The sequence below is a fragment of the Giraffa tippelskirchi genome, chromosome 2, assembly GCF_054371585.1.
Source record: "Giraffa tippelskirchi isolate mGirTip1 chromosome 2, T2T-mGirTip1v1.2.pri, whole genome shotgun sequence".
In the NCBI taxonomy this organism is placed as follows: Eukaryota; Metazoa; Chordata; class Mammalia; order Artiodactyla; family Giraffidae; genus Giraffa; species Giraffa tippelskirchi.
Genome location: NC_137276.1, coordinates 9,523,477 through 10,676,909, shown reverse-complemented (window position 1 = coordinate 10,676,909; position 1,153,433 = coordinate 9,523,477). Strand labels below are relative to the sequence as shown.

Sequence of the window (1,153,433 nt, the reverse complement as noted above, 5' to 3'; positions counted from 1 at the left end):
TCTATTTGTCTTTTCACCCTGATTCGGTGTGTGGCCTTTTCCTTGTTATTAAATAACCAGGATATATGTTTGTTTTGCTCTGGATGAAGAGTCTTACACACATAACAAAACAATAAAAGCGCCAAAGAGCACCTGTTACCTGTTCTGCCCCAACTGCGCTTAACTATATTGCCCACTTATTTCAAGGAGTGATAATCTCAGACAGATAGAGCAGCATCTGGCTCTTGACGCATGTCTCCCTTTATGGATCCTTCTCTGAGGTTCACATGGAACTAACTTCCTTTATCTTCATGAAACTCTCTGTGCATCTTCCCATGTTTTCCTTTAGTTTATTCCATCACCAGTGTATTTTCCAAGAAAGTTGATTGCCTCAAAACCTTGTGGAATAGGCCAGGGGGGCACGCACATCTCCATTTGGCAGACAAGAAAAATATAACTCATTCTAAATTCTAATGGTTAGAAGGTGGATCTCAGAGAATGCGAGTTGCTTCTCTTTAGGCCATAAGGAACTCCTCATCCCACCATGTTGCCCTAGCAGTTGGACCTGTGTCCTAGGAACTTGCCTTGGTTTGTGAGCTATTGGATCGGAGGACCTATATTCTACTCCAAGAGGGCTCTCCATGGGAAAATCACCATGGAAGAAGTGGGGGAAGCAGAGTAGCAGGATCTGCATTGAGTCAGTCAAGCTGGGACCAAGCAGAGCCTCACTGATGGTTGATATGTTCCCCAAATGGCCCAGAGATCAGCCTGAGAATGAATCCCAGGAAGATACAACGTGTGCAAAATCATGCTTTTAAAATGCAGCCAGGGCTTCCCTGGTGGCTCAGTGGTAAAAAAAAAAAAAAAAAAAAAGATATGCCTGCCAATTCATGAGACACAGTTTCGAGCCCTGATCTGGGAAGATCCCACAAGCCTGGGAGCATCTAAACTGGGGCATCACAACCATTGACCTGTGCTCTAGAGCCCAGAAGCTTCAACTACTGAGCCCATGTGCCACAGCTGCTGAAGCCTGCATGCCCTAGAGCCCATGCACTGCTACAAGAGAAGCCACGGCAATGAGAAGCCCACTCGCCACAACTAGACAGTAGCCCCCACTTGTCACAGCTAGAGAAAAGCCCACGCAGCCACGAAGACCCAGCAGAGCCAAAAAATAAACAAATAGAATTATTTTTAAAATGCAGCCAGATAACATAGATTGCACAGAGCAGCATGCAAATTCTAACAGGAAAAAAAAAAAAACAATTCAGGACCATGACATCCATTTCCCCAAAGAGAATTTGTCAGAAGGAAAGCAGGCAAGATGTCGCTACAAAGATGATGATACGGTCTCAGACTTTACAAGGAGACCTCAAGGGATCACCTGTGACTGGATGGATAGCACAGTCTCTGTGTTACAGAAAACCAAACTTATACTTTGTGAAGTTGGAAGGGCTGGCTACTGGCAAAATTAAGTTTTACCAATAAATACCCCTCGCCCCAGACTTTTGGGTTGGAAAATGTCTGTTGGGTTTCTCAACCCTGAAGCACTCTAAATGTAACTAGAAAAATCCAAAGGAATAAATAGGAGACTCACACCGGGATTACACCCTCACCCTCATCCCTCGGGTCCCCAAGGCTTTGTCAGGAAAGAGGAGCCCCCAGCAAACTCATTGCCATTGGCACAGGAGTGCCAAGCTACTTCACCTGCTGTGGGAGCAAGAGAAGAATGACTGCCTCCTGCTCATGGAGATTTCCGAAGTGTCAAGAGATTGGAAAATAAATGAAAAGGAGGTGGGCTTGGCAAACAGGCTTCTGCTGGCTCTGTTGTACCCCCCCCCAAAAGCCCTCCCCAGGAAAGCACATCTTTTGAACTGATCACACTGCTGGCATTGTGGGAAGAGAGTCTCTGAGCGCTCTGCACACCAGGTCCAGGAACATTCCAGAAGCCTTTCATTCAGCTCCAACAGGCAGAGCAACGCCCTCTCAGGCCACAATTCTCTGTGAACCTGCCTCTCTGCATGACACTGGCTGGAGCTGATGGGCACCCCACAGTGGCCTCCGGCTGTCAACAAGGCAGGGCAGGTGAGAGCCCGTGTGTGGCTCCTGACTGGGGCTCTCGGATTGGATGGTAGCTGCAGAGGATATCCTTACTCAGGTGTGCCTTCCCTTCTGTTTCTCTGTGGATAGGACGATGACGTCAGCACATGAATCACCCAAGCATTTGTCTCTACACTCCACCAAGGTCAAGTTAAACATAGGGTTATGTGCACGTAACTAAACTGGATTCCACCTTCCTTGACCAAAGATGTGCAGGTAGCATTAAGGAGACAAGGGACGAATCTGCCCACCATTTCCCTTGGCCCGCGAAACTGGACAAAATACAACTAGGAAAGCTCAGGGGGAAGAATTCAAAGGAGTAAAAAGCAGGAGCCACAACAGCAGGCACCTCCTGCTTCCTTCTTTCATTCCACCTGCCCCTGGACACAGTGCTTTCATCACTCTCTGGCTGGGCCTGGTCTTCCCACTTAAGGACCACTGGGGGTATCCTCCTCTGAGGGACCCACACCCTTGAGATGACAAGGCTTTCCCACAAAGGGCCAGGGAGGTTCTATTTTCAGTTTTGCAGGTCATTATAGTCTCTGTCCTGGTGGCTCAGATGGTGGCTCAGATTGAGATGACTCGATCCCTGGGTCAGGAAGATCCCCTAGAGAAGGGAATGGCCACCCACTCCAGTATTCTCACCTGGAGAATCCTGTGGACAGAGGAGCCTAGTGGGCTACAGTCCACGGGGTCGCAAAGAGTCGGACACGACTGTGTGACTAGCACACGTAGTCTCTGTCACAACTCAACCCTGCCCTCGTAAAGTAGAAGCGCTGACGATGATGTGTAAATGAACGGATGGCTGTGCTCCAATCAAATTTTCTTTACAAAAACAGGCAGTGGGCCAGATCAGCCCACAGGCTGTAGTTTGCTAACCACTGCTCTAGACAACCTCTTCCCTCTTCATCAAACCTGCCTGCCCCATGTCCCTGGTGGCTGAGATCTGTGTTCCAAGCCCAGGGATAACATGATGCCCTTCTCGCCTTCTTGAGTGAAGCAATCTGTCTCCCGTCTCAGGTGCCACAGATATAGAGTCTTTCTGATTGTTCAGCCCATCTGAAGCTCCCATCCTGGCAGTTCTAGGCATATTAGAGACCTAAGTGAGGCCAGGGGCAGAGACGCTTGGTCACAGCTGACCATCTCTTTTCCCAGCCTGTTGGACCTAGTCCATCATCATCCACGTGACAGCTTTTCCTCTCATCTTCATCTCTGCTCCCCATTTGACAAATGAAAATTCCATGCTCTCTTTTCATGCTGTTTGAAATTAAAACTATATCAAACATCTGACCAGCAGGAGTCATCATGCTTTGCTTTCACATAATACACACCCTCCCCACCACCCCTGCCACCACTCCAGACCCTGATAAGCACCCTCTAGGGAAAGAGCTCCCCCCCACCCCTCCCCCAGAATCGCTGTTCTGGGTTATTATGTTACTCACAGGATCCCAGAGCCTTAAATACACCCAACATTTTAGGGTGAGAAGGAATCCAGGACACACAGAGTTGAACATGAGACGCAGATTCCATTCCTGGGTCAGAAAGATCCCCTGGAGGAGGGCATGGAAACCCACTCCAGTATTCTTGCCTGGAGAATCCCCATGGACCAAGGAGCCTGGCAGGCTGCAGTCCATGGTATAGCAGGGGGTCAGACACGACTGAAGCAACTTAGCACACATCCCTCCCACCATCCATTTATGACATCCAAAGACTCTTTCCTTTAAGACCTCTGCTGATCAAAAGGAGTAAAAAAAAAAACGGGGGGAGATGTAATTGTGGTCTAGGGCAACGGGGTGCTTGCTTGCACTGGGGGCAACTGCTGTCACTAAGATGCTGTCTTTGCTGTATAAAGTGGACAACAGCAGTAAGTGTTCTGGTTAATTCAAACAACAGCTGTCCCTGTGGTTTTGGAACTGTGGTTCACTTCTTAATCAAAAGGTATTCAGCCTACAGGAAAGGGGTCCCATAAATCACAGGAAGTTTCAAGAAGTCAACAAAAAGATTCCAGGAGGGAGGTGGCCAGGGGGAGGGAAATCTGATCTTAGTTCGTTTTATTAAGTTAACATTTTTCTACCAACATTTGTCTTCTCTCTCCTCTAAAATTCCTCCACTGACTTGAAGGATAAAGAAGCTAATCTGTCGCTGGCAAACCCTAGGGTGGGTGGGCCATGATTCTATACACTGCTCCCTCAAATATCAGTTTCGAGAGAAAACATAATAACCCCCCAAATTAGCAATAAATTATAAAGAAGTTAGAGTTCACAGCCAGAGAACTTGAGACAACCCTGATACAGGCTTAAAAAAAAAAAATCACAACTTAAGTTACAATATGAAAGCCTAGTCTGACTTTTTACTTAATATTATGGTTGGTTTAGTTTCAGTGTGTGTTCAGAGACTACCTCTCAGTGCTTCAGGAAACATCGCACTTGACTTTAACTGAGAGGGTGGTCACACAAAAGTTCTCATCCTGCTGTTGTTGTTTAGGTGCTTGGTTGTATCTGACTCTTTGCAACCCCATGGACTGCCAGGCTTCACTGTCCTTCACTATCTCCCGGTGTTTGCTCAAACTCACGTCCATTGAGTCAATGATGCCATTCAACCATCTCATCCTCTGTCGCCCCCTTCTCCTCCTGCCTTTAATGTTTCCCAGCATCAGGGTCTTTTCCAAGGAGTCGGCTCTTTGCATCAGGTATCCAAAGTATTGAACCTTCAACTTCAGCATCAGTCCTTCCAGTGGATATTCAGGGTTGATTCAGGGAAGGAAGCAGGCTGATTGATGTTTTGATGCCAGCTATATACACTTCTTGATTCCATGGAAATATACGGACACCATTATCCTTGACCTCCCTTTTGAATATTCCCAGAGCAAGAGAATTGCCCACAATGCTGCACACACATACGTATTTTTGACACTGCCTAGAGACGTACGTACCAGAATCCTTTCCCTTTGAGGCCCCACTCTACACAGCAGCTACAAAGAGGCTTGAAGTGATCAGATCTGAGAGAGTATTTCAGTGGCTCTCACATTCAACTGGTTTTATTTCAAATTATCAAAGGAGCTGGGTTTAGGGAAGTGGCATCTGGCCACCAAGTAGGAGAGGATTGAGACCTGTGAAGACTAGTTTCACTGCATTTTTCCTTTCAGTTGGCTTTTCTGGCTTGTAACCTGGCTGGCAGGAGGCTAGAACCAGTGATGGTCTGGCAAATGCAGGTACAAACAGAGGCAAAGCCCTTTGGAGTCACTTTGTAAACAGAGTTGACATGTGGGTAAATAATGTCGCAGTGTCGTTGCACCAGGCCAGCTGATGGTTTCGCTCGGGCTTCCCAGTCTGGGAGATGGCCCATTGGACCTGCCAGGAGAGCTGCCGTCAGCAAACCGCTCCTCTGCCCTGGAGACCGGCAATGGACTGTTGCCAGTGAGCTGGGCTGGATCTAAATATTAACTTTACAGGCCGCAGTGCAAGAGAATAGTGCAATTGATTTGTGATTAATTATATACTTGATTCTAAAAAAAGTTTTGAGACTTGTAAGCCTAAAATTGTATACACTAGAGCAGGAGTTGGCAAACCACAGCTTCAAGAGCTGATATTTTAGTAAAGAGCTCATATTTTAGTAAATAAAGTTTTATTGAAACCAGCCATGTCCAAGTATCTGCATATTGTCGTGGCTGCTTTTGTTTTGCAAAGGAAGAGTAAAGAAATTATAAATTAAATACCTAGACCTTCACCTCATGTGAAGGGTTGACTCATTGGAAAAGACCCTGATGCTGGGTAGGATTGAGGGCGGGAGGAGAAGGGGACGATGGATGATGAGATGGTTGGATGGCATCACTGACTCGATGGACATGGGTTTGGGTGGACTCCGGGAGTTGGTGATGGACAGGGAGGCCTGGTGTGCTGCAGTTCATGGGGTCGCAAAGAGTCGGACACGACTGAGTGACTGAACTGACTGAACTGACTGAGACCTTCACCATAAAGTTTGCAGACTTCTCCACAGGGTAAGAGATAGAGGTAAAATACTCACAATGACTTATTCCCAGAGGTGGTCATTGTATTCATTCATAAACTAAAGTAAAAGTTAGATTCACCCTAGAAAGCTAACAGTAGTGGAATGGCTGGGGCAATGTGGTCAACATTGGGTCGAATAGTATGCAACCATCAATAATCACATTTATAAATCATTTTAATAGCATATAGAAGACATAATATTTTAAGTGAATTGTGCAGAATACAAAATATATTACTAAGCAAAAAAACAAGAAAGAAAGAAAGAAAGAAAATTTGTTTTGCACAGAAAAATCACCAGATGAAAACACACCCAAACATTAGGGTGGGAATTTGGATGACATTTTTTTCTTTTCTTCATTATACTTGTAGGGTTTTTAAAGGCCATTTCTACAATAAATATTACTTTTATGAAAAGAAAAACATTTATTTTAAGAATAAGAATTAAGTAAAGAGTTCATAAACTATATATTACAGTGGGAGAAGTTGTTCTTGAGATAAAATAATCTTATTGCTGAGCCATTAGCTGCCAAATTAAAACAGATAGGGGGAGGGAGGGAGGGAGGAAAGGAGGAAGGAAGAAGAGGAAAGAAGGACGGGAAGGAGGGAGATAGACCAAGGACACAAGGCTCTCTGCCTGCTACAAATGCCGTTTCAGTTTCCAGTACAGATGAAATATTTTCTGAGCGAAAGTTTTCAGGAGGAGAGGTCCCACGTACATGAGCAGGACCTTCAGTGATGGAAGTAAAGTTCTGTGAGCTGACTTCTCACTGCTCTCCAGGTTGGAGATATTCTCGGATTAGGGTAACCTTGAAGATTCTTGGAAAGGGTGAACAAGAGTGTTTTCTTTGGGTTTTGAAAAGAAAAAGAAAATCAAATATCCCAAAAACCTCTTTTAAATATTAAACAAACATCTTTTTCAAAAAAAAAAAATTTCCTGGAATGCTTAGTAAAACTTACAATATCAAAACCAATGCTAGGGTCTCCATTTGAATTCCTTGCATATTTTTGCTGTGTTTGTGATTGTGCAGGACTACCTAGTAACAAAATTGGAGCTAGAAGAACTGACATACTGGTTTAATAGATTTTTAATCTATTAAAAAATATAGATTTTTGCCATTTTCCCCAGACTGGACATTGAAATGCTGTATAGTAAAGTGATGGATGGTTGCGGCCTACATAGTTAGCAGAACTGTCCATGGGTATACTTTTATTTTCTATTTACTCCTACACAAAGCTTTTGACCAAGGATGGAGAAAAGAAAGCAGATGATTATTAAATTGCACAAAATGACTTCAAACATAAAGAAAAGACAAAAGAATCTTTTCTATAAAAGCCTGTCAATGTCTTTATTCTGTTCATTGTGAAAGCTAAGAAACCCACACTTGTTTTCCCTGACATCACAAGAAATCTCGGAAAGCTCAACTCCAAGCCCTTTTAGCCAAGTTAAATTGAGAAATGAGATTTGATTACTGTTAAAAGCAGAAAGTAGGACAAACTTAGAGACAGTCATACATCACCAAGTTTCTAGTCCTGGAAGAGAGAGTCTTTGAACTCTGAAAAGAACTACCCAGAATGAAAACCAGAAGAAAGAAGTGTCAAAAGCATTTAAATCGCCAGTCATACCATCCACACTGTTCACTCCCAGAGATCTAACACGGGAAATGAGGTCTCTACCTCCAGCCCAAGTGCAGAATAATCTTCTTACTAACAAGTTCAGGCACATCAGTGAGTCTCCTGGTCTCGATTTAGATGAAAAGAGTAGCAGGGAACTCTTGTCCACTGTATCCCTTGGTTTGCAATTGACCAAAAAAATTACCTTCATCTTGAAATAGATGTATATATATATATATTACTTGCATCTAGCCTCTTTTATCCATTGCAAGGAAGTGTGATGATGAAGAAAAAGGGATTTAGAGGCTATTTCATTAAAAAATGCAAAGACATCCTTGAAATAAAATTGCCTCTGTTTGAGGGTGGCACCACCAATTTTCCAATACATTAGAAGCATTGGCTCAATGATTTGGCTGTGATTGGGACAGAAACTTTTCTTAAAGTTGTATCTGCAACAGCAAACTTACTGTTTTGCTTTTCAGTTGAAGCAAAGTAAACATACTGTTTTGCTTTTCAGTTTGTTACAAATAAATAAAAATAAAGGTGCTTTCATTTGCATTTTACATATAATCAAGAGAAAACATTAATTTTCCATGTTAAGGAATATTATTATTTTTATTTAAGGTAGCTTTGGTGGCTCAGTTGGTAAAGAATCTGCCTGCAATGCAGGAAACCTAGGTTCGATCCCTGGGTTGGGAAGGTCCCATGGAGGAGGGCATGGCAACCCACTCCAGTATTCTTGCCTGGAGAGTCCCCCCGGACAAACGAGCCTGGTGGGCTGCAGTCCATGGGGTTGCAAAGAGTTGGGCACTACTAAGCAACTAAGCACAGAACAGCACAAGGTAACTTTGGGAAAAGGGTGATAGCGATTATGGACATCAGACCTCACCTCCCAAGTCACCCCAGTTATCACCAATAAGATTATGATCTTTTACTTAAAAATGCTGCAACAATGTAAAATGCTCTGAACTGAAAGATGTACTTTTATGTGAAAGAAGAAAGAGAGAGGGAGGGAGGGATGGAAGAAGAGAGGAAGGAAAGACAGGAGGAAAAGGAGGGAAAAAAGACAATTATGAAGATTAAAGATGCCACTGATGACCAGATACATTATAATTCCAAAAATGTTAAAAAGCAGAGGGGGGGAGAGTATCTTAGAATTAATGAAATAGGCTTTTATTCCAGAGTCACCTACACCTCACCGGTTCCTTCAGAAAACTTCTAAGTTGGAAATGTTGTATCTCAGATCTTCCAGGGCAAGCAATGGTTGTCTTCTTACTTACTAGTAACATTTTTTCTACAGCTATACAAAGTGGACTTGAATTGGTTGGAGACTAAATGGGTACTTGGTGATTAAACATTCTGTTCAATAAAGAGTTGTGTTTATCAAACAATTGAAACAGTATGGAGTATTTAATATCAAGATGATCTTTACCCTATTTACTCTTTAATAATATATTTACTTGCTTAATTAAAGTATAGTTAATGTATAATATTATATAAATTATGGTGTACAATATAGTGACTCACAATTTTAAAGTTTATACTTCATTTATAGTTATTATAAACTATTGGCTATATTCCCATGTGGTCAATGTATCTTTGTAGCTTATTTTATACCTGATAGTTTGTACCTACTGGACCCGTACCCCCATATTGCCTCTCCTCCCTTCTTTCTCCCCACTGGTACCCACTGGTTTGTTTTCTTTATCTGTGAGTCTGTTTCTTTTTTGTTATATATCTTTAATGGAATATTTAATGCCTCAAAGTCACAATTATGAACACTATTGTCTATTTCACTACATATAGAAAATGAAAAATAAGAATTATTAAATAATATAAAATTATATATTATCACATAATAATATTAAATAATAAATAATTTTATTAGCAGATAATTGAGACCCTATGCTACTTCAATGAAATTCTCATCAGAAAATAGAAATTCCCAAAATTGGTAGACGCAGGATCTTTCAGCTCAATATCCTGTTGCCAGCATTAGCCCTGAGATACTCCTGGTGGGAGGACCCAGCTCTGCCCTTTTATCAGCCTTGATCACAGAGGCACAGCATGGATACCTTTAGCAGTTATTTACCATTTCAGAACCCACATGTCTTTCCAGATCTCTATGAATTCACTTTTTCCTCAAAGCTGCACCACTCACCCTTAATAAAGGGAGGGACATTAACAATCCTCTAGCCCAGCCCCACCTCACTCACTCCAGCATCCCTGAGAAATTATTGCTCAATCTCATGTCTGACACAGATGTTAGTCATTCAGTCATGTCCAGCTTTTTGCAACCCCATGGACTGTAGCCTACCAGGCTCCTCTGGCCATGGAATTCTCCAGGCAAGAATGCTGGAGTGGGTTGCCATTCCCTTCTGCAGGGGATCTTCTGCATGCAGGGATCGAACCTGGGTCTCCTGCATTGCAGGCAGGCTCTTTACTGGCTGAGCCACCAGGGAAGCCCCTGGCACAGATAAGTCCTCAATAAATAGCTTTTGGATAAGGGATTGCATCATGTCTACACCAATATTCAAAGCAGGGCCTGACTAGCCTGAGAAAAGATGGAAGATCCTGTCTTGACTTCTAACACTCTACTTCTAGTTCTTCTATACCTTTAATTCTGCCACAACACACTATTGATTTCACATTTAGTCAACAGAGACTCTAGATAAGATGTAGCCATCGTCCTGTATTTGTAGATTTGGTCCTCTGAACCTAAGAGTAAAACACTATCCATGTCTCCTAAGGGAATAGGTGCTTAGCTCTTAGAGGCCCAGGCTGATCTGTGATCACTCAGTTCAGTTCAGTTCAGTCGCTCAGTTGTGTCTGACTCTTTGCAACCCACGGGCTGAAGCATGCCAGGCTTCCCTGTCCATCACGAACTCCTGGAGCTTGCTCAAACTCATGTGCATCAAGTCAGTGATGCCATCCAACCATCTCATCCTCTGTCATCCCCTTCTCCTCCCGCCTTCAGTCTTTCCTAGCATCAGGGTCTCTTCCAATGAGTCAGTTCTTTGCATCAGGTGGCCAAAGTGTTGGAGCTTCAGCTTCAGCATCAGTCCTTCCAATGTATATTCAGGATTGATTTCCTTTAAGATTGACTGTGATCACTAGTTGTCCTCAGAGCACACGTGTGTGCACACACACACATATACACACATGCACAAATAAGCTCCTGAGGGCAGGATCTTAGCTATATGGTTTACTATTGTGTTGCCAGTAACATGAACACTGACTGACACAGTAGCCATCCAATGAATACTTGTCGAATGAACACTGAGTACATGAGGCCCACCACACTTTATGGTATATTTGGTCCATCACTTAAGTAGTTCAGGGTCCTTGGGGATCTTGACTCCATCATCTGCTGTAGTCAGAATCCCTCCAAGCATCCTACTGTCTACTCTGCTGTAGGGGACAGCAAACTACATCCACAAATTGAGTCCAGCCCACTACTCCCTTTTGTACAACCCACGAGCTAAGAAAGACTTTAACGTTTTTACTTAGTTGGAAGGGATGATCCATAGAACAATATTTCATGACAGTTGAAAATGATATGGAAGTCAAATTTTAGCTTCCAAAGCTAAATTGTACTGGAAAACAGCCACACTCCTTCATTACACATTATCTATGGCTGAGCTACAACAGGGTTGTACAACAGCTACAACAGAGTTGAGAAGATACAACTGAGGCCATGGAGACCAGAAAACCTAATCTATTCACCATGAGGCCCTTTAAAGACTAAGTTTGAGCACCTCTAGTCCATTCACACCATACTATCTTCCTTTTAACCTTTATTTAAAATGTTAAACACAAAGGGGATGGGGGAGGGGTGGGATGAATTGAGAGATTGGGATTGACATCTAAACACTACTAGATATAGAATTGATAAATCATGAGAACCTACTGTGTAGCTCACAGAAGCCTACTCAGCGCCCTGTGGTGACCTAAATGGGAAGGAAATGTCCAAAAAGAGGGATGTATGTATTGCTGATTCACTTTGCTATAAAGTAGACAGTAATAAAGCATTGTAAAGCAACTATGCCCCCAATAAAAATTAATTCAAAAAATAAAATGTTAAACAGAACAAAGGCAAGGACTGATGTTTGAACTGTGTATATATATACTTCGGAGAATTTGGTGCAGTAGACTTCAGCCCACTTTTACCAACCATTGGGACTTCTTCAAATGGATATGGATGCTTAGACTGCACTGAGCTCAGTTTCCCGTTACGTCCACAAAGACCGCATGGGATGTTGCTGAAACCCAGGAGATCAAGATGATGGGGTCTGAGAATTTCCTGAGTGCTGTAGCCCTCATTCTAACCACTCCCCAAGGCAGGGAATAGCCCAGGAGACATTCACTCTCAGGCAAGTGAGATGTCTAAGTGAGAGTATAGGACCAGCACCCGCAAGGATGCAACTCAATTCCAATAATCAATTCGACTGAACCGCACGAATCCCTGCTGGGCGCTCGGTAATGTACTCGACCTCAGAGAATCCCATCTGCAGTGTGGGGCCCCACCTGGTCTCTGCCTTCCACGTGGGCTCACCATCCTTTCTCCTTCATATCCTGTTCACTGCTCCCCTTCTATGACTAGGATGCCTCCACGCTGGAGCCTGAGCCTATTTTTAAAAAACTACTTCTGAGGCTAAATGACTTGACAAATTAGCATCAGCCTTAAATAATGAACCCCTTTTGGATTCCAAGGACGTGAGGGCTGGGAAACCCTGTCTACTGAGCTACAGGGAAGAAATGAATTGATACTCTGAACCAATTATCTTTTATTTCTCTCAAATACCATATCACTTGGTTTCCATAAAGTTCTGGCCATCGCCTTTTGGAAAATTCATGGAGCCAACAAGCAAAAGGGAGGAAATGATTACAAAGGGTTTTCTCTCAACGCCACTAATTTGTTGAAGCCCCTTCCAAGCTCCAGCCATGGAACCCAAGCAGACCGGGTTCTGGTTCTCTCTCTGATTGCCCAGCATTTTCACTCATCCCCTGGCAACTGCTGATGGTGAAGGAGAAGCCATTGTGTAGTGCAGGGAGCTGTCAGCAGGTGAGAGTTCCATCCGGATGGCGAAGGTCCAAAGAAGAAGAAAGCCTGGGAAGACATCCCATAACACCAGTTTCCCTGGAGAGGGACTTGCCCAGGAACAAACCACAGAATGCTAAAGTGGCGGTTGTTGTCAAGTCTTGTTTAGACCACAGAATCAAAAAAAGGAAGAAAGAGCCAGTGGAAAGCATGAAGCAGAGCTGGGCATCATGTCATCTCGGGAAGCAGTGGCTAAGAGCTGCTGAGAAGTGGCATCAGTGGAGAGTTGCCTCCCTCAGGAAGCCCTCCTGGATCCCTCTGTGTCTCATAGATCTCCCCCTCGGCCAACCTCACACAGCATTCACCTTCCATAGAAATTATGTTCACCCGAAACAGCAGATTGCTTTGACTTGTGAGCCAAATCTTGGCTACTCCCTAAAGTGTGAAGTTGCTGGAGTTGCCATGGATAATGTTTTGTATTCCTATGTGTTGCCCACAGCACCTGGACACACAGTAAGGATGTAATATTTATCAAAAGAATTGAAGGGTGGGGAAAAGGCCACTTTTTTCCTTTGCAAAACCTGAAGTAGGCATTTTTCTAAAGATGAGGTACCCTCTGAGCAAGACAGACTTGACTCCTGCCCTTCTTGCTGTTATTCGACAGCCTTTAAAATGCTGTCCATTTAAAAGGGGGCTTCTCTTTCTGATGACAGCAGGAGTGATTGGCAGCTGTAGCCCTCCTGGGCCACTGAGATACTCACATCCTGGAAGAAGGCTGATGCTAATTCTAAGCAGTGGAGCTCGCCTCAGCCTATAAATGACATCAGTGTCTCCACCTCAGGACCCTTGCTATGGGGAACTGAGACAGAGATGAGTTATTTAGCACGGTGCTAGCCCTTCCTGCATCCAGTGACCTCATTGTAGTTACACCAGGATCCCAAGGTGCCAGGGGTCTTTCACCAGATGAATACTTGAGTCACGTTGTAACCTTTCCTTTTCTATCTTAACCTAAACAATAATAAAACCAAAATCTGTACTCTAGGTGATTTTATATTTAGATGTTCCAGAAACTATTATGCATCACAGCAAATAGTGAAGAAATGATAAAAATAGTCACACCGTGTCCTATTTTATTGTCTAACTTTGGGTTGGTTGGAGACTGTAGCATGTATTTATTAAAATTCAAAAGTGGTAAAAAGCTTTTCAGCTGTGATGGAGCAACTTATAGTAGATCTCAGCAGGAGAGAGCTTGAATAAAATACCAAAACTGTCCATCTAAAGGCATCAGAGAACTGCCAAGGCATCTAGGGCTTGAGAAGGCACGTCCCAGAGAGGAGGAAAGTTCACTGAGGTGAGCACAAGTTTCTGCACACCTCTTTTCTCCTTGGAGCATTTGCCAGTGTTTGACATGAAGCAAAAATCTGAGAGGCAAAGTGGAAAGAGGCTACTATAAGAGGAGCCAGCAGGGGTTAGGCAACCCTTCAAGCTGGAGAGACAGAACTTGGAGTTCAGAGTTGCCAAGCAGCCAGAATTTGAAGGGCAAGATACCGAGAAAAGCAAGGTAGCAAGCGTTGAGCCCAACACTCCATGATTTCTCCTAGAAGCTTTTTCTTAGCAAGCAGCACAGAAAGAGAAGCCAAGAAGCCAAGCAGAAAGGGGCTTGAGAATGGAACAGAATTTGTGGCAATCTCAAAGTGATGGAAAGGCAGGAAAAAAAAAGAGTTCTAGACCTACCAAAGAGTTGGGGCTCTAGGAAACACGAGAGAATGCCATCCTAGGAGGAAAAGCAAACCAGGAGAGGACCAAACCCTGCAAAAGCGCTAAACTAGGCTTGGGTCCCCTTGGTCCCTTATAGGACTGAAATAATCTGCCTCTCTGCTGCTTGCCCAAGGATAGGGTGTATTCTCTCTGCAGGAGGAAAACATTATGCCAAGCTCCTGCAAAATTCATACAGAAGTACCTAGCTTAAGGTGCAAAATTACCTGATCGTACCAAGAAACAGAACCAAGACAAAACATTTGCAATGAAAACAGACTGCAGTAAACCCCGATATTAGAGTTATCGGGCTTTAAAATATAACTACAATGAATACATTCAAGAAAACAGAACTGAAATGTATAAAAATGTAGAAATTCTAGAACAGAAATAAATGGAAGTTTTATAAAAATAGAATAACTGAAACTAAGCATTCCACAGAGCACTTTAACAGAAACGTAGACGGGGGTGAAGTGAGAAACATAATAGAAAAGAGTCAAGACTGAAGAACAAAGAGGAAAGGAGTGGGAAAGTAAACAGCATGAGAGGCATAGAGGATGTGACAAGAAAGTCTAAAATATATGTGATTAGTGTCCCAGAATGGGAGAAGAAAGGGATGCAGCAGAAGCAATATTTGAAGAGAAATGGGGAGTTTTCCAAAACTGAAAAATAACATCAAACTGCAGACAAATGCAAAGAAAAATTACATCTGAGCACATTAAAATAAAATAGCTGAAGCCAAAGACAAAACTCTTAAAGCATACAGGGAAAAAAAAGACACATTATCTTTTTTTTTTTTTTGCTATATATACCCAATGACTCAGCACCTTCATTTCCAGGCATATATTCAAAATTATTGCACTATGTCCTCCAAAGAGTTAAGCAAGAATGTTGAAAGCAGCACTCTTTACAATAGCCAAAAACTGCAAACAAACCAAATGATCATGAACAGATCAAATATGGTAACATCATACAGTGGAATACTATACAGCAGTAACAGTTAAACATAACTACTCCTATACACACAACATAGATGAAACTCAAAGGTATCATGTTAGGCAAAAGAGAGGAGAAACAAAAGAGTGCCTGATATGATTTCAATTTGCATTAATTTTTTTAAATAGGTAAAACTAATCTAACCCACTAATCCAGAGGTTAGAGTAGTGATTACCTCTGGGCAGGCTTGGACTTGGAATGGCACAAAAGTGCCCTGGGATGCTGTAAATGTTTCATATCTTGTTCTTGGTGGTGGTTACACAGGCGTGTACATATATAAAAATGAATTAAGCTATAAATTTAAGATGTGTGCTCTTTCCTGTACATAACTTATGTCTCAATAAAAAGATTTAAAAACTGAAAACAAAAACTGGAAGCAAAATAGAGACATTTCTAGAATAACAAAAATTAAGAGAATTAATCACTCACAGTCCTGTATTAAAGGAAATACTAAAGGGAATTTTGTTTTGTTTTGTTTTTAGACAGAAGAAAAATGATCCCAGGTGGGAAGCCAGCAATGCAGGATGAAATAAAGAGAAACGGAAAAGGGTCACTGGTGTCACGTGGATAGTCCTAAGTAAATACAAAAACCTATAAAAATATTTTATATGTTCAAATAAATCTATAAAAATATAAAAATTGGAAAGTAACGTGCATGACAACAGTAAAAAGGAGGGAAAGGGATAAACAGAGTGTAGAAAAGTTCAAAGATTCTAGCATTGCCTGGAGGAGAGAAAGTACTCATTTAAATTGCAAGCGTTGGTCACTCAGTCATGTCTAACTCTTTGTGACCCCATGGACTGTAGCCCTCTGCCAGGCTCCTCTGTCCATGGGATTCTCCAGGCAAGAATACTGGAGTGGGTAGCCATTCCCTTCTCCTGAGGATCTTCACGACCCAGGGATGGAACCCAGGTCTCCTGCATTACAGGCAGATTCTTCACCATCTGAGCAACAAGGGAAGCCCATTAAATGACATATATGAAATGAATCCCCAAATGGAATACATTACTGCAACAAAAAGATATTGTTACATTCTAGTGCAGGAATAAACTTCACAATCAGAATGAAGTCATACACAAAATAACATACACTGTATGAATCTCATTATAGAAAGTTTAAAAGCAGGTAAAATTAATTGGTTCTGTTAGCAGTCAGTGTAGTTGACCTTTGGAGGGTATGCCTGTAAGGAGGCAAAAGGGTGGTCTTCTGTGGGTTCAGTAATCTACGTTTTGGTCTGGGTGCTATTTATAGCTGTGCTGATTTACAGATGTCTTTATTTTGTAAAAGTTTGATCAAATTATATACTTACGATTTATTCACTTATTATATATGTTCCACCTCAATAAAAATGTACTTACAAACACACCAAGAAATATAAACAAATAGCCCTCATTTATGAAATAATAATACTTTTAATCTGTGCTAACAATCTATAAACATCATAATTTCTCAAACATTTGCAAACCAGCATTTGAGTGAGAATAGATTTTTTGATTCCCTTATTTTGCAATATATATGCTATAGCCCCCAACAAGAGTTAAACAACGTATACTTGTTTTAATTTTTAAATTATGGTTCTAAAGTTCACAATGAGACTCAGTCTAATGAATTAAGAAGTGTTTGTCTGAGGCCTCAAGATACCACTGCTTTAGAGAGTACTTCACAGACGGAAAAAATTCCATTCAAAACCTAATTATCTTGGGGCATTTGATGTTTTAATTCCCAACAAACTATTTCTCTTCCAACAGTATTTTCATTTAAAAAGATCACCAGAGGAGAGAAAAACTTAACCCAAGACTTTGATAACTAATATGAGATTTCCAACCAGAAATTACAAGAATAATCTTATCCATTTGAGGTGAAAATCTGGCCCATGCAAACCATACACATAAACATGTATCTATCATCTACACATGACACAGGAATACACAGGCACAGACACATTTTTCAATGTTAAAATAATTTATCAGGCTCCTTCCCATGCACATACCCCCTCACCAAAATGGCCAAACCAACCAAAGACTGGTATTGTGTAAAGGTTGCAAGACATAAATTCTGGAGTTAAAGTACTGGAAATATGTCATGTCATTCCCATGACCACAGATGCCATATTATTACATGTTAACCACATCAATTAATGCTCGACTCTAAAACTAACAGGCTTCTTTTCTCCACAAGATCCACCTTTCAAAAATGCTCCAAAACATATACCTTCTCTTGTAAAACATTATCTATCACCAACAACTTGTTACACTTCTTTTGTAATGCTTTAAACTGCCGGGATTCCAATCCTAGCACCTCCACTTATTAAGAGAAATATTACACAAGTCCACTGCTGGGGGTCCCGGCCTCATCATGCATAAAATGAGATTAGTACTAGTATTTATCCCAATGGGTTGCTGTGCCGACTAAAGGAATTAAACTATAAAGGACCTAGGTCAGTGCCTGACCCATGAAGGGGCTTCCCAGGTGGCACAGTGGTAAAGAATCCGCCTGCCAGTGCAGGAGATGTGGGTTCCATCCCTGGGTGGGGAAGGTCCCCTGTAATAGGAAATGGCAACCCACTCCAGTATTCTTGCCTGGAACATTCCAGGGACAGAGGAGCCTGGTGGGCTACAGTCCATGGGGTTGCAAAGAGTCAGACATGACTGGGCATGCATGCCACACCACGCCAAGCCTGGACCCATGAAAAGCTCTCACTAAGTGTGAACTACACTATCACTTAAATCTAAATCCAGTCTAGAAACAATAATGTTTGTCCAAGACGTCAACTGAAATGACCTACCAACCAGTTCGACACCATCAGAATAATCACTGGTGCTCAAAATGGTGACTATAAAACATTATAACCATCTTACATAATTTTTGAATGAAAAAGGAAATTCTATTCAGCAGCACATTAATGTCCCGTGAATTTTATTGGGTGCAAGCCTGAATATTCTGAATCTATACAGGCTACGTATGGTAATTCAGTTAACCAGACCCCTTAATTCAGCAGGACACCAATCGCCAATGGTATCAGCTACCAGAGAGTTCATGGTGCGATGGAGGTCTTCATTATCGACACTGTGATGATACATACGCCACTCGGAAGTCACACCGTTCGTGGATTTAAAGTGCTCTCATTAGAGAACAAAAGAAGTTCTCGGTTGCTAGTTAAAGTACTGGAAATATGTCATGTCATTCCCATGACCACAGATGCCATATTATTACATGTTAACCACATCAATTAATGCTCGACTCTAAAACTAACAGGCTTCTTTTCTCCACAAGATCCACCTTTCAAAAATGCTCCAAAACATATACCTTCTCTTGTAAAACATTATCTATCACCAACAACTTGTTACACTTCTTTTGTAATGCTTTAAAATTTATTTTCTTTCGTTTTGAGCTACTCATCATACTTCCCATTACAGTTTACAATAATTCTTGTGTGTCATTAACACCTGCTATATTTTAGATGTGTTAACTACCTAGTCTCCTCTCATTATGTTGATCTATTACTAGCAAATGATTAAATCCTAGAAATGGCCAGTTTTTTGGAGATTAAGTTGAACCATCTGAGTTTAGTTGTTTTACACATATGGATCCACTGACCACATAAATCTCAGGCTACACTTTGTGAGCTTGGAAGGTGACTGTCTTTTCCTAATTCAGAACTATTTTTATATATTTTATAGGCAAGCAAAATCTCCTCCTCAAATTTTATAGGTATAAATTGCTCCATTTAATAAAGATATATAGTTATTTTAATAATCATAGTCTAAAAATACAAGTTTTTTAGTTTAACGCCGTCCATGCATGCATGAATGTAGTCTGTCTCTATTCCATTGCTATACTAACGTTTTATTAAGCAAATAGTCCAAAGTAAAAGAGGGAAATGTGGTACCATTAGCTAAAAGATTTAATTAAACTGACCTTTTAAAAAAATTATCGTTATCATTTTACAGATTAAGAAATTCAGGCATTGAGGTGAAGACACAGTGTCACAGAGTAGCAAAGTTAAGATTTGAACCCAGGTAGTCTTACCCAGGGCACATTCTTAACCAGTATGCTCCAAATTGTGGTGCTGAAGAAGACTCTTGAGAGTCCCTAGGACATAAAGGAGATCAAACCAGTCAATCCTAAAGGAAATCAACTCTGAATATTCATTGGAAGGACTGATGCTAAAGTTGAAGCTCCAATATTTTGGCCACCTAATACAAAGAGCCGACTCACTGGAAAAGACTGATGGTGGGAAAGATTGAGGGCAGGAGGAGAAGAGGGCAGCAGAGGATAAGATGGTTGGATGGCATCACCGACTCAATGGACATGAGTTTGAACAAGCTCCAGGATATAGTGAAGACAGGGAAGCTTGGTGTGGTTGCAGTTCATGGAGTTGCAGAGTCAGACATGACTTAGCAACTGAACAAAAGCAACAATGCTCTGCTTGGCAAACAAACATAAAATAATTAAAAATTGCAGTAAAGGCTATAAAGAAAAAGAATAAGGTGAATACAGTTAATATGTAATAGCTACTATTACTATGGCTATCTGTTGGATCACTGGGTAGAAAGTCTACTCCTTAGAAGGAGTGGTCAGGAAAGGCATCTGTGGCCTGAAAGAAGGGACATGTGATGGGAGGAGGAAGAATATTCCAAGAGGGGCAGCATGTGCAAAGGCTCTGAGGCCAGTGTGACTGCAGCACAAAAGGTGTGATGTGGCCTCACATCTCATTGGAGAAGCAGGTCAAAGCCAGATCATGCCTTGAAGTCCTTGCTAGGGCGGAGTCTGTGTCATGTGTGTCCCCAGTGCCTGGCATGATACCTGGCACATTGCAGGTGCTCAGTAAAAGACGGATGAATCCTTAACTTGAGCTTTACTTGTGTAAAGGCTGAATCAGTTATGGTGGGGGTTGGGGACCAGGCAAGTGGGCCAGATCTATTTAAAACCAGACAGCCAGTTGGCTTTGATTAGCCCACACATCTACAAGGAGCCATCCTCATGTGAACCAAGATCAACACTGACAGCCAGCCACACACGCAACATCTGGTTTACTTCCAGCTCCAAACAGGAACTTTCCATTGCCGCTGGTCACTGGACTCCTTTCAGTCCCCAAAGGACCTCAGCGAACCAGGCATGCTAATTGGATCAAGTTGGAAATCAAGATTCCAATTAGATCAGGCCTCTCTTCTTCATGACAGCCTCCAACAGGCGTATCCATGAGGAGGATTTAATGTTGGATCAGCACCCATGGGACACAGTTTCCTTATTCTGCCTAAGCCAGTCTGAGGTCCAGTTGAATTTTCATTCAGATATGTTTGGGGGTTATGTCTAAGCCTCCTAGGTCTAATGAGTTAATCCACAGTATTCACCACTCCCCTCCCCTGGGTCAAAACCAAGTGACCTGGACCCTCCAATGCTCCCCGCCGACGGTGACTGTAAGCCAGTCTTTGGCCAAGTCATACTAGTACACATCCTTGACCTTGAAGGAGCACAGTCCTATTGCTCTTAAAGCCTTCAGAACAGTTTGGTGACTCTCTTTTGGACCTTTTTCTCCCCTTGGAACTTTCTCAAAGTGCCCCAAACATTCCAGATCTGGGCAAACAAGTGTTTTGTTGCCAGGGATAACCTGGCTTCATTCGACACCCACTATAGACCAACTCCAAGCTCTCTGACCGCCACCTCACTCTCACCCCTCATCAACACCTCACTGTAACGCCTCAGAGGCAACTTGAGAGGTCCCCAGGCAGCTCCAGAGAGTAACCCAGCACCTTCTTTCGATTCCCTGTCTTCTCCTTGTTTCCAGAACGAAGGGGGCAGGGGCGGGGGGCGGGAGGAAGGTGGGGAGGATTTCAAGGTTGTTGTCCTGATTTATGAGACTTGTCTAGGAATCTGATTGCTAACTGCTGTAGTGCTTACACAGTAAAACCAAACTCAAATAAATGATCACAAAGCACGTGGAAGATTTCATGGACACTCTTCCCTGGTGGCCCAGAGGGGTTGTTGAAAGGTTTCTTGGTACCGTGGGAGCTCTGAGATGATCTTGGGCCCACTCAGCAGGGTGGAAAGCATCCAGGTCACAGGTTGTTTGAACCAAAACAGATTTGAAAGGGGTTTATTCTCAGCAAAGGAGGTTCAGAATGATCCACCTGCTCATCTACCCAATCCATTTAGATGCATTTGGTGCTATTATCAATTATTTTAGCTTCTTTAGCATTTGACTGCTCCTAGATTCCTATTCAGCCCCTGATTTTCTCCAATTGCCTCCCGTTTTGCTCATGGGTCAGACCTGTTGAAAGATTTGTGGAGAAATACCTATGTTTTTAAACTGGTTCAATGGGAAACTTTTTTTCCTATGTCTTTCTCGTTCTTAAGAATTAGGTAAATTGGGTTCAGACACAATCTTCAGCACCAAAAAAAAAAAAGAGAGAGAAATTTTAGAGCAACTTTAAAAAGCGATTCTGACATAGAGAATTTATCGCTTTGATTATTAACCAAGCACAGTCTCATTGGCCCTGCCACGGTCTCTCCTTCGATCAAGGGAGGGCAAAGAAGGCACGTGTGTGTTGCAGCTTCTTTATTGATTTCCATAACTGATGTCAGAGAATCACATTTCACCCCTCAGTACTTTAACTTCAACCTCTTAAAATAGGAATTGTTGGCTGCTTTGTGTTAAGAGAATGTGGCCCTCTTTTCTGCAATGAAGGAACATTCCTGGTCCCCGAAAAAACCCATAATGACTTAATAGTGTTTAAAACACACCCGACAGAGTCTTTAATTATATCAAGCTACTGTAGTAGTGAAATTAACTAAATTGCAATTCCTGCAGGAGTGACCTAGGTGACAAGTGGAGTGGGTTTCTAACATCTGGCCACCCTTCCCAGCAACTTATGATGGATGGAGGTTTATTAATAAAAAACAGCTGAATGGTGGGGGACTTGCTTTTTATATTTATTTTGTGTCCTCGATGTATAACAACACCTGATCCTTCTCGGCGTGATTACATAAGTGAGGATTTTTTTTTTTTTCTTGGTAAACCTCAGATTTGCACATAAAATTTATTTGGCCTCCTTTAATGATTTACGTCCATAGGGCTTCAACCAGCTAATAAGCCCCATGCTGGTGCAATTAGTAACCAATTCTAAGACTCCTTTTTTAAAAAATGTGAGAAGACAGTTTTTAACTCAAGTTTCCCTCCCTGGTGTGTTTCTGTAAATGATTCTCTGCAAATGACTGAAGCACAGAAAAAAAAAAAAGTATTAAGTTATTAAGAATATATTAAAAGAAAAAAAAAAATCACCTCGGGCTCTTGAATGTGAAACTATAACTAGGCATAGAAGAGTTTTTATTTTTTATATTTTTGGCCGCACCTCCCAGCTTGTGGAATCTTACTTCCCTGGTCAGGGATGGAACATGTCCCCCTGCAGTGGAAGTATGGAGTCTTAACTGCTGCACCACCAGGGAAGTCCTCGTAGAAGCGTTTTTACATCAAATTAAGTCCTGTACAGGATGTAGTATAGCATAAACTGTTTGGAATATAATAAATTTAACAAACATGGGATATATCAAGCAAAGAAATCATAAAGCTCAGAATGACCTAGATTGTTTGGATTTTTAAAAAAGATCCAAAGATTGTAAATAGAGTGATATTTGAGGGGTTTGTTTTTTTAGTCTAAATCTTGTCAGAGAGAAAGCAGTTCTCATTTATTTGAACCCTCAAAAACCAAATTGCTCAGACAATGGTATTTCATTTAAAATATGTCTAAACAATCACTCACATAAACATGTCTATCACTGATAACTTCATGTGTCAAGTTAAAAGAATGGAAGAGGAAGGTTGATGTCCGTCCCGGGGAATGAAGCATCTAGTGAGACCCAGACATTTCTATTATCTTAGGATGACTGCAGTTAAACCTCTGTGTGGCTCGGTGGCTGCACAAACAGCAGAAACAAGTGTGAACTGGTTCAGTTTACGTTCCATGTTGCCATCTATATAAGGTGTGGTTGAAATACTTTCACTCTCACCAACACATCAGAACAATTAGTTTGGATCTTTCTTTGTGAAATAACGAGTCATTAAAGTCGTTCATTATACAGCTAATCCAAGTTTTTTTTAAAGTCCATTTGCCCCAATTATTTGGCTATCACAAGAAAACTTAAGTGGGATTACCAGGAAAATTACCTTCATCCTTTATTCCCTTTGTGCTCGCACGCTGCTTGTAGGAGCTAGAAGAGCCAGGAACATACAGGCCTCAGGAATGCCCGTGGCTGACTCTCTTATCTTGAATTTATTTTCTTAAGGACTCTAACAAGAGTAGCAAGTGTGAACATCTGTCTCAACATATAGTCACAGACTTTATTTTCACTCGGAAACATTTGCCTTCCAAATGCTAATGGGTTGAATTCACTCTTATTTATCTTCTGTCAGCCCCTCACATGGCACCAGAAGGAGACAGAGCATTTTCTGAGCTTCGGGACATGAAGGAACCATTTAGTTTATTTTGATTACTTGACTGTGAATGATGTTGTCCATGTCGGCTCCCGGCAAGGGCCCCCCAGGTAGAAGACGGTGGTCATAGGAAAGGATGCTCTCCTGCACTGCTCAGGAGCAGACAGCAGCCACCACCCCTTGGGATGAGTGAGATGTTGCACAGAACAGTCAAGGAGAATGGTCTGGACATGCATTTTCTCTGGAGGAAGCCCAGCCACTCCACACCTGGATCGGTAGTATAATTGTGCTAAGTTAACTTACAACAGTACAGGCTGAAATGATTACTTTATGCAACAAACAATGCCAATGGCTTTTTTTTTTCCCCTTAACAGAATTGAGATGCAATCAACAGACAAACACTTTCTGCCAACCCATTCATCAGGGCTGACCACACACCAGACAGGGGATCAGGCACAAAGACAGTGCTGTTCAGACTTTGGTATGAAGAATCACCAGGAAGCCTTGTTAAAAGGGCAGAATCACCAGGCTCAGAAATCAGCATCAACTGGATGAGGCTTCAGGTAGTCAGGTGGTCCCGGACCACACATTAATGTATATGAGGCTTCAGAGATGAAAGACGAATTTGCTTTTACTTGTTTATGTCTGTCTCTCTCCTCTAGATGGTAAGATCCTTAGACCAGAGGTCGGCAATTTTTTTCTGTAAAGGGCCTGAAAGTAAACATTAAAGGCTTTGCGGGCCAAGAGGCCACATACTCTGCCATTGTAGCGTGAAAGTAGCTGCAGACAATACATACTTGAGTGAGTCTGGCAGGGTCCACGCCCCTTGCAGAACAGGCGGTGGGCTGGGTCCAGGCTAGGGCAGTAGTTTGCTAATCCCTGCTCCAATGCAAGGACTGATCTCAGTGGTCCTGGAACTCACACCTATCATAGTGCTTCACAGATGGGATGTGATTGAGAAATGTTTATTGAGTAAGTTGATGGTTATAGTCTTGACTCAAGGATATGCATGTTGGTAGGGATGACAGCATATATGTGTGTGCGCATGCTAAGCTTCTTCAGTCCTGTCTGACTCTTTGCGACCGTATAGACTATACCCCACCAGACTCTTCTGTCCATGGGATTCTCCAGGCAAGAATATTAGAGTAGGCCACCATGCCCTCCTCCAGGGGACCTTCCTGACCCGGGAATCGAACCTGTGTGCCTTGCATCACCTGCATTGGCAGGCGGATTCTTTACCACTAGTGCCATGACAAACCTAGACAGTGTATTGAAAAACAGAGACATCACTTTTCCCACAAAGGTTCATCTAGTCAAAGCAGTGGTTTTTCTAGAAGTCATGTATGGACGTGAGAGATGGACCACAAAGAAGGCTGAGTGCTGAAGAACTGATGCTTTCGAACTGTGGTGCTGGAGAAGACTCCTGAGAGTCCCTAGGACGGCAAGGAAATCAAACCAGTCAGTCCTAAAGGAAATCAGCCATGACTATGCACTGGGAGAACTGATGCTGAAACTGAAGCTCCAATACTTTGGCCACGTGATGTGAAGAGCCAACTCACAGGAAAAGATCCTGAAGCTGGGAAAGATTAAGGGCAGGAGAAGAAGGGGGTGATAGAGGATGAGGTGGTTGGATGGCATCACCAACTCAATGGACATGAGTTTGAGAAAACTCAGGGAGATAGTGAAGGACAGGGAAGCCTGATGTGCTGCAGTCCATGGGCTCACGAAGAGCTGGAGACAACTGAGCAATAGAACAACAGCAAGGGACAACAGGTGGCAAAATAGTAAATCATCACGGGCTTCCCTGGTGGCTCAGTAGTGAAGAACCCGCTTGCCAATGCAAGAGACTCAAGTTTGATCCCTGGTCTGGGAGGATCCCACATGCGGTGGAGCAACTAAGCCCGTGTGCCACAGCTACTGAGCCTGTGCTTTAGAGCCCGGAAACCACAACTACTGGAGCCCAAACATCCTAGAGCCCATGCTCTGCAACAAGAGAAGCCCCCACAGGGAAAAACCGGAGCACGAAAACCGGAGAGTCGCTCCCGCTCATCACAGCTAGAGAAAAACCTGTGCAGCAATCAAGACCCAGCACATCCAAAATAAAATAAATTAATTAGTAAAAATAATAACAACATCGCTAATTTTATAGGGATTGCATTGCAGCAATCCCACTCCTAGGCATCTACCCTGAGGAAACCAAAACTGAAAAAGACACATGTATCCCATTGTTCATTGCAGCACTACTTACAATAGCTAGAACATGGAAGCAACCTTGGAAGCACCCATCAACAGATGAATGGATAAAGAAGTTGTGGCACATATACACAATGGAATATTACTCAGCCATAAAAAGGAATGCCTGTGAGTCAGTTCTAATGGGGTGGATGAACCTAGAACCTATCATTCAGAGTGAAGTAAGTCAGAAAGAGAAAGATAAACTTTGTAATTCTAACGCATTGATACGGAATCTTGAAAAATGGTACTGAAGAATTTACTTACAGGGCAGCAGTGGAGAAACAGACATAGAGAATAGACTTGTGGACTTGGGGAGAGGGTGAGATGTATGGAAAGAGTAACATGGAAACTTACATTACCATATGCAAAATAGATAGCCAATGAGAATTTGTTGTATGGCTAAGAAACTCAAACAGGGGCTCTGTATCAACGTGGAGGGGTGGGATGGGGAGGAAGATGGGGAGGAAGATGGGAGGGAAGTTCAAAAGGGAGGGGATATCTGTATACCTATGGCTGATTCAACAATAATAATCACAAATCATCATAATATAAGAAGAGCTATGGGAGATCTGTGCACAATGTTCTGTGGGAACATGGAGGGAGAAGGAATGTCAGAGCGCCAGATGGAGCAAAAGGAAATACAGGACACAGAGTTCATTTTAAATTTCAGATAAAGAGTCGGTAAGTTATTTGGAGCATATACTGAGAAATTATTAGTCATTTATCTGAAATTTGAATTTAAATGGCATCCTACATTTTATCTGACAAGGAACCAGGGGATGTGCCCAGCAGGGCAGATGTTGGCAGGGAGGTGAACAAGGATGCCAGAAGAAGGCCAGAGAGGTCAAAGGGCAGGATGAAATGTGTACACATCACGGAGTCCAGAGAGCCCTTCCTTGTCCAAAGAGGAGCTGTGGTTGCAGGGGTGGAGTGGGGGCAGGGCAGGCTGGGGCGGCCATAGGGGGTGGGGGGTGAGGTCCAGTGTTAGAGACTTAGACCCCAGGACAAAAGGTCACACTCAACCCTACAGACAACAGTAAGGCAACTGAGGTTTTTTTTAAGCAGAGGAGTAACTGTTGCCAGTGGTTCCAGTTTAAAAGCACAAGGTTTTGCTAATAGATTCAATCCTGGTCTTATTTTGACCTAGTCTCTTTCTTCCAGGCCATGTGGGTTAGAGATTCCTTAGTATGAATTTGCTGATTAAAAGACACCCTCACCCATAGTCAGACATGCACGCACACTCTCATACTGACATATGCTAACTTACACACACATACATACACGCGATCAGTTCAGTTCAGTCGCTCAGTCGTGTCCGACTCTTTGCAACCCCATGAGCTGCAGCACGCCAGGCCTCTCTGTCCATCACCAACTCCTGGAGCTTACCCAAACTCATGTCCATTGAGTCGGTGATGCCATCTAACCATCTCATCCTCTGTCGTCCCCTTCTCCTTCTGCCTTCAATCTTTCCCAACATCAGGGTCTTTTCCAGTGAGTCAGCTCTTCTCATCAGGTGGCCAAATACAGTACTTTTAACCAAAGAGAAAGCAATGTTACACCAGGAAGACCATTTGCACAACCGGCAATAACAGGTTCCATGTGGCAGGTTGCAAGCATCCCTAGGACCCTCCTCTGTCCACATTGCTTATTGGATGCTGACCTGAGGACCACAGCACATAAGGAAGACAGCCCAGGGATGCCAATCTGCGTCTGTGTCTTGGGTTGTTTCTGGCCAGCTGGAAGCCACTTCCTCACCAATCAGTCTGCATCTGTGATGCAGTAGCTCCTCCAATCACTAACGAGTTTGGAGGATACCCAGAGTCAACCGCTGTCTGCCTACAGTCAGGAGAAGTCTGAGGTGGCTGGCCCTGCTGTTACATGAGGCTCTTGTCTAGCAGCCTGTGTGAAGATGAACTTGACTAAGAAGTAAATGGAGTCAGAGTCCAGGATGATGAAGGCTGGCTTTGTGGGATACTTCTGGGATTCAGTGACTAACTAGAAGGTGATGGGAGAGCAGAGAGGAACAATATGAAGTTTCTAGATTAGAAAAGAGTGATATCACCCACCAAACAAAAAAGCTAAAAAAAAAAAAAAAAAAAATACAGAGGCTCAAGTTTAGGGTAAGCGGAGAAATGCTAAATTGATTTGGAAAAAAAAAAATTTTTTTTTGCAAGGCTTTCCAATCAGAGAAGACATTCAATAAGTCATTGGATCTGTGTTTCCAAAATTTGGAAGAGAGATGAATTTGGGAGTCATCACCCTAAATGTAGTCCCAGAAGTCACGTGAGTGGATTAGACCCCATGGAGAGAAGGGGGCCAAGACTGGAGCTGTGAAGAACACTAGCATTTATGGGATAGACAGAGGAGACAGACAGCAAAAAAGATGACGTGGTTTAAAAAGAAAGTTACAGCTTTGTCCTGGAACTTAATGAGAAACGTTGGTGGGGTGAAAAGAGTTGGGTTTAGCCATCAAGAAGCCATTGGTCACTGCAGAAAAGCCTGTGGGCGGCTAACAATACAGACCCAAGACATACTGGGGTGTGCATTTCAGCCCTGTCCTGTTCAACAATTTGATTAACGCAGCAAAGAAGCACATTGCTTCATCCCTTCAACAAATACTTACTGAGCACAAAACTCTGTGCCAGACACCTAGGAGACAAAATCTAGCAAACCAGTGCATGAGATTAAGCTGGAAGGAGAAGGGTTTAACTCTGATTGTGGGGAAGGGGAGGGGAGCAGCTAAAGACATCAGCATATTTGATAAACAGACCCAGGACTAAGTAAGAACACTGGCAAGCCAAACTGATTGTTTTTGTGGCCCAATGAATTAGCAAATGATAGGAAATGCTAAGTCAGTCTACTTCCAGGAAACTGCCAGTCTGAGTTAGAAGAAAGTCTGAATAAGTAATTATTTTTAATGACAAATAGTTAAGTAACTCTCAAGTACTAAAATAATTCATACTTTGCTAACATCACTGCCACAAAGAGCTCCTTTAGGAAATGCTTTATGGACAACGTAATCTGATTTGTAACTAATATATCAATTGGCCAGCAGTAAATTTTGTTTCTATGCTGCTGAAGCATTTGCTTTCTTTAGCAGATTAAGCATTCTTTTTGCAATATTGTTTACAGGATTAACTTGTTTTGTAGCCAAGTGTTCAGTAAAGAGTAAGAGATTTAGAGTCAGACTGACATGGATTCAAATCCTAGTTTGGCTGTTTAACAGGAATATGACTCAAGGAGGATTGCTCAATATTTGAGCCTCAATTTCCTGCCTGGTCAAATGGGCACAATAATATCTGTTTCAGTGGATTATTATACTTAAATACCAGAGTAACTGACACGTGGGCTTCCCTGGTGGCTCAGCAGTAAAGAATCTGCCTGCCACTGCAGGGGACATGGGTTTGATCCCTGGGTTGGGAAGATCTCCTGGAGAAGGAAATGGCAACCCACTCCAGTATTCTTGCCTGGAGAATTCCACGGATGGAGGAGCCTGGCAGGTTACATCCGTGGGGTCACCAAAGAGTCGGCCTTGACTTAGTGACTAAATAACAACAACAGAGACTGAAGAACAGGCTGCAGGAAGCACCCAGGAGCCAATCTCACTTGTGCTTCAGAAGCAGGGAGATCACCAAGGGCAGCCAACATCCAGGGCAGAGACAACTTCAGATTACGAAGATGAGGAACAGGGCTTACAGAGAGGAATGTTGTTCCTTGGAGATTCTGAGCCTATGAGTGTAACACCCCAATGTTGCAGTTATGGAATTTAAAACAAACTCTGCCCTCCACTTCGGGAGTTGGACCCTGAGCAGAAAAACAACACAGACAGTCATCAAAATCAGCGTCTAAACACCACTTGAGAGGGGGTTATGCTCAGCACAAGCTTTCGAGAGTCCTAGAGAGCTCCCAGACATCATTTAGCCTAACCAGGGAGACCTCTCCCTCACTCATTCACGAGGTCTCTGCTTGGAAGCTCCCAAGCTCAGCAAAGTTCCCCTGTCGGCTGAATGATTCCAACTGCTAACTATCACCTTGCGCGTCCCTCCAGGTGTGTGATCTGATGCAGCTGGAGTAGAAGGTACAAAGTGGAGTAGCAGTTGGAAATGACATTGGAAAAGCTCCCCAGGCCACAAGGGAAACAGCTCCAGGCAGGTAAGCACAGGGGTATGTTAATTATACAGCAAGAGAGAGCCATTAAGGGTGTCCATGCAAGACAGAAATGGCCTCATGGGCGAGTAAATGGGAAGTGATCCCCAAACCAAGCTGCCTTTCAGAATACCTGGGGAACTTGTTAACAATGGAGACTTGAGGCTTCACTGAGGAGTTTTGTTTCTGCATAGCTGGTGTGGGACCCACAGTCTGCCTTTACATAAGTGCTGTGGGATGTGCCTCATACAGCCAGTTCTTTGCCTAGAATGGGAGGGATTGGGGTGAAGAGAGACAGGAGGCTGGCAGTTTGGACAGGAGGCTCTCCCAGGGTTGGAGACAAGATCTCTCAGCAGGAGAGGGAGAGGCAGAGCTTGGATGCCCTTGTAAACTTCTCCTCCTTAATACTCTGAAATCCAAAGCCATAACTAGCTCCCGAACTCCAGTGCTGCACTGCTGTGAAAGGAAGGGACAGAAAGAACTGAAAAACTCTGAGGGGCAAATCTACTAGACTTGACAACATTTTGAGTACATGTAGGTAGCAGGAGGTCTTCCCTTCAGCCCTTGGCATCTCTCTGCAAGGACAGTGACAAAACCATTCAAAGAAATGGAGTCAGAGGAGGGTACAGACAGACGTTTAGTTTCACCCAATATACTGGAGGGTTTCTTGGACTGGGTAGGACAGAGTAGTGGTTAAAACAAACACTCGAACACCAGCCTAACCTGCACTCACAATTCTGGCTTTGATATTTACTTGTGTCACTTTGGGCAATTTTCATTTCTCTATGCCTCAACTTTGGCATTGCCTTTCTTTGGGACTGGAATGAAAACTGACCTTTTCCAGTCCCATGGCCACTGCTGAGTTTTCCAAATTTGCTGGCATATTGAGTGCAGCATTTTCACAGCATCATCTTTTAGGATTTGAAATAGCTCAACTGGAATTCCGTCACCTCCACTAGCTTTGTTTGTAGTGATGCTTCTTAAGGCCCACTTGACTTCACATTCCAGGATGTCTGGCTCTAGGTTAGTGATCACACCACCATTATTATCTGGGTCATGAAGATCTGTTTTGTATAGTTCTTCTGTGTATTCTTGTCACTCTTCTTAATATCTTCTGCTTTCGTTAGGTCAGTTTTCATTCCAATCCCAAAGAAAGACAATGCCAAAGAATGCTCAAACTACTGCACAATTGCACTCATCTCACACGCTAGCAAAGTAATGCTCAAAATTCTCCAAGCCAGCCTACAACAGTAAGTGAACTGTGAACTTCCAGATGTTCAAGCTGAATTTAGAAAAGGCAGAGGAATCAGAGATCAAATTGCCAACATCCGTTGGATCAGCAAAAAAGCAAGAGAGTTCCATAAAAACATCTATTTCTGCTATTGACTATGCCAAAGTCTTTGACTGTGTGGATCACAATAAACTGTGGAAAATTCTTAAATAGATGGGAATACCAGACCATCTAAGAAATCTGTATGCAGGTCAGGAAGAAATAGTTAGAACTGGACAAGGAACAACAGATTGGTTCCAAATCAGGAAAGGAGTATGTCAAGGCTGCATATTGTCACCCTGCTTACTTAACTTATATGCAGAGTACATCATGAGAAATGCTGGGCTGTATGAATCACAAGCTGGAATCAAGATTACCAGGAGAAATATCAATAACCCCAGATATGCAGATGACACCATCCATTAAGGGCAAAAAGCTAAGAGGAACTAAAGAACCTCTTGATGAAAGTGAAAGAGGAGAGTGAAAAAGCTGGCTTAAAGCTCAACATTCAGAAAACTAAGATCATGGCATCCAGTCCCATCATTTCATGGCAAACAGATGGGAAAACAGTGGAAACAGTGAGAGACATTATTTTTGGGGGCTCCAAAATCATTGCTGATGGTGACTGCAGCCATGAAATTAAAAGACGCTTGCTCCTTGGAGAAAAACTACGACCAGCCAAGACAGCATATTATAAAGCAGAGACATTACTTTGCCAACAAGGGTCCGTCTAGTCAAGGCTATGGTTTTTCCAGTAGTCATGTATGGATGTGAGAGTTAGACTATGAAGAAAGCTGAGCGCCGAAGAATTGATGCTTTTGAACTGTGGTGTTGGAGAAGACTCTTGAGAGTCCCTTGGACTGCAAGGAGATCCAACTAGTCCATCCTAAAGGAATCAGTCCTGAATATTCATTGGAAGGACTGATGCTGAAGCTGAAACTCCAAAGCTTTGGCTACCTGATGCAAAGAACTGACTCATTTGAAAAGACTCTAATACTGGGAAAGATTGAAGGCAGGAGGAGAAGGGGATGACAGAGGATGAGATGGTTGGATGTCATCACCAACTCAATGGACATGAGTTTGAGTAGGCTCTGGGAGTTGGTGATGGACAGGGAGGCCTGATGTGCTGCAGTCCATGGGGTCACAAAGCATCGGACATGACTAAGTGACAGAACTGAATTGATGCCTCAACTTTTCCATCTATAAAATGGGGATACTGATAGAGACACCTCATGGGGCCATTCTGAGAATGATATAAGTTCATACACATGAAACATTCAGAGCCATACCTGGCACATATTAAATGCTTCCCTCATTACCAAACTTTTAGACAGGAAGGTCAATTGGTTGAAAATGTCAGTCTGGGGCTGAGGAAGTCAGGCAAGACTGGAGACACAAAGTTTATCCTAACTCTTTCTTATTCAATCATCTGTCCTTAGAAACTTGTAGCTAAGTGACATATGCAAGGGTGACAAGCATGATTTCCTTTGTATCGCCACAGATATGGATGCCAAGGTACGGGCATCGTGCCTGTGTGTCAGCCCCAGCTGTAAGCTGGCCAACCAGGAACCACCTCTTCTGTAAATGGCGCTGACATGGACAGTGTAGAGAGCAGTATGCCCTGGGATCTGGTCCCTCATCTGCCGCCAGCCACCTCCATGGCCTTCTCTCACCTATTACACTAAGAATTCAGCTACTCATGCTCAGATGTGTTCTCCAGTCTTTAATTTTGATGGTTCTAAAATCAAAAACATGCACATCCTGAAGGAACGAGAAGGCTTTGCTTCTACTGTCCCCATGCTCTGATAACTTGGGTAGAGAACACAATTCTTAATCGGAGTAGTGGATAACAATAAAATAAACTGAGCACTGACAGAACCAGGCTGCTGGGTGGGTATCTTCCAGTTGGTGGTCAAGATTCCTAAAAGAGATAGAACAAAATGCTAGTTTCCATTCGCATTTAGCTGGAGATTAAAAACAACAAATAAACAAAAACAAGGGCCACCCACTTGGTCCATATCATAGAAAGTGATAGCTGCCATATCTCAGCTGTTCTTTGTGCCATGTAGACACACACCTCAAGCAGGGTATTGTGGCAGAATGACCAAGTCAGCTGAACACTCCGCTTTACTTCCAAATGCCCAAGGAACAAAGTAGAAATTGATGCACAGTCCCTAAAACAGAGTCCTCTCTAACGGAGGTTAAAGTACACACAGGTGATGAATTGCAGATACAAGCTCATGGCATCCGGCCCCATCATTTCATGGCAAATAAATGGGGAAAAAGTGGAAACAGTGACAGATTTTATTTTCTTGGGTTCCAAAATCACTGTGGATGGTGACTGCAGTCACAAAATTAAAGGACACTTGCTCCTTGAAAGAAAAGTTATGACAAACCCAGATAGCATATTCACAAGCAAAGACATCACTTTACCAACAAAGGTCCACAGAGTCAAAACTATGGTTTTTCCAGTAGTCACGTATAGATGTGAGAGTTGGACCATAAAGAAGGCTGAGCACTAAAGAATTGATGCTTTCCAACTGCGGTGCTGGAGAAGACTCTTGAAAGTCCCTTGGACAGCAAGGAGATCAAACCAGTCAATCCTAAAGTATTATCAACCCTGAATATTCATTGGAAAGACTGATGTTGAAGCTGAAGCACCAATACTTTGGCCACCTGATGTAAAGAGCCAACTCATTAGTAAAGACCCTGATGCTGGGAAGATTGAAGGCAGGAGGAAAAGAGGACTGCAGAGAACGAGATGGTTGGATGTTCTCACTGACTCAATGGACATTAGTTTGAGCAAGCTCTGGGAGATAGTGAAGGACAGGGAAGCCTAGTGTGCTGCAATCCATGGGGTTGCAAAGAGTCGGACATGACTGAGTGACTGAATAATGTTATGCTTTCACTTGGTGTGTGGACAAAATTTCAGCTCAGAGGACATCCCTTGAACTCCTACTCTGGCAGAATCTAGAAAATACAAAGGTGTCTGCCTGACTTCTAATCCTAACCTAGTTACTAAAAAGTTCTATAAACATCAGCAGATTACTCAATTTCTTAAGCTTCAGTTTCCTAATCTGCAAAACAAAAAATAATAAAAGTCCTCCATCCATAAGGCTTTCTTTGAAAATTAAATAAGGTAATAATCCTAACAAAGCACATGGTAGAAAACACAATTCACTTTCCCATTTTTTCGTAGTGTTGCCACTGGGTAGTATAGTGTGTATTTGCTGATAAAGACAATGCTCAGTAGAGTTAGCTCGATTTAGGAATATTCAGGAGATGCACAATGCCTCAACCAACCAGCAACAGCAATTTCTGAAACAACTGTGGCAGACAATCACCCTTTTAGCTTTTATCATTCTCCTTAAGCCTTTCACTTAAAAATGGAGGAGGTGGAAATTTCCTGATGCTCCAGTGGTTAATACTCTGTGCTTCCACTGCAGGGGGCATAGCTTTGATCCCGGGTTGGGAAACTAAGATCCTGAATGTCATGTGGCATGGCCAAAAAAAAATTTTTTTAATAAAAATTAAAAAAAAAAAAAGTAGAGGAGGGAAGTCAATGAGAAATGAACCTCTTAGTATGAACGTGCTTCATTCACATTTCTCCTGCCTGGAGTAACCCCAAGAATTGGTCGTGCTTATACAGGGCTCAGAAACGGGGGAGGAGGCCAACCTGGCTCCACGTTTGTTCGCAGACCACAGCTGGCCCCCAGAATACCTGGACACGTTGACTCTAGAAAACTGGCGAAAGAGGTTTTGTTTCCCTGCAGACACGGCTCAGGAAAACAGAAACACTCACATGTCAGCAAGGTTCCAAACAGCCTAGAGGTTATGGTGACTTTGAATGGCTTTATAATCTGTTTGTCAAAGCGCTTCCATCCAAGAAAGGTGAAAGCTTAAAGAATAATTCCTCACCGAAAAAAAGAAAAACAAACTTCTTTTTTTCAACAAAGAAGAGAGTTAACCTGAGGCAAAAGCATTTTATGAAACATTTGCAAATAAAATAAATCCAGGCCTGTAGCATCTTGCCAATGGCTCACTGAGCGCGGGTCGGGGGGAGGCTGAAGTCACGTGACACCAGCTGTGTGTCCGTGTGTCCTTCAGCTCTGCAGCACTTCCTTCTGCACATGCGGAGCTTGCTTCAATTTCTTATTCCAGAGCTCTCTTTAAGAACAGTCTCAAGAAATAAAGTGCCAAATGAAAGCAAACATTTTAGCAGATAAAAGACACTGGATCTACTTTCTGTTCTCCATTCCTGTGAACGGCAGAACAGGAAACTTCACACCTGCTATAGGAGTGCTCTCTCCAAGTCAGCATCTGTCCACCTGAATAATAACCCTTGGTTGTCGGGGGCTGTCCTGTGCTATGTGGGATGTTTAACAGCATCTCTGGTCTCGAGCTGGAGCTTCCCTGGTGGCTCAGATGGTAAAGAATCCACCTGCAATGCAGAAGACCCGGGTTCGATCCCTGGGTCAGGAAGATCCCCTGGAGAAGGAAACGGCAGCCCACTCCAGTATTCTTGCCTGGGAAATCCCACGGATGGAGAATCCTGTGACGGGCTACAGTCCGTGGGGCCGCAAAGAGTCAGACATGACTGAGCGACTAACACTTTCACTTTCACTGGTCTCTAGCCACTAAATGCCAGAAGCACACTCCCCTCCAGTTATGACAACCAAGAATCTCTCCAGACATTGCCTGCTGGCCCCTAGGGGACTCAATCTTCCCTAGTTGAGAAGCACTGGTCTAGAGTGAGAATACTCTGACATTCTGACTTCTAGACTGCAACGGTCAAGAAGAACTTTCTGCTTTCAGAGCCAGATGGGAAGAATCAGTTATCTAAACCCCAGTTCTCCATTACATCTTTTTTCCCCCACTTCCAACAAAAGGACAGTTCAGTTTAGTAAAGAAATGAAGAATATAAAATGCAGCCTGGCGATGGGGTCTCTAAGCCAGATTCGGCCTTCCTAGCTTCAAAGATCATGAAACCTCTCATTTGTACTCCACAAAGCAGCAATTTCTCACAAGGATACGTTCCTTTGACTCTCTTTTAAAAGTTGAATACAGCTTGGCAACCACAGAGTACAGAAAATATAGGCTTTCGGTAAGAAGCAATTATTGAAAACCCAAAGACTTAAAAAAAAAAATGAGCATGTCAAATCGTGTCAGTTACAACACGTAAGACAACTGAATTCCTTCACTCATAAGCAACAGAATGGTCTGGGTTTGTTTTTTCTTGCTGACTTCGATTATTTCTTCGAGTTATAACCCAAGCTGTCTCAAACTGTTGACACTGGGTTACTGACCTTTTCATCTAAAAACAAGAAGGTCCAGGTTTAGTATTTAGGTTTTTGCTTTAAATGTTCACCAATCATTACATCCATAATTAGACCTTGTGCTGGAATGTACCAAAATTTGCCTCCTGGATCACTTACAGAGCCTGGAGAAGCCACAAGAAAACTGAACACTTCAGCAATGGTAAGATTTTTCTGGGTTGGCACAGGAAAACTCAGTTTGTGGAATATAAATCAGCAACCCTACACCCTAATTTCCACCCTTCACATGTAGTGTGATTATACAAGCAAGCGGTACGGGCGTCAAGTCAAAACCCGAGGTTTGTTTGCCAGAAGGAAGCCAAACCTTCAATTCTGTCGTTAATGCCACCTAGGGATATAATTACACAAATATCATCTTTCTACTAAAGAAGAGGAAAAGGGATCTTCATGGCCAGACGTTCACGTGAATTAACCATCTTGGGTTTAATGCTGAGGTTAATATCAAATTCCTAAGGTATTCATATTCAGATGTTTATAAGTGAAAAATTAAGCATCTGATAGAAGTAGCATTAACATACTTAGAGTGTATCTTCTTAAACTTATAGAATGGCCATTTCAGAAACATTCCCCAAACACTGTCTCCTGTGTTGTTAAAGGGATTTTGTGTAAAATAAACCAATTTTACTATAACCTTTACAAACACAGCAGATTTCAGGGAGAGTTCAAACATTTGGTGAACTGTTGGTTTCCCTCAGTAAGTGTCAAGGAATCAACATTAGTGTATTTAACTGAAGGCAAGCACAGAGACTGTTTTTAGTAGAAGGCCCAAACAGGATATTCATTGAGAAAAACTTGGGGAGGGGGTGGGAGTGGTATTTGTTTTTCAATTCCTAAAAAGTAAATTGAAAGTGAAGTCACTCAGTCATGTCTGACTCTTGGCTACTCTCTGAACTACAGCCCTCCAGGCTCCTCCGTTCATGGGATTTTCCAGGCAAGAACACTGGAGTGGGTTGCCATTTCCTTCTCCGGGAGATCTTCTCATCCAGGGATTGAACCAGGTCTTCCGCACTGCACGCAGACCCTTTACTGTCTGAGCCACCAGGGAATTAGACATTTAAAATTAGACATAGGAAGCTTTATACATGGATCAAATCAACTCTTCCAGATCATTAGTATCCTACAACTTCACTATTATACATATAAATATGCTTAAAAACGGAATAGGAGGTTGTTCTGAATGAACAGTTATTATGGAAAATCAGCCTCGTTAAAATTTCCTTGGTCTCAGGCACGCCTCTACCACTTTACTTTCTTACCCTCAACCTGTAGCGTTCCCTTCACCCAAGCTGACCATAACAGCCCTACCCATTACCTCGTCCAGCTCTATATATTGGCTACAAAGCATATGGGCAGTTTCTTAAAAAGATAACATGGACTTACCATTGGACTCAGCAATTCCACCTCTAGAAAAATGAAAGCATATATTCATTCCAGACTTGGATGTGAATATTTATAGCAACATAATTCGTAATAATCAAACAGTAAAAGCGGTCCGTCAGCTGATGGGTAGATAAATAAAATGTGGCCTATCTATTATAATGGAGTACTATTTAGCTATCAAAAGGAACAAAGATCTGATACATGTTACAACATGGGTGAGTCTCAGAAACACTAAGCTAAATGAAAGCAGCCAGTCACAAAAGGCCACCTCCTGTATGATTCTATTTATATGAGATCTGAAAAAAAGATGTGGGTTTAAGTATAAATAGTTTTCCCACAATACAAGTAATTCACTCCGTGTACTTAAGTTTCATGCCATGTCTAACACCAATTTTTAAATTGACTGCTTTAAACACATTACTTCCTCATACCAAGACGTGTGAGCACTTAATCACTTGGTTGTGTCCAACTCTTTGCAACCCCAAGGACTGCAGCCTGCCAGGCTCCTCTGTCCACGGAATTTTTCAGGCAAGAATACCAGAGTGGTGGCCATTTCCTCCTCCAGGGTATACTAAAATGAGACCTACACCAAAGAAAGTAGAACTAACACTTATGTTTAACATGAAGCTCCAAAGACTGCAACAAAAAGTAAACTCTTTTTACAGAGATAATAGCACCATTAACTCCTGTCTTGTAAAATGTTTGCTCCAAATTCTAACTACTGCTCCTTAAACTTCTCAACCTGGGGCTCGTCTTCAATTATATTAGAAGCAACCAGACGTGAAGCATTTCCAAGACTCCTTGAATTATCAAAGAACCAAAAATAAATCCCAAATTGCTTTTAAGTGTGAAATGTAGTTTTTTTCCACTCTCAGTTGAAAAATGGCTGCAGAGACTGTACTCAGATTTTCCAAGCTATAAATCTCTCTTGAGCTACGACAAGGTATGGACATTTTTAGCCTCAAAGGCTATTTTTGTCAAAAAGATATGACTGAAGGAATCAGGAAGTTGGGATGGCCATCTGCGTGTCACCTTGCCTACAGAGGTCATTGGTGGAAACCAGAGGTGGTAATGTAAGGTCATTACCAAAGAGGGAAAAAACAAACAACAACAAGACAAAAACCTAGAAAAATGCACACAGTCCAATTAAACCAAACAAAAGCACTACACATTGAGTGCTATAAAATGTTCATGTCCTTTGGCTCAGAGATCTTGTTTTTAGGAATTTATCCTAAAGAAAATAAAAGCAAACCATAGCAATATGATTTGTAACAGGAAAAGACTTGAGGCAACTTCAATAAGCAACAATAAGGGTTGGTTAATTAAATTATTCTACATCGCTTTGATGTAATGTTATGGCTCCAAAAAGACTAGCTACAAAACACATGGAAATGTACATATGATAAAATGTTAATGGGGAAAGGATAAAAATATATGGACTCTATAATAATCATGCAAGCAAATGTATGTATCCGAAAAAGGACTAAAAGGGAACACAAAAAAGTATAAATCATTATGCTATTATGGTGGGCCCACTTATTTTTTTCCCCATGTTCCCAAATTGCTGAAATGTTATCATATAGAAAAGATGAGAAAAATTAAATCCATCATACAAATATTTCAAACAATTTCATTAATCAACTTGCACCCCCAGCTACACTTTTACTTGTCCTTTTTAAGAAAAAATAATAGTCACCAGTGGGGAAGGAAATAGCAAAAAGCCCACTCCAGTATTCTTGCCTGGGAAATCTCAAGGACAGAGGAGCCTGGTGAATTACAGTCCATGGAGTTACAAAGAGTTGGACACAACTTAGCAACCAAACAACAACAACAAATGTCCACCAGACTCAAGATGCAGGGGAAGGAGACACAGTGTTTCAGCTGACAGTCAAAATGTGTTTGCATTGTAAACTTAGTGATGAGGAAAATTTTATGGGAAAGAAGTAACAGAAGAGATTTCCTCCTGCTTTCTGAACTCCATACATGTACAGCTAACTTTTTCTCATTAGATTTCCATTCTATCTCTTGGGAAGTAATCGTGTGTGAGATAGATCAGCCTCTTTCCTTGCCTACTGAACCTCATTTGGTAACATCCATCCACCAAGCTGACAGGACTTCAGGGAGCGTCATCAAATATTCCCTGGGAATGACACAGAGAGGGGGGTAAGCAAGGACTCAGGCAATGGACCTAGGAGTCCACCACTCAGAATCCTGACTCTTTCATCCTACACACAAGGAATCTGTCTGTGATGGTTAATCTGATATGTCAGCTTGTCTAGATCAGGGTACCCAGATATTTGGTCAAACATTATTCTAGACATTTCTGTGAAGGTATTTTTTAGATGACATTAACGTTGAAACCAGGCTTCTCCGATGGCTCAGCAGGTAAGGAATCTGCCTGCAATGCAAGAAACACAGGAGATGCAGGTTTGATCCCTGGGTCAGGAAGATACCCTGGACGAGGAAAATGGCAATACACTCCGGTATTCTTGTCTAAAAAATCCCATGGACAGAGGAGCCTGGTGGGCTATAGTTCAAAGGGTCACAAAGAGTCAGACATAACTGAGTGACTAAGCACAACAAACACACAACACTGAAACCAGTAGACTTTGAATAAAACAGATTCCCCTCCATAAGGTGGGTGAACCTCATCCAATCAGCTGAAGGTCTTAACAGAAAAAAGACTGATATCCCTAAGGAAAAGGAAATTCTGCCAGCAGATGACCTTCAAACTTGAGCTACAACATCCGTTCTTTCCTTGGTTTCCAACCTGCTGACCTACCCTGAATGTTTTGGACTTGCTAATCTCCACAACTGCATGAGTCAATTCTTTAAAATCTCTCATATGTATATATCAATGTATATATATATATACACACATACATACATATATATAGTGCTATATACATAAATATACTTGACAATAGCAATAGATATGGAGACAGAGATAGACATACATCCTATAGAGAATGCTGACTAACTTAGAATCCCACATCCATAAATGTTCCTTGTGGAGTCACCTAGCACAGAGTACGCGTTTCAAGGATATTCATTAGGGAGGGAGGAGTGAACTAACCTTGGACCCTGCAATGGAGCCTTCTCAGGTCTGCTGTTCAGATCCCTCTGGGAAATTCATGTACTTTAAAATGCTAGCAAAATCATCAAAGTTACCCACTCACCAGCTCCTATCTATATGTGAATGTTTTATTCCTGTTTTAAATGTTTCTGAAGAAGTCATTTTTGCCATCCACCTTCCCATACTTGGTTTACCTGATCTAAGAAAATCTTACCTGCACACCTGAGGACACAAATGATGTTGCTTGTTATGCCTCCAGTGAGACCACAATTTTATGCTTACAATTTTTATGTTGACTTGCTAACCCAATATGAAGTCACAGTAATTACTTCAATTTCCACTTATAACATCTAGAATATAGAACAATATAGCCATTGTTTTATACTCTGGAGTATATATATAAACACCTAGAGTATAAAAACAATATATCCATTGTTTCCCTAATGTGGACTTAATATTTAGTCTGCAACAGGCAAGAATGCTTTTTCTTTTTAGTGTCCTTTCTGATGAACCCTATTAATCAGTAGTATGTTTTTCAAAATCTCATTTTCAAGCCATTTAATAGCTTATGTTTGAGTTGCTATTTAACTTTCTGCCTCCAGTTTTTGAGGATTCTAGTCCTGGAGTTCAGTCCAAATTATGCATTTTTGGTATGAAATTTTTTTTGCCTTCTAAAGTTTTTCTTTCAATGGTAAAAACCAAACACCTGATTTTAACACAAACTTTTATATAATTGGTTTAAATTAACAAAATGTATTCAAACCACACTGACTACTGTTTTTAACATATTTTTTTAAACTACTGGCTTGACACGTGTTTGCTGAAAGGGATAATTTCTGACTTAAATGATTAAACTGCCTGCTTGTTTCACTCTCCTAAAGGGCACCTCACCAACAGATATTCACATCTTGGACCCCAGGAGGGTAGCCCTGCCAGGGAAAGGATGTACTAAAGCCTGGTTTGAGGCTCAGGATCAAAGGAAGAAGGTCAGGGCCACGTTCCTGTGAGGACTTGCTCTGGCAGACAGCACATTAGAACTGGTCTTATCCAGGGTCGCATTACATCTCTGCTTAAAGAAGTCAATCTCTGGACAAATGACATTAGAAAAATCACCTGTGCCTTAATTCCCCAGTAACACTAATCCCACAACTTGGACGACAAAATGGCGTCATCGCAGTGTCAAATACTCATTTATAACCTCACAGTTGGCTGTTTCTCACTTCCCGTGCAGGAGCTAAAAGAAAAGCCATTAACCTCAACCACCAGCTCACCTTCCTTCAGCCCTATCTGCCCCTAGGTCAGTGGTTCTGAGGCTTCCCAGGTAGCGCAGTGGTAAAGACTCCACCTGCCAATGCAGGAGAGGCAGGTTTGATCCCTGGCTCGGGAATATCCCCTGAAGGAGGGCATGGCAAGAATCCACTCCAGGATTCTTGCCTGGGGAAACCCATGGACAGAGGAGCCTGGTGTGTTACAGTCCATGGGGTAGCAGAGAGTTGAACATGACTGAGCTCTCATGCACATACAAGTATTTTGAATTCTAATCCCTATCATCACATCACACTCCTCCAGCGTGACTTTTAGAAAGAAACGGTCCCTGAGTCCCACTCCAGACCAATTAAATCAGAATTTTCAAGGATGGGACCTGGGCTGATTCTAGTGCACAGTCAGGGAAAATGAACGCAAAGACCCACCAGACACGGGCACTGTCTAAAGAAAGGTTTGACAGTCAGTTGAAAAAAAACCTTCTCTGAAAGCTGTTCTCCTCCCCATTATTCCAGGCCACAGGTTTCACTGCCCAGGTAACTGAGAGCTCTGGGCTTCAGAAGTACATCCACTGTACCCTCAAGGTCCTTTCCTAAAATGACAAAACTTCCGACGAATTCTCCAGAGTTTCACGTGTGCAACAGTTGAAACTGTTGTGTTTTGGTTTGTTTTTTTTTCCTGAAAACATATGTGTCCTTTTGTTTCACGATCTCACTTGGCACCAAGTACCCAGTTCATTTGCCCATCAGATTAGCTTGAATTACATGCTTTTACTGCTCCTACAAGCTAATGCAAGAGACCTACAATTAACTGTGGGCTGGTTTAAGCCCTAAATAGAACTAATGTCTGCCCCGACCCAATGCCTCAGGACCTGCTTTTTTTTTTTCTTCCTGTAAATTGCTATTTTTGTAGGCTGTCTTCCAGAAGTTGAGCCCCCAAACAAGTTGGAACTGTAAGCCTACTAGATTCTCCTCATAATAACTGTTGAATCCTCACCACTTGTGTTCTCTCCAAAAGCTTAGCAAAATGCGTAATGTTGTCCTTGCAACGGAAGACAGAATTGCCACTCACAACGCAATCTCGTGCAAGGTTGTATGATAGCAAAAGTGAGAGGAAACCACTAACACCTCCATCGTCTCTGGGTGGGTATTCACGTGTCAAGACAGAGGAAGACATAATGACTCCTGTCTCCATATCTGCAAATTGAAGAGAGCATTCATTTCTAAGGATAAAGCAGTCTATTTGGCACTCAAGTTGAAAATATCAGGAATGATAGGAAAATTCCAGTACCATGAGTTTGAAAATGATGACACCAATTTGTTCTGGCTGGTTAAATTTTGAAAACTTCAGAAAGGGAAAAAGATGAATGGATCACAAGCATGATTCTTCCTTATGGGCCTCCGTGGAAAAGCAGCATAATATCCGTATTGCGTTACCTTTCCTTTCCATCAGCAATGAGTTCCTCTGTCAGTCCCTGGAAGGGACAATCAGATAAAACCCTACCAAGTGCCTGTGGAATGTGCTGCTTCTGGCATCAGGACTGAAAAAGCAAGGATGAATTATATAGAGCCAGTCCTGCCCTTGGAAATGGGAGGGTGGGGGAGAAACATCTACGGACTGTATCGGTAGAGCTGCAGGCTTCATTTTTCCATAGGTCATACTTCCCCCAATTGCTATCACCAGGGAATCAGCAGAGGCTCTCAACGATAGGAACCAGAAGTGGAAAATGGGTCCTGAACTTATGGTTTCCCTTAGCTGTCTTGGAGATCAAGTCTTCTGGAATGACTTTGATGGAACAAGTCACACCCTTTACTTCATCTAAGAGTCAGACTCAGTCTGACATCCTTAATGGTCAAATTAGACCACTGTTTCCTCAAAATCAACTTTCATTCTTGAGCAAATCATTCAGGATGCATGGTATCATGTTGGATTGTACAGAAAGTCAAGAGGTCCATTTGGTGCTAAAGACACGAACACTACTTTGTGCTACTTGGAAAGGATCCTTTCCTTTCTCATTTTAGGATAGAAACATACCTTCCTAACCACACTTGCTCAGGATGTCTGGTCTGTGTTCTAAGCAATCTTTTTGTCTCTTCCATGCATACATGACTGTTTTCAAATATGTGTAGGTGGTGTAACAATAACAAATAAATTCACTTATAGGCATTTCTAAATTTACAGTAGTTTTTGATAGTATGCATTTCATCAACATTGGATACTAAATATACAAGTACGTCTGTGAGAATCTGCACAACTTTTAGATATCACAAGTAGTTCCTCCATGTTTGGAATCACTGAACTGGAAAACTATCTAATTTCACTATTGTCTGGCATCACTTTCGGAGCCCCATAAACATCCTTTTAAGAGTCTGAAGAACAAAATCCAATATGCTACAACTGTATCATCCTATTCCACATATTGGTGGTGATAAATCATAATGCTTATAAGAAGGATACCAAAATAATGATATCCTATAGGAGGAACATACCAAAATAAGGATGACTTTGCCCAACATTTTGAAGAGTCTTAGGTTCATAAGCTGGAGTCTTCTCCTACTCCAGTGCTCCTCCCACTTCACTTGGCTCCCGTTTGTCACTTTCAGAAGGTCAAGGTCACCTTTGCTGAAGTAATAGCTAAGAAGGCAGGTTTAGCGGTCAGGCTGAGTTTGTGGTGCATGCTCAGTCGCTTCAGTCATCTCAGACTCTTTGCAACCCCATGGACGATAGTCTGCCAGGTTCCTCTGATCATGTGATTCTCCCAGCAAGAATACTAGAGTGGGTTTCCATGCCCTCCTCCAAGGGATCTTCCTGACCTAGGGATCAAACCTGTGTCTCCTGCATTGCAGGTGGATTCTTTACCCGCGGAGCCATCAGGGAAAGCCAGGGGTCAGGTTATGTAGCTTTAAATCCTTACCCTCCCTCTTGCTAGTTGTATACCCTTGGGCAACTCACTTACCCACACTCAGCCTCTGGATGGTCTTCTGGAAAATGGATCCACAGAGTGTCTACAGTGAGATGGGCCACGAAGGGTCCAAACCCCAGAGCCAGGCCAAGTGTGTGCCATCCATACTGACTGTTTTTCTTCTTATAATTCCCTTCCATCAAGGTGGCCAATTTATCACATACTCCTTTATAACCATTTCTGAAACATCTCCAGGCCAGATACTGACCCAAAGCACTGCTCTGGCTTTTCCTCTCTCAGAACCTTCCTATATTTCAAATTTTGTTTTTCCTTACATCTTCCACGTTTTCAAGCTTAATTGCAGATTTGTTCACAATACAATGCTTAGGGGTTCTGAGTCTTTATTTATGAGTCCCTCCCCCTCTTGCCCAGGTATGGAGGATGGAATATGCCCCTGAGTTGCCTGAAAAGACACACAGACGACACACAAACACACCCATTCAGGTACATATCAGAAACCTGTCAGCAGGTAATTATCTTCCATGCTGATGGCTCTGAATTGCTGGGTGCCTTCCAGCTGTGTTCACTCTTCAAGCTTCACTTCCCGTCCTCCTTACATCTGTTTCTGACTCCAGGGGCCCCAGGGCAGCGACGGACCTGCTCAGCCCTTTCAATCTTGCCTCTTCTTGCCCCTCTAAAGAGCTGCTGCCCTGAGCTATACAATTTCCAGAGCAAACATGTAAGAGACTTTACAACCCAGCCCAGTCCGGGAGCAGAAAGCTATCTTTCTATAAAGTCAGTCCAACCGTTGTCTTATTAACTTATATTTTATTGGCCAAACGGTGCTTGTCCAGACACAGTGGGCTATTTTTACCAAGACTATCACTTTGCAGGTGTCACGTGCAATGCAACCCCATTCTCTTTGGTGTCATCCAACTGGGGGATTGAGGGCTTAGTAAGTGCATCACCCATGGGATCCTCCCCACCCATCCGTTATCTACTCTGTGGTGTCCACCCTGCAAGGATGAACACTCCTGGGTGAATGGGAGGAGAGATTTTGAGGCTGGTCTCCTAGGCATGCATGCTCGGGCCCTTCTGTCTTGTCCATCTCTTTTGCGATCCCGTGGACTGTAGCCTGCCAGGCTCTTCTAACCATGGGATTATCCTGGCAAGAATACTGGAGTGGGCTACCATTTCCTCTTCCAGGGAATCTTCCCAACCCAGGGATAAAACCTGAGTCTCCTGCATCTCCTGCATTGCAGGCAGATTCTTTACCACTGAACCACTTGGGAAGCCCATGGCTGGTCTCCTAGGAAGAGATGACTATTTCAGTGTGTGATTCCTGAGGGAACAGTGGTAAACAGACAAGCTAGAGGAAGGGGTTAAGTGGTTCTGCAAAGCTGGGCTGACACCCAGGGGTCTCTCTGCGGTCTAAGATCACTCTTCACACTGATTCAAACTGTGTCAAGGTTTTGATCACCTAGCATTACTCTTCAGTCCTTCTGCATTGGCAGGATTGTTCAATGCCTCCAAATTTGACCCTGTTATGGGAAAATCTTTCTTATTTGACACTTTGGTGATAATACATAATTTTAAAACTAGGGTGTGAATGCATTAAAAGCATTTTGAAATCCCATATACTAAATTTCATTCAAAAAGCGTGGGGCTTTTGTGGCGGGTGTTTTTGGTGGCTTTCCCACTCGCTCTCTCTTCTCCTTCCCATTCTCCAAATAACCAACCAAAGGAGCATTGCTGTCTCGTGCTTTCAGCAATCCCTGCTACAAAGCTCCGTGTGTGTTCATGACAAATACACCCCTGTGGCTACTTGTAGAAGAAACAAACCCCAGCATGAAAATACCAAGTCTTCCCTCTTTTCTTATGTAAATAAATCTCCAGATGGCTCATTTGTAAGACAGTGTTTACTAATTCTTGTTTTCTTTCTAGACAATCTGTTCCCAGTAACCATTGTATCACTGAAATTTGAGGTAATGCTTACAATTTCATTTCATGGAAAGTCTATCAGAAGATGTGGTCTGCGGGAGGGGGTGTACTGGGGGAGACCATGCCACACACACACACACACACAAAATCCTCAGGAAGGACTACTAATAACAATCGTTGATGTTGTTAGTGTTCTTGGACAGGAGAAACTGTTAACTAGATACTGTTAACTAGAAGAAAATAGTTCGTTTCAGACTCAATATAGAGTATCAGAGCCTCTTCAGGCCCAGGGATGGAAATCTGCCGAGCCTGCTTTTCCCCTTCGCCCATCTAGTGCCTATGGCAGACATCACCGAGTACTCCCAGCCTTCTTTCCAATTGATCTCAGAGGTGATCTTGATAGCGTTTTCCACGTGCCTCACCAAGTCACTACTAGTCAATTACAGGCAACACAGAAGACAAGACACATTGGCCACAGCTAAGTCCTCATTTCCCAGATAGAGAGACTGAGACTCTGAGAGACAAAATAATATGATTCAGTGTCTCACAGCCAATTAAGGGTAGGTGTTCTCAGCCTGGGAAATTCAAATCAGGGTCTGTAATACTGAATGGGAAAACATTTCATTTACATCTTCATTTTTAGCACCCCTAACAATAATTTAGTATTTCCTTCACTTATGAAGGAAAACTCCAGGCCAGAGTAGTATTAGCATATCTGACTCTGTCACTGATGGCAATTATAGATACTTGCATGTAATAGTCAAGGGTTACAGATTTCTCAAAATATCATGTATTCTCTTGCTAATTCTAAATTATAGTGGTTATGAGGCCTGCAGCTAGGTCTCGTATTTTAATGTATGAAAGAGCACATATATTATGATATCCTAAATTTGAACATTTTTGATAACTACATCTCAGTATATTTGACTTTCTTTGTAATTCTATTCGATTTTAGGTATTTAAAGCATTGTCCTAAGAAGGGAATCCTCTTTCTTCATCAGGCTGTCAGAAAGATCCATGGCACAAAAAAAGACTTAAAACCCCTGGCTAAGAGAAAAGCCGGGTCTCTTCAATCTTTACCCTTGTGATGTTGCCACCCAAAAAAGGGGGATGGGGTGGGCTTACCATGAACTCCAGCCATCTTGGATTGAGATTTTTTTTTAATTTAAAAACTATTTATGCTCAAGAGAATCCATTGAAACAGAGAGGGAGAGGAAGAGAACAGATACATGAAGTAAAAATTATAATTTCCCAAGCCCTACCTCCCCAAAATCACCATTGCCAACAATTTATTATATGCTTTTCCAGCTACATATACTCATTATGTAATATAAAATGGGATCAAGCAATCCCTGCTCTTCTACAGCTGGCTTTTTTAACTTATCAAAGGAAAAGAGTCAGAAATAATATTGTGGATGTCGTTCCTTTACATAAATCCGCTCCTTTCTTTTTAGCAGCTACAGAGTATTCTCCTCTATGAACATATCCCAGTTCATTTTACAAGCCCCAATAAAGGAGATTTATAATCCAAAGTTTTCTTGGCAAAAGATAACAGAAGGAAGAACTATCATTTGAACTGGGACAGATTAGGCATTGGGCTTTAACAACTGTTGGGGGTACCCATGGGATGGAGTCTGGGTGATGAAGTCAGCAGCTGATGTGGTCATAGCTAAAACACCCACAGCCTGCAGCTCTCAGAACAGAGCAAGGACCTCTTCTTGGGAAGGGCTAGGCTTCTATACAGAGGTGGCTGTTCCAGGAGGGTGAGCCTGGAGGAAGGGATGGAGCAGAGTGGGAGAAATCCCATGCCCCTGGCCTGATGACCTCAAGGGAGAGAGGCCCAGTCCAAGAGCAGGAGCCTGGCTCTGGGCCAGACATGGTCTCAGGGATACTCCCTCGGGGGTGTGTGCTCAGTCACATACAAGTCTTTATGCCCCTATGAACTGTAGCCTGTCAGGCTCCCCTGTCCATGGGATTTTCCAGGTAAGAATACTGGAGCAAGTTGTCATTTCCTTCTCCAGGGGATCTTCCCAACCCAGGGATTGAACCTGCATCTCCTGCATTGGCAGGTGGATTATTTACCAGCTGAGCCACCAGTGAAGCCTCAGGAGTAACCATCTGTGACACATGAGTTGGTGATGAGCCTTTGACATGTTCTACCAGCAGGCCCATACGCCCAACCCCCGGCAATAGAATTATTCTCCCCTGACCTCCCCCCACACCCTCTGTTCTTATGGCCTTTCCTGACCCTCCCACAAACTTCTTTCCTTTCCACTGACCTGGAAGCCAGCCACCTTGGGACCTGTAGGTTTGGGGAACTATTGTCATCAATTCCCTTGGGGAGGATAAAGGGATAAAAAGACTCCTTAGTCACTGATGAAACACAACCTGGTTGATACCGTACTGCAAAACCTTAGGATTAAGATAAAAATCAGAAAACTCAGGTGAGGCCAGTGCAAGATCAGAGGCTCCAAATAAAAGAGAAAAACTTGTTTCCAGAAAGAGAAGCAATGAGCCAGCAAAGCAAGCTGGGAGAGATCCTGGGTGAAGCCGGCTCTCACCTTCCATTTAGGACCCCAAGGGGCAGGGAGCACTGGGCTGGAAGTCAGAGACCCCAGACTTCTGTGACCCAAGGACATGGCTTCCCAACTAGATGTTGTCTCCCCAGAGGTGAAATGAGGGTTGGACAAGAGAACAATTTCAAATGGACTCGGTTCCTTCTGCCTCCTTTGACTGTCAGTACCACCCACTGGGCTGGCCCTGGATGCAGGCCCTGGATGCAGAGATCAGAGTCTGCTGACCTTCGCCAGGTTTCTTTGACTGAACCAACTTTTTTTTTTCCTCTTTGTGCTTCTATGTTTCTCAAAAATGGGGCTGCCACTTCTCCTCATTCCTACCTCGAGGTAAGAATGTCTTCCCCCTCCACCTCCCATATAAGCTTTTTTCCCTTCATCACATCTTGCTGTCTCCATGCTGCCTTGAGTTTCAGCAATTTTAAATTCCCTGGCTTTGAGTCAGCTCTTCTATCAGAACCAATGTGGCTCCAGACTGTTCTATCCTCGTTCAATGAAGGAAATAAAACAAAGCCGGGCTTGTTCCCAGTTTGATAGGCTGCAAGTTTAGGGAATGGGGGCTTCAAATCTTTTCACGATTTTGTTTTGGCACCAGAGCGTCTGTGTTTAATTCTGCGTCTCCTGCCAGACTTGGGAAGCAGAAGTGATAATATCAACATGCGGAGTGGTGGGGAGTGCAACACGCCATCATCTCCTCTGTGGGTGGGGGTGGGAGGGTCATGCAAGCACACATACACGCAGAGACACACACACAGAGACACATGCAGACACACGCTGATCTATACCCTACCCACAACATACAGCTATGTGTGCATGCAGACGCACAGTACAGACATTCATGTGCACACACTGATGCAGACACTTCTGCAAACAGTCAAGTGCACACACAGTCAGGAATACACACACACACACACACTGACAGAGACACACACACATGGACATACACTGACCAATACACTCTCTCCAACACACACAATGTGTGCACACAGACGCACACACTCACATGTACAGACATCCATGTGCACACACAGATATTCTGCACACAGTCATGAACACACACCAAATGCACAATCATCCTTGCACACACAGACATACATTCAGCTAGGAACAGATGCATTTATTCACATCCAACACACACAGTCATAGAAAGACACACACCTTCACAACACAAACATGGTTGCACACGCACAGACATACATACACGCGCACACACACACATACACAAAAGGGAACAGCAGGAGGCCGGCTCTGCCCTGCAGGAAGGGCAAGAATATCAGAGGCTGAGCTGTCATAGCAGACTCCCCACCCCCAGGACCTGAGAGAAAACAGCTCCTGATCACAAGGCCTCTCCAGGAGGGCCCATTATAAAGTTCAACCAATTAAGTAGACAGTTTCTATGGCGACGTTTACTTTTCTCAGCTCTGAAGTTCGGCAGCTTCCATGTCCCGGCAGATAGGACTGGAGTGCAAGTTGTGGTCAACTCGTGGCCAGCTGAAGGCCCTGCAGACTCCCAGACTCCTCTCCACAGGTGAGCAGTCAGCATCTCTTCTAAACAAGGGGATGAGATGGCATCCACTGACCCAGAGCATCTGAGACGTCAGCCAGGACCCTTCCCAGCCTGTTGAGGGGTCCCACCATCCCATTCCCCTTCACTCACTCAGGCCCCACTCCCCAAGGGCCAGGCAGGACCCAAGGTGCCCCTAGCCCCAGAGCACTTAGTGAAGCAAGGAGAAAGGGCCCTGTCCTTCCAGCTGTGGGTGGAGACAGACAGTGATCCAAAACTCACACACAGGGATGGGAAAGGACAACTGTGATAAGGGCTCCAGTCCCCTTGCTGGGCAACAACCAGGGTGACACAGAATGGACATAAAGTCTACCTACGGACAGTCCAGCCACACAGGGACTCAGTTACATTAGCTTCCTTGTTACAGCCACCGAGCTCTCCAATACCCAGGATCCTGGAGAGAAACAGACTCAAATCATCTAAAGACTCCCACTCAAGGAGGGAGTGTGTGTGTGTCTGTCTCTGTGTGTGTGCACATGCATGTTTGTGTGTGTGTGGCTGCAGACACCTTTGTGTGGTTATTCCAGAAGAAGCCAATACAGGAGAAACAGGTTGCTGTGAGGGATATACCAGATGCTGAACGTGCAAACCACACATGGTGCCTGAACCTGGAAGCTGCCTGATAAAAGTAGCCGGCTTGGTGCCATGTGATCACTCAGTGTCCTAGTTACGCTCCAGGTCTCCAGCGAAAAGAACTCACAGTGAAGGTGGGAGAGGGGCCAAGCTCCCCAAGGGAAGGCTTAGGGTTGGGACAGAACAGGCTGAGCTAAAATCTGGTGCTGGATGATCCAGGACTGACTCGAGTCTTCTAGGTAACTCTTCAGACTCATTTTTAAGGCACTATATAAAAATATGGAAAGGAGAACATTATAGTAAACATGTTGAACAATGCTTACGAAATTGAGTGGAGTCAAGGCTGCTATCTTTTCTCAATAAAGCCCTCTGCCAGCAGCTAGCATCCCCCTTGAAGCTGCTTGGCCAGCAGACGCGGGTAGGAGGGGGCACCCGCTGGCCCTGGGTACCGTGGTAGCCACTGTGATGCAGCCTCTCCCTCCATCGAGTGTGCCTAGTATGCATCACAGAGCCTCTCCTCTGGTCCTCTGACCTGCTCTATTTCCTTGTAAATGTGGAGACCCACCCTGAGTTCCAGGCCTGCCCACAGGTGAGCAAGGATTTGACATCTCACCTGCTTATCCGTGAAAAATTATAATAGACTGGTTCTGAGTTCTGAAAATGGCCTCATTTATATCCTACTCTGCCACTTCCTGGCTGAGGACCTTGAAAACTCGTTAATCACTGTGAGCCTTGGTATATTCATCCATGAAATGGGGAGAATAATAAGACCTCAGGGAGTTACTGTAAGATTTGAATGAGACACTGCCTATAAATACCGCACCATGTGACACGCAACAGGCTCTCTGTAAATGTTAGCTTCTATTTGTTTATACTCCTCCACCTTTCTCCAGAATAGAAGTGTGAGAGTGTGTGTGTGTGTGTGTGTGTGTGTGTGTGTGTGTGTGTGTGTGTGTGTGTGTTGAGCAGGGTGGGTAGAAGGAAACAGTAATGAATAAATAAATCTGGCTTAGGCATCCCATAAGGGCACAGGACAGGCCACCAACATAGCCCTTGCATGTTGATCTAACAGCCCTCTCCCCCCACCACACTAAGGACAAACTCCTTGCTCAGGAGAAATGCTACATTTCTTACTAGTAAGATCAGATAGAAATTTTTCCCAAGGACACATTTTAAAAAAAATTATAAACATCTTCCTGGCAAAGCTTTACCATCAAAATGGAATTCAAATGATTTCTGGTGATGGTCATTTAAAGCTTATTAATCACTCTAAACTATTTTGACACCCCAGTGAAAAGTCCTCTGTAATGCTTTCAGAATCCCATTTTCATTTAACATTAATTAAAGGCCAGTAACTGTAAAGTATTAATAAAATCAAATTCCCCAAAAGAGCTCCCAGCTGACAGGCTTCAGCTCTCAGCAAGTTAAAAGAGACCCTGAGCAAAACACAGGCCATAATGAAATGTTAACTATGGAGATATAATCAGCCCAACTGGGATAAGAGAGGTCATCTCTCAGGAAAATAATAGATACTTTCAATAGTAAATTTTATAATCATCATTAGCCTATTTCCTGAAGTTTATGGCTGTAATGGCTATTTAAAGAAAGACTTTCAAATCAGACCCTATTGATAGACTACATACTTGTTTGGTGGTTCTATCTGATTATCCTGTTAAGGTGCATGACTCAGCATGTCAGCAAATTTGGAAAACTCAACAATGGCCACGGGACTGGAAAAGGTCAGTTTTCATTCCAATCCCAAAGAAGGGCAATGCCAAGGAATGTTCAAACTACCATACAATTGCACTCATTACACATGCTAGTAAGGTTATGCTCAAAATCCTTCAAGCTAGGCTTCAGTAGTAAGTGAACCAAGAACTTCCAGATGTACAAGCTGGGTTTAGAAAAGGCAGAGGAACCAGAGATCAAATTGCCAACATTCAGTGGATCATAGAGAAAGAAAGAATTTCAGAAAAAACATTTACTTCTGCTTCACTGACTATGCTAAAGCCTTTGACTGTGTGGATGACAACAAACAGTGGAAAATTCTTAAAGAGATAGGCATACCAGACCACCTTACCTGTCTCCTGAGAAATATGTATGTGGGTCAAGAAGGAACAGTTAGAACCTGACACGGAACAACTGACTTGTTCCAAATTGGTAGAGGAGTATGACAAGGCTGTATATTGTCACCCTGCTTATTTAACTTATATGCAGAACACCTAATGCAAAATGCAGGACTAGATGAATCACAAGCTGGAATCAAGATTGCCAGGAGAAATATCAACAACCTCAGATATGCAAATGATACCACTCTAATGGCAAAGGTGAAGAGGAACTAAAGAGCCTCTTGATGAGAGTGAAACAGGAGAGTGAAAAGCCTGACTTAAAACTCAACATTAAAAAAAAAACAAAGATCATGACATCCAGTCCCATTACTTCATGGCAAATAGATGGGGAAACAATGAAAATAGTCACAGACTTTATTTTCTTGGGCTCCAAAATCACTGTGGATGGTGACTGCAGCCATAAAATTAAAAAGTGCTTGTTCCTTGGAAGGAAAGCTAGGACAAACCTAGACAGCATATTAAAAAGCAGAGACATCACATTGCCAACAAAGGTCCGTATAGTCAAAACTTTGGTTTTTTCCAGTAGTCACTGTGAGAGTTGGCTCATAAAGAAGGTTGAGCAGCAAAGAATTGATGTCTTTGAGTTGTGGTGCTGGAAAAGACTCTTGAAAGTCCCTTGGACTGCAAGGAGATCAAAGCAGTCAATCCTAAAGGAAAACAACCCTGAATATTCATTGGAAGGACTGATGCTGAAGCTGAAGCTCCAATACTTTTGGCTGCCTGATGCAAAGAGCCAACTCATTTGGAAAAGACCCTGATTCTGGGAAAGATTGAAGGCAAAAGGAGAAGGGGGTAGCAGAGAATGAGATAGTTAGATAGCATCACTGACTCAATGGACATGAATCCGAGCAAACTCTGGGAGATAGCGGAGTACAGAGGAGCCTGGTGTGCTGCAGTCCATGAGGTTGCCAAGAGTCAGACATGACTTAGTGACTGAATAACAACAAAAATTTGATTATCCTATAAATACTAGGCCCAGAATATACATATGGAGGGGGTGGGGTGTTGTTGGCCCTGGTAGTGTCAGAGCAGAGGAGTGCAAGGCCTGAGAGCAAAGACAAGACAATCTCTGACCAGAAAATGGAGAGAAAGATCTATGTTACTCTCACAGAGCATGTGTTCCTAGAAAGCCAAGGTCACTGACCAAGTCCCTTCTTTAAGAGTGAGTATCAATTGCTCTGGTATTTCTTTAATATTGTCTTATTTAATCATCTACTAGATGTTCACAACCCCCAGCTGAGCAGCCCAGCTCACAAATGGATGGAAGAGAACACTCACCTCCTGTGGCAGCTCCGTTTTTGAGACTGCATTATGAAGTCATCATGGCCAACTTCACACATCTGAGTAAAAGGCCACGGGAGAGGATGAATATATGCAGTTAAGGGCTGGCTTTCAAACCCACTGTTTAATCCTAAGAGAACTGTTGCCTCTTCCCTCCTCCCATTAGACAGGTGAATGAAACTAACGAATTTTTAACCTGTATTTCAGAAACTGAAAGCTACAATTTTACATATTAAAGACATTTTGCTTTAGCCTATTTTCATCCGAATCCTTATGACACATTGAAGCAGAGGCTGTGACTTATAAAGCTATTGACCCAGATTCTGATCATCTTTGCACAGTAAGACAAATGTCACTAGACCTAGTTCTTCCAGTGTGAAGAAATGTCTCCCATTGTCTTGGTTTCATAAAGTTCCCTTGAAAACTTGTTCTGAAAATCTTTTTGAGTGTCCATCTCAAATAAAATCTTTCTTTATGCTGGAGATACCTGTTGCCTAAAGACTTAAGTGTTCATTCTAACAGTTTGATGGCCTTCAACTCTGTTCCACTCCCATGAAAGTCCTTGTGAAATTTGTCTTCAGGGATATCTCTGGAGCTGTGGAGGAAAGAAGGAAGGACTCAGACACCCCCCAACCATGTACCTTTGTGTAGGATAAATATGAATAATGCATAGGAGCTCAAATTTTTGCTGGACAAGGAGCCACTACCTCTAGGGGAAAGAAGGATGTTTAGAGATGTTAATTTTATCTATAAAAGTATCTGAACCCATTAATACCACCTTTCCCAACCACTCCAGTTATTCTTCAATTTACGTCACCCAAAACACAGCTCCTCAAAACATGAGACCCCCAAGACAATACTGACACACCCCACTTTTGACAGGCAATTTTGTCCAGTTAGATGGACAGGGAGATCTCTCCAACATTCTAACTGCAAGCTTGCCAGCTGAGCAGGCAACATCAAAAATGAAGAGCAGATGGGCAGCCTCATCTGCTAGCAGGAGTGATGACAGGCCAGCCCTAAGCCCCAACCAAGTCACTCAAGATGGGACCCTATGGTCATGTGACGGATGCTTTCACAAACTTGTCAGAACTTATCCATCCAAACGATTGCTATTCTCAAGGGGATCACCTTAAAAGGAATTAGAATTGTTCTTCTCCTCAAAATCACTTAGAGATCCACCCTTAGAATTAGTCAGTTTCCAAGTCACTGGGTAAAATAAAACATAGAGATTAAATGAGAGGATTAAAGAAGATAGACCTAAAGCATGCCCATGGTGCAAAGTATAGAGCAGGCACTTAATAGATGTTGGCTACTATCATGATTATTATCCTTCTGACCTCTTAAGATGTGATTGGATGCCCTTTTACAAGGAAGTATCAACCTTAGTGTGTAGAGGCTGTCCATCACCCACAGGACCTCCCATTTTATTCCCATGAGGCATTGAGTGCATATGATGCAAATTAAAGAATAAAACCACAGTCTTGGGTTAAATAATGTTTCTGTGGTAGAAAATGATGACAAGGGAAGCTTGCATCAATGTCTTCAGGAGTGCAATGGAAATTACAAATTTTCTTTTGAGATCTACCCAGCTATATCATGAGAGCTCATGGTAATCATTCAGTCTCTGCCTCTTCATCACTCCAAAGTAGGACATAGAATTACTATGGCAGAGGGGCTACCATGTGCTCACCAAACCTCCTTCCTCTCCCTGGCCACAAAGCAAGATGGCATTCCCAACATCCTTCGCAGTTCGGTAGGGATCACATGATTTCTGGTGCCTTCCTTCTTGCTTCCCCACCACCACCACCCCTGCCTCTTTCTTCCAGGCCATAGGCATGGGCTCTTAAATGAAATCAAACGATGGGGGAAATCTGGGTCACAGTTTGGAGGAGCAGCTTCCCTCCCAGGAGAGCTTCCAGATCAGGACCATTGATCGACATTACACTTTGTGTGAGCAAGCTATACAAGTATATTGTGTTAAGTCATTGAGATGGGGGCTGCTATTGGCATGATGTATACTGGTTAATATAGCTATTTTCCCACTAAAATTTTAGACAACCTGCTATTTAAGAAAACCATCTCAGTTATGAAAGGCAAGGGTGTATAGATGGTATTAGCTAAGACCTGAGTAAGGACATCCAAGATTTTCCCCTCCTAAGGCAACTTGGAACTCTAAGATGCAATCTGTATATATTGGGTTGGCCAAAACGTTCATTTGGGCTTTTCTGTAACATCATACATGTTGTTGTTATTTAGTTGCTAAGTCTTGTCCAACTCTTTTGCAACTCCATGGACTGTAGGCTCCTCTGTCCATGGGATTTCCTAGGCAAGAATACTGAAGTGGGTTGCCGTTTCCTTCTCCAGGGGATCTTTCAGACCCAGGGATTGAATCTTCATCTCCTGCATTGGCAGGTAGATTCTTTACCACTGAATCACCAGGGAAGCCTCAACATCCTGTGTGTGTGTGTGTGTGTGTGTCTGTGTGTGTGTCTGTGTGTATAAAAGCATATATATTTGCTTTTGAGGGCCTGAATACACAGAAAGTAACGGGTTACTTTGTCAATTATCTATTTCCAACTTCCAAACTAGTTTTGAAAAATAATTTAGATAAAGATATCAATTGTAGAAACTTTATTTTAGAGCTCAAAATGAGTCTGAGAGTCGGAAGGAGCATTGGATTTTCAGAACCAGAGAAAGGTTGACAGTGTTGGACCCATGTGAGAGGGAAATATTGAAGACAAGAGAAGTTAAAGTGACATATGTGAGGTCACTCCCTGATGAGCAAAGGGGCCAGAATCTCTTATTTTCTGACCCTAATCACATCTATCTTCTCCCTTTCTAGACTCAAGGACTAAAGCCTAGATGCTTCAGTGAAAGTGAGATGGTCGACTCACCTCTGTTTATTTCTAAAGCCAGCCTCAGGTGGCTCTAGGGGATCCTTCGAGAACTGTGCCTTTGAAAACCCATTTAATGGTTGATTCTATACTGTCAGGGCTTGACTGAAGCCAAACAAAAATCACTAAGTCAAGTGATGAGAGAAATAAACAAAAGGTAATAGCTTCTCTCAAGAAGCTGCCTGCCTTACATCTGAGCTGGACTTAGAATCTCACTGCTGAAAGGACCATGACTTGACACAGAACAAATAAGAACCATTCTGGAAACAGGGAGGGATTTCATTCTTTCTTCAGTGTTTAGGAAGTTCAAATGCTGACTGACATCAAAAGGACATCTTCCAAACAGCCTTTCAGAAATGACTAACATATTATAAAGTAATGAAATGGCATTTTCTAAGAATGCATTTTTCAGTTGCATATTCACAAGTAATTACCAACTAATGTGGATGTTTGGCCCTTTTGCTCAAAGAAGAGGCTCCATGTTTAAACAAGCGGCACAGCCTAGGAAGAAAAAGCAGAGGAAACATCAAAGGTGTCCATCTTCTCTTTAAGAATGGGCAAGTGTGTGTGGAATTGAAGGGAGGGGCATGAGACAGTCATCCCCTTTTGCATGACTCAGACTGTGGCTGTATTAGGTTGAACAGTGGTCCCCCAGAAGATATCACATATTACATTACATTATATCCATATATTGCATTATATCCACATCCTTATCCTCAGAATTGGTGAATGTAATCTTATTGGGGAAAGGTGTCTTTGTAGATGTAATTGAGTTAAGGATCTCAAGATGATGTCCTCCTGAATTACATGGGTGGCTCCTAAATCCAATGACAAGTGTCCTCATAAGAGACAGAAAAGGAGAAGACGCAAGGAGTGGAGAAGCCGTGTGAAGATGGAAGCAGAGACTGAAGTTAGGCAGCTCTAAGCCAAAGAACACTTGAGCCACCAGAACCCAGAAGAAGCACAGAAAGATTTGCCCCTAGGACTTTCAGAGGGAGAGGGGCCCCACTAACACCTTGATTTTTAACTTCCAGCCTCCAGACATGTTAAAGAACTAGTTTCTGTTGTTTTAAGTCATGTGGTTTACGGTAATCTGTCATGGCAGCCACAGGAAACCAATATAGGCCGCTGATGGGAAAGAAGGTCCATGGAGTATCTATGAACCTCCTCAAATCCAACTAGGATGTCACCACTCCTCTGCTCAGCAGAGAGGCCCTGGGAGACCCCAAGAAATGACTTTTATTTATTCATTCAGCAAGCATTTGCTGATCAATTGTCTCTCTACTCTCAGTTAGTTCATGGTCTAGCAGAGATAAGAGGCTTTGTGAAAATAACAAGAGTGATGTGAGTAAGCACCAGAGGGGATACAAAATGCATGGGAGACTGCTGTGGGATGCTCAGATTTCAAAGGTACTCCAAAAAGAAGAGCATGCACACTTGTCCCCTCAAGTCCCATCAGGAATGGACAGAATATCGCAAAGAGCCAGACACAACTTAGTGACTGCACAACAATAGCAATCACCAAGAATACCAGCATGATGGGCAATGTGCCTCCCAGATATTCCTCCCTCTTCTTCCTTCCTCACTCAGGGAAGCGAAAGAGGGCTGGGGGCCGCAGGGAAGATCATGAAGTGGTCTCTGTGGAGGGGGCAAGTCTCAGATCCTCTCAAAAGTCTCTTTCAAGTCTTGGATTGAGACCACAACTGCCATTGACACAATGCATGCCTGCATGCCAAGTCACTTCAGTTGTGTCAAACTCTTTGCATGCCCATGGACTAGAGCCTACCAGGCTCCTCTGTCCACAGGGATTCTCCAGGCAAGAAGACTGGAGTGGGTTGCCGTGCCCTCCTCCAGGGATCTTGCCATCGCAGGGATCAAACCCGTGCCTCTTATGTCTCCTGCATCGGCTGATGGATTCTTTACCACTAGCGCCACCACAATAGCCGGGTACTCATACCTGTGATTGGACGCAGGGCACACAGGATCCCATCCAACAGCGAACACAAGTGCCTACCAGAAGCAAGGGCCTGCATGAGAAAGTCCTCCATCTGATTCCCATCTATCACAGTCCTCAACTAAATATGAGGGCAAGCAGGAAAAACAATCCCCCAGCAAACCCACACTTTCCACTTGGTTTTCCTCAGATTGGAAAATGAAAGGCCAGTTGTAATCTGCTGAAAGTAAACTGTTCAAAGAATTTGCAGATTCTGAGCGTGGAAGATCAAATGTTGCAATCGAAGGGAATGAGGATGTTTAATCTAACCGGAAAAGTAAGCTCCACATTGCAGAACGATCAGAATTCACTAAGTCTTTGCTTCTGTGACAGGAAACCACCAAGTTTAACATTAGAAGCGTTCATTCAGAAATCCAAAGTCTTGGTTTTACATGGCTCGGGTCCTTAAAAAATAACAGCAGGGGCTGAACCAGCAGGAATGGAGATTGAGGACGCAGATATGATGTGGGTAGATGCCTACATGACATCCAGAGTCAAGTTCAAGTAGGGTCCAGGGTCAGCAACCCCAAATGAAATCACACAACTGGTCAGCAGCCTTTGACTAAAACCAATTCTGGGAAAGAGACTATCTCCCTGGAAATGTTTATAGCACATACTGGCTCCATCCTTTTCTGTTCTCCAAAGAGGACTGAATCCATTTTGCTCAACACAGCATTTTCAGACAATGTGGGTTTTATGGTTTTTGTGCAACAGAGGAGGAATGAATTGCAAAACCAAATATAACTGGAAATGTCTTTGTAATTTTAAAATAAAATAAATGAAAACAGTTCAGACCAAGGATTGCCCTCCAAGAGTGGAAACCCAAACATAATCACTCGCTGCTGAAATATAAGGGAGGGAACAGAAGTAAATCCAAGAAGGTTGAGATCCAAAACTTAAACCCAATAAACTCAATGGTAGAAATTAAATACAAATTATTAAAATTTTACCAACGCTAGTGCCTAGGAGTAAAAAGAGTCCATTGTGCTTTCAAATTTTCATGGGTAAGCAACAAATGAGGATTATAAAAGTTTCCCACTGCTCTGTGACTACAGATATTTATGTTGTGATAAGCAATCACATCTAAGCAGCCCTGTCTCTAGTAGCAAAGGAACCAAATGAATTGAAAATGTTTTACAAATCCCCCACCGTGGCAAACTTTGGAGCTGTCTGAATTGTTCTTCAACCAGGGCAAGTTTAAGTATAAAACCTGAGTGTTCTATATTTACTAGACATGTCTAAATGTCCAGAAGAGAAAAAGCTGAGTAAATGCAGAATAGCCACTTATTAGAAAATATGTAGCCCCCTTTGGAAGATGGTTATGAAAGTCATATTGTCATACAGAGACTGCTTATTATACAATGCTAAGTGAAAAGCAAGATGAAAAATGCATTTTTTTTTCTATTAGCCGCATGTCATTAAAATCCACAGGAAAGGAACCAGATCAAAATGTTAATAGGAGTTTTCTGCGCATACTAGGATTGGATGCCATCTTTTTTCTTCTCTATATTCCAAACTTAGTAATGTACTTATAATGAAGAATATAGGTAGATAGACAAGAGTTTTTAGAAGCTTCTGGAAAAAATACAGTCCTAAATTATTCTATTAGATATCACCCTTCTAGTAAGGCCACCAGATGAGAAGTTGCAATGGAAAGAAAATGAGAACTCATTTCTTATCCTGATCTCTCCTCTGTTTGGCTCCTTGGGGAGCAGGTTTGGAGGAAATTGCATCTGGTTTTAGACGATTTGTGACTGAGGCGCCGATGAGAATCACAAGTAGCAAGGCCAAGTGAGTGATTGAGATTGTAAGTCTACAATGAAGAGGATTCTTTTAACTTTAATTCTTATGACCAGGGGACAATCCGGGAGAGAAAAATATTTTCAGTCTTCAGAAAACATTCTTTTGACCACTTTTAATAAGTGAAATTATAACGTCACGAAGGAGCTTGGCCAACCTTTCAGACCCCACTTCAATGCATTTTGAGTTTAAGGTTCCATCCTACTGAAATTCTGTGATTCTATGGCAAACGCAAATAAATAATATGCTGAAAAAGAATTTGTTTTTGCAGGCAATAGAAGCCAACCAGAATTAATCTAAGCATAATAATAAAAAAAAAAACTACTGGGAAGGTTTGGGGAGCACACAGAACTGAAGGAAAGGATGAAGTACCAAGTGTTGGAAATTAAAGATTCAGAGGACCTTTGGGAGTTCAGGTAGCAGGAAATAATGATAACCTCTTCAGGAAGCAACTTTCGAGAAGAATCCATTCTAATGGCTTCCACCCATAAAATCAATATGCAGATTCCCAGGAGAGAGAATTCTCATTGGCTTAGCTTGGTCATGTACTCCTATCCTGGTCAAGCAAGCGGAGGGCATCTCAACTGAAAGTCTCGCCAAGATTGAATATAATGAAGAAAGGATGTCACCGAAGAGGGGGAATGGATGCCAAGGCAGGAAGATAACCAATAGCTCTTCTTTATTCCAAGCCTAAGAACACGTGTTCCACGCGCAGTGTTCTATACAGATACGGTGCCGAAAGAAAACAAGAGTAAGTGTTATTATAATAACATCACTGGATTATGGCCATATGCGTGGGTCACCCCTCCTGAGAAAAGACTTTGAGTGTATCCACCACACAGAATCCGTGGCTCAGAGCTTTAGAAATTTAAACAACAGCAAAAAAAGCTCATAACAAAGACAGTGACTTTGCAGTTATGTTTATGAGCCCTGAGTTCAAACTTAAATGAGCCAAATAGTGAGGGGGAAAAACCCCAGATCTTTTGAGTTAAATGCCTTGAACAGTGAAATTAATACCAGAACAAGTCCCATTGTACCAGGAGGCTGTTTTATTGACTTGTTTTCTAACTCCGCTTTGAACACAATGAAAGTTGTGTGTCTTTTAAATAAAACAAATATTTCTTCCTCTTCCAATACTACATAGAAACCCCCAGTGCAAAGGAAAATAAAACCGCATTATTTCAGATTCCACTCATTCCAGAATTATAATAATTTGGCTCAAGCTGCATTGAAGCCTGCCTTTGTACTCTTTTTCAGAAGTGGCTTCACTAAGCAAATCGGTAACACAAACAAGATTGATAGGGGTCCTATTGAAGCTACTCAAGGAAGGTCTCCACGTGTGATTTGCATGCCATGCCAGCGGCTCATTATAGAGGCGTCTTTGCCGTTAAAACAAAATTGGCAGGGTTGTCAGCAGCTAGTTCAAATTCCTACAGGTCTTCTTTATTTCTTCTAAAATTCAAATCTTCCACTCATTCCAATGTGTTTTCACTCTGTTACTCGCATCAAGTGATGGGTGACCAAGTGTTTAGGTGCAAAAAGATAGAGAGTGGAAGAACCTGTTTGCCAACCAGCCTTTAAGAAACCTCAGGGCTGCTGTTTCTATTTTAAACAGAAGCAACAGGGGAGAAAAAAGTGTCTATAAGTGGCAACAAACATATCAAAATCGGCACATCCTGAATGAAATACAAAGTAATATAATCCTGTTATAAATACTGTGAAAAATTGATAAAGTACTTCAATCTGTGATTTCATTTGAGCATCGCAGAGTATACATGACACACAGCAAAGACAGGAAGCACTCGGCAAACAGCACATTGTGCGCCCTCTTGCCTTTCCCAGCCTTCCATCGGTGGGGGGCAGGGGAGTGTGGCTTGCTCCCACGGACAGATGATGAATGTCACTTCCAAGGCAAGGCAGGTGCCAGGCAGTGGGATTCTTCCATATCCCTTTTTGCCCTGTTGTGACTTTGGGAGCCCCTTGGTGAGATGACAAAAAAAATACAAAGAGATCTTAATCTCTGAGTCACCACATGAAAGAGACACCCAGCAGGGGATGCTCAAGAATTAAATACATAAATTTCACTCAAGAAAAAAAAAAGTGAGATTTTATGAAAAACACAAAAAGGTTTGGAGTGGTACTGATGACCTCAGCAGAGGTCAGCCTGTTCTGATGGATGCACTAGTAATTATTGTTTCCATCTTACAGGTGAGAAGACCCAGACCCACAGAGAAGAGCAGCCACTGAAGATCACATTGATAACGAGTAGCAAGACACAGAATATAATTCAAACATTCTGATTCCAGCCCTTTTCCCCCTAAGGCCCAAATGAAGATGGTCCCTGAACGTATAAATTACTGACCAGCTGGGACCCAATGATGATCTGTACAATTAATATGCAATTTCAGAAAAGACAGTTCCTTTCCTAATTTGTTTGTATAATCCAGGGCCTCTTCAACTTCTTCACTTGTAGGGACTGGAGAAGAGAGGCCCCACATACCAATGAAGCCTAGAACATGTCACGAACCTCTTCTGCACCTCATTCTTTTCTGTAATGGCTTCTTCATAAACTCAAAAGAGTATTGTTAATGGGGAATGGTGAGAACAGCCTTGGGAACCAAAAAAAAAGTAAATATAAGTCCAATTTTTCATTCTGCCAAATCCAAACAAACATCATTTTAATGACCTGGCAGCCCCCACAAATTCAGCAGCCACCAGTTAAATAAAAAGCCCATTCATTTAAAAAAAGAAGTGTCAACACGGGTATTTAACATATGTCAGGTTTCAACAGCAGAGTGACCCTGTGTATGGTGACAGGCACATGTGGGCTGGGGTAAGGCAAGCAGCACCACCCAAAGTAAATTTAAGGACCGTATAGAAAGCATCCCTCCATCCCTGACCTGACTCACATACCATCAGAGGGGCAGATCGGGATGTAAACACGGGGAACTTAGTCGGGATTTTTAAAGCTCTCTGTAATTCATCAGTCTGCAAGGTGATGTCTCCATCCATGTTCAGAAGTAATACAAAGTGTATATGTTCAATTGCTCAGTTGTGTCCAACTCTGCTACCCCATAGACTATATAGACCACCCGGCTCCTTTGTCCTCGGCATTTCCCAGGCAACAATACTGGAGTGTGTTTTCATTTCCTCCTCCAGGGGATCTTCCCAATCCAGGGATCAAACCCATGTTTCCTTCATGCCTTGCATTGGCTGGCAGATTCTTTACCACTGAGCCACCTGGGAAGCCCTCATAAAAAGTACTGACTACCAAATTTTTTTGGTAAGAAATACAAGTTGGCATACATTACGGAGAACAATCCTGCATGTGCCTTGTAAAACTACAAAGCTTCTACAAGCAAACCTAGGACTACCTTTTTACTACCTTGGAATAGGCAAAGATGATTTAGAGAGGGCCCAGAAAGCCCTAAACTTCAAAGAAAAAAACAATTATTGAACGAAGTCAAAATTTTACAATTCTGCTTGTCAATAGACGCTGTTAAGAAAATAAAAAGGCAAGCCAGGAACTGAGAAAGAACATTTGCAACACATATATCTGATAAAAGACTTGATTCTGGGGTATGTAAAGAATTCATAGAACTCCATAATAAAAAGACAAACAACCCAATAAAAAAACATGAGCAAAAGATTTGAACAGACATTCACCAAAGAAAATATTCAAATGGCCAATACACACATGAAAGCGCATGCAGCTTCATTAGTCTTCAGGGAAATATAAAGTAAACTGCAATGAAATCATGGTACCTACTCACTAGAATGGCTAAAGTGAAAAAGACTGAAAACACCAGATATTGGCAAGGCTATGGAGCTATCAGATCTCTAATACATTGCTGGTGAGAGTGTAACATGTTACAACCACTTTTGTTACATAGTTAAGTATACAGCTATCTGATGACCCAGCAGTCTCCGAAGTATTTACCCAAGGGAAATAGAAACACATGTCTAGAAAAAGACTTGTTTATGGCAGCTTTATTCATAATAGTGATGTACTGGAAACCACTCAAGTGTCAATCAGTAGAAGAATGGATAAACAAACGGTGATAGATTTATACACTGGACTACTACATGGGAATAAAAAGGTACAAAACACAGAGACATGAAACAATACGGGTGAATGTCCAGAACATCATGTTGAGTGAAAGGAACCACATACAAAATAGTACACAGCAGATGATCACATCTGTATGGAGTTTTAGATGAGAAAATTAATATATGCTAATAGAAAACAAACTAGTGATTGCTTCTGGAGTTGCAAGGGGTTGATTAGGAAGGCATCCAAGGATACCTCTGGGAAGATGGAAGTAGACTACATCTTGCTAGGGGTGGGGATCTCATACACAGGCTTATGCATTTATCAAAACTGATAAAACTAAACAGTTAACATCTGCCAAATCATGCCCCAGAGCCTCACATGTTTCACAGTTTCCACTTTCTGCCCTGGAGCTTCTCCAAGGCCCTGGGGCCTGATCTAGGACTCACAAGTACATTCAGGAGGTACGGATGAGCTGGAGTTCTCAGGACCACCCTGGCCAGTGCCAGGGGAGAGCTGGCATGCCAGTACATCCCTCTACATTGCCTGTACAGACACACCTGCAATGCATTTCCTAAGCTCCTCAAAAGGCCCCTCAGGAGGCAGCACCAGTTGTCTATACAACGGTCAACTCAGTAACACATCTCTTTACTGACCTGTCTCCTTCCTCTGTCCACTCCCTCCATCCTTCACTCCCACTGCCTTGTTGTTGTTCAGTCACTAAGTCGTGTCTGACTCTTTGCGACCCCATGGACTGCAGCACACCAGGCTTCCCTGTCCCTCACTGTCTCCTGGTGTTTGCTCAAACTCATGACCACTGAGTAGGTGATGCCATCCAACCATCTCATCCTTTGTCTCCCCCTTCTCCTCCTGCCCTCAATCATTTCCAGCAACAGTGTCTTTTCCAGTGAGTCAGCTCTTAGCATCAGGTGGCCAAAGTATTGGAGCTTCAGCTTCAGCATCAGTCCTTCCAATGAGTATACAGGTTTGATTTCCTTTAGGATTGACTGGTTTGATCTACTTGCTGTCCAAGGGACTCTCTCCAACACCACAATTTGAAAGCATCAATTCTTTGGCACTCAGCCTTCTTTATGGTCCAACTCTCACATCCATACATGACTACTGGAAAAGCATAGCTTTGACTAGATGGACCTTTGTCAGCCAAGAGATGTCTCTGCTTTTTAATACACTGTCTAGGTTTGCCATAGCTATTCTTCCAAGAAGCATCATTTAATTTTGTGACTGCATTCACTGTCCATAGTGATTTTGGAGCCCAAGAAAATAAAATCTGTCACTTTTTCCACTTTTCCCCCATCAATTTGCCATGAAGGATCACTTTTTAAACAAACTACCTGTGTACAAGCCTTCGTCTCAGGCCCTACTTTCAGGGGACCTGAGGCTGGACAAGGCTTGTGAATATATACGCACAGAAATATGCACCTACATACACAAACGCTTCCCTGGGTGCTGAAACTTTGTATAACACAGACCCCTAATTCAACTGGCTGCTTGCCTGGAATGCTGTCCCTCATATAAACTAGAAAGAGACCAATGGCTCTTGCTGAGATACACACCTTGATAGGAAACACGACAAGAATTATGACCCAACACCCACATCAGAACCACTGCCTGTCCACGTAAATAACAAACCCATTCCTGGACTACGTTCAACCGAGTTGTACCATTGGTTTTGCTGCCACTGACTAACAACTGGATGATCCATGCATTAACAGGTCTTCCAGGAAGCATCCATCTTGTCTAAAAAGAGCTTAAAACTTGTGATTTTCACTTTTGAATGACTATTTTTCATGGGCAGGGAGTTATCGTGTAGTTTCAAGTCCATACTGACAAGACACCAACCATTCCTGGTTTCACCTCTTGTTGGGTGCCACGGTTTAGCCAATCCTCAATCTCCACAAATGTGGCTACTCTTTTTTTAAAAAAAGAAATGTTCTTATTTATTTATCTAATAACATCTTGTTATACAAAAAAGAGGAAGTACTCCTGAGGGGCAGAGAAGCGTTTGTCTTTCAGGGCTCATGTGTCCGTTATATATGGCATAGACCACGCGGCTACAGGAAAACTTTGTGAACAAGAAAATTTCTGTCTTTACCCTGAAAAGGAACTCATCTTTTTTTTTTTTTCCTCCTCTCTCTCTTTTTTGGCTTGAAAGGAAACTAGTAAGTAAAAGACATAGTGTAAATATGACAAAACTCTTTCAGTGCAGATAGCTCATGAAAATCAAATGGCTTGTTACAACAGGCTTTCTCTGAATTGCTTAATGTATGTTTTATGAAAACTTTACAAGGCATCTGCCAACGTTTAACCAGAGTGGCGGGTTGGTGTGTTGGTTTTCCTCTGCAGCGAAGATTCTAGAAAATGGTAATGGGATGTGAAGACAATTACTTAGAAGCATGTTGATGAAGACTGGAAAAATAAATGAGGAGCTATTAAATCTGCTAGAATCGGGGCCAGGCTCCAACTGTGGAGAGACAGACAGACTTGGGCTCCGTCAAGGCATGCTGAAATCAAGGTCACGAAGGAGTCGTCCACTTTCATCATAATTGCAGCCCCTGCTTCAGCTGCACACTGTTCTTACCCCACAAGCTGGTGGTGTTGGAAGTACAGAGAATCCAGCAGAGAGCGGTTGTTATTTTGGAGTTTCAGGGTGTTTGGAGGAGGAGGATGAGATGAGTCCTGACTTTGTGTTTTCTCTAGTTTACAGATGAGCCCAAAAGAGTCTCTGGGTTTCATTACGAGAAAGAGGATACAAATCTCTACTGGGAGGAAGATCTGCCCTTAAGTGCACACAAAATTGCTCATGACTGAAGCTGCCCAAACCTAAATAGCAGGAAAGATTCATGCATATGGCATCCCAGGCTGCCTCTAAGCTTACCAGCTGGGTTCACGATCCCATGCGTCTGCTCATCCTGGCCCTGCCCTCCCATCCACCAAGATACCTGCTCCTCTCCTTGTCTCCAGGTCCACAGGACCTCATCTTTTATAACACAGCTTCTGGAGCATCTTCTCTAGGAAATTTTCCATTCAAACTCTTCCACTTGGAACTTGACTTGTCCCCCACTCCCCCCACCCTTTTTTTTAACTAGTATTCTCACTGTACCCTGGACCTCCTTCTACCCACAACACTAGAAAGCAAATTCCTTGGTGGGTAGAAGCTGTCTGACTCATTTCTGTCTCTAGCACAATATTGAACTTACAGTACATTTTATGACTAAAGGAACGAATATTACAGGAGGTGACTTGATTTCTTTACTTGAGAAAGTGAGAAAACACTGGAGGAGTGCTGCCTTGAAAAACATTTGGAAGCATTTCATCTAGAGACTCCAGAATATTACACACAAAGCTCTGATAAAGCCAGAGAGAAAATACACTCTGTAAAATCATAAAAGTTCCCCTACCCAGGAAGCTAATGCCGATGTAGCTTTAATCGATGGGCTATTTCTTCTGCTCCTTCTCTTTTCCTGATTAAAGTGCACACTGGATTTCCAGAAGGAAAACACAGTCAGGACAGATAAACGAGGAAGGTAAGGGAAAACCATTCAGATGGCACACAAGGAAGGCGCTTAAAGGTGGATTTGACTAACTTCTGAAAATATGCCTCCTAGATGAGTCTTTTAGAGAAAAGTGCATGGTAATCCTAAGCACAACTTCTCTTGAAATCCATAGGATGGTGTTTGAAACCACAAAGTTTGAAACCAAGAGATCCATGGACCCTTCATGGTATTTCCACTTCTTAACTAGATGATGGCTCTACAGCAAGGCTCCTCAAAGATGGGAAATTTACCTGGAGCAAAATTCAGAGACAAAATAGGGAAGGAACCAGCACAGGGGGAAGAATATAATTTAGTAATCCTTTTCCTCCTGGGAGGGAAACATCTAGTCATTTTACCACTTTAAAAACAATGGTCTCTTGCAACTCATCAAAGGGAGAAATCTGCACATGCCAGACCTCTTCATTATCCCCTCGGTCTGACAAACTCCTAAAGACCCCGGGAGCCAATTTCTGAGCGAAAGGATCCAGGCTCTTCTCTCCACAGGGGAGAGAAGGCTAAATCAACCGGAAAAAGGTAGAATAGTACAGTTCGGTAAGCAGAGTGCAGACAAGCGTGGATAATTTTAACTCCCAGTACAGCTGGACTGACCACTAAACTGTCGCCTCATATCGAGCCTGTAACTGAGAAGCCGCAATTATCCTTTGGAGCACATTTATGAGGAAGCATGGGGCGCCCAAGGCGTCATGGGTGAGGCTATTCAGAGCAGGTGGATTGGGGCAATGAACGAGGATTGTCGCATGTGGCTCCCTGCAGGGAAGGGAAAAGGAGCCAGAAGGCCAGCTCCATGGAAGCTCTGCTATAAAAGGGATAGAGCAGAGTGGAGGCAGGGATGAAAGGAGATGAAAAAGAAGACAGTAAAGGAGGGAGACAAAGACACTCCTGACTTCTTTAGAAGTGCCAATGGCTTCCAAAAATGGATAAGCCTGGGAGGCCAAAATGATAACTCAGAAGTGATGAAACAGTCTTTTTTTTTTTTTTCGCCTCCTTTCTCCCCCCTATCCCCATCCTTGTACACAAAGAGTTATTCCCCAACTAAAACCACCTCTCCTCTTCCTTTCTAATTTCTAAGCCTCAAGCAGCAACACGTGTGATTTTATCTATAGCTCAGTCTGATACTGAACTACAAGCCCAGAATATGATACGTATGCCTGACACTGGCTGACATGTTTTGGATCATGAAGATAATGGGTCATTCACATTCTGCAAATTCCTTTTGAATTTTCCCAAAGAAATGATTCCTGAGTGCTGCCCTCAGTTTGGGAAGCACAGACCGCTCCTGTTCCTACTTCTCCCCGGTAAAAACAGGGTTTCAATTGAGAAAGACGATCAGGCGGTGAAATTCTCTGTTGCGTTCATGACGACTCGATTTTGCTACTTGTTACCACTTAAAAATACTACAAAGTGGAAGACCTGACACATTTCACCTTGATTTCATGTAATTTCATTTTGCGTGTGTGGTTTACTTTCCATAATCCTGAAGACTTCAACTGAAGGCAGTCTCGGGGTACGGTGGAAGGTTTAGGTGACAGTTTCTGAAATGTCTGCTAACATCGGATATGAAAATGCTCAGGTAACAATTGGAGAGCTAAATTCCAAGAGTGTGAAATATATAATCAGTTGATCTACAGCAACAGGAGAATTTTCTATTGATGAGGGGAGTGCCAAGAGTTAAGGTAGAATGATAAGTAGCAAAAAGGCTGGCTGGAGCGCTTGCAGAATTGAGAAAATGGTACAGTACCAACCCAGAATCCTACACCCAGGATGCCATGAGCATGACATTGAGCCCCTTCCTTAACTAAGTGCTCCTACTTAGTGCTCCCAGGGAACTCCCCTGTAAGGGACTCTGTCCCTGACTTGATTGACAAGATCAGCAAGCGAATAGGATTCATCTATACTTCGTGCATTTGTTCATTTGTTTGTATGCTGCTTTGTTCAAATACATCTATGAAGCCAGGAATGACTGTATTCACCTTTCAAGCCGTGACAAAATTATCTTTTGTAAGATGTTATCGCCTTTAAATGGGACAAAGAATTGAAGTATGGGGTTGACCAAAGGGTTTGTTCAGGTTTTTCCACAAGATATTATGGAAATACACAAATGAATTTTGGGGCCAAGCCAATATTCAGCCCAGCGTGGAGTTTCATCCCCCTTTGACCTCCCTGTGGTTCCATGGCAGTGGTTCTCTACATGTGCTCCCTGGACCAGCAGCATTAGCATCACCTGGGAACTTGTTAGAAATGCTCATTCTCAAGAACACTCCCACCCCCCTCCACTGCCCCCCGCCGCCACCAGCCAAGAGTGACTGATTGTAGACTCTAGAAATGGGCCCTCCAGGGCACATTTTCATCAATGTTCCTGGTGATTCTGATGCTGGCTGAAGTATGAGCACCCCTGCTCTACATTAACAGACCCCCTTCCTTGGAATTCCCACTACTTACAGATGAACTCTCGATGCAGTGAGGCCCAGAGCAATGGCTCCGTAAGGCACTCTTAATTAAACACTAACAAAAGGGTCCCCTCTGGTCTGGTCTTGGGTCTGCTTCATTCTTCCCATGTGTTTGATGGGCACGTGCTGAACCTAGAACAATATTTCTCCATAAACAGTGTCAGCATCTTGCACTAACTTCTTAAAAACGTTTTTTTAGCCATTTCAGGTAACAATCCCCCACGTGGCCTTAACACCCAGAACTCTGGTGAATGTTACGATTGTTTTGCAGACAGGAAGTGACTGTTGCATTAACACTATCCAGAAGTGAGTGGTGATAAACTCCGGCACTGCTACAAAAAAAAAAAAAAAAACCCAGGCTCAGAGACTCAGGAACTGAAAGAATACATTCTGCAGTTGAGAGGAAAAACCCACACAAACTCAAAACAAAATCAGTTCAAATAAACCTCGTTTCTTGCCATCTATAAACAGAGTAAGTTCAAGGGAGAATCTTTTGGCCTCAAGAAGAACCATGGAATGAGATAAGATGTTTCTCCTTTATTTGAATGTGTGGATTGCATACGCACCCTATTATAAAGGCATTTCAAATATCCTTTAATGATTTTAATTGACTAAGTCCCATTCTTCCCTGAGGACCACATTGGGTTTATCTGTACACAACTTCCTGCTATTATCTTAAGTCTCTGGTAGCTTAATGAAGGCTGTATGTCAGCAAACACTATTTTTTAAAAATTGGAGGATAAACTTACAAGGAATAAATGCTCCTTTAGATGTTAGAGGTCACTCATGCCCCAACTTAACTTGAATGTCTAACACAGCTGCTTCAAGAAGTCCACGTGGCCCTGGGCTCTTAAATCATGTTCACTTAGGACATACCTCTTTGGGCTTGAAATACAATCTGGTTAATGAATTTACCTTACCAGGTACCAGTCAGGATACCCAACATGAAAATCTCTGCACAGAAGATTTTTAAATCTGTATCGTGTCAAATTCCTACAAGCAAGTCAGCGTTTTGTTTTGTCTTTTAAAAGGGACGCTCACATCCAGTCTGTTGTAACATATCTGAACCTGTTCGACCTGGCTGCATTTTCCAGGAGCAAGAAGTGGAATTCACTGTAACCTGATCAGACTCCTTTTGACCAGATTGGGGGAATCAGCATGTTTGTGTTGGCTTGTTAAGCCTTCAAGGCTCACAGACTTAGCCAGTTCAGGCAGAGATGGGCAGTCAGAGAAAGCATTTGTTTCCCCACGCATATCCCGCTGGCTTCATGGTCAATGGCAGTGCCAGGGAGTTCAAGCAATTATTACTTACTTTAGGGAAACAAGCCAACAACTTGAGAATCAGTGTCCCCAAGAAAAGGTCAATAGGCCTCAGTGCTGTAATGGATGTAACAAATACTTGAATAAGAATAATATAAAAATATGTTGGCTCATTTTGATTTATTTCCAATGTCCTGGCTTGTGCCCCGCTGAGTGGTTCACAAATTCAAACTTGATTTCTGCTGACTTGTTTAGCCACCCCACTTCTCTTTTCCTTCCTCCAAAGTGGCTTTCAATCATATTTCACAGTCCCTTCCAAAATGGCCACAAAGTATAGCACCAGAGATATTCTCAGTCTGTCAAGTGACTATATATTAAGTGGTTTTATGAAGCCGGGAGCCTGAGCCAGGCTTCTGAACAATGCCGAGGAACAGTCAGAGCTCCACAAAGACAGGCCACTCTGCACAGCCAGGCCCAGCTCAGTCTCAACAGATAGAGTAGCTTCTTCCCTCTCCAAGCTTGAGTCCTACAGGGATGAAGAAGACAAGAACTGCCTAGAATTTAAAATGTGTATCAGTTGGAGAGGCCCCAGGACATCCCCTATTTCGTCCAAGGAAACAGAGGCTGGGTCATGATAAAAAAAAGAAAATTGCAAGATCCTCAGTGAGAAGGGACTTCGCTGGCAGGCCAGTGGTTAAGACTTTACCTTCAAGTGCAGAGGGTGAGAGTTCAATCCCTGGTCTGGGAGCTAGGATCCCACATGCTTCAGGCCAAAAAACCAAAGCATAAAACAGAAGCAATATTGTAACAAATTCATTAAAGACTTAAAAAAAAAAAAAGATCCTCAATGAGTATACAGGGAAGACAAGAGAGGAAAAATACTGGCCTGGGGAGGCTGCCCCCCTCCCTCTCCCACCCACCCAACTGCATGCACGCATGGGTGCTGCAACTTAATTGTAAGTGAGCCTCAAATCACAGCCAAGGTCTGCTCTGATTCTTGCCGGGAAATAATTCTAATACCTTCTCTGGGTAGAGTGAAGTGCATGGGGTGGGAAGGGAGGTGCCAGGCAGGACATTTGCTACACAGACTGGAGTTTATACCCACCTCCATATATATCCCCCACACTCTCTGTCTTAGGAGACCAAGGGGCCCTAGTGTTTCTTTTGCAACACTTCTTCCATGAAAAAAGTTTCCATGGGCATATTAGTCCCATTTCAAGAGTATTTGCTGCATCTTCACCACCACACCCACTGGTCTCTCCAAGAGGACAGAAAAAGCAATGGCCTTTAAACTACTGTTATTCCACTCAGCTAACTGTTCAGTTCAGTTCAGTTCAGTCGCTCAGTCGTGTCTGACTCTTTACAACCCCATGAACCGCAGCACGTCAGGCCTCCCTGTCCATCACCAGCTCCCTGAGTCCACCCAAACCCATGTCCATCGAGTCAGTGATGCCATCCAGCCATCTCATCCTCTGTCGTCTCCTTCTCCTCCTGCCCTTAATCTTTCCCAGCATCAAGGTCTTTACCAATGAGTCAGCTCTTTGCATGAGGTGGCCAAAGTATTGGAGTTTCAGCTTCAACATCAGTCCTTCCAGTGAACACCCAGGACTGATCTCCCTTAGGATGGACTGGTTGGGTCTCCTTGCAGTCCAAGGGACTCTCAAGAGTCTTCTCCAACACCACAGTTCAAAAGCATCAATTCTTCACTGTTCAGCTTTCTTTATGGTCCAACTCTCACACCCATACATGATCACTGGAAAAACCATAGCTTTGACTAGACGGACCTTTGTTGGCAAAGTAATGTCTCTGGCTTTTTAATATGCTGTCTAGGTTGGTCATAACTTTCCTTTCAAGGAGTAAATGTCTTTTAATTTCATTGCTGCAGTCATCATCTGCAGTGATTTTGGAGCCCAGAAAAATAAAGTCAGCCACTGTTTCCCCATCTATCTGCCATGAAGTGATGGGACCGGATGCCATGATCTTAGTTTTCTGAATGTTGAGCTTTAAGCCAACTTTTTCACTCTCCTCTTTCACTTTCATCAAGAGGCTCTTTAGTTCTTCTTCACTTTCTGCCATAAGGGTGGTGTCATCTGCATATCTGAGGTTACTGATATTTCTCCCAGCAATCTTGATTCCAGCTTGTGCTTCCTCCAGCCCAGTGTTTCTCATGATGTACTCTGCATATAAGTTAAATAAGCAGGGTGACAATATACAGCCTTGACGTACTCCTTTTCCTATTTGGAACCAGTCTGTTGTTCCATGTCCACTTCTAACTGTTGCTTCCTGACCTGCATACAGGTTTCTCAAGAGGCAGGTCAGGTGGTCTGGTATGCCCATCTCTTGAAGAATTTTCCACAGTTTATTGTGATCCACACAGTCAAAGGCTTTGGCATAGTCAATAAAGCAGAAATAGATGTTTTTCTGGAACTCTCTTGCTTTTTCGATGATCCAGCGGATGTTGGCAATTTGATCTCTGGTTCCTCTGCCTTTTCTAAAACTAGCTTGAACATCTGGAAGTTCACAGTTTGGGTTGGTCAAAATGCTCCTTCTGGCTTTCCTGTAAGATGTTACCAAAAAACCCAAACTTTATGGCCAACCAAATACCATTGGTTGGCACATATTACATACCAGGAGCTACATTAAGTGTGTTTCCTCATTTGATCCTTGTAACATGTCCTTTGGGTAAGTAGCACAACTGCTCTATAATGAAAGTACAGCTGACCCTTGAACAACATGGGTTTGAACTGAGTCCACTTATATGTGGATTTTTTTCAATAAATGTATGGAAAATTTCTTGGAGATTGGTGACAACTTGTAAAAAACTTTCAGACAAACCCTGCTGCCTAGAAATACCAAAAATTTAAGAAAAAGTTAGTTATGTCATGAAGGTAAAATAGAGGTAGAGAGGAACTAAACTATCCTTACAAAGGCATAAGATGAGTGATATTTAATATAAAATTAATAATGTGTAGTTTTCTTACTATTTTATAACTTTGCTTTCAAAGAACTACATTATCATACAGTATGCCTCTCTCTCATAATTGTATTATAATTAGAAAAACTGCTTATCAGCCTATGATCACATTAAGTGGGGATATTTAATGTAAAAATGTTTCTAATTCTGTATTATGAATATGACTTAATATTGTATGTCATAAAAGTTGTATATCTATTCCTCTGTTAGTGTACATGCTAGGCTACTGTGAAGCAATTAAATGGATTACACTAGGCTACCATGAAATAATCATATTGCTACTCCTTCCTTCTCAATGCATGAATAGTCATATCTGTAAATATGAATTTATCTCTCACATTATCTCTTCATTTTTGATGTCTAGTGATAGTAATATGTATAACATCTACAATGTTTTGTATATTATAAAGCAGTATTGATGTAAGTTCTGACAGATGATTCATTTTGTAAAGGAAAAAATAAACTTACAGTATCAATAAATACTAGTAAAAAAAATACAAAAAAAAATAAGTAGAAACAATGCAGTATAGTACTACAAATGTATTTTCTTTTTCTTATGATATTCTTAATAACATTTTTTCCCTAGTTTACTTTGAAGAATATAGTATATAATACACAAAACATACAAAATATGTGTTAATCAACTGTTTCTATTATCAGTAAGGTTTCCAGCCAACAATAGGCTAGGGATTTCCCTGGCTGTCCTAGTGGTTAAGACTTCACCTTCCAGTGCAGGGGGATGTGGGTTCCATCCCTGGTTGGGGAGCAAAGATCCCATATGCCTCACAGCCAAAAAACCAGAACATAAACAACAGAAGCAAAATTGTATCAAATTCAATAAAGACTTTTAAACGGTCTACATTAAAAAAATCTTTAAATAAAAGATTATGCTATCCGTAGCTAATTTGGGGGAAATCAAAAGTTGTACATGGATTTTCATATGGGCTGGTGGTTGGTGCCCTTAATCCCTGAATTGCTCAAGGATTAACTGTACTATTATATTTGCCCTACGTCACCATTGCATTTTTTGTTTGTATTTTGTTTGTGCTTTAAGTTTCAAACAGAATGTGAACACAAAAGGGGCAACCTTGCCTGTCTTGTTTGCAGTTATTTTTCAGCTCCTGAAACATTGCTTCAAACATAGCGGGTATTTAATAAGTGCTTGCTAAAACAAACCAGAGATGAAATTGCAAACATCCGTTGGTTCATAGAAAAAAACAAGGGGATTCCAGAAAAACATCTCTTTCTGTTTCATTGACTATGCTAAACCCTTTGACTGGATGGATCAAAACAAACTGTGGAAAATTCTTAAAGAGATGGAAATACCAGAACACCTTACCTGCCTCCTGAGAAATCTGTATTCAGGTCAAGAAGCAACAGTTAGGACCAGACACAGAACAACGGACTGGTCCAAAGCAGTACGTCAAGGCTGTATATTGTCATCCTGCTTATTTAACTTATATATAGAGCACATCATGCGAAATGCCAGACTGGATCACAAACTTGAATTAAGATTGCAGGGAAAATATCAATAACCTCATATGTGCAGATGACACCACCCTTATGGCAGAAAGTGAAGAGGAACTAAAGAGCTTCTTGATGAAGGTGAAAGAGGAGAGTGGAAAAGCTGGTTTAAAACTCAACATTCAAAAAAACTTAGATCATGGCATCTGGTCCCCTCACTTCATGGCAAATAGATGGGGAAACAATGGAAAGTGACAGACTTTATTATCTTGGGCTCCAAAATCACTGCGGATGGTGACTGCAGCCTTGAAATTAAAAATGCTTGCTCCTTGGAAGAAAAGCTATGACAAACCTAAATAGTATATTAAAAAGCAGAGACATCACATTGCCAACAAAGGTTGGAATAGTCGAAGCTATGGTTTTTCCAGTAGTCATGTATGGATGTGAGAGTTGGACCATAAAGAAGGCTGAATGCCAAAGAATTCATGTTTTTGAATTGTGGAGAAGACTCTTGAGAGTCCCTTGGACTTCGAGGAGAACAAACCAGTCATCCTAAAGGAAATCAACCCTGAATATTCATTGGAAGGACTGATGCTGAAACTGAAGTTCCAATACTCTGGCCACTTGATACTTTGGCCAACTCACTGGAAAAGATTCTGATGCTGGGAAACATTGAGGGCAAAAGGAGAAGGGAGTGACAGAGGATGAGATGGTTGGATGGCATCATCGGCTCAATGGACCTGAGTTTGAGCAAACTCTGAGAGTCAGTGAAGGGCAGGGATGCCTGGTGTGCTGTAGTTCATGGGGTCGCAAAAAGTCGGACACAACTGAGTGACTGAACAACAACAAAACAAATATAGTATATCAACACATACACACACACACATATGGAATCTAGAAAAAAATGTTACTGGTGAACCTATTTGCAGGACAGGAATAGAGACTTAGACAGAGAACAGACTTATGGATACAACAGAGGAAGGAGAGGGTGGGACTAATCGAGAGAGTAGCATTGAAACATGTACATCACCATGTGTAAAACAGATAGCTAATGGGAAGCTGCTGTGTGATACAGGGAGCTCAGACTAGAGGGGTGGGAGGGAGGTATGAGTGGGAGGCGACATGTGTATACCGATGGCTGATTCATGCTGATGTATGGCAGAAACCAACACAGCATTGTTAAGCAATTACCCTCCAACTAAAAATAAATTAATTAAAAACAAAACAAATAAAATAAGTGCTAGCTAAATGAATGAAGGAATTCTCATCTCATAGGGGAGGACACTGAGGCTAAGGAGGGGAATTAATATATTCAAGGCCATCCAACTAATTAGAGGTAAATTTGCCTTCCAAACACAGATATGTTTCTATAAGTTTAATTAGACACAGAGATGTGCTCAAGATCAAGGGAACTGGAAACTGTCAAGATTCCCAATTATTATTCCCTGCAGCACAGGTGTGCACACTAAAGGCCTTGACCTCTGTGACCCCTGAACTTGTCATACCAAGAAATAGCAAAATTTAATACTTTTAATAAATGGAGTATTCTACATTAATGACATGTTTCTACTACTCAAGAGACTGGTAATTTGTGGAGAAACAACATCTACTAACCTTACTTGAATGACAGAGACTAAGCCAGCACCAAATCTATAGGAAGAACATCGGGTTCTTCTGATAAGCCCTATATTGTGACAGTTTCCATGTATGCCCATAATAATGAAATCTGTTATTAATAGGAAATCTGCTAAATACCTAGAATTACAGCCTTCGTCGGAATTATCACCATTAGAAAGGTTGCTATAACAGAAATTAATTAGGGAGAGAAATAAAGACTGCTTGGGGAACTATTAAGAGGCTTAGATTCATGAACATTTATTGAACAAAGGATATTTTCCAGATGCTCTGTCTTCATTGAACAAAATAATAACTGAAGCTGAAACCAGCCTCGTGGAGGATGTGGGAATCACTACAAAGGGGAATTCCCTCACGAGGAGGCCAAATGGAGGTGGGAAAATATTACGTCCAAGAGTTTTCTGAAAATAGGACCAATAAACCAAGATAGCTGTAACCAAAGCTGAAGGCAGGAATTAGTTGAGCTGGTCTATCTGGGGCCCTATAATGGTTTATTTTTTGCTTTAAGGCAAGCATAAAGGCCACCTCAGAAGGAAAAGTCCCTGACATTCAATTAATTCTCCTTTGTACCATGTTACAAATAAAATTTAGGGAATCTAACAGACTCTTAATGAAAAAAAATAAATCTTGAGAAGTTATTGTCTGGGAAACCTGGACATTGTCTGAGGACTTGGTTGCCTGTAACAACCTACATTCGCCTTGTGGGATTGCCAGGGGATCGGATATCAGACCATAAAGCTGCTAATATAACTGATGCAGCTTGATGGAAGGGAAAGCATCAATCAATTAGAAAGTCTGTGTAGGCAAAATAGGGGGGCGGGCGGAGATGCCTGCTCTAAAGCCTTGATTTTGAAAACAGAAGGTCTCCCTGGAATTCTTCTGTAGGCTACAACAGGAGGCCAAGTAAAACCAGGTGTGAGGAACAGGTGATGAACACTGGACTGAACCCCTCTAAATTAAGGATGGAGACCACTTGTTTCCTCCAAATTGCAAGAGCCGGAAATTTAGTCCTTCCTTTCAAAGGTGACTTAGTTTTAAAACCTCTCATATTAGGTTGTCCGTATTTAGTGGCAAATGAGGAAACAGAGAAAATATATATAGGCAGAAATATGTGCACATAGAATTATTTTTCCTGGCATTCTAGATTTCAGAGACAGATGGTTGAATTTATCTTATGTCTCATTCATGGCCTATTTTCTTCAGCGATCCAGGCAAGTCTGCTCTCTTATTTTATTTACTTATTGACTTCCTTAAAAAATGTTCCCACTCCCATTGCCCCTCACAGGCAACAGTTCAAATGCATTTTATATGTATCTACAAATTTGTAGGTATGTCTGTAAAATTTTCAGTTCAGTTCAGTCACTTAGTTTTGTCCGACTCTTTGTGACCCCACGGACTGCAGCATGCCAAACCAACTCCCGGACTGTTGTCCATCACCAACTCCCAGAGCTTGCTCAAACTCATGTCTATCAAGTCAGTGATGCCATCCAACCATCTAGCCCTCTGTTGTCCCCTTCTCCTCCAGGCTTCCATCTTTCCCATCATCAGGATCTTTTCCAATGAGTTGGCCCTTTGCATCAGGTGGCCACAGTATTGGAGCTTCAACTTCAGGATCAGTCCTTTCAACGAATATGCAGGATTGATTTCCTTTAGGATGGACTGGTTGGATCTCCTTGCAGTCCAAGGGACTCGCAAGAGTCTTCTCCAACACTACAGTTCAAAAGCATCAAGCTCAGTTTTCTTTATAGTCCAACTCTCACATCCATACATGACTGCTGGAAAAACCATAGCTCTGTCAGGTATAGAATTGTTTATTGTGTGTATATACATCTTGCCATTTACATAAATAGCACTGGGCTATGAGCCACATATTTTTCCTCTCTCAGTTGAGTTCTGTGTACGCAAGCCCGGTCCGTGTTGCTATGAGCACATCGGTGTTGTGCCCTGTAGCTACTGCGTGGTGTTTCATTACTCGCTCACCGTGCTGTGCTGAGCTACTTCCCCTCTGACATGTGGGATGATGCAAACACTATGTACCGAGCATTTGCATCTGTGTGTTCCTCTGCATTCATGCAAAGACTTCTTTCTGAAATCACCCACAAGTGGGTTTTTTGAGTCTCTGCATCCTCACACACAAATCATTTAAGGAAGCCCTGCCCAGTTACTCTTCTGGGTGCCTGGCCAGTTTCCATTCCCACCAATAGGAGAGTTCCTAGCATCCTATATCCAACCCATCCATCAGCCAATTAAATTGATCATAAAATTTGCAATTATAATAGGAATGTTATTCTATTCCTATTTTAAGTTGCATTTCTCTGAATATTGCTGAGTTTGAGCATCTCTTTACATGTTTGCTAGTTATTTAGGTTTATCCCTTCTACGAACTGCCATTCACGTCCTTTGTCCATTTTTTTCTATAGACTTTTCTCTTACTTGTTTATTGGAAGAGTTCCTTGTATATACTGGTTTCTCATTGGTCTTAGACATTGCAGATTTGTTCTCCTAATCTCTCATCTACAAATTTTGTCTATGTTGTCTTTTTAAGCCGAACTCTTTTTGTGTGTAATCAGAAATATCAATTATCATCTAATGATTTGTTCTTTAGGCCATGTTGAAGACGTCCCTCCTTCTCCCTAGGTCCCATCAGTCCTATATCTTCTATTAACATCCTAGTTTTACTTTTCACATTATACTTTTTCATCTATCTGAGATGCACTTTGTATTTGGTGTAAGGTGGGGATCTAGCTTTGTCTTTCTCTGTATAGTGAGCCAGTGTTCTCAACACCTTCTATTAAGCGATTGTCTGATAGCTCGCTGACCTTTATCATACCAGTATAAGTTATGTCTGTTCATTGGGTCTATTTCTCTGTTCTTCTACCAGTGTCACACTGTTTTTCTTTCTTTCTCTCTCTTTCTTGCTTTCTTTCCTTGTACTGTATCTTAATATCTGGTAGTGTAAGTCTGCTTTCTTCCTCTTCTTTTCCAAACTAACTTATTTATTCATGGATTTACATTCTTCTGTATATAGAATAACTTAAAAAAACTAATTAGAATTTTGTTTTGGATCACACTGAAATTGTACATGAGTTCAGAGAGAACTGATATCTTTATAATGTTAAAGCATAATATTCATAAGCATGGAGAAGCTCACCATTTCATATTTTCTTAAAACTTTATCCATAGATATGATGTATATTCTCTGTTCATTGCTAGATAGTTATTGCCATTTTGAAGGCATCTTGTTTTCTATTTCATTTTCTGGTTGTCTGCTGGTGGTACAGAGGGCAACCATACCACCACAGCTGGTTTTTCTAAGTTTATTTATATGTTGCAAATTTCCTCAACTCTCTATTCTAATCTTTTCCTGTTGATTCTTATAGATTTTTATTTAGATCATATCATCAACAAATGACAATTTAGTACTCTTCCTTCAAATCATTAGACTGCATTGTTTTGTTTTGACTTGGTTTTATCTTATAGACTTGGCCAGGACCTTTGGCACTGTGTTAAACAGCAGCATATGTTTCTAATCATAAAGGGGACGGGTCCAGAGTTCCTCTGAAGTATGTTGTCTGCTGTAGGTTGGAGGCATAAATCTTTATCACATTAATGAAGTTCCCTTCTAGACATAGTTTGCAAGATATTTTTTATCATAAATTGATGTTGAACTTCATTAAGATGGCTTTTTATATCTGAGATGATTGAGTGGTTTTTCTCCCTTGGATTTATGTAGCAGTGCATTCTCTGAGGTTGAACCATCTTTGCTTTTCTGGGCTAAACTCTCCATGATCACCTGCTACATTTATCCTTTTATTTTGTAGCTAATATTTCTTTGTGCATTCTTATAGCTATGTGTAAAAGCCAAATGACCTTGTGTATTGACTCTTACGGAATTTGGAATCAATAATATGCTAGCCTTATAAAGTCATTTCTAATGCTTTTACATTTTTCTATTTCCCAGAGCTATTTATTTTTATTTATTTTTTTATTTTGGTAAAACTTACTAATAAAACCACTGGATCTGGAGCTTTAGTGAGAGAAAAGAGTCTGAATATCATTTTAATTTCATTATTGATTATTGGTCTATTCTCTCTTACACTATTTTGGTATTTTATATTTGTTTATACATGCAGTTTTCAAGTATATTGATAGTTATCCATAATAATTTTTCATATTTTTTCAGCTATATCTACTTTATTTCCCTGTTTTTCATTCTGTAAGTTTGTTATTTGCTCATTCTGTCCTTATCCTGATCAGTCCAGGCAGAATGTCTCTACTGTGGGTTTCTTTTTTTTTGAAGTACAAGATTTTGGTTTCATTAATCTTCTCTATTATTTTTTTAGCATTCTTTACATTTCTTATCTTAAATTTATTATAGCTGTCTTTGTCATTCCTGTGTGTTTATTCTTTTTCCAATTCTCCTCTTGAACTCTTAGATACTGGGTTTTCAATCCTTCTTATTTTCAAATAAATGTATCTAAAGCTATATTTTCCTTTAAGTGCTACTTTAGCTAACTCATTTTGATAAGCAGTGTTTTTTAGTTCTATTTAATTCGAAGTATTTCATAACTTCTCTTATGACTTCTTAGTTAGATTCCAGATATGAGCTATTTTTTAGCTTTCTCTTGATATCGATTTCTCCTTTTATTGCACTTTTATTAAAGAACATAACTCTGCATTAAATAGGCTTCTTTTTAATCAGAAGCCTTCCTTGATGAATCATCATTTTTAAAAAAATAATCCAGTCTGAGACACATCCATTAGTTTCTCACCTTAATGTATTATTCGGGCCTATTATGGTTTAGTTGCTAAGTCATGTCCAACTCTTACAAGCCCATGGATTGTAGCCTGCCAGGCTCCTCTGTCCGTGAGATTCTCCAGGCAAGAGTACTGGAGCGGGTTGCCATTTCTTTCCTTATATTTGGCTTGCTTAAGGAGTTTGAGAGAGCTGCTTTAAAATTTCTACCCACAGTAATTTTTGTTGACTTATTTATTCCTTCCCATAGTTCTATCAGTTGTCATTTATGTATTTCAAGATGACGTTATCGGGCGAGTTTATCTTCATTATATGTACACACACACACACACACACACACATTCTTACTCTGTTGTTATGTTTGCAAGTATATCACATCCCTCTCTGCCCTTAGTGGTTTTTGCCTTTAATTCTGTTTCATCAGATATTTATGTTACTTTTCCAACTTTCTTTTGGTTCACATTTGTCTAGGATATATATTCTTTCATTCCTTTTGTTGTTAATCTAACCAATTTCTCTCCTTCGGTACTCTCTTATTGACAAAATATTGCCAGATTTTATGTTCTACATCCGATCTGAGTTCTTCTGCCTTTTAATTGGTGAGTTACTATTTACTGTAATTACTGCTACATTAGGATTTATTTCTGCCATCTAACTTTAATTTTATCCTAATTACTCAACTTTTTTTTTTTTTACTTCTCCTTTCCGGACTTCCATTAGATAGATCAAACTCTGGCTGTTTGAAAATTCCATGATCCATTTTTGTTTTCTGATTGTTGTTCCCGATTTATGAAGATTCACCATCACATTTTCCCCATTCACTTCTTAACCTTATCAATATTTACATCTAATCCTGAACAAAACAGGTGGCATGGAATGCCTTCACTTGCCTCTCTTCTCACCTTCCTCCCCCAGGCCATCATCCTCTCTAGGTTCATTATATATCAAATTGTAATTCTGTCTTGCTAAGCAAGTCAAAGATGGGGTCCCTAGGAACATGCATCAGTCTCTCTGCTGGATGTTGATGACTTCAAAAACACTTCTCTAGGCTCCTCCTTCTTAAAGAACTTGAAAATGTGTACACTAGAAAATGAGTTACTTTCTCCTGGAAAAGCGTAGTATAGTTGTTGACTCGCAGGCAATTAACAAAAATAAGCTTTACCACGTGGATGAACATCAAATCATCATAAATAATATGTTAGCCTCAGACACCTCATGGGTGAGAAAGGAATGTTTCACCATTCCCAGGGAATAAGCGATCCCACTTCATTGCTTGATGATAGCCAAGAGTGCTACTTGTCCCAAGTCCCAAACCACAATTTTCTAAATATCAGGGCACTTATGACCATAAAGGATTCTAAGTATTATGGAAGGTACACATTAAGCAAATGTATATAAGCCAAGATGTGCCCATAATAAATCATTTCACACATGTATACCACATACAGATATTACTGTTGCTGTTTTAAGTCGCTGAGCCATGTCTGACTCTTGTGATCCCATGGACTGTAGATTGTCAGACTCCTCTGTCCATGGGACTTCCCAGGCAAGAATACTGGAATGGGTTGCCATTCCCTTCTCCAGGGGATCTTCCCGACCCAGGAATCGAATGCGCATCTCCTGCATTGGCAGGTGGGTTCTTTACTACTGAGCCACCAGGGAAGCCCACATATGGATATACCTCATTGGTAGTTCTGCATTTCTACGCACACACACACACACACATACACACACACACACAGCAACACTTTCAGAAAACGGTGATCAAACCAAGCTATTAAATATTCATTTTTTCAAACGTAACTGTCCATGTTACTGCTCTTACTGACACACAAAAGTTATTTTGCTCAGTGAGAACCAATATTTAAATCAAAGGTCTGTAATCTTTTCAGAGACTGCAATTTCACAGATCTTTAAAATCATTCGTAAATCCTCACATAATTAGAATTTCCCCAGGCTTCACAAGCCTTTGGATATGAAGGAGATTATATTAAGTTAATGCCCATACTCTTCTGGTTTCAAAATTTCAGCTGCTTATTTGCAAGAAGTCAGCCCTCTCCCTTGGTCTTACTCCTGGGAGACCACAGGGGCAGCTCAACTATTTCCCCACCCCAGCCTCCTTATCATTGTCCACTCTACACTAAGCCACATGAGAAAGCCATATGATTCTTCCTCCTTCACTGCCAGGAAGACGTCACCCCATTGCTGATGGGGCCCCACTGGATATCCATGGTGGCGTGAAGAGACATCTCCTCTTCCCTACCCCACAATGTTCCATCATCATCAAGGCACCCACACGACACTACTTACATCCACAATCTTTCAAAGTCAAACCAGCTCCTTCAGTTCTTCGTTTATAGCTAGCTTTCTTCCCGCGGGCTCAGATCTTTTGATCCACAGAGGCGGGTTGGGAAATAGGGGACAGGTCACTACAATCTTCCAGAGAGGAACATACAAAAATCTTTACACAAAACTCTGATCGTGGGACTTCCCTGGTGGTCCGGTGGTTAAAACTCTATGCTTCTTATGCAGGGGGCATGGCATGGGTTTGATGCCTAGTCAGGGAACTAAGATCTCACATGCTACACAGTGCAGCCAAAAAAAAATCAAAACAAAAACACTGATTGCACAACCCTCTGTTAACATAGATAGACATTAGTAGGTCCTGGTAAGAGATATGGACAAGGCACAGTTCATACGCAACCAGATCCTATATCTTGGTTTAAACTTGGTTGGAACATCTTCTACACAGATGACTCCTGTGTAATTTTCTCTTTCTAAAAAAAACCCTGGATATTTAGAGATACTCATTTTATACAAAAAATATTTTTGAGGCCCTGTCATAAAGTAGCAAAGCATAGATGAATCATATATGTATTGATTCTTCACTAACAGTTTGGCCATAATAGTACTATGCTTTGTATTTCAAAGCTGTGGTGGTCATTGAAAGTGAAAATGAAAGTCACTCAGTTATGTCTGACTCTTTGCGACCCCATGGACTATACAGTACATGGAATTCTCCAGGCCAGAATACTGGAGTCTGTAGCCTTTCCCTTCTCTAGCAGATCTTCCCTACCCATGAATTGAACCGGGGTGTCCTGCATTGCAGGCGGATTCTTTACCAACTGAGCCATGCAGGAAGCCTGTGGTGGTCATTAGGACTGCTCACAAATATTCTCACATGCCTCCTCCCAGGTGCAAAGTAAAATTGTCCTTTCCTAACTCCCTGAGGTTAGGCATGGCCTCATGACTTGGTCTGGCCAGCAAAAAGTACACAGAAATGATGCCTGTCACTTCCAGAAACATGATTGCCAGGGTGAGACATGGCAGTGCCCACTTCTCTCTGCCATGAAGATTGGGGAAGCATATGTCGAGATAGAGACCCTAGCATCTTGGGTTCCTGAGTGACGCCAAAGAGCATGATCATCTCTGACCCTCCTAGGAAATGTGCTGTGAATAAAAAATAAGGCTTCAATGTTTTAAGCCACAGTGATTTTTCAGGATGTTTGTTACCACAGCATAACCTTGTCCATAAACATAGCATACACTAACATAAAATGGGGCATATACTAGGAATCTCTTCAGGATCTGTAAATTCAGGGCCATTGCCTTTCTCAACTTGGAGGGGTGGGGCACCATTCAAGCTGCTTTCTAGGGGCGTTGCATGCATAGAGCACAACCATTCACCCTGTCTTCTACCTTCTGCCCCTAGAATGAGGCAGCATTTTGGCACTGAAAAAAATGCATGTATTTCCTGAGTTCTCTAAGTTAAACTTATGAACGGGGACATTCTTACTGGGGTATAATAGTTTTGTGCCTAGAGAAGGAATATTTTGTATTATTATATTTTTTCTTTTTTTTGGAAGATCTTTCTTCATAGTGCCATCAGAATATTGAGGCAGTTGTTCTCAAATGGGGCCAGGAGCAGTGGGGAATTTTTCCCCACGCCAAAGTGATACTTGGAAATGCGGAAACATTTTTGGTGGTTGGAAATGGTTTGCTGCTTGTATCTATTGCACAGCAGGCAGGGAGGCTGGTAGACACCCTCACTAGGGCAAGTGAAAGTGAAATCGTTCAGTCGTGTCCAACTCTTTGCGACCCCATGGACTGTAGCCTACCAGGCTCCTCCATCCATGGAATTTTCCAGGCCAGAATACTGGAGTGGGTTGCCATTTCCTTCTCCAGAGGATCTTCCTGACCCAGGGATCGAACCTGGGTCTCCCAAATTGCAGGCAGACACTTTACCATCTGAGCCACCAGGGAAGCCCACTAGGTGGGATAAATGGTACCACAAAGAAATATCTTCCCCTAAATGTCAGTAGGACCAGTGTGGGGAATGCTTGCCCTAATGGAAGGCTGGAGAGAAATACAGTCATCCCCACGTGGGTAATTCCCACTTTCTACTCCTTCACCGAGAACAGAAAGGAGAGCAGTAGAAGGTGGTGTGAAGCTCTCAGAGGTGGAGTGCACCCTTTCACTCCTTCAGAGCAGATCGCCTAGTGATTTCCTTCCTGAGAGTACAAGATGGAAAGGAGGAAAGAGTACCTTTCCAGAAGAGAGACCTGGCAAACGCAACCTCAGCCGGGTGGTCGAGTTCAGTATCCACAGTGATACAGCCATGTTGACAGTATGGATCCTGGCGCATGCGTGCTGAGTCACTCAGCTGCTCAGATTTCTTGCAACCCCATGGACTGGAACCTGCCAGGATCCTCTGTCCATGGGATTCTCCAGGTAAGAACACTGGAGTGGGTTGCCATGCCCTCCTCCAGAGGATCTGCCCCCCTGAGATTGAATCTGTGTCTCCTGCATCTCCTGCACTGGCAGGTGGATTCTTTACCATGTACCCTGATAAGATGCTTCCCTGGTAGATCAGATGGTACAGAATCTGCCTGCAATGCAGGAGACCTGGGTTCAATCCCTGGGTTGGGGAGATCCCCTAGAGAAGGGAATGGCTACCCACTTCAGTACTCTTGCTTGGAGAATTCCATGAACAGAGGAGCCTGGCAAACTATAGTCCATGGGGTCCCAAAGAGATGGACATGGCTGAGCAACTAACACTTTCACTTTTTTCCACTTCGGATAAGACACAATAAAAATGACACTACCTCCCAAGCCCATTACCCCAGTCTTGCCAAGAAGAAAACATCTGAAAAATCCCAACTGAGGGACATTCTACAAAACACCTGACCAATACCCCTCAAAACTGTCAAGGTGAGACTTCCCTGCTGGTCCAGAGGCTAAGACTCTGAATTCCCAATGCACGGGGCCCGGGTTGATCCCTGGTTATGAAATTAGTTTCCACAAGCCACAACTAAAGATCCTGCACGCCACAATGAAGATCAAAGATCCCCAAGTGCTGCAACTAAGACATGGCACAGCCAAATAAGTAAATATGAAAAAAAAAAAAAACAACCAACACCTGTCAAGGTTATCAAAAAGAAGGAAAGTCTGAGAAACTGTCACAGCCAAGAGGAGCCTAAGGGGACATGACAACCAGATGTAATGTGGTGTTCCAGATGAAATTCTGGAATGGAAATAGGACATTCAATAAAAACAAAGGCAACCTGAGCAAAACATGATTTGTTTAATAACGCTGTATTTGTATCGATTCATTCATTGTGGCAAATGTACCACACCAGTGTAAGACGTGAATAGAAGAGAAAACTGGGTGTGGGATATATTTGCAATGTTTCTGTAAATCTAAAAGTATTCTGAAATAAGATATATATTTCTTAAAAAATTTAGATGGGGATATAGGCTAACTCTAAAGAATTTTCCAATGGTTACAAAGGTCAAAAATGAAATTGCTCATATAGAGACTTTGCAGAAATATATAATCACTGGACAAACGATCATTCATCAAGTCTGAGTCACAGCAGTTCTATCAATCCTGTTATTGATTTGGCACTTTTTTGACCACATATTACATATAACATATTAAAAAAATGGGCCACAAGGAGACAGAATTCTATTCAAAGGCATAAGAGGCACACATGATATGACTAAATAGGGCTAAATGGTTTCTGATCATGCAAGCAGTGGTTTTCAAACTGTGTTCTATTGAAAGCAAGTGACCCACAAGAGTCTGGTCTAGATCTGCTTAAATGTATTTTAACTACTTTAAAAACTGCAATAAAAAGCAACACAATATCACAACTCTTTTCCAGAATCTAACACTCAAGAGATCTATAAAGTGCATGTGATGATTAATTTTATGTGTCAACTTGACAGGATCATGGGGTAACCAGATATTTGGCCAAACATTATTTCTGGATGTGTTACGAGTGTTTCTGGATAAAATTAGCCTTTGAATCAGTGGACTCTGGAAAGCAATTTGCCTTCCCCATGTGGGTGGGCATCATGCAATCTGCTGAAGGGTTGAACAGAACAGAAAGGAGGGGTTGGGGCAGAATCTGGTCCCTCCTGCCCGATTGCCCCAGCTGTGGCATAGGTCTTTCCTGTCCTGATGCTCCTGGTTCTCAGCCCTTGGGACTCAGACTTAATTATACCCTCATCCTTCCTGGGTCTCCAGCTGTAGATGGAAGATCAGGGGATTTCTCATCCTTCATAATTTCATGAGCCTTATACTAAATTTCTTCCTACCTGGAGAATCCCGTGGACAGAGGAGCCTGGTAGGCTATAGTCCATAGGGTCTCAACGAGTCGGACACAACTGAGTGACTAACACACGACACACACACACACACATATCACCTATTGGTCTCGTTTCACTGGAGAATGCTGACTATTACAATATGGGTTTACATTTGGTTCCAAGAACAAAGCTTCTCCTGCTATCCCTGAATTTCTCTTTGAACATCTAATAAAGCAGCACTAACTAGGAGGAACAGAGAGTCCTGCCCCTCTTCTTGCTAACTCCTGACTATGTGTATTCTCTTTGTATAGCTGTACAGGTGAAGGTTCTGTGCAACCTTGGGCAAATTACCTCTTCTCACACTCAGTTTCATTCCAAGGAAGAGTGAAAAAAGTATCAGAGTTGTTGGGAGGATTAAATGACCTCAGGGCAAGGCCCTTAGCGTTGCTGCCTGGCACAAAGTAAATGCTCAATAAGTGTGTGTTTGCTTCCTTTCCATTACACTGTTTCAAGCCTGTCTTACTCATCAAGTCTGCAAGAAGTTTCATGTTCCCAAAACAAATCCCGCTTGTTCAGACTTCCATATCTTACCTGCATTGCTCCCGCTACTTGGAGCACACTCCCTTCCTCTCCAAGATGCTACCCAAATGAGGATGCCTCCTTCTACACCACTGTCGCATTCAACACCCCCAGGGAGGCAGTTTCTCTCCACCCATGCTCCCACTGTACAAGCACCACACATCTCTTATAGCCCTCATTAGGCCATGAATAGTTACTGAAGTTCTGTTTAACTAACTTATTTTTATTGGGGTAAAATTCACATCACATAAAATTAACCATTTCAAGTGCATAATTTGGTGCCATTGAGAACATTCACAATATTGTGTGTTCATCAGCACTAGACATTTTTATCTCTGAAATGAAACCCTGTACCGATGAAGCAGTCATTCCCCATTCTGTCCTCCCCTCAGCCCCTGGTAATCACTAATAACTCTGTCTCTATGGATTTGTCTAGTCTTGATATTTCAAGGAAGTGGAATTATCAATACTCAATAGGTAGATTTTGTGTCTTAAATCTTTCACCTAATCTAATGTTTTTGAGGTTCATCTGTGTTGTGGTAAGTATCAGTTCTCCATTCCTTTTTATGACTGAATTATAGTCCACTATATGGATATATACTAATTTTTTGAAGATACACAATGAAGTGATCAATGCAAAGAAATAGAGGAAAACAACAGATTGGGAAAGACTAGAGATCTTTTCAAACAAATCAGAGATACCAAGGGAACATTTCATGCAAAGATGGGCTCAATAAAGGACAAAAATGGTAGGGACCTAACAGAAGCAGAAGATATTAAGAAGAGGTGGCAAGAATACACAGAAGAACTGTACGAAACAGATCTTCACAACCCAGATAATCACGATGGTGTGATCACTCACTTAGAGCCAGACATCCTGGAATGTGAACTCAAGTGGGCCTTGGAAAGCATCACTACGAACAAAGCTAGTGGAGGTGATGGAATTCCAGTTGAGCTACTTCAAATCCTGAAAGATGATGCTGTGAAAGTGCTGCACTCAATATGCTAGTAAATACGAAAAACTCAGCAGTGGCCACAGGACTGGAAAAGGTCAGTTTTCGTTCCAATCCCAAAGAAAGGCAATGCCAAAGAATGCTCAAACTACCACACAATTGCACTCATCTCACACGCTAGCAAAGTAATGCTCAAAATTCTCCAAGCCAGTCTTCAGCAATACGTGAACCGTGAACTTCCAGATGTTCAAGCTGGTTTTAGAAAAGGCACAGGAACCAGAGATCAAATTGCCAACATCCGCTGGATCATCGAAAAAGCAAGAGAGTTCCAGAAAAACATCTATTTCTGCTTTATTGACTATGCCAAAGCCTTTGACTGTGTGGATCACAATAAACTGTGGAAAATTCTGAAAGAGATGGGCATACCAGACCACCTGACCTGCCTCTTGAGAAACCTGTATGCAGGTCAGGAAGCAACAGTTAGAAGTGGACATGGAACAACAGACTGGTTCCAAATAGGAAAAGGAGTACGTCAAGGCTGTATATTGTCACCCTGCTTATTTAACTTATATGCAGAGTACATCATGAGAAACGCTGGGCTGGAGGAAGCACAAGCTGGAATCAAGATTGCTGGGAGAAATATCAGTAACCTCAGATATGCAGATGACACCACCCTTATGGCAGAATGTGAAGAACTAGAGAGCCTCTTGATGAAAGTGAAAGAGGAGAGTGAAAAAGTTGCCTTAAAGCTCAACATTCAGAAAACTAAGATCATGGCATCCAGTCCCATCACTTCATGGCAGATAGATGGGGAAACAGTGGAAACAGTGGCTGACTTTATTTTTATGGGCTCAAAAATCACTGCAGATGGCGACTGCAGCCATGAAATTAAAAGACACTTACTCCTTGGAAGAAAAGTTATGACCAACCTAGATAGCATATTAAAAAGCAGAGATATTACTTTGCTGACAAAGGTCCATCTAGTCAAGGCTATGGTTTTTCCAGTGGTCAAGTATGGATATGAGAGTTGGACTATAAAGAAAGCTGAGCACCGAAGAATTGATGCTTTTGAATTGTGGTGTTGGAGAAGACTCTTGAGAGTCCCTTGGACTGCAGGGAGATCCAACTAGTCCATCCTAAAGGAGATCAGTCCTGAGTGGCCATTTGAAGGACTGATGTTAAAGCTGAAACTCCAATCCTTTGGCCACCTGATGGGAAGAGCTGACTCATTGGAAAAGACCCTAATGCTGGGAAGGATTGGGGGCAGGAGGAGAAGGGGACGACAGAGGATGAGATGGCTTGATGGCATCACTGACTCAATGGACATGGATTTGGGTGGACTCAGGGAGTTGGTGATGGACAGGGAGGCCTGGTGTGCTGCGGTTCATGGGGTTGCAAAGAGTCGGACACGACTGAGCGACTGAACTGAACTGAACTGAAATGATCAACAAGCACATGAAAAGATGTTCAACACCTTTAGTCATTTTTGTTTTATCTACTCATCAGTTGATAGGCATTTGGGATATTTCCATTTTTTGGCTATTGTCCATAGTGCTGCTATGAATATTCATGTATAAGTTTTTAACACCTGTTTTCAATTCTCTATTGTACATACTTAGAAGTGGAATTGCTATGTCATCTGCTAATTCTTTATCATTATTATTATTGTTATTATTTTGGCTGTGCCACACGCCTTGTGGGATCTTAGTTCCCCAATCAGGGATGGAAATTGCACTCTCTCAGTAGAAGCGCAGAGTCCTAACCACTGAGCCACCAGGGAATTCCCTACCTGTTAATCCTATGTTTAACTTTTTGAGGATCCTCTGAACTGGTTTCCACAGTGGTTGCACTATTCTACATTCCTGCTCCGTTGCATAAACGTTACAATTTCTCCACATCCTCACCAACAGTTGTTATTTTCTGTTTAATTATAGCCATGCTGGTGGGTATGAAGTGGTATCTCATGGTGGCTTTGACCAACAGTTCCTTAATGACTAAAGACATTCAACATCTTTTCGTGTGCATATTGATCATTTGTGTATCCTCTTTGGGCTTCCTGGTGGCTCACTGGTAAAGAATCCGCCTGCCAATGCAGGAGATGCAGGTTCGCTCTTTGGGTCAGGAAAATCCCCTGGAGAAGGAAATGGCGAACTATCCCATATTCTTGCCTAGAAAATCTCATGGACAGAGGAGCCTGGTGGGCTGCAGTCCATGAGGTCTCAAAAGAGTCAGACATGACTCAGCAACTGAACAACGACAATAACAGTGTATCTTCTTTGGAGAAATTGGCTTTTATATTGGCTTGGTTATCGGCTTTTATCCTCCGTCCTAGGCAGTGGACTTCTCTGGGTCTTCAGTACAAAGAGCAGCCCATGGTAATGGGGTGCCAGGGGGGGAAAAAAAAAAAACTCTCTTATTTTAAGAACAGACAGAATGAGATGAGTAAAGAAAGGCCCAAAGTATTCTCCCCAGGGGTAGACTATAAGAACCCAGGTGTAAAGATACATACCTGGTGAAAAGACCACACAGACAAGGTGGAACTTCAACTGGGACTTCAAGAACAAGCAGAGTTTGATTCAAGGCCCCTATTTCCTGCTTTTGTCTCCAAGAGTCCATTCATTCATCAGTGCCATAAACAGACCCCGAGTGATTGTATCATGCTAGGAGCCTTGCTGGGCCCCTGTTTGAGATGGAAGGTGTCTATCCTAGAGACCTCATACCTGCCTTAGGTCCCCAAGCCCTCTCCCACACCTTCAACCTGGAGCTGCCCCTAATCACTGGATGCTTCTCTCTCCATGAGAGAGTTGTTATCATCCCAAGCCGATGGGCCCATCATCTGAGGAAATGAGAACAAGATGAGGGGCTCCCAGTCCTCCACTGGCTTATGAGCGTCAGCAAAACATCAGACTAAAACCTGCTGCAGACTTGTTCTCATTTTATTTTTCTTTGCCTTTGGTTGCAATCTGCTTCCCAACATCTTCCAAGTCCATGACCCCCAAGTCAGAGCTAAAACACTTGCCCTGACTTTTTCTTTTGATTGTTCAATGAAAGAGCCCCAGGAATTTTCAAAAGCGTTGAGATTACTTCTGAACTCTTCATATCTGCAGTGCTCCGTAGTGACCCTCACCCCCTATCCTTGCCATCAGTTAAAGTTAGAATGCATGCTTGTGCCTGCTTGCAAGTTTAAAAAGGGCTTCTTGCAAACACGAGCTCACTGATTCTTCTAAGCCTGTGGGGTGTGCATTGCCCTTCCAGTTTACAGATGAGTAAACGTAGGCACAAAGTGTGATGACTTGCCCACACTCATACCATCCGTAAGTCACAAAGCCAAAATTTCATAGTAGCCCTTTTACTTTTAAAGCTTCCAAGATTTTTACTTACCCATCAGAGCCATATGGAAATACTAGGCTAGGAACAAATTATAAATTAGTAATGTGACAGAATTACTCAGCAATATTCTTTTCCAACAGGTTAGTGAGCGACTTCACTTTCACTTTTCCCTTTCATGCACTGGAGAAGGAAATGGCAACCCACTCCAGTATTCTTGCCTGGAGAATCCCAGGGACGGCGGAGCCTGGTGGGCTGCCGTCTATGGGGTCGCACAGAGTCGGACACGACTGAAGCGACTTAGCAGCAGCAGCAGTAAGAGTTAAAACTTGGTGAGCTGAGTTCCCTGCCTTAGTTTCCAACTCTTTTAACATTTGTCGTATTGAATTTTTGGACGTCAATTTCTTGGCAAATGATCCAAACAAAATTTCAAAGCTGGATCTTCGATGAAACGACTGTTTTTCCCAAAATAGTCCCCAGGCAAACTGTTACATGTTGTGCTCAATGACCAGGGACACAGCTGGTGAAAAGCTCCATATAAAGTTTCTCTATTTGCTAAGATGTTTTCGTGCTTGGTCCTCATGGATTTGCTCTTAATAATTTAGTCACGCACTCCTTTGCAGTATATTGCTTCCACAACGTTAATTTAAACCATGTCAGTGTGCTTGCAATATGACTGACAACAGCCAAAATTTCAAAAAAAGAATTCATTCTTCAAATTAAATGTATACTATTCATCTGTGAACATCATGCTTGGGTTGCTAGTCAAAAATTTTCTTGCCATTTTTTCTCCCTCTGTGCCCACCCCGCCTCTCTCTGTCTCACACACACACACACACACACACACACATATCTATGCATGCACAAAATGCCCATTGGACAACTTCCAAGAGTCTAACATACGCTTTACTGAAACAGGCTGGATTAGACCACACACACAATAGCAAATTGCCTAAATAAGTCAGATGCATAAGCAACAGCCACTCAAGTGCAGAGAATGTTTAAACTTTAGAGAGAGAAAAAAAACAATAAATTAAAGCACAGCCTTTCTTCTAAAGTGATTCCTTATTGAGGCTTCTGCTCTGAATTAGGAGGTTGTGTCAGAGTGGTGTACATATCTGGGGCCCACCCTGAGCTCTCTTTCTCCCTGACAAGTCCACTGGTTCCCTGGGGAGGTACAGCCCCAAGAAACAGAGGGTCCATGCCCATCTCCAGTCAACCCTAAAGGAAATCAACCCTGAATATTCACTGGAAGGACTGATGCTGAAGCTGAGGCTCCAATACTTTGGCCACCTGATGCAAAGAGCCGACTCATTGGGAAAGACCGTGATGCTGGGAAAGATTGAGGGCACGACAAGAAGGCGGTGGCAGAGGATGAGACAGTTGGATGGCATCACTGACTCAATGGACATGAGTTTGAGAAAACTCTGGGAGATGATGAAGGACAGAGAAGCCTGGTGTGCTGCAGTTTATGGGGTCACAAAGAGTTGGACAAGATTTAGCGACTGAACAACAATGCCCATCTCCAGGGAGAAGAACCAGAATCTGGGCTACATTATCTTGTAGTTTCCCAGGCTAGCTTTCAAATCCCTTGAAAAAGCCTTAGGGCTTTCTGGTCATCCATCTTACATGTTTTCAAAGCTGATCTATGCTACTTGACTACCTGCCAGACAGTAGGTACCAGACACAGCGAGAGTTTTCTTTAGAAAACATGAGTACACTTGTCATGCCCATTCTTCTCATTGCAAATCCAAACCCTCACTGTGACCTGCAAGCCGCTCTGAGATCAAGCTTCTGCCAACTCTGAATCTCTCTCTCGTCTCCCTCCTTCAACCATACTTGAATCTTTCTGTTTCATCCAATCCCCCAAGCCTGTTCCTGCTGTGGACCTCCTCTCCACTGGGCCGTCTACTGGAATTCTTTCTCGAGATGATTGTAGGGCTGGTTCCTTCTCTCTGTGTAGGTCTCAGCTAGCACGTTACCTACAACGAGAGTCTCTGAGCTCTCCAGGGTAGACTGGATCATGGCTCCCAACTCTTTGTTCCTTGTAAGAGGATTATACATCCACACTCCTACAGGTGTCTTTCCAGTGCCTCTCACTGTAGGCAGAGAACATTTCTCCACTGATACTGATCATATGATTTGCTTTGATCCTAAAATGTGGGTGAAAGTGACAGTGGGCCAGGTCTGGGCTGAGGCCCTCAGATCGGTTACATGTTTCCACGCACTCGTTTCCTCTGCTAAGAAGAATATGCCTAGATAATCACAGGTCCAAGGTGAATGAAGAACCCATAAACAGAGGAGGAACATCAGAATAAACCCTTGTTGTTGAAATAAGCCACTGAGATTTTAAGACTGCTTATTACACTGCAAAATATGCTACTACACTTTGCAATCTAAAATAGCCCCCTCAGCCTCTACTGTATCACTTTGTTTTCAGTACAGTTTATATCCCTAATAGTTGTATATTTCATCTACTTGTTTATTGCCTATTTCCTTCTACTATAAATTCCCTGAGGGCCTGGTACCCTGAGGCACCCCTGATAGAGTGCCTTATACATATTAGGCATTCAATAAATATTTGTTACATGAATAAATGAGATCCCAGTTCTTACCTTTGGGAGGATTTGTATTTCCAGTCTAAATGCCTAAGTTCTCTAAAACCTGAAGCAAAAGCACTAATTTTGTTAAGTTAAAAAGATAACTAACAAATATATAGAAATATCTGTGGCAACTTCATCAGAACTCTAGATGTTCCCAAGAGACCAGTGAAAAACTGGCTAAGTCCCATGATAGGAAAATAACAACTGTCTAACTTTGACACCAGAGCTAAGAGTAACATGATGCTAATGATGATGGTGGTGGTGGTAGTGATGATGGTGGTGATAGTAATGACAGGGTAGGGGGTGTGTTTTGGCTACAGCAGCTTGGACCAAGGTGGTGGTGACAGAAATGGAGAGAACTGTGTATCTACCAGAACCATATGGGAGATAAAAGGGGGCTGAACTAGATCTAGGGTGGAGATGAAGAGCTCAGTTCCCAATTATCTGATATAAGTCATCCAAAAAAAAAAGGTAATTTATGATTCAGCTTTCTGGGGAGTAAAACCAACAACTATGTCATGTCTTGAAAGAACAAAGACTGTGGAACCAGAAGGACAGGCTTCGATGTCTGGTTCTGCCTCTTATGGTCATAGTGACCTTGAGCAAGTCCCTTAACTTCTCTGACCCTAGTATCCTCACAAGTAAAATGGGACAACTTATTAGGCCAAGTAGCTCCTCCCCAGTCTCCTTTATTACTGTTCTCTGCCCTTCCTTCATCGCACTGGCTACTACCTCAAGTTGACTTACATTGCTTAGTATCAATGTACTGTTACTTCTAAGTACATCATTAAGTTCCATGAAGGTAGGAAAACCCCACCTGTTCTATTCATGGATCTACCTCCTGGGCTTGATGAGCTTCCCGCGTGGCTCAGTGGTAAAGAATCCACCTGCCAGTTGAGGAGACACAGGATAAGTAGGTTCGATCCCTGGGTGAGGAGATCTCCTGGAGGAGAAATGGCCATCCATTCCAACATTCTTGCCTGGGAAATCGCACGGACAGAGGAGCCTGGTGAACTACAGTTCATGGGGCTGCAAAGAGTCAGACACAACTGAGCGACTGAGCACATACACACACACAGTGTTTGTGGGATGAATGGACAAAGACATGAGTCAGTTACATTGAAAGCATTCATCTTATTTCACAGCTAGAATCTGAGCTCAGAGAAAGGAAAGACCTGTTGGAGGTCACATTTGGTAAAAGGCGGAGAGGAGATTCAAACCAAAGTCTGTTTCATTCTCAAGCCCACAGTGTCTCCAGGTCACCAGTCTGTCTGCCAAGAGGAATCTGGAGTCTGCAAGTCTATGAGAGGCTCACCAATCCTTAGAATTTAAATTCATGCTCTTATGCAAAGAGCTGGACATGACTTAATGACTGAACAACAACAATGTGTCTATAAGATCCTGCCTTCTTTTCTGACCTCATCTCACACCAGGCTCCTTATTCAAGCTCCAGCCTCCTTAGCTCTATGCATCCCTCAAACACGCAAAGCTTGCTCCCCATCCCAGGGCCTTTGCGCTTGCTCCCTGCTGCAACTAGAGCACTCTTTTCCCAGGTCTTCCTAAAGCTGGCATTTTCTTATCATTCAAATGGAGTTCAAACACAAATGAAGGAAAAGCCATTCCCTGACAATATCGCAGCAGGAGCTTCATCTCCAGCTGTCCCCACCTCAGTCACTGTCAAGGCCACTTGCCTGTTTTAACTTCTTGGCAGTGTTTATCAACTGCAGTTCTGAGCTTATCTCATCTGTTTTTACATGTTTATTGCATGCACATCACCACCTCTACATGAGTAAAAGCTTCACAAGAGACCAAGGAGTCTGCAACAATGAGAATAACACAAGGTACAAATAGGTATCAATTAATACTTATCATACGAATAGCATTATTGCTCTAACAGTTGTTTAAATCACTTTCTGCTGTAGACTTAGAAGAGGAAAAAATCCTCTTCTCAGAAGCAGACTCTGTATGTTGAAACTATGATGGATAGGTTTAAAAGCTTGTCACGAGGACTCAAATGAAATGAGGCTACATTTCATTTTTACTCAAACTGCAGACTGCAGTGACATCATTCATACTTTAAAAAATATTTTTATTTTTTGCATGCCTACTATGTCCTAGAATTGGGGTTTTGACAATGAAAAGACAATTCCAAACCTCATAAAACTTAGAGTTAAAGAATGATGTCTAAAATGTAATTACAAGAAAGCCTAGCAAAGGTTGGGGAAAGGACTGTGTTGGCTAGAAAGTTCATTCAAACTTTTTGGTCAACCCATACCAGACACGGAGCAGGGCCACCTAATCCAACACAGGAATCAGGGAAGGTGGGGAAAGAAAGGTGACATTTAAATTGAGAACTCAAGGAAAAGGTAGGGTAGGTTGCCTTTTCCTTGTAGAGGAAGTGTGAAGTTGACAAATGAATTTAAGGTCCCAGCAAGCCCTGTAAATGAGCCTGGTCACCAGACATCTATCAACATATGAAACACAAAACACTCCACGTTTCATCAAGCATATAGTCATCTGGGTAATTTTCGTTTCTTTTTTTTTGGCCACTCTGTGCAGCATGTGGGTTTTTAGTTCCCTGCCCAGGGATCAAACCTGTGCCCCTTACAGTGGAAGAGTGGCTTGCTAACCACTGTGCACATCTGTGTGCTCAGTGGCTAAGTCGCATCCAACTCCTTCACATCCCTATGAACTGCAGCCTGCCAGCCTCCTCTGTCTATGGGATTATCAAGGCAAGAATACTGGAGTGGGTTGCCATTTCCTCCTCCAGGGGATCTTCCCCACTCCGGGATTAAATCTGCTTCTCCTGTGTCTCCTGCTTTGGCAGGCAGATTCTTCACCACTGAGCCACCTGGGAAGCTGGCTAGCCACCATACTGCCAGGGAATTCCCAAGGGTAAATTTTCTAAATTTCCATTTTGGATACAGTCACAAATACAGAGAAACATTGGGTTGGCCAATAAGTTCATTTGGGTATTTCCATGCCATTGTACAGAAAACCCAAACGAAATTTTTTAGGCAACTCAATACTTCTCTACTCTTAAGAAAAAAAAAAGAAGAGTGTAATGAAAAATTACAGAGTGACATTCAGTCTCAGGGGCAGAAATAATAGGAAGTGGTGGGACTGTGAGTTCGGGATAAGCGCTGGTCCTGGGTAAACCCTGTTTGATAGATCTTTTGCTATTTTCAGAGAAGCTGGAAATCCAGATTTTATTTTTAAAATCTCTTCTATATTGACTCAGAAAATATTTAAACAGTATAGAGACCAAGCAAAACATACTTACAGGGAGGATCAGGCCAATGGGTCTATAAAATGGGATACAAAAAAAAAAACCCCAACTCTAAGCACACTCATTTTGAATTTGATAGAACTGATATTATTTGAACCTATCACTTATCTTGAAAGTGCCCACCAAGCAGATATAACAATAACTTACTCAATGTTAGAAGGTAGGTAACAAGAAAGAGTTTTACTAAAATTTTTCAATAAAGGCATAATACTGATAATCTAGGTCTTTTCAAAATTACTATAGTATCATACTGATGCACAGGCTAAACTCAACAGACAATTATTAGGATTCTAAGTGCAAAAACACGTTAATTATTTTTCAGTGTCTAATTGCAGACATGTAGATTCAGAGAAAAACTTATGAAGTCAGTGCTAAGTCTGTCAGGCTAGCATCATAAATTTAAGCATGATATGGAATGCCACAAAGTAGGCAACTGCATCCCTCCCTGCTTTCTTAGAATGGGGGTGGTCTTTTCTTACCTGTTTTTTCCCCACTTTGCAAGTATGAGCTCCATTGAGCAAATGGTTTCTGTTCAACTCTCCAACTCAAACACCCTTGCCATTCTTCGGCAAGAGCTCCATTTAGAAGTTCCCAGAGAAATGAAAGTGAGAAAACTCAGTTCATAAAGGGAATGGATATAAAGAGCTCCATTAATACAGCTGCTGGGCTTGGACTCTCAACAGGGCCTGATAATGTGTTTTATTTGGACCTGTCCTCTGCTGTGCGCTGGTGATAAGGAGGTACTTGAAGCTCAGACACTCACTGTGCTACGCGAACTCAGCCCCTTATTGATTCTGAAACAATGCTCCCTTTCAGATCACACCCGAGTAAGTGAATAATAATGAGGCGATACAGGGGAGAAATCGTGGTACGGAGCTTACAACAAAGGGAAGCAACACAGTGGGGCTTTATTTCAGGTGCTGCTCATGCCTTGTTGAGTCATTGTGGCCAATTCATTTAGCCTCACTGTCCCCTCTTTTCTCTGCAAAACAGGGCTGAGCACTTGCTTGGAGCAGCAATACTTCTGTACATCTCATAAGAACTCTATTAGAAGGCCTGAACTCTCACTGGATGACAAGCTTGGCGACCAGTCTCCGTACAGCCCGTGGAGGCACCAACCAGAGTTTCAGAATCAGATATCGAAGGGATCTGAATAGGGGCCTTGTCCAACTTAGGTACCACACCCATAGCCAATTCCAGGCTCCTCCAATGGTTTCCAAACTTTGTTTTGTTTTCTTTTTTTAATTTTTTATTGGAGTATAGTTGATTTATAATGTGTTAGCTTCAGGTGTACAATAAAGTGAATCAGTTATACATACACATTTTGCTGTTCAGTCGCCAAGTCGTGTCTGACTCTTTGTGACCCCATGGACTGCAGCACGCCAGGCTTCCCTGAGCCTCACATATACACATACATATACATATACACACATATACATATACATGTATACGTATACATATACATGGGCTTCCCTGGTGGCTCAGATGGTAAAGAATCTGCCTGCAATGTGGAAGACCTGGGTTCAATCCCTGGGTTGGGAAGATCTCCTGTAGAAGGGCATGGCAACCTACTCCAGTATTCTTGCTTGGGAAATCCCCATGGACAGAGGACCCTGACTGGCTACAGTCCATGGGGTCACAAAGAGTCAGACACGACTGAGCAACTAAGCATAGCACAGCATATATATAATATATACATATATATACATATACATATATCCACTCTTGTAGATTCTTTCCCATTATAGGCCATTACAGAGTATTGACTCAAGTTCCCTATGCTATGGGTTTCCCTGGTGCCTCAGTGGTAAAGAATCTGCCTCCCAATGCAGGAGACATTGGTTTGGGTCGGGAAAATCACCTGGAGAAGGAAATGGCTACCCACTCCAGTATTTTTGCCTGGGAAATCCCATGAACAGAGAAGCCTGGCGGGCTACAGTTCATGGGGTTGCAAAGAGAATCAGACACAACTTAGTGACTAAACAACAACAAATGCCTGTGCTATACAGCAGGTCCTTATTAGTTATCTGTTTTATATATAGTACAATATACACATGTCAGTCCCATTCTCCCAGTCTAACCCTCTCCCCACTCTCCTCCGAGTAACCATAGGATTGTTTTCTACGTCTGCGACTCTGCTTCTCTTTTGTGGACAGTGGCTTCCACACTTTGTCTCCACCTGTGCATACCGCTGTCTCACTGTCATCCCCCGACCATCCCTCGCTCCACTCCACCACGCTGGACCTCTGCCATCTTACACCAGCCTCCTGAGTTTGAAGCTGTTATTCCCTGTGCCTGGACTGCCACTCCCTCAAAGTGTCACAGGGCTCAGCTCAGAGTCGCCCTCACAGTGACCATCCCCACCATCCCATGTGATGTTCCTCTTCTATCACCCTCTGCCCTGTTACCTTCTACCATTTTCTACAGGTCACACATCACTATCAAAAGTGATCTTGGAAGTTATTCGGGGGAGGAGTTTGCTCTGTTTCAGTCTCCCCTCCTAGAGCAAAAGCTTCACGAGGGCAGAAGCTTCCCTGTGCTGTCCACAGGTGGACATTCCCACTGCCTGCGATCATATCTGGCAGAATCTCAGAGGCCTTCAGAAGTCAGACAAGTGACAGCGATGAGTGATGAGGACAGGATAAAAGGCAAGAAAGAAGAATGTGTGCTTCTATGAGTCCATGTTCCACGAAAAGCATTCAATGTTGAAATCATGCTGCAGGTCAAACAAAACACATCAGGCAGCTGAAAGCACTCTCTGCCACCATCTCCGCCTTGGCCAGGCTCGTCTTCAAATGCAGTTCCCAGTGTGGTACCTGCTGAGACAGATGGTGTCTGGCAAGCCCAGAGAAGACATTCTTTCCTCCCACCATACACTATCCTCCTAGTTTTTTGTTTGTTTGTTTATTTGTTTTTGGGTTTTGGCAACTACGTCTCACCACTGGCAAATATATTCAACCCAACACCCAGTTGGGTTTGTTTACCAATTTTCTTCCAAAACACAACTACCTTCTTTCAGAAAAGGCAACTGAAATTTTAAATCAAATGTTAATAAGAGAGCTAAAGAATTAGAGTAGAAAGAAATTGAGAATAGTGAATTATCGAAAAAGATCAGTGATGGGCGAGGGCAGAGTGTAGTCTCTGGCTTCTTTCTACTTGTTTTAGCCTCTGATCCCCACCAGATTCTAGCTATCAAGGGAAACAAATTTCTATCTCTTGTCTTGCACCATGCACTGACTGACACATGCTGCCTAGAAGCAGAAAAGCTATCACTAGGATTAAACATCCTGCTATAGGTAACCCACAATCAGTGTAGTCCCCATGGAGGTCTCTGAAATAGACTTCTTGCTACTCATCAGGAGTAGGGAAATCCTCCAAGATAGGAAATTCTGATAGTCCTCAAGCAAATTTCGAGCAGATCTGAAATCAGAATATTCTTTTGAGGTTGGAAAAATTTGGCATTTCTCTAGCTCGGAAAAAAAAAAAAAATTGAAAAGTGGAAGTTTATGTCCTCAGAAAGACTATTTGCTCTGGGTTTTCTGTTCAATTCAAACCAAAAAGCGATGGAAACACATCAGAAGCAAGGCTATATGTTTCATCCCAATTTCCACTGTGGTCGGGTACTTTTATGCAGGCAGAGACCTTTAAAGTTTTGGGGTGTACCTCTCCAAATAAAGTTAGACCTCTGAGGCTCTTCCCCTGCTAACCGGTATGATGCATGAATGGAATTAATCTGAAACTTCAGTTCTCTACGTTTCTGAAATCAGAAATGGATGTGAAGAGAGAAAAGCTAAACTCCCTGAAAATCAAACAGTGATAACCCAATAGGATCCCTCCACCCTCCCAAATACTTTGGTACGGAGAAGTTTGAGTGTCAGCTCTTTAATAATAAGAATGATCTGGGGGCTACCCAATACTCCTCAAATTTTGCCAATGTGGAGTGATGACTGAAAGTATTTTTGATCTGCAGACTTAAGTCAGCTTCAAAGCAACATCTTTCCTAGCCTGCTGGGGCCATCGGGTACAGGCAGTCCTCTCCCCAGTCTTTCAAACAAAATCAGAAACTCTTACGATCACGATTACTGCTCCCTGACAAAGCCATCGCCCCATTTCATGCAGCCTAACATGGATTAATCTACATGAAGACGGCCCCCTCCCTTCAGTGACTTTCTTCCATCTGGAAACAAGACTTCAAGCAGAAATGCAAAAGCCCTGGCAAAGCTGCTTAGGTGTTGGCATTCCCACAATTCCATTGTTTGGTCCAATTTGGGAAGGTCAGAGGAGGAGAGTTGAGAGGGGCGCCGGGGTTCTGAGTTACAAAGCCCCGGGCTCCCATTGTTCCCAGCGTCGGCTCCCTCTCTCCTCTCTCTGAAGTGGCGGGACCCCCAACGCCCTTTGCACGCCCCTCAGTCTTTGAAAAGCTCAGGCATCCGCTCCACATAATGTCGTGGGAGGGATATTTAGGTTCTCGGAGACAAAGGTCCAGGCAGCTCAACGCCCTCTCTGCAGGACTGAACATCAGACAAGAAAAGGACCAGGCTGTCCTGAAGCCCTCTCCCTGGTGGCAGACTTTTAAATAAAGTTCTCGGGTGTCTGCATCCCTTTGGATGCGGTTCAGTCAAATGGGAGAAACATCAGTGGTGTCTTTATTATTTTCTTCATGCTTTCCCAGGTGGCAGCTTGGAGGGAAGCGGGGAGGGAACACAGACATTGATACCCTCTCCCTCTCTTCTTGCCCAGAGCCGCAAGTCCTGACAGTGGATACAGACAACTGCAGGAAGCAGCAGAAATCTACTTTGCCTCCTATTGCCATTCAGAGGTTTATAAGAAAAAGCGGGAGAGGAATTTGAATGGGGGGTGGGGATGGGGACCCAGCCTATGAATGGGAGACAAATCATTGCAAAGCCATAAAACCTTTCTTTAGGGGCACAGAGCATTAAAAGGGGGCACGTTTAGGAGTCTTCTTGGACAAGACTTTTTGAAGGTTAATGTTGAGTTTGATACAGATGTTGGCAGCTGGGTTGCTTTTTTACAAACATTAAAGTTGTAAATAGAGATGGGTCCTAAAAGCCTTCTAACCACCCACTGCTAACTAGGAATAAATGCATTACTGATTCTCAAGAGTTTCTCTCCTGGCAAAGAAGTCTTTATCAGAGAAAAATATATATATTTTCACTTGTCAAGTTACAAAATTCCTGCTGATTCTAGAAGAAAAATAGTAGATTTTCTTTGTCCAGTTACCCAGAAAATTGACAGGTAAGGAGAGAGCTCACTGTAGGACTGATCCAAGGCCAGCTGACTCCCCTGGCCTGATAGTCTTCAAGTATTACCAACCCATTTCTTTGTTTTGGGCAAACCGCCAGAGAATGACACTGGGGTGACTCCGAGGGGTTTCCTGGGAAGTGAATAGACAGGAGCTTGTGAAAGACCCCCAGGGGCCTTTTATCTGGCCCTTCAGCTGCCTGCAATCAGCTAGCCTATGAATGACCCCAGAGGCCAGTTGATGGCACAAAAGCCAGCTAGATGGTCGGGGAGAGCGAGCGCCCAATCTGAGCTATCCACATCAGCTGCCACGGGGCAGCTGAAATTGAATACGCAGTCCTGTAAATTGGTTACAGAAACACAGTTCAGAAGGAGAAAGCTAGTCAGAATGATCAAAAGCAGGAGGGCCTAATACCAGTGGACACCTCAGTAAAACAATTGTAAAATTTGAGCCACTGCCCGGAGCGGAGAGATATCTGAGGCTCTCCGTTTATGCACCAGGCTGGAATCTGGCGAGCACACCAGAAAGATGGTTTTATATGGCTGGGGGCGGGGGGGGGGGGCAGGGGGGGACGGCGCGGGCCGGTTCATTCTGACACTGACAACACATTTTTAAAAATTTTACATGGGTTCATCTCTTTTAAATTTGGGGGAATCATCCAGCCCAGATAACTTCTTCAAGCCTATCCAGATTCTTAATACTAGCTTCACATTTTTAATGAATAACAGTACAGTGCATCAGGTATTTGAACTGTGGAAGATAAACACATATGAAACAGACATTTATTTTTAATTACCACCGTAGTTGGTGTTCTCCGGAGAAGAAGTTGGGGGTTGCCGGGTTGGGCGTGGGCATCTGTTGCCACCCCAAGCCTTCACTCCCAGCGACAGTTGGGGCTGACCCTGTTCAGAGCCTGGGCCCACATTTCCTGGGAATGAACTGCTCAACCATGTGAGATGAATTAACTGTTTAGGGCAAAGGAACCTGATACTGTTAGTTGCTTCTCACACCAGAGTGGGATTGTCAAATTGGAGTTGAGGGCAAGGCAATGACCCATATAATTTAGAGATGGTGGGGGAGGGAAAAGATGGTTTGAATGTATATTTTATGGCTAAATACCAAACACAGACTACCATCTAAGGCAGGATGGAACCACAAGAAACTAAGGAATTAAGGACATTTTGTGCATCCTCCTATTCTGAAAGATAATGATTTCTTTAAGGAAAATGGAATCTGTTGATGGTAGGAATCAGCACTTGAGAATGTTGACTCAGCCTGCTAAATTTAAGCCGTAATCTGTTTCTGGGAGGACAAACACATCTTCCCTTCCCCGTGATCACTATTGTCCTTAAAAAGAAGCCAAACAGCAAGTCAATCATTTCTTGGTTTCGTGGGAGACAACACCATGGAAAACAGAAATGTTAGGTGCTCAGGGAATGGGTATCCTATTTTTCATTTCCAGGTGCGCTGGTTCATGGACCATATTTGTTGATGATTCACATAGTTTACTGACTTTCCTATTTGGAAGGAGAGTTGCTCTTACATGTCTCTGCTGGAAAGAAATACCAGAAAGTCTTTCTTCCTCCAGCTCCTCCACTGAGTGCAATCTTGCTTATTTCTTCAAGTCTCAGTGCTGGGGCTACCAAATTTGAGGGGTCTTCCTTGGCTAGTTCTATATCCCTTGACCAGCAGAATAAACCACACGCTCTCTGTACTCTCAAAGTATTTTTCCTGTACACCTGAAACTAACACAAGAGTGTTCATCAACTGTATTCCAACATAAAATTTTAAAAAATTTGAAGTATTTTTTGTTAGCAGTAAGTAAGTGGTTTTATCTCTCAAAGTCTCAGTTTCTTCATCAGTAGGATGGAGATTCTGCCTTGCAGAGGTGAGTAAGAAAAATATATCACATGGAAAACAACAAATACAGTAATGAGTATACACAGGCTATTTAATAAAGGTGGTTTCCTCTCATCTATCTATATCACTACTATCCAATATGCTTTATCATGTTCTTTTTACCTGTTTCCCAATGTTAGTTTCTTGGGTGCAAGGAACAAGTCTTTTGTTCATTGTATGACCCGAATCTAGCATAAAGCCTGGGACATGACAGGCACATAAAGTTGGATGAGTGAATTAAAGAATGATAATGAGCTAATAAATTTTTGATAAATATTTATTTAGCACTTACTCTGAGCCAGGTAGTTTCCTAGATATTGAGGATACAGGGGTGAACAAGACAGAGAAAATGAGAACTCCCATGGAAGTTAGCCTAGGGGATGTGTGGGAAGTGGATAAAAATAATAAATAAGCAAGCACACAGTGATACTTTGATTTGAGGATGGCATTATTATATACTGTGTTCAGAGATGGATGGATGGATGGATGGATGGATGAACAAATGGATGGATAGATGGATGAAGGCATAGAAGGAAGAGTAGATGGAGAGATGGACAAGTATGGATGGGTAGATGGAGGGATGGAAGGAAGGATGGAGGGATATTAAAAAGGACCTACCTAGCAATCCTCTATGGGCCCAGAGAAGCTAAACTTTAAATCTGGATCTTCACATGCACCTCACTGGCAATTACTAACACTATTTACAGTGCTGCCTTTAAAGACTCACAATTCATACAAAAGCCTTTCTGGAAACAAAGGACTGGGCCCCCGACCCAATGGCTTCCTGCTTTCTTGGTCTCCCTGCTGCCACCACTCATGGGAATCCTCCCCCTGCCCAGGCTCACTGGGGCCTTCAGCATGTCTTCTGGCTGCTCTTTCCAGCTCCTCTGTCTCAAGAGGTCCTTCTTCCTCCACCCCGAGACATTCTGTAGTATCCAATGAACATCTTCACCACCCTGGGCACTCTGAGTAATCTTCCCCAAAAAAGGTGTTTGAGATGAAATATCCTGGGTGTCAATGTAGCTCTCCCCAACTTGGCTTTAAATCATCAGATGCTGAAGAATTCACTGCCTGAGAATAGTTTACTTCTTTCAACTCATCACAACATCACAGCCCCAAACAAAATAAGTGCTTTGTTTTATTTTTAAATAAAAGAAGTGCCTTTTAAGTCCAAGATTTCTAAGTGCTCTTAGAACACATACTATTTCTCCCTCCTTGTAAGGGCTTTTGTTAGAGGAAAAGGAGAGGCAAGTGCAACAAAGTGACTTGATCATGAGAACAACCAGCGTCCTCATCAGACCCTGCAAGAGGAAAAGACCCAGAATGCCCAATCTGACAGCCTCTCCAAAGCATTGCTCAGTTTCCACTTCTGTCTCATGACCATCTGTGGTCTAGCCCCCCTTTGCTTTCTGTTCCCAGGTACCACTGTATTTCTACTTACCCAGCCTCAGAACTCACTCTACTCTTTGGAGAACTCCACTTCAGCCAAATGAGAGCAGCTGTTGTGCCTCAAACAGCCCGTAATCTCTCTGCCCACTCACCTTGCCACCTACATGCTATTCACCCCACACAAATTTGCCCCACACGAAACACTCTCTTTCATTTTGCCTGTTGAAAGGCCATCTCCCTTTCAAGAGTCAATGCCACAGTCATTTTCTCTGTGAAATCTCAAATCTCCCCCAGCAAGTAAGCATGTTTTTTCCTTGTGTAGAACTTTGTTGTGCTAATTACATGGCATATTCCTATCCCACCTTGTATCAATATTACTAAATCTACATGCCTTGAATTATCAATAAGAACTCAGATGTCAAAAATGATTTCCTATAATCTTTGTATCAGTGGAGTTTTGCATGACGCAAGGCAGGTAGACAATTAATGAAAGGAATACTAGTTAAAGGATTAACTAATTAATTAATTGATGAGCTAATTAATTGAAACGGTCAAATGAGTCACTGTTTGGGAGGGCTCATCTTTAACACGGGTTTTCCTCCATCACAGATCTAGTAACTATAAAGATGAGGAAGTTAATTTTTTTTTTCATCTTTAGGGTTTAATTGTAAGTCTCTTGAGCTAGGTTTTTCTATTAAAATACCTTTCAAAAGTCCCCTAGGCTTTGTTAATAAGACTAATGGAAATTTCATTTCCACCATGACTACCTTCTAATGGAAATTTCTACAGGTACTTTTCCTCACTTTTTCAGACAAAAGACTATTTTTATTTTATATCAATATCTTTAAACTTCCAGAAACACTGATTCTAATGCATAACCACAGCCAAAACTGTCATTTAAAAAATTTTAAATCTTGGGGATAGTGAGAGAAAGAAATTTAATGCCATTTCCCTGTAGTTAGGAGATTTCCAACGAGTTAGCTATTTGACAACTTTTATAGAGATATGGGAATATATTTTACTTCTAAAAATTGAGGCCAGGTGAACTAATTATTAATTTACATTCAGGTTTTAACTCACAGAGATTCTCTCTGGCCAACTTTATAGTCAATAACTCATTCCCTCACGAAATGAGTAATTAAAGAACCAGGGAAAGGTTTTATAAAGATGAACTTCTACAAGCTGGTCAGTAACATGGGCTCTGGGGGTACTCTTTATGTTAAATAGCACCCCATCACCATATTAACGTGCTGACACTTCCAGCTGTCTTTTTAATTTAATTTTGACAAAATTAAATCTTGCCCTTTTAGTAAGACTCTTTGAAGAAAAAAATAAATGCTATGAGAAATGCAACATATCTCAATTTATCTGGATAGTTATTAGGAAAGTAATTGTCATCTACCAAAATCAAAGTTTTGACATGTTTTTTTCTCTTTCTGAAAGGAATGTGGTTTGCTTCTCTGACGGCCTGAACTAAACACACTGAAACAGATGAAGAGGGTTCCTGGGATCCCAAGTAAGTTCTCTTATCTGGATCCCTGAACTATCAAACACACCAGGCGTGTTTGTTTGTTTCCATTGAGGTAAAATGCACATAACATGATATTTATCGTCTTAACTATGTTTAAACACATAATTCAGTGGCATTCAGTATATATACAACACTGCCAGCATTAAACACACCGGGCTCCAGAACGTTTTTACCATTCCTAAAGGAAACTTCATCCTCATTAACCTATCCTGCCCAATTCCCTTCCTTGTCCCCACACCCCTTAACAACCACTAACCTACTTTCTGTCTCTGTATAAACTTGCCAATTCTGGATATTCCATATAAATGGAATCATGAAATGTGTGACCTTTTATGTCTGGCTTCTTTTACTCAGAATAATTTGCAAGTTCACCCATGTTGCAGCAAGTGTCAGAACTCCCTTTTTATGGCTGAATAATATTGCATTGGTGCATAGACCACATTTACTTTCTCCATCACACCAGGTAGTCCTCTTCTGTGATCTGTTAACTGTGTAAAGGGACACACATTTTGGGGCACAGGAATCCATTCTTGGTTTGGAAAATTGGAAGGACACAAAAATGGTGCCCCAGGGGCAGAAGCAAGCTCAGCTAATGAAATGTTTTCTTCCATCTAAAAACCAGCAGGTCTACAGTGGGCCCCGCCAATTTGATATGGTGTGCCAGAAGCCTAGAATGTGTTTATACTGCTTCACTCAGTAATTTGTACATCTAGAAATTTATCCTAAGGAAATGAGATAAAAATAAATATCATATTCATGTGTTTATCATTCAGTTATCCATATTAACAAATATTTGAAAGTAACAAAATTGCCTAACAAAATGAGAATGACTAAGGAAATTGTGGAACATCCTTTCCATAGAAGTCTCTACAGCCATTAAGAAAACATTCTCAGAGACCATTTTGGGTTATAAAGCAAAACTCACAATATATAATTAAATCAAAAATTTAAACAAAGTATTTTTTTCTAGTACTACAAACATTTTCTTTCCAAAATGTATGTGTGTAACTATGGGTAGATACACACATGCATGTGTAAGTAAATACATTTAAATATTATGCTAACATAAGTTATTTCAGAACAGCAGGATTATGAACTATTCCTATCCTTTATAGTTTTTTGGATTTCCCCATTCCTATATTTCATATGCATGACTTTAAGTTAGAAGAGTTTGGCAATAAGGAGTTCATGATCTGAGCCACAGTCAGTGCCCGGGCTTATTTTTGCTGACTGTATAGAGCTTCTGCATCTTTGGCTGCAAAGAATATAATCAATCTGATTTTGGTATTGACCATCTGGTGATGTCCACGTGTAGAGTCTTCTCTTGCATTGTTGGAAAAGGGTGTTTGCTATGATCAGTGCATTCTCTTGGCAAACCTCTGTTAGCCTTTGACCTGCTTCATTTTGTCCTCCAAGGCCAAATTTGCCTGCTACTCCAGGTAGCTCTTGACTTCCTACTTTTGCATTCCAGTCCCCTATAATGGAAAGGACATCTTTTTGGGGTGTTAGTTCTAGAAGGTCTTATAGGTCTTCATAGAACTGTTTAACTTGAGCTCCTTCAGCATTACTGGTCGGGGCATAGACTTGGATTACTGTGATATTGAATGTTTGCTTTGGAAACAAACAGAGATCATTCTGTCATTTTTGAGATTGCATCCAAGTACTTCATTTTGGATGCTTTTGTTCACTATGAGGGCTACTCCATTTCTTCTAAGGGATTCCTGCCCACAGTAGTAGACATAATGGTTATCTGAGTTAAATTCACACATGCCAGTCCATTTCAGTCCATTTTAGTTCACTGATTCCTAAATTGTTGATGTTCACTCTTGCCATCTCCTGTTTGACCACTTCCCATTTGCCTTGATTCATGGACCTAACATTCCAGGCTCCTATGCACTATTGCTCTTTACAGCATCAGACTTTACTTCCATCACCCGTCACATCCACAACTGGGTGTTGTTTTTGCTTTGGCTCTGTCTCTTCTTTCTTTCTGGAGTTATTTCTCCACTCTTCTCCAGTAGCATATTGGGCACCTACCGACCTGGGGAGTTCATCTTTCAGTGTCATACTTTTTTTCCTTTTCATACTGTTCATGGGGCTCTCAAGGCAAGAATACTTCAGTGGTTTGCCATTCCCTTCTCCAGTGGACCACGTTTTGTCAGAACTCTCTGCCATGACCCGTCCATCTTGGGTGGCCCCACAGGGCAAAAAACCACTAGACCATTCAGGTATGACCTAAATCAAATCCCTTACAATTATACAGTGAAAGTGACAAATAGATTCAAGGGATTAGATCTGATAGACAGGAGAACTATGGACAGAGGTTCATGACATTGTACAGGAGACTGGGAGCAAGACCATCCCCAAGAAAGAAATGCAAAAAAGCAAAATGGTTGTCTGATGAGGCCTTACAAATTGCTGAGAAAAGAAGAGAGGGAAAGGCAAAGGAGAAAAAGAAAGACATACCCATGTGAATGCAGAGTTCCAAAGAATAGCAAGGAGAGATGAGAAAGCCTTCCTCAGCAATAAATGCAAAGAAATAGAGGAAAATAATAGAATGGAAAAGACTAGAGATCTCATCAAGAAAATTAGAGATACCAAGGGGAAATTTCATGCAAAGATGAGCACAATAAAGGACAGAAATGATATGGACCTAACAGAAGCAGAAGATATTAAGAAGAGGTGGCAAGAATACACAGAAGAACTGTACAAAAAAAGATCTTCATGACCCAGATAACCACGATGGTGTGATCACTCACCTAGAGCCAGACATCTTGGAATGTGAAGTCAAGTGGGCGTTAGGAAGCATCATGATGAACAAAGTTAGTAGAGGTGATGGAATTCCATTTGAGCTATTTCAAATTCTAAAAGATGATGCTGTGAAAGTGTTGCACTCAATATGCCAGCAAATCTGGAAAACTCAGAAGTGGCCACAGGACTTGAAAAGGTCAGTTTTCATTTCAATCCCAAAGAAAGGCAATGCCAAATAATGTTCAAACTACTACACAACTGCACTCATCTCACACATTAGGAAAGTAATGCTCAAAATTTTCCAAGCCAGGCTTCAACAATACGTGAATTGTGAACTTCCAGATGTTCAAGCTGGTTTTAGAAAAGGCAGAGGAACCAGAGATCAAATTGCCAATATCTGCTGGATCATCAAAAAAGCAAGAGAGTTCCAGAAAACATCTACTTTTGCTTTATTAACTACATCAAAGCCTTTGACTGTGTGGATCACAACAAACTGTGGAAAAGTCTTCCAGAGACAGGAATATCGACCCCCTGACCTGCCTCTTGAGAAATCTGTATGCAGGTCAAGAAGCAACAGTTAGAACTGGACATGGAACAACAGACTGGTTCCAAATAGGAAAAGGAGTACATCAAGGCTTATATTGTCACCCTGCTTATTTAACTTATATGCAGAGTACATCATGCAAATGCCAGGCTGGATAAAGCACAAGATGGAATCAAGATTGCCAGGAGAAATATCAATAACCTGATATGCAGATGGCTCCACACTTATGGAAGAAAGCAAAGAAGAGCTAAAGAGCCTCTTGATGAAAGTGAAAGAGGAGAGTGAAAAAGTTGGCTTAAAACTCAACATCCAGAAAACTAAGATCATGGCATCCAGTCCCAACACTTCATGGCAAATAGGTGGGGAAACAGTGACAGACTTTATTTTGGGGGGCTCCAAAATCACTGCAGATGGTGACTGTAGCCATGAAATTAAAAGGGGCTTGCCCCTTGGAAGAAAAGCTATGACCAACCTAGATAGCATATTAAAAAGCAGAGACATTACTTTGCCAACAAAGGTCCATCTAGTCAAGGCTATGGTTTTTCCAGTAGTCATGTATGGATGTGAGAGCTGGACCATAAAGAAAGCTGAGTGCCAAAGAATTGATGCTTTTGAATTGTGGTGTTGGAGAAGACTCTTGAGAGTCCCTTGGACAGCAAGGAGATCGAACCAGTCTATCCTGAAGGAAATCAGTCCTGAATATTCATTGGAAGGACTGATGTTGAAGCTGAAACTCCAATACTTTGGCCACCTGAAGTGAAGAACTGACTCATTGGAAAAGACCATGATGCTTGGAAAGATTGAAGGTGGGAGGATAAGGGGACGACAGAGGATGAGATGGTTGGATGGCATCACCAATGCGATGGACATGAGTTTGAGTAAACTCCGGGAGTTGGTGATGGACAGGGAAGCCTGGAATGCTGCAGTCCATGGGGTCGCAAAGAGTTGGACATGACTGAGCTACTGAACTGAACTGAACTGAAGTTAGAAGAGACAAGTTGATAGATGTGTGTGAAACTAACAAGAACATGGTCCCTGAGGTATACATCCAGATCATCTATTGGTGATCTACAAGCTTCTCACCCACAACAGACCATTCATCATATGTATAGGAGTCAACCCTTCATCTCAGAAGGTCATTTTCCAAATAAAATACAGGCTTAGATCATCCCCATGAAACAAGACTAGGTTCCCCCCAGGCATCAGCCTTCACTATGGCTTCTGTACCCTCTGTCTCAACTGCGGTCTGTCCCCTCCTCCTTGTCTTGCTGTGAGTGCTCACAGGACATCTGCACCTGCCTCCTCTTCCCCTCCTCCCACCTCCATTTCCAGATCCCCCTGCCCAAGGTATTGCCGCATCCTTTGAATTCTAATTGACTTTTCAGTTTTAATTATCAATGTGATGCTTTCCTAACAGTACTTCTTGGGTGGAAGAACTTGTGTTTTACGTCCTCATTAGATTGTAAGCTCTGTAAAGATGTGGTGGAATTTTTTCTTGGGGAGAGCAAGTCCCTTAGAAAATCTGATTCAGTACATGGCAGGTAGCAAACATTCACTACATACTTGCCCAGTAGACCAATGGCAAGGAGCTCTTCACAGCCAATTCTGTGTACCTTAAAAGCCATTTTGGAAAGAAGTTTGGCAGAGTAAAAATAGTTGTTATTGTTTTTTAATCCCTTCACATAGTAGACAACTCAGAGACTCTGGTTCAGACTGCTGCTTCAGCCTTAATTTCACAGGATTTCTTCTTCTGGGGTGACCTAGCCAAGCTCCCAGTAGACCTGGGAAGAGGTGGAAGAGATGTACATGAAGGTCTATCTTATATCTAGTTTCTCATTTGGAGTCTCTTTGATAATAGTCTCAGTGAAGACTTCTGTTTGAAAAGTTTGATTACAACGTTTGCCTCAAGGACTTAAATTTTTTTCTCCCTGAAATCTATGTATTTCAGAATAACTAAAGGAATACAGGTAGAGCTGTATTGAAATGACAGAGATTTGTTGACATGAGGAAGTATATGAAAACAAAACTGAATAGGTCTGTTGCAAATCTTCCCAGAGGATCAACTCTAACATGAACCTTGTTCTTTTGGGGATTTATTTCTGTACAGTAACTAGTAGACACAGGATTACTGAAACAATAAGACAGAAGTTTCCCACCCACATACTCTGGGAAGTGATTTATATCAGTAACAGGTTTAGAATTCCTGTTCCGATGCAGTACAGAGGGGGATATTTTTATTACATTGCCTTAAGGATATTTTATTTTCCCAAGTCGAATCAGAAGCTTCACGGGAACTGAAAGGAGGTTCCATTCTTTTCCTTGTGAAGATGGGAAATGGAGTCCTCTTCCTGAGACAGCCTCACTGCTTCCAACCAACCTCCTGTTATCCTTGCCCCCCTCCCCGCTCTTTGTTTCTCCACCATCTCTCTGCATCTGTCCCTCTGGATCCAGCCAAGACCTTCAGCAGATCAAGCTCTTTCCTGTAACTCGATCTCAACACACACCCTTTTCTCAAGCCTAGAAAGTTTTTGCCTCTCTCTTCCCTGGGCAACTGTGGCTTCAATCCTCACTTTAAATGTCCACTTCCTGGGGAAGGGGACATCCCTCAAGCGTAGATGCATGCATGCTAAGTCGCTTCAGTTGTGTCTGACTCTGTGCAACCCTATGGACTGTAGGCCACCAGGCTCCTCTGTCCATGGGATTCTCCAGGTAAGAATACTGCAGTGGGTTTCCATGCCCTCCTCCAGGGGATCTTCCCAACCCAGAGGTGGAATGTCTCCTCCATTGCAGGCAGTCTCTTTATAGACTGAGCCACCAGGGAAGCCCACAGGACATCCCTCAGTGCCCTGCCAAACCCTGACAGCCTACAATGAGGTCCCCTACTTTCACTCCCTTAGAGCATCCTATCCTTCATCACAGTAGCAGTTATCATAGTTTGTACTTAAAAGTCTGCGTGATTGTTTATTTGAAGCCTGTCACCCCCACTGGAAGGGCAAGTTTGTAAAAGCGGGAGTCATCCTGTTTTGTTCATCCCAGGGGCTGGCACGCAGAAGGTACTCAGTAAATATTTATAGCACGGAAGAATCAATGAAAGCCTCCCACACCTGGACCCAGACACTATGACTTGCTCTTTTCATAAACCTTCTCTCTCCCTTTACCCTTATCCAGACTATTTCCATTTCCTAACCTGCACATTTAAAAGGAAGACAGATTTTGCCCACCTAGCTGGGCATTGAAGGGCTCGTGCGTGTTAACTGGAAAACTCGGAGACATTGCAGAAGGGCTCAGTTACGATTAGCTTGCTTTCCAAATTTCCAAAATAAAAATATGATCACACAGATGTGATGTCCTACACATGTGTATGTTGGAGCTGAAGTGCTCTCCCTGGTGTCTGTTTACTTCCTGAATTTTATGATCCTTTTGGAAACTCAAATGAACAGTGAATTGAGTATGGAAATGGCTCTCGATTGGCATCCACCAGAGGAGACGCTGCGCCTGAGCATGAAGACAGAGACGGACCAACGCCCTGATTGTAGCTACAAATCCAACATGGCTACTGGGCACGGCCAGGCTGAAGCTATTAGGTTAGAAGCCAGTTTTCAAATGATGTGTGTTTTTATGGATGATTGTGTTTCTAGCTCCCTATATTTCATTATTAGATCTCCGGTGAATAATTCCTTGACATCTGCTGACAGTTCAACATTCCCTCTGATAATGTGCTCAGGTGTCAACAGACAGAGGACGGGAGCTTTGATCTCCATGCAGTGATTGTTGTCAGTCACCATATTTTGGAGATGTTCCCCTTGGAAGCCCATCAACAAATTGAAACATTTACAAGGTGACTGTTTCAAATGTGGTCAGACTCTAAGGCCCCTGCCCCAAAATGGGCCTAAATGGCTCCCACTGAATAATGTCAGCATCCTGATAAAAAAAAATTAGTACCTCCCCCCACCCATTTGCCTCTGTCCATCCCTAATCTGTACCCCCACCCTCAAAAAACAAGAAAAGAAAAGCTCGCAGCACTGCCAAAGTCTTTTAAGAACCATTCCAAGGAGCCTGGGACAGCTCTGGCTCTCTAAAAGGATACCATTGTAATGGTGAGCTCTCATATTTCAATGACATACGTATATGTCTCATAGAGACCAAGGTTTATGTGTCTCAGGATTTCTCCTTAGTTAACCACAATTGCAGGGAAATGGCACCACATTCATAGAGTTAAATGTGGTAGCAATTACTCTGCTGGCAAAGGAGAAGGAGGGTCTTGATGGCCTAAGTCCTACGAGTCAGGATTAAATAAATGTGTCTTTTTAGAGTTACACTGATAACTTAGAACACTCTGTCTATGCTGACTGTTTGATGCTGCAACTGCTTTGGGAACGAACATTTTTCATAGACAAACCCATGACCAGAGGGCATGTGGGACAACTGCAGAATAAAAATCAGTTTAAGGAAAAAAAATCAATACACATATATGTGCGTGTTGTGTATGTGAGTGTGTGTGTGTGTGTGTGTGAGCGAGCATACAAAGACACTGACTGAGAAAGTAACTCCAAACTATTCGACTTGTAGATTATTAAATGCTTTTCAATATCAGGAAATAACTTGAAAATTGCTTTCCTGTATCATATTTACTAAAATGGTGCTATCGCATACTTTAGGGAAGGAAAGATACGGTCGGGTAACCTGAGCATTATTTAATGGTCACTGATTTTACTAATGGCCAGCCAGTCTCTTTTGGATTTCATTAGAACACAAGAATGCGATAAGATTCCTATGAGCTTGATAAAACTAGAGGGCCATTTTCAAATTCAGTATGGTTTATGTCTAAGGTCCAAGTTCCAGCTGGAACAAAAAATGATTCTCTTTCTGTATCTTTCCTCCAGTGGTTAGAATACCCACATATAAACAAACGAGGCAAACAGCTTCAGAGTCAACCAAAGACAGAGAAATTTAGATCCCATCACTTCTTCTACCACTAAAATGTGTCAGCTCCTGGATTAGAATGGAGAGGCTCTATGTACTAGGACACAAAGAAAGAGCAAGTCAGGGATGAAGCATTTTCCAGCATGAAAAATGGTGGAGAAGTCAGAAGTTTTCTTCTAATGGGGAACAGGAGAGATACTGAGTTCAGAAATCCAGTAATCCCACAAATTCACCAGTGTGTGTATAACAGCTTGCCAGCCAGTTGTTAAAAAATAACACCAAGAAGAATGACCCAAAGGAAATAGGTGAGGTGGACACAAGGGAAATAAGAAGTGTTGTATAGAGTGGAAAATTTTCTTAGAAAAAATGTCCTAGAAGAGAATGGAATTTTTAGATAGGCAAGTGGGTAGATGGATGGTTGGGCGGATGGACAATAGATAGACAGAACTGAAGATAAAAACATAGGACTTATTTATTTCCATTTATCCTGTATTCTATCAGGTAGACAAGTGTTTCTTGTCTGTAGGTTGACCAGCTCTAGTTCCAAAGAACTGTTTTCCACAAATACCTTTTGAGACCAAGTGGCCATGACTGACTCTAACATTTGTAAGGCCCATAGAAAAGAATAAATACCATAAATTTAAATATTAGAAAGTTACATATTATAATCATAAACTGTTAACTAAAATCCATTCTGTCCTCCGACCTCAACAAGTATGTCTTCCTAATGACAAATATGTCTTCCCTGATAGCTCAGTTGGTAAAGAATCCACCTGCAGTGCAGGAGACCCTGGTTCGATTCCTGGGTCAGGAAGATCTGATGGAGAAAGAATAGGCTACCCACTCCAGTATTCTTAGGCTTCCCTTGTGGCTCAGCCAGTAAAGAATCTGCCTGTAATGCGGGAGACCTGGGTTTGACCCCTGGGTTGGGAAGATCCCCTGGAGAAGGGAAAGGCTACCCACTCCAGTATTCTGGCCTGGAGAGTTCCATGAACTGTATAATCCATGGGGTCACAGAGAGTCGGACAGGACTGAGTAACTTTCACTTTAATGACTTGAAAGGCCCAGTTCAAATGTAGAATCCTCAGAGTATCTTGTGAGAACACTGAAGAAGAACCAGACCTAGACTGGCAGCCTGGCCTTATCTTCTTAATCCCTCACCATTGCACACCATGAGGTTCCTGTGAGCACCTGTGTGGACCTCCTAGCCCACACATCCAAGATCTACCTACATCCTCAAGAACAGTCATCCCTTTGATACCCACAAACTCGGGTTTATTTCCAGCAGCAGAGTTCACCCTTGTGTGATCAAGCCCAGAGATGGTGCCTCGTGATCTTGGAAGCAGGTTTGGTTCCCTTTGAGCAGAGAGTCCCAGGTACGTGGATAGTTGCCATGTGGAAGTCAGGCAGTGAAGGTTGCAGTCCTCTTGGCACCACAGATGCTTAGCCCATGGAAAGAGACATGACTGGGTTTCCTAAAGCATGGGGCCTAGTGCAAGCCGTCTCTGCCCAAATCTGAGACCAATACTTCAAGCAGCCGTATTCTTGATTAGCAAATGTCAACTTTGGACAGTGGGAATAGGAAAGTGAATGAAGATGAAAGAAGGTAGCTTTTATACTAGTTATCTATTACCATATGGACATGAGGGCTTCCCAGGTAGTGCTGGTGCTAAAGAATCTGCCTACCAATGTAGAAGACATAAGAGACCCAGGTTCAATCCCTGGGTCAGGAAGATCTCCTGGAGGAGGGCGTGGCAACCCTCTCCAGTATTCTTGCCTGGCGAATCCCATGGACAGAAGAGCCTGGCGGGCTACCATCCCTAGGGTCACACAGAGTCACACACGACTGAAACAACTTCGCACACACACATATGGACTTGAATTTGAACAAACTCCAGGAGATAGTGGAGGACAGAGGAGCCTGGCATGCTACAGTCCATGCAGTCACAAAGAGTCAGACACAACTTAGTGACTGGATGACAACAATAAATTACCAAATAAAAGATTAGTCCCAAATTTTGCATATTAAAATAATAAGCATTTATTAGACCAAGTTTCTCTGGATCAGGAATCTAGGAACAGCTAAACTAGGTGGCCCAGAGGCTTCACTCAGGGTGCTGGCTGGGGCTGTGGTCTCATCTGAAGGATCAATCAGGGATGGGTGGACTCTGCTTCCGGGCTCACTCATGGTGCTTGTTGGCAGGCTTCAGTTCCTCACAAGGTTTCGGCTGGAAGCTTTCATCCCTTACCTCGTGAACTTCCGTGTAAGTGTCCTTGTGACAAGGCAGCTAGCTCCCCCAGAGAAAGTGACCCAGGAGTGTGAGGACACACCCATGATGGAACCCGCTCTTTTTATAACCTAATCTCAGAAGTGACGTACTGCTGCTTCTGCCATATGCCTTTGGTCACACAAACCAACCATGACAGAGTGGGAAGGGATCACTCACAGGTGGAATATTGGGAGGCAGGTACAGTGGAGCCAGGTGCCCTACCCTCAGGAAGTGAGGACTTGCTTTGGCTCAGAGAAGCCCTTCAATAAATTCTTTTGGAACAGAGGAAGTGGGGGGAGGGAATAAGAAGGAGGCAAGGATAAGTGGGTAACCAGGGCATTCCCTTAGTCCAACTCTGCTCCCCACACCTCAGAGCTGCCTGAAGGGCCAAAGGGCCGTTGCTCCCATTTCTCTGTGAGAAACCAGTCTTCAGTGCTTAGGCTTGGAGATGGAATGTCTTCTCCTAACTACCCCCATATCCCGCAAACCACTGCTTGCTCCTCAGATCCAGCTCAAATGTCCCACAGCCCTGTCTGTGAGCAATTTCCTGGCTTTCCAAATCCCAGTCAGCCTCTGCCCGCCAGTTACCATACCCCTCTGTGGCACATTTCATATTCTATGATAACTGCTTGTGGTTTGCTCTCAATATCCAGCTCTGAGGCTCAGCACTTGAGTGACCATGAAGCACTTCCCAAATGAACGGGGAGTGATCACAAGTCCTGTGAAGCCTGCTTCACAAGGTGACCGCTTCCACCCACCCCCATCCACAAGCTCTCCAGTGCCTGCTTCATGCAGGCCAGCCGTGCAGGGCACCCCACCATGTCTCCCTCACTGAGTCACATCAGGGCTGCAAAAGATCTCCAAAGCCATTTGAGAGGCACAGAGATGTGTGTGGAGGCAGGCCTGGCCCAGCCCCACCCCGGTGCCACAAGGGAGATTTTAGCCTAAAGAGGAAACAACTTTCTCTTTTCCTCAAATTTCCTTCCATCTCTCCCTGCAACCCTCTTTCCTAAATCACACAGGCGTTTGTGAACTTTCAGGGAGTGACACGGAAAATGGCACTGCTTTTTTTCTACATTAAGAGCCATGCTTTGTGTAGCTTCACACTACAGCAGCATCACAGAAACTTGGGTTAATGCATAGGAGTCATTTTAAGCCATCGCTTTTCACTAGAGCCTTTAAAGATATAGTCACTTAAAACATTTTTGCTCTCTTAAAAGGATAATCTTTTCCCCCCATATGGCAGCTTACTATAACAATATAACTGATCCCTTCTATAGGAAAAATAGAGTCCATACATTTATTGATTCTCTACTTCATTATGTTCGTAAGATCTGTTAAAATTTCTAATAAAATCTTAGGCAACTTATGACCACAACTGACTACTTAGCAGTTAGTAAATCACTTCTGATTTCTAAGGGTTGCTCAGTGTCAGTTCAATGGAAGCATAACCATTTTAAGTTGCAGCGAGATGAAGTATAACTGTTGCTGTCTCTCCCTTCCCAGCTGATGGGCAATGGAATGCAGACCTTCTGTTTCTTAGAGCTGAGTTACATCTGGTTCAGGTTGCTAATGGTCCACAGTGGCCCACATTCATTATCATCTAATAGCCATTTGGCTTTCGTCAGCGCTGTCTAGAGTCCAGCCTGAAGCCTGGGACCCACATCTGTGGGCCTTGGAATCCTTGCCCCTGGGACCTTCTTGCTGGCTTCCACAGAATCAAATGGAGTGTGTATGTTAAGTGACCAGTCCTCTGACTTCAGGTTTGGGAAGGTGGCATGTGTGCATGGCTCAGTCATGTCTGACTCTTTGCAACGCTATGGACTGTAGCCCGCCAGGCTCCTCTGTCCATGGGATTCTCCAGGCAAGAATACTGGAGTGGGTTGCCATTTCCTGCTCCAGGGGATCTTCCCCACCCAGGGATCGAAGCTGCATCTCCTGCGTCTCCTACCTTTGAAGGAAGATTCTTTACCACTGTGCTACCTGGGAAGCCCTGACTTCAGAGCCTCGGACATTTATACTGAATGGGACCTTGGAGATGATGGAGTGGAACCAACCCTGACAGCAGACAGGAAGGGTGGGGCCATTTATCCCAGGGCTCCAGTCCTGTGGAGGGAGAGTAACCCAGAGGCTCTGTCCTGGGGGAGGGCTGCAAAGTTCAGGGAGTTGAGAGGGCAGACCCAGCCAGACATCCTTGGGCTGCAGCACCCTAAGTCCTCTGTACTTCAGTTTCCTCATTCACAAAACAGAAACAATGGTAGTACCTACCACTTAGGATGGTTGTGAAGACTAAATGAGTTTATATTTATGACTCTCCTAGAATCAAGCCTAGCATCTAAGAGATGCTATAGGTGTTTGTTGGATGGATGGATGAATAGATAGATAGATGAATGGATAGATGGATGAATAAAAGAAAATGTGCCTTTAAATATAGCAGTGGTCTTGAATTTTTGCTGGAAGCAAAGAATTGTTTCTTTAAATGAAAGCTTACACAGAAGCCATATAGATGTACTCTATATACACTAAATGGGGCTTTCCCCATGGCTCAGTGGTTAAAAAATGGAAAAAAAAAAAAAAAGAATCCTCCTGCCAAGCAGGAGACACCTAACTAATCCCTAGGTTAGGAAGATTCTCTGGAGAAGGAAATGGCAACCCACTGCAGTATTCTTGCCTGGAGAATCCCATGGACAGAGGTGCCTGGAGGGCTATGGTCCATGGGGTCACAAAAGAGTCAGACACGACTTAGCAACTAAACAACAATAACAGCATATATACTATATACACATATATAACAAAGTTCTTCACAGTTACTAAATCAGATATATTATGAAGGTTCATACAGTATTATCTGAGATTTCCAGAGAGTTCACTCTGCTTTGCCAGATGAAGGCAAAACTGTGGCGTTGCCTCAGGGCAGCCTCTGGGCTGAGGTCTGCGTGCTGAAACCCTGGACCACCATCCACCAATTCTGAAGGGACTGAGGCTACAGGGCTGACCTCAGCAGACAGGAGCGGTGCCCAGGCCCTCCTCTGGCCAGCCCAGGGAAGTTCCGAGGAACTTGACCACTTTGCCAGATGCCCTTGATCGCCTCTGGAGCTCCCACAGACACCACCAGAGGATGTGGCTCTGTCCTGGAGCCTGTGAGTCAACATGGCTGCTGGAAAGAGTGAAAGGACAGCTTGCTCCTTCTCTAAAAGCCCACCATCAAGGCCACCACTGACCACAGAGGGCATCTGGGTGAGGCTTGAATCAGCCTGTCACCCTGGTAACCGGAGATTCTCATGCCCAGGCGATCATCAGGTAGGGTGTCTGAGGAATTTCCTGGAGGACTTAGAAAAACAGATCTGGGGGACTGGAGTAGAGGGAGGACTTTGGTCTCAGAGGTGGTCAACACAGCCCCTTGAGGAGGCTATGTATTCCTTCATTCTGCATTTTTTTTTCTTGAATATAATGTAAATGGAGAAAACTGTCAAATTAAAATATTAAGTTTAGCAAAATTTTTCCAAATCTGGAGATTTTTCTTCCTTATTTTTTTTTTTTTTTAAGATCATGATTTTTTTTTCCTCCTCACCCCATGACTATTGGTTTTGTTCCTTGGTTATTTGGCAATATGGTAAAATGTCACTCCTTCTGATCCTATTTACTAAGAATTCAGGAAAATTTAGACAGAAAGATGAAAAATTAACTTAAGCATTGTTAACTAGACATGGAACTTCTTAACAAATGTAGGAATTGCTTCTAGACCATAATGCTTTCCTTCATTTCATGGGGGGGGGAGCTTTGGATTGTGGTGATCTGCAGTGTGACCACCCAATATGAAAATAAACTGAATCACTAATTCTTTCAGCCAAACTGAACAACAGCAAGAGTTGCAGCTGGCAGACCACCCTTTGCCATGGCCAAGAGGCGAGCAATACGTGTGTCCTGTCACACAGCGGTTCATTTACTGCACCTCCAATGGACCCATAGGCAGGCTTCAAGTGGCTCAGATGGTAAAGAATCTGCCTGAGATGCAGGAGGCCTGGGTTTTATCCCTGGGTCTGGAAGATCCCCTGGAGAAAGAAATGGCAACCCACTCCATTATTCTTGTCTGGCTAATCCCATGGACAGAGGAGCCTGGTGGGCTATAGTCCATAGCGTCACACAGAGTCAGACATGACTGAAGCAACTTAGTGTGCACGCATGCATGCACCAGATCCATGAGGTCTGTGGACAAAGCCCACTCCCCAGAAACAGCCAAAGCCCCTGGGCCCATGTGAGCCTTCATCTTCCCAGTTGTTAAGATCATCCATCCTTTGAAGAGGTGACAATCCATTCGTTCAACACCTATTTCAAAGGTCACTCAGCATTCATTAAGCAAACATTTTCTGAGCAAAGAAAAAGTCCAAAGCAAAGATAAAGAAGAAAGAGAAAGGAGATAAATTTCCTGCTTTGAAAAAGTCCCCTGTTCTCAGGAATGCCTGACCAACTAAGAACCCTGTACAAGCTAGAGCCTGAGATGGAAACCATCTCAAAGAAACAAGCAGAAAAGAATCCGACGCTTCCTTAGAGAAAGTGATGTTTGTACACCAGACGTCAAGAGACAGGAAGAAATGCATGTAGATTTTAAGAATTCTAAGTAGTTAAAGGAGAACATTCTGGGTGGAGAAAACAGAGTACACACTCCTTGTAAGACACAGTAGGTGCTCAAGACATCTGTAGTGCATACATGTTAAAGAGTATAGTCTTCTCACCAAAGGAAGTAGCCAGTGTTCCAATGCTTTGAAAACCGAAACACTCATTAAGAGTGATAAATCAATATCTGAAAGCATATGACTCAAACTTTATCAGGAAAGCCTTTGAAAGTGCTATCCACCAGGAGTGAAAATCTAATTTAGATTCCACTTTATCCTTGTTTCAGTTTATATTTGAATGGAATATGTATCGGTGAAAGCCTGTTTTCAGACCCCAGAAAGCATTTCTTAACTGTCTCATCAGCCCAACTTAGATAAGGCCCACATGATAAAACATGACATCTTTAGATTTCCCATAGATATTTCTTTCAAATAAACTTGATTAGGAGAGTTGGAAGGTGGCATTGTATGAGGAATAATGCTGGAACATTCCAAGTAGGAATCAAAGAACAAAGTATTAATAGTTCTTTGCTTCACTCCAAAGGAAATAGAGTTAGTTTCGCCTAACAGATTTCCTTGTAAAAAAATTAATAACTCGCCGGATCACCAATCGACTTATCTTAAAGGTCAGTGCTGTCCCTGGTTCACGCTAGCTCGTTGAGTGAGTGCTCTATGAAGGAAAATTATAAAATAGGGACTCAGTCAGTTTCTAAGACCAACTTCATAACTGTGTTCTACACAGGTCACCTTGAAAACACTCACTGGAAAGCCTAAAAGGACTGGGAAATACAGAGATTTTACTTGGGAAAGATGAGAGAGAGGAGAGAACGCTTCAAGTCACCATTGTGGGGAAGAGTAGGATTAACAGGTGAAAAAGAGGGTTGCATAATTCGCCAGAGACTAAGGAGCCCAGCCCTCCCTATGTGCAGGAGAACCAGCTCCATGATTCCGGGCTCAAATTTGAAATGAACCCAAACAAAAAATTTCGAGATTCAGAAAGTATCACTTCACCTTTTTGTATTATTCTTGAGTTCTGCACATCACTCTGCTTCCGTGTTCCGGCCATCCCCTGCCAAAATACACAGGGAAGGCTATTCTCACGGTGCTGCCCGGACCAGGAGCAGGAAGTTCCAGAAAGCCCTCTTGTGAAATCAAAGCTCCATTTGCAAACCCAAGAGATTTAGATAAAGGTCATGTGATGTCCTCAAGTTTTAGGTGCTTCTCGGAAGCCTAGATTTACACACTGGAGACTTATCTGAAGGCGTAAGTACCATCCCTAGAGCTCTTCTCTAGACCTCGTGAGTCTGGAGGGGCAGCATTAAGAGGGCTTGAAGAAGGCCCTAAACCCGACCAACACAAATTCTCCACTAACGAAACTTCCTGGGCTGAGTGTGACAAACAGTAGCAGGTTGATGATAAAAACATGAACATTTTCGAGTACTTAGCCCATGCCCAAAGCCGGATACAGCACAGACAATGGCACGCATGAGTTTAATCCCACCGTCACTTTATGAGGCTGGCAGGATTACTATAGCCATTTTACAAACGAGAAACCTGAAGCTTACAGAAGTTGCAAATAACTTTCCAAAGATTCACGTTAGCAAATGGAAAAGCCAGGATTCAAAGCTGCTTATCCAGAGACTGACCACTTAGCTTCATGCTAGAGGGGGTAGTGGGGCTTCCCTAGTGGCACAGATGTTAAAGAATCTGCCTGCAATACAGGAGACCCGGGTTCAATCCCTGAGTCAGGAAGATTCCCCTGGAGTAGGAAATGGCAACCGGCTCCAGTATTCATGCCTGGAGAATTCCACGGACAGAGGGGCCTGGTGGGGTATAGTCCATGGGGTCGCAAAGAGTCAGACACGACTGAGCAACTAACACTTCACTTTGAGAGGGGTAGTGAGGTTTTAGCAAAAATAAATAAATAAAGCAACTTCTGGGACTTCCCTGATGGTCCAGTGGTTAAGACTACACAGTCACAATGCAGAGGGCCCGGGGTTGGATCCCTGGTCAGAGAACTAGATCCCACATGCTGCAAGTAAAGCTGGGCACAGCCAAATAAATAAAGTATATTTTTTAAAAAGGCAACTTCCAGGTCTTTCTAGTTTATGTCCTATACTTTTCACATTTACACAACAGGAGCTGAAGTCCATGAGGTTAAAAAAACATTTTTTTTAAAAAAATTTCATTAGGTTCATTACACTGAGCCATCAGAAAAGAGATTCAACAATCGTAAAACAATTTTCCAGCAAGAATGAACATTCTGCGGTCTTCCTGGTTGACTCTCGGAAGTCCAGATCGTAGGCAGCCCCTGAGTCTGAGCTCTCCCTCTCATCGAGATTCAAGTCTACCCGAGACCGTCAGGGTGATCATTTCCCTTCGCACTGGCCATTTCCAAGTGACTGAATTTCACACACCAGCCAGTGAGAGTCATCTGATCTCTGGCACCAAATGAGGGCTTTTTTCCCTAACCACCAGCACTCCAGCAGAGGCACCTGAAATGTAATTACTCAGAGTGTAAACACATAAAGAGGATTTTCTGTTTTATTGGATCTGAAATGCTAGGCCCAGCTTTCCCAGGCCATCATGTTTTTTCCTACGATCCAGGGTGCCATGTCCTGGCTTCACTGGGAGGATCTGTCCTGGGGATTCGGGGAAGTCTGGCCCTCCCTCTCAGCCAGGAGCCTGAATCTCTTCCCAGTGGAATGACCTACCCAACATGGGGACAGAGAAATGAGAGACAAAAACCACAGGGTCGAGAAGATGCGGGGCTGGAGAAAATTCGAGAAGACCAGACCTCTATCCTCCCCTCCCAAACTGTTCCCACCATGGAACTGAGAGCAGAAGCTGGGCTACAGCATACAGCGGGAGAGCAAGGAGCATCTGTCCAGAACCATTGGACAGAATGGCATTTTTCAGTCCATCTGGAACCTGCGGGCATCTGATTTTTTTCACACTTGTCTTTATTGTTGGTGTTTATATTGTGGAGGGCTTACTGAGGGCTCTTTGTTTATTGGAGTTTGTAATATTTGGGAGCCTTTAGACGTGTGGAAATCCTACTGAGAGCCAGGGATGGGAGGAGAGATCTTTCTGTCTCTAGGGCTTTCTCGAGGCTCTAAAAACAATTCCCAAATTTTCTCCAAGTCCTTAGATAGCTCTTTATCTGATGCTTAAAGCATGCGCACATACATGCACACACACACACACACACACACGTGCGCACGCGCACGCACACACACACATGTTCATTCACCTACATACACACACAGGTCACACTAAGTGGGCCTCAGATTCTACTGAATACCAGTGGGTTTGGTAGTGTGGGTGACTGCTCCCTGGGAGGCATCTCATCCTTTACTGAGTTGAAATTGTTCTTTTGCTTGCTTCCACTGACATATCCTGTGTTTCCCCCAACCCTTTGGTACCATAACAGGGCTTCCCAGGTCGTGCTAGTGGCAAAGAACCCACTTGCCAATGCAGGAGATGTAAGAGACAAGGGTTTGATCCCTGGGTCGGGAAGATTCCCTGGAGGAGGGCATTGCCACCCACTCCAGTATTCTTGCCTGGGAAATCTCATGGACAGAAGAGCCTGGCAGGCTACAGTCCATAGCATCACACAGAGTCGGACATGACTGAAGTGACTTAGCATGCACGCATGGCACCATAGTAAATTTTAAATTTTGGGTCTTCTATCAGACTGATGGCTCTTGGTTTCTGTTTGGACTCAGAAGACATCTGTGGCTCAAATCAGAGGGAGGGATAGTTTTATAAACTATTGAGGAAGGAAAACCACTAGTTACCTACCACAAATCATTTACCCTATTCCCCTGCAGTATCCAGAATACAAAGACTTATAAAGTGTTTTATCTTCTCATGTTTCAGACTGGTTCAATGTACTCCTTCAGTTCAGTTCAGTTCAGTTTAGTTGCTCAGTCGTGTCTGATTCTTTGTGACCCCATGGACTGCCGCACGCTAGGCCTCTCTGTCCATCACCAACTCCCAGAGTTTACTCAAACCCATGTCCATTGAGTCGGTGATGCCATCCAACCGTCTCATCCTCTGTCATCCCTTTCTTCTCCCACCTTCAATCTTTCCCAGCATCAGGGTCTATTCAAATGAATCAGCTCTTCTCATCAGGTGCCCAAAGTATTGGAGTTTCATCTTCAACATCAGTCCTTCCAATGAACACCCAGGACTGATCTCCTTTAGGATGGACTGGTTGGATCTCCTTGCAGTCCAAGGGACTCTCAAAAGAGTCTTCTCCAACACCACAGTTCAAATGTACTTAGAAGGTTAGAATGTCAGAGCTAGAAGGAAAGACTATAGAGTCCATTTTACAGGGCGGGGAAATTGAGGCAAAGATACCAAACATCTTACACACAGTCAAAAACCCTCAGGAGTCACCAAAGGTGGGAACCAAATCCAGGTCTTATCTCCCAGGCCTAGGCTCTTTGTGTCTTGTGCTGACTTCTCATCAATAAAAATAGCATTGGTCCACAATTTTCTATGACATCAGTTATGGGATTTTCCTATGTACCTGGGATGACTATATTTCCTCAACTAAAAGCAGAGCTATGTTGACAAATATGGGTGAGCCTGGGGAGGCAGTGCAGAACAGTTGACACTGGAACTCTTTCAAATAACTGAGCCATGAACTCACACTTCAGGTTAAGACAATAAAGTATTGTAAAGTTAAAAAATAGAAAATAAACTAATTTAAAAAAAATTAAAAAAAAAAGACAATAAAGTATACCTTCCCTACATAGTTCAAACGAATGGTATATGAAGTACAGGAGATAATTGTGTTGTTGTTTAGTCACTCAGTCGTGTCCAACTCTTTTGTAACCCCATGGGCTATAGCCCACCAGGCTCCTCTGTCCATGGGATTTCCCAGGCAAGAATATTGGCGTGGGTTGCCATTTCCTTCTTCAGAGGATCTTCCTGACCCAGGGATCAAACCCCTGTCTCTTGCTGCTGCTGCTGCTAAGTCGCTTCCGTCATGTCCAACTCTGTGCGACCCCATAGACAGCAGCCCACCAGGCTCTGCCGTCCCTGGGATTCTCCAGGCAAGAATACTGGAGTGGGTTGCCATTTCCTTCTCCAGTGCATGAAAGGGAAAAGTGAAAGTGAAGTCGCTCAGTCGTGTCCGACTCTTAGCGACCCCATGGACTGCAGCCTACCAGGCTTCTCCATCCATGGGATTTTCCAGGCAAGAGTACTGGAGTGGGGTGCCATTGCCTTCTCCGCTGTCTCTTGCATTGACAGGCAAATTCTTTGCCACTGAGCCATCTGGGAAGCCCACAGGAAATAATACATATAAGAAAATGTAGGGTAAATGTGAAGCAGGAAACATTTCCTGTACTTGACTGCCCAGGTGCTTCTCCTACTCTGTCCTTGCACCTGAAACAGCCTCCTCCCCTCCACCTTTTTTCACATAAGCAGACAGATCATAGGATTCAGATCAAATGCCAGAGCACTTTTGGAGTCAATCTGACATGGACTCAGATCTTAGCTACCTCTTAGTAGTTGTATGACTGAGAGCAAATTACTTCTCTGAGACTCAGTTTCCTCATTTATAATATGGGGATAATAATGGTTGTCTTTAAGAATTAAACTCTCACAGACTTTCCTGGTGGTCCAGTGGTTAAGAATCCACCTTCCAATGTGGGAGATTTGGGTTCAACCCCTGGTCGGGAAACTAAGATCCCAAATGCTATAGGGCAATTAAGTCCACGGGCCACAGCTACTGAGCTGGCACCACAAGTAGAAAAGCCCGCATGCCACAACAAAGACTCAACGGAGCCAAAAAATTTTAAAAGAAAGGAACAAATCCGAAATTCCATGGAAAACATACTGTAATTTCCTTTAATGGACTATTTTCCTACTTAGTTAACAGCTCACATAAAATCACATCAGCATGCTGAGGATTGCCTTTCTTTCTTTTCTCTGATATTTACTTGTAATTTTGGTTCAGCCTGCCCTCAGGCTATCTCCTCCTTGGGCAAGTAGCTCTGTCTTAGTCTGAATGGGAAGATGGTGGGCAGGCAAGAGGGAAGTAAAAGAAAAAAAATGAAGGAGTGAGGTAATAAATTCATGAAAAAGAAGTCAACTGTATCCCAAGGCACACAGTAGTACTCAATAAATGTTTCTTATGTCAACTGAATAAAACCTGAAAATTATATGTGCAATACAAAAGGGGAATATAGGGTTAGTGGGGAGGCAGACAGACCCAGAGAAGAGGCAACTGAGCTGAGTTTTGAAGGCTAAGTGAGCCAACAGGATGGCAAGGGTGTGGGGTGAAAATGGATCCTGGAAACTTCTTCATACAGGTGTAAAGTGAAAATACAGAAAGGGTGGGCTTCACGGACATGTGATCTATACAGGACATCAAGTTCAGAAAGCCCCCACACTTGGTTAAAGGTTCTGCTGTCGCCATCTTGAAAGTCTTCATAGTTTTTGAACAGAGAGTTCAATGTTATCATTTCAGACTGGACCCTGCAGATTACGTAGTTGGTTCTGAATACACAACGGTGTTTTTTCCACTTACCCTGAAAAAACACATAAATTCCGACATCTGAGATACTTATACAGCCTCGTCACCCCCAGATTGAATAAATTAATTAAAGTTGTACTCAGAAACGAAACCACAACTCTAAAGGGGAGAAGGACTGTGAGCAAGGGTACGGAAGGCAAATTTATTCTGATTTTCCTAGAGCAGATTTCCCCTGATGCAGCAAAACAGTTTGTACTAGGTGACAACCATCCCAGCTCTTTATTATAAGCTGGGCTAAAGCAGAAATCCCTGTCATGGGGTAAAAGCCAGAGGGTTAGTTATTTGGTGACATTCCAAGAAGCATTACAAGGGAGCTCAAGAAACCAGGATCTAAGGGGTTAACTTTTTTACATACAGAACAGTAGAGTCTCAGAGAAGCTTTACATTGAACAAAATACACACACGCACACACATATATATATACAATATGACAGCAAGAGGGGCCAACTTTCAAGTCTGTGTAAACATCACGGCTGACTTTGGAATTCTGGAACTCTTGCTCCCAAAAAACCTTATATTTTATTTTCAAACGGCATCCCCCCTGCCAAGAAGTTATATTTTTTTCCCTTCTTTAAATAAGCAGCAAGGGTAATGGCATGATGAACAAATTTCATTTCTTCTGTTCAGCTTTTTCCATCCCAAGCACGGCCTCCATGAGGCCAGATGGCACCAAAGCAATTGCTAGTAAGTCAATACATCTGGCGACATTCCTGAAATGACAAATCTGATGGAGCCACATCCAGCTCCTACACAAAGCCTCTTTTCAGAACATTTTCACTGGTACTTGTCTGCTATAAGCAGAACCTAATGTGTGAAAACAAAATAAAATTGAGCTCTTTCACCACCCCACGCTTAAGTTTCATTTTCACTGCTTTTATTAATGTGACTCTCCCTGCCCCACTTCCACGCCTTGGCCTGAAACCGATGAGCATTCTCCATCTGACATGGCGAGCTTGCTCCAAAGCCTCCAAACGCTGACTGGGTTGGCCCTGCTAAGAGTTCAAAGCTGACTACAATGACCCCATTGGTCTTTGCATTGTAAGCCTCCAGCTCATTTAGGGAATTATCTGCAGAAAAGGATCCATGTGAGAGGCAAGCTTAGAAAGGAATTGGAACCCGCCCCCCATGCCAGCCAGTCTTTCACCAGTGGAGTTAAGCCTTGTACATGACCTCTGACCTTCACCAAGACAACAATCTGTTATGGAGCTGTTGGCATGACCACAAAAACTGATATGATCAAGGGAAACAAAAAAGGAGGTCTGCTAGAATTTAGAGGTTTGTAAAACTTAAAGTCACTTCCCAAAAGTCATTCAGGTAAGTCTGCCCCATTCAACCTATTTTCAACCTCATTCTCATTGGAATCTCCACCTAGTATAGAAGCAGTCATCTGGTCTACTTCTTTAGCCAATCTTTTCTCATAATTCCATTCAACTAAAATTTACTAAGTGCCAACTAGGTGTTAGGCTCCAGGATATAGTCATAAGCAAGACAGACATGGTTTCTATTCCTAGAAGCTCAGTCTAGTAGGAGACAAATAATCAACAAAAAAGCAAAGGAATATATAGATCATTCCAGTAATGACAAGAAGTATGATAAAGGAAACAAAACAGATTCAGACACGACTGAGTGACTTTCACTTTCACTTTATATTAATAATGTTGAGAGAGTGACTAAGGAGGCTTTAGATAGGAAGATCGGGAAGTCCTATGACTCAGACCTAAAGGATAAGAAGGAGCAGCCATTCATGTGAAGATCTGAGCAGATACCTTCTGGGCTGAGCTGTTGGCTCTGAGTGGCACCTTAGGAGAGAATGATCTTGTTTCAAAGAACAGAGGGATGTACTGAACCAGGAGAGACAGAGACAGCTAGTAGAGACATCAAAGAGGAACCAAGGCTTCGGTGGCCATCCAAAGGAGTTAGATGTTACTTTAAGTCAGTGGTTCTCAGCAGGAGGCAGTTCTGTTCCCCAGGGACATTTGGTAATGATTGGGGACATTTTTGATTGTCATGGCTATAGGATAGAGCAAGAGAGGTTGGTGCCACCAGCATCTAGTAGGTAAAGATCATGAATAGTGCTAAACATCCTACTATGCACAGGACAGCCCCCACTACAAAAAAGTTATCTGGCCCCAAATGTCAGTAGTGCTGACATTCAAAACCCTGTTACAAGGGTAGTAGGAAAACAATGGAAAGATTCAATGAGAGAAGCCATGTGATGGTGTAAAAAGAAAATTCTGGAAAGCAAAAGGTGATATAAACTCATCACTGATCACCCTGAAATGTTAACTTGCAGAAGGGAACATTTATTCTCCTACTGGAAGATAGTCTGTGACATCTTGGTGCCGCATTCTGACTCCCCCAAATTCCCCAAGCACAGGGACCACAAAAGACCAAACTTCCTGGCATGGCAGCCAGCTTGGCATCCCTTCATTCCTTAGCCCCATCATCCAAGTTCCTCTGGCAAATGTGGCTTAGCAGATACAGCAGGATACTCTTTAAGTTTACCACCTGGTTCTAGAGATGGACTCAGATGGCCTGGCAAAGTTCATAGGCAGGAAGTCTGTCCCCAGAGTTGGAGGTGAGTTTAAAATTCTGGCCATGGCCAGCGCATTACTTCCACTTAGTAAAAACTAAGGCAAGAATCACTCTGAAATGTAGTTAACACCAGCAATGTTCCATTTCCTTTCTTCAAGAATGTCAGATTTAGAACCTTTCAACATCACCAGGACCTATTAATCAACTGAGGTGAGATAATAAATGGCATATCAAGCTATGTGAGTTTCCTTCAATGGCTATTAATTTGCTATCAGATCCTTCCAAGCTATTCCTTATTTCCTCCATCATAAAATATAGAAAACATGTCCTTCATGTGCTTGCTGATACATTGCTATGAAACTGTTGCTTAATCATTTTTTGTTGAATAGTCTTTCACCTACAACTGGGTTATAAACTCCTTAAAAGTAGAAACTATATCTGGCGGTCTCTGAAATATTTTCCATCTAGCTGTACTCCATAACATCCCCTTTCCTCCAGTTTTGCTGTGAAAGGGTTAAACCCTTTCTACACTTCAGATTTGTTTTAATAAGATGACGCATTTCTCTCCTTGAAGTAAAACACTTCAGGAATTTACTAAAGTGTGAGAAGTATTTAGCATCTGAGCACTTAAATGAAAAACATATTCCCTAGTCATAGCAATTGGAGATTGAAATTCTGGATCCAGCAGAATTGAATCTACGGTGTAAAAATACATGGACATCCATAGACTGCATGAGATGATAAGTGAAGAGACTATCTGGAAGTCAAAAATGCAAGATTTGTAATGTTTCAGTTCAAATTTTGTGAAATGCATGTATCCTTGACTCATTTTATCCATTTGACAAAATACTTAAGTTGGTTTTTGAATGCTACCATGCTCCCAATCCACAGGAGCAAACTGTGGCAAATCTATTTTGGAGAACAATTGACCAATACCTACACTGCTTATTTAACTTATATGCAGAGTACATCATGAGAAACGCTGGGTTAGAAGAAGCTCAAGCTGGAATCAAGATTGCCAGGAGAAATATCAATAACCTCAGATATGAGGATGACACCACCTTTGTCGCAGAAAGTGAAGAGGAACTAAAAAGCCTCTTGATGAAAGTGAGAGAGGAGAGTGAAAAAGTTGGCTTAAAACTCAACATTCAGAAAACTAAGATCATGGCATCCGGTCCCATCACTTCATGGGAAATAGATGGGGAAACAGTGGAAACAGTGTCAGACTTTATTTTTTGGGGCTCCAAAATCACTGCAGATGGTGATTGCAGCCGTGAAATTAAAAAATGCTTACTCCTTGGAAGGAAAGTTATGACCAACCTAGATAGCATATTAAAAAGCAGAGACATTACTTTGCCAACAAAGGTCCGTCTAATCAAGGCTATGGTTTTTCCAGTAGTCATGTATGGATGTGAGAGTTGGATGGTGAAGAAAGCTGAACGCCAAAGAATTGATGCTTTTGAAGCGTGGTGTTGGAGAAGACTCTTGAGAGTCCCTTGGACTACAAGGAGGTCCAACCAGTCCATCCTAAAGGAGATCAGTCCTGGGTGTTCATCGGAAGGACTTATGTTGAAGCTGAAACTCCAATACTTTGGCCACCTGATGCGAAGAGCTGACTCATTGGAAAAGACTCTGATGCTGGGAAGGATTGAGGGCAGGAGGAGAAGGGGACGACAGAGGATGAGATGGCTGGCTGGCATCACTGACTCGATGGACATGAGTTTGGGTAAACTCCGGGAGTTGGTGATGGACAGGGAGGCCTGGCATGCTGCGATTCATGGGGTCGCAGAGTCAGACACGACTGAGCGACTGAACTGAACTGAATAAAGTTGAAGATGTACTTTCTTACACATCCACAGTCCAAGAATTCCACCTGTATAGACAGTCTTGTTCATATACCACGTGCAGAATACAAGCTCTACACAAGCAAAGTACAAGCTCTACACAAGTGGAAACAACCAAACTGTCCCTCAGGGGGTATGTGGGTAAATAAACTATGCTTTAGTCATATAATAGAATTCCATTTATCAATTAAAATGAACTAACTAGATTTACATATATCAACATCATTCAGATAAAATTTTAAAACACACAAATATTTGTTGCTTACGGGTATAGGCACACATGGTTAAAACATACACAGATACAAGAATGACATACATCAAACCCAAGAGTTAGAACTGTGGTCTGGAGGCCCTGAACAATAGTGATAGCAATATTAATACTAAAAGAAAAGAGTGGCATTTACATAATGTGTGGACTATGAGAGGGTGGATGGGTAAAGTTCTGTACTGTGTTCTCTCTTTCTTTTTAATAGGATCTGAAGCTAATTGGGTGATGTTTGCTTTTGATGTTGGTATAAGAGTGCCTGTTTTGTTGTTTTCTGTACTCATATATCTTTTGAAAGGAATAATACCATTTGCAAGTGTTCCGAAGTTCAAACTTAAGCCAAGTTTTAAAAGTTCAATGCTGCTGTTTTACTATCAGGAGCAAAGAGAATTTCTCTGCTAACTATAATTTCTATTTCCCTAGGCACCTCAGCGCCTGACTCCATAAATGATCATAGAATATTGACCCTAGTCTATCACTTCTACCTGAAAGCTAATCTAGAAAGCCCAATTATCAGTTCAAAAGATGCTCAGGTTACAAAATAAGGGACTCATGAGAGAAGCCTCTGGGAAAACCTAAAACTTAGACTTCCTTTCAGTTCAGTTCAGTTGCTCAGTCATGTCCAACTCTTTATGACCCCATGGACTGCAGCACACCAGGCTTATCTGTCCATCACCAACTTCCGGAGCTTACTCAACTCATGTCCATAGAGTTGGTGATGCCATCCAACCATCTCATCCTCTGTCAGACTTCCTTTAGTCTTTTTTAAAACAAGAATGAGCAAAAGTCCCTAAAACATGTAGAAATGGGGTCCTGACACAATGGGAAATGATGACCCTGATAACAATACTAGTGGCAACCTCTGCCTCAGTGAGCCCTTGCTATATCCAGGCCTTGGCCCACATGCTTTGCCTTGACTAAGCACGTGAGCCACACACCAGATGGGCAGGTCCTCTAATTATCCCTATTTAAATGGTGGGGAAATTGAGGCACAGAGAGGTTAAGTAGCTTGTGCAGGGTCACACAGCCGGTGTATAAATATATTCAGTCACTAAATTGTGTCTGACTCTTTGTGACCCCGTGGACCACAGCACACCAGACTTCCCTGTCCTTCACTATCTCCCGGAGTTTGCTCAAACTCAGGTCCACTGAGTCGGTGATGCTATCTAACCATCTTATCCTCTGTCACCTCTTTCTCCTTCTGCCCTCAATCTTTCCCAGCATCAGAGTCTTTTCCAATGAGTCAGCTCTTAGCATCAGGTGGCCAAAGAGTTGGAGCTTCAGCATCAGTACTTCCAATGAATATTCAGAGTTGATTTCCTTTAGGAATAACTGGCTTGATCTCCTTGTAGTCCAAGGGACTCTCAAGAGTCTCCTCCAACACCACAGGTCGAAAACATCAGTTCTTTGGCACTCATACAGTAGTAATGGTGGCAAAAATCCTATTGATGATTCTATCAGATCAGCCACACAATCTCTCAACCCTTCCAATCATCCTGAGCTATAACTCAATAGGTTAAGTGGTTTTTGGGGTTTTTTCCAGCCTTGCTGCATGGCTTGAACCCAGAACACAGCAGTGAAAGTACCGAGTCCTAACCCCTGGACTGCCAGGGAATTCCCTAGGTTAAACTGTTGATGGGTTCTTTAGGGTTTTATCTATCAGGCTACTATATTGACAGTGGCTGATATTGAGGGTTTGAGGTCTGAAACACTGCCTCTGACCTGTCTGCCCCACCAATGTTTGGAGCACAGGTTCATTTTCCTCACAACCAGGTACAGACTCGGGTCTGGATCAATACCAGGATTAGGCTCTGTGGCTCTCAGTCCAGCATGGGATGGAGGTCAGCTCCACCCCTGAGCACCAGGAAAGAACAGTCACCAAAGGACGGAGTCTCAACTTTTAATCCAGATGATGCTAAATTATCATATAACATAACCCACTGGGATTGCCCAAATAGTAATCAGATTATGTCCTCGTACTGTAGCTCCACATTAAGATAAGGAAACAGACTAAACCCAGGCTGCCCCCTGCTTTGGCCTTAAATACAAGAATAGCTACTGTTAATTGGTCCCCTGCCATGTCCCAGGCACTGTACTAGCCACACAGTTTCCGTCATCTCCCTTCATCAGACAAAAAGATATATTCAAGTCCTAACCCCTGGCACCCATGAATATGACGCTACTTGGAAACCGAGTCTTTACAGATACAACTAAAGACACCCAGATGAGATCATCCTGAATTAGTGTCCCTGTAAGAAAGAGGAAAGGGAGATTTGACACACAGAGATGCGGGGGCGAAGGCCATGTGGAGACAGGAGTAAAGTTGCCAGAAGTCAAGGACTGCCTGGATCCGCCAGAAGCAAGGATGGAGGCAGGGAACTTCTTTGCCCTGAGACCCTCTGGCAGTAGCCAATCCTGCCCACCTCTTTACTGGAGACTTCTGGCCTCCAGAACTGGGAGTAAATCCATTTATGTTGTTTGAAGCCACCAAATATGCAGGAATATGCATGGGCAGCCCTCGGAAACTCATCTCCAACTGGGATGGGGCCCGGGAACTTGGTGAGTTTCATCATGAAGTCCTCCAGACAACCATTGGGCTCCAGCTCAACAATTGAAGCTCCAGCTGGTTCTTAACAAGAATGCCAATAACTGTGCTCTGTAGATTCTCAAAGCCGTGTGAGAAGACAATAGAAAGTGTGCACTTCACAAAGAGCTTGTAATTTCTGCATAAGAGATTTACAATTTGGTATCATTTGGGGCTCTGTTTTCAAGAGCAAACAATGGAGATGGGAGAGTGTGATTTATGAAGCTGTCTGCTAAGATGCATCCCCAGTTCATCCATATCCCTCATGACATCTCTCTAGTCCAAAAGAGGGGGGGTGATACCATTATTTGTAAGCACTGTGACACATTTTCCTCATGCCCCATTCTAAAATCTTCGGTTATACTTACTTTTCAGATGCCCAGCAAATCCACATGGCTTAGCATCAGCTTTGTGCTGAACTGTAAGTGGTCAAGAAAAAGAAAATGCAAGATGAATCTAATTCCCATAGCGGGACCACTTGGCCCACTTAGAATTCACTCCGACCAAAACAGTTCAAGTCACCCCAAGCTCTTTGGGGCCTGAGTTAGCGTCACAATGATGATTGCCTTTCTCATGTGGAATAAGGGCCTGTGGGACCAGCCTGCACAGAAAAATCAACAGCAATGATCTCAGCAGTGACTGTGGTCGCTTGTCATAACAGCAGAGATTATGCTTTCATAGTCTAAACACTTTTAAAATTAGCGTCTTCTTAACATTTTCTCATACCCTTAATGAGGTGCTGGGGTTATTGGAATTCTTAACGACATTCAAGCTATGGACAATGTTTTTGCACCCAAAATAGACTTCGGGTGAGGTCCCTAAATGAGAACTTTGTTATTGAAACATATTTAACTGACATCCCAGAGAAGCAATACTTTTCTCTGAAACCCTGCTTCACTAAAACTAATCCTTCTTTTTTTCTTAATAATTTTTATTTACTTATTTGTGGCTATGCTGGGAGTTGGTGATGGACAGGGAGGCCTGGCGTGCTGTGGTCCATGGGGTTGCAAAGAGTCAGACATGACTGAGTGACTGAACTGAACTGAACTGGATCTTCATTGCTGGGGGCAGGTTTTTCTCTAGTTGCGGCAAGCAGGAGCTACTCTCTACTTGCGGTGTGTGGGCTTCTCATTGTGGTGACTTCTCTTGTTGCACAGCACAGGTTCTAGAGCACGCAGGCTTCAGTAGTCATGGCTTCTGAATTCGAGAGCACAAGCTCAGTAGTTGTGGTTCATGGGCTTAGTTGCCCTGTGGCATTTGGGATCCTCAAAGACCAGGGATCTAACGTGTCTCCTGCATTGGCTAGCAGGTTCTTATCCACTGCCCCACTAGGGAAGCCCCAAACTAATTCTTCTATTTCAAGTGTTATAAGAATCCTTATGTTAAACATGTATGTCCTTATGGGATGCTCTACATGCATTAGGACACGCCTGGAGATTCTCCTTTTCCCCCAGCCATTAGGGGGACATGGAGTTTTCCATACTAATCCTATTCACAACCCAGGGCACTCTCCTACAGGGCCCTCTCTCATTCCCCCTAAATCTCTGTTGAATCTATCCTCCCACCATCTAGGATCAACCAAAAAGGGATGGTGGCTGTTGTTGATTGCTCTGATGAATGCTGTCAGCAGTGATGGCTACCACTTGATGCCTCTGTCCCCATTCCCACAAAAGTCAAGAGAAAGAAATAGGCTGTCTGTGGGATCCAGGGGATCTTCACCTGAATTCACAGGGCCCACGAACTAGGATTCCTTGGTGGCTCAGACCACCACTGCAGTAAAGAATCTGCCTGCCATGCAGGAGACCCAGGTTCGATCCCCAGGTCAGGAAGATCTACCGGAGAAGGAAATAGCAACCCACTCCAGTATTCTTGTCTGGGATCCCATGGACAGAGGAGCTTGGCAGGCTGCAGTCCAAGGGGTTGCGAAGAGTCAGACGCGAATGAGTGACATAAACGTGCTACGAACTAGGATGGGAAAAACAGTATCTCTGTAACTACCCCAACCTCTATCTGAGATTTGGCATTTCCTATAATTATGAGAGTGGCAACAAACCATGGTCATCTTAGTACAATTAGATATCAAAAAAAAAAATGCTTCCTGGGGACTTCCCTGGTGGTCCAGTGGTTAAGACCCTACCCTTCCGATGCAGGGCATACAGGTTCAATCTCTGGTCAGGGAACTAAGATTCCACAGGCTGGGCAGTGCAGCCAAAACAAAACATTTCCTATCCCATCAAAGTGGTTACAAATCTCAAAATTTCATCTCCACTCATCACTATTGCAAAATTACGTACATAAGTAAACAAATCTGGCTCTAGTTCTTGTGATTCACTGTCTTAATAAAAGTATATATATTGTGACTTTTAACCTTTTGTGGGTAATTTTAATTTGATCTAATCAGTTTCCTTTCTGGTCCTATGTATTCTGTGTCCTGCATTTAAGGCCATTATTCTCAGGCTGCCGAGGGGGTCCAGGGCACAAAACTAGGTTAAGGATTCCCCTCACCAAGCAGATCCTCCACCCAACCTTGGCTGTGCAGGCATCGTGTACCTCCTGGAGTCTCTTCAGCCCCCTGGACCCTCTGAAAAAGACAGCACCTTTCTCTGGCCCACCCCTTTGCTCTCAGTCTTGCCCTGTCCTTCTACAGAACCACCTTGTCCAACCAGGAAGACATGGCCACCCTCTTCCCCATCTCCTGATCCCAAAATGACCCTAGCATTTTGCTTCCTATAGCTTATATTAACGAATCAATCTAATCTTTTGTTTTCCAAATATAAAATGATACCATAACTTTGCATATGCTTTTTTAAAAAACACTCATGGACACTGTTCCCACTCCCAGAGATTCTGTTACTGCCCTCTGCTCCCTACTAAATTCAGGTCCTTCCAAACCCACCAGCCCTCACCCTCCCACCTCTCCATCCCCACCCTCCCACCTTTCCACTCCCCACCCACTGGGGGTCAAGCTGCCCCTCCTCTGTCATAAACACTCCCTGCACATAGCATCTTTATTCTGCCTCCACTGCAGGCTTGCTGAGACGTCCACCAAAGAAACCTCATAGCTCCCGCTCCCTTCCATCCAAGATCTCACCATTCTGTGTCCTCACGCTACTGCCGCCTCCAGAATAAAACAGAGACAGCTCAGGAAGGCTCACTGCGAAAGGCCCACGGGGTTACCCACTGCCCATTCTCATACTTTCCTACAACTGCTCCCAGACACCTGATTCAGCATCCTCTGTGTCTTGTCCACCTGGATCTCCAGGTCCGCACACACCTGACTCCCATTCCCGCTGTTCCCAAAAGACTTCCCCCAGCTCCTTAACTGGAGCTAACCTCAGTTCAGTTCAGTTCAGTTGCTCAGTTGTGTCCGATTCTTTGTGACCCCATGGACTACAGCATACCAGGCCTCCCTGTCCAATACCAACCTCTCCTTCCCCCAAATTTCCCTAAACCTTCAGGCGTACCTTCCTTCCAGGACCTGGAAAGTCTGCCTGGCATCTTCCAGCCGAATCACAATCCAGGTCAAATAACTTTTGCCAGCTCCATGCCCCAAACAAAATGTGCATATGTGAATTCACGAGGCAAAGGACATGAGATAGGCAGGGAATCCCGGCTCCCAGTGTCAGAGGGAACTTGGGGGAGACATGTCTGCTGTCCTCACATGCCTCTTGTCCCGTGGACATCCTCCTTCTCGGGAAATCATTCTAGCACTTAAAGAACTATACTTTTAAACCACAGGCCCAGACACAAGCCAGTTTCTCCAGCAGGAGCATAAATGAAAGGGCAGTGCTCTACCCCAGGGCAGGGAAAACACAGCTGAGTTGGACTTGTTGAAATGCCCCTGGCTCAAGGTGTTTTGACTCGACACAGTTTTTGTCTGTGGACTAACTTTGCTGCTGCTGCTGCTAAGTCGCTTCAGTCGTGTCCGACTCTGTGCGACCCCATAGACGGCAGCCCACCAGGCTCCCCCCGTCCCTGGGATTCTCCAGGCAAGAATACTGGAGTGGGTTGCCATTTCCTTTTCCAGTGCATGAAAGGGAAAAGTGAAAGTGAAGTCGCTCAGTCATGTTAGCGACCCCACGGACTGTAGCCTACCAGGCTCCTCCGTCCATGGGATTTTCCAGGCAAGAGTACTGGAGTGGGGTGCCATTGCCTTCTCTGGTGGATTAATTTTAGAACCTCCCTTATTTTGAGCTATGAGTCTCTCTGTTATTTATTCGTCTCCTCGCCTAGACTTTGGACCCCTAAAGCTCAGGAATGTGCTATCCATCTCTATGCTCCCAATGGGACTCAGCACCTCGAAAGTATATCACATCAGGTGCCTCCAACTGAGCAAAGTCATCCAAGTCTTAAACATTAACCCAGGCCTCATAAACTGTAATAATATTTAACCTATTTTCTCTGAACATAAATATAGACCTCCTAAAAATACTTTCAGGGGACTTCCCTAGTGGTCAAGTGTTTGGACTTCATGTTTCCACTGAAGGATGAATGGGTTTGATCCCTGGTCAGGCAACTAAGATCCCACATGCCACGCAGCACAAGAAAAAAGAAAAAAAACTTTAGATAACATACTTTCTGATCAACAAAATGATCAATTTTCTAAAATTCTCAAATATGACATTGCATTTTTCCCCCTCTGTTATGATATAAAAAATTACAGCCTCTTGGTAAATATACTGATTAAGCCACCATTGATACCTCGTCAGAAGTTTCAAACTTATTTTCAAACTAAGTTCTCATCTATCTGCCACTTACCTTTAAAACTACGGGTCCTCATTTCTTTCAAGCCTCTGGTCTAAGAGCAAAGTGAACCAAATAACAGTTACAATGAAATATCACTACATTAATTGCAAAAGGAAATGAGTTTTAAACAAAGCAAATGCTGCAGGCAACGAGCTGCCCCTGCTGTGTTCTGAGCATTTCAAAGGACAAAATAGAAAATTGGAAAAGATCAATATCAAGGCAACAGTGATCTGCAACAGTAATAAATAAAGATGTCTTTCAAGGCCCATTAACCACTAATCACATTTTGGATCAAAACTAGCAACACAGCTCCCGGCTGTTTGAAGGGACTGCCAATGGGCTCATCCTGAAAATGAAATGGGGCGATCTGCCCCGGGTTTGTTTCATGCTGATGAACCCACCATTGTTTTGGTTGCTGGTTGGAGGATGGAGAGCTTTGTCCAGGTCCTGACTACCCTCCCTAGGATGGAACTGGAGAGTTCCCTTCCAACCTGTAATTACACAGAGTATGGAGAGCAGAGTCTGCAGAAAGAAACAACAAAACAGAACAGGATAAATATCATTCCTGAAAAGAGCTTGCTGGCTGTATCAGAATGGATTACACAGCTGTGTTATACCTTGCTATGGAGTTGGATTTTGGGGACTGGACAGGTAGCCCCAGGCCTGATGAGCAAGGCCTTCCTCAGCTTTTGGAATTAAAAACAAAACAAACAAACAAATAACAGCAACAACAAAAACAGGAAAAAAAAAAAAAGGTATAGCTCTAGAGAAGAAGGGTCCTCCAGACTCAGAGTCAGTCCTAACAACTGAAACTATCCAACAAACACATCCACAAACTTACTCTCTGGAATGGTCTAGACTTACTCCTCAAAGTATGGTCCAAGAATGGACAGCATAGGCCTCAATAGGGAGCCAGACAGAAATGCAAAATCTCAGGCATTCCCCTCCCAGACCTATTGACTCACAATCTCCATGTTGACAAGATTCCTGTGTAATTTGCAGACATATTAGAATTGGAGAAATGTGATACAATACAGTTGTTCTCATCGTAACTGCATATGAGGATCTCCTGGGAAGTTTTTGAAGCACTAGTTTAATATTGTTGTCTAGGCTTCAACCTCAGAGATTCTAGTAAGACTTGGGTAAGATACAGGTATCAGTTTAAAAAAAAAAAAAATTTTTTTTTTAACACAAAATTGCCTGGAAGATAATAAGTCCAGATAAATGTTTGCTGAATGAGCTGCACGAATGACCCAACTGAACAATGCACTCACTGAATCACTGAAAGTCTCCCTCTGCCTGGGTTCCTTAATTGGATGGAGGAGGAATCAGAAAATGAATAGACAAATGAGAAGGGCTTTAAAGGACAGAGGCTTTCAAGGACTGAGATCAAATTTTCTTGCCTTTTTAAACAAAGAAAACCTCAACATATATTCTTAGAGTTGTTACCCCAGACTTAGCGACTAAAAGTTTAAAAAACATTGTTTTTTTAATTCTCCCTGTCTGAAGACACCTAGTCTTCCCTTTGTTTCAGTTCCTCACCTGCAGAGGAAAAAAAAAAAAAAAAAGGTTTATCTGTTCTGTAGGAACAAGTCTTAATACCAAAAGCTTAATGTGCCTTCCGATTCAAGCAACTGTGCTCACTCAGGGCTTAATGCCAAGCCTTGGAGTCTCTGGGTAAATGGATATCTGTCGATTATATGGAGGTGCTCATCGGGCATGCAAAGATGAAACTGTTATAAAAATTAGTTATCAATAATAGGTGTGCGCTTCATGTAGCTGGCTCGACTATTGCTTGAATCCTACAAAACAAGGAATGATGCAACCTATTTTCTGATCAATGTCTTAACCCAGACTGTCAATTTCCAGACTTGGAAATGAGGGTTAATCTTGGTGTAGAAAAAGGCTTCCTACCTAAGAGCTAAACCTAGAGGCAATAAAATAAAAGCTTCAGAGATTTGGATACACAAAGAAAATTAATTTAAATTATTTACAGTGTTTTTTGTTATGTGAAGTCAACTGACAAATTGGGAGAAAATATTCACAATATATCAATGTATCATAGACAAATATTATATATAAAGACTTCGTAATTGTGGGGCAAAGAAATAAAACCCAAAAGGAAAAAAAGAAACAAACGAAGAGACAATTCACAAAAAATGATCTAATAATGACACTTTGATGAATGAAAAAATGCTCAAACTCCCTCATCATTAGAAAAACGGTACTCCTGAGATACCATTTCTCCCCTACCAGATTGGCAGCATTTTCAAAATGTGACCAGCTTATTCTATAGTTGAGGCCATGGGGAAATTTCTGGCAGGGATGCAGATTGGTGTGACCCTTCTGGAGGGAAAGTTGGCAAAACCTAATAAAACTGCATGTACACTTACCTCTACAAAATCCCACTTCTAGAATCTACCTTGAAGACACGCTTCTAATAATGCAACAATATTTATGTACAAGGCCCTTTTATTGCAGCATTATTTGTAACTGCAAAATATTGAAAGTGACCTAAATGCTTATACACAGGAGAATAGTTAAATAAACTATAGTACATCCACACACTGGAGTACTATACAGCTTTTTTTTTTAATGAAGAAGATCTCTGTATGGACTGGTTTCTAGGACATAAGTGTTAAGTGAAAAAAGCAAAGCACAAGACTACTTATAGTATGGTATTCATCATATTGAAAATAAGGAAGAGAGTGTATAGTAGTTTGCTAGAGCTGCTATAACAAAATACCCCAAATTGGGTAGCTTAAATTTATTTTCTTAATATATTTATTTTTATTTATTTATTTGGCTGCCCTGGTTCTGATGTGTGGCATGTGGGATCTTTGATCATTGTTGCAACATTGTGGAATCTTAATGCCCTGACCAGGAATCAAACCCAGGCCCCCTGCATTGGGAGCACAGTCTTAGTCACTGGACCACCAAGGAAGTCCCCCAGATTGGGTGGCTTAAACAACAGAAATCTATCATCTCATAGTTCTAGAGGCTCAAGTCCAAGATCAAGGCATCAACAGGTTGGTTCCCTTTTAGGGTTATGAGGATGTACCTCCACTAACTGGGGTTTTGCTGCCCATCTCTGACATTCCTTGGTTTACAGAAGCATCACCCTGATCTCTGTCTTTATCCACACCTGGTCTTCTCCCTGTATCTCTTCATATGTTCTCTCAGCTATTTTAGAGGACATCAATCATATTGGATTGTGGCCCACTCTAATGACCTCATCTTAACTAATTATCTGCACTGACCCTATTTCCAGATAAAGTTCCTTTCTCAGCTACTGGGGGCTGGGACGTCAGCATATGAATGGGGGGAGGACACAATTCAACCCATAAAAGGAACTGTAAGAAAATACACGCTCATATATCTGCTAATTTTTGAGAAGAAAAAGTAGGGGGTAGGGGGTATGTTTAACCAGAAACCAAAGAGATTGCTGACCAGGAATAGGGTGTACCAGGGATAAGGAAGGAGTGACACTTCTAGAATATATATGTATATATATTTTTTTTTTGCAAAGCACTTAATATGAGAGCCACATTAAAATTTCAAATGCCCTCCCCATCCTGAAAAAAAAAAAAAAAAAAAAAACCAAGATGTTCAAGAAACAAAAACGGAATACAAATGGTAATTAATAAAATGATATAACCATAGTGAGGGGAGGGAGAGGAGAAATGGAGATGGAGTTAATCACCAATGGCCAATGATTCAATCAACCATGCCTGTATGGTGGAACCTCCATTAAAACCCCTAATGGATGAGGTTTGGAGAGTGTCTATACTAAGGTGAACACACAGAGGTGCTGGGAGGCTAGAGCAACCAAAAGGGTGTGAACCCTTCACGTCCACTCCCTGCCCCCATACATTGCTGTATGCATCTCATGCATCTCTTCCATCTGGCTCTTACTGAGTTGTATCCTTTATAATAAACCGGTAATAAGGGCTTTGCAGAGTTTGATGAATTCCAGCAAATTACAAAAACTGAAGGGAGGGAGTTCTCAACTTACAGTCAGTCTCTCAGAAGTACCAGAGGTCTGCACTTGTAATTGACATCTGAAAGGGGGCCATCTTGCGAGACTGAACCCTTATCCTGAGGGGTCTGTGCTGACTTCAGGTAGATACTGACAGAAGAGAATTGACAGGGGTTGTCCACAGTGTTAGAGAAGGGTTGGTATGGAGGGAGGGGAGAATCTCTCACATTTTGTGTAAGAAGCATCATAAGTAAAAAACAGATCATGGAACTCAAGATATTTTGTATATACCAAGACACAGACAGGTACAGAAGTATAGAAGGATGGACGTGCTTGGGTTAGTCCACATAGATCTATTTCCCAACTCTATCCACTGAGAGGGCCTAGATGCAGACAGTTCAGTAGCAATAAGCACACTTAACACTAGAATACTGATTTCTAAATATTATTCTCCAGTAAAAAGAACAAGAGCTCCTTCAAGAAATGATTCCAGGGCTGAGGCAGGAAAAATACAAGATGAGCCTAGAATATCTTGTAGTGCCAGAAAGCAAGAAAGCACAAATGAATGAATGAAGAAATAAAATGGAAGCCTGTCAAAAAACACTCAGGAGACACCCTGAAAGAGTTTCTAATTTCTAAAGATAGAACAACTTGAGCAGCAAAATGAAAAATAATAGTATTTTAATAATATTAATAGTAAAATAATATTTTATTTTAAACCATAAAATGAAGTATACTAGTGTCTGCTCTTGAATGAATTGTGTCCTCTTAAAACTCATAATATTGAAGCCCTAAACCCCAGTGTAATTGTATTCGGACAGGGCTTTTAGGAGGTAACTAAGGTTAACTGAGATTACAGGGGTGGGATCATAGTCAAGGATCAGTGGTCTTATAAGAAGAAGGAGAGGGCTCTTCTCTCTCTCCCTACAGCCATCTATAAAGCAGGAAGACAGGTCTCATTGGGAACTGAATCAGCTGGCACCTGGATCTTGGACTTTCCAGCCTCCAGAACCGTGATAAACGAATTTTTATAGTTTAAGTCATGCAATCTGTGGTATTTGTATGGCCACTGACTGATTAAAAGTGTCCATATTGACAGAAATAATCAAGTGTGTAAATAAATGGAAGGGAAAGAACAGCTCGTCCTGACAGAAGAATTGTAATTAGTAACTGTAGAAGAAAAGAAGGAAATAGAAACTCACCATTAGACAAATACCATACTCATGACTATCACAGACAAGATCTCTGATAGATGCTAAAATTCATGAATGAAACTCTGAAAAGAAACAGTATATTTGTATCATCTCAAAGACCCTGGTGGTTCAGAAGGTAAAGAACCACGTGCAATGAGGGAGACCTGGGTTTGATCCTTGGGTTGGGAAGATCCTCTGGAGGAGGAAATGGCAACCCACCCTGGTATTCTTGCCTAGAGAATCCCCATGGACAGAGGAGCCTGGTAGGCTACAGTCCATGGGGTCGCAACGAGTCAGACGCCACTGAGCGACTAAGCATACACATCTCACCCCAAGTTATTTTTTAATTATGAAAGGGAAGGTAGGAGCTTTACAGCAAATACCCCTGCAGACACCACCTGAACCAAGTGATCAAGGTGATTAGCACCAGTAATGATACACACTGACATCAGAAACCCCCTGATAGGATACACCAAAAAGGACACAACATAACTTCTGTAGCATTTGTTCCCAAAACTCAGAACATTCTAATCATTAGAAAGCACTAAACAAACCCCAAATGAGGGACATTCTATAAAATAATCAATCAGTACTCTTCAAAACTGGAGGAGGAAATGTCAACCCACTCTAGTATTCTTGCCTGGAGAATCCCATGGACAGAGGAGCCTGGTGGGCTACAATCCATGGGGGTCACACAGAGTCAGACATGACTGAGTGACGAAGCACACATAACTCTTAAAAAAGTGTCAAGGCATGAGAGAAGGGAAAAGCAGTCACTCAGATTGGAGGAAATTGAAAAGAAATAATTAGATGTAATGTGGGATCTTGAATAGGACCCTGGAAAAGAAAGGGACATTCATGGAAAATCTAGTAGAATTCTAATAAGGTCTGCAGTTTGGTTCATTGCATGATTTCAATGCTAATTTCCTGGGTTTGATTATTATACACTGGTTATGTAGGATGTTAATATTAAGGGGAACTGGATGAAATGCAACTGATGACTCTGTGCTTTTACTGAAACTTCTCTGTGAGTCTAAGATTAGTCCAAAATTTTAAATAAGTTCAGGAGGTTAAAAAAGTTAAAAACGAATAACGCTTGGCCACATCATTCAATCAACTTACTGTGAAATGCTCAGAGCTTCAATGTCTCAGTGCAGACCATCTTCATACTGATTCTGCACCACTTGCCAAATGAGCGTTCTAAATGTCCTCTTGTTCTGTTGGATCCCCAGGGAGGTTAAGCTCTGCAGAGACCAGGCAACTGAACAAATCAAACCCTAGTTGTGACAGGTAAGACCTCTGTTCTCCAGCTCCTCATGCACAAGGTCATAGCATTGGGCCAAGTTCACTATTAGGATGACCTGGGATATGGAGTCCAGGGCTACCGCTTGGGTTTCCAACACCCCTGTCCCAGCCCACTCCACAGTTTCTCCACCCTGACCATGGAGACCCTGCTTTCTCCTCAGCACAAGCTGTTTCAGTTTCCAAGTCTTTATCCCAGTAACATGAGGACTCTAGTTGGCCATGCCCCATCTACCACCCAGGAACTAGTATTTGACCCCAAGCTGAAGGAAACTGCAGCCCTGTTTTCTTACAGAGGAGGATGCATGGTGTCCAGGTACCCTCCACCTCTCTGGTTCAGCCCCTTGCTGCACAGCACCCCTCCGCATCTCCCCACTGTCTCCCACCCCTGCTTTCCCAGACCCCTCACTCCATTCTTCTGGGATAAACAGGATCTAGAAATCACACTTTGTTATCCAGTCCACTGACTCACTGTTTCCCACAGAGCAGGAAAGAGCTCTAAAACCCATAAAACTTCTAAATGAATATGCGGAGGATATAAATGCTACAAAAATTCACATTTCAGCCCATGCTTTAATATTAATTCTTCACTATTATGACTACTCTGCTCTTCACTCCCAATAAGAAAATCCTAGATGGACACAGGTAGATTTTATTTAAAAAAAATATCTACTACTGTCAACAGGCTACAGGTTTCCTCTCTTCCCTCTGCCCTCCCTGATAGGTGAGCCACAGTGAAAAATATTGGCCCTTGTGAAAATGTGCAGTGTTTTGAAGTAGAAGAATGAAGACAGGGAGGGAGGGGAGGGGGGGAGAATGGAAGGAGGGGGAGAGGGAGGGGAGGGGGAGGGAGAGGGAGGGGAGGGGGAGGGGGAGGGGAGGGGGAGGGCGGAGGGGAGGGAGAGGGGGGAGGGGAGGGGGAGGGCGGAGGGGAGGGAGAGGGGGGAGGGGAGGGGGAGGGTGGAGGGGAGGGAGAGGGGAGGGGAGGGGAAGGGAAAGGAGGGGGGAAGGGAAAGGAGGGATACTGACTTTGGCAACAGACTCTAGTCCAGACTGGCCCACCTGTTTGGTGGGCACGTGCCCAAAAAATTGTTTCCTCTTTCTAGCTATCTGCACTTTTTCACATCTTTTTTCCTTACTGTTGAAAGTTACCAATTAAGGGATAATTGAGATTAATAAGCATTTTCTTTCACAAAGGTAAATGCATGAGGGGAGTTTGTCTCTGTGGGGCTCTCGGTCATAACTGTATGAATTCGTATGAATATGTTAAATCAGGTGGCATTCATCCTAACCCCTAGCTAATTGAGATCGTTGGCACCATGGGAATAGGAATTTTTACTATGTGATGGGAGGAGAGGTAGATGGAGTTGTGCTAGTTCAGAGATCACTTGGGGGATGAGGGAAGGATGGATAAAATGCTATAGTCTGGTAATTAGGAGATTATGAAAGCAATGAGTGAAAGAACACAGAAAGACTCAAGGGGTTTAAAAATGGCATGGAAAGTTCAGACTCGGTGGGGAGCAAAGACCCACGGTGAACTTTGGAGAGGGTCTCAGCAGCAACGTATGGAAATACCCTGCTCAAAATGCTAAGGGAAGACACACATTCTGGCACATGAGATAGAATCCTAGGAACTGAATACATGAAAAACCCAGAGCATACAGTGGACATACCCAAGGTTACATAGTCATTGGATTGTAGACAAGAAGAAAGGTTAAAGATGATCTAGTCCAACAATCCTCAAGTTTGAGCAGAGTGTCCATTTTTAATGTCAGAAAACTTCACACATCATAAATTCCCTTCATCACAGCATCTTGTCTCTTGATTGAAAAAAAAAAAAGTAAACACTTACCATTAATTCAGAAACTTAATTGACTCACACCTTTAATTCCCAAAGCAGCCACATATATGTAATAATCAGATTGCTGAGAGAAATATCAGCCACCTCAGATACGCAGATGATATCATTCTGATGGCAGAAAGAGAAACTAAAGAGCTTCTTGATAAGGGTGCAAGAGGAAAGCAAAACAGCTGGCTTAAAACTCCATATTCAAAAAACTAAGATCATGGCATCTGGGCCCATCACTTTGTGGCAAATAGAAGGAGAAAAAGTGGAAACAATGACAGATTTTATTTTCTTGGGCTCTAAAATCACTGCGAACGGTGACCGCAGCCATGAAATTAAAAGATGCTTGCTCCTTGGAAGGAAAGCTATGACAAACCTAGACAGCATATTCAAAATCAGAGACATCACTTTGTTCATAAATGTTCTTATGGTAAAAGCTATGGTTTTTACAGTAATCATGTACTAATGTGAGAGATGGACCATAAAGAAGGTTGAGCACCGAAGAATTGATGTTGTTGAATTGTGGTGCTGGAGAAGACTCTTGAGGGTCCCTTGGACTGCAAGATCAAACCAGTCAATCCTAAAGGAGATCCACCCTGGATATTCATTGGAAGGGCTGATGCTGAAGCTCCAATACTTTGGCCACCTGATGAAAAGAGCCGACTCACTGGAAAAGACACTGATGCTGGGAAAGATTGAGGGCAGGAGGAGAAAGAGGCAACACAGAATGAGATGGTTAGATAGCATCACTGACTCAATGGACATGAATTTGAGCAAACTCTAGGAGATAGTGACGGACAGGGAAGCTTGACATGCTGTAGTCCATGGAGTCACAAAGAGTCAAACACAACTTAGTGACTGAACAATACATATGCACAAGCTTGGTGTGCATATGAATTCAAAGAATCTTTTTACTCTGAGACATACCCCACCTCCACCTGGCACCATCTCCAGGATGTCATAGCTGCCACATGTAGGGACCACAGACCTTCATGGTATGAATTAACACAATGCACTCAGCTTGGGAAAGGAAGTGTCATCCACAAAGCAACACATCTGCAATTCCACTTATGAAGCCTGCAGGTAACTTCCTTTGGAGAGAAAGATAAAGAAAACAGATGCCATGTTTTATCTTCAGTGAAAGAGGTGGTGCTAAAGGGCAGTTTTGTTTTTGGCCAGAACACCAGTGTAGAGAAGTTACCTGATGTAATTCCTAAACAGTTTCTGATGTTTTGGCACAGAAAATGAGATATTGCTTCCCTGAGACTATAACATATGCTCCATTCTTCCCTCGGAGGTATTTCTATTTTTATTAACTATGCAATTTGCTACATGATCGCCAAAAGTGCTGCTTCTTTCGCAAACAGCTAAATGATGCCTTTGAGAGCATCTATTCCTCAGGATATGTAAAGTAACTTACCCTGTTCACAAGGGGCCCTGATCTCTGAACTTTATGAAGTAAAACATTCTGGAGAGCTTGCTCAGAATAAAGATGAAAGCAACCTGAGTTAGAGGAAAGTGTTGAGTTTGAGGTCTATGCACCGAGTCAAAGCACCTTAGTCCCACCTGAAATATCTGTAAACAGCCATTCAACTCTTTCTTGAGCTGGCTGATGGGAACACATTCTTTAGTCTTAGAGATTTTGTAAATGTTCCTTTGCTGGAGTTTAATAATTGTTCAGTTTTTCTTTAAAAGGACAGAAAGAACAACAACAAAAATATCATAACCAAGAAAGGAAAAGATATCTCTAAATGGCAAAGTAATTGCACAAGGACAGAGTTAGTAAAACCCAGTAAATCATCATAATGAATAAAAATGATTCTGAAGGCAGCTGCCCGCTTTGTTCAAATATCAGAGTGAGCTCCTTGCAAATGGGTGACGATGTGGACTGTGGAAAGCACTTCAGTGGTCTGAAGTGATGAAGGGCTAGGGTCTTTTCTCCTTATTCTCCTTTGTTATCCTTCTATCCTTTCTTAAATTTCAGTTTCCTCTTCTGAGATACACTGCTAAGAAGACCTTCATTGACGTCTTGTTACAAAAAGGAAATTATACAAAGCATGTAAAACAGCTAACATGATGCATGCTTCACTGGAAAAATATAATAAATACTATTATTCTCATGCTATACTACAGTTCTCAGTTGTGTGGGAGGAGATGGACATAAGAATCACCAATGCTAATTGCTTGCTAATTGGTTGCTGTTGTTATGATTTTTGTCTCCTCAATTCAGAAACTTGAACACTCAGTGCTCACCTCAGACCTACCAGTGAACCAGAATCCCAGGTCTGGGATCTGACCAGGTACATTTTTAATAGCTCTGTAGATTTTCCAATCAAGATGCAGTTGACAGGAATTGGATTTACTCTGTCGTCTGAAGTAACCAAAAACCCAGACAAAATATATAAAGCAGTTATCATGACACTAGGCATTAGGCAATGAAGCAACATAATCCCCGAATATAGGAAACAAACACAGTGAGCCCTACAACTGCCTATAGTGAGTTTGCAGGATGTAACACAGGAGTGGAAACAAAGGCCCAGTTTTAGAGATTTTCTGAGTCGAGGATACAGAGCTAGGAGTCCAGAAAGACCAAGGAAGCTTGAGTTCATAGGACAAAGAGGAGTAAACTGCACAGAGAGAAAACTCCAGAGGTCTGTAGAAGGTCCTTTGCAAAGGGTCAGCAGAGTAATAATCAGTGCCTGGGTAAAAGAAAATGACCCAAGGACAAGGAAAGAACTCATTCGAAACGATTAGCAGAAATAATGCCTAAGTGTTCACACATGGCCAGGTATAGTACTAGTTTTCACCAGCCATACCAGTAAAGTTCATAACTCACAGAGTACTTTGCTGAGTATTCAGGAAGGTCTTGCCGCAGTGATGGGAAAATATTAACCCTAGAATGAGCACTGCTATGGGTCAATCTAGCTAATTATAAATGTTAGACTCCAAGAATTAAGCTGCTTCCAACTCATTTAATTACATCCTAGTATAAAGCTTAAAAATATTTATGGTAGTGGGGATTTAGTCGCTAAGTCGTGTCCAATTCTTGCAACCCCATGGACTGTAGCCTGCCAGTCTCCTCTGTCCATGGGATTTCCCAGGCAAGAATACTGGAGTGGGTTGCCATTTCCCTCTCTAGGGGATCTTCCTGACCCAGGAACTGAACGTGAGTCTCCTGCATTGCAGGCAGATTCTTTACCTACTGAGCTATGAGAGAAGCCATCAAAAATATTTATAGTAACATGAAAATTGTAAGCACCTAACAAGGTAAAAATCAGAATGTCTGGCATCCAATCAAAGATTATCAGGCATGGAAAGAGACAGAAGACCATGACTCATAATAAAGACAATCATAAGTAAATTGAAAGTGATCCAGAAATGGCACAGATCTTAGAATTAGCAAAGAAGGATACTAAGTCATTGTAACACTAAGTTATTATAATTGTTGTTTTTGTTGTTCAGTTGCTAGACGTTTCCAACTCTTTGCTGCCCCATGGACTGCAGTCCTCTGTCCTCCACTATCTCCCAGAGTTTGCTCAAATTTATGTCCATGGAGTCGGTAATGCTATCTAACCATCTCATCCTCTTCAATCTTTCCCAGCATCAGGGTCTTTTCCAATGAGTCAACTCTTTGCATTAGGTGGCCAAAGTCCTGGAGCTTCAGCTTTAGCATCAGTCTTTCCAATGAAAGTTCTGGGTTGATTTCATTGATCTCCTTGCAGTCCAAGGGACTCTCAAGAGTCTTCTCCAGCACCACAGTTCAAAAGTATTGATTCTTCGGCACTCAACCTTCTTTATAGTCCAACTCTCACATCTGTACAGGACTATTGGAAAAACCATAGCTGTGACTACAAGGATCTTTGTTGGCAAAGTGATTATAATACTAAATTATTAAAACTATTCAAACATACAAAATTGTTAGCTAGAGACATGGAAGATAGTTTGTAAAGTCCCAAGTTGAATGTCTATAAGTAGAAAATACACTGGATGACATTAATGGCAGATTAGGCACTGCAGAAGGAAAATTTAGTAAACTTAAAGGCATGGATAGCAAAGAAACTATCAAAAATGAAAAACATTTTTTAAAAATCAAAGTAAACTGCACATCAATATGCTGTGGGACAGTTTCAAGCCACCTCATATATAGATAACCATAGTTCCTAAAGGAGGAGATGCAGAATGGATGGCAAGAAAAATATTTAAAGAAGTAATATCTAAAACTTTCCAAACTTAATGAAAATTATAAGCCCACACTTCAAGAATTCCAAGAAACGCAAAGCAGAAGAAACATGGGAAAAAACTACACCAAGACACACTGTAGTCAAATTGTTTAAAACCAATGATAAAATCTTAAACGCAGCCAGAGAAAAACACATGTTATGTACCAAGGAACAAAAAATGACAGCAGATTTATCACTGAAAATACATAGGCAAGAAGACACTGATAGGACATCTTTAAAGTACTAAAAGAAAATATATGTCAAGCTTGAATTCTATATCTGGCAAAAATAATTGTCAAAATGAAGGCAGCAACAAAATAAAAAACACGGTATTAGATTATAACCCAAAGTATAAAATAAAGATCCATGAATCCACGTCAATAAAATACAATGATAGCACAAGTAAATAAGAGGAAAATAATTTATGCAGCGACAACCTACTCAGAAGGTGAAATATGACTCTCCGCTACTTAAGTGTAGACTGCACATAGCAACTTTCTTCCAAAGACTACAATATGTAAGAGTACTGAAATGTCATCATCATAGTACATTACAGTGAAAAAACCTAATAAACGCCAAACATCAACAGGGATAAGTCATGCTGATACTATGTAGCCTTGATGTGACGTGATGAAAATGGCCCTTTACCTCTGTGATCTTTCTCCCAAAGCCCCATAACTCCTGTCTAACCACGAGAAAAACATCAGAAAAAATGCCATATTATGAGGACTTTTAAAAAATATCTGACCAGTGTATTTCAAAACTTTCAAGGTCATAAAGAACAAGATAAGTCAGAGAAATTGTCACAGGCAATAGGAATCTAAGAGACATCTTGGAAGAGAACAAGATTAGGTAAAAGCTAGTCGAGGATGTACAAATAAAGTATTGACTTTGATAATATTGGTTCATTACTTGTGACAGGAGCTTCCCTGATGGCTCAGTGGTGAAGAATCCTCCTGCCAATGCAGGGGACACTGGTTTGATCCCTGATCTGGGGCAATTCCACACGTTGCAGGGCAACTAAGCCTGTATGCAAATACTGAACTCCTGCACCCTAGAGCCTGTGCTCCACAACAAGAGAAGCCACCACAATGAGAAGCCCGCACTCTGCAAGAAAGAGCAGCTGCTACTTGCTGCAAATAGAGAAAGACTGAGTGAAGCAATGAAGACCCAGCACAGCCAGATGAATAAATAAAAATAGAATTTGTAATTTCAAAAGCTCCCCTCAAAGAAATCTCCAAGAGATTTCACTGGAGAATTCTACTAAGCATTTTTGAAAGAATTAACACCGATGTAAAACAATTTAATTCTTAAAAAAAAAAAAAAAATGAAGGAATATTTCCCAACTCATCCTATGAGACTAGTATTATCCTCATACCAAATCAAAGACAGTACAAAAAACAGAAAATTATAGACCAATTTTCTCATGAACTTCAAAGCAAATATCCTCAACAAAACGTTAACAAAACAAACCTAGCAACATATAAAAATAATTATACACCATGAGCAAATGGGATATATTTCAAGTATGCAAAGTTGGTTCAGCATTAAAAAAAAAATCAATCATTATATTTCACCATAGAAATGTGCTAAAGAATAAAAATTATATGCTCACTGTCAATTGACAGGATAAAAGCATTTAATGAAATTCAACATACATTCATGACAATTCATGAAAATTCTCAGCAACTAAAAATAGCTGGGAAATTCCTCAACTTGATAAATAGCATCTATAAAACAGCTTATAGCTAATACACTTAATGGTGAAAGACCAAATGCTTTCTCTGTAGGACTGAAAATAAGGCAATGATGTCCGCTCTTATCATTTTTATTCAGCATAGTTCTAGCCACAGCAAGAAAGCAAGAAAAATAAATAAATAAAAAGCGTACTGGTTAGAAAGGAAGACATAAAAATATCCCTCTTTACAGATAATGTGATTGAAAAGACTCCCAGAGCTCATAGGGAGTTCAGCAAGATTGTAGGAAAAAATTTCATCACACACAAAAAAATCAATCACATTTCTATATGGTAACAATGGACAGGTGGAAACTAAAGATAAAATACCACTCTACATAAATCACTCCAAAGAAAATGTAATGTTAAGAATAAACTTAACAAAAGATGCACAGGATAAGTGTGCTAGAAATCGCAAAATTCTGATTTTTAAAAATCAAAGAAATAAATAGACATACCATATATTCATGGAGTGGAAAACTCAACATAGTAACAATGACAATTCTCCCCGAATTGATCTATAGGTTCAGTGTAATTCCTATCAAAATCCCAGCAATATTTTTGTAGGTACAGGCAAACTTATTCTCAAATTTATATGGAGAGCCACAGATCCTGGAATAGCTAAAGTAATCTTGAAAAATAAAAATAAAGTTAAGAGTATCACTCTATCCTATATTAAGGCTTACTATGCTGCTGCTGCTGCTGCTGCTAAGTCGCTTCAGTCGTGTCCGACTCTGTGCGACCCCATAGACGGTAGCCCACCAGGCTCCCCCATCCCTGGGATTCTCCAGGCAAGAACACTGGAGTGGGTTGCCATTGCCTTCTCCAATGCATGAAAGTGAAAGTGAAAGTGAAGTTGCTCAGTCGTGTCCGACTCTTAGCGACCCCATGGACTGCAGCCTACCAGGCTCCTCCGTCCATGGGATTTTCCAGGCAAGAGTACTGGAGTGGGTTGCCATTGCCTTTTCTGAAGGCTTACTATACAGCTACATAATCAAGAGAGTGTGAGATCGATGGAAGGACAGACATAGATCAATGAAACGGAATGAAAGAACTCAGAAACAATACCTACAAATATGCCCACTTGATTTTTGACAAAGATACACAGCAATTCAATGGTGAAGGACAGCCTTTGCAACAAATGGTGTTGGAGCAATCGGATATCCATAGGTCAAAAATTGAACTTTGATCTACCTAAATCTCACACATTTTACAATTAACTCAAAATGGATCACAAATGTAAAGATAAAACACAAAACTATAGTACTTTTAGAAAACAACGTAGGAGAAAATCTTGGGGATGTGTAACAAATCATATCAGAAAGAGATAGCACTACACATCCTATTGGAATGGCTAAAAGAAAAAGTAGTGACACAAACAAACTCTGACAAGAATGTAGAGAAACTGGATCATTCATAAAGTGCTGCTGGGAATGCAAAACAGTAGAGCCACTGGAGAAACAGTTTGTCAGTTTTTACAAGACTAAACATGTACTGCTATACAGCCCTGTAATGGCACATTGGTGCATTTATCTCAGAAAAATGACAACATATTCACATAAAATACTGCACACAAATGTTCACAATAATATTATTTATAATAAAGTTTTTCTATAAAAACTAGAACAATTCAGATGTTCTTCAATGGGGGAATGGTTAACTGAATCATGGTATATCCATCAGTTCAGTTCAGTCGCTCAGTCGTGTCCAACTCTTTGCCACCCCATGAACCGAAGCATGCCAGGCCTCCCTGTCCATCGCCAGCTCCCGGAGTTTACCCAAACTCATGTCCATCGAGTCGGTGATGCCATCCAACCATTTCATCCTCTGTCATCCCCTTCTCCTCCTGCCTTCAATCTTTCCCAACATCAGGGTCTTTTCAAATGAGTCAGCTCTTCACATCAGGTGGCCAAAATATTGGAGTTTCAGCTTCAACATCAGTCCTTCCAATGAACAGCCAGGACTGATCTCCTTTAGGATGGACTGGTTGGATCTCCTTGCAGTCCAAGGGACTCTCAAGAGTCTTATCCAACACCACAGGTTAAAAGCATCAATTCTTTGGTGCTCAGCTTTCTTTATAGTCCAACTCTCACATCCATACATGACTACTGGAAAAACCATAGCCTTGACTAGATGGATCTTTGTTGGCAAAGTAATGTCTCTGCTTTTTAATATGCTGTCTAAGTTGGTCATAACTTTCCTTCCAAGGAGTAAGCATCTTTTAATTTCATGGCTGCAATCATCATCTGCAGTGATTTTGGAGCCCCCCAAAATAAAGTCTGACACTGTTTCCATTGTTTCCCCATCTATTTGCCATGAAGTGATGAGATTGGATGCCATGATCTTAGTTTTCTGAATGTCGAGCTTTAAGCCAACATTTTCACTCTCCTCTTTCACTTTCATCAAGAGGCTCTTTAGTTCCTCTGCACTTTCTGCCATAAGGGTGGTGTCATCTTCAAATGCAAGGTTATTGATATTTCTCCCAGCAATCTTGATTCCAGCTTGTGCTTCTTCCAGCCTAGCGTTTCTCATGATGTACTCTCAGCAATAAAAGGAAATAAACTATTGATATACTCAATAACTTCTATGAATCTCCAGGGATTCAGTTCAGTTCAGTCCCTCAGTCGTGTCCAACTCTTTGCGATCCCATGGACTGCAGCACGCCAGGCTTCCCTGTCCATCACCAACTCCCGGAGTTTACCCAAACTCATGTCCATTGAGTCAGTGATGCCATCCAACCATCTCATCCTCAGTCGTCCCCTTCTCCTCCTGCCTTCAATCTTTCCCAGCATCAGGGTCTTTTCAAATGAGTCAGCTCTTCACATGAGGTGGCCAAAGTATTAGAGTTTCAGCTTCAACATCAGTCCTTCCAATGAACACTTAGGACTGATCTCCTTTAGGATAGGCTGATTGGGTCTCCTTGCAGTCCAAGGGACTCTCAAGAGTCTTCTCCAACACCACAGTTCAAAATCATCAATTCTTCGGTGCTCAGCATTCTTTATAGTCCAACTCTCACATCCATACATGACTACTGGAAAAACCATAGTCTTGACTAGACGGACCTTTTTTGGCAAAGTAATGTCTCCAAGGATTAGGCTGCATGAAAAAAGACCAGTCCCAAAGGGTTACATACTGTTTAAGTCCACTTATATAACAATCTTGAAATGACAAAATTATAGAGACAGAGAAGAGATTAGTGGTTGTAAGGAGGAAGGGACGGAGAAAAGTGGGTGGGTGTGGTTATAAAAGAGCAGTAGGAGAGATCCTTGTAGTGATGGAAATTTTCAGCATTTTGACTGTATCAATGCCAACGTCACTGATGTGACATTCTCCTATAGTTTTGCAAGATGTTACTATTGAAGAAAATTGGATAAACTGTATGTGGGGTTTCTCTGCATTATTCCTTAGAATTGCATGTGAGCATGCAATTACATCAAAAGTTTAATTTAAAAATTAAGTGTAAGAGGAGCAGAGGGTGAGATGTATGGAGAGAGTAATATGGAAACTTACATTACCAGATGTAAAATAGATAGCCAATGGGAATTTACTATATGTCTCAGGAACCTAAAACAGGGGCTCTGTATCAACCTAGAGGGGTGGGATGGGGAGGGAGATGGGAGGGAGGTTCAAAAGGAGGGGATATATGTATACTTATGGCTGATTCATGTTGAGGTTTGGCAGAAAACAACAAAATTCTATAAAGCAATTATCCTTCAATTAAAAAAATAAATAAATTTTTAAAATTTTTAAAAAATTAAAATTAAGTGTAGATGTGTCATGTATATGTAAGACCTAAAACTATAAAACTTCTAGAAGAGAACACAGGAGAAAATCTTTGTAACCTTGTGTGTGCCTGTTCAGTCATGTCTGACTCTTTGCAACCATGTCAACTGTAGCCCACCAGGTTCCTCTGCCCATGGGGTTCTCCCAGCAAGAATACTGGAGTGGGTTGCCATTTCCTTCTCCAGAGGATCATCTCAACCCACAAATCGAACCCGTGTCTCCTGCGTCTCCAGCATTGCAGGTGGCTTTTTTACCACTGAGCCACCAGGAAACCCCGTGTAAACTTGAGCTCGGCAAATATTTGTGAGGTTAGACAGCAAAAGCACAATCCATGAAAGAACAAATTGATAAAATTGAAGTCATCAAAAATAAAATTGCGACTGTTCAAGATGATGTTAACAGAATGAAAAGATAAGTCACAGCCTGGGAGAAAACTTTGCAAAACATTTTCTAATAAAGGAGTGATATCCAGAATATAGGGCTTCCTTGGTGGCTCAGTGGTAAAGAATCTGCCAGCAAAGCAGGAGAGGTGAGTTCAATCCCTGGTCAGGGAAGATCCCCTGGAGAAGGGAATGTCAACCCACTGCAGCACTCTTGCCAGTAAATCCCATGGAGAGAGGAGCCTGGCAGGCTACAGTCCATGGGGTTGCAGAATCGGCCACTACTTAGTGACTAAAAATATGTATATTTTATAATCCTATATGTATATATATGTTTAACTCTCAAAACTCAACAATAAAACACAGCCCAATTGTTTAAATGACCAAAGTATTTAAACAGAAATTCATCAAAAATGACAATACATGAAATTCACATAAAATCTGCACATTATCACTAGTTGTTAGAGAATCGCAAGTTAAACCCACAATGAGATACCACCATCAGTTAGAACAGCTGAAATTCAAAAGACTGACCACACCAAATGTTGACAAAAATAGGGAAGAACTAGCAGTTTCAACTCCAGTGGTGGAAATGTAAAATGGTACAACTGCTTTGGAAAACAGTCTGGCCATTTCCTAAAAAGTTAAACACATGCCTACTATATGATCAACTATTCCACTCCTACATATTAATATTTACACAAAAGAAAAAGAAGCATATGTCCATATAAATACTTGTACATGAATATTTATAGCAGTTTTATTTCTAAGGCCCAAAATTGGAAACAGCCTAAATGTTCATCCACAGATGAATAAACAAACTGTGGTAAATCCATAGAATGGAATACTTCCCGGCAGTAAAAAGGAATGAGTTATTGATACACACAACAGCATGGATGAATCTCAAAATAATTACGCTGAGTGGAAGAAGTTAGGGAAAAAAAAGACTACAAGCTGTATAATTCCATTTATATAAATCCTACAAAATGCAAACTAATACATAGAGACAGAAAGCAGATCAGTGGTTGTGGGGTTAGGGTGCTGGATATTCTGTGGTGGTTTCAGGGTATATACCTATGTCAAATATCAGTGAATACATTTTAAATATATACAGCTTATTAGATATCAATTACAATCCAAAAAAATTGTCTAGAATAAAGACAATATAGTTTTCTCATTAAAGTGTTTTTTTGTGTTGACGATTGGGGGTTATTTTTTTAAGTGAATTAAAAAATAAATATGTTAAACATTTCTCTGCATTTCTAACATGATAAACACTGACAAATATAACCTCCAAGGGAAACAACCATCCTGGGCACGGAGCAGAGGCACGCAATGGATATGCGCAGAGTGACGAGATGGGTCTCTCCAGCCCGGTTTCACCCTTCTCTTTCCTTCTCTGACTTCCTGGGGAAATGGGTTTGAAAAGCGTGGAACCCTATCTCCTCTTACTGTAAAGAAGAGATGCTGTCTTCAGCCATTTCCCCAGGTTCCAGTCTTCTTGGTAGGAACCGTGAGCCTGATTTCTGAAATGTCTTCCTCACTGCTCACTCAAGAAGAACAGACTCTCCTACAGTAAAGCCAGATCTCATGCCCAGGTCCACACAGGCTGCCATACGCTGGCCATGGCAGCTTTAAGGCACCCTGAGGCCCTAACAGAAAGGAAACCTGAGTAGAACAGCCCTGGCCTGGGAGCCAGGAGACACCCCTGTGTCTTCCCCTGTCCCTTTTTGGGGTGCAGCTGGCCTCCTGGTTGCCCTGCTCCATCCCAAGCATCCCTCCCCCTCAAACAGAGCCCACCTCCTCCACAGATAACTCCACAAGGATTTCAGGACTTAGGCTTATCTGGCCTAAGAGAAACAGGAGGAGTGGCCATACTGCCTGAAGATTGTTGTGAGCTGTCAGATAAGCCTGGGGCTCAACAAAGACAGCCTTCTATTCCCCCCAGGAGTGTTGCTTTTGACATTTGCTGCTTCTGTCCCATGGGCTGAAAGTGGGGAGGATATTAGAAGCCTCTACAACAACCACAGGATCATGTCCTTTAAATTAAGTGGCTCCCAGGCCACAGGTCTGGACGGCAAATTATCCACCCTGGGGAGGCGAGAGACAAAGACAGATAGCTCCTTCTTGCAGCAGCCAGGTCAGCCCTCGCCTCGTCCCAAGCTCCTTTTCAGATTGTATCACTGGCTACTTGCCTAAAACCCTGCAGAACACCCATGAATACAGGGTTTCTGGGCTCCCAGTTTCTGAAAGTTCCAGGTTGGTAGCTTCTGTAGCCCAGAGCTTCCTCCCACCTCCCTCCATCTTCCTCCGGATTCCCCATCAGCTGCCCACACCTGCGGCAGGCTCAGGTGCCCCTTGGCCCCTAGTCTGGACTGGATCCCTGAGCTGGGATCCTCACTGGGCCCTGGTACATAGTCCAGCCCCATCCAGGGAAGGGGAGTAGATGTTGGGGGAATTTGGTTCCATGAGAATTCACTGGACCTGCACCCAGAGTGAAAGAAAACCAAAAAAGGCAGGTGTTTCTTCCTGCAAGTCTGCTCTGCATTGCCCCTTAAGATGCCAGCAGAGGGGCCAGAGGACAAGCCCAGGGTCAGTGGGCTCAGAAGAAATGCCAGGGTCTCTGAGTTGATGAGAATGGGCTGAAGGGAAGAGGGGATGGAGAGGGTGACAAGAAGAAGCAGAAAATGAGAAGAACACGTGACCTAGGAGAAAGCAACTTGGCTTTACGGCCATGATCCCCAGAGTGTGGTCTCAGACAAGGGGCAGCAGCAACATCTGGAAATCAGTTAGGAATCTCAGTTCTCAGACCTTCCCCCAACACCCTCCCTGCTCCACCTCGCCCCTGCAGCATCGGAGTCCAGGGATGGCGCCCACCGTGTTTTCAACCTGCCCTCCAGCTCAAACCTGAGTTTGGGCAGGGCTTCTCAGCCTTGGTCACACATTGCAATCACCTGCGTAGGTTTAAAGCCAAGCTCAGTGATGCCTTTTCACACATACTGTCCATGGGGTTCTCCAAGCAAAAATACTGGAGTGATTGCCGGTGACTGCAGCCATGAAATTAAAAGACGTTTGCTCCTTGGAAGAAAAGCTATGACAAAACTAGACAGTGTATTAAAAAGCAGAGGCATCACTTTGCCTACAAAGATCCATATAGTCAAACCTATAGTTTTTCCAGTAGTCACATATGAATGTGAGAGATAGACCATAAAGAAGGCTGAGCACCAAAGAACTGATACTTTCGAATTGTGGTGCTGGAGGAGATTCTTGAGAGTCCCTTGGACTGCAAGATCAAACCAGTCAATCCTAAACAAAATCAACTGTGAATATTCATTGGAAGGTCTGTTGCTGAAGCTCCAATACTTTGGCCACCTGATGCAAAGAGCTGACTCATTGGAAAAGACCCTGATGCCAGGAAAGGCAAAAGGAGAAGGGGGTGGCAGAGGATGAGATGGTTAGATAGCATCACTGATGCAATGGACATAAATTTGAGCAAACTCTGAGAGATAGTGAAGGACAGAGAAGCCTGGTGTGCTACAGTCCATGGGGTCACAGCGAGGTGAACACAACTTAGGAACTGAACAGCAACAACAGTGATACCTGGGTCTCACAGCAGACAGTCTGGTTTGATGCATCTGGGGCACACCCTGGGCATCAGAATCTCAAGCTTAGCTGTGTGTCAGGCAGCTGGGAAGGTTCTAAGACATGTCATGACTGGGCCTTCCCCTTGGGCCTAAGGAATCAGAATCTCCAGGGTGGACTAAGCATTTCTAACAAGCGTCTCCACTTATGTGATTCCAATGCAGTCAGGGTTTTGAGAAGCATCACCTTAGGAATTTCCCCAAAAGATTTGTTCTTCTGAGCTTTGCCAACAGACCTAAACTTCTAACATAGCACCTCATCCCATTTAAATAAAGTAACAGTCATTTGTCTGTCATCAAGTGACATTTGAAGTGACTTCTGAGCCCCATGCACTGACCTCTAAAAATTTTTTAAATAAGCCATATGAAAGTACACACTGGCCACATTTTACAATGGATGAGCATGGGATGGGGGAACGGGGCAGAAAAGAAAGAAAAGAAAAGTGGATGGATAAGGAAGAATCAGAGAGGTGCCTTTTTTTTTTTTTTTAATACAATGGGGAAAATAAAATAAGGTGAGTCAGTCAAGAGTCTCTTTGGAAATACCCAGGAAGGCCTGCCTACAAGAATAATAAGTACGCTTCCCTTCCCACGCCACCCCTGGCCCACTTATTCCTGGGGAGGTTAAACAAACAATTTGTTTTGTCTTTTGAAAGGGGTTGTAGAAATCCATCACCAAGGAAAAAAGTGAAAGAGCAGCAAGCCAGCTGAGATGCTTCCAATAAAGATAAAGGGCAAAATCACCGAGTCGACAAGGGTCTGAATAAATGCGATGACTGAGATTAACCTGAAAGTAACCTTCCAGCCCCGTCTGCGGGGGCAGGAGGGCGAGGCCCAAGGAGCCGCAGGGAAAGCCGGGGTAGAGTTGGCTCCTGGAACCACATGTGAAGCCAACAGCTCTGGAAGCATTGTTCTGGATGGAGTCCTGGACACACGCCAGCCTAATAAATAGGAGCATTGTAATTGCTTATTTACATGTCACTCTCCTCCACTAGACCGTGGCCTCCTGAAGGGCTGGGATGTCGGTCACCCTGTCCCTGGCTCCCAGCGTCTGGCACGGACCAACTGGCAGAGGAACCAACTGGCCAGTGGCTCTATAAGGCATTTTCTGGGGCCATGTGTAAATAGCCTATTCTTTAGAGGGACTGAGAAAGTTACATAAAATCCTGGCTTAGTTAACCTGTGCCCAGATGGTAGAGATGGAACAGGGAGCTTCTTTGAAGCCCAGCACTGTTCGAGAAGCTGTGTAGTGTGGGTGAAATACTGCCCTCCAAACACTCATGTCCTCCAGGAACCTTAGAACGGGATGTTATTTGGAAATAGGGTCTTGGCAGATGAAAAAGGTGAGATAGTGCTGGATTCAAGTGGGTGCTAACCTGGTGAAGGTGTCCTTGTAAGAGGCAGGAAAGGACAGCTGGAGACACAGAGAGAAGAAGGTCATATCACGACCAAACAGGTGGCAGTGATGCCAACAGAAGCTGAAAAAGGCAGAGAAGGATCACCCCCTAGAAGCTTCCAAGGAAGCATGGACCTGCTGACACCTTGACTTCAGACTTCCAGCTGCCAGAACTCTGAGACAATCAGCATTCACTGTTGGAAGCCACCAAGTGGGTAGCAATATGTTTTGGCAGCCATGAGGAACCTGCAAGCTGTACATGCAGGTGGAGTCCGGTGCTCACAACAACCCTGAGAGGGGGGATATTACTAGCCCTGACTTACAGGTGAGTGGAGGAAGAATGCAAGTAGTGAATGTCACTCGAGTCGACACTGCCCGGAACAGGAATCAAGAAGTCATCGCTTTCCTGCCCAGTCGAAAACAATTCCAAACAAGGGGGAAAGGAACAGCACAATGCAGCCAGGCGGGTGGATGCAATACAGCCTAGAGATGGGCACTCTCTCGACACCCATCCTAAACGTGCAGCAATGACAATTATAAACCAGGCAGACACGCTTCTTGGGGTAATGCCGGCCAAGACGTTTCTTCAGGACTGCAGTGTTTATAAGGCAAAGCCTCACGTTTTCGACTACAAAGACCTAGAGAGACAGAACACGTAATCAAAAGGAACACATGAAAGGGAGAGACACATATGCTAACCATAATGTGCTATTTCTACTTAGAGGAGAAGAAAAAAGTCGTCTACATTTTTCTAGAGTCAATGTCTCCTGATTCTGTTTCAAGATGATAGTAAAAAGCTACTTGCATCTGACACAGGCATGTTAAGATCTTAAGAAGGCAAGAACATAATAAGGGAGACATTAAAAAAAAAAAACCTTCATTCTTATTCTTTTTGGCACTTCCTTTGAAGAGTATTTAAAGTGGCTTGGAGCACTGGAAAATATGGTCTTCCATATTTGGAATTCCTCTTTTTCTTTTACACAATAGAAAATGCTTAAAGCTATCAGTGATATCTCTACTGGCCTCTGAGGTGGTCTTTAAAGATTTTAAAGCTCCTGAAATATAATGGATGGGGAAAAAAGACAAAATAATCCCAGTGTCAAATAACCTGCTTCTCTGTCCTCCCTATCTGCAAGAGTAGAATTAAGTTTTACATAAATAATCATGCTTTTTAGTTCATTAAAATTTAATGATCATTCATCTTTTGGGGCTTCCCTAGTGGCTCAGACAGTAAAGAATCTGCCTGCAATGCAGGGAACACAGGCTGGATCCCTGGATTGGGAAGATTCCCTGGAGAAAGAAATGGCAACCCACTCCAGTATTCTTGCCTGGAAAATCCCATGGACAGAAGAGCCCGGTGAGCCACAGTCCACGGGCTCGCAATGAGTGGGACACGACTGAGCGACTCACTCACTCACTCACTCACTGTCCTCCCATATGTGCACGAAGTTAGAGAAACCCCTGTTTAGCATTCAGATAATGAGACGGTTGACCCTCTCTCTGGTTAATTTAAGCCCCAAGCCCCTGACATAGGCAACCGGGAAAGATGTTTATTCTGCTTAGCTGCAATTCTGCATATTCTGGACATTTATTTCTCCTCATCTCATGTTTTATTCTCCCACATCTCTCATGGATCTTTTCTTGGATGGAGGAGCGGTGGACCTCCAAGGAACAGGAGGAAGAACAAGGGTTTGGGAGGAGGGTTGCCAGATTTAGGTTTCCACTTGAATTTGAATGTTGTATGAACAACAAATAATTTTAAGTATATAAAAAATGGGCTTCCCCTTTGGCTCAGCAGTTAAGAATGCCCCTGCAAGGAGACACAGATTCAATCTCTGGGTCAGGAAGATCCCCTGGAAGAGGGCATGGCAACCCACTCCAGTATTCTTGCCTGGAGAATCCCATGGACAGGAGCCTAGTGGGCTACAGTTCATGGGGTCACAAAGAGTCGGACACGACTGAAGGGACTTAGCACGCCACGCATTTTTCCAAAATAATGCATGGAACATACACCCTAAAAAGTTACATCTTGTCTGTCTGAAATCCACATTTAACTGGGCATCCTCTATCTTTATTTGCTAAATCTGACAACACTAGTTGAGACTCGGCCAGACCTGGATTGGCAAGCCAGTTTTGCTATTAACTATGTAAACGTGGGCATGTTAGTGCAGATTCAGTCTCCATTGCTGTATAATGTGGGTCATTCCTCACCACTTACAGGGTGATGTCTCAATCATTCACAACCAGGCTGCCAGCGGCCCCACCATCAGCCCTCCCAATTGCATTTCTTCTGCCCATAGAATGGCATTTACAAGATGCTTATAGAGCTCAGGTGTCATGGTTCTCTTACTTCCATGTTTTTGTTCATGGGGTTACCTCTGCCTAGAATAGTTTCCCTGCCCCAGTGCATGTATGCACACACACACACACACACACACACACACTGCTACATTCCCACCCACTGCTAGCCTGTCTTCTGTTCATCCTTTAACACTTGGCTCTGGACTCACCGCCTTCAGGGAATTCACTCTCCCATCCCCCTTCACCAGGGTGGGTAGAGATCACTCCTGCACTTTTCCACAATCCCTGGGCTCACCACATGGCTCTCTATTATACTTCTCTTTAGGGGTCTTTATTCCTCATCAAACCATAGGCCCCTTTTGAGTTCCCTTTGTGCTGCCGTGCTGAGTCATCTCAGTCATGTCTGACTCTTTGCGATCCTATGGACTGTATCCCACGAGGTTCCTCTGTCCATGGGATTCTCCAGGCAAGAATCCTGGAGTGGGTTGCCATGCCCTCCTCCAGAAGATTTTCCTGACCCAGGGATCAAACCTGCATCTCTTATGTCTCCTGCACTGGCAGGCAAGGGTTCTTTACCACTAGTGCCACACAGCAAGCCCAAGTTCTTTTTGCTTCACCCTAAACTAGTAATCCCAGGCAGGACACCTCAGCAGCTTGTCCCCAGGCCCACAGAAACACCCAGACATCTCTGTCACTACAGACATGAGCCCAGTTTTCAGGTTGTAAAAGTACTCATCCCACCTCACATATTTCTCCCATTTTTAATTTAAATTTATTTTTAATTGAAGGATAATTTCTTCACAATATTGTATTGGTTTCTGCCTTACATCAACACAAATCAGCCATGGATATACAAATGTCCCCTCTCTTTTAAACCTCCCTCCCACCTCCCACCCCAACCCACCCCCCTAGGTTGTCACAGATTACCTGATTTGTGCTCCCTGTGTCATACAGCAAATTTCTATTTCCCCCATTTTTTCATGCTGTTTTACCTGACTCCTACAAGCCACACAATACAAATCTATGCAAGACAGACTACAAAGTATCTGGGTCCCAGGGCTAAATGAAAATACAAGATCCCTTGTTCAAAAGTTATCAAGAATGTCAAGATGACAAGAGTAGAGACTTAAACTAGATGTGGGCCTTTTCTAAGCATGGGGCAGCTGTGTGGGTCACAAGGCCACAGAGCCAGCCTGATTCCAAGCTTCCCTAGTCATGCCCACCTGGGCTGCCTGTGCGTCCTTTACCTAATACCTGCAGGATTCAGCCTCCTGCCTGTACCCCTAGAGTTTCACCAAGAAATCTCTGGGGCCTGCCTGTTCCAGCATCCTGTGGACCATTGGGAAAGCTCTCTATACCCAGAGGTTCACATAGAATGATCACTTAGTGTTTGAGGGTGATCGTAAATAGAGAAGCCAAACATTTTGGTCAAAAGTTTCAAATTCTATCGGACAAATTAGAACAGTCAAGTACAAAGGCAAAAGAGATCAAGGGATAAACAGCCTTCGGGGGCTGCTCATATTCAACCAGAATCTTGGGGCCAGAACCAGGAGAACCCCAATATGGGTGGACCTCACTCAATCCAGTAAGGTGGGATAGAATAGAAGCCTGAGTGAGAAAAACCTCTTTCTTTCTGCCTGACTGTCTTTGAGCTGGGACCTCTATCTTCTGCCTTCAGTCACAGACTCTGAATGGAAAATACAGCATTGGTTCTTCTGAGGCTTGATTTTTTATCCTCCATATCCAGGTGGCACAATAATAAAGAATCCACCTGCCCGTGCAGGAGACACAGAGATGAGGGTTTGATCCCTGGGTCGGGAAAATCCCCTGGAGGAAGAAACGGCAACCTGCTCCAGTATTCTTGCCCGGAGAATTCCATGCACAGAGGAGCCTTGTGGGCTACAGTGCATGGGGTCTAGAGTCAGACACCACTGAGCATACACACACACATAATCACTGGGGCACCAACGGGGTAAAGAGCTATCTGTAGTATACATCATCCAGAGACATCCTCACAGACACACCCTGAGTAGTATCCAAATATCTGGGTACCCTCTGGCACAGCCAAGTTGACAAAACAAATTAGCCATCACAGTGAAAAATCAAGGCAGAATTCCAACATGGTCCCAGATTCCTGCCCCTGGGTATCCACACCCAGCACAGTCCCTCGCCTTGAGTAGGTAGGACCAGTAAATATGATGAGATGTCTCTCCCTTGATTGGATCATGTTAGATAGCAAAGGTTATGATATAGTCACTCCTATAACTAAATTACTCAGGAAATCAACCCTGAATATTCACTGCAAGGACTGATGCTGAAGCTGAAGCTCCTGTACTTCTGTCCTATACTGGACACCTGATGCAAAGAGCCAAGTCATTGGAAAAGACCCTGATGCTGGAAAAGATTGAAGACAGGAGGAGAAGGGGAAGACAAACTCAATGGACATGAGTTTGAGCAAACACCGGGGGATAATGAAGGACAGGGAAGCCCGGGATGCTGCAGTCTATGGGGTCCCAAAGAGTCAAACACAACTTAGTGATTGAACAACAAATAAGACTCTGTCTCAGCAGACAGAAGGGAGAGATTTTCTTTTGCTTGATGACTAGCCTTGAAGAAAGGCACTGCCACATTTTAGGTGGGCCAGTGAGGGAGCCACATGACAAGGCACTCACTTCAGGTGACCTTTAGCTGACAGCCAGCAAGAAAGCAGACACATCAATCCTACAACCACAAGGAGCTGAATTCTACCAACAACCCCACAAGCTTGGAAGTGAATCCTAAGCTCCAGAAGAGAAGAAGCCCGGTGGGCACCCTGACTGCAGCCAAAGGAGACTCTCAGCAGAAGACCCAGTTAAGCCATGCCCAGTATCCTGACCCATAGCAAGGGTGCAACGGATGTTGTTTTAACTGCTAAATATATGGTGATTTGTTATACAGCAATAGAAAATGAATACAATGGCAAACAACATTTTTAACGTGAAAGGACTTTGAGGAGTCCTGTTTCCTAAACATCAGCCTTTGCAGTCTATCTTCCCAAACCCCAGCAAGAGTACCATCTTCCCCCTAGGATTTGTGACCACAACTCACAAGGTCTGCCCATGTTGGACACCTGAGAGCTACTTGCTTCAGTCTCTTTTTCTGCAGCAACACCCAAAAATCAAAGCCTGGTGTGCTAGCTGTGTGAGGTTTTTTAACTTATTTATAAGTGAATATATATAAGTATATATTTATACTTTAATAGCTATTAAAGTGAGGAAGTCCTTACTTGTGTTGCATGTAATGTCACAATGTATTTTCCCCCTGGTGTGAGCCCCATAAGGGGTTACCCAGATGAACCCAGTGGTAAAGAATCTGCCTGCCAAGTGGGAGACATGGGTTTGATCCCTGGGCTGGGAAGACCCCCCCCCCAAGTAAGAAATGGCAATCCACTCCAGAATTCTTGTCTGAGAAATCCCATGGACAGAGGAGCCTGGCAGGCTACAGTCCATGGGGTTGCAACGAGTTGGACACAGCAACAGCAGTGAGTCCCACATTCCAGAAGATGCAGCACTACAGGTTACACCACTGTCTTCATCAGTTCCTGAGGGTCTTCAGTGGCCTCCCTCAGACATACCCCAGGCTTTGTCACAGCTGTCAGGGAGAGAGGCGTTCATTGTTTTCTACTAAATTGTGAGAAGTTGAGTCGCAAATAGGCTCACTCCACCATCTGCCATCTTTCCCGGTCTTTTGTCACTCACAGTAGAATGTCCATCACTGAAATTCTTTGTCACTTTATAAACTTATCCTTCCAACAACTTAAGAGCAAAGCCAGAAGCTGCATGCCCTGTGCTAATTTGTAAATTTCCAAGGTATGAATTTTAATTGGTGCACCTTTATGCTGATGAGGGTCTTAGGAGTCCTCTCTGCATTCATATCTATGGCCGGTTTTCTGCTCAGCACGTAAGAAACTTCAAGAAAACTGACACTGAAAAGGAATGCTTATGATGGAATTTGTAAAAGTGCATGTTATGTAAAAACAAGAATATTGAAGAAATAGCAGAAAACAAACTTGCTAAAAGATTTTAAGGGGCAGAGTGGACCTCTGTAGTTTTTTGCCATTCAATTCCTATTCATCTTCTGGTAACAGTCCCAATTTCTTGGGAAAAGCAGGCTTTCTTCATGTGCAGCCTATGCTCTTTCAGGTGAGGTTGACTCTACCCATGCACCAAGGCTGGACAGGTGACTGAGGCTTAAATCAAAGCATCACATTCCTTGGGGATCACACAGCCTGCTGGAGTCAATGGAAACAATGAGCCTTGCTGGGACCCTTGAAGGAACTTATCCTTTCAGTGCTGGACTTGAACAATGGAGACTGTGGACCTGAAACTGATGACAGCATTTTTGCTGCCACTTGGAGCCTTTAGTCAGCTCTAAGAAGAGCAGAATTGAGTGACAGAGAGAAACTAAGGCTTAATAACATCATTGAGCCCTGGATCAAGCCATATCTCCATCTTTTACTTACTAGGTCAATACACTCTTTTCATCGATTTTGTTTACAGTCATTTTCAGCCAAAATATTCCTTATTAGGACAAGAAGTCTCTTCAATGTTTTAGCAATGCTTTATTGCTGGGCCTATCATTGATTCACGAATATGGGATTAATCAAGGTCTCAGGACATATCTTTCATCAGAGGTGACTATTCTTTCAGAGAATTAGTCACTCTTCCCTTGATTTGTTCCTTACTAATGAACAATTATTCATTTATAAATGCTCTCAGCCACAAGTAACAGAATATTCAACTGAAAATGATTTAAACTACTAGTTTCCCACAACTGGGCTGCGGGTTAGCCTTCTCAGAGTTGGTTAGGTAGTTCAACAATGCCACCAAAGACCCTAGCTCTTTCTATCTTTCCTCTGTCCTGCCATCCTCACAAGTTAGTGACCCTCATGGTCACAAGATGACTGCTGTAGTACCAGACATCATATCCTCACATGACAGTGTCCTATCTGTGCAAGAAGGAAGAGGGTGGGAGCAAAGGGCTTTCTTCCCATAATGTTCTGTGCCTTTTATCAGGAAGGAAAATCTTTCCCAAAATCCCTCACAAACTCCCCGTTATTGGCCAGGACTAGGTTACATATGTTCCCATAAATCATTCACTAGCAAAGAAGGATAGAACTTCCATGGCTGGCTTAGACCAAGCTTATCAAGGAAAAAAGGAAACTAGCTCTTGAGAGGCATCTACCACCTACAGTGAAAGTTAGAGGACTCATCAATCTACCTTCAGAGAACCAAGACTAACATTAACTTATGAGAGGAAAACACACCAGGCAGGTAAATTCCAATTTTAGCCAAGCCAAGCTCAGCGTTCTTCTTTGCCCTTAAAATAAGATCAGAATAAGCCAGAGGGAAAGGCACCAATGTTAAAAATCTATATTTGGATCCCCTAGGGCTGGAAGAGATGAGTGAAAGCCGGAGGGCCTGTCCTGTGCACAACTTCATCTGCCCTCCAGCAATGAATTCTAAAAATATAGACCTTTGACAGTCATGTATTTTAAATAGCAAATCTCCACTCCTTCCTTGCTACGAATTAAATTTTCATGATGAGGAAGGAATGACAGATACATTTTGCTTTAGCAGAACAAGTGAAGGTGACATTTTGAACCTTGGAACTTGCGTTTCCTAGCTGTGTGGCCTTGGGCAAGCTGGTCCCCTTCTCCAGGCCTGTTTTCTCACCTGGACTATGAAGGTATTGGTAATATCTACCTCAAAGGGGAGCACTGCAAACTGATAATCTGGTTATTCTCAATTATGAGGTTCTTTTGGTCTAATATCAGTTGTTGTTCAGTTGCTCAGTCATTTCTGACTCTTTGTGGCCTCTCTGACTCTTTGCGACCCCATGGACTGCAGCACATCAGGCTTCCCTGTCCTTCATTATCTCTTGCAGTTTACTCAAACTCATGTCCATTGAGTCACTGATGCCATCCAACCATCTCATCCTCTGTCATCCCCTTCTCCTCCTGCCCTCAATCTTTCCCAACATCAAGGTCTAGTCCACATATCAATAGTCTCCAACAATGAGATGTAAATAGGGCTAGGGTTTCCTCCCCATAACCTCCCTTCTAGGTTAAAGTGAAAGTTAGTTTCAGCCTGATTGTGGCCCAGATACAAACATTTATTAGCAAAGAGGCAGAAAAACAGTCACAGAGCTCTTCTTCAAACTTGAGGAAGTGTCAGCTGTTCACTCTTTTTCAAAAAAATATCTATTTATTTATTTGACCATTCCAGTCAATTTATTTATTTGACTGCACATGGGATCTTCAGGCATGTGGGATCTAGTCCCCTGAGCAGGCATCAAACCTGGGCCCCTGCATTGGGAGCTCAGAGTCTTAACCACTGGACCACCTGTGTGGTCCAGTGTGTATCAGTTGTCCTGTTTTCAGGTGCTTCAGTGGCACTTGCATGAAAGGTTGGTGTCATTCAAAGTCATGCCCAAGGTCACTCCTTAGACACAGGCAGTAAGATTCCTCCAAAGCACCACCTGGACTGGGCCGGCTCAGAATCAAGCTTGGGTGTAGACTGTTGAACTCCCTGCACATTCCTCTACACGCTGACACAGTGGGGAGATGCTGGTTTCATACAACAGGCCAGTCTCCAGACATCGAACACATAATTCACCAATGGGAGGCAATTTCCCTCATCCATTATGCTATGAACAACAGCCCTGGTTTTGATTGTCCGGAAGCCTGGCGTACTGCAGTCTATGGGGTCTCAAAGAGTCGGACATGACTGAGCAACTGAACTGAACTGAACTGAAAGATAACTAAGGGGCTTCCATGGTGGCTCAGTGGTAAAGAATACACCCACTAATGCAGGAGACATGGGTTGGATCCGCGGGAAGATCCAAGAAGAAGATCCCCTGGAGAAGAGAATGGCAACCAGCTCCAGTATTCTTGCCTGGGACTTCCCATGGACAGAGGAGCCTGGTAGGCTGTAGTCCATGGGGTCACAACAAGTCTGACTCAACTAAGTGCATAAACAGCAACAACGACAACAAAGATAACTAAAGCCTACAGTACCTACTTATAGAGAGCACCCTTGGGGAATGGTGTTCCAAATACTAACTGATCACCTCTGGGTGTTTCTTCCCAAACTGAGCGATTGATTTCCACTAGAGTGTGGGTGATAACCATCCAGTCCACACATTTATGTCTAATAGTTCAGGCTGAAGTATTTTAAATTGTGTTAAGACCACAAATGAGGAGAAGTACTAGATAACGAATACAAAACTGCCGGCATGTAGCCAGGATGAAAGGAAAGAGGGAAGCAGGACTCAAGCCAGTGCCGCCTTTCCCTCCTCCCATGACCTTCCGGGAACCAGCTGAAGCCCTCATCTTCTTGCCACTTCAAATGTCTTATTATATCTCCTTTTCCTCCTCTAAAACCATCTCAAGCTCCCCTTAGTTGCTCATTCAAGACTCTCCACAATCTGGGCCAATCTTGTCTCTCCATCTCCCACTACCCACAGCGACCAGAGGGCTCTCTGTACCTTTGCTGGGAGCAGGTCCTTTAACCAGGACGTCCTCACCACTCCTACATCAGAAGCCTGCCTGGCCTTCAGAGGGCCCCTCCTCCACCAACTTGCTCTGTGTCCTGGAATAAGTCACCTTGCCTTCAATTTCCTCATCCCTAATCCAAGAAAATTCAATTAAATGATATGCAAAGTCTACTTAGACTTAAACGTCTATTCCAGAACTACAGAGGGTCTGAGGTTTTGCACTAATTGCAAGCAAACCCATGAGCCTGCCACAGTTTTCTGAATGCTAGAAGAAGACACGAGACTCCCAAGTCAGAGACCAAGGACATTATTGCTGGTACAGCACAGCGGGTAGTATGAGCTTCATTTCCACACTGGACTACAAAGCTGCCTGACCTTTGAGGTAGACATTATTTTACTGGACAGTAAACAAACTTAGCTTGTGCTCCAGAAGAACACACTGTCTCTATCTTCCAAGTCTGTTCACCAGACAAAATCCTTGAAAAAAGAGTCTGGAACCAAAGTCATCAGCACCTCTGCTCAAGAGATGTGCAGAAACAGCAGAAACCCATGGAGAAAATATCAGTCTCTTCCCACTTCCCTTCAAGCTTGACAATTCAGTTGAACTCATCATCCTGCCCTCAAAATAGTTCCTCTTCACATTTATGTTTCTCTGGGTGAGACCTCTCACCCCCTCTTCAGCTCCTCTCGTCCCATCTCACCGTCTCCACCTGCATGGTGTGTTGTGACCCCTATTCTGAACCTTGGACGTATGTTTCTCACAATCTCACTTTTCAACCCATCTTTCCCACACTGCTTTCCAAGAGCACATCTCTGTATCTGCCTCTGATGAAAAACTGCCCATGCCTCCCTACTGCCTCCTGGCTTGAGTTTCAACTCCTTCTAGACACTACATTCCTTATTAAATAGCACGTATCTTGAAACCAGATCCTATCAATTTTTCCAGCACTAATTAATAGAAAAGGTCCATATAGTCAAAGCTATGGTTTTCCAGTAGTCATGTATGGATGTGAGAGTTGGACTAGAAAGAAGGCTGAGAGCCAAAGAATTGATGCTTTCAAGTTGTGGTGCTGGAGAAGACTCTTAAGAGTCCCTTGGACAGCAAAGAGGTCAAACCAGCCCATCATAAAGGAAATCAACCTTGAATATTCGTTGGAAGGACTGATGCTGAAGCTGAAGCCCCAATACTTTGGCCACCTGATGTGAAGAGCTGACTCACTGGAAAAGACCCTGAGGCTGGGAAAGATTAAGGGCAGGAGGAGAAGGGGGCAACAGAAGATAAAACGGTGGGATGGCATCATCAACTCAACGGACATGAGACTGAGCAAACTCCGGGAGATAGCGGAGGACAGAGAAGCCTGGCATGCTGTAGTCCTTGGGGTTGCAAAGAGGTGGATATGATTTAGTGACTGAATAACAACAAAAAGAATTAAATATATGTAGAATAAACTGCCTAAGGAACTTCCTAGTTTTCCAGGCATTAGATTTAAAAGATAAAGATGGGATGAACTGAGAGAGGAACATTGACATATATACACCAGCATGTGTGAAATGGCTAGCTAGTGGGAAGGTGCTATATAACACAGGGAGCTCACTCAGTGAGCTGCAATGACCTACAGGGGTGGGATGGGATGGGGTGGGAGGGAGGTTCAAGAGGAAGGGGATACATGTACACATGGGGCTGATTCACGCTGTTGTATGGCAGAAACTAACACAACATCGTAAAGTGATTATACTCCAATTTGTTAAAAATAATAAAAAATAGACCCAAGAAATAAAAGACATTAAGTTTCCACTAAGCATGGTATAGGCTTGAGGGAAATAGCAAGCAGGAATAAGCCATTAAACTGTAGATTTTCCTTTTTTATAGTTTTTTAATGGGTTTTTTTTAAAGAGGAGGTGGAGATGTGGGTGTTTGTATTTGAGGATTGTAATCATCGATTTATTCATTAGCTACAGAAAACACTGTTCAGTCAGAATCTGCCTCAAACACCCCAAGCGCAGGCCAGCTCCATGGAAGGATCAAGGGACCTGCAGTTGATGTGCCTTTCTGGTGGCTGCTGGGGAGCAGAGAGGGCTGCTTGTCAGTACTCTGAGGCCCAAAGAGGTGAAACCCTACACTCAAAGGAAAGGCGCCCCATAAATGGACCAAACATAGCACTCTCCATCTGACAGGTATGATTGTCCTTTTCGTGGTAATAGGACAGAACATTTTAATTCAGGTCTGGTTTTTTAAAAAAAAAGAAAAAAATGCAAGACATATGGAGTAAGGGTAACGAGTTCCAAGGGCAGAAACAGCCAGTCCTTTCTAAGCAATCTTCACCAGCTACAAGAGGGACGACCCTGTGACCCCTGTTGATCCGGTTACCCCGGGTCAGCACACACATCATTAAAAAGAGTCCGTTTCCAATAATGGGCACTTTTCCCTAAAGACCCAATATTCTTTTGCCATTCAAACAGTGTGTTGTACAGAATCCTCTGGGCTTCCTGGAATTTCTCTGAAACATTTCCAATGCCTCGGGAACCATTTGAAAACATTAGAATTTTAAATCACAGCTTTGGGAGCAAGTGGCCTGTACCTGGTCCCCCATCCCACCCCGCACCTCCGCCCCCTTCCTTCTCCCGCCCCGCCCTAGTCTCGTGCCACCTCAAACAGCTTGGCATGCCATCCCGAAGCAGGTTCTCAGTCCTGTCAGAGGAAGGGCAACCATAGGAGCCATCCTCCTCTTCCCTTTTCACGCCACATCAAAGGCACAGAAAGAACTGCCTGGGTTGTTGAAGCAGGGCTGTGCCGGAGCTGCGGTATAAAGGCTCATGAGAACCCACTCTGCATATATCTCTTCCCAAATCTGTGTTCAGTGACATCACCTTGGAAGCTTGAAATCAGCCACAGTAGGAGCATTTACACCAAAGAAAACAGCAAACATGATGGACCATACCTTGCCTCCACCCCACCCCCAGAGCCCCTGGTTATAGCCCCTGGGGCTCCTGACCAGCATACCACTGTTTATTTGACAACTAGCTACAGCCTTTTTTCATCTCTGCTTCTAGCTACAGCCTTTTTTCATCTCTGCTTCATCAGCACCGATAAAGAGAAACTGGAACAGCCCGTGATTTCTGCTGGGCTGCAGTTACAGTAAAACCTTCATGAATTCCACCAAATTAAAGAGGCATGACCTCTCCTGTTGAGAGCTCAGGCCACCTTCCTTTTATCAGGCTCTGTCCTCTAGAACCATCTCTCATTTCATCCATTAAGGCACTTCCTAAGCCTTTCCCCTCCAAACGTGCAATAAAACAAACTGGTCTTTATTGCTGTCTCTCTCCAGGCCCCCTTGAAATTACATTTTCCAGTCTATAGCAATCTCCTCTACCCCGAGGAAGCCTGGGAGAGGAGCGCCAGGTTTGATCAAGTTTCACTCTGTATTTTCATTTGCAGTCTTGCATGGACTCCCATTCAAGGACTACTTTGCTTTCCTTCTGCTAAAAACCCTCCAGTTGTTGGAAAGGCTGGCCTCGGGCCCACCGGGAGGTTATGCTGCTTGACGGATTCCCCATTTCTGCAGCGCCGTTTTGGTACTAGGAGGCACTCTCCTTTGTGCAAATCAGGGACACTGAACAAGCTTCGGTGTGTCCCTAAAGGTCACGGTCTAGACCCAGGACTGTGCCAGGAGAATGCAGCTCCTTCCTCGTAGCAGAGAAGCACCAAGTCATAAACAGACAGGAAACCACCTGCAATGGGCACTAAGCTGATGATCACTAGTACCTTTAGCAACACCTTCTACAAAGCCTGCGTCCCACGACCTGTGAGTTCTCAGCCCTTTGAAAGAGCACTTTGACCTGTAACCAGGTCTTGCCTGGAAACTGGACTTCCCATTAGGAAGCAAAACAGTGCTCAGCCCTCTAGCATGCCGTCTCTCCACCCCCTCACACATGCTGTCTGATTGCTACTAGGTATCAGCTCATAAGGGCTTCCCTGGTGGCTCAGCAGTAAAGAATCTGCCCAGCAATGCAGAAGACGGGATTCAAACCCTGGGTTGGGAAGATCCCCTGGAGAAGGGAAGGGCTACCTACTCCAGTATTCTTGCATGGGAAATCCCATGGAGAGAGGAGCCTGACGGGCTACAGTTCACGAGGTCATAATGACTTGAACACTTCCCTCTTAACAAGAAACTCCTGATAACCTAAAATCTTTCACAGCCTGTAGGAATGAGGACAACCAAAGGGACTTTGGTGACTGTGACCGGCAGGTGGGATGGAGAAAAGAGGATAGATGGAAGCAACGAAGCACAACCCCCTCCTCAAATCAGGCCACATAAGTAACCACCTTCTTCAGCGCCGCAAGTGACCCATCCCCATGAAAGATGCCATGTGGTGAGAATTATTTAAATCCCAGGAGGCAGGGAATGGTGTGTGGGCTTCAGCTCATCAGAGGCCACGTTTTTCCACGTTTTGGGGTCAAAAGAGAACCCCAAGGATGGGCTTCTTCAACACATTTTCCCAACCAGCAGGCTGAGGGTCAGGCCACATCCGATGGTGGGCAGAAGTAGTGGGAGCTGGAGTGGAGGGGGGGTACCACGTACACATGCATAGGTGTGGAGACATGTGTGAGTGTGCAAGCAGATGTGCTCAAGGGCTGGGACAGGAAGCACACGTGATACGATGGAGGCAGGCAGAACTGATGAGTGGATGAGGATGGACAGAAGGTCACTCGCGTCTCCGTGAATTATTAGAAGTCCCATTTGCATCAGCAACTGAAGGAGGGTAGAAACCTCTAATACGGTGAAAGCCACAGTGAAATGATCCTAAGTCTCGCTGGAAACCAGCTTTTCAGTAAAACTTCATGTACTTGTTTGTCTCTGAACAGTATCCAGCCCCATTTTTTCCATTCAAAGAATTTTCAAATCCATTTCCTTTTGCAAACGTGGCTTGAATGGGTGATGATGTAGATATTATGCTGGTGGCCATGCTTTCTGTGTGTGTGTGTGTGTGTGTGTGTTTAATCACGATGCTTGCCCTCTTTCTGTGCTTGAAACAACCTTTTACGGGTATAAGTACACAGGCCAAGTCACAGCTTGGCAGCCCCAAGGAACAGCTTAGCACCATCACGTACCCACCCAGCTCAGTTCTGAACCACCAGAAAAAAATAGCTCTGTACTGTCAGTCTTGGGCTTTGGGATGAAAGCAGGAATTTTCTGACCCACAGAACAACCTCAAAACCATACTGCCAAGTACACAGGGGAAAGAGCAGATATAGAAACTTGGTTGATCATCCTCAGTTGTTAAAAAAAAAAAAAAAATTAGAGTCCTGATGACCAAAAGAGCAATCCAGGCCCTAGTTGCTATTGCAAAACTATTTTAGAGAACTTAGATAACATAGCGGAGAAGGCAATGGCACCCCACTCTAGTACTCTTGCCTGGAAACTCCCATGGACGGAGGAGCCTGGTGGGCTGCAGTCCACGGGGTCGCGAAGAGTCGGACACGACTGAGCGACTTCACTTTCACTTTTCACTTTCATGCATTGGAGAAGGAAATGGCAAATCACTCCAGTATTCTTGCCTGGAGAATCCCAGGGACTGCGGAGCCTGTTGGGCTGCCATCTTTGGGGTCGCACAAAGTCAGACACGACTGAAGCGACTTAGCAGCAGCAGCAGCAGCAGATAACATAGAGTTCCAGTCTTTAACAGCTTTGTCCAGGGCCGTGGAGATCTTCCATTCCTGATGGTCATATCTAGAGCTGAAAGAGACTTCAAAACTGCGAAGATCACAGCAATTTTGTCTAGAGAGAACGAGGGGGCAACTAAGGGTGGGGGAATCAAGGGTGGCCTCTGGGTGCAGGCATTATTCTAAGTCTTGACCTGGGTGATATTGGCAACATAAACTCCAGTGTTTACTTTGTGGAAATTCACATGTTCTGTGTGCATTTCTGTATCTATATTATCTTCCTTCTAATTTATTTTCCTTTGTTTTTCCTTAAGTGGTTTAGTCCCATCTCTTCACATTGCAGAATAACAAATCGAGGCCCAGGCAGCCAAGTTAAGGAGCAGATGGGGAGTTAGAATGGGGCATCCTCATTACTAGTGTAGTTCTCTGACCACCATAATTTAGCACTTAATACATGGCTGGCCATGTTTTATGGGTTCTTTGCATTTTTCTAAATGGATTAGAAACTATCACTAAAGACTGTGTCTTAAGCTTCATGTTGCACATAGGTACACACACACACACACACACACACACACACACACACACACACACAGGGCTGAAATCACAGTAGATACTATTAATTCATCCTGGTCTGTATATCAAGCTGAGCATTCCCACTCGCTCTGGTTAACACAAAGGAGTAACCCTGCTCCAGCCAGCCCCCAGGGCCTGCACTTCAGGTCGCTCTCTTCTTATCTCCCTGTCTAGTCTCTGACCTTCAACATCTGTGATGGCTCCTTTGATTTGGGGAACCTATAGGCCCCTGCTTTGTCCCCTTTTCACTGGTCCTGTGGCATCCTCGCTGCCCTGCATGAGAAACTGCTCACATTGGTCCAGGTCCCCCAACTCCTGGCCCAGCCAAGACCTACCCATTTCCATGAGTGGGTGTGGAGGGGGGTAGAGGAGAAAGAGAAGGGATTCAGTCAAGTGATGGATCAATAATTAGGAACTGATCAGGACTCAGAAGCTAAGCTAAGCTGGACAGCTTCAAAGCTAGTTCAGTCAAATGTCAAAGATGCTGAAGCACTGGGAAAATCTTTTCAGGAAACACAACACAGATTGCTTAAGAGAGAAAGGGGGAAAGAGGGGATGGACAGGAGTGAGGAGGAACTGAGCCACAGAGCATCACCATTAGGAGGTGAGCGGGATGTACAGGTGGCTAAGGACCAGGGGGGACCACGGAGGACTGACAATCAGATGTCCATCAGGATCCACCCCTTCTAAAGCCTTCCCACTTTGACTTCATTCCCAGCTAGTCTAAGGCTCTTCTTAACCCAGCAAAGAAAATAAACAGTGAACACCATAAGCAACAAAGAAAACGTACATTCCTGGCTAGAGAAGAGATTTGCCTGATCTAGAAGTTCATGCCCCATAAAGGATGGATTTCTAGTGAGCCAAGACTTATCTGTGTAAAATGCAGGAAAAAGCTAGCTGCTATGATACTTGTGATTTTCCCATGTAAATATTCTCACATAAACTCCCTGATCAAACGTTTACATATTTGGGCTTTCTTCAGCCAGGGCCTGCTTATACTTAGAAAGGTCACCTCAGCTGCTAGGAGCTCTTAAACAGTATCTAAATGTTCGCCCTTACACACTGGTCTTTGTATGCATATTCACCTTTTTAAAGTGGCTCTAGGCCCTTAATGTCAGGTTAATAGAATCCAGGAATTCATGCCTGACCTCCACTAAGGGGGTGAAATTCAGCAACAGTGTTGCCACTCTTACTTAGCTACTTCTACTTTCTGTTTTCTTAGCAATGAAATCCACAGAACTTCCATTTCTGAACCTTTGCCCAGTTTGGGAAGCTGAGCCATCAAAGTGAACTTTATCTTGTGAGGGTTAACAGGTTTGAATCCAAATATAGCAGTCCTATATACCTACCAAGATTTATTATCTATTTATGTCCACGTTTGCACTGACATAGTTTTAATAGCCTCTGTTTTACCAGAAACCATGCAGACCCAGATATTGTGGTTTTGACAACATTGAAATTGAAAAGAAATATGTTATTTCTCCAGTGTTGCTCTGGAATGAAGTGACCACATGTGAGTCTGTTTCTTATAAATTCAGAGGTTGCTAAGTGTAAGAGGAGGCTTGGCCAGCCCCTTCATTTACAAAAGAGGACGCGTGCTCAATGTCTCACCTTGTCATTGGCAAAAGGCAGCCAAAATCTCTGTGCAGAGTCGCTCGTGCCATGCCACATCGCCCACTCCACCTAGCACATAAAATGCAGAGAAAGGCATTTCCAGAGGGTGTGTTGCACAGCAGTCATGCTCACAGTTCTGTGGAGGCAGAGGAGGACCAGGGAGTTTGGCATCCAGCCATGTGCACACACTGCTGTTCACGTGAGCACATAGCAGTCACACAGAGAACATCATCAGTTCCATCCAGAAGCTCCGTCCCATATCCTGCAGGGAGCCCTGCCTATGGGACAACCCTGGTGTGGCGTATTGATTCTCAACATCCATTGGTACCCAACACCCATTCTGCCCTGCTTAATTCCTACTTGAGTTGCAAAGACTAGAAAGCTTAAAAACTACATTTCCCAGACTCCCCTGCAACTAGGATGCATGATGTGATTTATTCTCAGCCAATCAGATGCAAGTATGTATGATTAGGAAGATGGAAGTAGATGGAGGTAATACTTTGTTGACTCTCCCTACTGGTAAGCTTGGCCTTGGAGCCATTTGGCTACTCTGCAGCAGTGCTGGGGCTCTAGCTTCACAGGGGTCTGGAAGCAGAGTATGGAGCATCCACTTTGCTGGGGTGCATCACAGCAGATGCAGCCTGGTTTTGGGGCTGATGGACAGCAGTGGCTTCCTGCTTAGGACACCTTCTGGATTGCAGGAGCCAGTGGCTTCCTCTTCATAGAAGAACCCATGAAAGTCAGTTCTGTGCTGTCTATTTGGGACTTGTTTTTGAATAGTCAACCTGTAGTCTATTTCCTCTGGAGAAGGAAAAGGCAACCCACTCCAGTATTCTTGCCTGGAGAATCCCGTGGACAGAGGAGCCTGGTGGGCTGCTGCCCATACAGTCGCACAGAGTCGGACACAACTAAAGCGACTTAGCATGCATGCATGCATTGGAGAAGGAAAAGGCAACCCACTCCAGTATTCTTGCCTGGAGAATCCCATGGACAGAGGAGCCTGGTGGGCTACAGTCCATGGGGTCGCACAGAGTTGGACACGATTGAAGTGACTTAGCAGCAGCAGCAGCAGTCTATTTCCTCAACCATCTCAACAATTCTGTAAGCCATTTAATACTTTGGGGAAAACAAGGCAAAACACTAATGATGTCCTCCATCCAAAGCAGGAAGCTAGACTTTAAGAAGTGAGCATAAGCTGGTCTATTGACCCTTCCCAGACATGCTAATGCTCAAATGAGATGTCAGGCTGCCCAGTACCTTACCAACACTGACAGATCAGATATCAGCAGCAGAGGCAGCAGCAGGATGATGAGAAAACATTAAACTTGGAATCTTGGGTCACTCTCACTTCTCTAGCTTCCTACTTTGGTGACCTTGACCCTCAGTCTTCAAAATCTTGTGCCTTCATTTATTTATTTGTAAAAGTTCACAGTGCTGCCTAGCACACAGGTTGTCACATCCAATGAGAAGGCAGGACCTAGCACTGCTGTAGAGGGGGCATTCCAGCCAGCAGTCTTCTTGTGGTTGGAGTGGCAAAGCTTCATTTAACACACATCAGCGAAATGTGCAATACAGTGGTTGGCAGACTGTGAGGAGGGTTCAAGCAGCGGGCATGGGCAGGACAGAGACAAAGTCAGTATCTCTCTCTCCATCTCCCTCATATCAGGGTTTCCCCATCAGCACATTCTCCTGTTCCAGACTAGCTTAGAGCTTCAATCACACAGAGGAATGGGGTTTAACCCTCGCTCCAGTCCAGGGTAGCCAACTGCCTCGCTTTGCTGGGGACTGAGAGGAGCAGAGACATTACTTTACCACCAAAGGTCCTTCTAGTCAAAGCTATGGTTTTTCCAGTAGTCATGTATGGGTGTGAGAGTTGGACTATAAAGCTGAGTGCCAAAGAATTGATGCTTTTGAACTGTGGTGTTGGAGAAGACTCTTGAAAGAGTCCTTGGGCTGCAAGGAGATCCAACCAGTCCATCCTAAAGGAAATCAGTCCTGAATATTCATTGGAAGGACTGATGCTGAAGCTGAAACTCCGATATTTGGCCACCTGATGCGAAGAACTGACTCACTGGGAAAGACCCTGATGCTGGGAAAGATTGAAGGCTGGAGGAAAAGGGGATGACAGAGGATGAGATGGTTGGATGGCATCACTGAGACGATGGATATGAGTTTGAGTAAGCTCTGGAAGTTGGTGATGGACAGGGAAGCCTGGCGTGCTGTAGTCCATTGGGTCGCAGAGAGTCAGACATGACTGAGCGACTGAACTGAACTGACTGAGGGGTTTCTCAGGACATGGAACTGTAAGTCCTAAAGCTGGGAAAGTCCTGGGCAGACTGGGACCAGCTGGTCACCCTCCTCCAATCTCACATCCAAAAGGAAGGGGCTGACTGGCCCAGCTTGGGTCAGGGGCTACCCAATACCAACTGACAGTGTCCAGCAGGGCAGGTCACACTGAAGATGTTAGCTCCTGAAAAAGCCCTGTGAATTCAGGGGACAAGATGTCCCCAGATAATAAGGGAGGGGGAGACACCAGGCAGAGAACCCCATAAATGTCCAAAGTGGAGACTCAGTGAAGGGTCCTACATTCTTTCACACATTCAACACCCATTACACTGGCCTCATTCATGACTCTCTGTAAGACCAAACTGAGCTTCCCCAGTGGCTCAGGTGGTTAAGAATCTGCCTGCAATGCAGGAGACCCAGGTTCAATTCCTGGGTCAGGAAGATCCCCTGGAGAAAGGAATGGCAACCCACTTCAGTATTCTTGCCTGGAGAATCCCATGGACAGAGAAGCCTGGTGGGCAACAGTTCATAGGTTGCAAAGAGTCAGACATGACTAAGCGACTATCACTCACTCAAGGAACTCTACGGAATCTTGACTCCAGAAAAAATGCAATGGATTCACATTTGAGATTTGGGTTTCAAGGTCAGAGCAAAGGTAAAAACCATGTAAGAGTCAAAATACCTCCCTACCTCTAAGCCCTGTCATCTCACTCAACACAATGAGATGCTCCCTTCAGAGAGGAGAGCAGGAACTAGACTCAGCAGGGTCTCACGCCCACTGCAAAGTCACTTCGGGACACAGACTGACTGTATAAAAAGTGCCAGGCAATCAAAATGGCTATTTCTCCTTTGCCCAAAAGAGAGGCAACATAGTGGTTTCAGATGTTGGAAGGTTATGAAATGTACTTAAGAGATTAAGGCTCTTTGACCCAAGAGGGGCAAACAGAAGAGTTAAATGGCACTCAGCCTTCAGAAATAAAAATCATTTAATTGGATGAAATGGAGCATTTATCCTCCACAAAATAAAGAATTTTTTTTTTTTTTTGGTCTTCTCATAAAGAAGAATTTCCAATGGCAATTTTGTATTATTCATCAAAACAAGTCACCCCAGCCAATAACCTATATAAACAGAGACAGTGAAAAAGCCCATTTTGCCTGGTTGAAGGCACATCATTCATTCCTATCCAAACAGTCCTGCAGGCAGCAGCTCACACAGCAGATATTCACGGCAACAAAGAGGAAGCTCAAATAGCGGAATGCAGATTTGAACAGAAAAGCATCACCAACAATTTTAATTTCTTTCTAGACTGCAGCTGGGGAATCAAGTAATTCCCCAAGCTATTCCAAACAGGGATGAGCTGCTGATTTTACAGAAACTTGTGAGGGCAATTTACACTCGGGATTGGCTTTTGCTCTTCAGCCCGATGTACCTGAACAGGTGGGAAGGAGGTGACAGTGGGTTCTTACCCATCCCCAGCTCTGATCTCCTGGCCCCATCAGAAACCTGTTCTCCACTGAGACCACTGCTCCCTACAGCCCCATCTCATGTGAATTCTGGTCATCTTCCATATTCAATGTGGCTTTCTCGGAAACTTCCTTGACCCTCTCCAGGTTTCCAGCCAAGCATCCTCAGATAAAATGGTTCCTTTCACCCTTCCTTTCTGTTCCCCCCTATAAACAGCCCACCTGGTCATTCCATCACTCACCTTCTCCAGTCTAACCCTACTGTAACCCTGGAAGAAGCTTCACTGGAGGGCATGGAAACATCCCTCCTACACCTCCCCACTAACATCCCTGACCTCTTAACTCCATCAACTTTATTCTCCACTCCCATTCAGTCACCTGGTGGTCTTCTCTGCAGAATGCTCCACCTCTGAAACCACTCCTGAGATCCTGGCTTCCTTTCCCTTTAGCTTGCTCTTCCAATAACTCCCAATACCCCCATTTATTTGCTCCTTTATTGACTTCTCCCCCTCCCCCCCGCCACCACCTTTCTTCAGCTCTGTACTCCCCGCCATGTTCAGCTTGGGTTCAATGACTGCTTGAAACTTCCTTCTACCAACACCCTAAAGGCCCTGCCTGTTCTTGCAACTCCATTACCAGGTGAAACTTAAAACACCAAATCATCTCAAGGTGGTTTTCTTACCACGTGTACCCAGACGACTAAGCCTCGTTGACCTCAATGGGATATGCAAACAGATGGATGCTGCCATGAAGTCATGCTCACCAATGCTGCCTGGCCTTCCAACTACATCTCCTTGACTGGTTCAGACCGCCCCTCCCCACAACAATTATTTCAAACTCACATTCGGCTCAGACTTGCTGCCTCTTCTCCTCACTCCTCACTCTCAGCAGGTGACAGAGAAACAAGAAGCCTTAGTCAAAGGAGAATGTCCTCAATGTTCAGCAATCTCCAACTCCATCTGTTCTATCCATCTTCCCTCCTCCCCCAAGATCTAGGTTCCAGCCTCTTCTCCACTCTATCAGCTCAGCTCCTCACCCTGCACCTGCTCTGTATTCTCAACCTCTCTTCTGCTAATGACTCTTCTTTCAGCATTTAAGTTTCTCAAGTCTCTTATGTCTTAAAACAAACAAGCCCTTCCCTCCATCCCTTGTCACTGCCAGTCACCACCATACTTGTAGCCTCTATGCATGACCATGCTTCTTAAAGATGAACTCATGTTCCCCAGCCCTCATCTTCAGATCATCTGAATCATAATTAACTGGGAAAAATTAAATATATATATACATATCAGAAAAGAAAGATGCTAGAAACCAAAGACTACATAGTATATGATTCCCCTTTTATGGAATTTCTGGAAAAAGGCAAAACTGTAGAAACAGAAAGCAGATTAGTGGTTGCCTGAGGCCATAAGTGAGCAGTGACTGACTGGCAATGTACATAAGAAAACTTTAAGGAGTGATGGAAATGTTCTAAACCTGAACTGTAGTGATAGTTGCAAAACTACATAAATTTACAAAAGCTTATCCAACCGAATACTTAAAATGGTTGACTTCTATGCTGTAAATTATGTCTCAGTAAAGCTGTTTTTGTGCATATAAACACTTTTTTCACTCAGAAAGAAAAGGGAAAAGGAAACTCAAAAGTTCAGGTCTGGGAATTCCCTGGCAGTAAAGGGGTTAGGACTCAGTTGCTTTCACTGCTGAGGGCCAAGGTTTGATCCCTGGTCAGGGAGCTAAGATCACGCATGCCAAAGAGAAAAAGGCTCAGGCCCGAGAGGAGCAGGCTGAAGCATAAACTGGGAGTTTACATGACAGCGGTTTGAGCCCTGCCTTTCATACTAGGTAAAAGAGTCTCAAGTTGAGAGAAAGGGAGAGTCCTTAGATAGAGAAGGTAGCTTAGGTAATGGTGGGTTCCTAAGAGGGAACCCAAGTTCCCTACCCCAGCCCAAGATTTGAGTGTAGCAGGAGGATGAGAAAATCCAAGAATGATTTCTGGAAGCCTGGAGAGGAGTGACCTATGCCCCAGATACCGACGGAGCCACCAAGAATGTGGCCAAGCTCCAGCCAAAGCGTGACTGCTCTTGTCTCAGCAAACAGCACCGCAGCCTTCAGAAAGCTGTTCTTACCCACGCCTGGTGCAAAAACAGCAGATGATTTCCACAGGACCATGAAGCGCCACAGAGAACATCAGACCTGGTGGGTCTCAGAGAGGTGAATGAGAATGACCCAGCAGCAGTCAACTCTGGTGACAACGGACAGTTCACAGACGCCAGCATGAACAATGGCAGTAGGCAGGACTTCCCTGGCAGCCCAGTGGTTAAGACTCCAAGCTTCCAATGCAGGGGCCGTGGGTTCGATCCCTGCTTGGAGAACTAAGATTCCACATGTCCTGTGGTGTGGCCAAAAAGAAAAGACTTCATTAAAAAAAAAAAAAAAGATGGCTTGTAAGAGCCTGGCCTCCACAGCCTCATTACCCTGGTACCTCATGAGCCCCTGGATTCTCAGACCCATCCCCAGGAAGAGAGGAAGGTCTTCTTGAATTGACAGAGATTCGACTTCTGCCACCCTGAGATTTAAGATAGGCATTAAATAAAGAATTTAGCCAAATAGGGGACTTCACCCTTTAGACCAACAAGATGGGTTGGATGGCACCACCAACTCAATGGACACGAGTTTGAGCAAGCTTGGGGAGATGGTGAAGGACAGGGAAGCCTGGTGTGCTGCACCCCATGGGGTCGCAGAGAGTCAGACACGACTGAGCAGCTGAACAACAACAACCCTTTAGACCCTTGATGAGTTGATGAACCACTGCCTGGAAACTGGGGCATCACCCACAGGTTAGGCAAAGGGTAAAGAGTCTGAAAGAAGGCTGAATGTTCCAGCTCTCCCACGTGAGTCAAAGCCAAGAACTTGATTTTTCCCACAGTAACATGGAGAAATGACTTTGGAGCCTCTGAAAGCAACAAGGAGAGTCAAAGCTTGGCACTGAGGATTCCTCCTTTTCCTACCAAATCAGGCTTCATACTTACTGGGTGTCAAAGAATGTGGATGGCTGGGAGAGACGAGCATTATCTAGGAGAGATAACACAGAGCCTGAGAAAGTGGAGACAGAACGGGAGCTGGCCTCTGAGATCTGCCCTGGCCTCAGCTACAGTGGCGAGAGTCTCACCCCGAACCCGGGGCCCCCAGCTCTTACTCAACCCACAGTCAGTCCAAGAGCTGAGTTGCTTGCACAGGGTGAGCAAGAAGCCCTGGTCACAAATACAGCAGCCCAGCCCTCCCATGGCCACGCTCAAATCAGTCCTGAGTCCTGAGCAGGTTCAACCTCTGGGTCTTGGTGCAGCAGGAAGAATCCGGCTTATTTAAAGCAGAGATCTGGGGCTCAGCACGTCTGATCACTTGACTATGGACAGGCGACTTCTTCTCCCAGCCTCAGTTTCCTCTCTGGAAACTGCTAGGGATGGTGGGAAGAGAGGCCCACAAGAACAAACATAAGTTATCAACACTGTTCCTTAGATCTCAAGTTTGGGGAGATTTTCAGGGGCTTTTTCTTACTTTGTTGTAGTTTTTTTTGCTTTGTTTTGTTGACCTCGTTGCTTGTCTTGTGGGATCTTTGTTCCCTGACCAGGGATCAAACCTGTGCCCCTTTCAGTGAAGCATGGATCTTAACCACTGGACCGCTGGGAAACTCCCTGGATTTCAAGTTTTGATTCCATTTCAGACACGGCAGCCCAGGCCTCGGCCGCTTCCACCCCACATATGAATAGGAGTTCATCGTGTTCTCCAAAACATACCTCTCCACCTGTGTCTGAGATTCATGTCAGTGCTCAGAGCCATCCCCGCTGGCCACCACACCCCACCCCAGGAAACTGCTCCCTCAGCCACCCTCCTCAGCCACCCAGGTGTTGGGGAAGCTGGTTTCTTTTCTTCTTCCCCTTTGTTGTCAAACATTTATGCTGACAGGTCAAATGCTAAAAATATTACCTCTTTTTCAGAGAATATGTTGATCAAAAGGTCTATTTCTCTCCTCTGAGAAAGAGACCGGGGTGGGACTCAAACCCTCAAAATGGACCTTTAACCAAAACAATGCAAAATCGACTTGTACAGTCCCAGCAGATGAAAACAACTACCCCAGGAAATAATTTTCTTTTTCTCTTACAAGCATCAAGGCAGCACAAACATACACCCCAAGTCTTGGCAATTCATTAGCATTTTACCTGCAGAGACCAAAGCTCTGGGTCTCTCTCCCTGTGATCTGAAAAACCAATAAGAAATCGATAGCTGAGCTACAAGTCTTCCCTGGTGAGTGGAGGATATTAGTGGGTTTTATCACTGGTGAGCCCGAGCCCAGGACATAATCCTGATTCAAACTACAAATCCCAATGTTGGAGGATACACTTTGGGCACTTTCTTTACTATCTTTTCTGGATCTTTTTCCTTTCCAAAACTAACTTTCTTTAAAAAAAAAAAAAAATCTGTATTATTATGCTTGGAATTTTTGCTCCAACTGTGGAAATGTGGTTTGGACATTTTTTTTTTCTAACTCTCAGACAGCAACCATAACAAAAATTCACACCAGCACAAGGCTCCTCTTTTGGCAAAACAAGGTAATAATTCCAATGGACTCAGTCCGCGAAAAGTCGCTATTCTGAATGGTCTAACACCCACTTTATTAACATTAGGGCTAATTTCTTTTGAAGGGAGTTTAAAGCCGCCAAGACTTCGATTCTGGGGTTAATTGGTCTGTTTGCCACTGTTTGTCAGAACTGTCTTTAAAGAACATCTTCAAAGACTGCCCTGATATTGGCCCCTGTCTTGTCTGAAATGTCTTTATCAATGCCAAAAATGCAGTGAGTGAAAGGGCTTTTTACTTAATTATTTCTGAAAACCAAAAAAGGGATTCCATGTAGACAGATAATGAGAATTGACACAGTGAAATTAAAATGTGTGTTCAGGCAAAGAAAGCCAGAGGAGCTGAACTTCTAACTAGAGCCAGCACGTGGGGAGTCCGTCCTGCCAGCCCACCGCTTCAGACAGAGCCCTGGGCGCTTCATTTTGTCTCTTGGAACAGATTCCATTTTAAAGCCCATGCTGATTGGTTGCACAGGTTGCTTAGCAACCCGCAGGCCAGTAGTATTTGGTTTTAAAATGCCAACATCTGTAGAGCACTCCAAGTACAATTGTTTTTATTTTTTTGCAAAAAGCTTGGGAATAGGCTATTTTGTTTATTTTTTTCCCCAACCAGGAATCAAACCCATGCCCCTGCATTGAAAGTGCAGACTCATAACCACTGGGCTGCTAGGAAAGTCCCCTAAATACAATTTTTAATTCATATACTTATGTCTGGAAACAGGGAAGAAGCTGTATCTTTAAAAAAATTAAACAACATGTATTCCTTTATACAATTCTCCACCTCCTCCCACCCCATGCACCCCTCCAGCCACTTTCTGGCTTATATTGCTGCTTTCCACAACCACATGTCCCCATTCCTATTTCCGGTTTCTTTTTTGGGTAGAGGTGAATAGAAAGGAGGGATGAAGTGGGACAATTCTTCAGGTATCCATACGAAAAGCAGAAAAATATGCACTTTATTTTAAACGTAATTAAAATACTTCAGAAGAGTATTAAAAATACTAACAGAAGAGAAAAACCGTTTGGTCTCCATTTTGCCAAAAAGTGCAGTTACTGTGGATCCAAGTTTCCTCCCAAGCCAGAAAAGAATCAGGCTCTGTCTCTTGACAACTATCCCACGATGGGGTGTTCGGTCTACAGGAAGACACTACTGGCTACACCTCAGCACTACTTCTCTGTCCCAAAATCACTGAACAACCCCAAAGTGAAAGCAGAGAAACAAACTAACAGAGAAACTCAGACACCCAACACCCAATAATGAATTAACTTGGCGATCTCTAAACATCCATCACATTTTTTTAAGCTGCTTTTTAAAAAATTTATTTATTTTAATTGGAGGCTAATTACTTTACAATATTGTAGTGGTTTTTGCCATACATTGACATGAATCAGCCATGGGTGTACATGTGTTCCCTGTCCTGAATCCCTCTCCATCTTCCCTCCCCATCCCATCCCTCAGGGTCATCCCAGTGCACCAGCCCTGGCTCATGCATTGAACCTGGACTGGTGATCTATTTCACATATGATAATATACATGTTTCAATGCTATTCTCTCAAAATCATCCCACCCTCACCTTCTCCCACAGAATCCAAAAGACTGTTCTTTACATCTGTGTCTCTTTTGCTATCTCGCATATAGGGTCATCATTACCATCTTTCTAAATTCCATATATATGCATTAATATACTGTATTGGTGTTTTTCTTTCTGACTTACCTCACTCTGTATAATAGGCTCCAGCTTCATCCACCTCATTAGAACTTATTCAAATGAATTCTTTTTAATAGCTGAGTAATATTCCATTCCAGCTGGTTTTAGAAAAGGCAGAGGAACACAGAGATCAAATTGCCAACATCTGATGGATCATCAAAAAAGCAAGAGAGTACCAGAAAAACATCTATTTCTGCTTTATTGACTATGCCAAAGCCTTTGACTGTGTGGATCACAATAAACTGTGGAAAATTCTGAAAGAGATGGGCATACCAGACCACCTAAATTGTCTCTTGAGAAACCTATGCAGGTCAGGAAGCAACAGTTAGAACTGGACATGGAACAACAGACTGGTTCCAAATAGGAAAAGGAGTACATCAAGGCTTATATTGTCACCCTGCTTATTTAACTTATATAAAGAGTACATCATGGGAAACGCTGGGCTGGATGAAGCACAGGCTAGAATCAAGATTGCTGGGAGAAATACCAATAACCTCAGATATGCAGATGACACCACCCTTATGGCAGAAAGTGAAGAAGAACTAGAGAGCCTCTTGATGAAAGTGAAAGGGGAGAGTGAAAAAGTTGGCTTAAAACTCAACATTCAGAAAACTAAGATCATGGCATCCAGTCCCATCACTTCATGGCAAATAGATGGGGAAACAGTGGCTGACTTTATTTTTTGGGGCTCCAAAATCACTGCAGATGGTGATTGCAGCCATGAAATTAAAAGATGCTTACTCCTTAGAAGGAAAGTTAAGAGCAACCTAGACAGCATATTAAAAAGCAGAGACATTACTTTGCCAACAAAGATCCGTCTAGTCAAGGCTATAGTTTTTCCAGGAGTCATGTATGGATGTGAGAGTTGGACCATAAAGAAAGCTGAACGGTGAAGAATTGATGCTTTTGAACTGTGGTGTTGGAGAAGGCTCTTGAGAGTCCCTTGGACTACAAGGAGATCAAACTAGTCCATCCTAAAGGAGATCAGTCCTGGGTGTTCATTGGAAGGACTGATGTTGAAGCTGAAACTCCAATACTTTGGCCACCTGATGTGAAGAGCTGACTCATTTGAAAGGACCCTGATGCTGGGAAAGATTGAGGGCAGGAGGAGAAGGGGATGACAGAGGATGAGATGGTTGGTGGCATCACCGACTCAATGGACATGAGTTTGGGTAGGCTCCAGGAGTTGTTGATGGACAGGGAGGCCTGCCGTGCTGCAGTTCATGGGGTTGCAAAGAGTCAGACATGACTGAGTGACTGAACTGAACTGAATATTCCATTGTGTATATGTACCACAGCTTTCTTACCCATTCATCTGCTGATGGACATCTAGATTGCTTCCATGTCCTGGCTGTTGTAAACAGTGCTGTGATGAACATTGGGGTACACATGTCTCTTTCAGTTCTGGTTTCCTAGATGTGTATGCCCAGCAGTGGGATTGCTGGGTTGTATGGCAGTTCTATTTCCAGTTTTTTAAGGAATCTCCACACTGTTCTCCATAGTGGTTGCACTAGTTTGCATTCCCACCAACAGTGTAAGAGGGTTCCCTTTTCTCCGCACCCTCTCCAGCATTTATTGTTTGTAGACTTTTTGATAGTGGCCATTCTGACTGACGTGAGATGGTACCTCACTGTGGTTTTGATTTGCATTTCTCTGGTAATGAGTGATAAACATCCATCACATTTTGAGGATCTTGGCCTTGATCACATTCAACCCATACATGCCTGGTCTCTATTTTTGGCTTCCTCAAACCTTGGCAATTGCAACTTCCCATTCTTGCCACTGTCTAAATTCCCAGGTATCAATATATTTGCATGTTGTTTGTGTAACAATGCAACAGAAACCCGATCAGGGAAATCACATTTGAAGAGAATAAGGGCAACTCCAGAACAACACCTTTCTTTGAAAAAATCCAAATGGCATTGCAAACTGATGCTATCATTCAACTGGCCTCTGCTTGAGTGAATACATTAGCCTTCACTCCTTCCAATATGGAGAGGTCAGATTACCTGCTGGAAAGCAAAGGAAGCCCTAAATGATTTGATGCAAGAAAAAATAGCCGAGAGAAACTGAGCGTGGCAGGGAGCTTGAGCTCTCCCTTTAGGGTAGCGTCCCCTGAAATGGACAATTTGTGATGAGCTTTAACCAGGAGATCTTCTGGCAGAAAAAACAAGTGCGTGGTACTTTGATAAAACAAAACACACAAACACATTCCCCTCACTTTTCAGCATAACCCTCAACCCGTTGTTAGATTTTGGCCATTGGTTTTGCCCAGAGATCTGATTACTGTTATCTCTGCTTGCATAACTACAAATGTTATCATTACTGCTCGACTGATATGGCTCTGTTTTACAAACACAAAGGAAGACTGTATGTACACTTGCCCTCTCACCAGAAGGGCTGGTTGAAAAGAAAGAGAAGGAAAGGGAAAGAGCAAGGCTGGGAACCAAGGGGAGTAGGACTGCTGAATGGGCCTTTCAGAAAGAATTATGTGATAGGTTTTGTGTGTGTGCTTTTTTAAAACACTGCTGCCAAAGCTCACGGAATTGAAAAGTATTCAATGGGCATCATGTCAGAAACACAATGATCTATTTTGCTGGTTCATTTTCAAACATGAGCTTTCTCCTTATTCCCTGAAATGGGTTTTGGGCCCGAATCTTCAAAATGTGAGGAACAGAAGTTATGCAGAGAGCCGGGTCTGATTCAAGATAAACAAGGACTCAATTATAAACATGACAGTGGCATATCCCTGGCCTCCAAAGAGCCTCATCTGGTTGCCCAGACTGCAGACTTTTCCTCCATCCAAAACTGCATGGAGGTAAAACTGAGATCGTCTCTGGCCAGCCCTCCCCAGCACAGAAGCCATGGTTTATAAGCCTGCCCTGCTGCCCCATTACCTATGGTGTCCAAGGGAAGTCTAGTTACACACGTAGCAGACTTGGGTCTCAATTCTGAAAGTCAAGAGTGAAAGAAACAAGACTGCTTTATTTTCCTGGTGCCATCCCACACAACTGAAGCCTTGTCACTGTTAATTTCCACTCTTCCTTTTCTATTGCAAGGAAGTTCCCAGAGGCTCACTCAGGCCTGGGTATGACAGGCAAGCTGCAGAGAAAAGAAGACCTAGTCCCCAAGGGGCCATATCTCCAGACCATAAGTTTCTAGCAGGACTGCTCCGGCTGGCCCTCTGTCCATGCCACTCTTGGCCACACTGGGATCAGAGAGCCCAAGGCAAACACAGCTCTGCTTCAGGCCCTCTCTTGTTTGGCTCCTTCTAGAAACTTGTGCCTGAAAATTTTTAACAGAGTATTTTTTAAATTGAGATCTAATTTACAGACCATAAAATCCACCCTACTAAAGGGGGTTCATTCCTGGCTTGAAGGACTTCGTGTGATCTTTAGCTTCCCTGATGGTTCACATGCTAAAGAATCTGCCTGCAATGCAGGAGACCTAAGTTCAGTGCCTGGGTTGGGAAGAACACCAGGAGAAGGGAATGACTACCCAATCCAGTATTCTTGACTGGAGAATTCCATGGACAGAGGAGCCTGGCAGGCTACATACAGTCTGTGGGATCGCAAAGAGTTGCTCATGACTGAGCAACTAACACTTTTATTTTCATGCTTTAAAGTGTACAATCCAGTGGTTTTTTGTATATTTGCAAAGTTCTGTTGTAGCATAAAAGTGGGGCACAAGAAGACGGTCATGTCCTAGGTCTCAGGTGAGTCCCTAGGATGGCCACATGTGGGTTCTTAGCTTCGTACAGGAAAGGATTCAAGGGCAAGCCAAAGTAAAGTGAAAGAAGATTTATTCAGGAAGACACACTCCGTAGACAGAGTGTGGACCATCTCAGCAGGCAGGAGGTCCAAGATACTGGGGTGGTTTTTATTGACTGGGTAATTTCACAAGCTAATAAGAAGGAGGAATTTTCCAGCTCTTTTGGGGAAAGGGCAGGGATTACTAGGAATTCGGTCACTGCCCACTTCTTGGCCTTTTATGGTCAGTCTTGGAACTGTCATGGCACCTGCGGGTATGTCATTTAGCATAGGCTAATGCATTGCTGTGAGCATATAATGAGGCTCAAGGTCTAGTGGGAGACAGTTGTCTGCCATCTTGGACTTAGTTGGTTCTAACCAGTTTATGTCATGTCCTCAATGGCTGTGTAATCCTTTCAATGGTTGTGTCCTGACCCCCTTCTGTCTCAGTTCTGCAGCCATTTTTGTTGTTTGTTTGTTGTCTAGTCCTAAGTCATGTTCAACTCTTTGTGACCCCATGGACTGTAGCACACCTTGATCCTCTGGCCATGGGATTTCCCAGGCAAGAATACTGGAGTGGGTTGCCATTTCCTTCTCCAGGGGATCTTCCCAACCCAGGGATTGAACCCACTTGAACTGACATCTCTCTCACCACCTGCATTGGCAGGCAGATTCTTTATCATTGAGCCACCTGGGAAGCCATTCTGCAACCATAGCCACTGTCTAATTCCAGAATATTTCATCACCTCCAAAAGGAACACCAGCCAAACCTAGTTTTGAATTCTGTCTTCTAAAGAGGGTCTCAAATTGTTTAAGCCTCAAGCCCCATAAAAATTAAGTCTATCCCTGGATTCGGAGACCTTTTGCAAAGCAACCATTTCCAGAACCAGAACCGCTTAGTGAGAGGAGGCACAGATCCCCAGTAACTCACATCCCTGGGGTTTCTGGTTTTGCCACCCCTTCCCCCAGGGGGCTGGGAGGCTGGAGTCTCTTCTGAAGGACCCACCAGAATCTAATCTCTCCTCCTTTCCTGTTATCTCTCTCCAGCTCTGAGAACTACAGGCTTTATCTCTTAATCCATGTCTTCTTTTTAAAAAGTTTTAAAGGCAAGAATTTACCTCTTTTTCTCTGAATTGTGTCTCCCTTCCCTGAAGCTGAGAAGAAAAAGCAGTAGCTGCCTTTTCAAAGGTCACCAAATCACAGAAAATAATGGTTACCAAAGCCCCAGTCAATTCATCCAATGACTGCCCTGATACGCAGGAAACAACATAACTCCAGGCTTTCAGAAGCTAAAAAGTCACTTGGGCACTTCTCAGACAGGTGAACGCTGAGGGTGATGCCAAGTGACATCACAGAAGAGATCCTCTTAGAGACTGATGCGACCTCCCCAAATAAAAAGGTAGCTTTATTATCCATATTTTAAAAAAAAGAAAAGAAAAACCAGTGGAGGGCACCAGAAACTGTGCTCGCTCTCATGTGGACCAAGCCTTAATTAGGGAGTTGAGGCCCTCGGACCTGGTCTAACAAGAAACCATTCCTTTGGGATTATTAATTCCCTTTCACACTCTGAACCTCACTTTACCCCCTACAAATACCAAGCTTTGGTGCTAACCCATTTGTGAGGTCTTGTCTCCCTTCAGAGCTACACTTGATTTGTGCTATTATTTAATTTTATCTCCTTAAAAAGATTGAAAAATGGATGGTGGCACAAAAGTGCCCAGAACACCTCCCCTACCAGAGTGGCCAGAAACTTGAGGGTCACCACTTGCTCCCCTGGAGGAAAGGGAGATTTATCCTGGATCCAGGACAAGTGATGGATCCAGTCCAGGTGGAGGAACCCAAGGTCAACATCCTCTGTGTGGGAAAGGGCAACGTGAGGTTGGAGCCATCACAAAGTGCCCATAAAATGATGACAGTGACAACAGAGATGGCAGCAGCTCTCCCGTGTTTACTACTTGCAAGGCCTTGTGCTGAGCAATTTCCATACAGGGCTTTGTTTATTTCTCATCACCATTCTATGATGGTGTTGTGCATGTGTGTTCATGGACCGTAGCCCACCAATTTCCTCTGTCCATGGAATTTTCCAGGAAAGAATACTGGACTGGATTGCCATTTCGTCCTCCAGGGCTCCAGGGGATCTTCCCAACTCTGAGATCAAACCCACGACTCCTGCATCTCCTGCATTGCCGGCAATTTTTTTTTTTTTTTTTTTTTTTTTTTACCACTGAGCCACTGGGGAAGCCCTCTGAATCCCATTTTGCAGATAAGGAAATAACACAACAGAGAGGTTACAAATGTGAGCAAGGTTGTACATCTAGGCATTGAGAGAACAACGCTGTTATCTTGTCTTGTTCTTAAGCACTACTAAATGCTTCCTCAAGCAGGCAAAGTCAAGAATGGGCCAACCTCTGGTTCCAATACACAGAAACGCCCTTCCTAGTCTGGCCCAAACACAAGGGGTTTGGGGCCTGTTTCAGGTCAGGACTGAACTTTCACTCCTTTATCTGCTGTAGGGAACTGAGGATATCTGACCTCAGAAACAACTACCTCAATCATGTAGAAAAAAAAAAGAATCCCTACCTCACGTCATATAACCAAACAAATTCCAGCTGTACCATAGATTCGGTCATATATTGAAATCATAAAAATACAATTAAGAAGACATAAAGCAATATTATAATATTGGAATGCAAAAAGGCTACTCTAAGTAGCTACTTAACCAAAATACCTTAAAAAGAAAGAATAAAACACATTGTAGAGAAGAAAAACAACATCATTAGTAAAGCTGAAAAGCAGATGACACATGTGTTACAGAGGCCTCATTGCTTTATGAATGTCTCCTACAAAACAAAACAAACACCAATAATCCAATGGAAAGTATAAGCAAAAGTTAAGAAAAGTTCATGGCAAAGAAATTACAAAAGGTTCTTAAATACATTAAAAGTGAAAAACCTTGCTCATAATAAGAACATTCCAAATTAAAACTATCCTTCTGGTTGGCAGAGATCTACAGGGATCAGCAAGAATATGGGGAAACACATCCTAGCTCAGTGTTGGAAGGCATGTTCATCCACTCAGCCTCCAGGGAGAGCAATTAGCCAATCAGTTTTTGATCCTACAATCCCATTTTTAGGAACATAGCCTACAAGTATGCCAGATGTGTAGGAAGTGGTTATATACCAGAATATTTATGATGTTATTGTTTCTAGTAGTAAAAGATTGGAAGTAACTCAAATATCTGAGTAGAAAACTGGTTAAATAAACTATAAAACAGATTGCTATTCAGACATTTAAAAGGATCCAAAAGAATAAAATTGGGTCTTTTGCTGTTGTTCAATGGCTAAGCCATGTCCAGCTGTTTGCGACCCCATGGACTGCAGCACATCAGCCTCCTCTGTCCTTCACTATCTTTTGGAGTTTGCTCAAATTCATATTCATTGAGTTTGTGTTGCTATCTAACCATTTCATTGTCCACTGGCCTCTTCTCCTTTTGCCTTCAGTCTTTCTCAGCATTAGGGTCTTTTCCAATGACTGGCTCTTCACATTAGGTGGCCAAAGTATTAGAGCTTCAGCTTCAGTATCACTCCTTCCAATGAATGTTCAGAGTTTATTTCCTTTAGAATTGACTGATTTGACCTCAGTGCAGTCCAAGGAACTGTCAAGACTCTCCTCTATCCTCACCTCACACTACATACAAAAATTATCTCCACATGGGTCAAAGAATTAAATGTAAGAGCTAAAACAATTAAATTCTTTTTTAAAAATTTGAGTAAAATTTAATGATCTTGGATTTGGAAATGGACCCTTAAATATGACACCGAAAGCACAAATAACAAAAGAAGAAAATAGATAAATTGGACTTCACTAAAATTAAAACTTTGTATATCAAAAGATATTATCAAGAATGTAAAAAGACAACCCACTGAATAGGAGAAAATATTTGCAAATCATATATGTGATGAGGGTTCGGTATGAAGAATATATACATATAAAGAACGTCTAACTCAACAGCAACAAAACAAAAGTCCAACTTTAAAAAAGGCAAGAATCTAAATAGGTATTTCTCCAAAAAAAATATACAGGTGGCCAATAAGCATAGGAAAAGATTTTCAGCATCCTTAGTCATTAAAGAAGTAAAAATTAAAACCACAACAAGAATCTACTTCATACACACTAGGGTATTATAGTAATAAGTAAAAATGGAAAATAGGTATTTAGCAAGGGTGTGGGAAGTTTGGACCCCTCATACATTGCTACTGGGAACATGAAATGGTATAGCTGGTCAGAAAACAGTTTAATGGTTTGTCAAAAAGTAAGACATAGGATTACCATACAATCTAGTAATTCTACTCCTAGGTACACACTCAAGTTAGTGAAAACAGGTATTCAAATAAACTTTTGCACGTGGATGTTCATAGCAGTGTTATTTTTAAAAATGTGGTATATCCATTCAATGGTCTATACTTGGCATTAAAAGGAAATGAAGTATTGATGCATGCCACAACATGGATGGACCTTGAAAACATTGTGCAACTAAAAGAAGCTAGACCCAAATGGCCACGTTTTATTATTTTTTCCATGTATATGAAATGTCCAGAAAAGGCAAATCCATAGAGAGATAAAGAAAATCAATGGTTTTTAGGGGCTGGGCAGATATGGATGGGGAATCAGTACTTAATGAGTATGAAGTTTCTTTTGAGGTGATAAAAGTGTTCTGGAATTAGATAGTGGTGATGATTGCATGGGCTTCACAGGTGGCTCAGCAGTAAAGAATCCTCCTGTCAATGAAGGAGACATGGGTTCAGTCCCTGAATCAGAAAGATCCTTTGGAGAAGAAAATGACAACCCATTTCAGTGATTCTTGCCTGGGAAATCCCATGGACAGAGGAGCCTGACAGGTTACAGTCCATGGGGTCACAAAAGAATTGGACATGATTAGCAACTAAACAATAACAATGATTGCAAAACATCATGAATGTATTAGAAACCACTGAACTATATACTTCAACATGGTTAAAATGGTGAATGTCATATAAATTTTACCTCAATAAAGAAGGATGAGGAAATCCCTCTTGTATCAATAGAAATAATTCCCAAGACATATTTTTAAATTTAAAAAAGCAAGTTTACCACTGGACCACCTCCAGGCTCAGGAGAGGAACATACCCTCCTCCAAGGAGGATGTAGCTGCTGGTTGAGCCCTTGTCAAGGTTGATCAGTCTTGTTTACCCAGAGTGCAAGATCAGTCAGACTGCCCCCATTCACCCACGCTCATGCAGGGTCTAGAGTAGGCAGCCACTGGCTGAGATTCCCACCCTTTGGCACAGCCCCAGAGATCCCATCATAACCAGCCAAGCACATGAATTGAGCAATATGAAGCCCTGTTGTGTACATTCACTCTACAACCAAATCAGTCAGTCTGATCCTCCAAAGTTGCTTCAGTTCAGAAGACCTGCAAGTTTAGATCTCTTATACATTCACACTTTGAAACCCTAACCCCCAGTGGGACGGTACTAGGAGGTAGCACCTTTGGTGGGTGGTTTGGTTTAGGTGAGGTCTTGAGGGTGGGGCCCATAACGGGATTAGTGTCCTTATGAGAAGGGAAAGAAACATAGAGTTGTTTCTCCATACCAGGGGGGGACACAGAGAAAAGATGGCTGTCTGCAAACCTGCACAAAACACAGCATCTGCCAGCACCTTGACCTTGGACTTCCCCACTTCCAAAAGAATAGAAATAACCTTCTGTTGTTTAAGCCACTCAGTCTAATGGATGAGGACAGAATCTAAGAGTGGCCCAGAGAACAAAAGGTGCCAAGTTTCACCTGGCCGGCAGAGGTATGGAGACAATGTGAGCCAGGAGCCCCAAACCTGCCCTCAGCTCCTGCGGGTCTCTCTGTTGTGAACATCTTACCATGCCGGGTTAGTGTTAAATTTTTCTTTTATATATAGCATGGCTCATAAGTGCAAGCCAACTACTGGTGCTCAACTGGAAAAGAAATGTGATCAGTTTCAACGTTGGAGGCAAAACTGGTTAAAAAGAACTTTCTGAAAGATAGCACAGTAATGTATTTTATGGGCACTTTCAGATATTCTCAAGGATTATTTTACTCATACATGATTCTTACTTCATGTGATGGCTATAGAACCCAACCTCTGATGTAACTCCACTCTAATAACAGAGCATGACCGACTTCTGCTTATAGAAAATAAGAACTGAGAAGCAGGCACAGTTATATAAATGCTACCCAACGCTTCTGCAAATATCTCCCACAGTCCCCTGCTCCCAGTATGTACTGGTCACATTCATTACGCAGGTAGCACAGGGAGGAGCCTGCATGTGTTCAAAACATACTGTGTTCCTGGTGATCTGTATAGAAATCTCATGGAAATTACAGTATCTGTAGAAGGTAATAAATCTTGTGCTCATTTCATTGATGGGGAAACTGAGGCTCAAAAAGGCTACAAAATGAATTGAAGGCAAGTGGCAGAGACAATGAGGCCCCCAATCGGAGAGAGCTTATCTACTTTGCCTTCTTGTGCATGCAAGCTAAGTCACTTCAGTTGTGTCTGACTCGTCGTTACCCCATAGACTGTAGCCCACCAGGCTCCTCTGTCCATGGGATTCTCCAGGCAAGAGTACTGGAGTGGGTTGCTTTTTCCTCCTCCAGAGGACCTTCCTGACCCAGAGATCAAACTCATGTCTCTTATGTCTTCTGCATTGGCAGGCATGTTCTTTACCACTAGCGCCACTTGGGAAGCCCTTGCCTTCTTACTCTGGTCAAATCACACTGATCATCTCAGCTCATCTGCTTTTTTCTCCTTATGCTAATTTGCTTCTTCAACTTACATCCAATTTAGTCTCTTCTAATCAGGCAACTTCCTTGTCTGCAAATGCTCATGGGGATAGATTTAAGACTACACTCACTCAGAAATATGCTAACCTTCAGTTTGGGCTCACATACCCAAGCTGAATTGCTGGGTCCCCGAAACTAAGCAATTGCATCGTGGATGGCTTTCTTCAGTAGCTCCTCAGCATTTCCACTTATACGTCTAGTCTCTTTTGAATCCCGTACTATTCCAAATACTGCTCGCTTCCAACACTAACTGTTCCTCTTTATTATTTTCCTGTCATCAATTTCGTGCTGGGATTTCTAATGCCTCAATACAGATCTCATGCTTTCATTTCTTTTTCTGTCCTTGGAATGTGAAACATCTCCCAATTTACTACCATCTGCTACCTTAATTAATAGGCTGTTTACCTCCCCTGTAAGACCTTGCAGCAATTCTCTTGGACTCCATCCCTAACTTGGTGCACATTGCAGGCTCTCATTAGTCTTGGTTCATAATCCAGCTTTCAGTCTATTTGACAGCTCTCATCTCTAAGCCAATTTGAATTACGCTTTTCTGTAACATTTCATAAGACACCAATTTGCTGTTTTGGAACCTGGAACAAATTACATTGACTACATTCCCTCTGTTCACTTCTTTTATAATCTGAAGGGCACCCCCAAATAAAGAAATGAATAACATTAATCTAGCTTGTATGATAGAAATTCACAGGTTCTCTCTCTCTGCGTCAGAGCCTGGGGTTTGCATGACTATCTCCAAGGAGTTCTCTTTTCTACAAAACATGACTTGGTAACTTCCTCCAACCTCCCTTCACTCCCACACCCTCATTAGCAAATTTGAATTGCACATGATGCAACTGTACACAAATTTATAACCAAAGATGTAGACAAATCAAGTGAATGACTTTATAGTCTGATCTGCCAACATCATTTGTAGTTAGAAGTAACTGGTTCAGTCATTCAAAGTAGAAAACAACCCATCATTAGAATTTCTGTTGTTGCCATGTGGAATGATCACTGTTGTAAGTGTTCCTTAAAATGCAATCATCCTCTGCTCATGGGTACCATATACGGAAATGGAAGAGTCATATCTGTTAAACTTCTACACTGTATCAAGTCCTGAGTTGGGAGTTGGCTTCATAGGCTTGACTTCAGTGGTGAGTTTTAAATCTGGCTTCATCAGTCACATCTGAAGATTTTGGTAAAGACACAGACTTCCTGACCTTGCTCGTGGATATTCTAAGTCAGTGGTTTTGGAGTAGGACTCAGGCATCTGTGTTTTTCAAAAGTGCTACCAGGCACTCTTTTGATGACTAACTCATTCTGGGAAGCACCAGATTCTCAAAGGAACCCAGAAATGTCCACTTCAGCCTTTTTTTGTCAGTCACTTGTTGGATGAAGAAAATAAGGCTCAGAGAGATTAAATGACTTGCTCAACATCACACACTGGGAAATCATAAACCAGCATTAAAAATGAGTCTGTAGATTTGGAGGTTCTCCTTTCTCCAAGAGCCCACAGAACCTCCATCTTGATGGGAAACAGTCTTTTGTTGTTACAACTGAAGATAGCACAGGATCATTTTAATGAAAAGGAATATATTTGCAGCACTGCCAAAAGATACTTAGTGTACACCAATGTTCATAGCTGCATTATTCACAATAGACAAAATGTGGAAACAACACAATGTCTATCAACAGATGAATGGAAAGTGAAAGTTGCTCAGTTGTGTCTGACTCTTTGCGACCCCATGGACTATACAGTCCGTGGATTTCTCCAGGCCAGAATACTGGAGTGGGTAGCCTTTCCCTTCTCCAGGGGATCTTCCCAACCCAGGGATCAAACCTAGGTCTCCCACATTGAGGGCAGATTCTTCACCAGCTGAGCCATAAGGGAAGCCCAAGAATACTGAAATAAGTAGCCTATCCCTTCTCCAGCAGATCTTCCCAACCCAGGAACTGAACTGGGGTCTCCTGAATTGCAGGCAGATTCTTTACCAACTGAGCTACTAGGGAAGCCTGATGAATTATATATATGTGTGTGTGTGTGCGTGTGCGTGTGTGTGTGGGGTTATGTGCGTGCATGTAGAGTCAAAATGTTAATCTATCAGTTGTGTCCGACTCTTTGTGACCCCATGGGTTGTAGCCCACTAGTCTCCTCTGTCCATGGGATTCTCCAGGCAAGAATACTGGAGTGGGTTGCATTTCCTTCTCCAGGGGATTTTCCCAACCCAGGGATCGAACCCAGGTCTCCTGCATTATAGACAGATTCTTCAACGTCTGAACCACCACGGAAGTCCATATATATATATATAATTCAGCCATAAAAAGGAATAAAGTTCTTACACATGCTATAATATGGATGAACCTTGAAAACATTATGCTAAGCAAAATAAAGCAGTCACAAAAATACAAGTACTACATGATTCCACTTGTATGAGGTATCTGAATGTCTGTCTGGTAGTCGCTCAGTCGTGTCCAACTCTTTGCGAGCCCATACAGTGTAGCCCGCCAGGATCCTCTGTTCATGGAATTCTCCAGGCAAGAATACTAGAGCAGGTTATCATTTCCTTCTCCAGGGGATCTTCCCAACTCAGGGATTGAACCCAGGTCACCGGCATTGCAGGCAGATTCTTTACTGTCTGAGCCAAAAGAGAAGCCTTGAGGAATCTGGACTAGGCAAATTTGTAGAAGCAGAAAGTAGGACACCAGGGGCTGGGCCTGGGGACAGGGGGAGATTATTATTAATGAGTATTTCAGTTTAGCATGATGAAATGGATTGTGGTGAATATATCTAATGCTACTGAATTACACACTTAGAGTGGTAAATTTTAGGTTATGTATATTTTATCACAATTTAAAAAGCATACAAAAGATATCTGGAAAAATAGACACCCCCTAGAACCTACCCCTAAAGTGAGATTGTGAAGTGAGTCCCCAAGGCTTTCTTCTGTTTTCCCCTGAAGTTGAATAAAAAACCAATTTCTGGTTAATTGAAGATTTCAGTTGGTCATGGCATCATTGTATTTTACTCTTGACTCATTTTTCATCACAGAAAGAATGGGGGAGGGGCATTTTGGCAAGTAAGGGATGAAGTTACCCTGTGTGATGGGGTAAGTGCATCAGGAGGTGAGAGGGCAACTCTGCAAATCCCCTGAAGGACAGTCCTAGTCATGTGAACATTTTGGGGACCAGGAGTGTCTCCCCTGTAAGAGAGGGCGCTGTGGTGCTGGCTTGCCACCTGCCCCTTGTTCTGGTAGCATCCCTGTGCTGGGGAACACCTGACTTGAGTTCAGAAAAATGAGCCTTCCTCCTGGATAGTTTTTTAACTCTATAGACTGGAAAGATCCTCCTTTCTTTTTGGCTATAAGCTCCAAAGTGCAACCCCAAAGATATGGATAGCACAGCTCATCCAGGCTAGACAAGCTTCTGAGGTTGCCAGAAGAGGTCCCAGGTCCTGCTCCTGAGTCCTGTAGGTGCCTGGCCCTCCTTCCATCCCAAGCATCACCCCTCTGTCTTTTCCATAGTGTCTCCTTATTTCTTGAGCGGGTTCCTGGTATCAGCAACACAAAAACTCCTGAACATTTCGGCACATGTTTGATTAAACTGATTGCTAAAACTTGTTTTGTTTCACTTTTAAATTTCTTAAGTTTTTTTTCTTTTTTTCGTTTTGGTAATTGTGATGTGGTAATTGACAAATGAAAGCTGTATGTATTTAAGATGTACAATTCGATGTATGATTTGTGTATACATTGTGAAATAATCACTGCAATCAAGCAAATTAGCATACCCACAACCTCACATAATTATGTCTGTGTGTATGTGTGTGTGTGTTGAGAACGCTTAAGATCTACCGTCTTAGCAAACACAAATGTACAATAAAGTATTGTTCACTACAGTCAGCTGCTGTGCATTAGATCTTCAGCACTTACTCATCCTGTGTAACTGAAAGTTTATACCCTTTGACCAACATCTCTGGGTTTCCTCCACTCCCAACTCCTGGCAGCCACCACTCCACTCTGGACTTCTAGTTGCTGGACTATTTTAGATTCCACTGAATGAGTGAGGTAGGGTTTTCCAGGTGGCCCTAGTGGTAAAGGACCTGCCTGCCAATGCAGGAGACCTGGGAGCTCTGGTTCTATCCCTGGGTCAGGAAGATCCCCTGAAGGAAGGCATGGCAACCCACTCCAGTATTCTTGCAAGGAGAATACTATGGACAGACGAGCCTGGTGGGCTACAGTCCACAGGGTCACAAAGAGTCAGACATGACTGAAGTGACTTAGCTCATGAATGAGGTCACACAGACAGCATTTGTCTTTCTGTGGCTGGCTTATTTCACTTGGCATAAGTCCTTCAGATTCACCTGTGTTTGTCACAAATGGCAAATTTTCTTTTTTTTTTTTTAAGATTAAATAATATTTTATGTATATACATATATATATAACAGTTTTGTCATCCATTTATCAATGGACACAAAAAATAAAAACATTAAAAACAGACATTTAAAAAACAAATTTAAATCCTCTGGTCCTGTGAAAGTCATCCCATGCCAATTTAAGCAAGTTAAAAGTTTCCCTTTGTGAATGAAGTATCTTATTTAAGATCCAGGGTGACCAGCACAGATGATGCTAAGGCAAGATGAAAACAAGAGATCGAGGTAGGAGAAGCAGGAAATAATTCAAAATAATTAATTTACATTTTTAATTCAGTTTGAGAAGCTATTTAAGGGCATTTTCTCCTCTTCTGTTTTTTTGGATGATTTATATCTTCAAGGAAAATGTGATTACATCCTGCAGATCAAAGATACTGAAAGAAGACACCTATTCAAGAACATTTTAGGCACATGAAAGTTAGGGCTTGTGTGCTCCTGCAATGAAAAATGCAATTTGCTCTTTCTGAGAAAAAAAAAGGAGGAACAAGAATCTCCTGTGCAAGCACAGCATTTGGTTCTAGCAAAGAGAGTTATAGTTGGAGAAGAAATGCTATGATGGTTGGTCCTCCTTTCTCTGAAGGCTGTGAGTCTGCTGGATCCCAGGAGACAGCGTGGTGAAGAACATCCATTCCAGCGTGATAACGAGCAGGCTAATTTAACATCGAAATGAGGTAAAGCACCATGAAACTAGGCATGGAAATGAATCAACATTAGAAGTCCCGAGAGCCAGGAAAGAGCTACAGCTTAAAGCGATATCTGCTAAAACAGCAGAAATAGGGTAGGTTTAAATAAATGTCAGGTTTGTTAGAAATACTTTTCATCCTCTTTTAATAGTTAACCTGACCTCAGCTCAAGAATCCAACATACTGAGTAGTCTATTGTGTACCTGGAGAAAACTTTCAAAACCTTAATTACTTATAATCTTGGTTTCAGTAATAACCTCAGTAATGCTGGTATAACCCTCCTGTTTTACAGCTCCCAGATGCTCCAAACCAACTTATATCTTATCTCTAGCAGGAGACTCTGTTTTTTTATGATTTTAAAACATAGCTTGGAAAAGTCTCCATCTTATCTCAGAACAGAAGTGGTGTCACTTGCCAGCCCAAATATTCTAGTAAGAGTTTCCCCTCTCACTCAGCTGCCACAGCTGCTTCTTGCAGCCCCAGCCAGTCTCCTGCTGAGATAAAAATACAATTCATTTAGGTCAATGATTAAATTGAAAGTTATAATATTACTAATTAAGTTTGAGCAAATAGAGAGCCAAAAGAGAAACCAAACAAATTCCTTGAGAGGGTCACCTCCATACCTTTCCTTACAAACAACCCCCTGAACACTCCCCACCCCAAAAAGTAGAGAGTCTTAGAAAAGCCTCCCCGGTGCCTTGCCACTAGGGTCTCCGCTTTCAGTCTCAAAACAACCACTTATTGTCTCCCAAGCATATTTTTATCTGAGAGCCTGTGTGTTCACTGGGCTGTGGAAGAAACCTTCCAGACTCAAGCTCATTTCCTGAGACTGCCAGCCCCGAAGGAGCTGGGGAGGAGATGCCCTGGAGAAGGGTGTTGGGGAGCCCATGCGGAGAACTATTTCTAGTGCACAGGACTCAGGTGTGCTGAAGACAGGTGACACCTCTGAAGATTAAACTCGTTATCAAGGTAAGGCGCACCATAAGACAGGGCCACAGCCAGGGAGCCAAAAGCCAAGTACCCGGGCTGCAAAAGGCTCCTGGGTACCAAGTCTGCACTTCCTCAACCTCCTAAACACCGGTGCCCTGGGCGCCTCCCTTGCCTCCTCCATCCCAGGCCACACATCCCCAAAGATGGCAAGAACAAGTTCCATTCTCCCCACTTGGCTGGCTTTAAAGTCTTAGTGGGAAAGGCGGGTATTTTTTTATAGCAAGCTAAAGCTTGTCTGCCTGAGCTGGTGATCAACTCCCAGCGGTTACATCTCAGCCAGTCACATCTTCTGACTCCTCCTGTGATCACCAAACATCTTCCTGTTGAATTCCTGGCCCGAGTCCCAAGCGGCCTGAGCAGAAGTGCTGGGGCTTTCTCCCAGATCCCATCACAGGAGATTCCCCAGCCATAGACACACAGTGTTCTTGCTTCATTGTGCTCTAGAGGGGCTATTATCCCTGTGATGATGGGCTGATAGTTCTCAAGTAATTAAACAACGCCAGGAGTCTTTTAAACAATCCTCTAATTACTAGTCTCACCATCAGAATTACACCCTCCAAATCCTAACTGATGCTACCGTAGACTCTTGGGAGCTACAGGCATTGGGAGAAAGATCCCAAGAAAACGTCTCATCTGGGGTCACAGTGTGTGAGTGGGTACAGTTTCCCAGGGTGCGGCATGGTCAGGACAATGGTTTGGGGGTTTCCTCTGGGCCACTCCAGCCCCCATACCACAAAGATCCTCTACTGAGACCCAGACCGGCAGTGATGTTTGGTTTTGCTTTGTTTTGTTAAGAGCAGTTCTAGGTTTACAGAAAAATGATTGGAAAGTACAGAGAGTTCCCATGCAAACTCTTACTCTCTCCTCATTCTCATGTATTACAAGTATCTTGTATTAGTGTAGCTCATTTGTTAAAAGTGATGCACTGACATTATTATTTGCTAAAATCATAGTTCACATTAGGACACACTCTTGGTGTTGTACACCCTATGGGTTTGGGCAAATGTATGATGACCTGTATCTACCATCATAGAATCAGGCAGAATAATTTTACTGACCTAAAAACCCCCTCAACTCTACCTCAAAATCAATCCCTCCCTCCCCACAAAATCAATAGGATTTTTTTTTTTTTTTTTGCTACTTACATGGCTTTGGGGCTTCCTTGGTGGCTCAGATGGTAAAGAATCTGCCTATGATGCAGGAGACCTGTGTTCAATCCCTGGGTAGGGAAGATCCCCTGCAGAAGGAAATGGCAACCCACTCCAGTATTTTAACCTGGAGAAGTCCATGGACATAGGAGCCTGGCGGGCTACTGTCCATGGGGGTCACAAAGAGTCAGTCATGACTTTATGAATAATTTCTTTCTTTCTTTTTGGCTGTGCCATGTAGCATGTGGGATCTTAGTTCCCCAACCAGGGATCAAATTCATGCTCCTTGTTTCGAGGGCACGGAGTCTGAACCACTGGACTGTGAGGGAAGTCCCCAGTAATGTGTTTTGATCCCAATTTGCTAAGGACATTTGTATCTTTTTCTCTTTCTTCCCTTGAAAATAAATGGAGGCGATTCATTCCGGTCATAGACTCATCATCAAGCTGAGCTTGCACATTCTCATGAAACGTGATCAGGAACACTCCGTACCTCCCATGTGCCCTCTACAGCCTGGAGAACCTGGGCTGCTCAATGGACCATGGCAGCCTCTCTCCAGGAGCCGAGCGGCAGAGCCAAGCTCAGGGGCTGCCCATTTCTGGCGGTAAAGGATGGATACACACTGCCTGCTGCAAACTTTTCCTACCTTCACATTACCCATTGATGGATGGGTATGCATTGAGTCCAAGCTGTGCTGAGGACAGACAGGTACCAGAAAACAGTGAGAATGCAAAGAGCAGGCAGAACTTATCAACTTAGAGCCATGGTTCTCAAAGTACTGCCCATGCACCCCCAGGGGTCTCCAAGACCTTTTCAGGGTTACATGGGTTTAAAATGATGTCTGTAACAATACTAAAAATTATCTGCCTTTTCAATTGTATTGTCTCCAAAGTGTACAGTGGAGTTTCCCAGAAGCTACAGGATTTGTATTGCAATAGACTTAATGCATAAGCAAGTACAAGGATTCAGAGGTCTTCCATTAATGCAGGCAATAGTTTTACAAAATATTTTTTTTTAAATACCACTTTTCACTCTTTCTTCTTTTGGAAAATAGTGCTAATTTTCACTTAAAAAGTTACATGTATAATATATAATGGGATTATTACTGTTAATTTATGTGAAGTAAATAATTGTGCTTTTTCTGGGTTTATTTTCTAATACAGTACATTGAAAGATATAACCCAGATTAACAAAGGTTTTTTGGAATCTTCAATAATTCTTAAGAATGCAAAGGAGTCCTGAAACCAAAGAGCTTGGTCCGATTTATAGCAAATAACCTGGAGTTAGACAGACCTCTGTTGAAAACCCAACCTCCTGCCATTTGGATGAGTTATTTACCCCCCCACCCATCCAGAGCCTTGGCTTCTTTATCTGTCGAATGGTGATAGTAATGTTTACTTCATGGGATGGTTGCAAAGATTAATGACTTGACATATAAGAAAAGTACCTATGGTCACTGGCATAGATAGTCAATAAACAGTGCAAAGAAGGAGGAAAAAGAAAGTTTAAAGCCGAGTTCCCATTTTTAAAATGAATATATAGCACTATCGTTCATGTACAATTGGGCATGAAATCACAGTAAATATCAAAGAGGACCTTCCCCCTCTCTGCAAACCTCAGGCAATGGTCAGCTGAAGCCAGTGGGCCTTGAAAGATAAGGGAATTTGCATGAGCAGAAGGAAGGGTATTTGTCTTCTGTTCTTACAAGAGAGTAGCATTTACAAAGTAGCATGAATGAAGGCTCTGGAGGCGCCTTTCTATGGGATGTTGAGCAGACTTAGCCAGCCTGCTTCTATACACATTCGCACACACCAGGCACACATGTCCACATGGAATGAGTTTGCATACATGAAAGTGATCATATCCAAAATCAAGCAATCATAATATAATTAACAGGCCCTTACTTACTTAATACTTGCTTGTGTTCAATCGTGTACAACTCTTTGCAAACCTGTGGACTGTAGCCCACCAGGGTCCTCCAGTTCATGAGATTTTCCAGGCAAAAATACTGGAGTGGGTTGCCATTTCCTCCTATAGAGGATCTTCCTGACCCAGGGATCAAGCTCACTTTCTCTTTCGTCTCCTACACTGACAAGCAGATTCTTTACCACTGAGTCACCTGGAAAGCTCTAACAGGGCCTTGGTATATCACAGTTACTGACCATCTCCTCTGTTGCCATGCCACACAACTTGTGGAATCCCAGTTCCCCTACCAGGGATTGAACCTGGGCCATGGCAGTGAGAGCCCAGAATCCTAACCAGTTGGCCACCAGGGAACTCCAGCCTCTGTTGCTTTTCAACCCTTTTCTGCTCATCCCAATCCTAAACCCTACCCAGAGATCTGGATACAATAGGTCTGGGCAGAACCCAGGCATCTGTACTTTTATACAAGTTTCAGGTGAGAGGAGAGTCCTCCAGTCCACTCTGGGCAAATGCCCAAGAGGGACCTGAGATGTTCTGCCTTTAAAGAAGATGCTTGTATCATAACTGGAAAGATAAGGCACAGAGAAGGGGCCAAGCCAGTCTGCTATGAGAAGAGAAGGCTCTGTCCGAGGAAGTAAGATTGGCAAGAGAGAACACAGGAGGTGAGAGAGGGAAGGAGAGAGTGCTGAGGACAGAGGCATCATTGGGACTCGGCAAGAACTAGACGGTGCACTGAAGATTGGATCATTTCAGAAGGGTTGTGGGTGGAGTGAGAAGAACCCCAGAGACAGTGCTGCAACGGAGCAGCAGCACAGCCCTTACCAGCTTCAGATGCAGTCATCCTGCACCAGGGCAGTCTTGTGCGGAGAGGCTACCTGGAGAGAAGCAGGACCCCAGGGTCCAGTGGCAATGCCAGCCTGAGCTGACCTCACAGGGAGGTAGCTAGAAGGTATGGAAGATACAGAAGGAATAAATACCCCAAACTCTCCCTTCCTTTCCAAATGTGTCCATTTGTGCCAGCTTCTGGGGCAGAGAAAAGTGGGGAGGTTGGACTGTGGTTCCATGGGGCAAAGGGTAGATGTCAGCCGCCATCACATGGTTAGAGCAGGATTCCAAGCAATTATTACAGATGTGTCTCTCGAGCCCTGGAGAAGGTGATGAGCTGCAGTTACACTAGAAGTTCTCATGAGTAACCTTGATCACAGCCTGTCAGCACCAAACGTGGGAGATTTGCCAGCCTGTGCCAGGTACTCCTCCAGCTCCTGGAGCCCCCACAATCGAACCAAGCAGAAGTGGTTATTTGTGGGCACTGAAGCTCTGAGAAATAAAATAGCCTGCCTAAAAAGACAGAGCCAGACAGTGGCCAGGCAGGATTCAAACCCAGGTTTATCATACAAGAACTTGAGCTCTGGCCATTTTATCATGCTGCCTCTTTCCAGAAAATAAAGTGTGTGAGTCTTGAATAAAGAGAATTATCCTTGGCATCTGCATCCTAAAACTGAAAAGAGGGATTGTATCAGTTAGGAGAAGGTAAGCTATAATGCAGTAACAAACATACCCCTTATTTGAGAAGCTTAACCACCGAAAAGTTTATTTCTCTCCATCACTGTCTAGTGCAGGGAGGCAGTAGTCATGGGGGATCCCTGCTCCTTGTAGTCATAGGGGACACAGGGGTCATTCACTGTGTGCTTCCACAGAGGCCGTGGGAGGGGAAGGGAACATAGTCAAGAGTTCTCACCTATGAAGTCCCACATATCACTTCACATATTTCATTGGCCATAGCAAGTCCTATGGCCCCATCAAAGTTTGTTACAATCTCCATGCTAACTTCCCTTGGATTCTTACTACAGGCTGGACATTATGCTAAGGAGTTTGCACATATCACCTCATTTGAAGCCCACAACCTATGAAGTGCATTTATAGCCCCGTTTCATAAACAAGGGCTAAAAGGCACAGAAAGGTTAAAAAATTTGCCAGTGCCATACAGGTAGCAAGGAAATAGGGCTATGATTAGATCCAAGCAGTCCAACACACTTAACCACTGGACTCTGATCATTTATTGATCATCCAATTAATAATTACGTGTGCAGGGCCTAAATGGGAGGAACTGAGGACCCAGTGGAGGTCCAGAGAGCTTAGGTCCCTGCACTGGTGGATCTACAGTGCAGAAGACCATGCATTCTGATAGATTTCATCTTTAGAGGGTGCTTGTTGGTATTTTAACCCCAAATCTCAAAGCTGGAGAACCAGAGTCTAAATGACCCTTTATCTCATCTTCATCCCCTTTTATGGGGGGGTTCTCTCTGCAGTACCCTGTCACCTTCCTTGGGGACTTACAGCCTCTGTGTCAATACCTCTCTGGGGTCAGCTCAGTTTAGCACAACTTCATCACACTGAGCCCTCAGTCTCCCCATCCTAAGACCAGGGGGAACTGAAATAAACCCCTTCCTCGTGGCATTCTCCTTTCACATATTGGTGAGCATTGCCACATTGTTCTCTGGGTAGGAATAGATAAGGGAATGATGTTTTAAGTGCCCCATCCTGCTCTTGGAAGGGGTGAGCCTCTTTAAAGGAAGGCAAAGTTCCCAGCGTGCCCAGCCTGGCCTCCACGTGGCTGCCTCTGCTGCTCTGCATGCCATCGTGTTCCCACTTCTTTCCTTTGTACCAGGCACTCCCTGAAGACAGCATCAGCCAGGACATGCCTCCAGGCCAGGTTTTTCTGTGGGTGGGGGAATACCTACTTGGAAAGTCAACACATGTTTTGTTAGCCCTGAGATAACGTTTGCCCACCCTCCTGGAAAAGGACCAGGCACCTCTGTGGAGAACTATCTAATCAGTTCTAGTTTCCCAGGCCTTTCTTGTTGAATTTTCACTTCATTTTTCAAGAGAAAACAGCAAAGGACCACAGGTTACTAAATTTCTTCCTTTGCTTTTTTCTTTTTATCACAAAGATTAGGCCCAGGCACTAAGATTTGAATTAGTCTATCTCTTCTTACCATATCAAGGGGCTATGTAATTATAATACCTAGTATTTGCTCAGTACTTTGGGGTTTACCTAACGCTTTAATATTTGTACTCTTGATTCTCACATACTTCCAGTGAGATACACATCAGAATTCCGTCCGTTTTAGAGATCAGTAAATTAAGGCTTGAGCTTCCCATGTGGCACTAGTGGTAAATAACCTGACTGCCAATGCAGGAGATGTAAGAGATGCAGGCTTGATCCCCGGGTTGGGAAGATTCTCTGGAGGAGGGCATGGCAACCCATTCCAGTATTCTTGCCTTGGAGAATCCCCATGGACAGAGGAGCCTGGTGGGCTACAGTCCATAGAGTCACAAAGAGTCAGATACTACTGAAGTGACTTAGCATGCATGCATGCAAACTAAGGCTTACTGAAGTTCAGTAGCTGGCCCAGCGTCACATAGTCTTTAAGTGGGAGATCTGGGGCTTGAAATTCAAATTTAAATCTGCCATGCAGCCACAGCCACTACATGCTTGCCAAACTCCACTTTAGCAAAGCAATAATTTCCACTTTTAATGATTTTGTGGCCCCAGAACGGAACCAAGATATTTATTTGGCAAGTGTATAAAGCATTTCTGGGCAGGAGATATTTGGGGGTGCACCTATAAAGAGAAGACAGGTGGGCAAACACTGGGGGTCCAGCTGAGAGAGGGTTCAATTCATCATTTATCCTCACTGTAAGCAGATGGCCCCGTGCACGCATGGGTGTTAGTTGCTTCAGTCATGTCTGACTCTTTGCAACCCATGGACTGTAGCCCTCCAGGCTCCTCTATGCATGGGGTTCTGCAGGCAAGAATACTGGAGTGGGTTGCCAGGCTCTCCTCCAGGGGATCTTCCCGACCCAGGGATCAAGCCCATATCTCCTGCATCTCCTGCATGGCAGGAAGAATCTTTAACCACTGAGCTGCTTGGGATGCCCGAGGAGGTGGTCCTACTGAAGAGTCAAATCATGAGCAGGCTCCGAGTACATCACCCTGATTCTGCAGAGAGTAGGCTCCTGGGACTGGGATGCAGAAAAGGCTTCTGCTGGAGAGGTGTGAGCGGGCTTTTGAGCTGGGACTTAGAGGACCAGGGTGAAGGTAGAACAGGTGTAGACAAAAGAAACTGAGCTTCCAGACGAGAGCAGCCAAGGCCCAGGTGGGAACGCCAACGCCAGGAAATTTTTAAATTCTTCATTCTGAAAAGCTCTGGCCAATCCGAGAACATGGGAACACATGAGACCACAGAAAGCAAGATAATCATCCATCGCATCCTGGGAGCAAGTACCCCACTAATAACCCCAGCTCCCAGCATCACCTGACACGGAGGAAGAGAAAGAGAAATGACCCAGACTTCAGTCACATGATGTATGTGCACACAGACACACATACCAACTCCCCACCGCCCTCTTCTACAGATACTATCTCTTTCAATTATTCACAGCTTCACTACGTTTCTTACAACAAAGATACAAGGCTTGGGGACCATTAGAGGCCAGAGAGGTGCCCCCTGAGTCCTGAAGGTAAAACCCATCACCTCCAGCCTCTTTTCATTTCTCTGCTCACCTCTCTGTGGGCAATAAACTCCACTGGGGGCAGAAGTAGGTTTATGAGTCCCAGGGCATCCACTGAGTGCCCACAGTCAGTACTTGGTCAGGGTGGCAGGGACACAGAATGCGGGGGGCATGACCAGAGCAGAGAAGGAGCCTGAGTCACCCCCCAGTACCACTCTGGATGCTGCCTTCCCTCTCCAGCCTCAGTCTCGCTCTTAAAGTCAAAGCTTGCCATGAGTCACCTCTAAGACCCCTTCCAGCTGTCTTCCTCCCTCTCCATCCTGCGAGTGTTTCTTGGCAGGCTAGGGGGAAGTATTTTGTTCCACCCTCCACTCATCATCTCCCAGCCCTTTCTGCCCCAGAGCTTCAAAGTTTGCAGAACGACAGGGAGTTCTCATGATCGGTGTGCATGACCCCATCACCCCCTCCACCATCACAGACCCCTCGAGTGCAGCTTAGCCAGGTCAGGGGCTGTGGTCCAAAGGAGGGGACTGAGCTGTGTCAGGCTGCCATCTTTCAACATCACCACAAATGGCCCGTCTCTCAAAGCCACCTTTCAGGAGGTACAGTCAGCCCGGACCCGATGTCTTCAGGTTCGTGTGTTAGTCACTCAGTCGTGTCCAACTCTTTGCAACCCCAGGCTTCCTCTGTCCATGGGATTCTCCAGGCAAGAATACTGGAGTGGGTTGCCATTCCCTCCTCCAGGGGATCTTCCTGACCCAGGGATTGAACCCAGGTCTCCTGCATTGCAGGGGGACTCTACCGCCTGAGGCACCAGGGCTTGTGTCTTCTTCAGGTTGCCAGACTTAGAAATGCATTCAGACCTGGAGATGTTAGTGAGAGGACAAACAAAAGACTCAGAGGGCCGGGGGCTGTCTGGGCTCCCCACCAACACCTGGTGTGGTGTGTGTTTCTGCCTTTCGGGCAGCCAACCCAGCACCAACTCTCCTCCTTCTGTCTCAGGAATGGTATTCTGGTTTCCTTTTGGAAACTTGCAAGCTGTGTGATGAGGGGGTAATTCCAGATGCCCCTCCCTCCCCAGCCAAGAGATGAGCTTTATGGAGCCCACCATGCAGCTTTTCCATGGAATCTGAATTGTGAATGGAGGAACAAAAAGTAGAAAATGATCCTTGTTCCAGTGGCAGCACCTTGGATCCAACTTCCATCCTCTGCCAAGACTCTCAGAGCAGCCACACTCCAGTCCTTCTGCCCAAGCTGGTCTACGTTTCCCTGATTCTGACCCTCATTTTCAGTTTCCTGTTCTGTTGCCCATATCCCTAGGACCCTGTCTGATTCACCTTTCAAATCTAAGGCAAAGGGGTAGGGACCACACAGCTAGTTGTCTTGGAGAGCAGAGCAAAACCCCTGCTTCTTGCCAAGAATCAGGACCATCACAGTGGCAAGTCCGGAGCTCCTGTCCCAATGCCACATCTCAGCTGTGTGACTGCAGGTTCTGAACTTGGCTTCTCTGAGCCTCAGTTTTCTCATCTCTAAAATGGGTAAAGTTTGCCTACCCGTTGGGACTGCAGTGCGGGTTAATAAAATGCCCAGAGAGGACCTAGCACAGGGTTGGAAACCTAAAGGACACTCAGGGAAGGCTGATTAGATTATCATTCTGATGAGAAAGTCTCATTGCTTCTCCTCTTGGAAGAAGGAGTGTACTTGGATATATTTCAGAAGCGGTCAACTTCTTTCTGATTCACATGCAATGAAATCATCACCTTTTCAGTTGCCCAAACCATTGGGTCACCCAGAAAACCCTTCCCAAACTCCTTTTGGGAAAGGACTTCTTTTTCTAACTTGAAACAAGGAAGAGTCAATTGCCAAACTGAAATAGCACATAAACCTTAGAACCCACAGATTTGAGTGAATTCTAATCTTGGCCAAAACTGGCAGGAGTGTGAGGGTGTGGGGGGAGGGGGAGGATGAGTCAGAGATTCCACCCTTCAGAGGGGGCAGCCTAATATGGCATTGGGGAGCCACGAGAGACGACTTAGGTATGCCTGGACTTCCAGACTGGAGCCATGACTCTGGCCACGAACCAGCCATGCCCCCCCCCACCTACCCCCACATACACACGGAGCAGAGCCTTGGGTGGTGAACCAACACTAGGATCCCAGATCAAGTTGGAAGGAGCCAGCCAAGAGAACAGCACCTTGACCCCAGAAATGATGGCACCCACCTTTCTCCCAGCATGCCCAAGGGCTGGGGCCAAAGGTGGACCTGCCTCCTCAGGGAGTATGTGGTCCTCACCAACTTCAAGGTCTCTTGAGGGCAGCCAACATCAAGTCTGAGATAGGGCACACAAACATGTAAGTAATAGTGAGGCTTCACTCCACATAACCTCAGAGCAAGTGAAATTTATTTTCATCCCTGGAGAAAAAGACTGGGTAGGGGAGGACCTTCAAAGGTGAGAAGAGATTTCTGTTGCTATTTTACAGTTTGATGAAAACATGGAGATGCCTCTTAAATGATGTGGGTGGAAGCATAGCTTACTTTTAGACCTGGCTTGGCTGCATGACTTTGGGCAAATCACCTTGCTTCTTTGTGCCTATGTGTTTTTTGTTTTGGTTTGGTTTTTTAACCATCTGTAAATTGAATGAAGTAAAGAAATGTTTCTCAAACTGGATAGTTCATCAGAATTACCTGGAGGGCTTGTTTCCTGTGCTCTGACTCAGAGACTCTGACTCAGTAGGTCTAGGGTAGAACCTAAGAATTTGCATTTGTAACAAACCCCCAGGGTTACAGAATTACTCAGGCATATTCAGGGGAGAAACAAGTCTCTCTCATTGCCCTCTGATTGGACTGGCTGGGGTCTCCTGTCCATGCCTGAATGTGCTGATTATCCTCGCCTTCTAATGCTCCAGGGCTTCCCTGGTGGCTCAGATGGTAAAGAATCTACCTGCAATTCAGGACACCTGGGTTTGATCCCTGGGTCAGGAAGATCCCTTGGAGAAGGAAATGGCAAACCACTCCAGTATTCTTGCCTGAAGAATCCCATGGACAGAGGAGCCTGGTGGGATACAGTCCATGGACTTGCAAAGAGTCGAACATGGTTGAATGACTAGCACTTTCACTTTTCTCACACTCCATTCCTGGGGCTAGCAGGTGAATCCATTCCCCTAGACCACTCAGGTCAGCAAAATAGAGAGTGGGGATTATTGGGAAGGGTAGAAAGAGGGAATTATGCTGGAAAGACAAGCAACGGATGCCTCCCCTGGTGTCAGAGCCAGCACTGGAACCCTGGTGAGGCCCACTCCTCCACTCCGTTCTTTCCAGTCCATCTGTCTCCAAAGTGGACTAGCTTTGGGAGGAGTCCTCATTCAGGTCCCCACCTCCAGAGAAGACTGTACCTAAACATTCAAGACAAATGAACCCCATCCACATTCTTCCAGGAAGGAGGTAATTACCTCAGCTCTCCTGCCTGGTGTCCCTGGGGAAACTTCAGCCACATGCCAGAGTCATGCTGGGTCATTCGTGTATAAACCTGTGTCCTGGACAAACATAAAAAAAACTCTCCATCACACTTGGGCTTGCAGGCTTGCACAGTGTCTATTTGCTGACCTCAGAGGGACTCCCTAAAAGACGAGTGTGATGATGAAATTGATAATGAAGGGGCCAGTGTGTCTCTGCCTTTGTCCCTGAGGTTCAACACTTCAGGGCATTTGGCTGGGACTCATTTACTGGAAAACAGATTAATGTCAGGATTCAGCCAGCAGATAGGCTGTGTGCTCAGGCAGGCTGAATGCAACCCAGGCTGTGTGACCTTGGGTAACTCATATAACCTCTCCATGTCTCATAAGCAAATGGAATGCTAAGGGCGCCTCAAAAGGTGGTTTTGACGATGAAAATGTACAGTGTTTGAAATAGCCCCTGATGTATGCCAAGCACTTTATAAATATAAGTTGTGACTATTTAATTCATAAGGTATTGATGACATATCTCCTATGGGTCCAGACACTCTATTAGGTGAAAGAAATTCGGAGATCCATTAGGATCTGGAATACTATCATCACAATATTCAGTCTAGTGGAAGATAAGACCCAAAGAAAGAGAAAACACAATACATGATGACAAATACTATTGCTGAGCTTTGAAAAAAGTTCTAACTCTACCGGCAAGAGACCAAGAAAGCCTTTCAAGGGCTGTGATATTTGACTTAGGCCTTCAAAGAATTTGCAAACGAAAGGCATCGGAGGAAAGCATTCTAGGTAAAGAGGACAGAGCTTTGACTTGGGGACAGGTTGTCCATGGAAGGATGGGCTCAGAGTGACAGGAACATATGGTTCCTGGGGGGGTTGGCGGGGCGGGGGGGATAGACATGGAAAGTTGGTTAGTATGTCATGCTTCAGAATTCGGATTTTATCCTGAGACAGTAGGGGCCAGCAAAAGTGTTCTTTAAGCAAGAGAAGGAAATGGGATGAGACATGACTTTTTTTAGGACTAAAACTGCTAGCAGGGTGGGGAGTGGCTGGGGAGAGACAGTGATGGCCAGGCTAGTCAGGAGATGAAGAGATGGGAGGGCAGAGGCAAGGCTGTGGTCGTAGGGTTGGGACTGAGGGGGACAGAACCAGGAGAGGACAATGGACAGGAAGTGGTGCTTACCGAACACTGGAGAGGACAGGAGGGACAAGTCAAGTCCACATCTAGAGTCTCCGGCTTGGGAGGCTGATGAATGGTCTTGATCAAGTTAGGGAGCTAAGAAGAGTGGACTTGAAGAGGTTGGCATGAGTGGAGCAAATGGACACATACTGGGTCATTTTCTGTGGGCCACCTCGTCATACTTAATATGTCAAGTAACTTTTGGAAAATGGAATAAGTGGTACAGAACAGTTTTCACATTTTCCCCAGGAACCTTCATAAGTCTGGAGCTCTACCTCCTGCTCGTTAAAGCCACAAGGTCACCAAGCATACCTGCAAAGGGCAGGCAGGGATCTAAACAAGAATAACAAGCAAAGCACTGCTGCGAAGGCAACCTCCTCATCATTTGTAAACTGTGTTGTGGCCACTGATTGTTGTCAGGTAATATAAACTAGCATGCTTAAGAGACATCCACTCTAGGGATTCTGCCAAGGCCCCAGGCCTGTGCATACCCCAAAGGGGAAGGCTGGACAACGACCTCTTTCATGCAGTCCTCTTCCAATAGAAAAAAAAAAAAGAAAATACCAATTTTAACCATGGAAATAAATAGAGAAGATGATGGCTTCAAAATTAAAGGTTGGAAAAGAGCAAAATCCCAAACCCCAAACATGGTGGAGGACTCCGCAAACCACACATATTTGCACTTCAAGAGGGAAAGATGTTTTGAAAGAGTGCTTGAAATAAAGATTCCCAGGTTCCACCGGGGGAGGACCAATTTCAGTCCAAAACACATCTTTATGGCTGAGTTTTTAAAGCCCAGGAAAGTGTTCCTAATGGAAAGGTTGACCAGCCTGTCCACACACCACACCAGCAATGTCGTGGCTCTTTAAGAAAATGAGATTTTTCCTTTGCAACTAGGTCAACTGGGAAAGAAAACAAGGGTTTCTTCTGGAAAGTTTGCAATTTCAAATGGGTTGTTAGGAAAACAACCATTATGGAATGGGATGCCTTATTGCCTTCACTTTCACCTGAAGCCAGGTTAACTAGTTGAGAGGAAGGAGAGGCAGAAAAACAGGAACCACCTGTGGTCCAGACGTGTTTTCTCATGCGCTGTTCTACTTGAGTGCCACAGGCCCAGGCCCACTGAGCCCAGGCACGTGCATGGAGAAGGGAGGCTGGCCAGGTAGGGTCTGGCCAGGTAGGGCTCATGTGCCTGGTCTAAAGGGGATAAATGCTAATCTGCTCTGGGCTCGGTAGCCATGCGACGCCAATGTCACCTACCTCTGAATTTCCAGGAGAGGCATGAGATATGCTTGTTTACGTGACATCTTCTGAATTTTAACACCGAGAACCAAGTCCCCCCAAACTGAAACACAACATAGGCCAGACACAGCCCAGTTCATTGGCACCATTTTAGATCTCTGCTCTCCTGTGCTAATCAGGATTGAGGCAGGATTTCAACATGCCAAGAGAAGAAGAGAAAAGAGGGGGCTCGTTTGTTAGGCACTATTCAGATACTGGAGGCCAAGAGACTTGGGATCCTGTCCCAACTCTTTGACCAACTCCTCTGTATGTCGCTGGGCCAGCTTCCAGTGCCCCTTCTCCAGGCCTCTGAGAGGAGGGACTGGGACAAGGTGAATTCCAAGCACTCAGCCACCTACAGCTTGGCATGCTCTGCCCTCAGCTGATGGAAACCATTCAATGCCTAAGAGGTATTTTCTGGAAATCAGAGTGACCCTGAGTTAATGGTTCAGGAATTTAGGGGAGGGCAGTGTGATTTCTCATGAGGAATCGACTTGCAGGTGATTTCTCATGAGGAATCTCCCTAACCTCCAGAAGGAAACAGAACTGATAAATGGAAGGCCCAGTGAAACCCCTGTGATATGGTCACCTGTGTTCCCACCATCTGTGTGTCCCGTAGGGGTTTGCCTCCTCCCTGAGACCCTCAGCAACATCATCCCTCCTCAGCCTCACAGTGAGACTAGAAGGCAGGTGCCTTGTCCATCTTTTCGTCCCCGTTTTGAAGATGAGGCACTGGTGGCTCAGAAACATTAAGCATCTTACCCAAGGTCACACAGCAAAGAAAAGGCCAAGAGAAGGCCACAGTAAACTGAGGCTGGTCTGTGTCAGAATAGCTGGGCCACCTACTTCTAGGCAATAAAAACCCAAATACTGCAGGAAGAGAGGGTGTCTCAAAAATGCGCCATTTTCAGTGTCTTTGCACACTCTGATATTTCTATAACTTCCTTGGCCACATAAAGACAGCTGTGAGCAACTCTGCCTTAGGCTTGATTTAACAAGGTCAACCCCATCCTGGACCATATTTCTGTCGTTTTGAAAGACTTTCTTCAACCAAGTAGCCCACCCTCCTCAGTTGTTGTTGTTGATTTTTAATCAGATTCATTACCTGGAAGGAAAAATGGCTTTTTCTCCTTTCTCCTTGATGGTATTTTCTTTCAGAAGCCCAGATGTGGGGAAAGACAGGATACTGACTATGTTTATCTGACAAGTGCAGGGGCCAGGCCTGCTGGCCACCCTCATCCTGGAAGACATCCTGACATCAGAGGACACGTAGCAAGTATGCCTTTCTTCCCAGAAAAAGACATTCCCCTGTGCCCTGAGTGAGCAACTTTCTCTTTCTGCAGAACCATGTGCCTCATGCAGTCAGAAAGAACTGGAGAATCTCACGCTGCTTTGTCCACAGCAGAGAGTCACCGTCCACAGGACTCAAACTCACTCCCTCGTGTGCAAAGCTCACCTGTGAACTTGGAAGTGGGCAGAAGCATCTTCTTCATGGCCCAGACCTCAGGGTTTCTTATTTATAGTTACGTTCACCTGCTTTGAATGACCTTTAGACCTGTTCCTGTTTTGCCTCTTTCCAGGGTTTTTCCCAAAGTTACTTGACAACAGCTGTGTTGGGGCTGGGATGGGAGGCAGAGTTCACAACTGCCCCTGTGTTGTAGATGAGAAACCTGACTCTCAGGGGACCGAGGCCTTGCCTGGGGCTATCCAGCTGGTGAGGACAGAGCTGAGTTTGAAGTCCAGCTTCTGGACTCCCCTGGGTTTGGCCACCTGCCTTGCTGTGCCCCCTTCTCACCCTGACGTGAAGGCCGTGGGGGCTCCCTGTGGTCTGGCACCAAAGGGGTTCCAGTGAGGGTGGGCAGGAGATGCCAGTCCTGGCTTTGAAGCCCATGGCTATGCAAAAGCTACCCCCCTGGCTCAGAGAGACAAGGTGTTGTGCCTGCAGCTCCTGGCTGTGGTCTGTGGAGCAATACAGACTGTATCCCTGTGGGACATTATCTGAGGGCTGGACATGAGGTCAGGAAGAAAGAGAGGAAAGAGAGGGAAAAGGACAGCTGTGGACTGAACTGTGGCCCTTGCCAACTCACATGGAAGCTGTTGTGACTGCTTCCCTCACGTGACTGCATTTGGAGACAGAGCCTTTAGGGAGGTCATTAAAGGTAAATAATGTCATAAGGGTGAGACCCTAATCCAACAGGATTGGTGGCCTTAAACCAAGAGGAAGAGAGCCCTCTCTGCCTCCCTGTCCTCTCTCTCCCCATAGGCACCGAGGAGAGGCTCTGTGAGGACTCAGTAGGAAGGTGGCCAACTGCAAGCCAAGGAGAAAAGTAGAAGTGTTGGTCTCTCAGTTGTGTCTGATTCTTTGTGACCCATGGACTGTAGCCTGCTGGGCTTCTCTGTTCACGGGATTTTTCAGGTAAGAATACTGGAGTAGGCAGTCATTCCCTTCTCCAGGGGATCTTCCTGACACAGGGCTCAAATCCAGGTCTCCCACATTGCAGACAGATCCTTTACCATCTGATCAAGCCACGGAGAGCTCTTCCTGAAATCAAATCACTTGAAACCATATACTGGATGTCAAGTCTCCAGAGTTGTGAGAAGTGAATGTCTATTGTTCACTTAACAGCCTGTAGTAATTTTTTATGGCCTCCCAAGCAGACTAAGACCAGCACGAACTGAAAGAAGAGGGAGAAAGCACACCCTCACTACGGCCAGCCACCACCAGGGTGCATCACACCACCCTCCCCTCTCAGTTTCCACACCTGACACCTCCCCCCTCCCCAGGCTCTCTCCCATCTTCAGGAGGCCTGTTCCATAGAGACCTGGACTGAGACCTGCCCCAGTCAGCCCAGGGAACCATTTTTCCTTGGAAACTTCCCGTGACGTGGGCAGATTTCTCCCTCTCTGTTCCACTGTCCACCAGAGAATGACCCTCATGCCTTCCTCTTCAGTTTGTTCTATCCTCCAAGGAGGTCGAGTATAGCTCACCCTCTCACCGGAAGCTGACCCGTCGGGTAGGGACTAACTGCTGGGCAGTTGCCAGGAGTATGGGTACTGCGGACAGACTCCCATATCTGGGAACAGGTCAGCTCAGGTTTAGACCCCAGGCTCCCACATGGCAACTAGGGAACTGTGACTACACAGCCTCATCTCCTCCTCATCTGTCGCGGGAGAGTAGTGCGAACATGAAAGGAGGTGCTGGGAAGATGCACCCCCATTCAGTCCCCTTCTCACCAGGGCAGGAAGGGTCTGGGGCTTCATGTCTCTGTCCAGACACCAGAAGGCCCTCGGATAGAATGGGAGCCCCGAGCTCCACCAACCTGACTCTAGAATTATTTGAGCAATTGCCAAGTCTCAAATATGCCACCCCTGTCCTCTCATAGGTTGAATAATAAGCCCCCTACCCACAAATGGCTTCCTTGGCGGCTCAGATGGTAAAGAACGTGCCTGCAATGCAAAAGACCTAGGTCCAACCCCTGGGTTGAGAAGATCCTCTGGAGAAGGGAATTTCAACCCACTCCAGTATTCTTGTCTGGAGAATCACATGGACAAAGGAGCCTGGCAGGCTACAATCCACGGGGTCACAAAGAATCAGACGTGACTGAGCGACTAACACTTTCACCCAAATAGTTTCATATCCTAATGCCTGGAACCTCTAAATGGGAGTTCCTTTTTAGGAAACAAGGTCTTTGCAGATATCTTTAAATTAAGAATTTCAAGATGCAATCAGTCTGGGTTGTGGAGGTGGTCCCTAGATCCAGTGACATACAGAGGAGGAGGAGACGTAAAGACACATGAACACAGAGACAGAGGTGGCAGTGATGCAGCCACAAGCCAAGGGATGCCTGGAGTTACCAGAAGCTGAAAGAAGCAGACAGATTCTCCCCTGAAGCCTTCAGAAAGAGCACAGCCCTACTGAAATCTTGATTTGGGTCTCAAATGGTGGCAGAATAAAATCTGCTTGTGTTAAGTCAGCAAGTTTGTGGTAATTTCTTACAGCAGCAAAGGAAACTCGGGGACTATATCAGTGATGAATAACATATGGAGGCTAATACACCCTCCATCCCTGGGCTCACAGTACTGGGCCCACAGCATATGGCTCGTGACTGGCTGGCTTGGTGAAAAGTGCTAAAATGAGCCTCAATGTCATCCCAGAAGTTGTCCGTTGAAAATGCAACGTCACAAACGTGCTTTGGGGCAGTCTTGGAGGGCCACGTCTGTCTGCAGGTCCCATCCTTTTTTCTCCTCACCCAATGTCAACTCTACCCAAATAACCTTGTGTCCCCTGGAAATGGGGCATGGCCTCACTTTTCCAGAATGCACCCTTGGTTCTGGCTTGTGGGAGCTAAGTTAAACACTCCAGTGGAGCCTCCCTTTGCACAAACTTTGTTAGCATGTCAGCTGTGCAGGACAGATGCTCCCCGCAGCCATCACATGGAGCGAGACCCTGCACCAGCTCCACTTGGGCATGGCTTCTAAGGGTGGGGAAAGAATGTCCCATGTCCCTCACTACCTGCAAGGGTGGGGAAGTAGGAGGTCAGGAGTGCTTAGAAACTTGGTCTGGTGGACTTCTGGGGAGAAGGACTTAGAAGTGAAACTGCTCAGGCTAATTAGACCTTGTGGAAGTGGTGGGTGTTGGGGAGAGGAGGGGTGGGGACCTTTGGATACTTTTTGTCCCATCTCCAACCCCTGCAATGTAACAACATCAACCACCAAACCATTTGATTTCTTTCTAGCAGGGTACTTGCAATGTAAAAGCAGTTCTAGATCAACCCCTGGATTCTCCCCAACCCCTTCCATGCCAATTTCAGACCCTCCCCCCACTTTGTGAAGAAATTCTGGAGCCATCCATGCCCTCTCACCTCTTTTTTTCTTAATAGCCTGTGTGCTCCTCTGTAGGTTTGAAACTGATCTGAACTCTCCTTCTAGATGCTCTTGGGTCACGTGTGATCTTAAATAACCAGGAGGCCCTAGTCGTGGGACCACCAGAGGAATTCAGAATGTTTTTATTTTTCTGAAAAGCTGTGAAAACCTCATCGACAATGGTGCATAGGCACACACACAGGCAACCACAAATCCCCCTCGGGGCTTCTGCTCAGGGACCCCTTCTCTGGTTCTCTTTGGGTCCACAGGTGCCAGGTAAGTAAGGTCAGGCCCATACTGTGTACCTTTCAAGGGATCCCACTTACATCTTGGCCTTGTCCTTCGCACCCGCCCCTGTCTAGGTTTTCACCCTGGGAAGCTGTCAAGGCTCAGCTTCCCCAGAGCAGGTCCACACACCTGGGCTTCCTTGCCCAGGTTTCCCCTTCATGTCACATCTCCTGCACTTGACTAAACTCACCTGCTTTCAGGTCAGAAAACATAAGGGCTTAGTGTTTGATTGGCTTTAAACCTCATTTAGAAGACAAGGGGAAAGCCGAAACCAGATCCAAGCATTTTTATTATCAGTCTCCATTACCTGTATACATTTATTGCATATGTAGTTTTTGCTTTTTTTTTTTCTGGACCCGTGAGAGAGTTGCTTGCCAATTTACAGAGCAAGTGGCTCTGTCATTTCAAGCCTTAAGCAATCTGACTTTTAGAGATAAACTCCAGCTTTAGGGAAGCAAATAGAACTTACACCCAGTTATGGGTCCTGGTGAACTCAGGCAGCTCCAGTTGTCCTGAGATGGCCCTTGTGTTCAGGGAGGAGTTTGGACCAGAATGTGTGCCTACCATTTCATCCATGAAAATCTTAATGCATGCAAGAACACCAAGGGTGATGGAAAAATAAAGTCCAGCCAACAAGACTGTAAAGAAGGCCACCCTGCCCCTTGAACGCAGTGTTCCAGCCCTACTGAGGCATACACAGTGTGACCGCCCGAAGGTGCGCCTTTGCAGGGAGAGATCAGATTAACTTCCTGCCAAACAAGCATCATTCAAATCCAAACGTCAGCCTCTCACCTTCCCTCCTTCTGGAAGAACCACATTATTTATTTAGCCTTTGGTTTGAGGATCTCTGTGGCAACCTTGTTTGGAAGAGTCCTGGGCAGGCTGGTACACGGGGCTCCAGGGGAGAAATGGCGCCAGGAAGGCTTGTCTCGACACATCACATTGGCCACTAACTGTCTCCAAAGGATATGAAAACATCCCGTTTGGCCTAAGGGTATTTTTCATGACTTTCATCCCCGTCTGCCAGGCCTTTCAAGTGGGACCCCCGTCCTGAAAGTGTGTTAGTCGCTCAGTCGTGTCTGACTCTTTTGCGACCCCATGGATGACAGCCCACCAGGCTCCTCTGTCCATGGAATTCTCCAGGCAAGTATACTGGAGTGGATAGCCATTTCCTTCTCCAGGGGATCTTCCCGACCCAGGGATTGAACCCGGGTCTCCTGCACTGCAGGTGAATTCTTTCCTGTCTGAGCCACCAGGGAAATCCCCTCCAATCCTGAAAGCACCCCCCAATTTCAGAACCTTGTCATTTGCTACTATCCTTGACCATAATCACCTGCCTAGGCCTCGCATCCACCTAGTACCTCACTATCTAAACCAGCGGTGGGCCAACTTTTTAGTAAAGTGTGTGTGTGTTCTCAATCAGCAGTGTTTTACTCTTTACAACCCCATGGTCTGTAGACCACAAGCCTCCTCTGTCCATGGGAATTTTCAGGCAAGAATACTAGAGTGTGTTACCATTTCCTACTCCAGGGGATCTTCCCAACCCAGGAATCAAACCCACATCTCTCGCATCTCCTGCATTAGCAGATGGATTCTTTATCACTGAGCCACCTGGGAAGCCCCTTTGTAAAGGGTAACAGATAGTAAATATTCTTACTCGCAAGCCATTTGGTCTCTGTCAAAACGACTCAACTCTCCCATATAGCACTGAAGTGGCCATACACAATAGAGAAATGAATAAGCATGGCTGTGTTCCAATAAAGCTTTTTTTATGGGCACTGAAATTTAAGGGTTTTGCAATTTTCATGTCACAAGATAGATCTTTTCTATTTTCTTTCAACCATTCACAAATGGGTAGCTTGCAAGCAGTACAAAATAGCAGGCCAGGTGCCAGACTCAGTCTAGGGGCCATAGTTTGTCCATGTCTGCTCTGCACGTGAGCAGGACAAGCCCCTCCATTGACCATGCCCCCAGCGGCATCGCTGCCCTTTTGTGGTTTCACCTTTGCCTTCTTCGTTCCTAACTCTGGCTGCTACTGGGTGATGGCCAACACTGAACCAGAAGCTTAGGTATTTTGGTTAAATCTAAATCCACAACGAAGCAACCCAAGGGGTAGTCTCATGGGGGATCAAGACCAGGCCAGGAAGGAACCTAGGTTTCTGATTTCCTCTCCTGCTGTGTCAGTGTATGCAAAGATACAGTCAGACTTTTTTCCAGAAGAGGCAGCAGGTCAAACCACAAAGCAATTTTTTATATAATGCCTTCTGTAATGCCCGTTCTGTATAAAGGCTCCAGGCATCTTCTGCCATTTAAAATTTGAATTGGCAGCAAGGAAAGACGCCTGGAGTCCACCGAAATCTCTGCTAAACTTCCCCCGCAGAATGGAGAGAGCTTATTTCAACCCCCTGAGCCCTGTCTGGGAACTTATACTAATTTCATAACTCCCGAAGATTCACTGGGACCGCCTCTGAACAATTCACAGTTGAAATCCTTGGAGGGCACTGTTTCAGGCCTCCTCTAGTTTTTCCATGTGATATTTCCTTTTGTCACAGAACCCATTTTGATTTGCTTGTAACAATATCACATGCAGAGCCAGAAAGGAGCGTCTCTCACAAAAATCCTCCCGAGATTTACTGTTTTGGTTTGATCTGCTGTTTTTTTCTTAACTGTGGTACTTAAACCCTTCCTCAACATGACTGGTACAGCTCTGAAAGCATTGACTTGTCCCTTAAAGTTCATCCAGGGAATTGCCTGGCAGCATTTATAGAGCAAATGCTTGTTTTAAAACGGAACATAATTAACACAACCATGTATATCAGCTATACTTCAATTTAAAAAATAAAAGGGGAACATAACAAGTTGAACATTTTAAGAAATTTCATGATTTTAGAAAGTTTTGATCATTATTTTCACTGATTTAAAACATAGTTTTTTTTCGTTTACAAAAATAGGGGAAACATGGTCCTAGTGAAATTCACAGCTAACTAGCAATTTCATGAATAAGTTTCTTCAGTAAAAATGACAATTATAAACACATACATACACTTTTTTTATATCTGCCTCTATATCTATGTCTGTCTACATTTCGATCAATTGATAGATAAATAAAACAGCAGCTAATATTTGAGTGCTATGTAGCAGGCACTGTGTTTAGTAAAATCTCATTGAATTCAACTCTTATTTGAGAAGGGGATCATTTGCCCCCCGAAACTAGTCAGTTCTAAAGGAAATCAACCTGTCAATGTTCATTGATGCTGAAGCTGAAGTCCCAATACTTTGGCCACCTGATGCAAAGAGCCGACTCATTCAAAAAGACCCTGATGCTGGGAAAGACTGAAGGCAGGAGGAGAAGGGGACGACAGAGGATGAGATGTGGGATGGCATCACTGATTCAATGGACATGAGTTTGAGCAAACTCTGGGAGATAGTGAAGGACAGGGAAGCCTGGCGTGCTGCAGTCCATGGGGTCACAAAGAGTCAGACATGACTGAGGAACTAACCAACAATTACAGACCAAGGAAACACTTCCTCCATTATTCTTAATTTATAAATCCATGAATCTGTCCCTTTCCAAGTATATTATGCTGAGGATTTTGACCTGTAAGGGATGCAGGCAAGATTCAGGTAAGTGTCATCAACTAAAGCATTAGAGGGGATAGAAACGTGGATGTAGAGAACAGGCACATGGACTCAGGGCAGGGTAGGGTGGGACAAATTAGGAGAGTAACACAGAAATATATATGCTACCATGCTTAAAATAAATGGCTAGCCTGAACCGGCTGTACAACACAGGGAGCTCAGCTTAGTGCTCTGTGATGACCTAGATGGGTGGATTGGTTGCTGGGTGGGATTGGGAGTTGGGTGGGAGGCTCAAAAGAGAGCAGATATATGCATGTGAGTGTTCAGTTGCTTCAGTCATGTATGACTCTTTGCAACCCTTTGGACTGCAGCCCACCAGGCTCCTCTCTCCATGGGATTCTCCAGGCAAGAATACTGGAGTGGGTTGCCATACCCTCCTCCAGGAGATCTTCCAGACCCAGGGATTGAGCCCACCTCTCCTGTGTCTCCTGCATTGCAGGAGGATTCTTTACCCACTGAGCCACCTGAAAAGTCAGATATATGTATACAAATAGCTGATTCACTTTGTTGTACAGCAGAAACAAACACAATACTGTAAAGCAATTATATTCCAATCACAGGGGAAAAGAAAAGAATTTGAGGGGAGAAACACACTCAAAAGAATCAACTCGAAAAGAAGGCAGTGTTCTGAGTCACAGGAAGAAAGACCCATCACTTACCTGCAAATGTATTTCAAACCTAATTCCGTCATTGAACTACATAACCTAGAATTCAACTTTGCAAATGAAAGGGATCCACTGCCTTTTATTTCGAAGGTCTCGGGAGGATGGCCAGGGCTGCTGGAGTCTCCAGATAGTTGGCACTGACTGTGCTCACATCTACCATCTTCTGTAGCCCCTCATGTGACCTCTGAGACAGCACTTGGAGGCAATTTTGAAGCAATCTTCAAAACCGCCTGGAAACCCTGAGGAAAAGAGGACACAGAAAGGTCCCATTCCAAAATGTCACTTAAGACGTGGAAGGCTTCTGTAGTCCCTGCCCAGCTGAGTCATTTCAAGGCTTCCAAGGAATGAAATGTGAGAGAAGATAAACTTTGCTTTCATCTTCAAAAACATCAAAAAATAAATAATATCAAAATGCAGGCTGGATAAGGAAGGCTCCAATGTGCATACATAAGTAATGGTGCATTAATCAGTCCCAGGGGATTCCGAAGCTCACTAGACTTTATTTGCTATAAAACTGGGGACCTGGGGAAAGATGCACTCAAGGATTTCAGCCAGAAAGAGTCTCTATCCCTCTGCATCTGTGAGTGCTGCCTTTCTTTCTCAGTCAAGAGGAAAGAGATGGAGTTGATCAATTTCTCAGGCCCTCCACTCTGGGAAGCTCCAGTGATGCTTCTTTGCTATATTGGCCATTTTATAGCTGTCAAAGCGAGCCACTTCTGTATTTATGTATTATGTATCTTTGATCCATGATCTAAGTAGCATTTCCTCAACTTTTAAAATCTTGGAGAAGACACTTTACACCCACTAGCTATAATAAAAAGTATGAACAATAACAAGTGTTGGCAAGAATATGGAAAAATTGGAAACTTCATACACTGTTAATGGGAATCTAAAATACTGCAGCTGCTTTGGGAAACAGTCTGGCAGTTCCTCAAATGTTAAACACAGAATTACCTATGACCCAGAAATTCCACTGCTAGGTATACTACCAAGAAAAATAAAAACATGGGACTACACAAGAACTTTTACACAAATGTTCATAGCAACGCTTTTCCTAATAGCCAAAAAGAGGAAATAACCCAATATCCACCAACTGATGAATGGATAAATAAATGTGTATATATCCACACAATGGAAATAAAAAATGAGTGAAGTGTGGATACATGCTACGGCACGAATGAACCTAGAAACCATTATGGTAAGTGAAAGAAGATAGACACAAAGACACAATATATGATTCCATTTACATGAAATAGCTAGAATAAGAAAATAGTACATTGGTGTTTGCCAGAGCTGTGAGGAGGAAGTAGGGGGTGACTGCTAACTAGTACAGGGCTTCTTTTTGGAGTGAGGAAAATGTTATAGATGGTGGTAATGGTTGCATCATCCTGTGACTATCTACCAAAAACAAAAAATCAAAATATACAAATTCTCAGGAAGAGAAAACTGTGTATTGATAGAGTACCAATTGCCAAGGCTGAGCTAAGCTCCTACGGGCAGCCCTAATGGTAAGACCACGAGCCTGGTGATAATCAGTTTTACAGTTGAAGAAATGAAGGTCCAGATAGAATCCATGACTTGCCCAACATCACCCCGCTCTAAAAAATAAACCAAATCAGTTCCCTCCAAATTCACCATCCATCGTCTTTCTTATGGACTGCAGAAGGCTGCAGCCTTGCTTACGTTTCCCAGGAACCTCAAGTAGAGCCTCGAATTCCTAATCTGTAATAGCGGAGGTCTCTGTACCTGGCCCCACTAGTCTGTTATACAGTACACGCTAGCAGATCATCGTCTGGTTTCCAGGATGGGGGCTGGTCGTCACTCCTTAGCTATTCAAATCTGCCATATGTTTTATTGCAACTGCACATTTCAGCTTCCTATGCGTGGGATCAAAGAACCTCCCGGAGCATCTGGTGGAGGGAAGCTACCTGAGGTCACCAGGGATGGAGAGACTGGGAGTGGAACGAGCACCCGGTTCTCAGGCAACCCACTGACGGCCCAGCTTCGCCTCCCCACTCTTTATCTGCCCACCCTGTCCGAGGCCACCACCAGCTGGACTTCGAGGCAACCTCTTGAATCTGCCCCCTTCCAGGCTGGAGACAGCAGGGCCAGGTAGTCCTCCTTCCTCACCAACATGCCTGACTTTTGTTCATGTCTCGATGACAACCACACAGTGGTTCAACTAATTCCCATTTTTCCATTCAGTCCTGGGGTGAGAGGGCAGGGGGGAGCCATATGCTTTAGGACTCTTATCAAGCCCTGCCTATGTGTTTACCAGGAGCAGGTCTCAAAAAAAATTATCTCTAGAAAGTATCTCAAAAAAAGCATCTCTCATCTTTCCCCTGGACCACATTACCTTCCTTCCCTTGAGTGTTAAGTTGCTCAGTCGTGTCCGACTCTATGTGACCCCATAGACTGTAGCCTTCAGGCTCCTCTGTGCATGGAATTCTCCAGGCAACAGTACTGGAGTGGGAAGCCATTGCATTCTCCAGGGGATTTTCCCGACCCAGGGACTGAACCCGAATCTCCTGCATTGCAGGCAAATTCTTTACCATCTATGCCAACAGGGACGCCCCCTTGATGATGAATCTAATTCTAAAATGGAAATAGCTAACGGCTGGTATAGGATTACAACTTACTTCATCTAATAACAATATAATTTACATTGTAAAAGCCATAAACTGCTCCTTCAGTCTCAAAAAATATAGAAGATACAGCATGAAATTGTGTGAACATGGAGCATCAAGTCCCTCCTGAAGCCTGGCCAACCAAGGAGAGCCCGCTGGTGAAGAGAGCCAGAGGACGACAGAAGAGTCTTCCTGTATCCATGTGACTAAAGGCTGCTTTCGCCTATTTTTTTTTTTAATTGAAGTTTAGCTGATTTACAATGTTATCTTTTTCTTTTCTTGGCTGTGCCGTGTGGCTTGCGGGGTTAGTTCCCCAATTAGGGATTGAACCCAGGTCACAGGAGTGAAAGCGCTGAGTCCTAACCACTGGTCTGCCAGGGAAATCCAGTGTTATCCTATTTTTTTAAATCCCATTCTTTTAGGTGGGATTATACCCCTGTCCTGATAATAAATAGTGCAGGAGATTGGCAAGGGAAGAACGAGGGCTGAGGTCACTCTTCAGTTGGCTGGTGAGACCCTCGCTTCACTAACAGCCTCAAACAGAACAAAGATGCCAAGGACAGCATCTTTGTCTTTTTTTTCAAGAGAAATATTTTATTCTGAACTGAAAGGTTGAGTTCTGGCCAAGGACGGCACTTTTTAACCACCAACAGCCCCAGAGGGTTCTGAGAGCATGGCTGAAGTTCAGAGGCCAGTTTGTTTTCGTCTTCTTCTGCTGGTGTGAAGGCTGGCAAGCTGATCTAATAAAGCCTTAAGAGTCACAGACACATTATTTGTTAACAGGCAAAATGCCGTTTCCCTCTTCAGATTCTTGGTGGCATGGAACCAGCACAATTATTTTAAAAATCTGCTCAAGTTGTCTCTTTGAAAATTTGAAGCAAAGTGTACTTTCCATACATCATGAGGAAGGCAGCTTAAAAGGTTTCAAGGTGCCCAGTATCCAGAGCTTCTAATCTGTGGCCTCCTCTGATGGCCTCCCATCCTTAGAACAGCTCTCTCCCATGCCCTTCATTTGCTCCTCGGGGAGCAGCTAGGGTCCAGAAAGGAACACAGACTCCCCTGGGGTCCCAGGAAGCAATGAAGCCAGGACTTCAACAGCCTTTTCTGATTTTCCACTAGATCCACCTGTCCCAGGAACTGCTGGGTCCTGGCCAAGCCCCCCGAGAAGTCACCTGTTTGTAGCAAACAACAGACCTCCCAAGCTCTGCCTTCTTTCCAGGCGATCACACCACACAGCACCGAGTCAGTGCCTCCGAGCACAGGAAACCACTTGGTAAGACACGAGTGTTAAAAAAATAAGCCGCATGACATTTATTTTGTCTTGTTAACATTAATATCTGTAGAAACATTTTTATTGTCAGTATAAAAATTAACAGGTTTTATTAAATACTTTCTCCAATTTCATAACACATTAAAAATCAGTGTCATCCGCATTCATGTCGCACAGCCAGAGCAGAGTGAGAAGGTGTTTTGAAAGCAAAACACAACACGTTCATACAGAACGAACACCATGGCAGTAATGTGACGTTGGCATCGGGCGGGATCTTTCGGTGAGGTCCTGCCAGAGGAGGCGGAAGCGATCCCTTAAAAAGACAGAAGGATCCCCCAAACTATCAGCAGAACAAATCAGTGTTTCTATTTTCTCCGACGGGGCGTAAAGATTCTGAGAGACTTCTCTGTTGCCAGTGAATCTGGAAGCCGTGATGAAGATTCGCCAAAGAGAATATAGGCTAATCTGATCAATGTGCAACTCGGCGGGGAAGGGGGCAGAAAGCCAGCGGCTGGACAGGACATTCTGTTAGCATCTTGATGAGAGTTCCTCCTCTGAGGAACGGATTAAGGCATCTTTTTAAGAGAACGCTGGTACCGTTTGTCTTCCCAAGAAGACAAACCTTCCCAGTGAAAGGTTTACGGGCCCAATGACTAAGCTGCACCAAAACAACACACCTTCTCATTAATGGGCTCTTTTAATCGGGCAGTTAGGTGGTTAAAGAACAATCATCTGACAGCAGAGTTGAAATACAAATAAACCAAAACTTCACTTCCCCCAAATTAGTCATATTTGTAAATATTTCTCTTTTCAAAGGATCTGGTAACTAGTTAAGTTCAAGCAAGAGATTAACTAGTCTGGTGCGCTGCCTGCATAGAAATGCCACTTAAATTACCAAAAAAAGAAAAAGAAAAAAATAAACGATTGTTTTGTATATTACCAATTCATTAATAAATTAATGTCATATCATTTTTCCCTGAAAGCAAAAGTACTTTTCCACCTCTGCTCGGTGAAAATTAAGAAATTCTGTGTAAGAAACAGCATTTAGCAAATAGCTATTTTTAAAAAAAGAGAGACCAATTTTCTAGGTGCGCTGGGACATCCATTTAAAATCAATACAAAAAATAATTCCTTGTAAATATATAATATATATTTATACATAATTTGAATATATTTACATACATCCAGCACCTATATACTGCAATTGTGCTCTATAAGTGTGCGCTGACATATATTTTCTCCAATTATTACAAAATTCACAAGGCAGGCAGAACGTGTGTTTGCCTCAAGTCCGGCTGGTCCACAGCCAGAACCCACAGTGGGTCATGAGCACGTGGTGGCCCATGGGAGTCCATTGCCCCCACAACCTTCTTGTTCTCCTGGTGAAGATTACAAGTCTCCAACTGGATAAATTCTTTACACGTGTGCCGATCACTTTTCCAAATATTTACTCCTTTGATCCATATATACAAGCCAAGACAACAGGCTCCTGGAGGCAAGGCCCTCCCTGCTCAGTACAGCTAAGTTCCTGACGCCACCCTGTTTGGGGACAGGGGGACAGGCCCATTCATGTTTTAACACTGCCGTTTCTATGTGGATACTGAGGAAGGCAGGGTTCGTAAGGCATGGGGTCCGGAGAGAAAACAGAATCATCTCCCGAAGAGCAAGAACTCCTTGTGTCAGGGTAACTAGGTGAATACTGTTCAAGAAGCTGACTGAGGTCCAAGTATTCCTGAAAGAAGGGAAGAGAGACGTTTTATTTCATCTCGGGTCAGGATAACAAGGTGAATACGGTTCGAGAGGCTGACTGAGGTCCAAGTATTCCTGAAAGAAGCGAAGAGAAGACTTTTATTTCAAACACAGGCTCTTGGGATGTTGATATGGGAGTCGGGACAGGATGGGGCACCCCCAGCAGGGAGAGACCCGCCCAGCCCAGCTCCCGCAAAGACCACCTTGAGACCCCGACTTTATCTCCTCTAGGTTACCCTTCGCTTTTCCTCCACAACCCATCTCAAACAAACTATCGCCAAGTGGGGAACCCTAATACCCAGCCGAGTGGTCACCTTGATGGGCACAGACCCCAGGACTCACTGATAGACCACAAGGTTCAAATCCATGCCCAGCAAAATGGGGAAGATATAAGAAGCTGTGGAAGTTCAGAACCTCTTTCCAGCGCTGAGACCCTGAATATTTATGTCACGAATTACATTTTACTATTGTAGCTTCTAGGATAATTTAAGGGGAATATGTCTTCATTCAGTGGGTAATTTCACAGATGCAATTCATTACTCTCAGAAGCTCTCTGAGTTGAAAATGTAAACAGGTTCAAAAAAGGCTTGGATAGACTCATGGGTGTTACATCCATAATGGACTGCAAAAGAACAGTTTAGGAAAACGCAGGTTACAGTTCAAAGTTTTGCAGTTTTGAAATTCAAAAAGGGCTCTTCTGCTCCCTGAAGCACTTAGTGGTGTTGCTGTCAGAAAACCCACCCAATGGCCCCCAGATAATATTTGTTTCGACTTAAAACAGGGTGAAAATCTTCTACCTGCTCTTGTGCGGCCCGTGAGCTAAGAATGGCTTTTAACATTATGAAATGGTTGGGAAAAATAAGAAAAAAAACAAAAGAAGAATAACATCTCATGGTATTAAACTATGTAAAATGTCCTAAAATTTAAATTTTAGGGTTCATACAGTTTTATCTGAATGTAGACACATTTATTTATTCATTTACACATTGTCTGTGCCTGTTGCTACAGAGATTCACAAAGAGGCCCATGAAGCTGAAAATATTGACTGTCTGGCCCTTGACATAAAAGGTTTGCAAACTATGAAAAGATTTTTAAACTGGGGCACTACTGGGTCTCACTGCCTCATCTGGGCTAGCATGTTGGCGTGCTTCTGCTCACACCCCCAAAAGCCAAGGAATATACCATGATACATGGTTTTGCTGAAAAGGGGACAAAAAGTGTAGACCACAGCACAACCAGCCTCAGTGTTATCAGAGAAGGGCCCACAAAATGTTGGCGACTCTACATTTTAACAGACAGAAAAAAAAAAAAAAACACAAACCCAAACCACTCCTATAATTCATCACTAGGTTTGGCAAGAAAGAGAGTCCCCATCCAAGAAAGGGGGATGTGTCAGCTCCAACAACATCAGCATGAACCGCACGACTGGAAACAAACATGCCCACCACATCAAAAGAGAACTTTTTTGCTTACAATGATAAAAAATGAAATTTTGTCCTAAATGGAACCATTTTTCTCCAGCATGTGGTAATGATTTTCGGAAGGAAAGAACTTCGATTTTTATATCCGTTAGACAATATGGCATTCTGCTTTTTTTTTTAATTTTAGGATGCTAGATGTAAATTTCAGGGTGAAAACAGGCCCACTTTAAATGTAAATATATAAATAAATGGCATAGAGCATGGACACAGGATCATCAAAATGGAATTTCAGTGCTTTTTCAGTTTCTAACTGAAGCCATAAATGTTCAGATCTGATAGGGAAAAAAAAAAACCTAGGGATATCAGTGGATTCCAAGTCTAGGGTTAAAGGAACTTATACTAGAAACAACAATTTTGGCAGGAGAAGAAAGTTGGTTGTTTTTTTTTTCCCCCCTTGAACTGTTCCTTTCCTTTCAACTTCTGAAGGTCAGCTGTATTCATTTAAACGCAATCTCTCCCTTTATCAGCCACAGTCAGACACACAGATAATATTGCTGGCTTAAGGCTTCAAATCACCACATTTAATTATTAAAAAAAAAAATCAATCTGAAACTATTAAATACATTATTTTTAAAAAATGTATTCTTTTCCTTCTAAAATGTTTAGGCAGTTTTAACGTTTTCTGTTGTTATTAAGACAATTGCGGGGGTTTCTCCCCTTGTCTGGAGGAACACTGTTCTATATCCTCATTAAATATCTCTAATTCATTCACTATTTCTCTCTATTGTGGGTTTTTCTGGCTTTGCTGGGTTTATCATCTTTCCTGCTCACATCACTTTCTTTCCACAACCAAAGATCACTCTCTCTTCATGGTGAAGTAGCCACTGACATGGCTGAGTGTGGACAGTGAGTGACAGAAGAGGGTTTCTTTTGTTGTTATAGGTTATAACTATTTGATAGAAAATACATATTTTATCAAAAGTTTTCACTTAAAAATCCTGTAAGTCACTCACTAAAGGAGTGACTCTGTGTATGTTTACACTATGACCACACAGGGTTATGTAGGTCTATGTCCTGCATTATATAGAAGCTGGAATGGCATAACATCACTGCATCCGGGCAAGTTCATTGGTAATGGACCATCAGCAGCCCTCAGAGTATTGACCAGCAGCACTCAGAGTAATGACCAGCAGCCCTCAGAGTACTGGCCAGCAGCCCTCAGAGTAATGACCAGCAGCCCTCAGAGTAATGACCAACAGCACTCAGAGTAATGACCAGCAGCACTCAGAGTATTGACCAGCAGCCCTCAGAGTAATGACCAGTAGCACTCAGAATAATGACCAGCAGCCCTCAGAGTTCTGGCCAGCAGCCCTCAGAGTAATGACCAGCAGCCCTCAGTATTGACCAGCAGCCCTCAGAGTAATGACCAGCAGCCCTCAGAATACTGACCAGCAGCCCTCAGAGTAATGACCAGCAGCCCTCACACTAATGAGCAGGGCAAGGAATCCAACCAGCACAGAAACGCCAGCTCCTTCCCACTCAAATCCAGATGCTGCAGTTTTGGAGAGTTCTTTCCCCCTCCCCATCTTCCTACACACACACACTGTGGACCCACCACCCACAAGCCACAATGAGGGGCAGCCTCAGGTAGGGCCCTCTGTGTCTGGTTTTGTGAGTCAGAACTCTCAAGATGAAGCTCCAAGAAAAGTCAGAGTTTGGGAGGAACACGGTTTTACTCTGTCCGAGCCCTGGAACAATGATAAACTATACCCCAGACTCCCACTGGGGAGGCTGCATTTCAAAAGCTGCACAGAGGCTCCCCAGCAAGGACCCTTGGCTTCTGGAAGGAGGCTCTTACCTCGTTGGTCGTGAGTGTGAGAATTCGATCCAAGTCTTCTACCAACTGCTTGAAGGTGGGTCTCTGTGAGGGCACCGCATGCCAGCAATCTCTCATCATCATATACCTGGAAGAGATGGATTTCCTTGGTGAGTTAATTCCCTGAGGACTAGGGACGTGGCTATAAGCCACTCTTAACAGTTAGTATGGAGAGATGTCCTCAATTATGAAAATATATCAGAACTTCCCTAGCATCTGAATTAGGAGGTGGTAATCCACTCTGCTACAAGAGGCACTGCTTAGGTCCTCTGAAAGGCACTTTGGTTTACAAAAACATCACTTTATCCAAAATGCTTTAGGATGGTATCTACACCATCAAAAAAAGACACTTCTGGGAATTCCCTGGTGGTCCAGTGGTTAGGACTCAGCGCTTTCACCACCAAGGACTGGGGTTCAATCCCTAACCAGGGAACTAAGATCTCACACGCCATGCGGAGTGGCCAAAAACCCAAAGAGACACTTCTGTGTGTTTTCCTGGTTGACTTTCGGTATCCCTGTGGCAGTGACTTATCACAGGGCATCACATTTCCACACTTCTGGACACTGTAGGGGCAGGTGGGAATCCCGCCTTCCCTCCCTACACACCCCTGCCAGGGCCAAAGCTGCTCTACCGTGGGAAGAGCCGTGTAGGGGCAGGTGGGAATCCCGCCTTCCCTCCCTACACACCCCTGCCGGGGCCAAAGCTGCTCTACCGTGGGAAGAGCCGCGTAGGGGCAGGTGGGAATCCCGCCTTCCCTCCCTACACACCCCTGCCGGGGCCAAAGCTGCTCTACTGCCATCTGCCTGACACTCTGGACAAAGGCTCCTCAGTTTCGAAAAACTAGAGTTTGAAAAGCACAACATTAAGGCAAGGTTCTTATGAATTAATCTATCGTCACTGTGCTATGCCTTCGCTTCCTGATTAACTCTTGGACAGGCCTAGGTTCCCAGGCCTTATCTTGATGATGGGTTTCAACAGATCCTCTATAGCAGAAAAACCCCCAGGAATGACAAGAAGCACAATAAATGCCTTTATATAATATACTATAAAATGTGACCATTCATCTGACGCCCACTGTGCACCAAAAAGCACTCATGGGATTACTGATATAAAATCCCCATGAAACAATACCCAAGAGACCGCAGTCTCTGGAACAATCCCTCTTCTTAGTTGACACTGGGAGCTGGGAGGAGAGACTCCTTTTCAAAGCACTGATTTTACTGCACAAGACGCTTGTCACCAACACAAGTAATTCCACTTAAAGTACAGGGTAGGTTTTGCTCGAAACCAGTTTTATAGTCAGATGAGGATTAATAGTCAGACCTGGACAAATTTTTAATCCTCTGCACTGAAATATGGGTAAAATATAGGTAAGCAGACACTAGTTCATTCACCATGAGGGCTGTGGTCAAAATCCATCTATAATAGCAATGGTCACAAAAGAGGCTGCAGAAGCACCCACTCTCTACTCACAGTGCAGAGGCCACAGACCACTCATGAGAAATGGAGGCAGCCCCACGGATCTCAAGCTTATGTATGAGGGAAGGCTTGATGTATCTTCCTGTCACGCTGAAGAACAGCAAGGACAGCACAGCGGCCCAGGAAGGTAACTGTGGGGCTCACTGTGGAGAGCTGGGAGCCCTCGGCCAAGCACCCAACACCTCAGTGGTGTAAAGCGCACTCCATACCACCTCAGAAGGATGCTCTTTCTTTTGGACTGTCAGGACTGTTCATGGAACTCTCTATCTCAGTTCTGGGATTGAGCCCAGGAAGTCTCAGCAATTCTTTTTCTCAGGACATATTTGGAAACCTGGGACCTTAGGAAACCGAACCAGCTGGGAGAAGTGTTAGTGGCGCGGCGGGTCCCCTGGGGCATCAGGCAAGACAACAGCCCTTACAATTCGTTGGTGCAGTTTGCTGGCTTGTCCATCCTATGTCCTTCCTTAAGCAGCTTAAAAAGTTCCTCCACGGGAATCCCTGGGTAGGGCGAGCCCCCTAACGTGAAGATCTCCCACATTAACACCCCGAAGGACCAGCTGCAAAGAGGGGAGAAAACAGCATTAGTAATCCATCCGAATCACAGAAACCTAAACACACCCAGTTAAGAAAACAAACTCCCCCTCACTTCTTACATTCAGAGACAAATGACCGGGGCCCTCCTGCAGTTCATCCAACCTGCCCCTTCCTGCCCCTAGAAAGCATCCCCAGATGAGGACGAGGAGATATTCTGATGGAATTTTCCATCAGCCGAAACAGATAAGTGATGGTAAACCATCACTCTTTGGGGGGGGGGGGGAAACAAGGGGTGGAGATTTGGTTCTTTCTTCCTCCTTCCACCACTTTCAAATAAAACTCTTTGTTTGTATGCAGTGTTATCAACATGAGCTTCTAAGCTGGAAACACACCCTCACTGATTCTATTAGGGTGAGTTTCAGAAATGAAACTGACTTCAGTTTTGCATACAGAAAGAGAGGCAGCTCACTGCAAAACTGGAAACCATAAGGCTCTCCTCCTAAGACTGCTGAAGAGAACCGGTGGCCATGGCATGGGCTCCATGCCTGCCCCAGAAACCCTCCCGCCCACACAAGGAAGAGTAGCTCAAATGACTTTTTAACTTTTGGAATAATTATAGATTCACAGGAACTTACAAAAATAGAACGGCAGGACCCTCTGTACCTCTAACCCAGTTTCCCACAATGGTAACATCTTTCGACCAAATTTCCAAAGCTAGAATTCTAAAATACCGCTTGGAGCCTAGCCCTGATAGTATTTTTAAGTGTATCATAATTGATATACTGTAGAGTTTTCACTCTATTGCTGTAATGTTATCAAGGCTCCAAAGACAAGGTTGGACATTTTTCAAAGGATGAACAGGGATCAGGCTCCGTGGAGACTCCCTGAGTGGATCTCATCCCAACCAGTCTCCCCCTGTAAGGACAAACCTAGGATGGGGAAAATACGACAAACTGCTCTCAAGAAGGAAAAGTTGAAGAGCGCGAAGAACATGCCAACAGCTTGGCAAATTAGATAGCAGCTTTGTACTTGCACATCCATGAGTAAGTTCAAGGGGGGAGCTTCCGCTCTGGCAGGACCAGGTTAGCGGTTCCACCTCCCGTGTGCTTTGAAGCCAGGCAGATTAGTAACAGAGCATTGGTTATCAGCCTAGCAGAAAATCCGTCCTTTCTAAGGCTGGCTCCTGCACCTTTTCTGCGTGTGTGAAATGCAGCAGGCACCAAAGAAGGAAGGAAGGCGAGGAACAGACACAAGTCAACCCCAGGGAGAAGGCAGCGACAAGGGAGTTACTCACACATCGCTCTGATGGGTGTACACTCTGTCGAAAAGGGCTTCAGGAGCCATCCACTTGACCGGAAGTCGGCCCTGCAAGTGTGGAAGAAATGTAAAACCCAATATATTAAAACCAGTTTACTTTAGCAGCCCCAACGGGGCTGTGCCCTGTTTATTTTAAGAGCTGACACTCTAATGGTTTTTGCTGGAGAGTCATTAGTGAAAAAATACGCTCCAAAGGGACTACGCAGAGTGTGGGAGATGCACAGATATGGACACGTTGATAAAGGGTCGTTTCCTTGTGATCATACATCTTCCCCAGCACATAGACACACCCTGGCCAATTTCTAGGTGAAAATTAACCCAGAAACTCCCAAGCTTCAATCTTTGCTAGGGAATTTCCAGACAATGAGCCTTATGAAGATCCTAGAGGCTGATTATTCAGTATATAAAACTGGTTCACATTTACTAAGAGAGTCTTAACTCTTAGTAAGAGTTAAGCCTGAATTTGCTTATTGAGAAGTTTGTTAGGAGTAACGCAAACGAATGGGAATAAAAAGGCATTGGTCGTTCTAGTTCTGAACATTTATCTTTCACCTGGAACACTCCGTGCCACCCCTCCAACCCTCTCCCACCATATCATCACCGTAGACTCACATTTGTGGTCTTCTTGTAATAGTCTATATTGTTGATATCTCTGGCCAGTCCAAAGTCAGCTATTTTCATCACGTTGTTTTCTGTTACCAAAACATTTCTGGCAGCTAAATCTCGATGAATGCACTGAAATCAAAAAAGAAAAAAAAGAAACTTGTTTCAAAATGCTACAAGGATAAAAAGGTAACACAGGCACTTCTTACAATGTAGACAGAAAATACAACTGAAGTCAAAAACTGGTGTTTCTTTTCTAATTAAAGACTAAGGCCCCAACTATTTCAAACAGCAAAGGGAGATAAGAAACCACATCCCTTTTTAACTTCAGTTGACTGGCATCCTTCACACTGTTGAGACTCAAATGCAATTTTTCCCTCTCTGAAGATCAGGACACTGTTTTCTTGCTCATTTTTGAGGCTGTCCCCCTGCTGAGTTCCACCCCATCCCTTCTCTTGGCTCACTCTCCTCCTCTCTCCCCACCCCTTCAGATTCCTTGGCTTAACTCCTCTCTCCCTCAAAACAGAGGACCTGCCCCATTAATTTTGTGTATTTCCATACATCCTCATGGCTCCCATTCTTAGATACATAGGAAAGATCTTCAAATTCTTATCTCTATCCTGACCTCTCTCCTGGGATCCAGATTCTCACTTTTATCAGGCTATAGGACATTTCCACATCCTTTTGGCACCTTAAGTTCAAGGTCTCTATTCTTATCTTTTTGGTCTTTTTCATACACACCTGTGATATACACACCAGAATTCTTTACACACTCCTCCCGAGTTCTTCTTGATTTCAACTCCCAAATGCCTCTCCAATTTGTCCACCCACCTCCATTCCCACTGCCACCCGCTTAGTCCGGGGTCTCATCACTGCCCACCCCCATCCCCTACAGGAGGCCATACTATCTGCACGACAGTCTCTGTGCTTCCAGACTTAGCCCTATTGCATCTTTTTTTCTGTTTCCCTCAAATTTTGTTTCTGAAGGAGCTGATCACATCTATTCTGGGCTTATATCAAAATGTTCAGTTCAGTTCAGTCGCTCAGTCGTGTCCAACTCCTTGCGACCCCATGAATCGCAGCACGCCAGGCCTCCCTGTCCATCACCAACTCCCAGAGTTTACCCAAACCCATATCCATCGAGTCAGTGATGCCATCCAACCATCTCATCCTCTGTCGTCCCCTTCTCCTCCTGCCCCCAATTCCTCCCAGCATTAGGGTCTTTTCCAATGAGTCAACTCTTCACATGAGGTGGCCAAAGTATTGGAGTTTCAGCTTCAACATCAGTCCTTCCAATGAACACCCAGGATTGATCTCCTTTAGGATGGATTGATTGGATCTCCTTGCAGTCCAAGGGACTCTCAAGAGTCTTCTCCAACACCACACTTCAAAAGCATCAATTCTGCGGCACTCAGCTTTTTTCACCGTCCAACTCTCACATCTATACATGACCACTGGAAAAACCATAGCCTTGACTAGACGGACTTTGGTTGGCAAAGTAATGTGTCTGCTTTTAAATATGCTATCTAGGTTGGCCATAACCTTCCTTCCAAGGAGTAAGCATCTTTTAATTTCATGGCTACAATCACCATCAGCAGTGATTTTGGAGCCCCCAAAAATAAAGTCTGACACTGTTTTCACTGTTCCCCATCTATTTCCCATGAAGTGATGGGACCAGATGCCATGATCTTAGTTTTCTGAACGTTGAGCTTTAAGGCAACTTTTTCACTCTCCTCTTTCACTTTCATCAAGAGGCTCTTTAGTTCTTCTTCACTTTCTGCCATAGGGTGGTGTCATCTGCATATCTGAGGTTATTGATATTTCTCCCGGCAATCTTGATTGCAGCTTGTGTTTCTTCCAGGCCAGCGTTTCTCATGAGGTACTCTGCATAGAAGTTAAATAAGCAGGGTGACAATATACAGCCTTGACGTACTCCTTTTCCTATTTGAAACCAGTCTGTTGTTCCATGTCCAGTTCTAACTGGTGCTTCCTGACCTGCATACAGGTTTCTCAAGAGACAGGTCAGATGGTCTGGTATTCCCATCTCTTTCAGAATTTTCCGCAGTTTACTGTGATCCACACAGTCAAAGGCTTTGGCATAGTTAATAAAGCAGAAATAGATGTTTTTCTGGAACTCTCTTGCTTTTTCGATGATCCAGCGGATGTTGGCAATTTGATCTCTGGTTCCTCTGCCTTTTCTAAAACCAGCTTGAACATCTGGAAGTTCCCAGTTCACGTATTGCTGAAGCCTGGCTTGGAGAATTTTGAGCATTACTTTACTAGCGTGTGAGATGAGTGCAATTGTGTGGTAGTTTGAACATTCTTTGGCATTGCCTTTCTTTGGGATTGGGATGAAAACTGATCTTTTCCAGTCCTGTGGCCACTGATGAGTTTTCCAGATTTGCTGGCATATCGAGTGCAGCACTTTCACAGCATCATCTTTCAGGATTTGAAATAGCTCAACTGGAATTCCATCACCTCCACTAGCTTTGTTCGTAGTGATGCTTTCTAAGGCCCACTTGACTTCACATTCCAGGATGTCTGGCTCTAGGTGAGTGATCACACCATTGTGATTATCTGGGTCGTGAAGATCTGTTTTGTACAGTTCTTCTGTGTATTCTTGCCACCTCTTCTAAATATCTTCTGCTTCTGTTAGGTCCATACCATTTCTGTCCTTTATCGAGCCCATCTTTGCATGAAATGTTCCCTTGGTATCTCTAATTTTATTGAAGAGATCTCTAGTCTTTTCCAATCTGTTGTTTTCCTCTATTTCTTTGCATTGATCGCTGAGGAAGGCTTTCTTATCTCTCCTTGCTATTCTTTGCTATATTCTTGCTGTATCAAAATCACTGCCTGTCTATTCAAATCCTCTGTCCAGTTCTCACCCAACACCTGGCCCCCACACAGAGCCCAACCTATCTGTCACATACACAGAGGCCAGGCACTGAAATGCTTACTACAGGGCAGCCGACTCATTGTTCTGATGCAATCTCTTCAGTCTCAGAAAGCTCTAGTCCTTATAACTTCTATATTTCCTTTTTACAAATGATATGCTTTTGTAAGCTATTGAAAGCATTTTAGTTGTAATTTAATATACCAAAATTTCATCAGGATGCATAATAATCAAGGTCCCAAAAACCTCCTATTTTTGAAAATAGTAAGGTAGACAGAAGTAAACAAACATCCCTAACAAACCCTTTTACACAGGTTCTGGGCAAAGGCAAACTATTATATGAAGGAGAGACTCTTAGCAACCCCTCTGATATGGGTGAGATGGGGCTGATTTTAGATAGATACTCTAAGAAACAGACGATTAAAAAAAAAGAGCAAGCCAAACTCTCTCTGAAGAATGAATTAGGGATAATTTTTTTCTGCCCACCCTCCAACTATTCCTTGTTGTTATCTGCTTCTGGGGCCCCCTGGATGGGCTAAGGTCACTGAAGGGAAAGCAGGAGAAGGCCACAGGCTGCCTGTGTCCGGCCAGAATGGAAGCAGGAAATGTGAGAGCTCCCAGAAGCCGCCTGGGGATCCAGTCGGGGCGGGAGCTGGGTTCCTGGTTTTGGAGACCTCTTCAAATGGAACTTCCAAGTCCTGGGCCAAACTCTCCCGGTGGTGTGCTCCCTGCCGACAAGACTCTGTGCGTTTGGCAAGCCATGCGGTCAGAAGAATCTGGCTCCCTGTGCACAGGGCTCCGACCACACATAAGGGCTCAACTCCGAGTCACCATGATGGCGACCTCCATTTTCACTGTGAAAGCCAGAACCCATCACCAGCCTCCTGCGTCCCAGGGGGCTGGGAAACACCAGAGCCCACCCTCTGGGCTGAACAAGAAGAGGCTTGGAACCAATACCCAAGAAAAAGAAAATAATCAACGTCAAGCCAAATTTCCATCATCTGCAGAAATCTGAGATGTTCTCCAGTGCAAAGAGCTGGCCATTTTATATAACTAGAGCTCTTAGAATATTTGGTATTCCATTTTTTGAAATAAACATAGGTCAACAGGTCCCTAAGGGAAGGAAAACTAATACCTCTATGACCCTGACAGTGTGCTGGGTGCCTCTGCACAGTTGATCACATTAAATTTCCAAGGCAACTTATGAGATGGGTGTTATCATAGCCATTTTAAAGATGAGGAAGCTAAGCTTAAAAAATAAAAAAAAAAAACCAAAACCAGAAAAAATAAAAACAGCTATTTAAGTTAAACACCTTGGAGGTTTAACTGTCCTTAAGATTTTACAAAAAAGAAAAATTAGTGTACTTTGCACTAAAAATAGAAAGGCTTGCATAACTGGGATAAAGCTCAAATACCACATCACCCATTGTATTACTGTACACATAACAGCATCTCTTAACTTGTCCATCTCCAGTGTCTCCAGCTTAAGCGCGGGACTGCAGGTTCATCTCTACACTCCCAGCACAGAGCCTGACCTCGTCAGTGTCCACTGAGCTGAATTTCTAATTACACGCTATCAGCAGTGAGCCAGATGTCACAGCCAACAGTTCCTCAGGCGGGTCTCTAACAAATGCATTGCCCTCCACCAGGACAGAATCCATGTGGCAGAGTTAGGATCTGACCTGTCCCCTGCTTCTCCATTTTCCACCATCAGAAATAAGCCCTCCAGTTTTGGAAGCAGGTTCCACTCAGGGTACCATTCTTAAGATCCTCATCTAGAACCTGCTCAAACCTGTTCTAGGCCCTTAATTACAGGTGGCCTTTGGCAAAGAGCTTGGGAAACATGACTGCAAAGCCTTAGGAAACAGGACTCTGTCCCCTCTATTCCACCCTGGGTTGGCAAATGAAGCCTCAACACAGAGCATTTCGTCTCATCTTCTTGGTCTTTTTCATATACACCTGAGATATGCACACAGAATTCTTTAATACACTCCTCCCAAGTTCTTTTTTATTTCAACTCCCAAATGCCTCTCCAATGGTCCTCTTCTTGGTCTAGAGAGGCGGGAGTACCTGAGAGCAAGATAGCTGAGTAGAAAACCAAAAAGCCAGGTCTGGGACCAGCCTCTTCATTCTCTGAACTGACGAGTCCCCATCTCAGAAATGAGCACAGCGACACACACACACCTGGGCTCAAAGGCTTCCTGGAGTTTCCTAACAGTGCCCAGCATCTTTACCCATAGAACAGAGATTTAAACATACCTGTTTCTGAGTTATTCTGGGCTTACGGACAATACTGTATGTAAAATGTTTGCCCCAGGCCTGGCAGACATTAAGCTCTCAAAAAGTGGTAGTGATTAGTAGTATGATTATTATTACAACACTACTAACAAGAGTACTTTCAGTTTGTCATTCTAAAAAGTATTCTTTTCCCCATTTTGCAGAGTTCATCTGATCCTGAGTTCTCTCTCCACCACACCACACAGCAAAGCAGGAAGGCTCTGATCTCAGGGCCAGGGTGCGATGCAGGTGGTGGGGTGGGGAGGGGCCACCATCGTTCCACGAGCCAGACTCAACCATCTTCTTTCTCCTCCTTCTGCCTTCCCAAGACTCCTCTCTGAACTTCTCTGAACCACATTCTGGGTTTCCTCTTCCTTCTCTGAGGGTGTCTCCTCTGTCTTTTCCTGCACTTTAAGTCAATCTCTGGCTTTGAGAGGTTTCTCAGGGTTTCACTCCAAGCTTCTGTTTCTGCCTCTCCCCAACCTCCCTGCCCAAGGTGAACTCATCCATTCTCGTGCCCTGAACCTACACCTTCTTCACTGGCTCCAGTGTCTCACCCAGCCCCCCAGAGCTGAGCTGCAGCCTTCAGCTTCCTGGAGGACATCCGCCCTTGAATGACCCTCGGACATACTGGAAATGCACCTGGGATTTCCCATGAGAATCAATTCCTGCCACCGCCCCTGTCCCTCCCATCTTCCTCATCCTGATAAGCTGTACCACCATCACACCATGTCCAGTTTCTCAAGGTGGAAATTCAGGAGTCATCCTTGGTCCCTCTCCCTCCTGGATCTACTCAATCCATTAACTGTCCTGATGGCAAAATATATCCCAAACCAATCTACTTCTCTGGTGTCTATCGGAGCCAATAAACCTTAGCGGAAACCATGGTCACAAGTAGCCGGCTTTATACTGTGAACCTGATCCAAATCACCGCCCCTTGGAGGGGAGAAGGAAATGGCAACCCACTCCAGTATTCTTGCCTAGAGAATCCCGTGGACAGAGGAGCCTGGTCGGCTGTTCTCCATACGGTCGCACAGAGTCAGACACGACTGAAGCGACTTAGCAAGCATGCATACATGCATTGGAGAAGGAAATGGCAACCCACTCCAGGATTCTTGCCTGGAGAATCCCAGGGACAGAGGAGCCTGGTGGGCTGCCGTCTGTGGGGTCGCACAGAGTCGGACAAGACTGAAGCGACTTAGCAGCAGCAGCAGCAGCAGCCCCTTGGCGGCTTCCCCAGCGCCAAGAGCCGAGTCTTGCCTGGGGCTGTCAGCTTCTGAATGAGCAGGGCCTGCCTCCACACAGCTTGTCCCTCTGCGGGAGGGCTCAGCCATCACCTTTGGTCCCCAAACCTCCCGAGTACCCCCTCTCCCGCACGATTCTCAGTATTTCACATGCTTATTTTTATGCCCACGTTTATTGTTGATTTCACCTGCTGTCCCCCACAGTGCCCGCTCCAAGAGGCCAAGGACGGTGTCCACTGAGGTCTCCTCATAGGGAGCCTAACCCAGCGCACCAGGCATCCGAATCAGCAACACTCAGGCATATTTGCTGAAGGGTTAATAAAACGACCAGGCCAGCCTTCTACCATTTTGTATCAGGAGCAGCTCCCTGCTGAGCCCCCAAAATCTTCCCCCCCTCCACACCACAGAAGGAGGAAGACAGAGCAATAAGGACCAGAGGGTCAGACCAGGCAGCCTGCAGGCAGGATGTCTTCCCAGGGTTTTACTTAGTAATTGTTCCAAGCTATAGTAAAGGTAAAATAGAACAATGGATATCCATGTTTGCCAGATTCAATTCTTATGCTTCCTTGCTCTCTTTTCCTCTCTATACCCCGACTCCCCCCACACACACACTGTCTCTCTCTCTCTCTCACACACACACACACACACACACTTTTTGTGGCTGAACCATTTAAAAATGAGTTGCAGACTTCATCAGCAGGTATCTCCTACCTTAACACAAGACCTCTATCACGGCCCCCAAATTTAACATCGAAACAGTCACATTATCTAATATACAGTCCATATACATATTTTAAATGTTCATAAATGGATTTTAGAAAAGCTGTCCCCCCACCTCCCGCCCAGAGCAGGGACCTAGTCCAGGATCACACATGTACACTTAGTTGTCATGACTCTTAAGCCTCTTTTCATCTGGAACTCTCTCTACAGGATTTTTTTTTTTTTTTCGGTCTTTTGTGACTCTGACATTTTGAAGCAATGTCTTGTCAAATTTCCCACATTCTGGATCTGATTGTCTGACTTGTCAGCTGGCAAAGTCTGCGCCACACATACACACACGTACACACGCGCACAATTCCACTCTGTCTTGGTTTCCTAAAATCTATACACGGGGAGATTTTTGCAGGAAAAAAATATTTTTTTTTGAAAAATCTTCAACTCTGGACTCCTTTGCTAAGAAAAAAAAGCCAGAACACGTGGTAACTCTGGCAGTGTTCCCACCTGGCTCCAGACAGCAGGGGCTGAGGTGCAGCGGGGCCCTTCCTGAATCGCTGCGTGCTGTGACGTGACAGGGGCTGTCTTGCCCCGTCAATGACCGTCATGGCCAAGATCCAGCGGGGGGACAGACGGTCCAGGTCCACCAGAGGCTCTTACTTCTTTGGGGACCCGAGGAATTACTGGTGTTCCATGACACTCCATAGCAGATAAGAACAGACCCATCTCTGCCCAAAGAAGAAGCTGTGGACCTTCCCCGAAGTGTGGGCCAGGGAAGGGCGTCTGGGGCCAATCCAAAATGCCCCAGGGGACATCTGGGCACCCGTCTAACTGCTTCTAGAATAACTCAGATGTTTCAAGTTCCAACTGCGTGCAGCATGCTCGGAATGCAAGTGATTCACCTCAGGGGACCTGGCCAACTTTTAACCCCAGAGGGTCACCTCGCGAAATGAGACAAAATAAATCCAGAGAATACCTGGCACTCGATGTTACCAAAACACCCCATCATTTGATCTCCGTTCCTAGAACCTTTAACATCATTTCAAACTCAAAACCACAGAGACGACACCCGAAGTCCACACCAGAGACTCAAGAACCACAAAACAAAGCCAAAAGGTCATCGGAATCAAAGGCAGTGCTCCCTAACCCTGCCGCCGTCCACCTGGAAAGTTGATTCCCCGAGGGGTCCCTTGCAGCCCCGTCTCTGAAAAGAGACATCTTCTCTGCTCAACTCTGTGGTGCTGCTACAGGTCTATGACGCAACTCTGGCTGTTAAAGAGTTCACCAAACCCCAGGATGAATAATGCAAGATATATTTTCCAGCTTGTACAAGACAGGCCAGGGCTTGATTCGGCAAACGAGCACGTCCAAATGGCCTGTTTTCTTCAGACATTTTTCACTGGAATCCATCCAACCGAGGAGAAGGGGAAGGACTCACTTTCTGGGAAGCCAAGTACTCCATGCCCCGGGCCAGCTGGTAGGTGCACGACACCAAGTCTTTGAAGGCCATCTGCTCCTCGGGAACGCGGTTGATGTCATAAGAATACTCCATCCCGGGTGGCCTCCGGGCGCGGAGGTATTCCCGAAGGTTGCCTTTCGAGGCGTATTCGACGATGACATAGAGCGGCCCTGTGGATGGAAAACACGAGCTGGAGAGGCAGCGAACTCCGGAGCTGCCCTGGGGCAGCTCTGCCAAGGAGTTCTTAGTTATTACAACCCAGTGCTTTATTATTTCTTTTTAAATTTAAACATACAGAAAGGCACACACAAAAATAGAACACCTGCATTCTAATCTCCCTCCAAACGACAACCGACACCTGGTCAAGGTGGACTCAACAGTCTTTAATAAAACAAAAACGCTTCAGTGAGTGCCCCTTTCTTGTCATGCCCGCTCTTGGAAAGCAACGGCTACCATAAATTTGCTGCTCTCATTTAATTTTAACAATTTTACAAACACATATGTATCAATAAACGACATATTATTTTCAGCAACATCAGTGAGTAATAAAGACCCAGCTCTGCAACTGTTTCCCCCTACACATGATCTTTCTGGGAGCCAGTCAGGCTGATAAAAAATAGATCCAGATCATTCCATTTAACAGTTACATAGATTCTACCATATAAATATACCATGCTGTATTTATCCATTCCCCCGATGGGTTGTTTTCAGGCTTGGGCCATTGCTAACGTTGTGCAATGAACACTGCAAGCTAGTGCATGGCTCCTTATACACAAGTGCAATAATGTCTCTATGGCAGACACCAGCCTGTTCTCGTGTGTAAACGTTACTGGCACACAACGAGGCCAATTCATTTCTGTATTGTTTGTGGCAGCTTGCTCACTCCAGTAGCAGAGGTGGGTGGCTGCCACAAAGCCAAAAATATTTACAATAACCCTTTACAGTCTCCTGACTCCTGGTAGAGACCTCAAAGGGAAATCGCAGAGGCAAAAAAACAGGCATTCTAAGTTTATTAATTATCATCAAACTGGTTCCCAAAGTGACACAGATCATCTATGAGAGAAGCCAGGGTTCTCACTCCCCGGAGGAAGATAACATGTCCTTCCTGTCCATCTCCCCTCTTTAAGGCCACTCCTGGGGGCTCACCCACAGCAAGACATGGTTCCTCAATCCCATTTCAAGGGAAGAACTTGTCAATCAAAATGCAGGATCTCACGTTGGGAACTCTCTCTTAGCACTCACTAAACAAAAACATAATGAGATGGCCTTTTCCAAACACCCTCCAGGTTATGTCTGAAAAACAGTAGGACCCTATAGGCCTTCCCATCCAGGGTTGCCCAACATCCCTCTAGACCCCAGGCATGGCCATCAGGAACACCTTCCTGAGGGGGGTTTTAAAAAGAACTTTCAACACGTGCTTAGGAGGCTCTAGGAGCAAGATCTAAACATCCACACGCTTCTAAAATGACGCTGACGCTGAGCCCTGGGTTACGTGAATGAATCCATTTGTTTCCTCCTACTCACCATCCTGAGTACAGGCTCCGAGGAGATTTATGATATTTTTGTGTTTTCCAATCATCTTCATCATCTCCATCTCAGACACCAGATCAGAAAGGTCTTTCTCAGTGGCATCATCTAGAAAATTAGGTAAATTACGGATCAGTTTTGCTACTGTCGGTTGATGAATATTTGGTTGAAACAGCATGAAATTGAATTTCTGAACCAGAAAAGACTTTCCAAATCACCTCTCTCATCTTACTGGTGAAGCAGGAAATGCCCAGAGAACTGCCCTCCTCCATGTCAAATAGCTAATTTGGGGTCAATAGTGTCAAAAGTCAGGACAACTTTATATGCCTTGGACACTAAGGCCAATTCTTTCCCAGCAAACCTCACAGACATGGGGGCATTTTTCTCTACTGTGAAATAATTCCATCCTCTGGCAGATCGCAGGCACCTCAGAAAACCACATCAAATTCCATGGGGCCTGAAAGCAACTGTGAGGACTTCTGTGGAGGAGGAGGAAGGGGAGGAAGAAGGGGGCATTTCACATACTTCAGACTTTCTCTGGATCACAGGCTGCTAAGCTGAGCCCTCCAAGCCCACAGGGCATTCCCAGATGGATTCAGGCAAGGACAAAAGTCCCCGTACCAAGGACAAAAATGTGCGTGTGTGTGTGCTCCTGCATCTCGAGGGGATGAAGGTTCTCTCCTTCCAAGGGCTTTCCAAGGAGCTGGGGTTCCCACCCTAAAAGAATTAAAGTTTTAAAACTTCCCTGCTCCATAGTTTCAAACAAGAACAGCTTAGGTCCTGCATACCCTGGGCTCGCAGTTAAGCTTCCAAAAAGTGGCAAGATTCTTCCTCAGGTACCTCCCTTTGAACTAATTCAATATGGGAAAATCTGGGCTTATCCCAAAAATGAGGCTAGGCCATGGATAGAAGCCATGCTGCAGAAAGCTCTTTGGCTTCACAAAAGGAAGAGCAACACAAGTGCCTGGGGTGTAAAATCCACACGGATGCCCCAGGAGGGGTACCCACCTGTCCCTCAGAGGGAGAGGCTCCACTGCAAAGACACACGGGGTCCTCTCTAAGCTCTGAGATGCCCATTGGCTATTAGAACGGCCAAGGCCGATGTCTGTGGGCCTCCCAGGCATCACACCCAAAGTGGGGAGCAGCTCAAAATGTCCTCATTTTCCTGGGGAGCCATTCAGATCCAGAGCTAAGGAAAAACAACCAAAAAACACCCAACACCTTTCCAACTATTTTTACCCTGCTCCCTCCTCTCAGGTAGAGACGCAATGACTCAAAATCCCACGAAAGAAAGAAAAAGCCTGACTCCTGGGTGTCCGCAATGCGTGACACCTCCCATAACCACACACACACATTCTGAGAACAGACCTCTCTGCCAGGACATGTGGGAAAAACTCTGCTTGGGGTGTCTTTTCTGAGATGCCCACAACGGGATTTATAATGTAACCGTTCCCTATAACTCTTCTCATAAAAGAATACTGTAGGAAGATGAAGTTAATGGTTAAAAGGTCTTCAGCCTCCTTGCTTGTAGGCATGAGCAGGGTTGGAAGGTTAACGCAGAAATGTCCAGGCTCCCATGAACGCCTCTCGACGTTTACATCTCTGGGTCATTGCTCACTCGTCCCTGAACATGTGAGCAATTCTGCACCAGCATCAATGCCGTGAGCTCCCTTTCAGCTTCCTAAGTGACTCCCCCAGACCAGGGCCATTCCTGCTCTGTGCCTCTTGCAAAGGAGAAAGAGTGGCCTCCTCTCTCTGAGCCTTCTTGGCTCCCCCTAAAAAGGCCAACTTCCCTTTATTTGTAAGCTAAGGTTTGTGTTCTACATCCAATGTGCCAAAACTCATCTAAATTAATCACTTCTATGTGAGTCAATACTTTCTAAGCATTTCCAAATATAAAGGGAATGAGCTACCACTTTCTAACAGAACTGGCTTTTCTGTTTTATAAGTGCACACTGCTCAAGATAAATAGTCTGTCCAAGATGCTGATTTATACTGAAAACTTCTCAACCCCTAGGTCAACTATGTGCTCTTTGACCCCGCGCCATGATAGAGTTCACACAAAAGGAACATTCTTGATAAGGCGACCCCTCCTCTCCTCCCTCCCCACACCACCCCCTCACCTTTCAACATCTTCACGGCCACAGTGACTGCTTCCTTGGGCTTCTCCTTGTCGATTCCCACTGCTTCAGCCATGACCACTTGCCCAAAGCAACCTTCTCCCAGGGGTTTGCCCAGCGTCAGCCTGAATGTGTAAAGAGAGGATTAGTACACAGCATCTGGTACAGCGAGGGAAGTTCCAGAACGCAATATAAAAATCTTTCAGCAGCTTACAAAAGCATGGGGCATTTATCATATGGAACTAATGAGACTTGGGGGACACACGCGCTTGAGTATTTTCTTAGTGACGTTTTAGGGAATGTCAGTGACTGCTGGAGCAACTACTGAATGTCACATTTGTATTCTTGATTTATTTTCTTTAAGGAAGGTATCCTTACGAGTCAAGTGGTCAGCTTTCCTAAGTGCTAATGAGAAGAAGCTTTGATCTGGAGCCCATCGAATATTTGTAATTTAGAACGCCTCAAAGAAAACCGTTAAATCTGTTATTTTTTTTGTCTCTGTGAAGTGATGTCTTTAAAAATCACTATTATTTAAATACCAATGGATTTTATGGTCATATTCTGGGCCAAGTTACAAGATATGAATCTTAAACGCATTTCAAGGAATCTCTGCTTTTTCATTAAAGGAAAAAGGAAACGCTAGAGAGAGGGGGGATTTTTCTGACATATTAGTTTAAAAATCCTTATGACTACCCAAAATTAATAATGAAGAAAATCCAAAGTGAACACAACAAACTAAATTTCTAAGGTCAGAAGTGCTACATGCATCATGCTAATAGCCATATAGGCTCTTTGGACATTCCAAAAACCAACAGAATGGAAGAGACTTTGGAATACTTACAAATGTGGTTTTTTCATTTAAGTACAACACAGCAAAGTACTGAGCTGCCACTAGTAAGCGGTATTTTTGGTAAGTACACAATGGTTTGCAAAAGTTAAAGCAAAGACCAAGGGTAGCATGTGCTATGCTGAGGTCATTCCCTTCCTACCCTGAGCTAAAATTAAATTTAATATCTTGGCAGAAAATAAACATTTGCATTGGAAAAATGGCTAATTTATGTCCTATTGCCCTGCTACTACAAACATAACAATCCTTTCTTTGTGCGACATATGCCTCCAATCTAATAAACTGCTTCTAAATAGCCTTCATTCATTGGAAATCTGCTCCACCTATGGTTGTGCTAAACACTATTTTGAAACGCTTAGCACTCAGATTTTCCGCACTCATGGTACTCCGGGTGGGAGCTGACAGACAGACACCCACTGTTGCCGGTGGTTGTCACAAGTGGCAAAAGCTATGGCTTGAACCTGGGAGCTGCAATTTCTTAAAATGTGATCACAGCTCCCCGACTCAGTCCTATATCCATAGGAATGTGCACAAGAGCCCACCAACTTGTTTCGTCAAGCTCAGGCTCATGAGAAACACCCCCTTCTCACACTCCACAGGTGAAGAAATCATTCTTTGTTTTTTTCTGGTGCCTCACTGGTAAGAATGCAGTAAACAAGTCCTGAATGAATGAATGAACAGCACACAAACAAACTGGAAATCACTTCTGTTAACACTCTAACAAAATGATACCGGTATAATAATTTGGCTCTAATTTATGGAGTATATTAATATCCCTAAATGAGCTGTTAGGAAACAAAGCCAGTTGGAGTTGTGTGAGTCAAGGTTGCAAGTGCCATGTAAGCTACCTCTCCTTCCAAAGAAAGGCTCCTCATCACATCCAATCCCTGGAAAAGCTTATCATTGTGTTTCCAAATCTGTGCACGAGTTCCTTCTCTAGTCATTAGACACTTCTCCGACATAATCTCAAGAAGACAGTGCAAATGTCAAGACCAATAGGGTAGCTGTACATAAGCACGTCAAAAGCTTATTCCATTGATTCGATGCAGATGTAGAGTCAGCAAATTTCTACCTTCATTACTCTCAAGCTGTTTAGACTCTAATCACTACAAAAGAGATCCTGGAAATGAGCTGACAGCCCTTCAATGACCATCATCTTCACTTCAGAAGACAGACCTGGGGGCTGGCCCCTGGCTGGAAGATGGAGCGCTGGTAGCCCAAGATCTATCCACTGGCTGGATGCCCATCTTGCTGAGATTTGAAGTTCAGATCTCACCGGTTATGAAGGGAAATTCACACAAGCCAAGAATTGTGCTCAGTCCTGGGAGGTCTGTACTATGACCTTCATTTTATAGAAATGAAGTTCAAAAAGAATCAGGTAACTCATACAAGGTTGCCCAGCCACTGGCTGGCAGAGCCAGGATTCAAATCCAGCCCAAGAGAATCCAAAGTCCATGAACTTGGCGCCAGTCCAAGAAATATACAGCTCTCAACAATGCCTTCACCAGAGCCCAGGTGGCCACACTTGGACTGATCTTATTGGAACACCTCTATATCACCCAATAAGGAAAATATTATGGACCATAATAAATTCAATGGCAGGTAACATATTTGAAGATTTTCAGCCCAATATTATATTAATAACTATTAAAAACAGCACTGTTGGGTGAAGATTCTTAAGGTAATTTATATTCTATATCTCTCTAAAAAAATGAACCATAGGACAGTCATGTTCTAGGAACCAGAAGTTAGAATGTCAATTCTGTTTTATAAATGGGATAATCCCACTTATATTCCATTTGACAGGATCTAAATTATCTAGAAAGTGAAAAAAAAAAAAGAAAAGAAAAGAAAAAAATGCTAACAAGGTATCATTTTGTTTGGGGACCAGCCATGGCTTAGTAGGTCTGCTTTAAAAGAACTATTAAAAAAGAGCCCATGAGAGAATCAGTTCTCTGTTTTTCCTGGAGTTGGTTATTTAGAAATACAATCTTACCCATTCCTGTTGACATCATCATAAGACTTTGGCAGTTAAGGGTCATAAACAGAAAGCGTCAACCCAATGTCCCCATTTATACTTAAGTCTTCATTGGGAGATGTGTCCCCACTCAAGTACTCACTTATCTCTTGGAAACTCCCATTTGGGATCTTCTGGCAGCTCGTACTCAGAGACCCCCGCCAGCATGGGGGTGTCTGCAGTTGAAGAGAGGCGAGTTGTAATCCTCACCAGCGGGGTGTTGGAGTTCATGGAGGAGCTGGACTCAGCAGAAACCTGGATACAAAATGCAAAGACACAGATGTAATCCTGGCTCCACCTGAGAAGACTGGGAGCCGGCCAGAGCCCAGCCAGCTGTCAGCTCTTAGAAAGGAAGGAGAGGGCGGGTTGGCCAAAGTCATGAATTTAGGACCAAACGTTTAGGAGCTGGATTCCAACTCCTCAGTCCTCCTATCCAGGCAGTATGTGCTAGATTTCATCCAAATTGTATGTTGTTAAAACCAGACTTCCAAACATATTTTAGACATTGCTTGATTAAAAAAAAAAAGTCTTCTTTCCACCCTAAACCCTCAACATATCATCTGAGGACACACAGCTAGACCCTCACAGGCTTCATTCTTGCCTTTTTGCCTGGGCTTGTATCCGAGCCCCAGATTAACAATCTCCTCCTGGCATACCTGCTCAAATGGTGAATCAATGCTACGCTTATGAAATTCCACAAAAACTTCTGGAAAATCGGCTCTTCAATCAGCCCTATCTTTTGAAATGTAAAGGAGAATATGTCAAGGATCTAGCTCTAGGATTTGAATGTGAAAAGCATTCCAGCAGCAACAAGTGCCTTTATTCAAGGTAACCAGAGACCCAGGCATTGGGGACCACTGTCTACTTCTCCCCTATTCCTTTTGGGAACTAGCTGATGACCAGGTCAACTTTGGTTTGAGAAACTAGTGAAGGAAGAGTCAAGGGAAAGAAAAATACCTCTTTATTCACAATCTTGTGGGAAAGCTTTACTCCCCGTCCCCCATCCCCCAGGTAGCCTGCAGGGCTTTACTGAGTTTTCTCAGTTTACTCTCATTTATTATAGTCTGCCTTTGAAAAAACGGTTATTTCTTAAATATATCATCTTCCCTGTGCTGGTTTCTATAAAGGAAAATACTATCACGGGCTGCCTGAGCATCACCTCATTCTAAACCATGAACAAGACTGGCCCAAGAGAACTGGAATTGGGTTTGAGGTGACCCCTCAAACGTGGTTCTGTCCCCTACATCAACCCTTCTCCCCAGCAGTGCTTACAAACATGTTTAAAATCAAGATGGCAAGGACCAAGATGAACAAATTTAATGAGGATGAACTTTCAAGGCGGAGCCTGGGCCATTCCACAGGAAACCAGAAGACTGCTCTGGGAACGTCCTGCTTAAAAAACCTTGACTCTCTCCTTGAACACACACTGCCCTTAAAAAGCAGGTAGGAAACCTGAGATGTCCAAGAATAGATTGGAGGGGGGGAATCATTTCAGGAATAGGAAGCTGGTATTAGTATTGCTTATAATATCAAGAAGAAGGCAATTGTTAACATAGAATTTCTATTATCTTTTAAAATGTACACGAAAACATTTCTGAGCCTTCTGAGCAGTCTTTTGTCAAAGGGAATCATGCTTACATTTTATTATGTAGAGTCTATGATCAATGTTTACTCACTATGAGCATAGTAAACACATATATATTTGTGTGTGTATTTAATGATACATATATGTATACATATTTTAAAGGAACTGAGTGGTCATTAGTTTTGGAACTGAGAGGGGCCTCATGGACAGATAAAGCTCTAAGAGGCCTCACACCTAAGTGTCTGGGCCACAGAGGCAAAGAGCAGAAGCAAACAGACAAAAAGGTAAAAAAAAAAAAAGACAAAGGTAAACATGAAAAGCCTGCAGAATCCACCTCTGCAGTACGCTGACCTCAGCTGCAGGCCCACCAGTAACACCATTTCTACAGCCTCCACTGACCCCATATATGTCTTGAGCTCCATCTGCAGAGAAGGGCTCAGAGAGATTTCAAGGAACAGGTCTGGCTAAAAACGCTTCCCCAAATCCTAATGCCCTGCATCAGGTTGTGAGCTATGGATGCCAAAGGAGATGGGTGTTGCAGACGAAAAGGTCTCCCCCATGAAGAAGTACAGATACCACTCATCACGGTGGGAACCAGGCTTGACGATCACAGGCCAGAAGACTGGGAAGAGCTGTCAGAGTCAGCCTGGCCCCAACCAGACAAAGTCTGGGAGAGTCCAGTCTCCAAGGCCATCAGCGCAGCCCTGCCCACTGGACTGCAGGGCTCCCAGAACCTCTGTGTGGAGTGCGCAGGGAACTCAGACGGAGAAACCCCTGGGGTGCTGATGGGAGGAGCGGCTCTGGGTGAGGAGGCCCATCCCGCCTCCTCTGGCATCGGTGAGGCTTCAGGACACGGTGAGCAGGGGCCGCCTGCCCACCCGAGGTGAGAGGACACGGGCAGTGAAAACAAGTCTCAGGAAGGATCTGTGAGAGCCTGAGCCCTGGTCACCTTCGGGGAGATGGGTTAGAAGTTGAGGAGGGAGGGGGTGGAATATGTCTTATTTCAGAACCTTCTAAAGCATTTGAATTTGATTACCATGCATATGTATCTCTTTTACATTCTAGAAAAACAAAGAACTTTTCCTTAATGACAAAAATATCAGGATCTGCCCTGAGGCAAATCATGGGCGGAAGTGAGGGGGGCATGGAAAATGGGGCATGTTCTTGAAATATACTGATGTCTAAAATGAGTCAAAAACGAGATCTTGGCTCTCATCTCTTCCCTGGGCTACAGGCTGGGTGTTGGGGCAACTCTGCATCCTCCCGGGTGAGTCCCCAGTGACTCCCCCAGCCTAGCTGGTGCCACCAATCCTAGGTGGCACCCTTCCCCTGTGAACTTGTCTACAGTGTGGGACCCTGAGGGGGACAGGGGCAGTCCCAACTGAACCAAGTGCACCACTGTGAGCTGTAGGGTCCCTATTCCAACACTAACTGTGAGCGCTTCAGCAAGTCACTCGACCTTCCTAAACTCGATTCTTCTCGTCTGTTAAAAGGAGGCCAGAACTGTTCCAAGGAGATCCAACCAGTCCATCCTAAAGGATATCAGTCCTGAATATTCATTGGAAGGACTGATGCTAAAGCTGAAACTCCAATACTTTGGCCACCTGATGCAAAGAACTGACTCATTGGAAAAGACCCTGATGCTGGGAAAGACTGAAGGTGGGAGGAGAAGGGGACGACAGAGGATGAGATGGTTGGATGGCATCACCGACTCAATGGACATGAGCTTGAGTAAACTCTGGGAGTTGGTGATGGACAGGGAGACCTGGCATGCTGCAGTCCATGGGGTCGCAAAGAGTTGGGCATGACTGAGCGACTGAACTGAACTGAGAACAGTTCCCATGTCACTGAATTACTGTGAGGGTAAAATGAGATCATACCCATAAAGTGTTTAGCCTGGCACCTGCTAAGAGCTCAGTTTTGCTACCGACACCACAATGGCTTCTCTTAGCATCTTTTTCTTTTTTGGCTGCACCCCCATGGTATACGGGAACTTAGTTCCCTGACCAGGGACTGGACCCATGCCCCCTGCATTGGAAGGCGGTATCTTAACCACTGGACCCCCAGGGAGGTCCCTTAGCATCTTTTTAGAGTCATTTGCTGCTCGGATTGATGGGAGTTTATGGTGACCTCTCCCTCTGGGGAAGCCTGCAGACTTGGAGCCTAGCATTGTTCTGTGTGTGAGATGCTGTCTGTCACACGGTGTGCAGCAGGGGAGAAAGCAATTCCACCGGCATTAAGGGTAGGATTTGTCTTAATGGTTTGAAAGATGAGACCCTCTGCTCACAGCCAGGGTGGGTGGATAGGGCTGGAGGGGTCCAGTGGGCAGAAGAGCAAGCCTCAGAAATTAAGGAGTCAGGGACGGTCCCAGGGCAGGAGGAGAGCTGGAGAGTTAACAAAGTCCTTATGACAAATAGGGCTTAGTGGCTGCCTCAGAAAGAAAAACGAAGCATTCAGTCAGAAGTTAACTGCTCCGTGGCTAACCTGTGACCCCAGAGGAATCTTTGCCCACAAACCCGTGACAAGAGTTCACACCCATACACATCTTCCCCCACAGACAGAGTGTCTCCCACAAGGTTTTAATGTGAAAGCTTTGAAAATGGAAAACCTTCCCCAACTTTGTTGCTGTCACTAGGATGAAGGTTATGGAAATTTTGTTCAGATTAAAGGCAAAGGTTTAGATTCCATGGACAGATCTGGAAGATACTTTTGTTAAAAAAAAAAAAAAAAAAAACAACACCACACACACCAAGAGAAAAAAAAGAGAAGAAAATGTCCCAAGTGGAAGAATCGACAGAATTCAATCACTCTGTCTACGGAAGGTATATCATAACTTTACCTCCATGCATTTTACTATGCTTTTAAAATCCCCTCTGGGACTGTAAAACATGACTGGCTTTCTCTTCACTCCGTCTTACTCCAAGCGCTAACGTGTTTGCAGGGCTGGCCCAATCCCTTGCAGGCAATTCCTCTGAGGAACAGCATGTTTCTAGAGCTTCTCTCTTCTGGACTACATTCTTCAAGGAATTCCGCTGAATTTCACTTCTGAGTCCTACTTCTGCAACATAGGTAATCAGTTTTTTTTTGGTGGGGGAGGCACAAAATCAAAATCTTCCCTCTTAGATATGCTCCTTCAATTTCTGGTTTCCTTTCTCTCTAATTTTAAAATATCCCATTGATAGTGATCACTGAGTTACTTAAAACAGTAAACACTAACATTCTAAAAGAAGCTGTCTCCCCACTCCCAAATCCTGGCAGGCCCTTTTCTATCATGTTCTGTCACAGTCTCCACTCAGCTTCCTCACTCTCCGGAATCTCTTTACCATAAATTCCTCATGCCATAAATCAAGCTTTTACTAAATGTGCTTTTTCTCCTATTTCCACAGCACACAAAGGAGATTAGGTAAGGAAGTCGTTTTTTTTTTTTCTTTTCTTTTTAAAGGGCCACCAAGAGATTGTGTTGTCCTTTAATACTAGATTCGATTCATCAACGAGAGAGGGGCCGCAGAGAACAGGGCAGGCAGAGGTATAGATGCCACGAGGAGGAGGACTCACACCTGGACCACAGCCAGCCAGAGAAACCCTCTGCTCAGTCCACGGATCCACAGTCTCAAACCGGAGCACGAGGCCCCAGAGCTAACACAGTGATGCTATAAGCACCGCCTATCACTCCCTAATAGCAAACAAAGTGCCTTCACCACCTAGAGCTGGTGCATGAAATAAAGGTTCAAGGGATGGAGGGAGGGGAGGATTTCTTTTCCTTCCATGACAAATTTTAGGTAAACAGGCAGGGGAGCTGATTTGACACTTACTTTCCTCCTTTAGCAAGGCTCCGCCTCCCCAAACCTCCCACCGGAGAAAACCTATCAAACCCCGACCGGTCTCATCAGCCCAAACCCAGGTCTGATCACAGCCGAACTTCATGTCTTCTAGAAGCAGAGAGGAGAGAACGGCCAGGTGGGGGCTGGGAAGGCCAGGCACCCACATGCAAGGGCAAATTCCAGTTAAGCCATCCATGACCATCCAATTACCCACATGCTTTCTGGAACCAGCCAGGTTCCATTAGACCACTTGAATGACCAAAATACAGAGAATGTTCCGAGATCACGCTGTTTAGCTGCTTGGTAGCAAATGAGCTTCTAGATGTGGGCCTGCCCTTCACAGAATTCAGTGGGTTTTCATAACATGGCCCCCAGAACTGGCTCCCGAACCACACAGGCCATTTTTGTCCCATTCACGATGTCCCTGGGAATGTGTCCTTTGCTTCAAAGATACTGTTATAAAACATGACCTTGACGGACCTTGATTTTTCTCTGGTTTTCCATCTATCTGTACCAGCAACCAAGAGGGTGAAATTAAAGTCTGGGGAAAGAAAACAAAAACAGAAACGAAAACCAGCCCTGCCGCCCCATCCTGAGATGCTGGTGCTAAGACAGCATGACGTACACGCATGTGTGGGGTTATCTGCTGGTAGAAGTGTATCTCCATCCCGCCCTATGGAAGAGTCTGGCTCTAGAAAAAGAACCGCATGTGCTCACTGAGAAACCAACTCAACAAACCCAGCAATGCTGCCTATCTCCTGAACAAGCAGCTCACTTCCTTTCACACCTCTCCCCACCCCCACAGAACTAATGTATACAACACACAAAAAGTACAGCCCACCAGGCAACTCATGGATGTGTCAGGAAGGCTTCCCAATGGCCACGCCGTCCACTAGCAGCCCTGGAGACCTGTACGAGAGCCAACAGGCTCGGGCAGATGCCCCTCTCTGGCCTGGCCCCTGCTGGTCCCCTTGTCTGAGTCTCAGCTCAGAACACGGGAGGATCCCTGCCAAAGGAAATGGGGAGACGCCCTATCCCACCCACCTCCCCCACCAAAAAGTTATGTCTCTTTCCCCAAACATCAGAATGCATAAAGAGCTTCAATGAACTCATGGTTACCAGGAAATGATCGCAAGGAATTTCTTCTTTGGTAACCAGAGAAAAATATTTTTGTGTCAAAAACAAATAACAAACTTGTATGTCTGTCTTACACTGGTAACTTCAGTACATATTAGTAAACGTCAACAAAAAAAATTCACAATAGGATAAAACAAGTTTTTTTAAAAACCTGCTCTTCTTCTAAAAAGGGAGCAATGATGGATCTAGTGAGATGTGGTCTGTGCATGTCTGGGGAGGGGCAAGGATCAGGGCCAAGAAGATGAAATTCCAGGCACATGCAGGACGGCAAGTGCTAGGAAATACCAAGGAACAGCCCATCCCCAAGACATCTAATTACAGCTCACCTGTCGCCAGGTAAAGGCATGCCTGGCATCCCTGTGGTATGCTCTCTGTCATCAACGTATCTGCAGGCCTTTCTGGGGCTTTTCATTCCAGCCACAGTCCAATAACCCTCTTTTATCCAGGTATCTGATAAGCATTCTTCCACCAAAGGGGCCATGCTTATTATGGACGAATGGCTCTTTGTGAAGAATCAGCAGGTCCCACATGTGCAGCTGAGATGTGTCAACATCCCCCCAAATAAACAGAGATTTGTTTTTCCAGGGGACTGGTACCCGCCCACTTTCTACTGCTTCTCTTACACTGAAACACAAGGCCATTGCATCTCAAACGAAGGCCCCCAAATAACTTTGGAGCCATTGGCAAAGGCCACAGGCCATGTCTTTCATGAAACCTGTGTTAGACTAAGCACTCAGAAAATTAGGAAGGAAGGAGGGGCGGGAGGGATAAACTGGAGGGATAAACAAGGAGGAAGAACTGGAATGCTGCCTTCAGTTACACACAGGGAAGGACAGGAAAAAGGACCAACTTAGACTGAGACGGACAAGGAAGAAACACCAGTCAGCCAGAGAGAAATAAAGCACAAAGACCAGAGTTGAGTCAAGGGGATTTTAAAGGCATCTGCTTCTTCTATATTAAATAAAAAGAAGAGCACTGTAACAGCTGCTCTTCTGTAACAGAAAAAAAAAAAGCATGATGAAATAATTACAGGACAATTGTCTAGCTATACCAAATTAAAAGTTTCTTCCAGAAGGTAGCATTTTTCCCTATTAGAAAAAAAGTAATAGAGATGGCAACACCACTCCCTCTTTCAAGTCCCTAGAGTCAGGATATCAAAATGGTAGCTGTAAAAATGGTCCTGAGGGTTGGGGTGGGGTGGCCACACCACCTGAAGGTCACTGAAGGTACCATGTTATAAGAGTCATCTTAAGATTGGACTCTCCCAGAGTCAGGCAAATGGCCTCATCATCAATTCCCTGGCCCCAAGAAAGATATGTGCAGTCACTTCAGTTGTGCCCGACTCTTTGCGACCCCATGGACTGTAGCCCTCCAGGCTCCTCTGTCCATAGAATTCTCCAGGCAAGAACACTGGAATGGATTGCCATGCCCTCCTCCAGGGGATCTTCCCAACCCAGGGATCAAACCTGCATCTCCCGCATTGCAGGCGGATTCTTTACCGATGAGTCACCAGGGAAGCCCCGAGAAAGACAGTGTGCCACTTTAATAAAACAGCATTTTTGGAGGCAGGGGGAACTAATGACATCTTTCTCCCCTGCCTCACCCTGCTGCCACTCTTAACACCATGTGGGCACTGTCCTACACTTGACACACACTCCAAATGCTACCCTCAGCCTCCCCCCCCCGCCCCTTTTTTTAGCCTCCATTCAGAAAGTCCTGCTTGAAACATAGATTCAAAAAGTCAACAAGGACCTATTCAGCCCAGAGTTCGGAGCTGGGCTGAGAACAGCCATATCTGTGCCAAAACCACTGCTGACCAACTGGTTCCTAATGTTTCCTAACGCCTTGTCCAAAAAATATCATTGCCACCTGCAGTCCCAGGAGGGGTAAGTCTGGGATTAATCCAGAGTTTCTCAGAGTGCATTTCGGAATCACCTGAGGACTTGCTTAAGATGCAGATTGCTGGTCCTCTTCAAAACCTACTCAATCAGAATCTCTGGGGCTGCAACTAAAGAATCTGCAATTTTAGCAAGGGTCCTGTACACACTGAGTTAGAGCCTGTGAGTTAGCCATTGTCTTTACTGTTTCAAAAATCATGTCTTTATTGGAACCAAGTACTAAATACTTTTGGAAACACTGCCTTCACACCTGCCTTCCCCCTATATCTTCATGAGCACTTCCAGCCCCACCAGGTTTGCCAGGCTTTGGTTTAGGGCAGAGGTGTTGGCTCCAACTTGTCCCATCTGCCCGAAGCAAAAGTAAACCCACTGGGAGGCACAGATGAGCAAAAAGGAACCAACAAGCTCGAGGTTAACAACAACTGCCGTTCAATATAAAAGTCATTCTGCCACCAAATCCACAGTCATGTTCATGTGAACACCTAATCCTAACATATTACAGGCATGTGTGTGTATGTGTGCTCACTCACGGCTGACTCCTTGCGACCCCATGGACTGCAGCCTGCCAGGTTCCTCTGTCCGTGGGATTTTCCCGGCAAGAATACTGGAGTAGGTTGCCATTTCCCTCTCCAGGGGATCTTCCTGACTCAGGGATGGAACCTGTGTCTCCTGCATTGCAGACAGATTCTTTACTGCTGAGCCACTGGGGAACTATAGGATTCTATTTTAAGAATCAGAGAGGTGGAAGCCAAATCCAGTTAAGACAGACCTCATGGGGTAGTAGTTCAGACACCTCCAGGTACAGGTTTCTGACCTTGACTTCAAGAAAATAAGTCCAGAATCCCTTCCTTTCCAACAGGCAGCAGTTTATTGCCAAAAATAGCATTCAATCAAAGGGACAAAGGGGGCTTATGCCACTGCACTTGAGTCCCACCAAATGCACCAGGGTGCTGCCTCTTGGGTTATTTCCAGACTCAGCTGACCCCACCAGTGCACCAGGACTTGACCTTCCAAGCTCCAGACACTGATCGGACAGACGCCCACTAAGAGGCAGGTCAGAACCACTGCCACAGGGATGCTCCCAAAAGTACAAGCACGGAACCAGAGGAAGAGACCCAAGAGCTGGCTGGGCATGGGGGAGCGGTAAAGGTCTTCAAACTCTTTATCTACTTTCTGTTACCTGTCTCCGCAGGGGGATGCGCTTGGTCAGCTTGTGCACAGCCGGCTGGCTGCTGAAGTCCGGCTTCTTGGTCGTGTTCCTCATCCGGCACAGGATGACCGTCACCACCATGCAGGCGATGAAGAACACCCCTATGCAGTAAATGGCTATTTCCAGGTAGTCTGGGGAAGCTGGGATATCCTTTTCTCCTACAGGAGCTAGATTGCAGATCACAGGAGAGGAACAGATAAGCAGGCCACAGAGTTAGGACACTGCACTGATGCTTCCTGGCATAACTACAGGAAATCAAAAGGCGACAATCATTCCCAAGGCAAGACGGGCCTCCCAACAGCTCAGCACTGCAGGAGGCATGGGCTCTGGGTCTGCCGTGCACCTCTTCTAAACATAAGTGAATAAATCTGGGCTCCTTGATTTACCACTGGGGCCCAGGTGGTCTCTTATCACTATCCTCAATGGACCTCCGGAATCCTGAGATCATGATGGATTGGCTGACACCAAGGTACGAGGGTCAGGTTACAAGGTCACATTCCGTTAAGACATTTGGGTAGGGTAGGACGGTCACCCACGACAAAAGGGCTGCCTTCTTCCTTGATGGTCTCTGATGCAAACCATTTAAAAATTCTTAAATATGAACGATGCCCACTTTTGTCTCTAAAGGTACAGTGCCTCTGTCTTATTTGGGTAAGCTCTTCCAAAGGAAGATGTGACCAAGTCACTTACCCAGATGAACACAGTTTCAAAGGAAACAAAAAAAAAATATTCATCTACTGGGCTGGTCGGAAAAGGTTCAGATTTCTAAATACAGTCCAGTAGATTATTTAACTAAACAAACAAATGCATTTAATAATAAAGACTGAATTGGTTATACTATGTAATCATTATGTCCATACAATAAAAAGTATGTAACATTCTTTAATCAATAACTATTTAAATTTTTGTGTATCTGGTTATACTGGTGTCATAACTTTTAAAGAAAAAATAGGTGATGTCGCATGTGAGGACATATAAAACTGCTTAAGTTAGAAACTCTTCTACTAACTTTCAATAATCTGCTCCTTCCTTAGTCCTCAATGATCAATCGACAAGCAGTGTATTTCCAAATAGTACTTTTCTCAAACTGCATTCTTAATGTGCTTGTACTGTCAGGCAAATTGGTTAAGAAGTGCCAGTCGGGCACTTGCAAAATGCAGTACTGCAAGTAAAAGCAAGCTCAATACAAGAGGCATCTCACTGTCTCAAAGCAAATACTCAGAGCAGATTCACAACAAAAGGAAAAAATGAATGCAATGACATTATTTAAAGCTTATACATTTGAGTCAGAAAACTATTTGCAAGATAGTCAAAACTCTTAGCAGCACAGCACAAAATGAAATGATCAATTTATTTTTGCTAGATATAAAATAAGCATGCAGGTAGGCACCAAACTCTAAAAATAAGGAATTAATAACTGGAGTGGAACATTATGAGCTGGCAAACCATAGTCTATGCAGTTTCACAAAGGAAATGACAAAGAGACAGATGTATTAAAGAAGATAGTAGTTAAAACTTGACTAGGATAGAGATGTCAGTTAAAAGATTTAGACAGCCGCAGTGTTTAGGCAAGAGGGCTTCAGTGATGTTGATTTCTCTGTAGGGTAGAAATAACATCAAGCCCAAGATGGCAAGAGCATGCTTTGCAATAAAAGCCTAAGAGTCTGTTCCATTACATCATGCAGCAAGCCACCGATCCCCAAGTAGATAACACACTGCTTCTGAACACCCTACACACAGAGGTGTTTCTGCCCAGGAGCCTCAACATACACCCATCTATTTACCTCTCATTGAAAACAGAAAAGTGGAACAAAAAAACAATTTTTTTAAGTACATATGGGATTTTAACAAAATGGAATTTGAAATGAGAAAAATTCCTTTGAATTTTACAGTGATTTCAACTTCTTCCTTAAAAGAAACAGGGATGGGTGAATTTATACATTGACTCAATAACTCACTAAAAACATAAGATCTCTCGGGGTTTGAAGGGTAAAATTTCACTTGATCATAAATAAATGCAAGGGTGGGATCTCATTGCAAGTGAATTTCCAAGGCAACTTTCTTATCCCAGGGGGATAATTTTAAACATTTTAAAAAATCTTTATGTGAGGGGAAAAGGGGCCATTCCTGAGAACAGAAGCTGTGTTAATTTCATAGCAATCAACCAAGAAGAGGGAAAAAACCATGGAGAGAAAGAGCAGTATATACCTGGCAGAACTGTCAACCATGCAGAGTGAAAGGATATCCCAATAGAATTACCCGCCAAGCACGTATATTCCCCAGCATCCTCAAAAGTTACATTCCGAATATAGAGAACCTCAATTTCTTTGTCCGTGGTATTAACACCGGCGGCCTAGAAAACAAGGAAAGCAAGAGAAAAGGCTAGACGACACAGGAATGATTGTGGAGGGGGCCATGGAACCACGAGGCATTGCACCGGGACCTCCAGCGGGTACCGGCCACCGGAAGATTCCAATCGCAGCCCATCCACAAAGCCCACAACCAAGAGACACTGAGCGACACGGAGCAGCTCACCTCCACAGGCCCGTCACCACACCGGCTTCACCACCTAGACATACATGCATGCGATCAAAGGCATGGAAAAATCAACCCACAGAGATCCATTCTCTGGGCCTTTGCTTGCTTGCTTTGGATGGAGGAGTGATTTTCCAAAAGTAGGGCACCCAGAAGTCCAAGCTGGGTTCTGGTTCTGTTGGCTGCAGACTCCCACCTTGAAAAAAGGATGGCTCTGTCTAAATTGTTGTATTGAAAGACAGCACACCGCAGGTAAGTCCAAATGGATACTTGGCATATCCTTCCAGGCCTGTGAGAACCACCAAGGTGGGGTTCTGTGTGGGTTACCAAGCTCTGGTTACTTTTATCAACCATCTTGACATACATTGCATTAAAAGAAAATGGAAGAAAGCCTGATACTGATAGCAAAGAAACTGGGCTCTTTTTTTTTTTCTCCTTTTTGCAACAAAAACATTTGCATGTGAATCATGACAAATTGGTGGCTCAGACAGTAAAGAATCTGCCTGCAATGTAGGAGACCGGGGTTTGATCCCTGGGTTAGGAAGATCCCCTGGAGAAGGGAATGGCTACCCACTCCAGTATTCTTGCCTGGATAATTCCACAGTGGAGCCTGGTGGACTACAGTCCATGGCGTCGCAAAGAGTCAGACACGATTGACTCATATCACTTTCATATGAAAAACTGAGAAAGGCAACCTGCTGTCTTCAATAGCCAATCAGCAGTACATTTATTCACGGAGATGGACTATCCTTGAACTTGGGATAACAAGGTCAAGGACAGTATTCTATAAGTATCAATCAGGTAACAGAGAAAACAGTACTCTGTTGAACCAATGATATTGTGCCAATATTTCTCTAAAAATCTGGGGCTGAGGAGGTATCAAATTCTGCTGTTATGCAAATGCCACAAACGCAACAGGCACACCGGTGTGTGTCTGCAACAGTGCTGATGTGCAGTAATGATGGGAGATGTGCAGCCTGAACAAGATAAACCAGAAGGAACAACTTCAAAACTGGGTGGGGGGCGAAGGGCAATCTTCAAAAGAAATTAGAGCAAGCACTTTGAACATGTGTGGGTATTTTTCCATGGCTGCTGGCATCCTACCAGCTGCATCACGGAAGAAAGATTATGATGAATATACCAAGACCACAGAATCACCCTATAAGCTGCTTGCAATCTCCCAAAGCACCAGGTCTTTTCAGCTTCTATATCCAGCCTTCTTTAAAAAAAAAAAAAAAAAAACCAAACAAAAACGTTGTTACCTTGCTGTTTTGGCAGGACAGTGAGCCAGGCAGACTGGTTGGCCTGCCCTATATAATTGGAGACCTTACAAATATACTCCCCAGCATCCGCCTCAGTCACATTGAATAGAGCCAGCACTTCTGCATTGGAACTATTTATCCCCGAGTGCTGGAACAGACACAGGAGAACAATATAATGGCCAACCCAGAAGGACTTCACAAGGTCCCACCACCAACACACCACCAAAAAACCACCTCCATCTCATCTAAACAGCAGCATCAAAGGGCTGTGGGTTTAGAAGGAAGAAAAATAAGTCAACTGGTGGACAGTGGAAGTGACCCAGTGGAGAGGGGAGGGAGGGTGTGATCAATTCCCTTGCAGAAAGAGCCCGCAGTTCCCCAAGCTGATCATCTCTTTCCAGCTTTTTGGATCCTGGGTGTTTGCAGCTGGAGAGCACACTTTAGTGGTTTAGTGTTCTGAGCTGAGCTACCTATGGTTCTACTGGAAGACTGTTCTTCTTAAGGACATTCTCTGTGAGCAACTCAATGTGGGAGACGTGGCAGGCAGTGTGCTCAGAAGTATTTGTGCAGACTTGGCTGCCGGTTGCTATCCCCATCTTGAAGAGTAAGACAGATCTAAAAAGTAAAGAGGCTGGTGCTATTAAAACTGGGTCTTGCAAGGAACCAAAGAAGAACTACACAGGGAAAGAAGGTTTCCTTGTTCTACATTTCACGCGTACAGAAATACCTTCTCAAGTTTATCATCTAAACCACGTGTGAAAGAATTTCAAAGGTTAAGGGATTCCTTTTAAAAGGAAAATCTAAATTGTATCTAAAAGGTGGCTACTAAAGTCTAATCTAACATCATATTAAGAGAAAACAACATCAGTGGAACAATAAACGCTGCTACAACACCTAGAGTTTATAACGCTCTTTCCAGCTACTCCAATCCATTGATCTGCACAATGCCCTGTAGGGGAGATATTATCACGATCCCCACTTTTATAGATGTGCAGCTAAGCCTAAACATCTCATCTAAGATCTCTGGGCTGATAAACAGCTCAACTATTCTGACTCCAACTTTAGTAGTCCTCCCACTGCCCCACGGCTCCCTTCTGAGATTTTATTAGCAAGCCTAATGATCTGCTAATTCTCAAACACACTCTGTACTGAACACACAGGAGAGTCATCTTCTCTCAAATTCAAAAGGAAATCAATGAACCTGCGCCAGACTCATCAGGGGAAGCCCAGTCGTGGGTATCTTTGGATTCAGAACTTGCTCACCTTCAGAACCTTGAGATAGGGCAGCCCGTCGGGCCCGTATTTACTGCCGTTCTTTTCCACGTGTTTGATCCACTGGATATGGGGCTGGGCATCGCTGTACACTTTGCAGACAAACTCCACATCGCCTCCAACCACGGTGGAGGCATTTGCCGGCAGCCCGGCTTGGAGGATGGGCCGGTGTGGTGATCGCTCTGGTGGAGACACAGAAGGAAGGGGGAGTGGGGACAGGACACGGAGAGATGAACAAATAAGTCGTGTCGTCCAGAAGGCTGCTAGTGAACTCGAGCCAAAAAAGCCTCGAGTCTGCTGGCTGACTCTTTTGAAATAACACCACGGCCCCATGCATAACAAAAAACGACTTCAAAGGAGATGGCTGGAGCACGACCCTTGTAAAAAGAGTGCTTATTTAGAGAGCTGAGAAAAGAACCTACTACACTCTCGAGTCATTGTTGTCCATGGCCACCTAATGAACAGGAATAAGATTTTATTTTGAGGATCTAAAAGACAAATCGTGAGGGAAAGAGTGCCTCTTCTCTTATTCCATTTGGGACTATTTCAGAAACTCACCTTGATCATCAGCTTAACATCTCAAGGACTAACTTTGAGGTCACCCTGAATTCCAAAATGGCACCTATAGGCAGTGTCTCCCCGCACCTTTCTGAGATGCTCTGGGGAAGATTTACAGCCCTTGTTTTGAAAAGAAAATAAACTAAAATCTAAAGCCCAAAGTAACGAACAACTGGTTTCATCCCTTTGCTGTGGAATTCACTCCATTTGGTCATTCTTTGTCCCACGCCCCGTTCATCTCCCTGGTAAGTCCTAGGGGTCACTGTGTGTCCCACGCTAGATGCACAGGCAGACGCTTCTCGGCTTATTCAGATGTGGCACCAAAAGAAACACAAAGCAACACTGGTTCACAAATCCTGGCGCCGTCTCAGACTGTCTTAAAGGAGGCCCCACAGTGGGTAAGCTAGCAATTACTTTCCACCCTCACTTGTCTGCATCTCCCTAGGGAAACCTTCCAGTTCAGGGGTGGTCTTTGCAGAAACCCTGCCGAGGCAACCGCATCAAGATGTAGGAACAACTACGTAAGGTTCCTCAAGAATAGAGTAACAGACCAGCCTGCTGCATGATCTTGTCCACGAAGATAGTCCACATAATCACAAAGGGACCAGGGCCTCCCTGCACAACAGCTCGGTCAAGAGTCACACACAAAAAGAGAGTCCATGCACAAATATCACCCCGTGCCCACCTACCTGCACGTTACCTGCTCCCTGTCTCCCTCCCCACACTGTGGGTACCGCTGCCTTTAACCTCCAGCCTAAAACATCACCAAGGGAAATGAGGACATCCCAACCAGCCCGATAAACCGAACATGTCTCCACACCACACCTGAGCATCCCCAAGCATCTCACTGGAAACAGCAAATTAGAATGACAGCTATCTAAGCCTTTCTATATTGGGGCTTTCAGATTAAAATGTCATTTAGTGGAATTTGTTGGACAGGAGCCAGACCATGTGCAAATTGATTTTACTGCGTAAGCCTGTGGCTGGCCTTTAAAAACTTAAAAAAAAAAAAAAAAAAAAGGAAAAAGTGCTAGCTGTTACTCTTTAGCACATTTCATTCTAGAATCTTCCAACACTTCACAAACACCTTTATTTTTACATTAAAAACATAGGATTGCAGAACCCAAAGAAGGCATTCATTTGCCATGGTATCACCCACACGGGCTAAGCAAAGAGCCCAGAAGTCAAAGCTCCTAGTCTTGCGGACAGAAAATCTCAAAGCTGGCATCCTTTCAAGCATCACTAGAAATAGTCACTGCTTGGCTAAGACACCATCCCAGTGATGGGCCACTGTGAGCCTCCTGGTCAGGCCTGGTGGCCAGGTGGATGCAGCAGGGACCTGCCAGTGGCCAGCAGGGACAGAGCTCTGGTTCAACCCCAGCTCACCCCATGCACGTGAAACGAATAGAGTTAAGTCCACACACACTCTCCCCACCAGGCCTCCTCCTAAGAGACTTAACAGCCCAAGGGACGCTGGTCCCGCAGGCTGGACGCTGTCGGCCAAGCTCTCAAAACAGGCTCCTTTGCACCTATCAAATACTGAGGCACTTTACTCCTTCCCACAGAGAAGTGAATGTTAGGTATCAGTTCCTTCTCTGGCTCAGTTTTCCAGTTTTGCATGCGTGTGTTTGCGTGTTCAAAAGATAAATATTTACAGTGGACCTAAATATTTATTCTTAGAAACAAAGGTACTATAAAATCTTAAATGTCATAAGCCAGATCAACTGAATTTCAAACCAAGTCCCCTTTCTTCAACATGCTTGTTTCTCATAAATCGTTTCACAAGCAAACATTGTGCACGTAATACCAAATAATGATGCTGTGAACAATGAGGGCTTTCATACGGCACCGCAGCCCTGATCTGCGCCAGCCTTCAGCAGAGAACTTCATCACTGGGGCAACACTGGCAGGGCCCACGATGGAGCTGCAGTCTTGTTTTACTTGTGGTCAACGTGCTGCTGTGCTCCAGTTATTAAGTTATTCCATTGCTATCCGGACTATGTTCACCCAAAAAAAGGGAGAAAAAAAAAAGCACCATCTTCGCAATGGTTTCATGTTATTGCATTTGCAAATTACAGCATACCAAATGTTACCGCTTACAGTGGTGAATTCATCCTTTCAAATTTTCTCACCTTATACAAAATAACCTCTGAGCCACCCCCTCTCCCCCCTCGGCCCTTTCTCACTTTGGGTACAAAAACTGCAAGCTGGATCGCTCTATAATCGAAACCTTATACCGCCTTCCAAAACTTATTACAGCTGCCTTCAGTATAAAATGAAACCTTAGAGAATGTTATTTAAAATGTTTTTAAAAAGTCAGTAGGCCTCATGTTTCATTTCTCCACATCAGGCTTTGATTTCCTTTGCAACCTTATTCTCTGCCCTTAAACAAGTCGGAGAATGAGGCCTGAAGCATCTTGGAAGAGATCCCAGGATGCCAGGCTCTGCCAAGAACGGCGTTCGCCTTTCTCAGATCCTTCAGCAGCCACTCTTCCCTTGTGTCCATCAGACCCCCAAGAACGGGGATCACTAGTGAGAGGATGACAGCGCCTGGCCTCCCGTTCTAACTTCCGAGAAACTGGGGTGAACGTAGGGTGCAGGTGGCAGGTAGAAGAGCAGGCTGGGGGGCAGCCCCCAGGAAACGGGCAGTCCCTCTGAGGCCCAGGCCAGCAGGCATTGGGAAAGCAGGACAGGGACAGGAGAGTGGGCACGAAGCCCCTCCAAGACGAACGTGCTCTCCTCGGCCCTGGGGGTCCACCAATACCCTTGGGTCTGCAACTTTTGGGGGGCAGCAAGCTGATATAAAAAGAATTTGTTGTTGTTCAGTTGGTAAATCGTGTCCGACTCTGTGCGACCCCATGGACTGTGTGGTCTGCCAGGCTCCTCTGTCCCTGGGATTTCCCAGGCAAGAATAGTGGAGTGGGCTGCCATTTCCCCCTCCCACGGATCTTCCTGGTCCAGGGGTCGAACCCACGTCTCCTGCATTGGCAGACGGAATTCTTTACCACTGAGCCACCAGGGAAGCCCATGAAAAGAATCAGTCGATGAGTTATCTCTGGATGAGAGAATAAAACCCAGAGCTGGCCCATCTCCTGTTCTTCTGTAATCACAGAAGTCGTATCTCCTCTACCAGGAAGGACTTCCTTTTAGGCAAGGGGTCTCTCACAGCATGTTTAACTCTCAGACATTATAGAAACCAGATTTTGCTCTTTACCAGGGGAGCAAAATACATGTACAGAAAAGCTAACAAGCATCTCATCTCTGTGTTTTTACTGAAATGTTTAAAAATACATATTCTGAGTTCAGCAGGTTGCCGATATACAGTGTATGGGCCGGAAAGAAGATGAGCACCCTTACAGTAGAGATTCTGAGGTCCCTGTGTAAGCTCCAAATTTAGACGGAACGGAAGGCAGTCCAAAGGGTGTGGCTGCGGCCGATGGGACAGTTGGCTGCCTTGCTGGAGTGAGGTTCCACCAAATAAACGTGTAGTAAGCACAGCCTGGAGTGCTTTAAAAAACACATTCTCTCCCCCGCATTCTCCGTCTCACTCCCTTTGTCAAGTACTCCAAACGAGTCAACTTTACCAAAGCAGAAGGCCCAGCTGCTAAGAGTCTAAATTTCAAGACAAGCTCTCTCAAATCCTACTCTGGAGCTGGGACCAAGGCTGCAGGAAGAAAACAGCCTGTTTCATTCCAAGGGGTAATTATTGAGAAGGAGAGAGAGAAAATACCTGAGTGACAAAGAATAAATCTTTGTTAATTGACCATTTGAAACTTTATAACATGCCCGTCCCTCCTCTGGACATAATAATATGTTTGCTTGTAAGAGATCTACAACTTTTGCTCTAACACAGCAAAGGCCATAAAAAACGTCCACTGGGCAGAGAGGCCTCCTGTCCATGGGCTCCGTAAATACACATCCCCGGGATCAGAAGGAGAACCAGCTTCTTAAATTACACCTATAAATTAATCAAGCCCAGAGCCGCCGGTTTCCCAGCACACACTGGTCTTCTAAGTATTTCTCTCACAAAGTTCAGCAGCGCTTGCCACAAAGAACCATTTCAAAGCCACGCTGTCTGGCAGCAAAACACCAAGAGACTCCAATCATGGTGCATGCCCAGGACCGATCTGGAAAGAGCGAGCCTCCTCCTTCTCGGGCACCCATTCATTTCAGGAACGTGAAGAACCCTGCCTGCCCTGTCTTTAAATTAAAATCAAAATTGAATTACCCCTCCTCTGAAATGGCAGTTTCTTAGCAACTCCAAGGGGCTGAATAGGGAAAGAACATTCTGCAATTTGGAGGACACATGAAAACAACTGAGAATTCTTGTTCCTAAAGCCCAGCCTCACTTTTTTTTCTCAAGAGTAGGCGGTGGTGGCTTTTGTTGCATAAAAAAAAAACAAAAAAAATCCGCACTAAACCAGTTAGCATGAGGCCTGGTTATTAGGAGAACCAATCAAAAGCCTCTGATGTTTGAGGAGCCCAAGAACCTGCTAAAGACCTCACGCTAATTACAATTAGTAGAATGAGTTCATTGCCTTGTCAAGACTCTGCTGAATGCCCTCAAACCAGCCAGGCTACATCTAACTGGGTTCTGAGTTTTCTTTTCCTTAAGCTTCCTCCCGCTTCTCGAGCCTGGCACAAAAGGAGATCAGAACCAGAAAGTAATCTGGAGGAAAAGGGACAGTTAGGACATAGGATGAGAAGGAGTGCTGCTCTCTCAGAAACAGTCAAGGCATCCGTAGTCAGGATTTTGCTTGTCATCTTCCAGAAAGGACTGGGGGATGCTGGGTACCAGAAATTACTTTAAAAAAGGAAAAATGCACTTTGGTAGAAGGTGACTAGTTTGCTGCTCTCTTTCCATCCTACATGTAGCCTCATCTTCCTCCTGCTTGGATATCTGATTCGGGGGGGTCTAGAGGAAGTGGCCTGGGGAGCCAACTTCCTCCAAAACATACGTGTGTCTCTGCAGAGAGAGCAAAGTCTGGGGAGCAAGCTGGTTTGGGAAAAGCCAAAATGTTCTCCCCAGCACTGAGGTTCCTCAGTGACTTAGGGAGGCTGCACTATGTGAAATGCTAGAAGCAAAACACCACTAATTCCTTTGTGCTTGCTCGATGAGGCGGAGATGCAGGGTGAAGCGTTGGCTGAGGCTGGATGCACTGGGAAGCCCAAAGCGGGCGGAGGCATGGTGCCTTCCTTAATTAATGTCATAGACGGTATTATTTGGCTGGGAGTTGAGTGACTTCTACCAGCTGGGTGTCAATTTAGGTCTTCTTGGGCAAATTACAGGAGCGGGGCCATGTGCTATTTACACCCCAAATGTTTATGATATCCTCATCTCTATGTCTTCCAAAAGTTAAACTGGACGTGAAAACGCTTTGGCAGTCACAAAGGCATGCCGACTTTAGGTTCAAACGTGCCCTTTCTTTTGTGAAAAGGCTCTGGGACAATGAAAAAGTTCTGAGATGGAGAGTGGTACAGTAACAACTGTATTTAATGCCGCTGTACTGTATCCTCGGAAACGGCTGAAATGGTACACTTTCTGTTATGTATATTTTACCTTAATTTTTTTTTTTTTTAAAGAAACATGGCAAAGGTGGCAATCTCAGGGTGAGATCTAGTCCCAGGGATCCTGGAAAGGCCGCCTTCTCAATTAGTTAAGCATGTTTATCTTGTCCGGTTGACTACATGAAGGCTTAAGGCTTTCCTCTCTCCGGGCACAAGGTCCCTCCCTGTATTGTGCTTGGTTTTCAGGCTGATGCAAAACTCAGACGTCAGTCTCCCTCCTGAGGCGCTGGGGTAAACACAGCTGAGCACCCTCATGCCGGGGAGCTCCATCATCGAGTCTCAGCACCCTGCCACTTGCTAGAGCCCATGCAACATCTTTCAGGAATGCGAGGTTATCAGCTGGTGTCTGCAGAGCTGGCTTCCCTTCATGGGAAGAGGGTGTTGGAAATGTTAAAAAAAAAAAAAAGCCCAGGACTGTATATACCCTCTTCTTACACAGATGGAACTCTGATTTAATTTTTTTTTTCCCCAAATGATTTGCAAAAAAGCTAAAAAAAAAAAAAAAACCAAACCATGGGGGAGTCCCCAAAGACAGCAGTGCTTAGAATGAAGCTGTTTAGGATGAAGGTGTTGGTATCCAAAAAGATCCAGTGAATCTAGGTCTAGAAACAGGTCCTAGAAAAATATTAACCCAGGTGGCCAACAAACAAGTGTGAGCAAAGTTTGTCAATGGAGCCTCTCTTGTAACTGGAAAACAAAAGATGAATATAAGCTAAATACTCAGCAAAAGGGGACAATTAGATAAATTATGTCCACAACAGACAGCGTACAGACCACTAGGAAGACTGAAGCAAAAGCTGTGCACAGACATGGAAAAATGTCCACAGTAATAATGTTGATGGTTTTATCAACTTTCACCATTAAAAAACCTGACTTCAAGAGGAAGTCCAGAAAGACCTAACATGCTCATCTCTCAGATGCCTGATTCCTGGGGCTGTTCAAGCAGAAGCAAAAGCTTTCAGCCCATCTGAGCAAACAAGTTATGCCTCCCTTTGGTAATGAACCACAGGAGCAGTTGGACATTAAAACCTCATTTGTTTTCTTAGAGGCAAACTCAGGCCCTGAAAATAAAAGTGAGTCTAGAGAATAGTTCCTTGCTATAAGCAGCAGCATCTAAAGAGAAGCTTCAAAATAGTCACCCAGATCACAAAAGGCTCCAATCTGAATTCTTCTTTTTTCACCATCCAAGCCAGATGTGAGACTTCAGGCCAGCCCTGCCCACTGCCCACTGATCACTCAGTGATGCTTCACACTCAAGGTGGTTTTGTTTAGTTTGGCCAAAATGTAAAAATTTAAAGAACTAAATCCTTCATCTTTCAGTTTTAGTTCAGAATGAATATTGAACCAAACAAAATGAGGAATTCCTTTTCTAAGTAAAGCGCAACTTCCAAAATGATTCCTCTAAAACAATATCCAATGTTTATCTTTAAAAAGAGCACTTTCACGCGGAGACAATAGAGAATATGTCTGGGGCACCTTCTGACCTGTGATTTGCACACTGATTTGGGACGGACAGAATTCCTGTAGGCTTTGTTTGAAAAATTCTCTAAGAGGGAGGCTCTGGAAGAAAGAAAGAAAAAGGAGAAGTTCTATCAAGATCCAGGAATCTCCATTCCTATTTATTATCACTTCACTGCGGCAGTTTGGGGGTTTTGCACTGTGACCTGACAACCCCAAGAGGCCAAAGCACATGTTCCATTCAACCGATTGTCCCAAACACCCTATAGGCCAAGCACCAGATGCCCCACAGATAGAGGATTAATCATTACAACACAATCAATAGACATGACCCCTGTGGAATGATCTTTCCCTCCAGACCAAGGCAATGATGTTCTTACTTCCACATCTCTCTCTTCTCAGAAGGAGGAACAGAAAAACTTCCCCACAGAAACACTAACTACCCCCTTTCAGCCTTTTCTTCTCCACTTGCCACCTGCATCTGATCTCCTTATGGTGAAAGACGTGTTGGTAACTCAAGATGCTGCCTTTCCAATTCAAACCTGCTCTTGAAGTTGGGAGCACATCCTTATTATGATAGGTCATTTCTGCCCTAGCTTCCTCTGACTATGAAAAGAAACCAAACACAAGACCCGAACGCAACAGCGGGGTGTTCTAAGGGTGGGGGAATTCATAAATGCATTCTAGTGGAACTACTGTTTCAAAAGGGAAGGATGTGTTGGTGTTTCTACATTCATCTTAATGAGAACAGGCATAATACAAGCCAACAGAGGTCTTTTGTTTAAAAAGGTGACCAGTAATTGAAGCTGTGTGAGCTTAAAGAGAAACTAGGAAGATTCCTTACATTAGAATTTGCAGTCCAGTATTCTCGCCGGGACAATTCCATGGACACAGGAGCCTGGTGGGCTACAGTCCACGGTGTCGCAAAGGATTGGACACAACTGAGCATGCATGCATGCACACACGCAATGTTAAGAATCACAAACCTCCAAATATAAGTAACTCAGACTGTTTCTTATTATGTCAATTCAGCACATACTGATCAAAATCTTGCTAAGTTCTAGTTCAATTACTAGGCACCCTGACTGCCACTGCTGAATTTACATCTTCATGCCATGCTTACTTGCCCACACTCTGATAGCAGCAAGCTTTCTTTCTGCCCTCTGTCCTCACCTGAATCATTTCCAGCTACGGTGAAGAGACCCTCTTACAAAACGCTGTAAGTCACACACTTATCTGTAACACGTCTACATCCTCTTTGCCCACATCATAGACTCAACACCAAAGACTAAACAAGAGATCAAATATTAGCCCTCTCCCCAGCCACCTCTCAGCCAGGCCCCCTGCCAGAATAAAAAACAATCAATAAAGCTTCCTTCTTCAACTCTGGGGCAGAGGGCAACTGATGGGTTGCAGAGAACATGGCAAATACGCTGATGTGGCAAAGTTCTAAGGTGTCCCATCCAGGCCAGAATGTGCCTGCTCCAACCCCAGCAGCTGGCAGCCATGGGTACCACCTGCTCTCAATGCCTGGAAGGAGTCACCTCGAGTTGGTGTTAGTCCTGCAGGAAGCACTTTCTGCTGGTCAGTATATCCGGGGCTAATGTAACTACCCACTGACCAGTTTTTGCCCCTGGAATACCTGTTATGAAATAGGTATGAAAACCCTCTCTGTAGCAACCAGAAAGCTCGTTAAACAGTAGCTACTGAAGGAAGTTTTGAAATCTCTATCCTGAAGGAAAGGAGAGGACCAACTACTCCTTTAGCCAGGGCTGGGCTGACTCTGCATGTCTCAGCTTAGAGCTGTGAAAGAAGGTGTGGGACCCCCTGATGACAGGACTAGCAATCACATGGGTCCCATTATTTAAAACACCACCCACCTACTGCACCTTCCCAATGGTGCTACAGGAAAAGCATGTCATCACCCCCATTTTACAGATGAGAAAATTGAGGCTCAGAAGTTCCACGACTTTCAAAGCCACAGAACTAGCAGAGGAGGCAAACAGAATTTGAACCACTCACTCATGTAATTCCCACAAGAACCTCCAGAAGTGCTACCCAGCAAGGAGTGGAGACCCCTGAGGGTTGATGTGACAGCAAGGTTAGGAAGAGGAGGAGGAATTGGCTGCTGAAGCCACAAAAGCAGTGAGACTTTGCTTCCTACTCAATGCCCACTGGAGCTCTAAGATTCCATGTCAGTGTTAACAGGCCCACTTAGGAATGCACCACTGTGACCTATTCCCTGGCATGGCACCTTCATCCATCATCAATAGAGGGGCCTTCTGCCCCCCTCTAGCTAGATTTCACAACGTTGAGCTGGCACACAAAACCAGTATCAGGAGAAACACCAAGCCTTAAACTTAGAACAAGAAATGGAAAAGAATTCATTGGCAGTAAAATCATGAATATGGAAAATCAAATGAAGTCTAGCCAGGAAGCTTCTAGGTCAAGATGCTTCAAGTTAAGAACCCCAAGGGGCTCTGTGGAGCCGAGGGCTGGCGAGTGCCAGGGAAATGCACAAGAGCTATAAGTTGGAAGGCGAGAGTCAGGTGTCGGATGCATTTAAGTCTCCAGATACACAGTGCTGCGTTGTTTCACGCTACCTGCGCCGTGGCTGCCCTCATCACACAGAAAAACAAAAGCAGCATCCAGGAGCCACCATGTGATGGAAGCCAGGACAGAGAAGGGTCTTCCATAAGGAGCAAGTGGCTGGGGATGATCCTAATTTTGAGAGCCTCAGTAATAAGCCAAAAAGTGAAAGTCACTCAGTCATGTCCGACTCTTTGAGACCCCATGGACTGTATAAACCATGGAATTCTCCAGGCCAGAATACTGGAGTGGGTAGCCTTTCCCTTCTCCAGCTGATCATCCCAACCCAGGAATCAAACAGGGGTCTCCTGCATTGCAGGCGGATTCTTTACCAACTGAACTATCAGGGAAGCCTGATCCAGCCAGTTAATTAACAAACTACAACATCATTTCTTCTTTATTCTTAAAGCCTGCTTTGTTCCAACAGCCCCCCTCTCCCCCCAAAAAAAGATCCACTGCCCTGCAGAAGTGTGGTTTCAGGGGCTCTGACTTGTCCCAGTCTCCTTCCTATGGCCCAGGGATCACACAGGGTCCTTTGTCTTCCTAGGACGGGGCTGCCCCAAGCAATAAACAACTGACTTCTCCCATGAGGATGGGCTGCCAAGCGCTCCATGCCAGGTGTCAGCCCCTTAGTCAGGCCTATCAGTCAGCGTTCGCAGTAACAGACTTCATTCCTTCCCAACACACACCTGAGGGACAGGCAGCACTGTGATGGATTCCTTCCTGCTTTCAGGCTGAGTCCCATCCTGTCTGGAGCCAAGTTATAGCAGGTGGATGTCAAGGGCCAGTGGACAGTGCCATCGTGGTCTGCCACTAAGCACTTCGGGACTGGTAAAGGGGACTGAGTGATTCCCTCACAGCCAGAAGGGACACCTGGCCCCTGAATGGCTCCCAACTGTCCACCGAGACACTGTCTGCTGCTTACAGCTCTTGCCCGGGGAGGATGAATCTCTAAAAAGCCGATTCACGGGAGGCACAGCTGACCTCCGCAAATCCAGAGGACTTGTTCCCACCTCAGCTGCCTGTGGGCTTCCCTGGTGGCTCAGACAGCAAAGAATCTTCCTGCAATGCAGGAGACCCAGGTTCAATCGTGAGTCAGGAAGATCCCCTGGAGAAGGGAATGGCAACCCACTCCAGTATTCTTGCCCAGAAATTCCATGGACAGAGAAGCCTGCGGGACTACCGTCCATGGGTTGCAAAGAGTCAAACATAACTAAGAGACTAACACTGCTACACGTTACCAACCCCTGCCCGCCGCCCCCCCCCCCAAATACCCAAGGCCAGGTGCAAAGCTCACAAGTCACCCGCTGGTCTCTGGGAACGCAAAACTGGACAGCGAAAGGACACAAAGCTCATAAATCAAAGCCAAAGAAAGGGTCTTTATGAGTAAGAAGGAGCAACTGGCTTTCTGAATACTTCCCTTGCTCCCTCTCTCTCTCACTTTTTGGGGGTTTTGGCAACAAAGAGCTGAACATGGGGTTCACCTTTCTCAAGTCTGGCTGCAGCAGCTGCTGGTCTACACCACAGTAATCCTGAAACAGAGACATCAGTGAGGGTGCAGGCAGCACTAATCTAGGATCTGAGAAGGCCCAGCTCTGGAGTTCCTTTGAGATCTTGACAAAAGGACTTACCCACTTGGAACTGTGATTTCCCCGACTGTAAAACGGGGTGAGAGGTGGGAGTGGAAGTAACGAGACCAATTCAATGAACTCAAAGCTCTCAAAACTCTACAACCTTCTTCTGCAAGTTCAACTATCTCATTCCCGGGGCAGCCTCAACCACACCTTTAATCAAAGGTGGACACCTCAGCAGGATAAGTGACCCCCAGCCATTGGCCAGTTCCATCAGTCCCAACATGCCATCCAGTTTGTTCAATAAAACTTCTGATTGAGTCAATAAAAGCCATTTAGGATATCTTCTGATTCTCAAAGGAGTTTCCAAATTGGCAAAAAAGAAAGCAGCATTTGTTGCTAGCCATCTAGGTACCCACCGGGTGTTTTCATCTGTTAGCCCAATGAATTTCTCAAACCACTAAACTGGGTTGCACTGTGGCCCCAGAAAAGATAAGACCACATCTTAACCCCAGGAACCTGTGAACGTGACCTTATTTGGAAATGAGGTCTTTGTGATTAAGTTAAGGATCTCAAGAGGAGATCACCACGGATTGAAGATGAGCCCCAAATGCATTGACTGGCGTCCTTAAGAGAGAGAAGGCAGAAGGAGATTTGAGAAAACAGAGAAGAAGGCCATGGGAAGACAGAGCCAGAAATGGAGTGATATGTCCACAAGCCAAGGACTCCCACAGCCACTCCCAGCCTCTCTCTGCTGGGACTGAGGCATGGGCGAACTCACCCTCAGAGTCTCCAGAAGGAACCAACCCTGTGGACACCCTGACTTCAGAACCGACAAGAGAATAAATTCCTATTGTTTTAAGCCATCTGGGGGCTTCCCAGGTAGCTCAGTGGTAAAGGTCCACCTGCCAATGCAGAAGACACAGATTCAATCCCTGTGTCGCGAAGATCCCCTGGAGGAAGGCATGGCAAACCACTCCAGTGTCTTTGCCTGGAGAATCCCATGGACAGAGGAGTCCAGCAGGCTACAGTCCATGGGGTTGCACAGTCAGACATGACTGAGTGACTGACCACGCACACAGGCTTGTTCTAACTACCAAACAGTCTCTGAAAATATAATGGATGCAGTTCCAATTATTTATTAAGCTTTTTTTTTATTCTTTCAAAGTATTCATTGAATTTGTTACAACATTGCTTCTGTTGTTTTATGTTTTGGTTTGTTTGGCTGCAAGGCATGTGGGATCTTAGTTCCCCAACCAGGGACCACATGTTCATGGCCTGCATTAGAAGGTGAAGTCTTAACCACTGGACTGCCAAGTCCCTCAATGATTTATTTAACTACAACTTAAGTATCAGAGCTTGATCTCTGGGTCAGGAAGATCGCCTGGAGGAGGAAATGGCAACCCACTCCAGTATTCTTGCCTGGAAGATCCCACAGACAGAGGAGCCTGGCGGGCTACAGTCCCCGGAGTCACAAAGAGTCTGACTGGACAGGACAGAGCACGCACACATGTACTTTATATACAGAAGCCATCCAGGCTATGATGTGTTAGAGCAGCCCCCAGGAAACTGATAACCCAACCCAGGGATAAGGCAGGCATCACCTCTGAGAGGCTCGGAGCAGCTAAGTCGCTTGTCCCAGGTCGCTCGGTCCCCAGCGTGTGGGCGGACAGACCCGCTACACTCACAACACCGGGCTGCGTTTATCTAACATCAGTGGGTCTCAGCGCCTTCATTCTCAGACACGAGAAGGGTGAGACCAAAAGTTAAATGACTTCTCCCAGGTTGCAGCCTCTTTCTTGGTGGCAGGGCCCCGGGCAGGACCCAGCACTTCAGCCGCATTCACATGTGAATGGTGGCAAACACTTGCCACCTCCTGGAGCCAGGTCTTTTAAAGAGAGCTCGTTTTATTATCAGCACAATTACCGAGATGTGGAGCTTCACGCTAATTTCCCCTTGCAAGTAAATGGCTGAAAAGTAATGGTGTCAATTTTAATGAGGATCAAGCAAGGTTCTTAAAAGGGCTCCCATAAACCAAAGCATCTCCCTCACACACAACAATGGCTTGCTGTTTAATTCCAGAACACAAGAATGTCACTTAAATTACACGGCTTTTACATGAAAGTGCTTATGGGAATGCCTTTCCAAGGAAGAATTTCAATAAAAAGATCTCACCCGGTTTGACGCATCGTCATATCTGAACTGCAAGGCTATGTCTCATAGCAACAAAAATAAAACCTTGGAGAACGTGCACTAGGACAGGACTTCACTTTCTCTGGGAAAGAGTCTCTGAACTTCTGTGAAACAGAGATGAAGCTGAGAGGCTGCTACAAAGCAGCGGTATATTAAGCTTAGACCTGCTGGCCACCAGAAATTCAGTGTTTGTGCCTGAATCCTTTTTGTTTCCACTTGCCGAGATGTTCAGAACGATCATCTGCCAGCCTTGTAAGTCTGCCTGAGACCCTTCAGCTGACTCAATTCTTATTTTATTACCACTTCTCAGAGCAATTACTAGGGTTTTTGAGCAAAAATGAGAGTATTTCACACCTCCATCTTTCCTGAAAATGTCTTAGACTCCACTGACTTTTAGCTTCTATTTATAAAGAAGGTTCAAGGCTTGGAAAATTATTGGGGTTGAGCTTTCATGGATATTCCCAACCAGCATTGTGTCATTATTGGCCCACGTTTAGCTGGGCGAGCTCCCAAATTTGTGACATAATCAGGCCTTTCTCTGCATTACTCCATACACTCTACGCTCTCTCCACATTACACCACTGAATCATACGCTCTTTTCAACAAGACTGATTGCCAGGGGATTAACATTAGACAGCACAATTCCATTATTCAGCAGCCCAATTCAAATCCAACCCTAAATGCTAAGAGAGATTTCAGGGCTTCACAGAGATGAGCTGCCAGAAAGCTGAAAGGGGAGGTGGGGTGAGGGGCTTTTGAATGTTTTACATAACAACTCAACCTAAAACCTACTATATAAGCAAGAGCCCCGTGGCTGAAGTGGCCGAGATATGACTCCTAATTCCTGGAATGGCCCCAACCAATCTTAATGAACAATTTGTAAACCTCTGCAAAGCCAGGATCCCCAAAGACTGCTATAACACGATGATTTTATTCCCATAATAAATTACTTATTTTCAAAATTAAGTATTTAGAACTTTTAGCCCCAAACCTTTCTTTCCTGAAATAGAAACACTTGCATGTCAAACTCAGGATGCGTCAGACCCAAAGTGAAATACAAGTGGTATGTTCTTTGATCAACAGACTCATGGTACATCAATGCCAAGATTAATGCTAACTATTTTCTTCTCTTATTTGAGTGTTACTTCTCTTTGTGTTTCTTTGGTAAAATATCTGTACACAGTGATTCCCACTAAGAAACATTCCACAAATATCTCTGTAGGAAAAGAGAGTATAAAACTCAGGCTTTTATGAATATATATAGAACTCACATTATATAAAATCCTTTCAAATTTCACATTAAGGCTTTTGAATAACAAAATGTTACTTTTTTTCCACTGAATACTTACAAATAGAAATTTAAAAAAGACTGTATCATACTTTCTAAGGCAGAGTTACTTATGAATTTAATTTAACCTGATAGAAAATTAAAATGGTTTTCTATTTAATTTTCAATTAACCTAAAACTTTAAGTAACCAAATCTATGTAATTTGGTTAATCAAACCTTTGCAAGGTTTCTTAATGGCTCTTTGGGCAATTCAAATATCTATGGAGGGGCAGGGGTAGAACTTCCCTGGTGGTCTAGTGGTTAAGACTCCACACTGCCAAAGCAAGGGGTGTGGGTTCGATCCCTGATCAGGGAACTAAGACCCTACATGCCATACATAAAGTGTGGCCAAAATATTTACAAATATATATATTTATCTATGGGGTCTCTCTCCTCAAGGAGTTTATATTTTATTGAAGGAGAAGAAATGTCCACATGTAAAATAAAAGTAGGGACACATGCCCAGGAAATGATGGAGGAAGGCCTTTGTTTATGGATACACAGTGGGTGGGCATGAGTTACAAAGGGTCACATTGAGGCAAACTGAACCAAGGTGAGCTTTGAGCTGAGACCTTAGCAGGAGCAACCTGGCACATGAAGACGCGCAAACCAACTAGGTAACCTACAGCAAGGACTCAAGGACAGGTGGCCACTTTGAGAGTCAGGGTAGATGGCAACAAGAAAAAATGGCTTCTACAAAGAAAAGGCCTCAACCCAAGACACGTCCTTGGTGTATGTTTATCAATCCTCTAACGACACAGCAAAACACCCTTTCTTCATCAGTTACAACAAAACCCATCATAATGACCAGACTTGAGAAGAAATTTGAGTTTCCAGGACAACAAGCTATGTGGTCTTAAGATACTTCATTAAAATAGCTTATTTCTCGAAGCATTTAAAGTATTCATCAGCCCATTAAAACGGTTCTCTTTTCACAGAAGAAATAGGTTCTAGGAACGGACGTTGAACTTGTGGTGTCTAATGACTTTCTTCTGATGGAATTGAATGGCTCCTTGATGTGAACCTTCCTCCAACCAGCTATAAGCTCAGTCATTATAATACCTTTTCCTTTACTCTCCAGCCAGCATTATACAGTTGATCTTCTTTCAAAAACAATGTTCCCCCATGGCCTAACTGGTGCCATTCCCTACACATGCTAACATTTTTTTCCCAGAGAAATCTCAGCTTGCAGAACATCAGCACATTTCACATCACATCCATGTCACACAAGAGGATGCTTGGGAGCCAAGGGGACCACAATAAACATAGGTAAGTCAGCTAATCAGGAAACAGAACACTGTCAAATGACAGCAGCATCCTTCTCTAATGACAGCCTGTATTTAGAAAGAATGAAAACAAACCAACTCTCCTGAAAGCACAGGGAGAAACAAGGCTCACGTTCACAACTTCAGATGAGTCAAGCCACAGCAGGATGGCACGTGGCTGGCACTCGGGGAGAGGTAAACTCACCAACAACGTCGAGGTGGTACGTATGATTGATGGACCCGTAGTCATTCTCCACCACGCAGGTATAATTGCCTTTGTCAGATGGGACCACGCTTTCCATAATAAGGCTCCAATGCTGGTTTCGTACCTGAAAAAGAGGAAAGGCGGTTACTGGACAAGTTTAGTACAGAATACCAGGTGCTGTGCTTCCGCGATTTGAAAAGAAGTTGAGGGAGACGAGGAAGGTAAAGAAGAATCACCTGAATTCTGATACTGCCTCATAATAAGGACTCAGCCTGGTGACCAAGGAAAACCATAGTTATCATCACAGTGAACATCTGGCAAGCCGGCACTGACATGTCCAGATACAAGAGGGTGTGGAGGAGGTCATGTCATGGGCTTGAGGGTTCCTCCAGCAGCTGCCAAGGGGCCAGGGAATGCAACACTAACTCCACCAGCGTCAGTGTTCCTGGGCAGCTGAGCCTCAGACTGGTCATCCACTGGGAACCCTTAGCCTTTATGGCACCAAGGAACCACACAGAGCCAGTGCCAAGGATGTGAACATGTACTGGATACCAGGTATTACACTGGCCAAAAAGTTCATTCTGCCTGATGTTTCGGGAAAACCCAAACCAACTTTATGGCCAACCCAATACTTCCCTGAGCGCCCCTTTCAACCTCAGCAAATTTAACCTTAACTCCTCCAAGAAACCCATGAGGTAGCTGCTGTTACTGTTCCTGGAGCCTTCTGGTTTGAAGGCCTCCCAGCATTTTCTGTGCGGCCCTGAGATGCTACTGGGACATCAAGAAGTTTCAGCTGGAAACTTAGGTCTGCGCCCTGCCCCATCACTGGGGGTGGCTGAATAAGATGTTACATGTCCCTGAGATATATACTCAGAATTCCAAACATAGGAGCAATGAATCCTTAGGCAACTTAAGGTGTATATCCATCTGCTTACAAAATCCTTGAGACATTTCAAAGATAAGCAGCACGTGAGAAAATAAGTTACTACGATTCTTACCCTAGTTCTGTCAACATGCAAACAGGCTAGAGTCTAATGTTCCCACTTGGCTTTTAAAATATTTCGACAGACTCAGGTTTTCAACCAACTATGATTTTTTTCCCCATATTAAGAACAAAATGCAGATTGCATCGTTCAGGCTCACAGCTTTCGTAGTTCTCTCCAAATCCATATCATTCTTTAAAGGCATTTTGCACAAGGCGTTCTGGAGAAGTGGAAAGAAAAAATAAAAAGCCAGGGCCTACTCATGTTAACTATCGTTTCAGGAATTCCAACTGACCTTCTGAATGATTCCCTGAGCGCGGCAAGTGTTTTCTGCCTTAATCACACAAAAACCGATAATACCAGCAGAGCCTCTGCAAGCACATGAGTGATTCAAGGAACTAAATTAGAGAAGAAAGAAAATCATCTCGTGAACGCTCCATTATCCAAAAGAGGAGAGCAGAGCAGCTGTCCACTTCGAAAAGCAAAGCCAACAGAGGTAAGAGATTAGACGAACACGCTGTAGTGCAACTCTCCTCGTGTCAGCCGTTCAGTTCAGCACAAGCCACCACTGCAGAGTGCAGTGACTGACGCTGAGTCCAAAAACAAGAGAGCTGGTCATCACTAACAGTCTTAGGAAGCATCATGGGGTGAACGCTGGACTCTACTTCTTAACAGACTACAAGCCCTGCATCAAGACTGAGTTCTGAGCAGCCACTTTGTTTCAGCTACTGCCTGAAGACGACTCCCCCTGTACAACCATGGAGTTTCAGAGTCTAAGGTCCTAGAGCTGGTGATGGGGCGCTGGTCTCACCATTACAGGCAAGATGTCTGGCAGTATGAACTTGCAGGCATCCGAGCCACAATGGAGACAGTCCATTCTCTATGCTGAGAAGATGCACTTTCTGCCCTTGGCTGGACCACAGGCTTTCAGGAGACCCAGAACAAGAGGCTATGTCTCCTCTTAGGAGGGATAAGCCCCTTCTCTGAAGCATGTATTAAAGGGATGCTCAGAAAGAGGACAAGATGTGGATGCTAAGATTTTCAGTGCGAGGAGAATTCTCTACCGAAATCCTGGGCCTCAGGGACTCCGCTGAGGCTGCAGGCTCCGAGCATGGAAAGTTCTTGATTTAACTTAGGCCAGATGAGCCCACAGTGAGACCCTCCCTCTCCCCTAACTCTCAGGAATATCAGGAATGGGACTCGCCTGGCCTCTGAGGAACCGGTCACATGGAGGGTAACTCAGGCCCTGACGTCACCAAGCCACGTAATCCAGCGTTTAGCCCTGCTGTAAATATTCAGTTCTTTGAGCCCCCGCTCAAATGTCATGGGCCTAAGCCCTTAATCATGGCTAGTGCCTGTCTCTGGACCCCATCCAAACTGTCAATGTCTTTCTTGTGCCTGGACCCAGATTTGGCACAGAGTGGATTCCAAATGGAGCTGAACCTGGACTGTGCAGAGAGGGCAGGGCCTGCCTCAGCCCAGACGTTAAATCTTGGCATATGCAGCTCGGCATGCCACTGCCTTTTTCTTTTTTTTTTTAAACCCCCGGGCATATGGTTAGCCGTAATCTTTCGTCAGGGCTATGGCAGTGCACGTAAGATCCCTCTACAAGGGCATGTTCTCCCATGGATATTTACTTCCTAGAGATGCACGACAATAATGTTAATAAGTTAACATTTATAAAATGCTTTCACAATGAGAAACACATTTACCAAACAGGGTGTTTCTGCCCTTCCAGGGACCTTGGTACTCAATCAATATTACCCCATACGATGCTGCTAATATTTATTTTCTTACACCATGGCTCCAATATTTGATTCCTTGACTTGCCACCGATCCCAAATTTTATGAGCCGTGGCATTTTCCAAATGGATGTCCTTGGAAACCACCAGTTCAGTTCAGTTCAGTCGCTCAGTCGTGTCCGACTCTTTGCAACCCCATGAACCGCAGCACGCCAGGCCTCCCTGTCCATCACCAACTCCCGGAGTCCACCCAAACCCGTGTCCATTGAGTCAGTGATGCCATCCAACCATCTCATCCTCTGTCGTCCCCTTCTTCTGCCCTCAATCTTTCCCAGCATCAGGGTCTTTTCCAATGAGTCAGCTCTTCACATCAGGTGGCCAAAGTATTCCAACAGGGAGACAACTTGACACTTTTGTAGAGGACATCCTACCATTAACTATTAGTTGCTTAATGACAAGCCAAGAGCCTAAACAGTAACTACACAAATAGGGAAGAGGCAGAAAGGTTTCTGTGTTTTTTAAACAATGTCCTCAGTCGCTTAGCCATGTTCAACTCTTTGCGACCCCATGGACAGTAACCCACCAGGCTTCTCTGTCCAAGGAATTTTTCAGGCAAGAACACTGGAGCAGGCTACCATTTCCTCCTCCAGGGGATCTTCTCAACCCAGGGATCAAACCTGTGTTTCTTGTGTCTCCTACATTGGCAGGTGGATTCTTTACCACTGAGCCACCAGGGAAGCCACTATATTAAACTTGATCTTAGCTAAAAGGCCCTGAAACACACCATTTCCACACCAAGAATCTGGGTAAACCTAAAGAAACTACAAAAATGTATAAGATGTTATCTTCAATATATTTTTCTCAATTCCCCAGGTTTTGAATGCTCCAGCGTTTCTGCCAACTAGGTCAAATGCACATAAACCATCTTTGCATTCCCAGAAGAGGAATGTGAACAGCTAATAAACATATGAAAAGATGTTAACCTCATTAAGGAGCAGGGAAATGCAAATTAAAACAATGATGAGACACGGTTACTCACCAGTTGATTAACAAAAATTAGAAAGAAGAGTGTCACTGAGTACTTGGTGAGGGTGGAGGGAAACAGACTCCTAACAGGAATGGAAGTTGAGAAAAATATTTCTGTAAAATAATTTACTCATACCTATTAAAACAGACATTTTTGGGGGGGACCTACTTAATTCCACTTCTAGAAACCTTGTCTACACAAAAAAGAGCAGAATTACTTCAAAGCACATGACAAAATCATTGCTTCAAGCACAGCTTGTAACAGAAAAAAAACTTGGAATCCATGAGGAACAGACTCATTCATGAGTAGTTTATTCCAGAAGACTAACAAACAGTCACTAAAAAATATGAAGCATTCTTTTGTCCAGTGCTGGTTAAGTATCATTAACAGTTATTGATGAATGAAAACAAATAGCCTGAATGCAAATGTCTATTTATGATTCCCTTTCGTAAAAAATACACACACACACACACACACACACACACACACACACACACACACACACACACACACACACACACACACACACACACACACACACACACACCCTTCTAGGTGCATACAGGCCTGAATCTGTAAGCATGACTTATACACAAGGTAAAATCAGAAAGAAAGTATACTCAATTGTTAGTAATATATAATATATATATATTATATATATAATATAATTAAAGTAATGGGATTAAAAATGTTTACACTTTTCTCATTCTCACTTTTTAAATTTAAACATAAATCCCCCATGCACACAACAGAAAATGTGAACGAAAACTCGAGGCAAGGAGTTGCTCTGCGGCAGATCCACTGCATGTGTAGCTCTCTCAGACCGACCTCAAGAGCCCGGGAGAATTGAAGTCCTGCATCAACCAGTACATGCACAATTCCTTCTTTTCATTCCTGCCTGTGGCTAAATCTTTGTGGAATTCATCAGTATTTTTCATCTGCCAAGGAACAAAAGGAGAGAGCGTGGGGTTTCAAAGCTAATGTTCACTAAAGACTTTTAAAAATAACATTTCAGTACTAGAACCAAGTCGACTAAGCTAACAGCCTACACTCTCCGACTTGCCGTCCAAAAACTAGACCCACAAATATTCCATACCCTGTCATCGCAAAGACAAAAGGTGGTCCAGACAGGTTTTTTGTTTTTTTTTTTTTCCTGAAATTCCTCTGTTACCTAAAGCCTCCGAGTTGCATGTTAAACCCCTAGCCTGCAGCTGACAACTGGGAATGTCCATTGAGTTGGTAGGATACCAAAACACCTGGGTGAAAGGTCAAAGATCCAGCTGTCACCTGGATGTTTGCCTTCCACATTGCAAAAAACTCTGGACATTTCTAAATAGCCAGGTGTTCAATAACAAGCAGAATAAACACCCAGAAGCTGGATGGAAAGTTGGAACTCTGTGCCAAGTCAAGGAATGCAGTGTCCATATGATGGTAAATATTCTCACAACTTCCTTCCACCAGTATCAGGGTTCAAATTATAGAGAAGGACAGCCCTCCCTTTTAACTCTGCCCTTCATAAGGTGCCCCATGAACTGTAATTCAACATGAACTGTAATTCAACACAGGCCAGCTGTCATTAGGATGCACAAAATCTTACTATCCCCTGCCAGACTCCCATTTTCAGCTGGTTCCTAGGGTATTTCAAATCATCTCTCTGGGATGTGTATATATGAACTGAGCTTACGTGTGCTGAGGGCTGGGGCACATACTGCTGCCTATCACTGGGCAGACGTGGAAGCAAACACCTGTTTAATGCTTAAACAGCAAGTTTGCTTTTCAGGTGGTGTCCAGAGAACAGGGCTGGGCGAGCGCTGATCTTCTAGGACTTGTGGCAGAAACTCTTCCCTCTACTCAGTAAGCAATGGTTCTCTTCAGAGGAGATAGGAAGTGAATATAAAATGCAAGCCTGTTCTCTTAGATGTCTACTCCCTAAAAATGCCCAGAAAGGTGCTCTGGGGACAGACTGCCAATGGGGTATCCACTGCCTTTTGAACTTAACTCTTTAAAATTTCACGGCCCTCCTTAAAAAGCTTAACACAGAATCACCGTATGATCCAGCAATTCCATTCCCAGGTATACACCCAAAGGAATTCAAAGCAAGGGTTTAAACAGACACTAGTACCCTGATGATCACAGCAGCAGCATCAACAGTAGCCAAAAGGTGGGAACAACCCAAGTGCCCATTAACAGATGAATGCATAAAAAAACGTGGTCTTATCCATATGATGGAATATTACCCAGCCGTCCTTGTAAAAGAATGAAGTTATTATTCACGCTACAACATGGATGAACCTTGAACACATGAAGTGAAATAAACCAGACACGAAAGGACAAATTTCCTATGATTGCACTTATATGAGATACCTAGACAGGCGAATTCAGAAATAGAAAGTAGATGAGCAGTTACCAGGGCCTGGGGAAAGGAGGGAAAGGGAATTAATACTTAATGGATACAGAGTTTCTATTCTGAGGGATGAAAAAATTTTGGAAAAGAAATGACGAATTTTATGCCACACTTTTACCACACACACACCAAAAAAAACATCTCCCAGGTCATGGAAACTGGAAGAACAGCATCATATCATCCCTCAAGCACCCCCGCCCCACGGCTTTGCTCTCAACAGTACTCCTTGATTCATCTGGTATTTATGTGCTCCGGGGAAGTTATTACCATATCTGTTTTTCATTTATCATAACAGTGGTTTTTATTTTTTATTTTTTTTTTTTTAACAAAACATGGTACCATGTTTGAAAAAAGCAGTTTAATAAGAGCATGAACTTTGGAGCAAAACTTGCCCAGATCCAAATGGCAGCTCTGCCACCAGGAGCCATGTGACAAGCCTCATCTGTAAAAGGGGCAGAACAGCTCACCTCTTTGGGCCAGAGTGTGATGCACACAGAGGCACCCAGAACCGTCAAGACACAAGTGAACACATCACACATGCCAGCAGATACCAACCACACCTGCTTCTCATCACAGATGGCCTGATCTGAGATGAAAGCAGAAACGTCTTAGTTGAAAAAAAAGCTCAACAAAGTATATAAATATATTCCAAAGTCACATTAGTCGTGACTTTTCCAAATAAACATACTTTGGGGTTAAGCATAACATTTAATAACCTAGAAAATGTAAATCTAATCTACCCATCGAAACAACCAGTTCAGTTATGATTATAAGAAAATGATTTTTTTTTTTTTAGTTGTCTTTTCTTGGACCTGAAATATACTTTGAAACTAATAGTCTATGCTGTACAATGCTTCTCTCTGCCTAGTGGTTCTGTGGAAATTCTAACCTCTTGGATGCCATGGACTCTTGTGCCAATTGCATGGTCATGTTGAGAGAGAGATTTATCCCATGGTCTCTCCATGGGTCTTATGCAGTTGGTGGCTCGAAAGATGGTTTTCGAGAATGTTTTTCTCCTCTATGCCTAAATCATTACCTAGGAATGAATTAGGAATGGAGATGGCCTATTAATCTCAGCCATCTTCTCATTTCTCTACATTTCCTTGTGACAAATGTCCAGAGTCCTACTAAATATATAGCCTTAAAGGCAATCTTTTGGGACTTCTCTAGTGATCCAGTGGCTAAGACTCCACGCTCCCAAGGCAGGGGGTCCAGGTATTTGATATCTGGTCAGGGAACTACATCTCACATGCCACCACAAAGATCCCAAGTGCCACAGTGAAGATCCAGCTCAGCCAAATTAATTAATTAATTACATATTTTTTAAAAAGCAATCTCCTTATAAAAAATTTGTGCAGTTATTTAACATGAAAAATGCCTGATGCTACATCATGGCTACGCTACTAAATCACAAGTTTTAGGGCTGGAAAGGATCAAACATGGGAGATTTTCTACCCCAACTTCCCATCTTAAGGACAGCTGATGTGAAGTACAGAGCTTAGCCAACTTTTTAACTGATTTTGAAAAAGCCCAGGCATCAGCACAATTAGGGAGATATGGTTTTGCTTCAAGTCATGCTTTGTCATTATAACTAAATTAAAACATCCAACCAGCCTTTGCCCACATACTAAGAAAAACAATAATTTGACTCTTAATCACCTAAGAAAGGCTCAGCATGAGTTCTTTGATAAATAAGACTGAAACACAGAATACCAAGGAGTTTCATGGGCCATTTTAATTAAAATGAGCTTTCTGTCCTGTTTCATAATTTTCTCCGACTTTGCTTTGGTTTTTTGTGTTCCTTTTCCCTTCAGTGGACACATAGGCATAAGGCAGTAGACCAGGGCCAAAGCACCCGACCTATCAACAGGTGGAAAGAGCTAGACAGACAGTTGAGCCACCGGGAGCACAGCCGTGGTTTATGGAATGCGATTTATGAAGGAGGGGGAGAAAAATCACAGAAATAACACAATTTCATTTGCAGAAAATTTCAGGTTGCTTTCTAGAAAAAGACGTCTTGGAAAAGTTGACACTTTGCTTCTTCATTAAATCAAAGAGCTAATGGATGGGAAAGAGAGGAGGGGTCATTTAGACGAGGTATGTGGGATCTTAGCTTCCCGACCAGGGTTCAAACCCACACCCTCTGCACTGGAAGGTGAAGTCTTAACCAATGGACTGCCAGGGAAATCCCAGAGGCGCAGTTCTTGACAAGTGCATGTAGGTAACAAAAAGAACATCAGAGGGGGAGCCCACCATCTTGACCCTGCTCCCCTCTCTGTCCCGTTCAGCCCCGAGAGTCTGGAGCTCAGACCAGTGGGGGCGGCCCTCGGGTGAAGGCCAGCCCCTGTGACCTTTAGTGACTTCACAACCTGGGGACCTGGAGACCTGGGCTTAACATATCATTAGCAGGCTTAGGCTGTAGGGAACTACATTTTCCCAGGAGATGAGAGAGCTCTGTCTTTTCAAGTCCCAGAAGCCCATAAAGCTCGATGGAATTTCTAAGAGTGCCCAGTATTTTCTAGAATGAATGACCAATGCCACAACTGTTGTGAAAATCCCTTAGTGAATCCAGGCTGACTACCTTTGCAATGGCGGGGCAATCTCCGAGGCCAGTCAAAGTCCACTGTCCTAGCCCCTTTCTCCAAAGAGAAAACCCATCCGGGCAAGAGATACACCCTCATCAGAGCCAGCCAGCACCCCATGTTCCAAAGGTGGTGGTGTAGTTGTTGTTTTAATCGCTAAGTCTTGTCCGACTCTTTTGTGACCCCAATGACTGTAGCCCGCCAGGCTCTTCTGTCCACGGGATTTCCCAGGCAAGAATACTGGAGCAGGTTGCCATCTCCTTCTCCAAGGAATCTTCCCTACCCCAGGATCAAACCTGAGTCTCCTGCATTGGCAGATGGATTCTCTACCACTGGGCCACCAGGGAAACCCAAAGGTGTGGTACTCTCTCCCTTTTGCCCTTTTCGTAGAAAAGTAAAACAGATTTTAGGCTTTTGTCCCCACATGTTCAAATTCCACACCTCTTTCACTCCAGAAATGACTCCAACATCAAACAACCAAAATACTTGGGTCATCTCTGCCTCTATGAGAAAAGGCTAAAGGTTGCTCATTTTGCTTTTAGAATGTAGCTGCTCTTCATTTAGCAGGATGTTGTCATCAATAATCAAAACCGAACTGCACCCAGCGAAAATCAACCAGCGCTTCCTCATCAGGCACCCTCAGTCTTCCAGAGTGTTTATAATCACTAATTCAGACTTGCAAAAACACTCCTCAGGCAGAATAATGATGTTGGTCCTATTTATTTTGAGGCCAGGAATTTCTAGAGGCTCATCGACCCTCTGTACTCAAATCTCCCAGGAAGGAAATGAGCTAACCACCAGGATTTTGACTATCTTTCTGATACTTAAGCTATATTTAAATAAATCATTGAGGGACTTCCCTGGTGGTCCAGTGGTTAAGACTTTGCCTTACGATGCAGGGGACGAAGGTTCGATCCCTGGTTGAGGAGCTATGGTCCCACAAGCCATGCAGTCAAAACAACAGAACATAAAACAACAGAAGCGATACGGTAACAAATCCAATAAATGCTTTGAAAGAATAAAAAAAAATTTTTTTTAATAAATAAATAGTTGGAACTGCATCCATTATATTTCCAGATAACATCTGGTGGTAAGAACAAGCCTGCGTGTGTGTGTGGTCAGTCGCTAAGTCATGTCCAATGCTTTGTGACCCCATGGACTGTAGCCCACCAGGTTACAAAGCCCATCCTTTGTCCATGGAATACCCCAAGCAAGAATACTAGACTGGGCCCTCCTCCAGGGGATCTTCCCGACCCAGGGATTGAACCTGAGTCTCCTGCATTGCAGGTGAAGTCTTTACCACTAGTGTCAGTCAGAAAGCCCAAGAACAAGCCCAGGGGCCCAATTTTAGTGGTTTAACTCCTTCTTTACAACCAACACTGCCTAATGAAATCTGTGTCTGTTCATTCCTTTAAAAAAAAAGCCAACTCCAACCTCACTGTGCCCATTTAGGGATGGAACAAAGAGACAAAACACCCTTCTGCTACCGCTTCCCCCAATGAGCAAGTTGTGGAAGACAAATGGAGTGTGCCCACTCCACGGCTTCAAAGGCATCCACCTTCCAACTGATGCACTTCACACATAAACTGCCCACACGTGCACTTAGAAATGCACTTGTAGGCTTTCCCAATTATCCTCTGGGCTTTTGGTTTCTAGAAAGTAAGCTTTCAGTGTTAGAAGCCATAAACTCTTCGAGATGAAAACACTATCCCGCTTTCGAGATGAGTCACTGGGAATGGTATTCCAGGAAAGGGCTCCGGGGCTCTTTGGGTGGAGAGAAGCCCTACCTGACCACAGCAGTGGTGACACAGGGACTCGTGCGCCATCCAGAGTGATGCTGGAGTGTTAACACAGGTGAGGAGTGCATCAGGGAGAGTCCTCCCAGGTACCACCTTGTTGCCACCAAGAAATCCTCTCCCACGTGATTCTTAAGGGCCTGGCCTCTCAGTCTGTGCACACTCTTTATTACTCACTCTTCAGGTTTCTCCAAAGGCCCCGTGATGCTCACGTCTCCTGATATACCCTCAGTCATCACCTCCTTTGGTGACTTGCTTAATGCAGAAAACAGCCATGAGTGGTGGAATGGCTTGTCCATGATTAGGTTACAAAGGCTGTAACCTCGGTCTTCCTCATGCTCTCCTCCATCTTCTCTGTTCTCTCTCAGGAGGCCAGCTGCCATGGAGAGAGGCCCACGTGGCAAAGAACTAAGGGTGGCCTCCAGCCCACGGCCAGTGAGGAACTGAGGCCCTAGTCCAACAACCTGCAAGGACCTAAATCCTGACAACAACCACGTGAGTGAGTCTGGAAGCAGATTCTTCCCTGTTGATCCTTCAGATAAGATCCCAGCCTTAACTGAAACCATAATTACAGTCCCATGAGAAGCCTTGAGACAGAAAGCCAGCAAAGCCACACCTGGATTCCTGGCCCAGGAATCTGTGAAGCTGTGAGTGGATAAATGTTGTTGTTAAAGCTGCCAGGTCTTGGGGTAATTTGTTACGCACCAATGGGTAACTGATACACCCACTCATGTTCCAAATGCACCAAAGAATTTCACAGTAAAGTTCCTTAAGTCTTCCTCACATACTAAATTCACAAAGCTCTTCCTTTCTAGGCTAACTGATTCGGAGATTCTGTATCACTCTTTCTGAGACAATCTTCCTTCTAGCTTGGCCCAGAATCCTTTCCTGATCTCCTTTACCTTAGTGTCTCAAGGAGCCAACATCACTGAACATCCACAGGACAATGCACTCCTCTAATTTCACCCATATCGGTGTCCTGATGGCCAGATCTGTATCTGCCTTCCTGCTGGACAAGGAACCCCGATGAGCTAAGGCTGTGTTTTGCCCAGAGCTGAGGACAGTGCCTGCCACAGAGGGCACTGGATCAATGTCTGCTGAATGGATGAACAAAGGCCTGAAGGGGCATCTTGGGGGAGACATTGTCCATTTCAACCTCTCCAGTGAGTGATGAGAATGTATTTCACCACCTCCCATAATGTGCTCTTCAGAGTCCTTGAGGATGGAGGACAGGGAGATTGCCTCCGTCATCTTGGAAGCATTCTATCTTAATAAGTAATATTTCATACCCCAGTCTCTCATCCAAGTCCATCCACTATTCACACAATCCTGCTCAAACAGGGCAACTGTACTTCTCAAATTCTGCTCCAGTTTCAGTTTTATAGACCATAAAACATATAGAAAACAGACTCTCAACTTTCGACCCTTCTTTTATTAAACTCTCTTCATATAAAGAACAACACAAACGGGGATTATACTTTAAAATCACATGCAAGTCTGGGGTAACTTTTTTAAAATATCAAACGTGGTAACGATCAATTATGATAACTACTGATTTTTTTAAAAAAGAGAATATTCCTTCTATTTCCTGCTAACTTTTGACTACTTAAAAAATGAAGAAATAAAAATTTAAGTAATAGTATTAAGCATTTTTAAAAATGTAAGTATTTCACAAGCTTCATTCTACCTTATAGCCTCCAATGCGATGCTCCTGCTTAAATTCCTTCCCGTTTTTCAGCCACCTCATGGTTGGTGTTGGATTCCCCCCAGCTGGACAGCGGAACTTGACAGTGTTGGCTGCTGGGACCGCGTGCAGCCGTTTTTCCATCTTTTCTGTGTTGGTCCAGTACGGTGCTCCTGTTTTGGAAAAAGACATTATAATGTACATAGATGGACAGTTGCATCTCCATCAATAACCCCTAACAGGTTTGTATGTGAATGACCTGACACTCCAAAACTTTTGGGTAATATTTATCAATACATTAGAGAAACATTTTCTGAAGTCTGATCCAGCTGGCCTCCCAGAAGGTCCCTAGAGATGGGCTGCTTAGAGTTGATTAACAGGGAACTTTTCCTTCCCTTGTACTTGCTGCCAGAATATAAATTCATGAATGTTTTAAAATGCTACTTTAGACACAAAGCAACAATACATACAGTAACAACAGCTGAGTTCCCCCCTCACCCCCCACAAACATATCATTTTAGATCGCCACAGCTGTGAAATGATCACACATACACATAAACAAATTGTGTTCAAAAGCCACATCAACTCATCCGCTGGCGCTTTAAAGGGTATCAACAGTATAGCTTATCATCTCAGCTGGTGCATGCTCAGTCACTTGATCGTGTCCGACTCTTTGAGACCCCATGGACTGTAGTCCACCAGGCTCCTCTGTCCATGGGACTCTCCAGGCAAGAATACCGGAGTGGGTTTCCATTTCCTTCTCCAGGGGATTTTCCCAACCCAGGAACTGAACCTGAGTTTCTTGTGTCTCCTGCATTGGCAGGCATATTCTTTACCACTGAGTCATCTAGGTAGCCCTTTTATTTGTAGACACGGCCCCAAAAGCTCTCACACATTTAATACATTAATCCTGACGACGATTCAATTATAATCCCTGTTTACAGAGAGGGAAACTGAGTCACAGAGCGGTAACCTGACCAAAGCCACAGAGCTAGGAAGAGGTGCAACCAGGATTTGAGCCAAGGCGGTTTGATTCTAGAGCCCACTGTCTGTCTCTCCGACCTACTCTCAAAGCACTGGAATCCATACCTTTAACCTCTCTGACATGCAGGACTAGCATCCAAGACAGCCTCAACTAGAGGCATGCTGCCTCCTTTATCACCGCTCAGGATTTCCACTGACAACATCTTGTAAGGCGATTTAACTCTTCACATGCATGTTTCTGTCCCAGCAAATGTGTAACCAAAACCCCCGTATCCCCTGCCCAAAACATCCATCAACAGGGCCTGCAACATCCAAGAACATTCTAGAACACTGAAATTCTAGAAGACTGATCCATAACTGCTTACAAGGGTTAGACTGAGCAACAGTTCACACCTCCCACAAACCAGAGTCAGTGTGGGGTTAGGAAGTGTGGCTTTGTGTCCAGTGTGATTTAGAAGTTTTCTCTTCTATTCTGTGGATGCCACAGCGCATTCCTGGCAGGTTACCGATGCCCTTCACTTAACAACCAGGCTGTCGTGGTAGACAGAGGAAGTGGAACAACTGCATCCAGAACGCCCACCCCTCTTTGCCTCACTCTTGCTATTGAAACCTGCTTATAAAAGGTGGAGTTAGGGTTTCTTAACAGGAACATGCTGTGTCTTCTTTACCTGCTTATCTAAGTGTCACGGTGGAGGGTGGTGGGGTGGGGAGGTATGGCTGGTATGGACATGATGCTAAGGCAGAGCCAGTGAGGCAGAACTTGTCGGTCTGTGTTCCAGAGAGAGAAGGGCCAGGGGAGGGTGGGTAGGGAGCCAGGGCAGAAAGCCCAGAGCCTCGTTCTCGCCTCTGCATCCAGTTGCTTCTGTAATGAGCAGGCAACTTGGTAGCCACTTGACTTGGGGTGTCAAACGCCCATAAACACACCTATTCTTTGGAGGGGGTCCCCAAGGAGTACTCAATTTCTATTTATCACAGGTCTCCCAGGGCCTGGCATACCCCAAAACAATTTCAATCATCTTTCATTTGAAAAGCTTCTACTGAGCAAAGCCCATCCACAACCACTGAGAAAGAAAGCATTAGAGCACAAAATAAATAATGAGCTTTGTCGCTACACAAAGACTTTCACAAAGCTGACCCAAATGAAAGGCATACCTCACGCTGTCAGGTGTCTGCATTCATGTCATCTGTTTAAGTAAACACAATAGCCTATTTATATGAATTAGCTAAATATTAATGGAGTCACTCTTTCAGATACCATCAATTACAGCTGCCCCGATCCTATGGAATGCCTTTTCTTTTTTTTTTTTTTATATAAAAGAAATCAACAGATACATGCTGTGTACCATTAGGCACGGTTTCCGTGTTCCCTGAGTTAAAAAGCAGACTGAGCTTTAGGCACTAGGAAAATTGCTCTGTTCCTCTCTCATAGGGCTAAGCTGTGGGTGAGCCTGCAACCTGCCCGGGGATCACCCACACCACACGGGCGCCGATGGCTGTAGCCTGTGGCAACAGTACACTGGCAACGGGCACCTTTTACTTGGCGCCGGAGTAATGATTTAAGGACAAGAGTGAAAGAATTTTGCTGGAATTTCTGGCAGGTAGCCACTTTCCTGGGGTGAAATTTCAATCATCAAAACTGCACCTATAAAACCTGCTTGTGCAAAACAGACACAGGGCCATGTTTCTCTTCTAAAGGCTCAGAGATCACAGGTGAGCGGGGCACCATGAAATCTAATCAACAAAGTAGAAGCCAATCATCTACATGACCATCACTGGAAACCTGAATTCACGACATCTGCTCTCCCTGAGGAACTGTAAAGCTTGACTCAACAGAAAGGGCCAAGGTTTCCAGGTTCCCTGAGTAGGAGCGATGGGTCACCACCAACCCCCATCCGACCCCACCCTGGGTGATAACATCACACAGGCATTATGTGCTTTTGTGACGAGGCTTTCCTTCAAGGTGTCCAGCTCACAGATTTTATTACAAGTGTGATGCTGGAGGGGAGGGGCTATTTTAGTCTTTTACAATGGCTCTTTCTGAAATAAACTAGCTTTGCAAAACTTGAAGAATCTGGAAGGTCTAGAAAAATAATTACACTGCAGGAAAAGCTCCGCTGCGTTTCCAACATTAGTGTCCTCTGCAAACTCTTCCTGTCTTCAGCGTTTCCCGCTATATGTGCGGTGTGGACAGGTGGGAATGCCAGGGCCCCCACTCCATAAACTACAACGCAGCTGGAGAGAAGCAGGGACCAGGCCCATGAGAAAGCTCCTCTACCTAAGGAGGCCTCTTCCATCCCAAGGCTGCAAACAGCATGAACAACTTTCATTTGCAGGAGGAACTCACTTAACGAATTAATGACCTACAAAGGCAGAGAAGACTCTAGCACTCAGTAGGCACTCAATCTCGATGGCCAAGGCCACATCATGTTGCCTGAAAGAAGGGTATGGTATCCACTTTGTAAACCTTCCCTGGTATAATCTTAGCGATCTATTTAATAGAGAAGGAACTGTGGTAAAAACCCCTGATGACATAAATATGGATCATACTTAAATCAGAAGCAAATAAGCTGACCTAGACATAGGTATGGCCCTTTCTGCTCTGACATGCTCAAACCTTCTGATGTAGCATGTAGCAAAAGCATGACATTCTCCTAGTCATTAAAAACTAATAATGACCAAGTTAAAGGGACAGTCAGACCCAGCCAAAATAAATAAGTACAACCTCATCCTCAAGGCATACCTACTCATTATCATCTTCTACACTGAAACAGACATTGTATGTTAGTAACGATGCCAAGGAAGTAAAATTTTAATACAGCAGAAGCCTCATAACACGTTGTCTGGTGAAGCAGATTCATAACCCCACAGAAATGTCCCTCAAAGTTCCCTGCACACTGCCTTTCTTAACCCCCTTCATCCCACCAATAAAGATCCCCTACTCCTTCTCTGGGCCACCATTTTCTCGGTTACGTGTATGTTTCCACGTCCAGGGTGTTTCTATACTGAAATACATTCCTTTCAATGTCTGCTGACCAGTAAGAGTGGATCACCTGGAGGGTACAGCTTAAGTCATCTTCAGACAATGGGGCAGGCACTCAAGTGTTTATTGAATGGATGGGTGGATAAAGGGATGGATGGATAAAGGGATGGATGGACACCAGACGGACAACTGTTAAAACCCTGAGCTATAAAATGAGGGCGTTGAACTGAAAGTTCTGATAAGGCCCTTCCCAGTTCTAACATTCTTTTCAGATATCTGTCCACATCCTACACAGATACGGATTCTGTCAGCAAATGGTGGGTTCAGAGGCTTTGTTTTGACCCTGTGACTTAAACCTAAGGAGAAAACATGGACTGCTGAGCCTGTTCCCACAAAAACTCTTATGTATCTCAACTCTGACATCTAAGGTTTATGGTGCTCTCTCTCTTTCTCAAACCAAATAGAGAGAATACAGCCTGGGGGTTTAAAGGAAAAACATGAACTCATATTACCGCTGTACCAAAAGAGACCTCACTGACCATCTGGCCCAATGGCTGGTATGATCAATGTCATTCAGAAAGGTTAAGTGATTTGATCAAGGTCACACGGCCAGAGGCTGGGCCGAGGCTAGATCCAAGTCTCCAATTCCCCGAGCAGTGTTCTTTCAACCACTCCATGCTGCCCTTTGAACTCTCCCATGGTAATTAAGTCAAAAGTTCAAGATTTATGTGAGCTGTGGCCGCTGATGACTGCCAACTGTATTTTTATTGATGTAAAAATAATAATAATAAAAAAAAACCCACAGCCTGTTTCAGCTCCTAGATTAAGCCTCACAAACTCTCTAAAGCCCCATTAAGGCCTCTGTCTTAAGTCTATAATTAGGGCCTTTAAAAATATCACTAATCAGGACTTTTCAATGCTTTGACCCTTGAGGGAAGGGGTATGTGTCTGAGAGCCCTTCCCCATCCTCGCAACAGACTGCGCTTCATCTGACTTCAGTTTTGCATAGAGAAAGAGAAAACAAACCTGATAAAGTATGAAGATGTCAGTGAAGGTGTAACTGTAGGGGGCAGGAGGGCTTTATTTAAGAAGTCTCATTAAAACGACAACTTGCTGATCAGCGAGGCATTCAGTAAGATACACTTTAGAAAAAACAGGCAAGTGACCCCCTACTGGGAGACCAGTTGCCCGCGGAGGTCTCCAGGCTCTGCCTTCAAAACAGAACCACCGCTGGACTGGAGGAAGGCTGAGAAAGAAAAGATATTCAACCTGGCTGAGTAGATGGAATATTATCACTAGCTTCTGTAATAAAACACCCAAACCAATTTGTGATGAGGTTTCACTGAAAAGGCATTTCAAAAACTTTAGGCAGCTTATGTACTTTTTTCAAAAATGCATTTTCTTCAACTCCTGGAAACTTCAACACAACTAAGAAACCAGCGTTACCAACTTAGAGACCATCTCTACCAAAGAACAATCCCAATTAGAGCAAATGTGACTGTGATCTGCTACCATCAGTAGGTCTATCAATGCAAGTTCAGAATCTCAGGCCAAGAACCTTCATTTTCCCGTTACTTCAAAAAAAAAAAAAAAAAAATCCCCTTTCTCCCTAGTATGGAAGATGGACAGCTGCAGGTCTCAAGGAGAATAAAACCAAAATAGAAAATTATCTTCTCTCTCTTCACTCAGTAGTAAGAACCACACTCCCACTTGATACAGCTGTCTTACTATCAATTCCCTCTAGTTAAGCAGCCAACCCGAACCTTCTGTCAATCATGTTCTTCCCAAGAAGTCAGTCTCAAGCTCTTCGGAGACAATAATCACTTAAACACAAGCTGGTGGTAATAAAAGTACCTTGAAAAAATGGACAGACATGTCTACTTATTTGCTGCCAGATAACCCATTAAGATACTGAGTACCTAGGGAAGGCAAGGACTAGTTAAGTTATGCTTTCCTAAGCTAAAAGATAAAGCTTGAACCTTTCAAAATCCTCAACCTGGATGCATTTCAAAAATTAGCATTTGAAATCACAACTTTCTGTCCAGAGAAAGTCTCTTTCACCAAAGGGCATATGTAACAGCATTATTTCCTGGCAGCCAAGCTTGTAATGACATCACAGGATTGTTCCGCTCAGGGAACCGTCTAGCACTGGTAAAGTGTGACGTCATCAGCAAGTCAGCTGCTAAAATATGACCGGAGAATGCCCTTCACATCTGTGATGGAAGGACCTCACTTAAAAGCGGGGGGGTGGGGCGTTGGGGGGTTAGATCAATCAAATCAGCTCACTGGAGGGATTTTCAAAGCACGTGCAGCAGGATGTTAATAGATGCTATATTTTAAAAAAGGGTCTTATGGTCAATCAGTTTGGAAAACCCTGGGAATGGACAAAAAGAAACAGATGTTTTACTACAGAACTTCTCAGAGCTTGTATTAGGCTGATAGACACTGTAAGTCTTTGAGAAAGAGTTACGGTATGAGATATTCACCAGATTCGTTTCAAAATACAACTGATTTTTGGCAGAGGATTATTCGGAACCAGGGCTCCCAGGGATACTCTTTGAGAAACACTGACTTATTCTCTTCACGTACAAACCAAACCTGAACACCGCTCTGTTTTTAATAGGATCCGTAAAAGAGATTATAAGAGGATGGTGATACCACAAAATATTCATTCAATATCTGGGCTAGTCATTGCCCTTCAGAAGCAATCTAAGGGGAAAGGCAGGTCCAAGATGCTACCTGATACCGAAAGTGATATCTTACGTTGCACAATGGAACAGGCAAACACTCAAAGCCACTCAATCGGCCTGTATAAACAAGGAAATCTACAGAAGAGCCCACTTTTGAGTTAGGTCTCATAGGATGAAGTAGAAGTTCAGATATACCAGAACACTCCCATAAACATCAAATCAGACCTGGAGGTTAACGGATACCAGTTTCATGGCCAAAACGCAACAAACCTGCCTTAATTTTTGACTGTTACTTTTACCATTATATTTGACTACCGTGCTTTCTGTACTCTGTACAGAATCTAAAAAGAACTCTACCAGGCAGATAAGCTTGCCTTCTTCGAGTGCACTGCCAGAATTAGATAAACGAGAGTATCAGCAACCAGAGTAACCTGCCATCTATTTTTCAAGTCAGAAGATGGACAACTAATGTGGACCAAACCCCAAAAAACTCTCCTTGGAGCAGCTCAGAAATATCACTGTCAGCATAGGATCACTAGAGCATCGTTTGTTAACTTCACTAAAGGGGAACTTTCAAACACACCCCAGGGGCATTTCCAGACAATCAGAAGGCACCGAAGGAATCCATTTGGACACATGAGTGGTTTCCAGGTGGCTGAAAATGCAAAGAATTCGGTGCTTCTACAATTTTCCCTATTAATCAGGTCAGGCATTTGACACTCGAGGTGGCAAAAAATTGTTTTAATGGCAACAACCCCTTCCCCACTTTACCCTGGCCGTGGCATTCCTCTGTCCACGCCGGCCACAGCTGCTTAATCTCAGCCGCCCCAGGCCACACCTGTGAATCACACCAGCCTAATCACAGTAACAGGTGGCAGAGGCCACGCAGCCAGCTAAGAACTGCTATCACTTTAAATCGCGTCTAATGTTTCACGGGCCCCAAACAGAGGCAGTTCCCGACAGCAGTATCTCCCTGGTACAGCTAACACCAGTCCTTAATCACCCCAGAGCACCCACTTCAGGGAAAAGCTGGTGCCATTCGAGAGCTAATTACAACGAACCCTCGTTGCAAGGTGAAGGCACGGAGATTCACTCAACGTGGGCTGGCATTCATTAAATGGAACAACCCACTATCTGGGCACTGGGCAGTCAGCAGTAGTGTTCGGGATGCAAAGAGAGTCATCAGAAAGGGAGATCAGACAGAGAAGTAGTTCATTCAGCCTACTTGTTACATCACCTATACCTTCTGTTACATTTTATTACTTCCTTCCTATTCTGGGTAACATGCTGTCAGGCAGGGGGCTGATCACTAGGACAAAGCAGGTCTCAGGCATGCCGACAGAACCTCGCTGAGTCTGATGCCCCAGGCAATAGCAATGGCTACCACATGTGGGTACCACATTCGAGCTGCCAACAACTCTGCGAGCATCCTCCTTCCACCTCCAACGTCACCCTGGGAGCTGGCAGAGGGGCACGGTGATTAGACAGGCAACAAGCCTATGACTGAATTGCAGCTCTGCTTTGCGTTCATTGAATCACAGATTCTCAAGCAATAAAACACAAACAACTCCTCTCTTCACCTTAAGAGGTTGCTGGAGGCACTGACTGAACCAGCAGTCAGAGCAAAGCCTGCTCTGAGCAGACCCTTTTCATCACCATCAGGCTCACAGCCTCTCGTGCCAGAGCCAATAATAAGCAGTGAGTGACATCTAATCTACCAATGTTTTATTACTAAGTCACGATAATAAGAACAACCTCATTAAAAAGCTGGTACAAATCACAGTGGAAGACACTGTCATTCACCCTGTCACCCTCTGTTTTACCAACAAGCCTTCTGACAGTAAACTTCTATTGGAGGAAGACCTGTGTGTGTGTGACTCCCGAAGCCAGTGGTTCTCACACTTACTGGGCATCAGAGTGACTTCCAAAGTTTCTAATTCAGCTGGCGGTCCGGGGTGGGCCCTGAGAATCTTCATTTTTAGTAAGTTCTTAAGTAATGATGATGCTAGTGGTCCAGACTGCAAGCTTTCTCTTGTCAGAGAGTGAAAATTAATATAAGCCAAAATATTTCCCTTTTTGCCTATGCTGCTAGGAGACTCAGAGACAAATCCAGTTCCCCACTGAAGCAAAACATTATCCCAGGTGCTGAACAACATTGATTGTCTCTTCTTCCTTGAAAAAGCCCTGGGTCTATTTTAATAACTAATTGTCCCATTATTTAGGTCTTGTTTCAATTTACTAAACTGACTAATATCCTTTTGAGAAAATGAAGACTATAACATCTAAGCCAAGAATGCCAACGACAGACGTAAGATCACTTTGGAAATATTCCAGCCATGTTACTGGAAAATACAGCTTGTTGTATTTAATCTTCTTTATTGAGTAAACTTGCAAATGTTTTTCTGAGCAGTGTCCAAATATGCACTCACTAATCTTCATAACAGCCCCCAAAGATATTGTTATCATTCCCATTTTACAGATGAAGAAACTGAGGCACGGAAGTTAAATTACTTGCCCAATTCCGCAGTGTTGGAGCAAGATTTGAACCTAGGCTGCCCAGCTCTGAGAGGCCCACATTCTCAGTCACCGAATACAGGCCTCCTAGTGTCAGTTAAGGCAGTGCTCTGACTGTCCTTAAACATGCAAATAGCTTTTGATGTTCCCCTTTTCTACGGGCAATATCAGGCACGCTTCCCTTATTTCTGCTCAGCAAGCAGTAGTATCTTAGAAGGCCAAGATTTCGCAACCTCAGCACTATCGACATTCTGGAGAAGAAATTCTTTGTTACAAGGTTGTCCTGTGTATTGAAAAAATGTTTACTTGCAGCATCCCTGGCCTCTTTGATGCCACAAGCATCACCCCATTCCTTCGGTGAGACAACCAAACATTGCCCAGTGTCCCCCAGGGGAAGCGGAAGGAGGAGAATCCCCCCAAGTGGAGAACCACTGGGTCAGGCCAAGCAACATCGACAGGGAGAAGACAGGATGTCATATGATTCTGCTGGCTTTACATCTCCAGATAGCGAGGAACCAGAGGGGAAAAGCAAACCAAGGAAAGAAAAGTCAGGAGTGCTTTCAAAAGAAAGTGGCTACTGACACAATAAGAAAGGACAAACAGCAGAGAAGGGTGTACAGTAACACTGCTTTATTCTCAGATTTGAAAGTCAGGAAGAGAAGACACAGTGGAGAGGTGGGGACTGTAGTCAACAGCATCCCGGAGGAGTCGCCAGGGAGATGGCTACACGTCAGGACTTCCCACCGAGCTCTCCTCTCTCGGGGACGTTCTGAGACGGCAATTACTTACTCTTGCTGTTACTGTTCTCACTGACAAAATCCTCTGAGCCATCTGCGTCGTCCTCGTCATCCCCAGATGAGATGGCATCTGTATTCAAAAGAACACAGCCACGGTTGTGTTTTTGCAAAGCAAAAGGTTGCAATCATCTATAGCTCAGACCTTCTGGAAAGGGAATTCAACAACCCAGGAACCCAGGCAAAAAAAAAAAAGTCTGAGATCGTGTTTAGTTAAGATGGTTTTAATGGCTTAAATTTTCTCTCCGTGATGACAGTTGGTCTAGATTATGATTCTTCACGTGTTCTGCTTTCACATTATTTAAACATGCTATATAATGGGATATACTGAAATGGGATTTTAAGCTTCAAATCGTATTCAAGTCCCCAACAAATTTACTGATTGTGTAATAGCTGAAGATTCTTTCCAACGCAATCTTTCAGCACTCGGGATCTCCTTCAAAAAAGGAATTAGTCCCTAGAAAAACTTAACCCTGTGGTCTTCTGACTGTTTACTAATAATCTGAAAAAAGAATTTTAAACTCAGTCGCAAAAGGGGACCTGGGCAGTGCCCCCTTGCCACGTGGAAGAAAAGTCAAGGAGAGAAACTCAAATTTTAACAAAAGGAAGCAGAAATCTTTGGCATCCAAATTTCAATCCTATGTTCTAAACGCCAAGGATGCTGGTGGTACAGGAGTTTTTTTTAAAAAGATGTGTTTTTTACTTATAGGAAAGTATGCGGTCTTAAAAATGTAACGTTGCACATGAGAACCCTGTCATTTTTAACGACCAGCCTCTCTCATATACCAGGTCCCATAGAAGAACTTCAAAAACAGATCAATCACCAACTGTGAAGCTCTGTGCCCAGCATCCAATTAGCAGACCCCAGTGTGGATTTCACTGGTCTGATAACACTTTACCCAGAAAAACGACTACGGGGAAGAGAAAGCAGAGGGCTGGCAGGCCGACTCACCTGTGACATTGACCATGAAGTAGACAGTCTCACTGTCTACGTTCCTAGCAGCAGTACAAGCATAGAGGCCGGAGTCTCTAGGCGTGGCACCTTTTATCTGCAAATATTCCCCAATAAGCACTGTCCTATTGTTGGGCCCCAAGTGTACCCCATCCTTAGTCCAACTGATCATGGCGGCATCTCGCAACAGGCAGCGCAACTCTAGCGACTCCCGGGGCGCAGCCACGTAAACTTCTGGTTGGGAGATTTGGTATTTGGTTGGTGGCTCTGCAGAAAGGCGGGAGAGAGAAGACGGAGACAGATGGGAAAAGAGGAAAAGGAGAGAACGTCCAACAAAGGTCAGTGGAGGCCCCTTGACTCCCAGGAGAGGCAGTTCATGGTATTTTTCTTTTTTCGCAAATGCCCCCAGGGGTGTCTGTCTGCCTCTCCTTGTACCCCAGGAAGCTGCCCTCAACAAGGACCAGAGGAGTGTCTGAAACCAACCGGAGGAAGCACCCAGCGAAAGCTGCCCCACCGAGTCTCCAACACACCGTAGAGCATTCAACACAAACCCAACACCCAACTGGCAAGGACACTGTACAAGTTTAAAGTCAATTATTGATCCAAAGCCTGCTTACCACCAACACCCGAAGAAGTCTAGCATTGTGGCATTTTTAATTTGTAAAAATGTGTGTTTCACAAATGGTTTCATGCCACATGACTGCTCTGTGTACACACACACACACACACACACACACACACCTCTCTCTATTTGTGTGTGCTGACTTCCCTTTTTATCACAAATCTGAGCTTCTTAAAAAGAAATGCCTCAGTTTCTCAGGCTCAGAACACTGCTGGTCTGGGAGACTTACTTCTGTGCTGGCCGAGCTGGGACACATTGTTTTCCTTAAAATGATAAAAGCCTGGAGGCCTTCACGTCAAAACCCAAAAGAGAAAACACGCCTCAGGGAACTGAGACACGGTCCCCATCACACTTGGTGTGGTAGTCGCTCAGTCGTGTCCAACTCTTTGTGACCCCATGGACTGTAGCCCGCCAGGCTCCTCTGTCCATGGCATTTCCCAGGCAAGAATACTGGAGTGGGGTGCCATTTCCTTCTCCAGGGGATCTTCACCACCCAGGGATTGAACCCAGGTCTCCTGCATTGTGGGCAGACTCTTTACTGTTTGAGCCACCAGGGAAGCCCACTTAAATGGATCTTAAATTGCACTTAAATGGATCCAAAGGAAGGTGCAGAGGGCTGCAGGCCTGGTGCTCCATCTGGAGAGCTGGACCCCTCCCTGACCCCCAGCCCCTACCACACAGCCCGGGTTCCAGCCTCCTCAGCCCTCTTCTGCCTTGTCTCCTTTAGAGCTTTTCCTTTCTCCCTCACCTCCCCACTGAACCTCGCCCATCCTTCACGACCAGATCACGCGCGCTTTCCTGGATGAGAGCCTGCCATCAGCCACCCTGGCCCAGAGCAAAGTGGGTCTCCCCTCTTCACCAGCTCCTGGGGATGGGCCACATTCCTGATGGACTTGTCCACTCCCCCAAGGAGATGCCCAAGATCCCAGAGGGAGGGCTGAGGTCTCCGGTTCTTTGAGAGCCCCTCCCCTGCCCCAGGCAGGCACATGGAAGGTGATTGTTACAAATTGGATAACGGTCCCAGTGACTCAAGAGGTAAAGACCCGGTGACTCAAGAGGTAAAGAATCCACCTGCAATGCAGGAGATACACAGTAGACCTGAGTCTGGGTTGGGAAGATGCCCTGAAGGAGGGCATGGCAACCCACTCCAGTATTCTTGCCTGGAGAATCCCATGGACAGAGGAGCCTGCTGGGCTACAGTCCATGGGGCCGAGGGTCGGACATGACTGAGCACGCACACGGTCCACAAACATGCAGGGCAAAACAGGCCCAGGAGGACCTAGCCTCTGCAAACAGAGTGAGAAGGAACCATGCGTCTTTAAGGAGAACAGCCAGAGCCACCGGCTGGGACCCACAAGAGTCCATGAACTGGCTTTCATCCTTCACAGACAGCACTATGAATGGTACCCGGAGTCCCAGGCCCAGGAAGCACAAAGCTTCCCAGCTCTGGGATGGCTCCAAATCTGGGCAGCATCACAAGGTAATTGTTTTGTCCTTAAGTGTGGTCTGGACAAGGGTCCCACATAAGACTGAAATACAGTTACTTCATGTTTCAGTGCCAGGGTCCAAGGACAGGCGAGGGCCACATGCATCAGGTTCTAGAAATCTGCCCCCCCCACCCCCGACTACCACCCACTGTGGAGGGCCAGGGCTCCCCAGAGGGGCACCCCCCAAGGCAACCACACCAGGAAGGGCCCAGACACTGAACAGGATGGGAAGGAACATAAAGGGGTATTCACAGCAAAAGGAAGAAAACAGAAGTCATATTTAACCTGGAAAAACACACCCCAAAACAAGGGCAGAAAGCCCCAACTGACAAGCAGGTTACATTTCAAATGCTTTTCACACTCAACAATTATTTTACTGAACACCTACTATGGGCCACATGCTTTTATCCTGGATGCTCAAGAAGCAAACAGAAACAAAAATACTCCCTGCACTTGTGGGTGATTAATTACAGCGGGGTGACAGATAATAAATATAAAATCTACAAAACTATAAAGTCTATGGAGTGGTCCCGAGTGTTAGGAGGAAGAAATACAGCATGTTAGGGGCACATCCAGAGAAGCGGGCTCTGGACTCCAGAACAGGAGTTGGCAAACCACACAGCCCCTGGGGCCAAAGCCAGCCATAACCTGTTTTTGTAAACAAAGTTGTACAGGTGCACAGCCATGCTCACCGCTTACATAATGTCCAGGGCTGCTGTGATATGACAGCTGACATACCTGTGGTTGAAACAGAGACCTGGTGACCTGCAGAGCCTAAAATATTAACAGTCTTGCCCTTTACAGAAAATTCGCCAGCTTCTATCATGTAGGATCATCAGAGAAGGCTTCTTTAGAGAGAAGGGAAGGGCAAAATGATGCTTCAAAGGTACTGCTGTGAACTTAGTTGGAATGGCCTCAGATGAGGCCTCCTAAGGCTGTATAAGTCATAATGCTGCTCAATTCAATGACTAATAAAAAGGTACTGAACTCTGGATCCTGAGCAGAAAAGGTATGGAAGAGAAATGCAGGGAAGAGGGGAAGAGCAGAAGAACAAAGAAGTCAGTTTGGCCCCAAATCTCAGACCATCTCTCACTTCCTGCATCCTAGGGTCAGGGCCACACAACGTTGGAATTGACAAGCCTCTCGAGGCCACGTGGCCCACCCCTTTTACAGCTGGTCAAAGCCAAGATCAGATGTCATTTGAGTCCTGGGTCTCCCACAACTGATTACAGAAACAGTACCCACGATGTTAGAATGAATTGACACTGCCTCAGCCTGAGTTATAAAATAATCGCTATTTACTAGGACCAACATTGCATGATCAGCATGTTACCAAGAATGTTGTGGAATTTGCTTTCCTCTGAGCCAGAACTGGTCATCAAGAGATGATTGAGCAAGGAAACAGCTGGACAGAGCAGCAACACTTCCCTCCCTTAAAGGAGAGCCCCGGACCCATGTGGCCCATTCTGCTCTGTTCTGTCTCCCTGGCCCTCAGATAAGGGAAAGCCATGTAACTACTTCATGGAGGCACAGGAAGACTCTAAGACAGTTTTTTGCTTTCTAAGGAAAAAAAAAAGAAAAGAAAAGCAAGATTCTTACAGTTATGATACAAAAAATCTCTCTCCAGACAAAAGGGAGAATTATGACTTCTCAAAGAAAAGCATTTTCACTAAGATCCTCTCCTTCATCTCAAACAGGCAAACCACAAAGTCTTGCTGAAACCTAGGGTATCTAAGATGCTGGACCAATATCGCCAAAAAGACATCACTATCCGCTGCTGCAGGAAGAAGACCACATCCTGTTCAGGCCGGACACACAGGAGATGCTAGTGAAAGGGGTGCGTGGAGGACCAAGGAGTCTGGTACGCTACAGCCCATGGGGTTGCAAAGAGTGGACGTGACTTAGAGACTGAACAACAACAACCTGCATGAGAAAAAAGTGACACCCTGAGTTCCCAGCGCACTCTGCTCCTGCTTAAGCTCATGAATGCCCCCAAACAGAATGTTATTTTGAGAATCCAGCGAGCCATCCAATATGAACCTGATCTTCCAACCACAACTTCTGGGGCCAGTCACCATCACTGTCACTCTTCAAGGCTGAAGACACTACCAAGATCACAAGCACCACTCTTTTCAGAGGATAGTCAAGAGACTACCTGGATTTATGAAAGTGAAAGTCGCTCAGTCGTGTTCAACTCTTTGCGACCCCATGGATCGTAGTCCATGGAATTCTCCAGGCCAGAATAGTGGAGTGGGTAGCCTTTCCCTTCTCCAGGGCATCTTCCAACCCAGGGATCGAACCCAGGTCTCCCGCATTGCAGGCAGATTCTTTACCACCTGAGCAACCAGGGCAGCCCAAGAATCCTGGAGTGGGTAGCCTATCCCTCCTCCAGCAGATCTTCCCAACCCAGGAATAGAACCAGGGTCTCCTGCATTTCAGGCAGATTCTTTACCAACTGAGCTATATCCCATAGATATAAAATGATGTTACTAATGATGGGCTCCCAGCTCAAAAGGACTGATAAGGTGACTTGAGATACTAACACTGTTTTTAATTTCCAAGAAAACCAGGTGAAAACTATCACCCAGCTTTCCAATGAGATGATCAGCTTCAAGGATAGTAAAATAATTCCCCAAAATACATCAATAGGGTGACGATGTTCATTTATAAAACAAAGCCATCCACCTTCAAGGTCTGAAACCATTAACTACTACCATGGGGAATTCAGAAAGTGTGTGTTCCTCCCTCCCCAGCTGATTATTTCACAACAGGCTCATCTGAGGGTCTGGGGCATCTTTGGGGAACCCCAGCAGAATCCTGTGATACTCCCACGTAATCTAGGAGGACATCAAACACATCTTAGGTGGATGACTAGGAAGAGAGGAAGAGGGAAGCAGGGGTTAAAGAGTCAGGGAGGACAGGCAAGTGGGGCCTACAGTGGGAAGGGATGGAATCACACACCCAGCCCCTCCCTGGCCACCCAACAGCTCCCGTGGCCCAGCTTGCACGGTCCTGCATCAAAGCCATCCCAGGCCGAGATGCCAAGAACACAGACGCTTAGCAGGGACCCAGACTGGCTCAGGGGAGGCAGTTCTCTCCCTGTCCCTCCCACGCGGCCTCTGGGGCTTGGCTTCCCTTCTGGGGCTGCCATCTCCAGGTGACTCCCTGGTAGGTGCTCCCGAGTGCTCCACAAACACCGCCACAGTGGTACTGCCCTCCTCGTGCTCAGAGGAGACAATGGGCCAGATCCCCCCAGAGCAGTAATGCAGCATCTGTGGGACCCAATCAACCCCTCTACCTTTGATGCGACCACCTTCCAATGTCACATCACCAAGCCGCACCGCCTGCTCTATAAAATAGGACGGTTGACACGGGCAGAGTATTCCCCGGGAGATTTAAAGGATAGCTTTTACGGCAATATTACCAGTTCCTGCATTTGTTTTTTTCTGGTGATGCAGCATACTTTTTACTCTTTTACACGGAGGGGGGGCGAAATCACACGGAGCACACAGTCCAACACTTCCCTCGTCTGTTCTCACCAAAACACAACGGGAGAAGGTTCCAGAAGCCACTTGGCTACACAGCAAGTGCTCTTTCAGAAGCTTCCACAGACAGAAAATGTCTCTTCATACCTTTTGTAATATAAACAACAATCCACAACGAAGTGAGAAGGCTGGGACACTGGCACCAGTGCTGGACGTTCTTCGTCACCGTAGCTGAAAGCGTTCAACAAACAAGGCGCCGAGTTTACTTTCTGGGAGGATGAAGAGGCACTTGTTCCTACTTGCTGAGCACACGACCAGCGGGGACAGCTCAGTTGTGCGCATCTTAGGTTGCATCATCTGAACTTTCTCCCCATGAGTTTCAAACACTTGAGAAGCGCCAGCGGCATCTTATCACGCAGCTGCTTTCCAATAAATGGACTAATCTGATATGAAAAAATGAGAGAGACGGGCAGCTCCACAGCTCGCCAAAAAGTGAACAGTCTGAGTAACAGCCACCTCGGCTTATAGTCAGCATGTGATTCCTGCTGGAGCTCCATCTCCTTCCCACACCAAAGAAACTCCTGAGCCCTGATCCCTGGGAAATACTGGAATTTAGAACTAAGGGGCCGCTGACTGCAAACGGAAGAGGTGTGATGCCAAACGGGGCAGAGGTGTGACGTCCTCTCAGGAAATCCACACGGGGACAGGAGTCCCTGCTGGAGGGGACCAGAGCCCAGGGAGGGGCGGGGAAGTCTTGCAAAAGGCAGAACAGGCTGTGGTTTCTGGGACTTCGCTGCTGAATTCTTCGCCCGGCTGAATTCTTCCCCAGTGTCATCAGGAGGCCGTCTTGAGACAATCGAAGCAGCGAGCTCGTTTGGAATGGGGAGCTATTTCAGGTAACACTTGACGCTGCCAAACCAGCCATAGCAGCACTTCAGACTGTCACTTTTTATAATGTTTGCCTATAAACTTTTCCCGTGTGGTTTTTGAAATGGCGCCCAAATGCAAACAGGGAACAGATGGGAAACCCGCATCTTGCCCTGTCCAATCGCTTCGTGCAGAGCGGATGACAGGTTTCAACTGTTAAGGAAGAAAAGAGCGGCGTATGCCACAGGGACAACAAAGCACGTCACAGTTCACAAATGCACCCTTTTCTGCGGTTTCCTTGGGACCAGCATCTTTTCAAAGGTCAGGATGATCACAGCTAAGAAGGGAAACTCCAGCTTCAAGAATGTGGGGTGAGGGGGTCCCCCAAGAGGTCTCTCCGTCTCAGAAAGTCAGAGGTATCCAAACCCTTAACACATGCCTCCAAAAAATCGGACCAAAGGGAGAAAGAAACAGAAAGAAACGCCTAAACAGATCCCTCTGCAAGACAAGGAGGGAAGGGAGAGAGAGGAAGGGATGTCCTACAAGTGGGTGTGGGCAGCGGGGGGTCCCCCTGGGAACTACACCATCCGTGTCTGGGGCAAGAACAGTAACCCAGCCTTGGTTCCCTGATGCCCTCCAGACATTCTGCCGCCTTGCACGAGAGAAGCAAACGTCAGTGCGGTGGGGCTGCCACTGTCTCGACAGAAGAGACACCCGAGATGGAGCCGCACATGCCACCGCAACGTGGCAGTCCACGGGGCACACAGCGGGCAAGAGTCTGCTCCAGACTCACCCTCTGGTCTTCACGATGGCCCGCAGCAGCCACACCCTGGTCCTGGCAAGAAGTTTGAACTGGCCAATACCCCGCGTTCTGTCCATAGGAATGGAATACAGAACCGCCTCTCATACACGGCACTGCCAAAGTGCTTTTAACCAGCTGGACGGGGTCCAGACAGACAGACACCTGGCATCGCTTTTCAGTGACCCGTGGTGTCTTAGAGCACAGGGACTTTGGAAGAGCATAGCCCCCGCTTTTCCACGGCACAATTTCCATCTAGGTGGCATGCAAGCTTAGCTGCAGAAAGATCTCAAGGTCCCGGGATCCCCCTCATGGAGTCAGAAATGACCACCCTTGCGATCCCCGGCACAGGGGCCCTGCAGACAGCCAGAGAGCAGAGGCAGAGCTGGCTGTTTTCAGCTCCGACAGCCTCGAAGCTTCGCCTTTACAAGAACGGGCTTGCAGAAGACAAAATCCGGACATCAAACGGAGGCCTTATAAGGCCTGGGTACTACTCGTTCCTTCGGGGTAGGAAAGAAGACAGAGATATTCTGCACAATATAAAGATGAAAGTTCTCTACCTCAAGAAATACTGCCAACATAAAAATGGGGGCCTCAAGGAGTTCAAAGCCCTGGAACACGGGAGAAGTAAACAGGCTGCAGTCTCCTCTTTCCAGCCCGCGGTCGGGGTGTCTTCTAGACTCACGTCAGGACTTAACACTCTCCCTGTGGGTATCATGGGGGCCAGGACGACCACTAATAAATAGCTGCCTCTGCCACAGAAGCTTGACTGTTCCAGAAACTCTAGCCTGGCTCGCATTCCTCCTGATCAGACGGGATGATGGCTAATGCTTCCAATATGGTAACCATTAAAAATTATATATTTAGGCATACCCCTCCTATAATTTAGGTCTGTCTTTGAGGAACAGGGCAAAGAGCTCTCTGAGTCTGAAAAGAAAGGATATTTGTTCCTGCCTATGAGAAAATAAATGCATAAATAGTCAAAGTGCTTTAAAAAAGCACCATAGAAGAGTCACCATTATCACCTAATATTTGGACCCAAAATGTAGAAATATCCACTCCCTAATTTGTCAGCATCCCTTGATCCAGTGTTTTCCACTATTCATTGTAGTGCTCTCCAATAGGGAGAAAGAGAGACACAAAACGAGATTTTTTTCTCCCAGTCACAATATGTGTATCAAACATTAGAGCAAAAAAACACTCAGGAGGTCCCCACTGGACCACCAGGAGGTAAGTATCAAAACAGAACCATCTGCAGAAGGTCCCCAGATATTGGCAGCTTTGGCTGAGCAAGAACTTCAAACTTGAGCCCTCTATTCAAAAACCATTTCCCAGAGAGATAAGCCATTCGATTATCTAGTGCCCAGGAAGCCAAAACGGGCACTATGTCATGTCAGAGGAGCTCCCCCGGCCCAGGTTGGACAGACGGGGAGCCTATGTGCTCGGCCACCTGGCCGTCCAGGCCCCAAGCCTCCTGCCTTCTGGAGACACGCCTGCCAGACACAGCGGAGGAGGCTGGCCCTTCTCAAAACCTGGGCTTCCTCGGGCACGCTGTTCCAGGGAAAACCACATCATCAAAAAGCTGGCCCTGCTGACTGACCGAGACCCTGGAAAATCTCCCTCTTTTCCTCAGTGGAATGTTTTGTTATTTGTATCACCGCAAGCGGGAAGGGGGATGGGGGAGCGGGAGGGGTGCCTGATGAGGAGGTATAGGGATTAAGGAACGAAAGGACTTGGCCTGAGCCTTGTCGGCCCCCTCTTTAAGGCCAAGCATGGCCTTGCCGAGGTCTCACCTGTAAAATGAACACACATCATCTCCAGTCCTGAAAACCGAACCCTCTGCCCACCCACCCCTCCACCCCAAAACACGTTCCTTCCCAAGTCCTGGTGACAGCCCTTGGCCCCAGGCAGCCCTCTTCCCTGTACAAAGTGGGGGGCCGCCTTCCTCATCCGATGCTCCTCCGGCTCCCGGAGCTGTTCCCTGAGCCCGAGCATTAAGTCTCACTGCTGTCCCCTCCCTGGTGACTCTTCAGAAAAGGCGGGGATGGGCTGGGATGTTAAAAAGACCAGACTTAGAACAGGCCTGAATCTCAGCTCTGCCACTTAGAAAATCGTGTGACCCGGGACAGGGCCCTCGGGTTTCTCATCAGTTCATTGCTCTGCCCCTGCAGGCCAGGAATGGCCATGAGACAGTGTGTGGAAAGCTCCACGCACAATGGCCAGCACTTAGAACTCAGAGGTACCAGCTGTGGGGAAGACCTTGCAGTTGAAATCCTTATTTCTCAGCTGCAGTTGGCTAACCCTGAAAGGAGGAAACACCCACTAAACCAGGTCGTCTCAACTTGGAAGGGTGGGGACGATAGAAAGAGAGCCCCTAACACACAGTTTAGTGCACATTTGTCTATAGCAGCATTTTGTTTTCTATTGGCATGTGTGTGTGTCTGCGTGCACACATGTGTTTTCAAGAACAGGAACACGCACTGAGGTCTTCCTGCCCTTCTGGAAGCCCCTTCTCTACCCCCATACCTGTGGATACACTCTGAATTCCATCCCTGGCTCCTCTGGTCCTTTTGCCTACTTTCTGATCACCATCTCTGCAGCTTTTCCCACCCCCACATATCGGTGCCCCTCAAGTCCCTGCTTGCAGGTTCATATTTCCACCTGCCTGAGGGAACACATTACCTGGATGCCAACCGAGGTCCTCTCCAAAACAGGCAGGTGACCTTCCACCTCGTCCTCCTCCACTGGCCTCTTGCTGAATGGAGTCTCCACGTGACATCAACTCAAGCTCCACGTCTGCCCTAAAGCCCCTATGCTCCCTCTCACCTCTCATCCCCGTCAGTCCCCAAAGCTCCTCCCCCATTCACTCTGCCTCTGCAGAGCTGTGCCCCGACTCACAGCTCTGGAAAGAAAGCAAGGGCGGATGTCACTCCCATGGGCCCACTGCCGCAGACCTCTGCCGTCTCTCTGAAAGATCTCTGCAGTGCCCCCCAACCCATCATCTGTGGCTGGCCCCATGTTCATCATGAGCCACTAGAGCAATCTTTTGAAAAGCAAACCTTACCTCTACTTAAAAAAAAAAAAAAAGTCAGGGGGCACAGACCGCTCCACTCTTTGACAGGATAAAACCCAAAGAACACCACCTACACCTTGGTTGCTCCTGGCCCTCGATGTCTCTCCACCCTCCCCCTCACAGCTTAGGCTTGTCTGTTCACATGGGCACTGTTCCCTCTACCTACAAACCCAGTCCCAATACCCTGCATGGCAAACTCCTATTCAGCCTTCAAAGCCCATATCAAATATCTTGTTTGTGAAAACTCTGATTCCCATTAAGACAGACTGCATGGCTCCCATCTCCAATTCATTGGGTCTTTGTTTCTCCATCTACTATATTCCTCAAGGAATACAGTCTGCCTCCACCCATCCACCCATTCCAAGGGAGAGCTTGGGACAGGCCCTCTGCATAAAGACTTTGCATAAAGACCACCCAGACACAGCTTCCAGGGCCCCACTTCCAAAGTTCCTAGGCCAGGAGACCTGAGGTAAGGTCTAAGATTCTGGATTTCTTGCAAGTTCCCAGGTAATGCTGATGCTCCTGGTCCAAGGGCCATCTCATGAGAAGCCCAGCTCCAGGATCCCAGGACAAGCTGGAGACCTGCTGTAGCAGTGATGAACCCAGTCCACTTGGGCAGCCCCTTCACATATCTGAGCCTCAGAGTCCTGGTTAGTAGAACTGGCTACCTCTGGGCTGGGTCAAGGTCACCATGGGGACAAAACCAGAGGCTGCCTGGGAAGGCCTTTGGCAAGTGGGGGTACATCTGAGAGAAGTCCCCCACCCCAGCAGAGGTTCCCTGCCTACCCTCAAGCACTGGCCAGGCTCCTGCTTGTGGGCTATAGCTTGATATGACTGATCAGCAGATTTTATTAATATTTCTCCAATCATGTGGGATTGAAGGCAGGAGGAGAAGGGGACAACAGAAGATGAGATGGTTGGATGGCATCAATGACTCAATGGACATGAGTCTGAGCGAACTCTGGGAGATGGTGAAGGACAGGGAAGCCTGACATGCTGCAGGCCACGGGGTCGCAAAGAGTCGGACACAACTGAAAGACTGAACAAAACAAAAATCACAAGGGAACCTCAATTTGCATTTGTCTGAATTTAAAACAGAGTTTTCTTTCAAAAGAACAAATCTACCACATCATATGTATTTAAGTTACTGAAGCAGGGATTTCTGGAATGTTCCTAAACATTCAAGGATCTTATAAGAGTCACCATTATCAACAGCCGTGTACAACACCTGTTTGATTCCTTTCATAAAGGAAGAGGCCTGTGGCTTATGAAAATACCATTTACTATTCATTCATCCAACAAATCTCAGATACTTGTATAGGGGGCACAGTAACCCCCACAGAACTCCCTAAGAAAGAGGATCCCAGCTCGACTCAAGGATGACTGATGGCAACCCCATGGCGGGCCACAAAAAAACGCTGAATGCCTGAGGCCCTGGGTTCCAGCGAGTAGGGTAATTGGCCAGCATTCCAGAGAGCAAGCTCCAAAGCCAGCGATCTGACTACATTCCAGAAGCAAGTTTTCAGGGGCGGTTGGTCAGCTTTCCACCTCAGCATTACCTGTGGCTCACAGGGCCCGTTTCTAACATAAAGTGGATAACCAGCGCCAATTCAAGTGGATACATTTGCCCTCTAAGTCCCTTAAAGTATAAGTGTTAGTCGCTTCAGTCGTGTCTGACTCTGCGACCCAATGGACTGTAGCCTGCCAGGCTCTTCTGTCCATGGGATTCCCAGGCAAGAATACTGGAGTGGGTTGCCATTCCCTTCTCCAGGGGATCTTCCTGACCCAAGAATGGAACTCCAGTCTCCCGCATTGCAGGCAGATTCTTTACCGTCTGAGCCACCAGGAAGTCCCTTAAAAGTCAGATCACGGTCCAAATGTGACATTTTCCCCAGCCCCTCCCTCAGTGAGTACATTCTGAATACATGAATACTTTGAAAGTGACCCCAGTGACAAATGGGGGGTGGGGGGAGGCAAGGGAGAAGGGAAGGCGAAGAGTTCTTCCCGGAGGGCAAGACTGCCTCTTGCATCTGTAACTCGGGACCTTTTGCGGGTATTGTTCAGCAAGTTTACTTAAAGGGCTCGGCCTTTCTTCTCTCAGCAGGACCCAAGTTCCAACACCGGTTCAGAGCCTGCAGATGTGTCCCCAGACAGGTTCCCTCCCCAGCAGCACCCCAGCCATTTGCAAACGAAGGGACAGCAGCTGGATACTGGGAAACAGATGGGCCTCCTCATTTGCATGGGTTTGATCTGGCAGCCCTGGCCCTGCAAGTTCAGGCCCCGCCAGAGAGGCAACTGCATTCGGGCAAAGGCACAGATTCACAGCCCGCGGGGTCTCCAGCGAGCAGCTGGATCAGAAGGACCCCTAAAGTCAGAGAGGGGCGGGGAGCCTCTGCAGTGGGCGGGGCCCATTCCCAGCTGGTTGGGCCCCCGCTGGACCCAGGGAGGCCGGACAAGCGACAGGGATCACTTTTCTCCGGTGATTTGCGGAGAAAAGTCTCTCTAGGGGGATCCTGGGCTGGAGGACTGAAACCACATTCATTCAGGAAATTCCAAATTAAGATAGGCGCCACCATGGTTAACCTTTCTCCCCAACCCTGAGCCGCCTATTTGCATGGAGGTGAAGGCTTCAAGAAAACAAACTTTGAAGAGTCTCTACCTCCCCAGTGTGAACAAGCGCTCAGTCACTCCGTCGTGTCCAACTCTTTGGGACTCCACAGACTGTAGCCCACAAGGCTCCTCTGTCCATGGGACTTCCCAGCAAGAATACTCTAAGTGGGTTACCATTTCCCCCTCCAGGGGAATCTTCCCAACCCAGGGATTGAACCCGAGTCTCCAGTGTCCCCTACACTGCAGGCAGATTCTTGACCGCTGAGCCACTGGGGAAACCCACCTCCCAACAGAGCCCCTTTCAAACCCTCAAGAGCATCTGATCTGGGAAGGGCTGTGCAAGGCTCCCCAGTATCTTAGCACCCCGAAATGTGGACAAGGGCATACCAGGTCCTTTCTTAAGTGGAGACTATTTATCCCTCTCCAGGGCATGAGGAGGAAGCCTTATTGAACCTCTGAGTCCCCAGGCAAGGCCTCCAAGATGGGAGCAGAATCATGTTCATTACCCAGTCCAGGCCCCCTGGCTTCCTAGGCCATCTCCCTGCTTCCACATGGGTCAAGAAGGAAACTGCAGCTCCAGAAAGACAAGGGGAAAGAGTAAACGACCTACGTAAGTGCCAACTGCGGGCAGCCCCTGACCTCCTCTTTAACTGTGGGCACAGGTGGCTCAGTGGTAAAGAATCTGGCCTGCCAATGCAGGAGACGCAGGTTTGATCCCTGGGTCAGGAAGATCTCCTGGAGGAGAAAATGGCAACCCACTCCAGTATTCTTGCCTGGGAAATCCCATGGACAGAAGAGCCTGGTGGGCTACAGTCCACAGGGTCGCAAAGAGTTGGACAAAACTTAGCAACTAAATAGCAACTACAACAAAACCTCTAACCTGATGGGCAGAGAGGCCAGGACGATACCCAAACTGGGCACAGAGGAACCTGGCCAGCATGTCTGGCTGGGGCTGACTAGGGGGCCAATGTGGTGGGTTTGCCAGTGGGTCAAAGTGGTACCCACTGCCTTCAAGACCAGCCTCAGGAAGCTGCACAGCTGGGGGACCCAGAAAAATCCTTGACACAGCACGTAGGCTGCCTCTACCCCAACTGGCCTGGCTTCTGGAGACTTCTCTCCAGAATACTGGTCCCCTCAGGGCTCCCCAAATCCTTCGAGACACACCGTGCTTTTACTTCTGAGGACCTTCACCTCAGGATGGTCTGAAGGGCCCCCTCATTTTTTGCAATTATTTGACAAAGGCCCATCTCCCCATCCCCCACTCCACAGGACTTGAGACTTTTTTGCTTGCCACTCTTATCCCCACTGAGCCTGGTACAGAGTAGGACGCAGTAGGGTCTCAACTTAATTGGGGGGCAAATTATGCATCCACAGCGATTACACTGCAATGTGAAAGCTGTGCCACAGTCACACCACAGCACTCGGGTCTGGAAGCTGCGGCTGCATCAGGGCTTCGAGGTTTAGAGGGGACAGGCTGTGGTGCCACCTCCCCGTCACACATGGTACAACTTCTCCCCCACACAGAGCCCCCCTGCTGAACGCTGCCCAGCAGGTGATCGGTGCAAAGTACGGCTAACTGAACCAGCCCTGATTCACCCCCACGTCTAGCTGGAACCACTCAGAGAGCACTTTAACACAAAAAATCATCCAACTGAACTCTATTTGCTTTAAAAATGGTCTCTGATCCTCGGCTTCTTTTTTTCCCCTAGGACATCCTTCCTGGCCAAGGCCACAGGAAGTGTAGGTGTTGGAGTTTCTGCCCTTTCGTTCTTGGAATTTTTCCCCCTTTTTATTTTTATTTTCTACTTTTTTTTTTTTGCTTTCCTTGTCTCTGACATTAGCAGACCCAGCATGCATCATGTCCATGACTGCAGGTTGCAGGAGCCCTGGCTATACCAGCAGTCTCATAGGTAGGCCTTGACCCAATCTCAAATCAGAAAATGTTCAAGAAAAGCTTAACACAACGTCAAACGGAGAACCAAAACTGAACACTGAGCAGGTCCCAGGGCAGACCACTCAACGCACTTGGGACAAGGAAAACAGCATGGCCTGGCGCTGCTGCGTGGGGGCGAGTCCTTCCCGTCCTAACTCCCTGCCACGTGACTCAGCCTGGGTCACTAACTGGGACTCAGAGCAGCCACCCTCTGGTCTCCTGGGCAGCAGAAAGGGTTAGCTTCTTACCAATAAGCGACATACCACCAGAGGCCATTCCAGAAGAATCCCAAAGCAGTGATTACTGGGATGGTTTTACTGCCATGACTTCTCTTCAAATAGCTTTAGGGGGATGGATGTGGACAGACGAGAAGAAACAGCATTAACCAGCAGTGTCCTTGCATGTTAGAGAGTCAGATGACAGATTTAGGAATAAGGGGGCCCCCAAAGGATCCCACAAAAGATCCTCCTGCTCAGCAAAGAGGAATGCACTGGGGAATCTTTGCTGCACCAATAAATTGACCCCAAGGCCTGGGCCCATGCTCACTAACTATGGAGTCTTGGAGGAATCATTTCATCTCCAAGAGTCTAGGTCAAGAGTCTCGTCCATATAAATGAGAATGTGACTAGCTGGGGTCCACTGCATTATTAAGATTAGAGACGGTGCGGGGAGGAAGATCTACAGGAAAGTGGGTCAAAAGGTACAGATTTCCAGTTACAAGAGAAAGAAGTCCCGGGGATATAATGTAAACACGATGACTGCAGTTAACACTGCTGTATGGTTGGTATACATGAATGTTGTTGTGAGTAAATCCCAAGTGTTTTCATTACAAGGGAAAAAAACTTTTTTCTTTTTTTGTGTGTGTCTATATGAGATGCTGGATGTTAGCTAAACTTACTGTGGTCATCATTTCACAATACGTGTAAGTCAAATCACAACACTGTACATCTTAAACAGTGCTGTCTATTATATCTCAATAAAACTAGGGAAAAAAGATTAGAGATAATATGCCAAGGTTCCTCGAACCAGGTCCAACACACAGCAGGCACTTAGTAGATGTGATAACAATAAGAATTATTGTTATCATCTGCATTCTCATCCTCTCAAGGAATGAATGGGCTAAAAAGACTATGACTCCACCCACACTGCCCACTCCTACTCACACCCTCATGCTTTATACCCCCGCCCCACCTGTCCCGTCAGGTAACCCCCACGGGGTGTAACATGCAAATAACCACTCAGCTCCCCTCCACCCCCAGTACCATGGACACCATAACCAGCTCCCTCCCATGAAGATTGGAAGTCCAGACACCTGTGCACTGAGGAAGGCCCAGCAGGCTGCCTGGAGGAAGTCACCACAGGCCAACCTGGCAGGCCCCTCGTACCGTGCTATGGACACTCCTCCAGGGCCAGGACCCAGGCAGAGAATGCAACACCCCTCCTTCTCGCCAACCAATCCCATAACCTTCTCTCCATCCTTCTTTCTTTCTCTTTGGCCAAACCACACAGCAGGCAGGACCTTAGTTCCCCAACCAGGGGTCGAACCCATGCCCCCTGCAGTGGAAGGATGAAGTCCTAGCCACTGGACTGCCAGGGAGGTTTCTCTCCATCCTTCTTCATAGGGCCGTTTGACAATCCTTCGTCTGGAAGCTCCCAAACACACAACTCCCTGAGAAAATACATTGCTCTTTGTGAAGCGCACATCCTGCTATTATTACATAGCTGCAAATGACTTCTTTCGACAGGAAAAAAAAAAGTCAACCCTGAACTATTTGGACCGCAAGCAGCAAGAGGATCACATTTCTAAAGTCCAGACTTGTAAACGCCCCAGATAATAAAAAGTGTTGGATAAAACCAGAGCTCCTTTTCTATTTTAATTAATGCAAATACCTCTCATCAGAAGACTTGTCATCCTACATGGTAGGGTAAACATCCCTGAAATATTGACTAGACATCCTATCTCAGGTTTTTACACAGAGGAGGAAGTGGGGTGGGGCGGGGAGGAAACCAGTCCTTACTGAGCACCTAGCATCTGCCAGGAACTACAGTAATGGCTTTACATCCATTTGCATTTAATCCTTAAGGTCCTCCTTACAAGATGTGTATTATCAGATAGACTTTTAGATAAAGAAAGAGAGGCTCAGAGAGGTTATCTAACAAATCCAAGGTCGCAGCACCAGCAGATCATAGAGAGTCAAACCTGCCTTGTCTAGCTCTCAAGGCCAAGTTCCTCTGGACAGTTTCTGTCCCCAGAAAGCATATCACATACCATTTAAAATGATTTTATTCATTTCTGTGAAAAAAAAAAAAAAGGCAAATGCAGAATTTAGGCTAATTATATAGAGGATTCCTGGTCTTTTAAAGATATGAGTGAGTGATTTTCAATTGGAAACCTTTATAATATTTAGGATCTATAGTTAATTGTGTGCCCACCTGGGTCAGCTAAGAAGGTAACATGTTTCGGTCAAGATCAGGAGGCTTAGAGGGATGGGAAGGAGGTGGCTTTTTTGGAGGGTGAGGGGCTACCCGTGTGGCATGCAGTATCTTAGTTTCCTGACCAGGGATTGAACCCAGGCTGTTGGCAATGAACGCGCTGAGTTCTAACCACTGGGCCACCAAGGAGTCCCCAGGGAAGGTGGCGCCTTGAAGGCAGTCACACCCCTTTGAGGCAATCTCATCATCTATTCATGATCTGAAGTTTAAGGATTTTCAAAGAGTTTAAACCCTCAACTCACCCCTGCAAAGATCTTCCTACTCACCTTACAGCACCTCCCCAACTCCCACTCCCCTCAACACACAACGTTGGCCTTTTCAGTGTGTTGATATCTTTAAAACATTACAACTGGTCATGTGTGGAAAAACTTAAGAGTAAACTGGCCTTTAAAAAGAGGTCACACATAGTAACTTAGAAGGAGTTCTCGTGTAGAAAATAATCATCACAGTTTATACAGTTTATTGTACTAATGTCAGAGCTCAGAACTGGGATCTTTCTTTCAGGTGAAGTGTTGCATATAAATCATAAAATATATACGTCCCTTGCCCTCAATTCTGAACCTATTGGTATTTTCCTTATCAGCTATTTTTTTGACCTCCTCGTAAAACATGTTCACCACGACTCGACATTCTATATATGTGCATTCCATTCAGACATGACTTGGAACTTACCATGCTTTAGTTGGACAGGGGTTAAAGGGAACAGTAGGCCACACCTTAGCTCCCTGACTCGGTACAGTCAAGAAGAAGCTGAAATTTTTAATATCCACATGAAAATGGCAAAAGTCCAGAATGGGACGTAACTACTTATGGTATTCCGAAGTAGAGTAAGTGACAACAGCTCGCGCCCAACATCTTAAAACTCCATCAGTGCACAAAGCTCCTAAAACACAAATTACTGAAGCTCTAAAGCGTGCCTATTTTGCTCGACCTGTACTCTTTAAGGAGGCTGCGAAGTCGCTTCAGTCGTGTCCGACTCTGTGCGACCCCATAGACGGCAGCCCACCAGGCTCCGCCGTCCCTGGGATTCTCCAGGCAAGAACACTGGAGTGGGTTGCCGTTTCCTTCTCCAGTGCATGAGAGGGTAAAGTGAAAGTGAAATCGCTCAGCCGTCCGACTCTTAGCGACCCCATGGACTGTAGCCCACCAGGCTCCTCCGTCCATGGGATTTTCCAGGCAAGAGTACTGGAGTGGGGTGCCATTGCCTTCTCCGCTTTAAGGATGACCATGGTCTAAACTGGTTATTACATATCCTTTTGCATGAATCTATAAATGGTAAAAGCTTGAAGTTATACAAACAGAGGCCAGTGAAAGCCTGCAACCACCACCTACCACTGATGTGGCTACCATCTTGGATTTCCTATCATGCCCTAAAATGGGGTGGTAACAATCAGAACAAGGGAGAAAAAAAACTTGGGAAAAGTGTGACCTCTATTAATTTCGGAAAGAAACATCTCCAGGACATGGGGGACCATTCCGGTGAAACGGCCAGCAGCTTGTTCCACCAGACTTCTTTACAGAACTCGGCCTTCCCTCCCTTCCCCACCTCCTCACATTCCCTGATCCAGGAAAACCAGAACTGAACCTAGTGGGGTCACTCCAGGTCTACCTGGGTAATCAGGAGGAAGTGGCCAGTGTGTATAGATTCTCAGGCTGCCAGAAAGCCTTAAGGCTTCCCATGAAGATAAACACTATCCCCAAAATGGAATACGAGCTGCGTAGAGCTTTATAAACTCAAGTTCAAGGGCCTCTAGCAAGTCAGAGCTGAATTCTTCAGGGTTTGTTCATAGTGGATTTAATGATCAGAAACCCCTCTCTCTTCGGCTTAAGGTCAAACGTTCCACCCTTGCTTTAGGTCCATGACTTGGCACGTACGGCTTTCAACACTGTCACCGTCAGTTAAAAGAAACTACTAAGACAGCAGTCAGAGGGAAGACGCAGGGTGAGGGTATGACACGGTTAACCACACCAGGCCCTGCAATGCCAGGGGAGCTGGAAAAAGAGCCCTTTCTAAATCTCACTTGGAGACAGCAAAAGCACAAAAAGGATGCAAAATTGAAGGCTAAAGTCATCTCTTGAAATAATAATAAAGACCATGCGTCTTTTGCACAGCCTCATAAAATACACTGGATCAGAAAACCATTTGTGGCAGAGCCTGAAAAACTTCCAAACAATCACTTCTGAATTGCCTACCTAGGCAAGTCACTCTGCTATGAATCTTAACCAGCACAGCAGAAAGTAACACACAAGCTGTATTTCCTATGGAGCCTAAAATCCCAAACTCCATTTCCCATGTTTTCCTTTAAAGACTAAAATTAGACAGGATTTTTAATGGAAATGTACAATTAAGCCAAACTCTGATGAGGGGGGTGGGGGTGGTGGCGGGTGGAGATAGCCTTTTAACAATTATCCTGGATAAGTAAACACCCAAACAAGAGACTGCAAACGGGAAGGCTCCTGGACACATTTTATTGAGAATGTAAACATTAAACAAAACTCTTCCTGTTTAAACACTACCCTAGTTATTTCATAACCATGTAATTATTCATTAAGCTTGATATTGAAAACATCTCATAGGCATTGCTCTAGTTATGTGAATTCTCACCCTCAACTTAATGGGAAAGACTTGAAAGCAACAAGTCTTCAGTGATGGCCTAGTGGGAGCTAGTCACCTAGTAGGTATGTGCGTGCTAAATCGCTTCAGTTGTGTATGACTCTTTGCGACCCCGTGGACTGTAGCCCACCAGGCTCCCCTGTCCATGGGATTCTCCAGGCAAGAATACTGGAGTGGGTTGCCAGGCCCTGCTCTTGGGGATCTTCCCAACCGAGGAATCGAACCAGAGTCTCATTATGCTTCCTGCATTGGAGGCGGGTTCTTTGCCGCTTGCACCACTCGGTGCTTTAATTGGTTAAAATAAAAAAGCAAAACACATACACACTTCAAATCTGCATGAGCGCGGACCAGTATAGAAAGTATACAAACACCAATTCTCTGGGCTTGCCAAATTTTTGCTCTAGAAGTAATATTAAACACAGCTCTTTGTCTATGAATTGTGAAATACTTTATATACTAATAAAGAATGTGTACTTCATTGTGTATTTAACTGTACAAGCCTGCATTTGGTTTAATTTACTAAGAATAAGTCCTTGTTCCTAAGCTAACTATCAAGTTACAGTCAACTCTTAAATATTAACACTCATATTGAGGAACAAAGATGCAGATAATACAAAACAGAAGATTATTTTAAATCATTCATTCTTGGTATGCGGATATATTCTTTTTTTTTCTTTCCTTTTAACTTGCAATTAAATGCGTATGGCTGATATTATGGCATTTACAATACTTCTAATGAAAGACCTAACCCACACTGGAAAAATCTGACAGTGGGGGGGTCTCCATGTAGACCCCCTGCTCCATCTCTCTGCTATTGAACTTTGGACCAATTCACATCAGTTCAGGACAGCATGACCTCAGAAGGTTGCCCCAAAACTGACTGCAAAAAAAAAAAAAAAAATGCAAACTACTTTCTTCCCAGGTTGTTGCTTTTCAGCATCACACTTTCTGGAGGGTGGGAAAGCAATTAAAGGTTGCAGGTTGGAAAAGGCCTTTTATTTTAACTCCTACTGGGCTGGTGTAAACAAAGATGTCGTTAAAGTCAACAACAACTTAATTAACCAGAGTAGGTGACAATGTCAGGAAGAACTTGAAAGCAAGAGTCCTCTCTGCTAGAGGGCAATCAAGCTTGACTATAAATAATTAGAACCTTAATCAACAGAACAGTACTTGGCATTGAGGACTGGCCGCCTTGAGTCAGTAACTGAGTTTAAACCCTGCACAGCTGGTCCCCAACAAGAATGACTGACCAACTGAAAATTCTCATTTTTTTAGTCTGGAATATTAACAACTAACATCCTCTAGAGATGATTTTCTTCTTCAGTCTGTTGAGTAGACCCAAACCTACAGCTACCACTTCAGAACGTGTCCAGAAGACAAATGACACATGACAGGTGACGGGATATATGATCATGATACATGGTAGATGAGATGATGTTGATACATGACATGATGATAGATGATGGATGGGATGGGATGACGATCAATGAGATGATACTGTACAAAGCTGAGACAATCGGAAAAAGATCCTCTAGAGTGAGGGCTCAGGCCCCTTCCTGGAACTTAGTCACATTTTTCTCTGGACACATTTATCTAAACTGAGCTTCCACATTAGCAAGCCAAAAAGTCTTCCAAGATAAGGCCTTGTACGATAGAAGGTCGAGGTTGAACTTACTTTATCTAAAAATAAATAGTTAAAACACACCATGGAGGACAGATAGCAACTGATGGACACACATGGATGGGGGACTCTGCCGGTCTCTCTCCAGTTCGCCAGGACCACAGCCTAAACTGGAGCTGCCCGACTTAGTCTGCTTCCAGTTGCTAAAAACTCTTCTTTCTCGTCTATAATTAGATTACCTTCCTAATAGCCTCTGACACCAAAGCGAAACTCCTGCCCTGGAAGAACTCATCTTAGGGCTCAAATCAGTCGACAGGGGAAGTGCAGACCCTACAGAAAGCCAACACAGCTGCTCCTCCATCAGGGAGCAACTTTCTTCTCAACTGTCTCCAAAAGCCTAGATGTTTCCTGATGTTGTGGCAACTGACACAGCCAGCCTATGGGACTGGGTAGATGGGCGTGCCCAACTCACCGGGAACAACAACAACTTGTCCCAGGTGCTCATTAGACACCAGGACCTGCACTAACCGCGTTTCCGTCCAGACCCACTTAAATCTCCCAGCAACCTTTTTGAGGCAGGTCATCAGAAGGCTTCTGAGGATATTAATATTCATTTAACATTAATAAAGAGACCCTGAAGATTGTCTAATCCAGCCCTCGGATGACAGAAAGGGAAACTGAGGTCCAGGGGGTTGTGTGCTTTTTCCAAAGCTGCCTCTTTGCAGGGTTTTGCACAGCTTCCACTAAACCTTTGTTTGAAAAAAACCTCTCACAACTCTGGATGCAAACTCATAGGAGCTGTGAACCCCAAAATATGACCTACCATTTCAGGGAATTCAGGCACCTCCCCTCAAACCCCAAGTGCATTCACAGATGCCAGGTGGGAAGACCTGCTTCCAACAATACATTGTTGGATGCACATTTTTACACAAAGAACTGCCGTGGGTACTGCATCCTTGTCCGTCTCCACCCCCTCCCCATCTCTGCCTCACCTCTTCCTACCAGTATGTGCACACATATTTTTAAACTCCCTTCAATAATTAAAGACGATAAAAAGAAGTCCTTCAGGACCATTTTACACTTTATGTTGAAATAAACTCCCAATCACGCTGCCCTGAAAGTCGAAATGAAAAATGACATTTTCTTCCTAACCTGGGCCGTTCCTGGGCTCACACTGCAGGAAACCCCCCGCTCAGCAGCCTCAGTGTGTGTACTGAGCCATGCACCCCGAGGGAAAACCGGCAATTAGAGAAACATCCATTTTAATTATTAGCAAAATTAAAGACGTACAGGCATGACTTTCAGAAACCGGGAACCCTTTCCCTCACGTTAAGCCCATTAAACATGCATCCCCACTGCAAGTGACATTGGCGCTTATGTCACCAGGAGGCAGTTCCATAGTCCCTGGAGCCGGAGCCTGTGAACGCTTCAGACACAAACTCCTACGGGGTTTCCTACTGGAGACCTGGAAGCCACTGCAGCGTCACTACACCTGTTTATTATAAACCTCCATACCTCTGGGTAAGAAAAAGGGTACGAGCCTCCACTCGTGACTTTTGGTAAGAAGTGCCTCCGTTTTAGAAAAAAAAGATATGCCTTTATCCTTGCATGACTCGGGGTCTCAGTGGGAGCCCCCCTTGGATGGGGACACAGCCCTCCCCTCCCCGTCTGGTCCTGGACGGGCTTGCGGTCCTCTTCGGAGCAGGGTGTCTTTTCCAGAACAGCTGACCGACCCCAGCCCACACAGGCCCCCCGAGCTCAGCAGGCACCAGGTGGGCTCTCAGCAAACAGGTTCATTAAGTGGCGATGAGTGCTAGGATCTGCCGTTTTATTCTCGGATTACCACTCAAAAAATAACTCAGCTACCAATATTCCCTACTGATGACAGATCTCATGCGGCACCAAGTCGAGGCTGGGCTACCGACATCGCAGAAGGACCCTGGAGAAGAGGTTCCAAGTCTGCCTGGCGGGAAAATTCAGCCCTGTTTTGTGCTCACAACTGGCCTCATGCCTTTCTGCATGTTCCAAAATGCATAATGTGTTGCCTGCATGCAATTTCCACAGCTGAAACACCAACGCACGCCCTGTTAGATCTGGAAGTTCTCAGAGATTCGGGAAAGGCCCAGGTACATCTCAAATTGACCTAAAATAGAATCTGCTTCTCTGTGACGTGTGGCTGAAGTATTACGAATTACAAGGGCTAAAAAGAATGTAACGTCTCAACCCTCTCCACACTGAAGTTTAGAAGCTTTCTCTCCTTAGACAATGAAAATAAAATGTCAGCATTTCAGAGGTTGGCAATTTCCCTGCATGACTCCTTTTGCCGGCAAATTGCAATCCTTTACATTGTGAGCAAGACTCTCGGGTAAGCAGGGAGTGGTAGATGGCATTCAGCTCTGAGCTGCCTGCCATGGCTCTCCTGGCACTGGATGAACTGCCGGCCGCCTCCCTTACCCAGCACAGAGAAAAACGCACACGCCAAGCAACCACCGAACTAAACCACCCTGCCCACAGTGTGACAGCTGAGAACCTTCTCTTGTAATCCCTGGCTTGCAGGGGGCAGAGAGCCACAGGCTACCGCTCTTGGAAGTCTCCTTTACAACGCAAGGGGCAGCTGATTCTCCAACAGGCCTTGACCTCAGTGCCACTTCCCCCAGACAAATCCCCAAACAAACTTCGTACCCCAAGAGCGAAATGAGATAACTTACCTTCCGGCTCAACCGTGGTATCGTCAACTAAATTGAAGGAGGGCCGGGCCAGGGACAAGGTTGCCATGGTGACCACAACCAGGCAGAGGAAGCGACCCCAGCTGACCATGGTTACGGTGCCGATCCCCTGTCCTCTTCCATATCTCCATGTGGACGTTAATCCCATCTGCACCCTTCCTCTACGAGCATGGACTGCCTGCAGCAATGCCTTCAGCCGGCGGTGGGCTCAGGAACCAAGGTGCTGCGGCAGCCGCTCGCTGGCCTTGCCGCTGCTGCTGCTGCAGGCTCTAAAGGAGAGAGACACGGCAAGTCAGTGAAATCTTCCCCAACACCAATTCAGTTCAACCTAGTTCTCTTTCATCATCTGCAAATACCTTCCATCCACACCTGAGTCCCAGGGGTTTCCACCAGACCGGTCCACAAAAACGTGTTAGGCTGATGGTTGAGAAAGCCTACTCTTAAGAAACAGAGATAAAAAGAGTAGCTACAGGACCCAGATACGTGCAGCCACTTCAGCTGGGCAAGTGGACTCTCTCCTCCTACCCACTGTCACCTCTCCCGCCCTCCAAAAGCCGAAGCTAGGTGACCTTAGTTTCAAGGGCAACTACAAAAGCCAAGTTAACGATGCTCTGGCTGGCATAGCCAGTCTCTCGTTAACTTCTCTCACGCCAACTGGGCTTCAGAGGCGTCTGCTCCTGGGGGCTGGAGCTAAGTGGCTTGCTCCACCCTCCCTGGAGCCCTCGGGAGGAAGGGAGACCAGCAAAATAAAAAGAACCCCAGGAAGGCGACCAAAAATTCCCACCAGTTTACACTTGTCAAGATTCATTTTCAAATGCAGAAATGTATTTCAATCTTTTCGCCAAGCAGCCACTTACAAAGAATGAACGGGACTGCAATACATTCAAAGCAGCTGATCCAAAAAGAGATTCAAAGCTTGAATCCCATTCCACTGTGACTAAGGGCAGCCCAGGCCTAGTGGATGTCTTCAAACTAGACAGAGTGCATTAAGAAACGGAGCAGATGCAAACTCCTTTGAATAACACGGGTGTTCATTAATGATGATGATGGTGACGATGATATGTAAATTATTTTCAGGGTATGTGATTGGGCCAATAACTTTCAATATGTTAACTTACTGGCTAAAATTTCAGAACAGAAGTTACCAGGGGGTGTTCAATTTACTAGTCTGCTCACCCATTGAATCCAAAAGCAAAGAGAAATTTCCAAGCTTAAGATAATCCAAAACTTTACATTTGTTCAGTATCAATTACTAAGAATAAGAGCCAAAATACACAAGCTTCAGAGAATTTGATCCAATCACAGATTCTGTGAATTATATAAGAAAGAACCACGTTTTATAGGATTGAGGGTGGAGGTGAGACCTTTCATATACAAATCTCGAAACCCCACGCTTTCTGCTTGCTGACTTCATGTTTCAGATTATGACTTGGGATTTCAATACTGCTTGAGCGTCCCCAAAGCTACATCAGAAAAAAACTTTCAGCCTTGACTAAGAATTAGAGTGGGTAAGGGGAAAAGAGGACGCTGCTCCACTTTCAGAGGAGGAAAAAAGAAAACCTCTTCTTCAAAAGAAACCACACATGAAACGGTGTGATTCACAGCAAAAGAAGAGCGTGTGTGCCCACCCCGTGCTTTCAGATTGCTTGAAGGATTTCTTTGGCCAGTTTTTCTTTTCCTCTTCAAGGTAAGAGCCTCAAAAGATAACTCCATATCTATTTCTACATACACGTGGGAGGAGAACATACAAACATTCTCACTGATTTATGAAGCATTTCCAGAATGCATGGGAATTTTTTTGCCTCTAACACAACTCCAGGAACAGTCTTAAATCCCAGCAAGAGATTGCTGGGCCCCAGATTGCTTCCCCAGCCCCCTCACCCACCTGTCCCAGCCTTAAGGAGCTTCCTTTGCAGGGAGAGGCGGACAGTGAGTGATCTCAGCGAAATCTCAAGCCATCGCTTCACGCCATCAGCTTGCACCAGCAACTGACTTATGTAGCCATTTCCAGATCCAGGCTCCGCGGCCGCCCCCCTTCCTTCCCAAATCTCTAGAAAGTGGAGGCGGAGGGTGGCAGGTCTGCACAACTCCTCACCCAAATGGACAAAGGTACGGAGGGACCTCCTGGGCAGGATAATGAGGTCCCCAGGCTCAGTGTTGGGAACACAGGCCCAGCGTGCCGCTGGCGGCCACAATCCCAGCTTCCTGCCTTCAATACCATAATCCTTCCTGGAGTCTGAGCCTCAGTGAAAGCCCCAGCGTGTTTATTTTTCCCCTTGAAAGGGAACTCTCTTCTCCGCTTAGGCGCAGGAGGAGTTGTCACCCTCCCAGTGATGGATGGCTCTTCCTGGCCACCCGTTCCCCAACCCCCCGGTCCATTTTCACCTCGGCACAAGCCTGCCCCCAAAGACAGGCAAAGTGACAAGCGAGAGGGCTTGGCTGGGGAGTGGTCCTATGCCAGATCTATGCAGTTTACAGAACATTCCCAAACCCTGCACCCTTCAAGAAGACAAGCCAATACAGCACCCGCCTTAACTGAGCCTCTACCCGAGCACTTGGGAGCTTTGTTCCCGGCAGACTTCCCATCAGTCAAGAGTGCCAGGCAAGGTGAGGGGTGCCCAGGCCCCCAGGGGGCAGACCCACCTTCTAGGCTCCAAGCCTCCCTAGGCCCCCCACGGCTGAACAGTGCAGGGGGGCTCTCAAGGTCAGATGTGGTGGGGGTAGGAATTCCTCAACACACTGAAATCTCAAAACAAAATACAGGCTGACCCAGGACCACCTTCTCTTCCCCGTTAACCCCCGGCAAGCCAACGAGAATTTGCAGCAGCTCCGGGGAGAACTCAACACCACCAACCCGGTTTCAATTGTAGCAGTTCTTTCATTAGTGTGCTAGGAATATAGTGATTTTCTCCCCCTTCTCGGGGCGCTAAAGAGCTCAGAGAAATCTGCATTTTAATTGACATTCCAGGGCGAGAGAAAGGGGCGCCCGATTGCTTTTCTACTAAAACTAAACAGGCTTTTCAGATGAAAATGAGTCGAGGCCGGTGGAAGATTTACAGGGATTTGGGACCCAGGGCACAAAGGGGTTTTAAATGTTGATAGCGTTTCACACCAAACACATAATGGGTGAAAGACGGTTTGCCTTTAAGGGTGGTTTTATTGAATTGGGCGAGAGGAAGGAAGGTCCGGAGAAGAGTTTGCAAAGGAGCTGGCGGCGAGGGGAGCGGCTGAGGCTCCGCGGCCCCGGGCTGGACCCCTGCGCCTGGCCCCGTGGCCGCGAGGGTCGGAGCCAGCGCCTGGCCCGGCCCTAGACTGACTCCCCGGTGCGGCCCCGGCGCTGAAAGAATGAGCGCGCAAGTTAGAACTCGCCTGCGCTTTCGACATCTCCGAGCTGCTGCCGGTAGAGCAGGCAGCGAACTAGAAAAAGTCGGTCCAGTTCGCCCCCTAGCCCCAGGCGCGCCGCGCTCCCGCCAGCCGAGACGGCGGCTGCGGGCCAGGGGGGGCGAAGGGCACTGCAATCGGGGAACCGGAGCAGCCCCCTTCCCAGTGCGCCATCCCCCGCCCCGAGCCCTCGCCTACCCTACAGAGGTGTTGCTAGCCCCACCTCAGCAGACCCCTCCCGGGCAAGGGTCCCAGGCCCGGGCCTGGATGGGACGGAGCAGGGGCTCCCCGGGCCCCGGAACGAGGCACCTTCGAAGATGCCCCCTCCGAGTCCGGGACCTACCGGGCTGTGCCATCAGCGAGGCTGCCCCGCCGCACGCCTGCCAGCTCCGGGGTGGGAAGATCGCGCCCGGCCAGCGGGAGTGCGCCGGCCGGAGTTTGACAGGGTGGCGGGGGGGGGGGGGGGTGTCAGCGCCAGAGGCAGATGTCAGCATCTGGATGGGGGTGGTAGCGGCAGAGCTTCCCAAAGGCCAGCCGTCAGCAGGCACCCAGCTCCCCCATCACCTATGCAGCCAAAGAGGAAGGACAGGGAGCCGCCTCCACAGTGCCAGCCCTCCGTTCGGGGGGCCGTGCACCGGGCGTCTCGGGCTTCCACCGCGCCCACTCTCCCGCCCCGCGAAGCTCCCCCGAGGCGCTCGACTCGGCGATTACCTTGAATGGCAACGATCCCCGGCGATCGGGTCTGTCCCCGCGCCCAGCGTGGGTCGGGATGGAGCAAACGACCAACTCCACGCAAAAAAAAAAAAAAAAAAAGTGGTCCTAGGGTCCTCGCCGGCGCCAAAGTTCCGAGGCTTCACGCGCACCCCAGGCTGCAGAGGCGCGCGGGCATGACGCCCGCGGGCTGCGCTCGGATTTGGGGAGCGGGAGGAAGAAAGGACTCGGGCTTGGCGTTTCCTCCACCAAACTTCGCTCGCAACTTGCGAACGCTGGGAGCGCGGAGGAAAGCCGCGGCCTCGGGGCGCCCGGGCCCCGCCAGCCTGGAAAGGAGTCGCCGCGCCGGGCCAGCTACGCCGCACGCAGACCCCGCGGCGCCCGAGCTTTGTGGCGGCCGCGCTCGCTCCCTCGCCCGCCCGCTCGCTCGGCTCTCCGCCGCGCTCTCCGCTGCCGCCGCCGCCGCCGCCGCCGCCCCCTCCCGGCGGGTCACGCCCCCGCTGAAACCCGAGCCGTTTCCTGGACGGCGGCGCCCGCTCTGCCAATCAGCGCCGCGCGCCCGGCCGCCCCGACTCAGCGCGGCTCCAGACGCCTGCGAGCGGCCGCGAGACCCCGGCGGGGAGGGCCAGGGGGCCCGGGCCGCACCGGGACGCAGAGGGTCAGCTGGCAGCATCCTCCGTGAATGCGGCCGGGCCCCGCGTCCCCTTCCTTCCCTGGGCAGTTCGCCTGACCCAAGGTTTGCCGGGTGGTTACGTTACGTTGTCTCGTTTCAAGTCAAAACAAATGACAGAAAGCCTGCTCTCTACCCACCCCCACCCCCCGCCACGAGACTTTAAAATGCATCTGCGTGGTATTGGGGCGCGTGGGGGAGAAATATAACGCGACTGAAACTTTGAAACGAGAGAAAGTAACCTGGGGAATGCCTGCCTGTCCATCAAAACGATAGCGATGAGCAAAGAAACGAGGATTTACGGAGGTTCTGCAATAGGCAGGGCACACGGAATAGAGTCTTCTTTTTCAACCGCACAGCCACCCTGCAGAGTAATATTCAGTTTCTGCTAAGGAAACAGGGTGAGAGAGGTTATTTGTCCAGGGTTAACCAGCTGGTTAATGGCAGCAGCTGAGCCTGACTTTGAATCTGGCTCTCTTAGGGAAAAGTTCAAAACTGGGGAGTATAGAAATAGTGTTTGGTAGTATATATTTGGATCGATAAATTCGGAAGATTCTAAGGACTCAGTTCTGCTATAAATAACTGTATGACCTTGAGCAAATCAATTCCTCTCTCTGAATCTTAAGATTCTTCAACTAAATGCCAAGCTGTAACTGGTTAAAGTTCCTATTTTCCATTTACCTTTTCCACTAGGCTGTGTCTACGGGATAATTTTTTCTTTAACATACTTGCTCTCCTTCCCCACTCATCCAGCTCCCAAGCAGTGGTGCCTTAAGTCCAAGACAATATAGATAAAAACCTTAATTATTTTCCTTAGAAAAGGTCATTAAACCCAGAAGTGCTTTGGAGTCCTAAAGATGGATGGAGCAGCAGTACCAAATTGACCTGGGAAATCGACTTTTCCTGCATTTAGAAAGGCAGTTGCTTATGGGTCATTGACACTGCACACTTCACAACATTTACGAAAATATTTTTTCAGGGTGCCACATCATTAGAAAATCATTCTTCTTCACAGTACCTCTCAGAGAACATTTATGTAAAATTACCGAAACACCAGGAGTACAGATCCATTGAAATGCTTCCGGCGAATGGCTCTGAAATTCTGTTCGGGAAATGTGACAGCAAAAGTAATAGTCTGAGTCTCAAGCGAAATAAAATAATCAGTTCCTGTGCTTGGGGGAAGGCTATGTGTTTTGGTCAAGTCTTTTAACCTGGGTCAGTCCCAGAATCTTTTAATTCATGGAGACACCTTAGCCAGGTGACCTCAGCCATCTACCACACCCGAGTTGTTCTGACCACATCAGTGCTTTTCAATGTCTCAGACCAGGCTGAGTGTCTGCCTGCTTGGAGGCTGGCACTTACAACTTTATATTCCCCACCAATGGGAAACTCAAGTCTCTCAGGACAGATTCCTTTCCCATCGTGCAAGGAAACCATCAGCCATTGAAAATGCTGTTAACACGTTCTCACATAAATTACTGGTGCAGGAAGCTGCCATCCCTACCCACCGTTCATCAGCGGCTCTGTGTACCCTGAATGAAAAGGAAGGCTTCCACTGAAAATGACAAATAAGAACACCTACTTCAGTGTCCAGATGCAGTCTGCAGAATTTATTCTTTATAGGAATAAAAAGACACCCATCCATCAAAAGCCCCTTATTCCCTTAAGAGTGTCCGTTTTTAAGTGAGCGAAGCCCACGAGCCCACAACAGCAAACTCTTTGGTTTAGAGAAAAGCAAAACCATGTTTGGAATTTTAAAAAACACCAATCCTGTCATCATATTTAGGCTTCAAGTGACCTCAGAGGGTCTAGGAAAGCTTTCACACCAGTGAGGCTTCTGAATGAGAAAATAATCTCTTTACAGTTTTTTTCTCGTCCCTCTTCAAGTGGCTGGAACCCCTTTTGTCAATGGCCTCCCATGAATGGTGTAGCCAATAAGCTTATTAATGAGCTTCCACGGCCGAGTGTGAATAGGTAAATAAGCCCCAATCTGTTGAGGTTCAGGGCCGAGGGCAGAAAAGCCAGCAAGAACTAAAGGTGACAGTTTGAACTGAACCACGAATGCCTGCACCAGGTTTCAGCTGAAAGAGCCTCCAGACAAGGGCACATTCACAGCCCCTTCACCCCCCACCGAGGTCCCTTTTCCTAGCAATCTTCCCCCCTTTACAAAATGTCTTGAGTAGTCACCCATTTTTTTTTTTCAAAAGCCCTCGAGACGTCCTTCTTTTTTCACTCTAGTAATGATACATCAATGGAAGGAAGGAAAATGAGGACACCAGAACTCTTATGCCCCAGAAGTTTCAAGGAACAAACTGCTGCTCACCCATTGGTTCTGGGAAGAAGACAGGGTGGGGGGGGGGGACCCCAGCTGCCATGGGCCTCTCTCCTTTAAAGATTTAGAATTTCTCTTTTAATAATTTGTTTTCTAATGGGTGGCTGGTCCTTTACCCGATGGAAAAGTTGAAGGAATAAAAAGGCTACTGACATTTAAGTGCTAATGAGCCCTTTTAATGTGATTCTGAGCACCTTGCAAAACTATGAATTTCATTCTTTAAGCTACATCTCAAGAATGTCTGTAGCATAAAAGAAGCTTTTGAAAGGAGAAATCTACAATAGTCCAAAGACTATGGTAAAAGTCGTTAATCCTAGGATGTGCTGATCGGGATGGGTGAGGGAATCAGAGAGACAGGACCCGTTTTCATGGAGCTTATGACATTGAAACAGAATCATGAGTCCCAGTACTGGTCATCATCAATGATTCTAAACTTAGAATGGGGCCTGAATTTCCAAGCCAAGACTTCCCTGGAGAAAAACTTAAGTTATCTGAGTCTTTCTGGTTCTCAGCTATAAAATTTGGAAAACAATGGTCTGTGTGTGTGTGTGTGTGTGTGTGTGTGTGTGATAAGTTGCTTCAGTCATGTCTGACTCTTGGCCACCCTAGGGACTATAGCCCACCAGGCTCCTCTGTCCATGGAATTCTCCAGGCAAGAATACTGGAATGAGTTGCCACACCCTCCTCCAGGGGATCTTCTCGACCCAGGGACTGAACCCACATCTCTCATGTCTCCTGCATTGGCAGCACTATCTTGTAGTAACTTAATAGGGTCATGCAAAGCATTCACTGAATTAAGGTGTGACAAGCATTTAGACCTTTTTATCCAGATGCCCCGTGGTTCTGGAGAAACTCTTGGCACGTGAGAAATGCAATGTGTTTGCAATGATTATCATTAGCTGTTAATTATTATTCCCCCCTCCTGAGACTACTGGAAAAGTTAAGTGATTAAGTGAAGAGCTGAGAACCCACTAGCACTACATGGATATTATTATAAAATAATAACATGAAAACCTGGTTTTCAAAGAGTCTGGAGCCACCACTGCTGGATTCCCCAACCCACCTCTGCCCCACTGGAAGGACTGATGCTGAAGCTCCAATATTTTGGCCACCTGATGCAAGCAGCCAACTCACTGGAAAAGACCCTGGTGCTGAGAAAGAGTGAAGGCAGGAGGAGAAGGAGACAACAGAGGATGAGATGATTGGATGGCATAACCAACTCAATGGACATGAGTTTGAGCAAGCTCCAGGAGATGGTGATGGACAGGGAAGCCTGGCATGCTGCAGTCCATGGGGTCGCAGAGTCGGAAACGACTGAGCAACTGAACAACAACAACTTCTGCCCCAGCTGAAAGGCCTGGTGGTGTCTACCCAAGGCCCACCCCAAGATGAAATGGCTGAGTCATACAAATGGCCATCCAGTTGGAAAGCATCACAACACTCATTGGTACCCAATGCCCAGAACCAGTCCCTGGGAGTGGCAGGGAGGTGGAGGGGATGGTGCTGAGCAGAAGACACTTTTAACACTGGGGAATGGCTTTAAAAAGAGCATCTTTGAAAATGTGAGAAGCATCTGAATAAAAACTGGCACTATGCCTTGCTCTGATGGTTTACTAGATTCCCAAATGGCTTGAGGGACATGGATAGGTCTTTCTAGGGAGACAGTGTCCAAAGATGAGGCAGTGTGTATTAAACCCTGGTGGTCCAGTGCTTAAGAATCTGCCTTCCAATGCAGGGGGCACATGTTCAATCCCTGGTCAAGGAATTAGGATCCTACATGCTGCCTGGTACAGCCCAAAAGAAAAGGAAAAAAAAAAACATTGCCATCATGCTGACTCCTGAATTTTACAGGGGAGGAAATCAGGATGCCAAAAGGGGAAGTGATGGACTCAGGGCCACTAGGCCGGCTGATGGCTGGGAAACCCAGAAATCTGATCTCTCCATCAGGCTAGGATTCATTTCAGTGGCCACCAGAGTAAGACGTGGGTTTTTATCCTGCCATTGTCAAGGACTAACTGTGTGATTCTGGCAAAGTCATTGAATGTGCACCTTGCCCCCTGCCCCACCACCACTATCCTTGGTATCACCCACTTCTACATAATTGAGGTTTCACCTTTCAAGCTGAAAAGACAAATTTGTTTATGATCTCCACCCTCTCCCAGCTCTGAACATTCCTTGCCTCTAGAGAAAGAGAGAAATTGTTATTTACTCATCACTGAAGAGCAAACTAGTTACAGAAAGTCTACATCCACTCTGAAGTATTTTGAACCCTAGTCTAGGAACCCTGCTTTTCACCCCTATCTACTAGTGATGGTATCTCCCAGAAAAGTCCTCTAAGCCCTGGTCCATAGCTGCTTAAGGGCAACATACCACATACTGCACACCATTGCTTGGCTGCATTTGGCTCAGTCAGTAAAGAATCCGCCTGCAATGCATGAGATACAGGTTGGATCTCTGGGTCAGGAAGATCTCCTGGAGGAGGAAAATGGCAACCCACTCCAGTATTCTTGCCTGGGAAATCCCACGGACAGAGGAGCCTGGCGGTTGCATAGAGTCAGCTAGCTGCTAAACACCACTACCATTGCTTGGCTGCCAGACTCCGATCTCTCCCTTCATTCCCACCCTGCACTCAACCACCACCTCCACCACAACAATGCCTCCCAGCGGATTGGAGAGAAAGCATACAGGTGGTTTTAGCTGGAGTAGGTCAAATGAGGATGAGATCAACCATGTGGTCCTCCTGCCTCTTTCAGACCCCTCCCCATCACTGCCTAGAGCTGTGCTGTCCAATACGGTAGCCCCTAGCCAGTGTGATCATTTCAAGTTAAAATTGAATAAGAGGCTAGGGAGTCACTTTGGACAGTGGAGATTTTAGAGGAAATTGTCACCATGGCAGAATGTTGTACAGGATGGACTTCACTGGAGAGGCCCCCTGCCTTCCCCTTCCTCCTCCAAGAAGATCTCCTCAACCAGGGGCGTCCCCAGGGGCTGCTTTTGCCCGTCTCCCCTCAATTCCCACATGCGTTCCATCGTCTTGTGTTGCCAGCAGGGTTTAGGGACAGGTCCTCTTCAGAACGGGAAGAGTGTCAGAGATAGCCAGGATGATCTATGATGGACAGATACAATATTACTGTTGGCTGAACGAAAAGGGCCTGCAGCATCACCTCCTCATTCCGGGACCCACTTAAAGCAGTCCCATTATGGGTTTCTGTAAGCCCTAAGTCCCTCCCTGTGAGAACTGAAGCTCCCTCAAACCCTCAGGAATTCACAGCTCTGTGCCCAGAGCCGTGAACCAGAGGCAGAAAGGCCAGCTGAACCAAGATGGCAATGCCCAAGGAGAAATCCCTGTCGAATTTGACCTTGGACAACAATGCGGGAATAGAAGAGTTCACTGGGGACTCCTAAATCATAATGGGGCTTCCGACGTGGCTCAGTGGTGAAGAATCTGCTGGCCAACGCAGGAGAGGAAGGAGACCAGCGTTTGAACCCTGGGTGGAGTAGATCTTCTGGAGGAGGAAATGGCAGCCCCCTCCAGTATTTTTGGAAAATCCCATAGACAGAGCAGCCTTGCAGGCTACAGTCCAGAGGGTCGCCAAGAGCTGGATACGACCGAGTGACTCAGCACGCGCACACACACACAAATCGTATCGCCCAGAAAAGCCCAGCCTGCCTCTCCCCTCTCGTGGTCCAGGGCCTGGCACACTTGCTGGCTGGTTGTGGACAGCTCATGAGGTGCTTTGTGCCTCTAGGTCTTTGGTAGATACTAGGTAGTTGATGGTGATTGTGACAGCCTCTTTGGGGGCTTCCTAATTAGGGCATCGGGGAATATTTGCACAGAGTTGCACCTAGTTCCTGAAGTATGATTGGAAGTTATTGCAGTGGAAGTTACCTTTCCTGGCAAGACCTGATTTCCACGGTGCCTTCCTCTCTTTCCCTTGATTTCTGCCTTCCGTTTGTTACCCTATTTCCCAAGGGTGTGTCTACTTTGTCCAAATGTGAAAAGTTCACTTTAATAAACCCAAGTGGAGAAAAGTGATACGGCCAGGATCCTGGTGAACTAGGGAAGGAGACGGGCGGGGGAATCCAGAGCAGGACTCATCGTAAAACCACAAACCCAGTAACGCTTTCAGCGTCCCAACGCGCTCGTATTTTGTCCCCAGCCTGGGGAGAAAGTCCATCAAGGGGCGAGCGATTTCTTTAACAGGTTTCTAAGAGCAGCGCTGAGCAAAAATGAACTCGCGGAGCAGGAGGCCGGAGCGGCGCTGGGCCCGAGGGCCCGGGGAGCAGGTGGGTCCAGGTGCGGGTGGCCGAGGTCCCCGGGGCTCCCTTTGTTCTCCGAACTCTCCGCTGTGAGGCGCGCGGCGGCCGCCGGCGCCCCCGTGTGGCCACTCGCGTCCCGGGCGCCACAGACAGGGTGGATGGGTGGGCGGGCAGCGCCCGGGGATGAACTAGGGGGTGCGGCCCGGCCGGGAGCACGGCGATTCGGCCTGCGCCCGGCCTCACCCTGAAGTCCTTCGGGCTGTGCAGGTGACAAGCGGTTCATGTCGAGCTGTGTCTGCAGCAAGAATCCTACTGGGACGGAATGTCTTACCCTGACACCTCTGGGCCCTGCATCCTGCAAGGGCAGGGGACGGCCTCCCCCGGGTCTGGCCTGGCGTGTCCCCTCCATCCGGCTTCCTCTGTCCCGAGCGGGGCCTAGCCCCACATTTCCAGCTTGTGGCCGCATCTCTCCACCTGGCTCAAGCCTGAGAAGGGCGTCTGCACCCTGATCCTTACAGCTCAGCTTCAACCTCCCGCCCTGCTGTTTGGGTTTCCAGCCACGGCGCCCACCTGGATGGACTGCCACCCTAAAGCGTGGGAGTTTCCAGCTCCCCTCCCAACAAAGCCAGTCTGTCCCAGATCTGAGCTGTCTTTGGAAAACCTTACACCGCACCCCTTCTTTTGGGTTTGTTTTTCTCCTGCATCAGGGCTGCTGCCCTGGCTCCCCAGTCTTTTAGGATTCTGGGGCAGCTTCAGCCTCTAGTCTCTCTTCTCCCTGGAGGTGGGGACCACCGCCCTGCTCTTTCATCACTCAGAGCCTTGGTGGCTCCCCATTTGCAAAAACCATGACTCTGCACTCTTCAGCACAGACTGGGTGCTTGGTGGCTGACATTTACTGGGCACTTACTCTGTTCTGAGCAAGTGTGATCATGGCCTTACAGGTTATCCCATACAGGTCAGGTACCACTCTGACCCTCACGTTACAGGTGAGGCTGTGGAAACATGAAGAGCTTGCCAAGTCATACAGTCATGAGGGAGGGAGCCTGGGTTTGGAGCAAGTGCTGGTGCCCTACGCTGCCAGCATCCTGAGCAGGTGGTAGGGGCCATGTAAGATCCAGGGGTTCATGTAAAGTCCAGGGGAGGGACAGCAACTTTAGCCAGTGGATGGAAATGTAAGCCAGTGGGGCCAATTCTTCTGATCCTCCCAGAGAAGTTGGCCATCCCATTCAGATGATGACAGCTGTCTCTGTTTTTGGACCGGCCCCTCTTTCTGTTAGCCAGTGGGCTTGCAGGTTGTACCCTCTGCTGTCTTGGAGTGCTGAGGGCATGGACCCTGGAGTCCAGCTCTGCCTGCCATGGGCTTATCATCTGCATCTTCTTTCCGCATCCTCCTCTGTAGACAGAGATAATACTAACACCTGCTTAGAAGAGTTTTTGCACAGATTGAATGGGAGGCTTCAGGTAAAGTGCTTGGTTCATGGCAAATGATCAGTACATGTCAGCTAGTATTATTATTTCCAGTCTGAGTGAAGAGACATTAAGACCTCTCTCTTTGAAGCCCTAACCCTGGCTTTGTTTCCTGCTATTTCTCTTTGCTATGAAACCGTGGGCAAGTTACTCCACCTCCCCGAGCCTCTTGTGTCCTTATTTATAGGTGCTGAACACTGAATGTCACCAACTTCAAGTGTCACCTCCAATAGTCTTTATTCCAACAGCAGCTCAAGCCGTCTAGGGCAGAGTACTGCTCACTTTCTTCCAAAGAGCTTCTCAGTGTCACACAGAAATTCATTCCAGTGTTGGCTCATCATGACGACCAGCAGATTCTTTGTTTTATCTGACTGAGGCATCATTTTGTCCCACCCTCTCGGGCCAAGGAAAAGACCCATTGTAAAAAATCCTCTGTGTCCTGCAAAACAGGAATCAAGACATTTGTTGGCCTCCTCCAAACAAGACAAGGCATCGCTTCAGAGCACCACTGGGTTAGGGGTGCCAAATTTAGCTATTTAATAAAAATACAAGACACTCAGTTAAATTGGGATTGCAGATAAACAATGAATAGGCCTTTGTATTCCCTAATATTGCATGAACAAATATCGCATGGAATGTACTTACATGAAAAAAGTATTCATTGTTTATCTGAAATTCATATTGATGTGAATGGTTTATATTTTATATGGCAACCCTACACTGGGTAGAAGGCACTCCCACAAGTTGCCTGGTTGGGGCAAGTCCAAGAGAGATGGGCCTTCTTTCTAGAGGTCATTGGGAACTAATTGCCTTCTCCTTCTGATGAATTTGTGTATTGACAGTGCTATTTGAATATTCAGTGATAAAGATAATCTGTTATAAAACCATGCTTCCAGGACGCCCCGGGTGGTCCAGTGATGGAGACTCTGAGCTCCTAATGCAGGGAGTCCGGGTTCGATCTTTGGTCAGGGAACTAGACCTCACATGCCACAACGTAGACCCAGTGTATCCAAATAAATAAATATTTTAAAAAACAAACATGCCTCCTCTGGAATGAAGTAGTAACTATGGTATTGACTGCACTGTTGGAAAAGACATGATGCTTTGTTATCAAGCGTGTATGTAAAATGCGTGGCTGTGGTCAGTGCTACCGGCAGAGGCTTGCCATGGTGGACGGGTCCAAAGCCTGTAATGACAGAACAGGCCTCTGAGCCCCTGTGCTTCCTCACCTGATCTGTGCCATCCTACGGGGATTAGCTAATGGGCAAAATGCAATTCGTTCCAAGATGGAAGTGGACAGACCCTCTGCCACAAATATGTCCCCACACACCTGGGCCATTTTTCTGGCTGCTGTTTAGTGCTGGCCCCTGCTACTTAACCTGGCTCTGTTTCTCAGAGCTGATTATCTTGCTCAAGCCTGCTGGATTTCCAGTGATTTATTATGAGTGGGTACCCTGCTGTGGGTACCGCCCCCAAACAAGCCCCAGAGATCATGGGGTAAAGAATCCACCTGTAAATGCAGGAGACACAGGAACTGCAGGTTCGATCCCTGGGTCAGGAAGTTCCCCTGGATGAGGAAATGGCAACCCACTCCAGTATTCTTGCCTGGAGAATCCCATGGACACAAGAGCCTGGCAGGCTACAGTCCACAGGGTCGAAAAGAGTCAGATACGACCGAAGCGACTTAGCATATATACACGCGCATGCTGCTATAGCAAATTGCCACAAACTTAGTGGCTTGAAACAATGCAAATTTAGTATGCCACGGTTCTGTGGTTCAGGAGTCCAGTGGGTTCAGCTGGACTCAAGGTGTTGGCAGAGTTTCGTTCCTTTCTGGAGACTCTGTGGGGAGAATCTGCTTGCACGTTCATCTAGGTTGTTGGCAGGTTCGGTTCCTCGTGGCTCCAGGTCCTGTTTCCTGGCTGGCCCATCACCAGGAGTCTCTCTCCTCATCCTTCTTCCTTTGGCAAAGTCAGCAACAACACAGCGAGTCCCTCCCACCTTGCGGAAACCTCCGGCTTCTCCCTCTCCCGTGTCTCTTCTGCTCAAGCCAGAGAAAAATTCTCTGCTGTTAAGGGCTCGTGTAATCAGACTGGGTCTACCCAGGTCACCTTCTTATTTTTATGTCCAAAATTTTAATTCCATCCTCAAAGTCCTATTACCAGGTTCTGGGGATTAGAGAACAAATGTCTTTGGGGCAGGGAGGAGGGAGGCATATTCTGCCTACCACAGATAGGGTAGTGATGCTTTAGGGTAAAACAAGGCACATTCATTTCCTAGTTGTTGTTTAGTCGCTAAATCGTGTCCAGCTCTTTGCGACCCCATGGACTGCAGAACACCAGGCTTCCCTGTCCTTCACTATCTGCTGGAGTTTTCTCAGACTCACATCCATTGAATCGGTGATGCCATCCAACCATGTCATCCTCTGTCACCCCCTTCTCCTCCTGCCCTCAGTGTTTGCCAGCATCAGGGTCTTTTCCAATGAGTCATCTCTTTGCATCAGGTGGCCCAAGTATTGGAGCTTCAGCTTCAGCATCAGTCCTTCCAGTGAATATTCAGGGTAAAACAAGGCGTATTCATTTCCTGGGGCTGCTGGTAAAATATGCCACAAATGAGGTGGCTTAAAACAATAGGAATTTGTTGTCTCACAGTTCTGGCATCTAGAAGTCCCAAATCAAGGTGTCAGTGAGCCATTGTTGTTGGTGGTGGTGGTCAGTCATTAAGTCCTGTGTGACTCTTTGCGACCCCATGGACTACAGCATGCTGGACTCCTCTGTCCTTTACTATCTCTCAGAGTTTGCTCAAACTCATGTCCATTGAGTTGGTGATGCCATCCAACCATTTCAGTAAGCCAGGCTCCCTCTGAAACCTTAGGGGAGAATCCTTTCTCTCTTGTCCTAGATTCCAGTGGTGACCAGCAGTCCTTGGCTGCCTTGGATTGCAGCTGCATCGCTCCAGTCTCTGCCTCTGTCATCACATGGCAGCTCCCCGCGCATCTGTGTCCAGATTTCCTTCTTCTGATTAGGACACCGGTCATCCTGAATGAGGGTCTACTCAAATGACCTCAACCTAACCCAATTCCATCTGTAAAAATCCTTATTTTGAAACTAGATCCCATTCACCAGTACTGGGGCTAGGATTTCCACAAGTATTTTGCAGGGGACGTAATTCAACCCCAAACACAAGGTAATGCCAGAAAGGTACCACGCACAGAGCCTGACCTCTGGTCTCTGCTTAATTAACAGTAACCATTGGGGCACTTCCCTGGTGGTCCAGTAGTTAAGAATCTGCCTGCCTGTGCAGGGGACACAGGTTCGATCCCTGGTCAGAGAACTAAGATCCCACAAGCTGTGGGACAAATGAAGCCCACGCACCTCCACTAGACAACAGCCCACATACCTCAACTAAGACCCAGTGCAGCCAAAAATAAAATAAATAAATAAAAATACACACCAAAGAAAACAGTAGCAGTCGGCATGCACCAGTGAAGTCTCAGACACTCTGGGTGACCGTGGCCATGGATGTGGCCAGCTAGTGGGTGTGCGCCAGGAGCCTGGAAACCACACCTCCTTCCGTCCTGCCTTCCTGAGCATCCCTCCCCCATCCTGTGGTCAGCTTCACCCCCGCCCTTTACTCAAGCTGCCCCCTTGCCTGTGATGTCCTCTCCCTTCTCCAAATCGGCATCCTGGTCTCTCTTCAAGCTCCACCTTCTCTGAAAGGCCGTCTCTCAGGTGGCTGCACCCATCCAAAGGCTAGGCCAATTAAAGACAGAAACTGGAATGGCTAATTCCACCCTGCAAGTCCCACTGCTCAGCTGGCTGGAAAATAAGCCTTCCTATTAGGCGATGCAGGCCAAAAACTGAAGGGAGAAATGAAGATAAAGCAAGATGTTGATTCAGTGGCTCAGAAGGTTCAGAAGAAGAGTAATTTTCAAGCAAGAAATTGCACCCTCTCTCTATCCGATCTGATAATAATCCATCTTGTAAACATGAACTGTTCTTCCTAGAAAGAAAAACAATAACATCCATACACCCTGGCCAAGTCAGCCTTCCAGGGGCCATAAGTCTTTGGGGGGGGGGGGGCGTCTACAGGACACACAGTATTGTCTGATTACCCTCCCCTTGCACGTTTGTTACCCTCACGTTGGCCTGACTTAAAATGCAAGGTAGGAAAGGGCTGATACATTCCATCAGCCATCCAGGAATCTCACACCATTTTTTTAGTACCTCCACGTTTAATCAATTAGAACACGTGCACACCCAGGGCAGTCCCCAGACAAAGTCGCGTCTGCGGAGAGAGCCGGCCTCAGCACTCACTCTCTAGGATGACTTCCAAACACTTGAGCGTCCTGACCTCGCCTCTTTCCGGAAACATCCTTAAGCTCGTTTCCCCCAGCACAGATGGGAACAGAGCTGGGCGGACGAGGGACAGCTGTCACTGCCGGAGGAACAGAAGAGGTAGGTGGCCTCGCTTGAGGCTGAAGGATGCCCCAGAGGGAGGTCACTGTCTCCCTCCAGACACAGTCCCTGGAGGCTCTCACCTACAGGGGAGGGGCTCCCAAAGGCCAGGCAGAGGATCAGCTCAGCATGGCCAGGATCTAGCCCGGGCCTGGGTTGACAGAAGAAACAAATGAATGAAGACCGGGGACTCAAGGCTGCCAGACCAGAACTGGTGGAAGCTGTCCCTGCTGGCAGTCAAGGTTGAGTCTCATCCCCACCTGAGTCCCAGGATTCAGGCTTCCGTCTCCCACGGGCATCACCTGGAACCGGGCCCGGGGCAGAACACTCAAGAAATGCAGCCAGCTTTTAAGCAGCAGGCCCGCAGGTCAGAGCCGAGTGCCACGGCCGCATGGGGCAGGGAAGCCGTTTGCAGCTGTTTATGTGATGTGTATCGGGTGGATAAATAAACTTCATTTTCCAGGGCTGCCAATCTCTAAACATGCAGGAATATACATTCGCTCAGAAACTTAAAAAAAATAAACAGATGTGGTGAGGTTTGAATCTTCCTAGCGTCAGGGCCCTGGGTCCTGAGCTACTCACCTTTCAGCTGGTTAATAAGCCCAGTTTATGGATCCCTCCGAGGGGCCTGTGTGTAAAAGTTCCGCTCAGAGGAAATGCTCACTGTTAGGACGTGGGGGAGGGAGACTATGAGCAGCATATCCTTCTAGTATCTCTCCTGGTGGGTCCAGGCGGACCCTGGCACAAGCCAGGTGACTCTTCGATGACCCAGGAGGTGGCCACTGGCATCCACTACCCCAAGCCTCAGCTCAGCCTAATGCAGGGAGGTCAGGTAAGCCAGGTGAGAAGCCACCCATGTCTTTTAAGCCAGGACCACCCCCCCACCCCTCACCCCTGCTTTATTGTGACCCTGAGGCTCCTTAGAGGCATCTGCCTATGTCCCCTGCCTCCATCCCCTCGTGGGACATTTGCACAGGAGAAGGCGGGAGAAGATTAGACCGTGGGCTCCACCTCTTCTCCGTCCAAAAGGTACCTGGAGATGTCCTCGCCTCCTCCCTTGATCTCAGCCATCTCAAAGACAGTATGCTTATCCTCACGATGCCAGTTCACAAAGCCTGTTCCCACAGTGGTCCCCCAGGAGACCCACAAGGCAGCCACTCTTTCATTCATTCATTCACTCATTGGTGGATCAGGAGATTGACGATCCGCTCAGGACCTAGTCCCGGTCCTGATGCCATGCATGACAGCAGCTGCCTTCAAGGGGCATAGAGTCCAGGGCACACAGAGGCCAGGTTTCAGGAAACAGAAACCCAGAGGTGTCTTGGGCGACTTGGCCAAGGTCTCACCTAGTAGGCGACAGAGAGACCCAGGGTCTGGGTCTAATTCCCAGATGGAGGCTCTTCCTACCATTCAGGGGAGCTGCATCCTAGCCCCATGATAACTTAGGGCTCAGGGTTTCTCGTTAGGAGATGGGGTAGAGTCAGAAAAGAGAGAGAAAAGGTGAGAAGAGGAGAAAGAAGGGAGGAGAGCCAGTGTCAGTGGCTCAGGCCACACTTTCCGCTATCTCAGGCCTGAGGTAACAGGCAGGTAACACCGCTCCTTCCATCACGATCCTGAGCGCGCACCACAGTGTCAGCACCTCTTGGTCCTGTAGTGAACACCCTTCTCCTTCTCCTTCTCCTGGCAACATGGCTCAGAAACGCAAACTGACCACTCCCTCTGATGTTCAAAGCAGCAGAGCCCAGCTCCAGCCTCTGAGGACAGCCTGGTGGTGGAGGACTTATGGAAGCAGGGCTGCCTCCAAACCCTTCTCCAGGGGTCTCCAAGGGCTGTTTTACCTGAACTGTCTCCTTCAGCGCTCACCTCAGGCCCTACCTAACCCCTCCCACTCCACACACCCAGGCAGAAGAGGCCACCAGGGTCCTGCTCCCAGAAGGACATCTGGGCCTTCTGCCTCTCCTGCCATTTCCCCCCTGGCTCCTCACACTCAGGAGGGAGAAGGGACCCGCTGGGGTCTCTTTCATAAGGGCACTAATCTCATTCATGGGGACTCCACTCTCATGACCTGGTCACCTCCCAAAGGCTCCACCTCCTACCATCACATGAGGATTAAGTTTCCACATATGAATTTGAGGTGGAGGGGATCCAAACCTCCAGTCTGTATAACGCTCATCCATGCTTCATATGTTTCTTTTGCTGAAAGACAGGGCCGGCCCAGGGAGGTGAAGGAAGAGCTGCCCCAGCTCAGCCACTGGGGGCTAAAGGCAGATCACAGCCCTTCTCTGATTGCAGTTTTCTCATCTGCAGATTGGGTGGGGAATGACCACTGGCTGACCACATTCTCTCACTCAGCAGTTCTTTTCAGAAGCAACAAGGAGCGGCATCGGGCAGGGAAGGTTCCTCCTGGGGACCAAATGCTGGTCTCCCAGCCTCACTGCTGACCTAGGGATGCTTCTGCTGTCGCCTGTTTATATATGTGTTAGTCCCTCAGTTGCATCCAACTCTGTGCGACCCCATGGACTGTAGCTCGCCAGGCTCCTCTGTCCATGGGATTCTTCCAGCAAGAATACTAGAGTGGGTTGCCATTCCCTCCTTCAGGGGGTCTTCCCAACCCAAGGATGGAACTCAGGTCTCCTTCATTGCAGGCAGATTCTTTACCAACTGAGCCACCAGGGAAGCCCCAAGCTCACCCTGTGTGGCTGGGGCAGGCTCCTCTGCCTGTTTCACTCTGTGCCTCCCTCCATCGGGAGAGTGGGATTGGTTTTGGCAGATGCCTGACCATGGAGCCTCATCATGAAAGGGGAGGGGTGGGACTTCCCTGATAGTCTAGAGGCTAAGACTCTGCACTCCCAATGCAGGGGGCCTGGGTTCCATCCCTGGTCGGGAAACTAGATCCCACATGCTGCAACTAAGAATTCACATGCCACAACCAAAGATCTCACATGTCACAACTAAAAAGATCCCCCAAAGGAGAGAGAAGATCCCAAGGGCCACAACTAAGACCCAGAGCAGCCAAATAAATAAATATTTTTTAAATATATTTTTAAAAGATGAAGGGGAGGAGCAGGGGAACTTTGGGCTGTGTTCCAGAGAAGGCAAGGGTCAGAACAAGGCTTGAGGCAAGGGTGTGTCCAGACCATCCCCCAGCAGAGCCTGAGAAGCAGGACCCTGCCCTCATGCAGGGCACCTGCTGGGGGTCCAGGTGGCAGCTGGGTGTGCCCACGCGCCCTGATCTGGAACCCCAGGGCTCTGAACACCCAGTTACGTGGGTCATCAAGGTTGGGTTTCCACATCAGACTTCATTTACCAAGGGTTTCCCTGCTAAAACCAATGTGACAAGCACTCAGCGCTGGGTGATTGAAGGATCCCTCTGACAGGTCTACATCCCTTACAATCAACCTGTTAATGTCACACATTTCTACTAATGGAACTTTGCGACAAATAGTGACAGAGTTCACAGGTGAGTATAGTCAACGATACGTGCTTTAGGGAACATCAGCCAATCCACCTTCTCTTTCTTCTTTTGTCCTCACTCTCCATAATCTTTCATTCAACCAACCTACTAGCCAACCTGCTAATAGTTTTCGTCCATCTACCCCGTGCAGGGCTCTCCCAAGGGCACTAGTTCAGTTCAGTTCAGTCGCTCAGTCATGTCCAACGCTTTGTGACCCCATGGACTGCAGCACACCAGGCTTCCCTGTCCATCACCAACTCCCAGAGCTTGCTCAGACTCATGTTCATCGAGTTGGTGATGCCATCCAACCATCTCATCCTCTGCCGTCCCCTTCTCCTCCTGCCTTCAATCTTTCCCAGCATCAGGGTCTCTTCCAATGAGTCCAAGGGCACTAAGGATCCAGCATTAAATAGGACAGTATCTTTTCTGCCCCATAAAATTTACATTCTGGGGGAGACAAAGCAATAAGCAAGTAAACAAATAAACACAACAATTACAGACTGGAACAAGGAGGGAAATAAAGTGATGAAAGTTAAGAGTACCTGAGAAGCCTTTTCCTTGTCATCCTCTGAGCCCCAATCATCTAAGTGGGCAGCCACAGTCTGAGCAGGTCTCCACTCGCCCAGCAAAGCCTCTGAAACTTTGGTGTGCACGTGGAGTGCCTGCTTGTAAAAATGCAGAATCTGATTCAGCTGTTCTGGGGCCTGAGATGCCGCTTTTCTGCCTGGCTTCCAAATGATGCCGGTACAGCTGGTCCAGGGACCACAGAACACAGAGCGCTCCCTGCAACCCTGACCAAGTGACTTGTCCTTGTCCAGCACAGGAGCTATAGGAGATCTCAGAGGGGCCTCCATCAACTGCTAGGACCACCATGAAACTTAAGCAAATAAATTTACCTTTCCCTGAAAAATATTCTGTTCCAGCTAGGTGTGTGGTATGCATGGACAGCTGAACCATGGAAGGAAGGTATGTGATGGACTGGTTTGTGTGGACTGAAGCCATGAGACACATCTCTGCACCAGCCATTTTATTCTCCTTGGATCTGTCTCTTTTTATTCCCGAGGCTCTGAGAGCTATACTCAGTCCCCGGGCCCCCTAGGCTGCTGTGTAAAGAGCACTAGTTTGGACTCCACTGCACTCAAGCCCTAGCTACATCACTGACGAGCATCCAGCCTCTTGGCCCCGGTAGCCCAACTGCGCAGAAGCCAACATCACCTACTCTGCTTTCCCCTCAGAGGAAATGGACATCATTAACATAAGGAGCAGTCAGATCTAGAAGCCTGGGTGGTTTACCCAGCCTGGAAATAGACCAGATCCTTTCACTGGGAATTTGAATGAAGGCGGTTGAGAGTCAGCCATGGCATATAGTTCTAGGGAACTTAGTGCAGCAGAAATGAATCTGCAGCAGTTAGAAAGACAGCGATGGGGAGTCATAGAGAAGCCTTGTACAAACATCATGCAAAATCGATGTCTAGAATAGTGCCTGATACACAAGCTATGCGTGAGCACAGAACTAATCTCCCTACCTCTCATCTTCACCCTCCTACGGATCTTACAGGACCCCTTGTTTTTTCCCTTTATCTCAAAGTCCCCGTGTCCCTGGTTGAGCCATCCAGTTGAACCTGAAAAGTGGTGCTATTTCTTTAAGCCCCTGGTAGGTCTCCCTGATTTTCTTTGGCATCTGGGTTGGGCATCTCTGGGAATCTGACCTACATCTGGGTGCGATAAAGAACAATTATCAAGCTGGAACATGCCCCGCACCAAACACACCTACTTAATTGGTGCTTTACTTAAGCTAACGTTTCAAATTATTTGGGCCTCCCCAAAGCATCAAGTTGAAAAGGCAAAGCTCATTTACTGCAAGCTTCCTTGAGGTCTAGATGGGCCTCGTATGTACCACACGTGCACAAAAGCTTCCAGTGCATGCTGGGCACAGGCCTAATTAATGATGCTTTTACTTATTAGCAATAACCAACTTCACATGCACGGCTTTTTGAACTTGTTTCTGGAACCCTCTTCTGAACCACAAGACTAGAATAGAATAATGGGCACTCTGTAAATATTTGTTGAGTGACTAAACAATGTGGGGGCAGTCAAGCATGCTGGCTAAGAGGGCTGGGAGACATTGGCTTCAGGAAGATATAGGATCTGGGTCTGGGTCTGAGTTCTGTTTGTCATTTTGGGTGCAACCTTAAGTTCTCTACATTTGTGTCTTCATCAGCTTAACTGATTAAATGCAAGTAAAATGATTAAATTAAGTCACATTTACATAATTCACTATTTGGTAAGTCATAGGTACTTGAAAAATGTTAGCTATTAAAATGTGACCATATTGCCCAAACAAGGACATGTTTAGCAGTGAATATGGAGCTATAATAATTACACCACAACAGTAGGCATCAATCAGGACTATCCAGGCAAGCAAGGGCATCTGGTCACCCTGGCTGTTCCTATTTAATACATGAGGTTTTTACAGATCATCAAATCCAACCTACTTCATTGACATATGAAGCTAGTGAGCTAGGGAGCCCTGGGGAGGTTAAGAGGGACCTGAAGTGACATGGCCTCATAGCAGACCCCAGGTTCAGGGTCACACTGCAGGTGCTAATTCCTTGTCCTCAAGAACATGAGCAAGGTTGAGAGATGCTGGGAGGTGCTGGTCTCTGTCACTGTGTTTCGGCAAGATCTCATTTTGCAAAGCACAACAGTGAACCTCAGAGAAGTTATGAACCTTGCCCAAGGCCACGCAGCAGTATGTTCAGATGCAGGGACTGCAGGCATCTCCCAAACTCTCTTCCACTGAAGTGTAAGCTGCATGGTCTGCAACAGCACGAGCGCTGGTTAGCATGCTGATGTCAGTTGTGAAATCAACAACTTATATTTTTAGTTCACCCATCTTCTTTGGGTGTGTTTCAGAGCTCAGTGATCATCCTGATCATTGATGCACGACACAGACATTTCGGTTACAATTCACTACTCTTTCCCTTTGCTCCCACACCCATCTCTGTCGTCATATAATTAATTACCTGTTCCTGTTTCTAAAAGACTGCGCTCTGTAGAGAGGGACGTTGCCCACAACAGTATTAGGTTGCCTCTCACACAGAAGCGTGCTGAAAGTTATCATTCTCAGCATCCATCACATTGCTGACAATCCAACAGGAACCTCCAGGGACCCATCTTTCCCAATTTTCAAGATATGAAAATTCTCAGGGACTTCCCTGATGGTCCAGTGGCTAAGATTCCATGCTCCCAATGCAGGGGACCGGGGTTCGATCCTTGGTCAGAGAACCAGAGCCCATCTGCCGCAATGAAGACCGAAGATCCTGAGCGCTGCAACTGAGACCAACCACAGCGAAATAAATAAATAATTTTTAAAACAATTTTAAGAAAAAAAAAATTCTCAGAAAGGGCTCCACACATCTCTGCTGAAATGACCTACCTCCAGTGCAAAGTCCTCCTAAATAACTGAGCCTAGTTTACACCTAATCGGTTTCCTCCTCCCGGTCCTTCTTCCTTGTGCAGGCTTGCATTTCTCTCTTAAATACTGGAGAATCACTGTTTATCTCACACATGTGAGGGAGCCAGCTCCGCCTGGCTCACAGGAGTCAACTCCGTGCTCCTGTTGCCAAGGCCATGTCCAGGGAATTCACTTGGATGGCTTGAACTTGGTCTTGGCCATGGTGGGAATATTTGCACCACAGAAATCAGCAGACTATAAATCAGGGCTTCTTCGTCTTCTTTTTTTTTTCTTGGAGAACCAGCGCTTTAACGTTTATAGCTCACCACTGCATATATGGCACCAAACCCAAACCCTGCCTGACTGCTTATGTCACATGTTTTTTATCAATTCAGTCCTCCCAAATTTCTCCCACTTTCCCCAGTTCCTCTGCTCTTGCCTGGTGATGGTGGGCAGTCAAAACACCACGGTTACAAAAGATATAAGTATTACCTAGAACAGAATCTTCTGCAACCACGTTCCCCCTCCAACCCCAGATGAGTCTGTTTAGTCCGCTGCTTGTAAAACTGCGTTTACAGAATCTCTTTCAGATCCATGCTTGACACATGCCTTCACTTGCTAAAAAAATTATCCAGTTTTCCTCCACTCCCTCCTCCCAAGTCCCACACAAAGCGTGATCATCACATATTTTTGAATCTCCAGCACTCCCTGGGTCTTGTCAAGGGTCCACATATGGACTGAGTTTCTTTTAAACAGGCTAAAGCTTCCCAGCTCTCAAGTCCGTCTTTAAGGATCTGACAAAGGCAAAAGGCACACAACACTTTCAAGCGGGGCTGCAGAGAGACGGACACGCAGAGAACCCCCAGCTGAAAACCACTCTTTCCACAGAACACTGATTTAGAGAATTAAGTTACAGCCTGACTATTTCAGTGGATAGTCCCAGACCGGGGCAAACCTCTGAGGCTAAAATGTGAGCTGCCGTTTTGCATGTGCAGTGCAATCTCTAGCAAGTCTATTTCATCGTCCACCTCGCATCTCAGCACTACCATGCATTTTGGTCAGATTCCTTGCACGAGGGCTTCCGGGTATCAGTACATCAAGCCTAGGCTGCAGAAAAAAAAAAAACATTTTTCTACAGCAGTTTTAAAAACCAGAGATAAAGCTGACCTGGACAAGAAATCTTATGAAACTCGACCGCCTCCCTGCTGTTCTGACCCTGTTAGAAACGACGGTTTGGGGCCCTACAGAGGTTTCCATAAGACAATGCAAGCCTCTTCAAGCAATGAACCAGTCACTCCTTATAACTTATCTGTAACTCAGTTATTTTGGAAACAAAATGAAGAGACTGGGAAAGCTCACTAAAAATAGTAGTCGCTGCTTTGCAAGAGCTGGCTTTAAGACAATTAATTATGCAGCAGTAATGTTCTTAATCATCTCTAAAGGAAACTGTTTGCTCATGGTACTAGAAGAAATCAAACAAGGATCTCGCTTTAGCTCTGCATTCTAAGCTCATTATGCAGGGTCATTTGGGCCTGACTGCTTCCTGAGTGTTTCAGAAGAAGACCTGGGTGGGACTATGGAAGACAGAAGCTATATTTGGGCCACCTGGGTGTCATCCAGTAAAAAGAATCCAAACACATTCACCTATCTTCAGAACTTATTATCCCAAACAACACACAACTATTGTTTAAATTCTAGATGTAGACACAGACATAGAGAATGGACATGTGGACACAGCGGGGAGGGGAGGGTGGGTTAAACTGGGAGATTATGAAGGACGTGTATACACTACCATGTGTAAAATAGATAGCTAGAGGGAACCTGCTATAAAGCACAGGAAGCTCAGTTTGGTGCTCCGTGATGACCTAGAGAGGTGGGACGGGAGGAGAGGAGGGGGGATGTGGGAGGGAGGTCCAAGACGGAGGGGATATATGAATCCATATAGCTGATTCACTTCATTGTAAAGCAATTACATGCCAATAAAAAAATCAATGAATTCAAAAAAATCCTAGAGGTAGGGTACTATTATACCCGATTACAGAAGGAAAACTGGGGCACAGGGTAATGCTGTAACTCAGATCAGTTCAGTCACTCAGTCGTGTCCGACTCTTTGCGACCCCATGGAGTGTAGCACGCCAGGCCTCCCAGTCCATCACCAACTCCCGGAGTTTACTCAAACTCATGTCCATTGAGTCAGTGATGCCATCCAACCATCTCATCCTCTGTCACCCCCTTCTCCTCCCGCCTTCAATCTTTCCCAGCATCAGGGTCTTTTCCAATGAGTCAGTTCTTCGCATCAGGTGACCAAAGTATTGGAATTTCAGCTTCAGCATCAGTCCTTCCAATGAATATTCAGGACTGATTTCTTTAGGATGGACTGGCTGGACCTCCTTGCAGTCCAAGGGACTCTCAGGAGTCTTCTCCAAGATCACAGTTCAAAAGCATCAATTCTGCAGTGCTCAGCTTTCTAGTTAGTGCCATAACTAATCCACTATAAAACAGCTCTGAAGTGGCTCTGACTAGGGACAAACCCAGGGAGAACACGCACACCCACCCCTCTAAGTAGACTGTGGTCCTGAGAAAAGAAGGACTTGTCCCAGGTCACTCAGACCATTCATGGCAGAGCTAGGCCCCAGTGTAACCATCTCTTTCGGTCTCAGCATTCTGCCTCCGTGAATGACACTCTGAATTCAGAGACGTCTGAATAGGGGGAGATACAGCTTGTGAGTTAGGGTTCTGATACAGAGCTGTGCCCCCCGCCCTTGATAAAAAGCAACAGATTTTATATCTCTAAACAAGGGCGCGGCAAAATTTTTCTGCAAAAGCTCAGATAGAATTAATTTAGGTTTTGTGAGCCATATGTTCTCTGGTGCCACTTTTCAACTGAGCAGTCATAGCAAAAAGAGCCATAAAAGATCCAGAAGTGACTGCGTGCGGCTGTGTTCCAACAGAACTTGGATTCATGGACACTGAAATTTGAATTTTACATAACTGTTTCGTGATGTTAAAACAGACGTAACATCAATTGACATCAATTGACCATTTTCACCAATTGTTTCTTTTTTGTGGCCGCGCTGCATGGTATGTGGGATCTTAGTTCCTTGACCAGGAATTGGACTTGCACCCCTGCCTCGGACGTGCAGAGTCCTAACCCCTGGACTGCCGGGTAAGTTCTTGTTTTTTTTACCATTTTTAAGTGCACAGTTCAGTGGCCTGGAGTACATTCCCACTGTTGTGCAACCATACGACCGTCCAGCTCCAGAACTTTTCCATCGTCCCAAACTGAAACTCCACCTAAACTCGACAGTAACTCACCACTCCCCGCCCCCAGCCCCTGGCAGTGGCCCTGCACCTCTCTGTCTCTGTAAGTCTGATAACTCGAGGTGCCTCGTATAAGTGGAATCATATAACATTCATCCCTTTGTGTCTGGCTTATTTCACTGAGTGTAATATGAATTTCACACAATTTTTGCATATCACAAAATATGACTCTTCTTTGGACTTTTTAAAAATATAATTTTATTGATTGATTGATTTTTGGCTGTGTCGTGTCTTCGTTGCTCCTCAGGCTTTTCTTTCATCGCGGTGAGGGGAGCAGGGGCTCCTCTCTAGTTGCTGTGGGTGGGCTTCTCATAGCGGTGGCTTCTCTTGGTTGCAGAGCATGCGCTCTAGGGCATGAAGGCTTCAGTAGTTGCCGCATGTGGGCTCAATACTTGTGGCTCCAGGGCGCTAGAGCACAGGCTCAAAAGTCGTGGCGCACAGGCTTGGTTGCTCTGTGGCATGTGAGATCTTCCCAGATCAGGGATCGAACCTGTGTCTCCTGCATTGGCAGGCGAACTCTTTACCACTGAGCCACCAGGGAAGCCCTGGGCTTTTTCAATGATTTAAAAATGTAAAATCTTTCTTACCTCAGCTGCTACACAGAAGCTAGATTTGACCTGTAGGCCATAGTTTGCCAACCCCTGATCTAAAAGAGGTTTTCACAAATGCAGGTCTGACCATCTGTTCTTTGCCAATCCTTAAACTAAGGCACAGAGAGGCCTACCAACCTGCCCATGGTAACACAGCAAGTGGCCTGACTTTAACAGGCAGCTGGGAATCCTCACCCCCCTAGCTTGGTCACCAGAACAGAGAAGTAAAGTTCATTTCAGATCCCTGCGTTTTTCCCCCAAAGTGGTTCCATGGGGAGTGAGTCAGTAGAAGTTACTTTGTTGCTGGGGAGCACACGGGGGAGGTCTCTCCCAGCTGCTGGTCCTGGGGACGATTGGCAACGCATTAGACGCTCGGGCTTGAGAAGAAATGTCAAGTACGCACTCGTCCTTCTGACTGTTGTTCAAGTCAAACACACCGGGCCAGACAGTGAATAGGCAGCTTTATTCACTCAAGCCCTCTTTTCATTGGAACATGCATTACTTTTATATACAGTGACTTGCCAGATGCTTAAAAGATACATTTAAAAGAATAACAAATGCTCTTCTGTTCCTTTCTGGTGGCGGAGGGGATCTCGGGTTTACAGCACTGGCTACTCAGCAAACCCAGCCTTTCCCCTGTCTTTCTTCTCTCCAGAACTGGCACACGTGGGCTTTCCTTCGGGTTGCCCTTGCTGGCAGGATGCTGTTGGAGGGGCCCGCCTGGAGGGTGGGAGTCGGTCTCACCCACGCCTGCGCAGTGACCAGAACACGCTGACTCCCTGAGTTGAACTGTGAATGTAGTTAGACAGCCCGTTCTGTTAGGTCAGTGCCGGCAAGAAGGGCAGACAGAGCTCATATGCAGGAAAATAAATAGTTGGGGTTCATTTTCAAAAGCTGGAAAGAGACCCCAGGGCAGGGGCTGAGGCATGTCTGTCTTTTGGCGTGTCTTCCAGACTCGTTCCTTTTCACAACCGCCCACCCCAGGAGTCGAGATGGCAAGTCCCTAACTGGAGGGTGTTTGTTCCCGGGGTCTTGGCTCAGCCTCCACAGTTTGGAGGGAGTAAGCTTCCCTCTGTGACATTATAAAGTGGATCCCTGGAGCAAAGTGTCCCCCAGGGCCTCTGCTCAAGCAAAACACAAGCTTTCCATTTTCATTTAACTATTGCATCACATTTGACTGACAGTCCTGGCTGGTCCTATGGAAACTGATAAGGAAGTACTGTTGTAAGCTCCTGCCTGGAGCTTGAGCCTCAGGAAAGCCTACAGATAAATATAGTTTTGGATTAGTTTCTCTTAATTTGTAACCAAGAATCCTTATTTACAACAGACTCCATTTGGGGACAAAAATGAATGGCTGGGGAAACCCCACTTCTTCAGTGATTCCAGTTCATTGTAACTTCCAACTTGGATGAACTACATGATTGATGAAGTCGTCTTTATCATCAAAATGAAGAGAAGAAGGAGAAGCAGCAGTAGCAGCTGCTTATCTGGTAGTTATAAGATGGACATGGTCGGGAGGGACTTCCCTGGGGGCCCAGTGGTTAAGAGGTTAAGAATCTGGGTTCGATCCCTGGTCTGGGAACTAAGATCTCACATGTTGTGAGGTGACAAGCCTGTGCACCCCAACTGCTGAGCCCACATCCCACAACTTAACCACCTCTGGTTTCTGGACCTAGGATGTTGCTTTGTTCCTCATGACCAAGCTTCTTCATACCTTGCCACCCATGCAGGGGCCCAGGTCATTGTTTTGGTGCAGGACTCTCAGCAGATCCCCAGAGTTCCCCAACACTCATGTTGGAAACCAGGGCTCTGCTCCTTCTTCTGGGGTGCCACTCCATGTCATAAATCAAGGTCCGCTCCAACCAGCCAAGGCTGTATCACACTTCTGTGCTTGTTGGCTTCCAGCATGGCTGCAATCCTTGGCAACTCCTACTCTCCCCCAAGATTTCAAGATGACACTAGAGTGTCACCTTGCCCCCCATCAGGTCTCCCAGGGACGGAGTCTGGATCCAGAGTCACATCCCTCAGCAGCCCAAGCCTACACCTCCCGTCTGTGGGAATGTCGACAGGCAACCCCGTGGGGAAGGACTGCCTCTGCAGCACTCAGACTGGTGCCTGCTGGCAGATCCACCGGACTGGCATAGAGCTCTGGTGCCCAAAGCACAGGCCTCATCTCTGATCTCTCCATTCACGGGGTCTTGGTGAGCCGCGGGTGCCCCAGAAAAGAGAAATGGATCAGGGCAGGTCATCAACAACCTGGCACTGGGAGAGATGAAGACAAACTGCCGTGGAATCAGATGATCTAAAACCTCAACACAAAGAACAGGGCTGGAGGGTCAAATCTGCAAGGTCAAGTGCTTGAGCTTTTCCATTTCCATGGTGATTAAATGGAAACGTATATATTATACTGTATACTTCTTGTTGTTTTTTAAGGAGAATTTTGACAGATTTGGTGGTAAGAAAAAAAAATTTCTGTATAGAGAAGACCATAATCACATTAAATGTCCCATATATAGTGGAACTATATGTAATTTTGTTCTATATTTTTCAAGTCTCCTGTAAATGTGTTATTATATTTTCATAATTTAAAAAAGAAGGAAAAAAACAGATGAGAGGATAATTTAAAAATTAAATGTCACATCAGGAAAATGATTTAGAAAATCTGTAATAGAGGGCTACTATCTTTACAACATAAGCAGTTCTTCCAGGACAAGAAGAAAGAGATGCCCACTTTTTTTTTTTTTTTAATAGCAAAAAAAAAACATGAAAATGAAGTTCTTCTAGAAGAAATATAAATGACTCATATATACCTAAAAAAATCAACCTCCCTAGTAATCAAAGAATGTGAAAACATAATCAATTTTCAGACACAATTTTTCACCAATCAGAAGGTTTAAGAAGCCAACAGGATGCCTTTTTAACAGCCCAATATTCTGGTGCGACTGAAATTTGGTCAAGCTTCCTAGATGGCAGATTTTGATATATGTCAAACGTCTTTTAAAAATATCGTTAGCTTTGGTCCCAGCAACTTTACATGGAAAGAAGTATGGGTGTGCACAAAAATGTATTTATAAAGCACATTCACTGCATTATGGATTATAATAGTGAAAGACAGGAAACCATCTAAAGGGCCAAGAATGAATTAACTAAAAAATAAAGAGCCAAATCATAAAACAGTACATAATCATTACACTTAAGGAAAAAATTTAATGACATGAAAAGATGTTCACAGTAAATTATGTGAAGAAAAGCATACAGTATTACAAAACAGTATGGTACTGTGACATTTGTGTAAAAAAAAAAAAACCCCAACTGGTATCTATATAGAAAATCATCTGGAAATGTGTACTCCAAGGTGTTAATAGAAGTTGGTTTGGAATAGGTGGAATTGTACGTTGTTGTTGTTTTTTCTCTACATTATCTGATTTTCTGCAATAATTGTGTGTTTTCATAAAAAAAAAGATTATTTTGATGATAAAAACATATACACAAGACTGGGAAAAAATATCTGCAGCAAAGACTCTTTCCAGTGTCTGCCTGCTGCTTTTCTGCTTAAACAACAACTTATGTTGGTTTAATATATTTGGATTTTGCTTTCTTTCCTTCCGAACACTCTAGACATTGCTCCATTGTCTTAATAAGTCTGGGACACCTGACTTTTTTCCCCTTGTAGGCTTCTTCTGCGTGAATGTCTGAGAAGTCTTTGTTTACCCTCCAAGTTCAATATCTTAACCAGGATGCAGCTTAATGTCAGTACTAACGTTTTTTTTTTTTTTCTATGCCCTTTTGATCTGCAGGTTTGACTTTATTTCAGATGATTTCTCTCTCTGAGTGATGTTTTCCCTATTTCATTTGTCGGGTCCCTAATTCAGAGACATTATTTATTATTATATTGGATCATCTTTGTCCTTTATTACCATATCTCCTACAACCTACTTTAATATTTTGCCTTTTTTCCTGTGTATTTATCATGAATAATTTCAGTAATTCTTCCTTGTCAGTAATTTGATTTTCAGTGGTGCCTTTATTATTCCTTACTTCCAATCTATTAAAGTCATCAACCCTGTCTTTTAAACTTACTGTGTTTCCTATGCTCTGAAATTTTTTAAAATCTCACTCTGTTATTGTATATCTTCTTACTTTTACGGTCTTGTCTTACTGCATTTATAGTCTTATTAAGTTCTATTATCCGAAATGTTCATAGATAGTTCCTGGAATAGGTTTTCACTCAAGACAGGCCCTTCATCTATTTTTTTTTCCAGCTCTGGTCCTTTTGTTTCATTTGCTGTCGTTGTTTTCTGTAATGAGCTTGCATGATGGCCACACTGTGTCTTATCTTGCTCAAGTTTAGCGAGAGCAACATTGTATTTCCTCTGAATAGCAGGGGAATTTTCCTTGACTCCCTTTTCACATTATCTGAGGCTCACTATCCTGTAAGCTGTGTTGTGGTTTATTTTACTAAATGCTTCACTCTTCTGTCATCTGATGACACAGATATGGGGAAGGAGTCGGATTGTGGGGTAGGGATCATGGCCAGTAGCCTTTTCTTGGAAACCAAGGCTCTGCTCCCTCTTCAGGGGTGCCACTCCATGTCATAACCAGGGTCCACTCCAACCAGCCAAGGCCGTATCACACTTCTGTGCTTGTTGGCTTCCTGCATGGCTGCAATCCTTGGCAACACCTACTCTCCCCCCAGGTTTCAAGGTGACATTTAGGGCCTTCCAAATTCAAGGGATCTTTTCTCAGGGCTACAGTCAATCCTAAAGGAAATCAACCCTGAATATTCATTGGAAGGGATGATGCTGCTAAAGTATTGGAGTTTCAGCTTGATGCCAAGAGCTAGCTCATTGGAAAAGACCCTGATGCTGGGAAAGATTGAAGGCAAAAGGAGAAGTGGATGGCAGAGGATAAGATGGTTTGATAGCATCACAAACTCAACGGACATGAATTTGAACAAACTCCCAGGGATAGTGGAGGACAGCAGAGCCTGGCGTGCTGTGGTCCATGGGGTCGCAAAGAGTCAGATAGGACTGAGCGACTAAATAACACTTACTCTTGTCTACTCTGCTAGAGATCCTGTTTCTCTCCAAAATGAAGAGCATTAGTAACAAGGCTGAATTTTATCTAATCTCTTTCTTTTCTTAGAGAGACAGTTTGAGAGCCTAGCGGGCTGCAGTCCATGGGGTTGCAAAGAGTTGGATAACTTAGCAACTAAACCACAACCATAAGGGACAGAGGAACATGTTAAATGACACCACCAAGATATAAACAGCGAAATCCAGAATATTTTACCAATAAATGACATGAGAAGGGGAGTGGGCAACAGTTACAGGTTAGAAGACAAAAAACATCAACCAAATTGCAATGTTTGGTGGTCGCACCATGATTCCAACAGACTAACTGCAAAAGGAGGCTTCCCAGGTGGCTCAGTGGTGAAGTATCCACCTGCCAATGCAGGAGCCACAGGAGACACAGAGTCGGACACGACTGAAGCAGCTGAGCACACACACAGCTGCAAAAGGACATTCTGCGGGGGCATCAGGGAACCTGAAACTGGACTGAGTATTAGATGATACAAAGGAATTTTACGGGGGCAGGTTATAGTATTATTGTCACATAAAAAATAAGAAGCCTTTATCTGTTACATAAACCCACTAAAGTATTTACAGGTGAAACGATGTGATACCCAGGAATGAAATATTCCAGAAAACAACAACAAATGTGGGGAAGAAAGATAAAACGAAATGGCAGAATGTTGAGCGTGGTCGAAGTAGGTGAGGGACACAGAGGGGTTCATTGTGCAATTCTCTCTAGTTTTCTATGTGTTTGAAATTTTCTGAGATAGTTTTAAAAAGCAAACCAACCAATTTGTCTGGGTTCGTATCTTGGCTGCAGCACTTCCTGGCTGTGTGAGCAAAGGAAAGTTTCTGAGCCTCTCTGAGCCTCAATGTCCCCGTTCATAAAGTAACGATAAAGACAGTCCCTGCCTCATAGGCTCATTGTGAGGACTTGGGAGGCAAAATATGTAAACCACGTTCAAAAAATATCTGGCACATAGTAAGCACTCAATAGACAACCGCCACTGATTCAATATTTATGTTCTAGCTCAAGTTCTGTACTGCAATAGATCCAGATGAGGCATCTCTGATGAGTCAATAAAATCTTTACAGACAAAGGTCTTCATGGGAATGTTAACCAATACAGCAACTGTCAGCTTGTCCTGATTCTGCTTGAAAGCAGGGGGATCTTGACTCCCCATCCACTGTCAACAAGAAGATAATAGGCACCATCTCCACGTGCTAATTCCAAGCATTTGTAAAACTCTTCTGGTCCTCACTCCGTGCTGAGAAATTGGGCACCCGCCGAATCCACGGGATGCTTCTAGAAGGTCATCTTGTGCTATTTTTCTCTACCAAATGTTCACAGATGCTATGTCGCTACTCTGAAAGCCAATATGGTCCTTTCTAGAGAAACGGTAACCACCACACAATCCCGGCCACATGGCTCTCACCCAGTGTGCCCCTGAATCAGCTGGAGGCCTTGGCACACTGTGGCCCGCTTACAGATGTGTGCCTGGGGAGGCAGGCACACATCTCTGTCTTCTGGAGGCCCCACCACGGCTTTAAACGTCTGCATCTGTTAAGGGAGCCTCCGCTTTTGCGTCTGTAACACAGGCATAAAACATCTCTGCTGCGTGATCCTTTGAGGATTAACTGAGTCCACTGGCCTGGGAAGCCCTCACTCCAGAGAGGAGTCTTGGTGACAGCTAGCTTCTTCTCAGAGGGATTCCTCCCGCTCCTCACCCCCCTCTCTTGCTCTAAGAAACCCCGCATTTCGTCCCCCATTGGCCTTCCCTTGGGTGCCTCCTTATCTCTCTCCCAGCAACCAAAGAGGCACCGTGGGGCCAGTGTCTCCCCCAGCACCTCCGCCTGGCCGTGTCCTGGAATCCGCACACCGTCCCGACCACCCGGCAGCCCCTGGCCCTGGCCCGTCTGCCCTGAGTTTGAAGAACAGGAGCTTTGAGAGATGCTTCAAAGCAGTTCTCTCCACCACTGACCACTAGCCACCACCTCCCACTCACACTTTAAACTTCCCAGTTGCAGCCTGGTCACATCTTGCCCGATGAGGTGTGTCTGAAATTTATGAAACCCACATGGGACACACATTGATTCCTTTTCCAAGTGCATTCCTCTTCCCCTTGAAAGAAAGGGAAAGAACAAAATAAATGATTTCTGGCTCTCCACCCCGTGTCCTAGAGGAAACTGTTTTCCCATAAGTTAGGAGAAAGCACCGAGGTCCAAGGCTTGGTGGCTGCCGATGGTACTGAGGGTGGGATGACAGGGAATGGAGTGTCACCGCTGCTGGGCCAGGGGAGATGGGGCGCTCCTGCCCTTCTTCTCTTGGGATTGGGGTGCACATTCTCTTCTGTGTTGAGAATATTCCAGATGCCTTAATGCAGTCATGGTCTCAGCCATGCATCCGCCCTCCAGGAGACACTGGAGCACCAGCTGGGGAACCAGGTGGTGAGGGAGCTGGTCCCTGTCCTTGCCCCCTGCAGCATGGTGCAGCCCATGTGGCAGTCACGGGACACCCAAAGTCACACGGACAGCTGACATCTGACTGAGAGCTGAGACCAAGGCAGCGAAAGAGAGCCCCAAGGTCCCACAGTCCCAGGCCACCCCCTTGGAGCTCTGGGCTTGACCCCCATGCCAAGGGGCTGAGTGCCCCAAGCAGCCTGGCTGTGCCCGGGGTGGGCAAGAGAGGTGGCCTCAGGCCGAGACCAGCAGGCTGAATTGACCACAGAGCACCATTAGCACAGCAAGGCCACGGCCCTTCCTCTTGTCAGCCGGGCTGATCTCTACAGCTGAGGCCCCCTCTCCTAATGTCATCAAGGAATGAGGCTTTCATATCAAAGGAATGGTGGAGAAACACTGTTAGGAATTTTCTAGAAGCTCTCGTGAACACCTAGCCTAGCGCGCACACACACACATGGAGACCAGGCAGGGAATTAAACACATAGGGCCTCACTACCCCAGGGGTGGCCCGAGGACCAGCACCCCCACCTGCGAGCTTGTTAGAAACAGAGGCCCAGGCTCCACCCGCATTTGCCAAATGGGCCTCTGTCAGCTTACAAGTTTGGTTAGCGGACACATTAAAGTTCAAGAAACGCCAGTTTATGACACTTGCTGGGTTCTAGCCAAACCATCCAAGGTTGCAGTCAGCTCCTGGTGTGATATCGTTTGAGCAGTTGGCTCCATCCTCAAAGCCACTAGGGAACAGGATGTGGGGGGAGGGGTGCAGAGGAAGCGCTGTCTCTGGTTTGAATCTTGTTAAATATGGACCCCAAACCGGTGAGCAGAGCCCAACTGCTCTTCATGTCTGGGGATGACAAGGAGGTGCAAATGCTGTGATTCGCATCCAAGCAGCTACATTTGGTGATGCTTAACTGCATACAAGACAGGTGCCCGGTTCCCATCTTCAACCCATGCAAGGAAACTGGGACAGTCCACCCAGCAGACAAAACAAGCTGGTCACGTTTCCGTACTGCTCTTTCCCAAGCACTAAATTATAATATAAATCAGTATCATAGTCTTCATAACTATGTCTTCACAGCTATAGTTATTAAAAATTTACCATTAACCAGAAACTATATGCAATTAACTCATAGAATTGCCCCCAGGAACTCTCATTTGTGAACGCATGACCCCAAGATGGTTCATGCTGAAGTCAGTGCATAGAACATGCGTACTAAGTCGCTTCAGTCATGTCTGACTCTTTGCGACCCTATAGACTGTAGCCTGCCAGTCTCCTCTGTCCATGGGATTCTCCAGGCAAGAATACTGGAGTGGGTTGCCATTCCCTCTTTCAGGGGATATTCCCAACCCAGTAATTAAACCCGGGTCTCTTACATCTCCTGCATTGGCAAGTGGGTTCTTTAGCACCAGTTCCACCTGGAAAGCCCATGCATAGAACCTAAGGAAGGTTCTAATGAACACCAAAGAGTTCCCCATGGCAGGTAGTGGGAAAAACAGCCTGGGACTCAAAGCTGGACACTAACCATGGAGAACAGATTAGAACCTTGAATAAGGGACTTCCAATGCATGTGGAAACCACAATCACAGTCAACTAGCCAATCTGATCACATGGACCACAGCCTCGTCTAACTCAATGAAATTAAGCCACGTCGTGTGGGGCCACCCAAGACAGATGGGTCATGGTGGAGAGGTCTGACAGAATGTGGTCCACTGGAGAAGGGAATGGCAAACCACTTCAGCATTCTTGCCTTGAGAACCCTATGAACAGTATGAAAAGGCAAAAAGATAGGACACTGAAAGATGAACTCCCCAGGTCGGTAGGTGCCCAATATGCTACTGGAGATCAGTGGAGAAATAACTACAGTAAGAAGGAAGGGATGGACCCAAAACAAAAACAACACCCAGTTGTGGATGGGACTGGTGATAGCAGCAAGGTTCGATGCTGTAAAGAGCAATATTGCATAGGAACCTGGAATGTTAGGTCCATGAACCAAGGCAAATTGGAAGTGGTCAAACAGGAGATGACAAGAGTGAACATCGACATTCTAGGAATCAGCAAACTAAGATGGACTGGAATGAATTTAACTCAGATGACCATTATATCACTACTGTGGGCAAGAATCCCTTAGAAGAAATGGAGTAGCCATCATGGTCAACAAAAGAGTCTGAAATGCAGTACTTGGATGCAATCTCAAAAACGACAGAATGATCTCTGTTTGTTTCCAAGGCAAACCATTCAGTATCACGGTAATCCAAGTCTATGCCCCAACCAATAATGCTGAAGAAGGTGAGGTTGAAAGGTTCTGTGAAGACCTACAAGACCTTCTAGAACTAACACCCAAAAAAGATGTCCTTTTCATTATAGGGGACTGGAATGCAAAAGTAGGAAGTCAAGAAACACCTGGAATAACAGGCAAATTTGGCCTTGGAGTATGGAATGAAGCAGGGCAAAGGCTAACAGAGTTATGCCAAGAGAACGCACTGGTCATAGCAAACACCCTCTTCCAACAACACAAGAGAAGACTCTACACATGGACATCACCAGATGGTCAATGCCATAATCAGATTGATTGTATTCTTTGCAGCCAAAGATGGAGAAGCTCTATACAATCAGCAAAAACAAGACCGGGAGCTGACTGTGGCTCAGATCATGAACTCCTTATTGCCAAATTCAGACTGAAATTGAAGAAAGTAGGGAAAACCACTAGACCATTGAGGTATGAACTAAATCAAATCCCTTATGATTATACAGTGGAAGTGAGAAATAGATTTAAGGGAAAAGATCTGATAGACAGAGTGCCTGATGAACTATGGATGGAGGTTTGTGACATTGTACAAGAGACAGGGATCAAGACCATCCCCATGGAAAAGAAATGCAAAAAGGCAAAATGGCTGTCTGAGCAGGCCTTACAAATAGCTGTGAAAAGAAGGGAAGTGAAAAACAAAGAAGAAAAGGAAAGATATACCCATTTGAAGGCAGAGTTCCAAAGAATAGCAAGGAGAGATAAGAAAGCCTTCCTCAGCGATCAGTGCAAAGAAATAGAGGAAAACAACAGAATGGGAAAGACTCAAAATCTCGTCAAGAAAATTAAAGATACCAAGGGAACATTTCATGCAAAGATAGGCTCGATAAAGGACAGAAATGGTATGGACCTAACAGAAGCAGAAGATATTAAGAAGAGGTGGCAAGAAGACACAGAAGAACTGTACAAAAAAGATCTTCATGACCCAGATAATCACGATGGTGTGATCACTCACCTAGAGCCAGACATCCTGGAATGTGAAGTCAAGTGGGCCTTAGAAAGCATCACTACGAACAAAGCTAGTGGAGGTGTTGGAATTCCAGTTGAGCTATTTCAAATCCTGAAAGATGATGCTGTGAAAGTGCTGCACTCAATATGCCAGCAAATCTTGCAAACTCAGCAGTGGCTCCAGGACTGGAAAAGGTCAGTTTTCATCCCAATTCCAAAGAAAGATAATGCCAAAGAATGCTCAAACTACCGCACAATTGCACTCTTCTCACACACTAGTAAAGTAATGCTCCAAATTCTCCAAGCCAGGCTTCAGCAATACATCAACCATGAACTTCTAGATGTTCAAGCTGGTTTTAGGAAAGGCAGAGGAACCAGAGATCAAATTGCCAACATCCGCTGGATCATCAAAAAAGCAAGAAAGTTCCAGAAAAACATCTATTTCTGTTTATTGACTATGCCAAAGCCTTTGACTGTGTGGATCACAATACACTGTGGAAAATCCTGAAAGAGATGGCACTACCAGACCACCTGACCTGCCTCTTGAGAAACCTGTATGCAGGTCAGGAAGCAACAGTTAGAACTGGACATGGAACAGCAGACTGGTTCCAAATAGGAAAAGGAGTACATCAAGGCTGTATATTGTCACCCTGCTTATTTAACTTATATGCAGAGTACATCATGAGAAACACTGGGCTGGAAGAAGCACAAGCTGGAATCAAGATTGCCGGGAGAAATATCAATCACCTCAGATATGCAGATGACACCACCCTTATGGCAGAAAGTGAAGAAGAAATAAAGAGCCTCTTGATGAAATGAGAGAGGAGAGTGAAAAAGTTGCCTTAAAGCTCAACGTTCAGAAAACTAAGATCATGGCATCTGGTCTCATCACTTCATGGCAAATAGATGGGGAAACAGTGGAAACAGTGTCAGACTTTATTTTGGGAGGCTCCAAAATCACTGCTGATGGTGATTGTAGCCATGAAATTAAAAGACGCTTACTCCTTGGAAGGAAAGTTATGGCCAACCTAGATAGCATATTAAAAAGCAGAGACATTACTTTGCCAGCAAAGGTCCATCTAGTCAGGCTATGGTTTTTCCAGTGGTCATGTATGGATGTGAGAGTTGGACTGTGAAGAAAGCTGAGCGACGAAGAATTGATGCTTTTGAAGTGTGGTGTTGGAGAAGACTCTTGAGAGTCCCTTGGACTGCAAGGAGATCCAACCAGTCCATCCTAAAGGAGATCAGTCCTGGGTGTTCATTGGAAGGACTGATGTTGAAGCTGAAACTCCAATACTTCGGCCACCTCATGAGAAGAGTTGACTCATTGGAAAAGACCCTGATGCTGGGAAGGATTGGGGGCAGGAGGAGAAGGGGACGACAGAGGATGAGATGGTTGGATGGCATCACCGACTCGATGGACATGAGTTTGGGTAGACTCCATGAGATGGTGATGGACTGGGAGGCCTGGCGTGCAGCGATTCACGGGGTTGCAAAGAGTCGGACATGACTGTGCAACTGAACTGAACTGAGTGCCTGTGGCCCAATGGCTAAGACTCTACATTCCCAACGTAGGAAGCTGGGTTCAACCTCTGGTCCGAGAATCAGATCCCACGTGCCACAGCCAAGAGTTTGCATGCCACAACCAAAGATCCTGCATTTTACAACAAAGATCGAAGATCCCAAGTACTACAGCTGAGATTTGGCACAGCCAAAATAAATAAATAAATATTAAAAATAAGAACCTCGGCTGTGAAAGGCAGCAGGGACCCAGGCCCCATTTCCTCTGCAAAGGGAGGGGTATGTGAAGCCCTGTGAGAAAAGGTCTCCCCCGGTTGAATCTGTAGCCAGGCCGAGCAAAAAAACTGCCTCCCCCTCCATCCCTGGGGCTGACCCCTTACTGGCCTCTCAAGTCTAGTTTCATTTGAGTTCACTGGGCATATGGTCAAATGGGATCTTCACCCACCCTTGATCCCTCACTTTATCTCCTTGGGGGCTTCTCAGTGTCCCTGAGGGAAGTGACCACTCACTGGGCTCCTGCAGAGGGAAAGGAGCTTCAACCAGACCAAGGTCAAGAGCCACATCTCAGGGCATGTGCACGGAAAGTGATGTCCCAGGAAAGTGAAACTTCTTCACACAACCTTTCTAAAATCCGCTAGACTAGATAACCGGAATGTGGAGGTCCATACAGAGGAATATTAGTCAGTCATCGAAAGGAAGGAAGTCCCGACACCCGCTATGAGGGCTTGGAAACATTATACTAAGTGAAAGAAGCCAGGCACAAAAGACTGAAAATTAAATGATCCTATTTATACAACAGATCCCCTAGAGAAGGAAATGGCAACCCTCTCCAGTATTCTTGCCTGGGAAATCCCATGGACAGAGGAGCCTGGAGGCTACAGTCATGGGGTCACAAAAGAGTCAGACATGACTTAGCAACTAAACAATAACAACAACAAACAATATACAAACACCCAGAACAGGTAAATCCATAGAGATGGAAAGCCAGTTGCCAGTTGTCAGGGGCCAGGGGAGGGGAATGGGGACTGACCACTCATGGGGGCGGGGTTTTCTTTTGGGATGATGAAAATATCTTGAAACTTAAATACCACAACATTGCAAATGTATTGAATGCTGCTGAAATGTACATTTTCAAAAACAGTTATTTTTATGTGGATTTCATCAATTAAAAAAGAAAATGAAATAAGAAAGGGCCAGAGGCCATGCATTGGAATTGAAAAGGGTGTTTGTCTTTTTTGGATGAAAAGGCTTCCTGGCTTTGGGTCCTAAGAGCCTCTCCCGAAGCCCCTTACCAACACCCTCCTTAGTAATTCACGACCTTGTGTTCAGACACCCCTGAGGCAGGAAGGATGGAGGAAAGGCTGTGGGCTTCCAGGTGTGACCTTGAGAAGACATCTCGTGTCCCCGAGCCTCAGTTTCCCTCTCTATAGAGTGAGGGTAATAGCGTTGGTTCCATGTCCTTCACAGGCAATTACAAGGATCAAATGCAACAGGAACTATGAAAGGCACCCGAACACTCTGTGTAATGACAACAGTAGGTTTGCCATAAAGCAGAGAACCAATAACAATCCTATTAATGACTGTAGAAGAAAAGCTACACAAGTGGACCTCAGCCCTTAGTGGACCCTAAGAAGACTCCCCTGCCAGGCTCTGGGACTCTGATGCATTCACTAACTCAAAAAGCATTCGGGGTGCCAGTCCTGGGCCACGTACTCTCACAGAAGCTGCAGAAACAGAACAAAGTGCACAGAAATCTCTTCCCTTGTGGAACTTACCTTCTGCTCTCAGGGATGAACAGCTTATACACACGTGCGAACATGTGGCTTCCCCACTCACACCTTCACTGGAGAACGAGCAGGAGAAACCACTCTATGCTAATTAAAGAAGACAGGGCTCTGCTGGGGGCCGCCCTGGCTGTTCACATGGAGCCACTCAACCCACCTGCCCATCCCCCTGAAGTGCCACTCTTTTGAGACCAGCATTGTTCCCTCAAGTGGTGTCACTTAAAATGTAGAGGCTCTGCCAATGGACGTTTAGGTTGCATTCATGTCCTGGCTATTGTAAATAGTGCTGCAATGAACACTGGGGTGCAAGTACACCATGCATGCGTGCTGAGTCACTTCAGTTGTCTCCAACTCTTTGCGACCCTATGGACTGTAGCCCACCAGGCTCCCCTGTCCGTGGGATTCTCCAGGCAAGAATACTGGAGTGGGTTGCCATGCCCTCCTCCAGGGGATTTTCCCAACCCAGGGACCTAACCCGCTTATATCTCTTATGTCTCCTGAATTGGCCTGCAGGTTCTTTACCATTAGCACCACCTGGGAAGCCTGCATGTACACTACTATGTATAAAATTGATAACTAGTGAGAACCTATCGTATACCACAGAAGACTCTATTCAGTGCTCTGTGGTGACCTAAATGGGAAGGAATTCCAAAAAAGAGAGGGTATATATATATATATATATATATATGACAAACCTAGACAGTGTATTAAAAAGCAAAGACATCACTTTGCCAATAAAAGTCTGTATAGGCAAAGCTATGGTTTTTCCATAGTCATGTACGGATGTGAGAGTTGAACCATAAAAAAAGGCTGAACGCCGAAGAACTGATCCTTGTGAATTGTGGTGCTGGAGAAGACTCATGAGAGTCCCTTAGACTTCAAGGAGATCAAACCTGTCAATCCTAAAGGAAACCAAATCAGTCAACCCTAAAGGAAATCAACCCTGAGTATTCATTGGAAGAACTGATGCTAAAGCTGAAGCACCAATCATTTGGCCACATGATACGAAGAGACAACTCATTGGAAAAGACCCCGATGCTGGGAAAGACCCAAAGCAAAAGGAGAAGAGAGGGTAGCAGAGGATGGGATAGTTAGATAGCATCACTGAGTCAATAGACATGAACTTGAGCAAACTCCAGGAGATAGTGGAGGACAGGGAAGCCTGGCGTGCTCCAGTCCATGTGGCTGCAAAGAGCTGGACATGACTTAGCAACTGAACAACAGCAACGATATGTATATGTGTGGTTGATTCACTTTGCTGTACAGCAGAAACTGACACAGCAGTGTAAAGCAACTATTCCAATAAAAATTTTTTTTAAAATGAAGAGACTCCGTGAAACTAGGAGCCATAGCCTTGGTGTGAACTTGTTTATCAGGCTACTGATTAACCCAGGAAAGTGGAAAGGGGCTGGTAGGTAAAAGATGCACACGAGGTGTGAGGCAGAAGCAGAGCCCAGAACAAGACGTCTGGGCCAGAGTATAATGTCCACCTCTTCCTGGCCAACTGGGCTCAATGATCCAGACCGGCTGGATCTCCAGGAAAGCCAGGATGCTCAGCCTGGAGAGGATCAGGGCAGACAGAAAAGCACAGGGCATCCTCCTGCAGCTGCAGGAATAAGGGCAAGGAAGACCCCTGATTATGCCAACATGACATAAGAAGGAGAAGACAAGGAAATCACCGGCTCTGGTGGCTGCATTGGCCCAGATGAGCTCAGCTCAACCAGATACCTGGCTCAGTAAACAAGTTCTTGGGCCAAGCCCCAAGCCCATCCACCTCCTTAGCAGGATGCTAAGGGTGCTGGGACGCAGAACAGGTACATTTTGATGAGCGGAGAGAGGGAAATCAAGGAGGCAGGGACACATCTGAGGACAAGGAGTGCAGGGTGCTAGGCTGTGAGCACCAGCCAGAGAGGAGCCGGTGTGAGGGCTCAGGACTCTTGAGCTGGGGACAGATGGGAGATACGGGGCAGTAGGCATCTGCTGTACAGGCTGGAAGGTTGCAGATACCAGCAGAGGAAGGGAAGTGGGAGGAGATGACGGGAGAGAAAGAGAGAAGGGGAAGGGAGGGAGGAAGAACTGAAGGATGATGATGGGACTAAAGCCCAGAGAAGCAGTCTGTGCCAGCCCAGTGAAGTCCGGCTCTGTCCTAGGCCTCCCCACCCGCCCCAAAGCCCATCAATGCCTCGTCTGTGTTTCAGGTACAAGCTCCGGCCCCCTCCTCTGCTGCTACTGGGGCGCTCAGAGGCCTCGCATCAGCTGGTACCCCACACGGTGGGATACAGGGCGAGGAGACAGCCTCTCCCACTGGCACCAGTCGCTGCAAAAAAAAACTCGACTGGTCACTGCCCCTTTGTGTGGAAACAATAGGGCCCCTCCGGCCCGAGAGAGGAAGTCTCAGGACAATGACCTCCTTTCCCCCACTTCCTAGTCTGCGTGGAAATGTGGGGGTGGAAGTAATCTTGTGTCGTGCAGTCTCAGTGGCTTCATGACCCGGGCCAGGCCAGGTTCTTGCTGTACATAGTCATCACCTCTGAAACCTGCCTGCCAGCCCACCTCCTCACCCTGCATCTACACCGCTTCCCAGCCCGATGTACTCCTTAACAGTCCCCTCATCTCCATGTGTGGAGAAGGCAATGGCACCCCACTCCAGTACTCTTGCCTGGAAAATCCCATGGACGGAGGAGCCTGGTAGGCTACAGTCCATGGGGTCACTAAGAGTCGGATATGACTGAGCGACTTCACTTTCACTTTTCCCTTTCACGCACTGGAGAAGGAAATGGCAACCCACTCCAGTATTCTTGCCTGGAGAATCCTAGGAACGGCGGAGCCTGGTGAGCTGCCATCTATGGGGTCGCACAGAGTCGGACACGACTGAAGCGACTTAGCAGCAGCAGCAGCATCTCCATGTGTACCACCTCACTGTTCTGGAGGCTTAAGTTCAAGGTCAAGGCATCGGCAGGTTTGGTCTCCCCTGGGCTGCAGACGGCACCTTCTCTCTGTGTCCTCTGAGCTCATCCTTGGGGTCCCTTCCTCTGCTCATAGGGACACCAATTCTCTTGAATTAGGGCCCACCGTTACCCATAATTATTATCCCTGGTGGCTCAGCGGTAAAGAATCTACCTTCAGTGGATCGGGAAGATCCCCTGGAGGAGGGAAAGGTAACCCACACCAGTATTCACACTGGGAAAATCCTACGGACAGAGGAGCCTGGCGGGCTACAGTCTGTGGGGTCCGAAAGAGTTGGACATGACTGAGCATGAGCACTTAACCATAATTACATTTTTAAAGGCCCATCTTTAAATACAGTCACACAGGGAGTAAGGGCCTCAACATAGGGATTTGGGGGAGAAATAGTTCGGTTGTAGCAACATCTCTCTGCATCACCAGTGTCTCCCATCACCTCCCAAAGATGCTGAGTGTGGCTTACAGAGTTCCCTACTATGGCACCTTAGCCTTACCTCCTGTTCTGTTCTCCTCAGAATTTGGCACTGTTGGACACTACTGTAAATACTTGTTTGTTGTCTGACTCTCTTTGGAATACAACCTCATTGGAAATGGAGAATGTATCTCATGGAGCACAGAATTCCCAGTTCCTGGAACAGGGCTTGGTGCTTAGCAGGTGCTCAATAAATATCTGTGGAAGGAAGGAAGGGATCTCCCCCTTCCTTCCACATGCATTTTGCTCTCGCACGTCCCCCACCCCCCTCAAAACTCTGAACTCCACTCATGCTGTTCCCTGGGGCCAGAACACACTTCCAACCCCTCCTTTGTCTGGACGAGTGTAATTTATTCTCCAGAATTCAGCCCAGGAATTGCTCTCTCTGCAGCCCCTGCGTGGACTCAGTACCTTGGTACAGGATGTTGGATGGACTGTGCTGTATTGAAGTTTTCTGCTTATGCACGATTGTTTTGTCCAACTGGACTGGAAACTTCTCACGGATGGGGCTGTGTCTTCCCTATCTCCATGGATAGAGTTTGCATGCTAGATGTACCCAGTACCTAGCACAGAATCTGGCTCCCCAAAGCAATATAAATCTTTTCCGATGTGTATTAGGTGTAGACATCATGCTCATCTGCTCCAAACCTTTATCTTCTTGTCTATTTGTTCCTCCAACAAATTATTCTTTAGTACCTACTACAGAGTGTCTAGTCCTGGGGTCTCTGAATTCAGAAGGTGTATGAACTTAGATTGGAAAAAATGAAATCTTTCATTTCACTAACCTAGAGGTGATATTCAGCATTTCCATCAATGATGAATGAAAAAAACAGTAGTAGTATTAGACACTTGTCACCAATAGAAATCTCATTTTCATATCAGATTATAATTGTTGCAGATGTTGTAAAATAGCATTTACCTTCATCATTACCTTGAAATGTATTTATTACAGTAGTTAATACACTCATGGTGAATTTCATTATTTAATATATTCATAAAGAAGCATGTATGTTATACACATTTTTACTATTGTGATACATTTTTGTATACATTTTTACTATACTATACATTTTTGGCTTCCCTGATGGCTCAGTGGTAAAGAATCTGCCTGCCAATGCAGGAGACGTGGGCTCAATCCCTGGGTTGGGAAGTTACCTTGGAGGAGGAAATGGCAACCCATCCCGGTAATTTTGCCTGGAGAATCCTATGAATGGAGTAGCCTGGCGGGCTACAGTCCATGGGGTCACAAAGAGTTACACACGACTGAGCACTCACACATACATCTTTAATATTGGGATAACTATTTCAATTACATTTTAATATTCTTACTATTGGTTGTTTGGCCACATAGCTTGCGGGATCTTAGTTCCCCACCAGGGACTGAACCCAAGGCCACGGCCGTGAAAGTGCCCAGTCCTAACCACTGGTTTGCTGGGGAACTTCCAATATTCTTGGTTTTCTTTGCAATCTTCTGTGGGGGTTTTTTAATGCATTTAAAAACATCATCCTGAGAAGGTCACCAGATGGCCCAAGGAGCCCCTGGGGTTGGCCCACCTCTAGGATGTAGGTGTCTGACAATGAACAAGACCAAACGAACACCTCACAGTGCAACACTCCAGGGAACGAGACAGAAGGAACATGTGCACAAATGAATCAACAATGTAATTTCACATCGTGACAACTACTATGAAGAAAGTAACTGGGTTTGGGGAGGAGGGTTGGTGGTGCGATCAGGAAGGGCTCCTGGGTGGGGGGGGCAAGATATTTGAACAGAAACCTCGGGGAAAATATGAGCAGTACAAAGAGCTGTGGGAAGAATGACCTGGGCAGAGGCCACTGCCAATGCAAAGGCCCTGAGGTTAGGCCTGAGACAGGCCTGTTGATGTGAGGCTGGAGGAGACCAGTGTGGGGATAGACGCGGAGAAAGGGGGTTGGCCAGGCCACAGGTCTCTATGAGCTGGATAAGGAGCTGGGCAAATGGAAGTCAGTGAAGGAGCCATTGTATTTCTGCAGCCAAGAAACAATGGAGGCTTGGAACAGAGTGAGGCCCCGAGAGGGAATGAAAGGTGGTTGGATTTGGAATATCTTTTGAAAGCAAAGATGACAGGACTTCTGAGGGACTGCAGAAGGCAAAGCAAGGTTGGGAAGGCTGAGTGAGAGGAATTCAGGCTACCTCCTGGTTTGGGGCCTTAGAAACTGGGTGGATAGCAGTACCAAGATGGAAAAACCAAGGAAGGGAGCAAGTAGGGGCAGGGTAGGCCCCTAGAACCCTGCTCCGTCTGCACCCCAAATAAAAATCCAAATCCTGTAGCCTGGTTTTAAATCCCCCACAACCAAACTTCTCTGGTGGTCCAGGGGTTAAGAATCCTGCTGCCAATGCAGAGGACACAGGTTCAATCCCTGGTCCAGGAAGATTCCATGTGCCCCGGGGGCAACCAAGCCCATGAGTCTCACAGCTGCTGAGTCCACACTCCACAACTAGAGAAGCCACTGCAATGAGAAGCCCACGCATCACAGCTAGAGAGTGACCCTCACTGGACACTAGAGAAAGCCCGCGCCCAGCAACAAAGACCCAGCACTGCCAAAAAAATTAATTAGATAAATAAAAATTTTTAAAAATCCCCCACAACCTGAGCCCAACTTACATGTCCATCCTCATCCTGATCTGCTCTTCAGGCAAATACGCTGCAGCATCCAAGTCTGTCTGCCCACCGTACCCCTCACAAGGGCCACTGTGATCCCCTCCACTCTCATCCTAGCTCCCCTAGTCCTCTGCCTCCCACAGGAAAGTCCAAATCCTGGCAGTCCCTCACTCCTCTGAAACACTGCACTGTCTGGTTCTCCTCATTGGACACCAGGCAGGTCCTGCCTGCTTTACTGATCATGTTTCTTCCACCCTCCCTCCAAGTGGGGTCAGACCTGAGTGGGGGTCAGAGCAGCGGACTCCCTGTCCTGGTGCCCCCCACAATGCCCTCCAGTGCCAGGGCTAGTCTCCATGTGCCCCCGTTTAATCTCTGAGTGTCCTTGGGTCTGCCAACAGCTGGAACCACTGGTTTTGAAATCTTTGCTTGAGATTGAATAACTTGAACAGTTAGTTTCAAATGACTGATTTGTTATGAAATGTGACATTTTAAAATATCTATGAATTTTTGGAATTCTTTTAAGAACATTCCAGAGCCACTTTCATCAGAAGATTTACCATTGATGTTTTCTCATAGCACAAGCAGATGCCAAACCAACACAAACTTGGTTAGAATTTCATAACTAGCTTTCAAGTCAGATTGGCAAGATGGAATAGAGGAGTGTTCTTATAAAGCCACGTGTGCACATCTACAGCTCCCTCGAGGTAAGGGACGGGATGGATGGTTCCCCGTGTCTCTAGAGTTGGTTTTGTTGGCTCTGCTCAACCACAGCAAGTCATTCAGCAGTTAGTGCCATATGCTGTGCTGTGCTAAGTCGCTGCAATTGTGTCCGACTCTTTACAGCCCCATGGACTATAGCCCTCCAGGCTTCTCTGCCCATGGGATTCTCCAGGCAAGAATAGCAGTGCATAATCACAAGTGTGTCTCAGTTTCCCATAAACAATGCAACAGGCTTTGCATTCTCTGCATGGACATTTCCACTTGCCCGCCAGATTAGAAATGTGCAGCTTGGGCTTCCCTGGTGGTCCAGTGGTTAAGAATCCACCTTGCAAGGCAGGAGGCATGAGTTCAATCCCAGGTCTGGGAAGATCCCAGATGCCAAGGAGCAACTAAGCCCAGTCATCACAACTACTGAGCCCACTTGCTGCAAGTACTGAAGCCCATGGGCCTAGAGCCCCAGACCCACAACTAGAGGAAGCCTGAGCACAGCAACAAAGATCCAGTGCAGGCAAAAGTAAATAAATAAATCTTTTTAAAACTGAGAGTGGCTTCACCTGGTGACATGAATTTGTCTTTGATAGGGGTGGGGGGGGGTAGTGCTTCTAATGAGAAACAGTCCTGGCAATGTGACAGAGGCCATGTTTCTAACTTAACACAGTGGTTCTGATTGGCTTTCAAACTCCATAGCCTGGCAGCCGATAGTCCGTGGAGTCACAGTCAGACGAGAGTTATCAACTAAACAGCAGCAGCAGCATGAGAAAAGGGGAGAGGAAGAAACGGTTCTGATGTTCAGAGAACCATGCAGATGCTTGGTAGATGGTGACTATTAATAACATAAAGCAAGACCCACACAGTCTTTGGTAGACAGTCAGCACTCCAGGGCCATATCCGAAGAGGTGAAGGCAGGGTCCCCATTAGGGCAGCCATGGGTATAAGCATGCCGGGAACTATTCCCACGGCGATGCACTAGGTCAGTCTTTTTTGCCACTCACTCCTGGAATCATTTCACAGGCCCCTGTGTTTGCAGCTGTGCCCTGACCTGCCAGCCCCCCAAGGCCTGTCCTGCCTGCCCAGCAGTGCCAGAGGGTGGGAGGTGGGCAGGGGAGGAAAATGCATATGTGGAGAGAAGGAGGCACTGATGAGTGTCAAGGAGACCAAGGGAGAGTTTGCAGGCTGGATAGATTTTTGTGGATTATTGATTCTGGAAGCCCACTGGCAGATTTCATTTGACGGCTGGTCCAGGAGGCCTGTCTGCAACGCGGAGCCTGAAAGAATGAAGCAGAACACTTGCTAATTCCTTCTGTGGCTCTGGGGCCATCAAGCCGTGCCAGCCCCTGACTCAGCGACCACAGGGCTCGCTCCACATCTCTGCTCCTCGAGGCCTCCGGGGCAGCCGATTCCCTGCCCATGTTACAGAAACAGGAGTGTGTGAACAGACCAGGCTGAGGCCAGTTACATGTCTGATAAGTCTTAATTCTATGCATGTTATATGCATTTTTCTTGTCTGCATAAAAATGTGCTTCTTAATATCAAGAGGTGGATGGGCAGTTAGCCTGATCACTCTTAGGAACATTTTTATTGTTGTTCAATCATTCAGTCGTGTCCGACTCTTTGCGGCCCCGTGGACTGCAGCATGCCAGGCTTCCCTGTCCTTCACTCTTTCCCAGAGTTTGCTCAAACTCCTGTCCATTGAGTCAGTGATGCCATCCAACCATCTCACCCCTTCTCCTCCTGCCTTCAATCTTTCCCAGCATTAGGGTCTTTTCCAACGAGTTGGCTCTTCACATCAGGTGGCCAAAGTATTGGAGCTTCAGCTTTAGCATCAGTCCTTCCAATGAATATTCAAGGTTGATTTCCTTTAGGATTGACTGGTTTGATCTCCTTGCTGTCCACCCCTCCAAAATAGGTGTCAGTCATGGCATGATGCCATCAACCCCCAGTCAGAAAAATGAACTACATGACCACTCATGCTGTGGTCACCCAAAATCTAGACCCAAATTCCTATGATCTCCTATATGTATGAGGCAGATTCAAATGAAAGGCAGCCAGAGTCCCTAGATCCATTCCAGGTTTTACCTGTAGACATAATGCCAGTTATAAGATCTGACTTGCCACCATTGAAGAATTTTCTTTTTTTAAGTTAACCAGACCAACCTAGCTGCTTGATCTTGAGCAATGAAACCTCTCCATGGCTTGTTGTCACCATCTGGGAATGTCCCCTACTTCATAGGTTTGCTGAAAATCTTATGTAACTGACTCTAAGGTAATGATTATTGAACCATAAGTGAACTAAGGAAAAATGTCATTTAACGCATGACACAATGCTTTCTCATTGCTTACAACAGGGGTGGGCAAACTGTCACCCTGCCATCTATGTCTGTGCAGTTCATGAACTAAGAATGGCTTTGATATTTGTAAATAGTTCCCCCAAACACAATAAAACTGTCATTTTTCATGACACTGGGAAATTTTTTGAAATTCAGTTTTCAGTGTCCACAAATAATTATAGGATATTGACACATATAGGAACACAGTTTGCACATTTGTTTACATGTTGTTTGTAATGGCTTTTGTGCTACAACAATTGAATCGTAACAGAGACTGGCCCACAAAGCCTAAAATATTTACTATCTGGTCCTTCGTAGAAAAATGTTGCCAATTTTTGACTTAGAATGTTTATTTTATACTTATTGAGAGAATTCTTTTAGACTTACTTGAAAGAAGCGTTTTTAAAATCGAATACCAGTCTATTGCATTCTTGACGAAATGAGAAATTTAAGAGAATTGACCGGCCAAAAAACTCTTAAATCTTCTCATTCAGAGTCTTGTTCTTCTCAATTACCTTCTAATCAGGAGTTGTCCGTCTATGTTTTTTGACACTGCATTATCCTCCATGCCTGCTGGAGACACAGAATTTCTCAAAGTCCTCATCCTGGTAAAAGGCAGCTTTTCCTAAAAGACTGCTCCTTTTTATCTCAGAGATTTCTGCCTACAGGGGTTGATATTCTCGTACCTTCAGTTGGCTCCGTGATTGACAGGTGAGGTCAAATCATGCCAATTTTTTTCATGTTAAACCGTGGTTACGTTGAGGGAAAGTGCACATTTAAATCTACGCAATACAAGGTTTGCCACATTTCCAGGCCTGGAGGAATCTTCAGTACACAAGAGGTTCCCTTACCCTATGTCATCCCTTGTCCCTATCCACGAAGAAAAGTCAATCAGATTCCTTGATTGCAGGACTTCCCTGGTGGTCCAGTGGTTAAGAATCTGCCTGCCAATGCAGGGGACAAGGGTTCCATCCCTGGTTAGGGAACTAAGATCCTATATGCTGTGGGGCCACTGAGCCCACGCGCCATAACTACTGAGCCTATATACTCTGGAGCACCACATCTGGAGAGAAGCTAGCACACCACAACGAAGACCCAAGGCAGCCAAATAAATCAATTAATTAAATATTTTTTAAAAGGATTCTGCAAGCAACAGAACCCAGCTCCAATTGATTTAAGGGATTATCTGGAAGGGTGGAGTTGCTCACAGGACTGAAGCAAAGACTGAAGATTCATATCTTGGGACAGACTGGAAGCAGGTCAGCTCTGGGGATTTACATTAGGAGAACCAGCGCATCTTGACTTCATGATGTCACTTGGGCCCATTTGTTCAGGCCTGATTCAGGTCAGCGAGAGGGAAGCAGCCTTGAAGAGGGACCTAGACTTGGGGCTGTGAGTGGGAAGGAAAGAAGGATGATACATTTGGATGAATGGTCTTCTAAAGTTCCTTGACCTCCCACTGAGGGTGCCTGGTGAGGGAGTCCTAGAGGGCTTACAAAGCCATTTCTGATTGCCCTTGCACACTAGATTCGAATAATGACCAGAGGCAGGCTGGGTGCCTTCCATGTCTGTTTACAGCAGGATAGGAAATAGCATGGGCTAAATAACTTGGCTACAGAAGTGATCAATTGTCAACAAATATGACCACAGACATCCAGCATGACAGGGCTCCATGCAGGGCCCTCCAGGGAGCAAAGAAACTCTCCTCCTGGAAGCAGCTCGTACCTAGGCAAGATAGCAAGGTGTTCCTCTGGACTTGGCTTGGAGTTCCTTCTCTGTGAAGCTGTCCCTGACTCCCAGCTAGGTCAGGGGGTCCTCTGCTCTGAAGGGACTTTGTATTGCCCCTACTTTTCACATTGGGCTATTTCTGCTGATTGACCCAGCTCCCTCATTGTATTAGCCAGGGTTCTCTAGAGAACCTAAAAGATGTGTGTGTGTGTGCTTAGAGAGAGAGATTTACTTTAAGAAACTGGCTCACAAAATAATGGAAACTTGCAAGTCTAAAATTTGTACAGTGGGCCCTCAGGCTGGAGACCTAGGATGAGTCAATATTGCAGTTCACATCAAAAGTTATCTGCTGGCAGAATCCCTCTTATACCAGGGAAGTAATCTTTGTTCTCTTTAGGTCTTCAACTGATTGAATGAGACCCACCTGCACTCCGGAGGGTAACCTGCTTTACCTAAAAAATGAAGTGAAAGTCTGTCAGTCGTGTCCAAGTCTTTGTGACGCCATCGGCTGTACCCTGACAGTCTCCTCTGTCCATGGGATTCTCCAGGCAAGAATACTGGAGTGAGTAGCCATGCCCTTCTCTAGGGAATCTTCCTAAATCAGGGATTGAACCTGGGTCTCCTGCACTTCTCGCAGATTCTTTACCATCTGAGCCACCAGGGAAGCCCATTTTATTCATTGTCCACCAATTAAAGGTAAAGCTCATTAAAAAAAAAAACTCTCAGAAACCTCTAGAATAATGTTGGACCACATATCTAGGGACTGTGACCCAATCAAGTTAACATTAAATTAACCATCACTCTATAATCATGTTGTGAGCACTTCTCTGAAAGCAGGAACTGGGAAAATTTTTCACTTCATTGCTCTGGTAATTATGAACCAACTATGTGTTTGCTAAAAACAATGAATGAGAAGAAGTATGTGCTGAGTGGCAGACCAGGGGTTCAGATGTCTATGTCTGAGTGTCAAAACAGGGAGCAGTTCCTGGGGGAGGAACTTGGAGAAATCTTCACGTGGGGGGAGGGCTGGATCTGGACTTTGAAGGAGCCTTGGGGCTTGGAGGGGCAGAAAGCATCCATCCTAGCTGGAAGGGATGGATGCATGTACTCAACAGCTACATATCAGGTGCCTACTGTGTGTGGGGGCCATGCAGGCAGGACCCTTGGGGAGGCTCTTGGGCAGAGGGGTGAGAGATACCAGAACAGTGGAGGTCAGTTTCTGGAAGGCCTTCACGTAGGCTGGGAAAAGTCCCTAGCTTTTATGAACAGAATCCTGTCCAAGGCTCTTGAAGGTCTGTTTGATTACTCTGCCCCCAGCTTTTCACAAGCTGGGGGAGGCCATTTTACAGAGTGGACCTCCAGGAGCTGGTGGTCTCAGCCCTCTGGATGGTTCCCGCCCTGGGATGGGACTTCCAGGCCTGGACAAGGAGAGCACCGATGCCCACTCCCACCGCAGCCTTGGAGAAAGCAAAGGCGAAGGACCAGCTCCCGACATGAAGGGCTCCCTGGGCAGGAAGGTGCTGTGCTGGGCGGCCCGGCGGGCAGCCAGCCTGCCTGCTGCTCTGAAGTAGCCGGGAATTTCCATGGGGAGAGCCAAGAGTGGGAGCAGCCCTCCGAGTGTCTCCTCCAACAGTTTGGGCAGCCAGGGCGCGTGGTGCCAGGGCAACACTGACGGCGTGACCCAGAGGAGTCTCAGCATCAACACTTGGCCCAGGAGGGGTCCTGGCCACAGGTCAGCAACAACACCGGTGGGCACGCTATAGCAGGAAGGCAGCGCTGAGTTCCGGAGCGGAGAGGGGGAAACCCACATCCGCTGGGCCCACGGCTTGTGCGGGCGGAGAGACAGGGGCCCCAGCTCCTTTCTCTGAGAACAGCACCATCTTTGTGCCCCTTCCAGAGTCCTGCTGTTCGTCAGGGGGCACAGGGGTCAGGGAGCGCAGGTACAGATCCCTGGCTTTCCAGGGGAAAAGTTTATTTTCAAGGGAAACATGGTTTTATGGTACAAAACGCTACACCTGCTGGTCCAATTCAAACGAGGAGTGACTTTTTTCAGCAATGGGTAACATTAAAACTCTCCTCCTTGGATGCCCTAACTTTGAAGGCCGCGCTAGCTGAGGTCTTTCTGTGTGAGGTGGAGGCAATCCAAACTCATGGGACACACGGCAGCCACGTGTGCAGCATCTTGGCCCTGGGGAGCCCCGAAGAGCCAAGCTCAGCAGAGGAATAGTGGAGGCTTTGTAATCTGCACTAGCCAGAAAGTCACAGAACTCTTCTCTTTGGCCTCGAAATATCACCCCAGCCAACACTGACTAAATCCCCCCTCTGCTCAAGGCATTGCGCCATTTTGTTTTCAAAGTTTTGATCTGGAAATGATTTCAAGCTTGCAGTTGAAAGTTACAAGGATAAAGAGGACTTCCACATACCCTTTATCCCTATTCATCCATTTTTAACATTTTGGAAGTCTTTTGTTATCAGCATCTTTTTGTTTTCTCTGAATAATTTGAGAAAGGTTGTGGGCATCAGTTCCTCTATTCTTTCTACTTCCCCTTGTATTTTCTAAGAAAGAAGATATTCTCTTAGGCACCACAGCCCAGTTCTCAAACTCAGGAATTTAACATTGATAGAATACGATTATCTAATCTACAGTCCATATTCCAATTTTGTCCATTGTTCCAATTATATCTCATAGCACTTTTTCCTCTAGTTCAGAATCCAGTCCAAAATCATGTACTACTTTTAGTTGTCACGTGTGCTTAGGAACTTACGATTCAACCACACACAGCGTGTGAGGTCCTGACCCTAACATTCACAGGACCTGGTCAAGACACTAGAAAGTGAAAGTCACTCAGTCGTGTCCGACTCTTTGAGACCCTGTGGGCTATATACAGTCCATGGAATTCTCCAGGACAGCATACTGGAGTGGGTAGCCTTTCTCTTCTCCAGAGGATCTTCCCAACCCAGGGATCAAACCCAGGTCTCCCACATTGCAGGCAGATTCTTTACCAACTGTGCCACAAGCGGAAACTCACAAACTATAGGCCTAAACATTTAAAGGTTGCTCCTTTTTAAAAAATTTTTTTGATTGAACCTTGTAGCATGTGGGATCTTAGTTCCCTGACCAGGGATCGAACTCGTGGCCCCTGCAGTGGAAGCATGGCATCTCAACCACTGGACCACCAGGGAAGTCCCTAAAGGTCATTCTTATAAAAAGCTGTTAGTTAAAATATATTCTCTCCTCCTTCCCTGACAAATATACTCCTGGAGCAACCTGGAGGTCTGTGTTTCAGTGCAGAATTCTCAGACACTTTAGGGCTCTGTGCTGGAATTGATGACTTGGGAAGAGCAGACTCATATCTCTGCCCTATAGTCTCTGCCCTGTAGCCTGTCTCCTCATCCATTCCGACTCTGTCCCACACTGTTAGGAGCCTTGTGGGCACATGAATGTGGTCAGCCCACCCTGCATGTCCAAGTCCCATCCACACTCCACAGATGCTGCCCTTGGACCATGACTTTAGCTCAGGGCTGCATTGACAGCACCCCTTCTTGGGAGGGTCCACACAGGGAAGGGGCCTCCTCAGGTCCATCTGGGCCTGGCTACCTGGGGCATGACCTAAAAGGCGGGGGAGGCATGGGCTCCGAATGGGCTTGTCCCCCTGGCCCCACAGACTCCTCCCCCTGTGGAGAGGGGCACAGATCAAAGAGCATCAGAGCAGGGCCCTGGAATAGGGTTGCCAGGACAGGGCTCCCTCTTGCCTGGGTCTAAGGGTGGTACTGAAAATAATAGAATCTGTGTTCCCGAGCTTTGAGTCTAACAGAGAAGATACACAGACAATTGTAACCCTATGAAGTCAATGCTCAGGCAGAGGTGAGTCCACACTGTTATCACTCACTCAGGGCTCTCTTTTCCCTTTTTCCTTTAAAGACGGACCTGGCAGTCTTTACTTACTGCTGTCTTATGGAAGCAACTTTGTCATTTGAGTTTGAATACTTGTGTATGTATCATTACCATCCTTGATTGCAAGAATCATGCTTTTTTTCCCTTTGCATTTCTCAGCACTTGGTACAGTGACCATCACAGAGTAGGTCCTTAGAAAATGAGGACTGGATGAATGAATGTGTACACAGCTGGTTTACTGGAAGGATAGATAAATGGATGGTGGATGGGTGGGTGGATGGATGGATGGACTGATTGGTTTACAGAGAGGTGGATGACTGCACAAGAGGATGGGTGAGTGGATGGGTGGATGGACAATGAGTGGATGGAGAGGTGCATTATTGGACAGCTGCATGTATTTATGGATAGATGGATGTGTGGATAAATGGATGGACAGACGGATGGATGTTTGGATGGGTGGATGATGGATGTATGGTCAACTTCTGATCTTTCTTGAATGGCAGATCAAGGGAAGGACAGCGACAAGTATTGTCAGTCCTAGGAGGAGTCGTGAGGTGGTTATGGGATGGGCCAAACTCATCAGAGGATGTCTGCAGCAGAGGTGGTAGGAGAACCTGACGGTCCTGACTCCTAGAAGCATCACTTTGACGTGAGATGGAGCAGCTTCCAACCTGCACGCGTTGTAAAGCCTGACACTCCCCTCTGGACTTGTATGGAACCTCCTGCCAGTCACTGGTTGCCCTCTCTGGCTTCTGTGCCTGTAACGAGCCTATTCTTTTCATTCAGCCCAAGTACCCTCCTCCTCTGCGATCTTTTCTGACCACCCCCGACTCTCCTGGACACCCACATCACCTTGCTCTCCTGAACTTCCATTTAACACACACGACCTTGTCACCTTCATTCTCTCTGTCTACCTGCGCCCTATGTTTTACTTCCTCAATTAAACAGGGGCTGTGTTGTCTGTCCCTGCGGCGCCTCCCAGGAACCTATCACGTGCCCTGGGCAGAGTGACCCCTCAATAAATCTTTGATGATTGAGCTGCGGAACCAGTCACGCTGAAGCACTTTATAATGCCATGAAATTGGGTCATCTACAGTTAATCTCTCCAAGTTTTCATGTGTAACCTCTTGCTACATGCCTAAGAGTTACAGCACTTGAAAAAAAAAATTATTTCTCATTAGCCATCCCTGCCGTCTCAGCTTTCAGCAAAAACTTAGGGCGTAAAAGCCAATTTACCACATGCTCCCAAACGATTCACAGATTCGAAAGAGCAACAAAGGCTGGGAACTGGCCACATGCAAGGGAGAAAAAAAAGACAGCAAAGAAGATTAATTGCCTTTGGAAATAAAAGATAATCGCTGAGAGCACAATGATAGTGCGTGCCAGTGGGCCAGCATTTGCAGAAATACCATATTAGTGAGAACTGGGCAGAAGCCCCCTCTGTGACATCAAAGGGTTGAGTCATGTGGCTGGTGACTGGGATGGTGGGGGAAAGCGTAATAATAGTCCTGTTCTTGCTAGCTCTGCGCATTCTGGCATCAAAATGTCCCCACCATGGGTTGCCCTTGGGGAGGGTGGCAAATAGCCAGGTGTCTCTCACCTGGAGATTCGCTCAGTAGATGGGGTTTCTTGAGGGTTGGGGAGGGCCTTTGGGCCTGGCAGGGAGGGGTGGCCAGTGACTTAGCATTGACTCCGAAAGAGAGCAAGAGAAATAGGAGAGAGAGAGAGAACACACTCCAAACCCTCCGGATTTCTCTCAGATCTCCGGGCCAGGTGCCCTGGCCCTCCCACGCCTCCCCTCCTGCGGGGACTGGCAGCCAGCTCTCCAAAGAACAACCAGGACAGGAAACGCAGCAGGTCCGCAGCTGGGTGCTGGAAAGCTGGCCCACAGGAGGCTGAGGACGGGAGGAAATTTGTTTTGGATGTGGGACCCAGATGGGGTAGGGGTGGGAGCGGGTGGAGCGGAGAGTGAAGCCAGATAAGAAGATGCTGTGATTTAACTAGAAAGGGAGCAAGGGGCTGTTTGGGGCTGAGAGCGTTAGATCTCTCTCATCGTGGCCGCAGAAGGCAACTTTCCCTCTGCTGGGACGGCACGCATGTGCTCTGCAGACCAACTCTGCATGGGAACATCAGGATTCAATTGGTCTCTGGTCTCTAACTGCCCCATGGCAGTCACTAGCTGCATGTGGCTACTGAGCCCTTGAAATATGGCTTGCCCTAACAGAGATGTACCATAAGTAAGTGTAAAATATACACCAGATTTTGAAGAACTAGGATGGAAAAAAAAAAAGTACAATGTTGCTGTTGTTGTTGTTGTTCAGTCACCCAGTTGTGTCCAACTCTTTGCAACCCCACGGGCTGCAGCACACCAGGCTTCCCTGTCCCTCACCATCACCTAAAGTTTGCTCAAGTTCATGTCCATTGCCTTGGTGATGCCATCCAGCCATCTCATCCTCTGACACTCTCTTCTCCTCTTGCCCTCAATCTTTCCCAGCATCAGGGTCTTTTCCAATGAGTTGGCAGTTCAGATGACCAAAATACTGGAGCTTCAGCTTCAGCATCAGTCCTTCCAGTGAATATTCAGGGTTGATTTCCTTTAAGATTGACTAGTTTGATCTCCTTGCTCTCCAAGGGACTCTCAGAAGTCTTCTCCAACAGCACAGTTCGAAGGCATCAATTCTTTGGCTCTCTGCCTTCTTTATGGTCCAGCTCTTACAACCATACATGACCACTGGGAAGACCATAACCTTGACTATACTGACCTTTGTCAGCAGAGTGATGTCTCTACTCTTTAACACACCATCTAGGTTTGTCATCCCTTTCCTGCTGAGAAGCAATTGTCTTCTGATTTCAAGGCTGCAGTCACCATCCGCAGCAATAATAATTTTTGTATTGATTATATATTGAAATGGTATTTTTGCATGTGTGCACCCATGCTAAGTCGCTTTAGTCATGTCCAACTCTTTGCAACCCCATGGACTGTAGGCCACCAGGCTCCCCTGTCCAAGCAAAGAATACTGGAATGGGTTGCCATGCCCTCCTCTAGGGAATCTTCCTGACCCAGGGATTGAACCTGAGTTTCTTATGTCTCCTGCATTGGCAGGTGGGTTCTTTACCACTAGCACCATCTGGGCAGCCTGATACTTTTACATACATGGATTAAATAAAAGATATATTAATTTCACTGTTTATTTTGACTTTGTTATATGTAGTGACTAAAAATTGGAAATTACATATATTTCCATTGGGCAATGCTGGTCTACATCTTGTTCACCACCTCTACCCCCAAGTTCTGATGATTCTGCTGAATGCAATGAATACCTGAGGTGCAGGAGACCACTGAAGATAAAAACGATGCTCTCAGAATGTGACCGCGTTTAGAATCACCTGTTGAGTTCTTAAAAATCCCACCCCTTGGTGTTTCACTGAATGAAATTAGAGAAGAACAACTAGTGTAAGCTATCAGTTACATTCAGAGTCTAAAAAAGTACAACAGACTAGTGAATATAACACTAGTGGGCAGAGGAAGGCAAGGAGGGGCAATACAGAGGTAAGGGCATAAGAGGTACAAACTGCTATATACGAAATAAATGACAAGGATATATTGTATAAAATGGGGAATGTAGCCAATGTTTTATAATAACTATAAATGGAGTATAACCTTTAAAAAGGGTAAATCACTCTATTATACACCTATAACATAATATTGTACATCAATGATACTTCAATTAAAAAAATTAAGTTAAAAAAAAAAAAAACCCTCTTGGCTGCAGCCAGACCAACTCTATCAGAATCTGTAAGCCTGATACTCCAGGCATCAGGGTTCTTTTAAAGCCCCTTAGAGGGTTCCAACATGCAGTCAGATTGAGAACCAGGGCCTTACTATATGGCCACTGCCCTGTGGAGGCTCAATATCAAGGGGGACAAAGGGGTCTGAAATGCTATCATGGAAATCTGCCTGAGATCATTAGTCGACGCAGGAGATGGCAAGGCCATGGAAGAAAGGGGGAGAGAGGAAGGCCAGCAGCAAGTGTCGTGGGGGCCGAGTGGGACTCGGAGATGGCCTTAGCTTGGGAGTTCGAGGTTTGAGGGGAACGGAGGGTGTGGGCGGGTGTCCAGGCAGAGACGATGCCTCGGCCAAGTCACCAGACAAGAGAGGCCCAGAGAAGAGGGGGGACAGCTGGACGGGCAGAGAACTTCCAGCCGTCTGGAGCTCTGGGAGGAGGGGAGGATGAAAGCTGGAGAGGCTGGAGGACCAGATCCCGTGGGCCCTGGAGGCCCAGGGTTCAGGCAGAGGGCGCCCAGGAGAGGCTCTGGGTGAGGGAGTCGTGGGCTCAAACCGTGATTTCGAAGGCAACAGATTTGGTAACAGGTGTGGTCGGGAAGAGAAGAGGGTTGGGAGGGCCACGCCCGGCCTCTGCTCCTCTGCTGCCCTTGCTGAGGCGCAGCTGGCCAGCCTGGCTGTCCAACTAGATGGGCACCACTTGTGGGTGGCCCTGCCCAGGCCGGATGGTAGATAGTGAAGAAGTCTTTGGGCCTAGAAAAGAAAACAACAGTCTCTATGGCCCTTGCTGAATTGTCTAACTTCAGAGAAAACAAAACCGAACTTTAGGTCCCACCCTGATGCTCCAGGCCGGTTGTATCCATCTGGGACTTATCACCCCCTGTCCAGAAACCTTCCACCCCTACATCTGCCAGAGACTTATCACCCCCTGCCCAGAGGACTTATCACCCCCTGCCCAACTACAAATGCCATTTCAACTAAAGAATACCCAAAACTTCCCGCCTGATTAACATTTCCCTTATCGCTTCCACAAACCTCCCTTTAAATATGAAGCCTCCCTGATGCCTCTTGAGCTCAGCCTGGTCGTTAGGCCGACTGTCGCCCCTCCTTGCCTGAATAAAGGTAACCTACTTCCATTGAGGTCGTCTCTCCTTCTTTTCTGCCTCAGCCTGAACTATACCTTACAGACAGGCCCACAGCCAGCATTTGCTTAGTGAACTAAATGGTCAGCGCTTCTGAGCCTGCTAGCCATCTGCTCCCACCTGGCCGCCAGAAGGAGCCAGGGAGGTAAGAGCTTCCCTTCAGTTTGCTGAATTCTCCATCTTCTCCCTCCAGGAAGCAGCTCTTGAAGGCACTGGGGTTTCCATGCAGTAATCTACAGAGGCCAGCAAAGGGTCCAGGAGGTTCCAAAGAGCCAGCCTTACAACAGCCTTCTTGCCCTTCCACGCTGTGGTCCCCAGCTCGCTGCATTCGGCCCGGCTGGAGAACTTCAATTTCCATTTTCCAGGGCTATGCCGCTGGTCCCCACGGGCAGCAGGCCTGGGCGCGCTCACCCCAACTCTCTCTCTCTCTCTCTCTCTCAAATTCTTGTTACTAACATGTAACAGTAGCTCATCCTGCCACAAAATAGCCCTTTAAAGTCTTCTGTGCTTGACTTTTAGGTAGTTAAGGCATGAAGCTGCTGAAAGCACCTCTCTGCTTCGCGTCATGGAAAAATTTGGAATTGCATCTAATGGGTCTCCACTTCGGGATAAGTAAGGGCCATTACAAATAGACAGTGGGCTCCTTGGGCTGCCTCAGTGTCCCACAGCCTGGTGGCTCTGGGCTGGCTCAAGGAAGCAAATGCCAAATACTGGAGTCAACATGATCTTTAATGAAAGCTTGTGGCTGTAACACATGGGCTGGGTTCAAAGAAACATCTATTAATTGTGGATCTTCTGCTAAAGCAACCACTCCCCCTTGCAATAGGCTTTCTGCCAAGGGGACGTTTATCATTTCTTGAATGGCAGAGTTCCTCCAAGAACACCTGGTTTTCTTTCAGAACGAGGCTCAGACTTTGCCTCCAAAGCTGGTGCCTCTGCCAAGCTGTCAGCTCCTTCCCTGCCTCCAGGGGCTGAGCAGATACCAGCCCAGGGAATTAAGTCCTGGGGGATGCTCATTGGATATGGCTTAAAGAGTTGAGTCCTTGCTGACGATGCTAAAACTGCCTGCCTCTCTTGCTCTCTGCCAGCCAGGTCTCTGGCTTTTCTTTCTTTCTTCTCTGTCCTTTCAATGCAATGGCTGCTGTAAGCAACGTAGCAGGCTGCAGGGAAGAATTGAACTTGAACCCACTAAGCTATGGGAAAGAGGAAAGGCATCAGTGGGGAAGTTGGGATGGTCAGTTACAACCGGGAAAGGGGTGATCTCCAATTCCACGTGTCCACGGTCTACAGAAACCTAGAGGTGGAAGGAGTCAGTCGTGCTGTCTCAGGGCCAAGACACAACCTGATAAATAACCAACCAAATGTCAGGTCCCACTTGCCCCAGGGAAGGAATTTAAGTCAGAGAGAATATAGCTAATTTAGTGAATTTCCCTTGAAGAGATCTGTATATGTAGCTGATTTCTGGTCTCATTTTATAAATGAGGAGTTAGCTTGGAGAGCTGTAAGCGGTTAATTGAATTCACGCAACACAAATAGCCCCTGGTCATCCAAAGCCACGCATACGTGCAAACTGACGGAATGCAAAACTGTTCCTTTAGTTTCAGTTCCCTCAACATGTCTTGTTTCCTGTTCTATCAATTCAGAGGTATCTGAGAGCATCAATTATGTTCCCTGCTACAGGATATAGTGTCTGGCAGACAGCATGACCTCAGTCGTTCAGTTGGGTCCGACTCTGCAACCCACCAGGCTCCTCTGTCCACGGGGATTCTCCAGACAAAAATACTGGAGTGGGAAAGAGAAAAAGATAAAAAAAAAATCCGAAAACGCTTTAAAATTAAAAAAAAAAAAGAGAGAGAAAAATACTGGAGTGGGTTGCCATGTGCTTCTCCAGGGGTTCTTCCCAACCTAGGAACTGATCCCAAGTGTCCCGCATTGCAGGTGGATTCTTTACCAATTGAGCCACAAGGGAAGCCCCTGGCAGACAGTAGTTGCTCAAAAAACATTTTTGAATGAATGAGAGAGGAGAGCTGTTATTCTCAAGGGACTCCCAGACCCATGAGGAGGGGTGTATAAACAAACCACAGCAATGCAGCCTGGGAAGTTCGGGAGTGAGGATGTGATAGCAGCAGCCTCTCTGAAGGAAGCTGCATGCACCATGGCTCTCCAGGTCTGCGCTGTCAGATTGGGTGCCCATCCCTTTCCCACTGGGTTCTGCTCATTCCCTGAGCAATGTGGAAGGCTGCCTGGAGGAGGAGGTAGCTTGCTTCTGGGACCTAAGGCACAGATAACAAGGGAACGTGGGAGACAAGAGGAAGGATGTCTAGGGGAGGGAAGGGCATGAGCCAAGGCACGGGAGTGCAAAAGAAAGGGTCAAGCGGGGGGGACCTGGTGAAGGTTTCAACATGGCTCCAGCACAGGGTAGTGAGACAGAAGGTCAAGGCAAACCAGGACAGCCCCGGCCCTCCTGTGGTGGAAACAGTAACCTGGGCACTTCCAGGGCCAGCTTGACCTGAGTTCTGATTCCACTGTTTGCCGAAGAATTACCTTCTGCCACGTGTCTGAGCCTGACAACTTGTTCTGTCTCTTAGCTCTCCCCGTGCCTCCTGGGGTGGACGAGGTAGGGAGGTGAGGCGGGGGGGAACCTGGCCTTGTTCGCTATAAAAGTCCTGAAGGTGCATATTTGGGAGAAAGAGAGGGAATATTCTATGGGAATAGTCTCTATTGAGTTTATGACCCTCCACCCTTTCCCCATCTCTCTCGCTCTACACACAACACACACACACACACACACAGACGTTTGATGACTTTGCTCACAGAAGGTGACTTTTGCTGGCCTCCATGCAGACCGACTGCCCACTCTCGCCAGCTTTCTTGGAGCTGAGCCCACAGTAGTAATTTATGGCAGGAATTGTGGGAAGTTAAGACAGACACATAACACAGCTGGGGGGCGGCAGTGGGGCACCGCTCCCAGGCAGGGGGGGACAGACTCCCCGTCCCAGCTCAGGGGTGGGCCACAGGCAGGTGGGTAACATCAGGAAGGAGTGAGATGACAGCCCCCAGCCATCTCCCTGCAGACCCCAGCTTGAGGGGAGCCGGCCAGGCAGGACTCACATCTGAAAAGGAGAGGATGATGCCAGGCACAGCTCTGAACTTGAGGCACACACTGAGGCCACCTGTCCTCAGGCTCCGGGCTTGTCCCATCATGTTGGGAGCCCAGAGCAGAAGCAGCCCCCTGGGCCATGCCCCGAACTGGGCTGAGCAGAGACTTAAGTCTTTGTGCAGTTGGGTGGGGTCGGAACGTTTCCCAGGATGCGGCCAAAGGCACAGGCAGGTGTAGAGGGCTCCCTCCTCCCCCGTCCTTCCCCCTCCTCAAATGCTATGAGTCAGGCTCGTCCAGGGAGGGGCCAGGGGAGCTTCTCTTCCCAGACCCGCTGCTCCAAGCAGCTAGGAGCTCATACGCTGCTTTGGAAGGACACCAGGGCGCCGGAGGGGCGGAAGGGGAAAACAACCCCCCTTCGTGGGTACTGCTTTGACTTTTATAGAACAGCCCAGCTGCCAGGCTGCTCCTGCAAAAACAGGTCTAAGGGAGTGGAAGCAAATCTGAGCCTGGAGCAAAGGGGCTTCTTATCATCCCTAACGTGACAGGCTCTGCAGTCACTGAGCAAGATGAAACCGTTCCTTGAAGAACATCACTAGCAAGGGTGACCTTAACCAGGGAGAAGCCAGGATGCTCTTCCTGGCAGGGTTCTTCAAATGGCCCATATTTCAGCATCAAGGCTGCTCACATGCTCACTGGCCTGAGCTACATTTGCCTACCCATGTGAGAGGATGTCTGGCATGAAAGGTACAGCGTGAGTTCAAATCCTGACCATTGCTGTGTGACCCTAGACTACTTACTTGACCACTCTGTGCCTTAATTTCCTTATGTGTAAAAAAGGAACAATAGTTCTGGCCTGATAGGATATTATGTGAGTCAAAGGAAATAAGCATTTAACAGGCTCAGCATACTGTCTGGCACATGTTGGATCCTTCAAAAAAACCACCTTGGGAGCACACAAGCTTCAGACCAGGATCCTCCTGCTGCTCCCTAAAGCAGCACTGGGGTCACCTTCCTCCATTAAGGCCAGAGAGTGTGTGTCTTAGCTCCTATCAGAAGGACTGCCCTCACTGTGCTCAGGTTGCTTAGGGTCCAAGACAGGAGCCCATCAGGAGGAAGATTACAGCATCCACCTTAGGCCCTAACGTAGCCGCACCACGTGAGACACGGTCAGTCAGACTGGAGGTTAAAATTTAGAAGCACAGCCTGCGAAAGCTGCCCTGCCATCTGTGGGAAAGGAATTACACAAAGTAGATTCTTTAACGTCTGAGCCACCAGGGAAGTGTTGGACTTCTCTAGTGGCTCAGATGGTATAGGATCTGCCTGCAATGCAGGAGACCTGGGTTCAATCCCTGGGTTGGGAAAGTCTCCTGGAGAACGGAATGGCTACCCACTCAAGTATCCTTGCCTGGAGAATTCCATGGACAGAGGAGTGTGGTGGGCTACAGCCCATGGGGTCGCAAAGAGTCGGACACGATTGAGCAACTAACACACATAACACACATAGGCTGTTGCTGGGCTGGGGGGACACCTTGGTTATCAGTGGATCAAAGGGCAGAGAGAAGGCAAAAACAGGGGATCAGGCTCCAACGGAGAAGGTGGGGGCGTTGGAAGGAATCCACAGGCTCCTTTTGGGAGAAAGTTATCCTGGCCCCTCAGGACAACAGGAGACGAAGCCACAAGAACTTGGGGTGTCATGTTTCCAGAAGCAATAGCAGACCCTAAACTCTGAAGCTGAATACAAGTGAGACAGAGAGAAGGGACATCTGAGAGGTAACACAGTGCCTCCTGACCCTTGGCCCCCAGCTTTGGAATTTCTAGACTCATCCTCTTGACCCCTGGGGGTTTAATACAGAGTGGCCTGTGACAAATTGCCTCTGATTCCAAGGCTTTCTAGCCAGATCAAATCCCCGTGGAATCTCCATGCCCCGCATTCAGGGATTTCATGATTGGAGTCACAACGTCCCAGGAAGAAGAGATCTAACTCCAAATGCCAGGCTTTGGGGAGAGAAATCAATTTGGATCCAGAGTCTTAGGTAGTTAATGTCTGTAAGTAGAGGGTTGTGAATACATCTCCTGCAGCCTGGCCACAAAAATAGGAGAAGAAATTTCACAGGCTTCTCAGAACCCCTGGAAGATAACAGCCCCTTGTGTTTGAAGCATGGAGAAGGCGGGCAGGCCGTTTTACTGCTGCCTGAGAATTTCGTTTCCATGTTTACCATGAGGCTCATGACTCTGGGCCTCGGAATACTTACTAGAACCCCAGTCTGTGCATGACAGTCCAACCTCAGTGTCCCCCGGAAAGAATTTTCTAGTCCTGGCCTGTAGATGGTCTGTTATTCACCCCAGCTTCCACGGTCCCACCTCCTGGGACTCCCCCAGACACCCACACTTCCCAGTCAAGCTCCTTTCTTGAGGTTGAGAGAAATGAATGAAACAGCACATGTCAGATGCCCAACAGGGGACCGTAGGGATGGGAGGTGCAGCAGGCTCTGTGTGGGGGAGGGGAGGCGCAGGGCTGATGGCCTGAGATTTATGGGAAAGCCCTGCAGGCTTCTGGTGGCGCCCAGGGATGCAGTTAACAATGTCCTGGCCTCCAGAGCAAAAAGGGGAACCCTCATCTAGGGAAACAGGGAACTGGTGCCAAGCAGGGGGTCACCCTCTGAAACAGGTGAGCTCCGCCCAGAGACTGCCAATAGGTCCATCACAGAGATCAGCTTGTTGTGAGCTCACAGCTAGGGGAAACAGCACAAGCCTGGAGAAGTAGCTACAGTTCCCGGGCTTCTTAAACAATGGCATTTAAAAAAAGACCTTATTTTCAAATAAATATAGATACACAGGAAGCTGCAAAAATAGCGCAGAGAGGGCCCAGGTACCCTTCACCCTACTTCCCCCACGATAACATCCTACATCACTCAAGCGCAACATCCAAACCAGGAAACAAGCATGGGGACAATCCACAGCCCTGATTCAGATTTAAAACAATGGCATTGTGATCACCTCTTGAAAGGGCTCTCAGATACTGGAATTACCAGGAATTTCAGCGCTGCTCTGAAAATGATAGGACCCTCAAGTTGATAGTACCAATGCTGGGTTTGTTCTGAAAACTCTTATTTCCCCTCTGCCATCTTTTCCTGACAAAAGGGCAGGTGGAGACACTAGCCCCTCCCTCTCTCCCTTCCCTCAATTTCCCTGGAAACCAGGGAGATGAGGGGAAGTCAAAGAGAGAGCCAGGCAGCAGACCTATTCTTGCCTTGTCCTTTAGTGGACTGTCCTGGACCTTATAAGAACATAATCAACAGGAGGAAACGGGGTGCTGAACCTCCCAAAGAGTGGGCTTGTTTGGTATCTTACCTGCCATCTTAAGAGATGTCCTTGCAGTCTGTGCCATCACTATTAGAGAGGCCTGGGCCTTGGTTTTCTCATCTGTACAATGGAGGAAAATAACAGAACCTGTCTTACAGTATTGCGGAGAGAAATCAGTGAAGTGATACTAGTGAAAAATTTTGGAACAATTCTTGGCATGTAATAAATCTACATATGTCCTTGACAAACTAATAATAAAAATTAAAACCAAACATCTGTACATGACTTTACAGGAAACCTAACCTAGCGTTAAGTTTTTTCCAAAGAGCCTGAAGTGAGTGCCTGAGGCTTTTTGGAAGCGTGGAGGGCTTTGATAGAGCATTTAATTTATATGAGAGATGCTTTTTGCATGTAAAATCGATTTGACATGCAAATAAACGAGAGCTGATTGAAGATTATTAAGCACATGCTCTGAATAGTGGTTGTATTTCAGAACAGCTATTAACCTTACCACCGGCCTTGCTGCCCGGTAATGATTGTTCCCAGCTCTGGTCCCTGCCCTCCCTGCTTGTGGGATGTGTAAGACTGAGCCACGCCAGGGGTGCAGAGTCATCACAGGTGTATTCCCAAGGCTGGGGTAGACTTGGAAATTTCTTTAAAACTTCCTCGTTTCATTGTTAAAAATTCCACAGGTCCTGTAAGGACACAGGCTGAAGGTTGCTGGGGGAACTTCTAACAATGAAATGATGATCCATTTTAGTGGTCATCGCAGGACAGTCAGCCAGAACTCTGATCCCAGGACAGGAGGTGCCCTGGGGTCCTTGTGCAGATGGAGACCCTCTGAAAGGTCTGCTGGGGCAGGGGCTGCCCTCTTGGCTGGGCAAGGCTCTCCCTTGGGCCATTCAGAGGAAGCCAGAGGATTTCTTTCTCTCCAGATCGCAGCAGCTGGGGCAGGGGAATAGGAGGTTAAACAGATTATGATTTCAACAGCAGGGAGCTCCTAATAGACCCTACTCAAAGAGGACCTAAGACACAAGGATCCCGTAACAGAATCTGTCAAATCCACAGTTCTTTATTTTATTAGAGTAGCTGGAAAGGAAAACTGAGTTGGTTTTTTCTTTTCTTTTTTTTTTTGGTAAAGTAAAAGTAACATAAGGGCTTCTCCAGTGACTCAGCAGTAAAGAATTTGCCTGCCATGCAGAAGACACAGGTTTGATCCCAGCGTCAGGAAGATCCCCGGGAGAAGGAAATGGCAACCCACTCCAGTATTCAAGCCTGGGAAATCCCATGGACAATAGCTGATGGGCCACAGCCCATGGGGTCGCAAAAGAGTCAGACACAGCTGGGTGACTAACCAACAACAACAACAAGTAACATAAAGTCTACCGTTTTAATCATATGTTAAATGTGCCGTTCAGTGGCATTAACTACATTCACAATGTTAGGCAAACGTCACCCTTATCTCTAAAATTTTTCCCATCACCTCAGACAGAAACTCTGTACCCATTAAGCAATAACTCTGCATTCCTCCTTCCCACAGGTAAAGTAGGTAAATTTTTATCTGCTTTATCTTTATGAATTTTTCCTCCTCTAGATTTTTCATCTAGGTGAAATCATACAACATCTGCCCCTTTGTGTCTGGCTTATTTCACGTAGCATCGTGTTTCCAAGATGCATCCAGGTTACAGCAGTGGCAATACTTTTAAGGCTGAGTTACATTCTGTTCTCTGGATTCGTCACATTTTGTTTGTCCGTTCACGAAGGACGCTCGGGTGGTTACCACCTTTTGACTATTGTGAATGGCACTGTTGCTATGGACACAGATGTACTAGTATCTGTTTGAGTTCCGGTTTCCAGTTCTTTGCGGGACATGCCTGGGAGTGGAGGTGCTGGCTCACGTGGGAAGGAAAGCTGCCATTTTCCTTCAAAGCTTTACTTTCTTGGCCCAGGTTAAGCCCTGTGCTAGTCCAACTGGGCAGGGCCCATGTGAGCCACATGTCACATGGGCCGTGCTGCTGGAGCTCCTTGAATTAACTTGTGCTTTTTTCATAGTGAATGGCTCATACTGTGGGCTTTGGGCGCAGAATGATTGAAATGTGGATAAGATGAGGCAGGAATGAAGGTGTACGCCTTCCATGTAGGAAGCCTCAGGCATAGAGAAAACCACTCGGGCTTGGGGGAGGCACAGAGTGCGGGACTGGGATGGAAAGCATGGACACAGCTTTTCCTTAGATGTTACCTACGTGTGCTGTGCTGTGATCAGCCTCTTCAGCCGTGTCCAACTCTTTGCAACCCTGTGGAATGCAGCCTGCCAGGTTTCTCTGTCCATGGAATTCTTCAGGCAAGAATACTGGAGTGGGTTGTCATGCCCTCCTCCAGGGGATCTTCCTGACCCAGCAATCAAACCCATGTCTCTTATGTCTCCTGCACTGGCAGGAGGGTTCTTTACCACTAGTGCCACCTGGGAAGCCCAGACATTAATTCTTGTTTTTAAATGATTGTCCTACCACCACCACCTAACAGTTTTTTATTCCCTGTGAGTTTAAGACACCCTTTTTCACAGGCTTCACTCACTGGTGCACCCCTCCATGATTTAGGCTGAGGGGTTCATCTCTGCCTGCCACTGAGCAGAAACACTCTGGCATTTCCTGGGAATGGTAGTTCTTCGAGGTTGGGGATAGTGACACTGCCTTTGCTGGTACTCTGTGAAGAGTAAATGAGGTGATTGATTAGAGGCGCCCAGGATAGCACCGTGTGGAAGGACTCATCGAGTGTTCCTCAAGGGATGAATGTTATTCAAGGGATGTGAAGAGAAGCCTGGATTCTGTTTCAGGGAGCTCATGGTCTAGGAGAGATGGCTTCAGGTCAAGAGTTGAGGAAGGTTTCCTGAATTACAGGAGATGCAGCCTTTGAGCTGGATTTCCAGTGGGTGTAGATGGAGACGAAACCCAGCCATTGCAGTTGACTAAGGGATCCTGGGCTGGGGTTCAGGGGGGAGCTGGCCAGCCCTGTGTCACAGCCCTGGTGCTCACATGCGTACATCAGAGTGACCAGAACTTGTTAGAAATGTAGGTCCTCTGTCTCCATTCCCAAAGAGTGTGCTTCGTAGGTGTGGGTGGTGCTGGAAGCTATGATTTTGACCAGCCCTTCAAGGGGCCCTAGTATACGTCATCCTCAGATGTGGTTGTGGGTGTTGCCGGACAAGTTGGAGGGAAGTGAGTTGGAAGGAATCAAGTTCAGTTGTGTCAAGACATCAGAAGTTCTTAAGCCAGAGTGAAGATGGCAGTGGAAATGGAAATTCAAGGGAGACAAAATAACTTGAGCTCCAAACACAGGGTAAACATTCAGCCACAAAAGGGAATGAAATTCTGACACATGCCGCAACATGGATAAACTTGGGAACATTATTATGCTCAGTGGAAGAAGTCATCCACCGAAGGGCACATATTTACATGAAGTATCCAGAAGAGGGTCAACCACGGAGACAGAGGGCTGACTAGTGATTGCCAGGAGGTGGGGGGAGGGAGGATGGAAGGATAATGGCTTAATGGGTACCACCCTTCCTCTAGGGGTGATAAAAAATGTTCTGGAAGTAGATACGATGGTGGCATTAAGTGCCACTGAATCATTCAGTGTAAAATAATTAAGACGATAAATTTTAAGAGTATATGTATTTTACCACAGTAAAATAAAAAGGCAGCCAACCGTATATTCACATTGATCCATTTTCTAATGAGTAAAAGGTGACTTTTCCCTATTCCAACAAGGAACATGCAATCAGTGGTCCCAACCCAACAGTGATGCAGTATATTTTTAATACATTATTTTGAAAGTAGTTGCTCAGGTCCTCTGCAGGGGACTTCTGTAAAAAAAAAAAAAATCAAGAGAACTGAGGCCTAAGTTGTAAAGATATGCTGAAATCACAGACACAATCTGTCTCTTTCCCGGCACACACTTGCCTTGAGGGAGGTCCAGCATCTAAGTCGTTTCACTCTCTTATTTTTACTGGCAGGAAAGAGCGGGAGGTGAGAAGCAATAACAGCAGACTTCGGGGCCTTCTGAGCCCAGCCAGCCCTCTGGTTCTGGTTTGCACCAAAGAGAACAGAATCCCAGGCAGTGGAGACCAGCCCCCATACCTCCTGGATGCAGCTTACAGAACTCAGGCTCGCCAACGCCCCAGAGTCTCAGGGGCTGTGTCCCCTCTTTGAAGGGAGCAGAGCAACTGAATCCACCCCAAACCAAGACGGAAGGCCGAGGAACCAAACCAACATCCTGGCCGGCTCTCATGGAAGATGCCCAGGTGCCCACGGACCCGGCCAAGACAAACACGTGGGCTTCCAAGGCAGTCTCTGAAAGCCTTGTGCACCCATCACTCTGTTCCCGGGCCCACCTGAAGCTGTACAACCTCAGCCCACCACCTGCATGGATGCCACTCACCCCACGTCCCCCTGTCCCCTGTACCCAGAGGTGGGCTTCTTCAGGAAGGAACATCGTCAGAAACACTAGTGTGGCTGTGGGCCCCGAGGAGCGAGGATGCGAGAAAGCTCTGGTGGGAAGAATGGAGTCATGTTTTCTTTTTTCTTTCCTCACCATCAGTTGCAAGCTCTCATGACAGGGTGGGCTTTGATCCTGCTCTCTCCTAGCCATCTTCGGGAAAGAAAGAGCCAAGGAGAGCCAGCGAAGGCAGAAACCTGCCATGAATGGTGCAGAGTCAGCAGAAAATGGTCTCCCTGGATGTAGAAAGAAATTGTTGCTTGGGACTTACTGAGCCTTCCAGAAGGTCCATTTTAAGAACCACCATGCCTGAGGGGTTTGCTTTGGCTCCAGAAACCAAGAGAAACTCTGGCTCCTATTCATTTCAGAGGTTCTCAAGCACTCCTGAAATGGCTCAATTTAACCCTAATTCATTCATTCATTCATTCTTCACTGAGTATGCTCTCTGTGTATAGAACTGGTCCAGGTGTAGTGGGAGCCGAAGCTCAACACCAGTCTCGGTGCTCCATCACATAAAGACATGCAATACATGTCTGGGGGGACAAATAAATGAGAGAATGAATGAATGGAACTTCATCTTCAGGAAATTGATAATCCAGGCTGGATGACAAAACATACACATGAAAGGTTAATGGTGTGAAATAAGTAAAATTGCAAGAGGGAGTTTAGGATTAAAGTTTTGTGCTGCTTTGTCACTTCAGTCGTGTCCAACTCTGTGCCAGTAGCCCTCCAGGCTCCTCTGTCCATGGGGATTCTCCAGGCAAGAATACTGGAGCGGGTTGCCATGCCCTCCTGCAGGGGATCTTCCTGAGCCAGGGATCGAACCCATGTCTCTTATGTCTTCTGCATTGGCAGGCAGGTTCTTTACCACTACCACTATCTGGGAAGCCCTTCTATGCAATATGGTGGAACTATTCAGATTCCAGACTTCTACCGAGAACAATCCAAAGGCCAAACTTCCCAAATGGCCTCCTGAGCAGTACTGGGAAACCCACACTGAAGTTTCTGTAGGCCTCAGGGATCATATTCAGAGGATACAAACTTATGGACAGGAGTGAGATTGTTGGTGAGGGAAGAAAGTCTTAGTGAAACAGTCTGACTTTAAAGGAGTTGCAGGATTGAAATGTGGGGAAGGGATGAGACAAGGCAAGTAACTGAGACTGCAAAGACCACGTGTGAGTTGGCGAAATAATGAGTAGAGGGAGTCCAGAAGAAAAGCTGTGGAGAAGAACAGTGGGAGATGGAATCAGGAGGGCAGTGGGGGCAAGAGAATACATCATCCTGCAGGTAAGGGAGACTTGGAAGCTTTGGGTTGGGGCATAAGACGTGCAAAGTAGGTTTTAGATGTTGCACTAATGTAATATACAGGATGGACTGGAAAGAGAATGAAATTGGAGGTGGGAAACCAGCTGGAGTGATGGCCATGAACTTTCGGCAGGACTCAGACTCCTCTGAGAATCCACTGAGACCTACAAGCTCCCAACCTCACAAGCATCTCTCCACATACAAAACTGTGCATATAATCTCACTTGGTGATTTGCAACTCTAAAGTCCATACATGGACTTTTTGGGTCCGGGGACCCCTGGTTAAGTATCCCTCTGTTAGGGGAACTTGCCTTTCCTGAATGCCTGTGCGAGCCAAGCTGGGGGTTTTGAGAATGATTTTACACAGAACAGACCTGATCACTGAGGATTAAGCAAGGAGAGCTCAGAGAAGAGTCCACAGCAGCAGCACTGGCCCAGACCATCTGTACGTGCTGGCCAGCGGGTGGTATAAACCAAAACACCATGGCTCACAACTGATGACACTAAGGGACTAGTAGCCGTGGGTGTCACCCGCAGCACAAAACTGTGCTAGGCACATTCTGTGGAGCTGAGTCAGCGCATGTTTCTTTAATAAACATGATGAGAGTTTGGCACTTCAAAAAGTAAAACTATTGCGCACATTGTCTTTATGTCATTAAATCCGTATCTCTCTAGGTAAATGCTTTTACTCAAATGTGGTACATACATTGCCCAGGGGGAGAGTGCTGTGTTTTTTTTTTTTTCTGAAGAGACAAAAAAATACCTACATGGACCTTTTGTTATCGTTTAATGTGTCCCTGCATTATTGATGGTTTGGGGGGATATGTCTGGTGTGTATTGTGTCCAGACATTAATTAGTATATAAGAATTCTTTCTAAAAAGCAGAATGAATTTAAAGTTACGTGGTTTATTGGTAAGCCCACAAAAATGTGATAAAAGAAGACCAATAGACTAGAATCACACACACAAACATGATCAAACAGACTGGGGACTCACTATTTAATCTGATTTTCCCATTTTCTCCTGTTTCAGAAGCTTGGAGCACATCATCTCATAGAGAAAGAAAAACTCCTACAGAGTTTCAATCTACCAGCAAGAATCTATTTCAGTTTCATCTTCCATGAAGACCTACGTGGTCTCAGCCCACCTGAAAGGCTAAAGAAGGAGCAAGTTGTAACGAACAGCCCTGGGAGTCCCAGGAAAGGGGTAACAAGGGAACCTGAGGGCCTCCAAACTGTGAGAAGAGGAGGCCACCACCAGCTTTGCACCATGTCACCGGGAAGCCGCACAACACTGCAAGGGGAAGATTTAAAGACAGTTCTTAAGAGAAAGTCCCCATTGAGAGAGTAGGCACAAAATGTGTCCTAACAGCCCATTCCATTGAAGAACCCAGCTCCTTTTTAAATCCAGCTTATTCAGCCAGCAGAGCATTGTGTAGGAGAAAGCCTAGGAGGCCTTTGAAGTTGGTCGTGTTTCTCTAGGTGGCTCAGATTTTTCCGGGTGACCGCTTTTTGCATATCCATCATCTGCTTCTAACTTGGCCTCCAGCAAACCCTTGACTTGGGATCTACCTTGTTGCTCATTAACTAGAAGGAATGCAGAGGGGGCTTTTAGGTGCTTTCAAGAACTCTGCCATTGTATCGGAGCTGATTTATGGTCCTGCTTTTACAGCTTCAACTTGGTTCAGTTTGCCCGAAGAAGGAGGTCACTCCCTGTACACCGATCACTCATGGATCCCAAGTGAGGCACAAAGGAAGGGGAAACTCAGTCCCCATGAGGGCCGCGGCTTCTCCTCCTCGCTCGAGAGTTCTGGATAAACCTGGTAAACTGGGGTTCTGCAGAAGCCGTCACCCCAGAAGAGTCTTTTCCCTTCGTGCATATCTTTACCTGGGCTGTGGACAGTCTGTGCAAATGCACTGTCTCCACTTAGGTGCATTGCTAAAAGAGTTTAGGGAGACACCATCGGTGATAATACAGAAACTCACACGCTCAGGCAATTGCATAATACTGAGTGGGCCAAAAAGTTTGTTTGGGTTTATCCAACCAATATATCCAATACAATGAACAGGTAGAGGGCATTTTGTGCTGTTGTTCAGTCGCTAGGCTGTCTCTGACTCTTTTCAACTGCAGCATGCCAGGCTTCCCTGGCCTTCACTATCTCCTGGAGTTTGCTCAAACTCACGTCCATTGAGTCAGTGATGGCATCCAACCATCTCATCGTCTGTCACCCCCTTCTCCTCCTGCCCTCAATCTTTCCCAGCATCAGGGTCTCTTCCAATCAGTCAGCTCTTCGTAGCAGATGGCCAAAGTATTGGAGCTTCAGCTTCAGCATCATTTAGCTATTACTAATTATTCAATAAAAAATGAAATCACCTCCCCATCAACAAGAGGAAGTCATTTTACACTTACAAGTGCTTTCTTTTCAGACGGCCTTATCCCCAGTACCTCATCTGTTAAATCTCCTAACCAATATTTGCCTAGGGAGGAGCAAACATGAGTGGTTTCTGAGAATGGGGAAAAGCAAATCTTCCCATCATCTGTCCAGGTTTCTTCTGAGTAAAATGAAAAGCTCAAGCATAGAAATCAAGTGACAATCAAGTCGGGAAGACAGACTATAACTGCGTGGCAGGGGGAGAGGTTGGCTGGGTTTGCAGAGGCAGCGTCTACACTAGATCCATCTTGTTTCCCGCCATGGTTGATGCTATTCATTCCTTGACTGAAAGGTGTTTGGGATCTTCCAAAGGCATTTTAAGGAGTCTCACTTACTCTTCTTTTCCATCCAAAGGAGCAGGGGAGACGTATGCCTTGTGCTTCTACTGTTTTTTCTTCAAATCTAGATTTTAAACATTTGCATTTATAAGATTTGCGCCACTTCCTAGCTTTATGTATTGGCATTATTAGAAATGGCCTCCTCTTTTTTTGCTAATATTTATTTTTAATTTTTAAAACTGAGTCAATTAAAACAATTTATTAAAACACAGCATTCATCTCAGCCTTGGACGCTGAAGGAAAAGTGATCCCACACGCAGGACCAATTCTGCCACAACCACCCCCTCCCCTGCCCCTCCATCCTAAGGCGGCAGACCAGAGCCAGCGCTGTTTATTACAGCCTTTACCTCCAGGTATGAACATCTTGAACAACTGCCCTTGTAGGCAAGTCTGAAAACTGCCTGAGCTTGCCACATGTTGAAGGGGAAGCCAAGGGGCTGCCAGGGCCCTCCTGGAGGGCATTAAGGCACAGAGGCCAGCACAAAGAGGGCTTTGCTTGGAGAACAGACCCCAGTTCGCTTACGTTACAGCATATGCTGCAGACCCCTGACTATTTTAGATTTTTAAAATAAATAGCCCTGAGGGGAAAGCTGGCTTTACATCAACACACAGAAATTTAATTTTAACTCCCATGAATGCAGCTATTAAGAAGCGGTCCCTTTCGGGTAGGAAGGGCTCTTACCAGGCAGAGACCTTGGCTATGACTTGAGCTCATATGTTTCCAGAACGGTCCACTGTGTGGGTCTGAGAGTGTATGTTTTTAAAGGCAAAAATAGCACTTCACGACGTAGTATTTTTCACTTCTCTCTCTCTCTCTTTCTCATTCAAAAAATTCTTTCCAGACCCTCTCATCTTAAATAAGGGGATCATGAAGGGAAACTTCCAAATGGAAAAGCATATGGCTGCCCACTCTGGGGGGTGGGTGGGTGGGCGGCAATCCCAGACCATTGCACTGACTGCAAGGTTTGATTAAGGAGCCACGGGGCTCATCCAAATGAAACAATCACTCGGAGAGGAGTTTGGGTGGAGAAGCAGTTAAAATCCACTGAGTTTAAAAGCAGTTAAAATCCACTGAGAGGAGTGGATTTAGCAACATCAATAGCTTGAGTGTCAGAGAGGGCACAAGGCATTTTTAAAGACATCTGCACAGTGGAAGAGACATTCTTCCTCAGTATGTCTTCCTGTAACATTCCCCCACTTTCGATGTTAGTGCAAGTTCGATGCATGAAGCAGGGCACCCAAGGCTGGTGCTCTGGGACAACCCAGAGGGATGGGGTGGGGAGGGAGGTGGGGAGGGTTAGGATGGGGGGACACATGTGTACTCATGGCTGATTAATGTCAATGTATGGCAAAAACCATCACAGTACTGTAATTAGTCTCCAATTAAAATAAATTAATAAAAAAAAATTTACCGAGCAACTAATAATATCTTTGATTCATTTGCTCTTTGTCAAAAGTACTGTTTTTCTACAAGAACCCGATCTCTTGTCCTATGACCCCCATATTGCCATCTTCTCCCACGCCACCCTCCAGCTTTTCAGAAATCAACAAGACACGTTTGGCTGGAGGAGCCATATCTACTCTACTATCAGAAGTTCTAGGTCTAGACCAACTTGTGAAATAACATACCCTGAATGGGTTTGGAATTTGGCTCAACCACCAAAGCATTCGTTGCAGAATACCTGTGATAAACACATTGCCAAGAGGCAGAAGAGGCGCCCCTGGTTTATGCAATCTCCACCAACTTCTTTTTCTTTTCTAACACCCACCAGGACAGGCAGAAAAACCCAGCTGGTTAAGCCAAGACTGGGAATAGCATGACTTTCATCCTAATTCACCGTCTTTCTTTATGAGCTTGGACAAGCTAATTGACATGTTTGGGGCCTGACTTAACTTCTCTGCAAAACGGAGGCAGAAGATGTTTCAATCACAGACTGAAATGATTATAATGCAAATATAACCCTTCCGTGTACATCAAGATCAAGCTTAGGAACTTGTGAGAATTATTTCCTTGTTCCCAAAACTGCCTGGCTCCAACCTGCCTTCCTTGCCCTCCCTCTTAGCAGAAAACCCCAATCCTGCCTCTGAGGTTCAAAAAGGACCTCCTTTTTTTTTCCTCCCCTCTATTCCCATACTTCAAAACTGGGGACATATGCAAATGCTTTCACTAACTCCTGTACAGACATCTCACGTATGACAACACTAACCCTACCCCTGGCATGGCCATGGCATGACTGTAAGAAAAGCTGTCTAAGCTAGATGCCTTCAAAAAAATTATGTAAATAAAATCAAAATGGCACTTTCCTAGAAGTCCAGTGATTAAGACTCTGTGCTTCCACTGTAGGGGGCATGGTTTCAATCCTTGGTTGGGTAACTAAGAGCCCACACGCTGTGTGGCAAAAAATACATCAATAAATAAATATGAATAAATAAAAATATTTCTTGGAAGTAATTTTTTTAAAAAGCTTCCCAGGTGGTGCTAGTGGTCAAGAATCTGCCTGCCAATGCAGGAGACATAAGAGATGTGGGTTCAATACCTGGGTCAGGAGAGCCCCTGGAGAAGGAATCGGCAACCCACTCCAGTATTCTTGCCTGGAAAATTCGATAGACCGAGGAGTCTGGTGGGCTACAGTCCATGGGGCTGCAAAGAGTTGGACTCAACTGAGCAACTATCACAAAGATCCTCTGCTCAGTTTACCCTTCTGTACAGACGTGTACAGTAACCCCATTTGTGTGTGTGTGTGTGTGTCTGTATGTGGATGCAGTCATTCCTACATTGGTTCTGAATTCCTTGGAAGATTCTAGTCTCTAACATATTTTTAAATTTCGTATAACAGGTGTCATTGCAGAAGAGGAATAGGAGTAATGAGAACAACAGTAGTTGAGGGTAAGGTTGTAAAGAAAATAATACCAATTACAGCGTCTCCAGATCACAGCTCTGAAAGAGTAGCCGGAATTAAGTTGATGAAGCTTTTTAAGTCTCTTAAGTACAACTCTTTGAAACCCACTATCTTTCAAAAACATTGTAATGATCTTGCCATCATGACTTCAAACAGTCTTAATGAAACCCACAGAGAAAGGCACGCACAGCTTCTCAGTGACGAGGGGAAGAGATTCCTTTAGAAAATTAACAGAAAAGCAGACAAGTCTTTGCACGTAGCCATCCTGTTGCTACAATAAATTATTGCATTGTTGAAGGCTTTTATAAAATTAGATGCCTTGGTAGCAAAGAAAAAAATGAAACCCTGTCTCATTTATCGGAAGCATCAGTGGCAACTGAAATAACTCTATCCTGGGAGAGGATTAAATCTGAAACTTTCCCAAAAAATGTCATTGAAATGAAAAAAAAAAAAAAATCTAACCTGGTGCTTCGTGCTGGAGTCCGAGCCTGCCTCGGAGATGAGCGCCACTGATAGGCACCCCGCTTGCCTGTTCCTGCAGGTCCTAACGAGATGATGTCTCTCTTATCCACCTGCTTGTCTCACATCCAGGCTGGATGACAGCTAATAGCCAGCAGCTCAGAGCAGGGAGCAGCCTAGCTGGTTTGAACTAGTTCAAAATGACACATGTAACTTTCTTATCGCACATTTTGATAGGGTCGGGGCTCCCCTTACAGAGACCTGGGGAAAAAGATCTTTGCTGTAATGTTAAATGCTCAGCTCCCCCCTTTAAGGAGCAGAGCAACCATCTCAATCTAATTAAGTTCTAAAGAAAACTTCTATTCTGATCCCCCCCCCCCCATCTCAGACTAACAAACATCAGGTAATACTAGCTCACTGGAATTTGGTTTTATTTGCTGGTCTTGTCTGGACTCGAGGAACTGTGCCTTCTGGAATTCTTTGATGACTGGTAGTCCTTCTTTTTTGCTCAAAAGAGCCTTCACTTAAACATCTGCCTTTCATATCCATTGTGTGCAGTTTTGTGCTTGATGGTGAGGCTCACAAAACAGCCTGGAGAATGGACTGAAGACTCCTTCTTTAATGAGTTTGTGTCTTGTCTCATAAAGCATTCAGGAAGACTTCTGCTTCTCGTTGCTCTATAGGTAAGACAGTGCAGCGGAGAGGCCCAAATCCAGAAACTGCAGCTGCCAAAGGGCTGGTTCTCTTTTGGGAAAAATTAGCTGAAAGAGACCTGAGAGGTGAAACAGGCAGGCCTCTCCTTTTGTGAATGAAAAAAGTGAGGCACAGAGAGATTTTGCCATTACCCAATCAGGTTGCATTCCTCCCCTGCCTGGACCCTTTGGTGGTTTCCCATACCTCTTTCTACTCATCTTAGCTCACTCCCTCGCCGACCTCAGCCACCACACGGTGAAAACGCCAACCCAACCCCATGGAGAGGCCACCTGGAGGAAAACTAAGCCCCTGGCCTACAGCCTCAGCTGAGCCGCAAGCCAACAGCCGGCAACAGCTGGCCAGCCATGGGAGTGAGCCAGCCGATGCCACGCGGAGCAAAGAGGAGCTGTCCCCACCAGTCCCTGCCCCAATGGCAGAATCCTGAGCAAACAAATGATGTTTTTAAGCTATTTTGCTTTCGATCATTTGCTGCACAGACATGAATAACTAACCACTCTCTGAAATGAACTTGTTCATATACTTGTTTTCTTCCATGACCTGCCTCCTCTTCTCCTGCAATCTTTCCCTTAGGACATAAGCACCATGAATTAATCTATGTTCATCATGGCATCCCCAGGACTCTCCACAGTCCCTGACCCCCAGTATGCACTCTAGAGATGTTTGTTGTATAAATGGAATAAGTAAATGAATGAATGAGTGAGAGAAGTCATACAGGTTTTGACAGGTTAAGCCTCAAATCTGTGTCCTGCTCCTTTGGTCCTTAGTAGGGACCGAAGTCCTAGATTTTGCCTGATTTACTCAATCATCTGTCCTTAATTCCTAAGGAAACATGTTCAAGGCTAAACGTATCTCTCACGAATCAATCAGATCTTGATTTCCTATGGATTCTCAGAATAATCATAACGGATAGTTACTGAGCCGGGCACTGCACTCAGCCCTTTGATAGGCATCAATTTGTTTAATCCTCTTGGCAACCCTATTCGATGGGTACTATTGATTTTACAGGCTGAGACAGAAGAGAGTCATTAACTTGCCCCAAGTCACTCAGCTAGTGATTGGCAAAGCCAGGCAGTGGGGTGGGGCAGCGTGCTCTGCAGGGAGCAGGAAACGGTTCTTCATCCTGCCTCGGAGACTGAATGGGCCCTTTGCTGGTTTTACCAGCCCTGAGCATGATCACCCATCTTTCCTGGTCTTGCTCATAAAGGGCTTTAGCCGGGACTGGAGATGATGCTATCAGGGGACTCCCAGAATAGGGACAAGAGCTGGGAAGGTAATGGAGCAAATAGCTCATCTTCGTCTGAAGCCCAAAGTTCCCAGCAGAAATCCAGCCCAACTGTTCAGACACACTTGCCTTTGGGCAGAAGCTGGCATTCGGGTGGAGGGGGAAATGTCTAGAATCCCACCCAGAGAAACTCAAGAAATTTGAGGCAGATTCAGCCCGAATGAAGCCACTTGGCACTCCTCCATGGGGCACAGCCTGCCCTGGACCACTGCACCCTCAGTTCAGGGCCACTGGGCATCCAGCAGAATGGGGGTGCTGTGTTGGGTGAGAATGTCACCCCGATTGTCAGAAACACAGGGTCTAAGAATAGGAGGTGACCGAAACTAAGGGGTACTGAGGGGTTTTCAGAGCCTGGATGATTTTATTTCCAAAAGGGCATCTGAAAAACTTGTGGGGTCCCATGCCCAGAAAGCAAAGACAAATTCTTTCCTTTGTCTTATTCTCCTGCGCGTGCATGCACACTCAGTTGCTTCAGTCGTGTCCGACTCTTTGCAGCCCTAAGAAATATAGGCTCCTCTGTCCATGGGATTCTCCAGGCAAGAATACTGGAGTGGGTGGCCATGCTCTTCTCCAGGGGACCTTCTTTATTCAGGAATCTAACCCCTGTCTCTTGCATCTCCTGCATTGCAAGCGGATTCTTGACCCACTGAGCCACCTGGGAAGCCCCTTATTTTCCTGTACTCAAGCAGAAAACCTAGCGAAAGGGAACCAGATAAGACGGTCTTTCCTCGGAATCCCACGGCCTGTGGGGCTCAGCATCTTCGAACAGACGTGAAACAACCATCTGGCCTGGCACAAGCAAGAAGTTTCTGCTTGAGAGACTCATTCGTGCCAACTTGGGTGCCTTTTATCTTTCCCCCCGGGCATTGCCCCAGGGGCCCACGTTCTCTACCTGCAGCCAGCTTTCTGAGATTGGACAGACGGACGTACCTGGACAGAGAATGGGTTGCGCTCTGGGGCTTTGGGTTGCAGCAAGATATGAGTAATCAAAGATAAGGCAGATGTCTTGGTATGTCTGAGTCCGAGGAATAGCACCCTGTAGGGAAGGAGTGCCTGCCGCAGAGGGTAGAATGCAGGACAGCGGGCTCTGTAGGCTGGGTTGCTCACAGATAGATGCCCAGGGACCACGGCCCATTCAGGTGGATTCCTGAGGGTCTTGAGAAAAATCTGAATTCTCTGATTAATGTCTGCAAACCACCAGTGGAACTGGAAAAAAAAAAAATGCACCAGACAGCTCCGTATCCTTAATTAGTAGTTTAAAGCACAAACAAAAGGAAGCAGTGATGATCCTTGTCTATCCCCGACGTCACATTTATAAACATACCATCCCGAGCCATTAGCAGGTCCTGCCACATGCTCTGGAAGGCCGTCAGACTCTCTTCTTTATCACCTCCAAGCTGAGCTCAGAAAATGGTGAAAGTTTTGAAATTTTTTAGAGGTTTGAAAAGTGAAAGGAGACTTTTCACCCAAGCTTGTTATTCTTAGCCCAGCAGAAAACTTCAACTCTTGGGCTCCAGAAATCATCTGAAATAGGCTGAGGTCCTGGCCGCCACTGCCCAGCTGGGCCGTTCAAGCACCTCCCTTCCTCTCTCACCTGTAATCTCCTTTTCCATCAAAGGTGGACCACCGTGTGGATTACGGGGCAGGCTTCCTACAGAGCCTGCTCGGAGGGTCCAGGGTTTACGGCTATTATCAGCTCTGCATGCTGAGGGTTGAGGATGGCATGAGGGCTCAGAGCACAGAATAACCTCATTCACCATGGTCCCTTGAGTGTGCCTGAAAATTCACCACTGAGGTTGGCATTACTGTGAAATTTCTAGTCACAAGGAAACTGAGGTTCAAACAGCAAGGAGGGCTGGCCCAAGGCCGCAGTGCAAGCCAGGGGCTGAGGGGAGCTGCGGAAAACAGAGGCCATTGATTTCTAGTCCAATGTCCCTGTTGGGGCAGATCTGCCAAGGAGGAGTGGAAGGGGGACACAGAAGTCAGCCATTTGAAGAATTATTTGCAGTCCTCAAAGTCATTCCCTCTGACCAAGTGAAAATGGGTCAATTACTAATAATTGTTATTAACCTCAAATTTTAACTAAATGTACTCTAGTATGGCTATAATTTACAGATAAATTTAATAAATATACTCTAATTTACATAAATTTCAGGAATTCTTTGTAAGAATACATGTTTAGACTACCTCTTGTCCCCCTTTTTAAAAATAGAATTTCTTCCTAATTTTCACCTGGGCACATGAATACTCAGGATAGAAATTATATCTCCCTGATTCTCTTGCAATCAAGTATAGCTATAAATGAACTTCTGGCAGATAGGACATAAGAGGAAGTAATGTGTTGCTTTCTTCTTCTTCCTGCTTATCGGTAGGTAAATGTGATGGCTGGAGCCTGAGCAGCTATTTTGGACCATGAGGTGCAAGCTAAGGTTGGCAGAGAAGCATAATAGAAAGAGCCAGGATGATCTTCAAGTCATCATCTTAACCTAGACTGCCTATCCTTGGACCTTAATAGGAAAGAGAAGTAAATATCTATGTCATATTAGTCCACATTACTTTGGGCTCTCTGTTACTCACAGCCAAATCTAATCTTCTCCCAACTTTCTATTATTCTTGATAGAACCATCTCCAACCACCATGACTTCTCTTCACCTGTGTGATTGTTCATCTCTCTTCATGAGTTTGTGTTTTCCTTTCTGTCACACACCTTTATTATAAGATGTCAAACAGCACATAAATGGCATGTAAACCCACGTGGCAGTACTGTAATCCTTTACCAAGTGCACCAAAGTAATTCTCCTTCAGAAATTTTTGTGGTCTTAAAAGAAAGTAGCACTGGAGGTACCTAAATGAACAGTCAAGAAGAGTCCATTTACTTTGATTCTTGGGTTCAAGAGCTTAAGCCCTAGTAGCCCAAAAGTTTCCATAGTACTTTCAGAAGAAATGAATAGAGCAGAGCCTGTTAAGAATAACCACTATGTCCCCAGTCAGAACCAAATCACCTTTGTCAAGAAGTTTGGACACTTCTCATAGGTTTAATGTTTGTGCTTTAAAGACTTCTGATGAGTTGAGTGAGAAATCTTAAGGCTCATCAAATTTCCTAGAAAAATCTAGGAAATTTTAATCTAGTTTTTATAAACCCTGTAGAAAATGTTCACTCATACCTTGTGCTACGAGCCAAGAGTGAAAGATGGATGTGTCACATCATTTTACTGGTGGAACTGAAATTCCCAACTTTCTCTGTCTCACCCTTCTCCCCCCAGAACCACATATCTGGATGTACCTGCAAAAGGAATAAAACTATTGCCATTCCCCCTTTATTTCTGGATTACAGAAAAAGATTTTGTACTTCTGAAAGTTCATACAAACGTTGAGAGCATTTCACGCAGCAATTTTACCCCTCCCCCATCCTTCGGGCCAGTGGGTGGGGGGAACAGCTTTTACTGACCTCACTGTCTCCTTTATAGGGACAGGCTGCTTGGCCCTCACGCCGATGTATGCCTAGAATTTTCCTCTAAAGTATTGCCAAGAAGGTGTTTGCAATTTTCCAAAATGGAACCCTGACAGGAATTACCAAAAGACATTCACCAAAGTAAACTAAAGAAAAAAATAAAATTCAAGAGCTTAAAACATTTCAAGTGCTATGACCATTTATCATGAGCACATAAATACATAAATAGCTCCTTGGGCACCACAATCTTTCCACCATTCTTGAATGTGTGTGTGTGTGTGTGTGTGTGTGATTGTTTTGTTGATAACAATTTGGATGAATGCTTTAAAAGACCAAAAAAACTTTCCTGGGAGCTAAGTTCTATCTTGGACTCAAAATTATTTTAGAGTTCAGTTTTTAAGCTGACACTTACTCATCTGGTGACTGTGTTTATGTCACAGAGAGCAGTCTTTGCAGCCTCTTGGAGAAAATGACAAGGCTGATAAAAGGGTAAGAAAATATGACCTAAGAAGAAAGGCTCACAGCCTCCTTGATTTATTTAGACCAGAGAAGACAGTGCGGAGGAAACCTTGACCACAATCCGCAGGCTTGTGAAGACTCCCCGAAAGACAGAGGTCTCGTGCATTCTCTACTTTGGGAAAAGAAGTGAAAGTGTTAGTTGCTCCACCATGTCTGACTCTTTGTAAACCCATGGACTGCAGTCCACCAGGCTCCTCTGTCCATGGAATTTTCCAGGCAAGAAATACTGGAGTGGGTGGCCATACCCTTCTCCAGGGGATCTTCCTGACCCAGGAATCAAACCTGGGTCTCTCGCATTGCAGACAGACGAAGGATTTGGAGCAAGAATGAAAAATTAAGGCAACAATGAAGGGTTAATGTCCTAAGCAGTGGAATCATTAGTCGAAGGACAGGCTACCAGAAAGGCAGCCATTTCTCATTTTCTGCCCACCTTTTAAAGAACGGAGGCCACTCCCCTGGGCACAGAGTTCATGGTCTTGTGAGATCCAAGCTGAGAGTCTTAAAGGGTCTTGTGACAGAAGACCAGTTCACCACCCAGCCTAAGATTTCATGCCCATCTCCCTGGTGGCTTCTTCTTGAGGCAACACTGCAAAGTCTCTGCAGGGGTAGAGGCCAGGAACTGAATGAGCACCTGGCATTGCTATGGTCTGGGCACGTGTCGTAAGTCGCTTCAGTCGTGTTCCACTCTGCGACTCTGTGAACCATAGCCCACCAGGCTCCTCTGTCCGTGGGATTCTCCAGGCAAGAATACTGGAGCGGGTTGCCATGCCCACCTGCAGGGGATCTTCCTGATCCAGGGATCGAACTGACGTCTCCTGCATTGGCAGGTGGATTCTTTACCACTAGCGCCACCTGAGAAGCCTATGGTCTGTGCCTCCCCAATTTTATCCAAGCTCAGAGCTTCCTCCTTGAGCTATGTGGCTCTGTCAACAACCACCACCAAGATGATGCAGCCTTTGTCTGAAAGCATTTATTTTAATGGAAAAGAAATACTATTTGATAAACGCAAGCAAAATGCACTGTTAAGGTGAAAATATTCCATTTACTCCAATATCATTCTGGAAAATGATCACTTGGATAACTCGCCTAAAGCCCTGTAAACCCCAGAGAACAGGGCAGTTTCAGGGCCTTGCAAATGGCAGCTTCTTTCCCTTTTATTCCAAGTATAAATACAGTTTGAGTTTGAAGAGCAAACCAGGCTGGGAATGCACAGTAACAGCTGATACTATTACAAATACATAAAAGTGAGGAAATTCAAGGTTATGATTCCCATTGCCACAGTAACTCAGCCACATCGTGCAATCTGTTTGTAACGTGTACTACTGAATGTCGTGTTAACTTTTATGGCCTCTATTACATATGTGTGATGTGAAAAGGTTACAGTGGGAGAGGGAGCCATAATTCTGAATTTTCTGATACTTATGACTTTCAAGTGAGTTTGAAATGGCTACTCTTTCTCATTTGGGTTTCTAGTTCTCGTTGTGTCTGTTTTTCATTGGCTCTTGGATTCTCAGACCCACTCTAACAGAATTTTCATTTCAACACAGATATTGATGATTTAACTTCTGTTCAAATAATATTCATTCTATTCATTAAGTTCCTATCATGGGACGAGATGCAGGAGATACAAATGTGTCCACCCTTCCCGTTCGTGATTTCTCCATCCTTTGAGGAGTTACTCCACATAAAATCATCACAGCAAACAGTAGGGCCATGATAGAGGCACAAAAGGAAGACAGGATTTTCTGAAAGGGCTCTAGACTTCATGCAGGCTGAGAAAGGGAAGGGAATGAAAGTGTATTAATCCCCACAGCGTAGCAATATCCTAAGCAGTTTATGGAGAGGATATTTTATCCCCCACATTTTATTAAAAAAGGCATTATCCTATTTCACAGATGTATATGCTGAGACTCACACAGCTGATACTAGCTACTAGGTAGTGGAAGCAGGGTCTAAACTTAAGTTGGAATAACTAAAAACTCATGTTCTTTTCTACCATCACAAACAGAATTTCCTACCACCCCAAACTAGGTCTTAAAGAATATGTAGGGTTTTTTTAAAATCCTTTCTTTTCATTTATTTAAGCACAATGTATTTGATATTAAAAATTCAGGAAACACAGAAAATAGAAGGCAGAAAAAAAAAAGTGTGCATGACCCAGAAACTGCCACTCTGAATATTTTAGTGTCTTTTCCTCAAAAATTATTTTCTGAACAGAAACTTTTTGTTTGCTTACTGTTTATCAAACAAGCATTATTTTTTCTGTGAATGTGTGTTCCTTTTTTATTTATCATAAACTGTTCCAGGTGGGGAAAACACAATAGGTGAGGGAGAGGTTAGAGGTGTGGTAGTGTCAACTACAGGTATGGTGTGTGCATGTAATCATATGTATGTATGTATGTATGTATGTATGTATGGGTCTGCATGGATCCATAGGTCTGTATGTATGCATATTTATGTACAGATGAATGTATAGGTGTGTATGTATATTCATGTGTGCATATATTCATCTGTTAAGCTGTACTTGCTTTCCAGTTTGACTGTATCACCCCCATTCCTGACCAAAAGCAGCTTAAAAAAGCAATCTACATACTCCTCAGTGTCTTATCTTACTAAGCAAGCATTCTGAAAGAAATTCCATATGAATCAGATTTTTCTACATTGAATCCAATTCTGAATGCATCAGGAGAGTCTGTTATTTGATATATCTTTCACATAGACTTGCGCAATGCATACTTTGTAGAAACACAAATCATCATCCTTAAATTGTCTGTTTTCAAGTCCAATTCAAGCGGTCCACGTCTGCTTACTGTTGGGGCATGCCTACCCTCTTCCACTTCAAACTTTGCTCACTCTTCCGAGCAGATGGAGCTAGGGGTTCCCTTGTTTACGTGTGCAGGTGGGAGTGGCTGGGAAGAAGATAGTAAATGATCTACGTGGGGATGTTCCTGAGCCCTCAATCACTGGGGCTCCCAGGATGCAGAATAAGAATGTGTCCATCAATGAAATGCTACTCAGTCATAAAAAAGAAGGAAATAATGCCACTGCAGCAACACAGATGGACCTAGAGATTATCGTACTAAGTGAAGTCCGAAAGAAAAAGACAAACACCCATATGCTATCACTTATATGTGGAATCTAAAATATTAGACAAATGAACGTTATCTGTGAAACAGAAACAGACTCACAGACATAGAGAATAGACTTGTAGTTGCCAAGGGGGGTGGAGAAGGGATGAAGCGGGAGTTTGAGGTTAGCAGATGTAAACCATTATATATAGAAGGGGTAAATAACAAGGTCCTACTGTATAGCACAGGAAACTATATCCCATACTCTGCAATAAACTATAATGGAAAAGAATATGAAAAATAATATATATATGAAAATATGTATTTAGAAAAGAATATATGCATATATCTATATATCTGAATCACTACTGTACACCAAAAACTAATGCATTGTAAATCAACTATACTTCAATAAAATAAATTTTAAAAAGAAAAAAATGAATGCATCATTTTGATATTCAGCACAGAAGTTTTACAAAATAAGGTAAACAATTCAATATCTGCTCCATTAAATTTGCCAATAACATGTAACATTGAAGAAGGATAGTGGGATGGGGGAAAAGGTAGGCCACTTGCAAGGGAGTTGACAGAGGCCTGTGCTAAATTTGCTTTAGTGGCAGGGTCTTTGGTTAAAAATTGTGACTTTTTTTTTCCTGTCCAGAGAGAGAAAGGGAGAGAGATTTTGGCCTGTGGTCCAGGTTGGCTTTGCTGGGTTGTCATACCTACTTCTTCTAACACACGCTGTTAACAGCTCTAGTAGAACTGGAAAATAGTTTGAGGGGGGATGTAGAGTTGGCTAGTGCTGTTAGAATGCCACAGATTGGGTAGCTTAAACAACGTGGTTCTGGAGGCTGAAAGTCCAGGATCAAAGTGCTGGCAGACTTGGTTTCCTTGAGGTCCCTCTCCTTGGCAGAAGGTTGTGTCCTCACATGGTCTCCCATTTTCAGCACGTGCATGGCTGGTGTGTCTTTATGTGTCCAAATTTTCTCTTATAAGGACACCAGTCAGATTGGACTAGGACCCACCCTGATGATCTCGTTTTAACTCCATCACTTTTTTAAAGGTCCTATCTTCAAATTCCCGAGTAGCTCAGCTGGTTAAAAAGCTGCCTGCAACGGAAGAGACCCCAGTTCGATTCCTGGGTCGGGAAGTTCCCCTGGAGAAGGGATAGGCTGCCCACTCCAGTATTCTTGCCTGGAGAATCCCACGGACAGAGGAGCCTGGCGGGCTACAGCCTTGGGATCACAAAGAGTTGGATACGACTGAGTGACTATACACAGCGCAGCATCTCCAAATGCAGTCATGTGCTGAGGTGTTAGGGGTTAGGGCTTCAGCATATGCATACGGAAGGTACACATTTCAGCGCTTAACAAGGACGTACTGTTCACAGTCCTGAACACAGCACCCTTTGCAACTTAAGTAGTTTGAGGACCAGGAGACAGAAACACCTACCTCCCCGTTCTTTCCTTCTCCCATAATAATCAACTGGCCAGAAAAAAAGGCTTGGCCTTCACATCCTCCTTACCCCAGGAGCAAGGCTGTGAGCCTGAAACCTGTCTCCAAGATACAGTGTCCACCCAGGGAGAAAAACATCTCCCCTCACCCCATGTAATTAATTCTCCACGCTGAAGCTACTCCCGGGTGTGGATTCCCACTGCCTTCTCCCCCCACCCATCTCTGGCCCTGGGTGGACACGGTCAAAAGCAGGTTGATGCTGACGGGTGATTATGCAGACCCATGACTTCATAATTCAAACTAAACCCATCAAAACATTTGCTCTCACTTGTAACCCCATTGTACCCCGAGTGGAAATGTTAAGACACAACAGCAGAAGAGATAAATATGGCAGACAAAAGTTTTCCCACAGCCTTTAGCCCCTTAAACATTCTAATCCCATTGAGGATATTTATGCCTGGCCAAACACGGCCGCTGGGGGCTGGACTCCTGCCGTCGCCCCCTCGCCGCGCCCGCCAGGCTTTGTAGAGACCAGCTGCCTGTTGCTATGGCGATCTGGTTGCGGAAGGGCAACGCAGGGCACCCAACCCAAGTGCTTTTATAACCAAACCACATGCTTATTAAAAGAAAGGAGAAAGTTTCCATTAAAATATCTAGGCTGATTACATTCGGAAACTTAATAACATGTGTTGACTCAAATAACTCCCATTGAACGGAACCCCAGCAGGACTTAAGAGTTCACCAGGGGAACAAATATCACTGATGAAACTTGGCATCTTAACCCTGTTTAACATTTTAATTAAGAAGGGAAAATTCGGTGTCATTTGCTTTTCTGCGGTCTCTAGGAGCGGCAGGGGACACGCTTAAGAATTCCTCCAAGAGTCCGCGTAAAGAAATACATCAGCTAATTAGGGACGATGCAAAACATCTATATACAAAATCTATATGCCTCGTCTTTGTTTCGTTGGCCAACTTTTCTACCGCCCTTCTTTTTCCAGATGGATTTCCCAGTGCACCTTCTTCTTTTCTTTAATACTGTTAATTGAGAGTTAAATTGTCGCTTGAGTCTTTTTACTCCACACAGTGAGAGAAAAGTGAATACCAGAACAAACCTACAGCCCCGCTCTGGGGAAATGCCCAGAATTTAGTAACTTTAGAAAGCTCTTCCCCAAGCGTTCATTTCATAGCCTTCAAAACTCATCATTTTTATTAGCATTTCCTTTTTTTTCTAGCCAGGCAGGCACCCCGGGGAAAGTTTCTTATGATGGCCCAGTTAAGTAGAAAATATTATCTTCCCTGTTTGCAAATGAGTTTGTGAAAGGAAGTTTAAAACAGCAGCCAGGCAGAGGGTCAGGCTCAAGGGCAGCGTTCATGGCTACACACACTCAACCACGCTACTGATTTGTCCCAGGGCTGGGGAAAAAACCGAACTGAAATAAGAAAGAGCAAAAAAATCAGTTTCACCAGAAAATATGGGGGGATTTTCAGTACATTTCCAAAATCAAAAAGTAGCCAGCGGAGACTTTTTCTTTGTTTATTTTGTTTTGTTTGGCTCTGAAACAGAGTCAGTCCTCATCCTGAGTTTTTTGTTCATTTTAAGCCGGATCCTCCTTTGGACATTCCTTAATCTACAAGCCAGTCTGGAGTGTCCCGAGTTCACTTCCTGGGACCCCTCCCTGCCCTGTTTGGCCTGCCGTTTCCTGCAGGGCCCCCAGGGAAAGCAATACCTCAGCACCCCCTCCATCCCGGGGCCCAAAAGGGATAAGGAACAACTGAACTATGTGTTAATTGCGTTAAGGCGCTTTCTCTAATGAAATAGTGGCTTTCTCCATAGCAACGGTGATTACAAGATGCAGAACGGCGGGTCCTCTAGGGCCTGTCTGTCTGGGAAGTGATTGCCACTTCACAGAAGAATTCAGTCCAGATAGAAGTTTATTGTGCACATTTCACCCAAACTGACCACTCAGGTCACTCCCCAAAGCTGCTTTCTCTCGCCCTGAGTGCTGTGTGCGGGAGGGAACCGAAGGATATTTGCTGCCTGGTGAGGGGGTGGCGGAGAGGAACTGTTCAGAGCTGGGGGTGGGGTGGAGAGAGAGATGAGATGGGGGAGGAAATAAACCCAAAGCTCACAGCTTAAATGTAAGTCTGCTCTAAAGAAGCCCCATGCTTCATTAAGCATCTTTAAAAATGCTCACTGAGATGCCCAGAGGGGGTAAGGTAAATTCCCTTTCCGTTTTTGTGCATCTTTCTAAAGCACACAGCATCCCTATTTAATACACTGTAGGGCAAGTGATTTTCAAAGTTAGAGGGAGGAGGGAGAAATAAACATTATCTGGACTGAAACACAGGTAACAGGATGAGATAATAGTCTGGACAGTTTTCAGGACATGGGATGAATGGGTGGGGGGTGTCTGCTAGTCTGCACTTCTTTACCTTTCTTCTTCCATGTCCTAGTTCCTGGTCTCCTCTCCTCCCAGTAGGTGAACCAAAAATACAGATTAAGGCTTAGATCCCCCACCAATACGGTGCCAAGACACAAAGCTTCTACACAGCCCCAAGCTTCTGATGCACATATAAGGAAAGATGATAAAGACATGAACTAAAAGGTGCCAGGAGGCATGTCCAGCAGGTAAAGGCACATGCTGGAATATGAAAAGAAACGAAATACAGCGGTGATTTAAAAATTCCAGACTCAAGCCTGAACGCATCCCAAAATATGTTCTCACCTTATAATGGAATCAGATTTAAGTGAATCCACGTTAACAGCATAGGCTCTGGAGACAGCCTGGGTGGGAGTCCTGGCTCTGCCCGTTCAGCTCAGTAACCTCAGCCCAATCACTGAATCCTCAGTTTCTCCATTTGTGAAATGAGATGATAATTAAAGGAGAGAATTATGTACGGCGTTTACTTCCTGGCATGCGGTAAATGCTCAAAAATTATAATAATATATCATTATTATCCAGAGTAATGCTCTATTGCGTTTGCGTAACACGCTGTGATTCACAAAGTGCTTCCACTTACCTTCCCTCTTGTAATCTTCCTAACGACCCTGGGCTAGCCTGATAAGCCCTGGTTGTGCTTCGCTGGAGAAAGATCAAAGCCCCTGCACCAGGCACTGCCAGGTCAAGCAGAAAAGGCCAGATGCTGGGGACAAAACAAACTGAGAGATCAAAACTTCTAAATCTAGCCCCAGGGACTGGGAATGTTCTAGGCTAGGGGACCCAGAGATGAACAAGAGTGAGGCAGTCCTGCCATCCTGGGTCTGACCATTCGAGGGCCACGCTGGAAAGCTGGAGGGTGCAGGGGAGGCAGGGCAGAGGGGACTTGCCCAGGTCTAGGGAGGCAAGGAACACTTCCAGGGATGCTCCTTCTATTTTCATTCACGAAATGTAAAACATAATCCAAGGGCCTTGAAGTGCTTAGATTTCTCTAGGAAATAAAGATGCTATTTATACTGGCGTAAAGTGCAATTATTCACACTTTCAAAAGTGTTTGAAGAAAACTGGATGAAGGCCACAAATCTAAATATTTATAATGCCAAGAAATCTGTGTGCCACTGTGATATGTTTTCTACTTAGAAAATAACTCACTTTAAAAATTACTATGCTAGTAACGCTAAGGCCCAAACTTGATAATCCTAAGGGAAAACTCAAATTCTAAACAAAAGCTAACACACAAATTACTTCGGGCAAAGACACTTCTAATTACATTCTGCACACTGACCCATCATCTGGGTATTTAATATAAATCCTCAACATCTTCCAAAGATATTTACCCAAATAGCTACAGGAGCAGAAGTGATAGATTAATGAAGACCGAAATGGTCTGTGAGACAGAGCCATCCTGAAGGCAGACAGTCCCTCCTGTGTGATTATCAACATCCTTGAAGCATGGTACAAAAAGTTGATCCAAGAACCAATGGCATTGCTCCATCTGGGAGCCTGTTGGAAATGCAAAATTCCAAGACCCCCACCCACTGAATCAGAGTCTTCATTTTAACAGGATCCCCAGGTGATTCATATGCAGATTAAACTTGGTAAGTTGATGGTCTACACAGAGTTTGCACACAGCAAAGTGAACAAACACCCGGTCACCCAGTTAAAGACTACATTTCCCAGCCTCCCTGGTGGCTGGGTGTGGCCATTGGTAGGTGAGCAGAAGTGATATGTACAAAGTTTGGGTGCTGACCTTGGAAGGTAGGAACCTGCCTTTCCCTTCCCTCTCCACTTTTCTTGCTGGCTGGACATGAGCAGTGTGGCAGGAGATGGAGCAGCCAGCTTAGATCACAAAAAGAATCTCATGCTGAGGACAGCAGAGCAAGGAGGAGGACTGCATACCTGACAGTTATGCAACAGCTCTACCCCCAACTCTCCACAACGCATCCTTATTTCTGTATCTTTTATGATATCACCTTCTAGGAGCAATCAGTCTATATGTTATTTCTCGTGGTTAGACTGTAAGCTTTGGCACACAAGGACCAAATCTTACTTAGTTTTATACTCTTTACATCGACTAGTTCTATGTCTTGCCTATAATAGAGACACAAAACTCTCAGTTAAATGAATAAGCAAATGAACTGGTGAATGACGGAATGGTTTATTACCAAGAAGAACTTGCACTGGCCAAAGATGGCACTCTTGGAGCTTCAATAAGGGTAACAACTGCAAAGGATTAAAAGTCATCAAATATGTTCAAACATGTTAAATATGTTTAAATCCACAAGTTCATAATCTATATACAAATGTATATATGTGTTAGAGGAAATACCGACTGAACCCGCCCACCCTGGCCAGGCAAGACAGTAGCCACTTGCATGAGTTATCTTAAGAGGAGGTCCTGGTAAGGAATGTAGAACTAACAAGCTACTACCAACTGGAAGAATTCAGAGAAAGTCAAAAGGAATGAGGAGACGCCAGCCCATATGTCTTATTAAACTCCCATAATCCTTCTCATTAGAATCCATCTTGTGCACAACTCCAGGAAGGACCCTGAGTCAGAGTGATTAGCCAGACAACCTGGAAACTAACCCCCTCGCCATAAAACCCGAGACGGTGAGCCACATGGCAGAGCAGTCCTCCTGGGTGCCCTTACCCTCCTGCTCTCCCCTTGGGTGCCCCTTCCCAAGAAAGTCTCTTGCTCCATCAGCATGTATCTCCTTGGACAGTTCATTCAGTGTTAGACAAGCCCAGTCTTGGGCCCTGGAAAGGGTCTCCTTTCCTGCAACATACGTGTATGTGTGTGTGTGTGTTTTCAGTATCTTCAGAGAAAAGGGAGCAAATTTATTATCCTGAAAACTGTAAATTAAAGATCAAACATTTATCCTTCATTTCCTGCATGACCTGTACCACAAGTACAGGGGAAAGAAGAACATGTTAAACAACACCATGGGGATGCAGTCAACAAAATCTGGACTTTGGAAAATTCTGCAGGACAAATGATCAGGTTTCTACAAAAAATAACTTCCAAGGGAAAAAGATATGCAGAGAAGACTTACAGATTAAAATAAACTTAAGAGACATATGAACTGATTGCAATGTATGGACCTAATTTGGATTCTTAGCGATTTGATTTGATTTGATTTTGAATGATTTGTAAAAAAAAAATTATAAGATAATTGACGAAATGTGAACATTGAAGAGATATTCAGTGATTTTAAGGAATTATGGTTGATTACAAAAATGGAGATATAATAAGGAATGCTAGTGGGTTGTGATTATTTTAAGAGCATATATTTTTTAAACACACATACTTATTGATGGAATGATACAATATCAAGTTTTACTAAAAATAATTTAGGATAGGGAGGTGATTCGGGATAAAGGGGAGAGATGAGACACTATGAGATGACAGCTGGTGAGGCTGCATGACAGGTACATGAGGGTTCATTATTTTATTCTAATTTGTATGATTGAAATTTTCCATAATAAAAGTTCTTTTTTTTTTCAATGCAATAACCCATATTTTCCAAGCTAGCACGTCTCTACTTTCTGATCTGATACCAAGCACCCTGAAAGACCCCCTTCAACAATCTTGTTAAATTAATAACATTTGAATCTTTTAAGCACAATTCTCATAAGGTCAGCATTCCTACATTGTGATAGATCATTGCCATTCCCTCTTATATGAAAGACTCTTTCACCCAAAGAACCATATCCTGACCAAAGATACCCTGAGAAGAATCTCCCTACACACATACACGCACATACACAAATGCATGCGCACACGGTCCTGGGCCGGGTGGGCCGGGGGGAGAAGGGCAGGATAATGACGATTCTCAAAGTCCAACTCCTGCCTTCCAATCACCAGTTTCTGAAAACTCAACCTTTCCTCCGTTGAGAAGCTTCATTCCTAGAGAAATGAGTGTATGTTTCAGAGCAACACCACAGGCAATGCTTCCCAAGAGGTTTATTCCAGCCTCCACTTGGAATGTAGACAAGGAATGGTGGTCCTCAGAGCTTCATCAGAGGCCTTCCTCCTACCTCCAGTCTATGAACTTCTTATGACCATTTTCTCTACTCCCTGTTTTTCCTGTTCAGTTTCTTGTGAGCTTTTGGTTAGTGCAGTGATGCAGCAGTCATTTTAGTCTACAGAGAAGACAGTCTTCGTGCCTCTAAAGTGTTGCATCTTAATTCCCCTGTTCTCTCAGAGGGACAATTTCTTTGTGACTGTGAAGCTATAAGAGTTAAATAGTTTGCAACAGAGGATCAAATGGACATTCTCATTTACCTTAGGGTATTTTCAATTATACGGTTCCCCCAGTGGCTCAGTGGCAAAGAATCCGCCTGCAATGCAGGAGACACAGGAGACATGGGTTCAATCCCTGGGTCAGGAAGATCCCTTGGAGAAGGCATGGCAACCCACTCCAGCATTCTTGCCTGAAGAATTGTATGGACAGAGGATCCTGGCAGGCTACAGTCCATAGGGTTGCAAAGAGTCGGACACGATTGAAGCGACTGATCACACATGCATTTTTAATTATTGCTCGGTAGTTTAGTCATTAAGTCGTGTTTGACTCTTTTTGCAACCCTATGAGCTATAGTCCACCAGGCTCCTCTATCTATGGGATTTTCCAGGCAAGAATACTGGAGTGGGTTGCCATTTCCTTCTCCAGGAGATCTTCCCAGTGCAGAGATCAAACCTGGGTCTCCTGCACTGGCAGGCAGATTCTTACCACTGAGCCACCAGCGAAGCCCTTCAATTATAACAAGCTCAGTAAAGACTTTAAAATGGTCCACACCAAAAAAATATCTTTAAAAAAAAATGAATGAGGCTTTACCGTGTTTGTTGTTGTTCAGTTGCTAAGTGGTGTCCAACCCCTGCAGGTCAAGAGATCTGGATTCGATCCCTGGGTCAGGAAGATCCCTTGTACAAGGGAATGGCTACCCCCTCCAGTATTGTTGCCTGGAGAATTCCATGGATAAAGGAGCCGGGCAGGCTACAGTCCATGGGGTCCCAAAGAGTCAGGCACGACTGAGTGACTAACACTTGACTGCCTAAATGGACTTAATGAGCAATCTTAGACTGGGGAAAGAAGACAATAATAGAAGACATTATTGGGAAGATTGGTGAGATTAGAGCTGCTGTAGATAAGACTATCGCGCCAGATTACTTTCCTGATTCTGATCATGGTTCTCTGATTATATGAGACACAGACAGAGAGAAAGGCAAAGTGTTAGCAATTGAAGAACCTGGGTAAAAGGTTTGCAGGGTTTCTTTGTTCTATTCTTGCAAAATTTCCACAAGCTTGAAATTACTTAGAAAATCTTGAGAAAGGATGAGAAGTGTGAGCCCCAGGCCAGCTGGTACTAGAACCCAGCGCTTCAGCGTGGCAGCCTAGCACTGTCCTGTTCCCCGTGAGCTATGCTGAGTGTGTGATTCCAGGAGAATATTATTCAGCCAAGGAAGAAGTGATTCCTTTTAAGGGGCAGGAGAGGAGGGTATCAAAAGCTAGAGCCATCTGCACTCTCCTAGGCCAGATGCCGGGGACTCCTATTACCAAAACAAAATAACAGCAATCAGAACAAAACAAATACTCTGCACGGTTTAATCTTTATTTTCACAGGATTTGGCAGGAGCCGTGAGGTCTGGAATGGTGGGCCTTTTGGGGAACTTTGTATTTATTAAAATGGTCTGGACACTGGTTCTTATTATTCTTTCTCTCTCTTTGAAATGGGAATGGAAAATCTCCCGATAAATGGTCAAAGGCATGGTCCAGATTTGTGTAACTGCTCTCCTAGCCTTTTGTGCTTCAACATCAGCATGTACGCCTGCAATTTACCCTCCTGAGATTCAAGATCCTCAGCTACCTATGCTTGCTGAAAATGCTGGGCTAAGTAGAAACACGGACCCTCGGTCATGTCAATAGCAAAGCAAAGTTTCCATTGGAAAGCTTTGTCTAAAGGAATCTTCTAAATAGTATACATTTACTGAATGAATCTAATTCACCCTTCTTAGAAGAGAGGATTGGTTGCCCTTAGATTTTACCATTTTGTTACTCTACAAATTCCACACACTTTTCAGAGTTAACTTCTCTCAATTGCTGAAATCCATCTTTATGAAACAGCACAAAAGACAACCAGGCTGCTATGTCATAATGTAAACAATTAAAAATTTTTTTAATTGTGGTAAAATACATATAAAATTCAGCATCTTAATCAATTTTAAGTATGCAGTTCTGTAGTATTAGGTATATCCGCTTTGTGGTACAGCCAATTTTGAGAACTTTTTCATCTTTTGAAATTGAAACTCTGTACCCACAAAGCCACAACTCCCCATTTCTCCTCCCCCCAGCTCTTGGAGCTACCCCGTCTTCCAGAATTTGATTTACAGATATCCACATAGAATCAGATAGCATTTGTCTTTTTGTGATTGGCCTATTTCACTCAATATAATGACCTTAAGCTTCATTCATGTTGTAGCATGTGTCAGAATTTCCTTCCTTCCTCTTTAAGGTTGAATAATATTCCACTGTATGCATTCACATTTTTTTTAATTCATTCATCTGTGATGGACACCTGGGCTGCCCTCACTTTCTGGCTATTGTGAATAATGCCATAAACATGAGTGTACAAACATCTCCTTGAGCTCCTGCTTTCAATTCTCTTGGCTATATACCCAGGAGTGGTCACTTTACCCACAAATGTCCATATAGTCAAAGCTATGGTATTTCCAGTAGTCATGTACAGATGTGAGAGCTGGACCATAAAAAAAGGCTGAGCGCCGAAGAATTGATGCTTTTGAATTGTGGTGGTGGAGAAGACTCTTGAGAGTCCTTTGGACAGCAAGGAGATCAAACCAGTCAATCTTAAAGGGAATCAACCCTGAATATTCATTGGAAGGACTGATGCTGAGGCTCCAATACTTTGGTCACTTGATGTGAAGAGCTCACTCATTGGAAAAGACCCTGAAAGATAGAAAGATAGAAGGCAAAAGGAGAAGGGAGCGGCAGAGGATGAAATGGTTCGTCAACATCGCTGACTTAATGGACATGTCCTGGGTGCTTAGTCTCCAGTCGTGTCCAATTCTTGCGACCCCATAGACTGTAGCCTGCCAATCTCTTCTGGCCATAGGGTTCTCCAGGCAAGAATACTGGAGTGGGTTGCCATTTCCTTCTCCAGAGGATCTTCCCAACCCAGGGATCAAATCCAGGTCTCCTGCATTGCAGGCAGACTCTTTACTGACTGAGCTATGAGGGAAGCCCTAATGGACATGAGTTTGAAGGAGAGGGAAGCCTGGCGTGCTGAGGTTCATGTGGTTGCAAAGAGTTGGACACAACTTAGTGACTGAACAACAGCAGCAACAATGTGGTTTTATTTTAAATTTTTTGAGGAACCACCATACTGATTTCCGCAGTGCCTTCACCATTCCCACCAACAGGGCACAAGAGTTCCAGTTTTCTCCACGTTCTCACCAAACACTATTATTTTGTGGGGTTTTTTGATAGTAGCCATCCTAACAGGTGTGAGGTTAGAAGGTTAGCATTTAATTGAACAATAAAAGGTTGACTCAGGCAAGGAAATAACAAGAATCAATGAAAAGGCATGAAAGGCATTATCTTATCCTGTTTTAGGAAGAAATGTCCCTTGCTTGTTTTTCAGCAAGACAGCAAGCTGGACTGGGAAACTGAAGCCAGCCTGTCCAGTAAGGGGCTACTACTGCGCTAGATGAGCTGACAGCAAACTTAAACCAGCGTCAAGGATAAAGATGCCAGAACTACTTTAGAGCTGGAATTGACAAGGCTTTCAAGTGATTCTATGTTGGACACATGGGTGATGGGTCATGAAGGCTGCAAGATGGACCACGGGGGAATTGATGCCATTTGGGGACCGAGAGTGAAGGAGCGGGAGCTGGTGGTGGAGGACCAAGTGACATGAAGGTGTGGAGGTGTTAGCAAGCAGAACTGGGGCTGGAGGAGAGGATGACAGGCGACCCCAGGAGCATGGATGAGACCGCTGGAGGCGATAAACAGAAACCAGGGGCCGCTGCTGGAATAAAGGAATCTGTATTAAGCTGCCCCACATGGAGGGTACTACCAACTACTTCACCCTGAATGGGGCCAAAAAGCCTCCCCAGCTGGCTGGAACATTCCAGTGAAGGCACGTACACTGAGAGGCTGGAGTCCTGGCTAAAGAGCAATGTCACCATCTTGCAGGTATGGGGACTCTCAGATCTTCATTGTGCAAGGTGAAATCTGCTTGTCACAGCGGGGCTGGGGACCAGAGCCCTTCTTAGAACAGCAATACCAGTCCCCTGCCTCTGCCCAGGGGAGTCAGTGACACCTCCTGACCGCAGGGGACATGTAAAGCCCTGCAACCTTCTCCAACAGAGGAATGAAGATGCCAAGTCCTACAGGTGAGATGTAGGAAAATGGGAGGAATATTTACAGAGTCGAAAATACACACAACCTGAGACGCAGACAGCATTTTGTCAGCCACATACAGAGGCAGCTGTTCTCCTGCAGAATACACTTTGGTGACATGTTCAGTGTTTCTCAGCTGTAACAGGAGGAAAGAACACGGTGAACAGAATGACCCTAGTCGTGAGATTCTGCCTTCTACAGACCCATCGACAGCTCACACTTCAGCTGCAGAAACTACCCTCGACCTGCACACGTAATGAGTTTTTGCAAAGCATGTATGTGTGTGTGTGGATATGTATGTGTAGGCTCGCATGCAAAGCAGACACATTTGGTTTTCATTGTCCCTGGCTGAGTTGTAAAAGATCCCCTTTCTCCGGAGACGGTATGCGGGCAGCTCAGACTTTTTCCGAGCAAGGCATGTGGTTTCGGTCGCTTGTCCCTTATTAAAGTCCATAGGAGCCGTGTGAGGGTCTGGAACACGTGGCCCCACGTTTCCCTGAGGAAATGGGGCGCTAGGACTAGATTTCGTGGCCAGGGCAACGCATAACAAGGTGTCTTATTTCAGACTGGGCCGCGGGAGTGCTGATGTTGGTGACTTCCTAGATTACTCATCCCCGAGACCTTGCTGTCGAGGATGTATGTCATGGGAGCGCACAAAAGAGGTGAGTGGGGAGTGGGCAGAGCACTTCTCGGGTGTCTTAGAGTTACTGGGCCCTTCTTGGGAGGGAGACGGAGGCCCCATCCAAACAGATTCAGGGACAGTCAAGACTGGCAAGAGACAAGTCATCTTACACATAAGAAAGTTGTAGGTGGGGATTTTCCAGCTTCACTCTCACAAAGGGGAAGAAAAACCCAATGACACAACTTAAATAAAACAAGTACTTGCTTTCTCTTTATCATTTGAGACAAGAATCAGTCACCTTGAATAGCATGTTTCCATACTTCAAGAGGAAGAAAGAAACGATCTAAAATGGATATTCACATATATTCTCAAAGAAAAGTCCTATGAAGTGACCTTAGCTGAGAATGCTTATATTATGAATGCCAGGTATATGTAGAATTTCAGATTTCTCCTTTCCCATTTTTGTTTTTCTTTCCCTCTGGCAAATCCTATCTGTTGGCTTCACCATCATCCAGTTACGTCCCCCAGAGCTTGTTCTTGTGTAAGTGTGGGAGGGGTCCTCTGGCTTTCTGGCCTGCAGCCCCCTCACACGGGATGCTCCCTTTAGGAGAGGTTTGCATGCCCGCTCAGTCGTGTCCGACTCTTTGCGACCCCATGGACTGTAGCCCTCCAAGTTCCCCTGTCCGTGGGATTTCCCCGGCAAGAATAGTGGAGGGGTTGCCATTTCCTCCTCCAAGGGATATTCCTGACCCAGGGATCGAACTTGCGTCTCCTGTATTGGCAGGCGTACTCATTACCACTGAGCCACCTGGGAAGACCATAGGAGAGGTTTAGGAATCCCAAATATTCCAAACAAGGCCTCCTGGTGAAAACAACAAGCCAATTTAGCTGATGGTAAGAGAGCATCCAGGCTTGCAGGTTCTGTGTGGGCGTGCTTCATTTCTATCCTGGCAGACAAGGATGCAACTTCCTTTCTTCTCTGCTGGGGAGATTCCTCACAGGCCATCCAGCCAGCCAGCCATGGCCACTCTCACCTCATTGAAAGTGAGTCCCGGGGCTTGCACATCAGCACGTCTGAGCCCACCCACCGTGAGATGCTCCCTAGGCCTGTCCAGCTGTATCGTCATGACTTTCTTTCAAGTTATCTATATTTCAGCAGAATTAAACCACATGCTACTCCCTTGTATTTCCACCTCCACTTGGGGTCTTAAACCATTCCTTCTGCTGGGACCACCTTGACCTCCTTTCCCAAAATCGACTGTAGGGCAAATAAATATCAACTCTCTCAAGAAACCACTTTGCTAGCCTTCAATTTTCTTCCTAAGAATGTCTGCTGGGTTTCATCTGTGCTCTTAGCCCAACTTGCTTTCCATCTCCCGGTTTTGAGTTTATCCTCCAAGACTGTTTCTCTGGTGGCTCAGAAGGTAAAGAATCTGCCTGCAATGCAGTAGACCCAGGTACAATCCCTGGGTTGGGAAGATCCACTGGAGAAGGGAATGGCTACCCATTCCAGTATTCTTGCCTGGAGAATCCCGTGGACAGAAAAACCTGGCTGGCTACAGTCCATGGGTTCACAAAGGGCCGGACACGACTGAGCAACTAAGACTTTCAGTTTTTGTTTTCCCCCAAGACTGAACTGTGACTCTCAACACACTGTCGACTGAAAAAAAAAAAAAAGCACAATGTGACAGTCATGGGTTAAGTTTTATTTGGGGCAAAATGAAGACTACAGGCCAGGAGATAGCCTCTCAGAGAGCTCAGAGGTGGGGGAGATCTGTATGTATGTGCTTTTGGTTGGAGGGGTTATGTGCAGTCAAGCACACATTTCTGTAGAAGGTTGCTGCTGGTTGCCAGGAGCAGTTATCTCCATTACTGATTTTAGTTCTTTTCTAGACATGAGGAGATACAAGAATTGGGCTCATAAAACCTTCTCCTGAAAAATATCTCACTGACTGAAGGTCTGCCCTTCCAGTTTCCCCCAGGGCACAGAGTGTCTCATTCCTGCCCTCTGCCCTGAGCCCCCTCAGGGTGTCTTGAAGGTCAGCGACTGCCGTGGTTCGTGACCTTGTAGAGGCAGATGGCAAGTGACAATTTTTCGTCTACGACACATTTATTGTCACCGCTTCAAAAAGGACTTCCCTGTCAACCCATTTCAAGGGGCCTTTTGTACAACTGGGCACAACCCAGCATTCTTGCCTATTTGTTCACCTGTCAACTGCCTGTCTCTCTCCCTGGCCTGTGATTCCAGGAAGATGGGAGCGCCCTCTGTCATGTTCACTCAGTGCCAAGCACAGCACCTGGCACCGAACAGGTGCGCCCTAGTTGTTGGACGGATATGTCCATCGAGAAATAAATGAATGAATGAAGCGTATGTGTGTGGCGTTGGGTTTGCTCTGGGCTTTTCAAGAGCAAGCCGGTGGAGAGCCCTGGGCTTCCAGGAGAGACATGGGTCTGCAGTCCCAGGATGCGCTGGGTTAGTATTAGGGCTGCTTGCCCTGGAAGCACCCCTCTTGGCCACCCGGGGGTAAGGGGCATGTTCTGCTACCGGGAGATGTGGTGATTTTCGGCAAATGGCACTGTGAGCAGCTCATGGTTCAAATGCCTTGAGCGACACTCCTCACACAGTCAGGAGGCCTGTCCTTGAGGGCCTCATGAGCTTCAAGGAAAAGCAGTGCCTCATACAACGCAGGAAGACTCCATGCATTTAGGACAAAGTAAAGTACATAGCAGTGACATCTTCACAGGTTATGTTTCACTGCACTTCAGCACCCCCACCTGAATGCTATGGAGGAATCCATGGATGCGTGAGATCTAAAGAGAAGGAGACACTGTATTCCAAAGGCCACTTGGATGGTGGTGAGAGCTCCTTTTTGTACTTGCAGAGCTGTGTTTGCAAGGTTTGCTTCCCGTCAGGATCTCAATTAGGGGCAAGGACTTCTCCCAGGGCGAAGAGTGTTCAGCATGTGTAAAAATACCCTTGTGTCGTTGCACGAATGTCTTCCCATATGCGAAATGAATTTAAGAGGAAAAGACTAAATTAAAGAGGGATTACACTGATCTCCTTTAAGAATTTTCAACTCACATTGTGCGTTCTGTAATTTTGTTTTTTTTTCTTTTTGGTGTGTGAGCTCTAAACCAAAAACAGGCCTGAGTACTGGGGTCCACGTGCCCTCTAGGCTAGGAATTCATTACACAAAGCAAGCATTCTACCAACAGCCAGTGTGCTCCCGTATGCCCTTCCCTACTGAGATGCGACAACCCCCAGTTGTTCATGCGGTCCTTTGTGCATTCCTTTCTCTCACTGTTCATACGTGTTAAGACTCTGCAAAGTTCAATACGGTCCACCGTGGACTCTCTTCTAAGAGTGCTTCCTACACGTCTGCACACCATGCTGGGAAACTGTGAGGAGCAGATCCCACCTGGGGTCGCAGAGCCTGATTTCAGGTCCCCATGACACCTGCACGCGTTCTCCAGGAAGGTTTCTCCAACGAGGCTGGTCCTTGGCTGCCTCTACTGAGAACACGTGCATTGTTCCTAGGACCCCAGTTGTCTGGGTTTTCTCCAGTCTTAAGAAAGAATTGCTGGACTTCCCTGGTGGTCCAGTGGTTAAGAATCCACCTGCGGGAGGTTTAAGAGGGAGGGGACATGGGCACACCTACGGTTGATTCATGGTGATATATGGCAGAAACCAACACTACACTGTAAAGCAATTATCCTCCAATTTAAAAAAAAAATTAAAAATATATATAACATTCCAAAAAGAAAAGAATCTGCCTGCCAATGCAGGGGACATGGGTTCGATGTCCTGGTCTAGGTTGATCAATGGATCTGGTTCAGGTTCGAGGTCCTTTCCTGGTCCAGGAAGATCCCACGTGCCGCAGGGCAACTAAACCCGTGCGCCACAACTACTGAAGCCCAAGTGCCTAGAGCCCGTGCTCTGCAGCAAGAGAAGCCGCTGCAGTGAGAAGCCCATGCAACGAAGAGTGGACCCTGCTCTCCAGGACTAGAGAAAGCCCGCATGCCGCAACGAAGACCCAGCTCAGCCAAAAACTAAATTTAATTAAAAAAAGATTAAATTGCTAATCAACTATACTCTGGAGAAGGAAATGGCAACCCACTCCAGTACTCTTGCCTGGAAACTCCCACGGACGGAGGAGCCTCGTAGGCTGCAGTCCATGGGGTCGCTAAGGGTCGGACATGACTGAGCGACTTCACTTTCACTTTTCACTTTCATGCATTGGAGAAGGAAATGGCAACCCACTCCAGTGTTCTTGTCTGGAGAATCCCAGGGACGGGGGAGGCTAGCGGGCTACCGTCTATGGGGTCACACAGAGTCAGACATGACTGAAGCGACAGCAGCAGCAGCAGCAGCAGCAGCAGCAACTATACGCCAATAAAAATTTAAGAAAGCAAAGAATTGCTATCATGAAGATGGAATTCAGACACTGTAGGCGAGGTGCTGGTGAGGAGGTGGTACCAGGTCTAGACCCCGGAGATCTGAACGTGTGTTGCTGGAAGGGGTTGGCTGTGACTGACGAGGGAGCAGACCCAGGAATTGAGACACAGGAAAGAAAGAGCTGGGGTTGGAGTCGATGGAAGGGAGATGCAGGAGGAAAGTGGGAGAGGTTGGAGAGGTTGGGGCAGGTGGAGTAGCTTAGGCTTCACTCAGAAGGGAATGAGGCACTGTCTGATGTGGGAACAGGAGGGCGGGATCAAATGGATGGTACATGGGGCTGTTAAACCAGCCGGAGGAAGCCGGGTGCACACTGGCTTTTGCAATAATCCCTATAAGAGGTACTAAGGGCCTGTACTAGCCCCATGAGGCTGGAAACGTGGAGGGTAACACAGGAGAGACTGGGATGCTGGTCAGGCCTGAGGGTTGTGTAACAAAACCATTAACAGATATAAAATGCTGTGTATACACAGTTTTCCCCCTCACAATCTGCCTTAGTTGCAGAAGTGCAGGGCAGTGCTTACTAGCTTAATTGTGTTCCACCCTTTGCAACCTTTTGGACTGTAGTCTGCCAGGCTTCTCTGTCCATGGGATTTTTTTCAGGCAAGAATACTGGAGTGGGTTGCCATTTCCTCCTCCAGGGGATCTTCCTGACCCAGGGATCAAAACTGAGTCTCTGTGTCTTCTTCATTGCAGGCAGATTCTTTACCAAAGACAACCCAGATCTGAAAAAAATTGAAGACATGAGAAACGTAATTTATATCAAAAACACTGGCCTTCATGGACCATAAAAAGAAAAAAATTCACCTTTCCCCGTATAATCAGAAAGGGGGAAAAAAAGGCAAGGAAGTTTCTTTCTGCCCCCTGGTGGTTTTTGGGAAACTTAACGGAAAGGGAGAAAGAGGCAAGACTGTTCCACTTTAGGTTCAGTGTCAACTGTGCAAACAGTACTCTAAACAAGAACAAAGACGATTCAGACACTCAGACATTTCAGACCTTCTCCAACACCGATCACTTTCTGCCTGAGTCTGGCGAGTCGGGTGAGGCCACGGCCAGCATCCTCTCTGCTAAGCGCGAGCAGGTGCTTCTCCCACCTCCTCACGGGATGGGAGATTCGGCCACTGAGATGCTGACCCGCTTCCACTGGGGCTCTCGGAGCAGTTGCTGGAACGTGACCTGCGAGCAGACGGCTTCTGACAAAGCCCAGGAAACAGCTCTGCTGGCCTCCGTGTCAAATCGTGATGGCCCAGGGCTTGGGTTCACAGCTCCACACACAACAGAAGCCGCTTTTAATTAGGCTGGAGAAAACTACCATTAATACAGAAACACTTTTGGGAGGGGGAGGCGTGGTAAAAGCTAACAAATCTATTTCTGGGTCTCATCTCACTTCCCCCACCCAGGCAGCATGCCGCAGTCCTACGCAACATCACCCCTTTTCCATTCTCAAAAAAATGTGCTTTTGCTTTCCCGACCTCGTTGATGATGCTCGTCGGCTCACTGTGGCTCTTTGAAAGGCCGATCTGAAGAGGGAATGCCTCCTCCCGAATTTGCCTTCGTGCAGAGGGATAATGCAGAAGGAGAGGAGAAAAAGCAGGAGCCCATGGGGGTGAGATGAAAACAACCCTGGTCATTATCAGTTAGGCTGTAACTGGATATGGCAGCCTGCTGTGCGGAAGGGATCGGTGGAGACCACGCAACGCTGCTGGCCTTCCAGATAGCCTGTTGTTTCCTTTTGTCTCCGACAGAACAATTGTCCCAGGCCTCAAAACCCACTTTATTCTCCCACTATACTGAGGAAGTCCTGAAGAGTGGTGCCACCAGAGTGAGGTTCTCCTCGTGGGTTCCTGTGAATAATTGTTTATCCACATTCTGTTGGAGAAAGGCACCCATTAGGAAGTCTTTACCCTCCGAACATGAAGAGTGGCTTTTGAGCAGACGTTGCAACTGGATTCTAATTCACGGTCCTGAAGACCTGTTCCAATATCACAAATTTGGCAGATGACTGTAATTTATCTGGCAATAGAATCTTTTGATTGCTTTAAAACAATTTTGAATGGAAATGTTTAAAACGGAGTCTACATTTTCCTGTATTAGAGTATGTTCTTGTTGTTTTAGGCACGAAGTTGTGTCCGACTCTTTTGCAATCCCATGGGCTGCAGCCCGCCAGGCTCCTCTGTCCGTGGGACTTCCCAGGCAGGAATACTGGAGTGGGTTGCCATTTCCTTCTCCAGGGGATCTTTCTGACCCAGGGTTCGAACCTGTGTTTCCTGCATTGGCAGAGATTCTTTGCCACTGAACCACCAGGAAGCCCATATTAGAGTATAATGAATGACTTTTAACCATTTCCTTGACAACTCAGCACTACCATCATTGACGTCAACAGTGACTGGCTTGAAACTATGTGTGCTCAGGGACTGTTGAGATGCTTAGGGTTCTCTTCCTTGGATTAGTAGGATTTACTCTTTTTATTAACAAAAAAAAGTAAAAACATTTTGTTAAAATCTTATTTCTATGACTTTTCTTTTTGGTGACATCTGCCTTGGCAAGGTGTGATGGGCAGAACAGTGGAGCAGCACACTCAGTCTTCTCCATGGGCCCCAGTGCACCCACCTGATGATGAAGGTGAGCTCTGCTGACCTTAGGGCTTTGCCCAAGGTCACGCAATGAGTTCAAGCGATCCCCGAAGCTGAAACTGCTTGCCTGTCGAGTCCAGGTTCCCCCTCACTTTTTTTTTTTTTTAACCTATTAAGGCTTATAAAATGATCCAGTGGCTAGTGGAATATGGTCAGAAGGTTGCTCTAGGCCTGACATCAGCACCTCCCCACCCTGGTCCATCTTCCTTCCCCGTGTCCGGACTCCCTGTCCATGCAGCCAGTGCTGGATATCCGCTGCACCTTCAGCACCATCGTGTGCCCCTTCCATTCACATGCCATTTCCACATGGCGCTATCCTTTCACTGTGGCACCCAAAATTTCTTCTCCTTATGCCACACGGTCCAAGTGGCTTTCCCTGTGAGTAAGGCATGAGCCCATTTTAGCTGCTAACAGGCAAGTCTGTTTCTTTTTTTTCTCCTTACTCTTTGATTCTCCACGTATGATCCAGATGGGGAAGTGGCTAGATAAGCAACCAACAGATAAGCAAGACCCATGACCATCACTCACTGATGAGGCTGACATGTAACAGTTTCCGTAGCTTAATGAAGGCAGTAAAGGCTAATAGAGATGAATAAAGCACTTGGTACAATAAGCTCAAACTGCTCTCCAGATTTCTTCTCTAGACTTGGTTTCTTTATTTCCAGACTTTCCCAACAGAATCTTTGGGGATGTTAACAGAAATATTAACAAACTCGAGCATGAGCCACCAGCTGTTGTAGGTGCAGCTTGGCCATGTGCAGATAAGTTTCTCTGGCCTTCTTAATAAATTAAGGGATGGAATAGTATCCAGTGAGTCACAAGACGGCTCTCAAGAATAGGCAGAAAACCAGGGAGACTAGAGACAGTAGTTCTTCATTTCTGTAGAAATCACCCCTCACACTGTGAGGAGCTTCTAGGGGCCACTGACCAATCTCGAAGGCTCCTCTGACCTCCCTCCCCACCAGCTCTGCTCACAGTTTTGGTGAAGTGAGTCCAAATTAACTTATCTGTATCTAAGTAACATGCCTCTAGTGAAATTCTGTAAGGTCTCCAGGCTGAGAACATTGACACACAGTTTTGGCTAGAAGTAGGCTGTACTAGGGGGAAAATTAGTAATTAAATTATCCTTAAAAATACAATAATAAAGGAATAAAAAATTCTTTAGAAAGCAGAGCTCTAAATCAATCTAATCTGTCTTCTGAGTCCACTTACTCATGTGAGGTAACCACCAGCTGTAAATTAAACAGTATAAGAGAGATGAAAAGAGCATTTATTTTTCCCACTTTTGTCAGTCACTGCATTTTTTTTTGGTAGACTGCTTTTGGGAGATGCATTTAGATCACTTTATTACTACAGATTCTGATAAGTTAATAAATTTTTTCTATTTGATCAAAATTAACATGTAACTAAAACAACTAGAAAGATGCAAAAATGGAAATAATAAATTGCAGAAATCCTGTACATTTCTAAATTAATCTTCCATTCAAATTGTTCTTTAAAGAGACACTATCTCTGTACATTATTGTTGTTGTTCAGCCGTTCAGTGGTGTCCGGCTCTTTGGGACCGACCCCCAAGGACTGTAGCATACCAGGCTTCCCTGTCTCTCAACATTTCCCAGAGTCTGCTTAAATTCATGTCCATTGAGTCAATGATGCCATCCAACCATCTCATCCTCTGTTGTCCCCTTCTCCTCCCGCCTTCAATCTTTCCCAGCATCAGGGTTTTTTCTAATGAATTGGCTCATGGCATCAGGTGACTGAAGTATTGGAGCTTCATCTTCAGTATCAGTCCTTCTAGTGAATATTCAGGATTGATTTCCTTTAGGAAATCCCTGTACATTTACCTTTAAATCATAATGACATGGTAGTTATCTTAGGAAACTGACACAGCCCCAGGGTAATGAGATACCACAAATTCATACATATGTACAAATGCGCTTTAATCAAAGATGGAATAGATTGCACAGTGGAAATAAGAGAAACTAGGAAGTGTCAAAATGAGTTGCCCCAAATGTTTTATTGTAGTTACTCCATGGTGTTTTGCCATATAGAGACTTTAAACAATTAAAAAAAAAATTGTCTTACAGCAGTGCCATTCAATAGAACTTGCTTCATTGAAGAAGCGGACTGTACCTGTACTGCCCAACATGGCAGCTTCAGTGGGTTGAATTGTGACTCCCTCTTACCCAAAAGGTCTGCTCAAGTCCTCACTCCAGGTGCTTGTGAAAGGGACCCGAACTTATTTGGAATTAGGATCTTTGCAGATATATTAAGGGCTTCCCTGGTGGCTCAGAGAGTAAAGAATCCCCCTGCAATGCAGGAGACCCAGGTTCAACCCTTGGGTTGGGAAGATCCCCTGGAAAAGGGAATGGCTACCCACTCCAGTATTCCTGCCTGGAGAATCCCATGTACACAGGAGCCTGGAGGGCTACAGTCCATGAGGTTGCAAAGAGTCGGACACGACTGAGTAACACACAAGACGGGGTCATACTGGATTGAGGTGGACCCTAAATCTGACTGGAGTTGTAAGAGATGAGAAGACACAGAGAAACATAAATATAGGGAAGATGGCCATGTGAGCCCAAAGGCAGAAACTGGGACGCGGCTGCCAGCCAAGAACACACAGGACTGCTGGAATGGGCACAGGAAGGTTCACCTGGATCCATCAGAGGGAGCATGGTCCTGCTGATACCTTGATTCAGGACTTCTACCCTCCAAAACTGTGAGAAAATAAATTCTTGTTGTTTTAAGATAGCCAGGTTGTGGGGACCTGTTACAGCCACCCCAGGAAACTAATAGGAGAGCCAAGGCCACGTGTGGCTACTGGGCATTTGAGATGTGGTTGGTGAGGCTGAGGAACTAAATTTTTATTAATTAAATAGACACTGAGTGGCTAGAGACTATTATCAGACAGAGCAGCTTTATCAGTTGGGTGACTTTTACAAATCTTATGTATTAAATCCTTTATCAAATTGATTCTTTGAATGAAAACTGAGAATAAATCATACTATTACCAGCAAGCTGTAGCTCAGTCGGTAAAGGATCTGCCTGCAGTGCACGAGACCCGGGCTTGATCCCTGTGTTGGGAAGATCCCCTGGAGAAGGAAATGGCAACCCACTCCAGTATCCTTGCCTGGAAAATCTCATGGACAGAGGAGCCTGGTGGGCTGCAGTCCATGGGGTCGCAGAGTCACACACGACTGAGCAACTAACACTTTCATTACCAGCAAGCCTTAGTTAAGCACACTCTCTGTCATTGTGTATATACATATATACACACACATGCATAATCTTTGCTTTAGTCAATAAAATAACATCAGACAATGAATGGTCAATAAAATAGCATTAATAAAGGTCAGCTTCCAAATTACAAACTGGTCATCTCTCTGTATTTTAAAATGAGCTGGAAAACTGCATAGAACTGTCTACATACAACTGAGCTAAGAGCCTTAAGCTCTGAATCCACCAACCTAAAATGCTGTTTTTCTTGTTTCATGATCAAAAAGCTCCATTAGTTGAGAGATGCTATTCAGACTCACTGAATACTGAATTAACAAAGTGATGAATTGGACTTCATGAAGTATTCATGAGTTCTAATTTAATGCTAATTAAAAAAAAAAAAAAAGGCCTGTGTTCAATGATTTTAAGACCCTGGCACAGACTGACAAAAGCACAAAAAATTAAGGTTCAGGGGAAAAGCATGATCCAAAATCCCAGTGTTGAATTATGGAAATTTGGAGTCCAACATTTATACTTCTCTGGAATAATCGCTCTAGCATGCAACATATAAATAATAAATGTTTAAAAATTATTTTTTGCATATTGAGCTCAGTAAAATTGTAACAATGAAAGAAACAAAGATATCTGTGCTAGTCGCTAACAGTCTGTTTTATGCATGACAGATGAGTGAATAATCTCTCTCTTCGCCCAATGTGGCTGAAATATTTACTTTTGAGTGACATATTAACAGGTAATTAACTATTAAAAATCACAAATGCCATGTAACATTAAGATTTGCTCTGCTAGGTTTTTTTTTTTTTTTAAGAAAAGCATTTCTATTTGGAATTGTTTCCTCATATTGCCTGGAAATCCCATGGAGAGAGGAGCCTGGTGGGCTGCAGTCCACGGGGTCACTAAGAGTCGGACACGACTGAGAGACTTCACTTTCACTTTTCACTTTCATGCATTGGAGAAGGAAATGGCAACCCACTCCAGTATTCTTGCCTGGAGAATCCCAGGGACGGCGGAGCCTGCTGGGCTGCCATCTATGGGGTCGCACAGAGTCGGACACAACTGAGGTGACTTAGCATATATATATAGCATATATTGCAGATGGAAAGATGTGATGAGGAAACCAAGCTATACAAATCTGCAAGCTACTTTGAAGGTCTAAAACAATAAAAGTTTGGAATGCAAAAAATACTCAGCAACTTTAATTCCTGGTTTAATTCCAACAGTTAATTTGAAAATATTTTCTGGATAGGACTGGATTGAAGACACCAATTTAACCACCAACTAGATATTCTCTGATGGTAAAGAATCCGCATGCAATATGGAAGAACTGGGTTCGATCCCTGGGTTGGGAAGATCTCCTGGAGGAGGGCATGGCAATCCACTCCAGTATCTTGTCTGGAGAATCCCCACGGACAGAGGAGCCTGGTGGGCTACACACGGGGTCACAAGGAGTTGGGCACGACTGAGCAACTAAGCACAGCACAGGTATGAAAAATGCAATTTTACTTTATTTTCCTTAGAATTAAATCTTAACCAATGTACTTTTAAAAGTAAAAAACTTAGTTAAATTAAAAATAGTGGTATGGTTCCCACTCTTTCTAGGTACCCATTTAAAAGATCTCTGTTCTACAAAGAATCAATGAATTAGAACCTTAACTGGTTTTAAGTAACTTTAAGCTTTTAAACAAGACATTTTCTAACTGGAAATTTTGAGAGGCATGTAGACTGTAAGAACAATAGTGTAGATCTTCCAGAAAATATTTAGTTGAGGGACAATCAGAGGAGGGGCACTAAGTTTTAAAAGCTACACATTTTCTGAACCTTCAAGTAAAGAGAAAATTCCTATCCTCCAGGGAAAGGTCAGGGAATCAGGCAATGAGGAGGAAGAACCATGTTGCCAAGTGTTACAAAGAACTGAGAAAAGTAATTAATGTCACTCAATTACAACTCCCATCATCCATGAGGAGCTGAAGTATTAAACTTCCTTTATCAAAACAGTATAGACACAGTGGAATATTATGTAGCCATTTAAATGATTATTCTTCCTATCCTCATTTTCACAGTAAATTAAGATGTTCAAAAATATAGATGAAAAAATTATAAAACAATTTACATGCCATAATTTCACTTTTATTTCAAAATAAAACAAAAAACATAAATACATGTAGGTAGAAAAAAGTATGAAAGGACATACACCAAAATGTATGTACTGTTAGAATGACAGTAGTAATAGTGATAGGATTATGAGTGATTTTTATTTTCTTTGGTCTACTTTTCTATATTGTCTAAATGTTTTCTGGTGAACACTGTCCACTTCAAATAAAAAAACAATAAAGCTGTTTTCATTCTGGAGAAAATATTAGTGGGAATTCAACTAATAGTTAAATTGCTTGGGAAACAGGATTCATTTTATCATAAACCTACCAGGATCCCCTTTACTGTAAAAAGCCTTAAAATGTATTCTATAAATATACCATGGACTCTTATGAACAATGAAAGCACACCTTGCTTTATGACATATTTATGAAAATTCCTCTGAAAACTGAAGTTTTTAAGAGAAGTTGATACTTGAGTTGGCTACTTAAATCTTATTTCAAATTCCTCTGGATAAAAGAATGTCTATTCCCTAATTTATCTTGTGAAAATCCAGACTTTTTGCTTAAAGCAAGATTCACTCTACTTTTATTTATTACTGAGAGAGAAATCCATCATGCTTTGATTTAGGAAAGCAAGTGATCTAGAACTCTAATTACTGAAAATTAAACACTATCATTCATATACAGTCAATGTCTTACCTCTGTTTTCTGCATATAGACTATAGTTAAAATTTATCTAAGAATCTGACAGATGAAAACACAGGTCTTTTAAGTAATGACCAGCAAGAGCCACTGCAGATAGAAAGTTTTATTCAAGCTTTATCAAATGGGCTGTTCAAAAAGCATATACAAGTGCAAAAACTGTCACATGCAATCAAACTTGTTTTGCCTTTTATAGCCACTGGTTCCCTTTTGGAAAATAACACACATTTAAGTAACTTCTAGTCAACTATTTCCCAATTGTTTCTATTTATTTCCTTCTTTAAAGTAAGCAACAATACATACATTTTAAGTAACTGATCATCCTTCTCATCTTTATCCTACTGGAAAAAAAAAAGCCTATAAAATCAAACCATATACTGTCCAGAAATCTGAAAAGGGTCATTTACATAATAAATTCCCATACATAAGAAGTCATATATAAACGATATTTTGCAAAATGGATAAAAATTAGAATAAGCAGTTTGAAAGTAAACATAAACAGTAATAATTTCTTATCTAAATAATTTTAATCAAATGAATAATTTTTTCATCTGATAATAGCCTCTATCTTTCAGAATATAAAAGAAAAGTGCTCAGATTACATTTAAAAAAATAAGATAAAAAAGTCTCACAGAACGGAAATAATTTAAATAAAGATGGTATCACGGAGAATCTTTATTACATTTTTGTTCCTAAGACAGGGAGGCAGGTGTTAAGTTTATCTGAAACCAGAACAGACTACAACATGAAGATGGCAATTGCAAAGCTTTTAGCCTTGAAAAGATATAAACTGTCTTGGAAATGTCCTCACATGTCCTTCTTTAGATGTAAGCCATTAACATAAAATCAGACTCCTCAGCCAGACTGTCAACTGACCAAGTCAAGTCACCTTCCTTGACTGTACTTTCCCTGCCCACTATCAATACTCACTCAGTGAGGGCTCCAAAGAACAAAGAATTGTCTTTTGAAGATACTTTGTTCATTAGGATTGATACAGTACCTACTCTCAAAAAAAAAAACAACACAGGAATAGAATATAGCAACTGAGTAGTCGAGTCATCACTCTCTCTGGGGCTTCACAGGAGCCACCCTAGAAGGCCACCCTCAGGGACAGCACCCTGCTCCTAGGTAGGGGGCTGAATTCTGCAGGAAGAAGCCTGAGTTGTGGTAAAAAGTAAGATTCAAGCTTTCTCTTCATTTGGTACTCGAGTTGTGATCTTAATGAATTCCATTCTACATGCTAATCACTACGATAAGAGTAGGTTTAACACACTTGATGACATCCCCTGGACACTGCAATGCCAACGGTACCAGGTGTGCACTTACTATGCACTTTAACACTGAAATTACTTAAAATATTTCTAAAGTCCTATGCTGAAGTTTCTTTCAACTCAATAAGATTTCAGATCACTCTTACTTTCTCATGTATGCTTTTCTTCAAGTTTACTTGCTTAAGAGTATCCTTTTCATAAATGAAAAAATTAAGCTAACTTCACTTTAGAGGGAAATTTTAATGTTCTATAGATTCTGAAGGCAGTTCTAAATAAGAGCCTATCAAATGCTCTTGGGAGACTATTTTGAAGGACAAAACTCCAGAGTACGCAAAATCCACATCATCACTACTCTGTCCCCCATTAGCTAAGCACCTGCCCTTGGTAGGTGTTACCCACACATACACATTCTCTGTGTGAATGAATAAATACAATTTATTTGGATCTTGAACTTCTAGACATTTGATTTTTAAAATCATTCTCTTGGGATCCTTTTTAGTCTAGCTAGCTGGCATTATTTTCTAATATTTTATATCTCAACTCAGTATATTTAGGAGAAAAGTTTAAAATCAAGCCACTAAGTTTAATAAAATGGTATTTTAAAAAAAGATAAGAAGAAAATGGGAAAATGGACAAAACAGGAAATGAAAAGGACTCAGTGGCCAGGCAGGTGGCAGCAGATGGCAGCCAGCTGCAAAGTAAGCTCGTCCATCCGTCCGTCCGTCACTGTCTCCAGCATGGCGCAATTATGAGGGGACGTACCTGCTCCCTCCTCTGCCTCCTGGCACAGTGCCTACCACCTTCAAGGTGGGGGACAAGGGACTGCTGGACGAGTGAAGGACCAGAGAGACAAGACAGAGGGACACAGGGCCCACCTTTGCTGTGATTACTAAGTGTGGCAACGCCTCTCTGACTTCCAAATCAAAGAGCAGGAAGTGGGTGCTTTCGCCTCCTGCCCTGAAACAGTTCACAATGCGCCCTATGTCACTAAATGCAGTGTAGCATTGCTATAAAAGTAGTCAGGTAGAAACTAATTTTTAACCAATAACCAAAGACCAGTATCCTGAGTTCTGAGAAAATAAAAACTAGTGTATATGTGTCTTTGAAAGGGCTTCCTTAGGTCAAGGCAGGAGGCACCAGCTTTCTAAAAACAACTCTTACTTGTTAGATTTTGAGAAATAAAGCAGACTACCCCAGTTTGGACAATATATAACTAGGGTAATCACATATTTTATTGTCCAAACTGGGATATTTTGCAGAGTAAAAAGGAACACGAGAAATAATTATTCTAGGAAAAATAATCGCGCCAAGACAGCAGACATGAATAAGACTGTCCTGGGTAAACAGACATTTGATGTTAACACAACATCCTTTTTTGTAAGTTTGTACTGTTTCCGTTTCTCAAGTTTTCTGTGAAACTACGTAATGTAACATTCAGCAGTAATGTGATATTGAACACTGAACAGCATCCCAGTTCTGATCCCTTGAGAAGACGTTTTCTAAGTGACCAAACAGAATTCCCACCTTCTTTCCCACACTTGAGATTTTTTCAGCAGAAACTGATGTTTTAAGTGGATCTGAGGGAACAGTCTGTTTTAATTTCTCTAACAGAACAAAAAAAAAGTACAACTGTGATTTAAATCACTTAAGGTTCACTTATACATTTTTACCTCCCAAAATATTAACAAGAGAAGTTAATCGTCTCTTGTTCATGAAGCAGACTTCTGAAATGATAAACCTCAATTATGAGCCGATGTCATAGTTTTAAAATCTTTATCATTAACCATGAGATTTTCACAAATACATATGTCACAAAATATTTTAGAAAAGCTACACAGCCATCAAAATTAGAAAGTCGAATCTTGGAGGGCTACAATTCCCCCGAGTGATGAACCCGCAGCACAGCACACGCCAGCAGGGCAGCCCAGGGGCTTGGGGGGCGGGGGAGGAGAACGGCCGATCAGCTTCGGAACAGCAGCATCCGCTCGGAGCACGCCTGCCCCACCAGCCTCGCGTACTGCAGCACGGCTGCCTCCTCGCTCGGGTCTCTCTGCTGCTGCTTGTAAACACCGTAAGGCATTATGGCTTTCTTGTAGAACACCTGCAGGCGGTCAGGTTCCTTACTGCGACCTTCGTCCACTGCAAGAACAAAAACTACTGATTAAATCCAGTTACCCATCAGACGGCTTTTCACGTCCTAATGTAAGAACACTGAAGTGTATATAAATCATGTATTAAGATGTCCTCTCTGAGCGGTATGTTCAAAAGAGGGTGTGCAATATTCAGATCAATGTACGTTAATAAATAACAAACGCCTTGCTTTTGTTGTTGCTGTTGTTCAGTCACTAAGTCGTGTCCGACTCTTTGTGACCCCATGGACTGCAGCACGCCAGGCTTCCTTGTCCTTCACCATCTCCTGGAGTTTGCTCAAATTCAAGTCCACTGAGTCTGTGATGTCATCCAAACATTAGGGAGAGACAAGGAATTGTATGCAATTTAAAAAGTGGCCTTCAATCTCTCATTATTTTCTTATACATAATGAAGTTTGCAGCTTTCCAGCACCTTTTATGAATCTGATTTAAACTTATTTTGCTTCTTCTCAAGTCAACATGTATCTTTGCAATTCGGCCTTCTGGTGACTCAGCAGTTTGGGCTGATGAGGGGTCAGGTTGGGGCAATGGGCATTCATATTGTGAGCAAGAGGGCTGATGTTTACAGCTTTCACGGAGATGGCCACTATCAGTTCTCCTCTTCTTCCACATAGAAGAACTCCTGGTTTTCAGCAGAGCAGACTGTGTCCCAGCCTCCCTTGCAGCCGGGTGTGGTTTTGTGACTAAGTTCTGGCCCATAGGACACAAGCAGACAGGTCGGTAGGACAGCTGGTCCAGGCCTTTGCCTCTTGCATTTTCCAGCCCTTCCTTCATTCTGCCTCTTGGAGTAAGAATGTCACAGTAGGAGCTCTAACCTCTGTCTTGAGCTTGAGGTTAAGAGCTTTCCCTCAGTCTGGCAAAAACAAAAGCTAGAAGGAACCTGGGTACCTGAGAACTTTGTGGAGCAAAACAGCCATTCCAGCCCTGGACTGCCTCTGTCTAGAATTTTACATTAAAACAGAAGTAAACTATCTTATTTAAGACAAATTATTTTGAGTTTCAATTACTGGCAGTTGCTCTTAAGCCTAATACAGAAAACAGTGTTACAGTTATCTCTAAAATGTATGTTTTTTTAAAAAATAAAATCACTGACTCAGCAAGACCAGTTCTCAAAATCATTCCACGGCTTACTAAATATCAGAACCATCTAAAGAGTTTCTTTTTAAAAAATGAGTCCTATCCTCAGACAGAATGAACCTGCATACCAGTGTTTTCTTAAGCCTGAAAGGTGGATTGAGAACCACTCTCCTAGAAAAACACACACACATCAGTGTTTATGTATGTGTTTTGGTCAACTCAATATAAGGATATTTACAGCAATACTCTCTATCACATTGAAAAAGTGGAAACAATAAAGATGTCCATCAGTGGAGAACTGGTTAAACATGTTAACGTATATCCACATGGTAAAATGTTATATGGCTATTCAAAAGACGGAAGAAGATAGATTGTTATGTGAAAAAAAAAAAGATAGGTTCAAAATAAACAACTTTTCTTCTTATGAAAAGCCTAGTATACGCATAGAAAAAATCTGGACAAACATAGGTCAACCTGTTAACAGTGAAAGTGAAGTCGCTCAGTCATGTCTGACTCTGCAACACTATGGATTGTAGCCCATGGAATTTTCCAGGCAAGAGTACTGGAATGGGTTGCCATTTCCTTCTCCAGGGGATCTTCCTGACCTAGGGATCAAACCCGGGTCTCCTGCATTGCAGGCAGAGGCTTTACCTCTGAGCCACCAGGGAAGCATAGAAAAAATCTGGACAAACATACGTCAACCTGTTAACAGTACTTATCTCTAACTATTCCCTTTGCCTAGAACCACCCTGGTTCCTACTATCACCCTCCCTGAGTCCTGGGCCCCTTTTCTCTTCAGCCCAGGGGCGGCAGTGGTTTCCTGCTACTGCTATTCTCTGGATCAACTCTGTGCTTTGCTTGGCTCTCAGCAATACCACTGCCTGTTATCACCCATCTCCTGAATTAAATGTTCTCTGTTGTAAAATACTTGAAGTGGCTGTGGTATACCTGGCTGGACACACCACCGTCAAAGTCTGTGCGTTTTCTTACAAATATCCAGCTGAAGCAGAAAACCGACATGCTTTAAGCCAACTAAATATTTAACATTGACTAGGTTGCCACATCTTTTAGCAGGGTAAATGCTAAGCAAAGGAAAGGCAGGCACCTGGTTCCTGCTGTCAATTTCAGAGAGTTTAAAGTACATGGATCATAATATAGGAATCCCCATCACCCAGCAACAGACGCCATCGGCACGGAAAGACTTGATGCGAACCCGCTCAGTGTGCTCAGTTGTGTCTGACCTTTCGTGGCCCCGTGGACTGCAGCCCGCCAGGCTCCTCTGCCCAGGGGATTCTCTGGGCAAGAATACTGGAGCGGGCTGCCATTCCCTCCTCCAGGGGATCTTCCTGACCCCAGTGATCGAACCCAAGTCTCTTGATTCTCGTGCACTGGCAGGCAGATTCTTTACCACTAGTGCCACCTGGGAAGCCCCCCAAGTATGCTTAGAAACTATACAAATGGAAAACTAGTAAAGATAAGTAAGAACAGCAAAAGAGAGAAGAACACCCAAAAAATTGCACAAAATCTTCTAAATCTAAAACCTTGAATTTTTAAAATGGAATTTTAAAGCATGTTTATATTTAACTATGTAGAATGATGTTTAACAGTTTAAACCCTTATCCTAAACTATCTTAAGACAGACATCTTTTAAGATTCAAATGAATGGAACACACTAACAAATAAGAATTTCAAGTTTGACATGCTATTATCTTATTTTATCTAAAATGAAATGCTACCCTCTAATTTTTATTCTTTTCCAGTTTGACATATAAAAATGAAAACAGAAGATTAGGAAAAACCCACCATTATGTATAATTTACATCAACTATTTTAAAGTGCACACTCCTAGAGAACATGAAATTTTGTATTGTTTCATTTGTCAAAAATATATTTCATTTCTATTTACTAAGATTAGACTACAGGAAAAGCTTTAAAATTATATGCATATCAAATTTTGGGGAAAACACTATAATATACAAGTTTTAACCACTGAATTCCAAACAGTCCTGTGATGCTGCTAAATCTATTTTTAACTTATCTCTAATTTAACTTCATTGCTGTTGTTCAGTCGCTCAGTTGTGTGTGACTCTTTGTGACCCCATGGATGACAGCATGCCAGGATTCCCTGTCCTTCACCATCTCCTGGAGCTTGCTCAAACTCATGTCCATTGAGTTGGTGATGCCATCCAACCATCTCGTCCTCTGTTGTCCCCTTCTCCTCCTGCCTTCAATCTTTCCCAGTATCAGGGTCTTTTCCAGTGAGTCAGCTCTTTGCATCAGTTGGCCAAAGTATTGGAGCTTCAGCTTCATGATGCCCGTCCAAATGAATATTCAGCATTGATTTTTCTTTAGGATGGACTCATCTCTTTGCAGTCCAAGGAACTCTCAAGAGGCTTCTCCAACACCAGAGCTCAAAAGCATCAATTCCTCAGTGCTCAGCCTTCTTATGGTCCAGCTCTCACATCCATACATGACTACTCGAAAAACCATAGCTTTGATGAGACAGACGTTTGTCAGCAAAGTAATATCTCTGCTTTGTAATATGCTGTCTAGGTTGGTCATAGCTTTTTTTCCAAGGAGTAAGCGTCTTTTAATTTCATGGATATAGTAACCATCTGCAGTGATTTTCAATCCCAAGAAAATTAAGTCTGTCACTGTTTCCATTGCTTTCCTATCTATATGAAATGAAGTGATGGGACTGGATGCCATGATCTTAGTTTTCTGAATGCTGAGTTTTAAACCAGCTTTTCACTCTCCTCTTTCACCTCCATCGAGACTTCCAAATTAATTTATAGCATTTTGGAGACCCCTACAACATAGAAATCAAATTCAATAGTTCTTCTTATTCCAAATACTTTCGAGGCCTTTGTCCTGGATTAAAGCAGTCAAATGCTCAAGATACTTAAAAAGTAGGTATCAACTAGATGTTGGCTTTTTAACATCCTATATAATTACCAAAAAAAGTGGTAATCATGAATTTTAAAATCCTCTAGTTCCCTTCAATGCTAATATGTCCAAGTCATTGGAGATGCAAATATATTTGACCTCAGTGCTCAAACACTTCGGAAGTTCATGGCATTGTGGTTACTGTTATTGTTGTTGCTTAATATTCCAAATGCTGTATTCCTAATGCTCTATCAATGATTCACCAGAAATAATGAGACTTAATTGAAACTTTTTATAAATTTATTGAAATACAAATTAGTTTTCTTAATTGTCCCAAATTCTTTAATTTTCTCATCACACTTTGACTGTAAAAAAGGCACTAAAATATACACATAAAAAGTAGCTCTAAAGTGTATTTCTCTACCTAAAAATAACAACTTAGACTGCAACTCAAATTTAGAATGTAAACTTGAAATTCTATCTACCCAGTGGTGCCAAAATATCAACCTAAGACTGCCAGTAGTTTTGAAACAGAGATCAACAAGACACACAGTAAGAGAAACAAAGAAATGATACATCATGAATATTTTAAAGCCTGATACTTCAGTAACTTGAGCAAGCTCCAGGAGTTGGTGAAGGACAGGGAAGCCTGGCATGCTGCAGTCCACAGGGTCACAAAGAGTTGGACACAACTGAGTGACTGAACTGACTGATTTCAGTAACTTGAACTAATTTGACATTTTCTAGGAATTAGCCATCAATGAAATTACAGAATATTCAATAAATGCACATTAATTTCTTATTTTGTATCTTTTTAATTCATGAAAACACTGCTTTTTTAGGAACTCAAATAATACAGAAACAGAGAGAGTGATGTCAGCTCTCATACACAATCCCTTCTCCTACCACTCTCCCCTTTGCCTCAGTAAGTTATCAGTGTGTAACAATTCCTAGAGCTCCATTTAAATACTTAACTACAGATGGGGGGGGTCACATTCTAGCCACATCTTGTATTAAGGCCAGGAAATCAGATCAAATAACCTCTTAATGAGTACTGTATTATCCCCAGAAACCACCGATTATCATTATACAAAACAGTGCTTTCTGGATTTAATGGTGTGCAGTTTTACAATCATTACAATCGTTAGTTACATCTTCAACAAAGGAAGACAATATACTGTGATTCTCAGTATATTGTGTGTACAACTGTATTAAAATCTAAATTTAAAACCTAAACAAGAAAAATTCTACCAGATACTTAAAACACTGAATATTAGTTGGTCTATTTACTAAAGTTAAAAACAAAATGCATCCCAAGTCCTTAGGAAACCCTCTTGTGAATCATATTTGTTGCCTGCCTGACAGATGTTATCAGTGTTTGTAGACAAAGATCTACATAACTAAACGCACACAGTACAACAGGTCTCTTCTTAAGAGGACCTTGAAGATACAGAAAAACAAAAAACCATCCTGAGATTAAAGGCCATTTGCCATGATCTAAGATAAACCGCCAGCTTGTTTTGAGATGTTTTAAAAATGTGTGCCAACAAGAACTTCTTCCATCTTTTCTTTCTCTGATGCATCACAATTTAATTCCATAAAATAAAAACCAAAAGCAATTTTGCAAACCCTTTTCTGAAATGAGTATTTGATCACGAGTGATACAAACATGCTGTCAACTCTATGATGTTTTAATCTTCAAGGAACACTCTGGTGGGCAACAAGTGCTTGATTTCCTCCCAACGTTTTATTCACAGGAGATGAACTGTGCATCTCAGGTGCTTTCAAAGGAAAAGAATCTAGAGATCAAAGCTCTACTTTTACTTCTTATGGGGATTTACCTCATTGGTTATTCTTAAACAGACTTTATAACTTCTAGGCTTTCCAGAAACTGATAAGACAGTCTATTTTCTGAACTTCACTATTGCATGAACGTGACAACATAAACATAAAAACAAGTTACATACTTTACAGATTTTCATAAAGATAGCTGTCTAAATGGCAGACTTGGCAACGTTAACAAAACTGAATACAGATGGGCAAAACTTTGACATGATGGAATTTGAAAATCTGAACAAATAAATATGTGACAGAATTCAATTGCAAAACCAAAGTCAACTCTGTGAAGTTTGAAGTCAAATATGATTTAGAACATTTTAAAGTGACAAGAGGTTTTAATTGCTACGGGTGAGTATGTGGTGAAGGTGGAGAGAAATTTGAGGAAGCTTTTTAGTATGGGACAGCAAAGAGCCAGGCATGGGAATGCACAGCAGTTAAGACAGAAATTAATTGAGTTCGGTCAGCAAAGTCTTCAAGCCCATTTGGTGGTAGGCTCAAAAATTGATTTGGGAATCCATCAGGGAGAATTACACGTTTTCAAATTCCTTATAGAAACAAGTGAAATGACTAGCATTTCACTCGTAATTTTTTGTAAAAATGAAAGCTAAGAAAACAAATCTAAACTTAGCTTACTTGTAAAAGACTATGTAATGACAGTTTCAAATATGGGAGACCTGGGTTCGATCCCTGGGTTGGGAAGATCCCCTGGAGAAGGGCATGACAACCCATTCCAGTATTCTTGCCTGGAGAATTCCATGGACAGAGGAGCCTGGTGGGCTATAGTCTATGGAGTTGCAAAGAGTCGGACATGACTGAGCAACGAACACTTTCACTTTATGGAGACAATTCTCATATTAGACAATGCACCCACTTAAGGTGTATGAATCAATGGTTTTCCCTAGTGGCTCAGACAGTAAAGAATTTGCCTGCAATGTGGGAGACCTGGGTTCGATCCCTGGGTCAGGAAGATGCCCTGGAGAAGGGAATGGCTGCCCACTCCAGTATTCTTGCCTGGAGAATCCCATGGACAGAGGAGTCTGAAGGGCTATAGTTCACAGGGTCGCAGAGTCGGGCACAACTGAGTGACTAACACTTTCACTTTTACGGAGACAACTCTCACACCATACAATTCACCCATTTAGAATGTATGAATCAATGGTTTTTAGAGTAGTCACAGAGAGGTGCAATCATCACAACAGTCAATTTTAGAGCATCTTTAGCATCCTAGAAAGAAACCCCATACCTATTAGCAGTCACTCCTCATTTCCCCCAATTTCCTTAGCCCTAAGCAATACCAATCTGCTTTCTGTCTCTATGGAATCAGACAATATGTGACCTTTTGTGACCGATTACTTTCATTTAGCATGATGTTTTCAAGGTTCACCCACATTACAGCAGTATTAGCACTTCATTCCTTTTTATTGTAAAATAATACAGTATTGTAGGGATATACAGTGGTCCCCCTTGACTGCAGTTTTGCTTTCCTCGGTTTCAATTACCCATGGTCAAACCATAGTACAAAAATACTAAATGGAAAATTCCAGAAATAAATCATTCATAAATTTTTCAATTGGGTGCTCTTTTAAGTAGTGTGATGAGATCTCCCACCATCCACCCCATCCCTCCAGTCATCCATCTGTCAGGTGTATTCCCCCAGTTAGTCACTTAGTAGTCATCTTGGTGATCAGTAACCAGTCAATTCTAAAGGAAATCAACCCTGAATATTCATCGGAAGGACTGAGGCTGAGGCTGAAGCTCCAATGCTTTGGACACCTGATGAGAAGAGCTGACTCACTGGAAAAGACCCTGATGCTGGGAAAGACTGAAGGCAGCAGGAGAAGGGGACAAGAGGATGAGATGGTTGGATGGCATCACCGACTCAATGGATGTGACTTTGAGCAAACTCTAGGAGACGGTGAAGTACAAGGAAGCCTGGCGTGCTGCAGTCCATGGGGTCGCAAAGAGCAGGACACGACTGAGCAACTGAACTGAACTCTTACTTAATAATGGCTCCAACATGCAAGAGTAGTGATGGTGGCGATTTGGAGATTCTCTTACCATGGCTAGTTTATAAATTAAACATCATAGGCATGTACATATAGGAAAAAACATGTATGCAGGGTTCAGTATACCCATGGTTTCAGGCATCCACTGCAGGTTTAGAACACCTCCCCCGAGGGGTTAAGGGGGAATGACTATATCCATTTTTATTTATCTGTTCAGCAGCTGATGGACATATGGGATTATTTACACTTTTAAACTATCAATATTTTAAGTACTGTTGTATGGACATTTGTATACAAATTTTTGTGTGTTTTCATTTCTCTTGAATATATACCTAGAAGTGAAATTGCTGGATCATATAACAGTGCTGAGTCTACTGAAGAACTGCCAGATGTTTTCCAAAGTGGCTGAACCATTTTTCATTCCTACTTGCAAGGTATGGAAGTTCTAATTTCTTCACATCATCATCAACACATTTTTTTTTAATTGCAGTCATCCTAGTGGGTATGAAGTGGCATCTTACTGTGATTTTCATTTGCATTGGGTCAAATAAAGCAAATGAAATTTTCTTTTCATGTGTTTATTGGTCATTCATATATTCTCTTTGTATTAAATTATTTGTCTGTTTCTAAACTGGGTTTTTTATTTAGCTCTTAGAGTTGTTTATATATTGTGGATATTAGATCTCTGTCAGATAATATGATTTGCAAATATACCTTCTCATTCTACGAACTGTCTTTTTATAGAGTTGTTTATATATTGTGGATATTAGATCTCTGTCAGATAATATGATTTGCAAATATACCTTCTCATTCTACGAACTGTCTTTTTACTTTGTTGATGATGTCTTTGGAAGTATAAAAGTTTTTAATTTTGATGAAGTGTAGTTGGTTTTTCTTTGGTTGCTTGTGTTTTTGATGCCATATTTAAGAACCATCACTGAATCCATGGTCATGAAAATTTACTCCTATTTTTGTTTCCTAAGAGTTTTGCCTTTGACTCTGTGGATCACAACAAACTGTGGAAAATTCTGAAAGAGATGGGAATACCAGACCACCTGACCTGCCTCTTGAGAAACCTGTATGCAGGTCAGGAAGCAACAGTTAGAACTGGACATGGAACAGCAGACTGGTTCCAAATAGGAAAAGGAGAACGTCAAGGCTGTATATTGTCACCTGCTTATTTAACTTATATGCAGAGTACATCATGAGAAACACTGGGCTGGAAGAAGCACAAGCTGGAATCAAGACTGCCAGGAGAAATATCAATCACCTCAGATATGCAGATGACACCACCCTTATGGCAGAAAGTGAAGAAGAACTAAAGAGCCTCTTGATGAAAGTGAAAGAGGAGAGTGAAAATGTTGGCTTAAAGCTCAACATTCAGAAAAATAAGATCATGGCATCTGGTCCCATCACTTCACGGCAAATAGATGGGGAAACGGTGGCTGACTTTATTTTTCTGGGCTCCAAAATCACTGCAGATGGTGACTGCAGCCATGAAATTAAAAGGTGCTTACTCCTTGGAAGGAAAGTTATGACCAACCTAGACAGCATATTAAAAAGCAGAGACATTACTTTGCCAACCAAAGTCCATCTAGTCAAGGCTATGGTTTTTCCAGTAGTCATGTATGGATGTGAGAGCTGGACTATAAAGAAAGCAGAGTGCCAAAGAATTGATGCTTTTGAACTGTGGTTTTGGAGAAGACTCTTGAGAGTCCCTTGGACTGCAAGGAGATCCAAACAGTCCATCCTAAGGGAGATCAGTCCTGGGTGTTCATTGGAGGGACTGATGTTGAAGCTGAAATTCCAATACTTTGGCCACCTGATGTGAAGAGTTGACTCATTTGAAAAGACCCTGATGCTGGGCAAGATTGAGGGCAGGAGGAGAAGGGGACGACAGTGGATAAAATGGTTGGGTGGCATCACCGACTCAACTGACATGGGTTTGGGTGGACTCCAGGAGTTGGTGATGGACACGGAGGCCTGGCGTGCTGCGGTTCATGGGGTCGCAAAGAATCGGACAAGACTGAGCAACTGAACTGAAGAGTTTTATGATTTTAGCTCTTACATTTAGATCCATTTTGAGTTAATTTTTGTATATAGTGTGAAATAGGGAATCAATCCCATTCTTTTGCATGTGGATATCCAGTTGACCCAGGACCATCTGTTGAAAAGATTATTATCTTTTGCCCACTGAACTGTCTTGGTATCATTTTTGAAAATCAATTGACCATAAATATGAGTTTTTTTTCAGACTCCCAATTCTAGTCCATTAATATATATGTCTATTTACATGCTAGAAGCACACAGTCTTTAATTTTATTCTTCTTTTTCAAGATTGCTTTGGTTATTCGGACTCCTTTAACTTTGGCGTGACTTTTAAGATTGCAACCAATTTCTGCAAAAACGCCAGCTGTTCTCTTAACAGGGACTGCACTTATTCTGTAGACCAGCTTGAGGGGCACCCGCCATCCTCACAATATTATCTCTAATCCACGAGCATGGAGCTTTCCTCCCATTTAAGTAATTTTTTCAACGTTTTGTATTTTTCAGAATATAAATTTATTTACTCCTCTGTTAAACTTATTCCTAACAATTCTATTCTTTTTGATGTTGTCATAAATAAAATTGTCTACCTAATTTCATTTTGAGATTGCTCACTGCAAGTATACAGAAATGAAACTGAGTTTTGTGTGATCTCTTATCCAGCAACTTTGCGGAATTCATTTATTAGTTCTGAGAGTTTTTTTAGTACATTCTTTAGGATTTTCTATACACAAGATCAAGTCATCTGCAACTGAAGATGGTTTTATGTCTTCCTTTCCAAACTGGATGCCTTTTATTTCATTTTCTTGCCTAACTGTCCTGGGGGAAGTATCATTTTTTAAGGGGAAAAAACCTGCATAATCAAACTCGAGCTATGATGGTGACTAGAAAAACCTCTTGACCCCCAGAAACAATATAACACTTAATTCATCAAAATGATTCTAATGAGAAAGAACTCCACATTAGTTCTGATATTATGGCATCAAAGCCCTGCAGAAGGTCACCAGAGGAAAACAGGACAGTGCCGGATCCATAGTCAGCAGTATACAAAAATCACACCAATTTTACCTCCTGCTCATCGCCACGAGGACTTTACTTATATACTGGTTACTGGTTATCTAAGTAAAATTCTAATAAAAACCTCTTCTGATGTTGAATAAAGGTTGTATTCTTTCAAATTTCTATTCTATGTGTTTTGATCCTTAAATACATAATACTTCCTTTTCCACCAATGTTTACCCTTATAAAGGCTAGACTTAAGAACTGACAAAATAATAAATGTCAATCGAAACATGTAAAATATGCCATTACAGAAATTCTCAAAGACAAAGGGGAAGTTGGTTTGTGCAGCTGCTGATGTGTATTGCTGCTGCTGCTGCTAAGTCGCTTCAGTCGTGTCCAACTCTGTGCATTGAGTCAGGGCCAAAGAGGCTGCGAATTCAGGGCTGACAGGCCCAAGCCATTTCTGGCTTGTGTGGTCAAGAGATTAGTTACATACCAAGAAATTATATAATATTATATAATTAACATATCGAGAAAAATGAGAGTTGGATTTCTCTGTCCAGAGCAGGGCTAGTACAGGAGAAGACTAGAACAAATTCTGCTGGGTTGGATTAGAATTGGAGCAATAGGTGAAAACTCATGGCATTTATACACGGTACCGACACATAGACACGAAGTGAACAGAAGTGTGTGTGCACATGTGTGTTTCCTGGATCCGTCTGCTGAGAGGGCTTGGAAGCAACTAAACCCCAGTAGCAATGAGCATACATATTGACCAGGTCTTATTTCCCTACTTGTACTCTCCACAAAAGGGAAGCAGAATTCCTTGGAGAAGTGCCTGAATGCAGAGCTGGGTCAGAGAAAGTACAAGATGAGCCTGGAATACTTTGTGCCAGAAAGTAAATGCTCAAAAAACATCGGAGATATGTCAAAAGAATACAGGAGTCACCTTGAAAAAGGCGCCTGCTGGCCAAGTCTGAGACAATCTGAGCATTCAAAGTAAACAATGAGAGTAGTGGTTATATAACGGTGGTGGTGGTTTAGTCGCTAAGTTGCATCCGATTCTTTGCGACCCCATGGACTACAGCCTGCCAGGCTCCTCTGTCCATGGTCTCCAGGCAAGAATTCTGGAGTGGGTTGCCATTTCCTCCTCCAGGGGATCTTCCCAACCCAGGAATTGAACCCGGGTCTCCTGCATTGCAGGCAGATTCTTTACCAACTGAGCTATGAGGGTTACATAATACACTGACCGAAATGTTAGGATTCCTTGAGTCCACATTGATATAAACAAGCTAATAGGGAGAAGGGACAGCTCTTTCTTACAGTAGAATACCAACTAAGAAAAGTAGAAGTGATGATTGAAGGAGAAAAATCATATGGCAGCTATTTCAAGTAAAAATCATCAATGAATGTAAAATTTGATAAAGTAAAATATTTACACTGTCCCAAAGCATCTCCCTATAAATAATTATTTACTAAAATGTACAAAATACTTATCAAGTTTACAGAGATGGCACCTTCATACTTTACGAAGTGATACGAATTCAAGCTGTCAGCTTCGAGGTGAATCAACAGTAGATGAATCCACAGCATGTGCCCCTCCTCAGATGACACAATAAAAACACAGTATCACTCCTAGGGTATTCCTGCTAAAACTATGGAACCTGAATCCAGTTATAAACATTTGATGAACACAAATTAAGGGATAGTCAACAAAGTAACTGGGCTGAATTCTTCAAAAATGTCAAGGTAATAAAAAAACAAGAGTACACACTAAGGAACTGTTACAGAGAAAAGGAGACTAACGAGACATGACAATAAACACAGCAATGATCTCAACCTGAACTCTGGATCAGAAAGAAAAAGGAAAGTAGGTCTGTGAGTATGTGTTTTGTGTTATAAAGGACATCATCGGAAAAACCGGTGACATCTGAATAGGGTCTGTGGATTGGATGGTAGTAACATATCAATGCTGTTCTCCCGGCTCTGATGGTTGTATTCTATGTACAAAAGTGTACCTGTTTTCAGGCAATACACACTGCAGTATTTAAGGATAATAGCTCAATAGACTGTAACTTACCCTCAAGTAGTTCAGAAAAAAATACAGAATATAAGGAAGGAAATGATAAGAAAAATGTGGAAACACATTAACAACTGGGGAATCTGGGTGAAGCATATGCAGAAGTTCTTCGTATTAGTCTTAAAATTTTTCCGTAAATTTGCAATTATTTCAAATTAAAAAATTAACAAATACTAAGCTATATTCTTTAGCCTCCCATCATAATCTCTCATATCTGTGTCTTTTTGGAACCTAAGCATTAAATTTGTACTTCTTTCATTGTTAAGTTTTATTCTAATATATTCTCATCACTCCAGCTTACTGAGGCATTTTCATATTGTCTCTCTTCTGGCAAGTTAGAGATCCTTACCAGCTTCACAGTAGCTGGAAATTTAGCTATCAAGAATAAAAATCTTAAGTAGAGTTCTGAAACAGGGCAAAGCAAAAGTTAATACTATTTTTAATATGTCAATATATGAATAATAGCTAATAATTTTTTTTTAGTTTTCAAATACACAGAATTAGTTCATTAAGGATCCATGCTGCTCACTTGGTTTGACAAATTAAATTTTTTCTAAATCAATAACTTTAAATTCCACCATATATGATAGCCCATGAAAGCTATTACCATAATGGTAATGACTTCACTGGTTACAAAGTCAAATTACAATGAAAGTTAGCTATAATATTAATTTCCAAGTGAATCTGGCAGTGGGCTGATTTTGATTCCTTGCCAGGGAATTACATTAGAGACTTCTTAAAGCAGCTTCAAGCAGCAAAAACTTTTAAGAATTTCCTGGGGCATAAAATCAAATATGAAATTACAATATTTACCATGAGGGCAAACACAAATTCACTTCTCTTTGCCAAAGGTCTCAATCCAGAAACCCATCCTCACCCTCATTCTTGATCTCAGCTCCATCTCTGAGTCATCCCTCAGTATCCATGAAGGATTGGTTCCAAGACCCTCAGCAGATACCAAACTGCAAGGGTGCACATGTTCCTTATATAAGACATCACAGTACCTGCACATAACCTATGCAACCCTCCCGTATACTTCACATCATCTCTAGATTACTTATAAATACCAACTGAGTATAGATGCTATATAAATAGCTGCTGGCGAGTAGCAAACTCAAGTTTTGCTTTTTGGAACTTTCTGGAACTTTCCACTAATTCCTTTACACTAATTTTCACAAAAGCTAAAGACTCTGCCATCTGGCAAAAACAAAACTCTTTGTGACTCCTACCTTTTCTTACAGTTAGTCTACTTTGTTTTTAAAGAATGTTTATATTACTGGCATTTCCTCACCTCCCACTCACTCCACAGGTTATTTCAATGTGTACCTTAAATTCAGTCACCTTCCCTCTATTCACTAAGGTCAATGGGTCTCCCCTGACCTTGAACACAAAAACCACAGGCAGTCTTCATCATCCTCAGAAAAATGTGAACTCAGAGGACCGCTTCCTCCTCCTCGAAATCCACTCTGCCTTCTGCTTTCCTGACACCATTGTTCCTGGTTATTCTCTTTCCTCCAAGGCAATTCTTCACTTGACTGTTAAATGTGGGCAGTTATGCAGTGCTCTGTTCTAGACTGCTGTTTCTTCCTGCTCTACATTTTCTCCCTAGGAAATTTCATCCATGTCCATGGATTTAATTACCACTTTCAAGCCTGACCTCTAAATCCTCAGGTCCAGCCAAAACTTCCTGAGAGCCTCAGGAGACTTGATAATATTATATGCGGCTGAGGGCAAATTCACATTGTTTGGTCAGAGCAATCCTACTTCTAGGAGTCTATTCTACATAAATATCAGTATGTGTGCAAAAAAGATGTATAGACTCTGTTGTAGTATTATTTGTAACTTAAATTAAAAAACAAACTTAAATGTTCATCAGTGGGGGAGGGGAGTTATTATCAATAATACATATCACAGTATGCAACCATTAAAAAAGAATGGGTAAACATACTTATATCATATAATCCAGCAGTTGTATTTCTTGGTATTTGCCCAAAGGATCTGAAAACTTATATCCACACAAAACTTGCACATAAATGTTTACAGCAGCTTTATTCATTAACTGCAAAGTGAAAGTGAAAGTCGCTCAGTAGTGTCCGACTCTTTGCGACCCCATGGACTGTACAGTCCACGGAATTCTCCAGGCCGCAATACTGGAGTGGGTAGCCTTTTCCTTCTCCAGGGGATCTTCCCAACCCAGGGATTGAACTCAGGTCTCCCGCATTGCAGGTGGATCCTTTATCAGCTGAGCCACAAGGGAAGCCCATTAACTGCAAAACGTGGAAGCAAATGTGTGCCAAGATTTCCTTCAACAGGTGAATGGATAAACAAACTGTGGTACATTCATACAATGGATTATCATTCAGTGATGAAAAGAAATGCATTATCAAGTTAGAAAAGGCATGAAGAAAACTTAAATGCATATTACTAAGTGAAAGAAGCTAATCTACATACCGTGTATGATTCCATTACTATACGATATTCTGGAAAAGGCAAAACTACAGAGATGAGATAGCAGAGCGATCACCGGTTCCCGAGGGGCTGGGCGGGGAGGGAGCACAGGGGCTCTTCAGGCAATGACACTGCTCTGCACAGTAGCACAACGGCAGGCCCATGTCACCATGCCTTCTTCAAAACCCAGAAAACGTACAGCACAAAGACTGAGCCCCAGTGCAAACTCTGCACTTCAGTTAATAATAATGTTATCATTGATAAGCCAATATTGGTCCAATGTATCATAGTAATGCAAGATGTTAATAACAGGGGAAACGGGGAGTGGGGGACTGGAGCACATACAGAGACTCTGTACTTCACACTCAGCTTTTCTGTAGATCTAAAATAGACTTTTTTAAAAGTCTATTAATAAAAATTTTTTTTTCAAATGTTAAGATTTAACAACAGGGGAAATTTCAGACTCTCAACAAAACACATTAAATACAGTAAGCTAAATTCTAGTGCTGCTGCTGCTGCTGCTGCTAAGTCGCTTCAGTCGTGTCCAACTCTGTGCGACCCCACAGACGACAGCCCAACAGGCTCCCCCGTCCCTGGGATTCTCCAGGCAGTGGTTCTCAATCTTGGCTGCACGCTAGAATCACGTGGGAAGCTTTAAGAAACGCTGATGCCCAAGGATCATCAGTGCCTGGAACCAAGGCCTACAAATAATGGTGCAGACAGACATACATGACCCCTAAAACATATCACTGCATGGATAATAAGGGTATAGTAACAATTTCTTTCTACTAAAATAGTGCTCAGCACAGAGAATTACTTAAAAAAAACCAAAAACCTCACAAGGATGTACCAGTAAAAATCCTATATGGCCACAGTCATAAGACCATTTTTTATCTCTGCTTCCATTAAAGTTTCAGAATGGAGAGACTGACACTCAGGTGTGCCTTAATAACAGTGCAAATAAGCACAGAGGAAACAACCTCAGTGGTCATTTTATATCTTAGTACAATAATGTTTTGATTCACTATCTTTATATTAGAAGATAGAAGGTTTCTATTTAACTGTATTTGTTCACATGATAAAGTGAATCTGGGGAGACTAAAAGCCAGTATATTAACGACAGACAAGAGGAAGAGAGAAACCGAGGGCCCCTTAGAAGTCCATTTAACATTCAAGACCATCAAAAGCTCAATAGTAAAGACCGTCACAATGGAACCACCTATCATAACTGTGCTTTGTTATTGTCACAGACCTACTCTTTTAAAACTTGACTTTAAATCCTTTTTTGAAGTTTGAGACTTAAAACTGGCAGCTCTAATCTTTCTGTAAGTTAATACAGGAAGTAATAGTACAGTGATATAAGAAGTCCATTATAACATTTGGATCAGATTTTATTAGGTTCAATTTTGACCCCAGGTAATACATTAACAGATTTTCCTCAATTATCGATTTGCTGCATATGAGATACCTATAAACTTTAATAATTTTCAAGATACAGTCAGAAATGCACAGCTAAAACAAAAGTGATAGTTAAAAAATTCCTAACTAGTAAAAAATAGTCCTTTGGACTTTTCAAAAACTAAATAAAAGACAAGAGCTTCCACTAGCAGGAACATGAAACAAACCTACTTTTCCCTATTGTCCCACTAAGTACTACAGAAAACTCTGGACATCATATATAAAGTAAATATAAGGAGCCACTGAAAGGTGAAAGAAGGTGACAGACAAGCAGGGACTCTGAGACTAGGAAGGACATGGTTGTGAAGTTCGAGTTTTCTTTTTTTGCCCTTTTATTCCAGATGGCAAACTGGAAAAGCTGGTAAACTTGAAACACCAACATACAGACAAAAAGGAAAAAAAAAGAAGAAGAAAAGCCTTCTCTATCTAACCAGATGAGCAAGAAAGAGACAAGCCTAGCAAGAAAGGAAACTTTTAGACAACAACCTCGAAAAACACAAACTGTGATAACTTATACAATATGAAATAGATAATTATTTCTATAATTAGTGAAGAAACTGAACCTGCAATTAATCCCTGAAAAAGAAATATCTAGACCCAGATGGTTTCACTGGAGAACTCTACCAAACAAAGAAGAATTAACATTAATTTTATCAACCTCTTTCAGAAAGTAAAAGAGAGTGGACCCCAATCAAAGACAGTACAAAAAAGAAAACTACAAACTAGTATCCCATTTGAATACAGATGCAAAAATCCTTTCCAAAATGTCAGTAAACAGAATTTAGCAGTTGGGTTTATTCCAGGGATGCCAGGCCGTTGCATCCTGGATTTGAAAACCTATCAATATAACCTACTACAGAGAATCCCATGGTCAGAGGAGCCTGGTAGGCTACAGTCCATGGGGTCACAAAGAGTCGGACACGACTGAGCGACTTCACTCACAGAGAAGAAAATCACACGATGACATCAACTGATGTTGTAACAGAGAATCCAGAAAGCCCCATACAAGTATGGCCAATCAATTTTTTACTAAAAAAAAAAGCAATTAAATGGAGGAAGAACTTTTCAACAGTGTTGGAATAACTGAATATCCATAAACAAAAAATGAAATCTTGACCTATACTTCACACCTTATACAAAAATTATTTGAAATTCTAGTCTATAGTGTGTGCTCAGTCATGTCCGACTCTGTGTGATCCCACCGACTGTAGCCCGCCAGGCTCCTCTGTCCATGGGATTTCCCAGGCAAGAATACTGGAGTGGGTCGCCATTTCCTCCTCCAGGGGACCTTTCTGATTCAAGGATCGAACCCTGCATTGGCAGGCAGATTCTTTACCACTAAGCCACCTGGGAATCCCTAACTCAAATGGATCAGAGATTTAAATGCTATATGTAAACATATACAAGTTTTAGAAGATATTGGAGACCTAGGACTTAGGGAAGAGTTCTCAGACGTAACACCAAAAGCACGACACATAAAAGAAAAATCTGGACTGCATCAGAATTAAGACTTTTGTTCTGTGAAACCTTTTAAAGAGGTGAAAAGGCAAGTTGGTAAGGACTTGTATCTAGAGTATATACAGAACACTTGTCACTCAACAATATAAAAGCAAATAATCCATTTAGAAAATGCACAAAAGACAGAAGGATATATTTCACCTAAGGGGATGTTTGGATGGTAAATAAGCACATGAAAAAGCATTCAAGGTCAACACCCATAAGGAAACACAAAGACCACAGTGAGATACCACGACCCATCTATTAGACCTGCTAAATTTAAAAACAGTAACAAAACCAAATGCTGGCAAGGATGTGAACAACCTATATTTTTTTAGTGGTAATATAAAAAGGTACAGCCACTTAAGAAATGTCTGGCATTTAGTTTGGCAATAACTAAATGGAAAATAGTTTGGCAGCTTCTTAAAAACATACAACTTACCATACAACTCAGCAATTGTACTCCTAGGCATTTTGCCCAGAGAAACAAAACTAAAGTCTAAGACAAAAACCTGTATAACAAATGTTTATAGCATTTGTGGGGGGGGGGGGGGAGTCCTAAATTGGAGACAATCTTGCTGTTGCTGCCGTTTAGTCACTAAGTTGTGTCCAACTCTTTCGATCCCATGGACTATAACCCATCAGGCTCCTCTGTCCATGGGATTTCCCAGGCAAGAATACTAGAGTGGGTTGCCATTTCCTTCTCCAGGGGATCTTCTCGACCCAGGGATGGAACCAGCATCTCCTGCATTGCAGGTGGATTCTTTATCTCTGAGCCACCAGAGAAGACCTATTTTAGCATAAAAGTTCCTAATAACCTCTGAGATTAGCCATCAAAATTTACTGATTTTCATCAGTTCAGTCACTCAGTCATGTCCGACTCTTTGCGACCCCATGGACTACTGATTTTTATAAACAAAAGCAAAACTGTAGTGCCTTATATACAAATTTAAAATATTTCAGGTTTCATTATGTATCATGTTGTTCAAGACTGCTTGCTTTTGAACCTAAAGATCAATTACTTCTTTGTGGTTTAAAATTCAAACAACACTATAATGGACAGCAGGGAGATAAATCTAATCAACCCTAAAGGAAATCAACACTGTGTATTCATTAGCAGGACTGATGCTGAAGCTGAAGCTCTAATACTTTGGCCACTTGATGCGAAGAGCCAGCTCACTGGAAAAGACCCTGATCCTGGGAAAGACTGAGGACAGGAAGAGAAGGGGGAGACAGAGGATGAGATAGCATCACCGACTCGATCGACAGGAGTTTGAGTAGACTCCAGGAGACAGTGAAGGACATGGACGCCTGGAGTGCTGCAGTTCATGGGGTCACAAAGAATCAGACACAACTTAGCAACTGAACAACAACAACGTTATAAAATAAACACTTTGATCAATAAAGCAAATTTTTAACGAGTCTGATCTGATTTAATAACTTACTATGTTTGATTTTCTTAAGTAATTTATTATTCAAGATGAGTAGGGGAATAAGATACTTTCTTGACTGAAAAAAAGAGAGTCTTATTGGTATCAGGACTCTCCATTTATCTATTGCAATTAAGAGCTATCTCAAAATGAAATTTGAGTATTTTTTCAATAAATGAATGAATGTCTGTCTAAAATTTCTTATACATACAAACACTCAAACCGTTAAAGCAAACCTGGATATCTACAAGAATGGCACTTAACTAGATTAAGCTTACAAAAAATTTTTTAAAATAAAGTAATATTTAACATGAGCAAATGATACCAAGGCTGTCAGGGGGAAAAAAAAGCCAATAGACAAAACAAAACATCAAATCAGATCTCTCAAAAACCTTAACAAAAGGTTGAGCTAAGTGAAGGCAAGTTACACACAACCATCTCTCCCCACTGTGAATTCTGTGATCCTCTGAATGCCAAAATAATAATGACCTGCTGGGTTAAGTTATGAACCATGCTTAACACAAACACAGGTATGCTTATCTAGGAAGAAAGACTGCAGGGAGCTCCTCTTCTAGGCCCAGAGTCACCAGCCACAATCCAGCTTATCCCAGGATTCTACAGGTTTTCTTTCTCAAGACATGCAACTGTACTTCAGGGTTTTATTTTTAATCTCAAACAACAGAAGGATTACAAAGGTCAATGAACAGAGGTAATGGCAATAAGAACAGTTTCCAAAATCTTTTATGCAAACAAATTAGAGAAAGTACAACTCATGTCCTTTGTAAAAGATGCAGCGATTTTAATTGTCTATCTATTCATTTCTAACTGTTCTCACAATTTAGAAGCCAAAATGGAAGGGGCAATAAGCTCAATACGTGAGAACAATTAGCAAGGAAAAGGCAGGCAGCACTCATGTATTCTTCTGTCCCCTTAGCTTGGGAAAACAGTCAAGATTTCCACCAATTGTTCCTGCAAGCCATCTTAGTGTCACCTTAGTGTCTTCTCTTTAATTATGACCAGTTAAAAGTGGGGCGTCTCCTCCCAGTTTTATTAAGATGTATTTGACAAATAAAAATTAAAATTGTGTATACAGTTGCCCTAAAACAAAGCGGGATTAGGGGTACCAACCCTCTGCAGAGACAAAAGTACAAGTATTGGTTATAATTGTCCCTTTGTATACGTGGGTCCCCGGTACCCAAGGTTCTATATCCTATTAGTTCTGTATTTATTTGTGATCTGTTCCTTCTGATTGAACTAACCTTGGACAGTGTAGTACTACAGTATTAACTACTGAAAAAAGTCCGTATATAAGTAGACCCACCCAGTTCAAATTTGAGTTGTTAAGGGTCAACTGCTCTTAATGTGTACAACACAAAGTTTTGATATATACATACATCGTGTAAGGATTACCACAATCAAGCCACTTGACACATCCATCAAAAATAGTGCTTTTTAATGCAGGAAAAAAAAACCTTTTATCTATAGGAACAATAATCTAGCTGCTCCTTAGCATTATGTATGTGGATGGTCTTTCCAACCTGACAGTGAACTCCTCAAGGGTGGGAACTGAACCAGAGCCCAGACACCATGTGCCCTGTGCTTTGAGGATACACAGACATATGATGTGCAGAGCCAGGTAGGCTTCGAGTAAATGTCTGTGGTTCATGGTGCTGATCCTAATCTCATACTCTTCAAAGACCAGCAACAGAGACCTAGCTTCAGAGCAGCTACCCGACTTTCATCAGCTCTCTCGTTAATTAGTACCACATGTTGATTACTCAATGTCTGAATTCTCAAATCATTTTTGGACTGTTTTCCTTCATTTCTGAATGTGTAATAAATGTTAAAATTAATCAGGTCACAACAGCTTTAAATTGGGCTTTGGGTTGATCCATTTTTAGAACAAGAGTGGTATCCGAAATCTTCATCAAACTCCTGTCGATTAACCACAATAAAACGGAGGGAAATGATGCTAAGGTAAACAACCTGTCAAAAATGCCTCTGGCCCACTTGGAATGAAAGGCTCTGTCTCCTGCTTCACATTCTGGACTCATCTATGTCTGCTTCTCCAGAGATGCCGAGAATCCCAGAGACAAAGACACTGAGTAGAGAACACCCATGCTCCAGATTTTTCAGAACCTGCGAAGCTAAAGTGATGATGTGGCTGAAGAGAGGAATTTGGGCCCAAACCCGACAGTGACTCACAGCCAAAGCCAGCTGCTTGACCAGAATTGACAGATTATTTGGAGATAGCCACGAGCTACAGGCTTCTCTGTTGCTGCTCAAAAGCTTGGTTACGGAGTCCCATCATCACCTGTCTCTTTTAATTCTATTACCTCTGGATACTAGACTAGAACATGCAACTAGTTCCACAAAGCAAGCTCCCCTCTCTGAGGTGACAAAAAGTAAGGAACTGAATAAGCTTTGCCACATGTCTTTCGGTATACTCCCTTTTGCTCAAAGGAAAAATGTTTTCTTTTAACCTCTTATAGCTACCCAGGTTTTGGTGTTCTTGCTTTAAACTTTATGAGACTCTTCCAGCCCTTTTTTGTGCCACCCATCCAGTTTCATGCACTTCAGACCTTCTGCTAGGTCTGCACTAGCTGACATTTGCTCAGGATGGAATCCATTTGTTACCTGCTGACTCAAATCTCCCCAAATGATCTAATGCTCCAGATTTTTGTTTTCATTTCATTGCACTGAAAATGTCTACTTTGGAGCAAAATGTTTTAACAATGAAAAGGTGGAGGGGGTACTGTAATAAAAACATTAAAACTCCTTTCTTGTCATTACATAAGCAAGCTAACCAGCAGCCAAAGTCAGTTACCACAAAATATCACCATCAAGACGTAAAACCTCTGGACAACAAGAGCATAAGCAGAGACTCTGCTTTGTTCCAGGACATTCCTGGGTCTCTTTCCTGTGCACCCCACACCCCCAGCTTCTGACATGGACACTAAGTCTTGTCTTCATGTTGTTCAGTTACACAGTCACAAGTCCCTAAAAGCTGAGACTTTCTAAAGTTAATTCCAGTTTCTTAAAAGTTTAAAATAAATCTTTAAGAGCTCGTCCTATAGCCCAAGTATTTCTTCCTAAGTCTTGAATCAGTTACACATTTAAACAGTTATGAAAGAAATGGCTACAGCTTGCCATTTAAGGCCAGGACTATCTCCCAAAGCAAATTCTAGCACTAGTTCCAAATTCAGAAAGTACAAATAAACTAAATGGTCCCCTTCTGCTTTTACTTGCCTTCTTGAATGCACTTTAAGTGCTTCAAGAAAGTATGTTCAAAAATTCTAATTTTTTAAATGACAATATAACATGGTGACTAACTGCACTGCAAAGAGCCTTGTTTTATCAAAGGATTCCCAAAATGAATTTAACATTAGGGTATGTTTTAAAAGAGACATTTAAAAAAAAATTCAATTTATAATCACTAGACTCCATGAGACTTTTTCTGAAAACATTATTCATTATTTTAAAGGACAAGGATATCGCAAATTTAGTAAAATAGTTCAGATATACTTACTAACATTTAGTCAGTGCATCGTAGTATCGTTATCTAATCCTCTCCCTCCTCATACCCTCTAACTTTACTGACCTGGAAAATTTTCCTTTGGTTTTATTCAGAGATTGGAGGAATTGCCTGGTATTACTTTAAAATGAAGATCAAAGTTCCCATAAGAGCAATAATTTGCTTTGCATTGTTAAGGCTAGTATAGATGGAAGGTGAGAAAAATGCAAATGAGAAAGTTCAAACAGCATTAAGTGTTATTACAGAGCCCTTTGGAGTGCTTTCAATACATTCTTTCATAAGCATTGTCACACTTCACCACCTACTCTTCGGAAGACAGAGAGATTTTCTTTAAGAAGAGAACTTAACTTAGATCTGTGAAATCAGAACTCAGAGCTCTTGACACCAAGGCTCAGACTACATTAAATGACTCTGCTGTGGTCTGCAAAGAAATTATCTATGCAACTTGAGACTGAGTGAGCTAGAAAGGAATTAAGGGAAGAAAACACAAATTATCCTTATTTAAATTTTCTCCAGCATATTCAAATAACAGATATTTAGAGTAAAATATTTTTTAACAAGCATCTTTGTGTACTAGAGTCATCATGCATAGTATTTCAGTCCAGAGTCTGTCCAAGGAGACACATCTGGAGAAACCAGCCATTTGGAAGACAAAGAGAGTTACACTGCAAATAAAGTGGAGAGTTGTTTTAAAAATAAGGCATATGACTGTGTGGTTTGCTAGATCATACATGATAAAACAATGATATTATTGTGACACCATAGAATAGAATTTTGTTTAGCTCTAGCCAGTTTTCAGTTAAATAGCTAGTAAATTAGGGACAGAATCTTTGGATCAATAAAATTACAAAATTAGACCCCAGTAAAATATAAAAATATTAAAATCTTGACCATGATTGACAGAAGACTCCTTTAAAAGAGCATAAAAATCTGTGCTGCAGTCCTAAGTCTAAATGCATTGTTACAGAGGAGACGGGGAAAGAACCAATCAGACACTTATCAATAAACAAGCGACATTTCCTACCCAAACCCCATGTATGTGCACAAACCTAAGAGTAAAAGACGAAGTGAAAACACGAGAAAAATCGGTATTTTAGTTATTATCACTAGAATTAAGAAACAGAGAAGAGGCCTGTTAGCAACAGACAAGCAAAGCCCAGAGAGGTGCAACTGCAATGAAATAAGGTGGCTCTAAACATATGCTTTCTTCCCCCTTGCCTCTGTAGTCCTTGGCTAGAGCCAAAACTTTCCTCATGCTTTTAATGAGTGAGTCCATTATCTCCAACACCTGAATTTCATCAGCCAGACCCCAAATATCCAGTCCAGAAGCCCTCACTGAAGCTGTCCAGGGTAGTAACCGGTCACTCAAATATGGTGTCTCAGGACAGTAACTGGGTTGTGTGAGCACATTCCTCGGTCTGACCCCAGCTCTTAGGGCCATGGGCTGGGTGTACCCACTATGGACAATCTCCAGCACTTGGCAGAGGCCTCTAGTGAACTATGGCAATGAGGTGTCAAGTCAGTCCTCTGTACAGGTCTTTTCAGTGACAGGAATATTCAAATACGTGCTCTTCATCCCAAGCCCTTTCTGCCTCTAACCAGCTGTTTGCCTCATGAATGCAGGTTTAGAGAAAAGAACAAGACAGGCATTGTGAGGATGAAGGAAGACGATACATGCTAAGGGTTTAGCACAGTGCTTGGATCGAGAAATATGAGTTACACGAGTCTCAGCTACCATTACTACATTACCAACACAGAACCGGTGGCAGAGACGGAGTGAGACCCCAGGCCCCCTCGTCCTTTGGTTCTGCCAGACTAGTGTTGTTTAAATTGTGAGTGGCATTAACGGTTATGGAATCAATGTAATGGACTGTGAATGGCATTTCTTAGAGCGTGAAAAAAACTACAACAAATTCAAAACATGGGACTTCCCTGGCTGTCCAATGGTTAAGACTTCGCTTTCAAATGCAGGGGGTGTGGGTTTGATCCCTGGTCAGGGAGCTGGGATCCCACACGCCTCATGGCTAAAGGACCAAAATATAGAACAGAAGCAGTATTATAATAAAGTCAATTTTAAAAAATTAAAACAAAAACAAAATGCTACGGAGCATCAAATGAGAAAGGATGCATATTGTTCAGCATATTTTTGCTTCAGCCGTGTGTGTGTAGGAGAGACAGAGAAAGAGACACAGAAGGCAAGCAGGTATTCAGGGAAATGTGTATTATGTCACAATGTAAAGGGACATTTCTATCAGTGGCCTAGGGTGCATGCATGTGTGCGTGCTCAGCTGCATCTGATTCTTTGTAATCTCAGGGCTTTTGCCCATCAGGCTCCTCTGTCCATGGGATTCTCCAGGCAAGAATACTGGAGTGGATTTCCATTTCCTTCTCCAAGGGATCTTCCCGACCCAGGGATCAAACCTGTGTCTCCTGCATTGGCAGGCGGATTCTTTACTGTTGAGCCACCTGTAAGTTCACTATCTGAAACTGCTTGGCTGCACCTAAAACTACAGTGGAATTTCAATCTTCTGATCACAACAGCGAGGAAGATTTAGGGTGGCACCTCCCAACACCTCTACCGGATGTCTACAAACACCTTTAATTCATCAGGTCCAAAGTAAAACTCATTATTCTTTTCCTTCTCTGAAAAATCTGCTCATCTTCATGCTTCTCACTTCAGAAATGAAGTCAACATGAACCCAGTTCCTGTCAGAACCCATAACTCTTGTGGTAACTTTCTCCCCTCCCCATTACCATCAACAAATAACCAGCCAGTCCTGTACATCCCACTTTTGAAGAGCTTTACTAGTCTCTCTCTCTCTCTCTCTGTTACCAACCATTCCCACCCTCTCTCAGCCACCAACATCTTCTGCTTAAAGTGCTGTATGCAAAACCCTTCTAGTTGGTCTTCCTACTTCCAATCTTCACCAAGTCCCATTCATTCTCCACTTGTGAAGAAGAAATGACACTCTGTTGATGTCACTCAGGGCTGAAAACCCTTCCATGGCCTACCAGTGTTTTCAGGAGAAAAAGCTGAACTCCAGATAATGATTCACAAAGTCCTGCACTGGCCAGCTGCCTCTCTTTGCTCCAAGCCCATGGCCACTTTCAACTCTAGCAGCGCCCTCTGCTCCTCAGACCTTCTGAATACGCTCTTCTTTGCCTAGAGCTCTTGAATTCTGTTCCTTTTAGAAGTCTAACTTAGATCACTTCATCAATCAGTGTTCCATCTCCCACGCCCTGTCCAAATAGGAGCTGAGGATCCTGCTATGTGAACTAACTGCATCGTCCATTACCCCAAATATGCTACCTTTTTCATTTCACTGAAACAGCTGGAGAGTCCTTTGCTAAATTCCCTGAGGGCTGGGATGAGTAATCTACACCCAGTCATAAAGCACAATACTGGACTTAATACTTGTTAACTGAATGAGTTTATGACTTCTTCAAATTTATGTGTTTAATTCTTGGGTCTGCTCCTCCGACTATTTCAAATTGAGTTAGCTTTTTTTTTTTTTAAAGAATCCACCATTTTCTCAAGTTTGTGGTCCTTACTCTATCTGCCCTAATGCACCTCACATGTTCAGCTGACATCAGAGACCTGTCACCTCCTTCTGTACCTTTCGGTGGCCTACACTAGACCTCTCTTGGGATTACCTCTTACAGCCCTTGGCTTCACCTGACTCAGGCTACAACTGTGGCGTGCAGTTCCATGAAGGACAGAAGGTCTGTCTCTCTTGCTTTCTGCCTTTCAGAGACAGGAGCCTGTTGGGCCGCAGGAGCCCGCTCTGTATTTGTACAGGTACAAACTGAAAGTGCAGAGGCATTAACACCCAATGAGACAACCATCGTCCAGGGGACAAGCCTCGATGCCTCAGGTGGCCAACTCTGAGACACGCACCAGAAGGGCGCTCAGAAGGACTGACATCCAGTCTTTAAAGTGGTAGTTCACACAGTAACACAGCCTTCGATCCTTTCCCTCCTTTCCTAGCTCACTCTCTCTAGTCCCCTACTTCTGTTCTCTAAAACAATTTCTCAAATGAATCATCTGAGTGCAAACCCATGTGTTAGATCTGCTTCTGGAAAGAAATCAGACTAAGACAGTCTCTCTCTTTAGCATTAGAAGCGCTCCAATTTTTATTCCTGTTTTCTTATTTTGCTAGGCGGTAGGTAACTTTATTCTTTCCATGTGTCAAAACTGTCTTTCCTATTTTTAGCAAATTTTATTTTATTATTGGTGAACACTCCACGGAAGCACAAACAAGTCAAGTCTGCTCTAAATGAGGTCTATTTCAAATAAATGGCAGCTAGGAAAATACATTTCTTACAAGAACAGGAATTCTACCCCAGTTTCCATGTTTACATTAAAAACATTTTGCCAGCATCACATGAAAGAACATTCATAAAATAAACAGACTTCCTCATACCTTCATGTTACAGCTTGCTTATTTTTCTGCAGAGAGAATATATATTAAACATCCACAAAACAGAATCTAAACAGTTTAAAGGTACCTTGCAGGCAAATGCAGAGACTCCATTCTCACACTGAAGTTGGGTATGAATGATTTCAGAAATTCAGGCTGCTACACTTGCCATTTGGGTCAGTTTCTCCAATAGCCAATAGGCACTGGATTGAATGTCACATGATGCAGGCTCCACAATACAGAGTATTCACCGATAATTCACAAGGTAGGAAGATGTTCAGTCAAATGCAAATGATTTTAGGGCTGATGACATTCTGGGATATTGCTGTTTGCCCTTTCTTTACCTATGTAATCTTTAAGCATTCCATCAGTTGTCAGAGATCACTAAATTTACTGACTAAGCAAAGTTTTTAAATTCTCTCCTTTCATTGCTGCTTTCCAACATCAGACAAAGTTTAAAAAATTGTTTTTAAATTTGTTTAAAACCAGAATGTATAGAGATGGACAGTGCTTACAGCATTTCAATCATTTGGGGTAGTAAAAAGTTTTCACCTTATTACAATAAAATATCCTTGTAGTTACATGTCTTCTCCAAATTTTCTAAAGTACCTAGATGAGAGTATTAAAAGAACTCTATTATCACTAATGACAATAAACTTATTTTTATATAAAAGCACCTGAAATCAACGTCTTCCAACTCTGATATGTAAGTGTACACTCCATGTACAACATATCTAATGCCTAGAATTAAGATGCCACAAAGCTCCGTAACAGCTAGAAACGAGCCTCCTTGACACTCCATGGCTTTGTCAGCTATAAGAGGGCTCAATATGCCAGCAAATTTGGAAAACTCAGCAGTGGCCACAGGACTGGAAAAGGTCAGTTTTCATCCCAATCCCAAAGAAAGGCAATGCCAAAGAATGCTCAAACTACCAAACAATTGCACTCATCTCATACGCTAGTAAAGTAACGCTCAAAATTCTCCAAGACAGGCTTCAGCAATACATGAACCGTGAACTTCCAGATATTCAAGCTGGTTTTAGAAAAGGCAGAGGAACCAGAGATCAAATGGCCAACATCTGCTGGATCATCGAAAAAGCAAGAAAGTTCCAGAAAAACATCTATTTCTGCTTTATTGACTATGCCAAAGCCTTTGACTGTGTGGATCACAATAAACTGTGGAAAATTCTGAAAGAGATGGGAATACCAGACCACCTGACCTGCCTCTTGAGAAACCTGTATGCAGGTCAGGAAGCAACAGTTAGAACTGGACATGGAACAGCAGACTGGTTCCAAATAGGAAAAGGAGAACATCAAGGCTGTATATTGTCACCTGCTTATTTAACTTATATGCAGAGTACATCATGAGAAATGCTGGGCTGGAAGAAGCATAAGCTGGAATCAAGATTGCCGGGAGAAATATCAATAACCTCAGATATGCAGATGACACCACCCTTATGGCAGAAAGTGAAGAAGAACTAAAGAGCCTCTTGATGAAAGTGAGAGAGGAGAGTGAAAAAGTTGGCTTAAAGCTCAACATTCAGAAAACTAAGATCATGGCATCTGGTCCCATCACTTCATGGGAAATAGATGGGGAAACAGTGGAAACAGTGTCAGACTTTATTTTTTTGGGCTCCAAAATCACTGCTGATGGTGATTGCAGCCATGAAATTAAAAGACGCTTACTCCTTGGAAGGAAAGTTATGGCCAACCTAGATAGCATATTAAAAAGCAGAGACATTACTTTGTCAAACAAGTCCGTCTAGTCAAGGCTATGGTTTTTCCAGTAGTCATGTATGGATGTGAGAGTTGGACGGTGAAGAATGCTGAGTGCCGAAGAATTGATGCTTTTGAACTGTGGTGTTGGAGAAGACTCTTGAGAGTCCCTTGGACTGCAAGGAGATCCAACCAGTCCATCCTAAAGGAGATCAGCCCTGGATGTTCATTGGAGGGACTGATGTTGAAGCTGAAACTCCAATACTTTGGCCACCTCATGCGAAGAGTTGACTCACTGGAAAAGACCCTGACGCTGGGAAGGATTGGAGGACAGGAGGAGAAGGGGACAACAGAGGATGAGATGGCTGGATGGCATCACCGACTCGATGGACATGAGTTTGGGTAAACTTCGGGAGTTGGTGATGGACAGGGAGGCCTGGCGTGCTTCGGTTCATGGGGTCACAAAGAGTCGGACACAACTGAGCGACTGAACTGAACTCAGAGGGCACAGACTGAATCCCATTTTCTGTGTTAAGATCCACATTTTTACACATTCTAACGATTCTGAAACCCAAATGCATCTTGTAATTCATGGAGTCACAGTCTAATTGGCAACATTGTTTCTTAGTGATATCTAAAATAAACGACTAAAACTTGATGATGTCTCATATTCAACAGAATATCACAGTTCATCCAGCATTTAAACAGCAGGTGTGGGCTTTATTTTTATTTTTAACTTACATTTTGGACAACCCCTTCATGATACAAAAAAATGTCAGTTTTCATTCAAACAATAAACAAAATAGCATAGTAAGGTGTCACACATTAGAACCAGGCATCAATAGCCTTTACAGACTAGCATCACTAGCATTTATAGCATGATTCTGAAGTATCATGATATTTTTAAGCCTGTTAGAATGATACTGAAATAATTTTTAGTATTATAGAATTATTTATATTGAAAACTGGGTGACTGTAAAAAGGATTATTTTAAAAATTATTTCTATTACATAAGCAAAAAGAAAGAAATCAGAGAAATATTTCCTTAATAGCTAAATGGAAACCTTAAGTCTGCTTTTCAAACCTTTTCAGAGGTATTTCAGTTTGCCTCTGGCCAAGGCTCTAACAATTTTGTCACTGACCTGCTGCTCACACATATATGCCTTATTGAGTAAAGACTGGCTGGTAAAAATCTGTAAAACAGTATTTAAAAAATTTCTCTGTAAGACTGTCTTTTAAAAAATACTCTTAAAAATGAGAACAATCGTTCACATTTTAATAAAAAATGCAAATATTAAAACATTATAATACTTTACTTATGCATAAATATTGTAGGAAAGACTTGTTTCGCTCCTTAGTGTCCTCATTAAAAGATCATGCAAACTAGGGAAATGTAGCTTCTAATTTTTAAACCAGGAGTCATGTTAGTGCTATACTAACATTCGAATAAAGAAAGCATATCTTTGAAAAGGAGTTAAGTGGGAAAATACACTAATAATAAAGTGATATCTTTAAGTGGAAAGGGATAAACTGAAAAAAATTAGGAGACTGTAACTTTCTACATTTTCCATATCAAAACACATTCCCCAGATTCATCAAATGTAAGAGCTAAATTTCCAAAGATATTTTCTTGGTTTGACGCCTGGTTTCTTTATGGGACTTCCCTGGTGGCTCAGACAATAAAGAATCTGCTGGCAATGCAGGAGACCCAGGTTCAATCCCTGGGTCGGGAAGAATCCCTGGAGAAGGGAATTCTGGAATTTTTGCCTAGAGAATTCCATGGACAAAGAAGCCTGACAGGCTACAGTCCATGGGGTCACAAAGAATCGGACACAACTGAGTGACTAACACATGGCTGGTTACACAGTTCTTTCTGACATGTAGTAGGCTACAATTAATTCTATGTCCAGCTGGCTACATCTAACGGCACCATCTTTATTGACAACAAAGAATTTATGCTTATTAAATACCCAACATGGATTCCCTTGTGGCTCAGCTGGTAAAGATTCCGCCTGCAATGCAAGAGACCTGGGTTCGATCCCTGGGCTGGGAAGATCCCCTGGAGAAGGGAAAGGCTACCCACTCCAGTATTCTGGCCTAGAGAATTCCATGGACTGTATAGTCCACGGAGTCGCAAAGAGACAGACACGACTGAGCGACTTTCACTTTCACTTTTTCAAGTATCCAACAATCAACATTATTCATTTTGCAACTTCATATGGGTAGGTCAACATCAAATCTGGACTTGAAAAAAATTTTACCCAGAGAATTAAAAGAATAACAACTTAATTTCAAATCTAAAATGATTTAGAAAGCCACTGTCTTCTTAACTTTAAGTTATCACTGCAGCACATTTTTAGGAACCCTAGTACATTTGCTTTCTCACAGGCATTGTTTCCCAGTGATCAGGATGACATTATGGCTGAGGTACACCCTCTTTTGAGGGACCATAAGCACAACATTCAGGACGTGATATCAAGCTTGGATGAACCAAGCAAGCCGGTATGAGTCAGAGCTCTTTCTGAGCTGGCTACTTCACACACAAAGACAGTCAGAGTGGGACTTGCTTTTTCCTATGGGCATACAAGACAGAAACTGCAGAGATATAGAAAAAGTGCCAGGGAAAAGGGGGGATGGAGTAAAGACAGAAAAGAGACCAATGAAACAACATAAAATAAAATGGAGGCTCCGCGTTTCAGGGGATGGGGATCAAATTAAGAAAAAGCTTCTTGTACTAGAGTTTAGATTTCTGGCAGCTGCTGGGAAGATTTTAGGTGTCCTAGAAATTCTCTAACCTGGCTAAATGCACAAAAGCACTAAGTCAGAATTAGGTGCTATTATTTTTTATGGTAAATTTAATATTTTTATGGTAAATTTAATCCTTACTAATAATTTATGGCTTAGTTACCTTATAGAAAAATTAAGAAATTTCTTGCAAATATTTCAAAACGTGTACAGAAAAAGAGTGAAAGCTAGACTAATCTGTGATAAAATATATGCTTCTATAACTATAGGTGGAAATAGGAATAAAGGTGATTCTAATCAGCACCTCTGAAATACAAAAAGTACTTATACAAATATTACACTGTAATATTTGAACTAAAAGTATATCTGATTAAAAGACATCATTTTTGTAATAAATAATATCTGAGGGATCAGTGGTGAAGCATTCAGTTATGTTCTGAGCATAAAATAAGGTAACAGGGGAACACAGAGTAGAATAGTGCTTGGGAAACAGTATATACTCAATAAAGTTTTAATTTTTTTAATAAATCTGGAACCAAAAGGATTTTACTACCAACAAAAATAGTACTGTCGACTGAATAAAAAAAAAATCACAACGTAAGAGCTGTGAGTTAAGTTTTATTTGGGGCAAAACAAGGAAGAGGTTGGGGAGCGGTCAGTAGTAGGTGTGATTCTAGTGAAGGGGGTATGTGCAGTCAAGCACACATCTTGTAGAGGTTTGCTGCTAGTCACAACATGATGTCTCTGTTACTGATTTTAGAGCTTTTCTAGATATAAGGAGATGCAAAAATTGGGCTCCATTGGGATCCTAAAAACATTCTCCTGAAAATATCTAACTATCTGAAGGCCTGTTCTGCCCATTTTTCGCAGAGCACAGAGTGCCTCATTCCTGATCTTGAACTCCTTTCAGGAGTGTTGAAAGTCAGTGGCTACAGAATTTTGTAACTTAATCCTTGTAAAGGCAGTTGGCAAATGCCAATTTTCAGTTGGCAGTACAAATACTCTGCAACATTAAGAATCAAATCAAATCACAGCTTATCATGGTTCTCAAACTGACTCCAGAACACTTGAATGACTCTTTCAGTGAGGCTTGTGAAGTACTTGTATTTGATACTTACTATCACATAAGTAGTGGCATCTGTTTGGTGAATCATCAACCATATTAGTGGTCAAGCAGTTTTTAATAAAAGTAAGAAGCAACACAAAGCATTAAGAATAACTGCAAAGTGTGAAGCATGATTTGGTTTTTAAAAAAATACAAACAGCTAAGTACACAGAAAATAAAAAAGATCAGAAGATCATAAAAAAATTAACAGTGACTATTGCTGTACTATGGATCATTTTATTTTCCTTCTTAGTAGTGGTTTTATGCATTTGAACAACTTTTCTACTAGTGTTTCCAGTAAACATTTTTAAAAATAAATTAATCCAAAAAAGTAACAGGTAACTGTGATGTAAAAATTTTGAAGTCTATACATATCCAACTATTAAATTAAAAAACAATCTACCATATGTTTACTTAAAAATCATCTGAGGAACTTAAGAAATCCCTTGTTTAGAAGAGACAGAGATCTATTTATGAACAAAAGAATCTCTTTAAAATTTTCCAAGTTACTTTACTTTGCTAGCCCCTCCCCCCATGGTATTGTAAAGCAGTGAATACAATAGGTTTTTATCAATGTGCAGGCTTCTTAGCTGAGCAAATAACCATAGAACCCAAATCCCCAAAATGTGCCGGGTTAGAGGAGGGTGGGTTGAGGGCAGGGAAGAATAGAATTCCCAGACATTCTCAGCAAATTCAGAGGTGGGGAAATGTAATTTTTCTTGCAAGTAGCCACTGATGCACTTGTAGCCAAAGACTGTCTCACAGACACCCATGGTGATCAGCTGTGCCTTTTGCAGAGAACTTTACTGAAACAGCTGAAAGGAGGAACAAGATTTTAGTGAAAAAAGCACCACACCGACTAACAATATTGCCCATATTAAGCTCTGTCTTTTCTGAGTCAAGGTTTGGGTCATGTAAAAGTAAAGCTGGCCCCAGAGAAGAGAGCAGTTTTTCATAGATTGCCATTTAAATCTCAAATGACCATGTTTCACAGCATGCTCAATACATTCCAGAATGTAACTGCATTTTAATTTCCTAAAACCACGGGTTATAAGTCTGATTTCAAATAGTGTCTGGACTGTGATATTCAATAATAAAACTATACGGTGTTCTTCAGAAAGTTCCAAAGATTCGGCATATGGAAAAGGATCTTCATTTTCTTTGAAGCACCATTATCAAAGAAATTAACTCTTCTGACTTTTGTGAATGAATCCTAAAGAGTGAATATTAAGAGCTGAAGCTACTACCATAGAAGTGGAACTTAGATCACAGGAAAGGAACATGCTGTATATTCCTCACTCACCAGGGTGTAGTGCCCATCAGGTGACAAACCCACATATATGAGACTTTAAATTTTCTTTGCCATGAAATGCTTACTGGTGCTTACTTTGGAAAATGAATTCAAAATATACTAACATGAATGAATCATTATATTTGATTGTCCATTCAGTACACAGAAATCATTCAGTCACCTCTTCAATTTTATAAAACAGGGAGAGCCTGTTGACTGCTTTATCTCCCAAGTATATGTAAGAAGAGAAGCAGTCTTTAGAATAGATCAAGAGAGAAAAAGGGAAGGTGAAGTTGTGTCATGAGTCTGGGAGTCAGAACCAATTTAAGATGATACTATTATTCAGTTGGAAGGAATTTATAAAGACAAATTTTTACATGTAAACATGAAACAACGCATTAAGATGGTCAGCAATTTTCACCACAGGGACTGGCTCTGACCTGCCCTTAAGAAAACATAAAGGGAAAAAATTTTTTATAAGGGAATAGAGTGGTTAAGTACAGTTGACTTTGAACAATATGGGTTTGAACTTCTTGAGTCCACGTATACTCAGAATTTTTTCAATACTGAAGTACTACACAATTCAAGGTTGGTTAAATCCAAGAATGCAGATAGAAAGGACCAAGTCTAAGTTATATGTGGATTTTCAACTGGGTGGGGGGCTGATGCCTGCCCCTGGGTTGTTCAAGGGTCAACTGTATATGCTTTCCTCTAAAATACTATTGCCTTTTATTTTGAGCCTGACTCCAAAACTAATCGACAAATTCAATATATTTGTTTTTAAGCAACAAATCTATTTCATCAATGAGGTAGAACTTAGAATGAAATTCTGATCAGTAATTTAAGCTGAAGGAACTACAAAGCTTTGGTTGCTCCACGAAACTAAACATCTAGAAAACCTGGAGCTAACCATAGGGTGCCTAGCAAATGTGCCCCTCTAGCTGTTCTTCATTGGATTCTAAGGTATTGATATGTGTAAGAAGTGCCCACTCTTGAATTCATAACAGCTTTTTCCAGGAGTTAACAAAATACACAGGTACATAAGTCATTTTTTAAATGAAACCTAATATGTGAAAAAAAAAAGACTGCCATTTCTTTCCTTGTCCTCTGTCTTCATATTTGATTCATCCAATTACTTTCTTCTTTTCCCCGACCTCTCCATTTCTCTTTCCTTCTTTTTCCCTAAACTTAGACTAGACCACAGGTGGCTAGTGGGAACATGTTTGTATTTTTAAGAAGTAAGCATAAGGCATCTCCTCTGGTGGGCAATGTTGACAGAAAGGTCAACGAAGCGCACACTGAAATATCTGGGAACTTCAGTCTGGGGGGCGACACACATGGCAACTGAATGGATCCATCACAGAGCACGAGAGCATCACGACCACAGCGAACACGGCCAGGGTGGAGAGGGCTGTGGGGAGGAGAACCGCTGTAAACAGGAGGTGGTACTCAGATGACGGGGAAGTGAACAGACCGCCATGTCTTTTCTCCAAGAGAGGCTTCAGGGCAAAAAAAGGCAAATGCAGAAGAAGCCTGTGGCATACACAGGATGAGGCATGCTAACTGGCCTAACAATCACCAACACAACAAGAGGGGGGCTCTGTTCTCAATGTGATTGTTTTAATCCTTATTACAGTCCAGTATGAAAGGTCTTATTATCATCTTGATTGTGAAGGCCAGGAATCTGGGGCCAAAGAGATGATGAAATTGCTGAAGAATACCCAGTTTACCAGCTGATGGTGGAGTTGGGTGAGAAAGCAGGAAGTCTGGCTCCCGGGCTGTACTCTCAGTGACTTTACCTGCTACCAGTGCGCAGTATCCAAAGGAGAATATTAAGAGATAAAATATGGTTGGAGTTATGCTGGGCAGGAGTAAGAAGAAAGGACAGAAAAGAAGAAGCACCAGAGATGGCAAGAAGTCAAGAAAGTGTCATCACAAAAGCCGCCTGGGCCCCTGTGAAACCATTCTACAACTATATTCAGTCCAACTGGTCAATACTTCTATCTTCTTGACACTGGCTGAATAATCCAGTGAACAACTCGTATGCACTGTGATAGTGGTCAAAGTAATGGACAATGGTGTCAGCCCTCAAAGCATGTGAAAACTAACCAAATGGAAGAAGCTGAGTCAGTAAGTAGCACAACCACAGAAGGCTTCTGCATTTCTTTGCAAAACCATGACTGTGAGTGTCTGACTGCTTTGTGTATGTACACACACGTAGCGTCTCTTATTTTAGAAACACACACACGTCTGTGCACAGGCACTCACACACACTCTGTAATATTTGTATCAAAAGTTACTGGACCCCGTCAAGGGCCACAGTCACACATGCGGACTCTGAAACATAGCCAATGATTTCTGGCTGAGCTCCGTTTCAAACATACCTGCTTCCGGGTCCTGGTTGAAACGGCAGTACTTGGATTTCTCAAGTGAAGGCAGGCACTGCTCAATAGGGACCCAAACATATGTCTCAGGACACAGCAAATCCGACGGTCTGTACTGACCCTAAAGAGAAGTGAAGAAAAAAGGCACTGACATCACCAACACAGTGATTTCCTAGCTGCAAGGCTCCAGAATTCCAGGGAAGGTATTAATCACAAGTTTAAATGAAGTCAACCAGGAACAGCTTTACTGTAAACACTAAACAACCCTATTAGTAATTGTTTTCCTAGCTCAAGAATGCACATTTGATTCAAAGGCTCTCAAACTCATGTATCACCCTTTGGGATGCCTGTGTTGATTTAGAAGATCTGAATTTTTACTTTCTTTTGGGCTAGATACATAACATGATTCCTGCTGAGCTGACTGCTGAGAATACTCACTTCCAAATGCAACTGGACACAAGTGCAATTGTAAGTGAAATTTTGTATTTGAAAGCATTACAATTTATACATGAAATAAATTTATTTTCCAAAGTGGAATTTCACTACCCTTAGTCAGAATTCTTAAATTCGTAAGCTCAGCTGATAATATTGATTCCATTCTAATGCACTAAAAAGTACTGTCTGGTCAACATGCTTCCACGAGCAATCTAGACTGATAAATAGACTATACAACAGATAGTAAAGAAAAAAAAATCATTCCTCTAAGGGTAATCTGGTAGTCAATTAACAGAGGATAGTACAAATTATGTGAAATCGTTCAGTCAAAAATTTCAGAAATATTAAAGTTAATTAAAATTCCAAACATCTCTCCTCTAAATTTTAACATTCAAAATTCATCATAGATGTTAAATCTAAACATTGGTTTTCCTTTTTTTTTTTTATCTACAGCCCATAGTAAGAAATACATTTTACATTATAACCTAGTAAACCTATATGCAAATATAAAACTATTAATAGGAACAAATCTTTTACTATATAATGCTTACTCATGTTATGTAATCCTCTATTTTCTATTCTATTTCATTTTTTAAAAAAATGATGCTCTTGGACCATTTAATCACCAAAACTGCTTTCATAAACAGCTAATGGGTCACAAGCTCAGAGTTTGAAAAACACTACCTAGTGTAAACCTCAGGACAAAGAATACTGCTGTTTAAGGGCGTAGCACTGTTACACAGCTTTGAGTCAGAAAGGTGCTCTATAACTTAGATTTAAAATGGACACCACGCCCTCCCAGCATTCAAAACATTCAGCAGTCTGTAAGATAATGGATCGATTATACATAAAATGTACACAAACAGATTAATTACTGCTTTTGAGATGTTGGAAGAGAACTCAAGGAGGATATGGAGTTTTAATGGGGACTTAGATTAACTGGCTAAGTCTGGGATAGGCTAAAAAGGAATGAGAACAATCTAGATGAAGATTAGAGCATAAACAAATATAACGCTGGGAAACAGGAAACAGCAGAGCGCTGCAGAAATAGAAAGGTAGGTCGTGGATCAGCTTCAGAAATCATTTTCTATTCTAGATGAAATGGGAATGCTTGCTGGCTAGGACAGACAGCAGACAGTATGAAGACCAGACTCAGGTCTCTGACTCTGATCTTCCTGCAGTGTTCACGGCATTGCTGATGCCTTACTGCCTCAGAGCAGTAAAGTCCACCTAGACAGGGCAGGTCCAGGTGGACACACTCACCTGATATTAAAATTCATAACACGGGATTATTTAGAAATGAATTAATGATATACTTAGGACGTATAGTAAAGCCAGTTATTCCATTGATACCTACCTTATCAAAAGTAATGTCATTCTCTCCACCAATTCACAAACAATTTTATTGTGGAAAGGGACAGTATGATGCAGTGCTGTCTACGTGAACAAATATGAACACTGCACAGCCGTCTACAGCAGTGGTTCTGGAGCTTCCCCACACTCCCCTTTTTGGTTATAGACTATTTTGAGAATCTATTGGAGGTAGTAGGGAGCTAAACATACAAGCTAAAGAAATTTTTTAAAAAGGATTAACTTTTCTTGACTTTGGAGTACACAAAGATTCCTTTGAACACAAAAAGCAATAAGTATAAAAGAAAAAACTGATGAATTGGACTGCATCAAAATTATACTATCTTCAAAAACTTATTAATAAATAGGCAAGCCAAAGACTGGGGAAAATATTACCAAAACTTGTATTAGACAACATATTCGTATCCAAAACATATCAAGAATTTAATGTCATTAATAAGAACAATCCAAGTTTTCTAAAAGGCAAAAAGACTTAAAAAATTTTGCCAAAGGTATATGAATGTCTAAGAAACCCAACATCAGTTACCAGAAATGCAACTCAAAACTACAATAAGATACCACTGAATTCCCACTGCAATGGCTCACCACAATTCCTACTACAATATTTAGAAGACCAAGTTATGGCAAGGTTCTGGACCATCTAGAACTTGAACATTGTTGGTTCAAAGTGGCATAACCATTTGGGATAAAATAAATATTCTTGTAAACACATTATCTCTGCATATGTCCAGGATAAATTCCTTGAACTGGAATTGCTGGATATAAGGGTTTTAAGTTTTACAGTACAAAACAATTTCCCACTGAAGTTGTGTTGATTTATACTTCCATCAGCAATGGTATGCATGCAAGTGCTAATTTCCCCATATCCTTATCAATAGTGTACTATTGAAACTTTCCATATCTGTCAATCTGAGAAGTGGCATTTCACTATGGTTTTAATTTGCATTATGAATCATTTCACATGTTTAAAGGAATTGGTATTCCCTTTTCTATAAAGCTGGCTCATTTTGTTGTTAGATTTATGGTTCTAGTAATCAAAAGACTCTTTATATATTAAGGAAATTAACCTTTAATTTGTAAACTATGTTGTATTTTCCACGTTTGTCTTTTGACTGTGTGTGCTATGCTCTTCTGTCATGTAGAAATCTGGTAAATGGTCAAATGTATCATTTTCTGTTAAATGGCATCTGGGCTTTGTAATATAAATAAAAAGGCCACTATCACTCCACAACTATAAAAACATTTTCAGGGTTTTTCTCTAGTACTTTTACGGTTTCACAATTTTACATTTACATTTATGCTCCACCTGGAATTCATTCTGGTGTAAGGTAGAAGACGAGGATTCAACCTAATTTCTTTCAGATGTTTACCAAGTGGCCTCGAGCATTTTTTAAACAATTATCATTTTCCCTGATGATTTAGAATTTAAAATGTCTTTGATAACTTACTAAATTTCCAATTATATTTAAATCTCTTTCTGGACTTTCTACTTATTCTGTTATACTTCTGTCTGTGTACTCATATGTCAGTGCCATATAGTTTTAAATATTAAAGTTCTATATTATATTTTAATATAATATCTGGTAGAGATAATCCCCCCCTTATTGTTCTTCACTTGCACAAGTTCCTGGTTTTTCTTGCTTGATTATTCTAGGATTCTGTTTAGTACAAAAGACCACCAATATGAATAAGGAAACAGTAATAAAAATGGATGGTATATCTTGTCTATTCTGATCGCACAATATAAAAGAAGAGAATCCCAAGAAAATTCCTAGTAAGAGGAAAATATATCATTCTGAGTTAAAAAAGAAACAAGAAAAAAAGATACGCAAAATATACAAATGATACCATTTTCTAATTTAAGGCAGAACTAAATGCTGACCGACTAAGATGCACAGATCAAATTCTGGGGGGAAATCAGCCATCAACTGTGAGTCTTTAAGACAAAAACAGACATATTCCATGCAGATATGCTGATTCAATAGCAGCCACCTGAACCCAGTGCCTGGAATTAACAATGATGCTGACAATAAAAAATATTCAGTCAATGAATGCTAAATGACTCCCGACTTTGTGAGAGGCACCAGATGCTGGGAACAAAAAGATGAACAAATTGGCACATCTCTAGATAATTCACAGTCTACTGGGAGTTACTGACCTGGAGAAAGATAAAACACACATAAGAATGTATTAAGTGTGATCAGGCACAACTGTTCAAAGTTCCTAAATTTTTACAATGTTCTTTTAAGGCAACACTTGCTTATAATAGATATTTTATTTTTAACTCTTTAAATACTCAGGTTATCTCACTGAAAAACTGTAAATGTACACATTGTAACTTCTGATCATTTGAAATCAAAATTTTAGATTAGGTAAAAGCATTATTTTTCTCCTAACTACAGGCTTATTTCAGCGTTTCAAATATTGTCTCAAGCCATCAAAGAATGCAAAGAATTTTATGAAATAAACCACTTTGAAATGTTATGCTTTCTAAACTTAGCTGGTAGCGAGTTATGTGACCGAACTGCTTGCAGTTCAATCTAAAGTTGCCATCACACAAATGGAAAATGCAGAGGCTTGAAAGCTGCCCTGACTTTCCAGCTAGTGTAAGAAAATGAGAAAGGTCTGTATTAAGAATGCAATTACTTAAGGATTTGGACATACTTCCCAGTGGTCAGAAGGAAAAATATTTAATCAACCTCTAAGTACATTCATTCATATTGGAACAATGAGGCAAAAGCAGATTAATCTTCTCCTAGGGTGCTGATTTTCTGTAAATAAGACGAAATCTGAGTTACCATGCATTTTCTAAAGTACTCAAAATTTTGAAAATGTAATTGGTCTGACAGGGCTTATCTTACTATTGTTTAGAACACCCTTTCAGTTTGATCTACATGTTAGAAGATGAACTCAAGATTTCTCCCTACTCCTACTCCTCCCAACCCCCCCCCCAAAAAAAAACCCCATTCAACAAGGACAACACCACATGAAATCTTACCAAGCAAGGGCCCCTAAGAGCACAGGTTACAGGAGAGGATGATGCAATTCAAGACAAGAAGCCTGGAGAAGGCAAAAGCTGTCTGCTAAAAAGCCTCAACACAGACGAGGAAATGCATGTTTTTCTTTATTGAACACTTCTGGTGAGGGGTAATTACCCAATCCAAAGTCCTCAAAGAGAAATAAGTTCAGCAAACTCTGTGATTTATAACTTCACCACCTGTTACAACTTCTGGAGCTGTTTACAAACTGGCACTGTTTTAGAACAAGAAAGCAAACAAACAAGGTGCCCCTACAATTTGAGCTGCCATAGAAGAGTGAAGATTCTACTCAGAGTACAACTGGAGTATTCAATGATTTTATTTTCTTTAAAGAAAACTACATAGACCATTTGTAAAAACACAAATTATACTACACCTCCCCCCTGGGAAAAAAGAAAAAATTAAAATTAGTCATAATATTTCAATCAACTTTACTAGGTTGTCACAGATTAAAATTCGAGGAAATGCCAAAGTTAAATCTAAAACACAAGGGGGAAAAACATTTCTTGATCCATTTCTATTAAAAATAATTGCTTCTTCTGGAAGAGGACAGCACACAATTTTGGGTTTTTGGCTAATGGAATGAATGGACATTCTTTTTACTTCCATGCTCCAGACCATAATTTAAAGAACATTTTATCATGCTGATCTAATTTTCTACACTATTAAAGAATCACAAAATAAATTCTATGTCAAATATCTTAGTTTAGCGAAATATAATAGTCAGAATTTTGGCCTAAAAATTACATTCACTTGATAGCCAGAGGTTAAAAACATCTATCATATCTTACTGAGTAATAGTGAACACAGGTAGCTAAAGAGAATATACAAGGTGTGCGTATTCGGAAAATTCTGATTTCACAATCATTAACAATTTCAGCAAAGATGTTTTAAAACAGATTAACATCCTTTACCTTCTAATGAAAACACAGCCAATAACACGAGATTCTTCCCTCACGTAAGGTATAGTTAGAAATCTGAATTTTCAAAGGCAACAGTTACATTAATTAGTTGGAAGAAAAGCAAAAAAAAACAAAAACAAAAACATAGTTCCAGTAAGCCCTGACAATTTTTTGCAGCATTTTTACTGATATGTAATTCACAAGCCATAAAAATCTACCCTTTTAAAGTGCAGTTTTAGAGTATCCATGAGGTTGTGCAATCGCTGTGCTATGTGCTTAGTCGCTCAGTCGTGTCTGACTCTGTGCAACCCCATGGGCTGCAGCCCGCCAGGCTCCTCTGTTCATGTGGATTCTCCAGGCAAGAATACTGAAGTGGGTTGCCATGCCCTCCTCCAGGGGATCTCCCCAACCCAGGGATTGAACCCAGGTCTCCCACATTGCAAGCGGATTCTTTACCATCTGAACCACCAGGGAAGCCCCCACCACTATCTTAATTCCATAATATTTTCATCATTCTAAAAAGAAGCCCTGTACCCATTGGCAGTTGCTCCCCACTTCCTCTCCCCAAAAGTCCCAGCAACCACAAAATCTACTGACAATATTTTATTATTTTATTTTTAAAGTTTTTATTTTATACTGGAATATGGTTGATGAGGCTGAAAAGAGCCTCTTGATGAGGCTGAAGGAGGAGAATGAAAGAGACAGCTTAAGATTAAATATTAAAAAAGCTAAGATCATGGCATCCGATCCCATTACTGCATGGCAAATAGAAGGGGAAACGGTGGAGTGGTGACAAATTTCCTCTTCTTGGGCTTCAAAATCACTGTGGACGGTGACTGCAGCCATGAAATCAGAAGACAACTGATTGCTTCTTGGCAGGAAAGCGATGACAAACCTAGATAGTGTGTTGACAAGCAGAGACATTACTCTGCCAACAAAGGTCCATATAGTCAAGGCTATGGTCTTCCCAGTGGTCACGTATGGTTGTGAAAGCTGGACTATAGAGGCAGAACGCTAAAGAATTGATGCCTTCGAACTGTGGTGTTGGAGAAGATTCCTGAAAGTCCTTTGGACAGCAAAGAGATCCAAACAGTCCATCCTAAAGGAAATCAGTCCTGAATATTCATTGGAAGGACTGATGCTGAAGCTGAAACTCCAGTACTTTGGCCACCTGATGCGAAGAACTGACTCATTTGAAAAGACCCTGATGCTGGGAAAGATAGAAGGCAGGAGGAGAAGGGGATGACAGAGGACGAGATGGTTGGATGGCATCACCGACTCAATGGACGTGAGTCTGAGCAAACTCCAGCAGATAGTTAAGGACAGGGCCGCCTGGCGTGCTGCGATTCATGGGGTTGCAAAGAGTAGGACACAACTGAGCAACTGAACTGAACTAAACTGGAAAAGTCCTTGATGCTGGGAAAGGTCGAGGGCAGAAGGAGAAAAGGGTATCAGAGGATAAGATGGCTGGACGGCATCATCAATGCAATGAACATGAACTTGGGCAAACTCTGGGAGATGATGAAGGATACTGAGGCCTGGCAGGCTGCAGTCCATGGGATTGCAAAGAGTTGGACACAACTGGGCCACTGAACCACATGGCCTATGAACAATGTTGTGATGGTTTCAGGTGGACTGCAAAGGGACTCAGCCATACATATCCATGTATCCATTCTCCCCCAATCTCCTCTCCCATAAAGGGTGCCACATAACATTAAGCAGAGTTCCCTGCGCTGTACAGAAGGTCCTGGCTGGCTATTCATTTTAAATATAGCAGTGTGTGTCCAAGCCAATCCATTTTAAAACGGAGTATTTGTTTGCATTCCCATCCTCCCTATTTGAGACAAGTGCTTCTTTAACACACTCTTATACATTTAATGTGGCACACACAAATCAATCAGTATTTGCTGAATTTGTATTTATGATGCACCTCTACCACACTGTCACTGTTTATGACTAGTTCTCAACCTTTGGGAAAATACTAAAACTGCAAAACATAAAAAAGAAAAAAGTATGAGAACGTTACTATGATAGGGTATGTAAGAACTGCATGCATGCTAAGTCACTTCGGTTGTGTCTGACTCTTTATAATCGAATGGACCATAGCCCACCAGGCTGTTCTGTCCATGGGGATTCTCCAGGCAAGAATACTGGAGTGGGTTGCCATGCCATCTTCCAGGGGATCTTCCTGACCCAGGGATCGAACTTGTGTCTCTTACGTCTCCTGCACTGGCAGGCAGGTTCTTTACCACTAGCACCACCTGGGAAGCCCTTGCCTTACTCAAGAAGGTTAGAAACTACTAGTTCAAGTCAATTTGTCTTTTTTTCCCCTCAAAATATTTTTCCTTATTTCACTGGCATACACTCTCCTTTAAAGAAACGTACAGCTTTTCATATTAAGCTTCATATTAACAAAAGGAGGGGGAAGTGTGACTTGGCTTGGGGAAAGGCCTCTTCCTCTGCTCAGAGCTGAGCTGCACCACTTTGGTTGGTAAGGACAATAACAGTAATAATGAGTCCTTCCTGCGTTTGTTAGGAACACAGCCCTCATCATGACATTGCATATCGTGAGTTAAATCATGATATGACTTTTTAATGACTTAAAAAGTAATGAAGATGAACATAATTTCTATTACACAGAGAAAACCTAAGATCATTAAACGGGTGTGATGAACTCAGAGCTAGACCCTTGATTCTCATTCTCTTCCTATACCTAAATTTAAAAATATTCAACACATCTTTAAAGTATTTTCAAAATAACTTCAAAAAAATCTTAAAAATCCAAGAGTCCAATATGCACCGGGACTCTGCTCAGCATGGAGGATGGTGAGGTGAAATGAGCCCAGTGAGGTACCACCGTCTGCTGGGGAAAAGGAGGCAGCTGTGCCCCAATGCTTTTCACAACGAGTGGTGAACGTAGGGTGGCAGGCACGAGACGCTATGGAAGCACCAAGACACAGCCAGAGAAGCGCAGCACAGGCCACAACTCTGAGAAGAGCACCAAGGACTACAAACAAGGCGTGCTTGGAGCACAAAGGAAAATCAGCAGCTTTCTCCCGAGACTCCTCAGAAGGGGTCTCCTCTGCGGAGTCTTAAAATTTGAGCAGCACCATGTATGGAAAGAAAAATCAAGACACCACAGCAAGTGTGGGCAGACCTAAGATCTACAAAGACCATGTCCACCCTCGAGTTCCCAAACATACGTCTGTTGAAACTTCACCAAATGGAAAATGAAATTAGAACTATTTCAGCTCTACAGACAGTACGCAGACCTGTGTCTATGAGTTGGAAAGCTTCAAAAATAAATGCACATTTTGCTTTACATTCAAAATATTAACATCAGGTTAGTCATAAAAAATAACTCCATCTTCTCTCTGAACAAACGCCAATTTCCATAAATTCGTATTTATTACCAGTAGGTATCTTTCTTTTTAATACAGAATGTGTTCAAAGCAACTTTCAAGTTCATGAATGGATCTTACTGTAACCTGGTATTATCCTGAGAAATATTATGAAACACATGGTTTTCAAATTACATTCTGGTTTCTTTTATCTCATCCTATCTAGATTCGTACAGAAGTACTTCTTACAACTGAATGCACAATTGATCAAAAATAAAAGAAAAACATTATTTACATTATAAATGGAAAATTCCCTGTAACAATCCTGAAAAAAGCAATGAAATTACTAAATACTCCCTTTAAAACAAATTCACAATGTTAGCAGGTCCACTTCTTGATTATAATGAATCTAGAAGCACATGATTTTAATTTCTAAAAGGGCTTTAATCTCTTTTAAAAATCTTTTTTTTTTGAGGAGTATTTTTAAAGGATATATGTGAACCCCAATGCATTCAGGACTACATATGACATAAAAATTCTCTTTGAATATTACATGTGTCTTTGTATGAGTTTAAAAAACATGCAAATGAGAAGTCATTTCTTTCATTAAAGTTAAAGGATTTGAGACTGTTATTTTTTGTAGAAAAAAATCAGAATAGTAAAGAAATGCTTTCCTATGACATTCACCCAAGTTAGCATTCTTGGCTTTTAACTGGAAACATCTGGGGATGGGCCTGGCCGATTGCAATAAAATTGAAGTTACCAATTCACACCCTGCCATTTTGAGGGTATTTTGTTTTTACAGTTTTCAAATTAAAACCAAACCAACTTTCCTTTGAACTCTGGTCCTGAAGCAAAGATCTTTATGAGATTTCACTCTCAAGAATACTTATAAATATTTTGAAAAATAGAGAGGATTTTGAGTACTTGAGGATAAAACAGCAGAGTTTGTTTTAAAAGTTCAAGTTAAATTAAAACATAAGAACACTGGAAAGACAATATTATTTAAATACACACATACACATACACCCACAGTGACCACCAGTAGCAATGGAAAAAAAATAGAAAGTTTAACTAGACATTTAAGTCTTTTATCAGGTAACGTTGTTATCAGTATCCCATTTTCCTACAATAAACCTATTGATTTTACTAAAACCAATTGCTTAAAGAGAGGCTCTAATACTACATAAACAAAAATAGTTCAAAATAATCCATCAGAGTGGGCTATGCCTCCAAAGAAAGCGGGTAAGAACAGGGCTTATTAAATCCAGTCTTTTCCCTGAAAGACAACACCAATGGAATCCCATCCACAAAGTACTACAGCAGACCCCTTGCTCCCTGATTTCATTACATAAACAGAGATTGACTTTATCAGTCCCCAAGAGAGTGCTTGAGAAGTAACTCGAGCTGCTCTGTTTTCAGAAACTGTGTTTGGACTGTGCCACGCTCTGTTGGCGAGGTGAACTGAGCCCAGTGAAGACAAAGGGCCTAAACATCTGAATCCATTTGTGTTCTCCAAATTCTGAAAGCCAACAGATGTACTCCATGTGCTGCTGGGCTAAGCTTTGAAAATTTAAAAATACATATTTTTTTCCACGGACAAACAGAAAGTGATGGTATTCTGTGTTTCTTTAATTAAAATCCAAGGGTTCGCAAAGGCTGCAAGACTTACTTTAAATCTTCCTTAAGACTGGGCTATTTATTTTACTATTAGCAAATAATAAGGAATAAAGAGTCTAATTCAGTTTTAATCACAATCTTTGCTTTTATTTTGGAAACCTTGGGTTAATCTTTTTTCTTCTAGAAAATACAAAGAAAGCTTGTGAAGAAAAGATTCAGGCAGTCAACTTACAGCCCAAATTTAATTTCAACCCGAAGGGTCATAAGTTGAAAAGCATGAAGGGAAAAGAAATATAATGAAAGATGAAGACAAAGACAATAATGGAAGAAAAAAAGAAAAAGTAAAATCCAAAGCTTCTTTAATATGTTATAAAATGAAATATTCATATAAATGTTCGTATATGTATATGTACGTGTATACTAAATTTGGCCTTCACCACATTGGTCAGAACAATCAGTTCAGGGGTTTGCCTTCTTAGGCTACTGCTTGCAAAACAGCCCTTGGAATCACTGGTTCTGCACCATCAGAGGTAAAGTAATCCTCACCTGCATGACAGTGAGAAAGGTTGATTTCAAGCTCTGCCTCCTCAAACTATCCTCCTACTGACACCAAGGAGAAATGATTGTGTACATTCTCTATTTTTAAAACCCTTTACTGGCTTTCCAAATCTATAGGGAAGTAGGATGATCCTTTTAAAGCAAGCAAACAAACAAAAAATTCATAGACCTTTATAAGATAACACAATTTTAGTTTCACTTGATGAGAAATTACACAAGATAAAAACCCACTACAAATTAATTCATGCTTTTAAATGAGTTTGGATTTTACTAATCCCAACAGAACCTATATATACATTTGTACAAAATTAGCACCATACTCACATGTTCATTAATCTGTACCCACACTATGCATATGGATTCACAGATTTCTTGTGAAAGCTCCCTGGTTTACAGACATCAGGTATCTTGCATGTACAGTACAAAGCCTGCTATCAGCCTACTCTCCTGCCCCACGTACTCGTACTGGGGCACTCCCATCTAGGCACAGGCTGTTTTGCCTGGTGTGACTTCTCATCTGGGATACATGTCTACTGCACATTTGAGGCCAAACCTAAACGCTGCCTACTTCTTCCTTACCAAGCTTTCCTTGGACTCTGCTTGACTTCACCACCAACTGAGCTCTCATTCCTACAGTCAGCAGGTAATTATGAAATGCCATCCACGCCAGGCTGCATGTTTAGGTCGTGGGCACGCCACAGCAGTAACACTGCCAATTCAACAGTAACATTTTAGTTCTCAGGGACCATTGAGTCTAGAAGGGGAGATGACTTTAAGGAAATAATCAAAGGGCAACATCATCAAAGAGTATGGCAAATACTGTGAAGAAAAAGCAACCTGAGATAGCATAATAGGAAATCTTTTGTAGATCAGGAGGGTCAGGGTTGGGTCTTTTGGGTTTCTAGAGAAATCTACCCTACAACTCCATCCGATCTACTTGAGCTGTCTGCTCACATGCTGTGCTTCTCACACTATGGACCACCACTCCTCTACCTCTCACAGTCTCAACCTGGGAGCTTCCCAAGAGCTGGGAGTACATCACTTCTTTGCATGCCTTGTGCCTTGGCAGAATTCCTTCAATGGACTGAGTTCTCAAAGAATACTTACTGAATATTTACTGAATTAAATTAAACTGTGTCAAATTATATTCCTTAAAAATAGAGAATCCGATCATTTGAAAACCAAAAGAGCCTTAGTCAATATCCAGTTTCATTATCATATTTAAAAGGTGTGGTAGTTCTAGCAACTTAAGGTTAATTACTGGTAAAGCCAAGATTAGAAACTCAAACTCTTTGTTTTCTGTTAAAATTCCCAAGCTAAAACCAGACATAAGTAGGAATACCTCAAATGTGTCAGCAACATCCTATGTACCCCTTTATGAAAATTTGCCTAATTAAAATTATTTTGGATCTGGACCTTTTAGAAACACATTATTGGCTTTTTTCCCCCGATATTCTTTTTTAAATTGATACACCCTGAGTCAACCAAATGCTCAAAAACAGTTCACAGCAAATCCACAGCTTTAATAAAGTCAGTAAGCTGTATCTGATTGATCATGTCTCTAACTGGCGCTATTATTTTTTGCCAGTAAACATTTTTCAATGCCTAAAACCCTTAATCGTAAAAGTCTGTTTAATTACACCCCTGAGGGAAATAAGAAGTTAGCTATAACCTCATATTTATCCCAGGGGTGTGATCTTTGGTAATCATTCCTTTTTTTCTGCCTGATGGAAAATTCATCACAAATGACTTAAATGCTTCAAGTTAAGGATAACCTTTTCCCTCTCAACTGTGTAGCAGTAGGAGTCCTGGTAAAATTGACATCCTACCCCTTGAATGTCATCAGTATTCTGTGTGTCTCTGCCACAAAGGGCTTGGTAGAAGGTTAGTGGAACAGTTTTGCACAGGGCCTACACTTCAGCAAGCCAAAAAGATATCTAACACATTACTTCTTTTCTAAATGATCAGTTATACAATTATGAAGGACACAATCACTTTAATCACAGTTATTTACAGGGTAAGCAAATCAAGTCCGCTCACAGAATTTTAGATAAATTATTGAGAAAAATTTCCTGTCTTACAAATACCAAATCATCCTGGATGACAACCTGAGAAACCTCACTTCTTCATTCCTTCTAAGACGTCCACCCTAAAATACCATCATCGATCCAAGCCCAATTAATGTTGTTAGAATAGAACTTAGAATTACAAAGATCCTTAGGAGCACAGTAACATCAATGTCTTTGTAAATGTCACAGTTTTGTCTATTTTCAGCCCATTACAAAACCACATATGCACCAAACACAAAAAATCTTTATGACATAAGGATTTTTAATATATTTATGCATGGTTTTAAAGTGTTATTTTGGACTTAAGTTTTAAACGTTGTTGTTCAGTTGCTCAGTCATGTCCCACTCTTTGCGACCCCATGCACTGTAGTATGCCAGGCTTCCCTGTCCATCACCATCTCCCCGAGCTTGGTCAAACTCTTGTCCACTGAATTGGTGATGCCATCCAACTATCTCATCCTCTGTCATTGCCTTTTCCTCCTGCCTTCAATCTTTCCCAGCATCAGGGTCTTTTCCAATGAGTCAGCTCTTCGTATCAGGTGGCCAAAATATTGGAGTTTCAGCATCAGCCCTGCCAATGAATATTCAGAGTTGATTTCCTTTAGGATTGACTGGTTTGATCTCCTTGCAGCCCAAGGGACTCTCAAGAGTCTTCTCCAACACCACAGCTTGAATGCATCAATTCTTCAGTCTCAGCCTTCTTTTAAACATATATATTTCAAAACTTTAAATATACGAAAGGAAGTTTTCAATAGCTACACCATTAAAATAAAGTTCTTCTATAATAGTACTGTCTTTGACCTACACAAAAAGTATATTATCTTAAAATTTTAAGGAAGCAATCATTACCTTTCCACCCAATAAGAGTTTGGATAAGTCAAAAAATCATAATTACCTTGTCAGCTTACTACATCACAACTCTCTAGAAATAATATAAATAAGATTGAAGCTGAAATCTACAACTTTCTGGTGTAGGAAGTATAATTTTGAGAAGTTACTATTATGCAGAGCCTGAAAGTATGGTGTCTCTATGGTTTTGAGCCTAAAAGTGTAGAGCACTGAGTATGTGTGGAAGCTACTGGTCTACAAGCTATCTACAGGCCTCTGGTGATGTAGCAGCTAAGTGCTACAATGTGGTATGTAGCACAAACTCCAGCAACTTGACTCTTGAGTATCATTACGAGCTCAGAGGTCTAAAGATATTTAATGTGTTTCAGTTCACTACAGTTATACTTTTTGATGCTCAAACTGTTCATATTTTGGCCAGTGGGAGTCAATTTAACTTGGTTCCAGAATTTCCAATACAACTTGAATAGTTTATGACAGTTTCCATGCTTGCTAACTTCATTTCATCTTCATGTAGACTGTTTATTAAAGGAATTTTAACTATCCTCAATCTTCACTGTGTGTTTCTGAGCAATGGACTTGGAAATCTATGATTACATAAATTAAGCCTTCATCCAGTTACCTAACTTTAGTCTTGGGAAATAGTACAATCTATGAGAATCTGAGTCTCCTTCTTGTAATAATAGCATGAAGAATTTACCAGATGACTACAAAGAATCACACAAGACAGAATGAAATGTAAGCTTTCCAAAGCACTTTAAGCAAACATCTAGCCTTAACTGAAGGGTGTATAAAAAATATCAAAAAAAACAGAATTAATCAAATATATTGGGAGCAATAAAGAAAATTCATATTTTCAGATAGAATTCAAATAAAGAACTCAATAAATGTTCAATTTTTTTCTTTCAATAAGCCGAAGTCACCTATTTTTAGTAAAAATTATGTCTCTATGTAATTAAATAAATAACTTTAATATTATTAAGGAGTGGTGATTATCCCCATTTTGCAGATAAAAGACATTGAGGCTTAGAAAGTCTGTACATATAATAAGGCATGAAACCAAGATTTGAACTCAGCTTTTTCATCTTCGGGAGCTTGATCTTAACTCTGCTTTCTTCTGATGAAATGGTAATTATGTTTAAATTCAACAAGAAAATATATTTGTAGTCCAACTTTCAACAACATTTCATGAAAGGAATGCATACATAATTAAGTTTTAAATATCTGCAAACAATTGGGGTTGTCAAATATGTTTTTACAGTCCTAATTTTCAGATGAAATTGTGAAAAAGAAAAAATTCTACCACTGGGTAAAAGGTTGGGGGAACAATTATTCACCGTCTCAAACTATGACCCCACAGATTACTTACTAATTACAAAGGGAAAAACACCAGCTCTACAGCGGAGCAACCTGGTAAAGTCCGCCTGAACCATCACCCATAATGGGATAAACTGGCTTCAACGGACTCTGGACGTGATACCCTGAGACTGTACGGCATCACCTGGGTACAGTTCTGACCAAAAATGTCTACCTGAATACAATTATGAAAAAAATAATGAGACAAAATCAAATCATGAGTCATTAAACTCCTCAAAAGTAATGTTGTGAAAGCAAATAAAGCAAAGTTATAGTTCTAGACTAAATGATACTTTTACAACCCATAAACTAAATGGAATATATAACCTTTGAAAAGATCTCAGATTGAGGGGAAAAAAAATGAAAGACATTACTGAGACAACTGGGAACTCTGAATACTGACTATATATTTGATTGTATTATTTTAGAAATATTAACTTTCTTGAGCATGATAATGGTATTATATCATAGTTAAGTATGAGAATATCCTTGTTCTTAGGAGATCCATGCTGAAGTACTTTAGCGTGAAATATCAATCTCTGAAACTTAACTTTCAAATGGCTTAGGAAGAAAAAACACAAACATACATAAAACTACATATGCATGCATAGAGAGTTAAATCGTGCTAACATGTTGATAGTTGGTGTCTAGCTGAAGGTATGTATGTGTTTATTGTACTATTCTTTCAACTTCTGTGTAGGTTTAGAATTTTCAAAATTTGGGGGAAAGATCATATTTAATAAAATACATACTTCTCACTACCATGCATCTGTGCTCCCACATTTCCTTTCTTCTAGAAGTTACCACATTCGATCTTACAGGATAGTTCTGTAATGTTTATCCTGTCCAAGGGCCCCTTGCAGACAGGACCTATGTCTCATTCAGCAGCAGCAGAGCAGGTTCTCAAAGTGCCTCGTTTACTAGCAGATCCAGTGAATGCTGGCTTCGTACGTGGTTCAATGGCAAAGAATCTACCTGACAATGCAGGAGACACACGAGATGCGAGTTCAATCCCTGGGTCAGGAAGATCCCCTGGAGGAGGAAACGGCAACCCACTCTAGTATTCTTGCCTGGAAGATTCCATGGACAGAGGAGCCTGGCGGGCTACAGTCCAGGGAGTCACAAAAAGTCGGACACAAATGAGCACACAGGAATACCACATGCCTTAGCGGATGCTGGCTGAATTATATATTTGCTTCTTTCAAGATACCACCATGTGGGTGACAATCAGTTTCAGTGAAAGTCGCTCAGTCATGTCTGACTCTTTGCGATCCCATGGACTCTACAGTCCATGGAATTTTCCAGGCCAGAATACTGAAGTGGGTAGCTTTTCCCTTCTCCAGGGGATCTTCCCAAGCCAGGGATCGAACCCAGGTCTCCTGCATTGCAGGTGGATTCTTTACGAGCTGAGCCACAGTGACAATAAATGGTTTTTAACAATACTATAAAGCACTCAGAGTTATTTCATGACTGACAAACTATACTATATAATCATTTAAACTTTAAACAATTTTTAAATTGTTCTAAATTTTAAAAAAGGAAAAGTAAAGGCAATCAAACAACTACCATAATGTTTAGTCTGTAAACCACTATGAAATAAGTCGTGGTTTATTACCTCATATAGTTATATATGTTTCAATTTATGTAGATAAAAATTCATTTTAAAATTTGCATCCCAAGTCAGTAGGTGTATTCTAGAGACACAAGGGCAATTTAATCACTGAACTTCATACAGCGAATTGTTCTGATAGTTAGGTTTCCTCATTGGAGAACAATGGCTCTAATGTGCTGTATGATGAAGATGATGATGATGATGCCACCTTAGATGAACAGAGGCTGTTTCCACAGGGAGTGAGCTCAAGGTTAATGGCATCTGGAGAGAAGTCAGCAAACCATGGCAATGGGCTGAATCTGGTCTGCTGCTTTTTCACATACGGCCCACGACCTAAGAACCGTTTTTACATTTTTTTAATGGTTCCAAATAAATCAAAAGAAGAGTAATAGCTTATGACATGTGAAAATTATATGACATTTAAATCTCAGAGTCCATAAATAAAGTTTTACTGGAGCCCAGCCATGCCCATTTGTTGACATATCTTCCATGGCTGCTTTCACTACAATGGCAGACCATATGGCTTGTAAACCTACAAGACTTACAGCTTAGTCCTTTACAGAATGACTGCCAGGCAGAGAAATTTCAATTTCCAGCAGACACTGAGGATCATGGGTGTGTTTATCCTGTGATTTCCATAGGGGCTCCACACTTTGGTTCATTTTTCAATATGTTTAATATGCCTCAATAAAAACATTTCTTTCAAAAAAAAAAAAAACACCCTCCTATTATAGTGAATCGAAGGATGTTAAGAAAGATATAAGACATTCATGTTTCAAAAACTGAACAAGCAGAACACTGGTTTCTGAAAAGCCATCATCAGAACCAGGGGGGGATTTGTGACAAAGAGTCCAGACTATGGCTGCCCAGAGATGGAAACCACGGAAATGAACCTGAGCAAGTCATTCAGAGAAGGTTCCAGACAACTAAAAAGAGCAAGGAGGCAGGTAACCGTAGAACCTAACTTCAGTAACAGACACCAACATAGATTAAGGTTCAAGAGCAAAATTCCAGGATCAAGGAGGACTGAAAGAGTGAGGCAAATTTAATAAGGCTTTGACGTAACACTTGAGTGGCAACTATGGGTAAGCACAAAACCACACTCAGTGACTCTCATATCCTACTAATACACCAGGACTGAAGGCTTGTACGTAGCTATATGGCAATATTTACTTGTTAGATCTACTTAGTCACAATTTGAGTATCTTCCAGCAAAGATATATTTGATTAAAAAATCTACAAATATTATAGAATAATTTAAAGCAAAAGGCATCTTATCCAAACTGAACAGGATTAGTAGTGGTGCATCAATTAAAAATGCCCATTACACTGTATGTGTGTGTTGGGGGGGGATTCATACAAACATACATACCTTTAACAACTAAAATATGTTAATTTCACATTCATTAGCCATTCTCAGATTTAGGACCAAGCCTCTTCTCTGAGGACGCATCACTGGGACTTTCAGTTATTGGTTCTTTAAAGTGCACTGAGCACTTATTCTCAGGAAAGTGTAGAACCTTTCCAGATTATTATGGACTTTTTTTTTTTAAACCCTAAATGCTTTTATTTATCTCATCCACAACAAATTCAGCAGCAGTTTTTTATGACTCAGCTTTGAGGCTATCTAAATCATTCAAATTAAGTTTAATGCAAATAACTAAAGCATCTTTCATCAGTTTACTTAATATTTAAATAAACTGTATCATTACCATAACTAGTAAAATAGGCATAAAAAACCGACAAAAACAGATATGCATGCATATATTAAATTGAAGTCTACCAGCCATAAGCATTCAGACTGCCATGGCGCTGGATGAGTTTTATGGAAGGAATGGAAGGGCATCAAGTTCAGATAAACTGAACACAAACAGAACAGATTCAAGGCACTGGGCAAAGAAGGACCAGAGAGAGTCCCAGCTATTAAACCTGGACACAATGCTGACCCACCACAACACAGTTTCAGGATTCTTCTGCTTTGAGAGCTGAGGGTGAAAGCTGAAAAGGTGCATTTACAGGAAGATCAGGTGACCCTACTTAGGTGTTAAAAGAAAAAAGTGGAATAAAGTCAGGACAGAGCCACTGTTGCACTGTATATGGCCTAAGAAAATAAAGCTAAAGAAGGGAGGAACACAAAAAAGAACAAAAATGGCAGAAGATAACTGTCTATTTTAATATTGTTTGAGGTATCCCTCATTTTTTCCTGTTATATTGTCCTCTTAAGAGAAATAAAATTAAAAAGAGAACTTTTATTTCCCTTATTACAAAGGGGGATGACATCACTGAGTTACTCTATTTTCCTTATAATCCTCTTGAGAACTTACAAACTAAGGCTGGGAAGTACTAAAAGAACAGAAGTAACCTTTTAGTACTTCAACTTGAAATTAAAACAGCCACAAGAGAACAGCACTACTGACTCCTAAAAGGCAGGATAAATGTATCAGTACCTAAATAAATCCAAAACACTGTAGAGACAGAGAAATAAACTTATACTTCATCAGTTTATAAGAACTAAAGGCAGTCAAGAGACTTGTTAGTGTAACATTTTAGGAGAAAAAGAAAAAAGGAAAATCAACTGGTTTGTTTTTCCTAAAACAAGACGTTTCCTATTATATTCCTGTGTGTGTTTCCTGGTCTAATTTTCAGTAGCTTCTAGTATATGATGTCTCTCTACTCTTCCTTCCCTAGTGGCTCATACGGTAAAGAATCTGCCTGCAATGCAGGAGACCTGGGTTCAATCCCTGGGCTGGGAAGATCCCCTGGAGAAGGGAATGGCTACCCACTCCAGTATTCTTTTTTTTTTAACTTTACAATATTGTAATTGTTTTGCCATACATTGACGTGAATCCACCATGGGTGTACATGTTTTTCCCTTCCAGAACCCCCCTTCCACCTCCCTCCCCATCCCATCCCTCCAGGTCATCCTGGTGCACCAGCCCCGAACACCCTGTATCATGCATCGAACCTGGACTGGCGATTCATTTCACATATGATAATTTACATGCTTCAATGCCATTCTCCCATATCATCCCACCCTTGCCCTCTCCCAGAGTCCAAAAGACTGTTCTATACATCTGTGTCTCTTTTGCTGTCTCCCATACAGGGTTATCTTTACCAACTTACTAAATTCCATATATATGCTTTAGTATACTGTATTGGTGTTTTTCTTTCTGGCTTACTTCACTCTGTATAATAGGCTCCTGTTTCATCCACCTCATTAGAACTGATTCAAATATATTCTTTTTTAATGACTGAGTAATATTCCATTGTGTATATGTACCACAGCTTCCTTATCCATTTGTCTGCTGATGGACATCTAGGCTGCTTCTATGTCCTGGCTATTATAAACAGTGCTGCGATGAACATTGGGGTACACGCGTCTCTTTCAATTCTGGTTTCCTCAGTGTGTATGACCAGCAGTGGGATTGCTGGGTCATATGGCAGTTCTATGTCCAGTTTTTTGAGGAATCTCCACACTGTTCTCCATAGTGGCTGTACTAGTTTGCATTCCCACCAACAGAGTAAGAGGGTTCCCTTTTCTCCACACCTTCTCCAGCATTTATTGCTTGTAGACTTTTGGATAGCAGCCATTCTGACCGGCGTGAAATGGTACCTCATTGTGGTTTTGATTTGCATTTCTCTGATAATGAGTGATGTTGAGCATCTTTTCATGTGTTTGTTAGCCATCTGTATGTCTTCTTCGGAGAAGTGTCTGTTTAGTTCTTTGGCCCACTCTTTGATTGGGTCATTTATTTTTCTGGAATTGAGCTGCAGGAGTTGCTTGTATATTTTTGAGGTTAATTGTTTGTCCGTTGCTTCCCCTCCAGTATTCTTGCCTGGAGAATTCCATGGACAGAGGATTCTGGCAGGATTCAGTCCATGGGGTCACAAAGAGTTGGGGCAGCAAAGAGTTGGACATGACTGAACAACTTTCACTTCACTACTCTTCCTGGAAGAAAATGACCCAAATGAAGACACACAAAATGGGTGGATTCCTTATGTTCAGCATGAATGCTCAAAAGAACAAATATTGTGACAAGGTCTCAAAAAGAAATAGACAAAAAGATGTTTGCCATGAGTTATTTGTAACAAAGAAGCAGAAGAACTTAAACATACAGTAAGAGCTTGAGAAATTATGCCACATTATTAGAACGTTTACAGCCATTTAAAATCCGAGGGACATAAAAGATTTAAGAACAACAGGAAAACACTCATGAAACAAGTATAAAAAGGTAGAAAGAGTACTGCATACATCATAACAACTGTGAGGAAGAAAGAAATGCATGTATATTTATGAAATACAGCAAAATGTCAACAGTGATTAGTCCTGGGTGACAGAGCTGTAGGTAATTTTTATTTTTAATATTCCTCTTATTTATTTCCTCTTCCACAAGAAGTATGATTTTAAAACTGAAAAAAAAAAGAATAGAATAGGGAAAGGGCAAACAGAAAGAAGTAAACAGTCATCTCAAAGCAAGGTAATTCTGCAACTGCACAAATTATTCCACCCAATCGATTCTAATAATTCCCACACCACAAGTGATACAAATCCAAACAGCTATGGAGGTTTTAGTTGCCTTTCAGAAATATTTATACATTTTACGTGTAAAGATTCAGCATGTCTGATCTTTAAGCAAGTCTACAATATTAAATAAAATGCAATATCTCCTTCACGCCTTGGAGCTGGTAACCTAGAATATCATTTTCCCTTTCATGTGGCAAACAGAAAACACATATACCCACACACACAGAAGCTACCTCTGACACAGTGTCAAGAAGTATACCACCAAAATTAACAACCAAGTGTGCACATACACGTTTATAATGTCAACTACATCATTATCCATTGTAAGATACACATCCAGGTTTTTTTAATATGAAAAAAAGAAAATGCATATTTTAGAATAGATGAAATCTGGACTTAAGCAGCCTGTGAGAACTCAAGAGTGCTTTTAAAACCTACATGAAAGTCTTCACACTGGAAACATCCTCCAAGAGAAGCAATACAACACAGCTTTAGCCTCGGTCTAGCTGAAGGCAAATCCTCTGACAGTAACTAGTTGTACGTTAGTTACAGACTTATCCATAAATGGTAGGGGAAAAAAAACACCTATGTCTAGAATTGTTGTATTACCTGAGCTAAGAATTATAGAACACTTATTTATAAAATGTACCTGGCATATAATAAGCAAAGTAAAGAATCACACAGCATAACCAATTTACTTTCAAACAGCTTTTAAAAATGTGTGTGTACACGTGTAAACACACACACATATCTATGTATGCACTAGGGTGTAGGGGAGACAAGGAGGTGAATCTGAGTGAAGGGTATATACTTTTTCTTTGCATCGTTCTTACTCTTACAACTTTTCTGAAAGCTCGAAAATACTTCCCAAAAATGGTTAAATAAATAAAGTCTACCACTGGACCAACAACTATAATACAATAACAGAACTGAGTGCTCTGCTTTTAACATCTCACTCAGAATACTAATTGAGGGCCTCAGGCCATGTCTGGAAATGGCAGGGTTTCCAAAGCAGAGCCCTGGGTTAACAAAACTATCACTCCCCATGCTCAGAACACAAGTAAAACTGTTTGCCAGACTCTCATTTAAGATTCACTCACCAATCCTACTAAGTTGGCTCCAACAAAGAATTTAGCAAAGCCTCCGGGAATTAGTTTATTAGGTTTAATTTGAATTAAAGCAATAAAAATACTTATCTCTCTAGATTCTTCTTCTAAGATTCAGTATCCAAAAATAAAAGAATATTTTTACCATTCTCATGATGTTTTCCTTAAGAGCCAGGAGCAATGCAACTACATGGTGCTCTACTGGAATACGAGACCTTAAACACAGACAAGACAGAAATTTCCCCTCTAGGGGCCTGACTCTAAATTCTTACTAAGATAGGTGACTATGGTCTATGTGACTCCACGATAAAACCAGAGGCATACAAACAGTCCTAGGGCACTCTGATTTTTCCTGTTTCATCTAAAACTGATGGAAAGAGAATTAAAAAGTAAACAAACAAAATCCCAAAAAAGCCTATAAATGATAACACGAGGGAAGAAACAAACTTTTTAAAGTTGTCTTTTTTTTAACAGGGACCATTTTTAAAGTCTTTACTGAACTTGTTATAAGACTGCCTCGGTTGTTTATGTTCTGGTTTTTTGCCACAAGGCATGCGGGATCTTAGCTCCCACCAGGGATTGAACCCACACTCCCTGCTTTTTGAAGGCGAAGTCTTACCCACTGGACTGCCAGGGAAGTTCCAGAAATGGATCTTATTTAAAAAAAAAAAAAAAAAGAGTTCTTATTTTCCTAAGTCTGCTTCAGAGTATTTATGATTTCTGGCCCATCAAGGTGGCCAAGTAGCACTCAAAAGTTTTCTCACCTTGAAATTCAAAGAAACGCAGCTAGTTAGTTTAAATGAGTTACACATTTCTGATTTTTACTGCTTGAACTATTTGTCCTGTAATAGATTAATGAAAACAATTAAAACCTTTATTGGGGAATTAGTGAAAAAAGAAAACACACATTTTCCATCTGATACCCCTTCCCTTCCATCCTTTATCATAATTTGGTTTGAAAAACAAGTTCAAAACTTTGTCTAGCCAAATATGCGATAAAAAGCAGCAGAAGTCTGTAAAAATTAAATATACGTTAAACTTGGGAAGTTCCAAGTTACCAAAGCAACTATCACATTTCCTAAGAAAAACTATAAACTCATTACCACTGCCACCTTGGTCTCAGTTTTCACAGATTTAGGCCAAAAGACCTGAGATGACCCTCTCTGTGTCTCTAAGGTATGAAAGTCATGTATCTCTTTCATGACGACAAAGATGGCTGCCATCACTGTTTCTCAGAATTCTCAGGGAAGAAAATTCTCAACCCCAGCAACCTGTTTCAATATGTTAAAATTTCAGATAACATAATATTCGCTTCTATCTGTTCACATTAATTTTTGAGTCAATGTTTTCCATGTAGCATTTATATCACTAAATAACAACATCAAGCCCAGACACAAACACGGTTAATCAACCACTCTTTGAACCCTCCATCACATCCCTAAGGACAACATCTTGGAAACAGAAGATAAAATGTTTCACTGACTGGAAAGAATAAAAACTCCTTATAAAATTTTATTAAGTCTTGTTTATACAGAATACTTTGCCAGTTCTTTCTGTCCTTATTCTCCATCTGAACCTTGGATGGGCGAGTGGTTCGCTTATGTGGACATGCCTACATACGGACTGCTCATTATTAATAACAATGGGGACACCTAGGGAACTGGCACAGCTGTTGCCTTTTCTAACATATCCATGCTGTTGACAGACAAGCTTATTTCTTTGGTTCTTTAAGTTAAAGAAACAAAGGAATTTACTCAGGTGATCCACTGAGTGGCTAGTACTAATGGTGGAGGGGAACAGAGCATTTTAGGGAGAAACGTTTAAGAGAATGAGGGCAGAAATATTACCCACCTAGGGTCAGCCTCCAGGGAATTCCAGGCTATCCAGGGAGAGAAGGAAACCTAGGCTAGATGAAGGCCTTGTGGATAACAGATTGTAATTCAAGATCTGGCAAGTAGGTCTAACAAGAGGTTATCTACGTGCCTTCAGCAGCAGGAAATCCCAATCTGTATTTTCATCTGCTATTTGCTGTCTCAGCTTCTATTCCCCCTACCACCTCTCTGTTCTCTCATCTTGCTATCTTTTGATTCACAGGCCCCTTTGAAAACCAGATGAAAGAAATTCATGAACTCTATTCTCAAGATAAATGTGCATGTGTACAAAGGTCTGCCTATAATTCAAACTTTACAGATCTGTGCTTACAAAGCCCTAATCTAACTCTGAGCCTTTGTTACTGTTCTCTGTGTTACTATTCTCTATGCCTACTTCCACTAACTACTGATCCTGCCTACTGTCTTAATTCAAACTTCCTTAAAAGAGCAGATCTGAATGGTTTGGTCATCCACTATTCAGTAGGCAAAGCTTTAATATTACATAATACATATCTTACATAATATTAATACTACTCTACCCTAGATTGACCACCTTTGGGTTAGGCACCCATGCTTAACCCACTGGAGTGGAAATGGCAACCCACTCCAGTATTCTTGCCTGGAGAATCCCATAGAAAGGAGCCTGGTGGGCTACAGTCCATGGGGTTGCAAAGAGTCAGACACGACTGAATGACTAAGCACCCATGCTTAGTTCAATTAACAGAGTTACACGGAGCTAAGCATGGCAACCTAAACTCAAAGACTGCATTTCCTTGGGCAGACACTATAGGAACAGGAATTTCCATCAGAAGAGAGGTATGGGCATGGCAGACATCTGAGTGCAATGGATGTCTCTGCATAGGACAAACATAATAGAAAAATGGGGGGCAAAGGTATGTCTACAGGCAGACTGTGAAGAAACAGGAAGAAAAGGGAACCCCTGAAGACCAAGCAAAGAAAGGTGGATCTAAGAGAACCGTGTGAGAGACCATGGATTTCCTAGCAAAACAATTCTCACACAACGTAAATCATCCTCAAACAATTCCGTGGTTGAGGCTGAGAGGGAAGACAGTAGGGTGACTACTGGGAAGGTCCTCCAGCAGTGGACACTGGGCTTCCTCTGCCTCTCACTGTTGTCACTGTCACCTCACTGCTGTCTGTCTAAGATGATTAAGCTCCTCAAGGCTGCTTCCTTTTAGCTACTGCCACCTATTTAGACAAGAAGGCTTCTGAAAGAAAAGGGTCAAGCGTAAAAATCTTACAGTTGCCTTCTTTTCTTCAGAATGAAGATATGAGACCCAGGAGAAGATGTATAAATCTAAGAAGGAAAGAAGACCTGAGCTGTGCTAGGGAGTCCTGGAGGCGTGGGGGAAGGAAGGATGAGAACTGGTTTTATTCTCACATCAACACCAAGGTAGAATACTAGGCAAGACAAACAACAAACACTTCTGCGCATGTGCCTCTCTGTAACAGCTTAGTTCCAACCACTCCAGGGTGCAGTCCAGGCGCAAGGGATGCGTCAAACAGCCCTGTGCCACTAAAGCTGAAAAGGACTGTAACTGCCCATCCAAAAATGTATAAGCCAACACTGTGCTCTTTGTACTAAAAAAGATGAACTGAATTTAGCCGCCAGGGACAGCTATTCACTTGGCTATAATGAAGGTGCCAAGTTTCTCTCTTTCTCTACAAAGCAAGAAAAACAAAACAATTTATAAATACTTAAGACAGACCCTACCATGCACATCAGAACTAAAACAACAAAGTGATGCATTTTGGAAATTTTAACCTTGTTTCTGTTGCTCCTTGTAAGAGACCTCAAGATTTGCTAGATAAATCGCGTTGTACAGAAACATTAAATTACCTTTAAGCTGACATAAAGGCCACACATAAGCCCCCAAAGAAAATTTAAGACAGTCCTGGGGTCATCAATAAGCTTATGGCTGCACAGGGTCATGAATTAGACACAAGAAACTTCTCTCTGGTGTGTCATACAGGATAGTTTATTTCAAGACTGTTATGGTGAACCCAAAATTAATCTTTCTGACAGTTCCTTTTTGACAGCAGTAGTCAAATTACCTGTGGTAACTCAGCAACTGTAAAGCCCTACAGACTTCAATGGCAAGTAGGTAACCCCTGAAACAGGGTTTCTCAAGCCTTAGCATTACTGATATTTTGAGCAGAAAATTCTTTTTTGCTGGGGACTGTGTACTGTAGAATGTTTAGAGGCATCCCTAGCCTTACAAAACACAGTCCACATCAAAAAAGAATCCTTTGGTTCAAAATACCAGTAGCATACATAACCCTCCCCTACTGGCTCAATTGGGACAATCAAAGTTTTCAGAAATGAGATGAGGTGGGGACAGGGGCACAAATTGCCCCTGATAGAAAACCACTATTTTAGGATAAGCAGAAATAGAACTCAGTCAAACCTAGGTCATGAAACAAATTAATGTTAATTAAAACAGTATTTAGGTAATATACTTTTATAACTATCAAAATCTATAATTATACTTTCCAGAAAAAACTATTTATACTGTATTCTGTTATTTGAAGGATTTTACAAATTATTAACTTTATTCAAGTAGATAAATTTCTAAATCAATTTAAAAATAAACTTTTAAGTCAAATATAAACCACATATTATACAGCACTATCACTGCAGAATTACAGATGTTTTAAATTATTTGCAATGCTTTTTCAATTTAAAGAAAAAAGCAAATTCAAGAGTACCTTCACTGTTCACCTGACAATTCAAACAAAGCAACTTTCTCATTATTCTAAAAGTAAACATTTTAATAAACTTACATTTCACTAACCTTGCCAAAGTTAAAAAAAGATCTATCCTGTAGAAAACCCAAATGGGGCCACTTTATTTGGCATAGATATATACTTTCCCTCTAATCAGTAATCAATTATTCAATATTCTTTTATCTCCATCCAGCCATTTAAAGATATACTGAACATTTACTATAAATCAGGGGTTGCTGCTACAGTAAGTAATAAATGAGCTCAAACTCCATCTTTCAAGAAGCTTAGAGTCAAAAGAGACAGGAAAACAAGCAGTTATAGCACAGAAAGTTAGATGGCATCATTGACTCAATGGACATGTGTTTGAGCAAACTCCGGATAGAGCGAAGGACAGGGAAGCCTGTCGTGCTGCAGTCCATGGGGTCGCAGAGTCGGACATGACTGAGTGACTAAACAGCAACAACAGCATAATGCAGCACAGTACACGTCAGGTATCAACATGTAAGTTGCAATGAAAACACATACTTGTATGTAGGAGAGTCAGGCAGCATTTCAGAGTGGAAACAAACCTAAGATGAACCTTGCAAAGTGAAAAGAAGAGGAGAATATAACAGTTTTAATACGTGGGGGAGGAAAAGGTCTTTTTAAAGCATGATACTGAAGCCAGAAGCCAGAGAGGAAAAGGATTAGGAAATCAGGCTATATAAAAATTTAACACTTTTGTATGATCACCATATACACATATACACACCATAAACAATAATAGAGGCAAATGATAAAATGGGATGTGACTGCCAAATGATGTTTGATATTACAACTATTAATAAAGAGCTTTTCATTGTGTTTTAATCATTCTAACTGAATTTCCATACAATGTATCATTCTGTTTAAATTAAAGAGATTCTCTACAGCTTTTATTTTTAAAAGTTATTTGGAAGAAATGTACAAGTGGAAGTTATTTACCTGCACATCATTCATACTTAAGTCAAGTATTCCCTGTAGAACTGATCGATATAATTCTAACTGAGGAATTTGGTTATTTAATGGAATCAATGCTAAGTCTGAAAAAGGTAAAGCTGGGATATTTTGCCGTAACACAAATATAATGATGGAAATAACTGACATGTTTATTAAACTAGTATGTGCTGGACAGTACCCTTAAGAAACTAAAAGTAATTATATAGTTGGAAAAAAATAAATTCAGTCTTGACCTCTGACTCAACCATACACAAAAATCAATTTCAGACAGATTACTGAATTATGAAAGGTAAAAGAAGAAAATACAAAAAAACATTTCCATTGCCACAGGGTAGGCAGATTTCCATTGAACAAGACACAAAAGCAATAAAGATAAACCAGACTACATGAAAATTAGAAATTTCTGCTCATCAGAAAAAGAAAAGCTAAGCACTGAGTGGAAGAAGATATCTGTAAAATATTTATGCAACAAAGGATTATACCCAGAATATATAAAAAATGTCTACAAGTACTGGAGATCAACATACCGGGAGATAAATGGCCAAAAGACACGAACAGATCCTTTACACACGGCCAACAGAAAAATGCCAAGATGCTCAGCATCACCAGTCAACAGCAATGCAAATTAAACCCACAATGCACCATCCTTGCTACACGCCTATCAGAAGGTCTGCTGCTGGTGAGAGTATAAATTCGTACAATCGGTTAAAAACATGCTAGGCAATATGAACTATTAATATTCCCACTATCTTCAATCTGGTAATTCCACACCTAGGTCTATACGTGTGAGAAATGCAGACATATGTTAATGAAGGGACATGTAAGAAATGCTCAACATTGCAGTTATATATTAGCCAAAACCTAGAAACGGTCCAACCACAACAGAATGAGCATAAAGGCATGAAAACCAACCACACATTGTACACACGCGAATGTGGGTAAATCTTACGAATGTACTGCTGAGTGAAACAAGCCAATCACAAACTAAAATACACCAAGTGATTCCACTCTGTCAAGCGTAAAAACAGGCATGATTAGTCTTCTGCGATTGCCTTTGGGGGTGAGATAACAATCAAGGGGGACATGAAAGAGGTTTGTGGGGGACTGGAATGTTCTGTGTCGATCTTGGTGCTGGTTGCACAAGTGTCATCACCATGTGAACATCTGTCAAGTTGTACCCTTAAGAACAGAACACTTTTCCATATAAACATCACACTTAGATGACAAGCTGACTTAGAAAAGAAACAACTACAGACAGGAAATTCATGGAAAGTATAAACTGTACTCTTTGAGATGGGACTCAGATTTTCCCGAAGCTCAGTGTCTCTGTGAGAACGGCCTGCAGAGAAAGCCAGCCCTCACTTACGTTCCTCCACTTCTTGGTTTTAACCGTGCAGGTGGGTGCCTGCCTTCCACATGTCACACATGTCAGTCAACTCACTGGGCACCTTCTCCTTGCCAATGGATTTGGTAGGCCCCGGGGACAGTAACAGGTAAGACACAGTTTGCTCAAAGAACTGACAAGCAGGGACCACGTGTGAGCATCTTCCTCTTGCCCTGGCATCCAGTGTGATGCTTTATACAGAGCAGGCCTTCCACGAACGCTGGCTGAGAGCACTCCTGCAGCAGCGGGGCACAAGGGGAGCCACAGATGAAGCACGAGCAAGGGCCAGAGGTCACAGAACTGAGGCAGCTCTCACGGGTGGAGTGGGGAGGGGCCCACGTGGGAGACACAGAGAAGGCTTCCCTGAAGAGCAGGTGCCCATGCTGGGTCTGGAAAGGCAGGAGGGATAAGTGAGACCCCTTTCAGATGTAAGAAACACAGGCTCAGGTGGGAAGGAAGGGCAGTTCAAAGGTACCTAAAACAGCACGGGCAGTCAGAGAACAGGGCTCTGTAAAGGAGGACGGCAAACAAGTAGGTTAGGGCAGAACTCGAGCTTGAGGATTTTTGAAAAGCTCCAAAGATAATTCAGGTTTTTCAAAGTTAGGAATCAGGTTCTGTCCCAAGCTTTCCATTTCACTGTGGAAACGGACATGAGGAGAAGGATGGGAAAGATCAGGTATTGATCAACAGTGTTCTTATTCCCCAGTTAATGTTTGTCACTGCTTCCACTTTGTAGTGGTTTAGTCACTAAGTCGTGTCTGACTCCTGCGACCCCATGGACTGTAGCCCGCCAGGCTCCTCTGTCCATAGGATTTTCCAGGCAAGAATACTGGAGAGGGTTGCCATTTCCTTCTCCAGAGGATCTTTCCAACCCAAGGATCGAACCCAGGTCTCCTGCACTGCAGGCAGATTCTTCACCAACTGTGCTACCAGGGAGGCACCAGTTAAGGTTTACTTTTACTTAACATGCAAGCATTTTAGGTTTCTCCAAAATAAAAAGCTATATATACCTCACTGTAAGTCTGATAAACAATGCCATTTATATGAATTTCAATTCTTACAACTCTCCTTCAAGTTGCTAAAATTATAAAATGTGAATTAAAGCAAACTCTGGGCATGAATCACACTGAGCATTAATTTTCTCATCTGCCATGTGCAGCTTAGAACACATGACCATGCTTTTGACTCTAATGTGGCAAAATTCCACATGTGACAACTTTAAAAACAAGAATACGTGATGAGCGTGTCATTCTTTTACCTCCTACTGCCTGGAGGAGCCATCAGAAATCCCTTACTACAGTTACTCTGTGGTCATTTTTTCTGACCACGTCTAGTTCACTGGATACTTATTTTAACATCAAGAAAAATAGATGCTGAATCAAAAATTTGAGTGGTTTGTTCTGTGCTATGGGTAACTGATGAGATCATCAGTATTTCTTTCAAACCAGCAGTAGCAAAGTCACTACCACAACTACTCAAATACATCGGCCTGGGTTACAAGATTGCAGTAAAATAACATTTGCTAATTTGTCTGGTCAGGAAACTTTGAAAAGCTTGGGGATCTCAGCAGTAGAGGATTCTGCAGACGCAGCTCTGTAAATGCCAATTTTTTTAATTTTAGGTGCTTTTATAAGAATAATAACCTTCTTTTAGGCAAACTCCTACAGAATTCCAGAAGTGCTGTTTGACCACAGTCAAGCCGAGGCACTGAGTTTAGGAATGATTAATCACTGATGAATTAGCTTTTTGTTCCTTTTCTGACACTTCTGAACTCCTTCTGATGTGTCAACTATCTGATGTCTGGCCATGTCATGATACCAAAGCGGACTGCCTGAATCACTGTTTACATTGGCCTGCACACAAATCTGGATAAAGAGCTCAGTCAAAACACCTCCTTCCGATTACAGAATGGCCTTACGTTTGGAGTCTGAGGGACAACATGGAGAAGAAATTTTGAACAGGTATTTGTACAGCCACGTTCACGGAAGCATTAGTCACAACATCCAAAGGGTGGAAGCACACCAAGTGTCCATCGATGGATGAATGCATAAACAAAATGCAGCAGATACATACAGTGAAGTATTATTCAGCTTTAACAAGGAATGAAATTCCGACACCTGCTACAACATGGATGAACCTTGAGAACATGCTAAGTGAAATAAGCCAGTCACAAAAAGATAGACAATGTGTGATTCCACTTATATGAAGTACCTAGAGGAGTCAAATTCAGAAAGTACAGTGGTGGTTACAAGGGTCTGGGGGAAAGAGGAATGCGGAGCTATTAGTAATAATACAGCTAAGGGAATAGGGAGCTATTGCTTAATGGGATCAGAGTCTCAGTTCTGCAAGGTAAGAGGAGTTCTAGAGATGGATGGTGGTGATGGCTGTACAAACAGCATGAATATACTTAATACTTCTCAACTGTGCACTTAAAAATACTTAAGATAAATTTTGTTATATACATTTTATTACAATTAAAAGTTGTCTTAAAAAAAAAAAGACACAGGAGAGTACATCATCTCTTCTGATTCTAGCCACCACTGATGGCTTACGATGTTGGAAGGCCAGCAACCACCCTGGAACTGTCAGAGGAGCAAAGACAAGCATTCACAGAGGACAGAAGCCAGAAAACCATCCCATCCACCCCCACTCCGCAGGACGTTTCCTCCAAGGAGAAGCTCTCCTAAGTTGAAGATATAACTTCCATTCATTTCAGCCAGGTCCTGAGTCTCCAGGTCAGAACTGATTTATGCCAAAACAGTACCAAGTCCCATTAAAACAGTCACAATTATGGTAACAGTTAGAGTGAGCAATGACAACACAACAAATCAAGACAATTTTCTTTTCTAACTATTTTCCAGCCCTCATTAAATTCCTCTGTGACTATTCGGTGCCTTCTTCTAAGACTATGGCCACAGACAAAACCTATCTGACCTATCTGACTTTGTTTACATAAATCAACCTATATTTAAAATATACACACAGAGAGAACAATAAAACCAAAATAATTTAGTAGCAATGCATTTTAGAGAATCTTACACACAAGAATAGAACTGCTATCACCTAGCAAACCATGAGTGCTCTGAGAGGAGGCTCTACAGCCACACATGATATCTATGTTAACCACGAAAATGACCACGTGGAGATTTTCATCTTGCAGTGCTCAACATTAGCAAGACAAGCAAACTCAAAATGTGTCATCGTGTTAACAAATGCCTTGTAAGCCCAAGTCTGGGTATTAAATGAAATGCTGTATGAAGATGAATTCTTGTAAGCCAAGTGGGGGGCACATCTGTAGGTATAACCACACGTACGAGTTTAGTAACTTTGCCAAAACTCTCTCACACTGAGCTGTCAGCAACTTCACAGATCAGTTCAGCTCAACTCAGGACACGAGTCTGCACAACTCAACACAGAATGACTTTCATCTACGTGGAAATCTACAAATGTATCTACTCATTTCCACCCTATATCACGTGTTTCAGCCATCTGCTGCTGAATAACAAAACCACCCCAATCTTAAGAGGCTTAAAACAACAATTAATTATACCTAATGATTCTGTGAGTTGGCTACAGCTCAGCTAGGTGGTTCTTCTGCCCCTGTCTGTTCAGCTCAATCAGGCAGCTGCATTCATCTAGTTGCTTGGCATTCAGCTAGTTGCCTGGCTGGAGCTGAAACGTTCAAGATGGCTTGAGGCCTCCCAAGTGGCCTCTTACAGCAGTAGGGTATTTGGACCTTATACATGATGACTGGCTTCAAAGACAAAGGAAGCAAAAGCTGTCTGCCCTCTACTTCTTAAGGCCTGGGCCTGAAATCTCAGACAGTTACTTTTGTGCTATCCTATTAGTCAGCGCAGGTCACAGGCCGGATCAATCCATGGTGAGGAAAACGGAATGTCCCTCTGATGGATGGAGCAACACACACACAAACAGGGTACAGGGTAAGAGGAACTATGACAGAAAGCTCTGGAAACCATCCATCAAATGTGGTCGTTCCTACACATAAAGATAGGCTCTTCATTTCAACATGTCTTCAGGACAGCTCACTATTCAATAAAAGAGAACAGGTAAAACCAGATCTTGGTGTATTTCAAACCTGTTAAATACTTTAATTTGCCCTACATTATAAATGCATTACATGGTGAAGATTATAACTTAATATGTCTAAATCTATACCAGAAAACCCAAATGAAACACTGTCCTAATGTCAGGTACAGTTGCTTGGTGCCACTTTATGTCCTGGATTACAAGTATGTGCCCCCTCAGATGTAACCTCCATTAGATCAGAGCCCACATCTATACTGTATTAACAGCTGTATTCGCAGCATCTAATGTATACCAGGTACCTAAGAGACTACTCTTTCTTAGTTATTAAAAATAACCCTATTTTAAAATATATTCCTTCTTTCTTTAGTATCACGTAAAAACCACTTCTGTATATTTTCTACCATATATTTTACAATATGGCTAAAAACATGTCACTACTAATCCCTGAACACTTAGTTACGCTCTAAGAAAGAAGATAATTTTAGCTATTACAGAAATATGCTAAATTTACCCTCAATTCAATCTTACGAGTGAGGAAAATTTTAATAGTCATTTAGTCATTTAATAGTCATTTAATTTAACTAGTCATTTTCTGTGAGTTATCTTTTATTGGTCTTTAGTTTTACACCTTCAACTTGAAATGAGAAATATTCATGCTTGGACCGATACCCATCTTACAATTTCAAACAGTACATTTTCTGGTTGAAAATTCCCATCTGTGTTATTCTCTCAAAATGGAGGGTTCTGTTCTGCTCAAAATATAATAAAATATCCTTAACTGAAATGAAAATATTTTTACTCTTCAGTTACTTTAAATGACTTATTTTCAATCATGATGCAATGAAAACAATTTTCTTAAACAATACAAAAATTAAAAACACCATGTTTTTAATGCTGAGGACCCACAAGTGTTCAAACCACCATGCCAAGAAAATACAGGCTTTACAAAATTAACAATATTCAATATTTTATCATTATAATATTATCTCACAAATATTTACAAAGTCACTAAATATAGTACAAATTTTCAGAATTTTCTTTCCCAAGAAGATACAATGTGAATATGATATAATATATTGGGAAAATTTTCAAGTTTTGCTTTGAATGGTTACAGTGAGTGTTCCCGATACCTGCTTTTCCACTCAGGGCTGCACTCTAGTTTTACAGGTTTTAATACTGTTCCCAAATTTCCAACATATATTAATATTGGTGATGTGGAAAAGCAAAGGTGAGATTCCTAAAAAGTTATTCTTATAATACTGCCAACATCTTCATATTTTTTACTCACTAGTATGAGTAATTAAAACTGGTTTAATAATTAAGAAATATCAAGTTTAGTAATACAAGCATATACCATTCTATTGCACTTTGCTTTACTGCTTTTTGCAGATATTGTGTTTTATAACTGAAGTTTGAGGAAACCCTGAGTCAAAAAGCAAGTCCATCAGCACTGTTTTTCCAACAGCATTTGCTCACTTCGTGTCTGTGCGTCACATTTTGCTAATTCAAACCTTCCACTAGTGAAAAGATCATGACTTGATGAAGACTCAGATAATGGCTAGCATTTTCAGCAATAAATATTTTTTAATTAAGGTATATACACTGTATTTTTAGATACACTGCTTTGCACACTTAACAGTATGGTGTAACTTTTATGTGTACTGGGAAATCAGAAAATTGATGTGACTTGATTTATTGGAATACTCACTTTATTGTGGTGGTGTGGAACTAAACCTGTAGTATCGCTGAGGTATGCCTGTATTTACAAAGAACTTTAGCCTGAAAAGAATATTAAAACACTGGGAACTGCTAGCAAACATTACTAGGTACTATTTCTAATAACCTAACATTTGCATCTCTTACCATGTTAAAAGCACTATACAGAACCACAAACTAAAATTACCAATTCATGAACTTATTTTGCTTCTGAGTTATTTCCTGCAACACTGTTAACATACTTTATATATAAACCAATTAATTTTTATTATATGTACACTGTTACGTACATTGTTAACAGCAGATAGGGCCCCGAAACACTCGTAACAACATACAAAAGAGGCTGACTGGCTGGTGACTGCCCTCCCCTTCCTTTTTTATATGAATATGTATGGCACTGATTAATTCTTACTTAAATGCTCCTTCTCCATGAAATGTGCTTCCCCGTCATACCTACTCTCTTTTGGGGGTCTCTCTTCCCTTTTAGTTAAACCCTTCCCTATTCCATACCTTACGCAGCAAACCCTACAGCCTCCTAGGCCACTTACCAGACCACTGTACTGACCTGATTTTACATAGAATACCTACAATCTTCATTTATATTACAAGTTTTAAGAGGAAGGTTCATGTTCAAATCTTTTCATATCTTCAGAGCTTAAAGCAGTGCTCTGAGTAGAGCAGAGGTATTTGGTTACTGTTATTATGGTGGTCAGGATGCAGTCTGTTCCTTTATACTGTTCTATCCTTCCCAGAGCTTTTACAGTGGGCTACTAATACTTAGAAAACATCAAAGAGTTTCATTAAAGAAAGTCATAAAACCTAACATCAAAAAACAAACAGCTCAATTAAAAAATGGGCAGAGACCTGAACACACATTTTTCTAAAGAAGACATACAAATGGTCAACAGGTCCATGAAAAGATGCTCAACATCACTGATTATTGGGGAAATGTATGTAAATCAAAATCACAATGAGATATCACTTCACACCTGTCAGAATGGCTGTTATCAAAAAGACAACAAATAAGTGTTGACCAGGATGTAAAGAAAAGGGAACCCTCATACACTATAGGTGGAAATGCAAATTGGTACAGTCACTATGGAAAACAGTATGGAACTTCCTCAAAAAATTAAAAATAGAACCATCATAGAAATCTGGCAATTCCACTTCTGAGTATTTTTCCAAAGAAAAGTACTAATTCAAAGAGATACATGCACCCCTATGGTAACTGCAATATTACTGGCAACAGCCAAGACACAGAAGCAACCTCAGTGCCCATCAAGAGAAGAATGGATAAATAAGACAAGTGAGTACACACATACACACACACACACACACACACACACACACACACATACACATACATACCTTAAGGATGTACCTTAAGAAGGTAGATTTCTTAATGGGTATTACTGTGCTATCCCAAGTAAGCAGGGCCTTACTGAAGTCCTAGTATAGCTGGGATTGTTATATCTTCAGTGAATTTCTACACATTAACCTATATTAAACAAATACTAAGTGCCTATTTGTCAGGCATGGCTTTATGCAATGAAGAAGATAGATTCTATGAAAAGTTTAAGACACAGTTAAAAATAATTTATGATTTACATTAAAATATACAATCATGTTAAACTAACATGATGAGAAATTACAAAAGCACTAATTTTCATAACTTGAATCTACAGAAGACACATGTGAAAATCAACTTTACCTTATATTTCATCTTGGGACACGAATGAATGTAGAAACCCATATAGTAATAGCTGAGTTGAGGTGTTTTCTCATGAAGTTGCCTAGTAAAAGCAATTTCTCTGCCAAAAGAAGAATAAAGATGAAAGTACAGTTAAATCTAGTTCCAATTTCAAAGTACTATTTAATTTGGTAACATATTTGATCAAATCTGACATTAAGCTATCAAAAAAACCCAAGTGTTGCAAGAAAAACAATTTTAAAAACAGTTTAAGATGATTTTTACTAAAGAGACACCAAAAAAACTGTATTATTTTCAGCAAATGCACCAAAGTTCTGGTTTGCACTTTACTCGACACAGTAGTGTATAAAAACTCAAACAGCATAAAAGTACAAAGATCTATTTAACACAATCTCATGTCATTATTCATTATCACTTGGAGTTCTCAAAGACTAGGTCTATCAGGTTAAAAACAGTACAATAAATTTTAGAAAACTCAAAACCCAACAAATTTCAGTAAGAATGTTCTTATGACCCTTTACATGCAAACACTTTCAACTATATATAACATGTTACTCTTTCCTGTGTCCAGATGCTATTCTTTTATCTTCTCTACAACTAAAGAGTGGGAAAACATGTTATCTCACTGCTTTTTCTCTACTTGTTGGCACAGGCAAGGATTAATTGAACAAAGAAGTTGTCAGCAATGCCTACGCCTGATGTGGTTTTAATTTGTATCTGGATAAATCTGGGCACAGAATTCCATCCTATTTGCCCAACTGAATGACCGCTTGTATTGGAGAAGTTTAAGCAAAACTTCAGTACATTTCTGAAGTATGAAAATAGTTGTTTGTTTTGTTTTTATGTTTGTTTCCCAAAGGTTTTAATTTCTTTTTCTTTGTTTTTAGTAGCAACGGATGCTTGAAATCCAAGGAGAGGTTTATTTTTTAAGGGAATAGTCTGTGCATTTTGCAAGCTCAAATTTAAATCACTGAAGGGTTGTTACCCTGAAAGTTCATCTTTACAACAAAAGTATTTCTAAATCCAAACGGACTTAACATTATGAGGCTAAATCAGAAGAGATCCTATTATTCCCAAAACTAATCCACTCTCAAAGTTCAAACCAGGGAAGAACGCACTGATACTGAAATGCAGGACCACCCAGCTCTGAAGAGGACTGCCCAGCCCCACCGGCCCTCCTTCCCTCAGCCCTGCTCATCTCAGTGAACCGCATCACCACTCCACCCCTAAGCTGTTCAGGCCCTAAGCCTATGAGCCATCCTTAAAGATTCACCTCCTGCATCCAACCCATCAACAAGTCGAGCTGGCTCTATCTCCAGATACCGGGAATCGGACCACTTCTTACCACCCCCACCTCAGATATTTTGGTCCAAGCCACCTTTATGGCTCCCTTGGACAATTCTAACAGCTTCCAAACAGATTTCCAGTTTCTACTCTTGCCCTCCATAACCCCACAGAGAAATCTAAGCATCTTTAATCAGTTATTAATCAGGTGAGGTAACCTCACATTGGGTTGGTGTCACACATAGATAAAATGGTGGAGAGTTCTGACAAAACGTGGTCCACTGGAGAAGGGAATAGCAAACCACTTCAGTATTCTTGCCTTGAGAACCCCATGAACAGTATGAAAAAGCAAAAAGATAGGACACTGAAAGATGAACTCCCCAGGTCAGTAGGTGCCCAATATGCTACTAGATATCAGTGGAGAAGTAACTCCAGAAAGAATGAAGAGACGGAGTCAAAGCAAAAACAGCACCATACGGTATACTATATGTGGATGTGACTGGTGATGGAAGTAAAGTCCGATGCTGTAAAGAGCAATACTACATAGGAACTTGGAATGTTAGGTCCATGAATCAAGGCAAATTGGAAGTGGTCAAACAGGAGATGATAAGAGACATTTTAGGAATCAGAGAGCTAAAATGGACTGGAATGGGTGAATTTAACTCAGATGACCATTATATCTACAACTGGGGGCAGGAATCCCTTAGAAGAAATGGAGTAGCCATCATGGTCGACAAAAGAGTCCGAAATGCAGTACTTGGATGCAATCTCAAAATTGCATGGAATTGCAATGGAATGATCTCTGTTCATTTCCAAGGCAATCCAAGTCTATGCCCCGACCAATAACGCTGAAGAAGCCGAAGTTGAATGGTTCTATGAAGACATACAAGACCTTCTAGAACTAACACCCAAAAAAGATGTCCTTTTCATTATAGGGGACTGGAATGCAAAAGTAGGAACTCAAGAAACACCTTGAGTAACAGGCAAATTTGGCCTGGGAGTACAGAATGAAGCAGGGCAAAGGCTGATAGAGTTTTGCCAAGAGAATACACTGGTCATAGCAAACACCCTTTTCCAACAACACAAGAGAAGACTCTACACATGGACATCACCAGATGGTCAATATTGAAATCAGACTCATTATATTACTTGCAGCCAAAGATGGAGAAGCTCTATACAGTCAGCAAAAACAAGACTGGGAGCTGACTGTGGCTCAGATCATGAACTTTTTATTGCCAAATTTGGACTTAAATTGAAGAAAGTAGGGAAGACCACTAGACCATTCAGGTATGACCTAAATCAAACCCCTTTCGATTATACAGAGGAAGTGAGAAATAGATTGAATGGATTATATCTAATAGACAGATAGACGGAGGTTTGTGACATTGTACAGGAGGTAGTGATCAAGACCATCCCCAAGAAAAAGAAATAGAAAAAGGCAAAATGGTTGTCTGACGAGGGCTTACAAACAGCTGTGAAAAGAAGAGAAGAGAAAGGCAAAGGACAAAAGGAAAGATACACTCATTTCAATGCAGAGTTCCAAAAATAGCAAGGAGAGATAAGAAAGCCTTATCAGTGGCTTTCTTCCTCAGTGATCAGTGCAAAGAAACAGAGGAAAATAATAGAATGAGAAAGACTAGAGATCTCTTCAAGAAAATTAGAGATACCAAGGGAACTTTTCATGCAAAGATGGGCTCGATAAAGGACAGAAATGCTATGGACCTAACAGAAGCATAAGATATTAAGAAGAGGTGGCAAGAAGACACAGAAGAACTGTACAAAAAAGATCTTCATGACCCAGATAATCACGATGGTGTGATCACTCACCTAGAGCCACACATCCTGGAATGTGAAGTCAAGTGGGCCTTAGAAAGCATCACTACAAACAAAGCTAGCGGAGGTGATGGAATTCCAGTTGAGTTATTTCAAATACTGAAAGATGACACTGTGAAAGTGCTGCACTCAATATGCCAGCAAATCTGGAAAACTCAGCAGTGGCCCCAGGACTGGAAAAGGTCAGTTTTCATCCCAATCCCAAAGAAAGACAATGCTGAAGAATGCTCAAACTACCACACAACTGCACTCATCTCACATGCCAATAAAGTAATGCTCAAAATTCTCCAAGCCAGGCTTCAGCAGTATATGAACCAAAAACTTCTAGATGTTCATGCAGGATTTAGAAAAGGCAGAGGAACCAGAGATCAAATTACCAACATTTGTCAGATCACCGAAAAAGCAAGATAGTTCCAGAAAAAACATCTATTTCTGCTTTATTGACTATGCCAAAGCCTTTGACTGTGTGGATCACAACAAACTATGGAAAATTCTTAAAGAGATGGGAATACCAGAACACCTTACCTGCCTCCTGAGAAATCTGTATGCAGGTCAAGAAGCAACAGTTAGAACTGCACATGGAACAACAGACTGGTTCCAAATCGGGAAAGGAGTGTGTCAAGGCTATATATTGTCACCTGGCTTATTTAACTTATATGCAGAATACATCATGAGAAATGCTGGACTGGATGAAGCACAAGCTGGAATCAAGACTGGTGGGAGAAACAGCAACAACCGCTGATATGCAGATGACACCACACTCATGGTAGAAAGTGAAGAAGAACTAAAGAGTCTCTTGATGAAAGTGAAAAAGTTGGCTTAAAACTCAACATTCACAAAACTTAACATCATGGCATCTGGTCCCACCATTTCATGGCAAACAGACTAGGAAAGAGAGACAGACTTTATTTTGGGGGGCTCCAAAATCACTGTAGATGGTGACTGCAGCCATGAAATTAAAAGACACTTGTTCCTTGGAGAAAAAGCTATGACCAACCTAGGCAGCATATTAAAAAGAAGAGACATTACTTTGCCAACAAAGGTCCATCTAGTCAAGGCTATGGTTTTACCAGTGGTCATGTATGGATGTGAGAGATGGATTATAAAGAAAGCTGAGCACCGAAGAATTGATGCTTTTGAACTGTGGTGTTGGAGAAGATGCTTGAGAGTCCCTTGGACTCCAAGGACATCCAACCAGTCCATCCTAAAGGAAATCAGTCCTGAATACTCACTGGAAGGACTGATGCTGAAGCTGAAACTCCAATACTTTGGCCACCTGATGCAAAGAACTGAGTCATCTGAAAAGACCCTGATGCTGGGAAAGATTGAGGGTGGGAGGAGAAAGGGACAACAGAGGATGATATGGTTGGAGGGCATCACCAACTCAGTGGACATGAGTTTGAGTAAACTCCAGAAGTTGGTGATGGACAGGGAGGCCTGGCGTGCTGCAGTCAATGGGGTGGCAAAGAACAGGACACAACTCTGCAGCTGACCTGAACTGAACCTCCTTACTGTCACCTGTAAGCCCTTTTCCATCTGCCCCTCATCAATACCACTGCATGGCTACCCTCCTTACACAGCACTGTCTAGATCCTATTCTGCATCCCAGCCCTTAGGGCCTGTCTTCTCTTCATTCCAACCACCTCAGGACACTTGGACTTGCTACCTTCGACCTGGATTTCTATCCTCAGATTTTCACATAGCTGGCTCCTTTTTGTTCTTTCTTGGCTAGAGAGGTCTTTCCTGACCAACAAAAGGGCCTCGTGCCCACTACCACAATTTTATTTTTATTATAGGGCAAAGGTAAAGTGAAAGTGAAGTCACTCAGTGGTGTCCAACTCTTTGCGGCCCCATGGACTGTAGCCTACCAGGCTCCTCTGTCCATGGGATTTTCCAGGCAAGAATATTGGAATGGGTTGCCTTTCCCTTCTCCAGGGGATCTTCCTAACCCAGGGATCAAAGCCTGGTCTCCCACATTGCAGGCATACGCTTGACCCTCTGAGCTACCAGGGAAGCCAAACATGAACTCCTTCGAGCCAGATAGACAAAGGAGTCTCTAAAATTCTGCTGTCAGTTTTTTAATTTATTGTTGGCTTTAACAAAGCTGGGAGTGTCTGATTCCACATCTATGCACTTCCAGGACACAGACTGTGCTCAAACATCTGTTAAGCAAATTAATTACACTTCTAAAATTCATCTTGCCAAAAAAGTAAAAGTAAATAAATTCCATGCTCACGAACCCCAATTCAAACATTTTTAAAATCTGCAGACCAGCTTACATACAAATCTATACTTGATTACAAATTAAAATAGAGAAACTCTATACTGACTGTATGATTGCTTAAGAAACAGAAGAAATGGAGGAAAAATTTAACAGGTTTCACTGAAACACACTGAAATCAATAATGGAATTGGTAACTTGTAACCTACTCTCCCCAGCTTCCCATCATAATGTCAATCTGCTGGCTGCCCCTCCTCTTCTATATACTCAGCAACTGAGATTCTCCAGAGCACTGAAAGGCTGCAATGCAGTGGCAATCTCCTCACCCTCCACTGGCCCCAACTTTCATGCTCCGCAGACTCCTCTGCTACTTCCTCAAAGCTCTACAGCTCCAGAATTTTCAAGAACTCGATCAAGCAGCAAATAGACTGCTGGAAACAATTTTTTCTGGGAATTGATTATTTGCTATCTCAAATGCAATAGGATTTCTATATCTCTTTGTTCATTGAGAAATAAAATATTTCATACAGAGGCTGGGATTTATACTGTAAGAACAAATATCATTCTTAATATTTATCTGAGAAGTCTAGACAAATCCATAGCTACACATTGTAAAGTTAGAGATACAAAAAATAAAAGAAGAAGAAAATGGCAATAATTTCAAAGTACTGAATAATTCTGGTACAAAGAAAAAGTATCTTTTCTGAAATATGCACTCCCAAAGTTACAAAATATGAATGCTTTTCAACAATCAGTTCTAATTTCACAGTCACAAAGATACCACAAAGAGTCCTGAATAGTTTTTAATTAGTTTTATACAAAACGCAATTAAATAAATAAGAAAAATAAAAGATTATTATAGGGATCAGTTGTAAACACTGTGTATTTTTAAAATTTGTTATATAACATGGTACTGAGAGACAAGTCAGGTCATGTTGAAAATATCAGTATGTGGGCCACTGAAGAACACACAAAAAATCAATTATGGACCATATTTCTTTTTAAATCAACTAGTGAATTTTTTAAAAAAAAATCAACCCTGCTACTTTTATAATTCAGAGAAAAGCACATATACAATAAATAAAATAATCTCAAAGTATGTTTTACCTTGATGTGAAAATTGTGACCATCAGAGAAAACAATGGGAAAAGCAAAGAGAAAAAAGTGATTCAATGAAAAACAGGGAGAGAAGAGAGACAAGCTCCCAGAAAAACAACAGAAAAGTAATTCTCAATCCTCCTCCTTCCTCTACCACATGTACACACAGACTGGCAGGAATAAAAATAAAAACAAATTATTTTCATGAGACAAGACCCCACTCTTTTTATCATCAGGATAATGCACCTAAAAACATGTGTGCATGTTGCATACATTTGCAGCAATGGACATAAAAAGGAAACCATCTTTGGATGAGGTCAGAGAGTCAATGCACAGTCAGGGACTCCCTGGTCCTGTTCTATATACTTTATATAATTGTACATTTCTTCCAACAGACTCAGAAGGCTTTAGTTCATTTATGCCAGATTCATATAACCTTTAATTAATTATAAACTACATATATATACAAAATAAGGATGACAAAAAGAATATATAAATAATGTAACATTTAAAAACCACTGAGTGGCTCTGACAGGGGAGCTTAAATAAATGCATAAACTAAACAGCAAAAGCATCACAATGACTTCTCAAACACTAGATAAGATGGATATCTTAAAAAGCTAGGGAATTACCATCAGACAAAAGCCAATGCAGAAGCTGTGGGTTTGATCCCTGGGTCAGAAAGATCCCCTGGTGGAAGAAATGGAGAATCCCATGGACAGAGGAGCCTGGTAGGCTATAGTCCATGGGGTCGCAAAGAGTTGGACACTACTGAAGCAACACACGCACACACATTGTGGCCTCAGTTCTAAAAATGGTATATCTAAATATGAATATACAAGAGACTACAAGAGCAACAAATTATGTACTATATAACAGAATTTCTACTGTTATATAATAAAATAAAATAAAATGAAATATTTCAAGTTCTATATGACCCATTACAATTGTCAAAAGCAATCTTACCGGAGCGCAGAGTAGACACCCAAAGACAGAAATGAATAATCGGGATCGTAGTACAAATATACAGATGATACACAGTATGGAAGAATGTCAATCACCCCCACAGCAATGATCTTCCCATCAAGCCAGTACTGTTGGTGAAAGGAGCCATAACCACAATCCGGTCCATTAGGGGAATTCTCTGTCTGTGAAAAAGCAGACACAGAAACAGCTTGTCACTTTTACTTTATATTAAAAAATATTAATAATTAACTTTTTCTATTAGTATTTTACTCAGCTGAGCAACTCCTAAAATTTCTTCTTTTTCGCCACTATCTTCTGACTCTCAGAAGAGTCATATGCTGCAAAACTTTTTAGTTGTAGAAACACTGATGAAACAAAACAACAGAGAAAAATCAATTTAACATTTTTTTCAACTTATTTTTTTCTGTTCCATGCAAAAGCTGGGAAACAAAGGATGAATGAGAGAAAGATGGAGAACATAAAAGTGAGGGCTGAGTGCGAACAGGAGAACTATCCTCAACTGCCAGCCAGGTCTGGTCTGAGACCGCTCTTGCGTTCATAAGGCTCAAAATTTTTTCCAGGTACAAGTTCCTACATAAGCACAAAGAACCATGACATTTCTCCCTATTGGCCAAAGGACAGTGAAAGTTATCCCCTTACCATTATTGTCATGTACCTATAATCCCACAGAAGAAAATCACACACATTTTTCCTAAAGAAATCTAGAGATTGCAAAATATAACCATTTTCTGTAAATAGTTTATGATATTTCTCATTTTAAAATTCAACATGAATTTAAATGTAACTGTTATTAAATGAAAACCATACAATGAAAATTATGGAGCATCATAAGAAAATGCTTTGTCAGAGACTGAATGGATGTTCAGTCCAGTTCAGTCGCTCAGTCGTGTATGACTCTTTGCAACCCCATGAATCGCAGCACGCCAGGCCTCCCTGTCCATCACCATCTTCCCGGAGTTTACCCAAACCCATGTCCATCGAGTCAGTAATGCCATTCAACCATCTCATCCTCTGTCGTCCCCTTCTCCTCCTGCCCTCAATCCTTCCCAGCATTAGGGTCTTTTCCAATGAGTCAACTCTTCGCATGAGGTGGCCAAAGTACTAGAGTTTCAGCTTCAACATCAGTCCTTCCAATGAACATCCAGGGCTGATCTCCTTTAGGATGGACTGGTTGGATCTCCTTGCAGTCCAAGGGACTCTCAAGAGTCTTCTCCAACACATCAGTTCAAAAGCATCAGTTCTTCGGCACTCAGCTTTCTTCACCGTCCAACTCTCACATCCATACATGACCACTGGAAAAACCATAGCCTTGACTAGACGGACTTTTGTTCGCAAAGTAATGTCTCTGCTTTTAAATATGCTATCTAGGTTGGTCGTAACCTTCCTTCCAAGGAGTAAGCATCTTTTAATTTCATGGCTGCAATCACCATCTGCAGTGATTTTGGAGCCCAAAAAAATAAAGTCTGACACTGTTTCCACTGTTTCCCCATCTATTTCCCATGAAGTGATGGGACCAGATGCCATGATCTTAGTTTTCTGAACGTTGAGCTTTAAGCCAACTTTTTCACTCTCCTCTTTCACTTTCATCAAGAGCCTCTTTAGTTCTTCTTCACTTTCTGTCATAAGGGTGGTGTCATCTGCATATCTGAGGTTATTGATATTTCTCCCGGCAATCTTGATTCCAGCTTGTGTTTCTTACAGCCCAGTGTTTCTCATGATGTACTCTGCATATAAGTTAAATAAGCAGGGTGACAATATACAGCCTTGACGGACTCCTTTTCCTATTTGGAACCAGTCTGTTGTTCCATGTCCAGTTCTAACTGTTGCTTTCTGACCTGCATACAGGTTTCTCAAGAGACAGGTCAGGTGGTCTGGTATTCCCATCTCTTTCAGAATTTCCCACAGTTTATTGTGATCCACACAACAATTTAGGTGAACAAATATATTAATAACAAAACTTGTGTATCATATTCACACACTCAAAGTCACAGAGAATGTATATGGAAAAAGGCTAAAAGGGAATGAAGGAGAATGAAAAAAGCAGGTTTGTTAACAATAAAACCAGAAAAAGACATTACAAGATAGGAAAACTATGTAACAGTGTCTCATAAACACAGAAGGAAAAATCCTCACAAAATATTAGCAAATCAAACCCAACAATGTATAAAAAGAATTACACACTATGATAGAGTAGGATTAACCCCAGGTATGCAAGGTTGGTTCAAATATTAGAGAATTTAAAAAAGAAAAGCAATTAATGTAATCCAACCATCAAAATAGGCTAAAAGAAAAGTATGATCATACTGATTGATAGAGAAAACACATTTGACAAAATCCAACTCCCATTCATAACTAAAAGTTCTCAGCAAACTATGAATAGAGAGACTTCATCAACTCTGTAAAGAACATATACAAAAAAATCTACAGCTAACATCATACTCAATTTTAAGAAACTGGATCATCTCCCCCTAAAATGGGGAACAAGACAATGATATCCTCCTTCATTTCTTCTATTCAGTATCATACTGGAAATCCTAGTTAGTGTAATAATATGAGAAAAGGAAATAAAAAATATTCATACGCACTGCAAAGGAAAAAAATAAAACTGTTTCACAAATGACATGACATACTATGTAGAGAATTTCAAAGAATCAACAACAAAAACTGAAACTAATCAGCAATTACAAGAAGATTACAGGACATTAGGTTGATATGCAAGGCAACTGCTCCCCTATATACAAGCAATGACTGGAATTTGAAATTAAAAATACAATACCATTTATGAAACCACCAAAAAAACTTACACACCTAAGTATAAATCCAACAATATATTCAGAATCCATATGCAAAACACTACAAAACTATGACAAAAGGAATCAAAAAAGACATAAGCAAATGGAAAATATTATACGTTCATTTTGACTGAGATGTCCATTCTTTCCAAGTTAAGTCTCCAGACTGAATGCAATCTCAATCAAAATCCCAGCAACTTATTTTGTGAATACTGACAAATTAATTCTAAGCTTATATGGAAAGGAAATAGAGTCAGAATACCAACACAATACTGAAGAACAACAAAACTGGAAGACTGACACCACCTGACATCCAGATTTACTATAGAGCCACAATTATCAAGCTTGTGTGATACTGGTGAGCGAACAAAAGAAACAACAGAACAGAATACAAAATCCACATGAACACAGTCAACTGCCCCTTGACAAAGAAGCAAAGATGATTCAAGAGAGAAAGGACGGTCTATACCACAAAAGGCACTGTAACAACTAGACATCCAGACGCAAAACGAAGCAGAATCTAGTCACAGACCTCACACCGTTCAAAAAAATTAACTCACAATGGATCACAGACTACGTAAAATGCAAAACTTCTAGATGATAACGTAGGTAAAAATCTAGGAGACCTTGGGTATGGCGATGAGTTTTAGATAAAACACCAAAAAGCACAATCCATGAAAGAAATAATTGTCAAGCTGGACATCACTGAAATTAAAAACCTTGAGTCTGTAAAATACATTGTTATGAGAATAAAAAGGCAAGCCACTGACTGGAGAAAATCTTGCAAAATATCTCAAAAAGAACTGGTATTCAAAAAAAAAGCACTCTTAAAATTCAACGACGAGAAAACAACTCAATTAAAAACCAGAAAATGGTATATTTCTCCATCTATTTGTGTCCTGTTTGATTTCTTTCACCAGTGTTTTATAGTTTTCTATATATAGGTCTTTTGTTTCTTTAGATAGATATATTCCTAAGTATTTTATTCTTTTTGTTGCGATGGTGATTGGAATTGTTTCCTTAATTTCTCTTTCTGTTTTCTCATTGTTAGTGTATAGGAATGCAAGGGATTTCTGTGTGTTGATTTTATATCCTGCAACTTTACTATATTCATTAATTAGCTCTAGTAATTTTCTGGTGGAGTCTTTAGGCTTTTCTATGTATAGGATCATGTCATCTGCGTGTTCATGGATCAGAAGAATCAATATAGTGAAAATGAGTATACTACCCAAAGTAATCTATAGATTCAATGCAATCCCTATCAAGCTACCAACAGTATTTTTCAGAGAACTAGAACAAATAATTTCACAATTTGTATGGAAATCCAAAAAGCTCGAATAGCCAAAGCAATCTTGAGAAGAAGAATGGAACTGGAGGAATCAACCTGCCTGACTTCAGTCTCTACTACAAAGCCACAGTCATCAAGACAGTATGGTACTGGCACAAAGACAGAAATACAGATCAATGGAACAAAATAGAAAGCTCAGAGATAAATCCACACACTTATTGACACCTTATCTTTGACAAAGGAGGCAAGAATATACAATGGAGAAAAGACAATCTCTTTAACAAGTGGTGCTGGGAAAACTGGTCAACCACTTGTAAAAGAACGCAACTAGAACACTTTCTAACACCATACACAAAAATAAACTCAAAATGGATTAAAGATCTAAACCTAATACCAGAAACTGTAAAACTCCTAGAGGAAAACATAAGCAAAACACTCTCCGACACAAATCACAGCAGGATCCTCTATGACCCACCTCCCAGAATACTGGAAATAAAAGCAAAAATAAACAAATGGGACCTAATTAAAATTAAAATCTTCTGCACAACAAAGGAAACTATAAGCAAGGTGAAAAGACAGACTTCAGAATGGGAGAAAATAATGGCAAACGAAGCAACGGACAAACAATTAATCTCAAAAATATACAAGCAACTCCTGCAGCTCAATTCCAGAAAAATAAACAACCCAATCAAAGAGTGGGCCAAAGAACTAAACAGACACTTCTCCGAAGAAGACATACAGATGGCTAACAAACACATGAAAAGATGCTCAACATCACTCATTATCAGAGAAATGCAAATCAAAACCACAATGAGGTACCATTTCACGCCGGTCAGAATGGCTGCTATCCAAAAGTCTACAAGCAATAAATGCTGGAGAGGGTGTGGAGAAAAGGGAACCCTCTTACACTGTTGGTGGGAATGCAAACTAGTACAGCCACTATGGAGAATAGTGTGGAGATTCCTCAAAAAACTGGACATAGAACTGCCATATGACCCAGCAATCCCACTGCTGGTCATACACACTGAGGAAACCAGAATTGAAAGAGACACGTGTACCCCAATGTTCATCGCAGCACTGTTTATAACAGCCAGGACATGGAAGCAGCCTAGATGACCATCAGCAGAGGAATGCATAAGGAAGCTGTGGTACATATACACAATGGAATATTACTCAGCCATTAAAAAGGATACATTCGAATCAGTTCTAATGAGGTGGATGAAACAGGAGCCTATTATACAGAATGAAGTAAGCCAGAAAGAAAAACACCAATACAGTATACTAAAGCATACATATGGAATTTAGTAAGTTGGTAAAGATAACCCTGTATGGGAGACAGCAAAAGAGACACAGATGTATACAACAGTCTTTTGGACTCTATGGGAGAGGGCAAGGGTGGGATGATATGGGAGAATGGCATTGAAGCATGTAAATTATCACATGTAAAATGAATCGCCAGTCCAGGTTCGATGAATGATACAGGGTGTTCGGGGCTGGTGCACCAGGATGACCTGGAGGGATGGGATGGGGAGGGAGGTAGGACGGGGTTCTGGAAGGGGAACACATGTACACCCATGGCAAATTCATGTCAATGGTGGCAAAACCAATACCATATTGTAAAGTAAAAAAATTTTTTTTTAAATTAAAAAAGAAAAAAAACAGGCAAAATATCTAGTGAGACACTTCACCAAAGATGATGCACAGATGCCAAACAAGAATACAAAAAGATGTTGAAAAAATAAAAAGACGCTCAATATCATTTGCTGTTAAGAAACTGAATTTTTTTTTAAAAAGAGACTATTACACAACTATTAGAATAGCTGAAATCCAATAACCTGAAATATCAAACGCTAGTGAGAATGCAGAGCAACGAGAATTCTCATTCACTGAAGGTGGGAATGCAAAATGGTACAGACACTGGACGTCCAGATGCAAAAAAAACCAGTATCTAGTCACAGACCTTACATCTTTCAAAAAAAATTAACTCACAATGGATCATAGACTATGTAAAATGCAAAACTTCTAGATGATAACATGTTTGGCAGCCAAACACACAAAATGGAGAAACATTAAATACTTACTGCTAAGTGAATGAAATAAGTGTGAAAATGCTACAGATTATATGATTCCAATTACATTCTATAAAAGGCAAAACTACTGAGCAAGTAAAAGACCAGTGGTTGCCAAGAAATTGGGGGTGTGGGGGAGGATGAACAGATGCAGCACAGGGGACTTACAGGGTGAAACTATTCTATATAATAGTGTAGTAGTGCATACATAACATTATGCACTTTTCAAAACTCACAGGATTTTACAACATGAAGAGTGAGCTTTAATATAAGCAAATTAAATGGCTGATTCACTTAGCTGTACAGCAGAAATTGCCCATGAGTCCATACTGATATAAATGACTGAATAAACTAATAAATGAGGAGGAAGAGACCAATCTCTCATGCAGAAGTGTAAAGAGCTTATACAGATTCTCTGCCTAAAGTGAGGGAAGCATAATTCACTACTATTTCAGTGGAGGCTGCACACAGTGACTTCTTTCCCAAAAGCACAGTTTGGGAAAGGGGTGGGAGAGTAACTGTACAAATAAGAGAACATCTACCATGGTGCTAGCAACATCAGTGATTTCTCAAACTTCCAATGCTGTAGTTAAAATGGTGCTTGGACAGTAAACACATCTTTAGCCTTTTAAGAGCTTCTACCAACTATAATAATAAATGTCAAACCCTGGTTTTAGCATTCACTGTCACATATGGCATCGCTCTTTTAAAAAAATCATTACTATTTCTCTAGAAACAGATACAGCTCGAAGAGCAGAAAGGATAAGCAAACAGAAGTATTATACAAAAGGAAAATAGAAAGGATATTAACCTATTGTATCTGCAACACCTGAATTAATGCCAATTCTCTCAATTGTTAATAGACTTGAGGCCTAATCACCTGTCTTAGAAAACAGAATGTTCCAACTATGTAATAAAAAATAAACTCCTACATATCATAGAATTTTATGAAAACCATCTTTTAAACATAAGACCCAAGGCTCATAGGAATGAACTTTCTGTCTTTAGAAATATTCATGCAGGAGAGCAACCACTGCAGTGACACAGAGACAGAAACAAACTGTCAGTTCATGATGGGGAAGGAGGGGAGCCTGTCAAATGTGAGAAAACCTCCAAGGCAAAGCTAATTGGATGACTTTGAAATGAGTCTAAATTCTTCCATGAGTTCAGTTTAGTGTGTCATTCCAGGGCTCATTAAATCAAATGAGTGTGTTCATTCATTCACTTAAAAACGTATTTATTAAGGACATAGTAAGTACAGACTCAATAAGCACTTTCTCAATAAATAAATAACTGATATATTCTGTTTGCCCTAAATATAAATCAGCCCTACTTGCTGTACTAGCCTGAAACATTTTTTTCAAACTGCAATTACCTTCTGAGTTTTCAAAGTTCATCACTTCTCTCATCTCCTGGATCTCTCACTGGTTCATTCTCCTATGAGTCCAGTCATGACCAATTTGTCCTATCACAGGCATTATTTCCACCTCTCAGTTCCACGTGAGAGTTGGGTATCTTCCCTATCTGCAAAGAACTTCATATAGATAGGGGCTGTTTTATAATTACTTAGCAAAAAACTACCTACTCTGACCTCCCATCACATCATCTGAGGAAATGGGAAACCCAGGAGTCAACTAAGCAATAAACTGATCATAAAACCACGAAGTTATTAAATGACACACAAACTGGCCTCCGAGACCTTAAATCAATGCTAAACAAGAAAACCAGCTACTTTTAAACGCTTTTAAATAAGCTCACTTCTCAAAAATCCTTCATCTATCCAAACAAAGCAGCATGGTAAACAAAGTGCTTCAATGCAGGGTTAAAAAAATTTTTTTCCTTACAATCTGCTTTGCTGTACTCCTTTTCCTTCCATCATGCTTTCTGACAATTAAAACATGAGTGATTTCCTTTTCCCCTCATGGGGTCCTCACTGATCTAATTTTAAAAAACAGATCTCAAAAATGGAAGACACTCCAAGTAAAGACAGATACGAAGCTATTTTTCTAGAACTATATCTGAGACCTCAGCACTACTGTTAACAATGATCTACTAGTCTCAACTTGGTAAGTTAATCAATACTTTCAAGCTTTTCAACAAGTACTTGGCAGCTGCAGAAAATGGATTGGAAGTGAACCTGAAATATTGATTCCCTCAGCCCTCTTTGCACCTGGAACAGCCAGAGAGCTCCCAGATCACTCACTTCTGGCTAGGGATGTCTGAAAACCAGCAGCGTCCAACACCATATACTGAGCTGATCCAACTAACACCTGATGTCTGTCTATGCACACATACATGTGCTGAATCAGCTACTTTTAAACACTTTTAAATAAACTCGCTTCTCAAATATGCCTCATCTATACAGGTCAGTAAACAAAACAGCATGAAAAAACAAAATGTTTCAATGCATGGTTAAAGAAATTTTTTTTTAAATCTGCTTTGCTGTACTCCTTCTGTTATTCCACCTGACATAAAACTGCCATAACAGAATTTCTTTCCCTCAAACACATCCCCTTAACTCAAATTATATAATACTTTAAAACATGGAAAGAACTCAAAGAGTTTGAGGGACAGAGTGAAGGAGACAAGAACAGAAACAACAATATTTAGATCTGTGAAATCAGAAATCAGCAGAACTCTTGGACTTGATCTCCAATCTTTCAACAATATCCTTAAAACCTAGACTCACTGAACTTGATCAAGCCACACGCTTCACCATGCTGTGACTTGGATACTTGTTGATTACAAGTGTGTTAATGAATTGAGTTCAGTTCAGTTCAGTCTCTCAGTCGTGTCTGACTCTGCGACCCCATGGACTGCAGCACGCCAGACCTCCCTGTCCATCACCAACTCCCAGAGTTTACCCAAACTCATGTCCATCGAGTCGGTGATGTCACCAACCATCTCGTCCTTTGTCATCCCCCTCTCCTCCTGCCCTCAATCTTTCCCAGCATCAGGGTCTTTTCAAATAAATCAGCCCTTCACATCAGTTGGCCAAAGTATTGGAGTTTCAGCTTCAACATCAGTCCTTCCAGTGAACACTCAGGACTCATCTCCTTTAGGAGGGACTGGTTGGATGTCCTGGCAGTCCAAAGGACTCTCAAGAGTCTTCTCCAACACCACAGTTCAAAAGCATCAATTCTTCGTCACTCAGCTTTCTTCACAGTCCAACTCTCACATCCATACATGACTACTGGAAAAACCATAGCCTTGACTAGACGGACCTTTGTTGGCAAAGTAATGTCTCTGCTTTTTAGTATGCTGTCTGCTGCTGCTGCTGCGTCGCTTCAGTCGTGTCCGACTCTGTGTGACCCCATAGACGGCAGCCCACCAGGCTCGCCCATCCGTGCGATTCTCCAGGCAAGACCACTGGAGTGGGTTGCCGTTTCCTTCTCCAATGCATGAAAGTGAAAAGTGAAAGTGAAGTCGCTCAGTCGTGTCCGACCCTTCGCGACCCCTTGGACTGCAGCCTACCAGGCTCCTCCGTCCATGGGATTTTCCAGGCAAGAGCATTGGAATGGGTTGCCATTGCCTTCTCTGAGTATGCTGTCTTTGGTCTAGGTTGGTCATAACTTTCCTTCCAAGGAGCAAGCATCTTTTAATTTCATGGCTGCAATCACCATCTGCAGTGATTTTGGAGCTCCCCAAAATAAAGTCTGACACTGTTTCCACTGTTTCCCCATCTATTTCCCATGAAGTGATGGTACCAGATGCCATGATCTTAGTTTTCTGAACGTTGAGCTTTAGGCCAACTTTTTCGCTCTCCTCTCTCACTTTCATCAAGAGGCTTTTTAGTTCTTCTTCACTTTCTGCCATAAGGGTGGTGTCATCTGCATATCTGAGGTTATTGATATTTCTCCCGGCAATCTTGATTCCAGCTTGTGTTTCTTCCAGCCCAGTGTTTCTCATGATGTACTCTGCATATAAGTTAAATAAGCAGGGTGACAATATACAGCCTTGACGGACTCCGTTTCCTATTTGGAACCAGTCTGCTGTTCCATGTCCAGTTCTAACTGTTGCTTCCTGACCTGCATACAGGTTTCTCAAGAGGCAGGTCAGGTGGTCTGGTATTTCTATCTCTTTCAGAATTTTCCACAGTTGATTGTGGTCCACACAGTCAAAGGCTTTGGCATAGTCAGTAAAGCAGAAACAGATGTTTTTCTGGAACTCTCTTGCTTTTTCGCTGATCCAGCGGATGTTGGCAATTTGATCTCTGGTTCCTCTGCCTTTTCTAAAACCAGCTTGAACATCTGGAAGTTCACAGTTCACGTACTGCTGAAGCCTGTCTTGGAGAATTTTGAGCATTACTTTACTAGCGTGTGAGATGAGTGCAGTTGTGCAGTAGTTTGAGCATTCTTCGGCATTGCCTTTCTTTGGGATTGGGATGAAAACTGACCTTTTCCAGTCCTGGGGCCACTGCTGAGTTTTCCAGATTTGCTGGCATATTGAGTGCAGCACTTTCACAACATCATCTTTCATCTTTCAGTTGAAATAGCTCAACTGGAATTCCATCACCTCCACTAGCTTTGTTCGTAGTGATGCTTTCTAAGGCCCACTTGACTTCACACTGCAGGATGTCTGGCTCTAGGTGAGTGATCACACCATCGTGATTACCTGGGTCGTGAAGATCTTTTTTGTACAGTTCTTCTGTGTCTTCTTGCCACCTCTTCTTAATATCTTCTGCTTCTGTTAGGTCCCTACCATTTCTATCCTTTATTGAGCCCATCTTTGCATGAAAAGTTCCCTTGGTATCTCTAATTTTCTTGAAGAGATCTCGAGTCTTTCCCATTCTGTTGTTTCCCTCTATTTCTTTGCATTAATCGCCGAGGAAGGCTTTCTTATCTCTCCTTGCTGTTCTTTGCTATTCACTAGGTTACAAAGAGCCAAATCATTCTGTCCCTTCCATTAACTCCCCAAGGGGTTCAGTCCTGCAGCATTAGAGAGGCCTCCCAAGTCACTGACTGGTCTCTACCGACTGTTCTGAGGATTCTACTTCAATTCTTGGGATCATTGCATTTCTTTAACCCCTTACATAGTTAAGGCCTTTTAATGGTTAATACTCTTAAAAACACAGCAGATGAGATAATGGCAGATCATGGAGGAAAACACGCTATTTGGGAAAGGGAACGTAACAGCGGTGCTGCCTCAACGAAACAGCAACATCAACTCAGCAACGCTCAAACTTCTCGGCCTCAAAACCCTTTTACACTGACAAAACTGAGGCCACCAGAGAACTTTTATTTATTTAACTGTGTCTGTATACACTTACTGTATTAAATATAAAGACGAAAATATGTTCCAAAAATATGTTCCTGTTAATTCACTTAAAACAACAATAAATCCAATACATGTTAATTAAACATACTTTAAGAATTACTGTATTTTCCAAAACCAAAAAAAATCTAGTTAAAAGAATGGCACTGTTTAACATTTCTGCAAATCTTTTGCAGGTACGTGTGTGCTCAGTCATGTCCAACTCTTTGCAACCCCACGGACTGTAGCCAGCCAGGCTCCTCTGTTCATGGGATTCTCCAAGAATACTGGAGTGGGTTGCCATTTCCTCCTCCAGGGGATCTTCCTGACCCAGGGATCAAACCTGCATCTCCTGCATTGGCAGGCAGATTCTTCACCACTGAGCCACCAGGGAAGCCCCCATTCATACTTTTCAAATGTAGATGGAGAAGGAGTCTGTAAACTACAAACAGAAAGGAAGCAGGCCATAGTGACTTGAGTCCAGGATTCATAATCAAGATACCTGAATTTGAGCCCGAACTCCACTCACTGTACAATTTCTGGCTATTTTATCTTAGGAAGACAATAACTTCTTTTAAAAGTATCCCTTTCTGCATTTTAAAACAGGAATACTACTACACACCTTCAAAGGTAGCTGTGAGAAATAAATGACAAGGCACAAACACTCTGCAGACTGAGCAAATTCGAGTATGTTTTTGTTTAAGCTTTAAGGGGTCTGAATGACATACCCTAAAAGGCTGTGTCTAAGAAATTACATCAGTAGCTCATTGAATAGGCAAACTTATACAAGCTAACAGAACCTATCTTCAGTTTCCTTACAAATAGCTCAGTAATGTGATTAGCAATATGCAATAGTTTATCTTTCTCATGCCCGCAGTTTATCACAGTTTCAGATACGTGAAAGAATAAGCAAAGTTATTTTTAGCAGTTCCTCTATTTTAAGAATTTAGCTGATAACAGGAAAAATACAACAATAAAGCTCACTGCTAGCTATACAAAAGAAAAACACGACCTAAATGTTGGGGAGGATGGTGTGGCTTCGGTGATTAATGAGCTATGCAGTACAATACCAAAGGTGCTCTGTAGAAACGACATCAATATTAATGGGCGAATTCAGGCTTCCGGCTAAATGGTTCCCAAAATGCATGTCTATTTACGCTGATGAAGTACACCTGTCTCCTAACCCACCTGCTTCCATGTGCCTCAGTTATCTTTAAAACAGACACTGGTACAACTTAAAGAAACAGGCAAATGAGAAGTCATTCTCCATATGCACTAGAAACAGCACTGGGGGGACCAACTCAGGGGTTCAAAGACTGCAAGAGCAGAAGTCTTCAGGGGCTATGCAAGGGCAGGACCTGTGTTCTCCTCCCTGCCAAAGCATCCAAAAGTAACTCTGCAATCACACCTGTTCACATACAAATCTGTGATTTGCCAACTGATGTCCTGAATTTTTGAAACAACAATTTACCAAGGCTTCCTAAGGTAAGCATTTTAAGCTCCTGATTAAAAGTGCACTGCTTGAAAATAACTTATTCCTACAACTGTTTAGTTTTTTGTTAACAGTTCAGGAAACACTACAAATAAACTTCAGATTCATTTTAAGAACAGAAACTCATGAAGATATCAGATGGCCAAAAAGCACATGAAAAGATGCTCAATATCATTAATTATTAGAGAAATACAAACCAAAACTGCAATGAGGTATCACCTCACATTGGTCAGAATGACCATCAAAAAAATCTACCAAAAAAAGAAAAATCTACAAACAATAAATGTTGGAGAGGATGTGAAGAAAAGGTAACCCTCCTACACTGTTGGCAGGAATGTAAACTGGTACAACCATTTACAGAGAACAGTACAGAGGTTCCTTAAGAAAACTAAAAATAGAGCTACAATATGATCCTGCAATCCCACTTCTGGGTATATACTTAGAGAAAACTAGTAATTTAAAGAGATATGTGCACCCCAAAGTTCACTGCTGCACTATTTACAACAGCCAGGACACGGAAGCAACTTTAATATCCATCAACAGAGGAATGGATTAAAAAAAAAATACGGTACATATACACAATGGAATATTACTCAGCCATAAAAAAGAATGAAATTATTTCATTTCCAGAAACCTGGATGGATCTAGAGATTGTCATACTGAGTGAAGTAAATCAGCGGAAAACAAGCATCATGAATCACTTACATGTGGAATATTAAAAAAAAAAGTTTCAAATGAACTTATTTGCAGAACAGAAATTAGAGTCACAGATGTAGAAAAACTTATGGTTACCTGGGAGAGGGATAAACTGGGAGACTGAGATATTTCAATAGGATTAAAAGAAAAAAAGAAGAAACTTAAAGGTGTGCTAAACCAGTATGACATCAAAATTTACATAATTTCTTAAAAAGACCCAAAAATGAAATTTAAAAATTGGAAATAATATAGTCTATAAATAAGAAACTAAAAATAATAAATTTAACTTGGAAAAATGCAAACAGCAGTACTCATGGTTAATACATCACACAGCTTTGCATAAGCAATTTCAAATTGAATGCAACCAATTCCTAATTTTCTGGAGACAATCAATACACTATAGATGGCTACCAAAACTAAGACACTTCCCACTTCATAGCTGTACTGTAAGTAGATACAATGACAGTCTACCTGGAAAAAAGACTCCAACCTTATTTCCAGTTAATGTCCAAACTATTTGAAATTAAGATATTGTAAGGGCCAGTTCTGAGAAAATATGTGGTAGCTAGACATGCAGTTCCCACCAAGGAACATTCCATTAGAACAGATCTGCTTTCAGAGTTTTTGCTCCCTGGGCAAAATCCCCTCTGCTGAAAAGTCAACTATAGCCTTGAACTAGTTGGGAATATTATCAATAGTTACCAATATTCCTTGTAATCTCCAGCAGCAAAAAAAAATTATTTGCATTCTGAAGTTACCTTGTCTTTTTCTTAGCTGATTCTGACAGTTAACACAAATTAAAACTACTCTGATTTGATATTACACTTAACATCAATGTTTCACGTGCACATGTGTGTGCTCAGTCATATTCAACTCTTTGCGACCCCATGGACTGTAGCTCATTAGGCTTTCTGTCCATGGGATTCCAGCCAAGAATATTGGAGTGGGTTGCCATTTCCCCATTTCCTTCTCCAGGTGATCTTCCTGACCCAGGGATTGAACCCGCATGTCCTGCTTGGCAGGCAGGTTCTTTACAACTGAGCCACCAGGGAAGCCATCAATGTTTTATAGCCCATTTTATATTCTAGGAGCCAAATTTATTGATATTAACCTTTAAAGTATGAAATTATCTTACATATGTTTAACAAATAATGCTAACTCTAAACAACTTAGCAACTGAAGAACAACTCTGTAACACGGCTGCACCAAAAATTTCAGTCTATGCAAGCTTATTCTAAGCTGATTATTTACAATTATCACCTATATTTCAATCCAAAGACAACCAAGTTTAAATAATCCTTCAAAAAGAAAAAGAATAGTTCATGTAAAAGTAACAGTATTTGTTATTCTACTTTAAGAAACATTTTCTCTATTCACAAAGGAAATATAAAAAAGTAAATTTTACTAATATAAATGACATCGTTTTTACAGCCTGCAGATTAGAAAGAATTCATTCAGTCTTTCTATTCACACAGTTCTCTTAGGATACAGTACACTACTTTATGACAGGTGAGCATCTAAAGGCCTCAATTTCACCAGAATCCCTGAGTCAGTGAAGATTATCCATTCTTTAGAGAGGAACGTACTCTTTATATCATCTACCTCAATTTCTTGTGGTAATCTCAATTAAAAATACTCAGTAGCATCTAACCTAAAAATTTTATTCAGCATATATTAAATAAGACCATGACATTTATAGCATAACAATTTCTATTCACTTCTAAACTGGGGAGAATGAGCCAGATTAAAATAAAACCATAAAATAAAATAAAATAATTATAGTAATTCATATAAAGAACTATTATGCAGTAATTTTAAAATGTTTACCAAGATTTTTAATAACATTATAAACATTTCTCCAAATTAAGTAAAAAAAAAAAACATAAAATGAGATATGATCCCAAGGATATGAAAAATTTCTGTAGGACACACACAAAAACTTGTCAAGATGGGGAAAAAAATCTGATATTGTCAGTAGAGAGTTTATAAGTGATTTTTTTCTTATTCTTTTATCATCCATATTTTTAAAAGTCTTATTTTTAATAACATATATTAATATAGAATCAAAAAAGTTTTAAAAATCCAAGGTTGAAGAATTACTGCTGCTGCTGATGCTAAGTCGCTTCAGTCGTGTCCAACTCTGTGCGACCCCATAGACGGCAGCAACCAGGCTCCGCCGTCCCTAGGATTCTCCAGGCAAGAACACTGGAGTGGGTTGCCATTTCCTTCTCCAGTGCATGAAAGGGAAAAGTGAAAGTGAAGTCGCTCAGTCGTGTCCGACTCTTAGCGACCCCATGGACTGCAGCCTACCAGGCTCCTCCATCCATGGGATTTTCCAGGCAAGAGTACTGGAGTGGGGTGCCATTGCTAGTAAGTGTTAAATAGGTGGTTAATAGGGGGTTATTGTGGAGAAGGCAATGGCACCCCACTCCAGTACTCTTGCTTGGAAAATCCCATGGATGGAGGAGCCTGGTGGGCTACAGTCCATAGGGTCGCTAAGGGTCAGACAGGACTGAGCGACTTCACTTTCACTTTTCACTTTCATGCACTGGAGAAGGAAATGGAAACCCACTCCAGTGTTCTTGCCTGGAGAATCCTAAGGACGGTGGAGCCTGGTGGGCTACCGTCTATGGGGTCGCACAGAGTCGGACATAACTGAAGCGACTTAGCAGCAGCAGCAGCAGCAGCAGGGGGTTATTGAGATTACCACCAGAAATTGAGGTAGATGATATAAAGCTGAAATTTGACAAAGGTCAAAGAAATTACTGGGTGTTCTTTCAGTGCAGTTCTGGGCTTGATTGTCTATTAATTAAATTATTTTTCAATTTGGTTGGAGTAGAGGTTAATTTATATACTTTTGTCTAGTGGAACAAATAGCCCAAAAGTTTACCGTTTAATGCCCTTTAAGACAATAACCAGTTGTATTTATCTAACTCAGCAATCTCATCTCAATCTTTTATTAAATTGTTTGCAGATATGTATCAGACATATATACATACATATATATATCAATATTTTCACAAATACTCCTGGCATCAGTTCTAATTTCTTAAATGGTTCCTGCATTGATTAATGAGTCAAATAAAATTTGACATGTGTTCATGCTCTATTTGCATGAAGATCATGAGTTCAGCTTTTGGAAAATTATAGTTTAACAGTTTTGGAGGCCATCCACCAAGAAGTTCAAGTGAACTAATTTACTTAGTAAATTAGTAAATTTCTAAATGCCCTCACAGTACCTTACACCTAACATGCCTTTTCTTGCCTTTTCTTGCCTCTCAAAGAGATTCCTGTGCAGCAACACAGTTCGATCTAACTTTACTCTTTCTCACTTTCTCTCTACTAAGCCTGTGCTTTTGTTTGTCTTATGACTAGTAAGTTATCCCCATTACTGGCAGCAATGGCTGACTTTGGTTCATAGTCTCTGTTGGACGGATGATGGAGATCTATCCTCTATTGGATGAGAGAAGACAAAGAACCGGTTTGTTAGTTTTTGTGTATTTGTGAGTTCAATCAGTTAAAGAGAACAACTCTTTCAGTACTCAACCAATGAGTTTCTGTATTTATTTTTAACCTGAAGCTGAAGTTGCAGATCTGAAGCTAAAAGCTCTCTAAATGTTTTGAATCTATAAATCAGAAAAGCTGTTTCTTCTTGTTGTACATGGGGTATTCTCCTACATCCAGAGAGTATTAATAAACCATACAGTTACATCTCTTAGTGAGAGGAGCTTTGTAAATTTGACTGGATTATTTTGCTTGGCATAATGTCCTCAAGGTCTGTCCACATTGCAGCATGTGTCAGAATTTCCTCCCTTTTTAGGGATAAATAATATTTTACTCCTATGTACTTATCATATTTTGTTTATACATTCATCTGTCCATAGACACATGGGCTGCTTATACTTTTTGGCTGTTATGAATAATGCTTCTATGAACATTACTATACAATAACTGTTTGAGTCCCTACTTTCAATTCTTTTGTGTATATACCCAGAAGAGGACTAGCTAGATGACACCGTAATTCTATTTTTAATTCTTTGAGGTACCGCCATACTGTTGGCCATTGAGGCTGCACTATTTTACATGCCCACTAGCAATGCACAAGGGTTCCAACTTCTCCATATCCATGCCAATATTTATTATTGTCTGGATTTTTGATAACAGCCATCCTAATCGGTGTGAAGGTGATATCTCTTTGTGGTTTTGATTTGCTTTTCCCCAATGACTGTTAATGCTGAACAACCAATATTATTTTTATGTTTTGTGTTGGTTTAATTTCTAAGATACTTATATAATTTAAAAATGTGGATTAATGTAAATCAACAAATTTAATGAATAACCTTTGGATGGCTCAGTAGTTTCTAAGTAAGAACAAACACTAAATCAATGAGCATAATTTTAAGTTTATATACTTTTATTTCGTAGGTCCGTCTAGTCAAAGCTATGGTTTTTCCAATAGTCGTGTAAGATTGTGAGAGTTGAATCATAAAGAAGGCTGAGCGTCAAAGAATTGATGCTTTTGAACTGCAGTGTTGGAGACAACTCTTGAGAGTCCCTTGGACTACAAGGGAATCAAACCAGTCAATCCTAAAGGAAATTAATCCTGAATATTCACTAGAAGGACTGATGCTGAAGATGAAGATCCCAATACTTCGGTCACCTGATGCCATGAGCCAATTCATTAGAAAAAACCCTGATGCTGGGAAAGATTGAAGGCAAGAGGAGAAGGCAATGGCAGAGGATGAGATGGCATCACCAACTCAATGGACATGAGTTTGAGCAAGCTCCAGGATGGTGAAGGACAGGGAAGCCCGGCGTGCTGCAGTCCATGGGGTCCCAAAGAGTTGGACACAACTGAGTGACTGAACAACAACAATTGCTATAGAATGGTCCTATTTTTGGGTCACGTCAATAAACATGTTCATCTTTGCAATAAAAGGGATGTGTAACAAAGTTGTGATATTTGTATTTCTGCATTGTCTCAGTCTGCTATAATGCTCACCCAGAATAGGTAATTCTCAATTTCCTACCTCCCAAGTCCTCTCTACAAAACGGAAGTTATCACTTTATTAAAAATATAATGAAAACGTATAGTAGAGACCATATTAAGGATGAAAATAAGAGAAATAACATCTGTGTATGCAAGGTAACAAGAGTTTTTTTACAGAAAAAAAAAACAAAAACAGGTGGAACTGTTCTAAGTAAAATGTCAAGTTGCTTCAGAGCATAAAAAAGCATAGTGACAGTGGAAAGACCAAACCTGAAGGACTATGACAAGCTGTACTTTGGGGAAAGTTTCTCGTTTGCCTGGTTTAAAATACCGAAGGCTGAAAGGAAGCTATAAAACATGTTAAAATTTTAGCTAAGTTCAGTCACTTTTGAGGGACGTCATCATCTGAGATACTCTTTCTCAGTTTACAAGTGAAAAAGTGAGGGTCAAGGAGCTTAAGAGACTTGCCCAAGGTCACAGCCAACTTCAGCTCAGTTCAGTTCAGTCACTCAGCCATGTCTGACTCTTTGCGACCCCATGAATCGCAGCACGCCTCCCTGTCCATCACCAACTCCCAGAGTCTACCCAAACCCATGTCCATCGAGTCGGTGATGCCATCCAGCCATCTCATCCTCTGTCATCCCCTTCTCCTCCTGCCCCCAACCCTTCCCAGCATTAGGGTCTTTTTTCCAATGAGTCAACTCTTCGCATGAGGCGGCCAAAATACTGGAGTTTCAGCTTCAACATCAGTCCTTCCAATGAACACCCAGGACTGATCTCCTTTAGGATGGACTGGTTAGATCTTCTTGCAGTCCAAGGGACTCTCAAAGAGTCTTCTCCAACACATCAGTTCAAAAGCATCAATTCTTTGGTGCTCAGCTTTCTTCACCGTCCAACTCTCACATCCATACATGGCCACTGGAAAAACCATAGCCTTGACTAGACGGACCTTTGTTGGCAGAGTAATGTCTCTGCTTTTAAATATGCTATCTAGGTTGGTCATAACCTTCCTTCCAAGGGCTAAGTGTCTTTTAATTTCATGGCTGCAATCACCATCAGTAGTGATTTTGGAGCCCCCCAAAATAAAGTCTGACACTGTTTGCACTGTTTCCCCATCTAGGAGAACGCTAAGAAGGACCTGGAGTTCCCAACTTTCCATTCAGTGTTTTTCTCAGTGGACACGGCTTATGTGGTACACCACATTAAAACACAATCAAAATATATTAACATGTTCTGTTCAAAATAATGAACGGAGATACTTCAGCAATTTACTAAACCAAAGTATGAGTCAAGAAATACATTTCTTGATGACAGAAATCTTAGGAACGAAAAAGCTTCAAAGAAAGCAAAAAAGTTTCCCCTAACATTTACAATTTAAAACTAGGAACACTGTAATGACCAAAATTTGAACTTTAAACATAGGAAACTAAGAAAAGATTTATAGCAAATGTTTTTAATAAATGTGACAGAAGTAAAAAAGGAATTTATTTATTTATTTTTACTGCAGAGCAAATAGATAAAAATTGAGATGTGAATATATCGTTTACTCTGACATTTCCTCATAATTATATTTTCCTTTATATTTTCAACCCTCATCATCAAACAAAAAGACATTTATGAGGCACTATCTAAATGCTCAACAGGAAAAGTAATAGGATCCCAAACTTCTCAGTTCTACATATCAGTCGGTATTTACTGCGCACTACAACACACACATTAGAAACACGAGTGACTGTCCTAATGTGAGCACTTACTTAATGTCAGTTCAATTTGAGACTCCTGTTCGTTCAATCTTTCTTACAGAAGAGAAAAACATCCCATGGTGACAACCCAAACGAGTATTTTTATTTAGAACTCAATGACTCCCAACATCAAACAGGACTGACATCCCCATGGAAACTAATCCATGCCAGGATTTACCATTCAAACATTTTCTGAAGCGTTCATGCACAGCTAATAGGTAATGAAAATCGTCAAGGCAGATGACCTTAACTGTGAGCACAACTGAAGATGCTCAGAGTAATGATGAATACCACTAGTTGCTAAAGGAAGGCTCACCTGGCAACAAGATATCTTGAAGGAACTTAGATGCCTAAACTAACTGACGTCCCATACAGAAAAATCTGCAACAAGGAAACTTACAGTATTTTTCTATTTGATGTTTGGTTTTCCTTTCTAGTGTGCTTTCTTTTATTCTCTGAATCAATTTTTATTTTTTTTCACATGAGATCAGTTTCTGGGCAAAGACTTCCAGTGGATATAATTTCACTGAGAAATATACAGTTTCAGCTTCCACTGATGCAACTATGATGTGACATTCAGAGACTAACTAGGAATAAGTTCATTTCTGAACTCAACTCAAATCTGCTGAGTGCCACTGTAAGTCTGAGGAATACTGTTCTGACTACCACATGGATGTTCAAGCATTACTGCAGAGAACTGAGGGCAAGGAATGATGTCTTCAGTTCAATCGGATCTTTGTCAGCAGCCCCATCCCAAACAGAACTGCCCAACAGTCCTCAGACTCAACTGAAAGGGAGAGCAATCAATTACAATCCGAACGATTTGGGGGATTTGGCTTCAGAATTCTAACTGTTGCCTCAGCCAACACGCCCTTGCCTATTCAACCTCTGATTCTAAGTGTAGGTTCAGCCCCTAGAAACTCCAAGACAGTTTCCCAACCCAGGTAACTAAAAAAGCAGCAGTCTTCACTCCTACTCCCACTTTTGACCCTAGGATCAAACCACTGCCCAGCATTCCATTTCTGATTAGTCAGTAACAAACAGCAGATTGACAACCACTCTCTTGAGAAGGTCCAGCCCCTCTTTAGTTACCTGTCTGCCCTGGCCTCAGCTCTTTCAAAGCAGCTGGTCCTCCCAAGCGCTGTATCAACTCATCAGTTCAAGCCTTATCTCCACAGCGCTCCACTTCAGGCCAGCTCTCTCTCTGGCTATCACGCTGGATATGTCCTCTTTATATGGAAAAATTTTTGAACTCCCTTCTCATGATTAGCAACTCAACCTTCTGCCCACCTCGCCCTCCCCACTACTACCTCTGCAAGCTCCCTTCACTTCTACAGGACGGGGTTTAGGTAAGAGCCAGTCCCTCTTCCAAATTCTGGTTACTGGCGAACATCGTGATACCTGCCAAAGCCATCCCAAGATCAATGATATTTCATATGCTGAGTGAAGAGATGGTTAGGTTCTCACAGTCCTTTATTTTCCTGACAGCAAAATGAATCAATGTCACTGCAGGCTACAAAGCCAGATCCCGACCCTCGCTACCTGCAGTTTGCAATCACCGCACAAATGTGCACATGCACACACCCTAATATACACACATGATCCCAGTGTACCAGAGTTTCAAGTAAGAAACAAAGCAGTTCCCAACTTCAAAAAAACTTGTAAAGTTGTTTTTGCGAACTACGAAAAAATGTTAATGTTTAACATTACTTAATATTGGGTACAATTAGTTAATATTTAAATGTTAAGGAAAACATCCATCTATTTCAATACACAATACTATCCTGGCAAATGTTTACACCATATAAACAGTTTACATTCCCATCAGCAATGTTTGAGGGTTCCAATTTCTCCACATCTCACCAACACTTGGTATCATCTTTTGATTATAGGCATCCCAGTGAGTTTATGTTGATATCTCGTTGTGGTATTAATCTAATCTGCATTTCCCTAATGGATTGTGAGCATCTTTTCATGTGCTTATTAGAGATTTACATGTCTTCATGGCGAAATATGCAATCAGGTCTCTTATCTATTTTTTAACTAGGTTGTTTGTCCTTATTATTGCTAAGCTATAACAGTTCTTTCTGTTACTGATTCTAATTTAATTCCACTTTGAACAGAGATTATTTCAATCCCTTTAAATTTACTGAGATTTGTATAATGTTATAGCATATAATCTGTCCTAGAAAATACTCCCTATATATACTTGAAAAAATATGTGTTTTGTCATTGTTGGGTACAGCATTCAACAGGTATCAACTAAGTAGAAGCATATTAAGAGTTTTGTCCAAATATTCTATATTGCTTGTAATTTTCTATTTGTTTTATCAGTTACTGAGAAAGTTGTTCTAAAGTCTCCAATTATAGCAACGGATTTGACTACTCCTCTTTTCAGTTCCATTAGTTTTTGCTTCATGTATTTTGAGGTTCTGTTATCAAGTGTATCACATTTTGGATTACTGTCCTCATTTGATGAACTGACCATTTTATCATTATGAAATGTCCATTTTCCTTCTGCTAAGAGCCACTGTCCTGAAGTCTATTTTGTTAGGTATGAAGACAACCACTCCACTTTTATTACGATTAGTATTCACATGGTATAGCTTACTCTGGTCTTTTGCTTTTAACCTACTATGCTTTCATATTTAAGTTGGATTTTGCTTTTCTTCTTTTATCTAGTCTGATTTTCTGCCTTTCAATTGGAATGTTTAGACCTGTATTGCCCAACAGCATAGCCACTGGCCACATGTGGCTACATAAGTTAACTAAAATTTAAAAAATTTTAACATCAGTTCCTAAAGAGCACAGTGGCTATGTATGACCACTGGGTGCATACATGTTTTCAATTGTACATATTTAAAACATTTCCACAGAGCAGACTTTTGGTTTAGATCATTAATATTTAGTGTAACAACTGCTATGGTTGGGTTTAAGTGGACCTGTTTGCTATTTGTTTTCTATTCAATTCGCTTGTCCTTTTTTTCACCTGTCCTTTTTCCTACCTTTTGGGAGACTGAAAACGTGTTACCATTGCTACTATCACTATTGGATTATTAACTCTCTTTGTTCTTTTTTTGTTAAGAATATTTTAAGGCAATAGTTTTTAACAGGGAGTCATTTTACTCCCTAGGGACACTTAGCAAAGTCTGGAGACATCTTGTTTCAACCCCAGGGGAGGGTGCTATTGGCATCTTTAGGGTAGAGGCCAGAGACATTGCTGAGCATCACACAATGCACAAGACAGTGCCCATAAAAAAGATTTACCCAACCCAAAACATCAACAGTGCCACGCTGGCATATCTCAATTTTTTCAGTTTTCCTTCAAATAATATTATCATCACTTCATGCAATGTAAGACTCTTAAGATATGTTGCTGTTGGTCACTAATAGCTGTGATCTTGAACTCAACTAAACTACCTCTCCAGGTTCAATTTTCTTCATAAGGAAACTGGAAATAACTGCTGCATAGACATTCTGTGAGAATAATGTAACCCAAGGGTACCCCCATATACTACAGGTGCTAACTTCTCAAAAAAGTATTGTAACTGCTAACGAAGAAGACCTTAAGCTATCTGGAATGAAGCAACAGGACATTCTCGAAGAGAATCCTAAGTGACCCACATTCCCATGTGGCTTAACTTTTCTTACAAATGCCTCTTAAGGTAGTTCTCTACCTCCAAAATGATGGCAAGACTGCACCCTACTGGACTGGCTGGCAAAGTCGGACTTAGAAGAGAATTTCAAGAATCTCTCAGCCTCTGATACATAATCCCTTTTATTTACCTACATTTAATTGAAGACATCTGTAAGTGGTGCCACACAAATGTAATTCAGGCTTAGGAAATGTCAATAAAAATGTCTGTAAGGGAGAGATGCCATGTAAACCTAGCAGGGGAATGCACATCAGCAGCTACAGAGCCACACGAAATTAGGAATATAATGGAAATATGCTGCCTGACTTGACGAGGTGATAAAAGCTCTTTTCCCATAAAGCTTAATGAGCTCTATTAGTCTTCAGCTTACAGGAATGTAAAAGGGTCAGCCCCACAGAGGGAAGTAACTGACTCTCCACACATGGCTCCATTCAAATGACAGCAGATCAAATTACTGATGTGATTACTATAACCTGACAATTTCGTTAGATTCATGTGGCAGTTAACTGTTTAGGACTTCCAACAAAGGAACATGGTTCATTCATAGCAGTTTTTGCAGACAGAATGAAATTTAAAGTCTCCTTCATTGTCAATTGCAAACCTCATGTATTTTACTGCCTCTACTGAACTATTTTTCTTTTATTCAAAATAAGGTATTTGGGGATTAACCATATTTGCAATTTTTCTTCTCCAACTAAAGCATATGCTTAATGGCAAAATTAAACATTTAGAGATTCTCAACATTCTTCTGCCTTGGCTTTGCTTTGGCTCTCGGGTTCTGTGTCTGTGCCGCAGCTGCTGCTGCTGCTGCTGCTAAGTCGCTTCAGTCGTGTCCGACTCTGCGCGACCCCATAGACGGCAGCCCACCAGGCTCCGCCGTCCCTGGGATTCTCCAGGCAAGAATACTGGAGTGGGCTGCCATTTCCTTCTCCAGTGCATGAAAGGGAAAAGTGAAAGTGAAGTCGCTCAGTCGTGTCTGACTCTTAGCGACCCCATGGACTGCAGCCTACCAGGCTCCTCCGTCCATGGGATTTTCCAGGCAAGAGTACTGGAGTGGGGTGCCATTGTGCCGCAGCAAAGGAACAGAATTCTAAGCTCAGCACTGCTGGAGACTTGGGGGAAAGCAGTCACTAACTATGCCATCAAGTGGCCCCTGGGAAATTCCAAGCTAGAAAATATCAACAGAATGCTCTCAAAAAAAAAAAGGTTAAAGTATTTCCCAAACGCTTCAAGAAAAGAAAAGCGCACTGATCATCTTCAATTTTAATTCTTTTGCCTCTTCCATGTCCATAAGCCCAGTAAGAAAAAAAGATCAATTCAGCCAAGGTAAAATACAACTCCAGATCATTAAATGGAGAAAGCAGATTAGCAGATTAGAAACTATCACTAAACTTTGATCATGATACTTTCCTTTCTACTTTTCAGCAAAGACTGAAGCTTCTACATAAAGATCCCCAGCACTTAACCAGAATAATATGTGATTTTTATAATATTTGTTTGGTACAACTCTAGGTGTATGGTTGGTACCATTCCAAGCCCTATTTACACTTGAGAGCATCCAAAGGTAAAAAAAATAAAGATCTTGATCTTAAGTAGCTACAATCTAGCTGGGAAGAGAGACTGTTAACCATAAATATTAGCCCTTGTGTGCTCTGGCAGCCCTGAGTTCTGCCAGATTATGGGGAAAAGCTTGCTACTCTCAGCCTTAGCTGTGCCTTCATTCATTCAACAAATAGATATTCTATGCTTCCTATGTATCAACAGTGTGTGCATCCTCAGTCATGTCCAACTCTTTGCGACCCCATGGACTGTAGCCCCCCAGGCTCCTCTGTCCAAGGAATTCTCTAGGCAAGAATATTGGAGTGAGTTGCCATTTCCTACTCCAGGGCATCTTCCCAACCAAGGGATCAAACCCGCATCTCTTGCACTGGCAGGTGGATTCTTTACCACTGCACCACCTGGGAAGCCCATGTATCAATAGTTCAGTTCAGTTCAGTCGCTCAGTCGTTTGACTCTTTGCGACCCCATGCACTGCAGCAAGCCAGGCCTTCCTGTCCATCGCCAATTCCCGGAGTTTACCCAAACTTGTGTCCATTGAGTCGATGATGCCATCCAACCATCTTATCCTCTGTTGTCCCCTTCTCCTCCTGCCTTCAATCTTTCCCAGCATCAGGGTCTTTTCAAGTGAGTCAGCTCTTCATATCAAGTGGCCCAAGTATTGGAGTTTCAGCTTCAACAACAGTCCTTCCAATGAACACCCAGGACTCATCTCCTTTAGGATGGACTGGTTGACCTCCTTGCAGTCCAAGGGACTCTCAAGAGTCTCCAACATCACAGTTCAAAAGCATCAATTCTTCAGCACTCAGCTTTCTTTATAGTCCACCTCTCACATCCATACATGACTACTGGAAAAACCACAGCCCTGACTAGACGGACCTTTGTTGGCAAAGTAATGTCTCTGCTTTTTAATATGCTGTATAAGTTGGTCATAACTTTCCTTCCAAGGAGTATCAATAGTACTTAACTAAATATGTAAACACAAGGAAGCAAGAGAAACAGGGTCCTCTCTTACTGAGCTGACATTGAGAGAAATCTACTAGTGAGGACTATTTAAAAGTATCTTTGCTATTGTTCAGTAAAATCTTCAAACTGGTCCTTTGTCCCAGTGAGGCAGACATCAAGCTCCCGCCTCCTCATTTAATCCTTGTGCAAGTAAATTCATCCAGCCCAAATGCCTTCTGCTCAAAACTCCTACTTCTGGCTACTCCTCTGAGCTCTTGCTTAAGTGAGAGTCCAGCCTTAAGCATTATCAACACGATCTTTTCTTCTAAGCTCCTGCCAGTCCCTTTTTTTCTCAAGACTAGACCCTGTTTTGACATTGGAAATTTCCCTGATGTACATCTCAGTCAAAAGACAACATTACACTTAAAAACTGATTCTAAGTTTATATTAAGTACAATAATAGTTTTATGACACTTTCCCAAACTGCCTTTTAACTATGCATGTTTTCATGAACCAAATCATGGATTTTTAACAAAATCAAATTTCATTTTTCCATCTTTTCCTTTGTGATATTTCTCATTCTATGTTTAGAAAGCACTTTATCAACTAAAGAGTAGACTATATAGTTTACATTGTCTTCAAGTTTCTTATGATATAGTTTTAACTTTTATTGCTTTTACACCAAAATTCATTTAAAACTCTATGTGACAAGTATTATACTTAGCGTTTATCACACATTATCTCATTTCATTTTAATAACCCTGTAAGTATTATTATTATCTCCATTTTTTACATTAATTAAAAGATGAGATGACTTGCTCATGTGTCACCCAAGGATCTCTCATTTCAAAGCCCAGAATCTTTCCAGGCTCTGTTTCTCCCTGGTTGCTGGACGTAGAAAATGGAACCAAACCTGAATGGTACTACCCCTCCGGTCTGCTCCGCTTCCCCCTGGAACTCATTCAAGCTGGCCACCAGGAGGGTGGGCCATACCACGTAACAACAGTAGCTTCAATAATCAGAGAACATAATATGGAAACAGAGAAGGGAACAACTGCCTCTATGTGGAGCGGTCAGAGAGGGCCTGGCAGACAATACAGCATCTAGGCTCGGCTTGAAGCAGGATGTGATCTGGAGAGGTTGGGGGTGGGGAAGGGAACACAGAATGAGGTAAACAATAGAGGCAAAAGGAAGGACAAGTGAAAGGCAGGGACAGAGTCTTATCATGTGAGGCTAAAGCACAGCCTGAGAGGAGAACACAAAATATCAGTAAGACTTGAATAGCACTTTATAAACTGCTCCCGTGTCCACTGCCTCATTTGAGAAGCAGAAATCATTATCTGTATCTTAAAGATAAGCAAGCTGAGGCTCAGGGACTCTGCGACTGCCCCGAGTTGTGCGGCTAGTAAGTGAAGACCTCGTCTGAACCCCGGGTTTGGTACTGAGTCCATGTCCCTCCACGCGCCCCGCTGCTTCCCCTCTCCGACTCCTTGCCCAAAGTCGCACCATCTTCTCCAATTAATTCCTTTTCAACCACAGCTCACACCCACATCCGGTTCTCTGATTATCTAAGAGTTTTTGTTATCTTACAACTTTATCACTGGATTTTCAGTTCTAAATTGCAGAACCATTATGAGAATTAGATGAGAAAGTGAGTCAGATATCTAGAAGCCTGCCTGGGCTATAATGAAGCTCAATACAAGTAAGTCCTTTGCTCTTCCCTAATCAATCCACGATTTTAAAAAGTTCTCTCAAACTAACTGAAACCTCCTTGGTGACAGCCTCTGCCCAGACTTCTCCAAATTCCCTTTAACAAAGGTCAGTTTATCAGTTTACGGAGGATAAGGTCAATGTGAGACTGTTATGGGAGGAAGGAGACAAAACAAGACTCTAAAATGGATTGATCTGGGCTTCTCTGATGGCTCAGTGGTAAAGACTCTGTCTGCCAATGCAGGAGACACAGGTTCAATCCCTGATCCAGGAAGATCCCACATGCTGCAGAGCAACTAAGCCCATGAGTCACAACTATTGAGCCTGTGTTCTAGAACCTGGTGGTGGCAACTGCTGAGTCCATGTGCTGCAACTACTGAGTCCATGCACCGCAACCACTGAAACCTGTGAGACCCAGAGCATGTGCTCAGCAACAGGACGCCCGAGCACCGCAATTAGAGAGTAGCCCCTACTCACCACAATTAGAGAAAGCCCGCACAGCACTGAAGACCCAGCACAGCCAAAGATAAGTAAATAAACAAATAAAATAAAAAATAACTAAGTAAAATCGACTGATTTCACTCTACCTGATAAAATGAGGGCAATGATCTGTTGTGAAGGTGAATAGCTCTGTAACTACTGGAAGTCTTATAAAACAAAGTCTGCATTCATCTCATTTATGGTATTGAATATGCATCCTGACAAAATGATCACTCCTAAATTATCAAATAAATGCTTCACAAAAGATACCAATAGCAATATTAAGGTCAATGAGTAACTTCTTACCTCCAAAGGTGAGCTGCAAAGGAATCTTGTGAACTGTTGAATCAACATTCGAATAGAACCAGTTTCATCCAATAAAGGAGCAGCAAAAGAGAACACACAAAAAAGGAACAATTACTACAAAATTTTTCAAAAAGAGTACATAAAGTGAAGCTAAATGTCTATATATAATGCTTCGCACACTATATAATTCATTTAGAGTACAGAAAAGTTCAATCTAGACCACAGCATGAGTTTAAATATTTGTCAAAATCTGTATAAGAACAAATAAAACACAACAAATAAACTACTTTATTTTTTGAAGTTTCATCTCACAACCTCTATGTAATAAAACAATCCCTATGTAATAAAGGAGGAATCAACAATATAAATGCCACAGGCAAAGTTAGTAAATGCCAAGAGAAGAAAAAGATATAAACCAAAAAGGAAAGCAAGAACAGAGGGAAATTAAAAAGTCAAGACCGAGAGAGCAGGTTGGTTAAGTGATAGTGAACTAAAGGGGAAGTTATTTCTCTAGAACCCAGGCTGTTCTGCCCTTCCTCTTTTTTCAACCTCATACACATATTTTTTTTCTCTTCTCTCTCTTTGACACAAATACAGGCTTATAAATTTCACCTGAAACTAACTGTTACATGCTGTTTCTCAGCATTTAAATAAAGAAACAAATTTTGGAACTGGGGAGGAGCCTGAAAAAAATGACAAAGCATATTGCAGGTTAGCTCTGCGATAAGGACTGTCACATACCTTCATACATATTCATAATGGTAATCATGTTTCCTTAGATGTTATTTACAAAATCAACACTCCAAATCCTTTGAGACTTATTGTAATAATAAAAAAGCCAATTAATATAAACTCTGGATCTTACTAAATGCAAATTAACTACAACACAATGTGATGGCAGGCCAGTTAGCAAGCACTCTTGAACTTCCTCTCCACAACAGAGCTAGCTAGTACTCACTGGGAATATAGATATTTTGATTCTCTTTTTGAGATAAATATTGAAATATTTCTCAATGAAATTACATGATGTCTGGGATTTCCTTCAAAAGCACTGGGGGTTGGAAGGAAAGTTATGGTGGGGAATGTGCAGATAAAACAAGAAGCAACATTATATGAAACTAGTGAGGACAGGAGATGAATATATGAGGATTCATTATACGAGTCTCTCTACTTTGTGAACGTTTAAAATTTTCATAATAAAGTTTAAAACCATACCAGAAAAAAAAACAAAAAAAAACATACCAGACATTTCCCACCTCCAAATCTAAAGCAAATAAATTCCTAAAAGATTACTAGTGTATGCCAAAGCCACGTAATTAACTAGTAGGCATCATCTAGGTCTTAGATGATAGGGTAAAATAAAATGTAGGCACTATAAGATTTTCTTAATTTAAATGATATTAATATGCAATTCAATTATGTTAACTGCTAAAAGAGAACTGTCTGAAAGTGCAAGATATACCAAAGTTTTTTAATTTCATAATGCTGATATGAAGCACATAATTCTAATGAAATTTAAATTGCAACCTTTGTAGTCTTGGATTCTTTTTACATTAGCCCAGAATAAAATAATCTCCATCCTTCCTCCCAAGAGTAAAAAGTGATAGTTAAAAGACTACCCAGTTTTCACAGTAGAGAAAAATGAGGCATGGTATGTTTTTATATTAAAGTTGAGAAAGTTGCTACTGTAGGGTTTCCATGCTTTTCTCCAGTATGTGCACGTTAATTGTATTATACATACTAAGTTAGAATTTAGAAGTATTTCTGGTTCGGTTGTAATTAATGAATTAATTATGATGGAAGTGTGAAATAAAATTCATATTTTATGGCAAGACAAGAAAAATTTAAACATAAAAAGCAGTTCCATGCCCTTCGGCCTCCTCTCTCCCCTCTAACACGCACTGTTTATCTGCATCATGCATCCATCACACCTCCCCCATGAGCAGAAATACCTGCTCAACCATGAAGAGCAACATCTTCCCAGCACCATCAAGACAACTGCTTCAAAGATAACATTCCTTCTTGATCCTGTAAGGGGTCACACAACCCATCACTTTGTACCTGCAGATCTGGATTGTATATCATTTAATGCACAGGCCCCTCTGTCATAAAAGTTCTATAGCTGTGTTTTGACTTCTAACAGGCAGAATATTTCTTGGAGCTTTCTGAAAGGCTTCCAGGTTATAATCCTCATTTTAGCTTGAACAAAAGGTTCTATTTCTTTCTTAGATCAACCGGACTGATTAATTTTTTGTCTGACAGAAGTCACTTTAAATAACAAAAGAATAGCATATACTCTGCAAGAAAATAACTGTCTCCTTGAAACTCAAATAATTTACATCTTTGTCATGTATATATATGTAACATTCCTGTCACAGTTCTTTTTCAAAACAGACCTAAAAATTCTTTTCCTCTTTGATGCTGCCAAAACAAGAAATATATAAAGTTCTCAATCAGCAAGGCTGTATAAACAGAATAACAAATCACAAGGCACACATTCACCATCCTATTCACAGGACATGAGAAAGGACGAAAATGCTTCACCTACTTTAGTGCACCAGAAAAACCCATTGCTATTTTCCCTCCAGCTAATTACTAATATTTAGTAAATTTATTCATAACGAATGACACATAATATATTCAGTAGAAAAGAAGGTAATACTTTGAAAAACAACAATCATAAAAAGGCAGATGATTTGCAAAGTACATTTTGTATATACACTAAAATTGATAACGAAAATAGACACCTTTTAACAAATACCATGAAGTTAGATCAGTATCAAAAATTGTTCAATTTTGCTGTGAATGTAAACTTCTCTAAAAAATAGAGCCAGCTATAATATAAGGGGAGAATTTGCCACCCCAAAATGTGTCTGTTTGGAATATTATCTAAGCTGGCTATTTTTAAGATATAGCAGACTGGAGAAAACTCTGAAAACCAAGTAGGAGTTGCCCCTTTGCAAGAAAACATTATACGTTGGTAATGGAAATCTCCATTTGTAAGGGTGTCTCCCTTGCTATATCTGAAAGAGGAGGAAAATGTAGCCATCCTACCAAATACATAGAATTAAAAACAGCAAATTAGGTGTCAGAAGAACATGTTTCAAACAAAGGAATAAGATAAAACCCTAGAAGAAGAACGAAGTGAAGTGGAGATATGCCATCTATCTGATAAAGAGGTCAAGCTGATGATCATAAAGATGCTCAAAGAACTTGGGACAGAACAGATGAACAGAGTGGGAAGTTAGATGTTTTTAACAAAGAGAAAACGTCAAATACAAAAAAGAACCAAACAGAGATGAAGAATACCATAACTAAAATAACAAGAACACTATCAGGCATCAACAGTAGATTAGATGACAGGGAGGAAGAGATCGGCAAGCCGGAAGGTAAACAGTGGAAATCACTGAAGCTAAACAGAAAAAAAGAGTAAGGACTTCCCCGGTGGTCCAGTGGTTAAGAATCCGCCGGCCAATGCAGGGGACACAGGTTCACCATACCTGCTCCAGGAAGATCCCACATGCCGTGGAGCAACTAAGCCCGTGAGCCTCAACTACTGAGCCCACGTTACAGAGTGCGAGGCGCAACTACTGAGCCCAGGAAACTAGAGAAAGCCCACATAGAGCAACAAAGACCCAGCGCAGTCAAACATTAATAAATAAATAATTTTTAAAAAAAGAAAGAAAAAAAAAAATGAGGACAGCTTAAGAGACCTCATGCAGCATTACAGGTACTAACATTCTCACGTGCAGGGGTCCCAGAAGGAGGGGAGAGAGAGAGACAAAGGGTAGAGAAAATATACATACATAGTATCAACAGCTGAAAACTTCCCTAACCTGTAAGAGGAATCAGATCTAAGTCCAGGAAGCACAGACAGCCCAAACAGGATCAATGGAAAGAAGACCACACAAAAGACATACCCTACTTAAAACGGCAAAAATTAAAGATAAAGCCTCAACAAAGGAAGCAAGAATACACAATGGGGGAAAGACAGTCTCTTCAATAAATGGTGCTGGGAAAACTGGACAGCTACACGGAAAAGAATCAAACTGGACTACTCTCTCACATCAAGCACAAAAGTAAATTTTAAATCCATTAAAGACTTAAATTTATTTATTTTAAAAAATATTTTATTGAAGTATAGTTGATTTACACTGTTGTATTAATTTTTGCTGTACAGCAAAGTGACTCAGTCATACATATATATAAATTCTTTTTCATACTCTTTTCCATAATGGTTTATCACAGGATATTGAATACAGTTCTCTGAGCGACACAGTAGGGCCCTGTTGTTTCTCCATTCATATATAATAGTTTGCATCTGCTAATTCTAAACTCCCAATCTTTCCCCCCCAACACTTCTTCCTCCTTGGCAACCACAAGCCTCCTCTCCATGTAAAGATTTCAATTTAAATGTAAAATCTGAAACCACAAAATTCTGGAAGAAAACACAGGCAGTAACTCTTTGACATCAGTCTTAGTATTATTTTGGGGGGATGTCTCTTCAGGCAAGGGACATAAAAGCAAAAATAAATAAGACTACTTCAAACTAAAAAACCTTTGTGCACAGAGAAGCAAAACAAAAAGGTTATCTACTGAATAGGAGAAGATATTTGCAAACGATGTATCTGATACAGGGTTACTATCCAAAATACACAACTCAACATCAAGAAAACAAACACCCCGATTAAGAAATGGGCAGAGGAACTGACTAGACATTTCTCGAAGAAGATATACAGATGGCCAACAGGCACATGAAAAGATGCTCAACATTACTTATCATCAGGGAAATGCAAATCAAAACCACAATGAGGTATCAACCTCACACCTGTTAAAATGGTTATTAACAAAAAAGACAACAAACAAGTACTGGCAAGAACGTGGAAAAAAGGGAACCCAGGTGCACTGTTGGTAGGAATGTAAACTGGCACAGCCATTATGGAAAACAGTATAGAGATTCCTCAAACAATTAAAAACAGATGTACCTTAAGATCAAACAATTCCACTCCTGTGTATTTATCCAAAGAATATGAAAGCACTAACTCAAAAAGATACATGCACCCATATGCTCACTGCAGCATTATTTATACTAACTAAGAAACAGAAGCAACCTAAATGCCCATTAACAGAGGGATACAGTGATGTGGTACACACACACACACACAAAATGGAACTTTCTTTTTTGGCTGCGCCATGCAGCATGTGGGATATCTTAATTCTCTGACCAGGGATCAAACCTGCGCCCCCTATAGTGGAAGCGTGGAGTCTTAACTACTGGACCATCAGGGAAGTCCTCACACAATGGAATATCACTCAGCCATAAAAAATGGAATCTTCTGATCTCTTTCAATCTTTCAATCTAAGATCCTACAAGCCATGTGGCCTTAAACAATTACTTAATTAATTAAAATGAAATCTTGTCATTTCCAACAAATGGATAGACCTAGAGGATAATATGATAAATGAAAGAAGTCAGAGAAAGAAAAATACAGTATGATTTAACTCATATTTGGAACCTAAAAAACAAAACAAATGAATAAACAGAAAAAGTTATAGACACAGAGAACCAGCAGGTGGTTGCCTGAGGGGAAGAGGGTGAGGGGGGAGAGAAGTAGCTGAGGGAAATTAAGAGGTATAAACTTCCAGTTGCAAAATAAATGAGTCACAGGTATGAGGTATACAGTAACAGTGCAACACTTTTGTATGGTGACAGATCATAATGAGAATTATCATGATGATCATTCTGAAATGCATAGAAATAGCAAATCACATGTTGTGTAACAGGAACTAATATAGCCTTGTAGAAGAGTTACACTTCAAAAACAAAAACTCATAGAAAAAGAAATCAGATTTGTGGTTACCAGAGGCAGTGGAAGGGGGAAGGAAAACTGGATAAAGGCAGTCAAAAAGTACAAAATTCCAGTTATAAGATAATTAAGTACTAGAGTTGTATGCACAACATGATAAACATAATTAACACTGCTCTATGCTATATACAAAAGTTTTTAACAGTAAATCCTAAGAGTTCTCATTGCAAGGAAAAAAAATTTTTGATTTCTTTAACTTTGTATCTTAATGAGATGATGGATGTTCACTAAATTTATTAAGATCATCAGTTCATGGTGTCAGTCAAATCGTTACACTGTACATCTTAAACTTACACAGCTCTATATGTAAATTATTTACATTTTTCAATAAAACTGGAAAAAATAAAGAGAGGAAAGGGATACATACAGATCAATACTATCACTACAAAGTCACTCACTAACCTTGCTTCTCTTACAGCATTCTAACTCACCACTCCTAGTACCATTATTCTATTAATCATTGGCAGCCTATCTCATAACACCTCATTCCTTTCAAAGAAGCACTTAATGCTTACCAAAATTTTCTAAACAGTTTTCCAAGCACACAAAATTGTAGTTAAACCTCCTGTCACTTACAATTAGTAAATTCTTTCTTTTTCCAAGACTTGTTATAAACAATGTCAGTTTTGGGGGGCAGAGAGGAGTGGGGGAATAAAAAGAAGAATACACACTACTAATTTTGCCAGAATAGCCCAGGAAAACTATTAATATAATCAACTATTTATATTTATAATGTTAAATATTCAACATATAAGTAATTTAAGCTAATATCTTCCTGAAATGCCTTTTTCTGTATAATAAGGATCATGTTAAGTTCCTATATAAAGAAGAAGCACCAAACAGCATTTTTTATAAGGTAAGCCACAGTTTATCCCCTAAACCAAAGAGTATCAGTGAGGTGTACCTATTTGTCAAAGTGTAATTCTAAGTCTTAAAACTGCTCACATGAATCATCCAGAATTTTCTTGCATTAACAAAATACTTCTGCTGCTCCTGTTTCCTAGCCTGTCACCCTAGTACATGGTGTGCTGTCCTGTGCTCAGTCACGTCTAACTGCTTAAAAAAGGAGAAGTCTGACCATATTAGGCTATGATCTAATAAGATATTTCTTTAAAATTGTAACGAGCAAGCTAAATCATACAAAATGTAAAACATTAAAGTTTTTTCTATCAGGAATATGGAAGCTTTAATTAAGAGTCAATTATATTAAGCTAAACTCTCTCCCCATCCCATTTAAGAAGTCATCAATGGAATGAAAATTAAACCTGTACATAATAGGAAGTCAAAACTAAGGTTTGAGAACTAAGACCCTGTTATCCTAATTTTAGTGGGGAGTAAAAAGAGCAGATTTAGGTAATTCTGCAAATTCACCTTTACAGCTATTCCCTATTCCATCTGTGAGCAATGCAGCTGAAAGAAATGACCACCTGTACTGCCTTTTCTGGTTAGACCTAGAACCTTGGACAGGACATGAAGCTTCAGTAAATCTTAAAAGATGACAATGAAAGCCTTATTTACAGTCTAACATATTTAAACCTATGTCTTCTGAGCCATTACATTTTTTTTTTATGATGGAAAGAACAGTGATCTAAGAATTAGTCTGGAAACTTACTAGCTCTAGCTACTTGAGTACTTAAATTATCTGTCTTAGTTTTCTATCCACAAAACCATTTCAGCCTAATTACCTTCAACCATGGTGTCCTCTGGCATGCCAAGTTCCCAAGACACTCTAAAAAATGACTCTGTGGCCAAATAAGTTTGAGAAATGCTGCATACTATTGCTGTCTCACCTCCCCTTCTTCATCTTACAGAAAGAAGTACAAGATATACAGACAAATTACAGGCCCTGAGAATCCCTGCAGTCAAACAAAAAACTATACTGTATCCCAATAAACTTGGAAAAACAAAAAACCCTTCAGCTTCATTTAATCTAGTCCTTTGCAAAATTACATAACCAGAGTTCTGTTTGTTGGTTGGCTTTTAATTTCATGTAACATTTATTACCATTTCACAGAACCAATATTCCACAAAACTTATTCTAAGAAAACACTGGCCACTGCCAGCTATGAACCATTTTTCCCCATCTATACGTAATAGAAATGCTCACTGAAAATATTCAGCATGGCTGTTTAGTGTCTGAAAAATCTAATATAAATTATCAATGAGTCAATGGCTCTTCCCCCCCACTTTAATTAAGAGTCGTGGTCCCCAGCCAATAATATCTCCTAAGGGGATCCTTGCACTTTGGGATGGTGAAGGGATTAACACTCAAGTCCACATCATGTAAAGAACTGTACCAAATGACTCTTGAAAGATTAATACCTGCCCAGAATCACAAAAGTCCATTAACACTAACACAGAGTGAGCTATATATGTTTTGCTCATAGTGTTGATTCCAGTTTGCTAACGCACATCCTAATTAGTGAGCTACTTCAGTGCATATTCTTTTACTACTTGCAACTCTTCCCCCAATTTCTAAGAGCAACAGGGATTTGAGCTATAATTAAGTCATTTACTAACACCTTCCTCATGTGTTCACTCTAATAATTGCATATTTTATAAATAGTGGCTCTGTATCCATTAACACAAATAGTGTACATCTGAACTTACTAAAACTTCATTATTTACTACCTCAAACTTTGGTGTTTGTTTCTAAAATTAAAAGGTTACATTTGAAACATGAGTCTATAAATCCAGGAAAGAAAGTCATAATTCTATAGTTTGAAGAGGTGCACTCAAAGAGAATGGAATCTTAAAGAATTTTGTTGCTTTTCAACACTACCAGCAGTGAAAAAAATCACCACAAACAGAGTTCAAATTAAAATGCAAACAAAAGGAGTTCTTGGCAAAGTCACTAAAAGGAATACCCTCTACAGAAAGATACAAATGCTGGTGACATCGTGCACTGAGCTGTTCGCTTCTCTAATGAGAGAATCATTCTACCACAGGACCCTATCACCTGCTTGTTTGTAACATTAAGTAAGTTGAGAACCAGCACAAAATATTAAAAATATCTCACAAGAAGTGTGGAAGTAAGTTTAGAAGTGTGTTTAAGAGAAAATGTATCTTAGCATTTCTTTACAGTCAATGTTGGGACCAAATTTTTATGTAGTAAGAGAAACCTTTATCTGTTGCTTTCTTAATCTATAAATTAAGTATAAAAAAAATGCAACAAATGGAAAAGCTTTAAAATTACATTCTTCTAAAAATACTTGCCTAGGTATTGAATATAGGCATTTCCAGATTGGGAAAAGATATTTAGAATATGCACGTACAGGCAGCCCTCCATATTCTGCCATCCACAGACTCAACCACGGATGGAAAATACATATATTTTTAATTTCAGAAAGGTCAAAAATGAGCACATAATATGTAAAATTCAATAAGCTGTACATCTAAGATTTGTGCACCTCACTATATATAAAGTTAAAAGTGAATTTCAGGGTTTCCCCAGTGGTCCAATGGTTAAGAATCTGCCTTTCAATGCAGGGGACAGTAGTTTGATTTCTGGTCCGGGAAGATCCCACATGCTGCAGGGCAACTAAGCCCATGCACCACAACTACAGGGCCTGTGCTCTGGAGCCCACGAGCCGCAATTACTGAATCCCACAGGCCCTAGAGCCTGTGCTCCACAACAAGAGGACTCAACGCAATGAAAAGCCCGCGCACCGCAGCTAGAGAGGAGACCCCACTCACGGCAACTAGAGAAAGCCCGCGAGCAGCAACCAAGACCCAGTGCAGCCAAATAAATCAATAAATATTTTTAAAACTATCTTTAAAAAAGGAAATAGAAAGTATTGAATTTCTCCTGGGGAATTTTTGTAAAAATCATTGAAATCACAGAATTATACAGTTAAGAGGAATCTTGGCAGTTATCTAATCCAACTCCTTTAGTTTACATCTAGATAAACTGCGGTCCAGAATATTTTACAGTTAGCAACAAAACTAGGGATAGAACCTAGATGCTTTTTCCAATCCATGATTCCCTTTGTTACATCCATAACCAAACAGCACTACTCATCAGAATTGACCAAGGAAGCAACAAAGCCCAGGGATACCAAGTATCAGTGTCACAAAACAACACTAAAATGTGGTGATATATAGGTGTTCAGGTATCAAGTCTACAACAAAACATACACATTTTTATGATAATGAATATCAGCCAATGAATAGCAAATGGGAGATTAGAAAAACAAAACCTTCACAGGCGACAAAGACAGGACGGGAGACGCCCTACTCTGTTTTCCAGCCTCAGCAGTGTCCCTGCTGTTCCGTGAACACATCACGCCTGAGATGTACCACCCAAAGATAAGCACAGGTACATGCTCTTTATCCAGGGGCCTGAAAAGCAGCCCCTTTCCTCAGAGCCTCTCCTGACATCTTCATATAATTATCACCACCACCATTCCCCGTCTCTCACCTCTTCTTCACTTTCTTGTTAGTGCACATTACCCTAACACTCTACAGCACACTTACTGGTTTATTCATCCTCCTCACTATCACATAATCTCCCCGAGGGAAAGAGTGTTTCTCTCCTGTTCTCTGAGCTACATCCTCAGAGCCTAAAGTGACACCTGCCACATGGTGCCAGGGACTCAACGAATATTTGCTGCTTGCCTGCCTAGATGCATTCATTCATTTGTGAATTGGATTAATCAATTCATAAACAAATAAACAAATTTTCAACTCTTTTTGCCTATTGTCTTCAAGGCCACTGGCTATTTTGCAAAACTGGATCATCTGCTCATAGTGAGATGTCACAGAGATGCAGTCATCGGAAACCGAAAGCCGGTATCACATGAAGAAACACCTTTGCCCTTTTCATCAGATCTCCCCAGGACCACCTATGTCCTCAATACACTCCTTTAATTTCCTGCAGGGAAACTCCCAATATTATTTCTGACAAGCAACTACTCAAAAGATTACTGAGGACAAAACTAGGTATCAGTTAAATGGCACTAAGTTGACAGAAGAATTCAAATTGACCTTGAAAAATGGTATCTTCCAAAAATCTGAATGACATGAATTAGGGATAGCAGTAAATACGACAAAACCTAGAAATAAATATTAGCAAGAAAGCACAGCTAAAATAAAATTTACTTTAAAAGCTCTCTGGCCACAGCACTAAGAAACTGAATATATTATCAGCAATTGAATTATTATTAAAAATACTTGACTACATTAACAAACATACTAATAATGGCTCTAGGCACTGCTTTAGATATTTATCAGACCAACCGATTCCAAGCAAGATCAAATATCTCCGTATCATGCCAGGTACGTATATTGGGTTGACCAAAAAGTTCATTTGGGTTTTTCCATAAGATGCTCTGGAAAAACCTGAATGAACTTTTTGGGGCAACCCAATATTTCCAATACTCTTTAAATATTATTGCTATTTTAACATTTTAAACATTAATGCAAACTTCTGAAAAGAAGTCTTTAAAATACTGGTTAGCTAAAATGTACAGAGGACCACGTCTTATTCATCTATGCGTCCCCAGGACCTACCACGGTGATTGGAACCTGCTGGGAATCACACATTTATACGACTGGTTGAACAGAACAATCGCACTCCGCCACAGCCCAGGAGACACGCACACGGAGCCACTCTTAAGTGTGAAACTTGGAGCTGTTTCTAGAAGGACTGTCACGGAAAAGCCAGTGTGTATGTTACTTAACAGACAATATTTATAGACCTAGACATATTCTGGATTTTAAAAATCACATATATAATGTATGTGTTTAACTTTTATAATTAACTACTGACTGGAAGGAAATCAACTGCTTTTTAATCATGCAAGCAGTTAGCTAAGTTATTTGGCATATCAAATGAATTTCCACAGCAAAAACACAAACTTTCCTTGTTTAGGCCAGCCAGTCCTCAATAGGTGGCATTGTTCACTTGTCAAGTCATTACCAGGAGGTCGTAAAACTAGAGGTTCCTCAGACTTAATGGAAAAAGCAGACCTGAAATACAAAAACTACAGACAAACGGCAATGGTGCTCCCAACAAGATGATCCCTTTCACGTGAGCTTTACACGCACTAAAACGTGCTTAACTTTCTCAACACTCTCCCTCAGCTTTTACTTCGTACAGAAGGACAACTGTTAAGAGCTTTGACATCATATGAATTTTCCTTTGGTTTCACATCACAGGTTTCAAGAACACATTTTCTTTCTTGTAGTTTTCCATTTGGCAACAGTGAGTTCTCTCTCCAGCTGTTTCTGAAAAATGGTCAACTCAGCTGCCTATTCATTCAATGAATGTTCCACTGGGCATCTACTCCATTCCTGGCACTATGCACTGTGCATTTCTTTTGACTCTGGCAGAGAATTTTTATAAGTCAGTGTATGAACACAAATTAAACCATAGATTATGGTAGTCTAATAAAATATAGTTTATTTTTCAAAAGGAGGGATCTATTCGCAGAATAAGCAAGAAGCTCCACCACCAGAGGCAAGGCACAGAAACATCCACAGTTCCTTTATTTCCAGTTCTAAGTAAAGCAATTAAGAAATATACATATGAATCTTCACCAAATGGTATCTTTTAGAAGTTTCAGGTAGTATAATAGGATTTTAAAGAGTAAAATTACACATTGATGAACCAAACTGAATGGTTTTGAGTATTACTACTTTTTTCCTTTGAAAGAACTAACTCTAATTTAATATTAAAATTTAAAACATATGAGATCTTTTAATTCAAACAAATATAAAAATTAAAATGGAAAAACAGAACGAGGAAAACTATAATTTCCAAATGCTGACTGGCTGGACTGGAAGTATCACTTGTTTGCCCTTGACCTCGGTTATCTCTGATGCTTCCTAATGGTTTATCATCGTCCACATCCCAGCAACTCAAGTTTAGCCGATGATTATTTAGCCAAGCACCTTTACCTTGACTTAGTTCTCACAACGAGCCCCATGTGCTGTTCTCCCCATGTTCACAAATGAGGAACCTGAAGAGCGGAAAGCAGAGGAAGCAGAAACCTGCTCCAAGCCACACAGCTAATAAGTGGGGAAGATGAGACTTAAGGCAAGTGTCTGATCAGAGTCCACACTGTTACCTGTGATGTTACTAAGACTTGCATCAATATTCTTATCCAAAATGTGCAGAACGATCAACACACCGAGGCTATCTACTAGTACTGGTATCATCTTCACACTATTCAACCCAGATCATTTATGACAGGGCACGTCTCTCCTCCTGCAGGTGGTTAATCAAGAATCAGCGTCCACTCAGTGCCACATGTTAAATTTGACACCAAACATGCTGCTCATGGTCTCATTCCTCAGCTTCCAGAAGACAGTATAAATAGGTATATATTAACTATAAAAGTAACTTATATTAAATTATACCTCAACTAGAGATCAGTTAGCAAACTACTCTAGAATTTCAGACATTCAAACCCCAGAAGAAAGCAATAAAGGTTAAAATGAGGACTCAGAAAGGCATGTCCTAGTGCTTCTGTCCCCAATACGCAGAGGAAACCCTCCAGCTCCCTTTCCCATTCCCCTTGACTGTTAACTTTACTAACAATTAACTTGGTGATCCAGTTTCCAAGCCAGTAACTAAACCACTCTTCTCTTACACCTGTTCTGCCTTCTTTACAGTTACAGTTACCTGGGGCTGACCTACTGTGTAATTTGCTCATTTAGTACAGTTACTCTCGAATGACTACCTCTGACCACTCCCACCCACCCTATGATGTGAGCGCCACAAGAACAAGGGATCACTGATCTGACTTACTCACTCATCTGCTGACCAGAGCAAATGCCTCTCAGACTCCACAAGACACACAGTATGTGCCCAATAAATATTTTTACAAACACATCAAGAAACCACAAATTAGGAAGGGCAAGAATGCCAAACTAGACAAACACTGCAAAAAATGAGCACAAAAAGAGAAGGGAAACAGTATGAAAATAGAGTAACTTTAGAAAAGAAGCAGTAGTGTGAGGGCATGTGGTACATAGAAATGCTGTGATGGCAGAATACGCCTGAGGAATATGAACGCCACTATCACAAGTATTGCTCAGTGTTCTGGGACAGAAGGCAGGGAAGAACACAGTACATTTGGAAAAGACTCATTTCAAATGATCAGAATATATAAGATCTTAACAATGAAAATGTTTCAATTGTCTGGAAATTTTGCTTTTCGTTGAACAGTTCATTCACTGGTGTCGGTTATTTGAGGTTAATTATTTCGACCCACTTTCATGCTTTCACATGGCAACACCACGGTCTAGTGCAAAAAGCACTTAAATCTGGAGACACTGCTCTGCCACTCACCACCTGTGTTACCCTGGACAAATTCATTCTCTAAGTAAGAGGAGTGAATCCATACCCTATCTATACCCTCTATACAATCATGAAGGTCGTCCTTCTATCTCTAATGTTTTATGATGCTATGATTTTATGATATGAGACAAGTTTTGGAAATTCTTGACCTAAAGAAAGAACTTTTTGAAAAAAATGTTCCCACTGCTGATTTAACTCTACCCCTACACATCTTCCTCAGAATTAACAGTATGACATGGGGATAAAACCATGGCCTCTGCTCTAATTTAAGTAAATGATTTTAAAACTTTGATAATTTAACTAGTATTAATATAAAATGTCGTGCAGCACACCTCAAGAGACCACAACACAGAGCTGCCCTGGCTTCGCGGCTGCTCACAGGACGGGGCTCTCTAAGTGGTCCAGATGCCGCCCTCCACTCCAAGCCCTCTACAGTACTCAAAAAGTAGCCTGAGAAAAACAGCTTAAGATTTCAAAATGCTCACCCTTTGCCAGCACTCAAATGCTATTGATTATGACAGTTAGGTATTTATAAAATAGTATACACCTATCCTATACAAAACTGTCTGGTTTCTCTGCATAATTGAAGGAAAATGTCAGTACGATACAGTGAATAATTTTCTAAACATAAGCTGTTGTTATTATTTTCATATACATAGAGTAAGGCTATTAAGAAGGGAAAACAAATCTGAAAGCTTCTCTCTAGGTTAAGTTGTGGAAAATACTTACATCTTTAACAAGCAAAGAATCATTTGTAATTATCATGTTCAATGCCTCAATGCAAAGTAATTCTTATAAATGGCAGAAGAAAAGCATTATCCATACTTCTTAGGCTGTAAACACACATGCCATAGGGACTGAGCCTGGATGTTAAGAGCATATCTGTTCTGTATCTACAGCACCACCTGGTGGCTGGAGTAAGACAACAGTCTGTTATTCTCAATATACTACTACTTCCTTTCAGTTCTCCATGGGGTCAGATGACGGAAAACAAAGAAGATGGGGCCAGAAGAGACCCATGGCAACCTCCTCCTTACCACACTCACTGTCTTATCATTTATGCCTGATTCTAAGATAACTTTCCCCAAAACAGAGACCCCTCAGAAGTAGAGGCCTCCTGATGTGTGAGTCTCTCACAGGAAGTTCTCTGAACTAATTTTAGAAAACAGTGCTTTCTGGGAAACCAGGATACCATGAAATGACCTCAATCACTGTAATTTTTAAAGTTATACAGGACTGCCTGATGAAATAAGCAAAAAAAAATAGAAGTATTTATAGATAAAAGAGCATAATTTCAGGGACAACAAACAAAAGGTGGCAAGGGGAAATAACGCCAAGTGCTGACAGTGCTGAAGCTGGGCAATGGGCATCCGGGTTTCACTGTACTATTATCTTTATGAACGCCTGAAATGTTCCATTTTAAGGTTCTTTATAAAATTCACGTAAAAATACGTAATTCAGATTTATTTATTAATCCTAGTCATATGTCTTTCAAATAATATGTGAACTTCTTTCCAAAAAAGCTTAACTTAAAACTACTCTAAAAAACAAACTTTGTTCATCTTTTTCTTTTAAAAAAGCCTGTTTAAATATTTCTTTAAAAAAAACAATAAATGGTAAGTAACACTGTCAATGTCATGGCTATCTACAAACAAACAGAGAGTAACTGTCTGGTATTATTCAACTGTGTACTTGTGGCCTAGGAAAACATTTCCACTATCTTCATCCATAGATTCAAAGAGCGCTGTGTTTCAAACAATCTGAACAGAAACAAAGATGATGGGCTCTGTGGCCTATGCCAGAAAAGTGACTTTACTGCTGACGAAGACGTCGAGCAAGTGATAAACTACTTTCATCTCCCACTACCGTGTTTTCTTGTCACTGGAAAAGAAATGCAAAAAAGCAAAATGGCTGTCTGAGGAGGCTTTACTAATAGCTGTGAAAAGAAGAGAAGCGAAAAGCAAAGGAGAAAAGGAAAGATATTCCCATCTGAATGCAGAGTTCCAAAGAATAGCAAGGAGAGATAAGAAAGCCTTCCTCAGCGATCAATGCAAAGAAATAGATGAAAATGACAGAATGGGAAAGACTCGAGATCTCTTCAAGAAAATTAGAGATACCAAGGGAACATTTCATGCAAAGATGGGATCGATAAAGGACAGAAATGGTAGGACCATTCTGTTAAGAAGCAGAAGATATTAAGAAGAGGTGGCAAGAATACACAGAAGAACTGTACAAAAAAAGATCTTCACGACCCAGATAATCACGATGGTGTGATCACTCACCTAGAGCCAGACATCCTGGAATGTGAAATCAAGTGGGCCTTAGAAAGCATCACTATGAACAAAGCTAGGGGAGGTGATGGAATTCCAGTTGAGCTATTTCAAATCCTGAAAGATGATGTTGTGAAAGTGCTGCACTCAAATGCCAGCAAATTTGGAAAACTCAGCGGTCGCCCCAGGACTGGAAAAGGTCAGTTTTCATCTCAATCAAAGGCAATGCCAAAGAATGCTCAAACTACCGCACAATTGCACTCATCTCACATGCTAGTAAAGTAATGCTCAAAATTCTCCAAGCCAGGCTTCAGCAATACATGAACCATGAACTTCCAGATGTTCAAGCTGGTTTTAGAAAAGGCAGAGGAACCAGAGATCAAATTGCCAACAGCCGCTGGATCATCGAAAAAGCAAGAGAGTTTCAGAAAAACATCTATTTCTGCTTTATTGACTATGCCAAAGCCATTGACTGTGTGGATCACAATAAACTGGAAAATTCTGAAAGAGATGGGAATACCAGACCACCTGACCTGCCTCCTGAGAAACCTGTATGCAGGTCAGGAAGCAACAGTTAGAACTGGACCTGGAACAACAGACTGGTTCCAAATAGGAAAAGGAGTACGTCAAGGCTGTATATTGTCACCCTGCTTATTTAGCTTATATGCAGAGTACATCATGAGAAACACTGGGCTGGAAGAAGCACAACCTGGAATCAAGATTGCCGGGAGAAATATCAATAACTCAGATATGCAGATGACACCACCCTTATGGCAGAAAGTGAACAGGAACTAAAAAGCCTCTTGATGAAAGTGAGAGAGGAGAGTGAAAAAGTTGCCTTAAAGCTCAACATTCAGAAAACTAAAATCATGGCATCTGGTCCCATCATTTCATGGGAAATAGATGGGGACACAGTGGAAACAGTGTCAGACTTTATTTTTGGGGGCTCCAAAATCACTGCAGATGGTGATTGCAGCCATGAAATTAAAAGATGCTTACTCCTTGGAAGAAAAGTTTTCGCCAACCTAGATAGCATATTAAAAAGCAGAGACATTACTTTGCCAACAAAGGTCTGTCTAGTCAAGGCTATGGTTTTTCCAGTGGTCATGTATGGATGTGAGAGTTGGACGGTGAATAAAGCTGAGCACCTAAGATTTGATGCTTTTGAACTGTGGTGTTGGAGAAGACTCTTGAGAGTCCCTTGGACTGCAAGGAGATCCAACCAGTCCATCCTAAAGGAGATCAGCCCTGGGTGTTCACTGGAAGGACTGATGTTGAAGCTGAAACTCCCAATACTTTGGCCACCTCATGCGAAGAGCTGACTCATTGGAAAAGACCCTGATGCTGGGAAAGATTGAGGGCAGGAGGAGAAGGAGATGACAGAGGATGAGATGGCTGGATGGCATCACCGACTCAATGGACATGAGTTTGGGTAAACTCCGAGAGTTGGGGATGGACAGGGAGGCCTGGTGTGCTGTGATTCACGGGGTCGCAAAGAGTCGGACACAACTGAGCAACTGAACTGAACTGAACTTGTGAATGTGTGACATAATAAAAGGGGAAATGAAAACATGGAACAGGGTGACCATGAAGCCTCAGAACCTCCTCTGTTTAATTAGATAGAGAACAGGACACTTATAGGAGGAAGTTCTCTGTAGTATATACCTGTGAAAGTGAAAATGAAAGTCGTGGGTAGCCCTTCCCTTCTCAAGGGGATCTTCTCAACCCAAGGATCGAACCCAGGTCTCCCGTATTGCAGGCAGATTCTTTACCAGCTGAGCCACAAGGGAAGCCCAGTATAGACCTATAACAGGGACTTATTAAAAGGAGGCAGGTGTCCACTGAAGATAACAAAGCCACAGAACAAGCAGTTCAAGAAAGATCCTTGTGAACACATTGCTGCTACTGCTGCTGCTGCTAAGTCGCTTCAGTCGTGTCCGACTCTGTGCGACCCCATGGACGGCAGCTCACCAGGCTCCGCCGTCCCTAGGATTCTCCAGGCAAGAATACTGGAGTGGGTTGCCATTTCCTTCTCCAGTGCATGAAAGGGAAAAGTGAAAGTGAAGTTGCTCAGTCGTGTCCGACTCGTAGCGACCCCATGGACTGTAGCCTACCAGGCTCTTCCATCCATGGGATTTTCCAGGCAAGAGTACTGGAGTGGGGTGCCATTGCCTTCTCCTGCGAACACATTAGAAGAAGAATAAAGTCAGAGGAGTTACAACCCAAAGGCAGCATCTGCCCAGCCCCTCACCCCAACCAAGGAGTGGTCGGCAATGAAGAGGGGGCAGGTGACAATGGTGCCACCAGAGGGCCCTCCCTGCATTGACACCAGATACGCCCAATATACTGCCACTCAGTGACTTACGAACAAACTGTCAAGCCAGGTTTACCTTCTATACTAACCCCAACTATATTTCAGGTAATATACAAAGCTGGTTTATGTCACATGAGCAGAGAATCACAAGTTTGGTTTTGATACCTTTTGTTCCTCTTTATATTCAGTTGTATAGTACTTCCAAATTCAAAATGAGAAGAAAAGTTGTTCTGTATCAAACCATCTAAGGAATAAATGATATATATATATATATTTTTTTTGGAAAGACAGGTATACTGCTCTTAAAATTTAAATTAAGTTTCCTTTAATTCTATAATAATGCAACAACGATATGATACACACACATGTAAACACAAAATCACATCACACGTTTATCCTACAATGAGGACAGAAAGGGACACAGTGTAAGCCAACCTCTTGAGTGCAAACTTCTTTTAGACCAGACAAGGTCTAATCTCTTGCTGCTTATAAGTTTTATTAAGGAAATAATCTGGATTCACTCGTTAAATTTAATGCAGCAGATCCCTATTCTCATTGAGAAAAATGTTATGAGTCATTAAAGACACTCTTAGAAAGATTATTTTTAAACTTCATTGTTAAAAATATTCCTAGTTAGTCAGGACAACAGTCCTGTCGACTTCATGATCCCTGAGAATGCTTTTGCTTACTCCTTTCCACTCTTCCGTCCCCATCAGCATCAGTCTCTCACCTGTTTCATTAAACTATATAAAATATAAATACAAAACAAAATTCTTTATATACATTTCAGCCTATGATCACAGAGGTCATCCAAAATAAGACACTTCTTCCTAACATCCTTTCCATACTCTAAAAATTAATTAAGGATACAAAAAAAAAAAAAATATCCACAAAGTCTGAGACCAACTCGTTTGGGAGTGTTGTGGAGAAAGACACTCTCATACTCTGGAGTACAGACAGTACAACCATGGAGGAAATTTGGCAATAACTAGCAAAATTCTGTGAGCTCTTGTCCTTTGATGCACTAGGTCAGATCAAGCAAAAAAGTACACCTCCACACAAAGGCAAAAATGACAAAATTATACTATCTAAAACAGCAGAAGATAAGCCTCATGTCCATTAACTAGAGATTGCCTAAATAAACCACAGTACGTCCAATCAAGAAAAAATAAAAAAACAATGATTCAACACACAAAAAGAGATAAAGCAAACACAAAACTAACCCATGTTGAATCTAGATGATGGAAACAAGGTAGTTAGTATACCATTCTCTCAATTTCCCTTTGTCTGAAAGTCCATAATAAAATCTGGAAAACAATTCAGCCAATGCCTCCGAATTGTAATGTGACTACTGGAGCTATGGCTACAGCCTGTTCTTCACATAGTTTAGAAGAGCTGAGATCTACTGGCACTTAATACTATTAGATAATGGTATTATCTATAACATCAATGAAATTTTAGCTAAAAATCCCATATTTGTATCCTACGAAATTACTTGTATTTTGAAAAACAAAGATTCTTAAATGCTGGCTTTATATTATATTATACAAAAGATAGGTCACAAATTACTCCTGCTTCATTTTAACTAGATAGTATTATTTTCTGAAAATCTGATATCTACCTGAATGATTGAAAACAGTAATGGAAACAAACATACAGAATCACTTATGAAGTCTCACACAATCTCACCCTCTGCAATTATGTGCTACTTTTCTAAAGATGTTACTAAAAAGAACTGACTTGCTATTCTGGATATCAAAGCAATCTATATTTATTTATATCCTCATCAAATCTCTCAAAAAATAACCTACTTCTTGAGGTGCCTAAGTGATTTTATTTTACAGTTACCAACAGGGTTAAAAATGGATTTTCTGCATTGATATGGTTGCTTAAAGTTAGTATGCTGACTGTTATTTACTTCAAACGTTCTACAACAAAAGCAAAAATGTGTTTTCTTGAACACAATTAAATTAGTTTGGCCCATTATATGGACAAAACCACAAAACAGAGAGCTGCTGCCTGGAGCCAGGAAAGCAGGTCAGATCTGAACTTTCCAAAGGAGAACTTTTCTGGCTTTTCTTTCTGTCTCTGAGCACTGGAACACTAGCTGGTTACTCACATAGAAAACTGTAGCCAAGTACAAGGAAGACTCCTACTCCATGACAAGAATTAGGTTCCTTCAGGACAGAACGCCACACTTGGAGACTGAGAAGCAGAGCAGCATGTCCACATCAGTTTCTCTAGGCAGCCAGCACCACAGAGAGCTTACTCTCTATCTGTGAGCAAGGATCTGCCAAGTGAAGGAAGAATTTCTAGGATAAAAAGCCAGCAAGTAAAGGAGTCACCTGCAGTAATGACCATCTCCCTACACAGAACTACCATTAGGGCAGCTCACAGGTCTTAAAATTCCCTCTTAATGAGCCCCAAGTTTAATAATCTACCTAAAAAAGATCAGAACTAGGACCAAGCTCCTGACCAGCGCCCTGTTCATAAAGCAGAAGGAACTGTCCGGCTCACAGCTCTAAAGCATGGACAGAAGGGGGCGCAGGAGAGCCATTAAAACAGAGACAAACACACAATCTGTCTCTCTCTCCCTCTCTCCCTCCCTCTCTCAAGCCAAACTGTAGGCCAGCTCGTTTACCAGAAGGAAAGCGGAAAAGAGACAGTGAAGAAGAGCCCTGATGGCTCACCAGGTAAAGAATCCACCTGCAACACAGGAGACACAGGTTCAATCTTTGGGTCAGAAGATCCCCTGGAGAAGGGAAGCAGCAACCCACTCCAGTATTCTTGCTTGAAAAATCCCATGGACAGAGGTGTCTGGCGGGCTACAGTCCAAAGGGTTGCAAAGAGTCGGACTTGAGCAACTAAGCCTGGGGTCAGAAAAAAACCTCAAAGACTGGCCTCAAGAACTGAAGCTGCAAAGGCAACTAAATTTAATAAATCAAACTATAGAGCAATTTATGCTCCAGGGCACTGTTGAAAATACAGCAACCAGTCAGCAAATGGTGGAGCCTAAGACGTGGATGTGAAACAACAAACACTTGAACCAAGAGATCAGGGAAAGAGACAAAGAAAACGCTACTAAAACCACTGTCGTTGTGGGGTGACTGTGCAATGTCCAAGGCTGAGGCTCCAGGGAGTGTCATCAGAGGCTTCTCGAATACAAACGCATATTCTCCTTTCTTCTCTTGACTGATTTTAAAAGCAAATGCATCAAACGATATGTATATAATTACATTGTTGGGACAGTAACATATAGAAAAGTAATATATTTGACAACATCATAAAGAAGGTGGATAGAAACAAAGGTGAACTATGGTAAGAAAATTATATTAGATGGTAACGCAAATACACAGGAATAGATTAACATAACCAGAAATGGAAGTTAAGGTTAATTTTAACAAGTCATAAATAAATACTTGTTCCTTTTCCTCCTCTCAGCTTTATAAAAGACATAAAGTCACATAAGGTAATAACTAAACAACATATATTGAGATCACAACATATATAAGTAATAAACAGCACACAAAGTGGGAGGAGGAACTGGAGCTCAACAGCAATAGCATTTTATTCCTCACTGGACTCAAGTTGGCATAAATCTGAAGTCACTCCTGTAAGTCAATAAGTATATGGTGAGCCTAGAGCAGCTACTAAGAGAACATCTCAAAAATACACAGTGAAAAAATTAGAGGAATTGAAATCCTACACTAGAAAATACTCGTTTAGTGCAAAAGAAAGCAGTAAAGAAATAAAAGAAGATATGAAACATAGAACAAAAGTGAAATAAAGACATAAATCCAACTCTATCAATAAAAACATTAAATATGGATTGATTAAACACTTCAGCTAAGTGGAAGAGACTGCTCTCCCTCCAAATTAAAACAAACAAAAAAACAAGACCCAAATATACAGAGTCTAAAAGAGACATACTTGAAACTCAAAGACACAAACAGACTGACAATAAAATAGTATAGATGTATCACGCAAACAGGAACCACAAGAAGATGGAATGGCTACACCAATATCAAACAAAATGGATTTTAAAATAAAAAATCCTACTAGAGATATAGATAATCCACAGAATGGGAGATATTTTCTAATCTTTTAAAAATATTTTTATTACTTTAAAATATTTCTAATATTTTTTAAAATGGGAAAAAAATTTTAAATGGGAAAAATATGTAAGCAGACATTTACTCAAAGAAAATATACAAACTTCCCCGAAAAGCACGTGAAAAGACGCTCAATATCATTAGCCATTGGTGGTGGTGGTTTAGTGGCTAAGTCACATCCAACTCTTGCGATCCCACGGATTGCAGCCTGCCAAGCTCCTCTGTCCATGGGATCCTCCAAGCAAGAATACTGGAGTAGGATGCCATTTCCTTCGTAAATCAAAACCTCAACGAAGGGACTTCCCTAGCGGTCCAGTGCTTAAGACCCTGCGCTTCCAACACAGGGGGTTTGGGTTCAGTTCCTAGTTGGGGAATGTGCTGAGGTGCAGCCAAAAAAATAAACACACCCTCAACGAGACAGCACTTCACACCAACTCAGATGACCAAGAATTTAAAAAGGGTAGCACTTTGAAAAATGGTATGGCAGTTCCTCAAAAGGTAAACACAGAGCTTTTATTTATTTATTTATATTTGTTCCTATGACCTAGCAAGTCCACTCCTAGGTATATACCCAAGAGAAATGAAAACATATGCCTATTAATACATAAAAACTTGTCCATGAATATCCATAGCAAAACTTTCTACATAAGCCCAAAATGAGAACAACCCAAATGGCCATCAATGGATGAACAGAGAAACAGAATCTGGTATATCCATACAATGAAATATTATTCAGCCATAAAATGGAATGAAGTACTGACACACGCTACAACATGGATGAAGCCTGAAAACATTATGCTAAGCAGAAGAAGCCAGTCAGCAAGAGACCACTATGATACAACTTCATTTACCTGAATTGTCCATATTAAAGAAATCCAGGAACAGAAACTGGTCGCCTAGAACTGGGATGTGTGGAGGATAATGAGGAGTGACCACTCTGGGGATGAGGTTTCTTCTTTGGATGATGAAAACCTTCCAGCATTAGTGATAATGGTTGCATGACTCTGAATATACTAAAAACCATTCAGTCATACACTTCAAATGGGTAAACTGTATAGTATGTGAATTATACAACAAAGGTCCATATAGTCAAAGCATGATTTTTCCAGTAGTCACGTACAGATATGATAGCTGGACCATTCAGGTGGAGTGCTGAAGAACTGATGCTTTCGAATTTTGGTGCTGGAGAAGACAAAGACTCTTAAGAGTCCCTTGGACAACAAGGAGATCAAACCAATCAATCCTAAAGGAAATCAACCCTGAATATCCATTGAAAGGACTGAGGCTGAAACTAAAGCTCCAATAACTGGGCCACCTGATGCGAAGGACCGACTCGCTGGAAAAGATCCCGATACTGAGAAAGATTGAGGACAGGAGAAGAAGGGGGTGACAGAGGATGACAAGGTTAGATGGCATCATCGACTCAGTGGACACGAGTTTGAGCAAACTCCGGGAGACAATGAAGGACAGGGAAGTCTGGTGTGCTGCAGTCCATGGGGTTGCAGAGAGTCAGACCCCACTTAAGTGACTGAATAACAACAAAACTATTACAAAGAAATGAAAGCATAGCACAGTCTTGACTTACAAAATGCTATATGTTACTTCTTAGAAACTACATTCAGACCCATATGAACACTAACCCATGTGAAAAACAGTATCATTTCAAATATCTCTGAAAACTCCGTATGAATTCAGTTAGATGCAAGATAAATAAAATGCTATGAATGAAGTTAAAAAATTTATAAAAGCCAAATATACTCACTTGTATGAAATCAAAGTACTAAATAATCACAAACTTTCCCATCAGTATGAATTTTCTCTAAGTAAGTGATCCTATAAAATGAATCATTAAGGCAAACCTATGAAAGACTGAAGGCAGGAGGAAAAGGGGACCACAGAGGATGAGATGGCTGGATGGCATCACCGACTCGAAGGACATGAGTTTTGAGCAAGCTCCAGGAGCTGGTGATGGACAGGGAAGCCTGGTGTGCTGCAGTCCATGGGGTCGCAAAGAGTCAGACACGACTGAGCAACTGAACTGATTTTGTTGTAATAAAGAAATCCACTATGTATTTCAATGTAAACACAAGATCAAATCACGTATTCAGAGTTTCATACTGCTGATGGTAATGAATGTAAATGTAAGCCGTTTTTTAAAACCTCAAAGATACCTTGAGCCTAAATACAACACTGCCCTGGAGCCTGCTGGGATGTTAAGTGGCACTCATCTTTTCGGACTTGGCTCAGATGTCACTTCCTTCAGAAAACCCTCCCTCATTCCAGTCTCAGACCAGCCTTACTAATCCACCAGCTAACTCAAACGGCACTGGAACTACTTACCCACCTGTCTCCCCAGTGGAATGGACTCCATAGAGGCCTGAGGCCTGAAAACGGAGTTGGGGTGGGGCGGGGGGGAGTGGCTGAGGTTTAGTGGGAACACATCAGACGTGTTTTGGCCCAACTATCCATACCTGGGAAGCGGGCAGGCACAAAGCCAGAATCTCAAGGGTAGTAGGAAACAGTAATGTGCAGAAAGGAATTAAGACCTCCTGAGAATATCAAAGGAGACCTTCTTGCACCTGACAGAATCTGTATCTGTAAATGCTACCACCCACAGCTACAGGTCTCAACAGGGAATTCGTGGGAGCACTTTTCAAATCGGAACATGGAGACCTAGTTCACAACTCGGACTTTGATTCAGTAGGTCTGAGGGGAAACCTGAGATTCTGTGTTACCAGTGACACTGATGCTGCTGGTCTGCAGACTACACTTTAACTAGAAAGGCTCTGGGAGACCCAGAGTCAGCCTTCTCACAAGGAACATGCAGCAGCATTACCTCCTGCCCTATTAACCATCTTTTTTAAGCTAACACATTCTATGTCATTAAAAAGACACAAAAATCAAAACTTCAATCCTTCTGCATCTGTTGACATCTTTCTTCCAAGACATCACTGTCCAACTGTGAAAATATGCAATCTCTTACTCATCTACATATCTGCAGCTGGAAAACACAAGCCCTCAATAAAGGCTTGTCAAATGATGCTCTATACAACCTCAACTCTGGGTGATGGACAGAGAAGCCGGGCGTGCTACAGTCCATGGGGTTGCAAAGAGTCAGACACAACTAAGCGACTGAACTGAACTGATACAACCTCAATGTATTCAGTTTTTTCCATGTGCTTCTTGTTAAGCTATATTTGTTCACTGGTTCATCCTTCCTGTGTGAACATCAATCCCTCGAACACAGAGACGCCTCCCTGTAGGCTGTGGTGCAGCCTGGCACACATGGTGCATCCAGTGACGTCGGCTGCCAGCCCGATGACTGATCTACAAACACATGACACTCAGGCTCCTGGAGAGAACACTGAGTAAGAACACATCCTTTTTTTCTGAGGGATTTAAAATGATCACATGTGTGACTCATTTTCGCAAAAGTTCAGGAATACACCCTGCAAGGACCATCAGCTCCACTTAACAGGTAAGAAAATGGCATAAGAAGGTTATACGGTATGCTCCTTCACAGACAACCTCAGCATAGGAAAAACGGTTAGTGAACGGTACCTCGGTCTTCCCACATTCATCAGGCGGATCCTGGTGTATGGCCATTTGATACTTGACATACAAAGAAAATGACTGGCTGAAGGACGACTTGAACTCTGGGTCCTCAAAGGAGACAGGTACTAACCTCACCTTCAGAGCAAGGAAAATACAAGCAAATGCTATTGAAACATCTCTAACTGATGATATGCTTCTGAAGGTGAGGCTAGAGTAAGATCTCCGCAAATCCACTGCCAAAGCTCAGCACTGGCATTGTTTATAAAATGAGTAAACCCTGGAACAGGCTGACGAGCACAGAGCCTGATGCATGAACTTTACACCGATATTTATGAAAAATTTAAGCTCACAAGGGCAGGACAATTTCTTTTATTTGGTTTAATTTTTCGTTTTATCCATGTAATTCTCTGCATATAGCAGAGTCAATATTGTTGCTCATGGTAACTGACACTAGCTGTATCACTTCTACTTACATTAAGGGCTCTTTCCCCTTCCAGATTTTTCTTGGGTAATTTGATTGATAAAATTATAAATCAAGGACTTCATATGAGAACTTCAATTAAAACATTCTACTATCCGTTCTAGTCCTACTCAGTTGTATATGGCCTGTACATCAACAAAGAGTAATTTAGCTATTAGGAACTCTCTCTACTCATGACTTCTACATGGAGATAAAGCATGTTAACTGTGCTGGGCAAAGTATGGCTACCATAAAAATTAGGATTTTTTTAAAACTTTTTTTTCCGATAAATATTTTAATTTAGAGATCTGTTCTTCACTGAGTCTTAAGTAAATGCATCTTAACACAGTGATTTTTAAATAGAGATACTTCATTTTACATGCTACTTTCCATGTTGAAATTATACATAAAAGGCACTTAACATGGCCTGTGGTAAAATCTGCACTTTCAGAATGTCCATTATTCCACAGTCCTATCTCTTTGCAGATATACTGCAAATTGAACATAAATAAAATGCACCACAAATAAACCAGGAATTCACACAGTGATATCAAATAGAGGGGGAGTTTCAGTTGTTCAGAAACATTACACTTGCCCTGCTGACCTGGCTCACAGTTGGTTTATCGGGCGGGTCCCTGTGAACAACCATCTGGTAACGTTTATAGACCTGGTAAGACTCCTGAAATGTGGCTTTGAACTGTGAACTTGGTGGAGATGATCTCACCACCCTCACCTTCAGAAGGAGGTAAAAAACAATGTTCATTAATTCATTTACTTATTCCATGAAATATGCATTAACAGTTACTCCCACCCTCAAAGACCCAAAAGTTTCAATACAAATATTAAAGCAGAAACATGTAACAGCAATATTTTAACTCTAAAGATCAACTGTTAATAGATAGAGAAAAAATGCTATTTCTCCAAATTATAGACTCATTAACAAGGCAGAGGCCCCGCCCAAACTCTAAGACTAAGCTCTCTGCCTGAAGTTACGGGAGACTGCCTCAGCTATAGAACAACAGATTACTTCTGGCATCCAAGACACAGACACACACACTCTTTAATATTAGCCGTACACAACTTACCTTCAGTAGAACAATTTAAAAGACTGAAAATGTGAATATATTTTTTGGACACTCATTCATACATCATTGACTCTAAACTTACAATTTTTTAATGTAAGTATAAAAGACAACTTTCAAAAACTGTTCCTATTTCATAGCATACTTTAAAAAGACTCTAAAGTCAGGTTCCCTGTACTCAAATCTCAAAGTTATCGTTTTAGTCAAGTAAATAAATTAACCTCTCAGTGCCTAAGCTTCCTCATATGTAAAATGAGGATGCATTACAAGTGGTAACTGTACATAGTAACGGATGACATTTCTTTAATCTTATTTACTAGCCAGTTAAAACATGTTAGCACAACAGAAGAGTAAAATACAAAATCAAATGTAATGTAATAGAAAGGCCTAACTGGAAACTTCCTGTTTGTGCCAGGAGGAGTCATTCTCATGAAAGAGTGACACCTAGTGGATAACAAAAATCCATCCATTCTGGGTATCATTATATTAAAAAAATAAAAGCTTGTAACACAAGGAGCTTAACCCAGTGCTTTATGACAACCTACAGGGTGGGAGGGAGGCTCAAGAGGTTGGGGACACAGGTATACTTTTGGCTGATTCACACTGTTGTATGGCAGAAACCAATACAACACCGTAAAGCAATTATCCTCCAATTAATTAAAAAACTAAAAGCTGCCCACTGAAGAAGTGTTGTATTAGGTGAAACCTGCTGCTCTGAATACATTACTAATAAAGCTAAAAGACTCTTCATAAAGTATTTTAAGTGGTAAGTTCCATTCTTTTTACAATTTGAGAAGAAGAAAGTTAATACCAAAACAGAGCAGCCAAGGAATTATAATAATCAAAATTGTCAAAACTTATGTCTAAGAATATATACTGTCCTAAGGTTTAAACTGTACCAAAGTAAATTTTTAACATCAGGTTTTCAGTGATAAGTGATATTCTTAGATGATATTAAGCTGTAAATTCAAAGGCTGACCAGTTACTAATCAAATAGGAGAATATAATGAAGTCATTATGGCAAATGTTACAGAAAAAAAGTTTATAAATATACCAAACTAATACTGAAAAACCTAGACTTAACCTGGAATGTAAATCGACTTGGGAAAAATAAGAGGAACACTCTAAAACCATTCATATTATGCCTAAACTGTCTAAATTCAGACATATTTATATTTATAATATGTCTAAACTGCTGGCTTGCATAGGTAATATCATTTGTTCCCTTGATCAAAATCAGAATATCAAAATCAATGAAACAGTGATTTGCCTACTGTGATCTATTTCTTTCACTACCTAAACCAAAACTGCTGAAAATGAAATTTTAAATAAGTTATTTTTAAATTTTTCACTCTAATGAATAAAATTTCAATTAAGGTATACAAAGAGCCAGAGTACCTCAAATAATAGTAACACTAAAACTGGAATTTTCACAACTTTAGTAGCCACCTTTTTAAACCTTAAGAAAAAACCGTTTTCCTCAAGAGGCAATTAACTTAGTAAATATTAAGTGCCACTCCATCCTAGTTCACTTTAATTTCCCATTATATAAACAGCAGAACATCAAGTGTATAATCCTCAAGTGACAAGAAACAAGGTAATCAACAAAAACAAAAAAATGTCCTCCAAGTTACCTCTAACTTGTGTGATGCATTCTCTGGTAAAGATTCAAAAATTAAATCTTCAAGTGACTTGGGTTGGTTGGATTTTGTCTTTGGCGGGAGCAAAGATGAAGGCTGACACTGAGCCTGGAAGCCCTCACGTTCTCCAGCGGGGTTCTGCTGCATGAGTTTTAACCTTTTCCTTTCTTTCCGGATTTCCTTTGCTTTTCGACATGGAGGCTTACTCAAATCTGCCCCTCTGCCTAAAAAGGAATTTTAGAATAGTAGTTCAATCACATTTGGCTCCAGAAATATTGTTTAAAAATCTCAAAGGTGCTACAGAATCAGTCCAAAGAGTTCCAAATGTTAGGTTAGCTTTGAGTGGAGGTTTCAGAGGTTTCATGGTGTAGACCTCTAAGTTGATCTTTAAATTTATCTTAGAAGAACTGCCAGAGAAAGTAAATAGTAACAGAAACTTTTCAGGCAGCTCTTTGAGATCCCATGGACTGTAGCCCACGAGGCTCCTCTGTCCATGAGATTATCCTGGCAGGAATACTGGAGTGGGTTGCCATTTCCTTTTCCAGGGTATCTTCCCGACTCAAGGATTGAACCCACGTCTCCTGAATTGGCTGGCAGATTCCTAACCACTGAGCCACCTGGGAAGCCCCTTATTTTAATTAAAAGAGCAAATATCAAGCTGACAACCCTCTAAAATATAAAAAAATATTTACTATTATAAACTACAAAATTGAGTCAATACCCTTTAATCTAGGAAGCTATTTTCAAGGAATCTATTCCAAGAAAATCACAAGAGATAAACGCTAACAATGAACACAAATGAAAACTTCAAAATAATCTGGATGCCCATTTACAGAACTGCATAATTTTTAAAACAAGCAACAGAATATCAAACAGCCATTTTAAATGCTTTAGAAATTTTAGGGGTTCTGTCATTCTTCACTGTTAAAACATTATATATTATACAATTAAATATTTAGGAAAAAATGTGAAATACACTACCACATTAACAGCCATTTTAACTGTTAAAAATGTTTAACAGTTTAAAAATAAAGGATTTCCCTCTTTTTTTTGTAGTGTTCTCTTTTCTCCCAATTTTCTAACATTACACATAATTTTTTCATTTTTTTAAACTCTTAATAAAGAAAAATGGTTTTATAAAAATTTAGGATCTTGAAACACAGTATTCACAAATCATATAAAAGCCAATTTTATACAGAAGAAAATTAAGACCAAGAGTGTTAAGAGACAGAGACCAAGACCTGGTGAAAAGAAACTAGTTTAATGAGAAAATAGTGATAATGAGACCAAATTACAACTTCATTAACCCAACTAAAAATAAAATGTACCTTTAAAAAAAAGACTTTTAATAAACCAGTAACAAAAAACTAACTCTATAATTAGCCATCACTCTGTTGCCTTGGAAAATTCATTTTCTTTGGCCAGAGAAATGAGTCACTTCTCCAATTTATATGTCAACCATATCCCAATAAAACTAGAAGAAAAAAAAGACTACCATCATGAGTCAATAATGTTTCAAATGAGGGTAGGCTCCATTGAAATCTATGATAATATTTAGTCTACATTTGCCTCCGAAATTCTCCAAAATGAAGGTTTTTCAAGTTCTGTAAGCAATTATTATAATAAACAATAAAAATAGTAAACAGACCCTAATGACCACGAGAGTAAGAGTTGAAAGAAATTATCTAAATCATTCAAAACATTTTACTGGACTATTCTTATCAATTAGGATGAAATCTCAGACCAGCAATTCAAATGCCATGAAACCTTAAAAAAAAAAAAAAAAACTATCAATAAAAATGCAGAGTTTACTGTGTTTTAACACATATAACTTATAATTTAAACAAAAAACTAAAATAATACTAAAAAATCTCTCCCTTGGATTATTTTGTATAAGAACGAACTCAAAAACTGAAGTATAGTAACTATGCAAATTGACATTTAATGAAACTTTTTGAAAGAGGCATATATACACACACACACACATATATATATAATAAACCCATTTAATGTTGGATAAATTTTCCAAGCCTAATTCTTTTATAAGTGGTAATACAGAAAGAAGTCTCACCTTATTAAAAGTGAAATTAAATATCAAAATGTGGAATTATTTTTCTTGGCTGCACAGCCTGCAGAATCTCAGTTCCTGACCAGGGACTGGACCCAGGCCACGACAGTGAAAGCCTGGAATCCGCACCACTAGGCCACCAGGGAACTCCCTGGAAATTTTTTGTTAATTTGGAAAATTTTAAACTAAAATTAATTATGATTACATAAAGAAATCTAGCGGGCTTCCCTGATGGCTCAGAAGATCAAGAATCTGTCTGCAGGGAGACCTATGTTCGATCCCTAGGTCGGGAAGATCCTGTGGGGAAGGAAATGGCAACCCCCTCTAGTGTTCTTGCCTGGAGAATCCCATGAACAGAAGCTACAGTCCACGGGGTCACAAAGAGTCAGGCACAACTGAGCACCTAACACACACAAAGAAATCTAATGGCAAACTGAAGAATTTCACAGTGTCTATATTTCAGACATAGTATCTAAAATACACTGTGTCTCAGTTAACACTAAAAATAAAAATGTTTAGCCCCATACCTTCTCAGGGACAAAAGTTTGATTCTCAAACCTCGAGGGACTTAAGGTAGTAAAAAGAAACAGAACTCTTAAAATGTCTGTGTTAGGGGATGATAAGGCTATCATCTCAGGTTTTTTAAATAATTTGTTCATCTAAATTCAGGTAATAATAAGGTGTACAAAACAGGGATCCATGTTACAGATTTCATGAGTGTTTCACTTTTTTAGCTCACGAGCGCGCTCAGGGATTATGATGTCTCAGCACAAAGACAATCGTGACTTCAATATGGTCTGATGACAAACTTCACTACCTGGCTGAGGAGCTGTGTGCACTTTAACTGAGCACGATGGTTCACCAGAGCCCAACTTCTCGTCCATATCTTGTGAATGGGTTATTTCATTAGATTCTTCCCTCTTTGCTTTCTTCTTCTCTTCACTCTCTAAGCTCTTTTTGAGGTCATCATTGAGTGTTTTAAGGTCACAGTGTATATCCAATTTATTTATTAACCCAAAATCACTGGAAACGGCATCCTCCAAGGTGGGTTCCATGGGCTCATCTACAAATCAAAGAGAAATCAGTCCATCACCCAGGCCATCTGACACAACCAAGAGACACATAGGGAAAACATGCCCTCTTCTATCCAATGTGGCAGAGACTACTGAGTGTCCACCAAGTCCATTCTCCCATCTTGCAGAGTCAGGGCTGTGGTGAAGACAGTGGGGCCCTGGAAAGGGAACGCGCCAGTCCCTTTACGAGTTGTAACCAAGCTCCCACCAGTGGGATAGAACCAAACTGACATGTTCAATTTTGCCTCACTTGTTTTAAAGGAAATTTGTGACCCTGAACTTCCACCCTTTCCCCTCCCCACTGGCTAGATTAGTAAAACCAGAGTGACCTCAGAAATCACATGAAGAGAGACCCAGAATGGCCGGGGTCAGGGGGCAGGCGGTGGGCTGCAGACCAACCTGGAAAACCTGCCCTGGACTGTGATGCGAGGACAGAAACAGACTTCTATCAATTTTTAGTCATTGCATTTTGGTGTCTCCTCGTTAGTTATTTAGTTTTATCCTAATGAGTACATCACTCCTATGAATTAAGTTGCAGACATAAATAATTCAAAAACTTACAACAAGTCAAATAAAAAACCAAATTTAAAAACTACATAAAAAGACAGGTAATCCTCAATTTACAAATGGACAGTATCCTCAAAACATATCTGAATATTAATCTTTGAAACTCAGAACATGATTCCTAATGACAATACCAAGCAGAGCTACACCAAAATTCTGATGTTTCCGGTGTGGCCCGGAGTCTTCTGGCCTCTTTGTTGCCCCCAGCTTTGCCAAGTTTGCTCCAAGCTGTCCTGAATCCTGCTCTGTAAACGGCAGTGCATGAGGGCAAAGAACGTACCTGTTTTGCTGGCCATTGTATCTCCAGTGCTTAAAAGAGGGACTGGGACATTGTAAGCATTCAAAACATACTTGGGAGAAGCTAACACTGGGGTGGGAGGCTCCTGGGGTAGGCCATTTCTTATGGCAGAAATGAGAAAGAGCTGTCAGGATGGGCGCATTCCCAATTCTTATGGCCATGTGTTAGGGAGTGCCTACGGGAAAGCGCTAAAATAAAAAAGAAAGAACAGCAAAACACTGAAAAAACTGAAAAAGCAAAGAAACCCAAGTTAATTAAATGTTACTAGGAAATTTGGGAAATACACCCAAATTCAAAATTCATAAGAAAAAAAATAATAAAGCTTCAGGCGATATAAGAATTCTTATTACCAGGGCTTCTCTGATAGCTCAGTTGGTAAAGAATCTGCCTGCAATGCAGGAGACCCTGGTTTGATTCCTGGGTTGGGAAGATCCCCTGGAGAAGAGATAGGCTACCTACTCCAGTATTCTTGGGCTTCTCTGGTGGCTCAGCTGGTAAAGAATCCACCTCCAATGCAAGAGACCTGGGTTCGATCCCTGGGTTGGGAAGATCCCCTGGAGAAGGGAGAGGCTACCCACTCCAGTATTCTGGCCTGGAGAATTCCATGGCTGTATAGTCCACCGGGTCACAAAGAGTTGGACACGACTGAGCGACTTTCACTTTTCACTTTCAGGCAATATAATTTACTAAAGACCTTACTCAACATGGAAAATCTGAACTTTACTCTGCATTATAAATAATTATGTAATCTTATGTAAGTTGTATATAGGCATTTATTTCTCCAGAGACAGTGCTGTTGTTTCTGTTTAGTCGCCTCAGTCGTGTCCGACTCTGTGCTACCCTATGGACTGTAGCATGCCAGGCTCCTCTGTCCATGGGATTCTCCAGGCAAAAGTACTGGAGTGGTTGCCATGCCCTCCTCCATGAGATCTTTCCAACCCAGAGATTGAACCTGGGTCTCCTGCATTGCAGGCAGATTATTATTTACCGCTGAGCCACCAGGGAAGCCCAGAGACAGTATCACTTTCTATTTACTCCATAAGGTATCATTAGGACCAAAGAAAATGAAGAATTCTCAAAGAATCGGGAAAACTAAAATTTCAATAAATTCCAGGAAATGACATCTTTAAAATGGTCCTGTCTTCCTACCAAGCTAGACTCTCCCTGGCATATATTCCCCATCTCCCTGATCTTGGGGCCAGTGGTAACTGTATAACAGCAGAGCTAAATGTAGCCATCATCATCACAGTAACACCAGTTCCTAACTATGGTGGGACCTCCTTCCCCTACCTAAGAAATGAGTGAAAGTGAGAACCTTGGAAAGAAACATCTATTTAAAATAAATAGTTTTTAGCCGCCATCTCATCTTACCCTCACAATTTCCTTTTGAAATTTCCCCTTTAGCCAGAAATTTCAACATTTTTTTCAAAACCTTCTTGTGAGATTTTGATGGATGAAACTGTAAAGGTCGGCACCTAGGAAAGCAAAATAAGTATTTAAAAAGTGAACTAAAACTGTGAAGAAATAAAATCAGTTCTAGATAATAGTACAATGAAGAAAAGCTCATGACTGGGATTTCTGGGTAAAGACAGGGCTTAAAGTAGCCTCTAATCCCATCCCAAAACTCACCAAAATACAGTTAAGGGATTATTTAAAAAAAAAAAAAAGCAAAAGACATAAACCACTAGGAAAAAAAATAATGGGAGAAATGCTGGAAGCTAGAAAGCAGACGTACAAGTGCTAACTGACTTGGCAGACCAGAGAAACAATCCTAAGCCAACAGTGGGAAAAGCCAAAAAGATACCCAATTTTCTCCACATTACCCCTAAAAGTCTTAGGGATTGGCAATACCTGATACCTCAGGAGATAAGAGTGAAAGTAGGTGTAGAACTAGGAAGATCCCTTGAAAGTCTGTTTTGGAAGAAGTTATTATCTTATACTCTCCCCTGCTCAGCAGAGATGACTCTCTAAACCCAGGAGAAAATTGCAAACTTTTCAGAAAGGGTAAAAAAAAAAAAAAAAGGCCTCTTCTGTGAGGAAGAAAATGGTAAGGAGAGGATCAACAAAATAACACAAGAAAATTTCCCTGGGACATGATGGGAGGAGCCCCTAGACAAGAGGGGTGTCTCAAGCACATATGCAAGGAATGAAAACAGACTCACTGCCAAACATATTATGAAACATCAAAACACTGAAGACAAAAAAAAACTTTCAAAGAGAAAGAAAACATTTTGGAAAAAGGAACAAGAATCAGAATGCCACTGAACTGCTCAACAGCAGTAAGACAAAAATGGAGCAAAGCTTTCAAAATTCTAAAGGAAAATTATTTTCAATCTACACTGCTATACCCAGCCAAACTGTAAGTTAAGTTTGAGCAGTCAATGGAAACATTTCCAAACAAAGTCTAAAAAAATTTACCTCTTATGCACTTTTTCTCAAGAAACTATTACAAGAGATGCTTCACTAAAATAAAGGAATAATATAAGGCAGAGGATAGAAGAGACAAGATGCAAACCAAGACCCAAAAGGAATCCTCAAGATGAGAGTCAAAAAGAGACCCCAGTGATTTATCAAGCATAGAGGCAACCTGTTCAGATCACAGCAGGTCACAAGATTACATAAGATTTCCATCAAGAAGATAAAAATGATACAGTATCTGAAGCATCTAAACATAGCAAGAGGAAATTTACACCTCTGGGGGAGCACTTCTAGATAAATTGGTAATAGGTGCCTCAAAGACTAGGTAAACAAAAATGACAATGAGCAACAACAGGGAAAGTAAAAACTTGTGCAGGAAAGATAAAGTAATACTTTGGCCACCTGATGCGAAGAGCTGACTCACTGGAAAAGACCTTGATACTGGGAAAGATTGAGGAAAGGAGGAGAAGGGGATGACAGAGGATGAGATGGTTGGATAGCATCATTGTCTCAATGAACATGAGTTTGAGCAAACTCCAGGAGATAGTGAAGAACAGGGAAGCCTGGCGTGCTGCAGTCCACAGGGTTGCAAAGAGTTGGACATGACTTAAAAGACTGAACAACTACTACATGGCTGAGCTGTGAAGTCTATTTACACAGCCATAATGAGATGACTACATCCATCCAAAATGGTAACATTTCTAATTTGGGAAGTTGGGGATGAAGACAAATAGGAGTTTGAATGTGACAAGGGAAGTGGGGTAAAATAAAGTTAAACCCTTATCTTTCAGAGAGAGAAGCCCAGAGACAATGGAGAAAACCAACCTTTCAATAATCAAGTATTACTATATAAAAATGAAGGTGAAAGTTGTTCAGTCATGTCCGACTCTTTGTGACCCCATGGACTGTAGCCTGCCAGGCTCCTCTGTCCATGGAATTTTCCAGGCAAGAATACTGGAGTGGGGAGCCAGTCCCTGAACCCTGGTCTCCTGCATTGCAGGCAGATTCTTTACCACCTGAGCTACCACTGAAGCCCCATAATTATATAAGCATGTTACTTAAAGACATAGAGATGAAAAAACAAAAGAATCAGTTAAACGATTTGAACGTGACTGCAATAAGAAATAGAAAATAGGAACTGGAGAGGAGGTAGGTGGTTCAGAGGACTGCCATTTTGCAAAATAAGCTTTACGGGAACTATTTGATTCTTTAAAGTGTTAGCAAATATGATAGTAATAAAAATTAAAATTGAAAAAAAATTCATAGACAGGGTAGTTCATCCTCATTTTCACTCACATACCAGACAGGCCCTAGCATCTGCCTAACAAAAATCAAAGTTGTAGGCTAGACCACATTGCCTTTACCTAAGGCCTCACTGCACAACTACTGTAGCAAACAGCAAAATAACCCAAAGAATATGCAAAATGACTCCAAAAAACTCAACATGTAAAAATGAAGTTGTATAAAAGAATAACAATTCAGGAAATTTCTTTTTTTAATTTGGCTGCACTAGGTATTGGCTGCGACACTCAGGATCTTTCGTTGCAGCATGTGGGATCAGGTTCCCTGACCACGGATCAAACTGGGGCCCCGTGCATTGGGAGCTTGGAGTCTTAGGCACTGGATCACCAGGGAGGTCCCTTCAGGAAATGTTTGATCCCATGTAAAATTACAAAAGGCAAAAAAAAAAAAAGCACATTTTGTAATGTTCATTGAGTCCCTTTTCATAAAAGCAACACACCTGGAATAGTGCTTTGTATGAGACAGGAACCCAATAAATTATAGATGCTTTTATCTTTCTCTTTAACCCACTGAAATGGGCCTTTTCTGAATAGAGATTCTCAGGGTTCAGGCCAATCAACTCCAGACTTTTTTGAACAGAATCCTAGCCATAATCCAATGAGAAACTGTTATCTGAAGGAAAACGATTTCTATCTTTGAAGACATTACCACTTCATAAAGGCTAAAGCTTAAAGAGGTACTCTGTCATTTTATACTAAATGAGATGTTGTCAGCAAACTAGTCAGTCATCTTTTTTCTTTATTGTACCAGTCCCTTGACCAGTTAGAGAAGAGAAAAGATTAACCAGGAATCAGTGAATTTTCAAAGTCTGTGATCACCCTACAATTAGTATGTTCAACATTACATTATTTTTGTCTGTATGTTCCCTGTCTTGTTTTGTTATCAAATTCTCAAAACAGTCTACAACCTCAAAACAAGTTAAGAGTAACTTAGAGAAACAGATGTGAAGACCCACCAAGCATGATGGACACAACTGTGTTTGTTTTATCTAGAGTATACATACATGTTGAAACTGTAGACATATTCTTCACAATGTTAACAAACTTTCCCTATTTTTCCTACCAGAAGAAGGGGAAGAGGGAGGGGAAAGGGGGAGGAAGGGGGAGGGGAAGACGAGGATGAGGGAGAAGAGGAGGGACCTTCCTAATCAGAGAGGAAGGAAAAAATCCTCCCGTGTTAGGGTAGAGTGGGGGCAGGGCACAAGAGAAACAAAATATTAAGGAAAACCAAGCAAACACTCTGTAGGAAACCAGACTTTTTAGTTTGAGTTTTCCAGTGAAGAAGACTAGACTCTAACAGATGCAGCTTAAGTGCCAGCCTCCTCTTTCTTATTCTTTATACAGGATTCTGCAGCATCGTCTGAATGAAACCACTGTGTGAAATAATACACAAGGGAATTGGAATTGTTGCTGTTGTTGTTGTTCAATAGCTAAATCGTGTACAACTCTTTGAGACCCCAAGCTAAAGGGATAAAAATTTGATATCTAAAAGTAATTTAAGTATTTGCCAATATTCTCCCAATATTTCATGTATTATTCACTAGATTGCTAAATAGTATATATCACATTAATATTATATCTGAACTAATCATATTATTAAAAGCTATTGATCAGCATATGAATACAGCATCAGTATAGAGAAAAAACTTATCTGCTTTTCTTTATAAAGAATGTCTACCTAGAACAGGAATACACTTAAAAAAGCAGAATTCTACTAATATATATATATAATCTTCATATTAATAGAATATATTAATCAAAATTCTTACCTTATGGTGTACTGAGGACAACATGTTTGATTCATGACAGGTTTGTACACATATTTCCCGCTTCTAAAATTATAGAATAGTTTTGTTAATTTCAAACACATTGCTCATAGGCAGCAAAGTAGATTGGTACAGGAGTACAAAATTAATTAAGGTAAAAATCTAATCAATAGTATAAAAATACTGAGGTTGAGTTGCTCTTCACAAGCTAAATGATCTTACATGGTGGGTAATCCAAGGACCAGAGTCCAGGTTTTCCTTTCCTAAACCTTGACATATGTACTCCACAGCTGATCACCTCGGTTACCCTCTCATCAAGCATCTGCAATCCCTTCCATGCCTCCATCCACCACCCACCCTTGATACTGAAAAGGCTGCCCAGGATGCTGTGGGACTGATGCGTGCTGCTGCCTACAAAATCCACACGTGGGGGTTCCACGAGCACCAGCATGATGGACTTCCAAGCCAACCTGATCCTTTCCATGCTTTCCAGATCTCAGCTGATGCAGAGCCATGGCACTACAAGACCAATTTTTTCCAGATTTGCATATGCCCTAGTCAAACCTGACTGGTGTTCTTATCACAAAAGGAAATTGGACATAAAAAGAAACATCAGGGCTTCCCTAGGGGCTCAGTGATAAAGAATCCTCCTGCCAATGCAGGAGACATCAATTCGATCCCTGATCTGGGAAGATCCCACATGCCTGCAGCAACTAAGCCCATGCCCCACAACTATTGAGTCTCTGCTCTAGAGCCAAGGAGCCCCAACTACTGAAGGCTGAGGGCCCTAGGGCCTGAGCTCCACAAGAGAAGCCACCACAATGAGAAGCCAGGCACTGTAGCAAGAGAGTTGCCCCTGATCACCGAAACAAGAGAAAAGCCTGCGCAGCAATGGAGACCCAGCACAGCCAAAAATAAATAGATAAATATTTTAAAAAGACACACTAAACAAAACAGTAGATATGCACACACAAAGAGAAAGGACCACATGAGGATACAAAAAGAAGGCAGCCAGGTATAAGGTAAGGAGAGAAGCCTTGGGAAAAGCCAAAGCTGTGGACACCTGGATTCTGGACGTAGAGCCTACAGAACCATGAGAAAATACATTTCTCTCGCTCCAGTGGCCCACACTGTGGTGCTTTGTTATGGCAGTCCTAGCAAACATGCAGGAGTTCAGTTCCCGAGCCAAAAACCTGGGAGTCCTCCTAGGCTCTTCCCTCCCATGCACCTCCAAAGGCTGCCAGCAAGCGTTCTTCCAAAACGTCTCGTGAGTTTGTCCCCTCTGAGCCAGCTCCTAATCTACAGTCACCGCTACTGACTAGGACAGCAGCTCCTCACCACCTCACACCTGGACACTGCAGTAATCTCTGGGACTCATTTTTCTGCCTCCAGAATCACTCCCTCAGACACCACTCTGCTATCTGAATGATCATTTCCAGATCTCAAATTTCATCACTTTTTTCTCTGACATAAAAGCCTTCAATAGCTCCCCTGTACCATTGGAAAAAAAAATTAAATTTCCTTATCACGGCACACAAAGTCCTGCCGCATCTGACCTACATCTATCCACTTTTTGGGCCTCATTCGTATGTTTAAGGAAAGCTGTGAAGTTTCATTTGCTGTGCTCAATCCGTGTCTTCTGGGCAGTACTGGTACGGGGCACTTAATACTGCTCATATTTATATAAGGAATCTTATTTAACAGTTACTCTAAAATCATCTACACAAAAATAGCTGCCAAAAAAACATGGCAGTCAAAGGCAATGTGTGGACCTTAAGGGAATCCTGATTCAAATAAACCAATTGTAAAAGAAAATTTTTTGAGACAAGCAGAAAATCTCAAAACTAGGTAACAGGTGACATTAAATTACCATTAAATTGGAAAGTATGGTAATGATATTGTGGATATGTTAAGAGAAAAAAATCCTTCTCTCTTAGAACATATTTAGTACAAGTATAACGACATGATATCTGAAATTTGCTTTAAATAATTTTGCAGGAGGAGAGGAGGGGGGAATATCTCATCCCACTGAAGCTGCTATAACAAAATACCATAGACTGCTGCTGCTGCTAAGTCACTTCAGTCGTGTCCGACTCTGTGCGACCCCAGAGATGGCAGCCCACCAGGCTCCCCTGTCCCTGGGATTCTCCAGGCAAGAACACTGGAGTGGGTCGCCATTTCCTTCTTCAGTGCATGAAAGTGAAAAGTGAAAGTGAAGTCGCTGAGTCGTTTCCAACTCTTAGCGACCCCATGTACCGCAGCCTGCTAGGCTCCTCCGTCCATGGGATTCTCCAGGCAAAAGTACTGGAGTGGGTTGCCACTGCCTTCTCCGAATAGACTGAGTGGCTTATAAACAACAGAAATATATTCCTGGTAGTTCTGGGGGCTGGGATGTCCAAGATCAAGGTGCCAACAGAAATGATGTCGAGTGAAGACAAGCTTTCTGGTTCATCTTTCCTACATATCCTCACGTGGCAGAAGGGACAAGGGAACTCTCTGTGGTCTCTCTATAAAGGCACTAGAATCCCATTCATGATCCCATCCAACTTCATGACCTAATCACCTCCCAAAGGCCCTACCTCCATATAGGACTTAACATACGAACTCTGGGGGAGATACATGCAGTCCATTGAAAGGAGCAAGAAAAACTGATGAAACAAGACTGGCGAAGCATTAACAACTGCTGATGCTTGGTGATTAGTACACGAAGTTCATTGTAACGTTCTGTTTACATCTGTGAAATTTTCCTAATAAACATCCTTAAAAGGAGAAAACAATCTGTACATACAAAATATAATAAAAATTTTATTAAACCTATTTCCAACAACAGGAAAACATTTAAAAGGCAAATAATATGTTTCAATCATAAGAAGAACCTGAGTACCGTCAGAAGGATCTTTGTATTAAGGGCATTTACCTTCGCCATCCTCGGTCTATGAGATCTTGATAATCCTGCACAGTCATTGAATGTGCCCACATGCCTGAAAAATAAGTGCCATGTTCATAACAACGGGGGGAACCTTTTACTTTTCTACATTCAAAGCATTATTTTTAAAATATGAATACTGAAGCAAAAAAATCCAGCTCACACTGGAGAAATCAAAGTCTGCACATACTTCGTACTTTTTAGTTTAACACAATACACAACACAAATGAAGCACATAATGTATTTAATCTTAATTTTAAAAATAAAACACAGAAAGTGATCACATGCACTTAAGGATTAGTCAATAGTCTCTGTGACATCATAAATTTAAGACCTCACTGCAAATTCCATTGCACCTTTAAGCCATAACAATGACCCCAATAATTTAATAAGCTGGTCTCTTCAGAAGAATTAGACAGTAAATGTTTTCTTGTGCATATAAATTCTCCTTGTTTTGTTTACAGCATTAGTCTTATAAATGGAAAATAAGACAAAAGTATACATACGGCAATATTCTTTTTAAACATAAAAAATGAAAGTAATCCAGATGCTTTTGAACAGAAAAGTGATTACAGGGACTAATTTGTTATCAACAAGATGAAAAAATTATGCAACCATGAAAAAAAATGAAGATTATGAGAAAACAGTGAATTAATGGTAAAGAAAGTTTAATTTTACTCTCGTAAACAGTAAACTGCATCAAAAGTATGTAACGACAGAGATAGGCTTGATAGAACAGAATGTAGAGAGAAAAGCAAGGGCATAAACACAACAGAAATGTCAGAAGCCTGGGTGGCGCTCATGAACACCAAGTTACTCTATGAGGCTCAATTTCCTCATCTGTAAAATGGGACTAATAAAACCTTCCTACCTAATAGGTGGAGTGCCCTATAGTAAAGATTACTATTAAAATTGAAAACAAGATGATAGAACTGATAGAAATTTACATGTATCTCTTTAGGTGAAAAGGTTGAAAGTAGGTTCTTTCCACAAAACTAAACAAAGGACATCTATATTAATTGATTTTCTCTCACTAAAATTACTAGGAAAATAGTTAAGGACCTAATATTAATTTTGGACATGTATAACATAAATTATGTTACATATGGGATTCCCTGGTAGCTCAGCTGGTAAAGAATCCGCCTGCAAAGCAGGAGATCCCGATTCCATTCCTGGGTCAGCAAGATCCGCTGGAAAAGAGATAGGATACCCACTCCAGTATTCTTGGGCTTCCCTGGCAGCTCAGCTGGTAAAAAACCTGCCTGCAATTCAAGAAATCTGGGTTTGATCCCTGGATTGGGAAAATCCCCTGGAGAAGGGAACGACTATCCACTCCAGTCCAGTATTCCGGCCAGAAGTCCATGGACTGTTTTATTATAATAAACCTATATTATAATATAAATTTCTTACATATGTATTATAATCATAATACTAAAATTTGAAACAGAGAAGAGAAAAAATCTCTAATACCCTAAGGCAGTCACTATCACCGCATGGGTTTTTTCCCTCCCTGGGCTGTAATCATCTCACCCGTTACTTGCATCCTTCTTATTTCCTCCGTTTAACCCAAGACTATAAATTATTTTCACTTAACTCATCTTCATAACTGTCACCAACGACTGCGTTATGCTACATTCTACCGCCTTTCACCCACAAAAAGCACTTAATAAACATTTTTAATTAATGAGTACAGGGACACACCATCATCGCCCACATCACTGTCCCAGGGCAAGACAAAACATTTTTTTTTAAATACGGAAACCATCCAAATTTAAGTCTCCGTGGATATCCCATTTCCCACAAAGCTAGATTCTTCTTTAAAATAAGGGTATGTACTTTTGCCAAAGAATGACAGTGCAGGAAATAAACATGACGTTCTGTTTACAAACGAACAAAAATTCTTCGGAAAGAAACTTGAATCAAGGGAGGGGGCACTGTATGCTGGCTCTGTCGTGGTCACCGAGGTAGGTGGAGAAATGACAACAAGCCCTGGTACCATTTTCAAGCACAATAACAGGGGCCCCTTGCGAGCAGCGACTACCGTCAGTTTCTTGTATATTTCTCCAGAGACATTTTATCCACGGATATCCACGCATGTGTGTTTTCCACACACACAGCCGTCTACACAGACAGCACCCGACACTCACTGTCCCGCAACCCCGCGTCTTGCGCTGACCACCGGGGCCACCCCGACAGCAGCATCTGAAATCACAGGTCAGCCCCTGTAACTGACCACGCCACAACGCTCCCCGGCAGGCGTGTACTTAACGGTCTCCCACTGACGACGGACACCTGTTTCCACACTTGGCTCCTGAGAGACACACATTATCTCCCAAGTCCGACCGCCTGTGTGAAAAACGAGCCTCTAGAAGCTTCCCTGCTCCGTCAGAGGTGATGTCCGGTTTCAAATTCTGACAGCCAGGGCACTCAGGAAGAACTGCGTTCCGCATTCGCTCCACGAGGGCCGGATAGCGCAGGGGCTACGCCTGGGCCGCAGCCTGGACACGACCCTCCAGCCACTCGGCCCGAGACGCCGGGACCCCCTGAGGACACCCGCCCGCCGCCGAGCCACCGGCGCCCTTCCCCGCCCACCAGCCCGGCCCGCTCACCATTGGAGCGACTGCCCGACTCGTTCTTGCAGTAGCCGCAGCGGTAGAAGTCCTCGCCCTCGAAATATTCCACGATGCTGGGCGAAAGTGCGACCCAGGACGCCATAGCCCCGACCCCTCAAAGGCGACGCGCGGCCCAGCCCAACCCCACCGCCGCCGCCGCCACCCCACAATGCACCGCGCCGCCCGGGCGCCAGCAGGCCGAGCCTCGCCGGGAGCGCCCTCGGCGCTGAAGCCGCCTGCGCCATCTTGACCGAGGGCAGCCTTCCACTATTTCGGCTCTTTCTCCGAAAGAGACCGCCATCTTCGGTAAGGGTGAGACCGAGAGACAGAATGTGAAGGGCAACGGTCAGGGAAGAAACGCGTGGGAAAGGGAAGCAGGAGCTGGGGAGCAGGGCCTGGGTGCTTCCCCCGACGCGAGGGCCTGGCCTGGAGCACGGCGGGCGGTGCGGGAGTTTGGACAAGAGGCGGCCGCGCCGACCCCGTTGGCCGGACCACTCACCACAGGACGCCTTGCCCTCCTCGGAGTCGCAGTAGCCGCAGCGGTAGCCGTCCTTGAGTCCCTTGTACTCCACCATCGAGGCCATGGCTGCCGCCAGGTTCGCGCGGGCCGGCCACGCCTCTCGGCGCCCCGGGGCCGACCTCGGCGGAACGCGGGGGCCCGCGGCGGGGAGGAGTGGAGCGCGAGGCCGGTGCAGTGGGTCCCAGCGCCTAGGGCCCCCCGCGTTGGTGTTGGGTTCGGGGGTCTCCCAGGATGAGCGTGGATCGTAGCGGTGCCCCCCTCGGGGCCCCGAGTTCAAGCCAGCCCTTTGCAGTTACTCCATTGCCGATCCTTCCCACAACTGCACGTTGTCAGCTGCAGTTGACACATAAGGAAACTGAGGCACAGAGGTTGTGATCGTTGTTTCTAGATCCTGCAGATCTCGGCTTAAAATTTAACATCTCAGACTGTCCTTGCCAATTCTAGCGTCTTCCAAACCAGCACGTACTTAACTAAATATCCCCTAGGTTGGAGTACACATGTAGGTGTTCTGTGGATTGGCAGAGTAGGCGAATTGAACACTTCCCTCTTTTAAAGAAGACAAACGTCAGAGTCAGTTGCTGTCTTGTGCCCAGTGCCACCGTATCCTGCAACTTTCAAACAGAAGCTGAAAGTCAGATTTTTTTTTTCCTTAGTACAGCTTTTAAATGTTATTTTAAAGAACTTTTTAACTTTAAACAAAACATGTATATAAGCTGAATTCAGTGCACAGGTCTCCAGTTTGCAACCACTATTTTAAAGGGGATTTTTCAAAAAGTAACGGTCCAGGAGTAAAGTATAAAAACGAGTGACTGCCTCCAGCTAAGTAGTATTCCTTAATCTTTAACTCTGTATAAGCAAATAATTTAAACCAGTCTGTCCTTGTGTTTTCCCCCTGTTGACAATAAAGTTGATCATCTCTTTACAATGTTTAAAAAGGTGAAATCATGAATCTTGGAGAAACAGGTAAACTTTTGAAGTCAGTTTCAACATTCTTGACCCCAAGGCCCACTGTGCTGGCTATGTGCCTGTTAAGAGGTCATATTGCTGTTATATTGCTAAGCATCACCTGTGACTCACACAGTGAGGAAAAAAAAAAGCCTAAGGATAGCTATATAGCATGCAGGAAGACCCTAGCTTTATCCAGCTCCTCCAACTCCTTAGATTTAAAGGCTCCTTACTAGATCTCAGTACCCATGTTCTTAAAGACAGACCTTGTCCATTTTATTACAGCAGATGTGATAATTTCTTGTCCTTCCCTGGACAACAAAGGAAATAAAGGCCTGAGAGGCCATATAACTTGCCCAAGATCATCCAACTAGTAAAAGACAAATAGGAAGAAAAGGTGATTTAAAAAAAAATTAATTGAAGAAGAAGAAAAGAGATTGACAAATACTAGGTTTGGACTTGTATCGCACAACAGACCCAGGTTCCATCCCTGGGTCGGGAAGATCCCCTGGAGAATGAAATGGCAACCCACTCCAGTACTCTTGCCTGGAAAATCCCATGGATGGAGGAGCTTGGTAGGCTACAGTCCATGGGGTTGCAAAGAGGCAGACAAGGACTGAGCGACTTTGCTAGACACAAAGTTTTCATCTTTCAGGCCCCAATGAGAAAAATAATACAAAGTTTCATTTAGTTTCCATCTTGGGGCAGAGGTCTGGGGAGTTGGAAGAGGGCACTATTAGAATGTCCTTTTATTTATGAAACTGCCAATTATAGATAGTTGTTGCATATTAAAAAGCAGAGACATCACTTTGTCAACAAAGGTCTGTCTAGTCAAGGCTATGGTTTTTCCAGTGGTCATATATGAATGTGAGAGTTGGACTATAAAGAAAGCTGAGCGCCAAAGAAATGATGCTTTTGAACTGGGATGTTGGAGAAGACTCTTGAGAGTCCCTTGGACTGCAAGGAGATCCAACCAGTCCATCCTAAAGGAGATCAATCCTGGGTGTTCATTGGAAGGACTGATGTTGAAGCTGAAACTCCAATACTTTGGCCACCTCATGCAAAGAGTTGACTCACTGGTAAAGACCCTGATGCTGGGAAGGATTGGGGGCAGGAGGAGAAGGGGACGACAGAGGATAAGATGGCTGGATGGCATCACCAACTCGATGGACATGGGTTTGGGTAGACTCCAGGAGTTGGTGATGTACAGGGAGGCCTGGCGTGTTGCGGTTCATGGGGTTGCAAAGAGTTGGACACCACTGAGCAACTGAACTGAGGCAGGAACTTTGAGGGCTTCCCTCATAGCTTAGTCAGTAAAGAATCCACCTGCAGTGCAGGAGACCAGGGTTCAATTCCTGGGTCAGGAAGATCCCCTGGCGAAGGAAATGGCAACCCACTCCAGTATTCCTGCCTGGAGAATCCCATTGACAGAGGAGCCTGGCGGGCTACAGTCCATGGGGTCACAAGAGTCAGATACAACTTAGTGACTACACCACCAGGTAGTAACTGGGAATACTGTTATAAAACAGTATCTGCATTGCCTGTATAGTAGCTGTTTGACAAAGAACTTGGATTAGTTGTAAATATATCTTGCAAACTCAATGGCAACCATTTAAAAAAGCAAACAAAATGTAATTGTTATGCTAAGAAGGGAGAAAAAATAGAATCATAAGATGTTTAATACCAGATATGGCAAAATACGACAAGGATGACAAGACAATACGACAAGGCAAGATATGATAGAGGATGAGATGGTTGAATGGCATCACCAACTTGATGGACATGAGTTTGAGCAAGCTCTGGGAGTTGGTGACAGACAGGGAAGCCTGGCGTGCTGCAGTCCATGAGGTCGCAAAGAGTCGGATACAACTGAGCAGCTGAACTGAAGGCAAAGTAAGAGGAAGACAAAAGTAATGTAAAGCAAGAGCAACAAGTAGAAAACAGCAACAAATATGGTAGATACTAATCCAATTATATCAATGATCACTTTAAACACCGATCATCTAAATGCAGCAATTAAAAAAGACTATCAGACTGGATAAAAAATGAAACCCAACAATGTTATCTACAGAAAATGCCACTTTATATATAAAAACACAGATTAAAGGGACAGAGGAAGATAAACAGTAATAAAATACTTTCATGACTTGATGTTTGAAATTCTTTGATTATTTTTTCAGCATAAAATGCCCATATTTACTTTTTTAACTCATTTACTACTGAGTGAGTTGGAGGCTGTGGTTTCAAGCACATCTCTACAAAGAGCATGTTTTAGAAGGGGTAGGTTTTGTTTCTACTGAACAAAAAGTCAGGTTGTAATTAATCACTGTATTTTCTCATTTTCACTTTTTTTTTTTTTTTTAAAGAACTAGAGACATCATAATGGGCTACGTGAGGACTTTGTTTGAATGGATGCCACTCACATGTATGGTGAAGGGTATCGTGATGTGACTATGCAGTCATTTTCATTGTTATTTCAACGTTGGTGTCTTTTCTGCTTCAGTGACCAGTTATGAACATATTAATAATTAAATAGTATGTGACTAGAAGTATATTTAACAGTGTCAAAGCTCAAAACTTCATTGCAGGAATAGTATTTAGGTGAATGACACCCAGCTAAGTAATAATGAGACCACGTCAGTTGCCCACCTGCACACTTGTCCAACCTCCTCCTGCTCCTGTGAGCGTGCCTGCGGTATCCACTCCAGGGTTCTCCACTGACTCCACAGTTCCATTTCCATGGAAGGGACACAATATATATTCCAAAAGGAGAAAGATGCTCCTGTTGCTTCGAAAGATGCTTTCTCTAACTGCCTTAATCTGGGACACTTCTCTGTGTAAAACACAGGCCCTTCTACCTTCTGTCTCTGGCCATTTAGCCCACCTCTCCCTAAAGCTCATGTCCTGCCAAGCAGATGCTGTCACCACCTACCACCTCACAGTAGTTTCAATCTAGGATAGTGATGACACATAAAAAAAGCTTGTGACTGCTTCTGGTTGCCCTAGAAATCAGACCAAGGCATCCTGAAGGATCAACAGTAGGTAGCTGAAAAGTCTGCAAGAGGGCCAGAAACTTTAATGGCTGGAAAACAGGACTTTGCACAATTGAGAATGGGAGATTAGAGCTGGGAGAGGAGGACACCAAGAGAGGAAGAGTGAAGAGCAGAGATGTTGCTCGTAAAGGTGGCAATTGATAGGGCAATGGCTAAGGCAGAAGACACCAAAGATAAACAGCCTGGGGCCCTAGGAGCAGTGGAAGTAACCAGTGATGCTCGGAGAAGGTACAGTGGGGGGCTGCGGAAGGAGCAGCTGGCAGTGCAGACCCAACCCTCACACCCTTCTTTGGTGACCAACTCAGAATGGTTGGCTCTAAGTGCAGAAGAACAGTAGGTATTACCGTCCTTACTTTTTGAGTAAAGGCAGGAGAGTATCGTTTGTGTGGGGATGGGTGCAGCACAGGGAAGAAGACGTGGTCTGGAGTCACACAGACACATCCCATCTCTGAAACAAACCGTGGGACCTTTAACAAGTCACTGAACCTCTCTTCACCTCAGTCTACTTGGCCATGAAATGGGGGATAATAAGGCTGTTTGGAAGATTAAGTAAAGAATCCATTTGCGTTCTTAGTACAATGCCTAGAGTATGATAAACTTTATAATTTGTTATGGAAATACTATAAGAATTGCTTAAGAAAGAAAAAATATGAAAACAGAAATGAGTCTTTGAGAAATAGCAAATAGTGTTTTTTTTCCTAGTTCTGTGTTATAAAATCTTCTCTTATGCTAAGAGAAGTCAGAGAAACAATATTTACAACCCAGATTGTTAAACAGAGATCCCTGTTTGCTAAGAAACAAGGTCTTGAGGATGCCTAAATGTGATTGTGCTGTATCATTAGTGGTAAATGTCTCTGCTTTGTTTTTCTGCATTAAATTAAAAACACAACCCTTTCTTGCTGTCAGATTGTTTTATTATCTATTTAAAATGTAAATCTTTCACAAGATTAATGAAATTTTATAGTGAAGATAGCTGTTATTGGAAATTAATGATAGCTTACAGATTAAATTTATTGTTCATCACCTCATACATAAATGAACTTAAAATGGGCTTAACAACTTTGAAAACTCAATTTCTCATCAAAGGCAAGTTCTCTGTTCTACTAACAATGTACACAAACCGTGGTTTGTGGAAGTTGAAATCGAAACTCAGCCTCTCCTCTCCACTGGTAAATGTACTGTTGACAGCTTCAACCTCAGACACAATTTGGCTCTTTGTTTATGCTTTTACCAAAGAGCGTTTCTTCCTTGATTCGAGGAAAGAAAAACATTAAACGTATGGTAGAGCCCTGCCTATTGACACACAGAAACACCTTTTGCTACATATTCAGAGTCCCCAAATCAACTCACATTACCATTCATACCAGAGCATGTTTCACAAAACCTGCCTCCAAGTCCTAGTATAATTTCTCTTTTTGCTCTTCTAGATTGGCCTGGGCCAAAAATATTCAAGACCCTCGGATTGCAGTAGGTTCCCACTCGCCATTAGAAAAGAAGATTAAGGTGAGGAAATACATTTACCATGAACATTGGAGCCAGTCATAGAATCATAAAAGGGCCCAGGTATTTCAAGGGAGCATGCTTTGCTTGTGCTGTTTGGTTCATTGAGCACCAGTGGTGCTGGCTGGACAGCACTGAAGAAAATAAACCCTCTGCCCTTATAAGGGCTTAATCTAGTGAGGGATGCGGACATTAAACAGATAGTGGCCGCAGATTGTGAGAAGTGCCATGAAAGGAATTTTATTTTATTTGAATGAGTTTATAGGTCTGAATGAATGACACTGAGGCTAAAACCTAAAAACTATAACATATACATATGTACCCTAGTCAGAGTTGCTATATTTTGTGCTTGGGAGTGTATAAAGGAAGAACACCTGAAAAGACTCAGATGGGAAAGGTTTTGTGGAACAGAAGGTCAGTGTGGCTACAGCAGAGGGAGCAAGGAGTCCACCTGAGAGACTTATTTGGAGCCGTAATCAGGGACCAGTTTATGGATGCCACCCTGAAGTTTGTGATTTTTCTCCCAAAGCAGGAAGATGTTATTCCAGGAAAAGTGGTGTGTTCAGATTTATGTAACACAGAGATCCTGCTGGCTGCTGTGTGACCGGTCTGATGGGGCTGGAGACAGAGGGAGAGAAGTGGATTCAGGGAAGCTAATCAGAGGCTGCTGCCCTCTAGGGTGGGGCATTTTGAAGTTAGAAGGGACAGGACTAAGAGGGGAAGACTGAAGGAAGCACTGTGGGGGAAGAGATGCGTGGGGCTGTGAAGCAGGCAGTATACAGGTGAAGCGGAGGTAAGCTCTGAGCAGCCTGTGTGCCCTGATGGTCTCACTCACCCCTCACTCCCACTCCAGTGCCGGACGCACGGTACGTCACTTGTTGAATGATCAAGATTGTCTTGGTCCAAGGAAGCCCGAGCGTGACTGTGCTCTGGCATAAGTTGAGTTTCTCTGCTACACTTTCCTCCATTACATGTAGAAGGCAAGCAGCGAAGCAGGTGGAGGGGGTGGCCATGAGGTAGGAAGAGGATGAGGGACCATTCAGTTACTTGGGGACGTTCAGCTAATAGCTGAAGTAGTGCAGGGTTCCAGCGTAGCCTTAGTTACATGCCCTCGGCTACAGCCTGGAAGTAAAGTATTCCAAGGAGGAGAGAGCGGTCCCCTCTGGAGAATGGTGCTGAGAGGCCCACGTGACAGCCACAAAAAACGAGCTCACTGGTGACCCACATGAGAGCAGGCTCAGACGAGGGGGGTGGGGGGAGGGTGGAAGCCAAACTTAAGGGGTAACTGCTTCAAGTTACACAGCGAAGGGGAGCAAAAGAGGGGACGAGCCGTAGAGGAAGCATTTTCCTTTTTTGGTTTGAAGATGATATATGCTAAAGCATAATTTTATGCTGATGGATTGATCCAGTAGACAGGAAATTTTGAAGCAGGGAAGGGAATTTGAGCATTGTAAACTGAAGTTCTCGAAGCTCAACAAACAGAGGTGGAAGAACTGACATCTATTTTTTTGCCTGCGCTGGGCCTTCATCACTGCACGCGGGATTCCTCTAGTTGTGGTGAGCAGGGGCTACTCTTGTTGCAGAGCACAGACCTCTCATTGTGGTGGCTTCTCTTGTTGCAGAGCACAGGCTCTAGGGCACACGGGCTTAGCTGCCCCACAGCATGTGGGGTCTTCCTGGACCAGGGATCAAACCTGTGTCCCCTGCATTGGCAGGCGATTCATAACCACTGGACCACCAGCCAAGTCCCAGAACTGGCTTTTGATAGGTGAAAGGGCAGGAAGGCAGAGTCCAGGATAGATGCATGGGGTTGTTCCTGCAGTGGGAGGAGTTCCTGAGGGCCTGCTTCTGGTTTTTCAAGGATGTAAGGGAATGCGGGGGGGGGGGGGGGGCTTGAAGAGGAAGACAGGAGACAGTTACAAGACCCTAACTGGGACATAGTGTGAGGGTGCCAGGCAGGGCTAATGGCTACCTGAGAACTGTGCCATGGCCTGTATAGATAATAAAGGACAGCCAACTTAAAAGAGTTCTAATACTTCCCTTTGACAAGAGTTTAGGTGGTGTCCGTTCTTCAGAGGTGAGAAAATTGTTAGCCCAAAAGACTCAACAGGAGAATGAAAGTCTTGATCAACTTAAGGCCACGTCTTCTGACTTCTGGTTTGCCCAAGCAGAGGCATACTACTATCAACACTACCAGGAAATGCTGAAAGAAGCATGCAAACACAACATGGTTCCAGAAGGGGAAATTAAAACAGAGGAAAAGGAAAAGAGACCACAAAATGAAAAAAAAGAAGATACTAAAAAATGGCACTATTTAGTGCCCGAGAGAGAGCTGAACCAGATACAGAAACACATACAGCGGGCCGAACAAGCCAGAGGCCTCAGAGACCACAATTATCAACTGCTCCCTCAAAGCATCTCAAGGGAAATTCCTTCCCACAAAGTATTAAACCTGAAGAAGGATGAAAACACTGAAAACATCCAGAAAACACGCACAACTAAGGCCAAGCAGTACAGGGTGGCCTGGACAAAGAAACAGATAAAGGGACATCAAGAGTGAATGATTCGAGGGAGAGAACTCACGGAGCAAAGAAATGTTCAACGAGATGTTCAGAAAATACCTGCACAAGCTCCCCCTTTCCTGAAACCTCGAGTGAAGAACAAGGAAGTAAAAGAATATGAATGGGTCACCACCTATCCCATTGTCCAGCCTTATGAGGAAGGACTTTTAGAAGTGAGCATTCTGATGGAAAAGCCCCAAAAAGACGGTAAAACTGGAAAACCACTCTGAAGAGAGCTCTTGAGTATACCACCATTTTTGAAAAGTCAACTACAAAAACATAAAGTTTAAATTATTTTCTAGATCATTGTATTTCTTTTTCAGATGAGCATACCTTCATAGATGTTGGTGCAGTAAAATCTAATATCTTCTAATATTGTTTCTAAATGCATTGTACTGAAAAAAAGAGAGAGAGGTTAAACCACGAGCTCAGCATTCCCAATGTTTCAGCTCTCTGTATAGCTAACCCAAAACCTTGTGAATTAAAACCACCGCCATTTTATTTTATCTCAATTCTGTAGCAGGCATTACAGCAGAGCTCAGCTGGGCCATTTTTCTGCCCCCATGTAGCACCACTGGAAATGCTTGGAAACATTCAATTGATGGCTGGGCTAGTACGTAGGTCCCAGATGGCTTAGCATGGATAGCTAGAAGGCTGAACCCAGCTGGCCCCTCTTCCTGTCTTCCCTCTCCAGGTAGTTTAAGAGCCACGTAGTAGTTGGAGAAGGAAATGGTAACCCACTCCAGTGTTCTTGCCTGGAGAATCCCAGGGACGGCAGAGCCTGCTGGGCTGCCATCTATGGGGTCGCACGGAGTCAGACACGACTGAGGTGACTTAGCAGTTAGCAGTAGTTGGACTTATTACCTGGTGATTCAGGGCTCCAAGAGGCCTGTCAGATGCTACAAAGTCTTCTTATGACCTAGCCCCACAAGTCCCAGAACATCACTTCTGCTTATCCGACTAATCAAAGAAGCCACCAAGATCAGCCTACATTCAAGGGGAGAGAAGCAGACTTTTTGTCTCAAAAAAACATGGGTTTTTATTTCAACCTACCACTCCAAACCTCTAAAAAGTCTATCACACACCTCTATCCTTTATTATACTTTTCATTTTTCTTTTATGTGAACACTGCTCATAGGAACAAATATTTTTATACAAAGAAACCTGCAATTCCACAGCTTCTGCATTGATCTTGACTAAAGAACTCTGGCTCCCTCTCTTAAGACACAGTGTGTAAAAGTTAGAATTATAATGCAGACAACACACTATCTTGTGTTTTCCAATGCACCTAAAATTTAATTGGATATCATGTACCTGGGCCCAGGGCTTCCCTGATGGCTCGTTGGTAAAGAATTTGCCTGCAAACACAGGGACATGGGTTCAGTCCCTGGGTCCGGAAGATCCTCTGCAGTAGGAAATGGCAACCCAATTCAGTATTCTTGCCTGGGACATCCCATGGAGCCTGGTGGGCTAGCCCATGGGGTCACAAAAGAGTTGGACATGACTTAGCAACTAAACAACAACAACCTGGGTCTAAGCCCTAGACCTGCCCAGAGGCTCCAGAACATAGCCCCTTAAGGGGCTTACAGTCTATTAGGGGAAGAGAACAGCAGATGAAATAAAATAAAGCTATGTCCAATTCTATGGTATAAAAAGGTATACTGACCATAAGGACTAGAGGAGGGTAGCAATTGGTGGGGGATGTGGGCTCTGAGAATGCATTTTGGATGACAACTCCTTGGGCAGGCAAAACAGGAGAAACTCAGCACTGATGCCTGCTTCCTGCCAGCCACCGTCAGCACAGGAATGAGGCACAGACTTATTCAATTCCCCTGGGGGATCTCCACTGGACACAAAGAGCCTGAGGAGCACAGAGTAACTGAGGTAAACGCGATGTGCTTTTAGAACACGGCGTTCTAGAGCAGTGGTGCCCAACCTTTTGGGCACCAGGGACTGGTTTAACAGAAGATAATTTTCCACAAGCCTGGGGGAAGGGAAGCAGGAAGGTTTCAGGATGATTCAAGCGCATTACATTTATTGTGCACTTTACCTCTATTATTATTACATCAGCTCCACCTCAGATCACCAGGTGTGAGAGCCCAGAGGTTGAGGACTCCTGTTCTAGAGGAAAAGAGGTTTGGGGATGTTATATGACTTTGATTTTTGAGAACATATTAGTTTGTTTTTTTTTTTCCTTCTCTTCAGAGAGTTAAAGAATTCAGTGGCCGATAATCTCGCTGTCCAGATAACTTCTGTTGATAATTTTTTAAAATAACAATAAAGTACCTGGAAAACTCAACTACAGAAAGATACAAAATGCAAAGGAACAGCTTTGCCACCTTCGTTTGCAAAAGGTAACCACTTTTAGGATTCTTAATGACGAGAGTCTGAAACAAGTAGAACGCAGATGGAGGAAAAATGGACTTTAAACACACATGCTTGAAGAAAATAAAATGTTAAGACCATATGTTGTGATTCAATTTATGCAAAATGCCCAGAATAGGCAAACTTATGAAGAAAAGAGATAGACAGATTTATAGACACTGTGCAGGTTAGTGGTTGGATAGGGCTGAGGGTTTAGAGTGGATGGAGGGGGGCAGTGACTACTACTGGGTTGTGGGAACAAAAATGTTCTAAAACCAGATTGTGGTGATGGTTGCACAACCCTGCGAATGGACTAAAAAACAACGGATTAATTACACACTTTAAATGGGTGAACAGTATGATATGTAAAATATATCTCAGTAAAGCCTATCCCCCAACCAGTAACGCAGGAAAAGCTGAAGTTGAACAGTTCTATGAAGACCTACAAGACCTTCTAGAACTAACACCCAAAAAAGATGTCCTTTTCATTATAAGGGACTGAAATGCAAAAGTAGGAAGTCAGGAAACACCTGGAGTAATAGGCAAATTTGGCCTTGGAGTACGGAATGAAGCAGGGCAAAGGCTAATAGAGTTTTGCCAAGAGAATGCACTGGTCATAGCAAACATCCTCTTCCAACAACACAGGAGAATACTCTACACATGGACATCACCAGATGGTCAACACCGAAATCAGATTGATTATATTCTTGCAGCCAAAGATGGAGAAGCTCTATACACTCGGCAAAAACAAGACCGGGAGCAGACTGTGCCTCAGATCATGAACTGCTTATTGCCAAATTCAGACTTAAATTGAAAAAAGTAGGGAAAACCACTAGACCATTCAGGTATGCTGCTAGACTTAATCAAATCCCTTATGATTATACAGTGGACGTGAGAAATAGATTTAAGGGACTAGATCTGATAGACAGAGTGCCTGATGAACTATGGATGGAGGTTCGTGACATTGTACAGGAGACAGGGATCAAGACCATCCCCATGGAAGAGAAATGCAAAAAAGCAAAATGGCTGTCTGAGGAGGCCTTACAAATAGCTGTGAAAAGAAGAGAAGTGAAAAGCAAAGGAGAAAAGGAAAGATATTCTCATTTGAATGCAGAGTTCCAAAGAATAGCAAGGAGAGATAAGAAAGCCTTCCTCAGCGATCAATGCAAAGAAATAGAGGAAAACAACAGAATGGGAAAGACTAGAGATATCTTCAAGAAAATTAGAGATACCAAGGGATCATTTCATGCAAAGATGGGCTCAATAAAGGACAGAAATGGTATGGACCTTCCAGAAGCAGAAGATATTAAGAAGTGGCAAGAAGACACAGAAGAACTGTACAAAAAAGATCTTCACGACCCAGATAATCATGATGGTGTGATCACTCACCTAGAGCCAGACATCCTGGAATGTGAAGTCAAGTGGGCCTTAGAAAGCATCACTACGAACAAAGCTAGTGGAGGTGATGGAATTCCAGTTGAGCTATTTCAAATCCTGAAAGATGATGCTGTGAAAGTGCTGCACTCAATATGCCAGCAAATTTGGAAAACTCAGCAGTGGCCCCAGGATTGGAAAAGGTCAGTTTTCATCCGAATCCCAAAGAAAGGTAATGCCAAAGAATGCTCAGACTACCGCACAATTGCACTCATCTCACACGCTAGTAAAGTAATGCTCAAAATTCTCCAAGCCAGGCTTCAGCAATACGTGAACCGTGAACTTCCAGATGTTCAAGCTGGTTTTAGAAAAGGCAGAGGAACCAGAGATCAAATTGCCAACATCTGCTGGATCATTGAAAGAGCAAGAGAGTTCCAGAAAAACATCTATTTCTGCTTTATTGACTATGCCAAAGCCTTTGACTGTGTGGATCACAATAAACTGGAAAATTCTGAAAGAGATGGGACTACCAGACCACCTGACCTGCCTCCTGAGAAACCTGTATGCAGGTCAGGAAGCAACAGTTAGAACTGGACCTGGAACAACAGACTGGTTCCAAATACGAAAAGGAGTACATCAAGGCTGTATATTGTCACCCTGCTTATTTAGCTTATATGCAGAGTACATCATGAGAAATGCTGGGCTGGAAGAAGCACAAGCTGGAATCAAGATTGCCGGGAGAAATATCAACCCTTAAATCTAGTCCCTTAAATCAACCTCAGAAATGCAGATGACACCACCCTTATGGCAGAAAGTGAAGAACAACTAAAAAGCCTCTTGATGAAAGTGAGAGAGGAGAGTGAAAAAGTTGCCTTAAAGCCCAACATTTAGAAAACTAAGATCATGGCATCTGGTCCCATCACTTCATGGGAAATAGATGGGGAAATGGTGGAAACAGTGTCAGACTTCATTTTTTGGGGCTCCAAAATCACTGCAGATGGTGATTGCAGCCATGAAATTAAAGACGCTTACTCCTTGGAAGGAAAGTTTTGGCCAACCTAGATAGCATATTAAAAAGCAGAGACATTACTTTGCCAACAAAGATCCGTCTAGTCAAGGCTGTGGTTTTTCCAGTAGTCATGTATGGATGTGAGAGTTGGACGGTGAAGAAAGCTGAGCGCTGAAGAATTGATGCTTTTGAACTGTGGTGCTGGAGAAGACTCGAGAGTCCCTTGGACTGCAAGGAGATCCAACCAGTCCATCCTAAAGGAGATCAGTCCTGGGTGTTCATCGGAAGGACTGATGCTGAAGCTGAAACTCCAATACTTTGGCCACCTCGTGCGAAGAGTTGACTCATTGGAAAAGAGTTGACTCATGCTGGGAAGGATTGGGGGCGGGAGAAGAAGGGGACGACAGAGGATGAGATGGTTGGATGGCATCACCGACTCGATGGACATGAGTTTGGGTAAACTCCAGGAGCTGGTGATGACAGAGAGGCCTGGTGTGCTGTGATTCATGGGGTCGCAAAGAGTTGGACACGACTGAGCGACTGAACTGAACTGAAAGCTGTTTTACCAAAATGAAAGCAACAGCAAGAATTCAGGGAGGAGGAAGCAAGCCTGTAAATGCAGGTAAAAGGCCTGATCCTCTGAGGCTTTGAACGCTGGTAAAGAGCTCGGGGTATCAAATCTCAAAGGCAGTGGGGAGATAACTGAGAAACTGACAAGTGGTCTTGAAGACATGGAAGAGATCTGAAGGACAGACTGGAAGTGGGGACGCAGATGGGAGCCTGTAGCAGAAAGCTGGGCAAGATGCAGAGAATCAAGAGGCCAGATGGGGATTAGTGACCAATGAAGGCAGAGCCTGTGGGGTTAAGAGAAGAGAAACCCTAGGTTTCTTTATGATTAGTAAAAGTGCCACCCAGGAATTACATGGACAATAAATTTGGGAACTGTTTTCAGTTCAGTCGCTCAGTCGTGTCTGACTCTTAGCAACCCCATGGACTTGACTTCACATTCCAGGGTGTCTGGCTCTAGGTGAGTAATCACACCATCATGATCATCAGGGTCTTGAAGATCTTTTTTTGTACAGTTCTTCTGTGTCTTCTTGCCACCTCTTCTTAATATCTTCTGTCAGGTCCCTACCATTTCTGTCCTTTATTATTGAGCCCATCTTTGCATGCAGTGTTCCCTTGGTATCTGTAATTTTCTTGACGAGATCTCTAGTCTTTCCCATTCTATTGTTTTCCTCTATTTCTTTGCACTGATCACTGAGGAAGGATTTCTTCTCTCTCCTTGCTATTCTTTGGAATTCTGCATTCAAATGGATATATCTTTCCTTTTCTCCTTCACTTTGGGAGCTGTTTTACACATGTTTATAACAGGCCCATATGCTGTCCAACAAACCACTGGTTATGTGCCTCTGTGGCTTTTCAGAGAAGTTTAGTCAAAGAGACTTGGGGGAATGTTGAAGATACAGATGAACTACAAATCAAGAGATTCCTAAACTGGTGGAAGGGGAACCAGGGAGAGGACCAAATAAAAGGATGTACAGTTTTCAGAAAGTAAAGTTTTCAAGTGTCAAATCACAGTATTTATCCATTGGATTTAACAATTTTGGAGGAGTCACCAACAGCGAGCCTTGCAGGATGGTGGGAAAGGAGGTGCCCCACAGCGTGGTGGGAGCATTCATGAGGAGAGACAGCAAGTGATTGTTACTTTAAAAGGAGGTAACTTGAGAAGGGTCACAGTAATTTTTTGAAGACGAGAGATGAACAGGGTTGAAGGGCAAGTGCTGGGTATGGAGAAGGGATGACTGACAGCAGAGACCCAGGGATGGGGACGCAGGAGACCAGAGCCTCTGCAGATGAGACACCTCTACCTCTGACATCAGAGGGAAGGAGTGAGAAAGGAGGGGTGGAGAAGGGCAGGAAGAGGAACCAACTATGACCAGAACATCAAGGATGGACCTGATGGCTCAGCACCCATGGGAGCAGCATCACTTGACCTGAAGCTGCACAGGTTTTCTCTGTGGCAGTCAGCAGCCCTCAGGTACAGAGAGAGGACTGCTGGTAAGATGAATCCAGGGTTGGCGTTGCCCCAAAAAGTGGTCTGGCTTGGCTTGAAAGAGGAACAGTTCCTTGTGTGTAGATCACAGGCTGAAGCACGTAGAATTGCTGATATCTGACTGTATCTTCCTTAGGAAAACAATTTCATATGGTACAACATAATAAGTGTTGACCTGACTGGCTAACTTTACAGCTAAAAAAGATGCACAGAGAACCATAATGATCTTTAAGCCATTAACAACCTAACTAAAACTTTCAATGGGATAGGGCTAGATAAAGCTGAAACTCTCCCAAGAACAGAAAATACAGAATAACTGCAATTATTTGTGCATATGGCAATGAATTTCCTTTAATCAAAGACAAACGACAAATTCATTAACTATCAAAAGCTACATTTTATTAAAAACAATCTGTCTTTAAAAATGTTTGATCATACAATATATACAATACATGCTGCTTTCCTTTTTAGATTTCAGCATCCACGTGAGTCCTAAAAAACAAAGGAGGGAAATAGCTGGTTAACAGTTTATAAATGGTAAATCAAAAGTCCATTTAAGATGCATAAAGGAAATCTACCAGCCAGCCCCTCCTCAGTGAGGAGGGCCCAAGTAAACCCACAGTATAGATCTTATGTCAGTTGTCCTCTTTCCTTCAATTACTTTGGAACAAAAGAAGCTCAAATAATTGAAGCATATATTAAGAGTTTACACTAAGTACTGAAAAGCTAATTTTAACTATCTAATTCAGAATCCCACTTTACAGATCTATAGAGAAGGAAAACAACGCAGAGTAAGACTGACTTGCCTGACATTTTAAAGGGGCAGAGCCAATAGGATCCCATCTCCTGATCCCCACCCACAGCTGTGTGCAGTACAGAATACTAGGTCATTTCTAAGATTCCCTTCCCCATCTCCTTTGTAAAAATGGGGAATTATTTCATAAGCAAAACTCAGGTTTCAGAAATGCCCATTACCAACACCATTCCAAAGTAGTTCTATCTTAATTTTCCTTTTCTACTTTGTCTGCATAAAGTAAGCAAACCTAATGGGACAGTGAACAAAACTGATGGGAGGATTCAATATTCCATTATCTCATTTATCCATTTGTTGCGGGAGCGGGGAGAATGCCAAACCAAGAACAATCTCTGCTCTGTCTCTTTCAACTGCACATCTTAACACCAAAGTAATCAATCCAAAGGTGGGAACTTGCAACCACTAGGTCATGTTCTGCCCTTCTCACCAGTTACACACAGTTTTAAGAATGGGGCACTAGAGGGAAGCAAAATCCAAATTTCACCAGAAGATGAAAAAATGAGACAGAAACTATAATAAATACAGCTGTCCCATGGGATATGTTACCTTCAGCTGGTGTCAAGCACTTAGCCTCTGCCGGCTCTGACTTGAAGTAATCACAGGCTCTGAGATCTCAAAGGTCCTCACAATCTCCTGGTAGAGAACAGAAAGCACGTGGGCACTGGGTTTACAGCAGAGGAATTCTTGGAAACAAACTGCCCGGGGTAACATGCAGGGCTTTACCTCCCAGTCTCGGTAACTCAAAGCTATAATTCCTTGATTCCTAATTTGAGTGTTTTGGTCAATTCCTCTACTTTCTTCATTAACAGGCTCTGTTTGAGAGGCAAAGTTTTCAAGTCAGAAGAGGTAATCTGAACAGAAACCAATGAATAATAGGAATGACACCTGTACCAAGCAGACCCTTAGAATATTTATATCCTTATTAGGAATTCATGCATTAGTGTTGTATTATTACAATAGAAAGTAACCCCGCTTGCTTCCATTAAAAAAAAAACATATGGTAGAATAACACATTCCAATCATTTGAAAAACTCTGCATATCTATGACCCAAACACAGAGCTAAGGTCTAGTGTGTCCAGTATGAAAGTAAGAACTTTTAAAGGAATAGGTAAATGCAATGAAAACACTTCATTCTGTACAGGAGCCTTAGAAGGCAAAGAGTAATGGAGAATGTGAATCATTCAACAAAATTAAGATTCTCTCTGTATTAACGTTCTTTAATATTTACATGGAAATATTTGGGGGGCCAGTTATCATTTGGCTTTAGTCTTAGGTTCTTTGGGTTGTTTGAGGGCAGATGATGTAGGAAGCTTTAGCTTATGAGCTTTATTTACTGCTGGAGAATATTGTGAGGCTGCTAGATATGTGGTAGACAAATGTTAGTTTTATAAAATGACATCTACATTATGATTTGCCTGGTAGGCATGTATTTTGTGTAACTTCCCTGGTGGCTCAGATAGTAAAGCATCTGCCTACAATGTGGGAGACCCGGGTTCAATCCCTGGGTGGGGAAGATTCCCTGGAGAAGGAAATGGCAACCCACTCCAATATTCTTGCTTGGAAAATCCCATGGTCAGAGAAGCCTGGTGGGCTACAGTCCATGGGGTCGCAAAGAGTCAGACACGACTGAGCGACTTCACTTTCACTTTAATATTTACTAACATTTGTAAATTGTATAGCAATGTTCTTTTTTGACATCAATTTTCTAACTGTGAGAGATACTTAAATGAAACTTGTAAATAAAAGAGGCAAAAAAATGAGAAAGATAAAAACAGATTCTCTCTGGAGAGGAAGAGCTGGCATTAGGGATAAAATACAAAGAAGGAAACTACAAAAATAACTGTAATTACAGAGTTTCTAAATTAAAATTTAAGGGAAACTATATCATTTCTTGTTATTCTTCACAGCAATAGATGTTGAATCAATGACACAACTGAATCCATCAGTTTTAAACTATGATTAATTTTCAGTTAGTTAAGGAAGACATTGTAAAAGTTTGTCGCCTAAAATAAAAACTCAATTTACATTTAATAAAATACATTTTCATTTACCTATTATTGGCAGTCGGTCTTGGTCAAGTCTTATTCTTGCAAAACCATCCTGTAACACAAAGACTAAAATTTATATTCAAAGCCTACAGCCATTGGATGAAAAAAATTACTCAGTGAGAAAATTCTAAACCTTAGACAATCAAAATATACCATAACAATAACGAGGAGTGTATACAGACAAGCCTTCTCTAACATCTCTCTCTACGTTGGGTATCTTTCAGATTCTAATCAGCTCGCTTACCCATGCACAACCTCATCCCCAAGATCTCTTAAATAAAACTACAACCATCTTGACTCTTTGATTCATACTTTTTGAGTACTCCACCTTTTATTATTACGATTATTTTTTTTGCTGAGCCATGCAGCTTGCGGGACCTAGGTCCCCCACTAGGGACTGAACCCAGGCCCTCAGCAGTGAGAGCGAAGAGTCCTAACCACTGGACTGCCAGGGAGTTCCTGAATACAACACATTTTATGATGCATAATACTATCACTGACCATTGACAGAATATGCTTTAGTTATCATTTCAAAAAAACACTTTTGTCAACACAAGATTTTTTGCATAAGGTTAAAATCGAATTCATCTTAGAAGTGCAGGATTGCAACCGGACATAAGACTAAAGACAGCCTAGAGAAAATTCTCAAGGTACATTTCTGAGGATTTTTCTTTTTTTTTCTCCTAAACCATCTGTTTTGAAATTACTTCAAACTTCAGAGTTACAAGACAACTGCAAAGACCTCCCATACATTCTTTACCCAGGGTCACCAACTGTTCGTGTTTTGCCATATTTATGTTACTGCTTTCTCTCTCTGAAAGTGAAAGTGTAGTCACTCAGTCGTGTCCAACTCTTTGCGACCCCATGGACTGGATTCTCTGTCCATGGAATTCTCCAGGCAAGAATACTGGAGTGGTTTGCCATTTCCTTCTCCAGGGGATCTTCCAAACCAGGGATTAAACCTGCATCTCTTGCATCTCCTGAACTGGCAGGTGAATTCTTTACCACTGTGCTACCTGGGAAGCCCTTTTCCCTACAACTTCGGTGTATATCTCTTGGAAACAAGGGTATTTTCTTACATAACTAACAAATTTGGGAAATTTAACATTTATATCACATAGTTACCTAATCTGTAAGCTCCAAAAATTTCTAAAATGTAAAAGCAAGCACTTAATTTTTTAGCTAGTCTCTTTGGCCTGTGACTTGTCAGTGTTTTGCTACAATGGGTCTAAAACACATACTGGTTACTACAAATTCCTTAGCCACCTCTCATCTATACCTGTTATTATTTACTCTTTTAAAAGCAAAGAAAAACAGAGAAATAATCTTAAATCTTACCCTTATAATAAAAGAAACATGAAAGATGTTTTCCACTGTCCGGGGGAAAGAATGTGGATCAACCACAAAGTCAAAGAAGGACATCGGAGTATCAGCTAAAGACAAAAGAGGAAAAAATTCTTCAGTAGAGGAAAAATTACTTTCACCTATCAATTAAGACCAATATTCTCTAGTGTTAACCAGAGAAAGGAAATGGGCATTCATCCTGTTGTGGGATGGAAATCAATACAGCCCTGCTGGAGGACAATCTGGTGTATCTATTAAAAACCTGCATGCCCTCTTCCCTGGCAATCCTCCTTTAAAAAGCCATCCTACAGAAATATTAGCACAAAGTTGTGTGCCGATTTTTCACTCCAGCAGTTTATACAAGAGAAAAATGCTATAAAGAACTTGCCCACTTATAGAGGATTTGTTAAATGTATGATACAATCAACCCAACGGGAATCACTGAAAAGAGGAAGCAGGATCTGCATGTATCAATATGGGAAAATGTCCAAATGGACAAGTCATGTTGCAGAAGAATGTGTATATTATTTTGTTTTGAAAAAAGCAAAACACCACCACCAACAACAAAAAATCCCAACTACTTAGTTGCATATTTATTATGACTGACATAGACATAAGAAAGTCTGAAAATACACACGTCACATCACATTTTATAAGTGGCAACCTCGAGGGAGTGAGGTCAGGTAAAACAAGCACTTGACTTTTTACTTTTCTTACATCTTTGGCATGTATTATTTTGTAACAGAAAAAATACCCTGTCTTTGAAAAATAAAAATGAGAATTTCCTTCACCAATATTCTCATGGGATTTCTAGAGAGAAGTCTCATAAAAGACATGTCAAGAAAAAATGATTCAAGCATTACATATATGCCTTTTAAATAAAAATAGCTTCTTGTTGCAAATGACACAGGCCTAACTGACAAATACAGGTTGCTCCATTTGGAGCTTGGTATCGTACTTACGATCTTCTTGAAAGTATGTCTGCAACAATCCCAAGATTCTTTCTACTTCTTTTTCTGTTGCTTCTTGATGAGACTCTTCCATTCTTTTTAACTGAAAATATAAAGCTGTTATCAAGCAAACTGACCTCCTTACCTGCCTGTTAACCTTTTCTGCTCTCTTGCATGGCCAAACTCCTCTAAATATCTTTTACTTATTTCTAAGTTTTTATCCTTGTCTTAAAATTGATAGTTAAAAAAGATTTTTCTAGCTGTAGTAACATTTTCATATGAATCATCTAATAGAGGAGTAACATTACCAAATCAATCATTTTCAGGTTGAATGTAAAACAGCGAATTATAAAAGGGGCAGTTTAGAACAGTGGTTCTCACCCGGGAGTGATTTTCTGCAGCCCCTACCCCACCCCACTGACGGGACATTTTCTAACACTTGGTTGTAATAGTTGGGACGGGAAGGGGGAATATGAGAGGAGGCTGTTAGCATCTAGTGGGAAGAGGCCAGGGATGCTGCTGCTGCTGCTGCTGCTAAGTCACTTCAGTTGTGTCCGACTCTGCGACCCCATAGACGGCAGCCCACCAGGCTCCGCCGTCCCTGGGATTCTCCAGGCAAGAATACTGGAGTGGGTTGCCATTTCCTTCTCCAGTGCATGAAAGGGAAAAGTGAAAGTGAAATTGCTCAGTCGTGTCCGACTCTTAGCGACCCCATGGACTATAGCCTGCCAGGCTCCTCTGTCCATGGGATTTTCCAGGCAAGAGTACTGGAGTGGGATGCCATTGCCTTCTCCGGCACAGGAAAGCCTCTCACAGCAAAGAATTATCCAGCCCCAAATGCCGATACTGCCGAAGTTAAGAAACCTGTTTTGGGAGAACTAATCCATACTACAGAAATGAGTTAAGAACTAAGACAGGTGGTCAATCCGATAAAATGTTTAAAGACTTAAACATATTAAAAATGATTCAAACATTAAATGATTACTGTTTAAGTGACAGAACCTGACTCCAGGTTCTGGAGAAAAGATGGCCAAATTACATGTATATAATACTAATGGCTATTTTAAATTAAGTGTTTTAAAAAAACAACATTTGAACAAACAAACCTGGGCAGGCATTGCCTGCTGCTCTTCTATCATACGAACTTTTCTTGGACGTTCAATTCGTGGCTTTGGCACAGGGCACTCTCCTTGTATTGAACCCAACCTAATGAAAAAGATGCTTTCATGTCTTTGTTTTTAAAACAAAGTAATTTCACTAACTGAAAGCAGTTCCCACAGCATCCTCAAATTCAGACCAGGCATCACTGATGTATGGGTGACATCAGACCAAGACTCTGTCAGGTTTGTGAGAGCCTTTCTACTCCTTCTGTGTTTCTTAAAGAATTCAGCTAGATTCCTCCTCAACACCTTCGTATTTTACTCTCAACAGTAAGTCAGTCAATATGCTGGTGGTCCTCCCAGCTAGCCTGTTGTCTGTTTCGCAGAGCCAGCTTCAGAGATCAGGGGGAAGACAAACGTGTGTGGGGCATGGGGATGAATAGCTCCACTGGGGTTAAAAAAGCCTTTTGGTCTGGGGGTGCCAGAGCAGAGCCCCACTGCCTGGGACTCCAGAACACACCTGTCTTACGAGATAACAGGTAAGGCAGAGGTCATGGGATTCCTTTCCCTTTTGGACTCCCTCCACCTCCCAAAAAAGCCCTACAGTAACAGACATACCAGGCAGAAACAACCAGGGCCCAGAGAATTTAGTCCCCAGTGGTCCCTACACTGGAGGAAATCAAAGTATACAGTAGAGAACCTATGTGTGCACTAAGTCGCTTCAGTCGTGTCTGACTCTCTGCAACCCTGTGGACTGTAGCCCGCCAGGCTCCTCTGTCCATGGGATTCTCCAGGCAAGAACACTGGAGTGGGTTGCGGTGCCCTCTTCCAGGGGATCTTCCAGACCCAGGGATCAAACTTGAGTCTCTTACATCTCCTGCATCAGCAGGTGGCTTCTTTACCACTAGGGTCAACTGAGAAGCCCAAGCGAACCTTACCAGATGGGAAGAAAACATGGGGGAAAGGGCACTGCAGGCCAAGGCAACAGCAAGTACAAGGCTGCTAAGTTGTAAGTAAATCACCATGGCCGCAAATTGGGCTAGATGATGAGAAAGGGTTTAAGTTATGCAACCCAAGGCTATCTTTCTTTTTTTCTTGGACATGCCTCGAGGCTTGGGGGATCTTAGTTCCCCAACCAGGGATTGAACCCACACCCTCAGCAGTGAGAGCTCAAAGTCCTAACCACTGGACCGCCAGGGAATTCCCAAAAGGCTATCTTTAGATCCTATGTTTATGGTGGTACCTAATTCAACAGCAAAAAAAAAAAAAAAAAAACGATTTAGACTTTGTCTATAATAAAGAAGTTTGATCGTTTTGCTGTAATATACAGTGATTCTGGGCACTTGAATTAAGGGACGTCTTATTAAAAACAGATGTCTTGGGAAATAAGAAAAAAACTCAGATGCCTGGCCCTGCATCATAGACTTACTAAATCCGCATCTCCAAAGCCTTCTAACTGAGGCACTATCAATCTCAGGAGGTTTAGAAGGGCAATTAGAATAGACAAATGCCCTAAGCTATCCACTTAAGGAAGAAACCACTTGAGTGGTTGCCCTGGAGAAATTATCTACTGGGTATTTTAAAGGCTGTTTTACAACAGAACCAGTAAGAGTTGCTCTTAGCCTCTCCATAAGACTGAGCTGGGAAATTAAGACAGAAGCCAATTACATTTGAGTATAAAGAAAAGCTTTTCAAAATCAAAGCTGTATCCAAAAAAGATGAACTGGGCAGTTTATGTGACAGTGACTCAACTAGTCTTCAAATATAGGATGGCGATCATCTAACGGAATTATATATAATAAATGGCACTTTACATATATTGGTAGAATCTTAAGATACCTTTCATAGAAAGTATCATACTCCTGAGTAATGAGGACTTTTAAAGATGATAAAGCCAGTCATTATGTCACAGACCTAAAGTCTCCCATGCTAGAAAGCAAAGGCGCCAGCAGAGTGCCCCGATGAGGTGCCAGCCCACGGCCTTTCCTGCTTCAGTTAAGCAGGATGAAGATCCATCCACAAGATATTATAGGCTTTTAAATCAAACTTTAGAAAGTCTCCAAACGATGGCATCATGACTGTCTCCTCTACAATACCAAATAATTGTTGTCCCTACAATAAAATACAATTTAAAGTTTACAAATGGCTGGTCTGTCGGATTTTCAAAATAATCTTACAGAAAGTGGAATGTATGGGTTTTATTAAAGGTGTTTTCTGCTGTTTTGCCTGATATTTTCCAGGAGTCATAGACTATGAATTCAAAATCAGAACTATCTTCATCGCGGATGAGTTCTTCAGCTTCTAGCGGATTTACACCCATATGAGTCAGCTACAAAAACGAAGGGAAACAGAAACCCCAGTTAAGCCACGAGCAATCATTCACGGCACTCAATCATCTCTGTCACTACACAACAGGCCAGAGGCAAAGTCTGTTTTCAGTGTCCTAACATGTTGGCTCAATTTCTTATTACAAATTTCCTGTTTTCAAAGGTACCTTCTTTTTGGCAGAAACTATTCTTCAAGGTACTCAGGACTTTTTGGTGAGAAAGTGAGATGATCCAGACCAACGCGGGTCTCAACCAGAGCAATTTTAACCCCGCCCCCAGGCATTCTATCTAGAGACACTTTTGATCATCACAACTGGGTCGGTGGCAGGGAGGGCCGTGTTACTGGCATTTAGTGGGTAGAAGCCAGGATAGTGCTCAACATCCGACAGCAGGCGGCCCCCACAACAAAGACTCAACCAGCCCAAAATGGCCTTAGTGCCAAGGCTGAGAAACCCTGCTCTAGCCCCCTGCAGGCCGAGAGGCTGGCATACCAGAACTAAGCTCGCTGGGCCTGATCACACACAACTCATTTTCAATGCTGAATTAGCATAAAAATAGGAAATCACATCCCTAAACAAATGCTCTGGGATAGAACAGGGAAGTTTAGCTGGCTTTCAATTTTCATTTCCAGCCAACCTCCTGGAAACCCCTGATCAGCTTCCAGGGAGCAGCACCTAGCATCAGGGAGAGATTCACTCATCCTAAAGCTGACTTCCTGGGATGAGTTGGCAGAAGTCTAATAATTCTCTTATCTCAAGCTATCTTGCAGAAAGTGTTATTAATTTTGCTTTTATGAAAGTATACTTTTATTACATTATAAAATTATGAAATTTCTAGAAGTTATCAAATGAAAACAGCAATACCATACATAAACAGTAATCAAAAAGCCCTCAGAGACCTTAACCCTTTAAAGGCAGTTAAACTTTGAAGAAAAGAGAGGCTGCCAGAACCCAGTCAGCTCTGTTCCATTCTCCTGCCAACTGTTCCACTGCACACTTGGAGGAAGACATTTCAGTTTTTATCTGGTCAAATCTACCAATTTTTTCTTTATAGTCCTTATATTTGGTGTAATACTTGAAAAAATCCTCCCGCCAGAGTCTAGACAGCTACTAAATTGGGGGTCTGCATGGACTGCTTTAAGACTTACGGAATTTACTGATATGTTATTTAAAGTACAAAACTCACTCTGATAAATAAAAGTAATTTTTTAAAAAATTACCCAATATATAGTCAACTTTATTTATTATTTTCCAAAATGCACTACACTTCAAGTTTTAAAAAAAGAAAAATTTAAGGTTTAAAATTTAAGTTAAATTAAAAAAAAAAAATCTAAGGTTTTAAAAACAACAAAAACCTCATCTGCCTCATACCTTTACAAAATAATTTATCTGTTCGGGTCTCATGGTACTAAATCATTTTAATAACCTTTTAACAAACAGAAAGTCAATGTCCTAACAGAAATGCTAGGACAGAGGCTGGCTCAAAGTAAAACCAAGATAAAGAAAAAAAACAGAGTAAAATACAAAGTTCATCTCATTGTGCTTTTTGGGGGGTAAATTCATCAAGCAAAAGTTTCAAAATGTCAGGTAACCACCATTCAAACATTAAGAGGCAAAGAGAGTTGAATAAAACAACAACGAAAAACAAAAGCAGAACCCCAATCATATTCGTATGGTTCTGAAATATTCTCGAAGACAGATCAAATGATGCCCCTTCACCAGATGTAACTCATACCCAGCTGCACTTTGCCTGTATGTGGGCTTCTGCCTAGCCTAGGACAAAGGTCCCGGGTCACTGAGAATGAACTCATGAACTGACAGCTGAATGAGGGGAAAAAATGGCCATTTGAAATAAACATAGCACCCTGAGTCTTAGGAGGCGAGGAGATTTTCAAACTGCTCTAAACTCCCAATCTAGATTCCACCACGTAGTTAGACTGTCACGTGTTTAATTTGGTATGCTCTCTCTGGAGGAATCTCAGGCCCAAACAAAAGGGAAAACGAAGTGAAAACCATCTGCATATGGATATAAGCAAAGTGGATAATTATACACTATGTGACGGATGAGACATTTTTTATTATGATTCTGTAGCTTTGAACTTACTAGAGTTTCCACGTATCTTAACATATCAAACGAGTTCAGATCAGAACGCAGCTGCTTTGCCTTCTCCTTGCCCAAATCTGAAGCCAGAACAAGAAAGTGGGCATCTAGGACTGCTTCTCTTGCTCGGGACACTATTCGAAAAAGAAGGAAAAGACACACGTCACAACATACATGTTTATCCACAGGCATTTTCCCAAAACTTCCAACTGCACTTACCCCCATTTCCCATTGGACCAAAAAAAAAAATTTTTTTTCCAAACACACTCATCTCTGTCTAAAAACAGGTTCCCCTTCTCCGCTCACCAAAATCTGAAATCAAAGCTGACCAGTCTTCCTAAAAAGCCAGCTCTCTCTACTACACCATTCCTGCTCCTGGGAACTGAATAAAAATCTCTTCACTAACCGCAGTTTAACAAAACCTCCATCATCTCTAATAACACTGGCTGTTCCCTCAGACTCCAGTAACCGATCTAGGCACTATTAACACCTGTGTTGATGATGGAAGCCAAACTGAATGCCCACGGTGTGAAAGGCACTGTGCTTGGGCGTGGCGGTTTGCAGACCGGTAATAGGTAAGTTGTCAAGGAGCTTCAGGTGAAGTTCTGTGCTGGACGGGTAGCAGGAGATGCAAACTCTGCCTAGCAGCACAGGTCCCACCGAATGAAAAGCCTACAGGCAGCAAGGCCATGACCTCCGAGGATGGATGATCCAAAAAGGTTCATCTTTTAACATTTAAGATAAGCTACAGACAGAAAAGGATTTAAATAAAAGGCGACAAGAGGGAAACGGGGCCAAGAAACTGAGGATGAGGTTTGGGGAGGCTGGGGAGGGAGAGTTCATTGGAGGAAGACACAGCAGGACTGAGGGGAGTGGGTTTGATCAGACCCCAAAAGGGAACAGGCAGTGTGGAAACGTGCTCCAGGAACACCAGCAAAGGCGAACTGAAAAGGCAGCCAAGAGACAAACCTGGCAGAGTTCAAACACACAAATCCCTCTGCCTGGCTTGCTCCTCAAGGCCATTTCATTTGAATTTCTGATTGCCCAAACATTCCTCAGGCTGATGAGCTCACTGACTCCAAGTTTTGTATTTATATGCATAATTTTCTCCCCAGTTTTATTGCAGGAGAATTACTGTGAACGTGACAGTGAATGAGAGACAAGAGGCAAAAGCTAGGGACTAGTTCCCGGGCTGTTCTAGACCTCCCCTCCCCACCGCCGGCCGCTCACTGCCACGCAGACTGTGAGAAAAGTGCCGATCCCCCACGGATGGATTCAAGCCTCTGCAGAGTTACAGAACATCCAACCTGTATATATGAGGATACAGAATTCTTTGTTGGCTGACCGTCTCCTAGGGCGGGGTTGAATGAGTAACTATGCCTTGAAGCGGCGACCCAGCTAGCATAGTGGAATCGGCCAAGCAGGAAATGATCTGTTAATCAACAACTTTTCAGCTGTGGGTGAATAATAATAAGGGGACAAGGGGTCAAGAGCAACCCTGAAGAGACAGCCTGGGGGTCCAAGCTCAGAAGAGAAGAAAAAGCTAGAGAGAGTGGAGGAGGGGTTGCACCAGGTGAAAAGAGAGAAATGTTCTGGTCCTCAGAGAGCATGTGGAGTGGTGGTGTCCAGGCAGCAGCCAGCTCTGTTGACTTCTTCACCTGCATGGGTCTGCACTCTCCCTTTCTGCTCCCATAGAATTTAGAGAAAGGCCAGGAGGGAAAAGTGGTCTGAGGACTTGTCCCCGGGCTGTGACCCAGTGCCCACACATCAGGGGCATGCCTGACCTGTCCTGTCTTCAAACACAGAGACCACCCTTGGCACTAATACTGCTGCTGCTTTTCATTCAAACCAAGCTTTTATTTCAGAGCCCCCTTCGCCCCCCACAGTGGTCTAGAATACAGTGCTGAGATTCTTCGCTCTTTCTCAGGCCCCTCCCCTCACTGGAGACCAACAGGGCCACCTGTAGACACGGCCATCCCCACTGGGTTATATTAGGTGGACCAAGAGCAAGGAGCTTAGGGACAGGAGTTCGGGAGGAAGGCAGGAAAAGAAACAGGATGTTAGAAGCCAGCTCAGTTCTTTAATACATCCAATGCATCCTGGGTAGTCAAAAGGGTAGAAAGATAATACACAGAAGTTCTCAGCAGTCAATACAGTAGAAACATAATACACAGGAAGTTCTCAAACTTGAACAAGCAACAGAATCACCTGAGGCGCTTGTTAAAACTGGCTGCTACTCCCCACCCCCACCCCAAATTTCGTGTAAAGCCCTTACTACCTGCTTAGGGACTGATAAGTGCACAATAAAAGTAGTAGTGGTGCTACAAGCAAAAAGGTTCCAAAACTAGTAAAGCACTCTTATAAATATGGGGATTGTTTGGTGTCAAGCATTCGGTTCTCATGCAAAACTAATTAAAATTACCCTAAAATATAGGATCACAGAAAGCTTCCTTTCATAAAATAATGAATTACCTCCATTAAAGAGAGTGTTGGCCTCTTCAAGGACCTCTGTTAACTTGTCGCTGGCATTCAATATATCCTCCCGGTTTTCTATTTTAAAAAAATACAAGCTTTGGGAAAGGTGCTCATCATAGGCTAACAGGTCATTGACAAAGTGACCAGCTGCAGGGGAGAGACAAGTCCCCACCCCGCCCCCATCCCTGCTCCCCGGTGGAATCACCTTCAAGCTGTATCTCTTTAACCAAAACGGCCTGAAAACAGAAAAGAAGACTGTACCCCTTTAGCAGAATGAACTTGAAAAGGGGACCCACTTCGCTCCCCCTAACCTTCACCCATGGGCTTCCACGCCTTCTGCAGCCTCTTGAGGAGCGCTCTTAACAGAAGGGTTCTCCAACTCTGCAAGCCATAGCTTGCAGAGCCGGGCCACCCAGAGTTTCAGAATAGGTAGATCCTGGGTGCGCTGGATAATTTGCATTTCTGGCAGCTGCCGCGGGCGGGAGACTGCCGGCGGGGAACCGCTGGATGTAAGAAAATGAGCCCCGGCTCCGCGCGCCTCCTCTCCCCCACTTCCAGACCGCGCCCGGCCTCGGGCGGTCCCGCGCCTGGGGGACTCGCGCGCCCCCGTCAAGGTCGTGCCGTGCGATCCGCACGACCGAAGCGCGAGCGCCTCTCAAACGCCGAACCCGGGCGCGGCCGGGCGGCGCAGGGCTCGTCCCGGGCGCCGCGAACCAGCCGGGCCGCGCAGGGCCTGCGCTCGGTTCCCGCCTCGCGCCCTCGCCTTACGTTGGACCGAGTTGATGAGCGCCCGGTACTGATGGCGGATCTGGCGGCAGAGGCTGGGGTCAGTCTCCTCCTCCAAGCTCGCCGGGTCTATCATCTCGTCCCCGGAATCCGACGGTTCGGTATCCTCCAAGCCCGGGCGCTCCGGGGCCTCCCTGCGCTCGGGCGCGGCGCCGCGGCGGGACCCAGGCGACAGCGGGGACCGCGAGCGGGAGCGGGAGCGGGTGCGATCCCGGTGCGGGTCGCGACCCCGGCCCCGGCCCTCCGGCCGGCGGCCGCTGCTGTCTCCGGACATCGCGCCAAGCCTCCCTGCAACTTCGGAACGGCGGAAGTTCGCGCCAGAAACTGAAACCCCTGCACACCACGAGCGCCTGCTCCCCGCGGAACGCAGCTTCTGTGCAGGCGCGAGCGCACAGCGACGCCTGTGGCTGGAGGCCCGCGGCAGGGGCCGGGGGCCCACAGCGCCGCCAGTCGGGCACCGGGAGGCTCAGCCTCCTGACCTTGCGCGCCCCTGAAGTTGGATTCCCTGTGATCCCACTTTAGGTGCTTAGAATCTTCGTGGTCTGGTTCTCTGTGCCCACCCTATTAGACTTTCACCTTCCCCGGGGTCTCCCTGGCTCTCCTGGACACAGCCACACCCTTAAAACAAATACTGAAAATTCTTCCAGGTGGAAATTCATTCCAAGCGCCAGACAGAAATATCTGGGACATTGCCAGGTCATGGGCACGCAGACCGTGTTTGTTGATGGAGGCTCCTGCAGTTAAGCAGGATGCGCGCTGGATATGGAGACGAGAGATGAGATTCTGCCACTCACTATCTGTGATCTTAGTTCCTTGAGCCATTATGGCTGGGACCCAATGGAGTTTATGAACAGCTGGTAATCTCCCCGCCCCCCTTTTTTTTTGAAAGTGAAAAAGTGTTAGTCACTCAGTCCTGTCCAACTCTTTGGGACTCCATGGACTCCAGTAGCCTACCAGGCTCCTCTGTGCATGGAATTCTCCAGGCAAGAATGTTGGAGTGGGTTGCCATTCCCTTCTCCAGGGGATCTTCCTAACCCTCATCTCCTGCATTGCAGGCAGATTCTTTATTATCCGAGTTATTTGACTGTACTGGGTCCTTGTTGCTGGGTGGGCAGGCTTTCTCTAGTTGCGACCAGTGGGGGGCTAGTCACTAGTTGTGGTGCTTGGGCTTCTCTTGTTTTGAAGCATGGGCTATAGATTTCTGGGCTCAGCTGTGGCACAGGGGCTTAGTTGCCCTGTGGCATGTGGGATCCTCCCAGACCAGGGATGGAACCTGTGTCCCCTGCATTAGCAGATGAATTCTTAACCACTGGACCACCAGGGAAGTCCCAATCCCACCTTTTTTGAGGACAGAACAAATGAACAGACATAAAATTGACAAGGTTCCTTGATTTTCTTGGAGTAAACTCTGTTAACCATCGTTTTTAAATATCTACACCTTGACAGTTTATGTTCATATTTGGTCCTCAAACTGAAAGTTTCTAAAATACTTTTAAATGGGTGTAAAAACGATGAAATTATATTCATACAATTTTAAAGATAAGTATATGAATTTCCATGTATTTTGGATTGTATTGCAAATGTTTCTCAAGAGTTCTCTTTGGCGCTGAGAACCCATTTTATTTTTTCAAAGAAACGGTGTCAGTTGGTTACTACCCAAGTCTACAAAAATACCATGTTGTGAATCAGATGTACTCAGTTTGAGGTAAGCACTATTCTTTGCAGCATATATCACACCTCACTGCTGCTTAACCTGGATTTCAGGAAAGGTATGCCCTGAAATGAATCATGGTAATCTCATCCCCGTTCCCCGAAGACCAGGCTGGGGTTAGGACGTGATTCAGTTCTGGACCGTGATACGGGAGGCAGCTTCACATTTGGATCACTCACAAAGCCTGCAGAAAAGGAAGTCTTTATCACCATCCTCACTCTTCTTCGTGATGGTGGCATGAGGAAATGGAGTCTGGCATGATGGCAACCATCTGTCTACTACTGACAAGAGGACAAGCATGAGAAAAGACCAGAATGCTGGGAACACTGGAGAGCAAGGATGGACATAGACGTGACTGAACTGCTGAATGTCTTGGAGTCTGCCTTCCTCCAGACTCCTTGTTAGTCAAAGTGTTAGTCGCTCAGTCGTGTCTGACTCTTTGGAACCCCATGGACTGTACCCCACCAGGCTCCTCTGTCCATGGAATTCTCCAGGCAAGAATACTGGAGAGGGTCACCATTTCCTTCTCCAGGGGATCTTCCTGACCCAGGATTGAACCTGGGTCTCCAGCATCTCAGGCAGATTCTTTACACTCTAAGCCACCAGGGAAGCCCCCTGTAAGCTACAAATATCCTGTGGTTTGGGCCACTGTTAATTGTTTTGTAGTTGCTACTTGCAGCTCAGTGCATTGGAACTGAAACAAATACCTAGCATTATTTCTGGGTGGAAATTCCCTCTATACTCAAGACAAAAATCCCTATAATATTTCATTGAGTTCAACAACTTTTGATGTGTACTAATGGGCCACACATGCAACAAACCAAGCAGGTCATGAAGATGACTCCAAGACATGCCTTTGCCTTCCAGGGTCTCACCAGGAGACAGATGTGAAACTGATCCTAAAATTCAGGTGGAAATGCATGGGACCCAGAATAGCCAAAATAACCTTGAAAAAGAAAGACCAACTTGGAAGGACGTATGCTTAATTCCAAAATTTATTGCCAAGCTATAGTAACTAAGACTGATATTGTCATGAAGATAGACATAAAGATCAGTAGAATAGAATTTAAAGTCCAGAAATCAATCCATACATCTACGTGTGCATGCATGTGCATGTTCAGTCATGTCCAACTCTTTGCAACCCCATGGACTGTAGCCTGCCAGGCTTCTCTGTCCATGGAATTTCCCAGGCAAGAAGATTGGAACAGGTTGCCATTTCCTCCTCCAGGGGATTTCCCTACCCAAGGGAGTGAACCCAAGTCTCTTGCATCTCCTGCATTGGCAGGCAAGTTTTTACCACTGAGCCACCTGGAAAGTCTGTTATACATGCATAGTCAACTGATTTTCTACAAAAGTGCCAAGATAATTCAATGAAGTATGTAAATACTATATAAATAGCTTTAAAACCTTTCTTAATTTATGCCCTGATTTTGTGGAGGCACTTTGTTAGAAGAGTGGTAAAGGGGAAATTTTTATGAGTCTGAAAAATGTCTCTAATCTGTCTTTCCATTTGGTTGATGATTTGACTGGACATAGAATTTTGAGTTGAAAATGGTTTGTTTTTTTTTAAATCAGAAACTTAAAGGCATTGCTTTGTTGTCTGCTTGAGATGGATTCTGATGCAACAGCTGCTCAACAAACATTCCAGGGAGTGCCCTAGGCATTGGAGATACAATGTTGAAAATGACAAGTTACAGGCCTCCCCTGGTCATCCGGTGGTTAAGACTTCACCTTCCAGTGCAGGGGGTTGTGGATTCATCCCTGATCTGGGAGCTAAGATCCCACATGCCCTGCAGCCAAAAAAACAAAACAAAATGGAGACAATATGGTAACAAATTCAATAAAGACTTTAAAAATAGTCCACATTAAAAAAAAATCTTTAAAAAAAAAGACAGAGTTGCTACTCTCATGGAGGAGACATAATAAAAACAAGAAAAAAAGACTTGGTCTGTGCTATGAAGAATTTAAATAAGGCTAAGGATATAAATGCTGACTGCTGCTGCTGCTGCTGCTAAGTCGCTTTAGTTGCGTCTGACTCTGTGCAACCCCATAGATGGCAGCCCACCAGGCTCCCCCGTCCCTGGGATTCTCCAGGCAAGAACACTGGAGTGGGTTGCCATTTCCTTCTCCAATGCATGAAAGTGAAAAGTGAAAGTGAAGTCGCTCAGTCGTGTCCGACTCTTAGCGACCCCATGGACTGTAGCCTACCAGGCTCCTCCATCCATGGGATTTTCCAGGCAAGAGTATTGGAGTAGGGTGCCATTGACTAGGAATGCTATTTTAGATATGATGGGCAGGGACAACTCAGGAGGTGACATTTGAGATGAGAGTTGAATTGTGAGAAGTAGTGAGTCATGCAAAGATTCAGGGAACATGTGTTCTAGTCAGAGACAAAGGCAGAGAAAAGTCTTTGAGGATAAAATGACTCTGGCACATGTAACTGGAGTGGTATACAAGGGAGGAAATGCTGGAAAATGATTTTGGTTCTGAGTCTCTTTACTTTGCAAGTGACCTAATGTGTCTTATTTCTAGAAGCATTTAGGGGGTGGTGGTAACTTGAGATGGCTGTGAACTCTTTGAAATTTCTCCCATTGAAATGAAAGATCTGTTTCCTCCCCTTTAATCTGGGCCCTGTGACTCTCTGACGAGTAGAATATAGCAAAAATGACACTGTGTCCATTTCTGGATTCGAAAGATTGGCAGTTTCTCTTTCCTGTGTATTGGAACATTCGCTCTTGGAACCTGTCTGCCATGCTGTAAGGAAGTTCAAAACACACGAAGAGGCCATAGGTAGGCCACTGATGAGCTTCTAGCCAAAGTCTGTGTGACCTGCCAGCCATGGGAGTGAGCGTTTTGAAAGCCCAAATCCATGGAGCCTTGGAATGACCCTGTTTTTAGCTGCAATCTGATTGCAGCTACAAGAGAGCCCTCTCCCAACGTGAGAACTGGCTAGCTGAGCCCTGTCAACTCACAGGACAGTGAGAAATAGTTTTAGTTATTGTACCAGACGCCTTTTCAATCTGGAGATTCATCTCCTACAACTTTGGGAAATATTTTCATTATTCTCGTATTCTTTCTTTGATAATTTCTTCCTTCTGCTTTTTTTGTTCCATGTCTGGATTTCCTGTTAATCAGATGTGAGACTTCATGGACTGACTCCCTAGGTCTCTAATATGCTTTCATGTTTTAAATCTTTCTTTAAATCTATTTTTAAGTTATTTTATTAAGCTTACCTTTAACTTTCTACTGTTGTTTCTTTTTCCAGAATACATGGCGAGTTTGGTTTTTGGTTTTGGTTTTGCTTTTGTCTAATTGATGGGCATCAGGAGGGGGTGTGCTGGGGAGTTGGCTTCACTTAAACCCGTTTTTTATTTTCAGCCCCGGTTCTCTTGGTTCTCTTGGGAATTTCCAGCTCTCTCTCCAACATTCCTGATGCTTTATTGCTCCTCTCCCCGCAGCTCTGGGCTGGGACACCCCAGCTCTGATTCCTCTGTGATCAGACCTCCATCCCCTTCCCGTTACCCACAAACATGGAGCCATCTCTTGGCCGGTGTGCTGTCCAGTTTGCTTCATTATTGCCCCAAGACGCTTGAAAACAGAAAACATCCTTCAGCGATCACTTTAGTGAAATACCTTGAAGGGGAAGAGTTAACTGTGTATGTTCCACTTGCTTCCTTAATGGGAGTTTCTTTTTCACTGCATAAGGAGATAATGAACCATAAACATCATCTTTTTATTTTCATAAATCCACCTGTTTACTGTCATAATAAACATTAGTTTGAATTTACTTTCCTTTTAGAAATTTCAAATAATCAGCAGTTCTAGGCATTTCCTGGGAAATGTTTCATTTTCTTTGCGTTCTCGGCCATATGCTAGTAATTTTCAGCAAGTCTGCATTTACATGAATTTGAATTTGGCAAATGAGTAATACAAAATAAAAATATTATAAAACCTTACTTTATAAGCAAATTTTTAAATATGTCAAATATCCTCAAATTAAAAGCATTTTTTTCTCTTTTGTTAATTAATTAATTAATTTTTAGGTTAAGAATCCTTTCAAAGCTGACTGGACAAATGATGAAAACTGCATCGACACGGTAAATCCCATGGATGGAGGAGCCTGGTAGGCTACAGTCCATGGAGTCGCTAAGAGTTGGACACGACTGAGCGACTTCACTTTCAATTTTTCCCTTTCATGCACTGGAGAAGGAAATGGCAACCCACTCCAGTATTCTTGCCTGGAGAATCCCAGGAACGGCGAAGCCTGGTGGGCTGCCATCTATGGGGTCGCACAGAGTCGGACACGACTGAAGCGACTTAGCAGCAGCAGCAGCATCGACACAGTAGCCACATGGTGGCGCCACTTCCGCTGGTAAGCAGACATGTCCGCAGGTTTCCTTCAGAACTGAGGGAAGGAACTATACTGTTCGTAGGCATTGGGACTTTGGCTTGTGCTTTTCAGTCAGTTCAGTTCAGTCGCTTAGTCGTGTCCGACTCTTTGCGACCCCATGAATCGCAGCACGCCAGGCCTCCATGTCCATCACCAACTCCCGGAGTCCACTCAAACTCATGTCCTTTGAGTTGGTGATGCCATCCAACCGTCTCTTCCTCTGTCATCCCCTTCTCCTCCTGCCCCAATCTTTCCCAGCATCAGGGTCTTTTCAAATGAGTCAGCTCTTCGCATCAGGTGGCCAAAGGATTGGAGTTTCAGCTTCAACATCAGTCCTTCCAATGAACACCCGGACTGATCTCCTTTAGGATGGACTGGTTGGATCTCCCTGAAGTCCAGGGGACTTTCAAGAGTCTTCTCCAACACCACAGTTCAAAAGCATCAATTCTTCGGCGCTCAGCTTTCTTCATAGTCCAACTCTCATATCTATACATGACTACTGGAAAAACCATAGCTTTGACTAGACAGACCTTGGTTGGCAAAGTAATTTTAGTGTAATTGAAAGATTTTTTTTAAATATCTCAAGGCAATTTAGCCCAATCATGATGCCTTGGTACTAATGTGAGGACTAAAAAAATGCTTCTGGGTAAATGAACTGGGAACAGAACTTAGATTTGATAGGAAACCTTGCAGGAGGCCAGAACAGTTCACGATGGCAGGACAGGAGATTGTTTAGAAGACATCCTGTACAATATGGGAGGTGATGCTGAGAAAATTACGGATAGCACTAAGATGCACATTAACCACAATGACTGTGGACCCAGGTTCTCTGACACTATACCCTTGACTTCCATGCTTGTTCTTAAGGGAAAATATGACTTAAAATATTTGAGGGTTGAATTACACAAGAACTTCAAGAAAACATGATCAAATGTGATCACCTTGAACCATTCTATTCCTGAATAGGGGTTTTCCGCTTTTAGAGGGTTTTTATGTCCTTGTCTTATTTGGCCGGTGGAGAAGGTGAGGTGGGGGACAATTTTACACCTGATGAAATTGAACATATAACGTTCGGACACTTGATCCAAGTCCAGGTTAGAAAGGAGATGAATCAGGACGAGCCATCCAACCTGCAGACACCTCATTCAAAACTCACTCAGGTCTTTTGCTATCATAGGGTTTTTACACACACACACACACACACACACATCACAGAACTCCATCTTCTTAAAGAATTCCTGCAATCCCACTGCTGGGCATACACACCGAGGAAACCAGAATTGAAAGAGACACGTGTACCCCAATGTTGATCGCAGCACTGTTTATAATAGCCAGGACATGGAAGCAGCCTAGATGCCCATCAGCAGACAAATGGATAAGGAAGCTGTGGTAAGTAAGCTGAAGTAAGCCAGAAAGAAAAACACCAATGCAGTATACTAACACATATATATGGTATTTAGTTAACTGGTAAAGATAACCCTGTATCAGTTCAGTTCAGTCGCTCAGTCGTATCCGACTCTTTGCGACCCCATGGACTGCAGCACGCCAGGCCTCCCTGTCCATCACCAACTCCCGGAGTCTACCCAAACCCATATCCATCGAGTCGGTGATGCCATCCAACCATCTCATCCTCTGTCATCCCCTTCTCCTCCAGCCCCCAATCCTTCCCAGCATCAGGGTCTTTTCCAATGAGTCAACTCTTCCCATGAGGTGCTCAAAGTATTGCAGTTTCAGCTTCAACATCAGTCCTTCCAATGAACACCCAGGACTGATCTCCTTTAGGATGGACTGGTTGGATCTCCTTGCAGTCCAAGGAGATACATAACCCTGTATGCAAGACATCAAAAGAGACACAGATAAATAGAATAGTATTATGGACTCTATGGGAGAGGGCCAGGGCGGGGCTGGTGCACTGGGATGACCTGGAGGGATGGGATGGGGAGGGAGGTGGGAGGGGGGCTCTGGAAGGGGAAAACATGTACACCCATGGTGGATTCATGTCAATGTATGGCAAAAAAATACAATATTGTAAAGTTAAAAAATAGATAAACTAATTAAAAAAAAAATTCCTTCCCAATTCAGTCAAAATATTTAAATATATGAGAAGTAGGATTTATGATCAATTGAATTCAGTGCTCTGAATAGTAGAATAATTTTGAATATTAAACATTTACACTAATGAAAATTAGATCACCCTTCAAATTTTCTTCGAAAAATTACTATTCACATGAGATAAAATTCCTAGACCAGAAAAGGAGGCAATCCTCCTCTTTCTCTGGACCCCAGTCTCTACCCTTCCCTGGCCCATCCGGGCCCGCCCCACCCCCACCACCCCCCGGAAGCAGCCACTGTCACGAGTTTCTCATGTGAATTTCTAAAAAGAGTCATTAATTTATATATCATGATACAGTATAGTATGAGTTTTTCAGAACATAGAATTTATATACTATGCATAATGTAGTATACACATGCAAACTTATACTCGCCTTTTTTTTACACAGATGGTGACATATTAGACACACTGTGCTGCATCTTAATTTTTTTCACTTAATGGTGTATCTTGGAGAGTTTTCGGTGTGGGCACATAAAGATCGCCCCATCATTTCTAAGAGTTGCTCAGTTTCCGCTGCATAGTTGCACATTTAATTCATTAAATACTGATGGAATTTGTTTAGGTATCTTTGCCATTTAGAATCGGCATTAACAGCCTTTGCTCACTTCGCCTTTCCCAAAGGGGCCTAGTGACATTTTCAAAAAGACAACTTGATTTTACAAGGTCAGTAGAAGTTGACAGTGACCTGTCCACATTTACCAAAAGCACTTCTCATTTTATAGCTTTTTTTTTGTAAAGACCGTTTTGTTTTGAAAAGTAAGCAAAATATAGAGCTGCCCCCAAGTAAATTTGATTGCAGCTTGAAGCAGTAGAGACTGGCTTCAGATCCCAGATACACAGGAAAACGGAGCACCTCGGGCTCCCAGTACCTGCAAGCTCTCTGCCCCTTGTTGTCCTCCTTCTGGGCGGCAGAGGTTTCTGGAAAGTTGCCTCTGGCCTGGGTCAGATTGCTTACACACTGCCGGCTCCCAGGCCAGCGTTCCCAACCTTAAGCCAAGGCACATTTATAGAACGCTTCCATGTGATCCTGGGAAGACAGACTGCGGGCGGAGGACAGTGCTGAAGAGCCGTAACATCAGGAAGAGAGGGCCTCTCCCCCTCTCTGCCCCTCATGCTGAGAGGATACCGGGTAAGTAAGACTCAGATTGATGGCTTTATTTCTTTGAGCAACATGTGCTTTAAACTGGTTTGACTGCTGAGATTAGAGGGGTAAATACGTTTCTTTCTTTCTTTTTTTCCCTTATAAAGGGAAATTGAAGGCCCATCTGTGCTTCTTATTTCTCCCCTTCTGATTGTCTCCAAAGCCACATAAACCGTATTTTTCTCTTTCCCTTAGTGATTTGTTGCTTTTGGTAGGACAAATCCCCATTAACCTAGACCTTCGTCTCTTCTCTGGTAAAATAAGGTTTGGGCTAGGTGGTTATTGAAATTTCTTCTGGCTTCTGTGATGATTCTGCCGTCGGCAAACTGGATTTTCAAGTATTTATGAGTCTGTGGAATGATGATTTAAGAGAGCCTTGAGGGCCTGAGACACCAAGACTTTATGACAAAAAGTTATTTTAAAGCTGGCAACTGCTGTTGATTTTGACATGTTTGCACAGCGTCTCTCTAGACTCACACAAGTACCTTTTCAGACCTGCTTCTGACGTCGTGGCTGCCAACTTGAGCTGCCATGTGATCTTGACAACAGCCGAGTGTTTCTGAGTTTGACTTGGTGTCAGCTACAATCCAGTCGTCAGATCACACTGAAGTAAGGCAGTGAACTTAGTCTCATGAGAGAATCTAGCAGCTCAGTTAAACACAGTGGAGTGTGGGAGTGTGTGTGTGTGTGTGTGTGTGTGTGTGTGTTTTATTTCACAGCATGTTACGTGCAACAGAAATGCACAGACTGAAATTCTTTATCCCACTTACTCTTAAGTATAATTCAGTGTGTAATAGCTGAATTTGTGTGGATGCAGGGGACAAAGCAACTCCCAGTTTCAGCTGCTGCTTCCATACTGGGCCACCATCCTCTGCAGTGGCCACCATCCTCTTCAGTGAATACCTGTCGGCTCCCTGGGGGAGGGGTTTCCTGCTCTCAGGTCTAGCTGACCTTGCCCTGTTGCTTCTCTCTGCATCCTCCTGCACAGATGCCGAAACCAGGTGGGCCTTGTTGATGGCTGAGGTTCAGGGGAACCCTTATAATCAAGTTCTGCTGTGAGTGTCCACAGGTTTTTACTTTTACTATCCAGTTTGTTCTGTCTGTTTACAAGAGGGGATTTGGGAAGACCTAAAAACTCTGCTGCCACCATCTTTCCAGAATTCCACTCGGCAGGTATTTAATTGCACTCAGGGAGACCAGCTCGCTTCTGCAAGAGCGCTAATGGGTAGTGATGAGGGTCTGGCCCAGGAGCCAAGGCAACGGGCAGGAAGAGGACAAGAAAAGAGACCTCAGGAAGGAAGGATTCAGAGGGCTTGGTGAGTATGTATTGGAGAGACGAGAGGAATGAAGCAGAGGGGCAAATAAAAGATAATCATCAATTCATTCAGCAAACATTTAACTGATTCCCATGTACCAGACCCCTGGAAGCAGTGGAGGGAAGGAGGCAATAGTTTGCACACCAGTCACATAATCCAGGCCTTTGTGGAGCCCTCAGGCTAGTGGGGAGACAGAGACTACCTAAGCAATCACCACATGGTGCAGAGTTACCATGAGAGCCCCAGGGGATGCGGCTGAAAGAATGCAGGCCTCTCAGTGGAGATGGGAAAGTGGAGAGAGGATTGGCTGGAGATATCAAATGTGCATTTCAGGAGGTTGAGTGACTGTGCATCATCCAAGTGGAGATATCCATCAGAGAGTTAAAAATCTGGTGGAGGTGGGAGGGATCGGTCAGGGCTGGTGTCTAGATGGGGAGTCTTCTCCATGGGCTCAGTAGAGGAAGTGAGGGGACCTGTAGAATCTTCTAGGAGAAGCTCAGTCTGGAAGACCAAATCCCAAATCTCATTAGAAGGCTTTACAAAGAGGGGAAAAGGAGCACTGGAGAAGGAAAAAGAGAACGAGGTTTTGCAGCACCTTTCAGAAAAGTCCCTTTCAGGAGGGAGTTTATGGAGGAGGGTGGGTTGACAGTGTCAGGTGCTATGGAAATGCTGGAAGATGGGGACCAAGAAGAGGTCAGAGTGTGAAGGTCATGGGCAACTTTTGAGTGTGGTTTTAATCCAGGAACATTTGGTTGCAAGAAACAGAAACTCATTTAAAAAGAGAAGGGGTGATTAGTTGAGAAGACGCAGCTCTGGGTTGTAGCAACTCTTTTCACCCCTACTTCTCAGTTACCACCTGCTTCCTTCCAGCCTGAGGGTAGACCAGTCTCTGCTGGGCCTCTGGTCCCAGTCCTCACTCAGGTCAGCACGCACAGGCTCTGGGGGTCTCTGGCACTGAGCTAAGCCCTCCTTCTTCATTGCCTCCTAGCTTGTAGCCTCCTTCATTGACTTCCAAGACCCCTATCAAATACCAAGAGAGGGCCCACTTTCTGTAGCCAGGCTGCTTATATCTGTGCAAAGTTCTGGAATGCCTAAAACTGGTTGTGTCTCAGGGTTCCGGGGCACCAAGGGAACATCCAGACTCTACCAAGGCCCAACTCACCTCTGAATAGTCGCCTTTGGTGCTGATCAAATCCTGAGTTGCGAGATTTAAACCATGAAATATTATTTCTTTCTGCTTGTGCTCCTTTGGTACGAAAGGACTGTGAAGGGTTTGGAGGTGGGTGAAGCTGGAGTGATCATTGCTAAGTAGGACCGGGTTTCTCATTTTGAAGGGACACAATTTTGTAGGTGATTCAATCAGTTTAAAAAACATGGCCCTGGAAATTCCCTGGTGGTCCAGTGCTTTCACTGCCAAGGACCTGGGTATTATGAGTGCTCAGTCAGTATGTGGTGGGCAGAGAGGAGAGGATGAAAGAGTAGTTTTCACAGCAAAGGATAAAGGCAAGCCTTTGAAAGTCTCCTGCTTGAGTGTGTGATATGGTAGGAGTAGAGAACTGTAAGCTGGGTGGCTGTGACAAGTGCAGGAAAGGATGTGGATTTAATAGGCCAGGGCTAGGGGATGGCAATGGGTGGCTGATAGGGAAGGGAGTTAGCCAGGACAAACACCATTGACCAGATTGCGGAGTATCAGCCAGCAGAAAACCAAACTCACTGTGATGCTCACTCTGGTCCAATGCTCTGATTCCCAAGGAGTTGACAAGCCCGGGTGAGATTTGTCCAGCTCAGCACAAGAGGTCCCATCCCAACACCAAAGGCAGGGCAGGGGGACAAAGACTCCACATGGTGAGACAACAGAGGAGCAGCCAGACGCCAACCAAGAAACTCACACAGAGAGACAATCTCTGTGGGCTTGGCTGCACCCTCTGAGGGTCGCTGAATAACTCACGACCCTTGTCCTAGGGTTCTTGATTCAATTGTGTTCAGAAGAGGTGGAGATCCATGTGTTTTTACAATCCTAGCCTGGCAGGCGAGTTTGTGTGTGTGTTTCAATTTTGGGCAACATCTGCGTACAGCAGGGGCAACTCAGGATAGCTGCCACTTTGCTAACGTTTCATAAATGTTAATGGAGATATTTAAAATTGACACAGTGGAGTCACTGGTGTGAGTGGGTGCTCTGAGTTTGTGACCTAAAAAGGGGAATTTCTGCTCCACACTCAAGTCAGGGAACAGCTTGGCTGAGCCCAGGGCCAGAAGTGGTGCCAAAGAATTATAAAGAGATTAAACTCAGTAACGCAGGCTAATGTTGTTCTAGCAAAGAGGGCTCACTTTCTGTAGCCAGGCTGCTTATATCTGTGCAAAGTTCTGGAATGCCTAAAACTGGTTGTGTCTCAGGGTTCTGGGGCACCAAGGGAACATCCAGACTCTACCAAGGCCCAACTCACCTCTGAATAGTCGCCTTTGGTGCTGATCAAACCCTGAGTTGCAAGATTTAAACCATGAAATACTGTTTCTTTCTGCTTGTGCTTCTTTGATACAAAAGGACTGTGAAGGGTTTGGAGGTGGGTGAAGCTGGAGTGATCATTTCTAAGTAGGACCAGGTTTCTCATTTTGAGGGGACACAATTTTGTGGGTGACTCTATGAATTTAGAAAACATGACCCTGGGAATTCCCTGGCAGTCCACTGCTTTCACTGCCAAGGGCCTGGGTTCAATCTCTGGCCAGGGATCTAAGATCACACAAGCTAAGGGGCATAGCCAAAACAAAGAAACAAAAAACAAGAAAAAAATACAAATAAGAAAAAACACGGCTCTGTATTGAGTTTTTGGTCACTCAAAAAACCATCCCTATGACTACACTTCTGCTGAAACATAGGTTCGAGTTAGGATCTGATGACCTTATTTTGCATCTCGTATTTCATAGCAAACAGATGAGACAACAACTCTTGAGTCCTGTCAGTCACAAGATCATCCTCTTGTGTTCCAGTTCTTTGAAGAACATTTGGTGAGGGTATTGTGTGCCTCATCTGGCGGAAGCATCACGATCTGACGTCTGTTGAGTGTACTTCCCTCTCCCCCAGCACCAGCCCCAGGCTGTCTAAGACTGAGATGCTTTTGCAAATGCCTCATTCCTTGGTGGCTTGGGCCTTCCCAGGTGGTGCTAGTGGTAAAGAAGCCACCTGCCAATGCAGGAAATGTAAGAGACACGGGTTCAATCCCTGAGTCAGGAAGATCCTCTGGAGAAGGGCATGGCCACCCACTCCAGTATTCTTGCCTGGGAAATCCCGTGGACAGAGAAGTCTGGGGGCTACAGTCCATGGGATCGCAAAGAGTTGGACATGACTGAAGTGACTTAGCACACAGCACACAGCACTGGTGGCTCACTCAGTAAAGAATCAGCCTGCAATGCAGGAGACCACCTGCAGTGTAAGAGACCTGGGTTTGATCCCTGGCTCAGAAATATCTCCTGGAGAAGAAAATGGCTACCCATTCCAGTATTCCTCCCTGGGAAATCCCACGGACAGAGGAGCCTTGGCGGGCTATAGTCCACGGGGTTGCAAAGAGTTGGACACGACTTAGCAACTGAACAACAACAACAACAAATTACTAGCGGGTCACCTTCATGCATGCTTGGAAAGGGATGATCTGATTGCAGTCACCACCGTGGATGGGGCAAAGAGTGACTCAGTTGGGGCTGTTGGAGAACTAGAGTCACACAAGAAAGAGGAAGAATTTCTCTCCCTCTCTCCCAATCTCCTTCCTTTTCTTCACTTTTTATTGTGCTTTCCAAGCATGCACAAAGGTAAGCAGAATATTATAAGAATCCTCATATACCCATTACTAGTTTCAGTGATTATCTACACCTGGACAATCTTATTTCATTTATAACTCTACTTGCCATTAATGTCTGCCCCAAGATATTGTTTTCAATCCTATGATATTGTTTTCAAGCAAATCATTCCATCATTTAATCAGTAATATTAAGGTACGTACCTCTAAAAGATGAGGACTCTTTTTAATATGTGTATAATGATAACATTATCATACCTAAAAATAAACGATAATTCCTTAATATTAAAAATCCTGTTGGTATTCAAATATCACTGGTTGTCTCATTTTTTAAGGCAGTTTATTTCAATCAGGGCTCAAACAAGAACCACAAATTTCCTTGGGTTGATATGTCTCTTAAAGTACTTTTCTATTTCACACCCCTCTTCCGCCAAAGTTTCCATAACTCTCCTATATCCTCCATTATATATGTCCTCCAGAAACTTCCTGTCTTTCACCATTATGGTTACCTTTTTTGGTCCTGTTTGTAAGAGTTACTTTTAAGTTCTTGTCTGCTACTTCCACCTCTAGGACATCTGTGTGTCTGCTTTTATTGATCTTTCTCCCTCTTGATTTCTGTTTTCTGTTCTGTTTTCCTGCTTCCTCACATAGCCAGCAGTCTGTTATTATGTATTGGGTATCGTAATATCTGTAGGTACTAGATCCTATTCTCTTCCTTTAAATAGTATTGTATTTTCCTCTACAGGCAGTTAAGTTACTGGGATATTGCCTTGATCATGTGGTGACTTAGTTTTAGACCTTATTAAGGTAGGTCTATTTTGATTTAGCCCTTATTCCTAGAAGATAATGTTTAGTACTGAAATATAGTCTTTATTCATATGGTGTAGTTCTTCCAGGGCTTTAATGAGAAGTGCAAAGCATTAACCAAGCCCCTCTAATTCCATGGGGGGGCTTCTCTGATGGCTCAGACAGTAAAGAATCTGCTGGCAATGCAGGAGACTCAGGTTCGACCCCTGGGTCGTGAAGAAACCCTGGAGAAGGGAATGACTACCCACTCCAGTATTCTTGCCTGGAGAATTCTGTGGACAGAGGAGTCTGGCTGGCTACAGTCCGTGGGGTCGAGAAGAGTTGAACATGACTGAGTGACACACTCTCACTACACTTCTAATTCCATGGGACTTTGAACTGCAAACTACCCTCTCAACACTGGGCAGTTGCTAAAACCACCTCTCAGATCTTTTAGCTTCTAGCTGTTGCTTTTTCTTGAACTCGTTGGAGCTCACCCTGAGGATGTGCACTTTAGGAATCGGTCAGAGACTTCAGGAGTATCTGTGTACAGATTTTGGAGTTTCCCCTCTGTGGCTCCTTCCCTAAGAGCTTCCCCCTTCAATTCTATCCTCTCTGGCGGACTGAAACTCTGTTTCTTTAACTTAGCAACAGTGAGATTTTCTGCTTGAGTTTTGGTCCCCATTTATCAAATAGTAAAACTATTAGATTGCAAAGATAAAAGATAAAATTCTCATGACCTCCAGAGAGAAATATCATATAACTTATAAAGCCAAAAGAATCAAAGTGCTATCATATTATTAAAAATCAACACACAAAGCAAAGTAATCATGGAATAGCATTTTAAAACCCCTCCAAAACCCAATGAACTAAAGTGTGAATGAAGGCGTTTATATTCAGTCAACCTGTTCTTCATATCTCAAGGCTAGAATAAAACAGGTTTCAGCATATAATAACTTACCAAATTCTGCTGCCTCGGGAATTGATTGTTCTGGGTAAATTTTCCCAGGTATTCAGTGAATCCTTTCACTGTGTAGATTCAGGTATTTTTCTATTTCAGGAATTTTTTTTTGGATCAAAGTTTTTAAATATCCGCTCTCCTCCATTGTTTTGTTGTTTGTTCAAGGACTTCAACGATAGGGATATTACTCTCTCTTTGTCTCCCATTTCCATATTTTCTCTCTCACCATATTTTCCATATTTTCTCTCTCTATTTGCTTCTTTCTTCTTTTAAAAAATAGTTTTAATTATGGCTGATGCCACAGCTAGCATTTATTTATTTTAAAATTTTATTTATCGTTTTTGGCTGCACTGGGTCTTCACCGCTGTGCATGGGCTTTCTCTAGTTGTGGCGTGGCGGCTGCTCTCCAGATGCAGCGAGGAGGCTTCTCGCTGAGGTGGCTTCTCTTGTCGCAGAGCACAGGCTCTAGAGCGTGGGCTCAGTAGTGGAGATGCATGACTTAGTTGTGCCTTGGCATGTGGAATCTTCTTGGGCCAAGGATTGAGCCGTGTCCCCTGCATTGGCAGGCAGATTCCTAACCACTAGATCACCAGGGAAGTCTTATTTGCTTCTTTCTTGTGTCATTTCTCATTCTCTTCATCATTTACCTGATTTTCTTCAGTGCCCTTTTTAAACTTTTTTTTTTTGAATCTCTGCTCTCGTGGGTGCCTTGTGATTTATTTATTTCTGAGGTAATCCAACTGTTTTCTATTTCCTTCCTGAGTCCAGTCAACTGTCTTTACATTTCTCCCTGATTTTTGTTCATTGAATTTTTGAGTTTCCGATTTGAAGTGTTTTACATATTACCGACAGCATGTTAAAAAGCAGAGACATTACTTTGCCAACAAAGGTCCGTCTAGTCAAAGCTATGATTTTTTCAGTAGTCATGTTTGGATGTGAGAGTTGGACTATAAAGAAAGCTGAGCGCTGAAGAATTGATGCTTTTGAGCTGTGGTGTTGAAGAAGACTCTTGAGAGTTCCTTAGACTGCAAGGAGATCAAACCAGTCCATCCTAAAGGAAATCAGTCCCAAATATCATTGGAAGGACTGATGCGGAAGCTGAAACTCCAATACTCTGGCCACCAGATGCGAAGAAGCGACTCATTGGAAAAAACCCTGATGCTAGGAAACATGGAAGGTGGGAGGAGAAGGGGACGACAGAGGGTGAGATGGTTGGATGGCATCACGGACTTGATGGGCATGAGTTTGAGCAAGCTCCAGGAGTTGGTGATGGACAGGGAAGCCTGGCGTGCTGCACTCCATGGGGTAACAAAGAGTCGGAAATGACTGGGTTACTGAACTGAACTGACGTATACTTGAATGCTTGTTTAAGAACATTTAATTCTGTTTGGTGGTGTTGTCGTTCAGTCGCTAAGTTCTGTTCAACTTTTTGTGACCCCATGGACTCCAGCATACCAGGCTATTCTGTCCTTCACTATCTCCCAGAGTTTGCACAAATTCATGTGCATTGAGTCGGTGATACTATCTAACCATCTCATTCTCTGCCATCCTCTTCTCCTTTTGCCTTCAATCATTCCCAGCATCAGGGTCTTTTCCAATAAGTCAGCTCTTCATCAGGTGGCCAAATGATTGGAGCTTCAGCTTCAGCATCAGTCCTTCCAATGAATATTCAGGGTTGGTGGACTGACTTAAAATTTTCTTCTACTTCCTAGCTGTTTTGAGGGTGGGGGAAAGATTTACCCCAGGTGATATATATAAAATGCTGTCTTCTGATATTTCCTGTTTTGCAATAGCTCTGTATAGATTTGTTGACATTCCTCTTTTGCATTTTTATAACATTGAGATACTCTCCAGGATTGCTAGGTTAATACTGCCCTGTTCTGTCTGTACAGCTGCCAAGTTTGGTGGCGCAGGGTGGGGAAGGTTTTGTGGTTCTCTTTTTTCCTTGTCGGTCTCTAACTTTTCTCTTGCTCCTTCTTCTCCCCATTCAGTACACAGCTGCCATAGAGTGCTTCTCCTGTGGTTTGTGCTTTTATTCCCCCTCCCCCAGAGCACTGCGTTTTACATCATGCCTGTCTCTTTAAATGCCCTGTGTTTTGAGGCCCTGCCCCTTTGAAGTCCAGGCTCTGACTTGCTCACACATTTTTTCTTTTTTTTGTATTTTCTGACTTAGAGTAGACTTAATCATTCTGGCAATAATTTTAGACCAACTTCATCTTCTGTCTTCACCGTTTTTCTGGTAGCAAAGGAAAAAAAAAATCATTCAAAGTCAATCTGAGAAAGAGAGGAAAATTTCATTCCATTCAAATTGAGGATTATAATCCGTGAGACAGCCTCCCAGAGAGCTCTGAGAACTGCTCTGAAGAGGTAAAAGAGGAGGCCAATATGTATGTGATTTTGCAGAAGAGGATACGAGCAATCAGGGACACACTTGAACAGAAGTTTGCTGCTAGCCACAGGAGCAGACATTTTAGTTAACAGTTTTAGTGCTTTTTTAAGTAAGGGAAGATGCAAGAATCCAGGTTCATAAAAATTTTCTCCTGAAGATATCTAACTATCTGAAGGCCTGTTTGTCAGTTTTCCCAGAGTACAGAGTGTCTCATCCTGATCTTTGCCCTGAATTCCTTTCAAAGTATATTGTATGCAGGTCAGTGACTGCAGTGGCTAAAGACTTGTGTCTAGTAGAACTGGGTAGTGCTTATCTTTTGGAAGCATCTTAATTCCTCCCAAGGTCTGGGAAGCATTTCTTGTCTAATTTGTCCCACTGCACTGGGAATTCTCATTCCTATTTCAGGTGATAATTTTGTTGATAAGCCACTCAATGTGCTGTTGCTGGACTAACTCTGTTAACAGAAGTCAAAAGCCTCTGGGCCATCTGTCTTATTAGTCTGTTTGGTTCAGGAAATGATTTCTTCTTGTTGACTCTTATCTAGAAGTTAGACTATTACCATCATGGTCTTATAGGACTATACATTTGATCAATCATTTCAAATAATCCTCAGTCACACATTTGATAATGCAAGAACCAAGGATCTAGTATATAGGCAGAATACAGGTAATACACCTAGTAACACTAATAAAGTCCTAAGTAAGTATTTGGGCTTTCCAGATAGTGCTAGTGGTAAAGAACCCACCTGCCAATGCAGGAGATGTAAGAGACACAGGTTCGATCCCTGGGTTGGGAAGAGCCCCTGGAGGAGGGCATGGCAACCCATGCCGGTATTCTTGCTTGAAGAATCCCATGGGCAAAGGAGCCTGGTGGGCTACAGTTCCTAGGATTCCAGAGCCAGACATGACTGTAGCCACTTAGCACACATACGCAAGTAGGGGGTTAAGCAAAGAACTTCCATTAGAAGCCACCCAGTGTCTTCCCAGGTCATCTGACCTGTCTGTTCTGCACCAATCACTGTCTTTAAGGGAAATGATATATCGACATTATACATAAAGTTCACCAAAGATGTTCGCATGTACAAGGCAAGTGGTAGGTCCTTATTACCCCTTACAAGACTGAGAAAGAAATATTTTCTTCTAAGGAGTTACATGACTTGTGCCAGAAGGAGAAAAATTGGTCTTTATGGTTGAATGGGTATTTCTGCTGCTGTTGGGGGGAGTCTGTTGAGGTAGACTCATGCAGATACATGATGCATCCCAGAGCAGAGGGAGGAAGCTCAAGTGGGCAGAGAAAACTTTTCTGTTTAAATTTTTCTTATCTTGTCTTGAAGTGAATTTTTTTTGGCTACGCCATGTGAGATGCAGGATCTTCCCTGACCAAGGATTGAACCTGTGCCCTCTGCACTAGAAGTGCAGAATCTTAACCACTAGACCACCAGCAAAGTCCCTAAAATTGGAGTTTTTATTTCATCACTAGGGTACTAGGTCTGTCTCTGCTTTCTACAAAGCTCCGAGCTGGGGTGAGCTTGGGAGCTGAGGAATTGTGCCCTGGGACTATCTGACTTTTCTCTTTTTTTTACAGTTATTTTGAAGAGTTCTTAAACTTTTCTTTCTTTTTACTAAGGGCCTGGTTTTTGCATACAGTTCCTTTCTCTTTCTCAGTGTTTTGTATCATTTGGGGCAGAAATAGTGGGAAGCAGGTGGTTAGGTTGCCTCTATTGTTTCAGCTGTCCCCAAAGCTAGCTTAAAAACAGGAAAATAGGGGCTGGCTGTAGCTCACTGGTTCCTTCAACTACAGAGTGATCAAATTACCCAATTACCCTCTCTGAGGCTGGTTCGAGACCCACACGCCCCCTCCAGTCCTTCAGAAAAAAAAAAAAAAACAGGAAAATAGGATTCAGATGTTCTTTTGTTCTTGCTGAAAAGAATGGTGCTTAATAAAGTCTTATTTATTAGGAGGCTTTCCTGGTGGCTCAGACGGTAAAGTGTCTGCCTGCAATGTGAGAGACCTGGGTTCGATCCCTGGATAGGGAAGATCCTCTGGAGAAGGAAATGGCAACCCACTCCAGTACCGTTGCCTGGAAAATCCCATGGACAGAGGAGCCTGGTATGCTACAGTCCATGGGGTCGCAAAAAGTCGGACACGACTGAGCGACTTCCTTTCTTAATTATTAGGACTTTAAAAATTATATAATAACTATTTTTATCCTAATTTTTTAAAATCAATTAATTATTTTTCTGGCTGCACTGGTCTTAGTTGTGGCATGTAGGATCTAGTTCCCTGACCAGGGACTGAATCCAGCCCCCTAACATTGGGAGCATGGAGTCTTAGCCACTGGAACCACCAGAGAAGTCCCCTAATTTTTTAAAGATAAATTTACAATAAACTTACCTGAAGAACAGAGGCTTTAGAAAACTATTTTCTATTTTACATAATGAAAGTGCCTGATGTTAGCCAAAACTCTCTCTAAAGCCTAATAATTACATTTGCAAAGTCTTACTAACTGTGTCATGTCACTATGTGTTAATTGCCCAGTTGTGTCCGACTCTTTGCAATCCCATGGACTGCAGCCCACCTGGCTCCTCTGTCTGTGGGATTTCCCAGGCAAGAATACTGCAGTGGGTTGCTGTTCTCTTCTCCAGGGGATCTTCCTAATCCAGGGACTGAACCTGGGTCTGCTGCATGGCAGGCAGACTCTTTACCATCTGAGAAGGCAAATATCTTCCATTTCTTAGTTTAGCTCTAACTCATGACTCATCCGTGTTAATATCTTTGGCTCTGATGTGATTGGCACTGGTACTCTATCTACACTCAAGATCTCTGTCGTGTTGTTTGCGTTGAAACAGCCTTCCCAGCACTCGTTCCAGCCTCCTTCCATGCTCCCCTTAGCCTACAGTTCCCAATTAGGTTGATACCGTATTTGATTTCCAAAAATGACAACACAGTTCAGCTTTTGGATTCAAAGTGATGTCTGAATTTTTGTGGGTTTCAACAGCTTGTTTTCATAAGAAATAGGTTTTGCTTATATCCACTGCACAGAGAAGGACTGTATGGAAATTGTGAGTAAGGGGAACCTTATATTTAAATGTATCAGCAAAGATCTGTTTTGGCAGAAAAAAAAGGAGACCCCTTACTGCAAATCAATACTCAGCTTCGTGTTTCCACTTTGGGCTAAGGCTCTATGCGTGGTTTGTAACATGGGATGCTCAGAGCATCATCCTCGGGGGACTACAGGGCAATGACACCTAGTCTGGTCCAGACCAGGATGCCACTAGTGGCCGCCCGTCAAGGAGTTGTTCTTGTAAGCTGTCATCTCACCGCTCGAGAGGGATTCGACCCATCCATTGATCCTCTCTTACATAGCGTTCTTTGTGATGTTTTCAAGATGGCCAAGCAGAATTGGGTGCAGGCTGGTATGAAGGCATATTAAAAGGATCCCCCCAAACCAGTCAATCTTAAAGGAAATCAACCCTGAATATTCATTGGAAGGACTGATGCAAAAGCTGAAGCTCCAATACTTTGGCCACCTGATGCGAAGAACCAACTCATTGGAAAAGACCCTGATGCTGGGAAAGACTGAGGGCAAGAGGAGAAGGGGATGACAGAGGACGAGAAGGTTGGATGGCAGCACCAACTCGATGGACACGAGTTTGAGCGAACTCCAGCAGATAGTTAAGGACAGGGCCGCCTGGCGTGCTGCAGTTTATGGAGTCACAAAGAGCTGGATATGACTTAGCGACCAAACAACAACAATGTAATAAACCATCCCCAAACTTGGTGGTTGACAACAATAACCACTCATTTAGCCTCTGATTCTGTGGATTGGCAATTTTGGCTGGTCTCAGCTATGATCCCTCACGTGGCTGTGGTCAGCTGTGGGCTGGCTAACTGACAGCTACCACTCATCAGTCATGAAGACGAGAGAACATGCTGATTGAATGCAGTCTCAGAACAAGGCAGATTTAGATTGGCACTTGAGTAAAGGTCTGCACCCATGTCTAAGATAATGGTCCATAAAGTCAGCTAGATTGGCCCTGTTGGTCCTCAGGCCTCAGCACTGGCTACTGCCCAGCCCACACCCAAGATGTAGTCACTATTGTCCAGAGCCCTTAGTTCATCTCTCATGGAATCATGAGTGGGAATCTAGACTGTGGAGCAATAGAAGTAACTGCCCAGTGATGGACCGCTCTCCAGACAAGATGCCTCAGGATGGAGTGAGTTTCCCATCACTGCAGGTATTCAAGCAGGGATTCCATGATTATCCCCAGGTTCTAGTTTAGAGGTTCAAAATTTAGAGGGCATCATCACCATGAATACCTGGCCTCTGTCCCCAAAGAACCAGATGCCAGCTCATGAACTAGACCTTTCAAAACCTGTGTCAAACATCCTGGGATGTGACTGTCAATAGAGACCCCAGGTCTCCCCATTAAAAAGCAGCACAGGGCTGTAGAACTCTCCTGACACAAGAATCCTCCCCTCTCCACCCTAACTGTTTGTGCTGGCTCTGTCCTTGCCCCCATTTCTGATCCTGCCAACCTGATTGTGCCCCTAAGTCCATCCCCCATTCACAAGTCTCTGGATTCAGTACCTTCCTGCTTGATCTAACCTAGGGCAGCCAGTCTAGGCTAACCACCCCCCCCCCCACTTGCCTCACTCTACAACCTCCTCCACCAGCCCAGGCAGAAAGAAGTTATAAAGAATGAGATGTGTGTTTTTAAACAGCTAAAATTTGGCAACCACTTAGTATGCACTGTAGCTATTAAATATGATACTGTAGCCATGGGAAAATATTTTTGATATGTTACTGTTAAATGGAAAAAAGTTTCAAAAAGAATACAAACTGTATGTGTGATCCCCGACTTTTATGTTTGTGGATTTTATTTAAGTATATAAATAAATGCTTACCCAGATGTCAACTGGGGTCTCCCTGCCCTTTTTTTAATTTAAAATTGGAATAATTTATTTGGAGAGATTTAGAGAATAGGCATAATTGTCAGTTGCCTGTGATGGTTAAGATGCAATTTGAAATGCAGAGACTCTGATAAAATGACATGAACAATGAACAATCATGAACACCTCTCTGGGCCCAGATGATTCCTCGATGGAGCATGGAGATCAGAGGCACAGAACTTGTTTATGGCATCCGCCATAATACCATAAACAACGAGCAGCTTTGAGAAATGCTGTAACATTCTTCTCCTGCTAGTGCTGGAGGGTCTCCTGCAGAGGCATGAGTCAGGATGGCTCACCACAGGGCTGGGGGCACTGGCAGCAGTAATTCTGGGAGGTGCCCCTTGGTGTGACCCCTTTTGGAGGTCGCCATCAGCTCTGCCACAATGCCTGGAGACCTCCCTGCCCCTCTAGACTCCAGTTCAAGCCCATGCCTATGAGATCTCCAAAGTCCACCCTCAGATTTCCTTGAGTCCTCAAAGGTTTATGATACTCTCTGTCTCCTCTACTTCAGGCTCCTACTTTACGCTGTCTTTGTTCCATATTGTACTGACTCAAATATGAATAAAACACAGCCCTTTCTTCAAGCTGCAAACCCCAGCCCCAGCCCAAAACCAAACAAAGAGAGACACAGTACTTACTAAGCACTGCTGAAGGTAGCATGAAAATTTGGGGGAGAGAGAAAGATTTTGTGATCTGTTCTGCTCAATTGCTCAGTCATGTCCGAGACTCGTTGCAACCCCACGGACTGCAAATGCCAGGTTTTCCTGTCCTTCACCATCTCCTGGAGCTTGCTCAAACTCATGTCCATTGAGTCGGTAATGCCATCCAACCATCTCACTCTCTGTCATCCCCTTCTCCTCTTCAATCTTTCCCAGCATCAGGGTCTTTTCCAATGAGTAGGGTCTTTTCTAATGAATTGGCTCTTTGCATCAGGTGGCCAAAGTATTGGAGCTTCAGCATTAGTCCTTCCAATGAATATTCAGGGTTGATTTTCTTTAGGATTGACTGCCTTGATCTCCTTGCTGTCCAAGGCACTCTCAAGAGTCTTCTCCAGCACCACAGTTCAAAGGCATCAATTTTTCAGCTGTCAGCCTTTTTTATTGTCCAGCTCTCACATTTATACATGAGACTTTGTGATATGAAAACAGAAAACAACTTTAAAATGATGTTAGACATTCTTATTATTCAAGTTACCCCATTTCAGGGGAAGTTCCACCACCCCTTTACCTTTTTCTTTGTCTCACACCAAAACCCAGGTTCATCTCCTCTAGCCCCAGTTCCTTTCTCTGACCTTGGATAACTTTCTCTGACCTCTTCTTTGACCTTCCACCTCAGGAACCAAACCCCAATACTGTCATTTCACACAGGGAGCAGGGTAAACAGCTCATTTTCCTGAGCTTCAGCTCCTGCCAGTATTTGCATCTACACAGATTAAATCAAGTTGTTCTGCTAAAGGATGACAATTCCTTCTCCGGAGGAATCCTGTGCTGGGCTTGAGAAGGAACCCAGTCTGGCCCACTGCAGGATAGAGGAGAGCTGGGATGCTCCACCGAGTGAGGCTCTTTACACTGGGGCCAGTTACCTAAACTTTCTGGCCTGGTGCTCAACATCTGTCAACAAAAGCCTTGTATTAGGTCTCTGCTTCTCCACTCCAGGTCAATGGCCCTCTGCTGGGCAGACAAGTTACAAGATTTTGATATCCTCAGTTCTTGGTGTGACCAGGTGGGGACTGGGCAGTGGACAAGCCATCCAGGAGCCTTGTCCCCAATCAGGGGCTGTATTCACGTGATCGTAATCTGTGTACTGGGGCTTCCCTGGGGGCACAGTGGTAATCCAACCGCCAATGCAGGAGATGCGAGTTCGATCCCTGGGTCGGAAAGATCCCCTGGAGAAGGAAATGGCAACCCATTCCAGTATTCTTACCTGAAAAATCCCATGGACAGAGGAACATGTTGGGCTGTAGTCCATGGGGTCTGCAAATGAGTCGGACACTTCGAAGTCAGACTTCACAACTAAACAACAATAAATTCTGTGTGCCATTATGTGAAAAGCTTGGAGCCTTAGAGGCCAGAGCTGTAGTCCCTCCCAATTCTAATAGCTGGTAATAGAGATTGACATTTGGATGACAGAAAATCCAGGTTTTAATTGGGTGAGAGTTCATTGTTGGTGATGGAGAATCCTAAACAACTCCCTAAGGGCTTCCCTGGTGGCTCAGTCAGTAAAGAATCTACCTGCAATGCAAGAGATCGCCTGTAATGCAGGAGATCTGGGTTTGATCCCTGGGTCAGGAAGATCCCCTGAAGAAGGAAATAACAACCCATTCCAATATCCTTGCTTGGGAAATCCCATGGACAGAGGAGCCTGGTTGGCTATGGGCCATGGGGGTCACAAGAGTCAGACACGACTTAGCTCTAAGCCACCATTAAAGTTAGAACTGCTGATGGAGTGAACTCGCTTTACTTTTTCATTTAATTGGACCCAGGGTTATTGGGTTTCAGGACAAAGAGTCCCAAACCAGGAGAAAGAAGACTTGGGTTTGATCCCAGCTCTGCCAGCATATCAGAGTCAAGTCAGAAGGCAGAATGTCCCAGTTATTTCAACAGCAAGAATTTAATCTAAAGGATTGCTATCTAGGTAAATGCAAAGGCAGACTCTAAGGATGATGGAAGGCAGCCACTGCAGGAAGCAGGTGTCACACTTAGGGCTTAAGGAGCACAGAGAAGTAGGGGTTATTCTTTAGGGGCATGGAGGAGGGCCCCCACAGAAGGGGACCTCAGACCTCTGTGGAGGGATTTCCAGTCAGTTGGGGTTGATGTCTGTGAGGCTAGCTCTGTGAGAGCTGGGAAAACTGGACTCCTCTGCTGCCCTGGGGACTGTGGCTTCTGAGGGGGGGAGCAGAGAGTCTGGGGTGATGTTCCCAGAAGCGGAAGGCAGACAGGAAATTGTGTGCCTTACTTCCGCCTTGGTCTTCTGGGCTCTGCCTTCCCCTGGCAGAGACTCTCAAGGAGCAGTTGGCAAAGCAGAAGTGGGGTTTTCAGAGTCTCCCACCATCTGAATAGAGTGGATATGGAGCTAAGAAACAAGAACTTAGTAACTGGCCCAGCCGCTGACCAGCAGAGTCTTGTGTCTGATCTCCATGGTTCAAGAACAGGTGATTTCTAAGTTCTGTGAGACTGGGATTTTCACATCAAGGTTTCCAGGTGGCTTCAGAGATGGGGGACTTCCCTGACAGCTCAGTTGGTAAAGAGTCCGCCTGCAATGCAGGAGACCCCAGTTCGATTCCTAGGTCGGGAAGATCCACTGGAGAAGGGATAGGCTACCCACTCCAGTATTCTGGCCTGGAGAATTCCATGGACTGTACAGTCCACGGGGTCACAAAGAGTCAGACACGACTGAGCAACTTCGACTTTCAGAGATGGGAGAGAGAAGAAGACAAGAGGCTAAGGAGAGGATATGAAGGAAGAGCTGTGATTTCACTCAAACCCCTTTAGCAGCCAGGTCCACGGTGCTCAGGGAGGGCCTCTGCCAGGGCAGAAAGCAGGCAGTGCCTCTTAATATTAATAAATCCCCTTCCCAGGCTACGGGTGTTTGTTTGTATTAAAACAGGAACATGATAACAGAGCTATAAGTAGCTCCGTGCTCAGCTGTGCAAGGTAGGGACTTGGAAGAACTGAATTCAGCCACTGGAGGAAGAGGCTGGGGTGGCTGCCTGCCTGGAGTGAGGGTTGGGGCCATTTGTGAGAACAGCAGCTGGCTGAGGTCACTGGGTTTGCCAAGCAGCCAAAGGAGATGCTGGGTCAGGTGAACCTGAGCTCGCTGCCAGCGAGCAAGCGTTCCCTCCCAGTCAGCGCCCCCACATCCTGGGCTGACGCAGGGCTCGAATGGCTAGAAGCCACTGTGCCCAGAGGGCAGTGCCACGCAGGAAAGGTGGATCTACCTGATCTTGCTAGGCTGGTCTGGAGACTACTCCGGAGCCTGCAGAGGCTGTGGCAGGGCAGTCTGCCTCTTGCAAGCAAGCCTGGTCTGAGCCCAGTTCTGGTTCCAGCCCTTGTTTGTTGTGAGAGGACAGGCAGATCATTTCCACCCTCTAGGCCTCCACTTCCTCATCTGTGTTGGAGAAGGTGATCTCCAAGTTCCTTCTAGCACGAACAATCGAGACGATTCAATGCTGAAGAAGAATCAAAGTGTATTAAGCCTGTAAAATACATACATTTTCCCCATACACAAAAAGAGAGTTTTTAAAAATAGAGAATTAAAAGCCCTGCACGTGTCATTTGCCCAGTAAATATTTCCATGTCAATTTCTTTGTCAGTGTTCTTGAAACCATGTACTTCTTATTGGTCTATGTTATAAATAGTCTTCATCAACATCTGTCTCTTAATGCACAAGTCAGTTTAGCTGATATACCGATTTCTAGTTAGTAACACCTGAATTTGTGATTTTTCTGAACGGATAAAAAAGAAGGCAGCATAAGCTTTGTTTTGCTGTGGGATTTGCCTGTTGGGGGCTCCAAAGAGACCCACTGCCAGTAATAGTATAATAGCCAACAATTTATCAAGTGCTTAATCTATTGCGAGAGCTTTATGGAACGTATCTCACCACAGTCACAAGGGATGAATTGTTATGATTCCCATTTTAGAGATGGCAAAACGGAGCACAGAGAAGTTAAACAATTTGCCAGCATTTATACATTAGGCAGGTGGTGGAGTTGGTGTTCCCAGGGCAGTGGTCTGGCCCCGGGGGCTGGTTTGTAATTACAACCTTATCCTGCCTCCAAAGGCAGGTTGTCCCAGAGACAGATGACAGGGCTCACATACATGAGCCTTTGGCCATCTGTGGCAGGAAGTGGAGACTGGTCAGCTGCTGAATGTCCAGCTTGGAAGAAAACAGCACAAAGAGAGGGAAGCTGATCAGCTACAAACGTGTGTAGACTGTGATAAGACTGCTGTTGGGATCTCGTCAGAGTATTGCCTCGAGGAAAAGGGGTCACGGCTAAGGAATGAAGGCACGCTGGATTCCATGGTGCCCCGCCTCTGGGTCCGTCCCCCGTGTCTGGGAACTCTATCTTTTTAAGAGGCCGAGCACTGGTTCCTGGGGTGGAAGCTGCAAAGTCCGTCTACTCCTTCTCTCTCTACCCCAGTGGCAGTGACTCTGACGCCTGGTGGTGGTCAGGACAACAGTGCTGAGACAGGTGTCAGCGACGATGCTTAATGTCCAGTAGCCATGGTCCAGGGGCTAGTGGTGGTCACAGTAACAGATGAGGCTGCAGAGTTGACCGAGGGAGTGGTTCCTGGAGGGGATTTGCACTGCTGAAGTGTACACAACTGAAAATTGAATACTGAACATCCTCATTCACGGTCTCTACAGGACTCTGCCATTTTGGTTGGCCATCCTCTCTCCATCCTTCTCCCTGCTCCTTGGGAGTGAGCCCCCCCATTCCCTCCTTCTCTTTGTCAGGATTTTGCTATGTTTGCTCATCTGTTGAAGACTTGCTTGGGACCTTTCTTCATTCCCAATGGAATCATCTAAGATATTTTGCTTAAAAAGTTTCTCTTCCCTAGAAGAATTCTCTTTTGATTTTTTTGATGGGAGTCGGGGATGAGGGTAGGCCAATGTTCTTGTTTCTCAATTTTATGGAACTCTAGTATTAGTAAACCCAAAAGCAATTGTTTGCAAAATTTTTCCCCAGAAGTAGATTTATTTTTTCAAGCAATATCTTATGCAGAATCTCAAGATATGAAGCACATTCACTTTTAAAAATCGAGGGTAAAAATTCACATGACACAAAATTAACCATTTTATTTTATCATTATTAGAGTATAGTTGATTCACGACATTGTGTTAATTTAAGGTGTACAGCGAAGTGAGTTACCCATTCTTTTTCAGATTCTGTTCCCATATAGGTTGTTACAGAATACTGAGTAGACTTCCCTGTGCTATACAGTAGGTCCTTATTAGTTACCTATTTTATATACAGTAGTGTGTATACATTAATCTGCACAGCATGTGGGATCTTAGTTCCCTGACCAGAGACCGAACCCTGCCCACCACCTCTACAAGGGAAGTGCAGCATCTTAACCACTGGACCTCCAGGGAAGTCCCTATCTCTGTTTTATAAAAAGTTTCTTTGTATCATTTTTATTAGGTTCCACATATAAGTGATATCATATATTGGTCCCTGTCTGTCTGACTTCACTTAGTATGATAATCTCTAGGTCCATCCATGTTGCTGCAAATGGATTAATCATTTTAAAGTGAGCAATTAAGTGGCATTTGACACATTCACAATGTCAGTATCTGCCTTTCTGGATTTACCTGTTCTGCACATTTCATGTCAAGAAAATCACGTAATATGTGACCTTTTGTGTCTGGCTGCTTTCATTTAACATAGTACTTTCAAGGTTTGTCCAAGCTATAGCATGTGTCAGAATTTCATTCCTTTTTATGGCTGAATCATATTCCACTGTATGGATAGATCTCAACTTGCTTATCCATTGCCTGCTGAAACATACACACTTCGGCTCTTTTTGAACCAGAAGTGGGGCCCTGAGATCCCCCTCCACATCCAACTTTCCCCTGCAACAAGGTCCTGATACTCCTCTGAGCTTGGTGACACCAGGTCTCCAGGAAACCTTTGATGAAATGCTGACTTGTTTCCCTGGAGGAATCACACAGTGGGCACAGAAGGGTTTTCTGCAGAATGAATTAAAGTCTGCCACTACAAAAAATATATGCATATATGTTACAGTTGGCTGCATTCATGCAAATAAGGGGTTGATTGTTAATAACTGGAATCCGGGGGAGGAAGGAGGCTGCAGGCCACAAGGGTCTTCGGGGGCCCGCCCATCTCCAGCCCCACCCTCGGGCTGCAGAGCCTCCTCCATCTTGGGCGAACAGGTCTGCCTACCGGCAGTCTGGGCTTTTTACAACTTCACTTGTTGAAACTCAAGCCACGCCTGGGTAAGTACATTCTGCACGCATCACACCATGAACAGGTGCCAGACTGCTGGCGTCATCCTGTTTCCACAAGTTTTCTTTGTCTTTCCACGTTATTTACGGTGGAATTTTCCCAGGTGCAAACAGGAAGCCCTTGGAGCATTTTCTAGAGGGAAAGGTTTGTCCCCCTCTCTAAACCGTAAGGGCGCGAGAGTGCCTCATGGTGCCCCTGCTCCCCTACTCGCCTAGGTGTGGCCAATCAGATCACGGGGGCCAGTGTTGGTTTGGATAAGCCTTTGCTGAAAGGAGCCCAGCTCATGTACAAATGGGGAAAATCCTCTGCGTGAAAGGCCAGCCTCAATGGGCTGGGAAATGCTGATGTCTGTATATTCACCGCGCGGCTCGCAGGCTCTGCCCAGGTATGGTGTGCAGCTGGTTTGTGTCAGCGTCGTGGGTGGAGACTGTTTGGGCTGCTTGCCGCCGGTTTGAGGTGGGTCAGCGCCTCTGCTTAGACCTCGCCCACTTCTGAATGGAGGAAGAGAAAGTCCAGTTGCTGACACGCAAACTTTCCGTGGGCCTCGGCCTCCAAAGGCAACAGACTATATCCCCGAATGTAAGTAGATGGCAGAGTGGTACTTCCCACCCTGGTCTTGGGGAAGCCCAACGGGGGGCTGTTCTAGAGGTCACTGGGAGAGACTTCCAGACACAGTCAGGCTGCCCTCCAGGAGGTTTTGAAATTTACACTGAGCCAGAGGCAGTTTTAAAAGCTAGTTTAAAAAAAAAAAAAAAAGCTAGTTTAAAAAACCTAGTTCAGTAGATAAGTAATGAGAACCTCCTGTACAGCACAGGGAACTCTACACAGTGCTCTGTGGTGACCTACATGGGAAGGAAATCTAAAAAAGAGGGGATAAATGAACAGGTCCAGCTGATTCACTTTGCTGTATGGTAGAAACTCACACAACATTGTAAAGCAATTGTCCTCCAATAAAAATTTTAAAAAGTGAAAACATAATTTAGATGTTCTGATTCCTAAGAAAATTTATTGAATTTTATTTGGTGAATGAGTTTGAAAATTAATATTGCATTGAATCATGTGTAATTCCAGCTGCATGTGGTTCAGCCTGACAGGTACAAGGAAGTGACTTTAATGGAGAGCGGCACAGTGTTTGTAACACTCACCATTGTCTCCTAACGAGGCATCATTTTGCAAATGAACAGAAAAAATAAACTGAAGTGATTGATTTTAAATAAATGAACATTTTACATTCTATAACTGAGCATATGCTTCCTTTTTTTGGTCCATCTTATAAACAGCAAATGGCAAAAAAGGATTGAGCAATTGCACCTTTTTGATGAAAGAGTTAGGAGGGGGAGAGTTGATCATTATAGTGATGCAACTCATAATTTTCTCTGTTCGGGGCATTTTATTTATTTAATTTTTAAAAAACGGTTTATGTTGGAGTATAGCCAGTTAACAATGTTGTGATAGTTTCAGATGGACAGTAAAGGGACTCAGCCATACATACACATGTATCCATTCTCTTGGGGGCTTTTTAACTGGACTTGTTCAAAAATTTATATTTTATTTTCCTGGGACTGTTAATTACACATAGTATGTGGTAGCTACTCACTCAATGTTGGTTGAATGGCTAAGCAAATCGATGGACACGTTTCGTTTTGAGTAAGTCCATCGCTGAAGTTTTCTGAGGAAATGCTATGATGACAGCCATCCTGCCATGGAAGAAATCTTGAATCAGAAGGAAGGAGACTGGGATCTGTTTCCAGCTTTGGCTTCTCCAGCTGAGTCTTTGGCAAATGCCTGGCCTTCTCTACAGCCTGTTTTCCCACTGTATTAGATTGGTGATCTCTAAGGCTCCAGCTCGAAAAGTCTGTAATTTAATTTATTTATTTATTGAAGTAGAGTTGATTTAATACATGATATAGTGGGGCTTCCCCGATGGTCCAACGATTGAGACTCGGTGCTCCCAATGTTTGATCACTGGTTGGGGAAGTAGGATCCTACATGCCACACAGTGCAGCCAAAAATAAAAACAAAATTTTTTTAAAAGGCATTTATTTTATTAAAAAATACAATGTTGTGTTAGTTACTGCTACATAGCCAAGTGATTCAGTTACACACACACACACACACACACACACATGTTGTTGTTGCTTAGTCGCTAAATTGTGTCCAACTCTTTTGCAACCCATGGACTGTAGCCTGCTAGGCTCTTCTGTCTGTGGAATTTCCAAGGTAAAAACACTGGAATGGGTTGCCATTTCCTTCTCCAGGGGATCTTCCCAACCCAGGGATCAAACCCACATCACCTGCATTGGCAGGCAGATTTTTTACCACTGAGCCACCAGGGAAGCCAATACATAGATAGACACATTCTCTTTTAGAATATTATTTTCCATTATGGTTTATCATAGGTTATTGAATATAGGTCTCTGCTATATAGTAGGACCTTGTTGTTTATCTGTTCTCTATATAAAAACTTACCTAGTAGCCATATTGCTGCAAATGGCGTTATTTTATTCTTTTTCATGACTGAGTAGTATTCCATTGTATATAAAGTACCACATCTTCTTTATCCATTCATCTGTCAGTGGACACTTAGGTTGCTTCCATGGCTCGACTATTGTGAATAGTGCTGCTACGGACATAGGGGTGCATGTATTGAAAAGTCTGTAATTTTAAAAGCTTTCTGTAACTTGGTTTCTCCACCTGGAAAAGTGAGCAAATAGTCCCACTCCTGCTTCTGTTATGGGGTCTCAGAGCTGGAACTCTGTTGGGTGATGTCAGCAGACATCCTGGGTTTCTCGTGGGCTGTGTGAGAAGTACCTTCATTATGACGATGATTAATGAGCGGTGTCATGAAGTGAGCCTGATGCAGTGACTCTGGGTGTCCGGGTGGCAAGCCGCCTTACATGATTATTTATTCACTGTCTGGCTACAACAACCCATTTTCCTCAGCAAGAAAACCATGCTGCCTTCAGAGAAATATGTGCAGAAGTGAAACTGATTTGCTGAAACAAGTGTTTAGAGTAAAAAATATCAAAACCACATGTTTCCGAGGAGCAGTGGATTTCACGCCTGCTAATGTTAGACACCCAGCTCTGCTGTCCCCGACGGTGGGACCCCAGCCACGCTCTGGATTTCCAAACCGAACACAATTGGAAACAGAAAACCCTCTGACAGCGGCATGCCTCATGCTCTCCTTGGCAAACCAGCCCCTTTTGTCACTCCGTTTGTATATATCCGTATATGTGTACATTGGCGTTAAGTCAGAGACTCAGTAAACAAACGTCTTTCAGAAGTGTCTGCCAACTGTGGGTGGGAGTTAAACACCAGCCTGTACTGGGACAGACGGCTGGGTGGCACTTCGCAAAGGAAGACCCTTCAAATGCAGTTTTCCATGATGTGACTCTAGAGATAAACACTCCCCATCGTCTGGTTTTTAAGTTTGGGGAGATGAGTAGGCAGAAAAAGCCCCAGACCTTCTTCAGTTTTACAGATGTACATACCCTTTTGTTTCTTCCAGTCGGCACTAATCAAATCCGGAGGGACCTGAGCACCCTGAGTCGTCATGGGCAACGAGAACAGCACCTCAGGCAACCAGGTGGGTGTCATGGGGCTTCCCCTTGACCTGCACGGGGCTCTTGAGTGACACTGACTAGGCTTTTTCGGCATCTCCTCTCTGCCCATCTCCTCTCCTCTCTGTATCCCTGTAGCTGTTTTTCATTCCATTTTCAGAAGTTTTGTATTCAGTGTATGTTAGTTCCTCAGCTCAGTCGTGTCCGATTCTTGGCGACCCCATGGACTGTAGCCCCCCAGGCTCCTCTGTCCGTTGGATTCTCCAGGCAAGAATACTGGAGTGTGTTGCCATTTCCTTCTCCAGGGGATCTTCCTGATCCAAGCATCGAACCTGCATCTCCTGTACTGTGGGCAGGTTCTTTACCATCTGAGCTACCAGGGAAGCCCTTTGTAGTAAGTCTAGCCCTGATTTTATAAATTATTATTAAAAACTAGTTTTACTTCTTATTCTATACTTTTAAAATTGACATAGAAGAGTTTGGCACATTCCCCCCCCCCCGGATTTTGCCCCTCCCCCATCCACTAACCTACATGGCTATATCAGAGGTTAAAATAAAATCATTTCCACACTCCCCTACCACTGCCTCCCCAGCCCCTCCCCCAAAGAACTTCTGGGCTGGAAAAAGTAGTTTTTAAATCTATCAATGTTGAGCAGATTAAACATGAACTATCATTTCCATGCTAGGTAAGGTTTTCAAAATTGAGAAATAGACTTTGCCTAATTGTGCGTAATATTGGGATATTAAATACAGATTTTATCTTAAGTTTGAGAGTTGTAATTCAATGCCCTAGTGAACAAAATTAGGGAAACACTTTCCCATTGATCTGACACACAATGGAAATCTTGGATTAATAGTACAGAGTTTTTTGAATGAGAAAATCAGACCTAAAAGTCACCCTTGGGCAATTCATTTTCCCTTTGCTTTTTTTCTTCCCTTACTATCTTTTCTCAAGCAGGAAAACAGGAATCATCAAAAGAAAAGGTAGGGAGTTTCCTGTTGACCTAGTGGTTAGGATTCTGGGCTTTCACTGCTGTGGCCCGGGTTCAGTCCCTGGTCTGGGAACTGAGATCCTTTAAGCAGTGCACAGTGCAGCTAAAAAAAAAAAAAAAAAGGTAAAAAGATATTTGTTTACTTACTTGGCTATGCTGGGTCCCAGCTGTGACGCATAGGATCTTGAGTTGTGACATGCCAACTCTTAGTTGGGCGTATTAACTCTTAGTGGGATCTAGTTCCTGGAACAGGAATCGAACCCGGACCCCCTGAATTAGGAGCGCAGAGTCTCAGGCACTGGATCACCAGGGAAATCCCTAAAAGAGTAAATGAGAAGAAAAGAAAAGGTGGCCAACTTCAATCTTTAGGGGCAGAGAAGAAACAGTGATGGTGTTAAATGGCTGGAGGGGGGCAATAGGGAGAGGTGGGGGCTGTAGCCAACAGGGGCTTCTGTTCCATTTTCTAAAAGGGAAAGCTGTCATCAACTCCAGCAGAGGTTGCCAAGCAGGAATGTGGGCCCAGTGTTACAAGACCTTCCTGTGTCTTCAAGAGAAGGCAGCAACCTAACCTGTGTTTTTTTCTAAAAATCTTGCAGTTTTTAAAATTAAACTTTTTTGTTGTTGAGAGAGTGGTGGATTGACGTGATGTTGGAAGATATAATACAAAGAGGTACTTCCCTGGTGGTCCAGTGGTTAAGATTCCACCTTCCAATGCAGGGGGTACAGGTTTGATCCTTGGTTGGGGAGCCAAAATCCCACATGCCTGGTGATCAAAAAACCAAAACAGAAAGCAGAAACACTATTGTAACAAATTCAAGACTTTAAAAAAAGAGTTCCACATCAAAAAAAAAAATCTTTAAAAAAATTTTTTTGAAAAAGAAATAATACAGAGAGATCCCAGGTACCCTTTACCTAGTTTACCCCAAGGGCAATGTTTTACAAAACTAGAGTACAGAATCACAAGCCAGATACTGACATTGCCACCATCTAGATACAGAATATTTCCAGAGGCAGAATTTCTTTTGTTGCCCTTAGAGCCACACCCACCTCCCTTGGGGCCCTATTTCCTAACAGATGGCAATTTCTAATTTGTTCTCTGTCTCTATAGAGATGAGCTAGAGAATGTTGTACCATGTTACATAAGAGGAATCATACAGTAGGTGACCTTCTGGAATTGGCTTTTTTCACTCAGCATGATTTCCTGGAGATGCATCTAGATTGTTGTGTACATCAATAGTTCATTCTTTTTTATCGCTGGATAGCATTCCCTGCTACAGTTCATTGAACCATCATTTAGTGAAGGACATCTGGGTTGTTTCCAGTTTGGGGTTACTACAAATAAAGCTGTTATGGACATTTGTAGACAGGTTTTTTTTTTTTTTTTGGTGAACATAAGTTTTCATTTCTCGGACATAAAGCCCAAGAGTGCAGCTGCTTGGTCATGTGGTAACTGCATGTGTAGTTTTATAAGGAACCACTACACCATCTGCTAGAATCCCTGAATCACTTTACATTCCCACCAGCAGTGTCTGAGTGAGCCAGTTTCTCTGCATTCTGGCCATCAATTGGTATTGTCAGTGTTTGGTGTTGACGTTCTGATGTGTCTGTTGTGATATCTCATTATGCTTTTAATTTGCACTTCCCTGATGACTGATGATGTTGAACATCTTTTACATGCTTATTACCATCTGTTTATTCACTTTGGTGAAATATCTGTGTCATTTACCCATTTTCTAACTGGATTTTTCTTACTGTGGAGTTTTGAGAATTTTTATAATGTCTAGATACTGATCGTTTTTCAGATTGTCGTTTGCAAGTATTTTCTCCTATTAGTAGCTTGTCTTTTCATCCCCTTACCAAGTTCTTTTACAGAGAAGCTTTCAGAAGGTACAATAGATCAGTTTTTCCTTTTATAGTTAGTCTTTTGGTATCTTCCCTAAGCTGAGAAGAATTTCTACCTGAATATAGACAGAGTTAAAGTAGCTTATATTTTCTCTCCATTACCTATACTAAACCTCACCATCCAGAATTGAAGGCTGGTTTATTTAGAATAGAAATGAAACTGGTGCAGCAAGTGGAGGGTATTTTTGAAAGGCTCTTGCTATATATTAATAGCTATACCTATAGCTGTATCTCTATACAAAGCGCTTTCTAGAAAGGTGATGACAATTTATATGTCTCTCGACAGGATATGAGGGCCCATCTCACTATATTTCTGCAAGTAGTGACTATTTTAGTGCCTTAGATTGTTATTGATTAGGGAGAAAGATGTGCAGAGGTTTAAAGACTCTCACCTACACTCCTCATCTTCTGCCAGCTCCCAACCCCAGGCTCCCCCCTCCAGGCCCACCTTCCTGGAGCAGATGGGAGATGTTTTTCTGGCACCACAATTTTTTACATTTCCAGCCTCAGCCAAGTGTGACCCAATGGAGCATCATGGGTTGCCTTTAGGACTCCAGGATCAGAACAAGGCTTGCCTTCCTGGGAGAAACAAATGGAAATTAAGCACAAGTACATTTGGCTTCAGATAACAGGGTCCCTCATGGGGCAGAGGCTCCAGTCCCATCTTTCCACCATCTCCTGGATGTCTCTGCGTGGATGACTCACTGTTACCCCGAGCTATTCAAAGCTGAGCTCGGCTTCCTTCCCTGATCCTCCCCTCTGCATTCTCTCTCTTGGGTACCATGACCTACCCTACCATTCAAGACAGAAACCTGGGAGTCACCTCTAACTCCACCCGTTCCCATCCTCTGCCTTTAATACGTCACCCTATGATTGATTGATTGATGAGTGGACTGGCCATTTAGTTTTCCAAATTTCTCTCTAATCAGGACTGCTTTTGATTGTGAGAGACAGAAGCCCATCTCCAGCGGCCACAAGCAGAGAAGGGGCTTATCTGTCCTAAAGAATTGAGAAGTCCTCGGAGAGGGTCTAGCTGCAGTAGTCCCTGGGGTTCAAAAGATGTCACTGGTGATCTCTCCTCTCTGGATTTTGCTCTGCTTTCCTCTCTGACGCCCTAGTCCTCAGGGAAGTGCCCCCAGCCCTGTAGGCAGCTATTCGCTTCTTCCAGCTAATGGTCCAGCCTCTGATCAGCTCTCTCTAAGGAATCGGATGGGCCCTGATCTGTCACGTGCCCTCTCTGGCTGGGATCAGTCGCTGTGTCCTGGAATGTGGGACAGCCTGAGTCAAGTCCCCATGCCTGGTGGGGAAAGGTGGCTCCAGGGCAATGACAGTCCCATCAGTGTAGCTTAGAGCACTTTCTCAAAAGACAAAAATGTAGCATATATCCATGTGTTAGAATACACATGGCTATACATGTGTACACACATGTATATAATACACATATGTATAGGTATACATGTATATATACACGTGTGTATCATGTATATATCATATATACATGTATGTATATGTATATACATACATATCATGAATATCATATATCCATATAATATGTGTTAGAAGTCCTGCCTTCTAACAGCTTTTTTCCTCTCCGTTCCCATCATCACAACTCTATATCCTCATAACTGGGTCACTGCAAACACCTCCAAACTAGTTCCTCTGCCTCCACACCCTCTCCCATCCCACCCTTGCTCCCAGTCTTCTCTCTCAGAAGCTTTTTCTCTGTGAAGATGCACTTGGAGGTGCCTGCATCCTGCTTACAAGTGAACTCCTGGAGGGAAAGATGCAGGTCCCGAATGAAGCTCTCTTCACAGATTAAGGACCAGGCCTTGAGGACCAGCAGCATCACCAGTGCAATGGATGAGAGATGGGTCTTCCTACTCCTGCCTAGTCCTTGCCTCCTTCAGACACCCTCGGGCTGCAGGTCCCTCTCCTTCTGTTGTCTGATTTCCCCTGGTTACGGTGGGCAAGGTGGGAGCACCTCCAGCAAGTTAGGGTCTCTCTCTGGTTCTTGGGAGGATTGCCATTCCCTGTGGCCCATCCTAACAGCAAGATACTTTGCTTTCAGCAAGAGGACTCTGGCTTGAATAACGTCATCCTGTGGCCTCCAAACCCTGAGCCTCTGCAGGTACTGAGAGACATGCTCTGTTTGGTTTGCTGTCAGACTTCTAACTAACCTCTAATTGGTTGCAGACTTTTGGCGTGCTGTGTTTGTTTGCATTTTTAATTTTTCTCCTCCTCTTCCTTCTCCCATTGCCTCCTCCTATCCACCTCAAATAAGTGATAAAACACAGTAGAAATCTGCAATATATGTTTGGATTTTTAAAACTAACATTTTGATGTGTCTTGCCAAACATCTGGGCTTCCCTGGTGGCTTAGTGGTAAAGAACCTGCCTGCCAATGCAGGAGACGTGGGTTCGATCCTTGGGTCAGGAAGATCCCCTGGAGGAGGAAATGGCAACCCACTCCAGTATTCTTGCCTAGGAAAATAGCATGGACAGAGGAGCCTCATGGGCTATGGTCCATGGGATCGCGAAAGAGTCGGACATGACTTAGCAACTAAACAACACCAAGATCTGGCTCGGTTGCTATGCTATGAGACACTGAATGTGGCTTATGTTCTCAAGGTAATGGAATTGCCAATCCTTACCCTTCCAAACATTTCTGCTTTGATTTCCTTTATCTTGGAGGGAGGCTGAGTATGGGGTGGTGGCCACCCTTTGCCACCAGTGGGCAAGCTGATTTGTCCTAAGGAATATTGCTTTCCCAGTGTGGGTGTGCATCGTGCAGCTGGCTGAGTCCCCTAGTTTGAGCTCTTCCTGAAGTGTATGCCATTCGTTGGGAAGGAGGGCAAATTGGGGGCTTTGTCTCCCTTTCACGAAGATTTTTCCTGGAGACATTGTCAAGGTAGATGTGTGCTTATGGGTGTGTTCAGTGTGAGGTGATAAAATGTAGCCTGCTGTGACATCCCCACACCCAGAGGGAGGTGTGTTAGTCACCCACGTGCTGTGTTCCTTGCCTTAAGGAAAGAGTAGCTCCATTCACCACGGGTGGCTTCCTGAAGGTCTGCTTGATGCTGTTGATGAAAATAATCAATAATAAGAAAAGAGTTTTATTTGAGCCAAACTTAGGACTAGCCCAGAATCCCAGCTTCCCAGATTACTCTGAGAAACTGTTCCCGAGAGTTTTCAGAGGAGGCATGACTTGAACTGGTTAGATTTTTTTTAAAATTTTATTTATTTATTTGGCTGCTCTGAGGGGTCTTAGTTGTGGCATGCGAACTCTTACTTGCAGTATGTGGTATCTAGTTCCCTGACCAGGGACTGAACTCAAGCCCCCCGCATTGGACCACCAGGGAAGTTCCTGATTGGAGATTTTAAAAAGAAAGTTGTGGTTGCTATGTTGAGCATGGTCTTTAGGGGGCAGAAGGCAGGAGTAGAGAAGGGACATTGATGAAGAGGCTATCTAGAGGTCAAAAAGATAGATGATTATGGCCTGGAGTGAGGTATTAGGGAAGAGGGTTCCTGGATTGGGGATGTATTTTGAAGGCAGAGAGAAATGCTTAATGAGGGATCGAACCTGGGGTTGGAGGGAAGAGCAGAACCAAGAAGGAGCCCTAGGTGTCGGGCCTGAGCCTTTGGGTAGAGGGGAATGTCATTTGCTCAGATGGGGAGGATGGGAGGAGAGGAAATTTTAGGGAGAAGGGAGAAAATCAAAGGTTCTGGTTTGGCATAAAATCTGAATGCCTATTGGGAGCTACAGTGAAGAGATCTAGTGGGCATTTGGATACATAAGAGATGGGGCCTGAGATGTATATTTGATTATCAGCACAGGTATTTAAATCCATCCTACTGGACCTCTGTCCATGGGGTTCTCTAGGCAAGAATAATGGAGTGGGTTTCCATTTCCTCCTCTAGGGAATCTTCCTGACCCAGGGGTGAAACCCGAGTCTCCTGTATCTCCTGCATTGCAGGTGAATTCTCTACCTGTTGAGTCACTGGGAAAGTCCATTGGGAGAGAGTGAGGGACTTGATTAATTGGAGATGCTCCAACATTTAGACATAAGCCCAGGGGGAAGTGGGAGAACCAGGGTTGGGGGGGGATTTTTGGAGTTGAAGCTGGTTAAACACAAAGGAAAATGAAGGACCTAAGAGATCATGAGTGTCAAGGAACAGACAGGGTACAGTGGCAGCAGACGCTGCTGACGAACAAGGAGCAGACAGCTGTCCATTGAGGTGACGATGTGGCAGCCATATGAGGAAAGCCTCATGTTGCCCTGCAGGTCCTTGACAGGCACAGCTCCAGTGAGGACAGGGATGCAGGTTGCAGGGGGCAGATCTGATGCGGGAATTGGAGATAAGGAAGTGGAGAGAGGTGTGTAGGTCATCCAAGAAGTTTTCCTAAGAAAAGGAGCAGAATATTGGGACAGTAGCTAGTGGAGAAAGTTGCCTGGAAGCTTTAATTAAAGAATGAAGACGCTAGATGCCCGTGTGCCAGTGGGCTTGTGGAAGAGAGACAGGGATCAATGGAGGATGGATGAGGGAGGTCAATGGAAAGAAGGCTGACCTTGAACGTTTGAGAGAGAATGGGGCTGGAGCAGAAGTGGGCTTAGAGGAGAGACATTTCCATGAACTAGGGGAGAGAGGACAAAAGCAGATAGGGCTGGGATGGCTGATAAGGTGCAGAGAAAGGGGTGCATGTGGGGGGGGTGTGTGTGGAGATGAGGTCAGAGGAGGCAGGAGGTGTACTAAGTATGGAAGCTGGGGACATAATAGATACCTGGGGGGCTGGACCTTCACGTAGTCACTGAAGGAAGCTGGGTACGAGCCATGGCAGGACCTTTCTTCGTAGTCTCTTGGCAGTAGGCCAGCAAATTAGCTTAATGATTTTTTTGCTACTGGCATTTTTTGGAAGCAGCTGATGTGTCAAATTAATTATTCACTGTTTTATCTTAAGAAGTCAAGTTTAATAACATCACGGTTGTCCTGTATCTGGAATCTGCTCAAGAGCACCATTATTTCTTCCTTCATCAGCAAAAACACTATTCAAACCCTGAAATTTAGTGGCGTGGCCTTGGTTTCTTGTCTGTATTCCCAAGGGAAGAGAAGTCATTGTTGGGGAAATTCACACACGCAGATGGGACCAACTCCATCCATTTATTGAAGGTTCCTTAGTGACCGAGGCCTTTTGACCTTAGAGGAGATTCAGCCCCTCCTAGATGCTGAGTCCTGCTTGTTACTCCCGCTCCTTCTCCCCAGTGACTGACTCACTGAGGCCTCCTGGCAGGCGGACTGCTCTCAGGAAGCCCAGAGCAACCACAGCTGCTAAAATGCACAGCTGTGACTCAGAGGCCTTTCCTTCCTGGTGACTCGTCTTCCTGTGGGCATCAGACATGTTGACTGGGAATGAGAAGAAAGCCGTATGTCTAACCTAGGCTGTGGAGGGGGACTGGCTTGGGGGCGGAAGGGTACAGGGCAGTGGGAGGTCACTAGAGTGAGGAACACTGAGCCAAGGGCAGCTGAGCGACCTGAACCTGAGCTGCTGACCAACACAGCAGTTCGTCTCAGGGTCCTAATGAGTGTGTCCTCTTTGGAACAGAGGTGGAGGTGGCGTGGTAATGAGGGTGGCCTCCAACCAACATCCACGAAACCGCCATTTTGGGGTTTCATGCATCAAGACTCTCACAGAAGGATTTATGGTAAGATAAGGGCCATGTCAGCCCACAGCCCCAACACCTGAAAGTGGTCATGACAGTGATTCAGTGTTCTTCCTTGAGTGTGTGGTTCTGGGGAGCCCTGCAGAGAAACCTGAGCTCTGAGCACATGGATTCCAGAGCAGAAGGGCAACGCTCATGCCACCCTGGTTTACCACCTCTGAACTTCCTCTTGCCCTTGGGGCTGTCATGGGACCTGTCTGTGGCTCTGACAGCATGGGGAAGAAAAGAAAGACAGTCAATCCTGTTATTATTAATATTATGGCTTGACTTAACAATATATGATCATTAAAAATGCTCTTTTAAAGCAATTCCATCATCTGGATGTTTCTGTAGTTTGAAAAAATGGATTGTCAACTACAAAAACTGTGGTCAGTGCTATGAAGCAAGAAGATGGGTACAAGGACACCTGAGCTGGCCCTGGGTATCCCGGAAGACTCTCTGGGGGAGCTGGAGGGTGAGCAGGAAACAAGCAGGATAAGGAAGGTTGAGGGCAAGTCACTGTGCAGGCCTCTCCAGCCCAGACCTCACTGGGGCAGGTCTTTCTGGTTCTGGCTCAGGGCCCATGAGGCAGCTGGTCTGAGGCTCATTCCTGAAAGCGACCTCAGCACTGTGGCTTCAAATTCTCTGACATCCAAGGAGCAGAGGACCAGGAGGACAAGAGAATCTGTGCTATGCGAGGCACCCCAGGGCATGCTTCCACAGGCTGAGGTCAGCTGTGGCTCAGGCACTGTGTGATTATTATTTTGCTTTTAGGTAAATGGCTGCTAAGTATCTGCATGGGCTTCCCTGGTGGCTCAGATGGTAAAGGATCTGCTTGCCAGGGCAGGAGAGGAGGGTTCGATCTCTGGTTCGGGAATATCCCCTGGAGAGGAAATGGCAACCCACTCCAGTATTCTTGCCTGGGAAATCCCAAAGACAGAGGAGCCTGGTGGGCTGTTGTCCATGGCATGGCAAAGAATCAGGCATGACTTAGTAAATGAGCATGCACACAGGCACACAAGTATGTGCATATGTTGTTTAAATCTACAAATGCCTGGGATCCCAAGTTCAGCTTGGAGGGAGTCTATTTCCTGAGGAACCCAGGGCACTCAACATTATGACAGCACTGGCAGAACAGCATCTTCTAATAGTCTACTGACAGTAAGTGGGCACCTGGGATGACTTAAGTGTGCCTAATGAGAAATAAATTGAACAAAGACTATTAAACAGCATGACTGCAATGCTGGTAACAGTGGAGAGAGCCTATTTAGTATGACGTCTGATGGCCCAGCCCAGAGGGTTGGTGCTAATTTTTGCTGGAGTAACTATTAAAGTTTGTGAACTGCATGGCTCCAGGTTTGGCCGGATGCTGCTTCTGAAGAACAGGATTAACTGTTTTAACTCCAAGCTGAGAAAGGCACTGGGGCTCCTAGTTAACGAGTTCTGAATCAGTTTCTTCTTTATAATTATAACTAACATATATGAGTGTCTGCTATGATCTAGTCTTGTACCTTGTGCTTCACACATATTATTTTATTTAACCTTTGAAACAACCCTGTAAATATGATCCCTCTTTTCCAGATATGATACTAGAGGCAGAGAATCTGAAGGCTTATGGCTAAATATACACTATAGATTGGCTTTGAACCACTGCACTTGGCTTCCTGCACCCTTGTTCTTTTTTCTTTTATTTTTATTGGAGTATAGTTGCTTTCTTGCACCCTTATTCTTTTTTAAATTTTGCTTTTAATTGGGGGCTTCCCTTGTGGCTCAGCTGGGAAAGAATCTACCTGCAGTGTGGGACACCTGGGTTTGATCCCTGGGTTGGGAAGATCCCCTGGAGAAGGTAATTGGAAGATATTTGCTTTACAATATTGCATTGCTTTCTGCCATACACCAACATGAATCAGCCATAGGTGTACATATGTCCCCTCCCTCCTGAACCTCTCTCCCAGCTCCCACCCCATCCCACCCCTCTACATTATCACAGAGCACCAGATTTGAGCTCCCTGTGTCACACAGCAAAGTCCCACTGGCTATCTATTTGACATATGGTGATGTAAATGTTTCATTGCTACTCTCCCAATTCATCCCATTCTCTCCTTCCTCCACCTTTATGTCTGCATTTCCATTGCTGCCCTGCATATAGGTTCATTAGTAGCTTCTATCTAGATTCCATATATATGAGTTAATATACAATAGTTGTTTTTCTCTTTCTAACTTACTGCACTCTGTATAATAGGCTCTAGGTTCATCCGCCTCTTTAGAACTGACTCAAATGTGTTCTTTTTTATGGCTGAATAATATTCCATTGTATGTATGTTCCATAACTTCTTTATTCATTCATCTGTCAATGGACATCTAGGCTGCTTCCACGTCCTAGCTAGTGAAAACAGTGCTGCAGTGAACATTGGGGTGCATATGTCTTTTTCAATTATGGTTTCCTCAGGATATATGTCCAATAGTAGGATTGCTACGTCATCAGTTCAGTTCAGTCGCTCAGTCGTGTCCAACTCTTTGTGACCCCACGGACTGCAGCACGCCAGGCTTCCCTGTCTGTCACCAACTCCCGGACCTTGCTCAAACTCATGTCCATTGAGTCGGTGATGCCATCCAACCATCTCATCCTCTGTTGTCCCCTTATCTTCCTGCCTTCCATCTTTCCCAGCATCAGGGTTTTTTCCAGTGAGTCAGTTCTTTGCATCAGGTGGCCAGAGTATTGGAGTTTCAGCTTCAGCATCAGTCCTTCCAATGAACACTCAGGACTGATTTCCTTTAGGATTGACTGGTTTGATCTCCTTGTAGTCCAAGGGACTCTCAAGAGTCTTCTCCAACACCACAGTGTTGATGCTTTTGAGCATCAATTCTTTGGCCCTCAGCCTTCTTTATGGTCCAACTCTCACATCCATACATGACTACTAGAAAAACCGTAGCTTTGATTATACAGACCTTAGTCGGCAAAGTAATGTCTCTGCTTTTTAATATGCTGTCTAGGTTTGTCATAGTTTTCTTTCCAAGGAGCAACTGTCTTTTAATTTTATGGCTGCAGTCACCATCTGCAGTGATTTTGGAGCCCAACAAAATAAAGTCTGTCACTGTTTCCATTGTTTCCCCATCTATATGCCATGAAATGATGGGACCAAATGCCGTGATCTTAGTTTTTGAGTGCTGTGTCATATGGTAATTTTATTCCTAGTTTTTTAAGGAATCTCCATACTGTTCTCCCAGAGAAGGCAATGGCAACCCACTCCAGTACTCTTGCCTGGAAAATCCCATGGATGAAGGAGCCTGGCAGGCTGCAGTCCCTGAGGTCGTGAAGAGTCCAACACAACTGAGCGACTTCACTTTCACTTTTCACTTTCATGTATTGGAGAAGGAAATGGCAACCCACTCCAGTGTTCTTGCTTAGAGAATCCCAGGGACGGCGGAGCCTGGTGGGCTGCCGTCTATGGGGTCGCACAGAGTCAGACGTGACTGAAGCGACTTAGCAGCAGCAGCAGCATACTGTTCTCCATAGTGGCTGTATCAATTTACATTCCCACCAACAGTTGCACCCTTATTCTTGAATCAAGCGTCATGCTACTTTAGCATAGAAAGGAATAGATGTATTAAAGAAATTCTAGAGGAGCAAAAAATAAGATTTATATCTGTATTTCAAGTACAATCATGTAAAAATATCACAGGACATTATGGTCCATCTGACAACTCCAATTCTGAATAAAGGGACTCTGCTCCATTTGGACAGTTTTTTTTTTTTTTCCACATTGACAAAGTTCTCTTGTCACTCACTGGGACAGGCAGGCCGGGGATGATTGGGGTCCCCAATTTATAGACAAAGAAATCAGCTCCAAAAGGTGAAATGATTTGGGTTTTCTGACTTTATCTCTCTCTCTTTAAACCACATTGATACCAAAATATTAAGCACAGACAAGACGTTAATACTGAGCAGTTTTTTGAAGTCCCAAAGGTTTTCCTCTCCCCTCAGGCTCCAGATGTCAGAACTTGTGAACTCCAGCATCTTTGAGGTTCCCGGGTCCTTTGGGGATAATTCTTACCACTTTTGATGCCAACAATTTTGAGGAAGGGAAGACAGATATTATTTATTGAATGTTATCTCTTGTTCATTCACTAAACTGTAAGTTCCATGAGGGTAGGAACCATGATTCTTATTCTAATTAAACGTTTTATCTGGAAGTATTTTCAGATTTACAGAAAAGTTTCAGAGATAATACAGAGAATTCCCTTACTCTTTCCCTCAACTTCCCAGAAAGTTAGCATCTTACACCATATCTTTTAAAATATATTTATTTATTTATTTATTTATTTATAATACATCTATGTTTTAAAAATATATTTATTTTTGGCTGCACTGGGTCTTCATTGTTGCACACAGATTTTCTCTAGTTGTGGCAAGCAGCGGGTGCTCTCTATTTGTACTTGTGGTGTGCGGGCTTCTCTTGCAAAGCCGAGGCTCCAGGGCGTGCAGGCTTCAGTAGTTGTGACCCATGGGCTTAGTTGCCCCGCAGCCTGCGGAATCTTCCAGGACCAGGGATTGAACCCATATCCCTGCATTGACAGGCAGCTTCTTAACCACTGGACCACCAAGGAGGTCCACACCGTATCTTTTAAAAATCTTCTGTATCAACCTGAAGTCTAGACTCAGCCCTTCCTGAATGTGAGACGGAATGACCCAAACCCCCACGCAAACTCGATTCTCTTATTTTCTCCACCTTCTCAGGGTAGAGTAGGGGTTGAAACCCAGCTCTCTCTGACTCCAAAGCTCGTTCATTTATCCTACCATATTGCACCATGTTTCATGAGAAAGCGTTCCATTTGGGTAAGCCTAAAATTCCACCTGGGGGCCTCCTCCTTGGCCTGACAGAGTGCCTCCAAGGGGTGCGAGGGAGGTGAAGAAATGTTTGGGATGATCTAGCAGAACTGGTCTAAGCCTCTGCCCTCGCTTGACAGGGAAGATGGGCGGCCCACCGCCCCTAGCGCAGAACATGTGGTCCCCCTCCATATTTGGCAGCCTGGCAGTTGTTTCTGAAATCCGATTCCTAATGCCATGGGGATGACCTTTGGTCTACTTCCCAGCATTCACCTGCAGTCACACTGCTCCCCAGAAGCTTGTTCCAAGAGTGGGCGACTTGGCAAGACACCCTGGTCATGATCTAACCATGTTAATTAAACCTCTTTATTGGCATGACCAGTAAGCTGTGGTCTAGAGAGGTGGAACACATTTAAGAGGTAAGGTCAGGGGAATTTTTCTTTTTTTAGTGGGGAAGCACTTTAGCTTTGGGTAAAGCGTATTTTTCAGGACTGGAAAGTTGTGACTGTTTGAAGACTGCTTTTAAATAAACCCAGAGCTCTGGAGTATTCCTGAGCCAAAGAAAGGCTGTTTGTTTACTCAAGCAATGGCAGCAAAGGAAAGATTTGAAGAAGCAACCTGACAAGTCTGTTTGTCCTGTGGAGCGTTGCCAGGTTTTTTTTTTTCTTTCCCAGCCTGCCATTTGGAAGTGTAAGGGGTAACTTTAGAAACGTATCCTGTTTTGTAGTGATGCCTGTTGACACAACAGACCCCTAGGAATCCTATAAGCCACTGGGCTTAGTACTGTTGCTAGGATGGGGATACTGGGTAGGGAGGGGTGGGGTGGGGAGAGGGGGAGGGACGGGGGAGGGAAGAGCTCAAAGGCACTGTGGGAAATGAGGCAGAGGTGAGAGCTCCACGGACCGAGTGTGTGCCCCTCGGTTTGCAGAAGTGGCTAGCAGACTAAACAGGAATGATGTATTTTTCATACATTCAACAAGTATTTCTGGAATGCCTCTCTGTGCCAGGGGACTATTCTGGGCATTGACTCCAGGCCTCTGTACCACAGTGTTCATAGATGTGCAGTTGTTTTAGTTCCTTGGAGCATGGCAGGAAGATGATGGGAGTCATAGGCAACTATTTCCACTGCCTGGTGAGGCAGCATAAGGCAGGGCGTCACGGACGCCAAACCATCTGAGTCCAAGTCCTGGCTTCACCGCTTCCAAACCGTGTGATTTTGGGGCAAGTGGCTTAACCTTTCTGTGCGAAGTGATCCTAGCAGTAAAATAGGGTTGTGGTAAGAATTGGATGAGTTCAAATATGTTACACACTTTAAAAAATAGTACAGGCTACCCCGGTTGTCCGCCTTCTAAATGTAGAGCATTCCTAGGAAGGCTTTTGTAAGCTGATATGGCCTAAAGCAAAGAAGTGATTACCTTAGGACTCTCTTGCTGATAGATGCACAAAATAAACTGGATAAAGCGCAGGTGCTCACAGACATAGTTCAGAGATATGGTGATTTGATGCTGGGATGTTGAGTGTGGCTCCCAGGGAAGGAGCTTGGTGGGGCCACTCTCGCTGCTGCTAGGCGTTCATGCTGTCTCTATACCAGCTTTGCTGCAAAAGAAATGCTGAAAGGTATTTTTGCTTTGTGTCTTTTCAATAAAAGCGAAAATCCTCTTGGGATTTCTTTTTTAAAGAATTGTTTATTTATTTATTTTATTTTTGTTTGTTTGCCCTGGGGTCTTGGTCACTGCACTCGGGCCTTCTCTAATTGCGGTGGGGCGGGGTGGGGGTGGGGGTTAGTCTTTATTACGTTGCATGGGCTTCTCATTGTGGTGGTTTCTCTTATTGTAGAGCAGGGCTCTAGGCGTGTGGACTTCAGTAGTTGCAGCACGTGGACTCAGTAGTTGTGGTGCGTGGGTTTCAGGAAAACATGTACAGATCTTTTGTAAAAGAGAAGTGATGTAAAGCGAGCTTGAAAAATAGTGGAGACGTGTATGTGGCACATAGAAAGTGTTCATGATAATGTCTGCTCTTATTATTATACCAAAAAATATGCTATGTAGGCATTGGGTGTTATTATTGTGGAAAAAGTATTGGACTTCAAGGCAGGAGACCTGGCAAAAGCTCCTTAACCTTCTGTTTCTGAAAAGTGAAAAACAGTATTTTACCTGCCTGCTTAGCACACAGGGATTTTGTAAGAATCAGAGGATGTGAAATAACTTTGCCCAGTGCAGCGTGCTGTCCCCGTAGGTAGTACAACTGCCTTTATTTCTACTCCGTCTAGGTCTGTTTTTGCTGGAGAGAACTGCTGTTCTTCTTACAGATTTGCTTTCTATTAGGAGGACAGGTGGGGCTGAAAAGTGAGAAAGGTCTACCCTATTTTCTTCTCTGAAGACAAATCTGAGTCCTTGTCATATTTCCTTTGCCGGAGGAAATGGAGCACGTGGTCCCCTCCCCACTGTTGGTGAGAGCAGAGCTCTGCCTCCTGATTCCATCTGTTGTTTGCATCTGTCTGAGCTGTTAGACACATCAGTGTCTTTCCAGAATTACTTTAAATTACCCTTGATCCTGGAATAAAGAGCAGGAGATTTATCTGTTCAATTATTTGCAGATAATGTGGTGATTGAAAGGGAAGCCTGGCTGCAGAAGGTATTTGGAGCTGAGACCTGTATGACAGTTAGACAAGCAGGAATTGGGTTAGAGTTTTAAAAATTCAGGACCCTGATATGAAAATGTCACTCACTGTGTATTATGATTCTGGAGTCATCATAGTAAAAATTGTAAAGCAGGCACCCAAAGGTAGTAAGATTGTATAAAGAGCCTTCTTCAGAAGAGTCGGGGACACTTTGGAGTTGGAATTTACTGTGACTGGAAGTTTGTATTGTGTTGACACTGCTCTAGAGAGTGATTTCTGTTCAGGACTCACAGATCAGAAGACTGAGGTCCACAGGACAGAGCAGGGTGCTCATTACAGGGAATGGGTCAGCCAGCATGGAGGTCAAGCCAGCCTGAGGTCCACAGTTCCCCTCTTAGGTAAGGAAGAGACCCCAGCTCCCCGCCTCCACTGAGAAGCCTCTCCCTGGCTTTGGAATCATAGAGGATCAGGTCCACCAGACTCCCCTGCTGTGTGATCTTGGCCAGATACATAACCTCTTAAAACCTCTGTTCTAAGACAGTGGCACGAGTGCTGATAATACAGCTCAAAATACTTTAAATTTTTGTCTGGAGTGGCTTCATGTAGAAATTTGAGTAATGGGATGATAAATCAAAAATAAGCCCGTAAGAAGATTTACCATTAATTTTTTATTTTTAGTTAGAGTATAGTTGCTTTACAATGCTGTGATGGTTTCTGCTGTACAGCAGCATGAATCAGCTATATGGATATATTTGTTGTTGTTCAGTTGTCCAGTTGTGTGATGGGTGTCCCCAGTATGCTTTTTTTTTTTTACTGGAACAGTCAGCCTACTAAGCTCGAATCGCTGGTTTACTGTGTTTCTCCTCCATTAGGTGAGAGCAGGGCTTTGCTCACTGTGTGCCTCCAAAGCCTCGCTCAGCACCTAGCACAGTCTGTGCTCAGATGGACAGTAAGCAAAACAACAAACAAACAAACAAACAAAAACACCCCTGGCTCTTCAGTGCTGTGATCAGTGACCTATTGATAAAGTCTCTGTGTTTTCAAAGATTCCTGCTTGATTTCCTTTCCAATTTCTCTTTCTTGTGACCCAGAAGACTTCTTCGGCGCGAAGTCCAGGATCTGTGCAACCACCTGGGAGCAGTCAGAGAGTAGAAAGGAAGCCCGAGGAGGCACCCAGAGGCACAGACCCAGGAGGCCTGCCCAGGTAGGACCAGGTCCAGAGGCGTGACCCAGCCCCAGGCGTGTCCAGCTCTCGGCCTGCTCAGCGTTTGTTTTGCTCCATTTGCTTCAGAAATTTTATCCTAAAATCCATGATGTAGTTGTCGGTGGTGAGATGTTCCAAGCAGTGGTTCCTAGACCTTTTTGTGATTTGCCTAGACCTGCCTGATTGGAAAATTAATATTTTCCTGCCCAGAGATGCAATTAGTAATGATAGGCTTCCATACCACAGCATTCCAGGTCTTTTATCCTCATTCTCAGAACTTACAATGAAAAAGATCAAGGCTGCCAAGGGCCTTAGGAGGGTGTGGCTAATCTGTGGTTAAGCTGGAGTATGTATTCCAAGACAGAAGTCAAGGTGGGTTTCCAGAGGGTGAAACGGAGGATTCAAAGAGCAATCATCCAGTCCCAGAGAGGCTGGTGGATGAATTTCAGAAATCAGCAAGGCTACCGTGCCACAGTGGAACATGGCCAGTACAGGTGTGACCCACTGGTCAGTGGTTTCTCATTCTGACCCATAGTCGGGTCCTGATTTCCCCGTTGGGGCTATTGTTCAGCACCCACAGGTTTGGCATCATTCAGAAGCAGAGGGTGAGCAGATGTGAACACTCTGTCCCCCAAACACTGGAAGCAATGAATAATTGTGAGTTCAACATATGATCTGGTTAGAAAAACCCTCCTGAACAAATTGAAGCCCAGCTTCTGGGAGGCTGTAGTTACAGGCCTTAAAGGAACAAATGAACAAAAGCTGCAAGGACCAAAAACTCAAAATTCAGTGATACACACTGTCCCCCCTCCACGACCACCCCGCCACCCACCACCAAGTCCCTGTCATTGACTTTGGGTTTCAAAAGCTTTGCAATCACTTTTCATTTTTAAGAGTTTTAGCAACATGTTTTGCTTTGGCTTTTGAACTGTGGAAGGTCATGGGTGAGTAAGAGTGGCCCCTAGTGGCAGGAATTTCCATGCCTGCTGGTGCTATTTTCTGGGTGGCTTTGGTTACACAGTCCCTTGGGTCGCACAGAGTTGGACACGACTTAGCAACTGAGCAGCAACTGATTATGCGGTTTGAGGAGGAGGCACTTTGAACATCTTGCATAAACATTGGATTTCTTTAGGGAAATGATGATCATATGGGGCAGAGGGTTCTTTTTTCGCTGAGAGAGGCATGAACTTGAATGGCACCTTTGATCTCAGTTCTTTGCAAATGGGAGCCTCCTTTGTCTCCCAGAGTTCCATGGCTGTTCCGCCTTCGTGAACTTTTTTTTAAAAAAAATCAGGACAAAGGGTTTAATATTTGGCTCTAAGTTAACTGGATGATAGTCTAAATTGGCTCCCCGTGATCATGAATCGAATGATCTGGAATCCTACACAAGGGAAGTCACTGCTGGCTGATACCCAACGTCCAGCTCTTCCGTCTCCATCTTCATGCGGTTCTGGGATTCCTTGAGAGGTTTGGGAATTACCTGGCGGGGGCAGAGGGCCTGTGTCCCAGCTGGACTGGGAAGTAACAGCAGCTCAAAGGTCTTTCATTTCTTGTTCCTCAGCTTTAGTCAGTTAACTTTGCCTTGAAGACGAATTGTCTCTAATTGGCATGCAAATTGAACATAAGAGGTGCCTTCCAAGAGCAAGCTCAAAAAAAGCAACTTTCTGTTCGCAATTAAAAACATGATTCTCCTCCATGAATGTGCCCATGTCTATCGTGCAGGGCTCTGCACTAACTCAGAAACTAGCAAGAAGCTGTTGAGAAACAGGATGTTTACAAGAAGAGAGTGTGAGCCCAGGTTCCCCCTAGGTGATGTTTCATTGGGGCATCCACAATAATGATAATACTAGCATTTGATGTTCATTTTGCAGACGGGGCACCAAAAACAATGCCAAATGCTCTACGCATACAAGATGAAATTTTTTTTTTTCTTTAAATGAATTCATTTCCAATTGAGTCCTTACTCCACTAGGCTGGCGGGAACGCCCCTATCAGCTGTCCTTGGGAACCCCTCTCCTGACCTGATCTACTGAGACCGTCACCTGTCCCGTCCCACCGCATCATCACTGAGATGTCCACTGGCTCAGGCCCTGCTGTCCCTCGGGCCCTAAGACGGCTGCTCTCACAATACACCTGGCACGGGGTCGGGAGGGGGAACTTTGGTGAGGCTGGGAGCCCTGCTCATTCCCTTTGGCACTCTCAGCTCATCTCACCTCCAGCCTGAGGACACAGTCAGGAAGCAGGGAGGGAGGCTGGGAGATTCCCTACTTCCTATGACCCCTGCTCTCTCCTCATTGTCCTCGAATGCATTTATCTTCTCCTTTTCCCTCAACGGATAAGCCAGCATGTTTTTTTCAAAGGACACACTACAGATTTTTACAAAAGATAGAAAAAGCCAGTGACCTCAAACTGTTTCTGCTTTCTACTTGTAAAGCAGAAGGTCCTGCTGGACCTGGAGGCAAGAGAAGAATATAAGGAGAAAGGCATACATTAACATTGCCAATGATTAGTGGGGGGGTGGGGGGTGGGGAGGGGTGGGTGAGGAATTCCCTGGTTGCCCGGTGGTTAGGACTCTGTGCTTCCCCTTCAGGGAGCATGGGTTCAATTCCCGGTCCGGGAAACTAAGATCCTGCTTGCTGTATATATATATATAGCCAAAGATTTGTCCTTCTGCACAAGCCGTCATCTCTCCTCTCCAGGGGAGGAAATTGAAGCTTGGAGCACTATGCCATCCAAGCCCTAGTGGTAGAAAGTCCATGGTATCCCCCTGGAATCTCTTCTACCCCCTGAATACACAAAAACGGGTTCAACCATCCCCAAAGTGGTTCGTTCTTCATCAGATAGGGAGTCCCCTGAGTTCAGCTGCTTTGCTTTCCAGTTGCCACAGGGTGTCGCTGTTGTAACTTAGCCCCGCATTGGCCAAACTTGTGCAGAGGCTGGGCGGAGCCTCCCAGGTGCCCCGCCTCCCAGGTGCTCCGCCCTGCCTACGTCCCTCGGCTCTTGAGCTTGAGCCCCGGTCCCCACCCACGATGAGCGCAATCCTAGGCCACTCCTTTTACTGCTCATCGGTGTCCACCCCCGAGCGCAGCTGCCCTGGAAACACATCTGGACTGGTTCCAGCTCCAGTGTCCAGTCTCTTGGAGCCCTTCCGCTCCTGGGGTACCAACAACCCTTGCCTTTTAAACACTCAAAACATGATGGATCTTATCATGCAATCTTTCCCCAGATAATGAAGCCATTAGGTTGTACCAGAGGAAATTACAGTTTTGGCAGGTTAAGGAAGATCTTAGATAGTGGCCATTTCCTGTACTTCACCATCATACTTGCTCATTCTCAGAGGCAGGCACCAAGCAATATTTCAGATATTTCAGAGATAACTGACCTTTCTCAAGGAGGGTCCCTAAGAGATTCCTAGGTGAACTTCTGGCACCACTTTGTCCCTGAAAGAAGAGTGGAAACTCAACAGCCAGCAGTCTTAACTGCTCTTCTTTGGCTCAAATGTGAGCAAGCATCAGAATCACCTGCAAGGCTGGTTAATACCCTGGTTGCTGGACCCATCCTCCAGAGATTCTGATTCAGTAGGTCTGGGGCCAGGCCTGAGAATGAGCATTTCTGACAGGTTCCAAGGTGCTTCTGGTCCAGGGATTGCTCTTGAGAAGCATTGCATTATGCCAGAGATCTGTGTGAGCCGCAGGTCTGTGCTGTTGGGGTCCTGGGAAATTTGAACCAAAGGGATGACTGTAGAGGCCATTCCAGGTAGGGGCAGAGTTCCCAATTGGACCTCTTTGAGGCAGAGCAGGAAGTGAGCCCAGACCTGGGGGTAGATGTTCACTAAAAACAAGGCTGGAGAAGTGACGCCAGATTGAGGAGAACTTGGAGGTCAGGGGAAGGGTTGAGATTTTATCCTGCAGGTAACAGGAAGCTGGGGAAGTGCTTTGTGGTTGGTTTGTTTGTATTTAAACAGGGGTTTATGTGTGCAAGCAAAGTGTTCCGGGAATTTAGAGCCCGATTAATGCACTGGAGCTGGGAGGCTGGAAGGGCCCTAGGGGATGCTCTTTAGTAGAAAGATGGTGGCTGGGAAACCATCCCAGGGGAGAACCTGTTACTGAAGCAAACTCGGGTCTGCTTGCTGCACTTGCAGCAAAGCCAATCTGCTGACACTGAATTGTGGTGAATGAAAGCACAGTGTTTGTTTCAGGCCACCAAGGAGGGAGAATGGGCATCTAATGCTCAGAAGATCTAAACTGCCTGATGGCTTTCAGAGAAGGGATTTTAAAGGCAATATTATGGATGAGGGTTGATCAGCTCATGAACAATTTTCTTACAGGTTGATGGTAGGTAACAGGGTGATGCTATGACAAGCCTAGACAGTGTATTAAAAAGCAGAGTCATCACTTTGCCGACAAAGGTCCATATAGTCCAAGCTATGGTTTTTCCAGTAGTCATGTTTGGATGTGAGAGTTGGATAAAGAAGGCTGAGCACCAAGGAACTGATGCTTTCAAACTGGTGCTGAGGAAGACTCTTGAGAGTCCCTCAGACAGCAAGGAGATCAAGCCAGTCAATTCGAAAGGAAATCAACTCTGAGTATTCACTGGAAGGACTGATGCTGAAGCTGAAGCTCCAATACTTTGGCCATCTGATGCGAAGAGCTGACTCATTGGAAAAGATCCTGATATGGGGAAAGACTGAGGGCAGGAGGAGAAGGGGGCAACAGAAGATGAGATGGTTGGATGACATCATTGACTCAGTGAACATAAGTTTGAGCAAACTCCAGGAGATAGTAAAGGACAGGGAAGCCTGGCGTGCTGCAGTCCATGGGGTTGCAAAGAGTCGGACATGACTGAGCAACTGGCAACAACAACAGGGTGATGACTGTGGAATCTCAGTCACTAGCTTTCTGGTTCCAACCAGTCTGGTGTCTACATGCTTTTGGTCAGCACGCAGTCACCATCCTCCACCAGGATATTTTTCTTTATATCCCTTCAGGAGGAACCAGGAGTCCTGTGACTCAGTTGTTCTAATAATCATTAACTGCTTGAGTCTGCTCTTTGGAATTCAGGGAAGGTCAAACAGGAGGCAGGGAACAAGGGAGTGGTTTGTACCCAGAAAGGCCCCACAGAGTCTTCCTTGGTTTCAAACCCACAGAACCTGGAGTTGATCTGGATGCAGGCAGAGGAGATAGAGTCTAAGAAGATGCTAAGGTTCTGGATCAAGAACCTAAAAGAAGGATGCAATGTTAGAAACTAGAATGTCCAAAGTGACAACTGCTATAGGGAAACTGTCATCAATTTTAGACACATTGAAAAAAAGACCATCAGGCTTTCTGGGAACCCTGCTGGTATGGTCTTTATGTAAGCTGGCCCCTGGGGAGGAGTGACAGTTTAATGGGGTGATGATGGAGCGTTGTGGCCTCAAATGCTATAATATACTCATGGTGGCTTCTGTTACTTACACAAGTTATTCTCAGATAGCTTGGCTCATTCCCATGCTGCTGCTTCTGTGTGTGTGTGTGTGTGTGTGTGTGTGTGTGTGTGTGTGTGTGTGTGTATGGTGTGACTCTAAAACTATTTAAGAGCTTAGGAACAGATCAGGGTTGGGGTGAAATATTGAAAGACAGTAAGTGAAATCATAAGGGACAGTGTTTTCCTGACTTCTCACATCACAGGATTTACCCAGGTGTTTGTTAAGTATATAAATTCCTAGGCCCCATCCTAGTCCTTCTGAGTCAGAATCACTAGATGTGGAGTCAAGGAATCTTTGTTTTGAATAAACACCCTGGGTGATTGTTTCCAGCCAGGACATTTGTGAATAGTGATCAACTACCAGGTTCACCTTCTTGTGAGTTAAAATACCCAGTTTCTTGACCTCCTCCCTTGAAGAGGCTGATCTAGTAGGTTTGGGGTGAGGCCCCCAAATCTGTGTTTAATGAAAAGGCCATGTGACTCTCATAATAAATTTTGAGACACACTGACCCAGAGGTTACTCTCAGGCCAATAACCATAGCTGACTTTTGTTTGCTCTTCTGTGAAGTTTATATATATATATATACATATATATAAATGTATATATATATATACACAAAATGTATATACAAAATAAATATATATATATAAGGCTCAGAAATCAGGGATAATTAGCATCCATTAAACTCCTGCCCCCTCTTATTTTCTCCTCTATGTTTTTCTTTCACTAAATATCTATTGGGAATCCATTTGGGGCCTGTTTTTCTGAAAGGCATTGGAGACACACACATCCTAGGAGGCTGGGGACTTCGGATCCAGTGGATAAGTAGGTTGTAGTGAGGAAATCAGACATAGAAGTAGGAAACAAAAGGAAGACAGACCCTTTCAGGTAATGTCACAGCTCTGAAAGGCACCAAGTGGGTTGTTGTGATAGATAGTAAGGAAGAAGGGAGTGGCTAGTTTGGATTAGACTGGTGATTGTCAAAGTGGGGATCCCAGATCAGCAGGCTCCGCATCACCTGGGAACTTGATAGAAATGCTAAGTCTTGGGCCCTTCTCCAGGCTCTGGGGTGAGCCCTCTAGGTTGTTCTGATGCACCCTAAGGTTTGAGGACCGTTGGATTAGAAGGTCAAGGAGGGGGAATGATATTGAACTAAGTCTGGAATGACAGAAAGGGGGCAGGCATGGGAAGATCTAGGGAGAGGATCAGGCAGTGCAAAGACCTGAGGTGGGAATGAATTTGTTAGAGAAACTGAAGGAGGCTCGTGAAGGAAAAGCAGGAGGTGGGCAGGGGGCAGATCAGCCAGGCTTGGGCCTTGAAGGTCAGCTATGGTAAGACATCCAGATTTAGATAACATGAACCAATTGAACCAATATGTGTTTCAGCAGGACCTCTCTGGTTGCTGTATGGAGAATGCAAGGGAACAAGACTGCAGGCCAGGAGGTCTGAGGAGAGGCCTTTGCAGGACCCTGAAAGGTGCAGGGGTGCCTGGAACTAGGACAAAGAAACCCATCCTTCTTTTCATTATCTTCTTTCTCTGCCCTCCCACGGGAACCTCTGTAGATACATCATTCCTTGTTGCCTTCCCTTTCCCCAAGAAAGTTCAATCCCATAGGTATACTGTGGATGTCTGTGTCCTGTGGTCTTTGCAGGACCACAAACCAGGTGGTGCGGTGGTAAAGAATCCACCTGCCAATGCAGGAGACGCAGGACACTCGGATTCAGTCCCTGGGTAGGGAAGATCCCTTGGAGGAGGAAAGGGCAACCCACTCCAGTATTCTTGCCTGGAGAGTCTCATGGACAGAGGAGCCTGGCAGGCTACACTCCATAGGGTTGCAAAGAGTCGGACATGACCCAGTATCTAAGCAGATAAATATGCTCAGATGTAATATCTAAGATTATTTTTTCTGCCTCCTATGAGCCAGTTTTCACCGCTCTGTGGATGATACTGACCCACTGATGATGCAAAGACTAAGGTGATAATGGTGAAGATGGAGAAACATATGCAACTTTGAATATCTTGCATGTTTTGAGGCTAAAGATGCCAGAACTTGCTGAAGGATGGGATTTAGGAGGGAGAGAAGAATCAAGAAGATTCCTGAAGTTTGGGCTTGAGCAATTAAGTAAACGGAGACATTTGCTGAGATATGAAAAACTGGCCTGATCTGGTCTACCTGCCAAGTTCCATAGTCACAGACCCAGTGTCCAGGAGGAAGCCCTGTTGCTACCAGGTACCAGTCTAATGAGACAACGAACTGACTATCACAAGCCCTGTCTCAAACTAGGGGAAACTAGGGCGGCCCCGCAAATTCGAGAGAAAAGCAGTGTTCTCTGTTGTGCTTCACAGATGGCTCATTTCCTGCTGTATACCTGTGGTCTTGTGATTGATAATAAGAAACATATATTTGGTCTTCATCCCAGCCCTGGCACTGAGCTCCTAAGACCTTTGGAATTTCCTAAGTGATGAGAGCAATAAAGGTGTCTTTTGTTATGCTAATGAAACAACTTTTGGAAAGCACTTAAAAGTGGGGGCTGGCTGCCAGGGGAACCAGCTCTGTGATTGGAGGGTTGGGACCTTCAAAATTAAAAACTTCGAGGATCCTCTGTAGGGGACTTATTGTGCTGACTTTTTAAATTTTATTTTATGTGTTTTAAAAAATATTTATTAATCTATTTATTTTGTCTGCATCAGAGCTTAGTTGCAGTCCTGGGCTTCTCTCTAGTTGTGTCGTGGGCTTAGTTGCCCTGTGGCGAAGGGGATCTTAGTTCTCCATCAAGGACTGAACCCGAATCCCATGCATTGTAAGGCAGATTCTTAACCACTGGACCACCAGGGAATTTCCATGTACTGACTTGTTAAAAAATCATTTTTATTTTTTAATTTGAAGTATGTTAGGCACTCAGTCATGTCTGACTCTTTGCTACCCTGTGGAGTGTGGCCCACCAGGCCCCTGTGTCCATGGAATTCTCCAGGCAAGAATACTGAAGTGGGTTGCTAGTCCCTTCTCCAGGAGATTTTCCCAACCCAGGGATGGAACCGGGGTCTCCTGCATTGCAGGCAGATCCTTTACCATCTGAGCCACCAGGTGAAGTCTGGTTGATTTATAATGTTGTGTTAGTGTCAGTTGTACAGCGAAGTGATTCGGTGTGTATCTATATATACACAAATATATATAGGCTTCTCTGGTGGCTCAGTGGTAAAGAACCTGCCTGCCAATGCAGGAGATGGGGATTCAGAGTTCAGTCCCTGGGTTGGAAAGATCCTCTGGAGGAGGAAATGGCAACCGACTCCAGTATTCTTGCCTGGAGAATTCCATGGACAGAGTAGACTGACGGGCTACAGTCTATGGGGTCAGAAAGAGTCAGACATGACTTAGGGACTAAACAACACCAACTACTACACACACACACACACACACACACACACACACGTATATTCTTTTTCAGATTCTTTTTCCTTATCGATTATTTTTGAACTAAGGCCACTGCCTGCTGGTCAGTGGACTCAGGGCATAAACACATACCTTACCCAGCAACTCTGTGTGGATGAATGCAGGTGAGCTGAGGGGTTATATGAGGAAACTGAGGTTCAGAGAGGTTCAGGAACTAGCTAGCCCCCAGGTCACACAGATAGAACCTGCATGCTGAGGACTAGAATCCAGTCTGGTTTGATGCTACCCAAAGCCCAGGCCCACAATCATGAGGCTGAGTTCTCACAGGTGCCTGAAAAGATTTGTGTCCTGGTCTCCATAATTAGAAAGCAAACCTCAGTCTGTTTTAAAGAAGGTCAGTTCTCAGACGCAGAAAAAAGAAAAAGCAAAAAAGATCTGATCAGTTTTATGAGCAGTGGCCAGGGCCGGCGCCTCATTACCGGGCCGCGTGTTTCCTGAGCAGTGGATTCTGTTCCTTTAAACGAAGCTTTGTGAAGTCCGGGATCCTGGATCCCATAACAGGCTCCTGCCAAGGCAGGGTGTGTCAGGCAGGGCGGGGTGCGGCCAGTCCAGCTTCTGACTCACTATTTATCCCTGGCAGGAAGTAAACACGGGGAGGAGAGAGGGAGGGAGGGAAGGAGGGAGCTTGCTGACTTTTGACGCTGGCTGGGAAAGAAGGTCATGTGATGAGTTAGGTGTGTGTCTGCTTTCTACTCTTCTGGTTTCAACCCAGAACCTTTAAGAAGTCAAGAATAGTGCTGTTCCATTCTATAGTACTTGGAAAACAAAGGAAATTAGAAAGTAGAGGGGGGAAAAGAAATTACCACCTACAGCCAACTGTTCTTAACATGTTTGTGTGTTTCCCTCAGAGTTCTCTGTTTGTTTCTAGTTCTTTATTGATTGTGATAGCTCTGTTCATACATACATTTTATATGTCATTCAGTTCAGTTGCTCAGTCATGTCCAACTTTTTGAGACCCCATGGACTGCAGCACGCCAGGCCTCCCTGTCCATCGCCAACTCCCAGAACTTGCTCAAACTCATGTCCATTGACTTGGTGATGCCATCCCACCATCTCATCCTCTGTGGTCCCCTTTTCCTCCTACCTTCAATCTTTCCCAGCATCAGGGTCTTTTCCAATGAGTGGGTTAAGAAAATTATAAACTATTTTATATGAAAATAAATTATATATTTAAATATAAACATATTTAAACATGTTAATATAAATTGATAATATATTTGAATAATTGATAAGCTATTTTTAGAGCAATTTTACACAAAAACAATAGTACAGAGAATTCCCTGAAGCCATCCCTTCTCTGTGCAGTTTCCCCTTACTATTAAGATTTTGCATTAGTGTGGTACATTTGCTACAGTTAATGAACCGGTATTGATAATTATGAACTAGAATCTGTATTTTCCACTAACATGTACTCTTTGTATTATACACTGTCATGTGTTCACCATTATAATATCGTACGGGATGGTTTCCCAGCCTTAAACGCTTCCCGGGTTCCACTTATTCATCCCTTCCTCCCTTCTTCCTTTCCTCCCTCCCCTGGCAAGCATCAGTATTTTTGGTCTCCGTAGTTTCTTTTTTTCCCTATTACCTTTTTTTTATCGGTATAAAATGCATTCTGTTTAAGTATATAAATCTGAGCTTGATGAATATTTACACTCCTATGCACCTGTAATCACACTAGATCTATTTCCATCACCCCAGAACATTCTCTCATGTCACTTCCCAGTCAGTACCTCTGTCCTAGAATAACAACTATTTGAACTTCTACCACCAGTGACTAGTTTTGCCAGTTCTTGAACTTCGTAAATCAAATCCCTTTTGACTATACAGTGGAAGTGAGAAATAGATTTAAGGGACTAGATCTGATAGACAGAGTGCCTGATGAACTATGGATGGAGGTTTGTGACATTGTATAGGAGACAGGAATCAAGACCATCCCCAAGAAAAAGAAATGCAAAAAACCAAAATGGCTGTCTGAGGAGGCCTTACAAATAGCTCTGAAAAGAAGGGAAGTGAAAAGCAAAGGAGAAAAGGAAAGATATACCCATTTGAATGCAGAGTTCCAAAGAATAGCAAGGAGAGATAAGAAAGCCTTCCTCAGTGATCAGTGCAAAGAAATAGAGGAAAACAATAGAATGGGAAAGACTAGAGATCTCCTCAAGAAAATTCGAGATACCAAGGGAACATTTCATGCAAAGATGAGCTAAATAAAGGACAGAAATGGTAGGGACCTGACAGAAGCAGAAGATATTAACAAGAGGTGGCAAGAATACACAGAAGAACTGCACAAAAAAGATCTTCACGACCCAGATAATCATGATGGTGTGATCACTCACCTAGAGCCAGACATCCTGGAATGTGAAGTCAAGTGGGACTTAGAAAGCATCACTACGAACAAAGCTAGTGGAGGTGATGAAATTCCAGTGCAGCTATTTCAAATCCTGAAAGATGATGCTGTGAAAGTGTTGCACTCAATATGCCAGCAAATCAGGAAAACTCAGCAGTGGCCACAGGACTGGAAAAGGTCAGTTTTCATCCGAATCCCAAAGAAAGGCAATGCCAAAGAATGCTCAAACTACCACACAATTGCACTCATCTCACATGCTAGTAAAGTAATACTCAAAATTCTCCAAGCCAGGCTTCAGCAATACATGAACCGTGAACTTCCAGACGTTCAAGCTGGTTTTAGAAAAGGCAGAGGAACCAGAGATCAAATTGCCAACATCCGCTGGATCATCGAAAAAGCAAGAGAGTTCCAGAAAAACATCTATTTCTGCTTTACTGACTATGCCAAAGCCTTTGACTGTGTGGATCACAATAAACTGTGGAAAATTCTGAAAGAGATGGGAATACCAGACTCTCTGACCTGCCTCCTGAAAAACCTGTATGCAGGTCAAGAAGCAACAGTTAGATCTGGACATGGAACAACAGACTGGTTCCAAATAGGAAAAGGAGTACGTCAAGGCTGTATATTGTCACCCTGCTTATTTAACTTATATGCAGAGTACATCATGAGAAATGCTGGGCTGGAAGAAGCACAAGCTGGAATCAAGATTGCTGGGAGAAATATCAAAAACCTCAGATATGCAGATGACACCACCCTTATGGCAGAAAGTGAAGAACAACTAAAAAGCCTCTTGATGAAAGTGAAAGAGGAGAGTGAAAAAATTGGCTTAAAGCTCAACATTCAGAAAACTAAGATCATGGCATCTGGTCCCATCACTTCATGGCAAATAGATGGGGAAACAGTGGAAACAGTGGCTGACTTTATCTTTCTGGGCTCCAAAATCACTGCAGATGGTGATTGCAGCCATGAAATTAAAAGACGCTTACTCCTTGGAAGGAAAGTTATGACCAACCTAGACAGCATATTAAAAAGCAGAGACATTACTTTGCCAACAAAGGTCCGTCTAGTCAAGGCTATGGTTTTTCCAGTGGTCATGTATGGGTGTGAGAGTTGGACGGTGAAGAAAGCTGAGCACCGAAGAATTGATGCTTTTGAACTGTGGTGTTGGAGAAGACTCTTGAGAGTCCCTTGGACTGCAAGGAGGTCCAACCAGTCCATCCTAAAAGAGATCAGTCCTGGGTGTTCATTGGAAGGACTGATGTTGAAGCTGAAACTCCAATACTTTGGCCACCTGATGGGAAGAACTGACTCATTTGAAAAGACCCTGATGCTGGGAAAGATTGATGGCAGGAGGAGAAGGGGGATGACAGAGGATGAGATAGTTGGATGACATCACCGACTCGACGTACATGGGTTTGGGTGGACTCCAGGAGTTAGTGATGGACAGGGAGGACTGGCGTGCTGGGTTTCATGGGGTCGCAAAGAGTCAGGCATGACTGAATGACTGAACTGAACTGACCTTCATATAAATGGTATTAAACAGTATATATACTTTGGTATCTGGTTTCTTTTACACACTACTACTTACTAATTTTTTTAAATTGTTTTTATTGTGGTTTAAAAAGGCAAAGCGTTCCATTTACCACCTTAACCAATTTAGTGTTTAGTAGTACCATTCAGTAGTGTTAAGTATAACACGTGTTATAGTTTCTTAGTTTCTTAAGGTAGAAACAGGTCATTTTTCTTTGAATCTTCTTTTTTAGTATAGGTGCTTGAGTGTCTTAAAAGCCACTCTAAATGCTGCTTTAACTGTATCTGACACATTTTGATATTTGTGTTTTCATTTTGTGCAAATACTTTCTAATGTATCAATTTAATTTCTTCTTTGACTCATAGGCTATTTAGAAGTATATTATTTAATTTCCAAATAGTTGGGGATTTTCCAGTTACTTTTCTGTTACTGATTTCTAATATAATTCCACTGTAAGCAGATAATATACTTTGAATAATTTAAATCTTTTAAAATTTATTGAGATTTTTTAATGTGTAGAATATCATCTGTCTTATAAATGTTTCACTTACACTTGAAAAAAATTAATTCTGCCACTATTGACTAGTGTTTAATAAATGTCAGTTGGTCAAGTTGGTTGATAGTAGTTGTTCCAGTCCTCTGTATCTGTGCTGACTGTCTCTCTCCTCTATCGATTATTGAGAAAAGTGTATGGAACTATTACCTTTTAATTGTGGATTTGTTCATTTCTCCTTTTATCAGTTTTTGTGTTAGGTACTTTGAACCTCGGTTATTAGGTCGATAAGCTTTCAGAATGGTTACATCCGCTTAATGAATTGGCCTCTTTTTCATTATGATAACCCTTTTTCCACTTGGTAATGTTTTTGCTCTAAAATTGGCTTTGATGTAATATAGAGACAACAGCTTTCTTTTGATTAGTGTTTTCATGGTGTATCTTCCCCCCCCTTCATTTTCTGACTCTTAACAGCTGTGTGCTTGTTAAGCAAAGTTTGAATTGCCTTTTTTTGTAGGCAGCATAGAAGTTGGATCTTGCTTTTTCAATGCATTCTGAGTATCTCCACCTTTTGACTGGAGTGTTTATAACATTTACATTTAACATGATTATTAATGTAGTTGGTTTAAATCTACAGTCCTATTGTTTTCTCCGTCCATCTATTGTTTTGTTCATCTTCCCTCCTTTTTGGCCTTTTAAAAAATTTCATTATTTTTATGATTCTCCTTTACTTCTGTTTAGACTTATTAGCTATAGTATTCGTGTTATGTTAAATGTTTGCTTCAGGATCTATAATATATATCTTTGATGTAGCACAATCTACTATCAAGTGATATTGCACCTTTCATGTATATTAGAAGAATCTTGCAAAAGTATACTTGCATTTCTCTACCTTTGGCCTTTGTGCTATTGTTGATATACATTTTACTACATGGATGGAGGAGCCTGGTAGGCTACAGTCCGTGGGGTCGCTAAGAGTCGAACACGACTGAGCGACTTCACTTTCACTTTTCCCTTTCATGCACTGGAGAAGGAAATGGCAACCCACTCCAGTATTCTTGCCTGGAGAATCCCAGGATCGGCGGAGCCTGGTGGGCTGCCGTCTATGGGGTCGCACAGAGTCGGACACAATTGAAGCGACTTAGCAGCAGCAGCAGCAGCACTACTACTGTGTTACAGATTCTACAGTATATGTTATTTTTGCTTTACATAGCCAATTATCTTTTAAAAGGTACTTAAATAATAAGGAAAAATGACTACATTTACCTGCATAGTTAGCATTTCTGGTGCTCTTTATTCTTTTATATAAATACTGATGGCCATCTGGTATTATTTTCTTTTGATTTAAGGGACTGCCTTCAGTATTTCTTGAAATGCTGATCTGCTGGTCTTGAATTCTTTTAGCTTTTATATGTCTGAAAAAAATTTTTATTTCATCTATGTTTTAGAAATTGATTTTCACTGGGCAAAGGGTTGTAAGTAGACAGTTTTTTTCCCCCTTTTATTGCTTTAAAGATATTACTCCATTGTATTGTAGCTTGCATTGTTTCCAACCAAAATCTGATGTCATCCTTAAGTTTGTTCTTCTGTCTTTTTTTTTTCCCACTCTGAGTGAAGTTAATATTTTTTACTTTTTCACTGGTTATAAGCAATTTGGTTATGATGTGCCTTGGTATAAGTTTCTTCTTATTTCTTATGCTTGAAATTATTAATAGTTAGATTTGTGGGTCTGTGGGTTTACAGTTCGCATCATATTTGGAAATTTTGCAGTCATTAGTTCTTCAAGTGTTGTTTTGGTTTTTTTTTTAATCTCCCTGCCTCCCTGGGACTCCAACTACACACACCTCCAGATGCTTGAAGTTGTCCTATAGTTCACTGATAATCTGAATCTGTTCGTCTTCTTCTTTTTTTCAAGTCTTTTTCTCTTTGTGTTTCATTTTGAGAGAATTTCTATTGCTATGTCTTCAAGTTCACTAATTTTCTCTGTAATGACTGATCTGTTTTTAATCCATCCCAGTGTGTTTTTCAAATCAGGAACTGTATTTTTCATCTCTAGAAGTTTGATTTAGGTCTTTTTTATGTTACTATCATCCATGTCTATACTTAACACGTACTTGACACTCTAGCATCCAGTAATACTCAATGTCCAATTCATAACACATGTACTTTTCTCTGGCATCCTGAACATATGTACTACAGTTATATTACTTTGTGAAAAGTCTTTGTGTACTAATTCTGTTATTTGCCCAATTTCTGGGTTGGCTTTGATGAACTGAGTTTTCTTTTCAGTATGGGTCTATTTTCCTGCTTCTTTGCATGCCAGGCACTGTGGACTTTACGCTTCCAGATTCTGGATATTTTTGAATTCCTATAAATATTCTTGAACTCTGCTCTGGGATGCAGTTATTTGGAACAGCTTAATCTTTTGGGGTTTTGCTTTCCAGCTTTGTTAGGAGGGACCAGAGCAGTGTTAGTTTTCTCCACTACTGAGGCAAGACTCTTCTTAGTACTCTAACAGATGTCCCGTGAATTATGAAGTTTTCCACCCTGGTTGGTAGGAATGGGATCTATGGCCAGCCCTGTATTAGCTTTAAGGATTCTCTCTTATAAACCTTGCGGGTGGTTGGTACCTAGTCTCATGTGGTTTCCATGCATTTACACGCCAATCAGTATTTTGTGTATCTCTGGAGTTCTCTTTTTGTGCAGCTTTCGCTTCTTGGTAACTTGTCTTGGGAACTCTAGATGCCTTGGTCATTGCTGACATCCAACTTCATCTTCTTGAGTCAGGGAGACTAACTGGCTCAAGCTGGGATCCCCCACCCTGAGCCATTTTCTCCAGGCCATAAGCTGAGGCAATAGCAGGGCTTCCTCTGCTCCTTTCCATTTCCAGGAATCACTGCCCTTCCTCTCCCATGACTCCAATAGAAGCCAAGCTCCTATCAGCCCAACCCCCTGTTAGTTAATAATTCTTTATATGATATTTTCCAACCCTGGCTCCCTGAAAACGTTGGAAAATATACTGTATCAAATTTCTTTCTTTAAATGGAAATGCAGCAAAAAACACCTGGCATTTATTTTGGGAGCAGTGGGGAGTCCTTCTAGAAAAAAAAATAATAAGAGAGAGGATGCCAGGAGCAAGAGTTGTTTCTTTTTTCTCTTCAAGAGCAGCGTGTATCGCATACACTTGCTGTCTCTTGTGTCTTTTTTACAGCCTCAAATGGCAACTTTGACAGCAATTAATCTTCCAAAATGCGTCACTGCTGCTGTGTTAGGGCCGGGAAGGAGCCTAGGATGGTCTTTATGTCTTTGACATTGAACCAGCTTGGCCCCCACTAATGTTGACTCATCACCCTCACCCGCCCCCCTGCCGTGTAGACCAATGGAATTACAGAGAGACACATCTCAGCAAAATGGCTTGTGGCTGAGGATTGTTCTAAGAAGAAATCCTTAGTCACATTTTCGAACTCAGTCTCACACAGGCAACATTGGTAATATCTTCTTTTTCAGAGAGTGGCCCAAATTCCCTGAAAGATTTTTCAGTCATCAAGAGAAAACTGCATTATGTTCCCTGTCTTATACTTTGTTGGCTAAGAGAGGAAAATTTTTCTAAAATATGTTAGAAGCCTTATCAAGAAGGAATACAACAAAAATATGTTTACCACTATTTCTTATTCAAAATACCCTTGTGGTATCCAAATAAATGTCCCATAATCTAATCATATGGGCAAAACTGTCATTTGCATTTTTCCAAGGATGACTGGTAGGATTTAACTTGCAGTTCAGGAGATCTTCATAGTCTCAGTTAAATATTCTGCCCGCTTTCTTGATTTGTGCTTATTAGAGTTTTAAAAATCTATTTTTATTGTGCATAAAAATAAATATCTCTAAGAAAGCAAAACTATGGTTACCAAAGAGCACAGTGGAGACTGGATGGGGTGGTGGAGGTAAATTAGGAATTTGGGATTAACATATACACACTACCATATATAAAGTAAGTAAATCACAAGGACCTACTATATAGCACGGGGAACTCTAGTCAGTATTTTGTAATAACCTATAATGGAAAAGAATCTGAAAAGGAATATATGTGCGGTGTTGTGCATAGTCGCTCAGTGACCCCATGGACTGGAGCTGCCAGGCTCCTCTAGTCCATGGGCTTCTCCAGGCAAGAATACTGGAGTGGGGTGCCATGCACTCCTCCAGGGGATCTTCCCAGCCCAGGGCTCAAATCCAGGTCTCCCACATTGCAGGTGCAGGTGGATTCTTTATCATCTGAGCCATCAGGGAAGCCATATATATTTATATATATATATATATATATATATATGCATAAGACAAACAAAAACTACCTGTATACGGCATTAAAGACATTTAATGACTAATTGTGAATAACATTTATGGAAATTTCTCTTCGTGATCACATCTTACTAATTTTACTGCCCACCCCCCCAGATATCTCCTCTAATGGGATTGTAGTTTTATTTTTGATGTTTGACTGTTAAGAAGCATCCAAATGACCAGAAATAATTATTATGCCAGAAATGTATTTAAGTGAATTTCTCTTTTCTTGTGCTAATATGAAGTACAGTGACAGACAGAAGGAAGAGACACAGAATTCATTCCAGCTACAGGGAAGGCTTGTGGGTCACACTTCAAGCCAAGCACTGAAGCTGGGAACCACACAATTGCGTCAACCCCCACATGAGGGTTGCTGAGAAAAATTGATGACAGGACAGTTTTTTAACTTTCTTTGGAATTCAGTTGCCTGTACCCACCTCCACTGTGCTGGATAATGGAGTCTCATGAGTGTGCCAACACACTGACCTTTCAGTAGTTCAGTTCCGTTGCTCAGTTGTGTCCAACTCTTGGCGACCCCATGGACTGCAGCACGCCAGGCCTCCCTGTTCATCACCAACTCCTGGAGTTTACTCAAACTCATGTCCGTTGAGTCGGTAACGCTATCCAACCATCTCATCCTCTGTCATCCCCTTCTCCTTCCACCTTCAATCTTTCCCAGCGTCAGAGTCTTTTCCAAGGAGTCAGTTCTTCGCATCGGATAATGGAGTCTCATGAGTGTGCCAGCACGTTGACCTTTAAGTCATATAAAAGTTCACGTGGCAAAGTGTAGGCTAAATATTAAGAGTGCTTTGGTGTTTTATCTGCCCTTGCACATACCTCTTTCTCCCCAATAACTCTTTAGACCCTACCAATATTTTCCTTTCATCTGTTGCTTGAATTGCTTAAGCATTGTGGTCTTTCTTTTTTCTAACACAGAATGAGCACAGAAAAGAGTTAAAAGTGCATTTAAAATACACAGCTGAGTCTGATGGGGCTGCCAAGGTCAGCAGGCTCCCTGGCGTCCATGTAGGGAGTGTTGTTTGGGCAAGTTAGGACCGTGAATGTGGATTGGACCTAATTTGCTAGGATCACAAAGAAGTTGCTGAGGAGGTGCCTTTCTCTGTGAAATACCATATTATGGTTGTTAAAGCATGGCGGTCGTCATCGCCTTATTAACTTGAGAGTTCTTTGCACAGATCACTCAGAATGTAAATTTCTTCTCTGAAGTCTTGAATGGTGAGCCATACCCACAGTGCAGGAGTCAACCTAAGTGAGCAGTTATGGTGTCAGTTAAAAAAAGTATTTCTTTGCTTATTTATTCATCCCATTGTCAACTGAAAAAAAAAAAAAAGCACAGCATGAGAGTTGTGAGTTAAGTTTTACTGGGGGCAAAATGAGGACTATAGGCTGGGAGACAGCATTTCAGAGAATTCTGAGGAACTGCTTCAAAGAGGTGGGGGGAAAGTCAGTGTTGTATATGATTTCAGTGAAGGGGGTACCTGCAGTCAAGCATGCATCTTGGTAGAAGCTTGCTGCTAGTCATGAGAAGATGTCTCCATTAATGATTTTAGTCCTTTTCTAGATATGTGAGTGAAAAAATTGGTTTAAAGCTCAACATTCAAAAAACAAATATCATGGCATCCAGTCTAATTGATGGGGAAAAAGTGGAAACAGTGGCAGATTTTATTCTCTTGGGCTTCAAAATCACTGCAGATGGTGACTGCAGCCACAAAATTAACAGGCGCTTGCTCCTTGGAAGGAAAGCTACAACAAACCTAGATGACATATTAAAAAGCAGAGACATTACTTTGCTGACAAAGGCCCATATAGTCAAAGCTATGGTTTTTCCAGTAGTCATGTATGGATATGAGAGTTGGACTATAAAGAAAGCTGAGCGCTGAAGAATTGATTCTTTTGAACTGTGGTGTTGAAGAAGACTCTTGAGAGTGCCTTGGACTGCAAGGAGATCAAACCAGTCAATCCTAAAGGAAATCCGTCCTGAATATTCATTGGAAGGACTGATGCTAAAGTTGAAACTCCAACACTTTGGCCACCTGATGTGAAGAGCTGACTCATTGGAAAAGACCCTGATGCTAGGAAAGATTGAAGGCAGGAGGAGAAGGGGACGACAGAGGACGAGATGGTTGGATGGCATCACCAACTCGATGGACATGAATTTGAGCAAGCTCAGGGAGATAGTGAAGGACAGGAAAGCTTGGAGTGCTGAGTCCATGGGGTTGCAAAGAGTCAGACATGACTGAGTGACTGAAAAACAACCACCTATCCATCCATCCATCCGTTCATGCACACACCCATCCATCCATCCATCCATCCATCCACTGACACATTCATATATTCAATGTTTGCTATATGCCAAGCACCAGAGACATAATACTTAAAAGAGGCAAGACTCAGTCTCCATCATACTACAGAGGGAGAAATGGTCATCCTTCTTGATGGAGAATGGAGAAATGGTCATCCTTCTTGATGGTAGCCATGACTAGTGCCCTAACTCAGTGGGTCTGTCGAAGGAGATCTGATCCCAGAGGCCAGGCCACGGAGGCTTCACTGAGAAGTGGAGATTGGGTCTGAGATTCTCAGGGAGAAGCAGGAGGGCTCCAGCTCCAGGAAGATGCAGGGATGGGGAGGTCTGCGTGGGATGCAGCAGGAAAGGCAGGCTGGGGGCACACCTGACTGCAAACTGAAGTCATCACCAGAGGGTCTTCCCACAAGGGTGACAGGATCAGGCTTTCAAGTCTAAGCCGTAGTTCTGGCTGCAACCTGGAGAACAGAGAGCAGGGGCCGGAGTGGGTGGGAGAAGAGTTTGCTGCCCTGGTCCAGGAGAGGCGAGGCCAGCAAGTACGGGGCAGCCAGAGGCGGCAGGAGCCTGGAGCCAGGCGGGACTTGATCTCACTTTGCACCAGGAGCTCTGCTTGCGACCCGGGTCTGGTCTGGAAGCTCTGCGTGGATAGTTTTTCATCTGTGCATTGAGAGGCTGGGCGACATCCACTCTGCCTGGCTACTGTGTGGATTACATGTCATTAGAACTGAAAAGTGCTTAGCTTGGGCTTGGCCTTAGTAAATACTCAGGATGTGGCAGCTGTCCATCTTGGCGATTTTGCTTTATGCTTTTGCTGGTTCCCTTGAAGCCTGGTAGTGCAGAGACCATGTTTGTTTTTCCGCTAGCCAGTCTCCTTCCTCTTCTCAAGCATTCCTAGTTGGCTTGAGTGTGCGTCTTCGGAACTACGCCTTAGGAACCCATCTGGATGTGATTGTCTCCAGCTCGGGTGGTGGGGAGGGCCTCCTCTGCATCTCCATCATCTGCTCAGCCCTTTGCTGCAGCGAATCAGCCCTCCTCCCAGGTCTCTGCACCCTGTGCTTCTCCCTTTGTTGGCGGGGGGCATCAGGGCTGCACCGGGGAGGCTGTAGTCCCTGTGCTCTGCCCTCCTCAGCTCAAAGGCAGTGCCCCCCTCCTTTGGGCTGAAAGCCTTGCATTTAGAACATGCTGCCCAGCCCACAAGAGCTCGCCTTTAGATTCTGAGCTGAACCTCCATCCTACACGTTTTTGATTCCATCCTGAAGCACAAAAGGACATTGTGCAAGCTCCAATTAATACAGGGCCCTTACAGATCACTTTTTAGAATTTTTCCTGCCCTTGGGCAAATCTCCTCCTGGTGAGTGACTTTAATCTGGTTTAAAAATTGGCTTCTGATGGGCGATCACAGAGATTACGGGTACTCAGTTCAGGTGAAAGAAAGCCAAGACTGGGTCCTTATTTTGAAGGGAGTCCATGTTCACACTCTGGGGGATGTATTCCTGGTTGCTCTCTTATAAGACTTGCAGGTCTTCAAGGTGCCCCAGTGGAGTGAATTTACCATCCTGTCCCCAGACGGTCGTGACTTCAGGCAGCCTGAAGGGAAGCCACACACTGCTGAGTTGGCCACTGCTGTCAGAGGCAGATCAATAAAGCCGCTTTGTTCATTTGTTGCCAGTGCAGAGGGAGCTGTGTTCTGTACTTCTTGAACAAGCAGACATCAGTAGGGATGCTTCATTTCTGAATTACATGCCACTAATCTCATTAGCTACTAAAAGATTTGACCCCCTACTTAATGAGTGGAACACAATTAAGCATGAAGTGCTTATTAAAAGGAAAATAGCCAGATTCACAAGTACAGAGTTGCTGGTTCTGGAACAATCCATTGAATTTCAGAAATCCTGCTCTGCAGAGGCCAAGTCAAGGAATGTTATCTGCACTCCTAGTGGTTTCACACTTGTCCATCAGTATAAAGCCAGGACTCTCTGTGGGCACGTCTGTCCTAGTGACCACTTGAGGATTGGAGGGATTCATGTAACTTAACCCTCTTTTAGTTGTCTTCCTTGCTCTTGTGAGCCTTGCTTTTTGTCTGAAAATGTTAATCTGATTGAGATAGCAGCCAAATCTCTCTCGGGTCCATCTGAAATATTTCCAGTGTCATATGTGTCATATGTGCAGAGGCATTACTTTACCAACAAAGGTCCATCTGGTCAAAGCTATGGTTTTTCCAGTAGTCATGTATGGATGTGAGAGTTGGACTATAAAGAAAGCTGAGCGCCAAAGAATTGATGCTTTTGAACTGTGGTGTTGGAGAAGACTCTTGAAAGTCCCTTGGACTGCAAGGAGGTCCAACCAGTCCATCCTAAAGAAAATCAGTCCTGAATATTCATTGGAAGGACTGATGCTGAAGCTGAGACTCCAATACTTTGGCCACCTGATTCGAAGAACTGACTCATTGGAAAAGACCCTGATGCTGGGAAAGATTGAAGGCAGGAGAAGGAAATGACAGAGGATGAGATGGTTGGATGGCATCACCAACACGATGGCCATGAGTTTGAGTAGGCTCCAGGAGTTGGTGATGGACAGGGAAGCCTGGCGTGCTGCAGTCAATGGGGTCTCAAAGAGCCAGACATGACTGAGCCACTGAATTGATATTGAACTGATGTGTAGAGATGGGCATTAAATCAGGATGACTGGTGTAGTGCAACCTGTACATACCTTCTTCGAGGATGTTATGTGATGTCACGTACAAGTTATAGATGGGGGGTTTGGTGAGAGGCTAGAATGGAGCCAGGTAAAGAGCCTCTTGCCTTCTGTCTCAGTTCAATCAGTTCATTCAGTTCAGTTCAGTCGCTCAGTCATGTCTGACTCTTTGTGACCCCATGAACCGCAGCACGCCAGGCCTCCCTATCCATCACCAACTCCCGGAGTCCACCCAAACCCATGTCCATTGAGTCGGTGATGCCATCCAACCATCTCATCCTCTGTGGTCCCCTTCTCCTCCTCCCCTCAATCTTTCCCAGCATCAGAGTCTTTTCAAATGAGTGAGCTCTTCGCATCGGGTGGCCAAAGTATTGGAGTTTCAGCTTCAACATCAGTTCATTCAGGCTGCTATAAAAATACCATAGACTGGATGGCTTAGACAACAGACACATGTTTCTTGTGATTCTGGAAGCTAGCAATCTAATATCAAGGTGCCAGCAGATTTCAAATCTGGTGAGGACCCACTTCCTAGTTCATAGGTGGATGCCTTCTCTGGGAGTCCTCACATGGCAAAAGGGTCAAGGGAACTCTCTGGGGATGTCTTTTATAAGGGCACTAATCCCTTCATGGGGGCTCCACCCTCATGACTTAATCACCTTCCGAAGACCCTCCTTTCCTAATACCACTGAGAAGGTTAATAGGTAGGAAGGCCAGAGGTCCCCAAGTGGCAGGAGGAAATAGACAGCAAGTGGCAGACATTTCCCCCCCCATCTCTGTTGAGGACACCTGGTTCTGCCTGAACTTAACTTTTCTCAAACCTTGAGGTGACCAATGCGTTTTTCTTACAGAAGTGTTTTTCTTGAGCTATGTTAATGAAACTATGTATTTGCTTTGAAATTTGCCTTTCTTCAAACTGGTTCACCTAAGACAAACCTTTTTTTTTCTTTTCTCAGAACTTGGGCTGATAATGGCTCAGGAAACCAATATTCATGTCAATTGTTTTATGGCCAGGGATGACAAACCTTGTGCCATCTATCTCAGAAATGCATACTGTGGGAGAGGGGCCTTGAGGTGTCTCCCTTGTCTGATTAACAGCTTGCTAACAGACATAAAACACCTTGCTAAAAACTAGCAAGCAGGCACTCTTTCTGTCCCCTTCTGATGTCTATGTCAGAAGTTTTCCCTATCTCTATTATGCTTTTAAAATAAAACTTTGTTACACAAAAGCTCCCTGTAGTCAAGCCTCATCTCTGGCCCCGTACTGAATTCTCCTTCCGAGGCCATGAGTCCCAGTATAGCATATGGCTTGCAACCTCAACCTTTCACCATCATCTTGGGGATTAGTTTTCAACATATGAATTTTGGGGACACAAGCATTCAGTCTCCCTCCTTGAAAGTTTTTGCTTTTGGAGGCAGCAGAGAATGAATAAGAAGATCATGGCCTGTCAGATTCAAGTTTAACCCCTCTGTTCTCAGGGTTCTTCTCTGCAAAAGAGCAGTAGTAATATCCATCTTGCAAGGCTATTGGTAGGGTTAAATGAGATAATCCATGTAAAGCACTGATGTTCAATAAATTTCATCCATTAGTATTTTCCCAACTTTTCATTTTGGAAAATTTGAAACCTTAAAAATGTTGAAAGGATAGTAGAATAATATCCAATATACCTGTTGCAATAGTTTATTCACAGTGCCATAAGAGAAGCCCACAGACTGGTAGCTTCAACAACAGAATTTTGTTTTTTCACAGTTCCAGAGGCTGGAATTCCAAGGTTAGGGTTCTGGCAGAGGTGGCTTCTGGTGAGACTTTTCTTCTTGGTTTGCAGATGGCACCTTCCTGCTGTGTCTGCTATGCCCTCTTTGTCTGTATGAGTAACTCCTGGTATGCCCCCTCTTCTTACAGGGACTTCAGTTCTCCTGGATTAGCACCCTACTCTTATGACCTCAGTTAAATTTAGTTACCTCCTTAAAGGCCCTGTGTCCACATATACAGTCACATTATGGATTAGGACTTCAGTATGGATTTTCAGTGGGACACAGTTGAGTCCCTAATTGTTGTTGTTGTTCAGTCACTAAGTCACGTCCAACTCTTTGTGACCCCACAGCCCACCAGGCAGGCTTCCCTGTCCTTTACTGTCTCCCAGACTTTGCTCAAATTCCTGTCCATTGAGATGATGATGCCTTCCAACCATCTCATCCTCTGTCATCCCCTTCTCCTCCTGTCTTCAATCTTTCCCAGCATCAGGGTCTCTTGCAATGAGTCGGCTCTTTGCATCAGGTGGCCAAAGTATTGGAGCTTCAGCTTTAGTGTCAGTCCTTCCAGTGAATATTCAGGGTTGATTTTCTTTAGGATTGACTGGTTTGGTCTCCTTGCTACTTAATTTCCCTGTTCACTACTGACCAGTATGGAAGACCTCAGACTGAATGTTTGAGATTCTCTGCATTAATTTTTGGAGAAAGTCATGGTTATGGGTGCGGTGGGATGGGGAGGGAGCTCTCTTCATGGAGAGGATGAGCCAGATGAGGATGGTGTGTTATATCCTTTAGTGGGAGAGGGACGGGGTGATTCTGTTTGTGCTGTACTCTCTCCTTGCCATCCATGAGAACTGATAAAACATTAAATGTTTTCATTGTTGGCAGCGTCTGGCATGGAGGTTCCAGCTCTGCTTCTGAGGGTGCTGCCAGCCCAGACCCCTGCCTCGTGTCCCCGGAGGTGACTGAGCTAAGGGAGCACCCACAGGCAGCCAGAGGCCCAGAAGATTCTCCACGTCCCAGCACACCGGAGCCCCGGGAACGGGAGAGTCCCTCGTCCTCCATGCGCTTTGCCGAGGGCCCCCCGGAAGGTTGCTTGGCAAGCCCAGAAGGGGAACCTGAAGATTGGCCCCTGGTTCAGCCCCGTCAGAGGGAATATTCTCCAAATGGCCCAGGAGAGGCCCCGGCAGCCTCTGTCCCTCAGGACGACAACTCGACTCAGCACAAGGTGGCTTTTGCCGTTCCCAGTGCCAGAGGAGAGACAGGCTCGAAGGAAGAAGAAGGGCAGAGACTGCCTTCCTCCAGCTCCACTGACCAGTTGCCAGGAATTCCACCAGCTGCTCCTCCAGATCCGATGAAGGTGCAGCTGCATGGAGAGGATGCCCGGCCTGGTGATTTCGAGTCCCAAGGGCAAGAGGCTGCAGCTGGCTTTCCATGGCCAGAGTCCTGGCAGGGAGCCCCCAAGACCCCTGCCGCCCAGCTGGGCCAAGAGAGCTCATCCAGCCTGGAGGAGCCTCCCCTAAAACCCGAGACCTCGACTTCCCAAGAGCTGGCCACCAAGTGCCCAGTGGAGGGGCTGCCTCAGAATTTCACCGATGACGCGGGATTCCTTGGGGCCTGCCCTCCCACTGGGACCAGTTCAGAGGCCACTCAGGAAGCCGAAGCGAAGGCTGATTCCCAGGAAAGCTGCCAGCAGCCGATGGAAACATTCCCGCCCGCAGAGCTGCCCTGGGATTCATCGGGTCCTGCCCTGGCGCCGGGGGACAAGGGCTCTTGGGAGGAGACTCTGGGTGCCCTTGATGCTCAGGGTCACTCGCAGTCTGGGAGCCGAGATGCTGAGCCCGGTCAAGTCACCTGGGCTGCGACAGGTGACCAGCCCGAGGGAGTTTTGTTCATGAGCCCTGAGCCTGCCCCACATGCTGCAACCGAGGATGTGGGTCCAGCTTCAAGCCTCTCCTCCCAGCCAGCTGCTCTGGCCTCTGTGGCTGCAGAACAAGCCAGGGAGATGGTTTCCATGGCCAAGATGCCTGTGCTCACAGATCCGGCTACAGAGCGGGCAGAAGCAGGGTTGTCAGGACCGGAGAAGCAAGCATCAGACCTCAGAGGAGAAGGAGAGGGTCTGGAAGGAGGCCCCAGAGAGATTCCTGCTCCTGCCCCCCTGGAGGAGAGGGCAGAGCTTGAAAATAGGGAGCTAAGCCATGTAGTCCAACCAAAGGTTCCAGCTCTCCCCGCTCCCAGTGTATCAGATGAGAGTGCCAGCAGGTCACCAGGGCCAAAGGATGAAGCTGAGCCCCCCGAAGGCCCAGCTGTGGCTAAGGAGGAAAGCAGAGTCTCTGGGGCTGATCCTAGAGGACAAGGAGCAGCCCCAGGGCCCCTTGATGGTGCAGATCCTGGGCATCTACAGGCAGAGCAACCCGAGGCCTGGGGCTGCAAGCCTGACCCAGAGGTGAACAAGGACGAGGTTTCACAGCTGCCTGGTGATGAGGAGAGCAAAGGCCTTCCGAACACAGTCCTAGCACAGCCACTCGGAGAGGAGATCCCCGGGCACGCGGACAGGTCCGACTCTCTCTCAGAAGATGTAACTTGGAACGTGGTGGCCCATGGGATGATGAGAGAATCCCAAGTGGTCCACTCATCGGGCTCACTGCACCAGCTCCCTGAACAGCATCCTGGCCCACTCTCTGGGCCGGAAGGAGCTGGTGAATGTGTTCTTCCCCGGGGAGCCATCTGGGCGGGGCCGGGACCACAAACCAAATGTCCTGACACCCTTCAGGACGTGGAGGGACTGGGAAGAATGGACTCTCTTCCTGCTTTAGAATCTGAGAAATCGGACTTCCTGTTGGCTCCTGCTCCAGAGGTCGTCCCCAAAGCCCAGGAGGCGGAGAGCATGCCTGAAATAAAGTCGGGGAGCCACCCATCCGCACAGACGCCGGGCCGTGTAGAGGGGGAGGGCCTGCTGACACCCCCCGACCCCCGTGGGCTGGGGTGTGACGCAGCTGGACAGGAAGTCCCCGCTGATGGGCCCCCTCCCCCTGAGAAGGAGAACTGGGCAGTGGACTGTGGGCTTACGATGCTCAGCCTGGAGCAAGATCGGCAGGGAAACCTGTCCTGCTCGGGGGACAGCGGTATAGGAGTGACTGCATCCGAGAGGCCTTTACTGTGTCCTGAGAACCATCTTCAGACATCCCAGACACACCCAGAAGCATCGGTCTTCGATATGCTCAGGGAGATGTCCCAACGTTGCGAAACCAAGGAAGAGACTTCTCCAGGTGATACGGATTTTAAGAACCTGGGTGCTGATTCTCCGCAAATCCATATACCCGTGGAACCTCGGGAAGATGTGAGCTTATCCACTCATGGAGGAAAGGAATGGGCTTCTGAAACAGAACTTCAAAGTGAGCTCCCCAAAGGCAGTCTGTCTGATGCTCCGCGTTCACCTCCCGGGGACACAGTTCCGGAGAATCCTACGACCGAGAAGTCGCAGTTGTCAGCACCCATGAGACCTGAGTTGCCTGCACTCGGGGAGAAGGGGCAAGAGGGAGAATGCAGCGGCAGTCAGCCATCCAGGAGCTCATCTCCTGCAGCGGACACCTTCCAAGATGCTTCTCTTGCAGGTAGCTTGAGCAGAAAGGAACATAGCTGTGCTGGGCAGGGGCCACACGAGTCCCAACAGGAGCTGGTTGACGGGCTGAACGCCGGCAGCCAGCATGAAGAAGCATGTCTTGAGGATGCAGGCATTTCAGGAGCAGCTGACTCTTGGCCCCAGCTCCAGGACTTAGGCAAGACAGAGAAGGCAAGTGGGAACACTGTGGGGGCCCCGCCTTGTCAGCCTGACTCAGTAGCTCTCCCGGAGGCAGCTCACAGCCAGCTGGTTCCAGCACCTGCCAGCCCCCGAGTCACACCCGCCCAGGATGCTCCAGCGAGAGAGGCAGGTGAAGAAACCCAGGACGGCAGGCAGCAACTGGGGTCGGTCCCACAGAAGGAAATGGAGCACCCCGCTGCCTCTGATGCAGAGGTCCCAGAGCTTTCTGGAATTTTCCCATCAGCTGAGGATCAAGGTGTGGATGGTGCTGAGACTTATGGGAAGGCAGATGGAGGAGCCCTGGGGATGTGGCAGGCTCCAGGGGTGCCAGGCTCCCTCCAGACAGAGCAGCGCTCCTCCCCTGGGGAAGAAGCTTCTACCTCTGCTTTAGGTGAGCAGCTCTCGGCCAGCTGCCAGGATGCCTGGCCACTAGCCAGGGAGCTGGCTGGGAGTCCTGGGAGCGTGGAAGATCTTTCTGCAGCCCAGGTTATCCCCGACCCAAAGAGGCTCCTGCCGTCTGGACCCCTGGAGGAGGCTGCCCCTGGCACTCCTTACCTGCACATCGAGGGTGCTGCCAGGAAAGGGCTGGAAGACAGCGTCGTGAAAGCTATTTCACCCGAAGGCCCCGGAGCCCCTGGTGAAAGCCCTCGGGAGCCCCTGCTTGCCTTGGAAAAGGCCTCCTCCACGGAGGGCTCTGCTGAGTCCTCCCTCTCGCAAGCAGGAACTGCAGGTGAGGGAATCTCTGCAGTGCCAGCCAGCCCTGGAAGCCCCACAGCTGGGACCTCGGAGGGTCCTGTGGACTCCATGCCCTACCTGGACAGGATGCCGTTTCTGGCCAAGGGTAAGCAGACCACGGAGGAGGAGAAACGGTCAGGAGCAGAGCCCAGTGAAATTCCAGCACACCCCGTCAGTGAGGAGAGCAAGGTAAGGGAAGCAGCAAGAGAGACCGAGAGCAGTGGGGAGAGGATGCTAGAGCCTTCCAAGGATCCCAGGTGGGGAGCATCAGCTGGTGTAGACGCAAGCTGCAGGCAGACTGGGATGCTCGCTGGGTTGCCTGATTTCAGGAAGCACATCACCAAGATCTTCGAGAAGTCTGTGCTTGGAGCCCTGACCGCTGATCGGCCCCAGAGCACACAGGGAGAAAAGGCGGGAGCTGGGAAGAGGGTGATGGGCAAGGACCTCACAGTGCCAACCCCAGAGAAGATTCCAGATGGGACTCAAGGAGTGGCCGTCGCCCCTCTCCCCACCCTTCCCGCTGGTCTCTGGGTAGACTCAAAGGAGAGGAAGCAAGAGCTGGCTGTAGAGGCTGAGATTTCTCGTCTGGGTCCCCAGAATCCAACTCCAGGAAAGCTGCCGGGGCTGGCCTGGCTGGCTGCAGAGCACACCCTGCCGGGGACCAGTGCAGGAAAGGAAACGAGCGAGGCCCGGCAGATGCTGGCGGACAGCAAGGACCCGGAGGGGGCCGGGGAAGGCTGGTGGCCGGGACCTGGAGGAGGCCAGGCCCATTCACCGCAGGCCCGTGGCCCGCAGGAATCAGCTTCGGGTCTGTCTTCACAGGCGGCTTCTCCAGAGATTTCCGGAGCTGACTTGCAGGTGGCTCCCCAGAGCCATGGAGAAGGAGACTCAGGTCCAGATGACAGGATTCCTTCGGGAAAACAGTGCCAGGAAATAGCCAGCCCGGACAGTCCACCCAGAGAAGATGGTGCCCGGGGCTCTTCTCACCCAGGGGCTCTGGGTGACACGCCAGGATCCACCTCTGCCCAGGGAGCATCTCCCCACGGGGACGTCCCAACTATGCCCGAGGCCGTCAGTGAGCCCTGCACCCTAGACCCGCTTGGGGGTGAGAGGAGGCGTGCAGGTGCAGCTGGCATCTCGGAAACACAAGATGCCCTGGGCACCCAGGGCGCCCCGGAGCCCCCAGCTGGGGAAGTGGCAGAGAATCCACTGGAGCCCGGCTTGGAAGCCGGAGCTGCTGGGAAAGCAGAGGGTGACGTCACTTTGAGCACAGCTGGGACCGGGGCACGTGTGTCTGAGGACCTGCCTGAAACAGGTACTACGAGAATGTTCTCCGGTGCGGTGGCTGCCTCGGCTGTGCCAGGAAGCCCTGGGGACCCAGGCTGCTTGGAAGGGGCTCTGAGGATGGATGCTGCAGTGGCCCCAGATGGGGGCCACCCAGCCAGGCCCCCACAGACCGAGGAGCATCCCAGGCCTGAGCTCCCTGCTTTTGCGGAGAACAGGAAGATGGGTGTCTCCTCACCACCAGAACCTGACGAAACTCGGGACCTAAAGCCGCAAAACCTGGATCCAGAAGCAGTGGACGCTGAGAGGTACTTAGAATAAATTCACACGCTAATGCGGGGTCAGCTGTAAAAGTGATTCCCATTTTTAAAAGTCAAAGTGATGAGTGGCTTTAAAAAAGCTACATTTTCCCATATCTAATTGTTTAAATTTCCCTACTTACAATCTCTGGATGTGCTGAGAGTCTGGAAACATGTGAGAAATGGTTTGGAGGCATGGGAGCAGTCTGTTTAACACATCTTTTTTCCTTTCCTTGTGTTCTTTAATTCTTCTAACTGAAACTGTTTGTAAAGCATGAAATGTTTACAGGCCAGCAGTGGACTATGGGGTCATAGGTTATGGTCAGTCAGACTGTTTTTCTGGAGTCCAGATACATTTGCTTTTGAATCTGGATTTATTTATGCAGAGAGGCCTAAACGATCCCAAAGCATCTCAAAGCCTTTCACTGCCTGAAGCTAATTTTTTTTTCTACAGATTTTCATGAAGTAGCCACTTAAAGCTTAAACTGAGAAATGGGCTTTTCCATAGGACATGGAGAGAAATGCCCTTTCTAATATATGTTGCTTTCTTTACATTATACCAGAAAAAGCCCCAAGGCTGGCCCATCCACGTTACCTTTGGTTCCTGAGAAGGATGCTCCAGATATCACGGATGAAGTCATTTCAGATGATGCCAGGAGTGCGGGAGAAGCAGAAAGGTCAGTGAAAAGGCATCAGCCTTTGGAGAACCCTGTCTTCCTTTGGCAGAGACATGCTGGGTGTTTTACGAAGGATAGTACTGCTAATATATGCATCTTAATTTAAGAAAGAAGCACCTAGCCGTTCTGATTCTTGATACAGTGCCTGAGATAACTATGATCTCCATTGCTTGTAAAAAGGAGTTGTTTTCACATCTGAGCTTATCTTTGTTTTTCTTAACAGCTTTATTGAGATGTAATTCACATACCATCTCATTTGCTCAGTTAAGGTATACAAGTCAGTGGCTTTTAATATATTCACAGAGTTGTGCAATTCTCAACTCTAGTCAATTTTAGAACATTGTCATCTCCTCCAAGAAACCCTGCACCCCTTAGACAACACGCCCCATATCTCCTAACTCCCTGAGCCTGACTCCTCCTAATCTAGCTCATTACCTTTTGAGGTAAATGGGTTCAAGTCTGATTTAATCTTGAGCAGGGATGTCTAATCACCAACAGCAGTCATGCCTCCTAGAGATCTCGGGAGGAGGACAAATGACAGATGCAACAAGGAATCCCAGACCTTCACACTTTGCAGTGTACCTGCCTGTTCTTTCCTAAGTGAAATGCCATCCGTGGCTGGGCACCAGCTGCTGCTGGGAAATGACATCCTTCAGGGGAGAGAGAGGTGTTTTGGGCATAGACACATTCTGAACAAGCTTTGCAGCATCCTTAGCTCTTTGGCTGCTCCAGAGCTGTGTGTGTGTGTGTGTGTGTGTACGTGTGTGTGTGCACACATGTGAGCAAGGCCGGGTTGGATTTTAAATTAGTACCTGTGGCTAGCCCAGAGTATCCTACCAAACAGCTGCAGGCATTTTGTAAATGATTTGATGCATATTTTGCAAACGCCAAAAGAATGCATGATCACCTGTTTTTCGAGTCTGAGCGCTTGCACCCAACTGCCTTGCCTTCCAAACGAGGGCAACTCTCATAACTCTGGGCCAACAGAGTTGCAAGCCCTGTTGCTAAGACACATGCAAGTTTAATCTGCACTGAACACTTGTCTCTGCTGCTGATTTAGCACAAAATTCCCCACAGCCCTTGCTCATATGTATTTTTGACATTCCCAGTAAAAGTATAGGAAAAGACGTCTAACTTGAAAAATCCTCCCCTTCCTCTCCCCACAAATGTTATATTAGCTCTTTCTTCAGCCCCCGGATGTTTTATCAGCCTTCCTGGAGAGCAAGAAGGTCTTAGGACCAGTTCAGTTCAGTTCAGTCGCTCAGTCGTGTCCGACTCTTTGCGACCCCATGAACCACAGCATGCCAGGCCTCCCTGTCCATCACCAACTCCCGGAGTTTACCCAAACTCATGTTCATCGAGTCGGTGATGCCATCCAACTATCTCATCCTCTGTCATCCTCTTCTCCTCCTGCCCCCAATCCTTCCCAGCATCAGGGTCTTTTCCAATGAGTCAGCTCTTCACATGAGGTGGTCAAAGTATTAGAGTTTCAGCTTCAACATCAGTCCTTCCAATGAACACCCAGGACTGATCTTCTTTAGGATGGACTGGTTGGATCTCCTTGCAGTCCAAGGGACTCTCAAGAGTCTTCTCCAACACCACAGTTCAAAAGCATCAATTCTTCGGCGCTCAGCTTTCTTCACCGTCCAACTCTCACATCCATACATGACTACTGGAAAAACCATAGCCTTGACTAGACGGACCTTTGTTGGCAAAGTAATGTCTCTGCTTTTAAATATGCTATCTAGGTTGGTCATAACTTTCCTTCCAAGGAGTAAGCATCTTTTAATTTCATGGCTGCAGTCACCATCAGCAGTGATTTTGGAGCCCAAAAAAATAAAGTCTGACACTGTTTCCACTCTTTCCCCATCTATTTGCCATGAAGTGATGAGACCAGATGCCATGATCTTAGTTTTCTGAACGTTGAGCTTTAAGCCAACTTTTTCACTCTCCTCTTTCACTTTCATCAAGAGGCTCTTTATTTCCTCTTCACTTTCTGCCATAAGGGTGGTGTCATCTGCATATCTGAGGTTATTGATATTTCTCCCGGCAATCTTGATTCCAGCTTGTGTTTCTTCCAGCCCAGTGTTTCTCATGATGTACTCTGCATATAAGTTAAATAAGCAGGGTGACAATATACAGCCTTGATGTACTCCTTTTCCTATTTGGAACCAGTCTGTTGTTCCATGTCCAGGTCTAACTGTTGCTGCCTGACCTGCATACAGGTTTCTCAAGAGACAGGTCAGATGGTCTGGTATTCCCATCTCTTTCAGAATTTTCCACAGTTTATTGTGATCCACACAGTCAAAGGCTTTGGCGTAGTCAATAAAGCAGAAACAGATGTTTTTCTGGAACTCTCTTGCTTTTTTGATGATCCATCGGATGTTGGCAATTTGATCTCTGGTTCCTCTGCCTTTTCTAAAACCAGCTTGAACATCTGGAAGTTCATGGTTCACGCATTGCTGAAGCCTGGCTTGGAGAATTTTAAACATTACTTTACTAGCGTGTGAGATGAGTGCAATTGTGTGGTAGTTTGAGCATTCTTTGGCATTGCCTTTCTTTGGGATTGGAATGAAAACTGACCTTTTCCAGTCCTGTGGCCACTGCTGAGTTGTCCAAATTTGCTGGCATATTGAGTGCAGCACTTTCACAGCATCATCTTTCAGAATTTGAAATAGCTGCACTGGAATTCCATCACCTCCACTAGCTTTGTTCGTAGTGATGCTTTCTAAGGCCCACTTGACTTCACATTCCAGGATGTCTGGCTCTAGGTGAGTGATCACACTACAGTAATTCAATAAATAATTCATGATTTGATGTTTTAATCACTTTTAATTTTAAAATTATAATTTCTAAGTTAACATTAGATTATGTGTAAGGTGTAGAAAAGTATAAGGAAAAAGAGAAAAATCCACAGCCCCACCACCTAATGATTACTGGTATTTATCATGTTAGCGTGTGCACAGACACACATTATTTTAGGGTAGTTTCATCCACTGTTTTTTTTTTTCTGTTTAAATTCTCAGAGTCCTTTTTTCCTGCTGCCATCAGAACTCTTTGCAGACATAAATCTTAGTGGCTCAAAGTGTATGACTTATCATAGTTTACAGAGCAGTAGATATTGACCTTAATATAATGGGTGTTCTGTGCACTTTGCTCCGATTGAGGATTTGTTGGGTGATAGACTTTCAGATTCTTGAGTTGTGCTGTTCATTTTGGCAGCCCTGGTCACATGTGTACGGAGATGTGCTGTGAGGGTAAAACGCATCTCAAATGTTGAAGATTTAGTGTTGATAGCTTGTGGTGAACGATGTCAGATTAGCGATCTCCGAAGAAGATTTAGCTTCAGGACCAGGGACCAGGTTTGATCACTCAAGAGCTTTTGTGTAGCAGAGTTTTATTAAAGTATAAAAAGGGACAGAGAAAAAAAAAAAAAAAAGGGACAGAGAAAGCTTGTGACAGGACATCACAAGGGGGACGGAGAGTGCGCCTCTCGCTAGTCTTATCAAGAGCTTATATACTTTTACCAGACCTACTCACTCAACATACATTTTAAATGAACAAGATTAGACCTAACAATAGAAAGGTCTTACCAGACCTGTTCCCACAACCTACATCTTTTGTTTTATTGTGTAATCATTAGCTCTAGGCTTAAAGAAAATAACATCTTATGTGACTAAGACTAAGGAATGTAGGAAAAAAAGTGTGTCCTTTTCTCCTCCTTGAGAGCCCTGGACCCATTTCTCCTTGAGGGCCCCAGACTCCTTATCAACCTACTGAAGGATGAGTTCTCTCAGTGTGAAGAAAGGAATACAGGGAATTCCCTGGTGGTCCAGTGGTTAGGACTCTGCACTTTGAACTAGAATCCCACAAGCTGCATAGTGCAACCAAAACAAACAAACAAACAAACAAACAAGAAACATCATTAATAATTTTTATATTGTATGTTAAAATGGTAATATTTTGGATGTACTGGGTTAGAATATGTTATTGAAATTAATTTCACATTTTTTTCTTGTTTTTAATGTGGCTACCAACATTTAAAAATTACTTAAGTGGCTTTTGCATTCATGACTTGCATTTGTGACCTGTGTGGCCTTGAATGCTTAGTTGTGTCTGATTCTTTGAGATCCTATGGACTGTAGTCCTCCAGGCTCCTCTGTCCATGGGATTTTCCAGTCAAGAATACTGGAGTGGGTTGTCATTTCCTCCTCCAGGGGAATCTTCCCAACCCATGGTCTACTTCTATTTAGATCACTTGCTTTGCTCTGGTCCTTGAAGGACATGAGGATGGACGAGGGCTCACCTTTCCTGTGCTTTGGGTTCATAGGAAAAAGGCCTGCTACTCTCCCATTGGCTGAGGGTTTCCAGAAAGAATTCCAGGTGGGGTGACCTCTGGCTCTTGTCCCTCGAGGGCAATTATAGGAAAAACCACATCTGAGCAAATGGACCACAACAGAGTCTACTTTATGCTCAGTAGACAATCAAAGGTCTCCAGAAGGTACAGACCAGCTCTGTCCAATAGAAATAGGACATAAGCTGCAAATATAATCTTAAATTTTCTAGTAGCCACATTCAAAACAAATAGAAATTATTAAAATTGTTAAAAATTTTAATTAAAATTAAATAAAAATAAAAATTATTAAAATTTATTTTAATAATACATTTTAAGTGACACAATATGTGGACTTCCCTGGTGGCTCAGTAAAGAACTTGCCTGCCAATTCAGGGGATTCGGGTTCAATCCCTGGGTTAGGAAGATCCCCTGGAGAAGGAAATGGCAACGTACTCCATATTATTGCCTGGGAAATCCCATGGACAGAGGAGCCTGGCAGGCTACTGTCCCTGGGGTTGCAAAAGAGTCGGGCATGTCTTACCAACTAAACAACAACAACAAAACCCAATATATGACAGATATTATATATTATCACTTCAACATGCAATCAATATATAAATTATTAACTTGGTATTCTGCATTCTTATTTTCATATGAAATCTCTGCATGCTGGGGTGTATTTCATACCCACAGCAAATCTCTGTTTGGACTGGTCACACACCAAGTCCTCACCAGTTCCATATGGTGAGTGGCTGCCACCTGGGACACCCCAGCTCCTCCCAGAGCTCTCAGAGTCATCGAATGATCCATAAGGCCAAGCCTTCCCACAGGGACCCCAAAGGCCCTCCTCTCTCAGCCCAGCAACTTCATTCCTACCTTAACACCAGGGCTGGGAATGCTTCTTTAAGCTCAGTAGCTCCGGTGGACCTTTCACCCTGAGGGAGCTGTGCTGTGGATCTGAGCAGGCCTCAGAGAAAGTCGGGCCAAAGTTCGGGGGGGTATGCATCCTGGGAACAGCAGGTGCTGCACATGAAGGTGAAATTCGGCAGCAGTCTGGGGGAGGTTGTGTGGTCACACTGTGGCAGATGCTACCAGGAGCTGGGTGGTGGTGGAGTTTGGGTTCACACCCAGGTGTGTCCCTTACTGGTTTCATATCTAATCTCAGTTTGCCCATTTGTAGAATGGAGAGGTCACAGCTGTAATTGCCTTCCTGAGTTGCAGTGAGGGCTAAGATACGTGATCAAATGCAGTCGTGGCAGAGGTTAGGTTTTCTCTTTTCAATTCTGTGGGATGGGCTTTTCTCCTGCCGTGGACTGAGTGGCCAGTGTTCATCTTCCTGGGGTTGAGGTTCCAGCCTGGCCATCTTTCTTTTCCAGAACTAACTTCTTTGTCTGTTAAAATGTCGTCATGACAGAGGAGAGGGAATTTTTTCTTACCCCCTACTGCCCACAACAATCTGCTTCAAGTTTAAAAATGTTGAGATTGTGTTTTATTGTAAAACTTTATGTGTTTTTTTATTGTGTATTATATTTCAACATAAAAATAAGGCTTTGAGTTGCCATGAGAAGAAGCAAGTCAAAACCAGATTTTCTATTCTCTTGGTTATCGGGTGACACAGTTCTGTTTAATCTACTGAAATTTGGAGATTCTTCTGACTTGTTAGAACTGATCCCACCGATCAGACTCAGTACGTAAGAAATGTCTCTTTTCTGTCTTGGCAACAGGATCATTTGATAACTCAATCTCATTTCCATGTAGATGCAGGGAGCACAGATATTTTGCTGCTTTATTTACCATCTTTTGAAGTCAGATTGGGTCTGCTGGTGCATATGCTGCAGGTATCCTGTGGCTTTGCTTACCTCCACCTAAGGGGTACATATGCACCCAACTCCAAGAAACAGGTGATGACAGACAGCTTGGCTATGGACTTCTACATACATTGTGTGGTCCCTCCCTGTGGAAGATTCTGGAGCCCATAGATTTTATTTTTAGAATGTTCTACAGAAGATGCTTGAATTGATGTTAACTTTGTATGCATACAACTGACTTCAGGGGAGGGAAAGTCTATTATTAGAATTTGCTGTTTTGCTTTCACTCTACTGATGATCAGATGTGTAGTTCTGAATCCATTGTGGACGTCACCAGGCTTGCTTCTGCTGAATATTTATTTAAAGGGGTCTCTCTTTTCTTCCATTTGAGGAAATGGCTGGAAAAGTATCATTTTCAATTACTAGTGCATTTGAGAGAATTAAATCATTCCCAGATGCTTCAGGTCTTTGAGTACACCTAGGCTCAACCACAAGGGGCAGTTGGTTGAGGAGCTGAGGGAGGGACCAGCGAGGTCCAGCTGGCCTCTCGCCCAGGAGGCCCTGGCTGGACCTGAAGGCAGGGCTGGAGTGGGTTGCCACCCTTCTTCCTTCTCTCTCGTCTTCTTTCTAAAATTAGTGACTGTGACACCATGTTTTCAAGTTTAAGAATAAGGTTTTGAAGAGGACTATAGTCATATAAATTAAGGAAAAGAAAAGAAGCTAGCAAGCCTAGCAGATAAAGCCAGGACAAGAGGCCCATCCCGTCCCCACCCCCACATCCTTCTGGGTTTGATTGTATATGACGTTGCTTGGACTATTTTAAACTTTCTTTTGAGAAGTTTTGGGCTATTACAGGGCTATTACACAGCCACAAGTCTGACACTTCATTCCCTTGGAGCAGTTTTCTTCCCAAATAGGAGACTATAGAGTAAAACAGAGGGTTCATATCCCAGCGACCTCTTCCTGGCTGTGTGACGCCTGGAGAAGCTGCTTGACTTTTCAGTCCTCAGTTTCCAAATCTATAAAATGGGAAAAATAACACTTCCCTGTTAAGGTTGGAATTAAGATTAAAATGGAATGTTTCCAAAGCACTCTAGTATAACGCCTGATATATGGTAAGTGTAACATACAAATGGTAACCATTATTCTCATTTTAAATGTATTTATTCAAAAGTACATCTCGAAAAGTAAGCAAGCAAAAAAAATGCTCGAGGTCTCCAAATGAAATGGGGACAGACCCTGCAGGGAGGGGGGGATGTGAGGCTGGGTGAGACTGTGCGTGCCTCTGCTCCGTCTGTCTCTGTCATATGGGAGCACCACTAATGGTTCAAAGGGACCGCAGAACTAACGACTCTACAAATGATGTGGACTTATATTATGATCAACAGCGTCAATTATTGTGAACCATCGTATTATAAAAGTCAAAGGACCTTTTAAAATTCAGCCTTTATGTTCTGAAGGTTTTGTGTTCCATAATTAAAGCGATTTTTTTTAGAGGTGAATCTGTCCTTTGGAAAACCGCCAAGTCTCTGTGGAAAGCTGGGTTAGGAGACACCTGCCCTGAAGGCGGCAGCCTCTTCGGAGGCCGGGGGCTGACTCTGCCTCCAAGAGCCTCTGATGGGACTCAATGCCTTGCCTTCTCGCCTTTCTGGGTTTCTAGGCCTCTCTGCCCTGAGGCCTGTGTTATGTGGATCTGAGTGGGGGAAGAGCCATTTAAGAATTCCGGGCCAATTTCAGGGCAAGGTGGTGATTTTCCAAATGAATGTGTCCAGACCGACCCTCTTTTCTTCCTGGAACCTCTCATTAGCGCCACTCTGTTAGACGGGGATTCAGGTTTGTTTCAGCAGCCGTGTTTGAGAAATGGATATTTTAGACTCTAGCTGGCTATATGGAAGGAAATTTGGGTGCATTCTTGTCAAGACTGGGAATAGGGAAGGGACCAGGGAGCACCTGACGGCAGAACTGGAATCAGAATCTGACCTCCGATGGCGGGCTTCCCCTGGACAGCTGAGCTGACCCAAGGACCTGCCCAGGGGGAAGAGGCTATTCTTCTCAGCATCTCCACCCCGAATCTGCTTCTAGGCTTTAGAGAGAAGACTGTAGAATTAGTTCTATGGTGTGAGACCAGCTTCTGCCTTGAGGTTTACAGAAAGTTCCTGCTCAAGTTCTAGTTCTGTGACTTTGGGGACATTACCTTTGATGAACCTGTTTCCTTGCCTGTAAAGTGGGGGCATATAGAACCTAGGATTCAATGAGCCACTTTATTTAGAGTGCCCAACATGAAATAAGTACCACTCACTATGAGTTCCTTTTTTCTTATTCCTCCCTCTGAGCCAGCGTCTTATTTTATCCTCACCTTGAGCCTTAGTAGGGACCATTTGTGCCCTTCTTCTGTAGAGGAGAAAGTGGATGCTGGGACAGGGGACATGGCTTGCCCAAGGTCTGTGGGCTAATGAGAGTTAGAGTCGGGACTGGAACCTCTCTTCTGGAGAGTTCTTCAGACATCAAATCCAATTTTGGATCTCTGATCAGTAATATTAGCCAGAAGGAATCTTGGAGATGTTACCCTAAGACTTGCTGTCCAGTGGAACTTTCTGTGATGGCACAAGTGTTCTATGTCTCCAGTATCCAGTATGGCAGCCACTAGTCACGTGTGGCTCTTACACACCTGAAATGAGGCCACTTGAAAGCCTGGGGTCAGTTTCAGGGTGACGTGGTTTCAGGGTCATTGGAGGAACTGAAACTGTGGGTTTTATTTAACTTTGATTAATTTTTTATTGATTTTTTTTAATGTGAACTATTTTAAAAATCTTTATGGAATTCATTACAATATTTCTTCTGTTTCATGTTTTGATTTTCACCCCCGCATTGGAAGGTGAAGTCTTAGCCACTGGACTGCCAGGGAAGTACCAACTTTCATTAATTAGAACCGAAATTGAAATAGCGATATGAGACTCTGCATGGCACAGCCCAACCTGAAGACATAGTTTCATCTCGTGTACATAAGAGATGAATCATCCCTGCCAGCAGTGTGGATTCTGAGAGTTTCTGGGTGAAGCGCTTCCAAGGCTCAGACACCTGGCTGTGTCCAGTGACTGCTGGGTTCCTCCTCACCGCCCGCCGCCCCCCTCCCCGGCTCTGTCAGTGGGAAAGCCAGGCAGCTGTGTCTCCAGAGTGGAGACTGGGGTGTATTCATGGGACACATGCCTGACAACACGGATCAGCAGGAGGCATCTCCCTGGCTCCTGAACCAAGGAGGTTCACCATTGGGCTGACCAGAGGCCTTGGGCTTAGCCAGCGCAACCTCACATCCAGGCCTGGTAAGGAGGCTCAGGTAATCTAATCACCTGGCTTCAAACACTTAATCTAGAATGCTCTGTGCCCACCCATCCCCACTGGCTGCACCTACGGGGGTGCTCCTCTGGGCTGGTAGGGAGCCGACGTGGGTCCACAGCAGAGAATGGATTGCCAGTTGCCATCTGTCCCTATCTAGTCCCTGGAAACCCTTAGCGTGGAAAAGAGGCTTCCCGTGGGGTGTGCAGGGCCAGTGGCCCCAGCTAACTGCATCTCAGCCTCCCTCTCTCCTCAGGCCTGTTAAGTCATCCAGTGTTAAATATTTTAGCAGCCTGCACAAGTGTTGCTCTGTTTCCAGGGAAGGCGCTGGAACAGGTCTGATTACTGAGACTTGTCATGCCTTTTCCTTTTGTAAGGCGGCCAGAGGGAGTTTGGGAAATAAACCCTCAGGGGAGGGGGGATGTCTGTGCCCTGGAGTGTGCGGGCTGGGCAAGAGAGGACCGCAGTGCGCAGGGGACGCGGTCAGCGCTGAGTCCTCGGGCCAGGAGCACCCATAGGTGGAGGGAAGCCTGCCCCCCGAGAGGTGAGCATGGAGGATGAAGGAGGAGGGACCAGAGGCTGAGAGAGGGAAGCCTTAGGTCCTGGAGTTGAAATCCTCTCCCCTATCTTGGGCCGTGTTGGGTGATTAGGTCACTGCGCCAGCCTCAGCTGCTTCTTGGGTCAGTGGGCCACTGATGTCTCCTGGGGCTTGCTGCTGCTGCTGCTTAGTCGCGTCAGTCGTGTCCGACTCTGTGCGACCCCATAGACGGCAGCCCTCCAGGCTCCCCTGTCCCTGGGATTCTCCAGGCAAGAATACTGGAGGGGGTTGCCATTTCCTCCTCCAGTGCATGACAGTGAAAAGTGAAAGTGAAGTCGCTCAGTCATGTCCGACTCTCCGCGACCCCATGGGCTGCAGCCTACCAGGCTCCTCTGTCCATGGGGTTTCCCAGGCAAGAGTACTGGAGTGGGGTGCCATTGCCTTCTCCGCTCCTGGGGCTTAAAGGAAGATTAAATGGGTTTAGAGGAGGCAAGACGCAGAGTAGCCTGCACAAGCCAGCCCTCCATAGCCAGGAGCTGTGACCACAGAGCAATAGACAAGTTCCCTGGGCCGCGGGAGCCTTGGCAGGTAGATCACCCCCACAGCTGGCCCAGTCCTCCAGCAAACGTGCACCAGCCTGGGTGCTTGGAAGGGAAGCCAAAGCCTTCTGTGATAGGGAGGAGCTGGGACACTGGACAGTCCTCCCTTGGAAAGAGGGCTGGGGTGACTCGGTAGGTGGGCACTCGGTAGGCGGACACACTGCCGGGGAGTGAGGCGCGTGGTTTGTTGACTCCCAGCCCGGTGCTCAGCAGCCTCTGTCCCGAGGGGTCCGGGGGCTCACCACCTTCTGTCCGCTTATGTGTGCCTTCATGCCTTCCCCAACAGACGACCCTTCCTTCCCCTCCCTGGGCCTCAGTGTCCTCTGACACTGGATCGGAGGTGGGTGTCGTGAGCCTGAATTCTCCATCTAGAAATGTTTGCTGAAACATATGGTGGTGGTCATCTCTGTAAAGAGTGGGTCTCAGCCTCTGGCTAAGAGAAGAAGTCACGATCTTGTTTCTTTGGGAAGGTTAGACTTGCAGATGTGGCTCTTGGTTACCCAGCACCCGATACTCTGCCTGGCACACAGGGGCGTTCTGTAAACCCTTGCTGAATAATTCATCCCAGCTTACTCTCAGTTGGAGGCCTTCTGTCCTGGAAAACCAGGTCAGATGAGACTGTGGAGGCAGACAGCTGGGTCTAACTTCTGGCACTGCCATTAGACTCTTCAGTTCCTCTTAATTTCCTTAGCTACTCTAAGCCTCAGTTTCCTAATCTGTAAAATATGTGTAATGCTAAGTGCCACCACAGAGAGATATTAGGGAGATTACATAAAAATGATGTGTGTCAAAAGCTTAGTAGAGTTTCTGCCTGGCATGCAGTAGGCACTTAAATATCAGGGGTTATTTTTATTGCTCTCATTATTACTATGATAATGGGGCTTCCTTGGTGGCTCAGATGGTAAAGAATCTGCCGGCAATGCCAGAGACCCAGGTTCGATCCATGGGTCGGGAAGATCTCCTGGAGGAGGGCATGGCAACCCACTCCAATACTCTTACCTGGAGAATCCCATGGACAGAGGAGCCTGGCGGGCTACAGTTCATGGGGTCACAAAGAGTCGGACACGATGCCTGAGCAACTAATAACACTTTCACTCACTTTGAATGATAATAATGTTATTATTATTCAGGCAGGTTCCTGGTAAACATTCGGGCTTTGACAAAGGTACTAGTTGAAATTTGCTGAAGTTCATTTCCATCTGCCCTGGATTCTTCAGAAGATGTCATTACCTTCTAAAGCTACCTCCCATCCCACGGCCTGCAGCCTCCCCACTGGGGTGGCCCTCAGTGTCGCAATGTTGTATTTGATGCAATGCGAGCCTTCAGGCACACGTGGGGAAGGTTCTCTGCCTTGAGAAAACTAGGGCTTTGGGGTTAACCTCTTGCCAAGAGTGGCTGCAAAGAGGCTGAAACCTAACATTTGTGGCAGGGAGGGAGTGCCTGTGTGGGGGAACCCAGGCGGGGCTGCACCAGAGGAACGCAAGCTCGGAGTGCATCTTATGGGGCAAATTGCCCGGCTGTCTGGCACGACGTTTGGAGCAGCTGGCCCATCCCAAACCTCCTAGAGGAAGGGGCAGGGATGAAAGTTGTCTGGCCCTGCCTGCCTGCCAGATGCTGTAGCACAGTAGCTGATGAAGGAGACCCCCTCCTGGCAGGTGACCAAGCAGCTGGTATTTAAATGGGCACAGCCGGAGTTGTCAGCAAGTGAGAATTTTGGATGAGGGGAGAGTGCCAAGCTTGGGCTTGAGGTCTCAGTTTAGGCCAGACTGCCTTTGAGGGGGGCCACCTATAAAGAGTGTCTGGGGCAGACAGTCCCTTAGGCCCTTAGCAGGATGCTCACCCTTGGAGATGGGTGCCACCATGCCTGGCTCAGGTGTTCATAGTCATGAAACATTTGGACCAGAAGGATCTTCAGGCTTCTCATTCTACAGATGAGAAACTCGAGACCTCTAGAGGATGTGTGACTTCCTTATGGCCCGCACAGCTTGTCGGGGGACCACTGACTCATACTGGATACAGTTCTTCTGACCTCGAGACCAGCGCTCTTTCCAACAAACCCACTGACACTCTAGTGAGCAGGCACCCCCTTTCCTCTACACAACAAGCACCCCAGGTGGGCCTGGTATGAATTGGCGTTATAGAAGGTTTTCTGGAGGTGGTGGCAGTGTTCTTAAGTAATCTTGTCCTCTAGTTGTATCTGAGAAAGCTATATATGCAGTCTTTTAAAAATAATTTTATGTATTTATTTATTTTTGGCTGTTGTGGGTCTTTCTGGGCTGTGCGGGCTTTCTCTAGTTGCAGCACATGGGGGCTCTCTTTGTTGCGATGCTTGGGTTTCTCATTGTGGGGCTTCTCTTTTGCAGAGTATGGGCTCTAGGCACCTGGGCTTCTGTAGTTGTTACACATGGACTCAGTGTCTCTGTGGCACGTGGGATCTTCCCGGACCAGGGATCGAACCCATGTCCCCTGCATTGGCAGGCGAATATTTTACCACTGAACCACCAGGGAAGCCCCTGCATATGCAGGCTTGCTCCAGCTGTTCTGCAAAATGAGTTAAACTGCAGCCTCTGTGCTCTGCTGACCCTGGCTTTCCTTTGCTTGTGGCCAGTAGCATTGGCTGTAGGATTGCAGGAAAACCGCTGTGAGAAGCTGGTTGGACAAGGGCTCACAGATTCTCTAATTTGCTATGATTTGGGGAGTGTGCAGATACTGGTGGGGAGGGAAGTCTCTGATTAGAGTTAACTCAGGAGAGAGTTCTGCTGAAACTTGAGATCTCTCCTTCTGTCCCATTGTGTCTGTGTGAGCAGTTTACTGAGGAAACTCTCAGAGGTTACCGCAGTCTGTGTCGGGTTTCTTCACAAACAGTTGAGCCATGAATCCTTGGGAGATAAAACACTCTTAATGATCACTGCAGGGTCTAGTTTTGTTTTTGCATGAAGATGGGAAGTTTATATTAGAAACCACCAGACTCCCTGTTGAATTGCTGTTTATACCTCTTCTTTGGTTCATCTTTGATCTTCAGTGGAGAGAAACTATTCTGCAGAAATGGTCCTGCATGGGAGTGGTGTCGGGGAGGACAGTTTTGCTTTTCAGAAACTGGCTTTGCATTTTGTGTTCGGGAACTATAACTGCCCCAAATGGGAAAGTGTTACCCCTTCCTACTTCTTCCCGGCAGTCCTGAAAAGCCACTGGCTCTACAAGGCTCACGAAGGGCATTTTATATTTTCTCTTCTAAATCCCTTTTCTTTTGGTATAAGAATTGGAGGAATGTGTAAATGCAGAGGCAAGTCCACACTTAAAAAATATTATTTATTTGGCTGCTCTGGGTCTTAGTAGCATGTGGGATCTTTCATTGAGGCACACAGACTCTAGTTGTGGTGCATGGGCTTAGTTGCTCATGGCATGTGGGATCTTGGTTCCCTGACCAGAGGTCAAACCCACGTCTCCTGCATTGCATGGCAGAGTCTTAGCCACCAGGGGAAGGCAGACATTAAAGGCATTAGAGGCAGGCACTCCAGTGTGGCTGAGAGATGCTGGCCAGACTCATCCCTGGGTGAGCCCTCTGCCTGCTTTGCCCCTCCCCCTACATCTCCGCCCTCTGGGGAAACTTTCTTTCTCCTGAGACCATAGACAATCAGGCAGATGTGGTGCCTACGAAGCCTTCTCATCCTCCAACTCCCCAGGAATACCCCTACTCCTGCCCTGCCCAAGCATCAAGAGTTCTTTCTGTAGCCTGACTACAGTTTTAAGACAAAGCAAATGTGTTATAATTTGTATAGGATTTCATCTTTTGCAGAAGAGATTAGATGTTTTGAACTGGACAGATACAGGTTCAAATTGGTCACTTATTCACTCTAGGACTTCGATCAGGTTACTTACTCTCTTGAGGCCTCAAGTTTCCTCATCTGTACAATGGGTATAAAGTCAGTCCCACCCTCCAGAGGATCGTGTGATGGTGTATGGGACGTGCTAGCTCGGGGCTGGCACAGGCAAGCACCCAAAGCAGGTCTGTCCCTGTTTGAGGATGAGGTCTTTGAGGACAGGGTCCTAGTTTTTAGTGCAATAGACTACACACAGTAGACCTTCCACAGATGTTTGTAGATTGGTTGTGTATTGTCCAGCAGATAGAGGGTGTGTCTCTTTGATGCTTCCCTCAAAAAAGAGAACCAGGTCTAGTGGCCAGGTTAGTTCAGTAACACAACAACAGAATGATTGTAGTTGTAAATCATACATTCATTCATTTTTTCATTCGCTCAAACTGAGGGCCTCCTTCCACGAAGGTCAAGACTGGGTGCTCTAGGCTCTAGAGTTTCTGATCTTCAGCACTATTACCCAGCACTTCAGCAGGGTAACTGATGGGGAGGGTCTTCCTGCACACAGTAGGCTGTCTGGCAGCACTGGATGCCAGTCGCATCCTCCAAGTCATGACAATCAAAAATGCCCTCAGATACTCCATGTCCCCGGTGGGCAAAACTGCCCTTGGAGAACTGCTGCTCTGGGGCTGTGCTACCCAAGGTGTGGTTCCTGAGGCCAACAGCCTGGGCATCACCTGGGAGCCTGTTCAGCTGTGTTTGTTTCATCAAATACTTTATTTTCAACCAGTGCCCTGATGTGACAGAGACATCCGACTCTGACTTCTAGGGAAGATTGCCTTTCTGCCCAGCAAGGTGGTATAGCAGGCAGGGCTTGCTTTATATTTAGTCTGCTGCTGCTAAGTCGCTTCAGTTGTGTCCGACTCTGTGCGACCCCATAGACGGCAGCCCACCAGGCTCCCCCGTCCCTGGGATTCTCCAGGCAAGAGTGGGTTGCCATTTCCTTCTCCAGTGCATGAAAGTAAAAAGTGAAAGTGAAGTCGCTCAGTCGTATCCGACTCCTAGCGACCCCATGAACTGTAGCCTACCAGGCTCCTCCGTCCATGGGATTTTCCAGGCAAGAGTACTGGAGTGGGGTGCCATTGCCTTCTCCGTATATTTAGTCAGACTTACTTAAAATTAGGACTAGGTCAATCTGTATGCAGGTCAGGAAGCAACAGTTAGAACTGGACATGGAACAACAGACTGGTTCCAAATAGGGAAAGGAGTGTATTTTGTCACCCTGCTTATTTAACTTATATTCAGAGTACATCATGAGAAACGTGGGACTGGATGAAGCACAAGCTGGAATCAAGATTGCTGGGAGAAATATCAATAACCTCAGATATGCAGGTGACACCACCCTTATGGCAGAAAGTGAAGAGGAAATAAAGAGCCTCTTGATGAAAGTGAAAGAGGAGAGTGAAAAAGTTGGCTTAAAGCTCAACGTTCAGAAAACTAAGATCATGGCATCTGGTCCCATCACTCCATGGGAAATAGATGGGGAAACAGTGGAAACAGTGAGACACTATTTTTCTGGGCTCGAAAATCACTGCTGATGGTGATTGCAGCCACGAAATTAAAAGACACTTGCTCCTTGGAAGGAAAGTTATGACCGACCTAGACAGCATATTAAAAAGCAGAGACATTACTTTGCCGACAAAGGTCTGTCTAGTCAAGGCTATGGTTTTTCCAGTGGTCATGTATGGATGTGAGAGTTGGACCATAAAGAAAGCTGAGCACTGAAGAATTGATGCTTTTGAACTGTGGTGTTGGAGAAGACTCTTGAGAGTCCCTTGGACTGCAAGGAGATCCAACCAGTCCATCCTAAAGGAGATCAGTCCTGGGTGTTCATTGGAAGGACTGATGTTGAACCTGAAACTCCAATACTTTGGCCACCTGATGTGAAGAGCTGACTCATTGGAAAAGACCCTGATGCTGGGAAAGATTGAGGGCAGGAGGAGAAGGGGATGACAGAGGATGAGATGGTTGGATGGCATCACCGACTCGATGGACATGAGTTTGGGTGGACTCCAGGAGTTGGTGTTGGAGAGGGAGGCCTGGCGTGCTGCAGTTCATGGGGTCGCAAAGAGTCAGACACGACTAAGTGACTGAACTGAGCTGAACTGAACTGATGGGTTAGGAATTTGGGTTCGTAGACACACAGCCTCTACGTGAACCTGGCTTTGCTTGGGGTGACCTTGGGTAAGAGATGTCACCACTGCAAGTCTGTTTCTCCCTTTGTCTGCAAAGGATAATAGCAGTGCCCACGACATAGGCTCATGTGAGAATGAAGTCGGAGGAGAGATGAAAGCCCCTTAGCAGAGTGCTGGCTGGGTAGCAAATGCTCAGAAATGTCAGCTAATATTAGAGTGATCATTTCAAAAAGTTTTTTTAAACTGCCTTTTTGGTTTTCATGATCTGATAATTCAGTGGGGACAGCAGAGTGCACACTGGCTTGTGGGTGGTATTGTGTTACCTTCAAAGCGGGCAGATGACGGGATAATCTTCTAGGTGAAAATGCCCTTTCGGTTTGGGTTTCTGGTAGTTGGATGAAGCCCTGAGACATTGTCACGCTGGAGAAGAAGGGCCTCAGGGAACAGGGAAGTCTGGGCAGTTGGGAGGGCTGGGGGAAGCTGGCCCCAGAAGAGGGGGCTCCTGCCAGCCAAAAGGAAGGATGGTGGGCGACAAGCACTGGGCTGAGAGTCAGCACAGCTGCTGGTGGGCACGGGAAGTCGCATTACTCTGCCCTTGAGCTGAGAGTCTGGTCCAAGAGACAGCATTAAAGGATTACAACCGCACGGCCCTAATTGTCTCTGCCTCTCGTTTGGTAATTAATGTGGGTGGCCATTAGTATTTATCTAGAAGGTGTTCTCCGCAAAGGCAGGAAGCTTGTCTCTTCTGTTCACTCCTGTCTCCCTGCTCCTAGAAGGTGCCCGAGAAATACTTGTTGAATGACTTAATCACATGCCTCCATATCACAGCAAGTTACTGCTTATATTCAAGAAGAGATTTAATGCCCACTACCCAGAACATTCTATTTCTCTTCTCCAAGTCCATTTACCTCTTTTTTGGCTCAGTGTTTCATCAATGTGTGTCACCTCTGTACCACTTTCAAGACTTTTTACCATAGCTGTATACCACTTGCATTATTATCTACTTACTGTTTTTCTTTATGTTGATTCATTTTTTTATTTCAACATATTACATTAGTTTTGTTTTAGGTAATGTCAGTGAAGTTACAGGTTTGGCGCACTAATAACTTTTTCCTAATATGCTTTAAATGTATAACTATTAAAAATATCCTCATATAAGAAACTTTACTATGGTAATACCTCCTTACCATATAAAACTCAAGTAGTCCCTCTTATGGAAAATCTCCCCAGACCTCTTCCAAGGTGGATTTAAACACTGTTTTTATGTTTCTGTCATGTGGTGACCTTTCCATCAACCATCTATAGAACTGGGCAAGGGACCATGAGGCTTCTGACTTGGTACAGGGCCAGGAATGCAGTTGGTCCTCAGTACCTGATTTTGAAAGACTGGATGAAACCCCTCGAGTCTGGAGAGTTTGTGCTGTCTGGCCACGTGTGGGTGCCCTGAGTAGATGCCCTAGGATTCTCTGAAGACAATTTGCTGTGGCCAGTCTTCCTTGTGGGTGCTATGAACAAGTCAGATATATGAACTTCCATTTAGACTCACACCCCCAGCAGGGAGCTGGTGTGTTCTGTGTCTTGGGAGAGTTTGGCCTCTGCCCTTCAGCATCACATATTCCCCTCAGTTAACCAGCCAGCCTTGCATGTTTCCAGTCTCTGGCTTTGTTTCCCAGGGTTCTTCATGTATGAAATCGTGCCATTGGTAGACTAGGGAGGTGCCGTTGGCCCAGTGGGGCAGACACAAGTAAAACAGAATGAATAGAATTGGAGAGGATGGAGGTTCCTTTGAGTCTCCTGGATAACTTCTTATGCACATACCGTACTGTCAGTTCTTCTTATCTGAACACTGACTGCACCTGGTATCTGTTAGTATTCTTGATCTCGTACTCTTGCTTCTTGCCCCTCCAGCATGAGTCTGTCTGTACAGGCAGGGTCCTGTCTTGTAAAGTTTTACAACCCCCATGCACACTTGGGACAGTGCTTAGTGAACATTTGATTAGCTCATGATATAATTTATGTATCAGGCCAGTTTGGGCATAATTTTCTAGCTTGGCTTCCCATTTTTCACTTGGCTTGTCACTTCTCAGCTAAAACAAAATATTGTTGCCACAACAGAGTGTAAAGGAAGCTGCAAACACAGAACAGGGCATTGCTTGGTGGACAGGGCTGGGGGTATTTCCTAGGCACTGATTCTCCTTTTGTTTTCTAGAGGACTCTGTTGGCAAAGGATCTTTGATTTGCTTTGTGATTTTACATTCTTTTCTGTAACTGAGCGCTTCTCAATGTCACAGTTGACAGCCTTTTCAGGATGCTTTTGGCTGCAAGTAACAGATAACCCAATACAAGAAAACAGTGTTCGTTGTTGTCATTCAGTGCTACCCCATGGACTGCATGCAGCACATCAGGCTTCCCTGTCCTTCACTATCTCTCGGAGTTCACTCAAACTCGTGTCCTTTGAGTCGATGATGCTATCCAACCATCGCATCCTCTGTCATCCCCTTCTCCTCCTGCCTTCAGTCTTTCCCAGCGTCAAGGTCTTTACCAATGAGTCGGCTCTTCACATCAGATGACCAAAGTACTGGAGCTTCAGCTTCAGCATCAGTCCTTCCAATGAATATTCAGGGTTGATTTCCTTTAGGGTTTACTGGTTTCATCTCCTTGCTGTCCAAGCACTCTCAAGAGTAGCTCTTTTTATCTTCGTCTACTTGAATTCATGTGTTGGTTAATGTCCTTTTCATTGTTTCTAACTGGCTGCAGCAGCTTTAAGTATCAGGTCCCACATGACAGTGTCGAGTGGCAGGAATGTATCTGAAGAGCATAAGATTTACAGTCTTGTATCTCCTCTAAAGAGTGAGAAAAATGTCTCCAGAAGTACAGCTGGCTTTCCTTTCTGTTTCATTGGCCCAAGTGTATGTCACATGACCATATCTAAGCTAATTATTTGAACACTAGTAAGTATGTAAACAGGAGAGGGAACATACGTTTTGGAGGCAACAAATGACTTCTGCCACAAAAGTTCAGATTCAGAGTTTCCCCCAGTGTGATTTGGAAAGCATCTCCACCAGAATCATCAAGAATATGCTTGCTAAAATGCACATTCCTGAGCCCTTCCTGACTGTTTTAGTCAGAAGCTCTGGGAATATTTTAACAATAATCCTGGGAGTCTTAGATGCAGTAGGCTTCAGACCCATGGTCTGGTGTTTGTGGTTGTCACTTTTTAATATTTACAAGGTGCAGATAATCCTTCAGCAGTGTTGAGCCTCTTGACAGGAGGAGAAGACAGATTCAGCCTTCAAAAATTCCCTTCCCAGCCCTAGCCCTTTGGAAATTCAAACAGAAATATTAACTGATACAATGATGATATCTAGGATTTGCTTTAAAATAATCTGAACGGCGGGGGAGAAGAGAGTATGTGAATACAACAGAGTTGGCCCTGAACTGATAATATTGAAACCGTTTGACATAATAGAGTTCATTATATTGTTCCCTTTACTTAAGTTTAAAAACAAATCTCCTAGACGTCCCTGGTGGTCCAGTGATTAAGAATCTGCCTGCCAATGCAAGGAACCACCAGTTCAATCCCTGCTCTGAGAAGATTCCACATGCCTCCGGGCAGTTGAGCCCGTGTGCCACAACTGCTGAGCCCCTGCTCTAGAGCCTAAGCTCCACAACAGGAGAGGAGTCCCTGCTCACGGCAATGAGAGAAACCCCGTGTGCTATAACGAAGACCTAGCACAGCCAGCTATATCTCAAATTCATCTCCCCCCCACCGCCCAATGTGCTCAGTCATGTCCACCTCTTTGTGACTCCATGGACTGTAGCCTGCCAGGCTCCTCTGTCCATGGGGATTCTCCAGGCAAGAATACTGGAGTGGGTTGCCATTTCCTTCTCCAGGGGATCTTCCTGATCCAAGGATCGAACCCATGTCGATCCTCATTGGTAGGCATATTCTTTACCACTGCGCCACCAGGGAAGGAAGCTCTGGACCTAATCGGAATGCTGAAACTTAGGGGGTGGTGAGTGGAGCACCGTTTTTACGTAAGTGGGTTATGACCTGGGATCGAGGTACACAGAAGACTGGGCATTCCAATTCTTGTGTCACCAATCGCTGATGGTATACATTCTAACAAATTAGCCTATTTGAATGTCAGTTATTACAGTGAAATAGGCACTTTTAATAGTAAACCATGGAGTCCATGATAAGCATATGAAGAAGGAATCTATTTAAATTTCCACTAGAAATGTAACCCTTAGAAGCATGTGTGTGTTAGTCATTCAGTCGTATTCCACTCTTTGTGATCCCATGGACTGTAGCCTGCCAGACTCCTCCGTCCATGGGATTGTCCAGGCAAGAATACTGGAGTGGGTTGCCATTTCCTTCTCCGGGAGATCTTCCTGACCCAGGGATCGAACCCAGGTCTCCTGCATTGCAGGTGGATTTTTTACCGTCTGAGCTACCAGGGGAGCCCCTGGTGTTTTGCAATAAAAGTGTATTTCTTTCTTTCTTTTTTTTTTTAACCTTTTTTGCATCCCCAACCAGGGGCTGAACCTGAACTCCCTCCATTGGAAGGCAGAGTCTTAACCACTGGACCACCAGGGAAGTCCCAAAAGTATATTTCTTTATGCTGCAGAGAATTCTTGTTTGGGGCCATCAAGCCTTGGGGCATCTGTTTCTTTAAAAGGAAAAAATGAAGCCTGGAGTCATTTGCGAGTCTCTTGCCCTTTGGTCCCAGAGGATATAAAACAGCAATGCTTTCTTGATTCTAAAGATAGGAAGCCTGGCGTCCACCTATAGCCACAGGCTCTTCCCCATGGGGGCCTGGATGCAGAAATTTCCAGAGAAAAGTTGCTTCCTTTTAGTGCTGTGGGCAGGTAAGCGCCACTCTGGGTGAGAGGTCTATGTCAGCCAAGGAGCTGATCTGGGGCCCTCTGAGGAAAGAAGCAAAATCCACAACTCACAAATGGCAACTCCTTTCCTGACAATAGGGCCCAGGAACCTGGGGTTGGATTTAGCCTCTGCCCAGTTCAGTTGGTAAAGAATTCGCCTGCAATGCAGGAGACTTAGGTTCAATCCCCGGATGGGGAAGATCCCCTGGAGGAGGAAATGGCAACCCACTCCAGTATTCTTGCCTGGAGAATCCCACGGACAGAGGAGCCTGGCCGGCTTCTGTCCATGGGGCTGCAAAGAGTCAGACACGACTTAGCGACTAAACCATTTTAGAGGGTACCTCAGCCCAGGAGAAGGCATGTTAATAGATTTTGCAAACTGTAGAGCGCTGTGTGCTCTAAGGATCCGTGGTTAAGCAGCGTTAGGACTCAGCAGGTGAAAAAATAAGGGCCAGAATTTGGCTCCAGGAACAGGTGAGGCCCCATAACACCCCCAGCTTCTTTCTGAGGCCCCATACGGCAGCTGGCCAGCATCTCCCCTCCTCACGTCCGCCCCTGCGAGCGCGCCTGGACCTCCGAGTTGGGGCACCGGCCTGTACTTGGCCTTCTCAGTGGGTTCACACGCCGGTGCCTTCCCCGAGGTGCCCTGCGTAGTGGAAGCGCCGTGGAAAAACTTAAGAACTGTGACAAGTTGTCATGACTCAGACTTCTTCTGGAGGAAGTTTGGCAGTGCCGTTCAGGAGCCACGGCCGGGCCGTGCGTCCGTCCGTCCGTCCGTCCCAGTGGCCCTCTGTCCCCTGCGCACTGTGCGGCCACGGGACGAGTGGGCGCGCCGCCACGTGGGCCCCTCGGTGGCCTGGGCGCGCCGCGGCCGGCCCCGCGCATTCCTGGCCCGGGAGGAGAACACGGCGGGCGCCCTGCGCGAGCAGCTGGCTGCACGCTGGCCGGCCCGGAGCGCCGAGAGCTGGGGGAGGAGCCTGGCCCGGCCGCCGCCGCTCTCCCCACTCCTTGGCCTTTTGTGCCGCCACTTTGCCCGAGCCCTTCAGGGAGCTGCGCCTCCCCGCGCCGTTGCCCCGGGAAAGTTTGCGTCCCCGGACCGAGCGGGGCGGTGGAGACTCCGCGCGCCGCCGCCGCCGGCCTCGGAAACCTCAGCCTCTCGGGGGCAGGGGGGCGGTGGTTCTCGGGTACTTGCGTCCCCCCGAAGGAAGGCGGCTCCCTGGCGGGCCATCCGCAATCGCCCCCAACTGGTAAGTGCGCTGCGGCGGAGCGTGGGCGGGAGGGCGAGCGCCGGGGTCGGGGAGGAGTCCCGCGTCCCCCGGACCTTGGCCGCCAGACAAAGGCGTGCTAGAAGTAACCCAAGCTCATGTCATCTCTCCCCACCGGGGACTGGTTAAGGGGAGGAAAGGGACTGGACACACATGTGTCCCCTCGCTGGCGGTGTGTGTGTGTGTGTCTGTCGGGCAGACGCCCTCGGCGTCGGCCCAGGAAGCTCGTGCCGTCGGGTGAGGCGGGTCGGACTCGGCGCCCGAGGTCAGGGTGCGAGCCGGCGGCTGCGATCCCGCCCACGGTGGAGGGAATCTGTGCCCGCGGCCCGGGGCCCCATCCGTGATCAGGGTTCCCGCCCGCGCCATCCCCGCCGGGCTCCTGGCGAGCTGGTGTGGTCCCACCCGGTAGCGCGGGGGGCTCCCCTGGCGGGCCACCGCGGCGCGTGGATGAGCCATAAACCCCCGCACTGGATTGCCTCCGAGTTTGGGACTTTTAAATTCTCGAACAGTTACGTCAGCCGGGCGAGCGCACTTCGGGGCTCCGGAGCACCACGTGACCCGCCCTCGCTTTCACCGTCCCCCGCCTTCGGCGTCCTTGGCTCCCGCGGCCTCGGGGGCCGGGTCTTCCCTGGCCTTTGGGGCGTCCTGCAAAGGCGACTTCAAGAGTAGTGGTTCACGGCGCGGGCTCGGAGCGCTTCCTGCGGCGAGCTGTTGTTGCATGGTGCTCCCGCAATGTCTGTTGTCCTCCGCGGTGCCCGTCTTTCTGAAAACGCCATCATCACCGTGATATTAATATTGTTGTTATCTTTTGCCTCCGTCAAGTGCTCGGACAGGAAAATGTGAGAGTGGGTTGAGCTGCAATTGAAATAGACACTGTGAGACAAATGTCTCCAAGGCTAGGGGTCTTGGTTGGTGCCCGAGTGTGTGTGTGTGTGTGTGTGTGTGTGTGTGTGTGTGTGTGTGTGTGTGTGTGAGCCTGGGAAGAGTAGCTAGGGGTCTTGGTTGGTGCCCGAGTGTGTGTGTGTGTGTGTGTGTGTGTGTGTGTGTGTGTGTGCCTGGGAAGAGTAGCTAGGGGTCTTGGTTGGTGCCCGAGTGTGTGTGTGTGTGTGTGTGTGTGTGTGTGTGTGTGTGAGCCTGGGAAGAGTAGCTAGGGGTCTTGGTTGGTGCCCGAGTGTGTGTGTGTGTGTGTGTGCGTGCGCGCGCACGTCTTCATATGTGGGCGTGCGTGTGTACACATGACTGTCCCGAGTCATTTCTATCACAGTACATGGAAAAGCAAAGGTCCTAGTGAATTTCCTTTCTGTTTTATGCTAGAGGAAGGTGCAGCTCTGTTATTCGATGGAGAACTTTGTATTTCTCTAGGATTCCCTATGGAGGCCACATCTCAGAAGCTGTTTTCACTGTATTTGGAAGTGACTTCGTCAGGGGTCTTGTGCCAAGGCTGGGTGTCATCTGGGAGTTCTAGTCATTGAGATTCACTTGTGTATTTCAGAGCTAGTCTTCACTGCTGTTTTTAGGGGACAATGGATGAAACGCAGAGGAAGGATTTGGTTGGGAACTGTCGAGAGAGTGATCTCTTAGATTGTTTCCCTGTTCTCAGGTGGAGCTGGGAGCTCCTGCAGAGAATGGGGCCAATTGTGCTGGGCAGGTGAGAAGGGACTGAATTCCCACGGGGCTTCTCACAGGCTGTGTCTGGGGCTGGGCATTCTCCTCTGAGGAGAGTCAGAGCAGTAAATAGGTCAGGGACCTGCCTCCTTGTGCAGGCACCAGAGCCGGCTCTCAGCTACCCAGAGCCTCATCTTTGGCTCTTGCGTTGTTACTGGTTTCCCATCAGAAGTTAACTTCCTGAATCTCAGATAGGCCAAGCAACATGGAATGTGACATACAGAGGCATTACTGCTTATGGAAACCCATGGAGCCAAGGTGCCACTCCGGGCTCCCCCTGGGAGAGCTAGACAGAACTGGTCTCTGGTCCCTCCATCCATCCCTTTTCTTCTCCATCCCTTTTGTCTCTCTAAGCCTGGCCACTTAGAATATTTTAGCTGGAAGGAAACTTGAAGATCAAGGTTTTATCTTACAGATGTGAAAAGGGAGACTCAGAGAAGTCTCGGGTCTTGGCTATGGTCACACGTGAAGGTGGGACTCAAACCCTAGACCACAGAATGCTGGCCTGGCAGCCTAATCCTGCAGCCTCTTTGGTTTCATCCTGCTTTGTACCATGGTTATTTACATTTGTCGTTTCTATGGAGACAGACAGTGCTTGCCAGATACTTGTCTAGTTTGTGGTACCACTCCACAAGAGTGAGGAGGGGCCTGGGGGGTGAATGATGGTTGAAGTAAGGAAGCCTGTCCCTACTTGCTGGGAGGTGTGTGTGTGTGTGTGTGTGTGTGTGTGATATACCTGAGCATATACACATTGGCCAAACTATATGGTGAGGATAGTGTGTGTGTGTGTGTATGTGTGGGTGTGCATGCATAAGTGTATGTGTGTGTGTGTGTGTGTGTGTGTGTGTGAGTGTGAGATATACTTAAGCATACACACATTGGCCAAACTTTATGCTGAGGATAGTGTCCCAGGAAGGGATGTCTGGATATGCATAAGGATGTTTTGGTCACCTCAGTGACTAAAGCGGGCCCTATCTGGTAAGAGCCAGCGATGCTGTGTATGGCACAATCCTGTTCAACTGAGAACCACCTCGCTCCAAATGCTGATAGCACCCCCTGTAAAGGACACCACAAGGGTTTGAGGAGTAGGGAGAGACCAGTTCTAATTGGGAAGATGAGAGATGCCGATCTGTGGGCTTGCTGGACCCCAGGCTTCAGGATTGGGTGAGGCTGGGAGAGACTGAGGGTGGAGTCAAGAGCACGTGTGTGTGTGTGTGTGTGTGTGTGTGTGTGTGTGTGTGTTTCCTGTGTGTGTGGGACTCAGTTCCACAGCCAAAAGCAGATGGTTCTTGAATTAACTGTGGTTTGAGTCTAGCAGGCCCTGGCACCTTTTGCACATTCAGGAGAAGGTTTAGGAAGCTGGTGGTGGTGTCGCTGACTAGTCCCGGTGGAGGAGAAAATCTAGGGAGAAGGGCTGGATGCCCTGGTCTCTCTTGCTGTGACCTGTGGTCAAGGCTCGTGAAATCCATCCTGGTGGCTGGGTTTTGTCCTCCCTGCACCCGCTGAGGTCACAGTCCTTTGTTTATAGCCTCAATAATCATTTCTACAGCAACTCATCGTGATGACAAAACAGCCCATGAATTATGAAATCATTCGAGAGGAAAGAGGGCATGAAAAAGAAGAGCTGGAGAAACAAGTTTGCGGGGAAGTGCCTCTAAAAATAGAGTAGAGGGCAGGCGAAATTCTCCAGGGACTACAGAGCAATGGTCTGTGATGGGGGTTTCGTTTCAGATCTGTTGGGTATCAGCGGCACCCCTCTTCCCTTCTTATCTGGTCCTCTCTGGTGTGTAGTTTCAGTCTGTCATTTAGCAAATGTGATCAGTGCTGCCCGTTGAAAGAAAGCAAAGTTCCCAAGACTTTTTTTCCGTGGGCTGGAGAAAGGCAGGATAGAGCTAGCTCCAAATTTAGGCAGAGATTCTCCATGAGAATTCCTGCCCCACTCTCACCAGCTGTGGGACCTTGAACAAGTCATGAAGAGTCTCTCTGAATCATGATTTCCACCTTTTAAAGGCTGGGGATACTTACCCTGCCTGCCTGGCTCACAGATCTGTGGGGGCAAGAGAAGTCATGTGCATGAAAATACTTGGCACACTGTGAAGTGCTGTGCAAATGGAAAGTCATGCAAGTATTTTTCACCTTGTTATGATTGAAAGGGATTTAATTAGAAGAGCTAGTTTTCCTAAGCCCTTCTGAAGCTTATTTTTGTTGCTTATTGTTTTTAATTGGAAAGGAGGTGCTTCCCAAGTGGCGCTAGCGGTAAAGAATCCTCCTGCCAGTGCAGCAGATGCAAGAGACATGGGTTCGATCCCTTGGTTGGGAAGATCCCCTAGAGGAGGAAATGGCAACCCGCTCCAGTATTCTTGCCTGAAAAATTCCATGGAAGGAGGAGCCTGGCAGGCTACAGTCCATGGGATTGCAAAGAGTCGGACACAACTGAGCACACGTTATTTTTAACTGGGAACGAGGAAGTGTGCTCTTCCATGCAGATCTCTTTTATTTGGAAGCTGGTTATGTAGGTTTTCTTTGTTTCCATCCTCCCGGGGTTTGTCACCCTCCATTTTAATTGCTTGTTTATATGTTCCCCCCAAAAACAAGTAAAAATAAAAGAATAGGAAATGCATGTTGGTTCTGCTAACAGAGAACAAGTCTGGGGGAAAAAAAGGAAAGAAAAAGAAGTTGCTTTACTGGCTCATATGCAGGATTGGTTATTTACAGTCCTTCTGACTCCTGTCACTGACTGATTGTGTCTCAGAGGTCCTCGGAGGTCCAGAGCTCTCCCACTGGGGTCATCGAGAGCATACAGCTCCTGGCTGGCATCCTCGGGTTGAAGCTCCTGAGGGCACAGGTTGGTTTCATAGCATGACATTTCCCTGATGGGGGCCCATTCCAAACTGAGAAGAGGCGGTTGGGTCATGTCAATGTCAGGAGCATCTTTTTCTTTCTTCTTATCAGGATGCCTTTCCCTCCAACCCACGGGCTTCCCCTGATGCCTACTCTCCAGCTTCATGCTTCATAGCAAACAAGAAAAGGTCCAGTGTTTCCTTCAAATTGTGACCGAGGCATACTCACCTTGTGAATTACCAGGGAACCTGCATTCCACTGCTCCCTGCTTCCAGCTCACAGGTTGTCTCGTGTCCAGCTGTGTGCACTAGGGTCCTTCTCTTCCAGGGCTGACAAGGCCCTGACTCACTTCTCCCAGCTTCCTCGTACCCAGTGCTGTGCTAGGCAGGATGCATTTCCAGCAGTTCCTTCTTGGATTGGTGACTCTCTGCCTTGACTCCTCTCCGGAAGGGCGGGTACAAGCCTTTATTCCTTGCATGAGGTCTAGACCTCTCATTGCATTCGTGGGTAGGGAGAGCTTTCAGAAGCAATGTTGCTACTTGTGTGGTTTTGGAATCAGGGAAGGTCTGTCATCGTTATAAGGTATCGAGGACTCTGAGAGGTTTTTTTTTTTTTCTAATTTATTTATTTCACTTTTGTTTGAGCTGGGTCTTCATTGCTGCACTCAGACTTTCTCTAGTTGCGGGGGACTACTCTTCATGGCAGTGTGCAGGCTTCTCATTGCGGTGGCTTCTCTTGTTGCAGAGCATTGGCTCTAGGGTGCCGGCTCAGCAGTTGTGGTTTTGTTGCTCCATGGCATGTGGAATCTTCCTGGACCAGGGATTGAACCCATGTCCTCTGCATTGGGAGGTGGATTCTTATCCACTGTACCACCAGGGAAGTCCTCACAAAGTTTTTTAAAAAAAGAAACACTAACATTTTGCCTTGTCTATAATCAAGGCATTTGTGCAGTCCTCAGCTTAAGTGTAGACTTCCTTGTAGCTCAAACTGTAAAGAATTTGCCTGCGATGCAGGAGAACAGGGTTCGATCCCTGGGTGGGGAAGATCCTCTGGAGAAGGGAATGGCAATCCACTCCAGTATTCTTGCTTGGAGAATTCACTGGACAGTGAAGCCTGGAGGGCTACGGTTCATGGGGTCGCAAAGAGTCGGACACCACTGAGCGACCAACACACAGCTTAATTGAGCTGAGTTGCCTGCTCTCAGTTCAGAAAAGTTAGAGAGGAAGCTGGCTCTGGCCTGAATTAAATGGCAGCTAGACAACTCTGGTGGCAGCGCAGTTAACATCTTTCTGTGTTTGTTACTTTCCACACATCCATATGTCCAGCTTATATTTATCAGACACAACTGTTTGTTGAGGACCCATTGTGAGATCCACAGTATGCTTTACATACACATTTTGCTCTTTCTTTTAAAAAATTTTATTCATTTATTATTTATTTTCGACTATGCTGTATCTTTGTTGCCGTGTGGGCTTTTCTCTAGTTTCGGCAAGCGAGAACTACTCTCTACTTGTGATACACAGGTTTCTCATTGCAGTGGCTTCTCTTATTGAGGAGCACAGGCTCTAGGGTACATGGGCTTCAGTAGTTGCGGCTCCCAGTCTCTCGCACAGGCTCAATGTTTGTGGTCCAGGGGCTTAGTTGTTCCAAGACATGTGGAATCTTCCCGGACCAGAGATCGAACCTGTGTCTCCTGTATTGGCATAAGAATTCTTTACCAGTGAGTCACTAGGGAAGCCCTCTTATTTCTTTTAATAATCTTTCCAAGTGATTTGATATGTCCCCATTTTACAGATTCAGAAACTGAGGCTCAAAGAGGACTACAGCAGGCTGGTGAATGGCAGAGCTGAATTCAGGCTCACGTCTGCCTGAGCTGTGTGTCTGTCTGCACTGGCTGCCCTGCTGATGCGCGCAGTGGATGCCTCAGGTTGATTTCTTTGATTTCTGCGCCTGGTGTTCTGGTGAAGTTGGGGCACCGGTTGGTTTTCACACCCTGACTCTTGGGAGAAGTCGGCCACCTTGGCTGAGGTATTGACCCTGAGGTTCTGGCCTGTTCAGCAGGTGTAGCCCCTTCACTTTATGCACTCTGATCAGAAGGATAGTGACATCATCACTTAACCTGAGCGTGCAGCTTCTCCCAGCGCTTGGATGGGTTTATTTCTTTGTCTTTTAAAAAGAACAGTGACTGCTCTCTCCTTGCCTTGTCCTCCTAGAATTACTTCCTCCCCTTTGAGCTTTGCATAAACCCCAGTCCTCCAGCTAATTAACCTTGAGAGGTGTGGGAATGATAGTCCAATTTTAAGGAGTGCTGAAGTCGTATATCAGAGGAAGGCTCCCCCTCTGCACCCCTTCCCCACCACCAGGTCTCCCGGGGAGCTGGTCCCCTCCACCTCCCATCCGTACATCCTGACTAGGACCCTGGCCTCTGGCCAAGGCGCCAGGCCAACTGGGGCTGGGCCACCGTGGCTACTGCCCTGAATCTCCTCCAAGCTGTCCTTTCTCAGCCAGCCCAGAGGGCTGCACCTCTGGAGCCTCGGGTTTTTCAGATCAGAAAATCAGAGGCCTGGAAGGGACCCTGGAGACCCAACAGTCCAAGCCCTCACTTTGCGGAGGAGGCACCTGCAGGCCAGGTGGGGAGGGGTCTTGCCCACCTCCCCTGGATCGGAGCCAGGCCCACGGCCCTGCTGGCAGCTGACAGGCTTTCCGTGGGGAGGCCGACCCCACTGGGCAGCTTTGCACCCACTGTCTTCGCTCTTCATCCTTGAGAGGCGGTGCTTGAGGCCCAGGATCCTGTGGGCCCGAGGTCTGTGGAGCAGCTGGATGGAGCTCAGCTCAGGGAGGCCACCCGTGGAGGGACTTTCCCTACCTGGGGGCTCCATTTGCTCCTCCCGAAATGGGCTCTCCCATGGCTCACAGTGGCAGAGGGCCTGCACAGTCCCCAGCAGCACACAGTAGGTGTTCATAAGCCATGGTTCCCTTTGCTTGTTGCCACCCCCGTTCCATGGCCCCAGCCGACGTGCACACGGGGCCTGGAATGGCTGAAGGAACAGCGCAGTCCTGAGGGCACTCACCTGGCCGGGGACAGCCGGTGGAGGGGCACGGGTGCTCTGGAAAAGCACAGTGAGCGTTTCCTGTTGGGGAAAACAGCGTGCCCTGTTGTGTTTGCATTACTGACGCCATCACCTGTAGGGCACTTCCCGTGTGCCAGGCCCTTTGCTAGAGAAACCTTTACCCGACTGCTCTCAGGGGACCCTCCTCAGCCCTTTCCAGGCAGGATGGCCCTTGCCCTCGCTGACAGGTGGGGAAGCTGACCTCGGAGGAAACTTCTCACAGGCTCGCACAGCTGTGTCGGTGAGAGCTGCCCCCGCTCCCAGGGGTGGGGGCTGACCTGAACTTGGTTGGGGGTTGCCTGGTCCTGCCGAGTTATCTGTTACTCACTCTGGGTTAGAAAACAGTAAAAGCACAGCAAAACCACCTACTCGTGGTTTTCTGTTTCTTAGAATGATGTACCTTTATTTAATTTGAGCGGCTGATTTCATTGAAAGTTGAAGTAAATAATTGTACAGAGTGGGGGGGTGGGGTCTGAGGTGTTATCCGTGAAGCACGTGGTTAATAAGGTGACCTTCCTGCCAATCATATGCTCAAACCCCACGTGGTCTTTTTTTAAAAGCATCTGTTTATTTGTTTGGCTGTAGTGGCTCTTCGGAGAAGGCAATGGCACCCCACTCCAGTACTCTTGCTTGGAAAATCCCATGGATGGAGGAGCCTGGTAGGCTACAGTCCATGGGGTCGCTAAGAGTCGGACACGACTGAGTGACTTCACTTTCACTTTTCCCTTTCATGCACTGGAGAAAGAAATGGCAACCCACTCCAGTATTCTTGCCTGGAGAATCCTAGGGACGGCGGAGCCTGGTGAGCTGCCGTCTGTGGGGTCGCACAGAGTTGGACACGACTGAAGCAACTTAGCATAGCATAGTGGCTCTTAGTTGCAGCATGTGGGATCTAGTTCCCTGACCAGGGATTGAACCCGAACCCCCTGCATTGGGAGTGCAGAGTCTTAACCACTGGACCACCTGGGAAGTCCCTCACTTGGCCTGGATCGCTCCCTAGGGCCCTTCCCTCACACCTGGTGTTGGGTGGATGTCCTGAAGTTCGATGCAGGACTGATCCTGTCTCCTCTGCACCTGCCAGGATTCCGCCCCATGTTCCCTGGCCCTGCTCCACGGCTCCTGCCTCTCCTCCCCACTCCAGTTATTCTCTCCCCACCCCTTGCAGGACAGCTTGTCCTCAGCCTGATGTTCGAGGCCTTCTCTGCAGGCTGGCCCGGGCCCGGCTGTCTAGGTGAATGAACGCCTCACGGACCCCCATTCAGTGCTGCTCCCCTTGTGACCATGCTGTTATCTTCCCAAGCCCAGATGAGCTCTGCGGGTGCTGGGAGAGGCTGGTTGCCTGCATGCCTTTACTCTAGAATGTTTTTGTTAGCTTCTTTCTAAAATAATTTCCTACTTAGAAAAGTTGCACAGGTAGCCCAGAGACCTCCCCTACTCCCTTTGCCCAGATTCCTGAATTTGCCATTTTACCTCCTGTGCTCTCATCCCCGCCTTTATATGTGTAGGTGTGGATGGAGATACATTTATTTATCCATCATCATCACTGTTTTTCTGAATCATTTGAGAGACAGTTGCAGACTGGAGAAGGGAATGGCTACCCACTCCGGTATTCTTGCCTGGAGAATTCCATGGACAGAGGAGCCTGGTGGGCTACAGTCCATGGGGTTGCAAAGAGTCAGACACAACTGGGCGACTAACACTTTTTGTGACTCAAAGGTGTCCCCATCCAGACGAAACTGAACAGTCCAGTGACCAATTTCCCCAAACAAGGCCCCTCTCCAGCACAACGCCGATCCAGCCACCCAGTTGGAAATCACTGTGATACGTCCCGGCATCACTCAGTCATCAGAAGCCGTTCGGATTCATCCACATGGTCTCTTTTCCATCCAGTCTGGGGTTCCACCCAGAGGCATGTGTCACACTCTAAGGATGCCTGCAGACTCTCCTTCAGTCTGGAAGGACTCCTCTGTCTCTTGCTGTCTTTCATGACCTTCTGGAGTACAGCTCCTTCATTCTGGGAAAATCCCTCAACCAGTGTCCTCCAGAGCTTCCTTGTAAGCAGACTCTGCCTGTCCCTTGGAGCAGGGGTCCCACAGAAGTGACTCAGGGTGAGGACCATCCGCCGCTGAGGACGTCATCCCGGTCAACACCTGGCTGAGTCGGGGCCCACAGGGTTTCTCTGATTTTGAGTCTTCGTCCCCGCCCGGTCAGATGGGAGAGTCCTCCAAGCCCACGCACTTGCCCTTCACTTTTTTCCACCTGCCTTAGAGTCCTTTGATAGCTCCTGACCGAATTCACCACCACTCTGATGGTTCTTACACGGGGCGTTTTCAGTTTTCATCACTTCTTCTACATCCACCATTTGAAACTGTACAGTAAAATGGAACTTTCACCCCTCCCCTTTTATATATGTATTCATGTCTTTGTATGGACTCATAGATTATCACTTTACTCAGTGGGTTTTATTACTATCTGTATTTTTTTTAATGCCCAAATAGTCCCTGATCTGGCCTGTGGCATCCTCTTTGAGGTGGTTCTGATGTCCTGTTGACATGACCTCTTTCAGCAGACAGAGCTGGGAGATAGATGTGTATACACATACATGCACGCACACACACACACACACCCCTTTTATCCATCAGTTCAGTTCAGTTGCTCAGTCATGTCCGACTCTTTCTGACCCCCTGGACTGCAGCACGCCAGGCCTCCCTATCCATCACCAGCTCCCGAAGCTTACTCAAACTCATGTCCATTGAGTTGGTGATGCCATCCAACCATCTCATCCTCTGTTGTCCCCTTCTCCTCCTGCCTTCAATCTTTCCCAGCATGAAGGGTCTTTTCAAATGAGTCAGTTCTTCGAATCAGGTGGCCAACGTATCGGAGTTTCAGCTTAAGGATCAGTTCTTCCAATGAATATTCAGGACTGATTTTCTTTAGGATGGACTGGTTTGATCTCTTTGCAGTCCAAGGGACTCTCAAGAGTCTTCTCCAAGACCACAGTTCAAAAGCATCAATTCTTCAGCACTCAGTTTTCCTTATAGTCCAACTCTCACATCCATACATGACTACTGGAAGAACAATAGCTTTGACTAGACGGACATTTGTTGGCAAAGTAATGTCTCTGCTTTTTAACATGCTGTCTAGGTTGGTCATAACTTTTCTTCCAAGGAGTAAGCATTTTATCTATAACTAGTGTTTATCTGATACCTTTGATTACAGCCCAGCCCTGAGAGTTCTTTCAAGCCTAATCGCCTTTGTATAGGCAAGTCTTCCCCTGACTGTGAGAACCTGCTCCCTTTATCCTTGATACGGTTATTTTTCTGCTAATCTCCATGTGGGTAAAAATTTCCTTAAGACACCAGTCTCATCCTCCCTGCCGTTGTGGCCCTGTCCCTTCTCCTGTACTTCTTTTTCCTGCCCAAATCGTCAGGGAAAGAGGGAGGGAGAAACATTTTTAATCTGGAAAGCCCTCTGCACACGTCCGTCTGCTGAAGCACTTGGCTTACTCCCGTCCCCTCACAGGCCCTTCCCAGATCGCCCCGGCCTGAAAGGAGCCCAATTTTTTTCTGCCACAGCTTGTTTTTCTATTACCAGCCTTCTCAGTTTTTTGTGTGTGTATTAGGTTTGCAACTTGCCTTGCTCTCGCTTAGCCTATCAATCCTGCAGTGTGCAATCCTCCTCGTCTTAAAAACTACTTTATTAAGATGTGATTGACATAAATGAGGGACTTCCCTGGTGGCTCAGATGGTAAAGAATCTGCTTGCAGTGTGGGAGACACAGGTTCAATCCTTGGATCAGGAAGATCCCCTGGAGAAGGGAATGGCAACCACTCCAGTATTCTTGCCTGGAGAATTCCATGACATATAAAAGCTGTGCTATGCATATTTAATGTATACAATTCAGTGGGTTGTATGATAAGTATATCCCTGTGAGACCATCACTGCCATCAAAGCGATAAACATACGCATCACCTCCCAAAGAGTCCTCCCACCCCCATTACTGTTACTGTTATTATTATTCATTTGCGTGCTTAGTTGCTCAGTCGTGTCCAGTTCTTTGCGACCTCATGGACTATAGCCCGCCAGGCTTCTCTGTCCATGGGATTCTCCAGGCAAGGATACTGGAGTGGGTTGCCATTCCCTTCTCCAGGGGATCTTCCCGACCCAGGGATCAAACCTGGGTCTCCTGCATTGCAGATGGATTCTTTGTCATCTGATCTACCAGGAAAATAAGGGATTATAAATCTGATCCCCATTTAGCTTCTCTTGGTGCTGGCTCCAGAGCTGTTCCTTTTGCATAGGTTCACGTGTACAACTGAAGGTGTTGGCTTTTTAGACCAGAATCTGCACACCTGCCTCTTCGAAGCAGAGCGCTCTCTGCCTCAGCCTCTGAAGGAAGGTGACTCATGGCCCTTTGGAGAAGCACTTGTTGATGCAAGCCTCCCTCCCTGACATTCCACTGGAAAATCAACCCTTTGCTGGCCTGACTAAATTTATAAAAGGTTGGCCCCAGCAGCTGGTGGCAGCAGCTGGTAGTTAAAATCTCGGATTTTTTTTTTTCTCCTCTGAAAAATATTTCAGACACTCTGGTCCCAGCACCACCACTTGTAGAATTTGGAAGCCATTTATAGTCGCTTACATTTGGTCTGAGAAGAATTCCCCTCCGTCCTCATAAGTCAGCCCTCCCTGTCCTTAAGCCATCTGGAGCAGGACTGATCCTGCGAAGTAAGACGGGAAGATCCCGGGGCTGATGGTGCAGTGTGAATTTGATGGTTTTTTCTTTTAGCAATCTCATGTGGTTCAGTTTAATATATATGTATATACACACATATATGTATATTTAAAAATGATTCAACTTACGTTGTATGGGAGGAACTCAACCTTGAATATTCATTGGAAGGACTGATGCTAAAGCTGAAGCTCCAGTACTTTGGCCATCTGATGCGAAGAGCTGACTCATTGGAAAAGACCCTGATGCTGGGAAAGACTGAGGGGGAGAAGTGGGCGACAGAGGATGATAGTTGGATGGCATCGCCGACTCAATGGGCGTGAGTTTGAGCAAACTCTGGGAGATACTGAAGGACAGGGGAGCCTGGCGTGCTGCCGTCCAGGGGGTCGCAAAGAGTCGGACACGACTGAGCAACTGAACCACAACATGGGAGGCTTATAAACCTTTATCCGAGCCTACAACTCTTGATTTGCACACTATTCTAACGCCCTTCAATCTGTAGTACGTTAGGAGCGGAGAATTGGAAAGCGCAAAGTGAAAGGATAGTCAGGTGAGGTGGTGGAGGCAGACGTGCTGGCTCCCAGCCTGTGAGGGAGAGACCACACTGAGTTTGCAGCCCTCGGCCATGGTGCCGTCCAGGGCTTCCCTTTTACAGGTGGAAAAGTTAAGCTCAGAGGAGTCACCTGGCTGAGATCCCAAGGTGGGGCTGGTCTAGAATCCAGCCCTCCTGACTCCATATACAATTGTGTTTTAGGGCCATGGCATACCTCCTCACTTACATCATAGTTGCTCAAGACGCTGATCACGTGTCATTGACAAAGTGTTTAATTATATTCAGGATTCTCTGTTCCAAAAAAAAAAAAAAAAACAGCTTTAAGCAATTGTCCAACATGCTTTGAAAATTAATTCCGTCCCCAGAGAGTTGAAATGCCATCTCATAGACCGTGCGGGGGGATACTGCTATATGACAGGTTCTCCACCGGGACCTTCATTTTCCCCTGTGGGGCCTATTGAGAGAGGCGGGGCTGGGTTTCTGTCCAGGGATGAGGCTGGCAAGCCTGGGTCCTCCCTAGGAGGGAAGCTGTGAGTGGAGAAGTCACTATAGGTGTGAGTTTGGCGGTGTTGCTCTGCTTGTCCTGTCTCTTAAAATTTTCACTGAGCTATAAATTGAAGTGGCTCCCTGGCACTCGAAATTTTCCTCAAAGACGCTTTTTCTTCTGCTTGTAAAAGCCGCATGTGTTCAGAATAGAACTAGAAAATAGTTAAACTCAACAAAAAAGAAAAGAAACGTTGCTAACTTTACTACTGAAAGAGAATTGCCGTTAACCCCTTGGTGTATATCCTTCCACACTGCTTGGTTTGTTCACGGTCAGTCGCTTCCTGTGTGGGTGTTTGTTCATACATGCATGTGTACACACATACACAGATACATATATATTCATACATGCACACAAAATCCGGATCATGCTGCCAGTAGTTTTTTTTAACCTATTTTTAGTTAATAATGGATGTCTTTATTTTTGAATACATGGAGATCTACCTTCTTTTTAAAATTTTTAAAATTAATTTTCAATTTTTAACCTTCTTTTTTTCACGTGGCTGCAAATGAGTCCATTCTGGGACTGTGCTTTAACTTGACTAACTGTCCCCTAGTGTGGACATTCTGGTTGTTTCCTTTTTTTTTTCCTATTGTGGTCACAGCTGTGATCGGCATCTTTGCTCACACCCTTAATCATCTCCTTAGAATAAATTCTTGGAAGTAGAATGGTTGTGTCAAAAGAAGCAGTCTTTTATGGCTTTCGGTGTGTGTTGCCAGAACTCCTGGGCTGTGTTTTTCCTCTCAGGTTTTATGACTTTGGAAGGCCAGTATAGGCTGTGGTTGAGGTTTCTCCGAACCATGGTCCAGCAGAGACATCCTGAGTCCCTGCGAGCCTCCTCCTCCAGGCCCGCTCCTTCCTTCACTTCCCTCTCTGCCCATCTCCCTTTGACTCCTCGGGTGTAGTCATCACAGGGCTCCAGGGTCGGAGGGCTTGGGATGGTGGGTGGGAACCGTGAAGGAAGAAGGAAGCGTCATGAGATCCATGGGAGTAAATAGAAAGGCGTGGGCACAAGTGTGTGCTAGTCCGGTCATATTTAGAACATAGTTTCCAAACGCTCACCCTGGGCCTCCCCGCCTCTGTTTCGTCTCAGTGCCAAGGGAAGCACTCTGGGGCTGAGCGTTTGAAGCTTTGGGCTGATTCTTTAGCTGAAGATCGAGTCCCAGTCCCTCGCCCTGGCCTTGTGATCTGGCTCCAGCCCTCCTGTCCCCTTCCTGGCCTTCTTGATCTGTGCTCCAGCTGCGGTGACCTTTCCGCATTCCTCCAGAACGCCATGCTCCTTCCTGGCCTGGGCTTTCAGATCTGTGGCTCTCTGTGCTGGGGCACTTCTTCTTCCCTTACTCTTCCAACTTTGGGACATAACCCAGTGGGGCGGGTAAGGGCATGGCTCCTGGTGTCTGGCTTGGGTTTGTATCCTGGTTCTGCCTTTTACCAGCTGTGCAACCTTGGACAAATTGCTCAACTTCTCTGTACATTAGTTTCCTCATCTGTAAAATGGGGATAATGATAATACCCACCTCACAGGGTGGTTGTGAGCACTGAATATAGTGAAGGCTGTGAACACTTAGATCTTAGTTCTGGGCACAAAGCACGTGTCAGTAAACATTAGCTGTCACTGAGCTGATGACTGGCCTCAGCTTATAATGTTACAAAGACATTTTCCCTGATCCCCACTCTGGGCTGGGACCTCCTAGTTTATGTTTTCTTAGCCATTTGTATTTTTTCATCTTAGCAGTTACAGCTGTTTTTACTGGATAAATAAGTATTTTTATTTTATTTTTAAAATTGTTATTATTATTTTTAACACCAAAAACATTTTGTACTGGGGTATAGCTGATTAACCATGTTGTGGTAATTTCAGGTGAACAGCAGAGGGACTCAGCCATACATATACATGTGTCCATTCTCCCCCAAACCCCTCTCCCATCCAGGCTGGCACATAACATTGAACAGAGTTCCATATGCTATACGATAGGTCTTTGTTGGTTATCCATTTTAAATATAGCATTGTGTACATGACCTCCCACAGTCCGTGACTATCCCTTTCCCCATTTACTGTAAGTTTCTTTTCTAAGTCTGTTTTCTGTTTTGTAAGTAAGCCCATTTGTATAATTTCTTTTTAGATTCCACGTATAAGGAATGTCATATGATATTTCTCCTTCTCTGTCTGACTTACTTCTATGAAACTCTCTAGGTCCATCCATATTGCTGCAAATGGCATTATTTCATTCTTTTTAATGGCTGAGTAATATTCCTTGTATATATGTATCACATCTTCTTTATCCATTCCTCTGTTGATGGACATTTAGGTTGCTTCCGTGTCTTGGCTATTATAAACAGTGAATAAGCATTAAAAAAATTTTTTTTTTTTTTTTAAGTTTGACTGTTGCCTGAGACTGTAAGCTCCATGAGGGCAGGGACCGCCTTACAGGGTGGTTGTAATAATAACATAGTTGTTATTCAGTCAGTGTCTGCTCAAGGAATGAAGGTAACGGTCTCCTTACTGACTGCTGCAGAGCCAAGTTCATCAGAAAGAACTAATGACCCTCCCTGATAAGCTAAGACATAACTGGTCCTGGAAGGGGGTTCCCAGAAGAGTAAAAGAATGTGTGTGACCAGCGAGAGTGTCCAGTGTCCCTCTGAACTTTCAAAGCCAGCCTGTTCTTGGAGGTTGTCTAATGCCAACCTTCTCAGTGGACAAAGGGCCAGTGTAGTTTTCAATTTCTAACTCACTTTAGGTCTAAACTTTTGAAAATTTATTTAAATGAATTACTAGAAAGCAAAACAAAGCTCAAGGCCAGGGTTTCTCAACCCTGGCATACTGACATCTGGGGCCAGATAATTCTTTGTTGTGGGTCTGCCCTGTGCATTGTAGGATATTTAGCAGCATCCCTGGATGCCAGTTGTACCTGGCCCTCTGGTTGTCATGACCACAAATGTCTTTGGATATTGCCAAATGTCCCCTGGGGGCAAAAGTCACCCCTGGTTGAGAACTGCCCATCAAGACCTGCAAAATTCAAGCCCCGACTTTCATTATTGGAGTCAACAGACAGAGTGAATATCGTGCTCCTCTAAAGGCCTCTAGGCCCTTAACCCAGGTGTGTGTGCTGTGCCTTCGTGAGGCAGTAACCAACGCCTCCTGGATCCGCGCCGCCGTGGGCCACGCTTGCAGTAGCCCAACTCCTTCCTCTGTAGGAAGGGAGACTGAGACCCTGCGTGGGGCCCAGAGAAAACATGCAGGTGAAACACATTGAAGACTTCAGGGACGTTTTGAGCCTTGGTTTTCTCCTCTCCCCAGTTCACTTGTACCAGATGTCATCCAGCCGGCTGCCCTTGAAGACCTGGAAAACCCACTCTTAGCTGCCTCATCCTCCCATAGTGATGTCAGCGGCCAGGTCTCCGCAGATCTGACAGCCCAGAGGTGGGGTGGGGCCCGCGGCTGACGGCGGGACCCCGGGGCCCAGTCTCTGACGCTGCCTCCCTGTCCTCCCCTCCCCTCTTCTGTCCGCAGTTCCAGCCCCCCACCCCCGCGCCCCCCAGCCCCCGGGTGCACACTCCCCTGTGTGGGGCTGGGCCAAGTCGCTCAGCGGTATCCGACTCTTTGGACTGTAGCCCGCCAGGCTCCTCTGTCCGTGGAATTCTCCAGGCAAGAACACTGGAGTGGACTGCCATTCCTTTCTCCAGGGATCTTCCCAATGCAGGGATTGAACTCCGGTCTCGTGCATTGCAGGCGGAGGCTTTACCATCTGAGCCACCAGGGAAGCCCTCCTAGGGCCTTAGGGATGACCTGAGGGGACCCCAGTAAGGAGCTTTCCCCCACCCCCCCACACAAAGGCCATTTTAGAGATTTGTCCTCTTGTGCTCTTACTTAAATAGAAGTCCTCGAGGAGTGACATCATGCTGTTTATACTTTCCTAGGAATGACTTAGCTGCCTCTGGCCTCCCAGGACACGAGCTGGGGTGGATGCTTGGGTTCTTTATCTTTGGGAGGTGGGCAGAGAATATAGGAGCCAGCAGCCCACAGGAAAGGGACCAGATCCTGTGCCTTCGCTCAGCAAATGGGCCTGGCTGGGGACTTCTCCTCACCTTCCAGCCGCCCGCCCGCCCTCCGCCTGCCCTGCGTGCCCCGCACCCCACCCCTCACTGTTCTCCACGTGCGTGTCCATGTGCCTGCAGACTTGACACTTAGTTTATTGAAACCAGGCTTGTTCACAGCCAGCCTTGGGACTTGGCTCAGATCTTTGCACACACACACACGTGTAATCTCTCTCTCTCTACACACAGGTGTATATATATGTATGTCTCTATAATGTATATGTATGTGTATATATATACATACTTCTGCTTTATATTGATATATATATGTATAGTATATGTATTATATAATGTATAATTATATAATATATAAAATATATGTGTGTATTTGTTATATGTGTTTATATATATGTATGTATATACTACTGCTTTATTGACTATGCTAAAGCCTTTAACTGTGTGGATCACAGCCAACTGTGGAAAATTCTTAAAGAGATGGGCACCTTACCTGCCTCCTGAGAAATCTGTATGCAGGTCAAGAAGCAACAGTTAGAACTGGACATGGAACAACAGACAGGTTCCAAATCGGGAAAGGAGTACATCAAGGCTGTATATTGTCACCCTGCTTATTTAACTTATATGCAGAGTACATCATGAGAAATGCTCTGCTAGATGAAGCATAAGCTGGAATCAAAATTGCCGGGAGAAATATCAATAACAGATGACACCACCCTTATGGCGGAAAGTGAAGAGGAACTAAAGAGCCTCTTGATGAAAGTGAAAGAGGAGAGTGAAAAAAGTTGGTTTAAAACTCAACATTCAGAAAACGAAGATCATGGCATCCGGTCCCATCACTTCATGGCAAATAGATGGGGAAACAGTGACAGACTTTATTTTGGGGGGCTCCAAAATTACTGCAGATGGTGACTGCAGCCATGAAATTAAAAGACTCTTGCTCCTTGAAAGAAAAGCTATGACCAACTTAGATAGCATGTTAAAAAGCAGAGACATTATTTTGCCCACAAAGGTCCTTCTAGTCTAAGCTATGGTTTTTCCAGAGTCATGTATGGATGTGAGAGTTGGACTATAAAGAAAGCTGAGCAAGAAGAATTGATGCTTTTGAACTGTGGTGTTGGAGAAGACTCTTGAGAGTCCCTTGGACTGAAAGGAGATCAAACCAGTCCATCCTGAAGGAAATCAGTCCTGAATATTCATTGGAAGAATGATACTGAAGCTGAAACTCCAATACTTGGGCCACCTGATGGGAAGAACTGACTCATTTGGAAAGACCCTGATGCTGGGAAAGATTGAAGTCAGGAGGAGAAGGGGATGACAGAGGATGAGATGGTTGGATGGCATCACCGACTGGATAGACATGAGTTTGAGCAAGCTCCAGGAATTGGTGATGGACAGGGAAGCCTGGGTGCTGCAGTCCATGGGGTCGCAAAGAGTCTCGGACACGACTGAGCCACTGAACAGAAAGGACCTACTGGGGATCAGGGCAAGCCCATAGGCTGCCTCCAGACCTTGGTGGACTCCGTCCTGTCCAGGGCCCTGGTTGGCTGTGTGGGTTCTCCTCAACCCCTGTCCCTAGACAGCCCGGCCCCCAGACCTTTGCCCAGGTAGTGCCTGGTTCCTGGTGTACCCTTCCCTACAATCAACCCCAGGTCTTTCTGGAAAAAACCTTCCAAACTGGGAGAGTTCGACAGCTTTTGGAGGAGGAATTGCAGGCTGAATCCGGGGGCCCTCGATGGGTTAAGTTACCTTGCTTATGAGCGAGTTACAGCACCGGTACAGATGTGAATAGATTATGGATATGGATATGGGGGATAGAAAAAGCAAAATATGGAACGCTTCACGAATTTGCGTGTCATCCTTGCGCAGGGGCCATGCTAATCTTCTCTGTATCGTTCCAATTTTAGTATATGTGCTGCCGAAGCGAGCACGAGTTACAGTATCACTCCATAGGTATTTATAGTGGACAGAATTAAAACCTTTTCGCTGAGGGTGAATTCCATTAAAAACCAATTCGGCATTTGTTCCCCCCCTTTTTTTACTGTATTAGTGCAATAATAGCTTAATCTAAGGGAGTTATTCACTGAAACTGAGAAAGTGTTTGTTGCTTCACCAATTACAATGCAAATCGCTGTTGGCAACGATCGTATGCAAATTGCCCCGGCAGAGGGGCGGAGCCACTGCCGTCCCAGAGGTCTCCCGGAAGCTGAACCTGAGTGTATATGTACATGTTGTTCATTGTTTTTCTGTGCCTCAGTCGTGTCCGACTCTTTGCAACCCCATGGACTGCAGCACGCCAGGCCTCCCCGTCCATCACCAGCTCCCGGGGCTTGCTCAAACTCGTGTCCATCCAGCCGGTGATGCCATCCAACCGTCTCATCCTCTGTCGTCCCCTTCTCCTCCCGCCTTCACTCTTTCCTAGCATCAGGGTCTTTTCCAGTGAGTCAGTTCTTCGCATCAGGTGGCCAAAGTGTTGGAGTTTCAACTTCAGCATCAGTTCTTCCAATGAATATTCAGGATTGATTTCCTTTAGGATTGATTGGCTTGATCTCCTTTCAGTCCAAGGGATTTTCAAGAGTCTTCTCCAGCTCCACAGTTCAAAGACATCCATTCTTCCGGGCTCAACCTTTTTTATTGTCCACCTTTCTCATCCATACATGATTGCTGGAAATACCATAGCTTTCACTATATGGACCTTTATCGGCACAGTAATGTCTCTGCTTTTTAAAAGAGCCTTGACTTTATTTTTTACCTCAGTGTGCGATTGTGGGATCTTTGTTTCCTCACCAGGGATCAAACCTGGGCCCTGAGCAGTGCAAGCACAGAGTCCTAACAACTGTTGTGTGTGTGTGTTAAGTTGCTTCTGTCCTCTCTGGACTGTTTGCAACCCTATGGACCATAGCCCACCAGGCTTCTCTGTCGATAGGTTTTTCCAGGCAAGAATACTGGAGTGGGTTCCCAAGCCCTCCTGCAGGGGATCTTCCTGACCTTGTGATTGAACCCACCTCTGTTAATTCTCCTGTGTTTGCAGGCGAGTTCTTTACCACTAGCACCACCTGGGAAGCCCTCCCCACCATCCTCCAACAACTGGACTGCCAGAGAATTTCCCCTACACACATTTTGATTATATCTTATAAGTAAAACTGCTGCTTTTGGCTGCCTAGTGCGTGGCACTGGGGAGCCATAGTGAATGGAACAGGCTCGGAGTCCCTTCTCCCCAGGCTGAGACCCGAGCCTCCCTCTGAACTCTTTTGGCCACCCTTGCCCCGGTTGTCACTGCCCTTTTCAGATACCTATGAATTATCTGTCTCAGAGGCCCTCTCTGTGAATGGAGGAACTGGATCAGTTGCAACCTCCGGAACCACAGCACCCAGCCTGGCCTGGCTGGCCCTTGGGAAATCTTGTTGAATTTAAACCTGGTTAGAGGGAAGTGATGGGGAGGGCCTTCTTCTCTGTCTGCTTGGGGGTCAGTGTGTGTTGGCCACCTCCCAGCCAGCTGTCTCAGGGGGCAGGCCATCCGTTCCTGCTGTCCCGCTGGGACAGTGTTGCGAGACCTCTTCATAAACTGGGAGGAGGTTTGCCTGGTGGAGGAGAAATGTCAGGGTAGGGTTGACACAGCAGGAAGCTCTAGGCCAGAAACAGATGCTCTAAGGCGGCTGCATGTTGACATCCAATTCTGAATGTTTCTGTTACTGGTGGGAGCCAACCATAGTTCTTATGTGTGAGTTTAACTTCTTAAAGAGAAATCTAGCTGGGGAACAAGACCCTCAGCACCCAAGGGGTATGCAGAAGCTTCTAGGGTGAAGTTGGGCATGCCTTACTGTTCTCCTGCTTGGCTTCCTTCCTTCCCCCATGGTGCTCCCTGACCCCCACCATTTTTATTTTATTTGTAAAAATTTATTTATGTATATTTATTTTTGGCTGCACTGGGTCTTCACTGCTGCGTATGGGCTTTCTCTGGTTTTGCTAAGTGAGGCCTACTCTCTAGTTGTGGTGCACGGGCTTCTCTTTGCAGTGGCTTCTCTTGTTTCAGGGCACGGGCTCTAGGGTGCCCGGGCTTCAGGAGCTGCAGCTCTTGGACTCTGGAGCATGGGCTCAGAAGTTGTGGTGCATGGGCTTCGTTGTCTTCTCTGACCAGGGGTCAAACCCACGTCTCCTGCATTGGCAGGTGCTCTCTGAACCACTGGACCACCAAGGAAGTCCTCCCCCACCATTTTACCAAGGCCGAGGGACCTCCAGCTGCAGCCAGCAGGAGGGGCTCACCCTTAGTGGGGCCTGGAGGGGGGCTGAGATCATCCTTATTCAGAGCTCCAGGGAGGCCCAGGGGCCGTGGGAGCAGAGGCTACAGGAGGACTTGGCTGGGCGGCTCTCAGGAGAACTAAAGTCCGCTCGCGGTGTTACTGGTGCCCCTAAAGTCCTCTCCCCGCCCTGAGACTGTGTTTTAAATGGCTTGTCCAGGCCCCACCGTAGTCCAGTGATGTCTGCTCTTCAAGCTCCCGCTGAGGGCACTTTCTGTGGTGTAGGGACCATGCAGACTGCTCACTGTAAATGCTCACAACACCCCTAGGAAGGAGGGGGTTCTGTTATGACTGCTCTGTTACAGATGAGCGGACCGAGGCTCAGAGATACCAACGTGTTCAAGGACATGTAGCTAGTGAGTGGCAGAGCTGGGCTTTGAAGCAGGTCCAGCTTGGCTACTGAGCCAGGTTCTGAACTTCTCCACTGGCTGCAGCGAACTGGGTTCCTTCCTTCCCCCATGCCATGGGGTCCTGCCTACATCACTGGCCTTTCTCAAGTCCGAGGAAGACACGAGTAAAGAAGCTGTGTCACCTGTGACCATGACCAAGCGTGAACACAGGATGCAGGAAGGAACCGATGACTAAGTTCCAAGGACCGATTACATCCATGCTGAGAGCCTGGCCAGCCCTCTGGCTTTATTTCCCAGTGGGAGGATTCGGTAGATCTCTGTGCCGACTAGCGATTTTGGTGCCTTGCCAGTGTGATTGGACTTTTGTCCAGAGTTGTATTGTCCTATTCTTACTGGAAATTGGTGGGAAAGGGGTAGTCCATATTTAGTGCCATGCTTTTCCTGATTTTGTGCATTTTGTTAGTGATGTTGCTGTTTCAAAGCACAAGAAGGCTATAATGAGCCTGATGTAGAAAATGCTTGTGTTAGATAAGCTTCACTTCAGTGTGCATTATAGTGCTGTTTTCTATGAATTCAACATTAAGAAATATATATTGTGTGCATGCCTGCTAAGTTGCTTCAGTCATGTCCATCTCTTTGTGACTCTATGGACTATAGCCTGCCAGGCTCCTCTGTCCATGAGATTCTCCAGGCAAGAGTAGTGAAGTGGGTTGCCATGCCCTCCTCCAGGGGATCTTCCTAACCCAGAGATCAAACCTGCATCTCCAGCATTGTAGGCAGATTCTTTACCACTGAGGCACCAGGGAAACCCCAAGGAATATATATAAATTTATATTAAGGAATACATATTAGCTACATATTAAAATAGTTTTAAACAGAAACTCACATAAAACAAGGTTATATTTTAATCGGTGGCTCACAGGAGCCTACCCCTGTATTTCCCCTAGGAACAGTGGTTCAGTGTTTGCTAATTCAGTGTCTACATGACTTTATAGAATGTAATTACTGCAAATAAAGAGAATCAACTGTATTTAACTTTGCTGCTCTGTGGGAGTAATTAAGAAGAGCATTCTGGGTGTGTGGTGGTGGCTTTTTAAACCTCAGAAATGGCCCTGCCTACTCACCCCATCTGTTTTAGTCTCTTCCTGATGCCATAACAGAATATCACAGACCAGGTGACTTATAAACAGCAGAAATTATTGGACTTCCCTGGTGGTCCAGTGGTTAAGACTCTGAGCTTTCAGTGCAGGGGGCATGGGTTCAGTCCCTCGCTGGGGAAGACCCTGCATGCCACAAGATGCAGCTAAACAAAGAAAACAGCAAAAAGTATTGCTCACAGTTCCGAAGGCTGGAAGTCCCCGGTTAGGGTGCCAGCATGGTTCAAGTGAGGGCCCTCTTCCTGGTTGCGGATGTCTCACTATGCCCTTACAGGGTGGCGGGCCTGGAGAACTCTGCAGGGTCTCTTTTATATAGTCACTAATCCCTTTCATGAGGGCACCACCCTCATGACCTAGTCACCTACTGAAGGCCCCACCTCCTAATGTTGTCACCTTGGGCATTGGGATGTCCACATAGGAATCCAGGGACACAAACATTCAGACCATAGCATCACCCAAGTTCTTGTTCAGAGCAGGGACAGGAGAGGTGAGGAGAGGTAGGGAGGAAGAAAACAGAGCAGAGGGCAGTCTGGAACATCCTCCCTGGAGTTTTGCCACCCTGCCCGAGCTCGGTTGGGACCTCAAGTTAAAAAATTAAACTTAAATAAAAAGATGTTTAAAAAATTTGCTAAAACAAGGAAAGCAGAGCTTTCTCTCTCCTTTCTGCCGTTACTATTTCTTTGGTGCTGGATCTTTCCTTTTTAAGAACTCTTCTTTCTGAATAAGAACAGACAGGACACCCTGGTCCTTGCAGCAGTTCCCAAATACAATGGACGGGATTTCAATGCCGCCCCCCCCCCCCGCCCAGTTAAAGCCGCTGGAGAACATCAGACTTGCCCCCTCCTGGGGAATAGCCTCTGAACCCGCTATCAGTGGTTGAGCTTCCCTTTGGCTTTTGGCATCCCGGGATGGCACAGAAAGCCAAGCCCAGACACTCTAGAGCATTCTACAAATGACTAGATTGCCTGTGGCCACTTGTACTCCCATCTGTTCAATATTTTCTATTTTTTTTTTATAAAGCAGCCGAATTGCTTTTCAATTGAAACCATCCAGCTGTACTACCATTTGTTAAACAGAGTAAATCAGGGCACCCTGGTTACATCTGGGAGCTCTGGTGCTTTTTCAACAGTCAGGACTCCGAGCAGAGGGGTCTCTTTAGATCTTGAGGACTCCCTGGATACAGCTGGGAAACTATTCACCTGAGTCATGTCCGCAGGGTCCAAAGGTTAGCATGCCTCAGAAGAACCCGGTTCCAGCCCAGATTTCTGCCCCATTCCTTGAGTGTCTGATTCAGGAGGTCTGGAGAGGGCCTCCCCCTCCCGCAAACTTTGCATTTTTTACAAGTTCCCAGGTGCTGCTGCTACTGCTGGTCTGGGGTCCGAACTCGGAGAACCGCTGGGTAAGGCAGCTGTGTCCAGATGCTTTCTCCTCACCTGTCAGGCCGTTCACAGCTGCTCAAGGTGGGGAGCACCTGACCCAGGACCTGGTGTCTGAAGTTTCTGATTGATCTCCGACTTCAGACAGGAGAGCCAGGAATGGGGAAGAGCCCCTGCTCTCTGTGATAGCCTCTCTAGAGTTTCCCGATTCAGAAATGCAGCTTCAGAATTTTCCAAAGTTAAAAGCACAGGGAATTCATACTGACTTGCAGCTTCTGTTGTTCCTCTTGCTCCAAATAGTGCGGTTTATTTTGGTTTCCTCTGTTTGTACCATAAGATTTCTTTTTTTGTCTTTCTGCTATGGATGTGCCTGAGTGGGTTTAACTACTTCAGAAAGGTTAGCTGAACCATTATTTAGGCAAGTACCTTGTTAAGACTGATAAAGTGGGACTGTTGTTTTTTTAATTTAGAAAAGTAATCACCTAAGTCTTTTCTGAATAACGGGATTCCTTTACACCATTTCAGAGGTACATGTTGAAGGTATTTGCGTGCTCTTGAGACAAATTTACGTAACCAGTACCCAGCAGGCTGAGTCACTTGGATGCACCTATATATTTGTTCAGAAGCTTTGAGTTTCCAGTGTCGAGCTGGGTGCTGTTAGGTTGAAGCAAATGAATTGCCAGACTTGCAATTGTCAAAATATTGGCAATTTCATATGGTTCAAAGTAGCACAGGATCTTGTTCTTGGTCTGGTTTTTCATGGTTCTGGAGCTGCTTTATGTAGTAGATAGGTTTTGACTTTCTGAATAAGTAGTTAAATCTTGGATATCTGATATTAGCTTCCAGTTGGTCCTCTGATTCCACATCTCTCATTCTCTGTAACCACGCAAGGAGTCTTGCACCTGGAGAGAGGATGCAAAGGACTGGGAAAGACAATGCTGGGAATTAATGGGCTGGATGGTCCAACCCAGATCAAAGCCTCTTGTGGTCTTGGGACGGTATTTACGACTTTTCCTTTAGTTAATATTTTCCTTCCTGATTAAGTTTTGCTTCAGCCAAGTTTAATAGTAATTTCTCCCTTCTGAGCACAGACTTGCTCTGTGAAAAGGGTATGAACGTGCTGGGTTGGAATTGACAAGCCAGCTCAGGGTTAACATGTGCGATACCAGGCTACAGCCGGCTGGACATCTGAAGGTCAGTGGTGTTTAGGGGCTGTTTACATGCTCACATGGGCTGCTGCTGGCGACTGGAGATCTTTTGATGTGCTTGCTTTGGAATTTCCAGCCAATTTGCAAGCCTCTCTGAGCACCTTCTGAGTTTGGCTTGGCTGCTTCTCGGTGGCTGTGTCTCAAAGGAAGATGATCCTGGATCCCCCATCTCGGCAACTCCTTGTATCAAACCCCAGGCCTCTGCTGGACTGATTGTCTGGTGCTCCTATGGACAGAGCATAGCTCTCCAAGCCAGCGATTTCCAATTGCTTTTTTTTCTTTGGCTTGCATTGCACTTTCAGTCTGAGCCAAGTCTTGGCCTTAGCTCTTGTCCTATTACGTGATCGTGTGCGCTTAGGGATTCAAGAAGAATAAAATCAAGGGGCCTGTGAGGAAGGGGCTGTTGGGCTAATACCTTCCAGATGGCGATGTGAAATGGGAGATAAGATGCTGCCGCCCATCTGGCCCGACAGGACGTGATACGCTCCGCTCGTATCTTTGGGGCTGTTATCACCCTCCCGTGACAGCCAGGGTCACTCTGGTGTTTGTCCTTGGACAGGGGCTTAACTTGGCAACTCGAGCCGATCTCCGAAATGAAATCTGCTATCAGGTCAGTGGGGGGTCTGCCAAGAAGGACTCCAAAGCCCTGAACAGGGACTCAAAAGACAACAGTTGGTGACAGCAAATCACTACAGCTGGGCCTGGAGGACTGTCGAGCTGAGTGCAAGCCCCGAAGCAACATTCTCTGTGTTCTCTGGTCCTGTGCGGGCAGAGACTGCGTCCCACATGCCTAACGGGACCCGCTATTGTTAGTGATGACCTTGGTGAGGTCCTGCAGTTGGATGGCCAACTCTTACCCATTAGTAGTGGTTACCTAGGGATCTGTGTTGAGAAGGATTCAGAGGTCTCGTCCAGCTGGGCCTCTCAGGAAAGATGCCTTGATCAATAGGCCATTTCTGTCTGCTAACAGTATGGTGAGTTTATTTGCCTTTTTTTGGGTCAACTCTTCTCTTTAAAAAAAAAAGAGGGGGGCTTAAATTAAATCAGCATTTCCTTCATCTTCCAAAAATACAAAAACTTGACAATTCAGTTTCTTTGTTCTTCCACAGGAAATGTTGATTAACTCCTTAAATAGGAAAAGGGATTAGTGGACTTCTACAACCGGAAGCCTTCACAGTCCTATTCCTGGCCTGTTTTATAAGGACAGAGGTCAAGGGCAAGTGAATGTAAGCGCCTTGCAGAAGCCAGCTGAGAATGCGATGTGAACCCCATCTCAGGGCTGTGCCCTCCTCAGCGCTGGGCTTGGCAGCTGTCCCGGAATGCCTACTGAGGCTGGGAGTGGTACTGGACATCGGAAAGGACCTGACTCCCTGGGGATAAAGTCTCTAAGACGAGTCACTGCTGCTCAAGGGAGACTTGAGTGGACAGGAGCTGGCAAGGGAATGCCAACCTGGTTAACTGCTCCTCATCTCTACTCCAGCAGCATGGCCCTTTGGCAGCTCAGGAGGCTTTTCGGGGGGTGAGGGGGCACCTATGGAAGCTTCCGCTTGGAGGCCAGAACCAGGGCTGGCTTCAAGGGCATGTGACATGGGCAGTTGCTGGGGGCCCCGTGCTTGGTTCAACACTCTGCCATCACCCTCCTGAAAGTCTTACCCTTTTGGAATGCGGGGCCCTGCGTTTTCACTTCACTTTCATTTGCATTCCTGCGGCTTATGTTGCTGGTCCCACCTCAAGCTGGTTGCACTCTGGGATTCCAAGAAGAGAGGACAGTTGTCCTGCTGTCGGTGGCCTGCATGTTTGGGAGGCCAGGGGCAGGAGGGAAAGAGCTGCTCAGTGTTTCATCCTTGGTCCCGGCCTGGCCCTGTGCTGGGGGCTGGAGAGACCACCGTGGCCGAAACTCTGGTCAGAGAAGAGGATGAGTTAGTAGAAAACAGCAGAAGATGCAGAAGCCAGGCCCAGCCCAGCCCAGCAATGCAGGGCGGGCATCATTACCCCTGCCAGGGGTTGGGGGCACTTCCTTGCTTATGGGATCAGCTAGGAGGGGAAGCTAGGAGGGGAAGCTAGGAGGGCTTCCCAGGTGGCGCTAGTGGTAAAGAACCTGCCTGCCAATACAGGAGACGCAGGAGATGCGAGTTCGATCCCTGGGTTGGGAAGATCCCCTGGAGAAGGGCATGGCAACCCACTCCAGTATTCTTGCCTGGAGAATCCTATGGACTGAGGAGCCTGGCGGGCTCCAGTCCATAGGGTCGCAGAGTCAGATACGACTAAAGCCACTTAGCACAGGAGGGGATCTGAGAGAGGGAGGCGGGGATTCAGGGGCAAAGAAAGACACAGAGGCAAGAAACTACCAGGAGCCCCCAGACTGGCTTGGTGGGGTCAGGACAGCGACAAGGTAAACCTGGGAGGGAACAGAGCCAGGCTGATAGAGCCCCTGCTTTTGAAGCCCAGGAGTTTCACCTGCATTCTGTTAGGTGTAAGATAGTGGAAAGTGGGCAAGGGCTTCCGCAAGGAAAGGACCTTATCAGAAACTCAAGATGGGGCATTCTGGTGTCTGGGGGAGTTGGATGCAGGGGACAAAAAGCAGGATGTGCCGGAGACCCGCTCAGAGAGGCTGCCGGCCTGGACCAGCAGGACAAAGAGGGCAGATTCTGGAAGGAAAAGGGAGGTGACTCAGCACAAAGGGTGATGATGGGGGGAGAGTCCAGGACAGTTTCAACTTCGGGTCCAGGGCTTGGTTATCTGGTGGGGCCACTTGCCAAGCTGGGGAGAAATTAGGGGGGAGAGGAGGAGGGTTAGGAGGGAAGAGGAGGAGTTTTATGGGGTCTGGAGGCATCAGTAGGTGCCCACATGCCAGAGCTTCAATCGTGAGTCACTGAGCCCTTCCCTGTTGGGATCTGACCTCCCCGCCTCTGGGGTTGGACCAAGGGCAGGCTGCAGACCGGGAGGGAGGGGTGTGGTCATTCTTAAGAGAGCTGTTGAGTCATTTGTTTGGTGCCTTTAGCTGATGGGAACAGGCAAATGCAGGACGGGTGTGGCCCTGGTGATCCAGGTGCCAATGAAGTGAAGGGTGGAGGGGGCAGGCACCCTGGTCTCCAGGCCAGAGAGCTGAGGGGACCCCAGGCATTCTCAGGGGCGGGGCAGTCAGCCTCGGGGCATCCTCATCACAATGAGATGGCCTTTGTGCTTCCTCTGTGGGTCTGGCCTTGTTCTGAGCCGGCAGAGCCTGCCCTCTGCCAGTGTTTTCAAAGACGGAAACCCTTCCTTGCACTTTGATGGGAGTCGTAAAGTGCAGAACCACAAACTGTGTCACCTGTCCTTGGTTTGCGTTAAATAAGACACTTCATGGCAAATAGAAGGAGAAAAAGTGGAAGCAGTGACAGGCTTTATATTGTTGGTTTCCAAAATCACTCTAGATGATGACTGCAGCCATGAAATTAAAAGACACTTGTTCCTTGGAAGAAAAGCTATAACCAACCTGACAGCATATTAAAAAGCAGAGACATTACTTTGCCAACCAAGGTCCGTCTAGTCAAAGCTATGATTTTTCCAGTAGTCATGTATGGATGTGAGAGTTGGACCATAAAGAAGGCTTGAGTGCTGAAAAGCTGATGCTTTTGAATTGTGGTGCTGGAGAAGACTCTTGTCCCTTGGACTTCAAGGAGATCAAACCAGTCAATCCTAAAGGAAATCAACCCTGAATATTCATTGGAAGGACTGATGCTGAAGCTCCAATACTTTGGCCACCTGTTATAAAGAGACAACTCATCGGAAAAGATCCTGATGCTGGGAAAGATTGAAGGCAAAAGGAGAATGGGGTGGCAATGGATAAGATGGTTGGATAGTATCACCAACTCAAGGGACATGAATCTGAGCAAATTCTCAGGAGATGGTGAAGGACAGGGAAGCCTGGCGTGTTGCAGTCCATGCGGTCACAAAGAGTCGGACACGACTTAAGCAACTGAACAACAGCAAAATAAGATCTTCAGGGGTTGTGCAGAGGAAGGGGCCCGGCCAGTGTAATTTCCTTAGAAAATAAATTTTAGATTAGGAGTTTGGGTTGGTGAGTAGCCTGTTCACTGCTCATGAATAGGAATAAGTGTCAGTTTCTAGATGGTGAAATGGCTTTCTTAAGGAGTTTAACAGCCCCCAGTAATTTGCATTATTCATTTGAGTCATTCCTTTATGAAATACCTTCCCAGGTGGCCCTAGTGGTAAAGAATATGCCTGCCAATGCAGGAAATGCAAGAGACGCAGGTTTGATCCCTGGGTTGAAAAGATCCCCTGGAAAAGGAAATGGCAGCCCACTCCAGTGTTCTTTCCTGGGAAATCCGATGGACAAAGGAGCCTGGTGGGCCACAGGTCATGGGGTCACAAAGTGTCTGAGCACGTACATTTACAAAATATTTCAGCCACTGCCCATGTTGTTACAAACAGCAGTTTGAAGGGCTGAGGCATTGTGCCGTCTGTAACCCCACTTTGCACGTTTGCTGGTCCTGTCCACAAACTCATTGTAATTTTTGTTCATGTGTGGATTGCCTTGCTCTGAGCTTACCCAGGGTCATTACTCTCTGATCTGTTTTGCTCCTTGTTTCCATGAGGCCCAGGGGTGAAGGTCTTGTGGGTTCCAGCTCTGCTCCTGCTCCCCAAACCTGGTGTGGTCATAGCCCTTCGGGACCCCCCTCCCGGCTCTTCCTCTGCCTGTCTGAGTGCCCACTGAGGGTGGCCCGGCTAGACTTTGGGCCGCTGGGATGACTCTTGACAGATACGGCCCCTGTCCTCACGGTATTCAGTCTCCTAGTGGTCTTTGAGACCCTGGTGATGTGTGTCTCTGAGGAGGAGTTAGGGGCTTCCAGGCGTGTGCTGGGGAGTCCGCTAGAAAGTGGGCAGGGAGGTGGCTGAGGATTCAGAGTCTGGGTTCATATCCTGGCTCTACTTCCCACTCTGTGACCTTGGGCAAGTGACCTCACCTCTCTGAGCCTTAGGGTTTTTTTAACTTATTTATTTTTAATTGAAGGATAATTGCTTTAAAATGTTGTGTTAGTCTCTGCCATACATCACCATGAATCAGCCATAGGTATACATATGTCCCCTCCCTCTTGAACCTCCCTCCCACCTCCCACTCCATCCCACCCCTCTAGGTGATCACAGAGCCCCGGTTTGAGCTCCTTGAACCTCCCTCCCACCTCCCACTCCATCCCACCCCTCTAGGTGATCACAGAGCCCCGGTTTGAGCTCCTTGAACCTCCCTCCCACCATCCACTCCATCCCACCCCTCTAGGTGATCACAGAGCCCCGGTTTGAGCTCCTTGCGTGTGTGCGTGCGTGCTTACTCACTTCAGTGGTGTCCGACTCTGTGCGGCCCGAGGCACTGTAGCCCCCCAGGCTGCTCTGTCCATGGGGATTCTCCAGGCAAGGATACTGGATTGGGTTGCCACGCCCTCCTCCAGGAGATCTTCCCAACCCAGGGATCGAACCCACATCTCTTACGTCTCCTGCTTTGGCAAATGGGTTCTTTACCACTAGTGCCACCTGGGAAGCCCTGAGTTCCCTGAGTCACACAGCAAATTCCCACTGGCTATGTATTTGTATATGTTTCCATGCTAGTCTCTTCATTCAGAAATATCTTAACACTTCACAAGTTTGCGTGTCATCCTTGCACAAGGGCCATGCTAATCTTCTCTGTATCTTTTCAATTTTAGTGTATGTGCTGCCAAAGCAAGTACTGAGCCTTAGCTTTGATCTCTGTTGAGTGAGGATGATGGCATATGACTCAGAGTTGGTGGTAGGGGTTCCTGAGGTTACATACATAAAGCTCCTAACACAGGACCAGGCACACAGGGTCAGGCACCTAGAACAGAGCCCCACTCACACCTGGGCACCCAGGATCCGCATGCAGGACTGGGCATCAGTCAGGGTGAGCTGCTGCTGTTTTTGTAGCTGTTGATGAGTGAAGACCAAGCCAGGACTCAGAATTGTTCGCCTGGGCAGGGTACGGGGCTGCACACCCGTCCTTCAGGCCAGGAAGCCACCTCGTAGGTGGACCTGGAGGAGGTGGAGATTAGCAGAACCATGACACGGAAGGCCGAGCCTCCTACCTTCCTGCAGTGGGGGAGCTTCCTGCAGGAACTCACGCCCACAGGGAAGAAATGAGTCCCCGCCACGAGGCTGTGAAACTTGTAACCCCAGCTTCGACCTCTGGCTGGGCTTCAGGCTCTGGGTGTTGAGTCCCTTCTTATTCCAGCCCCACCCCGGACAGCCGTGTAGACAGCTGAGAGGCTGGGAAGGCTGACCCTCCCTGGAAGTCTGTGGGTGGCATCGCTCGTCTTGCCTTTGCCAAGGGGGAAAACGAACACCGCTTTTGGGCTCCCGGCCTGGTGCCTTTTGATTCCAAGGGCATGTTTGCAGGTGGCCGTCCTTCCTGCCTTCCCACCTGCTGGAGGCCACCCTGCACTCCCGGCATTCCCCTGTATGTCCAGCAGGGGGCACTCACCCATTGAACCAGGGACAGGGCTCTGCTCTGAAAAGCCTTCACCAGGGAAAAGGCATCCCGCCAGGTCCCTGGTGCAGTTTCCCTGATTACCCATCAGCTACTCCACCTGGACTTTTCTCAGCCTCAGATTTGGTGGGGGCACATCCTGGGGAGTTTGCAAAATTGTATTTTAATTTTCAACTCGCAGAGATTCACTGCCTATTAAAAAGCGATTAGAAATTCATAGGATAAAACAAAACTCAAGACAGCTCAGAGTGTTCTCACACCCCAGCTGCTCGTCAAAGAAACCCCGGGTTGGGTTCTGCTGCAGGCTCCGTGGGGAGGGGGATTCACGGCCTGGCCTGGGGGCTGCTGCACTGAAGGGTGCACCCCCCTCCACTGTCTCTAAGCAGAGGCCTGGGGAACCCTGTGGGGTGCCCCGGCCAGCAGTGTGCTGGGTCTTTAAATACCCCACGCCATGTGTGTGGGTGGGTTGGGAGGGGTGAGGGGGGCTGATGAATGTGCCATTAATGAGCCGAGTTCCACTGGGAATAATTCTCCCTTTGTGTCCCCAGCACCATCCCAGCTGCTGCCCGTGTGGATCTCACTGCCCCGGCCTCAGAATACGTATCTTTGCCTTCCGCCCCAGCTGGTGATGGAGTCGAAGCTTCCGTTCCCTCCTGCCAACGTCTGGCCAAGGACTTAAACAGGTATTGTAGAGAACCCTCCCTCTTAGCTGCTGCTCCCAGAAAGGAGGGACCTGGCCGTCTCTACCCCATAAGGCCTGGAGGAGCTGCATTTAGAAGGATGCTAACAAGGTGTTGACAGTTTGGACCCGTGATGCCATGTATGATCATTTGGCCTGTGGTTGATCTGAAGTTTACCCATGCGAGCAAGCTCTCCATGTAACAGTGGGGATGCCCTGTGTGAGCATTCATGTATTAGTCGGCGTATTCCAGAGAAATAGAACTAATAGGATACATATTCACATATACAGGCATAACTTATTTTATTGTGCTTTGCAGATACTGAGTTTTTTTTACGGAGTGAAGGCTTGTGGCAACCCTGAGTTGAGAAGTCTGTTGGTGACATTTTTCCAACAGCGTTTTTTCACTTCGTGTTTCTGTGCCACATCAAGCTTTCTCACTACTATATATGTTATGATGATCTGTGACTAGTGATCTTTTTAATATTTACCTATTTTATTTATTTATTTGGCTGCACTGGCTCTGAGTTGTGGCAGATCTTTAGTTGTGGTATGCAGGCTTTTAGTGTAGCATGCGGCGTCTGGTTCCCCGATCAGGAGTGGAACCCAGGCCCCTTAACCACTGGACTACCAGAGAAGTCCCTGTGATCAGTGAGTTTTGATGTTACTATTGCAAAAAGATTATGACTCACCGAAGGCTCAGTAATTAGCATTTTTCACTGATTAGCATTTTTTAGCAGTATTTTTTTTTAATTAAGGTATGTACATTGGTTTTTTTTACACATAGTACAGCCCACTTACTAGTCTACATATAGTATAAAAATAACTTTTTTGCACTGGGAAACCAAAAAATTCTCGGACTCACCTCATTGTGATACTTGATTTATTATGGTGGCCTGAAACCAAACCTGTAATACCTCTGAGGTTTGCCTCTGTAGCCTGGAGTAGGAAATGGCAACCCACTCCATTATTCTTGCTTGGAGAATCCCATGGACAGAGAAGCCTGGCAGGCTACAGTCCATGGGGTCACAGAGTCAGACGCAACTGAGCGACTTAGCACGCGCTGCCTCTTTAGAGAGAAATTTATTTTAAGGAATTGGCTCATATGAATGTGGAGACTGGCAAATCCAAAATTTGCAAGGCAGGCCAGCAGGCTGGAGACCTGGGGAAGAACCGATGTTGTAACTGGAGTTTAAAGGCCACGTACTGGCAGACCTCCGTCTTCCTTGTTGGATCTCAGTCTTTCTGTCTTAAAGCCTTCAACTGACTGGGTGAGGTCCACCCACATTATGAAGGGTAATCTTCTTTACTCAAAGTCTACTGGTTTAAATGTTACTTTCATTGGAAAAGTCCCCAGTGCTCAGAAAGATTGAGGGCAGAAGGAGAAGAGGGCATCAGAGGATGAGATGGCTGGATGGCATTACTGATGCAATGGACATGAAGTTGGGCAAACTTCGGGAGATGGTGAGGGACAGGGAGGCCTGGTGTGCTACAGTCCATGGGGTCGCACAGAATCAAACAGGACTGGGTGACTGAATAATAATGACTCATCTAAAAAAATATCTACACAGTGACATCTACAGTGGTGTTTGACTAAATATCTGAGTATGGTGGCCCCTCACAGCACGTAGTCAGAAATCCTGTTTCTATGCAAAACAATTGATGCTGATTAGAAACTTTTCTGCTTAGCTACTGAGTCCTATAAAGAATGTTCTTGAACGGCCTTTTCTTGTGTAGAGCTAAACACAGCTGGGTGTGTTGTGAATGGGTAGCCTGTGACCTCAGAAAGTCTACTACTGGGGAGGCAGTAGGTGGGGATGGAGCTAGTCGAAGTCCCTCTTATCTGGATGGTGCATCTTGGAGTAGAAGCTCTTTCCCTCCCATCATCTCCTGAGATCTACCTGCTGCTCTGTTGGTCTGGAGACCCAGAGGGCTGGGTGGGATAATTCATCTGCAATCCCTCAGCTCCTTTGTGGCAGAGCAGGGTACCTCCTCCTACCCCTCCTGATTCCAGGGCACTGCCTTACCTACTACTGCTGGCCTGAGGCTGAGGGAGAAAGGTCTGGGAAGCCTGGCTTCTGGTGGTGAGATTGCAGGAGCATTCATTCGTCGGTATTTGGGGAGACCCTCTTGGTTTGCCTTCGGACATAGTAGGTGCTTGATAAAAACGTGTTTAAGAAAGAAGTAAGATTCTTAAATAGTCTGCCCTTTAGTTTCTTAAAAAGTAAACATACATCTACCATCCGATCTAGGAAAGCCACTTTCAGATATTTATCCATGAAAAATGAAAATATGTATCTACCTAAAAACTTGTATGTTTTCAGCAGCTTTATTCATAATCACCCCCAAACTGAAACAACCCAAATGTCTACCAGCTGGTGAATGAATAAACAAGTTCTGGTCTATTTATCCTATAGGCTACTGCTCAGCAAGAAAAGGAACAAACAACTAATTCATGCAACAAAATAGATGAATCTTAACTATAGGATGCTAAGTGGGAAAGGTCAGACCCAGAAGACTACATGTTATCTGAGTCCGTTTGTTTGATATTCTGGAAAAGGCAAAGCTGTAAGGAGTAGATACCATGTCTGTGGTTGCCAGGGCTGGGATCTGGGTTTGGGGATTGACTACAGAAGGCCACGGGCGATCTTTAGGGCATGATAGAAATGTTCCATGCCTTGATGGTTGTGGAGGTTACATGACTGTATATGTCAAAGTTCTTGGAACTCAACATCTGAAAAGGATGAATTTCAGTGTCTGTAAGTTATATCTCAATTTGAAAAAAGTTACGACAGCCCATAACTGCCACTCAGAGTAGCCTCTGCCTTTAGGTTACATCTTTTAAAAAACTAAATGTGAAACATTTAAAAAAGGAAGCATTAAAAAAGGAAAAAGAACCAAGCTTATCCAAGGGCTGGAGTAAGTTTTTGACGAAATCTCCCCCCCCCACACACAAAAACTGCACCCAAAACAACTATGTCATCCAGACTGTACCGGAAGTACCCATCTGCTCAGGGTCCCCTCCCTGAGGTCACCTGGGTTCCACATTTTAGACCTCGCACACAAGGTGCATCTGATTCACCTCACCCCTGGGGTTTATTCCTTGGAGCCAGTCTTCTTGAGTTGCTTCTGAATCTCATTCATTCATGCATATTAGGGTTCAGTAGTATGAACCTGGGCTTTTCTGGGCCATAGACAGGCCCTGCCCCTGTGGCTCTTACAGCTCGCTGGGGAAGACAGCTGAGCGAGCAGTCGTGAATGGGTCAGAAGAGGGGTGCAGTGCCGGGTGGCAGAGGAACCTCTTTCCATCTGGGTGACTGGCGAAGCCTTCCCCGGGGAAGGTGACTTCCAAGCTGAGAGCTGAAGGCTGAGCGGACTTAACTATGCATGGGCAAGGGAAGGCGCAGCGTCTGCAGAAACCTCGAAGATAGAGACAAGAGCAAAGCTGAAGGTTCTTGTGGAGGAGGCAGGGGTGGGGGTGGCCCAGGGCACAGGGGCAGGTGGTTGGCACACCGTGGCTCATGGGAAGGATTGGGGGCCTTTATCATTTTTCCTGGTGGAATTTTTTAAAAATATATTTCTTTTTAAAAAAATTTTATTTATTTAATATTTATTTATTTTTGACTGTGCTGGATCATTTTTGCTGTGTGCCGGCTTTCTCCAGTTACAGGGAGTGGGGGCTTGTCTGTAGTTGTGGTGCATGAGCTTAGTTGCCCCGTGGCGTGTGGGATCTTCTGGGACCACGGGCGGATTGAACCCATGTCCCCTGCATCGGCAGGCAGATCCTCAACCACTGGGCCACCAGGGAGGTCCTAATAGATTTCTTTTAAGAATAGTTTTAGCTTTACCAGAAAACTGAGATGATAGAATAGAGAGTTCCCACTTACACAAGCATAACTATCACTCACTCACCGTTTACCCTGTTATTAACACCTTAACAGTAGCAGGGTACATTTGATACAATTCATGAACCAGTACTGACACACGATTACTAACTCAAGTCCTTAGTTTATTCTGATTTCCATATTTTTTTCCTCTAATGTCCTTTTTCTGTCCCAGGACCCCATCCAAGACATGACATAGCATTTAGTCTCCATGCCTCCTTAGGTTCTTCTTGGCGGTGACAGTTTCTCAGACTTTCTTGTGCGTGGTGACCTTGACAGTGTTAAGGAGGACCGGTCAGGTGTTTTGTCCCATAGTTGAGATTTGTCTGACGTTTTTCTTCTGATCAGACTTATGGGGTGTGGGGAGGAAGATCACAGGTTAAATGCCGTTTTCATCACATCATGTCAAGGGTGCTTACTCTGAGCGTGGTTTATCTCTGTTTGTGTTGACCTTGATCGCTCGGCTGGGGTCATGTTTGCAAGATTTCTCCACCATCAAGTTTCTCTTTTTTCCCCTTTTCCATATTGTCCTCTTTGGAAGGAGTCACTGTGGGCACACCTCAAGACTGGGACGTTGTGCCCCTTCTTTTACGGGGGTTATCTATCCAAAATTTTTTGGAAGTTTATATGGGAGATTTGTCTCTTGTCCCTCATTTATTGATGTATTCAGTCATTTATTTATATCACTCTGGATTCAAGGGTATCTATTTTATGAGTTATACAGTACAATACTACTTTATTTGGTTACTCAGATTGTTGTTCCAACTTTGATCACTGAACTGTTGGCGCTTAGGGCTTTATTTTAAGAAGGTCCAGAAGCACCAAGGCAAGCACAGATTTGAGCAGATTTGTGTTTTTGAAGGATCTCTCCAGTTGCTTGGCAGGGCAGGAATGGTTTCAGGGTGGATCAGGGCCCCCAGGGTTTAGGGCTCCGTGTCCTGGCCCAGTGGATTGGGTGGGACCAGGGGCAGCTGCAGTCCCATAGCCCTAAGTACATCTCAGCTGTGCCTTCAGGGTTGCCAGCTCCACCCTCCACCCTTTCCATGGCTGCTTTTTATAACGGGACTGTGGCCTGGATCCAGGGATCCACATAAATCCTGTCTTTTTGCCTTTGCCGGCTCCTTGGAAGTTTTCAAAGCAAGTTTCAAAAATGCACCGATGAAAATTTCATTTCACTGAGATGGAGGTTGTTATTCAGGTCTAGGCTAGAGTTTGAGGTCCCCGCTGGTCTCATGATTCAGAGATATATCCTTCATCAGTACGATTTCTAGGTTTACCTGGTGGCTCAGTCAGTAGGGAATCTGCCTTCAATGCAGGACATCTGGATTCGATTCCTGGGTCAGGAAGATCCCCTGGAGGAGGAAATGGCAACCTACTCCAGTATTCTTGCCTGGAAAATTCCATGGACAGAGGAGCCTGGCGGGCTACAGCCCACGGGGTCACAGAGAGTGGGACATGACTGAGCAACTAAACCACCACCAGTGCCCGTTTCCAGCCAGGCCTCTCTCGCTGGAGCTGGCACACGCTCTTTTTGTGTTTTTGTGTTTTCTCCATGCTCAGGCGACTGCGGTGGCTTTGTCTTCCCCTGTTTGGGCTTGGAGGGGACCAGGAGGGTAGCGAGACCCGGTGTCTTAACAAAGAAAGCCCAGGGCACATCTTATTACAGAATCGACAGATGTTCTGTTCTTGCAAGCATGCCGGGTGACTTCCTGCAGCTTCCTCCTGCTTCTGATGGCTGCTGTGGAAATGATGACATAAACCCACATTTCCAGTGCAAATGGCTTTTCTCTGGGGTTTTCCCACCCCACCCCTCCCCCATGCCCACTGCTAGTCATTAGGCCGCAAGCCTTGGGGAGAACAGATGTGACTTTGACAGAGTCCAAGGGAGGGGAGGAGGAAAGAGAGCTTCAATTTCTCTGCTTCCCAGCCCTGCCCGAAGCAAAGAGCTCATCCTGGGAGGGACACTGTCCACCAAGGTGGCAGTGCTCTGACAGACCTTCCTTGCTCCTGCAGCATGGCCTGTCTGTGGCCTTTGTGCTCAGCAGACACTCTGACCTACTAAAGCCGTTTGGAAGGCGTTATGCAGCGATTAATTGAGCTTTGAGAGGCTGGAGCCAGGCACAGAGTCTGAAGATAGAGCATTTCCAGGAATGCAGGTCCAAAGCCCTCACTCTTGCCAAGGCAGCCACCGCTGACCGTGGGTTTTGGGACCTCGGGGGGCTTGTGGCAAAGAGCCTCCTGTGTTGATGCGTGGGCCAGGCAGAAGTTGACCGTGGGTTTTGGGACCTCGGGGGGCTTGTGGCAAAGAGCCTCCTGTGTTGATGCGTGGGCCAGGCAGACGTGAACTTGAGTCCACATCAGAGCCGACCTCCCACTCTGCCTGCCGGGGATGGCTGTCCTTAAGGAAACGGTAACTTGGAAACCTGGCCAGTGGCTGCCTGGACGGCCCGGAAGGAATGAGACGGGGGAAGGCAGCTGAGCTTCTTGCAAGGAGGAAGCTGGTTCCATGTTGATGCAGGAAGGCCAGGGAACAACAGCCCTGAGAAACGCCACCCTGAACGCAGTTGGGGGTTTGGGGAGAGGCAGGCGGTCTGGGCTCACCAGGGTGTCTGGTGAGATGTCCCCGGCCCCTGCCTGCCATCAGCAGCCCCCAAGAGCTCTTGGCTCTCTGTCAGTGCTTCTCCTGGATTTGAGAACTTTGCCCAGCAGGAGAGGGAGCGGAGGGCCCTGCTCTCTGGCCCCAACTAGGGTGGTCCCCTCCTCCCGCCAGGTCCGGGAAGTGAACCCCTTGAGAAATACTGCACATCCTTGCATGCAGAGCCAGTTCATTTGTCCACTCGGAGGTTCATTTTGTAGGTGGTGGTGGTGGTGGTGGTTTAGTTGCTGAGTCGTGACCAACTGTTTTGATTCCACGGATGGTAGCCCGCCAGGCTCCTCTGTCCATGGGATTGCCCAGCCAAGAATACTGGAGTGGGTTGCCATGTCCTCCTCCAGGGGATCTTCCCGGCCCAGAGATCGAACCCACGTCTCCTGCATTGGCAGGCAGATTCTTCAGCGCAGAGCCACCAGGGAAGCCGGTCAGGACCATTCTTGGGGTTGCTGATGACGAGCCACTGTACCAAGCAGACTGGGGTCTGATCTGGCCTCATGGTCCATTTCAGCCACCCTCCTGCCTGTCAGACCAGCTTCTTGCAGGGCATCCTGGGTGTGGCTATGTTGCCAAGCATCCCCATCCTGGCGGGACCAGCAGAGGCCGTCTGACCTGGGCCTCCCTGGCTTTCAGTCAGTCTCATGAACAGGCCCTGGTGTTTGTGAGCTGCTCACCTTCCCAGTGTTTGTGGTGGGTGTGATGGGGAGCTACACCTGGCTGGCTTCAGCCCCAGGAGCCCAGGGAGGGAGGGAGGCTGGTACCCGCCTCTCCAAACACAGTGCAGCAGGTGGGCTCCCCAGTTGGGGCAGAGCCTGCGTGGAGTGCACGGGCCCCATGCTCCAGCCCTCAAATTCTTCTTCCCGTTTCTGGGGGGAGAGGGAAAGCAGGCCACCAGGCAGCGCTCCCCTGACCCTGCTTATTGGGGCACAGCTGGGAGACCCCCCCACTCTGGGCTGAAGTCCCAGGACCCTCTCCAAAGCCTGGAAGGGAGTCCAACCTGACTTGGGCCTCAGTGAGGAGCAGGGGGTGGCCTTGGAAGTTTGAGGAGCCAGTGAGGGCCTGCCTGGCCCAGCTCCGGTTTGGTGGGAGGTGTCAGGGCAGTGAGAAACCTGCAAGCTCACTCCCCATTCCCAGTGGTGCCCCGGAGGCTTTGTTAGGCTGGCTGCCACTTTATAATTGTAGATTTTGCATTTCAGGGGGCTGCTTTTCTTCCAAACTAAAGGTATGCCTTTGAGCCCTCAGACCCAGCAGGAGGTACAAGGGGGTTGCCAGGAGCAGGAGGAGAAGTAGACCCCCAAATTGAAGGAGGAGCCGGGACAGAGACAGGACCCCAGGGAGGTAGGGTGGGAGAGGGGCTCCTTGTCAGAACATGCTCAGCTCAGGGCCCCCTATCTCCAGTTGTTGGGGCCTTTGTTGGTGAGTCTGTTTCTGTTATACTTGGACTCAGGAGATGAAGTCACAGGCCGGGTGCTCTCAGCGGCAGGACGTGCTGAGTGCTCTGAGTCTCAGTGATCCTGTAGTGTGTCTTCTGCTTTGTTTCTATCCATCTGTCCATCTGTCCATCCCCCTATCCAGTCCTCCGCTCATTTGTGTCCATCCACCCACTCAGCACGCATATCCTGGGTCGATTCTGTGCCATATCGCATGTGTGACACGGTGCAGGGGAAGGTGCATAAAGTCAGAGAGATGGGCTCCTGGCCCATCTGTGAGCTATGTGACCTTGGACAAGTTACCTGACCACTCTGAGCCTTTGTTGACCCATCTGTGAAATGAGGCTGGGTAGTACCCGCCTCTTGGAGGTAACTGTGAAGAGCAAATGAGGTCAGTGAAAAATGTCGCCTGGTGCTCCACAGTTGAAAAGTGAAAGTTGCTTCGTCATGGTCAACTCTTTGCGACCCCATGGCCTATACAGTCCATGGAATTCTCCACGCCAGAATACTAGAGTGGGCAGCCTTTCCCTTCTCCAGGATATCTTCCCAACCCAGGGATCAAACCCAGGTCTCCCACATTGGAGGCAGATTCTTTACCAGCTGAGCCACAAAGGAAGCCCAAGAATACTGGAGTGGGTAGCCTATCCCTTCTCCAGCGGATCTTCCCAACCCAGGAATCAAACCGGGGTCTCCTGCATTGCAGGTGGATTCTTCACCAACTGAGCTATCATTTGATCAACATCAACTTCCCTGATGCCCAGGGGTGCTGGGAGAACGGGGGCAGACAGAGAAGGCTGTTCTGTAGACAGACACTGTGATCCACGTGTCGGCTCTCCAGCAGAGTTGAGAACAGAGGACCCAACAGAGCAGGCTGGAAGGCACCTCAGGGAGGGGGAGCCACAGATGCAGGGCCTGGTGGGAGGCTGGGCAGTTTGCAGCAGCCGGCCAGTCGGGAGAAGCCTAGAGGGACCAGGAGGAGGATGTGGCAGTGATTTTCAGATCTGCAGCCAGGCTGGGAAGTTCCACGAAGTGAAAGGATTGTCTCCTCTTTTTGAGCAGGGGAGAGTCAGGACCGGATTTAGTCTGGGAAACTGTCTCTGGAGGCCAAGGGGAGGGTGGATGGCGAGGAGAGGCTGGAAGTCTCTGGGCCACTGGAGTTATTACCATGATGCAAAGGGAGGCGATGGTGGCCTAAACTAGGGCAGTGACCATGGGATTGGGGAGGACAGGAGTCGGTCTTTCGGGCTTGCATTCGTTCATTCTGCTGTGGGCTGGCCTGAAGCCGGGCTCTGGGGATACAGTGGTGCCCCCATAGACACAGGCACATTCTTGGGAAGGGGACCCCGCAGGAATCCCATTCCCAGCTGGGCTGTGATTCTGGGCAGAGGCTCCTGGACGAGTCTCCCGGTCTCCGAGGCCCTCTCCCAGCATTTCCTCCCCATCCTGCCTGGGCTGGGCTCAGGGTGGAAGGGGTGCAGAGCCCACATGGTTCCACCCAGCATGGAGCCCCTGGTGTTTTCTCCTGGCTCCTTGGGGATGACTTGCCCACCTTTGTGCCCCACCTCAGCAGCCCTGACCCCGACTCTGTCTAAAAACCATCTCACTGAACACCATCATCCGGCTTCGCGAAACCACAGGCTCTGAGGCCTTTCTCAGGTTTCCATATCACAGCTCCCCATTTTTGTTGTCACCATTTTACAGATGGGAAAGCTGAGGCTCAGTGAGGTCAGGGCCTTGCCTAAGGTCACAGGCTCCTAGAGCAAAACTGCAATGGGAGGAGTTTGGGTTGGGTCATCTCTGGACTCCCGCAAGAAGCCTGCCAGCTTCTGACTCCTGAATGAGGCACTCTGGGCTTGGTGTCCCAGAGATGCTGTTACGAGTCAGTGAAGCAGGGACTCTGAGTCCTCCGCTGGACACAGTGACTCTTGCTTTTTCGCAAAACAGCCGCAGCAGCAGGTAATGTGGATGGAGCACTTGCTGTGTGCCTGGTGCAGCTGTACTAAGAACTTTCCATATATCATCTCATTTAAATCTTACACTGTCCATGTTGGTGAGAAGGTACGATTATTATTATTTCCATTGCACAGATGAGAAAACAGGAGAGTTAAGTAACTTCTTTGGGTCGGTTTAAGGATTCAGATGAGTGAAAACATTCCCCATTCACCTTTTTGATTTAGGTGTCTGGGGAAGAGTTTAAGTCAGACCTCATTCCTGGGCACCCAGCCTGGCCGTCTCTCCTAGTATCACACACACAGAAATCAGGACTTGCCAGAGGAGGGTGATGAGGTTGGTGGCGGGGCTGGCACTTGCATGGGATACCAGTGAGAAGACGTAGTCTTCGGGGTCACTTCGCTGATCCTCCTTCAGCTCTGACCTCACTGGAAAGGACTTTGGTTTCTGCCTCTCTCCTCTATGTCTCTTAAATACAGATCTGCTCACCCCTCTGTCCACCCAGAGCTGTTGAAGGTCTCCGTGTGCTGGCACTGGGCATTCTGTGGGGCACATGGGAGGCATAGCCTCAACCCTCCGGGAGCAGGCCTGGCCCAGACCTCTGCTTTGTAAGGAGAAGCTGGATGCTGTGGGTGCCTGGGGATGGCGGCCACCCTAGTTTGTAAGGGTCAGAGCAGGCCCCTGTGGAGAGCAAAGCTGACCTTCCAGAAACCGGGAACCTTTGGTACCCCTGATGCTAGGGGACCAGAGGCATGTTCCCGGGCTGGACAGTCACCACCCCTTGGTAACGTTCACATAAATTGGGATCCCCTTCATCTTTTTCTGGACTAATGGCTTAAAGAGATGAAAAAAAAAATGTGAATATACCATGCACTTACTCTGCACTGAACTTTTTATAAGTCATCAGCCTCTGAAAGCTGTCAGGAGACCTAGAAATGTCTCTCACACATTTTCTTAAGGTCAGCGGGATGAGGCAGAATTGGGTCAGTCTGTTGTCATGGAAAGATTGTCTTCCTGTGGAGAGATCAATTCTTAAAAATCTGAGTGTTGGGGAAAAATAATCCCTTCTCTTTAGGCACGGTTAAAAGCTAATTACATCCAGTGACAGATAGGCAAGTGCCTTGGGAATTACAGGGCAGGGCCTGTGGAGTGCTTGTGAAAAGAAGGATGCGTTTTTAGGGTTTGGTAGCACATAGGTGGACACACACATGCCTGCACACACACACACACACTCACTGTCACACTCAGTCACCCCCTCTGCTCTCAGATGCTATGCGAATCATCTCGCAGAAGATGCTCACGGCTGCTATTTCTGGCCCAGCCCTTCTGGATTGCTCTTCTATTCCAGAGCCTTGAGTCAGCAGTTCTGAGCCTCAGCGCTCGGTTTCCACTGCTCTGCTCACAAGTAGGGCAGCCCCGTGTCAGGCTCTGTCAAACCGCTCATCAGGTGTGGGAAGGAAGTCAGTGATTCCAGACTAGCTGACAACCCGCCCGCCTTCCTGAAGGGGCCGCTGCTGCAGGGTAGGGGTCGTCACAGGGACCCAGCGAAGCAAGGGCCACGGAGTCTAGCACTCTGGCATGTGCTTGTTTGCATTTCCATCTGGGGAGCATCTCCCCGCTGAACGGCGGAGACCTCCCCAAGTCCAGACAGGCGGCACCTGCGCTTCTCAACCCGTTTCTCCAGTCCGGCTTCGGAAAGCAGCTTTGCTGTCCATTTTGGCAGCGGAGAGGTTCCCTCTCTGTTTACCCCTGGACAGTCTCTTAAAAGGCCTCTTATTCCTGGTACACAGTAGCCTCTAAAACCAGTAAGCTTAAGCTCTAGAGGAACTCTGTGGATTAACACATCAACAGTCCAATCAAATACAATATTTTAGCTCTCCTAACAAGGACTGAAATATTTTTACAGTGCTTTTGCAATATTCGGTTCTTCTTGGAAATAGTTCTCTGGGAAGAAAGATGGATTTCGCTGGTTATGTTTTTGACCCCAAACAGTCAGTTGGTTCTCTGTTCCCAGGTTTGAATGGAACTCCACTATTTCTATGTAGAAGCTTGGACTCCGGAGGTTGGAGTTTTATTTGGCCAAATGTCTACCTGTTTGGCTTTGCCTATGATCTTAAACTTAGTTGATAAAAGTAGCTACAGGAAGGAGTCCAGATTATCTAAAGAAAACTGTTCCCTGAGAAAGGCCACTTAACATGAATCCACTTACTGAATGGAACTTTTAAGGTGATTGTGTGGAAAATGTTTGATTGGGACTTGATGTTGAAAAAAGAAATGAAAAGATTATGAAAATGATTTATATTTAACAGAATGTGGACTTTAATGATAACCACATGTTAATGCTTAGCATGAACAAAGGATTTTGGCCATATTTTTCTGGCAGATTTTCAGACTCGCATATTCTTCACTTCACACTTGACTCCTGCATCTCAAGAACAGAGTCACTTTTAACATAAATGCTTCAACTTTAACATAAATGTCTCATTTAATATACATGCTTCGGCAGTTTTCTGAAGGGCTCTCTCCGTTCTTGGACGTCCTCTCTTGGAAGCTGCCTCCTTCCTCATCTTTGGGAGTTTCTCCTCTTTGGCTGTTCACAGATCGCCATTTCTCAGAGGCTCTGGGTGGCTTTTGACCAATTTCTCAGGATCCGATTCGTCCACTTCATGGTGTCCTGCAGCTTCTGCTAGGTTTGCAGTTTCCTTTGCAGTTAGTGATGTTGTATATTTCCCCACAACCAACGAGAGACACTGGCAAGAACTTGTGAAGCCAGGAGGATGTGAAGGACAGCTGAGTCCAGAAGTGGTTGCTTTGTCGATGAACATCTTCCAAGGCTGACCTTTGTTTCCTCTATGTAACCTTCCCCTTCTGTAACTATAGAAACATTTGAGTCTTTTCGGGAGCATAGATGGGGGGACCCTGTCTGTAGGATGGGGCAACCAGAAAATACATCCTCAGAGAACTTCATTTATTCTTTCAACATCATTTTCTGATGTAGACCATTTGTAAAGTTTTACTGAATTTGTTACAATATTGTTTCTGTTTCACATTTTGGTTTTTTGGCTGTGAGGCATGTGGGATCCTAGCTCCCCAACCAGGGAGCAAACCCTCACCCCCTGCACTGGAGGGCAAAGTCTTAACCACTGGACCACCAGGGAAGTCCCTATCCTTCCCAGAACCTCTGACTTTATTAATTGCTGGAGGAGCTGGGTAGCTGCTGATGTGCTTGCTGAAGTAGCCACATGAAACTGAAGGTCGTGTCGGTGGAAGGATATTGTTGAAGGCACTGTCTACTGTATACACCGTCTCCTGATGGGGAACCCATAGGAATGAACAGATTGAGGACGGCAGTCACGCAAAAAGCTGCTTATTCATGGAATGGTCTTTAAAACAACATTTGCTGGGTTTTACGAATTGTGTAACTGAAAATGATTGTTTCCACTTTTGCTTTGCTGTTGTTCAGTTGCTCAGTTGCATCTGACTCTTTGTGACTCAATGGGCTAGCACACCAGGCTTCCCTGTCCATCACCATGTCCCAGAGTTTGCTCAAACTCATGTCCGTTGAGTTAGTGATGCCATCCAACCATCTCATCCTCTGTCGTCCCCTTCTCCTCCTGCATTCAGTCTTTCCCAGCATCAGGGTCCTTTCCAATGAGTCAGTTCTTCACATCAGGTGGCCAAAGTATTGGAGCTTCAGCTTCAGCATCAGTCCTTCCAGTGAATATTCAGTGTTAATTTTCTTTTTGCTTTGCCTGCTGGGGAAGTTAGATCCAGGCCTGCAGCTGACTCCAGCCAGGGCTCGGGTAAGTCCTTTCAGGATAAGCTCATTCCCTCTGGCTTTTATCTAACTTTTCTCTCAAGATTCTTCTGCTGTCTTGAGTTGCAAGCTTGAGTCATTTCTTGAAATGAGGTAGGATATATTTTCTAAAACGTTATCTCAAGAGTGTCTTCTACCATTTCCATCTCAAAAGAGCTGAATTTATTTGGTAAAGAAAGAAGGATTTTAAGGCTTTTATTTAATCTTTTGGGATGCAGTGTTTGTGATACTGATTGCTTTTTCATATGTGATGAGACTTCTTAACACAGTGCTGTCCTAACTTTTGCATAGCCCTGGGTTTTAGTGTTGGCCTGCTTTCCTTCCTTCCTGTAGGAACCAAAGATGTAAAATGTATCCTGAATTCTTAATTTTAAAATAAAAGTGAGTCTTGGGACTTCCCTGGTGGTCCAGTGGTTAAGACTCCACACTCCCAATGCAAGGGTCCAGGGTTCGATCCCTGGTCAGGGAACTATATCCCACATGCTGCAGCTAAGGAGCCTGCATTCAGCTATGAGGGTCCTGCATGCCACAACTAAGACCCAGTGAAGCCAAAAAAATTAAAAAGATGAGTCTTATCTCTTTTTACTGATTCCTTTTCTAGCACATTATGGATCTAATAGCAAAATCCTCAGCCTTTACCTTGTAACACGTTGTTCAGTTGCTAAGTCGTGTCTGACTCTTTGGGACCCCGTGGACTGCAGCATGCCAGCCTTCGCTGTCCTTCACTGTCTCCCAGACTTTTGCTCAAACTCATGTCCATTGAGTCAGTGATGCCATCCAACCATCTCATCCTCTGTCGCCCCCTTTCTCCTCCTGCCTTCAATCTTTCCCAGCATTAGGGTCTTTTCCAATGAGTCAGCTCTTTGCATCAGGTGGCCAAAGTATTGGAGCTTCAGCTTCAGCATCAGTCCTTCCAATGAATATTCAGGATTGATTTCCTTTAGGTTTGACTGGTTGAATCTGCTTGCTGTCCAAGGGACTCTCGAGAGTCTACACCAGCACCACAATTTGAAAGCATCAGTTCTTTGGTGCTCAGCCTTCTTTATGATCCAACTCGCACATCCGTACATGACTACTGGAAAAACCATAGCTTTGACTAGACGGACCTTTGTCAGCAAAGTGATGTCTGCGTTTTTTAATTTGCTGTCTAGGTCTGTCATAGCTTTCCTTCCAAGGAGCAAGCATCTTTTAATTTCATGGCTGCATCATAACAGAAATGAATTTTTCCCCCATGAAGAGTAGCCATTGGAGTGGTCCTTGCTTGAAAGGGCCTTTGAAAGATCTCAGGTGTAAATATGGTAAAGGAGGTGAAAAAGGCATAGATGATCAGCCCTTTTCAGAGAGAGAGCAAGAGAACCCTGGAAAAGATGGGGTTCTACCTGAGCTGGCTCTTCAGCTCAAGTTAACCACTCAGACTCCCCAGGGTGGCCACGTGAGATTTAATGCTGGAGTGTAGAAGACGGTCAGATCTGAAAATGAGAGAACCTGACAATCTTCTCTATGCTCAGTCGCTCAGTCATGTCCGACTCTTTGCGACCCCATGGACTGTAGCCCGCCAGGCTCCTCCATTCATGGGATTTTCCAGGCAAGAATACTGGAGTGGGTTATCATTCCCTACTCTAGGGAACTTGTCCCGATCCAGGGATTGAACCCAAGTCTCCTGCATCTCCTGTGTAGGCAGATGAATTCTTTACCACTGACCCACACTGGAAGCCTGACAAGCTCCTCCCTTTTCTCTATTCTTCATAAGAATGAAGACTTTTGCCAAGGCAGGCCAGAGATCAGGGATACCAGACACAGGCACAGGATACAGTGAGATTCCGATGCGGTGAGAAAGCACCAAAGCTAAAATTTGCTGGCGGTAGAGCATGAGGGGGACATCTGTGGGCTGGAGGAGACTTACCCCTCGTAGAAGCTGGCCGGGAGCTGGGCGCTGATGCACAGGAGGAATGGGGGGACCTGGAGAGGCTGGGGAGGGGCACCTCCTCAGCCTCAGGTTTCACACTGGGGACCTTGGCCCTGCTCCAATGCAAGATGGACCCAGTGTTGGGATCAAGGCCAGGATATCGAATTGGGACTTTTTCCTGAAGGCAGTGGACAACTTTTGGAGCAAGCCTGTGCAACATAAAAGCTGTGTCTCCAAAAGCCCAGGAAATCGGAGCCTTAAACGTAAAACCTGGATGGATAAAGTGCCAGCAACGTGCCACTCTTGACCTGCAGGCCGGTCTCCTGCAGGCTGGTCAGCTTCACTTGTCTCAGGCTCCTGTTTACCTACGGTTGCTGAACGTGGGCCTGAATTCAGGTCTGAAATTGAACAGCTCCCAGTGCTTACCGTCTTTTTTTTTCTTTTTAATGTTATTTATTTGGCTATACTGGGTCTCAGTTGGGATCTTCGGTTTTTGTTACAGCATGTGGAATCTAATTCCCTGACCGGGGAACGAACCTGGGTCCCCTGCTTTGGGAGCGTGGCGTCCCAGCCACTGGACCACCAGGAAAGTCTGCAGCTCTTGCAGTTTTAGGCAAGGCAGTGAGTGACAAGCTGGATGGAGTTGTGGGGTGTGCAGCTGGACTTTCTGGGTCTCAGATGAAGGGACAAGTTGCAAGCGGGTGGTGACGCTGGAGCCTGTGAAAAGGTCGGCTTCCTAAAGAGAAGGTCCATGAGCCTTTGTGCAGCCTCTTCGTCATCCCCCAACTAGCTGCCCGCCCCGCCCCACCATGATGGTGATGGCGAGAGACTTGAAGAAACAGGACCTTGCCTGGGCCCATTTTCCATCTGTATTTACATTCCCAGTGCTCTCTAGATGGATTTTCCTGTGATCTGACCTACTTTCTTTTAGCAAGTGTGCACAGGCTAATTAGCAGCACAGGGGTCCTTTGGTCTTGTTTGGAGAGCGTTGCTGCTATGGCAACTGGAGACTTCCCTGAGGCTGGAGACAAAGATAAAGCCGCTTAAGTGTGTTTTACTTGGGATGTCAGAGGTGCTTCAAATTACTTGCCCTTTTTGACTATGTGTGGTTCAGTCCCTTGGACCCTAGTGGGATTTCAGAGTCTGTATCATATATCTTATCTCTCAGCTACAGGGATTGGGCAGGTTTGCTGATCTTTCTGGTATGTATGTGTCAGGAAGTAACTTGAGAACAGACTCATCAAGTTGCTAGATGCTAAGTGCACTAATATATGTGGAATCTATAATTGCTCTAGAAATATGGGTGCATTCTTTGATTTATATAGGTTTCTAGGATGTCTTGGGGACATCAGTAGGAGGGTTGACAGTGGAGCCTGTCTAAGTGGGCTTCGCCTGCCTTTAGCATCCTAGAATATGCATGCTCTGGTCCAGAGGCTGACAGAGGGAGGGACTTCAGGGTCTTCCTGGTGGCTCAGTGGTAAAGAATCCATCTACCAATGCAGGAGACGCAGGTTCCATCCCTGATTTGGGAAGATCCCCTGGAGAAAGAAATGGCAATCCCATTCCAGTATTCTTGCCTGGGAAATCCCATAGACAGAGGAGCCTGGCGGCCTACAGCCCATGGGGTCGCAGGAGTCAGACACGACTTAGCAACAACAACAAGGGCCGTGGTTAGACAGTCTGGGCATCCCTGATTCGGTGGAGAGAGGAGGTGCCCTGCTGTGGCGGCCTCTGCCCCTCACAGGGTGGCCAGGGTAGAGTCTGGAGTGTGGGCTGGGCGTGAAGAGGTGGTAAGGAAGGGAGGAGCAGGCCACCTGAAAGCAGCACATCTGGAAAGGAAGGTTGGGACAAAGCAGAGGGCACTGATAGGATGTGTCTGCAGCCTCAGCTCCAGCCAAAGGCCTGGCCCAAGTGCAGTGCTCAGTGCAGGTTTGAATACACCAGGGAATGTGTAATTGCAAGGCTAGCTGCTTGCCTTTTAATAATTTTGGGTGGAATCTGTGCTTTCTTGTTGTGCAAACCCATTATTTAGCTTCCTCGGCCATCCCTTGGGGTGGGGGTGGGTGAGGGAGAGAAGATTCGGAGGCGGTAAACAGGCCAGAGTGGGGTGTAGCCAGTGGTCTCTGTGCTATCAGCGGTTCCCGCGGATAACAAGAACCCAGGATCTACGGCGTGTTTGACGGCGTGTTTGAGCTGGCTTAAATGGCCCTGAAATTGTTTCGAATTTCCTTGGTCTAACTTGGAGAGTTGTTTCTTTCTGTTTTTTTTTTTTTTATCTTTTCCCTTTTTGTTAGTTATTCTTGGTCCCTTAATACTGTATCTTAAACAGCCTGTCTTGGTTGGTCCGCTTGGGCCGCTGTAACACAAAGAACTTGGACCAGGTGACTTCAACGAAAACATTGATTTCTCAGTTGTGAGGCCGGAAGTCCGAGATCAGGGTGCAAGCATGGTCGGATTGTTGCAGAGAGACCTGCTTCTGGTCTGCAGATGGTTGCCTTCTCGCTGTGTCTCTTTCTCCTTTTTTTGTTGTAGATCTGTCTCTTAAGTCGTGTCTGACTCTTTGCGACCCATGGACTGTAGCACGCCAGGCTTCCCTGTCCTTCACTGTTTCCCAGAATTTGCTCAGATTCATGTCTATTGAGTCGGAGATGCTAGACTCTCGTGACTTCATCTAACCCTAATTACATCCCAAAGGCCCCCCTCCGGATACCATCAGATTGGATATCAGGACTTGTGACATTTTGGGGGAGACACATTCCGTCCATAGCACGGCTCTTTTTCTCTCTAATCACTCCTCCTCCCCATGTTTTTTACGTTTTCCTTGTTTTTTTGTAGGCTGAATTACTAGATAACCAAGCTTGTTGTGTTGTTACTATTTTGGGGCTGCACTGTGTGTCATGCAGGGATCCTAGTTCCCTGACCGGGGATCAAACCTGTGCCCCCTGCAGTGGAAGTACGGCGTGTTAACCACTGGACCGCCAAGGAAGCCCCCAGGCTCGTTTTAAACTGTGTGTAAAGTAAACCATCAAACGTCTTAAATGAGAGTCTGAAAAGTTCTTCCAGAAGTTTATTATACAAACTAGTAACGCACGGGTTTCAGTTGCATTGACCCCAACGGCATCCAGATTGTATTTGTTTTTCCCCTGGTTCTTGGTCATGTTGTTAACATCACTGCGATGGTGTCAGTGACACATAAATGAAGTGTCACTAGGTCGTAACTTTACGATTGTTGAGACTCTAAATAAAAGCCCTTCGCTGTAATGCCCCCTCATTTTCTTTGTGGTGCTGTGCTTAGGGGAAAATGTTTCTAATAAAGAAGGAAAGAAAATTAACACGGCTCAAGCACCAGTTAGTCCTGGCCCCAGGGTTTCATATATATAATTCAGTTTTCTCAGTACTCTGCAAAATAGATGCTTTTTCTCTCTTGCCAGCTGAGGAAGCAGTGGTTCAGTACCGTCAAGCAGTTGGCTCAAGGCCACACAGCAAATGAGGGACAAGTCAGGATTTGAGCTCCTGTCTCATTTCAAAGCCCTCTCTAGTTATTGCAGCAGACCCCTACCTGTTACGGATCAGGACACTTGGAAGGTTCTGTGCTTTTGTGTGTCATGAAGAAAAATGAGCGGATGAGTTCTAATTGTTGTTTCTCGTTTTTTTTCCCTGTGTATTTTCCTAGGGCTGGGTTTGGCTGCAGGCCATACATACCGTCAGTGCTCAGGGAAGCGGTCACTTTCCTCAAAAGGTGAAGTCTAGATTTGTTGTTGTTCAGTCGCTAAGTCGTGTCTGACTCTTTGGGACCCCATGGACTGCAGAACACCAGGTTCCTCTGTCTCCACTGTCTCCCCAAGTTTGCTCAAATTCATGTCCATTCAGTCAGTGATGCCATCCAACCATCTCATCCTCCGTCGCCCCCTTCTCCTGCTTTCAGTCTTTCCCAGCCTCAGGGTCTTTTCCAATGAGTTGGCTCTTCACATCAGGTGACCAAAGTGTTGGAGCTTCAGCTTCAGCATCATTCCTTTCAATGAACACTCAGGGTTGATTTCCTTTTGAATTGACTGGCTTGATCTCCTTGCTGTCTGAGAGACTCTCAAGAATCTCTTCCAGCACCACAATTCAAAAGTATCAATTCGTCGTTGCTCAGCCTTCTTTATGGTCCAGCTCTCACATCTGTACATGACTACTGGAAAAACCATAGCTTTGACATACCGACCTGTGTTGGCAAAGTGATGTCTCTGCTTTTTAATATGCTGGCTAGGTTTGTCATAGCTTTCCCTAGGTTAGCACTTACGAAGTTTTCAGCTCCACATGGTAAGGTTCTTTGGACGCCCAGCTGCATCTGAGGCCCAAGAGGTCTGTTTTCTGACGAAAAAACAAACCCTCGGGGTGCTGAGAATGACCGGATGAGCAAAGCTCGGAATCCCTGCCACCAGGTGACTCCTGGCACTGACTGTGAGTGACGAGTTATGGGAGGGGCTTTCAGGAGCAAGCTTCACCCAGTCACCCCCGACAGTCACCTTCTCTTTGAGACTGACACGATCATTGGCTATTTTCATATAAATTTGAGAAAGTCAACCTTCTCAATGACGCCTGGACATTTCATGTTGTTGCAGCCCAGGAAACAATTCTGACTTTCTGGGTTTCTGTTTGACACTAATTTTAAATATCAGCAGAGGAAGGTCAGCCCACCATGAAGCTCTGGAACCATCCTGACATTTGAGTCACAACTTCAAAAGTAGCCGTCCAAACATCCTCAGCCACAGTTTTAGGAAACACTCAGTGTGTGGAGGACATTTCAGATGTTTTGAGCAGTTTTGTTTCCATTTTATTTTTGTTTTGATCACAATTTAGATGCATTTTAGGCTGACTCTAAAGAAATGCTGGGAAAATGGAGACGAGTTTTCAACTTACACATCAGATGTGCTCAGTAGCTCAGTCTTGTCCAGCTCTTTTGCGACCCCTTGGACCGTAGCCCGCCAGGCTCCTCTGTCCCTGGGATTTCCTAGGCAAGAGTCCTGGAGTGAGTTGCCATTTCCGCAGAGGTTCCACTTTAATTCTGTTGTGAGTCTGATTGGAGCTCAGAATGGGGATGGATGGTCAGTTTCCAGGTGGGCCCCAAACCTCCTGAACCAAAAGGAGATGAAATCCTTGAGTAGACTGCAAGGAGGAGCCCCAGAAGCCCAAGCAAGTCTGGAGGGTTTGGGAGCAGCCAGAGCCGGGTTGAGGGGGCCTGGCTGGTGGGGCACAGGTTGCCCCAGCAGAGGAATGGGGGTGGGGGATGGGGACACTGAATGGGGTGTCACAGACCTTCCTGCAGGCCCAGTCTGGGCTCAGAATCACAGAGACAGATGGTTAGATCGTGTGTCATGGAGAGCTGCCTTTCCCCTGCACACTCCTGTAGTCTTAAGGGCCTGACATGGATGGGCCCTCTCAGCGGGCCTGACCTCTGATGGTTGGGAATGAGCCTTTGCAAGGGGCATCTCCGTGGAGCTTCCTGTGGTGGCCAAAGATAGGGGTGGGGAGGAGTGCTGCAGACTCAGTAGCAAGCTTGCCCCATCCGCCCTACCCCCATACTGTGTCCTTGGAGGCCGGACCTGGGCTCAGGTGAGGTGGGGGGGGAGGGGAGGGGAGGAGGGCGGAACCCGGGAGCCAGGCCCTCGCATCTCCCTGGTACAGGCCTCAGCCTGAACGAGGCAGAAGCCACCGGGACTCTGTAAGCGTCTAGCACATTTTCCGCTGCAGCCTGTTTACCTGCCCGCCCAGCCCTGGGAGAGTCCATTGCCTCCCTCCGGGAGGGGTGAGCCGGCCGGGAAGAGGCGATCCTCCCCCGCCCTCCACAATGGTCCGCTTGGCCGGGACCACCGCGGCCCTGCCCCCTGGGGCCCCCCGATTCCCGGGCCCGACGTGTATTTGCATTTCCAAGCCACACAATGCCGGCGATCGGGGCGAGGCTGCGGGAGGCTGGGGGAGGCGACTCGGGGGTAGAGGGAGGGTCTTCGCCCTCCCTCCCCCGGCCCGGTTTCCCGAGCCAGCGCTGGAGCTTTGTGAAGATGCAGGCGTCGGGGGCTGCTCGCTGATGATGACATCACCGTGTCCTACGCGGGAGCCGAGCTGCCCGGGGCTTTAAGAGCAGATCCCTTCGGACCCCGCCGGCGCTCACGCTCACACTCGCGCGCCCCGGGCAGAGCCGCGCGCGCCGGCCACCCTCGCACACACTGGGGGCGCGCGCCGGCCACCCTCGCGCGCACACCTCCGCGGCGCTCGCTCCCCGGGCTCCAGCTCGGGCCCCGAAGCCGCAACTCCCCGCCGCCGCCGCCGCCGCCGCCCCGGATGCCAGCAGCTGCTCCCATCTGCAGTGCAGCAGCCCCGGCCGCCGGCCGGCCCACCCCGGGCTCCCGCTGGAGGTACCGTGCCAGGACGCTGGCCCTGCTCGCGGCTAGCCTGCACTCCAGGGCGCAGCGAGGATGGGAGGGTCGCAGTCTCTGCAGCCAGTCCCAGCCAGCGACCTGAACCAGGAGGCTTCCGAGGCAATGTAAGTGCTCCGCCGGTCGCCCCGGAGGGCTCCCCGAATCCTCCCAGGAGGAGAGGGTGCTGGGGCTTTGTTAGTATCCTCTCCCCTGATGCCCCGTGCAGCCTGGAGCTGAGGCTGGCCCTGACATTCTCGGGCAGCCTAGCGTGGTTTTTACCTGGTGGCTCCCCTCCTAGCGTTTCGCGCCCCTCTCTGGAATGAGCATCTGGCAGCCCCTGGAGGTTCCCGGGGGCAGAAATGACCCCCCTGGAATTTGATGGTTGTTCAGCAGCCCAGTGCGTGCTTGGGGGGCTTCTCCCTGCCTCTTAACACCGCACCCCCGGCACAGTGGTATTTCCTGCAAAGGGAACAGCCGGGCATTAACAAGGGCCTCATGGGAAGAATCCTTGAGGGTGGCAGTGGCGTGCCCATGGAGACAGACCAGTTTAGGGGCAGCCACTCACATAGCTAGACGGATGGCGTGGAGCATCGTTGCTAGACGTTCAGTCGGATTAACCCAAGTGTCCACACACTGACTGGTGAACATCGGAGGACAAGGCTGCTCGCTATTATTAGTAAAGCCAGCCAAATAGTCTTGTCATTGGTCCGTTGGTGGAAGCAGCATTTGACTGTGCATCCAGTTTCTGTAAACCAAGAGCCAATGGGGCCTTTACACTGGATGAGTGTTTATTAGGATTCCCGTTTTTAAATGGTCATCTCCATTACCTACCTGGGCCTGTCTGGAGGATGGGGCTTATTGAATAGATCTGGCTGCAGGTCACCCCCTCCTTGCCTGCTCTCCTTTCCCAAAAAGAAGAATGTGTTTCAGAGAAGAGTGTTTTGTGGGGGTTTGGGGGTGGGGAGGCAGTAAAGTGGTCGTGGGAGCCATTGATATGTAGATGAAAGGACTCCAGGGATTGGTCTGTGTGTTGTAGTAGGGACACAGGGTGCCATGTGGGACTTCCTCACTCGTCCCTGTGCCTGGGGTTTCAATGAGAGCCTGGCTCAGTGCAGTGATGTAATGCTAGGCTGAGCCTCGTGGTTTTCCAGGCTCCGGCTCTTTAGCAGCGGACTGTTCTAAGGAGCAGGTGCGCACCAATCATTTGTCTTCCTCCTTGTAGCTTGAGACAGCATCATCTTACAATGGAGGCGCGTCGTGTTGGAGGCTTTTTAGTGCCATGAGCCCTGCGCTTTGCCTGGCCTGGTTTTCGCTCGTGTGTAGTCTTGTTCGATGCGTGGAAAGATGTACTACCACCTGGGGCTTGAGCCTAAGCCGAAAAGAACAGTTCCAACCTTTTTTTGAGAAGTCTCTCAACTGAAAATCATTTAAAGAGTGGTAGGCGCTAATCGGCTACTGAGCTAGCTAGCTGTCAGGGCTCAGATCTGTCTGAAAGCTTTCGGGAGACACGAAAAAAATAATGTGACCATGTGTTTGGGAAAATTCGCTCCTCAGCCATCAGGGATTCAGCTCACGTGTCCCCAGCATCCCTGCCCTCTTTCCCAGTTGAGTTAATAAATGACCAGGGTTCTGTTGGCTGAGGGCTGAGTTGGGAGAGATTCTGTTAGATAGAAGCTGGGATGAGGTGTCCTAAGTCCACCCTAGGGGGATGTTATTGTTGTTTTAGTCACTAAGTTGCGTCTGACTCTTTTGTGACGCCATAGACTGTAGCCCGCCAGGCTCCTCTGTCCATGGGATTTCCCAGGCAAGAATACTGGAATGGGTTCCCATTTCCTTCTCCAGGGGATCTTCCCAACCCAAGGTTCAAACTCGCATCTCCTGCATTGGCAGGCCGGTTCTTTACCACTAGCGCCACCTGGGAAGCCCACCTAACAGAGTGTTTAAATAAAACTCCAGGCCAAACGGCCACATTGTAATGGAAGCTCCTTCTCAAATATTGCCTGGATGAGCTGGTCCATGAGTGCTAGCCAGAGTCTTCTCTCCTTGAAACTATTTATGAAATGTCTTTAAACCTTTAAGATAGTATATTTACTCCTTCACAGAATCCCACCCTCCATCCCCTAACACTTTTGATTTTTAAAAATGGAGAGAGTGGAAATGATTGGGGCTGGTTCCATACCTGGCAATTATTCTCTAAAATTGCGTCTCTGCTGTCTGAATAACTGGGGGTTTTTCTACTATCAATTTGCTTATTTCCAGTCTAGAGATTTTAAAAAGTGTATTAAGAGAGTACCTTTCCATGCACCTAAAGTCACATGCTTGTGAAGAATAATAAGACAGGGTAGCCATGTGTGGTCCGTGGCAGGAAAGAAGCTTCCACTGCAGGATAATGCTATCAGGGCTGCAGGGGTGGAGAGGAACTCAGGGAGCACAACCTGCCTCGGTGGGGTACAGTCCATGACAGCTGGTAACTAGAATGAACATTTCTCTCTTTTTCTATGATGATACCCTGTGAAAGATCAAATTAAGGAGGACCTGGGTGTAAGAGTGAAACCAAAAGACTGAGGAAGACGGGGATGATTTGAAAGTCCATGCAGAATATTTTCTTTTTTAGTTGCAGGATTTCTGTGCTTCTGGGTTCAGGTTTGGGGTGCCTTTGGACAGCTTTTGTAGCCCCACCTGATAGCTTCATTCTGTCCCCAGAGAGCAGTGGGATAAGGAAGGAGGAAGATGGGGAGTCTTGTGTCGCCCCTCTGGGGTGCAGCAGCAGACTGGAGGTGCAGGATGGCACGTGGGATTGGGAGAGGAGGCGGGGATGGAGGTTCACATGTTGAAAACCCTGTGAGTGGTCCACCCATCCCGGCAGGGCAGCATCACCCTCCGCTTTACTCCTTGGAAAGGCAGAATCAAGGGGCCCGCCTTTGATTCTGTCAGAATCTCCATTTAACCAGTGATTTGTAAAGACGCCCGGATGACCTTTAGGCAGGAAAGTTTGAGAAGCCCTGAGCTTCTCCATCGGGGTGAGTCCCTCCATCTGGGTTCCTGAGAAACCGCTGGACGTTTCTCTAACTGCCGCTTTCTTATCTGGAAAAGAAGTTCTGGTGGCGACTGTAGCCTTTGTTTCCAGATAGAAGGGGGGGGTCAGGGAGAGGAGAATTCCGCCACAGAAAACACGTACTTCTCAGCACGGATGGATGGGACACACACACAGGAAAGGGACGGGAAGTACTTGAGTCAATGCAATCTGAATCCATCGATCAGACCTTGCCGCTGTGCCCTCCTTCCGCTGCAGCCCCTCGAGGCTCGGCTTCTGCTAAGAAAAGCAGCGTTAAGTACTCTGTCTTTTGTGTAGCCGGAGACCCCCATCCTGGGGGCTGCCTCCGCTTCCTGCACATCCCCACACCCTGGCTCTCCAGGGACAGCCAAGGGCCATTCGCATCTGAGGGTAAAAGTGGTTGTTGTGTGGGCAAGTTCAGCCTGCTTCGGCTGCGGCACTGCTCGTGGCCTGAAAGAAGCAAAATCACAAATAGGGAAACTGCTGCCTGTGTGGACCCGTGAGCAGCAAAATAGAAGGGCCGGGAGGGGTGGCGGGAAGTGATGAAGGGTGAAGCAACAGGCCGCAGTGATTGATGAGCAGGGGAGGGAAGGTTATAAAGACAGCGGGGAATACAAGTGGAGGATTTATGCTTAGAAGTCCAAGGAGAGGATGTGGCGTTTGCCAAGACAAGGAAGTGGAATTTGGGAGCGCATTTGGGGGAAGGTTGATGAATTTGGGCTGGGATTTGAGATACCCGTGGGATCGGAATTATAGCCCAGAGAGTGTCCAGGACCAGAGAGGCCCTGGGCGCCAGCTGCACCGGGTGAGCACTTCTGAGATGGGCGTGCAGCTCTTTGGGCGGCTGTGGTCACCGAAGGGAAAGTGGGGTTTTGGTCTCTTCCGGCCTCGTGTGGCTCCCGACCCTCTCAGTCTGGGGGCTGTTGAGAGGGTCTAGGGGCTCTGAGCTTGCCCTGCCTGCCTCTTAGGGCTTCTCAGGGGTGAGGTTCCATGTCTGTGAAGACCCTGAGAAGACAGAAGCACCGGACAGCAGGAAAAGCTGGAATGCTTCTGTGTCTGAACATTGCCAGCATGTCCATTGCTCAGAAGTCCAGAAAGGGTCGCTGGGGCTCCTGGCAGGAGCTTTCTTTGGGTCTCATTGGATTTCTTTCAAAGTCTTATCTCTTAAGGCGACCCTTGGCTAAGTCACTTAGCTTCAATGACGGCATCTTGACTGTGGGCCTCTCAGTTCTTAGAAGCAGGTATTTCACTTTGGATATTATGGTTGGATGAAAGGATGAGCAGTTTTCCCCCTGAAACTGAATAAGCTGTAAAGTCGTTTGTAGAATGGGAGTTGCCTGAGTCCCAAAGGTGCTATCTTAGTTCAGGTTGCTATAACATAAAATACCCCAGATGACACGGCTTAAATAACAGATACGTACTTCTCATAGTTCTGGAGGTTGCAGAATCCAATGTCCGTGTGTGGTGAGGGCCCGCTTCCTGGTTTATGGAAGGCTGTCTCCTTTGTCCTCAGACACCGAGGCAGTGAAAGCGAGGAGAGAAGAGCAAGCACTCTTGTTCTCTTCTTACAAGGACACTGATGCCCTTATAAGGCTCCACCCTCATGACCTAGAAAGTGAAAGTGAAAGTCACTCAGTCATGTCCGACTCTTTGCGACCCCATGGACTATACAGTCCGTGGAATTCTCCAGGCCAGAATACTGGAGTAGGTAGCCTTTCCCTTGTCCAGGGGATCTTCCCGAGCCAGGGATCGAACCGGGGTCTCCCACATTTCAGGCGGCTTCTTTACCAACTGAGCCACAAAGGAAGGCCAAGAATACTGGAGTGGGTAGCCTGTATCCCCTCTCCAGTGGATCTTCCCGACCCAGGAATTGAACCGGGGTCTCCTGCATTGCAGGTGGATTCTTTACCAACTGAGCTATGAGGGAAGCCCCCTCGTGACCTAATCAGCTCCCAAAGGCCCTACCTCCTAATACCATCACACTGAGGGATAGAGTTTCAACATAACAAATTTTGGGGAGACACAAGCAGTGAGTCCATCCATAGCAGGTACTTTTCCTTGATTATCATTTCTGAATATCTCCATCATGGGCCCTGTGTCCAGAAGGATCTTGGCCCTTCCTGCCTTCTCTCTGCTTATCTGCTGGCTTTCTCTAAGGTGGGCTGAAGGCAAGAACATTCCAAGGCTGTCCAGGTAGCTGCCAGTGACCCGGGGAGTCATGCCACCCGCTTCTGCTGGGGCCCTGGGACAGGGCACCTGCTTATGGTGGGGTGAGCAGCTAGGATTGGGAGATGGGTTGAGTGACTGTGGGCAAGTGTTCCGTCTGGGTCATTGGCTTCAGGGCACTCTCCCCATCGACCCGCTGTCCCTGTCTTCATGTTTCTTTCTGCCATCAACAGCCTGTTTCTGTGGCTATAGTTTTGGTTGCCTAGGAACCAGTGTAGTCTGAATAGCCAGTATGATTGGCTGTTCTTGCCAGATGGACAGCCTAGCTGGGGCAGTGTTCCGGGGTAAGCAGAGGATGGTGAACAATTCCATCCTCTCCCCCTAAGATTAATGATGAAGACGTAGGCTTTGTAAACTACTTTTTTCCATGAAAACCGGTTGTTCATGGACTCATGCTTTCGTTTCAGGTTGGATGGGAGTCTGAGAGAGACTGGTTGGCCACAAAGAACTGACTTAGAACTGCTCATATATATCCAATCTACCTTGGAAGTGGTGGCTTGGATGACGCTGGTTCTGTTTATATTTACAAATTCACTTTTGCAGTTGTTTCCAGAGAGCGGGTGGGTACTGTGTGCTTTTGCCAAACGTGGACACAACGCTGGATGCTGTGAGAATGAAGAGCTCCTCTCTTAGCCCTGTTGAGTAGACTCAGGTGTTTCCCATTGTAGAAACATGTCCATTACTGCTACCCAGGCACTTCTGCCCCCATTTTATAGATAAGGAGACTGAGGGCACTCCATGCTTAAATCAAGGGGTTGACAGGCACTTTCTGTGAAGGGCCAGACTGGCTTTGCAGAGTGTAAGGTCTCCATTGCAACAACTCAGCTCTGCCGTGAGAGGGTGAAAGCAGCTGTGGACAGTTAGTAAATCAACGTCCCAGTTACGCTTTAGTTACAAAAAGAGACAGTGAGTTGTATTTTGCTGGCACCTGATCATATAGGGCTTGGACCTGTGTCCTCACCCGTCATGACCTCATGGCCATTTACCAACACAAGAGTCCTCAAGTCTTCAGCCTGGGCCACCTTCTTTGTTTCCTTAAGACGTCTCCTCCATACTCACGGATGTAATACTGTCATGTACTCAGAATGCCCCCATTTATATCCTCCCGTGCCATCTGAGCACCATGCTTATCCAGCTGCTTACTTTGTATCTCCTCTAGGGTTTCTCATGGAGCTCTCAGGCCTAACTTGTCCAAAATAGAATGGATGACCTTCCTTGTATCAAAACAAATAAAGTCTATAGAAAGTGACCCAGCCCTCACCCCAGTTCCCCATCTCAGCACGTGGTGCCTCACCTCCCAGCTGCTCTGAGCAGAAACCTGGTGGTCAAGCCTTGTCCTTTTCCCTTACCTCCCTGCTTCCTAAAACAGTTCAGATGATGGTTCTTCCTTGTGTCTGCTTCCTGTTGCTTTTAGTCTAAAATCCAACCCCGTGTCGGAGCCTGCTAGCACACTGATCACCTGTCAGTTCTTTAAACATTCAATGCCCACCTGCCTTGGGGCCTTTGCACATGCAGCAAGCTGTCTAGGAAGCATTCTGCCCTATGCTGACATGGCCGGCTTCTTCTTCAGCTTCCATTCTTGGTAGATTTTCGTGCCTCACTCTCTGGTGCTGTCCAGTAGGACCTGTGACAGTGGAAAGATGTCCCATATGGTAGCCACTAGCCACACATGACTCTTGAGCACTCGAAATGTGGGTAGTTCATCCAATAAATTGTATCTTTAATTTTATTTCAGTTCAGTTCAGTTCAGTCGCTCAGTCGTGTCCGACTCTTTGCGACCCCATGAATCGCAGCACGCCAGCCCTCCCTGTCCATCACCAACTCCCTGAGTCCACCCAAACCCATGTCCATCGAGTCGGTGATGCCATCCAGCCATCTCATCCTCTGTCGTCCCCTTCTCCTCCTGCCCTCAATCTTTCCCAGCATCAGGGTCTTTTCCAATGAGTCAGCTCTTCGCATCAGGTGGCCAAAGTATTGGAGTTTCAGCTTCAACATCAGTCCTTCCAATGAACACCCAGGACTGATCTCCTTTAGGATGGACTGGTTGGATCTCCTTGCAGTCCAAGGGGCTCTCAAGAGTCTTCTCCAACACCACAGTTCAAAAGCAACATAGTGTAATTTAAATTAAAATAGCCACATATGGCGGAGAAGGCAATGGCACCCCACTCCAGTACTCTTGCCTGGAAAATCGCATGGATGGAGGAGCCTGGTAGGCTACAGTCCATGGGGTCACTGAGAGTCGGACACGACTGAGCTACTTCACTTTCACTTTTCCCTTTCATGCACTGGAGAAGGAAATGGCAACCCACTCCAGTATTCTTGCCTGGAGAATCCTAGGGACGGCGGAGCCTGGTGGGCTGCCGTCTATAGGGTCGCACAGAGTCGGACACGACTTAAGCGACTTAGCAGCAGCAGCAGCCACATATGGCAAGTGGCTGTTGTAGCAGACGGACATCACAGCTCGGTGTATCACTCTTTTGTTTGAGGCCTTTGTAAAACTTAGCAAAAGGTGGAGTTACTTGATTTGTGTCTTTAACTGTTATCAGGATGTGAGCAGTGTGAGGGCATTCTCCTTGGGTTTTTTTTCTTCTTGCTGCTTTTAATTTATTTATTTGAATTTTATTGAAGTATAATGTGTTTACAATGTGTTTAATTTCTGCTATATAGCAAAGTGACTCAGATATACATATATTCTTTTTCATATTCTTTTCCATTATTGTTGCTGTTTGTTGTTTAGTTGCTAAGTCGTGTTGACTCTTTGCGACTCCATGGACTGCAGCACGCCAGGCTTCTCTGTCCTTCACTATCTCCCTGAGTTTGCTCAAGCTCATGTCCATTCAGTCAGTGATGCCATCCAACCATCTCATCCTTTGTCTCCCCCTTCTCCTCTTGCCCTCCATCAGGGTCTTTTCTGTTATTATAATTCTGCTTATTTATGCTTGTGTACCCACATACCTTTTTTCAGTAAATAATTTGTTGAATGAATGAATGCATGAGCAAATGAATGAATGTCTCACTGGCAAAAAGAATTCAAGGCACATCTTCACACTGAGCTGTGCTAATGAGGGACTTAGAGGGGCAGGGAGAGACTCAGCTGGACCCTAGGCATTAAGGGTCTGTGGGACTTGACCCAGGAAGACAGCAGGTTCAACCCTCAACCTTCCTGTCGCCACTGTGTGACGTCTCAGGATCCTGCCAGAGCACCAGGTTAAAGGAAGCACATGTGTGCGTCGTACACCGTGGCTCAGTCATGTCCAACTCTGCAATACTCTGGGCTGTAGCCCGCCAGTCTCCTCTGCCCATGGGGTTCTCCAGGCAAGAATACTGGAGTGGGTTGCCATACCCTCCTCCAGGGGATCTTCCTGGACCAGGGATTGAACCCGAGTCCCTTGTGTCTCCAGCATTGGGGTGGATTCTTTACCACTGAGCCACCTGGAAAGCCCACATCCCTGCCTCAGTGCTCCTGCAGAATATCCCAGCATGGATTGCAGACAGCAGGTTACTCAGGTCACCGTTGGACACATACCATAACCTTTTCCTCTCCCCTCCTGGATGGTTTGTTTCTCTTAGACGTCCGTTGTCTCCCAAACCTCTGTGCACCTGAGGGTGTCTCTGTCCATCTCTCAGCTGGTCTCTTTTCCTTGCTTTCATCTCCTTGTCTGTGAGGAAGCTGCTGCTTGCTGAGTAGATAAGGCAGTGCAGAGGCTTGCAGGGAAATTGGCTTGGGCTGTGAGCAGCGAATTGCCTTTGTTGTCTCACTCTTTGCCCTGGCAAAGGAAAGCACCTCCTGGGGTCGGGAAGGTGGGCCTTCTGCACAGTGCATCCCACGGCTGTGCAATAAATTACCTGTTGGAGAGGTGGACTTCCCGCAGGTTTTTTTGTACTTGCCAACCTTCCTTATTTAGAAGGAATGTTCCCTTTACTGTTTTCAATGTTTCCTGCTTTCTCCTTAAATGGAAGCAGCAGCAGCTCCTGGCTCTGGGCCGGGGAGGTTGGGGTGGAAACAGGGGTGAGGGTGGCCCTTTCTGCCCAGGGTTTGCTCCAGCCCCTGCTCTGAGGCGGATCCTAGCAGCTCTGTGTCCTTCTGGGACTGACTGCTCAGGCCAACTGCTGGGCCAAGTTTGTGGTCAGCATCCCAGCTTCGTTTCCTTCAAGGTGCTGCTGGAGTTCCAGAGCCTGAGAATTTTAGAGCTGGAAGCATCAGGACCTTAGATATCAACAGGGACTTAGTTTCCTAACAGAAGGTTTATCTCATGAGCACGTATCGTTCATGAAATATCACTCAGGCCTTTCCTGCTAGTCATGATTCAGATTCAGTCAGGTAATCCTTTTAACCTTTTCCCTTTAACTTCCAATTTGCTAAAAAATATATATTTATTTTTTTATTTAGGCTGCTTCAGATCTTAGTTGTGGCATATGGGCTCTTTGTTGTGGCATGCAGACTTCTCTCCAGTTGTGTTTCTTGGGCTTTGCTGCTCCACAGCATTTGGGATCTTAGTTCCTGGACCAGAGATCAAACCTACATCCCCTGCATTGGAAGACAGATTCTTAACCACTGGACCACCAAGGAAATCCCTAAAACAATATATTTAGATATATCATTTGGTGAACTGAAATCAGAGGTGTGTTCCCAGTGAAATCTCTTAAGAGTGCAAATTCTCTACCTGCTGAGAAAATGCAGTGGATAGTTTATTTGGGGATAAAAATGACTGACAGGGGCCCTTGGTCCAGGCCAGTCTCAGCTTGTGTCTTTGCGCTCACATGTCTTTTTCTTTTCTGATTCCTTGCATCATCTCAGGGATGTTCCAGAGGTCAGTTTGCAAGGGAAGCGGGTGTTTACCCTGTTTATCCAAGTGGGAGGTGGCTGAAGTTCATCTAGGTTGAGTTTATTAAACATTCAGCCACTCTTAATCGAGCCCGGGGGGAGAAAATCACGCTGAGATTCGCCAGCCCGGGAGTGGCTGCCCACCCAGGAGGAGCCATCCTTTCTGCAACTCCCCACCCCCACCTCGCATGCAGCCTCCATCTTCAATGGGGCTTGGATCTGGATCTTGGGGACTTCAGAAGCAATCTGGATCAAAGAGGGCTGCAGCTTCTGAGAACTGCTCTTTTGTCAGGGCCCTGGTGGGATGCGCTAATTATTCATTGTTCTGCTTTAAAGGGACTTGCCTTTAAAGGCAGCAGTCTGGAAGCATTTTCCCTCCAGGAAGGAGGCAGGAGAGCCTGGCTTTACTTTGGGGAGAACCCCTGCACACATGCAGTCTTGTGTGGAATTTCCCAGCCCGACTTTTTGTCCAGAGACGATCCTGTGACTGTATTCATTTCCTTTAATGTCCGAGGGGAGGAAGACTGACCCTGGAGACACTTCCCTGCCGGGCAGGGCTGCTGGGGGAGTGAGGTCAACACTCATAGCATCAGTCTCCAAGGAACTCTGCTCCTGGGGAGAAGGAAGAGGCAGGGGTGCCCAGAGAATGTGCGAGAGATGGCTGGTGGGGGTGCGTGGGTGGTGCAGGGGGTCAGGCTGGAACCCCAGCCCGAGTGTGTCTGTTTCTCAGAAGAGCTTTGCCTGTGGCCTCAGCTAGGCACCTTTGCTGGCACGAGGAAAACCAAAACTTCAAACTGACTTTAAGAAAGAGGGCAAGGAGAGATAAGTTAGGAGTTTGGGGTTAACAGGTACATACTACTATATATAAAATAAATAACCAACAAGGACCTACTATACATAGCACAGGGAACTATATTCATTATCTTGGATAACCTATAAAGGAAAAGAATCTGAAAAAGAATGTATATAGATGTGTATGTAATCAATTCACTTTGCTGTATACCTAAAACTAATACAATCTTGTAAATTATTAATATAATAACTATACTTCAATTTTTGAAAGTGGCTAAAAAAAAAAGGTCCAGAGCAAAAAAAGTAAAAAGAAAGAAAGAAAAGAGGGAAAATGTTTCCTATAATTGACAGGTGGTCATTATCAGGATAGGTTAGAAAAAGGGATCTCCTACCCCTTCCACCCCTCCGCTAAAAAAAAAACAACTGGACAAAAACCTGAAAAATTTAAAGCATCAGAGTGTGTAGCTTTTCGACTCACCTTCTTTGATCTCCAGCAGCTGAGTTCCTCCTGGAGCTGCCCCTCTAGCCTTGAGATGCCTCATGGGCTGTCAGCTGCTGGGGTTCGGACCCGGCTGGGAGGTGAGGAGACGGGGGAGGCGTAGTCCTCTGGGCTGGTCCTCGCTTGTCCGATGAACTGACCTTCAGTGGCTCAGCCTGTGTCTGGGCCCCTAAGAGGGGTGTCCTGGGATGACTCCCGGGTGTTTGGGCACCTGTAGTGAGTATGTTTGGGTCCCAAGGCCAGGCCTGGAAGAAGACCCGAGGAGCCGGGAGAGGTAAGGAGCAGGAGGAGCATGGTCATGCATGGCTGGAAGCTTCTATCTGCCTTCTCCCCAGAGACTCGCTACTAATGGTTCTGGGGGATACCCCGAGGTGGGGTCAGTGGGAAGGACCGCCAGGTGAGAAGGGCAAGGCCGACTCTGGGGAGAGGTGGTGCTCAGCGTGCTGCCTTGGGGATGGAGAAGCTGGACCTCAGAAGTGGAGAGGTGCTTGTTCTCCACTCTCCCCACACCCAACTGTTCCAATAACAGATGAAGGAGAATGGGTCTGAGCCCACCCTGTGGACCATACACCATGATTGCGGGCCCTGCTGCAGGGCATAGCTCTTACCACCTGCCAGACTGCATGGAATTGGGGCTGCCCACAGCCACCAAGGCCACCTCGGGATTGAGGCATAGCCCCGAGGTCACTGGCCACCTGGTCCTGACAAGACAGCTGGCAGAGGCTGCAGCGGGCAGCCTCTGCTGTCTGCCCTCTCTGTGTGAGTCTGTCTGTATCGCCTGGCCCTGCCCCTGCCCCTGAGCTCCATGGACTGTCTGAGGTCAGAGCGACAAGTACATTAAAGGTAACAAATACCACCTGAAAAAACAGTTAGTGGACCACTGCATGCAGTGCAGACCCGTTCCCGGTTCCTGGACGCAAAGCATTGCTAGCTCGGTTATGACATCCATGAAATGGGGTTAACACCCGACCCCCTCCCTGTTGTGGAAAAATTCTGCACCTAAGAAAGAGAATATATGTGAAGAAATGATAGGAAATGTTCTTTTTTGTGGGTTTAAATATAGCATAGGTCCTTTGGAGCTTCCATGTGGCTCAGCTAGTAAAGAATCCTCCTGCAATGCAGAAGACCTGGATTCGATCCCTGGGTTGGGAAGATCCCCTGGAGAAAGGAAAGGCTACCCATTCCAGTATTCTGGCCTGGAGAATTCCATGGACTGTATAGTCCATGGGGTTGCAAAGTGTCAGCCATGACTGAGCGACTTTCACTTCACTTCACTTCATAGTTCCTTTGAAGTCTGTTGAAGAAAGCCCTGAAATGCCAGTACCTTGTGTAGCACGCGTGTGCATCCTTAGTCACTGCAGTTGTGTCTGACTCTTCAAACCTATGGACTGTAGCCCTCCAGGCTCCTCTGTCCATTGAATTCCCCAGGCAAGAATACTGGAGTGGGTTGCCATGCACTCCTCCAGAGGATCTTCCGACCCAAGGGTCAAACCCGAGTCTCTTATGTCTCCTGCATTGGAGGGGACATAAAAACGGGTTCTTTACCACTAGCGCCCTACATTAATAGCACTTGTCTCAATGGTTTATAACAGGAAAACCCCTTAGTGCTTGTGAAGTAGAAGAGAAAATGCTAAATCTCAGAGCCAGCCTGCCAGGAAGGGGGAGCCTTAATACGCTCTTCGCTTCTCTGTGCTCATTCTCTTGGGTTTACATGCTATATTTCCCAGTCTGTGCCCAGAGTATTAATATATGCTATGACAGGATGAGATGGCTGGGTGGCATCATCCACTCAATGGCTATGCTGCTGCTGCTGCTGCTAAGTCGCTTCAGTCGTGTCCGACTCTGTGCGACTCCATAGATGGCAGCCACCAGGCTCCCCCGTCCCTGGGGTTCTCCAGGCAAGAACACTGGAGTGGGGTGCCATTTCCTTCTCCTATGCATGAAAGTGAAGAGTGAAAGTGAAGTTGCTCGGTCGTGTCCGACTTAGCGACCCCATGGACCGCAGCCTCCCAGGCTCCTCTGTCCATGGACATGAGTTTGAGCAAACTCCGGGAGATGCTGAAGGACAAGGAAGCCTGGAGTGCTACAGTCTATGGGGTTGACTTTGCTACAGTCACAGAGAGCCGGAGACGACTGAGTGACTGAACAACAACATACTATGACATGGCATGATATTTGTAATTTCCTGGGTGTTGGCCTTCTCCCACCTCTCCAAATGTGACCTCCCCTTCTAAACCTTGAGGCTTAAATGCTTACAGTGGTGGGTGGACTGGGCTAGAGATGTAGGGGTAAACGGGTACAGGCTTTCCTGGAGATGGCATGGATTGCCCAAATATCAGAGGCCCTGGGGAATATCTCCCCCATACCCAGATGTAACCTTTTATTGGTGAGAAAAGGAACCTGGGGATGCAAGTCTGTGAAATTGGAGCAGTCAAGTTGTAAGATAGAAGAGACCCACGTGACAGAGTGATGGCTGCACATGAGGAATTGGGGGCCAAGGTGCTGCAGGGAGCCCACATCTGCTGGGGAGGCCGATGCCACACACCCCAGCCGAGCACATGGGCGTCCGAGACACCAGGCTGGAGACCTCAGCCTTCCGCGGGGCTGGGGACATGACGGAGCAGCATTCCATGTCTTTGCGAGATCTCCACGTACCCCGTTGACAGTGTGTCCATGTGTTAGGAAGTGAGTCTTCATCTTCTCCTGTCGGGGACCTGGAAAATCTAAGGTGGAGAGCACTGGATACACCATGATAAGATGGGTGAGGGATTTCCCTGGTGGTCCAGTGGTTAAGACTCCACCCTCCCAACAGGGGGTGTGGGTTCCATACCTGGTCGGGGAGCTCAGATCCCACGTGCCTCATCGCCAAAATGCCAAAACACAGAACAGAAATAATATTGTAACAGATTCAATAAAGACTTTAAAATGATTCACATAAAAAAAAAGTCTTTAAAAAAAGATGGATGACTGGACCTCTGGGCATCCCATTAGACAAGCATCTATTACGGGCTCAGAGGGAAGCGTTTGTGCCCATGGAGTCCTTGTTCTGACTGACAAATACCCACCCCTTCTCGCTCTCCTTTTGGCTCATTCTGAGGCGTTGCTTCCAAGGCCTCAGTCAGTTTATTCGCTCAGTCGTGTCTGACTCTTTGCGACCCCGTGGACTGCAGCACACCAGGCTTCCCTGTGCATCACCAACTCCCGGAGTTTACTCAAACTCATGTCCATCGAGTCGATGATGCCATCCAGCCATCTAATCCTCTGTCGTCCCCTTCCCCTCCTGCCCTCCATCTTCCCCAGCATCAGGGTCTTTTCTAATGAGTCAGTTGGCCAAAGTATTGGAGCTTCAGCATCAGTCCTTCCAGTGAATATTCAGGACTTGATTTCCTGATTTCCAAGGCCTAGGGTGAAAATAGTGTCCAAGGGGGAAATTGAGGGTTTGTGGGGCCCCCGTCTTGAAATGGTGCTTAGGAAGTGTCTGATTATTTTTCCATATCCTAGTACTTTTCATTCTTTGGCCGAAATGCTCACTTTCCGTCCCTGCTGTCTTTGTTGTAAGATTTCTGTTTACTTGAGCTTAGCAGCTGTGGAATGAGGATTCGGTTGGTGGGTTTTCATCCCGGAGTGTGATCTCAGCTGACCAGTTCTCTCAGTGGTCCCACTGATCCTCATCACCCGAGCCAAGCCAATGAGACCCCCCTGGTGTTTTTTGAAGGGAGTACGGGTGTGGAAATGTCTAGAGTCAGAGCTTTTCCGTCTTAATTTTGGGCAAAGTGCATCATTTTCTCCATTCATGCTCCCCCCAGTTTTGTGAGCCAAGGCTTGAAGGAAATTCCTGATTCTTTCCTTTTCTTCTAACGCTTAATCCACTCATGTGTCCTGTGGCTTCATCCATCTGCATATCCTGAGACAAAGGAAAGAAGAGATAAGCCTCTAATTATTTAATTCATCTTACATTAAGATTTTTAGCTGAAACCAGAAGCACAGGACTGTTACATAGCAGGAACCTTGAGATAATGGAGAACTTTGAGACTTTGATGCAAAAGATTTGGGAAACAAAGCTCAAAGCTGGCCTTTAACATCTTTCCCTAAAGATCAGAGACGGAGGAGGCTGCAGCATGCTTGTAACTGATTGGGCTTGAAGGCAAGATGAACAGAAATAACCGGTGACTACGGTCAGATTTGTACCATGTTCTGGTCCTTTTATCATGAAATTGAGTTGTTTGTGGCAAGAAGGCCAGCCCTGAGAGTCTATTTTAACCCAATTGGCCTATTGTCACAAATCCCTTAACTTTGAGACAGTTTGCCTGTTTGATGAGGGAGATTGTGTTGTTCATTGGAGCTTTGTTATACATAATTGAAATCCGAGGTTACTTACCAGCCTTGTCATATTTAAACTAGTAATGACTCTGATATTTTTGTTATTATATCCACTGGTGTAAAAAATGATTCAGAGTCTCTCGAAGTCGAGCAAAACTCTTTCCTTGTATCAGTTGCGGTGCAATTAAAAAGACGGGTTTAACCAGAAGTTTTTGAAAGCATTCTCTGCTCCATCCCTGACAGCCAGCTCCTAACTTCCCATGGGCACCTGGGAAGCTCTGGCCATTGCCCACCACCATGGTCCTTGCTCCTCTGCTGGCCTGAGCCCTTTCTTGTCTGGATTCTACTGTCTCTTTGATGATCTGATCATCTCCCCCTCCCCTCACACTACTTCTGCCTCTGTTGGTTTCTCTAAACAACCACATGACCTTATTTTTTTTATACTTTTTATTTTGTATTGTAGCTTCCCAAGGGGGCGTGGTGGTAAAGAATCTGCCTGCAATGTAGGAGACTCGGGTTCGATCCCTACCTAGGTCAGGAAGATCCCCTGGAGAATTGGCTGCCCACTCCAGTATTCTTGGCTGGAGAATTCCATGGACAGAGGAGCCTGGCGGGCTACAGTCCATGAGGTCACAAGAGTTGGACACGACTGAGCGGCTAACATAGCTTATTTAACAATGTTGTGATAGTTTCAGGTGAACAGGGAAGGGACTCAGTCATCCAGATACATGTATGCATTCTCCCCCAAACCCCGCTCCCTGCCGCAGAAAGCTGAGTAGCGTCCACATGCGGTACAGTAGGTCCTTGTTGGTTATCCATTTTGAATATAGAAGTGTGGACATGTCCATCCCAAGCTTCCTAACTACCCCTTCTCACACTGACAGTCATATGTTCCTTCTCTTAGTCGATGAGTCTCTTCAGAATGACCTTTGAAAAATATAAATCAGGGACTTGCTTGGCTGTCCAGCAGTTGGGACTTCGCCCTCCAATGAAGGGGATTCAGGTTCCATCCCTGGTGTGAGAGCTAAGATCCCACATGCCTCGGGGCCCAAAACAGAACAGATTCAATAAAGACTTTAAGAATGAAAGTGAAAGTAGAAAAGTGTTAGTCGCTTGGTCGTGTCCGACTCTTTGCGACCCCGTGAACCGTTGCCTGCCAGGTTCCTCTGTCCGTGGGGATTCTCCAGGTAAAAATTCTGGAGTGGATTGCCATTTTCTGATCCAGAGGATCTTCCCGATCCAGGGATCAAACCCGGGTCTACTGCATTGCAGGCAGATTCTTTACCTTCTGAACCATGAGGGAAGCCTTTAAGAATGATCTACATCAACAACAACAACAAAAAACTTAAAACAAACAAACAAACATAAAAACATGAGTTGAGGTGAGCCCTTGCCCTGAATAGAACCCCGACCCGTGTCCAGCTTTTCTCCCACCCACCCACTGTGCTCAGATCTGGGGCCTTAGCCCCATTCCTTGCACTTGGCAAACTCCTCACCTCCGGGCACTTCATCTGGTGGTTCCCTCTGTCTGGAACCTTCTTTCCCCAGCTCTGTGGGGTCTGGCTCCTTCCTCCTTCTCCAAGTCTGTCTTTAAGAAGCCTTCCTTCCAGTGAACACAAGAGAGAGAAGCGCCAAGTGCAGCCCAGGGCCTGAAACAAACCAGGGTCAGCACGTCCTCTGTTTTGTTGATTCCAGTTCCTCTCCCAGTGGCTGTGAATTAATTCAGTAAATATTCGAGGGAAGTTTCTTGCTTCATTTTACAATTCCTTGCCCACAGCCATTTTAGCAGTGCTTGTCTGGGGGCGGGGGTTGGTGTTAGGTGTGTGGGAAGAGCAAGAAAATCACACTCTTTTCTCATCACTCTGTAAATTCAGAAATCACTGGTACAGCTGTTCCCTGACTGCTGCTGCTGCTGCTGCTGCTGCTGCTGCTAAGTCGCTTCAGTCGTGTCCGACTCTGTGCGACCCCATAGATGGCAGCCCACCAGGCTCCCCCATCCCTGGGATTCTCCAGGCAAGAACACTGGAGTGGGTTGCCATTTCCTTCTCCAGTGCATGAAAGGGAAAAGTGAAAGTGAAGTCGCTCAGTCGTGTCCGACTCTTAGCGACCCCATGGACTGTAGCCCACCAGGCTCCTCCATCCGTGGGATTTTCCAAGCAAGAGTACTGGAGTGGGGTGCCATTGCCTTCTCCACCCTGACTGCAGGGGGCTTTAAAGAAAAGAAGACTATGCTTAGTGTTTCTCTAACTTATTCTAATTCTCTGAATTATGTTTAGGTGATGGATTTAATGATCTTGGTTGTAGAATTTTAACACTTTCAGGACTGTCAAGGGTAAATGTCTTTTAACTTCCTGGCCTTGTGCGTGGCACTTTCCAGGTATAAACTCACTTCCCAAAGCCACCCCATGAGGCTGGTGGTACACCTCCTATTACCCGCTACTACCCACACTGCATAGACGAGGAGACAGAGGCCCCGGAGATGTTACGGAAACTGTCCTGAGTGTTTAACGGGTGGCAGAGCGGGAATTTTGGAACCAAATCTGTTGATCTCATTTTTTATACTTGGTGCATGTTCTGCTGTGTTTATTTACAAAATGATCAGAATCACAAATTCATATATTATACACGAAGAAAGTGCTTTCATTTAGATTTCATCAGTTCAGAATTTTTAATAAGTGGGTCAAAGACTGGATTGATGTCGCTGCATTATGTATGAGCGAAGAGGGCGTGACAATAAACTGAAACAGGCAGTGCCTCAAGGGAAAAGCACATTTTCAAGGCCTTGAACAATACTTATTCTCTGCAACTGGAATGCTGTTTACAAGCTGTTCTTTCTTCTTTTTATCGTGTAAAGAGATGGGAAAGAAAGGGACAAAAGGTTGAAGTCCTCCTCTCTCTTTATTGTACAGAAGCACTGTTTGCAGACAGGGGTAAAAAGTGAGCTTTTAAAACGTCGGTGAGCTTTTAAAACGTCGGACTTTTTACCTAAGTATTCTGGCCACTCCATGCTGAATCCAGGTTTGTGCATCTGTTTCTATGCACAGCATCATGACTGAGGCTCGTCAAGACCCACAGAGGACCACAAGTTATCATTCATTTCGCAGAGCTGGGGAAGAGATTTTCTGGAGAATACATCTTTCTGCCTAGCAGAAAGCGACTGTGGAACATATTTGTTCAGATAAATACAGCAAAACCCAAACGACTTCTGGAGGCATGTGCTCAGTTGTCAGAACCTCAGGGTCTCTACATGCCTCACTCAGGGTCACTGTTCTGATCCCCGAAAGAGGCCACTTTCCTGACCCCAGAGGTCTGGGTGCCCCGTGACTTCCCCTCGTCATTCCCTGTAGGTTCCCAGAACCTTAAGCTTAGACATCCACTGGTTGAATGAGGGAGGGGATTAAGGTGTGGCCAGAAGGAAGGGGTGAAGAAGGAAATGGCAACCCATCCCAGTCTTACTGCTTGAAAAATCCTACGGACAGAACATGGGATTGTAAGAGTCGGGCATGACTTAGCAACTAAACAGCAAATGAAAGGAAGGGGAGAGAGTGTGCGGAGGTAGGAGGCCCAGGCTAGCCTGGCTGGCCTCCCCCAGTGGCCGGTCACGGATCCAGATGCAGAAATCCCGTTTGATCTGTTACCTTGGAAGTGAGGCTGCTCTGGGAAACTGACAGCACCCAAATGTACCAGGGACTGATTTGCACGTGAGGAGCACAGCCTGTCGATGTCCAGGAGCCTCTAGGATGTGGAGGATGGTTCCTGGGTTAGGGTGAGAGGAGGACACGTGCTCGAGCCTTGGCTCGAGGCGTTGACAAGTCACTGAGCCTTGAGAGTGGGAAGAAGCGTGCTTCTTGAGAGTGGGAAGCTGATCCGACTCAGCTGCCCCGGGGTGCCCAGCACCTGAGAGGTGCTGCTGAAATTGTCATGGAGTGAAATCCACACGCCTGCCCTGTTGTGAGGATCACGTGACGGGGTGGATAAGGACATTCCGATGTGTTTATTGCATGGTGTTGGCTGAGATGAGCAGCCTGGGCCTCGGAGTCCCTGGTGGGGGGCATCCCCATCCTGGGACCCAGGTACCTGCCTGGAAAACCACCTTGTTACCAGAAGAATGCTTGTTGAGTGTGGAAGGTGAGCGTGGAAGGATGGGTGCTTGTTGCAGGCTGTGAGAGCACCTGGACTGTGGCCCCACGGCACCCCGAGGGTGGAGCTCCGGGGGGGGGGGCCTGTCCCCCCAGGTGGGCGTGTCCACCCTGAACTGTGTGGTGGGGGTGGGGTGGGCGTGGTGCTGCATTCTAGCTGCTGGTCTGCTTTCTCCAGGCTCCTTGTCGGCTCCTTCCTTTCTACCAGTGTCACCTGGACATAATCCAGCTAATCAGACCCCAGCTGCGTTCTATTCCTTGTGTCCTGGATCAGAATGAGATCTGGGAGAACAAGCCAAACAGATCTGGAAAGATCCCAGGTGTTCCCAGCAGCTTGGATGGGCTCCGCCCTGTTCAGGCCTTCATCTTCCTCTATACCCAGCCAAACGTGTCCTCCTGTTTGAACAGCTTTTTCTGAGTACAATCATGACACATACATGTTGCCTAGCCTTGAAAGTGGTTCAGTCGTGTCTGTCTCTTTGCAACCCCATGGGCTGTAGCCTGCCAGGCTCCACCATCCATGGGATTTTCCAGGCAAGAATACTGGAGTGGGTTGACATTTCCTTCTCCAGGGGATCTTCTCGACCCAGGGATTGAACCCGGGTCTGCTGCACTGCAGGCAGACTCTTTACCATCTGAGCCACCAGGGAAGCCCTGATGGATCAGTAGATAGGTATTAAATATACATATGTGTTTATGTGTATTTGTTTATGTTTATATCTAATTATTGTATCCAAATAAGCTCATACTGTATGTACATTCCTTAATCTGCTGTCTTTTTCTACTTATTATTTAGCTTGCAGTTTTCCTGACTGTACATGTAAACAGCATGTGGTTCTGAGGGAGGGTCTGTTGTTAATACTTGCCATAGTGGTTGACCAGACTTGACTGCTCCTTTTGAGTTTTTACATCCTCTCCTATTGTTTTTCTCTCTTTTTTTCACTTATTTTTTATAGATGTTATTTATCTGGTATTTTTAACAGCACCCTTTGTCTTCTAATTTGTTTTGATTCCAGAAACCAGATGATTGAATTGTCTTTGTTTGGGCTGCTGTAAAAATTACCATAGGCTCGTGGGCTTAAACAGCAAATGTTACAGTTCTGGAGCTGGAAAGTCCACGCTCAAGGCATGGACAGATTTGGTGTCTGGATGTCTTCTCACTGAGTCCTCACGTGGTAGAAGGGGCTGGGAGCTCTCTGGGGTCTTTAATAAGGGCACTAATCCCATTCCCGAGGATTCCACCGTCATGTCCTGATCGCCTCCTAAGGACCCCACCTCCTAATACCGTCACCTCGAGGATGAGGTTTCGATGGAATTTGGAGAGACATACACATTCAGTCCATAGCACCAACCTGTTAGAATAGTATATGAAAGAAAGCTAAGTATATTGTCAAACAAGACCGGAAGAGGTTTCTCTGAGTGCAGGAGCTTTAGTGCAAGCTCTGGGTCGTATGCCTTGGTTGAGCAGAGACGTTTTTCTATTTTCTCGGAAGCTAGCTGTCTCTTGGCCAGCTGAAGACACTGCCTGCATGTTGAGTGGCTTCTCACTAGGTAGGGTGTTCTGTAGTTCTTGCTAGAGAGAAGAGAAGGACTTTAAAATGACAGCCCGTCAGAAGCTCCTCCTTATGTCTTTTACAATCTTTTTTTTTTTTTTTTCTTTCACTAGCATCCATAAATGTCTTTGGAGAAGGGAATGGCAACCCACGCCAGCATTCTTGCCTGGAGAATTCCACAGACAGAGGAGCCTAGCGGGCTACAGTCTATGGGGTCACAGAGAGTCGGACTGAGCGACTTCCATCACCATAAATGTCTTATTTCCAGTTGGATTTTTTGAGAATCTGAGTTTACAGATGCCAATTTAGGTTACTCAAGCAACGAGTTAGGCTACAAAGATGGGATTTCAGGGCTATCAGTGTATGAAAGCAAGAACATAAAAGGGCTGCCTAAGTCCCTTCTCTCTCTATTTTTCCTAAGACTTGAGTCAGTCTGGCCTTTCTCCAGGAAGGCACAACACGATCCAGTTACAAATCTGTGGCATCAAAAGCCCAGAGCCCGTTCAGTGTTGATTCTTTACTACCTGCGGTGGGGCCTGAGGCCATTGAGAGTCCCTTCCCCTTTGCTAAGTACTTGGTGTCATTGCAGTTAAGTCAGTTTCAAAACTAATTGTGTTGTGTGTATGTGAGGGGTAGTGGGGTTCATTGGGCACCTGTGTACACAGCCATGTGTGCACAATGCCACAGCAAGCCTTCTTCCTGTCCCTGGCGAAGTGGGTTGTGTGCACCTCAAGGGAAGGGTGAAATCCAGCTTGGTGCAGCTCCGAGAGGGTCCACATTCTCCTAGATACACTTGTGTCTCCGGACCACCTGGCAGGACAGCCCTCCCACACTGTGTGTGGCCTCCAGGTTCTCTTTCATGCCTAACTCAGGAGCTCTGACCAGATGGGAGTCTTACTGCTGCTAAGTCGCTTCAGTCGTGTCCGACTCTGTGCGACCCCATAGACGGTAGCCCACCAGGCTCCCTCGTCCCTGGGATTCTCCAGGCAAGAACACTGGAGTGGGTTGCCATTTCCTTCTCCAATGCATGAAAGTGAAAAGTGAAAGTGAAGTCGCTCGGTCATGTCCGACCCTTAGCGACCCCATGGACTGCAGCCTACCAGGCTCCTCCGTCCATGGGATTCTCCAGGCAAGAACACTGGAGTGGGTTGCCATTTCCTTCTCTGGATGGGAGTCTTAACTAGCTAGCAAATCACATTTCCCAGAATTTCTAATGCTTGGAAGCCAAGGGCAGAACCAGAGCTGCAGGGATGTCCCTGCTGGTCCAGTGGCTAAGGATCCGAGCTCCCAGCGCAGGGGGCCCAGGTTTGATTCCTGGTCAGAGAACTCGATCCCACATGCTACAACTAAGACACAGTGCAGCCAAATAAATACATAAAGATTGAAAATAAAGAATCGGAGCTGCAGTAATAAGGTGGAGAGCAGTATCCTCACCGTTTTTATCCCCACTCACTGGGCAATAATCTTAAGGGCCTGGAAGGTCAAGTGACTTGTCTAAGCTCACATAGTTACAGCAAATGACACAGTTATAGTGTAGTGAGAGCTTGTGGATTGCATTCCATTCATTCCAACTTCTGATTTCTTTGGGGGACAGTCTGTCTCCCCCATTCCATTGAGTCTGGATTGTGCTAAGTCATGTCTGACTCTTTGCAACCCCATAGACTGTAGCCCACCAGACTCCTCTGTCCATGGGATTCTCCAGGCAAGAATACTGGAATGGGTTCCCATTTCCTTTCCAGGGGGTCTTATGAGTTGCTTATTTATTAGGGTTCCTCACGCTTTTCTGGGCTTCCCAGGTGGCTCAGTGGTAAAGAATCTGCCTACCAATACAGGAGATGCAAGTTCGATCCCTGGGTCAGGAAGATCCCCTGGAGGAGGAAATGTCAACCCACTCCAGTATTCTTGCCTGGATAATCCCATGGACGGAGGAGGAGCCTGGCGGGCTACAGTCGATGGGGTAGCAAGAGTCAGACACGACTTAGTGACCAAGCACTCAGCACTCACACCACACCCTCTTCTGCCTAAATGACGAGCATACGACCCAAGGTGGACCAATTGGATGCTTATCCCTGTCTCTTCAAATCTGACTCCTTGGCCACCATAGCCTTTTTATAAATTCCACTGTTGCTTTAGTTAGCGAGTCAGTTCCCATTTCTTACAACTTTAGTCAGTTCACAGCTGTCCATCACCAGGTCTGCGGGACTCCTCTGTCTCTGCGGATACTCTTCCCCTTTGTGATTGCATTTCCCTTGTCGGGGCTGCAGCCTGTCCCAGAGGCAGCCAGTATGTTGATACCCCTGGAAACCCTGCTGACATCTCTTCGTAACCACCAAGCGAAAGCTACTTGAATCTGAAAATGCATCTGCCTTATAACCCGACACATGCTAGGTACTGGGAATCTTAGGATGTGGGTGTCAGCATCAGTGGGACTTTCCCTAGAGTGTCAGGCTGGAAGATCCTAGCTGCCTGGCTAGGATGCCTGGGAGCTGTGTTCACGGGAGACAGCACCTGACTGCGGGCTCCTCGGTCACCTGACAGACCAAGAAGCACCTCAGCCTTTGACTGTGTTGACATCACAGTCTCCCTTTACTGATTTATTGAGGAGTCACGTTGCTGAGCAAAATCCTGTTTCTATATCCAGGATGGGGAAATGAAAGCAAAAGACGCTTTTCCGTCAGCCTGAAAAAATGACCAGTGTGGCCAAGTTGTTTTAAGCAGGAGGGAAGAGAGAGTGTGTGTGTGTGAGTGTATGTGTGCTTGCGCGTGCTCATTGGAGCAGAGAGAGATTTTCTTGACAAGGTTGTCACAGTGGAATATTCTGATGAATAGAATTTAGGGCACAGCAGTTTCTAAGATATCTGCTCACTCACAAACACATCAGATTCTTACATGAGATGCAGAGATGAATGAAATGGTCTGATGCACCAAGAGGCCGGGTTCCTTCCTGGAAGGTCTCCCTCTGTCTCTGCGACGGCAGATGGTCTTCTGGCTTGAAGGACGCGAGCCCTCCTCCTTGGCTGGGGCTTTGGGCCCATACTCTGCCTTTCCCTGGGTTTGTCTTCAAGGGGGAGGACTACCAGAAGGGGCGCTCACACTTCTTGCTCAGGTGGTCCCCCGGGGAGCTCAGAGGCTGGGGCTCGTGTCCTGGGAAGACCCCCCACCTCTCAAGTGTCTGCACTGTGTCCTTCCCCTCTTGGTGGGTGGTGGCAAGAACTTACAGCCCCCAGATCGCTTTCACGGTGAGAAGTGCAAACTGGAGTTCTGAGGACTTGCTCTAGAAATTGATCCACATGTAGAACCTCCCCCTGCCTTTCCTTTAGCCATCCTTAAGCTCAAACTGTATTTTGATAATCACTGTCTGATATCCTGTAAGTATAAGTAATTTTAGATTTCCGGAATAGGAGGGGCATTAATTATATTATATTAATTATATGAGTTATATTTAGAACTAAAGCTCTTATTTGGCAGCAGTTTCATGCAGGCAGGCCCAGTTCCATGGAAGACTTGCCAGGAATGGGCCTTGGGAAGCACTTCAGCTCTCCAGGCCTAAGTTTCCTCACCTGCATAAAAAGATGTGATAAGTGTATTGAAGTAGGAAATAGTCTCTAAATTTTCTTCCCGCTTTGAAGGTGAAAGATTCTATGTTCTCTGAAATTTATTCTTCCGAGCCCTTGAATGATCTCAAGTAAAGCTTAAGCAAAATGTGAAAGATTGAGGGCAGGAGGAGAAGGGGACAATGGAGGATAAGATGGTTGGATGGTATCATCTACTCGATGGGTGTGAGTTTGAGCCAACTCTGGGAGATGGTGAAGGACAGGGAAGCCTAGCGTGCTGCAGCCCATGGGGTTGCAAAAAGTTGGACACGACTGAGCGTGAACAACAATCCAGTTAATGATATGCTGGAAGATGGCGTTTATAGTTCTTCTTCATTAAAAGGTTCCAATATTTTATTTGTAGATACACATATTCACACATATATTTGTGTATATATGTATGCATGTGTATGCCATTCCCTTCTCCGGGGATCTTCCCAACCCAGGGATCGAACCTGGGTCTCCTACATTACAGGCAGATTCTTTACCATCTGAGCCACCAGGGAAGCCCAGTATTGTATTATACTAACTGTGTCTATATTATATAACTTTATTATATTATGTTACATTATTATTATGTGGGTGTTGATCTTATACTCTTTTACTATGTTGTTTACAGAAATAAAACGTAATATGTTTAAACCAAACCAAAACTGTGGATTAATAGGCCTCAGGGTTCTGCATTTTGCTGGCTGTCTTGCTTTGGGGACAGTTGCCATAAAGTACTCTCTTTTGCCTGGATTGGAGGGAAGTCTGGGGGAGAATGGATACATGTATATGTGTGGCTGAGTCCCTTTGCTGTTCACCTGAAACTATCACAACATTGTTAACCAGTTATACCCCAATACAAAGTAAAAGTTAATAAAGGCAACTCCCCTCCCCCCCAAAAGCCCCAAACAAACAAAGATAAAATACTCTGTTTTGATGCAAGGTGCCATCTATGAAGGGTCTGGGTTCCTCGTCGGGTGGAGGAGGTTTCCAGAGTGTGCTCGGTAGGTCTTTAGGTCCTATAGAGACTTTCCAAAATCTGAGAAAAATATTTGAGAAAATATTTTTAAACTTTACAAGCACACCAGGGAGCCGGGCAGACTCGGGTTTCAGCAGACAGCACAGTCTGTACGCCCGTAGTTATGCATTTCCATCTTCCCTTCTCTGTACACACACGCTGTGTGTATCTCATGCCACCAGCATATGGCCTTGTGTTGATAGATTAATTTGGTTTTGCCTGGTTAGGTAGCTCTCCTGTCCTGACCGCCTTATTAAAGAATGCCCTATGATCACAGGACAGGCTGTTCACAACAGGTGCTGTTTGTGGTTACTCATCAGGACTTCTCTTAATAATGTGCAACCAGGAGAGAAATAAACAGACCCATTGCTGCAGTTGGCATCCTCAACCTCCAGGGTCAAATTTTTTCAGTTCATAAAAATAGCATTAAGCTATTTTTTAATTAATGTTCTCAATGATGGGCTTCCCTGGTAGCTCAGCTGGTAAAGAGTCTGCCTGCAATGGGGGGGACCTGGGTTTGATCCCTGGGTTGGAAAGATCCCCTGGAGAAGGGAAAGGAAAGGCTATAGACTTTATAAGAATATATCATACAGTGACCTTATAAAGTGAGTGAAATGCTACTTTTCTCTGTGCATAGGAAATTCACATAAGATGCATTTAGAAAAATAGTTTTGTTGCTGGAAAGGTTTAGAAGCCACTGATGTAGTAGTAAGACAGCACAGATTTTAGAGGCAGATAGTTCTAGATTTGAGCCCTGCACTTCCCTAGTTTACTAACTAGGTGGCCTTGGGCTAAGCAGTGTGCCTCTCTAAGCCATAGTTGTGTCATCTGCAAAACGGGCCTGCTCTCCAGTAGCGGGATATTTTTGTAGATTATAGAGAAATGTGCAAATGGCCTAGTCCAGTGCTTGACATGTAACAAAAAAGTTCAACATATGAGAGCTATTAGAATGCTCTTTATGCTGGGAATTAAAGTCATTATATTTCATGCCCAGCCATTAAGAGGTACACCTTTACACTATGGAAGTGCATATACTTTATTATATTTGCATTCATTTACATATTTACTTATGGAGAACCTAGCATTTGCATATCCTGGTAAATACATTTCTCTGTAATTTAGAGTCATTTTAGCAGACTGTAATGGCACATTTGGAGAAGGCAATGGCACCCCACTCCAGTACTCTTGCCTGGAAAATCCCATGGATGGAGGAGCCTGGTAGGGTGCAGTCCATAGGGTCTTGAAGAGTCAGACACGACTGAGTGACTTCACTTTCACTTTTCACTTTCATGCATTGGAGAAGGAAATGGCAACCCACTCCAGTGTTCTTGCCTGGAGAATCCCAGGGACGGCGGAGCCTGGTGGGCTGCCATCTGTGGGGTCGCACAGAGTCGGACACGACTGAAGCGACTTAGCAGCAGCAGCAATGGCACATTTCTCTTTCTGACACAGCTTCTTGGCAAATTAAATTACTTGCTTTTTCATTTTAAAAACGTGTGGTGCCTTTGCAGAACAATTTCCTGTACTTTCAGTTCTTCTTGTAGGAAAAAATAATTGCGCAGCCAAGGAGAGCTGCTTTCATGCATCGGAACTCTGGAATGCTGCTTTATGTTTATGTCCAGGCTCTTTGTGGGTAGACTGCAGAAATCCCTGCTCTTGGGAATGTTTCTGAGCCCCCCTCCCCGAGAAACCGAATAGGGAGAAAAGAGCTAATTAAAAAAGCTGCCATCCGCCTCCTCTAATTAACTTGCTCTCCACTCCTGGGAGAGGGTGTGAAAATATGAAAACAGCGCGCAGGCGGTGCTGAAAGTGAATGCCGTTCTAGGGGTCCCTGGTAGCCTCTGGTGTTTTGATGCAGAAAAGGTTCATAGTAAACAAGGCGAGGAGCCTCACAAGGGGACTGGTGTACCCTTGCCCTCCCCAGACACTGCTTCCCACACGGGGCCCTGGTGAATAGTGGTCCCCTCTGAGCAGGTGTGCACGCTGGGCAGCTGCAAGCTGGGGAGACCTCATTGGAATTCAGCAGCTTCAATCCATGAGCGTCCGGCCCTCCCTGTCGCTTGCTTATGCTGCTGGGAAAGATCAGGGGCCCTTTGTGCTCTCAAGCCACACGTCGCCGGAGCCTGGGGATGCAGAAGCCACGGAAAGAGCTCCCTCTGCATCTCTGCTGGGCACTGGGGGAGCTCAGAGCATTCCTGGCTGGTGGTGCGGCTGTTCCTCATGACATCTTAAAGAGATTCAGAACCCAGATGTATCAGCAAAGGAATTAGGGGTGGAAGTTTGGGGACAGAAGCTGTTCTTCAGCGGAAATGGCTTTTGCCTCCTGGTGGACATGGCCCCCGGTGGAATGGGCCCGGTGGATGTGGACAACGGTAACCGGCAGTGGGGATTCCAGTCTGCGGGTCCTTCACGGAAACCCAGGAAAGAGGCAAGTTGTCTGCGTGCGTCTCTGCAACATTGCTCCCGATGCGTGCAAAGCTGGGGGCCAGGTCTACACCGAGCCCACCAGGCAGATCCAAACTACTGTTCCTCTTTGATGCTTGGTTGCATGACTTCCTTGTGTTTTTCATGCCAGTAAAAAGATTCTGCAGAAGTTCAGCTACCTAGATCTGTGTTTGTCCAGGCATGGATCTGCAGTTCCCCCACTAGACAAAAGCTAAGTCTTTTAATATTAATGTGTGTTTGTAAAAGTGTGTATGGTCCCTGTTGCATTTGTATAAATTAAGTCTTGTGAAATTTGATAGTAAACAGGCTCATTGGATTCCGTCGAATGCAGCTCTGATGTTTCTCTTCACCTCTTTGTGTCCCTGGAGGGCTCTGTGGCTGGTTGCGGGAGCCAGGGTCCTTGGAAGGATGGGAGTGGGGGATCTTTGGCTCCGATAAAGTGAGTCTCTGACACCCAAGTTGTAAAAACATCGATGGAGATTTTCTGAAGGAGACTCACCAGATGGCTCTTTTTCTCCTGTCCTGGCTGACTGCGGAGGGATTGGTTGGTCGTGGTGCTCTCTGTTGGCTGGCAGACAGTCTTTAGAAGATGCTGACTTCTGCAGAGGACACTGGTCCTTTGCTCCTTGTGGATGTTCAGCTCTATGAGCGTTTCAGCTTCCTTACGTACCTGATGCATTGCTCTCTGATTGTATATCTTCTGCCAAATTGCCTGCTGGGTCACTTGTGCCAGCAGCAATCCTAAGTATCCACCATCTTGATAATTACCTTCCTTGTTGCAAATAAATAAATGGCATTTTGGTCTACTTAAAATATCCTGAGGCGGAAGTGAGCCCAGGTGATGCTGCTGATCCTCAAAGTGAGGTGAAGCCAGGACCACGGACCACTCCACGTCCTGAGCCCGTGAGGAGCTGCCCTCCAGCCTGAGGACACATGCCTGGCTCAGTGATTTGGGGATGCCTCATCCTTTCTGGCTCGAAATTGCATCCCTAGTGGAAGCAGGGTGATGAGAAGGGCTGGCTGCCCTTGATTTTCTCGAGCCAGGATAAGGCTTTTTTAGCTTTGTGAGCACCTTCCCCTTGTTACAGGGTGGCGTAGCGGGCATTCCTCTGGGTGGGGTTTTGGTTCCTTTCTCTGGGTGAAGAATCTTCCTTGAGAGCAGACATCACTGCAGACCAGCAAGGGCGATTTTCACACTGCTAGTATCAGCAGGCTCTGCTTTGAGCTTTAGTCTGACACATCCTCCACTGACTTGCCAGCTTTCATGCCTTCCTTCATTGACTTAACAGATGTTTATTCACTGCCTCCTGGTTTGGACTCGGGATGCAGTGATGAAAAAACACAGAACAAAAAAGGCTGCCCCCTTGGCCTTTTCAGCTCAGTAGAGGAGAAAGATAATGAACATGATTAGAAAGTGAATACATCTATAATAACAAGTTATGTGATGCTCTGGGGAAGGAAGGCAGTGGGAGAGAGTGCTGGGGTGAGGGGAAGAGGCTGAATGAGATTCTGCTTCTTGGGGTGAGGGTCCTTTGAATGTGTTGGAACCACAGCATCTCCAAGTGTCCCTGGGAATGCTTCCCTATCAGTTTGACTGAATTGATGCCAAGTAACACGTGCCAAAGTTGATCAAAGGATTCTACTGTTGTATTTGCCACTGAGGTCAGAAATGTGTATTTCGAGTAGAGCTGAGTTCAAAGACTCCATCATTTGGGCCCAAAGCTGGTGATAATGAGATTCACTCCTGGGAAGCACGCTGCTTCGAGGCTGGCCCCGGACCATTTAATTGGGCCGCGGGCCTGGTTGCGGTGGTCCCAGGAGGGGTCGTTAGGCCGTGCACTGCTCCTCAGCACTGGTGCCTCAGAGCAAATACAGCCCTGGCCCCTGTCTAACCTGTGCTTCTCCCTGTCTCTCTCCATCAGGAGTTCTGACTCTGAAGAAGCATTTGAGACTCCGGAGTCCACGACCCCCGTCAAAGCTCCACCAGCCCCACCCCCTCCACCCCCCGAAGTCATTGCAGAACCTGAGGTCAGCGTGCAGTCTCCCCCGGAAGAACCAGGTAACCAAGGGTCCGGCGCCCCTGGGGCGGCGTGGGAGCAGCCCTACCGCTGAGCCCCAGGGACATTCACAGCAGCTTCTCTGGGGCTAGAGGGGGGCACCCACCCCCGGGAGCTGTCGCTGGAGCTCTTTAGGTCATCCCCAGCCTCTGGGCCTCTCAGCACTGGGCTTTGTTTTATGTGGTGAAAACTAAGGGTGCAGGAATACGGTGGGTTATTTTGTTCTTGCTTTGCAGAAGTTTAGAGGTGGCCTCTGAAGAAATAGTGCATTTAACTCTGGGTGCCTTTCGGCCAGCCCCCAGAGTTGGGTTTGTATGGGGCAGTGGGGTCTTGGAATTTTCTGGTGCAATCTTGGATTCTAATATCCGGCCCCTGGCTCCCATAAGAGCACTGGTTCTGGTCACCCATGTGACCTGCATTTTTATTAAAGGACACAGGTGAGAGGAGAAGGGGAAGACAGAGGATGAGATGGTTGGATGACATTACCAATTCAATGGATATGAGTTAGAGCAAACTCTGGGAGACGGTGAGGGACAGGGAAGCCTGGTGTGCTGGAGTCCATGGGGTCGCAAAGAGTTGGACACAACTGAGTGACTGAACAACAAAATCCCACGTGGGCTTGGGGATGATAATTAGTAAATGGGCAAGAAGAGAAAGTGATGAGCAGTTGAATCTGTGCAGGGGTGACTCCTTTATTCCTCATTACCTTCAAACTATCCAGATTTCCTATCACTTCCCCACATCCTTTCTCCCCTAGTGTGACTTAAAGACCTTTATGTACCTTTCAGATGCAGTGATTACTGGGGGTGGGCGATGGGGGAGGACAGGACAGATCTCGGGCCCCAGCCTCCAACCTGCCAGACTGCTGGCATCTGTGTGCGTCCTCCAGTGACACCAGCAGGGGTGGGACCGTGTCGGGCATCAGAGTTTAACATGAGGCCTGGAAAGAGATGGAGATTGCCAGAAATGACCCCATGAGCTGGTTGGGGGCCAGGTGGTCCCAGAAATGTCCACGCAGGCTGGTCAAGGGACCACATGGTCTCAGAAATGGCCCCCCTAGGCCAGTTTGGGGGCCAGGTGGTACTGTCGCCAGAGCTGGAGAGCCTCCTCTGGACCCTGAACTTCAGAGGCCCCCACTCTGGCCTTCCTTGGCCGTAGCCCTGGCAGTGAGATAAGTCTGTAGAGCTGAAATCCCCCGGACCATGTTCTGGATACCTGGGAGCAGCCGCTTCCTAGGCCTACCCAGTCCCCTTCTTCTGTCTCGTCTTCCCAAAGCTCACTGTGCCCATGTTTACACCCTTTAGCTGAGAAGGAACCAAGGCTGGGGCTGGGACATACAAGTGGGTGTCCACACACCTGTGCTTGGAGGCTGCCCCAGGTGAGGGATTGAGGCTGGGGAATGGAGCAGGGGCCCAGCGTCCATTCGTGCTCCTGCCCTAGCCAGGAGCCGGGTGAAGGGCAAAATAAAAAGCCATTTTGACCTTGATGTTGGTCTTAGAAAGAAATGGGTGGAATCCATTTCACCCGCTCTGGCTTCAGCCTGGCTGTTGATTAAAGGCAGACACTCCTGGGGCTTTGTTCCTAAGCACATATGCTCCCTGGTGCTGGGGGGAGAGGAAGAGACACTTTGCTAGTATCTGATGAATGCAATTTTCAGTCTCCCCTTTCTGACAGCTATCAGTTAGTAGTACCTGATGCTGTGCCATTAGTCTAGGTGCTAAGCTCTAAGAGGGTGATGATTGAAATTTATTTGATTTTAAGGTGGGGAAGAAGCAGGAAGGGCTGCTTATAGTTTTCAGAGAGTCATTTGCACCCCTGTGTTCTCTCTTGCATGTAATAAAGTATGTAAAAATTCCATTTCCTACAGTATCATAGAAATTTCACCCTGAGGTTTTGGTGGAAAGCAGCTGAATGACAAATACATTTTAATCCTTACATCAAACATCCAATTAAGAATAAGTGATCCTTTTTTATGGGTGTAATAAGTTCATACTCTGCATGTGTGGGATACCTTAGAAAGGTTGTTAGAAAGAGAACAAATGCCTAAGACAAAGTGTGGTCCATCCTCGAGCGTCACACGGCGTCCCAAGGGTGGTCACTGCTGCCAGCATGCGTGTGTCCTCTGGGGTTTCCAGTTTTTCATGTCCTGATCACTTCTGGGGATGGTTTGCACCCTTGTTCTTTTCTTCAGTCTGTCTTTGTTCCTTCTGCCTGCTTCTTTTTTCAATAAAGCAATGAACAATCTCCATTCTAACATACACACACACACTCAAGCACAATACCCGCCCCTGGCTTAGATGGCAGTTTCTGGAAGAGTGAATATTATGGAGGATTAAGAGAGACCCTCCACCAGAAAGAGTTGGAGCCATGAATGGCCATGAGTCACAGTCCCGCAGAACTTTTGATTACACTGGTTGGAGTCCCACTTTATGCTTCTCCTCCTTGGGAAACTACAGTGAGGCTAAATGTGGATTATACAGTGACGACTCTGAAGGTTGGAGTTGTGTCTGCCTAAAGCCCCCTGTCTTGGGCTGCACAGAAGTCCATTTGATTTGCCGCATTCATTTGAAAGATCTGCTTATCCCTTCTGTGGACATCATGGGACATTACCCAGAGTGGGGAGGAGGCTGTGCATGCCTGTGGAGGAGAAGAAAGCATCCTTCTGGAAACTGCAGGAGAGAAAGGGCAAGAGGGGAACATCTGTTGTTTGGTTTGCCTCTGCGAAGTGCCTGGGGTGTTGCTAAAGGTACCAAGAGAACCTCAGGAAATAATAGACGAGACCTTTGGCTGTGAACAAGGACATGATTTTTCCTCCTGGAGACTTACATTTTGCAAAGTAATCCATCACTTTATTTTGGGCTTTGCATGATTGTGCGCCATAGGACAGGAGGGTGGCTGAGACCCTGGTGGCCACCTTGCGTCTGCCACTCTTCTGGGCTGTGCCGGGATGTGGCTTACCTGAGTCCAGTTTTCTAATCTGTAAAATGAACAGAGTGACCTGTGAGTCCTCTGAGATCCTTTCCATTCTGACTTCTCATGCTTCTGTGATCAGGACGCTTGGTTGCTGTAGGGTGGCCCCATTATTAGAACTCAGGACTGGCCACCAAAGGACGTAATGAAATGTCCCGTAATTAAACAATAGCTCCATTTAGTGTCTGCCCTGTACCAGACCTGTGCTAAGTTATTTGCATGTTTCATCCCAGCTCGGATGAGGGAAGGATCCCCAGGGCTCCTAGCATCTATGTGTGGGGCATCTCATCACCTGCTTCCCAGTGCAGTGTGGGAATAAACCCTATAAACCGTAGCCCACTGGTTCTTCTGTCCATGGGATTCTCCAGGCAAGAATACTGGTGTGGGTTGCCATTTCTTCCTCCTGGGGATCTTCCCAACCCAGGGATCGAACCCACATCTTCTGGGGCTCCTGCGTTGCAGACAGATCTTTACCCCTGAGCCACCAGGGAAGCCCTTATTAATTACAATCGATTGTTAATCATACACTTGGAGGATGTAGAGCTGGGCTCCCTCTGTATGAGACCACTTCCCTTTTGATATATTGGATGAAGCTACGCGTCTGAGGGCAGGGGTGCCTTGTGTTAGCACCTTTGTGCCCCTGGGCCCGTGGATTCCTGCCCAGGGTGAGCTCACAGGGGATGGAGGGAGGGGAGAAAGCACAGCACGGCTGACAGAGCTGCTCCAGTTAGAAGCGGTCAGCGAGGCTAAGGGATATGGCCTCTGAAGACAGTCAGGGGACAGAAGGAGACATCAGGGGGTGAGTTCATATTGAGCAAAAGTCACATGCGATACAGACAGAAGATGCCCATCAGCAAGTCAAGGAGGACTGGGGACATCCTGACCTTGGACTCCCGGCCTCCAGATCTCTTCATTCAGCCTGTGGATTTGTTCCAGTGGCCTGAGCTGGACTGCTGCAGCTGGGAACCTCCTAGTGAGCCTTTGAGCATCGTGAACCAAGGATGCTGACTTTGTCCTCAGACTGAGCCAGAATCTGGAGCCAGGGCAAGCGTTGTCCAGGTCTGCCCTGGTGGGGTGGATCCCTCTGGGATCCCGACCTTCCTTACCTCTGTGTCCACAGCATGCCTCCCAGTGGCTGAAGTATAGGAGGCACCCAGATTATTTGATGTATAGGAATACGTGTGTGTGTGCTCATGTCTGACTCTGTCCAACCCCATGGACTGTAGCCTGCCAGGCTCCTCCGTCCATGGGATTTCCCAGGCAAGGATACTGGAGTGGGTTGCCATTTTCTTCTCCAGGGGACCTTCCCAACCCAAGAATCAAACCTGCATCTCCTGCATTGACAGGAGGATTTTTTACCGGTGAGCCACAAGGGAAGCCCCAATATGTAGAAATGAATGAATACATTGTCTTCGTGTTGATGTGGTGTGTGAGCATTTAGAAGTCCAGTGCAAGCGACTGGGAATCCAATTGGCCCACACTTGCTTTGGAAAATCAAGGCCTACATGTGGCAATGGCCCATTTCTCTGGTCTAGGGCTTCTTCTGAAGAGAACCAAAGAGCCCTCCCAACCCTGCTTTGGTTGCCAGACAGTAAGACGGTGGTTCTCAACCAGGGATTATTGTGCCCCACCCGCAGGGGACATTTGGCAGTTTCTAGACAGGGATGACAGAGGATGAGATGGTTGGATGGCATTACCAACTCGATGGACATGAGTTTGAGTAAGCTCCGGGAGTTGGTGATGGACAGGGAAGCCAGGTGTGTTGCAGTCTGTGGGGTCACAGAGTCGGACACGACTGAGCGACTGAACTGAACCGAACTAAGACATGTTTTTGACACATTTTGGATGTCGTTATCGACTTGATGGACATGGATTTGAGCAAGCTTCAAGAGTTGGTGATGGACAGGGAAGCCTAGCATGTTGTAGTCTGTGGGGTCACAAAGAGTCAGATATGACTGAGCGACTGAACTGAACTGAGACACATTTTTGGGCTTCCCTGGTGGTTCAGACGGTAAAAAGAATCCACCTGCAATGCAGGAGACCCGGATTCGATCCCTGGGTCGGAAAGATCCCCTGGAGAAGGGATAGGTTACTCAGTCCAGTATTCTTGCCTGGAGAATCCCCATGGACAGAGGAGCCTGGCGGGCTATAGTCCATGGGGTTGCAAAGAGTTGGACATGACTGATCAACTAAGGCTTTCAGACACATTTTTGGTTGTCACAGTTCAGGGTTGGGGAGAGGAAAGGCATCTTGTAGGCAGAAGCCAAGGATTCTTCTAGATATCCTACAATGAACAGTATTTCCCGCAACTCTCCCCCCACTCACACACACACTGAGACAAAATATTTACCATCCTGACATGGGCACAGTGCAGAGGCTTAGAAACTCTGCAACAAGATTCGATTTCCTGGTCCATGATGATTTAATTATGGTATGTCACGTCTAAAGAGGAAAGCCACATTAGGCAGTCAGAGAGCTTTTCTTCTGGGGAAAAGAGTGAGCAGATGGTTAAGCTGAGTATCTGCTGCGTGTTTCGTGGTTGGGGGAGAACTCTTGACATCTGAAGGGCCTCATAAGGCTGCTGGGGTGTGCCTAGTAGCCTGAGAGAAAGCAGGCCAGCAGTTTTGGCCCTTGCTTTGGAAATGATGGGAAGCACTGAGGCTCTTTCTCCCTCCCGCAAGGCCCGCTTGAAACACCGGGTCCTCTGCATTCCCTGGTCCTTTTGTGCCCTCTGTACTGTGTGTCCAGGGCAGGAAGAGAAGACAACTGCTGATGGAAGGAGGGTGCAAGCCTCTGGAGGGAATTAATTTTAGAAAGGAGGAGGAAGGAGACATCTTCTTTTGAGATGAGCATGAATCAGGAGTGTGTTCGAGACATGGCAAATCTTTTGGTGGAAAAGGTTGAGAGGTTCCATCTTCTAGGACATCTGCTCCAAGTAGGGCCTGGAGTGGCTTTGGATGCCAAAGAGAAGGGAAGGTTTGAAACCGTGATTGGCGAACAGACCTGCTTCCAGAAGGTCATCTCAATGCCAGAGGCATTTATTCAGCCGGCAAGAGAAAGTGTGACAGGTCCGGGGAAGACAAAGATAAATCAGACCAGCTCCTGAACTCAAGAGGCTAGAAGTTTCCTTGTGTTGTCATCTCCCGGGCAGCCCTTCACCTCCTGGGGTTCTCTGCCAAGTGCTCACCCCCCTCAGAGTGTGCAGCCATGAGCAGGAGTGGCTCTGAGAAAATCTACAGTAAGAAGCCAGTTCGAGTGTTAAGTGAAAAAGAAAGTGAAAGTCGCTCAGTCATGTACGACTCTGTGATCCCTCTAGGCCAGAATACTGGAATGGGTAGCCTTTCCCTTCTCCAGGGGATCTTCCCAACCCAGGGATCGAACCCAGGTCTCCCGCATTGCGGGCAGATTCTTTACCAACTGAGCTCTCAGGGAAGCAGGCATCTCCCAAACCTTGTTCCTTTGTTGGAATGAGACGTTAGGGCTGCCAGATTTAGCGAACAAACCTACAGATCATCCAGTTAAATTAGAATCTTAGATAAATAATGAATGATTGGGACATATTTATATAAAAAACATTTTTGTTTATCCGAAATCCAAATTTAACTGAACATCCTATATTTTATCTGGCAACTGTTCCAGCAGGGGATGAGGTGGGTACTGCAGGGTATAACACCCGTCAGTGAAACACACTTTGGGGATGCTGGCCCAAGTCATATATATGCTAGCGCGCTCTCTCTGTTTTTCTTTTTGGCTTCGCTGTGCAGCATGCGGGATCTTATTAATAGTTCCCTGACCAGGGATCAAACTCGTGCCCCACCCCTCACAGTGGAAGTGTGGAGTCCAAACCACTGGACCAGAGAAGTCCCTGTGCCAGCTCTTTAATTCCTTCGTCTGCGGACCACTTTGCAACATTTCCTCCCCTTTGTCTATTTACACATCTTTAGTTTTCTGGCCAATCATTTTCTGGCCTCTAGACGGCCCAGGGTCTCTGTGAAGCCAGAAGGGCATGCAGGGCACCACCTGGTGCAGGCAGAGCCCAGAGCAGCTGAGACAAGGCCAGGCTGGTTGCATCCCCGTGGAGCAGCGGGGCCATGAGATGATGGAGTATCTCTTGACCAGCATCTGGAGCGTCCACGTGCCTGTGTGCTCAGTCGTGTCCGACTCCTTGCGACCCCGTGGACTGTAGCCCGACAGGCTCCTTTGTCCATGGAATTCTCCAGGCAAGAATACTGGAGTGGGTTGCTGTGCCCTCCTCCAGGGTATGTTCCCAACCCTGGGATCGAACCCGCATCTCTTGTGTCTCCTGCCTTGGCGGGTGGGTTCTTTACCACTAGCACCACCTGGGAAGCCTGGAGCATCCACAGCATGTTTTAAAATAAGAAGCAGCATCCTTGGCTGGCAGCGGCTGAGGGGGAGGAGAAGCTGGGAGGAAGCTGCAAAAAAAAATGGAGAGAGAATGGATGAGAGGGAGGTTGAGAAGAGAGGCATGGCAGGTGGGGTTGGAGGGAGAGATTACAGGGGGTGCCTAGAGTCGGGACAGGTGGCAGATGCATATGCTTAGTTCTGCTGCAGTTGCCTGGGGCCTGCACTTAAAGGCTCTGCATACTCAGGAGCAGGCTGGATGATGGTAGTAGCTAATATTTACTGAAGGCTCACTATGCTTTACCTGCGTTATTTCTGTCTTCCTTTCCTGCTCCTCTCCTTTACTTTAGCCACACTGGCCTTTGGTATTTCTGCAACACACTATGTGTGCACTGACCCCAGGGCCTTTGCACTTGCTGTTCCCTTTGCCTTGGATGCTTCCCCCCAGATATCCCCATGGTTCACACATTTACCTTGTTTCTGATCTTGGCTTAAATGTTTTCTCCTTGAAGAGGTTTGCCCAACTACCTTATTTTAAAATCACAACACTCCTACCCTGTCTTTCTTTTTCTTCTTAGCACTTACCACCATCTGACAGCCCATACATGTTACTTGTTTATTACTTCTTGACTGCCTTCTCCCTAAAGAACCTAACTTGCAGGAGAGCAAGGATTTTGTTCATTATGGAGTCCCCAACACCTGGAATGGTGCCTTGTTTTGATCTGGTGCTTGGTAAATGTGTTTTAAATTTTTTAAATGTTAATTTTTTGGCTGTTTCAGGCCTTAGTTGTGGCACACAGGATCATCAGTATTCATTGCATTTTTAGTTTTGGCATACAGGGTTTTTTTCTTCTTCTTTTTTTAAAGTTGCAGCATGAGGGCTCCTTAGTTGCAGCATGTGGGATCTAGTTTCCCAGCCAGGGGTTGAACCCTGGGCCGCCTGCCCTGGGAATGCAGAGTCTTAGCCACTGGAGTACTGAGGAAGTCCGGGTAAATGTGTTTTAGATGACAATGTTTAAAGCTATCCTTTAAGCAGCTCTTATTGCTCCCATTTTACAGATGAGAAAGCTGAGGGTCTGCTTGTCCAGGGCCTGGAGCTGCTTGGTGAGAGCAGAATTTGTACCCAAGCAGCATGCTTGCTGAGGGATGGATGGGCTGGCCTGGGGCTCTGGTCTTGGAGGGTGATGGTCTGGCACGAGATGAGGGACTCTCCGAAGTGTCCTGTGTCCTTCAGTGATGGCTTTGTCTCCATTCCCTCAGGATGCGGCTCTGAGCCGGTCTCCGTCTCCGATGGCCCCCGCAGCAGCTCCGTGGAAGGCAGTCCTTTCCATCCCCCGTCACACTCCTTCTCTGCCGTCTTCGATGAAGACAAGCCGATAGCCAGCAGCGGGACTTACAACTTGGACTTTGACAACATCGAGCTGGTGGATAACCTTCAGACCTTGGAGCCTCGCCCCTCAGACCCTAAGAATCAGGACTGCAAGGTGAACTCACGGAGGAAGTCCACGGACTCCGTCCCCACCTCTAAGTCGACGTTGTCTCGCTCGCTCAGCCTGCAAGCCAGTGACTTTGATGGTGCTTCTTGCTCAGGCAACTCCGAGGCCACGGCCCCGGTCGCGGATGCATACAGCGCGGGTTCGAGCAGTGCTTCCAGTACCCTTAAGCGAACTAAGAAACCGAGGCCACCTTCCTTAAAAAAGAAACAGACCACTAAGAAACCCCCTGAAACCCCCCCAGTGAAAGAGACACAGCATGAGCCAACCGAAGAGAGCCCTGACCCCAGCGAAGAGAATCAAATAGCCGAGACGAAAACAGAACCGGCCAGGGCGGAAGGTTCTAGATCGGCCTTATCGGAGGAGGCATCCCTAGAACCTGCTGCTGCCCCCAAGGCAGCCTGCCCTCTGGACTCCGAGGGTGCAGAAGGGGCCGTCCCCCCAGCTTCTGGGGGTGGCAGAGTGCAGAACTCACCTCCCATTGGAAGGAGAACACTGCCTCCGGCCACGGCCCCTGAGGCAGTGGAGGTGACCCCATCAGATAGTGGGGGGCAAGAGGACTCCCCAGCCAAAGGCCTCTCAGTGAGGCTGGAGTTTGACTATTCTGAGGACAAGGGTAGTTGGGACACCCAGCAGGAAACCCCGCCTCCCACCAAAAAGATAGGGAAAAAGCCGGTTGCCAAAATGCCCCTAAGGAGGCCAAAGATGAAAAAAACACCCGAAAAACTCGACAACACCCCTGCCTCGCCTACCAGGTCCCCTGCTGAACCCAATGACATCCCTATCGCTAAAGGTACCTACACCTTTGATATTGACAAGTGGGATGACCCCAATTTTAACCCTTTTTCTTCCACCTCAAAAATGCAGGAGTCTCCCAAACTGCCCCAACAATCCTACAACTTTGACCCGGATGCCTGTGATGAGTCCACTGATCCCTTTAAGACGTGCTCTAAGGCCCCCAGCTCACCTTCTAAATCCCCAGCCTCCTTTGAGATCCCAGCCAGTGCCATCGAAGCCAATGGAGTGGACGGGGATGGGCTGAACAAGCCCGCCAAGAAGAAGAAGACGCCCCTCAAGACGTAAGTTCACGGGTGCAGGTGGTAAGGTCAGAGGTGGGGCTGGGCACTGGCTGTATCGTTGCTCACTCGCCTGGAAACCTGGGCTGCCTTGCCCCCCCATTTGCCACAGTGCCACCGCGTTTGCAGCAGGGTACCTGTTTTCATTCCTCTCTGCACCCATAGTGGTGCTGTGTCCCATCCTCACATCCCTTTGGGTCTAGAGTCCTTGACCTCTTGCCTCGATTACTTAGTGGTCTAAAGCTTTACTTGTAGCTGAAGACATGACCTTGAACTTCAGGAGAGGGTGAGGGAATCCATGGAAAGGAAGCAGCCCAGTGGTGGCCTGGTCCACCTCCCTATTGGTGATTTAGCATTTTCTGTTTAACACGTGAATTGCTTTTTGGAGTGGCTTGGAAACTAAGGGATCCGCCCTTTAAAATATTATTAAAATTTTGTAGTATTTGTTTCTGCCCTTTAATGAGACATTGGCCCATTGGAAAGACCCTGATGCTGGGAAAAATTGCAGGTAGGAGGAGAGGGGGCAACAGAGGATAAGATGGTTGAATGGCCTCACTGACTCAATGGACATGAGTTTGAGCAAACTCAGGGAGATAGTGAAGGATGGGGAAGCCTGGCATGCTGCAGTCCATGGGGTCGCAAAGAGCTGGACACAACTTAGTGATTGAACGACAACAAGCCCGAGAGGCAAACACAATAGACTCAAGAAGCCCACGAGAGAGAGGCCTGGTCTGGGCCCCTTCCTGCACCTCAGGTACCCTGTAGGAAGCACCCATGTTGTTTCTGCCCCTTTATCTCGTCACCTTCGTAGATGAGAGTCCACAGGCCCTGTGGATCCAGAAAAGATCAGTGGAACCTGAAAGGGAGAAGCGGTCCCCGCAGTCTCCAGGAGGCCATGAGTAATTGGGTCTGCTGTCCAGACAGTGGCCGAGTGGCCTGCACTTGATACATGTGTCCATGCCTCCGGAGTTCATCCCAGGTTCCAAACGGGATGGCTGCAGGTCCATCCTCCGGGCTTTGGTCCAAGTGTAGTGTGGTTTGGTGCTTGGAGCCTTTCTCCTTGCTCTCAAGTGAAGTATCGTCAATAATTTGACCAAAAGGCCCGGCTTCTGGTGGCATCTCAGCAGAACAGACCATGACTGCTGGCCTCTCTGAGTCTGCCTGGCACAGATCAAGATAGGGTAACCTGTTTACCTCTCCTTCTGCACCCTCCCCCCCGCCCCCAAGCATTTAACATTTGAGAAGAACCCGAGGCTTCCTGAGAAGAGGGTCTCTAAGCAGGCTTTGACCTTGGGTGATGGTGGATGGGAGACAATCCTGGCCAAAAATGTGGACTTGGTTTTTTTAGATTAGCTGCTAAGCCAGGCCCTTCTTAAAGATTCCATAGAATCTGTGTTGGAAGCTGTATTTTAAGCCTCGAACAGGAGAAAACGGCAATGCCCACACCACAAAGCCATTTCTCTCATTTTGGGGGATGAGAGTCAACTTGAAGCCACCACCTCCTCCTTCCCCACAAGACAGCTTGGTTCTGTTCTCTTCTGTCACCAGAGCTGACTGAGGTCAGGGAATCCTACCTGTCCCCAGGTCTCACTTCTGGTGCAGATGGCCAGGAGTCCTTCTCTGGGGTGGCAAGCCTCTTTGAGCCACCAATACTTTATGGGATAATTGGAACCAAGGGAGGAAGGTGTTCTCCGACAGCTCCTCTCCAGAAAGCTGGGATGTCGCCCCCACGCCCAAGCCGAACATTGGATGGCTGTTGTATCCTAACCCCTTAATAACCAGTCATCTGCAGATTTATCTTTTTTGTCAGTTCCTTCTGTCTGTCTCTCTTTTTCTTTGTCTTCTTGTCTTAGGATGGTTGAAGATGTGATGTCTGTATGTTCTCTGTTGTAAGTAAATTTAACGGAATCTGCCTCTTACGCCAAATGTGCTTTTTCCTGCCTTTGCTTTTGCTTCCAAGCTCTTTTTTATTTCCTTTCCGTGGCTGCTGCTTACATATTTCTGTGGCGGGCCTGGGAATGACGGGGCATGGGGCTTCCCAGTAGCAGAGGTTATTTGTCTGTTTCATAGTGATTAGCATAAGTGAAACTGCTTGGCTGTGAAAACGTGATTATCCAACATCTGCCTGCTTGTCAGGAATGGAACCTTTTTTTTTTTCCCCTCGCATATTGGATGTCTTCATCTGAAACCCATACATTTTTTTTTTTTTTTAAACTCTCATTCCATTCTTCCATTTTAAATGGGACAAGTAGGCGATTGCTTTCAAAGTATTGTGGCTTCACCTTAAAATAACCATCCAGTCTGACCACAGGCAGGAACTGCTGTTGCTTGTTCTGGCTACATGTGAAGCAGAAACGTTTGGGCTGTTTCAAATTGAGACCAGTGGGAGCCCCCTGAAATGCAGGGTCAGCTCAGAGTGGAGCACACGGCTGTGAGAGCCATCGCCTGGTGGCTTCCGGGCAGGGTATCCGCATGCCATCTGGGGATTGCCTTGCTGAGGGAAACAGAGGAACAGGTCAGACCACCTCTGTGCCTGTAGTGCTGTGCATTCCGGGCCGTGAGAGATCTTGCAGGCTGCTCCCAAGGGCCCATGGACAGGCATCTTCTTTGCCTCAACGTCTTTCCAAGAGAAGCTGGCCTGGTCCCAGGCTCCCAGCAGCCCTGGGGTAGAGTGCAGTCTCTCAGGGTCTCTTCTGCCCCAGGGATTTCTCCAGTATTTTAGAGCCACTTAGCAGCTGTAAAATACACAGTTGCGTTTTTATATGCATGAATAAATACATGCTTCAAGCTGTAATTGCACTGTTCACATGACAAATGCCACAAATGCTGCAAATAACCATTTATAGTATTTCTTTCATAACTGAATGCCATTGTTGGAGTGTTTTATCTGAGAAAACTCAAGGAGGAACTTGGTGTCCAATTGCTCTGTCCAAGTAGTTACCATCTAGAGCAGGAGAGGGGGAGGGGCAGTGTAAGATGAGGGAACACCCTCCCCCAAGCCCTTGCCTTGCTGGGGCTGGACCAGACCACTGAGGGGCCCGAGACCAGGGGGCAGAGGCCAATCTGCAGGTGGAGAAGTCTCCATTCTGATTGTGGAAATGACCCCCTGATCACCCAATAGACATAATGGAACCATCTATGCTAAAAAATCCCTTCCTTCTGACTTTTTCAGGAATCTGAGCTGATGTCTCCTTTGCCTAGGTCCTCCTCTCCCCCACCCTCACCCCCAGTTATTTATATGAAGGAGAAAAAAGCAACCAGAGTGGTTAATTATGATTAGGAAAGGCATTTTTTTTTTTAAATGATATTATCTCTGAAAAAGAGTTCTGGAGTTTGGTTGCACAGCAGTGTGTATGTACTTCACTGAACTGTACATGTAAGAGTGTTTGAGATGGTAGATTTTATGTGTATTCTACCATAAATGGAAAAAAAAAAATGTCACCCCTGGCCCTGCCTTTAGTCAGGATCCCACCCAGAAGTTCAGAGGTGCGGGAACCCATTCAGCTCAGAATTCCTGCATGTAGGAGGGAATCTCCCGGTTCCCTCCGAAGACCCAGACCTTCCCCTCCTATTTCTGCACGGCTCCTGCAGCTGTTTGAGTGCTGTGTCGGCTTGGTCTTCCGTCAGTCGGTTCCTGTTCATTGGTGTCATGAACTCACGTCCCCTCCCCCACCTTAGATGGCTCAGACCCTCCGGGAGGAATCCAGATATGTTAATCCGCTCACCAGATTCTGCTTGTTTCAAATAAGAACATCTGGGCAAAGTTAGCTTCACTTTCTGGGTCAGCTCTCCACAATGGCATCTCTTCAAAAGACTTCTGGCTTGATGAATCTTTCCCTCGAGGGCAACAGTATCTGTGAAAAAATCAGAATGGATTGTCGGTGTGGATGTCTTTCCGTTGGTGTGGGAGCGATGTGGACGGGAGGGTGGTCTGGGCCAGATACTCGGCAGTCACGCGGCGGGCCTCGGTCGGCTCTGGAATGTTCTCTGCCTCTGTCCGTTGTGTTTACATGTCTTATTTTGTTTCCAGTGACACATTTAGGGTGAAAAAGTCGCCAAAACGGTCTCCTCTCTCTGATCCACCTTCTCAGGTATACTGTTGCCTTGATATTTATCATTTTATCGCTTGCCCGGGGGTGGGGGGTAGTCAAGACTGAGGTATGTTTATTCCCTACTAGTCAGTTGCTCATCGCGGCCATGTTTCCAACACCCTCTCCTTGTCTTCTACGTGGAGGGTCCCTCAGTGTTTGCAAGACTTGGTTTTGATCACTTCCCTTGGGGAAATGTCAGAGAATGTCCCCAGAATTGGCAGATGCCCAGGAAAAATGTTAGTTCTCTGGGAATCATGCTGGTCCATTCTGGCCAGTTAATATGCTGAGAACATCCTTAAATATCAAATTGAGGAAGTCTGTGGAGATAAACGCATATACAGTGAGAAAGAACTGAACGTGCGTGAGGAGCACTGCATCGTGTAACCAGAATCAGGACTGGGGCGGAAAAGGGACTCCATCCCCTAAAGAAAGGGGGGCTGGGCTCTTTCTTCATACAGCTCCCGGTCTCCTTCTCACCTTCTTTACAGACCAGGAATGTTTATCAGGCCATTCAAGGTCATAAAACAAGCAGACCTCCTCTATCGCCCTCATCCAAGCCAGTGAAACCCCAGCCAGGCCAACCCTGGCCAGGGCGGAGCTGCAGAGAGGCACCCAGCCCCACCAGAGGGGTCTTGGGTCCAGTGCCATGTCTGCTGTAACGTTTTTGGGCTCCCACCCTGCCCTGCTCAGCTGCACATCTCTGTGGAGATGGGGCTGAAACTTGCTTTCTCTACCTCCCACGTCAGGCCTGACGATTGTTGGGCAATGTCGGTGGTATTGATGTCCAGCCCTGAAGCCCTTTGTGGGCATAACACTATAGTTGCCCTAATAAAGTGCCAGTTGTAAAAAGTTTCTTTGTTTTTCTCAAAGTGAATGAGCAGGAACGTCTCAAATAATCAGAACACAAAATCCTGATTCTTTTCTAAACCCATGGTCATCACCCCCTGAAACAAGCCATCAGAAAAAGGAAATTCATAGCGGAAGGAATTTGTTTCCCTGGAACTGTTTTGAGCAGAGGAATATGACAGGGTCCCGTCCTGGGTAGAGGGACCCAGACCCCGTGGGTGGGCGCAGAGACGGGATGAGAGGAGAGACGGCTTCCCTTCTCCTGGTAGGACCCCACCCCCGCGGCCACGCCGGAAACGCCGCCCGTGATCTCGGCGGTGGTCCACGCGACTGACGAGGAGAAGCTGGCGGTCACCAACCAGAAGTGGACGTGCATGACGGTCGATCTGGATGCTGACAAACAGGACTACCCCCAGCCCTCGGACCTGTCCACATTCGTGAATGAGACCAAATTCAATTCACCCACGGAGGGTAAGCAACTTGGTGGCCAGCTGGACTCCCACCCTGCCTTGGAGACCACTGCCCCTAGGGAGCACAAGGCCAGGAAAGAAACCGCTAAGCCAGGTGACTGTGCTGTGGATCGCTGCCTCCTGCGGCTTCCTGAGCTAGGCTGCCTGTTAACAGGGCCTGAGGCTTGAACCCAGCTGTGCTGTGACCCGCAGGCACCTGCTAAGAGCTAGCAGGGCGCCCTCTTAACGCCTGGCCCTGAGCTCCCCCGAGCTTTGCACCTGAGCTCCCCCGAGCTTTGCACCGTGTCGGCTGTATGGCTTGTGTCCCTTGAGGATTTTGTGTCGAATGCTCAGGTTGGTCAACCGGCCCGGGGGTCTCGGGGTCCCCACGGTTCATTGGCCCTTAGGCACCTTTCACCATGTGACCAGCACCTTCTGCTCAAGCCCTAAGCCAGAGGCTCCCCCTCGACTTGCCAGCGAGAACCTTGAGTCCTGACAGGCCCTAGGCGTGTCACTTACATCATTCATATCTTCTTCCCCCTTATGTGTATCAACTTGCAGCTGTCTGCCTGGTTCTTTGGCTTGAAAAATTCATATATCTTAAGTCAGCAACTAGAACCTTCCAGGGAGGGATATGATGCTACCCTGCATTCCTAGTCCTCACAGGGCCTGTCCTCCACCCTCCTCATGTGGGGCTTGTGAGCCTAGTCTTGGGCCGTCATTCCAATATTCTGGGCTGTCGTTGATGGGTCTAAGTTTCCCTCTCTTAGATCTTAATTTCTAGCAAGTCTTAAAAACTGAGTAGAATTTAGTAGGAGGACAATCATAGAGGGAAACCTTATCTCCACTTCTTTGCTGCTAATAAGGAACCGTGATCTCTATCAGGCCACTTCCTGCCCCCAGCCTGGGTGGAGCAGGGATGTAACCAAGGAACTTTTTAAAATTTATTTATTTTTAATTGGAGGAAAATTGCTTTACAATATTGTGTTGGTCTCTGCCATACATCAACATGAATCTGCTATAGGTATACGTATGTCCCCTCCCTCTTGAACCTCCCTCCCACCTACCCTCTGAAAGTGAAAAGTGAAAGTGTAGTCACGTCCCATTCTGTTCAACCCCAGGGGCTGTAACCCACCAGGCTTCTCTGTCCATGTAATTCTCCAGGCAAGAATACTGGAGTGGGTTGCCATGCCTTTCTCCAGGGGATCTTCCTAACCCAGGGATCGAACCCAGGTCTCCCACATTGCAGGCAGATTCTTTACCATCTGAGCCACCAGGGGACTCCCACCCCTCTAGGTTGTCACAGAGCATCTGATTTGAGCTCCCTGCGGCGTGCAGCTAATTCCCACTGGCTGTTTTATCTGTGGTGATTTATGCATTTCCATGCTGGTCTCTCGATTCATCCCACCCTCTTCTTCTCCCATGGTGTCCGCAAGTCTGTGCTCTGATTTGTCTCCATTGCTGCCCCTATAACGTGGAAAGCTTCCTCTGGAGGCTCTTCTTGATCCGGGGCCTGGGTGGCTTGCTTTCTGCCCTGAGGTTTCTGAGTGGTACCGTGAGAGTCATTTCAAGTCTGGGGGAGACTGGATGCTTCTCTTATGACATGCCTTTCTGTATTTTGATGATGAAAGGCTTGGACTTTGGGGCATTGTATTTTCTGAATAGTGGAGCCTTTGGTTGGCTGTCGGGTTAGCCCTGTGGCCGGGGGCTTGTGGGGCTTAACAATGACCATCTTACTCCACCATGACCCCAGGGGCCTGGGACTGGGCTTCAGCTCTGCTTCCGTCCTCCTCTTCCTCTGCGCACACACCCCTGGGCCGGGAACCCCACCAGATGGGACACCCACCCTGCACCCCCACCCGGTCCCTCTGCAGTGGCTGCTGCAGGATGCCCCTCACCTCCCTGCCTCCCAGGCTTGTCCTGCCCGCTCCCAGCCTTTCCCTGGACATGGCCCCCTCGCTGCCTATCCTCAGTGCCTGGTCTGAACCTACTTGGAGGTTGCTTGATGCGGTAATAATGATTCGAGTGCATCTCTTGCTTCTCTACTGGATTGTGTGTTTCTTGACAACAAGAACCCTATCTGAGTCAGCTTTTCCCACAGCACCATGAACACAGTACGAGCTTTGTGGGGAAAGAAAATAGAAGGCTAGGCAGGTATACAGTGTAGTGTCCACATAGTCTGATCTTTGCATTGCTCACCTCCTGTGTGAGAGAGATGTGCGGAGGTGTGTTGACATCCCGGAAGCAGCAGGGGTAGGTGAGGACCAGCGGGAACCTGGCCATTTTGCTAGCTCCTGCTGGTTCACATCTCTTGAGGTTTGATAAGGAACTGTTAAATGTCATAGAAACATAGAAGCCAACCTGAGCTTGCCGTTGTAGACAGGAATCAAAAGGTATATGTGTTTTGTGGTATATGTATGTGGTTGTATTACCAGGAATCAAATAAATACATGCATTATTTTCATAGAAAATAGAAAATCCCTGGGTCAGGAAGATCCATTGGAGAAGGAAATGGTAACCTATGGACAGAGGAGCCTGGCAGGCTACAGTCCAGAGGGTTGCAAAGACTCAGACATGACTGAGTGACTAAGCACGCAAGAAAATAGATCCTAATAATAACTTTTAAGCTAATAGGTGCCTCGTTCAGTGGTGACATCCATTTCTTCATCTTCAACTTGGAACGAAGACCACTCACTAGCTCACTGACACATTCGAGAATTGTTTTCTGCAAAAAATTTTACAAATAGGTAAATCTGGAAGTTTGGAACAAAACGCTAGTAAACCGGCCTTTGTAGAAAATGACTAGGAAGATTTGGGAAGCCCTGCCCATAATTGTAGCTGGTGGGCGATGGGAAATCCACTGGACGTGTGAATCCAGAAGAGCTGCAGTTTTGGGAGGTGTGGTCTGTGTACCTCTCGAGTGTACCTGTTCCCTACAGCAACCGGACGTAGAAACTGATGGAGCCTTGTTCTCGAATTGTCCCTCCTGTTCATGAGATCACGTCATGTGCCTGGTGGTGGTGGGGAGCAGATATGTTCCCGAGAAAGAACCTGAGAGTGGAGGATCTGAGCTGTTAAAGATTTGCTCAGTGTTGAGGGGCTAATCCACATAGGACCAGGTTTGCCCGACTCGAAGGGCCTCTTCCCCACCACAGTCTTTATGTGACTGTCTTTCAGGCTTCCTTTCATTAAGTGTAGAATGAGGGTGTTGAACTTCCTTACCTGGGTCCACAGGAGATTCAAATCATCTTAATATTGCAAAAAACCTGAATAGACCTAGTTTAGATGGATGCCCAGCTAGTTGAAATTGCATGTTTGGGGTCAATAAGCACATCAACTCTCTGTGGTAACACTGATAGTCTCCAATTGCTTAAAATTGGAGCTTGACGATCAAACATTTTCTTTGAACCCTTGCTTAGCAAATGCCATTTTCTAGGGCAGTCTTTTGAAACATGATGCCTTGAGAGAAAACTTAGTCCATGTGGTTCCCAGGGATGAAAAGTTTAGGAACCACTGGGAAGCAGAGCCTCCGAGATCTCCCTTGTCTCTGGTCTTAGACCCTGAGGGAGTAGTGGCTTTAGATTCACAGATCTGGATGGCTCATTGCTAGGGCATCAGCCTCTCCCTCCTACATCCAGTAGAGGGGAAGGTGTCCTCGGGAGGAAGCCTAACCTGTTCTTCAGTTCAGTTCAGTTCAGTCACTCAGTCATGTCCGACTCTTTTTGACCACATGGACTGCAGCACGCCAGGCTTTCCAGGCTATCACCAACTCCCGGAGTTTGCTCAAGCTCATGTCCATTGAGTCCATGATGCCATCCAACCATCTCATCTTCTGTCGTCCTCTTCTCCTCCCGTCTTCAGTCTTTCCCAGCGTCAGGATCTTTTCCAGTGAGTCAGTTCTTTACATCAGGTGGCCAAAGTATTGGAGCTTCAGCTTCAGTGGTGGGCGCCATTGCCTTTGCGATACAGACACATAGAAAGGCCACCCAGGGAAATCGGAGCAGTGTCCTTGTCCCCTTCTAAAAGCCTCTTCTCCTCTCATCACGTATGTTAAAAGTTTCGGAAATATTAGCAGTGAGCAATAATAGACCTGGTTGCAATCCATTACCTTTTGCATGACCAGCTGTGGGGCTTTACATCAATTCATTTTATCCTGTAAAATGTGTGCACTTTGAACTCCATTTTATGAATGAGTTAGTAGGCCTGGAGAAGTCGGTGAGGTGGCTTCCTTGATCCTGGGAATGACCATCTGGACTCAACTGCATCCTTCTGGCTTCTGCTCAGGCTCCTTCTGGTCCTCTAGCAAAGCTCCAACAAGGAGAGTCCAGTGGAAACAGCAGTCCAGCCCTCTCACGGTGCATTGCCTTCAGAATGACCGGACCCATTAACAATCACGTCAGGCCTCTTCAACTCAAAGCAGCACATGCTTTAGCGAGCTGCCTCTTAGATGCAAAGACATTGAGCCGCTTGGTATAATTGCTGTTACCTTTGCTGGTCTGCCAGCTGTGTGTGGCATGATGTAAAAATGGAGCTAAAATCGCATGTGGCTTCCCTCTCCGAGCCTACCCTCTGAGGCTTAGAATTTAAGGCAGATGAGTTGAGATTTTGAAAACCAAGTTGAGTAAGATGTTTTCTCAAAATATCTGAGAGCCTGGGACTTCCTTGGTGGTCCAGTGGTTAAAACTCCACGCTTCCACTGCAGGGGGGGTGTGAGTTTGATCCCTGGTTGGAAAAATTAGATCCCCACATGCCACGTGGTGCGGCCAAAAAACAAAAAAGAATATATCTGAGATGCTCTTGGCAGGTAGGAAAGAAGGCAGATAAATGAGCTCAGTGACCTGAAACTCACCCAGATCTGCTGCCAGGAAAACGAGTGCAGATTCCAGGTGGGACACTGAGGCAAGCTGGTAACCAGAGCTAGCGCTGACCTGGGGTCCCAGGGCCCGGAAAATCTCCATGGTGGCCCCCAGGTTATTCTGTGCATCCCGGGTGCTCTGTGCCATTGTAGGGTATGTTTGTGTGGGGGGGGGGTGGGGGGTGGGGAGGCTTTCTGTTAAATCAATTAGGATAAAATCATGCCTTGGCAATAGCAGTGATACCTTGGAGGAGGAAAGAGCTGATTCGTAGTATCTTCTCCACTTAGTCTTTAGCAGAACAATAAAAATGAGTGTTGGCATCCTCCAGAAGAGGCCCTAGAAATCACTGTGTCCTTCACTATCCTCTGCCTTTGGAAGATAGTAAGTCTTAATAAATGAATGCTTCTGTGTCTTCAGTCGAGGCAGACCCCGGGGACAGGTTCACAGCACGGTTACAGACACTCTGAGCTCCTGCCCAGCATGCGGTTCGGCTTTGTCCCTGTTCCTCCCCAGGGGCGCACAAGTCAGCGCCTTCAGGATGTGTGAGGTCTTTCTGGCCATTAATCCACAAAACCATCTCCATTCCCACGAGCAGGTCACGCCTGCCAGAAAGATGCATTTGCTTCATCCCAGAGATTCCTGAAAAGTCATCCACGGAGTTAAATACTGGAGTTTTTTCAGCCAAAACCACACACACTTGCAGGTTTTGAGAAAGTCTTTGAGGAAATCCCTCATTTATTATTTTTTTTGGCCTTGCCTCGCGGCATGCAGCGTCTTAGTTCCCTGACCAGGGATCGAACCCATACCTCCTGCAGTCTTAACCGCTGGACCACCAGGAAGTCCTGGATATATCTCATTTTAAAGCTCATATTTAAAGGATCATTTAAAAACAATCCCTTCTGTTGAATATGCTTATGAATGTATAGGAATGAGGGACTTTAAACCAGAAGAACTGCTGCTATTTCTGTTTATTTTTTATTAAAAAAAAAATAAGGCATTGGGCTTTAAGGATTGCCATTGGTACTCTTGCTTTCTGAGTGGGTCATGTCACATCTTGCTATTCTTCTTAAGTGGAAAAGAGCCATCAGGTAGCTGTGGATTGGGGTTTTTGCGACGATAGGGTCCTCTTCTGTCTTGTCCACTACTGTATCCACCATGCCCCTGCACAGTCTGAGGCACTTAGTACGTGCTGAGAGTCCATTCACCAGACAGGGACTTGGATGGAGTGGCAAAGCTAGGTCTCCGCCTGTAACTGCCTGGGAGCTGAGGCAGGCAATGGGATTTCTAGTCTCCAGTGAGAGTATCTCGAGTTTTCCTTGTAGCCTAAAGTCTCCTGTCAACTTGAAATAGGCCATTACTCCACCAAATTGGACTTTAGTAGTCTTTGTGTTGGAACATTTGATTCAGACCAGCCCCTTGGTACTGGCAGAACCGGAGGGAATGTTCTAAGCGACGTGCAGAGCTTCTCTTATAGCAGCACTGTTCTTCCCCTTTGCTTCCATCAACCGGACGGGCAGCTCGGGTCCAGTTCCAAAATGTCACCAGGACTTGGGAAGATTCCCTGAACCGCACATGAGACTTTCAGAGAAAGCAACACCCAGAGGGTACGCACGCTCTGATCTGAAAACGCAGTGCAGGATGCTCAGATCTTTTCCCAGTCAAATCCATGCTTGGTCTTGACATTTAATTCCCGTGGGACTCTCTTAGACTTCCAAGTGGCTGAAGCCCCTTTATGGTAAGAGGTTTACCACTTGTCTGAAAATAGCTAAGGCGAGCCTCCCCTTTTGACTGTATCGGAAATCTCAATCAGTGGACATTCTCAGAAAGCTTAAAGGCTTGTTCCAGGCCCCACCTTGCCCAGCCAAATAAATCTTTTGTTTTTGTTTTTCCCCCTCTGGTGCTCACCTCTCCTTTTGTTTCTTTTGCAGAGTTGGATTACAGAAACTCGTATGAAATCGAATATATGGAGAAAATCGGTTCCTCCTTACCTGTAAGTTCTTCTGCCTGCAGCCAGCAGGGGGCTTGCTTTCCACCCTATTTTGGGGTCACTTTAGTGAACCGGGGCTGGAGTGGGGGACTGTGTTGAGGTTTGTCTCAGCCCACTTCAGATGCCATTTTCAGGGAGAGAATGATAGGATGCCCTTAGACTTCCTGCAGAATTACTCCCTTTGACTGAGAAAGAGCTAGTCCTGAGATTTCTTTTAAAAAGGTAGAAGGAGTGGTTTGGTTGTTTTTAAGGTGTACCGTGATCTGGTTTCTGCAGACTAATTGCTTTCTGTAATTGAAGAGTATCCCTTTGAGCAATAAGTCTACCCCTCTTCCCTTTTTCATTTTGAGTCATTATGATGGGCAGCTGTCTTCCCTGGCTTAGTATGTGTTGCCGCCAGGGCGTTTGGTCCTGAACATGACCTCTTATGCTGTGCTGTTTTCCGGCAACACCCGCAGAAGTGTGGCAATGCCCCGGTGGTGGGGGGGCTCGTGCGACACTCAGGATCCCAGATGTGTTGCTCTTACATTTCTTTCTCTGCGTCGTTCGTAGATGTGGGGTTGCTGCTTCTAAACCACAGTTGCTCTAAGTCAGTGAACCTCGACGGTGATGCTGATCACTCTAGTCTATCATGCCCACGTCCCCCGTTCAACTGTGGGCAACACCTGGGCGGGCTGTCTCCGACCCCTCTGTTTATCCTGGGTGAGCACCCAGAGAGGACGGCCACTAAAGGCAATGGCTGAGCAGCAGTGAGCGTGTCGCACACCAACCCCATCGCAGTCAATTCTCCCCTGCGGGGAGTCACACTTCCTCTTTCCGCCTTCCTCCTGCCATCCTCCGCTCCTCTCTCCTAGCCGGTACCACTCTTCTCCTCTCTTCTGGGTGGCTGGAGAGAAAGCCTGACCAGTTACCCATCCCCTTCGAAGTGCGCTCTGGTTTTCGTCTCGGTAGTGCGTTCAGGCCATGGTGGCCAAGCTGACGTGTGACTTTGATCCCTGCAGCAGGACAGTGATGCCCCGAAGAAGCAGGCCTTGTACCTTATGTTCGACACGTCTCAGGAGAGCCCGATCAAGTCTCCCCCCGTCCGGATGTCCGAGTCTCCAACGCCGTGTTCAGGGTATGACTGCCCTGATGAGAGAGCTAAGCCCTGGCAAGGAGGTCTTCCGGCCTCTGAGCCCCTACACTTCTCTCCTGACCTTGATTCATTTGCACACACGCAGCCCACGTCTCCATCTCGGCATCCACTCTGACGCAGATGCAGCGGGTTTGTCCCTGGCTGCCCTTTGGACGGAGCTGGGATCCTTTAACTAACTGAATGTGTGCACCCCTCACATCACTTCCCAGCGCACACACCGCTTGATTTTGTGATTCGTCCCATGAAGAGGTAGCATGCTGGAGCATTCCGAGCTGGAATCCCACTCCTGGCCCTCACTGGTCACTTGAGCCCTCCTGGGCTGCACTTCCCTCATGTGTTAAAGTGAGAGTAAGGAATACAATTGACCTTGTAGGGATTTTATGAAGATGAATTGAGGCTCTCTGTCTTACAGGCATCCCCCAGTGGGGATGGGGCTAGGGGTCCCTGTCCAAAAAGCCATTGATGGGGAGTGAACGGAGATGCTGTAAGGAGAGCACTGGTCATGAGGCCTGGCACAAATAAAGTGCCTGATAAATGCTGATTGTTAATAAGATGTGAATGTAAGCCTTTGTCAGGGTCTGGTTCTGAGCTGTGTGGTGCTGGGTCGGGTGTGGGTAGGGTTTCATGCTGAGACTGGGACCTTCCTGCCCTCCCCTGCTGGCCCGGTCACTGAGCAGGAGTGAAAGCGCTTGCTTTGACTTCCCACACTCACTCCAAAATCTGCCCGGGGCGGGGAGAATGAAATGATGACATTATTACAACAGCAATCATGGTGCCTTGCGACCGGCACAGTGTCATGTACGGTCCATGCAGGCAGCATCTCACTTGATCTTCACTAACTTATAGCCCCTAATCTCTCCTCCTAAGGTGCATAGCCAGGGGCCTGGTGGTCTGCCTAACTCCAAAACTTGTGTCCTTGGGCTTCCCTGGTGGCTCAGACAGTAAAGAATCTGCCTGTAATGTTAGAGACCTGGGTTCAATCCCTGGGTTGGGAAGATCCCCTGGAGGAGGGAATGGCAACCCACTCCAGTATTCTTGCCTGGAGAAACTCATGGACAGAGGAACGTGGTGGGCTACAGTCCATGGGGTTGCAAAGAGTCAGACACAACTGAGCAATTAATACTTTCACACTTGGTGTCCTTAGCTAGATGGCATCTGTACTTCTGGCTCTACCTTGTCAGCAGGCCCTGGGGTGGAACTGGACCACCCTCCACTCAGCCAGCAGGCCCCTTGACTGTCTAAGACCTGCCCATTTTCCTGGGGGGATATGATCCTGGAAGTCCAGCATCCCTTGGCATATTAGTCAAGGCATCCTGGCTGATTTCAGTGGGATTTCTGGTGCAGACTCTAAAGATGCCCTTTGCTTCCTCAGCTCAAGTTTCGAGGAGACCGAAGCCCTTGTGAACACTGGGGCAAAGATCCAACATCCCATTGCACGAGGGCTGGCCCCCAACCAGGAGCCACACTTGCAGGTGCCAGAGAAGCCCTCCCAGAAAGAGCTGGAGGCCATGGCCTTGGGCACCGCGTCAGAAGTGATGGAAATTGTAAGTGGGGTCAGAGGGACCTGAGATCACTGTGGATGAACCCGGGACCAGTGGGCTTCCATCACTGCTCAGGCCAGGTCTTTAAAGTGCCACTTGCCTGATACCGGGCACAGGGCTGGAAGCTAGCCTAGGACATCCCACCCCATAATGATCAGAGGAAGGCTCCCTGTCCTCATCGAGGTGGTTTTTCAGTTCTCACCTAAGTGCATTATTTGCTCTCAGGGTTATTAGTTTTCCACTTCCAGCCCCCTCTAGCTGGACTGTGGCTTTGGAGCTGTCATCCGTCTATATCCTACCTCTCTGTCTTCTCTGGCAGAGGGCAGAGAATGGTAGAGCAGGTAAACGCGGTCCTTTTGAGAGACAGTTGGTTCTCCTGGGCCTTGGTGATGGGAAGTGCCTTCTGCTTATAGACCAGGACTTAATACCCCTTCCTTCCCCAGCCCTGTGGGCCTTCGCAGAGCAAATAGACCTGAGCTCAAGGCCCCGCCCCCAACCTCCACACATCTAAAATGGATCATCCTTCTAGATGAATTTTCTTTTGCTTTTTTACCTCCCCCCTCACAATCTCTAAGAGGGTTTGAGGCTATTGACTTAGCGTGTTACTTTGTTGTTCCAGATGAGTAGATGTTCATTTATCTCATGCATCAAGTACTTAATTTAGCACCTACTGTGTGTCTGGCTGTTGGACACTGGAAAGATCATTGTAAGCAAAAACATGGTCCAGACAGGACTTAGAGCATCTTTTAAATAGACATCATGAGGGACTCATACATAATTCAACTTTCTGCCAAGTTGGCTTCTGATTTTGAAGTCTTTCTGATCTTTTTCTTTTGAACGCATCTTTCCATTATTTAGAAAATGACCTTTTACCAAAACCTTACTTTGGATATTTACACTGGAAGGTATTTTCCTGATGAGTTATGTTACATTTGGAATCCCCATCAGCTAGCTTGTTTCCCACCTGCTGAGGTTTTTAAGTAACTAAGTACAGCTCTCCTCCCAGCAACTGGTTATGGAGTGGGGGTGGTGTGGGGGTGGGGAAGGACCCTAAGACGGTGCTTTGGGGGAGGGGGTTGGGCCTGCCAGTCTCGAGATGCCCGTCGTCAGCACGTGGACATCAGTCCAGATGAAGAGGGAGGTATTGGCACCTGATACTCTCTTTAGCCTTAAGGCAGAAATGTTCAGCCAATAGATGGGTGGTCCTTGCTCAGAAGCTATCACTCTGTCTCCTCTATTTTTCCTCTGTGTCCTCTTCTGCCGGCCTTCAGACAGCTCCCGAGGGCTCCTTTGCCTCTGCTGACACCCTTCTCAGCAGGCTAGCTCATCCAGCCTCTCTCTGTGGTGCGCTTGACTATATGGAGCCTGACTTAGCAGAAAAGAACCCCCCAGTCTTTGCTCAGAAACTTCAGGTTTGTAGCCCATGTGTGACTTTGGGGGAGTTTGTCAAAAACCTCAGTAGAGAATGAATCTCCGAACTCCAAAAGCCGCAAGGCAGGAGTGCATGGAGCATTGCTGTGAATGTTCCAGATGGAATCACTTCCCCTCCAAGACTGATGTATGTGGTGTTCTCTACCCGGGACGCCAGAGTGATATAAATTGTGTCATTCCATATGGAACAAACCATTTGTATTTCAATTTGGAAATTGGACCTAAACAGTCATTTTTCAGACGTCTTGATAGCCCCAAAAGCAGCTTTCTGTGATTTATTCATGGAACCAACGGTATTAGCTCACCATCGAGCCAGGCTGTTTATACATATGAGGTTATCTCAGACCCCCATTGAGATAACATCTGGACTCAAGTCTTGCATCTGGAACCAAAACCATTCTCTCTACCCTGCGCTTTAAATTTGACCACTTAATTTGATATTCCCCTAGACTGGGATGTGCAGAGCAAACCTATAGAGATTGCTTATAGTCGTTTGAGAGATGCAGATATCCACTCATGGAAATTGTTGGCCAACTTTTTATGAAATGAACAAAAGGAGAGAAATCGAAGGAAATAGTGCACTAAAAATTCTGATCTCATTTTAAAAATCATTTCATATTTGACGGCATAATACTTCCTGACAGACATTCCAAAGGGTGATTAAAAAAAAAAAAAGGAAATTAAGCACCTATTTCATGATCTGCTGAGGTGTTAATTGTGAAAGAAAGCCAGTGCGTGTGTTTTCCCGAGTACCTGTCACAACACATTCACGTGGCCCATTCGTTTCTTGGATGTGGACAAACATTTCCGTCCTGTCTCGCTGCGTTTTCCCTGCGGTCTGCTCATTTCCCACCCCTCCGGCAGGAGGAGTTAGAGTTTGCCATCATGCGGATAGAAGCCCTGAAGCTGGCCAGGCAGATCGCCCTGGCTGCCCGTAGCCGCCAGGACTCCAAGGTACCGGTTTGCTGCTGCTGTCTGCTGCCTCTTGAGAATGTTGTGTGGTCCAGAAGCTTCTTTGCTAACCATGGCCAGGCAGGTGTTCGACAAAGGATGATATCTCCAAAAAAGCAAAAGGCGTAACTCGTGCACAAGTACACACTGAGCGCATGTCTAAGATCTGGTCCACTCAGTTAGGAAGGAACCAAGCAGGGCGGGTGATAAAGCTGGTTGAATGGAGGAAAATACGAGAAACTCATGTACAGTCAGAGGAGTAAGGAAACTGGAATCAGATTGTAAAGTTAGATATAAAACTGGTTAAATCTATTAATAGATAAAGAGGACAGATAAATCCTAACCTTTGAAGTTCTTTTTTCTTCCTACAGAAATCATTTGCTTCTCTATTGATGAAAAGTAATTTGCAGCTTTTCTGTTTTCTACAGTTATTATAGAATAATACTAATGATTATACTGAGACTAGATCCTAATCAGTAGTAAATAGGTGAAAACAAGACCTTCTTGACATGTCAGATGACCCTTAGGCCAGGGTCAAGAGGATTACAAAAAAGCTATCCTTTTCTGCAAGTAGAGAGCATAAATATTTGAGGCTTTGCAGGTATCTGTCTGATCTCTGACAGCTACTCAACTCTGCAGCTCTGCCAAAGCAGCAGTGGACAGCACTGGATGAATGGATCTGCTGGGGCCCGGTAAACCCCTTTTACAGGAAATGGCATTAGGCCATTAGGCCCACACCCTATAGTTTGGCTCAGACTGTAAAGAATCTGCCTGCAGTGCAGAAGACCCAGGTTTGATCCCTGAGTTTAGGAGATCCCCTGGAGAAGGGAATGGCAACCTACTCCACTCTTCTTGCCTGGAGAATCCCCATGGACAGAGAAGCCTGGTAGATGACAGTCCATGGGGTCGCAAAGAGTCCTACACGACTGAGCGACTCACACTTTTGCTTTCTCATTATAGTTTGCCAGCCTTTCTCTAGAGGAGAATATGATGTTGACAGTCCCTGTAGAGATTGTTTTGCTGGCTTCCAAGTTTGGAGTCATTTTGCTCAACAGTTGGGATGAGTTACTGTTGCTGTGCAATACAGCACGTGGTCCATGGAGGTTCAGCCCACCCCCAGGGCTGACGGGTGCCCTTGGAGTTTGAGAAGCCTCCTCATTCCCTCCCCCACACCCAATCCCCAGGTGGCAGCCCAGTAAAAACCCGGGCTGTTAGACAAGAACTGGGCCCCAGTGCACTGTGTGGCCTTGAACCAGTGGGTGAGCCTCAGGTTTTCCATCTGTGTCAAAAGGCTAACAGCGAGTTTGCGGGTTGCTGTGAGGACAGTAGGTGATGTGCCGAGAGCGGCACTGTGCGTGGCACACAGTAGGTGTGCGATCAGTGAATGGGCGCTGACCTTCACTGGTGCCTCTGTTTCCTAATGAGACACTCCCAGCATCTCTCCTCATGGCAGGTCCAGGTCCTGTTTAACTGATGGGGAAAACGGAGCCTGGGAGCCAGCCCAAATTAATAGCCTGATGGTGATTCACTGGCTTTCCAGGAGCTAGTGCTCACATCTCTAGATGGGAGCCTGTTGCCCGTCCGTCTCAAGTGACGGCTTGCCTAGCAGCAGGGCCATCTCTCATCCTTGATACAGGATCAGGAATTCATGCTGCTCCTGCCTTGAGGGCCCCCTGCATGTTGTCCTCCTGGAGCCAAACAGGGACCCCCCCACCTTCCAGAGACATCTCTGAGATGTCTACCCATGGGTATCCATACCAGGAACATTGGTACCCAGAGTTGAGACAAGAATGTAAAGTCTAATTGTTGGTGTCCTTGTTCTTGTGGCCAGCCCGTAAACCTGGGTTAAATTTCCGTGAAATGAGATTTTTAGAATACGTTATGCAGTAAGGAATTTTTCCCCCTTAGGTTTATTTCTTGATATTCTTGGTTAGTGGATTAAACACAGAATGAATTACTTGAAATTTGGTCACTATGAATACAATTTATTCTTGTCCAGAAGTTTGTGGCAGAATCATGTTCTAAGTAATTCTTATTGAGTATGAAGTGTTTGGAACTGCGTGGTACCCTTGCCTGCTTTCTCAGAGATGGCCAGCAGTTGACTCCCAGGCAGTTACAGCCTGTTCTCAGACCATGTGTCCTGATTCTGATTTAGAAAGTGCTGTCACGTGAATCTCCTGAGTTTAGTTCGGAGAGACAGCACCCGCTCTCTCCAGAAGGGCGTGTTAAAAGCATGATTCCATAGGGTCTTGGAGTATGAGGAGTATTTTCCTCCACCGTAGGAACTTGTACCACTTTTGTAAGAAGTCTATTATCTAGGGACCTTGGCCCATGGGAAATAGATGCTCTTTCCTATAGTTAATTAGCCCTAGGGTGATTCATTTGCCTGAAGCCAATTAGGTCCCTCTGGGTTTCTTGTTCGTGAGATGCTTGATAGTCCCTTAGTGCACTGGAAACTGTTGATGTATAGAAAGAGAAAACAGCAGCTGTATATCCAATTGGCTCTTTTTGCTGCCCGTATATTTCAGCTGCAAGTGACACAGCCCCCATCTTTTTGGCAGCGTGGTCTTAAACTGTGGCTCACACAAAATGAAATCTCTCAGAATGAAAAAAATACTCACACCGAGGGGATGAAAAGCATTGTGAAATATGACAAGGGTGATTTCCGGTCGCTCCTTGGGGCAGCTTCACTCACGTTTCCCTTTAGACTGAGGATCAGCAAAGCCAGCCTCCCAGGGACTGCAATGGGGTTTCCTCCTCATTAGTCAGAAAAGGTTAGAAATGGAGGAAACTCCAGGGGCTGGGGTGTCAGACTGCAGCTTGCTCTCCTTCCACACGCTTCTGGCTGTGTGGTGTCCTCCTGGGGGTAAGTCTGACCGCTCCCTGGCTCCGCGGTGCCGCGGCCCTGAATTCACCACTGAACCAAGATGGATAGAGCCTCAGAGTCCCGTTTGCATGGCTTTCCAAGGGCTGCAGGACTCAGGGACGGATTGCATTTGTGTGTGTAACAGACATTGGTTGTGGTGCCCAAAGCTATTGGCCTTTTGGAAAGAGGAGGACCCTATACAAAGAATGAAGGCTGTATATGGGTAACTTAGGAACAGGGATCATACAAATGGCAAGCTTTGGGACCAGAGGTAGTCCTAGAAACAGGCTTCCCTGGGCAGGAAAGGGCATTATTCCTAGTATATGGTTCCTGCAGGAGTCCTAGCCAATGAAGGCAGAGACCTGGCTTGTCGCAGCAGGAGAAGGAGGAGTCAGGTCTGGGGCAATTGTGTCATTGCTGAGCAGCCTGATATCCTTGGGTCCCTTTCTCCTGCTGTGTCCAGGCCCCCATGCGGGTAACCACGTGATGCCCCAAACCCACAGGGACCATCTGAAGAGCAGTGACAGAGGGCTCGCACGCGGGTTTCAGCTTATTGCCCAGTTGCGAGAATTTGTGGTCATCACCTGCAGCCTATGTTGAGGGTTGAGGCCTTGCCTTTTTTTTCCCCCAGAAATTTTATTATTTTTTAAAGGGAGAATACATTATATTTTATATTTTTTAATTAATTATTTTTAGATGCATGCTTTTTTAATCTATTTTTTAATTGGAGGATAATTGCTTTACAATGTTGTGTTGCTGTCTGCTCTATGACAACGTGAGTCAGCTATAAGTATACGTATATTCCCTCCCTCTGAGGCTCTCTTCCCCCCCTTGCCCCCATCCCACACCTCTATACAGCTTTCCACTCGCTATCTGTTTTCTACATGGTAGTGTGTATATGTCAGCTACTCTCTCACTTTGTTGCACCCTCTTTCCTGAGGCCATGTCTTGATCCATGGGGATGGAGTGGCCAGTTGGCCTTGGCACTGCCTCCTGTGCAAGTGGATAAAGGCCACACATCAAGTGCCCTCCTCTTGTCTGTCATCCTGAGCTCGAGACCTCCCGTTGTCAGACTTGGGTAGCACAGGAGCAGGGTGAGGCTGCTCTCTGCCTGACCTGGCATCGTGTGGCCCAGACACCCCCACGCGTCCAGCCTGTGTCCAGGCTCCATGACCTTGGCCCAGCTCCATTACCTTGACCCATGGCCCGAGCTCGTCTCCTGGGCCCCACCCCCGTGCTTTCTCACTGCTGTGCCACCCAGTTCCCCTGGACAGCGATCCTGCCTTGGTCCCGGACATGGCAGCTTCCCGTAAGCCTGGCAACAGGGGATTGATCGGCCACGAGGAGGACTGTGAGCCCGGGTGAGGGGCAGGGCCCCCAGCCCCTGGCTGCAAGGCCAGAAGGACCCCAGGCGTGTCTGTAGGTCTCACTGGGGTGACAGTGCCCCCGGGGTCCCCACAGGGATCAAGGTTCGAGGAAGAGGGTTGAAGGCATAGTCCCCTGTGGACCCATGTGGTCTGAGTCATGGCCGTTTCACATTTTAATTTGCTATTCTAGGGGCTTCCTGGCTCCTCTAAAGTAGCAAGTGGGAGATTATGTGAGAGAAATAAAACTTAATCTAAGTCTGATCTTAAAATATCAGGAAGAGACAGAGCTATTAATTTCAGCTCAAAACAATCCTTGGTTGTAAGAGAAAACCAGGGTGTGTATCTTGAATTTCACTGACATGCAGATACTTGGGTGATAATTCAGATGGGCTCTGAAGTCATCATGTTTCTTTATTGAAAACTCAGGTGGCCAGGATGACCAGTGATGGTGAATCACTGTGTCGGTAGTAACCATTTGCATTTACTTACCATTTGCATTTACTTAGAAAGCTCATCCTTTTGTTTGTTTTTCATCCCCGTCCTTGTTTTACAAAGGACATGAGGCAGCTTAAAGGCCATTAATTCCTGCATTGGTCGTATTTCATTTCTGCCCAGTACGGTAAAATTGGTTTTCATTCATTTTTCTCTTCCACTTCAGAGAGCTGGTTTATTTGGAGTCAGAATTGAATCTCATTCTGGGAAATGATTTGGCCAAATCTTATTTAGATTCTCATTTTTTTCATCATCAGAGGGCCCAGGATGTTCTTTCCATTTTGAAATTTTATTCTGATTTTTTTTCAGAGAACACTTTATTTTATTTAAGTGATAGGAACAATTTTTTTTAAAAATCCTCTTCAGAATTTTATGTTTTTGAACTTTCATGATAAATGTAAGTACTGAGTCTTGATGCCATTATAATTTTCGATTTACTTCCTGAGAAGTTTCCCTTTTGACAAGCAGAATATTGAAAACGTTGCAGACATCACAGATTAACCCCTACACAGGAGAGGTTCTGCCCTCCAATCTGGTGGCCCTCTTTCTTCTAAGAGGTCAGTCTGCCTGCTCTCGAGAGTTGTTAGCTCTGGCTGTTAGCTGTTCTGCCCAAATGTCCTGCCACGGAGTACCTTTAGGACCTGAGGCTGAAGGATCCTGGCATCCCACTTGATGAGTGGGCATCCCTGATGTCTGGTGGAACAAAACTGTGTGCTCCCCTCTGAGCTGCAGTCATTCTGGCCCCATGTGAGAGTTAACCCAGATACTCAAGAGATCAGGCTGAGGTGTGACAGCCACGCAGCAGATGCTTGCTTCCGGGACAGCGTAAACCACTTAGTTCACCGTGCATGTGTACAACTAACTGGTCCTAACCCTGTGACCTCCAGTCCTATCCATTAAGCTTCCACCTGTGTTTTCCGAGCTGTCTCAGGTTCCTTGTCTCTGAGGCCACGGTAGGGCAAGCATGCCTGTTCCCATGATTGAAGAGAGAGATTGTGCTCAAGCACCTTCAGGTCACTTGCTTCCCACTTACTACTGGTTCTTTAATCTCTGCTTCCATCTACATGATAAGTCCTCACTGTTCCATCCCCACATTTCTTTTTTCTACATCACTGTTCTGTTCACGGCTCCGTTTCTTCTACACGTTTCCCAAGGAAGAAGCAGTTGCCCTCCTCCCATTGGACCACCATTGCTTTGCATCGAATCAGACTCTAGCAACCAGGGTGGAGGTTTGCCTTGGCAACACAACGGGCCAGGAGGTTAATGAATGGGACTGAGAGTGTGATTGGTTTGGCGTTTCTTTGCAGTAGAGCTAGACTGACAACCCTGCTGCGCTGGTTGGTGATGTTCCTAACATTGCATTTCAAGTGTGTTGGAAACGGCTGAGCGTTTGTGCAAAAGGAAGAATGGTCAGTGTAGACCTCTCCTCCCTGGTGACTGTCCGGTGTCATTTATGGACAGTGGGGAATCACAGTGCTTGTCGAGGGTCTTATTTGCACACATTCGCGCACATGGATATTGTCAGTAATCCAGTTTTCTATTTTCCCATTGACACTGTTGAACTCCAGTGTAACGCTTACCTTTTGGCATCTAGAAACTCATTCTCTGAAGGTGACATTGCTTGCCATCTACAGTAGGTCTTAAAACTTTGTATGACTTACATACTTTCAAAGAGGGCTAACCGATGCCCTCTAAATTGAAATGTGGACAGTCTCACAAAACCATCAGATCTGTGGTTATTCAAAACGAGGCAAATGTAGAGTAGAATTCAGCATTGTTCACCGTCAGGCTTTTATTTTGGAAGTGGTGCCTGCTGGAAGGTGGCCTTGGTAAATACTCGCTGTGGCTAAATGCCTCTGTGTCTGATAAACAGCAGTGATACACAGACACCAGACATGCCTGACTCCAGGGGCCAGGAGCCGGGGAGGCCTCCGCCACTAGCTTCTTTGTTAGCCTGTGCAGGTGCAAAATGATAGACTGCCATAGATTGTATCCGGCATTCCCCCATTCATTAGTCTTAGCATCTTCTCATACTTTCGTGTTCTTTGTTTCAAAACCATACAACTGACCCATTCGTGAGAGAGGATGAATGCAGTTCTGTTTGTCAGAAGCGTGATGTTCACTTTTTAAAATTAAAAACCGTTCCACAGAGAGAAGCTGCTCACCCACCGGATGTCTCCATCTCCAAAACAGCCTTGTATTCCCGCATCGGGACGGCCGAGGTGGAGAAACCCGCAGGCCTTCTGTTCCAGCAGCCTGACCTGGACTCCGCGCTCCAGATCGCCAGGGCAGAGGTACTGTGGCGTGCAGGGGCCTCCAAGAAGGCAGGGCCAGCTCTGGGTGCCTGCGAAAAGCTCCCGTTCTGCCACTTGTAAATAAACATACATCTCCATGGCCCACAAAGCCAGCATCTCTGGACACAGACCTTCTCCTCTGACCACTGCTGGCAGAGACAGGTGGCAAACCGTGGGTTTTGATCGTGGACACTATTGTTCAATAAGCGTTTGTTGGCCTTGTCTGATTTATAACAAAAAAAAGCACACACGTTTTTGTTGCTCTTCAAGGGCATTGTGAAAGTCTGGTGTATGGCTTATTTCTGTCACGCTTGGGGAAATTCTCTCAGTACAATAATTGTTTGGTGTAGCAAGTTTTAATCACATGTTTGTTCATGTTTCCTTGTCTCGGTCTGTGAATTGCTCACATCAGAATGGACTCATCTGGGACTAACCTTTCCTCTTCTTCACCCTGATACTAGATCATAACCAAGGAGAGAGAGGTCTCAGAGTGGAAAGATAAATATGAAGAAAGCAGGCGGGAAGTGATGGAAATGAGGTCAGTTGTGATACTTGGGCTTCCTGGTTACCTGGGAAATGCTTACCTGTGGTTCAGTAACAGCTAGAACTGGTGTGGCCCCGTGAACGGTGTCCTCTATAGAAGTTACTCTTTATTCTACAAGGATTCTTAGTATATCACTATTATTAAAATTCCATGAGCATGGGTTAAATAATGCACTCATTGGAAAAGACCCTGATGCTGGGAAAGATTGAGGGCTGGAGGAGAAGGGGGCAGCAGAGGATGAGATGGTTGGATGGCATCATTGACTCAATGGATGTGAGTTTGAATAAACTCCAGGAGATAGTGAAAGACAGCAGCCTGGTGCATTGCAGCCTGTAGGGTCACAGGGAGTTGGGCACGACTTGACGACTGAACAACAACAAAATATACCTACAATGAAAAACAAATCTCCTTCCCACTCAGCCTCTGGTTCCACACGCAGGTAACCGCTATGTACCATTTCAGGGATATCCTTCCTAGACTTTTGCATTTCTGATCCCAAAGGTGTTAAGGTATCAGTATAACCTCCTTTTTTCTTCAGTGCAGTATAGAAGTGTACGTGACCCTACATTCTTTTTTAACTTTCCATAATTTAGACAGATTTTTATACATCTCAATCTTATTGTTCAATTGCTTGACAGTCCTTATGAGGGTCTAATACAATTAATTTCACCAGTCTCAATGGATAAACATTTAGAGTGTCTTCCAAATTTCACTCGAGTGATTTATTTTCATTTTCTGCATATAGTCATAGAAGTATGACATCTACCACACGTGAAGCACCTGCTGTGTGCCAAGCACTGTGCTTTTGTCTAGAGACACATGATCTGTTTCTCCCCAGAGCCGTTAAGGGGATGGTTAGCCCCGTTTGAAGCCTCAGAGAGGTTAAGTAACTTGACCAAAGCCAAATTAAAAAGAAAAGAAAATGTTCTTGGGTTCTAAAGAGAAATCAGGGAAGGCTTCTTGGAGGAGAGGCATTTGAATTGGACCTTGAGAAACAGATTCTGACAGGTGGAGATAGAGGGGAAGTGAACAACTATGTTCAAGGCCATAGAGGTAAGAAAGCTCAGAGCAGGTAAGAAATCATTTGCTCTCATTGAACCACTGTATTCACAAGATGGCATGGAAGGAGGTACAGTTGATGAAGAAGATCAGGCCTAGGTTACAGAAGGGTTCGACTGTCAGGCTGACATTTTAGCCTTATTTTTTTCTCAGTGGGCAGTGGAGAGACACAGACTGTTTTGTGTTATACGAGGGAGTGATGTGTTCAGAGTCGTGCACTGGGAGCGTGAGCCTACCTGGGTGTGCCAGGAGAGGGCTGAGGTTGGAGGGGACCCTCGACCTCTGAGCCACCTGGGACCCAAAGGACTTGTCCTCTTGGACAGTGGTCAGGCTGTGGATGTCCAGCACGTGGGCACCTGCGTGAAAGTAAAAACCACTGTGTGGTCCCAGTACCAACCCGTTTCCACTTCTCTTACAGGAAAATAGTGGCCGAGTATGAGAAGACCATTGCCCAGATGATAGGTGAGTGTCTTCACTGGCAGGGGCTCAGGCCCACCCTGAGGTTTCCAAACTGTGGGGAGGGCTTTGAAAGTAGAGACCCAGAGTGTGTTCCTCTCAGGCTCCTCTTAGAGCATGAAGCCCTTTAGGGAGGGACCAGAGCTTCCAAGAACGAGGCTCTGCCACAGGCAGTGAGTCTGGGGACCTCCTGGAAACACTCACTTGCACGTCCCTTAGTATGCATTGTTTATGCCTGTGGGGAGCCATGGCCATCACCTTGATGATCACCGTTTGACCCAGACAGGATAGTCCACCTTATGGGGGCCCAACCCCAACCAAAAGATTAGGGTTGGTTCCTAGGATGTTTGGAGGCTTTTTTGCTCATGGGAGAGAATTAGATCTCTAACATCAAATCGCTAAACCCTAATATAGATTAGATGCAAGTAAAAAAAAAAAAAGATACGCCACTGGCCTTTACACAGGGTCCGGAACAAGGAACATGAGAGCATGTGACAGCCCAGCTGTCTGCCCCTATTAACTGATCACTGCTTTTTCTTCCTGAGGTTGGATACTGCCTCAGAATCTGTCTTAACACAGCATCCCTGGCAGCCAGTACTGACAGATTACTTTGGCCTGCAATAAAAGAAGGCCTCAAGTAACCAGACCTCAAGAAATTGGCTCTTCTGTTTTTAAAGAAAAATTGAGAAAAGACCTTGCGGAAGTGCCAAGCCCAAGATTTTTCACTGATGATCACTATTCAGAAATGCTGTTAAGTCTCTGGGGGTCAGGTGTGGAATTTTTGCATATTTATTCATTTGCTTAGGTCCATGATACTGGATTTAAATTTTTTTTTTACTCCAAGGATATGTGCTCACTGCAGACCACAGTTTCTGTGTCCCAACTTGATGCTTATTTCAGCTGATGACTTCTCATCATATGAGTCATACCATACCTCTAGCTTTTGTCCCAAGATAAACATGACAGGAGCCTTGGGAACACGGAAGAAGCTGCCTGTTAAGTGCTTTCCTTTCAAAAAAGCTTTCATTTTGGTTTATTATAATAAAGGCTATTTCTCCTAGAGCTCAGGGGAAAGCCCATTGGGGTCTTTTTTTAAGAATCAGCCTCATGGTGTATGCTTTCTATTAAATGAAACCTCTTTGTTAAATGGGCATAAGAATTTATGGATACATATGGATGAGATTAAAAAAAAACTCTTGGAACTGAAACTGCTGCTGAAAGTGGTCAGAAGGAAGCATTTATATCTTCCAGTATACACTGTTTGGTGAGCTAAGTGAGACCTTTCTACCTCCTGGAGTCTTGGGATGTGAAAGCATCACTCAGACCTACTTGGCTCATCTAGAAGCATGCTTCCACACCTTGGAGTCGTACAGTTTTATTTTTATTCTTGATGATGACGGTTAGGCTATTGTTGAAGAGAACGTGAGCCTTTGCCCTGACAGCAGGCTGCCCACAGCAACCTAACTTACTTGCTCGACTGGCAGTTTGATAGAAGCTGACATTTCCCTCTTGAAAACTGACAGTCAGAATCTCTAGTTGACGTAAGTGGCCTGTCCTTATGTGATCACCGTAAGTGGTGACAGAAAGCTTATTCCCCTCTGATGCTTTTCTTGCTGCGTATCTGCAGGTGACAGTCGTTAGAACAGTGTTTTCAGTTCTAGACAATCTGAGGAGCGTGTAGAACCCTGACTCCGGGGATTAAGGCCACACACACCCACCCTCTCCCCTCCCAAGAGACCCAGTGTGTTTGGCCTGAGAGTCCCTCTCTTCGAGAGCTCTGAGGTCACCTGCTTTGAGCGATTTCCTGTTTGGCGGTGCTTGAGCACTCTCCCGGAGGCTCTGCTAGCCCCCCACCATCCCTGGCTGGAAGCAGCATTGTCCCTCTGGTGGCGTCCCTTTATGTGTCCCCATCGCCACTCACTGTCCTCTTCATCATCCATGTTCCCAGAGTGGGTCTCATCGGAGCACAGGGGCCCGTCTGTGGGTGTCATCCGTTAGGCACTGCTGCGGGTCACCGATCAGGGCCTCTGTCGATTTCAGGGTCCTCGTCCTTGCCGAGGACAGTGTGGGGCTGCAGCAGGGCTGGGACTCACTGTAGCCGTGGGCAGGACCTGCCTTCTTTCTGAGCAGGAAACCCACCCATGTTTCTCATCTGGAGCCTGTCTCTCTCTTCTCGTTCCCACTCACCCACCCAGCATCCCTCACGGAAGGGCAAACTTAGACCCAGAGAGCTGGGCAGTTCAGGACCCGGAATAAATGTGACAGCATTCTGAGGTTAAAACCAGCTTCCACTCCACCTGCACTAGCCTTTCCTGGTTCCCGCCTGGCTCCCTGGCTTCCATTTAACCTTTACAAATGCTCTATGTCAGTGTAACATCTGTCCTGCCATCACTGCTCATTCTCATCATATGATACTAAAGAGACTATATTTTATTAAGTTCAAATATCGACTGTTCAGAATCCAGAACAAAAAGGGATTTCTGTGCTTTCTGCATTCCAGGTTGTTGCGATTGATTTTTTTTTTTCCTGCTTTCCTAACAACTGCCCTGATTATCTGTTTTGCTTCCATTTTCTGTTGCTTCTTGCCCTTTGCTTGCAAAACAAACAGGCAAGCCTGGTAAGTAAATGCTTTTTCACTTAATTTGACACCCGCCCATTGCAACCCTTATTTGTTTGTTTTTCTATTTTTGTTACTTTTGCTTTTGTGTTTTGGCTGCATTCCCCACAAGGTTTTATAGTGTTTTGCCTGAAAAAGCCAAAAAATCTCCAGGGCCATTGTTTTACTGTTGTGTCTAGAACATCTTGGGTTTTGAGCTGATTTCCTGATTTGAAGAACCTAGCAGCATTTGTCATTTACAAAAAAAGATGTGTGAAGCATTCTCTCCTTTTTGGTCTCCTGGGAACAGGGAAATTCTATTTTTACAAGGGTTATGGGGGGGAGGAAAGGAAGCCTGAAGCAGTCTAATCTCAGATCCAGGAAATCAGATGGATTCCGTTTGATAAATGACTCCTTTACCAAGCCAAGTGAAATGTATACATGGCCTGAAACCAGCCCAGAATGTGTATTATACAGCTTGCTGAGAACTAAGGAAGCAGCTAAAATTCAAAGAATAAAAACAAGCATTTGGTTACTGGTGGAACTTTGAAGCGCCCTTTCTTTTAGGAGTCTACATGTAGCAAGCAGATTGTCAGTTGTTCTGGTCTCACTATATGTTCAAAAGCTCCTCCTTCGAGGGTCTCTGCAACTTGACATCACAGCAATTCAGGGAGATAGTGATGTTGTTGATAAAGGATCGCTGATACTGAGTTCATACTATATGTTGAGGGCTTTATATTTAATCTTCCCCAAATGCCATAAGATATATCTTCTCATCCCGTGTTCCAGATGTGGAGGACAGAGCTGAAAAACTCTGCCCAAGGTCACACTGCCAGGAATTATCAGAGCCAGGACTGGGATGTGGGCTGTCAGACTCTGGCTCCTGGGTCTTCACCTCTGCCCTGGAAGCAGGAGCTCTAAGAGGCAGGACCTCTGGGATCTTCCTGGCCTGTGGTTCTCCAGACATGGTCCCTGGACCAGCTGTCTCAGCATCGCTGGGGACCTTGTCACATACTCAGATCCTCGGTCGCACCGCAGAGTGACTGAATCAGACCCCGCCTGGTGGGCTCAATCTCCTGCGTTTCAACAAGCTCCCAGCTGATCAGGGTGCACGCTCACATGTGCAAAGCCTCTCATCATGGAACTGAGGCTCTGGGACCTCAAGTGAGGACTTTGAGCAAGTTTACGGTCAGGGCTGGAGCCGAAACCACAATGTGGCCCCTGTTTTGTGCTCTTCACTCCTGTTCACACACAGACAGAGAAACGCCTGACGTTGGGATACAGAAAGGTGCCCATCTATCGAGAATCTAAGGGGAAAGAACCCAAAGCAACATCTCCCCACTTTTAAGGGAGCTCCATCCTTCCATTGGAAGGACTGATGTTGAAGCTGAAACGCCAGTACTTTGGCCACCTGATGCGAAGGGCTGACTCATTGAAAAGAACCTGATGCTGGGAAAGATTGAAGGCAGGAGGAGAAAGGGGCGACAGAGGGTGAGATGGTTGGATGGCATCACCAACTAAATGGAGATGAGTTTGAGTAGACTCTGGGAGTTGGTGATGGATAGGGAGGTCTGGCGTGCTGTGGTCCATGGGGTCGCGAAGAGTCGGACACGACTGAGTGACTGAACTGAACTGAACTGATCCTTCCAGTCGCGTTAGTAAGAGGCCCAAGTAGAGATGCAGTTGTGAGCACAGCCCTGGGCCTGGGTCTGGCTCTGTTGCCAGTGCTCAGTGAACTCAGTTGATTTGATTGTATGTAGTACTCAATCCTCAGTGAACAAGGGACTCAGCTTCTCCTGTGCGGGAGATTGGAGTTCAGCCTCAGGGCCGCCCAGCTCATTCATTCACTGCACGACAACAGGCATGTGTTGCGGAGTCCTGTGAGTCGGGCCCTCTTCTGGACCTGGGACAGAGCCATGAACAGAACAGACTCACAGGACCCTGCCCTCGTGGAGTGTGCATTCTCTACACAAACACGTGTACACCTACACGTCTGGTGTAACAATAAGGAGCAGTCACTGCTGGGCGTGGTGCTGGGTGCTCAGTCGCTCAATCGTGCCCCACTCTTTTGCGACCCTAGGGACTGTATGTAGCCTGCCAGGCTCCTCTGTCCATGGGATTTCCCAGAAAAGAATACTGGAGTGGGTTGCCATTTCCTACTCCAGGGGATCTTCCTGACCCAGGGATCGAACCTGCGGCTTCTGCATTGGCAGGTGGATTCTTTATCATGGAGCCACCAGGGAAACCCATGCTGGGCATGGAGACAAAGTGTTGCCCAAGTGGGCTCAGGAAAGGTGTCTCTGAGCTAGGTGGGGTCATGGGGGGCTCCAGGTCCGCTTTCCCAGTGGAGGCATAGCAGTGCTGAGAGCAGAGAGCATGTGGGGTGGGGGTTTATTCCAGTGCAGAGGCGGGCCCCTGGGAGGAGGGGTTGACCCGGTTTGGACTTCTGGAAGCTCAGCCCAACTGCCAGGTGCTGGCTGAGGGGAACTGAGTCAAGAGGATGGTCAGCCCAGCGCCTGACACGTGCAGGAGCCCAGTACACACGGGCCGCTGCTCTGCCATGGTGGTGTCATCGCTGACGGCTGCTGTCCATCCTCCAGCCCAGGGGTCCCCCCAGGTGACCTGAGGACGGACAGGAGCTCCAAGCAGGGGTGCTCCCCTCCACTGACTCTCAGCTGCCAGCAAAGTTCCAGACCGATCAGAGCAAGCAGTTCCTTGCCCACGCAGACCAATGACAGACTGGTGTACAGAGCATGCCACCAGGATCAGCCACTCCACACTGGGCCAGAATTTAATTGTTTTGTGCATAACTGAGAAAGTCAGTCCGACAGAAATGGCTGCATTTTCCTGGGAGTTAAAGAAGATACCCACCGTATCAAAAGGAATGTCCGTTTTTGTGTGGAGCAGGATTTCAGGGCCACAGTTACGTGGGCTTTGGGTTCGTGGGATGTTTTAAGGATGAAGAAGCCTTTTTCTTTTCCCATGCCCATCTCTTTAGCTTCATCACACTTAAGGAGGGGGATTCCTTCCCTCACAGCTCAATCTACAGCACATTTTATTCTGGCTCAACACCAAATTCAGGAGTGGTGTTTTCTTTTTTACCTTATGGATTGGTCCTTATGCTATCAACAACCAAATGGAATCAGCAGGGTCTCCAGGGTAGTTTAAGGGGCTGCAATGATCAGGTTAAAGGATACTGGTTCATTTCCATCCCATCTAATGTGGCACAGGCCCAGGTCTGGGATGCTGGAGCCATGGATTTTGTCCCTTTAGAGGCGGAGTCTGGGGGGGCTCGAGGGAGCGGGTCTGTCTCAGCCGAAAGCCGAGGTCCGAGATGGCCCACAGGTCAGACTTGAGCTGCCCCCGAGGCCTCTGCTGGCCCCTGAGACCGGGTCCAGAAGCCATGGGCTCCATCGTTGTGTTCCTTGTGTCTCCCACCAGAGGATGAACAGAGGGAGAAGTCGGTCTCCCACCAGACCGTCCAGCAGCTGGTCCTGGAGAAGGAGCAAGCCCTGGCCGACCTGAACTCCGTGGAGAAATCTCTGGCCGATCTCTTCAGGAGATACGAGAAGATGAAGGAGGTCCTGGAGGGCTTCCGCAAGGTGTGTTGGCATTCGCAGGGAGGGAGGGCGAGGGGTTGGGGGGTAGGACTCGGTGGTCAGGGGTTACACCCACCTTGGGGTCCCCAGCCCTCCTTGGATTTTCTTCTGTGGGCTTGACCCCCATGCTCTGTCGTTGTCAGAATGAAGAGGTGCTGAAGAAGTGTGCACAAGAGTACCTGTCTCGAGTAAAGAAGGAGGAACAGAGGTACCAGGCGCTGAAGGTCCATGCGGAGGAGAAGCTGGACAGGTAAGGCCGCCTGGAGTATGCTCCCCAGGGCCCCTCAGTAGCCAGCCCCGGCTGAGGCCGGCTAGGAGCTTCCTGGCACCCCTGCCATCGCCTTGGGATAATGGATAATTCCCAAGCCCAGTCCCAAAGCTGAGTGGATAATCCAGCTGCATTTTTCAGTACAGTTTAAGATAATGCACTCTCCATCAGCATCCATCTTGATAAGTGAGGGATGTGTGTTACAGTTTCCAGGGTACCCACTGGAAGCACCTCAGCATCACAGGGATGGGGGGTTCTTGTGGACTCCTGTGCTCAGGACCCCATTGGAGGGAGCTGGAGCCAGATGGTTGATTCCCCTTGCCCAGATTTGAAGTGCTTCCTGGGTGACGCTAGTGATAAAGAACCCACCTGCCAGTGCAGGAGACATAAGAGACGCAGCTTCGATCCCTGGGTGGGGAAGATCCCCTGGAGGAGGGCATGGCCACCCACTCCAGTATTCTTGCCTGGAGAATCCCATGGGCAGAGGAGCCTGGGGGCCTACAGTCCGTGGGGTCGCAGAGTCGGACACAAATGAAGTGACTGAGCAAGCACACGGTGCCCAGATTGGGGAGGGAGAGGGTGGGAGGCATCTCCAGGGAAGAGTGATCATCTCTGAAGCCCATCCCCAATCCGTTCCTGCAGGGCCAACGCCGAGATTGCCCAAGTCCGGGGCAAGGCCCAGCAGGAACAGGCTGCCTACCAGGCCAGCCTACGGAAGGAACAGCTGCGAGTGGACGCTCTGGAAAGAACGCTGGAGCAGAAGGTAACAGGCTGAGGTCGCTGCCTCCAAGCGGGCGGGGCTGGCCAGAGGATCAGATACACAGAGCTGGGCTTCTCACTCTGGGCCACATGTCAGGCACTCCTGGGGCAGTTCATGCTTCACGGGCGTGGCCTTGCTCTCCCTCTGGAAAATCCAGCTTAATGTAGCCCTGAGACTGGCTCTCTTTCTGCCTTTCCTGGAATTGTCATTTTCCATTCCTTTTCAATATTCACTCATCTGTCAGAGGTCTGCTCAGCAACTACGGTGTGCCAGGCATAGTGCTTTAACCCCTGCACCCAGCGATCAGGATGGTGCCCACCAGGCAACACCCTGGGCAGAGACACCTGCAGAACATGGGCAGTGCCAGGGTCAGAAGGGCCCCCAGGTGCCCTCCTACTTCCACGGATTAGAGGGAGATACTCCTGAGGTTTCTCAGCTTGCACCCAGATGTCCTGATGTCCAGTCAAGGGCTTGGATCACCTTACACACCGACTCCCTGAGTGTCCTACAGAGAAGGCCCTCCCACCCAGGAGAGCCGTGAGGCTGATTCTGAGTGAGTGTGCGCCAGGCAGCCTCCCTCCCTGGGTTTCCAGACATGCACCCCCATTCTGGTTGATTTACTGAGCCCCAGGATGGTCATCGAGGGCCCCATGGCTGGGGGTAACAGCGCTTCTCATGCACTGGGGTCTTGATGGGCATTGGTGGGGGTACTTTAAAGGCAGGTGGCATCAGGAGTCCAGTTTGTCTCCCAAATGGCTTCTGCTCCCCTCAAAGCACCCAGCTGGCTTCCAGTGTGGCTGTCTGGGCCCCAGGGTTTCTGGGCCAAGCAGTACTAACCTCTGCAGTGGGCAAAGGCGGGCAGGGTATCTACCACCTCTCACATCCCCTACACGGTCTCGGGGAAAGAGCTCGGGATTCAGGTCCCCACACCTCCCTGCCGTCCATCCTGCCCCTCGGCAGGCCCAGCACATCACCATGGTTTCTAGGTTTGTAATGATGGGGGACTAAACTGGAAGATCTTGAAGGTGTGAAGTTGTTCCCTCCTGTTTCCATCAGGGTATGATGGTGTTTAAATCGCATCATGATGTTAGCTAGAACCATAGAGCTAAATACAATAGAGCTAAATAGAGCTAATAGAGCTAAAACCAGAGTCAGGAGAGATGCTTTCAAGGTACCTGGCCTGTTCAGATGATTATAGTTGCAAAAAAGACAATAGATGCATGTTAGGTTTTCTGGCAAACTAGAAGACAAGGAAGAAAGCAAGTAGACTGCACCGGTTTGGATAACAGAAAAAAATACAAATGTATCCGCAAACATAATTTTGTCTTAAACTAAGACTCAGGAGAAATGGGTCAACCACATGAGTTCTTCCCTAAAGGGCTCCAAGTGATATGGAGGGGATGGTCTCTGTTTTCAAGAGATTCAGAAGCATTATGCCCCCCACCCCCCACCCTGGGCAGCTCTTAGGTGAAGGCATTGGGCATTTTGCCCAGTTAGGACTTGATAAAGAACCTGGGACTTCTGCGTGGTGAGCTGAGCTCCATAATAGGGCAGGTTCCTGGCTGGTGGCGGACGGTGCCAGGATAGAGCTTGGAGAACCTCCAAGAATCCAGAGCTAGTGGGTCTGCTCGTGTCCCTGTGTCATCAGTCGCTGGGCGTTGTGCCTAACACGTGAAATAGCCAAGCTGTATAGGAACCAGGCTGAATGGAATTTGTGTTTCAGGTTTGCTATGTCTGACCAACTGTGTGACCTTAGGCACAATGCTTCACTTCTCTGAGCCTCAGTTTCCTCACTGAAAAGTAGGGGGATAATAATGGCTTCTGTTAAGAGATTATGATGAGAGCGGAGTGCAATCCAGGGCCTGGGCTGGGTTTGCACAGTGAGCGGCATGTGCTACAAGTGCTCCAGTAAGATGAAACATCACTGCGAGCAGCCCAAGCAGCGGTAGCCATGGCGATAATAGGAATTCCAGGATTAGTGGCTTGTCCTGCATCCCATGCAGAATCCATCCCCCAACAGGCATTTCAGTGCTTCCCAGAGCCCAGGACTTTAGGCGGGAGGTGGGCCGAGGTGATATTCCTGGCGGAGCTGTCTCCCTGTGGGGACTGGAGGCAGGACTGAATCTGCAGCCGCAACCAGAACTGAACCTCCTCTGCTAAGGAGGCCGGATTCCTCCGGACCACCAGCTCAGCAATGAGTGGCACCTGGAGCCCAGCCTGGGTACCCAGGGCACGTGGCTCTGGGCTAGACCGTGTCTTAGGAGGCCCAGAGCTTTCTAGAGAAGGGCCTCAGTGCAGCCTCAGAGCACAGCCTTGTGACTTAAGACTCGCCTTCCACGGGGACCTCAAGGGAAAGCTGGGCGCACCATATTCCGGGGATATGGAAAGATCTCGCCCCGTTGGTGAGGACCCGTCAAGACTGGCTGCTGAGCCGGAGCGGCATCAAGCCATGGCATATAGTCCATCTGAGAGCAAAGCCACCACCGTCCGGGTGGAGGTGCCACCCTGTTGGATGCCCGTTGCTGGAGAACGGACAGTGTTGAAGATCTCTGGTGTGAGATGAACACGTGGTTGGCTCCTGTGTCTGCCCTCACCCCTCTCTACACGCCCTGTATCCGCAGCACCACCTCGCTATTATCCTCTGAATAATGCTAGGAGTCCCATTCAAGTAGAATTGCTTAACCCCTCTGGTGGCATTTCTCAAAAAAACCCACCAAAGAGCTCACCGCAGACCACCCTTTGGTGCCCACATCCTTGGAGGCAATAAGTGGAAGACGATGAATGCTAGTTAATCCATTACTCTGCTGGTCACTGTGCTGGGGAGCATGACATTTCCTACATCACTTAATTCTGAGGGAGACGGATGTTATCATCCACACTTTGGGGATAAGGAAACTCGAGGCTCAGAGAGGTTGTGTAACTTGCCCAAGGTCACACAGCTAGAGCTGGGATGCACAGATTATTTGGCTCCAGGTCATGTCGTTTGCTGCTTTAGATATCCTCAGGGGGACCAATCAGCCCGGAGGACACTAAAAAGCCCAGTGATCATTCTGATTTCCAACAACCAGGAGATTTCAGCAACCTCTTTTTTTGTCTTCACTTGCAGAATAAAGAGATAGAAGAACTCACCAAGATTTGTGATGAACTGATTGCCAAAATGGGGAAAAGCTAACTCTGAACCAAATGTTTGGACTTGACCGTTGCGTGCAATATGAGCGTCGGCACACTGCTGTCCCTCTGGTTATGTGGACAGGTTCTGTTTTCACTTTTTCGTATGCACTACTGTATTTCCTTTCTAAATAAAGTTGATTTGATTGTATGTAGTACTAAGGAGACTATCAGAATTTCTTGCTATTGGTTTGCATTTTCCTAGTATAATTCATAGCAAGTTGACCTCAGAGTTCCTGTATCAGGGAGATTGTCTGATTCTCTAATAAAAGACAAATCGCTGACCTTGGCCTTGCCCTTTGTACATGAGTTTCCAGGGTGAGCGGCTTTTGGATTTAATATGATCATGTACAGCTTGCAAAGGGACTCTTGCCTTAAGGAGTGTAAACTTAATCTGCATTTGCTGATTTGTTTAAAAAAAAAAAGAAAAATGCATGTTTCAAATAAAATTCTCTATTGTAAATAAATTTTTTTCTTTGGATCTTGGCAATAAGTGTGGTTATGATTTATTTTCTGGGAACGGTTGGGTCTTTTCTCACCTTTGTTAAATCATATCAGATTTAGCCTTTCACTCTCTTTATCTGGGCTCACTTTTTTGGCCACAGATTTAAATAACGTTTCCTTTGTTATCATGGCTGTGTTTGTAAGGTGGAGCAACTGAGGAATATTGACTTGCTACTTAAATAATTACGTGAGTGTATTAGATTAGCTTGGACTTTGTTTTTAAAAATTCTCTTTGACTTTAGGGGGCAAAATCTATTTCCCTTTATTGGCTCAAAGAAGCAGCAGGCTGTCACTTTTCCTGCTCATTCCTTTAGTCTGTGCAGATCAACCCTGAAATGTCCAGTCCTGTCCAGGGGAATAGGAAAAGGTGGGCAATGCACCACGGGTGACAGATAATTAGGCCACTTTGGAGATTAAACAAGGGATATCGGTGGTTAGATTCTGTAATTACTCCTGACCATCCCAGGGACCCCAGGTTGGAGGGTTGGTATATATGGGGGGGAAAGGGGTAGGGAAGGTGTCCAGTCTCCCTGGATGGCTCTCGCAAATCACTTCACAGCTCAAACAACAGAAGTTTATCCTCTCACAGTTCTGGAGGCCGGAAGTCCAAGGCTACCCTCCAGCTTAGCCACCTCACTATACCTGCCCACGGGGCCACTGTGCAGAGTGCCTGGCCTCGGGGACCCCTGTGGGTTGGGATCAGCCACTTTTTTCCTACACTCAGTGTAATAATGCCACATGCATGTCCCAAGTTGCTTTAGTCGTGTCCAGCTCTTTGCAACCCTATGGACTATGGCCCGCCAGGCTCCTCTGTCCATGGGATTCTTCAGGCTCAAGAATACTGGAGGGGGTTGCTGTGCCCTTCTCCAGGGGATCTTCCCGACCCAGGGATCGAACCTGCATCTCCTGCATTGGCAGGGGGGTTCTTGACCACTAGCACCACCTGGGAAGCCTCATATAATGCTACCTATGATTGCAAATGTTCACCCAGGTGGTGGCTGCTGAGGACGATTTAAGTTACTTGGCTTTGCTGGAGGAACAGGAGAAGCCGGCATCTGACCTCCTGGCATTGCAACCTTTGAGATCTCAGCATCTTTTAGAACTTCAATTTGCCAAGTCAGTGGACAGCTTGAGCTTCTCGCATCATTTTTCTTTTCTGAGAGCTCATTTGGGGCTCTCATAGATGACTTTAGGGAGATACTAAAACTGCCTTCTGAGGATGGGGCATGGAGAGAAAAGAGGGAGGCGTCACTGGCAGTGGAGGGGGCACGTTTCTGGGCACTAGCCCCTTAGATGTGAGATCTGAGGGGCCTGAGGTCATGCCAGGAAGCACCCCCTGCCGACTCCCCTCCCCACTCCAGGCTTCTGAGTCGGAAAGAAAGAAGCAGAAAGAAGCGGCAGGTAGGAACGGGTGAATCTGGGGGAAGGCTCGGGGAAGCAGGACTTTGCTCTGCATTGGAGGTGACTGACCCAGACAGGGCTGCCCGACTCCCTGACCAGCTCCTTTAACGAACTCCTTGGCCCTTGTGGGATGCCGAGGTTTCTCAGCAAAGCCTCTGTGCTTTCCAGAACGTTGCATTTGAAAAATTGAGCAGGACAAGGCGGGTGTCCCCGCGCAGCCGGGGTGGAGGTGTGCGCATGTGCAGGGCACTGGGCAGGCGGAAGGATGTTGACACGTACGCACGCACGGGGCACCCTCGAGGTAAGCGTTCTCTAGCTTATTTCACCCTCGAAATATTCTGGTGTGTGAGAACTATTTTTATTACCATTTTACAAGAAGGAAACAGAGGCTCAGAGAGGTTAAAAAACCCCCGGGGACTTGACTGAATCACTCAGCCAGGAGACTGAATGCCGGATCCTCAGTGACTGCAAAGTCCTTTGCTTTCCCCAGGGTAACAGGAAGTGGCGGGAAGAGAAGGCACAGGGGCATAGGGGATGCTCTCTGATGCTTACCGTGCTCCTCCCGTCCATTCTTTAATTCGTCTGATTGGTGGCTCTACCTTGAGTCAGGGCTGGCTCCATTGTTGTTTTTTACAGACGGTGAAAAGCCTGCTCGTTTATTTCAATGGGTGGGAAGGGCAGCGGGGCTGCCCCACGTGCGCACTGTTGGGCTGACCTGAGTGGCTTTGCTCTTCTGGCCTCTTGTGTGCTTCCCTCTGCAGTCGGTGGACCCATGGCGCCTCCCCAGGCTGGTGGCACCCAACCAGGCCTCTGGGCTCCCTGGAACAGCAATGGCAGAATCTGGAGAGTTCACAAGTCGGTCCTTTGGACAGTTTGTTGTCTAGTCCCTGAGTCGTATCCGATCTTTAGTGACCCCATGGACTGTAGCTCACCAGGCTTCTCTGTCCATGGGATTTCCCAGGCAAGAATACTGGAGTGGCTAGCCATCCCCTTCTCCAGAGGATCTTCCCCGCCCAGGCTTTGGACTCGCGTCTCCTGCATTGCAGGTGAATTCTTTATGACTGAGCCACTGGGAAGCCCTTGGGTTTATTAGGAGCTGGGGAAGACAACCTGGAGATCAAAAGTGGTAGGACTAGACAAAACCCAGACTCGTCGGCCCCTCCAAGCCCTGGGAGACCTGGACCCTGCTCCCTTTCTGACGTCCGAGTCCCTGTTCCCACCCTTTCCCGCAGTCAGACTACATGGACATTCTCCTCCACTCCAGTCCAGCAGGTGCTGTTCCCTCCACCTGTGACACACTTGCATCATCATTGTATCTCTCAGCTAATTCCTACCCCCTTGAGGCTCATCCTTAATGTCACTTCTTCCAAGGAGCCCTCCCTGAAGCCCCAGGACCGGGTGGATTCTTTAAAATGTAGCTTTTATTATTATTCAGGGAGGATGAGGCCAACAGATCAGGAGACCGTTGCCACTGAAAACATTGTTCAAGTTCCCAGGAGGAGGGGAGCAGGACCAGGTGGAGACGCATTAGCGTCAATCAGGAGGCAGAGGGAGAAAGGGGGAAACGTGAACAAGAGCCTTCTTCTTGGTTCCCGAGGGAAGGACCAGGTGAGCAGGGTAAGCAGGCTTGGGACTGGCTAGCTTAGGACTCCAGCAGTGGCCTGAACCCAGATGCACAGACAGCTCCCCATACCTTGGGAGCCAGCTGATCCCGATACCCATGCGGCCTTCCACTGCACACACATTGTCAGGGCCCTGATTCTTCCAGAACCAGAGACTTTAGAGTCAACACTCAGGCTCTGAGACCTAGATGCTCCAAACTGCCAGGCCCCAGAGGCTGTGAGCCAGCACTTTCCACCAAGGGATGAAAAAGTCATGGCCAGGGTCACACAGCTAGTCAGTGCTAATGTGTGTTAGCCACTCAGTCGTGTCCAACTCTTTGTGATCCCATGGACTGTAGCCTGCCAGGCCCCTCTGTCCATGGAATTCTCCAGGCAAGAATACTGGAGTGGGTGGCCATTCCCTTCTTCAGGGGATCTTCCTGACCCAGGGATCGAACCCAGGTCTCCCACTTAGCAGGCAGATTGTTTACCATCTGAGCCATCGGGGAAGCCAGTGCTAGAACCAGAGCCAAATCAGGTGTCCCTTCCCGTGTATTCCACTGCCTGTCCACATGGGTCACCAGATGGAGTGGTTGAAATGGACCATCTGGGGCCCTCTGGGAAGGTAGTGAGCTCTTTATCCCTGGAGTGTTCTAGAATAAAACGGACATCACACTGGAATCCTGTCACTATGGCACGGGAGATTTTGGTACAATGTGATTGTAGCTCAGAGCTGTGCTCAGTGAGGTTTGGTGTCTGAGCCCCTGAAGTGAAGTCTTGGGACCACCGAAGTCATGGGATTTCTGACTTGTCTGGGCCCATGGAGCTGGGTCACTCCACATCCCAGCTACTGGACACTACCAGAAAGGAGCTTTAGGGAAGCATTTGTTCAGTGGCTGTCTGAGCAACCAGGGAAGCCCTTAGGGAAACACGCTGGGGCCCATTTCCATTTATGTGTATTTGTTGTTTTTGACTTTGCCTGGTAACTCAGCTCCCAAGATTTGTGGAGAGATGTATGTAAAGAGGACTTTCAGCTAGGCTGAAGGCCTTGGATGCTCGAGCTTAGAACTGGAGGAAATGATGTACACAGCCAAGGTCAGAGGGGTCCTGTTAATGGACCGAGTGTGCCACCCTGGGATGCTTTCTTAGAGTGGACACCAGAGGGCGCCCAAGGGCCTGTTTTCTGTGCCCTAAGAAGTGGTACCTGAAAGGATTCAGGGATGTGGCCCATAGTGGAGCCGGTGGGATTGCTAGATCTTTCAAACTTAAACTGAAATCTTACATGGGGCCCTGCACTCCAGGGACAGGTGACTGGGGAAAGTTGGGGTGGATAAAAGGGAGCCACAACGAGGGAGTGAATCTGCTTATTTGCACACAAACTTCTGCCGAAATGGAAACTTGACCCACAAAGAAATGCACACAGACACACATACACAGACACACAGACACACACACACACACACTGCTCATCCATGTGCAAAGACAGAGTGTTGGGTAGGGACTGGTGCATCCAGTTATCCAAGCTGAGATGTTTGTTGAGCATGTCCCACGGGCCAAGTTTGCTGCTGGGCTCTGGGGGGATACAGGAGTGGATAAGCCCCCAGCGGACATTCCTCTGTCACTGACTGCACAGCAGGAAGTGGGTGTCAGGGGGGTAGAACCACAGATCTGAGGGTGAAGAGGGAGGTACCTTCAGAGATGCCTCTCCTTTATCGAGGGTGTTATAGTTTCTAGGACACAGTTACCAGTAGGTAGACTAGCTACTCTCCTATCTTGCTTTATAATTTATGTGACTTAGAAGAGGCTCTACTTGAAGACCCTCAGGCCCTAAGGAGCTGCACTGACTCCAGGCCCCTTTTACTGTTGGCGTTTCCATGAGCCCTGGGGTGGAGGTCCAGGACTTCAATGGGAGAGGCTCCACGGGTGTGAAAGAGGAGGGTCCCACCTCCCTGCCTCACAGGCTTCACAGACCAAGGCACCCAGAACACTGTGAGATTCCACCTTGACCCTTGGAATGAAGGGTGTCAGCCTTGTCCCCAACTTTTAGACAGTTCTCAGAGAGAGCAGATCAAACATCATCTACCAGCAAAGTAAGTCATAGGCATAGCTTTGAATAATATCAAATGCTCCAATTTTTGTTTAAATATTTCTGTCTAAGCATTTCTAGATACTAGAGCTCCCCAGAGTGTCAAGGCTGGGAGCGATATGAGACCCTTCTAGTCTAATCTTTTTTTTTAAATTAATTTATTTATTTTAATTGGCGGCTAATTACTTTGCAGTATTGTAGTGGTTTTGCCATACATTGACATGAATCAGCCATGGGTGTACATGTGTTCCCCATCCTGAACCCCCCTTCCACCTCCCTCCCCATCCCATCCCTCAGGGTCATCCCAATGCACCAGCCCTGAGCACCCTGTCTCATGCGTCAAACGTGGATTGGCGATCTGTTTCACATATGATAATACACATGTTTCAATGCTATTCTCTCAAATCATCCCACCCTCACCTTCTCCCACAGAGTCCAAAAGTCTGTTCTTTACATCTGTGTCTCTTTTGCTGTCTCACTTACAGGGTCATCGTTACCATCTCATCTAATCTTATGTTACTGATGAGGCCTGAGGATTTGGGGGTTGGTTCTCACTGTGGCCCTTTTTAACGTATTGCATTCCCCCAGGCACTGTGAGAAGCCTGGCACTACATAGAAACAGTAATGACATTGCACCCCTAAGGAGGGCAATTGAGGTGGAGGTCGGTGGCACCCCAGTTGGTCTCTGTAAGACTCCATCCCTCCCACAGCCCCCAGCCTGCAAGGGGACTGAGCCTAGAACAGGAAGTGCTCAGAACCTTCCTTGATGTTGCCATGGTGCCCACAAAGACCTGAGGAAACCAAAGGCCGGCTCCCCTGCCAAAGCTCCTTGCCCTCAGGAAGAAAACAGAGAGCCCCGAGTGTTATGAGCTCTCCACACGTTCAGCCCCAGAAGGTGAAGGGCCATCAGCTGTCCTGTCGTTCAGAGACCAATGTAACAAGAGCGTCTCCGCTCCGCTAGCTCCCCCGTCAGCACACCCGTGGCGGACAAGGAGCTTCAGGACAGCAGGTACCGCTGGTACTTTCATCCGTGTTGGAGACACAGAGGGCATCCTGAGCGATGGGCACTACTTGGACTTGGTTCCATGTGGTCAGCTGGCAGAGGAGGGCTTCGAGGGGTCTGGGCTGGGAGGCAGGAGGGGTCTGAGAGCTCAGGAACCATCGCAGGTAGCTCCTGCCAATTGGAATGACTCAGGAACTGACCCTCAAAACCCTTTAAGGCAGCGGTCCCCAGCCTTTTTGGCATTAAGGACCAGTTTCGTGGAAGACAGTTTTTCCATGGACTGGGCTGGAGGAGGTGGTGGTTTGGGGATGATTCAAGCACATTACACTCACTGTGCACTTTATTTCTTTTTTAAAAAGATGTTTTATTTTGTATTGCTGATTAACAAGCAGTGTTGTAATAGTTTCAGATAAACAGCAAGGCACTCAGCCATACAGATACATGTATCCGGTGTTCCCCAACCCCACTCCCATCCAGGCTGCCAAATAACATTGAGTAGAGCTCCCTGGGTTAAACAGTAGGTCCTTGTTGGTTATCCATTTTAATTACACCAGTGTGTACGTGACCTTCCCAAACTCCCTGTCTCTTCCCCACTATCCTTCCCCCCATTGTGCACTTTATTTCCAATCTAATGTTCCAGGACAGCGCTGGCCAGCATATACTGTCCAGACGTAACTGTTAATATCACCCCTTTTAGTGCCCTGATCTGAATGACAAATTACATGATCAGTCCACATATAGGTCTCCACTGGTTCCCCTCACCTGGGTAAAGAGTGGAAAATTGTGGATTAGTTCCTGTTTTGCTTTATCTGAGCCACTTTCCCAGCACAATAGCAGAGAATCATCTTTCTACCAATGTACCTTCAAAAATTAGATTTTCACTTGATTTGATCACTCACCCACATTTGAGGCTTACTCATTCCTTTTGGGAGAAGGCAATGGCATCCCACTCCAGTATTCTTGCCTGGAAAATCCCATGGATGGAGGAGCCTGGTAGGGTGCAGTCCATGGGGTCTCGAAGAGTCGGACACGACTGAACGACTTCACTTTCACTTTTCCCTTTCATGCACTGGAGAAGGAAATGGCAACCCACTCCAGTATTCTTGCCTGGAGAATCCCAGGGACGGCAGAGCCTGGTGGGCTGCCGTCTATGGGGTCGCACAGAGTCGGACACAACTTAAGCAACTTAGCAGCAGCAGCAGCAGCAGCAGCATTCCTTTTGTGGCAAAATAAAGATTCTTTGAGCCAATCTCCTCCATATTGTTTTGAAGAGACCCTTTGGAAGTTTTTTGAAAATTTAAAATTTACCTCTTTCACCTTCCAGGTGCTTCTCTTTTGTGCAATCTCCAGGATCCTTCATGAAAATGCTGAATCCGGTAAGTAGCTCAGTTTCACAGGAGTGCAGGCAATGGTGAGGAACAGAAACACCTGGTAACAGGTGTACCACTGGGTTCCCACGGGAGGTGGGGGGGTCCCACACCCTCGAGGACCTCAGGCTTTATACTGGCTGACTCTGCCAGTGGCAGGGGTGTGTGTGTTTGCAGCCCCACTGTCAGATACCACTGTTCACACTTCAGCAGGGCTGTATCTAGATTCAGACTCCACAATCACCCACCATATTCCAGGCACTATACTAAAGCAGAGTTCCCACACTTTTATTTTATCATTTTAACAGCATTTTCATCCTCATGGTTCATTCTCACCTTCATCCTCATTATCATTGGCATTATTCCCATTTAACCTTTGAGGCCCAAGAGGCTGAAAAGAGCAAATACTTTGCCCAACGTCATACAACTAGTTTGTGGCAAAAACAAAACTTGAACTCAGATCCTCCGTTCCGTGGTCCGTTGCCTCTCCACGACCTTGCTGGTACCTGGTGTGGCTTAGAATCAATTTTACCCTTTCCTATGGGTCTCTCATGGTGCACTTGTCCTGGGTAAGTTTCCTTGAGCCACCACACCTGAGGTTTTACATCCATGCAGTACTCGACTGCTTCCTTAAGGAAACTGCTGAATCCTAGGACCTCAAGAAGATGTCTAAGGAAAAGTCCCTGCCCAGTGACACAGCTGTTCCAATCCTGGGTTGATACCAAAAGAACTGAAAACAGGTGTTCAAACAGAAACACATACATAAGTGTTCACAACACTATTGCCAGTAGCCAGAAGGTGGTAACAATCCAAGTATCATTCTATCAGCTGATGAATGGATAAACAAACTGTGGTCTGTCCACACAATGGAATGTCATTCAGCCATCAAAAGGAGTGAAATTCTGGCACATGGATGAACCTTGAAACATGCAGAGGGAAAGAAACCAGGCATAAAAGGCCACTATTATAGGACTCCATTAATATAAAATGTCAAGAAATCCATAGAGACAGAACGCGGATGAGTGGTTTCCAGGGAGTGAGGGGTGGAGGGAAGTAGGAGTGATGGCTCGATAAGTAGAAAGCCTCCTTTTGGAGTAATGACAGTGTTCTGAACTAGATAGTTGTCATGGTCGTGAGTGAAAGTCGCTCAGTCATGTCCAACTCTTTCCGACCCCATGGGTGTCCATGGAATTCTCTAGGCCAGAATACTGGAGTGGGTAGCCTTTCCCTTCTCCAGGGGAATCTTCCCAACCAGGGATTGAACCCGGGTCTCCCTCATTGCAGGCAAATTCTTTACCAGCTGAGCCACAGTTCAGTTCAGTCTCTCAGTCGTGTCCGACTCTTTGTGACCCTGTGGACTGCAGCAGACCAGTCTTCCCTGTCCATCACCAAATCCCGGAGTTTGCTCAAACTCACAACCGTTGAAATCGGTGATCTCATCCAACCATCTCATCCTCTGTCGTCCCCTTCTCCTCCTGCCTTCAATCTTTCCCAGCGTCAGGGTCTTTTCCAATGAGTCAGTTCTTTGCATCAGGTGGCCAAAGTATTGGAGCTTCAGCTTCAGCATTAAAGAAAAAAAAAAAGTACACGTTCTGTGTATTTTAGTGCTATTAAAAAAATACTAATAGTCCCTGCCCCAGATCTCCTAAGTTTGGTACCCTTCTCCCTGGCATCTCCTGTCCCAGAGGCTAAATTCCGGATAACTTTGTGGCTTAAAGTCTTCTGTTTCCTAAATGCAGATTTGCCTTGAGAAAGCGACTCTGGAGAAATATTGGCCAGCTTTGAAAATTAACCAGCTCTTTAAAATTTGTCTTAAATTTCCTTTCTGCTGTACTGTTTGGAAAATCTGGTATTTATGAGAGGTTAAAAAAAAAAAGACGTTCTCTCTTTCTTTGCTTCCCAAGCAGCAGAAACCCCGGCTGGAACGCCGAATCGTTGGCTCAACCAACCGGTGGCGTTTCCCTAGACAGTCTTTCTCGGGGGACCTGCTGGGGCTCTCCCAGATGTGCAAGGCTGCCAACATAGACTTTGATGAAGCTCTGAAGAACCCAGACAGGTAGGGAGCTCAAAGGCCCACGGCAGGGTGAACTCCCCTTCTGGGAAGTGCCCAGTACTTGGGCCACACTGGTTGGGCAGGTGAGCTGTCCTGGGTATTTGGAAAAAGGCTGCCTTTGGGACCATCCCTTAAGGATGGACAGGGTCAGGGTGACAACTTCCTCTGACAACGTCTGTGGGTGGTGATAAAAGTCCAGAGAGACGGAGAATTTTTTTTTTCCTAGATTTTCCTTTGTACTGGGAACTTTGAACCCTAAGAAGATTCTCAGTTTATCAATTGGTTTGTTGACAAACACAGTGAGATGGCCCAGCTCAGAGTTTGAACCCCCACCCCCAACCCCAGGAACATGCATGTCCAGCAGGGAGAGAAGCGGGCTCCCTGGTCCCTCCCAGAGTATTCTAAGCAGATGGCTTGGAGCATCACTTCTCCAGGTTACAAGTTCTTTCCTGCCTCTCCTGGGGAAGCAGAGCTGGACCCTTTTGCCAAAGGAACACTTTATTTCCTTGGCCCTTTGGACCTGCCTGACTGCCGCTGCCTCCTTGGACCAGCGGCACCTACCTTGTGAGCGCTCAGTCTGATCTGCTTGAGCGTGGGCTGTGCCTGGGCGGCACCTGGCACAGAAGAGCTCCTGGTTCCACGTTTGCTGAGCAAGTAGCCACATCTTCTCTTTCTAGACCCACCAGCCAGCCTCTCTCTGTTGCCCCCCACCCCACAGACGATAGTACTGCACACGTGAATAAACCGAAACCCATCTGGATTTGGTCTCCAAATTCTCAGATGATCCCAGCTTAAAAAAAAAAAAAGAGTGCTACGAGTTGCTATTTTTGGCACTGGCTACTAATGGCCTTAAACGAATTTGAATTTATTTTATATTTTGTTTGGTTAGAGCCCTGAAGAAATCTTGGGGTTTTTGCCAAAGTTCGTTGTGTTCCTTAGCACCAGGGCCAGGAGCTGGAGCTGGTCCTGGAAATATAGGCAAACTGACCCAGAAACCTGAAGAGGGTGACTGGGCCACAGGGGCAGAGGTCTTTAGGACTCGGTTTGTGAAATCGCTGTGCTAAGCTGGGGGTGGTGGCCTGGGGGGCAATGGCCATTAGTGCTGGGATTTAGGACTATTGTGCTATGCTAAGTTGCTTCAGTTGTGTCCAACTCTTTGCAACCCTGTGGACTGTAGCCCACCAGGCTTCCCTGTCTATGGGATTCTCCAGACAAGAATACTGGAGTGGATTGCCACGCCCTCCTCCAGGGGGCCTTCCCGACCCAGGGAACAAACACACATCTCTTCTGTCTCCTGCATTGGCAGGCAGGTTGTTTATCACCAAAGTAGTCTTGTTTGACAGGGTTGGAATTCCTTCTCCTCCATTCACTGTTTCTGTGACCTTCAGCCAGTGGCTTAACCTCCCTGAGCTTCCGTTTCCTCATCTGTGAAATGGTGATAATATCATCTCCCTTGAAGAGTTGTAGATTGAAGTCTTCCCTGGTGGCTCAGATGGTAAAGAATCCACCTGCAATGCAGGAGATGTGAGTTCGATCCCTGGGTCGGGAAGATCCCCTGGAGAAGGGAATGGCAACCCACTCCAGTATTCTTGCCTGGAGAATTCCATGGATAGAGGGACCTGGAGGGCTACAGTCCATGGGGTTGCAAAGAGTCAGACACAACTGAATGACCAACACACACACACACGCTTGAAGAGCAATCTGGAGGATGAACTCAGACGGTATACTGAAAATGATCAGTGTTGTTCCTGGCAAATAGTAGGTGTTCAATGAATAGAGATGTATCTTTATAGCCTGACCAGCAGTTATAAGTACTAATTCTGGCCGTTCCATTTGGGGGAATGTGTCAGCCCTGTGCTCTGGCAGCCAATGACTGGCATCCCACCTAGGCGATCACCTAGGCCTAGACCACCTAGGCAGTCAGTCCATGTAGGCTCAGCTCAACTGTGAATTTCATCTTCTCCATTAGCCCCTTGTCGTCCTCCTGAGACAGTGGGCTAGCCTGGGCATGTCCTTGTCGTGGTGACAGCAGAGGGTAAGAGGGCAAGCCCAGTTGTACCTGTGCTGTTCAAACCTTCAGCCACCTCATGTCCACTAACATCCCATCAGCCAAGGCAAGTCACATGATCAAAATCAAAGTCAAGGGGCAGGAAAGACACTTTGGAGTCCTGCAGGAAAAGGCTGTGTAATTGGGACCATGGATGCCGTCCACTACAGTGTGGGAGGAACTGATTTTCTTTAACAAACACAAAATTTCATCTTCTTTATTTCCGCAGTGGGGATTTATTCCATGTGGTCGTGGGAAACATAAACTTGGAGAGCCTAACAAAGGTTTTATTTAATTTAGGTAATAAAATAAAGGACTTATTCTGGTAACCCTTCTGCACGTTCAGACTTGTCAGCTAACAAGATCGATACAGGGAGGGTGGAGTCCTGGACTGTACTCACGACATACATGTACTTGGGCACTTTCCCCCTAGCCCTCAGGCCGCCCCCGCCAGCAAGCCTGTTCTTGGTGCTGATGCTGTTATTGTTGCTTCTCCCACTTGGGGGCGCTGTTGACTTTGACAGACGCTGGACCAAGCCGTATTTCACTAGTTCTGTAAAGCGGGTCACTGGCAGTGGAAAGCTGAGTTAACTAGCTCCCAGCTTCGCATTTATTTCAGATATGTAATTGTGCCTCTCATAGGTCAATGCCCTGGGTTCCGCCCAGCTGACCAGTACTTGTGGTCGTGTCTGTGGGTTTCTGTGACCCAGTGAGCCTTTGGCTCCATCACTCAGAGATGCCGACGACTCCATCTCTCGGTCTCTTCCTGGTCTTCGTCATGCTTCCTTCCCCTGGGACTGGGGTGTGGAGTGCAGGGAGAAGGAGCCTGAGAGAAGAGGAAATGCTCACCTCTTTGCCGACAACCTAACCTCTTTGTGTTTGTTTCTTTATCTGCAAATTGGAGATGCTCTCTTACAGGGTTGCCGTGGGAATTTATGCGACATAATTCACTGAGAGTTTAGAACAGAGTCTGGGAAATAAACACCCAATTAACACGTGTCATGCAGTGTCCCTGGGGTTCTTTGGTATGTATGGACACAACTAACATCTGAACCCAGAGAGCCAGGATGAAGAAGTATGACTGAGGAAGGACCTCTCCTTGGAGGCTCAGGGGGCTTGGACACTAGGAAAAGGTGATCCTGCCTCATGTTTCCTCCCGTTCCGATCTCAGTGCCAAGTCCATTCTGAGAGTGGGAAGGGTCACTCTAAGAGCCAAGGATATAAAGGGACCCATCAGTTTTTATCAGAGAGCAGTTCTGGGAGAGGTGGAACAGAGACCACTCCATGGTGTAGCGCTGATAGAACTGAGTGTCTGCTCAGCACCAGGTGTACCAAGAATCAGCCTTTTTATGCCCCTAGCGACCACCACGTGGTCCTCATTTCCCTCTTAGGAAGGAAAGCACTGTGACCCAGAGGCGGGTCCAAGGTCTGCACGACTCTTCCCAGTAAATTAAATTGGAGTTTTGCACGTTCATGATCCCCTGGAGAAGGAAATGGCAACCCACTCCAGTATTCTTGCCTGGACAATTCCAACGACAGAGGAACCTGGCAGGCTACAGTCCATGGGGTCGCTGAGAGTCTAACGCGACTGAGCTACTAACACTCACTCACTTTCATTTTTGCGTGTCGAAGGTATCAAGTCAAAAGCCCTTTGGGTGGTCTGCTGCAGGAAGTCTTTTTGTCCTTGAGAAATTGAATAGACTTTCCTCTTTTCTTCTCTCTCTTTTTATTCTTTTATTGAATTTGTTAGAGCTTCCCTGGTAGCTCAGTTGGTAAAGAATCTGCCTGCAATGCAGGAGCCCCTGGTTTGATTCTTGGGTCAGGAAGATCCCCTGGAGAAGGGGTAGGCTACCCACTCCAGTATTCTTGGGCTTCCCTGGTCGCTCAGTTGGTAAAGAATCTGCCTGCAGGAGACCTGGGTTCAATCCCTGAGTTGGGAAGATCCCCTGGAGGAGGGCATGGCAACCCACTCCAGCATCCTTGCCTGGAGAATCCCCATGGACAGAGGAGCCTGGCAGGCTACAGTCCATGAGGTAGTAAAAGAGTCAGACACAACTTAGTGACTTTCACTTCACTTCATTGAATTTGTTACAATATTGCTTCTGGTGGCGTTTTGACTCCAAAGCATGCAGAATTTCAGCTCCCCAACCAGGGATCGAACCCACACTCCTGGTGCTGGAAATCAAAGTCTTATCTGCTGGACTGCCAGGGAAGTGTCCCCCCATGTTCTTCTCTTGTTTCTCCATCTTGGGAGTGAGCCCCAGACTTACAGAATGTTCCCAACATCCTGCTTCATCCCAGGCCACTTAGTCCCACAGAGTGAAGAGGACAACTCACAGATGCCATGTGTTCCATCAGCTTTTCCAATGACCCTGAAATGAGCCTCAACTTCGGAAGCTGCTGAGCCCGTGGGACAAACGATCTATCTTGGCAAGCAGCCAAGACACCAGGGAAAGGCAGTGGGATTATTTCTGTTGCCTGGCATCTCCTGGCTCAACCGATGACACAGATATTTGTTTAGGACAGTTGAGTTCATGGCCATTGCCCCAGCGTTTCCAAAATCTGTTGCTCCATTTTGAGATCACAGTCTGAACTCCTGACCTTAGCCAGCTATTGCCAGATGTGTGACCCAAGCCACTGGGGGCTTGGAGTCTGGCTTGGGTCAGGCCCCCTGCTCCTGTGGAATAAACAGCTCCAGCTCCCACTGCCTTCCTGAGGCTGAGTCACTTGTAATCATCATTTCTGCTTGGAAATGGCAGCATGTGGTCAATATTATTCTGGACACAGGCTCCCCCACCCAAGCCCTCCTGCAAACACCCTGGTCCATGAAGATTTCTGGCATCATTGGAAAACAGCATGGCAAAGGTGACCCCGGCTGGATTGTGGTCAAGTGTCCCTTGGCTGGTTGGATTTCTTGGAATGACTGTCTTCAAGCTGTGAATGTGTGACTACAGCTTTGTTTCCTTTCCTTGTTCAGTGGGACGAATATAGTGTTGAGGGGAAAGTGTCTTATCTTTGTCATCTCCCAATCCTTTTTATTATCGAGCACATTCATGATGGCCATGCCTGGGCTGCAGCAGTAAATAAATGCCCACTTTATCTCTGAAGGCTGCAGAGCCTAACCCAGAGGGCATGTCCGGAAATAGGTGACTAGAAGACCCTACAGACGGAGTTTTAACAGGGGGAAATCCCGGGACGGGTGGTGGGAGGGCTTCCCACCCAGCCTCCCCAGAGGAAAGAACCACTAAACTTATCTAGAGGATGAGTGGGTGTTCATCCGCTAAAAAGGTGAGGGAACTGTGCGTCCACAAGATGGGAAACAAGAGGTGGTGGGTTCCAGCTCTTGAGAAGGGCTGGAGTGGGCAGTGCAGGGAAATGAGGCTGCAGAGACAGGCAGAAGCTGGTTAGCCACGCTAAGGAGGCTGGCTTGCCCCTGGGAGCAATGAGGGAGACAGTGAAGGATTCTCAGCGGGAGAATCTCAGGCAAGATCAGATTGGCGTCTCAGTTGGTTTGTCAGGCTGCAGTGTGGGGTGTGCATCAGAGGGGACCATGTGGACACCTGGCACCTGGCAGTGGGGGGGAGATACTGGTGGCTAGGATGAAGGTCATAGCAACAAGGGCAAAGATTCACCCAAGGAGAGACGGATAAATTCAAAAGACATCCCATTAGATCTGGGCAAATGATCAGGTGAGACAACATTCAGGATGCTTGCTTGGGCAACTGGAGGCTGGTGGTGCCATATCCCAGCAGAGGATCGGGGTTTGGTTCAGAGTGGATTCTTTTTTATTTTTTGGCCATGCTGCTTAGTTTGTAGGATCTGCTCCCTGACAAGGGGTTGAACCCAGGACCATGGCAGTGAAAGCCCAGAATCTTAGCCATTAGGCTACTGGGAAACTCCCTTGGGTAGATTTTGAGTTTGATGGTGGACACATTGGGGCATGCATGACCCTACCCAGAAGTATTGCTGAGTTAATTTCCCAGACATGTGCAGAACCCTCTCCTCCTTTCTCTAGCAGTTATTTATTGAGCACCTACTATATGCTAGGCTTTGTTTTAGATACTCACCCAAAGAGGTGTCATTCAACAGCCAGATGCAACCTCACATACCTCCGTGGTAAGAGCTGCTCACAAACTGACAACAGGAATGAATGATTTGAGCTGGTCATCAGACAGAGCTTACAGTTTGTCAGACTGGCAGACCCCTGGGGACCCGAGGAAAGTGTCCCAATGAGAGAGATGTGATAAGTTTGGTTCAGGAATGCTTAGGGATGCTTGCACTGGAATGATAACTTGTTGCAGATCAAGAAAAATGTTAGTGTTAACTCCTGGATATTTTTTTGTTTGTATTTTTTTCTTGAGGTTATGCATTTCACAAATTCAGAAAATTTTCCCTGAGAATTTGAAGAACAAGACCATCCAAAGTGGAGAGGCAGGTGAGTTCCTATCACCAGTGGGTTCCTCAGAATGTTGCTAACCTCAGGGGCATCTTGTGGTCTCTGTGGAAGGAGACCAGTGGCCAGGTCCCTAGTCTAGAAGTTTCTGTTCTTGCCAACTGCACAGTGTCCCATGTGTAACATGTGCTAAGTCGCTTCAGTCGTGTCTGACTCTTTCTGACCCTATGGACTGCAGCCCGCCAGGCTCCTCTGTCCATGGAATGTTCCAAGCAAGAATCCTGGAGTGGGTTGCCATTTCCTACTCCAGGGGATCTTCCTGAGCCAAGGATGGAACCCACGTCTCTGATGGCTCCTGCATTGGCAGGCGGGTTCTTTACCACTAGCATCCCTTGGAGAAGGGAAAGGCTACCGACTCCAGTATTCTGGCCTGGAGAATCCCATAGACTGTATAGTCCATGCAGTCGCAAAGTGTTGGACATGACTGAGTGACTTTCACTTCACTTCATTTCACCTGGGAATTCCCAACATGTAAATAGGTGCCATAAAAATTATTTCCCAAATGCACAATGAAGGAAATCAAGCTTGGGAAACACATTTTCATATGCTAATGGCCGTGATGAATATAGACCTGCCGAGTTTAATAAATAGACTTTGGATTGGAAGACGAAGCAGAGGCTCATCCAGCCTGGGGCAGCTGTTCTGGGTCCCTCTGGGCTCTAAGCAGTCATGACTTGGATGTCCATATCTGCATTCGCCCAAGAGGACTTATCTGCAGTTGGATGAGGAGTCAGATGGGGGCTGTCCAGCTGGGAAAGTCCCACTGAGCTCCACGAGGGGCCTGGGCAGTCAGCTCCTTGGTGGAGCTTTTATGGATAAACCCCACCCCACGGCATGGCCATCTGAGGTCAGAGCCAGCCTCCCTCTCCAGTGGAGGCTCACCGATTTCTTTTTACCTTTCAATTCTGATTGACGGTGGGGTGGGAAGTCCTGCGAGGCTGTCTCCAGACTCGGGAGAAAGGGTTCCAGGTAGGTTGTGTTGTCAGCCCTGCGTTGCCAGCCTGAGAGCAGAAGTGGGGGGCGGAGGACACACTTTATCTGCAGTTCTGCCCTTTCTCTGCAATCTTGTCTGGGGGAAAGTTCCCTCTAATCCAGCAGAGCCAGACTGCCACCTAGGGTGACCCAAGATTTGAGATGAAAACCCAGGTTCTCAACTCCCAGCACTGAACGACATCATAAAGCTGGTGAATAACAATAATAGTAACAGAAGAGGAAATAGGTACCCAAGGATACCCAGTCAAAATAATAATAAGGCCAAGAAGTATATGGAGGTGAGGCTGGTGAACCCCAGGTCCTGTCCGGCACTGGGATTTAGGGTTTGGAGGGATCACCCTGAGCATGTCTCCCTTCCCCTCAGCTCTGTGCTAATGCAGGAGTGCAGCCTCGGAGCCCCCTTTACGCACAGCCTCTCCTGTCTCACCTGGCCGGGTATCCTGGATCCTCCATCTGCCTTCCTATCCAAGTCTCTTCTTCTTCTTTTTTTTTTTTATCATTTATGCGACCACAGAGAACCCTCTTCACACTGTAAGCGCATTTCATCCCCATGGGCTTGGGCTTTCTGATGACCTCCATTCCCTTGAGAAAAGCAGTGCTGATGAGAACTCTGCTCCCTGGGAATGGGCTTTTTTCCGTGATGCTGTTGCCTTTCTCATGGATAATAATTAGGTACTAACGGGCCAACCTCACTGGTGGCTCAGAGGTAAAGAATCTGCCTGCCATTGCAGAAGCCAAGGGTGTGATCCTTGGGTTGGGAAGATCCCCTGGAGAAGGAGATGGGAACCCACCCCAGTATTCTTGCCTGGAGAATCTCTATGGACAGAGGAGCCTGGCGGGCTGCAGTCCATGGGGTCACACAAGAGTCAGACATGACTTAGCGAATGAACAATGACAGCCCAGTACTTTTTTAACAGGGGACCAGGTAGCGATTTTGCTCCCCAGAGGACATTCGGCAACGTCTGGAGATGTCTTGGGTTGTTACAGTTCTAGGGTGGGGGCTGGCTACTGGCATCCAGTGGGTAGGGGCCAGAGGTGCTGTTGAATATCCTCCCGTGCTCAGGACAGCCCCCCACCCAGTCCCCCCAAACAGAGAATTGAAAGTGAAAGTGTTAGTCACTCAGTCGTGTCCGACTCTTTGCGACCCCGTGGACTGTAGTCCACCAGGCTCCTCTGTCCATGGAATTCTCCAGGCAAGAATACTGGAGTGGATTGCCATTCCCTTCTCCAGGGCATCTTCCCGACGCAGGGATCGAACCCAGGTCTCCTGCATTGCAGGCGGATTCGTTACTGTCTGAGCCACCAGGGAAGCCCCCACAGAGAATTATCTAGCTCTAAATATGAACAGCGGGACTTTCCCGGTGGTCCAGTGGCTAAGGCTCCAGACTTCCAATGCAGGGGGCCCAGGTTTGATCCCTGGTCGGGGAGCTAGATCCCAACATGCCACAACTAAAGATCCTGCATGCCGCAACTAAGACCCGAAGCTGCCAAATAAATAAATAAATGTTTAAAATAAAAAAGAAGTGAACAGCGCTGAGGCCAAGAAACACCGTAATGGGGGAGACAAGGTGAGCTCCCTCCAAGAGTGTGGCAGCCAGTGTCCCTGCCCCATGGAGCTTTTTTTCCAGTCCCCGAGTTGGAGGGCATCCTATGTGCCCGTCTTGGTCGGCAGCCTGGGTGGACATTTATCACTTTCTAAGTTACCCTGTGAGTCTGCCCATCAGCTCCACCTGGCTGTCAGGAAGCTCCGTGGGGCTGGAGCTTTGCTCCTGAAAGGCCCAGCGAGGCAGCCTGCCCACTCGTCTGCTCAGTAACGCGACAGGCAGAGAGGACGCGGGAGAAAGAGTGACAGCACCTTCAGGTCAGGGCGTTGTGACACCCTTTGCTCAGCCTCTTTCTCTCTCCTCAGATGTGATTCTTGAATGCCTTGGCTTCAAGTGGGAACTCCACCAGACCCAGCTTTTTCAGTCCGAGACCTTGGCCAAGCTCTACCTGATGGGCCTGGCCCAGGGCAACGCAAACACTGAGAAGGAGCCAGTGAAGATTCTGCAAGGTAGGTTCTCACCCAGGGTGGGCGCCCCAAGGACCCTCTGGTTAGAGAGGCCCCAGCTGGGCATTTGGTTACCTGTTTGGGGACCACGATCACCCTGACAATTAAGAGCAAGGCTCGTGGTTTGACCTCATCACTGGACTTAAACTCAGTCTCCTCGGCTGTAAAGTGGGATAATGGTTCTGTTGTGTTTCACTGTGGAGGAAGAACACGTGTAAAGTTCTCAAACAATGCCTGGTACAGAGTGAGTACTCAGTAAGCGTCAGTTATATTTTCACAAGAACACATTCTTTTCTACCAGCTACGTTGGAGGCTCTCCCTACTTCTTTGAGAATATGGGTGGGTATTGAGTCTGCAGATGGGTTTTTTAGAAAGAAGTCATGGTTTTGACATCTGTGGCTTGTTTGGCCCTAAGCATGCTGGTTGGAGGTTTGCAAGTGTCCATCAATTTTCTTGGTTCTTTTCCTTTCGTTTCTCTTTTCTTAATTCCACCTCACACCCAAAACTCTTTAGGTCACTTCTTTTTCTTTTTTCTCTTGATTTTTGATCCCAGTCATCCCTAGTCGCCCCTTATCTGTCCCACACGTTCCTCTCCTGCAGCTTTGCCAGCTTCTTCTCAGGTAATATAGATTGGCGTCTCCTCCAGGTACCTCATAAGCAGGTGCCATGGAAAATTCAAGGCCTCCAGGGCAGCTGGCACGCCAGCCAGGATGGAATCACATTTCCAGGACGTGGCAGTAAAGCTCTGATGTTCCAGAGCCAGACAGGCTGCCGGAGCCCCCCGTCACCGCCCTGCCCTGAGCCAGGAGGAGGAACCTGGCTGCCTGCCGGAATCTTCCTGGCCACGGGGCCTCTGACTCAGCCCTTCCCAGCCGAGCTGGGAGCCCAGAGCAGGCTGTGGCATTCCCACAGGACGGTAACGAGCTTCACACTTCCTCAGGATCTTCTTTGCTCTTCTTGCGCGTTTGTCCCACTGTCTTCCAAGTGACACTGAGCTCTTTCTCCCACGGCCCAGGTCACAGCTCTTCCTGAGCAACCAGTGAAAGGCCGTGGAGGTCCAGACAGTGGGTACATTGAAAATCAAGAGAATTTGTGTTGTTTTTCTTTTCCTATTCTCCCCCAAACTTCCCCTCCTATCCAGGCTGCCACATAACATTGAGCAGAGTTCCCTGTGCTGTGCCGTAGGTCCTTGTTGGTTATACATTTTGAATATAGCAGTGTGTTCCTGTCCATCCCAAGCTCCCCAACTATCCCTTCCCCCACAGCAACCATAAGTTTGTTCTCTAAGTCTGTGAGTCTCTTTCTGTTTTGTAAGTTCATTTGTATCATTTCTTTTTAGATTCCACATATAAGGGATGTCTTATGATACTTCTTCTTCTCTGTCTGACTTAGTTCACTCAGCGTGACACTTTCTAGGTTCATCCATGTTGCTGCAAATGGCATTATTTCATTCTTTTTTAATGGCCAAGTAATATTCCATTGTATATATGTACCACATCTTTATTCATTCCTCTGTCAATGGATGTTTACTTTGCTTCAGTGTCTTAACTATTATAAGCAGTGGTCCTATGAACGTTGGTGTGCACATATCCTTTCAGCTCATGTTTCCCCCCAGATACATGCCCGAGAGTGGGACTGTAGGGTCATATGGTAGCTCTATTTTTAGTTTTGTAAGGAACCTTCATAGTGTTCTCCATAGTGGTTGTACCAATTTACATTCCCACCAACAGCGTAGGAGAGTTCCCGTCTCTCCACACGGCTTCCAGCGTGTATTGTTTTGTTATAGCCATTCTGGCTGGTGTGAAGTGATGTCTTATTGTAGTTTTGGAAAGTCAAGAGAATTTGGAAGGGGAAAACAGCACTATCATTAATGTCTTTGGTAAGTCGAGAGTGGACTCAGTTGGGACTTCCCCGGCAGTCCAGTGGTTAAGACTCCAGGCTTCCATTGCAGGGGCACAGGTTCAATCCCTGGTTGGGGAACTAAGGATCCCACATGCCACACGGTGCGGCCAAAAAACCACACACACAAAAGACATAGAATAGGCTCACTTGAAAGATGTGGCCCTCCTAAAACAGCTGTTCCAATTGCAGCCCCCTGCTAGAGGCTGGGCCAGACTGGGGGACATCAGGGCAGGTGCGGGAATAAGACTTCAGTGGTCAAACAGTCACAAGTTCCCAACGTCTCCCCTGCAAGCACCGCCAGTTGCGTCAGGCCCTGGGACTCTTGTCTGCAAGGTTTTCAGTGTGTGTGTGCATGCTAAGTCACTTCGGTTGTGTCTGACTCTTTGCAGTCCTATGGACTCTAGCCCATCAGGCTCCTCTGTCCATGGAATTCTCCAGGCAAGAATACTGGAGTGGGTTGCCATTTCCTCCTCCAGGGGATCTTCCCAACCCAGGGATCGAACCTGTGTCTCTGCGCCTCCTGTACTGAAGGGGAATCTTTACCACTGAGCCACCTGGGAAGCCCTCAGACTGCTCACAGCCTAATGAGAGAAAGAGGGAGGGAAGGGGAAGGGCCGGTGTCTGTGTGACGGTCAATGTCCCAGTTTTGACAGTCTCAGTAGCTGTGTCCGATCATTGGGAAAAGTTGGCCCAGGGGGACATGATAACTGTACTATTTTTGCAACTTCTTACGAGTCTTCAACTATTTCAAAATAAATAATCATTTCAACCATGCATGCACTAAAACAAACAAGCAAACAAAGATAAACAAAGCACAGCGTGACCCATGCCAAGGTCAAGGTTGTGCTCACGGTCCTGCAGCCTCACGCTGTGCTTTGCACTGCGGCTGTCACACCTGTGCACCCTGGTCCCGTTTCCCTCCCTAGCCCAGCGGCGTGGGAGGAGCCGAGAACAGCGCCCCGTGAGGAAGATGATCCTCTCCTTGAAGATCAATGACCCTCTGGTCACCAAAGCTGGTAACGTGCCCCTGTCCTGGCATTCTGAGAAGGTTGTTGAACAAGCAGCTCTCTCAGATTTGAAAAGCAAACGAAACACCACAAACTGGAGGTGCACAGTGCGCGGTGCCTCCTTAGTAAACACAGCTCAGAGGCGCAGGGAGGCGGGGAAGGAGGCTGGGACAACTTGGGGAAATGAAAGAAGGGGGAATTCTGCTACAGAGGGGTGCTCATCCTTGTAAAGAGGCGGAAGCAGGCTTCCCAGATGGACTCGGGAAGGAGGATGTCACTGCCCTTCTGGGCTCAGGCCCACCCTTGCCCTAGGCATCACCCACCCGCCCCACCTTCCCCCCAGGGCCCCTTCCTGGCTGCCTGCCAGCAGCCCAGAGGGCTTCCATGGGCTCAGCCTCTCCCCCTCCCATCCTGGCCGCTTAGAAACACCTACTGACAGGCGTTAATACAACCTTCTGTCACGTGCCCTCAGGAAATCGTCCAGCCTCAACGGGGCTGGTTGTCCTCGGAGTGCCTGGAACGCACTCCAGCGCTATTCGGGATCAGGCAGAACTTGGAATAAGCTGGGTCCGTCTGCCCCTAGCTGGGGACTGGCACATTATCCTGGCTCTTCCCAGGGGTCCTTAACCTTTTTGAAGACCCCAGGTTCTGAGGAAGGCTTCCCTGGTGTCTCAGACAGTAAAGTGTCTGACTGCAATGCAGGAGACTGGAGTTCGATCCCTGGGTCAAGAAGATCGTCTGGAGAAGGAAATGGCATCCCACTCTAGTACTCTTGCCTGGAAAACCCCATGGACGGAGGAGGCTGGTAGGCTACAGTCCGTGGGGTCACAAAGAGTCGGACAATCTGAGGAAAACCTGCTGTTAAGTATGTCATCTCCAAAGAAAACAAAGCATGCCTCCTTGTGCACATTTTGGGGGGTGACCACCACCTCTCTGCCCAGGCCCTGGACCCCCGGGTTAGGACAGAAGTCCCGAGGCCCAGACTCACAGAAGATTTTTCATAAGAGCCCTGTTTTCTTTAGCTTCATCCTCAACTGCTTTGGGGGCCGGGAGCCTGGGCAGCGTCTGCACCCAGGTCGGAGCGAGTGCGTTTTGTCTGCTCCATCTCGCCTGTCCCCAGCTCGGGACACTCTTCCAGCATGCTGGTGGCGAGGGGTGGAGGAGGGGAGCCTGGACGTGGGGGACACAGGGCTGCAGAGCCCCCAGGCTGACGGCTGGCCCTTGGACACTGCCTTCCCAGCCTTCGCCACGGCCCTGAAGAACCTCTACATGAGCGAGGTGAAGATGAGCATGGATGACGTGCTGGGCGTGCTGGCCGCCGCTCACATCCTCCAGTTTGGCAGCCTGTTTCAAAGGTAAGGCCGCCCAGCCTCTTGGTAGAGCAGCCAGGACCCCGAGGGCCCCAGGGGCCCCAGAACCTGGCCCCCTACCACTTCCTGTTCTGGTTTGCTCAGACGAGGTGGTGACATCACTCTCTCATTGGTGGTCCTGACACTTCCTGCTCCCCCTCACCTCAATAGCCCTGGGCCAGATGGACTTGGCTCAGCCATTGATTTAACCACACCTTCATTCTTGCCTGTGTTCCTTTAAGAATGACTTCATGGGCTTCTCCAGGACACCAGAGAGGCAGTGGGCGCCTGATGGGCAGGGTCCCTGCCCTCTGAAGCTCCTGTCCAGCTGTCTCTGAGATATCAGGAAGGAGTGAAGTGGGGTGGTGGAAAGGTGGGGGATTCTCAAATGGAAAATGTTATATAAAATTAATTTCAAGTAAAATTGATACCTGCAGTTTGGGAGAGCATTTCTTAGAACTCCCCCCTTTTTTTGTTGTTGTTCAATTGCTCAGTCATGTCCGACTCTTTGCGACCCCATGGACTGCAGCATGCCAGGCTTCCCTGTCCTTCAGTATCTCCCGGGGTTTGCTCAAACTCATGTCCATTGAGTCAGTGATGCTCTCCAACCATCTTAGTCTCTGCTGCCTCCTTCTCCTCTTGCCCTCAATCTTTTCCAGCATCAGGGTCTTCTCCAATGAGTCGGCGCTTGGCACTTTTTTTGGTATCCTGTAATAATCTTCCATTCCATCAATGCTTATTAAAAGAAAGTGAACCAAATGGAAAAGCATTGATGCGATTAATTTTTCTCAACTATTCTTTCCCTTCTCTGGGGATTTTCCGTGGATGTGTGCTTACTACTCTCACATCCTGAGCACAGGGGTGGTTTCTTGTAGCTCTTTGATTTCTTACTTCCTGATGCGATTCAGTAGACAGGAGATCTGGGGCAGGGGTGCTCTGCCTGGCTTGTTTTACCACACTAAGCTTCCGTTTCTTCATTTGAGGGAATGAATGAATGGACTTCCCATCCTAGCCTACAGAGGACATCAGCAGCTCTGTAAAAGGCAGGGTCAGGGTCTCTTCCAAGGACCTTCAACTCACTTTTTTATAGAATTCACCTAGCCAGATTCAGTCCCACACATTTTTTTTTTTTTTGAGTCAGTGCCTCATTTCTGGGGTCACCTGAAATAACTCGGACCCGATCCTCAATCTGGAGCATCTTGAAGCCTCGTTGGCAATGCAGATGCCGCTTGAACCCAAGGATGCAGGCTGTCAGAGGTCTGATTGTGGCCGCAGAGGACACACAGACAGGGGACTCCAGCATGTCAGCCTGGCCAGACTGGTGGGTGGCTGGGAGATGGGAGGTCAGCCAACATAGGCAGGGACAGGTCGTGAAGAGTCTCGAGGTGAACCAAGGCGTCTGACCTTCACCCTGCGGGTGGTGGGGGAAAGTCTGGGTTTTCCTGAGAATCCCCGCTCCCCTGCCGTTGTGTGTCACATGACTTCAGCTGCACATAGGCTTGTGACGTATCAGATCACCACAAAATCACAGCTTTTGTACACAGGTGTTTCTGAGTGACTGGTGCCATGCAGGTAGATATCTCTGACCCCGACTCTGGAAGGCCAGCTTCCCTCTGGCCACCTCCTGTCTGTGAGCCTTGGCTGCCATACCGGGGGCCAGATTCGAAGCCCCGTGTTCCTTCTGGAGCCCTCACGCTGGCTTATCTGGGGTGGAGTCAAGATTGAAAGGTTCATTCTTTCCTTCCTCCTCCACATGCCTTGTCTTGAATGCCCGAGCAGGGAGGGCTCAGGATACTGAGCCAAGACTATCATTCTGCTGATCAGCAAACCTGGGCCCGCCTGGGGCTCATGGGCCCTCTCTGAGATGCTGCAGATAACTGTGGTGGGGCTGGAATCCTAGCTCAGAGCCAGGCAGGCCTGACACCCAGCCGGGGTGGGTCTCACCTGCCTTCGAGAGGCTGACGGTGCAGCTGGCAGGGATGTGGCAGTGCAAGCCTCGGTGTGCACGCACACGTGAGTGTGTGTGCATGGGTGAGCAGAAGTCTCCCAGGTCACTCTGATAGCATCACCACCCCAGGTGCGCTGGACGGGCTCTCAGAGGTCATCTTGGCTGAGATCCCCGCCAGCGCGAAACCCCTGGATGGCCACTGTCTGAATCATCCACACCCGAGGCCACCCGTCTTCAGGGGATGAAGTGTATGTGTGTGGGTGTGGATTACACAGGACGCTGCTCCTTAGACGCACACATCAGTGTGCATCAGTGTCTGCTTTGACACAGCTGGGATCATAGTTACTGGTTGTTACCTGCACACACACACACACACATACACACACCTCTCCGAAGGGTCACTTGTGTCCCTCCAGGCCCACAGGGCTGGAAATATCCCACAGAGGATATTTCTTTGCCTCCATGCAAGGCTGAACACCATCTGTGAGCTACTGCCTGGTGCCGCTAGAACTTCTGGAAGTGGAAATCCCCAGCCTCTCTGAGTCAGGAGGCAGCTGGCCTGGGTGGCCCCAGAATTAGTTCTGTGTCCTCTGGTCTGGGAAGTCTGACCATTCTGAACCCGCCCAGCCAGGGAGTCTCACGGTGAGGAGGGGGAGCATGGGGGAAGGTGTGAGGAGCACTGATTTCTGCATCCCAGCTTCAAACCCAGCAAATTCTATCCACGCATCTCCCCTGGCAAAGCCAGCACCTGAAGAACACCACGCATGGTGAGAGATGGGCCTGAACCTTCCACGCAGCCCTCCTCACACCTGGTTCCCCCTCGCTGACCTGTGAGCTCGGCTCACGGCGAGCCCAGGAGCCCCAGGAGGGGAGGAGCCTTGTATATGGCAGGTATTTCCAGAATCTGCCACAGAGGATGCCTCAGAGGAGACTCTTGGGATGGATGTATGCTGGGAGGGCTGCTGCCTGGCAGTCTCTAGTTTCAAGGAGGCAGAAGCTCCAGGCCGAATGAGGTCATGGCAATCAAAGCAAAAGGAACATGTAGGTAGAAGCAATCAGGGAGACTTCCAAGAGGAGTTGGTACTTGAGCTGAGCCTGGGAGGAGTCCAGCTGTCAAGGGTGTGAGCAAAAGGGGGCTTCGTGCCGATGAGAGCATAGAAACTGGAACTGCTTGGTCACTGAGAATCAATGTGGCTGGAGTCAGGGAGGGACGTGGAAAGATGAAGGGAAAGGTGGGTGGGGCGATTAGGGTGACTGCAGGTCATGCAGACCTTGAAGACCATAGAAGCAGGTTCTACCTGATTTTGCCAGCAGAGGAGAGCCTGAGGCTTGGGAGGGGATAGTGACCAGAGCCTCTCTGTGTTATCAGCTTTGGGATGCTGCTTTCATAATGTGGTCACCTGTCTATATGTTTACTCAACGTGTGCTGGGCCCATTGGCTTTGCTCTTTGTAACCCAAGTGCCTCGAAGTGTGCCTGGCACACAGTAAATGCTCAGTAAACAGATCCTTGATAAATAAATGAACCAAGTAAATCAGACTTTGGCCACCTGATGCGAAGAGTCAACTCATTGGAAAAGGCCCTGTTGCTGGGAGTGATTGAGGGAAGGAGGAGAAGGGGACCACAGAGGATGAGATGGTTGCATAGCGTCATCGATTCAAGGGACATGAGTTTGAACAGACTCCAGGGAGATACTGAAGGACAAGGAAGCCTGGCGTGCTGCAGCCCATGAGGTTGAAAGCAGTCAGACACGACTGAGTGCCTGAACAACAGCGAGTAAACGAGGCCTAGGTGTGAAAAGGATGGAGATTTTCATCAGAAAGTTGCTTTTTCAATCTACTCTCGTACAGAGAGGAAATAGGACTGGAGGCCCCTCTAAGAAGCTCAGCAATGATCTGTACAGGAAAAACTTGCCTTCAGCAGGAAGACAACCAAATGTCATCCTGGCTAAAATTAAAACCTAACAAGGCACTTTTCAGCTTCGCTTTGGCTCAGCGGTAAAAAATCCTCCTGACAATGCAGGAGCCGAGGGTTTGATCTCTTGGTTGGGAAGGTCCCCTGGAGAAGGAAATGGGAACCCACTCCAGTATTCTTACCTGGGAAATCCCATGCACAAAGGAGCTGGTGGGCTACAGTCTATGGGGATGTAAAGAGTCGGACACAACTTAGCAACCAAACAACAACAACAAGATGCTTTTAGGTGCTTAATCTCTGAATAGTAATACTTCTCCTTGGTGCCAAGACTACTTTGTTTTCTTTGGAAAGATTTGTTCTAAGAGCTCACCTCCCTCAGCCCAGAGCTCTTTGCAACAAGCCTTGCTGGTCTTGCTCTCCAGCCCTATGTCCACGACCTTAAAATAAGGTTCTTTCCCTTCCATGGAAGGACTCAGCTGCCAGCATGGGGTTACGTAAAACCTCTGGGGCTGCTCACTTTCCTGAAAGCAGCACGGGGCCTCCAGGAACAGTGTTCTCTCTCTGCAGGTGTGTGAACATCATGATGAACGGACTCACGCCGAGCACCATCAAAAACTTCTATCTGGCCGGCTGCAAGGTGAGAACAACCTTGCCGGGCACACAGCATCTTGGGGACCCTCAACAGCACCCAGACTCTGGGATTTCAGCTCCAAGAAATCTGTCTGATGGCACCAACCTAACAGTGCCCACCTTTTATTTTGCCGAGTGAACAATTTAAAAAAATCATTTTATCTTTAAATATTTTAACATCCTCCCCAAATAGAAAAGCTTTAATTGGAAGAAGAGGGTGGGAAAAAGGACAGCCTTTCTTGCCAAAACAGCAGACAGCGTTCCAGGACATTCTTGGTGGGACTGAGGGAAATGCATCCCACCTGGGCCCAGTCAGTATGTCAGGGTTGGCAATAAATGATGTATTCTAACTCTCATTATCAGAGGAGAAAAGTGAGACCCAAGGCCGGTGGAGCTTCTGTGATCAGTCACAGACCTCAGTCCAGAGATTTCGGCATACAAGCCCATGTAACTAGTTGCATTTCAGCATGCAAGCCCACTTAACTAGGTCAGACCACTTAACCAGTTGTATGACCTCAGGCAAGAGCAGGAATGTTGGAGCCTCAGATTTTCCATTGGTGAAATAGGAAGAATGATGAACCAACCTCATAGGGTAGCAGGATGGATTTGAATCAACCTAGTGCGGTGCCTTGAGCATCGCAAACACTCAGAATATGTTATCAATGCATGTGTTTTGAAGAGGTTTGAGCAGGGCTGCAGCACAGCCCTTATAAGAGCATGCTTGTTGCACCGTCACATTCCAGCAGAGGGCGCTGAGATATCAGGGATTCCTTTCTACCTTAAAATTTTTTTTTGCCTGCACCCTCACTAGGGCGGGTGGAATCTTAGTTCCCAGGCCAGGGATCAAACCCACACCCTCTGCAGTGGAAATGGACACTCGCAACCATTGGACCACCAGGGTAAGTCCCAGAGATTCCTTTCTCAATGGGCTTTTCCTGTCTTCTCAGTACAAGGAAGAGCCCCTCACCATCGCCTGTGAGAAATGGATGGAGATGAACTTGGTCCCTCTAGTGGGGACACAGATCCACCTCCGGAAAATCCCAAAGGAGCTGCTCCACAAAGTGCTGAAATCCCCCAGGTCAGAGCTGGCTCTCAGGGAGGTGCCTCTGGGGTAGAGGGTGGGGATGGGAGGTGGGGGGATGGGTAGGGTAGATGGATGGGGTGCGGAGTGCCGAGCTCACACCGCTGCTGGACATGCCCAGTGTGCAGCGCCCCCTCCATCCCAAATGTGCCAGCCTCCTGGACAGCCCGGCCTCTGGAGGGGCCAAAACGTGGGTCCTGTGCTCGGGCAGGGGAAAGGGTGCTGTTCAGCAGGATCCTTGGGATGCCCGCTGTTTCACTGTGAAAGTGGAAGTGTTAGTTGCTCAGTCGTGTCCACCTCTTTGCGACCCCATGGACCACAGCCCGCCAGGCTCCTCTGTCCATGGGATTTTCCAAGCATGAATACTGGAGTGAGTAGCCATTGCCTTCTCCAGGGGATCTTCCAGACCCAGGGATGGAACCTGGGTCTCCTGCATTGCAGGCAGATTCTCTCTGTCTCACCCACCTGGTAATGAATTAAGTGATTGCGTAAATCATTTTTTAAATTCTGTCAGTATTAAGACATACGCATCATGGAAAATTTGGAAACTAGGGAAAAGGGGAAAAGAAAAAAAGCTCTCAGCCCTAAATCAGTTTCTGTCTCCAGCCCTGGCCCCTCCCCTTAACCGCTCTAGGCCCACACATTTCGCCGCCTGTGTGACCTCTCTGACAGTTAAGGCTAAGACCTAATGCTTGGTGCCCTTGTCCTTTATTGGACCCCTTACCCAGTGTTCCTCAACCAGCTGTCATGCCCTTGGGAATGCTTCCGGACACCACTTCATCCTCCTCCCAAGAGCAACCCATCTCTGTGGGCCTCTGGTGGGTACCAGCCAAAGGCCAAACCTCCACACCTCCCACCTGGGCCAGCGCAGGGCCCGCTAACCCGGGCTCGTGCCTGCTCTTAACCCTCTTCCAATCGAGTCTCTAACCCAAAAGTCTTCAGCTCTGCCAATTCGGCTCCTGTCTTATCCACATGACCACCACAAGGCTTTCCTTAGATTCCAGCCCCTGCTTGGCCTTTTAGGTTATTTCCAATGTTTCACTGATATAAATAGCACCTTGGTGACATTGTTCGATATATATTTATTTTCATCTCAGATTATTTTCCCACATTGAATTCCTAGAAGTGAAGTTCCTAAGCCAAAGGCACTTTAGTTTTTATTAGTGTTTAAAAATATATTTTACTTGAAAATAGTTTCAAACAAATTAGATAACAAGAATAATGCAAAGACTATCTCAGTACCCTTTACCCTGTTTGGTTCAGTCTCTGCCCTGTTTGCTTTATCATTTGCATCTGTGTGTGTCTATCAGCACACATTTTTTAATCCTTTGAGGACAAGTTGCATACATCATGTTCCCTTATCCCTGAATACTTCAATGTTTCATAATAAAGAGAATTTTTCTAATATAATCACAAGGCAGTTAACAACTTGAGGAAATCTGACACTGATGTAATACCTTAAGGTCTTTCATTCAACACTAACCTTCATAGCATCCTTTTTCCTCCAGTGCACAATCTGATTAGGACCACATATTAAATAACATGACCTTGGGGACTCGGGTCCTAATGGCATCCCCAGGCCCTGGATGGGCTCCCACAATAATTTTTCCCTGCTGTGCATAGCCTGTCCAGAAGCATGTGCTCTCCACCCTCCATGAAGCAAAGATTGTGCAACCCTTAAAGAAAAGATAAACAGGGCAGCCCTTAGACTTTTCGTAACACTGTCCCTCCCTTGGAAAGTCTGAGCTGTCCCTCCCCCACCGGTAGCATTTAACCAAGAAAGGGGAAAAAAATGTCTGACCACAGCCAGCATGGTAGCGATGGCATAGGCCCTAGAAAATGCTGGCTGGGCAGGAAAAGAGGTCAAGAACATTACGTGTCGAGTGTCTAGACTCACAGGACTGGGGAGACATGACTGATGTGGAAACTGGGTCCTGCTCCTCTGGCCCCTCCCCAGGAGATGGCTGTCAGCACTGACGGTGCCAGGCTCTCCGGGCAGAGGCGGAGGCGGAGCCTGCATGACCTCGGGCATGTCATCAGCTCTTGTGCCCTGGAAGGACCACACTCTCAGCTCCCAGACCTCGTGCTCACATCTTATCTTCCCAGGTGAACTCTCCCTGCCTGGTTGCTGTCCTTAAAGCTGGGCATCCTTAAAGCTGATGTCCTGCCTTAAAGCTGGAGGAGGGAGGTGAGGAACAGAGGGCCAGAAAGAGGGGCCCGGGCCACACCCAGTGCCCGGGGACATGGTTAGAAATTTACCAGGCTCGGGCTTCTCATCTGAGTGTCTGGTGGGCTTGGCACCACAGACCACCTGGTTAAGAAGAGACCTTTGGGCGAGTTAACTGTCACTGAGCACTTCTGGGTGTGTGCTGTGCTGTGTGCACTGGCCCTTTTAATCCCCACAACCCTACGTGGTAGGTACGATCATTGTCCCTAAGGTAGGAGGGGTAATAAAAGGCGGGGCTGGAGCTTGGGGCTCCAGGCTCCAAGGTCCAGGCTCCCAGCTTCGTGGCTGCACCGTCTTCTCGAGGGTAGCAGAAGCCAGGTTTCCCAACAACCGGAGCTCAGCGAGATCTGGACTGACCTGGGAAGTCACGTGGCCCCAGAGCAGCTGTGGAAAGGCCAGCCCGGGGTCAAGGATGGACAGTCTCTTGGCCCCACTTAGCGTAGACTGTGGCCCATCCCTGGCTTGTGGTCTTGGTGTTTGGGTTGGAAACAACGTCCATCTCAGCAGATGTCTCAACTTCGAGGCTATTCACCTTCCCCAAAGTCCCTTTGACTTCATCTTCCTTTGGGTTTTCTTTCCATCTTGTAAATGACCTTCAGTAAAATATACACAGTTTTCCTGACCTCCTGGGCCTCTGGTTTTCAGTTAATTTTCTTCTTAGAGGTCATCACTCAGTGACCCTGTTTCAGTCACTCTAATATTATGGAAGCTTCATTCCAAGTTCTGTTTTTCTGGAAGCCAATCTCCATGTTGGCTTAGGAGGGTGGAGAATTCAGAGGGTTATCTATCTAGTTCTAGCTGCACAAAAGACTGCTCTGCAACCGGGGGGAACATGTCTTCCTCCCTGACTTCCTGTCTATGATACAAGGAGTCTCGAGGACTCAGGAATTCCCTGAGAACAGCCATCGCGTCCTCTACATCATCTGCAGCACCAATGGGCTTCCCTCTCAAATGTAGTATTTCACAAAGCTATTCATTGGAAGGACTGATGCTGAAGCTGAAGCTCCAATATTTTGGCCACCTGATGCAAAAACTTGACTCATTAGAAAAGACCCTGATGCTGGGAAAGACTGAGGGCAGGAGGAGAAGGAGAGGACAGAGGATGAGATGGTTGGATGGCATCATTGACTCAATGGACATGAGTTTGAGCAAGCTCCAGGAGAAAGTGAAGGACAGGGCAGCCTGGTGTGCTGCAGTTCATGGGGTCGAAAAAAGTTGGACACAACTGAGTGGCTGAACAACAACGTTTCTCTGGCTAATAACACCTCCCCCAACCAGTTATGAAGCACTGGGGTGTACGGAATACTCTGAATGGGCAATCATGACTCATTCCTATAGCAACCCCTTTGGGGGGTGTTCCTTGTGGTTTTCCCCTGCAGAATGAAGATCACAGGAAAAAAGAGAGTTGAAATTTGAACCCAGGTCTGAGTGGCCTCAGCACCCATGGTTATTATTAGTCTGCTGATGTGCTCTGCTCCAAACCTTCTTATTCCTTATTGGTGGTCAGGCACATGGATGGTCATATTTTTTGTTATAAAAAAAGTTACAAAGGTAGGAGGATAATACAAAATACAACTGGATCCATCTCCGCAAATGAACACATGGTAAAATTTTGTCATAAATTAAGAAATAAAACATCCAACAAAGCAGAAGTCACCTTCCCCAGCCCTCCCCCCACCTCACAGCCCTAGTCTTCATTTTCCCTCTTGTCTTTCTCCCTTCCCTAAAGTCAACGAAGCCACTGTTGTGGATTTGTGTGCATCCAACCCATGAGATTACATGCTTGCTACATATATGTACATGCAAAAATTATGCACAATGTACTTTTGCAAAGGTTTAAATTTCTCATAGTGATCGTGACATTCTGCTACTATTAACAAACATCATGTGACTTATTCTCTCCATGTTGACATTTATGTACTTAATCAGCATTTTCAATTTTAATTGTTGTATGAGGCTCCAGTGGATGAACAGACAGTAATTTTTTTCATTCCCTTTCTGATGTCCTTTTCTTTCGTTTGGCTTCCTTTTTTGCTAGGACAATCAGTGCTGCAATGGGTAACCTTGTTCATATTTTCCTGTTCACTTGGATATAGCTTTCCCTGTGGCCTATATTTGGAAGGAGACATTTATTGTTTATATACAGCTTTCTCACACACAAAAAATAGAGGACAATGTCTTGTTAAAGGCATTTTTACACCCATTACATCCCAGTGGCCACTTGTGAGCCCCTGTAAACACTTATAGAGCAGCTCAGATGTTCACCTATATTGGAGGGAAGTTTAAGATCTCTGTGAGTTCCATCTTGATTCAGATCATCAGAACTCTTAGGTAAATGAAAAGATGTTTGAATGTCCTCAGTGTGATTATTTCCTACAGGAACTAATATTTTAGGGTGATGCTTGGATTTCATCCTAGTGTAAACCCAACTGATACTTGGGTTTCCCAGGTGAGTCAGTGGTAAAGAATCTGCCTGTCAGTGCAGGAGACACAGGTCTGATCCTTGGATCAGGAAGATCCCCTGGAGGAGGAAATGGCAACCCATTTCAGTATTCTTGCCTGGGAAATCCCATGAACAGAGGAACCTGGTGGGCTACAGTCCATAGGGTGGCTAAAGAGTTCGGTACAACTTGGTGACTAAACAGCAACTGATACTTGGCCTAAAAACCGAGGACTTTATTTCAACAATTATCCTTCATCATAAAATTGTAACCAGGGTCCTTATCCATGGAGCTCTTGATTACTTCCCTTGTGTTGGTAAACCTCTCTTTTGTAAGATCTCAAAGAACCTTCTGGGTGTGGGGACCTCAAGCATGGGTTCTGCAACAGAAGACATGTAGCTCCCCAGCCCAGCAGTGGTTGGAGTCCTGGCAGAGTATTTTTGGGGAACCTCGTTCCAGGAGGTTCTGTGAGCTCTCCCCTCCTGCCTCACCATTATTGCCCAGACAGTGACAAATTTGGTCCTGTCTGGCTGTAGTCAAAACCCGTGCATCTGTAGGTGCCTAAAAACAAAGAATAGGAAAGAGACCGTTCTACCGCATCCAGAAATAGTGGGAGAGGTGGGAAGGTGACATTCCTGCTGCCCTTGGAGTCACGATTGAGCTTGGCTTCCACCCACCACGACCGCTGAAGTGGTGGGTGAAGAGGCTGTGATACATTTTGAAGCCAGGGTACATCTCCATGGTCAGAGACAGAAAATATCAATCGGTTTAAGAAACGTTGCAATGACTCCTTGGAGAACTAAGTCGTCAGAGGCTGTGAGAGGAGCTTTTTGGGAAGCATCCTTTACAGAGCTGACTTCATGGACAGCAGCATCCTTTCCTCATCCCTTATTTCATGATTTATTCTTTTTTTTTTGTGGTGCATGATATGTGGAATCTTAGTTCCCCAACCAGGGATCAAACCCACACCCCCTGCATTGGAAGTGCAGAGTCTTAACCACTGGACCACCAGGAAAGTCTCCCTTGTTTCTTGTTGGGATGCCTTGCACAGCTACAGGCACAGTGTGGGCTCTGGAGCCAGGATCCAGCACCACCACCTAGGAGTTGGAGCTGCTGTCCTCTGAGCCCATTACTGTGTCCAGGCACTGTGCTAGGCAAGCTGTATGTGTGGTCGGCTCAGTGTGTGTGTGAGTGTGTGTTAGTCGCTCAGTTGTGTCTGACTCTTTGCAGCCCCATGGACTATAGCCCGCCAGGCTCCTCTGTCCATGGGATTTTCCAGGCAAGAATACTGGAGTGGGTTGCTATTCCCTTCTTCAGACGATCTTCCTGACCCAGGGATCAAACCCTAGTTTTCTGCCTTGCAGGCAAATTCTCTACCATCTGAGCCACCAGGGAAGCCCAGTCAGCTCAATAACGATCCCCCAAAGATGTGGCCCTAATGGAATCACCAGACTCTTCAATGTGGGAGAGGGAGGAGAAAGAGTCAGAGCCAGAGGGAGATTTGAAGGTGCTGTGCTGCTGGATGGAAGATGAAGGAAGGGGCCACAAGCCAAGGCGTGCCGGTGGCCTCTAGGAGCTGGAAAAGGCAAAGAAATGATTCTCCCCTAGAACCTCAGGAAGGAGCATGGCCACGCCCACACCCTGATCTTAACCCAGTGAGGTTCATTTTGTACTTAGGGATCCTGAAACGAAAGACTGAAGGCAAAAGGAGAAGGAGGGCAGCAGAGGATGAGATGGTTAGATAGCGTGACCAACTCAATGGACATGAACTAGAGCCAACTCCAGGAGATACTAAAGGACAGGGGAGGCTGGCATGCTGCAGTCCATGAGGTCACAGAATCAGAAGTGAATTAGTGACCTAACAGCAACAAATTTGTGTTGTTTTAAGCCACTTGATTTGTGGCAATTTATTACAGCAGTGACAGGAAACTCATACAACGCATACAAACTCACCCACAGCCTTCATAGTACAGGAAGTCTCCTACATACTTCAAGTTTTGAGCTTTCAAAGATGTGAATGTGCATTCATGCATGTCCAGTCATATAAGTTAGTTCACATGCCTGGCATACATTGTCACATGTGTGCACCCTCTATAAGCAATTGTGTTTTTGTGTACTTTACTGTACAGTACTGTATATGGTACAGTATCTTTACTTCAAGTCTAGGATGTCTGGAAACAAGCATAAAAGCAGTGGTAAATAGCTAATTGTGTTAGTTGGGTACCTAGGCTAAGTTTGTAGGAAAGTGTGAAAGTGTTGGTTGCTCAGTTGTGTCCGACTCTTTCCGACCCCATAGACTGTAGCCCACCTGCTAGGCTCCTCTGCCCATGGAATTTTCTTGGCAAGAATACTGGAATGGGTTGCCATTCCCTTCTCCAAGGGATTTTCCTGACACAGGGATAGAAAGTTTGTTGGACTTACGAACAAATTGGACTTCCAAGCTCACTCTCAGAAAGAACTTTGTGTATGTAGGGGACTTACTGTATCCTCTTAGCAATGGCTATAATCGTTACATTATAGACGAGTGAGTTGCAGCCGCAGGGCCGGAAAGCAGCCTGCAAGAGATTCCACAGCCAATTTGGGGCAGAACTGACCGCTGCCCAGGTCTGACCTCAGAACTGTGTGACTCTGGAAAAGTTATTCCTCAGTTGGGCCCGGGATTGGAATATGATCAGTAAGGCATTCACCTTAGGTGAAAAATTTAAGGGACACCAAAAACCTCAGCCATTGAGATAAAGTATAGCTTAGTGCAATATTTTACAGTGAAAAATTAACATGGTGAACAAAACATTAAATTTTTATAAACAGGGTCAGTCTCAATAATATCCATATCTATAAAGTGTGAAAGTGAAAGTGTTAGTCACTCAGTCGTGTCCGACTCTTTGTGACCCCATGGACTGTAGCCCACCAGGCTCCTCTGTCCACGGAATTCTCCAGGCAGGAATACTAGAGTGGGTTGTCATGCCCTTCTCCAGGGGATCTTCCCAACCCAGGGATTGAACCTGGGTCTCCTGCATTGCAGGCAGATTCTTTACTGTCTGAGCCACCAGGAAAGCCACATCTATAAAAGTAAGGAATATATCCCAACTTTGCAGGGTTACTGGGTGGAATTTAATTAAAGGACATATGGACCCACCTTGAGAACCCTGTATCCTAGTAGGAGCTCATTCAATGATGGTCATGATTTTACAGCACACAGCAGGTGGATGAAGGCTCAGGTTGGCTGAAGATCAAGTCCCAGCCATGCCAGTTACCAGCTGAGTGACCTGAGACTTGATATCTCTGTGTGAGTCCACCTACAGGCTCAGGGTGGTATCGCCTCCTTCCTGAACTCACTTTCAACTTTTCATTTTCATACGCACAGCATGAAATTGCTACTCCTCAATTGACTTCTCAATCTTTTGTTTTGGCCAGGTTGTTTACTTTTAGTGAGTTTCACCTTCTGAAAACACTCCTTTTGTGGGTCTACTTGCAGCTGAACAACAAAACTCAGACGTTTCCGATGTACGAAACCGTGTTGATGTTTTTTAGCAGGTAACATAACTTAGTGTTGATTGACGAATTGTGCATACACTGTTTCTTTGCTCGTAATACCATAGAGGAAGTGTTAGTGATACTATTTTTCATAGTATCATTCAGAGGGCTTACAATGCAGTTTTCTTATGGGATCTAAGATCATGGGGTAACATTACACCACTAGATTACTTTAAAGTGTATAATAGGGGTTATGAGACAGTCATGTGCGTCTGTGCCATGACTATGACAGTCTATGTCATGTCTATGACAGTCACGTGTTCTATGTCCAGTAAAAGACATGATAGAAAAGGTACTTTTTTCCTCAGGAAAATTACTATTCTGTATTGGCCTTGAGTTTTTCATACTTAAAATGTACCCAAATCAGACCAGAGCATTCTGGTTTGTGTTTCACTAGATAGTAGCACTCCGAATGTTCTGGACAGATAAAAAAGCATTTGAACTTAAAAAGACTTCATAGCATTAATCTAGTCGCTTAGACTCTCTAAGCTTATAAATTCTAAAAGTTATATATCTCAACATTTCAGTGAAAAATGACAATTACAGAAAGAGGGAATATAGGTATACATATAAATGATTCCCTTTGCTGTACTGCAGAAACTAACACAACGTTGTAAAGCAACTATACTCTAATAATTTTACTATACTCCAATAATTTTACTATACCCCAATTAATTTTAAAAAATAAATAACTATTACAGGATAAGGATGGGCACCATTTAATTATGCCTTCTAAATGCAGCAATTCTGATCAGTACTTTCTATTTGTAATCTCATTTAATCTACATAGTACTTGGGGCTGGTTTTATTATTCCCATTTTACAGATGAGGAAACTGAGGTGGAGATGACTATCTTGTCAGAGATCATACACGTGATAAGGGATAGAGCCTGACTTGAACCCAAACTTGCTAAATGCCAAGAAGCTTCGCTTCCCATTCCTGGAATGAGAGGGTTCCTCTCTTGTGCATGCTGCAGTTGGTTCAGTAGTGAATCCCTGGGTGTTTAGAACAATCCTGAGGCTGCCGCTAGGTTCAGTGTTGTTATTAGCCATTTACTTCTAAAACTGCCTAGCAGTGCATCTTCTTCCCCTGCCATGTCCTCCTCTGCCCGTGTTTTCTATCTGTTCAGCCCATTTGCAATGTCAGCTTGGGCAGTATGGGGCCCGGGAACAGGCCGGGGGGAAGGTGAAAATAGTAACCTATTTTGCATCTCTTTGTTGTTGTTTAGCCCCTCAGGAGTGTCCAACTCTTTGTGCCCTGTGGACTATAGCCCACCAGGCTCCTCTGTCCATGGGATTTCCCAGGCAAGAATACTGGAGTGGGCTTCCACTTCCTTCTCCAGGGGATCTTCCTGGATCAGGGATCAAACCCACATCTCCTGCCTTGGCAGGCAGATTCTTTACCACTGAGCCACCTGGGAAACCCATTGTGTCTTTTTAGCCTCTATTAAAACCTTGTAAATACTCTCATATCATCCAAGCTGGTTGCTGAGTGTGGTGGCCCTGTGGGCAAAGACAGCACCGGGAGGATCTACCCTAGATGGACTGTCTTACCTTCATGGGCAGGCTTACCTTCTGTTCCCCACATCAGCAGGGATGGGGGCTTCCAAGCAGGATAAGGTGCTTTCAAGGAAATCAGGAGATTCCTTTCCTTTTGCACAAGTGCATTTAGCAGACAAACACACCTTCCACATATTCATCAGCACGTTGACCTGCTTAAGCCAAGTTTCGTTGGCCTTGTTCCGAAGTAGTTAATCCTTTCCTGGAACATCTGTGCGCCACATCAACTAAAGAGCCCATTTTTTCCTGTCTCGTTATTGGGGGAAAGCAGTATTCATTGCCAGAATGATATGTCCTTGCTTAGCTTCTATATAATTTGCTTTGAACTCGAATGTCTTAAATCCACACCCCCCAACTCTTTTAATAGCCCAAGAGGCACTTTTTCCAGTGACTCATGCACACCAGGAAAAGTCACTGCTTGGCACCAGGTTAGCTCTCCTACTGGAAACGTCTAGAACTGAGAGATAGGAAATGAGCTAGAATGTAGGTGATTCATTTCAACTGTTTTTTACTGGGAGAGGAACAAGTGGAAATGAGGGAGCTAAGGCATGTGGCCCTGAAACTAAGGATTCCTGGGCCTCCCTGAGCTGGGGTCTGGAAGGTTCCTCCTGCCTTGGGGTGGGGCTCACTGTCATAGCTTCACCATTCCTCCTGAATCCACAGTGATTCCATTTTGATCCCAGACCTCAGCCCTCCACGTGCATTTCTCCGAGGCCCCTGAGCCTGCAGGGATTCCTTGTTGGAAACCGTTCACGTGTTTCCAAATGGCCTCCCTGCCCAACCCGAGCAGTCGGGATGCTATCCTCTACTCAGCACTGTATTCTCTGACTGCAGGGAAGGAGAGAGTCTTGCCAGCCTGCCCACCTGCCCTGCATCCTTCCTTCCCTCTCCCTCCCTCTCCCTCCGGCAAGTTTGTTGTCCCCTTGGGAGAAAACACGAGACAGTTTTGGACCTGAGATGCTCTTCCCCCTGCTGGTCACCCAGACTCACCCCCAACTTGGAGGCCTGTGGCCCGTTTTTAGGACTATGGGTGGCTTGCCTCCCATCCCAGCTCACTCCCCAACCTCAGAAAGGTGGCACCCTTAGGTGCTCCCTGGTCAGTGGCTTTACCTCCCAAATGCCTGTCCTGAGTGTTCATTGGAAGGACTGATGTTGAAGCTGAAACACCAATACTTTGGCCACCTGATGTGAAGAGCTGACTCATTTGAAAAGACACTGATGCTGGGAAAGATTGAAGGCAGGAGGAGAAGGGGATGACAGAGGATGAGATGGTTGGATGGCATCACCGACTCAATGGACATGAGTTTGAGTAAACTCCGGGAGTTGGTGAAGGACAGGGAGGCCTGGCGTGCTGCATTCCCTGGGGTTGCAAAGAGTCAGACACTACTGAGGGACTGAACTGAACTGAACTGAGTCCCCAGACTCCTTAGCCAAGGGATCAGCAGTCGCCCTCCCCAGCACCCCGACTCCAGCCAGCTGTGCCTCCTCTTCTCTGTCCATCCATGGCAGGGCCCCCGTGGGAGCCTTACTCACTGGTTCCTTATGAACATCTTGGGGGGCACATGCATTCTGCCTCCCCGATCACGTCATAAGCAGCTTGAAAGAGAGGGTTTGTAATCCTTTATTGTGGCCCCAACTTATGGGGCACCATGCTGAGTGTATAACAGCTTAGGGAATGATGAGATTCCATCAAACATGCATCAGAGAGGTGGGTCTTACTATGCCAGTGCCAGACTCAGAGAACAGCATGTCTGCTGCAACTCAAAATAGGAGGGTGGCTGATAAATCTCCTTATTTATTTATTTATGTATTTAGGCCACACCCTGCGGCATGTGGGAACTTAGTTCCCTGACCAGGGATGGAACCCGTGCCCCTTGCAGTGGATAAGAGTGGAGTCTTAACTCCTGGAATGCTAGGGAAGTCCCTCCATCTTTACCGATGAGTAGGGCCTGTTTGGTGGACTAGACGAGGAAGAGTTCTAAGGCTTTCATGAGGCTCAGTGAGAAATAATGTCTCACTAGGTTGGTGATGCTGACCCAGGACATGAGCAGACACTGGCGGTGCCCAGGCTCTGTGTTGGCCTGAGGATCCTCAGGGCTGAGCTTCAGAGCCGCTGGCCTGAGAGCTTGGGCTTCGAGAAGGCACCTCTGCTCCCGGGATGGAGGAGGGAGCCTTCGGGAAGCCATGGTCTCCAGAACTGAGTCACCAGGAGAGCTGAGCTCCATAGTCCAGTGAAGACAGAGGGAACAGCTAGGCAGGGAAGTTTCCACGGCCACTGATGGGGACACGCCAGGAGCATTGAAAGGTGGGGCAGAGGAGCAGGCCTCGGGAGAAAGTACACAGGCCTGGGAATGAGAACCAAGGAAGTTGGTTGTTTGGCCCCATTTTTAAAGTTGCATCTGTTGTTGAAATTATTTAAATGACAGAGTGTTTTAGAAGAGAGGTCAGAGTGGACCATCACAGTACAGGGACCTCTGCAATGGGACTTTCATAATGAGACAGCAGTGAGACTAGCTGCCTGAATGTCTGACCAGCCAGGAGTGAGGCTGAGCTGCAACTCCCGGTTCCAGCTGGGCCAACGGTGGCCCAGCGTCCAGAAAGGAGGGTTTGGATCAGCAGCTGAGCCAAATAGACCAGACACTCCTTTGCTCATCTGTCTTGGCAATGTCTTGAGCTAGGAGGGAAGGTATCTGAGTAGTTAACTCCTTCGGCACCACTGTACCTGCAAATAAAGATGTATGTCCAAGTCTTTTTTACTCACTTGTGTTGCTTTATTCATCTATTTTCTTTCATTCATTCAACATAATTATTGGACATTTTCTCTATGCCAGGGGCACAAATGGCGGCTCAGAGGGTAAAGAATCTGCCTGCAGTGCCAGAGACCTGGGTTTGATTTCTGGATCCGTAAGATGCCCTGGAGAAGGGAATGGCTACCCGCTCCAGTATTCTTGCCTGGAGAATTCCATGGACAGAGGAGCCTGGCAGGATACAGTCCATGTGGTCACAAAGAGATGGACATGACTGAGCAATTAACACTAATGGGGACACCAGTGGAAAGTTAAAGGGGAAATTTATTTGCCCATCACCATGTTTAAGAACATTATCAAGCTTATTTTCATTTTTGTCTAAATACATCAATATAGAAAGGGAACATGCATGTGTATACACTCATATGTGCGCGCACGCACACACACATATGCACAGGCACACACACACATACACAGACATGCACACGCGCACACGCACACACATGCACACGTGCGTACGCGCACACACAGGCACACACACGCAAAACACACGCACACACATATACACGCACACACACATGCACATGTGCATACACGCACACACACACACACGCGCACACACAGGCACAGGCACACACACAAAACACACGCACACACATACACACATACATGCACATGCACACACATGCACACGTGCATACACATGCACACATGCACACGCACACATGCACAGGCACGCACGCACACGTGCACAGGCGCACACACATACACACATATGCACACACGCACACATAAACACACATACACACCCACACACACATGCACAGGCACACAGCTCAGCACCCACAGCCTGTTTTCCCGGCAGTAGTTAATTTAGAAAAACAAATAGGCTGTCCAGAATTAAAGTTAACATTTCCTTGTAAGAAAAACAAAAAATGTAAGCAAAACCATTGCCTTCATTGGTCCATGGAGGAAAAGTCATCATTTCATTCCACTTAGCAGTCTGAGAAGTCCAGGGGAGCTGTAAAGACTCATCCATGGGAAAAGGGCCAGAGGCAAATTTTCCACTTTCTTTAAAGTACATTTTTCATCAAAATATAAAGCATAACAGCAAAGTTCACAGACCTTAAGTGAACAGCTCAATTAATTTCCGCAAAGTGCACACACCTGTTTAGTTACTCACTCATTCCCACTTTTGCAACCCCACGAACTGTAGCCCACCAGGCTCCTCTGTCCATGGGATTCTCCAAGCAAGAATACTGGAGTGGGTTGCCATGTCCTCCTCCATGGGATCTTCCCGACCCAGGGATCGAACCTGTGTCTCCTTCATTGCAGGCGAATTCTTTACTGTCTGAGCCACCAGGGAAGCCTATAACCAGTACCCAGACCAAGAAACAGAACTTGACCAGCCCCCTAATGTGCCTTATCTCAGTCACTACCTCTCTCACACCAAGCTAAACAATATCCTGCTTTCTTTTACTAGGAGGATGTATTGGCTGCTTTTGAATTTTATATAAGTAGAATCTTAGAGCATAGACTTTTCATGTCTGGCTTCTTTTACTCAACAGTATGTCTGTAAAATCTATTCAGGAATGAATGGCCAGGGAAAGTAGAGGCTTAATTTTGCAAATTGGTGGTGGAGCTGGGTGGACCTGGGACGCCTAGATCTTCAGACACATCCTTTGACTTTGAGATCTTAGAGTTAAGGGCAAGTCATGAACAGACCTGTAATTCTTGTCTTCAGCTGCTTTAAATCCCTAAATGGGTCCCTTGCAGACACTGCAAGGGTGGATTCCAGCAACCTCACCAGAAGGAGGTCATTGAAAGCAGTCAGTGAAGTCGGTTTCCACCCAGTCCCAAACATTAGATTTCCCTGACCTCTGTGGTTAAGTCTTCTCCTTCCTAGTGAAAGTAAAAGTGCGAGTCGCCAGTCATGTCCAACTCTTTGTGACCCCATGGACTGTAGCCTCTGTCCATAGATTTCTCCAGGCAATTCCCTTCTCCAGGAGATCTTTCCAACCCAGGTCTCTTGCGTTGCAAGCAGATTCTTTACCATCTGAGCAACCAGGGAAGCTCCTGCTTCCCATGTCCTGTCCAAATCTGACCCAATTTTTACAGAGCTTAAGGACTCCTCCAGGAAGTCTTCCTGGATCTCATCTGCACACTTGACAGATTCCTTCTCTGAGTTTCTTGCAGAGAGAACAAGAGCATGTGCTGGCTGTGTGTGCGCGCCCTGGTCCAACAAGCCCAGCACCACCTTCTCACATGTACCTCTCGAGAGAAGCCTCCAAAGAGAGCCACCCAGCCAGGCCCTGCATCCCTAGCTGCCCAGCCCACAGGTGTCTGGAATGAAATACACTATAACAGTGGGTGCCAGGTCAGGCAGAAGCCATGCATCTCCTGTGATTAATGGATGGCATTTGCAGATGTAACCACACAGTGTTCATAAAACTGGGCAACCCTGGTGTGAAACTCAGATCTCTTTAAAGGAACATTCGTTTTGAAGTATTCCATGAGTCATGGACATGAAGATGGTTAAGTTGTTCTCTCTCAGAGTTTCTCCGTTAAGCCCCATGCAGGGAGGTTCATATATTTCAAGTCAGGATTTCTCATGACCTGACTTTTGCGTTTCTTATCCGTCTCATTTCTTCTCTGACTCTGACCACGTGGCTCCCGTCCGCCTTAGCTTGGCTTCCAGGAAGCTGAACCTCCCTTCTTTTCAAGGTCCCTAAATATCATCGATTCCTATTTCTTACTACCTTTGCACTTCCCTCACCTGGCTTCTTGGCTTTCAACCCAAACTGTGTGTGCCTGCTCAGTCACTCAGTCATGTCCGACTCTTTGCAACCCCATGGACTGCTGCCTGCCAGACTTCTCTGTCCATGGGATTTCTCAGGCAAGAAAGAATACTGGAGTGGGTTGCTATTTTCTACTCCAGGGGATCTTCCCAGCCCAGGGATCAAACCTATGTCTCTTGCATTACCAGGCAGATTCTTCACCACTGCGCCTGGGAAGTGGGAAGGGAAGCTACCTGGGTAGTCCTTCCATGCAAACTGGGTGAACCCAAAATGTCCTCTTCAACCATTAGAGTGGAGACTTTGAAGGAACACAAGAAATATGTGTCTGAATGCAGAAGGTCCTTGCAAAGGGCAGTTAGAGTCATCATTAGATAGCGTTTCTAGTCTCGGTTCTGCCTTTGGGCAAAGGTCAGGACCATCTTCATCTTCCTAGTCAAGATGACATTGACTGGTCATGATAAATGACCAATAGGACTTGGCCTGACAAGCATGGCAACAACAGACAGAACCCCATGAGCATATAGGAAAATTACCATAGAATAGCCTGGTTTGTGCATGCATGTGTGTGTGATGTGTATATGTGTGTGTGCACACACAGGCACTGGGCTGGAAATGCATTCCTAGAAGGAATGATGGGTAAGCGGAGGGGTAGGATGGTAGGACTGAGGCTGGTGGGTTGGCAAGGACTAGTTCATTCATCCAGTTGATTCACTTCACATTATTGCAAGCTGGCAGAGAGCCAGACACTGTACAGGGTGCTGTGAATATGAGTAAACACAACAGATGAAAATCCCCGTCTTCACAGAGTTGACAATCCAGGCAGCAGAGCCAAACGTATTCCATAAATGAGGTGTGTGTTGAAAGGTGCCGGCCCCGAGTCTGAGTCCCACTGCTGCTGTTTGCTGACTGGAGGTTAACGATACTCCCTCCTCAGTCTGACGTGGGTTCATTCTGACTCAAAGCAGAGGCCCAGCACAGCGCTTGGCAGGATGCCCTGAGTGGTGGTGACGTGGTGGGTGATGGTGGTGCTGGCGACGTTCACAACCGTTGTGTCTTTACCACACTTTGGTGTCAGGAGCTGAGGGGACCATTTCCTGCTTCTTGGGTTTCAGAAGGCATCCGGGTCTTCCGTACCGAGTTACATTTTGAAAAAAAGCCCCGTCCCCTTCTCATCTTGAGTTATTGCCCCCAAGTCTGTCATGTATTTCAAACTTCACTTTATAAAATATTCAAACATTTCTCATAGCAACGAAGTAATTCTTAACACCGATTTTTTTTATTGAGGTAAAAAGTACATAACAACATAAAAATGACCTTTTTACCCATTTTTATGTGTACAGCTCAGGGACATTACGTACATTTGCACTGTCGTACAACGATTCCCGTCATCCTTCTCCTGAACTTGTTCTTCCTAAACTGAAACTCCGTATACAAAAAGCAATAAATCCCCATTCCTCTCTCCCTCCACCCCGACAACCATCATTCTACCTCTGTCTTTGTGAATTTGACTGTTCTAGGAACCTCATCCACTTCCCAGGTGACTCAGTGGTAAAGAATCCGCCTGCCAAGCAGGAGACATGGGCTCGATCCCTGGGTCGGGAAGATCCCCTGGAGAAGGAAATGGCAACCCACTCCAGTATTCTTGCCTGGAGAATCCTATGGACAGAGGAGCCTGGAGGGCTACAGTCCGTGGGGTCTCAAAGAGTCGGACACAGCTTAGCATTTAAACAGCAGCAGGAACCCCATAGAAGTGGAGTCGTACAGTATTTGTCCTTTTGTGTCTGGCTTATTTTACTTAGCATAAGGTCTTCAAGTTTCATCTGTGCTGTAACATGAGTCAGAATTTTAGAGTGTGCATTTAAAAGGCTAAAATTTGAAGTGCTAGGCTGATGGGGCTCCGAGTCTGAAGGGTAAATGATTCTAACTGATGACAGGATGGAGGAAGTGAGAAGGTCATGGCTGACAGCAGTTCTAAAGTGACAACCTGTACTGGTCTGATGGAGACTTGTCCTTGGCACTGTCTTTCAGGAGGTCAGAAGGAGGGATTTGTCCCCAGTGCCTCGTGAGCAGAACCCAGAGCTGACCTGGGTGTATCTTTCAGTATCAAGGATCTATGAACCATCCTCCCTAAGGGGCTCATGCTCCAAGGGTTTCCGATGACCTTTAAGAGGCAGACACCATAGCCTGAAGCTTTTCTCAGAAACGTTAGTCAGTGTGTGCTCAGTTGCTCAGTCGTATCCGACTCTTTTCGACCCCACGGACTATAGGCCACCTGGCTCCTCTGTCCATGGAATTCTCCAGGCAAGAATACTGGAGTGGGTTGCCATGCTCTTGCTAACCCCAAAGTGTCTATACAGACAGAGCTCAGCACCAGGGAAAACCAGGCCAGCCTTTGATTCCACCAAACAGCCATGCAAAGGGGCTCTGACTCCATAGCCAGCTTCCCCACTTAATGAGACATAAAGAGACTGATGAGTGTGTTCATCCTTGGCCTAGAAAATCCAGATGCTGCCCCCTCCCCACCCAGACCAGCGGAATCGAGTTAGATTGATATGCTTGGGCTGTCTCCAGAAGTCTCGACAGAGTCCCGGCTCTGCCATGGTCCACCCCCTTGGCTCTAGGGGCAAAATTACGCCCATTGATTCGAGGGGTTGGACCACACCACTCAGATGTTTGGGGAATTTACAAAATCAGCAGCTGAGGCCACTGTTTACTTCCTTTGAGGTGGCCTGGAGCTCCATTGAGTTAGAGGGTGGCAGCCTTGGACAGCAAGGAGATCAAACCAGTCAGTCTTAAAAGATATCAACCCTGAATATTCATTGGAAGGATGATGCTAGAGCTGAAGCTCCAATACTTTGGCCACCTGATTCGAAGAGCCGGCTCATTGGAAAAGACCCTGATGCTGGGAAGGATTGAAAGCAGAAAGAGAAGGGGACGTCAGAGGACAAGATGGTTGGATGGCATCACTGACTCAATGGATATGAGTTTAAGCAAACTCTGGGAGATAGTGAAAGACAGGGAAGCCTGGCGTGCTGCAGTTCATGGGGTCACAAAGAGTCAGACACATCTTAGGAACTGAACAACAAGCGATAATGAAGGCCACCAAGAACCTGATCCTGCATTTGACCCACTCCAGTCCAGGTCTCTTTCCCTGGGAGGAGCAGACGATGGTGGTAATTGAGAGGACCAGAGTACCACTGGGACCAGCAGCTGTGCCCAGCACTGCACAAGAACTGTCACCTATACTTCTCCCAGGGAAGTACATGTGACCATTGTCCCCACCGGACAGAAAAGGAGATGGAAGCTTGGGGAGGCGGGATCCCATGGCTGATGGCTGGCTGCCCCAGGACTGGAACCTGGTCTGTGTGAATCCAGAGCCCGAGCTCAGGGACCCCAAGCATGGCTGGGCAGTGGATGAGCTGACTTGTGACCTGGCCAAGTCAGCCACCATCAGTGCCACTTCCTGTGACCCAAAGGGGCCTGTCTCAACAAAACCCTTCCAGAATCCTCTCGGGGAGGAGGTCTGTCCGTAGAGGTCCTGGCTGATGGTGGTGAGGTCTGAGTGTCTCTCGCAGGGAGCCTCAGGTCCCTCCTTACCCTCCCAGCATCCTTCCCTCAAGCTGTGGGGTTGGCGCCTGGGGGCTTCTGAGCTGTAGGGGAAAGCTGTCTTCTAGGTGGTCCTTTCCCTTCTAGGCTGAGACCATGTTAACCTACAGCTCCAGCAAGTTCAGTCTCCTCCGGGGCTGTTCTGGGCTGTGGGAGCCCTTGCCGAGAGTACAGGCTTATTTCTCAGAGCACAAAGCTGGACTGGGGGGCTGTGCCATCAGCCCCCTCTTCCCTTCTTGATGCCTGCAATGGTCATGATGCTGCCCAGCTTCTTCTTCCATTAAATGGTAAAAGAGAGGCAGAGAAGGAAGTGGCATTCAAGTCAGAAAAAGGAGGCAAGCAGGAGTTTTTTGCCCAGCTAAGAGGTCTGTGTTTCTCGGGGTACTGGCATGGCCCCCACTAGCCCAGCTCTTACTGCCCTGGGTAACGGAGGGCTTGTTCCAGGATCAATAGCCCTGCACTCCTGGAAGTATCAGCCTTCCTTTATTTATGCCTGATCCATCCACCCCAGAGATAGGTCCCCAGTGCTTGCATGCTAAGTTGCTTCAGTTGTGTCCAGCTCTGTGTGACGCTATGGACTGTAGCTTGCCAGGTTCCTCTGTCCATGGGATTCTCCAGGCAAGAATACTGTGAAGTGGGTTTCCATGGCCTCCTCCAGGGGATCTTCCCAACCCAGGGATTGAACCCTATGTCCCTTACATCCCCTGCATTGGTGGGCGGGTTCTTTACCACTAGCACCACCTGAGAAGCCCAGGTCCCCCATGGATTCTAATAAATAATCATTGAATTTGCATTCACTCACTCGTCTTTGTGCTCCATCCCCTCTCCCAACGCTCAGCATCCCTGATCTTCTCTCCTGGGACTACTGCCATGAAGACGAGTTAGAGAGCCCCAGGAATTCCCAGATCTTGTGAAAACAAATGGTCCCCAGGCAGGGTGGTGGGCACCCCCAGCAGAGGTGGGACACAGAGCCAATGGAGCGTTCAGTCTGGCTGGGACAGGGTGTGATTTGGACACCACTCCTGATTCATGGAAAAATATCCTAAAAGTGCCCTTAGCTGCTCTCATACAGGAACTGACTTGAGGGAACGGCTACGTTTCCAAAGGGACTTGGAAAATTATCCCGTGTTGTCCCCATTGGTCAAAAGTGACTATTTTACAAAGCAAGTTGTTTCAAAACAGGAGTGGATGTGTGTATGTGTCTTCTCAAGGTGAGTGTGATCTCAGCCCAGCCCTGACGTCAGCCACGTGTGGAAATTAACCGAGTTTAGTATTAACAGTGTCACAGAGCTGATCCCGGAACCAGCTGCTAAAATGAGTTACCCACTCATCTGACCTTGCCTTTTAATTCTACCAGGAAGTGCTTTTTTGAAAACAATGTTATGCAGTTTTGGCTGTGCTGGGTCTTCGTTGCTGCATGGGCTTTTCAATTGGGGGCTACTCTCTGGCTGTGGTGCTCGGGCTTCTCACTGCAGTGGTTTCTCTTGTTGCAGAGCACGGGGTCTGGGGCATTCAGGCTTCAGTAGGTGTGGCTTGTAGGCTCTAGAGCAGCTCAACATTTGTGGCACATGGGCTTAGTTGCTCCGTGGCACATGAGATCCTCCGGAATCAGGGACAGAACCCGTGTCTCTGGTGTCTCCCGCATTGACAGGCGGATTCTTTACCACTGAGCCATCAGGGAAGTCCCAGAAAGTGCTCTTGAAATGCCTCAACTGCCCTTTGGCCAGTTACTCAAAGGGCAGCATGTGTACAGGAAGAATCAGCAGCTATGGGTTCAAGTCCTGGCTGAGTCGTTTTTTCATCTGTAAAATGGAGCCAATGGTATTAGTCCTGTCTGCCCCCTTGAGAAGCTTGTGAGGCTCAAGTGAGAAAATGTATCTTGAAACCCTCTGTACAGTCCCATGTGTTCCATCATCATTTAGTAAGTATTTGTCAGGCACCCACTGTGTGGTACACAGAGGCATATATAGCTTTTTGTCTCATTACAACCTCAGTGGCAGCCACCCTCTGCTTCCGCACTCCCCATCCATCCAAGAGAGAACCAGACACCATCTACCTCTGGTGGGTGGAATCACTTAGCCTCTGATGTGACTTTCATGAGCCCCAGCCTATTCCAGAAAGGAGGGTTCTGAAAGCTTTTTATCCTCTTTGCACCTCTGCTAAGCTTCCCCAAGAACTGTTCCTTTCTGGACCGGGACGTGGGACAGAACTTGATCCCGCTCTTCCTTTGCCTGCGTCTGCACAGCATCACCAAAGGTAAGCCCTGCCCATGGGAGGGTGTCCATGGGAGGCTGTTGGCTGCCCCACCCCTCAGCACTCCCAGAGAAGCCCACCAGCCTTTTCCAAAGGAATCAGCCGAGGTCAAGATCTGCCTCTCACTTCCAAGGTGTGCGATTTGGGGAAAGTCACTTTGCCACCCGGTCTCAGTTTCCTTGTCTGTAAAATGGGGATAATCAGAGCTTCTATGAAACATGATGATGGATGGAAGGGACTCAGTGATTGTGAAAGTGCACTCAGCACCCAGGGCTGGGTTGTTGCCAACTAACCAAGTCCCTGGCCTCTTAGTGCAGCAGCCCCTCTAGGTCATTTACTTGCTCCATGGTTTGGCAGAAAACTGTGGGTCTGTGCTCCAGGCTAGAGTTTCCTCATCCTTATGCTCTGGGCCCAAGGCAAGGCAGCTGTGACTTGGAAAAAGAGGGAACTCTTGGGAAGTGTGTTTGGGGCAGCCCAAGTGGTCACCTGGTGAGGTCTTTGCCTCTGAAAGGACATTGGAGAACTTTTTCAAAGCCATTTCTAGTCATCCAGCTTGAATGAGTAGCTCTAAACCTCACAAATGGTTGATGGAGCCCAGATAGGTTTGTCCAAATGGCTTCTAGACACTCCAAAAACACTTGTTTATCAGATCTCAACCCTCCCTCCAGGGCAGGAATGTGGGCAGGGGATGGGGGAGGCTAGCTGTGGACACTTTGGGAGAAAGTGCCCTAGAATGTTCCACTTGGGTCCCGCATTTCTAAGGATGGGATAGGAATGCTCTCCCATCCTCAGCTCCCTACTTCCTCCTCTTCCCCTCCCTAAGCAAGACTTTTGCAGTTCTGTTAGGAATAAATCCATAAGAATGTTCCCTTTGTGCTTCTCCCAGGCAAGGATCTGGAAGAGCTTAGGCACATAAACTTCTTCCCTGAATCCTGGCTGGTCCGGGTTACAGCTAACCACTACCACGCGGTGAGTCGCCAACTCAGCAAGGAAACAGTTATCGAAATTTATTGCCTTTGCTTTTTCTGGGGATGTGTTTTGCATTTGAAACCTCTGGGCTTCTGAGGTCGGGAAGTATCTGGATCCTTCCCCAGGGGAAGTGGACAGAGCCAAGCCTGGAGGGGAGGAGGGAGGTGGCCCCGTCTTGGAGACCAGGTGTTTAGAGCATCAGCCCTGTTGACCTGAAGAGTCAGGAACCACTGGCCACATGGCCCTCCACACTGAGTCCCCTCACAGACGCAAATGTCATGTACTTATTATTGGACATTTTCAAAATGCAGAGAAATTGAAAGAAAGCAAACACATACCCTCAGACCCATCACCCAAAACAACTACTGCTAACATCTCATTGCATATGACCTTCCAGTCTTAAAAAAGAAGATACACTTAATGAAATGTTCTTTTATCGTCATTTTTAATGGCTGCAAACTCTTTCACCAAAAGGATGTGCTACAAAACCTAACCCTAACCCTACCACTTGGTGACAGGCCAGTGCTACTTGGCTACTTGGCTTTTCCTGTAGAAAAGTCACGGTGTTTCTGATTGTTAACTATTATAAATAGACTATATGGTGAATGCATTTGCACATGATGGTTTATTTTGACTAAGAATTATTTCCTTATAGGATAATTTGAAGAGTAAAAAATATTGGCCCCAAAAGGAATGTGCACTTTTGTTCTTGATATATATTAGCAAACTTGGGACCAAATTGCTTCTTCCCCAGTGATAAATGAGGTGCCTTACTTTGAGCTCAGCAACACAGAGCATTTTCCTTTTCCATCACTTGTGTCAATTGTGAAGTGAACAATGGCATCTCATTTTTTAATATGCATCTCCTTTATTACTAGTAAATATGAATATTTTTCCATGTGGGGTTTCCTCCTTGGTGAATTGTCTGTGCAAACTATCGTGCTTCTTATGTGCTTCCAAGCGTGCATTTTCAGAGATGAAACAGGGCAGTGTTTGAGTTCTGAAGGTTTATGAGTCACTAGTTAAAATTCAATTCAGCTCAACAAATACCTATTGTAATGTGCAAACCACAGGGCTCAGTGGCCTCTGCACAGTAGATAAGGCCTCCGTGGAACTGTGCTCTTTTGGGATCTAACTCAGAACTGTGCTCTGACGGAGCAGAGAAGGAGAGGGGTGACAGAGAAAGAGGGGACAGTCTCAGGGCTGGGGCTGGACATCTCGGGGAGTCCCCCACCTCCCTCTTCATATCCTGGCCCACACACCTCCTTCCTTTTGCCCTCTACCACCAATGTCATCTTCCTGAAATTTGCTCCCTCCTGACCCCAGCCCTCATGTGGAGCCTGCCATGTGGGGCCATACCTGCCTGCTCTTGACTTTGTAGCCAAGAATATGCTCCGCATTGTGATTAGGCTCCCAGTGAACACATTTTATTTCTCAACTAAGGAAAAAAAGTGCTGGGGCATTTTTCATGTCCTCATCTTTGCATCCTGTGAAATCCTTGAGCAGGGTACCTGGCTAGCAGGTTTTCAGTAAGTACTGTGGATTGGATTCACGGGTAACTGTAGGCTCCAGAGACAGAACTCTTTTGAACACAGTGAGGGATGTTGGGATCAGTGCAGTGAAGATGTTGTTGGGGAATCAGGTTGCTGGTAACTGCTGTGTGTTTTCCTTTCAGCTGGAGAATGGTGGCGACATGGCCCACGTGAAAGACCTAAGCACCCAGGCAGTGAGATTCGGGCTGCTTTTTAACCAGGTACTGACCACTGGGATGGACAAGGGGAAGGACCATCCCACCTCCTACTTGGTTAGAGACCTTTGAACAATGGCCATGGTCAATTATTACCTGTGGCAAGATGGCCAAGGCAGAAAACAAAATTGTAGGTGTTGCTCTTGAACACTCGCCACCCCCTCAGGGGTAAAATTCACAAGACGGGGCCCTGGGATAGGCCATTCAGTAACTCGATATACACAGCTACAGTGCTCCATGAGGCTGACCAACTGTCTCAGTTTTCAGGGTTGGAGACATTTCCCTGGGGATGTAGACCTTTCTGTTCTAAAGCCAGGAAAGACCTGGACAACCTAGGACGTGTTGGTCATCCTCTTACCCACAAATATGGTGAGCTGCCAACCACTCAAGAAGAGATTCCACTCTGAGCCCGTGGTTAAGGTTGCCAGGGTGGCTATTCTGGGCAGCTATTTTGATGGAGCCCAGACTCAAACCAGCTGTGAGTCAGGAGCTCGGCTGCAGAGCACCCGGGGGCTCAGTCACCGGACAAGCATGAGGGGCCGGCAGCTGCACTGTCTTGGGCTCCCTTCATAGGCATGGTTCTCACTAAAGCCACCCAAGAAGTGATCTCAAAAGAGTTCATATTTTAGAGGTTTGGGGCCCTGAATCTATCATCAGATACTGCCCCCTGGGTCAAGCCTGGATGGGCTGGGTCCAGCCCCTTGCTTACAGAGATCTGTCCAAGTGGACAGACTGCTCAGCAGTGGCCAGGATACCCTGCAATGCTGTGGGCATGGAGGGTCTCTTAGGCCGACTGAATTGTAGCAAAACACTGTTTTAAAGGTCTGCAGACCGAGAGTCATCCAAGAACATGCTTAACTCATTCTTCTCCCCACTAAGGGGCATGCAGAGCGAAAAGTGTAGCCCCTGAATAAAGGGCTGTAAAGATTTGTAAAGTCACTACAGTTTGTCTTTTCTTCTCCTTCCTAGGCTAAAATTGTTGTCGTGTTTTAAAGCACAAATTAGTCCCTTTAGTCTTGGTATCTAGAATTGGTTTTGCTATGTCCTCTTCCCTTTGAATACTGAAGATTCTTTTTTCCTGTCACTTTGTTGCTTACCTTTCCTCATTTAGGAGTATACAACACATTCAAAAGTGATTACCATATATGGATTCTTCTTTGAGATAAAAGGAATCAAGCATGATACTACCTCCTATAGTTTTCATATGCAGGTAAGAAGGACAGAGCATAGGAGAGGTATGTTTCTGAAACAGCCTTTGAGATTCAGTCGATTCATATTGAATTAATAATAATTGATTAAACACGAATTACTAATTCATTTGGAATGTGTTGTAGTTCAGTTCAGTCACTCAGTCGTGTCCGACTCTTTGCTACCCCATGGACTGCAGCATGCCAGGCCTCCCTGTCCATCACCAACTCTCGGAGTTTACTCAAACTCATGTCCATCAGGTCAGTGATGCCATCCAACCATCTTATCCTCTGTCATCCCCTTCTCCTCCTGCCTTCAATCTTTCCCAGCATCAGGGTCTTTTCAAATGAGTCGGTTCTTTGCATCAGGTGGCCAAAGTATTGGAGTTTCAGCTTCAGTATCAGTCCTTCCAATGAACACCCAGGACTGATCTCCTTTAGGATGGACTGGTTGGATCTCCTTGCAGTCCAAGGGACTCCCAAGAGTCTTCTCCAACACCACAGTTCCAAAGCATCAATTCTTCGGCGCTCAGCTTTCTTTATAGTCCAGCTTTCACATCCTTGCCTGACTACTGGAAAAACCATAACTTTGACTAGACAGACCTTTGTTGGCAAAGTAATGTCTCTGCTTTTTAATATGCTGTCTAGGTTGGTCATAGCTTTTCTTCCAAGGAGCAAGAGTCTTTTAATTTCATGGCTGCAGTCACCATCTGCAGTGATTTTGAAGCCCCCCCCCAAAATAAGGTCTGTCACAGTTTCCACTCTTTCCCCATCTATTTGCCATGAAGTGATGGGATCAGATGCCATGATCTTAGTTGTCTGAATGTTGCAGGCCTGATGTTAATCAGGCTGATAGATGTGACGTCATTTGATTTTTGCAACAACATTGTGAGGTTACTGCTATTAGCCCATTTAACAGATGAGACTCTCAAAACTGAGTGTCTTCATGTTCGTATGGCTTCCACTGGTAAGGCCAGGGTTAAATGCTAGTCCTCTGAAACCACATCTGGAGCTCAATTCATTTTCTTTCTTTTTTTATTTTGAAGATATTTTATATGGACCATTTTAAAATTTTTATTAAATTTGTTTCAATATTGTTTCTGCTTTATGTTTTGGTTTTTTGGCCATGAGGCCTGTGGGATCTTAGCTCCCCAACCAGGGATCGAACCCATAGCCCCTGCATTGGAAGGCGAAGTCTTAACCACTGGACTGCCAGGAAAGTCTTTCAATTTGTTTTTAATTTGTACATTCTGGGTGATGCTTTACAGGTGGCCCTTCTTTCATGGAGGTAGTGCTTAGTGCCTGTAAAGACAGAAGGAATGGGCTTGTTTAGGGTGGCAAAGCAGAGCCGTGGGCAGGACCCTGGAGGAGTCAGGAGGGTGAAGGCCTTCACTCCCAAGCTCCTGCTGGACTTTGAGGAGAGACAGGCGAGCTGCCTTTCAGAGTAGAGGCTGAATTCAAACTGCCTGGTGAGCTGTATGATCTTGGTGAGCCCAGGAACCTCCCAAGGTCCACTCTCCTGAACTTTAAGACAGAGAAGATAATGTGACCTACCTCCCTAGGTTGTTGTGAGTTTTAAATGTGTTAAATTGTGCAAAAAACATGGAAAAGGGCCCCGATGATGATGGCGACAACTCTGATGGTGGACCCCTATGCTCCACTTAGGATTTGATTAGAAGTCTCGTAAACTTTAAGCTCCTTGAGAAACCATATCTTTATATTACCGTATCTCTTTAAAATTTATTTATTCTCAGCTGCATTGAGTCTCCATTGCTGTGAGAGAGATTTCTCTGGTTGCCGTGTGTGGGTTTCTCAGTGTAGTGGCTTCTTTGGTTGCGGAATGCAGGTTCTAGGGTGTCCAGGCTTCAGTAGTGGTGGCACACGGGCATGAGGGATCACCCCAGACCAGGAATCAAACCCTTGTCCCCTTCATTGGCAGGCAGATTCTTAACCACTGGCCCACCAGGGAAGCCCTACCATATCTTTCTATTACCACTGCCAATCACAGTATCAAGAAGGTAGGAGTGGTATATTTGGATCATGAATGGATACATGAATGAGAAACCTGGGTTTTTGTCCAGCTTGGCCACACCTCTTTATGTGTCCTTAAGCGGGTCACATCTCTTCCTTGGGCCAGTCCTTGGTCTTCAGTGACTCAGGCATTTCCATCCATAATGGATTTTACTGGATGGAAGAGATGAACTATTTAACAGTAGTTGAAGTGCTCATATGAATACTATGTCGGTTTTTAAATTCTGGCAAAGCCATGTGAAGACCTTCCAATTCAATACAGATTGACTTCCTGGCATTTTCCTGAGTTGTCCAAACCCCAGTCCATCGGCCATTACTCATGGTGAGGGTTCAAATGCCAACTGACTCAGCAGCCAGTATGCTCAGGAAATGGGGCTGTGGGGAAGTGCTTGCTCCCTGCAGACATCAAACAGGAGGGCTGAGGTGCCAGGAACCAGGTTTCGCTGACTCTGGGTCACCGGTTTCAGTCCCACCTAAGGCTGGTCCCCCTTCTTGCAGAGAATAAGGCACACTGACTTGGGTGCCTCCTCGGTCTATGAGAACACTCCCATCATCCTGAGAGCAGAACGCCTGGTGACGTACGAGATCAGAGCCCAGACCCTGGTGGACGGCAAGTGGCAAGAGTTCAGGACAAACCAGATCACGCAGAAGTTCGGGTTGGTCAAGCCATCCTGCAAAAGCCACGTGAGTGCTCGTCTTTTCTCTCTGATTTCGTTTTCTGCTTTCTCTCCTCCGCACCTTTTTGGGGATTACTGGCTTTACATCTCCAGTGATCTACGGGAGAAGTTTGCAAGGTTTTTAAAAGATTATCACAGCTCCAAATAATGCTAAAGAGAAACCTCCTACAATGAAATCTGGACATGGTGAAAACTCTTAAGTCAAACCAGACTGCTTGATTTGGGTCATACCACGTCCTTTCTCCAGCTTCCCCAGTGGCTCAGCGGTAAAAGAATCTGCCTCCAGTGCAGGAGATGCGGGAGGCATGTGTTCGATCCCTGGGTCAAGAAGATCCCCTGGAGGAGGGCATAGCAACCCTCCAGTATTCTTTCCTGGAGAATCCGATGGCTAGAGGAGCCTGGTGGGCTACAGTTCATAGGGGCAAAACGAGTCAGACACAACTGAAGCGGCTGAGCACGCATGCCCACAGGTCCTTTTTATAAGTGTGGAAGGGTACTTTTAGGGGGAGGAGGGACGTTTGGTGGAGGGTATTTGCTGCCAGCACCTCCACTCTTGCCTGGACATCACCTGTCACTTCCACCAAAATCCACAACCCAGCCCACCTGCCTGTTGCTCATCGAGGAGAACTGAGGTCATCTGCCTCAATGGGCTGCCCCAGCATCCAGGTGGATTCAGTACCTGGCTTTGCTCCTGACGACTGCTATCCAGAAACTGCCGGAGAGCCTGTCTGCGATGCTGGGAGGAGCTTTTTGGGCTGTGAATCCAAGCCCTCACTGCCCTGCAGGGAACGGGGGTGTGTGTGTGCGCACCAGTCCTGGATGCAATAAGAATCACCTGGTCCTTTGCAAAGTCCCCAGGTCCGAGTGCCTCCCAGACTCAACAAGATATCCTGGGGCGGGGGGGGAACAACCCAGGTATTAGTATTTTTCAAAGCTTCTCAAGTTATTCTCTCTGATGTTAGAAATCAGAATAGCAATTTTCTTGTGCAGGCGGGAGGCAGGAGGAGAAGGGGACAACAGAGGACGAGATGGTTGGATGGCATCACCGACTTGATGGACATGAGTTTGAGCAAGCTCCGGGAGTTGGTGATGGACAGGGAAGCCTGGTGTGCTGCAGTCCATGGGGTCACAAAGAGTTGGACACGACTGAGCAACTGAACTGAACTGTGGAGGCAGGAGCAGGGGAAGCTGGAATGTTTACCAGGAGGGAATATGAGAGAGATTTCAGAAATAACTGAAATGTTCTTTATTATGATCAGGATGGTGACCACACAGAAGTGCTCACCTGGGAAAATCCATCAAGATGTATCTTTAAGTTTGGTACACTCTTTTGTATTCAAGTTGGACTTAATTTTTTCAAGTTTGTTTTAAAAATCTTCCCTACGTGATTCTTGGTGTGCAGCCAGAGTTGAGAAGCAAGCACCTTACACAGTTGCTGCTAGGCCTTCCTCTTTTCAACCCTTCTAAAGGGTGATAGCATTTATCCTAAAAGTTTCATTTGCTTTGTTTTGTTTCATCTTTTAGGCCTTGAAAATCCAGACTGTGGGCATCCCTATCTATGCAAGTTTTTCATTCGTCTTCTCATTATCTTAACAGTTTTCAGAAGAATTTCTTCCACTGGTCCACATAAGAAGAAATAAATAACATTAAAGGGACTGCTCAAATATTCAGCTGACTCTCCTAGTTAGCAATGGTCACGTTAGCACTTTTGTCCGCTGCTTGGTCTGTTGGGCTGCTATAACAAACCACTGCAGACTGTGGGGGCGGGGGGGGGGCTTATAAATAACAGAACTTGATTACTCACAGTCTGGAGGCTGGAAGTCCAAGATCAAGATACCTGCAGATTCCATGTGCTGTCTGGTGAGAACTTGCTTTCTGGTTTGTAGACGGCTGTCTTCTCTCCACGTCCTCATGTGGTGGAGGGGGTAGGGGAGCTCTCTGGGGCCTCTTTTAATGAGGGCACTAATCCCATAGGGAGGGCCTTGCCCTCATGACCTATTCACCTCCCAGAGGCCCCACTTCCTAATGAGATTACCTTGGGAGGTTAGAATTCAACACATGAATTCTGGGGAGACACATTCAAACTAGAGCACTCCCATTTGTGTTGTTTGAGGATGGAAAGTACCAGAGCCATGAGTCTGTTGCCATCATTGACCCCAAAGCTCCCTGAGTCCAGCCCTAACTTGATTACATTCGGGAGCACTCTGATGGGAGCACCAGCAGTAGCAACATAGCCCAGCGGGGAGCAGCAGGGCTCCCCCTTTCATGATGCATTCTCTGCCTGCTACACAGAACAACATACCTGACCATTGACCCTGGCAGAAGAAGAGGTAGGAAGGGAAGCCAGTAATTATAACGTATGGAGTGACTTACTGACTGTCCCACCTTTTTAAATGGAACTCTATGGTTTGGAGAAAGCAAGGGAAGAGAGTTTCTCTTCCCACACTGTAGATTAGTTTTCTATTTCAGTGTAGCCAAGAACCACAAGTTTAGTGGCTTAAAACAACATGTATTTATTATTATACACTTGTGGTGGCTCAAGAGTCCAGGTGGCTTTGCTGCGTCACCTGCTCAGGGTCAGGTCTACAATCCAGTGGCAGCTGGGCTGTGTCCTCATCTGAAGACACGAGTAGGGAGAAGCTATGTGCAGGCTCATGAAGTTGCTGTCAGATTCATTTCCTTGCAGCTGTATGACTGAGGGCCTGACTGCTTACTGGTTATTGGGAAGAAGCCACCCAGGTTCTAGCATTCCCCTGCACATTCCTGGCACATGGGGCTCTCTAGAGACATTTTAGAGCGTGGTTGTTTGTCCTTCAAGGCCAGCAGGGGAGTGTCTCACTGTGGTCTGCTAAGACAGAGCCTTGCATAACGTAAGGTCATCTTGGTGATTACTCATCACCTTGACCATGTTCTCTGGCTACAAGAGAGTCACATGTTGTACCTATACTCAAGGGGAAAGACTTATACAGGGATCACTTTAGAGTGTGTCCATCACAGAGTGTTATCCAGTGTCTTTGGGAACGTGATGGAGCACCGCTGATGCTGTATAGACAACAAGGTGGGTAAATTTAGTCTAATTATCACCTTAGAAGCAGATGGGCTATAGGAGCCTCCTTCCCAGCAGAGGACCAATGCCCTGGGCAGAGTGACCTGGCAGGGAAGGAGGTTGGTGAGACTGTGAGAAAGGGGCCTAGCAGAAGAACTGGACAAAGAAACTGGGAGTTGGGCCTGTCCTCACCCCTGTCCTGCAAGCCCAGCTTAGATCTGGCCAGGTCCAGCCAACAGGAAGTGGCGTCGGGAGTTTGGAGAATAGGAGACTGGGAGAAACCTGGGGATTTCTCACCCTCTTGGCTGTGGACAGTATTTTCCAGCAGGAGCTGTGTCTCCTCTATGGCTCCAGCTCTACTCTGTCATCCCAGTACCTACCTGGCAGCCTCCTGCTGTGGTTCCAGGCCCATCAGATGGCACTGCTTCTGCTTCTAGTGACACCTCCTGTGTATCCCTCCAGCCCCAGGGCAGTGAAGATTTCCTGCTGGTCTCTAGGTTGCCTCATTCTCCTCTGTTTGCCTTCGCAGGTCTTCCTTCATTTGTGTGATCTGTTCTCTCTATTATATTTATTCTGTTTGAAATCCCTGGAATACTCTATGCTTTTCAGACTGTCTCTGATATGAGGTGTTTTGATGAACTGATAGGTGTGACCCGGTGGGGTAGCCTGTTGGAAAACATGGCTTCAATTATTCCTCCCACCCCTGCAGGGCTGGGACAAGGCCAGGCAAGTGAGGCAGTCTCCTTGTGTCAAAATACACCATCATTCAGATAAACAGGAATTTAGTGAAATATCATAAAAACTCAAAACCAATGCTAAAAATCTATGATGTAGGTTGATGAATCACCCCAGGTGAACACACCCCCATCCCAGCGACCTGATCAAAACCAGAGCATGATCAGCACCCCAGGTGCCCCCCCCACCTTGAACCCCTTCCCAGGCACTGCTGCTCCTCACAGGTAAACACCATCCCGACTCTCACATTCATTACATTGGCCATTTAGTTTGAATATTTAATGAACAGGATCGTGCCCTCTTTCTTGCCTGCATCTTTTTGTTCAACATCATGTTTAAGAGGTTCATCCGAGTTTTCATAGGGAGCTGCAGTTTATTTTCAAATAAGCAGGATCATTTCCTTTTTATACCTGAAATACTACTTCTATATAATAATAATACAGGCTTGTCCAAAAAAATGAGAAAGTTCCAAGAGAATAAAATCCAGTGGGACTCCCATTCAGACGTTTGGCAGGTGACCTTCCTGAATTATTTTTAGATGCACTTAGAGTTTTCTCCCCATTCAAAATGAGATTATGCAATGCGTTTTTCCTTAGAACCTCGTGGTTCTTAAATAGGATGGTTTCTTTAACAGAGAAGCACAGCCTTGGGAGAAAAAGCGATGAGAAATTTGCCTTGCCTCCAAAATAATTGTGCCAAGTCAGAAAAGTCACTTGTCAGTTCCTGTCTCTGAATGGTGCTTCCTCTTCTATAAAAGGGGGATAAGACCGCCCCTCTACCTCCCATCTCCCCAGGTGCTGTGAGCCCTGCAGCCACTGCTGCTTGTAACAGCTCTCCTGCAGCAGCCCCCAGGCAGACGTGGGGGTGGAGCTTGACATCACTGGCTCTGGAGACAGAGCAGCCTGGTGGCATTTTATCTCGGTCCCAGGGAGTAACAGGGAAGATAAGAACCAAAAGCTTCTGAAAAGCAAGTCTGCAGATGTCCCAGAGGGAAGAGGCTGTGAGGAAGTGCTGCTGAGACCTGAACGACTGCCCACTTGCTGAGGGAAACCCCTGTCCTGGCTCAGCTGTTTGGAATACGCAATGTCAGTTTTCCCAGAGTCCGCAGGACTGGGAATAACTTGCAGAACAGCAATTCCAAAAAATGCCTCCCTAGGGTGACCCATTGAAGTGTGAGAGCCCAACAGCCAGGGATGTAGGAGAAAGGTATCCCCAGAAAGGATGGGGAAGGGCGTAAAGGGCTGGGGCTTTATCCCTTGCCTCCAGGGCCAGCAGTTGGAGACACTCAAAACAGACCTGGGGTGTCAGGGACAGGGGATAATGTCATTTCCATACGGGGTGGGGAGGGCCCAGGCCCAGAGGGACAGTTCTCATTCAAAGAAGCTACACTTGGGCTTCCCTGGTGGCTCAGTGGTAAATAATCTGCCTGCCAGAGCAGAGACATGCGTTTGTTCCCTGGTCTGGGAAGATGCTGTGGAACAACTAAGCTCTTGTCCCAGGACTACCGAGCCTGTGATCTAGAGCCCGGGAGCCACAGCTACTGAGCCCTCAGGCCCTAGAGCCCATGCTCCACCGCAAGAAAAGTCTTCACAATGAGAAGCTCATACATCACAACTAGAAGCCATGCAGCAACGAAGACTCAGAACAGCCAATACATAAAATTAGAAGGATGCTGCACTTGACGCCCACCTTGAATCCTCCCAACTCCCTGTAAGGTATATTTTCCACATTGGGGAGAATGGCAGCCTCAGCAAGTTAGAAATTTTCGCATCCCAGTTTCCTCAGAATGGCAGAGCTGAGAGAGGCCCCTCAGCTCTGGCCAGAGAGACCACCTGTTTCCATTTCCCTCCACAGCCCACTGAGAAGAGGTGAAAAGTTTTGTGCTGCATGCTAAGTCGCTTCAGTCATGTCCAACTCTTTGCGGCCCCATGGACCGTAACCCACCAGGCTCCTCTGTCCATAGAATTTTCCTATGGATATCCTATAGGCAAGAATACTGAAGTGGGTTGCCATGCCCTTCTCCAAGGGATTTTCCCAACCCAAGGACTGAACCCTTGTCTCGTGTCTCAACTGGCAGGCAGGTTCTTTACCATTAGCACCACGTGGGAAGCCCAAAAGCTTTAAGGTGCTTCATTCAGGTATTTCTTGAACACCTACTACTCGCCCCGACAGGGCTGTTCGTTGGGAAGAACCTGCATTTTAACTCTTAGGCTGCCAGGAGGTCTTGATGCAGGAGGTCTGGGGTCATATCCAGAAACAACTCTGATCTGAACATGTTGGTTCCCCAGCAGGGCTCCCCACCGAACCCCACACACCCAACTGTCGTCCTCCACCAGTGAAAAAAATTCAACAACAGCAACAAACCTGTGAATCTATTTCACCACACTGGCCAATTTGATTTTTAAAACTAAATTTCCTGTAATATAAAATAGAGAACATTAATGAGGCACTCTCCTATGGGTTGAGAATGGTAGCTCAGCTGGTACAGAATCTGCCTGCAATGCAGGAGACCCTGGTTCGATTCCTGGGTCAGGAAGATCCGCTGGAGAAGGGATAGGCTACCCACTCCAGTATTCTTGGGCTTCCCTTGTGGCTCAGCTGGTAAAGAATCTGCCTGCAGGGCGGGAGACTTGGGTTTGATCCCTGGGTTGGGAAGATCCCCTGGAGAAGAGAATCTTCAGTATTCTGGCCTGGAGAATGCTATGGGTTGTATAGTCCATGGGGTCGCAAAGAGTCAAGACAGGACTGAGCAACTTTCACTTTCACTTCTATGGGTGGACCATTTATTGTGATGCAGAGTCCACCCCTTTCCACTAGGGGGCGAGGTCTGCCTCATAAGTGGGAACCGGAATTTCAGTGGCAGAAGTGTACAACGTAAAAATCCATCTTGCAGGTTCTCCTTGCTTAAGTGGTTCAAAGTGAACTTTTTTACATCTCAGGTGAGGCTCTGGTCATGCAAACATCAGCAGTGTTCACATCACAAAATCTCTGGACCTGGGAAGTAGCAATCGAGACAAAAAATTCTTAAGATGATCTTACATGTGAGCACTTGTTAGACTAGAATTTAAGAAACCTGCAGTCACAATGCCAAAAGCCGTGACTGTGAGTGTTGGTCAACAGAACATGTTAAGTTCCACGTCCTTGACCTTCTCTGTTTTCTTCTCCCATCACCCACCACCTGGCTCACTCCCCAGACTCTCCCTCCAACAGAGATGGCCCAGGATTCACTCTGTACATAGCAACTCTTTCGGGTCCTTCATAGCAGGACAAGGGTTTGAGTCCCAGCTCTGCCCCCTTACTACCTATGTTGCTTTAGATAAGTCACCTAACTTTGTGAACCTCAGAGTCTAATCTGAAGTGGGCCATAAGACCTGTGGTATTAAATAAGTTGATATGATTGGTAAAGCACCCAACACACAGAAGGAGCTTGATACACTTTGTCTGTTCCTCCTTATTGTTTGGAGTCGTTCAGTATTTATTGCAACCCACTCCAGTATTCTTGCCTGGAGAATCCCCATGGACAGAGGAGTCTGGCGGGCTGCAGTCCATGGGGTTGCAAAGAGTCAGACACGACTGAGCCACTAAGCACAGCACAGTATTTACTAGGTCAAGATGGATGCTCTATGATATTGGTCAAGTAATTTTCCTCCTCTGGGCGTTTCCCTTTACGCAAAATGAAAAAGTCGAGACAGGCACTCTTGGTAGACCTTCCCAGTTACAATCATTCACTGAGTCCTCTGATTCCGTGAGAGGAGAAGAATGGAAGTGAATGGCTGTGCCTATGACCAGGAAGAAGAGGACCTGGGGAAGAAATGAACTGTCTTTTCCCATGAGCTCATCAGGATGAGAATGAATTAGAAAGAGCAGAGGTGCTTTTTTTCCTTTCTTGTTTTGAGAATTTTTACATCCTGGAGAAGAGCGTATCAGACGAGAGAGGAAATTTTTGCTCATAAGCCTGGGATGAGAAGGGGACATGCTGGGGCCCGCAGAGCTGCTGGTGGGGGAGGGTGGGCTCCCCAGGAACTGGGTGGGAGAAGTCCCAGCCCCATTTGCACACAGGGGGATGGCCTGGGATGTGTGGGAGTCTGGCCCGCAGGCTCTGAGGCCTTGAGACCTGGGAGGCAGGGAGGACGGACTCTCCTGGAGGAGATAGGAGAGAACCCTCTGCAGGGAAACCTCTGGGACAGGGCTGTCCAACAAAACTTTCTGCAGCGATGGACAGGTCCTATAGCCACTGCACTGAAATGTGGCTAGTGTGGCCAAGAAATTGAATTAAGTTTATTCCATCTTAATGTAGTTAAATTTAAATAGCCATAAGTGCAAGTAGAAGGAACAGGATCGGGTCTTTCCAGTTTCTAGAGATCCCCCTCCCCCTAGAGTACTGAGCATTTTGGTCTCTCCCCAAGCCCTGAAGGAGGGAGCAGCAGTGACCAACCATGCCGGAGGCTCACCTTTCGGCCAACCCAAACATTTGCCTGGTCTGCTGGGCCACCTCCTCAGGGGCAGGGAGAAGCATGTTGGGGGAGAGGAGGGTTCTGATGTTCGAGGAGCAGAACTCAGCTCTTGTATCGAAGGTCCAGTGATATCCCAGTTTTACCTGTACCGACAATTATTTAAATTTCATTCAAAGTGAAATAAAATCAGCAACTTAATTTCTTAGTGGTACTGACCACATTTCAAGTGTTCGGTGGCCATATCTGGCCAGTGGCTACCATATTGGACTTTCTCGGTGGCTCAGACGGCAGAGAATCTGCCTGCAATGCAGGAGACCCGGGTTCAATCCCTGGGTGGGGAAGATCCCCTGGAGTAGGAAATGGCAACCCGCTCCAGTATTCTTCCCAAGATAATCCCATGTATAGAGGAACCTGGCGGGCTACAGTCAATGGGGTTGCAAAGAATTAAAAGTGACTGAACGAGTAACACTTTACCATGTTGGACAGAGTGGAATAGGGCAAAAGGCTCCCAGGGCTCTACTTGGTGACTCTGAATGAGTCACGTACCTTTTGTACTTTAACCCTGACTCATTCATTCATGCCAGAGTTCCCATGGGCGGCCACTGTGGACCGGGCATGGGTTAGGACTTCAAAAGGGAACAACACAGTCTTTACCCTCATGGAGCCCACAGTGTGGGAAGAGATGGGTGTTGATGGAATCCTTGCACTAACTGATGCCTGAGTGCCCTGGAGAGAGGAAGCCCACTTCTTTGAAAGCTTAAAGCAAAGAAGCTGACCTAGACCCCAGGAGGGTGTGCCCAGCCCAGCAAGAGCCCTCCACATGGAAGTAACACCTGGGCTGAGACTTGAGTAGGAGTGGAATTAAAATGGGTTTGGGTAGAAAATTCGGAACCCTCATATGGTGCTGCTGGTGGTGAGATGATGATGATGAAAATGAATGTGAAATGGTGCAGCCACTTTGGGAAACAGTCTGGCAGTTCCTCAAATGATTAAACATAGAGTTGCCGTATGATCTAGCAATTCCACCAAGTATATACCCAAAAGACACGAAAACATATGTCCACACAGAAACTTGTGCACAAGTGTTCGTTATTCATTTCATTCCTTTATCCCTGCTGTTTGATCGTATTTCCTCTTTTATAAATCTATTTTCTTTGTGGAAAACAGGAAAATATTTTAAAATAAAAAAAACTATCCATATTCCTACCTTTAAAAAATGTTCATTATTCATAGTAGCCAAAAGGTGAAAAGAACTCAAATGTCTATCAGCTGATGAAGGGATAAATAAATGTAGTAGAGCCATTGTTGTTATTCAGTCGCTAAGTCGTGTCTGATTCTTTACGACCCCATGGATTGCATCTAGCCAGGCTCCTCTGTCCTCCACTACCTCCCGAATTTGCTCAAATTCATGTTTGCTGAGTCGGTGATGCCCATGATGGAATATTATTCAGCTGTAGATAAGAATGAAGTACCTACTAAAACATGATATAAGGTGAATGCACCTTGAAAACATGATGCTAAGTGAAAGGAGCCAGTCCACACACAAAAAAGCCTTATATGATTCCTCGCATATGAACTGCCAGAACAGGAAAATAGACACGGAGTAGTTTAGTGGTTGCTTAGAGCTGGAGGGAGGACAAGGCTGGAGAGAGAAGAGGGGTGACAGCTAAAGGGTACAGGTTTCTGTTTGAGATGATGAAAATGTTCTAAAATGGATAGTGATGGTTGCAAAGCTGTAAATATACTAAAAGCCATTGCTGGACATTTCAGTGGGTGAATTGTATGATACATGAATTATATCCCAGTGAAGCTGTTTTTTAAAAAAAGGAAAAGTTGGGGGCTCAGAAGATTCAGCCCAAACAAGGACAGGGGTAGAGGAGCCAGCTTCATTAGAGGATAAGAAAGAAGGCCAAGTGGCCAGAGCCAGGGCAGCAGGCAGAAGTGGCTGGAGTTGTGATGGGCTGGACATCAGGGGGATTTGCAAACGCAATGTGTGCCTTGAAAGATCATTCTGAATGATATATGGCACAGAGGTAGAGACCAGGGTGGCGTAGAGTGGGAAGGAAGCTTAACACTTAAGAGGATTTTGTGATGGTCTGGGGAGAGGTGAGGGGCTTGGGCAGGAATGACAGACAGACAGACGAGGAGAGATAGAGCTCAGCCCCTGCTCTGCCCAAAGGGAATGACCATCCCTTAACCACCCTGCATGGATGCTGGCTGTGCTATCAGGTCCCCGGGTGACCACCCCAGGGTATGACTGTGGCCACTCAGGAGACAGAAACCGCCGCTGCTGTCACATATTGTGTGCATTCTTCCAGAAGTGCTTGCCCCAGTTTGTTTAAAAATAAATATTCCCAAAGGACGCTGGCTGGTGGCAGTGTCAATTGGTACTGCCTTTCTGAGGGTAATATGAAACATTTTAGAAAATGTCTTAGGATGTAAATTACTATGGTGATGGTTTAGTCACTAAGCCGTGTCTGACTATTGTGACCCCATGGACTGCAGCCTGCCAGGCCCCTCTGTCCATGGGATTTCCCAGGCAAGAACATTGGAGTGAGTTGTCGTTTCCGTCTCCAGGGGATCTTCCCAACCCAGGGATCAAACCTGTGTCGGCTGCATTGCAGGTGAATTCTTTACCACTGAGCTTATGATAAGGTCCTCAGTGAATCCCACCTCCCTGTGTCTGTGCCTCTTGGCCTTGCTTCTCCACCCGTCAAGAGACGGAGTCTCTTTCTCCACCCTCCTGAATGTGGGTTGGCCCTGGGCCTTGCTTTGGCTGAAGAATGTGGCAGAAGTAACATCGTGTGAGTTCAGGAGTCGGGAACTCAGGAGCTTGCAGCCTCCACCCTGGTCCTCTGGGCGCCCCGGGACCACATTGTGCTGCAGTCCAGGCTAGCCTACTGGAGGCTGAGAGGCCACATGGAGAACTGAGGCTTCAGCCAACTGTCAGGACCAATTGCCAGACCTGTGAATAAGGCCACCTGGAACCTTCCAGCCCAGCCCACCCTCCAGGGGATTACAGTTGTGTGAATCACCCAGAAGGGTATTCCTCTGAAAAGGATTTCTCTAACTAACGCTCAGAATCATGAAAGTAACAAGAAAGAAAGTGAAGTCGCTCAGTCGTGTCTGACTCTTTGCAACCCCATGGACTGTAGCCTACCAGGCTCCTCCATCCATAGAATTTTCCAGGCAAGAATACTGGAGTGGGTTTCCTTCTCCAGGGGATCTTCCCGACCCATGGATCAAACCCGGGTCTCTTGCATTGCAGGGAGATGCTTTACCTTCTGAGCCACCAGGAAAGCCCTATTTCTCAGAATCATTAGAAATAGTTAATTGCTATTTTAAGCCACTAAGTTTTGGGGTGACTTATCACCCAGCAATAATAGACTACTGAAAAATGTAGCCTTTTGATTAAACAAATCCACATTAGGCATTTATACTGATGAAAATAAAATCCAGAAAAGAGCCAATGACTTGGTTACAAGTTGTTCCTTGCAGCATTGTTTACAGTGCAACACGTCAGCCTGATCTTAGCTGTCCAACAGTAGGAATTAGAATACTGTTCCCTATGAAATCATTGAAAAGTTATTGTTGAAGTGTTCTAGTAGCACGATTTCCAGGATATACTATTAATGGGAAAACCAGAACAAATTCTAAAAACCTATGTGATCTCATTCAAATATGCATATTTTAAATACACTTTTATATGAAGTCGGGCTTCTCTGATACCTCAGTTGGTAAAGAATCTACCTGCAACGCAGGAGACCCCAGCTTGATTTCTGGGTGAGGAAGATCTGCTGGAGAAGGGAAAGGCTACCCACTCCAGTATTCTTGGGTTTCTCTTGTGGCTCAGCTGGTAAAGAATCCGCCTCCAATATGGGATACCTGGGTTCGATCCCTGGGTTGGGAAGATCCCCTGGAGAAGGGAAAGGCTACCCACTCCAGTATTCTGGCCTGGAGAATTCCATGGGCTGTATAGTCCACGGGGTCGCAAAGACTCAGACACAACTGAACGACTTTCACTTTCGCTTTATATGAAGTTGGTGGGTCCAAGGGCAAATCGTAAAATTGCTCTGTAGTGTGGATGGTATACTTTTTCTTTCCACCAGCAGTGAGCCTTCCTGCTTCTTTAGTTCCCAGTCACTTCCCACCAGCCACATTTGAGAGGCAGGTCAATCCATTCTCCGAGCTGATGTGACTTGAAGCAAAGATAGCTTCAACTTTTATCTCACTGAACAGGATTTCCTGGTTTCTCGGCGGCCACCCAGAGCTATCTTCCCCGACCCACTTCTCACCCCCAAAAAAGGGGCCCGATCGGCTCCTGGACTCCCTTAAGGAGAGACCTTTTGAACCCAGCATCGCACAAAACCAACCAGAAGCTGGACTCCATGGGCGTGGTGTGGGATGGCAGCTGGGGGCAGGGGAGCTGTCGTGTGTCCACCCAGAGCCGCAGAAAGGGCTCAGCAAGTCTCGAACACAGTGATTAACTTCTCTTTATCTCCGCATCACTGAGCAGCCCAGCCAACTGCTTGGCTTCCCCGGTAAGCTCTGTATGAGTCACCACTGTCTTACTGGGGCCTGAGCATGTTTCCTGGCAGGCAGGTACAACTGTTCCTTTATGTGCCCTTGAGATACCCAGGGAGTGAATAACACTTTCTGTCCCCCTCTATCACCAGCTAAATATCGAATCTGTAATACCTTCCTTAACACAACATGACATTGCCCCAGAGTCTTTTTTTTTCCGCTGGTTTCAGCACCCAAGAGATGAGTTCCCATTTTTCCCCCCTTCTCCTGGCTGTTGAATCAAGGCTGAAGGTCCCTGAGGTCTGGGGCATTTCCTTAAGTAACAGGAAGCTTATTAACTCATGGGTTAACTGAGAAAATCATTTACCAAACCACATGTGAGCATGCGTGCAAGCAACCCTTGAACTGCCGTGAAGACCGGAGACCCAGCGTGGCTTGCTGAGCTCCTCCTTCGAATGTGGGTCACTCCTCGAATTAGGACAGGGTGCAGGTGTTCCCTTTGTGCTCAGACAGACACCCAAATCTTAACCCCCGAGAAAAGAAGGAGGGCCAAAGGCCAGCCCGGGCACGTTGAGGAGCAGAAATCTCAGAAGGAAAACACCAAAGACCTCTTTGATGATGCAAGCGCCTTGTTCGCCTCTTAAATGACTCTGTAATCTGTTAAGTTCAGTTAGGATCACACAGACCTGGAGCCCACTTCCCCTTTCCTTCAACCTTCTAGCTGTGTGACTTTCAGAAAATCACCTAATCTTCCTGAGCCTCAGTTTTTCAGCCTCCCAGAGCCACCGTGAAGATGAGATGCTGTGATGGATAGGGGTGTGTGGTAGGCAGAGTACTGGCAGTAAGATATCCATGTCCTGATCCACAGAGCCTCTGAAAGTTATCTGACATGGTAAAGGGAAATTTGCAGGAGTGATTACATTAAGGATTTTGAGCTGGGGAGATTATTCTGGATTATCCAGGTGGGCCTGAGGCAGGCATCAGGGTCTTATAAGGGGAGGGGGCGCGCAGCAGACTGGAGAGGTGGAAGGTGAGGAGACCGTGGAAACAGACACTGGAGTGATGTGGCCACAAGCCAGGGAATGCTAGCAGGCTCTAGAAGCCAGAGGCAGTGAGGATCAGTTTCTTCCCTAGAATCCTCAGGAAGAACCAGCCTTGCTGACACCTTGACTTTATCCCAGTGACGCTGGCCACCACACCTGTAGGAGGATACATGGATGTTGTTTTAGGTCACTGAGATCGTGGTAATTCATCATAGCGGCCACAGGAAATGAATACAGGATGATGTGAAAATATACAGTCCTCCACAAGGAGAAGGCTTTGCTGTAATGTCGTCAGAGCAGGTGAGGCCAAAGGCGGTGGGCGTGCCTGATGAGCCGGCTAGGAGGCCAACTGCAGGTGTCTCTTTGCATGAGCTTATTTGCCCAAGGGAAGGTGGCTCCGAGGCGAGCAGCTGTGCGGCTGGAGCACAGCTGTGCCCGGACCCTGCCTGGTCACCAGATTTGCGCACCAGGGCAGTGGGGAGAGGCTCTGGAGAGAGCCTCGTGGGGACAAGCTGTCCTGCTCTGGGGCCCAGTGATGAGGCAGGACACAGAGGGCGTAGGTAGCATTTGTCCCATTTCTAGACACACCACAGCCTGGCTGCGGCCCAGGAGACACGGCCAGGCATGTCCTGGCACCCTGAAGCCTGTGTCTCAAGACCGCTGGCTGACCTCAGCCTTGGCCTGGTCACTGGCCAGGTGGCAGTGGAGAAACGACCCCCTTGGAACCTTGCATGCAGCAGCTTGCGTGCGTGCTCAGTTGCTTCAGTCATGTCCATCTCTTTGCGACCCTGTGGACCGTAGCCCACCGGGCTCTTCTGTCCATGGGGATTCTCCAGGCAAGAATACTAGAGTGGGTTGCCTTGCCCTCACAGGCATCACTGGGCTTCCCTGATAGCTCAGCTGGTAAAGAATCCACCTGCAATGCAGGAGACACCAGTTCGATTCCTAGGTCAGGAAGTTCCCCTGGAGAAGGGATAGGCTACCCACTGCAGGATTCTGGGGCGTCCCTCTTGACTCAGACAGTAAAAGAATCTGCCTGCAATGTGGGAGACCTGGGTTCAATCCCTGGGTTGGGAAGACCCCCTGGACGAGGGCATGGAAACCCACTCCATTATTCTTGCCATGGACAGAGGAGCCTGGCGGGCTACAGTCCAGGGGGTCGCAAAGAGTCGGACACGACTGAGCAACTAAGTATAGCACAGCACAGGCATCACTGAGAGGTTTGAGGCAAAGACACCAAGTTCCCCTGAAACTTCCTCAAAGAAGTAATGCAGTGAGCACTCGGGGAGGCGGACGCAAGCTACGAGAATGTGGACACTGTGTGATGGTGCCGCTGATGAAGCCTTGGCCACTGTCTGGCCTTCACACGTCAGATTTTCCCTCTGGGACATCTGCTCCCTGAAGGTCCACTGACCTGGTTCACAGCCACCACTCCACTCCGTGCACAGATGTGACCACACCTAACATTTCATAATGCGGCTTATTCCCTGGTACTCACATATTTCTCTCTGAGAGTTCCTCCTCCTCTTGGCCACTCTCTATCTGGGTCCACCCAGAGAGCCATCAATCCCAGTGACCCAGCAGGATGCTGGGTGTCACAAGACTTCTCAAGCACCAGGTGTCTTAGAGAGTTTTGTTAACCCGTCAGCACTGAAGCTGATGGCAAGGGTGCCCTGCCCACTGTGGGTAGTCCTAGGATTGGGGTCCCTTCTGCTCAATTAGTCAGTCAACAAACCCCGAGTGGATGGCCTCGGGCCTGTCCTTGTGAGCAGACACTCACCTGCCCAGCTGCGCTCCTGGGCTACCAGCCTGGTCGAGCAGCTTCTTTTCCCTCCTGATCTGCAATTCCCACTTCTCCCGCCTCCCCAAACCTCCCAGCCCACAGTCCACAGAGCAGACCCAACAACTCAATTAGGCTACAAATTAGATAAAATTGTCATTTCATTGTTTTACAACCCTCTGTGCATGCTAAGCTGCTTCAGTTGTGTCTGACTCTTTGTGACGCTATGGCCTGTATAGCCCTCCAGGCTCCTCTGTCCATGGGATTCTCCTGGCAAGAAATACTGGAATGGGTTGCCATGCCCTTCTCCAGGGAGCCAACCTGGATCTGTTACATCTCCTGCATTGGCAGGCAGGTTCTTTACCACTAGCGCCACTTGGGAAGCCCACTTAAAGCCCTCTCTGCTAAGTCGCTTCAGTCATGTCCGACTCTTTGTGACCCTATGGCTTATAGGCCACTAGGCTCTTCTGTCCATGGGATTCTCTGGGCAAGGAATACTGAAGTGAGTTGCCATGCCCTGCTCCAGGGGATCTTTCCAACTCAGGGATTGAACTCACATCTCTTTAAGTCTCCTGCATTGGCAGGTGGGTTCTTTACCACTAGCGCCACCTGGGAAACCCACTTAAAATCCTCTACTGCCTTTAAAATAGGACTTGGAAAATACATTTCACAAATAAAAACACAGAATGCCAGTTAAATTTGAATTCCAGATAACACATGAATGACTTTTTGGTATAAAACTTATCTAAAATTCAGATTTAACTGGATGTCCTCTATTTTATCTGGCAACCCCAACTGAATATGATGGATGCCATCTCAATTCCTCACCTTGGCACAGCGATCCTGCAGGGCCCACTTTCCCCCCCGCCCCGCCCCCGGTGGATTCACCTTAACCCTTTCCTGCTCCCCATACCTCCCACCACTCCGAGCTGCTTTCTCTTGCTTGAGCATTGAGTCCTTCCCCGCTCTGAGCCCTTGGGCTTTCTGTCCTCTCCCTGGAACATTCCTCCCCGGATCCTCATGCTGCTGGCCTCTAGGTCCCGGGTCTCAGCTCCTGATCACCCCCCAGGGTGGCTTCCCTGAAGCCCTCCAGGCTCTCCTTGCCCCATCCCTCTCTCCTGTTTTCTTCCTGCTGCTCATCTAAATCCACTGCTCACTGGGCCAGAAAATCTCAGGAACCAGCCGAGTGGAAAAGGCACAGGAAGCCAGTGAAGTGATTTTCCATCGGGATGGCCTGAGCTGGGGTCAGGGGAAAGCTCTGGAAGCATTGTCCTGGTTCTCCTGCCACATTACAGCTTACTCTTCCCTGCGGGGCTGGAGAGATGGGGTGGGAGAGAAACGTGTGTCTCTTTCGGGGTCTTTCTCTCCCCACCTCCTCCTTGGCCTCGTTTTGTAACATCATCGCCCACAGCATCTCTCCGTCCTCACCACTGCCTTGCCTTCTTTATTCTCAAGCTTGGCTCCTCTAGTCACACATTAAGGAAGACTTTCCTTGGTGGCACTGTGGATAAGAATTCGGTGGCCAATGCAGGGGACACGGGTTCGATCCCCAGTCCAGGAAGATTCCACGTGCCGCAGAGCAACTGAGCCCGCTTGCCACAACTGCTGAAGTCCGCATGCTGTAGGACCCGAGAACCACAATTACTGAGCCCCTGTGCCACAACTACTGAAGGCTGCGGCCCTAGAGCCCGTGATCTGCAGCAAGAGAAGTTACCTCAGTGAGAAGAAGCTAGAGCTCCGGAACTAGAGAGTAGCCCCCGCTCTCTGCAACTAGAGAAAGCCTGCGTGCAGCAAAGAAGACCCAGCACAGCCAAAAGTAAATAAACAAATCTAGCAGTGTGTACATGTCAGAAAATAAATTTATTTTTAAAAAAAGTTAAGAAAAACCTGGTCACTGGGTGTCTACGCAGATCTCACAAAAGATCTCAAAAAAAAAAAAAAAACCTCCCGCTCTGAGTTTTCCTCTGAAAGCCTTTTTCAGAACCAGGCATCCTGAGTGATTCTAGAATTTTGAAACCTGTGGTGCCACGAGGGGGCAGCGGGAGAGGAACGAGCTGGAGAATGCTTTTGTTCACGCAAGGTCAGCTCCTCTGGAAATCAGGAGCCAGCCCTCAAAAATCTCAAACGGTCTTGACGTGAGCCTCTTGGAGACTTTCAAAGGCGATCCCTGGCTTAGGACTTGCCAACCTCAAAGGTAACCTCTGTGCCTTGAAACTGATGTTAGAGCAAGAAGCCGGTCACACAAATAACCCTGCTGTGAGCACTGGTTCTCTAACCTGAGTGTGCACGCAGCAAGATCACTTGGAAGGCTGCTAATGCAGACTGCTGAGCCCCTGCCCGGGGAGACTCAGAGTATCCGGGGTGAGACTGGACAACTTGCATTTCTTCATTTGTTTGCCAAAATGTGACCCATTCTTGTGGGATGATGCCAACACTGGATGCAGGACTATTTTAAAATCATCTTGGACCTAATCTTACTTTCACAGGTTCTGCTTCTTATTACATCAAATATATTAAAACTTAGCCCATTACACATCAAAGCAAGTCTATTTTGCTACAGATTTTGTAAGGGCTTTTATAAATTTGCTTTTAATAAATATTTACTGTATTTATAAATAAATCATTATTAATAATGATAATATAATTTATAATAAATCATTTATTTACTGTAATTTATAAATATATAAATAATTTGTTTAATAAATAATTTACTGTAGACTGTCTATGATTTCTTCACCATCATATATGTTCGGGAACTTTTTGTGAAGTAAAAGAAATCTAATCTCTGTTATTAAACTTTAAGACATTCAAACATGCAATTGAGAAACTCAACAATTAAGGAAGTTAACAAAATGTCACATTACAGGTGGACACATAATTCAATGTTTATTAATTTCAATATCATCATTTTTAATTTTGAAGCTAATAGATTCTTTTCTTCTGGTTCTAATCACTTTCAAAGGCTCGTGGGTCCAGGTAGCATCTTTTTAATGCCTGAAGTTTAAAATATTCCATCACACAGGCTCTTGGGATACTCTTCGCACGAACAGCCCAGCCTGGGCACCTCTCCTGAGAACATCAGTGTGGTTCATTCCTTTACCTCCTTCAACCGTGTACACAAGTATCACCTTCTCCTTGAGACCAAGCCTGACCGCACCCGCCCCTCCTTGGCGTCCCTAATCTCCTTTACTCGGCTCGACTATTTCACCTTCAATGTACTATGTAATTTACTCATTCTTCTTGTTTATCTGTGCCTCTCTCCCCATGCCTACTTACTGCACCCAGACAGAGCTGGAGAACCAGAGAAATGAGAATGGGAATGGGAATCTCGGTGTATATCACTGGTATATCCTAAGTAACTAGGATAGTTGTTGTTATTTAATTGCTCAGTTGTGTCTGACTCTCTGTGACCCCATGGACTATAGCCCTCCAGGCTCCTCTGTCCATGGGATTTCCCAGGTAAGAATACTGGAGTGGGTTGCCATTTCCTTCTCCAGGGGATCTTCCCGACCCAGGAATGGAACTAGCATCCCCTGCGTTGGTGGGCAGATTCTTTATCAACTGTGCCACCTGAGAAGCCCTGTGTGGAGGGAGTAGCCAAATCATAAGGGATAATGGCTTGGTAAAAAGATAAAGGATAGAGTGATATAGTGACAGATTTCTACTTCTTGGCCTCTTAAATCACTGCAGACGGTGACTGTAGCCATCAAATCAGAAGACAGTTGCTTCTTGGCAGGAAAGTGATGACAAACTTAGTTTGTTGAAAAGCAGAGACATTACTCTCCCGACAAAGGTCTGTATACTCAAGGCTATGGTCTTCCCAGTGGTCACATATTGTGAGAGCGGTACTGTAAAGAAGGCAGAGCGCCAAAGAATTGATGCCTTAGAACTGTGGTGCTGGAGAAGACTCCTGAAAGTTCTTTGGACAACAAGGAGATCAAATCAGTCAATCTTCAGGGAAATCAACCCTGAATACTCGTTGGAAGAACTGATGCTGAAGCCGAAGCTCCAGTACTTTGGTCATCTGATGCGAACAGTCAACTCATTGGAAAAGACCCTGATGCTGGGAAAGATTGAGGGCAGAAAGAGAAGAGGGCATCAAAGGATGAGATGGTTGGATGGCATCACTGAAGCAATGGACATGAACTTGGGCAAACTTTGGGAGATAGTGAGGGGCAGGGAGGCCTGGCGTGCTGCAGTCCTTGGGGTTGCAAAGTGTCGGACACGACTGGGCAACTGAACAGCAACAACAACTAGTGACAACAAAATAAAAATAATGCTGCCTTCGTATTAGAATAATAGCAATAACCAAGATTCATTTTTTCTGTGACAGACCCCTCACATACATCATTTTATTTAATCTTTAAATAACCCTGCAAAGTTCCAGACAACATCTTGATCTGCCCTTGACAAATAAGTGAAGGAGATAAGCATAGAGAAGCTTAAGGAGCAGTTTCTAAGCCACACAGCCAAGCACCAGCAGAGCCAAGACTTGAGCCCAGGACTGTCAGACTCCAGAGCTCTCAGCCACTCCCCTTCTGGAAAAAAAGACCCACCTCTTGTTATCCAGCTGAAAATTGTTTGAGGCTGGCTTTGAACAAGGCAAGAGATACTCTTAAGAATGGTCTGGAGCTGTGAAAGTTCAGTGGCTTAGTCATGATGGATGAAATTAATTAAAAAAAAACTACATCCCACGAACATCGTTTAAATTCATCTTGGCTGAAATTTACTCCATCGTTATGAAGTGAAAGAACCATTATCTTCCCCGGTAGTCCTGAGTTGGCTGATGCGTATAAAAAGCATTTTTGGTAAATTAAAGGATATTTTTGCCCACTCTTCCTAAATGAAAAGCCAACAGAGTATAGAAAAGGGCACGTTTGTCCTAAGAAAAATGAAGGGTAATACATATTTAAAAGCAGAGACATTACTTTGCGAACAAAGTTCCGTCTAGTCAAGGCTATGGTTTTTCCAGTGGTCATGTATGGATGTGAGAGTTGGACAGTGAAGAAAGCTGAGCGCCGAAGAATTGATGCTTCTGAACTGTGGTGTTGGAGAAGACTCTTGAGAGTTCCTTGGACTGCAAGGAGATCCAACCAGTCCATCCTAAAGGAGATCAGTCCTGGGTTTTCATTGGAAGGACTGATGTTGAAGCTGAAACTCCAATACTTTGGCCACCTCATGCAAAGAGTCGACTCATTTGAAAAGACCCTAATGCTGGGAAGGATTGGGGGCAGGAGGAGAAGGGGACGACAGAAGATGAGATGGTTGGATGGCATCACTGACTCGATGGACATGGGTTTGGGTAAACTCCGGGAGTTGGTGATGGACAGGGAGGCCTGGCGTGCTGCAATTCATGGGGTCGCAAAGAGTTGGACACAACTGAGTGACTGAAATGAACTGAACTGAACTGAATACACTTGAGAATTCTGCCTGGATGGAATGGATGATGACTGTGTGATGAAACCTCTGAACAGAGCCTGTGGCCTGATTATCTGTCCGCAGACACATCCTGCTGCCTAGAATCCCATCTTTAGAAATCTGTGCTTTGGGGGTAAGACACGGTTGTTTCTAGAAGTCTTCTGCTTTCACCTCCCGACAAGAGGGGCTGTGTCTTGTTTGGCTGTTTAGCTTTGGGCCATTCAACTCTTTCACTAACTTGCTGTGGGAACTTCGGTGGCCACTTTGGGGACTTGTTAGACATGACAGATGTGGGGCGGGGGTGAAGGGTGGTGGGAGAAGGGCCATGCTCTCCACTGAAGTGCTCAGGCCCAGCAGCAGAGAAAAGACAAGACTTACCTGCAACTCAGGGAGGAGGAAAGAAGGACTTGAGCAAAATGACCTGAGGCTTCAGAGACAGATTCTTCTCAGCTAGCCAGTTGGAAGTGACCCAGGCAACGAGTTCAGCAACGAAAAGCAACTTCTTTGGGGTGGCCAGAGGGTGTCCTCTTTCTGCTTTGTAACTGAATCCCCTGTGACCTGTAGAGGCAGGCTTCCCTGGTGGCTCAGATGGTCAGGAATCTGCCTGCAATGCAGGAGACCCAGGTTCGATCCCTGGGTCGATAAGATCCCACTGGAGAAGGGAATGCTTACCCACTTCAGTATTCTTGCCTGGAGAATTCCATGGACAGAGGGACAGGTGGGCTACAGACTATAGGGTTGCAAAGAGTCGAACATGATTGAGCGATTAAGCATGCACTCACGAATTCTGCAGAGAAGGGTGGAGGTATAGAGAGATACTGGGGGGATTTTCATTCTCTGCTGTTGCACTCTCATACTTTGGGCAAGGCTGTTTTTCCTATCAGGGCCTCTTTATCTATAAATGGGTTGACAGAGAGGCAAGCACTGCCAGGCTGCCTCCCCGAGAGGTTGTAAGAATGGGGCCCCTGTTGTGAATGGCTCCTCATTCAGGGCGCTGTTGCAAATGGGTCTTTGTTTCTTGCCCCAAGAGGCTGCTGTGACTGATGGAGCCATCTCCTGACCCATGAGCTCACAGTCAGCAGGATGGGGGCCTCTCTTCAGGTCCTCCTTTCCTAGGAGTCTAATCCGCCTCCCTAGCTTGCTCAGGCCAGTTGCCTCTTCTCTCATGGGAAAAGCGATGCCCCCTTCCTCAGCAGGAAGTCGATGACCACCAAGGACGCAGCCCCAGTCCAAGCTGGGAGAGCACCCGGTCCGAGCTTGCCCACTGGCATCTCAGAGAGGGCACCGTCTCTAGTCCGTGCAACCCCAGAACATTTGTCCTTGTTGCCAAGATAGGCCTAGATGGGATTGCCAAGCTGCCAACAGCTGCCTATCTTCAGGAACCTGGTTACCCTGGTTACCTGGCAGGGGCACCTGGCCGCCGCTAAGAGAGAGCCTTCAAGGTAACTGGTGCTTTACTCATACCACGAAGGCCAGGGGGAGGGTGGGCCTCTGGCCTGAAGGAGATCAGTCATTTACTGCCAGGTCCCTCCTGTCACTCATTTAGTGATGTACTCACTCCATTCATCATTCATTCATTCATTCATTCATTCAGACATTCCTTTGCTTCTTGATTTTTTTCCAGCTATCCGTTTGGTCATCCATTCACTTATTTATTCATTTATTCAGTTAGACATTTGTCCACTAGTCCACTCATCCATCCATCTACCCACCTGTCTACCTACTTATCCATCCTATATCCCTTTATTTGTGTGGTCCATAATTAAATCAGCCAGGCAATCAATAGACACATATGTATTCCCATGTCCAAAGGACTGTTGTTTGGCAATGAGGAAGGCATGGTGCTAACATCCATCGCCAGGCTACCGTGTGCCGGGCAATGTGCCGACTGCTTAATATATCTGATCTTCGCATTAGTCCCAGAGGCAAGTACTAAGCTCCCCACAGTTTTCTCTACAGAGGAGAAAAGCAAGCCCAGAGACGCTGGTTGACCTGCCTAGAGGCAGTCAACCAGTGGGACCCAGAGCCAAGGTCCCACCCCAGGCCTCCCTGGCTCTGCAGCCCATGCCTGTTCCCTTTTTTTTTGTTTAACACCGTTGTTTACACAACAACACAATCACAACAGTGAACATTTTCATTACACCTCAAACGTTGCAATCCCTCCTCTTGCCCCACTTTACCTCTCCATCCTCTAATTTCTCTGTAACTATAAATTAGCTTTGGAGAAGGAAATGGCAGCCCACTCCAGTATCCTTGCCTGGAGAATCCCATGGGCAGAGGAGGCTGGCAGGCTACAGTCCATGGGGTTGCCAGAGGCGGACACAACTTAGCGACTTCACTGCCACCACCATAAATTAGCTTGCATTTTCCACAGTTTCTGTTATAAAACTGGAATCATGGAGTATGCTTTTTGGAGGGAGAGTAGTGGGGGTTTTTTCATTTGTTTGTTTTTGGCTGCACTGCCTGGCGTGTGGGAATCTTAGTGCCCTGCCCAGGGGTTGAACCCAAGACCTTGGCAATAAAAGCATATAGTCCTAAACATTGGACCACCAGGGAATTTCCATGGGAGAGCAGTGTTTTTTTCCTATTTATGTTTTTCCTGTGTATGGGTCTGGCTTCTCTCACTTGATAGTATATAGAAATAAAACTGATTTTGTGTATTGCTTCTGTATTCTGCCACCCTAAACTCATTTGACTAGCTTTTTTGGGTAAATTTCTTTGGATTTTGTGGATAGGCAATCATGTTATCTAGAAATAAAGATCATTCTACTTTTTTTTTTTTTTAATCACTATTTACAGTGTGCTTTTAGTTCTTTTGGTGCTTATCCCAGTCCTGAGAGTTGCATCGTACGGTCCTATTGAGCAAGTGATTGAAGTGTGGCTCAGAGAGGTTGAGGGAGACACTGAAGATCACAAGTTGCTAAGGACAGAACCTGAACTTGAACTTGGATTTTCTGACTGCACAGCTTTGTTCTTTCCACAGCATTGTGTGCTCCAAGAGTTAGCCCCACAGAGTAGCAAGTTCTGAGTGGCGCTGGCCACCGGGGTGTGGGAAGGAGCCCTGGGGTCTGGGAAGAGAGCCGTGAACATGTGCTGAGGGGTAGGAAAGAATTTCCGGAAGAGGAAGAATCAAGCCAGGCCTTAAGTACAGGGAAAATGTTGCCATGTGGAGAGCGCTCCAGTGGGGTAGGGGTGCAGAGAATCTGTGTAGGGGGTTGGCTAGAGCAGACAACCTGTGCCGGGCAAAGGAAGGAGAGGATACTGGAATCTAGGTGGGGTCTTTCCTTCTGGGAAGACTCATCAAAGAGTTCAGAAGACTTTTCTAACCCACAAATCTGATCACATCCCTTTCTTATTTAAAAATTTTCCATGCCTCTTCTCCAAATCCCCCAAGACAAAGCTGACACCACGTGCTTGGCCTACAAACCCTCCATCCCTGCCACTCTGCCTGAGCACCCACCCCACATCCCCAAGTCCTGTCCACAGAGTCAGAGTACCCTACCTCTGACATGCCTGTGTAGGTGCTTGGATGTGCTGGCTTCTCCCAGCAGTGACTCAGGGAGCAGCTTTTGTTTCAAGGAACCGCATGGGCAAGCCTGCCACTCCCTGGCTGTCCTCTTGCATCCAAAACAAACAGTCTGGCGGGCGGCATGTGGGCAGCAGAATGAAACAGAGGAGGGCATTTCAGGATAACCAGGAGAGTGCCCAGAGCAAAGCTTGTTTGTTGTTTTTAGGAAATACAGATGATGAACCCAGGAATGGGTCTGGAGAGGGGAGGGGCATGAGGCTTCTTCAATGGTCAGGTGGACACCATAGTGGTAGCCTTACTGAGCACTTGCCAGGCACTAAGCCCCATCCTGACAACCACTATGCAGCAGAGAGACTGTCTGACAGAGAGGAAACGGAAGCGCAGAACATGTGATTGAGTGGTGTAGTTACACAGCCAGCAAGCGGTCGATTTGAACTCAGAACAGCACCCCTTTGCAACAGCACTGGGGGTCAAAAAGCTTAGATCACAGAGATGTAAACATTTAGGTCTTTGTGAAAGCAGAATTTCTAAGCAATGTTAATCATCTATGACCTAAAGCATGAACTGTTGATGAGCTGTTAACTCAGAGACTGAGCTTTCTAAGTCATGCTATTGGGTTGCCATATAGAATTAAGAACTGTATCGGTAGCTTTATTTAAGTGATGTAAGTGAAGGACAGAGAAATCAGAAAAAGGAACCCTGCAGCAGGAAGTCCATTGAATCCCACTCACCCAGTGTCCTGGGTAATGCCAAACGTCCCACTGGAAGGGGTGTGGCAGTCATGAGGGATGGGGGCCATGTGGCAGCTCTTAAGTCAGAGTTCCGGGCCATGTCAGAGTTAGGAGCCCCCAGTCCCTCAGAGCTGAGGGCCCACTGACACCCTGTCTCAGGGCTCTGTCCTCCCAGGTTCCTGAGCTCATCTCCACAGGTACCATGTGGGGTTCGGCATCCCAAGTTCAGCCAGTGGCTTGGATTTAGGACATTGGGGTTACTGTCAACAGTGAGTCCTGGGCAGCTGCAAGCCATGCTCAACACCCAATCTGTCCCGCTGGGGCTTCCTATCAGGTGCCTTCCTGGAACATGCTTAGTTCCTGCCAGCCACCCTTCCCAAAGCCAGATCTGCCCCCAGGTATCCCCACTGTCCCTGGCAGGAGTCCAACCTCCCAGAAACTGGTTATTATTTCCTTTTTGGGTGGTGTACATCTGAGAAACTGGATCACTGATTTATTGCTGTTACTTGTGTGTATGCTAAGTGGCTTCAGTTGTGTCTGACTCTTTGTGACTCTATAGAGTGTAGCCTGCCAGGCTCCTCTGTCCATGGGGATTCTCCAGGCAAGAATAATGGAGTGGGTTGCCATGCCCTCCTCCAGGGGATCTTCCCAATCCAGGGATCACACCCACATCTCTTATATCTCCTGCATTGGAAGTCAGGTTCTTTACCACTAGTGCCACCTGTTCAATTCAGTTCAGTTGCTCAGTTGTGTCTGACTCTTTGTGACCCCATGGACTGCAGCACACTTGCTCCGTGGAAGAAAAATTATGACCAACCTAGAGAGCATACTAAAAAGCAGAGACATTACTTTGCCAACAAAGGTCTGTCTAGTCAAACCTATGTTTTTTTCCAGTAGTCATGTATGGACGTGAGAGGTGGACTATAAAGAAAGCTGAGAGCTGAAGAATTGATGCTTTTGAACTGTGGTGATAGAGAAGACTCTTGAGAGTCCCTTGGACTGCAAGGAGATCCAACCAGTCCATCCTAAAGGAGATCAGTCCTGGGTGTTCATTGGAAGGACTGATATTGAAGCTGAAACTCCAATACTTTGGCCACCTGATGTGAAGAACTGACTCACTGGAAAAGACCCTGATGCTGGGAAAGATTGAAGGCGGGAGGAGAAGGGGACAACAGAGGATGAGATGGTTGGATGGCATCACTGACTCGATGGACATGAGTTTGAGTAAGCTCTGGGAGTTGGTGATGGACAGGGAAGCCTGGTGTACTGCAGTCCACAGGGTCGCAATGAGTCGGAAATGACCGAGTGACTGAACTGAACTGGACTGCAGCATGCCAAGCTTCCCCGTCCATCACCAACTCCCAGAGCCTGCTCAAACTCATGTCCATCGAGTTGGTGATGCCATCTGGGAAGCGCCACCTGGGAAGCCCCTTATTGCTGGTAGGAATGTACAATGGTATAGCCACTCTGGGGAACACTTGGGCGGTTTCTTTTTTCTTTCCTTCATTGCACTGCGTGGCATGTAGGATCTCAGTTTCCTATCCAGGGTTTGGACCCGAGCCCCCCGCATTGGGAGCACAGAGACTTAACCATGAACCTCCAGGGAAGTCCCCAGGTCACTATTTCTTGACCCCTCCTCTCTCCAGGCCACGGTGCCACCGGGAGCTGAGATTATTGAGATAATTAAGATATGGTCCCTGTCCTTGAGGAAGTCACGGTCCCTTGACTGAGATGCCCCTAAGTAATTTCAAACTGGAGAGCAGTGGGGTCACAGAGGAGAGAGGCTCATTTCTCCAATTTCTCTGAAAGGTCAGAAAGGTTCTCAGAGACAATGAGTTTTGCCTGGGGTCTTCGTGCTTGCCTGTCGGAGCAGGCAGATTTTGTTTGTAAGAGATCAGGGGGTGGAATGAAGCTGGAGGGAAGAGCCATTTTGGGCAGAGGGAGCAGCATGGGAAAAGGAACAGTAGGGGAAACAACCAAAATGTCCATTTGTAGGAGAATAGATAAATTGTTCTTAATTCATAAAATGAAACATTACATAGCAAGAAAAAAAGCAAATTGTTACAATACATGGTGACATAGGTAAATTTCACAGGTACGATGTTGAGCAAAAGAAGTTAGACCTCAAAGAGTATACAACATAGTAGATAATTACAATTACATGACATTCCAGAACAGGCAAAACTAATCTACGGGTGATAGAAATCGAGGAGTGATTACCTCTAGCTGGCATAGGAAGCCTTTGTGGGTGTTAGAAATGTAGTATCTTGATCTGGATGGTGGCTACATAGTTTACTGGTCTGTATGCTTAAGAGTTGTAGACTTTACTATATGTCTTAGCTCCAGCTGCTCTAACAAAATACCAGACTGGGTGGCTTACCCAGAAATTTATTTCTCATAATTCTGGAGACTGGAAATCCTAGATCAAGGCACTGGCTGATTCAGTTCCTGGTGAAGGCTCTTTACCTGACTTGGAGAGGGCCACCTTTGCACTGAGTGTTCACATTTTGGGGAGGTGAGCTTTCTGGTGTCTCTTCTTTTTTAGTATTTATTTGGCAGCACTGGGTCTTAGTTGTAGCATGCAGGATCTTTGCTCTTTAGTTGCAGCATTCAAATTCTTAGTGGGAGCATGTGAAATCTAGTTCCCTGACCAGGGTTCGAACCCAGGCCCCCACATTTGGAGCACAGAGTCTTAGCCACTGGACCACCAGGGAAGTCCTGGTGTCTCTTTTTGTATGGACACTAATGTTATTGGATCAGGGTTCCATCCTTACGACCTCATTTACCTCATTTACTTCCACAAAAACCCCAGCTCCATACAGTCACACTGCGGATGGGGGCGTCAATGTATAATTTTGGGGGGACACATTCAGCCCATAATACTGTATTTAAGTTATCGTTGTTGTTGTTCAGTTGCTCAGTCACGTCCAACTCTTTGCGACCCCACGGACTGCAGCATGCCAGGCTTCCCTGTCCTTCACTATTTCTTTGCTCAAACTCATGTCCATTGATTCAGTGATGCTATCTAACCATCTCATCCTCTGCTGCCCCCTTATCCTCCTGCCTTCAATCTTTCCCAGCATCAAGGTCTTCTTCAGTGAGTCAGCTCTTTGCATCAGGTGGCTAAAATATTGGAGCTTCAGCTTCAGCATCAGTCATGCCAATGAATATTCAGGGTTGATTTAATTTAGGATTGACTGACTGGTTTGATCTTCTTGCAGTCCAAGGGACTCTCAAGAGTCTTCTCCAGCACCACAGTTTAAAAGCATCAATTCCTCTATGCTCAGCCTTTTTTATGGCCCAACTCTCACCTCCATACATGACTACTGGAAAAAAACCATATTTAAGTTTTACTTCAAAGCAAAACAAAGAAGAAACAAATAATGCTAAGGTCAATTCCTTTTTTTTTAAATTAGTTTATTTATCTATTTTTTTACTTTACAATATTGTATTGGTTTTGCTATACATTGACATGAATTCCTTACTGCCAGAGATTCTGATTCAATTGGTCTAGAGTGAGGTCTCATCCTCGGAGAAGGCAATGGCACCCCACTCCAGTACTCTTGCCTGGAAAATCCCATGGATGGAGGAGCCTGGTAGGCTACAGTCCATGGGGTCGCTAGGAGTCGGACATGACTGAGCGACTTCACTTTCACTTTTTCCTTTCATGCACTGGAGAAGGGAATGGCAACCCACTCCAGTGTTCTTGCCTGGAGAATCCTAGGGACGGCGGAGCCTGGTGGGCTGCCGTCCATGGGATCGCACAGAGTCGGACACGACTGAAGCGACTTAGCAGCAGCAGCAGCAGCAGCAGAGGTCTCATCCTAAGAAATATTTTAAAGCACTCAGTGATCCTGACATGCAACAAGGCTTAAGACTCACTGGAGTGGTCCCTTTTAAAGACTTCTCTCTGAGGTTCTAGCGCTTGAATCTGGCAGGAGAAGAAGCCAGCTGCCAGGCTTATCCTGGGTTGCACAGACTGCAGTGCTGGATAAGAAAATCAGTGTAAAGCTCTCTTTTATCTGGAGGAAGTCTTGCATGAATTGCTGGTGCAGAGACAGCTGCTGAAGTTTTCAGCCTTGGGGCAGTCTGGCCCCGTCCCTCTGCGACTGTGCAGGCTTCTCAGGGTCAGCCCCGCGTGCACACCTGCACGGGCCACTCTTGGCAGGGGCCCAGGCTTGGCCTCCCCTTTCAGCTTCTTGAAAGCCCTGCCGAGGAGGCAGGAAAGCTGGGGATTCGAATAAGTCGCAGTGGGACTAGGACCAGGCGAATAATTGTGAATGGAATCCATGCTCGAGACTTCTGGTTCTCACAGCTGCGGATGGGGGATCACCATGGGAATTCTGGGTATTGTTCAGCGCTGACTGCAGCTTCCATTGTTGGGCTCTGATTACAGCTTTTGTTTCACCATAAAGTACAGTTATTAAATGCCCAGCCGAGAACAAAGACGTATTTACATGCCAGGGGGTCGGGGAAGGCAAGTTATTTTTAGAGTTGCCCTGCTGTTAAGACTGTGGATGGGGGTGGTTCCAGTTTTTAGGTGTAAGTGAAAGATTTCCGAAGGAGCAAAGAGGATGGGAAATGAAGTCATCACAATCCTGCTCTAATCTTCCTACGTCAACTTATTTATATTTATTTATTTTTGTAGCCAGGAGAGGAGGGATGGGAAGAGAGCTCGGGAAAGCAAGTTGAAGTTCCCCTGTATTAGAGATCTCCAGAGAAACAAACAGGAGATGGATGGATGGATAGATAGATAGATAGATATACAGACAGACATATGGGAGGATATTTATTTTAGGAAATGTCTGGCATAGTTATAGAGAAGTTCCGTTATCTGCTGTCTACAAGCTGGAGAACCAGGAAACAAGTGGTGCAATTCAGTCTGAGTCCAAAGGCCTTGAGAATCAGGGGTCCGATACTTTAGGCCAGGAGACGAGGGATGTCTCAGCTCAAGTAGAGGAGTGAATTTACCCTACCCCTGCCTTTTTGTTCTATTCAGGCCTTAAATGGACTGGATGGTGCCCACCCATGTTGGGGAAGGTTATCTTGAATCAGTGTACTGATTTCAAATGTTAGTCTCTCCCAGAGACACCTTCATTGACACACCCAGAAATAATGTTTTACCAGCTATCTGGGCATCCCTTAACCCAGTCAAGTGGATGCATAAATCAGCCATCACATCCCCTGAGACTGGCATCCTGGGTCCTTCCAAATCAGGCCCTTTTTACTTCCCCAGCACCGTATCCACATGTCCCTGCTCCCCAGCCATATCGAATTCCCCAAGGTCTTAGACCACAATGACCACTTCTATCTCAGTCATCCAGCTACGTGTGAGGTCCACAGCGATTGAAATAATTCTAGAACGTACTCATTGCCCAGGCGAGAGACTCTGAATGTGTCATCCACTTTGCTCAGACAGGCTCAGGAAGTGGGCCAAACAAGATCACATTGATGGAGCCAGTAGTATGTGCCAGGCACTTGGCTAAGAGCTTCACATGCATTATTCCACTTAAGACTTATGATGAGGCTGTGAAGTAGGAATTGTTATCAATTCCATTTGATAGGCGTTGAGGAAATGTTGAGGCTCAGAGAAATAGGGTAACAAGCCCAAGGTCATGGCTAGTCAGCTCAGATGGACTCCAGAGACCAGGGTTTTTGTTTGTCTTTCCTGGTGTCCACAGGGTCAGCTGGTGAAAGCTGTGACATCTGCTTCTCTTCCCCTGGGGGGTCACGGCATGGCGGCACACGTCAGCCTTCCCAAACGCTTGAGGCATCAGTTCTTGTTGAATGGAAACACTCTTCTGACAAATGGCAACATGGATGAGAGAAACCATTGGCCTCTGACTTGAGCTGGGCTTAGCTAGCCTTAGTCAGGTGAGTGGCAGGGCTCTGAGAAGAAATTCCCACCGCCCAAGAGGGACTCATTCCCAGATTCTCCCCCAGCTTTGTCTGGAAAGAGCCTTCACCTTCTAGAATGTTCCCCACTTCAGTGTGGCAACTAGCTTCTCAGGTATGACCCTGGACAAGCACTTTGGCTCCAGAACATCTTCCTTTGCAAGTTTTCATGTCACACTGGAGCAAGAGTGCACATGTTTGGAAGATGTAGGCGTTGTGTGCTCTGCAATTTGGGGGCTTATCAGAATCCCAGACCTGCCACACGTGATCAGGATAATTAATGCATGACCTAACTGGGGTGTCTGATGGGGCTGGGACCTCACCAGACCCGAGAGATCACAGGGATTGCTGGGGACTCTTAGGACTCCTGTGGCATCAGGCAATATTCCATGCCAGGTTCCTTCTTTGTTGCCTGATCATCCTAAGGCAGGAAAGTGCATCCAGGGCAGGAGGTCCTGCTTTCCAAACATCTTGGAGGCAGTCATCCTTCCCAACCTTCAATTTTCTTCTCTTTGTGAGCCTGGAATTCAGGTTGGTTGCTGACCTGTTTGGAAATCCTGTTCTTGAACCTCAGTAAGTATGACATATGGACAGTCCCTTAGAGCTCCTCCCTGAAGGAGGATTGTATTCCAGCCCCAGGACACAAGAATTAGCTCCAGAAGGAGAATCAGTCACCTGATCTGTATTTTGAGCAGGTCACCTCATCCTGTTCCATCCAGGGTGATGACTGCCCTTCCTACGGCGTGGCTGAGGCCAGGTACACGGGCGGGCCGGTCTTCTGACTCCTCGACCTCAAAAGCAACCCCCTCAACTCCCCTCCCAGGGTGTGGGGTTCATTTTCACACTGAAAAATAGGAAAGAACCACCTTTCACTCTCTGCTAGCCAGTTTCTGAAGGGGATAAGAAAGGATAAATGCTGGGTTCAGAGAATGTGTGATTCATGTTTGCATTTTGGTGTCTCTTGGTTCTGATTTTTAGTAAAAACAGAAGTTTACTTCTGGAGTTGCTCCTTCACGTTAACTTCTGATTCTGATTCTGTCCATGAAGAGGACTGGTGGCATCCATCATTCAACAGATATTTCTGCTCTAGGCACTGAGGATTCCCCGGCGGCCCAGTGGTTAGGGCTCTACTCCCACTGCAGGGGGCAAGGGTTAGATCCCTGGTCAGGAAATTAAGATCCCCCACGCCACATCCCATGGCCAAAAACAAACCAAAACAAAACAGATAATATCCCTGTGGGTGTGAATGTTACATTCTAGTGTGACACACAGAGAATAAACAAGATAAATAAGTAAAATATATAATGTGTGGGAATGTGATCATTGCTAAGGAGAAAAAAATAAAGCAGAAAAAAAAAAAAGAGCAGGGAAAGAGCTACAAAGTGTCTGTGAAAGGAGGAAAAGTCAAGTGCTCTGGTCTCTTTGTGTGACCTTGTATTATTTTCCTGACTTCTCTTCTCTGTTGTAATTTGCATTGTCAAAGGAGCTAAAGTCTATATGGAGGATGGAGGGCCCAGCAGGTAAGTATACAGGAGGGGCTCAATAAATATTTTTGCTGGAAACAAGTGCTTTACACCTGCAAGGCAGGATGATGGTGATGACAAGGATGTTTTAAAACTGCAGAACTTGAATTCAGACTCCTCCTCTTCCTTTTCTTCAGATGACAAGTATCCATGGAATATTCCAGCATTCCTCAGTGCCGTCTGTGGGTCCTGAATGTTCTTGGTTTGCTCTCAGACTGTAATTTCAACAAGGGAATATTCCACATACTTTTTTTTTTAAGTAACACTGAAAGCACTGTTATGTAATGAACCTCTCCATCCAAAAAAAGACTGGAGGAAAAGCAGAGAGTGTTTTTTTGTTTTGTTTTCTCTTTCTTTTTTCTGTTTTTTTCGGAGGGGAGAGGGGACCATCATGTTTATTGGCTGATCCAGAGCCTTCCACATAGAAGGATGCTGACAGGTTCTGGTTATACTGCAGCCTCAGAGTAGCCCTGGGCTTACTTTGCTGTGTGTCTTTGGGCAATTTGAGTCACCTCTCTGTTTTTCCTCATTGTCTGTAAGGGTGACGGTTAGAATCAAACCACCTTTGGGGCTTGTTACCCCCAAAAGTGCAAAGGAATAATTTAAAACCACTCAGTGATGTCAAATGAGAATAACCATCAGGAGAAAGATTCGCCTTGGGTCTCATCTGGAGGGACTGCGAGCTCTCTGCTTTAGTGGTCTGATCTCTGAGCTAGGATTTTCAGATCAAACACAAGACGTTAAGTTTGAATTTCAGATAAACAAAGGAATATTTTTCTTAAGTTTAAATATGTACCATCTAGAATCTTCTAGGATTCTGGAGCTGGAGACCCTTCTAGACCCTCTAGCCAGGGACAACAAGCTCAAATGTCCAGAGAGATCAGGCAAATGACATCTGGTGAAATCTCCCTATTTTTAAATGTTAGCCACCCATTCAATTAAAAATAAAACCCGCTGTGTGGACAAAAGGAAACAGCTCTGGCCAGTTTATAAACTATGATGAGGCCAAATCCTTTCAACCATTGTAAAGATGAGGAAATGCGGCCCTGGGAAGACAGGTGTCAGCAAGGCGACCCAGCTAAGGTTTCTCAAAAGATAACAGAACAGTCATCTTGGAAATGCTGAAGACAAGCAGCCTGAAAGAGCCAGGGCAGGAGCATTCCATGCAGTCTAAAGAGCATTTTCCTCTCTATCAGCTTAGAGGACTCTGAGAACATTCTGGAAGGTGAGCAGTTGAGGTCACTGAGCATCAGAAGGGTAGAATGTCACCCTTTGCCTAAGGTCACACAGGGGAATGTCCACAGGTAAGTCTAGGGCTATTTTTAACTCCACCTCTGATTAAGACAAGATAATACCTAAGCTTCCTCAAGGATCCTAAGGAAGGCAAACTCCAAATCCGGTTCTCTGCCTCATAAACAGAATTGAGTCAGGAGGCCAGGCCATGTGCTGAGACTTTTGACCCAGTTCACAAATAAAGAAGGGGTTAGGTTGTCAAGGTTTCATCCGTGTCACCAGGCTCGTCCGCATGTACCTTGTGCCTTTTGTCCCAGCAGCTTGATTTGTCTTCTGGACATCTTCACATAAGGAAGGATGTTCTGAAAGGTGTTGCTAAAGATTTTGATGGGGGAAGGATGTGATCTAAGGCTGGACAGGCAAAGGAAAGGAAGGAGGACACAAACGGAACAAATATTTATCGAGAGCCTAATGTGTGTCATGTGCTGGGAAAGCCGTGGCATGTAATCCTTTGCCAGCTCTTTGAGTGTCTGAATGATTTTTTTTCCCCTCAGATTTCAGCTCAGAATTCACTTCCTCGGAGAGCTTTCCCTGACCATCCTCTCCAAAGAACCCCTCCATCTCCCCCATCGCTCTCTTTTTAAATATATAATTTTATTTGTTTATTTTTGGCTGTGCTGGGTCTTCCTTGTTGGACGGGCTTTTCTCTAGGTGAGGCAAGTAGGGACGGCTCTCCAGCTGCGCTGTGCAGGCTTCTCGTTTCAGTGACTTCTCTTGTGGTGGAACAAGGGCTCTAAGGCCCGAGGGCTTCTGGTAGCACGTGGGCTCTAAAGCACAGGCCTAGCTGCTCAGAAGCTTGTCCCCACTATCTGTTTAATTTGCTTAGCTTCTCCATTGCCTAAACAGCTGTATTTATCCTGCTGGTTTAAGGACTATCTACTAACCACAGGCTCCCTGAGGGCAGGAGGACCCTCAAGCGTGTGCCTAGTGCCTCTCATGGGACTTGGCACGGCATGGCAGGTTTATGAATAAATATTTATGATAAGACATCTATGTTCCAGCCTGTCGACTAATTGAATATCGACTAACTGAATTTTGACTAATCACTCTTTAAGTTACCCGTAAGCCTCCTGTCCTACTAAGTAGGAGGCGGAGCTAGTTCTAGGAAGAGAGAAATTGTTAGGAGAAAAAAGAATGGGCACGAAGAGCTGGTAAAGCATTTTTTCCCTCAGGTCACACAGCAGCCTGTGAATTTTACACTTCCCGGACTGATTTATGGGATTGCTTGCAAAGAAATAGTCTGCCGCGAATGAAGCCTATTTAATTTAAAGATCCCTGTGCCTGGAAGTTCTCGGCGGTGACATAAGAGAACCTTGAGCTCCACTCGCCAGCCAAGCCCCGCGTTCCTCCAAAACTACGAATCCCAGGATGCAATGCAGCGCGAGGTCCCAGAGCTCCGCGCGCGGCCCTCCCCTTGGAACCCAGAAGACGCCCAGGGACCGGCCAGCCACGCCTCCGGGGATCCGCGCGGTGCCTGCTGGGACTTGTAGTTCCCCCCCGCCGGCTGGGAGTGCCCGCTCCGGAATCTCGGCCGCCGTCTGGGGGGCTGAGGCGGCGCGGGCACGCGTGCGCAGTGCGCGGGCGGGCCGTCGTGGGCGCCGCTCCCGGCAGCTGTGGCTACCTGTGCGACCCCCCTCACCCCCAGGGTCGTGGCGGCGCCGGTGCTCTGGGGGCCGAGGGCCGCCCGTGAAGTTCGGCGTGAGGAGTGTGAGGAGCGGCACCGGGGCAGGGGTGAGCGGGGCCGGGTTCCCGGAGCGCGGCGCCGACTGAAGCGAGCTGGGAGGCTCGAGGGGCCGGCGGACGCCGGTGAGTGCGGGGCGGAGGCGGCGGGTGGAGGCGGCGGGCGGCGGCGCGGGGTCCCCGGCCCCGCGAGGCGCCTCTTCAGGCGGGGTCGGCCGGCCGGCCGGCGCGGCTGCACCTGGGCGAGGCCGCGGGGGGCCCGGGCTCACCTGCGCGCGCGAGGTCTGGGGCGGCGGGGGTGGGGGGTCTCTCTTCCCGCGCGACTCCCGCGCCCTCATTGTTTTCCTGACCTCGGCCCTCGGCGGCGTCTGGCCGGGGAGGGTGTGGGGAGCGCCCCGGGCGGCCGTCGCCGAGGAGCTCTGCGGTGGCTCCGTTCGAAAGTACCGTCGCGCCCTCGCCTCCCGGTTGGCCCGGCCGGCCAGCTGTCGGGGGTGGTGGTGGGGATTCCCGGCGGGCGACCCCTGTCGAGCGGGGGTGACTTTCGGGGCTGTGCCCACCCTCACCCCCCGGAGGGGGTGCTCAGCTGCCTTGGGTACGGTTTTCTCTTCTTTTTCCTGCGCTTTCGCTTTAGGACTCGCCGAGTCAGAAGTCGACTCCGCCCAGTGTCCCCCCGCCGGCATCCTGCAGTATTCGTGCTTTTTTACCCTCGCACCTTCGTGGTGCAATGACCATAGTGCGGAAAAAGTTGGAAGTGATTTGTCCAGGGTCACGCAGGTAGGGCGGAGGAGGCGAATCCAGATCTTGAAAGCTTAAGAGGCCAGCAGCTTCCAGTCGCACCGCTTTGGGACCTGCTTGAATGGTTTGTGGTTTCTTTCGGATGCTTTCTATTGACCGTCCTGGAGAGTCAGAGGGGAGAGTGTTGTCATAATGAAAGTGGCGTTTGGTAGAATTCTAGTTGTGTTGTGGCCCTCGGTAGAGCATCTGCCCGCGCTGGGCACCTAAGCAGTGAAACTAGATGGCTCTTGTTTGGGGGCAGATCTAAGAGGAAGTTATAGAAAATATAGGCAGGCAATCTGTGCCATTTTTCCCCCCTCCTGTTTCACCTTCCAGTCCAATAATGCTTGTTTTCTTATTTTACGATTGATCGTTGTCAGTTTTGTTACGATTTTCTTTGCTTTAACGAAGCCATTGCCGTTTGTGAATTAGTTTTTCAACTAGAAAAATCTTATTTCCTGTGTGCTTAATGACTGGAACCAATAGCGCACTATGCGGTTTATACCTTTGTCTTTTTTATCCTAGAACTACTGATCAGTCGGCTTTATTTCCCCCAAGCACTTGGCTTCCAAACTTTCTGGGTTAGTTTAATGCCATTGAAATACTTCTCAGCAAAATTTGGGTACCCTTTATATGATTCAGACAAAAACTTGAAAAAGTAGTTTTGTAAAGCTGTTTTTCTTCGCAAAAGACTTTGAAGAATTGTTATTTAAAAAAAAAAATAGTAAGATTCTTTCTGACTAAAAAGCCTATTTTTTTCATACTCAAATTTTCATATTAACATGTTTGTGGCAAAAAATATTTCCCCAAAGAGTTTGTTTAAAATATTCCTTAATTTGGCCATATCTCCCTAGGGGAAATGACATTTTAGAATATTTGTAGATTTAAATAAGAATATTTAAGCTTAGCAGAATTTGAGTTAATAGTTAATTTTGTAGAGCTGTAAACCCTACAGTGTATCCATTGACAGGGTTCCCTTGAAGAGTATACTGGTATCAAAGGATATGGCCGGATATGGCTGTGACTTTGTCTTTGTGGTAAGCAGAGGATAACTTTTGTGACATTGAAAAGATGTGATTTGTATGAAACTGCTTTCTACCTCACTTTATCTTGTTAATTAGTATTTTTACTGTTGCTTTGGAGAAAGGCGGGAAGTAGCAGGTTTGTATCCCCACCCTCCTAAGTTTTAGCAACATAGCGAAATAGGAAAGAACTGGTGTGTAAATTTGAGTTTGTCATAGACTAGGAGAGACAGTGAAACAGGATAAGTAAACAATTGTTAGGAAACTGCCATGAGTTCATAAGCCGGAAGGGCCTTTTTAGAATTGTTTAAGGACGTTAAGAATAGCATTGAGTTATTTTTTTAAAAAGTCACTGTGGGCAATACTCACAGGTTGGTTGTTAATATATAGGATGTGATATTGAAGACTCCTTGAAAAGTACTTGGGAAAGATGGAAACATTTTATCTTTTTATAGGGCATTTTCTCAAAAAACATTTAATGCGGCTTAAAAAAATAAGACTTTTATTTAAGCCTGAAAGCTTTTACATCCCTACTGCCAAACCCACAGTTACTTCTGCTGATGACAATTTGTAATCCAGAATAAAATCTGTGAAGTAATTTACTAGTGTAATTTAACTTGGGCTTTCACATTGACGCACTGCTTGATGTTAAATAATTATTCTTGTTTAAATAATTGTCTTTTAAGAATAAGAGAGATAAATAGTTTTCTGAAAAAAATGTAGTAATTAGTCAGATGTGACAGTAGTTACATTCTGCCTTTATTAGAAAATTTCAAGTTCTGTGGCAGTAACTGCCAAAGCTGTAAACTGAGGTAATATACGAATATTATTTTTTTACATGCTTGAGCATTTTACTTTTGATAATATTAAAATTTGATTTAAAGTTTCAAATGATTTGCCTCGCATTTAGATCTACAATAATACAATAGAATGGCTTTGGTAGGAGATAAATATTAAAATTTAGCTTTACCTCTTTTGAGCATTTGTAAGTACATAGCATTTGGAAATTTATTGGCTGGTATCAAGAAAGAGTTCTTAGGGTAGAAACTTTCTGCAGCTTTAGACACTTGTCTGTAATGCTTAATTATTTTTAGAAACATAAAAGTGTAGGATTTTTCAAATATAAAAATAAAAATTGTTGGTATTTGCTATAGCCATAGGACTTTGTTGTGCTTAATGAGTGACATCAAACCATTTGAACTGAGTGATTTCTTTTCCTAGTAGCTGCTGTATGATAAAGAACATGTGAGTTTGTAATTCCTAGGAGATATTTAAGCAAACATGTGTTTGCTGTTTATTTTGGTAAGCCTTTGATTAGCTGAGTTGCTTCGATTCAGGAAGATGATATTTTCAGGATTTTATATTGTAAACATTCTTTGAACTGGAATTTCTGTTGAATATAAAAATCAAAGTCATTTGGGATTTTTTTTAACACTTAAGTCATGAGAGTTTTAAAAACATTGAAGTCTTAAATATTTTTCCTTCATGAAACTCTTATCAGACTTACCAATCTGAGAGTTTTATTGTTCAAAAAGTTGTGGTTTTACTCTGTTGGGCAACCTAGCTTTTAATAGTTTAACCATCGAAATCTGGATTCAAGAAGTTTAACCTCTTTTTGAAGAAAGGACAGTCATGGACACTTAGAATTGGAAGCACTCTCAGAGAACTTCTAATGTAGCGTCTTATCGGATACAGTAAATCCCCCATGGGAATTTCCACGTCAGGTGTTCCTCTCATTAGTGAGGGCAGTGATGCTGTTCCATATGTCCTCAGGTCATTGAGCAGTCTGAGGTTGGTGAGAATCAGACTTAAGACAGTTATATTTTTCAGCATCGACTGCTTTCAACCATGCTTTGTTGGATCTTCTCTCTTGCTACCTCATGACTCCATGGGCAAGTGGTAGCTTTTCTATCATTTACAGCTTTTAAAAGCTCCAGTCTAATCTACTTCAGTTTAGACCTTCAGTCTATGAAAGCCCCTCTTCTCCTTTACCCCAGTATCTGGTCACTTCGTCCCTGAAGCACTTGCAGTGGGAAGGGGTTGTGGCATGCTCCCTGGATACCTCTTTTCCCTCTTTGTCAGTCTGTTTGGACAGGGACTAGTTAGAAGAAAAATGGGAAAAGGCATCTATTTCTCACCATCTTAATAAAGTTCTCTCTTGAATAACAATGGCAGGCCATTCATGTTGACTGGTAGGCTTCCGAACTGGAACTTTTGGTGAGATCTTGCAGGGAAGCTCCCCACTGCACAGTCCTTGGATATGAAATTTGCTGTGGGTAGACCTTTACCAACCTACACTCCGTCCTCCTTTTTCCTGTCCTCTTGGTCTGCCCGCTGATTTGTATGAGTGTTTGGGGATGAGGTGGGTTTCACTGTGCCATCCAGATTTTTTGATAACAAAGACAGCTCAAGTCCAGCTACCTTCTGTAATTTTCACTTAACTCACTGGAAGCTTACTTCCTCTTGATGTCAGATGGGAGCACGCAGGCTGCTTAACTCATCTCCCTTTCTGTGCCCTGCCTGCCATTTCTCAACAATTCTCCTTGTCCCCATGCTCACACAGGCCCCGGGACAGTCACTCAGTCTCCCTCATAAGCCGACATCGAGCTGGAGAATGAGGTGCCTCTCTCTCCTTCTCGTGGGCACTTCTGATCTTGGTGAATGATTCTCTTGGGGCCCCCTTCCACAGTTTGTGGATAGGCTCTTCCTTTCCCTGTGTTCTTCCCGAACACTTGGAATACTTTTCATTTTTTCCCCTGTCTTCTGTCAACTGATTATATAGAGTGGAATGATGATAAGGTGTTGGTTAGGGTACCACAGCCCTGACTTGTATGCGTGTGTGTGTGGGGGAGTGTGTTGGTGCCAGACTTCACGGATGTTTGATCCTTGATGTCTGTTTATCTTTGGCTTTGTGTTTGTCAACAGTTTTGGGACAAGACTACTCCCACTCAATTTCTAATCAACAAACAGTACTGAAGTCCTGTGGGCCTCATGAAGTCTCACTGTGCAGAATTTAATTTTTCTCTTTCTGATTTTTGTTTTGTTTTTATTTTTGACTCACTTCATGGTTCCTGACTGATGAAGTGTTTTTAACTGTGTGTGCCAATTTTTGAGTGTTTGTATGCTCTAACCACTCCTAAGAGCACAAGTAAATCTGAAGGATAGAGTTTGTGGTGGTTTTAATAATACAGTTTTATCTGTTCCATCATCTAAACAAATCAGTTAAATCTCCTCAACAATTTATCATCGGATGAGGAAAAAGGAGCTTTCTGTCTGGAAACTTAAATATTAATATTTGATGCAATAATTATGGGTTCCTTAATATTTCATTCAGCAAATTGTTACTGACTCCCTTTCATGTTCCAGCCACTGTTTTAAGCACTAGAGAAACAATAGTAAATAGAAAAAAAAAATGTTGCTGTCGTGAAGCTTGCTTTACAGTGTTGGGAAACAGACAAGAAATAGATAAATAAGTAAATGATATTGTTTGTTAGCAATAAATACTGAGAAGAAGAATGAAACAGAGAAGGGAGATGGGAAGTGGCAGGACAATTTGGAACATTTTCAGTTTTCGATAGGATGTCAAGAAGGCTTCACTGAGAAAGTGATATTTGAGTTAAAAGGCTCTGAGTGGGGAGCTTGTCTAGTGTAGTAGGTGGCCAGTGGCCAGATGTGTAGCCAATCAGGGGGCTTGGGACAGGTTGAGGGGGGTGGTTAAAGCCTGTGTGTCTTTGTAAGAGCTTTGGCTTTTACTTTGAACGCAATGGGATCGAATTAAAACAATGATTCTTAACCTTGACTGAACATGGGAATTATTGGGGGAGCTTTAAAAATGTACCGGTGCTTAGATCCCATCTCCAGAGTTTCTGATTTAGTTGGTCTGGATGTTCCAGTCTACGCATCAGGTAATTCTCATAAGCAGCTGAAGTTGCAGAGTGTTTTTGAGCGGAGTGACATCATACAGTATTGAAGAGCACGGGCTTCAGAGCCAGATTCTCCTGGTTTGGGTCCTGGCTCTGCTACTTCCTAATTGTGTGACCTTGGACAAGTTATTTTTAAAACCTTCTGTGCTTTGGAAGAGATCTTAGAGACAGGAATTCCTTGGAGGTCTAGTGGTTAGGACTCCATACTTCCACTATAGGGGGCCTGGGTTCAGTCCCTGGTCGGGAAACTAAGAGACTCATGGAACTCTGCTCAATCTTACGTGGCAACCTGCATGAGCGGGGAGTTTGGGGGAGAATGAATACGTGTATGGCTGAGATCCTTTGCTGATCACCTGAAGCTGTCATATCATTGTTAATCAGCAATACCCCAATACAAAATAAAATGTTAAACAAAAAATCTTTTGTTCTTTGGTTTTCTCATCTGTAAAATTGTTGTTATAAGGATTAAATCAAATGAATGTTTACTTGCCAGTATTGAATAAACATTTGACTATGTGTTTTAATGAGATCACTGACAGCTATATGGAGAATGGAGTGAAGCGGGCAGGGAAGCCCTTGCAATAATCCAGCTGAGAGGTAATGGTAGCTTGGGCCAGAGTGGCAGCAATGCATCTGGTGAGAAGTGGTGGGTTCCTGGATGTATTTAGAAGATGGAGCAAATAGGATTTGCTTATGGATTGGACATGGAACGAGAGAAGTCTTGATCCAGTGTGACTCCAAATTTTGCCTGAACAGCTAGAAGTGAGTGACTATTTACTGAGATGGGAAGGACAGAGGGGAACAGATTGCCAAGCAGTATATCTGTGCCCAGTTTGTTAAGTGTGAGATGCCTCCACTATCTCCCGAGTTTGCTCAAATTCATGTCCATGGAGTCAGTAATACTATCCAACCATCTCATCCTCTGCTGCCCCCTTCTTCTTTTGTCTTTGATCTTTCCCAGCATCGAAGTCTTTTACACTGAGTCAGCTCTTTGCATCAGGTAGCCAAAGTATTGGAGCTTCAGATTCAGCATTAGTCCTTCTGGTGAATATTCAGGACTGATTTCCTTTAGGATGGACTGGCAGGATCTCCTTGCAGTCCAAGAGACCCTCAAGAGTCTCCTCTAGCACAGCAGTTTGAAAGCATCGATTCTTGGGCGCTCAGCCTTTTTTATGGACCAACTCTCACATCCATACACGACTACTGGAAAAACCATAGCTTTGACTATACGGACTTTTGTCAGCAAAGTGATGTCTCTGCATTTTAATAGGCTGTTTAGGTTTGTTATTCTAGTCCATTTTAGTTCGCTGATTCCTGAAATGTTGATGTTCACTCTTGTCATCTCCTGTTTGACCACTTCCAATTTGCCTTGATTCATGGACATAACATTCCAGGTTCCTATGCAGTATTGCTCTTTATAGCATTGGACTTGGCTTCTATCACCAGCCACATCCATAATTGGATCTTCGTTTTTGCTTTGGCTCTGTCTCTTCATGCCTTCTGGAGTTATTTCTGCACTGAGTTATTTCTCTAGTAGCATATTAGGCACCTACCAACCTGAGGAGTTCATCTTTCAGTGTCCTGTCTTTTTGCCTTTTCATACTGTTCGTGGGGTTCTCAAGGCAAGAATACTGAAGTGGTTTGCCATTCCCTCCTCCAATGGACCACGTTTTGTTGGAACTCTACACATGGCATGGCTCATAGTTAATCATTAAGTTAGACAAGGCTGTGGTCCATATGATCAGATTGGTTAGTTTTCTGTGATTGTGGTTTTCAGTCTGTCTGCCCTCTGATGGAGAAGGATAGGAGGCTTATGGAAGGTTCCTGATGGGAGAGATTGACTGAGGGGGAAGCTGGATCTTGTTCTGATGGATGGGAATCACTTTAGGAATCAGCAAACTAAAATGGACTAGAATGGGTGAATTTAACTCAGATGACCATTATATCTACTACTGTGGGCAAGAATCCCTTAGAAGAAATGGAATAGCCATCATAGTCAACAAGAGAGTCCGAAATGCAGTACTTGGGTGCAGTCTCAAAAGCGACAGAATGATCTCTGTTCGTTTCCAAGGCAAACCATTCAGTATCACAGTAATCCAAGTCTGTGCCCTGAGCAGTAATGCTGAAGAAGCTGAAATTGAACGGTTCTGTGAAGACCTATAAGACCTTCTAGAACTAACACCCAAAAAAAGGTGTCCTTTTCATTATAGGGAACTGGAATACAAAAGTAGGAAGTCAAGAAATACCTGGAGTAACAGGCAAATTTGGCCTGGGAGTACAGAATGAAGCAGGGCAAAGGCTAATAGAGTTTTGCCAAGAGAACACACTGGTCATAGCAAACACCCTCTTCCAACAACACAAGAGAAGACTACACATGGACATCACCAGATGGTCAACACCGAAATCAGATTGATTATATATATTCTTTGCAGCCAAAGATGGAGAAGCTCTATACAGTCAGCAAAAACAAGACTGAGAGCTGACTGTGGCTCTGATCATGAACTCCTTATTGCCAAATTCAGACTTAAATTGAAGAAAGTAGGGGAAACCACTAGACCATTCAGGTATGACCTAAATCAAATCCCTTATGATTATACAGTGGAAGTGACAAATAGATTCAGGGCGTTAGATCTGATAGACAGAGTGCCTGAAGAACTATGAATGGAGGTTTGTGACATTGTAGAGGAGGCAGGGATCAAGACCATCCCCAAGAAAAAGAAATGCAAAAAAGCAAAATGGCTGTCTGAGGAGGGCTTACAAATAGCTGTGAATAGAAGAGAAGTGAAAAGCAAAGGAGAAAAGGAAAGATATACCCGTTTGAATGCAGAGTTCCAAAGACTAGCAAGGAGAGATAAGAAAGCCTTCCTCAGTAGTGCAAAGAAATGGAGGAAAACAGTAGAATGGGAAAGACTAGAGATCTCTTCAAGAAAATTAAGAGATACCAAGAGAACATTTCATGGAAAGATGGGCACAGTAAAGGACAGAAATGATATGGACCTAACAGAAACAGAAGATATTAAGAAGAGGTGGCAGGACTACACAGAAGAGCTGTACAAAAAAGATCTTCATGACCCAGGTAATCACGATGGTGTGATCACTCACCTAGAGCCACACATCCTGGAATGCAAAGTCAAGTAGACCCTAGGAAGCATCTCTACGAGCAAAGCTAGTGGAGGCGATGGAAATCTAGTTGAGCTATTTCAAATCCTAAAATATGCTGTGAAAGTGTTGCACTCAATATGCCAGCAAATTTGGAAAATTCTGCAATGGCCACAGGACTGGAAAAGGTCAATTTCCATTCCAATCCCAAAGAAAGACAATGCCAAAGAATGTTCAAACTACTGCACAGTTGCACTCATCTCACACGCTAGTAAAGTAAGGCTCAAAATTCTCCAAGCTAGACTTCAATAGTACGTGAACCATGAACTTCCAGATGTTCAAGCTGCTTTTAGAAATGGCAGAGGAACCAGAGGTCAAATTGCCAACATCCGTTGGATCATCAAGAAAGCAAGAGATTTCTAGAAAAGCATCTATTTCTTCTTTATTGACTATGCCAAAGCCTCTGACTGTGTGGATCACAACAAACTGGAAAATTCTTAAAGAGATGGGAATACCAGACCACCTGACCTGCCTCTTGAGAAATCTGTATGCAGGTCATGAAGCAACAGTTAGAACTGGACATGGAACAACAGACTGGTTCCAAATAGGGAAAGGAGTACGTCAAGGCTGTATATTGTCACCCTGCTTATTTAACTTATATGCAGAGTACATCATGAGAAACGCTGGGCTGGATGAAGCACAAGTTGGAATCAAGATTGCCAGGAGAAATAGCAAAAACCTCAGATATGCAGATGATACAACCCTTACGGCAGAAAGTGAAGAAGAACTAAAGAGCCTCTTAAAGTGAAAAGAGTGAAAAAGTTGGCTTAAAACTCGGCATTCAGAAAACTAAGATCATGGCATCTAGTCCCATTACTTCACAGCAAATAGATGTGAAAAGAGTGCAAACTGTGACAGGCTGTATTTTTTTGGACTTCAAAATCACTGCAGATGGTGACTGCAGCCATGAAATTAAAAGACACTTACTCCTTGGAAGAAAAGTTATGACCAACCTAGACAGCATATTAAAAAGCAGAGATATTACTTTGCCAACAAAGGTCCGTCTAGTCAAGGCTATGGTTTTTCCAGTAGTCATGTATGAATGTGAGAGTTGGACTCTAAAGAAAGCTGAGCACTGAAGAATTGATGCTTTTGAACTGTGGTGTTGGAGAAGACTTGAGAATCCCTTGGACTGCAAGGAGATCCTACCAGTCCATCCTAAAGGAAATCAGTCCTGAATATTCACTGGAAGGACTGATGTTGAAGCTGAAACTCCAATACTTTGGCCACTTGATGTGAAGAACTGACTCATTTGAAAAGACCCTGATGCTGGGAAAGACTGAAGGCAGGAGAAGGGGATGACAGAGGATGAGATGGCTGGATGTCATCACCGACTCAATGGTCATGAACGTGAGTGAATTCTGGTAGTTGATGATGGACGGGGGGCCTAGTGTGCTGCCGTCCATGGGGTCACAAAGAGTCAGACACGACTGAGGGACTGAACTGAACTGAGGTTTGTCATAGCTTTCCATCATACTAATTCAGATGCACTGTGTAGAATTTTTCCTTTTGTGTTGCATTTGTATATTTTTTTCTCTTACTGTGAAAATCCAGATTCCTAATAACAAATAAAAATTGTTTTGTTTTATTTTAAATATAATCATAGCATCAATATGTTTTCATTGCCCTTTCATTGAAGTACATCCAGTACTATCATTTACATAAAAGAGTTTCAGAATTACAACAGCAAGTAGGATTGTCAGCCATAGGGGAAATGCACATTTGATTTTGTTAAGTGATGCCTAATTCACCTCAGTAGGGCTGTACCATTCTGCATTCCCACTAGCAATTTAAGAGATTCTATTTTCTCACAGCCTTACTAGTATAGCATATTGTCAAACTTTGGAATTTTTGCTAGTCTCATAGATGAGAAATGGTATCTCTGTGCAGTATAGATTTTGGGGGTAGCTTTTCTTTTTGTAATGAAGAGCTGTGAATATCCACAAAAGTAGACAGAATGGTGTAGCTGCAGTACCCAGCATTTAGCCCCAACAGATGCCAACCTGGGCCATCCCTCCTTCACCCATCCCTCCTTCCAGATTATTCAGATAATGCTTTGTGTGAATAAATATCTCTAGATGATAAGGATCCATTTTCTTAATAATATAACCACAATGTCATTGCACTGGAAAAAAAATTAGCTATTTCCTTAATATCTAGAGGCAGTATTCAAATACCCAGTTTCCTTAGATAAGTCAGTGTTGTTGTTACTAACAAGATTTAAACAAGGTCCACATGTTGTGATTATGTCTCTTCAGGGCTTTTAATTTATAGGTTCTTCCTCCAGTTTCTTTCCCTCTACTCCCTTGGAATTCATTTCTGAAGAAACCATGTTGTTTGTCCTGAGAAACTTCAAGAATTTGAATTTTTTCTATTTGAATTTCTGATATAGTTGAACATTTTCTTTTCTCTGTCTTCTCTATTTCCTATAAACTGGTAGTTAGATCTTTTTCGAGTATTTTTACACTTTTTTCCCCCGGAAATGATAGATGGTATAAATGCCACAAGGAGGCACATGAAGTCTGTTGCCATTTTTTGTGATGTCAGTAGCAATGTCTGCTATATCTGTGTATTATTTTGGGATTTTGTTATTAAGAGTGAAGCTGAGCATCTCTTCATATGTTTAAGGGTCATTTTTATGTTTTTCCTTGTAGAATATCTGTTCATGTCTTAATTGATTTTTCTGTTGAAGTTTTGGTATGTTTTCCTTGACATTTCTTGCAAGCTAAATTTTAGGGAGGTTAGCCTTTTGTCATGTAAGGTGGAAGTATTTTCTATTGGTTTTGACTTACTGTCAGGATTTGCCACACAAAATATTTTTTAAAAAATTATTTGTAGTCACATTTATCAATGAATTTTTTGTCCTAGATTTTAAAAAATTTTTGGAGTTAAACTATATAGACTAAACTTTTAAAGTTAACAATTGATGAGTTTTGACCATACTGTTGCATGCATTACGAGTTCCTTTATATTGTAGAGTGCTATTCCATACTATAAATATACTACATTTTTAAAATCTATTCACCTTTTGATGGACATTTGTGTTTCTGGTTTGGAGCTATTATGAATAAAGCGGCTATGAATATTTATGAATTAGTCTTTGCATGAATATATTTTCATTTGTCTTGAGTAAATACTTAGGAATAGAGTGTCTGGGTCATAGGTTAGGTGTACGTTTGGTTTTATTGCCAGAACTTTTCCCACAGTGATTGTACCATTTTACATTCCCATCAGCAATGCATAAATTCTGGATGCACCACACCTTTGACAATATTTGGTGGTGTCAGTCTGTTTTAATTTTAGCCATTCTGGGTGAGTGTGTATGTTTTAAAAATATATCACCATTATTGAGGTATAATTTAACATACAGTGAATTTTACCCCAATTTTACATACAGTGAATTTTACCCCTTTTAGTGTGCAGTTCTATAAGTTTTGATGGATGCATGTAATTGTTTAAGCTCTACCACAGTCTAGATATGCAACAGCTATGTTGCCAGAAAATTTTTTCTCGAGTGTTCTTTTGTAGTCAGGCCTATCACAAGCCCTAGCAACTCTTGTCTGCTTTATATCACTGTAGGTTTTTTTTTCTCCTTTCATTTGTATGCAGTACAGCTCACTCTGTGTGATACGTGAGCCTATTTTTGATAAAGACATAGTTGTGTATCCTATCACAATCATGATCAGAACAGTTTCCTCACTCCATAAATTACCCTTTGAAGTCAGCCACTCTCACTGATCTGTTCTTTGTCCCTGCAGCCTTTTGGTCTGACTTCTCTCATTTAGCAAAATGCATCTGGCATTTACACACACTGTATGCATCTCTCCTTTGTTTGTTCCTTTATCTTGCTGAGGAGTATTCCATTGTATTGGATGTGACACAGTTTCTTCATTTACCAGTTAAAGAACATTTGGTTTGATTCTGTTTTTTTGCCAATTATGAATAATGTTTTAAACATTTGCCTGTAGATGGGCTTCCCTTGTGGCTCAGCTGGTAAAGAATCCGCCTGCAATGCAGGAGACCTGGGTTCCATCCCTGGGTCGGGAAGATCCCCTGGAGAAGGAAAAGGCTACTCACTCCAGTATTCTGGCCTGGAGAATCCCATGGACTGCATAGTCCATGGGGTCTCAAAGAGTCGGACACGACTGAGCTACTTTCGCTTTCACTTCACTTTGTGTAAACGTAAGATTGCAGTTCACTTGGATAAATGCCTAGGAGTGTGATTGCTGGGTCATATTGTTAAGGGTAGGTATAACTTTCTAAGAAACTGCCAAAGTGTCTTCCCAAGTTGCTTTGCCATTTTGCATTCCCATCAGCAATATGAGAGTGTTCATTTGCTTCACATCCTTGCCAACGTTGGGTATTGCCAGGGTTTTCTTTGTTTTTGTTTTAGCCATTTTAGTAGGTGTGCAGTGGTATCTTGCAGGTTTTATTTGTAACATCTTGACTAATGATGATGAGCATCTTTATATGCTTATTTATTATTTGTATGTCTTTTTTCTTTTTATTATTTTTTAAAAACTATGTATATCTTCTTTGTTGACTTGTCTGTTCAGAATTTTTTTGCCTATTTTCCAATTTTTTTTGTCTTATTGTAATAGTTCCTTCCCTATTTTTGGATATGTGTTATGTGATAGATACATGTGTACTGAATATTTTCTCATGTTCTGCAGCTGATCATTTGACTTCTTACTGGTGTCTTTCAAAGAGCAGTTTTTAATTTTGATGAAGTCCATTATATTAACCATTTCTATGGTTTAGGCTCTTCATGTCTTACCTAAGAAATCTTTGTCTAACACTAAGGTCATGAAGACTTTCATTCATGTATGTATATATTGATATATGTGTGTGTGCGCTCAGTCGTGTCCAAGTCTCTGCTACCCCACAGACTGTAGCCGTCTCTGTCCACGGGATTCTCCCAGCAAGAATACTGGAGTGGGTTGCCATTTCCTCCTCCAGGGGATCTGCCCAACTCAGGGATCCAACCCGCATCTCCTGAATCTCCTGCATTGACAGGTGGATTCTTTACCACTGAGCCACCTGGGAATCCCATATATTCATAAAATATATATCAGTATATATTTTATATATGTGTGTATATATATATATGTATTAGAATTTTAATTGTATATTAGGTTTCCGATCCATTTCAAGTTAATTTTTTTCCGCGTGGCTCACTAACTGTTCCAACGTCATTGTTGAAGATGTTTGGAATTGCATTGACATCTGTTGAAAATCTGTTGACAGTATATATATATGAGTTTGTTTCTGGATGCTATTCTGTTCCCTGTATTTATCTTTTCACCAGTCCTACACTATCTTTATTGCTGTAGCTCTCTGGTTAGTCTTGAAATCAAGTAGTGTAAGTCTGTTCTTTGGAAAATAGATTTAGCCTTTCTAGCTCTTTGCATTTCAACTAGTAGAATAGAATCACCTCATCAGTTTTTATAAAATATCTTGGAATTTGATTTAAAGTATTGTATTGATAGCTCACTCCTTTCTGTGTCTAGATAATATTCCATTGTATGTATTATACATGTTGATGGACATGGGTTGTTTACACTTTTTGGCTCTTGTGGTTAGTATTGCTGTGAACGTTCATATATAAGTTTTTGAGTATAAGTATAAGCATAAGTTCATGTATAAGTGTTTTAATTCTTTTGGATATATACCTGGGAGTGGAGATGCTGAGTCACGTGGTAATTCTGTGTTTAACTTTTGAAGAACCACCAAACTGTTTTATGCAGCTGTTGTGCCATTTACATTCCCACCAGCAATGTAGGAGGGTTCCAATTTCTCTACTTCCTTGCCGATACTTATGATTTTCCTCTCTTAATTATATCCATCCTAGTGGGTGTGAAGTGGTAGCTCATTGTGTTTTTGATTTACATTTCCCTAGTGACAAATAATATCAAGCATCTTTTTGTGTGCTGGCTGACTATTTGCTTCTCTTCTTGAGAGAAATGTTGTTTTAAGTCCTTTGTCCATTTTTAAACTGGATTTGTATTTTTGTTGTTGAGTTTAAGAGGTTTTTTTTGTATATTCTGGATATTAGACTGTGACTTCAAATATTTCCTCCCATTCTACAGGTTTTTGTTTCATTTTCCTGATGTCCTTTGATGCAAAAAAATTTTTAATTTTTATGAAGTCCAGTTTGTCTTATTTTTTCTTTTGTTGTTTGTGCTTTCAGTGTCCTATAAGAATTCATTGTCAAATCCAAGGTCATGAAGATTTTCTTCTGTTTTCCTAAAGTTTTATAGTTTTAGCTGTTATATTTTGATTAATTCATTTTGAGTTATTTTTTGTATATGGTGTAAGACAAGAAAGTGAAAGTCTCTCAGTCGTGTCCAGCTCTTTGTGACTCCATGGGCTATACAGTTCATGGAATTCTCCAGGTCAGAATACTGGAGTGGGTAGCCTTTCCCTTCTCCAGAGGATCTTCCCAACCCAGGGATCAAACCCAGGTCTCCCTCATTGCAGGCAGATAGATTCTTTACCAGCTGAGCCACAAGAGAAGCCCAAGAATACTGGAGTGGGTAGCCTTTCCCTTCTCCAGAGGATCTTCCCAACCCAGGGATCAAACCCAGGTCTCCCTCATTGCAGGCAGATAGATTCTTTACCAGCTGAGCCACAAGAGAAGCCCAAGAATACTGGAGTGGGTAGCCTATCCCTTCTCCAGTGGATCTTCCCAACCCAGGAATCAAACTGGGGTCTCCTGCATTGCAGGCAGATTCTTTTTTTCTTTTTTTTTTAAAATTAATTTAATTGGACGCTAATTACTTTACAATATTGTGGTGGTTTTTGCCATACATTGACATGAATCAGCCATGGGTGGACATGTATCTCCCATCTCCAGGCAGATTCTTTACCAACTGCGCTCTCAGGGAAGCCCTTTAAGATAGAGGTCCAGTTTAATTCTAAAGCATGTGTATAGGGCTTCCCTGGTAGCTCAGGCGGTAAAGACTCTGCCTGCAATGCAGGAGACCTGGCTTCAATCCTTGGGTTGGGAAGAACCCCTGGAGGAGGGCATGGCACTGCACTCCAGTATTCTTGTCTGGAGACAGAAGAGGAGTTACAAAGAGTTGGACAAGACTGAGAGAGTAAAAAAATGTAAGTTTCATGTGAATAGCCAGTTGTCCCAGCACTGTTTGTTAAAAAGGCTGTTCTTTCCCATTGGGTGATATTGGCACCCTTGTTGAAAATCAGCCACAAATGTATTGGTTTGTCTCTGGACTCTTAATTCTATTCCTTTGGCCTACATCTTTCTTCATGGCAGTATACCACACAAGTTGCTCGTTTTTACTTGTTAATATGTTTTAGTATAGTGTATTGATTTTGCAAGTTTTGGTTACATTTTAGAAGTTTCTAAGACTTTGGGTAAGTTCATTAAAAAATTATCTCCAAGTGTCAGATTTATGATAACACATGTATACAAACTTAATGGATAGTTTTGTTTAAAACATTTTGGTGTGTTTCACCATTTCTCTAGCTGGGTACAGATGAGTGATTTAGATAGGCAGTGTATCAGGGCATATTCTAACTGAATTTTCACCATGAGTTTAATGAAGAACTAGTTACATAAATAATTCAATCTGTCATAAGTTGTTGACACTGGCTCTGGAAGGCCCAGAGTAAGAACAATCTAGAGATTTGCATCACATAGGGTGGGAATCATATATCTATAGTTTCTTAGAGAAAAATGGATGGAAACACTGCTTTTTACCCAAGTCATGGTTTTTAACTTTAATCAACACAACAAAAATTTCAGTCCTTCAGAATCAGAATACAATATGCCTCTGAAGTTTCTTTTCATCTGTAACTTCTCTCTACTCTCTCTCTCTTTCCTGTAATAATTTATTTGCTGAAGAAAGTGGACTTTTGGTCCTAATGTTCCCCACTTTCGCTGATTGAATAACTGTGGTGCAGTTTGATACGTTCCTCTGTGTTCTTTATTTCCTGTGAGTTACAAGTTGGCCTTAGGGAAATCTAGAGACTTGATCAGATTGAGATAAAACATGTTTTTGGTTATATGCACTTCATTGCTGACGTTTGTGTCTTCTGTTAGGAGGCACATAGTACCTGCTTCTCTGGTGACTCAGACAGTAAAGAATCCACCTGCAATGCGGCAGACCCGGGTTCGATCCCTGGGTTGGGAAGAACTCCTGGAAGAGGGCGTAGCAACCCACTCCAGTATTCTTGCCTGGAGAATCCCCATGGACAGAGGAGCCTGGTGGGCTGCAGTCCATGGTGTTGCAAAAAGTCAGACACGACTGAGTGACTAAGCATAGAATACCTGCTTATCTCTGTTTTTATCATGTTAGCTTACTTTATTTTGATTCATTTTGGTTTTAATAACTCTAAGGGTTTTAGATGGAAAGGTTAGGATACAAGCTCTAGAGTCCAAGAATCTTGGTTCATGTTTTGTTTCATTACCTACTAGTTCACTAATTTTGGAAAGTCACTTCCCCTACTCACTGTTAAGTTTCTTATCTATTAACATGAAGAGAGGATGATGGTGCCTACTCATGGGGAAAAAAGGAAGTAAATTATTCAACTGAGATGAATACCTCTCCTTTGTCCCCATCAGTGTACAGTTGCATATAGTAACCACTCACAATAAGCGTAATTGCGAGTGATTTTTGCCCTTGCTTTTATGTATTCACATTAATCAGCTCCCAACTAATGTTGGAAAGTAGACTCTTTGTTTAATGAACTGTACCATAGCATGTTTTATGCTTGAAGTCCACTGAGAAGTACTTACTGCTAATTTTTTTTTTTTTTTTTACAGTGTAATGTTCAAGCTCAGAAATGCCTTATGTGGATCGTCAGAATCGCATTTGTGGTTTTCTAGACATTGAAGAAAATGAAAACAGTGGGAAATTTCTTCGGAGGTACTTCATACTGGATACCAGAGAGGATAGTTTTGTATGGTACATGGATAATCCACAGGTTTGTAAAATCCAGAAGGTTCCCTCTTCAAAAGCATATGAATTTTAATTATTAATTATTAAAGTATTTGATATACTATGCAGGTGTTAGGATTTGTCTTCCTAAACAACATATGTTTAAATTTATTACTATTGACTACTTATTTCTACTATTCTCCTTGCCCTGTACCCCCAGCTCCTACTGAGTTAAAGTTCAGAAGATGAAGCTCAGTTTGTTTGATAAAAATTTATGCATGTGTTTATGTTTTTCCTTCCTTGGGAGAAACAACTCTTAACTCTGGTAGAAAGTTTTTGGATTATTTAGATTTAAGATACTGTCATTATACAGAGTGAAGTAAGCCAGAAAGAAAAACACCAATACAGTATACTAATGCATATATATGGAATTTGAAAATGGTAACGATAACCCTATATGCGAGACAGAATAAGAGACACAGATGCATAGAACAATTTTATGGACTCTGAGGGAGAAGGTGAGGGTGGGACGTTCTGGGAGAATAGCATTGAAACATGTATATTATCATATGTGAAACAGAACACCATTCCATGTTCGATGCATGAGACAAGGGCTCAGGGCCGGGGCAATGGGATGGCCCAGAGGGATGGGATGGGGAGGGAGGTGGGTGGGGGGTCCAGGAAGGGGAACACATGTAGACCCATGGCTGATTCATGTCAATGTATGGCAAAAACTATTACAATATTGTAAAGTAATTAGCCCCCAACTAAAATAAATAAATTTATTAAAAAAAAAAAAAAGATACTGTCTCTAAGATAAATACTACTATCTTCTGGTAAATAAACTGCGTAACCAAGTTGACACTCTGGCACTTGTGTGGTCCTTTCATCTTTTAGTGTCAGACTTGAGTGACAGCCATTTGTGAATTTGATTTTTTTTGTTACCTTGCAAATTATTGGGGGCAGATGTCATATATTAAAAATTAGAATCCCATTTTTAAGATCTGTGAGAGGCCTTGGCCTGGAGATCATCTGTTGAATAGTTTTAAATTTTCTTTACCCATGAAACTCTTAATTCAAATTGAGATGTATATTGCAAGGAAGTATGTGCAAAGCAAGAGATGAGTCCCTAGCAAACTTCTAAGCTGATCTGGTCTAGGGAGTGACCTGTACAGGTGAGGAATGAAAAGTTAAGGAGAGCAGGGACTGGTAGGAGGTTCTGTTCTGCTTCACAGAGAAGGAACCAGAGCCCCTAACAACTAGTCTGGTATTCTTTTCTCTTTAGTATTGATTTTAGATTAGGCAGAATGCATATTGCTAATACATTAATATTTATTCATATAGAATTTGAGTTGTGGGGAACTATATTTAATACTTTGAGATAAACCATAATGGAAAAGAATATAAAAATGAATTCATTTTCTTTCATTTTCTTCATTCATGCAGAAAATATGTTCATTTTCTGCACACATATATATGTATGCAGCAGAAATTAACACAGCATTGTAGATCAACTATACTTCAGTAAAAAAAAAAAAAATCAAAGAAAAAAGAGAATAGGATAAATACGTGACAATTGAAAAAATAGTCAGTTGATAGTACCTTTGAAGGCCACAGGGTTCTGAGTATTCCCAGCAGGACTTTGTGAAAAGCAAATTCAGTCAGGAAGCAAACATCCCTTCATCCTCTCTTCTAATGAGGACAGACCAAGGAGAGATGGTGAATTGGAGCTTGATAGTGGTAGGTTTTTTAAAAAAATTCTCTTATATGAAAGGTAATAAGGTGATAATCAAGGCCTCTAGGGGTTTATAATGTGCACAAGCTCACACAATGTAACTGGAAGTTGATCATCAGCCATTATCTTAGAAAATATAATGTCGTATATCTTGGGTTTGAAGTTTATACATTTATCATTTACTATATCAGATATTACTGACAACTTCTACTGATAATTAAAAGAAATTATAAACTTCATTTTTAGTTGTAAGGGATCTTAATCCTTAGTATTAATTCAATCTCCTCCTTAATGCAAGAGACCCACTTATCCCTGATGTTCACTATGTTGTTTGAACTACACATTACTGAAAAGTATTTATTATATTTGAGACAGCTTTAATTATTGTTTTGCATGCCAAAATCTAGTTCTTTGTGTCTTCTATTTATGGATCCACTTTTACCCTCTGATTCTCTATACATTTAGTCCTGTATCCACATGCAGCCTTTCAAGTTTTGGAGGATTATTTGTATTATAATTCAGTTTACACTGTTTGATTGCTGGCCTTGTATGAGGCTTTTTTTTGCTGGGAACTGTGTCTTGTCTGTCCTTGTCGTTATTGAACTTATCGATACCTTGTTTTACTCCCTTATCTCTAAGTGTGACCAACTTTCTTGGGTGATAGTAACCTGTCTATGCAGGTACGTGATTAATACCTTTATTTACTTGACCAGAGTCATTGGGAGAAGGAGCAAGTCGGCAGAAATCAAAAGTTCATGTTTATCTTCTTTTTTCCTTTTTTTAAAAACATGAATCCAGTTCCTCCTTTTTACTGTCCATCTCTCTATCTGTATCACAGTCCCCCTCCACGTTTCCAAGATGAGGAGTGACTTAGCCCCTCGTGACCCCCTCTTATTACAGTTCACTAGATTCCAGTTTCCAATTTTCCTCCCCACACGAGCTGTTCTCAGGTTCTACCATGAGCTTCCCTTGATTTGTCTCTTTCGTAAGATCTGGTTGACTCTTGTACAGTTTCTCCTGAATGTTATTTACAACTGCTTGATTGTTTCTCTGTCTTCATATAATAGGTTCTTCTCCTTAGAATTTCTCCTTTTGTCAGTACTTCCCACTTAAACAGAACTAAAGGAAAAGAACAAAATAGAATATGTGTATTACACCGCAGGAACCATAAACTTGGATTTCAGAGGAAAGTTGTGATTGTAGCTAGCAGAAGGAGTGAAAGTGTTCCCAGAAGTGGTAGAAACATTTGAAATTGACCTGGAAGAAAGAGTATGATTTTGACCAAGAAGTGGAGAAATGGGTATTTGGCGCTCACCCAATAGCATGGGGCAAGAAATCAAAGTAAGGAACCTTGTGGTGTACCTGGAAAACAGGTGGCTTTGACTGTAGCAAGGAGGGTATATGTTAAAGTGTGTACTTAGCTAGATCTTTTTCACATGAACTCTTAAAGCCAGATTTCTGTGGTGTAATTAATTACCCCATTAGTTTTTTTGAATGGAGTGCAGGATTTTAAATCTGTCTTTTTATTCAGTTTGTTCTTAATTTTATCTCTTCATTCCACTAATAAGAATCTTTTACAATCTGCATTCTATTATCCAGTGTATTAGCCTTCAATACCAGCTTTGTGTCTCTTTAAAATTTATTAACACATATTTCTTCATGAAAACTTGAGTAAAATGTCTTGCTAAGATTATTGTGGTTGAACCGCATGAAATTGCCATTTTACTACCATTTTGATCTACTGAAAAAAAAAAATGGCCATTTCATATGATTCAGCCTGGTTGCGTATGTTGCATGCTGTAACACTGTTTTACTGATTTTAATACCCTGTCCTTAGGGAGCCATTCTTCCTCTGATCACTGCTTTCTTCACATTAACCATTGGTTTAAAAATCCATTCTAGAGTATTACTAGGGAATCAATTTGGGGCTTTCTGTGCTTTGTTGATGGTGTGAGAAATGGTGGAGAATTAATTAAGTAGCTTTATTAGAAAGTGAATTTGAAAAAACCTGAAAGAGGATTTTCACAAAAGGAGTAGAGGAACTCATAAGAGCAAATGGTTTGTTTCCCTTTTTATCTTAAATGTCATACTAGTTTATTACTTCTTGTTCATTGTCAAGTAACAGATTTGAAACCCACTTCTTTTCTGATTGAAATTGGCAACAATCATACCGCTTTGTAGAAACTAGGTATTTTGAATTTCCTTTATCTTCCAGGTACTTATATTTCATTGTACTGTGTCCCTAATCTATGACCCTTTATGTCATGCAGTCAGGACCTAGTTGCTCATTTCTTTTTCTCACCCATGGGATTAGAGCTGTATTCAGCTAGTTCAAATGATAGAATTATGGAGGACTTAAAAGAAAAATAATGATTTTTAATTGTGGAGTAGCAGTGTTTGAAAAAAAAAAAAACTCGTTGATAGTGATTAGAAGAGATTGAAGACATTTTAACATTTCATTTCCTTATCCAAATTGAAAAGAAAAAACCCTTTAAACATAAAACATTTTATATAAGGGCAACCATTTAAAGGTACACATTAAAAGTTACAATTTTATTTTATGTACATATTTATTTATGATATAAATTTAGAAGCTTGTATCAATATATAGTCTGGAGTTTAAAGCAAAACATAACACAGTTTTACTCTGCATAGAATTGACAGGTTTGAAAAGACTCATCCCTGTAAACAATAATCAGTTTGTGTTTGACAATCTTGTCTTTTAAATGTCTAGGCTTCCATATCATTAACTGTTTCTACTAAGCTTACAGAGGTTTGAGACAGATACCTCCTAGTCGTTCATGAGAATAAGCCCATAGATTTTTTTCTTTAATGTACATTATTATGAAGGAAGTTAAAAATTGATCCTTAATCTACAGTGGAGGAAACTTTCAAAATCAGGATTGTTTTATTTTTACTTTTGAAATTATCTATCAGTCTTTACGTTTATGTTTATTACTTTTTTCCAGATTCTTCTATCTGGTTTTCCCATCTCCATCTTCCCTGTTTATTATAGTCCCAAGACATGTTAATTAAAGCACAGTTTGGTTACAGAACTGCTTACAAGCCCTCTTTAATGGTTTCAATTATATATATATATATATATATATTTTTTTTTTTTTGGCTGCTTGTAGGATCCTAGTTCCCTGACCAGGGATTGATCCCCTGCTACAACACTGAAAGGACTGAGACCTAAACACTGCATGGCTAGGGAATTCCCTCCAAGTCTCAGCAGTATAAATTCCTTGCTACTTTGTTTCTTATTTAGGTCCTCTATAATTAGGTTGTTAGTTTAAGTTCCTAAACCACTGTTTCCTACTTCAACCCTGTATGACCCCATTTTACAGCCCAGCACAATCTCTTTCCCGTTTCATTACAGAACATCGTCATCTGCTTGGTGAAGCTTATCTGTTTCTCTGCCTGGAATATTCTCTCTCCTGCTCTTTGTGTTTTGAACTTTTTCTTTATAAAGTACAGCTTCAATGCTTTTTATTCTTCCATTGAGTCTTTTCTGATAGCCTCAGCCAGAAATGATTCTCCTTCTTTTAAAACACGTACCATATCCCAAACTTGGGAAGGGAAGAATAATTACATTTTTTATGAATGTGCCAATATATACATTCCCTGCATATGGTTTTAAAAGTGTTAATAATTTTCTTGAAAAATGATATCAATGTAGATTAGTAATGGTGTAATAGATACTAACATAATTTAAATAATAAATAATTTAATAATAAAAATCCAGTCTTTTTAAAGAGATATATGTGATTTAGTAATTTTAATAAAACAAAGTAATATATGTACTCTTTTGAAATTTCTTACCTTTGTGTTTGTTTTATGTCTAAATATTTTTTCCCCATTGCTTTCTGAAGCAAAATCTGATCTTGTTTATGGTTTGTTTAGCTCATGAAAAAAGTTTATATATAATGATAACAAAATAGACTTTAGCTATAATAATGCGTTGTGGTGGAACAGAAAGAGTTCAGTGTTATCCATGTTGTCCACTTGATTTCAAACCTAGTAAATACTTGAACTGAAAAGTTAACTTGTAAAGTGTGACATCTAAACATCTGATTTCTTAACTTTTTTTTAGTGTGTATAGGACATTTTATGTGAAATAAATTTGTAATGTTGAATATTAATTATATATTAATAATTTGTTTATAGAACCTACCTTCTGGATCATCACGTGTTGGCGCCATTAAACTTACCTACATTTCAAAGGTAGTCTCTCGTATTGTCTTACATTCATGCTTGAATGAAGATCCCTTAGAATGAGAGTGTGAACAGAAGGAGCCGACTCCTCTCCTTGTCATTTAAGATGATGTTGTGGTTCATATCACGCTGAAAACAGTACTTGATTACTATGTTTAGGAAGTTCTTTGGTAAAATTAGGAAATTTTATCAAATTTAGAAAGAATACAGAGTTAAATTATAGAATGTAGCAAATTGGGAAGTTAACATTAACTTTTATGATTAGGCATGTGGATGTCAGAAGGGGAGATTGATCTGTTAATAGGTTCTGTCTTTGGGAAATCTGGTGAAGATTTTTCTAAATCTGTATTTATTTAAACTAATTTTTAATCTCATTACCTTTGACTTTTTGTTTCTTTACGTCTTTGAGGAGCATATGAACTATCTTCATGATGAAAGATGATTTTTCCCTCATTTCACTTTGTCTCTACTAATTTCTTTTCATGTTTGTTGACTTTTCATAAATTTTTGCAATACTGTTTTTCTTTTCAAAAATTTAATTTGTATTAGGTAGTTTTTCCCCTCTTATTATCTTTTATTAGTGTTTTGGGAACTGAGATAGAGAGATGCTGAGGAACTATTAATAGTTTTGTTTTACAGAAAGTAATAAGCTTGATGATGACTTGAGATATGAAAGTAGCAACACAGTATGATTAAATAATATGCATATACATACTATTATGCATATATTGTGATTTATTAGCAAAGGTCTTCATCAGAGGGCCAGTTTACAAGTATGCCTCTGTTTAAAAGAAAAAGATATTTTTGATAAATAAAAAGCTTTGTTATCAGTATCATAATAGAGCTATTCATTCTCATTGACCAAAAAATAAAATAGTCCTTGGACAACAAAAATTACATATTTAAGGGGAAATGGTTTACTTTAAAATCATTATTATGTAAATTTGCAGAAAACAAATTTTGTCTTAAGTATACCTCAAGTGTTCCTATAAATGTAAGACGTTTAGTAATACTTCAGGGTAGCTTGCAACTTAAATTCTGTAGAGACTATTGTTAGGAAGTGTAGGATTCCATTGTAGAATAAACTGGAGATGTCTCACAACACCCCACCCCCTTGTCAGTTTACTTGATTGCCTGCAGTATACATATACTGCAGTGTAAACATGCTGACAGGGATTTTTGACTCTTAGTGAAGTGATGTGGAAAGGCCTATTTTATTGGAATAGGCAGTTGAGGTAGAAATTGCCCATGTGCCTGTATCTTTTCAATTGCTTATTGCCTGGTCTTTTAAAAAATGGGAGGTCTTTTTAAGGATTAGGATATTAATTCAGTAAAACAGGCAGATTGACTGGCTGCTGCTTTCCCCTCCTCCATTGCTTCCTTTTTTAAATATAACCTTCTCTGTGTAGTGAAATTTCACCTCTGCCCCACAGCGTACTGAAGTTTGCATTGTACACTTGTACTCTACTTTAGACATGGCACTTTTCCCCCAGAATTTATCCCCGGGACAAATTTCATTGTGACTCAGTGCTCTGAATTTGTAGTTGGGATCAGTCAGGAAACCTGAACTTAGAATTCCTTCTGAAGGTACAGAACAGATGCTACAGTTCTAAGTTCTGACCCTGGGCAGCAGCATGGCAAACAGCCGTGAATGGGCTTCCATGGGAGCTGCTTTATTTAAAGGGCTGGCAGCGGCCAGGTGCAGCTAGTTGTTCACTTTCCACGTGGAACCATGTGCTGCATGTAGTAAAGGGGGAGGTCCCTTACCCTAGGGCATTTTAATGTACAAGGGAGGATCCAGTGCCATTTTGGCTTCCTCATTGCAGATTAGTGTCTTCTGGATTTTTGGACTTTATTAAATATACAATCTGGCCCTTACCCACCACCGTTTCCTCATGCAGTTAATTTAGAAATATGTAATTTGGGAAGAATTCATGGTTTCTGTATTCATTGAGGGTATTTTGAAAATTACATGAAACCAAAAATGTTTATATGTGTGACATAAAACTTACTGGTTTATTTTCAGTTTGTTCATACTTTCTTTGAAGAAAAAACAATTTTGTTCAAAGAGAGCATCAAAGTATCATTTGTTTTTGCGCATCTTTACATTTGGGACCCATGTTCTAAATTTAATTTATAGTTCTTTTTCATTTGCCTTAAAGTTTAACTTTAGATCTATGTGCTAAATGTGTGTGAGTCCTGAGAAATCATACATGTGGAAGTTCACACAGTGTTTAAGGTTGATTGTAATAGCATATGAAGAAGTGAGTGATTCATTTCTCTCTCTTGTTAGGTTAGCGATGCAACTAAACTAAGGCCAAAGGCTGAGTTCTGTTTTGGTGAGTAGCCATATTTTATACGTTAGTAATTTTAAGTTAGACTAATATAATTACATCATATTGCAAGAGAAACAGCCACAGAAAGCCACACGGCTTAGTCCTGCGGGTTAATGAATTATCCTAAGGCAGGTTGCCTTGAAACTACCGTCTGGTGAAGAAGTAAAACTGTTTCCCCACTCCTGAAACCTCTTCCTGTGTCCCATCCCAGTCACAACCTCCTCCCACTCTGCCCATGTGTAATCATTACCTAGGCATTTACAGTGATCACATCCAGCGTGATTAATTTTATTATTATTTGATGTTCGGTGCATAAACCATGGAAAGGATTTAGTCTGCAGCTTATGGGAAATGAGAAGGTCACAGCTTGGGAGCAAGGTAGCTGAGTGTCTTTGATTCAGGGCATTTGATTCAGTGCTCAGTAAATGTTGAATGAAGGTCTGTGCTTGGCACTGGGGCTATGAAAGTAATAAGAAACAACTGTTGCCCTTAAGAGTCTCCCAGGCTGCAATCTCACAGACAGGTACAGTTCAGTTCAGTTCAGTCACTCAGTCATGTTCAACTCTTCGTGACCCCATGGACTGCAGCATGCCAGGCTTCCCTGGCCATCACCAACTCCCGGAGTTTACTCAAACTCATGTCCATTGAGTCAGTGATGCCATCCAACCCTCTCATCCTCTGTCGTCCCCTTCTTCTCCCACCTTCAATCTTTCCCAGCATCAGGGTCTTTTCAGTGAGTCAGTTCTTCGCATCAGGTGGCCAAAGTTTTGGAGTTTCAGCTTCAGCATCAGTCCATCCAGTGAATAGTCAGGACTGACTTCCTTTAGGATGGACTGGTTGGATCTCCTTGCAGTCCAAGGGACTCTCAAGAGTCTTCTCCAACACCACAGTTCAAAAGCATCAATTCTTCAGTGCTCAGCTTTCTTTATATTCCAACTCTCATATCCATACATGACTACTGAAAAAACAAGAGCTTTGACTAGACAGACCTTTGTCGGGAAAGTAATGTCTCTGCTTTTTAATATGCTGTCTAGGTTGGTCAATAACTTTTCTTCCAAGGAGTAAGCGTCTTTTAATTTCATGGCTGCGTTCACCATCGGCAGTGATTTTTGGAGCCCAGAATCAGGTTCAGGGCCAGGAAATTATCATTGCATTTATCACAGGCGATAGATAAAGGGGTGGCACTCTATTTAATAGTCACAGAGGAAGAGCTTCAGATCCTTTTTTGGAGATCTTGGGAGTCAAGGGAGCCACACTTGATGAGGCTAATGTGATCATCCTTTATCACTGGGGAGAAAAGGTGATAGGACCACTGGACAGAGGCGTGCAGGGGAGAAGAACATGGTGTATGGGGGCGTCTGAACACTGAATGACGCTGGAGAGAGTGGTGAGAGACTGAAAAGTGAAAAGGCAGGAGTTAGGGTGTAATATGTTGACAAGTGATTTTTTTCTTCTTGTTTTTTGGAAAAGGAGAGGTAAGAAATTAGAGAACATCTAGAGAGCAGATAGAAAGTGAAGGAAGTTTTTTTGTGTTGATAGGGGAGTTTGATGCAAGGAGACGAGTTAAGTGGGTTTTAAACTACTGTTCCTAACATGAGCCTGAATTAGGATAATGGCATTGGGGGAAAGAGGAGGGATGAAGAACATTAGAAGGAAAAACACAAGGACTTGGTGACTGGATGTGTGGGAACTGAAGAGAAGACAGAGGTGTTAGATAGGTTTGCTTCAAGGAAAGAAAATGGGGGATCTAGGAGAGCTGATGTGATAGGGCGAAATATTTAGTACTGAGTTTGAATGGTGCAGAAACATCCGAATGGAAATACTTTGGTGACAGTAATTAGGGACTGGACGGAGCCTGAAGATCAAGAACGGAGAAGGTTAGAATCTGTTATCACAGTGGGTATAGTTGAAGCGGCGAGAATCTATATGCTCTCAGCGTGTCAGTGGACATTAGTGAGGAAAGGGACAAAAATTAGTAGGAGTTTCCAGCTGACCTCAAAAGAGACTATTTTACGTTAAAGTAGAAGATATTTGTTAAATATGTTTTTTTTTTGCTGGGGAAGGGCAGGTTTCTTCTGTAGGCAGTATGGTAGGGATAGCATTTGATGGCAGTCATATGTGTCCAGTAAGAAAATGTGATACAAGCAGGATATGGTATGAAGATCCTCTGTAATGCTCTTATCACCACTAAGAAACTATAAAAAGTCATGTATTTTTTACAAATTTATAATTTTTGGTTGCTAAATCAGAAAATGCCTCAGAACCTTGTTGAATGAAAGGCTCCTGGAGGCAAGTCACGTGACAGAGAACTTTGTATTTTAGAGTATATCATGCACACACTCTTGAAGGTCGTTAATGTAAAATCTCAAACTTACAGTTTGAAGGGCTAGCAGTATACAGGGAAAGATCTGACATTCAGTTATTGGGGTGTTTAGAATGAGGGATTTTTGTTGAAATCAGAGATTAAGATGTTATTTATTGCTCTGCCAGTAGTTTATTAGTCTTCTATTAGAGGGAGTGTTGCTCAGTTGTGTCCAAGTCTTTGCAGCCCCACAGACTATAGCTGGCCAGAGTCATCTGTCCATGGGATTTTCCAGGCAAGAATACTGGAGTGGGTTGCCATTTCCTTCTCTAGAGGATCTTCCTAGAGATCTCGTCTCCTGGGCCTCCTGCATTGGCAGGTGGATTCTTTACCATTGTACCACCTGGGAAGCCCCTGTTAGAGGGAGTAAGGATTCATAAAATGTTTGCCTTTAGAAAGAGGCACTGACTTCTAAAATGGAACCACAACTTTCATAAAAAAGGCCGCATAAAGACTTTCCTCCGTTTTTGTTCTTCTTGTTCAGTTGCTAAGTCGTGTCCAACTATCTGCTACGCCATGGACAGTAGCATGCCAGGCTCCCCTGTCCTTCACTATTTCCCAGAGTTTGCTCAAATTCATGTCCATCGAGTTGGTGGTGCTATCATCTCATTCTCTGCTGCTCCCTCTCCTGCGCTCAATCTTTTCCAGCATCAGGGTCCTTTCCAATGAGTCAACTCTTTGCATCGGGTGGCCAAAGTATTCAAGCTTCAGTATTCAGCATCAGTCCTTCCAATGACTATTCCTCCCTTTTTTCCTCTCAAATTACCCCCAAACAGTGAGAACAAGAAAAATTCAAACCATATTCCCTGAAACTAGCAGATTTCTGTAATCCACAGTGTATAAAGATGGGAAGTGCATGGAGGAGGAGGAAATAACTTAGCAGAGTAGAAGAGGCCTGTGAAAAGCTGGCCATTTCCATATCTTGCCCCCATGCCAACTCTGAACAGACTAGGTGCTGGATCCAGTCTGGGGAAGCATCAGACAGGAGGGACCCAGCACAGGGACTTTGTTTGAATGTCTCTGTAGAAACAACCTCTGGTCCCTACCTCCAGCTGGCTCAGGCAGGCAGCCACCCTTCCCCCTTCCCAGCAAGGAATGGCATGTGTAGTATCTCCCAAAATAGAATCAGTGAGGCTATGAGCCTGGGGACAGTAGTCCCAGAGAAGGGGGGGAATGAGGCATGAAACGGAAAACGGGAGGATTAAATAAAAGTCTGCACACCAAATGCAGCTCTTTCCTGTGACCAGGCCCAGAGCATTGGGCAGCCAGGTGGAAGTGGGGCAAGAATCTGAACACCCCAGAGAAGAGAGCCATAGGTACTGACAGCTGGCATTTCTACCAGAGGGGCTTGCTGTACAGTGATGCCCACCAGTCAGAATCCCTACATAATACTCAAGATAACTTCGAAGGAGTTTTTTGGTATCATGTTTTTAAGTATGAATGGCCAGCCCAGAATTACATGACATTTGAGAAGAAAAAACTGTCAAATAGGAAAAACTATGAAAAACTCAGAAGAACAAGTCAAAGAAAGCTAAAAATGAAGCAGATAGTAGGAGAGAAATAAGAAAATTAAATTAGAGCCTCCCTTCAGAAAACTGATGTGTGACTAATAGAGAAGGAACGGACAGACAAAGAAAAGAGGGAATAGAGAAAACAGGAGAAAATTGGCAAAGAAATATGATAAAATGTCTCATAACTATTTGATCCATAACTGTATTTGAACCATAGCAGTTGATCCTTGGTTGTGAGATGATTTTTATTTGGAATCAAGCTAATGTTTGTGCTTCAGGTTTTATCTATTTGGTACATTCACTCTGATGGTAAAGATTTGAAATGAAATAAGGGAAATACTTAAGTGAAAAGCTAGTAAGCGCACAAGCCTCTGCTCTACACTCATTATACACAATGAAACCTTTGCTTTAAAAGCGTGGAAACTGAACAGGTTTCATACAGTTTGTCATTATTCTTATTAGAAGTTTTTCTCCTTCCTTTGCCTGTTCGCCGTTCCCCCATTACTGCTAATAAAATTTTTCGTAATTTGCTCTAACATTTTCCACATTGCTTCCTTACTTGGAAATCTCCAGATGATACTGATGATCACGAAGGTGATGAAGATGGTGACAAGGGGTTTCTGTTCTCTCCCAAGCCCTGTGCTAGCTTCTTTACACACATCACCTCCACCCTCGAGGTGGAGGTTCCATTTCATAGATGAGGAAAACAAGAGTCAGAGATTAAATAGAGTTTATAAGATGGGATTGCTAGTAAGTGCATGAGCTAGTCAGGCCTGGTTAACTCCAGGCTCAGATTTTCCCTCCTATCGTATCACTGTGACTCTTCCTGCCATGAAAATAATTTTTAAAGCACATGATCTTTTATTTAGATTGCAAATTGTGCTAAGAGTCTTTTTAGAGGTATATTTACCTTTCTTCTTTCCCTTAAAAGATACCTTTCTATAAATGTTACTTATTCAAAAAATATATGTATTAAGCACTTCCTTTATAGCAAATACAGTATATTACCAAGTGCTTAGATTTTTAAACTCTTCAGACATTCTAGGCAGATGCCCATAATAACATTGAGGGGGAAAAAGCCATTATGAGGGGAGTGCAGCTTCAGCCTAAGTTGGAAAAGCTTATAAAGGATGCTTTACTGAGTGCTGTAAAAACTATATATGTCAAAAACTATATATTGACATATATAATAGTCTAGTGAGTTACTCACTTATCTTAATTTATATTTATGGCATTTATAATTTCTCCAGTCACTAGTAAGATATAGAAGAACAGATTAATAGTGTGTTAAATTTCTTTAGGTCCAGACTAATTGTTTTATAGCCCTTCACAAGGTAAGACTCATATCAATTCAAGGAAGCTCTGTTTCAGTGTCTTGTTCTCAGTCTTAGTTTCATAATCTAGTGTATTTGAGAAGTAAGTGTTTTTCCCCCTTGCCTTAGTCACGTTCAGCTGAGTGTTAGTATGCTATTGAAAATTTTAATGGAGACATTTAGAAGTTATTTGTGTATTAAAAAAAAAAATTACAGCACCATAGCTATTCAGATGCCTTAGCTCTTAGAATAATGTTTGTTTTAAAAATAAATCATGTAATATGTAATTAATAAGCTTTAATTTGAACATTGACTGTAGTAGTTTGTTGACACCTATATGCAGGAATGCTTTGCTTTATAGAAGTAGTAGTCACTAAATGGGTATATGTAAATTAAACTGCATAAAAAGGTTCCAAATGTGTTAAGATTATAAGCATAAAATGCATAAGTGCTAGAAAAGTAAAAGTGTTTATTTTTATAATCTTGAGTTGGGGAGACTTTCTAAATATCATGTGAAAGCTAGAGTCTTTAAAGAAAAGAAAAAGACTGATAGACTATTTCTGATTGATCAAAGATACCGTGAACTAAGTGACAAGACAAATGATAGGGAAAAGTACTTGAAATAAAACAAAAGGGGTTAATATAAAGTCTCTTCAGTTCAGTTGCTCAGTCTTGTCTGACTCTTTGCGACCCCATGGACTGCAGCACACCAGGCCTCCCTGTCCATCACCAACTCGCAGAGCTTACTCAAACTCATGTCCATTGAGTCAGTGATGCCATCCAACCATCTCATCCTCTGTCGCCCCTTTCTCCTCCCACTTTAAATCTTTCCTAGCATCAGGGTCTTTTCCAATGAGTCAGTTCTTCGCATCAGGTGGCCAAAGGATTGGAGTTTCAGCTTCAACATCAGTCCTTCCAATGAACACCCAGGACTGATTTCCTTTAGGATGGACTGCTTGGATCTCCTTGCAGTCCAAGCGACTCTCAAGAGTCTTTTCCAAGACCACATTTCAAAAGCATCAATTCTTCGGCACTCAGCTTTCTTTATTGTCCAATTCTCACATCCATACATGACCACTGGAAAAACCATAGCTTTGACTAGACGGACCTTTGTTGGCAAAGTAATGTCTTTGCTTTTTAATATGCTCTTTAGGTTGGTCATAGCTTTTCTTCGAAGGAGAAAAGCTGTTATAAATAGAAGCTCTTATAAATCAATAAAAAATAAATGAACAACTCAGGAGAAATATGGGTAAAGAAAATAAACAGAGCTTACAAAACAAATGTAGACAACCAGTAAACATATAAAACCAGTTTGTCTCAATAATCAAAGAAATTCAGATTTAAACAGTGTATAAGTTTTCACCAATTAGATTGACAGAGAGTCAGGAAAACACACCACAGTAGCCGTTTCAAACCCAGGGGATTTGTTACAGGGAATTGGTTGACCAGATGTTGAGAGGCTGAAGGCGCACAAAGGGAATGCTAAAGTAACCCAGCGATTAAAAACTGTATGAAGCAGCTTCCATCACCAGAGCTGGAGAGAGGAAAGGGAAGAGGTGATATTACCAGAACCTAGGACTTCCTGAGGGGGCTTCAAGGCTGGTGTAGGGAGCAGCAGAAGAGCTCGGAGCCACGGCTGGTTGTGTGTTGCTGCTATTGGAGGGGCATCAGCAACAGCAGTCCCCTCCCCCACTTTCCTCCTACCTCTAGTCTTCCACCGGTACCACCCGTTGGCAGGACATGGCCCAGGCTGGCAAGGAAGTCTAGGAAATAATGTCACAGCGTCTCGGGGCTGAAAACAAAAGAGGTGCTAGTGGGGAATATTAGATAAGTTAGGCCTTTGGATACACTGTTGGTTGGATTCAACCTTTGGGGGAAACAGTTTACTAATATCTGTAAAAATGTGAAATATGAATTTTCTTCTTATTGAAGCCTATGGTAAGAAATCTATCCTATAGAAATGCTAGCTGAAGTGTGGAGAAGTATACGTACATGATGTTTCATTGGGGTGTTTTACATAGTTTCAAAAATCAGAAATGGCCTAAATGTCCATCATTAGAGGATTGGCTAATTATATTGTGATATTTTTACATTTAGTGAGAACCATGACCATTACAAATTAGAGTCTTATTGATAATACTCTGTTATTGAGTGGTAAAAGCAATATCATATATGGTCTAACATTCTGTCAAATTCAAGAGTCACAGTACTGAAGCTGGCAAGGTTTTTCGGCTGCCGCAGACATAAGTTTAGGTAATAAGTACACAATTGCACCTGTTGTAGTTTGTTTTTTCTCTCAACAGTTATGAATGCAGGGATGAGGAAATATTTCCTACAAGCCAATGATCAGCAGGACCTAGTGGAATGGGTGAATGTTTTAAACAAAGCTATTAAAATTACAGTAAGTATTTGTTTTTTGTGTGTGAAAAAAATTTATTATCTTCATGTGATCTTTACAGATTGTACAATATACTTATTGAGTGTCCTTAGCTTACCAACAGTTTATCCCAGAGTTCCTCAAAGTTTGTTTAAAGGACAGGTTATAACATGAATACTTTTTCTTGTTTTAATGCATGGTAACTATTGGCCCTTAAAGTCAGCCCATTGATGCCTTTTTAACCCATTGTGTACCTAATAAGGGTCTGTATTAATGTAGATTTTAACTGCTGTTTACACTAGTGTTTCTAAGGGAAAATGCAGGTAGAGTTCTACCTTTTGGATATGTTTCCCCCCACTCCCCACAGGGAAGATTAAAAACTCCTTGCCACCTACCCAGGAATAGAAATGGCATTCTGTCTGCCTTCTAAGCCATGGCTGGGACTGGTCGTAGGTAGGTAGGAGTTGAAGATAGGAGCAGACAAGGCAGAGAAGGGCTTAGAAATGACTTCAGGGGCGGGGACGGATCTGAAGAACTGTAATAGCCAGAGGGTCCTGCCCGCACGGTCCTCGGGGGTTTGTCTCAGGCTTGAAACTTTCTGTCACACTGCTTTTTTCCCTCCAGTTCCCGAGCACTAATTTTCTGTGCTGCAGTTTCCTGCTTTCAACTCGGGCTTCTCTTCTTGGTTTTCTGATGAACATTAATATATGTTGTTTGTCTGTAGTGTGCCAGGCCTTGCACTGAAGGTTTTACCTAAAGTACCTGAAAAAGCAAGGCTTAGAAGGACTGAGTGACATTTATAGGTTCGATGGCTGTTGAGTTGTGGAGCTGTGAGCCACACCATCTGCTTGACTCTGGAGCCTAACTCTGAAGTTCAGTGCCTCACTGCTTCCTGAAACAGTGAGCCTCCATCCTTGTCTCTGACCCTAAAGCAGAACACAGACTTCTGCGAGAGTTAAGTACTTCTGCTGCTGAGCAAGTGACGGGAACTGTTGCCTGATGAAGCCTCCTTCCCTTTCCCCCCTTACACACTGGTGGGGAAGCGCACACAGCAGGCCCATATGGGAAGGATGGGCAAGGAGGTCCTGAGTGAGGTTGTGTAAGATGAAGGGTGTTTTTACTAAAATGAGGTTACTTACTGACCCGATATGACTTACTCTTTAAAAACATAAGCCCTGACAGTCAGCATATGTTTGTTTCCATTTAAATGAATAATTCCTTGTTTATATCATAACACAATAAAGAGTTAATATAACTAAAGCTGTTCTCAGAGTTAGGTCGATTTTTTTGGGTCTTGCACCAGAACAGCTTGTTACCACATGACAGAAAACACCCACGCACTGCATCTGATCTGTACATGAAGCAGAAGTTATTTTAGGTTTGTGCAGTTTCAGGAAAGCAAATTTTTTTTTAAACTGATTCAGAAGTGCATTTTCTTAAAAGATTTTAACTGATTGTTTTTGACTCTTTGCAAATATTCCCTATTTGGGAAATTTTTTATAAAAGACAATATGTAGTAATTTCACTGAACTAATTCACTTCTTTTTTTTTTTTTTTTTTTTACAATTTGCAATTGGTTTCTTAGTGCTTTAAGAGAAAAAGTAGTGAATTGAATGGTCTCAGACTTTTTACCATTTGGGAAGTCTTTTGAATTACTATATCTAATTTATTAATGGTATGAAACTATCTTATAAAAGTGACACTTTAAGCTTACTCAAATGCAAGAAAAACTGATTAGGAATTGGGTAATGTGTCAAAGTATGTGGACTCTTAAATAGCTTTTGTGGTCTTGCAGCTGTTGTTAAAACTTTTATAGTTTAAAGATCTGTTGTATATGTGTTTTTATAATTCACATTTAGAAAGTATAAATTTAAGATACAGAAATCCGTGCTTGTCAACTCAGTGGTTATAACTATGTTAAATTGAGTATAGAATCGATATCACTTAGTAAAAATTGGTTTTATATAGGTACACATTAACTCAGGATAGCAATGAAAGAATTTCCCATGCTTTAATAAGAAACATTTTATTTCACTGTTCTTTAAAAAAAAAAAAATCTTACCAGTGTTAATTCCATATACATTTTATACCTTCAAGTACAGAATCTTTAATCTGGCATACTTCCCTATGGAAGTTGCTGGTAATTTACATGTAGATTTCTTTGTAAGTTTCAGATTTCCATTTTAATGTATGTGCAGTTTACCTTTCTATGGAATCACTCCAAGTGACATTTGGTAAACTGTGTAATTTAGTAGTCTGCTGAGTACAATGTAATATATAAACTTGAAAGTTTTGGAAATTCAAAATTAGGTTTTGGAGGTATATGGTTTCAGAATAGAAGTAATTAGAGGACAGTGGATAAGGGAATGGTGATTGTTTATCTACTTACTAATTATAGTACCATGCCATCTTAATGGACCATCCTCCAGCACCATAGTTCATGGCTTTCCTCACTTTCATGAATTCTGTATGACTGTGTGTTGGTGGCTGTCATTAAAAAAATTTTCCCCTTAAACAAAAGAAAGAGCAATAGTAGAGAAACCAAAAAGCTAGAGAGTTCCAGAAAAACATCTACTTCTGCTTTATGGACTATGCCAAAGCCTTTGACTGTGTGGATCACAACAAACTGGAAAATTCTTAAAGAGATGGGAATACCAGACCACCTGACCTGCCTCCTGAGAAATCTGTATGCAGGTCATGAAGCAACAGATAGAACTGAACATGGAACAACATACTGGTTCCAAATCGGGACAGGAGTCTGTCAAGGCTGTATGTTGTCATGCTGCTTACTTAACTTATATGCAGAATACATCATGAGAAACGCTGGACTGGATGAAGCACAAGCTGGAATCAAGATTGCCAGGAGAAATATCAATAACCTCAGATATGCAGATGACACAGCCCTTATGGCAGAAAGTGAAGAAGAACTAAAGAGCCTCTTGATGAAAGTGAAAGAGAAGAGTGAAAAAGTTGGCTTAAAACTCAACATTCAGAAAACTAAGATCATGGCATCTGGTCCCATCACTTCATGGCAAATAGATGGGGAAACAGTGGAAACAGTGGCAGACTTTATTGTTTGGGGCTCCAAAATCACCGCAGATGGTGATTGCAGCCATGAAATTAAAAGACGCTTGCTCCTTAGAAGAAAAGTTATGACCAACCTAGGCAGCATATTAAAAAGCAGAGACATTACTTTGCCAACAAAGGTCCATCTAGTCAGGGCTATGGTTTTTCCAGTAGTCATGTATGGATGTGAGAGTTGGACTATAAAGAAAGCTGAGTGCCAAAGAATTGATGCTTTTGAACTGTGGTGTCGAAGGAGACTCTTGAGAGTCCCTTGGACTGCAAGGAGATCCAGCCAGTCCATCCTAAAGGAACTCAGTCCTGAATATTCACTGGATGGACTGATGCTGAAGCTGAAACTCCAATACTTTGGCCACCTGATGCAAAGAACTGACTCCCTGGAAAAAACCCTGATGCTGGGAAAGATTGAAGGCAGGAGGAGAAGGGGATGACAGAGGATGAGATGGTTGGATGGCATCACCAACGCAATGGACATGAGTTTGAGTAAACTCTGGGAGTTGGTGATGGACCGGGAGGCCTGGCGTTCTGCAGTCCATGGGAGTGTCTGACTTGCAAAGAGTCAGACACGACTGAGAAACTGAACTGAACTGAGAGGAACCAACCTTGAAGGAAGTATTGATGACTAGAATTTGGAAAGTCATCTTTCAAAGTACACTTTCAACTAACTATTTATATTGATAACTATAAATATGGTGGGGTCTGGTCTCCTATTGATTATTAAGGAATATCCAAGATGCATGTAGCATATTCCTAAACAGAAACCTACTGTTTTTTAAAATAGTGTCTTTTCCCACTGTAGATTTTGATTTAAAAAATCAGTATTTGATTTTAATCTAAAACTAAGTGTTTTGAAATTATGGCCAAATTTCCACACTTTTTTTTTTTTTCATTTTAATTGGCACTGGGAGTAGATAGAATAACCTGAATACAGGACTTCTGTCTTACCAAGATGGTGTATATATGTAATCTAAAGTGTAAGGCGTTATACTTGTGTTTTTCAGCCTGTAGGTAGAACCCTCAGAAAGCTCCTAACATTCAGGAGTTTGTTCTTGAATGTTTTAGGTTTGTCTTCAGGCCTTGCCATTTTGTTTATCTCTTCTCTAGTCATTTTTACCTTTTATTTTTCTGCTGTTAGAATTTTTTACCATTAGGATCATGTGCAGATGCTTGCCAAAAATACATGCAAATCTCTCACAGAAAAACCATCACAGCAGTCAAGGATGGGAAGCAGGGAAGAGGGGATAAGCAGTCGGCAGTGAAACCAAGCATGTTCAGTGTCTGACATTTCCCATCTGTCTAGTGAGGTCACTTTTCTGATTCTCATTACAAGTTGCCTGACTGGTTTTTTGGTTCTGAAAATGTGTTCATTTTAATGACTGCATTGAGAGCTAACTTTTCATTCAGAATTTTTAAGGGAGTTACTCTATTCATGAGTATTTTGCTTATATTTTTCTTGCTCTTAGAAATGTTTACAATTTAGATGATTTTGATGTAAAATGCAATTCTAAGTCAATTGTTGAGCTATAACATTGGAATTATGCTGTGCTTATTGTATTATAAGGATAAATGAGAAGCAGTGGATTTAACAGTATAGACAAGGGTTTTTAATATACTATCATTTCTAGAAGAAAAATGAAAAAAAAACAATGTAAATTTTAGTATATTTTTAGGGAGATATTAAAGGTATTTTCTTAGGAAATTCTCACATATGACTAAACCCTCAACTTCTTGAAAGAGGGAGTAGCCACTTTTCGTATGGGTCACCTTTCAGCGCACATTTGCAGCTAATACAAATGTTGGATAGCTAATTCTCTCTCTGGTTTCAAATTCTTTTGTTGTACTTTTCTGTTCTTATGGATAACGTGGCCACATTTTCTGTCAGAATAATTGAAGTAGATGATGCTGTTCACTAGAAAACACTGGGACTTCCTTAGCAGATTGTTTCTGGATATAGTGAACTTCATATAGCCCTTTCACTCTGAAGTATTTTTACGAATCTTGGCAAGTAAAATTCTGTCTGTAGTCATGTTGTCTTTAAAAAGCTCTCCAAAACATGCAACCTCTTAGATAAAATCTCTTAGAAGAATTCAGGAAACTTCCCCTCCAGAATTCATTTCTCTTCCTCGTCCTTCTTATTTCCTTCATTCTTTTGTTTCTGCCCACGACTGGTATTATAGTTTAATTATGGGTGAGAGGGTGGAGGGTTGGCCTAAGGCCTGGGGAGAAAGCCATTAGGGGAACGTCTAAAGAGACAGGATCCCCTGTCCTCAGGATGTTGCACGGTCTTGGGCAGGAATGGAGGAACGGGAAAGATAACAGCACAGAGCTGTAATACATTCTCAAGTGCTCTGATAAAATGGGGATGTCATTATAGTGGTTAAATGTGAAAGAGAGTTACACGAACTTAGCTAGAACGTGGACCAGCCAGGATCTAGATTTAACATTCCCTGATGCCGCTTGAGCCTGTTTTCTTACTGCTGTGGTGATGCTCCTTCTGTGCATAGGATTGACAGGAGGATTAAAAGGGAAAATATATGAACTAGTACCTGCCCAAGTAAGCGCACAGTGAATGATGGCTGTGTCATAAATACTGTAAAAGAAAAATCAAGTGAAAGTCAAAAAAAAAAGAAGAAAGTAGAAGAGATTAAAAAAAAAAAAAAGAAAAATCAGTATGAAAACTTAAAGGGTTTTATATATGTGTGTGTATATATATATGTACACTAAAAATAATTTTTATATATACCAGTTGTATATAGACTTATGATTGGTTGGAAGTTCTGTGATAAAAGAGGATCTCAGATAATGCTTGTTGCAAAATGATTCATCAACTTACTGTTTTAGGTCCCAAAGCCATTAGACTCACAGCCTCATCCTGATAACCCAAGTCGCCAAGGCGAATGTGGAAAGAAGCAGGTCTCTTACAGAACTGACATTGTTGGTGGTGTGCCCATCATTACTCCAACTCAGGTAAGAAATCAATTCTTCTATTGTATGATGGTTTAATTACTGCATATTGATTTTTGTATTGTTATCAAAAGTCAAATGGTACATCTTTATTGAATAAATGCAGTAATTAAAACAAAAAACTTTTGTACTTACTTCAAAAGTATGTTTTTATTGTAAAAAATCTGGAAAGCATAGGTAAACAACATTTAGCACTTTACATGTTTTCTTCTGAGCCTTTCTTCTAGGCCCTTTTGCCCCCTAGAAATGGAACTACTTTGTAAACAGCTTTTTTTTCTTAGGTCTGAAACATTTTCCAAGTCACCAAAAATTATTTCACATCGTTTATCATGACTGTGTAGTAGCTTTATTCCTAATCACCCAAACGTGGTAGTAACACAAGTGCCCTTTAATGGGTGATTTAGCCAATGGGACATCCAAACCGTGACGTCACTGCTCTCAGTGAGAAGGGTCGAACAGTTGGTACAAGGACCAACCTGAATGAATTCCCCAGAGAATAATACAGAGTGGCAAACGCCAGTCTCAAAAGCCCACCTACTGTATGATTCCATTTGTATTAAATTCTCTAAATCTCAGAACAATAAGGATGGAAAACAAATTAGTGGGGGCCAAGCAGTTGGGAGGAGGCTCTACCGGGGCAGCCTGCGGGAGCCTTGTGGTGGTGGACACTTCTGTGCTGTGGTGGTGGCGGGAACACAGATCTGGTAATAAAACTGCATAGAATGATACATGCACAGAGATAGGTGAATACGTGTGAAACCGGGGACGTGTGAACAAGGTCTGTGACGTGTTTCAGTGTCTGTTTTGATAATGTGCCATAGAATAGTTTTCCCTGTTTGGACAAACTGGTTGAAGGGCACATAAAACCTCCTGTACATTGTGTTTTTTACAACTTCCTGTGAATATTTATAATTATTTCAAATTAGAAAGTTAAACTCCAGCATCCCCTACCAAAAAAAAAAAGTGCTGGTGGCAAGACTTTTGCAGAAAAAGAGAGAGAGAAATCTGGGTTTTGATCAGTGTTGTTAAAAGTTATGATTAAGTATCTCAAATTAGAAAATACTTGAAGATCTGTTTTCCTGACTAGTGGATTTTAAGATTGCTGGGATAACAGCATGAACTACAAGTATGCTTTTAAGCTAAACAAGCAAGAAAAGACTTTATTTTGCTTCATTCTAGAAAGAAGAAGTAAATGAATGTAGTGAAACCATTGACAGAAATAATTTGAAGCGGTCGCAAAGCCATCTTCCTTACTTCACTCCTAAACCACCTTCAGATAGTGCAGTTATCAAAGCTGGATATTGTGTAAAACAAGGAGCAGTGGTGAGTAGTTTAACAAAGTATGTGAAATAATGAAAAATGAGTATGCATTAGCAAACTCTCAACATGCACACGGTTTGCTTTGTTTTGTGAAAGACCAGCTTGCTGACCAGGATTCAGGAGAGGGCATAGGGGTTATTCTGGTGTTCAAAACTCAGTGCTATTATTTTCTTGGTCTGTAGGCAGCTGGATAAGTTAATGCCCATTACAACTAACCTGCAATTTTAAGTGAGCTTTCCTAACAATTTAAATTTATTCCAGAAAGTGTTTCTGTTGATTTTTTTACCCCCTTGGGAGTGGATCAGGAAAAGGGAACTCTAGTAAGGAGATGGCAGAAAAGGAGGGCAAGGAGGGTGGGGTGTGGATCACTTACTTGGTGCAGGGTTGGGCTGACCTGACTTGGAAATGCTGAGACCTTGGGTTACTGACTTAACCTCTCAGGCTCTCAGTTTTGGGGGTTTTTTTTGGTGTGTTTGTGTATGTAGAAAATCATATTAAAAAGCCTACCATCCAGAAGGTTTTTTGAAAGATGTAGATGAGAGAGCTCACAGCATAACACCTGGTCATTAGTAAGAGCTGTTACTGGCTGGCCCAGATAACAGATCGGTGACCGGAGACTGTGGCAAGAGCAAGCGCACTCACCAACATTGCTGCAGTTCCAAAGTACCCTCTGAAATATGAACCGAAGCTGTAGATTTCCATGAGAAAACAAACTTCCAAGTTCAGAAATAGAGTTAAAAAAATTCTTTTACTTAAATGTCTGCTGGCAGTTCTGCTTGATCCTATATAATAACTTCTGGCAACTCTGATGAGCTCAGGCCAACCAAGGCAAGTTCTTTTACTCCTAACTGTTTGACCCTCTTTAGGCGACAGGAAATGAAGGTGAAAGCTGAAGGTTTTTCATTCTTGCATGTCTGTAGATCAAATCAGAATTCTCATCAGGCTGTGTGTTAATTAGGACTCTTAAGGAGACATTCCTTTCTCTTGTACTCTTAAATCCAAAATACTGACCCTTAGACCCTTAGAAAATCTGAAGTGCTTTCACAAAAACTATATTTCATTGACAAAAAATATTTATACAGAGTAGGTTCACTTTATTAAACGTGTTACTCTACTAGTTAGTATTATAAAGTACCTGTTGAGGATTCATGCATTTTACAGATGAAGAAGCTTGATGTAGTTTAATAACATTTCCTGTGCTTGCTGTTGAACTCTTGAGAGCCTTTACTTTGTGGGGGATGGAGGGGGTAGGGAAGTGCTTTCTTTGTTTTTGTTTTTACTTTCAGAATATCAAAAATGTAAGACCATATTATAAAATCATATAATAACAGCTAAAAGCCAAGCACCAAAGTTGAATTAGAAGTTCAAGGCCTGAAGAGAAGTTCAAGGCAAAAGAGATGAAATTTCCTGTATCTCCTCTTCTAAGGGAGGGGGATGAGGTTTTCCGGTGCTTGACATTTCTGATTGTGGGTTCATATCAGAAGAATTGAGTGGTTATTAACATTTGACATCTTAGAAACGGAAGTCTCATGTCTGTGTTCATCTCCGATAGATGAAAAACTGGAAGAGAAGATATTTTCAATTGGATGAAAACACAATAGGCTACTTCAAATCTGAACTGGTAGGTTGCTTTGTCATAAATGTTGCTTTAAAAAGGTTTTAGAAGTGTTACACTGTGGTAATTATATAATTTCTTGTCCTGTTTTCTATTTTTAGAATAATTAAATTCTGGTTTTTGGAGATATATACAGTTCAGTGTATTTTGTTGTGATGCTTTTGGTTAACAGTATTTTTGTTCAGTATCTTAAGTAAAAAGAGTGTACCTTCAAAGGCATTCTACTCTGACAGAATTAAAAACATCAGGACCCCTCAGTCTACACATTTCCTTTAAAGGGGCCATGGAGGAAATGGGAGAAAGTCCACATTTGACCCTCTGTATTTCTGCCTTCTTTTCCCTGCCCTCCCTTGACATTTTCTCTTCCTATTTCAGATTGACTTTTATGTTTCTTCACATAAGATGTTTTCGTCCCATCTGAAGGTAGAATCAAAGATTGAAGTTCCCTCTTTCACTTGTTCGAGTAGCATCCTTATTTAAAATACTCTTGTCACATGACCTGTGTTCTGTAGTAGGTTGTTGGATAAATTGAATGCAGTTCTACCTCTTCTCTGACGGATGTTTGACAGAGGAACCATATGCCTTAATGAAGGCACAGAGTAGCACTGTCCAGGTGGACTTCGCATTAATAGAAATGTTCTGTTATCTGCCTTGGCCAGATCTAGTGGTACCTGTGGCTGTAAAATACAGCTGGAAATATGGCCACTGTGACTGAGGAGCCTGACTGTATTTAATTTTAAAGTTAAAACCGGTCATATTTAATATTCTTTTAATTCAAATAGTTATGCAGAGCTAGTGACTCCTCTTGGACAACAGAGCACTGGAGAATAGGAAGGGCATGTTCTAAGATTCATCTCAGGTGTCTGTTCTTCTGGAAAACTTGTATGCCTTTCCTTTACACATGTGGTACCCAATGCCCACTTTGGTCATAACACTTCCCACTGTGGTTTGTTACTGTGTACATATTTGTCTTTACCAGTTAACTGCATGAGCTTCTTGAGAGCAAAGATTCTCTTTTGGACCCTTTATCAACACAGCGCCTGGTACTTAGGAAATAATCAACAAATGTTTTTGAACGAATTGAAAAATGGCATAGCAAAACAGGAATAGCCATTTTAGCATGGGACCCTTTCTTAGACTTCAAAATCTAAGAGCCTTCGCTGGAAGCGGTAGTTATTTGGTTCAAAAAGTACCAGCCTCGGTGTCTCAGAGGCGGCACTTGAGCTTGGTTAACTGATTGCTTTCAGTTAATGCCAGTCCTTTTGGGAAGAGTCATTCCTGCACCAGACATTCCCTGAGCCCTGCATGGCCCTAGGAACTGGGAATAAAGAGGCCAGTCAACAATGTTCTGGCCTTCAAGAGTTCAGTTTTACCAGAGAAACAGACATGTCACCCCCTGTAGTTATAAGACAAGAACTATTATAGACATATTTACTCGAATTTGAAAATCTGCATTTTATAGCATAATAAAGCACCTGAAGATTTGAGGGACCCTTCCTCATCCTCTTTTCCTCCCATTAATCTCAAACAATTCAGAGTAGATTTTGTAGGTGAGGCAAATCACCGCAGGTGCCCCTGGTAGTGGGGCAGAAGCAGGAAGAGCTAGAGTAGCTGGTGTGGGCAGCCAGAGCCCAAGCAGATGAAGAGGCCGTCCTGGAGGTTATCTTAACATGAGCTACTTTCTAAAGCTATGGTTTAATTATTTTCTTAGTGCTGCATAAAATAATGGTATGTCTTAAACTCATTGTGTGTCATTTTCAGTGAAATACAGTATTTCATGAAATGTTTGCTGTGAATACTATGCCAATTAGGAACTAGTTATGTCATACTTGAATCTTGTATCTGGTTTTGTAGCCTTAGTTGAGGTAATTAGTGTGTCTAATCCTGTTTGCTCAGGTGAATAATAGTGCATGTATTCTAGGGTTGTGGAAAGTTAGGGTGACACATTTAAAACGTAGCACATGTCCTGCCATTTAGTACATGTTTAATAAACTGTGTTTGTTAAAAAGACAAATTTAACTCAGAGAAGCTGGATATTCACTCCTCTGGTCCTTTCTATATGAAAAAAAAGGAAATACTCTGAGGAAGTCCATAGCGGTTCATCGAGGAAAAGATGGATGGTTATTGGCTTTTAATCAGCTTACACTGTCATTTAGGGCATCAGTAATGTGAACATGGGTTATATGTCAGTTTCCTTGTTTCAAACCACAATGTATATCAGTTATAATAGTTGAGCCCTTCTAATGCTAGATGGTTCAAGAAGGTAGATTTATGTCTTAGATGTGCTTCAGGAAGGAAGCATGATTTTCACAATAGCTCTCCAAATAAGACAAGTAATGATCGAAAGGATTTTAAAAATGTATGTCATACATCTGTTTATTTGCTTTTTTTCCGATAGGAAAAGGAGCCTCTCCGCGTAATACCACTTAAGGAGGTTCATAAAGTCCAGGAATGTAAGCAAAGGTAAGCACCACCTCAGACTTGGTGCCTAACACAACTATTAGCACACAGTATATAGTTCCTCAGTTTAGTTGATGCACTTTCAGATAATATTTTTCTATATTACTGCCAGTGAGTTTTGCTAAAACTTTCAAAGCCTTCAGATTAAATATTGAGGTTTTTTTGTTTGAAAACTACAAATTAGGAAACAATTCTTAAGCTTATTAATGGAAAGGGCAGAATTTAATATGAACAACTTCTGTCATACTTGACAGATTGATGTATTATTAATTTTAGTATTTCAAGGTTGCTGCAAAATAGAGCTTTAATAAGAAAATATGTTAACTGTACCACTGTTTCTTTGAGCAAATTCTTTCTTCACAGTTGAAAACTTTGGATTTTAAAGTTGCTTTTGCACCTTTCTAAAAATACATTTAACTGTATAAAATATGTAGAATTCAATGCAAGAATAAGTTGAAAAATGATAATTTGGTATTTCTCAATTAAATTAATATTTTACCATTAATGTTTATTGACACGTATTTGGCACTGGGTAAATAAGTGAAAAGAAAACTATCAAACAATTGTTACTTGAGTACAGTTGGAAAATTTGTTTTGTTAACAGTGACATAATGATGAGAGACAACCTCTTTGAAATTGTAACATCGTCTCGAACTTTCTATGTGCAGGTAAGATACTTCTTTCGAGATTATAGATCCCCCTAACAAGGAATTAATCATTTTAGAGGTGAAATGGAGATAAATAAATGTGTTGCTCATAGAAATAAGCAAAAATATGACAAATGTAATTGCCAACTTAATAAAAAAGATGGTATATCTAAGATTATTGGTAGGTCATATGTTCAGCAAAGAGATATTCTTTGCTATAAGTTAATTGAATAGAATTAAGTTTTATATGGAGGAAGGGAAATGTGCTATTTAGATGCTAAGTGGGTATTTTCAATTTGGATTATTTTTGCATATATTTTGGAATTTCAATTATATCACTTTTTGGTAATTTTCTAAAAAGGGGGACTCAAATATCCATAAAAATATCCATAATAAAAGTAAATAGTAGATCTTATTTCACTAATGGTGGATAGGTATCCTATATTTAAGTTTAAAATATGCGTTTTATTTAACACATTAATTAAAAGTTTTTTTAATAAGAACATTTAGTTTTGTTTTTAAAAGTTATTACATAATGCTTTTTGCAGAAAATGTAGAAAAATACAGAAATATGAAGAGAAAGGTGCTTTATAAAACATAGAATTCTATATTCAAGCAGCTGTTCTTTTGTTTGTTTGTTTTTATTAGGATATATCTTTTTATACCAAGTGGGATCATATGAAATATAGTGTTATATCCTATTTATTTACTATATAATGGTCACTTTTTCCCACGTCATCAAGAATTCTCTGAAAGCCTTTTAGAACTATGCTCTCTTATATGAGTGTTTTACAATTGAACTATTTTTGTACTGTTACCGATCATTCATTAGCATGGTTTTTGTACATTTACTGTGGTATAACGTGTTAGTGAACATTTTGTGAATAAATTTGTCTGGATTTCTTACTTCCTTCTGATCAGTTTCTAGATCAGGAATAACTGTTAGAGCACGAGCTTTTTTAAACCTGTCTTTTACCGAATGATTTCTAGACTGGTGCTCCTGTTTGTAGTGAAAGAAATATACTCTACCTCTGCCTGCTTTTGAGTTTTTCCTTTTAAAAACTCTGTTATTATCATTGGTTCAAAAATATTACTTGTGTCTTTAAAATTTTTAAACTTAATCTAGAAGGGGCCCTACCTCGCCACCCCTCCGAGGGCCTTGTTTAATTGAAGTCATCGGAAGGTTTCTAATGCACATTGGAAGCCACAGTCCTATCAAGGAAGAGCCTGCTTTGGCATATGACTGCCAACACTGCTTTTAGGATTTCAGGGTACAATTAGAAATTGTTTTTAGAAAAATAACATAAAATGATATCACAGTGGTTTTTTTTTTTACTGCACAATTACATAAATATCCATCTTAAAAATTCAGACAAGTAATAACAATTGGAGAGCAAAATGAGAAGGTCTTTGACTTCCTCCTCCTCTTGTTTTCTCTCCAAAACTATTCATGTTGACACTTTTTGACGTGTTTCATCTTAGAACATTAAGTGCCCAACTTACTTCTGTGTATTATAATTTACCCGGCAAAACCTAGTTTAAAAAAGTGATTTCTAAAATTTCTTAGAAACCATTGCCTTAGGCTGATTTTGTTGACTCTATGTTAATTACCAAGGTGAACACATTGGATTTATAGACACAAGAGCTGATTGTGAGGAGAACTTGAACGAATCCTTCCTTCCCCTTAGGCTGATAGCCCTGAAGAGATGCACAGTTGGATTAAAGCAGTCTCGGGTGCCATTGTAGCACAGCGGGGACCCGGCAGATCAGCGTCTTCTGTATGTTTCCTGTTCTCTGGGGTGACACTCCCTTGGATCCCCGATCCTGTCAAGTTATTTTTCTTCCTCTCCCTCTAATCCTTTTGATTTCTTTCTGTTTTGAGATTTATCTGCATGTTGACTTTCATACCGATTGGACTTGCAAAAAAAAAATAATGCATTTCTAATTTAATGCTTCCTATAGTGTTATGTATACATAACTTTTCTGTGCATTGTATTGTCTTAAATGCACAAGCAGGGCAACTAAAGAATGAACGTTTCCTTGTTTTGTTTTAAGAGTTCGTTCTTGTCAGTAGGTCCAGATTTGGTATAATTTTACCAATTCTTAGTGTGTTATTTGACCTAATCATTCAAGGTACCTTTAGTTGTAGCATTACACAATTTTGTGAAGTTTTCTCAGTTTCCTTTTTAACTTCCTGTAATTTCAGTTTAAGTTTTTTGCCTAAATAGTGCCATAAGACAGTTGAGCAGCTTGAACCTTAAATATAATGTTCTCTTTCCATTTCATTCTCATTTTTCACTTGGTTAATTTAAAAGGCTGCTGTTCACTATGTTAATTATCTTTGTGGTAGTATAGTAGATTAAACCAGCTAAACATTCTCAGTAAGAAATATGTTTTTACTTTTTAATTTACCATGTACATCATAAGAATAAGATTTAGCTTTAGGATACTTTGGTCACTGATCTCTGATCTGAAAATACAAATCTACTAAGGAATGAAAAACTTGCAAGCATCTTAAAATGCAATATATTTGTCTACAGAAGGCAGTCTAACACTAATACATAGCATGATAGCCTTTATTACCAGGACTCATCATCGATGCTGATATTCTGCACTTCTAGTATTTTCCTGCACTGCTAGTATTGCAGTAATGCTATCTTTTAATCTTTCCTTGTTAGAAATGACTCTAGGTCAGTAAATACAAAAAAATCCATCTTTTCTCACTTTTAAAGTTATTCATTTTATATCCTTTTTGGAATAGGTCAGAAATTATTTTTAGAGGTGTTAATTTTGTAACCACCTGTGTTTTATGTGACCTTTTCAGTGGTCAAGTATGAGACTCTCTGCAAAAACAATATCTGTTGGGAAGAGGAAAAGCTGGAGAAGGGTGTTTGTGTTGTGTGCTTTGTGGTGGGGGCAAAGTGGACTCTCTGGCTCTAACTGTCAGCAGAACTGTCTCTTTTCCTCCCCTCCCCAGGATAGGTTAACTCTAATCTTAGCTTTGCACTGTGTTCCAGATGCGGCAGGCCAGAAGGCTGTCGAACCCTTGTATACAGAGGTATACGTCAAGAACTGGGGAATGCAGCACGTATGTGGGCTTTCACGCACACACGCCTTCTTACTAGAGGGCCTGGACTTACTCACTACTCACAACTGATTCTAGAAAGTTGAGTTAACCAAACTGCCTTCTGCAGTTATCGTAACTGACTTTGTCAACACTAACGCAAACTATAGTCATCAGGTTGGATATGTCTATTAAAAAAATAATGAAAAAAAATAGAACTTTACTAATTTAAAAAGTCCTGTCTATTGTCTAAAGCTTAATTTCCTGAGTTGCCACAAGAATTTCAACTTCTGTATTTCATGTATTTGGGAATTTCTTTATACTGCACCAGTAGAAATGCATCTTTGTGGTAATATGTACAAACTCACAGGTGCACATGCGTTGGATAAACTCGACATTATTGTAGTTTGCATAGCATATTAGCTCTTAGGTGAGATTTAGCGTCTAATGGAAATCTGTAGTGTTTTGGTGGTTTGTTGTAGCACTTTGTTTTCAAAGCCACCAGCGTCACAAATGAACACAATGAATTATAAGCTATATGGCAGTGCATTTAGTATGGTCATATTTAAGGTTAACTTCAGGTTTGATTTAGTGAGAAGCGTATTGAAATGAATATTCACAACTGAAATTCTTTGATGATAGTTTTAATAAATGCTTAAGTATGTACCCTTTGTTCTCTTTAAAATGTCAAGCCATGTGAATGTGTGCCATATGCAAAAATAAATAAATGCAGTTAAATAAGAAGCAAAAGAACTGTGATATTATTGGTTGCAGGTGAAATTCAGGGAAGTCAAAAACTAAGTTTATGAGGCTACCAGACAAAATAATAGGTTTGAAAAATGTTTAATTCTGCTTATTAAAGAAATAATTGCCTTTTATTTTTATATTTACATTTTTATTGTTTAATCTTTCTAAAACATATGGGATAATTCCTAGTGTTTATTGAGAATAAACTCTTAAGTAAAAATGGTAAAGCTGGTAGGCCCCCTGTTAAACACAGTTCGATTGCAGTTGGTACACTGCATTCTAGCCTAGGCTGACCGAGTCTTTAAAGTGTCAGAGCTGCCAGATTTGACTTTGGTGACAGAACTGGTTTCTTAGTGGAGATGGTTGTTGGCTGTCGTTGCTCTAAACTCACTCCTAAAAGCGCACTGCTTTGGGAAAGGACTTGCGCACGCATGCTGCACGGCTCATGCTTCTGCTCTGTGTGTGTCTGGTTCTGTTTGTTTTTCAGAGAATAAAGTCTCACACTGAGTTACTAACCCTGTCGTTATTGATTGCCTGTGTCTGACCACCACTCCTCTTTGCAGGAGCGCTCCAACAGTCCTTCCGAACCCAAACATGCTCTCCGCTCTGCCAGTGCCGCAGCAGCCTCCCCACATCCCGCAGCCTCTCGCAGCAACTCTCTGGTCTCAAGCTTTCCCATGGAGAAGCGAGGATTTTACGAATCTCTTGCCAAGGTCAAGCCAGGGAACTTCAAGGTCCAGACTGTCTCTCCAAGAGAACCAGCTTCCAAAGTGACCGAACAAGCTCTGCTAAAACCTCGAAGTAAAAATGGCCCTCAGGAACAAGATTGTGACCCCGTGGACTTGGATGACGCAAGCCTTCCAGTCAGTGACGTGTGAGGTGGAAGCTCGTGGAGCCTGACCTGCCTCATCAGCCCTCAGTGTCCTTTTCACAAGGCTTCTCGCCAAAGATGATAAAGGGGAAGTGGGTTTTAATGCGTAGAGTATCCTGCCTCATTGCTGTTCTCTTTATAAGCTGGTAAGCCAAGAAGCTAGCAAGTGGCCAAACTAAATGTAATTTCTTTAAAAGAAAGAAAAAGAAAGAAAAAAGCCCTGTTAGTATCAACTGTCTGAAGCTTTGTTCTCATTGGGATGATAAAAGTGTGTGTGTGTGTGAAACTTTTTCCTAGTGAATTTGGCTATTTAACTTCTTCACAATTTAAAAGATGAAAAATGCTTATTAATTACTTTGGTTGTTTTAAAAATGCTACTGTGACTTCCTGTTAGATGTTCAATCTCTACACATTCTTACTGGTTAATATTATTGATTGAAATATTGCCAGACAAAGATGTCTAAACTCATGACGTCTGTGGTGCTGTAAAATTTATATTACAGTGTGGACAGTTTTGAAACGATAACCATTTTTGATGCCCGGGATCTCAAGGTGAGCAGTGCATTTTGCATAGAGGGTATTATTGAACTGATAGTGAGGGTTGTGGGCTGTACTGTTGGAGAAAAGGGGAGAATTAGAATTCAGACAGGTATATCTTGGACATTTGTTTGTAAAATCTTAGTCAGGATGTGCAGCACAGTCATTGCTTTTATTCAGTGAAAATTATTTGGTATGAAATTTCTTGAAGGTTTGATTTTCTTGTCAAAATTTTGTAAATAGTTCTTCTATATTTGAATCAGTGGAAGACCTCGTTTATATGTAAAGATACTGCCCTTAGTCATGTGGTTGTAGCCTCTGCTTTTTGTCACTAGTAACCTGTATTCAAATGTTCATCTTGTCTAGGAATGTTTTGAGATGAATGTGCTCAAGAGTCCTATGTGATTGGTTTTAAACAATTGGGATAAAATTAATTTTTAGTAGCATAAGTTAATATGCTAAATAGCATACCATTTTGTGTTAGAGATACCAGAATGTTGTTATTCTACTATCTGTGCAATACATGTTTTAAGCACAAATTTGAGTATACATTTAATCATGGGGATGTCAAAAATATAAGCTCGTCTCTAGAAAACATCATTAGTTTCAGGTGTTGAATAATAGACCAGTTTGACCAAGTACTGTTTCTACGGTTCAGTCTTAAACATTCACTTTAAGAAAATAGTCTTGAATTTCATATGCTGCTATTTTTTATGATATTTTGCCATATTACAGTACTGTTTTGTTTCAAATTCATACATGTCGTTGTTTCTCCTTTTCATTTTCTCAGATGACATTTTGTTTGAGAGCGAGAAAGTGGGAGTGGATTTCTTAAATCAGAGTGGGGTCGGTCCAGAGATTACTATCTGTTACACTAGAATTATCATAGCATCAGTTTAAAAATCCAAATGCATAAAGAATGCACCACTCAACATTTTTATTCATAAGCTATTATTTTTGAAACTTTTAGATTTTTCTTCTTTTTTGCAGCTACATTTGAAAATGATGGAATGAAAAGGTTTTAAGTTGTTATTTTCTCTGCAGATGCATCCATTTCGTTGGCTCTTTTAGAAAGCTCTTGTCTCATGAGCACACCTAAGAAGTCTTGTGCAGACAGTTGGTGATATTCAGGAGCCTAATGCTGTTTTCTTTGGTACAGCTTCCACACTGCATGTTCATTTTAATATTTTGGTATTGGTAATTTGATATATTTCATAGTGGCAAAATATTAGCTCTATTTTGGGGCTTTTTATAGAACTACCCTTGCATTCAATAGCATAGGAAAATGTTCTTGTGATTGTCAGGGTCTTCTAATATTTATCTCAATACTTTTATAATTCTATGAAAATTATTTAATTATTTTAAAACATATACTTTTCTTGTAAATATGTCACATCCGAATTGTCAAAGAATTACTTTGAATACCTTAGTATTTGCTGCATTTTTCTTCTGTATATATAACATGTCTTCTCTCAGAATGGGAATATGTGTGTGCTTCCTGATGTTTACTTTAATGTCTGGTATCTTTATACGTCAAACTGGTTAAACACTGTAATGCTTCAAAATAAACTCAGAATTAATTCTAACTTATTTCTTGGGACTGATTCAGTAAACAATGAAATAAAACGAATACAAAATATGTTTGGTTAATTGACGTGAATTTACATGTTTAAGAACAGGCTAATTAGTTGGTAGCCTTGGAAAGGCATAGCTTGATAAGAAATTGTGCAAGGAAAGATGAGTGTTTGGGGAAAATAAGCTTATTTTTGCTTAATTAGAAAACATGTTCTCAAAGGCAATATTAATTATGTTGGGTTCAAAGCATCATTTGAATCATCCGGGCTGCACTTGTATTGCTTGGTTATTAGTTAGATGGGTGTGAGATGACTAAGAATGAGTGCAGAGGACGTGCTGATCCACATGTTGGTTGTGGACGCAACTGGTAAAAACACCCCATTAAGTGTTAGAGGCTGCTTCTCGCAAACCCGCTACTAATAACAAATAGTCCACCTTTGCTGTGTATCCAGCATCTAAGAATAATGAAACTGGATAAGGATATATTAACTGGTGCAACTTAATTTCTTTCTCTGAAAAATATTTTAAATGTTTTTAATTAAAAACAATGAGAAAGTTCTAAACTTCGTTACTTTTACAAAAAAGAAAAAAAAAGAGATCCCTTTCTCAGTCCTCTTTTTACTTCTAGTTAAAGTTGTACTTGTGTCTGTATCAAAAGTTGTAACAGTCAGGCAGGAAATGTTCATATAAAAATGGAATGATGTAACAGCTTACTACCAGATTTGGTAACAGTCTTCCTTGTTATGAGGGGTTTGACATTTCACACAGGACACAGGTGTAAACTCACTTAGATGGGTTTGTATTTGGCCATATGTAAACTTCCCTGTTAAGCAGGTCTAGAATTGATTATTTGTATGTGTTGTTTATTTTTTAATGACTTATGAAAACCATATTTTTGTCAAACCTCACTTAAGACATGTATTAATACTGCTGAATTTACAGTATTCAATGCAATTTACTGTTGCGTTTACCGTTTTGATCCATAAGGTCCTAGTGTTTTATTTTTATGATAGGGACTAGGTCTGTGATGTGGTATATTCATGAAGCAATAGCGCCACCTTCTGGTTACATCGTTGTTGAATTTGAAGTAACTTGAAATCTCACTTTATTTCACTTAGAAAATTAAAATATGTAATTGCCTAGGATGACTTAGAAATTAAAATTTTTTTTAATTAGTTTGTTTTATTTTCTGTTTTTTAACTTTACAATATTGTATTTGTTTTGCTATACATTGACATGAATCTACCGTGGGTGTACGTTTTCCCCTTCCAGAACTTAGACTTAGAAATTAATATAAAATTTAATGCAACATTTGTGAGTGACTTCTTTAAGCCTTTTATTTGGAGATAATCATAGATTCCCATGAAATTGTAAGTAATAATCCGGGGCTCATGTATACCCTTCACTCAGTTCTACCCATAAAACAGAACAATTCCATCACCACAAGGATCTCTCATTGATGCCCTTTTATAATCACATTTACCTCCCATTTTACAGGAGGAAAACAAAAGTCATTTGCTTAAATTCACATTAGGTTTAAAATCTACTCTTTTTTATTCCGAGATCTGGGCTCTTAACCATCATGGTATTGCTGCCACAGTAGAAGTCTTGAAAATTGCTCTGTTTATATTGTATTATCTCCAAGGAGTTGAACTTTCCTTCAACTTATTTTCAGTGTTTTTCAGAACCATAATATTTCAGATGATAGATTTCTGTATACATGCATTTGAATTTAATATTTGAGAATCAATAGTAGATAAATACCTTGATCATAACTTCCCTGAAAGATTTTAAGCCCTGACGTTGCCATTATATAAGTTAATAAGGTTACCAAAATAAGGATTTTAAAATAGCTTTAGGATGTCAGATTCTTGAATTGGAAAGAGTTGTGGAAACTGGTTATAGTCACTGGGTGTAAGGTAAGAATGAGATGTTTTTCCATGTGGCGAAACTTTCGAACTTCTGATAAAGTCAGGTCAAATTGGTGTCTTCAGTGTACAATGTGAAGTGCACAGAAAACCTAAGAAGATGATGGGGATTTGGAAAGGTCCCAGGAGAGAAAAAGTTCTTGATAAGTAAAAACTATGTGACAAGATGGTAAATTTGGGAATGTTGATTTGAAATGTGAAGCATCCAAGTTGGTGCATAAGATTTAAATTGTTCCCTTGAACTTTTGTTGCCCCTTCTCCCTTGCAAACTATGGTACTTTTCCCCTGTCCTGCTGGTCTCCTTCAGCATTGGTCAGGGTTGGTTGGGTGGGGGAGCCAGGAGAATGGGTGAGTGGGTGGGAATGTGGGGAACTCGCCATGGGCTTCCCACGTGGCACAGTGGTAAAGAATCCACCTACCAATGCAGGAGATGCAAGAGACGTGGGTTCGATCCCTGGGTCAGGAAGATCCCCTGAAATAGGAAATGGCGCTAGTATTCTTGCCTGGAGAATCCCATGGACAGAGGAGCCTGGCGGGCTACAGTCCACGGGGTCGCAGAGAGTTGGGCAGGACTGAGCACATGTACACATTCCATGATTTAGGAACTTAACCACCTCAGACTCATTTTTGCCTGTCTTTGATACCTTCATGACTTGAACTTACTCTGTTCCCTGTGGATCCTTATTATTATTTCCCCGTAGAGACCACTGGTCCCAGTGACATCTTTTCCTTTGTGACTTTCATATACACCATGCTTCTCGTCTTGGTTCACATTAGCACTGTCCTCTTGTTTCTCCCTCTCCTTTTGCCTGTCTGTATTGCAAAGGTGGAAGATTTCCCAATGGATTAGAAATGGCGAGTGAAAGGAAGTGATGTATTAGAGGTAAAGGCAAGTCCTGTGGCCTGAACAACTGGAGAAACAGAGTCCATGATCTGAGGTGGCAAAGATTGCAGGTAGAATAGGTTTGGATGCAGAGGTTGTGGTTGAAGTATTGAGTGTGATGGTTGGAGATGACTATTAGATACCAGGGAGAAACGTCAGGAAGGCAGTTGGATATACAGATTTGGAATGGAGGGAAATCTTCATTGGAGATAAAAACCGGGGAGCCTTCAACATGCTCAGTTCAGTTCAGTCACTCAGTCGTGTCCGACTCTTTGTGACCCCATGGACTGCAGCACGCCAGGCCTCCCTGTCCATCACCAACTCCCAGAGTTTACTCAAACTCATGTCCATTGAGTCGGTGATGCCATCCAACCATCTCATCCTCTGTCTTCCCCTTCTCCTCCCACCTTCAGTCTTTCCCAGCATCAGGGTCTTTTCAAATGAGTCAGCACTAGGTGGTGTTTAAAGCTATGAGGCTGGATTAGAGAGATGAAGAAAGAAGAAAAGAGGAGCGAAGAATGGATGGGGCATGCCGATGCTAAGAGCTCAGAGAGGAACAAGTGGTGGAAAATGAAAAGATGTGATTACTGGTCAACTGGAAGCCAAGAGATGCAAATGAGTCAAGGGGAAGGGGTCAGATGTGTCAGTGATGCTCACAGGTCTAGTAAGAAGCCAGCTGAGAAATTGGGTTTGTCAATGTGAAGGCCATTGGGAATCAATAGGAGCAGGTTTGGTGGAGTGGAACCAAACGCAGCTGCTGTAAGGCGTTTTGCTGTAACAGGAGCAGAGAAGTGGGATGCTTGCTGATAGCAAAAGCAAAGTCAAGTTTTTTGTTTTTGTTTTTGTCTAGGATGGAATAGTGGCATTTGGTTGATGGGATGACCCAATAGCAAAAGGAAGACTGATGATGTAGGAGATGGGAAGGATTGTTGGAACCAAGTCTGTGGGGAGATGAGATGGAATCTAGCGCACAAGTAGAGGGCTTGGCTTTTTATACAGCAGCATCCATGTTTGTCTGGTAGGAGGGCAGAGTAAGCGGAGGCATGGGTGGGAGGAAGTCTCTGAAAGTCCACTTGCTTCAGTCTCAGCGAATCAGAAAGTGATCCTCAGCGATGAGTGAGATGGGGAAGGCGGTATTACGAGGTTTGAGGAGAGAGTGGATGTGAATTGTCCCCGGTTGTGGAGAAGGAAGGGACCAGGGACATAGAGGACATCTTGGTAGCACTGAGAGCCCACTTGAGCCTGTGCTCACGATTTACAGGTTAATGTTAAATAACAGGTCATTGCGGTCATTTTTGTCACGCTCCTGTTTTGAAAAGCCCTCTAGGTTTCCACTGAAGGGCATGGTGCTGGCTTTTGGGCTGAGGTGGGAATATTTGATTCAACTGATCATATTTTATTTTGTTAAATGAAGAAGAGCAGTTGAACTTTATCAAATACCTTCAGTATCTGTTGGGCTTCCCTGATGGCTCATAGGGTAAAGAATCTGCCTGTGATGCAGGAGACTCAGGTTCAATCCCTGGGTCAGGAAGATCCCCTGGAGAAGGGAATGGCAACCCACTCCAGTATTCTTGCCTGAAGAATTCCATGGACAGAGGAGCCTGGCGGGCTACAGACCATGGGATCGCAAAGAGTCCAACATGACTTGAGTGACTAACATGGAAATAACCTTGTTTCCCTCCTTAGATCAGTTAATTTGATGAATCATAGTAATTCATTTCCTATTATCCATCATTACATTTTGGAAATAAATACCATTTGGTCAGGATATATTATATTTAAATAAGCTTCTGTTCGCTATAATTTTATCAGGAATTTTTGCATAAATACAAGTGATACTGATTTGTACTTTTCTTTAGTATGGGTCTAGTCTTTCTAGGTTTTGTGGTGTTAAACTAGCTTCATGCAAAGAACTTAGTAGATTTTCTTCTTCTAAACTGTTTTGGAATGACTTGAAAAGAATTGGAATGATTAGAGTTGGTGAACTTTCCCATTAAACATTCTAGACCCTTTTGTGGGAGTACATCCTGACAACCTCCTCATTTCCTCCATGAAAATTGATGGACTTAGAACTAATCTTTTCTAGAATTCATTTTAATAAATAATATTACTAGAAAATTAGACAAGTTTTCAAATGTATTTGCCTAAGCTGAGCAAAATACACAGGACAATAACTCACTTTGTCTTCAATTCAAAATAAATGAACTAACATCAATACTTCATTTATATGGCAAGTTGTGATATCTCATTCTTACTTGGCACCAAGATAATTACAGACACAAACAAGGACCCTAAAATAAAGTGGTGGTATTCAGGTAAGAGAGTTCCAAAAAACATCTACTTCTGCTTTATTGACTACGCCAACGCCTTTGACTGTGTGGATCACAACAAACTGTGGAAAATTCTTCAAGAGAGGGGAATACCACACCACCTTACCTGCCTCCTGAGAAATCTGTGTGCAGGTCAAGAAGGAACAGTTAGAACTGGACATGGAACAACAGACTGGTTCCAAACTGGGAAAGGAGTATGTCAAGGCTGTATATTGTCACCCTGCTTATTAAACTTATATGCAGAATACATCATGTGAAATGCCGGGCTGGATGAAGCACAAGCTGGAATTAAAATCACCAGGAGAAATATCGATAACGTCAGAGATGCAGATGACCCCACCCTTATGGCAGAAAGTGAAGAGGAACTGACGAGCCTCTTGATGAAAGTGAAAGAGAAGAGTGAAAAAGCTAGCTTAAAACTCAGCATTCAGAAAACTAAGATCATGGCATCTGACCCCATCACTTTATGGCAAATAGATGGGGAAACAATGAAAACAGTGACAGACTTTATTTTGGGGGGTCCAAAATCACTGCAGATGGTGACTGCAGTCATGACATTAAGACTCTTGCTCCTTGAAAGAAAAGCTATGACCAACTTAGCATATTAAAAAGCAGAGATATTACTTTACCGACAAAGATCCATCTAGTCAAAGCTATGGTTTTTCCAGTAGTCATGTATGGATGTGAAAGTTGAACTATAAAGAAAGCTGAGTGCTGAAGTATTGATGCTTTTGAACTGTGATGTTGGAAAAGACTCTTGAGAGTCCCTTGGACTGCAAAGAGATCAAACCGGTCAATCCTACAGGAAGTCAGTCCTGAATATTAATTGGAAGCACTGATGCTGAAGCTGAAACTCCAATACTCTGGCTACCTGATGTGAAAAACTGACTCACTGGAAAAGACCCTGATGCTGGGAAAGATTGAAGGTGGGAGGAGAAGGGGACAATAGAGGATGAGATTGTTGGATGGCATCACTGACTTGATGGACATGAGTTTGAGCAAGCTCTGGGAGTTGGTGATGGACAAGGAAGCCTGATGTGCTGCAGTCCATGGGGTCACAAAGAGTCGGACATATCTGAGGGACTGAACTGATTCAGGTATGAGGAAGCCATCTAAATCCAATGACAGTGAAAGTGAAAAATGAAAGTCGCTCAGTCTTGTCCAACTCTTTGTGACCGCATGGACTATACAGTCCATGGAATTCTCCAGGCCAGAATACTGGAGTGGGTAGCCTTTCCCTGCTCAGGGGATCTTCCCAACCCAGCTCTCCCCCATTGCAGGCAGATTCTTTACCAGCTGAGCCACAAGGGACGCCCAAATCAAATATCAGGGTCTTCTAAAAATTCAAGTGTGACATGTATAATTTCTAATAAGGAGCTAGTGATCCCAGGAAAACAAGTCTGGGTTTCCCACTTGAAAAACACTCTCCTTATGGAAAGTGTTTAAACTTCTTAGCTTCAGGCCCTCACATTTCCACCTCCTCATACTGTTCCTCGTGTCTCCTACAACCAGGTCCACTGAATCATTCTTTAGTTCCTGATTTTCCCACCTCCCTCTCATTCTTGCTGTTCCTTCTGCCTGAACGCCACTTCTAGATGTTTAATTCCACTCGTTGTTCAGTTTCCACTAAGATGCAACTTTCTCCTTGAGATGTTGAACTTGCTTTCTCATCTTCCCCACAACACAAGCCATAATGACCCCAAAATACTTATTGCCTCTCCCTTCCCATGCCAACGTTCAATTCAGTTAATTGGAACTGGAATTAAATGTAAGATTTTGTTCTTAAACTCTGGGCTGATTATATAGCTTTTTCTCTCACTACTGTAGTCTTTAAAAAAAAAACAAAAAAACCAATGACTTCAAAATTTGGAAGAGATTAGAAAATGGAAATAACCCCAATCTAGCTCTTTGCTGATTAGATTGGCCCCCAAAAGTACATAAGACTGGAAGCAAAATTTAAACAGATCCTGGTATTAATGGCAACTCTGTAAAAATACTCAAGTATGCGTGATTTCAGCAGTCATGCCCAGCTGTTGGAGGTCAAGGGTCCCTTTCACACTTGTCACGTTCGATTTTACAGTGAGTTTCAGATCACCCATAACCACCCAGTGGCTCTTCTGAGCCTGCAGTGAAAGTAAACTCTAATTCTTGAAAGCAGTGGCTCTTAAAAGTGTGCTCGACCATCATCATAATCATCGGAGAACTTGACATGCAACTTATCTGTCCCTCCCCAGTGCCTGTAGGGAGGGGACCAGCAATTTGTTTTAATACCTCCAGGCTATTCTAGTGCCAGTAGTTTGAGATCACTGCCCTAAAGCATCCATTGTGTGTAATGAATTCTCTCCTAGGCATCTCCTTAGGAGAGCTGAGAAAACAGATGTGAAAAACTGACTCATTGGAAAAGACCCTGATGCTGGGAAAGACTGAAGGTGGGAGGAGAAGGGGACAATAGAGGATGAGATTGTTGGATGGCATCACTGACCTGATGGACATGAGTTTGAGCAGGCTCTGGGAGCTGGTGATGGACAAGGAAGCCTGATATGCTGCAGTCCATGGGGTCACAAAGAGTCGGACATATCTGAGGGACTGAACTGATTCAGGTATGAGGAAGCCATCTAAATCAAATGACAGTGAAAGTGAAAAGTGAAAGTCGCTCAGTTGTGTCCGACTCTTTGTGACTGCATGGACTATACAGTCCACGGAATTCTCCAGGCCAGAATACTGGAGTGGGTAGCCTTTCCCTTCTCCAGGGGATCTTCCCAACCCAGGGATCGAACCCAGGTCTCAAGCATTGCAGGCAGATTCTTTATGAGTTGAGTCACAAGGGAAGCCCAAGAATACTGGAGTGGGTAGCCTATCCCTTCTCCAGGGGATCTTGCCCACTCAGGAATCAAACCAGGGTCTCCTGCCTTGCAGGCGGATTCTTTACCAACTAAGCTATCAGGGAAGCCCTGATATGATCATCACTCATAGTGGAGTCCATTTCTGAACTTCCTGTAACCTGAATATGGGTATTTCTCTGCCAGAATCATATGAAAAATTACAGTTAATAATACATTTTAATAGCACATAAATATTTTTCTATTCAATTTTTGAACCTCTGAATCTTTATTTTGGAGTTCAAAAATATCCTACTTTTTTTAAAAAATTGGAATTCCATCAAGTTTATAGTATTGTGAGGTACTAGTTCCTGTTACACCTGAGAAGAGACACTACCTGTGTTTGGTGACTCTCTGGGCAGGTGAGTCTCTCCCGCCCCTGAGGATCTTCCTGGTAGCTGTTTGCATTTGGGGGGAAGGAGGCTGCAGAGAGGAGGCCCTGTGTACCATGAGAGAGGAAGGCTGGATGTGGGCTCTGAACACAGAGAAGGCTGTGAGTAACACCTGCCTTTGGAGATAGGATGATAAGACATGCTTCTGCTTCAGGACCAAGCGGCAGAGCGGGTACAGACAAGGGCCTTCTCCCCATTTCTGCAGAACCTGGTGTGGACCCGGCCTAAAGGGCTGACATCTGTCTGCCAGGCCATGAGTCACTCCAGTCCGTGAGGTGCTGAGTCTGGCTCTGGAGAGTCAATTGTTGAGTTTGGGGGAATTGTGCAAGCTGGCTGTTATGAAACAGCCATAGTTTAAAATCAGACTTATAAACTTACAATTACATAAATTACATTAGGAACAAAGGTAGTAAAAAACTCAAACTCATCACTTTCTAGTTTTACCACACTTTGCTATCGCCCATGCTCTCTAGGGGTTATTTACAACTCCTGGACCTGAGGGGTTGCTGGACTATGTGATGCTGTGCCCTCTGTCTCTCACCCCAGTTCCACATTCAGTGACGTCATGTTGGCAGCGTGGTGGGGGTATGTACACCACGGAAACAGGCAAATGCTACAAATTAGGCCTTAATTTATTCTTTTATTGATTGTCTAAATGAGAGGTTGGCAACTTTTTCTGTACAAGACCAGATAGTAAATGTTTAGGCTCTCCATACAGTCCCTGCCTCTTTAGTTTTATTTTTCAAATTTAGGTCTATGATCCACTTTGGATTAATTACATTTGATGTCTGTATGGGACCAATGTTCATTTCCCCCCCATATGAACAGCCAATTAATCCAGCACCATTTATTGAAAATAACATATTTAATTGCAGTTATGCCTTTGTGAAATCAAGTAATTTCTACATGACTCTGATTTGGGCTCCTTTCTGGTCCACTGATCTACATTTTCATTTGTATGCCAATACGAAGAAGTCCAGATTATTGTCAAATTATGCTGTGATATCTAAACAGCATCTTCAAAGGTATCTTGGGAGTTGCTACCTCTATAGATTTGGCAAGGCCACTTCCTTGCATCGGGACACAGAGCACTGGCCCTTAAGAATGGGGACAGTGAAACAGGGAAAACAGAACTGGAGGGATAAGCCATGTCCGAATACCAAAGTCTCCTCTGGTGGCTCGGATGGTAAAGAATCCGCCTGCAACACAGGCGACTTAAGAGACGTGAGTTCAATCCCTGGGTCAGGAAGATCCCCCGAAGAAGGGAATGGCCACCCACTCCCGTATTCTTGCCTGGGAAATCCTATGGACAGAGGAGCCTGGGAACTACAGTCCATGGGGTGGCAAAGAGTCGGACACGACTGAGCAACACTTTGACTTTCTTTCAGATACCGAAAGCGCTTATCTGAAAGACGTTAAGCTTTTTTGTTTTCCAAAGATGTATAGAGACTTCCCTGGTGGTCCAATGGTTCAGACTTCACCTTCCAGAGCAGCGGGAGCGGGTTCAATGCCTAGTTGGGAAGCTGAGATCCCACATGCCGCGTGGCCGAAAAAACCAAAACATAAAACAGGAGCAATATTGTAACAAATTCAATAAAGACTTTAAAAACGATCCACATCAAAACAAATCTTGAAAACAAAAGATGTAGAGATGTTCTCAGTTCAGTTCAGTTCAGTCGCTTAGTCGTGTCTGACTCCCTGTGACCTCATGAACCGCAGCAGGCCAGGCCTCCCTGTCCATCACCAACTCCCGGAGTTTACCCAAACTCGTGTCCATCAAGTCGGTGATGGGCATCTAACCATCTCATCCTCTGTCGTCCCCTTCTCCTCCTGCCTTCAATCTTTCCCAACATCAGGGTCTTTTCAAATGAGTCAGCTCTTCACATCTTCTGGTAGATTAAAAACTTATAAAGGCATCCTCATATTAAAAATGTCAGAAAATATAGTTTTGGAACACTCTGCAAGATTTTTGTATTCATTCGGTGCTAAGCACTTGACACGCTTTTTACTGTGTCCAGTGAGTAGAAAGCAGTCATGGATGGGGCAGATGCTGAGCTCAGAGGAGCGACAAGGTGTCTGAAATGCCTAAGGGACTAGGAGTGACCCCAGGAGGGAGCACAGCTCACAGCTGGGAGGCCCTAGGAGAAGGACCCTTGGCTATAAGGAGATCACGACTGGGCTGGTTGCCCGCCTATAGAGCTTTGGCTTTCTCGACATTTCCTTCCTTCATTTGAATCCTCTCTCCCCTCGTATTAGTGGTTAGTACAGAAAATAAAAAGAAGTTGAAACTACCTTCCATCACTCATCACGCCTCCACCCAGAATGAACCACTGTTAACACTCAGGGTTTGTTCCTTCCAGGTTTGAGTCTGATGATCGTTTTTTTAAACAATCGGGGGCAAACATCACGCACATTTTATATCCTGCATTTCTTGTTGGGGTATAAGTGACCCCCTGGGGTCTTTCTTCTGTTTCCCTTTGAATCTCAGGCTAGGGAAATTGGGCTGTTAGCGGGAGGATTTCCTGAAATCCCTTTGAATGATCACAGGAGTTGGGCTCAGTCTTCCTCCAGTTGAGAGTTCTGTTTTTTCTCTCCCTCCCCTCCTATGAAGCTGCAGGTCAGGAAGGCAGGCGGGAGACTCAGATTTTGGGTCTGATTTCTCTAAGTGGTGGTTATTCCTTTTTTTTTTTTTTTTTAAAGGAATAGAGGATCAGTTTAATAACAGGGTGCCAGGCAATGGCTAGGCTTAAGCGCCCAGAAACTGTCCCTAAGAAGTGGAGTCCAGGAGGAGAGAGAGACGGAAGTCTCCGCAGGGTGAGGTGATTACAGAAGGATGGAGTGGAGGAGGGGCTGTGGCCACGGGCCCAGTGGAAAAGTACCTCGTTCGTGAGTCATCATGGATAACATGTGGCTGGTGCCCCGCCATCGGCATCCAGGAGTGCAGCAGTGACAGCTGGAGGTCACATCAAAGACGGAACCACGCGGAAGGGAAGAAAGTAAATGAAAATCAAGATGAAAATGTACCACTTCAGTGTAATACCTGGCTTCAGCTGCGAGCGAGCATCTCCAAGTCAGCCAGCGTGAGCCCAGTGTCTGCTATGTGGCTGGCGCTGTCTGGCTCAATGGGCAGGCCAAGTGGCCGATCCAGGAAGCTTCCAGTCTTGAAGTGGGGTGGGGGAATGGCATGGGATGACCCATCAAACACAGTTTGGCTGATTAAAGAAGGGCTGTGGCTTAGACAATTGGAATTCCCAGTGCCACCGAATTTTGGATCTCTAAGGATACTGCCCTGATTATAGAATAACTTGATGGTTTAAACATGTGTTCACATAGCGTCAATATATAGGAATGGCCTGTGGTCATCAGCTGGGCTACTCAGAGTGCTTGGAGGACTCTGAAAACTAGACACCAGGGATTTTCAACCACGTCCCAGAGGGTTGTTTTTTTTTTAAACAGTTTTATTCAGATATAATTCAAATAGCATCCCATTCTCCTTAGAAAAGCATACAATTCAGTGGGTTTTAGTATCTTCACAGATACGTGCAACCATCACCATAGTCAATTTTGTAATATTTTCAAAATGAAACCTGGAGTTTGCTCAAATTCATGTCCATTGAGTTGGTGATGTTATTTAACCATCTCATCCCCTGTCGTCCCCTTCTCCTTTTGCCTTCAATCTTTCCCAGCATCAGGGTCTTTTCAAATGAGTTGGCTCTTCACATCAGGTGGCCAAAGTATTGGAGCTTCAGCTTCAGTATCAGTCTTTCCAATGATTATTTAGGACTGATTCCTTTAGAATTGACAGGTTTGATCTCCTTGCTATCCACGGGACTCAAAAGTCTTCTCCAGCACCACAATTCGAAAGCATCAATTCTTCGGTGCTCAGCCTTCTTTATGGTCCAACTCTCACATCCATGACTACTAAAAAAATCATAGTTTTGACTATACGGACCTTTGTTGGCAAAATGATGTCTCTACTGGTAACTCCATTTAATCATTTGTGCAACAGATGGATTCTTTTTCAAAGTGACTGTACCAATTTCCATTCCCACCAGTAATATATGAGGGGTCTCATCTCCCCACATCTTTGCCACCTTTTGTTATCATCTGACGTTTTGATTCTAGCCACCCTCGTGACTGTGAAGTGGCATCTCATTGTGGCATTGATTTGTTGATGGCTAACAATATTGAGAATCTTTCCATGTGCTTACTGGTGCTTTTTGTCCTTAATTTTTTAAATTTTGAAATAATTTTAGGTTTAGAGAAAAACTGTAAAAAATAGTACAAAACTCTCATTTACCCTTAGCCTAGATTCCCCCAATGTTAACAACACATGCTTGATCATTCTCCATCTCTGAAACATGTAAGACTTGCAGACATGAAGGCTCTTTACTTCTAAATATTCCAGTGTGTATTTTCTTAAACCAGCTTTCCCTTATGCAACCACAGTAAAATGATCAAAGTCCCTTCGCTGTTCACCTGAAACTATCACAACACTGTTAGTCATCTATACCCCAATGCAAAATGTTTTTCGTGTTTAAAAAAAATACAATTAAAAAAAAACAAAATCAGAAAATCATCAATACTGTCAGTAACTGAATGTATCCAAGTTTGGCCAAATTTCTAGGCACCAGCATTTTAAAAAAGCTCTACAGATGATTCTATTGGACACCAGGATCTCTGTCCCCTCCACTCATTAAGGAGGATCATTAATTCCAGGGAGGAGAATGCCCTCCCCGAGGTAACCAGTGATTTAGGGGAGAGTTTTCAGAATGACCCATCCCTCAGGGCACCTTTGTGTGACTTAGGGAAAGATGTCTCTCTGCTACAGCTAAATAAATAAACTCGAGTGGTGGCCATTTCTGCTGTGCTCTTTCCAACTTTGATTTAGCCCCATCACATCAGAAACATCGGGGGGTGGAGCTCAGCCATCTGAGTTTTCACCAGCCATCCAGGTACTTCTAAAGCATGCTCAGGTTTGAGACCCTCTGGCCTAGTAGCTATGGCCACAGGGAAGTCCAGGAAAGACCAGCCCTTTTCTGTTTCTAGTTATTCAAAGTATACATGCTCTACAGCTGGTGAAACAAGAATCATGGCAAATTATTTCCAGTGCGCCTCAGTTCAGCTCAGTTGCTCAGTCGTGCCCAACCCTTCACGACCCCATGGACTGCAGCACGCCAGGCTTCTCTGTCCATCACCAATGCCTTGAGCTTGCTCAAACTCATGTCCATCCAGTCAGTGATGCGATCCAACCATCTCATCCTTTGTCACCCTCTTCTCCTCTTGCCTTCAATATTTCCCAGCATCGGGGTCTTTTCCAGTGAGTCAGTTCTTCACATCAGGTGGCCAAAGTATTGAAGTTTCAGCTTCAGCATCAGTCCTTCCAATGAATATTCAGGACTGATTTCCTTTAGGATGGACTGGTTGGACTTCCTTGCAGTTCAAGGGACTCTCAAGAGTCTTCTCCAACACCACAGTTCAAAAGCATCAATTCTTTGGTGCTCAGCTTTCTTTATAGTCCAACTCTCACATCTATACATGACTACTGGAAAAACCATAGTTTTGACTAGACAGACCTTTGTTGGCAAAGTAATGTCTCTGCTTTTTAATATGCTGTCTACGTTGGTCATAACTTTTCTTCTAAGGAGCAAGCGTCTTTTAATTTCATGGCTTCAGTCACCATCTGCAGTGATTTTGGAGCCCCCCAAAATAAAGTATGTCACTGTTTCCATTGTTTCCCCATCTATTTGCCACGAAGTGATGGGACCAGATGCCATGATCTTAGTTTTTTGAACTAAGGAGCTCAGATTGTGAACTCCTTATTGCCAAATTCAGACTTATATTGAAGAAAGTATGGAAAACCACTAGACCATTTAGGTATGACCAGTGTGCCTACTATGTGCCAGACAAAGGTAACAGGAAGATGGACTGGGTGGGAGAGTGTAACTCAGTGAGTGGAGTTCCAAAGCCTGTAGAGGGCCATCTGGGCAACCACTCAAGCTGGTGGCAGGATTTGGGGTTACACTGATGGAAGCCAAGACCTTAGCTATCTGCAATTTCTGGCCCAGGTTAATTAGAGTAGACATGGGGAAAGTTGCATAATTCTTTCATATTTTCACAGCTTTAGATAGCTCATGGTTCCTATTAGTATAAGAATTAAAAACAAAAAAAATTTGGCAGTTATATGTAACAATTCAAATTTGTAGAGAAAGAATCTGGGTCTTCTAGGTCAAGTTAATTTAAACTTTGGCTTCCAAGAACCTTAGAGATTCTACTGATAAATAAACTTACTGAATGCTTTTTAATGCTTATAGAACCTTGCCCACTTTGTGGATACTTGTGGTTCAGATGGTAAAGACTCTACCTGCAATGCAGGAGACCTGGGTTCAATACCTGGATTGGGAAGATCCCCTGGAGGAGGGTGTGGCAACCACTCCAGTATTCTTTTTTTAAAGAATTAATTTATTTATTTTAATTGGTGGCTAATTACCTTACAATGTTGTAGTGGTTTTTGCCATACATTGACATGAATCAGCCATGGGTGTACATGTGTTCCTCATCCTGAACCTCCCTCCCACCTCCCTCCCCATCCCATCCCTCAGGGTCATCCCAGTGCACCAGCCCTGAGCACCCTGTCTTATGCATCGAACCTGGACTGGCGATCTAGTTCACATATGATAATATACATGTTTAAATGCTATTCTCTCAAGTCATCCCACCCTCGTCTTCTCCCACAGAGTCCAAAAGTCTGTTCTTTACATCTGTGTCTCTTTTGCTGTCTCACATATAGGGTCATTGTTACCATCTTTCTAAATTCCATACATATGCGTTAATATACTGAATTAGTGTTTTTCTGTCTGACTTACTTCACTCGGTATAATAGGGTCCAGTTTCATCCACCTGATTAGAACTGATTAAAATGCATTCTTTTTAATAGCTGAGTAATATTCCATTGTGTATATATACCACAGCTTTCGTATCCATTTGTCTGCCAATAGACATCTAGGCTGCTTCCATGTCCTGGCTATTATAAACAGTGCTGCGATGAACATTGGGGTACACGTGTCTCTTTCAATTCTGGTTTCCTCGGTGTGTATGCCCAGCAGTGGGATTACTGGGTCGTATGGCAGTTCTATTTTCATTTTTTTAAGGAATCTCCATGCTGTTCTCCATAGTGGCTATACTAGTTTGCATTCCCACCAACAGTGTAAGAGGATTCCCTTTCCTCTGCACCCTCTCCAGCAATTATTGTTTGTAGACTTTTTGATAGCAGCCATTCTGACCAGGGTGAAATGGTATCTCATTGTGGTTTTGATTTGCATTTCTCTAATAATAAGTGATGTTGAGCATCTTTTCATGTGTTTGTTAGCCATCTGTATGTCTTCTTTGGAGAAATGTCTGTTTAGTTCTTTGGCTCATTTTTTCATTGGGTCATTTATTTTTCTGGAATTGAGCTGCAGGAGCTGCTTGTATATTTTTGAGATTAATTCTTTGTCAGTTGTTTTGTTTGCTATTATTTTCTCCCATTCTGAAGGCTGTCTTTTCACCTTGCTTATGGTTTCCTTCATTGTGCAAAAGCTTTTAAGTTTAATTAGGTCCCATTTGTTTATTTTTACTTTTAATTCCATTACTCTGGGAGGTGGGTCATAGAGGATCCTACATGATTTATGTCAGAGAGTGTTTTGCCTCTATTTTCCTCTAGTTTTATAGTTTCTGTATTCTTGCCTGGAGAATTCCATGAACAGAGGAGCCTGGCGGACTGCAGTCCATAGTGTGGCAAAGAGTCAGACACTACTGAGTGACTAACACTTTCTTTTCTAGTGCCTACATAACTCGATGGTGAGATAACTCAAATGTTGAAGCCCCCTCCCTTAAAAAAAGTCTTTATTTCCTTCAGTCAAAGTCAAACAATCTTGCCTAAAAGACAGCATGTTCTACATGTGACCTTCGTCCCATGTAGGTGAAGGGGGTCACATATGGTTCACATGTGGATGAAGGGGGTCAAAATGTATAAACTTCCAATTATAAGATAAATAAGTCCTGGGGATGTAATGTACAGCATGGTGTCTACAGTTAATAATATTGTATTACATATTTGAAAGTTGTTACAAAAATAAATCTTTAAAGCTCTCATCTCAGGAAAAATTTTTTGTAATTGTCCATGATGATGGACAGATGCTAACTCGACTCACTGTGGCCATCATTTCATAATATACACAAATACTGAATCATTATATTGTACTGCTGCTGCTGCTAAGTCGCTTCAGTCGTGTCCGACTCTGTGCGACCCCATAGATGGCAGCCCAACAGGCTCCCCCGTCCCTGGGATTCTCCAGGCAAGAACACTGGAGTGGGTTGCCATTTCCTTCTCCAATGTGTGAAAGTGAAGTCGCTCAGTTGTGTCCGACTCTTAGCGACCCCATGGACTTCAGCCCACCAGGCTCCTCTGTCCAGGCAAGAGTACTGGAGTGGGGTGTCATTGCCTTCTCCATATACCTGAGACTAATAGGATGTTATATGTCAATAATATTTCAGTAAAAATGCATGCACCCAAAATAATACACTAATACATGCAAGTAAACAGATACACAATGAACCATCAGAATGACTGATGGTGGAATGGAGCTAGAGAAATAGATAACGTGAATAAATGAGAATAAATACATAAAATAAGACTGGGGCCTTGGATGGAAAAATATTAAAAGTATGATTTATTCAATCCTTGGTACCTGAAGTCCAAAATAAATACATCAATAAAAATATGAAATATCCTTAAAAATACTATATGTCCTGAAAAGCCTCCTAAATGTTAAAAAAATATTTTCTTAAAAAATAAGAAAATCCCTTTTCAGAAGGTGGATTTCTTTTTTTCCAGTAAGAGTTTTTTCCAGCTGATTTCTGAATGATATTTTCCAGGGCTCATTCTGTGACTAACCCAAGGGGGCGCCAGGATGCTACCTTCTCTACCTAAAGATGACATCATCAACCCACCACCAGGGGGGTTACATTTTGGTTTGTTTTCTATGACGAGGTGCTGGTTTGTGTTGACTCATACAAACTTCTTAGCAAGCATATGTACTTTCACAGTCTCGCCCCCACCTCCCTTCCCATTCTTATTTCCTACCTGTCTAGACAAATGGGCTCCTACCTCAGGGCTCTTTCAAGAGCCTCATCATAGTTCCGTGCCTTAGGACATGCGTCCTGTGCCTCCTTCAAATGCCAATTCCTCCATGAAGCTCTTTCCAGCCTGGCCAGAAGAGTTAATCACACACAGAGGGGAGGCGACAGAATAATCTGGGTACAATTTCCACCTCTAACACTTAAGTGAAGTGAAAGTCGCTCAGTCGTGCCTGACTCTTTGCAACCCCATGGACTATACAGTCCATGGAATTCTCCAGGCCAGAATATTGGAGTGGGTAGCCTTTCCCTTCTCCAGGGGATCTTCCCAACCCAGGGATTGAACCCAGGTCTCCTGCATTGCAGGTGGATTCTTTACCAGCTGAGCCACCAGGGAAACCCTCTAACACTTATGACCTCAATAATTTACTGGGTTTTTCCAAGTCTCAAGTTTCCTTGTTTAAAAGACAAGGTTGTGATAATAATACCTATGTTACAGGGTTGTTGTAAGATTTGGATATTTAAACTACTGGGAATGTGCTGATGCTAAAAAAAATTGCTTGTTTCCTTTTTCCCCTCGAGGGGGATAAAAAGGCAAACAAACTTGCCTAAAAGGCAGCATGTTCTACATGTGACCTTGGTCAGCTTTTCATGCTGCTCCGGAATAACAGCAAATCGACAAGCCATCATTCATCACCCGTTGATGGCTGCCTGCGGATCTATTTGCACTTGTGTCTGTTCAATATGTGAAATGAAGAGTGGAAAAAATTGGTCATGTGCCATGCACTTTTACTTTTTAAAGCAAATATATTGGAAAGAGCCAATTAGGCATATATGGGCTGTTGATCTCCTGTAGTTGATTTACAGGATGAGTTAGCCTAAATTAATGGAAATTCTGAATTACAGATCTTGAAGGCTTGAAGGAAAACAGAGAAGCAACTAGGTCTAGGGTTGTTTTCTAGAGGACCCTTCTTGAATTAATAGCCATGAATGTTTTGCAATTTGATATTAGAAATCCTAATATTTCCCTTGTGGCTCAGCTGGTAAAGAATCTGCCTGCAATGAGGAAGACCTGCGTTCAATCCCTGGGTTGGGAAGATCCCCTGGAGAAGGGAAAGGCTACCCACTCCAATATTCTGGTCTGGAGAATTCCGTGGACTGTATAGTCCATGGGGTCGCAAAGAGTCAGACACTACTGAGCGACTTTCACTTCACTTCAATATTTCCAAAGCGTTTCAGAAGTTCTCCAGAATACCTGAAACATCCACGCCGTTTGCACTATTTCTGAAGACGGGGTTTGCATTGAAGAGGTCATTGCTGAGGTGAATGAACTATTATGAAGCCGATGGAATCTCTTCTCATCCTATCAGGTTATGATAACTGTTTCTTCAATATAACTTGAAGTACTCCCTCACCTAAAATCAAATAATGTATCCGTATTTTAACATGTGTGTTGCCAAATCCACTTTTTAAACTCAATCTACCGTCTCTACTGCAGCAGGGTGATTTTGCCAAAACACATCTCCTTAAAAGCCTCGGGGAACTTCTCATCAACGTCAGCGCCGGTCCAAATTCCTTGGGAGGATAGCTGGAGCCCTTCACAACCTGCCCTCTCCACTTCAGCTGCCTCTCCTGCCCACAGGGACCCCTTTCCTCTTTGCAGCCACACTAGAGAACTTCCTCATCTGGATGGACTCATAATATTCCCTCCCCTCTGCAACACCCTTCCCCCACAATATGTTTCCTGGTCCTCCCCCTCCTTCAAGATGGAGCTGAGTTAGCATCTTTCTAACGCCCCAATTTTCCCCTCACGGAATTCCTTCAACCCCCAGCATTTTTCTTCTCATCCTTCTCTCTCCCGCACTAGCTTCATGCACCTCATGGGCTGCATTCAAGTGGCTGTTAACACTTAAATGACTTAAAAAGAAAGACAAATAAAATTTAGTTCCTTGCTGCCACTTGCAGCATTTCAAATGCTCAGCAACCACGTGCAGTTGGCGGTGACCACCTTGGATGGCACCAGTTGGAAACTTTCCATCACAGCAGGGAATTCTAGACTTTGAGCTCCTGGTGGGCAGGGGCTTGGTCATTCACCATCACATCTCTGGTGGTCAGCAGAGCGGCCAGCACGTGACAGACACTCAAGAAGCTTCTCTTGAACCAAACCGAACCGACTGGACGTGAGAATGTCTTCAGAGAAGCAGGCTCAGGGTGCCTGGGTCACCAGAGGTCACGGCGTTCTGATGGTGGAGTGGCGGGAAGGGGTAGGAGTGTGGCTGGTACTCAGAGGGGAGGGAGTCCAAACCAGCGTGGAGGTCATCTTTTTTTCTGGGTAGTATGTCCCAGCCAGGATTCTGTTACTATGGAGAGGGTGAACATGGGTGTCAGGGAGAGCCCCAGATATCTTCTGCCTCGGGACCAGAGGGCAGGCTGGCTTGCGGGCAGCTTGGGGGAGAGTGTGGGACATGAAGTCTGGACTCCATGTGACTGAGATGGAGAGGCCGGGAAAGTAGGGGCTAGGGGAGTGGTAAGACTTTAGGAAGACTCAAAGGCACCGCTACAGCTCCTTAGCTTCTGGTCCTTGGGGTGAGGAAAGGGTGTAGAATCCCCCCCGCCCACCACCACTCTGGCTCCTTCGTGTACCTGGGAGGCCCCGGGTGGGAGATCTCTCTCCTTCTGGAAATTCAGACACGGATGCTCTGTTCCAGTTCAGAAGCCATGCTTCCTAACCCGGGTTTTTGGCAGCCCTGGTGTTTCGTTGCTCATTATTCACGAATAGACTTGACTTGGTTTGGAATTAAAGCTTCCATGCAGCAAATCTGGCCTGCAGAGCGGATGGCCGGGGACTTGCCTGTGTGGCTCCAGAACTGGCCCCTTCTCTCTGGAAAAATCCTCTCTGGGAATCTGTGCCAAGACCTGGTGAGTGAGAAATGACTTCATGATGTATCCAAAAATTGCATCTTTTAAGAAACTGTCTTTATAAATGGCATCAGAGGGGGGAGAAAAAAGAGAGAGAGAGAGAGAGAGAAGGAGTAACCCTTTCAGATCAAAAGCATTCTTTCTAGATATGAAGATGTTGGGGCAAAGGGAAGGTCAGTGCTGGGCCCCCGGGGCAGGTTTCACCTGACTTGTGCTGTGCTCTTCCACACGTGCCCTGTCGTGCACACAGGTGGCACACACACACAGCACCCTCCTGTGTGGACGGTTCAGGTCCCCATAATCCTTCTGGGGGGACTGCAATTTTCTAACTCGGCACCCATGGTGTTCTTGGGGTCCCCGACTCAAGCTGTCTCCTTGGTGACCCATGTTATCCTCGGAGCAGGAGGGTGAGCTGCACTCACACCTGGGAGGTGATCATGAGGCAATCCTGGTCCTTCTAAAGCCTTTAAGCTGTGTTTAGTTGCTCAGTCGTGTCTGACTCTTTGCCACACTATGGACTGCAGTCCGCCAGGCTCTTCTGTCCATGGGGATTCTCCAGGCAAGAATACTGGAGTGGGTTGCCATGCCCTCCTCCAGGGGACTTTCCCAACCCAGGAATCAAACTGGGGTCTCCCACATTGTGGGTGGATTCTTTACCATCTGAGCCACCAGGAAAGCCCAAAAATACTGGAGTGGGTAGCCTATCTCTTTCCAGGGGAACTTCCCAATCCAGGAATCGAACCAGAGTCTCTCTCCAATTCTGCTTCTCAGGGTTGGCTTGGTCTTCTGTTCCTCCCTTGGTTGGCCCCTCGTGATGAAACCACCAGAGTGGTTTCCAACAGCAAAGAGATGCTGTCTTCTTTCCCTAGTGGATCAGCTCTGTGGCCTCTGTGGCTTGCACTTCTGATCATCACCATCACAAAAACTTCTTTTAGGTTGCAAACCATCACAGGAGTTGTTCCATTGCTGAAAACACACTTTGATTAGTTCCTCCAGGGAGACCCAAGGTCACCACCATTTTCCTGGTGAACGTCCCTGAGATCCAACTTGCAGAAAGTTACAGAATTAAGGGTCAGAGTGGGATTCTGAATACAAGCCCATCAGATGATATGGCTCCTGCCTGCTTCACTAGGTCATGCTAACTCACCCTGGGAGGGAGGATGGATATTTCAGATAGAGAGGAGAGCTTGAGCTAAGGCAGAGAAACCTTAAACAGGAAGGTATGTTCCAGAAAATGCAAGTTATTCAGCACTAGGGGAGTGAAGTATATGCAGTGGGGGGAATGGAGTGAAGAATTGGGGGGAGAGGGTGATGGGGACTCAGGGACTTATTCTCTGCCAGGAAGGAGCTTGGATAAGCTGTGGTCATGATTTGCTTTGAATCAGCTAGTTCACTCTGCGGTCTGGCCACTTGGCTGGAGGGTGAAGGATGGGGGCCAACGGGCATGGCCTGTTTAGAAGTTGTGCTGGCTCCATCACTCCCAACTTGTGGTGTGACCTGGGAGTCACTTACCCTTTCTCATCTGTAAAATACAAGTATTGGATGAAAAGAAGTTTTCACCAGTCTCTTCACCACGCTGGGCCCGTTTCTCTCATCTGCTAGCTGGACTACAGTGGGGAGAGTCTTTTTATTTCCTGATGGACTTTGCATATTATTCCTCTGTGAGGCCAGGCCAAGCTCCTCTTTTTTGGGTAATCTCAGCCAGTTGAGCACTTAGGGCCTCTAATCAGGTATCTTTCACCCCTTACCTCCCAAATCCAGGGCTGAGTCAATTCTGAGCACAGGCCTCCCTTCCCACAAGGTGAGGTCCTGGCTTTAGGAAATACTGCCCTGGGGTCCAGACACTCAGGACAAGGCCAAAACATCTTGTCATGACCCAGGATGTGCACCTCCTGCTGGCCGGTTCTTGGGCCCAGGGGACCCCTCTGGACCCTGGACACTAACATGTCTCACATTTGGGAGGTGCTTTGAGGAGGGGGGAGTTATACATATTCAGATGTTACATTTAAACTATTTTTGTTGGAAAAGTACCCGGTACCCAAGGGAACAAGGAAATACAGAAGAACAGCAAAAAGTCGCTAAGCCTCCATCACTACCTTCCCTCCAAGGGCAGCCCAGTGCCCACCCAGCCACTCCTGGGCCCCTCTGCCCTGGCTCAGGGCTGCGCGAGCCCTCTTCCTCCCGGCTTCTCCGGTGCCAGCTTTGCCCATCTGCGGGCCTGGCACCGCCCGGGCACGGGGACCACCCCAGGGGTCGCCCCTGCTCCTCCTGGCCACGCCTAGATTAACTTCTCTCCCAAATGATGCACTGAAGACTCTCGGGTGGGAGATCAAAGACGAGCTCTTTTATTTATTAGCGTTTGGAGAGAATCACGCGCGTGGTGAAAGACTCAATCAGTACAAAGCCCCTCTCCGACCGGAAACCAGCCCCCGCCCCACCGCACCCCACAGCCTCTCGCATCTCCTTCCCGAGCCCTTCTGGGCAGGCACAAGCCCACATCCCACCCGTAACTTTTTAAATGACTCGAATGACTATATTCTAACTATTTCTGCTCTCTGGTTTTTTGGCTTGCCGGAGGGTCTGGGAGCTGGCTTTGTGCCAGCCCCGCGGGCCCCGCCTTCTTCGCTGGGGGGTGTCCACGGTCACGGTCGCGCGTGCTGAGCGCGGGGGTCAGTTCCAGAGAGATGTTAGCCTTCCTGCCCTGGAGCGCATGACCCGGCCCGGGGTCTGAGCCACGGCCCCTCCCGCGGCCGGGCGGGTCCCCAACTCGGCAGTTTGCGGGAACTTTCCCGGGCGCTCGCGCGCCGGGCCCGCGCGGGTTCCCCTGTGCGAAGCCTCTTTTTGGTTTTAAGGTCCCGAGTGGCGGCGGAGAAAGCCGCGAGAAGCGGAGACGTGGGAAGCGGAGACCGGGAAGCAGAGCCCGGCGAGCGGGCGGACCCACCCGCGCGCCGCCCCGCCCGCCCGCCGGGGCCCACGAGCCCCGCCGCTCCCGCCCTGCCCCGCCGCGGGCGGTCCCCGGTCCGCCCGCCTGCCCCCCCCCCACCGCCCACACGGCCCCCCCGCCATCCGGTCGGCCCCCCTCCCGGGCGCCGTGCCCGTCCCCAAGGCGGATCGTCACCGCAGCGAGGCCAATGGGCTGGGCTGCGCGGCCGCGCGCACTCGCTCGTCCCGACTCCCTCCCGCGCTCTGCCCGGCACCGCTCTCCGGCCCTCGCCCAGCCCGCCGCCGCCGCCGCCGCCGCCGTCGGAGTCGCCATGCAGCCCGCGCGCGCCCCGTTCCTCCCGCCGCCTCCGCCGCTGCTGTTGCTGCTGCTGCTGCTCGCGGCGCCCGCCTTGGCGCAGCCGGCCCGGGCCGGGCGCTCGGCGCCGGGCGCCGCCGGGTGTCCCGAGCGCTGCGACCCCGCGCGCTGCGCCCCGCCGCCAGGACCCTGCGAGGGCGGCCGCGTCCGAGACGCGTGCGGCTGCTGCGAGGTGTGCGGCGCGCCCGAGGGGGCCGAGTGCGGCCTGCAAGAGGGCCCCTGCGGCGAGGGGCTGCAGTGCGTGGTGCCCTTCGGGGTGCCCGCCTCGGCCACGGTGCGGCGGCGAGCGCAATCTGGCCTCTGCGTGTGCGCCAGCAACGAGCCGGTGTGCGGCAGCGACGCCAACACCTACGCCAACCTGTGCCAGCTGCGCGCCGCCAGCTATCGCTCCGAGCGGCTGCATCAGCCGCCGGTCATCGTCCTGCAGCGCGGCGCCTGCGGCCAAGGTACCGGCGCTCTGGGAGCTCCCGGGTCGCGACGTCCCGGCCCCGAGGGACGGACGGGCCGGGAAAGGGGCTGCGAAGCTTTGTTGGGTCTTCTGGGGGCACCCACTGGCTGAGAGAGGCGGGCATCGACCCCCGGGGTGGCAGCGATCCGCGGGCTCCCTCGGAACCGAGCTTTGCGCCCAGCCCAAGGTCGGTTCCGCGCGTGGCGGTCCCTGGCCCGGCTCTGTCCCGAAGCCCCCACCCCTGGGAACCCGGTGCCGGGGCCTCCGGCCTATGGCCGCCTGCTGGTTGCCCCGCGGGGAACCACACCGTGCCAGGGCCTGGGGGACAAAGACGGGAATGTGGGCATAAAGAGGGTTGAGAAGTTCGGGGCTGAGAAGAGTGTCCGGTGCTGAGTGAGCCCCGGGCGTTGGGACCACAAAGTCTCATTTCTGTGGCTTTCCCTTCCTTCTCTTCATCCGCCTCCCCCCACCCCCCTTAAGATGAACAGGTTTCATGTTTCACATTAGCGATCTCCTGGTTGAAAACTTTTAACTTTTTATTTGAAAGAGGTGGCCATGCCCTTCAGGCTCCCCAGTTTATCCCCGCCCCGGGGTTTCCCGGTCAAGCACCGGTTCAGGAGGTGTAGCGGGCACTGATACCAGCGTCGCTTCCTGGGTTTTGAGCCAACCGTACAAAAATGAAAGTGGCTCTTTTTGAATAAACTGAGCGTGGATCAGGGGAAAGGCAGAGGCAGGGGTGAGGGGAGCTCGTTAGGGATGAGGGAAAAGTGTAGCCTTCTCCCTCCTGAAGCATCTTTTCTGTATCAATAAGACCCGTCCTGGCCGGGGAGGTGAGGGTGGTGGGGGGAGCGAAGGGTGGAGCCATCCTCTAACTCTCTCGCGGGACCTTCCCGAAGGATGCTTCTCGCCAGTCCCAGAGACCATGTGGAAAAACAATGCTGAGTTCAGCTCCGGCCAATCCAGTAGTGTGGGGATGGGCCAGCCCTGCTTGGCAGGGCACTTGCCCTCAGCCTCAAGGCTGCCTCCTGACCGCGGGCAGTGCATGGAGACGGGAAGAGGGGAGCCCAGCCGGGGAGCTGGGCTAGGTTTTCTGGTAGGAAAACGGTCTAGGATCAACCCGGGGCCCGGCACAGGCTGACCAACCTGGGGAGGAGGGTTGCCAGAGCTGTACAGGTAAAACGCAGAATCTCTGCCCTCAGGAAACAGCCTAGTTAGAGGGTGGAGGAGACATATTCCAGAGAGAAGTGAACCTGCCCAGGCTGGGTTTGGGCACCCACTCGGCACCCCAGTCCCTGGGCCAGGCATGTTACACGTGTGACCACACTCGGCCTTCACAGCCTCAAGAGTAGGGAAGTCATTTCCGTTTGACAGGTGGGACAACTAAGGGTGAATTACATGTCCAAGATCACTCAGCTGGAATTTGAACCCAGACAGCCTTATTCAGAAGTAACCCAGTGTTTTAGCCGGCTGGGGAACAGACGTTCGGGAGGATAAAGGAAGTTTTGGGAGGCCCCGAAGTGAGTCCCAAGTGGAGTGGGGAGGAGGGGCAGGCTGAGCCCAGCCTTGTTTGATGAGTAGATTGGTGTGGCTGGGGAGGCATCAGGGTGACCCAGGCTAGTGGCGCAGAGTCCCAGGGCCAGAGAGGACAGGCTGGGTTGTGTTCTCAGATGTTCCTGAGCCAGGCAGCTCACAACAAAAAAACAAAACAAAAAAGCTGGGTAGGACGAAGCTAGCAGTGGAAAGCAGACCACACCAGGGTGCAGAGGCATGATGCATGCCATAATTTGGGTGTGAGGTGATGACTTTAAAAAAGCACATTGCATGTGTTTTGTTTTTTTTTTTTTTTGGTCAAAAACAAGCCAGCTGTTACTGTTTGTAGTCTCACGGCGCAGGGTCCTGAATAACTGGCACTATTGGAGCCCCAGATTTATTGCCAGCGAGGTGGAGTCACTTAGCAAGTTTTGGAGTTGGCAGAGTCATTAACAGCCACCATGTGTGTGTGCAGAGAACAGGTCGTCTGCTGCTAACCAGCAGGCCCGCAGCAGGCTCTGGGGAGAGCCAGTGAGGGGACAGCCCCAGGAGGACGAGCATGGTGAGAGGAGAGAGAGACAGGGCGCAGAGCGGTTCTCCCCCGTCCTTCTTTCTTTCTGCAAATATTTACTGAGCTCCACGGTGCATCCGGCACTGTGTGTGCGCGTGTGTGTCTGCTGGGCACATCAGAGGCACGTGGCAGATGTGTGTGTGGGAAGGATGTTGAATGAATAAATGAATGAGAAAAGAGACCAGAGGTACTGGAGATCCACGGCCACCCAGTCTTTCTTTCCTCAATGAAAGGTTTTGCTTTTGCTGCCCTTCTCTACTCCCTCCCCCGCCACCTCCCATCCCCACATCCAGCTTGCTGCCCTTGACTTTCCAGAGGTACCTCTGAGGACAGGATCCTGGGAGCGAAGGCTTCATTCAGTCGAAGCCTTGCCCACGAGCAGGTCACCTGACGTCATTGTTCAGTGCAGTGCATTGGCCGCTGGCTCTGGCTGCGAGACTTGACCAGAGCGTTCCTTTAGCTGGAGTGGCTGTGGGAGGTCTTTTGGAGGAGGCGCCGTTGGACTGGCAGCCTGGAGTTGGAGCGAGCCGCGTGAGGACATGGGGAAGGAGCTCCCTGGGCAGGAGCGGCTCTGCCAGTCCTGGGAGCACAAAGAGGGTTTGACTGGGGTGGAGAGAGAGAGGGCAAGGGAGGTAAGGGGGGCTGGTGAGCAGCATTTGGGAGTCACGGCAGATCTTTGGATGGTGGGATCTGTCCCCACTCAAAAGAGAGCACTTTTTAAAAAAATTTTTATTTTTTAAATTTATTTATTTTAATTGGAGGCTAATTACTTTACAGTATTGCAGTGGTTTTTGCCATACATTGACATGAATCAGCCATGGGTGTACATGTGTTCCCCGTCCTGAACCCCCCTCCCACCTCCCTCCCCATCCCATCCCTCAGGGTCATCCCAGTGCACCAGCCCTGAAAAGAGAGCACTTTCATCTGTGAGCTGTTTCACAAAGGCTTCGGAGAGGGTTCTGGAATCATGGTTCTGGAAATGAGGGCACATCATCGATTTCAGAAATCAACGCTGCTGTCAAGGTTTGGCTGGGAAAGTGTACAGTTATACCAGAGATTAGAGAGCTGCTGTCTTCCACCAGGAGCTGACTGGATTAGTTTAAAGCAGAAACTCTACACTAGTCAGGGGATTACAAAAAAAAAGAAAGGGATTGCAAGTAATGATAATCTGATAATAAGGGCTAACATATATTTCGTGCTTGTTCTGTGCCAGCCCTGTGCCAACCTGTTTGATCCTCCGAGCAGCCCCGTGAGGGGTGCGCTGTCATCCTCCCAGGGTGACAGCTGGGAGACAGAGTCGCAGAGCTGTGCCTGGCCCAGGACTTGAACCTGTGCATCTGGTCCACAGCCCATTCATAATCATTCTGTGCTGTTGACAGAGAAACCGAGATTATAAGCCAACTCCAGCTAAGCTGAAGTGAATAGCTGGAATCAACAGAGCTCCAGATGGCGTGGCCTTGAGATGAAACACAGGACACGTCACAGCACTCGCTCCACCAGCGCAGCAGTTAGAGGGCATGGTTACCCCCAGATGCCATTGGAGCACCTCTTGCCGGAAAAAAAAAAAATAAAAGCAGAAAAGCACAGAAGGAGCTGTACTAGAGATACTTCCAAACCAGAGCTCCGGGCCGCAGACTGTTCTTGTGCAAAGAAAGGCTTCTTTGGATTCCCAGACACTGCGAAAAACTAGCCAGGATCTCTGACCAGTCTCTGCTGAAAAATGGACAGGAAGCCAGGAAAGAGGCCCAAAAAAGACTCCCCAAGTATCAGAAGCCTAATCTTTTTTTCTCCTCCTTGTGCAGAGTCCAGGAAAGTACCCCACCCCCGCCTCAAACAGCAGCCCCGAGCCCAGAGGTCTGGAAGCCCAGGGACTCACCATCTTGGTCTCACCCAAGGCCTGACATGGAAGGGCTTCTGGTGGAGGCTGGCCATGCACTCCTGGTGAAGAGCCACCACCGGCTTAGAAGTAATTTATAAGGGCTTTGCTCACTCTGGCTGGTTATCTTCTTTGGCTCTCTGTTGGTCTTGCTCTGCTGTGCTGTGCTTAGACACTCGGTCGTGTCCAACTCTGCGACTCCATGGACTGTAGCCCCCAAGGCTCCTCTGTCCATGAGGATTCTCCAGGCAAGGATACTGGAGTGGGTTGCCGTGCTCTCTTCCAGAGGATCTTCCCAACCCAAGGATTGAACCCAGGTCTCCCTCACTGCAGGCAGATTTTTTCCTGTCTGAGCCACCAAAGAGTTAAAACATTAAGGTTTCATAAAATTGGTAAGCCAAGTGTCTAGAAGCCAAGCGTTTGAGTAACTTCGTTCCATGCAGAGGAGCCGTAAATAGGTTGCATTAGTGCTTAAAATAACTGCATTCAGTGAGTGATTATGGCAGGACTATGAGCTAACTGTGGTCAGACATCCGACAGCCTCAGGACTGCGGCGCTGGACTCTTGAGTCCATGAACAGTTGTGTGATCCTGGACAAATCGTTCCATGCCTTGGATAGAGAAATCAGACTTTCCATGAGCTTATATTTTAAGTGAATAAATAGCCCTGGTCAGGCTTACTTTGAAGAAGAAATCAAGCTTGGCAGTGGGTGAGGGTTCCTTGGAAGGCCAGCTAGGGTTTAGGGACTGGTGGGCCAAGCCTGGCCCTGACCCCTGCCTAGGCTGTTACCTGCCCAGGTGACCAGCCTCTGACCTTGCAAAGCCTCATCAGTGAGGGGATTGGACCAGTGATCCCTGAGGGGTCTCCTGGCTGGAATGGTGTATGATTCTCGCAACTAAATCAGTCTCCGAAGAATTATGGTAACATCATCCCTGCTTGGGGGCTTCACGGGTGGCACAGTGGTAAGGAATCTACCTGCTAATGCAGGAGACACAAGAGACATGGGTTTGATCCCCAGGATGATCCCTTGGAGGAGGAAATGGCAACCCACTCCAGTATTCTTGTCTGGAGAATCCCAGGGACAGAGGAGCCTGGCGGGGTACCATGAAGTCGCAAAGAGTCAGACACGACTGAGCACACACACGCATCCCTGTTTTAAAGCCTGAACTGACTTCTTCAAGAGTTATTTCTTTTTCTTAAGTTATTGGGGGTTAAAGCCAAGGTTGGCGTTGATGCCTGCGGCCCATCTTGGGCCTGGTGGCCTTGTACTGCAGCTTTGTGTGGGCACTGCAGTTCCCCCGTGACCACTGTGGAGACACATCTAGCCCCAGGAGGTGAGCTGCATTGAACCTGGTGGTCCTCCCTGCTTCCCAGGGGCTCTGAGGCTGGGCGGCAGGTGTCCTCCAGAGCAAGATCCCTCCTGAGTCTTTTCTCTTTCCTTCCTTCCCCATCTTCTCTGCTATTAAAAAGAAAGAAAATTAATGTCAACAGAGAAACAGAAGTGTAGCCATCCCAAATGCTTTTCCAAAAGGCTTCCATTGAAGAGGCACGTCTGTTGCTGCTGGAAGGGATCAGATTTCAGCTTTTGGAACTAATGACATGAGTTCTAAGTTCATTCAAAGCATTTATTGAACACCTACTGTGTACTCAGAGGGTCCAGGTCGAAGGAGTCAGAGGTGAGTCAGGCTGGGTAGTCCATGATGTCTAGGAGTTTGTAGTAGATCATATCACACCCAGCTTAAGGAGTCTGATCAGTTCAATTCAGTCGCTCAGTTGTGTCCAACTCTTTGCTACCCCATGGACTGCAGCATGCTGGGCTTCCCTGTCCATCACCAACTCCCAGAGTTTGCTCAAACTCATGTCCATTGAGTTGATAATGCCATTCAACCATCTCATCCTCTGTCAACCCATTCTCCTCCTGCCTTCAACCTTTCCCAGTGTCAGGGACTTTTCTAATGAGTCAGTTCTTTGCATCAGGTGGCCAAAGAATTGGAACTTCAGCATCAGCATCAGTCCTTCCAATGAACATTCAGGACTGATTTCCTTTAGGATGGACTGGTTGGATCTCCTTGCAGTCCAAGGGACTCTCAAGAGTCTTCTCTAACACCACAGTTCAAAAGCATCAGTTCTTTGGTGCTGAGCTTTCTTTATGGTCCAACTCTCACATCCATACATGACCACTGGAAAAACCATAGCTTTGACTAGATGGACCTATGTCAGCAAAGTGATGTCTTTGCTTTTTAATATGCTGTCTAGGTTTGTCATAGCTTTTCTTTCAAGGAGCAAGCATCTTTTAATTTTATGGCTGCAGTCACCATCTGTAGTGATTTTGGAGCCCAAGAAAATAAAGTATGTCACTGTTTCCATTGTTTCCCCATGTATTTGCCATGAAGTGATGGGACTAGATGCTATGATCTTAATTTTTTGAATGTTGAGTTTTAGGCCAGCTTTTTCACTCTCCTCTTCCACTTTCATCAAGAGGCTCTTCAGTTCCTCTTTGCTTTCTGCCATAAGGACGGTGTCATCTGCATATCTGAGGTTATTGATATTTCTCCTGGCAATCTTGATTCCAGCTTGTGCTTCATCCAGTCCAGCATTTCTCATGATGTACTCTGCATATAAGTTAAATAAGCAGGGTGACAATATACAGCCGTGACGTACTGCTTTCCCAATTTGGAACCGGTCTGTTGTTCCATGTCTGGTTCTAACTGTTGCTTCTTGACCTGCATACAGATTTCTCAGGAGGCAGCTCAGGTGGTCTGGTATTCCCATCTCTTGAAGAATTTTCCACAGTTTGTTGTGATCTACACGGTCAGACTTTAGCGTAGTCAGTGAAGCAGACGTAGATGTTTTTCTGGAACTCTCTTGGGTCAGATCACCGCCTTCTAAAGGGATGACGTCTCTGATGTGACAGACTCTCTCAGTTTCAGTCTCTTCATCAGTAAAATCATAATAAAAATAATGGTGCGTACATGCCTCTGTCATAGGATTGTTGAAACATGGAAGCAGCTAATTATATGAACTCAGTGCTTAGAACCGTGCCCAGTGCATTACTAGAACTGGATCTGTGTTAGTTATCGTAATCATCATGGTCATCGTTATCGTAGAGATAGCCAATGAGGAGTCAGCTCAGTGGAGGTAGTGCTGTAATGATGTCTTCCTGGGGATAAGGTGTGTGGGTGGGTTAAAGGAAGCATCACAGAGGAGGAGGGTGATGCTGGGCCTGTGTCCTGGAGGCTGACTTGGAGTTTGCAAACAAATATTTTAGAAAAGCTTCTTTGGGCAGAAGGACTCAAACACCACCTTGCCTGTCAGCCTTTGAGTCCCCCAGTCATTGTCTGCATCACCTAAGAAGCTTGTGACTTCTCTGGACTGAAGAACTGCCTGTCTGGAACACCTGGGATTTTCTAAATGTCATCTGGTTCATCCTTCCTAGGGTTTGTGATGCCCAGGACAGAGCAGTGCATGGAAACCCTGAGACCCTCTTGATTGATGCTTTGTTTGTTTTCCATGCTTTGGGAATTGCTTACGAGGAAAGATTTGTCACATCTCAAGGAAAAAAATAAGTTTGAGAGTCCATGGGTGGCCTATTATTTTAGATCCCTGGGACAAATTGTCATGTTAGCACTTGCCATAAAAGCAGTCCTATCCAGCGTCACATGACAGTAGCTGGTCCCTCATCAGGAGATAATTATATCTCCTTGGGCACGTGGTGGTTTCAGAGGGCACGTTGTTGTGGCTGGAATTTTCGATAGTTTTCAAATTTGAATAAGCTCTGTCTTAATGAGTCAGAACCTTGTGCAATATTTTCAAACCCCAGGAAACATCTTTCTCATTAGTTGTGCAATCTGATCTCGAGAAGAAGACGGTAGGCCTGTCTGCCGATGAATTTTTTTCCCTCCGAGTTTGGCAAGATCTGCAGTAGAGTTCCCTTGCACACAGTCTCAGGCAAGATTTTACTCGATCATCCAACAGTTGAGTCATCTCACACCCCGTGACTAGGAGAGCCCTCTCTTTGTTGCCAGTATTCCAAGTGGTCGTCACCACTTGGTGGGGATGGATGGGCACAGGGTTTTGCCAGCTGGGGTTGCCCAGGCTGATGGCTGCCAACTGGATACAGAGGAGCGAAGGCTCGGCATTCAGCAGTCACAAGTGTTTCTCTCTGGCAGAGACTGAGCTAGCCTGGGGGAGAGGGGACAAGGGACAGTGTTCTCCTGGACAGCCAGGTGCTGGGCAGCAGCACTGGACGGAATCATGGCCAGGAGAGCTCCCACTGCTGGATGCTTCCTGGGAGCTGGGTGCTTCCTGGGAGTTGGGTACTGTGCTCTTGGTGTCCCGGGCCCACCTCGTGTGTCCCTCATCACCACCCACAGAGAGACGAGTGTTATCTAATTGTCCAACTGAAGAGTAGATGAGGCTCCGAGAAGTGAGTGATAACGCTCCGGGGCTGCTCAGGAGAAGGAGGTGGAGCCAGAGTTTGAACCCAAGTTTGCCTCATTTCCCAACTATTCTTGAGACATCTTTGACTCAAGGGTTACTTAGAAGCATGTTATTTAATCTCCAAACCCTGGGGATTTTCCAGCTCGCCTTCTGTTATTGATTTCTAGGTCAGTTCCACTGTGGTCTAAGAACATACTGTGCGTGATTTCCGTTCTTTTAAATTAGTTAGGATGTGTTCTCTGGTCCAGCACGCGGTGTCTCTTGATGAACGGCCCATGTGAACAGCAGAATTTTCTGGTGTTGTTGGGTAGAGTGTTTTGTAAACATCGCTTAGGTCTAGTGGATTGATAATGCCATTCAGGTCAACTGTAGCCTTACTGATTTCCTGCCTGCTCGGTCTGTTGGTTCCTGGAAGATAGGTGTTAATGTCTCTGGGGTCTATTCTGGAGCTCCGAACTGCTGTCTCCTAATGCTGTCTCCTCCATCCTCTGACAAGTACAACTGTGTGTGCACACCTTCCACAACCCATCTCTAACCACATCAATGCTCCACTTTTCATGTTTTCTGGGATCCTGTGGACAAAGACACCTCCTTCCCTGAAGAGACACTATTGACTGGTCAGAACCACCACTTGGCTTGTGGACAGAATCCCAGACCTCGAAATCTGAGCGTGGAAGGTTCTCGAAAGTCCCGTAGCCTGACTCTTCACTTTAGAGAGAGGCACCCAAAGGGAACGTGACTCTCACAGGCTGCTTAGCTCACTGGGGCAGGAGGGTTGGTGGGCTAGTGTGGGTTCCACACCGGAGCCCTTCCCTCCTCAGCTGTCCCTTCCCACTAAAGCAGGGGGCTGTTTGGGAGAGGATGGGGTCCACACACACCGTTTCCATGGGGCAGGGAGACAGTGGGCACTTTCATTTAGTCTCTCATTACAAAATGATGCTAAAGAAAGCTTCCTCCACCCCCGCCAAAAATAATCTGCTTGGATTGGAAGATGATCAAAAGGCTATCCATATAATGACTGACTTCTCCTCTCAAGAGTTCTAAGCACCTATTAATGCCCTTGAACCATAATTACAGTCCTCCTGCTAAAAAGAAAAAAAGTCAGTATAAATATCATAGTGGACATGCCAGATAAGTCAGGGCTGAGATGCTTCAATATCTTTTACACTGTGGTTTGATTTTCTTGGGAACGAATATACCAAGATTTTCCTCTCTCAGCATAAAGGCTCTTTTTAATTTCTCTTTACCGTGCTGCTTAGACATCATGGGAAATGCTTTGATGGCATATTACACTATACCAGTTTTGGGAAGTTATACTTTAATCACATCAAAAAGAAAAGAATAAAAAAGATCTAGGATTCCACCATTATTCCAGCAGCTTCATTGTTGCTGTCTCAAGCTTTATTACCGTCTGGTTAGCTAGTCCTTTTTGTGTTCATTTGGGCCATGTTTTCCCCAAACCAAGCATTTTTGTGTTTATGGCTTTCTGTATCTGGTTATTCTTTGGGGACAGATACTAAAAAGCACATTTTTAGTATGACTGGATGAAAGGGTGAGAGTTTTTATGGCCCGTGGTGTACGTTGCCAAATTATTTTCCAGGGGATTGTACCCATATTCTTTGCCATTGGCTATAGAATTAACAATCTCCTAAGTCACTGAAAGCTGGGGCAACCAGGAAGAAACTGTCCCCCAGGAAATTCATCAGAATAAACGGAATACAATGGTACTAAACCAGTCACTCTGCTCCGTCAGTGAATTACCTGGTCTGTCTTTACGTGACTTTTATTCCCAGGTCGACAGCTTTTAGGAGAGAAACAACATTTGGGGTAGAACGAGAACTTTTAAGATTCGATTTTACCTGCTGAACGTGAAAAAAAAGAAAGTGAAGTTGCTCAGTCATGTCCAACTCTTTGCGACCCCATGGACTGTAGCCCACCAGGCTCCTCCATCCATGGAATTTGCCAGGCAAGAGGACTGGAGTGGGTTGGCATTTCCTTCTCCAGGAGATCTTCCTGACCCAGGTATCGAACCTGGGTCTCCCGTGTTTCAGGCAGACGCTTTACCATGTGAGCCACCAGGGCTTTCTGACCTAACAGGGATTGTGTGGTCCAACATTTGTGTTTTCCCTGCGGGGCCAGGACCAGCGAGGGGCTGTGAAAGCCCAAGGTCACAAACCAGGCTGTGACAGAAGCTCTGAGTCCCTGGACGCCCAGCCCAGGGCTCTCTGCTCTCAGTCTGCCGGATGCCAACTCAGTTCAGGATGCAGGAGGAGGCCAGACTGATTGTGCTTGTTTGGAAAAATGAACAATATGTTTACTGGAATGTTTGGTTACACATAGACCAAAATACAACAAGAGCTGCACATATAAAATACAATTTTCCAGTAGCCACATTAAAGAAGTAAAAAGAAACTGACTTTTCCCCTTTTTTATGCAGTTCTACTGAGATATTATTCACCTACCATAAAATTCACCCCTTTAAAGCAGGTCAGTGTATTTACATTTACAGAGTAGTGCCAACTGTCATCACTGTGTAATTCTAGAATACTTTCATCACTCCGAAAAGCAACCCAGTACTCATTAGCAGTCACTCCATACTTCCCAGAACTCTGCCCTCGGAACCACGAATCTGCTTTCTGTCTTTATGGATTTCTGTGTTCTAGGCATTTTATATAAATGGAATCATACATTTGTGGTTCTTTGTAAGTACCTTCTTTCACTGACTGTAAAATTTTTAAGGTTCATCCATATCGCAGGTGTCCATGCTTCACCCTGTTTTATGACCAAATAATATTCTGTTGTGTGAATATAGGAAGGCCAGACTTTTATTTCATCCCCTCTTCCTGATTAGGGTTTCCCTAATCCCAGCCCCAAACTTCACTTTGAAAGTCTAGACGGCTGAGGCGGCCCAGAAGAAGCTGAAATGCAGGCTGCAGGAAGCCAAGATGGAAAATAAGAATATTCTATAAGGATGGGAATTACGTACTGAAAGGGAAAGATCAGGAAATGCACTTTTCAGATATATTAGATCATATAATTTTTTCGGGAGCTGGAAAGGATGTTGGAAATGGTTTAGTCAGTCCCCTCATCTTACTGATGAGGTAACTGAGGCCCAGAGAAAGGAGGTGGCTCGTCTTGGGTCTTTTTACTTCTCACTTGAGCCAAAGATTTCTTCTGAGTTTTGTCTCAGTTTTACAAGTTCCCCTCCTCTTAACCGGAGGACGGTTTACTGTTTCGTTGCTAAGTCATGTCCAACTCTTTGCAATCCCCTTTGTTGCCCGCCAGGCTCCTCTGTCCGTGGGATTTCCCAGGCAAGAATACTGGAGTGGGTTGCTATGCCCTCCTCCAGGGGATCTTCTCAATTCAGGGATCGAACTCGCCTCTCCTGCTTGGTGGGCGGATTCGTTACCACGGAGTCACCTGGGAAGCTCGAGGATAGTGCCTATCAGCACATGGGCAGAGGAGGTACCTCTCTGGACGGTCCCTACCTGGATGGAGGGTCTTGGTTCACCATCACATCTTTTTCCCCATACTTTCTCATCTAACCCCAAGCCCCAGGCCCAACCTTCTCCCCCAGGGCCTGCAGGAGGGTGGCTGCTGACAGCTCAGGAGTGTGTCCCAGGCCCTCAATGGACAGATCGGTCACCTCCCAGCCCACTGCTTGAGGCTGGAGGCTTTGGAAGCCTGAACTGCCTTGGCCACTTCAGACACAACAAGCAGGAGGAGCTGGAGCAGGAAGAGAACCGGGTTGAGAAATCTGGGAAGGTCAAGACCGGAGCCAGATGCTTATCAGGAGGAAAGTTAATAGTGTTTTTGTGAGCTGCAGTCAGCCGTTTCCCCAAAGATAATAATAGACACATCATGCAGGGTGTTCAGGAGACTTCTGAAAAAAGAAATTGTGCGGTGGAATGAATTGGAAACTCCTTTTTTTTTTTTTCTAATACGTCAAACAGGTCAGAAAAAAAGAAAACTATGAAAGGCAACAATACCCAGCAAACCCAAGCATTCAGCGTGGGTATGCAAGCGAGGACTTTTTTCTTTTTTGCCAGTGAGACTGGAAAGCAATTATCAATGACAGGCACCTTTAAACATAGATGCATTGTTCTGGAAAAGGCCTTTTACCTTTTACCAGTAAAGTTGAAACTGCAGAGAACTGGGCCTTGCTTATGACTGACTGGCCAGCTGGCCGGGTGCCCCCTGAAAGCCGTTCCTCCTCCTCAGGGGAGGCTGTCTTAGACTTGTTTGGGTTGTCTCTCTCCTCCTTCACTTCACCTGCCCGAGTCTTTTCCAGCATCATCGGTGGCAGCCTCGACCCAGTCCCTGCAGACAGGCACTCTCTCAGGGCACATGGAGGTGGGGGACGGATTTGCAGTCTGAGGTCTGGCGTCGGGTGAACTTTTCCCACTCTGAGCCGTCTGGGAGACTGTGCCGGAAAGCCAGGAGCTGCCAGGCCTTGAAAGTGCCAGCGCGGGCTGGAAATCGAGGCCAGGCTCCTCGGCTCCACCCCGTCTTCCTCCTTTATTCAGTAGGAGCCGAAAAATGGGTCACACGTAACTCTCCTCCATTTTGCTTTTTTATTTCTCTGCAAAAGAGAGAGTTTAGTGGTCCTCCATCCAACTGTGAATCTTGAAGAAAAAAAAAAAGCAGTTGCTACCTGTGAATATTCAGTTTCTTTTCACAAGAATGGGGCTGAGGGCCCTTGGCCCTGGGTCCCTCGATTCCAAAGATGTGTCTTTTCTGTTGCGTGCTTCCTGACGTTTGCAGACAGTGGCCCTGATGATGTACAGGATTTCCGGGTGGATTTCAGACCTCAGTCGGCCGCCTCGGCCTCAGTCAAGTGATGCTTCTCTGTCCCTCCTGTGCGTTTTCCCTGCAGGGCTCAGAGCAACCTAGCTGCACGGGCCCCTCTGCCCTGGAATTTGCAGTCACAGCACTGATTAGAATGGGGGTCTGATTTCCTGGAATGTGCAAAGTCTCGCTTCTGTCTCTGCTGCCTCCACGCTCCAGACCAGCGCGGGGCCAGACTCCACATTGGAGCCATGGCTGACACATGTCCTTGGAATCTAATGGAGTGGGGCAGACAGAATGCAGTCGCTCAAACTGAGAACATGGTGAAAATGAGTCTGGCAGGGCATCTTTGCCACCTTCTCTGGGTGATGCTTTTTTCTTCTCCAGGCAAGTGCTCTGGCAAAAAGGAGGCCCCATCCCCTTTGCGGACTTCCCAGATAGCTCAGCGGTAAAAAAAATCTACCTGCCAATGCAGGAGACATGGGTTCGCTCCCTGGTCCGAGAAGATCCCCTGGAGAAGGAAATGGCAATCCACTCCAGTTTTCTTGCCTGGGACGGATGGAGGAGCCTGGTGGGCTACAGTCCATGAGGTCACAAAGAGTCAGATACAACTCAGCAACTAAACAACAGACCCCTTTGCACATCCCAGGTCATTATCCATTAGGAACCTGTCTAAGTCAGTGTCTCTCCTGTCCCTCAGGGGCAAGGTAGTCCAAGGTCAGTGGAAGAGGAAGAGGCGTCCTGAGCTCCTCTGCTGCCCCGGCTTCTTTAACGGCCGCCTGCCTGCTGTTCCTTTTCCCCCCTTCAGCTGGCCAGCCCTTCTCCTGTGCCCCCCGAGGTAACGTTCAATCCATCATGCACCCTCACAAAGAGAGCTTTGCTTAGTGAGAAAAGCATCCTTGTGCCTCCCCGGGATGTGGACCAGCCGCTCTCCCAGCTGTGTGGTGTCAGGTTACTTAACTGCCTGCCTCCCGGTCCGGCTCCACACGCCTACACACCTGGCACAGGTGTCCAGCTGGGGCCCTGGGTGCCCGCACGCCGCTAGAGGTGTGGAGGCCCGCCGTCCAAAGTCCTGATGTGGGGGGCGGCGTGGCGGGGCTCGCCGCTCACGGTAAAGCTAAGTCTTCCGGCTTCTGTCTCTCCACGGGGCCGGCAGCTGGCCTTGGCCTGTAGCCCTCTCCCTCTCTCGGGTCTGTTCTGGCCCCGTCAGGAGCTGGGGGACCTTTGGCTCAGGGCAGTATGATGCCCAACATCCCTGTCCACCACCCCTCCCCAGCCTTGCCAGGCTCCACTTGGCCTCATGGTAGAGGTACTGATCAGGGAGTGGAACCAGCCGGGTGAGACTGGGCCACTGGGTGCATGCGGATGGTGTGTGAGTAATAATTTCCTCCTGGGGATGAGGGGTCCTCTCTGCACTTGGGCCTGGATTTATTTACCAAGCAAGTAGCCTCTTCGTAGTTACTTTTAATCTCACCCTACTAAGGACAAAGAAATGTTCACATGTGACCCTGGGACCCTCTACAGATGAAGAAGGGGACAGCCTCGGGCATACACCCCCTGGCAATGCATTCTGAGGGGTCACTGGTTTCTAGGCCTGAATATAGGCTGGTCCTTGGAAGATGAGGCTCCAGAGACTGGACCTCCTATGGGGAACACCCTCTTGGGGTGCTTTGACTGTGGGAGGGTGGCTGATGACAGGTGAGGAGTGCATCCCAGACCCTTTACTCAACTGAGCCGTTTTCAAGGCTATTTAAACTTTCCCTGACACCCGCTGCAAGCCTGCTGTGCTTGCTCCTTTATTTACCGTTTCTGAGCCTATGGGAGACTGGCTGGCTGTGTCTGTTGGTGGCCAAGAGAAATTTCCCAAGGCTTCTGGGCAGAGAGCAGTGGTGGGTCCAAGCTGGCGTAACAGGGGTAATTACTCCTGCTGGTCCTTCCAATGAAAACGGAAAGGTTTCCCACTGGCTTTCATTTCCAACCTCTGTACAATGCAGTTGTGCCCTTGCCTTTATAAGAACTTTGATCACTTATGCCCAGGTACTCTCAAGGAAGAGAGGGCTGGACCCGAAGTGCCTGGGGGACTGCGTCAAGTGCAGGAGAGCCAGCCGTGCAGGACAATGGCTGCCCTGACTGGTCTGCCATAGCCCCTTGGCGAGTAGACCCTGGATGAATCCAGCCATCATTTTGTCTGAGTTCCTTTCTTCCTATTTTGTCCTTTCCCATTTGTTGGTGTTCACTCACTGAGTCGTGTCTCACTCTCTGTGACCCCGGGGATTGCAGCACGCCAGACTTCCCTGTCCTTCACTATCTCTGCTCAGACTCATGTCCATGGAGTCGGTGATGCCATCCAACCATCTCATCCTCTGTCGTCCCCTTCTCCTCCTGCCTTCAGTCTTTCCCAGCAGCATCAGAGTCTTTTCCAATGAGCTGGTTCTTTGCCTCAGGTGGCCAAAGTATTGGTGCTTCAGATTCAGCATCAGTCCTTCCAGTGAATATTCAGGGTTGATTTCCTTTAGGATTGACTGGTTTGATCTCCTTGCAGTCCAAGGGACTCTCAAGAGTCTTCTCCTAGCACCACAATTTGAAAGCATCATTTTTTCCTTGCTTAGTCTTCTTTATGGTCCAACTCTCACATCTGTACATGACTACTAGAAAAACCACAGCTTTGACTATATGGACCTTTGTGGGCAAGGTGATATCTCTGCTTTTTAATATGCTGTCTAGGTTTGTTGAAACTTCCCTTCCAAGGAGCAAGCGTCTTTTAATTTCATGGCTGCAGTTACCATCTACAGTGATTTTGTAACCCAAGGAAATAAAATCTGTCACTGATTCAACTTTTCCCCCTTCTGTTTGCCATGAAATGATGGGACTGGATGCCATGAGCTTAGTTTTCTGAATATTGAGTTGTAAGCCAACGTTTTCACTCTCCTCTTTCACCCTCATCAAGATGCTCTTTAGTTCCCCTTCACTTTCTGCCATTAGAGTGGTATCATCGGCCACGACTGAAGCGACTTAGCAGCAGCAGCAGCAGCATCTGCATATCCGAGGTTGTTGATGTTTCCCCTGGCAATCTTGATTCCAGCTTGTGATTCATCCAACCTGACATTTCACAAGATTTACTCTACATAGAAGTTAAATAAGCAAGGTGACAATGTATAGTCTTGTCGTACTCCTTTCCCAATTTTGAGCCAGTCAGTTGTTCCGTGTCCAGTTCTCACTGTTGCTTCGTGACCCACGTACAGGTTTCTCAGGAGACATGTAAGGTGATCTGGCATTCCTTTCCCCTACGTGCTATCAGTTGTCTGGACCGGGCTGTGCTATGATTAGTAGTCTTTAAAGTATGACTGTCTTTGTGCGTGTGTGTGCTTGTGATCAGTCGCGATTGACTCTTTGTGATCCCATGGACAGTAGCCCACCAGGCTCCTCTATCCATGGGATTTTTCAGGCAAGAATACTGGAGTGGGTTGCCATTTCCTCTTCCAAGGGATCTTCCCGACCCAGGGATTGAACCCACATTTCCTGTATCTCCTAGCATTGTAGCCAGATTCTTGATCCACTGAGCCATCAGCGAAGTCCATGACTATGCAGGAGATGCGGGAGACATGAGTTCAGTCCTGGGGTCGGGAAGATCCCTTGAAAGAGGAAATGGCAACCCACTCCAGTATTCTTGCCTGAAAAATCCCATGGACAGAGTAGCCTGGTGGGCTATGTCGATAGGGTCACAAAGAGTTGGACACAACCGAGCATGCACGAACCATCATGACTATATTTGCTGGCGTTTAAAGTTGAAGAAATTAGGTGAAAAATCACAAATGAATTCTTCTCTTTCTCTGTGGAGCCAGGAGGGACCTTGGAAGCCTCCCAGTTGAGCCTTCATATTTTACAGTGGAGGAACCTTTGGCTTGAGGGGCTTGCCTGGGGTTGCGTGGTTTGCCTCATGGAGAGTGAACTGGGCCAGGCACCTTAGATCACGGGAGATAGACACCTGCCTTCCTCGGGTCTGCTTCCTTACAGGCTCCTGTCTGCCTAGGCTTAGCCAGATGAAGGCATCATCTCCGGCAGGTCTTGAGCAGTGGCATCGTAGCAAAGCCCGACAGCACTTGCTTTCTTCTCTTGGCATCTGGACGCAAATACGGTGACCAGCAGTGTTGTTGTTGGTAGTCTTTAATTCAAGTTTTGGTAGATTTTCCTAGTCGTCTGGAGCTTTCTCAGGCTTGGGATGAGAGAACGTCACTCCTGCCCCTCTTCGTTTTCTGTTGCCAGTGATGAAGGACCACAAACGAAGCAGCTTTAAAACCACCCAAAGTCATTATCTTGAGTTACATGAAAAGGTCCCCAGGCACAGTGCCTTCTGCTCATCACCTCCCTGGGCTGAAACTGAGACATTGTCCAGGTCAGGATTCTCTTCCGAGCCCACTGGCTGTGGACAGAATTCACCTCTTAGTCTTTACAGTGAGATCCCCGTGTTGTTGCTACCTCTAGATCAGGGACCTACTGATGCTTCTCTGTTCTTCACAAGCACTTTGGATTTTAAATCAGATGAGGTTGGAATATAGGCAGGGTCTGCTTCATGGGTGTGCAATCTATTCACAAGGATCCCCACTCCTGACTTAATGCTCGGCTCACCATCTTGGAATTCTTGATAATTTTGAAACAAGGGGTCCCCACATTTTCCTTTTGCCCTGGGCTCTGCAAATTATCTAGCTGGTCCTCAATGTGGGACAGGGCATTAAAATGCCAGTGATTTGACCAATCTGTTCCTGCAACTGATTTGAATTTTGAGAACATGCTGTTCCTGTTGAATAAAGGGGGATTTATTTCTTTTCCCTCGAATACACTGCGTTCTGTTTTCCAAATTAGCCCTACTTATCAACCCTGTGGAGAATTTGGAAAGCGCGATTGTTCTTGCTGGAAGCGAAGGTTGGCTTGTTAATCCTGAATCCTGGCTCTGAGTTCTCGGGCCTGGAAGTGAGAAGCTGGTTCCCACAACCGCAGGGGCCTCGGGGGGCTGGAGGCTGGGTGAAAGACCGCAGAGGCAGAGCAAAGAGCTCCAGCCAGGCAACCAGACAGATGGGGTCGGCCTCCCGCCTCTGCTGCTCGCCAGCTCTGAAACTGAGCATCATGCTTGACTTCTGTGATCCTCCGTCTCCCCATCTCTGTAGACTGAGGGTAACAGCCTCCTGCAGGCTTGCAGGAATAATTAGAGAGAACAGGTATTCAGTGCCTAGCTTTGCACTTGACACATGCATAGTAGATGCTCAGTAAATGTATAGTAGTATTCTTGTTGGTGCTATTTATTGCCAAGATTGAAAGCTGGGTGGGACTTAACTTGCTGTTGGGGAGGAGAATCTGTATGCTGGCCAGGAAGGAAAATGTGTGTGTAAATGCAGGGCGTGGGGTGGAGAGTGGTGTTTTTGGAGGCTTGGTGAGAGGTTTGCACGCGTGGAGAATGTGCATTAAGGAATCTTGGGAGACAGAGTTGGGGACTCATAGCCACATGATGGAGGGAGTTGTGGATGAGATGGGGATGGCTGTGGGAGCCCTGCAGTAAGTTCATGCACCCCAAGTGGTAATTACTGAGGGGAGACATTGAAAACCGACCTGCCTGAATTAGAATGTACAAGTGGGATTCTTAGAAGTTTCCAAAGTGTGGAGGAGACTCTGGGAGGTGTGGAGATGCACCTGGGAGGCTGAGAGCAGGGTGGAGAGCTGGGAAGTGATAACCCAGCCTGTGGCCTTGAGACAGGGGTGGGTTTAGCGCTTTTTGTGCTTCTCTCACTCAGGAATGTTCTGCGGTTGGAGTCCAGCTTGGCCTTCCTGTCTCTCCCAGGAAACCATCTCTTTTTGAAATTTTTAAAAACTGTTATTTATTTTTATTTTATTTTTTGGCCTCCCGGCATGTGGGATCCCTAGTTCCCTGACCAGCGATCAAACCCGAACCCCCTGCATTGGAAGCACAGAGTCTTAACCACTGGACTGCCAGGGAAGTCCCCCTGCAAACCATTTCTGTCCTAGGGTAGATAACTAGACACAGAAGTGACTTCAAAGCACATAAATGTATTTATTAATTAAACCGAAAGAAAAATGATCCTCCTAGATTTACTTTCCCTGTAGCCATGTCCCTAAATGTCCACAGCACTCCGACAGGACAGGAGATGACAGAGGGAAGGAGACAAGGTTTTAACCAACTGCAGTTTAAATATTTCACTTCTGCAGATTTTCCAGAAGCTTTTGACAACTGAATGCTTTGCTAGGGTCCTCGTGGGGCAAATGCAGGCTCTAGGCCAAAACCTTGTCTCCCTTCCCTATAAATCTACTTCTACTTTGATTATTGTAGCTGTGCTGGGCTGCAGCATTATCCACTGGAGAGATCCCAGGAGACCAGGCCGAGGTTCCCATAGTTTCATGGTTTGTGGACACTGGGTGTCTTAGTAATTGCTCCAAAATCACTGCAGATGGTGTCTGCAGCCACGAAATTAAAGGACGCTTTCTCCTTGGAAGAAAAGCTATGATAGTGTATTAAAAAGCAGAGACATTACTTTGCTGACAAAGGTCCACCTAGTCAAAGCTATGGTTTTTCCCAGTAGTCATGTATGGATGTAAGAGTTGGACGGTAAAGAAGGCTGAGTGCTGAAGAACTGATGCTTTTGAACTGTGGTGTTGGAGAAGACTCTTGAGAGTCCCTTGGACTGCAAGGAGATCCAACCAGTCAATCCTAAAGGAAATCAACCTTGAATATTCATTAGAAGGACTGATGCTGAAGCTGAAGCTCCAATACTTTGGCCACGTGATTCGAAGAGCCAACTCACTGGAAAAGGCCCTGATGCTGGGAAAGACTGAAGGCGGGAGGAGAAGGGGCGACAGAGAATGAGATGGTTGGACGGCATCACTGACTCAATGGACATGAGTTTGAGCAAGCTCCGGGAGATGGTGAAAGACAGGGAAGCCTGGCCTGCTGCAGCCCATGGGGTCACAAAGAGTTGGACACGACTGAACGACTGAACAACAACACTGGGCCAAAAGAAGGATCCGACAGTTTCATTTATCAGATAATTAGTCCCACCAACTTAATAAATTTTTGTGTCCTTGTAACACAGTAGTCATTTGAGAAAAAAAGAAAAAGAAAGAGGTGCAGTTCCCTGATGGTGCAGTGGCTAAGACTCTTCCCTCCCAGTGCAGAGAGCTTGGGTTTGATTGCTGCTCGGGGGAACTAGGTCCCACATGCCGCAACTAAAAGTTTGCTTGCCGCAACTAAAGATGCCGCAGGCTGCAACGAAGATCGCGAAGATCCCGAGTACCCCAACTAAGACCCGGCACAGCCAAATAAATAGGAAAGAAAAATGACATTTAATTTTATTAGTCACTAACCGCAATTACTTACAAAATTAATACAAACAATCTATGTGCACCCGTTGGGAGCCACAGAGCCTCTCAAATCTTAGATTCAGATTGGACAGTGCCACCCATTTCCAATTCAACATTGATTTTTGTATGGTACTTGCTTTTAATCACAGAGACCACCACCACCCGGCATCCCGATTCACAAACATACGGAATTGCTGAAAAAATGTAATGCAATCTGATTTTGAGATTGTGAACTGCCGAGAGCTCATTCTCAAGGTGTCCAACAGTGTTTTCCCAGGAAACTTGAAATGTCCTGGGAGTTTGCTATGACACTCTGGGGTAGCTCTGGGCTGAGTTTGAGAATGAACACATTAGGATTGGAAAGATTGCTTCCTGCTTCGCACCCTATCTTTACCTGACTGTTTTGCCTTAAAGATGAAAGAAGCACATGTTTTAAGGTATTTAAAGCTCATGTGTGGTTGTGTGCCAACTCTTTGGGGAGAAACAGGTGAAAGTCTGTCCCTTGATTCATAGCCCCCTCACTGTGATTTTCATTTTCACTGCAGCCAGTTTTCTTCAATGTGATAACGTATGTCAAATACTTAACTTACTGCCTGGCCTTTTTTCGGTAAACACTTTATAATGGAAGTGTCTGTTATTCTAATTTTTTTTTTTTTTACAAAAGTATTTATTTGGCTGTGCCAGGTCTTAGATGTGGCGCAGGGGATCGTTACTCTTTGTTGAGATATGTGGGATCTAGTCCCCTGACCAGGAATCAAACCTGGGCCCCCAGCATTGAGATCATGGAGTCTCAGCCACTGGACCACCAGGGAAGTTATTCTAATTTTGATAATAATCATCGAAACTTATCAACAGCATGTGTGTGTTTCCCTCTCCTCCTATTAGGAGGTTGTTGAAAATAGTTAAGAAGTATTACTTGTAAAACCCCAGAGATGAGGGTTCCAAGGAAGCAATATTTGTGGAGTTTTGTGCGTGACTAGTGTTTTATAAAGAGGAAACATGAATCATTTATTATCTTTGGATGAGAATCTGTCTTATTTTAAAACTCATAGAACTATAGGAAATGGCTACTCTTAATGGGTCATTGGTTGTGTTAAAATCAGTAATGATAAATATTTACTAGGTAAGTGGAAATCTCCATCCTTGTAAAATGTCGTGACTTATCATTCTGCTAATCCCAGTTACTATAAATTTTTCTGTTTGAAGTAAAATCACGTAGTGTACCTTTCAGTTCTCTTTTTGACGGTTATTTTGATATCCTGCATTCTTTGCTTTGCACGTAAATTTTAGAAATAACTTGTCAGTTTCTACAAAATATCCTTCTGGGGTTTTCATTGGGACTATGTTGAACCCCTAGATCAATTTTGGGAAAATTGATAGCTTAATAAGAGGGAGTCTTCTGACTCACTATATGATGTCTCTGTTCACTTATTTATGTTTTCTTTATTTCAGCAGTGCTTTGCAGCTTTCAGTGTACAGGTATCGCACATATTTTATTAAACATTTTCCTAAGTATTTAATGGGCTTCCCAGGTGGTGCTAGTGTTAAAGAACCTGCCTGCCAGTGTAGGAGATGCAAGAGACACGGGCTCGATCCTGGGTCCGAGTCATCCCCCAGAGAAGGAAATGGCAACCTGCTCCAGTATTCTTGCCTGGAAAACTCCATGGATGGAGGAGCCTGGTGGGCTACAGTCCATGAGGGTCTCAAAGAGTTGGGCATGACTGAGTGACTAAGCACAGCACCCAAGTATTTAATATTTTTGGTGGTGTTATAATTGATATTTTAAAAACTTCAGTTTCCAGTTGTTTACTGATAATGCATAGAAATACACTTGATTGTACATATTGACCTGTTACCCTGTGATGTTGATAAACTCACTTATTCTAGGTAGTATATTTATAGATTCTTTTTTTTTTTTTGTAGACCCTTAATGTCATCTGCTGGAGAAGGCAATGGCATCCCACTCCAGTACTCTTGCCTGGAAAATCCCATGGATGGAGGAGCCTGGTAGGCTGCAGTCCATGGGGTCGCTAGGAGTCGGAGACGACTGAGCGACTTCACTTTCATGCATTGGAGAAGGAAATGGCAACCCACTCCAGTGTTTTGCCTGGAGAATCCCAGGGATGGCGGAGCCTGGTGGGCTGCCGTATATGGGGTCACACAGAATCGGACACGACTGAGCGACTTAGCAGCAGCAGCAGCAATGTCATCTGCAAATAAAGACAGTCCTATGTTCTCCTTTCCAATCTCTATGCCTTTAAATTTCTTTTTCTAATTAATTATTCTGCTAAGACTTTAATGAAATAGTGAATAGAAGTGGTAACAATAGATGTCCTTGCCTTGTTCTCATTTGTAGCTGTGTGTGCTGTGCTCAGTCACTCAGTCGTGTCCGATTCTTTGCAACTCCATGGGTGGTAGCCCGCCAGGCTCCACTGTCCATGGAATTTTCCAGGCAAGAACATTGGAGGAGGTTGCCATTTCCTTCTCCAGGGGATCTTCTAGACCCAGAGATCGAAACTGTGTCTCTTGCATAGCATTTATTTTTTCACCATTAAGTATGATGTTAGTTTTAGGGATTTTTGTTTTGATCCCTTTTGTCAAATTGAGGAAAGTGTCTTTTATTTCTGGTTTGCTAAGGTTGGTTTTATTTTTTTAATCATGAATGGATGTTCAATTCTGTAGAGTGTTTTTTTTTTTGTATCTATTGAGATGATTGTTCGGGTATTCTTTTTTAATATGTTAATATATGGAGTTGCAAAGAGTTGGGCACAACTGAACCACTGAACTGAACTAAATAGTGAATTACATTGCTTGATTTTCAGATGTTACACCAACTGTATTTATCCTTTCCTGGGATAAACCTCACTTAGTCATGATATGGTATCCTTTTTATTATATTGATAAATTCTATTTGTTAAAAAACCTAAGGACATTTAGTTTATGTTCGGGCTTCCCTCATGCCTCAGATGATAAAGAATACTCATAATTCAGGAGACCTGGGTTTGATCCCTACATTGGGAAGATCCTCTGGAGAAGGGAATGGCAACCCACTCCAGTGTTCTTGCCTGGAGAATCCCAGGGATGGGGGAGCCTGGCGGGCTGCCGTCTGTGGGGTTGCACAGAGTTGGACACGACTGAAGCAACTTAGCAGCAGCAGCTGCTAGTATTCTTGCCTGAAGAATCCCATGGACAGAGGAATCTGGTAGGCTACAGTCCATGGGGTTGCAAAGAGTAAGACATGACTGAGCAACTAATACTAGTCTATGTTCATACTGGATATTAGCCTATAATTTTCTTATAATATCTTTGCCTTTTATATTAGAGTAATGTTGAATTCATAAAATAAGTTGGGCAGTAGTTTCCTTCTTCTGTTTTTGGAGAAAGTTTGTGAAATGTTAGTATTGTTTCTTTCTTAAATGTTTGGTAGAATGTACCAATGAAGCCTATGGGCCTGACATTTTCTTTGTGGAAAGATTTTTAACTACAGATATGATTTTTTTACTAGATATATTATTGTTTGGGTTATCAATATCTTCTTGGGTGAGTGTTGATAGATTATGGCTTTAAAAGAAATCTGTCCATTTTATCTGAGCCATAGAATTTATGTGCATGATTTTGTTCATGATATTTCCTTATCATACTTTTAATGTCTGTGGGATCTGTAGTGATGCTCCCGTTTTGACTCCCTATGTTGGCCGTTTTTTGTCTTTTATCTTTTTTACATTAATCAGGAATGTAGACAATACCTTACTTTCATGCTTCTGAGTTGTCAGCTTTCTATAAATGGCAGGCCGTTACTGAATGCCAGCCAATTCTGGCTTTCTGTGATAAGGGAGCAGCTAGAAGGTCCAGGCCTCAACTCTGCTTGAGATTTCCCAACCTCATTACTTTCTGCCATGTCAGTTCTGGCCTAGTTAAACAAGGCCCTCACTTCACAGAGGGAGTTATATTTGTCTTCTAGGGCAGCTTGGTTGCTGCATGGGAATCTGAGAGTGCAACTGGGCTTTGGTTCAGGCGAGGCTATTCTGCTGACCCAGCTCTCATCTAGCTCTGCAGTGGCTATGGGGTGCTCTTATAAGCTGGGGGATGGAGGCACACATCAAAGCCAGAAAAACTGGCTTACCACACAGTTTTCCTGTGGTCTCTGCCTCTGCGCTGGTGGCCATGGTGGCCCTGTTAGGAGGAGTCTTCAAGACATACACAAATTTTCTGAGGTGGGGAGAGTGCTTCTCTGGATACGTTCACCTCTCCCTTCACTTTTCTGCTGTGCTACAGAGGTAATTGGTGCTCAACCCTGTCTGGAGCTGCCTACTGAGCACCTCTGCCAGTTCTTTTTTTTAAATTTTATTTTTAAGCTGTGCCATAACTTGGCCAAGCACTTTATCATACACAGTAGCTCATAAAGTCAGTGTCAAAAACGTGTGAAAGTAGGAGACTTCCTTGGCAGTCAAGTGGATAAGACTTCACTTCCCAATGCAGGGGGTGCCAGTCAGTCCCTGATTGGGGAGCTAAGATCTCACATACTTCAGGATCAAAAAAACCCCCCAAAACATAAAACAGAAGCGATATTGTAACTAATTCAATAAAGACTTTTGAAAAATGGTCTACTTCAAAAAAATCTTAAAAAAAAAATCACGCACATACATGGAAGTAGATGGGCCCTGCTGGTAGCTCAGTTGGTAAAGAATCTGCCTGTGAGCAGGAGACTGGGGTTCAGGTCAGAAAGATCCCCTGGATAAGGAAATGGTAACCCACTCCAGTATTCTTGCCTGAAAAATCCCACGGACAGAGGTCTCTGGTGGGCTATACAGTCCATGAGGTCACAAGGGTCAGAGTGAAGACACAGCTTCGCGACTAAACCACCAGATAAGACTTGGAGGAGTCTTATGCCTCAGGTCACACAGCCGGGAAGTGCTGGACCAGGTGTCACACTACGATTCTTCTGAGACCAGAGCCAGTGCTGTGACCCATCCTCCCCAACCTGAGTGGCTTGGATGCCCCAGCCCTCCGTCCGTCTCCATCACTCAGAGAGTGGGTCATGGCAGAGCCAGGTCCATCTCTGGAATTCTTCACCCAAGCTGACCCCTCTTGGAGGAAGATGGTTGACTCGCAGTTGAAATCACAGCAGATGGGGCTAGCCAGGGTTTCTAAAGACCATGAGGCAGCAGCAGCAGCTTCCTCTAGTTTGATGGACAACTTTTTAAATGGAACCGGACTCCAGCAGTGAGTCAAGCTGCTCTTAGTGACCCTTTTATTCCTCATTTGAAAATTGTGTTTGGAGAAGACAAACACTTCTTTGGTTTGACGTTTTGCCCATCTTTGGACTGGTTGATCCTGCTTCGGTTCAGTTGTTTCTGCTCTATTCATTTCTCCCATTGACACGGATCCACCAATGATAATAGAGGTCACTCATTGCTTTTTCATCTAAGCTGCACAATTAGGGCTTGTCCCTTGGGCTTCTCAGTGTGGTCTGTGTTCCCACTGCCCCTCTGTTCTGTTTACTCGGCTGCAAAATTAGGCAAGTCCTGTGCCCAATCTCAGATTCCACAATCTCTTTCTCTTGCTGTAGCATGTTGGAATGAGAGGGAGAGACAGGGATAAGATCATAGAATGTTGGAGCAGGAATAGACTTCACAGCTCATTCTAGAGGTACTTGGCCCCATTTTACAGATGGGGAAATGGTGACCACCCAGTAGGCTGTGGCTGGAACCCGGGCCTTCTGGTGTCCAGGCTAGCTCTGGACACTGCTCTCCCACGTTGCTGTCCCAGGTGGATAGACCCTGGAGCCCCTTTCTCTAGTGAGTGTGAGAAAGCAACTGCTTCTCATTTTAGCTGGGAAAATCCATGCTCATTTTCATCCCTGATGTGGGCAGATTGTCCCAGGCCTTTGTGGGAAGTAGAAAGAGGAAGCGAGGGGATGATTTTTAGTGGCAGGGCTCTAGTAACTGTCCTTCTTGTGAGGTTCTCAGAATCTCCACACTTCCCTGGGGTTGCTGGTCTTGTTGGAGTTAAGCCTCCTCTTGGCCTTTCTCAGGCAGCAGGTCCAAGGAAGCCCAGAGGCACTTGTTTACAGCTGTCTCTGGGTGATGTTCACCAGGTTCTGAGTTGGGGAGGAATGTTTCTATCCCCTTATTTATTTCTCCCATTGGAGAACTCGGGGAGACACACCAGTTAAATCACCACAACTACCTGGAATCCTGGGAGGACAGCAGATACATTTGGGTCCAGTGTTAGGTTGGAAATGTTGTATATTTGCTCAGGTTTTTCTGTGATTCATACACTCTACAAAGGAAATTTAGTGTCTACATAGAAGTCATTTATTGTCCGTGAGCCTCAGTTTCTCTAAAGGTTGTTGTTGTTCAACTGCTCAGTCGTGTCTGACTCTTTGCGACCCCATGGACTGCAGCTCACCAGGCTTCCCTGTCCATCACCATCTCCTGGAGCTTACTCAATCTCATGTCCGCTGAGTCGGTGATGCCATCCAACCATCTCATCCTCTGTCAACCCCTTCTCCTCCTGCCTTCCATCTTTCCCAGCATCAGGATCTTTTCCAATAAGTCAGCTTTTCACATCAGGTGGCCAAAGTATTGGAGCTTCAGTGTCAGCTCTTCCAATGTATATTCAGGGTTGATTTCCTTTAGGATGGACTGGTTTGATCTTCTTGAGACTCTCAAGAGTCTTCCCCAGCACCACAGTTCTAAAGCACATGGCAACAATATCCAATTTTCCTCTTCCACAAGAAGGGGATCATGAGGGAAGGTTTTCTGATAGTACCATATGAAAGGGTCCTGAAAACCAAAATAACAAAAATGATGCTACTGTAAATTTGCTGAGTTAGTTAATCTTGCCTAGTAGTTGCAGACCTTTTTCTGTACCTTAGAAAAATCAAGCTGTGCAGAAAGGGAGTGAATTCCAGCCCTGAAATAAAGCCATGCAGAGTCCAGGAGCTGGGACAGAGAGGGGCCCTTTGGTTTTTGATGGTCTCTCACTTCCAGGAAGGAAAGTTGGGAGAGGCAGGCTGGTTCCCAAGATGTCCCTGTGCCCAGGGGTATAGAGCCGAGAACTGAGGTCCTTGGTGGGGTCACACAGCCGCTGGGGATGCCTGTGGATATGCAGTTCCAAGAGCCATAGAGGACTTGAGAATGTCACAGGTTTCACAGCCTGGAGCAATGGCTGCACCCCAGGCATGGAGGCATCCTGTGTGTATGTATATGTAAGATTGCATGTATGTGGGTATATGTGAATATGAGTGTAACTGTGTATATGTGCTAATGTAAGAGTGTGTGTGTATATGAATGTGTGTTTCTGTACGAGATGGAGTTTGTATATGTGTGTGCATGAGTGTGTGTGGATGTCTTTATATATGTGTGTATGTGTGTGTATGCTCATGAGTATGAGAGTGAATGTGTGTATATGTGTGTGTGAGCATGTATTCATGAATGTGTAAGTGTAGGTGTGGGCTTGTGTTGTGTGTGTGTGTGTATGTTGGGAGTGGGGCACACAGACCCCTTGTTAGTGAGGGGCAGTTTTGCAGGCCAATGGTTTCCTTTTAAACCTCAGGCTTCTTGCGAACCCCACTGTGTGGATGGTGAGGGAGACAGACCAGGGCCTCTCAGACCATCTGTGGTGAAGGATCAGGGTTCTTCTCCTTGTTATTTCCTACCCATCATGGATCACTACATTCACAAAATACGCTAAAAATGAATTACTACCAAGATGTAATAAGAAAAGACACAACCAGCCCTATTAAAAATTTTTAGATTTCTCTGTCAAATTTCTCTGTAGCTTTCTGGAAACTCCCTGTGAGTCCCTTCCCCCCAGGCTGGGTGGCAGTGTGGCTGGCAGAGCGCTGAGTGCAGCCCTGAGCTAGACTCACGGCTGAGGCAGAGAGGAGGGGAAGGCAGGGGTGTGGGATTCTTGGCTGTAGACTGACCTGGAACCCCTCTGCCGTCCAAGCGGAGAGACTTGTATTCTAGGGTATGACCAGGTGGCACAGGTTTAGGGTCAAAGTAAGAGGCTCAGACTGCCTCTGCCACCCAGGTACCCACAGAATGGGGGCTCGGTACCCTGAGTCTCCAGTAGCTCATTTCTGAGTCAGGTGCCATGGGTGCATGCATCGGGCTGATGGCAACTAACTTCTTGCCTTCCTTGGAACCCTGTGTGGGATCTGTGATAGCTTTGTCTGAAAGTGGCTTTGCAAATGCCCATGGCATGGGGATTCCCTAATTATAGTGCATATGTTTACATAGAGAATTATGGTCATTGGATTTTTCCCTTTTTTTCCCCCAGTAGAATCAAGGCATCTCTTGGCCTGGGATGTCTTGGGGTGGGAGGAGTGGAGTGAATGATTAAGATGGAAATCTGCTGTGGGGACAGACAGTGGGGAAGACACTATCTGTGCCTTTGCCTTAGTGCTTTTTCATAGTAGCCTCTTAAATCTCTAACATCTGATGGGTATCATCTCATCAGAAACAGCTTCAGCCCTCCCCTCGATGGTGGTGGTATGCTGAGAAGGGCTGCTATGTGGTTCTGGGGGAGTCAGGGAAGGGACGCTGGTGGATGGTGCCGTGTCAAGGTGACCCTTGGGCCACCCACTGTTTGGAATACTAAAGGAGGCCCAGGTATCTGCTGATGCCTCTAGTTCAACATTTTCATGATGAAACAGTTGAGACCAAGGAAGCCAAGCAAAGAGGTCATCTTTGGTGGGTGTTGCTGTCTCATCTGCGGCTTCCCTGGTGGCTCAGTGGTAATAAATCTGTCTGCAATATGGGAGCCATAGGAGATGCAGGTTCGATCCCTGGGTTGGCAAGATCACCTGAAGGAGGACGTGGCAACCCACTCCAGTATTCTTGCCTGGAGAATCCCATGGACAGAGGAGCCTTGTGGGCTACAGTCCATGGGGTCGCAAAGAGCTGGACATGACTAAAGTGACGGCACACACACATGTGTGCTGTCTTATCCGAGTGGGAATTTCCTCAAGTGCTGGAAAGATCTTTGTCTCTGAGCCCAGGTCTGGGAACTTGTCTTCACCCTCCTTTAGGATTTTTGGTTCTTCTAACCCACAGCACAGAGCACAGGATCTTTAAGTGTCTTGTTTTTGTCTCTGTTCTTAGGTCAGGAAGATCCCAACAGTCTGCGCCATAAATATAACTTTATTGCCGATGTCGTGGAGAAGATAGCTCCTGCTGTGGTTCACATCGAACTGTTTCGCAAGTAAAGAGTGCCTTCCTTTTTTCCTCAGTCTCCAAAGCTCCCACCAAAACTGCTGCCATAAGCAAAACATCAGAGCTATTTCTGAGACACTTTAGAGTGTCACTGAATACAGCCCTACAAGAAGATAAGCTCTTCTCCCTTGGGACGTTTTCCTGTTTGCCTATTGAAATCTACATTCTTGACCCTTCTAGATGTTTTAAGAGCCTCTGGTTCTGAAGAGATTCCTTAAGAATATTTTCTAAGTGGAATTTTGGGAATTTTATTTTTTAAAGTTAAATAAAGCCATTGTGCAAAGTAACAATTGCTAGTAATAGATGTCTGTTGCTGTTATAGAACCGATGCATCAATGTGTCAGAGGGTCGATTTTAAATGTTTCAGCTTTAACTGGGTACTCTTTTTGGTTCTAGGCTTCCTTTCTCTAAGAGGGAAGTGCCGGTGGCCAGTGGGTCTGGATTCATCGTGTCCGAAGACGGACTGATTGTGACTAACGCCCACGTGGTGACCAACAAGCACCGGGTCAAAGTCGAGCTGAAGAACGGCGCCACCTACGAGGCCAAGATCAAGGATGTGGACGAGAAGGCGGACATCGCCCTTATCAAAATCGACCACCAGGTACGTGTGTTCCCCGCCTGCAGGACCAAGTTCTCAGGTGCCTTGGCTGACGCTTGGCTAAATCCGAAGAGGCCAAAAGACACCAGAACTCCCTGATGTCCTGAGTTTCTCAAGTGGGACGGAGCCAGTCAGGCAGTCAGGTCTGGATCAAAGGAGAGCATTTGGGAGATGGTGAGTGTGGCCTGGGGTGGGGAAAGGGTGGGATCTCATGGAAGCTTCTTGAAGAAGCAGGCTATAAGATCAGAGTTTTAATAATAATGTTCTAAATTTTTATCAAAGCAGTAGGCTTATAAAGAAATGAGTAGGTAAGCAGTGAAAACTGAGTTTCCGTTCCATTCCTACCCCTGAGGCAACTGTTGCTACAGATTTGTGTTCCTTCGTTCACTCACCATGTATAAAGAATTTACTGGGTTTTGAAGTTAACCATCATTAACATGTAAACAAACTACTCTGAAAACAAACCAGGTCTCCCAAACTGGGGTTTTGCAGAGTTACTAGATGTGTTTTAAAACAGTACTTCACACTCAAAACAGTTTTAGAAACCTTGAATTAAAACAAAGCTAATGGATTTTGTCCTCATAGCACTTCTCAAAGCTTTTCATATGCTAATGCGTGTAGGACCCTCCTGCAAGAGTGTGACTCTGAACTACAACTATCTGAGCGTAGAATTTTTTTTTTTAATTGAGACGTAAAGAGCTTAGTTTGGGAAATGAATGGCTTGCTTTCTGTTGAAATATTCTCCTTGTAGTCATCTGAGCGTAGAATTTTGTTTTTAATTGAGACGTAAAGAGCTCAGTTTGAGAAATGAACGGCTTGCTTTCTGTTGAAATATTCTCCTTGTAGTCATTTTTGTTCTGTTCATTTGTTTAGCAAAATCTTCATGTGTACGTGCTAAGTTGCTTCAGTTGTGTCCAACTTTATGCGACCCTATGGACTGTATGGACTGTAGCCCTCCAGGCTCCTCTGTCCATGGGATTCTCCAGGCAAGAATACTGGAGTGGGTTGCCATGCCCTCCTCCAGGGGATCTTCCCGACCCAGGGATTGAACTCACGTCTCTTACGTCTCCTGCATTTGGCAGGCGGGTTCTTTACCATTAGTGCCACCTGGGAAGCCCAAAATCTTGGCTGAAATCAAGTCCACTTTTTATTAGACCATCAACAGTTCCCACTTGTTGGTATGTTGATAATGGAGGTTTGGTTTGCTAAGCAGCAGGTGCCCAGTGAGACTGTGCTTTCTGGTTTTTCCACACTTTGCCATTTTTTCAGACTTCATCTGGAAGGACGAATGGGGATAGATTGGAATCTTGTTTCTGGACCAGGAAAAGGTCATAAACTGAGAGGCAGAGAGTGGTCTTCTTTGCCGGCTCTCTGTGCCTTTTACCTGATCTGAGCTGTGAAGTCAGACCACAGAGAAATAGCACAGGCTGTTTTCGTTTGTGCTGTTGATCAGGGCAGAAGCAGGCTCTGTGCCCAGTGTAGGTAACTGACCTTTAGAGAGGTCTCGATTGCATATTATTTCTGTTAGGTTACCTTGGAAATTCTGTAACAACTCATCTTTCAAAATGTGTTTATGGGTCACAGTATAGTCATACTAACTTCTACTTGATAAGCTCCAAAACTGGAACAGGCTCTGCCTTCATTTATAACTTTCACCTATTCTGTACAATGGTGTTTATCATTCCCATTTTACAGAGGAAGGAAAAGAGATTCAGAGAGCTTAAGTTACCTGCCTGAGACCACATAGCTAATACTGTGGTGAAATTATAGCCTCCTAAGCTGGCCAGGGGGCTTCCCGCAGAAGACGTAGTTCTGATCCCTGGGTCAGGAAGATCCCGTTGGAGGAGGGCATGGCAGCCCACTCCAGTATTCATGTCTGGAGAGTCCCATGAACAGAGGAGCCTGGCATGCTGCGGTCCATAGGGTTGCAAAGAGTCGGCCACGACTGAAGTGACTGGGCACACACACGCAAGCCTGCCAGGCTCCCCAAGTGCCCAAGCCCGTGACCATGATGCAGGGATGAAGCCTGACCTTTTGGTGTGATGAGATGGCTTGGCTTTAAATAACCCATGGGGAGGCTGGCACACCCCGGTGTAGGATCACCATGCAGCTCGCAAGGTGTCCAGGATGTGGTAGTCTCACCGGAAGGAGGCTGGCCAGAATAGCACATCCTGTGGCCACACACAGGACTCAGCTCCACTGAGCCCTGGGGAGGCAGCCAGCTGTGCGGGCTCTCTCTGCAGGCAGGGTGCTGGTCTGGACCCTGCGTGAGCTGCTCCTGCTGAGTAATTTCATGTTTGGCACGCGTGGGCGCATCCCATGCAGCTGCTGTGGCCGGGGGATGTTCTTTTCACCTTCTGAGCCAAGGTGGAGGGCGGGTTCTCCTGTCGTCCCTGGCAGGTCCCGGCAGGATGTGGATTATCTCGACCAGCTTTGCAGGGTGTTTCTGACCTGGCTCTTGCTGTTCCCAGGAGGCTAGCCTCCTTGCCAGCAGCAGGCTATTTGAGATGAGTTTCTAGCCCCAGGAAAAGGAGCTTGAAAATTTAAAGTCGAACTAATGTGGCTTTGCAAAAGGGAATCGGAAATGAAAGGATATTAAATTGCAGACACCCACACAAGAGACTGGTTTCCACTGACTAAACTGCTTTTTTTTTTTTTTTGCTGATAGTAGTTGAAAGTGGGGAGAGTAAAAACATCTCTTCCAGCTCTTTCCATTTTGTTCCCTTAGTCGGAGGATTGATTATTTAGGAGATGGGGGTGGGGACTAGTTTGTAATGAGGCTCAGTTTGGGAGGAGCCCCTCGCTTCAGTGAAGACTACTGTGCCCCAGCACAGGATTTTATAAATGTGTCTGCAGTGCTGGGGGCTGGGGGCTGGGTGGGGCGGTGAGCTTACCTTGCACTGTGTCACCTCGGGAGCAAGAAACAGAGCAGGGAATCTCAGAGGAGGCAGGACAGACCCAACAAAACTTGGGCTTGAGGATCGAACTCATTCCGAATGGCACTTGCCATGTGAGGTCATGGCTCAATCTCCCCAGGGCCATTTGCTCATAACCCAGTGAAACTGGGGTGACTGCCCCCCACATACACGGGCCCAGTGATTAACTTGGTGCCTTATAATCTGGGCCCATTTCCTCCCCTAGGGCCAGGATTTCACGTGAAGGGCTCTCCATCACTAACGCCTCGACCCCCCTTTCTGAGTGTGCTATTCCTGCCACTTTTAATGAATGGAAATTACTATGGACACCTGTGGTCACTGCCCACATCTTCTGGGTGCAGAGGCCAGCATCTCCTTCCGGATCTATTTCTGCCCCCTCGGACAGTCTTCTGGGGGCACCAGTCACGGCGCCACCCCCAAGCCCCCTGGGGCCATGGGACACAGGGTCCATCAGACCAAGCAGATCCTTCGCTTGGAGCAGTAGCTGGATGCCAACCACAGGAAAATGACATGGGGAAGCCGGTGTGGCCCCTGCTGCTGGGACCCTGAGCTGTCTGAGCTCCTGCCTTTTCAGAGCCTGATCAGCCAGCCTACTTTCCCTTTCATTCTTCAAGGCCCCCTCACGTCTTCTGTAAACCCGCCTCAGCCTGAGCTTGCCAGAGACATTTCTGGGCTTGTGACCAAAGAGCGTTTTTGCTCCTCACTGCTGAGTGGACTTGTGTGCACTCACTTCCCCTGCTGAGTCTGAGCAGGGAGAACCTTTGGGGGGAACCTCCCTGAGCAGGGCGCCTGCCTCCGCCAAGCTGGAGAAGGAGGGTGTCCCCTCCAAAGGCAGCCTGCCTGCCCAGACATGTCTTTCCACTGCCCTTTCCTTGGGGCTAAGGAAGGGGGCCAGCATTCTCCTGGGTCCAGGGGGGTGGTGCCAGCTGCAGGAAGGAAGGACAGTGTGCATGCAAACAATTTAATAGAAAGCAGCTTTGAGGGCAAACTAGTTCAGCCTCAGATAAAAACGGATTTCAAAATGTGTTGAACATGACGCTGGCCGTGTGTGCAGAACACTTAAAATTTTTTTCTCCAGAGGCTGTGTTTTGTCCATGCAGCTTTTTTTTTTTTTTTTTTTTTTTTTTGCTGAGTAGTTCAGGAAGAGAGAGAGAAAAAATATATTTGGTTTGTTTAGGTCAGAGTGCAGGACAGAGATAAGTACTGGGGATATACTGAAGAAGGTAAGAAAGTTACTTTTGTTGCAGCTGTTTTTCCAGCTGTGTTGATTAGGAAACAGGAAGGAGAAAAGCATCTGTCCCCCCACCCCGACCCCCCACTCCAGGACTGCAACTTTCGGATCGGGTCCTGTCTGCCTGTATAAAGCCCTTCACACTCTGTCTGCTTATGGAGAAATCTTAATGACTTAACCAGAGACTTGAAGGTGCACCCAGCCTGTTGGGGGTCCCACCCTTCCCTCCTGCACTCTTCTCTCTACACTTCCCCCATTCTGCTAGCCTTCCACTACTCCATACCCCCTGCCACCTCCCACAAAGCAGAGCTGTTCTCTAGGGGCCCTGGTCTTGCCTTCCCCGGGGTGTCCCCCTTCCAGCTCCTCCATAGGTGACCTTCCGGTTCTTCAGTGTGTGTGTGTGCTAAGTCGCTACAGTCATGTACAACTCTACACGACCCTATGGACTGTAGCCTGCCAGGATCCTCTGTCCATGGGGATTCTCCAGGCAAGAATACTGGAGTGGGTTGCCAAGCCCTCCTCCAGCGATCTTCCCAACCCAGGGATCGAACCCATGGCTTCTGTGTCTCCTGCATTGTAGGTGGATTCTTTACCACTGAGCCACTGGGGAAGCCCCCGGTCCTTCAGGCCTCAGGTTAAATTCTGCCCCGGACAGACCTTCCCTGACGCCCACCCAGGGAGGGTCCATGTCCCTCTCTCCCCTCCTCATTCTGGGGATGCATAACCCCAGAGGGGATCTCACGTCACTGTTCATATTTCCCTCCCAGTTTTCGTGTTTACTTGTGGATTTCAGTTTCTCTCTGCTGCTGGGGTGTGAGGGCCACAGCTGTCTTAGTCACTTGTCGTGGGCTCAACAGCCGTGTGCAGAGGATGAATTCAGAGTCCTCCGCTCAGAGGAGGCAAGGCCGGCTGCTTGCGAGCTTGGGGGGTGGGGTGGGGGGCAGGAAGGCGCTGGGGCTCCTGCAGTGGCTGCTCCCCACCTTCAGAGGAGGCGGTGACCACGCAGCAGGCGGGTTGCAGAGCAGCACCTCCGTCTCCACCCCAGACTCCGCGAGGCCAGTGCTCCTCTGATTCCTGGAGTTGGGACAAAGTGTGGCCTTGCTGGGCCCCGAGGGCTCTGTGATCCTTGGTCACTCAGAGCCCTGGGAGCAGCGAGGTTTCCTGTGGGCACTTCTCGCTGATGCCAGAACCCCCAGGGGATATTTAGAAGCAGGCTTGTCCTGTCTTGTGAAGTGGTTTTCTTCCCGCACCTCTAGGCCAGGCCTGCAACCATCTGCCGCCATCTTTGGGCCAGATGCCACCTACTGCTGTTTGAAGTGGCTGAAGGTGACACCTCTGGGCTTGGGGGGCTGCTCTGTGGGCAGAGGGTCCTTTTCCTCCTGAGCTGGCTGCTGGGGCCAGAAGAGCTGACACGCCCCCCCACCCCCACCCCCCGACTGTGAAATGTAGAACCCGGATGGCTCTGGGAGAGGAAGGGCCCCAGACCCTTCACCCCGGAGTCTCGGGAGCTGCTGAGCGGCTCTGATCTCTCTCCAGGCCTGTCTCTCAGAGCCTGGCCTGCTTGTGGCTGACCTGCCCCAACTTCTCGGAGCGAGGAGGGTCCAGGTGACCCGGGGACGGTGGCAAGGGAGGGGAGCGGCGGGTGCAGGCGTGACTCATGCCTGCCCCCGCCCCCGCCTCCAGCCAGTTCTCCTCAGACAACCTGATCGTCAGAAGGCGCTGACTCAGCCGCCCGAGCTTGTCCAAAAGTGAATCAGATAACACAGGGCCCGGCTGGACCGGCTCCCTGTCTTCTGGAGTCTGTCACTCATCCTCGTAAAGTAACCAGGAGCTGGAATGCGGCTCCCAGTACCATAGCTACCCTGGTATTTTGTTTCTGTGTTTTTCCATTTTGAATTCTTTTTCCCACTCCCTCCGTCCTGAGCGGTCTGTGGTCTCTCCTTGTTTTTTCTCCATGAACTGAGAGGCTGGCATTGCATTGGCTAAAGGGCCACAGACTCTTGTTGATGTTAAGAGGCTCCTGTTACCGTATTGATTTTTTACCATTTTTAGGGGGATGCAAGTCAATATTTCATTAGATGATGTCCATCCAGACGCTGGATTGGAAGCCGGCATTTTTGCTCTAGGTCGGCCTTCGTCCAGGGGCTCATGAGGACGAGGCTCCTCGTTGTTCTGATTGCAGCTTCTCATGGAATGTGAAAATATTTCAGTTCCCCAAACTATCAAAACCAGAGCCCTAGTGTGTTTTCTGGCCCCATTTCAAGAACTTAGTTGATTGTTAAGGAAATTCTTTGGCTATGTTTTTCTCTTAATATGGTAATGCTTTTTTTTTTTTTTCACTTTGGTGATTTCTCTTCAGGGAATTCAACCAGGACTATTATTTATGGTTCTGGCAAAGCAGTTCCCAGGTTGTTGGGACTGAATTTGTAGGTGTCCCATGGGGAATGTCCCCTTCACTGAGGGGGAGGGCATGCATTGGTTCCATTTGCTAGTTTTTGTTAGTGTGTAGCAGTGTGTTGGGACCTGGGGTTGGCCAGCTGTGGCCTGCAGTCCAAATCTGGACCTCCATTTGCTTTTGTTAATAAAGTTTTATTGAGACACAGCCTTGCCCGTTTGCTTTGGTAGAGTTTACAGCTGCTCTTACTGGTCAGCAGCAGAGTTGAGTAGTTGGGATAGAGGCCACCTGGTCCATGAAGCCAACAGTTGTTACTTTTTGACCTTTCATAGACAAAATTTGCCAATCCCAGTGTGAGATGATTAACACCTTGCTCTAGAGGAGCCAAATGTGCTTGGACTGAAATATGCTCTTTAGATCCAAGTGAGGTGAAGCCCGAGGTAACACAGGGGAAAGGGCAAAGAAGCTGATCTCATTTGCTTTTGTGGGGACTGTGCTTCTTTGCTGAAGAAGATGCTTTGGTCTTGCTGGGTTAAGCAGAGAGAGGCCTTAGTTTTAACCTCTTTCTCTGTAACATTGATAGAGAGGAATTTTGTGAATTTTGAGTTATTATCTAGTTTTAAATCCTAATGATCTTTTAAGGTCTGGTTCATTCATTGTTTCAGTTATTCTTTATTCATACATGGTGTCTATAAATATTTATTAAACATCTATTTTGGGGACTTCCCTGGGGACTCAGACAGTAAAGAATCTACCTACAATGCAGGAGACCTGAGTTCGATTCCTGGGTTGGGAAGATCCCCTGGAGAAGGGAATGGCAACCCGCTTCAGTATTCTTGCCTGGAGAATCCTATGGACAGAGGAGCCTGGTGGAGCCTCCTTTCACAAAGAATCAGCCATGACTGAGCCACTAACATAAGCATCTAATTGACCAAACACTGTGTTGAAGATATAAAAGCAGTGGGCAGAAGCCATGGAGCTTACTGTTTGGTACAGAAACAGGCAGATGGAATAAATATGGTGATTGGTTCAGTGAAGGAACAAACAGAGAAAGCAGTAGGAGGCGCTGGAGGCTGGGGTGCCCTCTGAAGGTATTGTAGGCTTATCTGAGCAGACAGACAACATCCACACTGAGATGTGAAGGACAGACAGAGCCAGCCAAGGGGAAGGGTAGGGGGGCCTAGAGTTGCTTAGTTTTCCTTTTCTGCCCAGAGGACGTGGACCTTGGACCAAGTACGACCTTGTTTCCCAGTGAGTTTACTAGAGGCTTCCAGAACACAAGTTAACTGGCTCCTCTGCATATTGTCTGTGTCTCTTATTGGCCTTGGGGTTCCTGGTCGCACTCTGGAGAACTCCATTTTCTTATGCAGTCAGTCTGCTGAGAGTCTAGAATTGCAGAGGGTTCACAATGAGCTGGTTGCCTCTCATTCATGGCAGGATGGAAGTAGTTTCCCCAAAGTGCTTTTCTCAAACCAACTACTTTCCATGGCAAGGCATAAATAAGACATTCTGGTGAGTTGAGGACTGGTTATTCTAATAATTGTGCTAATTAACCAGTCACTTTTGTTAAATAAGCTATCACAATCTGATAATGAGAACATGTGACTCATGGTATTTCCCTCTTTGCTTTGGCTGCCAGGCAACTCATAGAAACCATTGACCCTGTGGCAAGAACATTTTCTATACTGCCATTTTATGCCATGAATATGTAAGAATTAATTTATTATAATAAGCCCTATGTCATTGACCAACCCAAATTATTTTTATGTAGAGAAAGTTATACATCTTTGGGCTTCCCAGGTGGCGCTAGAGGTAAAGAACCCACCTGCCAATGCAGGACAACATGCTCCAGTATTCTTGCCTGGAGAATCCCATGGACAGAGAAGCCTGGTGGGCTACAGTCCATAGGGTCGCTGAAGTGACTTCGCATGCTTACGTCTTTAGGAATTTTTTAGAATAAATAATATGAAAATGATATATCCTGGGCAACTTCCCTGCTTCTGGAGCCACACACACTCTAAGTGGTCCTGGGTAGTGGGGATCCATTCTGCCTTCAGTTCAGCTTAGCAGATACCACGGAGCTGAGCACTGAACCTACCAAACAGAGTGAGGCCACACTCTTCCCTTTGTGGAACTGGTGGGTTTAAGTTGTCTCCCATCACCTGAGCCTCAAGCCTGCAACCTCATAGATGACTGAAAACCAGGCTGCATCCAGACTCAGTTACCCAAACTGAAATGCTAGGCCTTGGCTAACCCCCACTTTTGGCCTAATCCCAATTTTAGGATCCTGATGGATCTTTTAAGATCTGATTTGTTTATTCATTCATATATTCACTTTCACATCCCTTGATCGTCATAAATATTTATTGGCCAAACACCACTGTAGCAGCATTAGCCAACTTGAAGTCACCGGGTAGAAGTGGAGGAGCTGGCAGATGGGGAAGGCAAGTTGCATTCAATGAGACTGTTTTTCCTCCTCTCGATGCCAGAGAATATATACAGTCACTGGCCCTTGGGCTTCCGAATAGAAATGTTGACATTTTGCGGTTGAAACAGCAAGAGTAAGGGGATCTTTGAAATACCAGCGTTTCTTGATATAGCTTAAAGGAGACTGAACATTATGGTGGTGTGCGTAAACAGTGAGGAGGACTAGGTTGATTCATTTGCTTTTTCTCTCTTTTGTTTTTCCGTAACCATCCTGTTTCTTTTCTCTCTTTCCCTCCTTCTCCATCACTTCTCTTGTCTGTCCCACCTGAAGACCCCCACCCCAGTCACTCTCTCCCCCCACCCTCCCGCCGCCACACATCCCACCTCTTCTCCTCCCCTCCCGGTACAGCAACAATAACATGTCAATTTGTGGAAACGGATGGTGGTAACTTGATGACACCGTCCTTCCGAGTTCTGTGTATGCTGTGATCTCAGCGCCGTGTAGGAGATCCTTCTTGGCCTGGCCTCTCGGCTTACCTGCTCCCTGCAGCCCCGCTCCCTTGGTTGTACCCTTGACCTTGTCATCACTGATAACCTCTACTGTCTCTGATCTGAATCCCAAACTTCTCACTCTTGGTCCGCCTCCTCCTCCCCTGGCACCGCTGCCTTATGGGCACAGGACCTGTGCATTCACAGAAGAGAACCCTGCTTGAGGGTTTAATGCTCTGAAAGGTGAAGTCGCTCAGTCGTGTCCGACTCTTTGTGACTCCATGGACTGTAGCCTACCAGGGTCCTCTGTCCATGGGATTTTTTCAGGCGAGAATACTGGAGTGGGTTGCCATTTCCTTCTCCAATTAATGCTCTGAGGCCTCTTTTAGTTTTTTTAATGATTTTATTTATGTATTTATTTATAGCTGTGCCAGGTCTTCATTGCTGTGAGGGCTCTTCTCTAGTTGCGGCAAGGGGGCTACTCTCTGTTGCAGGGCGTAGGCTTCTTATTGCAGTGGCTTCTTCTAGAGCTTGGGCTCTAGGGCCTGAGGACTTCAGTAGTTTTGGCTCCTGGGCTCAAGAGCACCAGCTCAAGAGTTGTGACACATGGGCTTAGTTGCTCTGCGGCATGTGAGGTCCTCCCAGATCAGGGGTTGAACCCGTGTCCCCTGCACTGGCAAGCGGATTCTTTACTACTGAGCCACCAGGGATGCCCTCTCCATTTTGGTTTTATCTTTGAATTTGTGCTTTGTAAGTGAAGTCTGACGAGCGGAATATATGCTGGGTGCTTGGAGCCTTGGCTGCCACGCTGTTCCCTTCCTTATTGCCTTCCCACTTCCCAAGGATGGGTTCTTGGCTACCCTGCTCCTCTGGCCCTTGGGACCCCTGACCCCTTCACGATAGTCACGGCCACCCTCCTTCCCCCAGGGAGAACAGACATGGGGTACATATACCCTGCAGCATCCTGGGCAGGGGGTAGATGACTCTATAGCTCATTCTGCTGGCAATAAGGCAGGGCCAAGCCTTGCCCACCCCATCCAGGTACCTAGTGCCTCCTGGCGCCGAGGGAAGTTGCAGCACCCTTGGGGGTAGTCTGTCCTCTGTGGGTTGGGGCAGTGGGCCCTTGAGATGGGGAGAGGCCTGGCTCAACTTCTGAGTCCCTGCTTGGGCACAGTGCATGGGTCTGTCTGATAGCTGGTGAGCAGAGTAGAGTCTGAGGCTCTGGGTCTGTACTCACCCCATGAACAACTTCGTGCCCCAGGGAGGACGACACTAAACAGCAAATAAAAACATTAGGACAGATGAAAAGAGAGAAAGAGCATGTAGAAGAAAAAAAAAAAAAGTCTTATATTTTAGTGCCTTTAATGGCACTTTTTATGTACTTTGTGAACAAGGGAGTCACATTTTTATTTTGTCCTGAGCCCTGCAAATTATGTAGCAGAGCACTGGTTCACCCACTGTCCCTCAGCCCCTCGTGGGCTCACTTCCCTCCTTTCCCCATGCCAGATCCCCATGTCTCAGGCAATCTTAGCTGTTGACATCCCCCTGAGTTCTATGGTCTACTTTGCCGTTCCTTAGGAAGCACACAAGTTCAGTGGCACCATTCCTTGCTGTGATCGGGGTATGTGCCCTTTTCCTCCCATTGCATATTTTTTAAAGAAAATGAAAGGTTAGCATAACTGCTTCCAGAAGACAACACTGAATCACTTAGTTGAGTCTCAGCCAGTTCCTGCAACATCAGCCTTTGAAGCAAATTTCATCAGACACACAGGACCAGACCGTGAGCCTCAGCCCCTTGGAAATGCATGTGCTGGGCAGCTGGTGGACAGGACATGGTAGCTACTGCAGATTCAGCAACAAAAATATTTTTGTAACAGGAGCACTTTGTACTCTGCAAGGAAGAGAAAGAAGTCGTTGGCTTGCGTCATGAGGTTAAAAAAAAAAAGTTGCCAAATTTTCTTTTAGTTTTATTGGTTTTATGGCCCTTCCTTCCAAACTTTGGGGAATGAGGTCGCAATGAGAGGAGGGCTCAAGGGCTTTTAGGCAAAACCCAGGGTGGCCAGAAGCTGAAATGTTGATGGATCGTTGTTTTCATGTCTGCTCTCGATGATTGCTGGGTGAGCCAGCATCTGGAGAATTCCAGGAATCCCCTTTCCTCTTGGGCTGCGAGAGTCTGCAGGAATCATCTGACCCCTTTGGGGAGTCGTATGAGAAGAGATTTATTAAGGGCTCTGAGGCTTGTTTTGATCTCACCAATTTAACCATTGGCTGCTAATAGGTTTTTTGGAAAACTACCAGGTCTTCTGGAAAGATCCCTGATTGTCAGAGCTGGGGTGACCTTAGACATCACCAGGCTCAATTCCCTTATTTTCAGTTCAGTTCAGTCGCTCAGTCGTGTCCGACTCTTTGCGACCCCATGAATCGCAGCACGCCAGGCCTCCCTGTCCATCACCAACTCCCGGAGTCTACCCAAACCCATGTTCATCGAGTCGGTGATGCCATCCAACCATCTCATCCTCTGTCGTCCCCTTCTCCTCCCGCCCCCAATCCTACCCAGCATTAGGGTCTTTTCCAATGAGTCAACCCTTCGCATGAGGTGGCCAAAGTATTGGAATTTCAGCTTCAACATCATACCTTCCAATGAACACCCAGGATTGATCTCTTTTAGGATGGATTGATTGGATCTCCTTGCAGTCCAAGGGACTCTCAAGAGTCTTCTCCAACACCACAGCTCAAAAGCATCAATTCTGCGGCGCTCAGCTTTCTTCACCGTCCAACTCTCACATCCATACATGACCACTGGAAAAACCATAGCCTTGGCTAGACGGACTTCTGTTGGCAAAGTAATGTCTCTGCTTTTAAATATGCCATCTAGGTTGGCCATAACCTTCCTTCCAAGGAGTAAGCGTCTCTTAATTTCATGGCTGCAGTCACCATCAGCAGTGATTCTGGAGCCCAAAAAAATAAAGTCTGACACTGTTTCCACTGTTTCCCATCTATTTCCCATGGAGTGATGGGACCAGATGCCATGATCTTAGTTTTCTGAACATTGAGCTTTAAGCCAACTTTTTCACTCTCCTCCTTCACCTTCATCAAGAGGCTCTTTAGTTCTTCTTCACTTTCTGCCATAAGGGTGGTGTCATCCGCATATCTGAGGCTATTGATATTTCTCCCGGCAATCTTGATTCCAGCTTGTGTTTCTTCCAGCCCAGCGTTTCTCATGATGTACTCTGCATATAAGTTAAATAAGCAGGGTGACAATATACAGCCTTGACGTACTCCTTTTCCTATTTGGAACCAGTCTGTTGTTCCATGTCCAGTTCTAACTGTTGCTTCCTGACCTGCACACAGGTTTCTCAAGAGACAGGTCAGATGGTCTTGTATTCCCATCTCTTTCAGAATTTTCCACAGTTTATTGTGATCCACACAGTCAAAGGCTTTGGCATAGTCAATAAAGCAGAAATAGATGTTTTTCTGGAACTCTCTTGCTTTTTCGATGGTCCAGCGGATATTGGCAATTTGATCTCTGGTTCCTCTGCCTTTTCTAAAACCAGCTTGAACATCTGGTAGTTCACGGTTCACGTATTGCTGAAGCCTGGCTTGGAGAATTTTGAGCATTACTTTACTAGCATGTGAGATGAGTGATCAAACTGAAACCCAGACAAGTCTGTCAAATGACCCAAGGTCAGAGTGAGTTAATACAGATGTCCTGCTCCCTGGGAAATTGTGCTCCCAGTCTGTCTAGAGGTCAAGGGTGGCCTTGTGTGTGTGTGTGTGTCTGTGTGTGTGTGTTTTGTCTGTGTCTTCACTCTGCACCACCCTTTGAGGATGCTGGGGGATAAGCCTGTGGCCAGCCATCGGCAGGGCCCTTGCTCACCATAGGCCTTTTCTTCCCGCAGGAATCAGAGTTGTGATGACCCTGAAGGGGGAGGCCAGGCCACACAGAGGGCTCATGAGGCAAGTGGTGCCCCACAGACTGCCTCCACACCCAGCCCGGGCTTGGCTGAGTGTAACTTGGGCTCCCACTGGGAGAAGCAGTGTGGCCTGGGTCCTCATCCTGAGGATGCGTGGCCTCGGCTCCCTCTGTCTTGCCTCTGTTCTGACTTCCCTTCAGCTCTCCCACGGCCCTGCTGTGTGGCATCTCTGCTCCCGTCTCCTGCTCTGTGACAAGGTCTGGCACTACCAGATCTTTTCTGGTGCATCTGGGCGGTGGGCAGAGGGGACTGGTGAGAACACCTGTGATCTCAGTATCACTGCCGTCAACCGTGGGACCATTGGTCCCCTAGTGTGTATAGACCGGGTACGATGCCTGTCCCATCTGCCTGTTGACTTAAATAATAGTCACAACCTATAAGTTGAGACTTATGTTTTATTGGGTGGGAATCTTTAGGACTTTAGTCCAGGCATACAGCATCTCAAGTGACCCTGAGGGAACTGCTTGGAGGAGGAGAGGGGAAGAGCCAGATTACATGGAAATTTTGCAACAAAAGGCAGGTAGTCTTACTTATCAAACCAGTCAGTCCTAAAGAAAATCAACCCTGAGTATCATTGGAAGGACTGATCCTGAAGCTGAAGCTCCAATACTTTGGCTGCCTGATGTGAAGAGCTGACTCATTGGAACAGACCCTGATGCTGGGAAAGATTGAGGGTAGGAGGGGAAGGGAGCAGCAGAGGATGAGATGGTTAGATAACATCACTGACTCAATGGATGTGAATTTCCGGGAGACGGTGGAGGACGGAGGAGCCTGGTAGTCCGTGAGGTCACAAAGAGTCTGGCAGAACTTAGCAACTAAACAACAAAGTCTTCACATCAAAAGATTATTGTTAATAAAAGCAAACCAGATATCCCAAGTTTGGGAATCCAGTGCTTTTTTATGTATAGGATGATGCAAGAGTCTGGGCTCACTGAAATCGTTCCTTACGCATCTCTGGCATCCTGGGCATTTCCTGTGTTTTTTCACATCCTGAGCTGCCTTGGGGCTCACCATAGGGAGTGGCTGCAGTCTAATGGCTGGTATCCTTCTCCTTCCTGAGTGCCCTTAGGGTTCACTAGCTCACGTTGGAGGGCTGCAACCTCTGATGACTGTGGCATCCTTGTTTACTGATATGGCAGGAAATACTTCATTTCTCATGCCCTCAGGACAGAGCATGAGGCATGTGGGGCATACAGACAAGGGGGGAGGTTTGTCTATAAGCTCCTTGTATCTCACGCTGACTGCCCTGGCAATTTGTGATCATCGCTTTCCTTTGAAACAATGCTTTCCTTTCCTTCTCCTCTTCCTCCCTCCACTCCCCAAAAAATCTGCCTGAAGTAATATATACTTACAGCTCTTTCGAGACTTGTATTAGGATCACCACTGTAAAAGGAACCATTTTTCCCTAAGCTTCAGTGGACACTGATGATGACCCACCACGAAGCCCTCCTCCGTCTTGCTGGCATAGCCCTGAGTTTGTTTTTGGTCCACTCCTGAGTGCCCCCCCCCCAGCACCTAACTCAGGCACATCCTGAGAGGCTAAGGCAGCCTCGGGGGCCGTGATCACCCCAGCCCCCACCAGAGGATGGTTAAGGGTAACCTTGTGACCAGACGGTGTATGATGATCCCCAGGGAAGAATGGAATGTTCTGGGCTCTTCTGGACTCTCAGCCCTTCTGAAGAGACACACAAGGGAGCAAAGAGCCTATTACTTACAGCTGGTGTTGTCACATCTTCATGTCCTGCCTGGAATGATGGTGGCCCTCTTGAGGCCATGAGAACAGGCTGCTGTTGATGAGCTGGAAGGAAGGAAGGAGCTGCTTCTTGAACTTGCCCTTGAGCCTTGGAAGTGATCAGCCCTCCCACCGCTCTGCCCTTGAGCAGGTGGATGTTTATTTTATTTGCATTGTTTTTTCTCTTACTTGCAGCTGAAAAAAACAAAAAAACCCTAATTAATGCACTGAAATCATTTTTAGTGTTGATCTATATTTAGGTCTTATGGAAGATTCTCTGCTGAGTTGCCCTTGGGAAGGGAGATGGATTTTAGCTCTTTTTATTGCTGTGTGTCCTGATGATTTGTGTGTCTACTCACCCGTCAGACAGTAAGCCTGGAGGGCATGGGTGGATTTCATTGATCTTTTGTGATCCCAGTGCCAGGCCCGGCCCTCAGTGAATACTTGTTGAGAAGGTTCTCTCTCATGTAGGCATTATTTCATGGGAGGGGTACTGCCAGGCCTGCTGGTTGTGATTGTTCGTTTGTTGTCATATAAACGAGCGGTTAGCGCCTTCTTTGATCATGCTATGTATGTTTTAGCAGTAAAACATGTCTCCATGGTTTAGCAGTAAATCTATCACACCATTTGTATCCTGCCTATGGCTTATCGTCAGTGACTTAACATGGACGTGGTGCGTTCGGAGTCCACACGCAAGACTCTGACACCCTCGTCTGGGCTGTTTCTCCATCAACCTGGGTGGCGTGGCTGCTGACCCGGGGGATCTGTGTTCCCTTCCAGTCCCTCTTGCTGACTCCGCTGTGGGGCTGGCATTTAGCACAAGTGAGTCACTTACAGGCTGAGGGCCACGTGCCTTTCAACTTAGACTTCTCGCCTCGCCCACTGGCCTCCCAGCCTCCTCCTCCTCCTCAGCAAGAGCGTGACCTTGAGAACGGGCTGGATGATGGACTCACCTTGGGATGCCCCTCGTGCTGGAGGGGTTGGGATAACATGAGGCTCTCCCGACGGGGGTCCAAGGGCTCTTGCTCACCTCTGATGCAGAGCCTTGGGGTTGAGCTTTTGCCACAGACGAGCTCTCCACCCCTGCTTCGCTGCGTGCCCGACTGCATTTCACCTTCCCCCGCAGTGGCTGGAGAACCTGAGGACAAGGAACAGGAGCTGTATGTATGCCCTGTTCTTCCTCCTTCCCCCTGCTCCTCCCGCCTGCCAAGCAGAGGATGAATGTCTGCGGGTTTTCTTCATAGGCGTGCTGCGAGGCTCCAGCGAAGTGATGAGATGTGGGCAGCAGCTGTCAGGAGCCAGGCTGGCATCTCCAAGATGGCCTGTGGCCGGGTCGCTGCAGAGGGAGGCTCAGACAGAGTGTCTGCCGCCAGGAGCCTGGAGACAGCTTTGATGTGGGCAGCGTGGGAACCAGCCTGTGGACTGCAGCGCGGGGTTAAACTGGGAATTGGAAGGGGGTTGAGGGAGTGGGCCTGGGGGGTTTCCCACCCCTAGGTCAAGGCTGAGGCATGTCTTGGCGCTTCCCGCTGTATCTGCATTGCATCTCCCCCAGGTCCCCCCGTGGAGTGTGTGTCTAGACAGCTATGGAATAAAATGCTCAATTACCAAGTAGGAATTTGGCCAGTGGAGGTATCGCTGCACCGAGCAGACAGGCCCGAGATGAGGAAAGAGGCTGAGAACGAGCCCCTCTTGTATCTAAAACAGGCTGGAGATCCTAGAGCTCGCGGGCCCAGCCGGCACCTGCAGAGACCAGAGGCCAAATGGCCCACAAGAGGCATTTTGACCTCCTGAAGGGCTGTAAATCTGGCCTGGCCCACATCTCCATCCCATGTCACTCCCTTGCAAAGATTTCTGCCTACAGTTAGAATTCAGATTAATACCGACAAGGAGTGAAGCTCTAAGAGGTGAGAAGCCTGTTCTCTCATTTAGCCAGGCTGCTTGAGAGCTGTGAGGAGTCAGTTCAGCTCTGAGCCTCAGTTTCCACATCTGTAAAATGGGGAGAAATATGCACTAACTGCCAAGGCGGTTGTGAAAAAGGGCCTTGTCACCCGGGGGTAAAAGATCATTCCTTCCACATCAGTCCAAGCTTCATAGTCTTAAGAATCCCCCTTGAGCTGTGTCCACTTGCTTATTTCTGTCTTATGATTGTCTCTTAGAATCTAGGAGATGTTTTCGTGAATAAAAATTAAACAAGGTGACACCCAGTGCTGCCATTGGTGCAGGTTTGGCTCAATGACTGCTTGTGAGCTGAATTTCTTCCCCTTGTGTTGAGTGAGGAGTGGTCCCCGGGGAGACTCTGGGCTTGTATCGCTAATGTCCACCGGCCCCAGCCTGCGTGGTCACTCCAGTGAGTGACTTTACTGCACTGGAGCCCAGCTGATACACGGGGTCCTCTGGGCCCCTTTCCTGGCTGCATGCCTGGTCCTCTGCAGGAAGCGCAGCTGACCTGAGCTGTACGTGGGCCCTCGATTCTCTCCTTCCTCCTGGGGGCTCTCTCCTCCATCCATACGGCTTCTGCTCCCCACAGCGTTGCCTCATTTCCTCGGCCCCTGGGCCTGAGCTCAGACTTGGAGACAGGAGTTCCAGGGAGTGCTGTTTTCAGGCCCCTCTTCCTTCGAAACCTACTGTGATTTGGTCCCCTGGGTCTGGCCCCCTTTCCTAGGGGGTGGAGGTAAAGGGACAGGGTTGGAAGATGAGCAGATGCTGATTAAGACTCCACAATGAGGCCTCCCTTGTAACTTTCTGATGTGGTTCCCGGCTTGCTGCTGCACTGATGTGGTCTGGGCCCACCTTCTGTGTTTGAACTTGACCTCTTGCCTTGAAATTGGTGAAAAGCAACTGGAGAACCCAGCCCAGGAGCCACGGCCGCCATGTCCAGCCCTCCAGTCCAGCCCTGAAGGCTGTCCCTGGGTCCTGAAAGAGTGGCAGTGTTGCCCGGCAGGCCTCCCCTAATGTGGCTGAGTGCTCATCGCCGGCCTTGACTCCTGCCCGCTTGCCCCCTGTGGCTGTTGGATGAAGTCATCCCTGGCAGAGACAGCTGGCACGGGCCCAGGGTAAACAGGCCGTGCTGAGCTCATTGGCGCACCTCTAGATGAGCTCGGGAGTGGGGGCTGCAGGCCTGCCCACCTCCAAAGCAGGACCATGCACTCCAGCCTTGGGGGACCACAAGGGTACAGTGTCACTGTCAGGGCAGACCTGTGCTCCCAGCCTCCTCCTGGATGGGGGAGGCGGTGAGGGCTGGGAGACATGGACTACTCTGTGGGAGTTTAGTTGGTGGGGTTTCCCCCACTGAGTCTGCACAGACCCTGACGTTAATCACGGTAACACATCTGATGCTTACATGCCCCCACTTACATGATGTTTCACTGACAGGTGCCATTCACAGAGCTGTTCAGATCCCAAGTCCCTCAATTCTCACATCAAACCAATGAGATCAGTGAACCGCATTATTCCCATTTTCCAGGTCAGAATACTGAGGACCAGAATAGTTGTTGTCCTGCCAGAATCTAATCGGGCCACTTGGTCTGAGCTCTGGACCGTGGTGCTCTTCTAGGCCTCTTAGTATCTGTGATCTGAGGGGCATCATTTTTCATGCGTGTGTGTGTTAGTCGCCCAGTCTTGTCTCTTTGCAACTCCCTGGACTGCAGCCTTCTAGGCTCCTCTGTCCATGGGATTCTCCAGGCAAGAATACTGGAGTCAGTTGCCATTCCCTTCTCCAGGGGATCTTCCCAACCCAGGAATCGAACGCAGGTCCCCTGTACTGCAGGCATATTCTTTACCATCTGAACCACGCAAGGGAAGCCCTTGAGTTTTCTGATCCAACATGTTCCTGACCAGCATCTTCCTTATTTGGGGTCAGAGGGGGTCTTTGTGGCTCAGCACCTTTGTAGTGGATAAGAGTCTGGGTTCAGTGTTGCAGTTTTAAGCCCCTGGGCGATCTCAAGTCACCCAGTTGCTTGGAACCTCAGTTTTTTCATCTGTTAAATGGGCCCAGTGACCTCCCCATCTTGTCAGCTGGTTTCTGCTCTGTCCTTGGCAGAGGGGATGCTGAAATAACTGCTGGTTTCCACCCACCACACCCTCCCAGCCTCCTCTCCTCTTTCCTTCTTTTTCGAGGTGGACAAACACAAGGACTCTTACATCGCAGTTAGCATGATGCCTGGGCCAGGTCTTTGCTTTCTGGGCTGGTCCCTGTTGTTTGGAGCAGCTGCTCATTTTGACACAGGAAGCAAACGCGAGAGGGACTCAGAGGTTTGCCTGGCTCCGGGGAGGAAGAGAGAGAGGAGAGCTTAGAGCTCTCCGGGACGGAAGCCCCGTGCTCCTCAGCCCTTGTGAATTAAGCTGGCTTTTTGTCCCGTTTTGGTTTGGAGAATAGTTTGGGGCTCCTGACTCTACTGGCCTTCACAGGTCACTTGGTCCCCCCAGGCCACTGGGGATTAAGCAGGCTTTGTTGGATTAATCAGCCCACCTAGGGGTGAGGGGAGCAGAGATGGTTGGTGGAGGACTTTACCAGGAGAGGAGAGAGCCCCCCTCTTGGGTCTTGGTGTCCAGTGGCCCTGGATGCCTTGCTGTCCCCAACCCCACCTCTGCCCATCACCAAGATTAACACAGAGATGCCCCGGACTGAGTCAGGGCAGCTCCAAGCCCTCAGCGCTCCTGATTCTTCAAGACCTAGGAGGGATGTGCCTACAATAAGAGGGGGCCGATCCACTCTTCCCCTCTCCTGGGGCTGTGGGCTCTAGATTCTTCCTTGGGACTTCACTCTCTACCACGCCTGCGGTCAGGCTTGCCCCAATCCCATACACATCCCTCTCTGTCTCTTGGCCTCAAGGTTTCGGAGCAAGTCTGTGCTGATAGGTTCAAGATGTGCTGAGACCCTGAGCTGGCTGGCCTCCAGTATTCATCCCACGTCTTTCCTGGCGTGCGGCGGCACTGTGCACTTGACCCGCACTGATTATCTTGGGTGGGAGGGACGTTAGTCCTCAGCTGGGAAGGGAGGTCACGCCTGACCTTGGTTTCCTGCAAGGCCAGTGAGTACGAGCGGCCGCTGGTGCCTGGCATTCTGTGACATCGTGCGTTTACCCGTTTTGTTCACTTAACCCAACGCAGCAACGCCAACCTTGTGTTTCCAGGGAAAGCTGCCCGTGCTACTGCTTGGCCGCTCCTCGGAACTGCGGCCGGGAGAGTTCGTGGTTGCCATCGGAAGCCCATTTTCCCTTCAAAACACGGTCACCACGGGGATCGTCAGCACCACCCAGCGTGGTGGCAAAGAACTGGGGCTCCGGAACTCCGACATGGACTACATCCAGACAGATGCCATCATCAACGTGAGCCTGTCTGCCGCAGGGTCGGGGCTGCAGTTGGGAAGCTGGGCGGGGCTCAGGAACCGGGACGGAGTCAGGATCCTCATGGTGCTTCCAAGGGGGTCCTTTGGAACCCCTAAAGCAGACAAGGCAGAAGGGCTGGTTCTCAGCCTGTTGGCAGTCTCCAGGGACTCCTGTGATGGGCACTTGATATTTGCCCAAGTTTGCAGCCCGGAGGAGTTCTCCATCCCCCCACTGCCCTGCCCCAGGGCCAGCCATCCCTGGCTTGAGCTGCCTGTGCAACCTTGTGGAAGGAGAGATGCTCAGCTTCGCACAGGCTCTGCAGCCTCCAGAGGTGTTTCCACTGCCTTAGGGGGGAGAGTCTGAGCACCAGGCCAACCCATTCGATGTCCAGTGAGGTCAGGGATTATCCCACACAGTCTTAATTTTAAGTCACATTTTTCCATTTCAGCTGTTTCCCTTTAGGATTGACATTTATAAAAAAGCATTTTCCCCTCCATCTGTCTAATAAATAAGAAACACAGCGTGTTTTGTGCAGTCATTGCCTCTAGTAGGCTTTATCCCCAAACCTTCTTGTGATCTGCATGAAGTAATGGGAATAGAGCGAACCATGTGGGTTTTCAGGCCCAGCAGCAAAGTAGGGGTCACATAGATGTGGAGGGGGATGGCGCAGATTTGAAAGACTGTGACATTGAGCAAGTGGGTAGCCAACTTATTGTCGAGAGAGGGAAGATGTGTTAGGTGTTTTGGGAATTTGTTGTTGGCCTCTGGACTTTGGAAAAAAAAAAATATATATATATATATCAATATATAAATACCCCATTTATGGCACATTTAAAACTCTCTGAAAACTGTTAAGGTCCTTTGTTTTGCCAGCAAAATATTAGGTAGACAAGAAGAAATCTCAGGAAAGAATTTGCACTCAGGGGCCTGCCAGGCAGGTAGGTAGATTGGACCATGTAATGATATAAACTCATAACCTTTTAATTTTTTCTTATTTTCAGTATGGAAACTCCGGAGGCCCATTAGTAAACCTGGTAAGGCTTTCAAAAAATCTATTTACATGTCTTTTTTTCTTTTCCCTTTTTATTTCTTTTCAGACATGAACTTGCCAAAGCATATTATCTAATCCTTTCAAATTGAAATCTGTGACCATACTGTACCTTGCAAATGTCTCTTCTTATCTTTTCTGGAAAGAGTAAGGCATGCTGGTGTTTGGATTGGAAATGGTATGCCAGCGGACGTGCTTGGGTCTCCACGTTACAAGTAAAGGCATTGGAATTCAGGTCTGATCCAGGACCAGTTAAAGGAGCCAGTCTTTATTTTGAAGGTGTCAGCAGTTCTGGCTTGCCCCCCAGCTGCCTAAGGAGCCGGCTTGGTTCATCCACAGGCTTTGTCTTGGCCAGGAGCCTCCCTTAAGACCTGGCTTGGAATGAGGAGTTAGCCCACTCACAAAGATGTCACCTAAGTTTGTATTTTATTTAAGCAGAAAAAGGAAAGCCTTCAAATCAGATTGTCAGAGCCAGGATGCAGCTCAGGGTCCCCTATCCCAACCCTCATTTACAGGTGATGAAATCTAAGCTGCCTTGTTTAGCAAAGACCTGGATGGCAATGGCTCCTGGATGGTCCCTCGGAGCCGAGGACTGAATTCTCAGTGCTATGGGAAGTCTGCAAGGAGTGACTTACCCTCTCCTGGCAGTTTTCCTCTCTAAGCCTGAGTTGGACATCCTTTAAGAATAGTGTTCAAAATAATGGTTGGATGACATGAGGCGAGCCTGTTATTCCAGGATGGTTTCCTATGGTGTGGCGTTCGCTGAGCTGTGAATTTATCTTGAATGAAAGCACACACATTGGCTTCCTCCATGGTTTAAAGCTGGTTTGCAACAAGCAGAGGAAATGAGATTTGATTGTGAGATTCCGCCTCTCCCAGAGCCCCGAGGCTGCTCGGAGATGAGGGTTTGTTTTCCTGGTGATGAAGTCTATCTGCCCTGAGCCCAAGATGGTTCCTCCCTGATGTCAACAGAGGAATCTAAAGATTCCTGAAAACGGGAGAAGCAGGAAGGTGTGGATAGCCACCTAAAGGTCTCTGAGGTTTTTTGTTTTGTTTTTTTAACTTTTATTTTATCTTGGAGTATAGCTGATTAACAATGCCGTGATAGTTTCAGGTGGACAGCAGAGGGACTCAGTCAAACATACACATGTATCTATTCTCTCCCAAAGTCCCCTCCCGTCCCAGCTGCCACAGAACATTGAGCAGAGTTCCCTGTGCTATATATAGTAGGACTCTGGGGCTTTTGGACACGTATTCGCTGCCCAAGGAGCAATTGTACATTTTGAAACTTTCTGATACTGTGCTTTCATTGTGTTGATCACTCAGTTCTGAGTCCAGTGGGTGCTGATTGTTCGATTGCTCAGCTCAGCTTAATGCTGCGCACAAGTCAGGCCTCTCACTCTGCGACCCAGAAGCCTCATCCGTCTGGCTCCCCCCACCCCAATCATGTCTCTGAAGAAGCTCCAAGGCTCCTTCCATGCAAATTCTCCACTCTCTCTTGGTGGGTATCTTCAATGGAATCTTCCCGGGTTCAGCAAGCTATTTGCCTTTTGCTTTTCAGGATGGTGAAGTGATTGGAATTAACACACTGAAAGTGACAGCTGGAATCTCCTTCGCAATTCCATCTGATAAGATTAAAAAGTTCCTAACGGAATCCCATGACCGACAAGCCAAAGGTAAAGCGAGCCTCCGGCAGCCCACCAGAGATTTAGGCCTGGGGCTTGGCTACCCCTCAGAAACTGGAAGGCAGGGAAAATGACCCCCTGGAGGTCAACCACACCTTTCCTATCAAGAAGGGAAAGGAATGCATGTCATTAGGTCATCGATGTTTGACTGTTTTTTTTGACCTATGATCATGCATGTTTCATATGGTTCAATCTATTATGTACCAGGCATGATCCTGGGTGATTTCTGTACATCATTTCACTGCATTATTCATTATGTCATTTAATTCCTTTGCCTGATCAGGTGGGACTTAGTCCCATTTTACTGATGAGAAAACTGAGATTCAAGGAGCTCATTCAGTCCACAAATGTTTAGTGACTCTTCTGCTCAACGTCAGGCTGGGGGTTCGAAGCCCAACAGGGTCCCCGTCAGGTGTGCTGTTTACCTTCTGCCTGGGGGAGGGAGGAGGCAGGTACGGTCCCAGTCAGGATTTGAACCACAAGCTGAGAGCATCCCTGTATGGCCCTGACTACACGAGAAACTGGGGGGATGGAACCCCACTGCTCCTGGTGTCCCCGGCACAGCCGCCACCTGGGCTGACCTTCTGCTTCCTTCTGCGGTCCCACCAGGCAAAGCCATCACCAAGAAGAAGTATATCGGCATCCGAATGATGTCACTCACACCCAGGTCGGTAACAGGACGTCCGTGTCTGTCTGTGTCTTAAATTCACTTATTTCTTTAAGTTCAAATATTTGTTTGTTTGTTTAAAATTCAAATATTTAATTTATGTGACTGTGCCAGGTCTCAGTTGTGGCATGTGGCATCTTTTAGTTGTGACACGTGAACTCTTAGTTACCACATGTGGGATCTAGTTCCCTGAGCAGGGATCGAACCCCAGGCCCCCTGCATTGGGAGCTCTGAGTCTTAGCCCCTGGACCACCAGGGATGTCCCTGTGTCTTAAATTTAAAACAGACTAACTTCAGAGGACTCTCACGGGCACCCCGAAAAGAAAAACCTTATTCTGCCTCGAGACAGCTCAGTTTCTTGTTTAAGTACCATTAGGAAAGAGAGGAGGGGCCATTAACCTTGGCATCGTGTGCGCGTCCCTGGTGGCTCAGGCGGTAAAGCGTCTGCCTGCAATGTGCGAGACCCGGGTTCCATCCCTGGGTGGGGAAGATCCCTTGGAGAAGGAAATGGCAACCCATGCCAGTACTCTGGCCTGGAAAATTTGCATGGACTGAGGAGCCTGGTAGGCTACAGTCCATGGGGGTCGCAAAGAGTCGGACACGACTGAGCGACTTCACTTTCTTTCATGCTGTTTTATCCTTCATGCTTGTTCCTGGGGTTCTGAGCAAGTCCTTCCTTCTGAAAGATTCTGCTTTTCTTTGAAAGAAAGAAAAGAAAGTGAACTGAACCTGAGTCTCCCGCACTGCAGGCAGGCGCTTTACCGTCTGAGCCCCCAGGGAAGCCCACGCTTTTCTTTGAAGGCAGGCCTGAAGAGCCCGGGTGTTGGTCACTGCCCCCCCGCCCGCCCACCTCCGCATCTTCCTTTCCCCACCTGGTCTGTTGAAACCCACATTCCAGGAGTGCCCTAAGTCCCTCCCTCAGCGCCCCAGAGCGCCCTGCCTTTCCTTAGCTCTGCCGCCTGTGGGCTGGGGCTCCTGGAATGCCAGGCAGGCCGGCATGACTGATGGGCTTGTTTTCCCCGAGCTGGTTAAAGTTGTGGTATGTGGCTGCCAGATGCATGACATACTGGTGTTTGAACCTTGATGAAAAAACCTGGTGTGATTGTAGGCGTCTTGCTACCTAAGGGCCTGGTTGAAACTCTTGGAAGTAAGTCGGCAAAGAGCAGAACCTGTTGATATAAATACTAATATCTTAATTACTGTAATTAATTGGCTATTAATTAATTGTGAACACACGACTCTTAGTTTAGACATGTGTGATAAATGGTGGTGCCTTTCTTAGCTGGCTTGCCAAGACTGAAATGTGCATCAGGTCTTGTCTTGGAACTCTGAGAGATGGAAGCCTGGGGGATGTAGGGAAGGGAAGGAATGTGGGCCCAGGGGTCCAGCTTCCTGGGTTTTTGTCCCAGCTCTACTATTTCCTGGCTTGTGACCTTGGGATGACTTGAGCCCTGAGTGCCTCAATTTCCTCCTCTCTGGGATCAGGATAACTGGGCAGGCTTGTTGGTGTGTGGTGAGGACCGAGCGATTTTTAGTATGTGTCAAAGCTGGGGTGAATGGGTGATGGCAGTGGTCCCTAGCCACGGGGAGCTGTTGCACCCACTGTTTCTCGTGTGCTTGCTCAGTGCTGGGTAGAGGACCAGGTGCTGGACCTAGATAAGATCATGTCGTCCTCATGACAACCTCGTGGCACTGTGCCTGTGTAACAGGTGAGAAAAGCAAGGCACAGAGAGGTTAAGCAACTGCCCAAGACCACACAGTCAGGAAGGGGTTCCAAAGCAGGCCAACCACTACGCTGTCCTGACTTTTAAAGGGGTTGTTGTTGTGTGTGTCTGACTCTTTGTGACCGCATGAATTGCAACACGCCAGGCTCTTAAGTGGTAGCTACTCTCAATTAATTAATAAAAATGATAATGCTAAAACATTTCTCTTGCTGTCATCCAGTAAATCTTTGACTCTAGGAAATGAGCAATTTATAGCAGAATCAAAATCCCTGGAGAGCGACTCCCCTGGTTGTCCAGTGGCTAAGACTCTGCACTCCCAGTGTAAGGGGCCCAGGTTCGATCCCTGGTCAGGAAACTGGATCCCACATGGTGCAACTAAATATCCTGCATGCCACAATGAAGATCTGGCTCAGCCAAATAAATCTATAAGTCAACATTAAAAACTAATAATAAAAAGGAAACTTTAATATGAAGAACACCCTGATTTTTTTACATTGGAATTTTACATTAGAATCAGGGATGGAGGAAAAGCCCTGTGGGAGCCCCGTTGTTATTAAAGGTTAATCCAGGTGTTCTTTCTCCCAAGCAGCAAAGCCAAAGAGTTGAAGGATCGCCACCGAGACTTCCCTGATGTGCTTTCAGGAGCGTATATCATTGAAGTCATTCCTGATACCCCTGCAGAAGCGTAAGTTAGAATTCTTCTCTGTTTTCCTGATAATCGTGTGTTTCCTGGAGGTAGGGGGCAGGGGACTGTTCTTTTCCTTTCACCTCAGGTGACCGTGAGGACCCTTGACAGAATGGTCCAACATCTGTGTCCATCCTGCCGGTCAGGGCTTCCGACCTGGCTCAGCTCAGGGCTCGTCGGCAGAAGGGTGCTTTCTGGCTAGAAGTCCTCTTCAGGAGGGAATCAGATGGACTTGTTAGGAATCTCCGGGACAGACCTGGCTGGGGAAAGACGGTTGGAGGAGCAGTGTCTCTGAGACCTCAGGCAATGATCCTGTCCTAGGCTGCTAGAGGCATCTCTTCCTGATGCTAGAGGCATCTCTTCCTGAGGCCTTCTTTAATTATGCCTGTTTCCAGTCAGGCCTTACTTATCTACACCTCTAGAAAAATAGCGCAGGGGACATCAAAGTAACATGGAAAGAAGTCGCTCAACCCACAATCAGGTTTATTACCTGTGAAAGTGTTAGTCGCTCGATTGAGTCAGACTCTTTGCAACCCTATAGACTGTGTGGACATAATATCCGTGGAGAAGTGCTAGACCAGGGAGTGGCCAGCAGACTGTTTCCCAGGGGCCAGATCTGGTCTGCTGCCTGCTTTGGGGTTAAGATTAGATTTTGCATTTCTATTTTTTGTTTTGTTTTGTTTTAAAATTAATTTATTTTTTATTGAAGGATAATTGCTTTACAGAAAGATTATGCATTTTTAAATGGTTGAAATAATTTAATTAAAAACAGTATTTTAGGACACTTAAAAATCACACGAAATTCAAATTTCAGTGTTATGTAAATAAAATCTTACTGGGGCATGGCCATGCCCAGCAGATTATATATTGTTTGTAGTGGCTTTTGGACTCCCATGGCAGAGTTGAGTTATTGTGATGGGGACCATCTGGCCTGCAAAGACTAAAATATTTCCTCTCTGGCTATTTACCAAGAAACTTTGCTGACCCCTGTCCTAGACCACTAAGGAGCATAACAGCTTATTTGATGCTGTCACACGGTTAAGAGTTAAGGTTACAGCAGCAATAAGGCAAAGCAGTGCCTCACAGTGGAACCATACCTGTAGATACTGCTGTCAGAGTTGTAATACCCATGACAAGCAAGCTGGCCACCATGATCGCTGGTGTGTCCTCACTTCCTTTGGCGTCAGTCTGTGATATGATCATACAAATGCTAGCACACATTTCTACAGTGGACATGATCACTGATGTGGCCTAAAAACCTCAAAAGGCAATAATGCAACCCATTGGTGGTTTAAGCCGTTCTCACAGAAGTTAACTACCATCCCATCCTGTTTGCTCTGGGCTCTCAGGTCCTAAACTGTGCCTCTGTGGATGTAAAGTTGCTCATCTATCTTGGCAGCTACACCAGGAGAAGTGGAAACATTGCAATTGCATTTCTCTTTGTGTTGCAGCGGGGGGCTCAAGGAAAATGATGTCATCATCAGCATCAATGGACAGTCGGTGGTCTCTGCCAACGACGTCAGCGACGTCATTAAGAAGGAAAGCACTCTGAACATGGTTGTCCGCCGGGGCAACGAAGACATTATGATCACCGTGATTCCTGAAGAAATTGACCCGTAGGCAGAGGCATGAGCTGGACTCCATGTTTCCCTCAGAGACTCTCCGGTGGACGATGCTCGGTGACTCTGGGTCTGGTGGCACCGGATGCCCAAGACTTGACTGCCATGTTGCTTGTTCCGCAGAAACACTGGCCAGCAGAACCCTTCTTGATATTCGCAGGCAAAAACCAATGTAAAACGTTGTAGACCCGCAGGCAGAAGCTCTCCCTTCTGTATCCTATGTACGCAGTGTGCTTTTTCTTGCCAGCTTGGACCGTCCCTGCTTGGACAGTCAGCATTTGTCTTCTCCTTTAACCGAGTCACCGTCTTAGTCCAGCTAAGGCTGTTGCTGTAAAGCATAGATAAGAGGAAGGTCCCATGGGAACCAGGATGGTACCGGGCATGTTTATGCTTTCTTCCGAGTCAGCACCCAGAGGAGGGAGATGCCAAGACAACGGGAGGGTGAGCGCTGGCTTATGGAATGGCCACAGTTGCCTCTTTTAGGAATCTCTTCAGAACTGGGAGCACAGTGACTTGGAGTTTGAGTTATTAAAATACTTGTTCATACTTTGCGTCCTGACATCCTTCTTTCACGGGAACAGCTGGTTACAGTCTCTTTGAATCGATTATCACGTCAACAGCCTGCTCTTTAAACCATGTTGTCTGCGAGGGTTGAGCTCGAGGTCTCACCAGTTATTTCAGAGTCACCCCGGGGGTTCACGAGCACTGTGAACACTGTGCCTGGTCACTCCGGGTTCCTGAAAGAGGCTTAAAGTCCGTTGCCCTTGCATCTGGGGCTTTTCAAACTAAAAAGAGGCTGTCAACCCCACATATCATGCAATCAGTCAGCAAAGAGTCTCTGGGCCTCTGCTGTGCCCCTGGCAAGGCACAGCCCGAGGTAGAGGGGTGAGTACAGAGTGGAACCCCAGAGCTTCTGTTGAGAGACCAGGTCTCTTTCTGAAAGGGAGATGGTTCAGGAGACCAGGATGCGACCTGAAAGCAGTCCTGAGTCTTTAGAAAGCACAGGCTGAAGTTGATTCCAGCTGTCATGGGCTCTGAAATAGAACCTTAAATCTTGAGGGGGTTTGGAGCAGGGTTCCCCTGACATGTCCTAGAACAGACACAGCCTCAAGCAGCTGTGGGCCCCTTTATCTCCATGAAAGCTTCCAGGAGTTTGGGAAGCTGGACCCAGGAAAACTTTGGCTTGGGAATTTGCACAGACCTGAGTGCCTGCACACATCACAGAGGGGGCTGTTCATAACCGGAGCAGAGGATGAAGGCTTTCTAAGGGTCAGCAGTCAGGAGCGGGTACTTGGACAGGATGGAAGTTCAGTTCTGTAGATTGAGAGCTTTAATCCTCCCTCAACCACTAGACCTCAACGATCCATTCGTACTGGAGAGCCTAGGGCAGGTCAAAGGCCCAAGTGAAGTGGGGGCGCAGCAGAGCCAAGCCCTCATCGGTACGGGTGCTTGGCAGCTGGGCCGCTGGTATTCTGTGGGACATGGAGCGCCCCTCTCCTCCCTGCTTAGCTGACCTCGTAGAGTCAGGAAGGAGCCAGCAAACGCTTTCCCTCCTGGCGTGGGTTTTGCGTTCCCTCCCTCCTCATTAAAGGTGGTGACTCAGAGAATGTCCTTCAGCTCCAGGGGCTCAGACTCGGAAGTTCTGCCTGTGGGTCTGCTCCTCTGGTGGTCCGCAGGGCCGAGGGGCTGTCCCAGGTGGGGAGGATGTGCGGGGTGGCATGTGGGTGGCATGTGGTCAGAGGCAGCCCAGCCACAGCCCATCTGTCTTCGGCCTGTCATCCACTTAGGAGATCACAGATGGTTCCTCTAGAAGGAACTGGCCTGGCGACCAGCAGGCCTGGATCCTCTGTAAATACTCAACAGCATCTCCCAAAGGTCCACGGGGCTCTGGGTGGGGTCTGAGTTTTGTCTGCCTACGTGGCAACCTACAAGGCTGCAGAGAGGACAGCTTAGCGTGCTGTAGGCACGTGCTGTGTTTGGTTACAAGGCTCCACTGGCCCCTGCGACCCTCTAGCCTCTGGGGGCTGCTTATCCTTGCACCCCATACTCATCCTTTTAGATTTCACAGGATTCCTTAGAATAGATGTTTATTCCTCTTGCTTTGGGCTGTGATGGAGGTCTTTACAACATGAATTAGCCTTGAAACCTGGGAGGCAGAGCTGAGTTGAAAGAACATGGCTTTTGGAGTTAGATGGACTTGGGTTTACTCTACTGTCTGGATCTTACTGGCTGTGTGACTTTTGAATAGTTACTTAACCTCTCTGTGCCTGTTTCCCAAATTGAAATAGTAATAGTACCTACATCATATGGCTGTTGTGGGGATTAAATGAACTTATACACAGCACAAGGTAATCACTCAGTAAATGCTAGCAACATATATGTGAACTGTCTTTGAGCCTCAGTTTCCCTCTCTGTAAACTGGGGAACAATAACAATGTCCCTCTTGCACGGGAGTTGTGAGGGTTAACCATGATAGCATGTGCCACTAGGTCAGTACAGCCGCTATTGTTTTGTTATTAGCCTGCCAGCCTGATGCTGGGAAAGAATGAGGGCAAGAGGAGAAGAGGGTGACAGAGGATGAGACGATTGGATGGCACCACCGACTCAATGAACATGAGTTTGAGCAAACTCTGGAAGATAGGGAAAGACAGGAAAGCCTGGCATGCTGCAGTCCATGGGGTTGCAAAGAGTCGGACACGACTGAGCGACTGAACAATATTAACAAGCCTGCCATTGTTCTGGGGTTTACTGACACTCACAGTAGCTGACATCTGTTGGATGCTTGCTGCGTGACAGACGCCATGCTGAGAATCATACATTTATTAGCTAGTTGTTCAGTCCTCAGTTCAGCCCCAAGGTGGACACTGCATTTATCCCCTCTGACAAGTGAAGAAATGGCTGTTCAGAAATTAGGCCTTTTGCTTAAGACACCGAGCTCATAAGTGGGAGCTCTGATGTAAGCCCAGGAGGTCTGAGCTCATGGCTTTTGTATGGTGCCACCCGGCCCACCTTTGTCTTCTTAGGACCAAGCCTCCTGCTCCCTCTGTCTCTGTCTAGCTTAAATCCATCTCCACTTCTAGAAGGTGGTCATGGGGACCTGCAGGCTCAGCCCCTCTGCCCGGTTTGTGTCTGTCTCCTCCTCACCCTTTCGGGCCCGTCAACAACCACTTCTCTGTCTCCTGCAAAGCTCCCTCTGCCCATCCACCACCTCCCAATCTCAGCCCTCCAGGCTCTAGCCCTCTGCTTCCAGCTTTTGCAAAACCTTAAGCCACCCATCACAGGGCACATTTGCATCGCTGGCCAATCCCCACCTGGCCCTGCGGGAAGCTTCGAGAGAGAGGCCCTGAGTGCAGAGCTCTCTTTGCTGCACCTTCTAGGCCCAGCTGAGTGGCGGTCGTGCCAGCAGCTCTGGACAGGAACCTGCTCTTTTCTGGCTTTATGTCTCCATCTGAAAATTGGAAGAGTGCCCCATGTCTGGTGGGTGTGGTGAAAGGCAGAATGTTTTTATGAGAACTTGCATGCTGCTCGTCTCCGCCCGGTCAACACTTCAGACAGGCCCGAGCCTCGGAGATAGTGCTTTGATTGGCAGGCAAGGGCACTGGGCCCATTTTAGGTAAGTGCCACTGAAGACAGGGCCAGGCTTGCTGAGGTTGCGCAGAAGGGGACCGGAGTCTGGGCCGGTGGACAGGGCAGGTTCCAGATGATGGTAAAAGCTGCCTTCCCCTCTGAAGGTGGTTATAAGCGAGGTTGGGGCCCCCTAGTGGCTCAGACAGTAAGGAATCTACCTGTAATGCAGGACACCCAGGTTCCATTCTTGGTCCAGAAGATCTCCTAGAGAAGGAAATGGCTACCCACTCCGGTACTCTTGCCTGGGAAATCCCATGGACAGAGGAGACTGGCGGGCTATCCATGGGGTTGCAAAGAGTAGGACACGACTGAGTGTCTAACACTTTCACTTTCATAAGTGCGGTCAGGGATGTGATGGCACCAGGTTGGCAAGTAGGTTATTACTGTGTCCTGCCAACACCCATCAGTTGGTGGGACCTCCTGGAGCTTCAGGCTGAGTGGTTGTAAGACCTGGCGCAAAGGCATTTTCAAGAAGAAATGCAGGACTTCCCTGGTGGTCCAGTGGTTAAGAATCCGCCTGCCAACGTAGGGGGCACGGGTTCAATCCCTGGTCTGGGAAGATTCCACGTGCCGGGCAACTAAGCCTGTGCACCCCAACTGCTGAAGCTCATGTGACTACCGTGCTCTGCAGCAAGAGAAGCCTGTCACAAGGAGAAGCGCGTGACTAGAGAGCAGCCGCACCTCGCTGCAACTAGAGAAAGCCCAAGGGCAGCAACAAAGACCCAGCACAGCCAGACATAAATAAATCAATAAATATTTTTTTTAAAAAATGAAGAGTAACTGCTGTCTGGGCCCCACTTGCAGCCACTCTGATGATGCCGCTGACAACTGGGCTGTGGCAGGCAATCCATTCTCAACACTGCCCTCTCGGCCATGTGGCTCTGCCCTCATGGGTCAGCTCCTACTGACCTCGTGCCTGTCCGCCTGGCAGCTGCGACTCACCTGCTCCACAGGGCCTCCTGCAGCTCTCCCAGGGCCATTGCCACAGGCCACTGCCCAGCTCTCCTGCTGGGAGCCCACGCAGTTCTGAGGAACTGTCTCGAGAACCGTCTCATGGGATGTGACCGTTTGCCAGCTGGATCTGAGAGGACCATCAAGGATGCTGGCTTGCAGAGTCATCCCTCTTTTTTTTCTTTGTAATATTTATTTATTTGGCTGTGGCGGGTCTTAGTTGTGGCACGAGGGATCTTTGATCTTCATTGCAGCGTAGGGAATCCTTTAATTGAGGCATGTGAGCCCTTAGTTGCAGCTTGTGGGATCTAGTTCCCTGACTAGGGATCGAACCTGGGTCTCCTGCATTGGGAGCTTGAAGTCTTAGCCCCTGGACCACCAAGGAAGCCCCCATCTCTGTTTCGAAACAAGCATTGTTAGTTACACTTCTGAGCACGTGTCCCCGACCTCCCAACCCCCCTGACCTCCTTAGGATACACTGAGCCAGAGCTCATAGAAAGGAAATGAAGTCGTTCAGTCGTGTCCGACTCTTTGCGACACCATGGACTATAGCCCACCAGGCTTCTCCGTCCATGCTGCCTGCCAAATACAAGGCCAGTTCCTAGAATGGAATAAGGCTGGAGTATTGGAAGCACCTATCAGAAGGGTCACAGTCTGCAGGACACTGGGTTTCCTGGGCCGCAGATCCCATCTGGGTCCTGTTTCTGGGGCTCAGCTGGACTGCTGGGCTGCTGTCTGTGCCAGCTGCCGCCCGGAGGCTGCGGTCCTCTGTGCTTCCATCAAAATGCGGGTGGAACCGACAGACAGCAGAGGCCTTCCTGCCATAAGGCAGTTGTTTTATTTAGAAGTTTAAAAGGTGATTGCCTCCATGTGGTGCCCACCAAGGATCAGCAAACATCAAATGAAACAACGTTAACAAATGCATTATTAGTTAAAAAAAAAAATTAAAAGTGGCTCGGAACACTCTATGGAAATATTTCTCTGTTAAGTGTGTCTCACTGGGCCAGGTGAGCCTTTGTAGGTGAACTGCCTGATCCTCTTTCACCCCATCTCCTCTCCCTCCTCCACCACCACCATTCAGTTCAGTTCAGTTCAGTTGCTCAGTCGTGTCCGACTCTTTGCGACCCCATGAATCACAGCACGCCAGGCCTCCCTGTCCATCACCAACTCCCAGAGTTTACCCAAACCCATGTCCATCGAGTCGGTGATGCCATCCAACCATCTTATCCTCTGTCGTCCCCTTCTCCTCCTGCCCCCAATCCTTCCCAGCATCAGGGTCTTTTCCAATGAGTCAACTCTTCGCATGAGGTGGCCAAAGTATTGGAGTATCAGCTTCAACATCAGTCCTTCCAATGAACACCCAGGACTGATCTCCTTTAGGATGGGCTGATTAGATCTCCTTGCAGTCCAAGGGACTCTCAAGAGTCTTCTCCAACACCACACTTCAAAAGCATCAATTCTTCAGCACTCAGCTTTCTTCACCATCCAACTCTCACATCCATACATGACCACTGGAAAAACCATAGCCTTGACTAGACGGACCTTTGTTGGCAGAGTAATGTCTCTGCTTTTCAATGTGCTGCTGTCTAGGTTGGTCATAACCTTCCTTCCAAGGAGTAAGCCTCTTTTAATTTCATGGCTGCAATCACCATCAGCAGTGATTTTGGAGCCCCCAAAAATAAAGTCTGACACTGTTTCCCCATCTATTCGCCATGAAGTGATGAGACCAGATGCCATGATCTTAGTTTTCTGAACGTTGAGCTTTAAGCCAACTTTTTCACTCTCCTCTTTCACTTTCATCAAGAGGCTCTTTAGTTCTTCTTCACTTTCTGCCATAAGGGTGCTGTCATCTGCATATCTGAGGTTATTGATATTTCTCCTGGCAATCTTGATTCCAGCTTGTGCTTCTTCCAGCCCAGCATTTCTCATGATGTACTCTGCATGTAAGTTAAATAAGCAGGGTGACAATATACAGCCTTGACGTACTCCTTTTCCTATTTGGATCCAGTCTGTTGTTTCATGTCCAGTTCTAACTGTTGCTTCCTGACCTGCATATAGGTTTCTCAAGAGACAGGTCAGATGGTCTGGTATTCCCATCTCTCTCAGAATTTTCCACAGTTTATTGTGATCCACACAGTCAAAGGCTTTGGCATAGTCAATAAAGCAGAAGTAGATGTTTTTCTGGAACTCTTGCTTTTTCGATGATCCAGTGGATGTTGACAATTTGATCTCTGGTTCCTCTGCCTTTTCTAAAACCAGCTTGAACATCTGGAAGTTCACAGTTCGCGTATTGCTGAAGCCTGGCTTGGAGAATTTTGAGCATTACTTTACTAGCATGTGAGATGAGTGCAATTGTGCGGTAGTTTGAGCATTCTTTGGCATTGCTTTTCTTTGGGATTGGAATGAAAACTGACCTTTTCCAGTCCTGTGGCCACTGCTGAGTTTTCCAAATTTGCTGGCATATCAAGTGCAGCACTTTCACAGCATCACCTGTGAGGATTTGAAATAGCTCAACTGGAATTCCATCACCTCCACTAGCTTTGTTCGTAGTGATGCTTTCTAAGGCCCACTTGACTTCACATTCCAGGATGTCTGGCTCTAGGTGAGTGATCACACCATCGTGATTATCTGGGTCATGAAGATCTGTTTTGTACGGTTCTTCTGTGTATTCTTGCCACCTCTTCTTAATATCTTCTGCTTCTGTTAGGTCCCTACCATTTCTGTCCTTTATTGAGCCCGTCCACTGTAGGATCCCCATTTTTCTGATGAGGACAGTGAGGCTCAGAGCAGTTAAGTAACCAGCCTAATATAACCCAGCAAGAAGGAAGGTAAAGTTGCTGCGTTGGAACCCAAGTGTCTGGGGCAAGCCCTCTCTTAACCACTAGGCCCTTGTGTTCCTTGGCTGATGCTGTCCTGTGACATTTGAAGCTGAAGAGCCACGTTTCCAGTGTGGTAAAATTTTCATTAGACCCTTCTCTGAAGCAGTGATAACCTGAGTGGCTGTTTGGTGAGAATGACTTTGCAAAACAGGCCATCACCGCCCACAACCCCCCCCACCCCGCCCCACCCCACCCCCTCCCCCCCGCCGAGAAGGTCATAAACGCTGTGGGCAGTAAGAGAGAGCCTGGGGCATGCCTGCTTAGCATTTGTTTACAGATAGTCCAGGCATCAACTCCCAGATGTCTGGGCCTTTGCTGTTGTGCTGTCTTCTGAAGAGTCATCAGCTCTCAAGATACCCAGGGTAAGCAGTGTGCTCCATGGTCGAAGGCCTGGCCCTGATGCTGAGCATAAAGAACACAGCCTAAAACCCCCAGAAGAGAAGATCAGTAAAACACTTACACTGACTTCAAACTGCTTCAAAATCCTGACAGTCAAGAATCCTCAACATTGCTTAAAATATTTAATCGAAATATAGTTGATTTACAATGGTATGTTAATTTCTGCTGTACAAAGTGATTCAGTTATACATATATATACATTCTTTGTTTTTTAATTAATTAGTTTATTTTAATTGGAGGCTAATTACTTTACGTGGTGGGTTTCATTAGAATCCTCAGTGTTTTTGGCCATTTCCTGGTTTATCATCCTTGTCCTCCCCCTTGTAAATTCACTGTACCGACATTTAATGACTGAAATTGAGAAAGGGGGAGTGGGTAGGAAAGAGTCCGAGCTTCTCTCCTGTATTAATGAAAGGAGAGCAACGTGAGCGGGGGTTTCGAGTCTCTCAAGACAGGGCAGTGAATGAGGGGCTTGCCAAATCAGTTTCTTCTTCTTTTAAAAAAATTTTTTTTAATGTGGACCATTTTTAAAGTCTTTATTGATTTGTTACAACATTGCATCTGCGTTGTTTTTTTTTTAATGTGTTGATGTTTTGGCCGTGAGCCATGTGATCTTAGCTCCCTGACCAGGAATCAGATCTGCACTCCTGCAATGGGGGAGCCACCGCCAGGGAGACCCCAGTTTCCACTTTTCTCCTTGGCTGTCCGCCCGGTCCTCTGACCTTTTGTCTGGCACTGTTTCCTGTGCCCTGCACTGTGCTGAAAGGCTTAAACAGCCACCATCCCAGGGAATTCTGATGGCACACCTTTGTCAACTTTGCGGGCCCTCTTTTTAGGGGAGGAAATTGAAGCTCAGAGGGAGAGCCACCCTCGTTCAATGACACGTTCAAGTCAGAGCAGAGGGTCAAAATCAGGCTTTTTGCCTCTTGAACCTGGGCACGGGCTCCCACCACAGTGCCCAGCGCTTCCTTCCGTCCTGGTGGCTTAGTGGTCTGGAACCCCAAGTCCAGTCCCTATCGTGGATTTGGGTGGAACAAGGGGTAGACGTCTGTCACACGGTTTTCTCATCAGTAAAAATTACTTTACGCTGAAAATCCACAAAGAGTGAAAACAAAAGTGTCCAGAAAGAAAAATTCTGTTCTACACAAAAGCATGCCCTTGGAGGTTTTAACAGCTTCATTCATAATCACCAAGACTTAGAAGCAACCAAGGTATTCTTCGGTAGTTGAATGGTTAAATCTGGATGTAGTGATACATCCAGACGATGGAATATGACCTGATGCAAAAAAAAATGAGCTTATGAAACCATGAAAAGATATGGAGGAACTTTAAATGCTTGTTACCAAGTGAAAGAAACCAATTTGTAAAGGCTACCTACTGTATGATTACAACCATATGGCATTTTGGGAAGGGCAAAACTGTGGAGATGGTAAAAAAAAAAAAGTCAGTGGCTGCCGGGAGTTAAAAGGGAGAGAGATGAATGGGTGAAGCACAGGAGGATTTCTAGGGCGATGAAACTGTATTGAACTCCACTTTCTGCTCAGTTTTGCTGTGAACCTAAAACTGCCTTCAAAAATAGCCCATTAATTAAAGTTTAAAAACAAATACCTGAACAACATGAACTCACAATCAAGCCCTTGAGCCAAAGGAAACACCTGTCTGACCCAGACACCCACAGCGGCCTCCAGCATCGCCCCTTTCTGCTTCCTTTGGCTCAGACTGTAGGTTCAAGACAGGTGTTCTGGGCGAAGGTGAGAGGCGGGTGTCTTTTAGAGCCTCCCGAGGAGGAGATGCTCCAGCAGGCTCAAACCTGCAGAGTTCATCTTGAAATAAAATGAAAGCCCCAATCCCACCTGCTGGGAGTGTGGTTGCTAGCCCCCACGTGGCCCTCATGTAGCTCCAAGCCAGGTTCCTTGCAACCTACTCTGTCACTTGCTTCCCAATGCATCCTTTGTCTGGGACAGAAGCACACATTCTGATGGAAGAAAATCTGCTCTTGACTAACGAGGCGGGGCTGGGGGTGGTGTGGGGCCCTGTGCCCTGGGCTGGGTGGAGCAGGGCGGGTGCTGTGAGGTGCTCCACGTCTGTGTGCGTCTCTATGCCCTGGGAGCACACCCCTCTGCTGTGGCAGTCACCTGCCCTTGTGACAAGATCTCTCAGAGCCCGAGCAGGATGGAGGAGGCTTCTGAGGCCCAGAGCTGCCTCCCCTCCCTGGGCACTCAGGCAGTGCCTTTTGGCCTCTTGCATTGTTCACCCGCCCCAGGGATCCCTGTCTGGCGAACATGCCTCTTCCTTCCCTGAATGCCCTGCCGAGCCTACTTAGGGGTGTCAGGCTACTAGGTCTGGGACCACCTGGTTCCTTCTCACACAGGGCCCCTGCCCTCCTCCCAGTTCATTTTATAACCTCCACTATCTGTGAAGCAGGCATATGGCATCTGAACTCCAGAAACCCTGAACAGTTCGTTACTGGGCTGGGAGAGGAGGGAAAATCCCATTCAACTTTGTGGCTCAGAGGATGGCATAGATGTGTCCACTAGAGGGTGAACTGACCTCATGAAAGTCCAGGGAGATGTCAGAGGACCTGGTTGGGGGGAGGACTGGGAGGACCAGCCGGCCAGCTTGTGGGCAGGAATGGGCAGCTTCCTCCAACCATGATGATGGGCAGCACCACCAAGCCCAGGGGGGCAGCTCTGAGCCCCCTGCCTCTCCTGGTTCCCTTCTGGGTTCTGGCTGCAGCAGCCCCCATCTCCTCTGTGCACACACACCGATCTCATGCATTTGTCTGCTTGTTTCTCCTCCTAACATACAAGCCTCCTGACAGCAGGGACCTCACCCATGGCCTCTCCATCGGGGCAAGGGGAGTTGACGAACGGCTAAAGAATGCTGAAGAAATGAGCGGCCGTAGAGAAATGTCTGGCACGCTATCCGGTGTTTGCAGTGTCCGTCTCAGCCAACAGGAAGCATCCTGCTGCCCCTGGCTTCCTGTAGTTTGAAACCTGGGACTACTAGACCTAGGGGCAGGGGAGCACCACCAGGAGCACCTCTCTGATCTTTCATTTGTGTAGCTGGTTTCCTTGCCTGCCATGTCCATCTCCTCTGGTCACACTTCTCTTTACCTGTGAAGCATCTCTCCCATTCTTGATGATCAGCAGGACTTAGTCTCCCCCGTGGCACCGGGCTGCGAGCTGGGGTTGCCTGCTGTGTATCTGTCCACAGGGACACGCCCGTCTGAGGATCTCCACTATGGATCCCAGACCCCACAGACCGACCCTTAAACTGAGCTAGGGAACCTGCGTGCTAACCAGTCCTGTAGCTGAGAACCCCTGCCTGGGAGATCAGATCTGTTCCATGCTGTGCTGGGCCCTCTTCCTCCCAGAAAGAAATTCTAGGAACTGAGATGGAAGGCAGGCATCTCCAGAGTGGTGAGTTGTCAGGCTGAGAACATTTGATTTACAACTTCTGCCCTCCTCTGTTCCCACCCCCGCCTCCCTGGGCCTCCTGGCCTCTCCCGTCGCTGATGTTGTCTCAGGCTCTGATGTGACCCACTCACTCTTTGCAGGGATGCTGAGCAAGTTACCCTCCTGACCTCTGGAATCTTCCCTGTTCTTAAGGGTTGGGGTTGCTGGGGTTCCAGACAATGAATGGGAAGGGAGGCGCGGACACAGCGGGACCATCGGGCAGGATGGTTCCAGGCCAGCGTGAGGCAAAGGAGGTAGCTGAACAGAACTGGGTCAGAATCCACCTGCTGCCAGGCACACAGCCTGGAAAACGCATTTCAGGCTGCATCCCAGGTGACGTGGAGAGTTGTTTAGTCTCTTGGGGCCTCAGTCTGTTCCTATCTCTGTCTCTCAGTAGAGGAACACCCACCTTCCATCTAACCAGGTTTAACAATTGCTCCCATTGTGCTAGATTTGCTTTTTTATAAATACCAAGGGAATGCTGTACAAATACCTCTGAGCTTCCCTTTGACCACCTTTGCCCAATCCCAATCCTTCCTGCCTCCTCACCCCCAGAGGCAACCATTGTTATTAATTTGATGGGTCACTTTTTCATACATTTATATATTGCATATATATCTATGGGCATTATGTACCCTTTTATGCCAGCTTTTAAAAGTTTCATTCACGATATCATAGTGGGTCTTTTTCTATAGTTTTGTTTTTATACAGCTTTGTTTTCTGAGATGTATCCTGCTGTGATATATACCTGTATGTATAGCTTACCATCATGGTACTCCATCATATGAATATGCCAGGATGAACTGTTCTGTTTTCTGACTGGTGGACCCTTATGGTGATGAGGTCCAGGGTCTTGATCTGTGAAGTGGGAGTCCTCATACCTTTCTCGTACACTGTGGAGCCTATGTGAGGCAACACAGGTGAGGGCACCTCCCATGGCCCTCAGCCACAGAACCTTAAGACCTACAAGGAGTGGTTTTCCAGCCTCCTGGATGAGTCCTGTTGCAGGACACACTGTGTCCAGCATCTTCCCCAGGGGCTATGGATGGCAGCCCTTCCGGTTGGCCCCATAAAAGAAGGGATTGTGACCCAGTGAACAGGGTCAGCCCTGGGGGTATCACTCAAAAGATTGGAAGCAATTTTAGGACTCCTCTAACCCAATTTCCCTCACAAGTTAGCACCATGGGCTGTCCATTCCTTCCAAACCTTAAAAAGCAGCTCTGTTTTATATTAGGTCAAAAAATCTGTAATCTGGTAAATTTTGCCTTTTTGCCCCAATTCCGCCTGCAGGGGTCATACAGGTCATCCAACTTCCCTGTGAACCCCAGCAACGTTGCACACTCAAGGGCAGCAGCTATGTCCATCGTTACTTCTGTCTTTCATTCCCTAGATTGTTTGCTTAGTCACTCAGTCGTGTCTGACTCTTTGTGACACCATGGCCTGCAGCCCGCCAGGCTCCTCTGTCCATGGGGATTCTCCAGGCAAGAATACTGGAACGGGTTGCCGTGCTCTCCTCCAGGGGATCTTCCCAACTCAGGAATCAAACCCAGGTCTCTCACATTGCAGGCGGATTCTTTACCATCTGAGCCTCCAGAGAAGCCCAAGAATACTGGAGTGGGTAGCCTAGCCCTTCTCCAATGAGATCTTCCCAACCCAGGAATCGAACCGGAGTCTCCTGCATTGCAGGCGGCTTCTTTACCAACTGAGCTATCAGGGAAGCCCTGATAGCTAGGCTAACCAGACACAATTTAAGGAGATGCAGATTTCCTGGGTGCAGTCTCCTACCCTTTCACCACTCCGCTCATCCTCTGAATGTGTTTCTGTTTCCAGTCTTAGAAGAGAGATTCCCGGTGAGCTGAGTTTCTGTTGAAATGTTTGGGACTGCAGCAAATGCCAGAAATGAGTATGGGGTACCCTCTGTGGATACTGTTTGCCATAAGTATTAACAACTTTGCACTGAGCATCTACTGATTTTTCTGTTCAGTATCCTCTCCCCATTAACCACTTTTCTCAGGATTACCTCTTCACCCAACTCACGTGGAAAGTGGAATGGGCGTCCAGGCTGCCTTTTCTAAGAGCCATTTTCTGAGTCCTGGCACAGTGAGGGGATCAGAGCCCTGGAACCTCTGAGAGTGGTTAGGGCTTCCACGCCCCTCCTTTCCAAGTCCCCTGATGTTCATTGCTGAGGACACCCATGCTTTATTGTAGGCAGTTGACTCAACCTTATGTAAATGGCTGTGCAAATGCAGTGTCAAGCTCTGCTTTCTGATCTGTTGGCCTCTTAGGTTGGAACCAAGAGATTCAGGATTAAGGCTGTGGGTCACTTTAACGGAACAGATTCAAATTGGAGAGCTGCTGGCAGCCAGAGGTTTCCTTGATAAGCAGAGGAAGTCCAAGAAGAGAGAGGGGAAGATGAAATGAAACAAGAGGCGAGTGGGAGAGCTCTGACGGAGCAGAGAAGGGGGAAGCAGAGTCCCAAGCAATCCAAGCCCCTGCCTCTCATCCCCTCCTGGACCTTGGAGACCACGAGAGACCCCAGATGTATAATGAATCTCCCTTTGTGTGTGAGTTGCGTCCAGTCACTTTCTATTTCTTGCAACCGCAAGACTTGATTCATGCAGGCTGGAAGCCAAGCTGATTCTACAACCGGAAATGGCCATGTGACCCGCTGTCAATCACATCTGATCACTCTTTCCCTCTCCCTGTGGCTTCTATCCTAGAGTCTTTGAATGTCCACTGTTTTACTGTGTTTTTGTCCTAAGCCGCCCCTATCACCTGGGAAGTCGATAGGGTAGGACTCTGGAACCAGTGAAACACAGGAGCAGAGGGGAAGCTCCTCTGTTAAAAGGCTCAACCTAGACATTGTTAGGGACCCCGTTCCACCACTGCACCTGATCCAGAGAGAAGAAACTCGGCTCCCAGATGGGAAATACCTGTCCTTGTAACTGACTTACAGTTACTGAGGCCAGGAGGACCGTGCAGCCCAAGGCTTCAGGAGCTGTGCTGAAGTCTGGGTCAGGCCGGGGTCAGCAGCCACATTAGCCACACCCAGTTGCTGGACAAATTGAGTAATCTGAAAAGGAAGTCTGCTCTCTTCCCCTCCTCACCTCTGGTCACCCCATGTGTCAGCTTGGAGGCTTTTGAATTTAGGCTGTGCCAAGGAGTGGCTCTGCATGGGGGAAGGTGGGGCACCTTGGTTTTGGTCCAAGCTCAGCCACTCATTAGCTAGGTGAGCTTGGCCAAGGGGACCTTTAATTCTGTGTGTGTGTGTGTGTGTGTGTGCGCGCGCGTGCGTGCGTGTGTGTGTGTGTGTGCGTGCTATCTCATGGAGTTTTAAGAGGATGAAATTTTAAAAAATTGATCAGAGAGTTTTTGCCAGGTTATAATAATAATGACAAAAATGACCCCCGTTTGCTGAAGATAGAAGTGTGTTGATTCTCAGTGTTGGTGAAGATGTGGACAAAAGGGAACCCTCATACACTATTGATGGGAATGTACATTGGTGTAGCCACTGTGGAAAGCAGTATGGAGGTTGCTCAAAAAAATGGCAAGAATAAAAATACCCTATGACCCAGCAATTCCATTCCTGGATATTTACCCTCCCCCCAACACACAAAAAACCAAGAAGCACTCATTCAAAAAGATACACACACCTCAGTGTTCATAGCAGCTTTGTTTATAATTTGCCAAGACATGGAAGCAACCTAAGTGTCCATGACAGATGAATGGATAAAGAAGAGGTGATATACATACACAGTGAAACACTACTCAAGCCAAGAAAAAAAAGAATGAAATTTTGCCACTTGCAACCACATGGATGGACTTAAGGGCATGGTGCTAAGTGAAATAAGTCAGACAGAGAAAGATAAATACTGTATGATATCACTTATCTGTGGAATCTAAAAAAGAAAACAAATTAGTGAATGTAACAAAAAAGAAACAGACTCACAGATATAGAAAACAAATTAGTGGTTACCAGTGGGAAGCGGGGAGGAGGGACAATACGGGTGTAGGAGTTTAAGAGGTACAAACTACCATATATAAAATAAATGAGCTACAAGGATATATACAACGCAAGGAATGTAGCCAGTATTTTATAACAACTATAAATAGAGTATAACCTTTTTAAAAATTGCAGCTCACTATATTGGGCTTCCCTGGTGAGTCAGTGGTAAAGAATCTGCCTGCAATGCAGCAGATGTGGGTTTGATCCCTGGGTCGGGAGGATTCCCTGGAGAAGAGAATGGCAATCCACTCCAGTATTCTTGCCTGGAGAATTCCATGGACAGAGGAGCCTGGCGGCTACAGTTCACAGGGTCGCAAAGAGTCAGAGATGACCGAGTGACTTTCACTCTCTCATATAGTACACCTGTAACTTATATGATATTATATATCAGCTATACTTCAGTTAAAAAAAAAAAAAAGAAATGTGTTGACTCTTGTATTTGGTCCTTATGACAGCCTGCAGTGTAGGTGTCATTGGCCCTGTTTCAGAGGTGAGCAAAGTGAGGGTTTTCTCATTAACCCAGATGCTCAGCTAATAAGAGCAAAAGGTTTACTCCAGGTCTCTTCCTGAGACACTCAATTGTCTTCTTCCGAGAGGCACACTTCATGCTGGAAGACAGCATGATGCTGGCTCACAGGGTTGTGTACCCACACTTCATGGCCACTCAGAGCCAATGTGGTTTTACAGCTTGGACCAGAAAAGGAGACACGGCTGTTTGAATTCAGTGCTGTCTGCGGCTGCCATACAGCCCTAGGAACAGCCTGGCTCACACCACAGCCGACAGTTCTTTGTTTGGGGGAAAACTTTGGAGGCCTTTGGGATTGAAAAGGTGAAAGCTTCAACTTGGGCAAAATTCCTGATCCAGAGGGAGAGAAAGGAAAAAGGAGGAGACGGCCGCTTTGTCAAAGAAGACAAGAGGAATTTGAGTCTTTCCTGGGGAAGCCCTGAGACAGAGGTTAACAAGCCCAGAAAAAGCAAGGGCAGAGAACAAAGAGACACAGACCTTGGCAGGAAGTCGGTGAGAAATTTCCTGAAGATGCAGAGAGATGAGGGAGGTGTTTCCAACTGAAGCCCTTGCTCTTCTGTAAACCCCCTTCAGTGTCCCCAAACTTAGCTAAAGTCGCGCTGATGAAAACTTAAGTTAATGCTTGGCAGAGAGGAGCAAACGGACATGGGCACTTCTAGAAACTAGAAACTTTGCCAACAAAGGTCTGTATAGCCAAAGCTACGTTTTTTTCCCAGTAGTCATGTACAGTTGTGAGAGTTGGACCATAAAGAAGGCTGAGTGCCAAAGAATTGATACCGTCAAATTGTGGTGCTGGAGAAGACTCTTGAGAGTCCCTTGGACTGCAAGGAGATCAAACCAGTCAATCCTAAAGGAAATCAACCCTGAATATTCATTGAAACGACTGATGCTAAAGCAATACTTAGGCCACCTGATGTGAAGAGCTGACTCATTGGAAAAGACCCTGATGCTGGGAAAGATTAAAGGCAGGAGGAGAAGAGGGTGACAGAGGATGAGACAGTTGGATGGCATCGTCCACTCAATGGACATGAGTTTGAATAAACTCCGGGAGATAGTGAAGGACAGGGAAGCCTGGAGTGCGGCAGTCCATGGGGTCGCAAAGAGCCAGACACAACTTAGCGACTAGACAATAAGAAACTAGAAAAGGAAAGGAAATGGTTTGTCCTAGAGCCTCTAGAAGGAATGCAGCCCAGCTAAGACCTTGATTTTAGCCTCATAAGACCCATATTGTACTTTTGCCCTCCAGAACCATAAGGTAATAAATTTGTATTGTTTTGAACTACCCAGTTTTCCGTAGTCTGTTACATAAGCAATGAGAAAAATTTTCCCCTGCACCTGTGTCTATGCCCCCATCCAGGATATGAGTTTCTGAAGCCTGGACCAGCTTGATTCAGTAGCTATATTTTGAGCACTTTCCCTATTTCTGAGCGCTCACCTGAGATGAATAAAACATCTCTCTGCCCTCAAGAAAAGCACATCTAAAATCTTTGTACTTTTAGAGATCCCAGCTCCAAACCTGGCACAAAAGAGAGGAGAAGGAATTAGCTAGTGACTGAGGGTCCCCATCACACAAGGAAAACACAATGATGATGAAGCAGCTTTGGTTAGAAAAATTAAAATAGGTGTTCTCAGGACTTCCCTCGTGGCGCAGCGGGTGAGAGTTCGCCAATGCAAGGGATACAGGTTCCATCCGTGGTCCAGGAAGAATCCACATGGCGAGGGGCAACTAACCCCGTGAGCCACAACTACTGAGCCGATGCTCTAGAGCCCATGAGTTGCAACTTCTGAGCTCTCTTGCTGCAACTTCTGAAGTACTTGCGTCCTAGAGCCTGTGCTCAGCAACAAGAGAAGCCACTGCAGTGGGAAGTCCGTGCTCCATAACAAGAAGAGCTCCTGCTTGCAATGCTCAGCAATCAAGACCCAACGCAGCCAAAATGAATAAATAAATAAATAAAATTTAAAATAAAATAAAATAGACGTTCTCTGCTTTCTAAATGAACAGCAGTGAAGATAAACATTTTTTTAAGCTTAAAGAAGAGAAACCAGAAGAAGGGGAGGCTCTGGAGCCCAGGGGACGTGAACGAGGGGAAGAATTGGTGAGAGGCAGGAGGGAGGGATAAGGTGAAGACAATGAGGCCACGGCTCTGGGAGTTTCTGGGAAACGGCTCTGAGCCTACCTGCCTCTATGATTCACAATCACTTATCCCTGCCTTTGCACCGCCAACTGAACAAATTAGCCACCTTCCCGGAGGTTAAAAAGGCCTTTATCCTTAGACCTCAGCCTTCACCTCTGAAAAGAATAGTGAGGAACAAGGACCAGGAACTATTCACATTACTGTTCCTTACACCGGGGTGCGGGTCAGTCCCAGGGCATTGCTGATGGGCATCCTGCCAGGAGTGGTGAGGGCCCTGTACCTAGACGCACAGTCCCTTTAATGTGCAGTCTCAAAGGTCACCTCTATCAGAATCGCCTGAGCAAACATTAAGATTCCCAACCCCTTCCCAGACCCCTTGATTCCAATGATAGCTAAGATTTGAGAATAGTGTGCCTTTTCTGTTTATTGGACAGAAAACTTTCAAAATAGCAACAATTTTAGCAGTTTTATGAAGTTAATCAGCATGAAGTTTGGGACCTCAGTACCTCTGGGCTGGACCAATTAATTCTTATGACTGATTATCCTCTTCGATTTCTGTAGCATACAGAACAGTATGGATAAAAGATCTCTCCTAATTGCCCTCTATTATCAGTTACTATGAGTAGCAACAGGAAGCGTTTTATGGCATCTCCAGCAGATATCAGTTCCCCTAAATAGACATTTATTATTCTACCTTTTAACTTCTTATGTCACTAGTTGACTACTTCATAGTACAATATCTGACTCAGGATCCTGACGTTTGACAGATAGAGGATGCTGGACTTTGCCTGAAAAACATTTGAGAATCAAAGTTACTAATAATAAAGTCACTCTTGGGACGTGGTGTTTTCTCATAATCTAAAGCAGTCGATAACCTATACGTCAGCAATTTGGTAGTTTTATAACATGCTGGAGCAATGAAAACTAACCTTTCTGGCAGATTATTTCTGTGCTGTGCGTTACCGGCATGGTCTAAGCTGTGACAAAACACTGTAAATCATTAATTGTCGTGTAAAGATGAACACGGGCTTCCCTGGTGGTTCAGTGGTAAAGAATCCTCCTGCAGTGCAGGAGACACGGTTTGATCCCTGGGTCAGGAAGATCCCCTGGAGAAGGAAACAATAATCCACTGCAGTATTCTTGCCTGAGAAATCCCATGGATAGAGGATCCTGGCGGGCTACAGTGCATGGGATCACAAACAGTCAGACATGACTTAGTGACTAGACGACAACAACAAAGATGAATACACTGGATGATGTTGGATATTAGGTAGGTGTCTCAAGCGCATTTTCATATTAAGGAAACCAGCTTGATCAGCTAGTTTTAGGCATCTCTCCAGGAGAAGGGCATCTAGAACACCAGCCATGGGCTTGAGGTGGAAGATGTGAATTGCTCATGACCCAGTGAATGGGTAACTGCACATGGAAGACTCCTTAAAATGCTGTTGAAAAGGAAAGGTCAGCATGCAACCCTTAACTCTTCCTAGATCACAAATCCATGTTGTGTGGTGTTCAAATCTAGAATTACTCTGTGCTTTAAAAATTACTATTTTGAATATGCTTCTTGGCAGGCCAAGTATTGAATACACAAAGCAGATAAAACAGAAGGTATTCACATTACAGCACAAGGTCTGCAAGACAAGAGGGTCGGAAGAAGGCAGGACTCTGAGGGCAAAGAGAATTGGGTTCAAGCTCTGGCTCAGCCACTTGGTTATTACTGTTATGCCACTGGGCAGTTTTCTCCACTTTATTTCAGCTCTAAAGCAGGCCAAGGAAACTTACCTCCTAGAATTGTTGTGGTGTTTGGGGACAGTGTGTTTAACATGCCAACCCCATGTTGGTCCCGGTGAAATCGAGGTGACAGTGGCCATATTCATCATTGCCATCATGCTTCCATCTGACTCCATAGATTTGTGCCTCATGCTCAGGGCTCCATTGACTACATAAAAGTATCCAGCATCCTTACTTTTTGCCAGGAGGGGCATATGGAATGACTTATTCATCTTTAAAATGACCACTTTCCTGCCCACAGTTGCCTTGATCCTACTGACTTGTAAGTGATAGGTGCTGTGTTAGATTGTGGTTGAATTGAGCTGAATTGTAAGCTTGACAGGGGGTAGAGAATGTGGGTTTTTTCACCTAAATGACTAGACCTGAAAAGAGTCAACAGAGACTATTATGTCCACCTGTTTACCTGTAATTAAGACACAAAGGCTCTTTGAAATATGTGTGCTCCAGGGTCAGAGCTCCGAGCACTGTGAAGTCCTTTTGTAAAAATCAAAGTTTGCTGGAGACACCTTTGGAGCGGTCTGGTACCAGGCTTGAACTTGAGTTTTACAGCAACGTGAGCAGCTAGTGGCTCTTTGTAATCAAAATGCTCTGTGGTTCCCATAGGAGACGACCAGTCCTTCTGACCATGGGGAAGGTGGTGGTTAAGCATGCAGGCTGCACACCACTTAGACCTGGGACTGAAGCCAAGCACTCACTTATTATTAGTGATAACAGGCTAAAAAAAAAGTTAAGTGATATTTAACTTTCCCAAGCCTCAGTTTCCTCATCTGTAAAGTGGGTGTGTGATAACATCGGTACTTGTCTTATATGCTTTGGGAGGATAAATGAGTTACTGCAGCACAATGCACTGAGCTTAACAAAACTTCTTGCTGTCATTGTTGTCTGATCTCCCAGAGCCCGTTGTGTGCCCTCCTGGAAGCGACCTTGACTACAGAACTTGAATTCACTGCTCTGCTTCCTGAACTTTGAGCCTCCACTCATAATAGCTGGTTAGATGAGAACACCAACCTCTAAAGCTCAGACTCTTCTGATACGTGGATCAAAGCCGTGAATTCTATACCCAGGAAGAAGCGCACATCCATATGTTGTAAGTGTTCATGGGGCCCTAAAGCCCATACGTCCATCGGACCAGGTTTTGGAATCCCTGACTCGAAGGAAATTAATCAGAAAGGAATTATGGAGCACTTCAATGAACCACATGTGCTTTCCAGGTGGCACAATGGTAAAGAATCTGCCTGCCAATGCAGGAAATGCAGGAGATGCTGGTTCAATCCCTGGGTCAGGAAGATCCCCTGGAGGAGGGAATGGCAACCCACTCCAGTATTCTTGCCTGGAGAATTCCATGGACAGGGGAGCCTGGTGGGCTACAGTCCAAGGGGTCACAAAGAATCAGACACAGCTGAGCAAGCACACAATGCTTGCCATTTGGCAGGATGCAAAATGGCATTGGCAATTAGTACTTTTCACCAATCCTTGACTCTTTCAAACTCAACTCATTCTGTGGATCCATTCAGAAAACACTCATAGAAACACTTCTACTGGTTGATGGCAGAATTTCTACCCAGAACAGCAGTTTGAGAATCAGGAATCATCATTTACTCCACAAATACTTATTGGATGTACTGTGTGTGAGATGCTGTTCAGCGAACAAAGAACACAGGAGCCCTGCCTTCCTGGGGCTTCCAGACAAGAGGAGGAACCATAAATAAGCAAAGAGATGGGTAAAGAGGTACTGAAACGACATTCAGTCCCTTTATCTACTCCTATTCCGTTTTATTTTATATTTTTATATTTATTTTTGGCTGCTCTGGGTCTTTGTTGCTGCTGCTGGCCAAAATCTTGGCCTTCTCTGCCCACCGAAGCTGAATGAAAACTAGGAGACAGAATTTGGAGGACGTAGAAAGGTGGCTTTTATTCTCAGCCAGCAGAGAGGGGAACATGGTAGGCTCATGCCCCAAGAATTGTGCCCCCCACCCGCCCATGAAGAGTCTAGGGGCTTATATAAGGCAAGGGCTTGCAGTCAGGAGTCAGTGATGAGGAACAAAGGTGATAAGATCTTGATTTCTTCCTCTTGCATTGTTTCAAAGACAGTCATAAACTGGTGTCAGTAACCCACTAACTGAGTCTGGCTTTTCGGTGGCTCTGCGGCCTCCTTTCTGATATGTAACTACAAGGGGAAGGGTGTTGTAAGGGTAAACACCAGCTGTTGCTGCTAAGTCACTTCAGTCGTGTCCGACTCTGTGCGACCCCATAGATGGCAGCCCACCAGGCTCCTCCGTCCCTGGGATTCTCCAGGCAAGAATACTGGAGTGGGTTGCCATTTCCTTCTCCAATGCATGCATGCTAAGTTGCTTCAGTCGTGTCTGACCCTGTGCGATCCCATGGACAGCAGCCCACCAGGCTCCTCTATCCACAGAATTCTCTAGGCAAGAGTGCTGGAGTGGGTTGCCATTTCCTTCTCCAAAACACCAGCTAGGGGATGTATTTAGCACAGAGTCAAAGGAGACTAGGTGCGAAGTATAGCTCCTGCAGAGTTAGGGGGCAGAAAAGTAAACTTAGTTACAGACTTTCAGAGTTAGGAGCAGTTAAAATTTAAAAAAAAACTAGGAATGTTCAGGCCTGCTCACTGTTCTCTTTATATTCTTTTTTCTCAGGAAAGGGAAAGAGAAAAATTCATTCCTCTTTTTTCCTTTTCTTTGCAACACTATGACATTATTTCTTATGAGCTTCCTGGTCATTTTGCACTAGAAAAAAAGTTAAGAGCTGTTTTTATTATGACTATATCTTACGTATGTACAGTGTAGTCAAACAAGGCAAAAGTTTATACAGTAAGAGGGGAAATTCCCCTCATAGATTTACGTGATCACTTTCAGAGCTAAATAGTCTCCATATTTTTCTGCTTAGTGAGTCAGGCCTTTAGAGATATCAGATGCATTTGCTGATATGACTGGTGGCCAGCAGATAATCTTGGCAGAGCAGAAACCATTACGAAATAGTCTGAATCTCACAGTGAGAACATGGGTTCTTGTCTGTTCTCCTGCACCCTTGTTAAGTCAAGTCATCTCTAGTGCTAGGTTTTAACGTTCCCTAGCCTTGAATCTTTGTTTTAACAATGACAGAGACAAAATCAAGTTCTGACCCATGTTAACCCAATCTATTGTTTAAAAAATATCCAGTGTGTCTTTGTATCCCTTGCCTCCAGGAGCTCACAGTTTAGCTCAGGAAATGAGAGATAAACTTACAAGAAATTTGACAATGCCAAGATGGCAAATATGAAATGTCAGGCAGACATATTCTCAGGTTCCACCAAAAGTGGCAGCTTGAGGTGAGTCTTGGGAGACGAATAAGTTTGCGGAAGGAAAGCTGACTCTCATAATCAAATGAGAAGAGCTGAGGCAGGGTAAGCTCTGTTACTAGGACGTGGTTGATCAGGAGGAGAAAGTGTGTGTGGTGGCAGGTAGATTGGGTGGGGGTTCTGGACGGCCTCGAATGTCAAACTTGGAAGTCTGTCCTGTAGACAATGGGCAGGGAAGGTTCTCAATGTGTCTAGTGGCAGCTGGAAACAGGTTGAAACCCTAGAGGACTGATTCAAACCCCAAAGAAGATAAAGCAATGAGGTGAGTATTACAGGTTTTGGATCCAAGAGAAATGGCTGCAGAGATGAAGCCAAGCCTCTTTCTACAGCCGTGAACGCACCCTATTCTCCTTGTTCAGGCGGACGCATGAGACCTGCCATCTCTTACCACATGCCTCCACCCACTCTATGCTTCCCTGGCAGTTCTCACAGGGTGCCCGCGCTTTCTCTTATCTGCATGGCCTTGCACATGCTAATCCTTTTGTCCTGAAAGCCCTTCCCACCCACCCTCCCCACCCACCATCCCCTGCTCTGCTTCCTTACTACCTACATTTTTTTTGTGTGACTTGGCTGAAGTTTTACCTTGGTGACTAATGCTCTTTCTGTGTGCCAGTCCCTCCAGCAAAGGCCTCTCCTTGGTGCCCACGGAGTCTCCCTGGTTACCTTATCACACTGTATTATTATCTGCTTTATAATTCTCCCCATTGTATCAGAAGCTCCTTAAGGGCAGGGACCTTGTAGTGTTCATTTTCAAGCCCAACGCCTGGCCCAGGAGCTGACATGGAGCTGGCAGTCTATAAATTCTTATTGAATGGATCATGCAAGTTAACTACTCAATTTTGTTTTCCTTCCAGGAACCGACTTAAATGAAAGCAAAATGTTGTTCTCTCCTGGTAGCTCAGATGGTAAAGAATTGCCTGCGATGCAGGAGACCTGGGTTTGATCCCTGGGTCGGGAAGATCCCCTGGAGGAGGGCACAGCAACCCACTCCAGTATTCTGGCCTGGAGAATCCCATGGACAGAGGAACCTGATAGGCAACAGTCCAAACAAAATGTTATAAAGGAAAACTTCAAGGATGTCAGGGTAATGAGACTCTAGAACTATGGATCTCAAATGGAACCTCAGTGGGCTATGAACTCTTGGATGAGAGTCAGATAAACATTTTAAATGTATTTTTTTTAATAATAAAAGATATATTTTGTTACGGTTATTGATCATAGGCTCAGTGAACTAAGCAGGGCATTTGACACAAGGTAGCTCTTTCCCCGGAAGACTTCCAGGGCTTAACATGAAACTGGATCAGAGGCAGATGTGGACATGAGGATATGAGAGAATACAGTCTGAGCAACAAGCATTCTGATCAAACAGAGATAGGGTGGTAACGACCAGCCGGGTGAATATCACCTTAACTGTGAAGGCTTTCATAGCATTCTGTTGTAATCTTTAGTGTTGTTTGAGTCTTTTTATTCTTCAAGTTGCTGCCAAAATTCTACATGGGAATCACTGCCCTCGAAAGAGTTTCTGAATGATGACCAGGCCATCGGTCAATAAGTAACAGGTCTTACAACAGACACCAGTAGGAGATATTAACGGACTTCTTGTTCTTTCAGTTCGATGACATTTTTTCAAAGCGTTGAAAGGTTTAAAGTCAAGGACTGCCTTGCTCTTTTTTTTTTTTTGGAAATCGGTACCCTTTGACAAGTTTTATAACTGTGTCTTGTATTAGGTTAATAATTAAATTGCCATTTTTCAATAGGCACCATTTTTTCAGTCATGCTATTCACTAATTATTTTCAGATTGATAAGAGAAAGGACACTGAAAGTCACAGCATAAAAACTTCTGCCTTTTATGATTTACCTGAAATTGCATTAATGGTTGGCTTTTAATCAGGGTTTGCTAACTAATAGCTTCTCCTCAATACCACCCCCACCTTTTTTTAACCACTCTTCTATATTCTTAACAGTATTATGCCTGCTTGATCTGAGTCTGAGAAAAACCTGCTAAGATCCCCCAGCATGATTGTGGTTTTATTACTTTCACCTTCCAATTGTATCAGTTTTTACTTAATGTGTTTCCAGATTATTTTGGTAGATGCAATCAAATTTTGGTAGCATGTTTCTTTTATTACTCTGTAGCATTCTACCTTATCTGTATTGATTTTAGTATAAGTTATATCATGCTGCTGCTGCTGGTTAGTCACTTCAGTCCTGTCTGACTCTGTGTAACCCTATGGACTGTAGCCCACCAGGCTCCTCTGTCCATGGAATTCTCCAGGCAAGAGTAATGGAGTGGGTTGCCAGGCCCTCCTCCAGGGGATCTTCCCAATCCGGAGATTGAACCCTGGTCTCCTGCATTGCAGGCAGATTCTTTACCACTGAGCCACCAGGAAAGCCCAAGTTAATATCATATTTTATTACAAATTAATACCACTATGCAAACTATGGTTTAATACTTATACAGTGTATCTTTTCTCAGTATTTCTATGTCAATTTGTTTTAGAAACTGTTTTACATGACTTTTATAGACAGGATATAGCATCATTAAAAAAAAAAGAATGGATAGTCTGTTTCTATTGAAGAGTGAACCTAATCTATTTACATTTCTTGTGATTTCTCATATATTTAAACATATTTTAAGCATTTTCTTTTATGACTGGTGCTTTCCATCCTTCTTATTTGCATTTTCTTTTTCCAGTCCTGCAATTAGATTGATGAAATTTTTTCATATTCCCTTTTCCTCTATTGCTGATGTGGAAGATATAAATTCTGCATTTTTTAATTTTATTTTTCCCTTTAAATTTCTAAACTTAATACATAATGCTAACTCTTTTTAGAAAAATGTAAAGGTATGCAGTTTCTACCACCTACTATCTTAATGTAACAGCTATTGGCATTTTGACACCATCTGTTCAAGGTATATTTATTTATTATGTTTTGTAATGTGTCTTCAGGCAGTGGTCTTGTCATAGCTCACTACACCTACATGCAGGTTTACAAATACTTTACTGTGGATATCTATTTGGAGACTCAGCAGTGGCCACAGGACTGGAAAAGGTCAGTTTTCGTTCCAATCCCAAAGAAAGGCAATGCCAAAGAATGCTCAAACTACCACACAACTGCACTCATCTCACACGCTAGTAAAGTAATGCTCAAAATTCTCCAAGCCAGGCTTCAGCAACACGTGAACCGTGAACTTCCAGATGTTCAAGCTGGTTTTAGAAAAGGCAGAGGAACCAAAGATCAAATTGCCAATATCCGCTGGATCATAGAAAAAGCAAGAGAGTTCCAGAAAAACATCTACTTCTGCTTTATTGACTATGCCAAAGCCTTTGACTGTGTGGATCACAATAAACTGTGGAAAATTCTGAAAGAGATGGGAATACCAGACCATCTGACCTGTCTCTTGAGAAACCTGTTAGAACTGGACATGGAACAACAGACTGGATCCAAATAGGAAAAGGAGTACGTCAAGGCTGTATATTGTCACCCTGCTTATTTAACTTCTATGCAGAGTACATCATGAGAAATGCTGGGCTGGAAGAAACACAAGCTGGAATCAAGATTGCTGGGAGAAATATCAATAACCTCAGATATGCAGATGACAGCACCCTTATGGCAGAAAGTGAAGAAGAACTAAAGAGCCTCTTGATGAAGGTGAAAGAGGAGAGTGAAAAAGTTGGCTTAAAGCTCAACGTTCAGAAAACTAAGATCATGGCATCTGGTCCCATCACTTCATGGCAAATAGATGGGGAAACAGTGGAAACAGTGTCAGACTTTATTTTTGGGGGCTCCAAAATCACTGCTGATGGTGATTGCAGCAATGAAATTAAAAGACGCTTACTCCTTGGAAGGAAGGTTATGGCCAACCTAGATAGCATATTTAAAAGCAGAGACATTACTTTGCCAACAAAAGTCTGTCTAGTCAAGGCTATGGTTTTTCCAGTGGTCTTGTATGGATGTGAGAGTTGGACGGTGAAGAAAGCTGAGTGCTGCAGAATTGATGCTTTGGAACTGTGGTGTTGGAGAAGACTCTTGAGAGTCCCTTGGACTGCAAGGAGATCCAATCAATCCATCCTAAAGGAGATCAATCCTGGATGTTCACTGGAAGGACTGATGTTGAAGCTAAAACTCCAATACTTTGGCCACCTCATGCAGAGAGTTGACTCATTGGAAAAGACCCTAATGCTGGGTAGGATTGGGGGCAGGAGGAGAAGGGGACGACAGAGGATGAGATGGTTGGATGGCATCACCAACTCTATGGACATGGGTTTGGGTAGACTCCGGGAGTTGGTGATGGACAGAGAGGCCTGGCGTGTTGCAATTCATGGGGTCACAAAGAGTCGGACACGACTGAGCGACTGAACTGAACTGAACTGATTGTCTTGAGTGTTTTGCCTTCAATTCTTTTGATGATAGCTTTCCTTTTGGTTCTGGAAACTGCTTCATCCACTGGGGCAGGAGTTCCCATGGTCTTAGAGACCCAGGCAACTGGCCTTTGCTGATTGGCTCAGAGTGAGGACTTAAATTCAGCCAATCAGAGTCCTTCCCCAATTTTTTTTAAAAATTAGAACAGGAGAAAAAAAAGGCTCATCCTTTCTTGTCCCTTACACTGTGATGGGTCATCTATGACACAAGGACTATCACCATGATCCCTACAATCCAGGAGTGGCCCACTTAGAACAAGGAAAGGAACCATGAAATATGCTAGGTGGCAGAAGGTAAATTCATATCACAAGTGGACCTGAGAAAAAACACCATCTATAATACTCAAATGAATTTTGAAAAAATCCTGAATGACAGTTTTCATTTAATATCCAGCTTCCACCTGAATCTTTTTTTGTTCTTGGCCTGTGTTTGTGCCTGCACACCTGTGCTCATGTGCTTATTTAGGGCAGAGGTGCCTCTCAGCCAGCCTGAACTCGGACCATCCATCCCATTCCTGTTTCTACAGGTCTCAGAGGAAGTTGGAGGGAACCTCACCCTTGCAGTACTGGGACAAAGAGACACTTCCTTATTTGGGGCAGGGTTTAGCAACTTTTATTCTCATAACCTTCGTGTTTTATTTCCCATGAAAAAGGGTGGCTAAGAGTAGTGAAGCCTCGTTTTTTGAAGGTTTTTCAAACCAAAAAAGTTTGTTTCTCTTTTCAAACTTTAAAAATTTTATTTTGTGTTGATATATAGCTGATTAGGGCTTCCCTGGTAGCTCAGCAGGTAAAGAATCCTTCTGCAATGCTGGAGACCCTAGTTTGATTTCAGGGTTGGGAAGATCCCCTGGAGAAAGGATAGGCTACCCACTCCAGTATTTTTGGGCTTCCCTGGTGACTCTGCTGGTTAAGAATCCACCTGCCATGCAGGAGATCTGGGTTCAATTCCTGGGTTGGAAATGTCCCCTGGAGAAGGGCATGATCTTCATGGACAGAATCCCCATGGATAGATCCAGGGGATCTGTGCATGGGGATCTCTTGCCTGGAGAATCCTCATGGACAGAGGAGTCTGGTGAACTACAGTCCATGGGATCGCAAAGAGTTGGACATGACTGAGCAACTAAGCACAGCGCAGCACACAACTGATTAACAATGTTGTGGTAGTTTCCCGTCAACAGTGAAGGGATTCATGTATTCATTCTCCCCCAGACTCCCCTCCCATCCAGCCTGCACATAACATTGAGTAAAGTTCCATTTGCTATACAATAGGTCCTTGCTTGTTATCCATTTTAAATATAGCAGTGTGTACATGACCTTCCCAAACTCCCTAACTGTCCCTCCCCCTGAACACTACCCCCCCACCCCGCCACGAAACCATCAGACTTTCGTTTTCTAAGTCTGTGAGTTTCTGTTTTGTAAGTAAGTTCATTTGTATCATTTCTTTTTAGATTCTACATATAAGGGATGTCATATGATATTAAAGTAATATTCTAACCTGAAGACTTTGGAACAGATACGTTGACTTCTTGTGAGTCCTTTCTTGTCCAAAGATTCCCAGACATTACACACACATGTTCTGTGATGAACATGATGTGGCCGGCAAGCCCCAGCCCATTGCCCTGACAAAGGCCTCCTAAATGCACCCCCTGAACCTTTGAGTGTTGGTTCCCAAGCTCTTGATGACCACTGGGGGCAACACCCTGGACACAGCTGGAGGAGAAGAACACCAGAGTGGGATTGATGTAGGAAAGCTGTGAAAGAGACACGTGGGGAGGGCTGCCTGTTCCAAGCACAGGCCAACAGGATAGTAATCAAGATGGAGACAGGCAGGTACCAGTGGAATGGGTGGTCTCAGCCTGGCTCTTTGGCAGGACCATGCTTGAATATGAGATGGGGCTACCCAGATGTGGAGTAAGCTGGTGACAGATTGAGGACTGAGACCCCTAAAGCAAGCCAAGGGGAGGCTAGGAGGTCAGCTGCTTTGGCTCCAGAAGAGCAGATTAAAAAAGAAAGGGAGGCTGACTAGGAAAAGGCTGGAAAAGACTGAGGCCTCACCATGTGGAAGGATCGTCCCTTGGGCACCAGCAGCTTGGGTGTGGGAGCTAAGGTAACAGAGGGGAGTTGGGCAATCGGTGTTGGCAGCGGGAACAGGAAGCTGCCCCCAACTCCTATGCAATGTTTGCCATGGTCCCTGCCACACAAAGGGCACTCAGATAATCTGCCCCTTGTCCTGGGGCTTCCGGGGTGTGGTGGATTCTTACCGATAGGGCTGGCTCTGCCTTCCCGGAGCACGCTCACCTGAGTGAGCTTGGAAGCTGCCGGAGAGGCCTCCCTTTCCCTACAGTGGCCTCATGTGACCTGTTCTTCCTGGCACATGCGTCCCCCAGCTGAACGGTCTGGATGTCTGGCCTGCAGCAGCTGAGGGACCTTCGCAGAGGCAGGGTGACCCATGCGAGGCGGGAGGGCTTGGAGCGACTTCTTTGAATTTGGGTGTGTGGCTACTTCCCTGGAGCTCAGTTTTCTCATCTGTAAAATGTGGGCAGGAGAAGACTTGCATGTGGATGTTCGCTGAGGTCCTTGCTAGTTCTGGTATCCTGAGACTCAAAGGGGACCCGGAATGGCAGATGGGCAGTTTCCACACAGGGAAGCCAAGTGGTCTTGAAAACTTGAGTGACGGAACCATGCCCTCCTATGGGTTTAAGGCTGGGTCCTCCTCCTCTCCTGGGCAAGTTAAATTTCTGTTTCTTGGCCCAAATGGAAAACGATTTAACTAATCTAGAAAAGTAAAGTAAACTAAACCTTTGAGCAACCCGGTGCTTCAGAAGCCTGCTCCTGCTGCTGCTTTGTTGCTTCAGTCCTGTCCAACTCTGTGCGACCCCATGGGCCTGCCAGGCTCCTCTGCCCATGGGATTCACCAGGCAAGAAAACTGGACTGGGTTGCCAGGCCCTCCTCCAGGGGATCTTCCCAACCCAGAGATCGAACTCTGGTCTCCCGCATTGCAGGCAGATTCTTTACCATCTGAGCCACCAGGGAAGCCCAAGAATACTGGAGTAGGTAGCCTATTCCTTCTCCAGGAGATCTTCCTGACCCAGGAGTCAAACCAGGGTCTTCTGCATTGCAAGTGGATTCTTTAGCAACTGAGCTACATTTATCCCCAAATCACTAGCAGATGATTTTTCAATGTAATAGTGGGGTCCTGATTGAAAGCGTTGAAAGTGTTAGTGGCTCAGTTGTGTACCACTCTCTGTGACCCCATGGACTGTAGCCCACCAGGTTCTTCTGTCCATGGAAACTTTGTTCAGGCAAGACTACCTGAATGGGTAGCCAGTCCCTTCTCCAGGGGATCTTCTGGACCCAGGGATTGAACACCAGTCTCCTGTATTTCAGGCAGATTCTTTACCGGCTGAGCCACCAGGGAAGCTGATGGATTCCTCTAAATGGCCAATTTCCCTAGTTTCCATACAAATAGGGTTCTATTCACACAGTGCTACTTATGAAGTTTAAAGGACACTTCTACTGTATGAAGAAAATATAGTTAAAATCCTTTCTGGAGCCTTTTCGAGACTCATAATTCTTTAGGGGAATAGGTCGGAATCTGGGTTAAGATAGGAAGCCATTCATTTTATTATTTTGTAACATTTAAAAATCATACTTGTCCTTTAGAAAGTTGTTGTATAATTGATACACTGAATAAATATACTCTATGGTGTAATCTTGGCTCAAATGGTAAAGAATCTGCCTGTAATGCAGGAGACCCGGGTTTGATCCCTGGGTTGGGAAGATCCCCTGGAGAAGGGGATGGCAATCCACTCCAGTATTCTTACCTGGAGAAGTCCATGGACAGAGGAGCCTGGTGGACTACAGTCCATGGAGTCGGACTTGACTGAGTGACTGACATACACATAGTGTAATCAAAACATTTCCCAGCTGGCTCAGTGGTAATGAATCTGCCTGTCATTGCAAGAGTTGAGACACAGGTTCGATTCCTGGGTTGGGAAAATCCCCTAGAGGAGGAAATGGCACCCCACTCCAGTATTCTTGCCTGGGAAATCCCATGGTTAGAGGAGCCTGGCAGGGTACAGTCCATGGGGTCACAAAGAGTTGGACACAACTGAGCACCAAGCAATTGAAACATTGAATACACATAGTCTATGGTATGATCAAAAGACAAATTTATTTTTTGTCTTTGTCCCTTAAAAATTTCGTTAGTTAGGGTATTGTCCCCTGTTCCAGAAAGAAGACTTAGGCTGGTGTTCTGTAGAAGTGCTGGAGAGTGCTATAGCTGCTTTAAATCACAAACCAAAATTCGGGGGCTGCCAGTCTGGGGGCCAGAGAAGATGTGGGCACTAAGCCCAGGGCTTGGATATTTGAGCTGCCCACCACTGAGTAAGCCAGGAGGCCTGGACAGGATGCAGATCAAGCAAGACTTGTTTGTACAAAGTTATAGTGATGCATGGTTGAGGAGGATCAGCATTAACATAGGATCTGCAACCACAGGGCAGGGATAAGAGGTGGGATAGGGTGGGGGGAAATGAGCCCACCCAGGAAGAGCCTGGGACCTTGGTATCATCTCAGGAGGCAGGAAATGCCTGGGGAATGAGGGGTATTGGCCTTCTCATCAACATTGATGAATAGGGGACTTCCCTGGTGGTCTGGTGGTTCAGACTCCGAGTTTCCACTGCTGGGGCCTGGGTTCCATCCCTGATTGGGGACCCAGGATCCCACAAGCTACACAGCATGGCAAAAAAAAAAAAAAGTAGGGAGTGGGAGATTTGTGATAGAATTTGATTGGGTTAAGAAATATTAATGTGGTGTTTATACCATTTGAATATTGTAGACAATTATCACCATGGGTTGTGATAAAGACACAAACATATTCTTCTTAAAAAACATTAAAGTGAAAGAGTTTGGGGCTTCCCATGTGACTCAGTGGTAAAGAATCTGCCTGCAATGTAGGAGACCTGGATTCAGTCCCTGGGTCAGGAAGATCCCCTGGAGGAGGAAATGCCAGCCCACTTCACCATTCTTGCCTGGAAAATCCCGTGGACAGAGGGGCCTCCTGGGCTACAGTCCATGGAGCCGCAAAGACCCAACTGTGTGACTGAGCATGAACAAAGTAAAAGAGTTTATCTTCACATATTTTTCCCTTTCTAATAAAATGAAACGTTTTGCTGTTTTTTTTGATTGGAGTATTTCTTTCATTATGAAATTATAAATGACCAGAAAATTAAATTTTTATCACTCACTGCAGCAATTTGTCAATGAGACTATTTTAAATTGATGCACAGGTGATAATTCATGACTCAAGTTATAGCTTATTTCAATTCACTCTGGCTGCTCTTCTGTCAATACATTAGAGTTTTCTAAAGTAGTTTGTGATCAGACACTTATAAGATCTGGAAACATACCTCCCAGAAATGTCAAGGATTTTGACAGCATCTATGAGGTCCAGCTGAAGCCCTAAACTGCTCTAAACCTCAGCTGATCCCTTGAATCCATGGAAGACGGCTTCACAGGGCCACCTGGTACATTCACCCCCCAGACAGCACAGGTGACCTGTGGACTGCTGATGATTTCATTTTTGCCTTTTAAATAAAATGTATTTATGCAAATAATAATTCAAAACACCCAATGATTTTCTAGCTATAAAAAAGTGAATACATAATGTAGATGAAGATTTGAACTTATACATGCCTAGGCACTGCCAGGTACCACCTCCCAAATCTTTCACTGTTATAGATCTGACTCTTACCTGTTCCCCAGATTCACGCTTGTAAAGGCCTTCGATTTCATCCAAGTCTTTTTTCTTTTTTAACCTTTTTTTTTTTTGGCCACGTTGTGTGGCCTGTGGGATCCTAAGTCCCCAACCAGGAATCGAACCCGCACCCTCAGCAGTGAACGCATGGAGTCCTAACCACTGGACTGCCAGGGAATTCCCTAGGTCTTTTTTTCTTAAAGTCAAAACCTTCCGTGGTCTCTGAGGTCTCAAAGGAACTGAAAGGTTTCCACCTGTTATTTTCTGATGAGCCAGTGATTTTTCTGTCCACCTGGACTGTACATTTCTTGAGACAATGATTATTCTATTCTTCCTCTTAGTTTTCCAGACCCCTGCACGGTATGGCAGGTGTGGCCAGTCTCCATAAACAGGATGCTCCACGCGTCCTGACACACTGTCATTTCTCGTTTCTTCATAAAAGAGGTCCACCACCGCTCTCCTCCTCAAAACTCTGCCAGGACTCCATGTCCCACAGAATTAAATGTTGACTTCTCCATAAGCTGTTTGAAGCTGTTGCCTTGCAGCCCAAACCACCTTTCTTTTTATTTATTTATTCATTCATTCATTTATCTATTTTTGGCTGTGCTGGGCCTTTGTTGCTGCATGGGCTTTTCTCTAGTTGGTGGCGAGCAGAGGCTACTCTCACTGCAGGGCGTGAACTTCCCATTGCACTGACTTCTGCTGTTGCAGAGCATGGGCTCTAGGGCATGTGGGCTTCAATAGTTATGGTTCCTGGGCTCGAGAGCACAGGCTCAATAGTTGTGGTGCATGGGCTTAGTTACTCCTTGGCATGTGGGATCTTCCCGGACCAGGGATGGAATTCATGTTCCCTGTATTGGCAGGCAGATTCTTTACCACCGAGCCACCAGGGAAGCCTCTAAACCACCTTTCTCCTGTTTCCAAATAAGTCTGTTGCTGCAATGTGAATTTCTTTCTGTATTTGCAGCCAGGAGGCCCTGCTCAGAGCCGTTCTTTCTCGGTCCCCGCACTTTGGTGTGTATCAGAATCATCCGGGAAGCTTAAGCAGAAAGATCTCCAGGTCCAACACCAAACTTGATGTATCAGAATCTTGGGGGTGTGGGGCCCAGGCATCTGTATTTTCAACCCTGATGGTTCTGCCCCCGACCCCACCCACTGACTCCAGTATTCTTGCCTGGGAAATCTCACGGACAGAGAAGTTTGGTGGGCTATAGTCCATGGGGTCACAAGAGTCAGACACCACTTAGCAATTAACCACAACTGCACCCCCATCCTCACCCCCACCCCATGTGCACCCCCACCCGCAGCACAGCTCTCTGGCCTATGATTTTGGAACCAGTCCAAAGGAACCTCATTAGTTTACCACTGCATGTAGCTCTGTTGAAAAACAAAAGGGAAATTTAAGGAGCTCCTGGCCTGTGTAAGTGTCTATGCTTCAATGAAGAGCTTCCAGTAGATCCTGGAGAAAGCATCTCCATCTGCAGGGAGGGACCGCTTCACTTTTGGGCCACAAAGCAATGGAGACAAAGTGATTTCTGGTTCAACCAGGAAGCCAACTTAAAAAAATCTGGCTTTGTTACCTCCTCTTATCTCGAAACAATCTTTATAGTTTACTGCTGGAAAGACAGGGGTTATCAAAGAGTTGCCAGGTTCTAAGATCCACTAGAAATCTATAAGGAGGCAACGGATGGAGCAGAAAAGAGCTTTGACTAGAGAGGGGGTTGGGAGGGGCACTGAGTAGGTGATGTCTAAACTCTCCTTTTGTATTGGGAAGAAATACCAGAAAACAATCTTTTCTAATCAAATTATTTTGTTGACTCACACAATTTGGGTTCCATTTTTAACATTTCCAAAATTAGAAATTATCTCAGTTGAGATGCTTTTGCTGTACTGTTTCTTCCTTCTTCCTCTTTCAACTTGGCTATTAATCCAGCTGCAAGACTTCAGTATAATCCATGCTATATGATCATCATCAGTTCAGTTCAGTTGCTCAGCTGTGCCCGACTCTTTGTGACTCCACAGACTGCATCATGCCAGGCTTTCCTGTCCATCACCAACTCCCAGAGCTTGCTCAAATTCATGTGCATCAAGTTGGTGATGCCATCCAACCATCTCATCCTCTGTTGTCCCCTTCTCCTCCTGCCTTCAATCTTTCCCAGCATCAGGGTCTTTTCCAATGAGTCTGCTCTTCACATCAAGTGGCCAAAGTATTGGAGTTTCAGCTTCAGCATCAGTCCTTGCAATGAATATTCAGGACTGATTTCCTTTACATTTGACTGGTTTGATCTCCTTGCTGTCAAGGGACTCTCAAGAGTCTTCTCCAACACCACAGTTCAAAAGCATCAATTCTTTGGCACTCAGCTTTCTTTATAGTCCAACTCTCACATCCATACATGACTACTGGAAAAACCATAGCTTTGACTAGATGGACCTTTGTCAGCAAAGTAATGTCTCTGCTTTTTAATAAGATTTATAGGAAGTCAGCATTTCACTGAACCACCAGGGAAGTCCCCAGCCATTGTCATGGCATTCTGTATGTTTTACATGGGGGACCAGCCCTCCTCTTTTGTTGAGTGTGGAGCACTTTTCCCATCTCTCTGCTTTCAAGGAGAGAAGAGAGGAAAGTTCTACAGGAGAATTCCTTTTTTTTTTCTTTTTAGCTTTTTATTTTGTACTGGGATATAGCCAGTTAACAAACAATGCTGTGATAGTTTCAGGTGAACAGCAAAGAGAGTCAGCCATTCAGTACCTCTGATGTTGACTTCAATGATTTTTATTCTATTATTATTTAAATGTATACAAAGAAGAAATGCAGTATTCAGATTCACTTATAGAACTCAACCCACCTAAGACAGATGTATACTCAGAATACTAACTGAACTACACACCCTAGAACACTCAACTGAACGATATTAATCCAACCTAGCGAATAATGTGGTTTTGTTGAAACAAAATTGCTCCCATTGAGTTTCAAAAAAACTTGACTCTTTTCCTGGTCCTACATTGAATGTTTCTGTGTTTGATATTTTTTTATACTAAGCTTTGTATTTTGGATTGGGGTATAGCTGATTAACAATGTTGTGATAGTTTCAGTTGACCAGCAAAGGGACTCAGCCACAGATACACATGTATCCATTCTCCCCTAAACTCCCCTCCCATCCAGGCTGCCACAGAACATTGAGCAGAGTTTCATGTGTTCAGTAGGTCCTTGTTGGTTATACATTTTAAATATAGCAGTGTGTACATGTCCACCCCAAACTTCTTAACTATCCCTTTCTCCCACCCTTCCCCCTTTGGCAACCATAAGTTCATTCTCTAAGTCTGTGACTCTGTCTCTGTTTTGTAAATAAGTTCATTTGTATCATTTCCTTTCAGATTCCACATATAAGGGATATCATATGATATTTCTACTCCTCTGACTTCCTTCACTCAGTATGACACTCTCTAAGTCCATCCATGTTACTGCAAATGGCATTATTTCGTTCTTTTTAATGGCTGAGTAATATTCCATCACATATATCTATAGGGCAATTCTTGAGAGAATAACAATTTAAGAAGAAAACCCACCTCCAATGAGGTTTTTCAGTCCAGCAAAGGCACCAAGTGTTGCTAGTAGTGAGGAGGAGGAGGAAGATGAGAAAGGGATGGGGGATCCAGATGTGGGGTTTCTTGCCTGGGACTGAGATTCTCATGTGTCTATTTGCACAGAAAAGTGAAAGCCTGTTGGGAGTTTTGGGTCTCAGTTTTCTTCATCTGTGAAGTGGGCTGAGTCTCACCTGAAGAGTGTATATGAAGCTTTGTTGTCAAGCGCAGGGTGCTGAGAGCATGACAGTTTTTGCAATTTGTCCTCAAGTCCTAGAAAATAGGACAGGGTGGAAGATTTTAATAGCATTAAAGTCAAAATTTCTAATGGCCATGAACTGACATGCAGGAGCTGTTTATCTCTGGGCTTCACGGGCCACCATAGGAGTCTAAGTGTAACCTCTGCTCTGCTGGAGCTGAGATGGGTTGGAGGAGGCAGCACAGGAGAGCCAACTTCCTCACCCTCCTCTTCATCACACTCTGGGCACCATCCTTCACCTAGGTAATCTGTCCATGAGGCCACTTGGGAGACATTTTTTCAAGGCCTTGGAAACAAGAGAACTAATGTTGCTAAGAACAGTAGATGAGTTCAATTTTACACTGATCTTGTTTCCTTCTTTGCTTTGGCTGCTAGGAAGCTTGGAGTCACAATTCTAACTGCACTCTAGCAGCTAAGTTCCTTTAGTGGAGCCCCTTATCGTATTTCTCAATTTGGGGTTGAAATTTTATTCCAGCTTTGTTTTCCTAGCCTACCTACTTTTTATGGTCTTGTTAAACATGTCTTTCTTTGCTGTTGCACTGTATGTGATTTTGAAAATTGCATCAAACTGTTTAGGAGCAAGGCAGGTGCAAACAAATTAGGAGAGAAATATCACATCCTGTCTGGGAATCTCAGCCAAGAACAGTATCATCAGGAAGCTTCTAGGATCTGGGTCAGGAAGTTGTGTCCTGAACTCTCCCCACTCTACTCACTTATTAACTATGATCGTGGGAGTAACTACTTCACCTCTGCAGTCTTCAGTTTTCTTCATCTGTGAAGTGGGCTGAGTCTCACCTTAAGAGTGTATATGAAGCTTTGTTGTCAAGTTCAGGGTGCTGAGAGCACGGCAGATTTGCAGTTAGTCCTCAAATGCTGTTTGAGATCTTGCTGAGTGTTCAGTGCTGGGGGAAGGGAAGCTGTGCTTCCTGATTTCAAAAGGGGGGCCCAGGTGGTGATGCACGGAATAATTAGGGCTCAGCCCAACATGACATATGAGCCAGAGGAAGGTGGAGAGGGAGTGGGGGCTGACCCCGTGGGTGTGGAGAAAAAGGCTTCATGGAGGAAGCAAGAAGGATTAATCCATTTTTCTGAGAATGTGTGAAGCAATGACAGAGGAAGAGAATTCTGAGTAGCCTTTTCTGGTTGAATGAGAACTGGGTAAAGCCTGCCCTTTACCCTGGCGCTTTCTGCAAGAGGAAAGGGTTTGGCACTGGCTCCTCCCAGTCTGGAGCCCCTCCATAGAGCCCAGGCCTCCAACGCCTTGGGAGTGACCCAAAGGTGATGGAGGACATGCAGCTCTCCCCCAGCCTAGGGTAAAGTCAGACTGGCTCCCTTGACCTGAGCCAGCTCCCTACCGGACTGGGCTTCCTGCTGCTCAGTTCTCAACCTGATCAAAGGCTATGTTCATTCAATTAAATCCAGCCAAATGGTTGGTCTCTGAGGGATATTGCCCATGTGTGTGTGTGTGTGTGCACAGTGCAGTGGGCTTTCCAGGTGGCTCACTGGTAAAGAATCCACCTGCCAAGGCAGGAGACGCAGGTTCGATTCCTGGGTCGGGAAGATCCCCTGGAGGAGGACATGGCAACCTGCTCCAGTATTCTTGCCTGAAAAATTCCATGGACAGAGAACCCTGGTGAACTACAGTCTCAGTTCAGTTCAGTTCAGTCGCTCAGTCGTGTCTGACTCTTTGCGACCCCATGAATCGCAGCACGCCAGGCCTCCCTGTCCATCACCAACTCCCGGAGTTTACCCAAACCCATGTCCATCGAGTTGGTGATGCCATCCAACCATCTCATCCTCTGTCGTCCCCTTCTCCTCCTGCCCCCAATCCTTCCCAGCATTAGGGTCTTTTCCAATGAGTCAACTCTTTGCATGAGGTGGCCAAAGTATTGGAGTTTCAGCTTCAACATCAGTCATTCCAGTGAACTCCCAGAACTGATCTCCTTTAAGATGGACTGGTTGGATCTCCTTGCTGTCAAGGGACTCTCAAGAGTCTTCTCCAACACCACAGTTCAAAAGCATCAATTCTGCGGCGCTCAGCTTTCTTCACAGTCCAACTTTCACATCCATACATGACCACTGGAAAAGCCATAGCCTTGACTAGACAGACCTTTGTTGGCAAAGTAATGTCTCTGCTTTTAAATATGCTATCTAGGTTGGTCGTAACCTTCCTTCCAAGGAGTAAGCTTCTTTTAATTTCATGGCTGCAATCACCATCAGCAGTGATTTTGGAGCCCCCCAAAATAAAGTCTGACACTGTTTCCACTGTTTCCCCATCTATTTGCCATGAAGTGATGGCACCAGATGCCATGATCTTAGTTTTCTGAACGTTGAGCTTTAAGCCAACTTTTTCACTCTCCTCTTTCACTTTCATCAAGAGACTCTTTAGTTCTTCTTCGCTTTCTGCCATAAGGGTGCTGTCATCTGCATATCTGAGGTTATTGATATTTCTCCCGGCAATCTTGATTCCAGCTTGTGTTTCTTCCAGCCCAGCGTTTCTCATGATGTACTCTGCATATAAGTTAAATAAGCAGGGTGACAATATACAGCCTTGACGTACTCCTTTTCCTATTTGGAACCAGTCTGTTGTTCCATGTCCAGTTCTAACTGTTGCTTCCTGACCTGCACACAGGTTTCTCAAGAGACAGGTCAGATGGTCTGGTATTCCCATCTCTTTCAGAATTTTCCACAGTTTATTGTGATCCACACAGTCAAAGGCTTTGGCATAGTCAATAAAGCAGAAATAGATGTTTTTCTGGAACTCTCTTGCTTTTTTGATGATCCATTAGATGTTGGAAATTTGATCTCTGGTTCCTCTGCCTTTTCTAAAACCAGCTTGAACATCTGGAAGTTCACGGTTCACGTATTGCTGAAGCCTGGCTTGGAGAATTTTGAGCATTACTTTACTAGCGTGTGAGATGAGTACAGTCTATGGGGTTGCAAAGAGTCAAACAGGACTGGGCACACACACATACACACATGTGCACTGGCTCTCTAGGTCTTGTGTTGTAACAAGGAAGAAGGAAATATGGACAAAACATTTCTCGTTCAAGGAACTAGCTGAGAGTTGGTGAAAGCTTTGTGGAGCCATCAATCACATTTCCTTCCTCGCTGGCCATGCATAAGAACTCCATTATGGCTGGGCTGTTTTGAAGGCAGTTTTCTTTTCTTTGGTTTGGCTGAGTGTTATGTGCTTGCCATTGCCCTGTATCCATTTACGACTCTTTTTTGTTCCAACTTCCTTGCAGTTTTTACAGCACGTGTTGTGCTTTTCAACAACCCCTGTCAAGGCCACAGCAAAGACTGACTTGAGGGTGGTTGATGAACAAAGCAGTGGATTTGAACCACTGCCTGGAACCTGATGTGAACCAGCTCTCTGGAGCCGAGGGGCCATGGATACAGCTTCCCTGTCCCTGGGGCTGCACGTGCCACCTGAGCTGACTTTGGACTACACTGGGCTCTTCAGCCAATGCGGGCAACAGATGGTCCTCCTTTTTAAATAAAACACTCTCCTTCTGGGTGATGAGGGTCCTTTAGGATGCTCCACTTTGTCCGCTCTGATCGCTGTTTGGAACCACTGCCTCTGTTCTCAGGATCAGAATAACAGGCTGGACTGAGATGGCATCTCCAAGTCTGAGAGTGGTGACTTGGGCCTGATGCCTTTCCCAGGGGCCCGACGGGGGCCTGCTGGGTGCCTGTTAAGACGTGGGCTCCCTTTGTGTTTTTCCTCCAACTCTGGGGCACAGAGTGGTGTGGAGATCCATAGCACTGGGATGGTCAATCTGGGTTTGGATCTGGATCATTTGTCCCCAGCAACACCTCCTCCTATAATGCCCACACCACTCTCCTCTTGTGAACTGGTGCTGTTTTACTGGTTTGAAAGACCCATACTCCTTGTTGAAGGAGAGAGAAGGAGGTGGGCAGAGAGTTCCCAAGGGGTAAAGGGCACAAGGTACGGCTGAGGACAAGAAGAAAGGCCAGCCAGGTTGGAGGCCAGTGAACAGGGATCAGACATGGGAGGAGGAAGTGGCCATATCAGCTTATCCCAAACCAGGACTCGGGTGTAAGTGGGAGGATGCTGCAGCTGTCACAGCCCTGGGATAAGAAGTGACGCAGGACTGCCCTGCAATGACTGTCCTCACAGTTCCTGCTCCAGAGGTTTTGCTGTGGGGCTCCGTCTTTCAAGGAATGCCCTAGGATCACCTTCAGAGGCTTTCAGCAGGGATTCATTTCATGGCTTTTAAAGCTCACTCCAGCTCTGTGAGGATAAAAGATTGGAGTGAGCCTGGCCAGGCTTGGGGTAGAGGGATGGCCGTGGGCTCTG

General features: G+C 44.9%; 8 protein-coding genes, 3 long non-coding RNA genes and 2 other non-coding genes across 125 annotated transcripts; 6 read left to right on the top strand and 7 right to left on the bottom strand.

Moving 5' to 3' along the window:
- The first annotated feature begins 52,705 nt into the window (after positions 1 to 52,705).
- LOC145537937 (uncharacterized) lies at positions 52,706 to 65,024 on the top strand. Its single transcript, XR_014076518.1, has 3 exons — positions 52,706 to 52,765; positions 58,432 to 63,027; positions 64,485 to 65,024. It is a non-coding gene; the product is annotated as an uncharacterized LOC145537937 (long non-coding RNA).
- Positions 65,025 to 241,736: 176,712 nt separating this feature from the next.
- Positions 241,737 to 343,569, bottom strand: FGFR2 (fibroblast growth factor receptor 2). 10 transcript variants are annotated; one of them, XM_081534632.1, is made up of 17 exons: positions 343,283 to 343,569; positions 318,971 to 319,237; positions 318,014 to 318,091; positions 308,060 to 308,229; positions 295,839 to 295,962; positions 279,095 to 279,285; positions 277,832 to 277,979; positions 274,005 to 274,201; positions 264,487 to 264,638; positions 261,523 to 261,644; positions 259,397 to 259,507; positions 257,852 to 258,042; positions 249,295 to 249,417; positions 248,660 to 248,730; positions 247,251 to 247,388; positions 245,334 to 245,439; positions 241,737 to 242,037 (listed from the first exon to the last, which is right to left on the bottom strand). In XM_081534632.1, exons 1-17 carry the CDS (start codon positions 343,446 to 343,448, stop codon positions 241,873 to 241,875), a joined length of 2,520 nt encoding a protein of 839 aa, XP_081390758.1. In that variant the 5' UTR covers positions 343,449 to 343,569; the 3' UTR covers positions 241,737 to 241,872. The 10 variants fall into 10 exon arrangements, with proteins under 10 accessions (XP_081390758.1, XP_081390763.1, XP_081390795.1 ...); XM_081534637.1 differs by lacking the exon at positions 277,832 to 277,979 and adding an exon at positions 276,243 to 276,387; XM_081534648.1 differs by lacking the exon at positions 277,832 to 277,979 and adding an exon at positions 276,243 to 276,387 and having other exon boundaries at positions 242,035 to 242,129.
- Positions 343,283 to 617,406, bottom strand: ATE1 (arginyltransferase 1). 50 transcript variants are annotated; one of them, XM_081534824.1, is made up of 13 exons: positions 617,231 to 617,406; positions 614,613 to 614,676; positions 611,699 to 611,761; positions 607,582 to 607,685; positions 605,093 to 605,338; positions 602,202 to 602,431; positions 600,090 to 600,218; positions 572,603 to 572,635; positions 543,606 to 543,787; positions 536,204 to 536,303; positions 498,970 to 499,090; positions 411,617 to 411,688; positions 343,283 to 343,569 (listed from the first exon to the last, which is right to left on the bottom strand). In XM_081534824.1, exons 1-13 carry the CDS (start codon positions 617,334 to 617,336, stop codon positions 343,493 to 343,495), a joined length of 1,527 nt encoding a protein of 508 aa, XP_081390950.1. In that variant the 5' UTR covers positions 617,337 to 617,406; the 3' UTR covers positions 343,283 to 343,492. The 50 variants fall into 50 exon arrangements, 49 of the variants coding, with proteins under 49 accessions (XP_081390950.1, XP_081391131.1, XP_081390977.1 ...); XM_081535005.1 differs by lacking the exon at positions 343,283 to 343,569 and adding an exon at positions 394,949 to 395,186 and having other exon boundaries at positions 616,914 to 617,406; XM_081534851.1 differs by lacking the exon at positions 343,283 to 343,569 and adding an exon at positions 394,949 to 395,189.
- Positions 617,407 to 621,709: 4,303 nt separating this feature from the next.
- On the top strand, positions 621,710 to 644,552 carry LOC145523924 (uncharacterized). Of its 5 annotated transcripts, XR_014066971.1 has the most exons (4): positions 621,710 to 622,084; positions 623,179 to 623,254; positions 625,302 to 627,696; positions 628,018 to 628,277. XR_014066971.1 is itself a non-coding variant. In XM_081535189.1 (3 exons), exons 1-3 carry the CDS (start codon positions 621,867 to 621,869, stop codon positions 644,481 to 644,483), a joined length of 363 nt encoding a protein of 120 aa, XP_081391315.1. In that variant the 5' UTR covers positions 621,710 to 621,866; the 3' UTR covers positions 644,484 to 644,552. The 5 variants fall into 5 exon arrangements, 4 of the variants coding, with proteins under 4 accessions (XP_081391315.1, XP_081391314.1, XP_081391319.1 ...); XM_081535189.1 differs by lacking the exons at positions 625,302 to 627,696; positions 628,018 to 628,277 and adding an exon at positions 644,415 to 644,552; XM_081535188.1 differs by having other exon boundaries at positions 621,710 to 621,979; positions 625,302 to 628,277.
- NSMCE4A (NSE4A component of SMC5/6 complex) lies at positions 632,993 to 646,863 on the bottom strand. 2 transcript variants are annotated; one of them, XM_081535174.1, is made up of 11 exons: positions 646,543 to 646,863; positions 645,772 to 645,849; positions 643,303 to 643,433; positions 641,050 to 641,201; positions 638,879 to 638,978; positions 637,785 to 637,875; positions 636,817 to 636,911; positions 635,482 to 635,530; positions 634,153 to 634,241; positions 633,976 to 634,062; positions 632,993 to 633,107 (listed from the first exon to the last, which is right to left on the bottom strand). In XM_081535174.1, the coding sequence occupies exons 1-10, from the start codon at positions 646,832 to 646,834 to the stop codon at positions 633,988 to 633,990; spliced, it is 1,152 nt and encodes a 383-aa protein (XP_081391300.1). In that variant the 5' UTR covers positions 646,835 to 646,863; the 3' UTR covers positions 632,993 to 633,107; positions 633,976 to 633,987. The 2 variants fall into 2 exon arrangements, with proteins under 2 accessions (XP_081391300.1, XP_081391303.1); XM_081535177.1 differs by having other exon boundaries at positions 633,976 to 634,059.
- Positions 646,864 to 655,811: 8,948 nt separating this feature from the next.
- On the top strand, positions 655,812 to 884,596 carry TACC2 (transforming acidic coiled-coil containing protein 2). 21 transcript variants are annotated; one of them, XM_081534263.1, is made up of 25 exons: positions 655,812 to 655,903; positions 680,593 to 680,670; positions 685,607 to 685,666; positions 697,773 to 697,885; positions 723,165 to 728,405; positions 728,960 to 729,073; positions 784,771 to 784,905; positions 837,315 to 837,451; positions 846,042 to 846,265; positions 847,142 to 847,353; positions 849,204 to 849,239; positions 851,381 to 851,441; positions 852,557 to 852,758; positions 859,521 to 859,582; positions 860,581 to 860,696; positions 862,087 to 862,258; positions 863,527 to 863,667; positions 864,551 to 864,640; positions 871,513 to 871,656; positions 872,118 to 872,194; positions 873,678 to 873,721; positions 879,753 to 879,913; positions 880,054 to 880,160; positions 880,821 to 880,941; positions 884,045 to 884,596. In XM_081534263.1, exons 2-25 carry the CDS (start codon positions 680,638 to 680,640, stop codon positions 884,108 to 884,110), a joined length of 7,869 nt encoding a protein of 2,622 aa, XP_081390389.1. In that variant the 5' UTR covers positions 655,812 to 655,903; positions 680,593 to 680,637; the 3' UTR covers positions 884,111 to 884,596. The 21 variants fall into 21 exon arrangements, with proteins under 21 accessions (XP_081390389.1, XP_081390402.1, XP_081390411.1 ...); XM_081534276.1 differs by lacking the exon at positions 849,204 to 849,239 and having other exon boundaries at positions 697,776 to 697,885; XM_081534285.1 differs by lacking the exon at positions 849,204 to 849,239 and having other exon boundaries at positions 860,584 to 860,696.
- On the bottom strand, positions 771,162 to 771,268 carry LOC145540098 (U6 spliceosomal RNA). Its single transcript, XR_014078215.1, has one exon. It is a non-coding gene; the product is annotated as a U6 spliceosomal RNA (small nuclear RNA).
- Positions 783,343 to 783,449, bottom strand: LOC145539969 (U6 spliceosomal RNA). Its single transcript, XR_014078106.1, has one exon. It is a non-coding gene; the product is annotated as a U6 spliceosomal RNA (small nuclear RNA).
- Positions 807,710 to 818,161, bottom strand: LOC145523754 (uncharacterized). Its single transcript, XR_014066874.1, has 2 exons — positions 815,546 to 818,161; positions 807,710 to 808,752 (listed from the first exon to the last, which is right to left on the bottom strand). It is a non-coding gene; the product is annotated as an uncharacterized LOC145523754 (long non-coding RNA).
- LOC145523755 (uncharacterized) lies at positions 809,520 to 812,405 on the bottom strand. The gene is made up of 3 exons (XR_014066875.1): positions 812,251 to 812,405; positions 811,416 to 811,602; positions 809,520 to 810,249 (listed from the first exon to the last, which is right to left on the bottom strand). It is a non-coding gene; the product is annotated as an uncharacterized LOC145523755 (long non-coding RNA).
- Positions 884,597 to 888,297: 3,701 nt separating the features above from the next.
- Positions 888,298 to 974,271, top strand: BTBD16 (BTB domain containing 16). Of its 22 annotated transcripts, none has more exons than XM_081534363.1 (17): positions 888,298 to 888,707; positions 889,573 to 889,702; positions 892,026 to 892,077; positions 893,973 to 894,124; positions 900,530 to 900,603; positions 903,524 to 903,667; positions 906,493 to 906,582; positions 907,814 to 907,928; positions 912,351 to 912,420; positions 913,361 to 913,491; positions 921,577 to 921,696; positions 934,571 to 934,662; positions 935,546 to 935,628; positions 937,304 to 937,381; positions 938,487 to 938,585; positions 941,092 to 941,277; positions 942,795 to 942,934. In XM_081534363.1, the coding sequence occupies exons 1-17, from the start codon at positions 888,665 to 888,667 to the stop codon at positions 942,861 to 942,863; spliced, it is 1,728 nt and encodes a 575-aa protein (XP_081390489.1). In that variant the 5' UTR covers positions 888,298 to 888,664; the 3' UTR covers positions 942,864 to 942,934. The 22 variants fall into 22 exon arrangements, with proteins under 22 accessions (XP_081390489.1, XP_081390557.1, XP_081390550.1 ...); XM_081534395.1 differs by lacking the exons at positions 888,298 to 888,707; positions 889,573 to 889,702; positions 942,795 to 942,934 and adding exons at positions 890,464 to 890,707; positions 972,212 to 972,404; positions 973,404 to 973,725 and having other exon boundaries at positions 893,976 to 894,124; XM_081534370.1 differs by lacking the exons at positions 888,298 to 888,707; positions 889,573 to 889,702; positions 942,795 to 942,934 and adding exons at positions 890,464 to 890,707; positions 972,212 to 972,404; positions 973,404 to 973,725.
- Positions 974,272 to 976,813: 2,542 nt separating this feature from the next.
- PLEKHA1 (pleckstrin homology domain containing A1) lies at positions 976,814 to 1,029,446 on the top strand. Of its 8 annotated transcripts, none has more exons than XM_081534565.1 (13): positions 976,814 to 976,972; positions 994,588 to 994,748; positions 1,000,605 to 1,000,661; positions 1,002,946 to 1,002,991; positions 1,010,478 to 1,010,575; positions 1,016,477 to 1,016,602; positions 1,017,779 to 1,017,922; positions 1,019,472 to 1,019,540; positions 1,021,933 to 1,021,997; positions 1,022,599 to 1,022,662; positions 1,024,330 to 1,024,419; positions 1,025,659 to 1,025,729; positions 1,027,016 to 1,029,446. In XM_081534565.1, exons 2-13 carry the CDS (start codon positions 994,608 to 994,610, stop codon positions 1,027,224 to 1,027,226), a joined length of 1,182 nt encoding a protein of 393 aa, XP_081390691.1. In that variant the 5' UTR covers positions 976,814 to 976,972; positions 994,588 to 994,607; the 3' UTR covers positions 1,027,227 to 1,029,446. The 8 variants fall into 8 exon arrangements, with proteins under 8 accessions (XP_081390691.1, XP_081390702.1, XP_081390683.1 ...); XM_081534576.1 differs by having other exon boundaries at positions 976,814 to 977,047; positions 1,025,659 to 1,025,699; XM_081534557.1 differs by having other exon boundaries at positions 976,814 to 977,047.
- Positions 1,029,447 to 1,053,021: 23,575 nt separating this feature from the next.
- On the top strand, positions 1,053,022 to 1,112,506 carry HTRA1 (HtrA serine peptidase 1). 2 transcript variants are annotated; one of them, XM_081534177.1, is made up of 9 exons: positions 1,053,022 to 1,053,627; positions 1,083,313 to 1,083,412; positions 1,083,820 to 1,084,024; positions 1,104,338 to 1,104,532; positions 1,105,534 to 1,105,566; positions 1,107,142 to 1,107,256; positions 1,107,881 to 1,107,932; positions 1,110,246 to 1,110,341; positions 1,111,793 to 1,112,506. In XM_081534177.1, the coding sequence occupies exons 1-9, from the start codon at positions 1,053,138 to 1,053,140 to the stop codon at positions 1,111,959 to 1,111,961; spliced, it is 1,455 nt and encodes a 484-aa protein (XP_081390303.1). In that variant the 5' UTR covers positions 1,053,022 to 1,053,137; the 3' UTR covers positions 1,111,962 to 1,112,506. The 2 variants fall into 2 exon arrangements, with proteins under 2 accessions (XP_081390303.1, XP_081390292.1); XM_081534166.1 differs by having other exon boundaries at positions 1,107,875 to 1,107,932.
- Positions 1,112,507 to 1,153,433: the final 40,927 nt, after the last annotated feature.

What these genes read in the sequence shown, in the direction of transcription:
- FGFR2 (XM_081534632.1), bottom strand. Translation starts at nt 343,448, where the DNA reads ATGGGATTAACGTCCACATGGAGATATGGAAGAGGACAGGGGATCGGC. An exon ending in TACCACGGTTGAGCCGGAAG is followed by an intron (nt 319,238 to 343,282) that starts GTAAGTTATCTC and finishes GCCTTTCTGCAG; the next exon opens with AGCCACCAACCAAATACCAA. An exon ending in TGAGAACAGTAACAGCAAGA is followed by an intron (nt 308,230 to 318,013) that starts GTAAGTAATTGC and finishes TTTCCAAAACAG; the next exon opens with GAGCACCGTACTGGACCAAC.
- ATE1 (XM_081534734.1), bottom strand. Translation starts at nt 617,336, where the DNA reads ATGGCGTCCTGGGTCGCACTTTCGCCCAGCATCGTGGAATATTTCGAG. An exon ending in ATAGACCGAGGATGGCGAAG is followed by an intron (nt 611,762 to 614,612) that starts GTAAATGCCCTT and finishes CTATAATTTTAG; the next exon opens with AAGCGGGAAATATGTGTACA. An exon ending in TTCAAAAGGAAATTGTGAGG is followed by an intron (nt 605,339 to 607,581) that starts GTAAGATGAGAT and finishes TTTGATTTGTAG; the next exon opens with ATGAGCCCATGGAACCCACC.
- LOC145523924 (XM_081535186.1), top strand. Translation starts at nt 621,867, where the DNA reads ATGTTGCTCGTAAAGGTGGCAATTGATAGGGCAATGGCTAAGGCAGAA. An exon ending in GCTCTAAGTGCAGAAGAACA is followed by an intron (nt 622,085 to 623,178) that starts GTAGGTATTACC and finishes TTGCTCTTCTAG; the next exon opens with ATTGGCCTGGGCCAAAAATA. An exon ending in CATTAGAAAAGAAGATTAAG is followed by an intron (nt 623,255 to 625,301) that starts GTGAGGAAATAC and finishes CCCTTTGACAAG; the next exon opens with AGTTTAGGTGGTGTCCGTTC.
- NSMCE4A (XM_081535174.1), bottom strand. Translation starts at nt 646,834, where the DNA reads ATGTCCGGAGACAGCAGCGGCCGCCGGCCGGAGGGCCGGGGCCGGGGT. An exon ending in GCTCATCAACTCGGTCCAAC is followed by an intron (nt 645,850 to 646,542) that starts GTAAGGCGAGGG and finishes TTTTTAAAATAG; the next exon opens with AAAACCGGGAGGATATATTG. An exon ending in AGCAGGCAATGCCTGCCCAG is followed by an intron (nt 637,876 to 638,878) that starts GTTTGTTTGTTC and finishes TTATATTTTCAG; the next exon opens with TTAAAAAGAATGGAAGAGTC.
- TACC2 (XM_081534193.1), top strand. Translation starts at nt 680,638, where the DNA reads ATGGGCAACGAGAACAGCACCTCAGGCAACCAG. An exon ending in GAAGCAGTGGACGCTGAGAG is followed by an intron (nt 728,406 to 728,959) that starts GTACTTAGAATA and finishes ACATTATACCAG; the next exon opens with AAAAAGCCCCAAGGCTGGCC. An exon ending in CGTCAGAAGTGATGGAAATT is followed by an intron (nt 862,259 to 863,526) that starts GTAAGTGGGGTC and finishes GCCGGCCTTCAG; the next exon opens with ACAGCTCCCGAGGGCTCCTT.
- BTBD16 (XM_081534363.1), top strand. Translation starts at nt 888,665, where the DNA reads ATGCTCGAGCTTAGAACTGGAGGAAATGATGTACACAGCCAAG. An exon ending in AAATGATGTACACAGCCAAG is followed by an intron (nt 888,708 to 889,572) that starts GTCAGAGGGGTC and finishes CCTGCCTCACAG; the next exon opens with GCTTCACAGACCAAGGCACC. An exon ending in CCTATAGTTTTCATATGCAG is followed by an intron (nt 938,586 to 941,091) that starts GTAAGAAGGACA and finishes CCCTTCTTGCAG; the next exon opens with AGAATAAGGCACACTGACTT.
- PLEKHA1 (XM_081534540.1), top strand. Translation starts at nt 994,608, where the DNA reads ATGCCTTATGTGGATCGTCAGAATCGCATTTGTGGTTTTCTAGACATT. An exon ending in GTGTAAAACAAGGAGCAGTG is followed by an intron (nt 1,017,923 to 1,019,471) that starts GTGAGTAGTTTA and finishes CATCTCCGATAG; the next exon opens with ATGAAAAACTGGAAGAGAAG. An exon ending in CCGGCAGATCAGCGTCTTCT is followed by an intron (nt 1,024,420 to 1,027,015) that starts GTATGTTTCCTG and finishes TCCTCTTTGCAG; the next exon opens with GAGCGCTCCAACAGTCCTTC.
- HTRA1 (XM_081534166.1), top strand. Translation starts at nt 1,053,138, where the DNA reads ATGCAGCCCGCGCGCGCCCCGTTCCTCCCGCCGCCTCCGCCGCTGCTG. An exon ending in GAGGCCCATTAGTAAACCTG is followed by an intron (nt 1,105,567 to 1,107,141) that starts GTAAGGCTTTCA and finishes TTTGCTTTTCAG; the next exon opens with GATGGTGAAGTGATTGGAAT. An exon ending in ATGATGTCACTCACACCCAG is followed by an intron (nt 1,107,933 to 1,110,245) that starts GTCGGTAACAGG and finishes TCTCCCAAGCAG; the next exon opens with CAAAGCCAAAGAGTTGAAGG.